Below are 1153433 nucleotides of genomic sequence, written 5' to 3'. Positions count from 1 at the left end.
TCCTGAGCAGACTCTAGGACTCTTCTCCTTACAGCTTTTGACCCCGGAGGGAGGGGATTTGATTGGCCAGCTGGGATCATATACTAATGCCTGATCAAACTGCTATGATCCAGAAGACATCACATGGCTGTGGCCAAGAAATTATTTTTCACTGGAAGAGAGGTGTAGGAAAAAGGTGCTGAGCAGAAAGAAACAACAGACCCTCTACTATACTCAACAAAAGCTTTAAACACAGACCAGAAAGCCTGAACATCCAGGGATAAAAAACATAAGACAGTTGAATAAGGGAAGACTGTGGGTATAGTTAAGTAATTTGTAAGTTGAGATTCTGGAAACCAAACCAGATATCTATCTGCAAAACATGACAAAGAAGGAAAGGAAAATAGGAAAGGATTAGATGCACAGAGTGGAAGAGAACAGGAGAGAAACAAATTAGTTTGTCGGGTACCACGTGGAATGCAGTTCATGCTAAATCCAGAAGCCATGCCTAGAAAAGAGCCAGAAAGAGCTGTTGTTCCTTCAAGGGTAGGAGAACATGGAGAGGGGCCCATGGCTGCCTACATGGGTAGTCGGAAAGGCTGGGTAAGCTAGGGAGAGGAGCCAGAAGAGAAGCCTGTGGATTAACTTCTCCAGGAAATAGCAGTAATCTTAGGACCCATAAAAGCATGGATCATTGTTTGATAGGGTTACTAGGTGCTATGGTTTGAATGTGTCCCCTCCAATATTGAGATGATGCCAACGTGGTAATATCAAGAGGTAGGGCCTTTAGGAGGTAATTAGGCTATGAGGGCTCCTTCTTCATGAATGGAATTAGGTGTCCTTATGAAGGGGCTTGATGGAGAGAGTTGATCCCCTCTGGCCCTTAAGCTTTTCACCATGTGAGGATCTGGCACTTTGATCTTGGACTTCCTAGATTTCAGAACAGTGAGAAAATAAGTTTCTGTTCTTTACAAATTACCCAGGCTCAGATATTCTGTTATAGCAACACAAAATGGACTAAGACACTAGGCTAGTGATTAGTAATGTGAGGAGGATATAAAGTTGCAAAAATAAAAATAACCTGTAATCACCACTCTCAGAGGGAACAGTATTGCATTTCAGACAACTGGTTTACGTAAATGCATTTTTTTTTTTTACTAAAATTGAACCTTATTGTACATAGTTTTATAATTTGCCTTTTCATTTAACAATATAATATAAATATCTTTTCATGCCAATGCTTGTATTTCTACAATATTTTTACTGGCTGCATATACTTTTATTGTATGCCTATATCATCATTTATTTAACTAATTCCCTACTAGGGCAATTTAGGCAATATTCAGTTTCTTATAATTTGCTACAGCTAATCATTATACACATGATCCTTAACTTAGGACTTAGAATAAAATTTGGACATGTAGTTCCCACTTGAATGTAAATATGTTGTGCCTTTTTGTTGTTATTTTGCTAGCAACATTCCTTTCCACCTATTGCTGTTAAAAATAATATGTCTAGTATTGGGGATATATTATAAGGGTCTCTTTTCAAATATTTGCAAAGCAGATGGGGAGTAAAGGAAAAATACTATACTACATTTTGTAGGTTTTTATTGGGTTATTTTACTTTTTATCAATAGGTTCTAAGAATTCTTTAAATATTCTTTTAGAAGTCTTTTGTCAGATATGTGTATTTTAAATATTTACACACACACACCCATCCAGGCTGTGACTTAATTTTTTTATTTTCTTAATGATTTTTTTAAAGAACAGAAGTTTTTAATTTTGATGAAGTTTAATTTTTTGAGTTTTTCTTCTTATGATCATGCTTTTATGTCCAAACTAAAAAATATTTGCATACCTCGAAGTGATGAAAATTATCTCCTACGATTTCTTCAAGAAGTTTTATTGCTTTAGCTTTTACACTTAATTCCCTGATCCATTGTGAATAATGTTTTGTTTATGGTGTGAGGTAAGGGTCAAAGTTCATTTGTTTTTTCACGTGACTATCCACTTGACCCAGCATCATTTGTTGTAAAGACTGTCCTTTCCCTCACTGAATCAGCTTGTCCTCTTTCTTGTAAGTCAATTGGCAATATACGTGTGGGTCTATTACAGAAGTCTTTATTCTGTGCCGTTGATCTATATGTTCATCCTTATGACACTATAATACTGTCTTAATTACTGTTACTTTATAGCAAGTCTTATAGTAAGACACCACCTATTAAATTTTTAACTTTTTGAATTCATAGCTTTCTAAAAATGATTTACCCTGGCAACCAATGTGCTTATTTCAAACTGTATTGAGATAGCTCAAAATCTCTTTTACGGTAAGAAGACTTACCCAAGAAAATTATGATATTGTGAAAGTTATGATGTTGTGAATTATATATTTGGCCTTTTATGGCATGCAGTTCCCAAAACCCTTGGAATCTGCAGAGTGATAAGAGTGACTTTTGAATGCTAATGAGATGATTGGTGGCTGGGGCACCCTTGATAGCATCAGAATGGGGGCTGATCATTGGAAAGACCAAGCATGATTAGAAGGTTGAGACTTTCAGCCCCACTTCCACCCCTCCAAATTTCTTTTTTTTTTTTTTTTAAGTGAAAGCAAGTTTAATAAAAAGTAAAGGAATAAAAGTGGCTACCCCATAGGCAAAGCAGCAGTGTGGGCTGCTTGATATACTATGCCTATGGTTACTTCTTGATTATATGCTAAACAGGTGGATTACTCATGAATTTTCGAGGAAAGGGGCAGGGAGTTCCCAGAACTGAAGGTTCCTCCACGTTTCAGACGTTGCCATGGCATTTGTACACTGTCATGGTGCTCCATCACCCAACTTCTGGGGATGGGAGGGGAGTGAAGGTTGAGTGGATCTCCAGTGGCTATTGATGTAATCAGTCATGCCTACATAAGAAAGCCTCCATAAAACCCCAAAAGTACAGAGAGCTTCTGGATAGCTGAACACGTGGAGGTGCCTGGGGGATGGCATGCCTGTAGAGAACATGGCAGCTTAATGTCCCTTCCCACATTTATTGCCCTACGCATCTCTTCCATCTGGCTGTTCATCTGTATTCTTTGCAATATCCTATATAATAAATGAGGAAATGTAAGTAAAGTGTTTCCCTGAGTTCTGTGAGCCACTCTGGTAAATTAATTGAACCCCAGAAGGGGGGTTGTGGGAAGCTGTATTTATAGTAGCTCAGTCAAAAGCACAGGCCACAAACTGGCACTTGCAATTGGCATCCAAAGTGAGGGCAGTCTTATGGGACCAAGCCCTTGACCTGTGGAATCTGACACTATCTCCAGGTAGATTGTCTCAGAAATAAATTTAATTATAGGACACCCACCTGGTGTCCACTGGAAAATTTCTTGGTGTGTGGGGAGAAACCCACACACATATGGTGTCAAAGTGTTGTGTTGAGTGGTATGTGAGAGTAGAAAGAAAAAATTATTTGTTTTTTTCCACCCGAATGGTGCACTGGGTGCACCATTCCAAGTGTAGAAGGTGGGAAAGGTATGTCTTATATCAGAATCACCTGTGCTCCTGAAACACTACAGTTTCATGAAAATGACTTACTTCTTAGGCAGCTTGAGGCTTTTAGAATGTTGATACTTTTCAAAAAATACACAGTTTTATAAAAGTATATACCAGTGTAAAACATTTGGAAAATGCAGAAAAGTATAGAAAGATATTAAAATTATCTGTAATTTACTACTCAAATGAACACTGTTAATAAAATTTTCTATGCATATTTTAACTTAAGAATCAAACTGTTTCTGTAGTTTTATATGTTAAGAAGTTAATATTATTTGGGGAATATTGTCCCATTTCATTTAATCTTTTTGAAAACCCTATTTTAATGTCTATATATTTTTAATATATTGATATACCATGATGATATACCATAGTGTAACCATCAACTATTGCTGATTATCTGGACTATTTCCACTTTGCTATTATAAATGTGTACTACTCATCCTTAAACACATCTACATCATTTATTATTTATTTCTAATAAATTTCTAAAAGTGGATTTACTGATTGAAAGAACTTAATTTTTCAAATGTTTCTTGACACAGAGGACAAATTTATTTCTAGAAAGTTTTTTTTATCAGTTCATACTCCCACTAGCTGTGAACAACAGTGTCATATCACTCTTGCAAGCACTATTTTTTAAATCTTTGTTAATTTGATAGGTGAAAAAAGATAACTTATTGCTACTTTAATTTGCACATTTTTTGATTACCAGTAATTAATTTTTAATGTGTTAACTTTTCTTCTGCAAATGTTGTTCTCATAACTTTGTTTCAAAGTTCTTAATATGTTAAGAACATTATTTTTTGCCATACATGTTGGAGATATTGTTCAATGTTCTAAATTGTCCATGGACATTTGAAAATAGTACATATTCTTTTTACCTAGGATGCAAATTTTACATTACTACTTAGACTGTTTTGATAAATAATGTTTGGTTTAAAAATGCCTCAAGAAATTTTGCTTTTTAAATCTTTTTCTGCAGAAACCACAAGTGGTAATGCAGTATCCTGGGGCTAGAAATGGCAGGGAACCATCACTTTTCTTAGGCTGGAAAGAGAAAGGAGTGAGAGCAGATGTGGGAACCTGGAAACTGGAGGGCCAAAAGGAAGGGCTCCTCTATGGCAACTGACCTCAAGTAAGGAATAGCCAACCTGCAGCCATGCTGCGGGACCACCGCTGGGGAACTAAGTGCACCAGCCCCGCCTTCAATCTCCCCCACAGTCTCCTGCTGATGCTTCCTTTTGGCCAAACCCAAGTAGAAGCAAAGGGTGAGAGAGCTGTCAGTGTGGCCCCTCCAAGTCAGCCTCCTGGGACCTAGAGCAATGAGGAGATGGAGGAGGAGTGGATAGCTGGAGGAGAACATGGAAGGCGTTCAGCACAAAGACCCCATCTTGTTAAGAAGTCCCTGCATTTTAACTCTTACCAATAGAAACTGACCTTTTGTGATACTCTAACTCTGCCTTTTCTGATTTCTTACATGTTTTTCTAATATAACTTAACATATGCATTATTTAATAGTATAAGATTAATTTGATTTTATTTATTATCTATAGTTTGCACTTATGTTTGAGGATTTCAACTGCAAGCTTACAGGAAGGGAAAAATGCAGACACTGGGCAGAGGATGCAAGTTGTCTGCTAATATCCATTTCCCTCTCCTCTGTAGGAATAGAACCCTCAATCATCATCTGGGCACATAGCTGTTCAAACTAAAGACTACATTTCCCAGCCTTTCTTATAGCCAGGGTGGCCATGAGACTAAGATCTGGAATAGGATGTGAAGGGAAGTGATGTAGGCAATACTTGTTGTTTCCCTGAAGGATGATGCATGAGCCTTCTTTCCCCTTCCTCCACCTCGTGTGGATCGTGGATGTGGTGGGGAGTCATCATGGACCATAGGGATGGCAGAGCAATGAGGTCCCTGGACCACCTGGATTGTTTATCTCCAGACACTAGATGAGAAAGAAAGAAACTTCTCTTTTATAAGTCCCTGTTATTTTGGATGTTACACAAAGCCAAGCCTAATTCCTAACTAAAACGGATATCAAGGGGCAGAATTTCAGCCATTCATTTAAATGGAAAAAGGGAATGGAGATTAACATTTTCTGAGCACTCTCTACATATTTTCACCAATATTATTGCATTTAATCTTCTCAACAATCCTGCAAAATGGGTATTATTCCCATTGTTACTCTTAAGACTGGGGCTGTTAGCTTAAGAAACTTCCTCATCATCACACAGCTATAACCTGACTATACTGGGGTATGACCAGGATGTATCTGTCTGACTCCAAAACCAAGTTTTCCTTCATGTCCTCCTGATTGCCTGAAGATGAATGAGACTCCCAGCTGGGTCAAGAGTAAGCTTATATTCATGCCTTAATCATCTCATATCCTCTAGAACCAGTGTGCTTTTGAGAAACAAATAGATAAACCATAACACCTTCTCATCATAGCAACTACTGTTTACAACTCATATTTATTCTTCAGCTTAGGAATGGCCAGGATCCCTCAATTCAGGGAATTTATGAGTAATGGGAAATGCAAGAACTCAAGCCTCCTATGTCAAAGAGGGAGATTTAGAAAGACTAAGATAGCTCATGCACAAAGTTAAACATTTATGACTCATATACCATTGCCAGCACCATCCTAATACTGCTCTTGATTCAAAAAATGTAACATTCCCTAAGATGTGATTCTATTTGTTTTATTTGTATATTGATGACCAGGCAACACGAGAAAGGAATTGTAGAAGCTTTGGGTGGTTTTTATATTTCTCAAGGGTAGTAAGAAAATGAATTGGGTTAGGGAATGTGTCCAGTTCCTTGATATCATTGAGTCATCATTATTATTTAATGAGAGCTCCACATTTGTACTTTCCTGGGCTCTCTTTTAGATGACTGCTTTGGATCAGCGCTTGGTGGGATGCACTATGAAGTTAACCTATCTCTAATAGTAGTCAAGTTGTCACTGCTATTGTCTAGCACGAGCCTTCATTACTCATTCCAAGGTACATATTCCATGTGCTACTGAAGCTTCCAGTCACGTGGGTAACAGTTCGGCTGGGTTCTATGTGAAAAGGAAGAGAATGACCCCTTTTGTATCTATTTGCCATTTGGCCCCAAAACAACTCTGAATGGTGGTATTCTCTTCATGTCTCTCTTTAACATGTTGACTTCTCTCTTCTAACATACAAGTATGAGGTATAGGTTCAGATTTTTTTGATATGAATATCCAATTGTCACAACATCACTAATTGAAAAGACTTATTTTTATTTAACTGCTTTTGCAACTTTGTCAAAAATCAATTGACCAACCTTACACCATATACAAAAATTAATTCAAAATGGACCAAAGACCTAAATATAAGTGCTAAAATTATAGAAATTATAGAAGTCAACCTAGATGTAAATCTTCATGACCTTCGTTTCTAGATATAACAACAAAAACATGAATAATAGAATAAAAATAGATAAATTGGATTTTAACAAAATTAAATGCTTTTGTGCATCAAAGAACATAATCAGGGAGGTAAAAAGACAGCACACTGAATGGATGAAAATATAGCCTAGGCAATGTATTGAGAACCCTGTCTCTACAAAAAATAGAAAAAATTAGCCAGGTGTGGTGACATGTGCCTGTAGTCCCAGGCACTTGGGAGGCTGAAACAGGAGGATCGCTTGAGCCCAGGATGTCAAGGCTGCCATGATGATGTCACTGCACTCCAGTCTTGATGACAGAGTAGGACCTTCTCTCAAAATAAGGGTTTAGTATGCAGAATATATTAAAAACTCTCACAACACAGTAATAAAAAGACAAATAGCCAAGTTTTAAAATGGACAAATGATCTGAATAGATATTTCTATAAGGAAGTTATACACATGGCCAATAAACACATAAAAAGATGCTTAGCATTACTAGTCATTAGGGAAAGACAAATTGAAACCACGAGGTGATATCACTTCACACCCACTGGAATGTCTATAATTAAAATGTTCTATAATAACAAATGTTGGTGAGAATGGGAAGAAATAAGAATCTTCATTTACTACTGGTAGAGAAATGTAAAGTGGTATAGCCACTTTAGAAACAGTTTGACAGTTCTTCAACAAGTTAAATATAGAGTTACCGTGTGACCCAGCAATTCTACTTATATATATATATATATATCCAAAATAATTGAAAACAAGGGCTCCAATGACAACAACAAAATTGTACGCAAAGGTTCAAGGCAACATTACTCACAATGGTTAAAGGTGGAAACAGTCCACATGTCCACTGACTGAAAAATGGATCAACAAAATATGGTATATACATACAATGGTATATTACTTAGGCATAAAAAGAAATGAAATGCTGATACATGCTACAACATGAATAAACCTTGAAAAGATTATGCTAAGTGACAAAAGCCAGACACATAAGCCATATATGGTATAATTGCATTTATATGAAATATGCAAGATAGGCGAATCCATAGAGACAGAAATCAGATTAGTGGTTGCTAGAGGGGAGAGGCAAATGGGGAATCATTGCTTAATGTGTACAGTGCTTTCTTTCTGGGTGATAAAAATGTTCTGCTGCACAGTGGTGTGTTCCTATAATCCCAGTTACTTGGGAGAATGAGGTGAGAATATTGCTTGAGCCCAGGAGTTTGAGACCAGCCTGGACAACATCATGAGAACCCATCTCAAAAAAACAAAAATGAAAAATGGTTATGGAGTTCTGGAAGAAGATAGTTATGATGGCTGTACAACTTTGTGAAAGTACTAAATCCCATTCAATTGTACACTTTAAGGTTTTAATTTCATTGAGTTCAAATAACCTGCTTTTTTTTCTTTTGTTGCTTATGCTTTTGGTGTCACAGCTAAGACTCTTGTCAAATGCAAGGTCATAAAAATATACTGCTATGTTTTCTTCTAAGAGTTTTATAGCTTTACCTCTTAGGTCTTCGATCAATTTTTACTTAAAGTTTGTGTATAGTATGAAGTTCATAAAAAATTTTAGAACTAGCTTGTGTATATCTACAAAAATATCTTGGTGGGACTTTGACTGGAATTGCCTTAAGTCTATAAATTAATTTGGGGAAATGAAATCTAATTTGTTGAGTCTCCCAATTCATGAATATAGTATGCCTCTTTATTTTCTTTTTTTTTAAATTATACTTTAAATTCTAGGGTACATGTGCACAACGTACAGGTTTGTTACATATGTATACATGTGCCATGTTGCTGTGCTGCACCTGTTAACTCGTCATTTACATTAGGTATATCTCCTAATGCTATCCCTCCCCTCTCCCCCAACCCCATGACAGGCTCCAGTGTGTGATGTTCCCCACCCTGTGTCCAGGTGTTCTCATTGTTCAGTTCCCACCTATGAGTGAGAATATGCAGTGTTTGGTTTTCTGTCTTTGCGATAGTTTGCTCAGAATGATGGTTTCCAGCTTTATCCATGTCCCTACAAAGGACATGAACTCATCCTTTTTTATGGCTGCATAGTATTCCATAGTGTATATGTGCCACATTTTCTTAATCCAGTCTATCATTGATGGACATTTGGGTTGGTTCCAAGTCTTTCCTATTGTGAATAGTGCCGCGATAAACATACGTGTGCATGTGTCTTTATAGCAGCATGATTTATAATCCTTTGGGCATATACCCGGTAATGGGATGGATGGGTCAAATGGTATTTCTAGTTCTAGATCCTTGAGGAATCACCACACTGTCTTCCACAATGGTTGAACTAGTTTACAGTCCAACCAACAGTGTAAAAGTGTTCCTATTTCTCCACATCCTCTCCAGCACCTGTTGTTTCCCTCGCTTCTGCCTTGCAGTTTGATCTCAGACTGCTGTGCTAGCAGTGAGCAAGGCTCCATGGGCATAGAACCCTCCAAGCCATGCGCGGGATATAATCTCCTGGTGTGCCATTTGCTAAGACCATTGGAAAAGCACAGTATTAGGGTGGGAGTGCCCCGATTTTCCAGGTACCATCTGTCACAGCTTCCCTTGGCTAGGAAAGGGAATTCCCCGACCCCTTGCGCTTCCCAGGTGAGGCGATGCCCTGCCCTGCTTCGTGGGCTGGACCCACTGTCTGACAAGCCCCAGTGAGATGAACCTGATACCTCAGTTGGAAATGCAGAAATCACCCGTCTTCTGTGTTGCTCACACTGGGAGCTGTAGACTGGAGCTGTTCCTATTCAGCCATCTTGGAACCTCCTCCCGCCTCTTTATTGTCTAAGGTCTATTTTTATTTCTTTCATCACAGTTTTATGGTTTTCAGATTCTATGTATGTTTGGTAAGATTTATACTGCAATATATTTTGGAGCTATTGTGAATAGTATTTTTTAAAACTTCCAGTTCCAAAAGTTTATATTCGCTGCTAGTATATATGAAATATGAATAATTGTGTGTTTACCTTATATCTTCCATTCTTGCTAACTCACCTATTAGTTCTAGGAGATTTTCTTCAGATTTCTTGGAATTTTCTATGTCATCTGTGAATAGGGAGACTTTTGTTTCTTCCTTTTCAATCTCTATGACTTTTATCTCTTTTTATTGACGTATTACACTTCTAATGCAATATAGAGTAGGAGTGGTGAGACTGAATCTTCTTGCCTAGTGCAAGGAAAAGCAACAAAGGGAAAAGCATTCCATCATTTAGCATTAGGTGTGAGTTTGGCTGTAAATTTTTTGTAGATGCCCTTTATCATATTGAGAAAGTCCACTTCTATGCCTACTTTGTTGACTTTTTATCATGAAAGGATGTTGAATTCTATCAAATGCTTTTTCTGCATCAATTAATGTAATCCTATGATTTTTCTTATTTAGACTGTTAATATGGTAGATTATATTGCTTAATTTTCAAATAGTACTGAATCAATCTGCGTTCCCTGAGATAAAGCTCATTTGATCATGGTGTATTATCCTTGTTATACATTATTGGACTCAGTTTGCTAATATTTTGTTAAAGATTTTTGCTTCTATGTTCGTGAGAAATATTGATCTATAGCTTTCTGTTTTCTTTTTTGTTCTTTGGCTTTAGTACCATGGTACTGCTAAACTCATAAAATAAGTTGGAAAGTATTATCTTCTCTTCTAATTTTTTTGAAATTGTTTAAAATTGGTGTTACTTCTATAACACAATGAAAAAAACAAAGTATATCAGTAACATTAACATGATGAATGGAACAGTATCTTACATATGAATATTACCACTGAATATAAGGAGCCTAAATGCTCCACTTAAAAGATACAGGTTGATAGAATGGATAACGAATCACAAACTAAGTATCTGTTGTCTTCAAGAGACTCACTAAATATACATGCACCTCACTGTTAAGCTCCCAGATTCATAAACCAATTATTACTAGACCTAAGAAATGAGATAGACAGCGACACAACAATAGTAGGGGACTTCAATACTCCATTGACGGCACTAGACAGATCATCAAGACAGAAAGTCAACAAAGAAACAATGGGTTAAATAACACCCTACAACAAATGTACCTAACAGATATTTACAGGGCATTCTACCCAATAACTGCAGAATACATATTCTTCCCATCAGCATATGGAACATTCTCCAAGATAGACCATATATTAGGCTACAAAACAAGCCTCAATAAACTTTTAAAAATTGAAATCATATCAAGTATCTTCTCAGACCGCAGTGGAATACAACAAGAAGCCAACTCCAAAAGGAACCCCCAAAACTATACAAATGCATGGAAATTAAACAATCTGCTCTTGAATGATTTTTGGATTAACAATGAAATCAAGGTGGAAATTTAAAAATTATTTGAAAAGAATGATAATAGTGACACAAGTTATCAAAAACTCTAGGACAGCAAAAGCAGTGCTATGAGGAAGGCTTATAGCACTAAACAACTACATCAAAAAGTCTGGAAGATCACAAATTGACAACTTAATGTCACACCTCAAAGAACTAGAGAAACAAGAACAAACTAAACCCAAAGCTAGCAGAACTATGAACACCTCTATGCAAACAAACTAGAAAACCTAGAGGACATGGATAAATTCCTAGAAAAATACGACACTTCTAGATTAAACCAGGAAGAAATAGAAACCCTAACAGACTAATAACAAGCAGAAAGATTGAATCAGTAGTAAAGAAAAAAATGCCAACAAAAAATCCCAGAACCAGATGAATTCACAGCCAAATTTTGCCGATATTCAAAGAAGAATTGGTACCAATCCTACTGAAACTGTTCCAAATATTAAGAAAGAAGGAATCCTCCCTACATCATTGTATGAAGCCAGTATCACCCTGATACCAAAACCAGGAAAGGACATACCAAAAAAAAAAAAAAAAAAAGAAAACTACAGGCCAATATCCCTGATGAATATAGATGCAAAAATCCTCAACAAAATATTAGCTAACCAAATCCAACAGCACATCACGAGGAGAATACATCATGATCAAGTGGGTTTCATTCCAGGGATGCAGGGATGGTTTAACATACATGAGTCAATAAATGTGATACACCACGTAAACAGAATTAAAAACAAAAACCATATGATAATCTCAATAGATGCAGAAAAAGTGCTCCATAAAATCTGGCATCCCTTTAGGATGAAAACCCTCAACAAACTAGGTATAGAAGGGACTCATATTAATAAAAGCCATATATGACAAACCCACAGTCATCATCATATTGAATGGGGAAAAGTTGAAAGCATTCCCCGTAAGAACAGGAGCAAGACAAGGATACCCACTTTAACCACTTCTATTCAACATAGTACTGGAAGTCCTAGCCAGAGCAATTATACAAGAGAAAGAAATAAAAGGTATCCACATTGGAAAAGAGGGAGTCAAACTATCACTGGTCACTGATGATATGGTTGTATACCTAGAAAACCCTAAAGGCTCCTCCAAAAGATTCCTAGATTTGATAAAAGAATTCAGTAAAGTCTCAGGTTACAAAATCAATGAACACAAATCAATAACACTGGTATATACCAACAACAATGAAGCTGAGAATCAAATCAAGAACTCAATCCTTTTTACAACAGCTGCAAAATATATCTACATATATACATGTATGTATATATATTTATATATATATATATATATTCATAGGTGTATATATGTACCTAGGAATATTCTTAACCAAGGAAGTGAAAGATCTTTACAAGGAGAACTACAAAGCACTGCTGAAAGAAATCATAGATGACACAAGCAAGTGGAGACACATCCCATGTTCATGGATGGAAGAATCAATATTGTGAAAATGACCACACTGCCCAAAGCAATCTACAGATTCAATGCAATTCTTATCAAAATACCAATGTCATTTTTTCACAGAATTAGAAAAAACAATCCTAAAATTTGTATGGAACCAAACAAGAGCCCAAATAACCAAAGCAATCCTAACCAAAAAGAATAAATCTGGAGGGATTATATTACCAGACTTCAAGTTATACTATAAGATAACAGTTACCAAAACAGCATGGTACTGGTACTGGTATAAAAGCATTCACACAGATTAATGGAACATAATAAAGAACCCAGAAATAAAGCCAAATACTTACAACCAACTGATCTTCAACAAAGCATACAAAATCATAAACTGGGGGAAAGGTCAAATGATGCTGGGAAAACTAGCTAGCCACATGCAGAATAATTAAATTGGATCCCTATCTCTCACCCTATACAAAATTCAAATCAAGATGGATCAAAGACTTAAATCTGAGACCTGAAACCATAAAAATTCTAGAAGATAATCTTGGGAAAACTCTTCTAGTCATTGGTCTAGGCAAAGAATTTACGACTAAAATCCCAAAGCAAATGCAACAACAACAAAAATAAATAAATGAGACCTGATTAAACTAAAAAGCTTCGCACAGCAAAAGAAATAATCAGCAGAGTAAACAGAGAACCCACAGAATGGAAGAAAAATATTTGCCAACTATGCATCTGACAAAGGGCTAGTATCCAGAATCTTCAAGGAACTTAAATCAGCAAGAAAAAAAATTCTTTCAAAAAGTGGGCCAATTACATGAATAGACTTTTCTCAGAAGAAGATATACAAATGGCCAATACACGTATGAAAAAATGCTCAACATCCCTAATCACCAGGGAAATGCAAATTAAAGCCACAATGAGATGTCATCTTACTCCTGCAAGAATGTCTGTTATTAAACAGTCAAAAAACAATAGATGTTGACATGAATGTGGTGAAAGGGGGATTCTTACACACTGCTGATGGAAATGTAAATTAGTACAGCCTCTACAGAAAACAGTATGGAGATTCCTTAAAGAACTAAAAGTAGATATACTAGTTGATACAGCAATCCCACTACTGTGTATCTACCCAAAGGAAAAGAAGTGATTATGTGAAAAAGACACAGGCACATGTGTGTTTATTGCAGCACAATTAACAATTGCAAAGATATGGAACCAACCTAAGTGCCCATTGACCAATGAGTGGATAAAGAAAATGTGGTATAGATACACCATGGAATTCTACTCAGCCATAAAAAGGAACAAAATAATGTATTTTGCAGCAACTTGGATGGAGCTGGAGGCCATTATCCTAAGTGAAGTAACTCAGGAATGGAAAACCAAATACCATATGCTCTCACTTGTAAGTGGGAACTAACCTATGAGTATGCAAAGGCATACACAATGATATAACGGATTTTAGAGACTCAGAAGCGGGAGGATGTGTGAGGAGTGTGGGATAAAAAACCATATATTGGGTACAATGTACACTGCTTGGGTGATGGGTACACTAAAATCTCAGAATTCATCACCATATAATTCATCCATGTAACCAAAAACCACTTGTACCCCCAAAGCTATCAAAATTACACATGTATTATTATTACATAACTCAATATAAATTATATAAATTTATAATTATAAAATTAAATATATATAACATATATGTTATATACTCAATTATATATTCACATGTAATTGAATATATATGTTATCTATACTGAATTATATATTCATATAATTCAATATGTATGTTATCTATACTGAATTATATATATGTTATTTCTTCTTTAAATGTTTAAAATTCATTAGTGAAATGATTTAAGGCTGGAGACTTCCTTTTGAGATGCTTTTTAACTAAATTCAATTTATTTAATAGTTATGGAACTTCAGATTATCGATTTAATCTCGGTTGAATTTTGGTATTATTCATTTTTCAAGGATTTTGTTCATTTCATTAAAGTTATGGAATTATGTATTTAGAGTTGTTTATTTCCTTATTATCCTTTTAATGACTGCAAGTTCTGTAGTGTTATACGCTTTCAGCACTGATATTGGTAATTTGGATATTCCCTCTTTTTTTCTATTGGTCTTGCTGGCAACATTAATTTTTTCATTTTTATTGTGTTTTTTTTTTTTTTTTGAGATGGAGTCTCACTCTGTAGCCCAAGCTAGAGTGCAGTGGCCTGATCTCAGCTCACTGCAACCTCTGCCTGCCTCCCGGGCTCAAGCAATTCTCATGCCTCAGCCTCCTGAGTAGCTGGGACTACAGATGCGCGACACCACACCGGCTAATTTTTTGTATTTTAGTAGAGATGGGGTTTCACCATGTTGCCCAGGATGGTCTCAAACTCCTAAGCTCAGTTGATCTGCCCACCTTGGCCTCCCAAAGTGCTGGGATTACAGGAATGAGTCACTGCACCTGGCCTTTTATTGATATTTTATCTCATTTTATTTTATTTTAACAACTGGTAATCAATTTATTAAAATAGTTGACTTAAGCATCTGCAATGATGACTTCCACCTCAACTCCTGGCTCAGTACTGATGGAAGTAATCTGCTTAACAATCTCAGAAGGACTGTGCAAATCAATGAGTCGCTTGTGGAGTCTCATCTGGAAACGATCCCATGTCTTAGAACCTTCACCACAAGGAGTTTTTCTTGTAGTGATTCTCAAAGTCTTGGTAGGCATTCAAACTGGTCCTTTCACTTTGAGATTCTTTTCCTTTACTTCTCTGATCAAGTCAGCACACACTACAGGGAAATAAAGATCAGGTTTGGCTTGTTTGATTTTTTTATTTTAAATTTCATTGATGTCTGCTCTTTATTATGTCTTTATTTCTGCTTGTACTAAGCTTATTCTACTCCTAATTTTCCAGTTTCTTAAATGTGTAAATTTAGATTATTGATTTGAAATCTTTCTTCTTTTGTAATGTAGGAATATGAGGCAATTAATTTCCCTCTAAACATTGCTTTAGCTGCATTCTAAATTTTTAGATTATATTTTTATTTTTATTTCAAAATATTTTTAATATCCCTTGAGACTTTTTCTTTACCCATATATTAGTTAGAAGTACATTAATTTCTATGTATTTGGAAATTTTCCATTTATCTTTCTAGTACTGACTTCTAGTTAATTCCATATTGCCAAACAACATACTTTGCATAATTTTAACTCATTAAATTAATTCAGGTTCATTACCTGACTCATGATAGGTCTATCTTGGCAAACAGACCATGAGCACTTGAAAAGAATGTGAACTCTGCTATTGTTGAATGAGTGTCCTATAAATGTTAATTAAATGTAGTCAGTTGATGATTTGTTCAGTCTTTCTATATCCTTACTGGTTTTTCTATCTGCAAGTTCTATCAGTTTCTCAGAGAAAAATGCAATGTCTCTAACTATAATTTTGGATTTATCTATTTCTGCTTGTAGTTACATTAGTTTTTGCTTCATATATTTTGAAGCTTTGATGTTAAATGTATATACACTTAGGATTGGTATGTCTTCTGGATTAGTTGAACATTAATCATTATATAATGCCCTGGTAACTTTCTTTGCTCTGAAGCCTCTTATATCTGATATGATTAAAGCCATTTCAACTGTCTTTTGATTGATGTTTGAATGGTTTATCTTTTTCATCTTTCTATTTTTAACCTACTTATATTATTATCCTTGAAGTAAATATTTTGTAGACAGCATATGCTTTTTAATCCATTTTTACAAGCTCTGTGATTTCATTGGCACATTTAGACCACTTACATCTAGCATAATTACTAATATCTTCGGATTTAACATTTACTTGTTGTGTTTGTTCTCTCATTTTTGTTCTTCTGCTTTTCTTTCCTGCCTTCTTCTGAGTTATTTAAACTTTTAAAATTACTCTAACATACTTATTGTGTTTTGAACATATTTTTGTGCTGTTCCTTTAGTGGTTGCTATAGGGTTACAAAAAACATGCTTAACATTTCAGTGTTCTTAAAAATCAATATTTTAGCATTTTGAGTGGAATGTAGAAACATTACCACTATGTAGGCTCCTTTACCCTTCCACCTTTATGTTTTAGTTATTACACTTACATACATTAAAGACCCTATTAGTGGAAAAGCACGATAACTGAAATTTAAAACCCAATCAATATCTTTACAAGTAGATTGAGCCAAGCTGAAAAGAGGATTACTATACTGAAAGATATCTGAGTGGAAACGTCTGGATTGAATCATGAAGAGAAAAAGAAAAGACAGAAAATGCAGAAAAGAGCATAAGAGACATATGGAGCCTAGTGAAAAGACATAACATGCATGTAATTAGAGACCCAGAAGGAGAGGAGAAAGAGATGGAGCAGAAGCAATATTTTAAGAAAACCAATGAGTCAGTAATCACTATGAACTCTAAGAATGATAACTGCAAGGAAAAAACACACTTATGCACTTCATAGTAAAACTGCTAAGAATGAAAACCAAAGAAAAAAACTCTTAAAAGATCCAGGGTAGAAAGACAAATTACCTTCAGGGAAGTAAATAGCAGGATTAATCTAAGTAAATATTGACTCTACATAACAGTAATAATAAGGTCTTGTGGAGTACAAAACATATGTGAAATTAAAACACATGGGAACAATAAGACAAAGCCAGGATGGGAGGCCTTTGTGGCCTTTACATTGCCTGAAACAGATCAATAATATTTATGATAATCTCTAGTGTTAATATATGTGGTAATCTTCTATATCCTTGCTGATTTTCTGTCTATTAAAATAATAATAAAAGAATGTGTACCGAATAGGTGAAAAAAGAGAAAATGGAGTCTTAGGAGATACTTGTTTAATGCAAAAGAAGGCAATAAAGTTAAGTAAATAAAAGCAGAACAATTGGTTTGAATAAAAAACAGTAATATGGTAGATACATATCCCAATAGATGAGATGTAAATGAACTAAAGCCTTTAATCAAAAGTCAAAGATTGTAAGACTAAATTAAAACAATAGCAGCAGCAAAAACAATATGGTTCTTATAAGAGAGAGACTTTAAAACAAGAACAAAAGAATATTGAAAGTAAAAGGATGGAAAATGATATACCATGCAAGTTAACTAAAAGAAAGTTGGTGTAGCTATATTAATAACAGGAAGAAAATAGATTTCAAGGCAAAAAAAAAAACTGGTAGACAGACATTTCACAATAAGTAAGTGTCAATGCAGCAGTGAGACATAACAATTCTAAATTTGTGAACATCTAATAATTAGCCTCAAAATATATAAGAGAGGAATGGACTAAACCACAATGAGAAATAAACAATTCCAACTATGATATGGAAATTTTAACACATCTCTGTTGGTAACTGATGGAACAAGAAGACAAAAATCAGTAAGATTTTAGAAAATTTGAAAAAATGTGGTTAACAATCATGACCTAATTAATAATGGCATTCATTGTACCAAAGAATTTCAAAAGTCAAATTTTTTAAGGATCATATGGAATATTTTCCAAAAATGCTGGGCCATAAAGAAGGCCTCAATCAATGAATTTATGAAAATAGAATAAAACAGATCATGTGCTTGATCATAATAAGGTTAAAAACCAATAACAAAAAGAAAAGTAGGAAAACCCCTAAATGTTGGGAATTAAAAAATATATATCTAAATAACTCATGGACCAAAAGAGAGTAACAATAAAAATTAGAAAAAAAATTAATTGTATAATGAAGATACAATACATCACAATTTGTGAAATCCAGCTAAAATTATGCTTTAAGGGAAATGGACAAGTTTTTGTTTTCGTTTTTGTTTTTGTTTTGAGACGGAGTTTCGCTCTCGTTGCCCAGGCTGGAGTGCAATGGCGTGATCTCGGCTCACCGCAACCTCCGCCTCCCAGGTTCAAGCGATTCTCCTGCCTCCACCTCCCTAGTAGCTGGGATTACAGGCATGTGCCACCACACCTGGCTAATTTTGTATTTTTAGTAGAGACGGGGTTTCTCCATGTTGGTCAAGCTGGTCTCAAACTCCCAACCTCAGGTGATCCGCCCGCCTCGGCTTCCCAAAGTGCTGGGATTACAGGTGTGAGCCACCGTGCCCGGCCATTGGACAGGTTTTTTTTTAAGTTTTTGTTTTGTTTTGTTTTGTTTTGTTTTAAATACTTCAAGTTCTGGGATACATGTGCAGAACATGCAGGTTTGTTACATAGGTATACACGTGCCAGGGAAATGGACAGTTTTAATGCATATATTTAAAAAGAAAACTGAACATTAAATAAGTATCCATCCTAAGAATTTAGAAAAAGAAACAAAAGAAATCCATCCTAAGAATTTAGAAAAAGAATCAAAAATTAAATACATAAAGGGTAAAAGGAAAGAAGTATAAAGATGAGAGCAGAAATCAATGAAAGAGAAAGTAAACATATAATAGAGAAAATAAATAAGAGTTTATTCTCTGAAAGTCCGGTAAAAATTAGGAAGTCTCTACCAAAGCTTATTTAGAAAAAAGTGAGGAATACAAATTATTAACTCAGTAATTAGGCTGCCCAGCTAGCTCAGTCAGTAGAGCATGAGACTTTTAATTCATTAATTAAAAGGATACTTTATTACAGCTTCACCATAACCCCTTTAAGGGGAGTCTGGGCACAAATCCTAATGGCATTGGAAAGATAATAAAATCATATCATGAACAACTTTATGCCAAAAAAATTCACTTAAACGAACAATTTGCTAGATAATCTAACTGACCAAAGGGCATGAGAAGAAACAGAACATCCGAATGTTCTACTACATGTATACTACATACATACTACATATGTGTTAAACATTGAATCTATGATTTGAAACCTTCCAACAAAGAAATCTCTAGTCCAGGAATTTTCACTAAACATTTAAGGAAGAAATAACATCAATGTTACACAAACTCTTCCAAAGAATAAAAAATGAGTACGCACTTCCCAGCTAGTTTTATGAAGATAGATGCAAAAAAAAAATTATGAGTTTACTTAAAAGTTATATTCATCAAATTACTAAAACCCAATAACAAAATCTAAATCACTAGTAAATAGAGAAATACAGATGCAAGTAATAACGAAATGTCACTTTATTCAACAACACCTATTCTAGAGAAGACGTGGAGGCAAATAACTCTAACATTGTTGGTGGCAATGTGAAATGTTATGGTTTTATGAAAAGCAATCTGCAAGTGCCTATAAAATTTACATATATATGCCTATAACCTAATAATTTCACTTCTGGGAATCTAGCCGTAACATTAAGAGCACTAGTGTATAAGGGTATATATTTAAAGACATTTATTGCAGCGTTGTTATTGTGGCAACAAAATTAAAACCTGGAAGTGAAATTAATGCCCATAAATAAGGAGATGGCTGAGAAAATATGGTTCAGCCATACCATGGAATATTATATAGCTGTTTTTTAAAAATGAGACTAGAAATTTACCTTTCACCCTAGAGGGATTTACCTGAGGTTTTATTGAACAAGATGTGGAAAAGAGTATATAATATTCCTTCTTTATATTTTTACAAAAAACAACAGAAAACTCATTATGCATTGTGTGTGTGTGTGTGTGTGTCTGCACACGTGTACGTGCAATGTAAATGATCACCTCAGCATGGAGAAAAATATGGAAGGTAACATACTGGATTGCCTTTACATACTAGTTCACTACCACGAGTTCACGTGCTATCAAAGAAGGAGGGGAGAAGAAAAGAGGGAAAAGATGCTAAACAAAACCAAAAGAAACCTTTATTTCTTTATGTAAAATTATCTGTGTATGGGCATAAAGAAATTAAATAACTTTAAAAAACAAAGACCAAACAACAACTTTGTAGTCCTCTTATGAAAGATTAAATAATTTAACATTTTTGCTTCTTCTATCTTTCTGATCATTTCAGGCATTTAAAAAATTTTAATCCAGAATTATAAACCCCATTATTTGCTTTCAAAATATGTTAATAATTGAGTTGTTTTTTCCCTTTTTTCTTGTACTTTTATTGAATATTTACAACATTTTTACTTTTAAAAAGTCTTAAAAATGCTCAGTACCATAATTATAGCTTGCCTCATCTTTCCTTGCTTTATTTTTTTCATAACATACATTGCCAACTGAGATCTTGCCATATGCTCATTTTCCTGCTGTCCCCCACACCGGAATGCGCATGCGCCAGGCAGGGACTGGGTCTATTGTTTACCGCTGTGTCTACAGTGCCTGAAGGGGTGTCTGGCAGACAGTAGGTGCTCAGTCAATGCTTGAATGAATTTGTGAATGAATACATTTTCTATTTCAACTTCTCTATACTTGAGTTCATTTCACTTACTCATGAGTTTATTTAGCACATATTTAAAGAAGTCTAAATACCGAGTTAGAAATGGGAATAAATGAAGGTAGAAGACATGGTCCATTCCTCCCGAACAGTAAGTGTTCCAGTGGGAGAAAAGACCTGAAAGTCAGTGATTTTTCAGAATGATATGATAAAAGTAAGCATAATGCATTGACAGAGTACCGAGGAGGGGCACTTTAGTCACACTACTTGGGGGTGCAGGTGTGCAGAGACTTTCAGATCGCAGTCCCCCCGTGAGGGAATCCAGGGCGGCTGGGGAGGGAATAGCTCTAGGACAGCAAGCAGGGCCACATGGCAAGAGCCAGGATACCCAAAGGAATCCCACAGGCCACCTGGCTGGAAAGAGCTGCAGGTGAGCAGGCAGGAAGGGCAGCCAATGACTTCCAGGTCAGCATGACACTCAGGGTCAAGTGGCACAGGTGTGATTGTCTGCTGAGGAAGCCAGATGGAATTACAGTAAAAAATATTGTCCTGTTGTCTCTACTAAAGTCAAGTTGGAGGAGAATGGGTCAAGGCAGGTTAGTACTAAATCCTGGGCACCCATTTCCAGCAGAGTTTGCTGGGTCAACCTCTCATCTGAATCATCTCTGGGCTTCTGCGAATGGATTTCTGCCAGTGTTTCTCTAGGGAAGGTGAGATGCAAAGCCTTGAGATGCTGCTGCAGGACTCAGTCCTGTGGGTTTGCAGAGGAAGAGGAGCCTGAAAGCTTCCAGTGGGATTGTCTTCTCATGTCTGAGTCAGTGATGAGCTAAGAACTCCTCTTCTTTATACAGCAGCCATATCTATACATCTCGTGTGAATTCTGGCAATTAGTTATAACAGTTTTTTGCTTAGTGCACTAATTCCCCTTTTCCAGCACTCTTGGGATTAGTAATGATAATATCAATAGTAACTGTCTATTGGGTTATTACCATGGCTTATCTAATCTTCACAAAAATTCTATGAGGCAGTCACTATTATTAGCCCCATTTCCCAGATGGAAAAACTGAGACTTGGAAGGATAAGTAGCTTGCACAAAGCCATGCAGCCAGAAGGTGACCCAGGTGCATACCCTGACACTCCAGGCTTTACCAACTTACGAAGCCACACTTCCCTTTAATCCTCAAATCACAGAAGTCAGAGCTCCTGTCCCTTGCCCACTCTGTTTGGACTTCCTCAGGAATATTGGTGTGTTCACCCATTGCCTCCTGTGTTCTTCCCACCCTATATATCATCTAGCTCTGGAACAATGCATGTTCAACGTGTTGCCTTTGGTAGGCTCAAGATCAGCTTCCCTCTAGATACTTCTGCTCTCCTTGTACCATCTCTTTCCCAAATGTGGGAATATCACCCTCCTGCCATTCCTCTGCTGAAATGAGATTGGGATGTAGAATTTAACACAAGCTGGCTGAAAGGTAGGCTATGGCAGGCAGGATTATCACCTAAGGGGTTTACACTGAATATTATCAATGGCTTCCCTCAGAGTCCACGGGCCCAGTATCCTTCATGGGGACCCTCTGCTGCCTTCCTCTTTTCCTGGATTCCGGCCTGCCTTGCTGGAGTAGAGGCTGAACTGCATGCCCTGTCCCCGCGTGCTACTTGTCACTAAGGCCATGCCAAAGGAGGTGTCTTTCAGTGTGACAGCCAAGGCAAGATCCAGTTGAGTCATATCCCAAGGCTTACAGACAGAAGGCAGTTTCCCTCCCTTAATGCTAAGGTCCACCTTCAAAGTTTTTATTTTCCAGCTCTATGATTAACCCTCCATAAGCATGATTGACAATGGAAAATCAGCTTCCTTCAAGAAAACCCCAGCCCCATCCATGGGAATACATTCTTGCCCTTTGGCCCTTAAAAGATACCTGAACAGAAAGTTTCAAGTCCAGACATTTCCCAAATTCTAGATTATTTAGTCTTGAAAAACATCTTCTGTGACCTATTAGTAGTCTTAGCCAAGCCAAAACCCTTTCTTTTTCATCCTTCCTCCAGCAACCCTGTTGACCAAGCCTGCACAGGCTTTCTGTCATCTTCAGGGTCCCCTCCCAGATCCGTGACCAAATGCTTGAAGAGTAACATAGAAATACCTCCTGAGAACAAGCAGTATGATACCAAGTAAGACAGCCTGATCCAGTCGTTGTGAAAGAGGCATTCCTTTAAAGGAAGTAAATCTGTCTACAGAGTGTAATTCTGTCCACCCCTCTCCACCTCCACCACCCTCATTCATGATAACCTGTTAACATTGTTATGCAGAGAAACTCAGCTCTTTGGAAATCCATTGCCTTTGCTTTGCTTAGTCAGAAGGGTCATTGCTCAAGAGTGAATCCAAGAACCCACCTTCGGCAACAAAGGAAATCACTTGAACCTTTGATTTCATGGCTCTGTTTCAGCTTCAACCCTCCTCATCAGACTATATAAACCCCAGGACCAATGTTTTCTTTTGAGGACCAAATTCAGAATGCCTTGACTTTTTCTTCTGTCAACAGCCTCTGCAAGGAGGAGATTTCCAAAGCAGGTGATTTCAGAGCAACAGTAGCTATCATCACACCAAGCATCCTTCACACGTTCTATCTTGTTTTCCAGCAAGGAGAATAAAACTCAGTGAGGTTGAGTGGTTTGCCTAATGTTCCAAAGCTAATAACTAGGAGAACCATTATTTGAACCCAATCAGTTTGATTCTGGCTCCAGCCCTCTTAACCGCTTTTCAAGTGGGGAATGAGAGTGTAGCCTGGGAATGAGAAGAATTGCAGACCCATCTCCCCTCTATAGCAGACTGTGGGTACTATGGCATTCTCTTGGTGTGGATTGAGGTCAACATCCCTCCATGGCATATATAGCCAATATTCAGTATTTAGATGACAGAGACACTAAAACCTGATCAGCCTGAACCTGCAAAATCCTTCCCCTGCCTCTACGCTAAACCTGGAGGAGAATGTGGCTCTGTGATGCAGACTCCTCCATCTCCCCACAGTCAAGGAGAGCCAGAGCCAGAGTGTCATCCCTTTGGGATTCCCTTCTTTCCTTCCTTGCTTTTTTTTTTCTCTTCTCTTCTTTTCTTTCCTTTCTTTTTTTTTTTTTTTTTTTGAGACAGGGTCTCTCTGTCGCCCAGGCTGGAGTGCAGTGGTGTGATAACAGCTCACTGCAGCCTCTACCTCCTGAGCTCAGGTGATCCTTCCACTTAAGCCTCCCAAGTAGCTGTGCCTGCAGGTGTGTGCCACCACACCTGGCTAATTTTTTAATTTTTTGTAGAGATGGGGTTTCACCATGTTGCCCAGGCTGGTCTCAAACTCCTGAGCTCAAGTGATCCTCCTGCCTCGGTCTCCCAAAGCACAGGGATTATAGGCTGACATTGTAATTTCTGTTGGTCCCAGCTCATCTCCCCAGCCTGACATCTGCTACAGTTGCTCACTCAACTCAGTGGGCCCTGACATCACTGCAGGCTCCTTCCCGGGGTTCCATATCAATAAAGTCTTTGATTGGAGGCTACAGAACTAAGTAGAGAGAAGGAATTGGTCAGAGGGAAGAGGTCGAACTGTATGCCAAACTAGTGAAGGTTACCAGCTTAGCTCGGTTCTGTCTATTTTTCTTTCTCATTAGAGTCACTTATTGTGTGCATAGGGCTCTCTCAAGGTTCTCTTTCCCCCTTAGTTTACTGATCATCCTGGTTATTTGTGCTGGATGCTGAGATGGAGTTTGATAACTCTTTGTGGTGTTTCCTAATCCAGGCTCATAAGCCCTGTGTTTAGCAGACACTCCTTTGCATCTGTGGTATTTGGTTGAGTAAGTGTATGGGCCCCTTTATTTAAATTATTTTGCACAAGAGGTAGCTTTAAATGAATTCAGGTCTTGGATGAATTCTCAGAGCACCAAATATCATTGCAAATGTGATTACTGAACCATTGTTGATAATGTTTTTGAGGTCATAGAGAACTAGAGACGGGCCACAAAACAGAAGATTGACAAATGTTGAATATTTTTCACATAGGCGAGGTGGATGGCATGTGGAAATTGCAAACTGATAAGTGTGACATCTCTTACCAATAAGATACCAGGATGGACTACTGAGTAGACAGTTCCTGCACACTAAATCACCATGCATAAACATGGGTTCTCAAGAAATAGCTCATGCCAAATGACCTAGTCTGTTTATACTTGCTTATTTGAATCAAGGATCAGGAAGTACTATAGGCATGGCTCTTCCTGACTACAGTGAGATATTTGAAGAAGTTTCTTTTGAAATCTTAGTAGATAAGTTGGAGAAATGTGAGTTGGCTACTGGTTAATTAGGCGGATTTGTAACTGGCTGAACAACTATACCTAAAGAATATTGATAAAATATTTTTTAATCAACAACTCACACAAAAATATTTATGACATGCTTATCATCATTTACAAATGATGCCAAACTGCAAGGGATAGCTAATAATTTGGATGACAAAATTAGGATTCCAAAGTATTTTGCCAGACTGGAACTTGGATTAAAGCTAACAACAACAAAGTGAATGGAGATAGTGTGGAGTTTTTCCTTCAGGTGTAAAAAAAGAAATTGTATAAGCACAGGAAGGGCAGACATGAGTTAGCAGTAATTCCTTGCATTAGTTGGGGATGCCTTTGGCTGCAAGTAACAAAAATACCTGATTCAAGATGGATAAGGCAATTTATCATCTCCTATAACAAGGAGACAGGCAAAGCAGCTGTGGGTGTGAAAGCTTTACTTCTCTGAGATACTCTAGGCTAGCAGTTGTCAACCAGGGCAGTTTTGCCCCCAGGAGACATTTGACTATACCTAGGAACATTTTTTGGTTGTCACAACTGGTAAGGTGGGAGTATGCTATGGCCTTTAGTGGACAGAGAGAGATGTCATGGATGCTGCTGAACATCCTACAATGTGCAGGATAGCTCCCACAACAAATAATTACATGGCCCAAAATGTCAGTAGTTCAAGACTCAGAAGCCCTGATTTTTTACAGTAATCCAGATCTACTGTCTGGAGCCTTCCCTGAAGTCACATGGGGGAAGGGTGGATAGCTGAGCAAAATTGGGATTTTTTAGGAAGGAAGAAAGGAGGGATGGATGTTGGAGAGTCTGCCATAAAGATACTACATTCATATCAAAAATATTTTTTAATTGATTATGAGCCAGGGTCACTGCAGCCCAGAAAAGATCTTTGTGTGATTTAGAACTAAGGCACCCCCCTTCCTCAGAAACTTTACTGCCATCTGCTGGAAAAACTACTGAAGGAAATAATGTAAATCTACAATAGGTTGTAAATAGAGCCCCCTAGAGTTGTGCCACACATAACCTCACGATAATTTACAGCATCCCTTCTGTGAGTCTAACATGATCCAGCTATATAAAATGGCTGTCAAAGAAGTAGCTTAGGACTTTACAAACAGGAACTATGTGTCCCAAGTAAGGAAGGTCAAAATCTCACCATATCCTACATTGGTCACACCACAGCTGGAATTCTTGGTAAATTCTTGGTTTCATAGTTGAAGAATTCTTTTTTTAAGTGACCAAAGAAAGTTGGACTGGAGGAAGAAGTGTCAAGGAGTCATAATATATGAGAAGTGTGTGTGGAGGAAGGAAGGAACTGGAGATGTAGAGCTGGTGAAGAAACACTAAAAGTCAACTGGAGCGTTATCTCCAAGTATCTGAAGGGTTTTAAGGGGATAAGGACCAGACTGAATCTGTGTTTCTCCAAAGGGCAAAACTGGGTCCAATGAGTGAAATCATAGACTCATGAGATATGGCTGAAAGTGACCTTGGTGGTCAACGAATCAAACCCATTTTTCAAACATCCCTCCTACAGTACTTCCGCAGCAGCTACCCTGCCAGCACACCTTCAGTGCAGGGGCAACCCTGTGATCTTTAGGTGATGCTAAAGTGTTTTACGTTACATTGAACTCTGCCTCCTCTGGCTCTCATCCATCATTCCCTGTCTCCTTAGCTGCTCTCTTGTGACAGGTAGGTTTCAGAGACAGATTTGCTCTACATAACAAAGGAAGTTTCACAACCAGGGTTTCCATCCAGTGGCTTCAAGTAGAAGATGGACTACCATTGGTCAGGGATCAGATCCCTCGTCTATCAAATGAAAGAGTTAAACCTAGAAGATTCTAAGTTATTTCCTGCTATCCAAGTGGATTATGGTCTCTGGGCTACAAAAGTAAGAGTTTGATGTTGCTGCCAAGTTTTTCTTCTCATTTCCTCATCCTCCCTGTACACGTTTGCACGATTTGGCACTTGATTTTACCATAATTAATTTAATCAGCCCCCAACTCATGAACCTTTAGAGTGTTTCCAATTTTTCATTATTACAAACCATACTGCAATAAACATTCTTATATATTACTTTGGGGCACTTGTGTAAATATTTTTATAGGTTAAGTTCCCAGGAATGGAATTGTTGAGTAAAAGGGATAGACATTTTGAACTTAATCTGCCTTAATGATTTGCATTAATTTACCCACACCAATACTGGACAATTGCACTTAATCATTTCTGTCAGACTGAAAAATCTGTATTTGATTTTTTACTTCTTTGATTATTAGAGAAGTTAAGCATTGATTTCTATGAATTGCTCCTCTTCATAATCTTTGTCCATTTTTGTATGAGTTATCAATATTTTGTAAAAGTTATTTATATATTGTGGATATTAATGACTTGTTCAGGTGTATTTATATTCAAATATTTCTAGTTTTGAATATGTCTTCTTAGATCTATTTAGATATTTTGCTAGAGAGAAGATTTTAATAAAATCTGACAATGTTTTACGTTATATATTTTAGGCTTTAAGTTATGCTTAAAAAGATGGAAATATTATGCAAATATTCTCCAATACTTTTAATGTAAGATGTTTCATGTTTCATATTTAATTACTTAGTCTGAATTTTTAAAATGCAGTGTCAGTTTATTATATACATTTTTTAAATGAATATCCAAATATTCTGATCCTATTTATTTAAAAAAATACCCTCTTCTATTATGATTGCCACTTATTTACATATTTACTTCCCATTTGTACATATGTGTATCTATTCTTACACTTCCAATTCTCTTTCATTCAACAACTTACCTTTTTCTGTACTTGTACAATTTTTAATACTGTGGCTTTATGGTGCTTTTTGATTGCTCGTAGAATAAATTCCCTCCTAATTTTCTTCTTTTACAAAAAAATAGAATTGTTTTTCCTTGGAATTCAATTAAATTAATGGAGCAATTTGAGAATAATTGATATTGTTATAGAATTAAATCTACCCATCCAAGAACTTGTGTCTCTTCACTTACTAACTCAAATATTCTCCTATATCTTTGAAGAAAATTATTTAATTTTTATGTATGCCTTATACATTTCTTTTTAAATATGTGACTAATTATTTTGTAGTTAAGCATGCTCTTTGAAGAATTTTATTAAAATTTTCTAACAGGTTTTTGTTGCTATGTAGGAAGCCTATGGATTTTCATTTTTTTAATATAAATTTAATCTAGATGCTTCACAGAACTGTTTACATACTTGATGGCTGATTCTCTTGGATATGTCATCTATTCACATTATCCACAATCATGACGATTTTTCCTTTTTAATTTACTACATGTGGTTCTTTACTTGGCTTTTTCATTATTTTGGCTAGAACCTCCAGAACAATGATAAATAATAGCCGTGATGGTGAGCATCTTTGTCTCATTCTTGATTTTGGTGGTGTTTCTAGTGTTTAATCATTAAGGATGATGTTCAATGATTTTATGATACTTTTTTTTTTTTTTGAGACGGAGTCTTGCTGTCGCCCAGGTTGGAGTGCAGTGGCGCGATCTTGGCTCACTGGATTTTATGATACTTTTGTCTATTTAGTAAACTCTCCTTATTCTCATGACTTGCTAGGAGAATATAACAAGGACAAAATTTGAATTTTGCCAAATAAGATTTTGGCATCTATTGAAATTTTGGCATCATTTTTTTTCTTTAGCTATTAATATAAATGTATGGATATCTACTACTGAACCAGACTTGAACTTCTGAAATGCTTAGTCATGATATTTTATCTTTTAATACATTGTTTCACTGAAATTTTCAATAATTTATTTAGGATTTTTACACTTCCATAAATTGGTCTATATGTTGGCACCATCTCTGTCAGATTTTAGTATCAGAGCTAAATTAGTCTCATAAAATTGCTCAGGAAGGACTTCATCTCTAAGTATAGATAAGAAATATTTGCCCTATGGAGATGTGATAGATCTCACTTATAAAACCATCTACCCTGAGGTATTCGGGGTGTTAAGTATTTTATTACCTTTGCCCTTTCTTCTGTGATTATTGGTCTTTTAGATCTTCTGCCTTTTCTTGAAACATTTTTGCGATTTATACTTACATTAGTGGTCATTTCATCTAGAATTTCAAATTTACTAAAATAAATATGTATGTGATATTAAATTTTTAAAAATTCCCTCTACATAAGTAGTTGTATCTTGATATGGCTTGGCTGTTTTCCTACCCAAGTCTCATCTTGAATTGTAGCTCCCACAATTCCCACATGTTGGGGGAGGGACCTGGTGAGAGATAATTGAATCATGGGGGCAGTTTCCCCCATACTGTTTTCGTGGTAGTGAGTAAGTCTCGTAAGATCTGATGGTTTTATAAAGGATTTCCCCTTTCACTTGATTCTCATTGTCTCTTGCCTGCTACTATGTAAAACATGCCCTTCACCTTCCACCATGATCCCACGTGGACTGTGAGTTTATTAAACTTCTCTTCTTTATAAGTTACCCAGTTTCAGGAGTGTCTTTATCAGCAGCATGAAAATGGACTAATACATATCTACTTTCTTACTGAGGAAATTATGTATTTGCATTCTTTTTTACTCCTTTTTTTGCCAGTCTTAAAAAAGTATCTATTTTTTAATAATCTTTTCAAAAGAATTTCACAAGTAGAAAAATCACATCTATTTTGTTCATCTCAGCATCCTCAGTGACCTTGTGCAGTACCTAGACATAGGCACATAATAAATATTTATTGTCAAGGTAAATCAATAGAAACTTGTTTTGGTTTTCTGTATCAATCCTATTTTTCTCTGTCTACTGCTTCATTTTTTTCATCTACTTTATTTTGATGTTTTGTTGTTTCTCTTCTAGTTTCAGGAATAAAACTCTCAGCCAGTTCTTTTCAAACTTTTATTTATAATAAAATAATTAAACAATGAATTCTACTCTGAGGGTAGCTTTGGTTTCACCCCATAGGCCTTCATATATCTTGTTTTTTATTATTAATTTTTAAGTAGATAGTAATTTTTTAAATGGTTATCAATGATTTTAGTTTTAGAAAACCATTTATTTTTGTTTATTATTCCTAGTTTTATTGCACTATAACGGTTTTGGAAATATCTTGAGCTTTTGTTTATATAGTTGTACATGGTTGATTTTTGTAAAGAATTTACAGGTATTCAAAAAGGATTTTTTTTCTATGTATTCGGTATGAAGATAGGAGAATACACAAGAAGAAGCAGGTTTGGGAGAAGATAATGTGTCCAGTCTTAACTTATTGCTTTCAAGTTGCCTGCAAAAATGACAAAGTGTTGGTGTCAGTACGTGGGGCCAACAGATGGGTCTGGGGCTCAAGAAAAAGATGCACCTGGGAGTCATTGCTGTGTGTGGTAGTTAAGGCCAACATGCATGAGATTATCCCAAGAACATGTAGAGTGAGAAAGGCTGGCTGCATGGGCAGTTGACCACACAGGACCCGTGCTCAGAGGGCATATGCTTGGTTTAATGCTTTGCTGTCGCCATCTTGAATTTCTTAATAATTGTTGAACCATGGACCCACATTTTCATTTTGCACTGAGCCCTGCTAATTATGTAGCAGTTTCTGAGTGTGAAAAGGACAAAGACAAACTGAAGCACCAAGCTCAAAGGGGTGGGCAGTGCAAGAGAAGCCGGGGAGATTTTGATGGAGCCCTGTGCCAGGTTGGAGGAGATGTTGGAGAGTTGGTTCATAGGAGTGACAGAGGCCAGGGTCTCACAAGGGCCATGTTATGCAGAAGAGTTGTGGATGAAGAGGTGTGGAAAGCAGCCAGTTTGCACTGTTTGAGGTGTGAAAAGGACAGGGACCTGTAGGCCACAAGAGTGGACAAAACAGACTTCTAGTTTGGTGACACAGTATGGAGAAAGATTCAGATTCTGACCTCTTCTTACACCTTCTACTGCCACTATTGTAGTTCATACCCCCATGGGCTCCTGTCTGCACTACTATAGCAGCCTCCTGACTCCTCCCTGCTTCGTCCTTGCCCCCAGTGGTCACGATGATTGTGCTGAAACTTCAGTCAGATCACATTACGCCTCTGGCCAAACCCACCAAAGGCTTCTCATCTCAGAACATCAAGTCTTTCCTGTGGCCTCCGAGGCCCTACTGGGTCCAGTCCCCACCCTCTGTTGCCTGCTACGCTCCCCTTCACTCATATGGCTCCAGCCACACTGGCCTCCTTGGCTTCTTCCTGCACTCTTAACCTGCCTCATAGCTTTACCTGGAATGTCCTTCCACCATTCACTCCTTGACCAACTCCCTCTCTTCCCTGGGCTCTGCTCAAATATAGCCTCTCTGGGAGCTCCTCCCTGGCTGGCCTGTCCATGCCTGCTCCTCCTTACTGTATTTTCATCACATCGCTCAACACCACCTATCTTACTGTGTAGTTACTGGCTTGCTTTTTGTCTTCTCACCCCTGGGAGAGTGGACTATTGGCTTTGCTCACAGTTTGTCTGTTTGGATGCTCTTGTAGAAGGACAGTGGCCCAGGAGGAGATCAGCAGCTATGTGGACCCTATTTCCCAAGCCAAAAACTATGATATGTTGTCTAGTAATGACATAGAATATGCATTTATTTATCTGTTTGTGTATACACCTCTTTGTTTCACAAAAGGATTTAAGGCAGTTTACAAAGATGCATAAAATTCAGCAGGACGACATAAATTAGAAGCAGGTGAGAAAGAAAAAAAATGTAAAAGCAAGGGTAAAGCCATAAAATGGAGCCAAGGATGGGACTAATACAAAATAAACATACTATAAACTTTGATCCATTTGCTAGGGGTGGGCCACAAATTTGGCTCTAAAATTTCTAACAGCCAGTGCCAAGATGAAACATGATCAACTGCACAATTCCCAGGATCCTCAAGATTAAAGCAAACCACTAGCCCAGGAGAAATGCATACATTCCTGATGTCCCAGAGAACAGAAAGAAATGGCTCCTTAACCCCTCCCAGAGATGACAAGGGATAAGACAGCCAGCAATTTGCTCAGAGGCATCTTTGCAGCAGACACAGCCATGAACTTTGTTTCTTACATTTCTTAGCCAGGCTTATGGGAGTCTGACTAATGTGAAATGCAGTTATCTGGTGGGCTAGGGCACAGGGTTCTGTCCAGCCATAGGAGTGCCTGAGCAACTGGTGGAGGGTGTAATCTACAAATGCTTTCTTTTTTTTTTTTGAGACAGAGTCTTGCTCTGTCACCCAGGCTGGAGTGCAGTGGTGCAATCTCGGCTCACTGCAGTCTCCACCTGCCAGGTTCAAGCAATTCTCATGCCTTAGCCTCCTGAGTAGCTGGGACTACAGGCTCATGCCACCACGCCTGGCTAATTTTTGTATTTTTTTTTTTAGTAGAAACAGGGTTTCCCCATGTTGGCCAGGCTAGTCTAGAACTCCTGACCTCAAGTGATCCACACACCTCAGCCTCCCAAAGTGCTGGGATTACAAGTGTGAGCCACTGCGCCCAGCTCGAGTAATGCAGTCTAAGGAGAGCTTCTTTAGGCCAAGCTTCAGGCAGATATTGGGGGACTATGGGTTCTCATGACTGTCATGAGAACATGACAAGACTAGGTGACAAAGCTTTGTTTGAGATCCACTAGATGTCAAACTGCAAAGAGGTTGGACATCGTCTAGGAAAAATGAAGCAGGTCTAACAAGGACTTGTTACCTCTCTCAAGATGAGCAAGATTCTTCCCAGAAAACAAGACCGAGATTCTAACAAGACGAAGATTCTTCCCAGGAAATAATGATGAGCCCAGTGCAATAGAGTGCAAGTGACTTCAGCCTGGGAACATTTTAAAGCAGACCCATACAAACACCTACCTAATTTGTGTGTGTGTCAGTAAAATCTCCTTCCTGCTTTACCTTCCAAGATAAACCATTTGTGAAACACATGCCAAGTTAACTGAGAGGAGACCTGCATGGGATAATTAACTGTCGTTAAAAGCCGAGGGACAACCACCAAAAATAATGACTTTGCTGATAGAGTATTTGATCTGAAATCTTTCTTTCTGGCATAATTAAATAGCAGGGCCAGTTGTGTCCTGGGATTGAATACTGAAATCAAGCTGCCCCAGAAAATCCAGACTGCAGGCCTGTGGGAGAAAGAGCAGAGCCAGCGTGGCCCCTCCCCAGGCCCGCTCCCCACCCCTGATAAGGATCCCAGCCACCTCCTTGCTTCCCTGGGGTGTTGAAAGTCTCCAAGATAGCAAAGTGCCCCTCCTCTGAGATCCTGGGAAGGAAAGTGCTAGGCAAATAAGAAACATGGCATAGGACAAAGAGTAGCTGGAAGACTGGAATTGCAAGGAGGGCTCTGGGCCTCTCAGTTCAGAGCCCTGGCTCCTGAAAATAGGATCTCAGCTCCATGGCCAAGTCAAAGAAATGGGTTGGCAGCCTTTCTGAGTATCTTCCCTAAATTTTCCTTGGCACAGATTAAAACATCCTGTCAAATCCACGAACACTGAGCACATTCAATGACCAAAGTCCAGTACATCAATGTCCCCAAGAAGTGCCCTGCTTCCCTCCTGGCCACCTAGCAACTTCCTCGCTCTGTGAACCACTTCTCGACCTCCCAGCCTCCCCGCACTCCTCATACCTCTTTCTTTTACCTCACTGATACCTGCAGCAGAATTAGCCCCTATAGAGAGAAGTCAGTCCTAACCCTGTGGGCTACAACCCCTGGCCTCCCTGGTCCCCTGAGCTTTGATCTGGCTGCCCTTCTCCATGTTCACACCCTCTTACTTGTTCTCTGGGGTTAGTCATAATAACCCCTCATGTTAACGGGGCAGGAGATCACCTTAGATCTGCCCCACAACCACAAGGAGGTGAGTGGTTGGAGGCTAATTATTATCTCAATTTTACAAATAAGGAAACGGGCTCAGAATCATCCCATGGTTTTCCCACAGCCGGACCCCACAGCGTCCAGGCAGGGAGCAGAACTCACAACTTCAGGCTCCCAGCCTATGAGCCGCCACACCCATCTCTAAACCCAAAACCAGCCACCAGCTCCAGGAGGAGTCATCCTTGCCCATTGAGGGCAACTGGAGTGCACAGTGTGCAGGTGTGTGTGAGGGGCAGAGGCCAGGAGGTGGGGAGGGCTCTCTGGTGTTCCATCACTTCCATAGCTCCTGCTTCATGGTATCGGGATGACCCAGCCAGAGGGAACCCACGAGTTTCCCCATTGCAACCCTTCACTTTACAGATGGGGAAACTGAGGCTCAGGATCCTCAGTAGAGTGCCCACTATATGATGGGAGCTGGGCACCAGCACCCCTAGGTGAGCACTGGGGGGCCAGATTCTCACTTGGCCACGCACCATGCACACACCTCCCCCTGCCCCTCGAGTTCTTCTAAGCCACCCTGACAAGGCCTGGCTGTGGGTTCTTCTGGAAAGAGAATTGGACTGCTCACCATTAGCTCCTCCTTCCGGGCCTAGTTTGGCAGCTGACCCTTGGGGTGGCCTGGAACCTTTTCTTTACAATTTAAGAGCCTGTTCTCAGCCTTTCCCACAAAGGGCTTGACCTCAAGAAGCTGATCAGACTCTGGCTTAATGTTTATTCTAGGATTCCAGGACTTCCTTCAAGAAAGGAGTACTCTCCTTGAATAGACAAGCTGTGGCCAAGTGAGGTGGGAAGCCACGGCAGGCAGAACTGGTGGAGTAAGGGCTGGATGGCAGTTGGAGGTGGAGGCGGGAAGCCTGCCTGGAAGGAGGGGTAAGGCTCTGAGGAGGAGGAAGAGCAGGTGCCCCAGGCCAGGGAGAGGGCAAAGAACAGGTTCTGGCCCATTTGGGGCTCCATGAGGCTGCAGCCCAGCCCAAGGCCCTGAAGTCCTAGGACATCCAGTCCCTTGATTCCTCAGCTGGAAAAGCCAAGGCCACCTTTAACTCATATCAACTTTGAATGGTCCTGGCCAGACACCTTGACACACAGGGTCTCCTTGCTGCTTCACAACCTATCTGTGCCTGGGGATTTATATTCCTATTTTGCAGACAAGAAAACTGGGGCCAGATAAGTAAGGTCAGAGCAGAACTACAGCAGCAGCAGGGATTGCAGGGCCTGGCCAGTGCTTTGTCCTCTGCGTAGCCCTTGGCCCCAGCATACCCCGTCATGACCAGATCCCATGCCTCTGGATTGATGAACACAAATGCGTAGCTCATGAAGATGGGCTGGGAATCAAAGACTGCTCCCAGCCAGGGAATCAGAAGTATCCTGCCCCAAACATCAGTATTTCATGTTCAACACTCAACTCACCCATATGCTAATCTTTTTATTCATTTCACTCATCGAGCAAATATGGATTTAGTTCCTTTTGTGTGCCGGGCACTGTGCTCCACTGGAGTTACACAGTGTGATTAGGGCATGGGCTTTCACATGTTATCACTATGGTACACTCGAGCATTGCTGGAATGTCTAGGGGGAAGCTCTGCACCTGAACCCCCATCCCCTCCTGAGAAGCTGTATCCTCTGCCTGACTCTATCGAGGTGAGGGGTGGAGGCTGTGGGAGTCAAGGAGGAGGAGGGAGAGAGAAAGAGCCTGAGAGAGCTGTAAAAGTGAGACAGTAATCACTGGAGAAGTTTTCTCCATCATTAAAGAGGATCTTAATTAAGGTCCCTGAAACAGACACCCAAAACAAGCAGCAGCTGTGGGAACCAGGCCTGGCAGGGGGAGCACAGCCGCCCAGGGGTGCTGGGTGTTACTGGCCAGCGCCTCACCTGTCATTAGGGAGTGGGAATTCACCCCACATCAAAGTCAGCCAGGAAGGAATGTGACAAATGCCATTCACCTTCAAAACAGTGATGAAAATAAATGCCAAAGCCTGCCAACCATTGTGTGCGAAAACTCCTCGGGCAGAAGGCCGATCCCCAGAGAGAGGTGAGGTGTGTCCAGCTGAGAAGCAAAGAAGAGGTGCCTGGGTCTGGGAACAGAGCCTTCCCTAGACTGTGGCCGCCTGGACCTGGACACGCCTCTCCTGGCCTTTGGCCTTCAGTTTACCTGGTGCTAAGACCCTGGGAAATCCCTTTCCTCTACTGTCCCACCACTCTGGGATACCTTAATGTGGTTGCTTTACTCTGCTGGTGCCTAGGGAATCAGAGGACATCCTGGGTGGAGTCTCTCCCACCCTTGAAGAAGGACATCGTCATGGCCCGTCTTGGACCCCCTGACTTTCCTCTTCTGGGAGGAAATAACTGGGAGGCAGTTATTTTCTCTTTGTTGTTTATAATATGGACAAACCTTGACCAAAAAAAAAAAAAAAAAAAGAAGAAGAAAATAACTTCTGAGTCTGGATGCTTCATTACGTATGGCGTAATCCAGAATTCGAGGAAACGGGGGCAAGTTGACATCTCAAGATGAGTTTACGGCTGATGCAGGCAGGGGTTAGCCAGTGGCACCAGGCTGGCGGCATGAGGTGGCAGAACGCTCTTAGTGCCGAGCTGTGTCCACACACGCATCGGGTTAATACCGGGAATTGTTCATCTAGGAGTCTTTGGGAGCCTGCCTTTAGCAGAAAGCAGAGAAATCATGGCCCAGAGACTGAGAGACAGAAGCAGAGGTAAAGAGAGATCCAAAGAGAGTTGGGGAGGCGGGTGGGATGCATTAGCCACAGAGTAGTCTTTACTGAGACACCTGTGTTTCCCAAATAGCTTTCTTCTGCCGCTTGAGCTGCAAACCCAACACAAAGAGGCCAGCCTCTCCTCTCCTACCCCCACCTTGAACTTCAGATCCTGTGAGCATCCTATGGCAAGTTCAAAGCAAGTTCCAACAACCCCTCCCATCCCTCAGAAGCAAGTGTGGCTGAGGCTTCATCACAGCCTTCCACCAGGGAGGACCCTGAGCTCCGGAAGGCAGCAAAGCAGGTCTGTTTTATAGCCTCTGAAGAGACTTTGTCATACTGTCACCTCACGCTGACCAGACTTCAGTAATCGTGGGGGAATGAGGAGGGCCCCTAATCTACCTTGGGCCTACTTCATATTGATACCAAGGGCCAGAGGAATTCAGAGAGCCGTGTGGACTAGAAAGGCCAGGGAAGGTATCCTGGTGGAGGTGGCATGTTATCTGGGCCTTGAAGGGTGGATAGGAGTTGAAACAGAGAAGAGAAGACACCCTCTGCAGTGGCACCTGCAGGGCCATGAATTGGTGGTAGGGTAGACATATGTGGCTTCAGCCACAGGCGATAGGATGAAAGCCACGTTGGAAGAACAGCTGTGTGGCCCTGCAGTCAGAGGCTGCTCTGGGTTGGGGAGGATACCGTGGAGATATAAATCAGGAAACAAGACCACAGGGATTGCACTAGGAGGTGGCATGCCCAGGAACTGGGGCATCTCTCCTTCAGGACCACATCTCTCCTTGTGGTCACTGAGACACCTTGAAGTGTCTCAAGTGGGACACCAGACCATCCTCCTCTGCATTAAGCATAAGGGAGGCACGAGGTGTGATTTGGCTGCAGCATGCAGGCTACAAGTCTGACCTAAGGGGGAACTTCCTGACTGGGAAAGTGTGAAAATCTCCTAAGAGTTAACGATGATCTTAGAATCCTTTGCCCTGAAGGCTTTTAACAAGACCCTTGTCTGCTAACTGCTGGATCCCACTCCCCACCTGTGAATTGCAGACCCTTAGTTTCCAGGGAGTGGGACTTAGAAAGGTCAGAGTTTGGCCTCTCTGCCACTTTCACAATAATAACAAATAATTATGATTATGGCAGCAGCTGACATTCTATGTTCCAGGCACTGTTCAAAGTGCTCCAAGTGCATCAATTCGTTTAATCTTCACACAATCTTATCAGGTACTATTTTCCCCATTCTACAGTTGAAGAAACTAAGAAGCAAAGGCAAATCACTTGCTCCAAATCACTCGGCAAGTAAATGTTAGTGTGGAGATCTGAACCCGTGATTCTGCGCTCTCTACAAATCTGTGTGTCTTTGAATATCCTCCACTTTGCTCTCACAGCATTTCCCAGGAACCCTCCATACTCCCAGGTCTGTGTATCAGGCAGAGCAGAACTAACATGAAAAAATCAAAGCTACAGCAATTTCATGAATGTCTGAATGCTGCAAGCATCTCTATATGTTATGAAGTTTGGCATGGAATAAAATCAAGCGGCCATTTTTCCAAATTCTAAACGTGAGCCCAGCGTCTGACAAGCGGTTAAACATAGAACACCAAGATTTACAGGAAGCCAGGTGTGGGGTTTGCACTAGGCTCACACGAAAGACTGTGGCTGCTCAGCAAGGGCAGTGGTCTTGAGACTGCAGACCTCGGGGGCACCTCTGTAGAGGGGTGAGGAGGAGACCCCGGCCAGACCTGAGGGCACGGAGGACACTGGCTGTAAGCCAGGCAGCTTCAAACAGGGGCAGCAGCAGGGGCAAAGTGGAGATGAGTGCTATTGTCTAACAAAAAAGGTGACCCTGAATGTGACCGTCTCTTCTGCTGCAGGAGAATTTGCTAGGCGAGGGGGAAGAGGGGCACCATGGTAGCATGGTCTCAGGTTGGTAGCATAGCCCATGCTCTTGTGATCGTGCCGTCTCAGCGCAATTTAAAAGTAAACAAATATGTAGAGGACAGAGGCTTCGATCAGTGCATGATCTGGACAACATTCGCAGGGCCCATTGTTGGTGCCCTGATTCCAATCTACTCTTCGGTTGCTGCTCTCATTAGAAAGTCAGAAGTGTGTTAAGGCTTCCACTCTCAAGACACAACTATCAACTTTTTAAGTATAAACACACTTGAAAAGAAGGGTAAAACAAATTTCCATGCCCTGGTGGTCACTCACACAGCAAATAAAGTGTGAACTACAAGTTTGTGTGCAGGACAGTGAAGGAAAACTGGGCCAGTGCATTGGAACCGGCTTTCTGACAAAGGATTCCAGAACCTACTTGACAAATGGAATTTCCACTCCCATCCTGGGAGAATGGCGCACACAGACATGATTAGCTCACCTTGTTTTAATGATCCTGAAGTTTCCCCAGCTCAGAAATCACAGCTGGGCAAATCCCCAGCTGGATGAACACAGGCGAGAGGGTGTTTGTGGTGGGCGGAGGCCCTGTCCTTTCGCCGGTGGAGAAAGCCATTTATGACCTCACGGGATGAAAGGAACTAACCCAGGCCCACTGAGCTGTTATTATAACAATTATCAAGACCTATCACCTCCGTTTGGGAAATGTCCTTTCAAGTTGCAGTGGCCTGGTATACCCTGGCTCACTATTACTCACAATCATTACTGGGTGCCCAGGGCAAATTATGAATGCTTTTCTTCCGACGTGGATGGATACGATCCTGTTTAAAGGGCTGTAGCTTTGCAAGGGGTTCATTAAAGCCACTGCAGGTTAGTGGTAGGGAGCATGTGTGTGCATGGGCGTTCAAGTGCCTGGCTCTTCCATCCCATGGCAGTATTCCCCCAGCTTGCCCAGGTGACTAAACATGCCAACACGGAGAGGCGTGGACGGTGTTGATCCTGCTCAGCCTCACTGCTCGGGAGCACCAGGAGGAGAAGGGAGGAGGACAACGGAAATGTTTTCCCAATTTTTTCTCCTGCTGAGTGACTCAACCCTGCCACACCCAACCAGCAGAAGCCTCTGGACACTGGGTTTGGGGCTCCAGGACATGGATGGGCCCTATTTCCTTCTAGAAGTTAACTCAAGACCAGAGTTCTCCCACTTGGGCCTCGTTGTTGTTGTTGTTGTTGTTGTTTTGAGACGGAGTCTTGCTCTGTCGCCCAGGCTGGAGTGCAGTGGCGCAATCTCAGCTCACTGAAAGCTCCGCCTCCCAGGTTCAAGCGACTCTCCTGCCTCAGCCTCCCGAGCATCTGGGACTACAGATGCCTGCCACCACACCTGGCAAATTTTTGTGTTTTTAGTGGAGACAGGGTTTCACCATATTGGCCAGGCTGGTCTTGAACTCCTGACTTTGTGATCCGCCCACCTCGGGCTCCCAAAGTGCTGGGATTACAGGCATGAGTCACCACGTGGGTCTCTTTTTTTGTGGATCCAAGGCCACTTGGAGAAGGAGGCTCCCTCCTCCCACCCCAGCCACTACTAGACTGTCCCCACCACGATAGGCCAATGGGTGGGGGCAGGGGCGGGGGCGGGGGAGGAAGTGGCAATGGATTCTTGGGGTTTTTTTATTCACTACTAAGAGTCAAAGCAATAGATACTTGAGGAAATAGTGTCAAACCTTTAGAAATATCTATTATATCTATACATTCTGTTCATCTTGTAGAAGTGGATACTAAGGCTCAGAGAGGTGGATGCTTTGCCCAGAGGCACACGGCTGTGAGTGGCAGAGACAAGGTGAACCCAGCATTCCCACTCTGGGATACCAAAAAATAGATTTCTGTGCAATCACTTAGGAGGCTGTTTATGCTTCACTGAAAAATGTTTTTGAAATGGAACATTTTTGAGAAATGTCTTTCGTATTGAGTCCTTTGGGACTCAGTAATTTAAGCCTCATGTTAACACTATGAAAAAAGTAGGAACATTATCATCATTTTAAAGATGAGAAACCCAAGCCCCAGAAAGTCACGTGTTCAGGGTTACACAGCTAGAAAGTGGTGGAGTGTGAATTCAAACCCAGACAGCCCCAGTCATGCTCTCTGCACCTTAACATCAGACTCCCAATCCTTCATGTCCCAGCAGCAGACAACTCTTTTGAAAAGAATTCCCACACCCTAGAGTGGCGACTGAATTTCTCCCTCATATCTAGAAGCCCTTCAGGGAGTCAGTCCACTGGACATGAGCTTTGGAGGATAGGCAGGTCTGGCTGGGGCTCTCAACCCTCCCAGAGCGGACAAGGTGTTTTGTACTTAGTGACACTCGACAGATGCTCATGGAGCTGCCTGGACAGACAAGGTACCTGAAAGCAGAGCCTTCCTTTACTGCCATGCTCATCTTCCTACCTCAGGTCATCCTCTTGTCTAACTAACCTTACACACCTTCAGGATTACAATAATGTTGAGCTTCTAAAATGTATTATATTTTATTTTATTTTATTTTATTTTATTTAGAAATGGGATCTTGTTCTATCACTCAGGCTGGAGTGCAGTGATGCAATCATAGCTCACTGCAGCCTCAAACTCCTGGGCTCAAGCGATCCTTCTGCCTCAGCCTCCAGAGTAGCTGGGACCACAGGCGCATACCACCATGCCCGGCGACGGGCTTCTTTTTAAAAGGTCAATTCTGTCCTCCAACAGGGACAGGAAGTGAGATTTACATAGCAACACATTCCAAGGAAGGTATCACAGGCTCTCTCGGGTTTCTGAGCAACATTCGCTTCCTCGGGTTGACTCACTTGGCTTCTCTGCATGGTCAAGACCATCAGCCACTGACCTATGTGGTCCAGTCCTTCAGTTTCCTCCCACGTGGATTCTAGAAGCTTCTGTCTCCTGCAGGTGTAGAGGGTTCCTCTGTCTCAGTCTGGGGTGGAGGTGCACAGGCATCCTGGGTCCAGGACAGGGCCTAAGGCAGAGGCAGGGAGGAAAGGAGACAAGCTGAATGGAAGGAGGGTGAGAAGGAGGGAGAGAGCTAGCAGGAGTGTGAGATGACAGGAGAAGAGAAAGGAACTGAGAGGTGTTTACAATCAGGAAGGCAGCCTCTGGAGGTAAGAGGACAGGAGATGTGGAGGAGAGAGGCAAAGCAAGAGAGGTGAGGAGTAGAAAGAGGCAAGAGAAAGAGTTGTGGATGGAGAGGACCACGAGGTCCCCAGGAAGGGACAGTGTTGTGCAAGAAGCCAGGGGAGGGACTCGTTTCCCGTACCCTGGGGCTGCCAGGGTTGTCCTTGGAAATAGCTCCCACAGCAAGGCTGCCCCTGGGTCAGGTCAGGGAGAAGCGGGACAGAGGGTGGGTGAGCAGAGACAGCGGTGGGGAGATGGCCTCCCTAGGAAGCCAAGGACACAGGAAGGGAAGAAAGGGGAGAGCGAGAAAGCCTGCCTCTCTGGGCTGGCCCAGGGGTCCCTGGGGTCCCCACAGGCCCCCTGACACAGCCTCACCTTTGTGAAACGGCCCTTCTTTCCTCCAAGCTCTGACGTCCCCCTCCCCAGTGGCCAGCGACACAGCCATGGGGTTGAAAGAACCCTTGGGAGGTGGGTGGGGCAAGGATTCTTCCACCCATTCTATAGACAGGGAGATTGAGGTTCCAAGAGGCAACTCTTCCTGCCTGTCAGTGGCAAAGTGCTTAGAACAGACCCTGGGCACACAGCGAGTGCTTAGTAAATATCAGCCATGGGTATCACTGCCGAACCTGGACTCCTCTGCTCATTTGGACCCCTCCCAGGGTGTGCTCTCTCCACACTTCCCTGGGCCCAGATCCTAGCTCTTGTTTCAGGGAAATGAGTGTCCAGGAAAACCTACCAGGGGCACTGGCAGGAGAGGAGGAAGGGCAGGTGGTAGGCTCCAGCCTGCCCGTGGGCTCTCAATCCAGGCTTCAGGAGGTCCATGTGAACTTGGGTAAGTTACTCAACTTCTTGAGTCTCAGTTTCAGCATCGGTAAAATGGAGGTGCTGATATGTTCCTGGAAGGACTAAAGAGCTAACCACTGTGCCAGCAGCTGGCACCTGTGGGCACTTGACAAACACTGGTTCCTTTTCCTTCCCTAAAGGCAGCCTTTCCACGAACAGCTCATATTGCCATCCAGGCACAAGGACACCAGAGGAGGCACGAAGCATGGGATGCAGGCAAAGGACCCCAGGCCTGTTTTTTTTCCCACGGTCCCCGGTATCTAGCAAGGGCCTGGGCTGGACGGCAACGCCAAGAGAGCCCTGTGGGCTGGGGTGGACAAGAAGGAGTTTGAGTACAGGCTTCCCTTGAAATGCAAGTTGTGAAATGTCAATGTAATTATGAAAATGCAGACACAGGAACATTTGCTTATGGGAACTAATGGTTTTTAATGAAGGTAATCAGCTTAGTTAAATCAAATTATTAGCTTTGACAATAGATGTGTAAATAGGTACTTAATGAATTTGTTGATTGTCCCTGCCTGCTAAAAAGACACCACAAGAGTTGTTCTAGGCCCAGTATACACATCTGGGCTCTCCTCTCTGGTTGGGAAACACACCCCTCCACTACCACACAGACACACAAACCTAGACACAAACACATTGGGAGCTCCCCGAGGCAGAGACTGTATCTCTCCCATCAGCTCAGAGGATCTCAAAGGGTGGGGCCCTTCTTTGATTTCTTATGTTTTCGCGTCTCCTTTTATACACTCTCTCTGTGGTTGCTGTCTTGGGGAATCTAAGGTTGAGGGGACAGAGTCAGGAGGAAGACGGAAGACTGTTAAGACATTGGGCTCCTGTATTCCCGCAAACTTGCGCATATATGATCTCATTTCATCCCCCAAGGACCCTTCCTACTATGATTCCCATTTTACAGCTTAGGAAACGAAGGCACAGTGGGAGGGGTGGGTTGGTGGCAGTAGATAGAGGTCAAGCCTGGCTGGGAAGCAACTTGCATTTATCTTACCATGGGAGTGACCTAGGGCCAGGAGGAGGCCCTCAACAGCCAGGAGGAGCGAAAAGGAAATTGCCCAGAATGAGGAGGTAGGAGCCCATGGAGGCAGAAATGAGTATTAGCAGGGGCAGTCAGAAGACGAGGGCGGGTAGGACCCAGGGCCCATTGCTAGGATTCCTTGTGAGCCAGAAGATGGAAATTGGGCCTCACATCTCTGGAGACACCCTGGCAGCAATCACGTCTCCAAGGCTTCTACCTAGGAATGTGTCAGAGAAGAAGTCATGGGGACTAGTTCAGGAAGGGGTACCCAGAGACCCCCCTCCCCTGAAACACACACACTCTCACACCCCCCCACCCCCAGTATCAGCCAGGCAGGTGTCTCTCACAGTGCTGGGGGAAGGGAAGCGGGTCCTAGGGTTCTATGAATAATGCAATGGGCAGGTTGGGGGCTGAGGCAGACAGGCAGGCACTCCCAAGAGACAGCTCACCCACACCACCCTTGGAGATACCATCAGGCAGTTACGCTGCAGACACGGCCGCTCGCTCACAAGGGCAGCAGCAGAGACGCTGCTGTGTCTCACGTGGGGCTTGCAGATGGGACTATTAGTCAGACAGATGGAGGGAGGGAGAGTGTGCTGAAACCACCTCAGGCCCTGGCCAGGTTCTCCTGTCAACAGGCCAGCCTGAGACAGTCCATGGGCTCCTTCCTGATCTGAGGCTAGGGAGAGACAGAGGGCAAGGCCCCGCCCCTGCCCTAGGCTGAGGGAACAGACACACCCCTGCTGTCTGACCCCTGGGCTATTGGTGAAGGCAGTTCCCACCATCCAGCAGCCGGGAAGAGCCAGGTCTTACTTAGGGGAGTCACACGTCCTACACGCTGACTTTTGGAGCCTGCAATTAGTTAGAGAGGCAAAATATTCCCCATCAGGAGACCTGAGATTGAGAGCCATTATCAAGAGATCTAAACCAAGGGCTAGGAAGTGGGATATGGGCAGGAGGGAGCAGAGTAGGAGGATATAAGAGAGGCTTCTGGCCCATTGTCCACAGCCCCACACAAGGGGGAGAGGAGACAGCTCCAAACGGGACAACGATGCCATGTCCATGCATCTTGTTGACCTGGCATGGAGGTGCCTGGACTCTCTGTGTCCACATCTTCCCAACGGAGCCTTCATGAGGACTCCAGCCCATTTCCAGAGAACTTGTCCATGACCTCAGGGTGCCTGGACCGGTGTGGTGGGGCTATTTGGTAACTCCATAATTCCTTCCCAGAAGGAACAGGTCTCTTCTCAAGTTGACCCTGGTGATTTAGAAACAGGAAACTGAAAAATTAGCCTGCCCCTGGACCCAACCCTAGGACAGGGGTTCATCGGGATGGAAGAGTCAGACCCAAGGAAGATCGACAGAGGCCTCTTTTCAGCCCCTGGCCCCAGCCATAAATGGTTCCACCCTCTCCAGAACTCTCATCACATATTGTACATTCCTCTACTAGTACAGTGTGTAATAATTAAATATGTACCTCCTTCACTAGATAATGACCTACTTCAGTGCAGGGATGGTGTGCCTGACTCAGAGGGGGTGCTTGGTATTTCCTGGGGTGATCAATGGGTGAAGAGATGAATAAGCAGATGTATGGATAGATGGTTGGATGGATGGGTGGGTGGATGGGTGGATGGATGGATGCATGGATGGATGGATGGTTGGCTGGCATATGGACAGATAGATGAACACTACACCCACATCCACCAGCATCTCTAGTGGCTACCGTATGGTTTGCCCTATTCTTGGGTTGGAACTGTATCAGCCCCTCTCCATTCTAGCTCCATGCAACTGATCCAAATGTCCACACAGGTGTCCTTGCCCAGCAAAAATCTTCTTCTCAGTAGTTACCTAGAGGCCAAGAACCATTTCCCCCCACTCTTCTAAAATCCCACTCAGGATTGTGGTTCCATCAGAGAACTTCCACAGCCCCTTTGGCGTATGAACAATGAAGGGGGAAAGGTCAGAGTCAAAACTGGAGGGTCAAGAATGGAGGAGCTTCCAAGGGAAAGAGAAACAGAGATCCTGCTTCCATCCAATCCCTACCTGGTCTCTAGAGAGGAAGCAAGAGGTCACTTCAAGGGAGGGATAATCTGGGCACTTTCTATCCCCAGACCCCCTCTGATGGTGAGGCAGAACCTTCAGTAATGGGTGGAATCATGAACTAGAGTTACCCTTACCCTGCAACTAACCCAGCCCCAACCCTTAGTCTAACTCCAATAACAATAGAATAACAAACACTTACATAGCAATTACCATGTGCCAGGCACCAGCCCAAATGCTTTACATACATTTGCTTATTTAAACCTCACAACAACCCTATGAGGCAAGGATTCTTGTTTATTCTCATCTTTCATATGAGGAAACTAAAGCAGACTGAGGTTACGTAGCTTATTTAAGGTCAATAGCTAATAAGTGGTAAAGCTGTGACTTGAACCTAGAAATCCTGGTTCCTGAGTCCTTACTCTTAACTATCAGATCATCCCACCAAATGCATTTATCTCTGTCCTGAATTCAAACCCCATCTCAACCCTGATGCCACCCTCCTATAACCCTCACTTCATCCCCAACTCTTAGCACTGCCATCCCAACTCATCCTTTATAATTTGACACCCTCCCCCCCCACCCCATAATAGAATCCTCGGGAGATAAATTCCATTGCTGGAAAATATGAGATAAAGGAAAAAAGTAAATACCAGAAGGAGGCAAACAGACAAATCCAGAATGTGGGACATTCCACTGAGCAACTGACCTGGTTTCTGCAAGAAGGCAATCATGAAAAAAATTAAAAGGGGAGAGAGTAATTCTCTAGACTCAGAAATTTAAGAATTATAACAACCAAATATGAGATATGGCTCTTGGTTGGATCCTTCCATGTTTGAATAAACAACTCATAAAAAGACATTTTTAGACAGCAGGGATAGTTTGATAATGGTTTGGGTATTCAATGATACCAAGGAATTGGTGTTAATTTTGTTAGATGTGATCATGGCATCGTCATCCTATAAGGAAATGTGTGCAATACTGAAGTGCAGTTGATTCTTGTTCACAGTGGTTTTGTTATAAAAATTCACCAAAACACTGAATTAATTAGCAAATACTGAATTATTGCTCCCAGAAGAAATAGAATGTTAGGTTCCTATGAGCCTCTGATCACAATGTTTTCCTCAGCTGATACACAATCTTTTTTTTCTTTTTTTTTTTTTATTAAAGTTTTAGGGTACATGTGCACATTGTGCAGGTTAGTTACATATGTATACATGTGCCATGCTAGTGTGCTGCACCCACTAACTCGTCATCTAGCATTAGGTATATTTCCCAATGCTATCCCTCCCCCCTCCCCCCACCCCACAACAGTCCCCAGAGTGTGATGTTCCCCTTCCTGTGTCCATGTGTTCTCATTGTTCAATTCCCACCTATGAGTGAGAATATGCGGTGTTTGGTTTTTTGTTCTTGCGATAGTTTACTGAGAATGATGATTTCCAATTTCATCCATGTCCCTACAAAGGACATGAACTCATCATTTTTTATGGCTGCATAGTATTCCATGGTGTATATGTGCCACATTTTCTTAATCCAGTCTATCATTGTTGGACATTTGGGTTGGTTCCAAGTCTTTGCTATTGTGAATAATGCCGCAATAAACATACGTGTGCATGTGTCTTTATAGCAGCATGATTTATAGTCCTTTGGGTATATACCCAGTAATGGGATGGCTGGGTCAAATGGTATTTCTAGTTCTAGATCCCTGAGGAATCGCCACACTGACTTCCACAATGGTTGAACTAGTTTACAGTCCCACCAACAGTGTAAAAGTGTTCCTATTTCTCCACATCCTCTCCAGCACCTGTTGTTTCCTGACTTTTTAATGATTGCCATTCTAACTGGTGTGAGATGGTATCTCAATGTGGTTTTGATTTGCATTTCTATGATGGCCAGTGATGGTGAGCATTTTTTCATGTGTTTTTTGGCTGCATAAATGTCTTCTTTTGAGAAGTGTCTGTTCATGTCCTTCGCCCACTTTTTGACGGGGTACTTTGTTTTTTTCTTGTAAATTTGTTTGAGTTCATTGTAGATTCTGGATATTAGCCCTTTGTCAGATGAGTAGGTTGCGAAAATTTTCTCCCATTTTGTAGGTTGCCTGTTCACTCTGATGGTAGTTTCTTTTGCTGTGCAGAAGCTCTTTAGTTTAATTAGATCCCATTTGTCAATTTTGTCTTTTGTTGCCATTGCTTTTGGTGTTTTAGACATGAAGTCTTTGCCCATGCCTATGTCCTGAATGGTAATACCTAGGTTTTCTTCTAGGGTTTTTATGGTTTTAGGTCTCACGTTTAAGTCTTTAATCCATCTTGAATTGATTTTTGTATAAGGTGTAAGGAAGGAATCCAGTTTCGGCTTTCTACATATGGCTAGCCAGTTTTCCCAGCACCATTTATTAAATAGGGAATCCTTTCCCCATTGCTTGTTTTTGTCAGGTCTGTCAAAGATCAGATAGTTGTAGATATGCGGCGTTATTTCTGAGGGCTCTGTTCTGTTCCATTGATCTATATCTCTGTTTTGGTACCAGTACCATGCTGTTTTGGTTACTGTAGCCTTGTAGTATAGTTTGAAGTCAGGTAGTGTGATGCCTCCAGCTTTGTTCTTTTGGCTTAGGATTGACTTGGCGATGCGGGCTCTTTTTTGGTTCCATATGAACTTTAAAGTAGTTTTTTCCAATTCTGTGAAGAAAGGCATTGGTAGCTTGATGGGGATGGCATTGAATCTGTAAATTACCTTGGGCAGTATGGCCATTTTCACGATATTGATTCTTCCTACCCATGAGCATGGAATGTTCTTCCATTTGTTTGTATCCTCTTTTATTTCCTTGAGCAGTGGTTTGTAGTTCTCCTTGAAGAGGTCCTTCACATCCCTTGTAAGTTGGATTCCTAGGTATTTTATTCTCTTTGAAGCAATTGTGAATGGGAGTTCATTCATGATTTGGCTCTCTGTTTGTCTGTTGTTGGTGTATAGGAATGCTTGTGATTTTTGCACATTGATTTTGTATCCTGAGACTTTGCTGAAGTTGCTTATCAGCTTAAGGAGATTTTGGGCTGAGACAATGGGGTTTTCTAGATATACAATCATGTCATCTGCAAACAGGGACAATTTGACTTCCTCTTTTCCTAATTGAGTACCCTTTATTTCCTTCTCCTGCCTAATTGCCCTGGCCAGAACTTCCAACACTATGTTGAATAGGAGTGGTGAGAGAGGGCAGCCCTGTCTTGTGCCAGTTTTCAAAGGGAATGCTTCCAGTTTTTGCCCATTCAGTATGATATTGGCTGTGGGTTTGTCATAGATAGCTCTTATTATTTTGAAATATGTCCCATCAATACCTAATTTATTGAGAGTTTTTAGCATGAAGGGCTGTTGAATTTTGTCAAAGGCCTTTTCTGCATCTATTGAGATAATCATGTGGTTTTTGTCTTTGGCTCTGTTTATATGCTGGATTACATTTATTGATTTGAGTATATTGAACCAGCCTTGCATCCCAGGGATGAAGCCCACTTGATCATGGTGGATAAGCTTTTTGATGTGCTGCTGGATTCAGTTTGCCAGTATTTTATTGAGGATTTTTGCATCAATGTTCATCAAGGATATTGGTCTAAAATTCTCTTTTTTGGTTGTGTCTCTGCCAGGCTTTGGTATCAGAATGATGCTGGCCTCATAAAATGAGTTAGGGAGGATTCCCTCTTTTTCTATTGATTGGAATAGTTTCAGAAGGAATGGTACCAGTTCCTCTTTGTACCTCTGGTAGAATTCGACTGTGCATCCATCTGGTCCTGGACTCTTTTTGGTTGGTAAGCTATTGATTATTGCCACAATTTCAGATCCTGTTATTGGTCTATTCAGAGATTCAACTTCTTCCTGGTTTAGTCTTGGGAGAGTGTATGTGTCCAGGAATTTATCCATTTCTTCTAGATTTTCTAGTTTATTTGCGTAGAGGTGTTTGTAGTATTCTCTGATGGTAGTTTGTATTTCTGTGGGATTGGTGGTGATATCCCCTTTATCATTTTTCATTGCATCTATTTGATTCTTCTCTCTTTTTTTCTTTATTAGTCTTGCTAGCAGTCTATCAATTTTGTTGATCCTTTCAAAAAACCAGCTCCTGGATTCATTAATTTTTTGAAGGGTTTTTTGTGTCTCTATTTCCTTCAGTTCTGCTCTGATTTTAGTTATTTCTTGCCTTCTGCTAGCTTTTGAATGTGTTTGCTCCTGCTTTTCTAGTTCTTTTAATTGTGATGTTAGGGTGTCAATTTTGGATCTTTCCTGCTTTCTCTTGTGGGCATTTAGTGCTATAAATTTCCCTCTACACACTGCTTTGAATGCATCCCAGAGATTCTGGTATGTTGTGTCTTTGTTCTCGTTGGTTTCAAAGAACATCTTTATTTCTGCCTTCATTTCGTTATGTACCCAGTAGTCATTCAGGAGCAGGTTGTTCAGTTTCCATGTAGTTGAGCAGTTTTGGGTGAGATTCTTAATCCTGAGTTCTAGTTTGATTGCACTGTGGTCTGAGAGATAGTTTGTTATAATTTCTGTTCTTTTACATTTGCTGAGGAGAGCTTTACTTCCAAAAGTATGTGGTCAATTTTGGAATAGGTGTGGTGTGGTGCTGAAAAAAATGTATATTCTGTTGATTTGGGGTGGAGAGTTCTGCAGATGTCTATTAGGTCCTCTTGGTGCAGAGCTGAGTTCAATTCCTGGGTATCCTTGTTGACTTTCTGTCTCGTTGATCTGTCTAATGTTGACAGTGGGGTGTTAAAGTCTCCCATTATTGATGTGTGGGAGTCTAAGTCTCTTTGTACGTCACTCAGGACTTGCTTTATGAATCTGTGTGCTCCTGTATTGGGTGCATATATATTTAGGATAGTTAGGTCTTCTTGTTGAATTGACCCCTTTACCATTATGTAATGGCCTTCTTTGTCTCTTTTGATCTTTGTTGGTTTAAAGTCTGTTTTATCAGAGACTAGGATTGCAACCCCTGCCTTTTTTTGTTTTCCATTGGCTTGGTAGATCTTCCTCCATCCTTTTATTTTGAGCCTATGTGTGTCTCTGCACGTGAGATGGGTTTCCTGAATACAGCACACTGATGGGTCTTGACTCTTTATCCAATTTGCCAGTCTGTGTCTTTTAATTGGAGCATTTAGTCCATTTACATTCAAAGTTAATAGTGTTATGTGTGAATTTGATCCTGTCATTATGATGTTAGCTGGTTATTTTGCTCGTTAGTTGATGCAGTTTCTTCCTAGTCTCGATGGTCTTTACATTTTGGCATGATTTTGCAGCGGCTGGTACTGGTTGTTCCTTTCCATGTTTAGCGCTTCCTTCAGGAGCTCTTTTAGGGCAGGCCTGGTGGTGACAAAATCTCTCAGCATTTGCTTGTCTGTAAAGTATTTTATTTCTCCTTCACTTATGAAGCTTAGTTTGGCTGGATATGAAATTCTGGGTTGAAAATTCTTTTCTTTAAGAATGTTGAATATTGGCCCCCACTCTCTTCTGGCTTGTAGGGTTTCTGCCGAGAGATCTGCTGTTAGTCTGATGGGCTTCCCTTTGAGGGTAACCCGACCTTTCTCTCTGGCTGCCCTTAACATTTTTTCCTTCATTTCAACTTTGGTGAATCTGACAATTATGTGTCTTGGAGTTGCTCTTCTCGAGGAGTATCTTTGTGGCGTTCTCTGTATTTCCTGGATCTGAACGTTGGCCTGCCTTGCTAGATTGGGGAAATTCTCCTGGATAATATCCTGCAGAGTGTTTTCCAACTTGGTTCCATTCTCCCCATCACTTTCAGGTACACCAATCAGACGTAGATTTGGTCTTTTCACATAGTCCCATATTTCTTGGAGGCTTTGCTCATTTCTTTTTATTCTTTTTTCTCTAAACTTTCCTTCTTGCTTCATTTCATTCATTTCTTCTTCCATTGCTGATACCCTTTCTTCCAGTTGATCGCATCGGCTCCTGAGGCTTCGGCATTCTTCACGTAGTTCTCGAGTCTTGGTTTTCAGCTCCATCAGCTCCTTTAAGCACTTCTCTGTATTGGTTATTCTAGTTATACATTCTTCTAAATTTTTTTCAAAGTTTTCAACTTCTTTGCCTTTGGTTTGAATGTCCTCCTGTAGCTCAGAGTAATTTGATCGTCTGAAGACTTCTTCTCTCAGCTCGTCAAAGTCATTCTCCATCCAGCTTTGTTCTGTTGCTGGTGAGGAGCTGCATTCCTTTGGAGGAGGAGAGGCGCTCTGATTTTTAGAGTTTCCAGTTTTTCTGTTCTGTTTTTTCCCCATCTTTGTGGTTTTATCTACTTTTGGTCTTTGATGATGGTGATGTACAGATGGGTTTTTGGTGTGGATGACTTTTCTGTTTGTTAGTTTTCCTTCTAACAGACAGGACCCTCAGCTGCAGGTCTGTTGGAGTACCCTGCAGTGTGAGGTGTCAGTGTGCCCCTGCTGGAGGGTGCATCCCAGTTAGGCTGCTCGGGGGTCAGGGGTCAGGGACCCACTTGAGGAGGCAGTCTGCCCATTCCCAGATCTCCAGCTGCGTACTCATACTGGGAGAACCACTGCTGTCTTCAAAGCTGTCAGACACGGACATTTAAGTCTGCAGAGGTTACTGCTGTCTTTTTGTTTGTCTGTGCCCTGCCACCAGAGGTGCAGCCTACAGAGGCACGCAGGCCTCCTTGAGCTGTGGTGGGCTCCACCCAGTTCGTGCTTCCTGGCTGCTTTGTTTACCTAAGCAAGCCTAGGCAATTGTGGGCACCCCTCCCCCAGCCTCGCTGCCACCTTGCAGTTTGATCTCAGACTGCTGTGCTAGCAATCAGTGAGACTCGGTAGGGTAGGACCCTCCCAGCCAGGTGCGGGATATAATCTCATGGTGCGCCGTTTTTTAAGCCCGTCGGAAAAGCTCAGTATTTGGGTGGGAGTGACCCGATTTTCCAGGTGCCGTCTGTCACCCCTTTCTTTGATTAGGAAAGGGAACTCCCTGACCCCTTGCGCTTCCTGAGTGAGGCAATGCCTTGCCCTGCTTCGGCTCGCGCACAGTGCGCGCACCCACTGACCTGCGCCCACTGTCTGGCACTCCCTAGTGAGATGAACCCGGTACCTCAGATGGAAATGCAGAAATCACCCATCTTCTGCGTTGCTCAGGCTGGGAGCTGTAGACCGGAGCTGTTCCTATTCGGCCATCTTCTACATAATCTTGTTGTATGTGAGTTTCTGCTTAAAGGCACCTTATTTAATATATATTGTTGATTCATTAACAGCAAGCTCATGGCCAACAGCACTGTACCTCATGACTAGATAAAGCTTACCTAACACTCGTATTTCCTCCGTAAGACACATCACAGCTTTCTTGTGCTTAAGAACATCAGACAGCACTGTGCTTGGGGACCCCTTTAAACAGCAAAATCACCAACAAAAGGCACCAAGAGTGTGAAAAACATGGTACTGAAGAGACCATGAAAAGGACCCTTTAGAGTATGAGAGCAGAAACTGGAGGCAGAGCGTCATGATGTTTGGCCTCACCTGGGAACCTAACATCCGGTGACACATTTTTCACCAGTGTGCTCGTGTCTGCGAATGACCAAGAGGGCATGATGAGTGCTGATTTTGCATTCCAAATGAATTTTTAAAATAGGCAAATTTGCAAATGCAGACTCCATGAATAGTGAGGGTGAACTGCATTTAAGAATAAAATGGCATGGTGTCCGGGATTTGCTTCTAATCACTTCAGTGGGGAAAGAAAAACAAAAGGATGAGGAAAGGATAGATGAAGCAAATGTTGGAGATGTTGCTAATTGCGGACAGTCATGATGGGTATATGGGATTGGGGGGTCTGTTGCTGGAGGTCCTCAAAGAAGCAGGAACCAAGGTGAGATGAAAGGTGTTATTTTATTAGGGGAAATGCCTGTGGGAAAGGACATAAAGGAGGAGCCAGAAAGGCTGGGAGAGCTAACCATCATTCTAAATGCTAGTCTGACCCTGAATGAAGGAAGGAGGGAGAGAAGGCTGGGTAGGTGCACCCTGGACAGCAGGGCAGCCTCCTGAGTATATGGACAGTCGAGCAAAGCCTGGGAATGTCCCTGAGTGAAAGTCTCTGACAGAGGGTCCCACAGCTCCCATGAAGGAGCTTGCCTTAGGATTCCTGCCGCACTGGCAGGGTCCAGCCCTTGGGAGATGCGGCCTCCACACAATCAGGGTGAGGGCTGAATGCCCAGCACCAGGCCTCACGCAGCAGGGCCCCTGCAGCAGGAAATCCGCAAAGCATGCTCTCTTTGTCGCCACATGGAGGTTCGTTAAACTAGTCTCTACTATTGAGTATTTTTGAAATATTTTTCAATAAAAATTAGAAGAAAAAATGAAGTGGGCAGAAGAGTGTAGGGAGGAGGAAACTGTGACGAAATTACCATGTGTGGCAACATTTGGACTCACAGCATGCAGGCTGATTGGCAGCAGACCAGCCATGTGTAATTCTTCTCCTTTTTTTTTTTTTTTTTGAGATGGAGTCTCACTTTGTCACCCAGGCTGGAGTGCAGTGGCACCATCTCGGCTCACTGCAACCTCCGCCTCCCGGGTTCAAGCCATTCTCCTGCCTCAGCCTCCTGAGTAGCTGGGACTACAGGCGTGTGCCACCGCATCCGGCTAATTATTGTATTTTTAGTAGAGACGGGGTTTCACCATGTTGGTCGGGCTGGTCTCGAACTCCTGACCTCGTGATCCACCTGCCTCGGCCTCCCAGAGAGCTGGGATTACAGGCGTGAGCCACTCTTCTTATTTTAATACTACAAACTTGTGTAATAATGTCACACAGTTTCCAAATTACTTCTGTGCCTCCCCATTGAACTCTCACACCTACTTTAAAAGATGGGCAGGGCAGGCACTTGGGTATCATTGTACCTACTGGGAAGATGAGTAAATCTCTCTCAGCACCCAAACCTCACTTTGGTTAAGAGAGTGGCCCCATCACTCAGCTGAGTAGGAGTCAGGTGAGAAGGCTGTGCCCGATCCTCAATCTGGTGACCTCCTACTACCCTTCCGTGGCCCACCCTTCTGGCATTGATACTCAGGCTGGGAGCAGGGTGCCTCCAGACCCTCACTGAGCTGCCCACACTGCTGGGCCCAATGTCCCTTGGAAGAAAGAATGCTTATCTTGTGGGATGATGAGTAGGGTTTAAAGGTCAGCCTGGTAGCGGGGCTTAAAGCTCTGAGGTCAGGGTTAAGGTTTAGTCTGAAGCTAAAACAGGGTCACCCTGAGGTCAGGATCAAGGGACTGTGAGGGGTAGTGACACCCCTCAGCCCCTTGTAGGCCATGGTAGTGGGGATCAGTCCCCTACCTGGCCCACACAGCCCTCTAACTCATTCTCCTCAACCCCTCTGGGTCTGTGGACCGGAGCGGGGGCTGCATCCACACAGAGGTGCCCTGAATTTGTCCCTCAGGCCCATTTGCATCTGGTGCGCCTTGGGCTCACCCAGGAGGATTTCCCCAAGAACATTTCGTAAGCCACCTGCCTGGGTTTAAGCCCACTGACAGCAAGAACAACTCTGGGACAAGACTTGTCCAATTCCCCACCCATTGCTACAGACTTAATTACAGACCCCAGCTGCAGCAAGTGGCCACCTTCCGCCCCCACGGGGGACAGAGAAGGGGGCCGGTTTGTGCTCCACTAGGAGGTATCAGCAAGAGAAATCAAGAAGCGTTTCCCAATAGTGCAGCCTGGGAGTGCGATCTGTCTCGAAGAAACTGTGACCACGGTGGCTACATTTTCTCAGGTCCCTGGTGCCTCTCACTCCTCTTTCTATGTACACCGCCCCCCACCCCATCTTGTCCCCACCGTTGTTGTTTCAGTCTAATCCCTTATGAGCCCCAAAAGAGAAAGTCTGAATGGCCTGGCACTCTGTAAAAGGAGCCTGAAGGGGGCAATGCTTAAGCCCAAAAGAGAGTGATCCCCTGGTGGGGTGGCGGGCACTATGGCAGCAAATGTGGAGTCTTCCTGATGCTGCAGAAAAGGAAGGCCCAACCAAACTATGGCAGCAATGACTTTCTCTTCTTTAATGCCTTGGCCCCTTGCCAAGGCCTCCAAATGGGCGCCCCCTTGAGAGACAGGCAACCATGCAGGGTGCTGCTGACTTGGCTGGCAGTGACGGTGCTTCCATGTGCCAGGTCATCCCCACCCCATACCTAATCACCAGCCTCAGAAAAACCTGGCAATTCCTTCCTGCCTCTCCAGCCACGCCACCCCCCGCCCTGCCGTGGGCCCTTCTCCCCTCTCTCCAGGACCTCGGCAGTAACTTTCTACCTCTTCTCCGCTCAGTGCCACAGTGCTTCAAGGGCATCATTCCCTACAAGAATAGGTCTAAATCAGCGGTGGACAGGCTACCTGAGGCCCCCAGGCCAAATCCATCCCACAGCCTATCTCCCTAAAGCCTCACAAGCTGCCTGGCTTTTACAGGTGAAGATTTGCCATCAGTGTGATGGTAGGCACCACTTTTACCCCAATTAAGCAAAATATTACACACTCCCTCTCCAAAATTGTAATAGACCTATGTTATTTTCTTAATGTACTCTATTGTTATATTTTAAATTTCCTTACTAAAAAGTTGTAGAAACATGCTTTCTCTCTTTTTATATAAGTGCCTATAATATCCTTGGTTTTTCCTCCTGGCCCTCAAAGTCCAAAAGGTTTACTGTTTGTTTGGCCCTTTCCAGGAAAAGGTTTGCTGGCTTCTGGTCTAAACTCTTCCTTTGAGTATTCGAAGTCCCTTAACCATAAGCAACCCCTGCCAACCACACTTCAACCCAGCCCCCAACCCAACCATACTGGGTTCAAGTCCCGGCCCTTCCATTTACCACCGTAAGTTATTTGTATTCTTCATGCCCCAGTTTCCTCATCTGTGGAATGGGGATAATGAGAGTAGGATAACTCAGTAAGTTATATGGGGATCGAATGAGTTAGTATTTATAATGTATGTAAAGCAATGCCTGCCACATAACCTGCCTATGTACATGTTTGATAAAGAAATAAAACCTCTTACAGCCCAGTGCCACCTTGAGCACTCCATTCAGGAAGTCCCATCTCCTCCATGTGGCCTCCTCCTCCTTTCACGGAACCCCTACCTGCATATCTTATCTCTGGCTCACAATGGGAGCAGTGATGACTGTCACTTTCTGCTCCCTCTGCCCTGTTTCCTGAAAGCTCCTTGAGGGCAGGAATAATGTCTTATCTTCCTTACTTCCCAGAAGATTACAAAGCTGAATGTAAAATGAAGATACACACATGTAGGAAGAAGTAATTTTCAACAACTAGAACAAAGAAGAGCTTTCTGAACTTAAATGTGAACGGAGCAGTGGTGAAGGGAAATATTTTCAATTTGATTGCCTGGAATGAAAGTCTTCTCCATTTCAAAAAAAACAAAAAGGCAGAATATAAAATCAAATAGGAAACATGGAAGCAATATTTGAAACAAACATGGCCAGTAAAGGGAGAGTTAATCTTCTTAATAAATATACAAAGAATTCTTACAAATCAATATGAAAAAAAAATCCTAGGATCAAAATAGATAAGTAGTAAAAAGACTTAAATAAATAGAAAAAGTGGAAATATAAATGGCTAACAAAAAAGTAAAATTATTTATACTCATTAATAATTCACAGATGCAAATAAAAAGAATGGCAATGAATAATTTAGCACATGAAATTAATAGATAGTTTTTAAAATAAGAGTATTCAGGCTTGGCCAGGGAACATGAAAATGAGCACTGCTGGTGAGAGTATCAGTTGAGCAACTCGGTGAATTCAGCAACTTGATTCAAAGGCCTTTAAAACAGTCTTACCCTTTGGCTCAGTATTGCGACTTCTAGGAGGCCAGCCCAAGGAAATCATCAGACAGGTGGATAAAGATTTACACACAGTGTTGTGAAAAATGGAATACAACTCACATATCCAACAATAGGGGATTGGTCAAATAAATTACGGTCCACCCATATGATGGTAGATTATGCAATGATTTAAAATGATGTTTACAGAGAGTGTTTCATGACATGAGATACAAAATGGTACAAATAATTCAAATGCAAGTATGCTTTGTAAATGCATAGAAAAGGGACTGGAAGGAAAGAGGCATGACTCCCCAGCTCCAGGACAGGATTGTGGTGCTCAGCCTTTATACCGAGACTGTGAGGTGTCCGAGGCATGGGCATGGATTTCCACGCAGGCCTCTGTGCATCCGTGTGCACTGGGGCACAGTTTTGTCTGTGGTTATGTGAGAAAATGTCTTCATGTGTGGACATAGGTGTGAAAACATGTGCAGAGTATGCTCTGAGTGTGTGCACGTATTTCTTATGTCCAAGTCTTCATGTTTGAGCAAAGCAATTAGCAAGTGATATGGACACTTCTCAGTCTGCACACCTTGACCGTAAAGGGGCCAGCAGCCATTGCCCCAATAAAAAAGTGTTCAGTGCCCTCGGCCCTCAAGCTGGCCCTTGCCAAGGACACTGCTACACCCAAGCTGGGAGTCCAGCAGACATTATGGGATCACAAGTGGAGTAGGTCTAGCCCTGCGAGTTGTGATTAGACGTAATTTGAAATCTCAAGGGCCTAAAAGGAGACTGCAGATGCTTCCTAAGGCCCTGGAGGGGCCTTAGGTCAGTCCACGGGGCTGAGGACTGACCCTCGGCTCACTCCGACCCAGCCTGAGAACTGCCCACATGTGGCACCATAGAGGGAAGGCCCACCCGCCTACCCCAGTTTGAGGGGAGCCTGAGCTCTTTGCACAGGCCCACACACTTCTGGCCCATATCTTCCAGGCCTTTCTGTTCCCGTTCCCAGGAGGAGGCCGTGTGGTGTGGTGATTTTCCACTGAGGAGTGCCTGTGCTATTGCCATCTCCCCAGGGCCAGGCTGGCTCCACCTGCTGGCCTGGTTGGCGATAAGTGGGCCCCACCTGTTGCCCCCGCCCCAGGAGCAGGTGGGGGCAGGCCGCCGGGGGTGTGCCAGGATCCTATCTGGAGCACCCAGCCCAGATCATGGGGTGTGAAACTCCATAGACACCCCAGCACCTTCCCCAGAGTCACCTGACCGGGAATCGAACCCTGTTCTCAGTCACCTGACCTGTCTTTTCCCTCCTCCAAGGACTCACCCTCCTACAGCCAAGTCATCCTGTCCATCCCTCTGCCTCCAAGCTTGGCTGAGGTTCAACTCGGCACATGTTTGTTGAGCATCTACTCAGGCTCTCAGGAGCTCCCTCAGAGCCAGGCCCAGCCACACCGGATCTGAGTCACCAGCAGCCCTCCTGAAAAACGAGTAAGGGATGACTTAGCCAGTTAATGGGGAAATACCCACAAAACCCAGCCAAGGGTGTGCAGACTCTCAAAAGGCAGGGGGAAACAAAGAGGGACAGAAGGAGCTGGAGGGCTTTTCTGTGAATAGGGAAGAGAGAACTCGGACATTCCTTCAGTAGCAACTTTCGAACTCCCACTGCAGGCAGGCACATGCTAGATGCTGGCCACTAATGCCATCTTTGCCTCCTTGGAACTTATAGTCTAGTGGGGAAATGATATTAATCAAAGAAAAGTAAAGTTGCAATGGCATTAGGGGATTTAACCCAAAAGTTCATGATGCCAGCAGAGCCCACACAGATAGTGCTTGCTTTGCTCCACACCTGGAGGGCAGCCTGCCTCTGCCCCACACCACAGGCCCATGGGCCTGGGTTTCCAGCACTGTGTTAGCATCGCCTTTCAGGCCCTCCAATCTCCTAACGTCAGCACAAGCCTTGATCCAGAGTTGTCCGCATGCTGGGTGGTCCTCCCAGGCAGCAGGATGTTCCTGGTGCCCCCCACCCCATGCCCTTTTGTAGCATCAAAGGGCTTCCAGACATCCCCAATGTGAAAGACAAAATGCATGTTCTAACAAACCAGCCTTGAGCAGAGCAGCAGGTGTGGAATGGGGGCTCCACAGAGAGCAGGGGCATCTCCTGGAGAAAGTGATGTCTGCGAGAGAGCTGAGTTCACAAGCTATGGGGCAGAGCAAGGGTAGGGGCCAGACAGAGGGAACGGTGAGTGCCAAGGGCCTGGCAGAGAGGCACATGGCATGAGCCAGGAAGTGCAAGGTGGCCAGGGTGCTACGGAGGGGCCTAGTGGGAGATGGGAGGCAGCGTGGGCCGGCCTTGGGGACAAAAGTCAAGTTCTTGTTCCTACCCTAAGGGTACTGGGGAACCATTGAAGGATTTTAAGCAGAGAGTGACATGATGAACTTTACAACTTAACATCCCACTGGTTACCATGTGGGGAACCAATGGGAGTCCACCAGAGAGGAGCTAGCAGACTGTCAGGAGGCTCCACAGCAGCCCAGGCCTGGGGCCCTGACTCAGAGGGGCAGGTGGGCAGGAGTGGACAGAGTCGAGAGCCATGAAGGAGCAGCCTCCATGGGATAGTGTGAGGAGGCGGGACACAGGGCATTGTCTATTTCAGAGGGAGGAAAGGAGCACTTAAGAGTGGGTCAGAGAGACAGAGCCCTCCATGGGGAGTTCAGCCCCAGAGCCTCTCACTCCAGGCATCTGTCCTGTGGGCAGAGATTGTGGGGAACTTCAGGGACCACCTGACCTGGGCTCCATTAACCCATTGGACGCCCAAGGAGAGAATGTAGGGGATTTGGGGATTGAATGCGGAGAAAATTACACCATTATTTTCACCAACCCCTAACTCAACTTTCTTTCAATTATGTGTGGAGACAGACAACAAACCACAAAAGTATGTAAAAGTACCTGTGACTTTGTTAGCCATCGAAATCAGATATTTTCATATCATTACAATTGAGAAGACATCTTGAAATATCAAAAACGCTCATCCCAATGCGGAAATTATTATACAAAAACTATTAGACCCGCTGCTAGATCTTGTGATGTAAATCACTAATGAGAAGCACATATGTTGCCATAGCACAGACTTGAAGCTGAGTTGCCTCCACTTGGCTTTTCCACACGCTGCAAGCAGCCTTGATTTCACCCACCATTCTCATCAGGGAGGAACAAGGCAGCTGGTCAACCCATGATGGCTAATAATTTGGTGATCTCAATAAACCGCTAAAATTTTGGCTTATCTTTTATTCAGGAGAAATGGAAAGAAACAGGTTTTCAAACAATATAAATTACATATGTTTTTATGTTCAGAATAAGGAATTAACAAGTTGAAGTAATGTAATATATTTTTCCTTATTTGAAATTGTCTTCATTTTATAATCTTCCCACTTTTTATAACTGGCCACTTATAGCCACATCCTGTAACTTATATACACATCATTACTAAGGCTTATTTACAGCATATTTAAAAATTGTTTTATTCTGGTTCATGGTCACTCACTGCCAACATCTCAAGTTTTTTGTTTTTGTTTTGTTTTGTTTTTTAACAGGGTCTCACTCTGTTGCCCAGGCTGGAGTGCAGTGGCATAATCATGGCTCAAAGCCTTGACCTCCCAGTTTCAAGCAATCCACCCACCTCAGCCTCCTGAGTAGCCAGGACTACAAGTGCACCTGGCTACCACCACCCCTGGCTAACTTTTTATTTTTTGTAGGGACAGCATCTCACTATGTTGTCCAGGCTGGTCTCAAACTCCTAAATTCAAGGGGTCCTCCTGCCTTGGCCTCCCAAAGTGTTGGGATTACAGGCGTGAGCCACCATGCCCAGCCTGCCTCAAGATCTTGGTCTTTGTTTTCCTAAACTGGATCTGTGTCTGAGAGTCATGTCAAAGACTCTAAGCTTTATATCACCCTTTCTCAAAAAGCAGAGCCGTATGCACCAGGTATTATTTGGTTGCAGGATTTGGGTCAGTTGCAGCTTTGAGTCTGGGTCCCAGGTGAGAGGCGTGGCATATAATCGTGCCATGCAACATGTGCATCCTTATTGCAGAAGTACACAATCAAAATAGATTGGCACAATGTTTTCTTTTTTTAATTCTACTCCAGGGCGTTGTCTACATCAGTGGGAGTGAAGCTTATTTGCATTTTGTCAGTTATAGCAACGTGGTCACAGTGAAACCTGAGTTAGGTAGCATCCTATTTCCAGCTTGAACCGTTTGTGCCCACTACTGACTGGCTACCTGACAGGTGCCCAGATTGCCTTTCTCTGAATTAGGTTCTACCTGCCGAGGGAAACTGGTTTTCAAAAACCCTCTTCATTGGTGCCCTGAATCAGCCCCTGCACCCCCTATACTAAGAAGCCCGAGACCCACTAGGAATTTGATTGAGACAAGGCAAATCTGAACTAGCTGTTAGGGCATTGGTAAAGAGTGAGGATGGATTATTGTGGAGGCTCCAAATAGACACGGTCTTCCTATAGCACGGATATGAAGTGGCCCAAGGTGTCTCTGCTACCCCACCTTCCCTTGAGGTTCTCCGGTCACCCTCTTCCCTGCTCCCACTTCCCCCAGCCCCCTACCCAGGGAAGAAACTATTTGCTGGTGCCATTTACAGTGATGGGTGCAGCAATATCCTTTCAAGGAAATTCATCTTGAAATGATGGTGAGGGGATGTGCCCTGTCCGAAAGTGTGAATCGCCTCTGCTGGAACTCTGGGCACTGTAACATGCAATCAGGGGCTCTTTGGAGAAGAGACGTCTGCATACACCTCGAGGAATACACAGTCTGCCTGTCTGTAGGGTTGGCCCTCCCTCCAAGCCCTGATCCTTCTTGAGAAAGACTCTGGCTTCCTAACTTCCCACGATCTCTATCAGTAAGGTAGGTATCCTACGAGCGGCCCCTTGCCCTGTTCCCTGGGAGAGAGGACATGACCCAGGAAGTCTCCAAGTACAGGCTGTGCCTGGGGAAGAGGAGCCGGCCGGGGCTGAGGAACCAGAGGAGTTAGCGCAGGAAGGCTTCCTGGGGGAAGAGGGAGCAGCCCTGGGCCCCTCACCAGTACTGCCCCGAACATTCCATAGGCATTCAGAAATTTCTGCAACCCGACCCTCCTGCCCACCTATACACATACCTTATGTTCCTGGCCCCTGAATGTAAGTTCATCCCATTCCACTGGCTGCTTCCCTGTCCAGAACGCCTCCTACCCACCTCGCTTCTCTGATATTCTTGTGATAGCCTTCACGGAGTTGCTGCTGGGCACTCAACCCACTCAAGGCTTCTCCCATGGCCGCTCTCCAGACCTGGCTGTGCAGTTGTCCTCGAGACTGTTCTTCAGTGTCCATGCCTCCTCCTTCTCCTGTTACCCACAGTGCAAGGGGAATCAAACTTCTTGAAGGTCACAGCTTCCTTCCCTAGCTCAGAGAATTGGGGCAAAGAGTTGGAAATGGCGACCAGATGTGGGGACAGTAGTGACTGTAAATGGAAGAACTCCTGTGTCAGACAAGCCTGGGACTGCACCCTGGCTCCCTGTTTCCCAGCTGGGCCCTCTTGAAACAGCCTTTCCCTTCTCTGAGCCTCAGTCTTCTCATCCACAAAATAGGACTACCCGTATTTGAAAGTGTTTTGCAAACTGCAAAATACTGAATATCAGAATGGAGATCGTTACTCAGAAATGGCTGGCCCCATGGATAGATAGACAAGTGAGTGAATTCCAGGCCAGGGCAGGGATTTGGGGCAGGTGTGGGTTGCTGCCTGCCTTACCTGTGCATAAGACCAACCCTGGGCAGGAGTTCCTATTTCTTCCCCTGAAATCCAGGAATTTGCCAAACAGGCAGCTCTCACCTGGAAAAAAAGTGACTCAGGCCTCCAAGAGAGCTGGGATGAATCAGGAAGGCAGGGACTGAGTGTGGGGCCCCCACCCAGGGGCCTGGGCCTCTCCCAGCAGGAAGAACATGAGTTGGTCCCCAGCCCTCACTGGGTAAGAGGGCAATCCTGCCAAAATGCGCCCCTGGCCAGCCAATGGGGCACAATAATCATCACCACCACACTCACTCCCACATTCCAGACCTGTCGGGGCGCCTTCACGAGTGCTATCTTGTCATGCATAATCTCTGAACCCCAAGTCAGGGAGGCCCGGGTTCCAGCTCTGCTGCTCTTCCTCGGTGTGTGCCCAGGCAATCACGTAGGCCTAGTTTCCTCCTCTGGTAAAGAGGGTGGTGGACTCGGTCGGCCCCAGCCGCTCCTCCTGACGTGGGTGTGGATGGGAGGCAGTGGCTGCAGGAGACAGGAGCACCTGGGAACAGCCTGGGGTTGCAGCCCCAGCCCTGCCATTTGCCAGCTGTGTGGCCTGACCACTTGCTGCTGTGCTTCCTCGGCAGTCCCTAAGAGTCCATCCTGCTCTGACAGGAGTGTGACCTGAGGGAGGTCCTCAGCTGTGACCTCTGTCTCCCTATACCTCCCACTGGCATGGCCAGCTGCTGTCCCTAGAACTCTGCCTAGAATGCACACTAGGCAGCTCAAACCCTGCATGCCCAATATCAAACTCTGATCATCCCCGAATGCCACAAAAGAACCTCCTTCACCCTGTATCCCAGTAAAAGGCAGCTCCATCCTTCCAGTTGTTCAGGCTCAAAATTTGGACTCCTCTCTTTCTCTCTACCCCACAGCCAATCCAGCAGCAAATACTCTGGTGCCACCTTCAAAGCAGATCTAGAATTCCACTGATGCTTGCTTCACCTCTTCCTCACTGGTCCAGGTCCTGTGGTCCTCTGGGCCATCGAGGAAGCCTCCTCCGGGTCACTCTGTCCCACGCTTTGCCCCCCTGCCCGCCATCAGCATTCCCTGCTGCAGCCAGAGGGATCCTTCTAAACCTCAAGTCAGATCTGGTCCCTTGGGGCCCAAACTCCACAGAAGCTTCAGAGTAAAAGGCAAAGCCTCGAGGGCAGTGCACCGTTCTATTCTTGCAATAAAACCAACTCGGTTTTGGAAAAAAAACTCAAAAGACCTTACAATGGCCGACAGGGCCCTGCATGCTGTGTCCTCCATTACCTCTCGGTTCTCAGGCCCTTCTCCCTCCTCTCCAGCCGAAGCACCCCTTACTGTGTTCAGCTCCTCTCTCAGGGCCCATGCATGTCTTTCTCCCAGGCAGCCACACGCTCCCTCCCTGACCTCCTTCAAGTCTTGGCTGAACCCAGGCTCTCCTCGGCCTCCGCACTTCCATTGCAACACCCTTCCCTGGCAGCAGCCCTGATCCACTTGACTCTCCTTTGTTTTTCCCCAAACCTCATATGACCTTCTAACATACTCTGTCATGCGTCTATGTTTGCTGTTTATTGTCTCTCTCCTCCCTTTAGAATGTTAGCACCAGGAGGGCAGGGCTTTTTGTCTATCTTGTTCTTTAAAGGATCCTTAGCATCTGGCACACAGTATGTGCTCAATCAGTACTTACAGTGTGACTGAGTGAATAGGCATCAGTAGACTGTAATGGAAAAGAGAACTGGTAATCTGCCATTTCCTAACTGTGTGACATAATCTCTTCATGCCTCAGTTCGCTTATTTGTAAAATTAAGTTAATAATGGTACTTGACTCATGGGGCTGGTGTGTGGATTAACATGTGCTCAATAAATATTGACTGTGACCATGATGCCATCTGCAGAGCATCACTAGGAGGCAGGTGTGTCGCGGCCCACTGAGCCCCTTTCCAGGTCAGGAGATGTGCCCGGAAAGCTTCTCTCAGCTCACCCGGCAGGCTTTTCTTGCCCAGAGCCTAGGGAGGGCACTCCATGCTAAGGAGCAGGACCCTGCTTCAAGGAAGTCGGAGCCAGCCCTGACTCACATGCTCGGTCACCCTTGGATGCTGGGAGTGTGGCATGGAGGAACCCAGGCCGGCATGGAGGAACCCAGGCCAGCAGGGAGGCAGTGGCCAGAGAGCATGGGGCCTCAGATGGGTAGTGGGTCTCTCGGGGGTCAGGGGACAGTCATTTATATAATAGATTTCTCTTCTAGAAGCTTAGAGTAGGTGGCCTTCCCAGCCTGAGCAAACTCTCCCGTTTCTTCTTTGAGCAGCAAGATTAGTAGGCAAACCAGCTCTGACCAGAGAAATCACTAAATCCACTCTTTGGCTCGAGGGAGCCTCAAAGCAGCCCCATAAGAGCCAAGGTCAGGCCCCTCATCAAATCCATTTAACACTTAGATAAACAGAGGCCCAAGGGGCAAGAGAATCTTCCCAGGGTCCCACTGCCAGAGAGAGGTGGAGCTGGGACCGGCAGTCAGGGCTTGAGACCTTAAACCCCAGCCAGTTTCCTTCCGCAGAGAGCTGCCGTTTGAGCCCAGGCCCCTACTCCCTTTCTCCTCAACTGAAGATTGCAGCTGCAGTTTGTTTCCAGGTGTTCAGGCCCCAGAAGACTCACGTTTTCACACCCTGTCGCTTGAGGTTTTCTCCATCCAAGGGGGAAAGGTATAGGATGTTTGCATGAGTCCCTCTTGATGGTCTGTGAGTTTCTCCAGGCCCCATTAATTGACTTATGATTTATACTCTACCTACTTCCAAAGAGGACATGAAGTAGCTTACCATAAAATACATGCATGTAATGCTGCTAACAAAAAATGATAATACATAAAAATTCAAGAGGAGAAAGAATCAAATACGCCAAACACAGGGGCTAACACAGATCGTGTGATTAAGGGTTAACTTTCTAACTGGGCTCCTAGCAGCTAAGGTACAAGTTGGTGCAAAAGTAATTATGGTTTCTGCCATTAAAAGGCCACACTACTTTTGAAATCAACCTAATAAAAAGGGCATCTTCGGGAGGCACTGAACCATCTTTTCATCCTCCCCCAGCACCTGGTGTCAAGGAAACCCTTGAAGAATGCTTGAGGCTGACTGAAAACATGGGTGGCAGCCTAAGTTCATGACTTGCTTTGGCCAAGTGACCCCACGGGGACCCATATCCTTACTCTCTGGGTCCCTCCCCAGAGGTCAGTCCTGGGGCACGCCCTGGGTGCCTGTATGGCTCTCTTCTCCGCCCACAGGAAGTGTGACCCCGGATCATGACATCATGGCTGACCTTGGCATCTGTCCTGCTGCCTTAATGAATCAGGCCTCGCTAAGGAGAAAGCCCCAAGTGGCCAACAGGAGTGACTCAAAATGACTTAATTGATTTAATTAATTGAAAAGAGAGGAAAAGAAACCAAACCCTTCTGAGGGCAGTTTGAGTACCTGCTTGGGCAATGAGTGCAATGGAGATGCCCCTGGCCTGGTGGCTCAGGTTCAGGAAACACGTCTCACCCTGGCCCCACCCTAGGGTCCATGGTGCCGGGGCAGGCCGGGCCCTGATCCTCACTGTCTCAGGAGAACCAGGCAGCCAGGGATCACAGCAAGGCCATCCACAGTGGAGGATCAGCCCTGGCTTTTCTGACTTAGCTTTCAAGAGCCAGGCCCTGGCAGACGTCACCCTCAGAAGCTTCCTGCAGGGGGTGGGTTGGGTCAGGCAACCCAGGAAGGACAGGTAGACATAAATAGGTAAGGCTGAGGAGGAGAGGCTTTCTTATGGTGAAGGACAGAGAAGAGCTCTGTGGAGAGGTTGGGCTGAGCCCTGCAGGCCCAGAGTCCCTGAGAAGCTACAAGAAGCAAGGGCGGGCAGGGGAGGCTAGATTAGACATTGCCTTCCGACCCTCTTCAGTGAGAAAACCCTGCTTCTGCAGGGGTAAAGATCTCAGCCTCACTGAGCTGCCCTGCCCTGTGGAACCCCTGATGTGCTAGGGACAGACTATCCCTGACCACTGACATCTACTGAGCAAGTACAAGTGCCAGACATGCTTGGGGCTTCCCAGAGTGTAGCCCATTCCATCCTCATCATTCTGCAGTAAGTAATGCCACTGGCCCCGTTTTGCAGGTGAGGAAACTGAGTTCAGAGAGGTTCAGAGATTGGCCCAAAGACACACAGCTAGTAAATAGTGGAGCCAAGGTTAGGGTCCAAGTGTGTTCAACTGCAGCACCCAAGTTGCTCTTAGCCCCTCCTTGGGCCCCCCACCATGGGTGACTGAGACACAACTCCTGACCATGGGGCTCTCCCGGTCTGATTGCCGTGTTCTGTCCTACAGAAACTTGGTCCAGCTGGGAAGCTTTGTTGCTGCTTTTAGGAAGCCCCCGGAAAAGTGTCTAATGGCAGGGCAACAGTGGTGGCGGGGGTTGGGGGTTCCCTTTCATCTGGGAGCTGTAGCCAGCAGGGGCTGGAGGAAGGATGCTCCTTAGTAGGCATCACTGAGAAGTGGACTAAAGAGATAACACCAGCAGAATCCACCTGTATCTTCTCTAAGGCTGAGGCCTCCTCTCCATGTGGGCCTCTCCCAGCAAGGGGGGCAGACAGGCACTCCCCACCTTCAGGGAGCCAGGCTGCCTGGCAGGCGGAGCACTTCAGCCTGGAGCCAGGAGATCTGAAGGGAGGGAGATGCGGTTCTGAGAGGAGATCAGCCCAGAAACCCCCTGAGTGTCTTTCATGTCTGTGCAATGGGTCCATCTGCAGCCAGGGCCAGGGCCCAGTGGAGGCCAGAACTGCGACTGTCTGAATCAAAGCCAGTCCATGGCCAGGGTCAGAGGTCAGTCAAAGATCAGGGTCATGCATTAGTCAGAGGCCAGCTTGAGGTCTCAGCTATAGGTCAAGGGTAATGGGGCTGGGATCAACTTTTAAGCAGCGGGCTGCAGAAGGAAGAGGCTGGGAGGTCCCTTGAACAAGGTCTGGATCAAGAGACTACAGTGAGTCACCAGGGTGACCCCTGGGGTCCTGTTGGCTGTGGTCACCTGCTAGGGAGCGAATGCAAGCCAGGGCTGCGGATGCTCCAGGGGTAGGCAGGGGCCTGCCTACAGACTCCGCGCCCCTCATTCCTCCTGGCTGAGGTCATTTCATTGGCCCAGCCACCACAGCCTGGGAGGGGAGGCAGAGGTTCTGAGGTGGTTCCCCCAGAGTACCTGTGAGTCATGATCCCTAGACTGCAGCTACTGGGCCTGGCAGATCGGGGTACCCCAGGACGCGGCTCCCAGCCCCAGAGCCTCATGTGTCAGCAAACGGGAGTCAGTTAAAGGCTAAATCCTACTGAGACTAAGCTATGTGCCAGACACAGTTCTAAAGCTTTATATACATAGTTTCTTTTAATCCAGTGATGTGTTATTACTCAGTTTATAGATGAGGAAACTGAGGCACAGAATGGTTAAATACATGACTCTGGCACTTAAATCCATGCATGGCTTTAAATGAGGCAGCCAACCTCGCTCTGAACCACAATATGATTTCAGAACAGGATGAGACTAACCCTCCCCCAACCCCACCAACTCAAGCAAGCTGTGGCATTGCTAAAGGGCTGTGGGCATGGGGACTGCAGACTCCACATCCCTACCATGCTACTTCCTCATAGAAGAAGCTTAAAGCCAGAGTCCAAATCTCTAGGGATGAAATTCCAGGCAGCAGCAAGTTGAATCTTTGGAGCAGGGTGGACTCCTGGCAGTATCAGCCAGGAGTCTCCATTTTTCTTGATCCATGAAATGCCACCATCCCCATTTGTTTCTTTTCTATTGGACATGGGGCCTTCCAGCAGGCAGTGTACCTTGGGAGGGACTCCCAGTGCGATGTGCTGGCCTTCCAGGAAAGTGAGCTAAGAAACATTGCACTTTGGTGGAGTTGTGAGATGCTTTGGTAACTGCGCTTCTATTTGATGTAATGGGGTTAATGAAACTGGGTTAAAATACAGGATTCTCAGGATATCGGTTCCCAAAGGCAGGAAAAGGGATCAGTAAAGACAGTTAAAGGACACAGGACCCCAGGGGCATCGCATTTGATCAGCAGTTTACTCATTCCAGGCACTTCCACAGGTACCTTCACCAGAGTCTCACAGGGAGGAGGTGCTAAAACTGAGATTATCAACCTTTTTCACAGATGAGAAAACTGAGGCCCTCGTGGGGTAAGTGTCAAAGACGCTTTGGAGGCTCCTCTGCAGACATTCCACCTTGCCCTCTCCTCTGTTGCTGGGAACTCCAATTTTGCCTGAAACTCACCATCCCCAGTGCGTGAGAAGGACGCCCCCACTCAGCTCCAGGGTCTCTCTATTGGCTGAGGCCAGTGGCTTGCCACCTTCCCAAACCCAATCCACCTTTGATAGAAAACATTTTGAGCCATCCGCTTTACTATCCTGAAATGAAATCCATAGATAATATAATTTCAAAGGGAAGCATCAACACAATGCCTTTAACATAAAGGAGAAATATAAGAAGAGTAATTTCTAATGAGCTAAACATGTTTTGGTGTGCAGACGATCAAACGGGACCACAGCACAGGCTGCACTGTGCCAGTGGCAATGCAGACCTCCTGGGGCGCTGCAGCCACTCACACCCCATGGAGCAGCACTGCCAACACTTTGGGACCTTCAGAAGTGGCAGGAGGCTCTCAGTCAAGTTCCAAAGAAAACCATGGAGTATTTTCTCCCACTGTACCTGGTAAACATTGGGCAAGGATGCTTCTATAAAATGGAGTTAAGGGCCTACGCCTGGATCATAAAAAACAGGTTTCTCACCTTCATGAATGACTGACATGACATTAAAGGTCACAGAAGGGACAAATTATTCTATGCAATGCAGGACATTCAAACTTTCCCTGCACCCTCCCCAAACCCCTCCAAACGCCATCACTCCAACAGTCACAACACGCCCGCAGCTTTCTTCTGTGAGCCAGTGCTGTAAGCTGATGACACAGTCATCTATCTCCTTGCCTGAGTATGGCCAACAGGACATAGGGGGGTGGAGGAAAGTTTTCTCATGATTGAGGGGAGACAGAATTACCCCCACTTGTTTACCAGATGTCATTTTATCACTGACCACCCTGAGGGAGACATGGCCAACTGCTGTGTTAGACAGAGGAAGGATGGAAAGCTCCCAGGCCCCTGGGAGTTGAGGGGACTGTCAGCCTGCAGATCCATCTGCCCCGGAACCACCCTGAGTATGGACTCTGCTATGTGAGGCAATAATCCCATCTTGCTTAAGCTATTCTGAGCTGGGCCTTCAGTTGCTTGTTCCCATGGATGTTCAGATACAAGAAGTGGCTTTTCCTGACCTCACAGCCATTCTGGAAATCAGAGCTCAAGTATCCTGGCCTCAGATGGGTTCTCTCTCCACCTAGTCCTGAGAGATGGAAGCAACCAGGCAGGGTCACTTCTCGGGAAGCTTTCTGGAAAGGAGGCCTCTGAGCCTTCTCAATGGGTGGAGACTCTGAAGGGGCAGATGTCCTGGGGATGGGAAGGGGACTGTCCCCTCCCCAGCTCCTTCCCTGACTCAAGAGACACTAGGATTAGCAGCCACATTCCTCACTAATGTCATCTTTTATGCTTTCGGTGCTTTACAGGCGCCTATTAGAAGACAAGCACTCCACCCAAAGGTGTCTGCCCAGCAGCCAGGACTCCCTAAGTGTGACACAGAGGCAGCACCAGCCTCATCTGCAGTGAGCATCAAAGGCCTCCCTGGGGAAGCCCTCAGCACAGCCCCCAAGGGTGGGAAGGAGTAGGCAGTATGGAAGTGGTGGAGAGGTGGTCAAACCCTCTGAGAAGACCCCACAGTGATGGAAACACAGCAGGACACAAGCTCCTGCTTGACTTGCATCCATCTGCCATGGACCTGCAGATGGAACTGCCATGCAGCACCTACAGACCTCTGCGCAGATTCTCAGCTTTATCCAGGTCCAAGAGGAGCCATCCAAGGTTTGAAGCACAGGGTGACACAGCCACTTCAAGTCCTGGTTTCCCTGAAACCCTTGAGCATCTCCACAGGCCTCCCACTGCAGAACCATGCTGTGGCCTCGAGTTTGGTCCTCAGTGGGAGCCAGCATCTGCACAGCTGCCTTCATGGACAGGGATAATGTCCCTGGTCCAAGTCTTCTGGCCCTTGGGTGTCAGGCGAGGAAGCAGGACACACTCTAGCTCCGAGTTACTTCTCGATACCTCACTTGTAACCCATCATTCCCATGCTCAAGAAGCCACCATGGCTCCCTACTGCCCAAGAGGTCAATTCGAAGTCCACCATCTGCACCCAAATGGCCTCTCAACCTTTTCCCTTTTGTTCACAAACACCAACCCCGAGGTCCCAGCAAGCTAACCTCACAGCGCCCTCGACTTTCCCACCTCCACACCACTGCCTACACTGCTTCCCCAGCCTGGAATGGCTACACCCCACAGGCACTCACATCATCTACAAATCCCACCCATCTCTTAACAACTGGCCCTCCTCTCACAAACGTCCTAATGATTTTCCAGCTCCTGCCGCCCTTGACAACTCCTCAGTCCTCAAAACAGTGGAGATATTCAGCTACCTACCATCAGTCTCAGTAATTACCTTGAACAGTCTCTTTCATCCTGTATTGCTTTTCACATTTTCAGCATTTGTGTTCTTGCCCACCCCCCACTCCATTGTAAACTCTTGGAGGATGCAGACCTGTCTTACTCACACATTCCCAGCACCCAGCATGCTGTTGGCACCCACCTGCTAGGAGCTCAGCGAACGTTCTGTGGTTTTGAATTGCTTTTGCTCCAAGGAGTGACTCAGTGATGAAATTGCCTATACAGAGATAACTGGGTGGGGGGAGGTTGAGGGAAGGGTCCCTCCCTCAAATTATTATCATCACCAATGAGTATTTGTTGCATGACTTTGCAAAAGTAATTAGGGAGGAGATCGTTCTTCTAGTCTGTGATGATGGAGTGAACTCCGCAAGCAAGAGATGCAAATGGAACAAGACAGAAGGAACAAGACATGGGATGGAGAATGGGTAGGGACAGAAGCAGAGATTTGGAGAGGGAGCAAGACAGTGACAGGGACAGACAGAAACAGGGCCAGGGATGGAGGAGGAGAGGTACATGTGGAAACAGGCAGGGACCCAGAGAGACGAGCATCAAAGAGGGCAGAGAGGGAGAGAGGAAGACCAACAAAAGCTGAGAGAGGCAGAGGGCAGCAGGGGAGTGGGCCCCTCCCTCCCCAGCTGCTTCCCAGCCAGGCTGGGCCCTGCATCCTCAGAGCCACTCCTGAAACTCCCACATGTTGGGACACGAAGTCCAGGAGGAAGGCAGCCAAACTGGAAAGCAGCTGAGGAGCAGCTGCCAGGCAGCCATGCACCCAGGAAGATGGCAGTGATGAGGAGACGTTGTCCTGTCCCATGGCCCCACCATCATACCCCCCCAACACACACACACCTGCACACACACACACATACACACACACTGACCTAGCCAAGGTACACTCCTGCACTGGCTGGCTGAGCTTGGCTGGATGAGGAGTACTTTTTCAAGGCTTGACTCAGGTGCCTGCTGGTGACAGGGAAAGGGAGTGGCCCAGCTGAGACCATGGAAGCTGCAGGGGTGGGGGGGTCAGAAACGAAAGGAAAGCTGGGATTAAAGTTTCAGTAACCTGCCTCGAAAGTGCCCAGGTGTTGTGTGGGCCAGGATTCCTGGGTGCTGAGTAAGGCAGCCATCCCCGTGTGGATGAGGAGAGGAGATGTGCTGGCCACTGGTTGGTGTGAGGTGGGCAGGGGGATGGAGAGTCTTGCCGGGGACTGTGGCCTCCTCATCACCTCTTCCCACCATGCAACACCTTCCTCACAGTCCAGGCACCCATTGATTGAGGGCTCAGACCCCCGCTACTAAGAATGGAGTGAGATGGTAGGTTGAGACGTGAGATGGTAGGTTGAGACTCAGGGAAGCCTGGGCCTGGGGAGGTCTAGGAATGATTCCTGTGTGTGTGGTGTGGTAAGAGGGATAAAGGATGCTGAGAAAGAAGGGACGAAGAAAGGCAGGGGCTGAAGGGCTTTAAGAAGACTTAGGCTGCCAAACTTTGCTATTCATTCGTGCACTTAAGCAACATTTATTGACACAGGAGAAAAGGGGGGTCCAATCAGAAACCAGCGTGAATAGACAAACCCCAAACCTGATCACAGACTGAACCCTAAACCTGGCCTCAGACTGAACTTTAACCCTGGCCACAGACTCACTGCTAAACCTGTCCTCAAACTCACCCCTAATCCCTAGTACTCCAGCTACACTGAGCCTAGTCTTGGCTACTGGCCACCTCAAAACTATATGTTTCTATCTGAAAAGGTACAGGGACAGACCATATAAATGTTTCTTGAGATCCCTGTCATCGCTACCACCAACACACAGCACATGGCGGAAGGGCCTGACGGATGACATTTGGCTGCACATTGGAAGGGGTTACAAATGCCATGAAAAGCCCTTATTTTTCTCTAGCATAGCCCTAATGCCCTTCACAGTTGAATTGCTTCTCCTCCACACCATTCCCTCTCCCTGCCTGCCAGACAAATTTGCCCACTGTTCCCTGACTCCGGACTCCTGACCCTCTCAGAGCCCAATTTCAGAGCCCCTTGAACCTAATCTTACCAGCCAAATACAATCTTTATCTCCTCCCTCTAGCCAATCCCAGCTAGAAGGCTGTCTCCCTCCTCTGAACTACTGCCTCAATGTAAGTTAATAATCCATTTGGCCAAGAATGGCCTTCTATTGTCTTCTTAAAGTGTTATTTTCATTTGCAGAATGACTGCATGTTAGACATACATTCAAATTATCGCCCCAAGTAGGTAGTAATTTTTCCATTGTTATAATCAATGCTGTGATGAACATTCTTACAATATATCTTTATGTCCTTGTATACTTTAAAACATTTCTTCAACCAGAGGAATTTCTAAACATAATTTTAAAAGTCTAAAAGTCAAAAAAAATTATGATGAAAATTAACAGTATCCTGGCCCACTCCCCCTGCTTCCCTGAGGCTCTTGCAATTTCTTTAGCAATTTTTCTAGTATTTAACTGTATATATCTAAATAATTTGTTTATATTCTGCTTTCTTGATTAATCAAATTTACATCATTTACTGACTTACTACTATGGAAGATGAAAAAGGGAGCACTCTTACATTGCTACACACAAACATTTCCCCTCTCCCTGGTCTTCTAATAGATTTGAATTACAACATTTCCAAATCTGAGTCAGGTAGTATATTATGATTACATTTGCTTTCCTGTACAATGTTTAGTTCCTCCTGGAGTCAATAACCGCCTTGATTTTATTTGCCTAGCTTGCTCAATACTTATAGTTAATTCTCTCCAGGCTTTCTGACAGAACCATAAAACCTCTCTAAATAAGGTCAATATCTTCCATTTTTTCTTAGATTTCCTTAACAGAGCTGCTGCTCTGTTCTGGCTGTCTCACATGCCAAAGCACCGTTTTTCTAGTACTTCTTTCACTAACATCTTAGGGATTCATTTTGCTTTTATCTTGTGTTGGCATCTTATTTCCTGGCTCCCCTGTCAATATTTTCTTAGTTTATTCTTATATTTTGTTGGAACACAACCTCCAGTAGTTTCTTTGGAAAAAATGAGAGATACAAGTTTTGAAAATTTAGATGTCTGAAAATGCTTTTATTCTACTCTCAATATTGATTGAAGGTTTGGCTGGGTATAAAATTCTATATTTATTCTTTAAAGAGCCTTCTCACTAAAATATAGCCAGACCCTAGAAAAATTGCCTTAAATACAATTTCTATTTTTGTAATCATACTCACAAAACATAAGGAAAATGAAAATAACAAACTTAGGAAACTATTCTTTCATCATTGAGATCTATAATTTAGGTCAAGTATTCCCAGCACTGGCTTTACACTAGAATCAGCTGTGGAACTTACTTAAAAAAAAAAAGAAAACTGATACTCCAAAATCTGATTTAATTTGTCTGCAATAGGGATGGGTATAGTTTGTTGGTTTTTAAGGTTTTTTGTTTGCTTGCTTGTTTGTTTGTTTTTAGTGAGAGACTTCTCCCAGTCAGATGTAGAATACTGAATTTTTTATTTGTGTTTTAAAATATACATAACCTAAAATTTATCATATTAGCCATTCCAGTTTGGTGGTATTAAGCACATTTGCATTGTTGGGCAACCATCCCCACCATCCAATTCCAGAAGCTTTTCATCTTCCAAAATGGAAACTTTGTACTAATTAAACACTGACTGTCTATTCCTCCCTTCCCCTAGCCCCTGGCCACTACCATCTTACTTTCTGTCTCTATAAATTTGACTTGTCTAGGTACTTCATATAAGTGCAATCATATAGTATTTGTCCTTTTTTGACTGGCTTATTTCACTTAGCATAATGTCTTCGAGGTTAATCCCTATGATAGCATGTGTCAGAATTTCCTTCCTCTTTAAGGCAGAATAATATTTTATTGTATGTGTATTCCACATTTAGTTTATCCATAAAGCTACTGATAGACACTTCAGTTGCTTCCACCTATTGGCTATTGTGAATAATGATACTATAAACATGGGTGTACAAATACTGGTTTCAGTTTCTGCTTTCTTTCTTCTGAGTACGTACTCAGAAGTGGAGTTGTTAGAGTACATACTAATCCTATGTGTAATTTTTTTTGAGGAACCACAGTACTGTTTTCCATAGCAACTGCACTGTTTTACATTCTCACCCATGTAAAATAAACACTCCCACAGTGTTCCAATTTCTCCATACCCTCATCAATATCTATTATTCTTTGTTTTGTTTGTTGGGTTTTGTTTTGTTTAAGGATTTTTAGATAATAGCCATTGTAATCGGTATGCAGTGGTATCTTATCGTGGTCTTAATTTGCATTTCCCTAAAGATTAGTAATATTGAACATTTTTCATGTGTTTATTGGCCATTTGTATATTTTTTTGAGAAATGCCTATTAAAGTCTTTGCCTGTTTTTAAATCAGTTTTTGTTTTTGTTGGTTGTTAAGTTGTAAGAATTCTTTTTATATTCTATATATTAATTCCTTATTAGATATATGCTTTGCAAATATTTTCTCCCATTCCATGAGTTGCCTTTTCACTCTGTTGATAATGCCCTTTCGTACATAAAAGTTTTTAATTTTGGTGGAGTCCAGCTTATCTATTTTTCATTTTGTTGTCTATGCTTTTGGTGTCATATGCAAACAAGCACTGCCAAGTTGAAAGTCATGTAGCTTTTATACTGTTTTTTTTTTTTTCTAAGAGTTCTATAGTTCTCACTATAATGTTTAGGTCTGTAATCTATTTTGAATTAATTGGTGTATACAGTGTAAGATAGGAATCCATCTTCATTTATTTTTGTGTAAAGATATCCAGTTTTCCCAGCATCATTTGTTGAAAACACTGTCCTTTCCCCCATTGAATAGAGTTGGCTCTTTGTTGAAAACCATTTGACTATGTATCCAAGGGTTTTTTTTTCTGGGCTCTCTGTTCTATTTTGTTGGTATATATGTCTGTCTTTATGCCAATACCACACTGTTTTTATTACTGAAGCTTTGTGAGAAGTTTTGAAATCAGTAAGTGTGAGACCTTCAACTTGTTCTTTTTCAAAATTGTTTTGGCTACTCAGGATCCCTTGGGATTCCATATAAATTTTAGAATAGATATTTCTATTTCTGCAAAAAATATTATTAGAATTTTGAGAAGAGTTGCATCAAATCTGTAGATTGCTTTCACTAGTATTGATATCTTAACAATATTAAATCTTCCAATCCAGGCATAGACTTAAAAATAACTCACAATAAAAGACTCTAGATAAAGCAAAGAGCTAGTGTTCTTTAATTTGTCTTTGAATTTACCTTGTCTGCCAAGTCATTCAGCTGAAAACCTCAAAACATCTTTATTAGTAGCTTCATATGTTAATCGATGAGGATCATAATTACTTTTCTTTCTATGATTTATCAATAAAGAATTCCTCAGAATGAATAGCTTCTAGTTGGGATTATGCGGCAGAATTAGCTAAGAGATTTTATTTTGTCTTGTATTACTGCAAAATCCTATTTACCCTATCCTTAGTACATACTGAATCATAATTTCTAGGGATTTAAAAATAAAACAAAATCTACCTCTAGGTTAAAAAAAATCTAAGAGCAAACAAAAACAATCAGAAAAAAAAAACCCTGAAAAAATAAAAGGAAACTAGAAGAGGCAAAACATAAATAAATATGAAAGAAATAGTGACCCTGAGGGAAAACGCCAATGTTAGCATGTGGTAGAAAAATGAAGAAATCAACCACAAAACTCAATTTGAGAAAAATAAGCACAGGGAAAACAGAAAGCACAAGGTTTAAAGATGTCAATAATCACTACAGTCAAATCACTACTGTTAAATGATGGATATGATCAGAGTCAACTTTTTAAAAATTTATCTATGTGGTGTTGTAAAATGACACACATAACGCATGAAGACAGAGAAAGATTGAAAGTTAAAGGATAAAAAAGATGTTGTAAGTAAATACTTACAAATAAAAATAGCTAGGGAGCTACATCAATAAAAGATAAAATAAACGTTGAGATGAAAAGCATTATTAAGGATAAAAAGAGTCACAACATAATGAGAAAAAGTTTAATGTACTGGCAAGATAAAATAATTACAAACTTGTTGGCACCTATTAGAATAAATGATAGACCCAGCGAGGAATGGAAAAATCCGCTATAAGAGTCAGCAATTTCAACACAACTCACTCAATTACTTATGGCTGAAAGGGAATAAAAATCAATAAAGATGTATAGGATTTGAAAGATACACTGAAGAAGCTTGATTTAATGGCTATTTCTAGATCTCAGCATTCCTCAATCAGAAAATACATATACTCTTTAAGCACACGAGTGATTTACAAAAACTGACAACATACCAGAACATGAAGTAAGCCTTAACGCAATTCAAAGAACTGCTATCATTTCAAACTACAATCTCTAATTACAGTACAGTTGAATTAGAACTCAATAACAAAAATATAATTATTGTAGACACACATTTCTAAATAATGGTTCAAAAAAAGAAACCATAATAGAAACTTAAAAATGATCAGAGCAGTAGAGCTCAGCTTCTAGCCAACATGGAGTAACAATGACAAGACTTACCCTTTCACCTTACACAATCAGAAAACCAGACAAATATACAAAGCATTGGATAGCAAGCAGCACAGAACTTGACCAACTGAGAGAAGAAAAAAAAGCCAAATGTGCCTATTATTTTACCAGCTTACTGGCTCCTGGTCAGAAGGTATGTGAGACAGAAGACAAAGGAGAGACATCATTAAGTAAGAAAAAAAAAATCTGTCAACCTAGATTTTTTACCCAGATAAGTATTGTTTTCAAAATTTAAATAAAATAAAGAAAATTTTTAGACAAAAGCCGAGAGGATTCATTGTCAGCAGACTTGCCTATAAGTAAAGTTAAAGGGGCCGGGCACAATGGCTCACGCCTGTAATCCCAACACTTCGTGAGGCCGGGGCAGGAAGATTGCTTAAGCCCAGGAGTTTGAGACTAGCATGAGCAACACAGTGAGACTCCATCTCTACAAAAAATTAAAAATTTAGCTGGGCATAGTGGCACGCACTTGTAGTCTCAGCTACTTGGGAGACTGAGGTGGGAGGATTGCTTGAATCAAGGAATTCAAGTTTACAGTGAGCCATGATTGGACTACTGCACTCCAGTCTGGCTGAAAGAGTGAGACACTGTCAAAAAAAAAAAGGAAAGAAAAGAAAAAGAAAAGAGGCCAGGTGCAGTGGCTCACACCTGTAATCCCAGCACTTTGGGAGGCTGAGGCAGGTTGATCACGAGGTCAGGAGATCGAGACCATCCTGGCTAACACGGTGAAACCCCCTCTCCACTAAAAATACAATTAGCTCTGGGCGTGGTGGCTGGCGCCTGTAATCCCATCTACACCGGAGGCTGAGGCAGGAGAACTGCATGAACCCGGGAGGCAGAGCTTGCAGTGAGCTGAGATCGCACCACTGCACTGCAGCCTGGGTGACAGAGCTAGACTCCATCTCAAAAAAACAAACAAAAAAGAAAAAAAGGAAAAGAAAAGAAAAGTTAAAGGAATGTCATGGGCAGAAAAAAAATAATACCAGATTGAAAAATGGATCCACAAAAAGAATAAAGAGCACTACAAAGGATAAAAATCACATTTTAATCTCTTGAGAAGATAGCATACTGTTTAACATAAAAATAATAACAATGTATTTTGCAGTTTACCCATATGTGAAGGAAATGTATAAAAATAGCACAAAGGATGAAGGAAATGGAAATATACTATTTTAAGGTTTGTATAACTATATGTGATGTGACAGTTTAAAGTACACTATGATAAGTTAAAGATGTTTATAGTAAACCACAGACAATAATTAAAACATAAAGTCATATAGCTAATAAGCCAATAGTGGAGGTAAAATAGAATTTTAAAAAATTATTCAAAGGAATGAAGGAAAGGGAAAAGGGGGGACAAAGAGTAGATTAAATAAAAAGAAAATAAATAGCAAGATGATAGGTTTAAGTTGAAAAATATTGGAATTTTTATTAAATATAAGTGGCTTAAGCACAGAAATTAAAAGGCAGAGAATTTATTAGATTTTTTTAAGCAAGACCAATTATATATTCTCTAGAAGATACTCACTTTTAATATAAAAACACAGATAGGTTAAAAGTAAAACAATGAAAAAGATATGTCATGCAAATACTATTCATAAAACAGCTGGAGAGGCTATTTTAATATATAGTAGACTCAATATTATCAGTGATAAAGACAGAATAAAGGGGTAATTCATCAAGAGGACATCACAATCCTAAATGTGTATGCAACTAGTAGGAGAGATTCAAAATATATGAAGTAAAAACATACAATAGAACAAAGAAATAGATACATTTATGATTACAATTGGAGATTTCAACATTCCTCTTCCAGTAGTTGATAGAACAGGTAGACAGAAAATTAATAAGAATATAGAAGACTGGGCTAGGTGCGGTGGCTCATGTGTTTAATCTCAGCACTTTGGGAGGCCAAGGCAGGAGGATCACTTGACTCCACAAATTTGAGACCAGCTTGGGCAACAGAGCAAGACCCCATTTCTACAAAAAATTTAAAAATTAGCTGGGCATGGTGGTGTGCACCTTTAATCCAAACTACTTGAGAGGCTGAGGTGGGAGGATGGCTTGAGCCCAGGAGAACAAGCTGCAGTGAGCTATGATCACACTACTGTACACTAGCCTGAGTGACAGAGCAAGACCCTGTCTCTTAAAAAAAAAAAATAAAAATACAGAAGACTTGAACAACACTATCAACCAACTTGACTTAATTGACATCTACAGATTACACCATCCAACTATAGCAAAAGACACATTCTTTTCAAGTGTTTATGGAACATTGACCAAAACAGATTATATTCCATGTCATAAAACGAATCTGCCTAAATTTAAGAGTATTGAAATCACGCAAAATTCCCTTACACAACAGAATTAAACTAGACATAAATAACACAAAGATTTCTGGGAAATCTGCAAATATTTGGAAACTAAACAACACATTTCTAAGTAACCCAGCCTTCCATACTTCAAAGAATTCACAATTGAAGTAAAACCGTATTTTGAATTGAATGAAAGTGAAAGCACAATCAACCAAAGTGGGTGGATTACAGATAAAGCAGTGCTCTGACGGAAATTTGTAGCATGAAGTGCTTATATATTAGGAGGAAAAGATTATAAATAGTTTAAACGTCCACCTAAGAAACTAAAAAAAAATTTCAAGTTAAACCCTAAATAAGAAAACAAAAGGAAATAATAAAGAGTATAAATTAATTTTTAAAAGGGAACAGAAAAAACAATAGAAATCACGAAACAAATAACTAGTTCTTCAAAATACATGAAGTAGGAATTGACACCACGACCATGGTTTCTAAACCTACCAAAGATTCCCTGGGATTATGTCCTCAAGTAAAGACAAAATAAATAGATAAAATAAAAAATAAACCTAACAAATACTACAAAAAAATCTCAAACCAATGTCTTTATTCATTATATTAAACCTAAAAAAAATCCTTTATTTAGTCACTTGAATCCAGTAATGCATCTCTGAAAAGGGTAATACAGCAAAACCAAATGGGGTTCATCCCAAAAATGTAAGGTTGGTGTTTACAAGTGGTTCCCCAAAAGACATTTGTAGCTTAATCCCTGTAAATTTACATTAACTTATTTGGAAAAAGGGTCTTTGCAGATGAGATTACATTCAAGACTTTGAGATGAGGGGATTATTCTGGATTATCTGGGCAGGCCCTAAATGCCATTACAACTGTCCTTATAACACAGAGGGAGATTACACACCCAGCAGAGGAGGAGGCAATGTGGCCACAAAGGCAGAGTGTGGCATGATATGGCCACAAGTCAAGGAATGCCAACAGCCCTCTTCAGACAACAGACCTCACCATCTGCCAGGGTAGGGGCGGGGCAGGCACTCAGTGGCACAGATTTGGAGAAGGGTCTTAGAGAGTTAATTCCCTTTTTTTTAACTGCCTCTTAAACAGCTTTCAGAGAAGTCTTTCTATGTTAGCAACTGTGAAAGAAAAATAAATCTCAGGACCTCAAAATCACTAAGCCAAAGGGAAAAGTCAAGCTGGGAACTGTGTCAGGCAAACCTGCCTCCTATTTATTCCTAAATAAGATAGCTACAAAGATTTTTTTTTTTTTTTTTTTACGTTACATACCTCCCTTACAATTTGCCAACTAGGAAAATCCTGTGGGCCCCAAGATGTAAATGGATAGCTTATCTTCACAGGTGCAGGACAAAGGACAGAACACTAAGTCATCCCTCTGCTCGCCTGAGACAAATGCATATCTGATTGCTTCCTCTAATGTAAAAACGCAGATTCTCTGAACTAGACATAAGTGTTCCTCTACCCAGACCCCGCCCCACATGTAAATTGTGTATTCAGTGAAAGACTGATTAGACTCAAAAGAATGCAACTGTTTGTCTCTTACCTATCCACACCTCTTAAAAATTTCTTCCTCTTTACCCAATATTCACTCTTTCCCCTTTAAATATTAAAGCCCTAAAAATCATCTTTGGAGAAGGCATAGACCTGCTTGCCAGGCATGTGTCCTTAACCTTGGCAAAATAAACTTTATAAATTGATTGAGGCCTATCTCAGATACTTTTTAGTTCACACAACACACATTCCTTCCATCACCTCCTTCAAGAGGTTTCAATTCCCAGGTCTTTTGAAGGTCTTGTGATACAATCCAGGTGAGTTCCCAGGGTTGTAAGATTTGTCAAGTAAATTACCACTCTTCTATTGGCTTTCCAGCTAACAGAAATGGGTTGCTCCCCACGCTGTGGATTCAGGCCTTTTAAAACAATCCCTTTACTGTAGCTTTAGAGAGATTTTGGAAAAGAGCAAAATTAAATACATGTGTTCGATTTGCCTTTCTCCGCTAAGGCTTCCATTTTTCAACTTCCGAAGCTGTGTTGACAACTTTATTCCATTGTCGTCTCCTTGTTATTTTACACTTCTCTTTTAACTTTAGTCAATCGAGTGGGATTTTAGGAGAGGGCAGAGAGAAATCCACATATTCAATCTATCATGTTTAACTCTCCAATTATCTGCATAGGCTACATTCCTTCCCAGAAATGGAACTGCTGGTGTCAGAGGGCTTGCACAATTTTAAGACTCTTGATAGAGATGGTCAAATAGTCCTCTAGGAAGTTTGTACTAATTTATACTTGAACCAGTAAGTTATGAAAGTGCAGATTTCTCTATATCCCAATAAGCATTGTGCAATAATATTCCTGTTAAGCTTTGCAAATCTGTTAAGGAGAAAAAATATATCTCATTTTGCATTTATTTTTACTACTGAATATCAATGTATTTATTTGTTAGCTGTTAGTTTTGTGAGTTGCCTACTCATGTAATTTTCCAGTTCTTACAATTAAGCTATACATTTCTTACTGATTTTTAAGAGCACTTTGTATAGAGAAGATTGACTCCTATATTTTTATTGCAAAAAAATTCCACTTTGATACTTTTTTCTTTTACTTTTTCATCATAATATTTTCCACAGTATGAATTTATGCTTTTTATGTAGTCAAACTTATCAGCATCTTACTTTACTGCTTTGTTCTAGTGTCAAGAGTAGAAAGGATTCCTATTTGAAATGTATTTTTTGTAAAAAATAGGGAAGAGAATCCAACCATATTTTTGCTTTAAAAGAATCCAACTATGCATGTGCCATTTACCAGACAGCCCACTCTTTCCCTACTTCAATGAAATCTTATCTTTACCTTATACTAAACCCTTAAAAACACTTGTCTTTGTTTGGACTTTCTATTTAATTCCACTTTTACATTTGTGTGTTCTGATGTTGGTGCCATACTCTTTTTATTTTTATAGTTTTAAAATTCTGTATATCTTATTATCTGGAAGGGTAAGTATCTTTTCATTACTTTGCTTTTCCATAATTTTGTTGACTCTTCTTTTATATTGAATCTTTACATAAACAGAATGTTTCTGGCAGGTTGAAAAAATCATTGAGTATTTGTGGAAATTATGTACAACCAACAGATTAATTTGACGATAACTTATCTATTTATGATATAGTTTTCTCACATAGAAATTAAATTAAATGTTATATCTCTAATTATTGCTATTGGGTTGAATTGCATAAAACTGCTTATATTTGACCTTTTGACCTACAAAAACTAAAATTTTATGTTTTAACATAATAGTACTCAAGAAATTGTTTCTTAGAATTGTATTTTCATTCTTTCAATGGAACTCAGATGTAGAGAATTGAATTAATCATAACCATTGGTTTATGACTCATTCTCATTGGTCCACATGTGACCTGCTTTTATGCATTCATTTATTTAGTTAAGTAGGCCATGTGGTAGCTTGTCTTCAAGTCAGGTGCCATCAATTCTTCCCTTTCTTGTATCACATGTTTTTCATCCTTTGAGAGGTAGAGTCTATTCCTCCTCTTGCCTTGATTTCTGAGACTAGGTCATAAGAAGACTTGCAGCTTCTACCTGGGCCTCTCAGTGCAGTCACTCTTAGAGTCTTGAGCCACCATGTAAGAGGTCCAACTACCCTGAGGCCGCCGTGTTGTGAGGAAGCCTAAGCTAGCCCCATGGAGAGAAAGGGAGCAACATCTGACCAATCCCAAGCTGTTTCAGCCCCAGCTGTTGGACTCATCCAAACTGAGACCCCAGCTATGTGGAACAAGATAAGCCTCTCTGTGCCCTATCTCAACTCCAGAGAATCATAAGGTATAATAACAAAGGTTATTTTAAGTCATTTGGCTTGGGATGGCTTGTTATACAGCAATAAGTAATTGAAACGGATAGTTTTAGTTAGTTAGCTTTAATGATTACATAAGCATCTATGAAACCATCACCCAAAACAGAGGCTTGGGCCTTGACAATAACCTACATCTAAATATATGATCTCCCTCCATCCCATTTCCCTGCCTGTCCCAACTCAAATGAATCATCATCCATCATCCCTGTATTCATCACTTAAATATTTTCTTTTTGTATAGTTTTTCTGCATCTATATATTCATTAAAATATACATTTTTTATTTTAACTTCATAAAAGTGGTATCATGATGAATCTTTTGGGACTTACATTTTTCACTTAATATTATATTACTATGATTCATCCATATTGTTGTATATCATTTTAGTTCATTTGTTTTGACTACTATGTAATATTTTATCATATGAATTTATAACAATTTATTCATCCACTCTTCCACTGATGGGCATTTAAATTGCCAGATTTTTGATATTTGGAACACTGCTATGAACATTCTTATGCCTGTTTCCTCTGTTGTACGTGTGCAAGTTTCTCTTGAGTATATGTGTAGGATTAGCTCAAAAGGTAGGATAAACTTTAGGAGGTAGTACCAAACTGTTCTCCACATTAGTTGTATCTATTTAAATCCCCACCAGCAAGATTATGAGAAAGAGGTCCTTTGGTTGCATATCCTCTTCAACTTTTGGTGTTGTCAGATTTTCTCATTTTTGCCAACTGGATGTATATTAAAAAACATCCCATTGTGGTCTTAATTTGCATTTTCTGATCACTAATGATGCTGAGCATCTCTTCATCTATTTATGGATGATATGTTTCCTCTTATGTGAAATGTCTGTTCACAGTTTCAGGAAATTTTCTATTGGGTTGTATGTGCTTTTCTTATTAATCTATAGGAGTTCTTTATATATTCTTAATGCAAATCCATTATCTGTAGCTACAGAAAATACCTTCTCTCAGTTTCTACTTTGTATACTTTCTTTTATTTATTTTAATTTTAATTTTAGGTTCAGGGATACATGTACAGGTCTGTTACGTAGGTAAACTTGTGTCACTGAGATTTGTTGTACAGATTATTTCATCACCCAGGCGCTAGGTTTAGTACCCAGTAGTTATTTTTTTCTGATCCTCTCCCTCATCCCACACTCCACCCTTCACTACGACTCAGTGTCTGTTGTTCCCCTCATTGTGTTCATGAATTCTCATCATTTAGTTTGTTCTTATAAGTAAGAATATGTGGTATTTGGTTTTCTGCTCCTGCATTAGTCTGCTAAGGATAATGGCCTCCAGTTCCACCTATGTTCCCACAAAATACATGATCTAATTTTTTTTTTTTTTTTTTGAGATGGAGTCTCGCTCTTTCACCCAGGCCGGACTGCAGTGGCGCTATCTTGGCTTACTGCAAGCTCCGCCTCCCGGGTTCACGTCATTCTCCTGCCTCAGCCTCCCGAGTAGCTGGGACTGAAGGTGCCCACCACCGCACCTGGCTAATTTTTTGTATTTTTAGTAGAGATGGGGTTTCACCGTGTTAGCCAAGATGGTCTCAATCTCCTGACCTCGTGATCCACCTGCCTCGGCCTCCCAAAGTGCTGGGATTACAGGTGTGAGCCACCGCGCCCAGCCATGATCTAATTCTTTTTTATGGCTGCATAGTATTCCATAGTGTATATGTACCACATTTTCTCAGTCTGTCACTGATGAGAATTTAGGTTGATTTCATGTATTTGCTATTGTGAATAGTGCTGCAATGAACATTCATGTACATGTGTCCTTATGGCAGAATAATTTATATTCCTGTGGGTCTATACCCAGTAATGGGATTGCTGGGTTGAATGGTAGTTCTGTTTCTAGCTCTTTGAGGAATCACCACACTGCTTTCTACATGGTTGAACTAATTTACACTCCCACCCACAGTATACAAGCATTCCCTTTTCTCTGCAACTTTGCCAGCATCTGTTATTTCTGGACTTCTGTTTTTTTTTTATACTTCAAGTTCTAGGGTACATGTGCACAACGTGCAGGTTTGTTACATATGTATACATGTGCCATGTTGGTGTGCTGCACCCATTAACTCGTCATTTACATTAGGTATATCTCCTAATGCTATCCCTCTCCCAGTCCCCCACCCCACAACAGGCACCGGTGTGTGATATTCCCCTTCCTGTGTCCAAGTGTTCTCATTGTTCAATTCCCACCTATTAGTGAGAACATGCAGTGTTTGGTTTTTTGTCCTTGCGATAATTTGCTGAGAATGATGGTTTCCAGCTTCATCTATGTCCCTACAAGGACATGAACTCATCATTTTTTATGGCTGCCTAGTATTCCATGGTGTATATGTGCCACATTTTCTTAATCCAGTCTATCATTGATGGAGATTTGGGTTGGTTCTTAATAATAGCCATTCTGACTTGTGTGAGATGGTATCTTATTGTGGTTTTGATTTGCATTTCTCTAATGATTAGTGATGTTGAGCTTTTTTTCACATACCTGTTGGCCACATGTATGTCTTTTGAAAAGTGTCTGTTCATGTCCTTTGCTCACTTTTTAATGGAGTTTTTCCAGTTTTGCTTGTAAATTTGTTTAATTTCCATATAGATGCTGGAAATTAGACTTTTGTCAAATGTATAGTTTGCAAATATTTTCTCCCATCCTGTAGGTTGCCTGTTTACTCTGTTGATAGTTTCCTTTGCTGTGCAGAAGCTGTTTAGTTTAATTAAATCCCATCTGTCAATTTTTGCTCTTGTTGTGATTGCTTTTGGAGTCTTCATCATGAAATCTTCACCAGATCCTATGTCCAGAATGGCGTTTCCAAGGTTGTTTACCAGAGTTTTTATAGTTTTGGGTTTTACATTTAAGTCTTTAATCCATCTTGAGTTTATTTTTATATGTGGTGTAAGAAAGAGGTACAGTTTAAATCTTCTGCATATAGCTAGCCAGTTATCACAGCACCATTTATTGAATAGAGAATCCTTTCCACATTGCTTGTTTTTGTCATGTTTGTCAAAGATCAGATGGTTGTAGGTGTGCTGCCTTATTTCTGGGCTCTCTATTCTTTTCCATTGGTTTATGTGTCTTGTTTTGTACCAGTACCATGCTATTTTGGTTACTGTTGGCCTGTAGTATAGTTTGAAGTCAGGTAATGTGAGCCTCCAGCTTCGTTTGTTTTGCTTAGGATTGCCTTGGCTATTCAGGCTCTTTTTTGGTTCCATATGAATTTTAAAACAGTTTTTTCTAGTTATGTGAAGAATGTCATTGGTAGTTTGATAGGAATACCATTGAATCTGTAAATTGCTTCCTATCCATGAGCATGGAATGTTTTTCCATTTGTTTGTGTCATGTATGATTTCTTTGAGCAGTGTTTTGTAATTCTCACTGTAGAGATTTTTCACCTCCTGGTTAGCTTATTCCCAGGTATTTCATTCTTTTTGTGATAATTGTGAATGAGATTGTATTCCTGATTTGGCTCTCGGTTGGCTGTTGTTGGTGTACAGGAATGTTAATGATTTTTGTACATTGATTTTTTATACTGAAGCTTTGCTGAAGTTGTGTATCAGCTGAAGGAGATTTTCAGCCAAGACTAAGGCTTTTCTAGGTAAAGAATCATGTTGTCTGCAAACATAGATAGTTTCACTTCCTCTATTCCCATTTGGATGTGCTTTATTTCTTTACCTTGCCTGACTGCTCTAGCCAGGACTTCCAATACAATGTTGAATAGGAGTGGTGAGAGGGGGCATCTTGTCTTGTGCTAGTTTTCAAGGGGAACCCTCCCAGCTTTTGCCCATTCAGTATGATGTTGGTTGTGGTTTTGTCATAGATGGTTCTGATTATTTTGAGGTATGTTTCTTCTATACCTAGCTTATTGAGAGTTTTTAATATGAAAGGATTTTGAATTTTATTGAAGGCCTTTTCTGCATCCATTGAGATAATTGTGTGGTTTTTGTCTTTACTTCTGTTTATGTGATTAATCACATTTATTGATTTGCATATGTTGAAACAACCTTGCGTCCTGGGAATGAAGGCACTTGATCATGGTGGATTAGCTTTTTGACGTGCTGCTTGATTCAGTTTGCAAGTATTTTCTTCAGGATTTCAGCATCAAGAGGCCAATGTTCATCAAGAATATTGGCCTGAAGTTTTTGCTGTTGTTGTTTTTGTGTCTCTGCCACGTTTTGGTGTCAGGACAATGCTGACCTCATAGAATGAGTTGGAGTCCCTCCTCCTCAGTTTTTTGGAATAGATTCAGTAGGAATGGTACCAGCTTTTCTTTGTACATCTGGTAGAATTTGGCTGTGAATTCATCTGGTCCTGGGCTTTTTTTGGTTGGTAGGCTATTTATTACTGATTCAAATTTGAAGTTTGTTATTGTCTGCTCAGGGAATCGATTTCTTCCTGGTTCAATCTTGGGAGAGTGTATGTGTCCAGGTATTTATCCATCTCTTTTCGGTTTTCTAGTTTTTGTGCACAGAGGGGTTGATAGTAGTTTCTGATGGTTATTTGTATTCCTTTTGTGTCAGTGGTAACATCTTCTTTGTCATTTCTAATTGTGTTTATTTGGATCATCTCTCTTTTCTTATTAGTCTAGCTAGCAGACTATCTATCTATCTTATTAATTTTTTCAAAAAGACCAACTTCTGGATTTGTTGATCTTTTGAATGGTTTTTCGTGTCTCAATTTCCTTCAGTTCACCTCTGATTTTGGTTATTTCTTGTCTTCTGCTAGCTTTTGGGTTTGACTTGCTCTTGTTTCTCTAATTATTTTTGTTGTAATGTTAGGTTGTTAATTTGAGATATTTCCAGCTTTTTTACACAGGTGTTTAGTGCTTTGAATTTCCCTCTTAACACCACCTTAGCTATTGCCCAGAGATTCTAGTATGTTATATCTTTGTTCTCATTAATTTCAAAGAAATTCTTGACTTTAGCCCTAATTTCATTGTTACCCAAAAATCATTCAGGAGCATGTTGTTTAATTTCCATGTAATTGCATGGTTTTGAACAAATTTTAAAATCTTGACTTGTATTTTTAATGGTGCTGTGGTCTGAGAGTGTATTTGGCACAGTTTTGGTTCTTTGGCATTTGCTGAGGATTGTTTTATATCTGATTGGTCAATTTTGGAGTATGTGCCATGTGGTGATCAGAAGAATGTGTATTCTGTTGTTTTGGGTGGAGAGTTCTGTGGAGGTCTATCAGATCCATTTAGTCCAATGTTGAGTTCAGGCTCTGAATGTCTTTATTAATTTTTTGCCTCAGTGGTATGTCTAATACTGAGAGGGGAATGTTGAAGTCTCCTACTATTATTGTGTGGGAGTCTAAATCTCTTTGTAAATCTCTAAGAACTTGCTGTAGGAATCTGGGTGCTCCTGTGTTAGGTGCATGTATATTTAGGATAGTTAGATCTTCTCATTGAATTGAACTCTTTACCGTTATATAATGCCCTTCTTTGTCTTTTTTGATCTTTGTTTAAGTTTGTTTCATCTGAAATTATGGTTGCAACCCCTGCTTTTTTCTGATTTTCATTTGGTTGGTAGATTTTCCCCCATCCCTTTATTTTGAGCCTATGGGTGTCATTACATGTGAGATGGGTCTCTTGAAGACACCATACCATTGGGTCTTGCTTTTTTATCCAGGTCGTCACTCTGTGCCTTTTAAATGGGGCACTTAGCCCATTTACATTCAAGGTTAGTATTGATAAGTGTGGATTTTCTCCTGTCATTGTGTTGTTAGCTGGTTGTTATGCTGGCTTATTTGTATACTTTCTTTTATATGTCTTTTAGGCAACTAAGATTCTTAATTTTAATATAGACAAATCTATTGATCTTTTCCTCTACAAGAAAAACTTTTTGTGTCTTTTTTCAAAAACATTTTTGTACCTGGAGTTTTAAATTTGGGATATTAATGCGTAAGTTCACAATCTATCTTGAGTTGATTTCTGTATGTGGTAAAAAAGAGGATTCCAATCTTGTCATCTTCTATATGAATAACCATTATTTTCTAGTTATGTTAACATCTTTGCTGATCTGACATGACACCTCCTTCTTGTACCTAAATTCCACACATGTCTGGACTGGACTGGGTTCTCTATTAGTATTAGTATTTGATGATATAACTTTTTCCTTCCTTTTACTTTTAATTTGTCCTGGTACTTAGCTTTAAATGTGCTTTGTAAATAGCATAAATTTATATTTTAAAGTCTAATCTGTCAATCTTTGCATTTTACCTTGTAAGTCAAATTCATTCACATTAATTCTAATTATTTATATATATTTGGACTAGTTTCTATTGTCTCAAATTTTCGGTTGTCCTATTTTTAGATGTTGCTTTTCAATCCTTTATTTCCTCTCTAATTTGACAAGAATTTTAGCACACTTTCACATTCCTTTAGTCTTCTTTACATTCCAACCTCAATCATGTTGATATCATCTATACCATGGCTTCTCAAATTCTCAAAGGATGTATAGCCCTTCTTAAAAGGCAGATACTGATTCTGCATGATTCTGAGATGGGGCCTAAGACTTTGCATTTATAACAAGCTCCTAGGTAGTAGTGACACTGGTGCTGGTTCAAACACCACATTTTGCATACCAAGGGCCTAGATTTGTGCCATCCGATATGGTAGCCAAATTTTGGGTTTGCATTTTCTCTTTATACCCTTCATTCAAAATAGCTTTTAGTGTGGATCTTTCTATGACAAACCTTATGAAACTTTCTGGGATTAAGAATATTTTTATTATGCCCTCATATTTAAATGATGTTTTTTGTTTTTCCTTGAGACAGGGTCTGGCTCTGTTACCCAGGCTGAAGTGCAGTGGCACAATCTCAGCTCACTGCAACTTCTGCCTCCCAGACTCAAGCCATCCTCCCACCTCAGCCTCCCGAGTACCTGCGACTACAGATGTGTGACACCACGACTGGCTACATTTTTTCTTTTGTGTATTTTTTGTAGAGACAGGGTTTCACCATGTTGCCCAAGCTGGTCTCAAACTCCTGAGTTCAAGTGATCTGCCTGTCTCAGCCTCCCAAAGTGCTAGGATTACAGGCATGAGCCACCACACCCAACCTGATGTTTTGATTTGATATAAAATTCTAGTGTCTAACTTCTTTACTTCTAATATTTTAAAAATAATATTCTTATGACTTCTGTATCCAGTGCTTGTTTGAAAACTCTCTGAAAGTCAATCTGATTTTTGTTCCTTTGTGTGAGAACTACTCTTCTCTCTGAAAACTTTTAAAATTTTCTCTTAGACTTTGCTAGTCTTAAATTTCACATTCCCATTTAGTTTTCTCTACCTATTCTCTGCAGCTTCTTTCAATCTAAAGTCTTCTTCTCTTCCTCCTTCCATTCCTCCTCCTCCTCCTTCCCTTCTACTTAACTTTGGGAAATTTATCACCATTATTTCTTCAAATATACCCTCCTCCACATTTTTTATGTTTCTCTCTTTCTGGTCTCCTATTGTATTAGTCCATTTTCACACTGCTATAAAGAACTATCTGAGACTGAGTAATTTATAAAGAAAAGAAGGTTTAATTGTCTCACAATTCTGCATGGCTGGGGAGGCCTCAGAAAACTTACAATCATGGTGGAAAGGAAAGCAAGGCGTGTCTTACATGGTGGTGGGAAAGAGAGAGAGCAGGGGAAACAGCCACTTTTAAACAATCAGATCTTGTGAGAAGTCCCTCACTATTACAAGAACAGCACTAGGAAACCACTTCCATGATCCAATCACCTCCCACCAGTTCCTCCCTTGACATATGGAGATTACAGTTTGAGATGAAATTTGAGTGGGATCACGGAGCCAAACCATATCGCCTATTATCTAAATATTAGCACTTCTACTTTTCTCTTCCACGTGTCTTTGCTTTTTAAAGAATATATTTTCTATTTATTTGTCTTTTTCTTCTTTTCTAAGGGAGATGATTTCAATCCCTTCCAAATTACTAATTTATCCCCCCCAGGTAGGTCCAATCTACTACTTATCCTAACTATTCTTTTCTTTTGTTTTTTTGAGTCTCACTCTTTTGCCCAGGCTGGAGTGCAGTGGTGCGATCTCAGCTCACTGCAACCTCCGCCTCCCGGGTTCAAGCAATTCTCCTGCTTCAACTCTTGAGTAGCTGGGATTACAGGCATGTACCACCACACCCGGCTAATTTTTATATTTTTAGTAGAGATGGGGTCTTGCTGTGTTGCCCAGGCTGGTCTCTAACTCCTGGGCTCAAGCAATCCTCCCACCTCAGCCTCCCAAAGTTCTGGGATTACAGGCATGAGCCACCACGCCTGGCCCAATTCTTTCTTTATTTTAACTACTATGTTTTTCATACCTAATATTTCTACTTCACCTTTGTGTTTTCTTGTTCTTCTTCTAAGATATTAGATACAGCTGAGAAATAAAAATAAAATTTGAAGCCGCCCCACAACTGACTAAACAGACCCTGCTCTTGGCCAAGGGGACCCCAGGGAAACCTGAGTTCCTGACAATGATGGGATGGGCGGTTGGACAGGCTTTGTTATACCCTCCTCCCTTGCTAACCACCATTATGTTTTTTCCTCTAATGTTTAAACAGAAACCAGCCCTTTTAAAATATTCACTTCACTACTGATATCAACCAACCAACTGACTGATGCTGCCCCTCCCTTTTTGCAGTTTGACGCAACTGACCAGCATTCCTTCCTAAGAGACCACAGACCACTGAGTGGTTCTGGCCAGTCTACAGAGAATGCACAGTGAGGGTTTTCATGTCCTGTGCTTCATCTTTTGACATCAGAGACTGAAAACTACCCTGGGAGCATGCTAATGCCACCATTTTTTGTACCTGTGATCCATGAAGGGGCATGAAGCTTAACGGCCCATGCGCAGGTTTCTCTACTCATAAATATTCATGACTCCTCCTAGAGCTTGTTGAATATATATATATTTGGCCACCCCATTCAGCATAAATCTCTGTCTTATTCTTCTGGCCCTTGAAGTGCTTGTTTCTGGCTTCTGACCAGAGGCTACACTTTCCAGTCTGTGGGAATGGCCTCCCTTCAGGCTGTAACTATTTATGAGAAATAAAACTTTCCTTTCAAATTTATGAACCTCATTATTCTTCAGTTGACCCTGCTAATATATTCCCTTATCACTTTTAGCTTATTACTCTAGTTTTACATTGGCGGTTTGTCTATTTTAATATTTCTTTCTCTGAAGAAATCTGTACTCTGGTTGTGCGTTATTTTTTGTTTGAAATACTGTGAGTCTAATCTGTCTTATTTTAACCTGAACTCATATTTTCCCTGGGAATATTGCCTTCTGTGTTAGTTAATACAACTAGGAAAAGGCCAGTCCCCTGTCTATGTGAGTTCCAGTGAGCTGAGGAGATGGAAGAATCCTAGGGTGAAGAGGCTACAACCAGAAACTCATCTCAACCATTAGTCACCCCACAAAATAACTCTTTGGGACTGGGCTTCATACACCCTTTGGATCCCAGAAAGAAGGAGCACTGTGAGAAGGTTCCCCATCCCCAACCCACCCCACCCAATATAAGTCACCTGCCCTGAGGACTTGGAGAGGGAGGGGTGAGGAAGCAAATGTCCAAAGTTAATTAATCTCTACCTGTTTTTCTTAGTTCCTCAAACTTACCTTGCATTTCTGGAATGGGCCCTATTTTTATAGAGCGTATTATTGTTTTCACATACGAATGCTCTTGATTTGCTAATGTTTTATTGATGGCTTATTCACTAGCATATTATTCGGTAGCTTTCCATTTTGTGCTGTTTCATCAAGTTTTTGTATTAGGTTTAAAAAATTTATTAAATAAATTGGAAACTTCTCCTTTTTTATCTATGCCCTAGAGCAATTTAAGTTGCATAAACATTCTCTCAGGTTTGAAATAAATCACTTGCAAGTAGATCTACTTTCTGTTCCTATGGTGTAGTTTGAAGAAGATGGATACAGGTGGCAAAGTTCTTCATAAACTTCTCAATTTATTTCATATTTTTTGCTATATTCAGATTTTCTAGATCTTTTTAGAGTCTATTTTAGTTATACTTTTCTTAAAAAGCAACCAATTCATCTGGATTTTCCAATTTATGCATCTTATAGTGTTCTTTTTAAAAATAGCTTTACTGAAGTATAATTTACATTCAAAAATTCATCCATTTTAGGTACAGTTCAATGTATTTTAACAAACTAATGCATTCTTGTAACCTTCACTGAGAATCTGGAGTATTTTTTACTATTTAGAGTCATGCCAAAAGTACTGACTGCAAAGGCAGTCGGTATCCTCCCCCAACCTCTGCCCCAGGCAACTGCTGGGTTGCTTTCTATCAATACAGCTGTGCCTTTTCTGAAATTTCATATGAATGGAATCAGATAGAATTTGTCTTTTGTGTTTGGCATTTTTTGCAAAGTATAATGTTTCTGAGATTCATCCATGCACGTATCAGTTTTTTGTCCCTTTTTATTACTGAGTAGTAGTATCTTGTATACATATACAAGGTTTGTTTATCCATTCACCAGTTGGTGAACATGAGGTTATTTTAAGCTGACGCTCTGGTGGGCTGAAAAAAATGCCCCCCCCCCAAAAAAAAATATTCAGATGCAAATCCCTGGAACCTGTAAATGTTACTTTACATGGAAAAAACACCTTTGCAGATGTAATTAAAGATTTTGAGATGGATAGCTTATCCTGGATTATCAGGGTGGGCCCTAAATGTAATCACACATATCCTTGTAAGAGGCAGGCAGAGGGATATTTGACACACACACAGATGCGAAGACCGAGCAGAGGGAAATTTGAAGATGCTGGAGCAATGCAGCCACAAGATGAGAGATGCCAGCGACCACCAGAAGCCAGAAGAGGCAAGGAATGGCTTCTCTTGTGGAGCTTACAGAAGAAACACGACCACGCCAACACCCTGAATTCAGCCCAGTGAATCTGTTTTTGGACCTCTGGCCTCCAGAACTGTAAGAGAATACATGTATGTTGTTTAAAGCCACCAAGTCTGTGGTTAAGTTGTTACAGCAATACTACAAAGAAAGCTGGTATAAACCTTTGATTACAAGTCTATCTGTGGGCATGTTGCTCATTTCTCTTAGATAAACAGAAATGGGATTGCTGGGATATAGGTCTAAATTTATATAAGAAATGGACTGGAGGAGGAGCCAAGATGGCCAAATAGGAACAGCTCCAGTCTACAGCTCCCAGCGTGAGCAACGCAGAAGATGGGTGATTTCTGCATTTCCATCTGAGGTACCGGCTTCATCTCACTAGGGAGTACCAGACAGTGGACGCAGGTCAGTGGGTGCACGCACCATGCGCAAGCCGAAGCACGGCGAGGCATTGCCTTATTTGGGAAGCGCAAGGGGTCAGGGAGTTCCCTTTCTGAGTCAAAGAAAGGGGTGACGGACGCACCTGGAAAATCGGGTCACTCCCACCCGAATACTGTGCTTTTCAGACCAGCTTAAAAAACGGCGCACCACGAGATTATATCCTGCACCTGGCTCGGAGGGTCCTAGGCCCACGGAGTCTTGCTGATTGCTAGCACAGCAGTCTGAGATCCAACTGCAAGGTGGCAGCGAGGCTGGGGGAGGGGCGCCCGCCATTGCCCAGGCTTGCTTAGGTAAACAAAGCAGCCAGGAAGCTCGAACTGGGTGGAGCCCACCACAGCTCAGGGAGGCCTGCCTGCCTCTGTAGGCTGCACCTCTGGGGGCAGGGCACAGACAAACAAAAAGACAGCAGTAACCTCTGCAGACTTAAATGTCCCTGTCTGACAGCTTTGAAGAGAGCAGTGGTTCTCCCAGCACGCAGCTGGAGATCTGAGAACGGGCAGACTGCCTCCTCAAGTGGGTCCCTGACCCCTGACCCCAGAGCAGCCTAACTGGGAGGCACCCTCCAGCAGGGGCGCACTGACACCTCACACGGCAGCGTATTCCAACAGACCTGCAGCTGAGGGTCCTGTCTGTTAGAAGGAAAACTAACAAACAGAAAGGACATCCACACCAAAAACCCATCTGTACATCACCATCATCAAAGACCAAAAGTAGATAAAACCACAAAGATGGGGAAAAAACAGAACAGAAAAACTGGAAACTCTAAAACGCAGAGCGCCTCTCCTCCTCCAAAGGAATGCAGCTCCTCACCAGCAACAGAACAAAGCTGGATGGAGAATGACTTTGACGAGCTGAGAGAAGAAGTCTTCAGACAATCAAATTGCTCTGAGCTACAGGAGGACATTCAAACCAAAGGCAAAGAAGTTGAAAACTTTGAAAAAAATTTAGAAGAATGTATAACTAGAATAACCAATACAGAGAAGTGCTTAAAGGAGCTGATGGAGCTGAAAACCAAGACTCGAGAACTACGTGAAGAATGCAGAAGCCTCAGGAGCCGATGCGATCAACTGGAAGAAAGGGTATCAGCAATGGAAGATGAAATGAATGAAATGAAGTGAGAAGGGAAGTTTAGAGAAAAAAGAATAAAAAGAAATGAGCAAAGCCTCCAAGAAATATGGGACTATGTGAAAAGACCAAATCTACGTCTGATTGGTGTACCTGAAAGTGATGGGGAGAATGGAACCAAGTTGGAAAACACTCCGCAGGATATTATCCAGGAGAACTTCCCCAATCTAGCAAGGCAGGCCAACGTTCAGATTCAGGAAATACAGAGAACACCACAAAGATACTCCTCGAGAAGAACAACTCCAAGACACATAATTGTCAGATTCACCAAAGTTGAAATGAAGGAAAAAATGTTAAGGGCAGCCAGAGAGAAAGGTCGGGTTACCCTCAAAGGGAAGCCCATCAGACTAACAGCGGATCTCTCGGCAGAAACCCTACAAGCCAGAAGAGAGTGGGGGCCAATATTCAACATTCTTAAAGAAAAGAATTTTCAATCCAGAATTTCATATCCAGCCAAACTAAGCTTCATAAGTGAAGGAGAAATAAAATACTTTACAGACAAGCAAATGCTGAGAGATTTTGTCACCACCAGGCCTGCCCTAAAAGAGCTCCTGAAGGAAGCGCTAAACATGGAAAGGAACAACTGGTACCAGCCGCTGCAAAATCATGCCAAAATGTAAAGACCATCGAGACTAGAAAGAAACTGCATCAACTAACGAGCAAAATCACCAGCTAACATCATAATGACAGGATCAAATTCACACATAACAATATTAACTTTAAATGTCAATGGACTAAATGCTCCAATTAAAAGACACAAACTGGCAAATTGGATAAAGAGTCAAGACCCATCAGTGTGCTGTATTCAGGAAACCCATCTCATGTGCAGAGACACACATAGGCTCAAAATAAAAGGATGGAGGAAGATCTACCAAGCCAATGGAAAACAAAAAAAGGCAGGGGTTGCAATGCTAGTCTCTGATAAAACAGACTTTAAACCAACAAAGATCAAAGAAGGCCATTACATAATGGTAAAGGGATCAATTCAACAAGAAGAGCTAACTATCCTAAATATACATGCACCCAATACAGGAGCACCCAGATTCATAAAGCAAGTCCTGAGTGACTTGCACAGAGACTTAGACTCCCACACATTAATAATGGGAGACTTTAACACCCCACTGTCAACATTAGACAGATCAACGAGACAGAAAGTCAACAAGGATACCCAGGAATTGAACTCAGCTCTGCATCAAGTGGACCTAATAGACATATACAGAACTCTCCACCCCAAATCAACAGAATACACATTTTTTTTCAGCACCACACCACACCTATTCCAAAATTGACCACATACTTGGAAGTAAAGCTCTCCTCAGCAAATGTAAAAGAACAGAAATTATAACAAACTATCTCTCAGACCACAGTGCAATCAAACTAGAACTCAGGATTAAGAATCTCACTCAAAACCGCTCAACTACATGGAAACTGAACAACCTGCTCCTGAATGACTACTGGATACATAACGAAATGAAGGCAGAAATAAAGATGTTCTTTGAAACCAACGAGAACAAAGACACAACATACCAGAATCTCTGGGACACATTCAAAGCAGTGTGTAGAGGGAAATTTATAGCACTAAATGCCCACAAGAGAAAGCAGGAAAGTTCCAAAATTGACACCCTAACATCACAATTAAAAGAACTAGAAAAGCAAGAGCAAACACATTCTAAAGCTAGCAGAAGGCAAGAAATAACTAAAATCAGAGCAGAACTGAAGGAAATAGACACACAAAAAACCCTTCAAAAAATTAATGAATCCAGGAGCTGGTTTTTTGAAAGGATCAACAAAATTGATAGACTGCTAGCAAGACTAATAAAGAAAAAAAGAGAGAAGGATCAAATAGATGCAATAAAAAATGATAAAGGGGATATCACCACTGATCCCACAGAAATACAAACTACCATCAGAGAATACTACAAACACCTCTATGCAAATAAACTAGAAAATCTAGAAGAAATGGATAAATTCCTCCATACATACACTCTCCCAAGACTAAACCAGGAAGAAGTTGAATCCCTGAATAGACCAATAACAGGAGCTGAAATTGTGGCAATAATCAATAGTTTACCAACCAAAAAGAGTCCAGGACCAGATGGATTCACAGCCGAATTCTACCAGAGGTACAAGGAGGAACTGGTACCATTCCTTCTGAAACTATTCCAATCAATAGAAAAAGAGGGAATCCTCCCTAACTCATTTTATGAGGCCAGCATCATTCTGATACCAAAGCCTGGCAGAGACACAACCAAAAAAGAGAATTTTAGACCAATATCCTTGATGAACATTGATGCAAAAATCCTCAATAAAATACTAGCAAAACGAATCCAGCAGCACATCAAAAAGCTTATCCACCATGATCAAGTGGGCTTCATCCCTGGGATGCAAGGCTGGTTCAATATACTCAAATCAATAAATGTAATCCAGCATATAAACAGAGCCAAAGACAAAAACCACATGATTATCTCAATAGATGCCGAAAAGGCCTTTGACAAAATTCAACAAGCCTTCATGCTAAAAACTCTCAATAAATTAGGTATTGATGGGATGTATCTCAAAATAATAAGAGCTATCTATGACAAACCCACAGCCAATATCATACTGAATGGGCAAAAACTGGAAGCATTCCCTTTGAAAACTGGCACAAGACAGGGATGCCCTCTCTCACCACTCCTATTCAACATAGTGTTGGAAGTTCTGGCCAGGGCAATTAGGCAGGAGAAGGAAATAAAGGGTACTCAATTAGGAAAAGAGGAAGTCAAATTGTCCCTGTTTGCAGATGACATGATTGTATATCTAGAAAACCCCATTGTCTCAGCCCAAAATCTCCTTAAGCTGATAAGCAACTTCAGCAAAGTCTCAGGATACAAAATCAATGTACAAAAATCACAAGCATTCTTATACACCAATAACAGACAAACAGAGAGCCAAATCATGAGTGAACTCCCATTCACAATTGCTTCAAAGAGAATAAAATACCTAGGAATCCAACTTACAAGGGATGTGAAGGACCTCTTCAAGGAGAACTACAAACCACTGCTCAAGGAAATAAAAGAGGATACAAACAAATGGAAGAACATTCCATGCTCATGGGTAGGAAGAATCAATATCATGAAAATGGCCATACTGCCCAAGGTAATTTACAGATTCAATGCCATCCCCATCAAGCTACCAATGCCTTTCTTCACAGAATTGGAAAAAACTATTTTAAAGTTCATATGGAACCAAAAAAGAGCCCGCATCGCCAAGTCAATCCTAAGCCAAAAGAACAAAGCTGGAGGCATCACACTACCTGACTTCAAACTATACTACAAGGCTACAGTAACCAAAACAGCATGGTACTGGTACCAAAACAGAGATATAGATCAATGGAACAGAACAGAGCCCTCAGAAATAACGCCGCATATCTACAACTATCTGATCTTTGACAGACCTGAGAAAAACAAGCAATGGGGAAAGCATTCCCTATTTAATAAATGGTGCTGGGAAAACTGGCTAGCCATATGTAGAAAGCTGAAACTGGATCCCTTCCTTACACCTTATACAAAAATCAATTCAAGATGGATTAAAGACTTAAACGTGAGACCTAAAACCATAAAAACCCTAGAAGAAAACCTAGGCAATACCATTCAGGACATAGGCATGGGCAAGGACTTCATGTCCAAAACACCAAAAGCAATGGCAACAAAAGCCAAAATTGACAAATGGGATCTAATTAAACTAAAGAGCTTCTGCACAGCAAAAGAAACTACCAACAGGGTGAACAGGCGACCTAAAAATGGGAGAAAATTTTCGCAACCTACTCATCTGACAAAGGGCTAATATCCAGAATCTACAATGAACTCAAACAAATTTACAAGAAAAAAACAACCCCATCAAAAAGTGGGCGAAGGACATGAATAGACACTTCTCAAAAGAAGACATTTATGCAGCCAAAAAACACATGAAAAAATGCTCATCATCACTGGCCATCAGAGAAATGCAAATCAAAACCACAATTAGATACCATCTCACACCAGTTAGAATGGCAATCATTAAAAAGTCAGGAAACAACAGGTGCTGGAGAGGATGTGGAGAAATAGGAACACTTTTACACTGTTGGTGGGACTGTAAACTAGTTCAACCATTGTGGAAGTCAGTGTGGCGATTCCTCAGGGATCTAGAACTAGAAATACCATTTGACCCAGCCATCCCATTACTGGGTATATACCCAAAGGACCATAAATCATGCTGCTATAAAGACACATGCACACGTATGTTTATTGCGGCATTATTCACAATAGCAAAGACTTGGAACCAACCCAACTGTCCAACAATGATAGACTGGATTAAGAAAATGTGGCATATATACACCATGGAATACTATGCAGCCATAAAAAATGATGAGTTCATGTCCTTTGTAGGGACATGGATGAAATTGGAAATCATCATTCTCAGTAAACTATCGCAAGAACAAAAAACCAAACACCGCATATTCTCACTCATAGGTGGGAATTGAACAATGAGATCACATGGACATAGGAAGGGGAATATCACACTCTGGGGACTGTTGTGGGGTGGGGGGAGGGGGGAGGGATAGCATTGGGAGATATACCTAATGCTAGATGACGAGTTAGTGGGTGCAGCACACCAGCATGGCACATGTATACATATGTAACTAACCTGCACAATGTGCACATGTACCCTAAAACTTAAAGTATAATTAAAAAAAAAAAGAAAAAGAAATGGGCTGTTTTTCAAAGCAATATATGGGAATTGTCATTGTTTCACATTTTTATCACTATGTGATGTTTTAGTCTGTTCATGCTGCTACAACAAAGTACCTGAAACTGGGTCATGTATTAATATAAATAATCAAAATTTATTTCTCATAGTTCTGGAGGCTGGGACATCCAAGATCAAGGCATCAGCAGATTTGGTGTCTAGTGAGAGCCTGGCCTCTGCTTCCAAGATGACACCTTGAATGCTGTATCGTCATATGGCAGAAAGGCAAACAGGACTTAGTTCATTCCCTCCAGTCCTTTCATAAGAGCACTAATCTGTTCATGAAGGCAGAACCCTCATAATCTATCACTCCCCAAAGGCCATACGCCCTTTTTTTGTTTTTTTTTTCCTGATGGAGTCTCTCTCTGTTGCCCAGGCTGGAGAGCAGTGGCATGATCTCAGGTCACTGCAACCTTCACCTCCCTGGTTCAAGCAATTCCTCTGCCTCAGCCTCCCAAGTAGCTGGAATTACAGTCACATGCTACCATGCCCAGCTAATTTTTTTGTATTTTTAGTAGAGACAGGGTTTCACCAAGTTGGCCAGACTGGTCTCAAACTCCTGACCTCATATGATCTGCTCACCTTTGGCCTCCCAAAGTGCTTGGATTACAGGCATGAGCCGCCGCACCTGGCCACCATACCTCCTAATGATGTTGCATTGGGAATTAAATTTTGACACGAATTTTGGAGGGGACACAAACATTCAAACCATAGTACTTGGTATGATTAACCTTTTTAATTTTAGTCATTCTACTACGTACATAGTGATACCTCATTGTGGTTTTTGATTTATATATCCCTGAGCATCTTTTCATGTGCTTTTTTTTTTGTCATTCATATATGTTTTTTGGTGAAGTGTTTATTCAAATCTTTTTATCCATATTTTTATCCCAACATGTCAGTTGTTTGCCTTCCTATTATTAAGGTGTAAGAATTCTTTATATAACAGATATGCTTGCAAATATTTTTCCCAGTCTATAGCATATCTCTTTCATTTATGTCTTTCAAATAGCAAAATTTTTTATTTTGATGAGTTCTAATTTAATATTTTTTCTTTTACACTGTGCTTTTATGTCATAAGAAATCTACATAACCAAATGTCACAAGGATTTTCTTTTATGCTTTCTTTTAGAAGCATTATAGTTTTAGCTCTTACATTTAGGTCTATGATCTATTTCATGTTAATTTTTTGTGGTGTGAGTTGAGGATCAAGGTTAACAATTTTGCATATGTATATCCTTTGTTCCAGTTCTAAGTATTGAAAAAGAGTATCCCCATTGACACCCTTGGCACCTTTGTGGAAAGTCAACAGACCACATCTGTTCTATTGATCTGTGTGTCTATCATCACACCATCTCCACACCATCTTGACCACAGCTTTACAGTCATGAAATCAAATAGTTTAAGTCTTTTAACTTTATCCTTTTTTACAAAATTGTTTTGGATATTCTAGGTCTTTTGTATTTTAGAATCAGCTTGTCGATTTCTATCCCTTTTTCTCCCTGACTAGAAAAAAAAAAACCTGCTGGGATTTTTATTTGGATTGTTTTAAAATCTATAGATCATTTGGGGGAATTAAAATCTTAATATTGAGTTCTCTAATTAATGAACACGGTATATCTTTTTATTTATTTCAGTTGTATCATCTAATTTATCTCAGCAATATTTTATAATTTTCAGTACACATGTCTTGCACACAATTTGTTATACTTAGGCTTGATTATTTTAAGATTGTAATGCTCTTGCAATTGAGGTTTTTAATTTCAATTTTCAATTGTTTATTTTTGTATTTTTCTTTAGAATTTTCTCTAGAAAGAGATTTATGCTGTTTCTCATTCATAATATTTTGTGAGCTCTTTTTTGTCTTATTAGCACTGCTAAAGGTTTATTTTATTAGCCCTTACATAAATAAATACTGGTTTGTTAAATCTGTTGACTTTTCATTTTCTAATTCATTAAGTTAAGTTTTGCTTTTGTCTACTGGGGCAACCCACCCCCAATATTTCAACACAGGTTCTTTCTATTTTCCGTAAGTGTCAGCCAGCTGAGAAATAAAGAGAGACAGTACAAAGAGAGGAATTTTGCAGCTGGGCTGCCAGGGGTGACCTCACATATCAGTAGGACCATGATGCCCGCCTGAGTCTCAGACCAGCAAGTTTTTATTAAGGGTTTAAAAAAGGGAGGGGGTGTAAGAACAGGCAGTAGGTACAAAGATCACATGCTTCAAAGGGCAAAAAGCACAACTACTAATAAGGATCTAACAAAGATCACAAGGCAAAGGGCAAAAGCAGAACTACTGATAAGGGTCTATGTTCAGCAGTGCACATATTGTCTTGATAAACAAATAACAGAAAAGAGGGTTCGAGAGCAGAGAACCGGTCTGACTGCAAATTTACCAAGGCAGAGTTTTTCCCCACCCTATTAAGCCTGAGGGTACTGCAGGAGACCAGGGCGTATCTCAGTCCTTATCTCAACTGCATAAGACAGACATTCCCAGAGTGGCCGTTTATAGACCTCCCCCCAGGAATGCATTCCTTTCCCAGGGTATTAATATTAATATTCCTTGCTAGGAAAAGAATTTAGCGATATCTCTTCTACTTGCACGTCCATTTATAGGCTCTCTGCAAGAAGAAAAATGTGGCTCTTTTTGCCCGACCCCACAGGCAGTCACACCTTATGGTTGTCTTCCCTTGTTCCCTAAAAATTGCTGTTATTCTGTTCTTTTTCAAGGTGCACTGATTTCATATTGTTCAAACACACATGTTTTACAATCAATTTATACAGTTAACACAGTTATCACAGTGGTCTTGAGGTGACATACATCCTCAGCTTACGTAGATAGCAGGATTAAGAGATTAAAAACAGGCATAAGAAATTATAAAAGTATTACTTGGGAACTGATAAATGTCCATGAAATCTTCACAATTTATTCTGCCACAGCTCCAGCCGGTCCCTCCATTCGGGGTCCCTGACTTCCCACAACATTTGTCATTATTAATTTTTTTCCTTTTGCTTTCATTAGGTTTGTTACACTTTTTTAAAATTTGTTAACAACTGTTGAATGAATTTTGATTTCATTCTCTCTTATTTAATTATTGAGATGGCATTGTACTGTGACCACTTAGCTAAGCTTGAAGAACTACATTTCACAGAATTATCTTCCTTATATGGGTGCTGGTTAGATTTGGCCCCGTGGGAAATTTACATTGGATTTGGAAGGCAGGGGTAAAGGAGCAGTCAGTCTTTAAAATCAAAGGTCAGTGTAGGGCCAGGTACTACTGATTGCAGTTTATAAATTGTGGAGTATCTGCTTTCTGACCTTGCCAGTGTGGGCAGCACCCAGGCTCTCAATTCCCACTGGGTCTGCTCCTGCTTCTCAGAATTCTGGTCCTGTTGCATGTGCTGCTGATGCCAGCCTATTACAGGTAGTGACACAGATTCCCATTTGTCCTGATGGGTCTCAGTTCATCCTTACTGTCCCTTACTTCTCATCCCTCTCCCTTCCTGACTTAACCTAAACTGGGGATTTTCACTGGAATTAACAGATGTTTTTGGTCCATATCATTACTATAAATTTATTTTTAACTTGGTTAGCTCTCTAAAGAGTTTTTTCTCTCTCTTTATTAAATTTTTAACTATGTTACTAGCAATAATGTATATATTACCAAGTTTTATGGTTTTGTTTGTTGCCACAATTTCTTTTACAGCACATCTTTCATATTGGAGTTCTCATTTTTATTCACTTCTCAGTTTTATTTCCTCAAGCAATTTTTCTGAATGAATAGTTTACTTTCTGAATCCTAGTATATCTAAGAATGTCTCTGCGTTGCCTAACTCTCTGCTCTAAGCTTGGGATTTTCATAGGTTTCCTAGGTAACCTGTCTATTCACTTCCCATGCAAGACATAAGCTTGCTACCCCTCCCCCAATCCTAAAGATTCTGAAATGGTAAGCGTCTTACTTTCTAAGGAGGTCTATCAGCACACAAGTGGGGAGAGGAAGAGAAGAGTTGGGGGTGGAGCGCACACAATGGGAAAAGGAATATTCAGTATTCTTGAACTCATATCAAACTCAAAGTAAAACTCAACAAAATCTTTTTGACTGGAGATACACAAAGATAGGATGATAAAATTTTGCAGGGGCAGAGATATTGAGAAACACAGCATCCAGTTCTACCCAGTAAGTCTCGGATTGACTGGTGGCTTCCTTTCTATGTTTTAAAAGCAAATGCAGATATAGAAAGGGTGGATGAATAGGCGGATGGATAAACATAAAGGAAAAAATGGTATTTCAAAAATACAATGATGGTTTGAGCTACCTTGCCTGTCAGAGGGCAGCATTCCATTTAGGAATTTTGTTTCCGTTTTTCTTTAAAATATCTTAGTAACTGTAGCAGAAACTATCTGCTGTCTACCAAAATGCCATCTCCCCTCCCTCCATACTGAGTTTTATGTAGGAAGTGAATACCAGCCTGATACCACTCTTCCTAGTCTCACTTTCCCCAAGGCAAGGCCACATGACCAGTCTCACCATAGAATGTGAGCAGCAGTGATGTGCACAACTGCTGAGCCTGGCCCGTGTTCCCCAAGACCCACCTCTCTGCATTCCCTCAGCTGACTGAGGTGGTAAGGACTGGAACATCCTGGGAGGTGAATGCTCACATTGGCAGTGTTGTCATCAGCCTGGTTTCCTGAATGACTGGCTGGAGCAGAGACTCCTCCCATCATCTCCCTCTACATGAAATAAATCAATTATTTTCAGTCACATAGTTTTGAAGTCTTTTTTTCCATAAGATTTTTCTAATTATTACAATGGAATTCTCAGTGAGTCAAAATCAATTTCTCCCCATTCCCTACCTTCCTGCTGCTTCCATGGTATGAAAAGAGCACAGAAGAAAGGTTGATTGTTCTACAGAAGATTGTGCTCTCACACACAACAGTTTTTATGGGCAGCTTGGGAGAGGGAGAATGAGGTCAACTGGAATGTGAAGAGAAATGTGGAGACAAAAGAGGACCACGGTGACACGGAGTACAACAGAGGAGTAGTCTGATAAACTCTCAGTGGTGGGCATAACTGAGTACAAAAACATCTAATACTCAATGTGATGCAGTCCCTTGGACCTTCAATAAATCCCGCAATGCAAAATTGTCTCCTGTTAAATGTTTATTAGGGCAGAGATTACAGTGTGGTCAAGCAAGTGTGGTGTTGGAGAAACAGCATAAAGTTTAGAGCCAGATCTGGATTCAAGTCCCTTCATTTATGTGTCTGCACAGCTCACATTCTGCGAGCTTGAGTTGCCTCATTATGAAATGACTATATAATTCCCCCTAAGACTTCCAATTAAACATGGCAGATCGAGCCACTCTTCTGCAAAGTCCCACTCCTACAAAAGTAAAATAATTTTTTTTTTTTTGAGACAGAGTCTTGCTCTTGTTGCCCAGGCTGGGGTGCGATGGTGCGATCTCGGCTCACTGCAACCTCCACTTCCCAGGTTCAAGCGATTCTCCTGCCTCAACCTCCTGAGTATCTGGGATTATAGGCATGCACCACCACACCTGGCTAATTTTGTACTTTTAGTAGAGACGGGATTTCTCCATGTTAGTCAGACTGGTCTTGAACTCCTGACCTTAGGTGATCCGCCCGCCTGAGCCTCCCAAAGTGCTGGGATTACAGGCATGAGCCACCAAGCCCGGCCAAATAATTATTTTTTAGGCACAAATTCACAAAGACAAATAGAATAGGAGTAAACAGTCACAAAATATTAAGAAGTCATGAGTAGACAGCCAAATGATACCTGACAAGACACTGGGGAAAACTCAAAGCCAAATGAATTGTTGGGGAAGACCAAAGATAGGTTCACTGTGCTTCAGAGCCTCTGAAAATCTAAGAATTAGAAGTACCAGGTAGGCTGGTCGTGTGGCTCACACCTGTAATCCCAGCACTTTGGGAGGCTGAGGTGGAGGGATCACCTGAGGTCAAGAGTTTGAGACCAGCCTGACCGACATGGTAAAACCCCATCTTTACTAAAAACACAAAAATTAGCCTGGCGTCGTGGCAGGTGCCTGTAATCCCAGCTATTCAGGAGGCTGAGGCAGGAGAATCACCTGAACCACGGAGGCGGAAGTTTCAGTGAGCTGAGATCATGCCATTGCACTCCAGCCTGGGCAACAGAGAAAGACTGTCTCAAAAAAGAAAAGAAGTACCAGGTATTCCTTGGAAGTGAGAATGCAGGTGGGGCTGAAAATAAAAGGTTTGATTGAAAGTCTTTATGAGGGTCAATTAGCCCCCCCAGTGCCCTCTTCCAACCTAACAGAAGACTAGAGTCCCTCTCTCTAAAGAGATTGAGACAGAAGCTCTGAATTCAGCAGCACTGTGAGCAACCAAGGATGGGGGAGGGGGAATTCGAGACTGTAAATAGGAAAATTAGGTGAGCAGAGAATGCAGTCCCCTCCCCCAACTCTGCCTCTACACTCCTGCATCAGCATTTATGCATCACCCCCACCCCCAGGCAGGAGATTGTGAATCCCTCTATGATTGAACCAACTATCCCCAGAGAAAAGACCTATGGACACTGACATGCAGTGGTTCCCCAAAGAATTATCCAGCCACGCTGTCCTGGAATGTCACCATAGTCAAAAAGCCTCATCCATGCACATTGTTTCCAGTTTTTCAGTGCCCCACTCTTAAATATGAGCCAAGGATTGCCAACATATGATGAGGGATGTTGACAAGAATAGAATGGAGGCAACTGGTTGTCAATGTTAATGACAGTATGTCTGAACTGTTGAGAGAAGTTTTTACTTACTTCAGAGAGATTTATCAGTGAAAGTTATAGACATTAACAACTAAAAATGGACAATTATTAACCCCAGGGGAAACAAAAAGTTGCACAAGAAAGGAAATGTGTTCATGGGACACTACATGGTGCAGCTGCAATGAATAGATTATGTGGACATAATACCAAGAGTCAATATTGGTCCAACCAAAAAGATAATATAATTCCACTGGAAGACTAGAAGAACAAATACATCTGTATGCTGGGAAAAGAATGGTAGCAAAAACCTCATTTTTAATAGTAGAAGACCAATGCTAATATTTAAGCCTACTACAAAAGTCTGTATAAGCATGATATTTAAAAATATGGCCACTAATGTCACAAAAAAAACTCAAAGTAGCTGCCTCTGGGAAGTGGAATTCAAGCGAGATGAAGAATAAAAATGTTACACTTTTTAAACCATGAACATGTATGACTTTGTCAAAATAAAACACATGTTTAAATAAGGTGTAGAAGTTTGTGAAGACGTTTTGTAAGTTGACTTGTACTGCACCTGCATAAATTGTCAAGAATTCTTTTCTCTTTGTATGTTTTAATATGATGTATCTCTCTGCAATTATTAGCCTTCCTGAATTTTTTCTTTTTCCCCTGTATTCCCTCTTCTCCTGGTTGGGTCCTAATGATTGAGGACAATAGTGGTAGCAATGACAACAGCAATGACAGCTGCCAACCTTCATTATCTTATTTAATCCTTGCAATTTGGCAACAGCACCATGGGGTTCGTGCTACTTCTGGTTCTTAAAGAAAAGCAAACTGAGTCTCAGGAAGATCCTGTAACTTTGCCCAGGTTGCATAATAGCAAGGGGTGGATCAGGGGTTTGAACACAGATATTGTGACCCCGGAGGCTGTGCAATGACACTTCATGCCATCCAGCTCCCTGTTACTGAAGCAGATGGGAAATTAGACGCTTCAGTCTGACTGTGGCTGCTGACCTCAAACCTGTGGCAGCCAAGAGCCATGAGTGGGAACCACCATTAACATAGCACGTGCCATGCCCACTTTGACCATGTGGTTGTTACCTCGCCTGCCTGGGGACCATATCCTTGCTCCCTGGCAAGGCCCCTGAGCGGGGATCTCCCAGTCCCATGATTGAACCTGGTGCCTAGATAATGCTCATAGATAGTACATGTCATCAGCATGATACCTGACCAATACAACCCCCTTTCCAGCTCCTGGGACCCTCTTTTACTGTCTTCGTTAAGCATCTTCTGCATATAACTTGTGGCCTGCAGCACCTGGCTAAGACCTTCCTCCACTCCCTCCCTGGGAGACTGCACAGCCTAGCTGGGAAAGTCAAAGCCATCAAGGACCCAGAAAATGTTACAAGGTAATAGCACATCTGCAAGGGTGAAATAGAGGCCTCAGCTCAAGACGTTGAATGATGAAAGGTGGCCTGAAAGTCTTTGCTAGTTCTCCAGTTGCAAGTGGAAACTAATTCCTTCCTCTTGAACATGGCTAGCTCAGCTTGGTCTGTCAACCAGTGCCTATCCTTGAGACTGCCATGCTGGAGAGCCCACCTGGAGGTGTCCAGCCTGGCAGCTTCTACCCAGGCCTCCCGGAACACTTGTTCTGGGGACTTCAGCCAGGAGTACCAGATGACAGAGCATCCCTGAGAGAGGGAGTAAAGAGTAGGGGTGCTCAGAGAAGGACACGTGGAAGCAGACAGAAGAACACTTGCCCCCTGAGCCCTCCTGGGATTCTGGGGCAATCAGCCTACTGTGCTCCTGTGCCTGAGTCAGGCAAGGGAAGTGGTGGAACATCTCCTCCTGCCAGGGAAGCCCACCCAGGGCCAAGAGCCACACTCAACGGGCCCTGTACACCCTTCAGAGCCCCTCTGCCCTCCCAGGACTTCACAGAGGAAGGGAAGGACAGGCTTCCAGGAAAGCCAACGCCCAGAGTGAAACAGAGACTCACCAGGGTCACACAACCCATCCAAGGGTGGGCTGGGATGCAGGGATTTTGGATCCCCACTCCTGTGCCTTTCATGAGGTTGCACCTAAGTGACCACCTCTGAAGAGGTGAAGGAGGAAAGCAAGGGGAGGGAAGAGGAGGGGAGAAGAGAGGAGAAGAGGGAAGAGGAGGGGAGAAGAGAGGAGAAGAGGGAAGAGGAGGTGGTTCATAGCCCAGCCCAAAGCTGGTTTTCAGGCAGGGCCATGGCTGTGTAACTGCTATTCACAGTTCAGGGAAAGAACTTAACCCACTATCACTGTGTGTGTGTGTGTGTGTGTGTGTGTGTGCACGCATGCATGTGTGTGCATGTGCACAAGTGTCAGACTGGAAGTAGTTGTGAATCACACACCATGCTCTGCACTGGGGAAATGTGAGCTCTGAAGAACCTTCCAGAGACATGTGAGCACCAAGACCCAGGCATTAGTGATGGCAGCAGTAGGCCAGCTGGTGCAGCTGCTGCCATCACACTGGTGGCTGAAGGGAGTGCATGGGGAGGAGGTGGACAGCCCCCATCCCTGCAGCCCACCACCCTGGGGCCACTGCGATGGGACTGGGCCAGGTTGTGTGCCCAAGCCACAGCTGCAACCTGGGCACCCCTGTGCTCTTGGGAGCTGGGAGTAGGCAGAAGTCTCACTGTCCTGGGCTCCTGCTCCATGGAGCACCACCCCCCACCATGGCTACAGCTATTCAAACCAGAGCTGCAGACCCAGGCATCCTTGCACTCTTCCCCCACTTGCCTTCACAGGCTTAGAGGTGCCCTCTCCCACAGCCTGGCCTGTCCCCAATTTTGGCGCCCCCCTCCAATCTCAGAGTAGAGTTGGCACTAAGCCCAGTGCTGTCACAGCCCAGTCAGGTGTGCACACACTCCAGGCAGTGCTGACATGCCACTTGGTCCCCTTCAGACTTTGGGCACTGAGGAGCATGGGAGGGGAAGCTGAGGGGGGCTGAGGAGGGCTGGGTACTGGCCTGCATGTACCCCTTGCTGCCAGCAGCCTGGGCACCATGGATGGTCACAGGAGGCAGACAGGCTACTGGGTGGAAGGGAGTGGGTCCCCAGTGAAGCCCTACCTTCAGGCCAGTCTGCCAGTCCTGCAGACAGGAGGGGAACTCATGGTGCTTTTTCCTGGGCCCACCCATGGCTGTCCAGGGACCAATCAGCACACACCTCCCCCCTCTGACACCCATAAAAGCCTGGGGCTCAGTCAGAGAAGGGCAGACGTCAGAGAGAGGATGGGACAGCCAGCTGCAGAGAGGAGCTACCCTCTCTGCTGAGAGCTGAACACTCAGGCTGACTTACCTACAAGGAGGAGCTACCCACTGTGGGTGTTCTAATACTTAATAAATCTCCTCTTCCTCATGTTCACCCTTCACTTATCTGCGTACCTCATTCTTCCTGGATGCGGGACAAGAACTTGGGCAAAAGTGCCACTGGCCTAGAGGTTTCTGGCCAGAAAACCGATAACCCAAAGATCCCATAATATTAGGACTTCGTACCCAACACTCTGCCCACTCTAACCATTGCTCATAATCAATGGTGATGCCGAGTGCCCAGGAAGGAAGTGCCTGGATGGATATCTGGCCATGCTGACCCACCCATGGTGTCCACTTTCATGCTCAAGGGGGGCGCGTGGAGCAGGGCAGTTGCAGGTCACTCTGCTAATGGGGTGCAGGCCAGCCTGGGCCATGGAGCAGCTCTGCACCTCTGGCTCCAGCACTAAGTGTGTGACCCACAGGCAGGGGGCATATGCACACAGCACTCGCACACCCGCTTACCAGCCTCTGCTGCTCTGAGATTCGTGGGGCTTTTCGCCTGCGAACCCGAGTGACTCAGAGCTATGGGGTTTCCAGAACTGCCTCTCTGTAGTTCAAATGACACAGTTGAGTAATCAAGGAGGTGCAGGGATCAGACTACCAGTTTTCTGACCCTCGGGGTGCTGTCTGGACCCTTGTCATAAGGGTCCTCTTCCTTCAGAGCCCTGGGCCTGAACTCGCCACCACTCCCAACTCAGCCCCCATAGCAGGCGCCTGGGTCCCACCTCTCTCCCTGCTGCCCCCACCCCCACACCCCTCCTTGGTCTCCATCTTGGCAAGCTGGCCTCCACCCCACCCCATCCCCGTTTGAATTCTGGGAAAGGCAAGGGAGGAATGGAACAATGGCCTAAAATTAGAACCCACAACAAAAACATGGCACTCTGAGTCATGCGTTGTTCTTTTGCACTGCTCCAAATGCTGCGTAGCCACATTGGTTCTGGCCCTGATGAGTGCTGACAGCAGGATGAGCACAAGCCAGGCCTCAGGGGAGAGGGGCTGCAGAGTGGCAGCCCCATGGGGCCTGGCTCCTGGATGTCAGAAAACTGGTGGGAGGATGGAAGGCCAGCGTTACCCTTGGGTCAGCCCTGATGGGCGTGGAGATGAGACGCCTGGGCCAGTTCCCTCCGTTTGCGCCACCTTCCATCTGCCTGCCATCGGGCAGCCTCCCGTCAGCACTTCTGTGCAGCACCATGTGCACCCATGAGGTTTCCCGTTCACGGGAAATGACGGCTGGCTCAGAGCACACATCAGCCATGGTCATGATCACCCCAGGAACTGCAGTGCAGGACCTCTACTGAGCCACATGCTTGTCACCTTCTCAGAAAAAAAATGACTCACAGTCATGTTCTCCAGTTTGAACCCACAGGAAGGGGACTATGTCCCTTTACCAGCAAGTGGGGGTGTCAGCATGGAATCTCATCCCAGAAATCTCTTGTCCATCTTTTCGCCACCCCTACTGCTTCCTTTAAGAACAAAACAGTGTTTTTAGGTTCCCTTCATCCCAGGGATCCCCCATCATCACCGCGGGGATGAATCCCCTCATCTGCAGGCAGGTGCAGCCGGCTGAGGGGTGGGCCGGAGGTGGAACATGCTTCTCCCTGTGCTCTGGGCTTTGTGGGAGGAGTGAAGACAAGACAGACAGTCTCCTCATCTTTCAGTGACCCCTACTGTACTCCAGGGCTCCTCAAAAGCCAGCAAGTGCCAGAACCACCACCCAAGCAGCTGGTTTCAGAGCCGACTCCCCGTTCTTAAAGGGCCTGAGCCTATGGGACCGGAAGAGCTCCACAGTCTGCCTGTCTCTGGTGGTGGAAGACCACTCTCAGAAGCGCGGGCTGAGGCTTGCACACAGTCAGATTCCCGCGCAGCACGTGCACAGGTGTGCCCAGGGGCGAGCGGTGTTTGAAGTGCTTGGGACAGGATGGTTGGAGGAAGGCGTGCGCTGAGCTTGAACGGTTGGCAGGATACGGAGAGGCAGAAATTGGAAGTGAAAATTAGAAAGATAGTGGCCTGGCGCAGTGGATCACATCTGTAATCCCAGCGCTTTGGGAGGCTGAGTCGGGCAGATCACCTGAGATCAGGAGTTCAAGACCAGCCTGGGTAACATGGCAAAACCCCGTCTCCACAAAAAATACAAAAATTAACTGGGCATGGCGGCACATGCCTGTAATTCCAGCTACGCTGGAAGCTGAGGCAGGGGAATGGCTTGAAGCCAGGAGGTGGAGGTTACAGTGAGCCGAGATTGCGCCCACTCTAGCCTGGGCTACAGAGTGAGGCTCCATCTCAAATAATAATAATATTAGAAAGATTATGAAGAGCTTTGAATGCTGCCAAGACGGCTGATTTTCACCTGCTGAAAATGGGAAGGGGATGTGGAGACAGACACGTGGTCAGAGCTGTTTTCGGACGGGAGCTGGCAGAATGTAGAGGTGGCCTGAGAGGCCAAGAGGAGCAGTGGTGGGTCCCTGGGCCCATCCAAAAGTCCCCAAGAACAGGACCAGGACTTACTGGACTCTGCATTCCTGGTTCCCGCCTGGCTCGTGTTAGCACTGGTGAATGTATGTGGTCAGGTGAGTTATGCCTGAGAAGGCTACTGCGTTGTCGTGCACGAGAGGAGACCAGCCTGAGCTGGAACAGGCCGGTGACGAAGGGAGGGTGGGGACACGTGGCGGCACAGGTAGTGAAGGTGGGAGATGAGGCCTCCGGAGCCCTGGGGTGGGGAGGGGCAGGCTGCGGGGTGGGACTTGGGCCCTGTGTGCGGGTCGGGGGTGGTGGTAGAGGTGGTGCAGGGCCAAGACCAGGAATGGAGAATGGATCCTGAGTGGACTCAGGAGTGGAGTCACTGCTTCTCCAGGACGGCCTCTTGCCCCAAGGCCATGGGAGCAAGGCGGGTGCCGTGGGAGTGTGGGAATGCACTGTGAAGCTGCTCACGTGGCACAGTGTTCTTTCACTGGAGTCCTCAGGGGTCTGGCCCTGCCTTGCCCCAGCATCCACCCACAGACCCACGTGTCCCAGATCCGAGAGGAACATGTCTGCTAAATGTCGTCCCCCACAAAAGGCAAGGGACACACTGTCTCCCCTCACTGCTGGTTGACATTGTAAGAGGAGCCGCTGGCAGCTGGAAGAAAGCTGGAGAGCACCCGGCACGTGGCTGGGCTGCAGGGAATGGGGTGCAGCAGCCACCGGCATCCGAGCCTGGAGGAAAGTCAGGTCTCAGAGGGAATGGGGTGGCGGGGCTCTGTTTAGATTGAAAGAAAATCATCAGACAACCCAGAGCTTTGGTTCCAGTTCAGACCCGCTCATTGGTTTGTTCTCATTTTAAGACTCTCTCTTTGTTTATAAAGTGTATTTGTATTTGTTTCCATTTGGGATTCAGCAGATGAGTGCAATGAATTCCAGGGTCTGCTTCACGGATCAGCTCAACTTGAACACACGCACATTTCACTCTCAGACTGGGGCGCATCCAGGGATGTGTTGTCTCCTCTCTACTCCCTAGACAGCCCCAGGACAGAGGTGCCCACACAGACCAGAGACAGGGGCTGCGGCACCAGGAGCAGCAAGGGCTGAAAGACCACAGCTGACCACTATGGAGACTTCCAATGCCTGGCTCATGAATCATCTCATTTACAACAACTGCATGCTGTCGGTATGATGATTATCCCTGTTTTACAAATAGAGGGGGAAATTCAGAGAGATGAAAAACATGCCCATGGCTGTTCCACGGGCACATGCAGAACAGGATTTGAACCCAGGAACCCTGTTCCTGTCTGGCTCCAGGGCCTACCCTGGACCACCAAGTGTATACTTTCTGTACAAAGTACTACTGCTCACAAGAGGGATGTGGCCCCCAGGGCCTTGTCTCCCCTTAAAAGAGAATGTAGAATGAGAAGCAGGGTGGGCAGCGGCCCGGGAGCGGCATGATCTGTCGTGCCTCACCCCAGAGGTGGCTTGCTCTGGGGCTGCCCCCATGGTGGCCTCTCCCAGGCAGGTCCTTGAGAAGTTGGAGCGATCAGGACTTCGGGGGAACCATGTTCTTGTACCCCCCGGGCCAGGGCAGTTGCAGAAGCCTGGGGCTCAGGCTGCAGAGGTGGCAGGCAGGACTCGGGGCACCCACAGCCCCGGAAAGATACCTCACCTACCTGCAGACTCTCCTCTTGAGGACTCTGTCCCAGGGGCTCCAGCAACCCCCTGGGAGGCTGCTCAGGCCCCACTGTTCCCCAGACCCACCTCTGCTCAGAGTGAGCCTAAGGTAGGAGCAGGAGAGAGAGCATGTCTTAAGAGAGAAAGCCACCTTCATGAACAGACGCTCACCTGCTCCATTAATGCCAAGGTCAGCATGAGCAATGAGAACCATTACCATTAATCAACAGCAAGGGCTGATCTGAAGCCCAAGTACTGGGAAACAAGACTGGGTCACCTGGGGAGTGGCTGCTTGGCGAGCTGTAAGGTGTGTGGGAACCCACAGCTCCCTGCCAACCTGGGAAGGCTGCCTGGAGGAAGCAGCCTTTTGAGTGCTGCTGGATGTCCCCAACAGCTCTGGGCCCCATTTCCAAAGGCCTCTACCTCCCAAGAACACTGCAGGCTGGCTGGCTCCCATGAGACCCTGAAGCCCACACGGTCAGGAGCAGGAGAAAAGTGGGAAAGGAGAAGTTGCTCTACTGGGGAGGAGACCAGAGGCCCTGGCATCCCCAGAAACTGCACCCCCTGCAAATTTTCAATTCTGCAATCCCTCCCTGACCGAAACCTCACTCCCCAGCTCTTTACTTAGCAGGTGGCCTTGCCTCATGCAAAGAGAACCGGGGCCCTGCTCCTCTATCCAGAGTTGCCTCTGCCTGTCTGCCCTGACCTCTCTCCATCCATCAGAGCTCCCTGCTCCACTGCCCCCCGCCAGCCCCTCAACCCTGATTCTTGGGCCACTCCTTAGTCCCTGCTCTGGACCCACTCCCTGGGCACCCCTGAAATACCAGCTGCCTCCCGGGGCCCCACTGTCCATCCTCTCTGCTTTTCCTGCTCCCTGCATGTACAGATAACAACCCCTGTATTGATTCCTTCATTTCTCATAATAACCTCATAGAGTTAGAAGGGCACTCAGTAAATGCTGGCCACTTCTCTTCCATAGAAGGCAGTCAGGAGGCGGCGCCCCCAAGCCTGGTCAATTCAGCCACCCAGCTATGTCAGGCACTGGGCCAGGCATACTGTGATTCTCTCAGTTCATTCCCTGAAGCGTGTGAGACCACTGCCATGAGTCCCAATGTCACATCCTTACAAGGCAAAGTCTACAGGCAGAAAAGAAGGCATTTTCCTCCACCATTGTCTCTTTTTATCAGGGAGAAAACATTTTCCTGGAAGCACCTGATTCCTTGGGTGAATTCAGGCCTGATGCTGAAAACCTAGCTGCAAAGGAGGCTGGGGAGGCCTGGTGTTGGGAAGGTAGTTCTGCCAAAAAGGAGAGGAGTGCCTGCCCATCTGGCTAATGGGATTAAGAGGTGACAGCATGCTGGCAGTCCTCAGAGCCCTCGCTTGCTCTTGGCACCTCCCCTGCCTGGGCTCCCACTTTGGTGGTATTTGAGGAGCCCTTCAGCCCCCCCACTGCACTGTGGGAGCCCCTTTCTGGGCTGGCCAAGGCTGGAGCCCACTCCCTCAGCTTGCAGGGAGGTTTGGAGGGAGAGGGACGAGCGGGAACCGGGGCTGCGTGCAGCGCTTGCGGGCCCGCTGGAGTTCCGGGTGGGCGTGGGCTTGGTGGGCCCCGCACTCAGAGCAGCCAGCCAGCCCTGCTGGCCCCGGGCAATGGGGGACTTAGCACCCGGGCCAGTGGCTGCGGAGGGTGTACCGGGCCCCCCAGCAGTGCCGGCCCACCGGCGCTGTGCTCAATTTCTCACCGGGCCTTAGCTGCCTTCCCACGGGGCAGGGCTCGGGACCTGCAGCCCGCCATGCCTGAGCCTCCCACCCACTCCATGGGCTCCTGTGCAGCCCGAGCCTCCCCGACGAGCACCACCCCCTACTCCATGGCGCCCAGTCCCATTGACCACCCAAGGGCTGAGGAATGCGAGCGCACGGCGCAGGACTGGCAGGCAGCTTCACCTGCAGCCCCGGTGCGGGATCCACTAGGTGAAGCCAGCTGGGCTCCTGAATCTGATGGGGACGTGGAGAACCTTTGTATCTAGCTCAGGGATTGTAAACGCACAAATCAGCGCCCTGACAAAACAGGCCACTCGGCTATACCAATCAGCAGGATGTGGGTGGGGCCAGATAAGAGAATAAAAGCAGGCTGCCCGAGCCAGCATTGGCAACCCGCTTGGGTCCCCTTCCACACTGTGGAAGCTTTGTTCTTTCACTCTTTGCAATAAATCTTGCTACTGCTCACTCTTTGGGTCCACGCTGCTTTTATGAGCTGTAACACTCACCGCGAAGATCTGCAGTTTCACTCCTGAGCCCAGCAAGACCACGAGCCCACCGGGAGGAACGAACGACTCCAGACGCGCTGCCTTAAGGGCTGTAACACTCACCGCGAAGGTCTGCAGCTTCACTCCTGAGCCAGCGAGACCACGAACCCACCAGAAGGAAGAAACTCCGAACACATCTGAACATCAGAAGGGGCAGACTCCAGACGCGCCACCTTAAGAGCTGTAACACTCACCGCGAGGGTCCGCGGCTTCATTCTTGAAGTCAGTGAGACCAAGAACCCACCAATTCCGGACACAGGATGACCAGCCCTTGACCTTTCCCCTCTCCGGCCCATCCTCCATAATGATACCAGAGTGACCTTTCTAATCTCAGATTTGATTGTGTTGGTCTCTACTTAAAAACTTTTAATAATCGACGTCAGATAAGGCCACTGTCCTTGATGTGACATATGATGTCTTCCACTGTGTGATCACTTCTTTTCCTGCAATTCCCCCATTCAGCCAGTTCAAACTTCTCATCATTCCCTCAAACCTTTCCCTACCCCACTCTCTCCTAAATCAGCCTGACAAAACGAAACTATTCATTCCTCAAGACACAGTTTCTCTGTGAAACTTCTTTGGCTTCCTCATCCCCCTGTTAGGCCAAATACCTACAACGGTGCTAGCTCAGAGGTTTTCAATCAGCGCTTGATGAAGGAGGGAAGGAAGGAAGAAAGGAAAGAGAAGGAAGGAAGGCAGGCAGGCAGGCAGGCTGGTCAGAGGTGTTTGAACCACAGTGACTCCATCTTATATAGAGGCTGGGTAAAATGAGGCTGAGACCGACTGGTTTGCATTCCCAGGAGGTGAGGCATTCTAAATCACAGGATGAGATAGGTGGGCACAAGATACAGGTCACAAAGGCTTTGCTGATAAAACAGGTCACATTAAGGAAGCCGGCCAAAGCCCACTAAAACCAAGATGGTGATGAAATTGACCTCTGGTCGTCCTCACTGCTCATTATATGCTAATTATAATGAATTAGCGTGCTAAAAGACACTCCCACCAGCGCCATGACAGTTTACGAATGCCATGGCAACATCAGGAAACTACCCTATATGGTCTAAAAAATGGAGTAACCCTCAGTTCCGGAAATTGCCCACCCCTTTCCCAGGAAATCCATGAATAATGCACCCCTTGTTTAGCATACAATCAAGAAATAACAATAAGTATAAGCAGCTAAGCAGCCCATGCCACTGCTCTGCCTGTGACGTAGCCATTCTTTATTCCTTTACTTTCTTAAACTTGCTTTCAGTGATTATATGGACTTCCCCTGGATTCTTTCTTGAGCAAGATCCAAGAACTCTCTCTTGGGGTCTGGATTGGGACTCCTTTCTGGTAACAGAAAAAAGGAAGGAGGGACAGGAGGAAGGGAACAAGGAAGAAGAAAGGAACGAAGGAAAGGAGGGAGGGAGGAAGGAAGGAAGATGCAGAAGAGGAAGGAAGAACAGAAGGAAGGAAGGAGGAGATGAAGAGAGGGAGGAAGGAATATGGGAGAGAAGGAGGAATAGAGGAAGGGATGGAGGATTAGGAAGGAAGGGATGGAGGGAAGGATGGGAGAGTGGAAGGAAGGAGGGAGGATGAGGAAGGAACGATATGTATGATGCCCCAGGCATCATTGGGCCCATTCCTCCTCTGTGGAAAGCATGGAAAGTGCCATTGGCTCCTGGAGTAGCCCCATGGGGCCTCCTGGGCATGACATTTTGTTACAGGTGGTTAGGCATGAGTGGGGCAGGAGAGGGCTCTCCCCCAACCCGCTGGAAATGGCAGGTGATGGTTTGGCAATTATTGCATTCCCTCTCTAAAAATGATAATTCGGCACCCAGGGAGAGACCAGCTGCTGACGACCCACATTTTTTAACATTAAAAGTGTTAAATGAATGCAGACCCCAGGGAGAAGCGGCTTCCTGGGCATGCGCGTTAAGAGACAAAATGGCGAAGTATGACGTGCCAGGACACGGCACTGGAAAAAGGAAAAATGCTTCAGATGGGCATGTGTGTAACTCCCTAAACACACTGTGCCTGCTCAATTCCAAAGGGTAAGGAGAGCACTGCGCATGCGGGAAGCCCACCCTAAGGGAAGAATCATGGGAAAGAGGCGAGTCTGTCAAGTCCTAGGATCACAGTTAAAGCCCCACCTTTTTTTTTCTTTCAATCTTTTCTCTTTTGAACATTCAGGCGCCCGCTTGGGTCTCTTCCAAGCAAACTTTCCTTTCTTTCCTGTTCTAAAGCCTTTTTAAATAAACTTCCACTCCTGCTCTGAAACTTGCCTCGGTCTCTTTTTCTGCGTTATGCCCCTCAGTCGAATTCTTTCTTCTCAGGAGGCAAGGGCTGAAGTGGCTACAGACCCAGACGGATGCACCATCCGTAACTCGAATCTCTTCCACCGCTAACAGTTTTGTCCCAGCTCATCGGTGGAGGTTGAACTAGAGACCATCCTCTCATTACTACCGGATTCAAGTAGTTTTGTTGTTCCCCCGCCACCCCACCCCCGCCCCTTGGGATAACTCCCTCCCACTGTGGGCTATTTTCCTAAGCCAATGAGACACACCAAGTGTTTTCTAAAAGATCTACAGCGCTGCAGGGTGCTGCGGTCTCAGTGGAGGGAGCCTTTCTCACTGTCCCTATGGGGCGCCCTCACATTTAATTCAGCCTATCTCTCCAGCCTGACGGGGCCTCTTGGCCTTTGACCCTGATGCCCTCATTTGATAAGCATATCATCTACGTCTTCAGCTCCATCGCTACTAGAATCATTACACAGGCCTAAACATCCTGCTGAAACCTCCCTCATGTGACCTCAATCTTTTCCTCCATCAACACCCCTTGGGCATGGTCATTCACCCCTGGAGAGCTGGGTAGGAGCAAAGCCTCACTCAGGGTGACCTCAGAAGATAGGGAAGAGAGAAAAACCTGCCCCAGCGGTGCTCAGACAGCCCTGTGGAAAAGAAGGGGAGGCCAGGCTGACCCAGGAAGGGTGGACATGTTGTTGTGGCACTGCGAATTCTTCACCCCGAAAGCTGGCATCCCTCCTGCCCCTTCCTCTGCCTCTGTTTCTCCCTCTTCCTGCCTGACTTCTGTGAGTTCCCTCTTGAAATTCCCAAGAGAGTTCTGTTTGCCAGCTAGTCACCATCCAGGATGGAGCACACCAGGCAGGCAAAATCCCACCCCCAAGGATGGCTCATGCACACTCATCTTCAGCCAATAGATGACTTCCTTGGACCCAAGTTCTGATTCCTAGGCCAACCAGCTGTGGCCAGAGGGACAGGGTCCCAGACCACAACTCCCAGCACTTGCTTGCAAGGCTGCTTTCCTGAGAAGCGGTGGTGGGAATGGCAGGCGCGTGGAGTCCCACAGACCAGCACTTCTGGCACCCAGCCCATGAGAACAGAAGTTTGAGGCTTGTAGGCTGTGGGGGAGCTGGGGTCTGGAACTAGACCTGCCTCTGGAGCAGCCATCTAGTTCCTGCCCCTGATAATGGCACAGCTGGCTGTTATCAGGGGCAAGAAGTGCAGTTGGGCCAGTGGAAAAAGAGCAAATTGGCAGCTGATACTGCCCAGGTAGGGCCCGCCTAGGAGCCCTGCCCAGAAACAGGCAGCCAGAGAGAGGAGCCCAGCAATGGATGTCCATGGGCACCATGGCAGGCCTGGCTCTTATCTTACCAGTGGACTGGAAGACAAGAGACAGGCCCAACACTTGGATGGACTGGAGTTTCTGAAAGGGCCAAAGGCAGAATCCAGACCTAGACGCACGATGGGGCCTCATATGAGACTGGTTCAAAGGCAAGCCCTAGTCTCTGGATCTGGAGCAGTAGGTCATGGCCAAGCTGCAAATGGGAAATAATATCATTCCCTTACCCAATTACATACATAACTCCTTACATTTCCCACACCCTGGTTGGGGATTATTCCTGAATCAGCCTTCTCAATTAACTGGGAATCCACCTGGCTTCAGCTTAGGGACAGGAAAGAGACAGGGTCAGAGAAGTGCCAGGTAGTCCCAGCCCAAGGGTCTCCATTTGGTCTCACAGGGTGACTTGAGAGACTTGGGGAAACAGACACTTCTGCCTCCCACCCTGGCCCCCGCTCCCACCTCCTAATCTGGAACCCATTAAAAATGAACATGAAGGAATTTCACAGGTCTGTCAAGCAGAGCCAGGTGTGTTCCTGGTGGCGACCACTTTCCTTTCTACAGATTCACAAACTCTGTTTTTATTCACCCAGAGAAGGAGCCTACCTGGGTTTGATGCATTCTGCCCTAGTCCTTCCCCTCTCCAGGTATTAAATTCAGAATGCCACCTGACCAGGTGTCTTGACCTCCCTCCCAGTTTCCACACTGACTTAGCAGTGTACAATTGCACAGTTCTCTCCAGGCCTGCTGGGTATGACTCGAGGCTTACCAATAGGATTTTCAGAATATCGATTGATTACCCTGGGGCAATGGCTGGGTACTGTCTGAGTAATCAGGTTCAAAAGGGCAGTGATAGAATTGAACATATGCATTTGTTCTGGACCATTCACCTAAGGGAAGAGAAAATTTGGCCCAGGAGAACAGAAGGAGCCGTGGTTCACACCAAGAGGAAGCGCTCCCTGGGGGGTGGTTAGCATGTGAGCAAATTCCTCACTCATTTCATTCGATCAAATCCAAACTCCTCAGCCTCAATGAGGAAATGACTCTAAAGCAGCCAGCAGTTTTTCAATGTATTGCTACCGTGCATTTGGAAACATGAACATAAACCAGTAGTGATAAGATACTGGAAAATTATTTCACTTGAAAGGCGGTGAGAAGGCCGGTGAGTTCAAGAGGAAAGGACTTGCTCATTGCTTATCTTAGTCATCTCTTCCCTCCAAAAGTGCAGAAAATTAGAGGCACCCCTAGGAGAGAAGCAGGAGGCATAAAGGTCCTAGAGGACCGTGAGCATGGAACCAGGCATCTGCTTCCCTCCTGGACCTCCACTGACCCCCTCAGCATGAACATTCCAACCACCTTAGTAAACAAAACAGAAACAACATCCTCAATAGCGAAAGGACTAAATAAATTATACAATGGTTTAATATGCATTTAATTTATATTTACTTAATATAACAATACATTTTATATAAAATGGTAAAATTTTATACCCCTGTTAAAATTGGAGTTTTAAGTAGCAGGTGCTGCTTTTATAAGTAAATATCACCATTACTAAACAAAAGCCAAACATTTTGGTTTAGGTTGGGCGTAGTGGCTCACGCCTGTAATCCCAGCATTTTGGGAGGCCGAGGCAGGCAGATCGCCTGAGGTCAGGAGTATGAGACTAGCCTGGCCAACATGGTGAAACCGCGTCTCTACTAAAAATACAAAATTTAGCCAGGCGTGGTGGCATGTGCATGTAGTCCCGGCTACTTTGGGAGGCTGAGGCAGGAGAATTGCTTGAAATCAAGAGGTGGAGGTTGTAGTGAGCCACAATCGTGCCACTGCACTCCAGCCTGGGAGACAGAGTGAGACTCCGTCTCCAAAAAAAAAAAAAAAGTTTGGTTTAAAAGCATTGATTGGTACAAAGTTATCAAAACAGAAAAATAGTAATAAAAGAATTGACTTTACAGGTTATATTAACCCTCCCTCTTTTTTCCATTCAGTGGAAGTCTTTTAATTTGTCTTGCCCACTGTCTGTTGACTCTTCTGATCCTTTGGTTTTTAAATTTTATAGGAGTAGCTTGCAGCGTTCCTGCCTCTCGGGCCTATCCAGTCCCATTCTCCTGTCACCATCTCTGTGGGCTCCCTTCCCCAGCAAGCTTCTCCTTAGAGGAGTCCAGACCTACTACCTCATCTCCTCTCCTCCCATCCTCACCACAGCATTTTGCAATCCACCCTCTGCCTCTGTTGCTCCAAGGTAACCAGCAGCCTCTGGTGCTAAATCCAGTATGTGATTTTCAGGCCCTGCAGTGCAATTTCTCTGTAGAGTTGGATACTCGGCAACTCCCTGCTTCTCCCAAGCTCCTCTCCCGTTAACTCCCATATATCCTCTCTCCTTGCTTTCCCCCATTGCTCTCCTTTGGGGCCTCTCTTCCTTAGAGGCTGGGGTTCCCCAGCGTTCTCTCCTGAGTGCACTTTCTTCTCCCTCTACCCACAGCCCCCTGAGGCAGAGGACCAATATGACCTCCAGGGACCCTCCTGAGCTCCAGATCCAAATCCCATAGGACCTCAAACCTGGCCTATGATCTCTTCCCCCATGGCCATCTCCTGCCCCTCCTCCCAGTTGTTCCTCTCAGCTGCGGGTTCCACCACCCAACCAGCTACTCGGTCTAAAATGTGGGGGATTTTCTTAACTCCTCCCTTTCCCTTATGGCCCTTATCCAGCCCATTTTCAAGTCCTATAAATGCCTTATCCTTAGTAGCTCTCAAACCCGTTCCCCCTCCACCTCCTTCTCAGTTCTGGTGTCCTCTTGGATCACCAGGACACTGGGGAAGTCTCCTAACTGTCCTTGTTGGCCATCCCATCCCCATCGCCACCCTCACTTCAATTCATCCTCTACCCAAGGAGTGATTTTTATAAAATGCAAATCTGAGGATCCCATTCCCTTTTAAAAAATTTATCCAGGGGCACTCCAGCCTGGGCCACAGAATGAGACTCTGTCTCAAAAGGAAAAAAACAAAAAAAAATGTCTCCAGGGGTCCTCATCTCCTTTGCAGGACAGCCCTGCCTGGGTCAGCCTTCAGCCCTCATTCTGAAGCACCCAGCTCTGCAGCTCCCACCCTGCACCAGGCCTCACCCCTAGTCCATACACCGAACTCTTCCTTTATCTCCTCCAGCAGGAGCAATAACCCAAGCTTCCTGGTCTTAATCAAAATCCTACTGCTATGTGCCCTGGGTTGGCCAACACCTGGCCAGCCTCTAGGAACAAATGAGGCCACCATCTTGATAAGAACCTAGATTTCTCTGGTCCATATCATGCAAGAATCTGGCATCTTACAATCTCCACTCCAATTATAGGAGTCCCCTGGGCACCTCACCTATGTCCACACACAAGTCCAGTTGCCACCCAGTGGTCTGCTGAGCACTTGTTGGGGATGGAATGTTGCCTTGTCAATGTTTTTGTCTCCCTTCCCCTCTGTGTAGCTGTCAAGCAGTCTGAACGGTCCTGACCCCATCGCAACTCTGAGGGGGGATCCTGCTCCATCTAAACCAGGGTTTCTCCATCTCAGCACCATTGACATTTTGGGCCAGTTGGAGGCAAGGGTGGGGCTATCTTGTGCATCATAGGCTGTTTAGCAGCATCACTCGCCTTTATTTACCGGATGCCAGTCACACACACAGACACACACACACACACACACACACCTGTGACAAAATATCTTCAGACACTGCCAGATGTCCTGTGGAGGGCAAAGTTGCCCCTGGTTGAGAACCACTGATCTAAGCCAATTCTGTAATGTCATTCTCTCCCCCAGTTCTCAGTTAGATTCGAATGTATGACCTAAATCGGTTGAATGAGAATGAAGTTCAACCATTGTGTTCAGTGTTCAGTGGTTTTGTTTTCTCACCTGCTCGAGTGTCAGCCTGGGAATTGGAAGCAGCCATTTGCAGGAGGGCCAGCTGCAGGATGAAGCTGACGCCATGGAAACAAAACAGAGATGGAAAGAAATCAAGTCCTGAGTGACAAGCTTGGACCTCAAAAGATCAAACTGCCTTAAGCTCACTCATTGCTGGACAGTTCTATATACTAAGCCTATAAATTCTCTTGTTTATAGTCCTGTTACTTGCAACTGAAACCATCACTGCTATTAATACATCCTCTATTTGGGCCAGATCCACAATCTGACACAGGACTCAGCACAACCACTAGTTACCACTGCCATTTTCCACTGGGCTTCGCTCTCTATTCCTGAGTATGGCACCTGCAGGCAGTGCGTCCCAGGGGGCACTGCCACCAACGTCCTAAAACCCTCAACATGTGAAGCCAGAGGGTCCAGGGAAAAGTGCGATTGAATATCATGCTCCCCTTCATGTTAGTATCTGGGAGAGGACAGCAAAGCTCGTTGCTCTGGCCACAATATTATTCAGAGTTTAGTGAAACAGGCATTTTGAGTTTACTCGCATTGTAGCTCGCTTTCTCTCTCTCAGTCAAAGACAAGATGTGAGCTCATGGGACATGGCCGATGACATGTTTAAGTAATAGTCCCCACCTTATGTTAGACTTCCTTAGCCTCTTCAGGGCCAATCAGGGCACACATAGATTTTTCTAATCTTAGAACATATTCTTTCCCAAAAAGCCCTAGCCCGTCAACCAGATAGATACTGGGTTTTTAGCCCAATATTGGTATATTGACCAGCTTATGCTAGCTGTGGCAACAATCAATCCCAAATCATAGTCTCTTACAACAATAAGAGTTTTTACACTGTCAATATTATATTTATAATATAAACATATTGGCTTTGTACATGAATTTATTCAAGGTTCATCACCAGCCCTTCAGTGTAATGCTTTCTCCACTCCAGAGTTTTTTATTCAGATTCACCCCTTGATTAATTGGATTTCATCTCCCAGGTAGTTTTTAAAGAAATACTTACTGGTGCAACAGTCCCAGTATATTTTCGTATTTGTGAATGACCATTGCCTTTAGACTTGAGTGACAGTTTGGCTGAGTGAAAACATGTTGGGTCATGCTTCTCTCAGATCTCTGTAGACGATACGCCACTACTTTTTGCTAATACTGAGGAATATGTCTGAGGCCAGTTGATAATATTTCTTCCTTGTGAGTGACTTGCTTTTTCTGCCTGGATGCCCATATGATCCTTTAGCTTTCATACTTAATGGATGCCCATATGATTCTTTAGCTTTCATACTTAATAGATGCCCATATGATTCTTTAGCTTTCTTACTTAATTACTTCAGTAACATATGTTCTTTCTGGAACGTAATGCACCCTATCCAATTGTACATTCAGGTCCTCCTTTATAGGACAGTTTTCTTTTTGAATTTTTTTCGACTTCATTTATTTTGTCTACTTCCACTGGAAAAAAAAAACCGTTGCATTTATGCTGGATTTCTCTTCCCTCTTGAACTTCTACCTCTATTTTTCTATCTTTGCTCTTCTCTGTTTCATTTTATGGGGTTTTCTTGGGTTTGTCTACTATGCATCTTATTCCGCTTTCAAAAATCAGTTCTGTTCTTGTGATTGCCAGTAAGGTTCTTGTATTTCTAACATGTTTATTATTATCTTACATGTCTGTTACTTGAGCTTTGTCAGCTCACTTTTTATCTCTGTTCATTCTCTTATTGTTGCTTCTTTGGTCTCTTTTATTTCTTCTCTGAGTTCCTCCTTTTCCCCTTATGAGTTTATATTTTCATCAGTTCCTCTGAGATGATGGACAGAGTATGTTTTTCTGGAATGTTTCTCCATCTCCCAAGGTAATTTTTTTCTGATATGCATTTTTCATCAGCTTTTTAATTGTTGTGTCTCTTTTCTTATTTCTCTGTTGAAACCATTTTATTGATGATTCCTTTCTGTTTATTCGTCATCATTGAATGGGGAAAGTTGTGTAAGCCAGCTTTTTTTTTTTTTTTTTGAGACAGGATCTTACTCTGACACCCCAGGCTGGAGTGTAGTGACGCAATCATGGCTCACTGCAGCCTGGACTTCCTGAGCTCAAGTGATCCTCCCAACTCAGCAGGGACCACAGGCACACACCACCACACCCAGCTAAAAAAATTGTACTTTTTGTAGAGATGGGGTTTCACTGTGTTGCCCAGGCTGGTCTCGAACTCCTGAGTTCAAGAAATCAGCCTGCCTTGGCCTTCCAAAGTGCTGGGATTACAGATGCCAACTACTGCGCTTGGCCAGCATTTTTCTTAAGAATCATGTCGGGGAGGTATGGACGAGTGGGTAGGGCAGCTGACGGCTTCACCTGAGACTAACACTACAACCGCCTTCTCACCAAAAGCACTGTGTTCTCCGTCTAGGGGCACAATAGCCTCTCAGGTTCTGTTGACCTCCTCCCATCTTGAATCTTGCAGAGGAGCTGAAAATTTTTTTGTTTAACGTCCTTCCTATTATTTTAATACTTTTTCCTTCATTTAAAAAAAATCAGCTATATTGTGATAAAATATATATGCACTAAAATTCACTCACTTTCAGTGTACAGTTTGAGAAGTTTGGCAATTCTATGCAGTCATGAAACCACTACCACAATCAGCATAGAAAGCATTTCCATCACCCTAAACATCTCGCTTTGTCCCTGGTGTTAACCCTCTTCTGTAGCTGCCCCAGCCCCAGGGAACCACTGATCTACTTCCTGTCACTATAATTTTCCCTTTTTTAGAATTTCATCTGAATAGAATCACATAAATGTCATCGTTTATGTTTTATTTCCTTCACTTAGCATAATGTTTTTGAGATTCATGCATATTGTTGTACGAATCAATAGTTTGTTCTTTTTTATTGCAATGTAATATTACACGGAAATTCTGCGTTTTGCTTACCCATTTGCCAGTTAACAGACATTTGAGGTGTTTCCAGTTTGAGCCACTTATGAATAAACTGGCTATGAACCTTCTTCACCCACGAGTACGAGTGGACAAATCTTTTTTCTCTTGGGTAAATACCTAGGAGTAGAATGGCTGGGTTGTATGATAAAAGTGAACCATACAGTTCTCCAAAGTGAGTGTTTTACATTCCCAAGTAATCTTATCATCTTTTTAGTTGATTGTTCTCAACAATGCTTGATATTATCAATCTTTTAAATTTAATTCCATTAAATTTAATGAGAATTCCATCTCATTGTAGTTTTAATTTGCATTTCCCTGAAGAATAGTGAGGTCAAGCATCTTTTCACGTGTTTATTGGCCATTCATATGTCTTCTTCGGTGAAATGTCTCTTTAAAATTTTGCTCCTTTTTAAAACATACTGGATTATTTGTCTTATTATTAGGTTGTAAGAGTTCTTAAAATATTTTGGATACAAGTCCTTGTTTAGATATATGTTTAACAAATACATTCTCCCAATCTGTAGCTGGTTTCTTCATTTTCTTAATGATATCTTTTGAAGAGAAACATGTTTTCATTTTGCTAATGCTCGTTTTATCCATTTTCTTTTTTTATGGCTCATATTTGCTGTGTCCTGCTTCAGAAATCTTTATGTAAGGCAATGTCACAAAGACTTTTGCCTCTTTTTTTTCTAGAAGATTTATCATTTTACCTCTTACGTTTAGGTCCGTGATTCATTTAGGGTTAAATTGTTAGCTGGGCTTTGTGGCTCATGCCTGTAATCCCAACATTTTGTGAGGCCAAACCGAGAGGATCACTTGAGGCCAGGAGTTCAAGACCAGCCTCTGGAAAGATAGATTTGCCACTAATTCCTATGAAGAAGACTGGGACGAGTAAGTTGGGAAGGGAGAGAGGCAACTGGGATGCGTAGTGGGCATCCAACTAGAGATGGGCAGCTGAACACACAGATGTGGAGTTCAGAAGAGAGGTCCAGGCGGAACATGTGGATTTGCTAATCCTCAGAACATAGATCATCCTGAAAGCCATGATATTTGATGAGATCACCCAGGATGGGGGCATGGACAGAGAAGAGAAGAAATCCAAGGGATGAGCCCTGGGACATCTCAATTTTTTTAAAATGATAATTTCCTAAAGAAGCTCCTACTTGTGTATAAAGTCTATGGTTTTTGCCTTTGATATTATATTTAAAAGTCCTTTCTCACCCAGAGACATATAACTATTCATCTATGTTTCTTTTATGGTATAATTTTTTTATATTTAATTATGTTCAGACCTTCATTTCTCAATACCATTTACCAATCAAAGGAACCAGAGTTCTTCAGAGAAATGGCTGATTCCAAGTCTGGCACAGGGAAAGTACAAAATAAGCCTGGAGCATCTTGTTGTACCAGAAAGAAAAGAAGTGCTTAGACAATGATGGGAATGGGTCTAAAGGGCACAGGACTCATGGGCCAAATCTGAGACAATTGGAGCATCAAAATGAATAAAGACAGTAACGGGTGATGGCCCATTGAATAACAAAAGAATCCATACTGATAGGATAGAAAGAAAAAGAGAAGGAGAGGGAAGGGAGAAGAGAGAGAAAACTTCCTCATAACAAAATGCCAACTAATAAATACAGAAGGAATGATAGACTTAGAAAATCACCACCTTACAATAATCCTAGTTAATTAATTTAGACACCAATCATGGAATGAACCTGGATCACAAGCTTCCTATGTGCCTCCTGAAGTGAGGCACTGAGCAGGGCACACGTGTCATGCCGTATTCCTGCAAAAATGCATAGCCAGATTCCGAGTATGAAATGCCAGGTAAATATCAATTGAGGGAGATTCTTCAAAACAACTGGCCTGTGTATTTCAAAAAATATCACTGACACAAAAGACAAAGAAAGGCTGAGAAAGTATACCAGATAAAAGGAACAAAAGACGTGACAACAAAATGCCATGAATGATCCTAGATTGAATTCTGGTTGGGGAGAAGGGAGGCCTATAAAGGATATTATTGGGAAACTGCAGAATTTGAATTGGAACTGAGCATTAGATAATACTATTGTATCAATGCTAAAAATTTTGAATTTGACCATTGGTGGTTACATAAGAGAATGTCCTTATTCTTTGGAGAATCTCACTGAAGTCTTTAAGGGTAAGAGATACAAGTTTCCTGCAACTTTCTTTCAAATGTTACAGGAAATTATATATATATATATATATATATATATATATGTATATGTGTGTATATATATGTGTATATATATCTGTATAGGTATATATGTGTGTATATATGTATATATGTGTATATATGTATATATGTGTATATATTATATATGTGTATGTGTGTATATATGTGTGTATATATATGTGTGTGTATATATGTGTGTATATATATGTGTGTGTGTATATATATATGTATATGTATCTGTGGGTATATAATAAAACAATTGTCAAATGTCCACAATTAGTGGGTCTTTGTTAAGGCTATGATGGAATTGATTATACTATTCTTATACTTTTTTGGTAAATTTAAAATCTTTTCAAAAAAGGAAAGAGTTAAAAATGAAAATGCATATATGTAATCAAAAGCTAAGATTTCTGTTTACATGTGTTTTGAGGAAGGAATCCAACTTAGCCATTATTTAGTGAACACTTATTTTCCAACTCTATGAAATATCTCCATAATCAATAATAAAATCTCACACATATTTGGATCTGCTCCTGCCTTTCTAGTCTGTCTCATGAATCCATCTGTCTGTTTTTCTTCACCAGTAAGTACACTGTAGTTGTTGTAGCCTTTAATTATGTTTAATATCTAGTAGGGCAAGCCCATCCACCTTGCTCTTCAACATTTTCCTCCCCATGCTTCTATTCTTCCAGAGAAACTTACAATAATTTTGTCAGATTTCCTTAAGAGAAAAAAACTCACTGAAATTTTGATTGATATTTAGTCACTTATTAACTGGGAAAATTAAAATCTTATAATTTTTGTTGATTCTTCCTAGAAAAAAAATGCTTGTTTCTCCTTTTGTTCAAGTCTCATTTTGGGTTCTTCTGTAAAGTCTTTTCATTTTCTTTACATAAATCTTGCACATTCCTTGCTAAGTTAATTCCCATGAATTTTGTTGCTGTAGTAAATGCAATATATTTCCGTGATATGTTCTAATGGCTTGTTCATTATCATAGGAAGGATATTGGTTTTTATAACTATATTTCTGTATTTTGTGACTGCTACCCCACTAAACTCATTTGTTAGTTATATGACATTTTCAGTTGATTTTTTGAGATGTTCAAATTACAAAACCATATCCCCTGAAAATGATGGTGATAATATTTCCTTCTTGGGAATATTTATGACCCTTATTTTATCTTCTTGTTTATTTCCATTGCTAGAACTTTCAGAACATTAATAAGTAACAGACGCATCCTTGTCTTGTTCCTGAACTTAATTTGGATGCCAATGATTTTTCACAGTTAATGATAATGTTGCTTTAGTTTGAGAGAGATTTCCTTTATCATGTTAAAAGAGTGTTCTTTAATTCTTTTATTCACAAAAACATCACCAGGAATGAACTGCAATGTCTTGAAATTTTTCTAAAACTCTGATTTACTAAGCTCTGATTCTGTGCCCAGCTCTGTGCCAAGAATTTTAAATTTACAATTTAATGTAACCTGCACATGACCCTGACTATTAAAAATTACGTTTCAAATTATACAGTAGAAGAACTGACCAAGGACCCAGAGTTGGGAAGTGAAAAAGACAGGATTTGAACTCAGGATTTCGAAATTCAAGCTCTTGACACTCTATGGCAATGATAATGTGGTTTTTTTTTTTTTGCCTTAATCTATTTAAAAAAATGATCACATTAAGAAATTTCCTAGTATTGAACAACATTTGCATTGCTAGAATCAGCTCTGCTTATACATAGTGTATTATTATTTTAAACACATGGCTTCATTCAATTTTATAATATTTCGAGTCTGTATTTGCGAAATTAGCCTGCAGTTTCTCTTTTGCCCATCTGGCTGGCTGGCTTTAGTGTCCAGGCAATGCCAGCTTAGCTAAATGACTTGGGAAGCTGCCTGTCTTTTTCCATGCACTAATCCTATTTAAACAGCCCAAAGATGATCTGTTCCTTGAAGTTTTGAAAGAACTTGCCCCTCCAACAGTCTGGGTTTAAAACTTTTTTTTTTTTTTTTTTTTTTACAACTTTTTCAGCTTCATCTTGGATGGTTAGTCTATTCAGGTTTTCTACCACTTCTTCAGTCAAATGTGGTCGTTTCTATTCTCCTAGAAAACTATCCACTTCATTGATTTTTTCAAGTTTATTAGCATAAAGTTATAAAACATATTTCTTTATATTTTTCATTTATTTTGCATCATTTCTCATTTCTGCACGCTCATATGTTCTCTTTCTCTTGATTAGGCTTGCCAATGGTTTCTCTAATTCATTGGTCTTTGTAAAGAGCCAGGGACCTTAGGTTTATTTATCAATTTATGTTTCCCATTTTCTAATCCATTAATTTCTAGGGGTTTTGTTATGAGCTTCTCCTTGTTTCTTTGGGTTGTGTGGGTGGTGATCGTAGTTGTTTGCTTTTCTCTTTTTCTGGCTTCTGGAAATAAATGTTTGGCTCATTTATTTTTCTGTGTTGTCATCATTATCATTATGTTCCTTACAAACTGTGATTGATGTTTGTCTTCCCTCTCAGACCCAAGAGCTACTTAGAAGGATAGTTTTTAATTCCCCAAGTGGCCTGATGTTTCTGTTCTTTGCTTACCCTTTGCTTTTTAATGTCTAGTTTTCTTGAATTCTGGTGAGAAAATGTGACCCGTACAATGTATGCATTTTAGAAGTGATTGAGAACTTATCTGGGAACCTGATCTAAGCTGAAAATATTCTGACCTGTGGCTGAAAGGAATATGCATCTTCTGTAGAGTTCTCCCGGAGGACCCCTGAGCGAACCCAAAGGACGGCAGGCAAAGTGTCTTTAAACCACTCACACGAGCCAGACAAACACAACTCTCTCTCTGCACGGGAGAGAGAAGAAAACTTAAAGAGGGAAAGAGGCTAGGGGATGGGGCTAGGGGATCAAGCGCATGAGGAAATGGTGAGCCTCCCATGCTGTCCTCCTGCCCTGTCTCAAGATGTGACTGGAGGGTGGCCTGGAAGCTCTCCCTTGGGAAACTTGTGGCAGGCAGTGTGGGTGGGATGCTAGGGACCCCTCTAGGAGCATTGCTTGACTGCTTGGGGTCCCAATTTTATCTGCTTATTGAACAAGAAAAGGCAAAGAGGTTAAGCAGGTATCTGAATGTCATTCACATCAGCCGGACTTGCCATAGCCCCCTCACCCCTACCCTCTGCTGAGAGTGGGCCTGCTCCTTGCTGGCTCTTCTCTCTCAAGGTGTGACATTAGAACTGGGGGCATGGGAAAGAGGAGAGTGAGTTAATCCTGACACAATTTCAGAGAAAACAGAACCTAATTACTGCTGGCTCAATGGCTTTTTCTTGCTTAGAAAAAGACCGTGGGCAGCCGCACAGTACTCGGAACCAAAGTTCCGTGTGCATGGCCAGTACAGTGTGCCCCCTGCTTAATCCTTGGAGCAGACATCCCAGCCCACGATAAACCATGGCCCCCATACACTGTGAGAAGCCCTCTCCACTGCCCCCCTGGGACATGCCCCCTGGCCTTGGGTTGCTCTCAGAGTCTTTCTCCCCATTCTTCTCCTACCTCTGTCTCTCACTGCAGACCCCTCATATCTCTTGAAACAGAAAGAAGAAAATCTCCACGACTTGATACTTCAGAGATGGCAGCTTATTGCTGTGTCCTCACACCACAGGGACACAGAAGGGCAAAGGGACTGGAAGCCTCCCTACAGCCCTTCTAGAAGGACTGAGCCCCATCCACGAGGACAGGGCCCTCATGACCTAGCCACCTCCTAATGCTATTGCATTGGGGATTAAGTTTCAACCTGAGTTTTGGAGGGACACATTCAACCCACAACACCTGCCACCTTCCCTTTAAACTTAATTCATTGGGAGATGTTAGTCCTCAAACTCTGGGTTGAAAACGACCTTTTTTTTTTTTTTTTTTTTTTTTTTTTTTTTTTGAGACAGAGTTTTGCTCTGTCGCCCAGGCTGGAGTGCAGTGGCATGATCTTGGCTCACTGCAACCTCCATCTCCTGGATTCAAATGATTCTCCTGCCTCAGCCTCCCAAGTAGTTGGGATTACAGGTGGGCGCCACCGTGTCTGGCTAATGTTTGTATTTTTAGTAGAGACAGGGTTTTGCCATGTTGGTCAGGCTGGTCTCAAACTCCTGACCTCAAGTAGTCCACCCGCCTCCGCCTCCCAAAGAGCTGGGATTACAGGCATGAGCCTCTGTGCCCAGCCAGAGCATTGCTTTTTAAATCTCACTTCTAGATAATAAAAATTGCTTGAAGTGCCAAATACTAACTCAGTTCAGTAATTAAAAGTATTCCAGTCCCATGTGACAATAAAATCCTCCAACCTGGTTTCGATATTCTCCCCTATCTAAGCTACTTACAGTGGAGTGGTGCGGGGACAACTCAGGCAGGGGCCTCTGCGTGCCTCTGCTTCCCCCTTTCGTTTACTGGCACCTCTCTGCCTCCCCCAGCCCAATAGCTGTGGCATCTGACCCTCCAAGGCTGGGGCCCGAGTGAGGGGGCAGGGCAGGAGGAGACATAAGGAGACAGGCGCGTTCCACCTGCCGGGGACTGAGCTAAGTAAGACGGCCTTGTGACTTCCTTGTGGCACATTTTCATAGCATCCTCAGAGGCCACGCAGGGAGCACCTGACTGCGCTTGCTATGAAGGGGGAGCGGCAGTGACCTCTAGTGCCCTTCCCATTTTCATGCTGCCTGCCTGTCACTGGCAGGTCCCTGAGCCCTTTCAGGAGGTGGCCTGGGCAGGATTTTCAACAGCTCTAGTCCAGTTGATGAGTTGTCATTCCGCACGCCTCTCCCTGGTCCATGACAAATGGGCACGTCCACACCGGCCCTCGGAGGAAGCAGATCTCTCTCCGCCAGTGGCCAGTGTCCCTCGGCCCTGCTTCCCAGCCTCCCCACAGACAGGTGTCAGACCCCAGCGCACTGTGTCCCTCAAGCTTTCATGTCCCTCAAGATCTCCCAAGGCCTTCTCGGTGGACACTGGGCAAGAAGGACGCTGAGGCTCTGTGAAGAAACTCCCCCTCCCAGAGTCTCTCACAGGTGTTTAGACCCTTGATGTGGGTAAGGGCCCAAGAGTCAGAAAACCAGAGGGTTTTGTTGTTGTTTTTGTTGTTGCTGCTGTTGTTTTGGTTTTTGCTTTTTTTTTTCTAACTCTTTTGTGACTTTGGCATATGGTGTCAAACAGTGGTTCACAACTTTGGGTGCACAGTTGAAATCATCTGGGGTGTTTTAGAAAATGGTGATGTCTGGGTCCCAGACCCCAGATTCTCATTTAATTGGTCTGGGGTGTGGCCTGGGCCATGGGATTTTAAAGCTTTCTCTAGGTGATGCTAATGAGCAGCCAAGAATGAGACCAGTGTCCTCAGACTTCAACATGTTTATGAAGTGCCTGGGAGGCTACTGAGCTCCGGGTTCTTGCTCAGCAGGTCTGGCGTGGGCTTGAGAGGCTGCATCACTCCTAGTGATGCTGAGGCTTCTGATTCAAGGACCACACTTAGAGCATCAACGAACTAGAATCTACGTGCCTTGGTAAAACTCTGATTTTTTTTGTAGACTTTATTTATTAGAGCAGTTTTAGGTACCCAGCAAAATAAAATGGAAAGCACAGCGTTCCCATAGAGCCCCTGCCCCCACACATGCACAGCCTCCCCCATTATTAACATCCCCCTCCCAGTGGTACATTTGTTACAGCTGATGAACCTGCGCTGACACATCACCCAGAGTCCATAGCTTACTTAGGGGTCACTCTTGATGTGGGACATTCTATGGGTTTGACAAATGTATGGTTGTCCTTTGGCATATGTGGGGGATTGGTTCCTGGACTGTCTGCCACACGCCAAACCCACACATACTCAAGTCCTGCAGTTGGCCCTGCAGAACCCACTTATACGAAAAGTGTACCTTCCTAGAATACTGTATTCTCTATCTGCCCCGGTTGAAAAAAAGCCATGCATAAGTGGACCCTCTAAGTTCAAACTCATGTTGCTCTAGGGTCAACTGTATTACAGCATGTATCCACCATCATAGCATCATTCTGATTAGTTTCACTGCCCTAACCATCCAGCATTGTTAGGAATAGGAACAATCCCCTATTCTTGCCCTGCTCCCTACCCCCCCGGTCCCCAGGCAACCACTTAAAACTTAGATTGTTTATATCTTATTACCTATTTAGAATGTTTAAAAATCCTAAGAAGGTATCTTCCTGAACAACTTAGGCAATAATGGCACTACAGCAGAATTTCCCCACTACTAACATTTTGGGCTGGGTAATTCTTTGCTATGGGGGCTGCCCTGTGCATTGGAGGTTGTTTAATAGCATCCCAGTCTCTACCCACTAGCTGCTGGAAGCAATGTTCCCTCTTCCCAACCAACAATGTCTCGACATTGCCTAATGTCCCCTGGGGACAGAATCACCCCCATCAAGAACCACTGATCTAGAGCAACACAAGGGACTTGCAGAATTTTTAAATGTTGTGTCTTTAAAATTTCATTCATTCATGAATTATACTGCTGAGCACCTACTGTGTGCCAAGCAATCCGCCTAGTACTGAGGGATATAAAGGTGAACAAACCAAATGCTTATATAATAATACAATGTCCAGGGGTGATGATTATGTGCAAAAATAAATAAATAAAGCAGGACAAGGAAACCGTGATGGCCTGAAGCAGGGGTGAGCAGGCAGGGAATATCCTACCAGGAGCGAGGTAGGGAGGGACTCTTTGAGGATGTGATTTTCAAGCGGGAGAATGAAGTGCACGTGAGTCAGGTGAATATGGGGTGAGGGCAGAGGGTAGGTTGTTTGAAACTGAGGGAAAGCCGGTGCAAAAGCCCTAAGGTGAGAGCTCACTTTAATCCCAGAGCAAAATCTCAGACTAAGCGGAGGATCTGGAGGTGGCAGGACAGGTTTGGAAGGTGATTCTGTCCTGTTCAGGTGGAACCTCACTGTCTCCACTTTTCCTTTTTGCTTTTATGTCTACGTGATTTGATTTTTCTAGTTCTTTTTTTAGACACCTTGACCTGTCAAATACAGAGATCCATAAGTTTAAAATCCCCACTATGGATTCATGGATTTTTTTTTATATAATAGCTTTTGCTATTTTTTAACGAGATGTTACTTGGTTCATAAAAGTTTATGATGTATCTTTATTGTGGATTGTCATTTTGATCAATATAAAATAGCACTCTCTTATTTGCATTTCTCATGCACTACTAATATGTATTTCTGCTCTCTTTTTGTTTACATTTTGAGTATAATATTTTCCCACTTCTCTGTTTTGCATGTTTCCACTGTATGTTTCTGAAAGAGTATATACTTTGATTTTTTTACATAATCTAAAAATTTTCATCTATTCACAGTAGAATCTCATACGTTGATATTTGTTGTGAAACTTGTATGTGTAGCATTGTTTCTGTAATATTATTTTGTACTTTGTTTTTATATTTCCTTCCTGTTTCTTTTTCTGAATTTACTTAATTGCTTAAATATTTTGGTGTATTTTTCTATAGTAATTTGAAAGTTATATATACCTGTAGAATAAAACAAAATATTTAAAGCAAAAAAAATTCTACCAATTTTAATAATTAAATAATATCTATAACAGTACTGAAGTAAGATGAGAAATTTAGGACATTTTTCTTTCTTTCTTTCTTTGCCTGTCTTTTCCTCACCTTAAAGTTTTGTCAGAATAATTATTTATTTTGGATTTATGTTCTTTTCCTTCAAGAATTATTTTGGATGTTTGCATTTGGCTTTGTATCCATATTCCAAATGATGATTTAGACATTAACTATTCCTTCCTGGCTGAGTTACTCATGGCTGTTTCTTTTGTATCATTTCTTTCATTCTCTGGTTCTTGATTTTGACTCATTTCTCGGTTGATTGGTGGATCTTTTGGGGTATTGTTTTTAAAGCAGAATTACATGAGTTCCTACATGTCTGAAGATGCCTCTTTCTTGACCTATATATGAGCGGCATCATAGCTATGTGTAGAATTTTTTCACAATTGTTGTCACTCGAAATTCAGCAGACATTGCTTCATTGTTTTCTGAAATTTAAAGTTGCACAAGTGAAGACTGGGATGACCTGATTTTTTTCTCTCTCTGTTTCTTTCCCACCTAGATACTGAAAATTGTTTTCCTTTATCCTTAAGCCTTGATGAGTCCTTTTATATTAATGTTGCCCCTTACATCTGATGGCTGACATCTTCCTTCACATCAGAGAAATTTTCTTCTATTATTTATTTGAGTATGGGTATAGTAAATTATAATTAAATGAAAATTTAAAATAGAGACTTTAATGAGTCTATAAAAGCTCCATTGACTCAAAATAAGCTCCCTAAATAAATGTTGAATGAATGAATAAGCAAAGAATGGATGAGTGAATCTTTTTTCTCCATTTTCTTTGTTCTCTTCTTCTTCCTAACATGGCTTTTATGTCTTCCCCTATCTCATTAGAATTTTCTTCTGATATCTCTTAGAAATTTTCAAGCTACTTTCCTTATTTCATTTGATTTTATGTTATTCATGGCTTACACTTTTTAAATTTTACAGTAGTGATTTTTCATATTTTAACCTTTTCCTTTACAAAAAAATTTTGCAGTTGAGATTTGTTTCTTCTCATGGGTGCAATGAATCTTGTAAAAACTCTAAAGAGAGGTATCACATTGTATTTCCTTTTGTTCTGTTTTCTCTGGTTTCTTGCAGTAACTCTTTTCCAAAGGGAACGCATCTGTTTAGTTTCCCTGGATTTGTCCTTGCAAAGCCAGCCTCTAAGATGTCCCTGCAAATTCCCACCTCCTGCCATTCCTGCCCTTCTGTGTTGCCCTCTCTCAATGAACCAGGGCTGATCTGTGAGACCAAGAGTCTCACCATTATGTAGAGGTAATGATGCATGACCTTTGATGCTAGGAGGTCACAGAAGACATTGCAGCTTCATCTTTGTGCTCTCGGATCTCTCACTCCCCAGAAAGCCCACCACCATGTCATGAGGACACTCAAGCACTCCTGTGGAGGGATCCACCTGGGAAGGAAATAAAGCCTCCTGCCAATGGCCAGCACCACGTTCCAGCTGTGTGAGCGAGTCACCTTGGAAGCAGGTCCTCCAACCCACAGAGCCTTTGGATGACTGCAGCCCCAGCCAACAGGTCAGAAGACTGCAACCCAACGAGAGTCCTGGGCCAGGACCACCAAGCCTCTCCCAAATTCCTGACCCACTAATATTGTGAGAGAACATGGTGTTTTATTTTATTATGTTTATTATTGTTTATTATTATTGTAGGCCACCAAAATTTGAGGTATTTGTTAGGTGAAAATAAATATCTGATACCATCTCCTTCTTTTGAACTCATTGGCCTTTTCAATAAATGTTTGTTTACTTCTGTTTGCTCAGTGTTAGAATTTGACATTGGTTCTGTCAGAGCTTGTGTAGGTTTCTGTTCAAACCTTTCATTCCCAGAGGAGGGAGAAGACAAAAGTTGAGCTATGCGTTAGCTTTATTTTCCCTGACTGGGGTCTGTGAGGCTCATGGTGAGCAGAGGCTTCTATGGCTTAATAAGCCTGGTGCGGGGTGTCTCATCACTGTGTGGAAGGGTTTTCTGTATGGGGATATTTGAATGTCCCTGCTCCACCTAGAAGTGAGCCAGTGAGCTCCCCAGCTCCACTAGCCCTTCCTCTGCCAGCCATGGGGCCACCGTATGGATGTGCTTTCTCGCTTGCACGGACCTCCCCGGCACCTGCATTGCCTCTCCCGGGTGCTGCCACAGGCCCCAGGGATTTCATGGTGTAGGACATTTGAGAGCCAAATGCCCCTTTCCTTCACTGAAGCCCATCATCCAACTAACTCTCCAGACCACATAGTTTAAATTATGTTCTTGACTGAAGTATTAGGGACACCATCAGGAGCAGTAACCAAACAGGAAGAACACACTTGGGGCATAATTTGGCATCATCTTTTACAGCTGAACACATACACATCCTACAAGCTCCTTCTAAAGAAACTGGAATTTGTTCATCAAGAGGTAAGAATGCTCACAGCAGCACTGTTTATGGTAGAAAAAAACTGAAGACAAGCAAATATTCATTAACTGTAGAATGGATAGATAAATCCAAGTATTTTTATTATAGATGGTGGGTTATTATACAGTAGTGAAAAAATGAACCACAACTCCACATGTCAACATGGAGGAATCTCAACACTCACAACATGGTGCAGAAGAAGCAAGTGAAAGAAAAACGATTCCATTTATAAAATGGCAAGAGTCCCGGCACTTTAAGAGGCTGAGGCCCTTGAGACCAGAAGTTCGAGACCAGCCTAGGCAACACAGCAAGACTCTGTCCCACAGAAATAAAATAAAATAGCAGGCAACATGAAATATTCTTTTGCTTAAGGCTGTATTCCAAGGTGGGAAACTGAGTGATAAACTCGAAATTGGGAGGCCTCAGAAGTTGGGAAGATGCAACCAAAGAGAGCTGTTCTGGGCAGGTGCAAGGCGTGGCAGAGTTAATTTTCTCATCCTGAGAAATTGCTTCATTGGGTATTGAAACAGAAGAAAAAACAGAGTATTTGCTTCATTGTTATTCCTTAACCTGTACACATACAATGTAACAAATTGAAAAAAAAGATCCTAATCAGCTTCTAGACTCAGATCTTCACAATGCCTGTGTCCTCTAGGCTAGATGTTGGTTCTCCCCCTTCTCCCTCTTTGAGTCTCAAGCAACTGTCCCTCCCTGTGCCAGAAAATCCCACCCCTGCCCTAGAGGAGCCATGTTAACCAGTTCTTCCAGGGTCCTCAGTCTCCAGAAGCCCCTGTGGCCAGCCAGATTGGCACCAGATTGGCGTCTCTTGGGCCTGTGGTTCACTCCTCCCTGGACTGCCTTGAACACCAGGCAGTTGTTGTGGGAAGTCAGGGACCCTAAACCGAGGGACTGGCTGAAGCCATGGCGGAAGAACATAAATTGTGAAGATTTCATGGACATTTATTAGATCCCTAAATTAATACTTTTATAATTTCTTATGCCTGTCTTTACTGCAATCTCTGAACATAAACTGTGAAGATTTCATGGACACTCATCACTTCCCCAGTCAATACCCTTGTGATTTCCTATGCCTGTCTTTACTTTAATCTCTTAATCCCGTCATTTTCGTAAACTGAGGAGGATGTCGCCTCAGGACCCTGTGATGATTGCGTTAACTGCACAAATTGTTTGTAGAGCATGTGTGTTTGAACAATATGAAATCTGGGCACCTTGAAAAAAGAACAGGATAACAGCAATGTTCAAGAAACAAGAGAGATAACCTTAAACTCTGACCTCCAGTGAGCTGGGTGGAACAGAGCCATATTTCTCATCTTTCAAAAGCAAATGGGAGAAATATCACTGAATTCCTTTTCTCAGCAAGGAACATCCCTGAGAAAGAGAATGTGTCCCTGAGGGTGGGCCTCTAAAATGGCCCCATTAGGTGCGGTCGTCTTTTATGGTCAAGCTGTAAGGATGAAATAAACCCCAGTCTCCCATAGTGCTCCCAGGCCTATTAGGAAGAGGAAATTCCCGCCTAAAAATTTTTGGTCAGACCGGTTGTCTGCTCTCAAACCCTGTCTCCTGATAAGATGTTATCAATGACAATGCGTGCCCGAAACTTCATTAGCAATTTTAATTTCACCCGGGTCCTGTGGTCCTGTGATCTCGCCCTGCCTCCATTTGCCTTGTGATATTCTATTACCCTGTGAAGCACGTGATCTCTGTGACCCACACCCTATTTGTACACTCCCTCCCCTTTTGAAAATCACTAATAAAAACTTGCTGGTTTTGCGGCTTGTGGGGCATCACAGAACCTACCGACAATGTGATGTCTCCCCCCGACGCCCAGCTTTAAAATTTCTCTCTTTTGTAGTCTGTCCCTTTATTTCTCAAACTGGCTGATGCTTAGGGAAAATAGAAAAGAACCTACGTGAAATCAGGGGCAGTTTCCTCCGATAGGCAGTAAATTCCCTCTTGTGCATGAAATCCTTGGAGTGAGGAATATATCATTTGCAAGGACAAATGCAAGGAGAGGGCCCATTCTGACCTGTGTGAGAAGGTCTGAGAATTTTATGTACATCCTTCGAGTGGCTGGTTTCAGAGCGGGAGATGCATTCACTGACTCAGCACTCACATGGGTGAGTGAGCAGACACCGGCCTGGGGGCCAAGAAAGCCAGGCTCTACAAAACAGTTCTACAAAACAAGCCAGTTGGCCATAAAGGAGGTCACTTTTACTTTCTGGGACTCAGTCGCTTCGTCTGTTCAGTGGGATATTTGGACCAAGTGAAGTTCACATCCATTTTAACCCCACGGTCCCTGTTGTTATGCATTCACGGAGTGCAAGGATCCCCAAGGAGCATAAAGAGGTGGCACTCCCCTTGAGAAAGCAGGGCCACTCACAGCACGTAATCAGAGAGCACTGAGGAAGGTCAACTCAAGGCCAAAATCCCTAGCACAGAGACATGGACCACAGGTGCTGAGAAGAGTTGCCCACTGAAGCTGGGCTTGGGAGCACACGTGAACTGGGGTGGAAACAGGGGGTGTCCCCCTGGCCTCACAGTCCTGTGAGCTCACAGAGGCTCTTCCGGCCTATTTTGGGCATGGGCCTGGAAGGCGCAGCTGGAACCAAGGGTGAGACTGGAACCAAGCTGGAGAGAGGTGAGACTCGAGAGTTTAGATCTGAAAGCCCACGGGCAGGCTGAGCGCAGAAGCAGGCCAGCGGCGAATGGGGAATCTGTGGAGCTCAGTGGAGTCAGATTTCTGGCTGGGTGCTGTGTCCACTCCCCTGGGTGGGGCCCTTTTGCTGGATGTCGGAGTTAAGTGTGACCATCAGACACTCCCCAGTGGCTGAATGTCCAGTCTGTAGACAAAGCTTAGGAGTGTTCTGCCACCAGGCCTATGTCCCTCCCCAGCAGCTATGCTGGGTTGACTCCAGCCAGTGAGCTGATGAAACCCAAGTCCGAGAATACTGGCTGCTCTGTGCCATCTGCCCCGCTCAATCATCCTTGCAACTGGTGGGGTAAGATGGTTGGTCCAGGATTGGGTGGTTTGTGGCTGGGCCAAGAAAGGGAGGTGGGAGTTAGGGGTTAACTTGCCCCAAACTGACCCCCTGTGACCTGGCGTCTCAGAGAGAGAGCTGGCCTCCTGCAGGGCTCCCCCAAAACTAGCCTCAGCCTGGTGCTGAGGCCTGAGGACCAGGGCAACCAGTCCTGGAAGAAGGTAGCAGAGATGGAGCGGGTGTCCCATGCTGAGAGCTGCAGCAGCCTGGCCCCATCGGAGGCAACGGACAGATGCTTTCCTATCCATGCAGCCTACGAGCCCCACAGTCTCAGTCCTTCCAGGCTCTGATTTCTGGCCCTGCTGGGTCCCTGCATGCTGCCCTAATGAGACCAGCAATGAGGACTCGCAAAGCCCAGCTGTCCCTGTCTCTGGAATTTCCCAGTAATCAAATGCCCCCGAAAGCCCAGTGAGTGTGTGCAGCCGGGTCACATTTTCGTTTGCTTGACAGGAGGGGAAAAGACGTTTCCCTGTGGGACATTGTCTGCCCTGGGTTGGACTGAATCTTTGTTACTGAGACACCAGTTCTGCTAGTCCCCCACCTAAGTCCCCTCAGGTCTGTTATGACCCTCAACTTCCAACCCCTGGGAGGATGGCTGGCAGGGGAATGAGGCTCACCAGGAGCCGGGGCTTCCTCAGGCGTGCAGTTAGGAAGGCCAGAACCACAGCTGGAGCTGCAAATGCCCCCCAGATCAGCAGGCCTAGCATCCCAGGCTGGCCTGGTGGAGGCTCCCCAACCCTCCCAGCCATCTGGGAAGCCCCCCTCTCTCCAGGTCCTCATGGTGAGGCTGACAGTCACATGCCCCCACCCCCACCCGACAGAGCAGGCACAAAACCCCACCAGCTAATCTAGTCACCCCTCCCCACTCACAGCCAATCGTTCTTCTGTGGGGTTGCATGAGGACCAGAGAGAGAAGTCCCCCTTCCACCAGAGCTGCACAGACAGGGCAGCCCATGGCCCACCAGTGTCCTCCCCACTCAGAATGGAGCCAGAGACATTTGAGGACCAAGAGATAAAGCCAGATCAAGCACCTGGGGGGCTCCCATTTGAAACCAGGAGCTGGCACTGCCTGAAGCGGGAGCCCCTGATGGACTCGGCGGCTCTAAGCCAGTGAGGACTTGTTTCCAGTTCCTTGTCTTGACTGACCGCAAGCACCCAGGCCTTTGCTCTCCATAGCTGCCACTGTATTCCCCAGCCTCACCCTCCTCAGTCCTCCACGCAGCACCTGTGGCTCTGCAGCCCTGGGCCAACACCATGAGGACCTGGGTCCTGGACTGGCTGTTGGACAGCTCAGAGGCAGAGGCCCAGAATTGGCTGCTGGGGCACCTCCCATTCCCAGGAGAGTGGGTTGCCCTGGAGCAAGGCTGCCTGGCCTCCTCAGGGAGACCCCAGCCCCTGTCTCAGGAATGCAACTTTCTGTGATGAGCCCACTCCATCGCACAGACTCCAAGCCCTCGCTCCCTGCCCAGACGCTTCGCTGGCTGAGATTGCCCGCGCTCTGCTTTCTGCACACTGCACAGCGCTTCAGCTCCTTAGCTTGAAGGTTTGTGATATTTCTTGTTGGAATAAAATGCCAAACCAGAACTAACGGTGGGACAAAGTGAGCTGTTAGGAAATGCCTCTTTGAGCCCCAGCACAAAAATTAGCACAGCATTTCCAACTTTCTTGTGAATTGAGGAAGCAGGCACCTGCGAGGTCCCGTGTGGGGTGGGAGGGCCAGGGGTGGCTCTAAGCCAGCACTGAGGGGAGCAACTCATTCAGTCACCAAGTGGGCCTGAGCACACACATGGCTCATGTCAGCTCAGGCTGGGGAGAAGACCAGAGCAGAGGGCCTCGCCTGTGGTTTGAAGCCCAGGTGCCAGAGGCTGGCGTATCCAGGACAGAGGCCCATGCCCCTTGCTCTCGGGGAAGATCTGCCCAGGAGCAAGATGCCCAGAAGTGAGATTCTGAGTGCTCCTCCAGCCGCAGCCCCTCTGCGTGTTGTGACAGGGAGGGGCCGAGGCTGGGGAAACCAGTCAGCCACTCTCTGTGAGTCAAGCCTTTGGCAGGCGGCCCCCAGCCCCAGGGCATCTCTGACTCAGCCTGCTGACTGACAGACTAGGAGCTCTACGGACAGGAGGCAGTGAAAGTGCCGGGAAAGGGTGGCACCGAGGGCAGAAAAGGCTCTCAGCTTCCCCAGAGAACTTGAATTGAGCTCCCTTCGAAGCCTGGCCCTGGGGCACCCTCCATTCCTCTCTCTCCTCCTCCTGGCACACCCCCTCTGTCTGAGAGCCTGAGCCTGTGAGTGCAGCCTGAGGGGCAGAGAAGCACACTTCTCAGTCTCTGGCAAGTGAGCAGCCCAGCGGCCCCCCTACTCCAGGGCAGACATCATCCTGCCCTCCAGAGGACCCGGCCCTCCAGTGAGGGTGGGGCTGATGCTGAAGGCTGAGGAAAGATCACTTCCTGGCCTTCAGCCCTTCCACACCCTCTCATGGGCCCCACCCCACTACAAGTTCTCTCCAAGCACTACTCAACACAGGCTTGGGGCCAGCCCTGACCCCCAGGTCGTTTTCTTAAGCATGTGTGCCTCATGGCCTTCCCCCACCCTGTAGAGTGCTGCAGGTTTGGCCCCTCAGGCCACACATGCTCATTTCTCCAGTTTGAGCCCGCACTTGCCCTGACTCTTCTCTATGTTCTCTCCCTCCTCCCAGCCTCCCAGGCACTGTCCCCAGCCTGCCACTGCCAAGGAGCCCCCAGGAGCACCCTCAGCCTCAGGGCCACCTGCAGGCCAGAACAGGGGCTGCAGGAAGCTGCACTTCTGGCTTTCTCAGGGCCCAAGGAGGGGCCTGCTCTGTCCCCTTGTTCAGCTCCTTCTCTGCCAGCCCTACAGGAAGGAAAGGAGGCCACGCCTCACAGCTTGTGCCCCAATCTGGAGCTTCTGCACCCGTGCCCCAGGTCCATGGGGCCCCACCCTTACTTGTCTTCACTCTGAGCCTGGAGAGGCCCAGGACTTCCAGAAAGCTGCAGACCAGGACCCTCAGCAGCTCCTCCCCATTCTGGGAGAAAGCCCCAAGACAGCCTCTGAGATGACTCTGACTTTCTAGCTGTGGAACGTTGGGCAAGTCACTTAGCACTCAGAGCCTCAGTTTCCTCACATGCAAAAAGGGATAATCGAGCCTGGGATATAGTAGAATGATGAATCAAAATACTCTCTTATTAGTTACTATTACTGACAGTTGGTCTGTTTTGACTCACACCTGTAATCCCAGCACTTTGGGAGGCTGAGGTAGGAGGATCACTTTAGGCCAGAAGTTTGAGACCAGACTGGGCAACATAGTGAGAACCCATCTCTACTGAAAATTTTAAAAATTAGCTGGGCATGTGGCACACGCCTGTGTTTCCAGGTACTCAGGGGGCTGAGACAGGAGGATCGCTTAAACCCAGGAGGTTGAGGCTGCAGTGAGCCATGATCATGCTACTGCACTTTAGTCTGGATGATAGAGTGAGACTCTGTCTCTTAAAAAAAAAAAAAAAAAGAAAGAAATACTTGAGGTTGTGTAACTTATAAAGGAAAGAGGTTTACTTGGCTCATGGTTTTGCAGGCTGTCCAGGAAGCATGGCGCCAGCATCTGCTCGGCTTCTGGGGAGGCCCCAGGGAGCTTTCACTCATGGCAGAAGGTGAAGTGGGAGCAGGCGTGTCACACGGTGAGGGAGGGAGCAAGAGGTGGGGCCGGCTCCTTTTTAAACAACTGGATCTTGCATGAACTCGGAGAGTGAGAACTCACTCATTGCCACAAGGAGGGCACCAAGCCATTCACAAGGGATCTGCCTCTGTGACCCCAACACCTCCCACCAGGCCCCACCTCCAACACTGGGGGTTACACTTCAACATGCCATTTGGAGGAGACACACATCCAAACCATACCTCTGACCTAAATATAGAGCACTGATTCTGAACCTTAACTGATGATAACATCTCTGGACCCCTTTTGAAAGTGATGGAAGCTATGAACTCTCACCTCCAAGAAGGCACAAAAATAAAACTCGTAAATACAATACAGGTGCAAAGACCTCTGAGGGTGCAAAGGCCTCCTGAGGCCATCCAGGAATCCCAGGTTCATGGCCATCTGGGTCATTTCCACTTTGGGGCTCTTACGAGCATTCCTGGACTTTCACATGTGGGAAGGGGATGCAGGGTCATTTGAGGATGGAATAGCCAGGTCAGCTTGATGTGCTTCTGCCGAAGCATTTTCCAGAGCTGTTCACTGTTTTCTACACCCATCGAGTGTGAGGAGCACTTAGTGTGGCTGCACTTTTCACCTTTTGCCCCCTTCATGCATTCCTGTGTTCTTCTCACAAGGGCCAGCGTTGGACCCACAGACCCCAACACTGCGCTGGGAGGAGGGGCGAGCCCTTTGCAGGCTCCTGGAGACTTTCATCTGGAGTTCGCCACTGTCCAGCAAGGGCCTGCTGGGCAGCAGACACTGCTTAATTACATTGTCTCATTTAACCCCGTCCAGTGTTCTTCAACACTGAAATGATTCTCCTGCGTGGTGGATAAGAAAACTGAGGCGGATACATCAAGTTCTTTGCTTAATAGAGGGAACAGGCTTTAGGTCACACCAGACACAAGGAACATATCTATAGCCAGAGAATTAGAGACCAACAGATGAGATGCCAGGCCTTGGCAGGGAACTCAAAAGTGGCAAGAATTAGGGTGGCTTGTGAAGAAGTGAGAGCTGGTGGTCTTTCAGACAGGCCACGTATATAGGGCCATGTGAAAAAAAATGGAACATCTTCCTACAGGAAGCCGTACCTGATTTACTCTATCCCACATGAATAATTTCTCTGCTTTGCCTTCCTGGTTATGCACTCAATTTATGTTGAAACTTTTTGGGTTGAGTTTTATAAATATCATTGATACCTGGAGCGGACACTTAAGGCATGATCCGTCTCTCTAGCCACCCCACCTCTCCGCTGCCTTATTTGTGCTGAATGATCCTGTCTCCTGGGACGGAGCTAACTAGCCTGGAGAACACAGCTGGACCAATCAGATGCACTCTTCTGAGAAACCGAAATGGGAGACTGGGAGATCCACCGCCAACAAGCCACTGGAGCTGAGTCACACTGATGAGAAGGCAACACCACAATCTCCCATTACTGGGGTCTCCAGAGCAAACCACTTTCTATGGCTTTGAGTTTGGGTCTTCCTTGGAGTCCATGAGACATCCAGAGTCCTCCCAATAAATTCCTTTTGGTGCTGAAGTTACTGCTATTTAGTCTCCTTTACTTGGAATTGAAAGACTCGGAACTGATCTAACTTTGGAGCAGGAAGGAAGCTCACATCCACCCCCCCACTTTTCAGATGAGAGAACCGAGGCCCAGAGAAGAGAGTCATTGATCGAGCACCTCACAGGTAGAGGACGTCAGAGACTGGACTGGACCGCCATCCCCAGATGCCCTGTGCAATACCCACAGTGTCAACTCTGAGGATCACAGCAGGGCTCCCCACACCTGCCTCCTCCAACAGCAGGAATCTCTCAGAGGGAGCTGGGTTAGGCAATGAAAGAGGCGCGGTGGGAAAGAGGCCTGGGGAAGAGGCTTGGAATAGCTAAGTGTGGCGTCAAGTACATATTTGTACTTAGAAGTTTGTAATGCTTTTATAACCAACCCATGCCCTAACTGGGGTTTCAAGTTATTCATGGGTTGTGGAACTCAATCAAGACTTGAAATATGAAATTAATAAAGAAGAGCCACCTGGCTGGTGACAGGCAATGATATGTGGGTTGTGTCTTGAGTTGACACCACAAGTTCGGCATCTGTTGGTGTGAGCCACCCACCCTTGGGAGGTGTCACCAGGTGACAGCCCTCCAAGAAGGGGTTAACGCATCTTTTCCAGCCCCCTAGCAGGGTGTAAACAACAACAAGCAGGTCAGAACTTGAGGATAACTTTTCATTCTTGCTATCAGCCCCAAAGGATATCCCAATTTTTTGGATGAACTGAGATTTGGCCTGATGAACCTTTGCTTGGGATGAAGGTACCTTTGGGTAGAACCTGGAAGTTTAGTTGGAAAGTGTGTGGTGATAGGATTGGGCTGGCCCATGCCCCTTCTCTTCATTCTCTTATCTCTTAATCCATTCAAAGGGATGAAAAACTGGAAAACTGGTTCTAAAACCTGGAATGGGGAATAAATAAGGGAAAGAAGGGGATAAAGAGACGAGAAAGTGTCTGTGGAGTTGACTTGTAAGGTAAACCCTCCCCATAGGAAGGGTTGACATTGCCTCTCTGAGAAGAGGCAGGAAGTCCCAGACACAATCCACACCCACCCGTTGGCCTTTTCTGTCACTAATAGAAATCATTGGGCCACATCTGACTTAATTTCACTTTTTCTCCACTCTCTCTTCAAACTGGTGGAGGACCTTGGGGGACTTTCCAATTCTGGTTTTTCTTAAAGCAGAAAGACAGCAAACCACACAGGTCAGCTGCAATCCTCTGTACATCTCGACACCTCTGTCTGCATTCAGGACCCCACATATGAAATTCAGCCCTGCTTTGATTTCTTGTAATTCAACAGATGGGCCTGGCATGGTGGCTCACATCTGTAATCCCAGCACTTCGGGAGGCCGAGGAAGGAGGATGGGTCGAGCCTAGGAGTTTGAGACCAGCCTGGCCAACGTGGCGAGACTCCATCTCTACAAAAATTGTAAAAATTAGCCAGGCATGGTGGCACACACCTGTAGTCTCAGCTATTCAGGAGGCTCAGGAGGAAGGGTCACTTGAGCCCAGGAATTCAAGGCAGCAGTGAGCTGTGACCACACCACTGCACTCCACCCTGGATAACAAATTGAGATCCTGTCTTAAAACAAAACAAAACAAAACAGAAATGTGTATTTAGTGCAAGCCTATTGTGAGCGAGGCATCATGCAAAGCACTCAGTAAATATTAACAAAGAAGGCAGGAGAGGTGTTTCCATTTCCAGAGTTATCTTATCTTTGAAATTCTAAGACTTAAAGTATTACTTATTCAAATCTTTTGCCTTTTTTTTTTTTTTTTTTTTTTTACTATTAGATTTTTTCCTATGGGGTTGTTTGAGCTCTTTACATTTTCAGGTTATTCCCTTGTCAGATGGGCAGTTTGCAGATATTTTCTCCTATTCTGTGGGCTGCCACTTCACTTTGTTGATTGTTTCCTTTGCTGTAGAAGCAGAAACTTTTTAACCCATTTATGCCTTGTGTTCTACTATTGGAACACTAAGCTTGTGGGAGTCATTTATATCCTACTGCTCAAGGTCATCACCAAGATCTGATTTTTCACACACAAAAAATGTGCAACCTCCGGCATAAATGGGTTAACTTGTTGTGATCCCATTTGTCCATGTTGGCTTTGGTTGTCTGTGCTTGTGGGGTATTACTCAATAAATCTTTGCCCATCCCATTAAGCCAAAGTCTTCAACTATTTCAACCTTCTCAAATCCCAATAACATATTTTAATTCTGAATTCTCCCAATAACCAATATCTATGCATCAAAATCTGTAAGTTGAACTTTTTTTATATAACAGAATGATTAGGCTTGCACTGCCTCGCCTCTCTTACCTATCGCTAGGATATTCACAGTTCTTTCTATTTGCATATTTGTATTTTTTAAAGACTTTTTTCTTAGAGCAGCATTAGGTTCACAGCACAATTGAGAGGAAGGTACAGAGATTTATCATATACCCGCTGTCCTCACACATGCATAGCTTCTCCATTATCAACATCCCCAGCAGAAGAATATGTGCGTTACTGTTGGTGCACTTTGATTTTTTAGAATACATGCATACACATACACACAGTCACACAAAGCCCTTGGGAACATGGCTTTGTTTTGATGGAGAAGCAGTTGACATCATAATAATACAAATAACTTCACATGGAGCAGCAGTGGCTTCGACTTAGAGCCTCACCACGCTTAAAATGTCATTTACCACCCCCCAGTCCCATCAGTCCACTCACTATCTTGCTAGCTCCTTCACTTTCCTCTAGAGTAACATTGGTCTCCATCTGTTCTCTCCCCCATCACCTGCCCATCTCAACCTTGGGCTGCAAGGTATCATTTATCCCCAAATTGATATACAGGTTTAACACAATTTCTGTTAAAATCCCAGCAAGAATTTTTGTATATATAGACAAGGTTATGCTAAAATGTACATGAAAGGCAAAGGAACTAGAATAAATACAACGATATTGAAAACGAAGAAAATAACATGGAAGAAATAGTTCTACCCAACTTGATGACTTATTGTATAGCTACCATAATCAAGACAAGTACCCAGCCTGGGAAGCTCCCTGGTCCTACTGGGTTGATACTCCTCTTCCCCACCCAGAGACACCAGGAGTCCAGGTGGAACAACCAAGGTGATTACACTGTAACAGATCCCCAGCCTTTGATCAAGGAAGGGCTATTGTGCCACAAGTGGCCAGCCTGGAAGAGCTCTTTATCCCCGCAGGCCAGAGACTCCCTCTTCCTACCCAGAAGCACCAGGCAGCTCAGCCTAGGGAGGCTCCTTCTGCCATTCTGCCAGAAGGGTTACTGGGAGCCTCACTGGCACTAGATAAACTAAGAAAACTGAAATAACATTGCAAGGACTTTGAAAATTAAATTTTCATTGGAACTACAGCTCATAAAAACAAGCCAGGTTCTTTGTGCTAAACCTAATCAGGGTGACTGACTACTGAAATGAGAAATGCATATGGGACCCAGAGTCTCCTAACATCATAGCCAAAATGTATAGTATGCAATAAAAGATCACCCATTATACAAAAATCACAACTTGAATGAGAACAATCAATCAACTGATGCTAACAACAAGAATGAGAACAAACCTTGTAATTATTTGACACGAATTTTAAAGCATCCAGCATAAAAATGCTTCAACAAACAATTACAAATTCTCTTGAAACAAAGGAAAAATAGAAAATCTCAACAAAGAAATATACAGTATAAAAAGGAAAGTTATAAAACTGAAAAATACAATAAACAAAAATAAAAAAAGACTCATTACATGGGCTCAATAGTAGAATGGAGGTGACACAGGAAAAAAATCAGTAAATTTGAGGACAGAATAATGGAATTTACCCCATCTGAAGAGAGAGAAAACAGACTAAAAGAAGTAAATAAACAGTTTCAAGGATCTATATAAAAATGGCAAAGACCCAACATTTGTATATTGGCATCCCAAAAGAAAGACGGGGGAAGACTAAAAAGTACTCAAAGAAATAATGGCTGAAATCCCAGCTTTGGCAAAAGACATAAGCCCACAGACACAAGAAACTGAGTGAAGTCCAATAGGATAAACCCGAAGAAATTCATGCCAAGACACAGTAAAAACTGAAGATGAAAGGAAAATCTTGAAAGCTGCCAGAGAGAAATGACACATTAATTCTAGGGGCACACCAGTTTAAATGAAAATTTCTCATCTGAAACTATTCAGAGCATAAGGAAGTGGCACAATCTTTTACAAACGCTGAAATAAAAGAACTGTCAACTTTGAATTCTACGTTGGGTGAACGAAGGTGTTCTGCAGAAATGAAGGGGAAATAAACGTTCTCAGATGAAGAAAAAAAGAATTTATGGCTAGTGACCTACCTTTAAAGAATGTCGAAAGGAAGTTCTTTAAATAGGAAATGATACAAGGAGTTGTACTGGGACATCCAGAGGAAAATAAAACAGAAAGAAAAGAAACACGGGTACCTACAATAAACTAAACTACTCCTTATCTCGTAAATCACAATTGATGAAAAAGTAAACCTAAAACCGCTCTGAAAAATGAAGTCTATTACTCTTTAAAAAAAAAAAAAGCAGATGCATGATATTTACAATCACTCCAAAGAAAATGAAATACTTAGATACACACTTAAATATCATATGCAAGATATGTATGTTGAAAATTATGAAATGCTGATGAAAGAAATCAGTGAAGAACTAAATAAATGGAGAGACATATGTCCATGGATTGAAAGACTCGACATAATGAAGATGTCATTTCCCCAAAAATTGATTTAAAAGTTTAATGCAATTTCTATAAAAATCCTAGCAAAGTTTTTGCCAACATATACAAGCTTTTTCTAAAATTTATATGGAAAGGCACAGGTCTTAGAATAGGTAGAATACTCTTCAGAAAGACGAATGAAGCCAGGCACGATAGGGCATACCTATAGTCCCAGCTACTCAGGAAACTGAAGATTGCTTGAGCCCAGGGGTTGGAGTCTTGCAACATAGCAAGAACCCGTATCTAAAAAAATAAAAAATTTAAAGAAGAAGAATAGAGTAGAAGAAATCCCCTTACCTGATATTAAGGCTTACTATATAGAAAAAATAATCAAGACAGTGTGGTTTTAGCAGATGGACTGACACATTGATCAACAGAAAAGAAGAGATGCCAGAAATAAACCCAAGCGAATATGCCCAGCCAACTTTAGAAAAAGATGCAAAAGCAATTTAGTGATGACAGATACCCTTGTCAACAAACGGTACTGGAGCAATTGGAAATCTATAGGCAAAAACAAAAACAGTAACAAAAAACAAAAATCCCACCCACAATAACCTTAGACTTAAATTTCACGTCTTATTTGGAAATTATAGACTTCATTATAAAAAATGAAACTATAAAACTTGTAGAAAAATAGCAAAAAATCTCCAGGATCTAGAGCTAGGCAGACTTCTTAAGCTTGACATGAAAAGCACAATCAATGGGGCCCAGCGTGGTGTCTCGTGCCTAGTAATCCCAGCACTTTGGGAGGCCGAGGCGGGCAGATCACCTGAGCTCAGGAGTTCAAGACCAGCCTGGGCAACATGGAGAAACCCTGTCTCTAAATAAATAAATAAAAGGAAAGCAAAGCACAATAAGTAAAAGAAAAATTAATATCGAGGACCTCATGAAAATTAAGAAGTGTTGCTTTGTGGAAGTCTCTGTTAAGAGGATGAGAAGTCAAGCTACAGAATGGGAGGAAATATTTGCATGCCACATCTCACAAAGGACTAATTACTAGAATATGTGGAATATGCAAAGAACTCTCAAAGTTCGGCAGTGAAAAACAAACAATTCAATTAGAAAATGAGCAAAAGACCTGAACACCCTTATTACCCTACAGGATTTACAGATAGCACATAAACACATAAAAAGATGTTTCCCTCGCCATTGGGGAAAGGCAAATTAAAACCATGATGAGATGAAATACCACTATGAACCTACGAGAATAGCTACCATTAAAAATAATGATGATACCAAATGCTGGTGAGGGTATGGGAAACTGGATCTCTCATACATTGCTGGTGGGAATGGAAAAGGGCACAGCCACTCTGGAAAATGGTTTGGCAGTTTCTTATAAAACTAAGCATTCAACTACCATATGACCCAGTAATCGCATTCATAGATGTTTATCCCAACGAAATAAAAAAGTGTGTCCACACAAAAAAGCACACACAAATGTCCATAGCAGCTTTCTGTGTAAAAGCCAAAGCTGGAAATAATCCAGATGTTCTTTGATGGGTAAATGGTTAAACAAACTGGCACATCTGTACCATGGAACACTATTCAGCAACAAAAAGGAACAGACTATTGATATATGGAACGACTTGGATGGTTTTTTTTCTTTTTTTGAGACGGAGTTTCGCTCTTGTCACCCAGCCTGGAGTGCAATGGTGCAACCTCGGCTCACTACAACCTTTGCCTCCCAGGTTCAAGCGATTCCCTGCCTCAGCCTCCCAAGTGGCTGGGATTACAGGTGCTCACCACCACGCCGGCTAATTTTTTGTATTTTTAGTAGAAATGAGGTTTCACCATGTTGGCCAGGCTGGTCTTGATGTTACATGGAAAAAGCCAGTCCCAAAACATTACATCCTGTGTGATTCCATTTATATAGCCTTCTTGAAAGGACAAAATTCTAGATATGGAGAACAGATTAGTGGTGTCCAGGAGCTGAGGAGAGTGGAGGGGTGGGGGCAGGGGTAGCAGGAGGGAGGGAGATCTTTGTGGTGATGGAACAGTCCTGTACCTGCATTGCCGTGGTGGGGTCACACATCTACAGGTGTGATAAACAGGCAACAAACTGTACCCATCCAGTCACATGTCACTTAAAAACAGGGATATGTTCTGAGAAATGCCTCATTAGGCAATTTTGTCATGAAACCATCATGGAATGTCTTACACAAACGTCGATGGTAGAGCCCGGCACACAGCTAGGCTGTATGGTACGGCCTGTTGCTCCTAGGCTAGGAGCCTGTGCAGCGTGTTACTGTACTGAATGGTGTGGACGATCCCGTGTGCTCTCAGTCACACTGTCCAGCCCTGAACACGGTGGCATTTGTGTATCTAAACATAGAAAAGGTAGTGTGTTATGCTATGATGTCACTAGGTAATAGGAATATTTTCGCTCCATTATAATCACATGGGACCACCATCGATTGTGAGGTTCATCGTTGACTGAAATGACATTGTCGTGTTGTGCGTTACTATCCATCGTACCAATGTCCATTTCCTGTTTTGAGATCCCACTACAATCACAACGAGGTGAAGAGTACACAGGACCTCTCTTGTACTATCTTTGCAACCTCCTGTTAATCTATAATTACTTCAAACTAAGCAGTACACACACCACACACACACACACACGCACACACACAGTCACACAAAGCCCTTGGGAGCATGGCAAGAGAAGGAATTGATACCATAAGAGTGCAAACAACCTCACAGGAAGTGGTGAGGGCTTCCATTTACAGTGTCTCCACTCTTAAAATGTCACTCATTGCCCACCCTCCTTCCGGCACCCCAGCACAATCCAGCAGCTCTGGTCTTCCCCCGCTTGATAGTTCCTTCCCCCCCCACCTCAGCTGTGCTCTGAAGTAACATTCACATCCACCTGTCCCTTCCTACACTTCCTTCCCCTCTCTACTTTGGGTTGCCAAACCTATACCACCCCTCTGACCCCACTCCAAGGCAACCAATCAGAGAAAGCCATCCTCCTGGCCAGGGGTGAGCATGTGACCCAACCAATCAGAGAAAGCCATCCTCCTGGCCAGGGGTGAGCATGTGACCCAAATTAGGCCAAGCAGAGTCCTTGTAGGGGGCTGCCATTTGACCCCTGCAGCTCCGGGCTCAAAGCAAGGCCTTCCACCTGCATCTCCAGGGCCACCACTCCAGGGGAGCCACTCACGATGTGTTCTACATAACATTTGTCTCAGAGGGAATCTAAGCCCGAGTCCCAGAAGAGGAAACTTCAGGAAGGAAGGCATGCCAAAGCCAGGACTTCTGTGGGTGCAGACCAGCCAGGAAGGAGGGGGGCCAGAGCCACGCAGATGGATACTACCCAGGCTCACCTGCCTCCCAGGGAGCCTGGTACCCTCAGCTGGGCCAGCTCCCGGCCCATGGCTACTGGTAGCCAAGGAGCCCTCGCTGTGCTTCAAACAGCCTGGGGGTGTTACAGCACCCCTCTCACATGGAAACCTTTCTGGGGTCCCATGTCCCTCGCCTGCTGTGCAGGATTGAGGAGCCACTGGAGGAGGCCAGAGTCTCAGAGCACCAGGGCTGAGCGGGCACAGGGGATTCTTTTCACAGGGAGGAGGCCAAAGCTGAAGGGGCTGGAATAAGAATCTCCTGGGAGGCCAGACATGGGCATTCTCTCTTTCCTCCTCCTCCCCATCTCCTCACTTTTGTACCTCCTTTCCCCCTCTCTTCTCCCTCTCTCTTCATCTGCCCCTCTCTCCCTCTTCCCCTCTTGCCTGCTTCTCCGTCTCCCCCTCCAAGGCATGTCAGAACTAAGCAGAACCAGCAAAGTGGTGTCTCTGTCCTCACCTGGTTACCCCCCACGCTGGTCCCCTAGCCCTGCTTTCCCCGGCTCTGTTCCTGGCTCCCAGCCCTGGCCACCCTGGGCAACCCGGTCCAGCCAAGACCAGGCTGTTTTGGAAAAGTGCAGGGAGGTGGCAGAATGTGCGGTCTGCGAGTGCCCTCCAAACTGGCGCTCCAATCCCTGGACAAACAGAGTCCATGTTTGCCTGTCCACAGTGGTCTGTGTTCTCCTTCCAGGCTGGGAGATCCCGCGGGTAGGCGACCGTGTCAGGGACGTCATTGACCCACTGGGCCCATGGGGGAGAGGCAAGGACAGCCTAAGTGATGACAGGGCCAGCCGCCTGCCCAGCTGGGCCCGCCTACCCTGAGCAGGGTGGTCAGGCCGAGGGCAGCCCAGGGACCATGCTTTCATTGCCTCTGCTGCCACACGGGACATTCCACCAGGAGGGATGGAATTTACTCTCTGGAAAACAACCGCCTTTCCTGGCACGACTCCCTGCGGAAGCTGGGGCTTTTCACTGCTTCTCAGGACCCTGGGGGCCTCTGTCCGAGGGAGCCCCTTGGAGTGGGCATGTGCGGGTGGGGCAGGCCACCAGTACTACCTTCTGCTTTTTGTGACTTAAGGGAAGTCCCCCTGCCCCTTTCCCCACCCTGGGAAGAGTGGAGGATTGGGGCAGCGTCACAGTGCGGAGGAGAGGTGAGGCAGAACAGACGCCAGAGCAGGTGAGCTGGGGTTAGGGTCGCCGAGCGTTCTGCTCTGGTGACGTTGCTTCAATGCTGGGTCCTTCTCTTCTGGGTGGCCAGGCTCCGAGACCTAGGCAGAGCGAGGCCCTACACCCCAGGGTGTGCCTGGGCCAGCGTGCTCTGAGCTGAGGTTGGATCTGACTGACTGTATGGAAAAGAAACGCTGCAGCCGCAAAAAGGCTCTTCTCAGGTCAGCTCAGGGGTGGGCCTTCCCCCTCAGGCTATGGGGATGGGACCTGGGCGGGGCAGAGGCTGGGGCCAGCCTGGTCACGCTGCAGCCTTTCCTGGTTCCCAGTGTGCAGCTCCAGGGGCCGAAGCTCTGTCTCTCATTGCCCTCCCTCCCCACCCACAGCCCCTCAATCCCGGGAACCACCTGGGGTTTTCTCAGCACTGAAAGTCGTGCCCATCACGGGTCCTCGCCTCAGGCCTCTGTGACAGTCAGGCTGTGGATCTTTCCATGAAATGTGATCATCGGCGAAAGAGGACAGGGTTTCAGTCCTCAAATAGGCCTGGAGAATGCTGCAGCCTGTGTTCACCCCACACTCTACTGCCCCTGAGGCTACACATCCTGGGGCTCAGGGTTCTGACAAGGCCTGCAGAAGGGGAACCAGGATGACTGTGTTTAACCCATTTCCCAAACTCATTTGATCATGGAATCTATCTGATCCCACAACACCCATGAAACAGGCTTTGAGAAGTGCTGGCATGGGACGCGAGCCCAGACGTCAGAAGAACTGAATTCTGCTCCCTAATTTGCCACGTGACTGTGAACATCAGTGTCCTCACTCAAGTTAACAAGACAGGCTCAGAGCTCTCGGTCCCCCTGTCCAGCCTCGAAACACCTGGCACAGCCACACTCGGCGCATCCTCCCAGCTGCCCCTCCCCCAATAGGCTGACCGGTTCTCTCCCTCCCTCCCCAGGGAACCTCCTCCTCCCAGGACTCTGTCACAGACCTCTGTGCCTGCATGCAAGGAATGGCGAACTGGCCTCACGGGACGGTTTTAGGGAAGAGCTTCCTAACAGACAAGGTGGATGGGCATTGCTGATGTGAACACAGGTGGCCAGGGAGGACTCTTTCAGTAAGGCTGAGAAGGCAGAGAGCAGAGAGGCAACGGAGACAAGGGCGAGTCCCCACGGTTTATTCTAGAAGCCTATAGAAGAGCCACATTGAGTATTTCCAAAATCACAAAATGCACAACATTCATTTTTTTAATATGCAACATGGAATATTATATACAGATTAAAACCACGACAGCAAAAACACTCACACGGTACCAGTTTCATATCAAAACAAAACACACAAGTGCTTTTTCAATATTAAAACGACTGTGATAAAAACATATTAATATTTTGAACCATGTTTACAATAGAGCAAAATTCATATTTTACTAAATAACAAATATTTAACAGCAAAAACTTTATACTAAATATCTATTTTGAATTATAACAAAAATAGTACTTATAATAGTTTATAAAGACAGACACAAAATTATAACATTTATGAAAAAAAAAGTTTGTGTATAAAATAATATTATAGCCATCTGGGCAGGGTCACGGTGGTGCCCAGAACACAAACGCCAGCGCCCAACATCGAAAGTGCTTCAATCTGCAAGCCCGTGGCAGGAAGAGTTTTGTGGGGTTTTGTCTTTTTAAGGTCAAGTTGCAATAGTTAGGGATGATAAGTAAGAAACATCACCCATCTAACGCTAGCTGTATGAAACACACACGCACACGCACAGACACGGGCATCTCACTAGAGAGGTGAAAGGAGGGACCAATTACAACACAGGGATCCTGTCAGCCAGCCAGAGCTTTCTTCAGCTCTCTTCTCATTGCCTTTGAGACCCAGCGGGGCAAATGATCCTTCTTTCCTCCCTCACAGGGACCCCCCTCAGCTTTTCCTTCTCTGCCCCCTACCAGGCTGGCCACCCCCAGGGAAGGCCCCTGAGACCTCCCAGCCCCATGCCCCCTGCCCCTCACCTGGACCAGACCCAGTGGGCTTGTCTGAAGTTCCACTTACTGCTCTCCTAGATACTCAGTCAAAAACAATTGGTTCAGGGCCAGCTGGATCAGTTTAAAGGAAAATGAACCTTCCAGATACTGGTTTTGTGTTGGGGGGAGGGGGTACAGGTCCGGGTGCACCATGTAGCTATGTTGCAAGCTTTGACAAGTCTTTACCCATTCTGGCCTGTTTTTCAGGATTAGGGATGATCAATTTTGCCAATAATGTCTATTCCACACTGTTTTTTAGTAGTGGAAAAGTAGGAAATAAATGAAACATCTGAGACTCAGGGATTGGAGAGCAGTCTGTGTGGTACGGGCCCGTTCCTATAGTCTATCTTCAGGGTGGCTGTGAGTGGGGTCAGGGTCGGTCTGTGGGGCTGCCTACGGGATCTGGTCCGAGGGAGCCACTGAGGTGCTCACAGCAGCGATCAGGGACTGGCATGTCCTTCATTCTTCTGTGTTTTCGATTTTCTTGTAAAGGGGATTCATTGCTTTTACAACATCAAAAACCAATAAACACAGAAAGCAAGGAAAAATCTAGAGACTCACCAAAGGCCCGGAAACCTTCCCCAGGAGGCATCCCAAATTGCCAGCACTCAAAACGCCAGTGGCAGGAGCTACTCCTCTTTCACCCAGTCATCCCGACTGGCCAGTTTTCAACCCAATCCCCCTGACAAACCGCACGTAGCCGCCTCTTCAGCTTCAGCTGCGGCAGCCTTCCCGCAGCTGTCCGGAGACCACACAGGGCCCTGCAATCAGCTCCGAGGCAGAACTGCCGCTGCGCTCACCTCCCCCACGCTTTCGCCTCTTCCCCACCCCTGAGCTGGGCTAAGCAGACAGTGGCATAGAGGTGGAAGGGACTTCAAGGACACCTTTTTCAGGGCGGAGGGCAAAGGGGGAGAGTTAAGGAAGGGAAGACGGAGGCCCTTGCTCCCCGTCAGAAGAACCCGTATCCTTCCCCATACTCACGCCTGGAGTCAGGGGCACTGGGGTGAACAGGGGCCAAACAGGAAATCGTGGCCGCCTCCAAATCTACCTGATCAGGGTTTTTGACAGGAGAGGGAGGAGGCAATGGGCCACATTCCATCTCCACCAGGGATAAGGCAGAGGCACTGGACTTCAGTCCAGGAGTGAGGCTCCGAGATTAAACCCAAATAATGCCTGGAGCCGGGGAAGGCTTTCAACCCTAGGCCTGGGGGCTGGGTTTGACCAGAGACCCCTTCCTCTTCACTCACAGAAGTCTCGCCAGGACAGCTAGAACACAGGCTAGGGCATGAAGGGGAGGAGATGTTCACTCCAGACCCCAGCATCCCCAAGATTCTCTATCAGTGAATAAATATGGGGGCGGGCAGCACAGGAGCCGCGGGCCTTAGGCTGCTGTGTGTAACAGGGCCTGGTTCAGCAGGGGGTGGGAAGGTGGGGGTGTCAGTGCACCTGCCCAGGGCCACCAGGGAGGATGCTGGGGAGACAGGGCCTGGGGCTCCTTTGCCCCAAGGTCAGAGGATAGAACAAATAGCAGCAATAGGTAATTTCAAATTGTCCAAACTGGTGAGGGAGGGTGGGAACCGGGGCATAGGGAAGGGCAATCTCCAGGTTGGAGGCAGCCCCCCCCCTGCCAAGGTTGACTCCTGTTCTGCTACCCAGGATGCTGTTCCTGGGCAGATGCAGTGGGGGCGCAGGAGGAGGAGACGCTGAAGAGTGCGCCAAAGGGGGCACGGCTCTTCCCGTCCCCCAACCCCAGCTAAAAGGGTCCGAAAGGAACGGAGGGAAGGGAGCAGTTCAGAACATCACAAAAACACTGTAGCACGCGCTGACACCTAACACTGTCACGGGCATGCAGAGCCCCTGCCACGCCCTTCCCAGGGGCTGAGCTGATGGTAAATGGGGAGTGGCTGGAGGGAAGCCAGAGCCAGAAGGGGAGCCCAGCCCTAGGAATGGGGCCCACTGGCTTTGGGTAGGGTTTGCCAGGGAGGGGGAGCAAGGGAGGGCAAGTATGGGGGCCACTCGCCCTCCCCGTTCCGGCCCCCTCCCACACACAGGTTTCTACCTCCCACAACCGCCACCCCGCTGCCTGGGCTGGGCTGAGGCGGGTGGGTCTTGGGTTAGACTGTGGCGCTCAGCATGGCCTCCGTCTCCGGCAGGATCTTGTTCTGGTTGGAGTCCAGGCCAAAGAACTTGACGCTGAGGCCATCCACGGGGTGCAGGACGGGGACCAAGGTGATGCGGGGGAAGGTCCGCGTGGCCAGCTCAAAGCGGCTGGTGCTGGCCAGCTCCACCGCCAGCACCTTCAGGAACAGCTTGGCCAGGTGCTTGCCCAGGCAGGTCCGGACACCGCCACCGAACGGGAGGTAATGGAAGCGGCCATCCTTGTCCTCGCTCCGCGCCTGGCTGAAGCGATCGGGGTCGAACACGTTCACGTCTTTGAACACGGGCGCTGTGTCATGGGTGTCCCGGATGCTATACATGACACTCCAGCCTTTGGGGATCTGGAAACCCTGGAGCAAGATGGGGGCCGAGGAGTGGGTGGTGAGAGCCAGAGGAGCCCACAGAGGGCCCAGGACTGCCCCCTCCCTGCTCAGCCCCAGATGTTCAAGACCTGCCTTTTCCTAGAGACACCCCACTGTGGCCCCCAAGGCCTGGCCAGCCTGCCCCATTCAGCATGTTAGTCCAAGCCCTTATCTGTAGATGTGCACATGTGACTTCACATATGACACCCAATTTGGCTTCACCTGATGCATTTGGGGTGCACTTCTCCCATCGGACTGAAAGCTCCCTGAAAGCAAGCACTGTTTCCCCATCAGGCCTGAAGTCCCTGAAATGGAGGCTGGTGCCCCGCCTTGCCCCTATCCCGGTGCCCCTGCTCCCCCATCGCCCCCGGTGCCACGGGCCCAGCCTCACATCAAGCTCGAAGGTCTGCAGCACAGTGCGGTAGCCGCCGGAAATGGGTGTGAACAGGCGCATGACCTCCTTGATGACGCAGTCCAGGTAGCGCAGCCCACTGAGCGTGTCCAGGCGCAGTGTGCCCTCGCAGGGGCAGCCGCCACTGTGCAGGATGCCATGAGCCCGCAGCTCATCCCGCAGCTTCTCCAGCACAGTGGGGTGCTTCAGCAGCTGCATGATGAGTGAGGTGCTGGCGCTGGCCGTGGTGGCATAGGCTGCAAAGATCAGCTCCAGGGTCCCGTCCTGCAGGGCACAGAGGAGAGGTGTTGTTGGAGGTGTGGGTTCAGCCAGGCAGGGGCCGCCCCATTCAGTCAGTGGCCCGTGTGCCCAGGTCATCTGTGCTGGGCCCTGCCTGGTTCCTGCAGTGAATTCTGCTTCCTCTGAGCTTCATGTTGCCGGGGCATTAGTGTCACGATGGACACGGGGGTCACAGCCAGTCCCTAGCTGGGCAGAAGACACAACTGCTGTGACCGAGGACAGAAGCACTGGCCTAGAGTCCCTTGGAGTGGAGCCACTTCTCACTCACTGCTGGGTTCCTGGGCCAGCCCCACAGGCCTGATATGCAGTGGGCTCACAGGAGAAAAAGAACAAATCCCAAGGAGCCAGGCCCTGCGCAGCAGGTGTGCGTGTGTATGTGTGGGGGATGTGAGTCTAAACCCGGGCCTTCCCACTCCCAGTGCCAGCCCCTTCCTCCATCGCAGGAGGAGGACATTCAGTGGGTGATCAGGGGAGCCAATGGGGTCTGGGAGGGAGCCTGGGGCCACTCCCCTGGAGACCTGGGATGAGGCTGAGGGAAGGCGACCCCCAGAGGACCTAAAGACCCCGCCAGGGCTTTCTGGGGAGCAGGACACCAGGGCCATGGGTTCCCCACAGAAAGGCCCCAGCAGGCTATCTCATAGCACACCCTGCATTTTACAAATGTGGACTCTGGGCCCAGAGAGGGCAATGAAGGGACCTGGGTCCATTACTGGCCATGGCAACATCCATAAATCACAAAGCTTCTTGTAGTGGAAAAGCCACTCCAGCTCTTCCTAGCTCCCCAGGAAAGTAGTTGGAGCTAGAATATGGGGAGGCAAAGATAGTGGGCAGGGGAGACTGCAGTGAGTGTCCATGGGCACCCAGTAGTGGAGCAGGCCTGCAGAGCCCAGGTGGGGATGGGCGAGTGAGCCCTCCTCAGGTGAAACATCCACCTAAAGCAGGACAAGCAGGTCCTGCGTGGAGCACAGCCGGGACCCCCGGGGGCCCGGGGGGCGGGGGGGAGGGTGGGAGGGCATGCAAGGTGCCAGCAACCTGAAAAGGCTGGGGGTGGGGGAGGATACCTCACATCCAAATCTCCCCTGCTCTTCCCCAAGGGCTGAGGCTGGTGACAAGCAAGTGGTTTCCCCTTGTGGGCCTGCCTTTCCCTAGATGGTCTTCCAGGGATATTGGGACTAGGAAATGAACTGAGATCATTCCCAGGCCTGAGCTCCCTGCAGGCCATGGGGAGAGAAGGGAGGGTGCCCCACGGCATCCTGCACAGCAGGGGTGGGGACACAGACTTCGCTTCCAGTTTCAAGGTCTCCAGCCACTGCTCAGAAAGCATGTGTGGGGCCAGACTACAGGGGGTAGAAATGGCTGGGCACATTTCCACCCAGGGAAAGCTCAGAATGGAGCCTGGGTGCTGGTGCTGCCAGTGAGGGGCACACGCCCACCCCACCTTCAGCTCCTGCATGGTCATCTCCTTCCCGTGCTCCTTGCTGCTCTCAATGAGGAGGTCCAGGGCGTCCGAGTAGTCCTTGCCCTGTGTGCACTGCAGCTTCTCCCGGATGGCCTTCTCCAGCCCCTTCTGCAGGATCTGCCGAGCCTGAATGCCCTGCAGAGGTGAGGGCTGTCACTCATATGGAAGGGCAGGCTCCCATCTGAGCCTCGGGACCACCAGGGACAACTCCAGCCTCCTCCTACCCCACGCTGACACCTCTCCCCTTTGTCCATGTGCCCTGTGCCTAGGTGCCCATCTCAGGGGTCAGGTCAGCCACCCACCCCCAGAGAGGGGGCTCATGGATGCCCCTGCTCCTCTCCTCCCAGGCCCTGGGTGCTCACCCGCCGGTAGCCACTGAAGGGCAGGTCGACAGGCAGGGAGAAGACATTGTCCACAAACTGCTGGTAGACCTCAAAGAGGTGCCCAAGGTCCTCCTCAGGGATGCTGAAGCCCAGCAGCACCCGGATGGCCATGCGGAAGGTCAGCTTCTGCGCCTCCTGGTACACGTTGATGGCCTCGGGGTGGCTGCTCCAGGCGCGCAGTGTGTCCTGGATCACCAGCTGGATCTTGGGCAGGTAACTCTCCAGGGCCTCATGGCTGAAGATCTTGGAGAAGACCTGGAAGGCAGAGAGGCAAGTGGGTGAGCCGATTGGCACAGCCCACCCCTGGCCAGCCCCTCACTCTGCCTGAACAATGAACATGACTGGAGAGAACTTCAGCTTCCACACAACAGCAAAGCCTTGGGAGCTGGGCAGGCCAGCTGCCGGCAAGTCTTTGGGGGATGTGGCTTGTGAGGGGCATAAGTGGGGGCTGGGCAGGGCCAGAGCAGGGAGGCTGCCCTTCCATTGCAGAAGCCCATTTCGGAATCCCGGGACACAGGACGGAAGTGCCCTGGAGAAGTGGAGCACAGTCGTTGGACTGTACAGGGAAGTAGGGGAAGGCCATCGAGGGAAAGCTACTCCATGGGGTACAGCAAGAGAGCCTGAGACTAGACCTCAAGCAGGACTTCCTGGGAACCAAAATTGTCATTACTTGCTGGAAAACACCTACTGGGTGCAGATTCTAGTAAGTTTATTAACAGCTGTGCCATGAAAAGGTCTTCAGTGTGGCCAGGTCCAAAAGCAGGGGGAGATGGGGGCAATGGTTTTCCACCCCTAAAGATCATAAAGACAAACAGAAGCCCTGTGACTTCCCTGCATCTTCCAGGGCCACTGTAAGCAGCCAGTGAGTCCTGTTTCCACCTCCTTGTCTTCCGTCCTCCCGGCTGGCTGCGCAGCCCCCCTTGCCACCCTCCTCACCCAGGACTCCCCCGCACAGGTTTTCATGTGTGGAGGAGAGGGGAGCACGTTAGTTTATTTACCAAAAGCCTGTGGGTCTCGCTCATAAGCAGCAACGTCCATCCCACCAGAGTTCAGATGAGAAGGGGGAGCACCCCTGCTACCAGCACCAAGCAAAGGCTGGGAGGGGAGGGACAGTGCAGAAGAAGGAGCCCCCCACTCCACCCCACGCAAACCACACACACGCGCCGCCCTCCCCTACTGCCCCCCCAAACACAACCACCGCATAAACTGTAAATGTGAGAATTTCCCCTGCAGTCAGCTCTGGGAGGAAAGGTAACATTTTCCTGGCCTAGGCCCTGCATGGCTAATGGGAGGGCTGGTTTGCAGAAATAACAGTGCTGGCCCTTCAGTGGCCCAGCCAGGCGTTCACAATAGCACTTTCATTCCGAAATTCCCGGTGGAGGGAAGGAGGGAGGGCAGGAGGCCGGCGAGGGGCAGAGAGGCCTGTACTGTTTGGGGCCGCTCCTGCTACAAAGGGACAGCTGAGAGGTAGAAGGACGATAGGACCGCCTGGGTCAGCCCAAGCCCAGATGGGTCATTCACACCTTGCCCAGTTTTGGGGGTCCGAGGGAATTTCCAGGGGACTCTAACTACTGCCTCCCTTCAGAGAGTGATGGATAAAGGCAATGCTTGTTTGCTTCAACCCCCAACCCTCAGGTCCTTAGGATTCCAGGTTCAGCCCTTGGGCAAATGAAGGGTCTTGGGGGAATGAGAGGGGGCACTTCTTCTAGAGACCAGCGCTGGCCAATGAAGGGCCCCTTACAGACAGCAGAGAGCCACTGGGTGGGCAGAGAGTAGCACACAGGAGGGAAAAGTGCATCAGGAAACAAGACAGGGGCAGGAAAATCACTCTGCGGCTACCAGGCCTCCATGGCGGGACAGGGATGCCAGAGGTGGGACAGGGAGGGCCAGAAAGGTCATACCTGGCCCAGAAACAGCCAGCCCAGGACCTACTAGGGGTTCTGTCACGAAGAGTGCAGGGTAGGGGCTGGCCAGGGCCCCCAGCACATGGCAGACCTGGTCCTCCTGCCTCTCACCCGGTGCCCTGGGGGCCACGCCCACCAGGCCCAGCCAAAGTCGAAGCTGGTGGGCTCTATGATGCAGTGGGGTGACAGGAAAGGGGCTGAGTTGTAACTGTGCATCATCCAGCAACTTACAGTGTGATCATGGCCAAGTGGCTATCTGCTCCCCCAAGCCTCAGTTTCCTCATCTGTAAAACAGTGAGGTGGAACCAGGTGGCCTCCCTTCAATCCACTGAGCACCTAAACACCAGCACCCACCTGCCCCTAAGCAGATGCTATCCCTTCAAAGCTGCCCAGAACTTGGCAATGCTCGAATCCCCTGGGGAGTGCCTTCCAGCCCCTACTCACACACCCCACGTGGGCTATAGTGGCCCAGGAGGGGCCATCCCAGGGTTTCAAAAGGGGGAGCACGCAGGGCCCCCACCTCACCCACAGACAAGCCCTGCCCTGCCCTGCCCCGTGGGTTCCATTTCCTGCGCCCTCTAGCGATGGCTGGTTGAACTGCTCCTTCCCAGGCCTTGGGGGCCCTAGAGGGCAGGCAGGAGCAGTCTAGGAAGAGAGAAGGGCCCCGGGGGACCTGGGACTGGACTGAGAGAAGGACTCCAAGGGCAGGGGTCCACACCTGACCCCTGGGGGGAAGGGGTCCATGGGCAAGGCCAGGAGCTAGAATAAGCCGGAAAAGCCACTGCCACCCCACCCCTGCAGGCCCCTGAGGCTGGGGCTTCTAAAAGGAAAGTGAAGGCAGGACCAGGACACTGTCTTGGCCGGCGTCTGACTTGCTCAGTGACAGCCAGCAGGCTGCTGCCCCTCCTGGAGCTGTTTCCCCGCTGGGTTCATGAGAGGCCCGACTGGCCATTCTGAGGGCCTTTCTGCCAGGCTGTCCGTGACGCTCCTCAGAGCCCACCGTGAGATGGAGAAACCGCCCAAATGAGAAGGCCAGCAAAGATGGGTGGAGGGCACACTGGCCCCAAGGGGCTGGGCTCAGAGGTCACCAGGTCCATGCCCCTGCCTCTTGCCCAGCTGCTCCACAGACATAGGGGCCTCCCAGGCCCTGGGAAGCCTCCAGAGCCTCATCCCTGGGTCTGTGCCCGGGGGGTAACAACACAGGCACTTCCCGAAGCCGGGGCAGCTCTGAAACCACCACCCACCACAAAGGATGGGCGGAGGCAGAGGCGCAGGCTGGGGCAGAGGGCGGCCAGGGCGGCGTCAGGGCGGGCTGGGTCTGAGGCCATCACCTGCTGGGGTCAGGACTCGGGCACACTGGGAAGGTGCCGGGGAGCGGCTCCCTGTGAAGAGAGGAAGGGTTCCTGGCCCGGAGCTACTTCCCTGACCACAGGCATCGCAGGAGCCACGACTGCTTTGTTTCCTTCTGGGGCTTCCCTCGGAATTCCCAAAAGTCAGCCAAGAATGCTGGACAAAGGTCACTGGGAGCCAGCCCAGGCCCAGGCCAAGCCCTGCAGAGGGAGTGGCAGGTATGGACTCCCCACCAGGGCTGGTGCCAGGGGAGAGCAAGGGCACTGTCACAGGAGCCCAGGAGCGCATGTCCAGGTTTACCTGCTGCAGCCCCAGAGGCTCAGGCAGGAGGGAGGAGGGCACTCGCCTTAAGGGATGGCCTTGGGCAACTCCCCTGCCAAGCCCCCAAGGACACAATAGGCTCATGAGTCTACACCCTTGGTTCTCTCCCTCCCTCCAGAGTGGGAGCTGATCCCACAAGGGTCTAGGGGTACCGCCAGGGGCTCGTGAAGGCTCAGATTCCCTATCATTGTTTCTACAAAAGCATTCTCCCCAACCAGGCCTCCTCACCCCTCCTGCCTCTCACCCCGTGCCCTGGGAGGGGAGTTGCTCTGTGAACCCCATGGCCCTGCGTGCTGCGCTTGCTCAGCCAGATAGCCTCCCCCTTCTCTGCTGGCAGGTGTGGACAGATGGACAAATGGATGGGCAGTAGGAGCGGGTAGAGCCGGAGTGGGGACCCACTGCCCAGGCCAGTGACTCAGACTGGGAGGAATGGAAGCGGCTGCCCAGGAGGGGTGGGGGCCTGGGCAGGCCACCCGGCCAAGCCACCGGAGCCTCGGCCTGCAGAGTGGAAAGAATAACAGAGGGCAGGCAGCCGCTGAGGCAGCCGTCCGCACAGGGGTGACGCCAAGGTGTGTACTTTATATTCAAGCAAGGGGGGTAAGAGAGGGCGTCATCTTCCCAGCTGCCTGGCTGCCTCAGCTTCACCCTGGCCCGGTGGAAACGCCAGGCAGCTTCACCCAGAACTGGAAATGTCCAATCTGGGTGTGTGGGGCTGGGTACACTCAGCCCCTCTGGTTGCGAGGAGGCTGGCCCAGACCCCCAACAGGCTCCAGCGGTTGGAGCAAAGCGCCTGCCCGCGATTTGACTCCAGCTGTGATCATCTCACCTGGAGACATGCTCCCCACTGCCCTAACTCTTCCACACATACCTACAGCACAAGGTGGGCAAGACAGGGAGGGGCGGGCAGCACTTGGCAGACACTTGCCGAGCCACAGTATCTGAGATTTGCCCGGCCACTCTTACCTCTGCTGCTTCCAGCCACCACGAACCCGCCTTAGAAAGCTGTGGATGGGGAGGGGCCCTCCCAAGGTCACAGTCCAGAGCGTGGCTGGCCACACCCACCAGAAGTCCTGAACTCCCTGCCTCCCACCACCCCAGACTCCATAGAGCTGCCCTCTGCCAGCCCTGATGGGCTCTGAATTTATCAAAGGGTCCTGAAGGGGATCGTCCTCTACGGTGAAGTCCACTCTGAGGGTGAGGCCAGCTGTCCCCGCCACTCTGGTGTGGTCCCGGCATGTCTCAGGGTCCTGCAGCTGCTTCCTTTTAGGCTTAGGGAACCCAGGACAGATACAGCAGCCAGCATGGGGGGCCCAGGGCCAGGGCAGACCCCACCGAGCCTTCCCACTCCCTGCCAAGGCCACCTTCATCTTCCAAGGCTGGGAGAGTGAGCAAACACATCAGCACCACAGCCTTGGACCCCTCCCTGCCTTGGGAGAAGGACACAGAAAGGAGGGACGGAGGGACAGAGGGAAGAGCTGGCCCCTGAATCCAGGCCGCCCACCCTCCCGCTGCCTGGCACAAGGGCATGCAGAGGGAGGTGCCCACTCCCAGGCACCCTGGCAGCTGACCGTGGGCTCCCTCCCTCACTGACCTTCAGATAGATCCGCTCCTGCTACCCGCCCCCCTCAGCAGCCCCTGTGCCCACCCGCTGGTGCTACAGTAACTTTTGGGTGAAGGACTTGTGTTGGCAGAACAAAGGCGTTGTGCCTATGCCAAGGGGCTGGGGCAGAGCTCCCAGCAGCAGAGCTGCCTGGCTGTGCCACTGGCCTTTCATCCAACGCAGGTTGGACCTTCTGCCCTGAGCTGAGCCTGGTGGACATGACTGTGTAGCCAGAGGCTGTGCCTTGGTCCAAATGCCTCCTAGAGCCAAGTGTGGGCTAGCCTTCCCCGGGACCCCACAACCATGAGTCCTCCTGACACCGTCCTCCTGCTGACGCACCTCCTCGCTTCTCCATCCCAACACAGACCCCAGGAGCACAAGGTTTCCAAGATGGGGCCAAAGGTCAGGGATGGTGGGTGGACAGGCAGGGTTTCTTGACCTCTACCTCCAAAGCCTAGTCCCCCACCTTGGCTTCAGGCCCAGAAGGTCCTGTAGGCAGGGGTCTGGGTAGAAGGGGCAAGACTACCATTCCTGAGGTCTCCCCAGTCCAAGGCTAAGTCCCTCCCTTGAAATACTCTCCAGGTTCCCTGAGGGTATCTCCAGGCCACTGTCTGGGGTGCCCTGTGCTGCTGGCCTCTTGGTGCACTGAGGTCCAGTCCTATCTCCAAAGGAAAATAGGAGAGGCCCAATCCTGGTGGGTAGAGCTGGGCACAGGAAGCTTCTAGAACGATTCTCTAGCTCCTTCTCCATGTTTTGGACAACTGTCTCACCCCCACCTTCCTAACCAGACTCCATCTGCCCTTCTACGGCAATACTCCAGCCTCTCTACACACAAAGAGGGATGGGGTCCCTCCCCCATCCATCAGATACACCCCAGGCCCTGGGCAGGGGAAGGGTAACCCAGGAGGAGGGAGGGAGTCTGAGGCCCTGGCTGCAAGGACACAGGCCTGGCTTCCAGAGATGATTCTGTTAGACTGGGCAAGACTTTCTGGACTTTTTCCCTGGCAACCCCACCCCTGCTGGCCCAAGACCACCAGGGCAGCCAGGGCAAACACCTGGAGTGCAGTGATGGCAGTGAGAAGCCCCCTCCAACACATCTGGTCAGACCTCCCAGAGGCGGGGTGGGCCACCAGCCCCAATGGAAACAGTGACGCTCCAGTTCCCCACCAGCCAGGCCCCAGCACACCTGGGCCCCACTTCCTGCACGTACCTCCTAACCAGGCCAGTCCTGGCCCAGCAGCCCACACTGCAGCCAGGCCTCTAACTGCAGCATGGACTGGATAAAGAGGTGTGCATGGCACACGGCAGCCCCCACCTTGGCCACAGTGAGTTCACCGGGCCTTGGGTTCAGCAGATGAGCCATTCTCTCCAGGACAATCATGGATATTTAGAAACAGTGGCCCTGAGTGTTCTAGTCTCCAGCTAGATTCTACCTACCTAGTTCCAGGACTTTCGTGGAGTTCAGTAAACTGAAATTATCAGTTAGGGAGATTTGGGGGGAAGGATCCTTTCATCTGGCTGACTACCCATTTCTTATTCGACCCTCCCCACCAACATGCCCCCCACGTGGCAAGCATAAAACTGCTACACACAAAGAGGGGGCCCTGCATTTGGCTCTCAGGCCTCTGGCAGGATGAACCAGCTTCTGGTGACTCCCCACCCACCCCCAGGGAGCTAAAAGACCGGCTGTTCTGAATAGGGAGCCATCGCGCCTCAGCCAAGGCTCTCAGTTTCTGCCCCGACCCCAACCCCAGCATCCCCCCTTCCCCCCACCTCACTCCTGAGGCGGGTCATCTGCACCCTCCCTTCCTTCTCCCTCCCCTCTAAATGGACGATGTAGGCCAAAAAACCTTGGGGTTTTCCAGGCAAGCCCTTCCCAGCCAACACCTGGAGGCCCGAGGCCAAGTCAGGCCCAGGGTGGGTGGAACCCCAAGACAACGCCCTCACCCCAAAGCCCTCTGCACCCCAGGGTCTCACACTCTGGTCCTGGCCACACCTCCTTCCTCCTAGCACTCACTGTCCACCCCAGCTTCCAGCAGCCCCAGGCATGCGGGACAGAAGAGGACTCTCCTCCGGGGCCCAGAGACTATTCCCATGGACGCTGCAGTCCAGTGTTGCAGGCTCTCCCCGAAATTTTCTTTGTCTCCTGACCTGGTTCAAGTCTCATTCAACCGCTCTACGCCTCAGTGGCCCCTTCCATGAAAAGGGGACAATAATACCCCTCTGGCCAAAGCCTCTGTAAAGCAGAGATCAGGAAGCAGCCATCTCTTTTGGAGCCGAGTCTCCGCTCTCCTCGCTCTTTGGAATGGGCCTCTGGTGGAGTTGCAAAGGCTGAGGGAAAAATAAGTGCCCGCAACTTTGAAAAGCCGAGGCTTCATTCTGAAACCTACAGCCCCTCCCAGCCACTCCCCAGAACCCCTCTCCCGCCGCCCCCAGGCTGTGGTAACTGTTTCCAGCTAGGAGTGGGGCAGATGGAAGAGAGGACTTTGGGAGCCCCTTTCCAGTTCCTGAAATACATGCTGTATAAGGGAACGGGGGTGGGGGCAGGGATGCAACCCAGTCTCCTCGGTTTGACCGCTCCTTCTTTTGTCTGCCGTTAAGAATTACCCTTCACAGGCTGTTCAGAGAACGTCAAGTGCTACAGGATGCGTCGGCTAGTAGAGCGCTCCCCACCTTCGCCAAGACCACAGCACATGCGGCCCCTGACGGAGGGAGTCCGCCTCCCCACCTCCCCGGTCTGCCACCGCTCAGGGACCGGGGGCTGCCTCTCCCTTTCCTTAGGTTTCAAACCTGGGTGAGTCCTCTGACCCAATGGAAAAAAATGGAGTGGGAGAGGTCGCGCAGCCTCCCTCCCGGCGGCTTAGGGCCCGCCCGCTGGCTCGGCTTTCGGGTTACTGCAGTTCAAACAGCACGTGCCGCCCGCGCTGGGAGCCTAGCGCAGCCGGGAGGGGCGGGGGCCTGTCCCGTGCGCGCCTCCTCCGCGCCTCCTCCAGTCGCTCGGGAAATCCAAGGGATAAACACCCACTTTCCCTTCCTCTTTCGGGGGGGAGGGGTGCGCTTTGATCCCCGCTCGTGCCTCGCCTGCTCTTCCCCCGCCCGCCCTTCCCCCACGGCCCAGACCCGTGCGCTCCGCTGCCCAGGCTCGCCGCACCTCTCTCTGACCAGGCCCCGCCACCGCAGCCCACAAGCTGTCCCCAACCTCCACGCGCAGCCGCCTGCCCGCGACTCCCTTCAAGAAGCCTGTGGTGGGAAGGACAGCTTTGATTTTAGAATGATCGGTCTCCAGTCCTCGGAATTCCCTGGGAAACGTGGCGAAAAGGCGAACGCCGGCCAACTGTCCCGCCCCCTTCTTTTTCCAGCTCTGTGGAGCAAGGCAAGGACAGGCTTTGGACACCCCAGACCCCGCACGCTCAAGCTCTTCCAAGCCACCGTTGGGGGTGCCCATGACGCAGTCGGCCAGCAAGATAAGGGACCAAGAGGAGGCCGGAGCAGGCCCTGGATCCGGACTCGAGGCCTTGTCGGCGGGGAACTGCGGAGTCTTCAAGGATGGTGTGCAAAGGGGGGCACAGATTCGGTAGGGGACATTCCCGGGCTCCAGGAACTCCTCGCCCCGAGGTGGGGGAGGGATCGCGCGGAAGAAAACGGGCAGAGTTCTTACCTTGCGCTTGTTGCGGTGGATGTCGCCAATGGAATTGGACACCGTGTTGGGGCCCAGCAACATGCGGGTGCTGCGAGGCCACTCGGTGCTCACGAGGTGGTGCTCGCCCATGAGGATCTTGCGCACGTTCTCCGCGCCGGTCACGCGTATCAGCGGCCGCCCCAACAAATGCGTCTTGAACACGTTGCCATACTTCTCCCTCCGCGACGACTGGAAGCCAGAACCCTGCGGGAGCCACACCCGGGTCTCTCTCAGGATGCACTTCTGCAGAGGGCCCGCGAGGGAGGGACGGCGGACCCCAACCCGGGGTACAGTCACCTGCCCCCTCTCCCCACCAAACACACTCACACAGACGAGCACGCAGATTTTATTTTTCATAGCGTGCACAAGAACTGCGAAGTAGGGCCTAGAGGATAATAAATAATGCAAGGAGGCGGAGGCCCAGGGGCACCCCCAGGAGGCTGTTTTTTGGTAATGACTTTCGAGAGGAAAGAGGTATCCCGGACAGCTGGACCCGAAGCGGGAGTCTCCGCCCCCACCCCCACCCCCACCCCCACACCCCCACCCCGCGCTCGGGAGCCTCTCGGAATAAATATTTCCAGGCTCCGGGCCACGGGCTGGCGAGACCCCGCGGGGTGGCCGCAGGCCAAAGATTATTTATAGCGGTAAGCGGTCGGTGCCCGGAGGCAGCAACTACAGATGGGGGTTGGAGTTTCCTCCGCTCTCCGGTGTGGCCCGCGCAGGGACCCGGCGGCCCTCGGAGGACTCTGCAGGGCGGGGTCACGGGCCCAGAGCCTCGATTTTCCTAATGCATTTTGCCCTGGAAATAACGGAGACGGACTTTGGTTGCCGCCCTGGAGTTTGGAACCCGAGCGCGGGGCGGGGCGGGACCGGGCAGGGCGACCCGCGCAGGTAACCAGATCCCCGGTGGTGGCGGCGCAAGCCGAGGATGGCGGGGCCGGGGCCGGCCGGACTCTCGAAACGGCTGGCGGAGCCGGCCGGGCGCGGGTACCGGAAACCGTGGAGACCTCAGAGGGGCGGGGGCAAGGGCGTCCCGCTCACCTTTGACGTCGGCACTAGTTACCCCACCCCACGTTAACCCTTCTCCTGCCGGGGCAGCACCCGGCGCAAAGGGGAGGGGCGCCACCTGTCTAGCCGCCCCGCCTGCCAGCCCACGAGCGTACCGACTCGGGCTCCAGATCTACCCGCTCCTGCACCCCCGAGGGGACAACTCAGTCTCCCTAGCCCGGGTTGGTCCCCCTCCTCACTTTCCTTTTTTCCACAGAAAACTACTTCCAGCTAAATGTGCACACACGCCAGTACAGCCGAAAAGTGACTCTGCAGAACCCGGAGCCCTAATCACTTTTCCACATGCGCCTCCGGCCCGGCGCGCGACGGGGAACGAGCCGGGAGCGCCCGCGCAGCCGGGAGGGGGGCTGGGCCGCGGGAACGCTGTCCCCCTCCCAGGCTGGAAGACGGGGATAATTCCCCCTGCCGTGCAGCCCTTCTAGACGGCGTCTACCCCTTTAAGAAAAATCTAGGCGGAGGTGGGGTGCGACAGAAGGGGTGGTGAGGCGAGGGTTTCCCTCCCTCCGTCTGCTATACCCGTCTCCCTCGCTCCGTCTCACTCTCCGTCTTTCCTCTCCTTCTTTTCCTCTGTTTTTCTTTTCTTTCAACACAAAAGTTGGGTTGTGAATTTTCCGAGGTCGCCGCCGCCTCGCCCCCACCCCCCGCCTCTGATCTGCCTAACTATAATTAAAGTGCGTTTTTTGTGGCATTAATAAAGAGTTATTTGTCCGCCGTTTCCACGGTCTTCACAAAGAGGACTTTCATAGGGGCGGCCGCTCGGGCCGTGAGTCCAATTTATACAAAAATGTTGTATTTTTAGCCCTGGGCTCTGTTTAGATGGCGCTCGGTGGAAACGGAGAGCCCTTGGAGGTCCCCCCGTAAAATCTGATAAATGACTCCGAAAAAATAACGCTGGGATTCAGAGGGCTCTCATTAACCCCTTAGGCGCTCCTGTACACGTACCCCCTATTTACCTCCTCACCTCCAGATCTAGGGCCCCGGGTTGGAGGGATGGGGAGGCTTAGGTTTCCTCCTCCCTAACTTCTGTGCAGGTTGGACGCTGACCCCCAGGGGCTCTTGTGGGATTCGGAGAAAAGGTCATGGGGACCTGAGAGGGGGCAGAGAGGTCAGGAAACGAAGTGGGGGTGGGTGGTGACAGACCGTGGATTCAGCAGACTGGCTCTAAAAGGCAGGAGCCGTTGCCCAAGTTATTTTATTTCCTAAATTCGCGGCCCAAAGCCTAGAGCACCGCTGCAGTTGACACTTTAAGTGTGGTGGCGAGGGAAAGGCTCTGGGGATTTCTTTGTGGGGGGTGGGGGGTGATACATCCATTGGTTGAAAGGACCCCCACCTCATTGCACGAACAACCCCAAAAAGAGATGGGCCTAATCCGGGACGTGGAGAGACCACAGAGCAGAGGAACTTCGAACCCCCTCCCCGCCCCCGCTCCGCTGTCACTCGTCCCGGGGCAGGGTGAGTGCGTGTGTGCGCGAGCGCGCGGATTGCAAGCGTCTGTTAATTTCAAGCCAAGCTTTCGCACCTGTAAACCCACAGGTCGCAGCGCTCACCTTTCGCTTCACCTCTCTAGTGCGGGGATTGTCAGTTTCAGGACATCCCTGCTTCCCCTAACAGAACAAACGCGCGTACACACAAATACACCTCCCGCAGTTACTGCAGAGGCGCTCCGCTCCCCCACCCCAAGAAGAAAACCAGTGTGTATCACATTGCAAAAGCGATTGTCTGGCACTTGATGAGGTGAACTCCAGGTTAATCTCCCCATTACCTACCTGGGTCTGGTCCCTGACGCGCCTCACCCCCATTATCACCAGCAGAGTGGGGTTGTGCGGCATCTAACAAGCACACACGCACTCTCTCTCTATGGATCCCACACTCACCTCTCCCAAGTTTCCCTCTCCTGCCAAACTGTCCCCACCCAATAAGTAAATAGACCCTTTTCCCCGAAAGCCTAGAGCCCTGGATTCTCATTTTTCCTTGGGTTACCTTCTTCCTCTTCCACCACAAAACAGACACAATCGCGCGGACCGCGGACCAGGGACACTGTACCTGGCGCTGCCGACGGCGCCGCAGGAACACAGTTTTAAATCGGCAATTCAAGCTGCCACCAGCCCCCTCCTCTCCCGACTCAATTTTCGGCTCCCAGCGACACAGCCAACCCCAGAAAGCCGAGGGCGACTGGGGGCTTGGAGCACCGAGGGGAGGCGAAAGCGGCTCAGGACCGGACCCTCCCCCGGGATCGCGCCTCGCTGGGCGCCCCCGGGGCGCTCCACGCCCCCTGCCAGGCCAGCCGCGACCCAGGCAAGTCCATCTTGGGAGCCCCCTCAGGTCCGGGAACCCCTCTTACCAGCCCCCTGAACCTGCGCCGCGGGCGCCAGTGGTCCCGGAACCGCGCTGCCGGCGGGCTGGGGAAGCCCGGGCTGCTGCTGCAGAGAGGAGGGAAGGGGCGGGGCGGGGACCAGTGCCTTCAGGCTCCCGGCGCCCCCTGGCCGGCCCGCCGCTCCGTCCGCCCCGCGCTCGCAGCTAGCGGACCCCGGAGTGCAGCGGAGCGAGCGCGCCCTTACCTGCAGCAGCCAGTGGCCGGTCTCTCCGATGAGCGGGAAGCCCATGGATCCCTTGGGGATGGGCAGCTTGCAGCTCTTGTCGCGAGTGGCGGCCCAGCGCAACTGCCACAGCTGCTGCGACACGGCCAGCAGCAGCGTCACGGACACCAGGCACGCGGCGAGGGTGGCCAGCGCCGACACCAGATCCAAGCCCTCAAAGAGCATGTTGGCGGCCGCTCGGGGGATTGGCTGTGCCGGCCGCGGCGGGGGAGGGGAGGGCCCGACGGGAGGGGACCGGAGCGGCGGGGGAGGGGTGGCTGCGGCCGGGGGTCCTGGCACCTCCAGCCGAAACAGAGAAGGAGGAAGGGGCCAAGGGAAAGGGAGTGGAGGCTGCGAGGGGAGCGGAGAGAGGGAGGAAAAAAAATTGCCTAAAAGAAGAGAGGAAACACGAGGCGACTGGGGTGCAACTTTGTTTGTTTGTTTGTTTGTTTGTTCCTTTATAGCGGGCTTAGGGGCTGCTCAAGGGGTGGTGAGATGAAGCCGTGAGTCAAGCTGGTGGGTTTGCTCTCCCCGCTACCATCACACTCGGAAAACTTTGGAAAACTTTGTCCAGAGGGAGCCTCTCTCTCGTAAGCCCCTTCCCCTGCTCGGAAAAAAAGAAGGGGGCAGAGAGCTAGCGGAGAGAAAGTGCGGTCGATTTGTCAAAAGTATTGCAGTATGGCCCCAAAATTCCTAGGTGAAAAAAAGAAAAAAAGAAAAAATTCCTGAATCCAAAAATTCCAACGAACCCAGAAACTTTGGGGGCGAGGGAGAAAGCTCCCTGGCTGAGGCGAGTGGAGAGGCCGGAGCCTAAAAGTCCCTGGGCTGCCCCGGGCGGCGCGCTCGAGCCCCAGAGCCGCCGCAGCACCCCCGAGGCAGGAGCGGCGGGCGAGGCGGCGAGGCGGGCGCTGCGGCCCGAGCGCGGGTGCGGAGCCGGCGGGCCGCGGCCGGGACGGGACGCAGCCGGCGACAGAGCCCCGGGCGGGCGATGGGGCGGCGGCGGCGGCGGCGGCGGCAGCGGGCGGGAGGGGTGAGGCGGGGTGGGGTTGGGGGAGGAGGTGGAAAACCCGAGCTGGGCTATTGTATCAATTAAGAAAAGGCAGTCCGTCCCGGGACGCGGTCTCTCGGCTCTGGAGTTGCTTCTGGGGGAAGAAATGGGGAAAAAAGAAAGGAAGGCAAAAGGAATGAAAGAGGGGGAAAAGCAGGAGGCAGGATTTCAGGGCTGGTGGTTTTAAAAGCTTCTCTCAATGTGAATTTGAGTCCAAAGCGAGGCGATGCGTGTGTTTATATAGAGGCGGGAGGCTGCGCCGTGGGCGCCCCGCCAGCACCCCCCCGCCCCAACCCGCGCGCTCACAAAGCCGGAGGCGTGGTGAGAGGCCGGGCCCGCGGCCGGAGCTGGAGAGCGCAGCCCGGCCTCCCGCCCCGCCCCGGCCGCCCGCCGCCCGCAGCCCGCCCGGGACCCACTTGTAGCCGCCGCAGGATCAAACTCAGTTCACCTCTCGCCTCCTCTTCTTTCTCGCCGGCGTCTCGCTGAGCCCAGCGCCTACAGACGGACGAGATGAGACACACGCGCGCGCACCTACGCGCACACACACACAACACACACGCGCACACACACAACACACACACCTCCGCACACACGGTGCGCACTCGCTTAGTGCCTGCTTGGCTTCTAGGCTCCTTCCCTTCCTCTTTTCCTCCTTCCCAGGTCAGCGGTCCCCTCCTCCAGCTCCGAGCAGTCCCTCCTGGGCCGAAGCCCCGGCAGCGGAGGTCCTGGCCCGACTGCCCCCTCGACTGGCAGGCGCCCAAAGCCCTCGAAACTGTGCCTTAGGGTCCCGAGCTTCCAACCCCCGGGATCCCGCTGGCTCTTATCTCCAGGGACCCCTGAGTTACCAGTCCCAATCCCCCTAAGCCAGATCCCCCATTCCCGATCCCCATATCCTCACACCTCCGATGCTAAGGTCCGCCCCCGCCATATGTCTCTTACCCTACGGAACCTGGAGGTTCTCCTGTCCCCGTCAGCGTCCCAGGCTGCTGACTCTGCAGCCCCTCCTTTCCTGCACATTGGGACCCCCCTCCCCTGCTTTTGTAGTCCCCCTCCACCGCCCGCAGCGTTGGGGAACCCCGATACTGGTCTGGCAAGTGTCCTGCGCGGGGACAAACGCGGCGGCCCCGGTACCCAGAGGCGGGAGAGGACGGGCACAAACGTTCATTGATACAAATGAGTAAATAAACATGCTGGGTGAGCACGGCCACCTTCTCAGCGCTGGCAGCAGAGGGCCCGGCGCGCGTGCCTGTGTACGGTGTGCGTGTGGCCCGGGGCCGCACCTGTGTGTTCGCGCGCGTGGCCTTGCGTCGGCCCGACGTCTGAGGAGCGACGTGGTATGTCTGTGGGTTTGTGTATTCTTTGTAGAGCCATGAGTGTGTCTGCGCATCCGTGCATCTGTCATCTGGCCTCTCCTCCTGCGAGCCTGTGTTAACATGGAGCTGCGTACAGCAACCCCGACATTGGTCTAGCTAATGTCTGCCCCTCTCTCTCCCGTGCATCCTGCTTCCCTCAGCCCCCCTTGGCTCTGGCGTTCACTCTCGCACTCCTGGAGCCAGAGTCGATATCCCATCTTTAGTTTAGAGTAGTGTGTGTGTCAACGATACTAGACTCCGCTTTTAACACCTTGCCTGCACCCAGTACGAGTTCTGCTTTAGAGTTCACGAGACGAGAATGTGTGTGAGCGTCTAAGGTGCGCGCAGATGTGTTGTCCCTCCCTGTGTGAGCGCTTCCGAGGCTGGTGTGGCAAGAGATCTAAACGCTGGTCTAGCTCCTAGCGCTGGGTCACCTCGGCTTCACTCTCTGCCCTGGAACCCCACCTGGTGGGCAGTTATAGTACTACAGATTCGGGGAAACAATTCCCTCTGCTCCCTTTCCGCACCCGCCCTTCATAGTGGGAGATCAGCTCCAAAGGGCCCGGTTGTAGGCTCCCAAAGCACCCCGCTCCTGTGTCAGTGCCCTCAGACTTCCACCCCAGGATGCTTGGGGCCGGACACTTATGAAGGCCCTGTCAGGATCACTGTGGTCCTGAAACAGGGGGCTAGGAAGCACCCTCGAAGCAGGGTGGTTTCACAAAACAGTCACATCTGAACAGGGCACGTCAAAGTGCCAGAGCCACCCCACACCCTATCTGAGGATGAGGCTAACATAAAATGGGGTTGGGGGAGATTGTTAAGGTCTTGCTGGCTTGAAGAGCTCTAAGAATCTAGCCTGACCCCCAGACACAGCACTGGCCACAAGGTGGTGAAATGGGCAAGGTAACCCAGGAAAACTCACCTGTGGAAATCTCCATCTCCTAAAGGACAGACATGCACACAGCTTTATAGAGATGCAGATAGATGTACAGGCTGATACTGAGCACACACACACACACAAAGGATCATTGTCACAGTCACGAAACACCCACCTTCCAGCCACCAACCCAAGAGACCACAGGAGGTGTCTGCCATGTGGGGATCACAGCCCCAGAAGTCCCCCAACACGCCAATTGCCTTCCTCCCATCCCCTCACTCCTGGGTGGGGGTGGCTTTTGTGCCCTTTTGTCCTCCACTGCTCAGCCTCTTTTCCTGTTCAGGTATAGAGGAGGAGTTGGGAGGGTTGTGGAGGAGAAATTCTGAGTCCTTACACCCTGTGCCAAGTGGGATCCTGGGGAAAGTCTGCAGGGATGGCACAGCCCCACAGCAATAGTTGCTGGATTTCCTAATTAGAACCGCCTCTCTGCTCAAATCTCAAAAAGTACTTCGGAAAGATGAAAAGGAGAGCATGGTACTCCACTCTAAGACTTCCTGGAGGTGCTGTGGAGAGTGGGGGCGCTGAGGCCATGGACAGGCTTGTGAAGAGGGTGGCTAGGACAGAGAAAGCTCGGCAACTGTCTTTGCCAGTCAGATTCCATCAGAGGACTTTCTTTCATTAACCTCAGATAGACTTCTGACTCTGATCCCAGACAGAGCCCTGCTCCAAACCTCAGTCTAGCCTGTAACCCTGACCTAAAACAGACCTCTGAGTCTAATCCCAGAATGATCCTTAATCCTGGTCAAAGATTGACCCTGTCTCAAAGTCCAGACTGAATCCCAGTACTACCAAGTATCACTTTGGCTACAAAAGTATGACCGGCCCCTTGTAGATTGCCCCAAAGCTGCGGCACAGCTCAACCCCTGAGGCACTGGGAGCACAAGTGTGTTCTAGGAGGGAATATTTGCCTCATTCTAGCCTTGGGATGATAAGCCTGTTGCCTAGTGGTCATCCCTCTCCCTCCGGGCTGGTTGTAGGAACTCCCAGACTGCCACCCCCCACCACACACACACACACACACACACACACAGACAACTCTTTCCCATGGGCCCAGAGCATACCCCCAGGCTTCAGCTATTGCCTGCAGTGCTGCAGTTCAGGGCCTGCGTCACACGACCCTGTAGCCTTTCTGGCACTTTGAAATCAGTCAGAGCAGCCTGGGACATGAGTAAGGAGATGCTGGTTCAAGTGGAGCTCTGCCTGGTGACATTTGCAGTCTTTGGCAGAAAGGGCCTGGGAAATACAGAAGGTAGGCCTCAGGCACTCGGAATATGCAGGCAATGGGCAAGCACAGCCTCTGCACCCACTTCCCTAGCTCAGAAAACACTGCATACAGGGGCAGGTCTGCCTAAAGTCCTGCTGCTCACAAAGACACAAAGCTGCACAGCGGTACTGTCTGCCCTGGACTTGCTACACCCATGAGAATGAAGGCATTACCCCTTACAAGTCCCTTACATGCGTGCAGTCCTGCGTAGCCAGTAATTCTCTTCCACAGCTATTATATTTCAGTGAGATAAAATAGTGAGATAATACTATTTTTAGATATTAGATTTACTTGTTACATTTTGCACTGATGAGAAAACAGAGGGCCAGAGTCCCTCAATGCCCACTCCCGCCACACATACACACACACACACACACACACACTGTATTGTCCTGTTTCCCCTCCCACCACACAAGCACACATCTCCAGGAGCCATGAGATCCTGTCCATTCGGCAGCTTTCTCTTTGTTTAATGTCCATGCTTCTGACAACTAAAGCCGACAACAGAAGGAGCTGTCAATTTTACACTCAATTTTGTATAGTTTTGGCCTTGAATTTTTTCAATTGATGCTAATTTGCTTTTTTTCCCCTAAAATTATTTCTAATCCTTCCACCCGGAGCCAAACAGAAAGGGGGAAAATGTCCAGGATCAAGACGACCACTTGGCCCTACTGGCCAGGGAGTCCAGAGAGCAAAGAGACCAGGAGGCAGTGAGCAGGAGGCAGGGCCGTGTGTTCAGGGACCAGAAGAGTTTGCTAAAGCCCTCCCAGCCTCTGGCCTGCACCTTGGGCTGTCTAGCCTGAGGGACAAAGCCCAGGATTTCGCCTCAGGGAGCTCTTTGCTCTTAGTCCTGTCCTGCCTTGCTGGCATGAAGGAGTCCTTGGAAAACTCAGCTCTCGGCTCCTTCTCATTCTTCCCAGGGCCTCGGGCTGGCTCCCTTCTGTTCTAAGTCTTCTTGGTACACTGCCTGACAGTGGTGGGGCCCTTTGCCTGCAAGATACCAAGTCCCATGGGGAAACGACATTTCTGAGGAGCTATGGAGGAGAGGGACCTGGGGCGGCAGGTCCTGCCCAGACCCTTCTCCAGAGCCAGAGCAGAAACTGTGACTCCGGTGGGTCAGGGATGCTGCTTTCCCCTGGAACCCAGCTTGTGGCCCCAGATATTCATCCCGAGGCCCAGGTGCCTACCCTTCTCCCACTTCGTGCCCTCCCTCCAGAGCCGGCGCCACAAGATCGGCAGCCCCCATCCAGTGCCCAGTCCTCAAGGGCAGCTTAGAGGGCGCTCCCTGCCTGTGCCCTGGCTGTTCTGACAGGGGCTGGGATCCCTGCTGTCCAGGCTGGGCGGGGATAGGGGTGTATGGTGGCACTCAACCCAGCTCAGCTTGGAAATCACTGCGGTACCAGGAATTCTGCCTTTAGGGGCTAAACTCTTCTCCTCCCCCCACCCCTTGCAGCTTCGGGGGCTCTGAGGCTGTGTAGAGAATTCACTGACCCCCGAAAACCACCGCCTGCCAGAAACCCACCCAGCCCACCCGCGCCTTGGAGAGGCCATCCTGCTGTTTCAGTGTTGCTGAAACAGAGCTGGGTTCTGGGTTCTGTGTGTTTATTTCCTAAAGGCTGGCTTCTTCTCCTTCTTTGTTCCTTAGTGCCACTTGCTCCCACCCCACCCCCAGGTATCTTCGGATTTTGATTTCGTTTTGTTTTAGATAACAACCACTATCCAGGCATCTCTACCTGGCAGAGCCAGATGCAGGCACAGCCTGGCCCCTCACTCCCAGCCCCTCAGAGAGGAACAGTGAGGAGGGAGCCCCTCACCCACTCCTCTGCAGCCTTCTACGAAGGCGGTGGCCTTTGGGAAAGAACTTTGCTTCTTTCCCCTTTGCCTGAATATGAAACAAGCCTCACGTCATACCTCATCTCAGAAATCTCAGCTTCAGAGACTTGCCTCAAAAGGAATTTTCAAAAAGAAGTGGAAATACCCCCATCATCCCCTGTCAAAGCCCCAAACTCAGTCCTTTTCCTCCCACCCCACACCCAACCCCAGCGAAAGCAATCCAAAAAAGGACTTGCCAATGGAGAGGACGGGTAGGTGCGAAGAACGCAGCTGACAGCTGTGTCCAAATCAGCACGGCCTGGAAAAGAGTAGCCTGCTCGGTGGCAATGGGACACCGGCAGTGCCCCAAGCTGGCTGTGGCTGGCAGCGACACTGCTGCAGTGATGGCGTTCCCTCAGGCCCGGGGAGCCAAGAGCCCTTTATAGCCTGAAACCTGCCCTGGCACCGCCTACTGGGCGGTTGCAACGAGGGCCTGCAACTAGGGGAGTCTCTAGGAGCTGGGAGGGCATTCGTCCCAGGACCCCAGGGCCAGGGCCCCACACACAAGAATCTGGGATTCAACCTCCTCCCACCAAGGCAACTGTATGTCCTGGTATGTGTACAAGACTGTGTGTGTGTGTGTGTGTGTGTGTGTGCGTGGGCATGCGCTCGTGCTTAAACGTCCATTCAAAGACCTCAGATCTCATTCCCTCATCCTCTTTCTCTGGCAGTAACAGTTTTTGAAAGGATGGGGAGAGCAGTGTGTTTCTGCTCAGTTTATCAAATTACACTCAGTGACAAAGGACTGAAGTGCATTTTCTTGAAGGCTTGACAATTGGGATCCAGGAAGAAAAAAGAGGCATGACAGAGAACCCAGAGCTTTTGTCGAAGGTAAAACACGGATATGAAAAGAGGGGGGTGTGGTTGGGTGGCTTTCAATGAATTTGTCTTCATGTTGCTTGGTGTTAAAAACTGCTTCCCCCCACCCTCCACCCAAGCTACAAACATCTCACAGATCCCAGAAATTGCAAGATTGTTGATTTTTAAAAGGAACACTGTTCATTTTGGCACAGGCTGAATCAGACAAGCTGGGGCACAGCCTCCTCCCGCAGGGCCCCCAGGTTCTCTTTCCAGCCTCCCATGCCAGGGAAGCCTCCTCTGAGAGGTCACTTACCAAGGTCCAGTGCCTTCCATACTGCTCACTTCAGTCTGTCCAGCCAGCTTCTCCTTAGGGGTACAGTTGGGACAGGAATGGGGTGGGCTTCTCCCTGCCATTCAAAGTTCTGTCCTGCACCTGAACTCCAAGGGTTGCTAGATGGAGAAGCATGGACTCTGGGGGCAGGTTTGGCCTGGAAGCAGAGTACACTGGGGCCCTAGATTGTTTATCTCAGAGGTTCGCATTCTTTGGGAGCAGAAGGGAAGCCAACAACCTAAGTGACCAGCCTCAGGTGCAGAAGGCTAAGAGGAAAAATATCCCCTTATCTAGAGCTTGGAGACGATACCTGAAGCAAGTCCACCCTGCCTGCTGTTCCCAGCTGGCTTTTGTTCATAAGCCCACCACAGGCAGACCAGCCAACTAACCAGGAGCCTCGCCCAGAGACCTCAGAGAGCAGAGTCAACCTGAGAATCTAGTTGGCAGAGCTCTCCATTCCCAAGTCCAAAACTCTACCAAATCACTTCCTCTCGCCTGAGGCTGAGACTCCTGCCCACTGCCTCCCAGGAGATGGAGAGGCAGAGCAGAGAGGCTGGGTGGTGGCCTGCCTGAATATCTACCTTTCTTCTCATGCCTACAGCCCAGCTCCAAGCTCACAGGGGCCCTGCTGCTGGAGCTTTAGCTAGTTTCTTCTCCAGACACTGGTGTGGCGGCTGGAGCATAAGAGAACAATTTCCGGCGAGACTCCCACTCCCCATCTCCACCGTTATGACAGCCAAGGTTATTCTGGCACATGCCTGTGAAGATTTCACCTGGTCCCCACTGCCTGGGCCTGACCACTCTGCCCCAAGAAGTTCTTGGGAAAACTGTTGCCTCTCTAGTACATTGCGTCCATCAGCATCCCCACCAAAGCTCTATGCTTTCTGTCAAACCCAGCTTCAATACAAGCTCCCTGGTGCCACACCCCCAGCAACCAGATGGCAGCTCTGATATCCTTTCTGTATGGAAAATCCGGAGCACCTCTGAGTCTCTCTTCTAATTTTCCCTCCATTGGTTTCATTCTTTCCTCAGTATCCTGCTATTCCAAATTTATTAATTCTTCATGCTTCCAAACAGGCAGAGTGGCTTAGTAGCTAAGAACAAGGGTTCTGGAGTCAGTTAGAAGTAGGCTTAAAATCTGCTCTGCCACTTACTGGCTTGAGCAATATACTTTACCTATCTTGGCCTCAGGTCCTTCTCCAGTGTGGAGAATGGGTTAGAACAGAGTGAGAGTTGAGGCAGGGAGACCAGTTAGGAGACTATGGTGATAACTCAGGTAATAACAGTAAAAGTGATAATAATAACAAAGTAATAAAAACTAACACTTATTTAGCACCTTCCTACCTGCCAGGCAGTTTAAAAAGCACTTCACTTATTTCAGCTGGCCCTCACTGCAACCCCAGGAGGTGGATAGGTAGATACTATTATCCTTGCTTTACAGAGGAAGACTCTGAGATACTAAGTGGTTCAGTAGCTTGCCCAAGTTCATCCATCTGTACTTTTGAGGTTAAATTTAATCTCCTCTAAAATTAAATCCAGGGAATGTGGATTAGAATCTGAGCTGTTAGCTGGCATACTAAAGACTAAATGAAGCTAGTAGCAGTGATGATGAAGAGAAGTGTACAGATTTTAGAAATATTCAGAGTTAGAATTTAAACGTGGACAGATTTGGCAACTGATTAGGGGTGGGGGCAGGTGGTAGGGAGTGAGGCCAGGATTCCAGGCTGGGGAACTGGGTGTGTGGTGATGATATGTACTGAGGTGGGGAACTCGGGAGAAAGAGAAGACTTGGGGAACAAGATGTTGAGTTTGGTTGGGGACAGAGTAGGCTCCAGGTGGTGAAGGGATATGCCAGTGGAACTGTCTGCTGGCTGTTGGACGTAGAGGTCTGGAGTGCAGAAGACAGATCTGGACAGGACAGAGACTTGGACATCATCTGCATTCACATGCTAATGGGGGACACAGGAGTAGAGAAGCCTACACTGAGAGGAGAGAGCCCCAGAAACACCAGCATTGAAGATACAAAGAGAGGAAAGGAGTCTGGGAAACAGGAACCTCTTTCCTTTGCCCACACATCCTGTTTAGCCTCACTTGAAAGTGATTATTTCTTTTGTTTGTTTCCCCTTAGTACTTATTTATTTATTTATTGAGACAGTCTTGCTCTGTCACCCAGGCTGGGGTGCAGTGATGCGATCTTGGCTCACTGCAACCTCCGCCTTCTGGGCTCAAACGATTCTCCTGCCTCAGCCTCCTGAGTAGCTGGGACTACAGGCATGTGCCACCATGCCCAGCTAATTTTCATATTTTTAGTAGATACAGGGTTTTGCCATCTTGGCCAGGCTGGTCTCAAACTCCTGACCTCAAGTGATCCACCTGCCTTGGCCTCCCAAAGTGCTGAGATTACAGGTGTGAGCCATCATGCCCAGCTTTCAGGGTTATCAAGGAACTCGGAAGCTGGCAATTTCAGCCTCCACCTGAAATTTGCATTTAGAGGCTAGTGAGGGCAGAAGGGCAGGTGATAGGTGAGGGAGAGGGAGGAGGATGGAGGTGCTTGGGCAAGGTCTTCACATGATAATGCTAGTTATTAAAGCACCAGCTCAGACAGCCCTGGGCTAGGTATAGCCTCTGATGGGGATGAGGCATTGCTCTGAGCAACTGTGGGCAAGCTCCCTGGCAAGACCACCAAATGGAGACCAGAGGAGCGGAGGAAAGCTGGCAAAGCTTCCTCTGCTGGGTGGATGCACACATTTTTGCTCTCACAGATGCTCCTGCCCCTGCTCCCAGAAATCCACATGATCTCTGCCCAGGATACATGCCCAGCCCCTCCCCATTCTCCATGAGTTGGTTCAGGGGCTGAGCTTCGTGGCTCTGAGACTCTTGCCTGGCAGGAGGAGGGCCATCCACCACTCTCAGGACCTTCCTACCCAGAGAAGCTTGGCTGCTTTGTGAGGGACCCCACACTAGAGCACATGTGGAGAGGAAAAAGGAAGTCATGCTAGAATGGATGTGGGCATGGGGTGGGGCAGCCTTCTCAGAAGTCCACACCAATAGGAAAAGACCCTGCATGGCCTTCTGTCTGGCCCCCAGATGTGGGATGTGGGCTTCCCCCTCTGCTTAGCCTCTGAGCTCTCCCCACCAGGACCCAGTTCCCGTGGGGCCATGGTCAGTCTGGGGGAGGCAAGCTTGACTATTATGGTGGAAGGGCAGCCCCAGGCTTAGAGCACTCATCAACTGATCCCTGCGGTCCTGTTACAAGGCTTTCTCCCACCCTTCCTGTCCCTGTTTCTGTGTCTGCCTGATCGCTCTCCACCCCCACCCCAGGGCAGCTGCAGCACTGGTTATAGAGCAACTGTGGAGACGGGGGACATTCGGGCCAGAGGATCCCCCCAGCCCACCACATAACTAAGCAACTCAACTCAGGCCAAGGACCAGAGGAGTGAGCACAGCTCATTCAACAGTGGAATGTGGAGTTGAATGGACCTAGTTCTGTCACTTACCAGTTGTACAGTCTTGGCCAAGTCACTTCACCTCTCTGAGGCACAATTTTCTTATAAAACTGGAGAGAATAAGTCTTGCCTTACTGGACAAGTGATAGTTGTGAGGGTCATGCACAAAGATAATGCATGCCAAGCACTTGGCAGGATGTCAGGCACACAGCCAGTACAGATTCATGGCAAAGCCAAGGAAGCTGAAGCTTTAGGGACCCTCATATGTACAGGCTCCTTTCAAAGCCCTAGAATAATAATTTTATGTTATTTTCTTAAGGAAGTTTCCTCAAATCATACAAGCCTCAGGCTCCACAAATCCAGGGACCTGAAAGGTAGTTGTTGCCCCTCTTGTCCCACCCCATTCTCAATCCACTCAATGTGTTCCCCATCCACTGAGGGAGAGTCACTCAGTTTGGCCAGGGAGAGTTAAAACGAGCCCAGAGCAAGGCCTCGGCCCAGATGGAAAGCTGGGGTGAAGTCACCCCTCCATGTGAAGGTTGTCCTAGGCCTGGCCTCATTACTAAACTGAGCTTGGTGCCTACTCCTCCCCACGCTCTTTGCAGCAGTCAAATCAACCCAGAAACCCATTGAAGACATGCTCTGGAACTTTCCAAAGTTGTGGCCCACTCCGAGCACTGTGTCCCGATCCTGGCAGAGGCTTTGCTCCGAAAATTATGACCTCCTAGAGGAGCCAGTTCTAGGGCTGTGCTAGGCAACATGGAGGCTCAAGAATGGGCCTTAAGGAAAACAAAGGCAACTTGGCTGCTTTCTCGATTAGCACCCGTTCCCTAAGGAGGCTTGGAGGGAGTGGAGACACAGGGCTCCCTCCTCAGTGTCTGAGAGATGGATGGGGCTGATTTTTTCCACGATCCCTCCCCATAAATCTGATTTGGCCCCTCATCTGTCTAGGCCAGTCTCCATGGAGGTGTGCGGTAGTGATGAATGGGCTGCCTGACTAATGTGACTGTGGTGGCAGGGACTGGGGAGGGGCTGTGCCCTGATGGATGGTCCTCATGAGGGCATATTGCATTAGACACCCATAATGCAATCAGCAGGGCCATTACGATACCAATTTGTTGCTCCTCCTCACCAAGGTGGGGCAGTGGATCTGGAAGATTAAGGAGGATGTCAGGACTTTGGAGACACTTGGGGGGATTTTGAGAGGGGGCAAGAATTCCCTGTTGGGGGCTATTACTAGGAGAATAATATGGAGCCAATGAAAGTGTAAGCTGAAAAGGGAAAACAAGGGAAGTGAGGCCCAGAGAGGTGTGACCTGTCTAAGGTCACTTCTGGAACCAGAAGGAAGAAGTGGAATTAGAACTTGAGTCTTCTGCTTTCTGTGCCAGCGTAGCCAGGGATGGAGGAGGGAACGGGTTAGGAGGGGAGAGACAACCTCACTCTGGCCTCACTGCTGCTGGAGGCCTTCCCACCCCTCAAGAGGTTTACTGAGATGGGTGACACCAATGACTGCTTCTCTTCCAAAACAAGGTAGTACACTGTGGGTCCCTGTGGAGGGCACCCCACCGAGGGCACCATTCCAGACTACCCACCGCTGTGCTGCCCCTCCTACCCACACTCGTTCTGATCTCTGTATTTTTCTCCTGTAATTTTAAAGTAGGTGTCTAAACATTACACTGTCCAAGTCTTTCCTTATCCTTTTTAAAACAAAATGTTCTTTCCTGCTTAAAAGCTGTTAGCAGCTGCCTGTTGCCTTCAGGATTGGGGGCCATCACCCGGGCCGCACTCTGACTGCAGCCTCTGTCCCGGCCTCAGCTCTGGGCTCCCTTGGCCTCACCCAGCTTCTTCTGTGAAGAAAGCATACCATGCAGTTTATACTCATAGGGCCTTCATTTAGACCGGATGGGTAGGAAGGCGATCATCATACTACTCAGTTTAACATTTCAGCCAGTGCAGGCTTTACTCTAGTTTCCTTTTCCTCTTCAATTGCCAGCCCCACTCTTGATCCTCAGCTTCTGCCCCTAGATACACACTCCATCGTGTTGATGTATGGCCCTGGTGGTGGATATGTATCCTTAAAAACAGTGCTGTCTTATGTATGGATGCCTTTTTAACTTTCGTCAATGATCTTGCACTATAGAGCTCTCTTGTTTGGATTTTTAAAGACATTTAACACTGTTTTGAGATTTTTTCATGTTGCCTTATGTACTTCTAGTTTATCACTTCTGACTGCTGCAAAATATTCTCAAATATGAGTGACAGACACCTAGATTGCCTCCAACTGCTTATTTCTACAGTGGCAGTGAATTCATTTTCTCCAGGTGTTTAACCAGGAGGGAACTTACCAGGTCCTTGGGGATGTGTGTACAAGTTCTGCTGGGTGACTCTCCAGAGGGCTGCTCTAGTCCAACACTTCAGCAGCGCACAAAGGTGCCGCCTCCCTCATCCTCAACTTGCATGATTCCACTGTCTGATTTGTCAATCTGACAGGTGTAAAGTGCCCTAAGCCTTTACACATAGCAGTTACCGCTGCTCTGAACATCTTTCCTTTCAATATCATTCTGCTTTAAACATCCTCCTTTCACTGCCTGGTAAACTCCTACTTATCTTTTGAAATCCAAATCTAGTATCACATTCTTTGTGAAGTTTTCCAGTTTGCCATTCCTTCCTTGGTGCTCTAGAACATCCTGTGCAGACCATCCTAGTAATTATATCACTGTAAGCCTTTCCTTCTTTCTCATTTATACAACCGCCACCGCCCCCCCCACCGCCCCGCCCCCGTCAACCTTGGCAATTAAGGCAGAAATGGTTCCTGCCTCAGGAAACCATGGGGTAGGGGGAGAGAGGAGGTGAGGAAGGAGTGAGGTAGATTGTATAGGTAGGAGCTGGGAAGTCAAGCAGTTAATTATATAAGCCTTTCTCTTGATGGATTCAAAGGACTTTAAATACTGAAATTGTGCATTCTTCTTCATGGTTCCAGTGTCTATGCTGTCAATAAGTGTTTTTCTGAATAAATTATCTCTTAGGTACTTCAGGATCTCACTCAATTCTATCTCAAACAGCTTCATCTTAGCTATTTCTAAACATTTCTCCCCTTCTGTCTATAACCAAGCCAATATCTCTCTAAGCCTAGAAAGACTTTCTCTTAATGCCAATGAACTCCAGGCTGACATTTCACAAAGGATGGGATGCAAAGGAAAGAGCATGGTAATTAGAATTAAAAGACTCTGGGGAGTTCATGTACCCTTTCTTACACAATGGAGCTAGGTTTGTTGTTTTACACAACCATGCGACAGCACTGTGCATCCATTCTCTTTCCTTCACCAAGCTTCCAAAAAATACCTTCACACATGTCCAAAATTGAATTCCCCATCTTCCTTCAAACCAATCCTCCTCTGGAATATTTTGCTTTAGCAACTCTATCATTTTCCCACCTCCCTGGCTATTTAGTGAACTAGAAGTGCATTAATTCATTAATTCACCTTTCCAGTTGATACTTAAATATGCTCCTCATCTCCATCCTCATTTGCACTGTTCTCAAAGTAGAAGAATCTTCAGATTGGGTATGAGTTTGTTTAGAGACAATGTGTACAGTTTAAGTCGTCTGGTAACCTGTTTTGGTAGGTTACATCCCACCCTAACTGCTTCTCCCCCATCTACAGACTCGTCTGACATGTTATAGGAATTGTAAATCATCAATGACCAGCACTCTACCTATCTTCCCCTGCTCCAGATGAAGTTAGTTTTACAAGTTTTGTCAAGAAACAGATAACCCTTGATACACTAAAGCAAAGGAGGAAGAATAAAATTTCTCAAAAAATTATTCCTACATACCAAAACAAAACCTTTTGAAGGCAGCATAGAAACAGTTATGTACATGGCTGGGCATGGTGGCTCATGCCTATAATCCTAGCACCTTAGCAGGATGAGGCGGGAGGATTGCTTGAACCCAGGAGTTTGATACCAGCCTAGGCAATATGGCGAGACCGTGCCTCTACAAAATATTTTTTAAAAGTTAGCTGGGCATGGTGGTGTACACCTGTAGTCCCAGGTACTCGGAAGGCTGAGGTGGGAGGATTGCTCAAGCCTGGGAAATTGAGGCTGCAGTGAGCCGTGATTGTGCCACTGCATGCACTCCAGCCTGGTGACAGAGTGAGACTCTGTCTCAAAAAAAAAAAAAAAAAAAAGCAAAGAAACAGTTAAGTACAGACAAATATTATGAATATTTATATAAAAATCCTAAATTAAATGTTACCAAGTAAAATACACATGTTTGCCAAAATAATAAGATATTTTGATTAAGCGTGGCTGAAATAATAAATGAGCCAAAAGATGTTTCAACTTAGGATTTTACTATATTAAAAGGTAAGGGAAAAAAGTGATTTCAATAGAGGCTAAAAAGAAGTATTTGATAAAATTCAACACTAATTTCTTTTAAAAGCTAACAGTAAAGTAGGAAGAGCAGAAAACTCCCTTAACTTGATAAAACTATAGCAAGTCTCACAATTAATAACTAACTTAGAAGCACTTCAACTGAAGCAAGGAGAGACAAGTTCTTACCATTACCACCATTATAAAACACTGTCTGGTTGTCTTAGCCAATTAAATCAGAAAAAAAATCAGAAATGCAAGGAAAAATCTAAAGCACAAATATATAAATATTAGTGATAGATCTTGAACCACTTTCTCAACTTCTTTCATGACTATTGCTCTTTTGGAGTGTTCTGTGTTTTCCTGGTTCAATTCAGGTAATACTTATTTTTCTAGAAGCATAATCCATCTTCCTTTAGGTTTACAGATTTATTTCCACAAAATTATATAAAGTATCCTCAACATTATTTATATGGATATTAGGACTATCTACAGTAGGATTTTCCAGGGAATCAACTGCAAACCTATTAGATCTGATAAAAACATGCAATAACTTCTTTGGATACATGATGAACATAATCAATAGCTTCCTTATGTGTTTATAATAATAAACTTGGAAATATAATTTCAAATATATAACAAATAATGTGCATATTCATGTGAATTCATTTGAGTAATGTGAATTCATGAGTCATGTAAGACTTATGGGAAGAAAACATAATCCTTTGTGAAATACATAAAAAAGGACCTAAATAGAGACTTACCATGTTGGGATGTCAGTTTCTCCCAAATTTAATAAATTCAGTGTAATCCTAATCAAAATCCCCAAGAGGTTTTCAAAATGATACTTCACTAATTCTGAAGCTCATCTGTGAAACTAAACACACAAGGAGAGACTAGACATTTTTGAAAAAGATCAATAGTAGAGACTTTCTCTATTAAATATCAGAACATATTTTAAAGTTACATAAATTATAATGATCTCAAATGGGCACAGAAATAGACCAGTAGAATATAGAGTCTAGAAACAGACCCATGTGTTGCAAAGCAGTGAGGAATGGGTTGACTGATAATAATAAGCACTTAGGATCTTCAGATAGCCATTTGAAAAAAAGGTTATATTTGCATTTTATATAACCCCAAATAAAATCTAGATAGATTTAATATTTAAATATAAAATGAAACTAAAATATTTTTATAATCTGGTGGTAGTGGTGGGTGAGAAAGCTTTCTTATGTAAGATATAAAACTCAAGAGCTTAAAGGAAAAGACTGATGATTAAACTATATTAAATTTCAAATATCTGTCTGTTGAAAGATGCCATAAACAAACGTTACAAATAGGTGAAAGTGGGAAGTATGGGTTAATAATTATGAAACTGTATGCAAGGGTTGAATAAATAAGTAAATGGCTAGTATATGGCAGGAGACAGGATCTCACTCTTGGAGAGAGATAAGCAATAAGGAAAGACTAGAATGATCCCTGGGGTACTGGATTACATTTGGAGACATCAGTATGAATTCAAGTTTTTATATATATATAGAGAGAGAGAGAGAGAGAGAGTATGCCTCATAACACAAACACACACAGAGATGTACAGATACAGAAACAACTAGAAATATTGTATATACATGCATTATCTTACATAATACAGTATCTAGCTGTCTGCTGAGAGCATAAAAGCAATGACACCCCAGGAGCAATAAGCATACCCAGCACCCAGATCTTGATTTTAAAATACCCCTCTTCAATAAAAGGAACCAGTGCTCCATGAAGAACTGGTTAATGCTAGGGCTAGGACAGGGAAAGTACAAGATAATCTTGCAGCATCTTGAGTATCATAAAGCAAGGAAATCATCAAAAAACAAAAGGATAAGGGTATGTCAAAGGCACACAGGAGCCAGTCTGAAAGAGTTCCCAGTGACCAAACCTGGAATAATTTAAGTAACAAAATAGGTAAGTAACATGGAATTGGATTATAACCCAAAGGATAGAATAAATACGTAAGGCAAAGGATAGCTACATAGATCAATGGGAGAGAACTGAGATTCCAGATATAAAGCCATACATCTACAATTAATTGATTCTTAGCATGGATGCCAAGACCATTCAGTGGGAAAGAATAGTCTTTTCAACAATGGTGTTTGGAAAACTAATATAATTTGAATTGTTCATATACAAAAATCAGTTCAAAGTGGATCAAAGACCTAACTGTAAGAGCTAAAACCATAAAACTCTTAGAAGGAAACAAAGGTATAAATCTTCATGACTTTGGATTAAGCAGTTCTTTCTTAGATTCTTAGATATTATACCAAAAGCACAAGCAACAACAAGAAAAAAATGGATAAATTTGGACCTCATCAAAATTTAAAACCTTTTGCATCAAGGATACTGTCAAAAAGTGAGAAGACCCATAGAATAGGTTAAAATATTTGCAAATCATATATCTGATAAGGATCTAAAATCCAGACTATCTGAAGAACTCTTACAAGTCAACAATTAAAAAACAAATAGCCCAATTTAAAAAGTAAAGAATTTGAATACGATATAAAAATGGTCATCATCATGACCATTTTTATATCATATATATTGTATATATTGACCATTTGTATATCAAATGGTCATGGAAAAATTCTCAACATCATTAGTCATTAGGGAAACTCAAGTCAAAACTACAGTGAGGTGCCTCTTCACACCCACTAGGATGACTATTACTTAAAAACATAAACAAAAAAATGGAAAATAGGAAGTGTTAGCAAGAATGTGGAGAGATTGGAACCCTCATATATTGCTGATGGGAATAGAAAATGAAGCAACTGCTTTAGAAAACATTTTGGCAGTTTCTCAACAAGTTAAACATAGTTACCGTATGACACAGCAATTTCACTCCCAGGTATATACCCAAGAGAATTGAAAACACATGTTCAAACAAAAACTTGTATACCGATGTTCATAGTAGCATTATCAGTAATGGCCAAAAAGTGGAAACAACCCATGGGCTCATCAATGGATGAATGGATAAACAAAACATATACAATGAAATATTATTCAGCCATAACAGATATGAAGTACTGAGTATGCTACAACATGGATGAACCTTGAAAACATGCTAAGTGACAGAAGCCAGGCACAAAAGGTTGTATATTATATGATTCCACTTATATGAGATGTCCAGAATAGGCAAATTCATAGAGAGAGAAAATAGATTAGGGAGAGGGGAAGAGGGGAATTGGGAGTGATTACTAATAGGTATAGAATTTCCTTTTGGGAGGATGGACATCTTCTGAAGTTAGACGACGTTGGTTGCACAACATTGTGAATATACTGTAAACCACTGAATTGTATGCTTTGAAATGGTGAGTTTTATGTTGTGAGTTATGTCTCAATAAATACAAAAAGAAAGCCTAAAATAAGTGCCAAAAATCCATATAAGTTCATACTAATATAAATAAGTGACTTAAATTATTGGTCAAATAAATAAACAGTATTGAAGAGACAATTCTTTCTTACAGAAGAATTCCAAATAATTTATTGAGAGAGTCTTTGCGGGAGGTAAAGCTTAACCCTCCTGCCCTTCCCTGCCCCTTCAGTATAGGCTGCAGTTAGTGATTTGCTTCTAATAAATAGAATCTGGAAAGGGAAAAGTAGTAATTTTATAGTGGAGAAACCTGGCAAATGCTGCCTTAACTAGTGATGAAGGTTAACATCACCAGTGATGTCATGTATACACTGATATATGATAAGGAAGTCACTTTGCCTTTGGTGTGTTCTTTCAAAAAATCCATAGGCCCAATCTAATCAAGAGAAAAACTTCAACACAAAGTGAGGGACATTCTACAAAATACCTATCACTCCTAAAAACTGTTAAGGTCATGGGAAAGAAAGAAAGACTGAGAAACTGTCACAGACCAGAAGACACTAAGGAGATATGACAGCTAAATGCAATATAGTATCCTACACTGAATCCTGGAACACAAAAAAAACATTACTGGAAAAGCTGGTGAAATCTGAATGAAGTCCTAGTTAATACTATGTGCCAATGTGGTATAAAAAGTTTTCACAAGTGTACATTGTAATGTAAGATGTTAAAATAGGGCTTACTGAGTGAGTAATATCTGGAAACTCTCTACCACTTTGCAACTTATCTCTAAACCTAAAATTAGTCCAAAATAAAAAGTTTATTTAAAAGGAAGTGGAAGACTAGGAGAAAATATTTGCTCATATATACTGAACAAGTATGTAATTATCATCAAGAGGATCAATGGGTCAAGGATCTTGTGACAGACCCCATCTCTTGACAACATTCATTTCCCCCTCATCTCCCTGCAGAAAGCATTCAGACTGGCTCAAATAGTGGTGAAGATACCTTGATATCATGCCCCTATTCTATCCATTTATCTTTCCATTCATGCATACAGTCAGTTCATTCAACAAAATTTCTTAAGCATATTTTATGTGGCAGAAACTCTTCTAGATACTGCGGATAAAGCTATGAATAAAACATCCTGCTTACAGCTGCAGGAACTTACAGGGTATGAACCATGACTGGTATTAACCAGACACGATGATCTTACTCCTTCTGGTCATGATTGGTTTGGGAGTGCCCATGTGATCCAGTTCTGGCCAAAAAGATGTAAGAGGAAGTAATATGAAGAGATAATTTTAAATAATAATTTACATTCTGGAGGCTGAGGTGGGAGGATCACTTGAGCCCAGGAGTTTGAGGCTGCAGAGAGTTATGATTATGACACTGCACTTCAGCCTGGGTGACAGAGCAAGACTCCAGCTCTAAAAATAAATATAAATAAATAATTTTGAGAATACTTACATAATTTTAGGGTAAAAAGTAAATCTGTAAGCCTAAGTAAAGATGGAAATCATAGGCTTTTAAGAAAGGGATTCAGCCTGCGTGGCTCTTTATCTCTTTGCTTGTCTTTCTTCTTCCTGCCTGGAAAGTGAATGTGATGTCTGGAGGTGAAGCAGCTTTTCTGTGCCTATTAAAGGATAAACATACTAAGGATGACAGAACAGAAAGACAGAGAGTGTCTAGGTCTCTGCTGCTCCAGTCCTGTATTGTTTATGCTTAAACCTCCAGAATTCCTCAAACTTCAAAAGACAAAAACAAAACAAAAAAATTCCAAAAGCCCCCAAACCAGAAAAAGCCCTACCCATTTCTTCACTGCACTCATATGACATTTTGAATGAGTAGCTGAACACACTTCTAATTGATGAAGTTATCAACAGGCAATTTATTGATAATAACTAAAAATGGCTGAGATGTGGAAAGATGATTCAGCCCAACAGAAACTGGCAATTGAAAATTAATATGCCATTTTTCCTCACTCCAGTTTCCTCACGACTGTCTTATTGAGGGTGTGGGGAAGTGGACCCTCTCCCATGTTGTTGGTAAGGGTATAAACTGGTACAGCCTTTTTTTTTTTTTTTAAAGACAACTGAGGGGGGAGCCAAGATGGCCGAATAGGAACAGCTCTGGTCTACAGCTCCCAGCGTGAGCGATGCAGAAGACGGGTGATTTCTGCATTTCAATCTGAGGTACCGGGTTCATCTCACTAGGGAGTGCCAGACAGTGGGCGCAGGCCAGTGGGTGCGTGCACCGTGCGCGAGCCGAAGCAGGGCGAGGCATTGCCTCACCTGGGAAGCGCAAGGGGTCAGGGAGTTCCCTTTCTGAGTCAAAGAAAGGGGTGACGGACGCACCTGGAAAACTCGGGTCACTCCCACCCGAATATTGCGCGTTTCAGACCGGCTTAAAAAACGGCGCACCACGAGACTATATCCCACACCTGGCTCGGAGGGTCCTACGCCCTTGGAATCTCGCTGATTGCTAGCACAGCAGTCTGAGATCAAACTGCAAGGCGGCAGCGAGGCTGGGGGAGGGGCGCCCGCCATTGCCCAGGCTTGCTTAGGTAAACAAAGCAGCCAGGAAGCTCGAACTGGGTGGAGCCCACCACAGCTCAAGGAGGCCTGCCTGCCTCTGTAGGCTCCACCTCTGGGGTCAGGGCACAGACAAACAAAAAGACAGCAGTAACCTCTGCAGACTTAAATGTCCCTGTCTGACAGCTTTGAAGAGAGCAGTGGTTCTCCCAGCACGCAGCTGGAGATCTGAGAACGGGCAGACTGCCTCCTCAAGTGGGTCCCTAACCCCTGACCCCCGAGCAGCCTAACTGGGAGGCACCCCCCAGCAGGGGCACACTGACACCTCAAACGGCAGGGTATTCCAACAGACCTGCAGCTGAGGGTCCTGTCTGTTAGAAGGAAAACTAACAAACAGAAAGGACATCCACACCAAAAACCCATCTGTACATCACCATCATCAAAGACCAAAAGTAGATAAAACCACAAAGATGGGGAGAAAACAGAACAGAAAAACAGGAAACTCTAAAATGCAGAGCGCCTCTCCTCCTCCAAAGGAACGCAGTTCCTCACCAGCAACGGAACAAAGCTGGATGGAGAATGATTTTGACGAGCTGAGAGAAGAAGGCTTCAGACGATCAAATTACTCTGAGCTACGGGAGGACATTCAAACCAAAGGCAAAGAAGTTGAAAACTTTGAAAAAAATTTAGAAGAATGTATAACTAGAATAACCAATACAGAGAAGTGCTTAAAGGAGCTGATGGAGCTGAAAACCAAGGCTCGAGAACTACGTGAAGAAGGCAGAAGCCTCAGGAGCCGATGCGATCAACTGGAAGAAAGGGTATCAGCAATGGAAGATGAAATGAATGAAACGAAGCGAGAAGGGAAGTCTAGAGAAAAAAGAATAAAAAGAAATGAGCAAAGCCTCCAAGAAATATGGGACTATGTGAAAAGACCAAATCTACGTCTGATTGGTGTACCTGAAAGTGATGCGGAGAATGAAACCAAGTTGGAAAACACTCTGCAGGATATTATCCAGGAGAACTTCCCCAATCTAGCAAGGCAGGCCAACGTTCAGATTCAGGAAATACAGAGAACGCCACAAAGATACTCCTCGAGAAGAGCAACTCCAAGACACATAATTGTCAGATTCACCAAAGTTGAAATGAAGGAAAAAATGTTAAGGGCAGCCAGACAGAAAGGTCGGGTTACCCTCAAAGGGAAGCCCATCAGACTAACAGCGGATCTCTCGGCAGAAACCCTACAAGCCAGAAGAGAGTGGGGGCCAATATTCAACATTCTTAAAGAAAAGAATTTTCAACCCAGAATTTCATATCCAGCCAAACTAAGCTTCATAAGTGAAGGAGAAATAAAATACTTTACAGACAAGCAAATGCTGAGAGATTTTGTCACCACCAGGCCTGCCCTAAAAGAGCTCCTGAAGGAAGCGCTAAATATGGAAAGGAACAACCGGTACCAGCCGCTGCAAAATCATGCCAAAATGTAAAGACCATCAAGACTAGGAAGAAACTGCATCAACTAACGAGCAAAATCACCAGCTAACATCATAATGACAGGATCAAATTCACACATAACAATATTAACTTTAAATGTAAATGGACTAAATTCTCCAATTAAAAGACACAGACTGGCAAGTTGGATAAAGAGTCAAGACCCATCAGTGTGCTGTATTCAGGAAACCCATCTCACGTGCAGAGACACACATAGGCTCAAAATAAAAGGATGGAGGAAGATCTACCAAGCAAATGGAAAACAAAAAAAGGCAGGGGTTGCAATCCTAGTCTCTGATAAAACAGACTTTAAACCAACAAAGATCAAAAGAGACAAAGAAGGCCATTACATAATGGTAAAGGGATCAATTCAACAAGAGGAGCTAACTATCCTAAATATTTATGCACCCAATACAGGAGCACCCAGATTCATAAAGCAAGTCCTGAGTGACCTACAAAGAGACTTAGACTCCCACACATTAATAATGGGAGACTTTAACACCCCACTGTCAACATTAGACAGATCAACGAGACAGAAAGTCAACAAGGATACCCAGGAATTGAACTCAGCTCTGCACCAAGTGGACCTAATAGACATCTACAGAACCCTCCACCCCAAATCAACAGAATATACATTTTTTTCAGCACCACACCACACCTATTCCAAAATTGACCACATAGTTGGAAGTAAAGCTCTCCTCAGCAAATGTAAAAGAACAGAAATTATAACAAACTATCTCTCAGACCACAGTGCAATCAAACTAGAACTCAGGATTAAGAATCTCACTCAAAGCCGCTCAACTACATGGAAACTGAACAACCTGCTCCTGAATGACTGCTGGGTACATAACGAAATGAAGGCAGAAATAAAGATGTTCTTTGAAACCAACGAGAACAAAGACACAACATACCAGAATCTCTGGGACGCATTCAAAGCAGTGTGCAGAGGGAAATTTATAGCACTAAATGCCCACAAGAGAAAGCAGGAAAGATCTAAAATTGACACCCTAACATCACAATTAAAAGAACTAGAAAAGCAAGAGCAAACACATTCAAAAGTTAGCAGAAGGCAAGAAATAACTAAAATCAGAGCAGAACTGAAGGAAATAGAGACACAAAAAACCCTTCAAAAAATTAATGAATCCAGGAGCTGGTTTTTTGAAAGGATCAACAAAATTGATAGACCGCTAGCAAGACTAATAAAGAAAAAAAGAGAAGAATCAAATAGACGCAATAAAAAATGATAAAGGGGATATCACCACCAATCCCACAGAAATACAAACTACCATCAGAGAATACTACAAACACCTCTACGCAAATAAACTAGAAAATCTAGAAGAAATGGATACATTCATCGACACCTACACTCTCCCAAGACTAAACCAGGAAGAAGTTGAATCTCTGAATAGACCAATAACAGGAGCTGAAATTGTGGCAATAATCAATAGTTTACCAACCAAAAAGAGTCCAGGACCAGATGGATTCACAGCCGAATTCTACCAGAGGTACAAGGAGGAACTGGTACCATTCCTTCTGAAACTATTCCAATCAATAGAAAAAGAGGGAATCCTCCCTAACTCATTTTATGAGGCCAGCATCATTCTGATACCAAAGCCTGGCAGAGACACAACAAAAAAAGAGAATTTTAGACCAATATCCTTGATGAACATTGATGCAAAAATCCTCAATAAAATACTGGCAAACCGAATCCAGCAGCACATCAAAAAGCTTATCCACCATGATCAAGTGGGCTTCATCCCTGGGATGCAAGGCTGGTTCAACATACGCAAATCAATAAATGTAATCCAGCATATAAACAGAGCCAAAGACAAAAACCACATGATTATCTCAATAGATGCAGAAAAAGCCTTTGACAAAATTCAACAACCCTTCATGCTAAAAACTCTCAATAAATTAGGTATTGATGGGACATATTTCAAAATAATAAGAGCTATCTATGACAAACCCACAGCCAATATCATACTGAATGGGCAAAAACTGGAAGCATTCCCTTTGAAAACTGGCACAAGACAGGGATGCCCTCTCTCACCGCTCCTATTCAACATAGTGTTGGAAGTTCTGGCCAGGGCAATCAGGCAGGAGAAGGAAATAAAGGGTATTCAATTAGGAAAAGAGGAAGTCAAATTGTCCCTGTTTGCAGATGACATGATTGTTTATCTAGAAAACCCCATCGTCTCAGCCCAAAATCTCCTTAAGCTGATAAGCAACTTCAGCAAAGTCTCAGGATACAAAATCAATGTACAAAAATCACAAGCATTCTTATACACCAACAACAGACAAACAGAGAGCCAAATCATGAGTGAACTCCCATTCACAATTGCTTCAAAGAGAATAAAATACCTAGGAATCCAACTTACAAGGGATGTGAAGCACCTCTTCAAGGAGAACTACAAACCACTGCTCAAGGAAATAAAAGAGGATACAAACAAATGGAAGAACATTCCTTGCTCATGGGTAGGAAGAATCAATATCGTGAAAATGGCCATACTGCCCAAGGTAATTTACAGATTCAATGCCATCCCCATCAAGCTTCCAATGACTTTCTTCACAGAATTGGAAAAAACTACTTTAAAGTTCATATGGAACCAAAAGAGAGCCCGCATCGCCAAGTCAATCCTAAGCCAAAAGAACAAAGCTGGAGGCATCACACTACCTGACTTCAAACTATACTACAAGGCTACAGTAACCAAAGCAGCATGGTACTGGTACCAAAACAGAAATATAGATCAATGGAACAGAACAGAGCCCTCAGAAATAACGCCGCTTACCTACAACTATCTGATCTTTGACAAACCTGAGAAAAACAAGCAATGGGGAAAGGATTCCCTATTTAATAAATGGTGCTGGGAAAACTGGCTAGCCATATGTAGAAAGCTGAAACTGGATCCCTTCCTTACACCTTATACAAAAATCAATTCAAGATGGATTAAAGATTTAAACGTTAGACCTAAAACCATAAAAACCCTAGAAGAAAACCTGGGCATTACCATTCAGGACATAGGCGTGGGCAAGGACTTCATGTCCAAAACACCAAAAGCAATGGCAACAAAAGCCAAAATTGACAAATGGGATCTAATTAAACTGAAGAGCTTCTGCACAGCAAAAGAAACTACCATCAGAGTGAATAGGCAACCTACAACATGGGAGAAAATTTTTGCAACCTACTCATCTGACAAAGGGCTAATATCCAGAATCTACAGTGAACTCAAACAAATTTACAAGAAAAAAACAAACAACCCCATCAAAAAGTGGGCGAAGGACATGAACAGGCACTTCTCAAAAGAAGACATTTATGCAGCCAAAAAACACATGAAAAAATGCTCATCATCACTGGCCATCAGAGAAATGCAAATCAAAACCACTATGAGATATCATCTCACACCAGTTAGAATGGCAATCATTAAAAAGTCAGGAAACAACAGGTGCTGGAGAGGATGTGGAGAAATAGGAACACTTTTACACTGTTGGTGGGACTGTAAACTAGTTCAACCATTGTGGAAGTCAGTGTGGCGATTCCTCAGGGATCTAGAACTAGAAGTACCATTTGACCCAGCCATCCCATTACTGGGTATATACCCAAATGACTATAAATCATGCTGCTATAAAGACACATGCACACGTATGTTTATTGCGGCATTATTCACAATAGCAAAGACTTGGAACCAACCCAAATGTCCAACAATGATAGACTGGATTAAGAAAATGTGGCACATATACACCATGGAATACTATGCAGCCATAAAAAATGATGAGTTCATATCCTTTGTAGGGACATGGATGAAATTGGAAACCATCATTCTCAGTAAACTATCGCAAGAACAAAAAACCAAACACCGCATATTCTCACTCATAGGTGGGAATTGAACAATGAGATCACATGGACACAGGAAGGGGAATATCATACTCTGGGGACTGTGGTGGGGAGGGGGGAGGGGGGAGGGATAGCATTGGGAGATATACCTAATGCTAGATGACGAGTTAGTGGGTGCAGCGCACCAGCATGGCACATGTATACATATGTAACTAACCTGCACAATGTGCACATGTACCCTAAAACTTAAAGTATAATAAAAAAAAAAAAAAGAAGAGCTTATACCTAAAAAAAAAAAAAAAAAGACAACTGACATTACTGATCTACAGAATGTTTGTATATATGCAAAAAGATATCAAAGATGTTTGCTTCAGTAGTTCTTGTAATGATTAGCAAGTGAAAGAAGGTTAAATAATGAGGAAATGGCTAAACAAATTAAGATACAGTCATACTGAGGAATACTATGCAGCCACTAAAAAGACCGAGAACGTTATGTGGAATACAAATCTATTTGTGAAAACATTTCAACATTTTGCTATATTCATTTAATTTTTAAAAAAGAAACTAGACTTTATAAAGTTAAAAAGCCTACTTTGTACCCCCATGTCCCTCATTTTTTTCTCCCTCTGCAGAGATAACTACTATACCAAATTTGGTGTTTATCATCTTCATGCACGTTTTAAAGTTTAAATTGTATTGTATTGTTATCTATAATTTAACTTACTTTTTTAAAAAGTCAATAACTTTAAAAAATGTTTATTCATGTTGACCCATGTAGGTAAAGTTCATTTTAACTGCTGTGTAGTATTCTATTAGATTAATAGAATATCTATTTTCTATTTTCCCACTGATGAACATTTAGGTTATTTCTAATTATTCATCATTATAAACAGTGCTGTAATAAACATTCTTGTACATGTCTCCTTGTGCACATGTGGATAGATTTCTCTAGGATATGCACGTTTAATTCTACTAGATACAGGTCCACAATATGTTGTTCAAAACCTTTGGGGCCAGATATGTTTCAGGATAAGATTTATTGAATTTTAGGAAGGCAATATGGCATATGTGCCATATATAACACCCTCAGTAGGGTTTGGGAAATAGACATAATCAAATATATTACTTTTTCTGTGTTGAAAAATATAAATATCCACATTAAGTGGGATAAATACAGATGATAAATAACTTCCCATTAGGTCAGATTTTGCACCAAATCAGTAAAGAAAGAATGAGCTTTTTCAATTTCTGAATTGCCAGTAAGGGATTTGGATCTGTACCACCAAGCTTCTCTGTAAAGTAGGTGTATTCATTTATCTTCCCACCTTTATGAGATCTTGTTTCTACATATCCTCATCAATAATTGGTAATATCAGACTTTAAGATTTTTGCCAATCTGATAGATGAGTACATACTACTTTCGTAATTGAAACAAAAAAGAACACATAGAACACGAATGAATAGATCTCATTTTTAACAGCACTGAAAACATAAAACATTCATGATTGTACTAAGTAAGAAATGTGAAGAATCCAAGTGCAGAAAATGTTAAACTGTTTGAGGAATGTGAATATGACGAATAAATGGACAGGGCCTTGCATAGGCAGGCTTTGTGTTACAAATATGTCCTTAACCTATAAATTATTTTATAAATTCAATGCAACTCCAATGAAATCACAATAGAACACTGGAAATGAAAAAAATTATAAAATTAACCTGGAAGAATAAATATCTGGGAACATTCTGAAAGAGGAAAGTATGGGGTATTTCCTCTAATAGGAATGGGCTATTAGATATTAGATATTAAAACAGACTACAAAGATATGGTAATTAAAACAATTTGGTAATGGCTCAGAAACAGAATGATCATGACACCATAAAGAAAATCCAGAAATAGACCAAAGATAAATATGAATTAAATATATGATAAACATGACATTTTAAAATTAATCAATGATGTTGCAGACAACTAGTTAGCCATTTGGAAAAAAGAAAAGGCTGGATCCCTATCATGCTCCTCACATCAAAGGAAATTTCAAATTGATAAATGATTAATATATTAAAAATGAAATATCAGAAGAAAACATGGTACAATATTTTTATAATTTTGAAGTGGGGAAATCTAAGTATCACATGAAATGTAAACATCATATAGGAAAAGCCTTGTAATTTGACATTTCAAGAATGAAAAACCAGCCAGGTGTGATGGGTCACGCTTGTAATCCCCAGCACATTGGGAGGCTGAGGTGGGAGGATCGCTTGAGTCTAGGAGTTTGAGACCAGCCTGGGCAACAAAGTGAGACCCCTATCTCTACAAAAAATTAAAAAAAAAAATAGATGGGCATGGTGGTACATGCCTGTAGCATCAGCTACTCAGAAGGCTGAGGTGGGAGGATTTGCTTGAGCCAGGGAGGTCAAGGCTGCAGTAAGCCTTGATCATGCCACCACACTCCAGTCTGGGTGACAGAGTGAGACCTTGTCTCAAAAAAAAAAAAAAAAAGAAGAAGAAGAAAACAAAAACATTCTATACAGCAAAAAACACCACATAGTGAATATTGTGGCTGTCTCCTTCACATTCTTTCCACCGACTTCCCCACTGTGTGGCTGCTATGCAGTTTGTTTGGGGGTAGGTATCCATACCTCCTTACTCTAAATTCCAAGGGTGAGACTTGATTGTTTTAACCTATGAAGGTAATCTTCTTGCTCTTGCCACAGTGATTGGTTCAAGTAACCCTGATAAAAGCAGCAAATTCATGGCATGCTCCTGATAAAAAAGAATGACATATAATCCAATTTAGGGTTCTCAATATTGGAGGCTTATTGGATTAAAAATTCCTTGTTCTTTTAAGAGAGCCACTGGAAGTTTCTGCACAATGTAGTGCGGGGATGTGAAATCTAGAAAAATGGCAGCCATTTAGGCACCATGAGGGAAGTAAGATTTAGGATGGTCTTCTTACCATAAAAGGCAGAGTAGAGGGGAGGAAAGGAAACAGACTTCACATTTTTTTAGTCATTGAATCATACTAACCCTGAATCACCTCTGGATTTTCAGCCAGTAAATATTTAGTGAGTTGGGTTTTTTGTTACCTGCAAAATAAAGGGTTTGAACCAATATGAACCAATGAACAAACTCAAAAGACAAACTGGGAAAATATGTGCAATGCAAATGACAAATAGCTAAAATCCCTAAAACAAAGAACTACAAATCAATATGAAAAGAAAATAACCAAATTTTTTAAAAGGCAGACTATCTCAATAGTTCATACAAAAGGAAATACAAATAACAACCAAACAATATCAATAGATGCTTAAGTTCACTATAAATTAAACAAAAGTAAATAAGAACAAAGGAAAATGATTTTTCACTTGAAAGGCTGACAAAAATGGAAAGAAAACATTAATATTACTTATGGCTGAGAATTCATAGGGAGACAGATTCTCTCATAACCTATTGGAGAAAGTATAAATTGGTGATTTTCAAAAGAGTAATTATATACTTTCTATTAACATTTAAATACTCATAGGTTTTTGGGGTTTTTTGTTTTGTTTTGTTTTGTTTTTTGAGATGGAGTCTCATTTTATCACTTAGGCTGGAGTGCAGTGGCCCGATCTCAGCTCACTGCAACCTCCGCCTGCAAGGTTCAAGTGATTCTCCTGCCTCAGCCTCCCAAGTAGCTGGGATTACATGTGCCCACCATCAGGCTGGGCTAATTTTTGTATTTTTAGTAGAGATGGGGTTTCACCATGTTGCCCAGGCTGGTCTTGAACCCCTGACCTCAGGTGATCTGCCTGCCTCGGCCTCCCAAAGTGCTGGGATTACAGGTGCGAGCCACTGCACCTGGCCAATATTCATAGCTTTTAACCAACCAATTCCACTCCTGAAATTGTATGCTATGGAAATACCTAAGCAAGTAGGCAAAGATGTATACAAATATCTTGCAGTATTGTTTATAAGAGTGGAATACTGGAAGCATTCTAAATATTCATCAATTCAGAACTGGTTAAATAAACTCATGGTACATTCATGCAATGAAAGATCTTTATGGGCTTCATAAAGGATGAAGAAATTCTGTATGTTGCCAATGAAATATATTTAAGATAAATTAAGTAAAACTGTAATATAATACACTATTATTATAATTTTTTGTGACGGTATATACAGATTAAAATAGATAGAATATCATCACACTAACTGTTACTAGTGTGATCACTGTTATGATCAGATGTGGGAAATGGGATTAGGGTTCAGTGGGGAAAGCCCTAATTCTGTCAGATACCCACATACTCATACACAATACTCATGTACACACACATTTATCACTACCACCAGGACCACATCCTGCCCATCAGGAATTAAACTGCTACTTTGGTTTCTCACCTGACTCTTAATCTGTTGTCAACCTCCTCCCTACTCTGTGGCATGACAAGGGTAGGATGGTACATGTTTGTTGAAAAATTTAAAACCACAGTAAAGCAGACTAAAAGTTGGCTTGCTTTTTTATTATCTACTCTATGTTGGCAATTCTAAACAATGCCAATGGCAAAATAGCCCTCCCAGCAAGGGTACTGCTCTCACAACCCCCACGTTTGCACATGACTGCCCTTCTGAAAATCTCATTCATTTGACCATGAGTGCCCATGTGCCATTTGCTGGGCTAGGTGCTGCCCATCTTTGTCTCCCTGTCTCCAGTGTCCAGACCACCAATGAATTCCCACTTAGCTCCTGAGACTGTTACATGAAAACGCCTTCCCTAAAATCTTGGGAAAAAGCCTAATGGTTGCTTAAAACTGGCTATCTGAAAAGCCTTTGGCTTGTCAGTCATAGGCCCCTTACAAGTACCCACGGAAAAGATGTTTCCCCAGCAGGCTTCTCTGGAAAAGGGGATCACTGGAGAGGGCAGGGCCTTACTCCCTCAGCTTTAAGAATAAGCACCCCATGGAATAAAAAGAAAGCCATCTACCCAGCATAACCTGAGCCTTGTAACAGAGAGGGGAGTGTGTGGGAAGAACAAGAGGCAGATCCAATTAATTACCCTTAGAAGCAAAGGTAAAAGTTGAAGATTACGAGACCCATTTACAGGAGGAAATAGACCCATCATTGAGCCTAGAGAATGGGAGGATTGTTTAGGGCCAGAAAAGCGTCTCAATGTTCAGATTCCATTCCTTTTCTGGAGCTTTGGAAAGAGGAAGGTCATAGCTTGGGCTTGGAAGTTACACTTAGCAGTGGGTTCAGACTGGTAGGAGGGGGGTGCTGCTGTCTTGGGTCCGATTCTGGGCCCCCAGCCGGCCCCCACCCTGAGGAGATAGAAGCTTCTATCTTCTCTAGGGGCTGGCCAAGGAGGGGGTACCCCCTGCAAGAGGCCCATCCATTACCATCACAACAGCTGATGTCACAGACCCTACAAAGCAGCTGGGGCCCCAAATGCAGAGTAACCCTAACCCCACCAGCGATTGAAACAGATAGAGGGGTAGCTCTCCCACACAATGCCTGGCCCTCACTCCTCTCCTCCTCCTCCTTGCACTTCCTCAAGAGCCTTTGTCTTCTGGTCCCTAGGGCCTGTAGCCTCTCTCATTCCCGGCAAACTCTGTCCATTAAATTCAAAATGAGGCCTCTGGGGAAAGGGTTTGGCACTTTCTTTCCCTGCCTCCTCTTATCTCCCACCAGCTATTCCCCATCCACATCTGCCTGGCAGGCAGATAAGAAGCCCAGCTGTGAGAAAAGGGGCAAGGTGGTGACTGCTTCACATCCTTCCCTGGGCTGTTTTGATTTGCTTTGTTTTTCTGCCTCAGAGCACCCCACAGGGTTGCTGGTCCCTCTCTGGACAAGGCCTTGGGCCGGAAGTCATAACAGTCAGTGCTGAGGCTGCGGGAAATGTTCTGGGGTGAGTCAGATTGTTTGACTGTGACGGCCCAAGTCTCTGTACTGAACTCTGTCATCTCCCCAACCAGTTGGAAGCCTCCGTATTTTCAGGAGTGCAGAGTCCTCCCGTCCCCACTCAGGACCCCACCATGCTGAGAGAAAGCCAGGAGTAGCGGTTTCACTGATCTTTAGGTGTGACATGGGGCTCAGGGGGAGGCTCCTGGAGAAGGTGGGTGGCAGACCAGCAGGGCTTGAAAAATCTGTCAGAGCTCTATGAGGCAGGGAGAAGAGTCACTGCTTAGAGCTTCTGGCTTTCCCCCATGGAGAGAGCTACATGTCCGAAGGGATTTGGTTATTATTCAGTACTTTAGTCATGAATCTTTCATAGACATTGATGAAAGCCATGAAAAATGGATGGCATGCACACATGCATGCAAACACACACACACACACATCTGCAAGGGTTCTTGGACACCTGGTTAAGAACTCCCAATAGAAGAAGCTGTAAGTTTTGGCACCAAAGTGAGAGTAGAGAAGATTCCATGTAGTGTTGAGGATAGGCTGTCCTCAGAGCCAGGCGGCTGGCTGATTTGAAAGGCGTGTCCCTCTGTTTCATATACAGGTGCTTGGCGGGGATGGCTATCACCAATCCTGAAGTGGACTTGGGGAGAGGATGTCAGGAGGCAGAGAAGCCCTGGACACTTTTGTCCAGCGCTCAGCCATGAGGCATGTTGTGGAATTGGAAGGTAGGGAGGAAAAGGCCTTAAATATTGCATGTGCTATTGCTCAGTTCGATACTGGCTAAGCATTTTGACCTTCCACAGCTCATTTACACTTCACAACAAACCTGTAAATTGGAGACTACCAGTCTGCTTTCATGGATGAGGATGATGATATTTAGGGAGCTCGTTTAGTAATTGTCAAGGTCAGGGGCTAGTAAGTGGCATTGCAGAGATCAAAGCCCAGGTCTCGGGCATGAAAGCCCAGTTGCAGTAGTCAGATTTCTTACTGGAGAAAATTGTTTCTAGTCTATTCCCATTGCTTGTGTGCTAGCCTGGAGGGCAAGCAGGCTGGGTGTTGCTACACTGGCATTGCTGGTCTTATTCACCATGGTTCCAGATGTGCCTAGGAGGTTCTTCATTACATCCTAGAACATACCAGGCTCATGCCAACATTGTACTCTAATGTGGTCTGCACCAAAAATACTCATTCCTATGACTTAACAAAATTTGACTTGCATTCCTTCAAGGCCCAGCTAATTAACATTCTGCTTCTTCTGAGCTGTCTTTCCTAACCAGACCCTTTCCTTCACTGGGCCAGGATGACTGTACCCCTCCTGCACTGAGTCTAAAATAGGCTCATCTCTCCCTTTTCTCCACCCTGGCTTTGTTCTGGATAATCCTACAACACTCCATCTTGACTGGGAGCCTTTCCTTGGCAGGGCTAGTGTTCAACATTGCGTTCCAAGTTGCCTAGCCCAGTGCTCCACATAATTCAAGCATTTCAAAAAGTTCTTCTTGATGATGATGCCAGTTTTAGCTGCATAAGCAGGAAAAAACGTAACCCAGGGGTTAGGGATGTTTCCAAGGCCACAGTACGGCTCCTTGCCTTGTGTGGAAGGTAGGCTTTCTCTTCCCCACTAGGCTCTCGCCTGCTCTAGTCCTCAGTCCAGCTGAGTGGGGATGCAATGTCAGCCATCCAGTTCACCAACCACAGCTGCACTGTGCAAAAAGGATGGAAGAACAAAATACCCATGAGACAACACCATGGCTTTTGAAACAGGTATGTAGGCTTTCTTGTTTAATAGCAGTTAAAAGAGGAAAATGTACAAGAGGAATAAACATGCTCTTTTCACAGAGGAGCTTTCCCCTAACCATGCGGCCCATCTGTATCAGTAGCTTTACTAGTAAGTTTTAGAGAAAAAAGTTCCCTTTAGAGTTAAAAATGGACTTTCCTAATTTTCTCTATATATGTGCAACTATCCGTGTAAAATAAAAATGCCATTTCCAACACCTTTGTGAAAAGTAATTGTGAATGCAGGCAAAAAAAAAAAAAAAAGAAGAAGAAGAAGAAGAGGCAATTGCAGTCAAGAGAGGAGTCCTGGGAGAAGGGAGGCTAAGGTAGGGGAATTTCTGCAGCAGTTCCTAGAGAGTGTGCTCAGAGGCCTGATGAGGAAGGTCATGGCCAAAGCCAATCTTAGGAGATAAAAGGCCGTGGGTCTGGGACTTGCTGAGTAAGCACTTGTCAAGTGTACAGTAAGGCTAGACTGACTTGGAGGACTGGTATGCAATGAGAACACTGGGCAATGCACCCTGGAAGCTCTACATTCCCTTTGCCAATAGGATCTCATTTCCTGGTTCCCATTTTCAGGTCCTGTTCTTCCCTACCTGCAACAGCTTCATTTATAGCCTGCTCAAAGAGATTTTCCCTATGAACGTTAAAATGATGCAAGCAGCCTATATTACTACTGAAACCTAATAGAGTCCCAAACTGAACTGTCCCTTCAGGAATATAGACCTGGTTTCCTCAAGAACTTGGCCAAGGGTTCATCCTGACCAGAAGCCATACAGGCTTCTAGCCATCTGTGTGCTTGCCCTCTTATTGAGGCCCTCCACGGTACTTCTACATCTCTAGGTATTTGAGGCCATATCTGAGGAGTCTGATGGGTCTGGGCACACATGCTTTGCACAAGTCCTCTCAAGGGTTGGCCCAGCTACAGGTTATAGACAAAACTAAAAACATCCCACTTTTCTAGTTCAAAAACTTGACATTGCTGGTCCCTGTTTTTACCTTCCCTGGCCCACCAAGAGTATGTCTCTACATACAACTCAGTAGCTGCATGTTGTTTTTTGTTAGATAAGGTGAAGGCAGACTAAGAATGGAGAGAAGATATATCAAAGGGTCCATCTTTATATCTTGAGCTTGAATAAGCTTTTTCTTTCATGGGACTTCTGTGCAGAATAACCCCTATTCCTCCACCTTGTTCACTTTTTCCTGTATAGCACAGTTCTTCCAAGGCAGAGGTTTGAGACCAGACCAGCAATGATGATCCTCTAAAAAGACAAACACTGTGCCATGCTTACACATCTCTCCATTTCCACTTCAAAGTCTCTCAGCACTTAAAGCTGAAGAGATCTTGCTGCAAACTGGGTACTAGCAAAGAAAAGTGTTTTGAACTCTTCTCAAGCAATAGAACTTCAGATTAATATAATCGTTTCTCACTTGTTTCAACAAAGATGAGAGCTCGGCGATGCCATTTTGGCTCCTGCCTTCTCTTGGCTTATCAAGTTCTGGGTGGCAGTGCTCATCCCTTACCCTCATTCTGAAACCCTGGCCAACCACCTAGCCCTCAGGATGAGCCTCAGCAGCATCTATGTGCTCACATGTAGCCTGGTCTCTCCAGCTTTGAGGAAGTTTGTATGTCTGTGTGCACATCCTCTTCCCCATGACTATCAAGATATGATAGGATATGGTGAGGTAGGGGGGTGGGGGAGGGGCAAGGAAGTACTTCCCTCCCCAGAAGCAACTCAGTAGCTGACAAAGGTAGTGAAGAATTCTGTTTGATGAGTCTCTCCTCCCATCAATCCAAGCTGGAAATGCCTGTGTGGCTTATTTGTCATTGTTTGGTGATGCACAATTATACTCTTGCCAGTAGCCATCTTTCTGCTACTTGCCAGTAGCATCTTTCTGAAGTGTCTTGAAGTACAGTTTCCCCCGACTGACCTCATAGCAAAGCCCTTGCGTTAAGTCTCAGGAGTCCATCTGGGACAATGAGTGCAGCCTCCACGCTAAGCTGCTCCAGGCTTTAGAGTTTGGAGGATAGGATTATAGGCAATCTTTCTCAGACAAGGCCAAAGATGGCTTTGGGGATCTCAAAAGAGGGTGGGAACCTTGGGCTTGAGCAGCAAAATAATATCTAGGATATTATTTAGTGAAGGACAGTTGGGCCAGAGGCAACAAGCCACAAGCCATGGTTGGCTCTGTCGACTTTATGGTAACAATGTCTCCATCCCTAGAGGCATCCAGTCCAGTCATGGCTGCCCCCACAGTGCAGAGCTGGTGACATTTCCTTAAAGATGATAGCCAAAAAGCTGGTTTTAAAACATAAAGGAACAATCCCAACTAATCCTCAGGTTACACCTAAGGGTAAGGTAAGGGCCATTTTTAGGCTTCCGAAATCTGAACTATTTCAATGGCATTACTGGAGGAGGCTAAGTCTGAAACGCCCTGTGAAGGCCTATGGAAGTAACTGTTGATTTATGTCCTGAACCAAGTGCTCTGACTGTAAATGAAGGAAATGAGATGAACAGGGAAGGGATTGGGTCTCTGATTCCATGAAAACTGGCTTTCAAGATCCAGAAAAACTCTTCGAGCTGAGACTCAACACTCCTAGAGCTGGGGCAATATGCAGTTAAACATGGGATCCAATTATTACTGCTGTCTACTTAGCTGTATCCTGCCCTAGAAAAATTTGCAGTAAAAGCCTTGGGTTAGATCAGGCTAAAGAAACTGCCATTCTTGGGGGATTGGAATGAAGCTGTCATCTTGCCATATGCCATGCTTGTTCACAAGCCAGTGAAAGTCAGCAGACTGAGGAGATGACCCTCCAGAGCTGCCCTTAGTGTACTAAATAGTAATGTTTGCCATGCCCTTTCCTTGTATTGAGAAGAATCAGCCTCATCTATGTGGTGAATGGGCATCCAAGAGTGAACAGGACATATTTTAGTATCCTTTTGCTTACTCACTCTACCTCCTAGCGCCAGATACCCACTTTTTATGGTTCCTAAGCCCCAGACCTAAGCTTTAGAGCCATGGATGAAAGGTGGTTCATCACTGTGGGATTGATGATACCACCATCTCTAAGATAACACAGATAGTGTAGTAATAACTTCCCCTGAGTCCCAGCCTAGCAACATCTCATGTACTTGCTTATTCTTGTGCCTCTTTTACTATAGGGAAATGTTATGTGAATACTGCACAGGGGTTAATAAAAAAATACATATGCTCTCTTTGAAGAAGAATGCACAAATGCAGGGTCAGCTGGGGCTGGATCCCAGACTGACACAGAGGCTGCAGCAGGTCGCCTCTGTGGGTCCGGGGTCACCCTTCATGAGTGGTGGCTGCTGATGAGTCCTCGGAGCTGCTTGGCCACAGTGTCAATGAGTTTCTGCTTGTCTCGCTCATTTTTCCGAAACTGTGCAAACATGTTGTTCTTGCGGCTAGTATCCTTCATCCTAAACAGAGAAGGAAAGAAAGAGGGTAACATGTTTGAGGAAACAATGGTGGAAGGAGAACCTGCAGGAAGCAGGATGGCAATGCATCTTAACCACTACCCAGAGTAATGAGAGAGTCCAGAATATCTCCACTGTCAGGCCCACACTCACCTACTCATCAGGAAGCTGGCATTCTGGCACCTACAGCCCTCCCAACTTCAGTCACCTTTGGAAACTGGTCAAGACCCAGTTTTGGAGGGGCCAATCTCCTTACCCCTTATACCTGCTCCACCTAATTCATTCTCTTCTCTCAGCAGGTATGTACCTGCTGTAGGTGTCTGGGACAGGGAACAGCTCTGCTGGTCAATAAGCCCTTATAGAATGTCTAGGATCCACTCATTACCTCATGAACCTACTAAATCCTGATAGGACCTTTGAGATAATATTTGAAAGGTAAAGCAGGAAAAGTGTTCTTAACTAGCAATTCCAACAGAATATGAATAACTGAAGGCCACTGTATATTTCTAAACCTCACTCTAGCTGGCTACTCTATCCTATCCCTAACAAAACTAAGGGCTTGACTGACCTTTTTCCTTTCGTCTCAGGGTAAAGGCACATAGGTGGTGTGGTGGCTAAGAGAGTAGAGTGCTGAGGAAAGCATGGGCCAAATGGCTGGGCCATCCTCTCACTCCATAAACCAGAGCTTTTTACATGAGAAGCCTTTGAGTTCTCAATGGCTGTCTGTACCCCTGGACCTTTGACCTTTGGGTCATGCTAAAGCTTCATAGATGGCATATTCCTAGAACACAAACCATGGGTAATTCTGGCCAGTGGTTCTTTCAGACAGACAGCCCTAACTGGGAAACATGGACAAGAAAGTCAAGACTAGGCTGAGATGGTCACAGAACCCCCAAGTCTGACTAAGCAACTGTGACAGAATTCAGGAATCTGCTATTCCCTGCAGAGGGCCCACAACCTCTGACATCTATTGGTGGCCACTAACTCTTGTCCTAGCTGCTGCACACCAGACCCATATCCCACAGCTAGTTCCAGTGTTAGACAATTGAGAACATGCCAAGACAGATTTCTCTCTGGGATAGGGGCAGGCCAGTCTTCACCAGAGTTGGGCCAGCCCTCTGACTTCACTGCTCCCTGGGCTGTATGGAGACAGGCTAGAAGAGAGGAGGGAAGGAACATGGCACCGGGCTATAAATTGCCCCCAGGCTATTTCCCAGGGGACTTTGGGCCAATCCTGCACCATTTTCTCCCCCACTGTGGGTGGCCCTTTGCAGAGGAGCAGATTAGAGGCCAGTGAGTCAAAAAGCCAGAGATCCCACAGGGGCATTTATGTTTGGTATATATGATATAAATTTACAATATATATATTCCATAAGGGCATTATATGTGGCAAAAAGGTTCTAATGAGCACCACAGCTGTATGGCTCTGGCTAACAGTGATAGCCACAAACTAATTAAGAATTCTTTCGGCTGGGCGCGGTAGCTCACGCCTGTAATCCCAGCACTTTGGGAGGCCGAGGCGGGTGGATCATGAGGTCAGGAGATCAAGACCATCCTGACTAACACGGTGAAACCCCATCTCTACTAAAAATCCAGAAAGTAGGCCGGGTGTGGTGGCAGGTGCCTGTAGTCCCAGCTACTCGGGAGGCTGAGGCAGGAGAATGGTGTGAACCCAGGAGGCGGAGCTTGCAGTGAGCCAAGATGACACCACTGCACTCCAGTCTGGGTGGCAGAGAGAGACTCCGTCTCAAAAAAAAAAAAAAAAAAAAAGAATTATCTCACTAATCTAAGCTCAAGAGCCTTCAGGCTGGAATTACTCATCAAGCAAACTCAGAACATTGAATATAGGGTACGACCACCCACATGTGGAGGCCTGTGCTTGGAAGGGAAGAAGAAGGGGAAGTGACTGCGCTAGTTGAAGAGAAAGCACGAGGGTCCTTAAGACTCTGATAATTACTGTATTTGTTCCCTAACACACTAGTTGCACAATTACATTTGTAGAACTGGCCTAGTTTTAGATAGTTCCAAAGAAAGATTCCCTTTCCTCCGCTGAGTATACAATATATCTAAACATTAACAACAACAGAAAACAAACAAAAAGAAATGAAGAAAACCACTTCCTATATTCATAGGACATTTAGTTTAATATCCTACATTATCATTAATTTCATGACTCCTGGAAGCAGCTGAGAGACAGGCAGCCCGCTGGCTTTTGGCTCCCACAGGGAAGCTCCTGTAATTATCTAGGAGAAAGAGGGTAGTCTTTGGCCACAAAGGCTAGAATTTCTTGGCCATTAAGACCTGGAGTTGGAACGAGGCACTGTAAAGATAAATTCAAGTACCCTGAGGGCTAGTGGTGGCCTGCTGGTTTCTACTCAGGAATGCTCCAAAAACAAAAGTCAGCCCTCCCACCTTCCATCCCATTCTGAAAGCCCAATATCCTGTTCTACTTTATTAACAGCTATGGCCACCTCTCAATGATGCAGGGGCCACTTCTTTTCCCTAAATGTCTTTAGCAGGTCTTTTGTCTTTCTGTTTCGCCCTGCTAAGAAGGGCCAGGTTGAAAAGGAGAGTCAAGATCTGATGGTAGAGCTGGCTGTGGAAAAGCAGGAATAGGTCAGGTAAAGGGGTCAATTCCTATGAGGCTGGGAGATACGGATTGTAGTGATCTGGATGCCCTTTGCTCTTCTGTGTTTGGAAGGAAGCTTTTAAACTCTTCTGATTGCTAGGGCTAAGCACATAGTTTCTTTACTGGCCAACGCTCCAGAATGGTATGGAGAGGCTAATTATTTTAGACTATTGTTGAGCCATAGGGAGTGGATAAGCCAGTATTTCCTAGATCCAGAGATTCTTGGGAACGGAGGAGTAAAGGACTGCTGAGAGATGTAAATAACTGAAGGGAATCCCACAGCCCATTTGAAGGACACATATGACCATTAAATATGACCATTTAAGCACCACCTCAAAGGTCAAAATGTTCCCTTCTTTCAGCTTGGCACCAAGAACTGTGGGATTAAGCCTTGCTTCTAATAAAGGGTCTTCTATAAGAGATGCAGGTTCTAGATTTTAAAGCCACCAAGAGGTAGGGGAGGCTGCTGAGGAGCTCCCTTCGGTCAGGGCTTTATTTCAGGCCCCACACTAGCAAGAGTATTGAGTGTGCCAAGAAGCTGAATGGGAACAACCCTTTACCTGGCACAATGGGAGAAAATCCCTGCCGCCACTCCCAGCCCCAAAGGAATTAGTAAGCCAAGGGTCACTCTAAGGGCCAAGGATAGAGAAGGCAGCCAGCCAGTTGGCACCAGGCTGGTTTAGTAGATTAGTATGTCAGGGCGGGGACAACTCAGAGGCTAGGGATTTTAGTGTAGTCATTAGTGTCAATGAGGAAACCAGAAGGACTTGCCTCAAAGTGATGGAAAAGGCCCAAGTGAATAATATACTTACTCTCTAGATATCCTAGGGCGGAAGGTCAGTGGGAGAGAGAACCATGGGAAACAAAGTTAAAATGGAAACATCAATCTCTGACGTGGTCAGGAGAAAACTGCAGTCTGAGTTTTTAGTCTCTTGGCTCCAAATACATACACCTGCATCATGCTCTTGCCTACCCTTCATCTCTTCCCCTTTTCTCCCCCTTTCACATTACATAGTAAGAAGGATAGACTTTGACCTCTCCTTCTGCTTAAGGCTCCACTCTGACTTCCTGGACTCTGAGCCTTGTCTTCCTAGGATTTGAGACATGGTTGACTGGCCATATATGTAGACTTCCTGCACTGCCTAGATGCAGGGCATTCTTCCAAGTAGCTGGGGCTTAACTAGTTTCTCAGATTTCAAGAGAAACCTGCCTTTTTATATGGGTCTTGGTCTCTGACCTGCCAGCTCTCTAATAGATTAGCAAAGCCAGAGCCAGGCTGTAATACATAGCATTTCCCAGCTTCTGGGTGACATATTTGTTAGCCCTGAGATTTCCTGGAGCTGCCTAACTTACTTTCAGTGGTAGCACCTCTGCTTCAGAGAGGCTACAGCTCTGTGGCAGGGAACCCTCTGCAGGCTAGTGACTGCTTAAGGCAAGAATTAGACACCTTCTCCAACACAGCTTTGTTGGGATAGTCAGCACAATAAAGCTCAGTCTGGCAGGGGGTGGGAGCTGGGAACAGATGAAGGTTTCAATAATTCTAAATAATTTCCAGGGGTTCTCTACTAGGAACCAGAGAAACCATCTGTTCTGTGGAGTTGCACTATCCATCATCATACCCCAGGTGACTAGGGCAGCCTCATTCTGTTCACCAGGCTGGCCTGAGCCCCAAACTGAGCCATTTTTTTTTTCTCTTGCCATATCTAGTAAGAGACGCTAGTAAGAGACCCATTAAACTAGAAGGTAATGTCAGAATCCAATTCTGATCCATACTTGGCCTGGCTTGTTGGGGGCTCAGGAATTAATAAGCCACAGGAAGAAGACTGGCCTGCCAAGTCCAGTGACTGAGATTGCTGACAGCACCCAGGGCCTATGGCAACTTCCAGAACAAGGCTATCTTTCAAGGTATTGGCAGTGGCAAAATTATCTTCTATGCCAACCCCCAATCCCTGTCTCCCCACCTCCCAACACAGACCACTGGACAAGGTACTCACTTCTCAAGCAGGGTCAGAGCAGTCACTGGGTTTACCCGGAGGTACTTGCAGTTGGGCTGACCATAGTCAGCAAGGTAGGTTGACCAATCCCACTGGATGAAAAGATCCAAAAGCTGTAAAATATCCAAACCCCACCCCAGGGATTAGTCAGACAGACAAGACAAACCAAGATTCCAGAAACTTCATCATCCTTCACTACCAGCTAATAAATTGGATATATAAAAATTAAAATATAATAAGAAAAAGAACAGCTGCAGACTATTCTTTCAACCAAGAAAATAAGTGAGTAAACATTAGATGGCAGACTTATCTCTGCCATAAGCAGTATGGAAACGTTGCTAAGACTATATGCCAGCAGTCAGCTCTCAGAGGCAACCCTGTAAAGAAACTAACACGAGACTGAATCAAATATGATAATAATATCATAATAATTATTCATTTACTCATTTAATAAATACTTGTCAAATGCCTTCAACATGCCAAGAACCATTCTCAGTATTCAACAAAGAACAAATAAAGGTGGATGTAGTCCAGTGCCACATATACAATTGTTTGAACTTCAAGGTTAAAAGGTCTGGGTTCAAGTATCAGTTCTGTGACTTGCTGTACTGACTTAGCCCAAGTGACTTAGGTAATACAGACATATACACATGCCTATATACAAATAGGACACACAGATAACACAGAAACACTGAAACAAGGCATAAATGGATCATGTAGCATTTATAAGAGGCAATATGTGTTACGTCTATGCAGACACAGGCTAAGAAGATGAAATCAGGGCCATAGTAGATTAGCCCATGATTGAGGACACAGAGTCTAGCTAGAATTGGGTTATGAGTGTTAAAGAGAAGTGCCAAGAGCTAGATGTGTGAAAAGACAATGAGAGCTTTCTGAGGGTGAGCTGAGTTCTGACACGGGAGATTTTGACTGAGAGAAACTAAGCTTTTGTCAAAGGCTTTCCTTCCCAGTCAGTTTTAGCCTCAGACATCACACTAACAAATATTCAAAAATTGTAACTAAGTAAAACAAACAAATAAAAGCTTCTAGAAGGGGCACAGTCCCAGACTCATATCACTGCATAGAGGGAGAACCCTCACAGTACTTTTTGACTCAAGACATTCTCCATTTCTCCCTTTCCAGGAGATAGGTAAGTGCTGATGAGGACAAGTAGATGGCTTGTTGTGCAGAACAAAGGCAGAGAGGCCAAGAGTGCAGTCATATCCAATGCCAGAGCCTGGGCTCTAGGCACACCTTCCTCCATGTCTGTCTTCACTGTGCAGCTGGGCAAACAGGCAGTATGGGCCTTGCCCTATTTGGCCAAGTCTCCACTTCATCCAGTTTCTTAGAATAGCTGTTATGAACTTCCTGAAGCAGGATGGGAATTGGCTGAAGTCCCAAACCTAAAACTGAGAAAAGTCCCTATACCCTCAGCCAAGAAAGGGATTTTAGAGATGAGAGAAGGAGTGGGGGAGAGACAGGCACACTGGTTGGTCTGGGCCAGGATGGTCCCAAACGGCCCCTCAGGCCATTTTCAGGTCATGCCTATTTTCATTGGCAAGTTAAAAGGCTTCTACCACTTCCTTCTGTTGACCCAAGGCCTCAGAGAGTTATCCTTTAGAAGAGAATTTCCCTTGACTTTCTACTCTAGTATCAGTATTTCTTTCTTTTTTTTTTTTTTAAATTATACTTTAAGTTCTAGGGTACATGTGCACAACGTGCAGGTTTGTTACATATGTATACATGTGCCATGTTGGTGTGCTGCACCCATTAACTCGTCATTTACATTATGTATATCTCCTAATGCTATCCCTCCGCCTCCCCCCAACCCCACGACAGGCCCCGGTGTGTGATGTTCCCCTTCCTGTGTCCATGTGTTCTCATTGTTCAATTCCCACCTATGAGTGAGAACATGAGGTGTTTGGTTTTTGTCCTTGCGATAGATAGTTTGCCGAGAATGATGGTTTCCAGCTTCATCCATGTCCTTACAAAGTACATGAACTCATCCTTTTTATGGCTTCATAGTATTCCATGGTGTATATGTGCCACATTTTCTTAATCCAGTCTATCACTGTTGGACATTTGGGTTGGTTCCAAGTCTTTGCTATTGTGAATAGTGCCACAATAAACATGTGTGCATGTGTCTTTATAGCAGCATGATTTATAATCCTTTGGGTATATACCCAGTAATGGGATGGCTGGGTCAAATGGTATTTCTATTCCTAGATCCTTGAGGAATTGCCACACTGTAGCATCAGCATTTCTGTCCTGTAGTCTTCAAAGACCACTCAAGACAGCTCCACTTTACTTGCTTCCTGGGACCACGACAGGTACTGAGAGTACCCCTTGTTCTAAAGTTCTTTCAGTACTGTGCTTTACATATTTCACTATGTTTTCCTGCAACTCCTAGGGAAAGAACTATGAAAAAGGATAGCGTTTTTTCAATTAAAATTTTTTTCACAAATTAAAAAAAACCGTAGGAAGCCTTTTACTATTTGCCTATTGAGGAGGTGATAAGAAAAGTGAATGAATAATGCCGCAATAAACATACGTGTGCATGTGTCTTTATAGCAGCATGATTTATAGTCATTTGGGTATATACCCAGTAATGGGATGGCTGGGTCAAATGGTATTTCTAGTTCTAGATCCCTGAGGAATCGCCACACTGACTTCCACAATGGTTGAACTAGTTTACAGTCCCACCAACAGTGTAAAAGTGTACCTATTTCTCCACATCCTCTCCAGCACCTGTTGTTTCCTGACTTTTTAATGATTGCCATTCTAACTGGTGTGGCATTATTCACAATAGCAAAGACTTGGAACCAACCCAAATGTCCAACAATGATAGACTGGATTAAGAAAATGTGGCACATATACACCATGGAATACTATGCAGCCATAAAAAATGATGAGTTCATGTCCTTTGTAGGGACATGGATGAAACTGGAAACCATCATTCTCAGTAAACTATCGCAAGAACAAAAAACCAAACACCGCATATTCTCACTCATAGGTGGGAATTGAACAATGAGATCACATGGACACAGGAAGGGGAATATCACACTCTGGGGACTGTGGTGGGGAGGGGGGAGGGGGGAGGGATAGCATTGGGAGATATACCTAATGCTAGATGACGAGTTAGTGGGTGCAGGGCACCAGCATGGCACATGTATACATATGTAACTAACCTGCACAGTGTGCACATGTACCCTAAAACTTAAAGTATAATAAAAAAAAAAAAGAAAAGTGAATGAAAATCAGAAAAGTCTAGTTGGAAAACCATTGCTTAAAGCTATTTTAGATATTACTTTTTCAGCATATATGGACATATACATGCATGTAATAAAACTACCTTCTTTTTAAATGAATTCCTAATTTCTGTGATGGAATTAATGTATTAGTATTTCAGATTTATTGCTAATACTACCATGTATTTCTGGTTAATGACACATGGGAAGTCACTAGTGGACAGTGGAGAGAAGTTCATGGCTTAGCTGTAAGTTATGGGATCTTTGGGGTGTCGCTTTTCTGGCCGGAAACCTGTGGCCAGTGGCACCTTTGCCTGAGTTTTGCTCTGGCCCACTGGGTTTGTTCCACCCACTTGGCCTGGGAGGCTGAGCTCATGCCTGCCAGGGACACTGGAGTCAGGTGTGGAGCAGCAAGGGGTGTGTGTGAGTAAGTGTGGAGTCCGGCCACTGAACAGTCAGACATGCTGGGTGCTGCCGTGGGGTGGGCAGCTCCAGGTGCCGGCATGGGCACCAATTCTCTGTGAGAATGCAGCTGGACCAGGTGCACTGCATGCAGCTTTCCTGGATGGCACCAGGGAATGTGGCAGCACCCAGAAGCTTGGAGATGCCAGGAACCACAGGGCCCCAAAGAGGGAGTCACAGCCCTGGCTCAGGGAGCTCCCAGGTCTGGGCTCTACAAAGGGCTGCAGCTCTTCTCTCCTTCTCTTCACCCATAATGTGGCAAGCAGGGGGCATATTTCAGCCATGTTTGTGTTACCCCAGCTCTTTTAGCCTTACCATTCAGTGGGTCTCAAGTTCTTTTCCTGCGACCAGGAAGAATGAGGTACACAGACAAGCGGAGGATGAGCAAAATGAAGAGATTTATTGAGCAATAGAACAGCTCAGAGATGACCCACAGTGGGAAGCTCCTCTCAGTAGCCAGGGTGTCCCGGCAAGTATTCAGCTTCTAGCAGAAAGGGTTGCTCCTCTCTGCAGGCAGGTTGTCTCGATAAGTGTTCAGCTATCAGCAGAGAGAGTGGCTCCTCTCTGCAGCTGGTCGTCCTGTTGTCTCTCTGTCCTCTCCTCTGCTCTGGCTGAGCCCAGGGCTTTTATGGGCCTCAGAGGGGAGGAAGTGCATGCCAACTGGTCCACAGGCAGCCAAGTCCCTACTCTGGTCCGTGGGACTGGCAGCCTGGCCACAAGCCTTTAGGCCTTCTGTGGCCTGAAGGTCAGGCCTCACTGGGGACCTGCCCCCTTCTGCCCAGGAACCTGTCTGCTTTCTGCTCCCATTCATGGCACCTGGGGTTGGCCCCAACTTTGCTCCGAGATTGGAGCAGCAGTGACAACAGGGAGAAACCATGTAGTGGGAGCAGGCACTTCCAAGCCTACAAGGGCAGGGAGGGCCTTCCCAGGCCCCCAAGAGTGAAGGGATGCCTGGGTCTGCAGCCACAGTTTGGGTGGCTGCAGCTGTGCTGGGGGTGGAGGACCGGGTTCCTGCCTGCTCCATGGAGCAGGAGGCCCAGGTCTGCAGCTGTGGTTTGGGTGGCTGCAGTTGTGCCCAGGAGGGTAGGGCTCTTGCCTGCTCCCCAGCTCCCACCAGCTCCATGGAGTCTGCAGCCCCGGTCTTGCCTCCCTGCTGCAGCCAGCATGATGGCAGTGGTGGGCCATTTAGGGCAGCCACTATCATCATAAGGATTTCCATTTTTGTCTTCCTGCCAAAGTCAATGCCAATGGTGAGCCTAAGAGCTCTGGAATGACAAGCTATCTAATTTATTCCCCTACAGTCATGGAAGCTACATAACTCTATTAAGTTCAACCACCATGAGCCTATAGATCACACTCTGGGTCCATGTTGCTTCCCACAGTCTTTTAGGGTGGCCTGAAGCTAGGTCATATGGCCTTCTCTGAGACAGATGAACAGAGAGTGAACTCTGAGGGTACTTAACTAAGTTAGCTGCTTGGAGGCACACTTCTACTGGATTCCATAAAACAGTGTTAGAATGAACGGCCAAGAAAACCAGCAGGTCTATTTATCCGTATAGTACTTTGATTTCCAGACTGATTTTCAAGGTCAATCAGACCCTCCCAGCCTGATTCTCCACATACAACAACCTTGTTAGATTGCTACAAATTCTCCTGCAAGAACACTCAATCATCATTAGTGACCACTAATATTCCTTTTTTATTTTTAAATCTTTCATTTGGAAATATTTCAAATTTATCAGAAAGTTGAAGGAATAAGCATAGTATAAAGAGCAACATATTGCTTCCATCCAGATCCATCCACTGTCAATATTCTACCCCACATGCTCCAGCACTTGAATTCTCTTTCTCGTCACACACATACACCCACGCATGTACACATATGCTATTTCTTTTCTTGAGTTTCTTCAAAGTAAACTGAGACTTTATTCCCAAATACTTCAGTGTTCCTAGGAATATTTTCTTATATAATCACAGTATAATTTTCAACTTCAGTTAATTTAATGTTGATATGATCCATATTCAATTTTGTAAGTTGACCCAGTAATGTCCTTTATAGCCTCTTTTATTTTTGTTCCACTACATGATATAATTTTAGGATTGAGTATTATGTTTAGCTGTCATGTCTCTTTAGTTTCCTTTAATCTGGAATATTTATACAACCTTTCTTTTTCTTATATGATATTGATATTTTTGAAGAATATAGTTCCCCTGCCTCCATTTTTTCCCAGTTTGGTTTTGTCTAGTGGCTTCTTGTAAGATTCAAGACTGAATTCTTTAGCAGAACACTATGTAAGTGATGCTATGTCCTCCTCAGGGTATCACCTCTGGAGGCATACAAATGCTCATTTTTCCCTCATTGGTGATATTAATTTTGATCACCTGATTAAGATGTTGTCTGATTTCTTCCAACATCTGGTTATTATGTTTTCCTTTGGAACTGTGAAGATTTAAGACATTCAAATATCTGTTATCCAGTGAGGATTCTTGCCTAACCCAATCTTTACTATGATGGTTGAAAACTGCTGATATCTCAACACCATCCTTCCTTGCACATTTATGAGTTGTCACTCATTCTACTGTAAGCAAGTACTCTCTCTTCCCTGCTATTAATCTATCTATCCATTTGTTATTGGCACAAACTCGCCACCGTGCCCCTCCCCTCCCCTTCCTTCCTTTCTTTCTTCCTTCCCCTTTCTTTTCTCCTTTCCTTTCCTTCCTTCTTTCTCTTTCCTTCATTCTCTCTGTCTCTCTCTCTCTTTCTCCTTCTTCTTCTTCTATTTTTTTTTTTTTTTTTTTTGAGGCAGAGTCTCGCTCTGTCATCCAGGCTGTCACTGGGCTCACTGCAAGCTCCGCCTCCTGGGTTCACACCATTCTCCTGCCTCAGCCTCCCGAGTAGCTGGGACTACATCTTTTCCTTCTTTCCCTCCCTCCCTCCCTTCCTTCCTTCTTCTCTCTTTTTTCCTAAGAGACCAGTTCTTGCTCTGTTGCCCAGGCTGGAGTGCAGTGGTGCAATCATAGCTCACTGCAGCCTAGAACTCCTGGGCTCAAGTAATCCTCCCACCTTCACCTCCCTGAGTATCTAGGACTACAGGCACACACCACTATGGCCAGGTTAACTTTTAAATTTTTATTTTTGTAGAGATGAGGTCTTGCTATGTTGCCCAGGCTGGTCTGGAACTCCTGGGCTCCAGTGATACTCCTGCCCCAGAAAGTACTGATTTCTAAAGTTACTTAGGTTAGTATTTTCTTTGTCATTACTTTCAATATGGTTGTGTTTTTCTTCTATAATTCAGCTATGTTCATTTTTCACTGCTTGTGTTCCATTTTTGATTCCCCCACATTCCAGTTGATTTTCATTATTAATTTTGGGGTATGTGAAACAATACTATAGTTCTGAGAGTAACAGCAATATAAAAAAGTGTTCTCAGAGAAGTATTACTCCCTCCTCATCCCAACCTGTTCCCATTCTCCCCACTTCTTTCTACATATTTCCTATTCATTCCTGTAGATAACCAATCTAGTTTCTCGTTTATCCTTCTTTTATTTATTTTACGCCAATGAGCAGAAACATATGTATTTTCTTATATCTTCCTCTTTCTCTCTTGAAGGGTAGCACATCATAGCTACTCTTTTATGCTTTGTTTTGTCATGTAATGGTGTATCCCAGAACTCACTCCCTAGAAGCTCATTCCTCATTAATGATTATATTCTTGATTTATTCATGAAAATGCGGTTTTTGTAAACTAGGTAAGTAAAGTCATTTTCAAGGGACAGACCAGACATTACATTTTGGAGCATTTCATGTTAACTTGGTAGAATAGGAGAGTGTTAGATTTTTAGAGTAGGAAATTCTGATAAATGTTAAGGCTAATTCAATCAAAAGCAAACTCAACCCATCATTAATGATGCTTTGATTTCAAACACAGAGTTATCTGTTTGTGGTATTTAATAGAACAGGGGAACTAAACTAGTGTAGTGGTTGATGTAATACTTTATAAGCTATATAGGTTAATTAAAATGGTAAATTATGTGATTACTGGTTATTATACAAAAATGTGTGTAAGTGGAAAAAGATATGACAAGGGGAGACATTTGTAATCAGTTTATATATTAAACAGGCCACTATGATAGGATACTTTTTTTTCTTCCTATATAACTTTTATCTGTGTGACTCTTAACTAGGGCTTTGGCAAAGTTCTAAAGCTGCCTCTGCTATATTTCCTTGTTTTTTTCAGAAAATTCCCTTAGCTTAGAAAGACTCAAATTGTAATTCTGATTTCATGGAGGGTGGGAACAGTGGAGAGGACCAAGAACTAGAAAGCATAAGCAACTTGCTAAAAATCACAAAGTAGACAAGTGGTAGAGACAGTTTGTTGGCTCACACTCCCCAAGATGCCACAGCTGGTTGTTTGTTGTTGTTGTTGTTTTGTTTTGTTTTGTTTTGATTTTTTAATCCTGATTGATTCTGTCTGAGTTAGATACTCATCTGAGACTAGGCCAAATTTCTGAACAGACTTTCTTTTTTGCCAGAGTAGCTGGGAAAGACTAGAAAAATCCAAACAAGCCAAAGTGGAAACCAGTCCAAAGCCATACAGTGAGTTAACTGGACAGAGAACAGACAGCATTATAATAGTAGAACAAATGCAAAGTTCCAGGAATGACCTTAGGAATGCGATTATTATTAGGATAAAGCAGGACTCTGTTGATCCTTGTTAGTGCACACAAATATACATGTCTCCAGCAGCAAGTCTAGAAATAATTCAGATGGATGAGTTGCTCATGGCTAAAGGATTAGAAGGAAATCGTCAAAGAAAAATTAAGGGCAATATTCAAGCAAACCATCCTGGGGGTACTTAAGTTTTCTTTGGCAGAAAGGATTACCCAAAAAAACTCAGAAAATAGAAATATGGAGCCTGGTGGAGAATGGCCTGCTTGTTCCTCCTCCTGGACTGTCTGTTACCAAATCAATTCATATCATGCCTATTCATGAGTGAAGAGAATTGTTGGACGTACCCTACCTTCGTTGCCAATTCTTGGGATATGAGCCTCATCTCCCATGTAGACAGGAGCTCCCCAAGGATGGGGATTATGTTTTCTCCTTCTGACTCCTCAACAGCATAGACTATCAAATGGCTAGATTCTCAGCAGGTAGTCAGCAAAGACATGGCACATGGAATTAAATAGGTCAGCTAACATATTGTAGCAATGATACTGGCCAGATGGTGGGAGAGACTTATACTTTGTGCTTCTCATATCAAACATTCAAATGGACCAAACCTAAGCTCCTCTTGCCCAGCACTAGAAGAAAAGTTGTATAAGGAAGAAGGAAGCAACAAACAGGAGAGGTGATACCTATGACAGGTGAGTGGGAATCCAGTCCCAGACATTTGAATTCAAGGTTCCAATGGAAGACACCTATGACTAGTGACTGGGAACACAGCAGATGTTTGGTGACATGTGGGCTGGGTCTTAGTAGGCAGCATGGGGCCTACCTCATGTTAGAGAAAGCCTCCTCTTTCCAGAAAACCTGCAAAGATTCCATGGGAAGCAAAGGGTAGTATGAGCTAAGGTAGGCATGCAGACAGACACAGATGCTAAGACACACTGACAGTGACCATACCCCTCTTCCCCAGGGGTGATTTTCTTTACATGCATGTTTTCGCTTGAACAGGAACACTGAGTCCTGTAGAGAACTGCGCTCCCAAAGCAGGTGCATCCTTGAAGTAAATTTGATGCAGGAAAACCCGAATTTGCACTTTATATACATTCCAGAAGAATTCTTCATGTTAAACAGGATAGACTACAAAATGATTTCAAATAACATGCTTTTCTGGGACACTTAACATATAATCCAAGAAAAATTCTAAAAATTCTACCTCTTCAGAGCATGGCCACTGTATAAAGTGCAGTCCACTTTCACTAACATACAGAACACTAACCCCAGAGAAGCTCCATTTGTCCACTCCCTGCCTTTGACAGGATGAAACTAATTACATCATTATAAAGTATTTTCATAATCACTGATCCACATCTGCCTTTTTTTGGAGGCAGTAGAGCACAGCAAAAAGAGTTCCAAGGCTGAGGGTCCTCTGACTGATAGTGTGACCCCAGGCATGACACCAAATCTGTTTTTCTGGTTCAGATGTGGAATCATAATAGCTTCTATCAGCAGCTGAGAGCAGATTAAGAGAACAATTGTAAAGTCTACTAAAAAGCATAGAATTGACCAATGACCCATTTGTGTTTATTGCCCAAGACTTCCTCCAACTCCCTGTCTCTGGTGCTGGGCCTCTGTGATTCAAAGAAGGGCATCCTGAGTCTGCCTCCTGTGTCTCCTCAGGAGCACTTCCTGACACAGAAATCTGGGCAAATGTAGAAAATGCAAAGCAGGGCTTATTTCGACAAACATAAATTGAGTACCAACAATGTCTCAGTCACTCTTCTAGGTACTGCATATGAAATGATGTTAAGACGTTATCTCTAGTCTTGAGGAAATCAGTCTGGTAAATAAATTGATACAGAATGATGTGAATACCCTAACAGGTACTCTAACAGGTTACAAAGAAAGTTCAAAAGAAGGGCATCTAAGCCTGAGCCAGGTAGGTGGTGACTGGTAGGATGGGGTGGGGGTGTCAAGCAAGGAATCTGACATGGCTAGATCTCTCAGGAGTGCTTTGGGAATAACCAAGACAAATGAGGCCTCATATGCTAAGCTAAGGAGATTGATTTTAGCCTAGAGACTTCTCTGCTTGTTCTCATCACTGCTGCTACCTGCTTTTTTCTAGATCAGAAGATGGAAAACTAAAGTCACCACCTGTTGTAAATAAAGTTTTGTTGAAACATAGCCATGTTCATTGATTTACATAATTATCTATGCTGCTTTTATGCTATAATAGCTGAGGTAAGTAGTTGTGACAGAGACCATATGACATGGGAAGCTTAAAATATCCACTATCCAGTCTTTTACAGAAAAGGTTTGCCTGTAGATCCAAGGCAGGGAGGGCAGTATGCTCTGAAATTCTCTCAGATGTAAGGCATTTAATACCTAGTAAAGAAAGAAGAAAAAAATGGCTTTAGAGAGACCCTTCCCATTGTAATGAGATGGCATAAAATTCATTATCTTAACAACTGGCGTAAGAATTATTTTATGGGAGAAAAACATGTTTGGGGAAATATCCTGCTTGGTGAGACCCCCAAGGTGCCAAGACATCTAGTAGAGAAGGTAGAAGGAATTTGGTATTCTGGTTCTTGAGAGGCAGAATGTGAAGAGAGGAGATTAACTAACATGTGTGAGAAGGGCTAAGAAGAAAATCCTTCATGGTATTGTGGTTCCAGACAACTTTGGAGACCTGGGGAATCTAGTAAGTGACTTTTCAAAACTGTTTGCTGTGCAATTCATGACACAATCAATCTTCTTTACAAACCCAACCCCTCAATCCCGGTCTTTAGACAAATCCACTCTGCTCCCAATTGCTTGGGTGAATGATTTCTCTCTCTCTCTCTCTCTCTCTCTTTCTCTCTCTCTCTCTCTCTGTGTGCATATGTGTGTGTGCACAACTCAGAGCAGAAGCTGTTTCACACCTAGAAAGCTGCAGAACTGCCCTATGGAACTGGGAGTGCAGGAAGCAAGAAGGCTGGAGGCGTCTACGGATTCACAGAAATCTGGAGGAGGCCTTTGGATTTTCCATAAGCTATGGAACTGTGGTAGAGAGATGTTCCAAATTTTTCTGATCTCTGTAGATTAAGGGGGTCAAGCTTATACCTGAGCTTTGCAACAATGGCCAGTAACAGGTTGGTTCCTGGCCCTACGTCTGAACTCCTCTTCTTTTCCCTAGTTGAGTGAAGGCAGAAGAAGAGGTAGGGGAAGGCACAAAGAGTGGCTGTGCAGCTCCCTGCTTTCCCTGCAGCCCAGCTCCAGGTGGATGGAAGCTTCATTAAGTTCTTTATCAGTGACCAATTGCCTATCAGCAGCTTCCTCTGAAAGGGAGCATCACCCTGAGAAATATTTATTTGCCGCATAAATGTGGATTTATAGGTTTTCTGTCCAAACTTTTCACCTTTTCTCTCTTGGTAAAGAGAAAAAAAGAAAGATAGGGAGGCTTCAGATTCTCCTGTTGTTACCAGCTGGTGCCTAGAGGAAGACTCCCAAATAAAAATGCCAACACCAAGTATTCCTTTGAATCAGAGACTGTCCTGTAGGGCCATTTCTCACTGATGACAGCATCTATCCTGCTGCAGGGACCAGAAGGAAAACCTATTATCACACTGGCTGATAATAACCATGTACACATACATGTTCAAGGGGAGGATGGGAGGCCCCTGTCATGGGCTGACTGAGTTGTCCCTTGTTGGGGTGGCAGAAGCAGGCAGGTGTGAATTTTCAATGGAACTGCTGCCACAGATGTTGTAGGAGAAGAAGGTAGGAGCCATGGACCAGTGTTTATTTTCTTGCAGTATAGTGTGACTTGTTAAAGGTTCCTAGGTGGGTGAATTAGGGACTATATTATTGAGTTGTTAACTAAACTACCCTCCCTCTCTGGACAAAATGACTAAGTGGCTTCAATAAAATCCCTGCAAAGAGACCACAGAGTGAAGACAATACTAACAATGTAAGTGTAAGCAAATATCGAGAAAATGGCAGAGCTCAAAAATCTCCTAATCATAATACAAGCTCTTTATCAGCCACATTATAAAATAATAATAGTAATAAGCTAATCAGATTTGATAAGTCAGTCCCCCAAATCTGAAATTATCAAAAAAGCTATTTATATTATTTGTATTCATTATTATGAAAAATGAAATTTACTTAACCTAAGTACATATTGTGCCTTGAATTATTAATATTAGTATGTGTGTATGTACAAGCAGACTTTCAAAGGTAATGATAATGTTCTGTCTATTAAACTGCAGTGGGAAGAAAGTTATATGTGGGAATAACCTTTTGCAGCTACTCAATGTCTAATTATAATTGATTAGTAAATTTTTATACACACAACTATATTAGGGGTCAGCCCTTAAAATGTCTTTTACCAACAGTGAATTTCAATCAAAAAACTTTGGAGACACTGGGTGATAACCTGCAGGGAAAACTACTGCAAATTCATGATGAAAATGATTCAAGTTATTTTTTATAAATGGATAAATTAAGAAACATAGTTGTAGAAAATTACATCTTGCCTTATATGAGTCATTATTACAAATTACAACCCAGGCATCCTATGATAGGCAGAAGAAAAAATACCTAACATTAAGGGATCGTAAAGCAGGTAATGTCCTTATACCCTGGGTAAATTTAGAATAAGCTAGGCTCTCTGTGGCCTATGAAATATGCTTGAGTCTGGTAGAAAGACTCAGCACTAGACAAATTAACTTCTTAAGATCTTTAGCCCAACTAGATATGCATTTAAAATCAATTTTGTTTGCTTGGATTTGAAGGCTAGAGACTGAATAAAATTGCAACTCAGAATTTCATTGCCAAATGTTGGAACTAATCAATAGATTCAGCAAAGAAGCATTAGATAAGTGGTTCTTGACCACCAAGGGATCATTTTTGTTTGTTTGTTTTCCATCCATAAACTTCAAATTTCAAAAGGGTTCTGCCTCCCAAACATTTTGTTAAGTAAACACTAGTTCCCAGGAAGACGATAGTTTCAGACCTATAGTGGTGGTATATTTGTTACTTCCTTTGTCATTAAATTCATTTTCCTCCTTTCAATTCTATTTACTAATTAGTTTTTATGTAAAAATTTAACGAGCCACTTCAAGTCTACTTTGGACATAAGTGGGATTAAATAAATAGATAAAAAGTGTTCACCAGCATGCTATCTGTCCTTGAGGGTCAAAGGAGGGGCCCAGGCATTGAGTACCATATGCATTCAGATCAAGGGAAAATCAGGCCCAAAATATTTTAAGTTCCAGTCTGCCAAAAAGTTGGGCATGATTTAGGTAAACAGAAGAGAATGAAGGGAATTTCAAGCAAAGAGACTAGTGGAAGCAAAGGAGCAGAAATAGGAGTAGCTGAGATGTATTCAAAGGAAGAAGAAAATAGACATTTCTTGAATACCTATTATGTGCCATACTGGGCTAGTTATCTTACTTACCCATTTCATTTGATCCCGAGGAAAATCAACAGCAGAAGAGGTAGGTACCTCCATTTTATAGATAAAGAAAAGAAATCCCAAAAAGGTTAAAAGAATGGGCCAAAAGGAACATATGCAGTAAGTGACAGAGTCAGGACTTGGACCCATGACAATCTGACTCCCAAGCCTGATCTTTTCCTCCATTCCCTTTCGAGCCTCTGTCAAGGGCTAATTGGATGAAAGCAGAGGGCATATAAAGGAATAGCAGTGAAGAGGCTGAAGAGGAAGTGGTGGGGTTAGACTATGCAGAGTACTGGAGTACTGACTCTCAGTCTAAGGACTTAAAAATAATCTATATTCCACGGGGAGTGGTAACATTTCAGTAGCAATTTATTTAGTGGGATAAATTTGGCAGTAGCATACAAGATGGACTAGAGGAGAAAATTTCTAATCAGGAAGATCTGAGACAATGAGGATCTGGATTGGGATGGCAACAACAGGATGACAGAGGAATGGCCACTGTCTCAGGTCGGACTGAAGGATTTGAAGGCTGACTGAATGTTGGAGGAGACAAGGAAGACTAAAACGTGATCACAAGGCAGGTTTTTCAAAATCAGTTGCCTTTAGAGACCAGGCACACAATATAAATGAATGAATCAGGCAGGTGAAATATGATAGTGGGTAGTGGGGGCTATGGAAAACTAGAGTACATAATCCTCCTAAAGGCATTCACATTTAGATGTTTTAAAAACATTATGCCAATCACTCATTGGGCCATCAGTCTGAAACTTTTGTATAGGGTTTTGAAGCTGGATAGGACACAGGACAGACCAAAGAGGAGAATGTTGGATATTGCCCCATGATCTACATGCCTCTCACATTCCCAGAGCTTTCTCTCATTGGCAGGGTATACCACATTAATTAGGGTCATTACCAGTCCTAACTTTTGCCCACCAGCTGAGCTGACATATATGTCCCACAAAGAGGACATAGGGCCAATATGAAAAGAAACATATTTCAGGTTCAAGCCAGTGTTGTCAAGCCTGCTTAGAACACCATGTTTTCAGATGAGCTAAACAAATGGCCTTCAGAACAGATCCCAAAAGAACTCTTGCCTCCAAGGAAAACCAACAAAGCATTAAGGGCCTGCTCTCTCACAGAGCAGGCTGCCTCCTCCTTTTCCCCTTTCTCTACTAGCTGGGTCCATTTTGAAAAGGACTTTTCAGATCAGGCCAAGTAAAATTATAAGGCAGAGAAAAAGAAATTTATAGATATTTACTGAGAACCAAGTGTTGGCTAAGTGACATATGTTTAACTTAGATAACATTATTGGATCCTTTACATAATTCTGTGAGATAGGTTATTATTTTGCTAGATGTGAATAAGAAAGTAAATAAATAGCAAAGTAGTAGTAAGTACAAAGTAAGTAGTAAGTACAAAGAAAGTAGTAAATAGCAGGCCTTAGATATGAATTTAAGTCTCTTTAACTCCAAAGCTACTAGATTTGAAGTTAAGTCTCTTTAACATCCTTCTACTATGCCAAGAGCTCAGGTCTGCACTGTTCCCCATAACTGTTCTCATTCCAAACAAAAGCAGATGAACCAATACATCTCTGAGTTCTTTTGTATGTGTCTTTTGCTTAAGCTATGCCAGTACTTACACAATTCAACAGGAAACAACACTGAAATCAGATGACTACTAATCTGGGGTGCATGGGTCAGGAAAGTCCAAAGTGGGGACCATATTTAAATCCTGGTACGAGGCAACTATGACTGTGTGACAAGGGCTGGTTGAATCATTGCCTGGCTTTCCTAGCCTTTATTCATGTTTAAAGCTGGAAAGAACCTCCAAGAAGAGCAGAGCAGAAACTCAATGAGATTCCAGGAAGCAACAGAATTCACTAAGGGAACCACATGAAGAGAGAGTGGTGCAGTAAGTGTGAATATCAGACGAAAGAACAGAGTCCCACCCAGAGCTGGCTAGTGAGTCACTGTGATTTCTGACAACCACTAGGCTGTAATATTGAGCCACACACCACGGAAGATTGGAAATTCTATTTAGATTTTCAAGGTGATTTTATTAGACAGCTGACTTAAAGGGTAAGGCTACCTTACAGTTCAGCACCACACTCAGTTCCAGGATCCTCAAAGGCAATGCATACAAGCAGGCCCAGTAGGTAAGTGCTTGCTAAAAATCTTGGCCAAGTCTAAGAAGCAAAACTTGCTGAAGACTATTCAGAAATACGTGTTTGTATTTGGGAGGATGGGGAAAGTGAAGAGATATGTCTTAATTTTTCTCTTTGTCTTTGCTCACTGTGAATTTTTATAGGCAGAGGGTAAGGCTGGCTAAGGGCCTCTGGCAGGTTTCAATGACCAAGGGCAGTTAATGCTCAAAGAAACAGTGAAGTTTTGAATTACCTAAACCCTAGTAGGACAAATAGCTTCCTCTCCACCGCCATTCCCCATCACCATGAATACCCTTCCTTTTCTATCAGAATCTCCTTTCTGTCCTCATGCCAGAAACTGTCACAATATTACTTCTCAGAATTCTCATCTAAGGGATCAAGCATCCTATATGAAACAATTTTTGCCTGAATTCTGCCTGGCATTTTCAAAACATCCTGAAACCCTAGACCTTTCAGTTTGTTCCATATTATCTGCCTTTTGGTTAACAAACATACCATTAGTCATCCTGCTTTCCTTTGGTAGCTGCAGACATATTCTTTCGGCTTTTGGGAGGTTTTTATTTTTATTTTTATTTTGAGACGGAGTTTCACTCTTCTCACCCAGACTGGAGTGCAACGGCACGATCTCGGCTCACTGCAACCTCCACCTCCCGGGTTCAAGTGATTCTCCTGCCTCAGCCTCCCGAGTAGCTGGGATTACAAGCGTGTGCCACCACCCCCTGCTAATTTTTGTATTTGTAGTAGAAACGGGGTTTCACCATGTTGGCCAGGATGGTCTTGAACTCCTGACCTCAGGTGATCTGCCCACCTTGGCCTCCCAAAGTGCTGGAATTGCAAGCATGAGCCACTGCACCCGGCTTGAGAGATTTTTAGACTTCTGAAATAGAAGAGAGAAGACCAGTACTGTAGCCCTGGATTTGTCATTAGTAGCCTTGCAACTCAGGATTCCTTCTAAAACTCACATTTACCGATGACCAGATATCTAATGTCCCTCCAGCTCTAAGATTCTAAATCTAATGAATTTCTTTTTAAAATAATTTTTATTTATTTATTTTTGGTAGAGACAGGGTTTTGCTATATTGCCAAAGCTGGCCTCAAACTTTTGTTCTCCCACTATCTTGGCCTTCCAAAGTGCTGGGATTACAGGCACAAGCCACTGTGCCAGGCCAGTGAAGCTATGGTATAGAGAGTAGTTCTTAGCATTTAGCAGAAATGGGACTGATAAAATGATAGACCGTGAGGAATTGTAGAGAACTGTACTATTATTTCATCTTGCACAGGAGGAAACTGAGGTCTGGAAAGATTCATTACAGCAAAGCTACCATGAATGGGGCTGTGGTTGGAATACAGGCCCCTGATTTGAATCCACTTTTCTTTCTAATATATGATGCAATTTAATCAGCTAAAGGAGAACAAAAATCTTTGAGAATAGTACACAGGTCAGGTGCCTAGAGAGGTGAAGGAGAAGGAAAGGGAGTTTCGTTTTTTAATTAAAAAATAAAAATAAAAGAGAATGTAAAATCCATCTTACCTCAGTGAACAAATGTTAATGATTTGTCCAGTTTACTTCAGATCCTCCCTTTGTTTTAAAAAATAAAACATCATAAATAAAGATGAAATCCCCCTGCCTTCTCTCCATTCTTTCACCTTCCTGATGAAGGCTGCTATCATGATTTTGTTATGTATCTGCTATATGTTTTTATGCTTTTAATAGATAAATAATATATGGTAATGTTCTGTTTTTTAGTTTATATATATATATACACACACACATACTAGGCATACATATGTGACATTATACATAATATTCTGCAACTTGCTTTTTTCATTCAATCTTATGTTTTCAAGATCCATCCATGTTGATCCATCTAAATCTAGTTCATTTAACTGCCAAATAGTGTTTTCCACCGTAGAAGTATACTTAAATATACTACAATGTATTCATCAATTTTTTCATGATGGAAATTTGTACAGTTGTGTTTCCAGATGATAGAAGAATGGGGTGTTGCTTGTGCCCAGAAAGCAGGCAGCATGCTAGGTGAGTATGGTGAGAAGGGGTTATCATCCTTTATCACTATATATGTGAAATGATGTAAAAAAAATAGCTGGCCATTTAGTGAACCAGCTTAAATACTCCCTGAATTTGATCCCACAGCAAGTGGCAGAGAAAACTCAGATGATTAGTTCAGGAAGGACTCTTAATGAGATAACTGAAAGGAAATTCATCTCTCCTTGGAAGAGAACATGGAGAGGAATAAAGAAAGCACAGTAAAGCTGACATCACTATGCCTACCCTGACCAGAATTAAGATAAACACAAACTATTTCTTCTCTGAATTGTAATGTTAGGGAGTTACATCCCCATTTCTAAGTCTTTGGGAATGGATCAGCAAGTCTCTATAAGATTTTCAAAAGTATTTGAGGCTGACCCAGGATGGTAGAGAGGAACAGGCTCTGCTTCCATAGTTATGGTGTGAGGTTGCAAGTTATTGAATTGAGAGTCCAAGTTTACATTTTCCTTGAACTTCAATAAATTACTGAATTTATTGAATTCAGCTAAGTGCCCACTAGCAGTGTTTGGGTTGGATGGGAAGAAGATACTAGGAGAAAAAAGAAACCTCCTTGTTGTGGGAAAGCTTGGTATCATTCTCAAAGATGCTAGGATGGAAAGACTTCTTGCCTTATTCTACATGGACAAGCTTAATCTTCTAATTTCTTGTGTGGCTAGAGCAATAAGGTCTTAGTCTCTGATGGCAAGGAAGCCTTGATCCAACATTAGATCTATGTATTTATCATTTCTGGTCTATATATGGCTTGTTGTGCAGCAGTTTCTCAATCAGGTGAATTTTTAAAAACCTGCTCCAATTTCTTGAATAAGGATATGAAAGGAGACACAGTAAGTGAAAGCACTTGAAAACTTCATCTTGTTATTATAGTTAACAACACCATTACCACAGGGTATCATTATTATTCAAGGAGATTTTTAAAAAGCAACTAAAAACTGCCCTTTGTGAACTTTAAAACAACAGGAGTTGTTCTGACTTTTGCTTCAATGTAATATAGACAGCAGCCCCTGGCTTTCATCCAAGTTACAATTCCCTTCTCCCAACCCCAGAACCATCATGTCCATATTCTGTGTGAGCCCAGGACAGACAGATATTCTCCAGATTAGCATTTATCCATATGGCTTGTTCTGTGGAAGCAGAGTTCCCTCTAGGACCTTACCAAGGGCCAGATCATAAGCAGTGATTATTTGAAGGGGAACACCCACAGTTTATACCATGAGCAAGCTGTGGGAGAAAAAAACCTATCTTTTTACCTGAGATCTCTCCCATGTCTACAAGAAAATCATTCAGAAGTAGATACTAAGGTGACATTGAAAAATCACCTTGTTTTAGCCAGTCTCCTTGACTAGTCCTTCTCATCTAGTGACGAGTCACATTCCTGACTTGAAGATCTCTTTAGCAGCTAAATATTCCCCAAACTTTCCCACCTCCTGTCCCCTTTATGGATTTCACAAACATTTTATAGCACTGAGCCGGGGACAGAGGGTAGGGAGTTTAGGAATCCTGAAAGTCACACTGAGGAGGGTGGTGAGGCAAATCCAGACCATTCTGCCTAAGAGCCGGCCAGTTCACGACGTTCATCGTTTCTTACTTTTGTGCCTTTGGGCAAATTACTAACCTCTCTCTAAAATGAAAATAATATTTGCCTTGGTAGAGTATTCAGCATAGTGCCTGGCACAAATGTTCAGCAAATACTGGCGATGATGACGATAATGACAATGAAGATGGCAAACTTATTCCTGCCTTCACTTCTTCACACTTGCTGTTCTGATTTACAATGCCTCTTCTTTTCTCTTTGTCCTATCTAAATCCTTCCCATTCTAAGAGAACCTTAAGAAGTCCTTTTCAATCAGTCCCAGGCACAATATTTCAATTGGTAGTATCATAGCCTATCTTAAATTATGAATTATTTCTTTTGTCTTGTCTCCCCAGGGAGATTATACGCTCTTTAAGAACAAGGATCTTTTTCTGTGCTTCTACCTGACACATGTCTGAGCCCATGGTATGCGTGATATACTTAGCATCAAGTATAGTCAAGGGAATTTCTATTTGCTGGTCACAGAGTGGTACTAAGCACAGTACAAAGGGAATTTCACAGCTAAAGGCTGTGTCTTTCTGGCTGCTCAACTGGACTTCCATTATCAATTCATACAACTAAAATGGTCCTATATTGGCTACAGGAATAAAAAGTCTATATTCCCTGAATGAGCCTCAAATGAGTAAGAGATTATAGAAGCTAATTCGAGATTTAATACTTAACCACCAAGAATTCACTAAGCAATTATTCCTGCTCCTGATATTGGAGAATGAATTGTATTCCCACATTTCCAAGAGGGCTGCTGAGGTACAACAGAGGTATCTCCCCCATGCATGTCTGTACTGGCCCAGAGGCTCTGGACCATCAAGATATTGAGATTATGGCAAATAAGAGTTGGTAAGAAATCATCAAGTGGCCACTGCTCTTCTGTAAGTTGTTGACGCTCAGGCTGTGGGCCTTCAAGGTATTATACACTGCATCTCTAAGCTTCTGGAATTCTCTGGCCTGGAGGCCTTTCTGCAAATGGGCTGGAAACTATAGCATAGCCCTACAATGGGAAGGAACTTCCAACGGAGTTCTATCTTGATGCTGTCTTCTGCTTTCTCTGGATACCAGCAAAGTCCCTGTCCTTCTTCCTCCTATCTCTAAGGTCAGATAATAGACACTCTCCCCTTTCAGCCTGTGAGCAGCTTAAGGCCTTGTCCATTTTTGTCTTATTAGTGTTCAGCACTGCGTGGTAGAGTAGAGAAGGATCTCAAAAAAATGTGTTCTGCCTGATAATTATGAGAAAGTATCGTAGGAGGCCACCGTTGTGGCAAGGCCCTGAATGTATCAGAGCAAACACCTCTCCCTGAGCTCCCCGCCCTCTGGCTCCTTGAGGTTCTCTGGGGTCCCGGGGTCCGGCTCCACAAGGTTCTAGTCTCTGCTTTCTGTTGCTGTTTCTTCACATTCTCCAAAAGGCAGAGAATGGGTGGAAAGGCTCAGCCACAGGATATTGGACTGTTTACAGTTGGCCAGGCCAAGATTAGCGTGAGCACAACATATGCCAAGTTCATTGGAAGTTACATTTTCTCTTTGTTTACACATTAAAGGGGAGAAGACCAGAAGAAAAAAAAAAAAAAGCAGGTGACCTCCTGTTAACCTCAGCCGTCTGCAAAAGGCTGCTGCCCTCACCTCTGAATGAACTTTCAGATTATCTCAGACAAGATTCACCTTGCGCTGAACTTGTACGCCTGCTCTGAAGGCCCCAGTCACGTAGCTGTGATTAAACATTACAGAGTGGCCATAAATTTACAGAAGTATTATTGTGCCTTGCTTTCCTCTTCTTCTTTGGGAGAGGAAGAGGGCAATGGGTTTGGGGTGGGGGGAGTTAAAAAAGGGAAACACACAGTCAAACAAACAGTTCCTTTTCACAGCTCTGAACAAAAGAGAAAACATTGCATAGGTGTCCCAGAAAGAAGGAGAAAGAAATTTGGCCATGTGAGAGAAATTAAAGCTCCAGAAGACTGCAAAGCCTAAAACTCAACGGAATAGCTGAGGTGCTCCTGGTCCCATTTCCAGACAGTCTGCAAGTCTACAGATGAAACACAAACCTGCTCTGGTCCTTGCTCCTGGCTTCTCATGAAGGGTATCCCTGAAATGATACTTTTGCCAGAGAGAGAGAGAATGGAAGAGAGAGGGCATGAGGCAACTGACAGAGCAGCAGGCAGGGGAAAGAAGGCTGCAAGACAACACAGTTCATTTTGTTCTTTGAGCTGCTATGAGAGATGAGGAAGCCCCAACATCTGGGACATTTAAACAGAGACTGGATAAAGACTAGACCGTGTTCTAAAGGAAACACCCTGTAGCTGTACCCAGGAGACTGACCAGATGACCTAAGAACATTTATTTCTATGATTCACTATTTTATGCTTAAAGTAGAAAAAAAAAAAGGATATTCCACTGAAGTAAAATTTGTTAAACCCTCTAGGATTCCAAAGCCAAGATACGCCTGCAAAAGGCCTGTGCTGACCATGAAACAATGAGACCTCTATAACCAGAAAAGGCCAGGGAATGCTCTATTTAATCCAAAAGAATTGTAAAAAGTGGTCAGGAAGCCCAGACTGAGGTGATAGGCGCTGGCCAGCAAAGCCACCTTTGGAAAGGAGTCGTTCTGTCTCTGGTTACCCTATGGCAGTGACAGGGGTGCTAAAGAGGCTCATTGTTTCTATAGTTGGCGAGGCCTTGCCCATAAAAGCAGCAAAGTCCAGGGTCCATCCACATGAGGAAGGCGGTTGATGGCTTAGCTTAGCTCTGACTCTCGGCAAGATCTCTTGCTGCTTTTAAGAATCAGCCAGGAGTCAAAAAACAGGCCTGTGGAAATTCTCAGGCATTGCCTCTGACACACAGAGATGAGCCAGGAAGTGAAATGGCCAGTGTCAGGGCAATATTGGGGATATTGAAGTTTTGCGTGGGAGTTCTGAAGTCAATCTCTGGTCCCCAGGGGCAACCTGTGTTCAAAACTCTGGCCTGGACTTGGAGAAGAAACAGAATGGATTCCTGCCTCTCAGTGTGAGTTCTGTGAGAGACGAGACTATTGGGTAGAAACACAGGGGAAAAAGGATAATAAAATGTACATTCATTGCGAGCCAGATGGGCCAGGTATATATTAAATGCATTATTGGTACACTCTCAATTAGTGTGATTCTAAGAGGAAGGTACTATTTCTCAGGCCTATTTTACAGATAAGGTAATTGAGGCACAGGACAATTTAAGCAACTGCTCAGAATCACACTGCTTTTAAGCAAGGAAGTCAGAATCGGAAACCAGGTCTATCTGATTCAATGCATCTTTAAATATGAGAGTAAAATCTTAGAAACATAGAATCAAGGAAATCTACCAAAGTTCATGCTAGGCAGACTGAATAAAGTGTCCTCCTCCTTTTCCCACCATCCTTCAAGACCCTTCTTAAGTACCCATCTCCTTTAGGAAACCTCCTTGAACACTACTATCAGTTCCTTAGATTTATCCCTTCTCTGAACACCATTTGTACCTATTGTTCATGGTGCACAGGAAGCACTATATCACATATTTTTCTATTCTTCCAGTGTTTGTGCCTCACAGTTGAACTGTTGATTATGTCAGTAAACCAGATGTTGATATACAGAGAAACCCAAGTGTTTTATGCTTATATCTCCCAGAATTGAATGTCAACTCTTTGAGCAAGGGACACACAGTAGAACCTCAACATACTGTGACTAAACTCCACAGAGACTAACAAAAAGCTCTTGATGTATTAAATAAGGATACACTTTATAATAAAGAGAGTTGTTCATTAGTGGAATGTGCTGGAACAGAATGAGTGAAATGTGTGAATGTGTGAAAGTAGAATAAGTTCTACTTCTTTAGTATTTTTCCTCAAGATAATGTAGTTTTATTGTGTATTTCTTTATAAAAACAACATATGCTTTTTCCAAAAAAATTCAGAAAAAAACTTATTTAATTCAGAAAAGCATAATGGGAAACCATCATCCATAAACCTCATTCCCTAGGCATAATGACTGTCAACAATTTGGTATCTAGCCTTTAACACTTTTTTTTCTCACCAAAATAGAGAAAATTATAGATACTGTCAAAAGCAGATTTTTCCCACGAATTCAGAATAGACATCTTTTACATGTAAATACATATAGATAAATGTAACCAATTTTAAAGACTTCACAGAATCTATTTTTAACAGCTATATACCGTACTAACTTGAATAAATCCCTTATTGATGGGTATTTTGAGATTTTTCCCCAATCTTTTTCTACATTACCCAATGTCTTGATGAAAATACTTGAATATACATCTTTGTACATTTCTTCAAGTGTTTCCTTAGGGAATAGTGTGAGTTACAATACAGCACAGTGGTTAAAAGTGTCAACTCTGGATCTAGATAGCAACTCATCAGCTTTGTGAACTTGGGCAAGTCATCTAACCTCTATAATCCAGTCTCATCATTTATATAATGAAGATAATAGTACATATATAATTAGGTAGGCATGCATATTGAAATAGTTAATTCACGGAAAAGCACTCAGGACAGTGCCTTTTATGGAGTAAATGCTGAACAAATGTTAGCAATGATGGTGATAATTGATGATAAGGATGATAATGGTAAATTCCTGGAAGCAGAATTCTAGGTCAAAGCTTTTGATATCCATCAATAAACTGCTTTCCAGAATAGTGTATCGATTTACATTCCCATTAGCAGGTATCACAGTGTTTTTGAATGGAAGTATTAGATGTTTTGATGTACATTTGTCAAAACACTAGAGGGACTATCTTACTAAACAACAAGCTTTAGGTTTATCATCTCAATGATCCCTTTCTATCATAAAATACCATGCTTCCTTGCCCTATTCCTAAATCATATCAATGTAATGAAAATAATAAAAACAAGTTGAAAATCCCTGGAACACCTTAGAAGGAGAGTGCTAACTTGCACTTAGAAAGTGCTTTATAGTTCACAAAATGTTTTCAAATATATTCTCATTTTTCGGTTCAAACACCACCTAACTTATTGGCTATGCAAATTTATACTCTCTAACTGGGACAAGTGAGTGATGATTAGATTACAAAATAACCAAAGGGATGTCAGGTTTCATCTTTCTAAAAAAAATTTCTAAAATTTTATTTTAGATACAGGGGGTATATGTGCAGATTTGTTACGTGGGTATATTACACAATGCTGAGGTTTGGGGTACAGATCCCATCACCCAGGTAGTGAGCACAGTACCCAATAGGTAGTTTTTCCACCCATGTTTCCCTCCCTCCCTTCCCCATCTAGTAGTCTGCAGTGTCTGTTGTTCCCATCTTTATGCCCATGTGAGCTCATTGTTTTGTTCCCACTTATAATTGAGAACATGCAGTGTTTGGCTTTCTGTTCCTGCATCAATTTGCTTAGGGTATGGCCTCTAGCTGCATCCATGTTGCTGCAAAGGGCATAATTTAATTCCTTTTTATGGTTGCATAGTATTCCATGGTGTATATGTACCACATTTTCTTTATCCAATCCACTACTGATGGGCACCTAGGATGATTCCATGTCTTTGCTATTGTGAATAGCATGGCAATGAACAAACAAATGCATGTGCCTTTTTGGTAGAATGATTTATTTTCCTTTAGGTATATACCCAGTAAAGGGATTGCTGGGTCAAATGGGAGCTCTGTTTTAAGTTCAGGTCTCATCTTAACCCTTTTCTAGAACCTAAGATCCAGCCTTCTGCCTCAGAATGAAACCCAGGGTACCTGCACCCTTTACCTCAAAAACACCAGTTCCAAAGAGCTCTCTTGTATTCTCTTACTAGAAATCTTCCAATGTCACTAAGCATTAAGAAACTCCTTTTCTGTGGATTTTAACCTTACAATACAGCTTTTTCTCTCTACTTTCTAGAAACTCTTACATCAAATGAATACATAGGCAAGGAGTTACAGATACAATCTTGTTACCAGAAGTAGTTTGAAATATTTAATCTTGCTGGGCACGGTGGCTCATGCCTGTAATCCCAGCACTTTGGGAAGCTGAGGAGGGTGGATCACCTGAGGTCAAGAGTTCAAGACCAGCCTGACCAACATGGAGAAACCCCATCTCTACTAAAAATACAAAACTAGCCTGGTGTGTTGGCGCATGCCTGTAACCCCAGCTATTCTGGAGGCTGAGGCAGGAGAATTGCTTGAACCCGGGAGGCAGAGGTTGTGGTGAGCTGAGATCACGCCATTGCACTCCAGCCTGGGCAACAACAGCAAAACTCAGTCTCAAAAAAAAAAAAAAAAGAAAAGAAAAGAAAAGAAAAAAGAAATATTTAATCTTACTTAGTTGTCTCTCCCCCTTCATTAACTGTGAGCATTTACCAGGACTGAACAAGTAAAAGTCCCTTAGCTGTTTCTATCCTGCTCCAATAAAATCTTCTTTCTTAAATTTTCAGGTTTCTGAGGCTGAGGTGGGAGGATGGCTCGAGCCCGGGAAGCAGAGATTGCAGTGAGCCAAGATTGTGCCACTGTACTCCAGCCTGGGCAACAGATCCAGACCTTGTCTCCAAAAATTTTTTTTTCAGGTTTCTAAAGAAGCAAAGCTCAGACTTCCCTAAAATTCTTTATCTTAGCACCCTCCTCTGTTAATAGGAAGTGTGAGCATCTCATTCTATTAGAAACTAGATGTGTTTCAGCCAAACACCCAGTGCAGACCTATGCTTATAGCAGAAAAAAACAAATGGCTCCTTTAAAAACTGGGCTTTTGTTACATCTCTGATCACTATAGCATTTTTTGCTTAAGTAAAGGCTTACAGCTACATCAGAGAATTAGTGTTGTAACTCATCCTGCGCGTGTCAAAATCAAGGCTAGGGTGCTGAAAATACAACTATGCATATTTGAATACACTCTTACTTACCAAGGACAATCATCAGGGCAGACTGTTTCTTAAAATTAATGGTATTTAAATTTGGTCCTCAGTGATAAGATTTTCATGTTGTTGCTTTTCACATTCAAATATGATGCACCTAATGATGCTGCTACACATGGATTATGCAGGCATAATTTTTTAAAAAGAATTATAAATACTAAGACTTTCTTTTGGTGGGTATCTGTAGCTGCCATGTGTAGGGTGTGCTGATCTTTTGGGTCCTAAACCTTTGCTTGCTCTCAGCCTCCTCCCTAGTCTCCCCTGATTTGTCTCCAAACACTGTTTTTTAGGCATCTACTCAATCAACCTTCATTGAGTATTTTCTCTGATTTACTGTCATGCAAAACGCTGTGAGGACTCTTAAGAAAGGAGAAAATACAACCTCTTCCCTCAAGGAATTTACAATTAATTAAGGAGCCAGATCCACATATTTAAGTCAATCGAAATGCATTTTTATGGACGGCATATTGCTAACTTTCCATTAATCCTAAACAAAATGAACACGTCAATGTGAAGTACGGTAGGGATCACCACAGAAAGTTTAGAAGGAAGAGCAGCAGACAATAATATTTTGTTCATACTGGATAGCTGGATACCCATTTCCCAGCACAGTACCAGACACAACAGATACTCAATAAATATAATGAACTGCCCCCTCTCCTGACCTGCCATCTATTTCAAAGCTAAGGGACTAGGTGTTTTCTAGGATACCTACCTTCCCCAAAGGGCCCCTGAGTCATTACAATATCCAGAAGGTTGTACAGTTTTCTGGCAGCTATCCCAAAGGGGGCTGTGCCTCATCTTACAAGTCAGTGTGTCTACTTCTCCAGGCACAGTGCCCGTGGAAGCTTGGTTTGCACTTTGTTTTTCTTGTGGGCAGCAGCAAGATGGGATTACAGGTCTTCAGTGGTGAGGTGGAAACTTTGGAATCTTTGCCCTTGTTTCCTCAGCAAAGCACACACATCCCAAAAGGTCAGTCGGCTGTGGACTCTTGGATATTATGGCTGAGTTACAAGAGAACAACCCTGGTTTACAAAGGCATTTCTTCAAAATGTTTTTGCTTGGCACTTATTTTAGGGTGCTGATTAGCCTGAGTTAAATGTTATCTGTAGAAGGTGAAGCACCACCTCCGGTTCCCTCCAGGCAGCCACAGCTTTCTCCAGCTGGGGTTGATTCAGGAAAGTATTAGCAATTTTACCCTCTTCCCTCTCAACCTGAAATGCATCCTATCTTCACTAACTGCCTGGGCGCCTGCAACCTGTAAGACTCATTCCTCAGTGGACCAGTTTCCATGTGCCCTTGCAGAGACTCAGTTAGTGACGTACTGACAGGTGATCCTAGAAAGTCATATTTCTGGACACAATTTCTCCAAAAAAATGAAGTTTTTGGACTAATTGATTTCCAAGGGCCCTTTTCCAGTTCTGAAACTTACTTTCTATTAATAAATCTTCCATATTCTCCAATGAGAGACTGAGGTGAGAAAATGGGCCCTCTTCTTCTGCTAGAGCTGTACTGTCAGGCAAAGGAAAGCCTTGGGAGAAGTCTGGTATAAGCTCAGGACTAAGGCTGGGCCCTGTTTTTTCTGCACATGCACCTTTACTCACTCACCATTTAATGAATGCCTCCATGTACCCAAGACAACGTGAAGCCATAACAGAAACAAAAACTTTGTCCTTGCTTAAGATGGAACTTTATGCCACACCCACCATAAGCTGGGTTTTATGGTGATTTCACATGAACCACCATGCATAATGAGGTTGCTAGAAGGTGATATGTAGAGTTCTGAATGATTTTTAACATACATCTCCCTAATTCCCATGGTAAATTTGATATGTGGTCAGGTAGCATAATCTTAGATTGCTATGAAACCAATGTGATTTTAGATAAAAGTATATTTGTTTTCATCAATCTTAGAAACTATATGAAGGATTTAGGAGGTTGTATATCAATTTGGTTTACCTGTTGCTTTGGTTTGACTTTTTCTGTTACCCAGTGTTATCTTATGCTGCTTAAAGTTTATCCCAGTGATTCTCAATGGTGGACTTTTTCCAAACCACATAGCTCTCCCAAAGACTCACTGCTCTAATGAGCCATGAGCCTCTGACACAGATGGGAGTGTGTGGAATCCCTTAAGCGTGCCGAAGTGGAAAAAAAAAAGAGGCTCCATTGCTTTGGAATATGCAGAGGGCATTTCTCCCTTTGCCCCAAGAATGGTGTATCAACATGAGTGCTGTTTCTAAAGGTGGTTGACAGGGTCTGCCCTAGGCCTAGTTGGTGCCTGTCTCTGTAGGAAGGTATAATTTTGCCCTTGGGGGATGTCTAGATGTAAGGAGCAAAAACATTGTTTTCAAAGGGTGTAATGGTATCCACCAGCTACCAACAGCCTGATTCAGCTCTTAATTCACTCCACAATTCTAGTTTCTTGGGGCAGGGCTGGCTGTTTTATGACTTGTAGAGATTTGCGTTAATTACTAACATATCATAGAGATAAATCTGAGTTTCCAACACACATAGGAACAGAATAGCCCTAGAAAATAATAGCCCTATAAAAGAGGACTTGGAGTTGCTGGTACTGAGAAGGGATAAAAGAACAAAGCAATAAAAAAAATTAAATGTCAGTATCAAGCATATTAACTGAACTGAAAATCCCTGAGTGCATAATAAAACGCCTTTAACTTAATAAAAATGCATTTGACTTAGACAATAATGGAGGAAATGGACCAAGAATTTGCAACTTGTATCCTTCCAGGTTTTTCCTCACAACTTCTATCTTATGTAAGAGAAGCAGAGCTCAAGCCAAGGATAATCAGCCTTTCAGGAATGTATGGAGAGTGACAACTCTTATGTTCTCTATCTCCACTATAAAGTGAACAAAAAAACTTGAATACCAATTGTAGTACATGATGCTTAGGTTAAATACAAAACAGTTCTTACTATAGCAGTATAAGAGGCACTTGAAGGAGAACCTTAAGTGGTGTAGTAGAGTGTGTTTCCAAAGATGGCTGCAGCAGTAACTCCCATCCCATGTGCTGTTTTGCAAAATAACACTGTCACTTTCCCATCAAGAGGTAGAGCCTATTACCATCCCTCTGAATCTGGGCTAGCTTTAGGACTTGATTTCCTCAAGAGAATATGATAAAAGTGATGCTATAGACCTTCTGAGGCTGGGCCTTAACAGATACTACTAGCTTCTGCTTCACCATTTGGAATGCTGACTCCTGAAATCCAGTTGCCAAATAAAGAAGGTTAAGCTAGCCATCTGGAGAGGTAAAGAGAGGTCTCAGCCTCCCAGCCAACCCTGCCAAGGCACCAGACTTGTGAGTGAAGCCATCCTGGTATTTAAGCCCCAGCAACCATCCGATTGCAACCTCATGAGAGATGCTAGCTAATACCACGTAAAACTGCCTAGCTGAGCCCTGGCCAAACTCCTGACCCACAGAATAATGAACAAATAAAATGGTTGTTACTTAAAGTTACTAAGTTTGGGGTTATCTTGTTAATGTAATAAAAAATAAACAGGTGGAAATATTCCTCCTAGAGAAATTCTAGGAAAAGGAGAGACAGCCATCTGTTTTGTAAACTTAGGCAGAGGCAATCTGTGGTATCAACTTCACCTTTCTGGATTTAATAATCCACTGGACATGGAGAAAATGGAGGAATGAATTGCCTTAGAATCTCTACAGTGACTCTTGTTAGAACTTCAGGATGGGACTTCCTGATAGGGAGCCTTCAAGGTGTGCTATGATCTAAATGAGTGCATCTCCCCAAAATCCTTATGATGAAATCCTAGCTCCAAAGTGATAGTATTAGGACATGGGACCTTTGAGAAGTGATTAGGTCATTAGGGCAGAACCCTCATCAATGGAATTAGTGCCCCCATAAAAGAGACCTGAGAGAAACCTCTTACCCCTTCCATCATGCGAGGACACAGCAAGAAGTTTCCATGCCAGAAAGTGTACCCTCACCGGACACGGAATCTGCCTTGATCCTGGACTTCTCACAACTGTGAGAAGTAAATTTCTGTTGTTTCTAGGCTACCCAGTTTATGATATTTTGTTACAGCAGCCCGAATGGACTAAAACAACGGAAAATTGGTTTTTCCTCTGTAGGCTGGTAGCTCTTGGAACAGAAACTCTTCTTGTTTAAGAAGGTGCTCCACGGATGCTGTTCTGCCCACCACCCCATAAAGCCCATTCCTGCTGTGGAAAACTAAAGTCAAGAATACATCATTTCTGTTCATATTGTCATCTGATATTATTGAAAACTGTGACTGGTGCCTGGAGCACAGGATGTGCTAAGTATCCTCCCTTAAGATTACTTCTTATCGGCCGTGCACGGTGGCTCATGCCTGTAATCCCATCACTTTGGGAAGCTGAGGCGGGCGGATCATGAGGTTAGGAGACCAAGACCATCCTGGCTAACATGGTGAAACCCCGTCTCTACTAAAAATACAAAAACAAAATTAGCTGGGCGTGGTAGCGGGCACCTGTAGTCCCAGCTATTCGGGAGGCTGAGGCAGGAGAATGGCGTGAACCTGGGAGGCGGAGCTTGCACTGAGCCAAGATTGCGCCACTGCACTCTGGCCTGGGTGACTGAGTGAGACTCGTCAAAAAAAAAAAAAAAAGATTACTTATTATCACACATGATTGTGGTAACCCAAGCCCCTTTTCAGTTTCTCTTTTGGCTAGGATTCACCAGCCAATCTACCACGTTTCTGTGGAATCATTTCTTCTATTTCCTTTGTGCTGCCCATACTTTCCACTTATCAGCTGATCTGCAGTTAGAATGAATCAGGTATGTGAGGAGATGGCCACTTGCAGGCTTCTTTCTTTAAGACCAGATCAATGCCATTGATGGGAGATTCCCACCTACCATAAAAAGATTAATTTGATTTTATGAACAGAAACAAAAGCTGAGAACTCAGGGGAAGCTTTTCCAAAAGGTTGATGCTATGTTTTTGCATGCGAAAATTTTGCTTTGGGGTTGTGAACTCTTTAAAACAAACAGTTGAGGTCATTGTTAATGGGAGACAGGATGACTTGCATAGTTTCTGTCAAGACTGACTGCTTTTAGGGAGGAAATGCAGCAAAGAGGGTTGGGCTCTTTCACAATGATCCATCTTTCAAAAGCACAAGTGAATGCCCTCTCTCATTAATCATAAGAGTCTGGCTTATATTGGAAATGGGGAGCAAGAGCTACTCGTGGGGACATCATATCTCTTCTCTTGCTGAATGGTGAGAGGGCCAAATAATCCCATCTTTCCACTTGCCTACTTAAGGGACACTTCTCTTGGCAGGCTGAACACCAGAAGAAGGGATGGATATCCAAATCAGTAAGTCTTACTGTTTCATGGTTCTCCTTTGAGGTAGAATGTTATGGAGGAGAAATTATGTTTCATTCTGGGATTGCCCTGGACTAGGCACAAGTTTCATGGCATCTCTTTAATTTATCACTCTAGCATCACCCAGTAACCAAAAGGCCAAAGCAGATGGATCTTCTCCTTCACATTATCTCACCAAACTGTCTCACTCCCTTATTTCACACAACGCTTATTACCTAAACCTAATTTCCAAGAAAGAAATCGTTATGATCACCACCCTCAAATGACCAAGGAAATCAGAGTAAAAACTTCATAGGAAGTTGATTGCAGAACCAACTAGACTGAAATCTAAAGAAAGACAGGCACCTTCAAACAGACAGGGGACATGAGCTTTTGCTTACCTGGGACAGATGATGGGCGCCAAGCAAGCTGAAAGAAGGCAGCTAAAATTGTTAACAACTAAAAGCTGAGCGCGTACCATGAGTACAGAACCTTTGGGATCAATATACATGAGAAATTTGCACCTGTTAGGAGACTTCTTTATAGATTTCACTGTTCATAAGAGATTGGAAACAGGGGAGGAGACCAGAAAAGGCCTCCTTCTGGAGGCCTTGAGGAGATGTATAGTAGTCACTGCAGGAAAGGAAAAAAGCTTAGCCTTAGGTGCTTCTGTCCTTTCTCCATTGCAAAAGCTGTAGGCTGCTGAGGAAAGAAAGGGCAGCAAACCCTACTGCCTTCAGGGCACAAGGGAAGACCCAGTGCAGCTGTGGTGAATGGAATAAAAAACAAACCAAAACAAAAAACCCTTGTATCTATGGGAGAAAGACAGAAAAAGGAACTGGGTCCAGATCCCTAGAGGTCCCTTACTGCTTAGGTAGGAAAAGGATCACCGAGAATGGAAAATATGAACACTTCTACCCCTCAAAACCAAGCTAGCAAGCAATGAATAATCAATGCCAACACTAAACTTCTGGGGTAGAGACACTGTAAGATGAAGCACAAAGGGAAGACTTAAAACAAGAATGTCTACTTTTTGGGCAAAGGACATGAATAGACACTTCTCAAAAGAAGACATTTATGCATCTGACAAACATATGAAAAAAAGTTCAACATCACTGATCATTAGAGAAATGCAAATTAAAACCACAATGATATACCATCTCACACCAGTCAGCATGGCAATTATTAAAAAGTCAAAACAACAGATGCTGGAGAGGATGTGGAGAAATAGGAACGCTTTTACACTGTTGGTGGGAATGTAAATTAGTTCAACCATTGTGGAAGACAGTGTGACCATTCGTTAAGGATCTAGAACCAGAAATACCATTTGACCCAGTAATCCCATTACTGAGTATATACCCAAAGCAATATAAATCATTCTTTTATAAAGACACATGCACACATATGTTTATTGCAGCACTATTCCAATAGCAAAGACATGGAACCAACCCAAATGCCCATCAGTGATAGATTGGATAAAGAAAATGTGGTACATATACACCATGGAAAACTATGCAGTCATAAAAAGGAATGAGATCATGTCCTTTGCAGGGACACGGGTGAAGCTGGAAGCCATCATTCTCAGCAAACTAACACAGGAACAGAAAACCAAACACCACATGTTCTCATTCATAAGTGGGACCTGAACAATGAGAACACATGGACACAGGGAGGGGAACAAAACACACCGGGGCCTGTTGGGGCCAGGGGCGCAAGGGGAGGGAGAGATACTTGGGAGGCTGAGGCAGGAGAATTGCTTGAACCTGGGAGGCGGAGGTTGCAGTGAGCCGAGATCACACCACTGCACTCCATCCAGCCTGGGCGACTCCATATCAAAAAAAAAAAAAAAAGTATAGTAACCAAGGTATGAGAAGGTAGCCTGAACCAAGGTATTCTCCCCTCTCCTATTTTGTAGCCCAATTTTGTGAACTAAAGGTTTACATTGTGTGTTTCCCATAGAATACCACTATTATTCCTTACTTTCCCATTGCAGGCCAGCCCTGATAATACCAATATTCACAGGTCAGGAGAAGTTGGAGGTTAAAAAACATCATGCAATTCTGGTACCTAAACCTCACAATCCCTCCCTCTTAGCTACTTTCTCTCCATTTTAATTGAAAAAGGAGGGTCAAGAAACAGGATATTCTGAGTTGGTAGAGCACAGATACCCAAGTCAGACTTCTAAACTCAGTGGCACAGAATCAGGGTATTAACTACCTCTGCTACACAGAGTCCCTCAGATACAAAAAGGAGCTAGTATTTAAAAAAAGGTACATTCAGAGCACTCACTGTGTGCAAGACTTTTTATGTGCCAAGTGCCTGCCAACAAAGTAAGAAAGAAAAACTCCCCCATTGGGGAGTTTCTGGTCTAATGGCCAAGACATGGTCTTACAAAACAGGGGCCCTCCTTGTTCAAGGTAGAAGAGGATGAATTTACCTTCAGAGGGCCAGACACAAGAGTGGAGGTCAGGGAAAATGATAAAAGACAATCACAGCATGAATATGGATGACTGAGGGCTTCCTTCTTGGGGTCTGCTTCAAAGGACTGATATCTGGCATTTTTAGTTAGGAACTTCCAGGAATTGAAAAGATGATGAGCATCTTGAAGTCTCCTTGATTATGCTTTATTTTCTTTATGCCTCAACTTGGACAGGACCTAGCATATAAGCATTTAGTAAGTAATAGCACTAATATGGTCATTATGTACCAGACACTATGCTAAGCATTTTTATATATTATTTTAATTATATTCAAACAAGATAATTAAAGGTGGCAGGGTTTATTAGTAAACCCACTTTACAGATGAAAAGAATAAGGCCACAGAAGTTAAGTAACTTGTTCCAGATCACTGAAGGGCTCTTTGGAAAAAGGAGAACCCATGCTATTAGGGGAGATGAAGGGAGGAGGTTTTGCCGGTTTATAAGTCAATGCCCAGTCAGAGGAAAACAATTTACATACTTGCCTTTTGTCAACTATACCTCATAAATGCATTTGTGGATGTGCACAGTAAGGCTGCAAAGTGGCAACTTAGCGTTCAAGTCATCAGCAAGGTGAATGTTTCAGGTTGCTTCCTATTCTAGTAGCTACAAAACTTTAATCCTAAGCATAAAGTCATTTACAGTTTAGCATTTATGCATATTCATGAATTCTTTGATCCTGTCTTAATTTCTAGGGACTCAACCTAGAATAAAGAGGCCACTCAATAAGGGTCCCAGAACATAATATGTGTGTGTGTGCATGTGTGCATATGTATATGTATGTATTTATAACAATTACTAATCACTTTAATTAACCAACTTAACCTGATTAGTAATGATTTATTTCTTCACTGTCTTCTGACACTGTTCCTTACATTGATAAGTTTTCATTTGTTCCCAGAACCTCTTCTTTGCATTTATCCCTCATTGCTTGCTCCAGTTTTTATATTGCCTTGATCCGTCAGCTCTACTCTTAATATGCCATTTCTTTTTTTGTTTGTTTTTTGAGACGGAGTCTCGTTCTGTCACCAGGCTGGAATGCAGTGGCGATCTAGGCTCACTGCAACCTCCGACTCCCTGGTTCAAGCAATTCTCCTGCCTCAGCCTCCTGAGTAGCTGGGATTACAGGCACGTGCCACCATGCCCAACTAATTTTTGTATTTTTAGTAGAGACAGGGTTTCATCACATTGGCCATGATGAAACTCATGATCTGCCCACCTTGGCCTCCCAAAGTGCTGGGATTACAGGCATGAGCCACCACCCCTGGCCAATATGCTATTTCTTAAAAAAAAAAAAAAAAAAAAAAGGAACAAAGGAAAAAAAATGGAGAGAATGAAAATAACAACCAATGTCTTAGTAACTTAATTGTACCTGTGGTTGTTTGTATCAGGGGGCCTTGCTTTCTATGGGCGACAAGAGGCACTGGCATTCCATAGTGATAATACTGAAATAAAGGATTGGTCTGGGATTCCTAAGACCGGAGAAGAGAAGGCTGAAGGGAACACCGATTGCAATCATCAAGTGCCTAGCCATGTGTGAACACTGATAACCGTTACTGGTCTCACTTTCTAAAGCTTGGCTCAGACAGTGGCAAGAGGGAGCAAGGGGGAAGGAGGAGGGGGAAGAGGGCAGGACTATATGATCTTCAATGATCACTACCAGATCTGGGACACAGACCAATGGTTTGGACAGCAGAATCCAGCTACTAAAGACTTCTCTGCTCTCAAATTTTAAGCCCCTCTCTCCATGCTGCAATACTGCTTGAGTTCATACAATAAGTCTTATGTCAAGATTAGCAGTTTATAGTATTGTCATTCTAGTCTTGAGGACTCACAATTTTACCTCTTTCATTTTTTCTCCTCCTAGCATTCCTCACTCTTTAAATATTTAGTTTATTATTCTTTGTTTTCCTTCTCTTCCCTACTCTATCTAACCTAAGCTAAGTCAAACAGGAGGAGGAAGGAATTAGTGTTGTTAGAGGGTCAGCCATAGGTTTTCTCTTTTCATTTTTTTCTGCTCTGGCCTCAAACAAGTAGCACTCCCTAAATATGAAATAATGAGGCTGCAGCATCCTTCTGCCTTAATCCATCACCTAATTATAACTATCATTATAGCACTTTCAGTTTGCCTCATTTTATTTTCACAATCTTTTTTTTGTAATTGGTAGTACAAAGATCATTAGTATCCCATGTATTTATGAAAAACTAAGGCTCAGATTGGTTAAGTGATTTGTGCTGGTGGAGACACAGTTGAAGACGGGTCCATGTACCATGAAGTTACTGGGGACCTGACTCACGGTACAGCCTCCGGTAAGTCACTTAACCTTTTTGTGTCTAATCTCCAAAATGGGGATGAAAGTATCAACTTACTTCTCAGGGAAGCTGCAGAGATTAAGTAGCCAATAAACAATTGTAAAGGGACTTGGAAATTTCAAATACTACATAAATGTTTTAATAAGCTTTTAATGTTAAGGCTCCACTAGGTATCCATAGATGGAAATCAGGTGAATTTATCTGCTGGCATTTGTATTTTCCAGGGCCTGAAGAAAGTGGATTGAGCTCGTTTAAGGACTATACTCCATTCTTTCTTAATTGCTTCTAGGTGCTGGCCCTGCTACTTGCAAGTCCTATCTCTGCTGCCCCTCCCCCAGTTGAGCCCAAGCAGATGTGTTGCTCTCTAGAATCTGGCCAAGGCAACTAGAAAATACAGGAAGGAGGGCTGCCTCCTCATGCCCCCTGGGGGCAGCAGAGATGATCACAAGCAGACTCCTATCATTAGCCCTAGAAACCTTCCAGATGGGCACTCTGACCTCCAAGAAAACATCCCTAATAATTTGCAGGGCAGTCAAAGAAAGTACAGTGTGGTTCTTGCCACTAAAAAGTGATCTAGGCTTGTATTTCGGATCTTCAGGCTATATATTTCATCCCTTCAATGAAATTCACTTAACTTGTTTTATAACAAGCTTATTATATTGCATAGGGAAATTCGTGACAACATCATATCAAAGAAAATATTTGAAATCAATTTACTTTATAAGAAAAAAAATCTCTAAAGAACAATGAAGACAAACTGTGCACGATACACTACTGCTGTACTAACCTCAAACATTGTACCCTGGGTAATGTTGTTCAGTTTTGTGACTCTAAAGACATTTATTTCCTTATTAATTTTTTTAATTGAGGTATAATAGGTGTACATAGTTTAGGGGTACAGGTGATAATTTAATACATTCACATACTTTGTAAACACCAAATCAGTTTACTTAGGATATCCATCACTTTAAATATTTGTCTTTTCTGTGTGCTAGAAACATTCAAGTTATTCTCTCTAGCTATTTTGAAACACACAATAGATTACTGTAAACCATAGTCACTCTACTGATCTGTTGAACACTAGGTCTTATTTCTTCTATCAAACCATGTATTTGTAGCCATTAGTCAACTTCTCTTCATCCTTCTCCCACACCCTAGTTAGTTCCCATTTCTTTTCTGTGACTTACTTTTCCAATCTGTAAAACAAACACAATGGCTTCTGTCAAAAATCTGCCTCAAATGAAAGCCACTTTAAGCCAGGATTGACATTCAGTTGGTACAACGAGTTTCTACTTGTGAAAAATAAGACTAAAGGAATCTACGTTAGTTACTAAATTTAAAAATGCCAGTAAATTTTAAATGATAAACCATGGCTCTCCCACTGCCTGCAAAGCTATTCTCTCAGATATCCGCCTATTTCATCTCCCTCAAGGCACTGTCGTCTCTCACCTCAATCAGGCCTACTCTGACTACAGTATTTAACACTGCAACCTGTCCTCCCAAATCCCCATACTCTCCAATCCGTTTCCCTTCTTCTGCTTTCTAATTCCTTCTACAGTACTTATTTACAACTACAACTACAGAATCTATTATTTATGCTTATTATTTATCTATTTCCTTACTCGTCTACCCTAAACTGTAAACTCCATGAGGTCAGGAATCTCAGCCTGTTTTGTTCATTGATGTATCTCAAGTGCCTGGGACATAGCAGATGTTTAGCAAACATATGGTGAATAAGTGAATGAATGAATAATCCTCTAAGAATAATTAACTTTTAAATTACCCAGGGGTAGAACTAATTTCTTCTGAATTGTCACTATACTCAGCTCAGGGTTTGGGCCCAGAAGATATTTAAAATCATGTTCTATTTGATTGACATTATATCTGAAAATCATAAATACTCTGTGACTAAATTCTTTTATCTGTCTTCTCTTTGGTTTGGGGAAACTCTTATGAATTAGCCAGCCAATTAACAGCATGAAGATGAGGAGGTGAAACTGGGTAAGGGCAAGGGAGATGAAGGAAAAGGTGAAAGATGACTAAGCAGAGATCCAGAAGTATTGAGAAATGGCCAGTGAACTCACCATGATAAGTCAGTAAGAGCTTCATGGAGAATTCACTAATGGAATAGCCAGGGAAGATGGGGACTCTTTTAAACATGTACAACTTCTGTTCTGTTTTTTGCTGGATCCCACTACCTGGTGTGTTCTAGGTACTTGAATAGTGAGTCCTAGAAGATATAGGGAATACTATGACTGCCACTCTACACTGCTCTAGGAAAATGCAATGTGTGGAAAAGTTCAAAGGGTTGGCTCTGTGTCCACAATTGATCACAAAAGGCTTTCTACAGGAAAGGTGGGCCTTAAAGTATGGGGGAAAATGTTTTTTTGTGTAGACCATAAGAACAAGTATATAATGATTATATTTTTATAGGCAGAGCCAAAGGCAAGGGACAGTTTATTCAAGAAGCTTCTTAATCATTTTAAAATACAAAAACCTTGTATATTTGAGTGTCACTGTATCTAGTTATTGATAATCTCAAAAACAAATAAAATGCCCTGGACTAGAAGCTAAGCTGATTATCAGCTGGAGAGAGCACATAACCTTTCTTCTTATGATACATACAGTGTTTCATAATTGTGTCCTTATGGGGTACAAGTATCTTCCTCAGGAAATATCTGGTACTAGGCTGTTTTAGAGATAGGTCATGCAGCCGGTGGGCTACATGGGTCATTTTTGTGGAAAATGTTATTATTATTGCACAATGAGCTGTGTATCTCATTTAATGCATCACCAGCATTTCAAATAACTTATCACAAGCTACTTTGAACCCTAACTGGGCAGAGGGAACTCTCCTGCTAGGCATCTCACGTATTCATTATCCTTCAGTAACTAAAGCAACAAGGTGAGGCTGATGGCTAAGGCATTGGGGAGGTACTTTTATGTAAGGGTTTGCAATATACTCACTCTCTCTTCACAGATTAGTGATTATATATGTGAGTCACTAGCACTGAAAATGTGTAGCAGCAATAGCATCTGTGTTCAGTATGTCTCTGAGATTCATCTTCTCTGATCTATACCCCTGCCTCCATCCCATGCCAAAAACCACAGCTGCCTGTTCCTTGGTCACCAGGCTCTGCTCTAATTCGTTGAAAATGTAGAAGGAGCCCAATAGGCAGATAAAGGTATGAGGGTTAACTGATTTCAATAGCTAACAGTCACTGAGAGACCACTACTCAGAAAATACAGTGGAAAAACAAAACAACAAAACACAAAGACTCATTCAGCTTGTTTTAAATCGGACCATACACACTTAGACTTTGGGAAAGTGAGTAAACCACCAAGTTATGAGTGCAGTGTATAAAAGATAAAAATCTGAGTTATCCCTTTGTGGTTACAGATTATGAAACCATTTCAGGCTCTCCCTAGACAGTATTCCTGATGAATAGTAGATTGCAAACAGAGCAAGCCAGAAGGGTTAGCATCTCTGATTACTATCCTGTTAAGATTTTTTCCCAAGCATCCTTGTATAGTTTAAAATTAAATTTTTTGCCTTTGTAATCTGTAGCCTTTGTGTATATATCATCTAATGAAAAGGGCTTTTTTGAATTAAAATGGTGTTTGGAAAAAGAACATGTGTTTCTGATTTACTATTAAATACATTTATAAAGACAGAAGGCTCTCAGACCTAGTGAAGGCCTGTTTTATGTTTGTTTGTTTGTTTGTTTGTTTGTTTGTTTTAAAGCAAGAGTCCTATAACACTTCAGGAGGACAGAATCCCTAATGCAAACACTCAGATGGACTGGGGCATAAGTTTTTGGGTAGAGAGTAATTGTGGAGCCTAGGAATTCAGATTTGTCTTGTCTGACCACCTTAGGGGTAAACACACTGCTCTGTCTTTTCCCAGCTAGTTGGTGAACTTGGCATCTATTAAGCAGGACATTTTGGAATACAGGCGATTCCAATTATCACAATGGTCTTATGTTTCAAGGCTGTTTGTTTATAAACACAGCCACTTTCTGTTTAATTTCTCTCCTATTTTGGTTTATTTAAGCTCCAATTTTTTTCCAGCACCTAAATGAGGATTTTTGAGATTTATGCCTGGCCAGTATGCATTAAATTAATGAAAGGTATTAGAAATGTATGTTATATAAACATCTAGTTTGCATTTGCTAGTAATCAGGGAAATAGACAACAAAGCAATGAGAAGTTGCTATTTTATACCTAACGATTAGCAAGTAAATTAAAAATATTAACTCCTCTGCAAGGTTTTGGTAAAATCAGCACACTCCTCCACTGCAAATAGCACGATGACAAATCATTTTTAAAGAAATATTACCTTATCTCTTGTGAATCACAAAAATATTTCTACCCCCTACCACAATGATTTCACTCATAAACATTTACCTGAAGGGAATCATCTACTAGACTAAAAATGCTATATGTACAAAGATATATACTACTCAATTCTCAGGAAAAAATTTAAAAATAAAATCAACAGTACAAAATTGGAAACACACTAAATAAGTGGATTTCAAGTAGGGTACAAGTACTCTTTCATTGGAAGGATGTACATCAGAATCTTCTTGGAGAGAAAAGGAGGAAGGAACAAATAAATATATGTGTAGTTTCAAAAAGCATATTGAGAATTATCACTGCTCTTATTTATTTGAGACAAAGTCTCGCTCTGTTGCCCAGGCTGGAGTGCAGTGGTGCAATCTCCACTCACTGCAGCCTCAACCTCCTGTGCTCAAGCGATCCTCCCACCTCAGTCTCCCAAGCAGCTGGGACTACAGATGCATGCTGCCATGTCCAGCTAATCTGTGTGTGTGTGTGTGCGTGTGTGTATGTGTGTATGTGTGTGTATATATATGTATACGTAAGTGTATACATATATACATCTATGTGTGTATATATATAGATGTGTATATATGTGTATATATATGTCTGTGTATACATATATTTCTGTATGTGTATATACATCTCTCTCTGTATGTGTGTGTGTGTATATATATATACATATATATATATATATATATAAATACACATACTTTTTTTTTTTTTTTTTAGTAGAGATGGGGTTTCGCCATGTTGTCCAGGTTGGTCTCAAACTCCTGGGCTGAAGTGATGCCTCCACTGTGGCCTCCCAAAGTGCTGGGATTATAGGCATGAGCCACCGCACCCAGCCTATTTTATTTTAGACATCAAACTGCTTTATTTTATAATTTGAAATAATTCTACATAGGATATCATATTTTTATGTTCATTAAAAGAAGTATAAGAAAGTTTGAGAAATGGCAATATAAATATCAATAACAAGTCTAACAACAGTCAGAAAATTATAACAAAACAACAATGACAAATTAATGCTTACTGAGCACTTGATGTGTCAGGTATTGGGCTAAGTTCTTTGCAGACATTATTCTTTATTAAATTTTCATATTTCTAGGTGAAAGAGTTGTTGACACATTTGACACTGAATTAAAAAAATCGTTATTGGAATGAGATAGTGACATAAATATTCCTTTAGTGGCCCTAGAGGACAGGGAGGATCTGAGGCTTGGGTCTACAAGCCTACGTGGAGACTGTGAGACAATTACTTAGACTTGTCTATGGAGCAAGGTTAGAATTGAGACTTCTGTGTGAAGACAGGGCTCTTCAAGAGCTGAACTTTGGTGAAAGGGTAGACCAGAAAACAAATCTACCCCTTGGTATAGGGAGATGATAAGGAAACCTTTTTATCATGGCATACTAAAGTAAAATACAGTTTTACATTTTTCACCCCCATCCCCATTCATTTAACTATATATTGGGCATTATTTCTTATCCATATATAAAGCACCTCTTTATTAGTATCCTATTAAACAACTATAAAAAATGACACAGTGAATAATTTGGTAAATGCATGTAAGTATATAAATCTGTAGGCCTGAGTCCCTGGAGTGGAGCCGCTGGATCAAAAGACATGCACATCAAATTCCCTCCTCAGAAGTTGTATCCATTTATAGTACTACAGCAACAACCGCGTATGTGACTCTCTCGCCACACCCTAAGAAACAGTGTGTTGGTAACTTCTAAAAGACTAGAAATCGAATGTAAAACCCCTTTTAAACGAATAGAAAGAGAATGTAAAACAACCGTTTGCTGGAAAAAGAGGGGAAAGGGGATTTAAAAAACAAACAATCAAATAGAAGACAGAGAGACTAAGGAGATAGGATGATTGAATGCAACGAGGTATCCTCAACTGGGTCTTAAAACAGAAAAATGGCATTAGTAGAAAAACTAATGAAATTCAAATAAAGTCTACAGTTTAGTTAATAGTAATGTATCATTGTTAATTTTTTGTTGTGACAAATGTTTCACTGTAATAAAAAACAGATGTTAACATTAGGAGAAACTGAGTAAGGGCACACAGGCACTCTTAAATACTGTCTTTGCAACTTTTCTGTAAATCTAAAATTATTCCCCCAAAAGTTTATTTAAAAAAACAGAGCGAAAAAGACAAGGCTATCCCAGCAGGGGAGGAGGCAGTAGAAGGAAAGACATGAAGGAAGAAAATAGCACCATCCACACAAGGAACTACAGGGCAGTTTGGTGTTGCTGGAAAGTAAAGTTGTACTCTTAATGTGTAAGTTGTTTCATTATTCCATTTTCCCTGCCATTCCCTTTAAAAATCTAGGTTTACTTAGGTTGCCATGTTTTACAGAAAAAGTGTGAATTTAGGTTTTACGTTCACTTTGACTAGGTCATAATGTCATCACCAAAGCACTCTCATTCGGGCAGCACTTATGAAGGGACTAACTTCGCTCATTAAGTCAGTAGACCTGGCACATCAGTGAATTGGTTTTCAAGGTACAGTATGTGAACAGCCAAGTGGTGATTATTATATATATTTGACATCTCTGTCAGTCAATTAAATAATGTCAAAAGCAAAAACAAGTGTTTTTAAAGTGCAATTAAATAAAGTGTTTTTAAAGTGCAATTAAATAATGTCAAAAGCAAAAACAAGATTTGGGAATCTGCCCTCTTAACCAGAAGCAAATTTGTTAGATAGGTAGGAAGCAATGGAATTGACAACCACTATATAAAACCAAAAGAATTATATCTGCATTCCATACATTCATAGCTGTAATGCTAACATTTTAAAACCAAAATATAAAAAATAAAAGATAACAAAACAAGAGAAGCAAATAAAAGGTATGATAAATAGCACAATAAGATGTTAAAAAGGAAAATATGACAGCAATGATCTAAATTCATCAGTTAAAAGATAGAGGTTCTCAGATTGTATTAATAAGCAAATCCAACTATATGCTGCCTATAAGAGATACATTTAAAATATGAGGATGCAGAAAGTTCAAAGTCAAGCAATGGAAAAACACATACTGAGCAAATACTGAAAAGGAAAACCGGTCCAGTAAAAACTATCAGGTGAAAAAGCATTAATAGGAATAAAAAGAGTCACTACACACTAGTAAAAGAATAATTCACCAAGAAGACATAAAATTTCTAAACTTGTACATAACCAATAACATAGTCTCAAAACACACAAATACACAAAGTAAAAACTGAAACTATTATAAGGGTAAATTGATACACCATAATCACAGAGGGAGATTTTAGCACCTTCTTTCAGTAATGGATAAAAGAAGATTTTTAAAAATTAGTAAAAATGTAGTAGATTTGAAGAGCACAACTGATATGTTTTATCCACTGGATATGTAACATTGCATTCATTTACCAGAGAATGCACATTCTTTCAAGGATCCATGGAGCATTTACAAATATTGGCCACAAAGATGCTATAAAGCAAACCTTAATAAATACCACATTCTTTTAATCACTGAAATAAAATTATAAATAAATAACTTAAATCTATATGTCTTCTTTTTAACAAGAGTCTTTCCCTAGGATGTTTATAATTTTACTCAACTTAGCAAAACAACTTTGTAGTGTAAAAACAAAACTCAGGAGGTGATAGCTTTATTTTAGTGTTACACAACTAATGTGGCTTCCTAATGTTATTCACCAGGCCAAGAAGAGTATTGATGATGGAGGAAGAGTGATTGCAAAGATAAAATGATATGAAAGGGCAAGGAATTTGGGGGAAGGTATGATTGAAGCATAGATGAGAGAGAAAAAGTAGAAAAGGCTGTTAAAGTAGATTGGAGTCAGGAAGTTCGGAATTTAACAGGAGAAGGATGTTTGGTTTTGGTCATTTAGGCAAAGGGAAGCGATCAAAAGTGTCTAAGTATGGGGCTGATGAGGTATGGTAGGACATGGAGTTGACATCACTTGATAATGCACCCTATGTCCAGGGAAATGAGTAAAATGGGAGAAAAAGAAGAATCAAGAATAAATCTCAGGTTTCTTTTTTTTTTTATTATACTTTAAGTTTTAGGGTACATGTGCACAACGTGCAGGTTTGTTACATATGTATACATGTGCCATGTTGGTGTGCTGCACCCATTAACTCGTCATTTAACATTAGGTATATCTCCTAATGCTATCCCTCCCCCCTCCCCTCACCCCACAATAGGCCCCGGTGTGTGATGTTCCCCTTCCTGTGTCCACGTGTTCTCATTGTTCAATTCCCACCTATGAGTGAGAACATGTGGTGTTTGGTTTTTTCCTTGCGATAGTTTGATGAGAATGACGGTTTCCAGCTTCATCCATGTCCCTACAAAGGACATGAACTCATCATTTTTTATGACTGCATAGTATTCCATGGTGTATATGTGCCATATTTTCTTAATCCAGTCTAACATTGTTGGACATTTGGCTTGGTTCCAAGTCTTTGCTATTGTGAATAGTGCTGCAATAAACATACGTGTGTATGTGTCTTTATAGCAGCATGATTTATAATCCTTTGGGTATATACCCAGTAATGGGATGGCTGGGTCAAATGGTATTTCTAGTTCTAGATCCCTGAGGAGTCGCCACACTGACTTCCACAATGGTTGAACCAGTTTACAGTCCCACCAACAGTGTAAAAGTGTTCCTATTTCTCCACATCCTCTCCAGCACCTGTTGTTTCCTGACTTTTTAATGATCGCTATTCTAATTGGTGTGAGATGGTATCTCATTGTGGTTTTGATTTGCATTTCTCTGATGGCCAGTGATAGTGAGCATTTTTTCATGTGTCTTTTGGCTGCATAAATGTCTTCTTTTGAGAAGTGTCTGTTCATGTCCTTCACCCACTTTTTGATGGGGTTGTTTGTTTTTTTCTTGTAAATTTGTTTCAAATAAATCTCAGGTTTCTTAGTATGAGTGACTGATTGAGTAGTGATGTCTTTAATGGGGAGGAGGAAAAGAGAAAAATGGTAAAGCAGGTAGAAGAGGAGAAAAAGTAACACATGGAGTTCAGGACATACTACATTTGAAATAGGGAGACGTCGTTAAGATCTAACTCCAACAGTGATGGGAGCATTTACGAAGATTACGAAGCAAAGAGAAGCCGGCAGAGATTAGGAGTTAGAAAATTCAAGTTGCCTGAAATTGAGCAAAGCAGGGTCATGTTACCATTTGCTTTAAAGCTACACTCTTTATGACAACAGGACAAGTTTAGTGCAACAATTTATGGTTATAACAATAAGCAAGACATCTCTTTCCAGACCTGAAAGAAGCCAGGTATTATCAGAGGGAGACAGGCAGGGAGCTCCCCAGTGAAGGCTCTAGAGCATCCCATAAAAGGATGAAGAGAGAGACAATCCACAAATGCAAATATCTATTTAATTTTCATTCTATTATAGTTATATTCATAGTTAATACTGTATGAAAATGTTTATTATAGAGTCACCTGCAAGAGCAAAAATAAGAAATAACCTGAATTCCCAATGAAGATTCAAATCGGTAAATGATAGCATACTAACTCAAAATATTTTTTAGAAAAGTTGCCTATGTGCAAATGGATACCACGTGCTACCTAATAAGTTGCCTTAAAATTTACACTGTTAGGGAAGCTTTGGCCATTTTTGTGGTACTGGATATAATTATATCACAACAGGGGATTCTTTCTGACAGATATTCCCATCTCAAAGCATCTTAAAAATGCAAGATCACTTTACTGTACAATGTTACCTAGTTAGAAAACCAAAGAAGGAACAGACAAAGCAGGAAAAATGAGGTGAGTAAAGAGGGGGAGGAATGGAACAGCACTATTTCCCAAAGTACATTCACAAGAGTCTCTGTGGGAAAAAAAAAGGGTTCTGCAACTAGTAAGTTTGATTAACTATGGTCAGTGCCATATTGAGGGTTCTAAGTCCTGCTATAAAGAAACTCACTAAAATTTAACTCTGCGTGTCCCAAATTTATTTACTATGGAACTCCTTCACTGCGGGACACTTATTAGCATGCTGTGGAACTACAGTTCTGCTGAATGTACTTTGATAAATATGAACTAAGTTAGAAAAAATTATTTGATAACAAAGTAGTTTGGAAAGGGAAGAACTAGTAGAAAGACAAGATTGAATTTGGGAGGTCTAACTTCTGAATGATGTCTTTAAGTATTTAAAGGCATATCACTATCTTTTTGCAATGCAATTCCTTCTTGTGTCAAATGAGGATAAGAATTTATTTCACCTCTTTTCTACAGTCTCTTATACTAACATGAGATGCCAGCAGTGAGGGTCATAAATACATAACAATGGATCCCCTGCATTCTAACATTTTAACTAACGACCTGGTCCATATATTTAAATGAGGTTTTAAAAAACTCTTCTTGTTAGGTACTAAGGAAAAGAAGAAATAGGTTGTGTGAAAAGCTTACAATAGCTGGTAAATAAGATTTACATATAGGATAAAATAAATTTAAGTGTGCAATTGTTAGATATAGACTCTCAGTGCTACTAGAATTCAGAGCAAAGAACTATTAAAGCTAGCTGTAGGAATTAGGATTTGATGTGAGTATTGAAGTATTGCTAGGAATAGTCAGATAGAGGATATTTTAGGCAAGGAACAATATGAATGGAAGCAGGAATAAAAATGACATATTCCTAAGATGAAGAAACAGGCTTTCCAGGTATGTGTTGGAGAACAGTAGTTTTAAAAACGTCAAAAGAAACAGTTAAAATGCTTTTCCAGTCAATGAGAACAGCTAGAGATAAAGAATAAAGCAGTTAACATTGATTTAATAAAATCAAACTTACTGAGTATATTTGACTTAAGAGTACCCATGAAAAGTAGAATCTAGTTCTGGTTCAACACAGTGAAAGATTTCCCCAACTTTCCCAACTTCCTATTACCCATGAATATAGGCATATATACACTCCCTCTCTTTCTCTGCTCTCACTCTCTCTAAATAATGATAGCACTGTAAATTTAAAAGACCTGATTGCCAAATCTGGGGAAATAGATTAGTCAACAAGAGTGCTGGGAAAACTGGCTGTATGAAACAAAACAAATTAAATCTTAGTTTCAGATCCTTCTCCAAAATAAATTATAGATGCATTTGTAATCTAAATATTTTAAAATGGAACAGTAAAGAAGAAAATGGGGGTATTAATCTTATTTCTGATTGTGAATCAGAATCAGAATAGAACAATAAGAGAAATTCTTATTCTTTTTGAAGAGTAAAAGCAATCAGAGAAATCACAAAGGGAAGTTATACATTTGAATACACACAAATTTAAAATAAGTATATAAAAAATGGGCAAATAAACTGGGAAAATGTCTTCCTTTAGTAAATATGAAAAAAGAGTAGTAACTCTACTATATGAAGAGCTACAACTGATGAAAATTTGATATGCCCATGAAACATGGGCAAAGAACAATGGAAATTATGAAAAACTTCACCAATGAAGAAACACAAATGCATAATAAACATTAAAGAATGCTCAGCTGCAAGGGCAATCAAAAATGCAAATCAAAAGAATGAGATACATTTTGACTATTAGCAAATATATATTTTATATATATATATATATATATGTGCTTATACACTGCTGGTGGGAATGTAAATTAGTTCAGCCATTGTGGAAAGCATGTGGCGATTTCTCAGAGAACTTAAAGCAGAAGTATCATTTGACCCAGCTATCCCACTACTGAGTATATACCCAAAGGAACAGAAATCATCCTACCATAAAGATGCAAAAAAAATTATATATAATTTTTTTTTGAGACAGTCTGGCTCTGTCACCCAGGTTGGAGTGCAGTGGCACAGTCTTGGCTCACTGCAACCTCCGCCTACAGGTTCAAGCGATTCTCCTGCCCCAGCCTCCTGAGTAGCTGGGACTACAGGCATGCACCACCACTCCTGGATAATTTTTTGTATTTTTAGTAGAGACGGGGTTTCAATATGTTGGCCAGGCTTGTTTCAAACTCCGGACCTCAAGTGATCCATCTGCCTCAGCCTCCCAAAGTGCTGGTATTACAGGTGTGAGCCACTGTGCCCAGCCTCTGCCTATTAGCAAAGATTTTTTAAAAACTGAGAATATTTAATACCGGTTATAGTGAGATTAAAATGGGCCCTCTCATGTATTATACATGGGAGTAAATTGGTAAAAATGTTCTGGAAAGTAATTTGTTAATATGCATAAGAGCCATTAAACATTCACATAGTTTAACCTAGTAATTCTTCTTCTGGGAATTGATCCTAAGGAACTCTTGAGAAAATCTAGATAAAGATAAAAATACCAGATGTTCATTGTAGTGTTATTTATACTAGGGCAAACCAGAAACAACCTAAATGCTTAACCACAGAAAAGTCATTAAAAATTGTACTTTAAAAGGCAGAATATAAAAAATAATGTTTGTGTAGTTGTTAATAATAGGAGATGCTCATAACATTAAGTGAAAACTGCAAGACACAAATCTATGTAAATAATATCTTAAACATTATTTCAAATTTGTAAGATACCATATTTCAAAATTTCCGTAAGAAATATGTATTACTTTTATTATAAAGAAACCCGGGCCGGGCGCAGTGGCTCATGCCTATAATCCTAGCCTTTGGCAGGCTGAGGCGGGTGGATCACCTGAGGTCAAGAGTTTGAGACCAGCCTGTGCAACATGGTGAAATTCCATCTCTACTATAAACACAAAAATTAGCTGGGTGTGGTTGCGGGTGCCTGTAATCCTAGGTACTTGGGGGGCTGAGGCAGGAGAATCACTTGAACCAGGGAGGTGGAGGTTTCAGTGAGCCGAGACCATGCCACTGCACCCCAGCCTGGGTGACAGAGTGAAACTCCGTCCCAAAAAAAAAGAAAAAAAGAAAAAAGAAAGAAACCCTAGTACATAAGATACCCTTTAAAAAGCTACTATGAGGACCAAAAATCTCAAAGGATCACATAACTGTGGAATCATATTTTTGTAATTAAATAAAAGACACCAGGAAATTCAGGCAGGGTGGTAGGAGAGGCCAAGGTGGTGGACTAGAAGCAGCTCAGTGCACCATGTGATGGAGAGGAAAGGAAGGGGCTGGTGAACACTGAGAGGCCAATCACCTGAGAAACCATGTTGGGACCCATCAAGGCAGCAGGGAACACAGAGGGCAGAGAGGAGTGAAGCTGGGCCCCAGCCTGTCTGGGCTCTGTGGGGAGCCAGGAAAACCTCTCCAACATGGGAAAGGGGAGTGAGGGACAGCCACCTGGGGGATTCACACTCTCCACAGGAACTTGAGCAAGAATGGGAATAGGAGAATCCCCCTCACCCTCCTCGCAAACCCCCACTGTGCTTCTAGACTGAGGCAGAGAGCCAGCTGGATATTCTGTGGGGGCAACTCTTGAGTCCAGAGGGAACTCTACAAGCCTTAGGTCCTAGAGCAGACCAGAACCAGTGCCATAGCCTCAACAGAAGACACAGTTGTGGCACCTGGGAGCACTAAGATTGTTCCACACCCTCACTAAATGCGGCTTCACTCCAGCTTCTGGCCTATCGGTCCTGCTTCAGCACAACTTTGGCTGGCAGCCACAGCTTCCTGCTGTCCCAAGAAGCACCCTACGGCAGGGTGTGTGCCCCTACCTACCCCCACCACTAGTAGCCAGGTGGGCAATGCCTGCTAGAGCTTCCAGCCCAGCAGTCCCACTTCTGGGTGAACTCAGCTGGAGGCTGTGGCCTTCTGTTGTCCCAGGAAGCACTCGGATGGTAAGGCGTGTGCCCCATCCACCGGACACTGGTAGCCAGGTGGGCAATGCCTGCTAGAATGTCCAGCCCAGCAGTCCTGGCTTCCCATATGCAGAAGATTGAAGCTGGACCGCCTCTTTTTTTTTTTTTTTTTTTTTTTTTAAGACAGAGTCTTAGGCTGACGCCTAGGCTGGAGTGCAGTGGTGCAATCTCGGCTCACTGCAACCTCCGTCCCCCAGGTTTAAGCAATTCTCTGCCTCAGCCTCCTGAGTAGCTGGGATTACAGGCACGTGCCACCACACCAGCTAATTTTTTGTATTTTTAGTAGAGACGGGTTTCACCATCTTGGCCAGGCTGGTCTTGAACTCCTGACCTCGTGATCCACCTGCCTCAGCCTCCCAAAGTGCTGGGATTACAGGCGTGAGGCACTGCGCCCAGCCTTCATCTTTACTTTATGTACAAAATTCAACTCAAGATGGATTAAAGAATTAAATGTAAAACATAAAACTATAAAAACCCTGGAAGATAACCTAGACAATACTTCTGGACATAGGCCCCCGGCAAAGATTTCATTATGAAAACACCAAAAGCAATTGCAACAAAAACAAAAATTAATAAATGGTACCAAATTAAACTAAAGAGCTTCTGCACAGAAAAAGAAACTATCAACAGAATAAACAGACAACCTAGAATGGGAGAGAATATTTGCAACCTATGCATCTGACAAAGCTCTATTATCCAGAATCTATAGGGAACATAAATTAAGCAAAAAACAAACAAGCCCATTAAAATGTGGGCAAAGGACATGAACGACACTTTTCAAAAGGAGATACACATGCAGCCAACAAGCATACAGAAACATGTAAAATCATTAGAGAAATGCAAATCAAAATCATGAGACACCATCTCATACCAGTCAGAAAGGCTATTATTAAAAAGTAAAAAACAAAAAAAAACAGATGTTGGCAAGATTGTAGAGAAAAGGAAATGCTTATACACTGCTGGTGGGAATGTAAATTAGTTCAGCCATTGTGGAAAGCATGTGGCGATTTCTCAAAGAACTTAAAGCAGAAGTATCATTTGAGCCAGCAATCCCACTACTAAGTATATACCCAAAGGAATAGAAATCATCCTACCATAAAGATGCAAGCATGTGTATGTTCATTGCAGCACTATTCACAATAACAAAGACATGGAATCAACCTAAATGCCCATCAACAGTAGACTGGATAAAGAAAATGTGGTACATATACACCATGGAATACTATGTAGCCATAAAAAAGAATGAGATCATGTCCTTTTCAGAAACATGGATGGAGCTAGAAGCCATAATACTAAGTGAACTAATACAGGAACAGCAAACCAAATACTGCATGTTTTCACTTATTTAGCTCACTTAGGAGCTAAATATCAAGTACACACGGACACAAAGAAGGGCAGAACAGACACCAGGGCCTACTTGAAGGTGGAGGCTGGAAAGAGGGAGAGGATCGAAAAACTACCTATTGGGTACTTTGTTTATTATCTGGATGACATGATAATCTACACACCAAACCTCTGTGACATGCAATTTACCTATATAACAACTCTGCACATGTATCCCTGAACCTAAAATAAAAGTTAGAAAAAAAGAAATTTAGGCAGAATTGATAAATCTAGCTTCTAGATGATGCTGTCTAGAAACTGAGTGAAACATAAGAATAGGTGTGTGGGACTTCATAGGTGTACGGGACTTTCCCATTTATAACTTCCTTTATTCTAGACCTCTTTCTCAGCCACAGTCCTTTGAATATGCTGCCTCTTTCATGTGGTGCCACCCTTGTCTGTCCCTTTGCTGCACGGTTAAGGTCCTTGGTGTCTCGGTAGCCTTTCCATACCAATGCAGCCTCTGCCATCACCTTTTCTTCGCACTATTTGTACTGCTTTTTTGGTATTTATAATACACCACTTTGCACTGTGGCTTATCTTTTTATAGGTATATTTTGCCCCCCCTTCAAGGGCACTATAAACCTTTCAAGGCTAAAATAGCCATATAGAAGTGCTTAACAGATGTCAGTTGATGACAGAGCTTAAAGGACAAATGCTATATTAATCATTCTGACTATTTCTGAGAAGAAAGGATTCCTACTCACATTTTACAGAAACAAAAAGTGATGTCTAGAAGAGTTAATTTACTTCCCTTGGATTCTTGAGCTGAACCAAAATGAACTGAGAAGGTTCCTCTCCTTACTAGAGCAGGCAGCCTCTTGGCAAATCAAAGTGCATAATCCCTTCAGTAACAGTGGTTGCTTACCAGCATAGTCAGTATTGATTTATGCTTGCAGGCACATGGCAGCTGGAGAATAGGGCAGTAATATTGGGCCACTAATACACAAGATGAGATTAAATGGTTTGAAATATTCTGAATCCTGGTTTTCTCCGAGCTTAGAAAATGACCTATTGGATATGTTATTCTGGCGGCAAAGAGAAATAGAAAAATCACATCCTGGCACTGGCTTGTCATTACTATCTTTAATTTAGATTTCCAAAATCACCAAATATTTGGTTTTTAGGTACAATGTAATTTTCAATACACTTCCCAGCAAGACAGCTACCAATAAATTCAACTAATTTTAGTTTCTGCAGCATTTCTTGGAAACTTCATGCTGGCACTGTCCTTGTCTCTGAATTGTTTTGGCATGTTTGGCCCATGATGATTCAATCAATTAGCAATGCAATTCACAGGCAAAGTGGCTGAAATGTTTGTGACTCAGCAGAAGAGTCTTGAAAGACATGGTTATTTTCCTGGCAACTTTTGATTTAATTGTCATCTTGCCAGATTTAGTATAAATAGATTAATAGTGGGACAAGCAAAGAGGACTATCAAAATTCAGGGGACCATGGGCAATCTTAGTTTCTCCTGTGCTGTCTCAGGTGACTCCACTGCTCTTTGGCAAAGTCTGTACTACCTCTGATAACTATCAACAACAGATTACAAGTCCCATATTTAAACACAGCAGAGTAGTAGTCCTGTTTTTCTCTTCTGGAATGATTTTCTACTTGCTAGATAGAAAGATGACATTGCTATAAAATCTACACATAGTTAATATTTCCTGAGACCTCAAGTTAGAAAGACTTGGGGGAAAAAAAAGGCATAGTGGTCCATGGAAAACAGAAGAATGTGGAAGTGCCAGTGCCAGGTAGAGGCTCTTAGGTAGCTCATTCATTGATTCATTCACTCAAAAATATTTATGGAGCACATAGGAAGTAACAGGCGTTATATGAGGCTGTGGGAATACAAAACATTAAACTCCTGAAGTTCAATGTATCACTAAGATGTCAATTTGTCCAAGCTAGCAAGGCATGTGTGCTGTGTGACAGGTATCTGGTCATTGGGATGCCACCTTTAGTTTTGCTCATTGATTTTTATCATTGGCCAGATATACTTTTCTCTTAGAGAATATAATCAAGAGGTTGAAAATAAGTATGCAAATTTCAAATCAAACATGTTTAATAGAAGAGGGCAAATATTTCAAGGAAACAAAGATTCAGCAAATATATCTAAGAAAAAAATATACAAAGAAACCAACATATGGATTATGAACAAAACACAAAGAAAACTGACTATAAATGAAGTAAAGCCTCTGGCTAAAAATCTAAAGCATGCTACACTTTGCTAGATGGCAAAGTGAATTTAAATGTGTTACAGAGTCAACCCTATCCTTACCCTCACCCCCTGCCTGACCTCTGAATCTCTGTGTAATTGCCAGTTTGTGTCGGACTTCACATGCTATGACTCTTTGATTTCTGCTTTGTATAATATATTTCTACAGAGTTTGACATTATGGCAGCAGAGGCTATAAACTGAGTGATCCTTGGAGGCTGCTGACTTGAAGTGTGGGTGGAGAAGAGGCAAGAGAGAGCCAAGACTGGAAAGAAAGAAGGAAACAAAAGTTTCTCTCACTTTTGGACTTAGGGAAACATTTGCTTTTTTTTTTTTTTTTTTAACAGCTTAGTTAAAATATAATTCACATACCATATAATTCCCCCATTTAAAGTATACATCTCAATTGTCTTTAGGATAATTACAGGATTGTGCAACCAGCACCATAGTCACTTTAGAACATTTTCATCACTCCAGAAAGAAACCCTGTACCCATTTTCAGTCACTCCTCATTCCCATCCCCCAGCTTCTGGCAATTACTACTCTACTTCTGTCTCTATAGATTTGCCTATTCTGAACATTCATGTAGATGGAATCATATAATATGTGGCCTTTTGTGCTTGCTTCCTTCACTTAATGTACGATTTTCAAGGCTCATTCATGTTGTGGCACACATCATTACTTCATTCCTTTTTATTGCTAAATAATATTTCATTGTATGAATATTTTGTTTTTCCATTAATCAGTTCATGGCCATTTGGATTATTTTCATTTGTTGGCTATTATAAATAATGCTGCTATGAACATCCATGTATAAGTTTTGGTATGGACAAATGTTTTCATCTTGAGTATATACATAGGAATGGAATTGCTGGGTTATATGGTTAACTCCCTGTTTAACTTTTTGAGGAACTGCCAGACTGTTTTCTAAAGTGGCTGTACAATTTTGCATTTCCCCAGCAATGTATGAAAGTGTCAATTTCTCCACATCCCCACCAATGCTTGTTGTTACTTGTCTTTTTTATTCTAGTTATCCTAGTGTGTGTATGATGGTATCTCTTGTGGTTTTTATTTTAATTTCCCTACTGACTAATGATGCTAAGCATTTTATTCATGTAATTGTTGGCCATTTGTATATTTTCTTTGGAGAAATGTCCATTTAAATCTTTTGCATTTTAAAATTATGCTATCTTTTTATTATTGAGTTGTGAAATTATTTATGTATTCTAGATATAAGTTCCTTATCAGATATATGATTTGCCAATATTTTCTCCCATTCTGTGGTTTGTCTTTCCACTTTCTTGATGGTATTGTTAGCAGCTCAAATGTTTTTAGTTTTTCTGTTTGCTTATTTTTTAGGCAGAGTGTCACTCTGTTGCCCTGGCTGGAGTGCAGTGGAGCAATCACAGCTCACTGCAGCCTCAACCTCCCAGGCTCAGGGGATCCTCCCACCTCAGCCTCCTGGGCAGCTGGGACTACAGGTGTGCACCACTGCACCCGGCTAATTTTTTGTAGAGTCGAGGTTTCACCATGTTGCCCAGGCTAGTCTCAAACTCCTGGGCTCAAGCAATCTTCCCACCTTGGCCTCTCAAAGTGCTGGGATTATGAGCGTGAGCCACTGTGCCTGGCGTGTTTTTAATTTTGATTAAGTCAAAGCTACTTTTTCTTTTTTCGAGTGTGTGTTTATACGGTGTTGCCTAACTCAAGGTCAGAAGATTTACTTCAATGTTTCTTTCTCAGGATTATAGTTTTAGCTTACATTTAGGTCTTTGATACACTTTGAGTTAATTTTTGTGTGGTATAATTAAAGGATTCAACTTCATTCCTTTACCTGTGGATATCCAGTTGTCACAGTACCATTTGTGGAAAAGACTATTCTTTCCCTCACTGAATTGTCTTTGCATACTTGTCAAAAGTTAATTGGCCATAAATGCAAGAGGTTTTTCCTCAACTTCAACTCTATTCCATTAAGCTACATGTCTATCCTTAGTGCCAGTATAACACAATCTTGATTATTGTAGCTTTGTACTAAATTTTGAAATCAAGAAGTGTGAATCTTCCAACTTTGTTCTTTCTCAAGATTGTTTTGACTGTTCTTTGTTTCCATATTAAGATCAGCTTATCAATTTCTGCAAATAAGTTAATGGGGATTTCAATAGGAATTGTGTTGAATCTATAAATCAATTTTGAGCATTTTAACAATATTTAGTCTACCAATCCATGAGCATGAGATATATTTCCACATATTTTGGTGCTCTTCAATTTCTTTCAACGATGTTTTACAGTTTTTAAAGTAAACCTTGTACTTCATTTGTTAAATTTATTACTATGTATTAATATTTTATTATTTTTTATTTTATAAGTGAAGTTTTCTTCATTTCATTTTTAATTTGTTCATTGCTACTGTACAGAAATATAATTAATTTATGTAATTTCTGTATAATATACCAAGGTACAAGTACATGGTTGTATCCTGCAAACTTGATGGATTCATTTGTCAGTTCTAATAGATTTTTAGTGGATTACTCAGTATTTTCTAAGTATAACATCATGTCATCTACAAATAAAGATAGTCTTACTTCTGCCTTTCCAATCTGAATGCCTTCTATTTCCTTTTCTTGCCTAATTGTTCTACCTAGTACCTCCAGTACAGTGTTGAATAGAAATGGTAAAAGTAGATATCCCTGTCTTGTTCCAGGTCATAGGGGAAGGTCTTTGCTTTTTAAGCAGTTTTCGAAAGGTTTAATGCTTTCTTCAAGAGGAAAAAACAAATAACAATACAATATATCCAAACAGAAAAATGCACTTGAACTCCTATTCTTGAGTATCAAAGCCCAAAACAGAAAACCATTCTAATTTAATACTTACGGAAAAAATAATAATAAAGCAACACTAAAATGTATAGTGCTTTAACTGACTGTTGAGGAAACAAGGGAGTATGCATAGGAATGACCTATATATATTCCAAATGACTTTTACTCTGAAGTTCTCTTGAGCCCAGATGTTAGCGAAAAATTAAAAGGATGAGGTTGTCCATGGGGGTTCATTTGAGATGGACAATGATAGTGACTGGTCAGACCCCTGGCCTACAATCATCTGCTGGATAAGATAAGGCACTTACCAGACCTCTTAATAGGAGTGCTATATGCTACTATAAAGAAAAAAAACAAAAGAAACACATTTAAACCATGTAGCATAAGTTAAAAAGAGAAATAATGACAACTAGTTTCTATTCTAGCATATAAGAGGCTTAGAATTTGTCACTACAGTTCTTACAACAAAGAAAAAGTGAATAAAAATCAGGAAGTCATATTAGATACATCAGAGATTAGAGTCACAGGGCAAATCACTGCCTCAAAAGTTGGACAAACAGGCCGGTGGATATAGAGAATACATTTTACTGGAGCAGAAACAAAGAAGCAGAAATAACCACTGGAGCCAGTACTAGGGCAGAAAAACTGAAGCTATAATTTGCAATCAGCTAGAGGCTTATTGTGGACAAGATTGAAAGATAAAAACTGAATATAAAACAACTGTGATTAATATGCTAAGGGTTCTAGTGGAAAAATGGACAACATGCAAGACCACATGGGTAACGTAAGAAGAAAAATGGAAACTCAAAAAAAGAATCTAAAGGAAATGCTGGAAATAAAAAACACACTGTAACAGAAATGTAGAATGCCTTTGATGGGGTCCTCAATAGACTGTATATGGCTAAGGAAAGAATCTGAGCTTGAACAAATGTCAATGGAAACTTCAAAACTGAAATGCAAAGAGAAAAAGTATGAAAAAGGCAGAAAAGATTTCTAAGAATCATGGGACAATTGCAAAAGGTGCAATATATTTGTAATGAGAATATCAAAATGAGAAGAAAGAAAGGAACAGAAGAAGTACTTGAAGTAACAGAATTTTCCTAGAGATATCAAACCACAGATCCAGGAATCTTGGAGAACATGAAGCAAGATAAATACCAAAAAATCCTACACTTAGAGATAATCATATTCAAACTACAGAAAATCAAAGGCAAAGAAAAAATCTTAAAAGAAGTTGGGGAGGGGGAGCGTCAGGGGAGAATCTTACCTATATAGAAGCAAGAATAAGAATTACATCTGACTTTTCTCAGAAACCATGGAAGCAAGAAGATAGAAATATTTAAAATGTTGAAAGAAAAAAATTCACCAATAAAGAATTCTAGACCTACAGAGATTATCCTTCAAAAGTGAAAGTGAAATAAAGACTTCCTCAAACAAACAAATATTGAGGAAATTTGTGCTGGTAGACCTGCTTGCAAGAAATTTTAAAAGAAGTTCTTCAGAAAAGAAAGAAAATAATATTGGTCAGAAAAGTGGATCTAAAGAAAGAGCCTGGCCAGGTGTGGTGGCTCACACCTGTAATCCCAGCACTTTGGGAGGCTGAGGTGGGAGGATTGCTTGAGCCCAGAAGTGACCAGCCTGGGCAACATACCAAGACCTCGTCTCTACAAAAAAATAAAATGAAAATTACCCAGGCGTAGTGGCACACAGCTGTAGTCCCAGCTACTGGAAGACCACTTGCGCCCAGGAGGTTGAGGCTGCAGTGAGCTATCATCGTGCCACTGCACTCCAGCCTGGGTGACAAAACAAGACTCTGTCAAAGAAAAGAAAAAGCCCTAAATAAGGCATAAAGATCATAGAAAATCTTAATTTTCTTATTCTTAATTGGTCTAACAGACAATACTTTCTTTAGAACAAAAATAACCAATGTATTCAGCAACTATAGTTATGAATAAGTGAAATAAACGAAGTAATATTATAAGGGACAAGAGGGAAGAATCGGAAAAACTCTGTTATAATGTATTTGCACTCACACATGATGCAGCATAGTGTTATTTGAAAGTAAACCTGGATTATCTGTAAATGTATATTGCAAACTCTAGGGAAACCATATGATATGCTAAGAGAAAAGAAAAAAGAATTATTGAAATGTTCAATTAAAATCACAGAGGGCAGGAAAAGAATGAAAGACAAAAAAAGGAACCAAGAACAAGGCAACCAAGAGAAAACAGTAACAGATATGGTAGATATTAATCCAACAATATCAATAGTCACTTCAAACACAAAACGGTCTAAATGCCAATTAAAAGACAGAGATTTTCAGAGTGAATAAAATAATAAGACCCAATTATATGTTATATATAAGAAACTATTTATTTATAGGCAAGGTCTCACTCTGTCACCCAGGCTGGAGTACAGTAGTGCAATCATAGCTCACTGAAGCCTTGAACTCCTGGGCTCAAGTGATCTTCCCACCTCAGCTTCCTGAGTAGCTAGGACTATAGGTATGTGCTACCACACCTTGCTAATATTTAAATTTTTTTGTAGAGATGGGGTCTCACTGTGTTGCCCAGGCTTGTCTTAAACTCTTGGGCTTAAGAGATCCTCCTTTTCCTAGTGTTGGGATTACAGGCATGAGCCACTGTGCCTGGCCAAGAAATCCATTGAAAATACAAATACACAGGTTGTATCAGTCTGTTCTCATGCTGCTATAAGGACATACCCGAGACTGGGTAATTTATAAAGAAAAGAGGTTTAATTGACTCAGAGTTCAGCATGAATGGGGAGGCCTCAGGAAACTTACAATCAGTGTGGCACTTCATCAAGGATCTAGAACTAGAAATATCATTTGACCCAGAGATTTCATTACTGGGTATATACCCAAAGGATTATAAATCATGCTACTATAAAGACACATGCACACGTATGTTTATTATGGCACTATTCACAATAGCAAAGACTTGGAACCAACCCAAATATCCATCAATGATAGACTGGATTAAGAAAATGTGGCACATATACACCATGGAATACTATGCAGCCATAAAAAAGGATGAGCTCATGTCCATTGCAGGAACATGGATGAAGCTGGAAACCATCATTCTGAGCAAACTATCGCAAGGACAGAAAACCAAACACCCCATGTTCTCACTCATAGGTGGGAATGGAACAATGAGAACACCTGGACACAGGGTGGGGAACATCACTCCCTGGGGCCTGCTGTGGGGTGGGGGGCACAGGGAGGGATAGCATTAGGAAAAATACCTAATGTAAATGACAAATTAATGGGTGCAGCACACCAACATGGCACATGTATGCCTATGTAACAAACCTGCACATTGTGCACATGTACCCTAGAACTTAAAGTATAATTTTAAAAAATAAATAAAAACAAGAACAAAAAAGAAAAAACAAAAGAAAATTATCAGGGATAAAGAGGAACATTACATAATGATAAAGAGGTTAATTCTCCAAAGGGACATAACAGTCTTTAGCATGTATCCACCTAAGAACAGAATGTAAAAAGTACATTTGGCAACAACTGATAGAATTGCAAGGAGAAATATGTTAGTTCACTATTATAGTTAGAGGCTTCAACAGACCATTATCAGTAATTGTCAGATCCAGCAGGCAGAAAATCAGTAAGAAAACAGCTGAACTGAATAGCACCATCAATCAAGTAGACCAAATTGGCATTCATATAAAACTTCAACAAAAGCAGAATATACATTCTTCTCAAAGTCATACAGAATATTCACTAAGACTGACCACGTTCTGGGCCATAAGATATACCTTAACAGATTTAAACAAGTAGAAATGATACAAAGTGTGCTCTAATAATGCCATAATGGAGCTAAATGAGAAATGTAAAAAAGAAAGATGGCTGAGAAATGCCAAAATACCTGGAGATTAAACAGTACATTTCTGGATAAAGCATGAGTCAAAATAGTCAGGTCAAGGGGAATTAAATAATATGTTTAACTAAATAAAAATGAAAATACAACTCATTAAAATTTGTGGATGCAGCAAACGTAATTTTCAAAAGGAAATTTATAACATTGAATCCATAAATTACCAAAGAAGGAAGATCTAAAATCAATAATCTAAGCTGCCACAAAAGAAAACTAGAAGAAAGAAGAGCATATTAAATCCAAAGTAATCAGAAGAAAAAAAAGCAATAAAAATTAGGGCAGAAACCAATAAAACTGAAACATAAAACTGATGAAAATTGACAAAAACCTGGTTCTTTAAAAATTTCAATAAAAATGATAAACTTCTAGCCAGGCTATCTAAGAAGAAAAGATTGAAGACACAAATTACCAATATCAGAAATGAAAAAGGGGCTATCATGACCGATACACCATTAACATTAAACTAAGAATAAAGGAATATTACAGGAACTAGTAGCAACTATAGCGAGGGTGCAGGATACAAGATGAATATATAAAGGTCAATAGCTATCTTATATACCAGAAATGAAGAACTGGAATTTGAAATTAAAAACATAATATAATTTACATTTGTCACTCTAAAAAATGAAATACTTAGGTATAAATTAACAAAACGTACAGATTTATATGAGGAAAACTACAAAAATATGATGAAAGAAATCAAAGATCTAAGTAAATGAAGAGTTATTCAATGTTCATGGATAGGAAGACTCAACATTGTCAAGATATTAGCTCTTTCCAACTTGATCTATAGTTTCAATACAATCCCAATAAAATCCCAGCAAGTTATTTTGTGAATATCAACAAACTGATTACCTAAAGTTTATATAGAAAGGCAAAAGACCCATTATAGCCAACATATTACTGAAGGAGAAGAATGTCAGAAGATTGACACTACCTGTTTCTAAAACTTACCATAAATCTGCAGCAATCAAAATGGTGGGTATTGGGAAAAGAACAGACAAAGAGATCAATGGGACAGAATGAAAGGTCTACAAATAAATCCATGCAAATATAGTAAACTGAACTGTATATAGACAAACAAGGAAACGCAATTTAATAAGAGTCTTTTCAGCAAAAGTTCCTGGAACAACTGGACATCCACATGAATGGACAGACAAACTGATACATCCATACAATGGGACATTATTCAATGTTAAAAAGAAATGAGCTATCTAGCCAAAAAAGACATGGAGCAACCTTGAAAGCATATTGGTAAGTGAAAAATGCCAATCTGAAAAGGCTATATGTTGTATGATTCCAAATATATGACATTCCTGAAAGGACAAAACTATGAAGACAGTAGTTGCCAGGGGTTCAGGGAAAGTGAGGGAGAGAAGAAGAGGCAGAGCGCAGGGCAGTGAAACTATTCTGTAAATGATATATAATGGTGGATACATGTTATATATTTGCCAAAACCCACAGAATGTACAATACAAAGAACAGACCATTATGTAAATTATGGAACTTAAAGATAATGTATTAATATTCACTCATCAATTTTAAAAAGTCACCTTTTAAAAAAACATCTGAACTACTGCAAAAAATCTCCAGATTGGTCTCTTACACTGATTCTTTCTGTAGTTAGAATGATTTAAAAAACAAAAATCATTAGATCAGTGCCTTGCTTAAATTCCATTGATGGCTAATTGTTTTTTGGATAAAATGTGATTCTTTTAGTTCCTCAAATGTACCAGTCTTTGCCACTCTTTTAAACAAATTAATTTACTTATTTTACTTTTTTACATAGGGACAGGGTCTCACTATGTTGTCTAGGCTTGTCTTGAACTCTTAATCTCAAGCAATCCTCCCACCCCAGTCTCCCAAAGTGTTGAGATTACAGGCATGAACCACCATGTCCAGCCTTGTGTCACTCATCTTCAAATTTCAGTTTGGATGTCACTTCCTAACAAAAGCTGTCCCCAACTCTTACAGATAAAGCTAGGGCCCTATAAATTATGCTTCCCTGACACTTTATATTTCCCCTTTCATAGAATCCAACTTACTGTCATATTAGACTGCCTGTTTTATTCCCTAGAATGGTAACTTCATGAGGGGAGGACCTATAGTTTTCATTGTTATATGTGTAGTACCTGGTACACAGTAGGTGCTCAGAATTAGATGACTGACTTACTGATGTAAGTCCGGAATGCCAATACTCTCTGGAAGAGGTTAACTAATTGATTTTTTTTTTTTTTTTGAGACTGGGTCTTGCGCTGTCGCCCAGGCTGGAGTGCAGTGGCGCAATCTCAGCTCACTGCAAGCTCCGCCTCCGAGGTTCATGCCATTCTCCTGCCTCAGCCTCCCGAGTAACTAGGACTACAGGCGCCCACCACCACGCAGGGTCTCACTGTGTTTCTCAGGCTGGTCTTGAACTCCTGGACTCAAGTAATCCTCCTGCCTCAGCCTCCCAAAGCACTGGGTTTACAGGCATGAGCAACTGCACCCAGCCTGGAATATGTTAATTTAGGAAGCAGTTGTTATCCTATCTATGGAGACAGAGCTAAACTGATCTGGAATACTGGGTAAGAGGCTGGAGAATATTTCTCTGAGATCATTTTCCATTTTAAATCTATAAAGGCAGGGAGGTGAAAGAGATGGCCTTCTAAGAACTTGTTTTTTGAGGTTTCTGAGTTTCCACAATATAGTTTCCCATGGTGTGATCCATATTTAGCAACTTTACAGTTCTGTGCCTATAGAGGAAAATGGTCCACATTGTACCAAACACACTTTTCTAGAAGAGGGTAACAAAATCTGCTACCTAGAAATGCAGAAGATAGGACTTTGTGCTATAAGGCAAATATCTTTTGTCATTAAGAATATGAAAATAATCTTTCTGATAAATGTTTTTAATTTATTTAGTGAACAGAGATGCTGTTCTGTGGATTATTTGGTCAATTTTATTCCCATCGCAGAAATGAAGAAGTGGAAAGGCAAGACATGGGCAGACCCTGGGAGTTGTACTGCTGATACCACCATGTATCCAAGATACGGAATTATAACTCCTACTGTGAGGATCTGAAAATTGTTGAAGGTACAGCACTAGGATACCTAAAGTAGTAGGGGAATGAATTCAGCAGAGGCTACTGCCCAAGAGAAAAAGGACACTGGGGTTGCTGTCATTATCACACAGATGTAGTTGTTTGCTTAGTGCTTTTTAAAAAGTTTCTAATCTCCCTGTAGCTCTTCCAAAGTTTCTCAAGGATAATATACTGTGATGAACTGATGGTGTGTCCCTGGCCTTTCCAGGTCCGCCCAGATGTCAAAAGTCCTCCCTTTTAGATTTGCTATGAAATTAAGAAACTTTTCGGCTGGCTGAAGTTTGTAACTGCAACTACTCACGTAAACTCCCAGCTCCTTTTCTACAGCTGCCTTGGAAAGCAAAAATGGGAAATTTGCAAATTTTTTAGAATATGATGATTGGTCCACAGATGACATTCTTTCTGTGAGGGCAGTGGGTAGTTTTTTCAAAGTGAATACTTTTGGTCCTTTAATGCTTTGTTTTGATTCATCTTATGGGGAAGTTTGGAAGGCATATTAAGATGTTCTGAATTTGAACTTGGATCTCTTTCTTAAGAATCTTGGAGAGTCATCTATTTTTTATGGTGTAGGTAAAAGATGCCTGGAAAATGGGAGATAGACTAGCTGTCCCTGAGGAGGCTTTCACCAAAGATTCTATAATAATATACAACCAAATCTCAGAGAGTGATTCTGTCAAGGTTATGCTCTGGGATATTGGTTTGTTCTCTAACCTCTTAGAAACAATTTCCACATTACCTGACTTCCTCTGCCAGAATCTGAACTACTTAGACAATACAAAAATGATGATGACATGAATAATAACTTTAAAAAGTGTTATCATTTTTTCATTATTAAAATTCCATGTCCCATGACAGGTATAAGTACCTACACTATCCTTATTCCTTTAATCTTCATTTTGTGTTCATATTTATCAACTAGATTGAAGCTCTTTGAAGAAGGGATCTAGGTGTGATAAATAATCATTTTATCATAAATAGCACTTAGTAGAGACACTTCAAATATAATGGTTTTATCTGGATTCGTAAAACTGTAAACTCTTCACAGGGAGAGACACTTTAGCTTAAATTTATCCCAATTTTCACTATTTTACCATGAGCCATAAACAGCATAGGTTCACTTAAAGAGCGGTGTCTGAAATTGATTCAGCTTTCTGAATATCCACAAAGTTTTCCCCCAAGACATCAAACTCTGACCATTTATTTGGGAACATCAAAAGTTCATCTTCACCTATAATTACACCTTGTATGGATCCTGCCTGTCTTGTTCATTGCTTAATCTCTTGTGTCTAGCAGAGTAAATGCTCGGTAAGTATTTGTAGAATAAATGAAAAAGAGTTTTACATTAACATCTAGCTAAATTATTATTCATACTGCCTACTACCAAAAAAAGACACACAGTGGCCTGCAACATTAAAATATATACAATATAAGACAAAACAGAAAAAGAATAGATTAGAAAAATAGGAAAGAAAAACAGATGAACCAGAAATCTGGGTGAATTGATCACTGTCAAAGAACATTAAATGTAGTGTTACTGGCTTCCTGGTTGTCAAACAAAAAGAGAAAATACATCAAATTTCTAGTTTCAACAGAATTCATCTGAAGAGGCAAACAAGGCTGGGTGTGGTAGCTCAAGTCTATAATCTCAGGCTTTTGGGAGGCCAAGGTGGGAGGAGTGATTGAGCAGAGGAGTGATTGAGCAGAGGAGTTTGAGACCAGCCTGGGCAACATAGTGAGAGTGTGTGTCTCCAAAACAAATTTTAAAATTAGCCAGGCATGGTGTCATATGCCTGCAGTCCCAGCTACTCAGGAAGCTGAGGTGGGAGGATTACTTAAGCCCAGGAGTTGGAGGCTGTAGTGAGCTAGGATCATACCACTTATACTCCAGCCTGGGCAACAGAATGAGACCTTGTCCCTTTTATTTTTTGAGACGGAGTCTCACTCAGTCGCCCAGGCTGGAGTGCAGTGGTGCAATCTCGGCTCACTGCAAGCCTCCCGGGTTCACGTCATTCTCCTGCCTCATCCTCCCGAGTAGCTGGGACTATAGGCGCCCGCCACTACACCCGGCTAATTTTCTTGTATTTTTAGTAGAGACGGAGTTTCACCATATTAGCCAGGATGAGACCTTGTCTCTTTTTTAAAAAGAAAAGAAAAAAAAAAAAGGAGGTAAACAGTTTCCTGGCACTGAATTCTAGGAAAGAAATTTTTTTGCATGAATTCTTATATGTGAGATGGTAGACAAAAAAGTATACAGGATTTTTGTTTTTAACTTTGTAAAAAAAATTGTAAAATGTCTTCCAAGTGGGTACTTCTAACATCAGTATCTACAAAAGTCATATGGGTGATTTATTTTCACTATCACTACCCAATAATTTATTTGCTTCTTATGATCATTCCTGTTTTATGACAAGAAAGCTATGTCAATTGTACAGGAAAAAAATTATCTTCTTCTTTGGAATGGTTGGTAGACATTTACCTAATTAATAGCTGGTTGAACTGCATGAAATTGCTGTTTTTATTGAATATTGGTAGCTTCATACATATTGGTAGTTCAACTTAATATAATAGCTTTATCAAGTTGTTTAGGTTAAACATAAAGGGTAACTCAATCCTGATTTACTCATTAGAATGTAAGCTTCCTGAATGTAGTGACTTGGCTTATCTCATTTACTGTAGAAACCTTATTGTCTGACACATGGTAATACACTTCATAGCGACTGAATAAATGAATGCTTTACCTTTGAGTTATTTCAAGAAAATCTTTCATGCAGAATGTAACACAAAGCTTAAATGACATAGTAGAGGAATCTATGATCAAGTTTCAATCATTTTTATAATTTGGGGGATGAAAACAGTCTCCAAATTCTTGCATAAGCATGGTACCGATCAAAGTCATAATGTATTGCTTGGTTGGAGCCTCTATTACATCAGACCAAATTAATCAGTACCTTTCTGATCCTGACAGTACTGTCTAGACAGGAACATATTTTTTAAATTATAATTTAATTTAATTTTTTGAGACAGGGTCTTGCTCTGTCACTCAGGCTGGAGTGCATTGGCATGATCTTGGCTCATTGCAACTTCTGCCTCATGAGCTCAAGCAATCCTCTTAGGTCATCCTCCTGAGTAGCTGGGACTACAGGTGTATGCCACCAGGCCTGGCTAATTTTTGTATTTTTTTGTAGAGACAGGGTTTTGCCATGTTGCCCAGGCTGGTCTTGAACTCCTGAGCTCAAGCGATCTTCCAACCTCAGCCCCCTAAATTGCTGTGATTACAGGTGTGTGTCACTGCACCTAGCCAGATATGAGCATATTTGGCAAGAAAAGTCAGATTTCTGTAAGCAATAAATTTACTTGATTTGAAATCTATTATGATTTTTTGGAAAATTTACAGTTCCTCTTACTCATCACTTGTAAACAAAACCTCAATTTCAATTTATTTCCTGAAGATAAAAGAAGCACAGGTCTTCATTATTTCACTTGCTTACTTTGGTTTTTGTTTGTTTGTTTATTTTTATTTTTGAGATGAGGTTTTGCTGTTGCCCAGGCTGGAGTGGAGTGGTGCGATGAAAGCTCACTGCAGCCTCTGCCTTCTGACCCTCTTACCTCAGCCTCCGGAGTAGCTGGGTTAGTTGAGTAGTTGACTAATTTTGTGTATTTTTTATGGAGACGGGGTCTCACTATGTTGCCCAGGCTGGTCTTGAACTCGGGAGCTCACGTAATCTGCCCACATTGGTCTTTACTTGCCTACTTTGTATTTAATATTGGCAATGTCTCCATAGTTGCCTTTTTTTCCCTTTGCTGTCTACTTTATTTCTTAGCATGTTTGTTCCTGATCTTGTTCTTTGAGGAACTTTTCCTACTTGGATTCCAAGCTTTTCATTATAAACTAATCTCTTAGGTTTTCTAGGCACTGTGTGTGCAAAGTGTATACAGGAATTTATGTTTAGGTAACACAATTTGTTTTCCACCACATTATAATGATCTAAAAGAATATTTAACTTAAATGCCTTATCTGGAAGAAGTGGATATGACAATGACACACATGCTGTCATATGCATGTCAACTGGGTTACGTCTCCAGGGGTAGGAATAGATACGAACCACATCCATTCCCACTGTTATTCATGTGAAACTAAAGGTATTCATTTGCAAGATGGTTAGAACCACTAAGAGGTTAGTTAGTGGGATACATGTGAGAGTTTGAAGACAGCATTTTAATTTTTATTTTTTAAGTAGGACAAATAACATGGATAAAGTTTCAAGACATAATTTCAATAGCTCTTGAGACAACTGAGTCCCAGGCAAATATACATTTCCCCATATTGTAATTTTTCCTACAGAGAATGTATTGATTATAGCATGCAATGACAATGATTTAGTATTTCCTTGGTTCTGCCCTTTTGTAACTTTATCCATTATGTATAATCATGAATAGCGTAACTATAACTGAAATAAAATTTAAGCCTTTTCATTTAATGTTTAGCATGTGTAAAACCTCACATCTGATCAACATTAAATAACTAGTTTAGTTTACACAATTTTATTACCAACAAATCTATCAGCACTCTTGCATCTGAACCCATATTTTCCCCCCTTCTTCTCTTACAATGAATGAACAATCCTTGTCCCATCACTTGTGCACTTAATTCCACTCCTTTGTGTACACTCAAGGGCATTATTCCTGCAATTATCCCCTTTCTCACTAAAATCATCAACTTTTCCCTCTTTACTGGATCATTCCTATCACCACATAAATGTTGCATTATCTTTCAATTATTCTACTACTGAGTAGTATTAGGGCACAGGAAAGGGAAGATGGGCATTGGAGCCATAGAAGGGGTTACAGCAACTTCTGGAAATTATACAATTTTACTTAATTGCATTTATATAAACAGGGGTAAAATTTCTGCCACTATTTCCTATGTAAACATTCTTCGCACGTGTGTGTGTGTGTGTTTGGGGGCTGATGAAATACACATCCCTACTGTCTACTATTATCATAGGAGTAAAATACTGTTCCACGAAGTTTTTCTCTATACTGAGAACAATGTTGCAAGGCAATATAATAGAAAGTCACGCCACTGCACTCCAGCCTGGGTAACAGAGTGAGACTCTGTCTCAAAAAACAAACAAACAAACAAACAAAAAACAGAGTAAAAGCTTCAGTTTTGTCATCTGGAAGATTTGGGTTCACATCTTGGTTCTACTATAAACTTTGTGATACTGAATGAGTCACTTCATAGTTCTGAGCCTCAGTTTCTCAACTATACAATGGTAATGATAATACCTGCTTTACTAGTTGTGAGGAATGAACGAATAATACACATAATACACATTAAGCACACTGACATAAAAATCACAGATCAGGGAGGGAGGGGAGCATGGGTTGAAAAACAACCTATTGTGTACTATGCTCACTATCTGGGTGATGGGATCATTTGTGCCCCAGCCCTCAGCATCATGCAATATACCCATGTAACAAACCTACACACGCAATCCTTAATCTATAATAAAAGTTGAAAAACAAATCACAGATCACAATACTGGAAAAGAGCTTTAGAAGCAATGTGCTTCACTTACATATGGAAACCGCAGTGGATAATGGTGAACCTCAAAAAAATATCCAATCTATAAGGAACTTGAATTTATAAGCAAAAAACAACACCATTAAAAAGTGGGCAAAGGACATGAACACTTTTCAAAAGAAGACATACATGTGGCCAGAAAGCATATGAAAAAATGCTCGACTTTACTAATCATTTGAGGAATGCAAATCAAAACCATGAGATACCATCTCATACCAGTCACAATGGCTATTACTAGAAAGTCAAAAAATAACAGATGCTAGAAAGTCAAAAAATAACAGATGCTGGTGAGGTTGCAGAGAAAAGGAAATGCTTATACACTGCTGGTGGGAATGTAAATTAGTTCAGCCACTGAGGAAAGCAGTTTGGTGATGTCTGAAAGAACTTAAAACAGAATTACCATTAGACCCAGCAATCCCATTATCAGGTATATACCCAAAGGAATGAAAATCATTCTACCATAAAGACACACACATGAAAATGTTTTCCCGAGCACTATTCACAATAGCAAAGACATGAAATCAACCTAAATGCCTATCAATGGTAGGCCGGATAGGAAAATGTGGTACATATATGTCATAGAATACTATGCAGCCATAAAAAAGAATGAGATCATGTCCTTTGCAGCAACCTGGATGGAGCTGGAAGCCATTATCCTAAGTGAGCTAACACAAGAACAGAAAACCAAACACCGCATGTTCTCATTTTTATAAGTGGGAGCTAAATATCGAGTACATATGGACACAAAGGAGGGAACAAGAGGCACTGGGGCCTACTCCAGGGTGGAGGGTAGGAGAAGGATGAGGACTGAAGAACTGCCTATCAGGTACTATGCTTACTACTTGGGTGACAAAATAATCTGCACACTGAACCCCTATGACATGCAATTTACCTACACGACAAACCTGCACACATAACCCTTGAACCTAAAATAAAAGTTAAAAGAAAAAAAGATATGTTCGGCTGGGCACAGTGGCTCACGCCTGTAATCCCAGCACTTCGGGAGGCTGAGGCGGGTGGATCACAAGGTCAGGAGATCAAGACCATCCTGGCTAACACGATGAGACCCCATCTCTACTAAAAATATAAAAAATTAGCTGGGCGTGGTGGTGGGCACCTGTAGTTCCAGCTACTCAGGAGGCTGAGGCAGGAGAATGGTGTGAACCCAGGAGGAGGAGGTTGCAGTGAGCCGAGATCACACCACTGCACTCCAGGCTGGGCAACAAAGCAAGACTCTGTCTCAAAAAAAAAGAAAAAAAAAAGATATGTTCAAGTCTTAATCTCCAGTACTTAGGAATGTGACCTTATTTGGAATAAGGGTCTTTGAAATCATCCTGGATTAACTGGGCAGACCCCTGAACCCAGTGATGGGTATCCTTAAAAGCAGCAGAAGAGTAGAAGATATGAGGAGAAGACAGAGGTGGAGACTGGAGTTATGTAAGTCACAAGCCAAGGAATTCTAAAAACCATTAGAAGCTGAAAGAGACAAGGAAAGAGTCTCCCTTAGAGCCTTCAGAAGGACCACGGCTCTGCCAATGCCTTGATTTCAGATTTCTGGCCTCCAGACCTGTGAGGGAATAAATTTCTTTTGTTTTAAGCCACCAAGTTTATAGTAATTTTGTTACAATAGCCATAGGAAACTAATACAGATTTTGCTAACTACAACATAAGTGCTGTTGTACTAAATACCTAAACATGTAGAAGTGGCTATGGAATTGGGGAATGCGCACAGGCTGGTAAACTTTTGCGGCAAGTGATAGAAAAAGCCTAGATTGAAAATATTCTTGGTAGGAATATATACAAACATTAAACACAATTCAGGGCCAGGCGTGGTGGCTCACACCTATAATCCTAGCACTTTGGCAGAAAACTCGGCTGAATTATGTACAGTTGAGTAGAAAGTAGAGCTTGTAAGCAATGAATTTGTATATCAAGCTGAGATTTCCAAGCAAAATGTTGAAGATGCAGCCTGATTTTGCCTCACTATTTATGGTAAAATGTGATAGAAAAGAGATAAATCGAAAAAGGAAATCTTAGGCAGAAAGAAACCAACACTTAATGATTTGGAGGGTTCTTGGCATATACAGATTGCAAAGGATGCCAAAATTAGGAAACTTACACTTAAAGAAAGTATGCTGTGGATATCAAGCCAAGGGTGTGGCTGGACAACCTTTTGCTGAAGAGACTTGGCATGTGACTCATTGATCCACTCAACCATCTCAGCAGAAGCCAGAAACAGATGGGGTTATCCGGTAAAGATCTATGCAGGACCCTTCTGTCTAGTGGCAGGGATCCCTGTGACATACACAGGACACCTACAAGGTTTTAAAGAATGCTGTATCAGCAGAAATACTGCCAGCTTAGAATAAAGGGAATGGAGACAAGACAAAGTGAAGGATTGCTGTTGGGCTTAACAAAATTCTATAAACAGAAAAATGGGCTGATAAAGCTACTTAGCTGCAAATATATACTACCCTTTAAGAAAAGGAAAGGATGACTTCTAGGTCAGAGCCATGGGTGCAGAAGTAGACACTGATGAAGCTACCACAGGCCTGGAAGGCAGCGCCAAGAGCCATAGATAATTAGTTCCAGGCCTTGAAATCTAATGTAAATTGCCTTGCTGGATTCAAACTTGCTTGGAACTGGTGGCTCCTTTATTCTCTCAGTTTCCCCCTTTTGGAATGAAAATGTCTATTGTATCCCTATCCCACCACTGTATTTTGGAAACAGATCATTTCTTTTCTAAGTTCATAGTTCCACAGGTAGAGAAGAATTTTGCCCCAGGGTGCATCATACCCAGAGGGCCACCCATATCTAACGTAGATGATTTAGGTGATGAAATGTGGGACTTTTGAGCTGATGATGTTTAGATGAGACTTTAGACTTAGAGTTAATGCAATAATGGATTGAGACTTCTGGGGATGTGGGGAAAGGCTGAATGTGTTTTGCATGTGGAATAAATGTTAATTTTTGAGAGCCAGAGGATAAACTACATTTGGTTGGATGGTGATACCAAAAAAGATTTGTCCAAGTCGTAACCTCAGGTATCTGTGAATGCGAGCTTATTTGGAAACAGGATCTTTGTAGATGTAATTCAGTCAAGGATCTCAAGGTGAGACCATTCTGGATCAAGTGGGTAGGCCCTAATTAAATGACAAAAGTCCTTAAAAGAGAAAGAACAGAAGACATGAGGAAAAGAGGTCATATAAAGACCGAGGGAGAGATTGGAGTAATACAAAGCCACAAACCAGGGAGCTCCTGGGGCCACCAGAAGCTGAAGGCAAGGAAGGATTCTCCCTTAGAGGATTTGGAGGGAGCACAGCCTTTCTGATATCTTGACTGTGGCCTCCAGAACGGTTAGAAATAAAATTCTTGCTTTAAGCCATTAAGTTTATGGGTAATTTGTTATGGCAGCCACAGGAAAGTAATATCGCAATGAAGACACTATCAAATCATTTTGCAGATAGGGTGACTAAAGTTTAGAAAACTTAAGTGAGTTCAGTTCATAGAAAAAGCAGGAAATAGTTGATCTTTGCAATTGCTGCTTCAGGGTAGAATGAAATGTAACTGGAATGGGAATTAGATTAGGGTTCTAGCTCTGGCTTTAGCTGTGTGACTGGGCAGATCACAAATTCTCTGGGCATTAGTTGCTAGTTCTGTAAAACTGAGAGTAGAGGTAATGAGTACAGGTTAAGTATAGTTTAAAACTGGCTGATCATCTGAATCATGTTGGAGACTTACTTACAACTATAGATTCTCAGCCCTCATCACACTGCCCCTACTCCCAACCTGCTAAATGCAACTTGAGAAATCAGCTCTGAAATCTATCTATTTTTACAAAGCTGCAAGGTAATTCAAGATTAACCAAGTTTGGGAATCATGGAGCTAGATGATTACTGAATCCCTGCTAGTGCTAAATTTTATATTTGGGATTAGAGACATATTATCATAATTTCAGCACTTAAATATTTGCATGGATTGAGCTGTGTATATGTATGAACACAAGGAGGCTGAATGTAAAAGCAGGTATCTGGAATCTATTTATTCCAGGTTCCAGGGGCATGGAATTTGGGCCTAAAGTAACCTCAATATCCTTCGCTCTGCATAAGCAGTCACTGTCCCTAGGCTGACTCCCTCATGCCCCATCTCATCATGTTCTGGGAACAAAATGACTATGCAAAGTGTTTTCTCTCCACAAAGACAACGCACATATGTGACACGACACAGGCCAGGTGAAACAGGTATCATTCAAAGTGTTTGAGTACAAACCAGTCCTAACATGGATTTGCCACATCTGAGAATAATATTCACAAAATCTTTTCCATCTTTTAGAAGTCACGGAGCTTAAAAAAAAAACCATATCTTTGTTTCTTAGCAAAGGATCTGTTTGACTAAATAAGTTAAAACAACAACAACAACTCATGCTTAGGTTTTCTTCTTGGCTCTCAGATTAACCTTTTTCTTCCCTGAATTTAATCTCAAACAGACAATATTAGTATTGGATAAATTACATTTGTTTTAGAGCCTAAATTTAATCATTAAAATTAATTGATCCTGAGTAAGCCCAATCTTAGCAGAAGGAAAAACCACTATTAATCTTTGGTCATTAAATCAATACTGAAGGCAATGTATTATTCTAATGTTTACCGCTAGCTTAATGCAGTGTGTTAACAAGGCCTGTTAACACATAAAGCTTGAATTACATGTCTGTCAGCTACCAGAATATCCTTATGGAGACAGGATTTGTGAATTCTGCAGAATTAGTATGACTTAGAAAGATCAATGAAACACTGATGCCTTCCTATTCTGAGGAAGATCAAAGCAGGAGTTATTTTTTTCTGTTCATTTCAAACCACCCAATTTCCCAGAGCTGGGCTAGTCAACCATAGCCGACATAGCCATGGGACAGTACGAGGTTGATGGGAGGGGGTCACATGGTCCCAGGACAGTTTTCTAGTTCCTACAACTCCAGTCTCTTTGAAGAGTTGGAGTTAAATGGGCACAGAAATATCTCAGTCAAGTGCTAGGACTCTTCCCACGATTCTGTTTTAAGTCCTGCAAAAAGGGCATTCTCTGGGAACTTCCATCCTGAAATTTTTAGGAGGAAATTGGCTTACTCACTAAATTTCATAGTCTTTTAAGTAATTTAAGGCTAAAAGCCTATATATGATTAGATTATTACACATTCTTTAAAGCTAAATGGTCCACCATTCTCGCAATTATTTCTTTTTAAACTCTCAGTCTGACAGAGGCAGCAAGAAAACAGTGTTGTCTTTACAAGTCAAGCACGAACAGTACCAAAGCATTTCTTATCTCTCTCATTAGGCTGTGAGCTCCTTAACGACAGGGTTGATGTTTGTTTTATCCTGATGTTCTCAGCACTTACGCCAGGGCTCAACATGGAATAGATGCTCTATGAATGCTTTTATTTTTAATTTTCATCTTTTTTTTTTTTTTTTTTTGAGACAGGGTGTTACTCTGTCATCCAGGCTGGAATGAAGTGGCACAATCATGGCTCACTGCAGCGTTGACCTTGGGGGCTCAAGCAGTCCTCTCACCTTAGCCTCCTGAGTAGCTGGGACACAGGCATGAACCACCACTCCTGGCTAATTTTTTAAATTTTTTCTTTTGTAGAGACAAGGGTCTCCCTATGTCGCCCAGGCTGGTCTCAAACTCCTGGGCTCAAGTGATCCTCCTGCCTTAGCCACTCAAAGTGCTGGGATTACAGGCATGAGCCACCACACCAGGCCCTAAGAATGCTTTTAGAATAAATAAATGAGTGAATAATTATAATAATAATAAAAGGTTTTAGAAGGCCCAAGTACATACAAAGACAGTAATTATTCCATGAAGAATTTTAAACTTGGCTTTTCTTGTCACTGTAGCTGTTACTGCTTCCTAACCATCCCCTGCTAACATTAATTTCAAAATTTTCAAACATACAGATAGTTGAAAGAATTTCACAGTGAACATCCATACACTCACCATCTAAATCTACAATTTACATTTTACTATATTTGTTTTATCATATATATATTCATCAACTATTCTTTGACACATTTTGAAGTAAGTTGTACACAATTTTATCATGATACAGAGTTCAATACTTGCTTACAGTTCTACTTTTTATTTTGAAGTAAAATTTATATATGATGAAATGCACAAATCTTAGGTGTACAGTTTAGGTGTGTTCTGAGAAATGCATACACTGATATAACCCAAACTCCTATTAAGGTAGAATATTTTGATCACCCAGTACCACCTCTCAGAGGCAATCACTGCTTTGATTTTTTTCCCGCCTAGATTAGTTTTGTTTGATCTATGAATTATAGATTGTCACCTGTAAAATTTCACATAAACAAGATCATACAGTATGTTCTCTTTTGCATATTTCTTTCATTCAGTATGTTTTAGAAATGCGTCCGTGTTGTTGTGTGTATCAGTAGTTATTTCTTTTTTATTGAAGAATAGTATTCAATTGTATGTATATACTACAATTTGTTTATCCATTCTTATATTCATGAACTCTTGGGATCTTTCATCTTCTTTAAATTACTAATGCAGTTGCTATGAACATTCTTTTACAAGTCTTTTCGTGGACATATGCTTTCATCTTGGATAAACAACTATGATTGCATTTGCTGGGTTATAAGGTAAGTACCTGTTTACTTTCATAAGAAACTGCCAAACCATTTTCCACAGTAGTTATACCATTTTATATGCCTACCAACAATGTATGAGAGCTCTAACTGGGTTGCTATAATTAGCCAATTTTTTACTGAATAATTTAGCTGCAGCTAGTGTCACCCTAGCATGCCATGCTGGATTTTTTGCTTTGGAAGTGTAGCAGTGCGGCCAGGCACAGTGGCTCACGCTGGTAATCCCAGCACTTTGGGAAGCTGAGGCAGACAGATAGCTTGAACCCAAGAGTTCAAGACCAGTCTGGGCAACATGGAGAAACCCTGTCTCTACAAAAAAATACAAAAATTAGCCAGGGGTGGTGGTACACAGCTGTAGTCCCAGCTACTCAGGAGGCTGAGGTGCGAGGATGACTTGAGCCCAGAAGGTCAAGGCTGCAGTGAGCTGTGATTGCGCCACTGTACTAAAACTTGGGTGACATAGTGAGACTCTGTTTAAAGAAAGAAAAGAGAGAAAGAGACAGAGAGAGAGAGAGAGAAAAAGGAAGAGAGAAAGAAAGAAAATGTAGCAGTGATTGAGCTCCCTCTTCATGTTTATATATAATAAGGTTTATATATGATAATAAGCAGTCACTAGTCAATTTAATTATATATTATAGAAATGTAGCTATATGAAGGGAAATTGAACTATGTGTATATCCAAGGGGGATGCTATGGTCCATGGAGACTGTTGAACTTCCAGCGATATCACAGGGTGAGGTGAGGTTGATGAGGGCATTAAGAAAATACGTAACCTACTTCTAAAAATCCATTCTTTGTATCCAGCCTGTAGGATAACAGAAGTCGTATCCAGTTTTGATTGTGCGAGGCAACAATTATGAGCAGAGTGTCATTAGCAAAACCTCTGTGAAGTTGTAAGCAACTGATTTAAAATATGTCACCACACAGATCAAGTTCAAAGATTCCCTTTTCCTGCCCCATGGCCAATAATCTAGACAGGATTTCAAACACCCTGAAAGTGTAACGGAAAAGAATATCATATAAAACACAGGCTCCAGAAGACTCCGGCAAGGGGAGTGGGGGAGTAAAAATGAGCCATCCAGATAATTTGATAAGAGAACAGAGAAGATTTTGGCAATTTCCTTGTAATAGCCGCAATTCTTGGTAACTTAATCCTTGAAGGGATGGTATGGGGAAGATATTCCCACATGCAAGAGGGGATTCCAACAGAATTCCTATTAAAGAGACTATCCACCAAAACCGAGGTCTTATTTTCTATCTGGTGATAATCTACAGAATTTCTTTTCTCTAAACCATTGATTTAGAAATATGAAAGTTACTAAATTTACCCAGTTTAGAACAACTATAATTCCGGTTACTCTGCATGTGTCTGTTGCATGACATCTGTGATATCATGACCTCCCTCTGTCTGTTCTTCAGAGACATGGAAAGATGAATAAAGAGTTTATGTTGACAAGGACTATAAACTAAGCAGTTCCAAACATACTCTTGCAGGCTCCCAGAATACAAAGAAAAAAGTAATCACTCCAAATGACCCCCAACTATTTAGAATTTCATACCATCAAGTCAGATGAAGCAAAATTGCTACCACCTGTAAAGATTCAAAGAAATACAAAAATCACTAAGAAGAAGGAAAAAAAAGTGGCAGATGTGCTTGGAGGGAGGCGGAACAAGTAGAAGAACATGGTTGGAGCACCCCCTCCAGGGAACTCGTGATCATATCAGAGACTGAGAAGTCCAGCCAGATTGGAAAGTTCTAAAATAACATGCCTTATCTATTCTCATACTTATAATTTTAAAGAAAAGTTTGTTTAAAAAGTACAGATCTTTTAGAATCATAGAGTTGAAGGCTGGAAGGAGTTTGGGTTTGTCTATTTACAAAATCACAGACTTTTAGCTTTGGAAGAGACCTTGGGAATCACTTAGTATAATTTGCTACCCAATATAAAACACCCCTTGTAAATGTGAATCTGTTTTCTGCTGGCATGCCTCTAGTTAAAGGAAATATAGCCTGTTCCAATTTTTGAGAACTCCAGCTATTGTCAAGTTTTTTCTCTTATATTGAGGCTGCTTTCCTTTAACTTCCAATCACAGGTCCTAGTTAGCAACGCAAAAGTAAGTATATACATATAGTTCTCGACAAGTTATATTTTCATATATTTGAAGGTGGATATTATAAATCTACCAATCTTCTCTTTCTTTAGGCTAAAATATCCCAAGTTCTTTTAACAAGGCTTCTCAGCCTCTTGCCAGCCTGGTTAACTTTTTCTTCTAATGTACTTTAGCAGCGTCCTCCTTCAAATGTGGTGCTTGAAATGAAACGCAATGCCTTAGGTATGGGCTTATTATCATAGCTAACTGCCTCCAATTACAGCTGATGAAAGAGATGCCCAGGAAGGTTAGATTACTTGCTCACATTTACACAGGCAGGTAGTGGCAGAGATGGAAATAGGACATAGATCTCCTGATTTCAGTTAGTATTCTTTCCCTATATCTCGCTGAAAATAACCTATCAGTTAGAAAAAATCTGAATTTGTCTTTTTCAATATGGATAACAGAGTTTTTGTGATGACAAAAGGAATTAATGAAAAATAATGAGTCTTAGGATCAAGAACTTCCTTCACCTAGGCCAGCTTAATTCCCTTCCTTGGGTCTCCACTCCTGCCCACAAAGGAAAACAAGATGTATCTCAGGTAACCTCTCTGTGTAAAGAAGGTCTTGAAGGATCTAGTAGCAGAGGATCAAAGCATATGAGTGGCTTCTGGTCTTTGTTTAAGAGGCCCAATACTATAGTCCAGACAGGTTCCCTGCACCTCCCAGCTGAAGTCTCAAACTTATTGAGGCAATAGTATCCCTGATATTAAAGACAGCTTACAAATAATAAAGACATTCAGTCTACAGCCATACCACCCTGAATGTACCCAATCTCATCTAATCTCTGAAGAAATTCAAAGCATTAAATATTGGTCTGAGTTGTGGTAGGGTGGGGAAGCCTTGGCTTATAAGCTATACTCACCTTTTAATCAATTTTGAATATAAAATGTATAGAGCAAAGATGCAGAATGAAGCAACGTATATTACCTCTGGGGCAACAGAAGTTCAAGAGCACTGAACTGGTTGAGATTTGGCTTAGGAGCTTTCATTGTCTATCTTTCCCACCTCCTACAAGTTTTGCATTCATCCTTCAAAATACATATGGAATTAATTCAATGTATACTTACTGCAAATCAATAAGACAAAAGGCATTGAGAATTCAAATTCACAAAAAAAGAGAATAAGGTCTGCTTTAAAGAAATTCAGCAACTAACAATAAGACAAACATGCAGACAATAAACAAGCCACACTGATATTAGAGAAAATGGATAAACAGAATATAGCCATACCTAACACTGAAGATTTTCCTCTGAAAGCAAGATCCAAAGTTGGGGGGGACAATTTAGAATTAGAACTAATTTTTGATATCAGATTGGAAATGCCATGAAAGTCTCACAATACAAGAGATCCAGGAATTCCTTTCTTGTCAATGGACTAAACTTGCCCTATGAAATTAACTGGCTCCCAGAGTGAGCTGCTCTGGATAACAGCCTGCCAGAGTAGGTTAACAATAGGATAGTAGCCAGTGTCAGACCTGGTCTGCATGTTTCTGTATGGTCAGCTGTGCAGTACTTTGACTATGACGTACCTGAACTTTCCACGACTGAAGACAGGTTGCTGGGATGAGACTACGCTCCATGGCCAAAAGTGATATTTAATCCTTGTTTGTTTGAGAGTGGGGCACTGCTATGTTTGGAGCAGAATATGAAAAGAACAACTGAGAAAGCGTTGGGGCAAGCCACATTGTCCTTCCCCTCCTGCCACTGTGTAGACTAGTAAGCAGAAAACTATTATGCTGGACACAAGCCAGTCTTATCCCCAAAGCAATAAATTTTACAAGCCAAATAACAAATAGAAACAATCTATGAATGCTGAATCCACTGAGAAATCCAAAAGAGAAATATCAATTGTCTATTCTTTCCCAAAGGGGTTGGAAGGAGAGGTTGAATAAAGCAATTCTATAAAATGCAATCCAAAAGCCCTCATTGTTTACTGCATGGTAAATCATAATGGCAGGAGTGGTCTTATCCTGTTATGCTGGAAAATGAGCTAGAAGATGATAAAGTCACAGCCACAGCCACTAAATAAAGTAAATAAATACTTTATCCACACAGCAGAATATCCAGACAATGCACAGTCTCACTGTTCTCAGCCACTCCTGCAAAGGGAAATTGTCTCTTTCAGCTTCTGCTACAGGCACTATAGTAAAGCATTCTGACAGCCAGCCAGCCAGCCAGACAGGCAGGCAGAATGCTATGAAGATTCTGAAAGGAGTTTGCTTAGAATACCACAGAGTTGGTGGATGTTTCAATGGCATAGGACATTTTACTTCCTTTTTCTGAATTAAGGAATGGAACTACACCTAAGTGTATAAAAAAGGATAATGAACCAATACAGAGGAGATGTCATATACTGTATGCTCAACTAAACCATGTTGATCTTTCCTGCCTATAGAGCTGAAGACTGTCATTCCATCCACTGAATGAGAACAATGTTAAAGACATTCATGGGACCCAGAGTCTCTTGTTTCTATACTCAACATTGACACTATTCCCAACTTTCTTCTCTTACTATAAACATATACCTTGAGGCCAGGCGCAGTGGCTCATGCCTGTAATCTCAGCACTTTGGGAGACCGAGGCGGGCAGATCACCTCAGGTCAGGAATTTGAGACTAGCCTGGCCAGCATGGTGAAACCCCATCTCTACAAAAATACAAAAAATTAGCCAGGCGTGATGGCAGGTGCCTATAATCCCAGCTACTCGGGAGACTGAGGCAGGAGAATTGTTTGAACCTGGGAGGCAGAGGTTGCAGTGAGCCAAGATCATGCCATTGCACTCCAGCCTAGGTGACGAGCGAAATTCTGTCTCAAACAAAAACAAAAACACCAACAACATACACCTTCATATGGTTTGGCTCTATGTCCCCACCAAGATCTCACTTTGAATTGTAATAATCCCCACGTGTCAAGGGTGGGGCCAGGTGGAGGTAATTGAATCACGGGGGCGGTTTTCCCCACACTGTTCTCATGATAATGAGTGAGTCTCACGAGATCTGATGGTTTTATAAGCATCTGGCATTTCCCCTACTGCCTCTCATTCTCTCTCCTACCGCCTTGTGAAGAGGTGCTTTCCTCTATGATCATAAATTTCCTGAGGCCTCCTCAGCCATGCTGAACTGTGAGTCAATAAAACCTCTTTTCTTTATAAATTACCTAGTCTCAAGTATGTCCTTATAGCAGCATGAGAACATACTAATACAGTACATTGGTACCACAGAGAGTGAGGTAGCTGCTATAAAGATACCTGAAAACGTGGAAGCGACTTTGGAACTAGGTAACAAGCAGAGGTTGGAACGGTTTAGAGGGCTTAGAAGAAGACAGGAAGACATGGAACGTTTGGAACTTCCTAGAGACTTCCTGAATGGTTTTGACCAAAATGCTGTTAGTGATATGGACAATGAAGTCCAAGCCGAGATGGTCTCAGATGGAGATGAGGAACTTCTTGGGAACTGGAGCAAAGGTGACTCTTAACTATTCTTTTATTATTATTATTATTATTATTATTATTATACTTTAAGTTTTAGGGTACATGTGCACAATGTGCAGGTTAGTTACATATGTATACATGTGCCATGCTGGTGTGCTGCACCCATTAACTCGTCATTTAGCATTAGGTATAACTCCTAATGCTATCCCTCCCCCCTCCCCGCACCCCACAACAGTCCCCAGAGTGTGATGTTCCCCTTCCTGTGTCCATGTGTTCTCATTGTTCAATTCCCATCTCTGAGTGAGAACATGCAGTGTTTGGTTTTTTGTCCTTGCGATAGTTTACTGAGAATGATGATGTCCAATTTCATCCACGTCCCTACAAACGACATGAACTCATCATTGTTTATGGCTGCATAGTATTCCATGGTGTATATGTGCCACATTTTCTTAATCCAGTCTATCATTGTTGGACATTTGGGTTGGTTCCAAGTCTTTGCTATTGTGAATAATGCCGCAATAAACATACGTGTGCATGTGTCTTTATAGCAGCATGATTTATAGTCCTTTGGGTATATACCCAGTAATGGGATGGCTGGGTCAAATGGTATTTCTAGTTTTAGATCCCTGAGGAATCGCCACACTGTCTTCCACAATGGTTGAACCGGTTTACAGTCCCACCAACAGTGTAAAAGTGTTCCTATTTCTCCACATCCTCTCCAGCACCTGTTGTTTCCTGACTTTTTAATGATTGCCATTCTAACTGGTGTGAGATGGTATCTCATTGTGGTTTTGATTTGCATTTCTCTGATGGCCAGTGATGATGAGCATTTTTTCATGTGTCTTTTGGCTGCATAAATGCCTTCTTTTGAGAAGTGTCTGTTCATATCCTTTGCCCACTTGTTGATGGGGTTGTTTGTTTTTTTCTTGTAAATTTGTTTGAGTTCATTGTAGATTCTGGATATTAGCCCTTTGCCAGATGAGTAGGTTGCGAAAATTTTCTCCCATTTTGTAGGTTGCCTGTTCACTCTGATGTTAGTTTCTTTTGCTGTGCAGAAGCTCTTTAGTTTAATGAGATCCCATTTGTCAATTTTGGCTTTTGTTGCCATTGCTTTTGGTGTTTTAGACATGAAGTCCTTGCCCATGCCTATGTCCTGAATGGTAATGCCTAGGTTTTCTTCTAGGGTTTTTATGGTTTTAGGTCTAACATTTAAGTCTTTAATCCATCTTGAATTAATTTTTGTATAAGGTGTAAGGAAGGGATCCAGTTTCAGCTTTCTACATATGGCTAGCCAGTTTTCCCAGCACCATTTGTTAAATAGGGAATCCTTTCCCCATTGCTTGTTTTTCTCAGGTTTGTCAAAGATCAGATAGTTGTAGATATGCGGTGTTATTTCTGAGGGCTCTGTTCTGTTCCATTGATCTATATCTCTGTTTTGGTACCAGTACCATGCTGTTTTGGTTACTGTAGCCTTGTAGTATGGTTTGAAGTCAGGTAGCGTGATGCCTCCAGCTTTGTTCTTTTGGCTTAGGATTGACTTGGCGATGCGGGCTCTTTTTTGGTTCCATATGAACTTTAAAGTAGTTTTTTTCCAATTCTGTGAAGAAAGTCATTGGTAGCTTGATGGGGATGGCATTGAATCTGTAAATTACCTTGGGCAGTATGGCCATTTTCACGATATTCATTCTTCCTACCCATGAGCATAGAATGTTCTTCCATTTGTTTGTCTCCTCTTTTATTTCATTGAGCAGTGGTTTGTAGTTCTCCTTGAAGAGGTCCTTCATGTCCCTTGTAAGTTGGATTCCTAAGTATTTTATTCTCCTTGAAGCAATTGTGAATGGGAGTTCACTCATGATTTGGCTCTCTGTTTGTCTGTTGTTGGTGTATAAGAATGCTTGTGATTTTTGTACATTGATTTTGTATCCTGAGACTTTGCTGAAGTTGCTTATCAGCTTAAGGAGATTTTGGGCTGAGACGATGCAGTTTTCTAGATATACAATCATGTTGTCTGCAAACAGGGACAATTTGACTTCCTCTTTTCCTAATTGAATACCCTTTATTTCCTTCTCCTGCCTAATTGCCCTGGCCAGAACTTCCAACACTATGTTGAATAGGAGTGGTGAGAGAGGGCATCTCTGTCTTGTGCCCGTTTTCAAAGGGAATGCTTCCAGTTTTTGCCCATTCAGTATGATATTGGCTGTGGGTTTGTCATAGATAGCGCTTATTATTTTGAGATACGTCCCATCAATACCTAATTTATTGAGAGTTTTTAGCATGAAGGTTGTTGAATTTTGTCAAAGGCCTTTTCTGCATCTATTGAGATAATCATGTGTTTTTTGTCATTGGTTCTGTTTATATGCTGGATTACATTTATTGATTTGCATATATTGAACCAGCCTTGCATCCCAGGGATGAAGCCCACTTGATCATGGTAGATAAGCTTTTTGATGTGCTGCTGGATTCGGTCTGCCAGTATTTTATTGAGGATTTTTGCATCAATGTTCATCAAGGATATTGGTCTAAAATTCTCTTTTAAAGAGTCTAGCAGCATTTTGCCAATGCCCTAGAGATCTGTGGAACTTTGAACTTGAAAGAGATAATTTAGGGTATCTGGCAGAAGACATTTCTAAGAAATTTCACTTGGGTCATCTCAACAAATAAAAATCTCATATGCATCAAGACAAAATGACTCAATGAAATCAGTCATTCTACTTCTAGGTATACTTCTAGGTAAAACTCCCCAAGAAACACTCATATATATGCACAAGGAAACAAACATAAGTATGTTCCATGAAGTACTATTTGTGACAGCAACAAAAATGGGAACATCTTGAATGTTTATTAATAGAAGAAAAGATAATCAAGTGTGACATATTAATATAATGGAAGACTATACAACACATAAAAGGTTTTGGGTTTTTTTGTTTTGTTTTGTTTTGTTTTTTTGAGACAGAGTCTCACTCTGTTGCCCAGGCTAGCGTGCAGTGGCGTGATCTTGGCTCACTGCAAGCTCTGCCTCCCGGGTTCAAGCAATTCTTGTGCCTCAGCCTCCCGAGTAGCTGGGACTACAGGCCTGCAGCACCACACCCAGCTAATTTTTGTATTTTTAGTAGAGACAGGGTTTTGTTATATTGGGCAGGGTGGTCTCAAACTCCTGGCCTCAAGGTGATCCACCCACCTCTGCCTCCCAAAGTGTTTGGGTTACAGGTGTGAGCCACTGTGCCCAGCTCAACATATAAAAGGAGAAAATGAAATGTCATTATTGGCATGGAGAAATATTGAAAATAATAATGAAAAAAATGTTGCAGAATGATGCATAGTATGACACATGTACGTAAGTTGGAAAATATACAAAGCAACACTACCTGTTGCTTGTAAATACTAATTGATATCGTTTGGATGTGTATCCCCTCGGAATCTCATATTGAAATGTGATATCCAATGTAGAAGGTAGGGACTGGTAGGAGGTGTTTGGGTCATGGGGGCGGATCCCTCATGAATGACTTGGGGCTGTCCTTGAGGATAACGAGTGAGTTCTCACTCAGAGTTCATGTGAAATCTGGTTATTTAAAGGAGTGTGGCACCTCCCCACCTCTGCTTCTTGCTCCCATTCTTGCCATGTGACATGCTGGCTCCCCTTCGCCTTCCACCATGGTTGTATGCTTCCTGAGGCCCTCATCAGAAGCAGATGCCAGCCCTGTGCTTTGTGTACAGCCTACAGAACAATGAACCAATTAAACCTCTTTTCTTTATAAATTATCCAGCCTCAGGCATTTCTTTATAGCAATCCAAGAATGGACTAACATACTCATATACGGCTTAAAAGCATTTAAAAAATCCCAGAAAGATAAATACCAAATTCACAGAGGAAATGGGCTTGCCTAGGCCTGGGGATCAAACACGATGTTATATATATTACAATGTGTTCCTTCTTTTATTTCTTCTCCTTTAACTATGTTTCTTTTATATTTATTCTTACTAACTCTATAGATTTCTAAATAAAAATAAAGATGAAACAAATAAAAATGTTAATTTTCAAGTCTGGACAGTGGGAATACAGTATTTGTTATTATATTTAAATTTCTGCCAAAAAAAAATAGTTCTTAAAGGGGCCAGTCACTTGACTGTATTTAAGGTATGGAGAAACACATATATTGGGTGTAAAGAATTCTGAACAGAAGTAAAAACTTAGCACTGTTTAACATTTCCTCTGAAAAGGCAGAGAGGTCATGGCTATCTGAATGAATGCTTGCTATTTTAGGTATGAGCCAGCCATTCAGCTATACTGGTTCCAGGCAAGGTCACTGGAGACAGCAGGTAAAACAAGATAACAATTAAGATCTCTACTCAGGCACAGTGGCTCACACCTATCATTCCAGCACTTTGGGAGGCTGAGGTGGGCAGATTGCTCAAACCCAGCAGTTCAAGACCAGCCTGGGGAACAGAGGGAGATCCTCTCTTAAAAAAAAAGGCAACCTTTGACATCAGAAGATCTGGGTTCAACTCCTGGTTCAGCCACTTAGTGTCACTTTGACTAAGCTGCTTAATCTCTTTGAGCATTAGTGTCTTCATCTATAAAATGGAAATGATAATTTTTATATCACATAGTCTTTGGAGAATTACCTGAGATAACACTACATAGATTTGCCTAGCACACAGGAAATCTTCAAAGAATGACAGAAAAAAATAAAAGGGTTGAGGAAGCATTTTTCAAGAGTTTTTTGAAGTTAACTAATCTTTTCTTAATTCATCATATATGAAGAATATGGCACATTCCCATAATAATAATAGGGGATGTGAAGAGGTGAAGAGGTTCAGGATGTGAGGTGGTAAACAGGGACAGAAAGCCTCCCAGATGTGCCCCAACCCCTCATATCTTCCCATCATCACTGGTCTGGGTTAGCAGTCCCTAGGCCTGGGTATTTTAGGCTCACAGAACTGCAGAGGCATAGCTGGTGGCAACTCTGGACCACTGCTCCCTCCAAAAGCATAGGTTCCAGAGGTCACAGCAATGAGATTTCCTGTTGGCAGCTGCTAAAACCCCTGGGTGGTCAAAATTTGGAGTACTGGAAGGTAGTGGTGGCTGGTTTTCATTCTAAGAAGCCTGGAAGGAGTAGGAGTGGTCTCAGGGGATCCTGAGCAGGTGTCAGAAGGCAAGCGTCCCAAACAAAGGCTGAAAAGTTTTCCTAAAATATCTGTCCACTCCAAATCTCACTTCTCTCTATAATAGGGACAATGCTAGATGTCACATTCCTCCAAATATCAATAAGCATTTGAAATAAAAGACTAAAAAATTTGAACTCTTCAGACGTATTTAACCACTAACATTGAAGAAACCTTCAGGAAGTCCATCTACCTACCCAACACCCTTGCCCACCTTCCTACCCATGCTATCCAGAACACATCATAAGTATCTGTTGAAGACATAATAAAATTGCTTTTCTTAGCTGCTTGCTTCTCATCAACATTTTTTGGTAACTACCATAACTTTATCCAAAATGTATCAGTAGCGTATATAGATTTCTCCTTTAATATTTAATAATTTATTGAAATTAATAATGCATTAAATTTAATAATTAAATAATAATTAATATTCAAAAATTACGATGATCAGAAAATGAATAAAATTGAATTTCCTTTGTATTAAGCCTCACCTAAATAGTTCCTTCCCTAGGGAAATAGGTGGCAGAAAATTTCTAAAGTAATCTAAATGTTTCTTGCTGAAATTTAAATCTCTGCTCTTTGAATCTTCTTTGTGTGTACAGAATAGTTTGGAAGGAAGAGATGAGCAATTCAAGCAATGTTTGCTAGCAGTTCTCAAGTACATAATTGCTTGAGTAATGCTCCCTCCAGATCTTTCTCTCAGTCCAGAGACAGTGCCTATTGTTTTAGCAGCCAGGTGCTTTGACATGTTTCCTATTATGTTGAGAAACTGAGGGAACAGGTGGTATGAGGGATTAAGTGACTTGATTGGGACCAAGAGTAAGGGGTTTTAAAACTCTTCCCCTTTCATTTGTTGGGATTTGTTCTTTTTGTATGCTGGTCTGCATTCTCTCGAGTTTAAATTAAGTAGATAAAGATCACAGTGAATATTCTGACTACTTGAGAGTAATAGTTAAAATCCTAGCCTTTTGAATATCTTGCCTAGCCTGCATCCTTGTGTGAGTCGCCTACATTAAGCAGTATCTCTTGAGGAGGAGGCCTTGAGAGTCAAAGTCTGTTTGTTAAATGAGGTGTTTCACAGTAGAGAAGGATGATCTACTGAAGGAGAGAGTTGGGGAAGGAGGCAGTGAGAGAAGGAGAGAGGGATACAGAGAGAGGGACTGAAGGAGGAAGGAAGGGAGGGAGGAAGAGGAAGGGGAAGGAGAGGGAGAAAAAGACAGAGAAGGAGACAGAATCTACTGTGTCCTTTTGATTTTAGGGAAAAAAAAACCCTTGTTATGTTGGTCCTTACATAATGTAAAGTAGCCTGTTTACCTCTAGAGAAAAACTCACGTTTTCATCTTGATAAATACTTCTGGGTTTGCACATATACCACAACACATTATACATATTTCAAGATCAAAACTGCACCTGCAGTTCACAATGACCTATATTTTGCCTTGGTCCCCGAAAGCTGCTCTGTAGCAAAGCCAAGTCAAAACAATGCTCAAGGAAAAAAAAAATGCTGAAAGTTCCTGGCAATTTCCCTTCCACTCCACATGCTGCCAAGGTCACATAGAGGTAAAGCTGAACTCTCCATTTGGCCGTTTTTGCTTTTTCCTCCCCTTTTCCCCTCCCTCCACTTACGTACATGCTGATATAGTTTATGGTCTGTACCTCAATAGCACTATCACTCTGAGTTTTTATCAGACTTGAGGTCAGTGGAAGCAGGAAAGGAGAATGGATGTGAGTCTGGGTGTGGCAAGTTCCTATTGCTTTATCAGGGAGGTAAAAAAGTGAATCCACCTGGTATGCTTCTGGCTGTGAAGTGCAGTGAGGTGAGCCAAGGTGCCAGGGGGTCACTAGGAGTTCATCTTGGATAAGTGCCCAACGTTTGCAGGACTTAGCTCATCAACTTTTCTAATTTGCAAAGATGTATTTCCTGTTGGGTTTCTTCATCCCTGTCATCTAGAGAAAATAATCCAGTATGCAGCCTGTTTGGTGTGTACAGAAAACATCCCCTTCCTGAATTAAATCCAATTATGGTAATTCATTCAGCAAATCCTGTGATCACTGGCACAAGTTAAACTGCACAGGGTGGAGGAGTTGGGTGTTAAGCAAAGGGGACTATCTGTCAAGTATACCTAGGTGCTTTCCTCATCACTGCATTGACCTGTACCTGAACCTATTCAACATCATCTACAAACTACTTAACCTTGGTGTGCCGTGTTTTCGTCTCCTATAAAACAGCATTTCTCACTATTTATTCCTAAATTGCTTCTGTTACCTGCTTAGAGAGCCCTGGAGAGTAGAACAACTAAGTCTCAGTAACAGGAAAAGAACACAAGATTAAATTTTAAGAGTTGTGCTTCTGGATTTTGAGACTGAGAGTTGGCTGACGGGGGAGCCCTATGGGCTAGCCGTGAATAGGATGTTATTGGCATCATTCTTTTGTGCTAATTTATGGTAGAACTGGCCATTGCTTGGGTCTTACTATTAGATTAGAATGATTAAAAGTACAAAGCAGGTGGGAGGAATACTGAATAATTCCCTCCTATTAAGTTTAGGTCAAAAATATTGCAGAACACTAAGGAAAAGTGTTCATTTTCTGAGACACTGCATTAAGGAGAAAGTAAAAGGTGAGATTTTAGACTCTGCTCTCCCAGTTACAGTCAAACTGCCCTTACATCTTTTCACCTGACCTACTTTGAAATCTAGGTGTGATAAACTATAATGGCAATAATCACTTCCACTCAAACTAGAGGACTTTCTCAAATCAAGGTATCCATGGTCAAGATACATTTCAAGGTATTGAACTCCCTGCTGAAATACACAAAGGCCCCTTAGCAATTAGTTCAAAAAGCAGGACATATATCAATGTAAAATACTTTAATTTCTAAGCATCTATCTCATTGGAAATTATTTGACTTCCTTTTAATTCTATTTTTTAAAAAGATGTTTACTTATTTGTTTGTTCATTCATTCATTCATTTAGCAAACATTAATTGAACAGTTGTTGTGTGCCAGGAACTGAGATAAGGATATAAAAACGAGTAAGACAACAATCTCTATCTTAAATAGTTCACAGCCTAGTAGAGGAGACATACAGGCAAATAAACACAGTATAGTATGATATGCTGCAACAAATCTTTGTGTTAAGGTGTTCAAGAAGTATAGAGGGTGGGCCAGTCCCTCCCTGGGAGAGTCAGGGAAAGGTTCACAGGGGAGGAAACATCTGACCTGAATCTTAAAAGTTGAGTAAATGTTTGCCAGAGAAATAAGTGCCTAGCTAAAGGGAAGAAACTTTGCTATGTCATGCTTGGGGAACAGCAACACATTTGATGTGGATATACCAAGGGAATGGTAGAAAATTAAACTGGAAAGGCAGGCAGGGGCTGGCCTGAGAAGGTACTTATATGCAAGGGCTTAGGACCTTCCTTGGAGGTGATAGACCTTGAAGAGTTTTAAGCAGAGGAATGATCAATTTAATCTGTCTTTCAGAAAGGCCACTTTAGCAGTAATGGGGGTGGGGATGGGTCTACTATGCAAAAGCAGTGGGAACACTGAGAAAAATATGTAAAATAACTATGATAAAGTTTATGATACATGCTGATGTTAATGTGGATATCTATGTAAGTTTTATAATATGTCTGCCACCATTACACATGCTATAGACAATATAATAAGAGTTCAGCGTTTGGAATGAAATGATGAGGGAAGGCTTCACAGGAAGGCAGGTACTGAGAAACAAATTAATCCCAGAGTATAGAAACAGAACAAATAAACTATGATGCTTCTAACTATGTGAATGTGTCTGTAAGTTGGAGAATATGTACCAGACATTGAAATCAGAGAAATAAAATTACCTGAGGTCCTACACATTTAGACAAATACTCCAAGTTACACAGAAATATAACACAGAAGTCCAACAAAATCTAAACAGGATCCTAAAATGGGACTGTAAAGTCAATTTTTTAAATTACTAAGCTGACATGATCATGCCTATAATTGGTGTAAAGATTCTAGTCCATTTCTAAGCTTGTGCATTTGATTGAGATAAAATACACTGGACAAATACAAAGTATTTTGCAATGTCGAACCTTCATCACCAACCAAGTGAAATGACATTTACCTGAGATAAGGAGCCTGGGTTACCAGTGAGTACCTTGTAAAATTTCTTTTTCATTTAAGTATTCTACAGGAAAGACAAGAGTATTTAACACAGGCTGCTATTAAGGGAGGAGTTTGGGAAGACAAAGCAGGTTTCTATGTGTGTCCTAACTGAAACTTCTTTTGAAATAGGAAAACTTCAGCGTTACTTATACACATAAATACTTAAACTAAGCAGAGACGTGAACAATTAGATCATTCCAATCTCATGAATACTGTAAATCCACCCAGTAATAAAAGCCATTTTGGATTATTATTCTTTGTTTATTAAGCCAACAGAAGCATTCATTCCAGCCAGCCTGTCAAAAGCACAGAGTGAAGCTAAACAGTTTGTTTAGTCTAACGAAAGATGTTCTCAGCCAAAACAAAAGGGACCCAAATTTTTTTGCTTTTATAAAGTGTAACTTTACCGTGGAATGATATTACATAATTAGAGGGAATAGATAAGAAGACAGAGGCAACAGAATGATGCAGAGTTCTTTTATATTCAGTGTGACAAAGGGATGAGATGGATTTTTTTGCCAGTCTAAAGCAGTGACCAGCTGTCATGAGTGACTGTCAAATAAATCGTTTACAGTATTCCCTTAACCTAGTACCCACTTGATAACTGTAGCACCATTATTCAATTTCGTCGATTATGTAAGTTAGTAATTTGCATATTTACTTTAAAATAACATTTCATGGACAAGATAGAGTTAAAGTTTATCTGAGATACATTCATTCTACACCATAAATGACTTCACCACCCCTCCCTGTCATTAACAATGCTAAGTTACTGCTGTAGGGTTTTACCTACCTCATTTTGAATAGTTCCATAAAGTTGTCTAACCCATGTGTCAACAGACCACTTGGAGTTCAAGCAACACTTCATGGCTCACAGCTGGTAATTACAAAGTTTCCCTAAACATGTAGATGCTATATGATTTCCAAATTGCAATAATCTTCTAGGCCACTATCAGGCCTGGTAACCTCTCATCACTTCAGAAATCAATTCACAAAGTGAGCATGTCAAGTCATTTTCCTCAGCAGTTTTAACCAATGTTATGCTTCACATAGACATGGATGGTCAAACTCATTTTTATTTTCTTATTAGTGCTGCTCAATTAATCCTCAACCCTCTTACAATCAGCACTAAAAAAGATATAATCTTTCTACAAGTACAATTGGCCCCGGAAATATCCTGATTTCACCTGTTCAGGTCTCTGGGTATTCAATAAAGCAAGTTCAGCCGCTGTGCCAAGAGGCCACACAGAGTTCAAGGTAACACCTCACAGCCATCAGCAGGTTAATTATAATTTCATTTTCAAACACACCGACTACATGCTTGTTTCAACTCCAAATGACCTTACCTGCTTAATTTTTTTGGGGGGGTGGTGGTCTACATGGAGTAAATTTCTGTCAGCAAAGCTGAGAGGCCACTCGGAGTTCATGGTAACAATTCATATTTGTAACAGGTTGCCCAGACCTAAATCCTCACCTTCAAACATTCCTGAGAGAGCACTTAGTAGCTATGAAGGAAGTAGGGAGTAGGGGATGGAGAAGGAAGAGAGATGGAGATAGAGGAGGGTGGAAAAGGGAAGGAAAGACACAACACCTGACCTCTGGAGTGTTTTGAAGGGTTCAGTGTCAATGGCCATTTTAGTGAGGTGATTCTGGCTCATGGGAGAAGGGCCTCCACTTTGGGGGTAGAGTCTTACAGGAGTTTCTAGATACCCGATGACTGCATCACTGCCAGAAACAAAACTGGCTCAAAAGCAGCCTTGTATTAAATTCTTAAGTGATCACAATAGTGGAAGTTTGATTCTGCATGGAAGGGACCTGGGACAAAAGCTGACTTCCTGCTACTCTCTCAATGAGTAGGTATAGAAAAGGAAGTTCTCAGAGAGGTAGGTGTTTTCTCCAGACAAGGGCTCTTTCTCTTATCATTTAGGCTGAAAGAGCCCAGTTAACATCAATGAGAGAAGTCATTTCAGATGTGATTTTTTTACATGTATCATGTGCCAGAATGACAAGTTTTGTAAAAATGCTCTCTAGGACCAACTGACCCATTTTCCTACTTAAAATCTCAAACTAGTGGCCTGAAAGCTTTTTCTCAGGAATGCTTTCTGCTTAACTCATCACTCACACTGTGTGAAGTGAAATGGAAATCTCATTCCCCATTTCACAGAGCTAAGCTGATTTTTGTTTTAATTATTTTTTTTCAAATGATATAGATGACTCAACTGCTCATAGTATTAACTTGTTCATTTTGTAAGTTGACTTAAAGAGACCAAAAATAAGTATAGAATCCAATAACATATTTTATTCTTGGCCATCTATTCCTCTTGAAACAATTATGAGTAGTATGGGACCTTACCTCAAGTTGCTTTAAGTCTTCCCTGGCACTTAAATCAACACCTGGTTGGTCTGCATGCGCTTTCTTACAGCCTGATATGCCTTGTCAATCTTCTTTGATAAAACGACAATTTCTATACTGTTCACTCATTCCTTCTTCAGAGGATCTTTTTGGCAAACAAGTGAGTAGTATAACAGCCCCTTTCACTCTTAAATCTTAACCACAGATTATCTCAATGCTGATTTCCAAATTAGGGAGGTAATTTTTGGTTGCTGCAAGACCATAAAGCATTTAGTTGAGTGCCCTCCCATAAAAGACTGAATGTTTTGTTATTGTTGCTGAATCCAGTGATTTACATTTTTTCAGTTGCAGAGCCTTTCTTCCCCACAAATAAATTTTATTAAAAAGTCCAATATATAAAAATATAGAGTCAAAGCTGCTTATGCAAATTTATGATTTCCAAATTGCAATAATCTTCTGGTTAAACCACCCAGACACCTATCAGCTCAGTCCTTCAATCTTCCTCCATTCCCCCAACTTCTACCACCACAGCATAGAATCACACCCAAGGGAGCTCAATAGAACTACTGGCTTCTATGCAACACAGCTTCAAAGCTAGTAAGATATGGATGTTGGTAATAATTAGAAAGTATGTATTTTTTTTTCTTTTTCTGGAGACAGTCACCCATGCTGGAGTGCAGAGTACACTGGCACAATCTTGGCTGACTGCAACCTTCGCCTCCTGGGTTCAAGCAATTCTTGTGCCTTAGCTTCCTGAGTAGTTGGGATTACAAGCGCCCACCACCAAACCCAGCTAATTTCTTTGTATTTTCAGTAGTGGTGAGGTTTCACCATGTCAGACAGGCTGGTCTTGAACTCCTGACCTCAAGTGATCCTACTGCCTCAGCCTCCCAAAGTGCTGGGATTACAGGTGTGAGCCACCATGCCTGGCCAAAAGTAGGTATTTGTAAGTGGCAAATCATTTCACCAAAATTAATTATACCCCATTTTTTTTACATAAAATTATCATCTCCATTCTGCAAACCCAGTGGACACTGGCTGTTTTTCACCTTTCTTCCAAGGTTACTAATTTTGCTCAGTTGCAATATATATGTATGAAATAAAAACCAGAAATTGTAAAAATTTAAAAAAATTATCATCTCTTGAAGGCAGGAGCTTTGGCCTGTTTATACGTTCTTCTCATAAGTCACAGCCCATACTAAGCATTCAAAAAATGTTTGCTACATTAAACTCAAAAAATACACTATCTGCCTCAGATAGGAAAAAATTACTTTCAGTGCAGAATTTGTCATTTTGAGTGAGCAGGAATGAAATCTCCTTCTCTTCCTCACTCTGTATTCACCCAGAAATCCTTAGTCATCACAGGGATCATATGAGACTAGTCATCACATCAGACTCTATTCATTGCAGAAACACTCCATTTGACCTTCAACAAGGTGACAACCTCCATGCATCTCAACTTTCCTTAATGAGAAATGTAGAGTGACAATTGAAAGCTGAGGCCTTCAATACAGCATATTTGGTCTCAACTTTCCCACTTATAAATGGCAACAATTAAACTGATCTTTTCCCTTGTCTGACATTCAAAGGAGGTGGTGAGTGTCAAACCAAGGCAAAGAAGTCATTTAACGTCTGCTTTTCATTTTAAGAGAATTGTTCCTTCTCAATCAACAATCAGCCAAATATATATTGATATCCTCTGGGGTCCTAAAAAGAACATTGAACTTGAAGTCAAAACACTGGGACTCAAATTTAGAATTTGCTACTTAATGGCTGTATGACATTGATTGAGAACACTTTGGCATCTGTTTCTCATCTCTGTAGGTGGCATAATAATTGCTACCTCACAAGATTATTCTTCAGATAAAAAATAGGATTTATGAAAATATCTAGTACTGTTCCTAGTGCATATTTGATTTAGGGCCTCATATGAGACCCTAGGTACATAAAGGGTTAAAGGAGACATACAAAAGAAATGTATCGACTTTGCAAGTCAATTGTCACAATTTTGAATACTGAGGCAATTTGTATTTAATATCCACAGGGTTCAAGGATACAAGCTCACCTCTAGGGGATTAAAGCTGTGGGATGAGTGTGGAAAAAACTCACGGCTCTGGGTTTGTTCCAGGGTAAGCCTCAGGATATATTAAATTCAACTAGATTCAGGACACTACTAAGATAAAAGGCAGAATCAGAGCCATATTCAATTTGTAGGGCAAGTATACCAATAGTTGCTCCATGATACCAAAAGGATTTTCATTCCAATCACCATATCCTTCCCTTCACTATCTCTTCCTTCTTACTCTGTTTCTCTCTTCCTCTTTAGTATTTGAATCAGGGCTAACCTGGAGCTAGAACAGAGAGACTGGATATTCTCAGAAGTGAAGAGTCCTGTAGTCACAGTACTATTTTCCAGTGCTAAGATCTGTTCCCTTATTCCTCTGCTAGGCCTTCTGGAGTTACAAAATCACACTTTAGTTTCCCTTTATGTGACCCAGTCCTTAAATTAGAATTTAAATGGCTAGAGTAGAGGATCAGATGGATTTGAAAATTTGGACCTTGATGCACACAAAAATTGTATAAGGGCCCAAATATTAAAGAGTAGCTTTTTTTTGTATGTGATAAAACATGATTCTGAGCTACAGACCATATTCTTCACAAAATTTTCATAGCAAAGGAACTCCTACTAAATTTACCTTTCCCTTATGGATCAACATTATTGAAATAGCAGAAAAAGTGTAGATAATTTTTCTTTCTTTTTTATGTTTTTGAGACAAGGTCTGGCTCTGTTGCCCAGGCTGGAGTACAATGGTGTGATCTCAGCTCACTGCAACCTCTGCCTCCCAGGCTCAAGCCATGCTCCCACCTCAGCCTCCCAAGTAGCTGGGACTACAGACATGCACAACCATACCCAGCTAATAATATTTGTGGTTTTTTTTTTTTTTTTTTAAGAGACAGGGTTTTGCCATGTTGCCCAGGCTGGTCTCGAATTCGTGAGCTCAAGTGATCCACCCACCTCAGCCTCCCAATGTGCTGAGATTATAGGCTAAATTTAGATAACTTTTCTAAAGGTACTGAGCCATTTAGAAACTCATGACTGAGGAATAACAACATCTAACAATGATGGCAACAACAACAAAAATCTGCTTTACTGAAACCAAGAAATGCTTCTTAAAAATACATTTTTCATTTGTCTCATGGCAAGCACTTATTGAGTACTTAATCTATGTAGGGCCTTAGTCATTACAACTTCTGGTCTTCATTAATTTTTTTAATCATTCTAGTTCTTCCATTTTCCTCCTTTCTTTACTTTTATTTCTCTGTTTCATTATCATATTCTTTTTTCGAGAGTCCTATCATAGATCAGTGATGAAGCAGGCATCACTTATGCCTGCTTCATAAATTAATTCAGATATGTTTCAAACACATTAACTCACTACTTTTTCTGCTTCTTTTTACACACCTGTGCTCATAACCCTTTTTTTCTAGAAAATGTCAAGATAACACAGATGTTAGAATTAAGCAAAAAGAAATGACCTGTATACCAATATGGGTATAAAAGTTTAAAATGTTAACCTATAAGAATCACTGGACATTAAAATTAAACATAACTTCAGAGATCATTTAATCTAGCCATGCTTAGGAACCCTTGAGGTTTCAAAGTGTTAAAGGTGGTAATGACATCAGTTAGAATTTCCATTTTAAGTCACTAAACAAGTTTTGGGGTATCATGGAGTAATTTGTAGCAGACCAATATTCTATCAAAGACAATTAGAAAAACCAGAGACAAACATTTTAAAAAATAAAAAGGCTGCTTGGAAGCATCAGAGAGTTGCTGAGGCATCCAGGACTTGAGGATACAAGATCTGGAAGAGGAAGGGAGCTCACTGAGATGAATACAAAATTCCACATACCATATATTTTTGGTGTTGAAAGAGAGGCAAAGAAGCTAAGAGAACTGCTGGCAAACTCACAGCTGGATAAACAAAAATGAGTTTGATGATGCCAGGGGAGCAAGAGTGCAGAGAAAAGGGAGGAACAGAAAACAGCCTATTGGCATAGGCCAATGCTAAGCTATAGAGGGCAAAGGGCAGAAAGCCAAGCAGAAAATGGCAAAAAAAATAGAGTTATCTGAAGACTCCTAATGCTGACAAGATAAAAATTGGAGTCCAGGTTCCACCTAGAAGGAGCCTTGCTAAAATGCACTATGCTCCCAGTTGGGACACATAAAGGGATACCTATAATAGTTGGTATGAGCAAAATGTAGACTGAACCTTCGAAAAACTACATTGCTGCAAAACTGCATTGCTGCTGCAGAACTATAAAGTTCCTGAATGTATTGAAGTGATGATCCCCTTTACTCTGGATGCCTGCCAGAAAACAGAATGAATCTCTCTAGAAGAGAATATCCAGGGCCACTACAATTTTTCATGTCTAATGGCTGGGATTCAGTAAAAAGTTATCAGACTTATCAAGAACAGAGATATGAGAAAAGCAGACAATAGAAACAGTACTACAGGTGAGTGAAATCAGAAATAGACTTTAAAATAGAGAATAAAATACAGAATTTCACCACACAATTGAAATATTTAAAAAATAAATTCTAGCTCTGAAAAAAAGAATAGTTAAAACTAAGAATATAGCAGAGAGATTTAAGAACAGATTGGATAGAGGATGAGTAAACTGGAACACTGGTGAGTACAAAATGTCTAGACAGATGCAAAATCTAGACTGAAGCGGAAAGCAAAACAACATATGTGCATATACAGTCCCAGTGGAAGAGGGAGAATGGGGGAAAAAGACAATTTGAAGATATAATAACTGCAAATTTTCTAAACTGATGAAAGACATCAAGTCAGGTTCAAGAGGAATCTTAAACCCTACACAGGAAAAACACAAAGAAAACCATGTGCCAAGGCACATTAGAGTAAAACTGCCAAAAACTGAAGATGAAGAGAACATTCTGGGCAACATAGTGAGACCACATCTCTAAAATAATAAAAATTTTAAAGAGACAAATAAGAAAGATACATCATCTTCCAAGAAGCTGCAACAAGACTGACACCTGACTTCATTTTTTAAAATGAGAGAAACCAGAAGACAATGGAACTATATATTTGAATGCTAAAAGAAAATAATTGGCAACTTAGAATTCAATACCCAAGGAAAATGTTCTTCAATAATGAAGCCCTCCTCACCCCCTGCCAACAAAAAGACTTTTCCAGGCAAACAAAAGCTGAGATGATTCAACATCTGTAGGCCTACACTAAAATAAATATTTTTTAAAATATGAAAAGCAACAAAAGGGTAAATAGATGGATACATGTAAATAAATATTGTCCATACTAAAAATAATACTGATGATCTTTGGGATTTAAAATGTGAAGTCAAAATGCACAATAGCAGCAATAAAAATGTAGGAATGGAATAAATTGAATTAAAGTAGTCTAAAGTTGAAGATTTTCTGGGATTTGTTACAATTATATTAGACTAATAAGAATGATTGTTGTAGAGTTTAGGATAACCAGTAAAAGGATAAAAGACAGTATAATTAACAGGCTAATAGAAAATAAAAGTAGAGCAATAAAATATAATTACTGTTTTAAAAGGCAGGAAAGGAGGAAAAAGTTAAAAAAAAAGAAAGGGAGAAACAGAAGTAGAAAACAGAAAGTATAAGAGTATATTTAAATCCCAATGTATCACTAATTAATGTAAATGCAAATTAACTAAATACTCCAATTAAAAAGCAGACCTTATTAGAACAAAGAAGCAAACACTCTCCACGCTGCTCATTAGAGCATACCTTAAAAATAACAATCTTGAAAAATTGAAAATAAAATGATGGAAAAACACATATCATGCAAATGCTAGCCAAAATGAAAGCTGGCATGACTATACTAACATCAGACAAAGTAGACCCTTGGGCAAGAAGCATTAAAAAAGGAATATCACAATGTTAAAAGAGTTGATCTGCCCAGAAGATGCAACAATCCTAAATTTATATGCACCTAGTAACATAGCATTAATATATGTTAAGAAAAAATGGCAGGACTAACAGGAGAAATAAATCCATAGTCATAATTTGAGAGTTGCACACCTCTTGATAACTGACAAAACAATTAGAACAAAACTAAAAAATCATTAGAGATATAGAATACTTGCCTATCATGATTAACAAACTTGATTTAATTGATGTCTATAGAACACTACACCCAATAACTGCAGAAAACATCTTTTAAAGGACACATAAGACATTTACCAAAATATACCATATGCTAAGCCAAAAGGTTGAACAATCTTCAAACGACTAGGAATAATTCCACTATGTTTTCTAACCACTGTAAAATCAAGCTAGAAATCAATACAAAAAGACAGCTGCAGGGACTTCAGTTTTCAGATCTGTATGAGAGGAGCTTGGAAGTCACTACTCCATTCTAACAAGTAAAAGCTGAACAAACTGAAAAATCAACAATTCCTAGATTTGTAAAAGAAGTAAGAGCACAGGGTAAACTGCTGCCTCTCAAATTGGAAGGACAGATAGATAAAGAGAGTCACAACATACTGGAAGCAGAAACCTCTATGGGAACCAGTGCTGCAGTAGGAAAACATGAACTGTAGTTGAGGAATTGCTGAAGGCTAGGATTGGACAAGTCTAGAGTTAAAAGTTCCAGGAGAACCCAGCCATGGAGGAGTGGGGGGAGGGGCATGATTTTGTGAGTTTTAACTCTAGGAGGTTGGCCAGATTCTCACAGTAAATATCAGAAAAAAAATTCTTCTGAGTCTCAGCAGGGGGACGGGTAAAGGAACCATTCCTCTGTATTTCTTAACAAGGTCTGCCCCAGGAGAAACTAGTCAACCAAACCCTAAACTAATCCCTAACTTACTGTGATTTTATCAAAGCCTAACTGACATGGGGGAGGGGAAATAACCCAATTATAGCCAGCTATAGTACTCCATGTGGAAGAAATATTGTGAACAACTTTTTGCCCACAAATTTGATAACCTAGATTAAATGGATCAATTGCGTGAAAAACACAGTCTGACAAAACTCACACAAGAAGAAGTGGTCAATCTGAAAAAGCATATAAATATTATAGAAATTGAACCAATAATTATAACCTCCTAAAACAGAAAGCCCCAAGTACAGATGGGTTCATTGGTGAATTCTACCAAATATTTAAGGACAAAATTATAGGAATTATTTACAAAATCTTTCAAAACACAGAAGTAGAAGGATAATTCCTAATTTGTTTTACGAGGCCAGCATTACCCTAATATCAAGTCTTGCCAAAGATATTACAAGAAAACTACATATCAATATCACTCATAAACACAGATGCAAACATCCTCAACAAAATATCAGCAAATCAAATCCAACAATGTATAAAAGAATCGTATACCATAACTAAGTGGGATTTATCCCAGGTATGCAAGGTTGGACTAACATTTGAAAATAAATCATTGTAATCCATTATATCAATGGGCTAAGAAAGAAAAATTACACAAACATATCAACAGATACAGAAAAAAATATTTGACGAAATCCAACATTATTCACGATAAAAACACCCTCAACACAGTAGGAAAAGTTTATCAATTTGATAAAGAACATCTACAAAAAACCTACAGCTAACATCATACTAAATGGTGAGAAACTATAAGCTTTCCTACTAAGATCAAGATCAAGAACAAACTTTCCTACTAAGATCAAAACCACTCCTTTTCAACATATAATTGGAAGTCCTAGCTAATGCAATAAGACAAAAAAGGAAATAAAAGGCATACTAATTGAAAGAGAAGAAAGAAAACTGTCTTTTTTTCTTTTGTAGAAGACATGATTTTCTATAGAAAATCCAAAAGTACTGACAAAAAAATTCCTGGGACTAATAAGTGATTACAGCAAGGTTGCAGGATACAAGGTTAATATACAAAAATTATTCACTTTCCTATATACCACCAATGAACAAGTAGAATTTGCAATTAAAAGCAAAATGTCATTTATATAAGCACCCCCAGAATGAAATGCTTAGGTATAAATCTAACAAAATATGTCAGCAAGATCTACATGAGAAAAACTATGAAACTCTGATAAAATATCAAAGAATAACAAATAAATGAGTTATTTCATATTCACGGATAGGAAGACAATATTGTCAAGATATCAGTTCTTTCCAACTTGATCTATAGATTCAATGCAATCCCAATATAAACCCCAGTAAATTTTTCTATGGATGTTGATAAACTGATTCTAAAGTTTATATGAAGAGGCAATATATCCAGAATAGCCAACACAATATCAAAGAAGAACTAAGTCAGACTTTGTTCACTCTCAGACTTCAAGACTTACTATAAAGCTATAGTAATCAAGGCAGTGTGGTATTGGTGAATGACTAGGCAAATAGATCAAAGCAACAAAACAGAAAGCACAGAAACAGACCCACATAAATATAGTCAGAAAAATATATATAAAAAAGATAGACCTCTGACGAGCAAAGGCAAAACAATGGAACAAAGATGTTCTTTTCGACAAATGTGCTGGAAAAACTGTACAATCACATGAATGAAAGAAAAGAATCTAGACACAAACTTACAGCTTTCAAAAAAATAAACTACAAATGGATCACAGAAATAAATGTAAAATACAAAACTATAAAGCTCATAGAAGATAACATAAGAGAAAATCTAGATAACCTTGGAATTAGCAATGACTTCTTTTTATATATGACTCCAAAGGCACAATCCATGAAATACAATATTTATAAGCTGGACTTCATTAAAATTAAAAATTTCTGCTCTGCAAAAGACACTCAAAAGAATACAAAGATAAGCCACAGACTGGGAGAAAATATTTGCAAAAGACACATCTGATAAGGGACTATTATCCAAAACATACAAAGAATTCTTAAAGTGCACAATAAAAAAACAAACAATCCAATTAAAAAATGGAGCAAAGATCTTAACAGATACCTCACCGAAGAAGATATCATGGCATAAAATAAGCATATTAAAAAGACGATCCACATCATATGTCCTCAGGGAAATGCAAATTAAAACAATAATGAGATACCACTATACACCTATTAGAATGGCCAAAATCCAGGACACTGCTAAACACCAAATGCTGATGAGAATGTAGAACAACAGGAGCTCTCACCTATTGTTGGTGAAAATGCAAAATGGTATAGTCACTTTGGAAGACAAATAGTTTGGTGGTTTCTTACAAAAGTAAACATACTCTCACCATATGATCCAGCAATTATACTCCCTGATAATTTCCCAAAGGAATTGAAAACTTATATTCACACAAAAATCTGCACATGAATGTTTATAGCAACTACAGTCATAATTGCTGAAACTTGGAAGCAATCAAGATATCCTTCAGTAGGTGAATGGATAAATGAATGTGGTAAATCCAGACAATGAAATATTTTTCAGCACATTAAGAAGAAATGAGCCATTAAGCCATGAAAAATTATGGAGGAAACTTAAATGCATATTACTAAGTTAAAGAAGCCAGTCTAATAAAGGTTACATACTACATGATTCCAACTACATGACATCCCAGAAAAGGCACAATGAGGGGGACAAGAAAAAGATCAGTGGCTGCCAGGGGTTGGGGCAAGAAGGGAATGAAGAGGTGGAGTACAGAGGATTTTAGGGCATCAAAAATACTACGTATGATACTATAATGATGGATACTTGTCATTAGATATTTGTTCAAATCCATAGAATATACAACATCAAGAGTGAGCCCTCATGCAAATTACCAATTTTGGGTGATAATGATATGTCAGTGTAGGTTTATCACATGTAACATACCACTCTGGGGGGAATATGAATAATGAGGGAGGCTATGCATGTAGAGGGGGCAAGAAGTACCTAGGATATCTCTGTATATTCCTCTTAATTTTGTGGTAAAATTAAAATTGCTGTAAAAATACGAAGTCCTTTTTTAAAAAAAGATACCTAGCAAATCCAAAAATGGAAAAGAGTACCCTACTAAATTACTCATGTTTCAAGAAGAAATTAAAACGGAAATTAGAAAATATTTTGAGTTGAATGCTAAAAAGAAAAACATATCAAGATCTGTGGGGTAAAGCTAAAAATGTGTCTCAGGAAAATGTACTGCTTTAAATGCACACATTAAAAAATAAAGACTGAAGAAGAATTATGGATCTAGGTATGCATCTCAAGAAGTTAAAGGATAGCAAACTACTATTGCTGCTGCTGTTACTGCTAATAGAAAAAAAATCAGAGAAATAGAATATAAATGTAGGCCGGGCGCAGTGGTCAAGCCTGTAATCCCAGCACTTTGGGAGGCCGAGGTGGGCAGATCACGAGGTCAGGAGATCGAGACCATCCTGGCTAACACGGTGAAACCCCGTCTCTACTAAAAATACAAATAAAATTAGCTGGGCGTGGTGTCAGGCGCCTGTAGTCCCAGCTACTCGGGAGGCTGAGGCAGGAGAATGGCGTGAACCCGGGAGGTGGAGTTTGCAGTGAGCAGTGATCGCGCCACTGCACTCCAGCCTGGCCGACAGAGTGAGACTTCATCTCAAAAAAAATAAATAAATAAAAATAAAAATAAAAAAATAAAGAATATAAATGCAAAGTGGAATCAACAAAGGCAAAGAAATGCTTCTTTGAAAAGACTTGTAAAAATGATAAACCTCCGTCAATAATGTGAAGAAAAAAGAAAGAAGGCACAAATAACCAATAGTAGGAATGAAAAAGGGCATATAACTGCAGATCCTACAGATATTAAAAATATAATGAGAGAATATTATGAATGACTTTATGCCAACAGATTTGGAAATTTAGATGAAACAGGCAAATTCCTAGAAAACACAATTTACCAAAACTGATATAAGAATAAACAGAAGATCTGACTATTCACTTATGTATTAAAGAAATTAAGTCCACAATTAATAAACTTCCCGTAAAGAAATTTCCTGGTCCATATAATTTCACTGATGAATCTTTATAACACTGAAGAAAGAAGTAAGGCCAATCTTACGTAAATTCTTCCTCAGAAATAAAATTAAGGAATACTTCCAATTTATTTTTATTAGACTTGTATAACTTTGATTCTAAAACCTGAAAAGGCTATTTTATGCAAGGAAATCCAATAGAAAATTTGGCAAGGGACATGAAATGGTACTTCAAAAATAAGGTATCAAAATGGCCAATTAACATATGAAAGGTTGCTCAACATCATTAGTATTAGGGAAATAGAAAATAAACTTACAATGAGATACCATACACATTCACTAAGATGGCTAAAAATAAAATACCAATATAATACCATGTGTTTTGGGGATGTGGAAGAACTTGAGTTATCTTTGCTCTTGGTATAAACTGATTACAATCACTTTGAAAAACTATTATTAGCTACATACATAGATTCCATGACATACATAGACTCTATGACCTGCAACTGCAATCCTAGGTACATATCCAACAGAAATGAGTACACTAAAAGATATATACAAGACTGTTCACAGCAGCACTATTTGTGAAAATAAAAAAAAGATAAAACAACAAAAAAACTCAATCTGTAAACAACCCAAATGTCCATCAACAATCAAATAGAGATCAATATAACAAAGTATGTCATAGTCATATAATACAATACTTTACAGCAATGAGAAAGAATAAACTGCTTCATACAACAGTTTGGATGACTCTCATCAATATAATGTTTAATGAAAGAAGCTAGACATAAAAGAGTAGATACTATATAATCCCACTAGATACTATATAATCCCACTCATATAAAGTACAAAACTGGCCAACTAATCAATCTGATAGAAATATATATATATATATATGTATATATATAAACTCTTTCCATGCCACCAAAATGGTACACATGAATGTCCTGGATGATGCTCCTAACAGCATCAACAATGCTGAAGAGAGGCAAATGCCACATTCTTATTAGGCTGTGCTCCAAAGTCATCGTCCAGTTTCTAACTGTGTTGCTGAAGCATGGTTACATTGGTGAATTTAAAATCATTGAAAATCACAGAGCTGGGAAAATTATTGTGAACCTCACAAGCAGGCTAAACAAGTGTGGAGTTATCAGCCCCAGATTTGCTGTGCAACTCAAAGATCTAGAAAAATGGCAGAATAATAATCCCGTCAGTTTAGTTTCATTGTATTGACAACCTCAGCTGGTATCACGGACCAAGAAGAAGCAAGATGAAAACACACAGGAGGGGAAATCCTGGGATTCTTTTTCTAGAGATGTAATACATATTTACAAATAAAATGGCTCATGGGCCAAAAAAAAAAGAAATATACATATTAATTACTTCTGGGTGTGAGGCATTGGAACTGGAAGCAGGAACAAGGGGCCTTTGAGGGATGTCGGTAATATTCTGTATTTTGATCAGAGTTTCATGAGTATATTCACTTTGTGAAAATGCATGAAGCCATATAATTATGATTTATAGATCTTTCTGTTCTATAATAAAATGTTTACTTGAAAATGTCAATAAATAGAATACTTTCCCTCTTTAAATATGTACTGCTTGAGATCCTCTAAGTGAATACAGATTAAGTCATGAGTAGCAGCCAGTGGATCAGAAAGCTGTACTCATGATCCAGTCACTGGGTTGGTATTCCACTCAGCTGAAAACAGCTGGGTGCTGTGAGTGTGTGTCTGTGTGTGTATGTGTGTGTGTATTTTTTAACTATTATAAAATTTGAAAATGTTCTCATTTTTACTCATTGTGATGGTTAATTTTATGTATCAACTTTACTGAGCCACAGAATGCCCAGCTATTTTGTCAAGCATTATTCTGGGTGTCTCTGTGAGGGTATTTCTAGATGAGATTCACACCTGAATTGGTAGACTGAGTAAAGAAGATTGCCAGCCAGGTACGGTGGCTCATGCCTGTAGTACCTGTAGTCCCTGAGGCTGAGGTGGGAGGGCCCAGAAGATCGAGGCTGCAGTGGACTATGATCACACCATTGCACTTCAGCCTGGGTGACAAAGTGAGACCTCATCTCTAAAGAAAAGGTAGATTGTTCTCTCTAATGTGGATGGGCCTCACCTAATCAGTTGAAGGCCTGAAAAAACCACAAAGGTTGACTTTTCTGTGAGAAATTCCTCCTGCTTGACTACCTCTGAGCTGAGGCATCAGTTTTTATTTGCCTTTGGACTCGAACCAAACCATTCACTTTTCCTGGGTCTCAAGCCTGCTGGCATTTGGACTAGAACTACACCATTGGCTCTCCTGGTTCTCAGGTCTTTGAACTTGAACTGTAATTATATCAGTGGCTCTGCTGGGTCTCCAGCCTGCCAACTGCATATCTTGGAACATGTCAGCCTCTATTATCATGTGAGCCAATTCCTTACTAATCTGTATGTGTGTGTATACAAATTTATATAGATATATATTACACATCTTTTATAGACTCTTGTTTCGGTTCCTCCAGAGAACCATGACTAATACACTCACATATTACCTACATTTTGTCCATAATAGATGATGTTAAAGGCAGAAAACATAAAGAAAAGTAAAACATAAAAGTAAATGGAGACCATAAGAATAATTACAATTTTTCAAACAAGTCTCAAAGATGACCTTCAACAAAATTTGTAATTACACTTACTGATCAGAATCCTTATAATATACATAAAAATATACTTAGTCTTTTAAAAATTGATACTTAACATAAAATGTTTGTATTCATATGACTTTTTATTTACTGGGATTTAACATTATTCATATTGAGACTATTATTTTTAGAGAAATACTTGTACTTACTAGCATGAAATACTTTAATTTTATTTAGAAACCAAACTTGAAAACTATAAAAAAAGTTTTTAATATTCACAATTAAAAACTTCAGACAACAGGTTATATAAGTTGATTGATTTGGATCTGTATTTGGATGTATATTTGATTTCCAAACAATTCAATAAAACATTACAGTTAGAATATCCAAAAATTATGTTTTCTCTTATATAATTAGCTTAAAAATCTATTTTATATGGGAAAAGATGAAACGTATTTAATTGAAATGTAAGAATATTATATTGAAATCAAATATGTAATCTTTAATAATATGCAAAATCTGAATTTTTCTTTAGTTTGCTTCTTTATCATATATCATTAAAGAATGACATTATCTTTTAAGTTCCAGAGAGGGCTGATAATGAGATTACAATTACTGTAAATTCCATAGCTCATAAATGTTTGAAAATGTTAATTTAGTATAATTTCTATCCCCAGCTTTTATAGACAAAGAAACTGAGGCTAGAGCAGTTAGACAATTTGACCAAGGATATATTTTTAGTTTGTGGCAGAGTCAGGGTAAACGTGCAAGTTTCTTGATTGTTGATCCAGTGTTCTCTGCAGCAGCACAAGATATCTGTCTCTTCTGCATGATGAGTCATTTTCTTAGCTCCACAACTGATTTTTCACATGCACAAAAGAACCTGGTCAACTATAGCTATTAAAAGGCTGCCATGTCTGACTGAGAAATTCACAAATATAAGGGATCTTTACATTCTCCTCCACCTTCAATAAATTTGGCTTTCATCAGTTAATGTCTGAAAACATCTTTGGATAACTTTCAGTAGAAAAACAATACATCAGGAATCTCAGTGGCTGAGAAGGGAGAGCTTTTCCAGCTTTCATAAACAAAACTTCAGTGACAGCCTCTTTTAGGTTTTGGATGTAATTTTCCTAACTGATGTTTTCACTGTGGTGTGCCTTGGTTGTTTTCCACTCATTAGCTAATTTTGAGGGAAACCATATTTATGTTGATGCCACATCAGTGTGAAAAACTGATCAAATAAAGTAGAAGTCTGCAGTCTCTCACTGAGAAAAGCTGGAATCAAGTCACAATTCACATGTGAATGAGGTAAAGACAAGGTACATCTACAAGAATACTATTGTCCTGCTTCTGGTTTAAATGATTAGTAGCTAATGACACAGGCTCAAGAACTTCCCACTGAAATATTCATAAAAATTTAAAGAAAAAGTTAAAACGCTTAACAGTGCAAAACTCTAAAATGGATGGTTAATCTATTGCCAGGATTGAAAAGGATTTTCACACTAACAAGAATGGAACAGATTTGAGAATCACAATCAAAGGTTAATACAGAACAGACTCACCAGTTTTCTCCATTCTTACCCCTGACTCAGTAACCAGGCTCTGTAATAGTGTTTTCTAACCTTGAGCAATTTTCTGAAAACACAGATTCCTTGGCTTAATTTCTAGAGATCCTGATTCCATAGGTATCTGATGGTGGTGATAGTGGTGGCAGGAGGATTCAGAAGTAAGTGTGTGTGTGTGTGTGTGTGTGTGTGTGTACCTTATAAATCCCATTAAGTGAATCTGAAGATCTACCAGGTTTGATAACTACTGGTCTATATCAATCCATAAAATTGAGTAGCTGTCCCTCTGTTGCATAGTTCCTGGTTTTTTAAAATATAATTTTCTGTTCTGAAATAGGCTCACAAGTAGTTGCAGAAGTAGCACAGAGTGTCTGTATATCCTTCAGGGAGGTTCCCCTGATGATAATACCTCATATAATCACAGGACATTGCCAAAAACCAGTTAACTGATGGTTGGTACAGTGCTAGGAATTCAGATACAGACCCTGTTTGATTTCACCAGTTTTTACATGCACGCTTTGTGTGTGTGTGTGTGTTGAATATGATTCTATAAAAGTTTATCACATGTGTTGATCCATGTAACCATCACAACGATCAGAATATGCAGAACTGTTGCATCACCATAAAGAAACTCCTTTGTTTTACTTACTACTAGTCACAACTTCTTCCTTCTGCAACCCTAACCTCTGGCAACCACTGATGTGTTCTCCATCATTACAGTTTTGTCACTTACAGAATGTTATATAAATGGAATCATATAATATAAAACCCTTTGAAATTCACTTTTGTTTCCCACTCAGCACAATGCTCTTGAGAGCCATCCAAGTTTTTACCAATAGCTTAATATTTTTTATTGCTGAGTAGTATTCTATTGTATAGATGGGCCACAGTTTGTTTATCCTTTCATGCACTGAAGTACGTTTGGATTGTTTCCAGTATTTGGCCATTATGAATAAAGCTGCTTTGAACATTCATGGACAAGTTTTAGTGCAAACATGTTTTCATTTCTCTAGGAAAAAATGCCAGAAGTGGAATTGCTGATTTGCATGGTTTGTAAACATATTTAATTTTATAAGAAACTGCCAATCTATTTTCCAGAGTGATAGTACCATTTTATGTCCCCACCAGCACTGTATAAATGAGAGACTTGTTTGCTCTGCATCCTCACCAGCAGTTGGCTTATTAATTGCTGTTCATTGAGGCACACAGAGCTGGATATCCTAAATGAGTCCTAGGGACTCATTTCAGTCCCTACCTAGTGCTTATGTTTTTATAATATAGTAGAATAATATACTACAGAATATAGTAGAAGAATGGAGACACAATATGGGCACAGATTGGAGGACCCAAGGAAGAAGATATGTTGGGGGTAACAGCTTTTCCATTTATCCTACTGGTTAATATCAGAGAAAGGGACAATGAGGGTAGGCTTATGATAAACAGTAAACCATTAGTGTTTTATTAGATGAATAATTGTTAAAAATGAGATAATTCCTAAGTAGATAGGAATTGCATATATCAATGTGCCCTTCAGCTATGGATCTGAGATGGGCCATCCACACTCAAAAATAGGGCTAATAGGTATCTGGTTTTTAAAAGTGAAAGTCTGGTTTTGGAGCTTTTGGCTTAGAAATAAACACATGCTATGGTGTGACTTATGGGCCAACATTAGAGGCTTGTAATAAGTAATACAGTCCTAACTCCTTACTTGGATATAAGAGCATTAATTTTCTTTTCTGATATTTCTGGGGACACTGTATGGCAAACAAACCCAAGTAGACAAGACCGTAGTGAATCATACATCTGTTGAAATACACAATGTATTTGAATATTTCCTTTTATGATGAGTAATCAGGAAAAAAAAGCTACGGAAAAAGGCTCTAGGATTACAGTAAGAGACCATCAAGTTCCAGAGGAAAAGAATATTTCTGGAAAGACTTAAGACAGAAACCAGAGGAAATTAAAAAGTAAAAACTGCATTGCATTTTCAATAGGATGTAAGGAAGAAGTCCACAATAAAAGTAATCATGATAAGGGAGACAGTGGAACCAGTGAAAAAAAAAACAATAGTAGAATTTCAATAAACATTAAAGTTAGTAATAATCACAACTTCAGTAACTTGAACAACAGATATAAAGTACAAGTCTAAATGGCTTTCATAAGAATTCGGAGATAAAAAAATACAAAGATAAACAGAAAGAAAAGATGGTTTGTATGGGGAGGCCTAAAAATTTAATGAACAATTATGTATTGTTTACCCTCCAAAGTTAATATTTATTATAATCATTCTACTCTCCTGTCCTCAAATTGATTTTTTACAACAGAAGCAGACCACCAAGAATCTAATACAATTGATAAGCTCTATAATTTTGACCAATGAAGCTCTAATTTCAAGGCATTCAGAATCAGGAAATGCCCAGCTAATTTTTGTTTTCCTTTTTGTAGAGACGGGGTCTCATTATGGGTTGCCCAGGCTGCGTTTTATTTTTCTTTTAACATTTCAGAGTCACTTTTTGATATTAAAGTCTTTGCTTTTTTATTTTAAGCCAGTCTCAGCCTTTTAGTAGGGACACAATCTATTTACATTTATTATCATAATGAGGATTCTTGGTCTTGTTTTCTATGGTTTTACGCTTTGTTGTTTCCTTTGCTTTGTTTCATTTGCTACACAGATATTTTCTTTGATTTTGTCTTTGCTAATAATGTAGAATATATATAAATAATCTCAATTCAATTTTTTAAATATGAGCAATTAGTTTCAAGAATAAAAGACAATCTATTCCACACTTCTTCTCATTTCCCAATCTGATTGAGATAATTAGGGATTTCAGACTTTGTTCCTTATTTTTAAGTATTTAAAAATATTTACATAAAGTATCTTAAATGTTTTTAAACATTAAAACTATGTCTCTCAAAAATTACTCTGGCTGGGTGGGGTGGCTCACGCCTGTAATCCCAGCACTTTGGGAGGCTGAGGCCAGTGGATCACGTGGTCAGGAAATCGAGACCGTCCTGGCCAACATGGTGAATCCTCGTCTCTACTAAAAATATAAAAATTAGCCGGGCATAGTGGCGTGCACCTGTATTCCCAGCTACTCAGGAGGCTGAGGCAGGAGAGTCGCTTGAACCCGGGAGGTGGAGGTTTCAGTGAGCCGAGATCGCACCACTACACTCCAGCCTGGCAATAGAGCAAGACTCCATCTCAAAAAAAAAAAATACTCAGACCTCAAGATGTTTTAAAAAATTTTAATGATATCTACCAGTACTTCTATACAACTACATCCTTTTCTTTTAAACTATATACATATATTTCTAATGCCTAAAAACATGAACAAGTTGATTATGGAGACTTTTCTCCTTTAAAAGTTTTATAAGAGTTTTCACTTTCTTGCATGTAATGCTGTAGAGCAGGGAGTGGTAAACTTTTCCTGTAAAGGGCCAGAGAGTGACTGTTTTAGGCTTTGCATGCCACACTTTCTTTTTCTGTTGCAAGTACTGAACAGGTAAGTTAAAATTGTCCCTTAAGTTTAATGAGTGTTTATATGAGTAGATGCTGAGCTGTTGTCTATGGTCAAGGAACACCACAGTTAGTGTTTACTAAGACAGTAAGAAGTGGAACAAGGCTTAAAGAACTACTTCCTGAATATCAGGAACTGCATGCTGTATGATTGAAGGTTTGCAAGCAGAGAAAAGGTGACTCTGCTGAGTTCTTGAAGCATCTGTCTACCTAAAGGCTGACCATTAGACTATATCACGTTTTAAACTCCTTTCTAATATATTTATTTTATAACAGATTAGATTATTGTACATAAAATTAAGAAGAGAAAAACAGACTTAAAATACGTATTTTTTTCAGAATGTAGAAAAAGAGATCATACAAAAGAAGAAGTTAAACATTTTGTAAGGAGCGTTTCCAGTAAGTACTACTTCATAATTTCTCTGTGAAATAAATACAAGGACATCCCCTTAAAGATGAAGAATTCAAGGACTAGAGTGGCTATGGATTTGTCCAAGGATACCCAGCAAGTGTTATAACAGAATCCTGAACATGTATGTCTCAATTTTGAATAATATTAAATAATAATATATTAAAATAAATTTGTTCCTGAATAAATTAGCATATAATCCTGAAGTGCTGAATATAGGATAATATTTCTTCATTCTGGCAGTTTCTAATATAAAACAGTAAGTTTCTAATGTGATATAGTATGACCTCGCTGAAATAGTACCTTGATATGTTTGGGGGAGAAGAAACATGGGTCTTTCAGACTCTTCCAGAGAAAAAGCCTTCGAGTTGCCAAAAATCAGACAGTCAAATTTCCTTGGCTTTCTAATGACAATGCCACTGTCCTCTTCATAGCACACATAAACAGAGAAGAAGGGAAGTTCTAAAGAACTCCATAAATATTTAGATAAAGATAATTCATTATTTATTGAGAGACTCATATGTATAGCATACATTTAGATGGAGAGTAGAGCAGATAGATGAGGATGTCATAATTCCATGATTATTTTTCTTTCTATTTTGCCTGCTCCTAAAAAGTGTTCCAGGTGTTTCACAATAAAAGGGATGTATACATAATACACTGAAAATGGAAATAGAGAAGACATGATCATAACTAATTCTCTAGGTATTTAAGGAAGATGACTGTCAAGGAGGAGAGAAGAGTAAAACACATCTCAAGAGACTAAAAATAACTAGGTGTAATAGGATGAAATTAAGCAAAGGAAAATGCAAGATAAACACAATGGTTTTCTGTTTTTTTCCTCAGTTTCTAATCATGAACGAAATTCCCCAAGGAAGATTAGTTACAGTCATGTGAAAAGAAGACTATTCCTTCGGTGCTATTCTGCAGAGGCTAAACCTGCAGAAGGAAGGAGGACAAGGAACATAATTTTCTAAATGAGATTTTCCACCTTTACATTTATTCTCTATAATTTGCTATATTTTGAAAAAGTAAGTAATATGTGAACATATTCTTAAAGGTTGAAAGAATGCAATCAAATAGAAGTGGAAATTCTCCCTTTCTTCCCTCCTGAAACCCTATTCCTTCAAGATGAAAAGATAATTTAGCTGTTAACAAATATAGATTATAATATAGGCAAATATAAATTTTTAGGCAAAGGTGGGATTTTACACTTTAAATTTCATATGTCTTGGAAATCTTTGTTACTTTTATTTGAGGTTCAGGGGTACATGTGAAGGTCTATTATATAGGTAAACTTGTGTCACAGGAGTTTGCAGTATGGATTATTTTGTCACTCAGGTACTAAGCCCAAAACTCAATAGTTGTTTTTTTCCTGTTCCTCTCCCTCCTCATTTTCCTGTTCCTCTCCCTCCTCACACGTTCCACCCTCAAGTAGGCCCCAGTGTCTGTTCTTCCCCTCTTTGTGTCTGTGTGTTCCCATCATTTAGCTCCCACTTATATATGAGAACATGTGGTACGTGGTTTTCTGTTCCTGTGTTCTCCTTCAGTTCTGCTCTGATCTTAGTTATTTCTTGCCTTCTGCTAGCTTTTGAATGTGTTTGCTCTTGCTTCTCTAGTTCTTTTAATTGTGATGTTAGGGTATCAATTTTAGATCTTTCCTGCTTTCTCTTGTGGGCATTTAGTGCTATAAATTTCCCTCTACACACTGCTTTAGCTGTGTCCCAGAGATAATGGTACATTGTGTCTTTAAATGAACTTATTTATTTCTGCCTTAATTTTGTTATTTACCCAGTAGTCATTCAGGAGCAGGTTGTTTAGTTTCCATGTAGTTGTGCAGTTTTGAGTGACTGTTTTAATCCTGAGTTCTAATTTGATTGCACTGTGGTCTGAGAGACTGTTTATGATTTCCGTTCTTTTGCATTTGCTGAGGAGTGTTTATTTCCAATTATGTGGTCAACTTAAGAATAAGTGCAACGTGGTGCTCAGAAGAATGTATATTCTGTTGATTTGGGGTGGAGAGTTCTGTAGATGTCTACTAGGTATGCTTGGTCCAGAGCTGAGTTCAAGTCCTGAATATCCTTGTTAATTTTCTGTCTCATTGATCTGTCTAATACTGACAGTGGGGTGTTAAAGTCTCGCACTATTATTGTGTGGGAGTCTAAGTCTCTTTTTAGGTATCTAAGAACTTGCTTTATGAATCTGGGTGCTCCTATAATGGGTGCATATATATTTAGGATAGTTAGCTCTTCTTGTTGCATTGATCCTTTACCGTTATGTAGTGCCCTTGTCTCTTTTGATCTTTGTTGGTTTAAAGTCTGTTTTATCAGAGACTAGGATTGCAACCCCTGCTTTTTTTTTAACTTTCCATTTGCTTGGTAAATATTCCTCCATCCCTTTATTTTGAGCTTAGGTGTGTCTTTGCACATGAGATGGATCTCCTGAATACAGCGCACTGATGGGTCTTGACTCTTTATCCAATTTGCCAGTCTGTGTCTTTTAATTGGGGCATTTAGCCCATTTACATTTAAGGTTAATATTGTTATGTGTGGATTTGATCCTGTCATTATGACGCCAGCTGGTTATTTTGCCTATTAGGTGATGCAGTTTCTTCACAGTGTCAATGGTCTTTATAATTTGGTATGTTTTTGCAGTGGCTGGTACCGGTTGTTCCTTTCCATGTTTAGTGCTTCCTTCAGGAGCTCTTGTAAGGCAGGCCTGGTGGTGACAAAATCTCAGCATTTGCTTGTCTGTAAAGGATTTTATTTCTCCTTCACTTATGAAGCGTAGTTTGGCTGGATATGAAATTCCAGGTTGAAAATTCTTTTCTTTAAGAATGTTGAATATTGGCCCCTACTCTCTTCTGGCTTGTAGGGTTTCTGCAGAGAGATCCGCTGTTAGTCTGTTGGGATTCCCTTTGTGGGTAACCTGATTGTTCTCTCTGGCTGTCCTTAACATTTTTTCCTTCATTTCAACCTTGGTGAATCTGACGATTATGTGTCTTGGGGTTGCTCTTCTCCAGGAGTATCTTTGTGGTGTTCCCTGTATTTCCTGAATTTGAATGTTGGCCTGCCTTGCTAGGTTGGGGAAGTCCTCCTGGATAATATCCTGAAGAGTGTTTTCCAGCTTGGTTCCATTCTCCCTGTCACTTAAAGGTACACCAATCAAACGTAGATTTGGTCTTTTCACATAGTCCAATATTTATTGGAAGCTTTGTTCATTTCTTTTCACTCTTTTTTCTCTAATCTTCTCTTCTCACTTTATTTCATTGAGTTGATCTTCAATCTCCGATATCCTTTCTTCTGCTTGATCAATTCGGCTATTGATACTTGTATATGCTTCACAAAATTCTCGTGCTGTGTTTTTCAGCTCCATCAGTTCATTTATGTTCTTCTCTAAACTGGTTATTCTAGGTAGCATCTAGATGAATTCTAGGTAGCATCTATTCTAGATGAATTCATCTAACCTTTTTTTAAGGTTTTTAGCTTCCTTGCATTGGGTTAGAACATGCTCCTTTAGCTCGGAGGAGTTTGTTATTACCCACCCTCTGAAGCCTACTTCTGTCAATTTGTCAAACTCATTCTCCGTCCAGTTTTGTTCCCTTGTTGGCGATCCTTTGTGTTGATTCAGTTGTGATCCTTTGGAGGAGAAGAGGTGTTCTGGTTTTTGGAATATTCAGCCTTTTTGCGCTGGTTTCTCCCCATCTTTGTGGGATTATCTGAGTTTGGTCTTTGATGTCGATGACCTTCAGATGAGGTCTCTGAGTGGATGTCCTTTCTGTTGATGTTGATACTATTCCTTTCTGTTTGTTAGTTTTCCTTCTAACAGTCAGGCCTCTCTGCTGCAGGTCTGGTGGAGGTTGCTGGAGATCCACTCCAGACCCTGTTTGCCTGGGTATCACCAGCAGAGGCTGCAAAATAGCAAAGATTGCTGCCTGTTCCTTCCTCTGGAAACTTCGTCCCAGAGCTCTAGAGCTCTCCTGTATGAGGTGTCTGTTGGCCCCTAGTGGGAGATGTCTCCCAGTCAGGATACATGGGGGTCAGGGACCCACTTGATGAGGCAGTCTGTCCCTTAGCAGAGCTCAAATGCTGTGCTTGGAGATCTGCTGCTCTCTTCAGAGCCCTCAGGCAGGGATGTTTAAGTCTGCTGAAGCTGTGCCCACAGGCGCCCCTTCTCCCAGGTGCTCAGTCCCAGGGAGATGGGGGTTTCATCTATAAGTCTCTGACTGGGGCTGCTGCTTTTTTTTCAGAGATGCCCTGCCCAAAGAGGCGGAATCTAGAGAGGCAGTCTGGCCGCAGTGGCCTTGCTGAGCTGTGGTGGGTTCCGCCCAGTTGGAACTTCCTGGCAGCTTTGTTTACACTGTGAGGGTAAAACCGCCTACTCAATCCTCAACAATGGCGGACGCTCCTACCCACACCAAACTTGAGCATCCCAGGTTGACCTCAGACTGCTGTGCTAGCAGCAAGAATTTCAGCCAGTGGATCTTAGCTTGCTGGGCTCCATGGGTGTGGGACCCACCAAGCCAGACCACGTGGCTGCCTGGCTTCAGCCTCCTTTCCAGGGGAGTGAATGGTTCTGTCTCGCTAGCGTTCCAGGTGCCACTGGGGTATGGAAAAAAAAACTTCTGCAGCTAGTTTGATGTCTGCCCAAATGGTTGCCCAGTTTTGTGCTTGAAACCCAGGGCCCTGGTGGCATAGGCACCAGAGGGAATCTCCTGGTCTGCCAGTTGTGAAGACCATGGGAAAAGTGCAGTATCTGGCCGGAGTGCGAGTGCACCATTCCTCCGGGTACAGTCTCTCATGGCTTCCCTTGGCTGGGGGAGGGAAATCCCCCGACCCCTTGCACTTCCTGGGTGAGGCGATGCCCCACCCTGCTTCAAATTACCCTCCGTGGGCTGCATCCCCTGTCCAACCAGTCCCAATGAGATGAACTGGGTACCTCAGTTGGAAATGCAGAAATCACCTGCCTTCTGCATCAGTCTCGCTGGGAGGTGCAGACTGGAGCTGTTCCTATTCGGCCATCTTGCCACCTCAGCTCTTATTATTTTGAGGTATGTTCCTTCAATACCTAGTTATTGAGAGTTTTTAACATGAAGTAGTGTTTAATTTTATCAAAAGCCTTTACTGCATATATTGATATAATCATGTGATTTTTGCTTTTAGTTCTGTTCATGTGATGAATCACATTTACTGATGTGTGTATGTTGAACCAACCTTCTATCTCAGGGATAAAGCCTACTTGATCATGGTGGATTAGCTTTTTGATTGTGCTGCTGAATTTGGTTTGCAAGTATTTTGCTGAGGATTTTTGTGTCAATGTTCGTCAAGGATGTTGGCCTGAAGTTTTCTTTTTATGTGTTTATGTCTCTGCCAGGTTTTGGTATCAGGATGATGCTGGCCTCATAGAAGGAGTTGGGGAGGAGTCCCTCCTTCTCAGTTTTTTGAATAGTTTCAGTAGGAATGTTACCAGTTCTTCTTTGTTCATCTGGTAGAATTTGGCTGTGAATCCATCTAGTCCTGGGCTTTTTATGGTTGGCAGGCTATTTATTACTGACTCAATTCAGGGCTTGTTACTGGTCTGTTCAGGGAACCAATTTCTTCCTGGTTCAGGTTTGGGAGGGTGTATGTGTCCAGGAATTTATCCATCTCTTCTAGGTATTCTAGTTTGTGCACATACAGGTGTTCATAGTAGTCTCTAATGGTTATTTGTATTTTTGTGGGGTCAGTGGTAACATCCCCTTTGTTGTTTCCTATTGCTATTTCTATTTTGTCTCTTTTCTTTTTTATTAGTCTAGCTAGCAGCATGTCTTACTAATTTCTTCAAAAAACAAACTCCTAGATTTGTTGATCCTGTGAATGTGTTTTTGTGTCTTGATTTCCTTCAGTTCAGCTCTGATTTTGGTTATTTCTTGTCTTCTGCTAGCTTTGGGGTTGGTTTGCTCTTGATTCTTTAGTTCTTTTAGTTGTGATGTTAGGTGGTTAGTTGAGATCTTTCTAACTTTTTGATGTGGGCATTTAGTGCTATAAATTTCCCTCTTTTCATTGCCTTAGTTGTGTCCCAGGGATTCTGGCATGTTGTATCTTTCTTCTCATTAGCTTCAAATAAATTCTTAATTTCTGCCTTAATTTCATTATTTACCCAAAAGTCATTCAGGAGCAGGTTGTTTAATTTCCATGTAATTACATGCTTTTCAGTTATTATTTTAATCTTGATTTCTATTTTTATTGCACTATGGTCCAAGAGTGTGTTTGGTATGATTTTGATTCTTTTGCATTTGCTGAGGATTGTTTTATGTTTGATTGTGTGGTCAATTTTAGAGCATGTGCCATGTGGCAATGAGAAGAATGTATATTCCTGTTGTTTTCGGGGGGAGAATTTTGTAGAAGTCTGTCAGATCCATTTGGTCTGATGTTGAGTTCAGGTCCTGAATGTCTTCGTTAATTTTCTGCTGCAATGATCTGTTACTTACTGTCAGTGGAGTGTTGTTATTGCACAGGAGTCTAGGTCTCTTTGTAGATCTCTAAGAAATTGCTTTATGAATCTAGGTGCTCCTGTGTTGGGTGCATATATATATATATTTTTTTTATACTTTAAGTTTTAGGGTACATGTGCACATTGTGCAGGTTAGTTACATATGTATACGTGTGCCATGCTGGTGCGCTGCACCCACTAACTCGTCATCTAGCATTAGGTATATCTCCCAATGCTATCCCTCCCCCCTCCCCCCTCCCCACCACAGTCCCCAGAGTATGATATTCCCCTTCCTGTGTCCATGTGATCTCATTGCTCAATTCCCACCTATGAGTGAGAATATGCGGTGTTTGGTTTTTTGTTCTTGCGATAGTTTACTGAGAATGATGGTTTCCAATTTCATCCATGTCCCTACAAAGGATATGAACTCATCATTTTTTATGGCTGCATAGTATTCCATGGTGTATATGTGCCACATTTTCTTAATCCAGTCTATCATTGTTGGACATTTGGGTTGGTTCCAAGTCTTTGCTATTGTGAATAATGCCTCAATAAACATACGTGTGCATGTGTCTTTATAGCAGCATGATTTATAGTCATTTGGGTATATACCCAGTAATGGGATGGCTGGGTCAAATGGTATTTCTAGTTCTAGATCCCTGAGGAATCGCCACACTGACTTCCACAATGGTTGAACTAGTTTACAGTCCCACCAACAGTGTAAAAGTGTTCCTATTTCTCCACATCCTCTCCAGCACCTGTTGTTTCCTGACTTTTGAATGATTGCCATTCTAACTGGTGTGAGATGATATCTCATAGTGGTTTTGATTTGCATTTCTCTGATGGCCAGTGATGATGAGCATTTTTTCATGTGTTTTTTGGCTGCATAAATAAGAGCTATCTATGACAAACCCACAGCCAATATTATACTGAATGGGCAAAAACTGGAAGCATTCCCTTTGAAAACTGGCACAAGACAGGGATGCCCTCTCTCACCGCTCCTATTCAACATAGTGTTGGAAGTTCTGGCCAGGGCAATCAGGCAGGAGAAGGAAATAAAGGGTATTCAATTAGGAAAAGAGGAAGTCAAATTGTCCCTGTTTGCAGACGACATGATTGTTTATCTAGAAAACCCCATCGTCTCAGCCCAAAATCTCCTTAAGCTGATAAGCAACTTCAGCAAAGTCTCAGGATACAAAATCAATGTACAAAAATCACAAGCATTCTTATACACCAACAACAGACAAACAGAGAGCCAAATCATGAGTGAACTCCCATTCACAATTGCTTCAAAGAGAATAAAATACCTAGGAATCCAACTTACAAGGGATGTGAAGCACCTCTTCAAGGAGAACTACAAACCACTGCTCAAGGAAATAAAAGAGGATACAAACAAATGGAAGAACATTCCTTGCTCATGGGTAGGAAGAATCAATATCGTGAAAATGGCCATACTGCCCAAGGTAATTTACAGATTCAATGCCATCCCCATCAAGCTACCAATGACTTTCTTCACAGAATTGGAAAAAACTACTTTAAAGTTCATATGGAACCAAAAGAGAGCCCGCATCGCCAAGTCAATCCTAAGCCAAAAGAACAAAGCTGGAGGCATCACACTACCTGACTTCAAACTATACTACAAGGCTACAGTAACCAAAACAGCATGGTACTGGTACCAAAACAGAAATATAGATCAATGGAACAGAACAGAGCCCTCAGAAATAACGCCGCTTACCTACAACTATCTGATCTTTGACAAACCTGAGAAAAACAAGCAATGGGGAAAGGATTCCCTATTTAATAAATGGTGCTGGGAAAACTGGCTAGCCATATGTAGAAAGCTGAAACTGGATCCCTTCCTTACACCTTATACAAAAATCAATTCAAGATGGATTAAAGATTTAAACATTAGACCTAAAACCATAAAAACCCTAGAAGAAAACCTAGGCATTACCATTCAGGACATAGGCGTGGGCAAGGACTTCATGTCCAAAACACCAAAAGCAATGGCAACAAAAGCCAAAATTGACAAATGGGATCTAATTAAACTAAAGAGCTTCTGCACAGCAAAAGAAACTACCATCAGAGTGAATAGGCAACCTACAACATGGGAGAAAATTTTCGCAACCTACTCATCTGACAAAGGGCTAATATCCAGAATCTACAGTGAACTCAAACAAATTTACAAGAAAAAAACAAACAACCCCATCAAAAAGCGGGCAAAGGGTGCATATATACTTAAGATAATTAGGTCTTCTTGTTGAATTGAACCCTTTACCATTGTGTAATGTCCTTCTTTGTCTTTCTTGATCTTTGTTGGTTTAAAGTCTGTTTTGTCTAAAATTAGGATTGCGGTGCCTGTTTTTTCTGATTTCCATTTGCTTGGTAGATTTGCCTCCATCCTTTTATTTTGAGCCTATGGGTGTCACTGTGTGTGAGATGGGTCTTAGGTAGACAGCATACCACTGAGTCTTCTTTTTTTTTTTTTCAGCTTGCCACTCCGTGCCTTTAAAATGGGGCATTTAGCCCATTTACATTTTTTATATGTGTGGATTTGATCTTGTCATTGTGTTGTTAGCTGGTTGTTATGCCAGCTTATTTGTGTGATTGCTTTATAGTGTCACTAGTCTGTGTACTTAGGTCTGTTTTTGTATTGGTTGGTAACAGTCTTTCCTTTCCATATTTAGTGCTTCTTTCAAGATCTCTTATAAAGTGGGTCTGGTGATACCAGACCCCCTCAGCATTTGCTTATCTGAAAAGAATCTTATTTCTCCTTTACTAAGGAAGCTTGGTTTGGCTGGATATGAAATTCTTGGTTGAAGTTTTTTTCTTTAAGAATGTTGAATATAGGCCTCCAATCTCTTCTGGCTTATAGGGTTTCTGCTGAGAGATTTGCTGTTAGCCTGATGGGGTTCCCTTTGTAGATGACCTGCCCTTTCTCTCTGTCTTTAACATTATTTCTTCCATTTCAACTTTGGAAAATCTGTTGATTATGTGTTTTTGGGGATTAACTTCTTGTGTAGAATCTTTCAGGGGCTCTCTGTGTTTCCTAAACTTGACTGTTGGCCTCCATAGCGAGGTTTGGGGAGTTTTCAAGGATGATATCCTAAAATGTATTTTCCAAGTTGTTTTGTTTCTTCCCATCCCATTCAGGGATGCCAATAATTTGTAGATTTGGCCTCTTTACATAATCCCATATTTCATGGAGGTTTTGTTCATTCCTTTTTATTATTTTCTCTTTATTTTTTTCCTATCTTATTTCACAGAGCCAGTCTTCAAGTTCCAAGATTCTTTCCTCAGCTTGGTTTTTCATCTCTATCAGATCACTTATATTATTTTTTATATAGGCTATTTTGTCTTTCTGCTTCTGTATCATTTTATTATTATTCTTAGTTTCCTTGGATTGGGTTTTGCCATTCTCCTGAATCTTGGTCATCTGTGTTCCTATCCATATTCTGAATTCTATTTCTGTCATTTTAGCCAATTCAACTTGATTAAGAACCTTGTTGGAGAAGTAGTTTAATCATTTGAAGGACATAAGACATTCTGGTCATTTGTGTTGCTGGAGTTCTTGAATTGGTTCTTTTTCACCTCTGTGTGTGGGTGTTCCTTTAACTGCTGGGCTGCCTCTGATTGAAGTGGTCAGGCAGGGGCAGGATGGTTGTGCAGAAGTCCCACGTTGGGCAGCCCTGCTCAGTGAGGAGAAGTGAGGACCAGGACCTATGTGGAAAACATTCTGGCCACTCTTCCGTGAGGTGAGTGTTCTGTGCTAGGGGTTCAGACTAGCCCCTGATCCTGCCAACTCTGCAGAGCTGCTTCCCTGGGTGGGGGATGTTTCTCTGTCTCTGTGTCACTCCCAGGTGGGCATTTATCCTGCCTTGCTTTTCTCCATTCTCCAATCTTGGAAATAATTTCATGTTAGTACATATGACTGCCTCAACCTTTTTAAGGAATGTGTGGTATTCCACAGTATGATTGGTCCATAATTTAGCCATTCTCCTATTAATGGATATTTAAATTTATTCTAATTCTCTCTCTTATACACAATACTATAATGAACATTTTATACTTATATTCTTGCACATATGTGAGTATTTCCTTAATAGAATATTACTGAACAGAAGAGAATACTGGAGGTCAAATAGAAGATATCATTTAAAATATTGGTAATTACTCAAGCTGTCCTCAAACATGCCACACCAGTTTATACTCTAATTTATAGCTTCACATATTTTTAACTTTTTTGTTCCTTTGCCCAACACTAGATATTATGGATTAAATTTTTTTTTTACCAATCTAATAGTTGAAAAATCAGATCTAATTATTATTTTAATTTCCATAATTAGAAAAGGTAGGTATGTTTTCATTTTAGGGGGGATACTTTAAAGTCATTCTAAATGAAACAGACTTTGGAGCAGAAGGAGTAAACTTTGCATAGCAGAAAGTCAACTCAAAGATCAACCTCTAGTAAAAAATACTCTTCATGGTATGAAAAGGTTAGTCAACTGTGCATTCAGCAGAGCCCTGTTTTTGGTTATATCAGTTCTGTTACCAATCTCCTTTACAAAAATGCAAAACTGCTATTTAGGAACCTGACAGCTTTGAAGCTGCAAGGGCCCCTAGACAATAAGCAGCAAATTCAGTAAGATTGGGGCTAGGTTATTTTGGGCAAGTATCAGACAGTTGAGATTGAGAAAAAGGTTTCCTGAGAAAGTAGGAGTCCAGAAGCTCCTGGTACAAGTATTGGGAGCAGACATATCATACATCTAAAGTGAGTATATATCTAAAAGATCAAGAAGTTCCTGAGAGGTACACTAAATCAGAATAACTGCAAGTCACATTTATTAAATATTCACCATATGACAGGTAGTATGCTAAGCACTTTCCATGGATTCACTTATTTAATCATCACAAGTGCATGAGGTAGCTATTATTATCTATATTTTGTTGGTGAAGAAACTGAGGCACAGAAAGGTTACGAATTTGTCCAAGGTCATACTGCTAAGTTCATGTAGTTAAATGCCAGGTTAGCCTTGGCTCTGAGGCTAGAGGGGAAACTTACTTATTTCATGGAAATGTTTAGAAAATTAAGTTTAAGAAATATGGGTGTGTGTATATGTATATGTATATGTATATGAATGAGATTTTGGTCCTCACCAAATCATATTCTTATCTAGTTGTCCCTTGTAAACCCTGTGAAGGAAAGTTAGAAGTTTTGTCTTCATGCAAAGGTAATAGGTACCTGTGAATACTAAAATTGTATAATCAAATTATTCAGCTCAGAATGCAAAGTAGATTATGATTATCAAGTATATACTGCATTCTACATAAGAGATCTATAAGACCTATAAGATCTAATATGATCCTTGGACAAATTCATAAGCTTTCTGTCTCTGTTTCTTCACTAACAAAACACAGATAATAATAGCTACCTCATGGACTTGTAATGATTAAATAGTTACATAAAGTTTCACTCTAATGTACTGTACCAAATCTTTGTCTGCTCTAATAAACAAAAAATTTCAACGTATTATTATGCTCCAAAATTTTAGAAAACTAATGTCTATCAATTCTTCAGAATAATTTTATGTTTGCTAAAACTGTGAACACTAGCTAATTAGATTCAAGTTATCCCAAGAAACCAGTGAAATAAAAGGGTTACAATCTAGGGCTTAGAAGTTCTGATTTTGTTTATGTAATACATGACCAGGGCCTTCTGTCTTGTTCTCCTATTCCAAAAGGGGGAGCAAGCAGCATGGCCCCAGAGTCCTGAGAATCCTAAATACATTTTTCCTTCTTGGGGAGAGCAGACTCAGTTGAAGAAAAGAAGAACACTTCCTACCCGGACAGGCTGACACATTAAGGGATCTCTCAACATACATTCACATTAAAAAAAGAGATATTCATAAATATCATCCATTTAAACATTATTTATAAAAAACAAGGTAAATAATAGATCAGAATTAAAATGAAAATGTATACCATTATAATAAAATATTCTCATTTCACAGTTTCTGAAACTGAATTCTAGAGAGTTAGGTGACTTTACCTTAAATAATGACTCAAACTCTGCAAGTGTTTTCTAGTTTTAACATTAAAAAATACATTTTTATATAACTGTGTCATTATAATATGCTATTTTCTGACCTTTTTAAAACATCACTTTGTTGTACATTTTTTGTGTATTATGCCCCACATGTGCATTAACCTAGTCCACAAATTTGTTATTTTAATGGCAATATTCAATTATAATTAACATACAATAGTTTAACTTTTCCCAACTGTTAGATATTTGTAATGTTTCTCATATTTCTTTATTAAAAATAGTAACGGTGCAGCTACAAACATCTTATGTGGTACTTCTCTTTTACCCTCTTTAAGTAATTTTATAAAGATAAAGGTTATTTTCAGGTCAAAAATAGTGGTCAGTTTTATGACCCTCGTTGTATACTGCTAAACTATTCTCCAAAACAACCCTGGCAATTTACTCAATTATATCTAAGTCTACACTTCCAAAAATCTTGTCTGTTGTAATGGGCAGTAAAGTTTCCATATGCTCTTAATCTCCAAAATTCTGGGAAAAAACGTGATAATAGTTCCTAATTACTAGTCATACATTTCTAGATAATTCCATTTTATTTAAGATATTTGTATCTGTGTTCATAAGTGAGATTACTTTCATGTTGCTTTTTTAGGTGCTCAATTCATCATACCTTTTAGGATCAGGACCATAATAATTTACTTCATATGATAAACTAAAGAACCTCCTAGTGTGTTTTCCCAAGTCCATAAAAGCCTTCTTCCTATCTCTCCTCCACATTACAATCAGAACAACCTTTTAAATACTCAAGTCTCATCACATTCATTTCTTAAAATCTTCAGTGGCTTTCCATTACTGCAATGGTATAGTCCAATTTTTTTTTTTTTTTTTTTTTTTTGAGACGGAGTCTTGCTCTGTCGCCAGGCTGGAGTGCAGTGGCGCAATCTCAGCCTCCCAGGTTCAAGCGATTCCCCTGCCTCGGCCTCCCGAGTTGCCGGGACTACAGGCGTGCACTACCACGTCTGGCTATTTTTTTTTTCTTTTGTATTTTAATGGAGACAGGGTTTCACCATATTGGCCAGGATGGTCTCGATCTCCTGACCTTGTGATCCACCCGCCTTGGCCTCCCAAAGTGCTGGGATTACAGGCATGGGTATAGTCCAAAATTCTAACTTGATCCATACGGTTCTAGATCATCTGGCCACGCATGCCCTTTCCCTCTTTGGTGTCTTCAAATGCACTCACCGTAAGATTTCCACTCCCCTCACTCCAGCTGCATTTTACTGATCTACTCTTGAATGCCATTAATATCTGTCACCAGGCTAAAGCTCTCTCACTACCCAGTTCAGTTTATTCAAAATTACTTATTCAATGTCTACTGTCTCTGATAAACTATATAAAACTCCATTTTCTACAGCAAAGGTTCCCTTTTTTTCAGGCTATTAGCAAGCAGGCATTCTTTGCCTCAGGAGTTTAAGAACATGATACTGTATATAATGTTTCCCTATGAGACTATAAACCAAGGTTAAAGGCCAGTTCTTATACATCTCTTCCACTCAAAGTTTAGTATACCTTGCATTCAATAAAGGTTAATGGATTCCTCTAGTACTCCAGAGGAATAACACAAAGAGTAAACTTAATAAAATCTGTATCAGACAAATACTCTTTGTTTGTAATATAAAATAGAAGAAATAACCGTCCATCGCAAAGACATAGTTATACTGACTTTCAGAGTTCATTGTTGAAAATTCATTAGAATTTCTGAGTTAAAGCATTTGACTCATTTGAAAGCATTATATAATTGAATAGGTAAAGAAATCTCTTCCGCAGAGACCTCAAAGAAGGAATACTCAGCAAAGACCACAACACCTCAATATTTTCTTTTTCCATTTACCTCATTAGGTCCAAATAATCCTAAACCCTCCAGGAAATGCCCATGTGTCCACTGCATATGCCCAACCAGAACTATCAACCCCAAATACTACCTCCTTTCCATGACAGTGGATCATATCTTTAAACATCTCAGCTCTGGAGTCATAAATTTATGACATTATTAATTTTGAAAATCAATTCTTGTGTACTGTAGACATATTGAAAACCTAAACCAAGAGACCTAAGAAAGGTGGAAGAAGGACAATGATGAAATAAATAAGTAATGGAATGGATAAGAAGGAATACGTTAAGCTAAAGTAAAAAAACTTTTCTAACTAATTCACTTCTGCTACTGAGAAGACACCTGTAAAATGAGAATAACAGTAGTATTTATCTCACAGAGGTGTTGTGAGATTTAAGTGAGTTAGTATATATAAAGTGCTTAGGAGAGTGCCTGGCATTATTGTCATTTCTTTTGTTAGGTAGCTGGAACTTAAAGCTTTAAGTAAATAAAAGCAATGGGCTAACATTCTGGGCCAGGAAGACATCTTCTAGTTTGTTCAAGGCTAATAACAATCTCTATATATGTACATTTCTAGGGAAGTTTCTGATATCCCAACATTATGACATTTCCCATCCTAACAGGCAGGCAGTTCTTTATAATAACTAAAACTACTGTAGTTAAACAATCTTATCTGCTTTCTTTTACTTTTTATTAGTAGGAAAAGAAAGGAATTTTCTATAATTTAAATGAAGATGATGACTATAAATGTCTAGAGGAAATACTTACACCAAACTGCTTTTATTTTCATAAGAGAAAAATAGTTTCTATTAACATACAAGATGACAAATCAGATAGAAATGAGACTGATTTAAAACCTTAAAAAATAAGTCATCTCAAGCAGAATTATGAGAGAGGAAAAGATAACCCTATGACCAAAGGGGTGATGTTGCTTTCTATACCAATCAAAATTGCCCTGAAGTCTTCCTGCTTTCATTTTTCTTTATTTCTGTGATTAATCCTAAATGACCACATAGTCACTTTTCTAGAAGGAAAGCGAGACAGAAGAAACAGATGAGAAGTAGAGCTTAGAAAGAGGAGAATGATTTGGCTACCATAGGGGATTCATTTGGGTCTCATCATTTGGTGCCAAGTTAATGATAAATACTTGTAATTTTTTTCCAAAACTTTGCCTTCAAGTGAATCCTTGATATATGCCCCTCACTCAGGTGAGGAATTACTGAAAATTAGGCTGAACCTCGTTTACTCGCTAATCCAACCCTTTAAATAAAAACAAGAAGACACTAAATCATAAGAGCATCTAAGTTAAATCCCATGCCTGGATTATTTCTCTACATGCTATAAAGTCATTACCCATGCTTATTCCAATCTCTCTAGCAATTTTACCTATTCTAAGATTTCTCAAATTCTTTCACTCACTGATGCTAGTTCAGCACACACATATAAATAAGTTGACTATTCCTTACCATTTCCTGATTATCTACAGTGAAACTTAATTTACCACTTTAACTGTTTTAAAATGTACAAATTCAGTGGCACTAAGTACATTCATAATGTTGCACAACCACCATTACCCATCTAGTTTCACAACTTTTTCATCAGCCTAAAAGGAAATCCATACCCATATTAAGCAGTCAGTCCTCATTCCCCTGTCCCTGACATCCACTAATCTACTTTCTGTCTCTATGGATTTGCCTATTCTGAATATTTCATATAAACGGAATCATATATGACTTTTTGTGTTTGACTTCTTTCACTTAGCATAATTTTTTCAAGGTTCATCCATGTATCAGTATTTCTTTTCTTTTGATGGCTGAATAATATTCCATTGTAGAGATATTCCACATTATGTTTATCCATTCATCAGTTGATAGACATCTGGCTGGTTTCTACCTTTTGGCTATGGTGAACAGCACTGCTATAAACGTTCATGTGCAAGTTTTTGTTTGAACACTTGTTTTCAATAATTTTCAGTATATGTCCAGGAAGGACATTGCTGGGTCATATGGTAATTCTGTTTAACTTTTTGAGGAAACACTAAACTGTTTTCCACAGTGGCAGCACCATATTACATTCCCACCAACAACGTATGAGGCATCCAATTTCTCTACACCTTTGTCAACTTGTTATTTTCCATTTTTCAAAAAATTATAGCCAACCTGGTGGGTATAAAGTGGTATCTCATTGTGGCTTTGATATGCATTTCCCTAATGATTAATGATGGTAAGCATCTTATCATGTGTTTATTGTACATTTGCATGCTTTCCTTGAAGAAATGTCTATTCAAATCCCTTGCCTTTATTTAAATTGGGTTGTCTTCTTATTGTTAAATTGTAAGAGTTCTTTATATATTCTGGACAGAAGTCTCTTACCAGTTTTATGATGTACAAAGATTATTTCCCATTATATGGATTGTCTTTCACTTTCTTGATCATGGCCTTTGAAATAAAAAAGTTTTTAATAAAAAAAAAGCAAACAAAAGAAACAAAAAGTTTTTAATTTGATGAAGTCCAATTTATTTTTCTTTTATTACTTGCTTTTTTGATGTCATATTTAAGTATGATGCTTCCTTTGATACCTAAGATATGTCAATGTTGGCTTTAATTTTTATTACAGTAATCACTATCATTTATTAAGCCTCTACCATATGCCAGGCATTTTACATGTGTTATTTCATTTAACACACACACACACACACATACATACACAGAGCTAGTATTAATATTACAGCCATTTTCAAGAGAAAAGAAACAAGCAAACTCAAAAAGGTATTTTCTCAAAGTCATTCAGCTAAGATATAACAGAAGCAAGATTCAAACTCAGCTCTGTCTAAATGCACAGACCACACTCTTTTCCTCTCTTCTATACTGCATTCTGCTATTGTATAGAATAATATAAACTGACATTGACAAGAAGAGAGGGAATATATGTTGTATTAATGTTCTATTGCTTCCATAATAGTACTACAAAGTTAGTGGCTTAAGCAAGAGAATTTTATTACCTCATAGTTCTGCAGGTTAGAAGTATAATACGGATGTTACTGAACTAAAATTAAGGTGTTGGCAAGGTTACATTCCTTTCTGGAGGCTCCAGGATAAGATATGTTTCCTTGCTCATGTGGATTGTTGGCAGAATTCAGTTCCTTGCAGTTGTAGAACTGAGATCCCCACTTCCTTGCAGGCTGCCAGTTGAGGATCATTCCCAGCCTTTATAGAGGCCACCCATACTCTTTGGGTCATGGCCTCCTTCCTCCATCTTCAAAACCAGCAGGGTAGGTGGAGTTCCTCTCACACTTCAACTCTTTCCCCCTTCTTCTTCTACGTCATCTCTCTGAACCACTTTTTCTGCCTCTTTCTTCTGCTTTTAAGGAGTTACGGGATTAGATTGGACCCACCAAGATAATCAGGATAATCTTACCATCTCAAGGTCTTTAATATCACATCTGCAAAATCTCTTTTACCCTATAAGGTAACATAGTCACACATCCTAGGGATTAAGATGTCGACACCTTGTGGGGAGGGAGGATATTATTCTGCCACACACACACACACACACACACAAACAGATGTATATTTTCAGCCAGATAGAATACAGAGAGTAAATGAAGAACAGAGGACTGAAGATAAATCTCTGAAATACAATATTAAGGGATGGATAGAGGAAAGAAGACCCAAAAGAAAGTCTGAGAAGGAGCAGGGGGATAGGCTTAGACAAGATCTAAAGGGACAATGATCTTGAAGATTCTTATGTTTTGTCCTGTTCATGATTTATTGATTTCCTCACTTTATTAAAGCTCTTTTGCCAAGTCTTTTACTTCCTGGTCTTGTCATCTTTAATGGTGCTGATTCTTGGGGAGTGACCACACAAATTTGAATTTTGGACATATATCCCGAAATACCTCAGAACACTCAGCCCATGAACTGCTAAATTAGCTGAACATTCAGAGACCTTTTCCCCATGAACATCTTGCTCCAGGCAATGGAATAATAGATCATTGCTAGAACTTCCTGAAGCAAGGTAGCTGGAGAAAGCTTGCAACATCTAGATGGTTGGTTCCATTACTGGCAGGCAAGGTCCTTACCTCAGATTTTCAAAAGGAGAAACGAAGCGGGCCATCCCCTGTTGTCAATACTTTTTTTTTTTCCCCAACTGAGTCAATTAAGTTCTATGAGGTAGAGACATGTGAATTGAAAAGTATTAATTAAAAGAGTTGGGTGGATCCTGTGTCATAAGCTGAGGATCATTAGTAATAGGAAAGATAAAATGCCTCCTACTAAATAAATGCCATCTTCTAAAACTCAAATATAGGAATTTTTTTTGCAAGCACACATAAAAAGTTAAGGGTGAAACCATCTTTAAAGAGGACAAGTCTATTGCTAGTGAGGATGATTAAGAGTCATAGGACATAAGAAATCAAAGTGAAATACAAAAATTAGCCGGGTGTGGTGGTGGGCGCCTATAATCCCAGCTACTCGGAGGCTGAGGCAGGAGAATCACTTGAACCCAGGAGGCGGAGGTTGCAGTGAGCTGCGATCGTGCCATTGCACTCCAGCCTGGGCAACAAGAGCAAGACTTTGTCTCAAAACAACAACAACAACAACAACAACAACAAAACAAAAACGACAACCAAAAAAAAAACCAAAAAACAAAGTGAAAATGAGGATTATCTAACCTAATTTTTTCATTTTACATTGGGGAAATAAAAATACAAAGCAGAGACATTCCCAAGATCACTTAGATGCTGGCAGTATCACAAGCATTCTAACCTCCTCTTTAATGTTCCAAATTCTGAGGTGATACATAGAAGGTGGCTCCATTATTGCTAAATTGATGCCGATTTCTCAGCCACTTTATTCTGGTGTCTCGATGAGGGGGACAAAAATGAGTGAAACCATGTTAACCATTACTAATGTAAGAAATTTTAGCCTCAGCACTATTAGAAAATCAATAAAGAACACCATTCAAAAACAATAGGGGTAACACATGGATACACAGAGAGGAACAACACAGATTGGGGCCTAACGAAGGGTGGCGGGTGGGAGATGAGAAAGGATCAGGAAAAATAACTAATGGATACTAGACTTAATTCCTGGGTGAAGAAATATTTGGTACAACAAACCTCCATGACACATGTTTACCCATCTGACAAACCTGCACATCCTGCACATGTACCCTAGAACTTAAATAAAAGTTAAAAAATTCATTACTTATATAACAAAAAATATAGGGGATGATTTATGAAAAGCAATGAGCTGATTTTGTGCAGGGGCCAGTATGCCTAGAAAACCATAGACAGTATACAAATCAAGACTCACTATCTCTGCATAAGAGATTTTAGAAGGGTGTGTATATGTAAAATTACCACTAGATTCTGGAGAAAGAAAATAGGAAAGAGAAAGTAGGAAAAAAAGTTAATGGCTTCACCTCCGCCACATCTGCCTTTTTGCCAAGACTTTAAAAACTCTATTGCCTCACAAAAAGCAGGAGCCAGAATAAAGAAATCTCTGAAACCTATGCTGTCCAGCATATTATGGGACACAACTAACATAAAATTACAGCTTTTACATTCTTATCCAGAATGAAATTTTTTTAAAAATCACATTTTGAGGAGTCAGTTGTCCTATCTGGGCCTCCCAATCCAAGCATCTATGCAATTAGCCAGTCATAGATTTAGCAATTAAATACTATAATCCCTGTCCAGGCAATGTGCTACTTGAGAACAGTGAGCTGTTGCCAGATGCCCTGTAAAAGCAGTGGGAGATTTCAGCAGGCTAGACCCTCCAGGACACTGAGAACCACATTGAGAAAGGGGATGAAAGAAAAGGGCATGAGGAAAGTAACAGAAGATGCCTAATTAGCCCTAAATAGCTTATTTTAGATTTCTCTGCCACCTCTCGGAATATACTACTGAATTATAATTACCCTAACTTAAGGCTATGCCATTTAACTATCTTTGTTATGATTATTGTTATCCAAAATATTGTATTCTTGCTATCACTTTGCCCTATCTCTTCCTGGCATACTGACACTTATTAGCCTGGGTTGTCACAATTGCCTGGTTATCAACTAAATTATCCATGTCTCATTATACTCTACTCTGCTGGAATAAGAGGCTACCCTGTACAATATTAAAATTCACAACACACTTTTCCAATTGGAGTCAGTTTTCAGTTTACCAAAACACTGCTTGCAAACATGTTCTATGAAGTTACTTGAACCATTTCAAGTCAATTTTGCATTTCTTGATAATCTGGTTTTCCTTAAGTCTCACTGCCAATTGTGACAGAGACTTTGGCACCTGGCTCATAGTTTTTCTCTCCATACCAAATGTATCATCATTATCATCCTGGGTGACAAGTTACGGAGGAACATTTATCAGCAGGTATGTATCAATCTATATTGTGAATCAAAGAAATCCAGAACCAAGAACACTTTAAGGAAAATCCTGTCTCTACTTCATAGAAAGGTATGGAGTTTATATCCGATATGTACAACAAACTTTAAAACCAATGATCAAAAACTCTTTCTAAAATTCCTACTTTTAATGGTACGGTAGCTTGCTTTGTAGAACAATTCATGCCTAAAGTTTATTAACCACTTAGTACTTAAAACTAAGGCAAGCATGTTGAGATTACACTTTTTTCCTTCAACAAATCCTTACTGAAGGCCTACCATGTATTAAGGATTGTTCCAGGCACTAAGAATAAAGTTGTTCAGAAAATGTGCAAAATTCCTACACTTATGAAAATCATTTTTTACTAGGGGGAAGAACAAGATATGTAAGATGTAGAGTATACTACAAGATGATACATTCTTCAGAGAAAAATGAAGAGGGAAGAGAATAGAATTTTGCTTCGGTTATGGTTTGGAAGGAGGTGGCAGAGGTAGTCAGAGGGAAGTTGCAATCTTAAATGGGAAATGTCTCAATTAAGTGAACTTTAAGTGACTTGAATATCAAGACCTGAACAAGATGAAGGAACAAGTAAAACAGGTACCTGGAAAAGAGCCTTCCAGAAAAAGTCATATCAAGTGCAAAGGCCCTGAGATGGGAGTGTACCCAACATGTCTAGGAAACAATAAAGGGGCTATCAGAGTGAGAACAGAGTAACTGAGGAAAAAGTAGTCACAGAGTTAAAGGGTGTATGTGTGTGTGTGTGTGTGTGTGTGTGTGTGAAGGCTCTATAGGATCTTATAGACCATTAAAAGGACTTTGGTTTTTACTTAGTGTGAAACAGGAAGCTCCTGTGGGATTTTAGGAAGAGGAATGACATGATCTGACTTGTTTTAACTTTTTCATGCTTTTATTGTCCTACTGATTATAGCCTGTAGAGGGGCAAAGGCAGAATCATGGAGACCAGTTAAAAAGCTATTGCGAGAATACTTAATTATTTGAATCATGAGAAGAGAAATGATAGTTAAAAGTGGTTGGTTTCTGGTATATTTTAAAGAGGGAGAAAACATAATTTGCTGACAGATTGGACGTGTGATGTGCGAGAAAAAAGAGTCAAGGATGACTCCATAGTTTCTAGTCCTAGAAGAAAAAGTAGAATTGCCATTAATTGAGATGAAGAGAGCTGTAAAAGGAATAGGTTTTTATGGGGGCAATGGGGAAATCGGGAACTTACCTTTAGGACATTTTAATGTATAATAAAATATAGCACACTAAGAATGTTCTATTATCTTACCTGATGAAGACAATTATATTTCTAGCATACAGAATAAGGCTATGTTATATTTTCAACACATTAATCAGTCTTACTCAAAACTCCTCACTACTTCAGCAAGGATTATTTGTAGACTACTTTAGAAGTCACTCCTAGAAAGATTTTAGCATCTTGAATTGGTTGTAGAGTTTGGATTGTTATTCTGGCATAATTTTGGAGCTCAGTTAAGTAGGCTATATATGTCTTATAGAGACATAACAAGGATGAAATTCTGGATGAACTCCAAGCGTGTATTTACATTAAGAAAAATGGCTGCCATAGGAATAAAAAGGCAATACCTGACACTTGAACCCAGGTGCTCACCAGAACTGGAAGAATATGAGCAAGTATTTAGTCTAAAAAGTCATCTCCTGTTGAAGCAGCAAGAGTGATTTATCAGATGAGGAGCTATGTTCCTCTCTGGCATGAACCATCTAGCTGCATGGAGCACTTCCTTGATAGCCCTCCTTCAGTAGCTCTCACTAGAGAAAGTCCTCATGTACTAGGTTCCAGGAACTGCCACCTAAGTTCCCTTTACCCACTTTACCCATATTTGGTTTTGCCTTTTCCAGGGCTGTGACCTCTGCAATTCATTTAATAAGATTAAAGTAAACTGATAATGAAGAGCAAGGAGTAGGAGGAAAATGATGAATCTATTTGTGGGAGTTTGAGTACAAATATTATTCAGAAATTCAATCTAGTTCCATTTACTTCTAAAATGCCACAAAACAATATTAAGTCAATACATTCAGCAAGCAATTATGAAATAGGAACTATGTTACCCACTGAGGGATGGGGAATTCATGGATAAAGAAAACAGGGTTCCTGCCCTTAGTGAACTCAGAAGCTAATGGTGAAAGCAGATGATTAAACAAGTAATTACAAGAGCATTTGTAATGAAGGGGCATACAAAATGTCAGGGACCCAAACGCGGGACAATTAAATCTGCCTGAGGAGGTTGTGAAGGATTTATAAAGAAGATGACATTTGAGCCAAGCTGTGAAGGAAGAGAATGCATTTGTCACTCTACCGAGAGAGTACTCTGTGATAGGCAGAGGCAGCCTAAAGCTTTCCCAGCTTTGGGATCAAGGAGGTGTTAAGAGTAGTCTGGGGAAAGCTTACATGGGGAAGAGTGACAGAAATAAACTAGAAAGATTAGCTGGAACCAGACCTGCTTTGCTAGGGGTTCATCTTTTGTTTTATGGGCAAGAGAGAGCTCTTAGGCTTTTTAAGCAGGCAAATGCTACCATGATAATTGTGGTTTGTTTGTTTTTTTTAAATAGTAGGTGGCAGAAGGGAAGAAAAGAAAGAAAAGTCATCAATAGCAAGGGCATAAAACAGATCAAGAGAAGTCAGAAAAAACAGAGTTTCATACTTTGCAGAAATAACCATGAACATATTCACTCCCATGCCCCTTTCCCATCCCCAAAACCTATCAATACCTCCCTCTAACTAAATTAAACATCTCTATGCCCTATCATTTCATCAAGCAGGCAATGAAAAAAGATATGCCACACAGAAAGACAGAAGGAAGATGCTGGTACCTCAGAAAAAACACACAGAAAACCACCTTGTCCCATTTAATTATTTCTCTCAGAGTTTGTAAGGGAAGAAATAATTAAGAACACCATATGGATTTAGAACACAGGGAAGCATGTATGAACACATCACACACACACACACACACACACACTGCTTGTATTGACAAATGATAAGAATGATAAGCAGTATAAACACCAAGAAGAATGATTACATCTGTCTTACCTCATCACACACATTCACTTTTAATAATGCCGCCAATATACTATTGTTTGAGATCATTCTTTTTAACATAGCCTTGGTGTACCAGTAGCTTTTGAGAACCACTTCCTCTCCATTGTCACTCCTAGTTTCTTGTGGTTCCAAGACACTAAATACTAAAGACTACTATAGTAGCTTATGAGAGGGCCATAATATTGCTATAAGGAGCCTGCTGCTTGCCTTGATTAGGTTGAAAGCATCAAAGCTCTGGGAAGAATCTAGGAGACCTTTCTCTGACTGATGTTTAGCTTAGATGAACACCACAATCCTTAGATTAGGTTTTTAGAGCATATTTCTTTTTTAACACGGTCCAGAAAATAGAGAAGTTACACCCTCACTTTGCTGGCCAATAGAAGGCTCTTTTCTGTAGTACCACTGGAGACAAGCAAAGGTTTGAACACTTTTTATTATCAGCATGGGATTAAATTCTCCAGGTGACCATAGTTTTCAGAGACATTATGAACAGTGATTATCGAATGTCTTGGTCACAGAATACTTTTATAAAAAATTAAAAACCGAAATAAAACTAAGAAACAACATCAGTTCCTACTGACCCATGGTAAAATCAATAACAAAAAAAGGCAAGAATCATCATTTCTAATGGCACAGCAATACTTCCCTCCTCCAAACTCATACAGTGCTTTCACGCTACTCATTTGGCACTTAATTACATGCTGTATTTTACTAGTTGTTAATTTTTTTTTTTTTTTTTTTGAGACAGAGTCTGGCTCTGTTGCCCAGACTAGAGTGCAATGGTGCGATCTCGGCCCACTGCAATCTCCGCCTCCTGGGTTCAAGCAATTCTCCTGCCTCAGGCTCTCGAGTAGCTGGGACTACAGGTGCATACCACACGCCCGGCCAATTTTGTACTATTAGTAGAAACTGGGTTTCACCATGTTGTCCAGGCAGTTCTCAAACTCCTGACCTCAAGTAATCCACCCGCCTCTGGTAGTTAACTTTTTAGAAGTGTTAGTTCTGCTTCTCTTATTTGATCGTAATACAGTAAGGTTAAATTAGATATGCATCAAATCAGATTGCAAAATACCTTCCATCAGAGAATAGGGCACTAAGAATTGAAAATATGGACACTAGTAAATTCATATCCTTACTGAGATTCATGGGCCACTTAATACTACTTTATGTGTAGCAATAAAAAGTGGAATATGAAATAAAGGTACACTCTAATACCTATGAAGTTAACCAAAAAAAAAAAAAAAAACCTTAAAATCATAAGAACCTATGTTGGTTGGGCTTCTATAAAACTGATGCATGATTATACTTCCCGAAATAATTTAAATTGGTATAACCCTTCATTAGGAATCAGCAATACATTTAAAACCCATAAAAATGCTTACAACTCTTATATAAATAATTTACATTAAGGAGTAATTCAGATTAAAAGGCTTTAGATATGAATATATAATAATTTAAATATAAAAACAAAACATTAGAAATAACATATAAGTTTAGAAATAATAATGGCTAATTAAATGATGGTCTGTAAAACTGATGGACCATTTATAATAAAAACTTTAATCAAATTAAGAAATAAAAGAAACTTGCTTAACGGACAAAGGGCATAAGAAAACTTATACCCATCATCATATTTAATGGTAAAAGACTGAATACTCCCCCACCCACTAAGATCACAAACAAGGCAATGATACCTGCTCTCAGCACCTATTTAACCTTGTACTGGAGTTCCTAGTGCAATAAGACCAAAAAACAAAAGGTATCTAGACTGGAAAGAAAGAATCTAAAACTGTTTTTATTCACAGATGCTGTAATTGTCCACCTATAAACTCCCCAAAAATGTATAAAAAACGACTACATCTGATAAGTGAGTTTAGCAAATTTGAGATTCAACATCAACGTACAAAAACCAATTGTATATTTCTATATATTTGGAATGAACAATTAAACATCAACATTAAAATAACAATGCCACTTAAAATGAATATGGAACACTTTGGAATAAATCTCACAAAATATGCACAAGATTTGCTGAAAACTACAAAGCACTAAAGAGAGAATTCAAATAAATGAACACAGAACTGTGTTCATGGATTAGAAGACTAAAATTGTCAAAATGTCAATTTTCCCCAAATTGATCTCTGAATTCAACATAATCCTAATGAAAATATCAGCAAGCTTTTTTTTTTGAGACGAAGTCTCGCTCTGTCGCCCAGGCTGAAGTGCAGTGGTGCGATCTCAGCTCACTACAACCTCCGACTCCCTGGTTCCAGCGATTTCCCCTGCCTCAGCCTCCTGAGTAGCTGGGACAACAGGCACATGCCACCACGACCGGCTAATTTTTGTACTTTTAGTAGAGATAGGGTTTCACCATGTTGGCCAGGATGGTCTCGATCTCCTGACCTCATGATCCATCCACCTCGGCCTCCCAAAGTGTTGGGATTACAGGCGTGAGCCACCACTCCCAGCCAAGCTTTTTTTTCTTAAGAAATTGACAAATTGATTGCAAGATATATATATATTTATATATATTTACATATATATTTTTATATATTTACATATATAGTTTTACATATTTGTTCATATATATTTACATATATATGGCTTAGAATAAACAAAACAACTTTGAAAAAGAAGAAAAAGTTGGAGGACTTGAACTTCTTGATTTCAAGACAATATAAAAGTAAGATCAAGACATAGCAAAAGGACAGACACACAGGTCAATTGAACATAATATAGAGAAGGCAGAAGGAGACCAACACATATGTGGTGAATTGATTTCTAAGAAAGGTATCAAGATGCATCAATGGAGAAAGCATAGTCTTTTTAACAAATGGTGCTGGAACAACTGTACATGCCATATAAAAATATGAACCTTGGCCATACCTCATATCATATTGAAAAATTAACCCAAAACATATCATCATAGACCTAAGTGTAAAACCTAACAATATGAACTCCTAGATGAAAACATAGGAAACAGACCTTTGTGACCTTGGATTAGGCAAAGATTTCTTAAGATAGGACACACAGAGCGTGAGACATGAAAAAAGTGACATTATAACTGTATGTCACTAAAATCAGAAGAAAAAACTTAAGCTTTTTGAAAGATACTGTTAAGGAAATGGCCTGTTGACCAGAACATATAAAAAACTTTCACTACTCAATAATAAGAATTATTTTTAAAACTGAATAAAATATTTGAACAAATACATTAAACACAAAAGAAGAGATACAAATACATTAAACACAGAAGAAAAGAAACTGAATAAAATATTTGAACAAAAACATTAAACACCAAATAAGCACAAAAACAGATTCTCAGCATAATTAGTCATTAGGTTAATACAGATGAAAACCTCCGCGACATATGTCTATACATATATCAGAATAGCCCAGATTGAAAAAAATACTGACAATACTAGCAATGTGCAGAGCAACTGCAATTTTCATATATTGCTGGTAGGACTACAAAATGGCAAAGCCACTTTGGAAAGCAGTTTGATAGTTTCTTATAAAGTTAAACACACACTTACTATATGACCCAGTAACTCTAAAGAAATCAAAATATATGTTCACATAAAAACCTGTACACAAATGTTTATTGTGGCTTTATTCACGATAAACTTTGGGAGGCTGGGGCAGGTAGATCACCTGAGGTCAGGAGTTCAAGACCAGCCTGGTCAACATGGTGAAACCTCGTCTCTCCTAAAAATACAAGAATTAGCTGGGCATGGTGGTGAGCACCTGTAGTCCCAGCTACTCGGGAGGCTGAGGCAGGAGAATTGCTTGAACCCAGGAGGTGGAGGTTGGAGTAGCTGAGCTGATGCCACTGCATTCCAGCCTGGGAGACAGAGAGAGACTCCGTCTCAAAAAAAAAAAAAAAAATGGAGTACTAACATATGCAAAAACAGAGATGAATCTCAAAAGCACCATGCTAAGTGAAAGAAGAGAAAATTAAAAGTATGTTTCCGTTTATACGTATTATTCCATTTATATGGAATTCTGGAAAAGACAAAACCATATAGTGCCAGAGATCAGAGCAGTTGTTGCCAGGGAATACAGTAGGGGGGGAAGAGTCATTGCAAAGAGGCATAAAAGAAATTTCTGATAAATGGAAATATTCTGTGATCTTGGTAGTGGTAATACAACTGTGTAAGTTTGTAAAAAAATTTATAAAGCTGTATATTTAAGAAGGATGAATTTACTGAAGGTAAATTATGCCTTAATTAACCAACAAATGAACAAAATACTGTCTAACCAAGTGTTGAAGAGGATGTGAAACAACTGGTATGCTCATCTACTGCTGGCAGGAATGGAAAATGGTACTTTGTAAAATAGTTGGACATTTAAAAAAATTAAGTTACACATACACTTATAGGCCCAACGATTCCATTCCTAGTATTACCTAGGGAAAATAAAAAATATATGTTCACACAAACACTTGTACATGAATGTTCACAGCAGTTTTACTCATAATAGCCCAAACTGGAAAGAACAAAATGTTCATAAATGTCAAAGGTGAATGGATAATTATGATATATCCATGTGAAAAACTATAACTCATCAATAAAAAAGAATGAACTATTGACACCCCCAACACCATGGATGAATCTCAAAATATTATGCTGAATCAAAGAAGCCAGACACAAAGGGTGCACAAAAGAATATAAATTCTAGGATTTACATATAATTCTAGAAAATACAAACTAAGCTATAGTGATAAAGAGCAGATCAGTGGTTATTTGGGGACAAAGGGATGGGATTAATTACAAAGACACACAAGAAGCCTTTTTGGCATGATAGAAATGTTCTTGGTTGTGGTGGTGGTGGTGGTTACATGGAGTTGTACACTTAAAATAGGCACATTTTATTGTATATTAGATTATACCTGAATAAAACTGATTTAAGAATTAACAGCCTAAAAATGTTTAAGATAACCAAAACAGCATGGTACTGGTACCAAAACAGATATATAGACCAATGGAACAGAACAGTGGCCTCAGAAATAACACCATACATCTATAACCATCTGATATTCGACAAACCTGACACAAACAAGCAATGGGGAAAGGATTCCCTATTTAATAAATGGTGTTGGGAAAACTGGCTAGCAATATGCAGAAAACTGAAACTGGACCCCTTCCTTACACCCTAAACAAAAATTAACTCAAGCTGGATTAAAGACTTAAATGTAAGACCTAAAAGCATAAAAATCCTAGAAGAGAACCTAGGTAAAACCATTCAGGACATAGGCATGGGCAAAGACTTCATGTCCAAAATACCAAAAGCAATGGCAACAAAAGCCAAAATTGATACATGGGATCTAATTAAACTAAAGAGCTTCTGCACAGCAAAAGAAACTATCGTCAGAGTGAACAGACAACCTACAGAATGGGAGAAAATTTTTGCAATCTATCCCTGACAAAGCACTAATATCCAGAATCTACAAAGAAACAAATTTACAAGAAAAAAACAAACAACCCCATCAAAAAGTGGGCAAAGGATATGAAAAGACACTTCTCAAAAGAAGACATTTATGCAGCCAACAAACATATGAAAAAATGCTCATCATCACTGGTCATTAGAGAAATACAAATCAAAAACCACAATGAGATACCATCTCATGACAGTTAGAATGGTGATCATTAAAAAGTCAGGAAACAACAGAAGCTGGAGAGGATGTGGAGAAATAGGAATGCTTTTACACTGTTGGTGGGAGTGTAAATAAGTTCAACCATTGTGGAAGACAGTGTGGCAATTCCTCAAGGATCTAGAACTAGAAATACCATTTGACTCAGTAATCCCGTTACTGGGTATGTACCCAAAGGATTATAAATCATTCTACTATAAAGACACATGCACGTGTATGTTTATTGCAGCACTATTCACAATAGCAAAGACTTGGAACCAACCCAAATGTCCATCAATGATAGACTGGATAAAGAAAATGTGGCACATATACACCATGGAATACTATATAGCCATAAAAAAGGATGAGTTCATGTCCTTTGCAGGGACATAGATGAAGCTGAAAACCATCATTCTCAGCAAACCAACACAAGAACAGAGAACCAAACACCGTATGTTCCCACTCATAAGTGGGAGCTGAACAATGAGAAGACATGGACATAGGGAGGGGAACATCACACACCAGGGCCTGTTGGGGGTGAGGGGCTAGGGGAGGGACAGCATTAGGAGAAATACCTAATGTAGGTGACGGGTTGATGGGTGCAGCAAACCACCATGGCACGTGCATACCTATGTAACAAAACTGCACATTCTGCACATGTACCCCAGAATTTAAAGTATAATCAAAATAAATAAAAGAGAAAGCAGGATTTTAAAAAAAAGTTAAATATAAAAGGACATAGGCATTACAAATAAGCATATAAAAAAAAGACCAGAAAGAGCCCCACAAAATAAACAATTGTGTTAAGATAGAACATTTAGTTAGGGCTTATTTTTCATCTTTGATAACTATTTTTAATCTACTATAGTAATATTTTCATAAACAGTACTTCTTAATAGAGAAAAATAAAGCAAATGACTTGTAATTTGATTAAACATGAAAAATTAACTCAAGGCTTAATTTCTTTTCAGTTACCTCTATGCTCAGACGAGCTCAGAACATTTAATAGTTAGCATTCTCAATTCCTTACTTTCTGAGAAATGGCAGGAGCCCCAGTATGAGCCATTAGCCAAAGACACAAGTATCCTGTCATGTAATGAATCAGCAAGAGTTAAGTGATCACTCCAGGTTGCCTGACTTTCATCTGGATACCATTTCCATGCAGGCAGACTTCTTAAGTAGGCCGCTACAGTACAGTGACAGCAATAGTAGAAGTAATAATAATAGCTACTTCATTAATTAAATGCTTACCGAGTAATAAGCAACATAATTATATTGTCTTATTTAATGCTTACTCCAACATTATAAGCCTTATAAGCTATTTAAAATTTTCATTTAATAGTCTAGGAAATGACACCTCAGAGAGGTCAAATAATTTGCCAAATGTCACAGCTAGTAACGTAAGGTCTGCTCAGTTCCAAACCTAATCACCATGCTGCCCTGCCACCCAGTAGAGGGTTCCTGAAATTTGTGGTTACAGAAGCCCTATTTTTCTGATGCTTGAGGGGTTGAAGAAAAGAGGGAGACACTAGAACTTAATAGACTGAGGCAGAATTTTCTTTCTTCATCCCTAAGGGGGTTTGGAAAAATGCTGAGCATTCAGCATAAAGAGACTCCAAACACAACTCTCTGCTAACCTACTGGGAACAGATCTTAAGTCTCTGGACTGACTGGGATCTTGCCTATATAACTAGTCATCAGAGCCCATTTTTCTTTTCTACTGTATATTCTTAGCCAGTGTTACAGTATAAAACATGAAAAGGGAATATCAAAAGCTATTCTAGGAAAACAGGCTGTCCTTTCACACAAATGTTATCCAGAAAGGCTTCATGCCCACGCTGAATTTCATTTCATGTACAACAATCCCTTAACCGCATCTGAGAATGTCGCATCATCTCTCTCACTCTCTCCACATTCTCAACAAGTTATTTTACCCTTAAAATCAACAGACCAAGAAAGAAATGATCCTGGCAAATCAAGAAGCAGCTATTAATATTTAAGAGATGAGAATCCCATAGATATAGCTGGTTGTGTCTGAAATTGTTCCCTTTGCAGATATGTACCCTACACAAGGCTCCTTCCTTGGGTACCATTGCCTCAGAGGATCGATCTCCCTGACTGTACTTTTGCCTCTTTAACTCATTCATTCTGGCTTGCCTCCCACTGTACTTCTTTCTTTCATTCAAGCCTGGTGTTTTATCTCCTGCTACCCAAAAGGTTGTCAGAACTGCTACAAACCGAAGGGCTTTCATCTTCTGCTTGTCTTCACATACCTGCCATTTATAATAGTTTAATCTGACATGGCCCACGGTGCCTCTCATTCATGAGCTAGCATTTCCAGACACAAACTCTCGAGGGAAGAACCCTCAAAGAGGTCCAGAAGCAACCTGATTCCTGTTCTATCTTCACTTGTCCTCTTGGGACTTGACACTTTAGACTGTCCTTTCGGTTTTCTACCTTCACTGATGCTGTCCAGTTCCCCTTTCATAATCGGTCCTACCTCACACCTTTACCCATTCCTGGTTCCTGGACTTGCCCTAGAAGGAAGTGTTTTAACACTCAGATTAGGGTTCTGGATTCTCCCTTTGGTCCTTGCTCCCCAGGGATCCATGCTTGTAACTGTGGCTCCCAGGTAGTTAATTCTTTTATAGCTAAGGGTGCTTCTTTCTTGGTAAACTGAACTATGTCCTAGTTGCCTCAATCTGGACCTTTGGTGTCACTCTCTGCTGCCCTCCACCGGCTACCAGTAGAATGCAGTAGTTAGAAATTGGTTCCAAGGCTTTTCCTTGGCCTGTAAGGGTCCTCCAGTAGAAAGCTACACAGTGCAGTTAACGAAGATGAGATTCGTGTTCAAAACCTAGCAGTTTTCATTCAACCAGTACCACTACAACAGCCTCTGATACCACTGCTACTCCCAGGGAAATTCACTGGTAATGACTCTCCTGTCCCTTCTCATAAAGATGTGATTGTCTCAAAAACTTTCAATTTCCATGTTTGTGGATATGCATATTCATGCTGTATGGTAGAGGTTAGGGAGAAACCTTCTGAATTCCTCAGGCTTGGTTTGTTGGGAGAAGCAGAAAGTAGTGCAATGCCTCAGGCTAGTCAGGCAGCAAGCCGTCTCACAGGTTACCTAGGTCCCCTATGATACAGCGTGAGAGGATTGACAATGCTGTCTGTGGACTAAGGTAGCAATTGCTAGGTGGCTTACTATGTTATGCTTGTTAGCTCTTCACTCAAAAGCTGAAATGGAATGGAACCAATGCCTTCAAACTGACTGACTTTGCTGTGAGGCTATCTAGAGTGATGCTGGCACCACGTCCACATCAAAAGTTACAGTCATTGTTCTACTGAAGCAGAGGGGTAGGAGAGTTGTCACAGATTAGACTGACAGTTCTGTAAAAGGTCATTCTAACACCTAATGGAAAGGATGTTCTATTAGGATGGTGCAAAAGTAATTGTGGTTTTTGCCATTAGTTTCAATGGCAAAACCGCAATTACTTTTGCACCAACATAATATACTCTGGTGGAACCTCTAAGTAGTAGGGCTCTGCCTCCAGGATGAAGCAGAAAGTGCTGGGCAAGCCAGCGTTTGGTTAGACTGTGGCAATATGGGTTGAAAGCAACAATGGAAACTCTTAGCCTGGGAGGCCCATGAGTCAGAAGGCCAAACCTCATTAATTTTTCATGGGGAAATATGTCAAAAGCCTGGTATTTTATCTCCTGCTACCCAAAAGGTTGTCAGAACTGCTCCGAACTGAAGGACCTTCAACTGCTGCTTGTCTTCACATATCTGCCATTTATGATAGTGCCTGTCATTCATGAGCTAGCATTTCCAGACACACAAACTCTCCAGGGAAGAACCCTCAAAGAGGTCCAGAAGTTACCTTTCTACCACATACAATTGTGTAAAGAACCAACTGTTTGGGGCTTACATTGCTACTAAGTGGGTGTGCTTGCTCTCTGAGGAAAACCACAGTGGAGTTCATCAGCCCTTCCACCTTCCCTTCAAGGACCCCTTCCCCATTAAAATAAAAATAAAAAGGAGTCTACCTCTCATAAGACTACCATGGTCTTAGTGTGGTTATCATCTACTACGAATACTCCCTCTCCCCTGATTCCTAATCTCCTGAAACAATTCCATGGGGACTTTTAGGAAGTTAGACCCCTGAGGTGCTAAAATGATTTTCATAGTGAGAGGATAATGAATAGAAAATGGCCTTCCAAACATGCTATGATGCCACTTGGCCTATTAAATTTTGGTCTTTTCCTGGTACTTAAATGACATCTTACATGATTTTCTATACCAAAGATTTCTGCTCTGTTTGGATATTATTTCATGAGGTCCTGGTCTGCCAAATATGAACTATTTGTTAAATCAAAAAATGCCCTGAGGTAGAATTTCCAAACGCACTTCCTCCCCAGTTAAGAAGCTGGTATGAAGTGAGATGAAGTCTTGGCAGTTCTAGAGCAGATTCTCCTCCAATCAATTAAGGACATTCTAGCAAATCCCAGAATTTGTTACATATTACTGGCAATTCCTCCTACTAATTTCCTCTGATGGCTCTAGTTACTAATGTCTCAAGCAAGGGAAGGAGATAGATCTTTTTTGCAGAGACTACTAAAGCATTCCAGAAGCTGAAGACTTTATTCATCTGTGCCCTATCCTTGCATATGCTGATCCAGCCTTTGCTATAAAGTCAAAGTTCTAGCTTAATGGAGCCTATTCTCATGGTGTTCCTTCTTCTATTTTTCACAGAACCATCCCCAGAAGCTGTTAGCTCTCCCCTACCCATACTTAGGAATAGGAATTATTTCCTGTCAGAGCTTCCTTTGATGCTGGAGGTATCACCCTGAAGGTTACAGGCATCTGTCAAAACAACTTGGGCAATACAATTTTAGCAAAATGACCAGAAAACTCTGCTTCCAAAAACCAAAGGACCATCTTTTGAAGTTGACCATCTTATTTATGTCGGGCTGCTAAACCACAGCTAAAATGTCTTCTCTGAAAGTCTGTGTATCTGCATACAGCAGAGTTGGCCTTGCCCTAGAGATCTTGCCAGAAAACTCTATAGCTGTTTCCTAAAACAGAACTATGGCACCAATACAAAAAAAAAAGAATCTAGATAAAGTGACATCCCTTGGAGCATCAGGCCACCTGAAGAGAGACTATGGGGAGAAGAGAATGTTATACAAGAATGCAAGCTCCATAAAGGTAAGGGCCTGTTTTATTCACTGCATTGTATCTACTACCTGGGCTAGGCACAGTGTTGAATAAATGAATGAACATTTCCTGATTAGGGAGGTCTATATCTATATCCAAGTGCTTGCTGTGGCTATGTCAAGATCTGAAATATGGTCTGCAGGACATGCAGTGGCTCTGCATCTGCAAAGAGATCTGTGCAGGTGGTCTGATATTACTATATCTTCTTCTAACCACCAAATGCCTTTGGGATATGATGACCCTGGATTTCATTTCTCATCTGCCCTCCTCATATATACATGCTACTCTATCAGTGGTACAGATAATCTCTTCCAAGATAATGTACTTTATGGCTTAACTCATTCCTTCTAATCCTATTATCCACAACAGTCATAGTAATGACATCTTCTAATTCCATGAGTTATCAAGTTATTTGACTTCTGACTATGGTATAGATGGCTCCCAGTTTTATAGGCCATTATTTGACATCACATACAATCTGAAGGTCAACAGAATATTTCAACTGAGCGCTTGGAGAGTATCTCTACTGACAACATTACTGGTCCGTACACTTCCCAACTGGAAGGTTTGCAAACAACTGTATTTTCTCTACCAAGAATATCTTTTCATAAAAACTTTCCCCTGCTACCTACCCCCACACTTCTCTTCATCAACTGCTCAGTAGCTGTTCAGTAAACACTTGGGAAAACTACAGTTCATCTCCCAAAACCCAAGTTATATTCCAGCAAGTTCAGGACCAGTATTAAGTTCATGTGGGAAATGGCTTCCTGTTAACAGTTTAATGGTTATAACGAAAAACAGAAGACTGACATCTCTGACCTTTTGAGATATGGGCCTGCCCCACCCCAGCCCCACCTCCTATGAAGCCTCCTAGTTAGGGGACAGTTTAGACTGGTTATGGTAAAATATTAAAAAATAAATCCTATGGACTACATGTCTTTTTGGTATATTGCTGTATCAGAAAACAAAAATCAGCTTCTGATATAAATGGGTTTTCTACTGAGGCTAAAATACAAATAATTATTAAAGTTAAGATTTTTTCCTATGAGTCACAGCAGTCAAGCAAAGGGGGGAATGTTCCTTCTAGGAACACATAATATTCACTAGACTTGGGCAATTTGATTTGAAAATCAAAATTTTATTGAAGAGGATCATGACAGGATGAGAAGTAGGAGGGGCAGTTCTACATAGTTAAGTTCTTGAGTTGTTCTCAAGTTTTCCTAACGGGTGTTAACTAACCGAAGGTACGGGTTTTACCTCTATACCTCTAAAAGGAATAGCAGCAGTATTTGTTCAACATCTCAAAAGAAACATGCAACTATTTATCTTAGGTCCTATAGTTGTTTTCAAGGCAGGTTAAGTGTCTGCAATGGAAATGCACTGTGTTTACTTTAGATTGTAGGTTAGAAATTGGGGAATAACTGGCCTAGAGGGAATATCAACAGCTCAATCTAAAAAAAAGCCCTAGATATCTTGGGATGGCTTGCTGTATGAGAGTCTTTGCCAGCAAGCTCCATTCACGAGATCTGATGCAATGTCACAACCTAGTTCATTCAGCTTTATAAAAACTTAAGTATATATCAGAAGTAAATAACTGTTGGGGCCAAGGAACAGAAAATAATGGGATGTTACTAAGAAAAGGAACACCCTCAAGCCTTTGGCCAAACATGGAAGGTAAACTATCATCGATTAAATAAATAATGCAAACTATTATCCAAGGAAGTTAAGAAGCACTTACAATGAATGTGAATAACAGAAATGTGAAATGTTTCAGGGTAGCCTGTAAATAGTAGCATTTAATGAGGAGAATAGATAGGACATAAAAGAAGAGGTATATGAGGAAGACAAACAACAAAAAATAATATGAGAAATTAAGAAATGGGGATTTAAAGAGATCAGCCTAATACTTAAAAGAGAAAAGACAGTCTAGATCCTAATTAAACTAACATACAAAACACCCATGTTTTTAAACAAAACTTAAATCTGCTATTTTCTATGCTTTAAATATTTTCTTCCCTTAACAATGCTTGACTTTCAGTGTGACTCTTCACCTTTTCCATGAAATATTTTATAGCTACTCAGGCACACATAGGCCTCTCTACTTCACGGCCTCTTTTTGCACTTATAGGTACAAACTTGCTCTTCATTTGCATTGTTTATATATGTCTTATAGCTCAACTAGAGTGTAAATTGGAGTTTATGTCCCCGTTTCTTGAATTTAGACTGGCCTTGTGACTAGCTTCAGCCACAAGAATGTGGTAGAACTGATGGTTTGCTAGCTCCAAGTGTAGGCTTCAAGGAGTTTGCGCATTTCCTATTGCTTTCTTGGAACTCTGCCAAGATGCCGTGTAAATAAATCTAGGTTAGGTTGTTTGTAGATGAGAGATCACAGAGAGTAGAAAAGAGTAGTCCTAGTTAAAGCATGCTAGACCAACCAGTCCCTAGCCAATCTAGCAGCAGACCTCAAAGTATGAGTAAGCCCAGCTGAACCTACCCTAAATTGAGAATCTGTAGAAATTTGAGCTTCATAAGTAGTTCTTGTTTTAAGCCAACATGTTGTGGGGTAATTTATTTTGTAGCAAAAGTCACTGAACTAACTGAAACATACATAATGGCTTCATCCTTCAATGTAGTACTTATCACAGTGTGCCTTATATTAGAATCAGGAATTTTCTGGTCATTCCTTTGCTCCCAGAAGGCACAGATTATACTATATTCATTTGTGTATTCCCACAACACTTAGGTTGTGATTTGTACACAGTAGGCACTTAGACTTTGATAAAATAAACTGAAATGAAAATCAAATTCTAGTGTTGATCAGCATTATCTACTTAATGTTTAACCATGGAAGAAAAATATAAGCCATGCCACTGTTTAAAGAATAAAGTAAGTACTGAGAATCTACTATTGGTCCTTTATTATAATTCTCAATTATGAACCATTAAAGGTCAGCACTTGGTGTTTACATGCCACTTCAAGATAGCTAATTAAATGAGCCTTTAAGCTACCCTTCTCAAAATTCAGCATTAGCCCAAATTTGGATTTTGATGGAAATATACACATATATTTGATTTTTGCATGAGAAGTCATACTGCAATCCTACTTATAAAGATAGAAAACACAAAGTGTTAAAGAAGGGGATTTTGATTTCTACTATCTAATTCACAATATTATTAATAGTAGGTTTTCCAAACTCAGAAATCTGACAAATGAGGTTTAACTTATTTGTACTTTAACTCTGAAGTGCCACACAAAAGTAAAATATCATGAAAGCTTGTATATTCAAAATGTCATTTCTCTCTTTCTCTTAAGAAGTAGAAAAGTGAGAATAGGACAAGTAAAAAAGGATGAATAGTTTTGCTATCCGCATCTAATTTGCTTCCTAATGAAATTCTATAACTTTTAAATGACCGTTATTATAGTCTATACAAAGATGATTTCATCAAATATTCCACGTTTTGAATATTTTAAAATTATTCATTAAATTGATACTGTCTGAAACTCTCTAAAGCAGGACACTGTGGAAGCATGCTCAGAATACACATATAAGACAGCGAGGCAAATACACTCAATGACGGTAAAAGAATATCCTTGCTGCACTGCACTGGGGGCAGATCCTCTTCTTACATGAGTGTGTACCCTATAATTTACCTTAACTTGGGCTTCCTATTTAATATTTTTATCTTTGGCTTATTAAGGGCATAATGATTAAATCAGTTAAGCTAGATAACTGACTCAGGAGGTCAGTTATAGGTTTAGATAGGTCATTATGTAATGAAAAAAAATCTGTGTTCTTAATAATATGTCTGAAAGAAAAACACAGGCCAGTGAGAGTAGTATTCAGTTTTGGTCCATAAAATCAACCCTGTAAGGACTAGATGAGAAATAGGTAACAATGTGACATGTGAAAAAGACTCAAATACTAGCAAATAGGAAGCTCAATAAATGAGGAGTAGGAAGCCCATTCCTCTAATTGGGGATGCCCAAATAAAAATATAAAGATTTAAAGGGTTAAGGTTAAGTGAGACAGATTTTAGCCAACTTAAGAACTATCTTTCTAGTAATCATATTGTCCTAAGGTGGAACTTGCTGCTTTAGGGTAGTGGAACCTCCTCAAGGAAGATATTCAATCAAAGTCTGGGGTGCTGTACAGGGATTGAAGTATAAAGCCAAATGTTATACTACATAATTTTTGAGATTAGCCTCCAGTCCCAAAATTCAAAAATTCTATTTTAGAAGCCTAAATGTTTAAGAAAACATAGTCCCAGGTTTTCTGTTTAGAGTTTGAACATCTCTGTAGTTCAGAAGCCTCCTTTTAAAATGATGCTCACTTTAAATAAGTTCAGAGAATGACTAAGATGAACTGCAAAGAGAGAAATATTTTCAGCACAGGATGTGGAGAGATCATTTTTTTCACAGTCACTCAACCTACCTGAGGTCTACTAATAATGAGCTACAGACCAAGAACTAAAGAAGTTTTTCAAACAATCTAGGTTAGAAAAATTATCCCTTTAAGCTGCTTCAGTAGAGACAGGTATAAGTAGAAATTAGGTGACAGATTGAATAGAAAGAGGCATACTCTTTCATTACCAGTAAAATTTTGGATTTTGGGTTTCTACTATTAAAACATTATAAAAGCAACTCTGGGAAGAGAAATGTAATAGAAAATAGGAACTTAAGCATAAATGACAGTGCTCACTGAGAGCTTACAAGTACTTGCACATTCATTCCCGACTCTGATCCACCTTATTTTGGCTGTGCTTTCTAACTTACTCCCTTAGTTAACATTTTCTGTGAACACTAGTTCCTTTCCATAGGGACCAAAACCACAAACTAGAGAGAATAACCATGCTTCCTTCTCATGAATAGTGAGAACGGAAACATTTTTCCTTGGATGTGTTTCTCCAATGAAATTCAATTTCTACTTTCCAAGAAAAGCCAATTGGGTTAGAAGTTTCTGAGAAGAAACAGGAGGGTGGGAGGGAATCCAACAGATATCACTCCACAAACCCTAAACCAAAATCCCAATCTTTCAATCTTACATCAGTCAAGGGATTAAAACCTGAATGTCTCAGTTGAGTTGCTAAATCTACAGGTGGAAGGTCTTAAGTGTGGGAAGAGATTGTTCCATTTGTGATCATGCTGGTGAATCCTTAATATGCAAGAGAACCCCCACCTTGGCCCCCAAATATTAAGTTGACACACGTTTCTGGGACACAGCCTGAATCCTCAAACTTTGGCAGGTCTATAGACACACAATTTTCTGTTTTCTGCTTAACAGTGCTTTCCAGAATTGTCATCAGATGACAGATTACACCACCCATCTACAAGGATTCAGGGGTAGCTCAGGCCATCCATTATGGGTTAAAAGCTGTTCCAGCATGAATCGAATCACAGTGGTAAGGAACTACCGATACAAGGGGTCCTGCAGCTTTAAGAAATACCCTGGGCATCTAAAAGTTTTCAGAATGCAAACTATGTCAGCTCTGAAAACAAGAGGCACTGCATCATTATGGCAGGAGAAACAAAGCCAGCCCCCTTTCTTAAACAGACAAAAAAAAAAAAAGATTGTTTTAATAGGAAAGAAGCATCAGTCATTGATTCTTACTTCATTCACACTTTCTATCCAACCCCATCCATCTTAAGAGTGAAGAGATGACAGAGCCCAGTTAACTCTCTCCCTCACTAGGCCCCCGCCCACCCTGTTCCCTATATCCAAACCACCAAGGCCTACCAACCCACCCAGTTCAATCTGCAAGAAACAGTCCTATAGAATGACTGGTTCTATCTAATGGGCTTGCCAAAGCTCAGGTATGCCCAAGTATCAGCTTTCATCACATTACTTTAATAGGGTTAGCATCACTGGTCCAGGCCTTTTCTAATCATCTTCAAAAACGACCACTTAGTTACCCATAGCTGACAACATTCTACAAAGGAGGAGGCAGGAAGACTTAAGGCAGCAGGAAAAAGTCAACAAACCAACCAAGAATCCAGAATGTAAAATATTTCATTTTTCTTAAATGCTGCTGGCCACATTATCTACAAACAAAACTTCTCCAAGCAGGCAGTCTCTGCATCAGTGCACCTGCTTAGCATTGGTTTGCTGAGTTATCTTTTTGCTATGTCTGCAAAAGCCAACAACAGCACAATGGGTCGCATCACTTGAGGGTCACTTGAGTCCCTCTACTCTGGGTCCCTCCTCCCACCCCCGCCTTCCCTTCTACCCACAAAACCTTTAACTCCACCATAGCTAAGGATCCCAGATAGCTAAATAAAAGAGGTGGCCTCAAATACAGGGAAAACCCTTAGGTCTCCAATGTGAATCGCCTACGCCAATCCCCCTCCCTTCCCCTTTTCCTTAAGACCTGATGGTCTTCAGTCACACATCTTAAAAGAAAAACAAAAAACAAAAACACAAAGACTTACTTGTCTCAAGTCGATGAAGGCCAACTGCAGCGTGTCCTCCTGGAACCCAGGCACCGGGCCGGATCTGGCAAACTCTGTGGGAAAGAAAAGAGGATAAAAAGCGCCTTTAACTAACCATGGACAGGGAGATTGGCAGACGGATGACAGGGAAGACAAGAGAAGCTGGGGGAGAGGAGGACCAAGCTTCTAAGGAGTCATGTCTCTCTCCCTTCAGCTTCTTTGTTTGCCCTTCAAAATTCGTGTCATCAAAACACCATTAATTCCAGCATCCTGACAGCAAGGAAACTGTACTAATTCGACCTGAAATTTATTCCCATGAGCTGCGCTGGGCTTCAGAGTATTTGTTTTGTGAATGGACAAACAACTTGCAAAGGAGGAGGGAGTGGGGGAGAGAAAAAAGTTTTTCCTCTCAACACAATAAAATCTTCAGCTGTGAAACTCTTTTCAGTTCCGAAAGCTATTTATATTTTAGATCGCTGAAGGAATTTTCTAATTTCACGCTTGTCACCTCATTCCCCAAGCATTTATCAAAAAATATTCCCTGCTACATCATTAATTATTCCCTCACTGATTATTTGTATTATCTCATGACTGCATTATTGCCCACACACACACACACACACGCATCCCAGAAGCAGAGGCTATCCCAATCCATGACTTGGCTTTTGAGCAAAGGAATATTTACAGATATGAAAAGGTCCGTCTGAATAAACCTCACTGCAAAACTTAGGGAACATTTGCACATGTCTGTCCTTCTAGTGTATTCTTTGTCCTTGACTTCTACTTCCATTCCACTCTCAAAAATTCTTTCTTCTCCTTTCTCTACCCCAATTCAATCTTAGCCTGAAGAGATTACATGAATACTATTTGCAATTTACAGTGGCACCTTGGGTACATGCTCAGTTTATGACTCTGGCTTCTATGTCGTTAACAAGAAGATGGCTGTACAGGGATATAAGGACAAAAACTAGTAACAGTTAAGAATGTCAAATTTTATTGTCCCTGAGCCCTGCTTATTATGAAATCAAAAGGTCTTAAGTTCCCTATACACACACACATACACACACACACACCAAATTCAAAAGTTGGACAGTTATACTATTCTTCAATTCTTTCTATGAAGCCCGTGGCCAATCTCCTATTTACCTCAAAAACAACTCAAGTGCCTGTTCAAAGCAAATATGAAAAGGAACGTTTTCCTTCAAATTATACTTCTATCCGTACTGAATTTAAGAAACTATACAGAGTTGGTATCATATTCTTCTTCTGCAATCAATAAAATCTATCAAGATATTTGCACATATGTCTAGAAAATTACTTCCAACAACTAGTGGCTGGATAGATCCAAATGGTAATTTGTTGAACAAGGGTAGGAACTTCTGTTCTTTAAAAATATTTTCCATTTGGGGGCTTCTCAGACATAGCATTTCATAAAACCCTTGCCCCACTTTTAAAATTATGCTAACAACTTAGTTTGCAGGAATTATGAGAACATTATACAAAATGAAATTTAAAGCAATTTATTAAACTAATTAAAATATAGCACAGATGTATTAAACAACAATATATACAATTCTTATTTTGACATTTAAAATTAAAAATGCCTCATTTTTCATTTTAATGAGATAAATTATATGGCATGCTTGGCAGTACTAAAGTTTCTATTTGCTTTGAGAAGAAAATTCAAATGCCATATATAAATTAATTCTATCGTATATTGCCCAAGTGATAACACTTTTTTAAAAGACTAAAATTCTGGCCAGGCGCGATGGCCCATGCCTGTAATCCCAGCACTTTGGGAGGCCGAGGCAAGTGAATCACCTGAGATCAGGAGTTTGCGACCAGCCTGACTAACGTGGTGAAATCCCGCCTCTACTAAATACAAACAAATTAGCTGGGCATGGTGACACATGCCTGTAATCTGAGCTACTTGGGAGGCTGATACAGGAGAATCACTTGTACCTGGGAGGCGGAGGTTGCAGTGAGCCAAGATCGCATTATTGCACTCCAGCCTGGGCAACAAGAACGAAACTCAGTCTCAAAAAAAAAAAAAAAAAAAGTAAAATTCTAAAACTGTATGAAGATTTTATGAAGGCCATGTTAATAAAAAGCTTGATATAATCCATTGTTTATATCTACAATAGCCAATATCTGTGATAACCTTGTATACAGGAGCTATTTGAGTTAAATGTACAATTTTCCTATACTATGCTCCTGTTAATAGCAATTCTTTGAATTACAGCCACAGCTATTCTTTTTGACTACTTGGATTGTTAGGTGATCAGCTAAAATTAGCTTCCCATACTTGATGGTTTCTTCCAAGGATGTTGGATTATCACACTTGGCATTGCATAACTCAAGTCTATGCTGTATCACTTGAAGCATCTGAAGACTTCTCTGTCAGTTCAAACCCTACTTGTGTCAAAATGGCAGCAACTATCAAGATGTTCTGCCATCCTATATATGTCCAACTCAACAGAATCACCCACCTGAATGCTTGGGAGCTGGCTACACATTCTTTAATCTCCTTATTGGGCATGCTCCCTGGGGCTAATAGATTAAGCTGATGAAACAACTTAGGAATCTGGATGTGATACATATTTAGTTTTCGGAGTCACTTTATAGACCTCATTTTTATGACACACCGAATCTTCCAGGTTCCCAAAGGATATAATGGCCTTTTAGGTTTGATTGCCCCTTTTATAAATCAAGGAATCAAAGAATGACAGTTGCATCAGGTATGATAAAGTAAAGAAATTAATTTTCACATATAGTTTATGGAAATGTTTAATGACTATATATTCAACTTCATATTTGTATTTTTTCTCATTGCTTTATGTATATAATTCTTGTCTTCCCACATAGATAGCAAACTCCTTAGGGATAAAGATCATTTCACAAAACCAAACATCCACTCAAAATAGCAGATGTTCAACCAATATTGTGTTTTAGTTAAATAAGTTACACAAATAGCAAGATTCATTGGGCACATGTACTCTTCACTGCCAATGAAAATCTCTGGATTATAAGGGGTCCTTAATCTGAGTATCAATAAACAGGCTTTAGGAATTCATGAGCTCCCTAAAATTACATGCACATTGATTAAGGGGATGGACTTTGGAGCAATAAAAATCAGAATTTGAGCCCCAGCTTTCCACTTAGTAGCTCTATGGACTTACACAATTTACTTAACCTCTTTACACTTCAATATCTTTATCTCAAAAATGAGGATAATACAGCATTCCTTACAGTGCTGCTATGAGGATTAAACAGAATAACACATGTAAAGCAGTTGGCAGAGTGCCTAGCATAATTGAGTATCATTATAATTAGTTTTTTAGTGTAAATATGAATTTCTCTGCAAAGAAGGTTCATAGCGTACACTGAATTCTCAGAGGGCTGGTAGCTCAAAAAAGGTTAAGAAACACTGTTCTATATCAAGAACAAAACATAAGAAAAAATTCAGCTATGGCTCAGTGATGAGTTAGTGAGTTGGCATTGCAAACTTATTTATAGGCACTATTTAATTACTTCATTTAAAGGAAATTGATATTAACTATTAGTGTTTTAGCTACAGCATAGCAATTTTCATTAGTATTATTTTAAAATTTTAATAAACGTATAAAATAGGTATTTTGTAATTTTGTGACTCAATATGCCCTCGGAAACATGATTAACTTTTTACATATATTAAAAATGTTAATAGCATTAGAAAATGTGAATATTTTTTAAAATATAGGAGACTGTATACGGTCTAATTTCAACTATATAAAATATAATATGCACAGAAAACATGATAGTAAGCACTCACTTCATAATGTTACCCAAGGCTGCTACAGACAGGAAGGTTATGAGGGTGTTTTTTTTTTTCTTCTTTATATTTTATAAACTTTAAAAATAAATACAGACCACTTTTATAACCTGAGAGAAGGAAATGGAAGAACACACACATACACATACACATACACATACACATACACATTATGTAGTGAAGCTCATATTGCAGTACTTTCCCTAGTAACAAGAGATATAATTTGTTCAAGATTTAGCATTATTGGCAACTAGGATTGGTCTGTAAACCCAAATTCTCAGATGCTGCTTGATAGAAAGAAAAGAGGAAAACTACCACATGAGAGAGGGGCAAGAGGCTCCCTGACTCTTGTAATATGCTGATGCATCCACAAATTGATTATATGTACACACAAGAAGCCTCTCTTTAGAGCTGTTAATTAAAATTGTCCTTCTTTGACATAATAAAAAGGGGAAATACATGCAATTTTGGCCAAGCAGAACCAATGGATACATAAGTCACAATGGAAATTCCCTTTCTGGACTTTGCAATCCAGAATTTTTAGTAGGTTTTCAGTATCTAAGTGATCCAAGCCAGCACCAGAGATTCTGAAGCATCGGCAAGGAAAGCAAGGTACTTGCTCCATTCAATGCAGAACCAAACCCCACCTTTGACCAATTCCTGTTACTGGGAGACTGAATCAAAGTTCAGTGAGACTAGCAAGGTGGCTTCTTCTTGGGAAACTTGTTCAGGATAGAAGAGCCTCTGACAGGTACCAACCCATTCTCCAGAAAGCTTGGCTCTTCCCAGCAGTTCTGCCCTGCCCCTGTCCAATCACACATGGTAGAAACTCACAGAATCAAAGCTGGTATCAGGGCCTGACTCCAAGATACCATTTGCAAATGTGCAAAATCTTTCAATGAGGAAACTGCCAATTCATTTGAAATTTATGAAGGAAACATTTTCACTTGAAAAAATTAAAAGGAGGTATACAAAATAGCAGGAAAGAAGGTATATTGTCAGTAAATGTATCAGAGGAGAAAGAAAATCACTAATATACTTTACTTGCCAAATATCTAACTCTTCATATTCTCATACACACAAATATATATGAGATATGGTAATTATTTTTAAAAACGATTAATTTTTCAAAAATATGCTATAATTTTATATTTCTAATAATCTTCACATTATAATGAAGTTATCAGAGGGGAAAAAGGAAGGATGCCACCCATTTCAAAGTGCTTTCTAGACTTCTTGAAGGCTGATCTTAAAATTAACAAATTCTGTCACTTAGTCGAGGGGAAAGAAAAAAATTAACTTTAATTTGGTATATTCATACTTGGCTGAAGAAAGCAACATATATAAAAGAGCACAGAATACTAAATTAGAATAAAATGGTAGAGTGAGAGTTAGGAGGGGCCTTGAGAAGTCAAAATAACTGAATTAGTCTATAATCTATCTACATATATAGGACATTTGGGAGTTTATCAAAAGAAGTCTGTGAGAAAAAATAAAAAGCTAATTTTTCTAAATCTTTGCAAAATGCCATAGAACAGGAAGAGCTTTCAAAGGAAGATGAACAAGGAAAAATCTATTTCAGAAAAGCAAAACTAGCACAATGTCTGGCAAGTATGTAAAATAGCAATTTTGGGAGAAAAAATAACTTGTTCAAATAAGAGGAAGGTGAAAAGACAATCTGCAAAATGTTAACAAGAGGGTCCTAGATAACATCAGCACAGTATTGTTTCCAGTAAACTTCCAGTTTAGACAATGGACACAATAGCACCACCTGCTCTTGCTGAATGGATTAGGGATTGGTTTTGGCCAAAATGCCAGATAAGTAGGGAAAAAAAGCATAAAATCCTAAGCTATACTGGGTACTTGTTTATAACTTAAGATCATGTTAGGTCACATGTGTTTTTTCGTGGGAATGAAAAAATAAGAGCTGTTGTTGCTGTATTAACATAACGGTTTCCTGGTATCTGGCTCCCTGGAGCAACAGATGAAGGGTGTGCTAGACTATGAAGTGTCTAGGGAAGCCAAGCCTTCTTGCATCACATCACAGTGGTTCCACTAAGCTAATTACAAACAGGAGTTGATGTACTCCACAGGGAATCCAATTCAGATCCTACTGGTCAGAGAAAGGACGGCCAGAACATAAGGAAGTAAGAATGAAGGGAGAACAATGTCAAGGAGAGAGAAAAGGAGGAGGAGGTGGAGGTGGAAGGGAAAAGCTCCTTGGAGATTCATCTGAGTATACTTGTCTAAGTATGCTTGTATGGACATGTAATCATACAAAATAGATACCATTAATTATCTAGGGTATGACTGTATGATGTAAATTATTCTTTGCGTTTTTATAATTTAAATATGAAACTCACTAGATCTCCAACTTCGAGAAAGACAGGGGGCTGTAGGACATTGTGCCTATAATGAACAATACTGTATTGAATACCTAAAAATTTAAGAGGGTAGATTTCATATATGTGTTCTTACCACAATTTTAAAAAGAATAATATCCACAAATCATGTCTGACAAAGGACTAGTATCCAGAACATGTAATAAATTACTACAATAGACTCGTGTTAGCCTTAAGGACACAATAGACTGAAAATGAAAGGATGAAGAAAGACATTCTATGGTAATGATAATTAAAAGTATTGTCTTATATATATCAGACAAAATACACACTTTTTGGTAAAAATCTGTCACAAAAGACAAAGAAGGTAACTATATAATGATAAAGGAATCAATTCATCAGGAGGATATGGACCTAACATTGGAATACTTAATATATTAAGCAAATATTAACAGAGCAGAAAGGAGAAATGCAGCAATACGATGACAGGGGTCTTCAATACCACATTTTTAACAGTGGATAGATCATCCAGACAGAAAAGCAATAAGAAAACATCAGACTAGAACAACACTATAAACCAAATGAGCCTACCAAATATATAAGAACATTCCACCCAACAGTAGTAGAATATATATTTTTATCAAGTGCTCAGAGAACATTCTACAGGATAGGTCATATGTTGAGTCACAAAACATGTCTTAACAAATTTAACATGATTGTAATCATCTTAAGTACCTTTTCTGAGCATAATGGTATATAAAACCAGAAATCAATAACAAGAAGTTATAAAAACTCAGAAATATGTGGAAATTAAACAATACACTTCTAAATAACCAATGGGTCAAATAAATTAAAAAGGGAATAAAAAATATATTAAGACAAATAAAAACAAACACAATATATCAAAACTTATGGGATGCATAAAAAGCAATTTTAAGAGGGAAGTTTATTCTTATTAGAATTTATTAGGTATCAGAATTATTAGATATTTATTAATACCTACATTAAGGAAAATAAAAGTTCTCAAATAAACAACCTAAATTCACACATCAAGGAACTACAAAAAGAACAAACTAAGCACATTAGAAATGATAAAGATCAGAGCATAAGAAATGAAATAGAGACTAGAAAAAAATAGAAAAGATCAATGAAACTAAGAGTTAGCTTCCTTGAAAAGATAAACAAAATTGACAAGCCCTTAGCTTGAGCAAAGGACCTAAATAGACATTTTTCCAAAAAAGACATACAAATGACTATTGGGTATATGAAATAGTGCGCAAAATCAAAAGTCATCAGAAAGATGCAAATCAAACCACAATAAGATAAAACCACCCTACAACTTGTTAGGATGGCTATCATCAAAAATACAAGATATAATGAACGTTGGTGAGGGTGTGGAAAAAAAGAAACCCTCGTATACTGTTATTGGGAATGTAAATAAATACAGCCATTTTGGTAAAGAGAATGGAGGTTCCTCAGAATATTAAAATGAGTCAGGTGTGGTTGCTTCTGTCTGTCATCAAAGCTACTCAGAATGCTGAGGTGGGAGGACTGCTTGAGGCCAAGACCAGCCTGGGCAATATAGAGAGATACTGTGTCTCTGAAAATATCAACAACAACAACAACAAAAACCCAAAAACAGAAAACAATGAAAAGAAAAACAGTTAAAACTATAGTTACCGTATGATCCAGTAATCCCACTTCTGGGTATACAGCCAAAGGAAATGAAATCAGTATCTCAAAGAGATATCTGCACTCCCATGTTCACTAGAGCATTCATATTCATATTCATATTCATATTAGCCATGAAAGCAACTTAAGTGCTCATTACTGGTCAATGGAGAAAGAAAATGTTGTATATATACAATGGAATACTATTAAGCCTAGTGTGGGGATCTTTTACCACCTTGGTTAATTTCTAAACATTAAATTTTAGATTAATAATTTTTCTAATGTATTCTTCTCTTAAATAAAAACAAAGAAGGCTGGGTGTGGTGGCTCACTTCTGTAATCCCAGAACTTTGGGAGGCCAAGGCGCGTGGATCACTTGAGGCCAGGAGTTCAAGACCAGCCTGGCCAACATGGTGAAACCCCATCTCTACTAAAAATACAAAAAGTTAGCCGGGCGTGGTGACACACACCTCTAGTTCCAGCTGCTTGGGAGGCTGAGGCACAAGAATTGCTTGAACCCAGAAGGTGGAGGCTGCAGTGAGCCAAGATCGTGCCACTGTACTCCAGCCTGGGCAACAGAGTGAGACTGTGTCAAAACAAAACAAAAAGAAGTTGCCAACCACTGTGATAATAATACTAGCTTTTATAATTGCCCATGTATGTACCTTGATTGAAATCTTCATTTGTTCATATGGCTTCAAGTAACTGTCTAGTATACTTCCATTTCACTTTGTAGGATTCCCTTGAGCATTTATTGCAGGGCAGGTCTAGTAGGAAAGAAGTTCCTTAGCTTCTATTTATCTGGTAGTGTCTTAATTTCTCCCTCACTTGAAGGATAATTTTTTTCAGATATGTATATAAAATTACAGATATGTATATAAAATTATATGTATAAAATTATATATACATATCTGGAAAAATACATATTGATAGTTTTTTCTTCTAGTATTTTGAATATATTGGCTTACTGTGTCTGGCCTCCAAAGTTTGTAATAAAAAAAATCTGCAAATCTTATTAAGGATCTTTTCTATGTAATGAGTCTTGTAAGCACCAAAACAGAAATGCTTACAAAGAGTCTTGTAAGATCCTTCAGTTCATTTTAATTGGAGTTCTTCTGGCATGTTTATATTCATATCTTTCAGGAAATTTAGAAAATTTTCAGTCATTATTTCTTGAAATATTCTCTCTATCCATTTCTCTCTCTTCCTTGGGGACTTCCAAATGGCTAGACTGGCCCATTTGATGGGTCTCACATGTCCCTTAGGTTCTGTTTACTTTTTTCAATCATCTTTCTTTCTATTCCTTACTCAATAATCTCCATTGTCTTCTCTTCCCATTCATTGATTCTTTTTTATTTCTGCTCAAATCTGCCTTTGAATCCATTTAGTCCAATTTTCATTTGTTATTGTACTTTTCAGCTCCAAAATTTCTTTTTTGTTTCTTTTTTAGGTTTTATATATCTTTATTGCTATTTCTATTTTGCTCATACATCATTTCCATGAATTTCTTCACATCTTTCTTTAGTTCTTTGAACATCTTTAAGAGAGTTGTTTTAAAGTCTTTGTCTAGTAGATCCACCATCAGGTCTTTTCCAGGAGCAGTTTCTGTTGATTTACTTTTTTTTTTGCTTTGCATGGGCAATACTTTCCTGTTTCTTTGTATTCCTTGTGATTTTTAATTGAAAACTGGACATTTGAATCTAATAATGTGGCAACTTTGGGAAAAAAATTCTTCCCCTTCTCTAGGACTTGCTGTTTTTTGTTACTGTTTTTGTTGATTGTTTTGTTGATTGTTATAGACCATGTCTATGTCAAGGATCAGCCTGATATGTAAACTCAGGTCCTCTCACATCTTTTCTGAGCAGATGCCTTTCTCTGGACCTCTACGGTTAGTTTCTAATTTTCTCCAATTATGCAGTTGCTTTTGAATGTCCTAGTCTTTAATGTTTGGCTCCCAAATGGGGAAAAAGAAAAAAAAATGAAGAGAAGTAGGGGGGAAAAAAAGCACGAGCCCTTTAAATCTCCTGACATCATTTTAGCCAGAGGAGCAGGAGCAAACAACAATCCTGGGAAAACAAAAAAGAATGATCGCCCATCTCCATCTGAACCTCTGTGATTAGAAGCAGCATTCAACAATCAGAAGACAATTACCCAATATTTGGAGGACAAGGTCATTTTTGCCCACTCTGGCTCCCATAAGCTGTGGGTAAGCTGCTTTGGGAACACATGCACAATTGCCTGCCATGGGATTGGGGTTGAGGATGGGTAGCTATTAGTGTACTAAGAAATAAAATTGATAAAAGTTAACCACACTTTAATGTCCAAGCCTTCCCCTGCAAGTTGCAAGCTTTTTATAGACTCTGCAGTTCCAAAACAGTTACATCAGACAAATTCTGCCAGTGTAATTATTGCCTAGGTGGGAAAACTGATTCCTGGTACTTCCTATTTCTCCTAGACATACTCTTATCATCAACCCAGTAACTGCATTGCTTGGTATTACTCAAATGAGTTGAAAATTTATGTCCACATAGGAATCTGGGAATGGATGTTTAGAGCAGCTGTATTTATAATTCCCAAATCTGGAAGCAACCAAGATGTCCTTTAGTAGGTGAATGGATAAATAAATGGTGTTATTTCCAGACAAGGGAATATTATTTAGTACTAAAAAGAAATGGGCTATCAAGCTATGAAAAAACACAAAAGAACCTAAAATGCATATTACTAAATGACAGAAGCCAATCAAAAAAGCTACATATTGTATGATTCCAACTATATGACATTCTAGATAAGGGAAAATTATGGAGACAGTAAAGGATCAGAGCTTGCTAGGGGACAGAAGAAAGGGAGGGATGAATAGGTGCAAAACAGATGATTTTTTAGGACAAAGAAACTATTCTCTATAAAATTACAATGGCAGATTCATGTTACTATATATTTGTCCAAACCCATAGAATGTACAACACGAAGAATGAACCCTAATGTAAAGTATAGACTTTGGGTAATAAGGATGTGTCACTGTAGGTTCACTGATTATAATAAATGTGCCACTCTCGTGCAGGGTGTTGATAGTGGAGGAGGCTATACATGTGGTAGAGCAGGGAGTATATTGGAACTCTGTACCTTCCACCCAATTTTTCTGGGAACCTAAAACTGTTCTAAAAATTAAAGTCTGCTAAAAAATTATTTATAAAAAGGGCAGAGGAAAGTGAAGGCGAACTCTAACATATTCTCAAAGGTTTTTTTTTTATAGGAAATGTGATTAAAATTGATAATAATGAAGTCTAATAGCAAATGCCGAACCAGTACTCCAAATGTATTTATAAATTTTTTCTAAAGTTCAATTCTCCTATCTTCTTACAATTGAGAACTAAGACAGATAGACATGGCTTTTTGATTAAATAAGGAATTAATCTCCCATAAATGAGAAGATAGCCACAAGCACGAAGAGTCCTTCCTGCTGCTGCTAAATAAATAGGCAGATCAATCTCCATCTGGCTGTACCATGTGCATTGAGAAGAAATGAGGATCTAGGCACTTGCAGTGAGTGACTAATGTTAATGACAACATACATTTACCTGGAGAGAGGCATTGTTTTAAGAGGAATAAACCTAGAAAACTGGAGAAGCTTATTTCTATGTCTTGCCTAACATATAAGAATAATCAGTAAATAAGGAAATTAGTGGGTTGAATCTCAAAAGGTAAACTAAAACACAATTTCACTTCAAGATTTAAAAAAACGAAGACAATTATCATTTTCTACCAGTTCATGGAGTCCATGGGCACTGGGGGCCTTTACAAAAATGAAGTACTGCTTTTTATCTAAGGAAATATTCTAAATGATGGATATGACTATTTTAGCTATATTCACTGAATTAAATCAGTAATTTTTGCAATATGTGGTTCCTTATGAAGGAGGAAGAGTTAAGGAAAGTAAAGAATATAACAAATGGCAGAACAATAGCAGGCTATATGGCATTGGATTTTCCCTTAGTATTCCATAGACAAATAATAGTCAAGGATAACAAAGATGTTCTAGGATTTCAACCTACAATCTTGGGATCCCAAGATGAAAGGAGTATTTGTAATTGCTGAAGACTTTCATATTAATAGATTTTAAAAGGTCAAAAAAGTTAAGTCAGTGAACTAGTTACAATCTAATCCCTTTAAATCTATTATTTCAATATGCAACTCCCACCCTAGAATATCAAAAACAAATATTCACTTTACACATTCCTTTTTATACATATAAAATATTCTTTTCATTAAAATACATAGATCTATGTAAAGTCACAATTTTCCTCCAAGGTTCCCAAATGCTTCACAATTTTTCAAAATAAGGGTCAATTTCACCATATATCTTTTAGAACAAGGCCTCTCCCAGTTGGCAATCAGCAGTGCTTCTGTGCATAATCTCTAGGAAAGTTGAAGATCTGCCATGAAAGGGGTGGGTTTCCTGAGAGATGAGAAAGACTGGTGTTCCAAAGCAGTAACTTTATATCCTTGATATTTTTACTATGCTTTTAAGAACTTAATTTTATCCATGTGTTTGTTTGGCACTGATTATTCTGCCATATGAACATGTATCCGAAGCTATGGCTATCTGAAATTTTACATTAAGAAAGCATTCTGCAGGACATTTAACAGAACAGTGAAAATCAATTCTCTAGAAAAGCACTGTCTAAACAGAAATGTAAACCACATGAATAATTTTTAGATTTCTAGAAGACACATTACAAAAAGAAACAAGTAAAATTAATTCTAAAATTAAGAATATATTTTATTTAACTCAATATATCTAAAATATAATTTCAACATGAAATTAATATTTTTGAAATTATTGAGATATTTTGTATTTTTTCAAAATCCAGTATGTACTTTACACTTACAGCACATGTCATTTTCTGACTACCCACAATTCAAGTGCTCAACAGCTTTTTTGGCTGGTAGCAATAGTATTGAACATTGTAGCTCTAGATGACATTGATTATAACAAACGGAAACCAAAATGAAGTACGTAAAGAATGACTTAAGATTCTGGAATGACAAGGAAAGGGCACTATCAAAACCCATAGCAATATGAATTCTATTTTTATATTGGCTATGAAATTGGAATTGAAGGAAATGCCCATGATACTACACTATGGCTTCTTGTGTTAGTCTATTCAGGCTGTTATAGTAAAATACCATACATTGGGGAGCTTATAAACAACAGAAATTTATTTCTCATTTCTGGGATGGGAACTCCAAGATCAAGGCACCTACAGATTCAGTGTCTAGTCGGACCTGCGTTCTGGTTTATAGATAACACCTGCTTATTGTAGGCTCACAGGTAGAAGGAGTAAGGGATCTCTCTGGGGTCACTTTTGTAAGGACACTAATCCTATTTACAAGGTCTCTGTCCTCTTGACCTAACCTAAAGTCCCCACCTCCTAATATAGTTCCCTTGAAGTTTAGGATTTCAACATATGAATTTTGGGGGAACATAAATATTCAGATCATAGGACTTTTATTCAGTTCCCATTATGAGAAAATTCTCTTAGTATTTGGAACTTAAAAAATGTTGCCCTCTTAGATAATGAGAGAGCTATATATTTTGTATATGCTTCAACAAGCTTGTCAGTACATTTTTATTATCTCTCTACAAATCCTTTACTTGTATTCTTCTCTTCATCTCATTTTTGCTTTCTTATATCTAATTTATTCATTTTTCAAATTTATCATGTTGAAAGTGGTCACAAATCACTTTTGGAAAGCAATAGGACATAACGTTTTTAAAATGAAGACAGCTGATCAGCATATAAGTTTCAGGATAAAAACTCTCTGCCTCAGTTTCCCCAGCCAATGATGACAGTAGCAAACTTGAGCTACAACTGCAAATACTGCAACTTGTTTTATAAGTGTATAATATAAAATAAATGCTGATCGTTAACAAGAAAAATATTAAGACTAATGTTCAGGACTCTTGAGCAAGGTGGAGGTATGGCATACATTACAAAAAAAGCTGAGAGTCAGAAAATTATAAAGGTAGGTTCCACATGGGGTGTTTCTCAGGTTAAAAGAGCTACATTTTTTTAAAAAGTCAGCATGACCCATTCCAAGCTGAAAGGAGATGATGTTTCTCTCATATATATTTCATATATGGTCTTACAATCTGCTAGCAAAACTTAGTCTCATACTCTAAATTAATGTCCACAGAAAATGAACATATCATTGGCTGAGGTAATGGGGATTCTAGCCCTTTTAGAATTTACTAGCTATGTGACCCTAGGCCAAACATGTAAGTTCTCAGTGCCAGATGTCTCAGCTGTAAAATGAAGATAATAATATTTCACTTGTTTAAAGCTATGGGACTGAATCGAATACACTCTTGAGGTCTGTGATATAATAAGGAATATATCTGGTCTTTGTCCCTGGCTCCTGGCATAGAGCTTCAAAAACTCGTGGAATTTCCTGAGTGATGGAATATCTTTTGTTATTTATAACGAGCTCCTTTTGGCAATATCTGAGTTTATGTTAATGAGGTAACTGATGGTGGGGTCTTAGAGAATCTGAAGGGAGGGGCTGGCCATGCCATAAAGACCAATTATGGGATTGAACAGTTGGAGCTTTGAGCCCCATCCCTGACCTCCAGGAGGCGAGAAGTACTGGAGATTGAGCTCAATCATGTGACTAATGATTTAATCAATCTTGCCTATGCAATAAAACCCCATATAAAAACTCTGGACACTAAAACACAGTGCAGTTTCCTGATTGGTGAAAACACTGATAAGCTGAGAGGGAGACACACTCAGATTCCATGAGGAGTGGACATGGAAGATTGCTATTCTCCCCACCTCAGCCAAGCCCTATGTGTCTCTTCCATTTGGTTGTTCCTGAGTTGTATCCTTTATAATAAAACTATAATTGTAAGTACAGAGCTTTCAGTGAGTTCTGTGAGTTGTTCTAGCAAATTATTGAAACTGAAGGGATTGTGGGGAGCCTTAGTCTGTGGTTGGCTAGGCAGAAGTGCAGGTGGCCCGAGGACACCAGAGACTTGCAACTAGAGTCTGAAGTGGGGCAGTCTTGTCGGACTGAGCCCCAATTTGTGGGGACTCTGCTGACTCTGGGAAGTTACAGTTAGATTGAATTGTAGGATACTCAGTTGGTGTCAGGGAATTGTGGTCAGAACATAAAGTCCAATCCAGATTAAGGGCAGTACAACTCGATATTGGGTCCATTTTTATAACTAGGTTATAGCCATATATGTCCCAGCAGAAGTAATTGTGAAAACTATTGGCCTTGGATGCAATAAAATAACAATATGCATTTTTATCTACATGGCCACTTCTTCAATGAATTGAAAATTTAAATATATTATATTAAAACAGTCTTCATTATTAGAGACCGTTTTTGATAATGGCATAGTAAAACATTATGCATATCTTTCCTAGAAGAAGTTAACATTTTCTATATTTTCTAGTTTTCCTTCTTTGCTTCATGGAATTGTTCTAGGATTCGTTGATAACTTTTCCCCCAATATAGAATTTTAATGTAAAGTATTAAAACAATGATCTACCATCCAGGCTAAATTTATGCAATTAGATCAATATTAACATAGATAACAGTCTGTCATTCTGCTTATAAATGCTAATGAATTTATTTTCAGAGGTCAAGAGCTAGACTTAGGATCTATCTTATTAGAGAATATAAACTTGGAACTAAGAGCTCAGTTTGATGTGGTGTTTTCCCTTTTCTCTTTTCCTAAAACAAACAAATTTTAAAAAATAAAAAGGAGAAGAGAATCTCTGCCAGTGAAATCTGAGACCTTAAGCTGGTAGTTATTAGGTAAGGCGTCAAAGATTTGACTTCAGACACAACAGGAGCTCTAAAGGAAGCATTAGGCATTTGAACTCTTAGGTACTGCTGAGAGACAGAGATTGGTGTTTAAAGGGAATTTAGATTAGTTTGAGGAAAAGGAAATGAACTTTTTCTCAAGGTACATAAGCAACTTCTTTCCATGATAGACTGGTGCTTTTTAAGGAATATCTCAAGTGCCAGTAGGTATGGAGGATAAATCAGCATTTCAAGTATTAAAAGCAGCCCTGTCTTTAAAATGTTCCTTGTTGAAAAAGCCCTCACAAATGCTTTTGTAGGGGAGAGTCAAGAACCTCACCCTTTCCCCTGGTTAATTGTCTGGGCAGGGGATCATGCTACACCTTGTTTCCATCCATTGACGGGCAGACAGCTGAGAAAGAGATTCCAGTGAGTCAGAGGGGAAGGGCAGGCCTCAAGCAGTCTGACAGCTGGATTTGGTAAAAAAGTGAGGAGACCTGAAATTCTCCAGAAAGGTACATCATTCAGAATGAAAGGGGAGAGAATGACAGAAAGAAGAAAAATTTTATTAGGAAAATTTTACTGATGCCTACAAAGAAAACAAATTAAGAATAATTTCTCTTTTATTTGTGGTCCCATTATATGTTTGGTGTTATTTACAATTAAACGGTTCATAGTCATTTGGCTTAACAATAGCGACGTAAGAAAAATAACCACTGAACTTCTCAGAGGAAGTGAAATAAATACCTTGTTTCTTCCCTTTCAAATCAATTTCTGAAAGACTTGTTTACAAACACTGACTCAACGTCTTTATCTTTCATTCATTCCTCAACTGCAATCTGGTTTACACCACCCTACTTCCACTAAAAGTACTCTTTCTTTGGCTTCCTTCTTACTAAAGCAACACTTTTTATGTCCTTAGGACATTTGCATATAACCTGTAATATATGGGACATGCTTATACTGTAAAGTAATTTGTTTATCTGAAACTCACTTTTTCCCCTGAACTTCAAATTTAATCAGGCATCCTGTTTTTTATCTGGCAACCCTACTTCTAACTGGTTTTTACAACTAGTCTTGCCCCTCTCCTATGGATTTATCACCCTTTTGCTATAATTATTTTTCCAAAGTAGAAAATGACCATGACACTCTCATAACATAAACAGCTCTCAGTGTTCTTAGAATAAAGTATATGCTTCTTAATACATCTTGCAAGATCTAACAATAACTTATCTTTCCATGAATTCCTTATGACCACCCCACTTCATTTCACCCTATTCTTTAGTCAAAATGAACTAGTTTTAGTCCTCTAATTTAAGAGACCTCTTTAGTATGCTCTTTATTTTCTCTCACAATTTGTACATACTATTGCCTTTCAGAACACACTTCCTCACCTACTTCATCACACTTGATGGGTAACACCTAGTCATCTAGTCCAATTGGGGATTTTAGTACAACCCATTTACATATAACAAATTACTGAAAAAATTCTAAAAGGGATTAGCTGAGTTGCACAAATTCATAGCTATTAGTGGTTAAACAAAAACAAAAACATGGGCCTCAATTCACCCATCCAAATGTATATTATCCCACTAGTGACCCTACCATACCACCTGCTCCTTCCAGAAAAGGAGTAGAAAATAGAATAGAAGGAAAATAGAGTCAACTACCAGCACAGAACATTAAAGGCAAGGCTTTAAAAAGCCTATACATTGACTTACTAGCTTTTGGAACGTCAGGTTTTCTAAATGGAAGTGTTGGCAATGATATTTCCTTCAATTTTTCTAAATTTCAATCTTAGAAATACGCTATTGAGAATGCTAAGGTGATATTTGGGTTTTTTTCTCTCTCTCCTTTTCTTTCTTTCATGCACATAAATGCAAATAGATTAAAGAGAAAGAAAGAGGACAAATTTTAATACTGTAATACTAGAAGTAGATTAAATATATGATTTAATTAAAACAGCAGAATCCAAATCAGAATCTGTTAAATGTTGGCATGCTGGAGTGAGTAATGATGGAAAGGCGTATTTTTTAAAATGTCTTACTTAAAAAAAAAAGTCTTATAAAAGTTAGGACTGTAATCATTTTTTTTTTGAGACGTATAAGGCGTTATCTACATAAAGGCAGTAGATGGATTAAAATGTTATGGGAACTTCTTGTAGACCTGTGTAGAAATCTGTCAACTTGCAACAATTAAAATAATTTCTAAATAGACATGGTATTTAATATGGTTTCCTGGTTTATACCCTATAAAAGCGCTCAATTAATACAGTTTACTGACGTCCGCCCTAACAACATGAAGTGAGGGCCAAAAAATATATTAAATGTACCAGTGTAAACACTGGGAGACAAGCAAGAGCAGTGAATGCATCAGAAATTCTTGGGAGATTGGGGCATACTACGAACATTAGGACTTTGGCCTACATGGGTGAAAGGAAGAACAAATGGCTTGAAGGAAGGAGGGGCACCCGTGCTAAATAAGTAAAATAATTTTCAGCTGAAGCGATGTTTGGAGTTCGTTGATTGAGCAGAAAGAGATGGCCACACACTGCCCTTGAGCTAATGGTGAGGTCTCTGGTTTGGAATGATGATTAAGATGGGTTGTTCTTTCTACTGGCTCATTTATCCCTGAAAATGCTTCTATGTGTTTTCAAGCAAATTACAAGGATCAATCCCCATAATGAAAACTTTATATTTTGTTGTATTGTATTGTATTGTATCGTATTTTTGAGATGGAGCCTCGCTCTGTCGCCCAGGCTGGAGTGCATTGGCGCCATCTCGACTCACTGCAACCTCTGCCTCCCGGGTTCAAATGATCCTCCTGCCTCAGCCTCCCGAGTAGCTGGGATTACAGGCACCTGCCACCATGCCCGGCTACTTTTTTTGTACTTTTAGTAGAGACAGGGTTTCACCATGTTGGCCAGGCTGGTTTCAAACTCCTGACCTCAAGTGATCCAACCGCCTCAGCCTCTCAGAGTGCTAAGATTACAAGCATGAGCTACCATGCCCAGGTGTAATGAAAACTTTAAATAATTGTTTCTTAAAATTTCTAGTAAAAAAAAACAACAGTAAAAAGGCTTTGGAAATTAAGAAATTCCTACAATATACTATTTTAACTGTGACAAAACATGTTTTACCAAGTCTGGAACCAGGGTCAAGTGATATGAAAATAGTAATAACCACAACATACTTTTCTTCTTTGAAATGGCATTACTTATTCTTTCTGGTCCATGAAACTTAAGGTGTAGAAGGTCTCAAAGTTGCAAAAAGTAAGAAATGAAATCTGAAACAGTTAAGATTGAAAATGCAGAGAAAGAAGGATGGAGCAGCAAGCTTCGGATCACAACTAAAAAATAAATCTGTCCCTCTCCTTTTCAAAACCATGTATCAGGAAAATGGTCTTTTAGAAACTATTAGTTGAATAAGTTAGATCTCCCCCTGCCACTGGCTCCCCCACCCCAATATCCCTTGAAATAAAACCAGAAGGAAACAGCTAAACAGTTTCAAAGAGCAACCAGCCACTGTCCATAGTTAGAGATGGAATAAGTACCATATTTACCAAACAGCCAGACAGAATTTCAGGGTATTGAAGGAACTTGCCACAGAAAAGAAGTTCATTTTTGAATTATGATCTTTCATGTAGTAGATCCTTTGTACTCCCTCATCACGAACATTCTCGGCATCCAAGGTAAGTTCTACTACCAGAAACAGTACTTTGTGTTGGCCAATCTCTGAAAGCCAATAGCATGGCTTGACAATGATGTATGTCAGGGTTAGAGCAGCATGATCCATCTCCATTTTCTTGACAAGGATGGCATCTTAGGCCACGATAAGGAGGAACAGGTTGCTTGCCCCCACTGTTCAGGTTGGCAGCACCTACTATCAAATGACCAGGTATCTGGCAATGGGCTCAGAGAAACAATGACTGCCTTATCTTCTGGAATTCAAGGAACTTCAGCCCATAAACTAAAATAACTGCTGAGTGGGTACTACTCATTGACCCATGTCTGAGAAAAGCCCTCTCAGAGAGTATAGGGTCCATCATCTGTAGTTAAAAAGAAGCGACATTGCTATTTGAATGGCCAGGAGGGCTTCTATTTGGGTCTCCATAGCTAAGAAAGGCATATCATAAAAGCACAGCACCGAGCAAGGACAAGCCTTGTAGGCATGGTCAGATAAGAGCAAACAAAGCAGAGCTTTTGTACTGCCTATTTTTGATGACAAAAAGATTTGCAGTTTGTGTACTTCCCACACCATTTTAGATCTAAGGATCCAAACACAATCCTGCTTTTAAAAAGAACTGGTAAGGGCCTGGGAGGTGGAGGAGAGACAATCTATAAATTCCCAAAGAAGCTTTTACATAAGTTGACTGAGAGTTGTGTGCCTGAGAAAATGATACCAGACTATGGTCGCTATTTTCATCCTACACATTCCCACTGCACTTGAGTTTTAGGTATAATTTCTTATATAAAATATCTGCAGTGTGCCAGCTCCTACAGAGAAAACAAGGAACACAGAGAATGAATGAGCTATTGATTACTGTATGCATATATACACATACTCATATATATAATTGCCAACTTATTGATTCTCCCTTGTAAATCTATACGTTTCACTGCAATTATTAAATTCAAATGAGAATTTTGAAACACTAATACAGAATGAAACTGAAAAAAAGGAAACCAAATGATAAAATGAAAGAAGAAGGTATGCTCTAACAAAGATTGGCGACTCAAATCCCTATATACTTCCAGTAGAGAATGAAAGCATTATTGTAAAAAACATAAAATATTTCTCTGATTCCATTAACCAGTCGAACAAGCAAGAGACAAAATTCATTAGCCATGGAACTTTTCTCATAAACCAAGCTATAGTCTTCATGATCTTAAGCAATAACAACTATCCTTAGATTTCCACATGTGCAGTGCACTGCAAATTATAGAAAACAAGTTTATTTTTCTGCATACAAACTTGAAGTCTATCATCAATCTTCTGACTTAATGTTTCTCAGATGAGAGACGGCAGAAAGAAGCAGCTTATTTTAAAATTATAATTCAGAAGGATGAGGCTAAGGATAGCAGGTAAGGGACTGAAAATTATTGATACTGAAACACACAACATGTCCTTCAGTAGTCCACCCATAGGAAATTTGCATTTTAAAGCACTATAAATTCTCTAACAAAAGGGACATCTGTTATTTTCATTTAACCTAGTAGATGAAGTTTAAATTTTTATTGGGTTCAAACTTCCTCCATTTGTCTCTCTTTAAACCTTACATTCTTAAGATTGCTCTCTTTTAATTCTTGAGGAGGTATCAAATGTCTAAGATATAATTGGTAAAGCATCCTTTGGATAAGGTATTAAAAATATTTTTTAATTGAAAAGGAAGTACATTTAAAATGTTTTATAAGAATTCCTTAGTATGAAATGGTGCTGTTTGCTACAATGATTAAACATTTCCAAGATTTATTTAATTTCACGTAAAGCCAACTTTTATTTTTAAAATACATTTCTACTAGTATGTTCAGGTTCAGATACCCAAGTTTCCAAAATAAACTTATTCATATTCTTTAGTTTCTTCTGACGTTCAGGACTGCCTAGCTAACATGTTTTACTATGGCAACTCTGATCTCATAACCACACTAATGTCTCTACCAGAATACCACAGTGCTTCAGATCTTGACTAGACAGTTTGATTTTCCTGTGAAACCAACATTATCCAGCCAGGCATGGTGGTAGATGCCTGTAGTCCTAGCTACTCAGGAGGCTAAGGCAGGAGGATTGCTTAAACCCAGGAATTCAAGGCTGTAGTGTGCTATGATTGCCCTTGTGAATAGCCACCATAATCCAGTCTGGGCAACATAGCAAGATCCTGTATCTCAAACAAAAAAACAAACAAACTAACTAACATTACCCCAAAGTAAACAGTATAAGGCAGACTATATGAGAGAGTCCCACCTTAAAGAATCACATATAAAGTTTCTTTTAGTAAAAAATTATTGACCTTGTTACATAGCCATTGACTTTACAAGAGCCCCTGATAGCAAACACCCAATGCTTGCTTTCTGCTTGCATATACTCTAAATATAGTAGTCTTCCCCTTATCTGCCATTTCACTTTCCATGGTTTCAGTCATCTATGGTCAACCACTGACTGAAAATATTATATCGCTGCCCTTGCATTGTGGGGCCATTATTGGTGTAAAATAAGAGTCACTTGAACACAAGTACTGCCATACTAAGAGAGCGGAACTGAGAAGTGAGACGGCCACTAAGTGACCAACGATTAACAGGTAGGTAGCATATAGACCATGAATACACTGGACAAAGGGATGATTCATTTCCCTAAGTGGGACAGTCAAGATTTCATCACACCACTCAGAATGGTGCACAATTTAAAATGTGTGAATTGTTGACTTCTGGAATTCTCTTCACTTCATCTCATCACACAGGCGTTTTATCATCTGACATCAATATAAAAAGATGAAGGGTAAGTATAGTACAGTAAGATATTTTGAGAGACAGACACCATATTTATATTACATAACAGCATATTGTTATAATTGTTCTATTTTATTATTGTTGTTGTTAATATCTTATTGTACCTAATTTATAAACTAAACTTTAACATAGGGAGGCATGTATAGGAAAAAGCATAGTATATATAGTTATGTGTTGTATAATGATGTTTTAGTCAACAATCAATTGTATATATGATGGTGGTCCCATAAGATTATAATGGAACTGGGCTGGGTATGGTGGCTCATGCCTGTAATCCCAGAACTTTGAGAGGCAAGGCAGGTGGGTCATTTGAGGCCAGGAGTTTGAGACCAGCCTGGCCAACATGGTGAAACCTTGTCTCTAAAAAAAATACAAAAATTAGCCAGGCGTTGGTGTTGCACACTTGTAATCCCAGCTACTTAGGAGGCTGAAGCAGAAGGATCATTAAACTCAGAAGGCAGAGGTTGCAGTGAGCTGAGACAGTGCCACCGCACTCCAGCCTGGGCAACAGAGCAAGACTGCCTTAAAAAAAAAAAAAGATGATAATGGAACTGAAAAATTCCTATTGCCTAGTGATGCTGTAGCCATTGTAATGTCATAGTGCAACACATTACCGCTTCTGTTTAGATACACAAATTCTTACCACTGACTGTGTTACAACTGCCTATGGTATCTAGTACTACTATACATGCTGTACAGGTTTGTAGCCTGGGTATGTAGCAGGCTATATACCATTTAGGTTTGTATAAGTACATTCTATGATGTTCACACAACAATGAAACCGCCTTACGAAGCACTTCTCAGAACCCATTCATGTCACTAAGCAATGTACGACTGTATAAGGTTCAGTACTATCCACAGTTTCAGGCATCCACTGAGGCTCTTGGAATATATTCCGCATAGATAAGGGGTGACTACTGTGTAAGTCCCCTGGTAAACATGGCATAATACATAACTATAATGAAAACTACATAAATATATTTAATATTTATCTAATAATTACAATATGTATTTATGTTCTGTCATCTGTAAAGCATTTCACATGCATTATCTCATTTAATACTTATAACAACTCTCCACAGACATAAAGCTATCCACGTGATCCCCCTTCTCATAATAAATCTTAATATCTTGGAACTAAACGGAAATTCAGAGATCACCTAGTCCACCTTTCTCATTTTATAAATGAGGAGCCCAAAGCCCAAGCAAGGTTTAATGAATGCCCAAGACCAAGACCATAGCTAGTCGTTGGCAAAATTGAAGTTGTAATACAATGTAATAGAATACAGTACTCTTACCAATGATGATGATGTCTGCTAACAATTACTGAGCATTTACAATAGCAATTATTCACTTAGTTATCACGTCTATGAGATAGATACAAATATAACTTCATTTTACAAATGAAAAAAATAAGGTGTAGAGAAGTTGAGTATGCCCAAACTACTAAATTGAAGATCCAGGTTTTAAAGGACAATCTATTTCTATTACCTAAGATTTTAATTATTATGTATTATATTGCTGGCATATTAAGAATTGACTGTTGGTGGTAAATATGGTTTTATAATCCATCCAAATTTGTGGTAGGATGTATGCACTAAAATTGCCATTCATTGACTCTCCAGTTCCATACCATGCTAAGAGAATATTCCTTAAGATTACAACCACATCCTAGTTTTCTCTATTATTCACATCTCATGATATCTATCCTGAGCTACTTACTACCTCAACTCCCTCCCATCTTCAGAGCTGACCAAACAGATCTACAGACTGAAGTAATTGCTAATTGCATCATATTTATTCACTCAAAAAATATTTATTATTAAAGTACCATATGGTGGGCACTATGCTAAGTCCTAAGGAGATAGGACTGGGTGGGGCAGACAAGATCCTTGTCCTAACTAATCTGCTGTTTACCTTTTCTTAGACTCTATGAAATGCGTATATTTAAAATAAGCCCTCCTTTATTCTTGAACTGGTTTGAATAGATTTTTGCTCCTTGCTCTATTGTTTGAATGTTAGTGTCCACTCTAAAATTCATGGTGAAATTTAATCTTCAGTGCAACAGGATTAAGAGGTAAAGTTTTTAGGAGGTGATTAGGGCATAAGGGCTCAGCCATCATGAATGGGATTGGTAATCTTATAAAAGGAATGGAGGAAACTAGCTAGGCCCTTTTTGCCCTTCTACCCCTTCTACCTTGTGAGATCACAGCATTTGAACCCTCCAGAGGATGCAGCAATAAGTTGCCATCTTGGAAGCAGTTTTCAGGCCCTCACCAGACACTAAACCCAACAATGCCTTGATCTTAAACTTCCAGCCTCCAGAACTATAGGAAATAAATTTCTATTATTTATAAATTACCTAGTCCCAAGCATTTTGTTATAGCAGGACAAACGGATAAGACAGTTGCAAATAAACATACTCTAATTAAGACAGATTATTATTAGGGAATGAGTTGCCAAACAAAAGAGAAAGTAGAATGTTTGGAATTAGTTAGCAGGTAATGATAGGGAAAAGAGGATTGAGACTTCCCTCCTGATATGTATACTTGTTTGTATATTTCTGTTTGTATGTTTGTCCCCTCCAAATCTCATGTTGAAACATGATTCTCAATGCTGAAGGTGAGGCCTAGTGGGAGGTGTTTGGGTCATGGGAGCAGAGCCCTTATAAATGGCTTGGTGCCCTCCCCACAGTAATGAGTTCATGTGAGAGCTGGTTGTTTAAAAGAGTGTGGCTCCTCCCCCACTTCTCTTGCTGGTTCTCTTGCCATGTGACATGCTGGCTCCCCCTTCTCTATCTACCATGAGTAGAAGCTTACTGAGGCCCTCACCAAAACGAGATGCTGGCACCATGCTTCTTGTACAGCTTGCAGAACCATGAGCCAAATAAACCTCTTTTCTTTATAAATTAACCAGCCTCAGATACTTTTTTTTTTTTCAGATGGGGTCTTGCTCTGCCACCCAAGCTGGAGTGCAGTGGCACAATCTCAGCTCACGGCAACCTCCACCTCCCAGGCTCAAGCAATCTGCCCACCTCAGCCTCCCACGTAGCTGGGACCACAAGCATGTGCCACTATGCCCAGCCAATTTTTGTATTTTTGGTAGAGACTGGGTCTCATCATGTTGGCCTGGCTGGTCTTAAACTCCTGAGCTCAAATGATCTGCCCACCTCAGCCTCCCAAAGTGCTAAGATTACAGGCATGAGCCACTGCACCTGGACTTCTCAGATACTTCTTTATACTACAACTTCATTTCCCAGGATGGAAAGCCAACAGTCTGTGGAACTTGGTAGCCAAGCTTATAATTAAGGTATTATCTTAAGTCACTTATGACCATGTTCCCACTGAGGGAGAAGCTATGGAGGACTAGTGTCTGCTGATCAATTTAAAGAAATTGAGGAATATGAGCCATGTGACCGCTTTTAACAACACTGGGTAACTTAAGATAAAAATGAGGCCAATTCTCATCCTTCCTAGAATGCCCATCTCAGGAATCTAAGGAAACACAGGACTATAATGAAGCTCTATTGCAGTAATCCCCTTCCTTCTGCAGCTGGATAGTTGAGAAAGCTGAAAATCAAATAAGTTGATTTCAAGTTTCTGTTGCCTTCATAATCCCATCATATTTTCTTGATAAATGCAAGGATAGTAAAAGAAATCATGGAACCTCAGGAGAATGGCGTGAACCCGGGAGGCAGAGCTTGCAGTGAGCTGAGATCACACCACCACACTCCAGCCTGGGTGACAAAGGAAGACTCCATCTCAAAAAAAAAAAAAAAAAATTATGGAGCTTTGATCCCTTATTCTTCTCCAAAATACTTTCCATTGCAACCCCATTCCCAGAGAAGAGTAGCATTTTGCTCTGCTATGCTCTGTCCCTTACTGAATCTTGTCTTATAACTAGGATCTACATACAACAGTGTTAAGGGTGAAAAGAAAAGTAAGAGTAGAGAAGAAAGGAATTACATCCAGAAGGAAATGTAAGAGTTTTCTAGGTAAATTCAGCAAAAACAGGGAAAACTGCGTGGTTATGCATTTTGCACTACTTCTTCAAGGATGACTAAACATAATTTTGATTGACAACTTAATTACTCTAGGACATCTCACTGGAGAAGCTTGATTTAATGTAGTAACTAGTAGTTACTTTCACAGTTCGCTGATGTAAAGGTCCCTTTGCATAATATAAACTTGAAAGGCTGCAGAAGAAAAATGCTGGTGTGGATCTGTCATATATGCTTGCCCTATGTTTCTCACCAGGGTCCTCAGGACTCTCCACTATTCCCTTTTCCTCACATTAGGAAAAGATCGGTAATGGAATGCCTGAAGCCCTGTGAGGGAATCTCGGACCAAAGGTGGATAATTAATTATACGGAACTGGAGAGGCAAGAATAGCTGGGCTCCAGTAGTGGAGAAAACAAAATTAAGTAGGCAGAGTTATGCCAATTGGTAGTTGTTGATGCCTGGTACCTAGGGTTCAGTGAGATCTCTTTATAAAGATTCTTTAGTTCTGATGTCCCAGTGACAAAACCACAAGCAAGCCTATTAAGGACTGCCTAGTTAATATTCACTAAAACATCTCACATCTGAGTCAGAGGAGAGTCAGCTATATCACAAACCTGTAGCCATTTATTTTTGTGAATATATACAAAGAGATGGAAACTTTCAAACTTTTCAGGAACTATTCGGATACTGACTTTGAGATAAAATAAATTCTCCAGGGATGATGTGATCTTTCAGTCAGAGTGAGGAGGTTAAGTAGTAAATGCTGTTCTGCCACTAGTATATATCACAATAGACTCAGTGAGACCAAGAATTTACTCTGAAGTTGTTTCCCTAAATCCTGTATTTAGGCAAAATCTCTACTTTGGTTTCCTTACCTGTAGAGTGAGGGTTATTATGGTAAGAATGGTGATATGGAAGGCTTTAGAAGCCCGTGTTCCCTTTCAAAAGAATTAAACCAAAGCATATTTAATTGACCATCAAGATCTGAGAGAATCTGATAAGATGCATTCTATCCCTCCTTTTCATGGATCCAGTTCATACTGTGAAAAAGATTCATGGATCCTGGGAAATGATGGATTACATTACATTTAAAAAGATGCAATTGTTGCTACATTTCCTTGCAAAGAAATGTGTCCTGGATTTGGTTTAATTATATTTTTAATGTACCAATCTTTTGAATAATTTAGGGAACTATGCAGATAACTGAAAACTGAAAATGTTTAACATTGTAGACCATAAATCAGTAGAAATATGAAAGAAAATACATAAAGGCATATACATAAAGAAATAATTATAATTAATTATAATAAATAACATTTCCATGGCTGTTTCAAATGATTTTATATATATTATCTCATTTGACTTTATAACAATAATGTGAGACAAATATAGCAGGAATTAGTATTTCTAGTTTATTGATGGGCTCAGAGAGGTTAAATGAATTGATTCATTCACCCTCGTGGCTTGAATTATCATACAAATATATGCTGAGGCTACCAAATCAACTCTACCATAGATTACTGCAATAGCCTTCTAAGTAGTCTCTGAGGCTCCTGCGAAATGCAAGTTCCTTCCAAAAATACAAATCTAATAGAGTCACCCTCCTATTTAAAATCCATGATTTCTCATCTTAACTCCAGCCTCCAACCATGGTATTTTGCATAGAGTAGGGCCCACATATATCTGCTGACAGAATGAGCAGATTACTGAATTAATGCTGGTAACAAGTGGTTGAGCTGGAATATGAATCTAGACTTCCTCATTTTGAATATGCAAAGAGAAAGCTTAGGAAATTCCAAACCCAGACACAGACTGAATATCCTAGTGCATGAGGGATACAATAGCCTAAGTTAGATCTAGAAGTTATTAGGCAATCAACACCTGCTGGTGTTTAAATCTCAGTTTCTCTGCCAGGATCCAGTGCTCTAATGTTTAAAACCAAATATAAAACATATAAACATACTGAGATCTAAGATGAAATCCACACAAAGCAGAAAAACACAGAGGTCATTATCAATTTTTAAAGGAAAAGTGATGATTTCATCACACCTAGTAAATTTCAAGTGACTTCCATCTTAGAGTTATTGGGTTTGGTAGCCTGTCAGCAAGAATTACCTAACAATAATACTCCTGTTATATAATGGCACCCTAAGCAGTAGTTACCATCTGTAGAAAACAGCTGAACTGACTGATTGCTTGTAAAATAATCAAGCCGAGAATTAGAAAATCATCAGTTCTGGATCATACTTTTCAGGACAGCCATAGAAGTTTCACAGACAACTATCAAGAAGCAAAGTCAATTTATTATACCAAATTAAACCTAATAAATTCACAATCTGTGACAAAGTTTCAAGTACTCTGCAAAAGACCTGAGATATGCTGGATATGCTTAATATGAATTAGCAGATTTGCTAACTGCTGCTACTGATGATGATGATGATGATGATGACAAAAATAGGAGCAGCTAATAATTAGTGCATACTTAGTGCTTCACCACACAATGAAATACAGCCTTTCATGTATTATCTCATTTGATCCAAACCCTCTCATCTTTATATTGTTCAGTACTATTATTATTCCTACTTCATAAATGGAGTTGTAAGGGGTTAAATAATTTACATATGGTAACACTAAAAGTAAGTGGGAACCTGAATCCATTCTGTTGAACTGACTCTAAAATCTATATTCTTAATGACTACACTATCCTAGCTGAATATCTCAGGCTCTTGGTAGTGCATATAATACCTCTATGCATTTGGGACCTAAGAACATGGCAGACCTGACCTCATATTCAAAAACACTCAAGGTATATTCACATTTCATCTTGTCCAGAGTTTGATTTCTTTTAGGACCTATACAGTTCTTCCAAGGACTCACAGACAAAAAGGGAAAATACCTCATGCACACACCACTGGGTAGAAAGATGTAAGTGTTAATTATCTTGTCATTTGGGACTGCTTTTATACGCCTCTGTATAGTTACTTGAATTTTATGTATCATTTCTTTAAGATTTTTTTATAGACCACTGAGCATCTAAAGAAAAAAAAATGAGGGGGGTGGTATAGGGAAAGACATAGAATAGAGTTCTTTCTTTTAAAGTAAAATAAATGTCCATGGAAAGTTTTTGACAGACAAATTACTGCCAATCAGGAATGAAACACTAAATTCTAAATCAATGAACCTTAGTGGCTCTAAAATATACGAGGAAAAAAAATTTCACTGCTGATATTATGGTTATTTGTGGACTGTCAAGCCCTTCAAATGTTGGCTTCAATTTGATTCTAAGTCTGAAAGGTTATTACAAATACCAAATGGCTTTTCAGATAAGATATTGGCTCTCTGGAATCCCTTTTACATGGTTAACAAACTCTGTTGTGTTTCCACCTTTTCATTAAATGCTCTTTTAGTCTTAACTGAAAGCTGGCTCTGCATTAAGGGTGTAGATTCTCCTACGGTTCTCTCAAGAAGAAGCTGCTCATTCAAAATCAGGCCATAAGATGGGTATTATTCTTACTCTTCAGTGTTTCTCCCAGTCCATCATCACTCCTCCAGAACGTGCATGTATTTCAGCTTTATCATCCTTCATCCCTGTTTATCTCTTATCTCTGTCAAAAATCCAGTCTTGTAGTTGATCATTCGCAAAAGTTCACCAGACTTTGTTATTTAACCAGTGGTATTGGTTGATTGCCTACAACAAAGCCCTTTCCTTCCTTTTCTTTATAAGAGAATGAGCTTCTATTTTTTCCTCAAAATTCAGAGAAGGATGACTTCATTCTCATCTCAAGAATCAATTTTGACTGGTTTAGCCAATATGTTTTCAATCTCCTACTAAATAATTGGTTAAGACAGAGGAATGTGAAACAACTTTGGCTAATTAGAGGCAAGGAATGTGGCGGGCAACTTATAGAAACAGTTCTGTTGCTGTTGTATATTATCATGTCTAGGTGAAAGGCATGGGAGTGTGCTTATTTATGAATGGTAAGATTAGAGTAGTTTTTATTTTCTTCCTGTACTTTTCTTTTTTCCCCACCATTTTCCACAATGAATAGATATTACTTTCATTAAAAAAAAAACCCTAAAAATCTTGAAAAGTATTCACTTGATTCTGCTACTGGTTATGATAAACTAATAGGCACAGCATTAATCTTTCCAGTGTGAAAAAAAAATCCTGGAAACCTGGAAAACTGTACAAGGAGTCTGAAAGAACAGTTTTAGATACTGGACAAGAGGTAATGCAGAATTATGATCCCACAGACATAATGATACTGAGAGCAGGAGAGCAAGCGAGGCAAGCTAGCCTAGAGGCAGCTTCCAGGATGTGCTATAAAGCAGGCAAAGGGAGAGAACTGAAACAGAACATGGTTGTCTTACTGAGTTGAAAAGTCAGAGACTAGAGCCCAGGAGTTCAAGGCAACAAGTATTTACAGGACTGAGTATCAGAAAGGAGGATGCTGCAAAAGAGAGCATCCAGGAAAACTACAGAAAGTTCCTTTCGGTATTTGGTGGAGTACTAATTTGTGTATGTAGGGGAGGCAATTACCAAAGGCTGGAGAAAGAACCATTAGAAATGAAAAGGAAAAGAATCTGTGAAAGTCTTACAGGGATGACCATACTTTGTGTTTCCACCAGCCAGAGTTTAAAGACCTCCAAGCTATCCAAAGCATCATGCAGAATTCTCCCAAGGGTACTGCTTTAGAACTGGTGACAAATTAGACCTAGACAAAAAGCTGCTATGGACCCACTAGATACTTAAGAGCAAGTCTTGAATGAATCCAATTGCAAATAACTAAAATCCATGTGAGAACAAAATATAATATTATTTAAAGGAATACAACACAGCATCCAACAATATGAAATGTAAAATTTCACGAATCCAGTAAACAATGACCAGGATGCAAAGAAACAGGACAATATGACCTATAATCAGGTGAACAATATCAATAACCTGGAAAATATACGCATGATGGAACTGGTAGAACAGGACTGTTACATAGCTATTATAAGAATGTTCCATATGTTAACAAGGTAGAGGAACAGGAATATTATGAAGAAAGCAATGGAAGATATCAAAAAGAACAAAATGGAGTTCATATAAAAGTAAAAAAAAAAAACCTCAAATGACAAATACATTGAAATAGATAAACATCAGATTAGATACTGCAAAAGCAAAGTTCAAAGAACTCAAAGACATCAATAGAAAGCATCCAAAATGAAGTGCATAGAGAAGAAAAGAAGATTGAAAAGAAAATAAACAGAGTATCGGTAACCACAGGACAATGTGAAGTGGTCTAAAATATATGTAAAGGAAGTTTCAGACACAAAGGAGAGATAGAAAAGATATTCAAAGAAATAATAGCCAAAGCCTTCTCAAATTTAATAAAAGGTATAAACTTGCATGTCCAAACTCAATGAATTCTAAGCAGAATTAACATAAAGAATCCCACAGAAAAGACACAGCCTAATGAAATTGCTGAGAACTAGTGATGAAAATCTCAAAAAAGTAGAGAAAATGAGACATAATTTGTGCAAAGGAACAAAGATAACAAAAAGCTTATCATCAGAAACTATATCAATCAAAAGAAAATAGTTGGAACTCTTTAAAGTGTTGAAAGAAAAAAAACACCCTGTTAACCTAGAATTCATTATACAGTGAAAACATCTTTCTGAAGATTTTACCAGAAAAAAAAAAGTTTAGAGAATTTAATATAAGTGGAATTGCGCTATAGTGTACATTGAAGGAAGCTCCTCAGTAGAATAAAAATGATATCAGATAGAAATCTGAATCTGCACAAAGACATGAAGAATGCAGAATACAGTAAACACATGGGTAATTATGAAATATATATTAATCATTTCTAGACATTTTATAAAATAAATGAGTGTTTAAAGCAAAGATGCAGTAATAATGTATTGTGGGGTTTATAGACTATGTAGAAGTAATATGTATAACAACAATAGCACAAACAAAGGACAAAACATAGAACAAAAACAATACTTTTGTAAGATTCTTACATTAATGCAAAATGGCATAATATTATTTTAAGGTATTCTGTGTTAAAGATGTATATTGTAAATCCAGGAACAATAACTAAAATATACAACAGAGTCTGAGCTAATAAACTATAGATCACATAAAAAAACACTGGTTAATCTAAAAAAAAAAAAGCAATGAAAGAAGAAAAATGAACAAAGTATGAAAAAGGAAATATAAAATGAATAGCAAGATGGTAGATTTAAGCCCAATCATACTGAAAATTACATTCAGGAGGTGGAATAAGATGGTAGAATATATGATTACATCATTTGTCTGATTCCTCCCTCCCTAACCCCACCCCTGCAGGAACACCAAATTTTAACAACTATCCGCAGACAGAAAACCACTGGCACAAGAACCAAAAATCAGGTGAGCAAACATGCTACCTAGATTTTTACATCATATCGCTAAAAGAGACATTGAAGATGGGCAGAAAGACAATCTTGTATTGCTGATGCCACCCTTCCCCCAGCCCCTGGCAGTGGCTGAACGGCCTGGAGAATTTGTGCACTTGGGAGAGGGAGAGTGCAGCAACTGGGGGACTTTACATTGAACTCAGTGCTGCCCTGTCATAGTGGAGAAAAAAATTGTGCTGGCTGGGCTCACTCAGAACCCACACATGGAGGGAACATTTGGACCAGCCCTAGCCAAAGGAGAATCATCCATTCTAGAGGTCAGAACTTGAGCTCTCAGCAAGCCTCACTGCCACAGGCCAACGTGCTCTGCGGTCTTGAGTAAACTTGAAAGACAGTCTAGAACACAAGGAATGGAACTCTTAGGCAACTCTTAGTGTTGGGCTGGGCTCAGAGCCAGAGGATTAGGGTGGTATGTGACTTGGGCAGTAACCCAGCCAGGGCAGCTAAGGGAATGCTTGCACCACCTCTCTGCCAATCCCAGGCAGTGCAGCTCATAGCTAGAAAATGAGTCCTTCCTTCTGCTTAAGAAGAACAGAATAATGATACAGGGGATATCACCACTGATCCCACAGAAATACAAACTACCATCAGAGAATACTATAAACACCTCTACGCAGATAAACTAGAAAATCTAGAAGAAATGGATAAATTCCTCGACACATACACTCTCCCAAGACTAAACCAGGAAGAAGTTGAATCTCTGAATAGACCAATAACAGGCGCTGAAATTGAGGCAATAATTAATAGCTTACCAGCCAAAAAAAGTCCAGGACCAGAGGGATTCACAGCCAAATTCTACCAGAGGTACAAGGAGGAGCTGGTACCATTCCTTCTGAAACTATTCCAATCAATAGAAAAAGAGGGAATCCTCCCTAACTCATTTTATGAGGCCAGCATCATCCTGATACTAAAGCCTGGCAGAGACATAACAAAAAAAGAGAATTTTACACCAATATCCCTGATGAACATCGATGCAAAAATCCTCAATAAAATACTGGCAAACCAAATCCAGGAGCACATCAAAAAGCTTATCTACCACAATCAAGTGGGCTTCATCCCTGGGATGCAAGGCTGGTCCAACAAATGCAAATCAATAAACATAATCCAGCATATAAACAGAACCAATGACAAAAACCACATGATTATCTCAATAGATGCAGAAAAGGCCTTTGACAAAATTCAACAGCCCTTCATGCTAAAAACTCTCAATAAATTAGGCATTGATGGGACATATCTCAAAATAATAAGAGCTATCTATGACAAACCCACAGCCAATATCATACTGAATGGGCAAAAACTGGAAGTATTCCCTTTGAAAACTGGCACAAGACAGGGATGCCCACTTTCACCACTCCTATTCAACACAGTGGTGGAAGTTCTGGCCAGGGCAGTTAGGCAGGAGAATGAATTAAAGGGTATTCAATTAGGAAAAGAGGTAGTCAAATTATCTCTGTTTGCAGATGACATGATTGTATATCTAGAAAACCCCATCGTCTCAGCCCAAAATCTCCTTAAGCTGATAAGCAACTTCAGCAAAGTCTCAGGATACAAAATCAATGTGCAAAAATCACAAGCATTCTTATATACCAATAACAGACAGAGAGCCAAATCATGAGTGAACTCCCATTCACAATTGCTTCAAACAGAATAAAATACCTAGGAATCCAACTTACAAGGGATGTGAAGGACCTCTTCAAGGAGAACTACAAACCACTGCTCAACGAAATAAAAGAGGATACAAACAAATGGAAGAACATTTCATGCTCATGGGTAGGAAGAATCAATATCGTGAAAATGGCCATACTGCCCAAGGTAATTTATAGATTCAATGCCATCCCCATCAAGCTACCAATGACTTTCTTCACAGAATTGGAAAAAACTACTTTAAAGTTCATATGGAACCAAAAAAGAGCCCGCATTGCCAAGTCACTCCTAAGCCAAAAGAACAAAGTTGGAGGCATCATGCTACCTGACTTCAAACCATACTACAAGGCTATAGTAACGAAAACAGCATGGTACTGGTACCAAAACAGAGATATAGACCAATGGAACAGAACAGAGCCCTCAGAAATAATACCACACATCTACAACTATCTGATCTTTGACAAACCTGACAAAAGCAAGAAATGGGGAAAGGATTCCCTATTTAACAAATGGTGCTGGGAAAACTGGCTAGCCATATGTAGAAAGCTGAAACTGGATCCCTTCCTTACACCTTATACAAAAATTAATTCAAATAGATTAAAGACTTAAATGTTAGACCTAAAACCATAAAAACCCTAGAAGAAAACCTAGGCAATACCATTCAGGACATAGGCATGGGCAAGGACTTCATGTCTGAAACACCAAAAGCGATGGCAACAAAAGCCAAAACTGACAAATGGGATCTAATTAAACTAAAGAGCTTCTGCACAGCAAAAGAAACTAACATCAGAGTGAACAGGCAACCTACAGAATGGGAAACAATTTTTGTAATCTACTCATCTGACAAAGGGCTAATATCCAGAATCCACAAAGAACTCAAACAAATTTACAAGAAAAAAACAAACAACCCCATCAAAAAGTGGGCAAAGGATATGAACAGATACTTCTCAAAAGAAGACATTGATGCAGCCAAAAGACACATGAAAAAATGCTCATCATCACTGGCCATCAGAGAAATACAAATCAAAACCACAATGAGATACCATCTCGCACCAGTTAGAATGGCGATCATTAAAAAGTCAGGAAACAACAGGTGCTGGAGAGGATGTGGAGAAATAGGAACACTTTTACACTGTTGGTGGGACTGTAAACCAGTTCAACCATTGTGGAAGATAGTGTGGTGATTCCTCAGGGATCTAAAACTAGAAATACCATTTGACCCAGCCATCCCATTGCTGGGTATATACCCAAAGGAATATAAATCATGCTGCTATAAAGACACATGCACATGTATGTTTATTGTGGCACTACTCACAATAGCAAAGACTTGGAATCAACCCAAATGTCCGACAATGATAGGATGGATCAAGAAAAGTTGGCACATATACACCATGGAAAACTATTCAGCCATAAAATATGATGAGTTCATGTCCTTTGTAGGGACATGGATGAAGCTGGAAACCATCATTCTCAGCAAATTATCACAAGGACAAAAAACCAAACACCGCATGTTCTCACTCATAGGTGGGAATTGAACGATGAGAACACTTGGACACAAGAAGGGGAACATCACACACTGGGGCCTGTTGTGGGGTGGGGGGAGGGGGGAGGGATATGCCTAATGTAAATGACAAGTTAATGGGTGCAGCACACCAACATGGCACATGTATATATGTAACAAACCTGCACATTGTGCACATGTACCCTAGAACTTAAAGTATAATAAAAATATATATATATAAAAGATGAATTAGAGGACACAAAACTCCTCCAAAAAAAAAAAAAGAAGAACAGAATAAAGAGGACTCTGTCATGTGTCTTGGATACCAGTTCAGCCACAGTAGGATAGGGCACCAGGCAGAGTCATGAGGTCCCCATTTCAGGCCCTAGAACACAAACCAATAACAAGTAACAAGATTGAAACCATAATAAAAAGTCTCCCAGTAAAGAGAAGCCCAGGACCCAGTTCACTGCGAGTTCTATCAAACATCTAAAGAAGAACTAATACTAATCCTACTCAAACTGTTCTGAAAAATTGAGGAAGGAATACTTCCAAACTCATTCTACAAGGTCAGTATTACCCTGATACTAAAATCAAAGACACATCGAAAAAGAAAACTACATGCCAACATCTCTGATGAATATTGACATAAAAATTCTCAACAAAATACTAGCAAACTGAATTCAACAATACATTAAAAATGTCATTCATCATGACCAAGTGGGATTTATCCCCGGGATGCAAGGATGGTTCAACATACACAAGTCAATCAATGTGATACAACATATGAAGAGAATGGAGGACAAGAACCATATGATCATTCCAACTGATGCTGAAAAGCATCTGATAAAATTCAACATCCCTTCATGGTAAAAATCCTAAAAAATCTGGGTATTAACATTACCTCAACAAAATAAAAGGCATGTATGACAGATCCATAGCTAGTATCATACTGAATGGAGAAAAACCAAAAGCTTTTTCTTTAAGAAGTGAAACACAACTAGGATGCCTACTTTCAGCATTGTTATTCAACATAGTACTGAAAGTCCTATAGAGCAATTAAACAAGAAAAAGAAAAAAGGGTCATCCAACTCGAAAAGGAAGAGGTCAAATTATCATTGTTTGCAGATGATATTATATTTAGAAAAACCTAAAGCCTCCACCAAAAAAATGATAAGAATTGATAAATTCAGTAAAGTTGCAGAATACAGAATCAGCACACAAAAATCAGTGGCAGTTCTATATGCCAACAGTGAACAATCTGAAGAAGAAATCAAAAAGTAATCCCCTTTATAATAGCCACAAATAAAAGTAAATACCTAGGAATTTACTTAGCCAAAGAAGTAAAAGATCTTACAAACTATAAAATACTGATGAAAGAAATTAAAGAGGACACACACAAAAAAATGCAAAGATATTGCATGGTCATGGATTGGAAGACACAATATTGTTAAAATGCCCATATTACCCAAAGCAATCTATAGGTTCAATTCAATTCCCATCAAAGTACCAATGACATTCTTTACAGAAATAGAAAAAACAATAGAAAATTTATATGGAAACACAAAAGACCTAGAATGGCCAAAGCTATCCTGAGCAAAAAGAACAGAACTGGAGAAATCATATTACCTAACTTCAAATCATACTACAAAGCTATAGTAATAAAAACAGCATGGTACTGGCATTAAATCCGACACACAGACCAATGGAACAGAATAGAGAACCCAGAAAAGAATTCACATACCTATAGTAAATTCCTTTTAGAGAAAGGTGTCAAGAACACACACTGACTGGGCGTGGTGGCTCACACCTGTAATCCCAGCACTTTGGGAGGCCGAGGTGGGAGGATCATGAGGTCAGGAGATCGAGACCATCCTGGCTAACATGGTGAAACGCTGTCTCTACTAAAAATACAAAAAAATAGGCGGGTATGGTGGCACACACCTGTAGTCCCAGCTAATCTGGAGGCTGAGGCAGGAGAACTGCTTGAACCTGGGAGGCAGAATTGCAGTGAGCCAAGACTGCACCATTGCACTCCAGCCTGGGTGACAGAGCAAGACTCTGTCTCAAAAAAGGAACACACACTGGGAAAAAGACAGTCTCTTCAATAAATTATGGTGGGAAAACTAGAAATCCATATGCAAAATAATGAAACTCGACCCCTATCTCTTGCCATATACAAAAAGCAAATCAAAATGAATTAAAGACTTTAAAATCTAAGAGTTCAAACTATGAAAGGACTACAAGAAAACATTGAGGAAACTCTTCAGGATATCAGTCTCGGAAGGCTTTTTTTTTTTTTTTTTTTTTTTTTTTTTTTTGAGATGGAGTCTCGCTGCAATGCCCAGGCTGGAGTGCAATGGCGCACACAGTCTCAGCTCACTGCAACCTCCACCTCCTGGGTTCAAGCAATTCTCCTGCCTCAGCCTCTCGAGTACCTGGGATTACAGGTGCGCACCACCATGGCCAGCTAATTTTTGTGTTTTTAGTAGAGAAGGGGTTTCACCATATTGGCCTGACTGGTCTGGAACTCCTGACCTCAAGTGATCCACCCACCTCAGCCTCCCAAAGTGCTAGGATTATAGGCATGAGCCACCGTGCCTGGCCTGGGCAGACATTTCTTAATTAATACCGCATAAGCACAGGCAACCAAAACAAAAATGGACAAATAGAATCACAACAAGTTAAAAAGTTTATGCACAGCAAAGGAAATAATCAACAAAGTGAAGAGACAACCCACAGAGTAGTAGAAAATATTTGCATACTATCCATCTGGGAATTAATAACCCAAATATATAAGGAGACAAAACACTTTATAGGAAAAAACTAATAATCCAATTTAAAAATGAGCAAAAGAATTGAATAACTATTACTCAAAAGAACACATACAAATGGCAAACAGGTATATGAAAAGGTGCTCAACATAATCGATCATTAGAGAAATGTAAATCAAAACTACAATGACATAGCACTTAACTCCAGTTAAAATGTCTTTTATCCAAAACACAGGCAATAACAAATGCTGGAAAGGATGTGGAGAAAAGGAAACCTTCATATACTGTTGTTGTGAATGTGAATTAGTATAACCACTATGGAGACGGTGTGGTGGCTCACGCCTGTAATCCCAATACTTTGGAAGGCCGAGGCGGGTGGATCACGGGTCTGGAGTTCGAGACCAACCTGGGCAACATGGTGAAACTCCATCTCTGCTAAAAAATACAAAAATTAGCCAGGCATGGTAGTTAAGCCTGGGAGGCAAACATTGCAGTAAGCCAAGTCATGCCACTGTATAGCCTGCGCCTCCAGAGTGAGACCCTGTCTCAAAAAAAAAATTTTTTTTTTAAATCCACTATGGAGAATAATTTGGAAGTTCCTGAAAAAAGTAAAAATAGAGATATCATAAGATCCAGATCCAGCAATCCCACTGCTAGGTATTTATTCAAATGAAAGAAAATCAGTACATCAAAGAGATTTTATATCTGCACTCTCATATTTGTTGCAGCACCATTCACGATAGCCAAGATTTGGAAGCAACCTAATTGTCCATCAACAGATACATGGAGAGAGAAACTGTGCTACTTACACACAATGGAGTACTATTCAGCCACAAAAAAAGAATGAAATCCTGTCATTTGTAACAGTGATCCTGTTATTTTAATGAGCTGGAGGCAATTATGATAAGTGTTAAACCAGGCACAGAAAGACAAACATTGCATGTTCTCACTTATATGTAGGATCTAAAAATCAAAACAATTAAACTCATGAAGCTAGAGAGTAGAAGGATGGTTATGAGAGGCTGGGAAGCACAGTGTTGAGAGGGAAGGTGGGGATGGTTAATGAGTACAAAATAGTTAGAAAAATGAATAAGACCTAGTATTAGCACAACAGGGTGGCAATAGTCAAAATAATTTAATGGTACATTTTAAAATAACTATGAGTATGATTAGATTGTAACACAAATGATAAATGCTTAAGGAGACAGCTATTCCATTTTTCACGATATGATTATTACACATTGCATGCCTGCATCAAAATATCTCATGTACTCCATAAATATATATGCCTACTAGATACCTACAAAATTTAAAAAATTACATTCATTATAAATCACCTAACCAACCCAATTAAAAATAAAAGATTGTCACACTGAATAAAAAAGCAAAACCTGACTATAAGCTGTGTACAACTTCATTTTTTAAAAAAAAATTAAAAGAGAAAGATAGAAAAGAATATACTTATGCAAACACAAGGTCATAAGGAAGTTGAGTGGGTCAATACCAGTATCACAAAAAGTAGATTTTTTTTCAAATAAGACATATTACTAGGGATAAAGAGGGTCATTTCATCATAATAATAATAAGTGCATCATAGGGACATATCAGTTCTAAGTAGTATGCACCCAATAACAGAGCTTCAAAATGCATTAACCTGATAAAATGGAAACTGACAGGATTGATATTGATAAATATAACTGGAGATTTCAACTCCTCTCAGTAATTGATAAAACAAGTACAAAAAAATCAGTACGAATACAGGAGATTTGAATAACACTGTCAATCAACTTTACCCATGTGATGTCTATAGGCTACTCCACACAGTAACAGCAGAAAACACATTCTTTCTAAATGCAAATGGAACATTTGACTAGACCATATACTGGGTCATAAAACAAGTCTCAACAAATTTAGAAGAACTGAAATTATATAAAGTATGCTCTCTGATCAAAATGAAAGTAAATTAAAAACCTAAAACAGAAGTATTAATATATCTAAAAATTTTCTAAATATTTGGGAAGTAAACAACACATTTCCAAATAACCCACAAGTAAAAGAAAACACAAAAGTAATTTGAAAATACTGAAATGAATAAAAATTAAAACATGACATATCAAAATTTGTATACTGTGGCTGGAGTAGTACTTAGACAATAATTTCTAATACTAAAATGCTCATATTAGAGAAGAAGATAATCTCAAATAAATTATCTAAGTTTCTACCCAAAAGAACTAACAAAAGAAGAGCAAATAAACAAAAAGTAAGCAGAAGAAAAAAACAGTAAAGGTGGAAATGAGAAAGCTAGAAATTAGCTAGGCATCTGTTAACATAGGCTCAAGCCTTCTTCATGTGGTCTCTCCACGTGAGCTTGCTTAAGTTTCTTCAAGCTTGGAAGCCTCAGCGTAGCTGGACTTTTTACACAACAGCCAACCAAGATGGAAGCAGCACCATCCTTTACAGCCTAGCCTCAGAGTCACAAAGGGCCACTTCTGCCATTCTGTTGGTTACAATCAACTCACAAGCTTGCCCAGATTCAAGGGGAGGGGAATTAGATGCCATTTCTTAATGAAGTAGTCTCAAGGTTCTAGAAAAAAAAAAATGTGTTAAGGAAGATATTGTTGTAGACATCTTTGAACAATGTAATCTATATTATAGATCTGGGTTGACATATAGTATCATTTCCATTTAACCTGAAAAACTACCTTTTACATTTCTGTGGTGCAAATCTGGTGACAAATTCTCTCAGCTTCTGTTTATCTGAAAATGTCTTTATTTTCCGTTTATTTTTGAAGGATATTTTCACAAGACATAGAGTTTTCATTGACAGGTTTTGTTTTGTTTTTCTTTCAGGACTTTACAGATACTCTACTGCCTTCTGGTTTGCTCTGTTTCTGATAAGTTGGCTGTAGCTCTTATCACTGTTCTTCATTATGTACTATACCTTTTCGTCTTTGGCTGCTTTAAAATTTTTCTCTTTATTATTGTTTATTTAGCAATCTGATAACAATGTGCCTCAGTGTAGCTTTCTTTGTATTTATCTTGATAAAGTTTTTTGAGCTATTTAAATTAGTGTGTTAATACTTTTTCTCAAACCTGAGAAACTTTGAACCCAGTTATGTACTAGGTCCATCTTATCTTTTAAATTACTGACTATATTAAATTATTTAAAGCCCCTGTCTGCAATTTCCAACATATGTGTCATCAGTGGATCTATTTCTATTGTCTATCTTTTCTTCTTTTATGGGTAACATTTTCTTGCTTCTCTGCATGTCAAATTTTAGCTTTTTGCTGTAAAACTGTGTATGCTATGTGCTTGAGAGCGTGGAATTGTTTTTTTCTTCCTCATCCTTCAAAGGCTATTGAGTTTTGTTAGAAGGCATTTTTTTTTATCAGCAGAGTCACTTTATCTTGTGAAATTGTTAGGGTCAAGAGTAGCTCTTGGGGTTAATATCCAAAATATGTCAAAAACTCAAACTAAACAGCAAGAAAAATAACTCGATTAAAAAATGGGTAAAGGACCTGAATGGACATTTCTCAAAAGAAGATATGCATATGGCCAACAGGAATATGAAAAGATGCTTGGAATCACTAATTATCAGGGAAAGGCAAATTAAAACCATAATGACACATCAATTCATACCTAATAGAATAGCTACTATCAAAAAGACAAGAAATAACAAGTGTTGAAAAGGATGTGAAAAAAAGGAAATCCTTGTGCATTATTGGTGGAAATGTAAATTAGTACAGCCATTAAGAGAAACAGTATGGGAATTCCTCAAGTAGTTTTAACGTATACAACTACCATATGATTCAGTAATCCCACTACTGAGTATATATCCAGAGGAGATGAAATCAGTTTGTCAAAAAGATATCTGCACTCCTATGTTCATAGTAGCATTATCGCAATAGCCAAGATATGGAATCAATCTAAGTGTATATCAATGGAGGAATGCATAAAGAAAATGTAATATAAATAGACAATAAAATATGGAATATTATTCAGACTTTAAAAAGATGGAAATCCTGTCATTTGTGACAACATGGATGAACCCGGAGGACCTAATGTTTAGTAAGAAAAGGCACAGAAAGACAAATAGTGCATAATCTTACCTATACATGGAATCTACAAAAGTTGAACTCATAGAAGTAGACAGCAGAATGGTGGCTGCAAATGAACTCAAAGAAGTTGAGTCATATTGGTCAAATAATACAAAATTTCAGTTAGGAGAAATACGTGCAAGAGATCTATTATACAACGTTGTGACTTTAGTTAATAACAATGTACTGAAATCTTGAAAACTGCTAAGAAAGGAGACTTTGTTTTTTTAACCACCTAAAAAAGTATATGAAGTAATATATATATTAACTAGCTCAATTTAGCCACTCCAGAAGTATACATATTTCAAAACAACAAATGTACATGATGAACATATACAATTAAGAAAAAAAAACAGAGGAGCTCCTCCTCTAGAGCTTTGAGTAGCACTCTTAAGACCTCATCTTCTGCAGTCTTACTGAATGCAAAAGATGTTTAGCTGGACTCTTCCATTCTGGTTGGTCAGAATTCCAATGTTTCCATGTATGTTTCCAGTGACCTTTGGCACCCTTATTCATCTCACAGACCTCCAGTGGCTGTTCTCTGCCAAGCCTCACAGAGTTTCACTCTGCACATGGCTACTAAATGTTTTTACCAAAGACTCAAGGTCTCTCCAGTGCTGATTAATAGAACTACTTCTTTGAACAACTCCTTGCTCTCTGGTACCTTGCTCCACCAATCCCAGCTGTCACATCAGCCCTATATGCCAGTCTCTGGGATTTTGCTTTTGTGTTTTCTGTGTAAAAACACTGCTTTTTGTTTGGGCTCTACTTTCCTGTGTTACTGTTTAGACAGTGTCCCCAGACAGAAAAATGGAGAATGGCAAGATTACCTTATGTGTTTCCCCTTCTTTGAAGGATCACAGCCTTTTTATGTCTTCTGTCTAATGCATGAATAGGGTTGCTTCATGTAGTTTATCCAATTTTACAATTGTTTATGGCAAAAGGGTAACTTTGATACCTTTTACTCTGTGATGGCTGTAACTAGAAGTCCTATTAATGCCTTTTTAAATTAAAAATAGCACTGCCAATAAAACCTTAATTTCCATACATCAAAAGTCAACCAAAGGAAACTAATAAGTAGTAAAATAAAAGTGTGGGGCAAGGGTGTGAGCAGACTCGTGTAATTTCCCATTATTTTAATTTTCTTAGAATAAAAAAAATTCCAAGAGTCACATCATTTCTTGTTCATTTTCATTTCTCACCAACAGCTCTTCATTCTCTCCTAACCAAAGCCTAATTTTGCATTCAACTTCGAGTAGATGATTTATGATGAGTCAACTATGCCAATAATGATGCTCCTATTTTACTTTGTCAGATACTCAATCTCCCAGCCTCCCATAGAGCTGGAAGTGATCATATGGCAGTGTTTTATTCAATGAGACATACAGGAAAGTTTGTCAGGGATCTCCTCAAAAGGTTCTTATTTTCTTAATAAAAGGAATAGGTGAAGGCTGGTCCATTTCCTGTCTTGAATGTGGGTCTCTTCTGACTGTAATATACATGAGAATGAAGAGTTCACACTCTAATTATACCAAAGGAGGAGAAACAAAAGAGCCTGGGTCCATAATGACATCACTGAGCAACTAAACCAATACAGCAACTGACTGCCTTTGAGAAAAATAAAATTTATTTGTTTAAGCCACTCTTTAAGTTTTGTATTTCTTATAATAGAAAGCATTTCTGACTAATTAATGCACATACCATTTGTTCTTTAAACTAACAATAGTTTGCATATAAGATGTAGCTAGTTTTTAAATAGAATATTAGAAGAAAGTAGTTAGAAGCTGCATTCTTTTGAAGCCTTTGGACCAATCAGGTTTTCTTTAGTGTCTATTAAATGCACGCCTCCCTTATATCAACCCATAGATTACAAACTTCCTTGTAGCTAGAGATCTTCTGTTTTAAATATGAGTCTAAGCACTTCTGGGAGTTCAAATTAGCTTGCTGATAAATTCTATTTCTAGATGTTCTATAAGCTATCTCTGTTATCTAGGTATTCTTTGACTCCATTAGGAACAAGGACCCTAAACACCTAAAACTTTTTTTCCCCTGACAGAAATGAGTTTGCTGGTAAGATAAACAAGCACAGGGATGGTCACTGTCTTACGTTCACATTCTCTGACGTCCAAGTTGAACTGCTGTAATGCTCCCAAGGTGAGCTGCCGCACTTCAGCTTCCAACAAAAGTTGCATCAAGGATGTGGCTAAATGCTTGCAAGCTGACATACACGCTGTCTGGGCCACCTTTCCCTGAAACACAAGAGTGTAAATCATAAAGTTAATGCATCTAACATAAATTAAAATAAAATTTCAACAAAACTTAAGATTACATCTTTTTCAATTAGGAATTTCCCTAAGGTTCTCCTCATCATAATACCCTTCCATTCAAATAATCTTGGAATTAAAGCATCTGATGGCAATCATCTTATATAATAGCTCCGTCACCATCAGTCATGGTAGCTGTAACACTAAGCTAAAATTCACAAAGCCCAGTTATTTAGTCAAGAATTACTTCTTTTCTAAACTGACATCAAACAATATTCAAAATTTTAAGTAAAGTGAGAAACAATATTCTACAATATTGCAGAATACAATATTCTACAGAGAATAAATTTCAAAAACTTCCTTCCAAATTAAAAAATTCTTAAAAATCAAATGTGAACAATAATCCCCACTGTATCTAGAAACCAGTGTTTACTGCTTTATGATTTAACACATATAAAGTGAAAATAATTATGGCCAGGAGCGGTGGCTCACGCCTGTAATACCAGCACTTTGGGAGGCCGAGGCTGGCAGATCACAAGGTCAGGAGATCGAGACCATCCTGGCTAACACGGTGAAACCCAATCTCTACTAAAAATGCAAAAAAATTAGCCGGGCGTGGTGGCAGGTGCCTGTAGTCCCAGCTACTCAGAAGGCTGAGGCAGGAGAACGGCATAAACCCGGGAGGCAGAGCTTGCAGTGAGCGGTGCCACTGCACTCCAGCCTGGGGGACAGAGAGAGACTCCGCCTCAAAAAAGAGGAGAGGGAAGGGGAGGGGAGGGGAAGGTTATTTAAAACAAAAAGGTTACCTGAAAAAAATAATTAAGGGGATGCATTTTGTTTTCTTAGAAAATACTGAGATTTATGAATATAAACTCTAGGTCAATTTTGAAAATATGGATTTTAAAATTAATATTTTAGTGTCTTCTTTAAAAGATTCAAAGTACTCTACATTTAGTGAATTATATAAATTTTATATCTGTTATTTATAATCTGTTTCAAAATATAGGATGATGTTTTAAAAAGACTATGATCAAATTATTTAGTGAATCATCCTTCTTTTTTGAAATAACAAAATATTTCAGCCATACAGAAAAATATAGAATCATCAGATAAATACTTAACGTATCCCCTAAACATTACAAATACAGTTTAAGCCCCGGTGTGACCTCCTTAATCATGTTCCTCCCAGTCCCCACAGATGACCATTATTGGTATTAGGTATCCCATTTGTTTTTAAAAAGTACTATTATGACAAGTATATAACCAGAAACAATATGCTGTATTATTTTACATATTTTGAAACTTTCTATAATATTATGTAGGTCCTTCTGCAACTTCCTTTCTCAGTTGAATATTATGAATATGAAGATTTTGAAGTGTATTGTATCTAGTTGTAGTTTATTCCTTTAGTTGTTCCATAGTATTCCTTTTTGGAAGTATAACACAATTTATTTGGCCATTCTTCTCATGCTGGAGATTTAAGTTATTTCTTTTTCTTTCTTTCTTTTTGTTTTGGCTATTATAAACAGAGTAAGTCAGTTCTAGTAAGAGATCATGAAAATGCAAGAGCATGACTACAGTGTCCCTTTTATATGTTTTTTCATATGTTATACTGGGCCAGGGTCTTCAATGAATCTAGCAGGCTTTAAAGACAAAAACTATAAATAAATAATATCATACTACATTTTAAAATTTACATAATTTATGTACTTTGGATAATTTCTTTGGAATTACTTTTTGAAGCTACTAGGATGAGGGGTATCAAGACTGTGATCCATAATGCATATGCTTATATGTGAAGACAAACACAAGTGAAAGCTAGACTCCCAAATATCCAGTTAAATGACTCTGCTTATGGTATGTTCTGATTTGCATTGTCCCCAGATATTTCGTAGAGTATTACTTCATTGCATAATCACCAGCAGTTTTATAAGTTTTTCTGCTAATTTTTCTACCAATGAAACAAAAGATATTTTATGGATTTTATGTCTTTGATTACTGTGTGCAATTGAATATTTTCTAAATTTGTATTTATTTGACTCAAATCTTATTTGTAGCATAAAAAATAATGATGACCTATTTCAGTATACAGACTATAAATTTTCCTCATTTCTATGGTTTCATTTGTATTTTCTGATGGGCCACACTCTGCATGATTTAAAACAACAAAGGAGGTAATTTAGAGATCAAGTGGAACAGATACAATAGAGGCAAAAACAAATTCTAAAGAGAAAAGTCACATCATAAAAGAAATCCACATTAAATTACTTGGTTTTAATTAAACCCACCAGAGACCTAGGACAGGCACCTCCAAAGAAAAACAGGGTTCAACATAATGGTCAGGCTATGCCAACTGTGAACTTTCAGAGGCGACAAAGGTATGAGACCAGCACAATACTGAACATTATTCCCCATCGCTTGCTTTTGTCAGCTTTGTCGAAGATCAGATGGTCGTAAGTGTGTGGAATTATTTCTGGGCTCTCTATTTCATTCCATTGGTCTATGTGTCTGTTTTTGTACCAGTACCATGCTGTTTTGGCTACTGTAGCCCTGTGGTATAGTTTGAAGTCGGGTAACGTGATGTCTCCAGCTTTCTTCTTTTTGCTTAGGATTGCCTTGGCTATTCGGGGTCTTTTTTGGTTCTATATACATTTTTAAATAGTTTAGTTCTGTGAAGAATGTTATAAATAGTTTGACAGGAGCAGCATTGAATCTGTAAATTGCTTTGAGCAGTATCGCTATTTTAACTATATTACTTCTTCCTACTCATGAATATGGCATGTTTTTCCATTTTTTTGAGTCATCTCTGATTTATTTGAGCAGTGTTTTTATACTTCTCATTATAGAGCTCTTTCATGTCCCTGGTTAGCTGTATTTCTAGGTATTTTATTCTTTTTGTATGGGATTGGGTTCCTGATTTAGCTCTCTACTTTGGTGCTATTGGATGCTATTGGTGTACAGGAAGGCTACTGATTTTTGTACATTGATTTTGTGTCCTGAAACTTTGCTGAAGTTGTTTATCAGCTCAAGGAGCTTTTAGGCAGAGTAGCCATATGCAGAAGATTGGAATCAGACTCCTTCCTTGTACCATATACAAAAATAAACAGAAGATGGATTAAAGACTTAAATGTAAAACCTAAATCTATAAAAACTTTGGAAGATAACTTAGTAAACACCTTTCTGGACAAGGGAACTGTCAAAGATTTCATGACGAAGACCCTAAAAGCAATTGTAACAAATGCAAAAACTGACAAATGGGATCTAATTAAACCTAAGAGCTTCTGCACAGCAAAATAAACTATCAACAGAGAAAACAGAAAACCTACAGAATGGAAGAAAGTATTTACAGACTATGCATCTGGCAAAGGTCTGATGCCCACAATCTATAAGGAATTTAAACAAATTTACAAGCAAATAAACAAACAAACCCCCTTAAAAAGCAGGCAAAGGACATAAACAGCCACTTTTCAAAAGAAGTCACACATGTGGCCAACAAGCATATGACAAAATGTTCAACGTCACCAATCATTAGAGAAATGCAAATCAAAACCAAAAGGAGATATCATCTCAAACCTGTCAGAATGGCTATTATTAAAAAAAAATTTAAAAAAACAGACACTGGCAAGGTTGCAGAGAAAAGAGAACACTTACACACTGCTGGTCAGAGTGTAAATTAGTTCAGTCATTGTGGAAAGCAGTGTGGTGATTCCTCAAAGAACTAAAAACAGAGTACCCATCAACCCAACAATCCTACTATTGAATACATAACCAAATGAATATAAATTGTTTTACCATAAAGACATATGCACACCTATGTTCACTGCAGCACTATTCACAATACCAAAGTCATGGAATAAACCAAAATGCCCATCAACAGTAGACTGAATAAAAAAATTAGGTACCTATACACCATGGAATACTACACAGCCATAAAGAAAGAATGAGATCATGTTCTTTGCAGCAACATGGAAGGCACTGGAGACCTTTATCCTTAAGAAACTAAAGCAGGAACAGAAAACCAAATGCCTCATGTTCTCACTTATAAGCAGGAGCTAAATAAAAAGAACACATGGTCACAAAGAGGGGACTAACAGATGCTAGGGCCTGCTTGAGGGTGGAAGATGGGAGAAGTGAGAGGATCAGAAAAAATACCTTTCAGGCACTATGCTTAATACCTGGGTGATGACATAATCTGTACACCAAACCCTCATGACATGAGTATACCTATATAACAAACCTGCCCATATACTCCTGAACCTAAAAGTTAAAAGAAAACAAACAAACAAAAAATGAAAACAAAGCAAAACAAAAGGTGTGAGACTCTATAGCTTTTCAACAATGAGAGTGGGAATAGAGTGAATGAATGAAGCAAGACTATATGATCATCTCAATAGATGCAGAAAAGACATTTGAAAAAACTCAGCCTCCTTTCATGATTAAAAAAAAAGCTCTCAACGAATTAGGTATAGAAGGAATGTAACTTAATACATTAAAAGCCATATATGACAATCCTATAGCTAATGTCATACACAAAAGTGAAAAGCTGAAATCTTTTTTTTTAAGATTAGGAACAAGACAAGGGTGTGTACTCTCATCATTTCTAATCTACACAGTTCTGGAAGTGCTAGTCACGGTAGTTAGTCAAGAGAAAGAAATAAAAAGCATCCAAATTGAAAATGAAGTTAAATGGTTCACTAATTGTTTGAAAAATATATATGATCTTATATAGACAGAACTCTAAAAATTCCACCAAAAACTGTTAGAATAAACAAATTCAGTAAAGTTGCAGGATACAAAATAAACATGCAAATATCAGTTGTGTTTCTATACGCTAACAACAAACTATCTGAAAAAGAAATCAAGCAAAAAATGTCACTTACAACAACTATTTTAAAAAACTTGGAAATAAATTTAGCTAAAGAGATAAAATATTTGTATATTTAAAAGTATAAAACAATACTAAAAGAAATTTAAGAATACACAAAGAAATGGAAAGACATATCATGTTCATGAATTGAAGGAATTAATATTGTTAAAATGTCCATTCTACCCAAGGTGATCTACAAACTCAATGCAATCCTTATCACAATACCAATGACTTTTTTCAAATAATAGAATAAATAATGCTAAAGTTCGTATGGAACCACAAAAGACCCCACATAGCCAAAGCAATCTTTAACAGAAATAACAAAGATGGAGCTGTCACATAGTCTGATTTCAAAATCCAATACAAATCTATAGTAATCAAGACAGTATGGCACTAGTGCAAAAACTGATACACAGACCAATGGAACAGAATACAGAACTCTGTAATAAATCCACACATTTATGGTCAACAAATTTTTGATAAAGATACCAATAACACACAATGGGGAAAAGATTCTTCAATAAATTGTGCTGAGGAAACTAGATATCCACACGCATAAGAATGAAATTAGTCCCTCATCTCACATTGTAAACAAAAAATAATTCAAAGTAGATTAAAGACTTAAACATAAGACCTGAAACTATGAAACTACTAGAAAAAAAAAACAGATGAAAAAGCTCCATGACATTGATCTGTACAATGACTTTTTTTTTGTATATAACCACAAAAGTACAGGCAACAAAAGCAAAAACAGACACACAGGATTACATCAAACTAAAAAGCTTCAGGACAGCAAAGGAAACAATCAAACGTGTGAAGAGAACCTACAGAATGGGGGAATATACTTGCAAACCACACATCTGATAAGGAGTTAACATCCAAACTATATAAGGAACTCAAACTCAATGACAAGAAAAGAAATAAACTGATTAAAAAATGGGCAAAGGATCTGAATAGACATTTCTCAAGAGAAGACACATGAATAGCCAAGACGTATATGAAAACATGTACAACATCACTAGTCATCAGAAAAATGCAAATTAAAACCACAATGAGATACCACCTCTCATTTGTTACAATGAATATTATCAATAAGACAAAAGGTAACAAGAGTTGGTGAGAATGTGGAGAAGAGGGAACCTTTGTCAACTGTTGGTGTAAATGTAAATTAGTATAGCTATTATTGAAAACAGTATGGAAGTTCCTCACAAAATTTAAAATAGTATTACTGTATGATCCAGCAATCCTACTAATGAATATATACCCAAAGGATATGAAATCAGTATGTCAAAAAGACACCTGCACTCCCATGGTCATTGGAGCATTATTCACAATAGCCAAAATATGAAGTCAACCCATTGTCCATCAATGGATAAATGTAAAAAAAAAAATCTGCTATATATATACACACACACATACATACATACAGTGGAATACCACGTATGCTCATAGGCATGAGCAAAAAAAAAATGATGTAAAACAGGAACTTATATTTAAAAGAGAAGCAGAGGGCAGAAGTTTAGAAAAATTGCAGCCTGGTCATGTAGTAGAAAAGAACAGCCCATTTTCAGGAGAAGAATTCAAGCAGGCTGCTGAGCAACCACTTGCTAGAGGAATCTGCATAACTAAAAGGAAGGTAAGTGTTGATAGCCAAGACAAAGGGGAAAAGGTCTCCAAGGCAAGTCAGAGACCTTTAAGGCAGCCCCTCCTATCACAGGCCCAGAGGTTTAGGAGGACAGAATGGTTTCATGGGCCAGAACCAAGGCCTCACTACCCTGTGCAGCCTCAAGACACTGTTCCCTGCATCCTAGCTGCTCCAACTCCAGCCGTGGCTCAAAGGTGCATAGGTACAGCTCAGGCTGCTACTTCAGAGGGTGCAAGCCATAAGCCTTGGCAGCTTTCATGTGGTGTTAAGTGTGTGGGTGCACAAAGTGCAAGAGTTGGGATTCATGCTAAATGAACAGATTTTAACTGCTCTTGCCTAACACACAGAGAAAATACGGGAAACTATGTGAGATGATGGATATGTTAATTTGCTTCGCTATAGTAACCTTTTTACTATCTATATGTATTCTGTAACATCATGTTGTACACCTTAAATAAATGTAATGTAATTTAAGTTTTTAAAAATAATTTTACATTAGTGTCCGTTTTGTGCCTAGGTTCTTTTGCTCAGCATGTTTCTGAGATTCATTCATACAGTTGCCTTTTTCCTGATTTGAGAAGTATTCAGTCTTTCATCATTAAGTAAAATGTTAGCTATAGATTTCTTACAGATATCCTTTATCAGATTACATAAGACTAGCCTACACTGCTGACAGAATTTTATTTTTCATGAAAGGGTGTTCAATTTTGTTAAGTGCTTTCTGTGTACATATTAAGATGAGCACATGGATACACTCACACACACAGTTATATAACTTATACAATACACCTTACTTAGGCACAGTGTATCTTTTTAAAATATAATGCTGGATTTCATTTGATACTATTGTGTAGAAGATTTTGAGTCCGTGTTTATGCAGGATATTAGTCTACAGTGTTCTGTTCTTATATTGTCATTGTTTGATTTTGCTATTAGAGTAATGTTGGTCTCATAAAATAAGTTTAGAAAACCCTTTTGTTTTGTGAAGCATTTTGCTTAGAATTGGTTTAATTTCTTTCAGAAATGTTTGATAGAATTTACTAGTGAAGAAATCTCAGCCTGTAGTTTCTTTGTGGGAGGGTTTTTAAAATATAAATTCAAATTCTTTATTACAAATAAGCCTATTTGGGTTTTCTGTTTATTCTTTTTTTTTTTTTTTTTTTTTTTTTTTTTTTTTTTTTTTTTTTTGAGACGGAGTCTCGCTCTGTCGCCCAGGCTGGAGTGCAGTGGCGTGATCTCGGCTCACTGCAAGCTCCGCCTCCTGGGTTCACGCCATTCTCCTGCCTCAGCCTCCCGAGTAGCTGGGACTACAGGCGCCCGCTACCACGCCCAGCTAATTTTTTGTATTTTTAGTAGAGACGGGGTTTCACCGTGTTAGCCAGGATGGTCTCGATCTCCTGACCTCGTGATCCGCCCGCCTCGGCCTCCCAAAGTGCTGGGATTACAGGCGTGAGCCACCGCGCCCGGCCTCTGTTTATTCTTGAGTAATTTGTAATTTGTGTCTTTTATAAATGTATAATTTGTGTAATTCAAAGAATTTAACCAAGTCACCTACATGGTCAAATTAATTAGTATAAAGTTGTTCATATTTTACTTGACTATATATTTAGTCTCTGTAGTTTCTGAGGTCTGTAGTGATATTCCTATTTTCATCCCTGACATTAATAATTTGAATCTGCTTTTTTTCTTAACCAATGTATTTTTTTAAAAAAATAGTGTTTTATTTCTTCCACTATTGTGTCCATTTACTATTTCATTAATTTCTGCTCTTATATTTATTATTTCCTTTTTCCTATTGAGCTGGGTTTCAATTTGCTCTTCTTTTTTTAGCTTCATAAGACAAAACTTGGACTTTGATTTTGGACCTTACTTTTCTTATAACATAAGTACTTAAAGTGATCAATTTTCCTCTAAGCTAGCAGTTCTCAACTGGGGGCAATTTTGTTTCCCAGGGACATTTGGCAATGTCTGAAGACATGTTTGGTTGTCACAACTGGCAGGAGGTGGAAGGAGGGGAGAAACGCTACTGGCATATCATGGGTAGAGGCCAGGGATACTGATAAACATCCTATAACAACCTGGACATTCAAACACACCTGGTCCACAATGTCAATACTACCAAGGTTAAGAAACTTTGCTCCAACCAGTGCATTAATTGCATCCCACAAATTGTGATAAGTAGTGTTTTCATTTTTCTTCAGTTCAAAATATTTTCTAAATTTCTTTGTGGTTTCTTCCTTGAGAAAGAGGTTATTTAGAAAAATGTTGTCTAATATCTAATGATTTGGTGATATTTTTGGAATATATCTGTTATAGATTTCTAATTTAATTGTGTTGTAGATGACTAACATAGTCTATACAATTTTACTCCTTTTGAATTTACTGACGCATGTTTTATAGCCCAGGATGTGGTCTAGCTTAGTGAATATTCCAATATGCACTAAGAAAAAAAAGCTGCTATTGGTGGTGTAATATCCTATAAATAGACTAAGTCAAGTTGTATGATAATTGTTGTTCAAGTCTTCTATAGCTTTACTGATACCCTATTTATTTTAATAATTTTAATTTTAATAATTACTGAAAAGACTTAAAATTAGCAGCTGCAATTATGAATTTGTCTATTCATCTTTTCAGTTCTGCCAGTTTTTGTTTGATGCATTTTGAAGATTTGTTACTGAGTGCAGACACACGGTTGTAATGTCTTCTTGATTAATTGGCCCTTATATCATAATGAAATGTCAATTTTTATCCCTAGAATAATCCTACTTCTTAGGTCTACTTTACCAGACATTAATACAGAAACTCAATGTTTTAATGATTAGTATTTGCATGGTATATCTTATTCCTTGCTATTACTTCTGACCAATCTATGTCTTTATACATTAGAGTGATGTTCTTGTAGGCCAAATATAGTTGAGTCATTCTGCTTTATCCAGAGTAATAAATCTCTGCCATTTATTCAGAGGGTTTACATCATTAATTATACTTAATATAATTCACAGTACGATTGGATTTAAATCTATTATGTTGATCTTAGTTGTCTTTTTGTCTAATCTGCTCTGTTTCCTTTTTCCTATTTCCTGTCTGCTCTTATATTACTTAAGTGTTCTTTATAATGCTATTTTATTTCCACTTTTGACTTAATAGTTACATTTCCTTATTTTATACATTTAGTATCTGAGGCTTTGTAATAAGTCTCTTTAAATTATCACAGTTTATCTTGAATTATATTACACAATTCCATATATAAAAACAGTATTCTTGCATTTACCTCCTTCCAGGTGATTATTTTCACATATTTTACTTCTATATATGTTATCAATATATACATTGTCATTATTTTTGCTTTTAAAGTCCGTTACATATTAAAAAACAAAAATTGAGCAAAAACTTTTTTATCTGAACTACATATTTTTCATTTCTGGTATTCTTTGCTCCTCTATGTAGATGCAAGCTTCCATTTTATATTATTTCTGAAAAACTTAATTTGATATTCCTGAAATTCATGTCTTCTGTCAATAAATTCCCTCAGCTTTTGATCATCTAAAAAAGTCATTATTATACCTTAATTTTTTGCTGATTATAGGATTCCTTGGTGATGGTTCTTTTTTATTCTTTCAGCATTTTAATCGTGTCATTTCATTATTTCTGGTTTGCATAGTTTCTGATTAAAAAGAAGTATCTAGTCATTTCATCACTTTTTCTCTGTATGTACTATGTATTTTTTCCCTAGTTGCTTCTAAGAGTTTCTTTTTATCATTGTTTTTCAGCAAGTTGTTTTAATCAACTTTCAAAAATTTTTAGTCACTATTTCTTCAAATACTTTACCTATTCTTCCTTCCTTTCCTCTTTTTCCGAGAAGGCAGTTAGACAAGACATACTGTCTGTCCCCCAAGAATCTCAGGTTCAGGAAAAATTACTCCTCCATTGAATTGCTTGAACCTGGGAGGTGGAGGTTGCAGTGAGCCGAGATCGCACCACTGCACCCCAGCCTGGGTGACAGAGCGAGACTCTGTCTCAACAACAACGAAAAATTCTTCCTCCATTAATTCTCCTCTATACGTCAGTTTGCATGATTTCCATGGCTATGTCTTTTAAGTTCTCCAATCTTATTTTCTATAGTTGCTAATTTCTATTAATACAATTCAGTGTAATTTTCATTTTAGATATTACATTTTTGTTATTAGAAGTTCCATTTGATTCCTTTTTGTATAACTTCTATTACTCTCATTTTATTACCTTTAAATATTGAATATATGGAGCATGTGTATATGAGCATATAAGCATTTTTAAAGCATTTGCCTTCTAATTCTGTCACTTCTGTCATGTTTGGATGTTTATATGGACTGATTTTCTTCCATGTTATGGATCACATTTTCCTGCTTCTTGGCATATCTAGCAAATTTTTTATTGAATACTGGATATTGTGAATGTTGCTGTTGAATATCAGTACTTTGTTAAATTTCCTTAAGGAGGGTTGGGCTTTGTTATTGCAAACAATTAAGTTACTCCCGGATCAGTGTGAAATTTTAAAGTTTACTGGTATGCACTTTTATGCAGAGATCACAATTATCTTTTATGTAGAGGCCCAAAACTATACTATTAGGTCCAGGACTAATGCTACTTTAGAACCATGACTAGCCTCTCACTGCTGTCTCTGCTGTATGCTTCAGTTCAGTGGGGCCTTCCCCTTCTTACAGGTTGTAATTTGAACATCCCCCCCATCTCTTCATTTGAGTTCTGGCAATTGGGCTTAGCTTCTGTGCCCTCACAATTTGATGGTTTGTTTGTTTGATTGTTTGTCTGACCTTATGGACTTTTCGCCCTATACATTAATAGCTTAGTATTCAGCCACAGCCTCAAAAGAATCTCAATGCAAGGTTATTCTTCCCAAAACTCTTTTTCATTTCCAAACTGCTTCCTAGCAAATTTCAGTTATTTCGTCCCCAAACTCCAGTCATTGTCTTCTTACCAGTATTGCTATGCTCTGCCTGGGTTCACCCTTTCTTGCACTGCAGTGTTACAAAGTACTTCTAGGAGATTGCTGGGTTTACACTTCATTTGTTGGTCTTCTCTCACGGATCACTTTCCTGCACTCCCTGCTGTACGGTATTTAAAAACAGTTGTTTCATTTATTTTGTACAGTATTCTAGATGTTTATGGTTGAGATCAAGTCTGGTACTAGCTATTATACTGTGGCCGGTAGTGGCCACCTCAACATTTTTTGAAATATATTTTTGCTGAGTACTGAAGTGTGCATTGGCAGTTTTGTTCTCTTTTGGAATTTTATACATTTCATTCTGTTGTCCTCTGGCCTTCATCATTTTTATACGAAGTCAGCCACAATTCTTACTGTTTTTCCCATGAATGTGTCCTTGTTCTCTGGCTGTTTGTAAGACTTTTTTCTTTAATATTGGCAATCTGACCATTATGTGCCTAGGTATAGTTTTCTTTAAGTTTATCCTGTGTGGGCTGCTGAGCTTCCAGAATCTGTGGATTGATGCATTTCTTCAGATACAGAAAATTCTCAAGCATTCTCAAGTACAAAATTCTTTAAGTACTGCTTTGTATCATTCTCTTTCTCTCTTCTCCTTCTGGGACTCCAAATATATGCATTTAAAACCTTTCAACTGTGTTCCACCTATCTCATATGCTCTTTTCCATTCTTAACATCAAAAATAAAATTTTTAGTGCTGGACATGGTGGTGCACACCTGTAATCCCAACTACTTGGAAAGCTAAGGTGGAGGATCCTGTGAGCCCAGGAATTTAAGTCCAGCCTGAGCAACATAGTGAGACTCAAATCTCTTTTATCACTCTGTGTGTTTCAGTTTGGGTGCTTTCTACAGACCCATATCTGAGTTCACTAATCTTGAATTCTGCTTTGTTAAGTCTGTTTTTAAACCCATTCAATACATTTTTAAAAATTCATGTAATGAGCTGTTATTATAGATTTTATATTTTGCTATTCTAGAATACATATTTTATTCTTTTTTTAAAAATCTTGATTTATAATTTAAAGGCTGTGCAGGTCCTGGTTCCTCATTTCTGTTGCTCACGGGCCCGCTGCTCTGGGGTCAGGGTTTTCTGTTCAAAGGCATGGATACACAAGAGATTTTCAGCTGGGCATGCATTCATCAGCTGGTAACCCTGAAGCAGTGGCTTACCCTTGGCCTTGGTCAACATACCAGGACTAAGAAGCTGGATGTGCAACAGCTGAGCTTTACATCTTCTACCTCCATGCCTCTGGGTCCTGTTGCATCTTCCCCTGGTGGCATTCAGTGCTAAGTTCCATAATGGCAGTCCAGCTTGGGCAGCAGCCCAGTGAGGATTGAACCCCAGCTCAGACCCTGGCCATACTCCACATCTGATTCTTAATCTCTATTCAAATAATTCATCTTTGATACAATTTGTCTATTCTTTCCCCTGTTTTCTTTAACATGTTAATCATAGCTATTTTGAAGTCTTTGCTAACATCAATATCTGGATCAGCTCATGATCTGCTTCTATTGACTATTTAAACCTTTGATTTTAGGTCAGTTTTCTCCACTTACTAGCACCTTAGAAAATTTTGTTTTGTGTGACATACATTGCAGATAAAGTAGTATAGAGAGACTAGATTACCTTATCAGCCCCAGCAGAGTTTTGAGTTTTGTTCCAGCAGACAGTTAAATTATTGATGGATTATCTTGATTTTGTCAGGCTTGTTTTTAAACTTTATTACAATGGGTCCACATTAGTTTTGCCCTTACTCTGAAAGGACCTTATAGTTAATCCCTGTGTATGACCTTATTGATATTTTAACTGAAAGCACAAAGTGCTCATCTGCTCTCTCCGTGGGCCCAATTCTCAATGTCTCTGCTACGTAATTTCTAGAATATTTGCTCAGCAATCAGTATGCTAGCAGCTGCTGTCGTCAAAGCCCCCAGAGTGTGCCCTATGCACCTGCAGCTTACAGCTTAGAAATGAGTCAAGGAGAAAGGGGAACTTAATGAAGGTTTGGTTTTTTTGTTTGTTTGTTTGTTTTGGGGGTTCTTTTTTTTTTTGAGACAAAGTCTCACTCTGTAACCAGGCTGGAGTGCAGTGGCGTGATCTCAGCTCACTGCAGCCTCTACCTCCCAGTTCAAGCAATTCTCCTGCCTCAGCCTCCCAAGTAGCTGGGACTACAGGCGCATACCACCACGCCCAGCTAATTTTTGTATTTTTTTAGTAGTGATGGGGTTTCACCATATTGGCCAGGCTGGTCTCGAACTCCTGACCTCGTGATCCACCCACCTTGACCTCTCAAAGTGCTGGGATTACAGGCATGAGTCACCATGTCTGGCCAAAGATTTTTTTAGGGGAGTTTCTTCTCCATCTTTTCTCTCCTCTTTGGTATCCTGCTTATCTAAATCCTATACTTACAGACATCCAAAACATTGATCCCTTCTTTCACTTAGCAATAGTGTAATTTTATATTTTCTCCAGGTTTTTATGGTTGTTTATGATTAGAGGATAAAACTGATACCATGGTATCACAATTAGAAACCAAAATGAATCTTTTTAATTTACTAAATTTATATGAAACCAGAAGAAAACTATAATAGATATTTAAAGAATTTCTTTCTGGTCAAGAATCTTCTATGCTTTAGTCTTGATTTCCATTGTCATCTAGGCAAACATTTTTGCTTTATTTACAAAATGCTTATATATGTGTGTCTTTTGAACCCAAATTTACAGTAAAGGATAAAGGGTGTAGCCATTAATCAGTGCATGCCCAATTCAAAACAACAATAACACCACCAACAAACACCTAATGTGTTCTACTGGCAAGGACTAATAATAGTGTCAGAGCAAAAGCAAAGAAAAAAAAATATAAAGATAAATAGAAAAATTACAGATGTGTGGTTTAATAAAAACCAATATACACTTTAAATGTGATGCTCTAGAACACTGACTTTAACCTTTGTCTCAATTTCCTTATCTGCCAAACAGAATTATTATAATAGCTAAATAAAAATAAATCTTATGTAGCATTTTTAATACAGTACCTGGATTATATGTTAAGTACTTAGTCAATATCTTCTGATTTATTACAACTTTTATTCCTATGATCCTATATAGTAAATAATTGAAAATGACATTAGGTATATTTGCTTAAAATGTAAGTATTTTATGAATGCATCATATTTTACAAAGTATACCTTTTATAGTCATATGATTTTGTTTTTTTATTCTAATAATTCTGTATGTGCAAAAAAGTGGAAAATGTATTTCCTGTTCTGAAGCAAATCAAGGAGAACAGACAATTAAGTGCTAAATTGAGCATAATATTATGAGGGCACAATACTCAGAGAAGGTTTCAGAAAAGTGGTGGGGCTTGCTGGGTGACCCTCATTACATCCCAACAACGACATGGGAATTTTTTTAAGTGGCTTAAAAATTGAAATGGAGGTAATATAAAGTATTCTAAAAATAACAAATATTACTACTATATAAACCTCCATAGAATGAGAATTACTCATAATGGAAAATAAAAATTCTTCCTTTCTCTTTCCTCAACTCCTGTTCAGGTTAAAGGTTAACTTTATCAAGTCATCTCATTAACAAAGACATGTCTTTGAAAGTATTCAGTCTTTGCTATGCTTAATGTTTCACCAGACTACAACCAAGATGTCAAAGAATCTGATTCAAATATTAATGAGCAAAAGGTCATGATGAAATAATCTACAAAGCTCTATTAGTTCCTGTTTTCTGACCCTATCCAATTCCTATTGCCCTTTTTCCAGTCCTCTCTTACTACACACATTTATAGTCACTGGCTTGGTTTCAAGACACACCCTCTAAACTGTAATTTCACTTAAAGTGCATTTTAAGTGGAGCCCTCCCAGATGCCAGATTCCCAATCCAAGGATGATCTGTAGAGATATAAAGTTAAAATTGAAAGGAAGAAAGGGAATCAACCAAAAACTAAATCCAATTTTGATGCTTAACTACTAGAACAAAAAAGAGAAAAGAAAAAAAGGAAAAATAGAAAAGAAACTTTGTCTTTCAAACTTTCCAATAAGCCATTTAATAATGTGACAAAGCAAGAGTATTAAAATATTAGCTAAAGCTTCCAGGAAAACCTCTATAATCTCAATTGTTTATTCAAGACCTTTACAAACCTCATAAAAAATTAAGTGGGCTTGGAAAAAACACACCACAGCCATAGGAGAAAGTTTACAAAATACAATGGTAGACGCCTGACTGTCTGCCAGCCAGTCTCTTTTAACTTCCACATAGAACTTATTACTCAGTTCCTAACTGGTCAATACCCTAAATAAGAGCATTTCTCCTCCCAAACACCTCATTAGCCCTAGTTTCTTTTTTGCTTTTTTGAGCTAAAGTATCCTGTAGGTGCTTTGGTCATTATTTTCCGCCAATAACAAATGCTTCATTTCAGAATATTTAAAACCTTAGGTTTCTCTGAGGGAAATCATTTAAGATATGCTTTACAAGAACTTAATGAGCTCTTTAATTAACCTCAATATGGGAGAATGGTGCATGAACCAACACGTCCATATTATGGGAAATGGTAGTAAAAACAAGATAGGACTAAAAAGGAAGTGATATGGAGAGAAATAGCAAAGATTTGGGTTCATATTAACTTAGGGTCAAATCTCCACACTTTTAGTTATGTGACCTTTGGGACAGTTATTTAATCTTGGTTAGACTGATCTTCCTCAGTAGTGAAATGCAGATAACGTCACCAACCTAATAGAGACTGTTTGCAACAAATGAGATAATATAATATACAGCCCTGTACAGTGTATGGCACATAATTGGGGCTCAATGAATAATAGATACCTTATTATAAAATATTCCCATCTTGTTGAGAAGTATTGTCCATAGGTTAAGGGAAATTTAAAAGGAAATTTTATATGGGTGTCCCAGATAGAATTAAATATTCCACATTTCTTGAAAACTGATTATAGTAAAATTTAACATAAAATTTTAATATGAACTAGACTAACAATCAACTTTCATACACCTAGAAATCCACTGAGTTAATCACGTTGTAGAGAAGAGAACATGAAATGTAAATATTTCACTCAGTTTGAGAGGATACTCTTAAATAATTTATATCTTTTTGAAAAATGCCATGTATTTTCCCCACTCTCTTCTTCATTGCTTCTGAATGGCCCAAAAAGGAGCTGTAAAAGAGGAAACTTCATCACAGTGCATCTGTGTGAAAGCACCAAAATATGTTAACAATTAGAGAAGAGGAAACCTGAAAGACTGCCTTGTTAATTAAGGAACTTGCTATCAAAGAACTCATTAAAAGGTAATGAAACCAAATGGCTATTAAAATAAATATCCACTGAAAAAAATTTGCCTGGCTAACAGCCCCTCAATTTAGCTTCTTCTAAATATTCCTAAACAGCATAGAGCCAGAAAAAGAAGAGAAGCCACAACAATGCTAAAATAAAGATTAACGAAATCACAAGTGATCCTAAGCAAAAGACAAAAGGTGAATTGAGAAAAACCTACTTAGGACTCAGAATATGGGACATCAAACATCTATCCCCTGTTCTCGGAGTTCCTGGATAAAGTGTTACAGAGAACCAGGATCTATAGTTTGCTACTCCTAGCCATTATGTTAGAATATGGTTTCCCTTATTCCTAGTGACTCCATCACCTACTCTGCTACTCAGCCTCTTTCCTATGTAAACATGTAGAAGTAAAAGGTAAAAAAAACCCTGCCAAATTGTGTTATTGAAGACAAATAGTCCCTTGAGCAAAGCAAAGTAAGAACAAGAAATAAGAATCTTTGTAATAACAGGTGATGCTAGATATTTATTATTTACATTGTACTCAACAAATTCAGAAAATTTTCAGAGTTCCAGACATTGGCGACTGGGAGAAGATGCGAACTCTACTGAAAAAAAAAAAAACATATTTTCAAAATATGTTGCCTTTTTACTCATTATCTATGTTCTCCCTTATACCCCAATAATAATAATCCACGGCAATTACAAAAATTATAATTCTCAGCCTGTTGTCAGATAGGAAAGGCAAAGAATTTGAAAGTACCAATTCCTGTAGAAGCTCTTTTGTCTCTTTCTCCTCTTCCTTCTTTCCTTCTTCCTCATGACTTTAATATAATTGTGATGGTTAGAATTTAGCAGCTATCTTGGAACCTTGAGGAAATGGTCAAAAGGATAACAAAGACCTCAGCCCTGATATTCCTCAGTCTCTGACTAATATCATTTCTGGAATTCTTCTTATGTAAGAAAATATACTATTGCTGGGTGCAGTGGCTCACGCCTGTAATCTCAGCACTTTGGGAGGCCGAGGCAGATGGATCATGAGGTCAGGAGATCGAGACCATCCTGGCTAACACGGTGAAACCCCGTCTCTACTAAAAATACAAAAAATTAGCCAGGCATGGTGGCATGCGTCTATAGTCCCAGCTACTCGGGAGGCTGAGGCAGGAGAATCGCTTGAGCCCAGGAGGCGGAGGTTGCAGTAAGCTGAGATCACGCCACTGCACTCCAGCCTGGTGACAGGTGAAACCTCATCTCAAAAAAAAAAAAAAAAAAAAAAAATATATATATATATATATATATATATATATATATATATATACACTCATATATTCAAGGCATTGAACTTGGTTATCTGATACTACTGACACCTAATAAGTATGTGAAAGTCAGTAGAATCTGAAATCATATGAGAGATGTGCACATCATTATGCATATAAATGATGTGAATATAAAGGATGAGAAAGCCATCAAATGGGGCTGAATAAAATGATCAAGGGCTATCTACTCAACTTGTTTGTTCAAAGTATACAATCTGTAAAGATCCCACCATATCTGAGGTAGAGAAAGGAGGGAAATAAGATACTAGCATGGGGCACAAGAAAAAAATACTGCAAAACAAAGGAAAGGGTATAGCATTTGTAATGGTTAATTTTATGTGTCAAATTGATTGAGCCACCAGGTGCTCAAATATTTGGTCAAACATGATTCTATAAGGGTGTCTTTGGATGAGATTAACATTTGAATCAGTAGACTTGAATAAAGTACACTGCCCTTTCTGATGTGAACCTCATCAAATTAACTGAATGCCTGACTACAACAAAAAGCCAGACCATCTTGCAGTTAAGTCAGAACTTTTCCTAACAGCCTTGAGTTGAAACATCAGTCTTTTCTGGCCTTTGGACCCAACTAAAGCATCAGCTCTTCGTGGGTTTCAAGCCTGCCAGTGTTCAGAATGGAGGTCAAACCATAGGCTCTTCTGGTACTCAGGCATTCAGACACAAACTGAACCTACACATTGACTCACCTGGCTCTCCAGATTGCCAATTTCAAATCTCTCTCTCAGGACAGGCCTGGTGGCTCACACCTGTAATCCCAGCACTTTCAGAGGCCAAGGCAGGTGGATCACTTGAGGTCAGGAGTTCAAGACCAGCCTGGCTAACATGGTGAAACCCCGTCTCTATTAAAAATACAAAAATTAGCTGGGCATGGTGGTGTACACCTGTAATCCCAGCTACTTAGGTGGCTGCAGCACGAGAATGGCTTGAACCCAGGAGGCAGAGGTGGCAGTGAGCCAAGATCACGACACTGCACTCCAGCCTGGGTGACAGAGCGAGACTCTATCTCAAAAAAAAAAAAAAAAAAAACTGTCTCTCTGTCTACACACACACACACACACACACACACACACACACACACACACACAATTGGTTTTGTTTCTCTGGAACATCCTGATTACTACAGCATTTGAAAGAGAGAATAAGCAAGTCTTAACAAATTATATATTGAATGATTGAAAGGAAAAGTTCAAGAAACTCTTTGGTATCCAGAGTATAAAATAAACTGTTTTCAATGAAAGAAAAACATAAAACAATAAAAAGAAAATAGTAAATCCTCCCTAATTCATTCTATGAAGCCAGTATCACCCTGATACCAAAGCCAGGCAGTGAAAAAGAAAAAAAGAAAAAAGAAAAAGAAAAAAATTATAAGCCAATATCCCTGATTAACATATCAACTATGTATGAGCATATGATCCAGCAACACATCAAAAATATAATATAGCACAATCCAGTGTGTTTTATTCCAAAGATGCAAAGACAATTCAATATATGCAAATCAGTAAATGTGATTTGAAAAAGCATTTGATAAAATTCAGCATCCCTTCATGATAAAAACACTCAACAACTAGGCAGAGAAGAAACATACCTCAAAATAATAAAAGCAATATACAACAAACCCACAGCCAACATCATACTGAACAGGGAAACGTTGAAAGCATTCTCCCTAAAAACTGACACAATATAAGGATGCCTACTTTCACCACTCCTATTCAACACAGTACTGGAAGTCTTAACTAGAGTAACCAGGCAAGAGGAAGAATAAAAAGTATCCAAACAGGCAAAGAAGAAGTCAAACTATCTCACTAAAAGTATCCAAATAGACAAAGAAGGAGTCAAACTATCTCTCCTTGCTGATGATATGATTCTATACCCTAAAGACAATACCAAACGATTCAGGGATTTGACAAATAACTTTAGTAAAGTTTCAAGATACAAAATCAATGTACAAAAATCAGTAGCATTTCCATACACCAATAATAATCAAGCTGAGAACCAAATTAATAACTCAATCACATTTACAACAGCTACAAAATAATAAAATACCCAGAAATACATTTAACCCAGTTGGTAAAAGATTGCTACAAGGAAAACCAAAAAACCTTGTGTCATAGATGACACAACCAAATGGAAAAACATTCCATGTTCATGGACTGGAAGAATCAATATTATTAAAATAACCATACTGCCCAAAGCAATCTACAGATTCAATGCAATTTCTATCAAAATGCCAATGTGATTTTTCACAGTAATAGAAAAACCAATCCTAAAATTCATATGGAACCTAAAAAGAACACAAATAGCCAAAGCAATGCTAAGTAAAAAGAACAAAGCTGAAGGAAACACATTATCTCACTTCAAATTACACTACAAAGCTAGAGTAATCAAAACAGCATGGTACTGGTATAAAAATAGCCACAAGGATCAATGGAAAAGAAGAGAGAACACAGAAATAAAGTCACATATCTATAACCAACTGATCTTCAACAAACTCAACAAAAATATACACTGTAGAAAGTACCCCTATTCAGTAAACAGTTTTGGGAAAATTGGATAGCCATATGCAGAATAATGAAACTGGACATATATCTCTCACTATATACAAACATTAACTTAAGATGGATTAAAGACCTAAATGCAAGACCTGAAACCACAAAAATCATAAAACAAATTGTAAGAAAAACTCTTCCAGACATTGGCCTGGGGAAACAATTTATGACTAAGATCTCAAAAGCAAATAGAACAAAAATGAAAATAGAGAAATAGAAAAATGGAACTTAATTAAACTAGAAAGCATCTGCACAGTGAAAGAAATAATCAACAGAATAAACAGACAAAATACAGAATGGGAGAAAATGTTTGCAAGCTATGAATCTGACAAAGGACAAATATCCAGAAGCTATAAGAAAGTCAAACAAATCAACAAGAAAAAAATAAATAACCCCATTAAAAAATGGGCAAAGGACATGAGCAGACAATTCTCAAAAAAAGACATACACAGCCAAAAAAAAAAAAAAGAAAAAATGCTCAACATCACTAATTATCAGAGAAAAATAAATTAAAACCACGATGACATACCATCTTATACCAGTCAAAATAACTATTATTAAAAAGCCAAAAAAACAACAGATACTGGTGACAATGTGGAGAAAAGGGAATGCTTATACACTGTAGGTTGGAATGTAAATTAATATAGCCTATATAAAAGACAGCATAAAAATTTCTCAGAAAACGAAAAAAGAACTACAATTTGACCCAGCAATCCCACTACTGGGTATCTACTCAAAGGAAAAGAAATCACTACACCAAAAAGATACCTACGTTCATATATTTATCACAGCACTATTCATAATAGCAAAGATAAGGAATCAACCTAAGTGTCCATCAACAGAAGGTTGGACAAAGAAATGTTATATATATATATAGATAAATATAGATACAACATTTATGTTAATGAGCTCCAAGTGGAAGGACCTCAAAGAGATGAGTTCCATATAAGAAAATGTTATATATGGCCTGGCGTGGTAACTCACGCCTGTAACCCCAGCACTTTGGGGAGGCTGAGGTGGGTGGATCACCTGAGGTCAGGAGTTTAAGACCAGCCTGGCCAGTGTGGTGAAACCTCGTCTCTACTAAAAATACAAAAATTAGGCAGGTGTGGTGGTGGGCGCTTGTAATCCCAGCTACTTGGGAGGCTGAGGCAGGAGAATCACTTGAACCCAGGAGACGGAGTTTGCAGTGAGCCGAGATCATGCCATTGCACTCCAGCCTGGGCAACTGGAGCAAAACTCCGTATTTAAAAAAAAAAAAACAGAAAATATTTTATATATATATATATATATATGAAAAAGAATGAAATCATGTCTTTTCCAGCAACATGGATGGAACTAGGGTCCATTATCTTAAGTGAAATTACTCAGAAACAGAAAGTTTCTGTTAAAAAACAAAAAGAATCAGATACCCAGAAACATTATAGCATAAATACAAAAAATTAAAGGCAAAACTAAAATTATAAAAACAGCTAGAGAAAAAAAATTATAGCATCAATAATATTGACAGTTGACTTTTCAACAGAAATGACAAATGCAAGAAGATAATGAGATTGCTGACATAAGATTTTTTTTTAAATCCTTCAAAAATGAAGAAAAAATAATTTTTTAGACAAAAAAAATGGCCTCATAGAATGAGTTAGGAAGCATTTCCTCTTACTATTAGCAAAATTTTAAGAATTTGTGTTAATTATTTTTTAAATGTTTGGTAGAATTCTCCACTGAAACCATCTAGTCTTGGACTTTTCTTTACCAGGAGGCTTTTGATTACAAAATCTCTCCCTTCTCTCATTATAGGTCTGTTAAGATTTTGTATTTATTCTTGAGTCAGTTTAGGTAACGTGCGTGTTTCTAGGAATTTGTCGATTTCATCTAGGTTATCTTTACATAGTTGTCACAAATTACATTTTATACATTTGTCCTTAATAAAATGTTTACAATTATATTTAAGCATTTGTCTATTAAATCATGTAGAAATAAAATGAGGAATTGTAACCAAAAATATAACACTGATTTTTATATTTTCCCATGAATTCACTTTTGCCAAAGATTTTTATTTCTTCATATGGCCTTCAGTTACTATCTACTCTCCTTTCATTTTACCATAAAAGAATCTGTCAGCATTTCTTGTAGGGCTTGTCTAGTTGTAACAAATTCCCTCAGATTTTGTTTACCTAGAAATGTGTTAAATTCTACATTATTTTTGAGGAAACGTTTTGCCAGACATAGAATTCCTGGGCTTTCTCAGATAGTTTCTGTCAATGTATTTTGCTACTTCGAATAGGCCATACTTTCCTGTTTTGTTGTATATTGTGTGATTTTTGTGTTGAAAACTAGATACTTGAATAATATAAGGCAGTAACTCTGGAACTCAGATCCCCCTTTTCATGGGGTTTGCTTTTTTTAATTGTTGAGGCTATACTAGCCTGTTTTTTAGTGATTTTTTCCATTATTTTTGCAAAGACTATATTCCATCATGGATGATCATACAGTCTCTGTTCTTTCAGCTCATGTAGAGCTGAAGTTTTGAGGGAGATTTCCTTGAATAGCAGGAGCAACAACAAAAAACAAACCCAATAAAAAATTTAAAAACCAAGACCAAAAAACCAAAAACAACAAAACACAAGTCCCAGTCATTGCAAATTGGATCTCTGTTGGGAGATTTCAAAATTTATACAGGCTTGCACTGAGCCCAGAGATTTACCTCAGGTGAAAGATTAGGGTCTATTTAAGTCTTTTCTGAGTGTATTGCACTTAGCATGCACATGGCTTTATAAATTTACCAAGCTTTTCTTTTTGGGGTTTAGACAGTCTATTGTATGTCTGCATTGTAATTTTTTGTTCCACACACCTGTAACTTTTTATTTCACTTTATAACATTTTGAAACACTGCTCATCACTTTTCTGGTCTGAGTCTTAAGTTCCACAAAACAAAGGCAAGTGTCTTCACTGAAGTGGCTCTAAATAAGTCAGAACAGACATACACAATAATTTGTGCATAAAACATACTCTAGGGCCCAGTGTGGTGGCTCATACCTATAATCACAGTGCTTTGGAAGGCCAAGGTGGTAGGATTGCTTGAGGCTAGGAGTTTGAGATCAGCCTGGGAAACATAGTGAGACCTCATCTCTACAAAAGTAAAAATAAAAAATAAAAAATAACCCAGGCATGGTGGTGCATGCCTGTAGTCCTAGATAAGAGACTGAGGTGGGAGGATGGCTTGAGACCAGGAGTTCAAGGCCACAGTGAGCTATGATTGTGCCACTGTACTGCCCACTACAGTCCAGCCTGGGCAAAAGAGCAAGACCCTGTCCTTAAAAAAGTAAAAAACTTAAAAATAGAGCCAAGATGGCCGAATAGGAACAGCTCCAGTCTACAGCTCCCAGCGTGAGCGACACATAAGACTGGTGATTTCTGCATTTCCAACTGAGGTACCGGGTTCATCTCAGTGGGGGGTGTCAGACAGAGGGTGCAGGACAGTGGGTGCAGTACACCGAGCATGAGGCGAAGCAGGGCAAGGCATCGCCTCACCCAGGAAGTGCAAGGGGCCAGGGAATTCCCTTTCCCAGTCAAAGAAAGGGGTGACAGACGGCACCTGGAAAATCAGGTCACTCCCACCCTAATACTGCGATTTTCCGAGGGTCTTAGCAAACGGCACACCAGGAGATTATATCCTGCTCCTAGCTCGGAAGGTCCTATGCCCCTGGAGCCTTGCTCATTGCTAGCACAGCAGTCTGAGACCAAACTGCAAGGCAGCGGGGAGGCTGGGGGAGCGGCGCCCACCATTGAGTAGGTAAACAAAGCAGCCAGGAAGCTCGAACTGGGTGGAGCCCACCACAGCTCAAGGAGGCCTGCCTGCCTCTGTAGACTCCACCTCTGGGGGCAGGGCATAGCGAAACAAAAGGCAGCAGAAATCTCTGCAGACTTAAATGTCCCTGTCTGACAGCTTTGAAGAGAGTAGTGGTTCTCCCAGCACGCAGCTGGAGATCTGAGAATGGACAGACTGCCTCTTCAGGTGGGTCCCTGACCCCGAGTAGCCTAACTGGGAGGCACCCCCCAGTAGGGGCAGACTGACACCTCACATGGCCTGGTACTCCTCTGAGACAAAACTTCCAGAGGAACCATCAGGCAGCAGCATTTGCTGTTCACCAATATTCACTGTTCTGCAGCCTCCTCTACTGATGCCCAGGTAAACAGGGACTGGAGTGGACCTCCAGCAAACTCCAACAGACCTGCAGCTGAGGGTCCTGACGGTTAGAAGGAAAACTAACAAACAGAAAGGACATCCACACCAAAACCCCATCTGTACATCACCATCATCAAAGACCAAAGGTAGATAAAACCACAAAGATGCGGAAAAAACAGAGTAGAAAAACTGGAAAGTCTAAAAATCAGAGCGCCTTTCCTCCTCCAAAGCAACGCAGCTCCTCACCAGCAATGGAACAATGCTGCATGGAGAACGACCTTGACGAGTTGAGAGAAGAAGGCTTCAGACGATCAAACTACACCGAGCTAAAGGAGGAAGTTCGAACCCATGGCAAAGAAGTTAAAAACCTTGAAAAAAAATAGACAAATGGCTAACTAGAATAACCAATGCAGAGAAGTCCTTAAAGGACCTGATGGAGCTGAAAACCATGGCACAAGAACTACGTGACAAATGCACAAGCCTCAGTAGCCGATTCGATCAACTGGAAGAAAGGGTATCAGTGATGGAAGATGAAATGAATGAAATGAAGTGAGAAGTTTAGAGAAAAAAGAATGAAAGGAAATGAACAAAGCCTCCAAGAAATATGGGACTATGTGGAAAGACCAAATCTATGTCTGATTGGTGTACTTGAAAGTGACAGGGAGAATGGAACCAAGTCGGAAAACACTCTGCAGGATATTATCCAGGAGAACTTCCCCAATCTGGCAAGGCAGGCCAGCATTCAAATTCAGGAAATACAGAGAACGCCACAAAGATACTCCTGGAGAGGAGCAACTCCAAGACACATAATTGTCAGATTCACCGAAGTTCAGATGAAGGACAAAATGTTAAGGGCAGCCAGAGAGAAAGGTCAGGTTACCCACAAAGGGAAGCCCATCAGACTAATTGCGGATCTCTCGGCAGAAACTCTACAAGCCAGAAGAGAGTGGGGGCCAATATTCAACATTCTTACAGAAAAGAATTTTCAACCAAGAATTTCATATCCAGCAAAATGAAGCTTCATAAGTGAAGGAGAAATAAAATCCTTTACAGACAAGCAAATGCTGAAAGATTTTGTCACCACCAGGCCTGCCCTACAAGAGCTCCTGAAGGAAGCACTAAACATGGAAAGGAACAACCCGTACCAGCCACTGCAAAAACATGCCAAATTGTAAAGACCATCGATGCTAGGAAGAAATTGCATCAACTAACGAACAAAATAACCAGCTAACATCATAATGACAGGATCAAATTCACACATAACAATATTAACCTTAAATGTAAATGGGCTAAATGCTCCAATTAAAAGACACGGACTGGCAAATTGGATAAAGAGTCAAGACCCATCAGTGTGCTGCATTCAGGAAACCCATCTCACAGGCAGAGACACAGATAGGCTCAAAATAAAGGGATAGAGGAAGATCTACCAAGCAAATGGAAAACAAAAAAAGGCAGGGGTTGCTATCCTAGTCTCTGATAAAACAGACTTTAAACCAACAAAGATCAAAAGAGACAAAGAAGGCCATTACAGAATGGTAAAGGGATCAATTCAACAAGAAGAGCTCACTATCCTAAATATATATGCACCCAATACAGGAGCACCCAGATTCATAAAGCAAGTCCTTACAGAACTACAAAGAGACTTAGACTCCCACACAATAATAATGGGAGACTTTAACACCCCACTGTCAACATTAGACAGATCAACGAGACAGAAAGTTAACAAGGATATCCAGGAATTGAACTCAGCTCTGCACCAAGCAGACCTAATAGACATCTACAGAACTCTCCACCCCAAATCAACAGAATATACATTTTTTCAGCACCACACCACACCTATTCCAAAATTGACCACATAGTTGGAAGTAAAGCACTCCTCAGCAAATGTAACACAACAGAAATTATAACAAACTGTCTCTCAGACCACAGTGCAATCAAACTAGAACTCAGGATTAAGAAACTCATTTAAAACCGCTCAACGACATGGAAACTGAACAACCTGCTCCTGATTGACTACTGGGTACATAACGAAATGAAGGCAGAAATAAAGATGTTCTTTGAAACCAACGAAAACAAAGACACAACATACCAGAATCTTTGGGACACATTCAAAGAAGTGTGTAGAGGGAAATTTATAACACTAAATGCCCAAAAGAGAAAGCAGGAAAGATCTAAAATGGACACCCTAACATCACAATTAAAAGAACTAGAGAAGCAAGAGCAAACACATTCAAAAGCTAGCAGAAGGCAAGAAATAACTAAGATCAGAGCAGAACTGAAGGAATCAGAGATACAAAAAAACCCTTCAAAAAAATCAATGAATCCAGGAGCTGTTTTTTTGAAAAGATCAACAAAATTGATAGACTAATAAAGAAGACTAGCAAGACTAATAAAGAAGAAAAGAGAGAAGAATCAAATAGACGCAATAAAAAATGATAGAGGGGATATCATCACCGATCACACAGAAATACAAACTACCATCAGAGAATACTATAAACACCTCTACGCAGATAAACTAGAAAATCTAGAAGAAATGGATAAATTCCTCGACACATACACACTCCCAAGACTAAACCAGGAAGAAGTTGAATCTCTGAATAGACCAATAACAGGCTCTGAAATTGAGGCAATAATTAATAGCTTACCAACCAAAAAAAGTCCAGGACCAGAAGGATTCACAGCTGAATTCTACCAGAGGTACAAGGAGGAGCTGGTACCATTCCTTCTGAAACTATTCCAATCAATAGAAAAAGAGGGAATCCTCCCTAACTCATTTTATGAGGCCAGCATCATCCTGATACTAAAGCCTGGCAGAGACATAACAAAAAAAGAGAATTTTAGACCAATATCCCTGATGAACATCGATGCGAAAATCCTCAATAAAATACTGGCAAACTGAATCCAGCAGCACATCAAAAACTTATACACCATGATCAAGTGGGCTTCATCCCTGGGATGCAAGGCTGGTTCAACATATGCAAATCAATAAACGCAATCCAGCATATAAACAGAACCAATGACAAAAACCACATGATTATCTCAATAGATGCAGAAAAGGCCTTTGACAAAATTCAACAGCCCTTCATGCTAAAAACTCTCAATAAATTAGGTATTGATGGGACGTATCTCAAAATAGTAAGAGCTATCTATGACAAACCCACAGCCAACATCATACTGAATGGGCAAAAACTGGAAGCATTCCCTTTGAAAACTGGCACAAGACAGGGATGCCCTCTCTCACCACTCCTGTTGAACATAGTGTTGGAAGTTCTGGCCAGGGCAATCAGGCAGGAGAAGGAAATAAAGGGTATTCAATTAGGAAAAGAGGAAGTCAAATTGTCCCTGTTTGCAGATGACATGATTGTATATCTAGAAAACCCCATCGTCTCAGCCCAAAATCTCCTTAAGCTGATAGGCAACTTCAACAAAGTCTCAGGATACAAAATCAATGTGCAAAAATCACAAGCATTCTTATACACCAATAACAGACAAACAAAGAGCCAAATCATGAGTGAACTCCCATTCACAATTGCTTTAAAGAGAATAAAATACTTAGGAATCCAACTTACAAGGGACGTGAAGGACCTCTTCAAGGAGAACTACAAACCACTGCTCAGTGAAATAAAAAAGGATACAAACAAATGGAAGAACATTCCATGCTCATGGGTAGGAAGAATCAATATTGTGAAAATGGCCATACTGCCCAAGGTAATTCATAGATTCAGTGCCATCCTCATCAAGCTACAAATGACTTTCTTCACAGAATTGGAAAAAAACTAGTTTAAAGTTCATATGGAACCAAAAAAGAGCCCACATTGCCAAGTCACTCCTAAGCCAAAAGAACAAAGCTGGAGGCATCATGCTACCTGACTTCAAACCATACTACAAGGCTACAGTAACCAAAACAGCATGGTACTGGTACCAAAACAGAGATATAGACCAATGGAACAGAATAGAGCCCTCAGAAATAATGCCACATATATACAACTATCTGATGTTTGACAAACCTGACAAAAACAAGAAATGGGAAACGACTCCCTATTTAATAAATGGTGCTGGGAAAACTGGCTAGCCATATGTAGAAAGCTGAAACTGGATCCCTTCCTTACACCTTATACAAAAATTAAGTTAAGATGGATTAAAGACTTAAATGTTAGACCTAAAACCATAAAAACCCTAGAAGAAAACCTAGGCAATACCATTCAGGACATAGGCATGGGCAAGGACTTCATGTCTAAAACACCAAAAGTAATGGCAGCAAAAGCCAAAATTGACAAATGGGATCTCATTAAACTAAAGAGCTTCTGCACAGCAAAAGAAACTACCATCAGAGTGAACAGGCAACCTACAAAATGGGAGAAAATTTTCGCAACCTACTCATCTGGCAAAGGACTAATATCCAGAATCTACAATAAACTCAAACAAATTTACAAGAAAAAAACAAACAACCCCATCAACAAGTGGGCAAAGGATATGAACAGACACTTCTCAAAAGAAGACATTTATGCAGCCAAAAGACACATGAAAAAATGCTCATCATCACTGGCCATCAGAGAAATGCAAATCAAAACCACAATGAGATACCATCTCACACCAGTTAGAATGGCGATCATTAAAAAGTCAGGAAACAACAGGTGCTAGAGAGGATGTGGAGAAATAGGAACACTTTTACACTGTTGGTGGGACTGTAAACTAGTTCAACCATTGTGGAAGTCAGTGTGGCGATTCCTCAGGGATCTAGAACTGTAAATACCATTTGACCCAGCCATCCCATTACTGGGTATATACCCAAAGGATTACAAATCATGCTGCTATAAAGACACATGCACATGTATGCTTATTGCGGTACTATTCACAACAGCAAAGACTTGGAACCAACCCAAATGTCCAACAATGATAGACTGGATCAAGAAAAGTTGGCACATATACACCATGGAATACTATGCAGCCATAAAAAATGATGAGTTCATGTCCTTTGTAGGGACATGGATGAAGCTGGAAACCATCATTCTCAGCAAACTATAGCAAGGACAAAAAACCAAACACCGCATGTTCTCACTCCTAGGTGGGAATTGAACAATGAGAACACATGGACACAGGAAGGGGAACATCACACACCGGGGCCTGTTGTGGGGTAGGGGGAGGGGGAGGGATAGCATTAGGAGATATACCTAATGTTAAATGATGAGTTAATGGGTGCAGCACACCAAGATGGCACATGTATACATATGTAACAAACCTGCACGTTGTGCACACGTACCCTAAAACTTAAAGTATAATAAAAAATATATATATATGTATACCAATAAAAAAAAACTTAAAAATATAGACATGTTCTGCTCCCTTTGGAACTAATAACAGGGTCCCACAATGAGAACATGGGATGCCGTCATTCCCCCACAGAGGAAGGTGAGGGACAAGCGCAAGTAAAAATTGCACACAGCTTTTCAATATTTCTAAGTTGCCTTTATCTTGATTCAACATTCATTTTTCTGCTGTAATCCTTTGACTCTTCCCCAGAGTTCTGACAAAATTGGTTCTGACAGTTTCTGCTTATTCTTCAATGTTTCTGTAGGACAACTTTGAAGCTGCATATTCTGCCACTTGCAACCATCATTCCCAGAGACTGCTTTTCTTAAATCAAGCAGCTGTATCACAAATTATATGTCATAGATCAGCAACGTTCAATCTTATTTCCAATGATGGGTACCATGGTTCTTGATGGAACGTTTCTGAAAATTTGTTCTCCTTTTTTATGACTGTCTAAAAACACAAAATGTGTGGTCTGTTTCATCTGAATGCTTGTAGTTATAACTGAAAACTACTATGCAATTTCAGTATCTCAATTTGTGTCTGTGTTAACACTTAGGTTAGTATCAAGTAAGCAACATTTCTGCCACAAGCAAAAGGCTATACACAGGCCTTTATGCAATTGTATCAGGTGAAAGTCAAATCAGCTTACCAAACAGTATGAAAAAAGTCTTACAATGGTTAAATAGATGAATATGGTAGAAATACTGAAAAATCACACACCACATGTTAAAAGATATTACTATATTCATGTTGAGTACAGCAATTTAGCTTTGGTAAAACAACACTGATCTTATGAAGCTAATTTTAATTTTACTTATATTGGTTGTAAATATTTATATTTAAGTTATAAATTTGTTTTTGATTTATAGATATATAAGAACTATATGTATAACATTTATACCTACTTTATACACATATAGGTAACACTACTAAGAAAAAAAAATAACCATTGGGAGAGAATTCTAGTAGTCAAGGAATTTTAGCTCTGGTACATGGCCGACTGAGCTGAGATAAAACATAGAAATTACAGGTGAGGCACGGTGACTCATTCCTATAGCCCCAGTACTTTGGGAGGCCAAGGCCGGTGGATAGCCTGAGCTCAAGAGTTCAAGACCAGCCTGAGCAACATAGTGAAACCCTGTCTCTACTAAAAATACAAAAATTAGCTGGGTATGGTGGTGCACGCCTGTGGTCCCAGATACTTAGGAGCTGGAGGTGTGGGAGGGTCTCTTGAGCTCGAAGAGGTCAAGGCTGCAGTGAGCTGTGATTGTGCCACTGCACTCCAGCCTGGGTGACAGAGTGAGACCCTGCCTCAAAAAACAAATAAACAAACAAAAATAGACACTATCAATTAAATATAATAATACTTTTAGTAACACATCTGAGCTTCAAAAAAAAGGAAATCTCTTGGTGCTAGAAAGGAACAGGTAACAAGCCAGAGGAGCTCTTAGGCTGATTTTGCTGAGATCTCAGGAGGACATAAGGCCAGAATTACACAACAGCTACATATTGGATTTTAGTACCAATACAGAAATAGGCCCTGGTTCTGCAGAAGCAATGGAGAAATAAACTAGACTCCAGCATATAGATGGGACCTCAAAAGGCTATACTTTTATTGAAAAGGGAGGAGATTAAAGCGACACGGAAGCTTGGTTTCCCCTGTGCACTTGGTGGTGGGAAAAAAACTAGTTTCTCATGAGAAATCAAATTCCAAGTGTGGGTTTGCTGCCAGCATTTATAATACACATGTAGTATGCGAATGCCTAAGCCATAATATGAGCAGAATCTGGTCGTGGATTAGTAAAACCCCTGAGACAACCAGGAAAAACAAATGCAAAATAGCTCAGTAGGTATATAACCTAGGAAACATGAGTTTCCACAGTAAAGGTGATTCCCGTGAAAATGAGTTCATAATCAAAAATTTAAAACTGCCTAAAGAAATGATGCCTGAGGAGATAGAGTCTAAAGTTCAACAAGTGGAATCAAAAGCTAAACAAAAACCTGAGATGAAGGAACTTTTTGAAAATTAGATAAAATATGTATGTTTAAGATGAAAAACAAGATAAAAGCAATTTAAATCATTACAAAATAATAGCATACTATGAAACAAACACATATGAAAAAGAACCAAACAGCGCTTCTGGAAATATACTATCATTGAAATTTAAAAATTAATGAATGGCATAAACAGTAGATTGGACTAGAAAAAAATCTGAAGAATTATGAAGAATGTAAGTCAAAGATATAAAAAGATAAAAATCTCAACAGTAACAAGAAAGAGAAAACAGATTGGTTATAACCGAAAAATAAATAAGACTGACATCAACAACAAGAGGATACAAAACAATGAAATATTATCTGTTATAGGCTGAAGGAAAATTAGGTTTAATTCATAAATCTAACACTAGGTATAGGTGAACAGAGGTGAAATAAAAATATTTTCAGTTAGGGGATCAAAGATCACTGAAATCTGAGAACACTGCTCTAGGTAACAACCAGAAGCCCACAGAGTATGCATAGTCATTGCAAGTCATAGATATACATCCTCTAGGTGCTAGAAAAGACCTCAAGTAGTGGCCATCTGATTCAATCCACTATATGAATGATTACCACAACACTGCTATTAAGAGGATGTCTGGAACCTAACACAAACGTCTACAGAAAGATGAAGCTCACTAAATCAAGGAGACACTTTTGCCAAAAAGTTATTTTGCTTAGTCCTACTTTTTGGAGCTAAGATAACACTTTAGCTACTGAGGCAACAATTACATATCTTAACCCTTTAAGTTATCTCTTTTTTTCCCTAGGCTAAATAAATAAAATGTCTTTCACATATCTCCATAGGATTTAGTTTTTAGTTATTTCTAGAACACAGCATTTTCTATTAGAAGTACTCTAGCTCATCAGCATCTTTTTTAGACTATAAAATAAGCAAAATAATTGATCCTGGCCTGTTCTAACCAGCATAAAGTAGAAGAAGCTTTTGTTCTAGACCAGAAGTTCCCTTCCTTTCCTTCCTTTCCTTTCCTTCCTTCTCTTTCTCTCTTTCTCTCTCTCTCTCTCTCTTTCTTTCTTTCTTGAGACAGAGTCTCGCTCTGTCACCCAGGCTGGAGTGCAGTGGCGCGATCTCAGCTCACTGCAGGCTCCGCCTCCCAGGTTCACGCCATTCTCCTGCCTCAGCCTCCTTAGTAGCTGGGACTACAGGCGCCCGCCACCACGCCCGGCGAAGTTTTTTTTGTATTTTTAGTAGAGACGGGGTTTCACCATGTTAGCCAGGATGGTCTTGATCTCCTGACCTCGTGATCCGCCCACCTCGGCCTCCCAAAGTGCTGGGATTACAGGCGTGAGCCACTGCGCCCAGCCCAGAAGTCCTTAAACTTTAGCATACACCACAATTACCTGGAGGAGTTATTACAACACAGGTTTCTAGGCTAATGCCCAAGTTTCTGACTCAGAAGGTCTGGTATAGGGCCTGAAATTTTGCCTTTTTTTTTTTAAGAGATGGGGTCGGCAAGGCACTGTGGCTCATGCCTGTAATCCCAGCACTTTGGGAGGCCGAGGTGGGCAGATCACAAGGTCAGATCGAGACCATCCTGGCCAGTATGGTGAAACCCAATCTCTACTGAAAATACAAAAATTAGCTAGGTGTAGTGGCACGCACCTGTAATCCCAGCTACTCCGGAGGCTGAGGCAGGAGAATCACTTGAACCCAGAAGGCAGAGATTGCAGTGAGCTGAGATCACCCCACTGCACTCCAGCCTGGTGACAGAACAAGACTCTGCCTCAAAAAAAAAAAAAAAGAAAAGAAAAAAGAAAAGATGGGGCCTCTCTATGCTGTTCCAGGTTGGTCTCGAACTCCTGGCCTCAAGTGATTTCTCACACTTCAGCCTTCTGAGTAGCTGCAATTACAGACTGTATGTATCACCACACCTGGTGAGATTTTGCATTTCTAACAAGTTGTCTAGTGATATTGACTCTACTGTTCCATGAACCTCAGTCTAAGATCAGTTTAGCTTTTTGGCAGACCTACAATCTTGTTGACTAAATCTGAACTTGCAGTCAATTCAAATTCCCAAGTCTTTTTTATAAGCACAGTTGATTTTAGTAACCTACTTAATATTCCCATTTCTTGTTTTGTAACACATTGATAAAATCAACAAAAAGCATGTTACAGATGCCAAATCACTAATTATATATTCACATATGAAACAGAACATATTATTCTTTATATTTTAGCTTTAATTCATGAGCTAAAAGGAGTTGAAGACCTCTGTTGTCTCCAATTTTACAAGTGAGTCAGTTTTTGAGATCTCTTGGTGTCCTTTCCCTGACATTAAGAGAATTCCAAGGCTCTGCACTGAGTATTCTACAAATAATTTTTCTAAAGTCCCATAACAACAGCACAATTGCTAAACAATGAATCAACTACACAATGCTTTCCAAAAACCCTTGAAAAATAACCATTGGCTGCTTCTCAAGTGTATGAATAGTTTATCTTATTGTCCAATTACTAGAGGTTCAAAAAACCAGTTTTATAAATACTTATCCACAACGGAAAAAAAAAATTAGTTTCAAGGTTGAGTGCTTGACTCCAGTTAGCTAATGTGACAAGAAGACAAAGAACCCTGCCAATTCCACATAACATGGACAGAGGCCCTCTGTGCAGGGATCTTAATATGCTAAGAGAACAGCCTTTTAAGAAACAGATGCACTCAGTGTCAATCAGCTAAACTTTAGAAATTAATGACCTTCACTAGCTTTGCTTAGTCATTTTTTGGTGCCAACTTCTTGAGTACCCAAGTTCAATTCAAGTCAGTTTGACAGATTCAAGATACATCCCAAGAATACGATACTCAACTCTACATAAATTTACCAGCTCACTGAAAGGGCTTGGCTCTGTTAATACTTACCCTAATTCAAGATGTTTTGGTTAGCACAGGATCAATGGTCAGATAATTGCTAGATTACAATATAATTCTATGACATTTCTTTTATTATTAGTTTTTTGTTTTTGTTTTTGTTTTGGTAGAGACAAGGTTTCGCCATGTTGCCTAGGGTGGTCTCAAACTAACTTAAGACTGTGCCCACTGAGTTGGCTGAGTTAAGTTGATAATAAGTACTCTTCTGTCAGTTATTGGGTAGAAATATTTACGCTAAATGATATTAACATTTTCTGTTTTTAAATATTTTTCATTTAAGAAATAAAATCAATTGCTATAGCAACCCTGAGGGATCCTTAAGACTCAGGTATTCATTTACATTTTCAAGTCAGGAAAGATAATGAGCTTTACGGTTCTAAATTCAGCTAAATTAAAGAAGCCAAATATCCCAAATGATGCCTTTACATCAGTCTCTCAAATACTTAGCTATGGAGTTCTGAAAGCTGACTGTTAAAAGCAAAAGATGCTGAGCCTGGAGTCCTCCAAAAAAAAAAAATACACTGATTAAAGGCTGACTCATTGTGGCTGTGGCAAAAAAGTAGTAAAGAAGTAAACTCTTCATAGATAAAACAAACAGAAAACACCTATATTTGAAAAGTACCCTGAACACTGTTAAAAATATACTGACAATGTGCTTTAAAATGTATGAAAGTCATTCCATCTGTGGTTTCTTTTTTTTTTTTGAGAGTGTACTCAATCACAAACAGATGCTACAGCTGTCTCACAGTGTCCAAAGTGTGATGATCGGACTTAGATCCAAGATTCTACTAGATTTAACCATGCAAGCATAAAAGCCAACTGAATAACACTGTTGACGGAACACTGCTTTTCCTCATTAATGAGGAAGAATAGGCAGCACAAAGTGAAATTTCTGACTATGCATTGACCTCATCACAAAGCGATTATGATCTTGGTACACATAGTATATATAGTATATATGGAATAGTGCCAAATAGCAGTAATGGATTTATTTACATTATATCTTCATTATTAAAGTGCAGAGAAAAAGTGATTTCTAAGAAAGCTTGAAGGCTTATCTTCTTCAGGATTCTAGAGATGAATACACAAACTTTGACCAATACGGTAGTGACTTATCAGGCAGTTTAAATTAGGTTATGCTGCAGTAACAAAAATTCCCAAATCACTGTGACTTACAACTACAAGAGTTTATTTCTTGCTAATGTTACACGTCAGCTGTCAGTCAAGCTGAAGATGCACCCCTCTTCTAGCACAGCAGCTTTCATGGCAGAGGGATGACAGCCATGGCAGAAAAATGTTTCTTAAGGATTCTGTTTTGAGGTGACATTCATCCCTTTTGTTTACATTTCATTAGACAAAGGAAGTCACACAGCCAAGCTAGATGTCACTGGGTGGGGAATTAGAATTCTCTCATCGAGAGAGCCAGCAAATAATTGGGGAAAATAATAATGCTCCTCAGAGGAGATAACCCTAACTCCTTTCCAATTATGGCAATAGACTCGCCAAGTCTCAGATCTTGTGATAACCCTTATTTAAAATCCAAATGTGGTGCGTTTTACTCTGGAGACTAATAAACTAAAAAGACTAGTTAGTTGCCCCTCAAATATCTAACATATAACTGCAGAATGGGAATGATATAACTTGCATATATCTCCAAATTGGAAAGAGGACAAATGGGAAACACAGCAGCCACTTAACTATGTAAATTCTGAAATTTTGCTGGGCAGAAGATGCAGGGGCTGCTGCTTTGCCCTGGGACTGGGAAACATTCTTTAATTGGGTCCTGGTTCTTCTCTTTGGGAAAAGTTTCCCAGTTTACTGTTCTCTGAGGCTGCTGGTTCTGCCCCATAGGAGGTTATTCCTGTTCCTTGATCTTCCTTGGGTCTATAAATAAGGGATTATAGAATATGCCTCCTCTCCACAAACACACACACTCACTACTACCATGTTGGTGGCTGAGAAGCTTTCTCAGGCTGCTTCCTAGTCACAGAAGATTAGAGGCACACAACTCATTAACAATCGCAGACTCTTTTACAAAAAGCATCCTGCTTTTTGCAGGACCTTGACTGAATCCCTGGTGTTTTGGTAACAATACCACATACTCGTTCGGTACATTGTCTGATTTCTAGTTACCTCAGGTGACAATATAATCAAAATTTTATCATAGGAACCACCTTCTGTCCATCCCCAAAATCAATGTCATATCTATTAGCTATTTTTTAAAGTATTAATTACAATAGTATCCCATTCTGGTATCAATTTTTTTATCAGTCAGCTTATACTCAATTATGATAAAATAACATACAACTCATAAATCCCAGTGGTTTATAAAACAGTTCCAATTCTTGCTCAAATTACTGTCAGATACTCTGGCTTTGTAGCATTTTAATTCACTCTGGTCGACCAGGCTGGAGTGCAATGGCGCGACCTCTTCTCACCCCTCCACCTCCCAGGTTCAAGAGATTCTCTTGCCTCAGCCTTTAGAGCAGCTAATTTTTGTATTTTTAGTAGAGGCAGGGTTTCACCATGTTGGCCAGGCTGGTCTCAAACTCCTGACCTCAAGTGATCCACCTGCCTTGGCCTCCCAAAGTGCTGGGATTACAGGCATGAGCCACCATGCCTGGCCAATTCATTGGTCATTTCTGTTTCCTTTATAAGATGTCTTCCATATTCTTGCCTCATTTTTCTACTGCTTATAATTAATAATTTGTAAGAGTCAGATGTTAACCTCTGTTATATAAAATAAATATTTTCCTATTCTGTTATTAGTTATCCAGCATACTCTTTAATTTTAGATTATAGTATTTTGCACGTACACAAAATTCAATTTTTAAGACAAATAGATTTTGTAACAGAGAAAAATGTATGTTTAGTCTTTTAATTCTCCTGGTGTGTTGTACATTTTTATGGTATGATATATACCTCCCTTATTCAATTTTGAGTTTATATTTGCCTTAAGTTCTATTTTATGTAATGTTTATATCGCAATATTTATTTCCTTTTCCTTCACATTCGCCTGTAGTATCTTGTCACACATTTATTTTATATATTTTTATCTTATTTTGAGTAGCATCTCTTATAAAACACACAGAGGTGAATTTTGTTTTAAAGAAATCCTGGGAGTTTCCATGCTTAAAATTTATTTTACTTTTTTCATATTTAAAGTGATTATTGACATGTTTGGACTCATTACTATCATCTTATTTCATATTTTCTATCTTACCACAGTTTCTTATCTTCTCTAATTCTAAACTGGTAAAATTTGCCTTTTATGGTTTTCCCTTCTGCTATTATATAGCTTTCTATTATGTATCCATAAATTATTACTCTGAAATTTTAAATTCATTTAAAAGATGTAATTCAGTTAGTGTCTACAGTTAATCAATATATTGTTTTAATTTAGTCATTCATATTCTTGTACAAACATCACCAACATCCATCTCCATAACACTTTCCATTTTGCAAAACTGAAACTCTATACCCATTAAACAAGTCCCCATTACTCTCTAACCTAAACTCCTGGCAACCACCATTCTGCTTTCTGCAGGGTTGTTCTATCCAGTATTGAGAGGAAAAGTATTGAACTTTCCCACTGTTATTGCAGAACTATGTATTTCTCCTATCGGTTCTGTTAATCTTTGTTTTATATATGTTGATGGTCTGTTAGCAGATGCATAAGCGTTTATAACTGTAATCTCCTTGCAGTACTGAACATTTTATTAATATACATTGTTTTTGTTTCTTGCAACCTTTATTGATTTAAAATCTATTTTGTCTAATATTAGCATAGTTGTCTCTGTTCTCTTTTGGTTACTGTTTGCATGGAATCTTTTTCCATGCTTCTACTTTGAACCTGTTTGTGTCTTTAGATCTAAAGTGAATTTCTTATAGATAGCCCATAATTGGACCATTTTAAAAATCCATTCTGCCAAACTCTGTCCTTTGACTGGAGAGGTTAAACCACTTATATTTAAAATAATTACTGGTAGAGGAGGGACTTTCTTTTGTCATTTGCTATTACTTCTCCATAAGCCTTACGACCTTCTGTCCCCCCCCTTATTTCCTGCATTACTGTCTTTTTTTGTGATTAGTTAATTTTTTTGTAGTGAAATATTTAGATTCATTTCTAATTTCTTCTTTTGTGTATCAAGCTATTTTCTTTGTGGTTATAATACAGGTTATGTTTAACATCCTAAAGTTATCACACTCTAATTTGAATTTATACCAGCTTAACTTAAGAAATAAACAAAAACTCTGTTCCTTTATAGCTCGATCTCCACCGCTTTCAGTTGCTACTGTCAACAAATTTACAAATTTATATAGTGTATGTCTGAAAAACTAGATGAATAATTATTTTTAATGTGTTAGTCTCATAAATTATGTAGAAAACAAAATGTGGAGTTACAAACCAAAGTTATAATAATATTAGCTTTTAGACTAACAATTGTGTTTTTAAAATGTTTTAGTATCTAAAATCATATCTAAAACAAAAAGCAGAGTTACAACTTCTCATTACAATAATAACAGCTTTCATAATGGCCCACGTATTTACTGTTGCTCAGATCTTTCTTTCTTAATGAGGCTTCAAGTTACAGTCTAGTGTCCTTTCATTTCACTCTGCATGACATTCATTAAGAGTTCTTGCAGGAAAAATTTAGTGGTAATTAAGTCCCTCAGCTTTTGTTTATGTGGGGATGCCTTACTTTCTCCTTCACTTTTGAAGGACAATTTTTCCAGATATAGAATTCTTGGTTCACAGTTTGTTTTTTCTTTTAACACTTTAACAGCCCACTGCCTTATGGCCTCCAACATTTCTGATGCGATATGTGCTCATAGTTTTATCAAGGATTCCTTGTATGTGACAAGTCACTTATCTCTTGCTACTTTCAAGGTTCTCTGTTTTTCAAAAGTTTTATTTTTAATGTGTCTTTAGTGTTGGTCTCTTTTAGTTCATCCAATTTTGAGTTTTTTGAGTTTCTTGCATGTTGATATTCATGTCTTCCAACAATCTTGGAAAGTTTTCAGCTATTATTTCTTCAGATATTCTACTTTCCCCTTTCTCTCTTTTCCTTCTGGGGTACAACAATGTGCATAATAGTCGGCTTGAAGGTGTCCCATAGGTCCCTTGGGTTGTGTTCGCTTTTCTTCAATCTTTTGGCTTTATGCTCTGCAAACTAAATTCTTCCCATTATCTTCCCTTCTAGTGTGCTCATTCTTTGGTCTGCCTACTCAAATCTGTCTTTGGATATCTTTAGTGAATTTTTCACTTTATGTATTATACTTTTCAGTTCCAGAATTTTGTTTTGGTTTCTTTTTAAACCTCTTTACTAATATTTCCATTTTTTCCATACATCATTTCATTGATTTTTTTCCACATTTTTGTGTAGTTCTTTGAGAATCTTTTTTATTATTATTATACTTTAAGTTCTGGGGTACATGTGCAGAACATGCAGGTTTGTTACATAGGTATACATGTGCCATAGTGGATTGCGGCATCCATCAACCCATCATCTACATTAGGTATTTTTCCTAATGCTATCCCTCCCCTAGCCACACACCCCTAAACAGGCCCCAGTGTGTGATGTTCCCCTCCCTGTGTCCATGTGTTCTCATTGTTCACCTCCCACTTATGAGTGAGAACACGTGGTGTTTGGTTTTCTATTCTTGTGTTAGTTTGCTGAGAATGATGGCTTTTACCTTCATCCATGTCCCTGCAAAGGACATGAGCTCATCCTTTTTTATGGCTGCATAGTATTCCATGGTGTATATGTGCCACATTTTCTTAATCAATCTATCATTGATGGACATTTGGGTTGGTTCCATGCCTTTCCTATTGTGAACACTGCCACAGTAAACATACGTGTGCATGTGTCTTTATAGTAGAATGATTTATAGTCCTTTGGGTATATACTCAGTAATGGGATGGCTGGGTCAAATGGTATTTCTAGTTCTAGATCCTTGAGGAATCACCACACTGTCTTCTACAATGGTTGAACTAATTTACACTCCCACCAACAACGTAAAAGCGTTCCTATTTCTCCACATCCTCTCCAGCATCTGTTATTTCCTGACTTTTTAATGATCGCCACTCTAACTGGCCTGAGATGGTATCTCATTGTGGTTTTGATTTGCATTTCTCTAATGGCCATTGATGATGAGCTTTTTTTCATATGTTTGTTGGCTGCATAAATGTCTTCTTTTGAGAAGTGTCTGTTCATATCCTTTGCCCACTTTTTGATGCAGTTGTTTATTTTTTTCTTGTAAATTTGTTTAAGTTCTTTGTAGATTCTGGATATTAGCCCTTTGTCAGACGGATAGATTGCAAAAACTTTCTCCCATTCTCTAGGTTGCCTGTTCACTGTGATGATAGTTTCTTTTGCTGTGCTGAAATGTCTTTACATACACTAAATTCCCAAATAGCCTTAAGTCTATTTCTAGATTATCTATTCTATTACATGGAACTATACATTCTTTATATTATTCTGAAGGCCAAAATTCTGCATGATACTAACCTTCCAAATTAGGTGAGAAGAGTATGTTCTCTTTATCTTTTTAAAATTATTTTATTGATCATTCCTTTTTGTCACATTCTAATTTTCAGATAAATTTCACCTACTTTTAATAAATTCCAAAGCAAACTTCAGAAGAATTTTTATTGGGCTGCATTGTACTAATGACTAATTGACATTTTACAAATATCTTGTCACATATGAAAAGATTATTTGATGACACTGTGTAGTTTTAGAAGTTTCCCAATATAGCATTCACATACTTTATTCATAAATGTTCTAATATTTTTGTTGCTACTGAGAGGTGACAGCGTGCTGGCAGTCCTCACAGCCCTCGCTTGCTCTCGGCGCCTCCTCTGCCTGGGCTCCCACTTTGGCGGCACTTGAGGAGCCCTTTGGCCTGCCGCTGCACTGTGGGAGCCCCTTTCTGGGCTGGCCAAGGCTGGAGCCCACTCCCTCAGCTTGCAGGGAGGTGTGGAGGGAGAGGCGCGAGCGGGAACCGGGGCTGCATGCAGTGCTTGCGGGCCAGCTGGAGTTCCGGGTGGGCGTGGTCTTGGCAGCCCCACACTCAGAGCAGCCGGCCAGCCCTGCTGGCTCCGGGCAATGAGGGACTTAGCACCCGGGCCAGTGGCTGCGGAGGGTGTACTGGGTCCCCCAGCAGTGCCAGCCCACCGGTGCTGCGCTCGATTTCTCACTGAGCCTTAGCTGCCTTCCCGCGGGGCAGGGCTCGGGACCTGCAGCCCGCCATGCCTGAGCCTCCCACCCATTCCATGGGCCCCATGCAGCCCGAGCCTCCCCAACGAGCACCACCCCCTGCTCCAGGGTGCCCAGTCCCATCGACCACCCAAGGGCTGAGGAATGCAAGCACCTGGCACAGGACTGGCAGACAGCTCCACCTGCAGCCCCAGTGCGGGATCCACTAGGGGAAGCCAGCTGGGCTCCTGAGTCTGGTGGGGATGTTGGAGAGTCTTTATATCTAGCTCATGGATTGTAAACACCCCAATCAGCACCCTGTGTCTAGCTCAAGGTTTGTGAGTGCACCAATCAACACTCTGTATCTAGCTGCTCTGGTGGGGCCTTGGAGAACCTTTATGTCTAGCTCAGGGATTGTAAATACACCAATCAGCACCCTGTGTCTAGCTCAAGATTTGTGAGTGCACCAATCGACACTCTGTATCTAGCTGCTCTGGTAGGGCCTTGGAGAACCTTTATGTCTAGCTCAGGGATTGTAAACACACCAATCAGCACCCTGTGTTTAGCTCAAGGTTTGTGAGTGCACCAATCGACACTCTGTATCTAGCTGCTATGGTGGGGCCTTGGAGAACCTGTGTGTCGAAACTCTGTATCTAACTAATCTGATGAGGACATGGAGAACCTTTGTATCTAGCTCGGGGATTGTAAACGCACCAATCAGCACCCTGACAAAACAGGCCACTGGGCTCTACCAATCAGCAGGATGTGGGTGGGGCCAGATAAGAGAATAAAAGCAGGCTGCCCGAGCCAGCATTGGCAACCTGCTCGGGTCCCCTTCCACACTGTGGAAGCTTTATTCTTTCGCTCTTTGCAATAAATCTTGCTACTGCTCACTCTTTGGGTCCACGCTGCTTTTATGAGCTGTAACACTCACCGCGAAGATCTGCAGCTTCACTCCTGAGCCCAGTGAGACCACGAGCCCACCGGGAGGAACGAACAACTCCAGACGCGCTGCCTTAAGAGCTGTAACACTCACCGCGAAAGTCTGCAGCTTCACTCCTGAGCCAGCGAGACCACGAACCCACCAGAAGGAAGAAACTCCGAACACATCTGAACATCAGAAGGGACAGACTCCAGACGCGCCACCTTAAGAGCTGTAACACTCACCGCGAGGGTCCGTGGCTTCATTCTCGAAGTTAGTGAGACCAAGAACCCACCAATTCTGGACACACTACTATGAATGGGATTTTGATTCATATATAAAATTTTATATATGGGTTTTGATTCATATATAAGAAAATTAAAAATTAAGAATTTATTAAATAATGTGTTTTTATGTTGCAAATTGTTCTCTAGTTAAGTTTCATGGTATTCTAGATATAGGATCATATAATTGGCAAGTAATAATTTTATCTCTTCTTTTCCCAACATTTATAACTTAATGCTTTTACATAACTGCTTTAGCTACCACCTCCAGTGAAAAATATTAAATACTAGTGGTACTAGGAAACAATCTTTGTTTTGTCCTACAAACATCTACTCACACATACATGCATGCACCCGTGTGTGTGCACGCACATACACATGTGCACACACATACACATGTGCACACATACATATACACATGCACACACACATGAACACACACACTTATTTTAAGAAATTGTTTATCCATTTTGGGTTATATATATTCAATAATATCAAACGTTTTTTAGGTATTCAAAATGTAATATTTTTATTTCTTCATTACACATTACTGAGAATTTTCTTGCAGCAATTCAGCATTCCTGGAATGAGCCTCATTTGGCAAAGGAATATATTCTTTTAATACACTGTTGAATTGCATTTGCTACATTTTCTAAGATGATTCTCATCAATATTGTGCAAGATTGACTTGCAAATTGTTTTTGTCTTTTCTATGTCAGGTTTTGTATCAATATTATGTTGTCTAATAAAGGTTACTGTTATTTTTGCCCTCTTATTTCTATGATTGGGGGACAGTTTTAATATGCCATAAGTTAATATTACACAATTCTTGATAATTTACACAAAATTCATCTGTGAAGCCATCCAGAAGATGTAATTAACAGGTAGAGGTAGATAAGCTCCTTGACAGTTTTATTCTTTCCATTATGCTTTTTTTTTCGATTAGATTTTTCTATCTACTTTTAAACCAGTTTTAAATTTCCTGGAAGTCATTCATTTAATCCACATTTTCAAATTTTACTACATATAAGACTTGTGTAAAATTGTAGCATTCTTTTAATTTTTTCTGTATTTTAAGTCATCTCCCAATTTTTATCCATAATTTTGTGTATTTTTGGCTTTCTTCATTTCCCCAACTAATGACTTTTATATCATCAAAAAACAAGCTCTTAAATACATTAAATTGATATTTAAACACAGATTAATAGTTTTCATTATCAATTCCTGTTGCTTTCCTTTTCTTGCTGATTTTTTAAAAACGTATTTGTTTTTCATTCTTACTAGATTAAAACTGGAAAAACTGAGGCTATAAATTTTCCTTGAAATATGACGCTAATTGTAGCTCTATTTGACTTCTTCAAGTTTATTAATATGACTACTCCTGTGATCAAACAATTATCAAATAGAAACATATCTAATTATCAGGATTACTGATACACAGATAATTTGTTGACTATATCTTCATATTTGATAGCATCACATTTTTCTTTTAACTTTTATTTTAAGTTCAGGGGTACATGTGCAGGTTTGTTACATAGGTAAACATGTCATGGGGGTTTCTTGTACAGATTATTTCATCACCCAGGTATTAAGCCTAGGACCCATTAGTTATTTTTCCTGAATCTCTCCCTTCTCCTATCCTCCTCCCTCCTATAGGCCCCAGTGTGTGTTGCTCTCCTCTACGTGTCCATGTGTTCTCAACATTTGGCTCCCACTTATAAGTGAGAACATAGCATCACAATTTGAACACAAGTTATTCTGACTCCACATTTTGAGTTCTTAACTCTTATTTTCTATTGCCTCCTTATCTGCTGTTTGTTTTATATCTTTTGCTTTATGGCCTGGATTTTATTAGTTTTGAAATTTCCCCTTCTTCCCCTCAATTATTAATTTAGAAAATACAGACAACTGTCAGGTTTTAGGTCTATTAGTGATGACTTTATGTATTTAACATTATATTTAAAGTACTCTAAAGTGTCATTAACTGTAAGATGCTTTGTTATTTTTAAATGATCTTGAAAGAAAATATGGTGCCAGTTACAACTATATGTTATTACTGATTGGAAGACATATTCTAATTTCAGAAATGTTTCTTAGAATTGATGAAATACAATAGTATGCTTAAGCCACATTTTTCCATTTATATACATCAAAAACAAACTGTCCTCAGAAAGATGAAGCAATCAGCATATTAATATGACCTTCCCTCCAACCCCTCTCCCCAAATCTCCATTTTGCCAGTTCTTTCTGAACTTTTTGTCTCAGTTAACTATCATCAAATTATTATTTACCTTTTATTTAAGAATTCCCATATTACATCCCCTTTTCCTAGTCTGTCTGATTTTATGTTTAACATGTTAATCACCAATCCTTCTAGATGGTAATTTTGCCATTTATGCATTCCTTCTTTTGATTCACCTTCTATGTAAGTTTTTAGAGACAGATCATAAAAGCTATAATTTCTTACTTTTTAAATTTTCACCTATTTTTCTTCAATACTCTATAGATATTATAGTATCACTTGAAGTCAGAGAAAAAATACTTGATTTTTAAAAACATTGTATGTGACATTTTTCTTAGTCTAGTCATGCTTATGAAATTTTTTAAATCTTAAAAGTGTATCTTTCAGTCTTTATTATGTTTTCCTGGTATTTAGTAAACCTTCTCAATCTATAGATTGCAATTTTAATTTCAGGGATAGCCCTTCCCTCTATATCAATAACATTTCCAAGTAGTTTTTAATTTCTACCTCACTACATTTTGTGTGATTTTTTTCTGAAGTATTTCCTCCAACTCATTAAGAACATCTGCTACATTATTCACTCTACATCTTCCTGGGTCTAATGTGGTTTTAATTATTTTTGATAGCTTTGCTCATCCCCATCTGCCAACACTTTTCTAACCTTACTTTAGTATCCTTTTATCTATATCTTGATCTCTTAAATCTCTTCCTTGATCTCTTATCATAAAGCCTAAGATCATTTTATCTCCTTGAGAGTGTTGAAAATTTTTCTTAAAATGTTCTTCATTTCCCCAAATGGTTCTTTTTTCAAAATATTTTCCTTATTTGCCTTTGTATTTTCATTTATTTTATTTCTTTTTGGTAGTACTCATATACAGGTCTGAAGTTGACATTTATATTATAACAGGGGAGTTTAAGTATATCTGCTATTTGTTATGATTAGTGTGCTTGAGTTTCTCTACTTACCAGGTCACTTTTTCAAACATACTTCTATAAGATGAGCTGCAAAGCTAGAACTGGGATAAGAAAAATAGAGAGTACAAAGCGATCCTCTGTCAGACGCCACCTCTCCTATCAGCCCCAATTTGCTATTTGCCACTCATATCCCCAGTGCGCTTATTTCCCAGTTAAGTGTTACTGGTAAGAACTTTCTGAATTTAGGGACATATGTATCAGCATTTGACATCTAACTTTAATTTAGTTCAAATATTATCAATGATGGCAGTGGCAGGCCATCCAGAGCGGCCGCTGCTACCACTTCAGCTGCAGAGAGGAGGTGCAAGCAGTGGCTGCAGGGGCAGAAATGGCGGCAGTGGGTCACCTATGCCCCATGTCCCCGAGGCAGCCAAATGCACTGCTGCCACCCTCGTGCAGCCAGATGGGATGGGCTCCCAGGCCCGGAGCCTCAGCCACTCCAGATCCTGGCTCTGCTCACCACTCTTGCCAACAGCCACTGCAGAGAGGGAGAAGGGGGTTGGCAGAGCTGGGCCTGGGGCAGTGTGATGCTTCACAGAGCCCGCAGCAGCCAGGGACAAGTGGGAGCCCCCCTGGAGCCAGCCGCCCCGTGGCCACAGCAATGGGGCCTGGCCGAGCCACCCGCTGGCAGGGGAGCAGCATGGTTGGGCACAGAGGGGTGGACAGAGAGGGGCCCAGTGAGGACCTCAAGCCCCCACCCCAGGCTGAAAGATGTGGCCAGGGCTGCCAGCATGCTCCATGGAGCAGACGGGAGCCCCACCCTCCCAAGCGCAGGACTTGGGTGTCTCTGCACTCTGCACCCTCAGGGGCCCAGGAAGGCCTCCACTGCCCCCGCAGCCTCAGGGGTGTCTGCTCCCATTACCTGGCCTCTCCCCACTCCTGGTGCCCACTCCCATCTCGGAGCAGGGTTGGGGCTAAGCACAGGCACTGTTATAGCCTGGCATGGTGTGTACATGTTCGGGGGCAGCACTGACACGCCAGCCCCCTGCTGCCTTGGCCCCCTCTAGACTTTGAACACCAACAAGCATTGTGGGGAACATGAGGGGGTGCTGAGAGGAACTCAGCACTGGCTTGCAGGTGACCCTTGGCGTGAGCAGCCTGAGCAGCCTGGGTGCCATGGTCGGCAGCAGGCGGCAGACGGGCACCCTGGTGGAAGGGGGCGGGACCCTGGTGAGGCTGTACCTTCAGGCCAGGGAGGCACTGAAGGCTGGGGGCTAGGCTAGCAGTCCCACAGACCAGAGTGGGAACTTGCAGTGCCTTTTCCAGTCCTGCCCATGGCCACCCCTGGACCAATTGGCACACACTTCCTCCCCTGAGGCCCACAAAAGCTCTGAGCTCAGCCATAGCTGGACAGACAATGGGACAACCAGCTGAAGAGAGGAGCTACCCTCTCTGTTGGGAGCTGAAACATGTTGGGATGTCCTGCCTGCAAAGAGGAGCTACCCTCTCCTAGAAGCTGAATACTCCATGGAACACCCTGGCTATAGAAATGAGCTGTACCCTGTAGATCTCCTCTGAGCTGTTCTATCACTCAGAAAAGCTCCTCTTCCTCTTGGTCACCCATCACTTGTCTGTGTACCTCAATCTTCCTGGTCACAGGACAAGAACTCAGAACCCACCAAATGGCATGGCTAAAAGAGCTGTAACACAAACAGGGCTGAAACACACCCCTTGCTCGCCATGTTCCAGGCAAAGATAAGGAGACAAGAGCTGTGGCCCTTGGGGGAACCCAGACCTGGGAGCTCCCAGAGCCAGGGTGGTGATTCCCTCTTTGGGGCCCTGTGTTTCATGGCATCTACAAGCTTCTGGGTGCCACCACATTCCCTGGTACCAGCTGGGGAAGCTGCTTGCCTTGCACCTGGTCCAGTTGCAGCCTTGCAGAGAGCTGGAACCCATGCCAGCACCTGGAGCTGCCTGCCGTGTGGCAGCAGCAGACAAGTCTGACTGCACAGTGGCTGGACCCCATGCTTGCTCATACACTCCTCCCAATTCCACGCTTGACTTGCAGTCTCCCTTGGAGGCATGGGATCCAGGCCAGTAGCATGAGAAGAGCGCAGCCTACCAGGCTGAGTGGGTGGAAAAAGCCAAGCGGGCACAAGCAAAACTTGGGCAAAGGCACCAACAGCCAGAGGTTTCCAGCCAAAAAAGCAACACCCCAAAGATCCCATAACAACAATATCTAGAAAATAGCCTTTGCAATAAGTGGAATGGAGCCAAGGTCACTGCTATTGTTTCATTTATGGCTAAAGCTTACACCTCTATCTTTGGCTCTTTTCGTCCTTTTCAGAGAGCATTTCAAGAACAGCAATCAGCTCAATCAGTCATCTTTCTTAGAACTCCTAGAATTTCAGTTTTCACATAAGTTTCCTATGATTTAAAGTAAAAGATGAAAGCAGATGAAAGATCAAATAGACCTTTTTAATTTGTGATAATATTTAAATTTTATGTTAAACTTCAAGTGATGTAAGACAATTTCACTAATTTAGCTCTTTTAAGGCACAAGCAAACAAATTATCTTTACCTTTCATTTGATCCTATGACTCTGTCAATATTCTAAAACTTTTCTGAAAGTCATCATGGGAGTCACATATCCTGATGTTTGCATTTGATGCCTAAAAATATCCTGGACACTTTTTGTCAAATGAGCACCAATTGTTTTCAATGGACTAACCTCACCATTGGGTTAGCCATTCCTATCCAAAATAGAAAAGAAAAATAAAAACATGAAGATATTGAAAGATAACTGAAACATTTTTTAAGTTGAAGATTATTTCAGGATGATTAAGTAAGTCCTGATCAAAGCAAACAGGCCTCCTTTTACCAAGAACAAGTAATGACAAAATGTGAGCATAAAGTGGTTCGATTTGATATATACATACATCAGATCTTAGATAATCATAGCAGGTAAGACATTAATGATAATCATTCTCCGAAACACTTTTGGAATTCCCTTTTAGAACAGCTTTCACAACCATTATTTTACTAATTTCAATGGTAGCAATTATTTACTATCTGAAATTTTTTAATGTTTTAATTCAGACACAAAAAGTGATTCTCAACTGGGAATGATTTTTCTCTTCAAGGGATGTTGGGCAATGCCTGGAAACAGTTTTGGTTGTCACAAGTTATGAGAGGGGGAACACTACTGGCACTGAATATGTAGAGGCCAGGAATGCAGCTAAACATTCTGAAGTGCATAGAACAGCCCCCACAACAAAGAATTATCCATCCCAACATGTCAATGGTGCCAAGGGTGAGGAACCCTGCATTAGAGTCAAGAATGACGAAAAAGATGGGAGACTGCTTTAGCATAGTCTCTTGCATTCTGTGGGCATTTAACAAATATTTCTTGGATGAAGGAATAATTAAGGGAAATGACACTGTTTGGGATGATAAATTATCATCACAAAACAAAAGGATCCTATACAGTGGCTCTAAATATATTGCTATGGGGAAAACTGTATAGCTTTCCAAGAGAACTATTTTGAAGGACAAAATTTTGAAAGAACGTAATAATATAATTGCTTTAAAAGCCACATACAACTAAAGACACAAGAAATCTGAGAAGACTACATCTTTTCATCTTATTACTTACAGAGTTTTATAAGACAGGAAAAATAAAACTACTGATGTAGCCAATACCTTCTGCTCATCTATAAAGTTGGTCTTTTCTTCCAAATACTATATGTGGATGGAATAGATGGTTCTCCCTACAAATCTTGAAATCTGCTTACAATAAACTCTGAGTAAAAAGATGTAACTGTAAAACAACCTATAAAAATTTGGCTGGGTGTGGTGGCTCATGCCTGTAATCCCAGCACTTTGGGAGGCCAAGGCGGGTGGATCACTTGAGGTCAGGAGTTTGAGACCAGCCTGGCCAACATGGTGAAACCCTGTCTCTACTAAAAATACAAATAAAAAAACAAAAATTAGTCAGGGATGGTGGCACATGCCTGTGATCTCACCTCCTTGGGAGACTAGAGCAGCAGAATGGATTGAACCTGGGAGGCAGAGGTTTCAATGAGCAGAGTCCACACCAGTACACTCCAGCCTGGACAACAGAATGAGAATCCATCTCAAAAAAGAAAAAAACAATTACTCCTTTGTATCTTAAAAATTCATATCAGAGAAGGAACTAAATTTTATCTCACTTAAGATATCATTTCACTAGCAACCAAAGTCCACTGAAAGAAATAAATAACCTTGATTAAAGGAAAATAAATGGGCAGAAGAATTCCTAAATGTCACTATTTTGGTTAAGCTATTCAAACAAACTGAGCTGCTGACACTGCCAATCCTGCCAATGAGAAACATAACATATTATGCACTAAAGGGAACAAATTCCATAGCCAGAGACTTGAGATTGGTTTTTGGGCTAACCAATTCATGGCTATGGAAACACAGACTGAGTGCATAACCATAAAGGTCCTAAGTTCATCCACTGATAAATGGGGATGCTAAAAAGCTACCTTGTTGGGGGTTGCATGTTATTATTACTTTAATCATAATGGAACTAAAAGATCAGAGAGCTCACTCTGCCTAATTTAATTTCATAGAGCACTAAGGCCCCAGTATCATTTTTAAGTATTATAATTTTTAGTGTTTAATACTTAGTGTTTAAATATTATAATTTTAAGTAGAATACTCTTACCTAATATAGAAACTCTCATGTGACATATACTTTTAGAAAATTCATAACTTGGCTTAAAATAAGATTCACTGACAATTTTATGATGAATTTTAATTATTTTTATTTTTTTAGAGATGGGGTCTCACTCTATTGTCCTCCAGGTGGATGCAGTGGCACAATCACAGCTCACTGCAGCTTTGAACTCTTGGGCTAAAGCAATCTTCCTGTGTCAGCCGCCTGGAGAGCTGGGAGTACTACTATGTGCCACCATGACTGGCTTTCTTTCTTTCTCTATCTATCTATCTATCTATCTATCTATCTATCTATCTATCTATCTATCTATCTATCTATCTAAGACCAGGTCTCTCTGTGTTGCCCAGACTGGTGTGGAATGCCTGGCCTCAAGTAAGCCTCCCAGATAGCTCAAATTACAGGAGTGAGCCACCACATCCAACTAAATTTTTTTTTTATTATTATTCTACTTTCAGTTCTGGGATACATATGCAGAATGTACAGGTTTGTTACACAGGTATATATGTGCCATGGTGGTTTGCTGCACCCATCAACACTTCATCTACATTAGGTATTTGTCCTAATGCTACCCCTCCCCTAGCCTCCCACACCCCAACGAGCCCTGGTGTGTGATGACCCCCTACCTGTGTCTATGTGTTCTCACTGTTATACTCCCACTTATGAGTGAGAATATACAATGTTTGGTTTTCTGTTCCTGTGTTAGTCTGCTGAGAATGATGGTTTCCCACTTCACCATTTCCCTACAAAGGACATGACTCATCCCTTTTTATAGCTGCATAGTATTACATGGTGTATATGTGCCACATTTTCTTTTTTTTCTTTTTTCTTTTTTTTTCTGAGACAGTTTCAATCTTTTTTCCCAGGCTGGAGTGCAACGGCACAATCTCAGCTCACTGCAACCTCCGTCTCCCAAGTTCAAGCGATTCCCCTGCCTCAGCCTCCCAAGTAGCTGGGACTACAGGCACACACCACCATATCTGGCTAATTTTTTGTATTTAGTAGAGACGCAGTTTCACCATGTTGGTCAAGCTGGTCTCGAACTCCTGACCTCAGGTGATCCACCCACCTCAGCCTCCCAAGCCACATTTTCTTTATCCAGTCTATCACTGATGGGCATTCGGGTTGGTTCCAAGTCTTTGCTATTGTGAATAGTGCTGCAATAAACATACATGTACATGTGTCTTTATGGTAGAATGATTTATAGTCCTTTGGGTATATACCCAGTAATGGCATTGCTGTGTCAAATGGTACTTCTAGTTCTAGATCCTTGAGGAATCGCCACACTGTCTTCCACAATGGCTGAACTAATTTACACTCCCACCAGGAGTGTAAAAGCATTCCTATTTCTCCACATCCTCTCTAGCATCTGTTGTTTCCTGACTTTTTAATGATCCCCATTCTAACTGGCATGAGATAGTATCTCATTGTGGTTTTCATTTGCATTTCTCTGATGACCAGTGATGATGAGCCTTTTTTCATGTTTCTTGGAGGCATAAGTGTCTTCTTTTGAGAAGTGTCTGTTCATATCCTTCACCCACATTTTGATGGGGTTGTTTTTTTTCTTGTAAATTTGGTAGATTCTGGATATTAGCCCTTTGTCAGACGGATAAATTGCAAAAATTTTCTCCCATTCTGTAGGCTGCCTGTTCACTCTGATGTTTGTTTCTTTTGCTGTGCAGAAGCTCTTTAGTTTAATTAGATCCCATTTGTCAATTTTGGCTTTCGTTGCAATTGCTTTTGGTGTTTTAGTCATAAAGTCTTTGCCCATGCCTATGTGCTGAATGGTACTGCCTAGGTTTTCTTCTACAGTTTTTATGATTTATGTCTTACATTTAAGTCTTTAATCCATTTTGAGTTAACTTTTGTATAAGGTGTAAGGAAGGGGTCCAGTATCAGTTTTCTGCACATGGCTAGCCAGTTTTCCCAACATCATTTATTAAATAGGGAATCCTTTCCCCATTGCTTGTTTTTGTCAGGTTTGTCACAGAACAGATGGTTGTAGATGTGTGGTGTTATTTCTGAGGCCTCTCTTCTGTTCCATTGGTCTATATATCTGTTTAGGTACCAGTGCCATGCTATTTTGGTTACTGTAGCTTGCAGTATACTTTAAAGTCAGGTAGTGTGATGCCTCCAGCTTTGTTCTTTTTGTTTATATTGTCTTGGCTACATGGGCTCTTTCTTGGTTCCACATGAAATTTAAAGTAGTTTTTTCTAATTCTTTGAAGAAAGTCAGTGGTAGCTTGATGGGAGTAGCATTCAATGTATAAATTACTTGGGACAGTATGGCCATTTTTATGATACTGAATATTCTTATCCATAAGCATGGAATGTGTTTCCATTTGTTTGTGTCCTCTCTTATTTCCTTGAGCAGTGGTTTGTAGTTCTCCTTGAAGAGGTCCTTCACATCCCTTGTAAGTTGGATTCCTAGGTATTTTATTCTCTTTGTAGCAATTGTGAATCGGAGCTCACTCATGATGTGGCTCTCTGTTTGTCTATTATTGGTGTATAGGAATGCTTGTGATTTTTGCACATTGATTTTGTATCCTGAGACTTTGTTGAAGTTGCTTAACAGCTTGAGTTTTTGGGCTGAGACGATGGGGTTTTCTAAATATACAATCATGACATCTGCAAACAAAGACAATCTGACTTCCTCTCTTCCTATTTGAATACCCTTTATTTCTTTCTCCTGCCTGATTGCCCTGGCGAGAACTTCCAATACTATGCTGAATAGGAATGGTGAGAGAGGGCAACCTCGTCTTGTGCCGGTTTTCAAAGGGAATGCTTCCCGCTTTTGCCCGTTTGGTATGATATTGGCTGTGGGTTTGTCATAAATAGCTCTTATTATTTTGAGATATGTTCCATCAACACCTAGCTTATTGAGTGTTTTTAGCATGAAGGGGTGCTGAATTTTATCGAAGGCCTTTTCTGCATCCATTGAGATAATCATGTGGCTTTTGTCATTGCTTTTGTTTATATGATGAATTACATTTGTTGATTTGCATATATTGAACCAGCATTGCATCCCAGGGATGAACCCAACTTGATCATGGTGGATAAGCCTTTTGATGGGCTGCTGGATTTGGTTTGCCAGTATTTTATTGAGGATTTTTGCATCGATGTTAATCAAGGATATTGACCTGAAATTTTCTTTTTTTATTGTGTCTCTACCAGGTCATCGTATCAGGATGATGTTAGCCTCATAAAATGAGTTAGGGAGGAGTCCCTCTTTTACTATTGGTTGGAATAGTTTCAGAAGGAATGATACCAGTTCCTTTTTGTACTTCTAGTAGAATTTGGCTGTGAATCCGTCTGGTCCTGGACTTTTTTTGGGTGGTAGGCTATTAATTACTGCTTCAATTTCAGAATTTGTTATTGGTCTATTAAGAGATTCAACTTCTTCCTGGTTTAGTCTTGGGAGGTTGTATTTGTCCAGGAATTTATCCATTTCTTCTAGATTTTCTAGTTTATTTGCGTAGAGGTGTTTATAGTATTCCCTGATGGTAGTTTGTATTTCTGTGAGATCGGGGGTTATATCCCCTTTATCATTTTTTATTGTGTCTACTTGATTCTTCTCTCTTTTCTTCTTTATTAGTCTGGCTAGCAGTTTATCTATTTTGTTAATCTTTTCAAAAAACCAGCTCTTGGATTCACTGATTTTTTGAAGGGTTTTTCATGTCTCTATCTCCTTCAGTTCTGCTCTGATCTTAGTTATTTCTTGTCTTCTGCTAGCTTTTGAATGTGTTTGCTCTTACTTCTCTAGTTCTTTTAATTGTGATGTTAGGGTGTCCATTTTAGATCTTTCCTGCTTTTTCTGTTGGGCATTTCGTGCTATAAATTTTCCTCTACACACTGCTTTGGCTGTGTCCCAGAGATTCTGGTACGTTGTGTCTTTGTTCTCATTGGTTTCAAAGAACTTATTTATTTCTGCCTTAATTTTGTTATTTACCCAGTAGTCATTCAGGAGCAGGTTGTTCAGTTTCCATGTAGTTGTGTTGTTTTGAGTGAGTTTCTTAATCCTGAGTTCTAATTTGATTGTGCTATGGTCGGAGAGACTGTTTGTTATGATTTCCATTCTTTTGAATTTGCTGAGCAGTGTTTTACTTCCAAATATATGGTCAATTTTGAGTAAGTCCTATGTGGTGCTGAGAAGAGTGTATATTCTGTTGATTTGAGGTGGAGAGTTCTGTAGATGTCTATTAGGTCTGCTCGGTCCAGAGCTAAGTTCAAGTCCTGGATATCCTTGTTAATTTTCTGTCTTGTTGATCTGTCTAATAGTGACAGTGGGGTGTTAAAGTCTCCCACTATTATTGTGTGGGACTCTAAGTCTCCTTGTAGGTCTTTAAGAACTTGCTTTATGAATCTGGGTGCTCCTGTATTGGGTGAATATATATTTAGGATAGTTGGCTCTTCTTGTTACATTGATCCCCTTCTTTGTCTTTTTTGATCTTTGTTGGTTTAAATTCTGTTTTATCGGAGACTAGGATTGCATCCCCTGCTTTTTTTTTTTTTTTTGCTTTCCATTTGCTTGGTAAATATTCCTCCATCCATTTATTTTCAGCCTATGTTTGTCTTTGCACGTGAGATGGATCTCCTGAATACAGCACACAGATGGTCTTGACTCTTTATCCAATTTGCCAGTCTGTGTCTTTTAATTGGGGCATTTAGCCCATTTACATTTAAGGTTAATATTGTTATGTGTGAATTTGATCCTGTCATTATGATGCTAGCTGGTTATTTTGCACATTAGTTGATGCAGTTTCTTCAGAGTGTCAATGGTCTTTACATTTTGATATGTTTTTGCAGTGGCTGATACCGTTTTTTCCTTTCTATATTTAGAGCTTCCTTCAGGAGCTCTTGTAAGGCTGGTCTGGTAGTGACAAAATCCCTCAGCATTTGCTTATCTTTAAAGGATTTTATTTCTCCTTCACTTAAGAAGTTTAGTTTGGCTGGATATGGAATTCTGGGTTGAAAATTCTTTTCTTTAAAAATGTTGAATATTGGCCCCCACTCTCTTCTGGATTGTAGGGTTTCTGCAGAGAGATCTGCTGTTAGTCTGATGGGCTTCTCTTTGTGGGTAACCTGACCTTTCTCTCTGTCTGCCCTTAACATTTTTTCCTTCATTTCAACATTGGTGAATCTGATGATTATGTGTCTCGGGGTTACTCTTCTCAAAGATTATCTTTGTGGTGTTCTCTGTATTTCCTGAATTTGAATGTTGGCCTGTCTTGCTAGGTTGGGGAAGTTCTCCTGGATAATATCCTGAAGTGTGTTTTCCAACTTGGTTCCATTCTCGCTGTCACTTTTAGGTACATCAATCAATCATAGATTTGGTCTTTTCACATTGTCCTGTATTTCTTGGAGACTTTGTTCATTCCTTTTCATTCTTTTTTTCTCTAATCTTGTCTTCATGCTTTATTTCATTAAGTTGATCTTCAGTCTCTGATATCCTTTCTCCTGCTTGATCAATTTGGCTAATGATTCTTGTGTATGCTTCACAAAGTTCTCGTGCTGTGTTTTTCAGCTCCATCAGGTCCCTTATGTTCTTTTCTAAACTGGTTATTCTAGTTAGCAGTTCCTGTAACCTTTTATCAAGGTTCTTAGCTTCCTTTCATTGGGTTAGATCATGCTCCTTTAGCTCAGAGGAGTTTGTTATTACCCATCTTCTGAAGCCTACTTCTGTCAATTCATCAAACTCATTATCCATCCAGTTTTGTTCTCTTGCTTATGAGGAACTGTGTTCCTTTGGACGAGAAGAGGCATTCTGATTTTGGAATTTTCAGCATTTTTGCGTTAGTTTTTCCTCATCTCCGTGGATTTATCTACCTTTTATCTTTGATGCTGATGACCTTTGCATGGGGTTTTTCTGTGGATGTCCTTTTTGTTCATGTTATCACTTTTTCTTTGTTAGTTTTCCTTCTAACAGTCAGGCCCCTCTACTGCAAGTCTGCTGGAGTTTGCTAGAGGTCCCCTCCAGACCCTGTTTGCCTGGGTATCACCAGCAGAGGCTGAAGAACAGCAAAGACTGCTGCCTGCTCCTTCTGTTGGAAGCTTTGTCCCAGAGGGGCACCTGCCCAATGCTAGCCAGAGCTCTCCTGTATGAGGTGCCTGTCAACTCCTGCTGGGAGGTGTCTCCCAGTCAGAAGGCATGGGGGTCAGGGACCCACTTGAGGAGGCAGTCTGTTCCTTAGCAGAACTTGAGTGCTGTACTAGGAGATCCACTGCTCTCTTCAGAGCTGGCAGGCAGGAATATTTAAGTCTGCTGAAGGTGTGCCCACAGCCGCCCCTTCCCCCAGGTGCTCTGTCCCAGGGAGATGGGAGTTTTATCTATAAGCCCCTGACTGGGGCTGCTGCCTTTCTTTCAGAGATGCCCTGCCCAGAGAAGAGGAATCAAGAGAGGTAGTCTGGCTACAGTGGCTTTGCTGAGCTGTGGTGGGTTCCCAGCTAAATTTTAAACAATTATTTTGATAACTAGCTTTTTCAATAAATTTTGCTGCATATTAACTCCTCTCATATGAACACTGAATTAACAATTTGCTCTTATCTAATATGCATATAAGAACAAAAATTGTATCAGATTGTGCTCTTACATAGGTCTTTAATGACAGCAAATAATTAAACCTAGAGTAAATCTATTTAGCAATATATTAAAATTATTAATTTATTTCAGTGGTGAATTATTCCTAAAGAACATTTTTAGGACAGCTGGACTACTAATGCAATTTATGTGATTAAATTTGCAATACTTCAAATCATGTCACTGTATTCTTCCCCAGAGAAGCAATCTCATTTTTATAACCTCACCATGTGGTTAGATCATTGAGTACACATTAGGTACTCAATAAATGTTTATTGAACTAAATTGAAAGCAGTGAACTTGAAATTCTAGGAGCTCATGTTATTCTAAAGCTGTACACGTGATAATAAAACAGACTAAACAATGCAAAGGAAACAATTAAATTAGAATTGTATTACACCAATTTACCTAGGATGGTAGGCTATGAAGATATATTAAAACTCAATCAGAAAAACACCAGAAAGAAAAATGTGATGATTCTGAAGCTTGAGCCTATAGCTATCAATCTTTGTGGAAAAAAAAAAAAAAGTTGGCTGGGCATAGTGGCTCACACATCATCCCAGTGCTCTGGGAAACCGAGGTAGTAGGATCACTTGAGGACAGGAGTTTGAGACCAGCCTGTGCAACATAGAGAGACCCCATCTCTACAGAAAATTTAAAAATTAGTTAACTGTCGTGGCATGTGCCTGTAGACCTAGTTACTCAGGAAGCTGAGGTGGGAGGATCACTTAAGTCCAGCAGTTTGAGGTTGCAGCAATCTGTGATTGTGCCACTGCAGTCAATACTGCACTTCAGACTGGGTGACACAGTGAGAACACTATCTCTCGAGAAAAAAAACAGAGAGAGAGAAACATTCATATAGACCAGTATATTTCATGTTTTCTTTTCCTTACTCTTTTTGAAATCACCTTCATTATTATGGTAAAATAAATGTAACATAAAATTTAACATCTTAAACTTCAACTCACTTTTAATGCACTCTTTTTTCATTAACACCTCAGGTCCTGCTTGAGAGTCTTGCTATAGGTTGTCTGAAGGAAGATATGCAAATATCAGAGAAATTGGCTAGGCTAGAATTTTCTTTTAAAATATTTACTAAAGCCTAATTTTACTTAACTTACACTATGCTGTCTTGAAAAACAGCTATTAACAAACTATTAGGAAATAGTAAGTTAATTCCAGAAAAGTTTTCTGATGCTATTACTCAAGAACTAAAGGCAGAAAAATCCTACCTCTGCTGCTTAGAAGCTGTTACCTTGGGTATCTTACTTAATTCTGTGTGAATGATCTTCATTTGCAAAATGAATAAAATAATTCTGCCAATCTCACAGGATTCTTAAAGAATAATTATTTGTAAAGCAACATAGAACAGTTAGTATATTCTATTGATATGTAAGGTTTTTTAAAGAAAAAAGTAAAATTATGCATCTTGGGGATATTTAACTAGGGTTCTCTGAATTTACTGAATTTGAATGCTGCCCTGTCTATCGAGGTGGGGAAAGTGCTCATGGAAGATACCCTGAAATACGTTTTCCATATTGGTTCCATTCTCCTCAGCACTTTCAGGTACACAAATCAATTGTAGATTCCCATGCTTTTTGGAGATTTTCTTCATTCCTTTTCATTCTTTCTTCTCTGTGCTTGTCTGCCTGACTTATTTCAGAGAGACAGTCTTTAAGCTCTGAGATTCTTTAATCTGCCTGATCTATTCTGTTATTAATACTTGTGACTGCATTATGAAATTCTTATGGTGTGTTTTTCAGCTCTGTCAGGTTGGTTGCATTCTTCTCTATACTGGCAATTTTGTCTGTTCGCTCCTGCAATGTTTTATCATGATATTTAGCTGCCTTGCATTTGGTTTCAAAGTACTCCTTTAGCTCAGTGAAGTTCGTTTTTATCCAAATTCTGAATTCTACTTCTGTCATTTCAGCCATCTCAGCCTCAGCCCAGTTCTGAACCCTTGCTGGAGAGGTGATACAGTCATTTGGAAGAAAGAGGGTACTCTGGCTTTTTGAGCTTTCAGTGTCTTGCACTGATTCTTTCTCATCTTTGTGGGCTTATCCACCTTCAATCCTTCAGATTGCTGACCTTTGGATATTTTTTTTAATACAAATTGGCCACTTCTCCATATGGCTGCTGTGGTTTGCTGGGGGTTCATTTGCTCTAGTCCCTAGGCACCTCGAATTTTTGGGTACCTGGAGGTATCAGCAGTGAAGGCTGAGAAACAGCAAAGATAGCAGTCTTCCCCTTCCTCTGAGAGCTCTGTACCAGGGAGGTATGGACCTGTGGCCAGCCCAAACACACCTGTAGGAGGCGACTGAAGACGCTGTTGGGAGGTCTCACCTAGTCAGCAGAAATAGGATTGGGGACCTGCTAAAAGAAGCAGTCTGGAAATACTTTCATAGAGGAATTGTGCTGTGCTGGGGTCCATTTCTGTGCCCAGTTGGCTTTGGTTCTCCAGGGTCGTAATGAAAAAGAAAAAATGTTAAGGACAGTGAGAAATAAAGGCCAGGTCACCTACAGAGGGAAGCCCATCAGACTAACAGTGAAACTCTCATTGGAAACCCTACAAGCCAGAAGAGGCTGGGGGGCCAATATTCAACATTCTTAAAGACAACTCAAAATTTCATATCTGGCCAAACTAAGTGAAGGAGAAATAAGACCCTTTTCAGACTAGCAAATGCTGAGGGAATTCATTATCACCAGACCTGCCTTGCAAGAGCTCCTGAAGGAAGCACTAAATATGGAAAGGAAAGAACATTACCAGCCACTGCAAAATACACTGAAGTACACAGACCAGGTACACTATAAAGCAACCACATAAACAAGTCTGCAAATAACCAGCTAACATCATGAGGACAGGATCAAATCAACACATTATCAATACTAACCTTAAATGTAAATAGGCTAAATGCCCTAAATAAAAGACACAGAGTGGCAAGCTGGATAAAAGACTAAGACTTATTGGTATGGTGTCTTCAAGAGACCCATCTTACATGCAATGTCACACATAGGCTCAAAATAAAGGGATGGAGGAAAATCTATGAAGCAAATGAAAACCAGGAAAGAGCAGGGATTGCTATCCTACTTTCTGACAAAACAGACTTTAAAACAACAAAGATTAAAAAAAAAGACAAAGATGGGCATTACACAATGGTAAAGAGTATATTTTCACCCTTTATCATCTGGTTATTTTGCAGACTTGTTTATGTGGTTGCATTACAGTGTACCTGGTCTATGTACTTCAGTGTGTTTTGTAGTGGCTGGTAATGGTCTTTCCATATTTAGTGCTTCCATCAGGAGCTCTTGTAAGGCAGATAAGGTGGTAACAAATTCCCTCAGCCTTTGCTTGTCTAAAAAAGATCTTATTTCTCTTATTTCTATTCAATAAGAAGAAATAACTATAAAAATACAACACACCAGAAGCTCTGGGACATGGCTAAGGCAGTGTTAGGTGGGAAATTTATAGCATTAAATACCCACATCAAAAAGTTACAAAGATCTCAATTTAAAAATCTAACATCACAACTAAAAGAACTAGAGAACCAAGAGCAAACAAATCCCAAAGCTAGCAGAAGACAAGGAAAAAACAAAATCAGAGCTGAACTGAAGGAGATAGAGAACCAAAAAAACCATTCAAAAGATCAACAAATAAAGAAACTTTTTTTGAAAAAAAAATACAATAGATAAACCTTTAACTATAATAATAAAGAAGAAAAGAGAGAAGATTCAAATAAACACAATCAGAAACAATAAGGAGGATATTACCACTAAACCCGCAGAAATACAAATAACCATCAGAGAATATTATAAACACCTCTATGCATATCAACTAGAATATCTAGAACTAATCGATAAGTTTCTGGACACATACACCCTCACAAGACTAAACCAGGAAGAAACTGAATCCCTGAACAGACCAATAATGAGTACTGAAATTGAGTACTACCACTTACCAACCACCCCCCGCCCAACAAAAAGAAAAGCCCAGGACCAGACAGATTCACAGCTGAATTCTACCAAATGTACAAAGAAGAGCATGTACCATTCCTACTGAAACTATTCCAAAAACTGAAAAGGAAAGACTCCTCCCTAATGCAATCTATGAGGCCAGCCTCATCCTGATAGCAAAACCTGGCAGAGATAAAACAAAAAAAGAAAACTTCAGGCCAATATCATTGATGAACATTGATGCAAAAATCCTCAACAAAATACTGCAAATCAAATCGAGCAGCGCATCAAAAAGCTTATGCACCATGATCAAGTAGGCTTAATTCCCAGGACTCAAGGTTGGTTCGACATATGCAAATCAATAAATATGATTCATCACATAAACAGAACTAGAGAGAAAAACCACATGATTATCTCAATAGGTGCAAAAAAGGTTTATTAGAAAATTCAACATCCATTCATGTTAAAAACTCTCAATAAACTAGGTATTGAAGGAAGATACCTCAAAATAATAAGACCCATGTATGACAAACTCACAGCCAACATCACACTAAATGGGAAAAAGCTGAACACATTCCCCCCCCCGCAAAAAATGGCACAAGACAAGGATGCCCTCTCTCAAGACTCATATTCAACATGGTAATGGAAGTTCTGGCCAAGGAAATCAGGCAAGAGAAAGAAATAAAGGGCATTGAAATAGTCTGCAAACTATCCCTGTGGTTTCTAGATTCTATATCTAGAAAACCACATTGTCTCAACCTGAAAGCTTCTTAAGCTGATAAACAACTTCAGCAAAGTTTCAGGATACAAAATCAATGTATAAAAATCACTAGCATTTCTATACACCAACAACAGCCAAGCTGAAGCCAAATCAGGAATGCAGTCCCATTCACAGTTGAAACAAAAAGAATAAAATACCTAGGAATACAGCTAAGTAGGGAGGTAAAAGATTTCTGCAAGAAAAATTACAAACCACTGCTCAAAGAAATCAGAGAACACAAATACATTTTTAAAAAGTCCATGTTCATGGAAGGGAAGAATCAATATTGTTAAAATGGCCATACTGCCCAAAGAAATTCATAAATTCAATGCTATTCCCATTAAACTGCCATTGACATTCTTCACAGAACTAGAAAAAACTATGTAAAAATTCATAATGAACCAAAAAAGAGCCTGAATAGCCAAGGCAATCCTAAGCAAAAAGAACAAAGCTGGCAGCATCATGCTACCAACTTCAAACTATACTACATGGCTACAATAACCAAAACAGCATGATATAGATACAAGAAAAGACACATAGGCAGGGCGCGGTGCCTCACGCCTGTAATCCCAGCACTTTGGGAGGCTGAGGTGGGTGGGTCACTAGGTCAGGAGTTCGAGACCAGCCTGGCCAATATGATGAAACCCCATCTCTACTAAAAATACAAAAATTAGCCAGGCATGGTGGCACACCTGTAGTTCCAGCTACTCAGGAGGCTGAGGCAGAAGAATCACTTGAATCTGGGAGGCACAGGTTGCAGTGAGCCAAGATCATGCCACTGCACTCCAGCCTGGGTGACAGAGCGAGATTCTGTCAAAAAAAAAAAAAAAAAGAAAGAAAGAAAAGACACTTAGAAAAATGAAACAGAACAGAGAACCCAGAAATAAGACCATACATGTACAACCATCTGATCTTTGACAAAGCTGACAAAAACAAGCAATGGGGAAAGGGCTTCCTATTCAATAAATGATGCTGGGATAACTGGCTAGCCATATGCAGAAGACTGAAGCTGGACCCCTTTCTTACAACATGTATTAGTTCATTTTCATGCTGCTGATAAAAACATACCTAAGACTGGGTAATTTATAAATAAAAACAGGTTTAATAGACTTCCAGTTCCACATGGCTGGGGAGCCCTCACAATCATGGCAGAAGGCGAAAGGCATGTCTTACATACCGGCAGACAAGAGAGAATATGTGCAGGGGAACTCCCCTTTTTAAAAACATCATATCTCATGAGACTTATTCATTACCACGAGAACAGTGTGGGAAAGATCTGCCCCCATGATTCAGTTACCTCCTACTGGGTCCCTCCCACGACATGTGGGAATTACAGGAGCTATAATTCAAGATGAGAGTTGGGTGGGGACACAGCCAAACCATATCATTCTGCCCATAGGCCCTCCCAAATCTCATATCCTCACACTTCAAAACCAACCCTGCCTTCCCAACAGTCCCCCAAAGTCTTAACTCATTTCAGCATTAACTCAAGAGTCCACAGTCCAAAGTCTCAATTGAGACAAGGTAAGTCCCTGCCACCTATGAGCCTGTAAAATCAAAAGCAAGTTAGTTATTTCCTAGACACAATGGGGGTATAGGCATTGGGTAAATACAGCCATTCCAAGTGGGAGAAACTGGCCAAAACAAAGGGGCTACAGGCCCCATGCAAGTCGAAATCCAGCAGGGCAGTCAAATCTTAAAGCTTGAAAATGATCTCCTTTGACTCCATGTCTCACATCCAGGTCATGCTGATGTAAGAGAGGATTCCCATTATCTTAGGCGGCTCTGCCCCTGTGGCTTTGCAGAGTACAGTGTCCCACCCAGCTGCTCTCACGGGCTGATATTGAGTGTCTTGTGGCTTTTCCAGCTTCACATTGCAAGCTATAGGTGGATCTACCATTCTGGGGTCTGGAGGATGATGGCCCTCCTCTCACAGCTCCACTAGGTGATGCCCCAGTAGGGACTCTGTGTGGGGACTCCCAACCCACATTTCCCTTCTGCACTGCCCTAGCAGAGGTTCTCCATGAGAGTTCTGCCCCTGCAGCAAACTTCTGCCTGGATATCCAGGCACTTCTATACATCCTCTGATATCTAGGCAGAAGTTCCCAAACCTCAATTATTGACTTCTGTGCAACTGCAGCCTAAACACCACACAGAAACTGTCAAGACATGGGGCTTGCACCCTCCAAAGCCAGGGCCTGAGCTGTAGCTTGGCCAGTTTTATTCATGGCTGGAGTGGCTGGGATGCAGGGCACCAAGTCCTTAGACTTCACCACAGCACAGGGACCTTGGGCCCAGCACATGAAACCATTTTCTCTTCCTAGGCCTCCAGGCCCATGATGGGAGGGGCTGCCATGAAAACCTCTGACATACCCTGGAGACATTTTTCCCATTGTCTTGGGGATTAACATAGGGATCCTCATTTCTAATGCAAATTTCTGCAGCTGGCTTGAATTTCTTCTCAGAAAGTGGGATTTTCTATTCTATTGCATTGTCAGGTTGCAAATTTTCCAAACTTTCATGCTCTGTATCCCTTTTAAAATGGAATGCTTTTAACAGCATCCAAGTCACTTCTTCAATGCTTTGCTGCTTAGAAATTTCTTCAACCAGATACCCTAAATCATCTCTCTGAAGTTCAAAGTTCCACAAATCTCTAGGGCAGGGGTAAAATGCCACCAGTCTCTTTGCTAAAACATAACAAGAGTGACCATTGCTCCAGTTCCCAACAAGTTCCTCATCTCCATTTGAGACCACCTCAGCCTGGACCTTATTGTCCATATTGCTATCAGGCTTTTGATCAAAGCCATTCAACAAGTCTCTAGGCAGTTCCAAACTTTCCCACATTTTCCTGACTTCTGGGCCATCAAACTGTTCCAACCTCTGCCCGTTAACCAGTTCCAAAGTTGCTTCCACGTTTTTGGAATGCAGCAGGGCCCCACTCTACTGGTACAAATTTACTGTATTGGTCTTTTTTCGCACTGCTGATAAAGACATACCCGAGACTAGAGAATTTACAAAAGAAAGAGATTTAATGGACTTACAGTTCCACATGGCTGGGGAGGCCTCACAATCATGGTGAAAGGAAGAACAAGTCATATGTGGATAGCGGCAGGCAAAGAGAGAGAGAGCTTGTACGGCTAAACTCCCCTTTTTATAACCATCAGATCTCATGAGACTTATTCATTATCACAAGAAAAGCATGGGAAAGACCTGTCCCCATGTTCCAATTACCTCCCACTGGGTCCCTCCCACAACACATGGGAATTCAAGATGAGATTTGGGTGGGGACACAGCCAAACCATATCACAACCCCATTAAGAAGTGAGCAAAGGACATGAACGCACACTTTTTAAAAGACATACATGTGGCCAACAAGCATATGTAAAAAAGTTCAATATTACTGATCATTAGAGAAATACAAATCAAAATCGCAAGGAGATACTATCTCACACCAGTCGGAATGACTATTATTAAAAAGTAAACAAAAATAACAGAGGCTGGTGAGGTTTCAGAGGAAAGGGAACGCTTATACACTGTTTTGGGGAGTGTAAATTAGTTCAACTATTGTGGAAAGCAGTATGGCAATTTCTCAAAAAGCCAAAAGCAGAACTACCATTTGATCCAATAATCCCATTACTAGGTATATAACCAGGTGAATATAAATCATTTTGCCATAAAGACACATGCATGCAAATGTCCATTCACAATAGAAAAAATATTAAATCAACCTAAATGCACATCAATGACAGACTGGATAAAGAAAATGTATGGGAGGCTGAGGCAGGAGAATCACTTGAACCCAGGAGGTGGAGGCCGTGGTGAGCCAAGATCATGCCACTGCACTGCAGACTGGGCAACAAGAGCAATACTCTGTCTCAAAAAAAAAAAAAAAAATGAAAAGAAAGAAAAGGTGGTATACATACACCATGGAATACTATGCAGGCATTAAAAAAGAATATCATGTCTTTTATGGGAACATGGATGGAGCTGAGGCTATTATCCTTACCAAACTAAAGCAGGAACAGAAAACCAAACACCCATGTTCTCAGTTGTAAGTGGGAGATAAATGACAAGAACTCATGAACACAAAGAATGGAACAACAGACACTGGGGTGTACTAGAGTGGGGAGAGTGGGAAGAAGGAGCAGAGCAGAAAAAATAACTACTGGGTACTAGGCTTAATACCTGGGTGATGAAATAATCTGTACAACAAACCCCTGTGACACAAGTTTACCTACATAACAAACCTGCACATATACCCCCAAACTTAAAATAAACGTTTTTTAAAAAAGAAAATCCTGCTTCAAACTAACAGAATTTAAGAACGTTGGCTGGGCACAGTGGCTCACGCCAGAACTTTGGGAGGCCGAGGCAGGCAGATCATGAGGTCAGGAGATCAAGACCGTCCTGGCCAACATGATGAAACCCTGTCTCTACTAAAAATACAAAAAAATTAGCTGGGCGTGGTGGTGCACATGTCTGTAATCCCAGCTACTCAGGAGGCTGAGCAGGAGAATCGTTTGAACCAGGGAGTTGGAGGTTGCAGTGAGCTGAAATCGCACCACTGCACTCTAGTCTGGCAACAGAGTGAGACTTCGTCTCAAAAAAAGAAAAAAGAATGTTAGAGATTGTTCAAACATCCACCTATGTTGTATTCAACTCCTTTTACAACCTCTAAAAACCAAATTTATCTTTGGAAAAATGTTCCTCTTATAAAGTTCTTCATTATTTCTATTCCATTAAACTCTGAGCTAGTTACTTGAGGGAAGGACCATCTTTATTTCATTTTTGTATCATTAAAACTTAACATAGTGCCTCACATATGATAGACACCTAAGAAATGTCTATTAAACTAAGATCTATCTCTCTGGAAGTACCTAGCAATTATCTTGTAATGAAATCAAATAAATCTATTTGATATACCTTCAAATATATGAAGGTAGTATGTTACCCAGAGTCTTCACACTTCTATACCAAAAAAACTCAAGTCATTTAGTCACTCTCTTCTTTATGAGCTCCAGTATATTGACATCATTTCTAAATGCAGGGCCAGAATAAAACTCAATACATTAGGTGTGGCTAGACTAAAATACAGCAGATACTGGACCACCATGGTGCTAATTTCAGAAAATGTATTTCTATTAATAATAATGCAACCTAAATTAACATAACCTGTTTTCAAAGCTGTATTTCACTAGTGACATTTTCTCTACACTCTCCAAACTTTGGTCATAGGATTTGATGCTAAGCTGTGTCATTCCTTGTACTTGTACTTTGTACTTGCATAGATGAATTGGGGGATCCAATTATGGTTATACTTATTATATGCAATCTTACTTGCATTAGTCCTCTTCTCTAAAATACCAGTGCCACTGACATGGTAATAACCATTCATTGTCTCTCACCAGAAATATTAGAATATTTGCTAAAAGATTTCTTGGCCATCATTCATACTATACTCTAATCCACTCATTAAACTGCAAAATGACTGCCCCTAAATGCAATTTAATCAGTAACTTCCCGTATTCATTTATGCTTCTTCACCATTTTCAGTAGAGTCCAATTTCCTTATGTGCCATTTAAGGCATTTATGTTCAAGACACTATCTACGATACTAACTTCATATTCTACAATAGCCCAAAAAATATCCCCTTATATTCTAAAAGTTCCATGAATAATTTCATTCCCCTGTTTCTTTACATATACTATACCCTCTGCCTAGTGTTTTTTCCTTTCTCTTCTACCAGATGCCTACCATGCTACCAAACTGTTATATAATTTTTTGATCCTCTTCATCTTTTTGAAGAACATAATTGTCTGTCTCTAGCTAGAGAACACATCTCATTCTCTATTTAAGTAAATGGTATTCAAGTTAGGTGATTAGGTAATTATTTCCAAAATCAACTTATAATATAGGTAATATCTTACAATGTGACAAACAATATATTTTCAATATTTGTCTGCTTCATATATTTTTATTTAAGCTATACTAAACAAGAATAACCTGGGGTAGAAAATTAAAGATATCTATTACCATTGTCTCCCAAGTAACAAAGAAATTTTACTGTGGAACACAGAATAAATGAACTAAATGTTAAGCCAGGCAACTAAAATAACAAGTTATATGTTATTTTATATGAAAGTAGAGTATAAGAATTAGCGAAAATGATTATATTTTGTACTACTAAAAAAAAACTCCCTTGGTTTGGAGCATCTGGTTAAATCAATAATATCTTCAAATGTAAATGGCCCAAAACTAAGTTCTCTATAAATACTGAGTTCAGAGTTGTGTTCAAACAACTAGACAGGAAACTAACCACAGATCATTTCACTTTAGTGTAAGCTTCTGCCCAGTTTTGGATGAGACACTATTACTGTCACTGTTGCATCTGGGAAGATGGCTAAGTCTTTTGGGCCGATAGAGAGTGTCATTAGCACTCTTTTATATATTCACAAGTTTAAAAAGAGTCGTATGAAATTCATAGCGCCAGACTGTGAAAAAAGACAAAAATAAAACAAGCCTATTGTTTCCCTTAAACTTAAGCCTAAAAGAAAAATATACCTCAGCTCATATTATAAAGCTTTTGGAAATCTCAGCCAGAGCAATAAGCTCTAAATTTGTTTTAAGCACTCTACTTTTGAAGTTATGTTGCTCATTTCACTTTCCAATTTGTCCTACAGCATTGTCAATTTTTTTTTTTTGAGACGGAGTCTCGCTCTGTCGCCCAGGCTGGAGTGCAGTGGTGCGATCTCGGCTCGCTGCAAGCTCTGCCTCCTGGGTTCACGCCATTCTCCTGCCTCAGCCTCCCAAGTAGCTGGGACTACAGACGCCCAGCTAATTTTTTTGTATTTTTAGTAGAGACAGAGTTTCACCATGCTAGCCAGGATGGTCTCGATCTCCTGACCTCGTGGTACACCCGCCTCTGCCTCCCAAAGTGCTGGAATTACAAGCGTGAGCCACCGCGCCTGGCCAGCATTGTCAATTTTTTTTTTTTGCATTGCAGTTATGCAATAATAAAATTATAATGAATTTTTAGAAATGATCCCTTCCAGTGAAATTATATAACCATACAGGACCAATATAAATATTTTCATAGATAAGAAAAATACAAAAATATAAGGTAAAAATTCCTCCAAATTCAGGCCTTGATCTAAAATTGTCTTCACTATAAGTTTAATGTCTAATATGCTTTTACAGTTATTATTTTGGATGACCTTTAAACATTATACTAAACAGATGTTGTGGCAAACTATATACCAAGTAATTCCTCCTATATGGTTCCAGCACATAGAGGCAGAAGCACAGGAATCTCTGGGTTGGAAGACTTAGAGTTCTAGTCTAATACTCTGTCCGACACATGGATTGCCTTTGCACCATCCCAGAGAATCAGCTATTCTCTGTCACAATGTTGTCCATGAATTAACTAGTTCATACTCTTATTTATCTCTGTCTAACTTCTACTTTGTAGAACAACTTATAACAGAAAGAGCCACTAGGTATTCAAATCTTACTCTAAATAAAATACAGCAAATTAATAAGGGTCAGGAACAACATTTATGGCCACCAGGTGTACATTCTTTTCTATCTATAATAATTTGACAATCTCTCCTTTGGAGAAAATAATAAACAGACAAAATCAGTACTCAAGAAAACTGTGACAAGCTCCCCAGAATTCCCATACCCTATTTATGTACAGAGGTTAAAATGGCCTGCAAAGAGATCTTAAAGAAATAGAAAAAAAAATAGTAAAACTCTGGTATGTGGATATGATCACTTTGTCGGAGTGCTTCCCAGGTTTTTGGACTAAAAGCATTTAAGCCAAATATCTGTTCCAGCTCCATGAAATCAGAAACAGACTGGCAAGTTTACTAAAGGGACCTGAAAGACAGAGGTCACATGCCATAGAGGGTATAGACACATTAAAAGTTAATCTCACAACTATCACATTATTTTAAAAAGTAAAGGAATTAAAACAGTGAGAGAGTGTACTTGTTAACTAATATCAAAAGAGAGTCAATAAGACAAGTAGATATTCATGAGATACCCCTATGAAGATGGCATGGTTTGGTAGTTTTGGGTAGTGATGTTTTTTAATCAAAAGCAGATTAAAGTCCTATATTCCATAATTACAGGAATTCATTGAATCATGCAGAAGGCCACTGGAAGTTTCTCTTGACTTTCTACAGTTAGCATCAGTAAAATAATTGTGTTACATTCAGTGATCTTCCCTCAATAGCACAGAATAAGTATGATTAGGAATAGTCATAGTCATATCATTAGCAGTTGACTGGGGCCATAGACTAACATTAGAGCTAGACTAGGACTAGAATTTTTAAGCATTACTATTGAAGCCATAAACCTTATGCTCATTAGACTCATTCCCTGCGCTACTCAAGGGAGCCAGGTTCCACCAGGAAGGTAAAAAGATAAACAAAAAACACTGGAAGGATCCCCATGGACAACTGCTGAAGGGAAGGGAAACCCTAAGGAAAGATCACAATTACTTGTACCCTAGGGAACCGATACCTCCTATTTCCTTTACCACCTGCAACGTAGCATATCAATGTGATTCTTTTAATAATCTCACTGTATCTGTTTTACAATAGCAAAAATATAGATATTGTCAATATGGCACAAAGAATATTGTTTCAATGAAGAATCCTTAGATTTTACATACTTCCAGATGGAATGCGTGCTCACAACTAGGAAAAATAGGCACAAAAGAAAACTAGCCTTACAAAAGGTTCATGTCAAACTTCTTGAGAGTATAGAGTTAGGGCCTGTTTGTCTGTTGAAAGACTGCTTCCCATTTTCAGATCTCTGTCACCTCCTAATCCTAAGATTATTTTTCAAAGGAGTTATCAAGATAAAGATTAAAGGCAACTTAAGTAAAAACAAAAAATAGTAGGCCAATAAAACAAAACACATAGACAAAAACATGAAATAAAACTTCCTTGTTTTGTTACCATCTTAGAACAGTTAAAGACGGTAAATCATTCAATTGCAGAAATCTATAAAGGCAATAAGATAATCCTACATGACATAAAAATAACAAGTGGATGTCCTTAACAGAAACACTTTTAAAAAATATGTAACATAATGCATTCAGGGATGTATTGCAGGGTAGAAAATTCACTTTTTGTATTTGTGCCTGTGTGTGTGTGTGTGTGTGTGTGTGTGTGTGTGTATCCCTAATCATTTTTTAAGAAGGTAGTTTTTCCTTAGGAAGAGAGTGGACTTCATCTATCACCAAGGAGCTAAAGACCAAGAAGCCTGCAACGGCTAATTCAAAGACAGGGAGGTCCCAGGGGCAAGTACGTACTGTGATTTCCAACATTGTGTGTTATTTGTTTGGAGAAGTTCAAGCACTTACTGAAGTATATTAAAATTGTGGCTATAGACTACCATGAAAGTATTACAGAAGAGTGGAATATACCACATTCCTGTTGCTCATTTAACTGTGAACTCCTCACCCCACAACATGTACAACATATATGCTAAGGTATCCTGACACCAATTTGCAGGCTCAAATTTGTCCTCTTGTCAAAGAAGCAAAAATGTAGTTTAGACTGACCTCATTGTAATATTCCAAGCAGTAATATTTTCTTCCTTTTGAACTTGGATTATTACCTTTACAGTGCACTCCCAACATCATTCTTAATGAAGTGGAATTATAAGAAATACATATTTATAATAAAGAGCTGTGATCAAAATAGATGTCAGGTAAAGACAAATAGTCATCTGAGTTGGAGGACACTATTCCATGCATGATGTCCCTGTTAGACATTCCAATCTCATCATGACATTGACTGGATATTTACTCAATGCTGGCCATATTAAAATGTCTGAGATACTTTCCTCCAAATAACATGTAACATTAGTTCATAATAGGGGAAAATATAGAAAATAATATTTAAGATCATATATCCAAAGTTTCAAGTAGAAAATTGAGACAATAATATCTACAGGAGTTCACAAGAAAATCAAACCTTGGGGTATGAATTGTGGGAAAAAGGGTGAACAGTCATAAAAGACCTCATGGGGAGAACAGGTGTTAAGCTGTATTTTAAAGGAGGGAAAGATTTGAAAGTGAGATGAGAAGTCATTCTGAGAAGGAAAACCATGAGCAAGAATCTACAGCCAGGAATAAGCATAGTATGTTTGGGAATGATTAACAGATATATTTGGCTGAAGTTACAGCTTTATGTAAGGGAATTACAACAAATGTATTTAATGTGGATAGTAGTTATACTTTAAAATGTGGGGATTATTAAAAATTTCTGAACAGAGAGAGTAACAGACAAACCAGTGTTCTTGGAAGGCACATCTAGAAATAATCTGACATAAAAATAAACTCTGCCTATGTTCTTCCACTGCTGCTCTTCTTTATAATGATCACACATCCTCAGTTGTCCTTAGTTGTGCTTTATTGTTCCTGATCTAATCACAACCATGCTTCTCAGTCCCCTTGCCAAGAAGTTTGCTTGGAAACCTCAATTCAACAGCACTCCTACAGACCCAAACACCTTCCTTTAGACTTGGAAATATTAGGGGAAAAGCAACTACTTTACTGTAGCAAAAAGAGTATATGCTTTGGAATTAGGGAGAACTCAATTTAAATCTGTATTCCAAAAATATATTATTTATAAGATCTTAAGCAATGATTTAACCTACCTATACCTAAATTTAATCTGTAAAAAGATTAAGTAAAAAGTAAAAAGGGGCTACTTCGCAAACAAAGATGAGATAAATGAAGGATACTGGCACGTAAAAGAATCTAAAAATGTGGATATTTTTTGTTTCACTTTGAATTTATAAGCAAAAGGAAATCTGAACTGAGAGAGAAGCCGTAAAGATCTAAAACTTTTTTAAATAAAGGAAATGTTTAAAGATTTTTAAAATGCCAACAACAATTTTGAAGAAAACTAAGAAGTCACATAACCAACATAATTATTTTAATTTAAAATATTTCCTGGTGAACTTTTTTCTCACTATGAACATGTTTTTACATGTTTGCAATCATTTGTCTTATAAAACTTTCATTTTATTTCTTTCATTTAACATAATTGCTTTGCAAGGTTATTATTTAATTTCACAAATTAGTTTTCATAAATACATAACATTTCACTGAATAATAGTATTAAAGTTTATATAACAGTTTGCCTATCATTACACAGTTAAGGTTTTTAATTATTTGCTGATATTAACAATGATGAAATAACTGTTTTGTCCTCAGATAAAACTCAACACCCCACAACTTTAGCATCAATAAGAAAGAATGCAAGCCACTTCATCTTTTAAACGTATTGTATTAGTCTGTTCTCACTCTCCTATGAAGAAATACTCAAGACTGGGTAATCTATAAAGAAAAGAAGTTTAATTGACTCACAATTCCGCATGGCTGGTCAGGCCTCAGGAAACTCACAATCATGGCAGAAAGTACCTCTTCATAGGACAGCAGGAGAGAGAATGAGTGCTGAGAGAAGGGGGAAGCCCCTTATAAAACCATCAGATCTCACTATCATATGAACAGCATGAGGGAAACTACTCCCATGGTTCAATTATCTCCACCTGGTCCCACCCTTGACACGCGGGGATTATTACAATTCAAGGTGAGATTTGGGTGAGGACACAGAGCCAAACCATATCAGGTATCAAAGATACTAAAGTGACCAAGTATAGCAATATCTAACATATTCTCACTGGAATCTCTGACTCTTACCAGGTGCAGTGGCTCATGCTTATAATCCTAGCACTGCGGGAGGCCAAGGCAGGAGGATCACTTGAGCCCAGAAGTTCAAGACCAACCTGGGCAACATAGTGAGACCCCATCTCAACAAAAAAATAATAAGTTAGCCAGGAATGGCAGCACACGCCTGTAATCCTAGACACTTTGCAGGGCTGTTGTGGGCGGATTGCTTGAGCTTGAGAGGGTGAGGCTGCAGTGAGCTGTTATCACATCATGGCACTCCAGTCTGGGTGACAGAGTGAGACTATCTCAACAACAACAACAACAACAAAAAGGAATAGAAAAAGAAAAGGAAATCAAGTATGAAAATTTGTAAGTGTGGAATTTTGCAGTATGTTAAATTCTAGATTCTCCTTATTTTCTATATTATCAACAAACATAGGATTAGAAGTAAATGGCTCTATTTGGAACCAAACATACTTAAGCTTTTATTTAATAATTACAAGAGCAGAAGAAGACTCAAAGGTCATTATCATTAAAGAGGCAAAGGACTACTGGCTGGATACTACCAGAAAGAACAGCTCTGGCTTGGTAATAGTAGCTTTATGGGGAGAAAAGTTCTAAGTAATAGCTCAACACACAAAGATATTTCTGAAGAAATACAAAACCTCTAAAGGATTTAAGTGATTAACTAAACAAAAGATCCCAATACCACATTGAGAAGAAGCAAATGTTTTTTATTTCAATGTACTCTATGTAGCTCAAATAACGTAACTGTTAACTGCATGGAAACAGGAAACATAAATCAATTTCTTGATAGGCAGAAAAATCATTAGTAAATCAGTAATTTGTACTCCATCAGGGAAAACGAAAAAAAAAAATCTTGAATCTTGGATCTACCTATGTAATTAATGTAATGAAGAAAAATGTGGTTGTGTCCTAAAGGATCTGATGCCTCTAGTCCTTTTTAAGGACACCTGAAACTTCTTTATTTTGTTCCAGAGAAAGTCATAGGAATTGGGCTGAATTACAGTCATTTTTATCAGCAGATGACAGAATTTCCACATAAGGTGTCAAAGAAGGGAATTCAAGTTAGGTTAGAAACAAGCAACCCACTTATTGGTATATTTCCCATTACCAGATAGAGTTTCTACTTTATGGGGATGTTATCACAATTTACCACCCGTTCCGGGAATTGTTCTGGTCACCATGACCAAAATTTTATACACTAACAAAAAAGATTCTGAATAAGAATCCCACAGAGAAAAAGGTATTTAAATGATGGCTCTATGAAACATAGCTTAGTGCTTCTCATATATAGTTTAGAAGTATTATATAGCCTAGTGGGAAGGAACAAGGACTTTGGAGGCAGTTTACACCCCAGATTCACTAACTCTAGATGAATAGTTTTTGACACAATAGTAAACCTCTCTATGTTTACTAATGTGTAAGCTAATCTAATTTTTCTTTTCTAATTTGTAAACTGGGAGAATAACAATGTTTTCAGAAATTTGTTGCAAGGAATAAATGAGAATATATATTAATACATACATACAGGTACATTAGAATATATACACCTACGTGTGTGTGTATACATATATACATGGGTGTATATGTATAGACACACAGAGAGAGAGAAAGAAAAAGAGAGAAACAGAGAGGGAGAGGACACTTTGCACAGTACCTGGTATATGGTATGTACTCAAAAGATAGTAGCTATTGTTAAATGTTAAGAGACAGCTTGATATAGTGAAAAGAACATGACACAAGAAAAAATGACCTAGGATCTAGCCCCACTATTGATTAATTTTCTGACCTCTGGGCAAGACCCTGTTAGGCCTCAGCTTCCATATTTGTTAAATGGGGAAAATAGTGACTGTCCGTATATCATAGAGGTTGCTTTTCTGAAAAAAGAAATGGGATAATGACATATAAAAGAAATGTGAACATTACTAAGTAATAATGAATGCAAGGCATTTTATAATTAAAATTCTGTCACTTGAAAACAATACTCTTTCTTATTTGGAGAAACAAGAGAATATGGAAGGAGAAAGACCAATTCAGAATTTCAACCTAAGCAAACTTTTGGTCATTATCTCAAAATAATAGCTTTTGACTTCTCTTTCCTATAATTAAATGGTTACTTTTAATGACATATGACTCAAAAATGATTGTCAATGCCCAGGCAGGAATTCAGTTACTTTATTATTCAAAACAGGTAAACTCCATATAGTGCAAGCTGCTGCACTATACACAGAAATACAGATGAATAGGACAAGGTCTTTATCCACAGGGTTCACAAGTCCATATTTGGCAATCAATCTAATAGACACGATGGTATAATGGAAAAAATTTTAAGTCAAATAAATTTGTTTAAATCCTAACCCTTTCACCTATTTGCTGTATCCCTTACAAAGTACATATCCTCCTTGAGTTTATGGTCTCATCATAAAATGTAATAATAATATTAATACTTATCTGATGGGGGTATTTTGAGTCCTCATCAACTGGGATGACATATAACACATGTAAAGCATTTGGAACACAGCAGATGCTTTAATTACCATTGTCTCCTTTCCTGAATAAAGTACACAAATGAATGACATATCCAGCCCAAGGTAAAATTTAATTCATGCCATTTTAAAAAGTGCCACAAAGGAAGATGTCACATCTGGTTAGGAGAACTGGTAAGGCCTCATAGAAGGTGTGGTCCTTGAAATGAACCTTGAAGTATGTAAGATTTTCAACACACATAGTTAAAGGGCAGAAGCAGTAAAAGTAGACGAAAGGCATGGGGGAAAAAAAAAAAAGACCCAGGGTAGAAAACAGTTGGGTGTGCTTGACAAAGAGCATTACTTCATTATGGGAGGAGAATCTTTGGTAAATAGAAAACAGAGACAGAGACAGAGAAAAGACAGAAAGGTAGTTTAAGGTCCCATTATGAAAAGTCTTGATGGACACAGAAAAGATTTTGTACTTAATGGGAGTACTGACAGTTTGTACTGACAGTTCTTCACTAGCAGCATCATTTGGTTAGGTCGGAGATGGCAGCAATTCCTGGAAATAAATTGAGTACTAAAAGAAATGTCAGTTTTGAAAGGGTTTTAAATGGGAAGAATTTCAGAAACTTATATGTAGGAAATAATTTTCTCTTAAGGATGACCTAAGAGAAAGTAAGGCCAGGGATAGGTATCATTGTATTACTAGACAAAGAAACTAGGAGAATTTCCACGCTTAACCCACAAACCAAGGTCGGCTATGAGAGATCTTGCCCTGTGTCATACAAATTAACATTAACAACAGACAGAGAAAACAAATTCAGGATTCCATCTTCTGGGTCTGTTACTTGAGACAGCATTTCCTCTCTTAAGCATTTCTGAAAGATAATTATCAGGATAACAAGAATAAATTCTCAAAAACATGCTCTTATGCTGAGCATGCAAAATGGGTAACTGTGTATGCAATTGTAAATTATACAACTGAAGTCTGAAAAAAAAAGTCTGTGTACTTACTTCATCTGTTAACTCAAGGGAAACAGTAAGATTTAAAAACCCTAAATGTGGAAAATATTATTATAATCATTTCTGGGTGCCTCATGAAGATAGGCAGGCTGCCTAAGTCACAAAAACTTCAAGGGAAAAAACAGTTGCAAAATTAAATAATTTTCTCCTCTGACCACTGCCTATCTAACAATGAGAATAATCTGCAAACAAACACACTCGGATTCTCCCTCTCTCTCTCTCTCTGTGTCACACACAAACACACTTCTGGACACTGACGTATTCCGTTGGCTATGTTGCTGCTGTGATGTGGTAAAATATCCCTGAGAATTAAGAGAAACTGGGGATTCCAAAATGTAAGAGAACAAGACAGAATTTGCCTTGTCTTTCCAGTCCTCTCTATATACATTTTTTCTATCAATCAATCCCTTTCTGAGAGAGAGCCACTTCTGTCAGGGAATTTCAAATATGAAAAGAAAATATTTATAGTAAGTAAAAGACAAATGATTTGGGTTCTTTTTCAGAAACGAACTCTTTTCTCTCCCATTCTTTCTCGAATAATGCCCGAAGGCAAATCTTAGACACAGCTCTGTTTTGTGACTACTACAGGGTTCCATGAGGAAATTATCTAGCATTCTAGGGAAGATAAACACAAATGTTAGGCAATCTATTTTGTGGAAACCCAGATGGGGTAGTTTAAGAAGTCATCTGATTCTAGAGAATATAATGGTTGGTGAATCCAATTAATTTTAAAAGTGTAGCTTCAGAAAAGTGTAGACAAGACAGAAATATGGCACCAATGGAAGCAATATTGAGGACTTAAGCCTGTCAGTTACTTCCTACTTTGATTCTGAATGGTACATGGTAACTGGTTCTACAGCCTGAGTGGTAGAATCAACTCTATCCACACTGAGACGTTTTATAGTATTTAGGTAAAAACGACAGTTTAGAATAAACAAAAGAGGGGGAAATAAACCTCAATTAGTTATTTACAGTATAGCCTTGCAAGAAAGTTCACAACTCTACAGGTAAAAGCATGCATTTTAATTCAGACAAGCACCAGGTTTGATCCACATTACTGCTTCTAAATGACCTAGAGGTAAAAGTAAGGAGTACAAAGTGTGGTGCTGAAATATGACAGCATGATGAAATGGGGACAGGTGGGCTGGCAAAAGCAATTAAAAAATATAAATTAGTAATTAAACACAATAATTCTTGAGGTGGAAAACAATTATTCTAAATACCACCTCCACATACCCCCAGGATTATAAAAGCTGCAGATGTTTCAATTCAGAAAACATTTTCTAAAAACACAAACAAAAAGGAAAACCTAAAAGCTACAAAGAAATAAGGATAAACCCAGCATATAAACAGAACCAAAGACAAAAACCACATGACTATCTCAATAGATGCAGAAAAGGCCTTTGACAAAATTCAACAACCTTCATGCTAAAAACTCTCAATAAATTAGGTATTGATGGGACACATCTCAAAATAATAAGAGCTATCTATGACAAACCCACAGCCAATATCATACTGAATGGGCAAAAACTGGAAGCATTCTCTTTGAAAACTGGCACAAGACAGGGATGCCCTCTCTCACCACTCCTGTTCAACATAGTGTTGGAAGTTCTGGCCAGGGCAATTAGGCAGGAGAAGGAAATAAAGGGTATTCAATTAGGAAAAGAGGAAGTCAAATTGTCCCTGTTTGAAGATGACAAGATTGTATATCTAGAAAAACCCATTGTCTCAGCCCAAAATCTCCTTAAGCTGATAAGCAACTTCAGCAAAGTCTCAGGATACAAAATCAATGTACAAAAGTCACAAGCATTCTTATACACCAATAACAGACAAACAGAGAACCAAATCATGAGTGAACTCTTGTTCACAATTGCTTCAAGGAGAATAAAATACTTAGGAATCCAACTTACAAGGGACATGAAGGACCTCTTCAAGGAGAACTACAAACCACTGCTCAAGGAAATAAAAGAGGATACAAACAAATGGAAGAACATTCCATGCTCATGGGTAGGAAGAATGAATATCGTGAAAATGGCCATACTACCCAAGGTAATTTATAGATTCAATGCCATCCCCATCAAGCTACCAATGACTTTCTTCACAGAATTGGAAAAAACTACTTTAAAGTTCATATGGAACCAAAAAAGAGCCCGCATCGCCAAGTCAATCCTAAGCCAAAAGAACAAAGCTGGAGGCATCACACTACCTGACTTCAAACCATACTATAAGGCTACAGTAACCAAAACAGCATGGTACTGGTACCAAAACAGAGATATAGATCAATGGAACAGAATAGAGCCCCCAGAAATAACACTGCATATCTACAACTATCTGATCTTTGACAAAGCTGAGAAAAACAAGCAATGGGGAAAGGATTCCCTATTTAATAAATGGTGCTGGGAAAACTGGCTAGCCATATGTAGAAAGCTGAAACTGGATCCCTTCCTTACACCTTATACAAAAATTAATTCAAGATGGATTAAAGACTTAAACGTTAGACCTAAAATCATAAAAACCCTAGAAGAAAACCTAGGCAATACCATTCAGGACATAGGCATGGGCAAGGACTTCACGTCTAAAACACCAAAAGCAATGGCAACAAAAGCCAAAATTGACAAATGGGGTCTCATTAAACTAAAGAGCTTCTGCACAGCAAAAGAAACTACCATCAGAGTGAACAGGCAACCTACAGAATGGGAGAAAATTTTCGCAACCTACTCATCTGACAAAGGGCTAATATCCAGAATCTACAATGAACTCAAACAAATTTACAAGAAAAAAACAAACAACCCCATCAAAAAGTGGGTGAAAGACATGAACAGACACTTCTCAAAAGAAGACATTTATGCAGCCAGAAAACACATGAAAAAATGCTCACCATCACTGGTCATCAAAGAAATGCAAATCAAAATCACAGTGAGATACCATCTCACACCAGTTAGAATGGCAATCATTAAAAAATCAGGAAACTACAGGTGCTGGAGAGGATGTGAAGAAATAGGAACACTTTTACACTGTTGGTGGGACTGTAAACGAGTTCAACCATTGTGGCAGTCAGTGTGGCGATTCCTCAGGGATCTAGAACTAGAAATACCATTTGACCCAGCCATCCCATTACTGGGTATATACCCAAAGGACTATAAATCATGCTGCTATAAAGACACATGCACACATATGTTTATTGCGGCACTATTCACAATAGCAAAGACTTGGAACCAACCCAAATGTCCAACAATGATAGACTGGATTAAGAAAATGTGGCAAATATACACCATGGAATACTATGCAGCCATAAAAAATGATGAGTTCATGTCCTTTGTAGGGACACGGATGAAACTGGAAATCATCATTCTCAGTAAACTATGGCAAGGACAAAGAACCAAACACCGCATGTTCTCACTCCTAGGTGGGAATTGAACAATGAGAACACACGGACACAGGAAGGGGAACATCACACTCTGGGGACTGTTGTGGGGTGGGGGGGAGGGGGGAGGGATAGCATTAGGAGATATACCTAATGCTAAATGACGAGTTAATGAGTGCAGCACACCAGCACGGCACATGTATACATATGTAACTAACCTGTACATTGTGCACATGTACCCTAAAACTTAAAGTATTAAAAAAAAAAAAAGAAATAAGGATAAACCATGGAGTATACAATTCTAGGCTTACACTGTACATAATATAGATATTTAATTTGTGTATATATTAATTAAAATAAGATCACATCTCTTTTTCCAGTTAAGAAATAATGAATATATTTTTAATGAATAAATATAAATTTACATTAATTTAATGAATATCACATTATATGAATATACAGTAATTTAGTTTGTGAACACATTTGTTTGTTGGATTTTTAATTTATACCTACTCCTCGCTATACAAAATACATTGTATTAAATATAGTTACATCTGAATATTATAATACAATCATGATTATTTCATTAAGTTCAAATTCTAAAAGGGGAATTACATAGTAAAAAGGTAAGCACATTTTAAGGGGTTTCTGAGGCATATTGAAAAACTGACTCCGAAAAGACTACAATAACTAGACCCCTAGCAGCAGGTATGAAAATACCTATTTCCACAAATATTTCTTATAAATAAGGAGTGTTACCATTTTCTTATTTCTGAGTAGTTTATAGTCAAAAATATCACACAAGCTTAATTTGTATGTCTTATTAATAGAGTTACAAATTATGTTCATGTTATCATTTTTTACCAAATATTGTCCATTTTTGCTTACAAATGAATTTCAGAATTATTTCATTAAGATTCTTCCCTAAACAAATTTACTTGATACTCACTGCAATTAGATTAAATTTGAAAAAACTTTCTACAGAATGAAATATTCCCATCCTGGAATACCATATATATTTGTGCATAAGAAAGTCTCTTTTATATTACTCTGTGATGTTGTCACATTATTTCTAAATTGACTTGCTAAGTAGCTGCATAGAAAAATTATATCTATGTCCCAATAGTAAATAAGACACTTTTGACACTATATTTTCTATGTGGGCATTGCTAATATAAGAAAAGTTTATTTGTTTTCTAAGTGAATCATCTAACCTAAACTCTTATTGGTCTTAATGAATTTTTAGTATGTTGTATTTAGATAATAATACCCTATGAATAATAATATGCATGTGCTATGGTTTGAAATGTTTGAGCCTTGCCAAAATTCATATTGAAATTTAATCCCCAATGCAACTTTGTTATATTTTTTTAATTTTTAATTTTTGTGGGGGAGGGCACAAAAATTTCAGAAGTGATTACATCACTCATTAATTGGATTAGTGCCTTATAGAAGGGATTGGGGAAGTGAGTTTGTCCTTTTTGCCTTCTCTGCCACGTAAGGATACAGAGGTGCCAATTATGAGTAACAGGACTTTATCAGACACTGAATCTGCTGACATCTTAATATTGGACTTTGCAGCCTCCAGAACTGTGAGAAACAAATTTCTGTTTTTTATAAATTTCTCAGTCTACAGTATCTTGTTATGGGAGCAGGAATGGACTAAGACATGCATGGCTCATTATAATGTAATTTATTCTTTTTTTACATTTATTTTATAGAACTTCTAAAGTGTTGGTGAGAAGCATCTTCACCCAATTCCTGTTGTCAATGAAAATAAATGTTTTATTGTTCTACTCTTCAATCTATGGTGGCCACTAAATTTCAAATAGATGTTCTTTATTTTGTTATTAAAATATTATACTGCTTGGAATTTAGTAAACTTTGTTTTTAAATCAAGAATGTAGCCTCGATGTAATAAAATGTCTTTCTAGAATACATCAAGAAACTGTATCTCCCTCACCTAGTAATGTGATAAATTATATTAACATATTTTTTTAAAATATCAAACCATCCTTGCATTTCTGGAATAAATCCTACACACTAGTACAAAATTACTTTCTTAAAACACTTGGAATTGACTTGCTAAAATTTTATTTATTTTACTTTTATCCATAATTGTGAGATTAACTCATAGTTTTTTTGTGTGTGCTCTTTTTGTCTGGCTTTGGTATCAGGATAAAGCTAGACAAAATGACATAATTTTCTGCAGGTAAATGCTCCCACTAGGAACAACTAGGAGAGGAAGTAAAACATGTAGAAAAAACATATTAAAAGGCATCAGGTGCTGTGAAGCAATGAAGACTAAAGGAAATAAAACTGCAGAGAGGACAGAACCTTTTAAAGGTGAGGTGAAAATCTGCAGCTTTCCTTGTGGGCATTTGAGGAACGTAGGCAAGGGCAACGGACTGAGAATCTTAAAACCAGGCAGAGACTAACTACTAAGGGGCGAAAAAAACTTGGAATCTTTGCTGCTTCCAACAGACTAGAGTGCCACAGTTAGAGGTTTGAGGACTAGTTTTACCCTCAAGATATTTACTGAATTCTAAAGCTAAACGGCTGAGGAAAATAAGGGTTTAAGCCAAAATCTTTGAAAAGCAAGGAGATTTCTCACAGTTTCACAGTGTTTCAGAGAAAAAGACTCACTAGTAGAAGAATGCCTAAAAATGACAGGAGCTATCTTAGTCCATTCAGAATAATGTAACAAAATCCCATAGACTGGTAGCTTATAAACAAAAGAATTCTCACAGTTCTGGAGGCTTGGAAGTCCAACATCAAGGTATCAGCAGATTCGGTGTCTGATGAAGGCCTATTTCCTAGTGCAAAATAAAAAAGGAGTCTTCTTCCTGCATCCCCATATCCTCACATGGCCACAAGGAACAAGGCAGCTCTCTGAAGTCTCTTTTGTAAGTATACTAATCCCATTTGCGAGGCTCTACCATCATAATCTATCACCTCCCAAGGCCTCACCTCCTAATGTAATCACACTGGTTATTAGATTCAACATATGATTTTTTGGGGTACACAAACATTCAGATCACATAGGAGCTGAAACCTCATTAGGGATGGTAAAGTAACACTGACAATCCCCAACACTTTTTTTCCCGTCAGCAATTGCTGATACTGGGTACTGCTAAGTCTCCTTCTCAAGACATTTACCAGATTCTAAAACGAAAGAGTACAGGAGGCTGAATAGACAAGGTTTCTGTGAAGAGCAGGAATTTCTATAGTCCTCTTTGGTGCTAAAAAGACAATGACATATCAGGCAGTTTTTAAAAGCTCTGCAGAGCCATATCCTACCAACAAGGGCAAAGAAAGTACACTACAACTGCAACCCAATATTAATCCAAATCAGTCCATGATGGTACTAAGGTGGTCAGCTTCAAACCACAACCCACCTGCCCATTCTATTTACTAAGTAAAGGAAAACATGAACCTTTTCTGGTGGAAGATAACACCACCTGGAATCTCTACATATTTTATACAATGTCTAACATCAACCGAAAAATATTAGAAACAGACAGGACCATATCACTGAAAACCAAGAGAAAAAAAATCCACCAATATGTATGTATAATATATATAAGAAGTAGTAAAGAATGATTTTGAATGTCTATAATTAATATGCTTAAGAAAACAGAGAAAACATAGACAAATCAGATAAAAAAGATGGAGCATTTCATCAAAGAATTTCAGTTTATATAAAAAAGTTAAAGAATATTCTAAAACTAAAATATACATATCTGAAATTCTAACTAAGTTTCTTTTTTTAATTCTACCAAGGCTTTTATATTGTCTTTGTACTAATTACCTTGAACATCATAGGAAGATAAGCAGACATAATACCAGGAACCATTTTCAGATGAAAAAAATGCAAAGGTCAATGAAAAAATGATGGAAGTAGCCTCTACATATCATTAAAGGTTAATAAATATAGCATGCGCCTTTATATACTGAAAATCTTCCTGGGTAGTTACAGCAGAAACTAACATCTTTCACCAAACTAAATTATAAGGAAATCTTTTTATATATAAAGGACAAAGTAAGAGCAACTGCCACTTACAGGAAGGTGTGTGAATACAGCAAAGGTGCTACGAAGAAAGGCAATGAGGTCTACCAGGTAATCACTAGCTTTGTTGCCCAAATCTCCGGTCATCCAGTCATAGTCTGCCAGCTGTAGGAACTGGTCAATCTTCTGGTTTAAGTTGGTATAAATCTCTTCTTCAGCTGCATGTCTAGCATCCTGTGAAAAAATATAAAATTTGAAAAATCACTCAGATTTCAATATGGGCAGAAATTTCTATGAGCTTAGAGCCATCTGACATATCCATTAAGTAACTGGGAATATAACTGGGAATACTGAGCCATACATATCACAGTCTTCTTTAATTTTTTCTTTTTCAAAACCATTGTGTAGGTTTTTTCTAATTTTTTGTTGGCATCCTAAGAGATGCTAAAATGAAAGCAGAATGCCCAGATCATATAAGTTTGAGATACCTATATAAAAGATTATGATATACACTAGCATATTAAAGGCTCTAAGAAGTATGGTGAGATTAATATTCTTACAAAAATATTTTCAGGACAAATGATCATACATTGCTCCACAACAACCAGTATTCCAATGCTAAAATTCCATCAACACAGACTTGTGCAGAGTAAGTTATGAAGTACCTGCCACCACATTCAATATTCACTTTCATTCTGATCTTCCTTAACTTCTGTTAAATACTCTCTATTTAAAACTCTATCTTCCCGTGGAATTCATGAGATGGTTTTCTCCTGGATTTCCTTTTACTTCTCTGGACACAAATCTTCTCACTTTCTTTGGGTGATTTAATGAAATCCAATAGCTTCCAGTATCTCTATCTTCAGTACAGATCTACTCCAAAATCATTCTAATTCAAGAATCATATATGCGAGCATTTCATGGACATCTCTGACCCAGACAAACTTTGAAATAAGTGCCCAGGTGCAGTGGCTCATGCGTGTAATCCCAGAACTTTGGGAGGCCGAAGTGGGTGGATCACTTGAGGTCAGGAGTTCGAGACCAGCCTGGCCAACATGGTGAAACCCTGTCTCTACTAAAAATACAAAAATTAGCTGGGCATGGTGGTGGGAGCCTGTAATCCCAGCTACTCAGGAAGCTGAGGCAGGAGAGTTGCTTGAACCCAGGAGGCGGAGGTTGCAGTGAGGCGAGATTACGCCACTGCACTCCAGCCTGGGCGACAGAGCAAGACTCCATCTCAAAAAAAAAAAAAAAGAAAAGAAAAGAAATAAGTAGGTCCAGGTTGAGACTCATCATATTTACCACTCTTTACCTGTTCAACTCAGACCAAGGCTGAGATCTAAGCAAGATCTTAAATTCCATTCTTTCCTCCACAGTCAGAAAATGAGTTCTGTAAATTATATCTCCCAAATTTCTCTGTAATTTGTACTGCCCTCTACATTTTCACGTTTTAAAAGCCAGAATAATTTTGCAATATATTTACATACTATAACATAGTTGGTGACTATGTTTACTAATGTGAACAATGCTTTATAAAATCTGATTGATAAATAAAAATTATACAAAAATTATATATTTGTCATGTACAACTTGATGTTTTGAAATATGTATACACTGAAATGGCTAAATTGAGCTAAGTTTGATGCAAAAGAAACTGCTTTTAATGGCAAAAACCACAATTACTTTTGCACCAACCTAATAATTAACATACGCATTACCTCACATACTTATTTTATGAGGTAGGAATACTTAAAAGTACTCTGCTAGCATTTTTAAAGAATATAACACAGTTATTAACTATAATCATCATGTTATAGAATAGATCTCTTGAAATAATTCCTTCTATCTAACTGAAAATTTCTATCCTTTGACCAAAAACTCCCCAGCCATATTCCCCAGCTCTGGTAACTATCATTCTATTTTCTGTTTCTATGAATTCAACATTTTTAGATGCTACACATGAGATCATGCATATTCTTCTTTCTGTGCCTGCCTTACTTCACTTAATATAATGTCTCCATGAGGTTTCCATGCTGTTGCAAATGGCAGGATTTCCTTCTTTTGTAAGACTGTATAGTATTGCATTCTGTATACATACTACATTTTCTCTATGCATTCACCAGTTGACAGACACTTAGGTCAAATCAATATCTTGGCTATTGTGGAAAATGTTGCAATGAACATAAAAGTGCAGATATCTTGATGACATACTGATTTCATTTCCTTTGGAAATAAACCCAGTAGTGGGATTGCTGAAACATATGATAGTTCTATTTTTATTTTTTGGGGGAACCTCCATACTGTTTTCCACAATGGCTATACTAATTTACATTCCCAAGACCATACAAGGGTTCCCTTTTCTCCACATCCTCTCCAATACTTACCATTTGTCTTTTTGATAATAGTCAACCTAACAGGTGGAAAGTCATATATCATTGTGGTTTTAGTTTGCATTTTTCTGATGACTAATGATGTTGAATATTTTTTCATATACCTCTTGGTCACTTGTATGTCTTCTCTTGAGAAATGTCTATTCAAAAGCTTTGCCCATTTTCTCATCGGGTTGTTTTCTTGCTATTGAATTATTTCAGTTCTTTATATATTCTAGAAATGCATGCCTTGTCAGCTGTATCGTTTGCAAATATATTCTGCCATTCTTTTTTTTTATTTTTATTTTTTGAGATAGAGTCTCACTCTGTCACCTAGGCTGGAGCGAAGTGGCACACTCTTGGTTCACTGCAACCTCCATCTCCCAGGTTCAAGCGATTCTCCTGCCTCACCCTCCCGAGTAGCTGGGATTACAGGTGTGTGCCACTATGCCTGGCTAATTTTTGTATATTTAGTAGACATTGTGTTTCACCATGTTGGCCAGGCTGGTCTCGAACTCTTGACCTCAAGTGATTCGCCCGCCTCAGCCTCCTAAAGTGCTGGGATTACAGGCGTGAGCCACCATGCTCTGCCTGTTCTGCCATTTTGTAGGTTATCCTTCAACTGTTGATTGTTTTCTTTGCTGTGCAAAAGCTTTCCTGTTTGATATAATCAATCTGATTTGTCTTTTTTTACATTTGTTGCCTGTGCTTTTGGGGTCATAGCTTAAAAAAAAAATCATTGCCCAGAACAATGTTATGGAGATTTTTCCCTATATTATTTTGTAGTAATTTTAGTTTCAGGTCTTATGTTTAAGTCTTTAATCCATTTTATGCTGATTTTTATATATGGTGTGAGATGAGGAACAAATTTCATTCTTGTAAATGTGGATATCCAGTTTTCTCAACACCACTTATTTTTTCAGAGACTATCCTTTCCCCTTTTGTGTGTTCTTGGCATCTTTGTCAAAAATTAACTGACTGTACATGAGTAGGATTATGTCAGGGTTATTTTGTTCCACTGGTCTGTGTGTATGTTTTTACGCCAGAATCATGCTATCTTGATTATTATAACGTGTAGTAGATTTTGAAATCAGGTAGACTGATGCTTCCAGCTTTGTTCTTTCTGCTCAAGATTGCTTTTGCTATTTGGAGTCTTAGTGGTCCCATATGAATCTTACTATTATTTACTTTATTCCTATGAAAAATGCATTAGAATTTGAATAGGGATTCCATTGAATATGTAGATCACTTTGGGTAATATGGAAATTCTAACAATGTTAATTCTTCAATCCACAAACTAGGATATCTTTTTGTTTATTTCTTCAATTTTTTCTTCAATGTTTTATAGTTTTTCAACAGGTCTTCTAAATATTTCAATGAGCACTTCTATACTTTCATCTTTACATTACTTGTATAATAATCTTAAGGTGTCCTTGAATTTCTGTTTTGCTAAAAGTCTTTTTCATTAATAGGCTTTATTTTTTAGTGTTTTAGGTTTAAAGAAAACTTAAGCAGCAAATACACTGCCTCTGTACATACCACTACCCTCCAGGCTACTACCCCTATTTAAAATTGGTGTGGTACAATTTTTACAATTAATGAAACAATATTGATATTTTATTATCAACTAAAGTCCCTGGTTTACATTAGGGTGTAATCATTGTGATCTCAAGTTCTGTGGGTACTTAAAAATGCATAATGTCACTAATTCACCATTACAGTATCATTTAGATAGTTTCACTGCCCTAAAAATCTACTGAATTCCACCTATTCATCCATCCAGGATTTTCTCTACTGATTTTCATTTTCATTGATTTCTGCTCTAATTTTCATTATTGGTATTATTATTATTGCTCACTTTAGATTTAAATTGTTCTTTGCCTAGTTTCCTACAGTGTAAGTATAGATTATTAAATTTAGATCTTTCTTCTTTCTAATATATGCTATTAATGGTACAAATTTCCCTCTGAGTAATGCTTTCACTGCATCTCACAAATTATAATAAGTTGTATTTTAATTCTTGTTTATTTTGAAATATTTCTCTTGAGACTTTTTTTGACCATGTTTTATTTTGAAATATGTTGTTTAATCTCCAAATAATTTGACATTTTCTATCTTTGTTACTCATTTCTAGTTTAATTTCACATGGTCTGAGAGGAATGTTAGTATAATTCCTATTTAAAGGATGTTCTATTGCCTAGAACATGGTGTGTCTTGGTGAATATTTTGTATAAGTTGTTGTTGGATAAAACATTCTATAAATGTCCATTAGATTCACTTGATGGATGGTGTCAGTCATTTCAACTATATATATACTGATTTTTCTGCCTCCTGGATTTCTCAGTTACAGTAGAAGTGTTCCAGAAATTTTAATGACAATAGATGTTAACATATAAAATAAGATTTTAGTATCTTTCAACATACTCATATTTTTCCATCTTTGATCTTCTAAAGTAGTAAGTAACTTTGAAAAATTTTCTAATACTAATCATTCACGCATTCCTAACCTTACTTCAATCCCTCATTTATTTGTATGTACTTTTAGATTTTGCTCAGAATTGTTTTGGCTATTCGTGTTCTTTTTTTAGTTCCCTATGAATTTTATGATTGTTTTTTCTATTTCTGTAAAAGATGACACTGATACTTCGTTAGGGATTGCATTGAATCTATAGATTGCTTGGGGAAGTATGGTCATTTTAATGATATTAATTCTTCTGATATATAAGTATGGTATTTCTTTCCATTTGTTTGTGTCCTCTTCCGTTTCTTTCATCAGTGTTTTGTAGTTTTCATTGCGGACATTTTTCACCTCCCTGGTTAAACTTATTCCTAGGTATTCTAATGTTTTTGAAGCTATTGTAAATGGGACTGCCTTCTTGATTTCTTTTTTACTGTTTTATTATTGAAGAATAAAAAGGCTACTGATTTTTGTATGTTGATTTTATATCCTGCAACTTTACTGAATTTGTTTTTCAGCTCTAAGAGTTTTTTCTTTTTAATACTTTAAGTTTTAGGGTACATTGCACAACGCGCAGGTTTGTTACATATGTATACATGTGCCATGTTGGTGTGCTGCACCTATTAACTCGTCATTTAGCATTAGGTATATTTCCTAATGCTATCCCTCCCCCCTCCCCGTACCCCACAACAGGCCCCGGTGTGTGATGTTCCCCTTCCTGTGTCCATGTGTTCTCATTGTTCAATTCCCACCTAGGAGTGAGAACATGCAGTGTTTGTTTTTTTGTCCTTGCTATAGTTTGCTGAGAATGATGGTTTCCAGCTTCATCCATGTCCCTATAAAGGACATGAACTCATCATTTTTTATGGCTGCATAGTATTCCATGGTGTATATGTGCCAACTTTTCTTGATCCAGTCTATCATTGTTGGACATTTGGGTTGGTTCCAAGTCTTTGCTATTGTGAATAGTGCCGCAATAAACATACATGGGCGTGTGTCTTTATAGCAGCATGATTTGTAATCCTTTGGGTATATACCCAGTAATGGGATGGCTGGGTCAAATGGTATTTCTAGTTCTAGATCCTTGAGGAATCACCACACTGACTTCCACAATGGTTGAACTAGTTTACAGTCCCACCAACAGTGTAAAAGTGTTCCTATTTCTCCACATCCTCTCCAGCACCTGTTGTTTCCTGACTTTTTAATGATCGCCATTCTAACTGGTGTGAGATGGTATCTCATTGTGGTTTTGATTTGCATTTCTCTGATGGCCAGTGATGATGAGCATTTTTTCATGTGTCTTTTGGCTGCATAAATGTCTTCTTTTGAGAAGTGTCTGTTCATGTCCTTCGCCCACTTTTTGATGGGGTTGTTTTTTTCTTGTAAATTTGTTTGAGTTCATTGTAGATTCTGGATATTAGCCCTTTGTCAGATGAGTAGGTTGAAAAAATTTTCTCCCATTCTGTAGGTTGCCTGTTCACTCTGATGGTAGTTTCTTTTGCTGTGCAGAAGCTCTTTAGTTTAATGAGATCCCATTTGTCAATTTTGGCTTTTGTTGCCATTGCTTTTGGTGTTTTAGACATGAAGTCCTTGCCCATGCCTATGTCCTGAATGGTATTGCCTAGGTTTTCTTCTAGGGTTTTTATGGTTTTAGGTCTAGATGGAGCCTTTTAGTTTTTCTAAATGAAAGATCGTATCATCAGCAAAGAAGGACAATTTGACTTCCTGTTTTCCAATTTGGATGCCTTTTATTTCTTTCTCTTCTCTGACTGTCCTAGCTCAGACTTCCAATACTATGTTTAATAGGAGTAGTGAGAATGAGCATCCTTGTCCTGGGGAATGGTTCCAGCTTTTGCCCATTCTTAAAGGAAAGGCAGTCAACCTTTTCCCATTCAGGATGGTGTTAGTTGTGGGTCTGCTATATGTGGCCTTTATTATTTTGAGGTATGTTCCTTCTATATTTGGCTTGTTGGGAGTTTTAATTGTGAAGGGATGTTGAATTTTATCAAATGCTTTTTCTGCATCTATTAAGATGACCATATGGTTTTTACCCTTCATTCTGTTGATGTGAAGTTTCACATTTACTTATTTGCATATACTAAACCATCCTTGCACTCTCGGTCTAAATCTCACTTGATCATCATACATTATCTTTTAATTAAATTCAGTTTTCTAGTATGTTGCTGATAATTTTTGCATCTATTTTCATCAAGAATATTTGTCTGTAGTTTTCTTTTGTTGTTGTTCCTTTTTCTGGTTTTGGTATCAGGGTAATGCTAGGCTTACAGAATAAGTTATGGAGAATTCTCTCCCTAATTTTTTGGAACAGTTTCAGGAGGATTGGTATGAGTTATTCTTATATGTTTGGTGGAATTTGGTGGTGAATCCACCTGGTTCTGGGCTTTTCTTTGTTCAGATACTATTTATTACTGCTTCAATCACTGCCTGTTATTGGTCTGTTCAGGTTTTCCATTTCTTCCTGATTCAATCTTAGTAGGTCGTACATTTCCAAGTATTCATCCATTTCCTACGGATTTTCCACTGGTTAGCATATAGTTGTTCATAATAGTCCCTGATGATCTTTTCTGTTTCTGTGGTATCAGTTATAATGTCTCTGTTTTCATTTATAATTTTATTTGAGTCTTCACTGTACTCTTCTTGGTTAGTCTAGCTAGTGGTTGTTATCAATTTTACCTTTTCAAGGAACCGACTTTTTGTTTCATTCATCTTTTCATATTTTTCTTTTCAGTTCTACTATGATCTGCATTATTTCCTTCTGATATTGTGGATTTGGTTTGTTGCTGCTTTCCTGTTCCTTGAGGTATATTGTTAGATTGTTTATTTGAAATATTTCTGCTTTTTGATGTAGGTGCTTAGTGCTATGAACTTCCCTTTTAGTACTGCTTTTGTTGTGTCCCACAGGTTGTGATATGTTGTGTTTCCATTTCATTTGTTCCAAAAAACATTTATTTCCATATTAATTTCTTCATTGAAACAATGGTTGTTCAGGAGCATGTTGTTTAATTTCCATGTATTTGTATAGTTTCCAATGTTTCTCTTGGTATTGATTTCTAGTTTTACACCATTGTGATCTGGGAATATACTTGATGTGATTTTGAATTTCAAAAATTTGTTGAGATTTGTTTTGTGGCTTAATATATGGTCTATCTTGGAGAATGTTCCTTGTGCTGATGAGAAGAATGTGTATTCTGTTATTGTTGGATAAGATGTTCTCTAAATGTCTGTTAAGTCCTTTCGGTCTAAAGTCCAGTTTAAAACAAATGTTTCCTTTCTGATTATCTGTCTCAATGACCTGTTTAGTGCTGGCAGTGGGGTGTTAAAGTGCCACAATTTTATTATATCAGAGTTCACCTTTTTATTTAGATATGGCAATATTTGCTTTATGAATCTAGGTGCTCCAGTGTTGGATGCCAATATAGATTTGGTGTTACATCCTCTTGCTAGATTGATCCCATTATCATTATATAATGACCTTATTTGTCTTTTTCTTACTGTTTTTTATTTAAATTGTTGTATCTGAGTATAGCTATGCCTGCTCATTTTTTGTTAACATTTGCATGAAATATCTTTTTCTATCCCTTTATTTTCAGTTTATATGCATCTTTAAAGGTAAATTATGTTTCTTGTAGGCAGCATATGGCTAGATCATGTTTTTTTCATCCATTCAACCAGTCTATATATTTTAAGTAAAGAATTAAATCAATTTACACCCAAAATTATTATTGATATGTGAGGTCTTCCCTTTATCATATTAATTATCTTCTGGTTATTTTGTGTATTCTTTGTTCCTTTCCTTTTCTCTTACTGTTTGTTACTGCGGTTTGGTGGTTTTCTGCAGTAGTACTATTTGAGTCCTTTCTCTTCTTCATTTGTTTGTTTGCTTTACCAGTGAGTTTTATACTTTTGTGTGTTTTCATGATAGCAAATATCACTCACTATTTCCAAGTTTAGAATTCCCTTGAGGAATTTATTGTAAGGCCAGTGTAGTGGTGATGAATTCTTTCAGCTTTTGCTTGTATGAGAAAGATTGTATTTCTCCTTCATTTATGAAGAATAATTTCGCTGGATATAGTATGTTTGCCCAACAGGTTTTTTTTTTTTTTCTTGTTTCAGCTCTTTCAAAATATCATCCCATCACCTCCTGGCCTGTAAGGTTTCTTTTGAGAAATCCACTGTTAGTCTGATGATGATTCCTTTATAGGTAACTAGATGCTTTTCTCTTGCTGTTTATAGAAATCTTTGTGTTTACATTTAGATAGTTTAACTATAATGTGCCATGGAGAGAATACTTTTTTTGCACTGTGTCCTTTTGGGGATCTCAGCACATCCTGTATCTGAATGTCTAAATCACTCATTGGACTTGAGAAATTTTCATCTCTTACTGCATTAAGTTTTCCGACTCTTTTTTATTTCTTTTTGCCTTCTGGAACCCTTATAATTTGTAAATTTGGTCTCTTATGATGCCCCGTACATAATAAAGGCTTTGCTCATTCTTTTTTTAGTTGTTTTTTCTTTTATTTTGTATAAAGAATTATCTTCTAGATCTGAAATTCTTTCTTCTGCTTGATCTAGTCTACTGTTGAAGATTTTGAACATATTTTGCATTTCATTTAATAAATTCTTCAGTTCCATAATTTATGTTTGGTTATATTTTTGGTATCAATCTCTTTAGCAAATTTCTTATTCATATCATGCATTGTTTTTCTGATTTCTTTGTATTGTTTTGCAGAATTCTCATGTTTCTCACTGAGTGTCTTTAGAATCAATCATTTAACTTCTTTTCCTGAGATTTCATTAATTTCTCTTTGGGACCTGTTGTTGGAGAATTATTCCTTTGGAGGTGTCATATGTCCTGGCTTTTTCTTATTTTCTGTACCATTATATTCATATCTGTACATCTACTATAACAGTCACTTCTTGCAATTTTTTAAATTTGCTCTGGTAGGGGAGGACATTTTCCAGAAGATGTATCTATGCTGTTAGTTGGGTAGGACACTTTGGTTGTGATTTTGAGTGCAGTAGTGTAAACTCTGTACGATTCCTTCAGGTATAAATAGTACCAGTGGTATCTATAATTTCTTCAGTGGCTCAGGGTGCAATTATTAAATGAGGCTGTGGTTTTGCTGGGGACTGTAACACCAGGTAGGTCGGTCTTTGAGCCCCAGTGGTGGCAGCAGTGGGATGAGTATGTGTGTCTTTGGGCCCCAGGGTGGTCTGGCACCATTGTTATTGAGTCCAGATGAGCCAATTGTTGAGTTTCCAGACAGATTACTTGGATGCCAGCAGTGACAACAGTAGGTGGGGTGGGTGGGGATGTTCTTGAACCCCTGGGGCAGCCAGCTTGATGTGAATGATGACAATGGCAGTGGCAGAAACATCCTCTTAGTCCCAAGTGGTTCACACGGGTATTGGTGTTGGTTGCATTCAGCCGAGTGGGCTGGTCTCCAGGCACACAGGTGGTACATGCAGGTAGGTGCCAGCTGTGGTAGTAGCAGTCATGTGGGTAGGCCCAACCTCAGGCACCTGGGAGGAGTGTTCAGGTGCCAACTGTGGAGGACAGGGCTAGGTGATCCTCTTGCTTCTGGTGTGCTCTGGCATAGGGGTTGGGGGGTGGCAGGTCAAAGCTGAGCCAAACTTGTCCTCAAGCCCTCTGATAATGAGTATAGGCACCAGATGCAGTAGTTAGGGGTGAGGCAATCCCTAGAAAAGTGAGATGCTCCGATGGTAGGTGGCAGCAGCTGTGCTGGTTCCCTGCCACTGGGGAGGGCAGTGCCACCTTCAGTATTGGGCAACCTAGGTCAGCAGGTGGAAAACACACACACCATTTTCACCACAGCCCAAGTGGCACTCTTTCCTCAGCCCCTCTGCCCTAGCTGACACATTGCTCATGCCTCAGCCTCAATGGCAGCAGCATGCATCATGATAGCATCTCAGCCCCTGGTGTGGGTGGCCCCTGGTCACTGGCACCTAAGCTGGGAGGCAGCAAGTGTGCTTCTCCTGCACCTCAGCCCCAGTACCAGTGGTCTCCAGGATAATGCGCTATCTGTTGGAGGCAGGGCTCTAAGATGGCTGCTTGCTATAGCTGCTTAGGTCTCATGGAATGTGTGTGACCTGGTGTGAGCTCCTTCCCTGGACCAGTGCCATCACACAATCTCTCAGCATCTTCCTATGTTAGTTTCAGGGCAAGTGAGGGTCAAGAGACTCTCCTATTGCCAGGATTTCAGGACTCCATAGTGGAAATGGAAACCACTGAAAGTTTCTACTAACCCTTTCCTCGTATTAAGGAGTCTCCCTCAGCTCCCAGCTGATCCTACTGAGTAGACTGCCTCATTTCCTTCCCCTTCCTTGGTTTAGGCATTTACTGTCACTTTTCTATTGAATTACAGTGTTCTCTCTTGGGTGGTCTATTTGAAATATGATCATCTACTCATTATGTTGGTTCTTCTTAGTGGAGGAGGTGAGTATGAAATACCTCTAGTCAGTCATCTTGAAGCTTTCCTCTTTCATATCTTTTCCTTATCACATCATATCTATTTCCCTATAGGTCCTCAAATTTATTAGCACAGAGTTACAGTCTTAGGAATTCAATTCCTCTCATTCTGAACTGTGAGTAATTGTGATTGATGTTGTTATTTCTTCCTTCTTTCCTCTCTTTCCTTCCTTACTTTCATCTTTTCTTTTCCTTCTTTTTTTAGTTCTTCCCTTCCTTTCAATGAAGCACAGTAGAATGTTTATTTTTTTAAATGCAACATCCCTCACTTGAAGTCTTTCAAAGACTTTAGAATAAAGTCCAAATTATCTACTAATATAAAACAAAGTGCTTCTCAGGTTGGTATTTATCTACTTCGGTATCTCACTGCCATCCTAATTCTATGCTGAATACTGGCTTTATTTTATCATTTAATCTTTGCACATGAAGTTAAAATATCCTTCACTCCCTCTATATCCATTCTCTGCCTATAAATATCCTGCTGGTTCCAAGATCCATTCCAACTTGTACTTGTCTGGGAAGTCTTCTTTGGCGGTCCTAAAGGTGGAACCTCATCCTCTTTGGAATTCTCCTCTGTTGAGCCTGTCAATGTTGAAGTCCCCTGGTGCTCAATCCTCACATCTTTCCTCTATGTATACTCAAATCCCAGAAGGAAGTCCATCCTGTGCCATCAAATATCATCTTTACACTGGTGAACTCTAAATTTTTATCTCTAGCTATGATTTTGTCCTGCCAATTTAATACCTCCATATAGCTATCAATTAAACATATCAAGCTTAATGTATCAAAAATGGAAGTCTTGATCGTATTTCTGCTTTCCAAATGCATTTTTCTCTAAGTGTTCCCCATCTCAGTAAACAGTATTCATCCAGTGTTCTGTTCAAAAGTTTTGGAACTATCTTTGACTCCTGTCTTTCTCTTAATACACACACCCAATCTAGTACTAAGACCTGCTATCTGTACCTTCAAAAATATTTCTTACCACTTCTACCTCTACCACTCTAGTCCAAGTGACCACTATCTCTTGCCTGGAGTATTGCAACTACCTCCCAATTAGACTTTCTTCTTCCCCTTTTATTAAATTACAATATATTTATTTCCACATAAAAACCAGTATCACATTAAATGATAACTCAGATCATTACCCCCCACAACTCAATCTTCTAATGACATCACATCTCATTTCAGAATACAATGTACAGTATTTATGATGGCCTACAAGGCCAGAAATAATTTAACTCCTGAATACTTCATCTCTTATCGTCCATACCATTAGTGATAGATACATCATTGCCAGACTGACCCCCTTACTATTTCTTGAACACATCCATACCTACCACTGTGCTGTCCCCTTTGACAGGAATGCATATCCATCAGAAATCCAAATGATTTAATTTCTCACTTCTTTTTGGTCATTTATTTTTTTTCCCTAGTTCTTATCACTACTTGCCATTACATTAGATTTTTTGTTTGTTTATCATCCACTAATTCATTAAAATATAAGCTCTGTAAAGTGAGGAGACTCAATTTTTTGTTCATGCCTGAAACTTTTCCTAATTAGTAGTAGACACTGTATTAAAACTTGTTAAATAAATGAGAGATTGAATACATCTAATGTATTATTCCAGTATAGTGGGTGTCTTCTCTGTAAATCGTAAACTTTAAGTCCAGGGACAAAGTACTTTTCTGTCTCTCCCCAAGAATCTACCAGATGATTACACAGTAGATACACAAGCAATATTTATTATGGAGTAAATTAATAAACACTTTCATTCTCTTTTGTAAGAGAGTGAGGAAAATCTTATGAATCAGGAAAGCTAAGGACGCCAGCTTGATTATGTCACACATGGCAGAAATAAGAGGGAACTCTGCAAGAAAATACCTTAAAGACCTTCAGACTCTTTCTACCCCTTTTCCAGCATAAAGGTTTCCATCTGCAAGGGAAAGTTTTCTGGAAACAGTAGCTTAGGAAAATACACAACATGTAGCTGTTATAATTGCCATGTTTATATTGAGTTCTGGGTTAGCTAGTCTGAAACAGCCCTGGTAAAAAATAAATTTTCAGTGTGTTTTAAGCAATCAGTGTTTCCAATAAGCACTGTCAACATGACCTTTAGTGGTCTCCAGAACTTCTCCTTCACTAAGTATTTAACTGGCTGTTCAGCCCCTATGGCTTCCTGTCTGCCTTTAATTTTCCCTCAGCATTTTTTCATGCTAGAGCAACAACAAAATACACAAGCCATCCTTTCAGAGAATTTCTGAACATAATTTGAAAAGCTATTGACATAAAAAATTGAGACTGGTTGAGAGAAAGAGTATCAGTGGATACTACATATTCTTCTTTTGATAGACAAATGAACCTCACGTTCTAATTCCCTAACTCCCTATTATCTACTTAACACTGAACTATTTCTTTTACATTTTCTTTCCTAGAGAAATTTTGGCTTTCACAGAAGAGCAAATATGGAAATTTTTTTGATAAATCTAATGCCCAAGCTCCATAATAATGCTAGTATTTGAGAGTAATTATAATTCCTATAAAACTGCCTGAGGTCATTCTGAAGCTCTGAAAGCTTTTGTCATATTTTCATACTCATTCTCAGGGCCTTTTTATTAAGTCATTCTTTTCCTCACTAAAAGAACATCTAAATTAGTATCATTAGACATTGTGAAAAATTAGTAAGTCATGATATGAACATAACATTATGTGTAATGAATTTTAACTAATTTTATTATCATTTTGAAACAAATAATTTATAGTAATTTAATGAATGTGTAACTTAACGTAGCAGCTGACCTAATCACATAGATACATAAAGAATACTTTCTGATTCAACATTGTGTTTTTTTCAAACAATAGAAAAATAGTAAGTCATACCAAAAATTTTTATCTGTCATAAAGTATAATAGCAGTATGAATCAAATTTGATTTCTTCTCTTGCACCTACTGTCAAAAGAATGTACCAAAAATAGAGAAAGAGGTTAAGATGATGGGAAAAAGCAGACTACAGGAGACATAAATCATGGTTCCAACTCTACAACTGTACATTTAATTAATATCAATTTCTGGATCTCAAAAGGGTGACATGGAATATGTTTCAAAACTAAAACAATCAAATAACAATATAAACAAAAAATCAAACCATATAAGTAGCCTATATGTTAGATCCATATTTTTAATGTTTGAGATGTTGTCCTATTACTTTTACTGCTTAATACCTATTTAAAGCTCACATAAATATGAAGGAGTTTATTAAAGCTGCTCTAAGCTATAGCATTTACCCTCCAGAAACTCATCTACCATCAATCCTTCTTTTGTTCTACATGACTGTCATTTCTTCCCATTTGATCCAGCTCTGGATCAAAACTAGTGCTGTGGACATATGAAATTATAAAATTGCTAACTAGAAAAGCAGGGACAGAAATTCCTCACTAAAAACTAAGATTAAAAAATTGATCACAGGGCCGGGTGTGGTGGTTCATGCCTGCAATCCCAGCATTTTGAGAAGCCAAGGTGGGTGGATCGCTTGAACCCAGGAATTCGAGACCAGCCTGGGCAACATGGCGAAACCCCGTCTCTACTAAAAATACTAAAAATTAGCCGGGCATGGTGGCACACGCCTATAATCCCAACTACTTGGGAGGATGAGGCATGAGCACTACTTGAACCCAGGAGACAGGGGTTGCGGTGAGCCAAGATTGCACCACTGCACTCCAGCCTCGGCAATAGAGCAAGATTTGATTTAAAAAAAAAAAAAAAATTGGTCACAGGATACAGAGAGCAGGGGACAGCTTAGTAGAAAATTTTAATTAATGTTAATGTCAGCCATAACTATGATTATCTAGACCATACTTAAGAACTGTTGACTGTGATCGGGGCTCAACTTAGGAAATAGTGATTTACATGTACAAAACATAAGGAAGGGTTTAGAGACACAGTTGTAGTTGTTTCATTTTGTTTTGTTTTGTTTAAACACCCAAAAACTCGCACTGGTATTTATTTTTTCAAAGAAAATAGAGAAGGGAAACCAAACATATCATAAACACTTATTCTCAAGAGCATGTTATAAACCATCTTACAGAAACAAGGCCATGTTAGGTAGAACGTCCCAGACTGTGTACACCAGAAGCAGTTCCACAGTACTGTAGGGCCCTCTCACCTTAAAAGTTGTGGTGCCATAGAGCTTGGTAGTGTGAACTGTCTCTGGAAGCACATTAGTGATGTTGGTGATAAATTCTTCCAAGTACTTACAGGATTTCTCCAAATGTGTTGTATTGATAATAATCTGGACAAGCTAGAAAACAACAAACACATGTAAAAGTCATTTAACTACTCACCCCAGGATGAATGGCTCAATATGAATCTGCCGGTACAAAACAAATGTAAGGCATAATGGAAAAGGCCATCCACATTCGGGCAAGGGGTATGTTAAAGCATGGGCTTTCATGTTACCTCTTCTAGGAAGTTTTTGATATGGTCAGGCTTTGTGTCCCCACCCAAATCTCATCTTGAATTGTAATCCCCATAATCCCATGTATCGAGGGAGAGACCAGGTGGAGGTAATTGAATCATGGGGGCAGTTTCCCCCATGCTATTCTCGTGATAGTGAGTGAGTTCTCACAGATTTGATGGTTTTATAAGGGGCTCTTCCCCCTTCACTCACACTTCTCCTTCTTGCTGCCCTGTGAAGAAGTTCTTTGCTTCCCCTTTGCCTTCCACCATGATTATAAGTTTCCTGAGGCCTCCCAAGCCATGCTGAACTGTGAGTAAATTAAACCTCTTTCCTTTATAAATTACCCAGCCTTGGGCAGTTCTTTATAGCAGTATGAAAATGGACTAATACGTCCTAGCATTCCAAAACATTTTGTATTCCCCCGTATTATGGGAACACTTATCACTGTATTCTAAAGGTATGTTTTCTTCTGTTTAAAAAAGATTAGACTAAGAACAGAAATTGCTACGGTTTAGCATGATGCCTTCCAACTAAAACATTGCCAAATGAACTAAACAAATAAATGATCACCAAAAGAACAGGAATCATTAAAATGGCAACAAGACGTTTCAAAATTAGGCATGATGAACAGAGATGTTAGGAGAGATTACAATATGTTAATAAACTACATCAGTTTGTGGAAGAAAGAACATGGGCATCAAAGTGAAAGTAACCAGGGAATTAATGACTTACTTTATTATTATTACTTACTGATCTTGGGAAATTTTCTTATCTTTTATAACCCTATTTCTTTATCTGTAAAATGTCAATAATAATGTCTACTTCACAGAGTTATTGTGAGGATTAAATATTCTGTTGTCAACACTATTTCCCTTTTCTTACATAGAACAGATCATTAAAAAGACAGTACTGGTTTAAAAAAAAGTTGTCTTCTATAAATTACTAGAAGAGGAAGATAAAGAAGAATAACTATTATTGTCTGTATAGAATTAAGGATTCTAAAGAACTTCATGGTTCATTTTCCTACACTGTTTTCCCAAAAACTTGGAAAAGTAGTTAAAGGGACATAATTATAACTTCCATTTTATTATAACAGAAATGAAAATGAAGTGATTTTCTTTAGATCACACAGCCTAAATGAAACTAATACTACGTCCTGTACCTTCCAATTATGGACTCATCTAAATAACTCTGCCAGTGCCTTTTAGCATAAGCATAATATGGCAGCTCTGAAGTGCTGCATGATTGTGTACATTAGACTAAAATATAAGATTCTGGGCCTGCAATCAACTGGACCCCAATATGCTCTGATTCTACTGTCTGTAAAAAGAAGAGGAAAAAAAGTGGTATCTATTACTTATTTCTTAACTATTAAACCATAAAACTGTTCATATTCCTTAGAGTCTAAAAGAAATACAAACAGGAAATAGAATGGACCTTTTTTTTTGTCTTTCTTTTCTACATCTTTACTTTGCATTTTCACAAAAATATGTCTGATGGTGAGGTTGCGGCAGGTAGGGGGGAGTTTTGGTGTGTAAGGCAATGAATTAATCTAGGTCTTTTGGTCTAGTGAGACAGTGAGCCAAGAGGTTGGGGGGTGGGGGTGGCATATGACACAAAGCAGAAACTGGAACTAAAGATGAGGGTGGTACTACACATGTTTACAATCCATGATATTTCAAAACAACGTTTAAAAGTTTGAATTTAAATTCAGTAAGAATCATATCAAGCTGTAGAATATTAAACAAAAATACAAATAGGACTATAATCAGAAAATACATTCTCACTTCTTCTACATCATCCAGCACAGGATGAAAGCACACACTTCATTCTCAAAAAATACATGTCAACTCATAAAGACAATGTTTTAGTACTGGTTTCAACTAAGAAAAAGAGTACCTTCTACTCCACTAAGGATCATCCTGACAATCTTAGGAAAATAACTACTTGGAAACACAATAACAAAGGGCAAAAACACAGAGATACAATTCGAATAAATTCTCTTAGATGAAAAGTTAGGGCAACACTGGGACTAGATCTCTATATTTTCCCCCATAACTCATCAGACAAGTTCATATACATCAGCTCTCCTTTCCATTCATTCCATGGTTTTAACTCAGAAATTTTGAGTTTTGAACACAAGACTACTACGTCCTATAAAATTACCAAAACAAACAACCTTTTAACTTTGGAGTGCTCTAGGAAAAAATATCCACCAAAATAAGCAATTCATCACCCTCTTGCTTTCATCATTTTCTCCTTCAGAGGAGGACTAAAATCATTTAAAAATATTTAAATTGTGTGAATTAAATCATTCGTCTTCCTGAGTGGGAAGGTGGCTACTGGAAAGGTTGTCTTGATGTGGAAGTCAGAAAATTAAGAGAGTTAATCTGAGAACTGAAAAATTTCTATTTTAAAATCAGTATTACCTATGGAAACACATTCTGCCAATCAAAAGAAATCCTAATAATAAGGAGGAATCATGTCATGTTATCGAAATAAAAAACAGTGGCAGTCAAAGAGAAAATTATCCTGTTTTACATGATATTGGCAGTTAAAGAAAAAAAAGGGAGGTGGCTTCACTGGGTACACTAGTAATTTCCCATGACTTTTTAAAGATCTGTCAACACAAAAGATCACTGTGAATTACATCAATTGGCTGTCAGTCACTTTTTGAAATGTTTCATTGCTGAGCATAGAATAGACTATTGAGACACTCTAGGATTACAGTAGATACCATGTCATTTTCAGAGAGAATATTGTCTGTTAACGAGGACTAAGTGATAACTACTCCTGAATGACAGCTACCAAAATCCTTACAAGGGCATTTACTAATGTAAAACCAGAGGCTTTGGGCATAATTTCAAATTGAAAGATAAAATGAAGCAATTTCAGATAACTTCCCTCAGAGTTTGAGCTCCCTTGATGATATTTTTAACGACTACTTCCCAGTCTCTTACAATATATAACACTGCAGTAATCCAAACTGTCCTAAACATTATTTCAAGGACATAAAACTAATAATAGATCAAATATTGATTATCTCTTACATAAAGTTCTATGAGAATTGTCAAAAAAGAACATTATAAATCAAACGACTATCTCTCACAAGTAAATGACACAAGTCACTTAAGTGAAAAACCATTAAGAATTGGAAAATTTTTCTGTCTCTCCTTCCTTGTATCGGAGAAAATCTAACAAGAAAGGTACATAGCACACCTTGGAGGTAATTTCTTTTTTTTTTTTTCAATTTTACATTAAGTTCCAGTATACATGTGCAGAACGTGCAGGTTTGTTACATAGGTGTATGTATGTCATGGTGGTTTGCTGCACCTATTGACCCGTCCTCTTAAAGATCCGTCCCCTCAGCTGGGCGCAGTGGCTCACGCCTGTAATCCCAGCACTTTGGGAGGCCGAGACGGACGGATCACGAGGTCAGGAGATCGAGACCATCCTGGCTAACACGGTGAAACCCTGTCTCTACTAAAAATACAAACAAACAAACAAACAAAATCAGGTGGGCATGGTGGAGGGCGCCTGTAGTCCCAGCTACTCGGGAGGCTGAGGCAGGAGAATGTCGTGAACCCAGGAGGCGGAGCTTGCAGTGAGCCGAGATCACGCCACTGCACTCCAGCCTGGGCGACAGAGCGAGACTCCGTCACAAAAAAAAAAAAAAAAAATTCCCTCCCCTCATCCCCAACCCCACAACAGGCCCTGGTATGTGTTGTTCCCTTCCCTGTGTCCATGTGTTCTCATTGTTCAACTCCCACTTATGAGTGAGAACATGCAGTGCTTGGTTTTCTGTTCGTGTGTTAGTTTGCTGAGGATGATGGCTTCCAGCTTCATCCATATCCCTGCAAAAGACATGATCTCATTCCTTTTTATGGCTGCATAGTATTCCATGATATATATGTACCACATTTTCTTTATCTAGTCTATCATTGATGGGCATTTGGGTTGGTTACTTTGCTACTGTAAATAGTGCTGCAATAAACATATGTGTGCATGTGTCTTTATAGTAGAATGCATGTGTCTTTATAGTAGAATGATTTATATTCCTTTGGGTATATACCCAGTAATGGGATTGCTGGGTCAAATGTTGTTTCTTGGTTCTAGATCCTTCAGGAATTGCCATACTGTCTTCCACAATGGGTGAACTAATTTACATTCCCAGCAACGGTGTAAAAGCGTTCCTATTTCTTGTGGAGGTCATTTCTCCTCCAAGCCTGCTCAAAACACCCCAGTGGAACCTGAACCATGATGACATTCTATTCTTGACAAACCCCAGAAAATATCTTCATCATCTTCCATAGTTCAAAACTAGCCCTAAATTCCAAGAAGAGGTTTCCATTCCCAACTATAAATTAATTCTGGAGTATACACATCTGCATATATTAAAACTGCTTTTAGCATGTTTCCCAAAACAGACAATTCAGTACAATAAACCTTCAACAGGACTAATCCAAAGGAAGAAAATGAGAAGTCACACTCTTCTTCATGCCACCAATGCCTCTCAACTGTTAAATTTGCAAAACAAAAAAACAAAATAGTAGCATTGGTTCTCATTCACAAAAATGAGCTATCACATAGACTTCAAGGGATTTGATCTCCATTTCACCCCAGTCAAGGTACAAAAAACTGTGTCAACCACTCATTTTATACCATCTCCATGATTAAAATACCTAAAATACTAAAATACATGAAACTCCTGGTTACGAATTCCAAGATAAAGTACAAAGTATATTTGACTAGACTTAAGTATAAAACATTTTAACAACGTGAGCAATATCACTTCTGTTAACAAGAGAGAGGGGAGATAAATGGAATGTGGAAAATGAGAGGAGAGAATCATATGGTCATCAATCTAAATTATACTAAAAGCAAAGAATAAATGCAAAGCACTAGTCATTTCTTCAGGTCTCTACTACCATATTAGGTATGTGTAGTGCACTACATCACAGTAGTGCCCTGTGATCATAAAAATACAAATACCCAATGTGGTTTCACCAGAAGGAACTCTGAACTTCTTTCTACATATTATAAATAATTAAACATAAATACTACTGTAAATTATAAAGTATCAGATGAAAATATAACCAATTCTTTAGAACTAGTATTGATATGAACTGATATATTGCAGCTTCCAGCTAAATATGATTTAAGAAAATACACAATCATGGCTGAGCGCAGTGGCTCATGCCTGTAATCCCAGCACTTTGGGAGGCTGAGGCAGGTGGATCACCTGAGGTCAGGAGTTGGAGACCAGCCTGGCCAATATGTTGAAACATTGTCTCTACTAAAATACAAAAATTAGCTGGGTGTGGTGGCACATGCCTGTAATCCCAGCTACTCGGGAGGCTGAGGTAGAAAAATTGCTTGAACCTGGGATGTGGAGGTTGCACTGAACCGAGATCAGGCCACTGCACTCCAGCCTGAGAGACAGAATGAGACTCCATCTTAAAAAAAAGAAAAAGAAAAAGAAAATGTACAATCATGTTAGCTAGTTTCACTTTAATTCATGTACACTAGTCAAGAGTGGGCACTTGATGCTACCAAATAATCACATCATCTGGCACAAATCAATTTTTTTTACACACTCCTAGAGGACTTCAACACACCTTCTTTCTCCTTCAACTCCCATGCTTGCTCTCCCATCTGTAGGTTTAGCTGAAGACCCTGCATTTGCTGGGAAAACTGAGCATTTGGGAGCCTGCTACCATAATACTTACCCAACCACTACCATTTGCATTCACACACTCTGATTCTTACCTGTTACCAGAGGTGAACTTGACACTATCTAATGCCAATCCCTTTAACTGTGTATTCTATCTTAAACTCTCTTACTTAAGGACATTGCATCAGAGATTTCTCCCTTTCTCCTACATCACCCATTTTTCTGCTCTATACTGTATCATTCCCACAATAAATAACAGACTGTTATCTGTCCCATTAAAAAATAAAACAAACAAAAAAAAACCTGTCTTAACTGACTTCCCCTGCTAGCTATCACCCCATTTCTTTGTTTCCTTTGGTAACAAAATTTCCTGAAAGAGCTGTCTTATATTTGCTGTCTCTAATTCCTCTTTTCCCATTCTTTAATTTTTTTATTTACATAAACTCTTTATTTTAGGACAGTTTTGTATTTATATTTACAAAAAAGTTGCAGAGTTCCCATATACTCCTCACCCAGCTTCCCTTATTGTTAACATCTTACATTACTATGGTACATTTGCCACAACTATGGAACCAACATAAACGCATTACTACTAATTGAACGCCATACTTTATTCAGATGTCACTAGTTTTTCCTTAACGTTCTTTATCTGTTTCTGGATTCCATCTAAGATACCACATTACATTTAGTTGTCACGTCTTCTTAGTCTCTGGTCTGTGACAGTTTATCAGATTTTCCTTCTTTTTGATTACACTGACAGTTTTTTGTTTTGTTTTGTTTTTGTTTTTGTTTTTGAGATGGAGTCTCGCTCTGCCACCAGGCTGCAGTGCAGTGGCACAATCTCGGCTCACTGCAACCTCCAACTCCCTAGTTCAAGCGATTCTCCCGGCTCAGCCTCCCGAGTAGCTAGGATCACAGGCACGTGCCACCACGCCCAGCTAATTTTTACATTTTTAGTAGAGACGGGGTTTCACCATGTTGGCCAGGATGGTCTCGAATTCCTGACCTCGTGATTCACCCGCCTCAGCCTCCCAAAGTGTTGGGATCACAGGCGTGAGCCACTGTGCCCAATCCTACACTGACAGTTTTAAGGAGTACTGGTCAAGTATGTTATAGCATGTCTTTCAATTTTTGTTTGTTTAATGTTTTCCCATGCTTAGACTGGGCTCATGGGTTTAGGGAGGGAGAACACAGAGGCAAAGTGCCCTCTCATCAAATCATATGAAAGGTACATACTATCAACATAACATCACTGATGATGTTAACCTGGAACACTTGAGCAAGGCAGCGTCTGCCAGTTTTCTTCACTGTAAGGTTACTTTTTTCCTCATTCTACCCTATACTTTTTGGAAACAAGTCACTAAGCACACTTCACAATCACCTTGTAGTGGCAATAGTATCTATATTAGTTATTTGAAATTCCTCTCTGCAGGAGCCATTCTCTTTAAAACCTACTCAATCAGGAGTTTCCTTCCACCATTTTATTAAAAGCGCTCTTACCAAGGTCACCAACTTATTCCAAATTGCTAAATCCAATGGTAATTCTTCACCTTCTTTTTATCAATTCAGCAGTATTTGTCATAATTCATCACTCTCTCATTCTTTATATACTTTATGCACACTCCTGTTTTTTTTGTTTTGCTTTTTCCTACTTCCCTGGTGGCTCCTTCACAATCTCCTTTCATGGTTCCTCTTTTCTCCTGATATCTTAATATCAGAGTACCCAAAAGTTCAATTTTCATCCTCTTTTCTTCTCCATCTTTATTCATTCCCTCAGTGATAGTATCCAGTGGCATGAATATAAATATTTATATTCTCCCCAATTTTTATCCCCTGGCCAAACCTCACTTCCAATCTGCAAATTCATATACACAACTGCTTACTCAACATCTCAACCTATATGTCTAATAAACACTATAAATTTAATATGTCTAAAATCAAATTCCCAATGTTCTCTCACAGCAAATTTAGCTCTGCCTAAAATTTTTCCTATCTTAGTTCATGGTATATACAGCCTTCTCGTTGCTCAAGTCAAAAAATCCTGGAGTTAGTTACTTTCAACTCTTCACTTTTTCTCTTCCTTTATATCCAATCATCAGGAAAGCATGCTGGCTCTACACTTAAAATCTTATCACTGTCCATAGCTACCACCCAGTCTCACTGGATTTCTGCCAGAATTCCCTAACTAGTCCCCTTGTTTCCATCCTACAGTATATTCTCACTACCATGGTCAATGTGATCCTCTCAAAATATAAGTCAGATCAAGTCATTAAACAAAATCTTACAATAGCTCCCCATTTCAGGCAAAATAAAAGCAAAAGGCTTTACGACGGCCTACCGTGAATGCTTGATACCTCTCTAAACTAACCAGTTGCTTCTCTTCTCCTTGCTCACTCCACTCCAGCTACCCTAGCCTCCTGATTTTTCCCTCAACTTGCCAAGAACTTTCCTACCTTCAGGCCTTTGCTCTGGCTCTAATCTCTACCTGAAATGTCTCCTGCAATAATAACTTACCCTCGAGGTGCTGCTATAAAAATAAAACCAACCTAGAACATCTACTAGAATCCTGATTTCCTTAACCCAGGTGCTTTTTCTTCTCTCCATAGCATTCACTACCTTTAACCATACTACAAAATTGACTTAATTATTTTGTTTATTATTTATTATCTGTTTTTCTCTGGTAGAATGTAAGCAAGGATCTCTATTGTTGTTGTTATTGTTCACTGATTTATCTTAAGGGCATGGAATCAGTGCCTAATAGAGAGTATATATTTTAAAAATTGTAAAGGTAATAAACAAATTATCTTAATAGAACCTCTTGTTCTAATTTTTTTTACTTCTCTTAATTAAAAACTCCATTTCTACACTAGTATTAATCAGTGCTTGACTGCTTAGACCTCTTAATAATAACAGGTAATATGCATTGAGTATTTGCTATATACCAGGCACACTAAGTACTTTACATGCTTCACAACATTCCTGTGAAATACATGCTACCATTATCCCCATTTTACATAGAAAGCAAAGTAATTTGCCCAAGGGCACAGCTATTACGAGGAGGGCCAGAATTGGAACCCAGGCAGTATATATTAGAACATACAGTCTTAACCAATACTCAATTACACTTTTCATAGACCTTATGAAGCAGCCCTAGGAAAATAGCCATTCTCGCTAAAAAAATAATGAATAGTCACATAAAGTTTGAAAAAGAAAGGCATTCATGTTCTAGTGGTGCTAAAACTGAAATGTAATTTTGAATTGGCTCAACATGGAGAAACAAAGAAGCCATGAGGAAAAAAGATAGAGCATATGCATAGAAAAAGAAGAGACTGTGTAACCCCAAAACAGAGTAAACACTGTGTAACCCCAAAACAGAGCAAACACTGTGTAACCCCAAAACAAGAAGGGCAGGCAGAGAGACATTTGTCTATAGGAACTTCCAATTCCTAAGAGAATTATCTGACATGCTGAAATAGGAATCTGTAAATTTTGTGGGCTTATCATAATTCTATTATCTCTAACTAAAACAATATCCATGTTACTATGGACCTCCTGTAAAAATCTCAATTTTTGTTAGGATGAAATTAAATCAATATGGAAGGCAGTACAATACAGTAGAAGTGGATAGGTTTGGAGAAAAAAACCTAGATTTATGTCTCATTTCCACCATGTTTGCTAGCTGTATGACCTCGAGCAATCTCCCTGGACTTTAATTAGGCTGTCTATAAAATGGGAATAATAACACATGCCCAGCCTGCTTCAAATGTTACTGTACTAACTGAAATCAAATTTGTGAGTGAGCTTTGAAGAATATAAACTGCTCCACAAATGTTACCTATTATGATGATGATTCCAGATGTGAACTCACTTTAGTTACTCATAAAGGATGTGTCTTCTCTTTCCAAAGGTAGGTAGTATAATTATTCAAAGTGTGTCTCGTTAGTAATAAAAAAAATCACTTTATGTGTATGTGTCTATACATGTACACACCACCATAATAGCCAAAACAAACAAAAGCGTATGCATGTTTCTTCATTCATATGCAAAGATACTGAAAGTATAGTTCCCTAAAAACACCCAATGACTAAGGAATAACATTTAGTATTCAATGAAATGGTGCCAAAATTACACGGTTCTTCCTTGATAACTTCGTACTTGTTCTTCCTATTATTACCTGACCCGTACAGTGTTTCCTGAAACCCAAGCTGAGAAGTTACGCCTTTCTCTTAAAATGTCACAGTAAACCAATGGCTCAGCCAGAACTGAACCCAAGATTCTTCTGAGGCCAAAGCTATTTCTATCAGACCATGTTCTTGCTATGCTACTTGTTATAAAATTGTTGAGACTGCTAAATTAAATGACATAAAAACAGTTACATGAAGAGTTATAATGAAGAGATAGTTCACAAAATAAATAATAAACTTCCCATCCAGAAAAAGAAAACACTATAATCTAACAAAAGCAGGAGGACTTCCTAATTTTCACTCCAACCTTCCTTTTCTGTAACCTTCTTGATTATAAAGGAGGTTAGCTATTTTTCAGATACATAAAGGCAAATGCCTAATATTTCTGTACTAGGCAATAGAAAGGAAGCTCTGTAAAATGAGGGGATTATCTCAAATAAAGTCTAAGGTAATTTTCAATTGAAAGAAAAGTTTGCTATAAGTAGAACTCAATCACTTCCAATGTCCCATCTTATTATTTTTTTTATCTTAATTCAGAGAAAGAGAAAATAACTCCAAAATCAGAAGTAAATGCCCACCTGGCTTCCAGCTGTCTTTACCTATAGGTCAGTATCATTAACCTTTTGCTGCGCTTCACCATAATCCTTGACAGTGTACATTTTAAATGTCAATTTTTTCCTAGAGTAACAGACTTCCAAACTGCACCACCTCTATAGGTAAAACAGATGGCAAACAGCCTTTCCCTTTCCTTGTGAAAAAAAATTCTTCTAAACTCCTCTCACTTTAGGCACTATAACATCCAGTGAAAAACAGATTGAGTTTACTACGCAATCTTGAGTTTCCAAGGGAGAGAACTTCACATCTTTCTAAATTTTAGAACTACACACCAATAGACCAAATCTCGTTTGCCAAGGTACTACATTCAATATATGTAAAATATCCCTCCTCTTTTTACGAGATTCCATAAACCTCCACAGAAATGTGACTATTGCCTTTTCTACACATTCCCTTGATCTCAAATATCTAGTCCTTTTGCAAACAAATTACAAGCTGATAAAGAGTAATTTACCTTTCATACACATGAGATATCTTAAAAATAAAGGCTGAGTCTGACACTAACCAAGAACTATGATTGCATTATCCTTGGTATCAATAACTGATGCAAGCAAAATGTGATTTCATATTCTATGTTGTACATGAACTGCCATTCACTTGATTGGAACCTGATGCTCAATATATTCTACAAACAAAAATATTTGTGTATAATCAATGGCAGGTAACAGAAATGTATTCTAACAACTTCAGAAAGGAAAACCAGTTAAGCTAGTGAAAACAAAGAGAAAAATGACTTTTTTAGAAAAAAAATAAATAAATTTTTCAAAGGTGACCAAAGAAAAGAACAAGAGATTTCATTTTGCACTTTCACCATTAGAAGCCTATCAGGAAGAGCATGTAGAAAGTTTTAACGAATTCAGACATAAGGCCCAGAGCTTAGGACATCTGTTCACATACTGGCTCGGCTGCCTTCATTAGGAGCAGGTTTACCTCAGTAAGCCCAATATTCTTCCTTTTAATGACATTCTGCAGAGAGTTGCTCAGAGTCCTGGTTAGCAACAGGTTTGTTGATTTACGAATCATGTCATCAACTTCAGTTGAGCTGAAAAAGAAGCCTTAAGAGTCAGTCATAGCAGGTAGCAGAATTATTCCGGCAAACAAACAGGGTGCCAGTGGTATTCGTGGTAATAATAATAAAATAATAATAGCAGCAGCAAATAATACTTATTGTAAGTCAGAAAAAGTACTATAATAAACTCTCCTAGCTTTTGTTGGCTGAAAAAAAAATAGTTTGCCTTCATTTTTGAAAATTGTTTTTCTGTCTATAGAATTCTGGCTGTTTTTTTTTTCTTTATTTCTTTGAGTACTTTAAGGATGTCACTCCATTTTCTCTGGCTTGCATAGTTTCAGAAAAGAAGTCTATTATAATTCTTATCATTATACTATCATGTAATTTTTATTTTTGGGAATGCCTTCTAAATATTCTCTTTACCTTTCATTTTCACCAGTTTGAATATGATGTCTTTAAATATTTTTGTTTGTTTCTTGTTGTTGCTATTATTTATCTGAATTAGGGTTCTCAAAATCTTGAATTTCTTGTTTGATGCCTTTCATTATTTTTTTGAATACTCTCAGCCACTTTATTTTAAAGTATTTCTTCTTCCCAGTTATCTCAGTCTTCTACTTTAATCTACCATTTGAAAATGCCCTACAGATCTTGGGCACTTTGTTCTATTTCTTTCACCTTTTCTTCTGGGTTCTATATTGTCATGCTAGCTCACAGTACACTGTTAACAATACATTAAGACTTTAGTTGATTTTGTCTTTCTCACATGAATGGTAGTTACACCGTTCCTATTCTGCCACAGGTGCAGGAGTCTGTCCCCTTAGAGGGACCAGTCCCATCATGGTTTTCAGACTACTTAGTTTCCTGCTGACTTCGCCTCTCTGATGAGTTCCAAAAAAGTTTTAATTTTGTAGCTTCTCTGTTTTTCTTCCCCCCCCCCTGCATTTTTACATAGGAAGCAATATTCTTTCCAGTCTTCTATACTGTAGACAGAAACAGAAGTATTTCGTAGTAATTTGCTTTAAAAAAAATGCTGTGTTTGTGCACGTATTCACATGCAAGCAAGATTAAAAGAAAAAAAAAACCATATCAGAAGTGTTATTACTATGTGGTAGAGTTTTGGGTCATTTACATTGTCCCTCTTTGTGCCGTTCTTTATCGCCTGAATTCTTTAAAAGCATTTAATTTTATTAATATAATGTGAAACAGGATCTCTCGCGTATGTATGTGGGTGTGTATATATTCTATTTTTTTAAGATGAGTATGAATGCTAGAAGAGTATTTTACCATAGAAATGCCATGTGTTTGCTATTTTAAAAAAAATCTTTCTTTCAAAAAGAAAGTTTTACGTATTCAGAATTCATGCAATTACAAATTTTGTCAATATGTATAATGCTTTTTGGCCTCTTCTGTCTAGTGTAAAAGAGAAAACTAAGAGAATAATTATTCTTAAAGCTGCATTAAAATCTGAATGCAGCGGTTTCTCTTGTTTTGAGAGCCTGCATGTAAAAGAAATAATGGTTTTTATGCAAATTGTCTCATGTTCCATGTTAGCCTCCAAAACAGATATGACTGACAAAGCAATCTCTGTCACTCCAGGTTATAAGGTAAACATATTCCAGGATATAAGATAAATGCCAAATGAAGAGTAAAAGGCATCTAGCTTTTTCTAAAATCCCCAAGTTAAATATTTTATTTAAATATTAAATGTGAAAAGTATCAAAGGAAGTTTTCAGGCAAAAACTTAACATATTCAGGCAAGAAAAAGGCATCTGACATTATCCCATTACTAATATTATTCCTTTACCATATTACCTTTCTTCCAAAAGAAGATAGAAAAAGTAATTTTGCAATCAACTTGTAATGATTTATCTACAATAATATACCTAACATACCCTACAGACAATTATCTGATATAAGGTCATTTATATTAATGAAGTGGAGGCCAGGCAGGTGGGGGATGGAAACCCAGGGTAAAAAAGTTTTGGTTTGTAACTTCAAAAGACAATCTATTTTCAAGAGAACATTTCTATGAAAACAATTTCATTTTCAGAGAAAAGGACAAATTAATTGTACAAACCCCATGTTTCATTTATTTTCTTAGTAAGAATAGTTAACAAAGAAGTGACTCAAACTATTCCCCAACTATGTTTATTTTCAGAGTAGCCTGGCACACCATGCTTTCCATTCATTTCATACATACACTCATTTAAAAAAATTTTCCGAGCTGGGTACAGGGGATATTGTGTTGAACAAAGATAAAATGTTTCCACCCTACAAAAGGATGGAACACAAACATCCTCATTCGTGTTTGGCTTGGCTTGTATGTTGCTCCAGCACTTATTAATTGTTCAGCTTCTTAATTAGACTAGGTACTCCTTGAAGACAGGGACCACATTTTCAGCAACTTAATTATTTCTATACCAAGCAGCATCTGACAAATAATACATTAGCCAAAATCTATGGTGAATAAACCAATACATGAATAAAGAAACAAAGGAGCCTACACTCTAGCACGTATAGAAAATATACATATACAAGTAGAGCAATAGTGTTTCCAAAGGATTTTATCTGATACTCCCCTTTTGGCCTTAACATTTCATTAAGTAGAATGTCAAAATCAGTATTTTTTGTCTATTTTTTTTTTCTTTAGAGATGGGGGTCCCACTATGTGGCCCAGGCTGGTCTTGAACTCCTGGATTCAAGCAATCCTCCTGCCTCAGCCTCCCAAAGTGCTAGGATTACAAAAATGAGCCACTGCATCCAGCCTACCATTTTCTAGTAAACTGTCATTAATAAGTGTTGAAATGCAAATCTATAAAGAATAAGATAGATAATATAAATTTTCAAAATTATGCAAAAGTTACCAATCTTCTCTTTCATCGTGACTATAGAAATACAGCAGTGCCATGCAGTGAAAAGCTAATTATTAAGATTTCCAAAATCAGGGCTGATGGGACTATCAAAAGTTTTTCAGAATATGTAAATACATGGAGTCACAATCTTAGCATTGGTTACATTTCTACTATTTTGTATTATACCTTAGATGAAGATCTTCTGAAAACTTCAGACAAGCGTAGATAAATTCTTTAATTTGGTTGTAAACTTTTGGCACAAATTCAGAGAAAGGAAACTTTTTTGGAAATGGTTGCTGTAAATGCAAGAAGTAATGAAATCAAGTCACAAACCAACGAAGATTGAAGATATTTATAAATTATTTAGGTTGCAAAAAGAACATTCTTTCACATTGTGAATTGTCTCCTTAACAAACTCAAATATAAGAAAATATCTCCCAAAGTTTTCTGATATTAAAAAGACATAAATTTAAATAAAACAATAATTCAAATGTCCTTCATCATGGAAAGAGATAAACAAATTGTGTTACATACTCAGCAATAAAAATGAATGAACAATGATACATGCAACGATTTGGATGAATCTCAAAAGCATTATGTTATATCAAAGAAGTAAGTCTCAAGAAGTTATATACTACACAATTCCATTTATATGGCATTCTGAAAAAGGCAAAAGTAGATGCACAGAGCCCAGGTTTCTGCTGTCCTGGGGCTGGGTTAAGGGAGGGGTATTACAAAGGGGCATCATTAAATAATTTTTTTTTATAATAGAGCTATTTGGTATCAACATTGTGGTAATGGACACATAACTCAATACATTGTCAAAATCAGCAGAATTGTATACCACAAAGTGTAAATTTTATGTTGTGGGGAAAAAATGTTTTTAAATTTTAATAAAAACAAGTATTTCAAAGTGTAAACTGAATTAGAACATCTGCAGCAATCCTCCAAACACTTCAGAGGTAATAGGATCCAAAGCCATCTGCTGATTCCCAAATCAGGAAATTCTGGTCTTCCCCAAAAAGAGTCCTTCATTGTCAGAAAGGTGATTAAAGTGAAAAAAAGAAAAAGAAAAAAGAATCCTTTGAAATTGTTTTAGAGTTCTAACCCATTGAGTTAAAGGTAATGCTTTCAATCAAACTGATCCAATGAAAGCTTTTAAGAGGATGCCAAAACAACCAGAGAAATTTATTTTAAAGTATTCCTTACCTTTTCCAGTTCTATATCTTGAAATGGGAATTGTCCTACCACCTTTTTGTACATCTCTTCACTTGTTACTGGTATAGGACTGTAGTTGTCAGAATCAAGTATGTTTCTATAAACGGAAGGATAGACAAAGGGAAGGGAAGGATAGACAAAGTGGGGGGGTAGGGGAGGGGAACAGAGGGAAGGTGGGTTAATCACAAATATTTTTCTGATGAACTCCAATCTTAATATATATGCCACAACCCAAAATGAACATTTCCCAGTCCCTATTATATTCCTTCCACAATATAGCTATTTGGTTTTGGATTTAAAGAAGACAAAAAGAAAACTATCCTCTGAAACAAATGGACCACAATTATAAACATATCTCTTAGGAATTGAGATTTACAAATAGGACAGAACATTTCAATGTAAGTGAGAAGTAAACAACAAAAGAATGTGTGCTCTAGAAAAGGCGAAGATATTTTCTGTTTGGTTTAATATGATATATAAATGTACATTATTATTATTATTATTATTATTATTATTATTAGAGACAGGGTCTCGCTCTGTCACCCAGGCTGGATTGCAGTGGCATGATCGTAGCTCACTGTAACCTCAAACTCTGGGGCTCAAGCAATCCTCCCGCCACAGCCTCCCAAGTAGCTGAAACTACAGTTGTTCACCACCACATCGGGCTAATTTTTAATTTTTTTGTAGAGATATAATCTTGCTATGTTGTCCAGGATTGTCTCAAACTCCTGCCCTCAAGGGATCTTCCCACCTTGGCTCCCAAAGTGCTGGGATTACAGGCATGACCCACTGCACCTGGCCCATTGATAAGGTTTTTAAAATCATGTTCTATTCTAACTTTCAAAATTGGCAAACAGAGTAACTTCAATAATAAATTCAAACTATTTTCATTTACTTTACCTACTGCTCTATATCAAGGATGACTTTTTTTAAATCGATAGGTTCTCTCTCCTTAAATAAACTGGGCATTCTCTAATAGTAGGGACCATACTACCAAAATCAAAACAGAAGACTCACTGAAGGCGTCAGATCAGAGCATCTAAGACTATGGATATATCATGTTATTAATTTTCAAATATCCTATAGAGATAAGACTCCCTTAAATACAATTATACCATTAGCTAAATCTAGGTTTTAGAAATATAAATATTTATATTAATATACAGATAAATTGGACTAAGTGATGATCAGAGATATGTTCATAAACGAGAAGAGTAAGAGTAAAGGACTAATGTAAGATCTTAAAGCTATAAGAGTTTGAAAAGAGGACAAACTGATCAGGGAAAGGGGTCTTGCAATAGGCAGCATAATCACTTAAAGTAAAGGAGTAAAGGTATAAAAAGAGAAGAAAGTCAAATGAGTTGACCTGGATTATGTGCCAAGAGCACAGTCCGAGAAGACATCTGTGAGTGATAGATGTGACAGAATAACTTTCTTATTATTGTATGCATGTTGCAATAACTACTTAAATAACAGGCTTCAAACACTGGGCTGTAATATGCCCCTTTGCTGTGTGTGGAGAGGGAAGATAATGAGGAACAACATGAGTGAGTCATCCAAACAGATTTTCCAAAAGCCTAAATTATTCCTAAGTGCTCAAATGTTACTCACTATAATTGAGTTGTAGACTAGGCATGAACCTCAAAATGAAAACCAAATAACAGAATAAGATGACAGCAAGATGATCTGAATGACATGAACCAAGGAATCTGATATTTATCGAAGGAAACAAAAAGGCAAAATAGGGTTTGGGGACTTCCCACTACAGTAGACACTAATACACTGAGACTGGATATCTTGGGAACATAATTTTGGACGTTCTAACAGTTTATTTGAATTCTGGATCATAACCTAGAGTAGCTACAAAATATAAGTAACATATACTTGTTGCCTATAACATCTGAAAACCTTTGTGCATAAATACATGTGTGTACACTAATGTACATGAACACACACACATATGACTATAGATAATTTCTCACCTGAAAATACCTGCCCACTTCTTTAGCAGAGTTTCACTATATTGGTCTCTGATTTCTAACAACATGTCAAAAAGCTGATTTACAGGGAAACCATACACCTGAAACAAAATAAGAAAATCACTTCAGTGTCTAAGGAAGGAGTTTTTTTTTTTTGTTTTGTTTTGTTTTGGCAAAATGAGAGGGATAAGATACTGAAAAACATTACATTCTTTGGACAGCAAATTAAATAAAACCATTTAGTAGAATCTTTCATTCACACCTAATATCTAGCATTTATCTCTCAAAAATTAAATAATACCTAGCAAAATGTTTAAGCCAGTGAGAAAAAGATGAAAATTAAAATCTATATATAAAGGGTATACTATGGGATAAGTCCTCCCTACATCCCCTCCTATAAGTCCTACTACCTATAGTAAGCGTTCACAGAAGGGAGAGAAAGTAAAAATGCTTCAAATCTCAACCACTTCTAATGCTATTCTATTAGATATAATATGTGGTTCAAATCAACCACCATTATTCAAGATGGTAGTTAAAGAAACTGCAAACCAACTCAGCTGCCATATATGAATTAAGAACATTTTGAAAAACTAATGTAGTCAGTAGTTCAATTAATTTATTTGATGTGAGAGAAAAAAAGGAGGTGGAAACTACATATGAAAATATAACGGCTCAGGGTAAAGTTCAGGAAATGCTATAAAGAGATAAAAAGACCTAGTTCCTAGGAAAATAATAAACCCAACTTAAAACTAACAGGTAACTTATCCAAGCTTATGTAGATTTTTTTTTTTTTTTTTTTTTTTAAGACAGAGTTTCACCCTGTCGCCCAGGCTGGAGGGCAATGGCACTATCTCAGCTCACTGCAACCTCCACCTCCCAGGTTCAAGCAATTCTCCTGCCTCATCCTCCCAAGTAGCTGGGATTACAGGCACTTACCACCACATCCGGCTAATTTTTGCATTTTTACTAAAGACAGGGTTTCACCATGTTGGCCAGGCTGGTCTCAAACTCCTGACCTCAAGTGATCCGCCTGCCTCAGCCTCCCAAAGTGCTGAAATAACAGGCGTGAGGTACTGCGCCCAGTCAGATTTTTTTTTTTTTTGAGATGGGTCTCTATCACCCATGCAGGAGTGCAGTGGCGAGATCATAGCTTGCCACAGGCTTGAACTCCTATGTTCAGGCAATCCTCTCACCTCTGCCCCCAGAGTGCCTGGGACTACAGGAATGTGGTACTGCTACTGGTGATTTTTTATGTTTTTATTTTTTGTATAGATGGAGTCTCACTATATTTCTGAGGCTAGTCTTGGACTCTTGGACTCAAGCAATTCTCCTACCTCAGGCTTCCAAAGAACTAGGATTATAGGCAAAAGCCACCAGACCCAGTCAAGAAAAAGGTTTAGAGCTGATGATAATACCAATCTAGATGAGCATATGTAAACAGAAATCACATACCTGAAGTGTGTCAGCAAAAAGCACAATGAGGTTCTTCAAATCTAACACAAGGTTTGGATCAGAACAGTAAGACTAAAGTAAATAAAAGACAAAGGAGGAAAAACATGTTACTAGTAGAAATGCAATTAAATTTTTATTTATTTAATTGTTTAGCGCTTTATCTGGCAAATTCTTTACCTGGTAAATTCTTTCCCTAGAAATAATTCAACACTTCCCCGGTACAAGGTAACACCAGGTTCAGCCAGGGAACAGCTGAGTACAGCAAGTTCAATAACCATGATCTATATTTTTAACACTTGGGAATTTAAAAATGCACTTCTAAATAACTCTTTGGTTAAAGAAGAAAACAAAATTGACACTTTTAAAAAGAACAACTATAAAATACTTCATATCAAAAACTATGGTATGTGGCTAAAACCATTTTCAAAATAAATTTGTATTTCTTTATGTAAACATCACAAAACACAAAAGATTGAAAATAAACAAACTAAGCACTGAACTGATGAAACTATGGGGGAAAGCCAATGAACCATAAGTAAATGAGAGAATAAAATTAATTAAATTAAAAACAGAAACTAATGAAATTAAAAAAGATATGGAAGATTTGATTAAATAAACCAAAGACCAAGTCAAAAATAAAATCAAATAAACAAATCTTAGACAAAATTGATTAAACAATAAAGAGAAAATAAAAAACATGAGAAATACAAAAGAGAAAATAAGTACAGAGGAAAATAAAAATTACAAATAATGTCCATGTATAACCTCATATCAACAAATCAGAAAAGTTAACTGACATGGAAAATAATTTCTGTGGGCAGGATACAAAGATGTGTATGTCATTATTGTAAAAGTTCATTGATTTTGAGATTCAAATTCTTTAATTATAATTTTTGTTACTTGCTCTCTCATTGGTCTCTCAAGTCCTGAAAGAGGTGTTTTGAATTCTCCCACAATTATGCAGCTTGTCCGTTTCTCTTCATATTACTAACAGTTTTTGTTTTATACATATTGATGCTTCCTTATAAAAGGGCTATTACCTTTTCATTAGATTAAAACTAGTATCGATACAAAATATCCATCTCCTATCCCATTTTAAGATCTTCAACTTCATTTCTATTTTCCTTGTAGAATACCACCACTTCTGCTTCCCCTTCTTTATTTTCAATATTTTCAGCTAATCTTAATATATGAATATCTCCTATAAACATAGTATAAAACTTTTTAATGCTTTGTCATTTCCTAGTGATATGGTTTGGGTATTTGTCCCCTCCAAATCTTACATTAAAATGTGATCTCCAGTGTCAAAGGTAGCACCTAGTGGGAGGTGTTTGGATCTCTCATGAGTAGCCCAGTGCCCTCCCCTGAGGTAATGAGTTCATATGGGAGCTAGTTGTTTAAAGAGCCTGGCAAACCCACCCCTTGCCCTTGGTCCCTCTCTCACAATGTGACACACTAACTCCCCTTTGCCTTTTACCATGACTGTAAGCTTCCTGAGGTCCTCACCAGAAGCAGATGCTGGCACTATACTTCATGTACAGCCTGCAGAACCTTGGGCAAAATAAACCTCTTTTCTTTACAAATTACCCAGTCTCAAGTATTACTTTATAGCAACACAAATGGATTGATAAACCTGGGATTACTGACATTTACGAACCTAGTAGTCAAGCCACTTTTCGATATGCTTTTTAAAATTTCCACTAGTGTTTTTATTGGGTCAGCTCTTTTTAATTATCTTTTCATGGTTAATAAATTATATCCTTTTTGCCCATTATTTACTTGAAGTAAAATTTTGAGTCTTCATTAAAAAAACAACAACAACCAAAAAAAAACCAAAACAAAACAAAAAAAAACCACTTTTTTTTTTTTCCCACAGGGTTTCACTCTGTCACCCAGCCTGGAGTGCAGTGGCAGGATCATAGCTCACTGCAGCCTTGACCCCCTGGGTTCAAGCAATCTTCCCACCTCAGTACCCCCAAGTAGCTGGGGCTATAGGCACAAGCCACCACACCTGGTTAATGTTTTTTTATTTTTTGTAGAGATGGGGTTTCATTATGTTGCCCATGCTGGTCTCAAACTACTGGGCTCAAGCAATCTGCCTGCCTTGGCCTCCCAAAGTACTGAAATTACAGGCATGAGCCACCATACTTGGCCTAAAAAAACTCTTAAACATGATGTCTCTCCTTTTGTAGGAATTAATAGCATTAATTACAAATAATAATATGTAATTTAGATTTATCTATGAATTGTACTAATTTTTGGCATACATTTTATTTAATCCTATCTCATCTGATATTTTGGATTTTGTTTTTATTTTTTGAAGAATAAGAAGTTCTAGAAGATAGGATGGGTAAAGAGGCTGGGCGTGGTGGCTCACGCCTGTAATCCTGGCTCTTTGGGAGACCAAGGCCAGCAGATCACCTGAGGTCAGAAACTCTGGGCCAGCCTGGCCATTACGACGAAACCTTATCCCCACTAAAAATACAAAACTTAGCTGAGCATGGTCGTGCATGCCTATGGTCCCAGCTACTCATGAGGCTGAGGCACGAGAATTGCTTGAACCCGGGAGGCAGAGGTTGCAGTGAGCAGAGATTGCACCACTGCACCCCACCCCGGGCAACAAAGTGAGACTATATATCAAAAATATAAATAAAAATAAATACAGGATGGGTAAAGAGTAAACTTTGAATCCTCACATATTTAAAAATGCCTTTATTTTGCCCTCTAACTAAAATACAAAATTTCCAATATAAAAAATTGTCTCCCGCCATTTACCCTGTTTGACACTCAATGTATCTTCCAACTTTAAGAATCTGCTCTTTTTTTCACTACACTGGAATTTCCCCTTCTTTTATTTTATTACTACAGTCCCTTCTTTCATCACTGTCTTTCCTTTCTAAATCTCTATTAGATACAACCAAAAGTCTACACCAACTATTCTTGTTTCTTAACTTTCCTTTCCTATTTTCTGTCTCTGTGTCTTTGCTCTCTGTATTTTGGGGTCAGCATTTGACTTTATCTTCTTGATCAGCATCATATACAGTCTCATCTATTTAATCTCTGAATTAAATATCTCAATTCTTATCATCATAAACTTCTAAGAAGCCAATTTTTACTTTGGATTCATACCATCCTTTGGCTTGCTTCCATCATTTTTCCCCTGTTATAATATCTTGGATATCTTAAGGAATCTCTCACTTGTTCTTGGCTTTGGTACTACTTTGAAATATTATATAACAATTGTACTGTGGTACAATTAATAACTGATGAGCCAATATCAACACAAAATTATTAAACAAAACCCACAGTTTACATTAGGGTTTACTCTGTGTTATATATTCTATGGGATTTAACATACATAAATTGATATGTTCCACCATTATATTATCATTGAGAACTATTTTGCTGTCCCCCAAATACCCTGTGCTCTGCCTATTCATCCCATACCTCCATCTCCCAATCCCCAGGCAACAGGGATAGTTTTCTTGTCTCCATAGTTTTGCCATTTCCAGAATGGCATATAGTTGGGATCATACAGTATGTAGCCTTTTCAGATTGGCTTCTTTCATTTAGCAATATGCATTTAAGGTTCCTCTGTGTCTTTTCGTGGATTGATAGCTCATTTCTTTATATCACTGAATAATATTCCATTATATGAATGTACCACAGTTTGTTTCTCCATTCACCCACTGACAAACATGGTTGCTTCCATGTTCTGGCAATTATAAACAAGCTGCTATACACATCTGTGTGAAGGTTTTAGTGTGGAAGTAAGTTTTCAACTCATTTGGAAAAATTCCTAGGCATACACCTGCTAGATTATATAGTAAGACTATGTTTCATTTTATAAAAAACTGTCAAACTGTCCTCAAAGCTGGCTGTACCATTTTCCATTCCCACTAACAATGAATGAGAATTCCTGATGCTGCACATTCTCTCCAGCATTTGGTGTGGTTCGTGTTCTGGATTTCCTTGATGACATAGGATGATGAGCATCTTTCTTTTTTTTCTTTTTTTGAGACAGGGTCTCACTCTGTCTCCCAGGCTGGACTGCAGTGATATGATCGTGGCTCACTACTGCCTCAGGTTCCCGGGATCAAGAGATCCTCCCACTTCACGCTCTAGAGTAGCTGGGACCACAGGCACATGCAACCATGTCTGGTTAATTTTTTAATTTTTTTTGTAGATGGTGTCTCACTAAGTTGCCCAGGGTGGTTTCAAACTCCTGGAATCAAGTGATCTTCCTGCTTTGGCCTCCCAACGTGCTGGCATTACAGGCATGAGCCACCATGGCTGGCCTTGTTTTCTTGTTTAATTTTAAGACGTCATTGTATATTTAGAACAGCAGTCCTTTATCAGATATGTGATTTGCAAAGATTTCTCTCAGTCTGTAGCTAGTCTTTTCATTCTCCTGTTGTCCTTAATTTGTATCCACCTAAATACTGAGACTTAATCAATATTTTTTCTCTCAACATTATATAAGTGGAAATAAGCCATATGTATAATTTTCTTTCTCGCTTCTTTCATTTAACATTGTACTTGTGAAATTCATGAATGCTATTGTATATAGCTGTACTTTGGTTATTTTCATGCTCTCTAGTATCCAATGTTTGAGTTTAACCCAGATTATCTATTTTACTACTGATGGACATTTAAGTCATTTCTCATTTTAAAATCCAACAATGCTGGAAAGATATTCTTGCATGTTTATTATGGTGTATTATGGCAAATTACTGAAGAGAATATAGTTAGAGAAAAGTTGATCCATGGGGATCTTTAAATTTATAAGATATTACACTTTTTCAAAGTGTCTTATCAATTTAAACTTATACCCTTCGTAGTGTATCAGAGTTTCTATTGCTCCATATCTTTATCAACATTAGTACTGTTAATTCTTGAATAATGTTACCTCATTTGGTTCTAATTTGCATTTTACCAATATACTAAGAAGACTGAACACCTTTCACATGTTTTCCCAGCCAGGTGGATTCCTTCTTTCGTAAACTGTTTGTCTTTTGCTCATTTTTTCTCTTTTGAGATGTCTATCTTTATTGTAATGATTTGGTAGGAATTCTTCATATATTCCAAATTAGTTTGTGCTGTTATATACAAATACCATTTTTCACTATGTGGCATATTTTCCTACTATCTTTTGTGAGGTTTTTTTCTTATAATTTTATTGTAGTTTGATGTTTTGTGTCTGAATCTTTTCCTTTATGGATAGTGCTTTTAGTTTTCAGTTAAGAACTCCTTCCATATCCTGAATCATAAAGATATTTCTCATATTATCTTCTAAAAGATTTATGGTTTTGGCTTTCACATTTTCATATTTTATCCACCTGAAATTCAATCTTTGGTGTATATTTTCCTCCATCATGACAGTCAGCTGTCCCATTGCTATTCATTCAAGTCTGTCTTCTATCCACTGACCTCCTATGCCACCTAATATATATCCCAAGGATCCATATATGTGTGAGACTGTTTGAAGGTCCATTATCTATCCAATGACCATATCAGAGGATCTTAATATGATTTTTCAATTGTCTTGATATCCAAATACATTATTCTCAGTCTTAAGGCATCTCTCACTTGCTCTTGGCTTTTGTACTAGTTTGAAATATTATAATTAGGTTGTAAGGTACCCATCCTTCCCTATAATAAAACTATTGAAATTTTGATTGACACTAAATTAAATCTATAGGTCAATTTTGAAAGTGCTGATATCACTGTAATAATAACTCTTCCAATCAATGAACATGGTTCATTTTTACCTAGGTCTTCTTTAACCCATTTTAATTTCTGAATGACATTTTAGAATTTTTCCACAGGGGTCCTGACTATCTTGAATACGTTTTGGAGGACTGCTTTTATTAGTTTAAGGAATTCTCTCCAGTTTCTAATTTACTAAGAAATTTTACCATAAGTTTATTGTGCGTTTTATTAATTGCTTTTCTGTATCTACTGAAATGACTATATATTTTTTGTTTTTTAACCTGCAATTAAGTGCATTATATTAATACACTTTGTAATATTGAACTAAGCTAGCATTTGCTACTAGAAACTCAACCAAATATATTAATATTTGTTGTAAATGGCTGGATTCTGTTTTTAATATTTCAAGATTCCTGATTTATATTTATAAATAAGTCTGATCTATATTTATGCATTTACAAGTTCTTATACTACCCTCATCTGGTTTCATTATCAAGATCATGTATGCATTATAAAAGGAGTTGATACAGAAGAAGCAGGATTGAGAAAAGAAAAAAACATAAAAACGCAAAAAAAAATTAAGATGAATTGGCATTTCCTTGTGTCTATTCTCCGAGTATTTATGTAAGAACAAAATTGAAGATAAAACTGCCTAGATAGGAGATTTCTTTGATGGAAGAATTTTGACTGTTTTTTCTTCTACTTCTGGTTCACCTTTATCCTGAAAGGAATAGCCCTTTCCAGCTTAATGGGGGAAGGGCAGCAGATTAGACTGTCCATCTTGAATAGGCCCAAGAGGCTGTGAAAATCCAAGTGTGAGTTATGAACTCTGGACTAAGAAGTTACCTCAACGAAAAGGCAGCTTGAGTGTTTAACCTATCTATCTACTTATTTCCCTTCGATTTAGCTGAGTAATTCCTTACTATCCTTATTAAGTACTTTAAGACTTAAATGAATATCTTATATGTTATATATAAAATACAGCATTTCCAATTGTTTCTGGCTGAGGGATTGGTATTAATAACCTAGTCTTCTACATTCCTAAAATCATAAATATTATTTTGTAAATTTTTCTTCCAGCCCATAATTTGTATTTGCTAAAGAACGGCCATTCTATTTGTTTATTGTTGTCTCCCATGTGATATAATTGGTTTTCTTCAAATATTTTATGACTCTTGGCTGTTTGTTCATATTTTGGACTGAAGGACGAGGTTGATTAGTATAGTTGAATCTTAAAAATATCTTTTCAGTATTATCATATTATCATTAACAATCATATTAGCAGATCTTTTAATATTGAACCATTCCTGAAATGAACTCTCCTTTATACTAGGCATATTAAATCTTTTAATATATTGCTGAATTTACTAAGTGAAGTAGATTATGTAAGATCTTATGTTTTGAAATCAGCACTGAGAATGTTGCACATATTAATACATGAAATATCGAATCTTTCAAAATGTTTCAATTTATACTAATAATTTAATCAGAAAAAGTAAAGAGTAATTTTAAACAGCCATATATAATGCTAGAAAATATAGACACATTTGATAAATAATGTAGTCACATAGCCAGAGTGTTTTTGAGATTTGATTTGATGTTTGGGTTGTTCTTATTTTGTTTGCTGGGTACTACTAATAAAATAAATAGTGTCATGAAATACAGTGAGCATTTGTGGTACCAACACTCTGTCTCTTAATGTATAAAATGGTTCAATGAGTAAATCTGTGTTAATACTGAGTTGTTTCTTAATAACTTTGTCAAGATATAATTCCCATACCATACAACTCACCCATTTAAAGTACATAATTGAATAGTTTTTAATTGTTTGTATATTCACAGGTATCTGCAACCCTTATCATAGTCAAACTTTGGAAATTTTCTTTACTTTAAAATGAAACCTATGTAACAAACCTGCACATCCTGCACATGTACCCCAGAACTAAAAATTAAAATTAAAATAATAAAATGAAACTCCATACGTACCCTTTAGCTATCACCTCTTTAATCCCTAAGCAACCACTAGTCTACTTTTTACCTCTACAGATCAATGCTGAACTAATGATTTTTTAAAAAGAAGGTATTTCGTCATTTATTCTTCAGTTAAAAAGAATATACAATAGATCTACAAAGAAAAACTCCCTTAAGATTAATGTTCTCCACAGATCTACACTTTGAAAAGAATCAGCACACTTGAAAAGTGTCCTGCTCTTAATAGTATCAAATAAAATTTCATGCTGAAGAAGAGAGGGTGCATTTTTGTACTGCGAGATTTAGAGATCTGTTACATTCCCAAATGTATCAGGAACACAAAAAAACATTGCTTTAGAAAAAAAAAAAAAAGACAGTGCATGGAATAAATCTGATTTCTAAAGGAAAGATAACTTTTTTCAGGAAACAAAATAAAATTAGAGAATTCAGTGAAATGGATAGATATAAAATAAACAAAATCAGAAACTTTTCTCCCACAGAATGACAGTAATACTAGTTAATAAATATGATGGGGGAAAAAAAAACCTTCCACAAAATATTACCCGCAAAAAAAAAAAAAACACCTAAAAACAGTACTTTGATGGGAAGTATTATTAAATATTTTACCAAAAGACATGAAAGGCAAATAAGTAACAAAAATACATATCTTCTTTGGTGAAAAATACCAGAGCCTGAAATGTGTCAATTAATCTACAGATTTACTGCACAACCTAATTATATCTCAATTTTTAGGGGTGTGGACTAGAGGTGGAAGGGTTGTAACAAAGTGATTCTCAAGTTGACTGGAAGAATAATAAGGGGATAAATAGCATATTTTAAAAAGACGATTTAAGAGGATACACATATCTTATAAAAAATTAAGCCGGCCGGGCATAGTGGTTCATGCCTATAATCCCAGCCCTTTGGGAGGCCAAGGTAGGCGAATCACCTGAGGCCAGGAGTTCAAGACCAGCCTGGCCAACATGGCGAAACCCCATCTCTACTAAAAATACAAAAAAATTAGTCGGGCATGGTGGCAGGCACCTGTAATTCCAGCTACTTGGGAGGCTGAGGCAGGAGAACCACTTGAACCCAGAAGGCGGAGGTTGCAGTGAGCTGAGATCGCACCATTGTGCTCCAGCCTGGGTGACAGGCAAGACTCTGTCTCAAAAAAGTAAATAAATAAATAAAAATAAATAAAATAAATAAACAAAAATTAAGCCACACAATGTCAGATACAATAATCACAATGTTGTATTGATTCAAGGAGCGAGAATTCAAATCATATGACCTAGAAATAAACCTGAGTGTATACATAATATAATATATAAAAGGTAGCCTTCAAAATATGTAGGGAAAGGAGAGATGGACAGACTGTTGTTTCTGCCCCCAAAACTCACCTATTAATGCCCTATCTCCCAGTATGGCTATATTTGGAGATGGGGCCTTTGGGAGGTAATTAACAACAAATGAAGTGATACAGGTGAGGCCCTAATCCAGTGGGATTGTTCTCCTTATAAAAAGAGAAGGAGAGAGCAATCCTTCTTCAGCAGGCATACACTGAGGAAAGGTCAAGTGAGGACAGAGTGAGAAGGCAGCCTTCTGTAAGCCAGGGAGAGAACCCTCACCAGTAGCTGACCATGTGGACACCTTAATCTCTGACTTCCATTCTCTAGTACTATAAGAAAATAAATTTCTGTCATTTAAACCACCCAGTCTATGATATTTCCTTACGGTAGCCTGAGCCCACTAAGACAGTAGATTATCACAATGATGTTATTGGAAGTGATGAGTCATTTTCAAAATAATTAAAGAGAGTCCAATCTCATACCCTATGCTAAAATAAATTTTTTATGGTTGTAGAAAAAGGAACTACAGAAATACTAAAATCAAATAAAGATAAACACATATGCTTTGTAATGAAGAACACATAAATTATAAAGTAAATATCAATAAAATTAACTACTCAAAAACGTTAAAACTTTTTGAAGCTGCAGAAAAGGTAAGAGACATTAAATTAAGAAAAAATATTTACAACATATTGTCAGATGAGGTTAACATTAACAGCTAATGTCCATGTTTTAATAATATATAGTAAAATGTTTAAAAACGTGAAAATATAAGATAAAGACAATGTATATGAACAAGAAATTCTATGAAGATATACAAATGACATGGAAGAGATTTTCAATATCAGTATTAATTTTTCCTTTATTTATTTCTTTTTATTTATTTCTTTTTTTTTTTTTTTGAGACAGAGTCTTGCTCTGTCACCCAGGCTGGAGTGCAGTGGCACTGTCTCAGCTCACTGCAGCCTCTGCCTCCTGGGTTCCAGCAATTCTCCCGCCTCAGCCTACTGACTAGCTGGGATAACAGGCACATGCCATCATGCCTGGCTAATTTTTGTGTTTTTAGTAGAGACGGGGTTTCACCATGTTGGCCAGACTGGTCTTGAACTCCTGACCTCAGATGATCTGCCCTCCTCGGCCTCCCAAAGTGCTGGAATTACAGGAGTGAGCCAACATGCCCGACCTAATATCAGTATTATTTTTTAAAAGCATAATAAAATAAGATACAATTTCTGAAATTAGAAATTATTTTCTGTTTTTAAACATAACTTTCTGTGGAATAAAAAGAATAGGGAAATAGGCATTCTAGTAGATGCTGCTCAGAGTGTTAAATAGTTTAATAGTTTGGGAGAGCAAATGAGCAATACCTAGAACCTAAGAAATGTCCAAATACTTTTACTCACTATTTTCATTTCTTAAGAACTTGCTCTAAGTCCTTACACATAACCATGTGTAAGGACATGGTTATAACAGTATTTACTGCAATGTTTTTGATAGCTAGAAAAAAAACAAAACCAAAAACTTTCTTAAAAGCCCAAAATATCAAATGAATCAATTAAAAATAATAATATAATCCTACAATGCAATATTATATATATAAAAATTAAATCATATTCATCAGACATTAAATGAAAAACACAGCATGTTCCTACTTAAAACCCATTATATATTGTATAGTTTATTTATATATTAAAAAAGGGACTTTACATTTATATATCAGAAAGCTAATAATAACCATGCAAGGGATGATGACTAAAATGTTCTTAATAATCAAAATTTCTATTCTAATATAGAAACATATTTTTATAATGTTTATATGTTAGAACATACAACTCAATGGGGAAAAAGTAAGGCACTCAAAAAATGATCCGAAGACAATGGGTGCACTACCACTACAAAAAAAATGAGATCCTTAATCATACTATAAATGAGAGTAAATAACAGGTGGTTGTAAACATATAAATGTGTAAAAATCTAATTATAAAATAGTTAAGCAACTTTTTAAAAATCTCAGAACACACAAAAACATGTAAAAAACATTTCAAGTTTGCCAGATTTTATTATAACAGAAGAATAAAATGATAAAAATGTCAGATCAAGTCCTTGGTTACATATGTAAAATGAGAGAAAATTAAACTTAAGTATTATCAGATATATAAATATTTAAAAGTTCTGTATACTATAACAAAAACCATAAGCAAAAATAAAAGGAAAGAAATATTTGCAACACATTCAATAATGACATATCCTCTTTGGATCAAACCCACATACATATTAATCAATCTCCTAGAACTTGCTGCTTAGATGGCACAAAGGCATCACAAAGTAATCATTTCGAATGTAAACTCATCATCTCCCCACTCCAAACTATCAAAACTGCTAACACTATCATCCAAGAAAGGAAACCATTCACCTAAGCATTTCCTTGATAGTTCTTTTCCTTTTACCTCTTATATCTAATCCATCAGAAAGTACAATTAATCTTACTTCCTAAAAATCTCTTGAATTCAACCATATCTCTCAATACTTACTATCACTCCTTGACCCAAACTATCATTATCACTTGCCTGGAATACTAGACTAGCCTAGTAATTGTTTTTGAATTCATTCTTACCCCTCATCCACTATCCACACTTAAGCCAGAACAATCTTTCAAAATGAAAATCTGATCATCTTACTCCATGTTATCCCACCTTCACCTTGAACACATCTATACGTAACACATTCCATTCAGCCCAGTGTTTAAAAGGTCAAGTAGATTCTAAATAACATGGCATCTACCTACTTCTCTTTTCTTACTTCACTCTGGACTTCTTTCAGGTCTCTGAGAGGGCTATGTTCCCTTAAAATAGGTTTTTACACACAGTATTTACTCTGTCTGGAACACCTGCTGATTAATTAGAAAAGAGAGTTCATGGGTCATGGATGATTTTTAAGTTTCTAGCTAGCACAACTAGATGGATACTACAGTCACTTAAAGAAATTGTTTTAATGCTAAATTATCTTCTGTCATTGACTCCTCACTATTATTCCTCAAACACTTTGAGATAAGAGCCCTTGCACTACTGTTCTTTAGGACTAAAATGATCATTTAATTGGTCTTCTTTGCATAAATGGCGACTCATTGATATTCTAATCTCAGAGTGCCACTTCAAAAGCAAACACCCTGTTTCCTAATCTGTCATTCTATTTTCATTGTCTGCATTGCATGATCACTGTCTGACATTCTTGTTACATGTTTATTGGATATCTCTTCCAATCAAAATATAACTCTCTGAGAGCAAAGAATATCTATCTTGTTCATTGTCATATTCCCACTGCCAAAGCATAATCAATCTTTAAGAAACATGGAAGGAAGGAAAGAAGGAAGGAAGGAAGGAAAGAAGGAAGGGAATTCAGAGCCAGCATTCTATAACTGAAATAAAGTGGATTATCACCAAAAATATATGCCACATTAAAATATATCAATAGATCATGGGAACAGAATATTGGGCAGCTTAATATGTTATGAACTTTTTTTTTCAAAAGGTAACAGTAGAACTGTGAACTCCAAATCAGTGTTTATAATATTAATAGGCACTATAGAAGGCAAAATGGTATAGTGGCTAAGAACATGGGCTCTAGAGTCAGACCATCTGGGTTTCAATCCGACTTCTACTTCTTATTGTATGGCATTAGGCTGGTTACCTAACCTCTCTCAGGTTCAATTTCCCAGACTATAAGGTAAATATAATAATAATAATAATAATAATACCTACCTTTCTAGGGTTGTATTGAGGATGAAATAAGAGAATATGTATGAAGTAAACAGAACAACGTCTGACACATAGAGAGAATAATCAATAGATATTAGCTGCTATTTTCTTATTGCAAAGGGCTTCTATAAAAGTGAGCTCAGTGGTAGAAAATGTGATAATTTGAAGCAGCTACTTCTATGTCTTTGAAGGACATCTATAGCTCCAAGTGAGTGATTCCAAAGACATACATATGTTGATTTTAAAGCAGTAAAACACTGAATATATAGATAATCAGCTCTAAATAACAACTTCCCTTGGGCTTCTTACATACCGAGTGGGTGCGGAGTGCTGCGATGGTTTTTGAAAGTGCCATTTCCCACAGTTCATCAATGTAGGCTCTATTTACTAAGCCCTGGGTTGTATGTAAAATGTGATCTTCAACCACAAAAAAGCTAAGATTGAGGAAAAAAGAAAGCACAGCTGTCAGAAATTACAGTTCTATTACTGTCTCTGGGGTTTGACAAGCATTAAGAGATACCATCAAATGCAAAGTTAGTGGTCATTTTTTTCTTGAAGAAACTTATTCAGTAGAATAAATGAAATCAGACTACTTGGACCAAAAATTATGTCTGTGATCATGACATCTTCATAACCACTCCTAGAGAGATCAGAGTTACATTTCTATTAAATTTCTATTAAATGTTAACAATGCTATCCAGTAGTTTAAAAGAGAGGAAAATGTGTAGAGGTAATGGAGGCAAATTTTGTTATATTAAGAAAATACCCAGCCATCAATACATTTCAAAAAAACAAATTTTAAAGAGATCATAAAAGCTAATATATACATCATATATATATAATGTATTCTTTATACATTTTAAGAATCCAATGCACAAAATATCAAAATAATTCCCGTCATGTGGACTCTATCATCAAAGTCTTGAAAAGGCATCATATAAAGGTTTCAAAAATGTGAAGTTACATTTGAACAATCTTGTAGCTTTTTGTTATTACGCATTTAAAATGTAGCCTGCATTGTCTTGCCTAAATATTCATATTAATGAAAAAAGTCTTTATTAGGGAATTTTTATGATATATTTTAATAACTACTAATTACATTGAAACAATTTAAATCTGAAAAAAATAAACCTGATGAAGAATCCAAGTTATTTCCTTTTCTTTTAACTGCAAAGTCATTATTTTGCAATTAGAACAAGCTGCCAGTATTGGGATGTTTATTTGGGAAATGCAATTCCGTACCACTATATACACCCTAGATGAGGGTGGCAAACTATATAGCCTATGGGATAAACCTAGCCCACTGCCTGTTTTTATAAAGATTGTTTTATTGGAACATAGCCATGCTCATCATTTACGTATCATCTATAGCTACTTTTGCACTATAACAACAGAGCTAAGCAGTTGTGAAAGAGACCATATGGCCTACTAAGCCTAAAATATTTTACTATCTGGCCCTTTTGGAAAAAGTTTGCCAACTTTTGCTAATTATTTGGTTCCATTTACCAAAAACAAAGAAATAAAACATCAAGTGTAATAAGATTACAATTCAATGTTTTTCTCACTTTATCCACAAAAATGCCCTCCAGCAATATAAAGTTGAAACCAGCAGAGTGTTCCTTTTAAATCATTAGAAAATCAAAAACAAATCTTGTCTTAAGGATTAAAAAAAAGAAAATGAAAAGAATTTCCTAAGGAAAACCTGATTTATTTTTCCAACATTCACAACTCTATGTATGGAAAGAGTATAAATTTCAATAAATAAAAAAATAAATATATATATATATATATACCTACCCTACAATTTGATTAAAATACTTCCTGTAGCCATCTAAAGTTTCATGCTGCAACAAAGCAAAGAAGAAAAAGTTATTGTTTCTGTTTTGTTACATTAAGACTAAGTTAAAATCAGTCACTTAATCTCTTAAGGCTCAGCTCCCTAGATGATATCTGATAAGGTAAAAATAATAATATTATCTACCAATGAAGAGGAAATATGACAGCACATATCTAGTACTTAGAACAGTGCCAGACACACAGCAATCAATAAATGTTTTCTTACTGCAAGTCACATCCACCAAAAGTGGTCTCAGAATGACAGTAAACACACACACACACACACACTCATCAAAAGACATCAAGGAGGAAAAGTAAAAATGTGAGAAAAGTGAAGATGGTAATCCTACCATGTTAGATGGAGGTTGAAGTACCAAACGAGCCTGTTTTCGCCTCTGTTTTCGGTAGTAATTCTCAAATGTTTCCCGGGCACCCTGTAAATAAAGAAAAGAAAATGGGTTGACACAATTGGACCAATTACTCTTTTATTTCAAGGGAAAAGAGAAGGTCCCAGGTCTGGAATTTGAGGTAGTATCGCATTTCTCAAAATCTGCTATTTTAACATTGATGATAACAATAGAAAATACAAATAACTATTACCATTTATTGAACCTTAGTTACAAACCTGTAAGAATGTGTACAAAATATCCTTACAAGGAAACTACCAGAACTTAATCACCAGCACACCAAAGCTGGTTTCTGAATCAACTGTCTCAAATTCACAAGAATGCAGGGAAACCAACCTTTCCATAAGTTATGATAACAGGTAAGAAAATGCTCCTTAAAAAACTCGCAGAACATTCCAGAAGAAAAACATCAAGAATAAAAATGAATCATGAACAAAGGGGCAATGGGAAGCAGGAAAAAAGCAGGAATTGAGAACAGTAAATTAGTATTCCCCCTTAGGTTATAATCCAGCACAGGATTAAACCCAAAAAACAAAAACAAAAGCATGAAGATTCTTGGTGCACAGCCCCACTTTTCGTTTAGGGTTTCTGGGCTTAAAATGAGAAGTGCTCTACATAATAATATCTGACTCATGAGCTGTGTACTGGGTTGAATAGTGGTTTCTCCAAATTCATGTCCTTCGTGGAACTTCAGAATGCAACCATATTTGGAAATAGGGCCATTGTGATGTAATTGGTTAAATTAAGATGTGATCCTATCAGTGGAGGGTGGGACCTTAATAGAGTATGTCTGGTGTCCTGAAAGCCAAAAAGAATAGACACAGAGACACATGGGGAGAACACCACGTGATGACAGAGGCAGAGAATAGAATGATGCAGCTGCAAGCCAGGGAACATCAGAGATTGTTGATCACCAGCAGGCACTAGAAAAACACAACAAAAGATTCTACCCAGTCTCAGAGAGAAAATGGCCCTTCTCATGCCTTGAGTTTGGAATTCTAGCCTCCAAAACTGGGATAGAATACATTTCTGTTGTTTTAAACCACTCAGTTTATGGGGCCTTGTTACAGCAGCTCTAGGAAATGAATACAAACTCAGTGTGTTTAGATTATCACACCCCACTTATTACTGAATTCTTCTACTTTTATTTTTACTTTTATTTTTTTTGAGACAGAGTCTCACTCTGTCACCAGGCTGGAGTGCAGTGGCACAGTTTCGGCTCACTGCAACCTCTGCCTTCTGTGTTCAAGAGATTCTCCTGCCTCAGCCTCCTGAGTAGCTGGGACTACAGGTGTGCGCCACCATGCCCAGCTAATTTTTGTATTTTTAGTAGAAACAAGATTTCACCATGTTGGACAGGATGTTCTCGATCTGTTGATTTTGTGATCCACCTGGCCTCCCAAAGTGCTGGGATTACAGGCCTTAGCCACCACGCCCGGCCCTGAATTCTACTCTTAATCCAAAGCTTTTCTAAATAAATAAGAGTAAAAATGAAAAGAGAGAATACCAGTGGTAAAGAGAACAGACTTTGGAACCAGAGACTATTATTACATTTGAATAGTGACTCTGCCCCTTACTAGCTGTACAACTGCTATAAATAGCACTATAACTTCCTACCACTAATTTAAGTTCCACTATTTAACTTTCACTAATAAGTGTGCCATGGTTTTCTCATTTGTAGAGATGCCAACATCATATGGTTGTAATGAGGATTTAGAGGAGTTATAAAGCTCTTAGAACAGTATCTCATGCAAGCGCTTATTTTAAAAATAAATAAGATAAAATCAATGATTAAAGTAAAAGCCCTGCCCACCTAAAAAAAGTATAAATGCCACGCAATACCTAGTTTAGTTTTCCTCTGCCTTCCTGAAAAATTGAAGAATTTTATTCAAGATGATTTATTTGTTAGATTCCCAAACTGGTCCTAAAAAATTGGGAAAGTTGACTTAAGGTACTAAGTCATGGAAAGACACTAATGTAGCTCAGGGGTTGGCAAACATTTTCTCTAAAAGGCAGGATAGTAAATATATGAGGGGTTGGTGGACAGATACTCAATTCTGCTGGGGTAGTGCAAAAGCAGCCATAAACAAGACATAAACAAGTATGGCTGTGTTCCAATAAAACCTTGTTTATGGAAACAAATTATAATTTTGCACAGTTTTCACCTTTCATTAAATATTCCTTTTCTTTTGATTTTAAAAATGTAAAAAACATTTTTAGTTCACAGGCCCTTCAGAAACAGGCAACAGGCTGGATTTGGTTCATGGGTTATGGTTTGTTGAACCCTGGTGTAGCTTAAAAACAACAGTTTTAAAGTTCTAAAGTGATTATAACTGTATACACCCGAGTTTTTCCTTCCTAGAAAATGAAATTGAACATTAGGACAGCATTTCAAAGCTTTTTTCATCCATACATTAATGAGGAGGCAAATGATTCCATTTAAGAAATAAGAGGAAACTGCTAGTTGGTTTGTTAAAGTTATTCTCAACTTGTCACCATTTCACAGCATAGTAGTAGTATTAAATCTTAATTACATTCTGTATACACTAAAGGGCTTTTTATTTTAAGGTTAACAGCCCTAAAGGACCTTTATTATTGTAGTGTGACATTACATATTCAATATGCTTTGGAGCCAAGACACACTTACTTGAGAATTTAGAGAAAGCATTCTCTCTAATTATACCACACTATACTCATTTAATTTTTTGTTATAAATGATAGAAAATACATAAGATGAAATTCTATATAAAAACCAAATCATGAACTTCTACTTAATTCTAAACTGGGTATAGCTTTGCCTTTCAAGTATTCCTCAATAGGATAAAAACAAAAGACAAGACCAATTTATCTAATAGGTCTGGCTTCCCATTTACAAAAATGAGCTGGAGTTTCCTTAGTGGCTGCTAAATTCACCTTTCATTATTCTATTCCCTCTGCCAATTTTGTCAACTCAATACTTAAAGGTGGAATTTGAGACGTAGATGTTTGACCAGTCCAGTTGAGTAATTGGTGCAGTGCCTGTCTATTCACAGAGAGGTCACTAGATGAGCTACAGAGGTTTCACTTAAGCTCCAAGCTCTTTCAATCATTAACATTTTTCAAAAAGCTGCTGAAGACATAAGCAAATAGATATAAAACAATAAGCAGGCAAGTAAAACTTGGATTTTTTCCTACTTTATATCATTAGTATTACACTGCTCCAAAAGTTTTGTGTTAATACACACAATCTCACCAAAAACCAAGTCACTTAATATATACTAAGTGGTTACCATGTGATTGGCACACTGAGAACAGTACCTGTACTTACTGAATTTATAGACTACTATGGAAGACTGACAAACAAGCAATTATATTAAAATGAACTACAGAATCCTATGGATTAAAGTAGGGTGTGTGTGTGTGTGTGTGTGTGTGTGTGTGTGTGTGTGTGTGTGGTGGGTGGGGGAAGTGTCAACAAAAGCTTCTTCGAAAAATGATGTTTATACTTCTAATTGACGAATGAGTCAGAAGAATAAGCCAGAAAGAGAGAAAGGGAAAAAAGTGTTCCTGGAGGAGACAAAGAGGCTGAATGGAAAAAAAGGCATCACATATCCTAAGAATCTGAAAGAAGTTCTCCATGGCTGGAACTTGAGGTGTAAAGTACAGGGCTGACAAGAGATGAGGCAGGAAAGCTTCATAAATTATGTTAAGGTATTTGTACTGTAGCGACCATAAGAGTTTTAGATATTTTGGAAGTTGTACTGCAGAGAGTAAAGAAAGGGAAAAATTAAAATTGAAAAGATCAGTTAGAATCTGAGACGTATTTAGGAGGTTTAAGCTGGAAATTAATTGGATATGGGTGATAAAGAATAGGAAGGAAAGAAGGCTGATACAAAGTTTCTAACCTGGGTAACTGGTTTGACAGTGGTTTCGTCTGTGAGAGAGGGAACATAAGTAGATGGAATAAACAGTAGATCATTATTCACAGATTTTGTATTTGTGAATTTGCCTACTTGCTAAAATTTATTTGTAAACCCAAAAGCAATACTCATAGTTCTTTCATAGTCATTCAACAGACATGTGCAGAGGGGTGAAAAATTTGAGTTGCCTAATGCACATGTTTCTAGCTAAGGTTTAAACAAGGCAATGCTCTGCCTTCTTATTTTAGTTTTCATATTGTAAACAGGTGTCATTTTCATAGTCTATCCAGTGCCACATTTTTTGCGTTTTTGCACTTTTTGTTGATGATTTTGCTGTTTAAAATGGCCCCCAACCATAGTACCAACGTGCTGTCTAGTGTTCCTAAGCTCAAGAAACAATATGTGCCTTTGAAAGAAGGCACAAGAAAACTGTGATGTGCCTTACAGAGAAAACCCACATGGTAGATAAACTCCTCTCAGGCATGAGTATAGTGCTGTTGGCTATGAGTTCAATGTTAATGAATCAACAAGATATATTAAATAACATGTCCTTAAGCAGAAACACTCATAAATCAAGGTTATGCATTCATTGGTTGATGAAAATGTGACCAGAAGCTCATAGGAAACTAAACCTGTATTTCTCCTAAAAGCAATGGCTCAGTATTCGCTCACTCAGTGTTTCCAGTGACTTTATAGAACATAAATATCACGAATAATGAGAATTGACTATATTTGGGAAGATTAATAATGATGACTTCTGTACTGGGCATATTTAATTGATGACTTCCAAGTGCCAAGTGTTTGGGAACTGACATATTTGGGTCTATAGCTTAAGAGAATCATAATCATTAGCAGAGAGATAGTAATAAAGGCCCTTAGAGAAAGGGCTCTAAGAAATGCTTGTAGAATTAAAGTACGAAAGAACCTAGCACAAAACTCCAAAGGACATGGGCCATGAGGAAATGTGTGGCTCTTTCTGATAACTCAAACATAATTTTGAACGTCAACTACTTAGAAAAGACTTTTCTACTACTCAGCTTAAAATGGAAAATTTTCCCTAACACATAACCCTTTTAATTCTTCAGTTAGCACGTATCTCCATCTGATATTGTTTACTGTCTGTCTCCTCTTGTTAGGATGCAAGCTCCATGAGAAAAAGTCTCAGTTTATCTTGTTTATTGTTGTATTCCCAACTCCTACAACAATGCCAGACACATAAGTGGTATGCAATTTTCAATAAATGATCAAAAGTGTGAATAAATTATTAATCTATAATTTATTATAAGCCTCTACTTTCATATTTGCCCTTCATCTCCTACTGCAATAATCATTTACTTGTAAGTATTCCTATTCATCTCCTCATGTAATTTTTCGATCTCCATTTATTCTTCTAAAGTTTTTTGTTCCTGTTTCATAGAGGCAATTCTTTTTAAGAATTTTCTTTTGATTCCTATAGAAAATCACTTTTAGCATCACATTTCTTCTGGATTTTTAGGCTGATGTTCTTTGATCCTTTCTATTCAATACATTTTCTCAGACAACATTTTGTTTTGTTTTCCCATTTACTCTATTTTGAATGAGAGGAGCTTTCAGGATTGGTTTGTGGTTTGCATTTGGCCCATTCACCATTTATCTGGCTATAGATCTAACATCATTATGGAAGTGGCAACTCATAGGTTGATGTGCCCAGGTCCAAAGACATGCCAAAGGCAATCTACAAACTGATTTCAGCATCCAGCAAGCAATTGGCCTATAAAATATGAGCAAATATTCTCCTACCACACAGTTGCCAGTGTTTAATAATCTGAACTTCTTAAACTGAATAAAAACCAGAGTTAATACAGGATCTTCCTATATGTGCTCTTGTATGGCACTATTATTTTGAATATTCTCCAGCACAGGATGAACTGTACAGCCACCAGCAGTACCCCAATTCCCCAATTCCCCTTATCCCATACTCTGAGAGCCTTAAAATGGAAACTCCACACACCACAACGGTTGCCAACTGCTATGGTCTGAATGTGTCCCCCAAAATTAACATGTTAAAACTTAACCACCAACATAGTAGTAAGAGATGCAGCCTTTAAGAGGTGATTAAGTGATGAGGGCAGGGCCCTCATGAATGGAATTGGGACCCTATAAAACAGTTTGAGGGAGCGGGTTTGCACCCTCCCATCTCTTCTGCCATGTGGGCAGAAGAGTTCCTCCCCTCCATTCCTCCCTCTGGAGGATAAGGCAATAAGTTTTCATCTAGAAGAAAAGAGCAGCCTTCACTAGACAAAAGAACCTGTTATTGCCTTGATCTTGGACTTCTCAGACTCCAGAATCCTAAGAAATAAGTCTCTATTGTTTATAAATTACCCAATCTGTGGTATTTTGTTATACCAGCACAAATGGACTAAGACACTGGCTAATGTATTCATAAATTCAGGATCCTATTTTCAAGCTAGAAGGCATACAGTGGGAAAGGTAAAAAATATCTTCTGACTTACAATTTGCTCTGTTTATAACAGCAAAACACATCACCTAACAGCTAGATTTCTCAATCCAGTCAATTGGCCCAACAGAGAAAATTTTACTTAAATTCAGACAAAATGTTAATTATCAGCCTTACTTATTAATGGTGTAACTTTTCAGATTTTTATGCATCTAAAGTATTTTCGTAAGAGTTAAGAAAGACAGACATAGAAGGCAAGCAAGGCTCTGTTTAACTTTTTTTTTTTTTTTTTTTTTTTGAGATGGAGTCTCGCTCTGTCGCCCAGGCTGGAGTGCAGTGGCGCGATCTCGGCTCACTGCAAGCTCCGCCTCCCGGGTTCACGCCATTCTCCTGCCTCAGCCTCCTGAGTAGCTGGGACTATAGGTGCATGCCACCACGCCCGGCTAATTTTTTGTATTTTCAGTAGAGACAAGGTTTCACCATCTTAGCCAGGATGGTCTCAATCTCGTGACCTTGTGATCCACCTGCCTTGGCCTCCCAAAGTGCTGGGATTACAGGCATGAGCCACTGCACCCAGCCAGTTTAATGTTTTTTATATTGAATCCATATATACCATCTGGAATTTAACCTAAATACTAAAGACTGTATTATTATAAAGAAATCTCCACAGCAATTTTTTTTATCATTTAGTTAAAAAGAAACGATATAAGAAGGGCTAAATAACCACAGCACATATCCTATATTTCCTTAGTGGCCAAACAAGAGAAAAAATATTCTCCAAGCCCTGTTAAGCTCTTCTTCAATTCACTGGCTACTTGATTTACTAAATTCATATTTAATTTAAATATTTAATATTATATCACACCCTATGTACTACCTGGGGAAGGGCGCAAATGGTCAAATGCTCCAAAAGCCATTGCTGTTCCCAAAGTCTAATAATTAATCCTATCACTGGGTTTTATCAAAACATAACACACTTCTCAGGCAACATTGGAAATAGTTTCTTTTTTTTAACCTTTTGTTTATAGCTGTGTTTTCTACGTTGTTTATCTTTTTAAGTCATTTATTACAAAAGTAAAATACGTGACTTGTAGAAAAACTAGATAACACAAATTAGGCAAAAAGAAAAAATGAAAGCCATTCATGATCTCATAATGCTTACTTTTTGATGTACTCCCTATTCGATATATTTTCTCAGATCTCGTTTTGTTTTATATTGTTTTGTTTTCCCAACTCTATTTTAAGCAAGATGACATCTTTCTAGATCATACTTTCTTTCAGGCTTTGTTTGTGGTTTGCATTTAGCCCATTCACCAAGATCTAATATCCTTACAGACTTTCCCCTTTTCTAAATAGATAGCTATTTCACATGTAATGTACATATACACGCATATAAATAAGGTCATATTCTATATACTCTTTTCATTGAACTTTGCATACAAAAATCTTTTCTCCAGCATCATAATTTAGCATGATCCACTTTCACTCCCCAACAGTGTTCCAACTCCTTTTCTTCCAACACATGCTACAAACTGTCACCATACAAATGCTAGAACTAACATGGGCTCTGAATGAATGCTTAAAAATAAAAATAAAAACACAAGTGACAACTTTGAATTCTTCTCCATGTGTCCAGACACTTGTCTGGATAAAAACATAGGCCACTCAATATGGGCAAATTAATGAGGCTTGTTTTTGCATATAAAAGTAGTAAAATTTACTACTAATAAAACTCAAAGCTGAATTTTAGCTGCTGTAGGTTACAAATGTACACCAGTAATCAAATAAGTCAGAATCACATGATCCCATTCTTGGGAGAGAAAGAAACGGCCAGATGAAACACCTTTCCAAGGATTTCCTTTTCTTCATGAAATGTGACAATGTTCATCATATACACAGACATCCAGAACATTTCAAACCATTATTGAGCTCCATGCCTCTAAACATTAGTGGCATCTTACATCCTTATTTTTGCAGGGAAAAAAAATTTATACTGAGAAATACTACTTCATATGGGCAATATATCTACACAGCAGGCAGAAAGGGACAGACCTTATATTCTCTTCATTAAGATTTACGGCTGGGCGCGGTGGCTCACGCCTGTAATCCCAGCACTTTGGGAGGCCGAGGCAGGCAGATCACGAGGTCAGGAGATCGTAGCCATCCTGGCTAACACGGTGAAACCCCGTCTCTACTACAAATACAAAAAGAAATCAGCCGGGCGTGGTGGCAGGCGCCTGCAGTCCCAGCTACTCGGGAGGCTGAGGCAGGAGAATGGCGTGAACCCGGGAGGCGGAGCTTGCAGTGAGCCGAGATCACGCCACTGCACTCCAGCCTGGGCGACAGAGCGAGACTCCATCTCAAAAAAAAAAGATTTACTATGCCATTATTTGGCTAAACAGCTCCTTATCTACTGGCTATTTCCTGGTAGACATTGGTATGGGGTCTATTGGAGAGTGGACTGAGTTCTTCACATCTGTCACAATAACAGAAAATTAACTCTTGGATTGAGAAGCAACTAAGGACAACCACACAAAGAACAAGGGAAGGGAAAGGAAGAAGGGAAGCACACACCATTGTTCTTCCGCTTCTGCCTACAGGAAGCAATATTTCCACTAGGTCTTGGGGAAAGCCTGTAATTTCACCACCCTGACTGCAGCTGGAACTCCCTTTTAACTGTCACGGCATCCAAGTGAAGACAGGTTTATACAGAGTTTAAAAAAAAAAACAAAAAAAACTGAAAAGGCCATTTTAATTTGCTTCCATGTGAAAAGGGGAGTACTTTTCATACAGCCCCATAATGATGTTCAGCGGGATATTACACTTCACCATATGGCTAATTTGCACAGCAGGCTCAAAGCAGAATTTTCTTTCATTAGAACTTTACTAAAGATTAGACTACAAAAATATGTGAAAAGAACAAACCCAAGATGCCCCCTATTGCTTAAATCTAGGAACACTGAATTCCCAGATGTAAAATCCAATTCACAGTGTTCCCATGACAAAGTCATTCAAGAGTCATGATGGTATGTGTCACAGCTCCATTTCTATGTATTAGGGCTTTGAAAAATGTCTAAACCACAAGTTTACCTATATAATAAACCTGCATGTGTACCCCAGACCTTAAAATAAAAGTTTAAAAAAACTTAACTGTATGTTTTAAAATAACTTAAAAAATGTAACTGGATTGTTTGCAACTCAATGAATAAATGCTTGAAAGGATGGATACCCCATTCTTCATAATGTGCTTATTTCACATGGCACACCTATACCAAAACATCTCATGTACCCCACAAATATATACACCTAGTATGTACCCACAAAAATTAAAAAGAAAAATGTCTAAACTTCAAGAGCCACAACATTGTCAAAACACCTCACAAAAAAACTGTATATGGAGAAAGGATACTTGCTTTGATAGATAATTTATCATTAAAAATATCATTACTTCCAAAGGCCCCAATTCTTGTTATCACTCAATTAGCCTACAGAATTAATCTACATAAACTTGTGACCCTTATTTGAAGAGAGTAGAGGCAGTCTGATGTTCTAACAGAGCCCTGTTTATTTTTAAGGTTCCCTTATAACCTGTTTGTCTTGGCATTTCCTCCTGCTGCTATATCCCAAGCATGAGCCATAGGAGAGCATCCCCTCCGGGGACCGACAGAGTCTGCAGAATTTTAAAAAAAGAAAAGAAAGAAATCTGATGTTTGATGATTATGGAGTAGTTGAGTCTGTGCTTTTGAAGAAAGTAAACATTATGATTAACAATCTTGGCCTTTGTAATTAGCTTCCCCTTTCCAAGACAGAGTGTTAATTTATTAAATATTTTAACAAAGAGTCTTTTATTATCAGATTCAGTTTGGCTGGCTCCTTTCATAGCATTACCAATTACAACCAATAAAGCTTTAATTGATGACTACTTTTTATAACCTTTGACCCAAGATGATAAACAGTTGTAACTTAGAAGCGAAAGGGTAAACCTCAAAGGGAATGGTTCTTAATCATACTTAGCAAACCAAACTGCTTAAAATTACAACTTACCTACCTGGCTAGAACAACAACAACAACAAAGGCAGACTTCCTCAATGATGAAGGTTAATTCATTAGAAAAAAAATTTGGATTTCACTTTTAAGATAAGTATCCCTTTTGTTAGGGAAACCCTAACCTGAATTATCTGAATATAACTGTGCACCTTAATTAGCTAATTATTCAAAGAATATGATTTAATCAATTTGTAGACAGAACATTTTTAATATAAAACAAATAAGGTGCAAGTTATTTTACTATTTAAAAAAATCATTAAGACTAAAATTACATCTCCCCACCACCCCCAAATCCCATCATTTTCTTCAGCGGTCCATAACATACCAGTTACAACTAAGGGTATGTGAGAACAGAAATAAACCAAATTATTTGCCCAAAAATAGGACCCCAAAAATTCTTAACTGAGTGTCTGCATATGATGAGAAAGGAGAGTCATTGCTTTTATTACCATGAACAAAATGGGGCTTTTCTATATTTTCTCCAAAGAACTATTCCAAAAGTTGGTAGTTTTCTAAAGTTATTATTCATATACCCAATTTCACACTTGCCAATTTTTAAGTCTTTTCTGACCTAACTTACACTTGTCAATCTTCTAAACTGCTAAGGTAATTCACAGTTTGGAAGTTTAAAATTTTCCAGACAAATAACTTAATCTGTTTCACGTTGCCAAAAGGAATAGAGGCCCTGAACAATTTCTAAAGGGCCAATAGGAAAATGTGGCATTTAAAAATGTAAATTAAAATAATACCAACATGTTACAGATGAAGGCAGTGAGAGATTGTTAATAGTCCTCATAATGGAAAGTACTGGCTTAAACAGAAGGTACAGTATAAGATTTTATACAAAAAAAAAACTAGGCATATAGCTTCTAAGTGACTTCCCATGTATATAAGGAAGTCAATGCCAGGAAAAGCACAAAATCTGAGGCTCAAAGTACTTTATAAACTGAGAGCTATACATGTTATTTTTATGATATATAAATGTATGTAATGGATATTTTATTAAAGACACATGGCTTCTCCCAGCATCTCAAAATCACATTTGCTACACATACACACACAAAAATAGCCTTTTGTATAGTTAAGTGAGGGTTGGGGAAATCTCGTATAAATAATCCATTCCTTCACCCCTCTCATTAACAGAAACTGTACAGAAACTGACCAATTTAGAATCTAAGAATAAATAAATCTGTCATACTGAACTTCAGCTGTTCAGAAAAAGAGACAGAATATGTAAAAACAGAGAAAGTGGATAAATATTAGATCTATATCTGGTAAATAATGTAAGAATACAGGTGAAGAGAAAAAAGCAAACTAAAAGCTGAATAAAATTTGCTTCATCAGCAATTTTTATTCAGATTTTTCATTATAAGATAATTAATTATAGATTCACATATAGTTATAGGAAATAACAGAGACAGACCCCATGTGCACTCTATCCAGTCCCCCAAATTTAAACATCTTAGGAAACTATATTGTGCACAATATTCACATCCAGGAAACTGATATTGATAAAATCAAGACGCACATTTCCAGACTACAAGGATCCTCAAGTTGTCTTTTTATAGCCATATCGACTGCTCTCCATCTCTACTTCCTAATTCACTGCTAAGAACCACTAACCTGTTCTCAATTTCTATATCATTTCCATATTCATTTCTATGTAACATATAATTTTGTCATTTTAAGAATGTTACAAAAATGAAATTAATGGGGTATCCATCCTTTCAAGCATTTATTCATTGAGTTGCAAAAAATCCAGTTACACTTTTTAAGTTATTTTAAAACATACAGTTAAGTTTTTAGGAGTACGGAAAGGAGTATGTAACCTCTTTTGATTAGCTTATTTCACTCAGCATAAATCTCTAGAGATTCATCCAGTTTGTTACATATATCAATAGGTCTTTCCTTTATATTGCTGTGTAGTATTCTATTATATCAATGTACCACAGGTATTTAACAATTCACCTGTTAAAGAACATCTAGGTTGTTTTCCAGTTTGGGGCTATTATAAATGAAGCTATTATAAACACTCCTGTATAGTTTACTGCCTGAAATCTACTTATTTTCATATCATTTATTTTTATTTCTCTGGGACAAATGCCTAGGGGTGCAATTGCAAGGTCATATGGAAGTTGTTGCTTAATTTTTCAAGAAATTGCCAAATTGTTTTCCAGAGTGACTATGCCATTTTACATTATACTATTTTATATTCTTACCAGCAACCTCACGAGCATTTGATGTCACTATTCTTATAGCAGTGTAGTGACTTTAATTTTAATTCCTCTAACAACTAAGGATGTTCAGTATCTTCTCATGTGCTTATATGCTATCAGTATATCTGCCTCGGTGAATTGTTTCTTCATGTCTTTTGCTCATTTTCCTACTTGCATTGTTTCTTTTGTTTTTTGTTTATTTGTTTTACTGATGAGTTCTTCAAAGTATTTATATATTCTAGATACGTAAGGACTCATTTCCTGGATATATGATTTGCAAATATTTTCTCCCACTCCACTGTATTTTTTACCCTCAGCAGAGTCTTCTGTAGAGTAAAAGTGTTTAATTTTGATGAGGTCCAGCTATCCAATTTTTTTCTTTTACACTGAAAGAAAGTTAGTACTTTTAGAGGGAAATTTAAGAACTCTGCCTACCCTTAGATTCTGAAGATTTTCCCCTATTTTTTTCTAAGTGGTTTGAAGTTTGTATAGTTTTGCATTTAAGTTCATAATCCATTTTGTATAAAATGTAATAATAATTTCTGCATAAAATGGGAGGTTAGCTCAAAGTTCTATCACGCTCATTCTCGCTCTCTCTTTGGTCTATGGCTGTTCAATTCTTCTGACACTATGTGTTGAATTATTTTTGTCAAATATTTTTGTGAATCTATTCCTGGGTTCTCTATTCTGTCCCACTCATCTAACAGTCTAGACTCTGCCAATACCATGCCATCTTGATTGCTATAGCTACATAATAAGTCTTGAAATTATATGAGTTAATTTCTCCAATTTATTCTTCTTTTTTTTAAATTTGTCTTAGCTATTCTAGCTATTTTGCCTTTCAATACAAATTTTAGAATAATCTTGTTTGTATCTACAAAAAGCTTGCTGGAACTTTATAGGAATTTCATTAAATCTTTGTAAAAACCTAGGAAAAATTGGTATCTTTACTGTGTTAAGTCTTCCAATCCACAAACACAGTATGTCCCTCCATCTATTTACATATATGATTTTATCGATCAGCATTTAGTAGTTTTCAGCATACAAATTCTGTAGATTTTTCTTAGATTGAAACTAAGTATTTCTTTTTGTTAAACAATCATAAATAATATCATATTTTAAATTTTGGTATCTACATATTCATTGTGAGTATACAGAAGAACAATTGATTGATGTATGTTATCCTATATCCTGCCATCTTGCTGCACTCACTTATTAGTACTAGGAGGTTCACTTCTTAGTCCTAGTACTGGATTCTTGAGGATTTTCAATATAGACAATCAGCAGGTTATTTGCAAATAACACAGTTGTATTTCTTCCTTTCCATTCTGCATGCCCTTTATCTCCTTTCCTTGCTCTAATGCACTGGATAAAACTTCCAGCACTATATTGAATAAAAGTTGTGAGAGCAGATACTTTTGCTTTGCTCCTAATTTTAGGGGGAAACCATTTGGACTTTCACCCCTAAATATAAAGCTAGCTACGGGGTTTTGGCATGTTTTTTATCCAGCTGAAGAAGTTTTGTTGTTTTTAAATCATGAATGTGTTTCGGATTTTGTCAAATGCTTTTTCTGCATCAAATGATATGATCATGTGATTTTTCTTCTTTACACATCCCTGAAATAAACCTGACTTGGTCATATATTCATTTTATACATTACTGTAATCTACTTAACATTTTGTTTTAAAAATTTTGCATCTATATTTACAAAGAATATTAATCTGTAGTTTCCTTTTCTATATTAATTTTACCTGGCTTTACCTTAAGGGTACTAACTTCATAAAATGAATTGGAAAGTGTACCCTCCATTTCTGATTTCTGTAAGAGATTCTATAGAACTGGTGTTAATTCTTCTATAAATGTTTGGTAGCATTCTCCAGGGAACCCATCTGAGCCTGAAGATTTCAGAAAGAAGTTTCTGTTTCTTTGGATTGTTTGTTTGTTTGTTTTTAGAGATGGGATCTCACTATGTTGCCAAGGCTGGTCTCAAACTCCTGGGCTCAAATGATCCTCCTCCCTCGGCCTCCCAAAGTTCTGGGATTATAGTTGTGAGCCACTGTGCCCATTCCTAGAGGGAAGTTTTTAAATTATTTAATTCAATTTCCTTCATAGCCATAGGGTTATTCAAATTATCCATTTCATATTGGGTGAATTGTGATAGTTTGTGTTTTTCAGAGAATTAACCAATGTCTTTTACACTGTCAAATTTATGTATGTAGAGTTGTTCATAGTGTTCTCTTATTATCCTTTCCATATCAATAGTGTCTCTATTGATATTTCCTGTTTTAGTTTTATGTCTAACATCAATAATCTGTTTATTCTTTCCTTTTCTTTGTCAATCATGTTGGAGGTCTGTCCATTTTATAAATCTTTTAGAGGGAAAAATCTCTTTATTTCACTGATTTTCTCTACTGTTTCCTGCTTTCAATGTCAATGATTTTGGCTCTTATTATTCTTCCATTCATTCTACTTGCCTTGGGATTATTTTGCCTTTCTTTTCCTAGGTTTTAGAGATGACAGCTTACACTATTCGTTTAAGACTTTTACTCTTTTCCAGTGTAAACAGTTTAGTGCTATAAATTTCATTTCAAACACTGTGTGCCACAAATCTTCATTTTCATTCAGTTCAATATACAATTTTATTTCCTTTGAGACTTCCTCTTAGACCCAGGCATTATATGTAAGTGTATTATCTAGTTTCAGTTTTGGAGATTTTCTTGTTATCGTTGTGTTACTAATTTCTAGTCTGATTCCATTGAGGTCTATGTGTGATTTCAAAATTTGTTGAGGTCTGTTTGGCCGGGATATGCTCTGACTTAGTATGTTTTATGAGTGCTTGAAAAGGATGAGTATTCTACTGATGTTGTGTACAGTGTTCTATAAATGCCAGTTTATCATCTTATTGGTTGATGATGTTATTTCTTCTATATTCTTACTGAAATCCTGACCAGTCATTTTATCAATTTTTAGGAGTTTTGAAGTCTTCAACTATAACAGTGATTCATCCATTTACCCTTTCCATTTTATTAGTTTTTACTTCACATATTTTGCAGTTTTGTTGTTTGGGGCATAATCATTATCATTTAGGGTTATACAACTTCTTGATGGATTGACCCTTTTACCATTATATAATAAACCTCGGTCTCTGGTAATTTTCTTTCCTCTGATGTCTACTTCATTTTATATTAATAGAGATTATTCTGCTTTTCTTTGATCAACATTTGCATGTTGTATTTTTCCCTTCCTTTTCACTTTCAACCTGCCTATATCATTATACTTAAAGTGATTTTTCTATAGACAATATGTCTTAATCCATTTTATCAATATCTGCCTTTTTATTGATATATTTAGATAATTTACATTCAATACAATTATTCACATGTTAGGGCTTACATCTGTCAGGTTTTTTTGTGTTGTTTTATGTTCATTCTCTTTGCTTTTAGTTTGCTTCCTTTTTCTTGCCTTCCTATGGGTTCCCTGAATAACCATTTTTTAGAATTCCATTTTTATTTATTTGTAGTGTTTTCAAGTGTATCTATTTATACATTTGTTTGTGGTTAATGTAGATATTACATTATATAGACATAATTTACCATAGGATACTGGTGTTTCCATTTTACCAGTTCCAGGGAAGAGTAGAAACCTTACTTCCCTTTACATCTCTATCCTCCTCCATTTATAATACAATTGTCTGAAATATTTTCTCTACATACTGTCAGAACCAAATCAGAAAGTACCGGCAAATCAAAATGTCATTTATAGAACACTCTTAACAACTGTAAAATATACATTCTTTTCAAGCGCATACTGAACATTTACCAAATTATACTGTATGCTAGAACATTAAGAAAATCTCCTTAAGTTTCAAAGTGTTAAAATATGCAGGGTATTTTATCTGACTTCAATGGAAATCTAGAAATCCTCAACAAAATGATAGCCAGTAGGTAATTTCCCAAGACAGAAGAGTATCTAGGTCCATTTAAAAGACTTGTGTAAGAATGCCATAGCAGGCCAGGCACGGTGACTCACACCTGTAATCCCAGCACTTTGGGAGGCCAAGGTGGTTAGATCATGAGGTCAGGAGTTCAAGACAAGCCTGGCCAACATGGTGAAACCCTGTCTCTACTAAAAATACAAAAATTAGCCAGGTGTGGTGGCAGACTCCTGTAATCCCAGCTACTCGGGAGGGCTGAGGCAGGAGAATCGCTTGAACCCAGGAGGTGGAGGTTGCAGTGAGCCAAGATTGTGCCATTGCACTCCAGCCTGGGTGACAAGAGCGAGACTCCTTCTCAAAAAAAAATAAAAATAAAAATAAAAAAGAATGCCATAGCAGCTTGATTTGCTATAAGCTCCAAAGCGGAAACAGCCCAATGTTCTTCAATATTTATAAAATGAAATATCACCCCAGGATCAAAAGGGAAAACACTGATAAATGCAACAACATGCATGAATTTCAAAACATACGTATCAGACAAAAAAGTATTTATCTTAATAAATAAAACATAAACGTTCTATGCATATACAAAAAGGAAATGAATGGCCTCTAAACACTAGAAAAATGTCCACAGTGAATAGTCATTTCAAAAATGCAAGTGAAATTAACAATGTTAATTGTAATTTGCTACCAAATTAGCAAAAGAAAACAATACAATACCCAGTATTGTTGAGAGTATGGTAAAACCGTACACCAAAATTCTTTTTCTAAGGAATGCAAAGTTTTGACTTTTCTGAGTGGCTAGTAGGTATCAGAAAACTTTAAATGAATATTTCCTTTAATTCAATTTAATAATTTTACCTAAAATGATAATCAGATAAGTGAGGACAAAAGTATTTAAGGCCAGGCACGGTGGCTCACGCCTGTAATCCCAGCACTTTGGGAGGCCGAGGCGGGCGGATCACCAGGTCAGGAGTTCGAGACCAGCCTGACCAACATGGGGAAACCCCGTCTCTACCAAAAATACAAAAAGTAGCCAGGTGTGGTGGCGCGCGCCTGTAATCTCAGCTACTCTGGAGGCTGAGGCAGGAGAATTGCTTGAACCCAGGAGGCGGAGGTTGCAGTGAGCCGATATTGCGCCACTGTGCTCCAGCCTGGGTGACAGAGCGAGACTCCATCTCAAACAACAACGACAAAAAACAAAACAAAACAAAAAACAATGCTTTTGACTCTGGCATCTACCATTTGTGACTACAGACATAGTAGCTATCAAGTAACACAACTCTGGGATAACTATGTGGGATGACTTCAGGCATCAGAAGACATCCTACACAGTAGAAATAATTTTACCTATAATAACTTTTCCTAAAATTATTCCTAAATTTCAACAAAAGTTATTTTGAAATAGTCAAATATCTGAAGGTCTCCCTTAAGAGGGTACTAAAGCAATGCCTGGAAAGAGGGGAAATTTTTGCTCTTTTCTGAATGGGAGGACCCAAATGCAGCCTGATCCTGGAACAAACTGCACAATAACCTGGCATTATGAGGGCTATTTGGCAATTCAGTGAAGGATGATCTACTCTAAGACTAGTCCAGAATGAGCTTGGCTGTGCCTAACTTAAATCTGGCAGTGATCCTTTCAAAACAGCAGTATTAGCACCTGCCCCTCCCCTCCTGATTTTCCCAAGCAAGTCAGGTCTACATTGAAGAGCAGAGAGCACAGGATAATTTCTCATTAAAAATAAATCCTTAGGATGAACTTTAGAGAACTGTCTCAGCAAGGCTGAAATTTTACATCACAGTTGCAGAATTCTGACAGGCCCAAAGAGACCTTGCATGACGACACTAACACATTATTAGAGTTTCTCATAAGGCAACACTCCCAATCTTTGAAGCAAACTGTTAAACATATTTGCCCATCATCTCTCACTACCCAGTCATTTTTCTAAGCCAAAACCAATGTGGTTTATATGACTGTCTTTCTCCAGGTCCTTGTATCTGATTTCCAAGTTCTTGCCAATATTAGAAGGTAGGGCATGACTATAATTTTTAGTGTAGTTTTTCCAGAAACTACCAAGAACATTATTGCATTAAATATTGTATAAACAGCTCTTTCTCTTCACACTTCAAATACCAAAATTAATGAAAAATAATGCCAATGTATTTATTTTTTAATAGTATCTTCAGAATGTATCATTTTAGAAAAAGTCTTTGTCTTAACTGCACAGTATTTGCCCCTGTAACAGAAACATCAATGATTCTATAAAGTAAAAGGTTTCGAATATGACTCAAAAGAACAGGCTTTGATCCAAGTTTTGCCAGTCACTATCTCTGTGAGCCACTGAGCAGATAAATTAATCTCACTGAACCTCAATTCCCCAAACCATCAAGTGAATATTAGATATTCACTATAAAACCTGTGTATGTCAGACTGGCATAGTGAGACTCAATGAGATAAAGTATGTATGAAAGTGCTGTGGGAAAATACAAAGCTCCTAAATTTGAAAGGATTCAGCAGTGTGGGATGTTGACTATAAAATAGCTTACGGCTATAACTATGTAGGGTCAAACCAAAAAAAATGACAAAAATTATTCTTCCTTCTAATGAGCATGTTATAACTTTGGTTATTTTCTAGTTTTGTACTTTCAAGAACTGCTTGAGGAGGAGATAGATATAGCACTAAAAATTAAACTACATCCTCAGGGCTTGCCATGCTCATAAAGAATATTTCACAAAGGCCACAGGGGATAAGTACTTTGAATTTATATTGAAAAAACAGAAGAAGAGTGAAATAATCTATGTTTCAGGTTTAAAAGGCATACAGTTAAAACTTAAGATGATATACTTTAACTTTATACTTCATAAAAATAAATTTTACCTAAGAGGCTTGATTGAGGTAAGGGTTGGATTTAAGGTTTGAGGAAGTAGAAGAGGCAACTTTACGCACGCTTAAGAAGAAATTCTTATTATAAAGAATTAATATACATTAAAGATTCGTCATACCTAGTATGTACTAGGCAGGCATAGTGATAGCTAAGAGTTTATAAAAAACAATCTAATTATCTCATTTATTCTTCTCTACAACTCTTTATGTTGCAATTGCTGTCACTATAAGAAAACTGAAAGCCAAAGTTACAAAGATCACTGAGAACAATGCAATTGTTTTCTGATATTATCTCATGTTATTTCTACTATACTATTCTTTTCTATGCAGTTTTTTCTGCTTAGTCCCATAGTCTCCACTTCCAGACAAGTGTAGCTTTTGGTTTCTTTTTTCCAGGAATGGATGAAGGTTTCCTTCTAAAACTCTCCCCTCCCTCAAATCACACTTTTAAGACTAAGTCACACTTCAGGCCTAAAGTGGTTTCAGGAAACCTCCATCAAAACTATTTCAAAGAAGGAAGGTGTTTCCCATTAACTAGAGATAAAAAGCTTAAAATGCAAATACTAAACTTGGTAAACAGATCATATACATCTCTTTGACTATTTTAACACATACTCTTTAAGAACAAGAAACTCCTCAATACCATTCAAGTTTTTAGCAAGGAACTCTTTTTTTAAGAAAGGAATCCCTAGATGTACCTCTTCAGAGTCTATTGTGCTACTTGGTTTGAAACCCACAGGTACAGAATAAAATGTATCTGCAACAAATATTTGCGAAATGAATAAAGTATAGTTCTATTAAAGCACTAGTTACTTAGTTTTTTGTTGTTGTTGTTGTCGTTGTTTTCTGTGGAAAGATTGAACTTCAAAGAATGTGTGGTGACTAAGAATTCATATTAGGGATATTAGAGGGGTACATACTCCATGCTGTAAGCACCAAAGTCTTTTCATATTGGTTCTCTAAAATGGGTAAGGAAAACCACTTTTTGTGTGGCCTGACATGTGCATTAAAGGCCTTAAAAAGAATTGCTGGTTTTCAAGTTGCACAGAAGGAAGATAAGAAATATACAAAATCAGGCCGGGTGTGGTGGCTCACGCCTGTAATTCAAGCACTTTGGGAGGCTGAGGCAGGCGGATCACCTGAGGTCGAGAGTTCAAGACCAGCCTGACCAACATAGAGAAACCCCCATCTCTACTTATACAAAATTGGCCGGGTATGGTGACGCATGTCTGTAATCCTAGCTACTAGGGAGGCTGAGGCAGGACAATCACTTGCACTGGGGAGGCGGAAGTTGTGGTGAGCCAAGATTGCGCCATTGCACTCCAGCCTGGGCAACGAGAGCAAAATTCTGTCTCAAAAAAAAAAAAAAATTATATACAAAATCTTCCACCAGTGTTTTATGGAAATTCTGTCAAGATGTTCAGGCTAAAAGTAGTGTTATAGGAAAATCCCAGTGACAGCCTTTTGACAAATACTAATGGGATATCTCTGATAATATGACACTCAAGCAGAAACAGTTTAAAGCATTTTATTAACTTTTTATAGGGAGTCACATATAAAGAATTGATTTTAAAATGTTCCCTCAGTTCAAGATACATTGCTGATGCATGCAGTCTTGCTATTTTTAAATTTGTTCTCATTCATGTCCCATTTCCAATCCCATTCCCCTCATTAGTACAGCCACCCATTTGAGAATATAAGATACGTCATTCAAGTCAACATTTTATATTTATTTCTATTAAAATATGCTTTTAAAATAAACATGTATAGTATTATTGAGTTTGTTTTAATTTATATAAATGAGATTGTACTATCAACTGTATTATTTCTTACTTTGATCCCCCCAGCATCATATTTCTGAAATCTATATGTATATATTACCATATTTGAATATTGTTTGTTATTTATAATTGTTTGCTATATGTTGCATATTGCATTCAATCATATGTAAATACCAATTTTTAAATATCTTAACATCACTTTTTGAAAATTGTAAAGGTTTTTGTTGATACAAATTAGATGTACATATTTTTGGGGTTGTAAATACCAATTTCACTAACCCATTCCTCCAGTAATGAATACCTCAATTAATTGCCTCTCCTCTTTGCTACCAGAAAAAATAAGTACCAAAATAACTGTCAAAATAAATATCCTCATAAACCTTTCCTTGTAGAAATATAAGAGAGCTTCTTTGAGATATGGGCCATCACAATGTGGCCTCAAGTCTTGACAGCCAGCCACTACTAGCCTATACACCACAGCAACTTTGGATGAATCAGAAAAAAGTCTCCCAAGTCACTACAAACTTCCTATTAACACTATTATTTGAGATCATTGATTTTACAAATTAAATTGAGGAGAAATTAACAACTTTGCATTGTATGAAGAACCTATCTATGAAGAGTTAGCACTCTCCATTTATTCAGCACTTCATTTATGTCCTTTTAAAGAATTTTGAAATTTTCATCATAAAGGTATTGTACATATTTTAGGTTAATTTCTATGTAACCTATTAGAAGTTTCTTCATGGATATAATTAACGTAGAGAAATGCTACTGTGTATGTTTTGCTGATTTTTAAACCCATCTATCTTCTTTCCTTTTTTTTTCCCTCATCCTAAGACTTTGGAAATAATGGCCATGGTGGGTGGTAGTGTGCATCTTTGTCCTAGCATTTGTCTTTACCTTCTTCCTGACTTTACTGGGAATCCCTCTAAAGTTTAGTTATCCAGTAAGATCTTTCCTGTAGATTTTTCACAGATGCCCTAATTTGTCTGTAGCTAGAATAGTTAAAAACACAAAACAGGCCAGGCAGGCTGGCTCACACCTGTAATCCCAGCACTGGGAGGCTGAGGCAGGTGGATTGTATTACTTTAACCCAGGAGTTCAAGACCAGCCTGGGCAACATGGCAAAACCCCTGTCTCTACAAAAAATACAAAAAAAAAAAAAAAACCCCACAAAAACCTGGCCAGGCATGGTGGCACGTGCCTATAGTCCCAACTACTCTGGAGGCTGAGTTGGGAAAACTGCTTGAGCCTGGGAGGTTCAAGGCTGTAGCAAGCTGAGATCATGCCACTACACTCCCAGCCTGGGCAACAGAGTGAGACCCTTTCTCAAAAAATACATATATATGGAGATTTTCCTTACAGTTCTGAGTAGCTTATATAAAAATTCTAGCGGAATTGATGGAGATATAAGCACCAAGATTTCTGGGTCATATTGATTACTTTTATAAACATCAGGTTCTTATTAATGAATCAGGTTGTCCAGAGACACTCATCAAGGTTTTAAATTTATTCAGATACGGTATATCAAGTTGACAAAAATTGATGTTATTTTTGAGATGTATTGACCATCATCAAAATTCAAACAAGATTAAAAGAGGGCTCAATAAAATCATGGCTGACATTCTTTTATGAAAATGTTAAATATAATAGCACTAGAAATGACTAAGACTTTTTTTTTTTTTTTTTTTTGAGACAGGAGCTAGAGTACAGTGGCATTCTCATAGCTCAACATTAGTTACCTCAAACTCCTGGGCTCAAGCAATCCTCCCACCTCACCTCCCAAAGTAACTAGGACTGCAGGTATGTACAACCACAGCCGGCTAATTTTTGTTTTTAATTTTTAGTAGAAATGAGGTCTCGCTATGTTGCCCAGGCTGGTCTCAAACTCCTGGCCTCAAGCAAGCCTCCTGCCTTTGCCTCCCAAAGTGCTGGGATTACAAGTGTGAGCCACTGCCCAAGAAATTTCTTCACTATAAGAGAGATGGGATAAAATGCTAAGGGTTCATTATATATTCATTGATATCTGATAAGCAGCGATGTTCAACAGAAATATAATGTAAGACACAAATATGAACACAATATATAATTTAAAATCTTCTGGTAACCACAGTAAAAAACAGGTGATGCTAAATTTAATAATATATTTTATCTAGCCTAATATATCAAAAATCTTATTTCAGTATGCAAATCAAAATTATTAATATTTTACATTCCTTTTTTGGCGATGAGTCTTTGGTGTGTATCTTACACTTAACAGCACATCTTGATTCAGAATATTCATGCTGCAAGTAATCAAAAGCCACAAGTGGCTAGTTCCTACCACATTAGATAGCACAGCACCAGTCTAAACCACATAGAAGAGAAACTCTGTCCAAAGCCATAACAATAAACCATGTGTTGTGCATACTAGAAGTACGCAATAAATATTTATTGAATAAATGAATGAACAAAGTAAATGAAGTGAGACATCCTGAAGCAACAATACAGTACAATGCAAACATATATATAAATAGACAAATCAAACAGAGAGGATTTCACTCTATGTATAGTTCTCTGCACCAAACATCTCTGGCCTGCTATGTTACTACTGTAGTTCTCAAGTTGTAGGAACAGAACTCTATGGATGAGCCGCTTGAGCTGGGAATAGGCATTGGCAGAAATAACGACTCTCAGATCACAGCCAGAGGAGCCAGTGAAATACATATAACAATGCCTCACTAACCTCAAGTACCATTTTTTGATCAATGGGATAAATTCAAAGTATCTAACTCACTAGAACACAGCAGTATCCACAAAACTGAAGCACAAAAGCTGCCCCAAAACCCCAGAGTAGTGCAAGACCTCCAGCTGACAAAACAGCCTACCCAGAACGCTTGATTTGCCAGTAGAGCAAAGAAAAGGAAAAAAGAAGGGGGAGGGGAGCATCTAACATACTTCTTCTGCCCTGTTATTTCTACTCCCCACGATGACAAGACCTTTGTGAGCAGGCAAGGGAGTTGAGAAGAGAGAACTCAATCTCTGCAGTCCAAGCTGCTTCACATTTTTCAGAAATTACTACATGTTCAAACAATGGGATATTTGTCAAAGTACAACTTGATCACCAGAATTCATCTGTTTTTCATAACCACATTTGACCTAAACTGTGCTGACTAAACAAGGTACCCTGTGTTTTGCAGTCTGGAAAATGTGGCTCCCAACATCACTTTTAGACTGCACTAAAACCTCTTGCCCCTAGACTACAGCCTCTTGGTAACTAAGTGCATTCAGATTAGGCCAAGGATGATGTTTGCTGGCTTTCCTTGTTACATTAATCACCAGATTCTCATTTCAACTCATATTTTGGTTAACTTTTCTCTTTTTTATAGGTATCTTATCAAGAGAGTATAAAAGAGCTTCAAAATTTCTTATATCTCTTCCTTTCCTGTGGGCTATGCGTGTGTGTGTGTGTGCACGCGCGTGTGTGTGTGTATAGTCTGCATATATGACTAAATATAATTTTTTTATTATTATTATACTTTAAGTTTTAGGGTACATGCGCACAATGTGCAGGTTAGTTACATATGTATACATGTGCCATGCTGGTGTGCTGCACCCATTAACTCGTCATTTAGCATTAGGTATATATCCTAATACTATCCCTCCCCCCTCCCCCCACCCCACAACAGTCCCCAGAGTGTGATGTTCCCCTTCCTGTGTCCATGTGTTCTCATTGTTCAATTTCCACCTATGAGAGAATATGCGGTGTTTGGTTTTTTGTTCTTGCAATAGTTTACTGAGAATGATGATTTCCAATTTCATCCATGTCCCTACAAAGGACATGAACTCATCATTTTTTATGGCTGCATAGTATTCCATGGTGTATATGTGCCAACTTTTCTTAATCCAGTCTATCATTGTTGGACATTTGGGTTGGTTCCAAGTCTTTGCTATTGTGAACAGTGCTGCAATAAACATACGTGTGCATGTATCTTTATAGCAGCATGATTTATAGTCCTTTGGGTACTTTAATTTTTTATTTAGAAATTTCAACTTACAGAAAAATTATAAGGAGAGTACCAAAAAAACTCATGTAGCCTTTATCCAGATTCACGTTGTTAATATTTTGCCCCATATGCTTTATCATTTGCTCCATACAAATCATTTTCTACATATATATATTTTCTTAACCATTTGAAATTATGTTATATGTATCATATCTATTTATTCCTAAACACTGCATTGTGCTTTCCTGAGAATAGGATAATTGCTTACATAACCACAGAATAAAATTTCTGAAAAGTTAACATTTTTCTAATCTACTGCCCACATTTCAATTTTGTCAATGGACCCAAAAATATCCTTTATAGCATATTTTCCCACAGGTAGAGGATTCACTCTAGAACAGGGATAAGCAAACCATGGCCCATGGATCAAACCCATTCCATTACCCGTTAGGTAAATAAAGTTTTATTGGAGTACAACCACTTAATTAACATAGTATGTCTGGATGTTTTGCACTGTAACAGTAATATTAAGTGGCTATGAGAGAGACACAATGGCCTAAAATATTTACTATCACAACCTTTGCAGAAAAAGTTTGTAAATCCTAGGTTTATGACAATGTGTTGCATTTCGTTGTCTTATCTCCTTGGCTTCTTTTAATCTGAAAAATTCCTCAGCTTTTCTTTATCTTTTGTGACTGTCATTTGATATGGTTTGGTTGTGTCCCCACCAAAATCTCAACTTGAATTGTATCTTCCAGAATTCCCACCTGTTGTGGGAGGGACCCAAGGGGAGGTAATTGAATCATGGAGGCTGGTCTTTCCCATGCTATTCTCATGATAGTGAATAAGTCTCACAAAATCTGATGGGTTTATCAAGGGTTTCCACTTTTGCTTCTTTCTCATTTACTCTTGCCACTGCCATGTAAGAAGTGCCTTTCACCTCCTGCCATGATTCTGAGGCTTCCCCGGACATATGGAACTGTTAAGTCCAATTAAACTTCTTTTTCTTCCCAGTCTTGGGTTATGTCTTTATCAGCAATGTGAAAAAGGACTAATACAGAATATGTGAAAAACATTTCTTTCTTCCTCCCCTTATTTCCTTTTTCCTTTATTTCCTTTCTTCCTCCCTTTCTTCCTTCCTTCTTTCTCTTTCTGGCCCCTAGACTATAGTCTCTTGGTAATTAAGTGCATTCATAGAGGGTATACAAAAGCCCTTCTCCTCCTAACATTGCATGGTTTTTTAATCTCTAGATTATAATTTTTATAAAGGTAACATTAAATGTGGATGGGTTATGGAAATGTACAGGTTTTCTTGCTTATCTGTGGATCTATGTCAACACACATATTAGTCTAGTTCCTAGTCTTTTTCCTTTCTCATTGCATTCTTTAAAAGTCCTTTTTATAATATGAATATGTGGTGAGGAGGCAGGTGTAGGTGGAGTGTGTTCAGGTTGTGAAAAGAAATGTTTCTTTATGATTTAGTAATATTCCCAGCTATTACACCAGGTGTTTTTACATAGACTTTTTTCATTTCATTCTCGTAGAGACACTGTGAGATAAATACTATTATTCACAGTGTTTCGTCATGTTGCCCAGGCTGGTCTCAAATTCCTGGGCTCAAGCAGTCTGCCTGCCTTGGCCTCCTAAAGTGCTGAGATTACAGGTGTGAGCCACCACACCCAGCTGACCTCATTTTCACACTGTAAAAAGTATATCAACATTTCTTATAATTTCAGGGCAATGAGAAATCTCTAACCTTAGTTATTAACACTCCATTTAATAGAACAACAAACTATACTAACCTCAGTCAAAATAACTACATCTTCTTAGCACACTTCATAGCCTTTTACAGGTCTCTTAATTTTTCACATAGTACTTTTCTGAGGTACTTCATTCATTCATTCATTTCACAATTATTTATTCAGCTCCTTCTATGTGGTGAGAATAACCCAGAATTCTAGATTTTCAGAAACTCTAGTTAAAGATTCTGAAGTAAAAAAAAAAATGAGATGGATCTTGCTTACATTCCCTGAGAAAGTCTTGAATAGGGACAGGCGAAGAGACTGAGCTTCTAGTCCAGTATTAAGCCCCTAAACTATTTCACCTCCAGATTGCTGGTTTCAGTTTCACCTCTGGAGTTTCTAGCATTTCACCTCTAGATTGTTGGTTTGAGTTATAAGAATCTGAAAAAGTAAAGAATCTATTACAGTTCCAAACTCAGCTTTTTCAAACTTTCACAATTTAAAATAAATCAATTCTATTCATTGGTTAAAAAACAAATCCTTCATTACACCTGCTATAACCAACTGTAAATAAATATGAGCTCCAGCTATGGTATTTGTTTCTGGTAAGAAGATCAATTTGGTATATGCTGCTGAATGACCAAAATCATCTATAAAAGAAAAAGAAATTCCTTTTCTCCCTTATATGATCTTTCGCTGTTTAGATCATGAGGCTCTGGCTGTAGTTATTTATGTATCCCCATCATGACATTCAAAACTATTGGGACAAATATTAAACCAGGTAATAAAGGGCATCTTGAGCAAGCCACAAAAACCTCTGAAATTTGGAAAATTTAAAAATGAACAAACAAATCTGGCAGTTACAACCAAATTAGGTTGTAGGGAAAAAATGTAGAAAAAGGGAAAGGAAGCAAAATGTGTAAGAGATCTGATTGGACATCTGAGATAAGGGAGAAAAGGTTGTAAATAAAAATCCAGAGATCTCAGTAATGGAAGAAATTTGGTATTATTTGGAAGAGTCACCAAAAGGAAGAAAGAAAATGAGAAGTATGTTTCAGGAAAGAGAACTGCCTGTGCCAAGGCATCATTGTGAGAGCACATGGAGTATGGTGTATCTGGCGCATAAACTGTGAGTAAGCAGGAGGAAAAGAACAACCAGAAATGAGGTGAGAGAGTTAGGCTAAGGATAGAATATGGAACACTGTACAGACTATATAAAAAAACTTTATTTATTCTGAGAAAAACGGGAAACAAATATTTTAAGCACTGTCTTGATAAGGTTAAAATTGTATTTAGAAGGATTACTGGGAGTTACATGGAAAATGAATTGTTTCTTCTTTGTCAGAGCTTGAAAAGGAGTTATCAGATTATTGTGGTGTCTAAAACTATTTACATGAGATATTATTATTAAAAAGAAGGTAAGCACACTTGAGAAGTTTAACCTTCCCAAAGTAAGCATTTTGGAAAAATGAATGCAAGCATGTCTAGAGATCAAAACAAATACACACTCTCTCTTTTTCCCCCGCCTTGTTTTATTCAAGGCTAAATGATATGTATGCCCATTGGGTAATAAGGTCACCAGGTTAAAAGAGCAATATGACAATTATGAAATGTTAGATCACAGCTACTACAAACCGGAGCCCATTAGCCCATAGTGCAGGAAAGTTATCACTGTAACTGGCTTTTCCTGTGTCCTTATCAATGCAGTGCACAAAGTATCTCACCCTTAGTTTTTTCTCTAAGATCTATGTAGTGTTTATGCCTATCTAACCTCACCAGGCACTAGTGGGTCAGTGAAACTAGGAGGCAGTAAGATATGGCAGGAGACTGATCAGACAACCTGTTAAGTGTCAGAGACGGACTAGGAGTTACCAAATATTTCAGGGCAAACTTTCCACATTAAAAAATATCTCTAAAGAAACTACTTAAAATACATTCTTATTGTTCAGGAGTACTCAAGATTACCATGGAAACAAATCAGAAAGCTTCCAGCTCTTTTCCAATAGTATAAATTGGGTCCTCAAAGGTGTAACTTGCATTTGTTTTAGATGTTGTGAAATAGCAGATGAATATTTTGAGATGGAAAATAAAGTCCATTTAAAATGAAAATAAAACAATTACAGACAGATCAAGAGGAATAGTGTCTAAATATCCACTCCTGAAACATTAAAAAGTCACCTGAATTTCTTAAAACTAAATTTCAAGGCAGAAACATCAGAATTCCTCTCTAAAACCAATGATATCCCAAAAGATTTGAAAATGACACCTATTCATTTCAAATTATTATTCTCAGGAAAGCTTTTCCACTAAAAGCTCCATTTTTTTTTTCTTATTTCCCAAGAAAAACGTATATGTTTCAAATAAACATGACGGATTTTTTTTTAAACTGAGTCCTCATCAGGTCTCTTACAAAGCAGCTTTTCTTTAGATCTACTAAATTAGAAACTTTTTGAGAGCAGAAAGTGTCCTTGCCATCTCTGTATCTTTCAGTGTATTAGGACGTGCTAGCTTCAATAAAGTTTAACTTTTCTTTTTTTGGTAGATCTTCTCAGAATATACTTAAATATACTAATATTAACTGTAAAAAGCCCAAGACAGCAATACAGCACACCAAGTTTCAATGACATTTGAAAGAGAGGGTGCCCTCTTTTATATTTTTTAACAGATAAATTGATGATACTAGTGTTTCCTACAAATACAGCTCCAGAAATGACTTTACAAAGATCTGAATCATCAAATTGTATCTCTGGCAATGCTAGACTTCTAAATACACAATTTCCCATTTCTCATCACTGGTAAAATAAAGTATTGGTTCCCTATCTTTGTAATATCATCTTTGTAAATATTTACAAAGAAAGAAACTTATTCACAAACCCTAAGCACCTAGAATTTTGCATTTTTACAGGCATTTCCCATTTGCCTTAATTTCTAGTAAAAGAATAGTAAATGACCCCACTTGTGTTTATATAAAAACCAATTTAGATGTTAATTCAAGTATCTTTATGAGAAATTGAGAATTCAAATAACAGATATTTACTACAGTTACATAAAATTAATTTTTAAAATTTCCAAGATTTAAAATAGAATCAAGACACCTCTTTAAAAAAATACTAGGCTATGGGAAGCACTATCAATTTTAATAAAAGCTAAAATGCCAGTAACAGATCTATTTGTTTATTACCTTTCACTGCCAGATCAATGGTTGGTGAGATGCACTGGCAAAAATGATATGAGGCTGATGTGTATCTTTTTTTCATTTGCCAATCAATTTTCTTCATATCAAGATATACCAAAAATGTTTGACTACATTTTTTGAAGTATTTCATTTAAAAAAAAATCAAATCGACTATCGAAAATACACCCAATCCTTCAGATTAACTTTAAGTGTATGTTCCAATTCTTAACACTAAATTTATGGGTTATTAAATAATTACACTAAATTTGTTTGTTATTAAATAGCAACAGTGCATCTGGTAAAAATGCAAGAACAAGAACCCTAAAATCTTCACTCTGGTGCCAAAAAGGAACTATTTCATAACACAATTCAGAGTGAGGTAGTCTCTACATAACGAGGTGTTTTCCCCATATTTACCACATCATTTATTTAATGTAGTCAAGTTTATGAAGCACTATGAAATTGCACAGCAAAGTGTTATATAAAATCCAAGATGCTATTATGTTAATATATATAAACAACAACCCTTCAAATACTACTACAAAAGTATCTTAAGTCTAACTTTGAGAATATTAAAACTAATGATTTTTAATGAAAACTTCAGTAGCGTTTTAGACTCTTGAGTTATTTATTTCCCAAGTGCTTTACTGTAATGTTCAATAGCAACTAAAGTTCTTTAAACAATTTCATTAAGAAATTATCTTAACACCTCAGGAAACATGTCACTTAGAACTGCTTATGTCTGTCTGTTCCTTTTTCCACTCTCCTAATCCTTTCCTTGCTATTATCTTTGGTTACATGACTATGGTTTCCGTAGTTTCTCCCAGCTTCCAGTATAGACTATACCAGTAGAAATCTTCAGATTAGAGTGGGAGAACCATGTTCTAGGAAGATTATTGACCATCTTACACCATTCTACCCTATACCCCTGCAATGGCCATAAGGGACTATAAAGAGATTATGGCCAGGCATGGTGGCTCTCATCTGTAATCCCAGCACTTTGGGAGGCCGAGGCGGGCGGATCACCTGAAATCAAGAGTTGGAGACCAGCCTGGCCAGCATGGCAAAACCCTATCTCTACTAAATATACAAAAACTAGCCAGACGTGGTGGCACGTGCCTGTAATTCTAGCTACTAGGGAGGCTGAGGCAGGAGAATTGCTTGAAATCAGGAGGCAGAGTGAGCCAAGATGGCGCCATTGCACTCCAGCCTGGGCGACAGAGTGAGACTCCATCTCCAAAAAAAAGAGAGAGAGAGAGAGATTATGAGTAAATTCTAGCTCTGCTGCTGATTAACTTCTTCTAATTATAGCCAAGTCCTCAAAAAATATATTAAAAGCAAATTAGTAGAAAAATATTCTGAAATGTAACACAATTACTATGCTCAGGGAGATCAATTAATAACACTTCTCATAATTGTTTCTAAATCTCTGCTCTGCATCCCTTTAAGCAGAAGAATTCAGGAGACAAAACTATTAGTTTAACTGGTGAGGCTAACTTACCCCTAACAGAAAAACAGGTCATCAGCTTGCCATGCATAATGGCTGCTCAGGGAATAAAGATTTATGACACAGAAATAAGGTCACTTTGAAATATGCTTTTAGATTTAGATTTTGGCAAGGCTTCCAAATTTAAGAAAAAGACAAGGTGGTAGAGAGTTCTTATGAGGCTTATACAAGGAGATACTCAAATGGAATTGGGGAAAGCCATTCTGGGGCAAAGGTCTGTAGTCAATAGATACCTGAAACCTAACTCTGTACTTCCCTTTAGAGGAGGGATTCTTTCTGGGTCTATGGATGAGATTCAGGGAATTGGCGAAGCCTCTGAAATTTTAAGCCAAATGTCACATGCATGCACATATGTGCATTTTGCCTGGTGAAAGCATTCAGAGCTTTTGTAAAATCTCAGAGGCCCCTTGATTAAGAAAATTTAAGAGAAATACTGTACTTGATAGAGCCTTTGTAATAATGAATTCACTGCACAATGATATTCTCAATTCCCTCATATCTTAGGGTATTTTATAGTCTCCTGTAGTGAATGGAGCAGAATTCAATAAAAATGAAGTTCTTATGATTCATATAATACTGGGGGATTGCTAAAAATGTCCATGTATTTTAATTGCTATCGCTGGACCCAAGATGTCAGAAATCTTTAAACTTTTTATTATAGTATAACACATACGCAGAAAAGAACATTAATCAAAGGTGAACATTTTGTCAACATTTTTTAAATCTAGGAATTTAAACTGCTCATGAGAAGGTGATGTACATAGCTGAGATCAAGAAACCACAAGAAGATCACATACAAGACTCACAAACTAAGCTTATGGATACGTATATTTATAGGTTTGCCCCTCTAGTCTCTCCTAATGACACCTAAGCTACTTGTTATGGGATGTACATACACCCTTCCAGTGATAGAAGGGTGAGGAGTGAACTGAAAGCAGATTCAGAAAGATGTTTCATTGTATAAAGGAGCTTAAAGTACATGCAGATCTTTGTCCAAATTGAGCTGGGTTTGAGGATTAGGGCCGACTGAATCAATAAAGTTCATAAATATCTACAAGACAGAATAGTTTGTCTTCATCAGACACATAGCCCACCCGTCTTTATAACTACCAGTTCACTACATACAAGAACCTCAAATTATTATTATTCATCATTTGCTTAACAGTAAAATTTTTAGTTTTCCCCTTTAAAAACATATTTTTCAATTACTATAAAATGATATTTTATATCCTGCCCCTTACCTGCCCAAATCTAAACTGTATGTGAATGTGAAGACTTAAACCATATAAAAATTTTTAAATGATTCCATAAAATACTTCTACCTTTGCCCTGCACACTTCCACTGCATTATTTTATCAAAGACCATGTCTCAATTAACCACTATCTGACCCTTGTTCACTTTCTTCCCTCCCCTCCCCCTGCCAAAGTTTGCCCTTCCTGCCAAAGTTCAGCACTTCCTAGAAAAGTCTCACTGCCTGTTTGATATTGTACTTCACTTTAGTCACCAAAGGAAGAATTTGCAGGTGCTTGGCCCCATCTATAAGACCATGACCGAAATCTGACCTCCTGTTACAATACATGAACTCCTGACCTACTGATAAGGCTGGCAGATATAAGTAGGATTTTTCAAATAATCCTTTGGGAATTTATAAGCAGCAAAGCCATAAAAGGGGGGTGAGTGGAAGGTCGGTTTCACTAAAAATAATAAATATTGCCATGTTTATTCAAAGAGTGCCTTGTTATCCTCCAGGCCAAAAGTTCAGATAAACACTATTGTAAATGACAAAATATTAGAACTTTTTGTTACTTATGTTATGATCCTTCCGTTGGACACCAATAGAACTGTTTTCCCTCATATAGGTCCCAGCCCTGATATTGTGTAACAGTCCCCGTGACTAAAATACTGAATTCATCTGCAGGTCAAAAGGAGAGTAATTATCGTTCAAAATCAAAAACAAACATTTACTGATTATTACATACTACTAATACTAAGTGCTAAGTACTGGGACTAAAAAGAGGTGAATAAATATAATACCTGCCCTAAAACAGCTTACAATCTATTGAGGAAAAACAACACATTTAGAATATGATGATATAATAAAGTTAAGCAGTAATATAAATATACACTGAATCCTATGTGAAGGAGTAGGGGGTCCACTGAGTTCAAGCTGAAACATTAGAAAAAACTGCTGGATGACACAAGTAAAAAATAAATAAGTGTGTGAACCCGGGAGGCGGAGCTTGCAGTGAGCCAAGATCGCGCCACTGCACTCCAACCTGGGCGACAGAGTGAGACGCTGTCTCAAAAAATAAAAATAAAAAAATTTAAATAAATAAGAACTAGTAAGATAAATGAGAATAGTAATTCAGGTAGAAGGGAAAGAATGAGAGGCATACATTCAAAGAATTGGAAGCATTTTAGTATCATTAAAGTAAAGTAAGAAAATATGGATGATAAGACATGGAAGACCGTCTATACTTTTATATACTATATTGTATTCTATACTTCTACATTTTACTCCACAGATAACCAATCACAGAATTGTAAGCAGCTAACACATATATCAGATTTGTATGTTGAATAGATTATTATGACTATAATGAGAACTGAGTTAAGGGCTTAAGATAATGGTAGGGAGACCAGATAAGGAGACGATTTTCAATAATTCTGATGAGAATCTGAACTAGGGCAATAATTTTAGGATAGGAAAAGATGAGATGGAGTAAAACTGTATTTAGGAAATAACATTTGGAGATTGGATGGTATTCAGAAAAACCCAAGAGTTTATGTTTCTGGCTGGTGACTACATAGATGATACTATTATCTGACATAACTAAAAATGCAGATGGGCAGGAGGGGCAAGAGATAATGCCTTCATTTTAAAACACAGGGAGATACAGAGTTTATGCTGCCTGTGAATATCCGAAAGGTTCTGTTCACTAGGCAATACATATAAGTCCAAAGCTCAAGGGAAAGCTGAGGACTAAAGATATAGGTTTGGAAGTCATTAGGATTCCAAATCATGAGAATAGATTATATCATTCAAGAAAGGCAAGACACAAAGAAAAGCGGGACAAGGGTAAAACCCTGGGAACAATGAAGGACACTAAGAAGAAGAAAAGCTCACAGAGACCAAAACAGGCAACAAGTATCAGAAAGGCTGGTAGAGAATTAGAAAAACATACTGTAAAAGAAGACAGAGATTAAGAATTATAAGGCAAAAATGATCAACAAAGTTGGAGCCAAAAGGTCCAGGAAAATACAGTTTCAGGATAGTGCTAAGAACAGAAGATAAATATACAGGGTTGATGAGAGAATGAAAAGGGAAGAAGTAGAGACAAGCATTAGAATGTAAAGGAATGCGAGAGATATGGTTTATTTTCTCCTCAATCCCCGTTTCTCTATTCCTAAATCCTTTTTCTTAAGTTCCAACAGTAATATTAATTATATTACAAAATAAGAAAAAAAAATTACAAACATTTATATTAAGTAATCCATTTTTAAAAAATCTTTGTAATTAATATTGAGGAACTATCCTTTACCATGCAGTAATGCCAATTTGTGACTTGAGAATGGGATAACAAAGAAAGAGAGGTAACAAATTACAGCCCCAAAAAGGCTATGAAGAGTCAGCACTAGAAGTTATACATGCTTTGGTCCTTCCTTTTCTAATGGAGATATCTGAGTATTTATTTAAAGTCCCTATAGACCTAGAAAATCAATGTCCAGAAAATAAACATATATTCTCCAGAAAATAGAACTGAGTTTCTACCACTAACTGTACCTTTTCAAAACTAGGAACTACTGTGAATGGGAGAAGAGACCTGTTTCTGCCATATAAATAATGCCTTATTAATTGCTATAGAAAATTTATGAATATAAAATACTTCAACAGTAGGGAATATTACTGTGTATAATTTACTTTTAAATGGGCAGTTTAAGGTCTTCCTGCTTTTCTAGAGCTTTATTATCTCTAAATAATAACCAGTATGCCTTAGTTTCTACATAGCTTAGGACTACATATGGTCATCGTACAATTAAGAATATGTAAATTTTTAAAAATTTGTATATTGACGACAAAGACCAGAACCCCTATCTACATGTCTATAGTTTATGCCAAACACTTTTAAAAATACCAATACTGTGTCTAACCATTAGCATCAGAGATACATAACAATTACGAGATAACTGCCATTTATTTTTTATTTTATTTATTTATTTTTTTTGAGACGGAGTCTCACCCTGTTGCCCAGGCTGAAGTGCAATGGCGCGATCTTGGATAACTGCCATTTATTAAATGCCAATTATGCATGCCAGTGACTGAGTTAGGCACTATTTATTCAATTTATTAATTGTACTATGTAGGTAATTATTATCCTATTTCATGTATGAGAAAGGTAGCCTAACAACATACAACTAGTAAATGTGTGAGTAAATTATTTCAATACTCATGAGTCACCACTGGAGTTCACTTGAGCAAAATCTGTCATATTTTAATATCATAAAATCCGGAGTCTCGCTCTGTCACCCAGGCTGCAGTGCAGTGGCGCGATCTCGGCTCACTGCAACCTCCCCATCCCGGGTTCAAGCGATTCTCCTGCCTCAGCCTCCCAAGTAGTTGGGATTACAGGTGCGTGCCACCACACCCAGCTAATTTTTGTATTTTTAGTAGAGACAGGGTTTCACCATGTTGGCCAGGATGGTCTCGATCTCTTGACCTTGTGATCCACCTGCCTCGGCCTCCTAAAGTGCTAGGATTACAGGCGTGAGCCACCGCACCTGGCAAACATAATAAAATCTTTTTTTTTTAGAGACGGAGTCTCGCTCTGTCCCCCAGGCTGGAGTGCAGTGGCGCGATCTCGGCTCACTGCAAGCTCCGCCTCCCGGGTTCACGCCATTCTCCTGCCTCAGCCTCACGAGTAGCTGGGACTACAGGCGCCCGCCACCACGCCCGGCTAATTTTTTTTGTATTTTTAGTAGAGACGGGGTTTCACCATGGTCTCGATCTCCTGACCTAGTGATCCGCCCGCCTCGGCCTCCCAAAGTGCTGGGATTACAGGCGTGAGCCACTGCGCCCGGCCATTAAAATCTTAATAGCTTATAAAAACTAGCATACACACAGTGATGAGATACAATGCGGTCATACTATAGTCATTCAAAGAATGTAACTTCTCTCCTGGTGTAATGTAATCATATTAAAGCATAAAGCATTAACTTTTATACATCCTTGCTTCTCCAAATTGATTTCATGAAGAAGAGAAATTCAGTAAGTGTTTTTTTAAACAAGGAAACAAATAATAAGATTTTAGTTAACATATGTTCAAACAAATGTACTAGATTCTTTAGTTACCACTTATTTATTCATTCAACTATTTAATAATATTTACTGAGTACTTACCACATGCCAAGTAATGTTGGTACTGGCGGATATAACATTAAACAAAATAAACTAGCCATTTCACAGACCTCATGTTATTTGAGGGAAAAAAATTCATTAAATTTTTAATTATGAAGCTTACTCTTAACCTTAAAACTTGATGTGAATAAACATGATTATTTTTCTATAGACTATTGGCTTAATTACAACCGTGAATTCCCTTATCCAAACATACGATTGAAGAGAGTAAACAAAATAATGGAGCACAGAAACAAAATGTTAAGGAAGAAAGGAGTAAGTGTGTGGCAAAGGAAAAATGCATATTATTGCATGTGTGAGTTCTACACAACTTTCAAGGAACAGATAACTCTTATCTAAGTTGTTTCATAAAATAGAAAAAAGGGGGAGATGTCCAACTAATTTTAATGAGGCTAAAACAACACTGACTTACAAATCATCTAAGGACAACACACCAAAAATGAAAATTTCAGGGCTGTATTACATATGGCCAAACCACAAACACAAAAATAAAAAATAAAGCAACAACGAAAAGGAGTTAAATTCTACAGGATGTTATAAAAGTAGTAACACATGCTCATCAAATTGAGTTTATCTAATAAACACAAGGATATTAATATCAAAAAAAATCTATCAATGAAATTCACCATATTCATAAACTAAAGAATAAATATATTAATATGTATAGAAAACTAATTCAATAAAATTCAACACACATTTATGTTTTCTTAAAAGATTATCAAGAGTCTAGGAATAACTAAATAAAAATTATTTACCAAAAAGCTATATAATGATTAATCAATGAAAAAAGTCAGATATATTCTCTTTAAGATTAGAAATCAGACAAAGAGTCTTACTATCACCTTACTGAACAACAAAGCAATGATGATTCCAGTCAATACAGTAAGACAATAAAAAGAATAATGAGATATAGGAAAAAAAAGTCACTATCTACAGACAATATGATTGACTACACAGAAAACTTAGGAACCCAAATGACTATTAGAACCAATAAAAGAGTTGAGCAAGGTTTCTAGATGTGAGATCAACCTATAAAAATCAATAGTTTTCCTCAATATCAGCAATAACTAATTAGAAAATAAAGTAGAAAACCACAACAAAAACTAAGTATTTTGCTATTTATCTAACAAAGAATGCCCAAAACTATTAACATGAGGTTGGGGGAAAGCTCAATTAAATAATTTAAAAGATCTTCCTCTTCCATGACTGGGATGACTTAGCATTATGAAACTGTTAATTCTTCCAAAATGTAACTACAAATTCAATCAATTCAAATCAAAATTCTAGAAGGACTTTTTGAATAATCTCAAACTTACTATAACATATATATGGAAAAATAAAGATCTATAAATAGCTAATGCAATTTTAAAGAGGAGACATGAGAAGGGACTTATTTTATACCATCTATTTTGATATATTATAAAATATAACAAAAAATGAGCTCAGAAACAGAACAATGTAAATATTGAAATTTAGTATATGCCAGAGGTACTACCAGAAATCACTGAGTGACATACAGATTATGTAGTAGATGGAATTGATAAAACTGAATTCATCATATGGAAAAAAATAAAGCCTCATATTATACAAGGGGTCTTAAAAAGTTCATGGAAAATGCATATTATAAAAAAACTATGCAGGAATTTCAAAATATTTTACACCAAAATAAGCTTGTACTAACTTGTTATAATATGTCTGAACAGGATCTAGTTTGAGGCACTAAAAAGTATAAGACATCAATTTGAAAAGAGCCTCTATTGGAGCAACATGAATTCTACTAAAATTGAAGCAAGCACAAATATCAAATTTATGGTAAAACTTGGGTAGAAGAATGGTGAAATCATTGAAGCTTTACAAAAAGTTTATAAAGACAATGCCCCAAAGAAATCAGCAGCTTATAAGTGGATATTTGTTTTAAGAAGGGATGAGACAATTTTGAAAATGAAGCCTGCAGTGACAGACCATTCATATCAATTTTTGAGAAAACAATCTTGTTTGTGCCCTAATTAAAGAGGACTGATAATTAACAGTACAAACAATAGCCAACACCATAGACATCTCAATAGCTTTAGATTACACAATTCTCCCTGAAAAATGGAAGTCAAGCAGACTTTCCACTCAATGCAAAACCACTGCACTCAGATCCGCTGCAGAAAAGAGCAGAGAACTTTCAATGGAAATTTTAAAAAAGTGGGGGATCAAGATCCTGAACCATTTATGATATGGTTTGGCTCTGTGTCCCCAACCAAATCTCACCTCAAATTGTAATCCCTATGTGTCAAGGGAGGGAAGTGATTAGATTATGGGGGCAGTTTCCCCCATGCTGTTCTCATGATAGTGAGTGAGTCTCACAAGATCTGATGGTTTTGAAATGGCAATTTTTCCTGTCCTCACATTCATTCTCTTTCCTGCCACCTTGTGAAGAAGTTGCCTGCTTCCCCTTCACCTTTCACCATAATTATAAGTTTCCTGAGGCTGCCTAGCCATGCTTCCTGTTAGGCCTGCAGCACTGTGAGTCAATTAAACCTCTTTTCTTTATAATTACCCAGTCTCAGGTAGTGTTCTTTTCTTGAGTGAGTTCAGATTGCATATGTAAGTTCTACACAACTTTCTTTGTTTTTATTTTTTTATTTTTTTATTATACTCTAAGTTCCAGGGTACATGTGCACAACACGCAGGTTTGTTACATAGCTATACACGTGCCATGTTGGTTTGCTGCACCCATCAACTCGTCATTTACATTAGGTATTTCTCCTAATGCTATCCCTCCCCCAGACCCCCAACCCCTGACAGGCCCCAGTGTGTGATGTTCCCCGCCCTGTGTCCATGTGTTCTCATTGTTCAACTTCCACCTATGAGTGAGAACATGTGGTGTTTGGTTTTCTGTCCTTGTGATAGTTTGCTTAGAATGACAGTTTCCAGCTTCATCCATGTCCCTGCAAAGGACATGAACTCATGCTTTTTTATGGCTGCATAGTATTCCATGGTGTATATGTGCAATATTTTCTTAACCCAGTCTATCATTGATGGACATTTGGGTTGGTTCCAAGTCTTTGCTATTGTGAACAGTGCCACAATAAACATACTTGTGCATATGTCTTTATAGTAGCATGATTTATAATCCTTTGGGTATATACCCAGTAATGGGATGGCTGGGTCAAATGGTATTTCTAGTTCTAGATCCTTAAGGAATTGCCACACTGTCTTCCCCAACGGTTGAACTAATTTACACTTCCACCAACAGTGTAAAAGCATTCCTATTTCTCCACATTCTCTCCAGCATCTGTTGTTTCCTGACTTTTTAATGATCACCATTCTAACTGGTGTGAGATGGTATCTCATTGTGGTTTTGATTTGCATTTTTCTGATGACCAGTGATGATGAGCATTTTTTCATATGTCTGTTGGCTGCATAAATGTCTTCTTTTCAGAAGTGTCTGTTCATATCCTTTGCCCACTTTTTATGGGGTTGTCTGTTTTTTTCTTATAAATTTGTTTAAGTTCTTTGTAGATTCTGGATATTAGCCCTTTGTCAGATGGGTAGCTTGCAAAGACTTTCTCCCATTCTTTAGGTTGCCTGTTCTTTCTGATGATAGTTTCTTTTGCTGGAGTTTCACACAACTTTCAAGGGACAGAGTGAGTCCCCAGCTTTGCTGCCCAGGCTGGAGTGCAATAGCATGACCTCGGCTCACTACAACCTCCACATCCCAGATTCAAACAATTTTCCTGCCTCAGCCTCCTGAGTAGCTGGGATTACAGGCACCCACCACCACGCCTGGCTAATTTTTGTATTTTTAGTAGAGACAGAGTTTCACCATGTTGCCAGGCTGGTCTCAAACTCCTGACCTCAAGCAATCCACCTGTCTCAGCCTCCCAAACTGCTGGGATTACAGGCATGAGCCACTGCACCTGGCCTCAGGCAGTGTTCTTTATAGCAGTGTGACAACAGACTAATACAGTTTCCTTGAAGAACTATAGCAGAAGAGAAACATGGCTTTCCCAGTACAATCCTGAAGACAAGGCACAATCAAAGCAATGGCTACTAAAAGATGAAAGTAGTCCAGTCAAAGCAAAAGCAGACCAGTCAAGAGCAAAGGTTGAGGCAACAGATTTTTGAAATGCTAAAGGCATTTTTCTTGTTGACTTTCTGGAAGGCCAAAGAACAATAACACCTGCTTGTTATGAGACTTTTAGCCAAAGCTTTAGCAGAGCTATGCCTGGGAAAGCTTCACTATATAGTCCTTCTCCACTACAGCAATGCTTCTGCTCATTCCCCTTATCAAATGAGGGCAATTTTGCCAGAGTTTCAATGGGAAATCATTAGACATTCACTTTATAGTCCTGATTTAGCTTCTTCTGACTTCTTTTTGTTTCCTATTTTTAAAAAGCCTTTAAAGAGCAACTATCGTTCTTCAGTTAGTAATGTACAAAAGACTACGTTGACATGGTTAAATTTCTAGGACCCTCAGTTCTTTAGAGATGGGCTAAATGGCTGGTATAATTGCTTACAAAAGTGTCTTAAACTTGATGGAGCTTCTGTTGAAAAACAAAGTTTATATTTTTTATTTTTATGTTTTAGTTTCTTTTTTCCATGAACTTCCTAAAGTCCCCTTATATACAATGATGAACCTAAGATGGGTTAAGATGAAAATCTAAATGGTAAAATATTAAATGTAGTATAAAGTAAATACTCTGTGACAGCAGGATAAAGAGGTATTTTAAAAAAAAACTCAAAAGTTTAAACTTATATGGCTAAAATTGATGGATGTGATTACATGGAAACTAAATATTTCTGTTTCATTGAACATAACATAGACATAGTTTAGAGTCTGGTGACAAATTGTGAAAAAAGGACATTTTAAACATTCTAAACTGTCAGTATCTACAATATATGAGGAATTTCTGAAATTTCTCTTTCAGAAAGGAGGGAAAAAAACAAGAAACCCGATTTAAAAAAATGAACAAAGGTTAAAAATAAGCACTTTATAGAATAAAAATCTAAAAAGATCCACTAGTCTATAAAGAAAAGCACAATTTTTACTAATAACCAGAGAAATGCAAACTAGATCCATAGCGCAACATCATTTGAGTAAATTAAAAGCACATACATATACAAATCACTATATATTTTTCAAGGATATTTAAACATCTATGACCATATATTACATATATTAGTGTTATTGTTCTTGGAGATGAGAGACAACTGGGCTTGTAAACAATGAATGAACGGAAAAAAATATAATGAAACAAAATAAAATCCGGGGGGGGGGGCCTTTATGAACTGATTAGAGTGTCACAGTCTAAGATGTATATGATTTCTTATCTATACCTGTGATTGAAAAAGATTGTCAAATTGTTTTAGATGCCTTGATACAATTCAATCTACATTTGGCTTCACCTTTATATAACATGAATGGTACATGTGCAGCCATAAAAAAGAATGAGATCATGTCTTTTGCAGGAACATGGATGGAGCAGGAGACTGTTATCCTCAGCAAACTAATGCAGGAACAGAAAAACAAATATCCCATGTTCTCACTTATAAGTGGGGGCTAAATGACAAGAACTTATGAACACAAAGAAGGAAACAATAGACAGTAAGGTCTACTTGAGGGTGAAGGGTGGAGGATGGGAGGAGAGAGAGAAGCAGAAAAGATAATTTTTGGGTACTGGGCTTAATTCCTGGGTAATGAAATAATCTATACAACAAACCCCCGTGACATGAGTTTACCTATGTAACAAACCTTCACATGTATCCCCAAACCTAAATCTTTTTTAAAAAAAAGAATTGTACATATATCAGACAATATTAATTTTATTTTTGTTAAAAATGTCCGAAAATACATAGAACATAAATAATGGTGGTCTCTAGGTGTGAAATCGTAGGCAATTATAATTTTATTTTCATGTATTATGTTTTATTTAATTTTTGTAACTTTAAAATTTCTAAATGAGTATATGTTACTTTAGTAGTAAGATATTCAGAGCTTCTTTATAAAACCAAAAAAAAAAAAAGAATGTCTTCTGAGAAATTGCTGCTACTGCAATATTAAATTCAATTCTAATGCCTCTCCACTGTTACATGATTCTAGTATGGACATTTAAACCTGTGAGACATACTTATATTCAAATGTAAATACAAAAATCACATTATAAGGCTACACATTATTTTTACTATTCACTATTTTAACCACCTATTTAAAAAAAAACAACAAGGAATTGTAGATTGAGAGAGAGGGAGTGTAAAGGGAGGGAAGACAGAGGAGAAAGAGAGAAGAAAAGAGGAAGATGAAGAAGTGGGCAAGAGAGGGAGAGAAGAGGAAACTACCTGATTTTTAATCTAACCAATAAAACTACCACAAAATATTTCAGACCATAAAGTCCATAGCTCAGTATCCCAAATTGTCAGGAGTAATGACAAAGTGATACTATGTTAAATATATAAACAAAGAGAGACCGGGCACGGTGGCTCACGCCTGTAATCCCAGCACTTTAGGAGACCCAGACGGTGGATGACCTGAGGTCAGGAGTTCAAGACCAGCCTGACCAACATAGAAAAACCCCATCTCTACTAAAAACACAAAATTAGCTGAGCGTGGTGGCACATGCCTGTAATCCCAGCTACTCGAGAGGCTGAGGCAGGAGAATCGCTTGAACCCGGGAGGCGGAGGTTGTGGTGAGCCAAGATCACGCCACTGCACTCCAGCCTAGGCAACAAGAGCAAAACTCTGTCTCAAAAAGAAAAAAAAAAGATATATATATATATATATATATATATATACACAAATAAAAATTGATAAGAGACTGGGCAATAAGACATACTTGAACATATTAAAAACAACCTGATATAAGCACCACTGAAAGTTTCTGTAAAAAAAAAAATCAATAATAGGCTTCTCTCACCAATTTGTCTTGGTTGCTAGAGTTTCATTTTTGACTCACTTTCTGTGTATCTATGTGTCTGCATGTGAGTGTACTACCAAAATGGAGAAAGGGATCATTTCTTAGAATATTATTAACATCTATAATATCCCCCACACAGAGAGGTTCCCTTTTCCATATGGTTTATATGACAAAAGGAGTAATTGTCATTAGGAATAAAAAAGTAAACATTTTCACAAATACTATTTTAATGTGTAAAGACAGAATATTGTTATTTAAATAACTACATTATTAAACTAAAAACAGAAATCTGGATGTAAGACTATTTCTAGTCATAAGCTACTGATTTATTGATGACTAAGAAATGTCACTAGCCATAGCATATTACATAAAAACATAAGAGATTCAAAATTGTCTTTTATAATTAACAGTCCTTAAACAACAAGAGTTTTCTCATTTTTCACTCTTAATAATAAACAGAAAAACTACCAAAAGTTGAGAGAGCAAAGTTTTGAACTCAATGGACATCTTTATTAGGCAGAGCCAGATAAAGACTCACCAGGACAGAATATATATGTAGACATCGATAAACTGGAGAGAAATCCACCAAATCTTGGGCCCCAGGTACCTGCAAACACAAGATTATAACAAAAAAATTCAAACAAAGCTATTAAAAGCAACTACATTAATTGTTACTACTCAAGTGTTTGGTTCTTTTTATAAAGGCCAGTTCTAGCTTGTAAGTGAGAAATACAAAACAAACAAAAAAATAGGTTTCCAAAGACCTAGTTCTTATGTTTTAGCCATAGAATTAATAAACCGTGAAGATATACACCAAGGCTGGCACAAAGCCCACAAGGATGGGTAGCAAAGAGAAACAGGTGGCACCAATCCTGCATTTGCCTTTAGAGATATATCTTTGACCATGGGACTCTAAAGGGAAAATAAGAACAATGTGAGAATACACCTTTCATGACAACTTTGATTTCTAAAAGACATGATAGTGTACATAAAAAACTAAGTTTTAGTAGTCAAAAACAAAACTTGCCACACAATATGAATCACGGCCTGCCAGCCAACTTCTGAAGAACACAAGAATTCGTCAATACTTGAGTCAACATGCAATCAAAATACAGAAATATGCTATGAAAAGAGGGGAGATTATGTGAAAAATAAGACAAAGAATGGAAAAGTCAAACCAAGAAGTAATACCAACATATTTTAATGTGAATAGTGTATGTTAATTAAACCTAGACATCAAAAGAGAAAGTAAAAGAAAAAAAATCAGGTAAGAACTGGAGCCTAGTTTCAATGCCAAAATTCATTTGCTATGTGATCTGACAAGAGTAATTCATAATTTGGTCTCGACTACCTAAGTTGAAAAAAAAATCAGCTGATTTATAGGGATTTAATAATAAAAGGAAATATTGAAACTAAATGTTGAACAAAACAAAATAAAAAGAAAATGAAAAAATTACATAAAGAAACATTCAAAATAAAGACCTACCAGTTTTTACTATAACACTGGTAACTATATAATTCATCAGAATATAAGCAGTAGGCACATCTAAAGTGGGTAGGGCTGATTCATAATTACAAGGTCATTTTCCCTTATTTCATAAAGTAAACCTCATTTCTTCTTTTGGGGCATAGCTTCTTTACCAAGATACTTTTCTTAATGAAATCTACTAATTCTAAAATTCAACAGCACAACACCTATGTTGTTTTCCTTCTGGAACCATCACACCTTTATATTTATGGGTTCAAACTTATTGACTATTCTGTTCATCTGCTTCACACCCATGAGAGCAAAGATTAAATCTCTATATTTAAGTTCCTTGATAGCACTGTATACTCTGTAAGCACACAACAAACTTTTAAGTGAATCTAAAAACTGGTAGTAAGATGGTCAACATCCTATACCATGGTCCAAGAATAACTTTACTTTAAAAAAAAAAAAAACTTTAAGAAGAGGTAATGAGCATTGCAAATTACTGAAAAAAAATATGGAGAGATGTGCAGCATGCAGTTTAAAAAACAATAGGATTAAATAGCATATAAAAATTGTATGAGTGCAAATGGACACTCATTTTCATCTTAATAACACAAAGAGTCCACAGGTGATCATTTTAGGCACTCTTATTTGAAATGATCACAACACTAAAACATCTTTACAGTCTCCTCTTTTGGACTGCAAAGTAGAGACCCAAAGGAAATTTATTTTATCTTGACAGAAAACCAGAGTCTATTTTATCTTGCCAAAATATGAGGAAAATTTCTTTTATCTTGCCAAAAAACCAAAGCCTACAGCTAAGCAAAACACATTCTCAAAAGAAGAAAAATTTTAAAACATCAAACATGATATTCACAATAGTATTTAAACTATATAAAAACTACACATGCATATGAAAAAATATTTAAAAGTTTGATCTGTATAGGAAATGACATGTTTTTCTTTTATTTAGAATTAATGATTTTTAAATTCTTCGTTACATATTTACAAAAAGTTTAAAGAATTTTTCTTACATAATTTTGAGTAGCAAATTCAATCATAATTTTGTTTATATGTTCTTCTTCATGTAGCTTATTTTGTTTAACTTCATCTCAGAACCATAGTTTCACTCAAAAGGAAACTGCTTGTAGCCATTCCTCAGACAAGGCCTTAGCCCTTTTATATGTCAGACCCATCCTTGTAGAATGAACATCTAAATTAAGGGAGAATTTCCCTAGAAATCTGTGATAAATAAGCTAACACAGCCCCATAACAAAGACATTTTGTTACTAATGGGCTGAGACTGGTTTATCTGGGCATACTATTAAAAAAAATGGATATATTTAGAAAGGAGACAAAGGCCATTTTTTGTCATCTCCAACGAATATTTACAACCAAATCTATTCTCTCTGAGGCTGTTGTGACATCATTCTATCAGCTTCAAACTGGCTAAAGTGCTCTCACTTGTAAGTATTGTCTCTTATTTCTTAGCCACTGGAACCACCATCCAGTTAAGTCTTCCTAAGCATAAGACTGCCTGCTTTGAAAGCAGTACACAGAAATCTAGACAAAAAGAGAAGGGAGTAAAATGGGGCTTCCGTTCACAACCTTTACCTCTACTCCCAAAATAGCCTAATATTTAGAAATCATTTTTCCTCTATGCTCCCCTCTGTGAAGAACACTAGGAATGAACACTGTGAGGAACCAAGAAGAGTGCTGTGAGGATAAAGCTATGTAAAGTATGCACTGACTCATGTTGCTTAGCGCAAGATGTGTTTTCTCTGCTGCCACTAATGAAAAAGAATCACAACTACAGAAGGGCAAAAGGAGAAGAGCAACATACATTGGATGTGAAGGAATGCTACAGGTTTGGAAGAATAAGAAGTGAACTTTCAAAAATCTAAATAAAAAGGGGTGGGGAAGAGTATCAGAAGAAAATGTAGTTTTTCCCAACTCACAGAAATGGGTTGTTTTAAGGTCCACATCTTGATCTCCATTTAAAATACTAACTCTCTGTCAAAGCTATATTCATACTTCTTCCTTTTCTTTGACCCTGTCTCCCCTCAAGTTGCAAAGAATGATTCAAGCAGGTTTAGGTTTCAGCTGGGGCAGAGGGAGGGGTCCAAGGACACTTTCCTAAGCTAACAATAACTTTCTAATGGTTTCTGTCTCCTAACAAAAGCCATGACTCCTTCTTTATCAGCTTCATCTAATTTTTCCTTTCCAAAGAAAATAACACAGCCCTTGCATTTTACACATGTCCAAATTTGACAAATCATTATCGACTGCAACTATAACTGATAAGAGATAACTTTGTGGTAGGACGTTGTCATTTCCTCTCATAAGGGCTTTCTTTCTGAGATACAGAAACATGATTAGAATAGTTAAACATTTCCTCTGCCTGGCAGTCAGGAACTCAAGACTTTAAGATACTGGAGTCTGTATTTTTCTAGAAGTTCAAATAGATCTATGAAGATACAAATAGTAGCCACAAATAGTATATTCAAGATTATCCTGCTTTTTTAACTAGTTGTTTTCCTTAAGAATTCACGTGAAATAATTTCATCACCAAGGACAGCAGCTGCCTAATTCCCTAATAGTTTCTGAATGGAGAGCATTAGTGCCTTTTGCCAGTTCAAACCTTTTTCCAGAGGATCAAATAGTAGGTAAGATTTTACATTCTATAACTAAGATATCTGTGCCTCAGAGCATATTATAATATTACATAAACTAAGAGAACTAGGATACATTTTTTAATAACGGATAAATAACGAGCTAGTAAAAGAATGTGAGGATGCCTGAACTTCAGTATCCAGAGGTAGATATAATGGAAGCAACTATTACATTCTTCTATAAATACACATTCACAATTAGAGATCATTGATAGATTAGGCACATGAATTGGTATCTAATGGATCCTACTGGCATCCACGTTTGGTATCCACTAGATACCAATACATATGGCTAATCTGTTCGTTTCAATACATGATTCTTACATTTTTATAATACCAATTAACAGCTTCAATCAAAGCAATAGTTCCTAGTTTTTGTTTGTGGAATATATTTGTTGTTAAATAGCATTTATATTCTATAAATATGGCACCTAACACATGAGACCAATGTATAGATGACAAAAAAGAGTCTGAAAATAGAGGATGTTACAAAATAAATATAAACTTTAAAATGGGATTAATCAAAGGCCCCCTGAAAAAATATTATGAGCCCCCACAGATAATATTTACTACAGAAGATATACAGATTTAGCATAGATATGGGAATATTAGATGATGAGGATGAAAAGAAACATCAACATTTCTGATTACAAAAATTTTTACAAAACACCAGGATGTGACTTTTAGGATATCTTTTTCTTCTTCTCTAGTACATCTTAGTTCAGGTAAAAGAAAGTCTCTAAGAACGGAAAAGTAAATGGTTAAGTTCCTCTCATGGCACATAAGGAAAATGCCTTTACATATTAAAAAAAGGATATTTTGATTTTTAAAATGCATGATGCCATTCAAGTTTTAACAGATACATTCATTTAATATTTTTCTAACCCTTCCCCCAAAAGGATTCAGAGTTCATAAATATTTTCTACTATTTTAAAAGACTTACTAGTGAAGGAAGGCAGGAAAGAAAAATTATCTGCAGGTAAAAATATGATAACTCTACCAGCTTTACTGCTGGGTAAGCATACCCTTAGAAAAGGGGAATACACTATAAGAAAAGATTGCTTGCCTCCCTCTGCTCAAGAAGAGGAGCGATATACTATGACAGATTTACCTCTGCTGCTGATAAAGACAGCACATTAAAATAGAAATGCATTAGTACACTCCAGCCCTATTGTTCCCACAGCTGCACCAGAAGATACACAAATACACAGACACACACACTCTCTCCCTCATACACCTACACGGCATTTATTTTTCTCTTAAGAAGGCTTTCAAAGTAGATGGATCATCCAAAAAGAGTTTGACAGAGATTTGCAAGGAATTTAGATATCTTTCTCACTAATTATTTGAGTACAAAATAGTTTCTCCGTATTGGTAAATGAATGCAGGGACTTGGTGCCCATTTCTGAGCATTACTTAGATCTCAAGTCATTAAAATGTACCAGGCATTTTTCTGCAAAGAGAAGACAACAAATGATTAGCTGAAGGAGCACTGACTTTGCATTCAGAGGATCAATTTTGACAGCCCATATTATGTCTATAAGCCAGGAAATGTCTGGCAAACATTTTTCACCAGTGTGCATTTCAGAACTATGTTGCTTCCCAAAATTCAGAGAAAAGAAGGGTAGAATTCATTTGGATATGAGCTTTTATGCAGCTAGACTAAACACCACAGAAACACCAACAAACTGGAAGGCCTATAATTTTAAGTGACTAGAATTAGCAAAAGCATAAAGAATTTTCTAAACCTTTGAGCATATAAGAATACTGTGGCCAGAACCCTATCCTAAAAAAGCACAAAATTATGCCAAGGAGCTTCTCACAAATTATTAGGATTCTTTCTGAAAAATCCCTAAGCAGATTACCACTTATTAATTACTCAAGTGTTTGCACTAAGCAGAACAAAATCAGGAAAAACCACCATTTCTCCTTACTGAGGCACTGCAAAAAACCTGTGCCCAAAGTCAAAGGATAGCCCCTCAAGAATTCTCTGCTTAAAGCTGAACACTGAGGGCCAGGCATGGCGGCTTACACCTGTAATCCCAGCACTTTGGGAGGCCGAAGCAGGTGGATCGCTTGAGCCCAGGAGTTCAAGACCAGCCTGTGCAACATGACGAAACCCATCTCTACAAAAAATTGCAAAACTTAGCCAGGTGTGATGGCACATGCCTGTACTCCCAGCTACTCAGGAGGCTGAGGTGGGAGGATCGCTTGAGCCTGGGAGGACGAGGCTGCAGTGAGCTGAGATCATGCCACTGTACTCTAGCCTGAGTGACAGAGTGAGACCCTGTCTAAAAAAAAAAAAAAAAAAAAAAGCTGAACACTGGTGAAACAAAAATTCAATTGGTCTTTATTTAACAAGGGTCCACTATATGCTATGAAACTCTAAACCTTTAGGCAAAAGAGGCAATTTTGCACTACTTGGTATTAAACGTAAAAGGTCTGGGAGGATAAAAAATTAAGATGAGGAAAAGTAGGTTAAAATCGCTACATTATTATAGGTAAAGAACAAATATCCCTAATATATAGAGAACCAATAATGAAGAAAAAAACCAAAATCATTCAAAAAATAGGCAAAAGACATAAGCAGTTTATAAAAAAGATATACAACTAGCCCTGAACCTTATTAAGATACTCAACTTTACCCACAGTAATAGGAATGAAAATTAAAACTACAAAGAGATATGTTTCTTATCAATGAGAATGGCAGAAATTCAAAAGCTTAAAATAAATACTCTCTTAAAGAAGCTGTAAGAAAATAGGCAACTCATGCATTGCTGGGGTGGGTGGTGGGGTATAGAAAATAGTACAACCCCTATGGAGGAGAATTTGACATTATCTAACAAAATTATACGTGCATTTACCCCTTGACTCAACCATCCTGCTTCTGGGAAACTACCCTGAGGATATAGCTCCAACCACACGGAAAAAATAGTTCTCAGGTTTTGTTTTGTTTTTTTTTTTTTTTAAGTTTTAAAGTGTTTTGCATATGGTAAAATTCACTCTTTCTAGTAAGCAATTCTGTAAGTTCTGACAAATGCATATAGACCTGTAATCATCATCATAATCAAGATAAGAAGAAACAGTTCCAGCACTTCCCAAAATTCCCTATGCCCCTTTGTAGTAAAATTGTTTCCTGATGCCTAGCCCTTGGCAAACACTGATCATTTTCTATCTCTAGAGTTTTGACATTTTAGGATTGTCATATTGATAGACTCATATAGCATGTAGCCTTTTGAACCTGGCTTCTTCCATTGAACATAATGCATTTGAGATTCATCTGTATTGTTTGATGCATCTGCCGTTTATTCCTTTTTATTTCAGAGTGGTACTTCAATTATGGATATACCACAGTTCATTTATCCCTTCATGCATTGAAGGACATTTGGGGTGTTTCTAGTTTTGGTACTATATGCACAAAGCTGCTATAAATATTAAGCTTCAAGCTTCTGAGTGAATATGCTGGTTCAATACCCAGGAGTGGGATTGCTAGGTCATATATATGACCACTCCTGGCTGTATGTTCAACATTATAATAAACTGCTAAACTGTTTTCCAAAGCGACTCTATCATTTCACATTTTCACAGAAATATATGAGTTCCATTTGCTCTATATCCTTGACAGTACATGGTAATGTCAGTTTTTTTTATTTTAGGTATTCTAATAGCTGTACAGTTAAAACACTACTTTTTAATAAGAAAACATTGGAAATCATTTAGTGTCCATGTATAGATTAGCTGAATAAACCATGGTACATCCAAACAATGGAGTACTATTTAGCAGTAAAAATAGAATGAGAAAGATTTCTATGAACTGATATGGAATAATTTTCAAAATATATTTCAAATAAACAAAGTACAAAAATATATATGTATTATGCTATTAATAATTACGTTGCTTGAGGTAAAATGAAGGGTATACACACAAACACTAACAACACTCATTACTTACAAAAGGTGGGTAGGAGCAGTGTGGAAAGGATAAGGATGAGAATGGGATTTCACTGAATATATCTTCTTATATAGTTTTGCCTTTGAACCATGTTCATATTTTAAATAGTCAAAAAGTTAAATAAGGATAGTTGAACCCTAAAAAATAATACAAAAAGAAACAAACGAACCTAATTATATATCAATTTGGTAACAATCAAACAGAGGAAAAAAAAATTAGCCAAAAGCGTTTGAACATAGTACTCTGAACTATACAGATTTAGTGGGATACACTGTAGGATCAAAAGAACTGTGAAGAAATCTTGAACTTAATAACTTTATTGCTTTTAGTGACATTTGCATAATAATTCTGCAACTATTTTCTGGGTATTATATAATTATCCAAAAGATTAAATATGCTGATACTCTGGAAACCAGAATATTTGCAAATACAAATACAGAATGACAGAAAAGACTTACTACATTAGATTGGAATTAGAAGTATTAGCTTTAACTCGTGATTTATTTTTTTTAAGTCTACACATTAATGTAGCAGGTGTATTTCTTAGCTCTGTCCACAAAAGGGGTATACCTAATGCCCATGTTAGTTTCTAAATATCATTCTCCAGTAAAAGAAATTAGAACTCTCTGAAGAAACGGCTGATGCCAGGGCTAGGGCAGAACCTGGAGTTTCTTGTGGAAAAGAAGAGAAATTAAAGAAAAGAGCAGAGCTCAAAAACTGGATGGATAATTTGGAACAAGTGGAAAATGAAAATGAAAGACAAGATGGAATATAACTCATTGTATATAAAATGATTATCCATGTGCCCATACTAACACTACAAAAAATAAGGGGAGAAAAGGAAAGTTTTTTATAGAAGAATGCTGACTCATAAATGTGAAAGAAATGATAGAAAATCACAACATCTTATAACAACTATAGTAACATATGATTCCAGAAAGTGGCATCAATGAGTTCTAAAACCAGTGGGTGACAAGCTGTTAGGGAACAGGATAGTCACATGGTCTAATGTATTACTAATTACAAGGTGGGACGGGTACCTTTATGGTGAAGAAATCTAGTGAACACCATCTTAACCAATGTCTGCCTCCAGATGTGATGCAATGAAATGAACTTAATATTACCTTTGTAATATTCCTGCCAAAAATGATTAACCTGACTCTAGTCATGAGGATATAACGAGATGTACCTGAACAGATGGATATTAAGGGAGACTAAACAGACATAAAAATCAATGTGTAAAATTTGTCTGGATGTGGCTGCAAGGAAAAAAACGAAGGAAAAAAATCTGCTAGAAAGAACATTATTGGAACAACTAGAGATAGTAGTATAAAGGTTGTATATTAAGTGGCAGTGTCACCATCAATGTGAAATTTCCTGATGTAATCACTGTATTATACTTATGTAGAAGAATGTCATTGTCAGGAAACACAGATTACAGTATTTGGAGTTCCAAATATTATGAATGATGCATGCCACTTTCTTCCAAATGGCTCAGTTTTGGGAGAGAAAAGAAACATACACATACACACACACGCACACACGCACACACCTATTCTTTCAAAATCAAATTTTTCAGAGAGAGAGAGGAAGTGTCAAGTTTTAATAAGTGGACTATTTAAGTGAAGTGTATATGGATACCATATGTGTAACTTTTCTGAAGATGTAAACTTCTTCAAAAGTAAAAGAAAATTTTTAAAAGACGCTATTACAGAAGAGGTAAAATTGAGGGGTCCTTCAGATAAAAGTAGAATAAGGCATTCTTGGCAAGAAGAAGGGGGTAAAGGATTATATTCCACAGTTGCAGTTACTAGCAACTTAGTGCAAGGTGAAGTTTTTTGAATAATCAATGAGAATATAAAAGAGAAATTCTACAAGACCTGAAAAGAGAGGTAGAAGTTTATAATTGAGGCAAATGATTTCAAAGTAACTGGGCACTTACACTATCACCATAAAAAAAAAAAATGAAAAAAACTTTGAGTTGATGTGAGTCATAATATATCTTTACCAATGGATAGACCTAAAAGATCAAAGACTGGGAATAAGAAAACCAAAACAGAACGTCTAAAGCATGCCATAATGTTTCCATTCAACCTTCTAAATTGTCCTTTTGGTATTTCATTATATATATGGGCACCTACTTTTGACTGCATATGTCCTTAATAGGCCAGCTTTCATTAAGAAGTTAAAATTCAAAGCCTACAGGTGTCAATGGGTATTGGGATTAAGTGATGGATGCTGGCAATTTTAAATCATATTCTCTTAATAGACATACTTTGTATATGAAATATCAAGGACTATTATTTATTTTTACAAAGCACAACATTATTTTTTTTCACATCAGTGTGGCCCTGTCAGTCTGTTTTTTATTTTGCCATTTTTTTGGATAGACACCCAATATAAGCAGTATTATATTTTTGTCATCACATTTAAACCATATCCCTGACGGCAACACTGCTACTCAAGGCCAGTCTATTACTACCATGCTTAGAAAAAACTAAATTAGAAATCTAGATTTTTATGTGAATCTAATTGACCTGCAGAAGTTGGCAACTAATTTAAAAATTTTTAAGCATTGTGTAGGCCAACAACCAGTATACAAGCTGTTTCTGGCCCATCGGTTGCCAATCTGCAACCTCTGGTTTAAACTCTAAACTTCTAAAGGCAGCCTTTATTTAAGTTTAAGTTTAAACTCTAAATTTCTAAAGTAGCCTTTAACTTATCAAGGAATCATCCTCATTTTCTGTTACCTTCCTGTCAATAGGAAGTTTTACAATCAATATTTTGAAATTTGGGTCAAATATCACAACCACTATTTTTTACAAGCAATTTGACATAATTATTGTCACTATTTCATAGGTAAGAAAAGGGATGCTGAGAGAAATTACATAATTTGTCCCAATACCACAAAGAAAAAAGCTTGTACATTCTAAAATAAATCTTTTTTGTATACTTTCCAAACACCCTGTGTTATGACTAAATTGTGTTATGACTATAATTGTGCTCCCCCGCAAATTCCTATGTTGAAGTCCTTAGTCCCAATGTGACTGTATTTGGAGACTGGGCCTTTAAAGAGGTAATTAAAATTAAATGAAATCATAAGAATGGGGTTCTAATTCAATAGGACTGGTATCCTTATAAAAAGAGGAAGACACACATTATAAAAAGAGGATGTAAGCAAAGAAAAAAACTGTATGAGAATACGGCTAGAAGGCAACTATCTGCAAGCCAAGGAGAGAGGCCTTAGGAGAAACTAACCCTGGTGGAACCTTGATCTTGGACAGCCAGCCTCCAGAAATGTGAGAAAACAGATTTTTGTTTAAATCACCCATTCTCCAGCATTTTGTTATGGTAGCCCTAGCAAATTAATACATCTCGTTACTTCAAAATTACTACAGCACAACAATAATCAAGACATCCCAGAAGGCTTTCTATTACATGGCATTTGTATTTAAATTAACAATTCCCTCCTGTTGATTCTATACTTCAAAAGAGACACCAAAATCTAGAGAGATAAATCTGACATGAATCATTAGGTCAACAAATATTTATGTGACCCATACTCTATGACAAGTGGTGTGGATGACATGGTTACCACTGTTCCTTAACAGTTGGTAAATAAATTAAGAGAGGTACACAGTAGAAAATGTGACATGTCATAAATGTGGTATCAATGAAGTATTCTAAGAATGCAGAAGCTCTGAAGTAACCTAGAAACAAAGTAGAAAAAATAGGCCCTGCTTTTTCAAACTATTTCTTAATACTGCTTTATTTCAGCAGATTTTTTTTGTTTATAGTAGACGATGTTCATCAGTCCATGCAAATATACATTGCCAAAAATTAGATCAACTTATATTTCACCTTTATTCAAAAAAGCACATGGTCATAATGCCACAACGGTAACTATTATATACTGATAGTCCTGTATGTACAAGGACTGTGACAAAGGCATTATATACATTATTTCATTCAATCCTCACAACAAGCCTATTCTCAGTAGATATTATCACCCTCCTTCTCAAAACTAATATGTTATCTTGAGGGCTTCCTTGCATTTTATCTTCAAATATCTCAAAATTGATATTCCTGATGAGTCTAGATCCATAAATACATTCTCAATCTAAAATGTTAACTACTTCTGATTTTTTTTTAAGTTCTATCTAGATATTTAGGGAAGAACATTAACACCTGCATATGCCCACAGGGTGATTTCAATCCCAATTTCCTAAATCATATTTCCATTAAAAATCAATTGAATTGGCTGGGTATGGTGGCTTATGCCTGTAATCCCAGCATTTTGGGAAGCCAAGGCAGGAGGATCACTTGAAAGCTCAGGAGTTTGAGACCAGCCTGGGCAACATAGTGAAGCCTCATCACTCCCTCTTTTTTTTTTAATCAATTGAATTAAGCTGTTGATCAGAAATGGTTAAATATCAGCAGCTTCATATAGTCCAACCTTAATATATGATTAGTTTTTTTAAAACAAAAAAAAACTCATCTTGTGACTGTTTTATTAGGTTAGCCAATAATAAAATAAAAATGGAGAACTTTACTAGAAATACTTTTCTTTATAACACCCTTCAGCAATCATTAAGAGACTGACTCTTAAACTTCAATAAGCTGAGGTTGGGGAAGAGAAAAAAAGAAAGACTGATTCCTTCAGATGGTTCAACATGTAAGTTGTTTTTTCATTCAAAATGACAATTTACTTTTGAGATTTCATCCTCAGTTCCCCAGGCTGTTAAGCTTTTCCCATTTCTAGTACAAACTTTATTTCAGGTTAACAATGTATTAACTGTCTATTTACCATGTGTTGAGCCATGTTCTAGGTGTTTGGCTTTTCCTACCCACCTTATTCCATGATCTCCTCTTATGCATCATTAAGCTAAAGACACAGTAATAGCCTTAAAATGTTATTCAATGAAAAAAAATGTATTAAGTATATTTGCATTGAAAGCACAGGAAAGGGTAAAAAGTTCTTCACAGAGTAAAGAAAGTACCTAAACTTGTTAAACTAGAATTATAAGATTTTATTTAAAATGCTGGTAATACATAAGCAACAGATTTTAGAAAGCAAACTTAACTTTCTCTTCAAGTACTGTATTTATTGCCAGAAAAAAGTTTAAATCATATTTAAAAAAAAAATAGAAGACCCAAACATTCATTTGTTTGTTTTATTTATATACTAAAAAAGCTTTGTCATGTTTCCATATCGTCTTGTAACTCCAAGTGTGCTCCAGGGACCAGGAGCTCCATCCTCACCAGGGACCTTGTTAAAAAATGCAGACTCAGACTCATTCTCAACCTGTATAATCACAATCTGCATTATAATATGCTTCCCAGGTGATTCCCATGCACATTAAATGTCAAGAAACATTGTTGGACAAAACAGTTCTTAAGTTGGGTCCTGGGGTAAAATGAATTCCACAAACCCCCTGAAATTTCATGCAAAACATTTTGTGACAGAATATATGTACGTTTTACTGGGAAATGACTCCATATATTTTTATCAATCTTTCAAAGTAATACATAACCCCAAACAGATTAAGAATGACTGCCATACAGGGATTCTATGCCACAGTTACCATGCTTACAGATTAAAAATCACAATATTCCAAAAACTATGCAGTTCTCAATGAGGTCTGTTGAAGAATGACAAGAATGAAGGTCAGAACGTCACAGTGGGTCACGAAAGACCTTATCTGAAGAATTTATTCACACCATGCAAGAACTATGCCAAGAAACCAGTTTGGAAACATCTAAATAAATAATTCTCTACATGAGGTTTGAGATTAAGAATGTGCACTTGAAGAAGATTCAAACTGAGAAGTAAATAAATATAAGGTAGAATTTTTTTTAAGATAGAATGCCATTAGATGACAGTGAAGTGCCAAATTTTTGTTTTAAGAGCTCAATCAGCAAATCTTTAATATGAATTGCTTGATTTGAGATATGGAACCATTTAAAAATATTAACTTCCAAGTACATTCTTACAGTACTACTTTTATGAGAAACCTCCAACACATTTTACTAGTCTCACTTTCCTCATCTTCTCTGGACCTCACAGAACAAGGCAAAGAAGGAGCATGGCACAAAAATTAAAGGGAACTTACCCAGGATCTTCAATAGGTCAATGATAAAGAATGGTTTCCTTTCATATATCATGGTTTCAATGATATATAAGAACTGTGCATATATTTTATTTTTCATCTTATCATCTAACCATCTCTTCAGGTATTGTATTATCCAAGGGCACAGACTATGTCTAACCCATAAACCACAGTATCTGACAGAATTCCATCTTGTTCATGGGTACTCCAAATGTAGATTAAAGGAGTTAGTTGGTCCTTCTTGAGACTGATGCTTTATTGTGCTACTACTGTGACTGATCATCTGTGATGGAATCTAATATCTGAAAGTTTGTCCTCCAGGGTGGATCCACATCTTAATAAGCCAGTCATTCCAGGCAAGAAGGGAGAATGCTAGAAAACATTCAGGGGAATGAAGTCCCCTCTATCTCTTTCTATCTCCATGAGTCATTAGGCCAATAGTTGGTTCATTTTACTTTAAAGTGGCCCAATAGATAACACTCAAAAGACTTTTCTTAGCTCTATTAAGAGCTATTAAGAGTTCTTGCAATCCATGTGCAATAGCGATAGGATGAAACTTTCAAGCATTATTAACTATTAATGTACTTCATTTACATAATAAACATATCCTAGTACAATATAAACTTTAAAAATGATAAATAAAATTATTCACTTAAATAGCAGAAGTGTGTCCCCTCAATAATGAAACGTATATAAAAGAATGTAGTAGTTTACGGCTGGGTGCGGTGGCTCACGCCTATAATCCCAGCAATTTAGGAGTCCGAGTCGGGTGGATCACGACGTCGGGTGATCCAGACCATCCTGGCTAACATGGTGAAACCCCATCTCTACTAAAAAATACAAAAAATTCACCAGGCATGGTGGCGGGCGCCTGTAGTCCCAGTTTCTGGGTAGGCTGAGGCAGGAGAATGGCGTGAACCCAGGAGGCGGAGCTTGCAGTGAGCCGAGATCGCACCACTGCACTCCAGCCTGGGCGACAGAGACTCCATCTCAAAAAAAAAAAAAAAAGTAGTAGTTTACATTCTTATGATAGCTCCTGTTCTATCAAACTTAAATGCTAAGGTTGTAGACATAAAAATAACATCTTTATTTGTTTTTCAGCTCAAATAGTTTAAACATTGCCAATTCAACTTTTGAAGTCAAAGAGGAATAATAATAGAGGCAGGCATAATGACAATAGAGATACATAACAGAAGTCAGCAAGGAAGAGTAATGAAGATAGAACAGAAACCAATGTTTTCTCACCACCCTTTAAGGAGCAGGGATTTGTGAAATCCTATGGGGTAGAGACTACTGCCTCTACTTAATAGGTGAAGACACTCAGTTTAACGATTAAACAATTTATCCAAGACTACAAAATTAGGACAAGTTTTGGGGAAGAGAGAAAAGCACGAGAGTAGTAAGGGTATAACAGGAGACAAGTATGGGGAAGAAATAGTGAATCCAGTTTTATCTGGAGAAAGGAAACAAGCACTTACAAAAAAAAGGCTACTGAGTACAAGAGTAAATGATTCCTTACACGTCAGTGGCCATTTTAAAAGTAAATGATATGATTATTAATAACTTTTTAAAACTTAAATGGCAGAGCCAGAATTTGAATACAGTCAGACTCTAAAGCTCATGCTCCTAAACACCACACTCACAAAGAGACATCCAGTTAATGCAAATGATAAATATTTAGAAAAAACATTTTAACAGGAAGTCTCAAAGGTCATAATAGTTTTATTTTTAAAAACACATTAAACATACTTCTAACAACAAAGAAAGATAGAAAAATATGTACTAGTTAAGGCACTTAATCTTATTCTTCCCTGACAGTGACACAGAACTAATCTATGAGGTTATGAATATGTCACAAAATTCCCAGTTACCCTGTAATCACTCATATATTTATTTCCTCCAGAAATGCACACTCAACTTTCTGGAATCTTTGTGTATTTTCCATCTGAGCCATTTCTCAAGGTAAAGAATCTATTTGTTCACTCTTCAGCTTTCGAAGTAACATTTTTTTGTTTGTCTGGACTAACCGTTGCAGTTTCAGCCGAGGTCACCTAGACCTCCTGTCTCTAGGTAGGTAAACTCTACTCTTCCTTTAATGTAGTTCCCAGTCAGTACAGAATTTAAAAACCCTGAAACTTTTCAAAACAGAGGAGTGAATTTAAAATTTAAATTCTCAAAAAAGAATCAGGATCTAAATTATCTTAGTATATCTTCAATTTGCTTAAATTGAGCCTTATTTGCATTCAAAATGGTATTTGATATTCAGAAGATCACACAAACTACATTATATGGATAAACTCTTCATCACATCTCAACCATACTATTTAAGCTTAAAAATAGTCTCACTTCCCCACATCAAATGTTACTTACCTCTTCATCATCTTCCTCATCTTCAACATCCAGAATTCCTGAATCCTGTTCAGACTTCGGACTAGTACTTTCTATCTCTGTATCAAAGATTATATATGCATCTTTCTTAGATTTCCTCTTGCTACCTATTCTGGGTTGTTGCAAGACGATGTTATCCAGGTTTCTTTGCTGCTGGGCCTAGGATAGAGAAGAACACACACAAACACACCAAAAAGGTGGGGTTAGGGAGAGAGAAAGAAAGAAAAAAAGAAAAGAAACAAAACTTAATTAAGCTTTCAACAAACTTCTAATTTTGAACAAATTGATATCTTAACGAAAATACTACAACAAAAGGCCTTAGTACATAAAGTTTTAGTATCAGATATAAAACCATCACATTAATGTATACCTTTTTAACCCTGGAGCCATCGTATTTTAACTCATTTTCCAAGTTAACACAGAAAACAGATAATCAGTCAATATCATCATAAGGCTTTTCAAATATATCCATTAAATCATCACAAAAAGAAATCTATCCAGTTTTGCCTTAGTAGGCCAGGAGATTAGTGCAAACACCTAGCATTTATCTCTTACAAGAAAATACCACATTGAGACCATAATGCTTGGAGGAAAAAGGGTGGGGGCTTAGAATTAATTTTAATACATTTAGGCTTAAGAGACTGTTAAAAACAGTTACGTGGATATAAGAGACCAATGAAATATAATCAGGAGAATGAATTATCTTCAGAAAGTGATTTGAACTAAGTAATCCAATAGGATTCCATGACTGTGATCTGTGGAAAGCAGGGTTATAAAGGGTTTTAAAGGGTTTTTTCTTCTGAACCCTAGAAAAGGTAGTATAATCCCTTCAGCTTAAAAAAAAAATAGACTGACATGGTGGCATGGTTTCAATAGATACAGAGAAGTAGAAAGTGGGACTATCCAGAGTCAACAACAGAAGCATTAAACCACACATTATTAGAGCTAGAAGGTACCTTAATTGCCACTCAGGAAACTGAGGCTAGAAAACAAAGGATTTGCTTGAAGTCACAAGGCAAGTGAGTGGTAAATCAGAAGCTCAAAGTATGGTCTCCTAAATTTCAAATCAGTGACATTTCCACTACATCAACAGTCCCTCAAAGCGTGACCAAAATGTTTCCCAAAAATGAGTTGTGGTCAAATCAACAGGAAATACTGCGTCCCATGAAGCCTTCTTATAGATATGCAAGGCACACTAACAGAATAAAAGCTGGGAGAAGTCCTATTTTAAAGAAACTTGTTTAATCTGGTTTAACCCAGCATGTTCCAAAAACATTTCCCAAGAGAACTTTCCTTTTTTCTTTCTTTTAATGTAATATTTGGTATTACCCCAAGATAACAAAGCTTGAGAATGTGACCTCTGAAAGTATACATTTCTTAATCAATATAAGATATTTCTCCTCAGTGGCAAATAGAAATTAGTTCAGGGAAAAAATCAGTCTCCAAATCTTCTGCATAAGGTTAATGAAATGAAGATAAATATAAAGTATAAAAAGTTAGTCCAGGAATGGTGAAATGAGACAATTATAACAAGGCAGAGAAAAACTTCAACTATGTGAACTAGTTTCTGCCAAGAAAATGAAAAGAATCTACATTCCAGAGATTTGAATCAATGGACATACTTGTTTCTCTGCATATCAGCCATTGATATTTTGGTTAGATTTACATAAATACATGGCTTCAGTAACAAACTGAGATAGAGAAGTACCCCAAATCATTTAATTTAGGTTTGTACATAAGACACAATATCCTCCAAGCCTTTCAGAAACCAAGTTAAATAGAATATTCTATTTTTCTCAAAAGTAAGATGTTCTTCCCCACTTACTTCCAATGCAAAATATACAAAAAGGGATCAAGGACTCCGGGGCACAAAGGAAGGTAGAACTTCCTTTAAAACTTTCATATTTTTAAAAAGCAAGCTTTCAACTAGAGAGTGATCATTTGCTCCCTTAACTCTATCCTCTTGCAGTACAGCAAAACCAAACAATTTCATAAGTCGTATTTCATTGAATCCCAAGTTAATTATATTTCCTTCACAATCAATAAAATATTGTCAGTGTTTCAAAAGCAATGAACAAATGAAAGTTATCATCTATTCAAAATGTATGTTATGGTACTGGCAGGAGGTGGTGAAGACTAAATACTGATATAAATATATAAATACATATAATATATATTAAAATGAAAATGTGACATTGAAGTCCATGAAAATCAAAAAAAGAAAAAGCCCTTCAGAGATCTTTTCTAACATGCTATGCTGTTTCATCAAGATCACTGATTCTATCCCTTCAGAGACCATCATTATAATAATGTGTCAAAGAAGCAGCTGACTGACTTCTGCTGACTGGGATGGAGTAGAGGGAGAGGGGTACAAGGAATACAAACAGCAGCTAGATCTTAGAAAGCATCTAGGTGTTTTCATTTTCTTAGTTGTTCATTCTATTTGTAAGTAATTTTTACACACGTAACCACCTCTTTCTCAAGAGTACTTCATATATATTCTTCTCTGATTTCCTAATATAGAGAAATTGAGCAAGGTTTATTCCTCAAACACTTATCTCTCAAATCACTCTTTCTACTCTCCCAAAACCCAGTAGCACAGGTCTTGTTTCCTATTACTAATGTGTGTTCCACCATCGCCTCATTTCCATCACACCTAAAATGGAACTCATCACCTTCCAATTACAATCCCCCTACCTAATACAGCCAGGCTCTTCTTAAACCACATTTGTTCATCATGTCAATTAGATATAAGGGAAATTGGGCAGGTGGGGAGAGGGATTTAAACAAGTCTAAACTTCATAATCTAACACTTAGATTCCACCATAATAGAAGCTAAACCTAATTTTCCAATGTACTTACCCAATACCCTCCAAGATGAATCTTCCAATTGGATGAGGCTCTACCTCCTAATACGCTGGGTAAATTTCCACTTCTATATCCTTAGTTATGCCATTTCTTTACCTGATTACCTTTCCTTGCCTCAATCTAACCCTTCCTACAAAACCCAAGTAAAATTCTTCTTCCTTTAGAAAGCAATTTCTCACTGCTCTAACTCATGATGCTTCCTCTCTGTACTCCTACCTTCAGTCAAACACGTGTTAAAAGTCTACATGGTACCAAGCGTTGTGTTGCACACTGGTGATACAAAGAAATAAGATGGAGACCCTGACCCCTGAATCTCACATCATACTATTACAGGAAGCAAATCAACAAATAAAGGATAAATATGATAAAAAATAAATATGATTTTTCAGAGATAAATGAAAAAAGTAACCATTCCAGAAGAATGAAGCAGCAGGAGAAGGACTATGTATGAAAAAAATATTATCCACTCAGGAAACGGCAAGTAACTTTGTATAATTAGAGTATAGGTTATAAAGGAATAACAGGAGATAAAGATGCTATATAAAGCAGTTTCAATGTTAGAGAAACAATGAAAGAATGTAAGCAGGGGAATAATGGATCAGCTTTACAATTCAGACAAACCCTCTAGGAGTCAAGGAGTGGTCAACTGAGAGAACACAAAGACTGGAAATAGGAAATCTAATATACATCACTAAAACAGTCCAAATAACATTATGAGAACTTGAATAAAGGTAGCAACAGATTATAAGTAGCAAAAGTAACAGAATTAACTGACTTAAATGTGGTACATGGAAGAGAAGAAGGAAATAAGAATAACTACAAGTATTCTGGCCGTGATGACTAAACAGTGGGGCCATTCCAAGCAATAGGAACCATGAAAATAGTAAGTTGAATGCAGGATAAAAAAAGATGAGTTCCCTAAACCTGTTGGGTATCCAGGTGAAAATGACAGTAAAGCACCTCAGTGTATACAACTCTTTCAGGATAAGAAAAACACTTTACCATTCTTAGACTGCCCCAAGTCCAGAAAGTGGCATACACATAGTAAATTTAGATATTTATTATATAAAGGCAACAGGTAACAAAAGGGAATTCATGTGAAAATGAGATTTGGCCCAATAAAAACTTATAAAAGACTTGACTTGAGTGCTTTTCTACCCATTAGAAGTTAGAGGAGAGCCCACAAGCATGACCTAACCTGGACTGTCAAACTAATTCACTATTAACACTTCTAAAGCTGTCAAAGTGTGTCTATGAGGCATCTTACACAGGCCATTAAATAAACATTTATTGTGGAATGCAGCTTCCAGGGCTACCTAGCAATAAGACTCAGAGAGTTAAAAATAATAAGAATCAAAAGCTAAAGGCTCCTGACTTTCTCAACCCAATACTGACCTCTAGTGGATTAGAGGCATACAAACAAATGACCTTTAGAATAAGAAACTAGTTGAAAAGAAGATTTAGGCCTTAGAGGCCAAATATAATTATATAGGCTTCAATAACAGGGGAGAAACAAAGCTTCTTGGAGAAAGATAGGTCTTACTCTGCAACTTATTAATTGGGCAGGTTACTTCCCTCTGCAATATCCTTATCTATATATATAAAAAAAAAAGATTAATCAAACCTACCTCAAAGCTGCCACAAGGCTTAAATGAGAAAATACACGTGAAGTCTCTTGAATTAAAACAAACAAACAACAACAACAATGAAAAACAAAAAAAAGCAAGCTTTACCTATCTTGCCTCTGAAAAAGAAATAAGAATTTTTTTTTTTTTTTTTTGGAGACAGGGTCTCACTGTCATCCAGGCTAGAGTGCAGTGGCGCGATATCGGCTCACTGCAACCTCTGCCTCCTGGGTTCAAGCGATTCTCATGCCTCAGCCTCCCAAGTAGCTAGGATTACAGGCACGTGCCACCATGCCCGGCTCTGTTTTTGTATTTTTAGTAGAGACATGGTTTCACCATGTTGGCCAGGCTGGTCTCGAACTCCTGACCTCAAATGATCCACCCAACTCGGCCTCCCAAAGTGCTGGGATTACAGGTGTGAGCCACTGCACCCGGCCAGGAATCTTGTTTCACTATCTACTATGGAAACATCTGAAACCCAGCAATATTTCTATACATAATAATTAATGACATCTAATATCACTGTATAACAAATTTTGCATTTACATACATTTCAAGTGTTATGTTTCTGTAATGGACACCATTAGTGCTCCACTTAAATCCTCTGTTTCACCTCTTATTCCAGCTACCATCAGCAACCAGTTCTGAACAGGCCTGGAAGCATCACATAATATAACCTGACATCAGGTTACTTGGATACTTGGATACTTACAGTACACTTATTGCTGCCTGCCCTAGGACTTTTCTAATACCAGAATGTGGAACCCCACAAGAAGTACTTAGCACTCCTGCAGCACAATCTGGAAGTAAAACAACCCTTGAAAAGGAGCTGACAGAAATGTTTCTTTGCTTTGTTCCTTCCATAGTCAGTTCCAAAAGTCCTCTCAGAGAGTCCCAAGGATTAAGCAACCAGACTGCCCTAGCATTGTACCATTGTACTGACTCTCCCACCTTCTCTTTTCATTCCTCCTAACTCTTACTTCTGTTCCATGAGATCATACAATTGAATAAACCAGTCACATATCAACTCCGCAGGCTAAGAGAAACCAAAGCTACAATAACATCCCATCAACAATACAGTAAAGTGGAATTGTGATCCCTTGTTTAGTGTCTGAAGCCCAAAGGATAACCATGAAAATAAATGTCAAAATCAAGATAGGAAGAATCCAAAGATGCCACTTCAAGTCTCACCAAACAAAATTAACTGTAAAAAAGCTTTAGTTTCAAACCAGGGTTTTTTCACACTTATCAGGACTGGCTCTGGACTCCATCTTTCTTTGGCAACCCACTCCAGTATCAGATTCGAACAAACAAAATGAAAACAAAACAAAAAAGTGATTTAAAATGAAGGAAAAAGACCATCTTCAGATAATCTCAAAAAAGTTATTTGTATGTTATTGTCCGTAGGAATGTGTTTATGTGAACACATGCATGTGTGTCTCATGTGATATTTTAAAACAAATAAATAGACAAATAGTTTTCTTACATCTTCATCATGACCCAAAGGATTTCCATCAATAAGGTTATTATACTTAGGACCTTTTTTATTTAAATCGAGGAAGGTGGTCACTATACCATCTTTAAAGTTCTCATAGTTACCCCAGGCCCAAGCAGATCTCCAAGTTCCTCAAGCACTCATCTCCTGGACAAGGAGTTTGGGTTGCCTCTACCTCCCGCACGCTGCCCCTGCTGGCCAAGGCAGAGAACTTGGGACCAAGATTTCCCTGCTCCACACCTAGGCATACCTCTGGGCACTTGGTGGCCCCCCACTGGATTCTCCTTCAGCACTAGTGCTTGTGCCTTCCACTGGCAGACCTGTAGGTGGGCCTGCTGGGTCTGACCCCTCCCATCTTACCCATCACTCCCCTAACCCCCAGGGCAAAGCTGGGAGCTGAGACCAGGGTGCACTCCACAGATCAGACCATTGCCTGAGGCAACAGAGAGCTTCTCCCAATAAACAAGGGTCAGATATATACCCAACCACATTGGGCACAATCAGCACTGACCCATATGCACCACCTACTGGCTTGCAAGTTCAATCACAAACTCAATATAAAATCTGCGGACAGAAGTTCATAGGCCATAGAAGAAAAGCCAAAAGACCCTGCCCAACATTCTCTGTAGTTATAGGCCTTAGGGAAGGTGAAAGAGAAGGGGAAATATATATATATGGGCAAAAAATAAAAATTTAAAAATTCTATCCACACAAAAATGATTACAGGCCAGGAGCAGTGGCTTATGCCTGGCTGTAATCCCAGCACTTTGGGAGGCCAAGATGGGCTGACTGCTTGAGCTCAGGAGTTCCAGACCAGCCTGGGCAACATGGAGAAACTCCATCTCTAACCATAAAAAAACAAAAAAAATTAAAAAAAGCTGGGCACCTGTGGCTGTGATCCCAGCTATTCTGGAGGCTGGGGTGGGAGGATCACTTAATTTCAGGAGGCGGAGGTTGCAGTAAGCTGAGATCATACCACTACACTCTAGCCTGGGTGATAAAGTGAGTCCTTGTCTCCAAAATAGAAAAGAAGTACAGAATTTTTTTTTTTTTTTTTGAGATGGAGTTTCGCTCTTGTTGCCCAGGCTGGAGTGAAATGGCACAATCTTGGCTCACTGCAACCTCCACCTCCCGGGTTCAAGCAAAGAATTACAGAAATTAGAAGTCTCAATGTCTCCAGCTGAGAAGGAAGCAGTACAAATATTCTGGCACCATGAAAAATCTGAATGTAGTGACACCACCACAGGATCACACAGGCTCTCCAGCAATGGTTCCTAACCAAAATGGAAATTTAAAATTTAGGGTTGGGGAGTGATGGGTAAGATGGGAGGGGTCAGCAGGCCCACCTACAGGTCCCCCAATTGGCCAGGCTGATCTCTTCTTTAACAAATAAAGAATTCAAAATGGATTGCAAAGAAGCTCAATGACATCTAAGAAAAGGCTGAAAATCAACACAAAGAAACTTCTAAATTAATCAAGGAAATGAAGAGAAAGATAAATACATTAAAAGAAATTAATTAGAGCTTCTGGAATTGACAAACTCACTTAGGGAATTTCAAAATACAACAGAAGGTTTTAGCAACAGGCTGGACAAAGTGGAAGAAAGAATTTCAGACCTTAAAGACCAGTCTTTAACCTAACCCAGCCAGACAAAAATAAAGAAAAAATAATTTTTAAAAATGAACAAAGTCTTCAAGAACTATGAGATTATGTAAAACAACCAAACCTATGAATTACTGGCATTCCTAAGAGTGAAGAAGAAAAAGTCAACAACCTGGGAAACATATTTCAGGGAATAATTATAGGTAACCTCCCTAATCTCACTGGAGAGGTAAACATACAGATATTAAAAATCCAAAGAACACCTGCAAGATACTACACAACATGAACATCATCAAGGCATATAGTCAACACACTATCCAAGGTCAACTCTGAAAGAAAAATCTTGATAGTAGCTAGAGAAAAAGGTCAAATCACATACAAAAGGATACCCATGGGGCTAACAGTGAACTTCTCAGTAGAAATTTCACAAGACAGGAGAGATTAGGAAAATATTTTCAGTATTGTTACAGAAAAGAAACTCGAACCAAGAATTTGATATCCAGCCAATTAAACTTCATAAGCAAAGAAGAAATAAAATCTTGTCCAAACAAGCAAGCACTAAGGGAAGTTGTTACCACTAGGCCTACCTTAAAAAAGATCCTTAAAGTTCTCTGTTTTTTTTTGTTTTTGTTTTTGTTTTTTTTTTGATGGAGTCTTACTCTGTCACCCAGGCTGGAGTGCAGTGGCATGATCTCAGCTCACTGCAACCACCACCTCCTGGGTTCAAGCTATTCTCATGCCTCAGCCTCCTGAGTAGCTGGGACTACAGGCGCACGCTACCATACCCAGCTAATTTTTTGTGTTTTTAATAGAGATGGGGTTTCACCATGTTGGCCAGGCTGGACTCAAACTCCTGACCTCAAGTGATCTGCCTCCCTTGGCCTCCCAAAGTGCTGGGCTTGCAGGCACGAACCATCCGCACCCGGCCCCTTAAGGGAGTTCTAAACATGGAAACAAAAGAACAATACCTGCTACCACAAAAGTATACTTAAGTACATTGCCCACAAGACCCTATAAAGCAATAACAATAGAAACTACAAAGCAACCAGCTAACAATTTCAATATTAACCTTGAATATAAAGTCTAAATTCCCTACTTAAAAGGCACTGATATGCAAGTAGGATTAAAAAAAAAAAGAAAACAAGACCCTTCCATCCTGTCTTTAAGAGACCCATCTCACATGTAATGACACCCATAGGCTCAAGGGATTTGGGCCTACTCATAGGCACAAATAGAAAACAAAACAAAAAAAAGCACAGGCTACCATTCTTATATCTGATAAATCACACTTTAAGCCAACAACTATAAAAAAGGACAAAGTAGGGCATTATATAATGACGAAAAGTTCAATTCAACAAGAAAACTTAACTATCGTAAATATGTATGCACCTAACATTGGAGAACACAGATTCATAAAACAAGTTCTTCTTGACCTAAGAAAAGACTCAGACAACCACACAAAAATAGTGAAGGACTTCAGTACCCCACTGGTAACAGACAGATCACAGAGGCAGAAAACTAACAGACATTCTGGACCTAAATTCAACAGTGGACCAATTGGACCTAATAGACATCTACAGAACACTTCACCCATCAACCATGAATATACATTCTTCTCATTTATAAAAGGAACATACTCCAAGATTGATCACATTGTTGGCCATAAGGAAAGTCTCAAATTAAAAGAAAAAAAATTGAAATCATACCAACCACACTCTCAGAGCACAGTGGAATAAAAACGGAAATCAATACCAAGAAGATCTCCCCAAACCACACAATTACATAGAAATTAAACAACTTGTTCCTGAATTACTTTTGAGTAAACAACAAACCAAGACAGAAATCAAAATATTCTTTGAAATAAATGAAAACAGAGACACAACATACCAAGATATCTGGGATGCAACAAAAGCAGTGTTAAGAGGAAAGTTTATAGCCCTAAACATCTACCTAAAAAAGTTAGAAAGATCTCAAATTAATGATCTAACATCATACCTAGAGAAATGAGAAAAACAAGAACAAACCAACCCCAAAACTACTAGAAGAAAAAACCATCAGAGAAGAATTGAACAATACTGAGATGCAAAAATGCATACAAAAGATCAATGAAATTAAAAATGGGTTGTTCTAAAGAAAAAACTAGATTAATAGATTATGAGCTAGATTAACAAATAAAAAAGAGAGAAAATCCAAAATAGCACTATCAGAAATGACAAAGATGGCCAGGCGCAGTGGCTCATGCCTGTAATCCCAGCATTTTGGGAGGACAAGGAAGGTGGATCACCTGAGGTCAGGAGTTTGAGACCAGCCTGGCCAACATGGTGAAACCCCATCTCTACTAAAAATACAAAATCTGCCAGGCATAGTGGCACACACCTGTAGTTCTAGCTACTAGGGAGGCTGAGGCAGGAGAATCACTTGAACCCAGGAGGCAGAGGGTGCAGTGATCCGAGATCACGCCATTGCACTCCAGCCTGGGCAACTGAGTGCAAAAAAAAAAAGAAATGACAAAGGTGATATTACAAGAGATACCACAGAAATATAAAAGATCCTCAGGGCCTAGTATGAACACCACTATGCACACAAAGTGGAAAATCTAGAGGAAATGAATAAATTCCTGGGTAACACAACCTCTAAAGATTAAATCAGGAAGATAGTGAAACCCTGCTAGACCAATATCGAGTTCCAAAATTGTATAAGTAATGAAAAAAACCTACCAACCTAAAAAAGCCCTGGACTAGATGTATTCATACCCAAATTCTACAAGATGTGCAAAGAACAACCACTGGTACCAATTCAACTGACATACAGACCAAACAACACAATAGAGAACCCAGAAATAAAGCCACACACCTACAACCATCTGATCTTCAACAGTCGACAAAAATAAGCAATGGGAAAAGGAGTTCCTAATTCAATAAATGGTGCTGGGATAACTGTGTAGGTATATACCGAAGAATGAAGCTGGACCCCTGTCTTTCACATATACAAAAATTAACTATGATGGATTAAAGATTTCAATGGAAAACCTCAAACTATTAAAATGCTAGAAGAAAACCTAGGAAATGTCATTCCAGACACCAGCCTTGGGAAATAATTTATGTCTAAGTCTACAAAAGCAATTGCAACAAAAACAAAAATTGATAAATAGGACCTAATTAAACTAAAGAGCTACACAACAGAAGAAACTATCAACAGAGAAAACAGACAACCTACATATAGAATGGGAGAAAATATTTGCAAACTATGCATCTGATATCCAGAATCTATAAGGAACTTGAACAATTCAACAAGCAAAAACAAATAACCCCATTAAAAAGTCGGCAAAATACATGAACAGGCACTTCTCAAAAAAAGACATGCCGCAAACTTGGCCAGGCGCGGTGGCTCAAGCCTGTAATTCCAGCACTTTGGGAGGCCGAGGTGGGCAGATCACAAGGTCAAGAGATCGAGACCATCCTGGTCAACATGGTAAAACCCCGTCTCTATAAAAAAATACAAAAATTAGCTGGGCGTGGTGGCACATGCCTGTAATCCCAGCTACTTGGAAGGCTGAGGCAGGAGAATGGCTTGAACCTGGGAGGCGGAGGTTGCAGTGAGCTGAGATCGCGCCACTGCACTCTAGCCTGGCAGCAGAGCAAGACTCCGTCTCAAAAAAATAAAAAAATATAAAAAAAGAAGACATTCATCAACAAACAAAAATACGAAAAAATGCTCACCATTACTAATCATCAAGGAAATGCAAATCAAAACCACAATGAGGTACCATCTCACACCAGTCAGAATGGCTACTATTAAAAAGTCAAAAAACAACAGATGCTGGTGAGGCTGCAGAGAAAAGGGAATGCTTATACATTGTTGGTGGGAATGTAAATTAATTCAGCCACTGTGGAAAGCAGTTTGGAGATTTCTCAAATAACTTAAAACAGAACTACCATTTGACCTAGCAATCCCATTATTGGGTATATATCCAAAAGAAAACAAATCATTCTACCAAAAATACATATGAACTCACATGTTCATTGCAGCACTATTCACAATAGCAAAGATGTGGAATCAACCTAGGTGCCCATCAATGGTGAACTGGATAAAAAAAAATGTGGTACATATACATCATGGAATACTATGTAGCCATAAAAAGTAATGAAATCATGTCCTTTGCAGCAGCATGGATGCAGCTAGAGACCACTATCCTAAGCAAACTAATGCAGGAACGGAAAATCATATACTGCATGTTCTCACTTATAAGTCGGAACTAAGCATTGGGTAATCATGGACATAAAGATGGCAACAATAGACACTGGGGACTGACTAATAAAGGGGGAGAGAAAGGAAAGAAAAGGGTTGAAAAATTAACTGTTGGATACTATGCTCACTATCTGAGTGACAGGATCATTCACATCCCAAACCTTAGAATCACACGTGTAACAAACCTGCACGTGGCCACATGAAACTAAAATAAAATTAGAAATTATTTTTTAAAGTGATGATGATAATAATATGTTAGGGCCACCTTATCTTTAACAAAAAATACATATGTAAAATAATTGTGTTGGTTTTGTTGATAAAAATAAACAAATAAATAAAATTATAATCATTGGGCGTCAAAGAGAATCATCAACAGAGTAAAAAGGCAGCCTAGAAAGTGGGAGAAAATATTCACTAATCATGTATCTGATAAGGGATTAATACCCATAGTATATGAAGAATTCCTTAAATGCAACAACAACAACAAAAAAACAACTAACCCAATCTTTTTAATGGGCAAAATAGTTGAATAGACATTTCTTGAAAGAATACATACAAATGTCCAACAAAAATATGAACAGATGTCAACATCACCAATCATTAGAGAATACAAGTTAAAACCACAAGGAGATATCCTCACACCCATTAGGATGGTCACCATTAAAAACAAATAAAATGACAAGTTTTAGCAAGGATGGGGATAAACTGGAAACCTTGTGCATTGTTGGTGGAAATGTATAATATTTTCCACTACAGAAAACAGTATGTAGGTTCCTCGAAAATATTTAAAATGAAATTAAAACATTATCCAGAAATCCCATCTCTGGTTAAATATCCAAAGAATTTAAAGCACAAAATCAAAGAAATACCTGCAAGCACACGTCCGTTGCAGCATTATTAACAACAGCCAAGAGGTGAAAGCAAACCAAACATTCATCAAAGGATGAATGGATAAAGAAAATGTGGCATATACATACAATGAAATATTATGTGGTCTGAAATAAGAAAATTCTGTCACATTTTACAGCATGTATAAACCTTAAGGACATTATGCTAAGTAAGCTAGTCATAAAAATTAAAAACAAAACTGTATGAAACCACTCATATGGGGTATCTCAAGTAGTCAGACTAATAGAAATAGAAAGTAGAATGGTGGTTGCTAGGGCTGGGAGCAAGGGAATATGGGGCGTTAATGTTCAGTGAGTATACAGTTTCAATTTTGCAATATTAAAAAGTTCTAGAGATTGGCTGTACAACATTGTGAATATACTGAACACTACTGAACTGTACAATTACAGCTTGACCACACTGGAAAAAAATCAATTAATAATTTTAATTTTTTAATTATAATTGATATCCTTAGCCCTTTGAAAATTGAAAGGTTTGACTCCAGATTATAATTAAATATTTATTTCATTGGTGGATGAGGAGGTATTTGTACTATTAGAACTCATTTTAATGATGGACACATAGAGGACATTACAATTTGTGTGAAGCAATAATGAAATTTTTACAGAATTCTCTAGTGAATTTGAGTAATTCCCAGCTCTTTTTAAATATTACCTTTTTCCTTTACATAGACATATACGCACTCACACCAACATGGGTTAATTGCATTTACTTGATAGATTTCTTCATAGGAAAGTAAAAAATTAAAAGAATTACTATGAAGAAACAAAAGGCAGTGAGGCCAAGAAGAAAAAAACACCAGAAAAGAGTCACGATACCTAATTTGTTCTAAATGCGACTATTTGTGTAATCTTGTGTCATTTTACTCACTTAAAAAATAAAAAAGTTGAGCCTCTTAAAATAGATTTAGCCCTAAATTCTATATATTCATTATTTTGACACTTGAAACAATATAAATTCAGTGCAAAAAAAGTAGAATATAACATTTATCTTACTTCAAAAATGAAAAAAGAGATAAATTTTTTAAAACCACAACACTTTCTGATAAGACAGTTGACACAAACTTAGTAACTCTTTAATAATTAATACGCCTATTTGAGTTGAAATAACTAATTCAAAGGGAAAAATTAATTTATTTCATTTCCTTCTACCATCTTCAACAAAGTATTACGAAGTGCTCTGAATTTCTGAAACATTATCAAAATGCAAAACAGTCAGTAGTATGTACTGAGTATTCAGAATACTTAAATTAAGAACACATTCCAGGAAAAAAAAAAAGTATTTTTTGTTAAAAGAGTAATGTTTTAAATTTTGGCAATGAACGGGATATGCAGGTCTATCTGGTAATTTGGCTCCAAGTGATCCACTGTGAGGTAGTGTCTACATGAAAATTAGTTTTCACCTAGCAAAACTAAGGGGAATCTAAAAGGTTGTTGTGAGTGTGCACAGTGGGTCACTAAAATTATCTCCCCATGTCTACTTACTCTCTTTTTTTCTCCTCATATGTTTGCACCAAAAAAAAATGATATAACAGATCTAACTTAGTTGACATGGCATTGAATGGAAAAAAAAATGATGTGTTAGAAAGCCACATTTGGATTTAAACATTCTGTTTCAAATAAAGGCTTCTGTAAGAAGTTCAATGAAAAGAAGAAATTCAAAGACCACATCAAAGTGAAGGGCAGTACTCCAAGCTGCCCTCCAAAGAGGGGAGAATGATGAAGGAAGCCAATTTTTAGCAGAGGAAACATGTACCTTTAGTGTGGTTTACTAGAAAAGCCAGGACATAACGTCTCCTATCCTGTAAATTACCTTGACAATTGGGCATAATCTTAGGATTTTGGTAATGTTGTGGATAGAAGTCACTGGCTATATAGTTGCTAATGAGATGAAGGATGGGTGATTCAAACGCATATAAGACAACTTATCATAGACAAAAACTCCATACAAAGAAATTTTGATTATGATCCATTCATATTATACCAGTAGTATAAGCTACTGGTAACAAAGCAAATCTAGAAAAATAATATGAATAACATTGTAGTTTATAAACATAAGTAGAAAAGTTATAAAAATGAAAATCTATGTTCACACTCCAAGAGTATTTTAAGAAAAGCTATCAAGAGACCCAATCAATACATAATAGAAATATTAACAAGAAAACAATATGTTACTATGCTATGCTTGATTCATATTCCCCAGAAATTCTACATATAACAACAAAAAATGGCAAAAAACTAAGGATCTAAAGCCTAGCTTTGTCCACATTGAGGGTTTTTGTTAAAGATTCAAAAGCTTAAAATTAAAATCATTCACTTCACTTTACGTACAACTGCCTAGCACTGTAACTAGCACAGAACAGATAGTTTTTAAATGAGTTTCTTTCTTCCTTCCATAATCTAATGTTTCTTTATCAATAACTTCTGCTAACATAGAAGGTATATTTTTATGGACCACACTAGACAGGTATGATCAGTATCATTACAGGGAGATAGATCATATCTCTACTACCTATTCCTTTAAGAAGTGTCATAGGAAAATGGATAGCATAATTGCCATTTAGTCAACCTATGAAAGACCAAACAAAAGAACCATAATCTAGCTTATAACAATGAATTAAAAAGTTGATCCCAATTTCTTACAAAAATTGAGTTTTGATGAACCATAGTAGAGAGCTAAGAAGTGTGTCAGAGAATACAGAGAACATCTCTATTACCTGTTCTGTAAAAAGTGCCATAGAAAAAAGAATAGCAAAAATTGCAATGTACCCAATCTATGAAAGACCAAACATTGTAAATTAAGATCTAGTTTATGAAAATAAATTAAAAGACTAGTACAAATGTGTCACAAAAATTGAGGAGTAGGCTATCAGAGTTAATCAAAATGAAGTTATTAAAACTTCTAATTTGGACCATCTGTCTACATATGTGATTTTTAAATGTCTTATCTTTATCCACCAATGAAGCTAGTGATGTTTGTTTCAAAAATAAATGCAAACTAAATTGTTCTGTGATTGTCACTGGAGCTGATTATTACAAAGCTGAAAGACAGCTACTGTTACCTCAGGTTCAGAATAGTTACTGCTCATTTTGTCTGATATTTTATGAGTCCTTTTAAGGGACTGAGACACACAATATTAAGAAACCATTTATAATAACCTTTTGAATGGCATCATATTCCTAAGAAACAATATTACCAAAAGCAGCCTTTCTATAAGAAGAAAAAGAGTACAAAGTTAACAAAAAATGACAGCAAAACGGCTCAAGGCTAGAGACCCATTTGAAACTTTTAAAATCTTCCTAAAATCAGATGGACATGTGTTCTCTTATTGCTAGGTATAAAACTATACACTCACACAAACTTCTGTTTCCAGTTTTAACTTAAAAGCCAGGTGTTTCTCAAGATATTAAAGGTTCCTATACATCCTCCTAATGAAATTTAACCTTGTTATCACAGCAGGTATTTAGTCCAGTAAAAATAATCAAGTTTACAGTCATTAATGTGTAAATCAGAGAGTCTGTAAATAATTTTGAATCTAGAAATATCATTATGTAGCAAATAAAAAGGGCAAATTAAAGGAGGAAATATAAATGTCTGCTAATAGGGAATCATATCAGGAAAAAGAATAAGAAATTTATACAACATAAATATGAAGAAATATTGCTCAATTAATTTTTAAAAACCATGTATTGAAAGAATAGTTACATGGAGAAATGTTCTTAATATTATGTTGTTTTAAAAAAGATATTTATATATACAATATTATCAAAATTTTGTAATACAAATGTGAATATAAATAATTGTAAAGAATATCCACTTCTGGCAATGGTGAACTAGATAATTTAGATAAGAAAAAGAACAACAAAGTATAAAAGCCGACTGTTTAAAGGCATCAGAGAGCTAAAAAGATGGCAAAAACCTTTTGGGCCAGCATCCAGGAAAGGAAAGTGGGGAAGAGAGACCAATATTTGTAGCCATTCTTCCTTTGAGGGCATTTGCCAATATTGGAGGGGTGACAGAGTGACTAAGTGGCACTTTTGACAATGCCAAAGGATTAGAAAATAGAAAAGTCAAGTTCCAACAGGTAGGAATGGCCTTGATATATCCCTCACTTTGGGATGGAGCCCTGAAAACTTGAACTCTATGACAAGGGTACACCAGGATTAGACTGACTGTCCCTTGCAGGAACCCATACTAAGCATGAAACTGGATTAAGGTAATTACAAAGTACTAGTGTCCCCCAGGATCCTAGAATAATACTGTCCACTGGTGTCTGATCAAAGCAAACGTGAATCCTCTCCAAAAAAAGATACCATCATCCCAGACTTTCAGTGGTTTCTACAAACAATTTTGACACGACAGTGCTGTGATGCTGTGATATAATAAGAAATATATATTTGGTCTTCATCTCCACTGCCCAGCACAGAGCTTCTAAAACCCTTGTAACTTCCTAAGCGACAGAGGTGATGCGAGCATCTTCAGTTATAATATTTGGTTTTGTCCCTGGTTTCTGGCACAGAGCACCTGAACACCCTTGGAATTTCTGAGTGTAAGAGGAGTGTCCTTTTTATTCATAAGCCCCTTTCAACCATACCTGAGTTTGTGCTAATAACATGACTCTTGGCAGATAGGGGCTGGTTACTAGAGGAATCAACCACAGGATTAAAGGGTTCAAATTTTCAGCCCCACCCCTTGACATCAAAGAAGAAAAGAAGAAGTGGAAATTAGTTCAATCACCAGTGGCCAATGATTTAATTAATCATGTATATGCAATGGAACCTCCAAAAAAACCGTAAACAACAGGGTTGGAGAGCTTCCAAGATGGGGAACACATCAAGATGCTGAAAGGGTAGCACGCTTGAAGAGGCCATGGAATCTCCATGCCCTTCCTCCATACTTTGTCCTATGCATATCTTCCATTTGGCTATTCTTAAGTTGTACCCTTTCTAATAAACTATGTTTATTAGTAAGTAAAGTATTTATTTGAGTTCTGTAAACCATTACAGCACATAATAAAACCTGAGGAGGGAGTCATCAGAACCCCAAATTTGTAGCCAAGCTAAACAGAAGGATGGGTAAACAGGGGACTTACTTCTTGGGATTGTTATCAGCAGTATTGTAGGACTGAGTCCTTAACCTTTGGGGTCTGCTATACCTTGTTAGATAGTATCACAATTGCGTTAAATTGGAGGACATTCAGTTGATGTTCAGAGCGAATTAGAGAATTGCTTTTTGTAGAAAACCATTTGCTGTCAGAAGTGTTAGCAGAATAGAAAAACAATTTTTTCCCTTCAAATGCCGGGGATGCAATCAAAAGTAACCAAGCTCAAAGGAGATAAGACAAGATGAACAAAAACCAATAGGGATCTTAAAAAAAAAAAAAAAAAAAAGAGGAAGGAGATATAACAGAGCCCTCAAATTTGTAATTATTAGATACAGACTTTAAGGAATCAAAGGCAAAACAGCACTACAAACCCAACATTCAATGGATAAAAATAGAATATTACAAACAACTTTATGCCTATATATTCAACAACTTAGTTGAAACCAGGATGTAAACTACTAAAGCTAACTCAAAAAGAAAATGATAAACTGAATAGCCTTGTATATATTAAAGAAATGGAACATGTAGATAAAAACCTTCCAACAAGTAAAACACAGGGACTGTTCGTTCCCTAGTAAATTCTATCAAACATTCTGGTTGTTGTTATTGTTGTTGTTGCTGTTGTTAAGACAGACTTTTACTGCGTTGTCCAGGCTGGAGTGCAGTGACATGAACACAGCTCATTGCAGCCTTGACCTCCTGGTCTCAACTGATCCTCCAAACTCAGCTTCCCAAATAGTTGGGACCACAGGGGCATGCACGCACGCCTGGCTAATTTTTTTAAGTTTTTTACAGAGACAGGGTGTTACTATGTTGCCCGGGCTGCTCTCAAACTCTTAGCCTCAAGCAATCTTCCCACCCTGGCTTCCCAAAATGTTGGGATTACAGGCATGAGCCACCACAACCACTCTGTATTAAACATTTAAGGAAGAAATACATATCAATGCCACACAGCAACTTCAGAAAATGGAGGAGAACAGGATATATCCAAACTCATTTTACAAGGCCAATACTACCCTAATACTAAAGACTAGAGTCAACCTAGCAAACAAAAAGGCAAATGAGCACAGTGCTTTACAACGACCTATCTAAATTTAAGTAGGGAAATGCCTGAACACCCAGGAGATGATGGATGCTGCCCAGCCACCTCCATACTTTGAGTAAGATGTACCTCCAAAGAAAGACAATTATATATGTTTGGAGAAAGTGTTTTGATACAAACAACCCAACTTGTTTCTGCTGTCTTCCTATTACTGCCAACTTATTCATTACCCTGATCATAACAAGAAGCTAAATGACCACTATAATGTATTTTCTATGAGAAAAAAGATTTCCATTTGTTTGGTTGACTAATGTACCTAAATATTTGCAACAAAACCTGGCATTTAGAGAACAGTAACAAATGGTTAAAATAAATGGATTTCTACACAAAAATTTAAAACCAAAGTTTTCCAGCTCTCTAGCTCATTTTCAAAAGGATGATTCAAATAGTATATAATTAAAGAAAAAAAGATACCAAAGAAAATCTATGCACAATATAGTCTTTAGAAAATACACATCTAGAAATTAACATTCCCATTCAAAGACAATTAATAAGCATGGTGACGCCAGACGCAGTGGCTCACGCCTGTAATCCCAGCACTTTGGGAGGCAGAGGTGGGCAGATCACTTGAGGTCAGGAGTTCAAGACCAACCTGACCAACATGGTGAAACCTCATCTCTACTAAAAATACACAAAAATTAGCCAGGCGTGGTGGCAAATGCTTGTAATCCCAGCAACTTGGGAGGCTGAGGCAGGAGAATCACTTGAACTCAGGAGGCAGAGATTGCAGTGAGCCGAGATGGTGCCACTGCACTCCAGCCTGGGCAACAGAGCAAGATTCTGTCTCAAATATATATATATATATATATATATATATATATATATATATATATATATGACAATAAGCATGGAGAAGAAAATGAACAAAAAGGAAAGATATGTAAAGATAGGCTAATAATATAATTTTAAAAATAAAAATAATTGTATTAAAAGAAAAAATTTTGAAAAAATAATTTTGTGTAGTAAAAGAAAAAACAAAAACTTTTCTATTATATCAAGAAGTTAAGAAAATATGAATACTACAGAAAAAGTTATCAAAGAAGAGATACAACATGCTTTTATAAAGTAATATGTCAGAAGAATATTCTTTTAAAGAGTGATGAGAGTTAATGGAAGAAACAGAAAAAACTTAAAAGCAATACAGAACTGAAAACCCATTAGAAGCCAGAAGCAATACCAAATTAGGGTCATAAAGGAGAGAAGTGACACAAATTTTTTTAAAAGACATAGATACACAATAAGAAGACAAAAATATGAAAGAAATTAGAGAAATGACGATAAACATGGAAGACTGACAATGGAATGCCAACATACTGTAATTACTTTCAGATTAAGAGAAAAGAACAAGCAGAATATAAAAATACTGAAGGCTAAAAAATGTTTCAAGTTCTCAATTTGCACAAATAAGACTACCATGTTCCAAAAGAAATAATCAATACCAGAATATAGCCTAGAAAGATTCCTGAACTTGAAGTCTAAAGATCTTATCACCAAGTCAAAAGAAGCATACCGCACCACAAGTGGGGGAAAAAAGAAAAGGAAGGCCTCTGGCTTCTCCTCGGTAATAATAGATGTCAAAAGACAAGAGGTCTGGTGAGATAGCCCAGGAAGAATGAGTTCTAAAAATAGTATAAAAAGCCAAGGTGGGACAGACTTCTGGTTTCAGCTCCAAAGTGTGAAAAGCTTAGAAGCTGTGACTCCCATATTCACAACAAGAAAAAAGATGAAAAACTAGAAAACTCTTCTCAGATCCATCAGAGAATTGAGGTCCCAAGACAAGATGCTACCCAGAAAATTAGAGAGACAGGTGAATACAGAGAAATCACAACTATCATGAGCAGAATCCCCTGGTGCCTACCCAGTAACAGGTAGGAAAACTTAAATGATACATAATTACTGGAACAGTGTTAAAAGTTAAAACTCTTTAAGAGGCCCAGTCTTAGGGGGGCTCCTGAGTTTTACCTTTAGGAGCTTTCCAAGGTTCTCATGGAGAACATCCAAAAAAATCCCCTCCTGCTTCCAGCAGAGAAAGGAGAAACGTAACCATTTTGAAATATGCTCCCTCGAGTCTTCCTTTCTTACATAAAGGAAGAAAAACATAAAGGAAGAAAAAAGAAGAAAAAGAAAGGTCAAGAAACTCTGAAGGTCACAGTCCAGGAATGTTGGTTCAATATTTTTTAACAAAGAGAGAGAGATTTAATCATAAGGCTACAGAAAGCTTCCTACCTCCAACCCCAAAAACCTTACCACCACATTAATAACAGTGAATTACAACAGAAAGAGCTATAAAACACTGTTTAAAAAGGAGCTACTAGGGAAAGCTAAAGACAAGGGAGAGAAAAACAAGGACACAAGAGGAAATTGAAGGCTCTGACACCAAAAATTACAGTAAACATTAAATACAGACTAACTCCTACCTAGATAAACATAAATACTCATATTAAAATCCTATTTATCTCAGATCTTAATATCTGATGCATCATGTCTATCAGAGAGGGTGGAATGGGGAATAATTATTGTACAGCTATCTCTATTTACTCCTAAAACATTTCCATTATCCCAAAAAGAAACCCTATATCCAATACCCTTAAGGTTTCTTTCTGGGATAATGGAAATGTTTTAGGAGTAAATAGAGATAGATGTACAAAACTGAATATACTAAATGCCACTAAATTGTTCACTTAAAAATGGTTAATTTTATATTATGTAAATCTTACCTCAATTTAAAATTTTTAATTCTTAAAAATAATACCAATAATGGATTAGGTTATTATAGTTTATGGATAAAGGAAATTAATGACAGCAATGTTATAAGGAACTAGAGGGAGGAACTGGGAATACTCTGTTACAATATATCTGCCCTACTATGAAGCATTACACTGTTATTTGAAAGTGGACTTAGATTAATTATAAATGGATATTGCAAACCCAAGAACAACTGGTAAAAATTTTTAAAGAAAGTATAATTATATGCTGAGAGGGAAAATGGAATTCTATAAAATACTCAATTAAAAACCATAAAAGGCAGGAAAAAAAGATTTTTTTAAAGGAACAAAGGACAAGTATAATAAGAATATAAAAGTAATAAATATAGTAGCTATTAATCCAACTAAATCAATAATCACCTTAAATGTGAATTGTCCAAATATAGTAACTAAAAGAGATGGAAAGAGTGGATAAAAAGAAAGACTCAGCTATATGTTGCCTATAAGAAACCCACTTTAAGTATAAAACCACAGATAGATTAAAAATAAAGAGATGGGGAAACATATACCACACGAACAGTAACAAAAAGAAAGCTGGAGTCACTATATCATTTTCAGACAAAGCACATTTCAGAACAAATAAAATTATCAGGGATATAGAGAGGTATTACATAATGATAAAGGAGTCAATTCTCCAAGAAGACACAACAGTCCTTAGTGGGTATGCACCTAACAACAGAGCACCAATATGCATAAGGCAAAAACTGACAGAACTTCAAGAGAAAACAACAAAATTATTATTATTATAATGGGAGAATTCAACACACATCTATCAATAATTGAAAGATCCAGCAGGCAGAAAAGCAGTAATAGCTAAACTGAACAACTGGATCTACTTGGCATTTGTAGAATACTTCATTCAATAACAGCAGAATACACACTTCTCTCAAGCTTACATGGAATATTCACCAAGGCATAGCACACTGATGGCCATAAAACACACTCGAAAAATTTTAAAGAATAGAAATCAAAAGAAATACCCACTCAGACCACAACAGAATGGAACAAGAAATCAATAACAGAAAATTCCAAAATATTTTGAGATTAAACAACATACTTCTAAATAATACATGAGCCAAAGAAGTCTCAAGAGAAACTTTTTAAAAATGTAAACTAAATAAAACCTAAAAAACAACTAATAAAAATTTGTGGTATACAGCAGAAACAGTGCTTACAGGGGAATTTATAGCATTGAATGCATAAACCAGTAAAGAAGAAAGATCTAAATTCCACCTAAGGAAACAAGAGAAAGTGTAGCAATATAAACCTAAGCAAGCAAAAGAAAAGAATAGTTAACATTGGAGTAGGAAACGATGAAATTGAAAATAAGAGAACAACAGAGACAATGAAATGAAAAGCTGGTTCTTTGAAAAGACTGGTAAAGTTGATAAATCTCTAGCCAGGCTAACTGCAAAAAGGGAGATAAACAGAAGCCATATATTACAAATAGCACAAACATAAGGGAGACCATCACTACTAATCCCATGGACATTAAAAGGATAACAAAAGAATATTATGAACAAATCTATACTCATGAATTTGATAACTTTGATGAAACAGAGCAATTCCTTGAAAGACAATCTACCAAAATTAGTTTACTGAAAAATATGTAATTTAAATATATCTGTATCCCATACCTATTAAACAAATTGAATTAATAATTAATAACCTTTCAAGACAGAAAGCAGCAAATCCAAATAGGTTAGCTGGTGAACTCTACCATTTATGAAAGAAATTATTGAATTCTCTACAATCTCTTCCAAAAAATAGAAGCAGAAATATGCTTCCTAACTCATTCTATTGAATCAGCATTACCATAGTCCATAGTATCAAAGCCAGATTTAAAAACTTACAAGAAAGGAAAAGTACAGGTCAATATCTCTAATGAACACTGATGTAAACACCCTCAACAAAATATAGTAATGCAAATCCAAGAATGTATAAAAAGAATTAAACATCACAACAAGTAAGGCTTGTTATAGGTGTGTAAGGCTGGTTTGACATTAAGAAATCAATTAATATAATCCATCACATCCATAGGTTAAAAAAGACAAAAAAGATCATATCAAAAAACAACAAATAAGCATTTGACAAAAACCAACACCATTCATCATAATAACTCTCAGCAAACTGCTAATAGAAGGAAACTTCTGAAACTTGAAGAAGAACATCCATAAAAAACCTATATCACATCATATTTGACAGTGAGAAACTAGATGCTTTCCTCCTAAGATCAGGAACAATACAAGGATGTCACTTCTCACCACTACTATCCAACATCATATTGGATGTCCTAGCTAATCCAATAAAGCAAGAAAAGGAAACAAAATGTACATAAATTGGGAATATAACTGTCTTTGTTTGCCAACCACATGATTGTCTATTTTAGAAAATTCCAATGAATCACAAGGGGAAAAAACAAAGCCCTCCTAAAACTAAGTGATTATAGCAAGGCTGCAGGATAGAGGTGAATATACAAAAGTCAGTTGCTTTACTAAATTCTAGCAATGAACAACTGGAACTTGAAATTCAAAACCCAGTGCCATTTACATTAGCACCCCAAAGAAACAATTACATATAAATCTAAAAAATTTGTACAAAACCTATACGAGGAAAACTACAAAACTCTTATTAAAAAGACCAAAAAAAAACCCAGAAATAAATAAAGAGGTATTCCATGTTCATTAATAAGAAAACTCAATATTAGAATATCAATTTCTCCCAAATGATCTAAAGATTCAACACAATTCCAATAGAAAATTCTAGTAAGTTATTTTGTGACTATTGACAAACTGATTCTAAAGTTTGTATGGAAAGGCAAAAGACACAGAATAGTCAACATAATACTAACGAAGAGGAAGAAGATCAGAGGACAGTGTCCAACTTTAAGACTTACTATAAAAGGTAAAACTGGCCGGGCACAGTGGCTCACACGAGTAATCCCAGCACTTTGGGAGGCTGAGGCAGGCAGATTGCTTGAGCCCAGGAGTTCGAGACCAACTTGGGCAATATAGTGAGACCCTGTCTCTACAAAAAATACAAAAATTAGCCCAGTGTGGTGGCATACACCTGTTAGTCCCAGCTACTGGGGAGGATGAGGTGGGCGTTTCCCTTGAGCCTGGGAGGCATAGGTTGCACTGAGCCAAGATTGTGCCACTGCACTCCAGCCTGGGCAATGGAGTGAGACCTTATCTCAAAAAAAAAAAAAAAAAACTACAATAACTAAGATTGTGTGATATTGGCAAAAGAACAGAAAAATAAATCAAAAGAACAGAATACTGAGTCTAGAAATGGACCCACACAAACAGAGTCAACTGATCTTTGACAAGAAAATGAAGAAAATCCAATGGAAAGGAGAGTCATTTCAACAAATAGATGATGGAACAGCCGGAAAGCCTCATGCAATAAAATGAATGTAGACACAGACCCTAACATGGTTCAAAAAACTTGACTTAGATCATAGACCTAAATGTAAAACACAAAAATATAAAACTTCTGGACAATAACAAGAGAAAATCTAGGTAACCTTGGGTTCAGTTACAACTTTTAGATACAACACCAAAAGCATGACCTATGAAAGGAAAAAGTAATAAACTGGAATTCATTACAATTTAAAACATCTCTGTAAAAACAATGTTAAGAAAAAGAAACACAATCACAAACTGGGTTAGAACGCAGTAAGAAAATGAACAACCCTATTTAAAAAAAAGGGAAAGGATTCAACGAACACCTCATCAAAGATATACAGATAGCAAATAATCACATATAAAGATGTTTAACATCATCTGTTATGAGAAGATTTCTAATTAAAATAACAAGTAGACACCATTATAGACTTGTATGGCTACATATATATGTGTGTGTGTGTGTGTGTGTGTGTGTGTGTGTGTATCTTTTTTTCTTTTCCTGAGACGGAGACTCACTCTGTCACCCAGGCTGGAGTGCAGTGGCGTGACCTCAGCTCACTGCAAGCTCCACCTCCCAGGTTCACACCATTCTCCTGCCTCAGCCTCCCAAGTAGCTGGGACTACAGGCACCCACCACCACGCCCAGCTGATTTTTTTGTACTTTTAGTAGAGACAGGGTTTCACCATGTGTTAGCCAGGATGGTCTCAATCTCCTGACCTCGTGATCCACCTGCCTTGGCCTCCCAAAGTGCTGGGATTATATGTGTGAGCCACCGCGCCCAGCCTGTATGGCTAAAATTTTTAAAAGCAACAATAACAAATGCTGATGAGGGTGTGGAGCAACAGGAACCTCATTCATTGCTGGTGGGAATGCAAAATAGTACAGACACTTTGGCAGTTTCAAAGAACAAAACTAAATGATCAACCAATGGATCCATCTTACCATATGATCCACCAATCATGTTCCTAGTTATTTACACAAATAAGTTGAAAATTTATGTCCACAAAAAAACCTGCAAACAAATGTTTATAGCAGCTGTATTCATAATGGCCAAACCTTAGAAGTAGCAAAGATGTCTTTTGGTAAGCGAATGGATAAATAAACTGTGGTATATTCATACAATGGAATATTATTTGGAAATAAAATGATATACACCATGAAAAAGCAGAGAGGAACACTAAAAATGCATACTGCTAAGTGAAAGGAGCCAGTTTGAAGGCTAGATACTATACGATTCCAATTATGTGACATTCTGAAATAAGCAAAACTACAGAGGCAATTGAAAGATCATTAGTTGCCAGGGGATTGGTGGGAGAAAGGAGGAGGAATGAATGAGAGAGAATGTTCTTCTAAGTGGTCTAGGTCTCTTATAAACCTCTACCTAATTATTTCCCTTTTCTCAGTAAAAGATCATCTGCTGAAATGTAGGTTCAGGTAAATTTGGAGGATTGAGCAACATGAGAAGTTTGAAATAGTCACCTCAGAGAAAGAAAGCAAGACTTAAGAGATGATCATAAGAATTTATAAGTAGCCATGAATGTCTTGGTCAGTTCAAGTGCATGATTATAGTAGATAAAATCAGGATAATTATATTACTGTTTCCATGAATGAATATAATTCTCAGTAGCCATAATGATTTTCTTGTTATGGATTTTATGCTTAAGTCTCTTCCTTCTTCATTAAAACCAACATACTCCACATGAGAAAGAGACAGAATAATGAACATAGTGATTAATGGTTAAGACATAATATTCTCTCACCAATAGAACAGACCAACCAAGTTGACAGCTCCATATTCACATGCCTATCAATTGATTAAAATCTTTCAAATATCTGACTGTTACTTTAGAATCCATCTGCTATAATAGATGGCTTATATAGAACAGCAATCTGATATAAATTTTAATTCCTACTAACAATTTGTGAGTTCATGTCAAAATATGCTTTTGATTATAAATACTACATACATACAATTCCTGTTGTATATATTAATAGCATCATTCTGTCACACAGGTTATTGACTTCTGCTAACATATCCAAGACACATAAAGAAAGATGAGCCCCAAATTCAAAATGAGCAGTCTGTTGAGATCGAACATCAGCCTTAGATCAAAATTAAGCATTCCTCCTCCCCACTCAGTATACTTGGATCTGAATGAAATTAATCACAGCCATCAATGTCTAAAAATGACAGCTTCTAGGAGATGGTGACACACAAATTTTGTTGGAACAAGGGCCTGGCTTTAACCTGAGTCATCAGCCCCTCTCTCCCCCACAAAAAATAGGAGGAGGATGAGAAGCAACACTAGGTAGAAGAGGAGTGGGTGGGAGGGAAAGAAAATAGTCAGGGTTAACTTGTGTATGGACAGATGGTTTTTTTTTTTTTTGGTTGTTTTTTTTTTAAGAGCACTTTCTTTACCACCAGGGAATATCAATGGCCTTTTAAGCAGTTTCACATTTAAATGTGTGTTCTGACAGTCATGTCAGAGCCTGGGTAAAAGCCTTTTCATGGAAATCATTAAAACGAAAAGATCCAGACAAGAGGCCTGTTTTTTTCCAGGGAGACAGGGTGGAATAGAATAATGTCGCTTTTAAAAGATGGAAGTACCGTAAACACTGAAGGGATAGATGAAACACCTTCTTTACCCTCCCTTCCCCTCCCCTGGCCCCCCAGCACCTGAGAATTTTTACCTGCTGCTGTCTAGAATACTCTATTATAAATAGTCAAGGATCCTTGGGGATAAGATTAGGAGTGAGGAGAAAAAGAAGAAAAAGCCTACAACTGCACATCAGCTTGTGATTCAAAGCAGGAGGGAACAGAGCAATCCCAGAAGTATTCCAACAGAGCTGACCCTTCTGGTTCCTATGCTCCCCGTGTGTAACTCATGAAGTCTCAAAGCTCTTAACTTTAAATTGCTGAATCATTCCAGCAAGTGGTGTGTACCTACCTGCTGGTAAGAAATAACAGCATTCATTCCTTGCTTCAGCCATCATTTCCTTGCTTCCCACTGGTAAGTGCTTTGCGGCCCACTGTCAATACTGAAGCAATGCTGACTACTTCTCCCTAGGAAAACTGGAGGTTGAGCCAGTCAGCCATGAAGGTCACTTTATATCTTGGCTCAAACACTAGGCCCTCTGCAAAAGATGTTTTTTGTTCCTGAAAGACCACAGAGATACTGGTATTTCCCTTACCCAAGTTAACAACTTTTCAAGGACTTCCCCCACCCACTACATTTTTCCCTTATGGCTCTTTTATTCCCCCTTAATATCAGAACTGGAATCCTGATATGCTAGAATGTTTTTTCATTTATATGTTCCATAAAGATCATTTCTAAATGATTATTAACTGTGCCAGAAAAAAAAAATCATCTTAGATTTATTAGTCCCTGGTCATTTGACATTGACGGAAGTTTCTGTCACACTGATCTTCTAGATTCCCTTAATGATTTAGTGACTCTAACAAACTTAGGAAGAAGTATAATACAAAACCCAAAGTCGGTGTTACTGAAATAAATCTCATAGATGCCTAGAGACTTCCCCCTGAGAGCTAGCATTATTCACAATCTTAAACCCACTTAAATAAAAAAACCCTGTGAGTAAACTCTGGTTTCAGATTCGTCAAAGATAACTTTGAAATTTTTACTTTACCCTTAAAATGAGAAAATTCCTACCATCCTTTTGATTCTTAAAAAGAAAACAAAAAAGAATTCAATAATAACGTTTGTGAGTGTTCTTTATGCACCAGGCACTATAGTAAGCAGAAAATCTGGATTATTTTATTTAAATTCAAAAACTCTACAACATAGATACTTTCATTATTTCCACTTTATAGAAGAGGAAACTAAAGTTTAAAGAAGTGCTTTAAGTGATTACAAGTTATAAATCCCAGCGAGTGATAGAAACAAGATTTGAAGGCAAACCAATGAGACTGGGTGTACCCCATGTGCATAACTCATGTGCATAACTGTACTTCTATTACTGATCACATCCAAACCAGCTTATATTAAAATACTTTATTTCTGAGTCTGGTCCATACTATGATAGAGTTAGAGAAATTATTACAACATTCTTGGGGGAGAGAAAAACACTTCCTAGTTAATAAAGTCTTCTGTGAAGACCAGCTTTACACAAATTATTTCTTCCCCATTACTGACAATTAAACAACATTTAAAGTAGTAATAGCCTATTATGTAATAATTCAATGGTACATGTGTGTAAAAATAAAAGCATCTCCTATGCACTTAGGAATCCCATAAAATCTGAAAGCAAAACACAGCCTATAAAGATTACAATTAAGAATCTCCAACTTGGCCAGGCACAGTGGCTCACGCCTGTAATCCCAGCACTTTGGGAGGGTGGATTATGAGGTCGGGAGTTCAAGATCAGCCTGGCCAAGATGGTGAAACCCTGTCTCTACTAAAAATACAAAAATTAGCAGGGTGTGATGGCGGGTGCTTGTAATCCCAGCTACTCGGGAGGGCTGAGGCAGAAGAATTGCTTGAACCTGGGAGGTAGAGGTTGCAGTGAGCCGAGATGGCACCACTGCACTCCAGCCTAGGCGACAGAGCAAGACTCTGTCTCCCCAAAAAAAAAAGAAAGAAAAAGAAAAAGAATCTCCAACTTACAGAGTGGAATACTAAAGTCCCAAGATGAGAACGTATGTCACTTAAACAGTTTACCATGGGGAGGGCTTCACAACCCCAAGTCCCAGCTAATAATCTCTTCCCAGTCTCATCTTGATTATATAATTGTCCTCTCAGCCCAGAGGAAAAGCATTTAATAAGTTTATACTAGTTCTCACTATATCATATTAACTTGTCTCAAACATAAAAGTAACCAAATTATTATATTTGCATTTTAAGTTCACAAAATCATTGTAATAAGAAGAAATCTTTATTCTTTTTCTGTTTGTTTGGTAGGAAGAATCACCCCAGTGGCATTCCAGGAAAAATAACACTAGCACATGTATATACTAAGGACTGAGTCATTAACTAATCCATTCCAGGCAAACAACTTTCAGGAAGGTTTATTTATTTCTTCTTGAAATCCCTATAAGCCTATTTTCTCCATTTAATCCTCAGAAAATATGAAAAGACACGTAAAGAAAATGTAACTAAAACAAACCTTCTTTGTAACTGAATTAATTGTATAGTCTCATAACCACCTTTACCTCAATCTAGTATCACAAAGATAACACTCTCGATATGTGTGACATATCATATAATATGTGAATAACTCAGTACCTATTTACTTTATATGACTTTAGATAAAATGACTAAATGACTTTAGATAAAAACCAAAAATACAAAGCTATATTTACTATACATGTAATGCCCTCTACAGGCCATCAGTGGAATGAATCAGAGAAACAGAACTAAATAAAGATTTCTCAGAGACTTAGTTATTATGCACTAACATAATTTATTTTCTACATAGGCCAATAGGAATTAGTCTCATTTCTAATCTACATAAATTTCAAACAAAATTTTCCACATTCTTTCAATTCTTTAAATGAAGTCTTTCAAGGGCCCAAATGGTCATTTACCCAGCTTATTTATATTCAATGTACTGTTAAGATAAACGGATTTTTATATACCACCACTGCATATATATATATACATATGCCATAAGTTAACAAGTACACACACACATACAATATTAAACAGGCCTATGAAGTAAACAGTAAACATTAAAAATTATACTCTTCATTTATACTAGTACAAACTTCCATCCATCTCTACTTGAAAAAAATCCAGATGTTTGTGATGGTTCTATACAAAATTTAGTCTAAGGCAGAAGAATCACTTGAGGACAGCAGTTGGAGACCAGCCTAAGCAAAACAGTAAGACCCTTTCTCTACAAATAAATAAAGTTTAGAAGATAATCACTTTCCAGAAATATAAATGCAGTATATTCACTTTCTTTCTTTTTGTTTTTTTTTTTTTTTTTTTGAGACAGGGTCTTGTTTTGTCTCCCAGACTGGAGTGCAGTGGCCCACTCTCGGTTCACTGCAACCTCCACTTCCCAGGTTCAAGAGGTTTTCCTGCTTCAGGCTCTCGAGTAGCCCACCATGCTCTGCTAATTTTTGTATTTTTAGTAGGGACAGGGTTTCACCGTGTTGACCAGGCTGGTCTTGAACTCCCGACCTCAAGTGATCTACCCACCTCGGCCTCCCAAAGTGCTGGGATTACAGGCATGAGCCACCATGCCCGGCCAACTTTCTTTGAACCTAATGTTATCAAGATTTGATCTACCAAACTTTCCAAAAATCACCCTCATGACTAATGCAATACAACATGACAAAACAAATTTATTTCAGGGGAATCATTTTCTCCTTATTAAACTCATGATATTTTAAACATATTGCCATTCTCAGAACAGTATTAATTAAGATTATGGAATAGGATGGGTGGAGAACACAGAAGAAAAGAAAAGGAAAACAAAGACAACTTTTTTAAGCTCCCCAAATAAGGTTAGATTTGAACTAACTACAATTCTAAATCTCAAGCTATTTCTCCAGATTATTAGCAAAGTCTTTCTCTCATCACTTACAAGAGAATAAGTTCCTGACATAAAGGATTAGCTCAGCCTGATTTCTTCTCTCTATCTCGTGCACTCTCTTCTGCCTTCCACCCTTCTGCCCATGGAATGACCCAGATGCCAGCGCCATGCCTTTGGATGTCCCAGACTCTAGAACTGTGAGCCAAATAAACCTCTTTTCTTTATACATTATACAGTCTGTGGTATTCTGCTAAAGCAGTAGAAAATGGACTAAAATACCTACTCAATTTTTTTAAATCATCTAAGTTTTGGAAAATCTCTCTCTCAAAAAATAAATTTTTTACAAATGCTGTATAATACTTAGTCCAAGTCTTTAGGTGAATATTTTATATCTTAGAGTCCAGGGCATAGTCCAGAGTAGAGTCAGTCATTCACTGATCTATACACAGAAAAAAATCAGCCTTCCTTTTTAATGGGGTTTACATGGTAATTGAACAATTAATAACATTATAATTCTTGTAAGTTAAGAAAACTTTACAAACAAAGACATTTCCTAATATTCTGTAAAACATATTGGGTCGGTTAAACAGATATGACTTCAGTAGGGTTTTCAAGTGGGTGGTCAGAGGCGTAGTACTGAAATTTTCATAATCATTTAAGTGACAAAATGAAAGGAGTTAAGTATGAAACTGATGCTCAATGGAAAGGAAAAGAATTCCAATTCACAGTAAACAAATGACATTAAAGAAATTATCAGAAAGGACAAAAAACAAATGGGATATTATTTGAAGGTAGGATTGTTTTACACAAATTCAGCAAATATGAAAGAAGGCAATAATCAAAATAACAAGTTTAAAGGAACTAAATGATGCTATTTAGACCTGAATAGACACTGCTAATAAATAAAAACAGAACACAACACACAAGATTCTAACAATTCCTTCCCTGAACTCTTGAAATTTATGCATATGAGAATGGAGCATTAATATTTGGTACACAAAAGCCCAAAGCTTTAAGGAATTTGAAAAAGCCGTAAGAAGTTCATATAGTACTCTACTATCACAAAGGAATACAGTAAACAGAGGCAAGTTTCAAAAGCAGAAAATAAGGAACAAACAATAAAAGTTCAGCAAGATTTCCAGATACTAAAAACAGTTAATTTCTAGAATAGCCTTTTTCTAAGTGGTGAAAAGTCCTTTATCTCACAGACCATTAAGAGTAGTTTATAAGCTAAAGACCATTTATTTCTCAGTTTTAATGATCATCAGTAGCCTAATTCTTCCTGCTAAACTCAACTTCACATCTCCTCCCCAAAATAGTCAAATATGCATACAATCATTATTAAACCAAAGATTCTTTACAATTTCTTTTATTGTTTACACACAGTCAGCAGCTATAAAATTTAGGGCTACTTTCCATTCATGTTAGTGTTTCAGCAACTCACGTCAAAGCTGAAAGAAATTTCTTAAAACTAAATGTTAAAAAAAGGAGTTTCAACACCAGTTATGCTGTAGATGGCTACAAAACTATTTCCTCAATAAAAATAATACCAAAAAGTGAAAAAAATTATTTAAAAAAGCAGAAGAGATGTGGATGGGGAAAAATAAAGAACAAAGTATCACAAAGAGATGAGCCCTCCCTATGTTAGCAGAGACTGGCAACCATTATTATCACTAGGGACAGATATCAAATCTAGGTCACAAGCAGAAAAAGAAATAAATCTACCATGGATGAGGAACATTATTGTAACCAAGAGACAACAAATTTTTAATACTGACACTTAGGCTAGTGTAGGGGACTGGAATCTAGATGAGTCCCAAACACAAAGCCACTTATTCTCACCTTCCAATTACCACCTCACTTCCCAACTCTACCCACAGGTTTATAATTGAGTAAGCACTATGTAGGAAGATCGAGATGGTACCAGAAAATACAGGGAGATATAGTGTTCAGATCACAATACCCTGTTGGAAGAGCAAACAATAAAAAATTATGAGACATGGGAAAAAGCAGAAGAATGTGACTCATAATCAGGAGAACAAACAGCAATAGAATCAGACCCATAAGTAACCTAGATATTCAAATTAGCTGACAAAAACTTAAATAACTACTGTAAATGTGTAAAGAATGTAGAGAAAAGACTGGATCAAACAAGAGGGAAAAGGTAGACCATTTCAGCAGAGAAATAAAAACTCAAAAATGAACCAAATAGAAACTCTAGTACTGAAAAACATAATATCTGAAATAAGGAACTTACTGGATGTTCTTAAAAGTAGACTAAACAAACCAGAAGAAAGCATTAGTAAGTCCAAACTATTGAAGTGCAGAAAAAAGGATCAGGAGCCCCTTCATTAATATCTAGGAGTATGATAAAAGTATAATTGGATTCCCAGAAGGAAAAGAACAAAAGATAAAGTAGAAAAAAATATTTGAGGAGATACTGGCCAAAAGTTTTCCAAAACTGGTAAAAGATTTCAAACTAGAGGTCCAAGAAGAACAATAAACAACAAGAAATATAAAAACTAACGCACATGCACACACACATAGAAAAAGCCTCATACTTAGTCAACTCTGTGCAAGTAATAAAGGGAAAACATTAAGAACAGCAAGAAAAATTAGACACATTATATTTAGGGAAAAAACAATTTGAATACAACTAACATCAGAAACAATGAAATCAGTAGACAATAAAATGACATGTTTAAAGTGCTGAAGAAAAAAATTAACAGAATCTTGATCTGGTGAAGATAGCCTTTGAAAATAAAGATGGAATAAACACATCCTTAGGTGAACGAACACAGAGAAACTGTTGCTGGCAGAGGTCTATAATACTATGGGTACTATATTAAATATTAAAGTAAGTGCTTCAAGTGGGTATGGCTATCTTAATATTAAGCAAATCAATCTCAGAACAAAGCATATTATCAGAAATATAAACAGTGAAACCATTTAAAAGATATAAAAAACTAAAAGTATATACGTAGTGTGTATACATAGGTTGGCATAACACAAATTACTTTGCGCTATCCATTGAAGAGAACTATTAAAATAGCAAAACCACAATTACTTTTGCACCAATCTAACAGAAGCAGTGACACCTCAGTAGAACCAAGTACTCCCAGCAACCAGATCTTGGTTTCTAAATACCATTCTCCATTAACGCAGTGTTTAGTGCTACATGGAAAAGAAAATAGATGATTCTTGGACTGGGACAGGGATTAAGTAATTGCTGAAAATATAAAAATATGGGGGTACATTAAGGGACATAGAAGGTAGCCTGAAAGAACTCCCAATCTGAGCAACAAAATAAATAACATAGTATTGTATTAAAACTCAAAGTATAAGATATTAGTGGGTCCATACTGATATAAACAAAGGAGCAAATCAATAAATTAATAAGAGGTGGGGTAAGGTGGGGAGAGAAGAGACAAATCTTCCTTACAGAGGAATGGCAAATAGTTTACATAGATACCACAGCCAAGAGGTGAAATTTAATACCCTCCACCACCATGCCCCATGCCACCACCTTAAGCATGGGCTGCATTTAGCGGTCCACTTTCAAGGAATAAAGCCGAAAACGGAAAACTCCGCAGTGAAGAAACCTGACAAACACCACCTTCCTTGTGATGAAAGTTCACATCACCAGTGAGTGATGTCATGTAGATATCATGAATTCCCTGATGTGATATGATTAAAAGGGCACTTCATTTCTGTGGTATCCTTTTCAAAAATCCATATCCCACTCTAATAATAAGAAAAGCACCAGATAAACCCAGAGTGGGAGACATGCACCAGTACCTCCCAAGACTTGTTAAGGTGGCCAGGCGTGGTGGCTCACACCTGTAATCCCAGCACTTTGGAAAGCCAAGGCAGGTGGATCACATGAGGACAGGAGTTCAAGACCAGCCTGGCCAAATAGCAAAACCGCGTCTCTACTAAAAAATACAAAAAATTAGCCGGGCATGGTGGCACATGCCTATAATCCCAGCTACTCATGAGGCTGAGGCACGAGAATCACTTGAACCCAGGAGGCGGCAGCAAGCCGAGATCGTGCCACTGCACTCCAGTCCCAGGAACAGAGCAAGACTGTCTCAAAAAAAAACAAAAAAAGGCTTGTCAAGGTCATGAAAAACAAGGAAAGATTTAGAAACCATTACAGACCTAAAGAGACTGACAAGACATGATAACTAAATAAGGTGCTACCCTGGACTGGATCCTGAAACAAAAAGAGAATATTAGTAGAAAAACTGGTGAAATACAAATGAATCTAGACTTTAGTTAGTAGTGATGTGCCAGTACTAATTTCTTAGTTTTGACAAATGTAAATGTAAGATGTTAACAATATGGGAACTGGTTGAGGAGGATATAGGAACACTTCATATTATCTTTGAAATTTTTCTGTGAATCTAAAATTTCTTCCCCCAAATCATAGTTGCATAAATAAATAAATAGTCTAGCTAAATGTTTAACAATAGGAGAGTTGGTAAACAAACTAAGGTACAACTACATCATGGGACATAGTTCTGAAGCTGTCAGAAATAAAGAAATTATATGATAAAAGTTTATTTTATATAACAGTTTAAATGTAAAAATCAGAATTAAAAACCATATACATAGTATGATCTAAATCTTATAAAATGTACATACACAACTATACTGACAAAAAAGCATAGAAAGAGGAATATAAATTAAACAATAAATATTTCACATTAAAAATTATCATCTTGGGGCCAGGCGTGGTGGCCCACGCCTGTAATCCCAGCACTTTGGAAGCCTGAGGCGGGTGGATCACTTGAGGCCATAGACTAGCCTGGACAACATGGCAAAAACTGTCTCTACTAAAAATTTAAAAATTAGCCAGGCGTGAAGGAGCACACCTGTAGTCCCAGCTACTCAGAAGGCTGAGGCACGAGAATGGTTTGAGCTCAGGAGGCAGAGGTTGCAGTGAGCTGAGATCACACCACTGCACTCCAGCCTGGGCAACAGAGCGAGACTCTGTCTCAAAAAAAAAAAAAAAGAAAAAATCATCTTGGTGCACCAAGTATGATAAACACTACTGTGCCTTAGCAGCAAAAACTTCAATTCTATGATTCTCCTTTAAAGTTTGTATAAAGGTAGTATCCTAAGTGAGGCAGATGCTGGTCTTTGCCTATCCATTATCAATTCCCTCCTTCTCCCATAATAACAGAATTCCAATCTTGCTAGAAGTGGCAGTGCGCTTAAGTAAAAAAAATCACATTTTGAGATGTATACAAAAGTCATCAGGTGAGGTTTCTAAGAATGCTCTTCAAAAGGGGAAAGACAACTCAGCTTTTGCTTCTTGTTTTCTCCTTTTCTTCTTGCTAGAGATAGAACCACCATCTTAAAATTATGGGAGGATAAAGCATCAGGTTAAAAGCTACAACTGGATTTGCGTGCCTGAGCAGAAAGACAGAAGAGGCCTGGGACCCAATTAGCATCATACTACTGCTTCATCAGCCCTAGATGACTGCCTACCTCCCTATACTTCCTTACAAGACAAAATAAACTCCGTATTTGTTTAAGCCCCACTGTTTCAAGTTTTCTCTTCTAAGCACATGTATGCATTCCAAACATTACAGAACTGATGTCTGTACTCAAAAAAAGTTTCTTATTGGATGTCTTTAAAGAACAAAATACATTTTTAAGAAAATCATGCAGCTAGCTCAGTAGCATTTGGGATTTTTTTAAGCTACAACAAATGTCAGCTTCAATTTTCTGGGATGGGTGAGAGAGGAATCATTGCATCATTATAAGGGCGTAAAAAGTCTAAGGATAAACAACTGAAGATATTTTAATGATGATAAAATCAGAGTTAAATATTTCGATGTATTTTTTGACTTAATGATCAGTGTTCATATAACAAAACATTTTATTAAGCAGGCATTTGCTGGGTGGAGTTCATTTGGAGTGAAAAAAGTAATAAAACAAGATCTTGTCTTCAAACAGGGTCATAATCATCCTTTAAATGTTTGTAAACTATCTTAACAAAATGAAACAAGAAAGGAAACAAAAACTATTTTCACTTTTTTAAAGCCTATATTCAGTTATAATAAACAACAACAATAAAAAACTGGGGGGAAAACTCCAATGCCCAGATAAGGAAGTTAATTGAATTAATGAAAAATATTATATATTCATTAAAATAATATGGAGACTGTGAAAATGCAATAAAAAGCCCAAAAACTTTAAACAAAAATACAGAACAAAAATAATATGCATAGACTCTTATAGTTCTACAAAAACAAAGTATAAATCAGACAGGGTCATAAAATCTAAAATAAGGAATGGTTTGCCATTTTTTCTTCATATTTCACCAAATATTACTTAATATCAAATGATAAAACAGATTATGAAACTAGCAACACATATATTGAAATCTTCCCACTGCAAAATACACAAAGTACTGGATAAACAGAAAGACACTTGAATTTCATATCTAAGCATGCATGGAAGCAAAAAACAAAATCTAAAAGGTCCAAAATTAGAGGATCGTGGAGAAAAAATATCTTAGTGGCCTATAGCTGGGGTCAGGAAACTATGGCCCACAAGCCAAATCTGGCCTATAGTCAGTAAGCTTAGTTTTTAAATCCTTAAATGATTGAAAATAAAAAAGTTGTCTTGACAAATGAAAATTCTATGAAATTCAAATTTCAGTGTATAAAAATAAATTTTTTTTGCAACACAGCCATGTTCATTCATGTTAGTATTATCTACAGCTGCTTTCCACAAACCACAAAAGCACAGTTGGATAGTGGTAACAGAGACTATATGATCTGTAAAGTCTAAAACATTCTCTATCTGGCCGTTTATGGAAAAACAGTTTGTCAACCCTTGGCCTAGAGCTTCATTTTTAATGAATACACAAAGGGAATAGGAATTAGCGCCTCTGGCTTACGCAAGGCAAGGGATCAAACTGGAAATGCTGTTAGAAAGGCACTAACAACAAAAGGACTAGACATTTAATAAAAAATGAAGTAGAGAATATATATCCCACAAAATCATAGCGTACAGACACATGACTGCTTTGACAATGACTCTTCATGAAACAGGGGCAGGGCAGGGAACCAGGAGATAAAGAGGGGAATTTCCTTAAGCATTTATGGACACTGAACAGCCTGTATATGGATCTGGAGCTCAAGAAACACTAACTTAAGAATTTAATTTAAATTGGACTCAAGTAATCAGTGGTCCCCACCTCCCAATCACCTGACTGACGCTAATACAAATTTTCTCAGAAGGACCATAGCATCAACAAATAAACTTCCAAATAAACTTTGGAACTTCCAAATAATAACAACAACAAATCATAAGAGTAATTAATTATATTTCTAGTAATGGAGAGCTAGGTTACTCAAACCAGCACTTCTGCTTAAAACAAGTAAAAACGTTAGCTAAAATATTCAAAACATAAAGTCAAAAGCACTGAAATGCTAATAAACTACTGCAGAACTACAAGGACAAATTCTAGGAGAAAGCTCATACCCAAAGAAGTAGGGAGAATACTAAAACACTAAAGACAATCCTGAACTGAGGGCATTTGCCAATTACAATCCAGAAAGAGGGGTTCACTTTGGAGCTTGAAAAGAGGAGGGCAAAAGTGAAAACTTAACTCCATCCAAGATGATCCTCAGGAGTCTTATAAGAAATTCCCTGCCACACAGAGCTCCAACAGACTACACCATAGAAGTAAGAATATACCATAACTAAATCTCCAACTAGAGAGAAATGCAAGGAAGCTTCCCTTGGTGCAGAGCAGAACAAAATATTTAAATGGGGGAGGGAGGAAGTAAGGAAAGAAAAACAAAAACAAGATGCTGGAAAAGCTGTGCTCATATCTAAGACTTCATAAGGTTGTACTAGAGATAAAGACCATCTAATATTAAGATTCAGACATCTAATAACAAAGCTTCAATATAAATAAAACAAAAAGTGAAAGTAAACACACTGATATAATATACATATCAACTATTATATAAATAATTTTATATATGAAATCATACTATGCAACTTTCAGGTCATGAATCTTACATTACTATTTCTCATTTCTAGGACTATGCCATCTTCAAAAGTCCAACTTCAGTTTGTTAGAAGGAAAATTTTAGACGAATTAAAATTAACAGAGTTCAACTGAGCAAAGAACAAATTGCATTATAGGCCTAACCCCCAAACCAGAATAGGTTCAGAGCTACTCCAGGGCTGTCACATGGTCAAGTAACATTTATGGTCAAAAAAAGAAAGTAACATACAGAAAATAGAAGTGACTGTAACACATTAATCACATGTTTGTGGTAATGCTGATATTAAAAAAAAAAAAAAACCACTGTGTGGCCAGGCACATAAAAGTAAAGCACAAACAATTATGTATAGTATGTAATGTTTAATAATGATAATAAAGAACCACATTACTGGTTAATGGATGTACTATACTATACTTTTTATCATTATTTTAGAGTATAGTCCTACTTATTTTAAAAAATCAGTTAACTGTAAAGCAGCCTCAGGCAAGTCCTTCAGGAGGTATTCCAGAAGAAGGCATGGTTATTATAGAAGACATCATACATGTTATTTCCTCAAAGACCTTCCAGTGAAACAAAATGTGAAGGTGGAAAACAGCAATCTTGATGATCCTGACCCTATGTAGGCCCATACTAATATACATGTTTGTGTCTTAGGTTTTTAAAATTTTTCAATGTAAACCAAAATAAACACAAATTTTAAAAATATAAAAAAGCTTATAAAATAAGCATATAAAAATACCTTTATACAGCTATACAAAATGTTTAAGTATTATTAGAAAAGAGTCAAAATCTATATGTTGAAAACTAGAAGACACCAATGAAAGAAGATGAAGAAGATACAAATAAAAGATATCCCATGTTCATGGATTAATATTGTTAAAATGGACGTACTACCCAAAGTGACCTAGAGATTTAATGCAGTCTGTATCAAAATACCAATGACATTCTTCACAAAAATAGAAAAAAAAATTCTGAAATTCATATAAGAGCAAAAAAAAGACCTTAATAGTCAAAGCAAACCTGAGCAAAAAGAACAAAAGCTGGAGACATGACACTACCTAACTTCAAAATATACTACTAAGCTATAGTAACCAAGTGAGCAGGGTATGTGCATAAAAACAAATACACAGACTACTGGAACAGAACAGAGAACTCAGAAATAAATTCACATAACTACAGTGTATTAGTCTGTTTCCATGGCTGGGGAGGCTTCACATTCATTGCTGAAGGCAAGAAGGAACAAGTCACGTCTTACATGGATGGCAGCAGGCAAAGAGAGAGCTTGTGCAGGGAAGCTCTAGTTTTTAAAACCATCAGATCTTGTGAGACTTACTCACTATCAAGAGAACAGCATGGGAAAGACCCGCCTCCATGATTCAATTATCCCCCACCGAGTCCCTCCCACAACACATGGGAATTATGGAAGCTACAAGATGAGATCTGGGTGGGGACACAGAGCCAAACCATATCATTCCAACACAGCCCCTCCCAAATTTCATGTCTTCACATTTCAAAACCAATCATGCCTTCCCAACAGTCTCCCAAAGTCTTTACTCATTTCAGCATTAACTCAAAAGTCCACTGGCCAAAATCTCATCTGAGACAAGGCAAGTCCCTCCTGCCTATGAGCCCGTAAAATCAAAAGCAAGTTAGTTACTTCCTAGATACAGTGGTGATACAGGCATTGGGTGAATACAGCCATTCCAAATGAGAGAAATTGGCCAAAACAAAGAGGCTACAGACTCCATGCAAATACAAAATCCAGTGGGGCAGTCAAATCTTAAAGCTCCAAAATGATCTCCTTTGACTCCATGTCTCGCATCCAGGTCACTCTAATGCCAGAAGTGGGCTCCCACGGCCTTGGGCAGCTCCACCTCTGTGGCTTTGCAGGGTATAGCCCCCCTCCTGGCTGCTTTCACAGGCTGGTGTTGAGTGTCTGTGGCTTTTCTAGGAGCATGGTGCAAGCTGTGGGTGGATCCACAATTCTGGGGTCTGGAGGATGGTGGCCCTTTTCTCACAGCTCCACTAGGTGGTGTCCCAGTAGGGACTCTGTGTGGGGGCTCTGACCCCACATTTCCCTTCCACACTGCCTTAGCAGAGGTTCTCCATGAGGGACCCACCCCTGCAGCAAACTTCTGCCTGGGCATCCAGGTATTTTCATACTTTCTCTGAAATCTAGGCAGAGGGTCCCCAAAGCTCAATTCTTTTTTCTTTTTTTCTTTTTTTTTTTTTTTGAGGCAGGAGTCTTGCTCTGTCACCCAGGCTGGAGTGCAAAGGCGCGATCTCAGCTCACTGAAACCTCCACTGCCCAGGTTCAAGCAATTCTCCTGCCTCCACCTCCAGATTACAGGTGCCCACCACACCATGCCCTGCTAATTTTTGTATTTTTTGTAGAGATGGGGTTTCAGCAGGTTGGCCACAGTGGTCTCAAATTCCCAACCTCAAGTGATCAGCCTGCCTCAGCCGCCCAAAGTGCTAGGATTACAGGCTTGAGTCACCGCGCCCGGCCAAGACCCTGTAGAGTTCTAATCTTTGCTACAGACTCTCAACAGATGGTTCAACAAGTTTTACAGGAATAATACAAAAAACAATTCATGAGAGACTATTTTTTTAGACCCTGTTTCACCTCATTCGGGAGGTCTATGATTGCCTCTTAGTTGTTCAGTAAGACATCTTAGTTGTTCAGTAAGTTCATCTTGACTAAAAGTGGGGACTGATAATGTTGAAATTTACCTGAGCCCTCCGCTCCTAGAAAAGAGGAAAGATTAAGAAATCCCTTCAGCCAGGTCCAATGGCTCACACCTGTAATCCCAGCGCTTTGGGAGATAGAGGGGGGTGGATCACCTGAGGTCAGGAGTTCAAGACCAGTCTGGCCAACATGGTGAAACCCTGTCTCTACTAAAAATACAAAAATTAGCCGGACATGGTGGTAGATGCCTGTAATCTCAGCCACTTGGGAGGCTGAGACAGGAGAATCGTTTGAACCCAGGAGGCGGAGGTTGCAGTAAGCCGAAATCGCACCATTGCACTCCAGCCTGGGTGACGAGAGTGAAACTCCGTCTCAAAAAAAAAAAAAAGAAAAGAAAAGAAATCCCTTCATATTATTGTGTTCTGAGAAAAAGCTAACCACAAAGGACAATGACATCTTCACATATTCCAAAATAAGACCCACCTATACCCTTCTTCAATGACTCCTTTTTTCATATAGCACCCCAAGATTTCCCTTCTTGAGATATTCTTCATTAATGAACATTCTCCCTATTGTAATAGCCTGAATAAAATCATCTGTCTACTGTATTTGTCTTTCAAAGCAATTCGTTAGTGCCTATTAAAGCATTCCTTATGAGCCTGCAATACCATGTCTATCAAGGAAATATTAACATGAATGGAAAAAAAGATGGATGTGGTACATGTTGCTGCTTGCTTAACCTACATCCATTCCTCTACTCTCATCCCCTTCTTAACCTGAAATTCTCAATTAAGATTTCATCCTCTTCCATTCAACCAAGGTAATTCTGGAAACTAACCCTGCTCTCAGCACCCTGCTAAGTACAAAGGTAATCTTAACTCCTTACCATACTCATTGGTTCTGAGACCCAAGTCTCAGCCAATTAGCAACTGAAATTCCCTTGATAACAGGAACTGATTTAGGAATTAGCATGTGACTTAATCTAGGCCAACCGAGTAAAATAGTGTTGCTAATGAACAACTGGAAGACAAGCTTTGTTGCTCTTAAAGGAAAGCCAACAGAAAAGCTGTTGAACAACAGAAAAGCTCTTCTTGAGGTTGCAGCTACGAGACCTGGAAACGTTACAGCCATTCTCCTACCACATGGAAAGCCAGCCTAAGAACAAAGACAGAGAAATACACAGCCAGAGAGAGAGAGAGAGAGACAGAGAGAGAGATTAAGTTGGACCCACTAGATCAAACCAACATAGATCACATCTTCCTGTATGAAACAATGACCCAATCATTTCCTTTTTTGATTAAAAGAGTCGAGTTGGGTTTTCTTATATTGTTTTACTGGCAAAAGCATTATACCTGATTACAAAAATAAAGATTGTTCATGGCAGCATTTCCCATGGATTGTCCATCCATTAAAAAAATGGAAAAAGAGAAAAAAATTTGAGACATTCATAGACAGGATAACATATGAGTAACTTATAATACAGTAGAAAATTAAGTGTATTTTAAAAAGAATGAGGAGGAGGGAGAACAGGATGGCAGATAAAAGGCAGCCAGGAAACACCACTATCAAGAAGACAGACCAAAGTATGGAATAAACCACCATAATTTGGGCAGATCTTTGAAGAGAAAACATCAAGAATAGTGAGAGAGTCAGCACCAAAGTCGAGATTGAAGAGGGGGAAATCTGGAAGCCCTGAATGATACCTGAATACCTCTAATGGCTCCTATAAAAAGGGTAAGTGAGGGAACTGAGGGACAGCTGACTCTCACAACAGACTTCTGGGATCCTAGCAACAGGAGACTCTGCATCCCTGATTGATGTGTGAGCTAGCAGGGGGATCTCCCCAGGGAGCAGGCAGAGACAGGCTTTCAGATGACACAGAGCCTGGGAGCTTCTGTGTGCTGGGCAGCTCTGGTGGAGAGTGGCCATAGATACCCATCCCCTAGGACTTCCCATATCCCTCTGGCAGGCACTGCCCCAACTGACCTCTGATGAAGAACAGAGAAAGGACGGCTTCCCCGCAGGACTGGGGTGCATCCATTCTGCAAGTCCTCCTGCTCACCAACCCAAGCCAGACTGAGGTGCATCTATTCCTCCCAGTCCTTCGAGGAAGCCGGCCTCACTATCTTCTGGGTCAGAGGTCAGTGCCTCCCAAAGGGATATGGGCAGCCTCTGCAGCCCAGGCTGAGTGTGTTGCTATGTCTAAGTAATTTCCCAGTGACCCAGGAGCCACAACAGATCCTCCAGCCCAGCTGGAACCTGACTTCAAGCCACAGGATGCAGTGGGGATGTTGTGGGGGGGGTGGGGGGGCAGAGAAGAGCATCAGGAAGAATGGCTAATAGATGCTGGGCTTAATACCTAGGTGATGGGATGATCTATGCAGCAAACCACCATGCACACATTTACCTATGTAACAAACCTGCACATCCTGCACTTGTAACCCTGAACTTAAAATAAAAATAAAAGAAATTTAAATATAAGACCTCAAACTATTAAAATGCTACAAGAAAACCTAGTTAATACCTTGCTCAATATCCGCCTTGGCAAAGAATTTTTGGCAAAGTCCACAAAAGCAATTACAACAAAAAATATAAATTGAAAACCGGAAGCAAGTTAAACTAAAGAGCTTCCATACAGCAAAAGAAACTATCAACAAAATAAACAGAAAACCTACAGAATGGAAGAAAATATTCATAAACTATGCATTTGACAAATGTCTAAAATCCAGAATCTATAAAGAACTCAAATCAACAAGCAAAAGACAAATAACCCGATTAAAAATGGGTGAAGGATATGAACAGACACTTCTCAAAAGAAGAAATATAAGCAACCAACAAAAATATGAAAAAAATGCTCATCATCACTGATCATCCGAGAAACGCAAATCAAAACCACAATGAGATATCATCTTATACCAGTCAGAATGGCTATTACTTAAAAGTCAAAAAGCAACAGATATGGCAAAGCTATGGAGAAAAGGGAACGCTTATACACTGTTGGTGGATATGTAAATTAGTTGAGCCACTGTGAAAAGCGGTTTGGGGTTCTCAAATAACTTAAAGTAGAGTTACCACTGGACACATCAATTCCATTACTGGGTATATGCCCAAAGAAAAATATTTTGATCACTATGCCAAAAGACACATGCACCCATTATGTTCATCCCAGCACTATTCACAATAGTAAAGACATGGAATCAATCTAAGTGCCCATCACTTGTGGACTGGATAAAGAAAATGTGGTATATATATATATCATGGAATACTATGAAGCCATAAAAAAGAATGAAATTACTACCTTTACAGCAACATGGATGGAGCTGGAGGCCATAATCCTAAGCAAATTGATGCAGGAACAGAAAACCAAATACTGCATGTTCTAACTTATAAGTGGTAGCCAAACACTGAGCATATATGGACATAAACATGGGAAAAATAAACACTGTGGACTACTATGGGGGAAATTAGGGAGGGGGATGTGGGTTGAAAACCTACCTATTGGGTACTATGCTCACTACCTGGGTAAAATATACCTATGTAACAAATCTACACGTATCCCCTGTATCTAAAATAAAAGTTGAAATTTGAAAGGAAATATATATTTTTTTTCCTTTTATAAAAAGGAGGACAGATGAGGTAGCTGGACAACCAAATGTTTACACTTCAAAATGAAACCAATTTAGAATTCTTTGTCTCACATGTACATTAATACAGATGAATCAGATACATATAGAATAATCAACAAAATCATGTATGATGATATTACTGAAATTTAACCCCATCTCATCAAAGGAAGAGCTTGGCATCCTGGAAAAGCATTGTCGGATATTTTAATGTGGACCAATAAACACTAAGAAAGACAACTTCTTCAGCATACTTCAAAAAAATGAGGTATTACTTGTCAATTAAAACTAAATTTTTAATTAAGATGTTTATACATTAACTTAAAAAGATGTCCATGCCACAATAAGTGAGGAAAGAAATAACTTTCATTTTCAAAAAAAGAAAGAAAAAAATTATATTGGTATAGAAAAAAATCTATAAGAATATATGTTAAATCATTACAATGACTACCTGTAATATTATAGGATTAGAATGGGAAAAGATTATTTTCATATTACACACATGAAGTTTATATAAGTTTATATCTTATAAATAACATTTTAAAAAACTGATGAAGTACAAAAAAAAAAAACTCTTCTCAGCCCCACCCCAGATCAACTTCATTAGAATCTGCACACAGTAAGATCCACAAATGTTTTAAAAGCTACTCAAAATTTAGAATATATGAAGAACTCATAAATTATTAAGAAAAAGACAAACAACCAAAATGTTTCTATATGAAGTAAAAGAAAGTGAACATTCTGTAAAAGAAGCTATCCAGGCTGGGCACGGTGGCTCACGCCTATAATCCCAGCACTTTGGAAGGTCAAGGAGGGTGGACAGCTTGGGCTCAGGAGTTTGAGACCAGCCTGGGCAACATGGCAAAACCCCATCTCTACAAAACAAAAATTAGCCAGGTGTGGTGGCGTATGCCTGTGGTCCCGGCTAGTTTGGAGGCTGAGGTGGGAGGATCACTTGAGCCCAGGAGGCAGAGGTTGCAGTGAGCTGTGATCTTGCCACTGCACTCCAGCCTGGGTGACAGAGCCCAGACCCTGTTTCAAAATAAAAATTAAAAAAAGAGGATATCCACATGGCCAATAAATATATGAAAACATCATTAGTTATTAGGGAAATATACAAATAAAAACATAATGTCATAAGAAAGGTTAAAATTAATATGAAAATACCAAGTGTAGTTAGAATGTGAAACAACCAGAATTCTCATATTCTGTTGGTAGAACTATAGATTAGTACAACTACTTTGAAAAACTGATTGGTAGTATCTACTACAGCTGAACATATGCATACCCTAGGATCCAATCAAGATAAAGGTTACAGGGACTGAACTGGAAGGGGGCAAGAGAGGAGCTGCTGGGACACTAATAATATTCGGTATCTTGATCTGGGTGCTGGTCAAATGGGTATGTTCACTTTGTGAAAATACATTTAAGCTATCACTTATGTATAGCTTTGATGTATGGATATAATACTTTTCTGAAAAGTTTATATAGAAATAAAAAAATCCATTAAAAAAATTATCCTGAGCATTCTCCTCTTCTCAGTCTACAGTGGGGTGTTCTCTTCCAAGGTCATATCTTCATCTATCATATATGCACCCTATAGATTTACATATCTATACCTCTAACCTAGAACTCTTTTAGAGGGCTAGAGATACATTGGCAAAATCAGTAATGACACTTGTTCAAACAGATATACTTTAAGTATTTGCTCAACATTTATTTAGACACCAGGGTAAATGCTATATGAGTAAGTACAGAAAAGGACAACAGAAATAGAGCTTAGCATCTTCTCTATTACCTCTATTGAGTTTAGGCCCCAAACTGAAAAACAGAATACAGAAACAATGCCCTTCAACTAACCAATTCTAACTTCCTTAGAGAAAACTGCCAAAGTAATCTATTATTTTAACATTCCCTTTATTATCAGTCACTACCCCCCAACTCCACAGATTTATTCAAGTATATCTGCTCCCATAATGTTTCAGTGCCCTGTCAGTGACCCAGCTGACCAGCACCTTAATTAGACTCAATCACTGAGTTATTCATCTGTTCCATAACCTCAGATTAAATATCTCCTATTCAAAAGGTTCAAAACGTTTTACTCTTACAGCCTCCACATCCCCATACTGCCAAAAAGCAACACAACTTTGAAAGTAAGTACTGCTATTCCTATTCTTGCTGTAACCTTCCCATAAACTCCTTCTATGATAAATGCACAATCCTGCTAGCCAACTCCAGACAGGCACCTAGAAGTCAACTTTGATACTGTACCTGCAGTTTGTAGCAGTACACATAATGAGTGGGCTACCTCTGGTTATACTTCTATAGCAGATAACAAAAAACTAAATGCCGAAAGACAATTAATCTATTTACTGTTTTTAGTCCTCTGAAATGAAGCTAAAATAAAGGATGAAGATATGAAGAGCAACTCTATATTTTCTCCCCTCAGATCAAAATCAGATCATCTTTTTTTTTCCTTTTTTGAGACAGGGTCTTGCCCTGTCACCCAGGATGGAATGCAGTGGCACACACTCCTGGGCTCAAGTGATCCACCCATCAACTAGCATGCACCACCATCCCTGCCTAATTTTCTTTTTTATTTTTTGTAGAGACAGGGGTTTTGCTATATTGCCCAGGCTGGTCTCAAACCCCTGGCATCAAGGTATCCTCCTTCCTGGGCCTCCCAAAGTGTTGGGATTATAGGCGTGAGCCACTGCACCTGGCATAAGTGCTTTTAAAATAAAATACAATGATCTTACTTATAAAAATAAGATGCTCTGATTTTGACTGGGTGCAGTGTCTCACTCCTGTAATCCTGCCAATTTGGGAGGCCGAGACAAGAGGATCATTTGAGACCAGGAATTCAAGATCACCCTGGGCAACAACATAGCAAGATCACCACTACAAAAGAATTTTTAAAAATTTAGCCAGGCATAGTGGCACATATCTATAGTACTAGCTACTCAGGAGACTGAGGCAGAAAAATCACTTGAGCCCACAACTTCAAAGCTGCAGTGAGCTATGATTGCACCAATGCACTCCAGCGTAGATGACAGAGCAAGACCCTGTTTCTTAAAAACAATAACAACAACAACAACAAAAAGCATTTATATAGTACCTACCACTAGCCAGGTACCGTTCTAAGTAGATTACACATGTTATCTTATTTAATTTTTATATCAAACCTATAAAAGAAGAAACAGACACCAGTAGGTTAGGTGTTACAAGGTCACATAAATTTCAAGTAACAAAGTTCAGATTTGAAATGGACTGTCTGCCTATAGAGTCCACACAGCATTTTATACTCTTCTACCTCCTAATCAATGATAACAGCCTAGCAACCTGTCTTTCCAAACCTTTATTTATGCAAGAACATATAGAAGTTTTTTTGGGGGGTGGGGGCGGTGGGTTGTTTTGTTTTGTTTTGTTTGCAGAGGCAGAATCTCGCTATATTGTTCAGGCTGGTCTCAAACTCCTAGCGTCAGGTAATCCTCCCACATCAGCCTCCCAAACTGCTGGGATTACAGGCATGAGCCACCACACCTAGCCTAGAGAGTTTAAAATACATATATATGAATATATATGTATATGTGTATATATATACCTAAAAATATATATATATATACCTAAAAAAGACTTTCAGTACTGTTTAACATTTATTCATTTATCAAATTCTAAATGAAACTGAAACAGTCTTTTCATATTTGCCTATAATTACATAGTTAAACACACGTCCAGAACCCTCAAAACAGCTCTGCTACTTTCACTGCTTACTGTTCTCTCTCACACAAAATTCATTGCCAGACTCTGGAGAGGGATTCGCCCCCTTTCCTGTCCATAAAGAGGACAAGGAAACGTCAGTTTCTAGTTTCCCCTATTGTCCTCATTCCAGCAGATAATGAGAAACTCACAAGTAACACATCTGGAAAGAGAACTTTTTTCCTCCCAAATTTGCTAGCATATGCCAAGAAAGGCTCCAGGCCATACCAATTACCTCCAAAGTCCTACACTTTTGTCCAAGATCCCAAATGTAATGTATTCTCTTGAGACTGCTGGTCTTTTACTGAATTGTATAAATATCAGAGGATATTCCTATTTTCCTTCTAGTGCTACAAGACCACCACAGTGGATTATTACAAACCTATGTTCAGGAATATCCTCACCTCCAATTCACATGTGGTCATCATTTACACTAAACAATGGTTTTCAATTGAATTTACTGTGGTTTTTTACAAAACTATTACTTTTACATGGTTTCAAAGAGACTAAACTTATATGTTCTGGCTATCCTTCAAAGTTCCTACTAATCTATTCCTTCCTTTTGAATTTACCCTCATTCAGAATTTAACAGCAGCCCTTCCTTTTCCATATCAGGACTATATATATGTCAAGCAATCTAAAGCTATGTTTTTCCCAATCTCCCAGAAACCTCACCAAACCCAGAAAAATAATAAAAATTTTTCAAAACTTATTTTTTCACATAAAAGAATATGAAAAAGTGAAAAAAGATAATCCTCAATTCATTCTTGTAGATGAACTCACATTCAACAATAGAAGTGAAAGGCTCTTTCAGCATTCATCTAGCTGTATTTAATCAAGAAGAGAAAAAACACTGTCTAACAAGATTTCAGCAACTCCTAATTGTATTTGGAGTTCATCTGAAAATAATAAATAGCTGGCATAATAGATCTCAAATCTAAATTAAGAAATATTTTATGATTTAGCCTCATCCAAAGATGTTAGGTTCTAATTTTTAGAGGTATCTTCTCTAGATTTAAATGGGTTATCAGACAAGATGATTTTGGAGTCCTTTCAAACTGTGAGATGCTATGAATTCTCTTATTTAGCTTTCCTTGACCATTCCATCAACAGTAGCCACTCCCTTTTCTGATCACCTTCACTAGGAACTGCCTAGGATGTTTGTGTTTATTTGCTATTTATATACCATCATGTTAGTTTCTATGTGTAATAGTTTTGTCTTCTCAAGTAGATAATAACGACAAAGACAAAATTATGACCTTTTAATACTTTTTGGTATCTAACTGGCATAATTTCTACATACCATTAAACACTGCCACGTATGAGAAGGAAGAGCGTTTTCCCTCCCCACTATGCCAGAATCTACTTAAATGGGAGAAAACCCCTTTTTTGTTTTTATATTGTTTTTTAATATATTTGTTAGCCACCTAATATATATTCAGTCTTATGCTGTGGGCTAAAGATTGATCTCTGCTGCACAATGATTTTAACTAAGAGGATTCTGGTCTATGCCTTATTAGACAGATAATAGTATTCAGAAGAAACTTTAATTTCTTTTTAATGACCCTAAATGAGTATTCTATTGCAGAGGGTGGGTGGGTTGAAGATTTATGGAGGAAGACAATGTATCAGATAAATAACATATGTTTTGTAGTTAGGGAAGGAGAAGTCAATTTCTGAGCTGTTATGAAGACAGAGGATGGAGGGCAGAATTCCTACACAGACTTTTAGTAAGCAAAATGAAAAATCAGTGTCTTGTTTTTCTTTAACTGTTCTGACTGCTATTCTGCATGCAAAATTTTTCCTCTCTTCATCTCTGCTTCTCAGATTACTGAAAGTCAAACCAAATTCCTTCTCTAGTTGAGTCTAAGACTTTGCAAATGTACATATTAAAAACACTCTGCATTTCAACAGTGTTCCCTTTACTGGTGCCACATCAGAGACCATTGCCTGACTGTACAATGAATTGCCGATAATACAGCAGAATCTTTGTAATTTGACAAACTATGCTGCACAGATTCTTATGCAACCAGTATTCCATCCACATAAATCATTCCTGAGATAGGTAAGTTTTTTGGATACAGTTAGTTTCAAGTAAAAAGTATTATATTTTTATATTCAAAGAAAAAATCAATAAAGTTAATAATAAAAGTTCTTACATGAGTTGGTAATGAAGAGTGTTATCAGTTTCCATGCATAATTTGGCCACCTTGGATGTATTCACTTTATGGAGCCCTAGCAGAAGGCTATTTTTTTTCCGTGCAATCTCTCTTTTTGGAGAGAAGATGATCTGTGTGTCCCTGGTGCATTAGGTCAAGGTTAGGAAATTAACTCGCAAGAAATTCCTCTATTTCTCATTTTTAGTTATGTTGCCCAGGCAGGACTCAAACTCCTGGGCTCAAACAATCCTCTCACCTCACCCTGCCAGGTAGCTGGAACTATAAACATGCACCACTGCACACAGCTCTCATTTTTGTTATTTTTGTGATGTATGAATTTTTGTGAATACATTTGTTGTTCTTACTTTTATAGGGGTAGGATTTAGAAGCCATTTGAAGTGGAGAAATCACTTTTTAAATGCAGTTTTAAGCAAACATGGAATTTCCAAATTTTAAACAGTATTTTATAAAATAATATTTTATAAGAAGTTTTTATAGAGATGCTTTTGGAGAAAATGGTTTTGTAGAAAATTATTATTGTTATTATTTTTTGAGACAGGATCTTGCTCTGGCCCCCAGGCTGGAGTACAGAAGCACAATCATAGCTCACTACTGCCTCAAACTCCTGGGCTCAACAATCCTCCCACCTCAGCCTCCCAAGTAGCTAGGACAACAGGCATGCACCACCACTGCTGCCTAATTTTTTCTTTTAATTTTTTGTAGAGACAGAGTCTCACTGTGTTGCTCATACTGGTCTCGAACTCCTGGGCTCAAGTGATCCTCCTGTCTCAACCTCCCAAATCACTGGGATTACAGGTGTGAGCTCCCATGCCTGGCCCTAGAAAATTATTTTTAAATTAATCTTCAATGTATTGAGTCTTATAGGATTATATAACATAACAGTTAAAGGCTGTTTGTGACCCCTAAAATTCATATGTTGAAATCCTAACCCACAATATGATGGTATTAGGAGGTGGAGTCTGTGGCAGCGATGAGGTTTAGGAGGGTGGAGCTTTCATGAATAGGATTAATGCCTTTATAAAAGAAACCCCAGAGACCTCTCTCTCTGTCTTTCAGCCACATGAGGATATGAGAAGATGGTAGTCTGCAACCCAGAAGAGGGCCCTCACCAGAACCCAACCATGCTGGCACTCTGATCTTGGACTTTCAGCCTCCAGAACTGTGAGCAATACATTTCTGTTGTTTATAAGCCATTGAGACTACATACAGTACGTTGTTATAAGAGCCAGAAATGACTAAGGCAGAAATGTATATAAAGTACATATATATACTTAAGGCACTCAAAAATCTAATCCCTTTACTTTCTGCCTGTGCCCTAATCTTTCTCCAATGGCAAAGCTTCCTCTATCCATGTAATATAATATTACCCTCTTGGTGTCAAAACAATACAAGTCTAATCAATTTTCCATGTTTAACCCTTTTAAAATATGAAGCCATTTTGATGGCCACAAAAGTTTTCTGTGTTCTAGGTTAAAAACATCTTTAGTCCTTCATATGCAATAGTATCTTGTTAGAATGCTATTCTATTTTCTGTCCCCAAAGATATTCTGCTTCACTTATATTCCCTTGAACTGTGACACACAAAGCTAAATATAACATTCCAGATGTATTCCAAACAGAACAGAACAGGCCTATCACCTCGCTCATCCAGAAACTAGAGCAGTACTATTCATACAGCCTTGGCTTTTTTGAATAACCACATTGCAGTGCCTCCTCCACCTCCCCACATGCACTGCTTGTAAACTGTTCCAACCTCTACTTACAATTAGTTATTTAAGATATAAGAATAGAAATTTCACAATAACTCAAGATAAAATTTAATTCTATTAGATGAAGCCAGATTCAAAATTCTGTAAAGATCCCTCAGAATCTTGATTCTGTTATTTATCATATTCATTTGCTATGAATGGAAATATAGTGAGCATACTCTTTAACATTTTGATTCTGATGGAAAAGCCAGTATTCAGCACAAAGGACCCTACCACACAATAGCAGCAATCTTCTGTTCTCACAGACTCATCTATCATTGTGCCTTATAGTCAACCAGTTGTCTGTTGATCGGTCTTTTTATTCAATTCCTATTTCTTCACCTTGTATAAATACACTGACTAGGATGGCAATGATGTATAAAACAATGTTAAAAATGAAGAATAGTTACAAGAAGTGAATTACCTTCCAATTTGTAAATGCACCATCCACTTTTGCCTTGAGACTTTGTAAACTCCGTCTTCTACCCACAACATGCCATCCCCAGAGCCCTGACCTTCATCAAACTCCTTTCTCTCAGCTAGTACACCACTTTTTATAGGAAAACTTTGATCACTCAAACCTAGGTTAGATATTCCTCTTCTGAGATTCAGAAATACATTATGCTTTCTCTATTATAATACTCATTATTATAATTTCTTCTTGTCCTTAATACTCAACAAATTGCAAGCCTTAGGCAGCTTGCCATGAGTAGCATTATATAGGCCAAGCCTCAAGCAGCCAACCAATCCAGAGGTAAACATTCAGGATTGGAGCAAAAGGTTTGGTTACCCACCATTTCATAAGCTTTGGGGACTAATTCCATCATGCCTCATATCCATTTACCTCAGTGACTGAAGCCTAACCCTCTAACATGCATCATCCTCTAGCCAGTCATCCCCACATGCTCTCTGGATCTCCTAAGTGTGAGATCACAAATGTGTGGTCTGCCAATATTTAGAAATTAGGAGAATTCACACAAACATCCAGGTTGTCAATATCTCTTGAAAAAACAATTATGGTTTGGTAAGATCAGGCCTATACTGCCCATGGAAATAAACATCTAGAGATGAACAGTAACTAACTCCCCTTAGACCTGCATTATCCTCTCTACACTCATTCTCATACCTGTTAAATTCCCAGAGTTAACTGAATATGCAAAACCTGTCCTAATAAAACCATTTCTACCCATGATCATGACTTCTTCTCCCATCTCTTCCACTAGGACCTCTGGAATCTCATTCTGAGATCATCAAACTTCTATATACCCTTCCACATGATACAATAAATATTTATTTTCATTCCAAAAAGAAAAAAAAAACTTTCTACATTTTTAAAAACAATAATTCTGCCAAAAGTTAGGAAATACAGGGTGACTGCTAGGTCAAAATAAAACATAAAAGAACTCTTGAGCTAGTTAATTAAACAATTAAATAGTAGAAATATTAATAGCAATCCTAAATCATACTAACTATATTTGTGCCATGGAAAAAAAATTTCTAAAGCCCAAGTGCCAATCTCAGGAGGAAGTAGCAATATGAGTAATCATGTAGTGGCATGGTAGTCAACTCTAAAGGAGAAACATTGGCACTATATCAAATCACCAAACTAAACTAAATAATCCCAAAGTGATGTCCCAACATAGCAAACTACATAACAGTGCATTCATCATGACTTTGCATTACCACCACTAATCAGAACATCCTACAAAAAACAAAATAGTTATAGAAGAGAATAAATGACAATGTGTGAACAGGCAATTAGAGCACAGTTAACGCTCACTGACAGTTCTAAAGTATAGGAATGTGTGTGTTTGTAGATGTATGCAAGTGTGCATATATATATATGCATATGTGTATATATGTGTGTGTACATATATGTATATGTGTATATATACATCACTGTTTATAAAATAATGTAACATTTAAATGAGTCAAAGATAAATTATCCATAATCCCATATCACTGTTAATATATAGGACCTCTATGGCTTTACTCTATCACTCCATCCTACATATATATATGGAGTGATATAGTAGTGTGTGTATGTGTGTGTGTATATATATATATATATATAGAGAGAGAGAGAGAGAGAGAGAGAGAGACAAGGTCTTGCTCTGTCACCCAGGCTGGAGTACAATGGCACGATCACTGCTTACTGAAGCCTTGACTTCCTGGGCTCCAGTGCTCCGCCTACCTCAGCCTTCCAAGTAGCTGGGACTACAGGCATGCACCACCATGCCTAGCTAATATATGTATTTTTGATAGAAATGGGATTTCGCCATGTTGTCCAGGCTTTCTCGAACTCCTAAGCTCAAGCAATCCACCCGCCTTGGCCTCCCAAAATGCTGAGATTACAAGCATGAGCCACCATGCCTGGCCCACCCCATCCAATCATAATGCTTAGCTGACACCAAACCTGTAAAAGAAAATGCACAAACACATGTACTTTACAGGGGTTACATATTCATAACAGAATACAAGGATTATCAAATGCATGGTGATGCCAACATGAAAAGCAATTTAAAGTAAATTCCCAATGGATTAAAGAGTTATATAAAGAAGGAAAACACATACAAACCATTTTTTAAAGTATCAAATATAAATATACAAATAGAAAATCAAAAAAGTCAGAAAGATGAATAGGTGACGCTACATGAAAATGGATATAACTGATGATTTAAAAAGAAAAAAAAGCTAAGCACAACTTCCCAACAGAATAGAAGTATGAACATGGGAAATGAATACACAATTCACAAAGGAGGAATAGACCTAGTGGATAAACATGTGTTAAAACATTTAGACTTACCAATGATTAGAAATGCAAAATTTTAAAAACCTATGAAATTTTAAAAGACTGAAGAAAAGAATAATATCTGTTGGCAAGAGTACAATGAAAGAAGCTCTCTGAAAGAATCAGTAAAAATGTAAATGTAAAATATCAATTTGGAAAACTCCTTTTTAATGTGTAGGAAGAACCTTAGATGTGTCTATATTCTTTAATCCAATAACTCCATCTCTCAGAATCTATCCTAAAGAAATTATCTTAAATATGGAAATGGTTATGGTTATATAGTTGGTATTTTAATATTTTTTAAAACCTGGAAATAATATAACATCCAGCATTTAGTAAAAATAATTTACTGATACATACCATAATGACTCTCTAGATAATAACAAACATTCAATAAAAGTAATGTTTGCATGGGATAGATAGCAACATGCAAAATACTTATAAGTAAGTCTCAAACACTAGCTTCTCTCAATTTTTTTTTATTTTTTTATTTTTTGAGACAGTCTCCCAGGCTGGAGTACAGTGGCACAATCATGGCTCAGTGCAGTCTTGACCTCCTGGGCTCAGGCAATCCCCAAACCTCAGCCTCCCAAATAGCTGGGACTACAGGTTTGTGTCACCATTCCCAGCTAATTTGTTAATATTTGATAGAGTTTGAGTCTCAACTTCAGGCTGGTCTCAACTTCAGGGCCTCAAGCGATCGTCCCACTTCAGCCTCTCTAATTGTTGGATTTACAGGCATGAGCCACTGCACCCACCAGACACCAGTTTTCTTAATCTATACCTTGTGAACAAACTTCCTTAAACTAGAATGAACTGTACACTTTTTGGTATACTCATTAACATTTTTGTTTTTTCTACTTTATATTATAGCATGTATTTCATTCTAACTCTTTTTATCACTCATTGCAAAATACAAATTTTGCCTTTGTGATCAAATATTAAGCAAGTTAACAAAAAGTATTCCGTCTGCCATCAGGTGGAGGCACGAGGATTCCAAATAGAGAAGCACATTCCTGGAGACCTCCAACCTCCTACCCCTATCCCAGGAACGGGGGAAGAAATTAGGCAGGATCATACACTGTATGTTGTTGTTGTTGTTGTTGGAAGAAATTAGCCAGGATCACACAATGTATGTTGTTGTTGTTGTTGGAAGAAATTAGGCAGGATCATACAATGTATGCTGTTGTTGTTGTTGTTGCTACTGCTGCTACTGTTTTAATATCACTTCCCCCATGCCCTATATCCATCAAGATTTTGATGCCTCAGAGAGAACCCCTGGTGTAATTAAAACAAAATGGACTCTGGTCCATTCTAACTTTCCAACCTTCAATAAATTACTTTAGCTCCTAGAGCTTCAGCATGTTCACCTGTAAAAGAGAAGAATAATATTTGCCTTATAGGTTTATCTAAACATTAAATTAGCAAACATAGGCACATATGTAAATACAGGTAAAACACCTGGAACAGTACCATGGAGCTGACTCAAATAAGGTTCACTTCCCCTTAATCAAACTGCTGAAGTGTCTAAGACAGTATAAGCTGGTAAATAAAACAGGGTCTGTCCCATTAAAGAACTTAAAGTTTTCTGAGAATAAAAATAAACTTAAAACAAGTAATCACACTAATAAATTTTGCATAAGATATTGCAATATGTACTATGAAGTAAAAGTTAACAGTGTTATGAAGTAGAGCAGGGATCTGACTTAGATTGCTGAGGATCAAGAAAGCTCCCTTTGGAAACATATTTAAGGTAAAATCTTTAAAATAAATAGGAGAGTAGGACAACGAAAATAAAAACGATCCAGATGGAAAAAAAAAGAGCACGCATGAAGGTCCAAAGACAGGCAAAACATTGGTAGCTTAAAAAAAGAAAGAAGAAAAGAAGAAGGCAGTGGTTGCAGCAAACTGAGCAAGCAGGAGAAAGACTCAAGAAGAGACTAGTAAGATACAGGCAGCTTTCATGTTGAGAAACTACAGCCCATGACTTAAAGCCAATCTATAGCCTGTATTTGTACAATCCTAGTGCTAAAAATGTTTTTTACATTTTGTAAGAGCTGTAAAAAATGCTAATGAAAAAATAGACTTTCATTTCAAGAAGACAGAATAGATGCACTTTTCCTCCTCTTCCTGCTAAGTACAACTAAAATACTGCAGCCCCATCACTACCCCACCAAAAACCAAGTAGGAAGCCAAGACTTCCAATGCCTCCAGGCTATAATTTGGTGCTCCAACACATCCCCACCTTAGGGATGGTGTCAGAAAGGGCAGAGTGGGGAGCTTGGATTTTACACACCAACAGAAAGTAACAAAGAAATCTTACATGGTGTCAACAGACATGTGATAGAATGGTAAGCAGAAATAGACAAATCCACACTTATAAATGGGGACTTCAACACCTCCACCTCAACAACTGGTAGAACAATTAGGAAATCAACAAAGATATAGAAGAATTCACCAGTACCATCAAGCAACAAGATCTAAATGACATTCATAGAATAAGGTTCAAAAAAGGTTCACATCTCCTTAATCAAACTGCTGAAGTTTCAAACTTGTGCTGTCCTTATAACAACAGAAAAATACCCATTCTTTACAAGTATCAACAGAACATATAAAAAGATAGACCATATTATGGGCCACAAAACACATCTCAACAAATTTAAACAAATAGAAATCATAGGGTGTGATCTCTGAAAATAATGAATCTCCTACATGCTTGGAAACAAAAAAAAAAACTTCTAAATAATATATGGGTCAAGAAAACATCTCAAAAAAAGTAAAAATACATAGAACTGAATGAAAGTGAAAATAAACCAAACCAAAATTAGTAGGATATAGCTAATACAAGGAGGAAATTTCTAGCACTACATGTATATACATTAGAAAACAGGAAAAGTCTCAAATCAATAATCTAAGCTTCTACCTCAAAAAACTAGAAAGAGAAAAGCAACGTAATTCTAAAATACACAGAAGGAAGAAAATCATAAGGACAAAAACACAAATCAATTAAATTGAGAACAGGAAAATGTTAGAGAAAATCAATGAAACAAAAAGGTGGTTCTTTGAAAATATTAGTAAAATTGACAAACTTCAAACAAGACTGACAATGAAAAAAAGAGAAAAAATACAAATCAGGAATGAAACAATGGCTATCACCATGGGCTGTGCAGACATGAAAGGAATAATAAGGGAATGCTATGGTAGAAAAGACTCTACACATATAAATTTGACAAAGTAGATGAAATAGACCAATTCCTCAAAAACTACAAAGTACCACACCTTCCCCCAATATTAAATAGATAATTTGAATAGTCCTATAACTGGGAAGGAAATTGGATTTACTGAAAAATCTCCCCTTAAAAAATCTCCAGGTGCATATGGTTTCAATAGAGAATTCCACCAAACATTTAAGAAGAATTAACACCAATTCTACACAATCTTTTCCAGAAAGCAGAAGAGGAAGGAATACCTCTCCAACTCATTTTATGAAGCACTGATGTCAAAACCAGACAAAGACAGTACTAAAATAGAAAACTACAAACCAATATCCTTCATGCATTTAGATAAAAATACCTTAGCAAAATACAAGTAAACAGAATTCAGCAATTTACAAAAGGAATTATACACCATGACCAAGTAGGGTTTATTCCAGGAATGGAAGGTTGCTTGAATATTTGAAGAATAAATTAATGTGATACATCATATTAACAGACTAAAGATACAACAGAAGAAAGGAAATCTAAAGAAGAAAAATGAGGCCAAGGCAGTAGGATTACTTGAGGCCAGAAGTTCAAGAAAAGTCTAAGCAACATAGGCTTAGGCTATAAGAAACAAAAAATTTCTTTAAAAAATTAGTCAGGTGCAGTGTCATGCATCTGTAGTTGCAGCTACTCAGGAGGCTGAGGCAGGAGGATGGCTTGACCTCAGGAGTTTGAGGCTGTAATGAGCTATCATCATGCCACTGCATTACAGCTAGGTGACAGTGAAACCATGTATTAAATATCTTTTAAAAATGAAGAAGACAAGAAGAGGAAGAGGAAGAAAAAAAGGGAAGGAAAAATGGAGGGAAGAAGGCAGGGAGGGAGGGAGGGAAGGAGGGAGGGAAGGAAGGAAGGAAGGAAGGAAGGAAGGAAGGAAGGAAGGAAGGAAGGAAGGGAGGGAGGGAAGATGAAGAAAGAAGAAGGAGAGGGAGGATGAGAAGAGGAGGGAGGAGGAAGAAGGAAGAAGAAGGAGGAGGAGGAAGAAAAAGATGAAGGAGGAGAAGGAGGAGGAAGAAGGAGGAGGAGGAGGAGAGGAAGAAGGAAGAAGAAGAAGAGGCGGCGGCAGCAGCAGCCACAGTGCTAGAGAAAGAGGAAGAGGAAGAAAAAGCACCATATGATCAAATCAATTGATGCAGAAAAAAATGTTGACAAAATCCAACATCCATTCATGATACAAATTCTCAGAATACTAGAAATAGAGATGAATTTCCTTAACTTGATAAAATCTACAAAAACTTCATAGTAAATGGTTAAAGGCTGAATATTTTCCACCTAAGACAGGGAACAAAAAGATATGCATTCTAACCACTGCTATTCAATATAGTACGTACAATTCTAGCCACTGCAATAAGGCCAAAAAAAAAGAAAAGAAAAAGCACACATATCAGAAAAGAAAAAGCACACATATCAGAAAAGAAAAAATAAAACTGTCTCTATTTACAAATGATATGATAACCTATGTAGATTATTCCAAGCAATCTACAAAAAAAAAACTACTAGAACGAATAAATAAGTTCAGCAAAGTCACAGCATATAACATCGATAGCAAAGGACCAATTTCATTTGAACATGATACCAATGAGCATGTGGACACTGAAATTAAAAATACAATACCACTTATAAAAATTGTTAAAACAAAAAGATATACAAAGGTATAAACCTAACAAGTTATGTACAGAATGGACATGCTAAAAACAACAAAACACTGATGAAAGAAGTCAAAAACCAAAATGAAAAAAACATTGCATTCATGAATTGCAAGACTAAATATAGTAATAAATATGTCAATTCCAAAAAATGCCAAAAGCAATTGCAACAAAAGCAAAAATTGACAAATGGGATCTAATTAAACTAAACAGCTTCTGTACAAAAAGAAACTATCATCAGAGAGAAGAGACAACCTACAGAATGGGACAAAATTTTTGCAAACTATCCACCAATGAAGGTCAAATATGCAGCATTTATGAGGAACTTAAACAAAATTACAAGAAAAAAACAAACAACTCCACTTAAAAGTGGGCAAAGGACATGAACAGAACCTATCCAAAGGTCTCATAGTCTGGCCAGGTGCAGTGGCTCGCACCTGTAATCCCAACACTTTGGGAGGCAGAGGTGGGCAGATCACTTGAGGTCAGGAGTTTGAAACCAGCCTGGCCAACATGGCAAAACCCTGTATCTACAAAAAAATACAAAAATTAGCCAGGCATGGTGGCACTCGCCTTTAGTCCCAGCTACTGGGGAGGCTGAGGCATGAGGATAGCTTGAGCCCAGGAGGTGGAGGTTGCAGTCAGCCAAGATCACACCACTGCAGTACAGCCTGGGTGACACAGCAAGACTCTGTCTCAAAAAAAAAAAAAAAATTGAAACCAAATGATAATGGAAATATAACATACCAAAACCTCTGGGATACAGCGAAAGTAGTACTAAGCAGAAAGTTTAGAGCAAAAGTAGTATATCAAAAAAGCAGGAAAACTTCCAACAAAAAAATCTAACCATGCATCTTAACCAGAAAAACAAGAGTGAATAAAACTCAAAATCAGTAGAAAATAAAAAATAAAAATCAAATCAAAGCAGAAATAAATGAACTTGAAACAAAGAAAACAATACAAACAATCAATGAAAGGAAAACTTGGTTTTCTGAAAAGATAAAATCAACAAATCTTTAGCCTGACTAAGAAAAACAGAGAGAAGGTCCAAATAGATAAAATCAGAGAAGAAAAAGGAGACATTACAACCATTACGGCAGAAATTCAAAGGATCACTAGAGGCTACTATGAGCAACTATATGCTGATAAATTGGGAAAACTTAAAAGACATGGATACATTCCTAGATGCAAACAACTTACTAGGGTTGAACAATTAAGAAATCTAAAACCTGAACAGACCAGTAACAAGTAATGAGATGGAAGCTGTAATAAAAAGTGTCCTGGAGAGGAGTGCAGGATGGCCGACTAGATGCAACAAGGTGGCACAGCTCCTACCGAGGGACAAGACAACTGGTATAATCCAAACAGATCTTCTGAGAGAAGGTACCAAGAGTGAACAGAGGGAAAGACACAGAAGCTAGGCTGGAGGGACAGAAAGCTGGGAACCCTACATGAGGCTGCAGCATACCCGGACTCGTTCCTGGCCCACAATAGCCCCAGGAGAATGGGTGAGTTGAACTGGCAAGGAGCAACCTGTTCTCATCATGGGTCTCTGGAACCCCAGCAGGAGGAGATGCCTCAACCACCACAGACACTTGAGTTGGCAGCGAGAGCTGCTTAGAGAAGTGGTAGGGGCAGCAAGCCAGCTCATGTGGAGCCTAGAGGGTTTGGTGCAAGAGTGTCTGTAGTGGAGCATGGCCAAGAATAGCCATCCCCCTAGGCTCAACGTGCTTCCATAGGAGACTTTAGCCCTAGGGGTCCTGAACTCTGCAGGGTTGTCTTGCCCATCAGACAGGGCCAGACCAACATGAGCACCCCTTGGTCAGCTGCCCTCTTCCAGCCTGGCCACGCCTCCTTGCAGGGCAACCTCAGGTGCCCTGGGGGCATGTACCATAGCTTCTACACTGGCAGACAGTGCCTGACCAGGGAAGAGCTCGAGTAGGGCAGCCCCTGTGACCATGCACTATCTCACAGTCTCCCTCCCCATACTGCAGCTTCCTCTGGGCCCACAGCAGCTCCCCACATTGCTTTGCTGGTGGTGTCTGCACAGGTGGGTTTTGCTTTCCTTGCCACAACAGCACGCCTGAGTACAGTGTTCCCCCTGCCAACCAGGTTGCAGATGGAGTCTTGGCAGACAGAGTGAGACAGCCCTGACCCCACTAGTGCCCCATCCTTACACTAACACTGCGAAGAGAATGGCACATCCTTCCCTATGCTGGGTGACCACTCCTGCTTCCTGGGCACAGAGAAGGCACCCAGAAATGCACCTGCCAGCACCCTGCCCCTGATCCAACACCACCTCCGGCATGACTGCACAAAGTTGCCATCAAGGGCCCCGTACACCCCCAAACTGCATTGCCTCTGCCACTGTGGTGAATGCCGCCATGGAGGCAGACACCCTGGCACCCACTAGCAGTTTGCCACAGCTGCCACTACTGCTGCTGCTGCCATCCATGTGCAAACAAGGACAAATCCCACTGTCACTGCACTACCAAACGTTATGGTTGACACCACTTATCACAGTGTAGTGACCAGCAGTCTGGGAGCACATAAGGACCCCTTACCAACACAGTGGATTCCTAACCTTGAGAAGCCAGAGAGAAAAGTTAGAGCCCAATACAAGTCCCCCAGAATTAGAGTACATAGTCCAGGAGTTGGGAGCTAAGTGTTGGCCCCCTAAAATCTTCCAGAAACAAAGCCAGTCGGCTGAATCCACCTTATACCACAATCATATTCTCAAAGTCATCAATAGATTAAAGGAAAAAAACCTATCCAAAGGTCAGCAAGCTCAAGGATTGAAGGAAGATAAGCCAACAAGGATGAGAAAGAATCAGCACAAGAGGCCTGACAACTCAAAAAGCCAGAGTGCTTTCTTTCCTCCAAACAATGGCACCACCTCTCAAGCGAGGGTTCTGATCGGGGCTGAGATGGCTGAAATGACAAAAACAGAATTCAGAATATGGATAGGAATGAAGATCATTGAGCTACAGGAGTATGTTGAAATTCAATCTAAGGAAGCTAAAAATCATGGAAAAAAGAATGCAGGAGCCAAGAGACAAAACAGCCAGTATAGAAAAGATGGTAACTGAACTCATAGAGCTGAAAAACATACTATAAGAATTTCACAATGCAATCACAAGTATTAATATCAAAATGAACTAAGCAGAGGAAAGAATCTCAGAGCTTGAAGATTGGCTTTCTGAAATAAGACAGACAAGAATAGAGAAAAAAGAATGAAAAGGAATAAACAAAACCTCTAAGAAATACGGGATTATGTAAAGAGACCAAATCTACAACTCTTTGGTGTCCTGAAAGAGATAGGGAGAAAGGAACCAACTCAGAAAACGTATTTCAGGATACATCCATGAGAACGTCCCCAACCTAGCTGGAGAGGCCAGCATTCAAATTCAGGAAATGCAGAGAACCTCAGTAAGACACTTCACAAGAAGATCATGCCCAAGACACATAATCATCAGATTCTCCAAGGTTGAAATGAAAGAAAAAATAAAGGCAGCTGGAGAGAAAAGGTCACCTACAAAGGGAAGCCTATCAGACCAACAGCACACATCTCAACAGAAACCATATAAGCCAGAAGAGATTCTTCTTAAAGAATGTTGAATATTGGCCCCCAATATTGAATGTTGAATGCAATGACACACTTAGGCTCAAAATAAAGGGATGGAGAAAAATCTACCAAGCAAATAGAAAACAAAAAAGCAGGGGTTACAAACCTAGTTTCAGACAAAACAGACTTTAAACCAACAAAGATCAAAAAAGACAAAGAGGGACATTACATAATGGCAAAGATTTCAACTCAAGGAGAAGATCTAACTCTCCTAAATATATATGCACCCAACACAGGATTAGCCAGATTCATAAAGCAAGTGCTTAAAGGCCTTCAAAGACACTTAGATTCCCACACAATAATAGTGGAAGACTTTAACATCCCGCTGACAATATTTGACAGATTATCAAGACAGAAAATTAGCAAAGACAGGAAGTCTGTTCCAAGATGGCCGAATAGGAGCAGCTCCAGTCTGCAGCTCCCAGCGTGATCAACGGAGAAGACGGTGATTTTTGCATTTCCAACTGAGGTACCTGGTTCATCTAATTGGGACTGGTTGGACAGTGGGTGCAGCCCAGAGAGGGCGAGCTGAAGCAGGGCGGGGCATCGCCTCACCTGGGGCACAAGGGGTCAGGGGATTTCCCTTTCCTAGCCAAGGGAAGCCGTGACAGACTGTACCTGGAAAATCAGGCCACTCCCACCCAAATACTGTGCTTTTCCAACAGTCTTAGCAAACAGCATGCCAGGAGATTTTATCCCACGCCTGGATTGGTGGGTCCCCCACCCACGAAGCCTTGCTCACTGCTAGTGCAGCAGTCTGAGATCAACCTGCGAGGCAGCAACCTGGCAACGGGAGGGGTATCCACCATTGCTGAGGCTTGAGTAGGTAAACAAAGCAGCCAGGGAAGCTCAAACTGGGCAGAGCCCACTGCAGCTCTGCAAGGCCTGCTGCGTATATAGACCCCACCTCTGGGAGCAGGGCATAGCTGAACAAAAGGCAGCAGAAACTTCTGCAGACTTAAACGTCCCTCTCTGACAGCTCTAAAGAGAGCTGTGTTCTCTAAGCACAGTGTCCGAGCCCTGAGAACAGACAGACTGCCTCCTCAAGTGGGTCCCTGACCCCTGTGTAGCCTAACTGGGAGACACCTTCCAGTAGCGGCCGACTGACACCTCATACAGGAGGGTACCCCTCTGGGACGAAGCTTCCAGAGGAAGGATCAGGCAGCAATATTTGCTGTTCTGCAGTATTTGCTGCTCTGCAGCCTCCGCTGGTGATACCCAGGCAGAAAGGGTCTGGAGTGGACCTCCAGCAAACTCTAACAAACCTGCAGCTGAGGGTCCTGACTGTTAGAAGGAAAACTAACAAACAGAAAGGAATAGCATCAACATCAACAAAAAGGACATCCACACCAAAACCCTATCTGTAGGTCACCAGCATCAAAGACCAAAGGTAGATAAAACCACAAAGATGGGGAGAAATGAGAGCACAGCATGGGTACGAAGAATCACTATCGTGAAAATGGCCATACTGCCCAAGGTAATTTACAGATTCAATGCCATCCCCATCAAGCTACCAATGACTTTCTTCACAGAATTGGAAAAAACTACTTTAAAGTTCATATGGAACCAAAAAAGAGCCCGCATCGCCAAGTCAATCCTAAGCCAAAAGAACAAAGCTGGAGGCATCACACTACCTGACTTCAAACTATACTACAAAGCTACAGTAACCAAAACAGCATGGTACTGGTACCAAAACAGAGATATAGACCAATGGAACAGAACAGAGCCCTCAGAAATAACGCCGCATATCTACAACTATCTGATCTTTGACAGACCTGAGAAAAACAAGCAATGGGGAAAGGATTCCCTCTTTAATAAATGGTGCTGGGAAAACTGGCTAGCCATATGTAGAAAGCTGAAACTGGATCCCTTCCTTACACCTTATACAAAAATCAATTCAAGATGGATTAAAGACTTAAACGTTAGACATAAAACCATAAAAACCCTAGAAGAAAACCTAGGCATTACCATTCAGGACATAGGCATGGGCAAGGACTTCACGTCTAAAACACCAAAAGCAATGGCAACAAAAGACAAAATTGACAAATGGGATCTAATTAAACTAAAGAGCTTCTGCACAGCAAAAGAAACTACCATCAGAGTGAACAGGCAACCTACAAAATGGGAGAAAATTTTTGCAACCTACTCATCTGACAAAGGGCTAATATCCAGAATCTACAATGAACTCAAACAAATTTACAAGAAAAAAACAAACAACCCCATCAAAAAGTGGGCGAAGGACATGAACAGACACTTCTCAAAAGAAGACATTTATGCAGCCAAAAAACATGAAAAAATGCTCACCATCACTGGCCATCAGAGAAATGCAAATCAAAACCACAATGAGATACCATCTCACACCAGTTAGAATGGCAATCATTCAAAAGTCAGGAAACAACAGGTGCTGGAGAGGATGTGGAGAAATAGGAACACTTTTACACTGTTGGTGGGACTGTAAACTAGTTCAACCATTGTGGAAGTCAGTGTGGCGACTCCTCAGGGATCTAGAACTAGAAATACCATTTGACCCAGCCATCCCATTACTGGGTATATACCCAAAGGACTATAAATCATGCTGCTATAAAGACACATGCACACGTATGTTTATTGCGGCATTATTCACAATAGCAAAGACTTGGAACCAACCCAAATGTCCAACAATGATAGACTGGATTAAGAAAATGTGGCACATATACACCATGGAATACTATGCAGCCATAAAAAATGATGAGTTCACGTCCTTTGTAGGGACATGGATGAAATTGGAAATCATCATTCTCAGTAAACTATCACAAGAACAAAAAACCAAACACCGCATATTCTCACTCATAGGTGGGAATTGAACAATGAGATCACATGGACACAGGAAGGGGAACATCACACTCTGGGGACTGTTGTGGGGTGGGGGGAGGGGGGAGGGATAGCATTGGGACATATACCTAATGCTAGATGACAAGTTAGTGGGTGCAGCACACCAGCATGGCACATGTATACGTATGTAACTAACCTGCACAATGTGCACATGTACCCTAAAACTTAAAGTATAATTTAAAAAAAATAAATTTAAAAAAAAGAAGCAATAAAAAAATAAAAAATAAATAAATAAAAAATAAAAAAAAAAGAAATGAGAGCAGAAAAGCTGAAAATTCAAAAAAACAGAGCGCCTCTTCTCCTCCAAAGGATCACAGTTCCTTGCCAGCAACAGAACAAAGCTGGATGGAGAATGACTTTGACAAGCTGACAGAAGTAGACTTCAGAAGGTCGGTAATAACAAACTTCAAGCTAAAGAAGGATGTTCAAACCCATCGCAAGGAAGCTGAAAACCTTGAAAAAAGATTAGACGAATGGCTAACGAGAATAAACAGTGTAGAGAAGACCTTAAATGAACTGATGGAGCTGAAAACCATGGCACGAGAACTACGTGACACATCTACAAACCTCAATAGCCAATTCAATCAAGTGGAAGAAAGGGTATCAGTGGTTGAAGATCAAATTAATGAAATGAAGCAAGAAGATAAGTTTAGAGAAAAAACAGTAAAAAGAAATGAACAAAGCCTCCAAGAAATATGGGACTATGTGAAAAGACCAAATCCACATTTGATTGGTGTACCTGAAAATGATGGGAAGAATGGAACCAAGTTGGAAAACACTCTGCAGGATATTATCCAGGAGAACCTAGCAAGGCAGGCCAACATTCAAATTCAGAAAATACAGAGAACACCACAAAGATACTCCTTGAGAAGAGCAACCCCAAGACACATAATTGTCAGATTCACCAAAGTTGAAATGAAGGAAAAAATGTTAAGGGCAACCAGAGAGAAAGGTCAGGTTACCCACAAAGGGAAGCCCATCAGACTAACAACGGATCTCTCGACAGAAACTCTATAAGCCAGAAGAGAGTGGGGGCCAATAGTCAGCATTCTTAAAGAAAAGAATTTTCAACCTGGAATTTCATATTCAGCTAAACTAAGCTTCATAAGTGAAGGAGAAATAAAATCCTTTACAGACAAGCAAATGCTGAGAGATTTTGTCACCACCTGGCCTGCCTTATAAGAGCTCCTGAAGGAAGCACTAAACATGGAAAGGAACGACCGGTACCAGTCACTGCAAAAACATGCCAAATTGTAAAGAACATAGATGCTAGGAAGAAACTCCATCAACTAATGGGCAAAATAACCAGCTAACATCATAATGACAGGATCAAATTCACACATAACAATAATAACCTTAAATGTAAATGGGCTAAATGCCCCACTTAAAAGACACAGACTGGCAAATTGGATAAAGAGTCAAGATCCATCAGTGTGCTGTATTCAGGAGACCCATTTCACGTGCAGAGACACACAGAGGCTCAAAACAAAAGGATGGAGAAAGATTTACCAAGCAAATGGAAAGCAAGAAAAAAAAGTGGGGGTTGCAATCCTAGTCTCCAATAAAACAGACTTTAAACCAACAAAGATCAAAAGAGACAAAGAAGGCCATTACCTAATGGCAAAAAGATCAATTCAACAAGAAGAACTAACCATGCTAAATATATATGCACCCAATACAGGAGCAGCCAGATTCATAAAGCAAGTTCTTAGAGACCTACAAAGAGACTTGGACTCCCACACAATAATAATGGGAGACTTTAACACCCCACTGTCAATATTAGACAGATAAATGAGACAGAAGGTTAACAAGGATATCCAGGAATTGAACTCAGCTCTGCACCAAGCAGACCTAATAGACACCTACAGAACTCTCCACCCCAAATGAGCAGAATATACATTCATCTCAGCACCACATAGCATTTATTCCAAAATTGACCACACAGTTGGAACTAAAGCACTCCTCAGCAAATATAAAAGAACAGAAATCACAAAAAAACTGTCTTTCAGACCACAGCGCAATCAAATTACAACTCAGAATTAAGAAACTCACTCAAAACCGCACAGCTACATGGAAACTGAACAACCTGCTCCTGAATGACTACCGGGTAAATAAAAAAATGGAGGCAGAAATAAAGATGTTCTTTGAAACCAATGAGAACAAAGACACAACGTACCAGAATCTCTGGGACACATTTAAAGCAGTGTGTAGAGGGAAATTTATAGCACTAAATGCCCACAAAAGAAAGCAGGAAAGATCTAAAATCAACACTCTAACATCACAATTAAAAGAACTAGAGAAGCAAGAGTAAACAATCTGAAAAGCTAGCAGAAGGCAACAAATAACTAAGATCAGAGCAGAACTGAAGGAGATAGAGACACAAAAAACCCTTCAAAAAAATCAGTGAATCCAGGAGTTGGTTTTTTGAAAAGATCAACAAAATTGATAGACCATTAGCAAGACAAATAAAGAAGAAAAGAGAGAAGAATCAAATAGACGCAATAAAAAATGATAAAGGGGATACCACCACCGATCCTACAGAAATACAAACTACCATCAGAGAATACTATAAACACCTCTATGCAGATAAACTAGAAAATCTAGAAGAAATGGATAAATTCCTCGACACATACACACTCCCAAGACTAAACCAGGAAGAAGTTGAATCTCTGAATAGACCAATAACAGGCTCTGAAATTGAGGCAATAATTAATAGCCTACCAACCAAAAAAAGTCCAGGACCAGACAGATTCACAGCTGAATTCTACCAGAGGTACAAAGAGGAGATGGTACCATTCCTTCTGAAACTATTCCAACCAATAAAAAAAGAGGGAATCCTCCCTAACTCATTTTATGAGGCCAGCATCATCCTGATACCAAAGCCTGGCAGAGACACAACAAAAAAAGAGAATTTTAGACCAATATCCCTGATGAACATCGATGCGAAAATCCTCAATAAAATACTGGCAAATCAATCCAGCAGCACATCAAAAAGTTTATCCACCACAATCAAGTCGGCTTCATCCCTGGGATGCAAGGCTGGTTCAACATACGCAAATCAATAAACGTAATCCATCACATAAACAGAACCAATGACAAAAACCACATGATTATCTTAATAGATGCAGAAAAGGCCTTCGACAAAATTCAACAGCCCTTTATGATAAAAACTCTCAATAAACTAGGTATTGATGGAATGTATCTCAAAATAATAAGAGCTATTTATGACAAACCCACAGCCAATATCATACTGAATGGGCAAAAACTGGAAGCATTCCCTTTGAAAACTGCCACAAGACAGGGATGCCTTCTCTCACCACTCCTATTCAACATAATGTTGGAAGTTCTGGCCAGGGCATTCAGGCAAGAGAAAGAATTAAAGGGTATTCAATTAGGAAAAGAGGAAGTCAAGTTGTCTCTGTTTGCAGATGACATGATTGTATATTTAGAAAACCCCATCTCCTTGGGTTGATAAGCAACTTCAGCAAAGTCTCAGGATACAAAATCAATGTGCAAAAATCACAAGCATTCCTATACACCAATAACAGAGAGCCAAATCATGAGCGAATTCCCATTCACAATTCCTAAAAAGAGAATAAAATACCTAGGAATCCAACTTACAAGGGATGTGAAGGACCTCTTCAAGGAGAACTACAAACCACTGCTCAATGAGATAAAAGAGGACACAAACAAATGGAAGAACATTCAATGCTCATAGATAGGAAGAATCAATACCATGAAAATGGCCATACTGCCCAAGGTAATTTACAGATTCAATGCCATCCCCATCAAGCTACCAATGACTTTCTTCACAGAATTGGAAAACAACTACTTTAAAGTTCATATGGAACCAAAAAAACAGCCTGCATTGCCAAGACAATCCTAAGCAAAAAGAACAAAGCTGGAGGCATCATGCTACCTGACATCAAACTATACTACAAGGCTACAGTAACCAAAACAGCATGGTACTAGTACCAAAACACAGAGATAGACCAATGGAACAGAACAGAGGCCTCAGAAATAACACCACACATCTACAACCATCTGAGCTTTGACAAACCTGACAAAAACAAGAAATGGGGAAACGATTCCCTATTTAATAAATGGTGCTGGGAAAACTGGCTAGCTATACATAGAAAGCTGAAACTGGATCCCTTTCTTACACCTTATACAAAAATTAATTCAAGATGGATTAAAGACTTAAATGTTAGACCTAAAACCATAAAAATCCTAGAAGAAAACCTAGGCAATACCATTCAGGACGTAGGCATGGATAAGGACTTCATGACTAAAACACCAAAAGCACTGGCAAGAAAAACCAAAATAGACAAATGGGATCTAATTAACCTAAAGAGCTTCTGCATGGCAAAAGAAACTACCATCAGAGTGAACAGGAAACCTACAGAATGGGAGAAAATTTTGCAATCTATCCATCTGACAAAGGGCTAATATCCAGAATCTACAAAGTACTTAAACAAATTTACAAGAAAAAAGCAAATAATCCCATCAAAAAGTGGGCAAAGGATATGAACAGCCACTTCTCAGAAGAAGACATTTATGCAGCCAACAGACACATGAAAAAATGGACATCATCACTGGTCATCAGAGAAATGCAAATCAAAACCACAATGAAATATTTTCTCACACCAGTTGGAATGGCAATCATTTAAAAGTCAGGAAACAACAGATGCTAGAGAGGATGTGGATAAATAGGAACGCTTTTACACCGTTGGTGGGAGTATAAATTAGTTCAACCACTGTGGAAGACAGTGTGGCGATTCCTCAAGGATCTAGAACTAAAAATACCATTTGACCCAGCCATCCCATTACTGGGTATATACCCAAAGGATTATAAATCATGCTGCTATAAAGACACATGCACACATATGTTTCTTGCGGCACTATTCACAATAGCAAAATCTTGGAACCAACCCAAATGTCCATCAATGATAGACTGGATTAAGAAAATGTGGCACATATACACCATAGAATACTATGCACTCCCATGTTAACTGCAGAACTATCCACAATAGCCAACATTTGGAAGTAACCTAAGTATCCATTAACAGACAAATAGATAAAGAAAATGTGGTACATATACACAATGGAATACTATTCAGTCACAAGAAAGAATGAGACGCAAATGTCATTTACAACATGGATGGAACCGGAAGTCATTATGTTAAATGAAATAAACCAGGCACAGAAAGAAAAATGTTGCATGTTCTCATTTATTTGTGGGAGCTAAAAATTAAAATAACTGAGGCCAGGTGTGCTGGCTCATGCTTGTAATTCCAGCACTTTGGGAGGCCGAGGCAGGAGGATCACTTGATTCCAGTTCAAGACCAGCCTTGACAAGATGGTGAGACCCCTGTCTCTACAAAAATTTAAAATTAGCCAAGCATGGTAGTGCACACCTGTAGTCCCAGCTACTCAGGAGGCTGAGGTGGGAGGATCACTTGAGCCCAGGAATTTGAGGCTGTCATGAGCTATAATCACACCACTGCTTTCCTACCTTGGTGACAGGGAGAGACCCTGTCTCTATTTAAAGAAAAAAATAAAATTGAACTCATGGAGATAATAGAATGATGTTTACCACAGGCTGGGAATGGTATTGGGTGGCAGGGAGTGGGGATGGTTAATGGGCACAAAAAACAGCTAGATAGAATGAATAAGATATAGTATTTATGATAGCACAACAGGGTGAGTATAGTAAATAACAATCAAATTGTACATTTAAAAATAACTAAAAGAGTATGATTAGATTGCTTGTAACACAAAAAGCAAATGCTTGAGGTGACAATGTCCCATTATCCTGATGTGACTATTATTACACATTGTATGCCTGGATCAAAATGTCTCACGTATCATATAAATATATGCACCTACTATATGCCCACAAAAATTAAATTTTTTAAAATCTGTGCAGCAGCAAAAGAAAAAAATCTAAAAAATGAAAAAAATTAAATTTTTTAAAACTAAATAAATAAAATTTACATGAAAATATAAAGAAACTAAAGTAGCTAAAAACAATTTTGAAGAAAGAAGTGGGAGAAAGCAGTCTACCTTATTGCAAGACTTATACAGCTACAGTAATCAAGACTGCGTGAAGGGACACACACATAATTCAATGGAACAGAAGAGATCCCAGAAACAGCCCCACAGTACAGCCAACTGATTTTTCCCAAAGGTACAAAAGCCTTTCAATGGAGGAAGAACAGCCTTTTCAACAAATGGTGCTGCTGGAGCAATTTCATAAACATAAGCAAAAAAAAATGAACCTCAATCTAAACTTCACACCATTTGCCAAAATAAATTAATCATAGATATAAATGTAAAACAAAAACCTGAAAACCTTTCAGAACAGGGGTCCCCAACCCACAGGCCACCGGCCAGTACCGGTCCATAGCCTGTTAGGAACTGGGCACGGGGCAGGACATGAGCAGCTGGCCAGTGAGCATTACCACCTGACTTCCGCCTCCTGTCAGGTCAATGCAGCATTAGATTTTCACAGGGGTGTGAACCCTATTGTGAATTACACATCTGAGGGATCTAGGTTGTGTGCTCCTTATGAGAATCCAATGCCTGATGATCTAAGTTGGAATAGTTTCATCCCGAAACCATCCCCCACATCAGTTTGTGGAAAAGTTGTCTTCATGAAACCAGTCCCTTGTGCCAGAAAGTTGGGGACTGCTGTTTTGGAAAATAGATAAAAGAGGCTGGGCACGGTGGCTCATGCCTGTAATCCCAGCACTTTGGGAGGCAGAGGCAGGCGGATCACGAGGTCAGGAGATCGAGACCATCCTGGCTAACACGGGGAAACCTCGTCTCTACTAAAAATACAAAAAACTAGCCGGGCATGGTGGCATACGCCTACACTCCCAGCTACTTGGGAGGCTGACGCAGGAGAATCACTTGAACCCGGGAGGTGGAGTGAGCCGAGATCGCGCCACTGCACTCCAGCCTGGGTAACAGAGGTAGACTCCGTCTGAAAGAAAGGAAAAGAAAAGAAAAAAAAAAGAAAAGAAAAGAGAAAAGAAAAAAGAAAAGAAAAGAGGTAAAAGACATAGAAATATATTTACTGAAGAGGATATAGGAATGGTAAATACGCACATGAAAAGATGTTCAACATCACTACAATTCCTATCAGAATGGCTGTTACAAAAAAAATGGCAAAATCAAATACTTCAGGGAATGCAGAGAAATCAGATCCTTCGACATAGCTGATAGGAATGTAAAACAGTACATCCACTCTGGAAAATGCTTTGGCAGTTTCTAAAAAAAAAACAAAAAAACAAAAAACCCAGGATTTTGAGGCTACAGTGAGCTATGATCACACCACTGCACTCCAGCTAGGGTGAGATCCCTTCTCTTAAAAAGAAAAACAGATATCATGAACCCTAAGTTTACCAAGAGACTAATAATATTACCCAAGTATTCATAGAAAAAGTGAATCAACCAGTCAATAACAGCAATAAAAACAGCCTAATCTGAGCGTTCACTATGGACCCGCAATTACATAAAGTAATATCTGTGCTTTATCTGTTTTAATCTTTCAACTACCCTTTGAGCTAGGTTAATTAAACTGTGGATTATGAAAGTTAAATTCTGTGCTAAAAATCTTACTGTTAGGAAATGGTAGAGCCAGGACTCAAAATTCAGGCAGTATGAACACAAAGCCTGTAGTTCTAATCCATGATTTAATACTGCCTCCACTAAACTACCCTCAACCTTCATTTGTGAGGGAACAACCAAATAAAATACAGGAAATTACAAACAAGTGAGGTGGGCAGAACTGAATTGATATTAATTGAGTTGACCTTTGAAAAGACACCTGAAAGGAAAACCTCTGAAGACACAATTGCTCTAAGAATAACTAATCGATTAGTAAAAGATGTTATTAGGTTGTTGCAAAAGTAATTGCAGTTTTCAGCCATTAAAACAGCAAAACTGCAATTACTTTCACACCAACCTAATACAATAGTTTCTTATTTAGTGAGCACTAAGTAACACTTTGTGACTGGAATGTTTTTTGAGACGGAGTCTCCCTCTATCGCCCAGGCTGGACTGCAAGCTCCGCCTCCCAGGTTCATGCCATTCTCCTGCCTCAGCCTCCCGAGTAGCTGGGACTACAGGCACCTGCCACCACGCCTGGCTAATTTTTTGTACTTTTAGTAGAGACGGGGTTTCACTGTGTTATCCAGGGTGGTCTCGTTATCCAGGGTGGTCTCGATCTCCTGACCTTGTGATCCGCCCACCTCGGCTGGAGTACCTACGTTTTTTACTGAGCCTAAAAAGATTTAGACATCCATTCGATTGAAAGAGAAGATATATATATGACACAATGATACACAGATCCAGTATAATAATTTGGCCTGCCTCTGTTAGGGGTAAGAATTAAATGCCTTCTAAAATTCTCTTTCTAAATAATCTGTGATCTCTAGTTTCAAATTTATTAATTTTACAAATTAGTCAATATTTTTACTTTCCTAAATTTCTATAAAATAAAACCATACAGAGCCAGGTAAAAGAATTATGACATATAATGTATTAAATTTCAAATTCCACCCTCCTCCCCACAAATAAGAAAAAAAAAAAGCCTGAGTAATTATACCTAATAAACACAGTAGCAGGAACGTCAACCTTTGAAAGAGAAAGGAGACCAAAAAAATGTGTAACCATCTGGCAACCATGCAGTATTTGAGAAAATGTTAGTGTTCTAATTGAGATCTAATTGAGTTTGATTTACTTGTCAAGATAATTGCTTCAGTATTAATTAAATATGTCTCCTGCAGCTGCACAGAAAGCTAAACCTTACATTCTGCTGATTATATAGGATACATATCGATCATTCAAGTCAACATTGCTAGGCTCATGTTACACCAAAAATAGCTCTCTGTATATTGATTATTAACATCTCAGATTCTGACATGTTATTTCTCAATAGATGAAGAATAACATTTCTGAAATCTTGAGAGGAAATTAGTGAGGCTACTTAAAGACTAGTCAGAAAACTATTCACCATCAATAATATATACATATAAAGCATCTTATATAAATATATGTATATATAAATGATTTTATACATTATGAGATTTTTACTTTTTTCTATGAAATTATATATAATTATACTCTATATCTAATATATAAAATATGTAGTAATATATAATATATGTAATATAATTATATAAGATAATATATAATAGGCATATATTTTATATATAATATATAATCACAAAGAAAAAAGGAAAAATTAGGACCACGCATGGTGGCTCACACCTGCAGTCCCATCATTTTGATAGGCTGAGGTGGGAAGATAACTTGAGCCCAGGAGTTCAAGGCCAGCCTGGGCAACATTGTGAGACCTCAGTTATATATATATTTTTTAATTTTTAAAAGAAAACATTACTCTTTTATAATCCTGTTGCCATTTTCCAGAAAGTAATATGCTAGAGCAGGAAAATACTATAAATCATGCTGCTATAAAGACACATGCACACGTATGTTTATTGCGGCTCTATTCACAATAGCAAAGACTTGGAACCAACCCAAATGTCCAACAATGATAGACTGGATTAAGAAAATGTGGCACATATACACCATGGAATACTATGCAGCCATAAAAAATGATGAGTTCATGTCCTTTGTAGGGACATGGATGAAATTGGAAATCATCATTCTCAGTAAACTATCGCAAGAACAAAAAACCAAACACCGCATATTCTCACTCATAGGTGGGAATTGAACAATGAGAACACATGGACACAGGAAGGGGAACATCACACTCTGGGGACTGTTGTGGGGTGGGGGGAGGGGGGAGGGATAGCATTAGGAGATATACCTAATGCTAAATGACGAGTTAATGGGTGCAGCACACCAGGATGGCACATGAATACATATGTAACTAACCTGCACATTGTGCACATGTACCCTAAAACTTAAAAGTATAATAATAATAAAATAAAATAAAATAAAATAAAAAATAAAAAATATTGCCAGCAACCCCCCCCGAAAAAAAAAAGAAAGAAAGAAAATACTGACGAGTTGAAAGAGATCTAAAAATCATCTAATTTTGCCCCTAAATTATACCTCTAAAAGAGGTACAATATTAATTGACTGACCAAAGTTCTTGATTTGATACCTAACATTTGAAACTAACTTCTAAGTAAAGGCTTTATCAAATATATTTTTCCCATACATATGCTTCATTGGGATACACCAAGCTTCCATAGCTATGATTACAGCAATGCTACAAATGAATCTAAATGGATATTAAGTATTAATAACAACAAAATGGTTGTAGGTCTGGTACAAGTACACTGGTTCGGAATAACCTTTGATAATGTATTATGGTACAATGTCATGAATTTTTTTTTTTTTTTTTTTTTTTTTTTTTTTTTTTTGAGACGGAGTCTCACTCTGTCGCCCAGGCTGGAGGGCAGTGCCGCAATCTCTGCTCACTGCAAGCTCCACCTCCTGGGTTTGCGCCATTCTCCTGCCTCAGCCTCCCGAGTAGCTGGGACTATAGGCGCCCACCATCGCGCCCGGCTAATTTTTTTGTGTTTTTAGTAGAGATGGGGTTTCACCGTGTTAGCCAGGATGGTCTTGATCTCCTGACCTTGTGATCCACCTGCCTTGGCCTCCCAAAGTGCTGGGATTACAGGCGTGAGCCAATGTCATGAATTTTAAGGAATGCTTTTAGAGATCAGATTTTTCTCCAGCTTTCAATCTACATAGAAGTCTTTAACAACTGCTTCCAACATGTCTTATTCCCAAAAGGTGTATATATCAAATCCCAAAGTTAGTTTCCTAATTTCTCTCAAATTTATAATTAGCAGGGTTAGACAAGACAAACCCAAAGGAAATAAATAACAATCACTTCGTGTTGCAGAAGAGAGGGAGACCTAGGTTTCAAAACTGATGTGTAGAGTTTAAGTCTGGTTTTGTCCTGTTATTTTTGGCTCCTCCAGAGATGTAAATTAAACAACTAAGTGTCTTTTTTTCCTTTATGGATTGTATGTGAAATGCTTAGATGCTGAGCACAGAGAAGAGAATGAGGAATCTTTTCTTTCTTTTCCTGATGGTAAAACTTTATGCCAGAGCTATTTTAAATTTTCAGTCCAAAAATACAGTGCCCAACAGCTATTATCACCCATACATCAAGACTGCCACAAATGTTCCATCCACAAAAATCTCTCAGGAAGTTAGTAGGCTTTATGATTTTATAGGTTAATTAAAGCGAAAAACTGAGCATGTTTTCTTGGGCTTTATTCTACATGAACTATGTCAAATATTTTCCAATAAAGAGACAGGAATACTGATTGAAAACATGTAATACCACACATAAATAGTAATAAATAATTAACTCATTCTCATTATTTACACATATTTATCTTTTGAAAATTTGTAGCCCATATAGAACCAAGTCTAAATCCTACCTGTGCAAGTCTTTCACAAATTAACCATACTTCTGCTAATACCCTTCCTTAGGAGAACAAGTATGGTTTTCCAACTTACGTGAGACACATATTCAGTGTCCAGAATTACTGAATCAATTATTCAAACAAGTAAACAGATTTTAGTAATCACTATACTAAAATGCTAGAAGAAGTTTATGCAAAACTCCCTATGATTACTTACTTCAATAGATGGGGAATATGGAGGTCAATTTAAAAATTAAAGCATACATACTATTAATAACTGCATGCTAACTTATTCAAAACTGTCAAGAATTTTTTTAATTCTTTAAATTTATAGATTTTTTTAAAGGGCAAACTAAAAAGAAAAATCAGGCAGACATCAGACTTCTACCATAAATGCAAGAAGACAATGGAGGAAGATACATTCTGAAGAGAAAAAAACATGTGGCACAAGATTTCTATATTTAAGAAAGTTAAAATACCTGTAAAAGAAGGGGAAAAAAAGAAAAAGAAGTCTTCAGATTTACGGTGGTTCCAAAACAATTCCATTCACATAAACTCCATTTAATGTAAATGTATTGAAAAAGTACATGTATTCAAAGATGCACTCCAGTCAAACACAAAACAAATCAAAATAAGAACCTAAAAATAGAGAAACTCCAGTATCCAACACCTGGCAATAAGCACTAAAATATTTAATTAAAAAAATTCAAAATAATTATTGAAAACATGATGACCAAAATTACAAATTGCACTTTTAGTAGAAAATGCTTTTCAAATTTATCATATTGAGCTAGTTAACCATCCCTGAGATATTTTGCAAAGCCTTCCCATTTAAACTTCTGTAATTTCTTTTAGAATATCTTAATCTATAAAACTAAATAGACCTAAAGAAGATCAGAATAAATGAAGTTACAGACCATGTTCCTAGATAGGATGCCTCTATTGTAAATATGTCAATTAATCCAGTAATTAAATTAGAAATAGAATGTAATTCCTTTGAAGGTTTTATCACTGTTTCTTTGAAATGTGACACTTTTTAAGCAAATGTTGGAAATAAAAAAATAAATAGACTAAAATGCCTAAAAATGCCCAAAAACATTTTGAACTGAAGAATAATGACAGGGAAACTAAAATATCTGATGTTAAAATATACTATAAAGCAATGATGGTTATAACACTATGCAATAAACAGGAGAGAAAAACTAATAGAACACAAAGCCCACGAACAGCCAAAGTAAATAAAAGTAGCATTTCGAATTAGTAGGAAAAAGTTTAATTGTTCAATAAATGAGAAAACTGGATAATCTTTTGTGAAAACATATATTATCAGATTTCTATCTCATACTAAAAACTATATTGTAAGAAAATAAAGGAGAATAACTAATTGTAAAATGAAGAAAGACTTCAAACAGAAAACAAAGAAAAAGTTTAAAAGATATGATTACATAAAACTAAAGCTTCACATCTATGCAAGGAATAAAAAAAAGTAATTCACAAAAAAAGAAATAAAACAGTCAAAAAATTGCAAATTGAAACAGTAAGGTATAAATGTTTCCTTTTCATTTTAGAAAAAGTTTATTTGAAAAACACAGCTAACCAACAGACTGGATAAAAAGCTCCCCCCTTATTGAGTAAGAGTGAAAGTCAAAATTCTTCTTTGAAGAATATTCATTATAGTTGATTTTAAAATAATTTAAAAATCCATAAAACTGCCGCTCAGAGATGACTACTACTATCAGTTGATATATGTACTTTAAGTCATTTTTAGTGGTGTGTAAGTGTATGTGTATACACAAACATATATGAATATAAACATACACTAAATATTTATAACTTCACTTATTTTATTTTATTTTATTTTTGAGATGGAGTTTCGCTCTTGTTGCCCAGGCTGGAGTCCAGTGGAGTGATCTCGGCTCACTGCAACCTCCACCCCCTAGGTTCAAGTGATTCTCCTGCCTCAGCCTCCCGAGTAGCTGGGATTACAGGCATGCACCACCATGCCCAGCTAATTTTGTATTTTTAGTAGAGACAGGGTTTCTCCTTGTTGGTCAGGCTGATCTTGAACTCCCGACCTCAGGTGATCCACCCGCCTTGGCCTCCCAAAGTGCTGGGATTACAGGTGTGAGCCACCGTGCCTGGCCAACTTAACTTATTTTTTAAGACTAGATCATCAATATCTATTTTATTGACTACTTAACCATATTACCACAACTGTCTTTTTTTTTTTTTTTTGAGATGGAGTCTCGCTCTGTTGGCCAGGCTGGACTGCAGTGGCGCTACCTTGGCTCACTGCAACCTCTGCCTCTCAGGTTCAAGCAATTCTCTTGCCTCAGGCTCCCTAATAGCCGGGATTACAGGTATGCACCACCACACACCCAGCTAATATTTTTGTGTTTTTTTAAGTAGAGATGAGGTTTCACCATATTGGCCAGGCTGGTCTCCAACTCCTGACCTCAGGTGATCCGCCTGCCTCGGTCTCCCAAAGTGCTGGGATTATAGGCATGAGCCACCACACCTGGCTTGTCATTTAATATTAGGTCTTTCCTCTTTCCTTTTCTTTTTTTTTTTTTTTTTTTTTTGTGGAGCTTTTGAGCAATTCTCCTGGCTGGAATATGGGTAGGACAACTGAAACTCAAATAGCCGTCTTGGAACTGGAGGTAGTACTGACAAAAAGAAAAAGTTGGGGTCTCTGATGACTTTGTGGAATAGTCATTACACTAGACTTAGAGAATCTACCATAAGAAATTCACATAAGAGAAAAATAAAGCACTCGATACATATTAGCTATTATTATGTCTGAAATGCATTTACTTTTTTTAATGTTCACAATATACTACTTGACTTTAAAAGTTAATCATATAAAGAATCACAAAAACACACACTGAAACTATATCAGTGGTCACTTCTAAGTATTAATTATATATAATTTTCCTTTATTTTTATTGCCCAGCTGTTCTGTATTGAGCAAGAATTATTCTCATAATTTGAAGAAATATATATATATATATAATTAAAATAAAGCACTACATATTGGAAAATAAAGTTCAGAGAACAGGTTAATATCCAGTCCAGCTCTTTAAGTTCTTTCTTCATTAAACCATACTGAAGGTAACAGAGAAACATCTTCAAAGAACCAATTTAGATATGCCCTTGATCTTAAAAGGATCAATCTACTCTGAATTAATTGGAGCAGACAGAAGAAACAGGAAAGGAAAGAAATCAAAGATAATTACATACTATATAAAAACTAGGGGAAAAAAACTAAAAACTAGTAAAAAAAAAAAAAGGATAAAATCAACTTAACAATGTAACAACCAAAAAAAGCTCAATAATTTACAGGGACCAAAAATACTTTTCTTAATGTTAAGTGCACCAAACATTTTTCTTTCTGTTAAAATAATTTGTAATTGTTCTTAGTGTCATGGCTGAAGTCTAAGTTTTTCAAATATTATAATGGATCCAAGGAAGAGCAAATCAACTAATTCCTCTATCAGTGATCATCTCTAAATATAAATTATATATAACTAATCACTCTGACACTATAGTACTAGAGTCAACATAGAGCTTCCACTTGCCTTCCCTACACAACTGGCCATTTGAATGTTATCATTCTAATTGACAAGAAACTGAGAAAGAGAAGAGAGCTACAAAAACACTTTCTAGTAAGCGTATATACTTCTATTGAGAGTTAGTATTTTCATTTTTCACAAATATAGTTTTATTATTTTATACCATAATTATAATGGACCCCACTCCATAATCAGGAGTTACTTTTAGATAAAAACAAATAAACAAAAATCCTCTGCATTCTCTTAAAATGGCCAGATGAAAAAGACACACTTGTTTTTATCAGATAATGATAAAAATTATACAAACCATGATGTCTTTTTACAGAAAATTCAGAGTAAAGCACTGAAATATAGTACATTTCTTAAATCAGTTTCCTGGTATTTATTTCCTCTTCCGCTTAGTCATACCTCCTATCCACCATCATTTTCATTACCATATTACTGTTCATTTAATTCCAGTATTTATAGGTCTGTCTTTTCCCAGAAGGTATCTCAAATTATTTTTGGAAGTAGGTAGAAACATACAATGAATTAATAAACTGGAATATCCACAATATGAAAACAATACAGTCTTTTGACTACATTTTAATTTACAAAACAGCCTAAAATTAGATATTATACTCCCATCTGAAGAAGATAAAGTCACACAAGAAGCAAATAACTCTCATGAGATCTCTAGCAAATAACTCTCATGGGATCTCTTGGTTGAATCAACTGACCTCAAAAAAAGAAGACCCCTAATCTCTTGCTCTATATTAGGCAAAAACCTTTCCATCTACTCATGATTCACTTTACACTGAACTCCTACAATTTTTTATTCCAAATCCTCATTATTTTATCTTAAGAAAATTGAAGAACTGTGTTAACAGCTATATTTTATTTCCCCAAGTCTATATAAGGAATCTGTATCTTGCTATACAACTGCAGACAGGCTTCTATGAGGGTTTTGTTGTTGTTGTTTGTTTTGATTGGGGTTTTTTGCATCCAAAATTTCACTATTGCAGTGACCACAGTGTTGGAAAATGGCTCCTAAGCTGGAACCAGAACAAGATTTCAAAAAATTTATAAATAATCATTTCAAGAACACATCTTTCCCTATTTTATCCTGCAAAGACAATATTTTATTCAGGAACCACAAACTGTCAACTTCTCAGCATACCCAAAATCCCACTTAGCTCTGTATTGTAAACAGTATAGTATTTCACTACCACATCAATAAATACAATTCTTAAAAGAATCATTTTTATGTTTGATTCACATTTGTTGTGCATATGCCAATGAACCTAAGGTATTTGTAATGTTAGACTCTTAAAATCTTTAGCTTACAAAAGGGTCAAGCAATCCAAAAACAGCAAAAGGTCTATCCCATGGAGACAAGTATGGACAAAATCTAAAATAAGGAATCACAGCATAAACTGGTATGATCGTCTGTTGTACTAATCTACCTTACTCTCTCCTTATATCAATCCTCTTTTTTTTTTTACAGTGAGTGTAAACGACTGGCTATTAAAATACAGTCTACTAAATAGGGAGTACTATCCTAATGTTTTAAAACCATGATTTACCTCATCAAAAAGCTGGAAAAAAAATAAAGCCATTGGTAATTTAACAATCTTGAATAGAGTGAACAAAAAATACTTACTGTACATATTTCTAGTGACATCTGTAGAAGAGTATTAAGAAAGCATTATCCTTTCTCGGCCTTAGGAAAATTAGTCTTTTCTATTCTCCTAAATTAATAAGAACAGTATAGAAATAAAACACTTTCTAATGGCACAGATAAAGAGAATTACCTGTTGTGTCATCAGAATTTTGCTCAGAAGCAGAATACAAAAATTATCCTCATTCAATGTCTCCTAACAAAACTTTGTCTCCACCAATGCATTTGATTATTAATTATCCTATCAGAGAATATTCTCAATTATAACTATGGCAACATCAAGAGAACATTTATTCTGTAATTATTTGGTCTACACACAAGAGAGTGTGATTTAGCTCATTTCCTGTAAACTTTCTTTAATGGAGTCTAATTTCAGGTAAAATGAGGTAAGTATATTGAAACTTCTCTAAATAATTATAAAATGATGACAGAAGTATTGGAGCAGCTATTTAAAGACTCTGAAAAAGTAAATCATAGTAGGTAGATTGAGGAAGAAGACCAGAAGTTGAAGTATTACACAATTGGCACTAAGTTTACCTTTTTTTTTTTTCCTTCTGGTATCTCCTAGCCTGGACTCAATGTACCAGTGACTTGGAAGTAGGCAATGAAACTCCAAGACCAGTTGTCTAGTTCCGGCTCAAGGAGCAGAAAAGGAACACCTAATGCACAGAGAAAATAAAGAAATGCCCTTTTTTCTCTTTCTTTTCTCTATCTCACCATAGCCCAGTAGCAATCTCTAGGCAAAAGTGGCACTGGCCACTAAAGAGAGCCCACAGGAGCTCAAACTCTAAGGGAGGAAAACCTTTCTCCCCACTCTGGAGCTATAGGGCCAAGAGGGTGCATCCAAACCCCAGTTATTTTTCCTTTCTCTCTGTCCTCCCAGAGTTTACCTTGGGATGAAAGGGCAATTGGAGAAGTCCACACCAAAGTGAAGTAACAAAAGACCCACCTTTCTAGCCAGAGGACAAAAAAGAAAAGCAGCAGGAAACTGAAAATCAATGGCACATAAAGATTACGAAGAAAAAAAACTAAATTGTCCGTACTCACAGATAACGTAATTATCCATGCTGAATATACCAAGGAATCTCAAAAAAAAAAAAAAAAAAACCTACAACAAATAAGTGAGTTTGACAAGCTTGTACAATATAGGGTCAATATCAATATCATAAATATCAACAATACTTCTATAAACTGGAAATAAACAATTTAAAACCAAAAAATTCTAAAATCATTTATAACAGTTCAAAAAATATGAAATAATTGATATGAATCTAACAAAACATACACATGATTTAGATAATAAAAACTACGAAATGCTAATTGAAGAAATAAATTTGTGTACTACACAAATTGAGCTACAGATTCGATGCAATTGCAATTAAAATCCCAGCAGGAATTTTTATAGATATAAACAAGCTGATTCTAGAATTTATATAGAGAAGCAAAGAAACCAGAATGTTAAAAACAATTATTAAAAAGAAGAATAAAGTGAGAGGAATTACACTATTAAATTTTAAGATTTATTTTAAAGCTACAGTAATCAAGACACTGTACCACTGGGAAAGGGATAGATACCAGTGATACTAATCGACATCAGTAGAACAGAACTGACATTGCAAAAATAGATTCACACTAATATAGCCAGTTGATTTTTGACAAAACTGAAAAACAATTCAATAGAGAAGTAATAGTTTATTAATTATATGGTGTTGGAACAATTGGAAAAGAAAGAAACTGGGAAAGGAAGGAGGGGAGAAAGAAAGAAGAAAGGAAAGAAGGAAGGAAGGGAGGAAAGGGAGGGGGAGGGACGGGGGAGGGAAGGAGAGAAGGGGGAGGGGGGAAAGGAAGAGAGGAAGTTGAGGAAAGAGAGAAAGAGAAGAAACCTTGAACTAAATCTTACACCTCACATGAAAATTAACTGAAAATTGCTCATAGATCCAATTGTAAAACCTGCATTTGGAAGAAAATCTTCATGTCCTAGCATAAGACAAAAAGTTCTTAGACATGACACCAAAATCATGATCCACTTTCTAAAAACTGATAAATTGAACTTCATGTTTTGTTCTACAAAAGACACGGTTAAAAAGCAAACTACTGAGTGGAGAAAGATATCTGCAAATCACATATCTGGCAAAGGACTTGTATCCAGAATACATAAACAACTCCCACAATTCAAAAGTAAGAAACAAACAATCCAATTTAAAAGTGGGAAAAATGTTTGAATAGACACTTCACCAAAGAGTACAACTGAATGTAAAATAAATACGATGAAAATATGCTCAAGATCCTTAGCCATTAAAGAAATGCAAATTAAAACCACAATAACCTATCACTACACATATAAAACCTAGGGGAAAAAGCCAACAATACCAAGTGCTAAGTGAGGATACTGAGCAACTGGAATGCTCAGATATTGCTGGTGGAAATGCAAAATGGCCCAGCCATTCTGAAAAACCGTTTAGCCTGTTTTTTTTTTTTGAGACGGAGTCTCACTTTCACCAGGCTGGAATCGCAGTGGCACGATCTCAGCTCACCACAACCTCCGACTCCCTAGTTCAAGTGATTCTCCTGCCTCAGCCTCCCAAGTAGCTGGGATCACAGGCATGCTAATTTTTGTATTTTTAGTAGAGATAGGGTTTCATGTTGGCAAGGATGTTCTCAACCTCCTGACCTTGTGATCTGCCCACGTCAGCCTCCCAAAGTGCTGGGATTACAGGCATGAGCCACCCCACCCGGCCTAGCCATTTCTTAAAAAAGTAAAACTGCACCTACCCTAAGACCCAGCGATCTCATTCCACAGTATTTACCATAGATAAATAGAAACATATGTTCACCTAAAAACTTATACACAATTGTTTACAGCAGCTCTATTAACTGGAAACAAACCAAATGCCAATCAACAGCCAATTCTATAAACAACTTGTAATACATCCTTACAATGGAGTAATACTCAACAATAAAAAGGAATAAACTATTGACACACACAATAATTTGGATTGATATCAGAGGTATTCTGCTGAATGAAAGAAGCCAGTCTCAAAAGTGTACATATGTATAATATATGTCCCATTCTCAAGGAGACAGAACTATGGTGACAGAGAACAGATAAGTTATTTTCAGGATGTAGTGAAAAACATGTGACTATAAAGGAATAGCACAGGGAGTTTTAGAAATCGATAAAAAATATATAAATAGCTAGAAAGCCTTAGCTATGAAGGTTTTCTTGAAGAAGCTTGAAAATTACAAAACACTTCTAAATAATATACGGGTCAAAGAGGAGTCTCAGGAGAAATTTGAAAATATTTTCAACTAAATGAAAATGAAACCACAACTTGTAGGATGCAGTAAAACCTGTGCTTACAAAGAAATTTAAAGCTGTTTGATTCCAAATGTATTACATTTTGGATAAGGCAAAATTATGGAGATAGTAAAAAGATTAGTGGTTGTCAGGGATTGGGAAAGGGAGGGGGAGGGATGAAGAGGTGGAATACATAGGACTTTTAGGGCAGTGAAACTATTCCATAATATTGCCATGGTATATGTCATTATATATTTCTTAAGAACTATAGAATATACAATGCAAAAGGTAAACCCTAATGTAAGCTATAGCTTTAGTTAATAATAATGCATCAATATTGGCTCATCAATTATAAAAAAAAAGTATTACACTAATGCATGATGTTAATAACAGGGGAAACTGCCTCAGGGTGAAGGTGAAGGGGTATTTGAGAACTCTGTACTTTCCCTTCAACTTTTCTGTAAACCTAAAACCATACTAAAAAATAAAGTCAACCAGGAATGGTAGTTCACGGCTGCAATCCCAATACTCTGGGAGACGAGGCAGGAAGATGGTTTGAACATAGCAGTTTGAGGCCAGCCTGGGCAACATAGCAAGACCCCATATCAACAAAATAATTTTTTTAAATTAGCCAGGAGTAAGGAACAAAATGGCTGACTAGACACAGCAAGGAAGTGCTGCTCCCACTGAGAGACACCAAAATATTGAGTAAACCAGCATACTTCAAACAGATCTTCAGAGAGAAAACACTGAGACTCAGTAGAGAGGCAATGAAGACACTGAGGCTGAAGAGTGGGGAAGCTAGGATCCTAGCACGGAGTTGCTGAGAGCCAGCACTAGTTGCCAGCCTTGAATGGCTCCTAGGGAAGTGGGGAGTGACATTGAGGGTGGGATGGCCCACTCTTGCCACGAAACTCTGGGATCCCAGGTACAAGAGATCCCATGACCCCCCACAGACAGTTAAATTAACAGGGGGATCTCCCTGGAGAATAGGCAGAGGCATAACTCCAACCTGAGCAGAGCCCAGGGAGTTTTGTGCACAGAGCAGCTGCAGCAAAATGTGGCCATAGGCGCTCATCCTTCAAGGCGATCCATCTTCTTGTGAGTAGCTCTAGCCCCAGCTGATCACTAAGCCAAGAGACAGCAGGACTGTCTTTCCCATGGGACTGGAGTACATCTATTCTGCAGTCCCCCTGCCCAGCAGCCCTTTGAAAGGTTCCAGTTTGGCTTCTCCCATAGGAGTGTGTGCACAGCGTAGCCTCTATTGTGCAGCCTGGGTGCTATGCTGGCAGCCCTGCCTGAGTGCTTTCCCAATGGCCTGAGAGCACTTTGGATCCACTGATACAGCCAGTGCCCATCCCAGAGGGGCCAAAGGATGGAGCTGTGGGCCCAGTCCCAACACTCCAGAGTTGCAGCATGCAGCCTGGGAGTGTGAAGCTAAGATCTGTGGCCAATTCTTGAGCAGGGAAGGAGCTCCCACTCTGAGAACACTGAAGAGGGGTGGGATGTGGGTTCGAGGGCTGGCACAGGAGTGGGGCATGCCTCCCTCCGCAGGGCCCGTCTGGGAAGAGTGCACCCTGTTTGCCAGCCGCAGCCTCTGACAAAGGGAGCACCATGGCCCAGAACACCCAACAAATGAAACACAGGTGCAGTGTCAGTGATGGAAGGGGGCTCCCCTAAGGCCCAGGAGTGGACCTGGTGAAAGAGTCATCTCTCTCCCACACACACACTTGGAAAAAATATTTGAAGATATATTCCATGAAAAATTCCCCAACTCACTCAAGAGGTTGACACGCAAATTCAAGAAATATAGAGAACCCCTGAGTAATGCTATACAAGATGACCATGCCCAAGGCACAGTCATCAGATTCGCAAAGGTCAATATAAAAGAAAATAATATAAAGGCAGCTAGAAAGAAGGGTCAAGTCACTTATAAAGGAAATAGCATTAGGCAAGCAGCAGACCTCTCAGCAGAAACCTTATAAGCCAAAAGAGATTGGAGGCCTATTTTCAGTGTCCTTAAAGAAAAGAAATTCCAACTAAGAATTTAACATCCCACCAAACTAAGCTTCATAAGCAGAGAAGTAAAATCCTTTTCAGACAAGCAAACACTAAAGGAATTCATTACCACTAGACCAGCCTTAAAAGAGGTGTTTAACAAAGCACTAAATACAGAAATGAAAGAATTATACCGACTGCCACAAAAACACACCTAAATACGTAGCCCACAGACTCTATAAAGGAACTACGCAATCAAATCTATAAAACAACCAGCTAATAACACAGTAACACAATCTCACATATCAATACTAACCTTGAATATAAACAGTCTAAATACCCCACTTAAAAGGCACAGAGTGGCAAGGTGAATAAAAAGATGACCCAATTATATGCTCTCTTCAAGAGATCCATTTCACATGTAACACTCATAGACTCAAAGTAAAGGAATGGAGAAAGGTCTAGTCTATTATGCAAATGGAAAATAAAAAAGAGCAGGGATTGCTATTTTTATATCAGATAAACCAGATGTAAACCAACAACAAGCAAGAAGGACAAAGATGGGTATTACATAATGATAAAGGGTTTGGGTTTGATTCAACAAGACTTAACTATCCTAAATATATACACACTCCACAATGAAGCAGCCAGATGCATAAAACAAGTTCTAGTGGAAGCCTTGAACACCCTACTGACAGTGTTGTACAGATCATTGAGAACAGAAAACTGACAAAGAAACTCTGGACTTAAACTTGATGCTCAAACAACTAGACCTAACAGACATCTACAGAACACACAATAACCACACAATATACTTTCTTCTCATACGCACATGGAATATATTCTAAGATCAACCACATGCTTGGTCATATGGCAAGACTCAATTAATTAAAAAAAAAATTAAATCACCACAAACACACTCTCAGATCACAGAACTATAACAAGACAAGAATGCCCACTCTCACCATTCCTATTTAATATAGTGGTGGAAGTCTTAGCCAGAAAAATCAAGGAAGAAAAAGAAATGAAAGACATCTAAAAATGAAAAAAGAAGTAAAACCATCTGTCTTCACTGACTATATGATTATATACTTAGCAAACCCTAAAGACTCCACCAAAAGGCTCCTGGAAGTGATAAAGGACTTCAGTAAAGTTTCAGGATACAAAATCAATGGACAGAAATCAGTAGCATTTCTATACACCAATTACATTATAGCAGAGAAGCAAATCAAGAATGCAATCCCATTTACAATAGACACACACACACACACACACACACACAAAGAAATGCCTAAGTATACGTCTGATAAAAGAGAGGAAAGATTTTTCTTTTTTTTTCTCAGACGGAGTCTCACTCTGTCACCCAGGCTGGAGTGCAATGGCACCATCTCAGCTCACTGCAACCTCCACCTCCCGGGTTCAAGCGATTCTCCTGCCTCAGCCTCCTGAGTAGCTGGGACCACAGGTGCATGCCACCACAGCCAGCTAATTTTTTTGTATTTTTAGTAGAGATGGGGTTTCACCGTATTAGCCAGGATGGTAACTTTCTCCTGACCTCGAGATCCAGCAGCCTTTGTCTCCCAAAGTGATGGGATTACAGGCATGAGCCATCATGCCCGACTGAGCAGAAAGATTTCTATAGAGAGAACTACAAAACACTGCTGAAAGAAATCAGAGATGACATAAACAAATGGAAAAATATTCCATGCTCATATTTAACAGATTGGAAGAATCAGTATTGTTAACATGGCCATACTGTCCAAAGCAATTTACAGATTCAACACTATTCCTATCAAACTACTAACATCATTTTTCAAATAATTATAAAAACCTATTCCAAAATTCATATGGAACCAAAAAAGAGCCTAAATAGCCAAAGCAATCATAAGCAAAAGGACAAAGCTGGAGGAATCACATTACCTGACTTCAAACTATACTATAAGACTACAGTAATCAAAACAGCATGGTACTGGTACAAAAACAGACACACAGACCAAGAGAACAAAATAGAAAACCCAGAAATAAAGCTACACACCTACAACCATCTGATCTTTGACAAACTCAACAAAAAGAGCAATAGGGAAAAGACTCCCTGTTCAATAAATGGTACTGGGATACTGGTTACCCATATGCAGAAGAATGAAACTGGACCCCTACCTTTCATCAGATTCAAAAATTCACTCAAGATGGACTAAAGAATTAAATGTAAGACCTCAAACTACAAAATTCTAGAAGAAATTCTAGGAAATACCTTTCTTGATATTGACCTTGGCAAAGAATTTATGGCTAAGTCCTCAAAAGCAATTGTAACAAAGATAAAAATTGACAAGTGTGACCTAGTTATACTAAAGAGCTTCTGCACAGCAAAAGAAATTATCAATAAACAGGCAACCTACAGAATGGGAGAAAATATTCACCAACTATGCATCCAACAAAGGTCTAATATCCAGAATCTATAATGAACTTAAATCAACAACCAAAAAACCAATAACCCCAGTAAAAGTGGGCAAAGGACATGAACAGACACTTCTCAAAAGAAGGCCTACGAGTGGCCAACAAACATATGAAACAATGGTCACCACCACTAATCATTACAGAAATGCAAATCACACAACATCTCACGTATCAATACTAACCTTGAATATAAACAGTCTCATCAAAAACACAATGAGATACCATGACACATTAGTCAGAATGGCTCTTGTTAAGAAGTCAAAAAATAACAGATGTTGGTGAGTCTGCAGAAAAAAGGGGACATTTATACACTATAGGTGGAAATGTAAATTAGTCTAGTCACTGTGGAGAACAGATGGGCCATTTCTCAAAGAAGCAAGAGTTGAACTACCATTTGACCAAGCAATCCCATTACTGAGTATATACCCAAAGGAAAATCAATTGTTCTACCAAAAAAAAAAAAATGCAACCCATATCTTCATTGCAGAGCTAGTTACAACAGCAAAAAAATGGAGTCAACCCAGGTGCCCAACAACAGTAGACTAGATAAAGAAAATATGGTACATATACACTGTGGAATGCTATGCAGCCATAACAAAGAACAAAATTATATCCTTTGCAGCATCATGGACACAGCTAAAAGCCATTATCCTAAGTAAACTAATGCAAAAACAGAAAACCAAATACCACATGTTCTCACTTATAAGTGGGAGCTAAACACTGGATACGCACAGCCATAAAGATTGGAATAACAGACACTGGGGACTACTAGAGGGGAGAGAGAATGATAGGGGCAAGGGCTGAAAAACTACCTGTTGGGTATTATGCTAACCACCAGGGTGACATATTCAGTTATACCCCAAATCTCAGAATGATGCAATATACTTTTGTAATAAACCTCCACATGTACCCCCTAATTCTAAAATAAAAGTTGAACAAAAAAATTGCTGGGTGTGGTGGCATGCACCTGTGGTCCTAGCCACTTGGGAGTCTGAAACAGGTGAATCACTTGAGCCCAGACTGTTTGAGTCTACAGTGAGTTTTGATCACACTATTGCATTCTAGCCTGGGTGACACAGCAAGACCTTATATCAAAAAATATATTATTATTTATTAAAATAAATTCTATTAGTTTAAAGAAACAAAAAAGAAAGTCACATTCAAATATGGAAAAATAGTCATAAATCCTGTCAACATTGTTCACCAGTATCTCAAGAACAAGACAGCAGCAAAAAGTTCTAATCACTGTAAGTGCAGAAGAAATTTTCACAATGCTCATAAATGGGTGGTTCACTGCCAAGCTTTCCTTACCCAATATCGAATTAGTCATAGAAATCTAAGAAAGATGATTCACTTAAAAAAAAAACAGAAGGGAAAAACGAAGTCAAGAAGTGATTCTGATTTATGAAATGGGGGATGGCGGTACCATTTTCAGAGTTTTTTTTTTACATGCTTCAGCGCTCCAAAAACAAATGTGAGAAATTAACACTAAAATAAACATATCATTACCATCAATATCACCAACTACTTAAATGTACATCTATACAATTACAGAAACAACAAACCAAACAGTATCCTTTCCTAATTATTCATAAAATGTTAAAACATGATGCCATAATCCACCATTTTTAAAGAGGAGAAACAGAGATGAAACATGCTATCGCACCTTAAACTAGGGATCTCTATACAGTCTGTGTGTTGCGGGAAAGCATGTGTTGAGAAACGCGTGGAAGTTGTTTTATCACAATAATTAGTAGGGTAGCCAGGCACTATTGGCAGCAGGTAGAGCCAGGGATGCTAGACAACCTGAAATATGTGGGATAGTCCTGTAAAATGAAGAAATATCCCACATCACTCTCAACTATCTGATGTCCCAGTGGACATTCATGTAAGTCAAAAGAAAATGCTTGAATTAGTTACCTGAACCCACAACTTAATAGCAGTATTCATGAAATATGTTTTGCACAGCTTTAATATGCACTGAACTTACAGAAATGTAACAGCCATATAAATTAGGGGAAATTGTATTTTGTAGTTTTTTCATAACTCTACAAAAGTTGCTCACTAACTCAGAAAATTAAGCACCAATTGTAATGCTGCTTATGGCATTTAAACTGCAAATACAGCATGCTGGAATGAGTTTGTACTTTAGCACACAAGGTATCTGTAAACAAGTATCCAACTACTTCACTATGCTGTCAATATTTCATCATGTCTTCAAGCATTTATAGATGAAAATATATAATATTTTGTTATAAATTATTTTCATTTTATTTCCTGTTTATACTACATTTAGGGCATCATATTTTTGTGAATTGTGTAGATATATTATTAATAGCTATAAGTTTAATTATTTCAAGACTGTAAAAGGGGCATCATAAAATATTCCTTATAAAAAGGCAGTATTAGGTTTGACAGAATTGAACCAATAAGTTAGACTATATCATTTCTCCCCTGGAATTCTGCAATATTTCTCAATTAGGTCTCTCTTTGTTTAATCAGGCCTAGACACTGCTTACCCTTACCAGTAAGCCTTCCTAAAAGATAAGTTTGATCATGCCCCTCTGCTATTCATAAATATTTGATAGGGCTGACAGTAAAAACCCCAAATCCTCAAAATGGCATTCAAGACTCTGTGATATGATGGTATTATTTGCCCAACAATCTTTCTTTTCAGGAAATTGCTCTACCTCTCACAGTGAAAACTTTCTTTATTATTAAAGAACCTGGAACACCTCTACCTTCTGGCTCTTCTGTTTCTTTACTGAATGCTATTCTTAATCTCTTTTGCTGGCTACTCTTTTCCTCATCCTCTCAATGTTGGAGAGTTTCTGTGCTCAGTCCTTGGAGTTCTCTCTTCTCTACTGACACTTATTTTCTATGTGATTCCATCCAGTTCTATGATGAATCCCAGAACTATACTAGCAGCTTAGGCCCCTCCCATGAACCTCAGACTCATAAATTCAATCCAATCACCCTACTCAACATTTCTACTTGGATGTCTTAGAGCTACCTCAAACTTAACATATACAAAATCAAATTCTAAGACTTGTAACTATGAAACTACCAGAAAAAAAACACTGGGGAAATGCTCCAGAACACTGGATGGACAAAGATTTTTTGTGTAGAACCTCAAAAACATAGGCAACAAAAGCAAAAATAGACAAACAGGATTACATTAAGCTAAAAAGCTTTGGCACAATAAAAGAAACAATCAAGAAGGTGAAGAGACAACCAAAGAATGGAAGAAAATATTTGCAACCTATCCATCTGACAAGGGACTAATAACCAGAACATATAAGGAGCTCAAACAACTCAATAGTAAAACAAAATCTCATTTAAAAATGGGCAGAAGATCTGAATAGACATTTTTCAAAAGAAGACATACAAATGGACAATGGGTATATGAAAAAGGCTTGGCTGGGCACTGTGGCTCAAGCCTGTAATCCCAGCACTCTGGGAAGCTGAGGCGGGTGGATCACCTGAGGTCAGGACAGTTTGAGACCAGTTGCCAACATGGTGAAACCCCGTCTCTACTAAAAAAAAATAAGTAATTCGCCGGGCGTGGTGGTGGGTGCCTGTAATCCCAGCTACTCGGGAGCCTGAGGCAGAAGAATCGCTTGAACCCGGGAGGTGGAGGTTGCAGTGAGCCAATATGGTACCACTGCACTCTAGCTTAGGCAACAAGAGCAAAACTCCGTCAAAAAAGAAAAAGAAAAAGAAGGAAAGAAAGGAAGAAAGAGAGAGAGAGAGAGAGAAAGAAAGAAAGAAGAGAAGAGAAAAGAAAGAAGGAAAGAAGGGAGGGAGGAAGAAGGAAGAAAGGAATGAAGGAAGGAAGGAAGGAAAAGAAAGAAAGAAAAAAGAAAAGGCTCAACATCACTAATCATCAAAGAAATGCAAATCAAAACCACAATGATATCTCACCCCAATCAGAATTACTTTTATCAAAAAGACAGGGAATAGCAGGGTGCTGGCAAGGATATGGAGGACGGGGGACCCTCATACATTGTTGGTGGTAATGTAAATTAGTACAGTCACTACAGAGAACTGTATGGAAGTTCCTCAAAAAACTAAGAACAGAACTACCATATGAGCCAGCAATTCGACTACTGGGTATATATCCAAAAAAAAAAAAGATGAAATCAATATATCAAAGAGATATCTACACTCGCATGTTTGTTGCAGCACTACTCACAACAGACAAAATATGGAATCAACCTACATATCCATCAATGGATAAACAGATAAAGAAAAGGCGGTATATGGCCAGGTGCAGTGGCTCACGCGTATAATCCTAGCACCTTGGGAGGCTGAGGCAGGCAGATCACGAGGTCAGGACATCGAGACCATCCTGGCTAACACGGTGAAACCCGGCCTCTACTAAAAATTCAAAAAAGTAGCCGAGCGTGGTGGCGGGCGCCTATAGTCCCAGCTGTTCCAGAGACTGAGGCAGGAGAATGACGTGAACTCGGGAGGTGGAGCTTGCAGTGAGTCGAGATCGCACCACTGCACTCCAGCCTGGGGGACAGAGCGAGACTCTGTCTCAAAAAAAAAAAAAAAAAAGAAAAGAAAAAGAAAAGAAAAGAAAACGTGGTATATATACACAATGGAATACTACTCATCCATAAGAGATGAAATCCTGTCAGATGCAGCTACATGGATAGAACCAAAGGTCATTACATTAAGTGAAATAAGCCAAGCACAAAAAGACAAATATCACATGTTCTCACTCATATGTGAGAGCTTGAAAAGTGGGTCTCATGAGGATGGAGAGTACATTGATGGTTACCAGAGGCTGGGATAGGTTGGGGGATGGTGGTGAAGAGAGTACTAATTGATACAAACATACACTTAGAGGAAATAAGACCTGATGTTCAATAGTGTGACTACATTAAACAATCAATTGTACATTTCAAAATAGCTAGAAGAGAATAACTGGAATGTTCCTAGCATAAAGAAAAGATACATATTTAAGGTGATGGATATCCCAATTACTCTGATTTGATTATATGAATGTATCTAATTATCACATATACCCTGAAAATATGTGCATATAATATGTATCAATAAAAAAGAAAATATTCAGAAAAAAACAATTAAAATAGCAATAAAACAATAAATAATAATATTTTTTAAATCCTCCAGTGGTTTCCTTCTCACTCAAAGACAAGTCTTTACATTGACTCTCAAGGCCTACATTAGTATTTACCAAGCCTGGGTACATATTAGAATCAGCTAATAAAGGATACTTTTAAAATATACTAATGCCCAGGTTCCAGCCTCAGTAATTCAGATTCAACTGGTCTAGAGGGTAGGGTATTGGTATTTACTGAATGAAAGGCTATGATTGACAATAACCTGCCCAGCCGTTCCCAACACAGGGATGCCTACAACTCTGGCTAGCCAGAGTATCCCATTCCTCCGGTCTTGTTTTGATTGAGCATATGATTCAAGCTAAGTCATATTCTGGGCTTTTGGTGAAGTTATCTGGTGAAGTATATGGTTAATGTTTAACATCATGTAAGCCCAGAGCTGCTGAAGGCCATCATTGTCACCCTTCATTGTTAAAGTCTCCTTAACAATAAAGTCTTAACAAAGAAAAGCAGATTATTTAGCACACTAGACCCATGTGTGTTTAAAGGGAGATCCAGTCCTGAAACTTTCAATTATAGGTGCCAGTAAATTCCTTTCTTTTACCTTACCTTAGTCAAAAAATATATATTATTATTTTTATTTTATTTTTTTATTTATTTTATTATTTTTTATTTTATTTTTATTTTTTTGACTAAGGTAATTTAAGTTAGGTTTCTATCACTGGAAAGAAAATAATTCCTATCACAATTATAAGCATGTACTTAGCTTTTAAATTCCTAAGATTAGTCTTTTACCACCATCAGCCCTCAATTAGACAGCAAGACCCATAACAGAAAAATTATTCTCTTCACACTTGTATCTATCACATTAATAGTACAGTGTCTGACAAACGGCAGATACTGAAATATTCATCTACCAATGAAACGATTTGGGGGGGGTTTAATATTTAAAACTTCCCTTCATTTAGAAGTAACACTGAAGAAGGATATTTGCTTTTGCAGAAAGGATGGATTCTATGACTTTAAAGGTTTCTGTCACCACTTTGATTTTATGAGACTCTATAATCTCTTTATATCAGTGACTTTCACCAGAAAGTTTCAGCTATCTCACTTCACCTCTCCCCAGTTTGGTCCTTTCAATTCCCACCAATCAAGCATACTCCCAATCTCATTTCAAGGACACCATCCTTCTGAGATTTCTCTCAAGTGTTGCTCTATGATTAAGAAGGTCCTACCTTCTACAGATGATCACACTCCCCATCTTCTTATAGAAAGTATTTTGTTAATTAATAGTCTTGGAACCAGTGCTATCTGAACATTCAGTGTTCTTCACCTTCACACATTTGTCCACAAACATTAACGTAAGATGCATTTCTACATATTTTCATTTACTACAATCATTTATGTCTATCGAGTGGTAATGAATCGTATACCTTTTAAAAGGCTGTGCAGGCTGGGCGCGGTGGCTCACGCCTGTAATCCAAGCACTTTGGGAGGCCGAGGCGGGCAGATCACAAGTTCAAGAGATTGAGACCATCCTGGCTAACATGGTGAAACCCCGTCTCTACTAAAAATACAAAAAATTAGCCGGGCGTGGTGGCGGGCTCCTGTAGTCCCAGCTACTCAGGAGGCAGAGCTTGCAGTGAGCCGAGATGGCACCACTGCACTCCAGCCTGGGCGACAGTGTGAGACTCCATCTCAAAAAAAAAAAGATTGTGCAACTGACTGAAAAACATAAATAATGATAAATAGATAAACAGATAAATAGTGATTATCTGTTTAAATTCCAAAGGCCTAAAGAATACACAGTGTCAATGTAACTAAGCTGTGCAATGCACAATAATACATGTGTGTAACAATGATATTTAAATGCTTCCTAAATATATTCCTTTTAATATTTTTAGGCTAATACTAAACTTTGATGCATAAACCCTCCACAAAATCGGGTTGACGTGTTCTTTACATACCACTCAAAACAAGCACTACTAAAATATCTTGCTCTACTATGATTTGTACAGGTATACACCCAAAACAGTACACTCCAGAGGAGGCTGATAAATGCTATATGATCAAGGAATATCACTAACTGGTTCTTTGAACTTTGTACTGACTTTCATGTTTGGAACTCTGTAACACAAAACTGCCACAGTTGATTAAAAAATGAAAAGCTGAACGAGATCTCTCCTGGTATAAAGATAGCATTTAAACATTCTATTAGTCTGATAGCATTAAACAGAATCTTCTGAACAACCTACCTAAAAGCTGAGATTCTCTGTAAATGACTGTGCAAACTGGATTAATTATTTGAATTTTTTATTGTGGAATCTTTACAGCTCATAAGATCCCCTGACGCAGTTTCAAGCAGCTAAATGCCTTAAACTGGCAGGTCAAACATCAAAATTAGAAAACACAGGCCAGGCACCATGGCACATGCCTATAATCCCAGCACTTTGGGAGGCCGAGGCAGGTGAATCACTTGAGCCCAGGAGTTTGAGACCAGCCTGGGAAACATGGCAAAATCCTGTCTCTACAAAAAATACAAAAATTAGCCAGGCATGGTGGCATGTGCCTGTGCTCTCAACTACTCTAGAGGCTGAGATGGAGAGAACCACTTGAGCCTGGGAGGTTACGGCTGCAGTGAGCCAAGATCACACCACTGCACTCTAGCCTGGGTGACAAAGTGAGACCATGTCTCAAAAATCTTTTTTAAAAAGTTGGGGGGGGGCGGACAATGTACAAAACACAAAGTTTTCTATTTATCCTTTATCTTTGGCTCAGTATACTTATGTGGTGCTTTCCTCTATGTTCTACTAATACCTCCCTGGCACTTGAATCAGGCTATAGCTCCCTCTGTAGTAGAAATTTTTTTTTAAAGACAAACACACAGACACCCCTTCACTGACTTTTTCCAAAAAAGTTCTCATTGAATAGAAGATAGACTCCAGAAAACAGCCCTTATGAAGGCATATGGCATGAACAGACCAGGCTCTGAACTAATATGTGTACATTTCATTCTAGTTTAAAAAAAAAAAAGAAGAAGAAGAAGTAGGTTTTCAACTTTTGAGAAGGGAAAAAAATCAGTTTTACTTATGATAAGCCACTCTTAGTCTTTAGAGAATGCCCTGGCCATTTTCTGTCTCTCAACTCAGAACTTCAACCTTTCAAATTATTTTTTAAAAAGGTTCAAACACTACAAAGCATCTGATTTAGTGAAAAGCACTTTAAATACCTCTCCAAGTACTCCCCACAGGATCAAAATGTCATAGAAATGTTGTAAACACTATCAGTCATGTTCCAGAGAACAATTTAAACAAACATTGTTTTGCTCTTTTGTCTGGAAAAGTAATTTCTGAAGTGAAGAGTTCAAAACTTTTAGCCCTACATATTACGCAGTAAGAAAAAAAAATACATCTTTTAAGCATCAGAAGCAGAGTACACAATAGGCTTTGTCTTGTTAAACAAAAGAACATGCTTTTCTTTTCAATCATTTCCAGCTGTATGATCTGGCCTTCACAGAATCAGAAATTAACAGCATATGGCATCTGGCTACCTGCACAGACTACATATAAAATTTGAAATCTTCAATAAGATTAACGAGTCTAGTGGTTGAAAGTGGAGGGGGAACCACCGAACACCATTTCTTATACAGAGGCAATAACTCTAACCAAAGAGGGCAAGAAAAATCGTCCCTACCTAATCAGATGTCAACTATATTCCTGTGAAGTGACTCATATCACAAGATCTTTATACCTCCTAGGCAACTTGTAAAAGATACTACCACTGGCTACATAACTGTTTTGACTTTCAAACAAGAAAGGAATTCTACCAAAAACCCCCAGAACAAAAACGTTCTGGACTAATCCACCTTATGAGAGATACATGAGAGTGATGCTTTGGACCCAAATGAGCCAGAAAGAAGAAAAACACAAATGACTATCATTCTCATCATAAATAAATTCCACTAAATCTTAGTAGCAGAATGTCTTTTAGTCTATTTGCGTAGAATCTTACCCTAAGATTCAGCCATACAGCCCAAATCTCTAATCTGATTCTCAGCTAGCGTAATATAAACCCTAGAACTTCCTTCCTGTAGTTGTACACAGATGGGGGAATGAGTGTAGGACAGCAAAGAGTAAGTATCAGCAGTGTGCAATGGCTCGCATCTGTAATCCAGCACTTCAGGAGGCCAAGGCAGGCAGATCCCTTGAGCCCAGGAGTTCAAGACCAGCCTGGGCAACATGGTGAAACCCTATCTTTATTTTTATATTTTAAAAATACAAAAAAAGGAAAAAGGTATAATAAGTATCAGCAAACTTAGAAGAAATATCTGCTCAAAACAGTCAAGACTGTTCCTTTCCTCCCCCTCCCCAACTCTTTCCTCTACAGCTTCAGACACCAAACACCTTCAAGTCTACTCTTCACACTTTTAATCCTGTTTCATCTGGATCCTGTCCAAAACACTCTGAGTTGAGCTTCAGTGGGCCTAGAAGTCAAACAGTGCTACATTCTTTGACAGTTTACTTCCTAACTCCTAGGAGAGAGAAAAAATGCAGTTTATTCACAAATATCATCAAAGGTGGGTTTGCTTAAAGTAATTTCATCAACAAAGTTTAATTCTGCCTTCAAGTCTTTGGATTTCATAAAAGAGTACTCAACAGTGCCTAACATGAAGACATGTAGAAAATCCAAGCACATTTAGAACAGAATTGAAGTCTCTTAACGACATACAACTCAGAAAATACAAAATAAAAAGATGAGCAATCCATGAGGAAGTTAACTACTTCATTATTTTTAAGACATGCATGGTCTAAGGACAATCAACCACTGGAATTCCTAAATCAAAGACTCTTTTAGTGACAATAGAGGATTGCTAGATTGCAGTAGGACTCTCTAGATTTAATTTTAAAAAAAAATATTTAAAAGAATAACAAACATGTTTTCCCTCTCAGATTCTCCCTCTCCCTACAGTTCTCACCAGGACCCTGACAGCCTGACAACATCAATGTATTGCACATCCTGAGGCACTAGGTCAACTGCAGGAATCTATCTATCACAGCTGTTAATGTTTTATCTTCACTTGAAATTTCAGAAATGCAAATGCAATGTACCAACAGCTGTTCACACTTTCAATTTTTTCTTGCAAAGCAGGTCATGAAATGTGGCTCACTAAACATTTGTAACACAGTTACCAATTTGTGTTTCAAGGCCTATAAATACTGCTGCCACTAGTGTACAATCTGATTTCACTGCCCAGTAGTGAAACAGTGCGGCTAGAGGTCCACCAGGAAGGAGATATGTCTGCTTATTAAGGAACTGGGGCAGGCTGGGCGCTATGGTTCACGCTTACAATCCCAACACTTTAGGAAGCCAAGGTGGGCGGATCACTTGAGGCCAGGAGTTGGAGGCCTCTTGGCCAACATGGCGAAACCCCACCTTTACTAAAAATACAAAAATTAGCCAGGTATGCTTGCACACAACTGTAGTCCCAGCTACTCGGGAGGCTGAGGCACAAGAATTGCTTGAGCCCAGGAGGCAGAGGTTGCTGTGAGCCAAGATCGTGCCACTGCCCTCCAGCCTGGGTGACAGAGCAAGACTCTGTCTCCAACAACAACAAAAAAGGAAATGGAGCAGACTGATAGCTAAAACACACGCCACAACAGTCTGTTTAAATTAGAACATAGATACACTAACATGTATGCATGCACACATCAAATTAGTGAGCAATATGAATTCTCAATATGTGCACCTAATTAAAATTTGTGAGGACCTATTGTTTTGCAATCTACTAGGATTTCATAAGACACAAAGAAAAAATACCTCAAGATACAATCTCTCTCCTCTAAAGTAAACACACCAACAGGATAACTCTTAAAATTATTCCACATTATCAACCACTTTGAAATCCTAATGAAAGTTATGGATCTTCTCCCCAGAAATACATGCAGATACACATATCTTGCATATAATCTCTTTTTTTTTTTTTAAACAGAGTCTGATTCTGTCACTCATGCTGGATAGTAATGGCGTGATCTCGGCTCACTGCAACCTCTACCTCCTGGGTTCAAGCGATTCTCCTGCCTCGGCTTCCCAAGTAGCTGGGATTACAGGCACATGCCACCACACCCGGCTAATTTTCGTATTTTTTAGTAAAGACAGGGTTTCACCATGTTGGCCAAGCTGGTCTTGAACTCCTGACCTCAAGTGATCCACTCGCCTCAGCCTCCCAAAGTGCCGGGATTTACAGGCGTCAGCCACCATGCCCAGCCTATCTTGCATATAACTTCAAGGGGTTAATAGACCTCCTGAACCTTTTGAATGGGCCTCAGATTAGGAACCCCTGATTAAAACAAATATATTTAAAGGTAAACCAAAGAAATGTGGGTTTCTTAGTTGTAATCTGTCAAGATTATGTTTTTTGGAAGTGTATTTTCATTAAGAAAAGGAAGGAAGTTTGGCAGAAAGAATAACATTTCTGATTTAAAAACTGGTAATCCCATGAGATTTCACTAATGGCATAAAGTTGTAAAATGAATTGGGTGGAGGTAACAGAAAAAGCAAAGTGTGCATTCATAATTGGAGAAAATATTCTCCGAAGAAAACAGAAAAGAGGAAATATAAAATTGTTAAATCTTAGAAGCTGATGGAAATGGCAACAAAAGGTTTCAAAAGAGAAATGGAATATAAACAATGCTTGGCTGGAAACAATGATTCTGGTAGTACTAGCAATGGTGACCAGTCAAGGGAAGCCTGCACGGATTAGAGGTTAAGAGCACAGACTCTGAACAAATGATCCTGGATTGACTCCTAGACCTAAGCAAATTTTTTTCTTTTATAAAATTTGGATGAGATTTATAGATTAAATAAGAATACAACATAAATATAAATTTCCTGATTTTCATAATGTGATTATATAAGAGAATGCTTTTTTCCTAAAGATGTCATTATCTCTATAATGAATTCTAAAGTTGTTTAGGAAAATATATATGGATAATAAAAGGAGAAAGCAAATATGGAAAAAATGCTAACATTTGGGGAATCCGGATAAAGTGTATATGGACTTGTTTGTGCTATTTCTGCAAGTTTTCTGTAAGTCTGCTATTATTTCAAGAAAAGGGTTCTAAAAAATCATAGGCTCTGAAGTATGGCTGCCTAGCTTCAAATCCTGGCTCTGCTACTTATTAGCTATGTAACAATTGACAAGTACATTTTTTAACTTCTCTTTACCTATTTCCTAATTTGTAAAATTGAGACAATAAAAGTATTAGCTCAAGTTGTTGTAAATAATAAAATAATAATCAGAGACTTCATCTAAAGCATTTACAACAGTGCCTAACAGATAAGAAGCATTTTGATCTGGCCTGGCTCAGTGGCTCACGCCTGTAATCCCAGCACTTTGGGAGGCCAACGCGGTAGATCACCTGAGGTTAGGAGTTTGAGATCAGCCTAGCCAACATGGTGAAACCCCATCTCTATTAAAACTACAAAAATAAGCTGGGTGTGGTGGTGCATACCTGTAATCCCTGCTACTTGGGAGGCTGAGCCAGGAGAATCACTTGGACCCAGGAGGTGGAGGTTGCAGTGAGCTGAGATCTTGCGACTGCACTACGGCGTGGGTGACAGAGCAAGACTCCATCTCAAAAAAAAAGAGAAAAAAAGGAGCACTCCAATCTTCATCATTATTGTTACCATTATTTGTTTTTATATAACCCTTTTCCATCCCCATTTCACCACACCACTCTCTGTCTTAGATCAGGTCAATTCTAGGGGAAAAAAGACAGAAGCAAGCAAACTTAATGGGAAAAGTTATGGTTCTTTAGTTAGAGGATTATCGCTCTTCAGTGTGGACTCCCAGCCTCCAGACCGTTCCTCCTTTAACCTATCCTCTGAATGCTATCAAGGAATCTTCAATCTTCACACACACACCCGCTTACATACAACTCTGATAAGTTTATGCCTTCTTAAAACCTTCAATGTTAGCTTTAAGGATAAAATTCCAATTTCTTTAATTTAGTATATAAAGTCTATCATGATCTAGCTGCAACATACCCCTTTGTTCTCATCTTTCAACACACATCCATAAATATACCCTTCACTCAGACCTCAGAGAATTACTTGCCCAAGCCCTAAAATAGAATATTCTCTTTGCCTGGAATAGAATTTCACCCTTATTTATCTAGCCAACTAATATTCACCCTCAAAATTTATCTCAGTCTGATGCAGGTGCTGCTGTGAGCACACCAAAACTCTATATGCATGCCTCCAATATGGTATCATACTATAATCACTAGTCTGTTATGTTTATTAGGTTTTAAGTCTTAGATGGCAAGAGTCTTAAATGTCTTTTAAGGCTCTGAATCCCAACACAAAACCTGATATAATAAGGGCTTTCAATTACTGTTAAATGAATGAATCTCTTGACAAAAAAGCAATAGTTTGTAGCAGCTCTTAGCCACACCCTGATTAGTCCTAAAAGTCCAGTATGTGTGTACACATAGGATAATCTATTGGGTAACAGATGAAAGCATTTGTCAAATACAGAGGACTATATACTTGAGCCAACTCTATACTTAAGCAAGTATATAAAATATTAGCTGTGTACGTTTTAATCTTTAAAAAAAAAAACTAGCTCTATGACTCAAGAGTTCAGAAAAAGTAGATGGCAGTATAGTTGGTAAGAAAGGGGATTCCCCTGAACACATATTCATGAATTTCCTAATAGACAATAGCCACAACAATAGTGTAGTCTTGATTTATTAAAAACAATATAAATCACTAAAAATGCTTTTGCTGTCATTTAAAATGACAACTCTTCCACTAAATCCCTTCTCTCCACTAGCCAAGAAATAGAAGGAAGGCCTAATTTTAGTTCATAAAGTTATTTCTAACCAGAATCTCTTAAAAAAAAAAAAAAAAGAACTAATACAATCTCTCTCTCTCTCAGAAGGCTTTAAATCATGTCAGTTACAATGGCTGGTTAATTCCTAGAACCAAAGTCTTGACCAGAGTTCCCCTCCCCAGCATAAGGTGGGCAAAACACATGGCCAAATAAAAAAGGTGCCAGAAAAAGGCCCTTGAGCTGTATTAAACACAATGAAAATAATGTTTGAAAATAGCATCTTTCCCAGCTGGAAACACAATGGCTCCAACCATTTCCTCATTCTTCTTAAGATTTCTTTTTCACAAATGGATATACTGACATTATTTTTTCCATTCAAGAAACAAAATCCCAGGAGTTGAGGATCACAATTTAAACCAGATAAAATGCAGAAAGTAGTAACATAAAAAGTCCACAAACTCCAAGACATATTTTATCAGTTTCCTTTTTTATATTCTCTACCTCCTTTTCTTCTTTTTACCTTTTTTTAAATTCCCATCCCTTCTGTAAGAAAACTCACTAAGAAGCTTCTTGAAAGAGAACATGTTTCAAATGAATTTCGAATGGAGCAATGATGGGCTCACATAAACCATCAGAGTGACCATAAAGGGATAAGAAGAAAGTACAGAAGAAAAACAGAACTATTCATTCAATCGATGATTTTAAAAGCTATAAGTTGCCTAGTGACAAAGTTACTGAGTATTGATATTTAAACTGATTTGCCTCTGACTATTTATAAACAAAGCCGAAAAGAAAATCAGAAGGAGAAAATCCCTCTTGATTCCACATACAAAGTAGAAAGGTTAAGAAGCTATTCCATGGTATTATCTTATATACTAGACCTCCAAATCCTATCGTGGGATTTCAGGTAAACACTGGATGAGATATACCCATTATAATTATTATTTCTTTCAATGAACCACTATAAAAGTTCTCATGTAATTCCAGGGCTCTGTGGAACAACATTTAAAAGCCACTGGAAAAGTTGTCTATTCCTAACTCCAACTAATTTGCTATACTTCTTAGAATATCAAACTTTATCAACATTTGACAATCTTGTTACCCAGGTACACAGACAAAGGAACAGCAATAATGTCACACTAACCTCACTTAAAGAGTTTTTGCACAAACTACCATGTACTCCCTGCAGTCTCTACTTAGAAAAATATTTACTTTGAAAGCTTTTACCATCTGAATCAGTTTCACTGGATTATGAGTTCCTAGAAGGCAGAGCTATGTGTTTTTCATTGTGGATTCTCCACCTTCCTCAACCCTGCCCGCTCAGAGCTTTACACATAGCAGATGCTCAAAAAGTGACTTTTAAAAAAAAAGAGAAAGAATCCAATGTCCAGTAACAGAGGAAGAGTTAAATTATGTTATTTATATAATAAAATTTTTTAAATGATTTGGTAGATCTATACTTATGGACATTAAATATGTCTAAGGGGTGAATGGAATGGCTATAATTTGTATGCATAGTTCAAGCCCATTTTTCCAAATATATATATATAGACATGAATGCATAGATAAATAAATGATTCCCATTTATACATAAGCAAAAATCTAAACCTTTTTCAACAAAATGTTAACAGTGGCAATCTGTGGGCAGTGGGATTTTGAGTGATGCTTACATTCCTGTTCATATACACCTTTATATAATATTTTAAAAATTTAAATAATGAATAGTAGTTTCTCCCATAGATATCAAAACAATAAAGATGTTTTCAAATGTGGGGGAAGTCAAGTAAATTGACCTTTCTAAGCCAATTACTATTCTTCTTTTCCCCAGTTCTCTGAAGTGACTTCAGCCCAGCTATCTCTCAGATTGTTGCTCCTCTGTCATTTAGTTTATCATTCCACCTTTTTTTCTTTGTGCTTTCTTCACCCATTGCTTCGCCCATGTCCCAAAACAAGGCAGATAATTCTCTATCTAGGCCACTGCAATTTACTTACTTACTTATTTATTTGAGACAGAGTATTGCTCTGTCACCCAGGCTGGAGTGCAGTGGCGCAATCTTGGCTCACTGCAACCTCTGCTTCCCGGGTTCAAGCAATTCTCCTGCCTCAGCCTCCCAAGTAGCTGGGATTACAGGCGCCCATCAGCACACCCAGCTAATTTTTGTATTTTCAGTACAGATGGGGTTTCACCATGTTGGCTGGTCTTGAACTCCTGACCTCAAGTGATCTACCCGCCTCGGCCTCTCAAAGTGCTGGGATTAAAGGCATGAGCCACCGTGCCAGACTGCAATTTATTCTTATATCCCTTTCATCTCTTATTCCTCATATCCCAGACTAAACCAAAAATAAATGTTGACCACCATGAGATAACACTACACACCCACCAGAATAACTAAAATTTAAAAGACTGACAACAAATAATGCTGGCAAGGAAGTACAGCAATTGAGGAAACAAAATATGGTAGAACTACTTTACAAAAAGGTTTGGCAGTATCTCATAAAATTCTGATCCAGAATTCCACTGCTAGGTATATTTACCCAAGAGAATGAAACATATATCCACAAAAAAACCTTGTATAAGGATGTTCATAATAGCTTTATTCATAATAGCCCCAAACTGAAACATCTCAGGTATCCATCAATAGGACAATGAATCAATTGTTAAATTCATATAAGAGAATACAGCTCATTAATGAAATGAACTACTGAAACATGTAACAACATAGAGGCATCTCAAAATTATCATGCTGAGTAAAAGAAGCTTTATATAAAAGAGTACATACTGTATGATTCCATTTATATGAAGTTCTACAATAGGCAAAACTAATCTATAGTGGAAAAAATCAGAACAATGGTTGCCCATGGGGAGGCAAGGGGAGAGGACTGAGTGGAGAGGGAAATGAGAGAAGTCTGGGATGATGGTAATGTTCTATAACTATTAAGATAGGGGTTTAGGTTAAGCAGGCAAGATAGGGGTTTAGGTTAAGCATTTGTCAAAAACTCGCTTCAGATTTGCATAGATTTGAGGTATTTAAAATTTACCTCAAAAGAAAAAAAATCAAATATTGACCTCTAACTAATATTATGCATCCTCAAGTGTTTAGAGGTGAAGTGTACCTAGGTCTCAAACTTACTTTAAAATGCATAAATAAGATGTGATGGGTTGATGGATAATAGATGGATATATAATAAAGCAAGTTGTAAGAGATTAATCATATTGATAGAATCTAGGTGGTAAGTAAATGTGGTTGTTGACTACACAATTTTCCCAACTTTTCTGTATGTTTGAAATTTTTCAAAATGAAATGTTAAGAAAAAAAAAGTAAACTTTGATCTCCAAGTCAAATTACTTTTTGCTCAGTCTCCAGATATAGTCTCATTTTGTGGCAAGCAAAGTCAATTTCCCTCTACTTAGAGCAGTAGGCAGGCGTATTCTGTGTGATACTTAACAGTGGGGGTCAAAAGTGGTAAATTAGCCAGTTTGTCCAGAGGGAAGATTGGTCCCAAAGGATGAGCGGAAAAGGACAGTCACTGATGCAAAGCAATCAGAGTGACTACACTTCTACTGACTGTAACAGCACCTATGGTAACTGTTTTTTTGATCCAAAAAAAACAACAGTACTTTCAACCAGTACTAGATCCCCTTTAGGGGAGTCTGCCACTACCACCCAAATACTCACTAACATTCTTAGGCAGCTTTTCTACTCTAAGTACAACCAGAAGTACCTTCTAACAAAAACACACACAGCCTTGAATTGTAACATGGGACAGATTTATGGAATATGGAAGACATTAAAGTATTCGCTTTCTCTCTGAAAATAAAGAGTGCAGACTCATAAACAATGCCTAAAAGGCATTTCAGCAGCTTAATCCATGCAGGACATGTTTTGCTTTTTGAGACAATCAGGAACTATTGGGTACAGGAAGCCATAAACAACAAGAATTTGGCTTAAGAAGGAGAACAGAATAAATGTTTTTTATGGAAATCACTTAACATTTTTTTGAAGGGGTTTATTTAAATGTGACAAAGCCTACAAGACAGAACTTGTATATAAGTAGCAGCTCTTACAATACATCAACCATTGACTGACTTCTCACGACAGTGGCACCAAGCAGGACCAGTCTGTCAGCATTTCCATCAACAACTACATTTGCTGAGCTTGATAATTCCCTTTTTTTCCCCCAATTTTCTCCAGACAGAGGAATCCACTTAGCTGGTTCTCAGCATTCAGGCTTAGCCAAGAGTTTTTCTTCTTTTAAGTTCCATGGTATATGAAGTCTGAAGTTTGGTAAAGTGGATTTCCTTAGGTAGGCTCAGTCTTTTAAGTCCAAGGAATGAAAGAAGCATGATAGGAAAACCACCCACGGAATTCTGTAACTTAACAAACATGCTACATACAAAATTCACTGAGTTAATAAGGTTTAACATAGAATAAAACAAACAGTACCATGGGGTAGAGAAAGAGAGAGATACTCTCTTAGAGAAGAAGTACTATTTTCAATAGATATCTTAGAATGTACAATTATTATCTGATATTCCTAAAAGCAAAACAACTTATGAATAAGGTACAGATTTTTTGCAACAGGTAGTATGTGAAAAGTCCGGGTTTCAGAGATAAAGAATTAGTGTTCTGTTTTGAGGCTTCTGTATAACCATAAGCAAGATACTGAATTCTTTACTTACCCCGTCAGTAAAGTTAATCAAACTTTCTAAATTATTTATGTTCAAAGACTTGAACTTCTCATGCAAGCCATAATAAGTATTATTGGTATGAGTCTTATTCCTTCTGACTACAAAAGAAGAAGCCCAGTACAATACATATAAATAGGACCAACATTCCAAATGATGATATTCAATATGTCCTACACAAATAGGGAGTACATATCTCATACATACTAAAAATCATAAAACCTTCGCTTCAGCTGGGCGGTGGCTCATGTCTGTAATCCCAGCACTTTGGGAGGCCGAGGCAGGCAGATCACGAGGTCAGGAGATGGAGACCATCCTGCCTAACACAGTGAAACCCCATCTCTACTAAAAATACAAAAAATTAGCCGGGTGTGGTGGCGGGCACCTGTAGTCCCAGCTACTCGGGAGGCTGAGGCAGGAGAATTGCTTGAACCCGGAAGGCAGAGGTTGCACTGAGCCAAGATCACGCCACTGCACTCCAGCCTGGGTGACAGAGCCAGACTGTGTCTCAAAAAAAAAAAAACCTTTGTTTTTTCCCCAACTTCCCAACTTTCACTCTTATGTTTTTCTTACTTTATAGTATTTTATGGATAGGCTGGTAAGAAATAATTACTTGAAATATTTTTCTTCAGATGCTCAGAAATATATAAATTGTTAATGACTGGGGCACTATATGCAACCTAACATTTTGTTCAATACTGTTGGCTGCACAGCCTTATTTTATTTTTATCTTTTCTTTGGTGAACACTAACTTCCATGACTTCAAGTTAAAGATGGCCAATCAAACACATGCACTAAGCTCACCTCCCTCCTCAAAACTTGACTAAAACAAAATTAAATAGCTTTTTTTTTTTCAGGCAAAACCCCACAAAATCAACAGGTACAGAAGAAAAACCAACAGCAACAAAAATTTTGGAAGTTAGTCCAGTGTGGTAAGGAAACAACGTTAAGTAGGGGAGAAATCCAAAAGGCAGTTTGATTATAACGCATTGGTAACACTGGGTATCTCTGGAAGGAAAGGCAGAAAATGAAGCTTAAAGGGGTTAAGCTGAAAGTCTGCTTAAGAAGAGGTTAGACCCTGAGATCACCTTTCTCACTTCATCTTGCCAAACAACTGTCCCTCTCTCACCACAGCAAAAAGCTGGAGATTTATTCTTTATATACTATATACAGTAAAATAAAGCATCTCCTGACTGGCACAGCTATCACAATTGAGGAGAAGGACACTATTCTGAAAACAGGGGATTAAGTATGAGAGCTTACATAGTGCATGCTGATATCCCCAATCTTCCCTCCCCCACCACACACAGACATCTTAAAATGCTAGCATGCAAGAAAAATTCTAGAAGCTCATTGTTGGGGTAATTTTACCAGCCCCTCCAAAAAAATCACCAAAAGATACTGACAAAGGACCCACTCCCAGCCCCACCAAGGTAACTGTCCACTCAGATCACCCTAGTATTAAAGGGAGGGAATGGGAGAATAACTTCGATGGGAGTTGACATTAAGTATCCTATGTCTTGGATCCACTATAAACCCACATTAATTGCTGAGCATGTACAGAAATAGGGTCCAGACTTTTCAATGCTCTTGACTACTGTCTTATTTTAAGTTCCCCCAGAAGCAGAATCTGAAACAAGGATTTGAGTCCAAGAAATTTACTTAGGAGAGGACCCCAGAAAGGACTAGTAGAGACATGAGGAAGTGAGACAGGAAAAGAAGTCAATAAAGGATATGTTATCAAGCAAGTTAGGTCAACTAAAACTTATTTTCATGGGGAACTCAGAAATGGCATAGAATACCTGCCTCAGAGGTATTCCACACCATCCTCCTTCCTGGTGGGCAAGGAAGCTGAAGTATTTATACACCAGCTTCCATGAGTTATGAGCTGAGGACTACTGGGGCAGGGGCAGGGGGCAGGAGGAGAGAAGAGGTGGTATTAATTCCCCATTTCTGGCTTCCAGAGAAAGCCCTTTGGCAAAGAGATGCAGGTGCTAGCAAACTGAAGGTTCAGTCAGCATGCACTGAAGGTAAGAACTAAAGGGATATGAACAAGGCATTAACAGCATCTGCTACGTCCACCATGATAACTGAGCTAATCTGTGTCACTATCTTATTCAATGTAAAAATCACTCTTATAGCTTCACTCTTGAATTCTTCCTTGTGTTTATAAAGCTAATACCTAGTAGTAAATGACAGGGGTCCAAACATTATCAAGCACTTTTACCAAATTATCTATGCACAACTGTACAACATTTTAGTTCATGGTACTAACCCGATCACTCTGTATTATAGTTAAATATTAGTCATCTCTGTTTTACCAATGAGAAAATGAGCCTAAAGCAATAAAGTGATGCATTAGGTCCAAAAGAAAATTGAGGTAAAAATAAAAACTAAACTTATGACTACCATTTTAAACTTCCAAAACATGCTGTTTATTAACTTCCATGTTCACAATAATTATGTCAATTCTCTGCTATAAGAATTTTAGCCCAGAGCAACTGAGCAGAAAGGTACGTTACTTTATTTCATGATTGGGTAGCCAAAACTAAAAATCATACCTGGCTGTAATATGAAATTTCCGAAAGGTAAATGCAACCTGAATGTCTCCTAGGCCCATTAACCAGAGCATCCTTTTAGGTTACTCTAACAGTATTATATCTCTAAACCCATTGGCTCAAAAACATCACTTATCAAAGTGGTTAAACCTCAGTCTCCACTCACGTTCTCACTCACAGCGCACTTCATATTTCTATAGGAGTCTCTCTCTCTCAGTCTCTCTCTCTCCTTCACAAAAATACCTTCCTTTGTAATATCTACTTTGTTTAAAGATAGGTACACCACAATAGAAGGACTGGGATTCCTAATGATATAATCTTTCAGTTTCATATCCTAGGGGATATAATTGATTGGCTATGAAGTGAGGTTAGGGGTGAAGACTAGGTCTGAATGGTTGAATCAATGCTCCTTTCTGATATTCGGGCCCTGTGGCAAACTCCGGACTGCTGTGCCAGGATCCTTACTCACACGCTTGTTCTCCTAGGGATTCTACTATCTCTCCTTGCAATCTGATCACCACGTCCCAGTTTAAGTATGCACAATTGTGGGCAGAGTTTGCCAACTTTCCCATGAGTCCATAATGCAGCACAGGGGACATAGCTAGGTGCATACTCAAGTGTCCCTAAGTTTTCTGGGACAATTAAAGAGACTGTCGAAAGCATACATAAAATATCCAGTGGAGTATTGCTAAGCTTCTCATTCCAGCTATGACTAAGCCAAGACAATTTGTTATACAAGTTTGAATTCTTCACAACAGGAGGACAGAGATGGTTCATCAAAACCCAGAAATTAAACTGTTAGTTCAAACCAGTTTATTGCCAAGTTTCTGTAGCTGGCTTGCCCAAAGAAGTTGCTTTTGTTCAGAGCACTTATTTTTCTGCCTATGAGGCTGTGAGGAAAAAACACTGACCTTCTTCCAAAAATGTCAATAATAACATAAAACCTCTAAACAGATGTTTCATATCATCAATAATATTTGCATCATTTGACTACCATCTTGGGTACATGATAACTAAGGATAGCAGTGTTATAATTAACAAATATCTCTTTCTATAGATCATAAAAATGACTTTGGCCTTCTTTTCCCATATCCCCATGTCCCTATACATATTCCAATGATTTATTTCCATGAGAAAAATTCTTTATTAAGCAGAATATCTTACTTTCTAAGGTAAACTAGCCTGATCATTCCTTTATTCTCAATTTCCCTCAATATTTAAAATATCAGTTGATCATGTCAATTCACTATTCCTGAAAAGGTTCTCATTTGAGTCTTTATTTTGAATCCCTTGACAATATCTAATATAAGTCTTTGTAATTAACAGCCACACAAAAAAGTCACTGATTAACTACTACTGACTTTACTAACTTACCAAATGCAGTAGTCTTTCTAAGCAATTCTAAGCAATTCAACAACTTTTTATTTACAGTACTAGTCTCAGTTTCTAAATATAGAGCCTGTTATATCTTCTTAGTTTTTCATGAAGTATAGGCTTTCTTACACTAAACATTTCTGGGGTACTTGGGGCTCATTTCCACATGTCCACATGGCACAACAATACAGAGAAAGCTGCTGGACATGTCAGGTACTCAGTCAACTTAAATTCTTTTGTGGCTTAAATTGTGTCTCCCAAAAATATTTGTTCAAGTCCTCATTCCTAATACCTGTGAATGTGATCTTATTTGGAATTAGGGTCTTTGCAGATATAATAAAGTTAAATGAGGTCTTCAGGGTGGGCCTTAATCCAATATGATTGGCATATTTAAAAGAAGATGCTGGCTTCATTTAAATCAATATTACAGGATGATGGCTCACACCTGTAATTCCAATACTTTGAGAGGCTGAGGCAGGAGGATGGTTTGAGCTCTGGAGTTCAAGACCAGCCTGGGCAACATAGCAAGACTCCATCTCTATTATTTAAAATAAAATAAAATAAATACAATAAAAAGAAGAAGAGATACAGACACACAAGGAAAATGCTGTGTGATGAAAAGGGAGAGACTGGAGTTATGCTATCATAAATCAAGGAACACAGAGGATTGCTGGCAGCAACCATAAGCTAGGAGAAAAGCATGAAACAAATTCTCTGTGAGCACTGAAAAAGGAACCAATCCAGCCTGGATTTTAGATTTCTAGACTCCAGACCTGTGAGATAATAAATTTCTGTTGTTTTTTAAAGCCACCTAGTTTGTAGTACTTTGTTACAGCAGCCCTAGGAAATTAATAAATCTACCGAGAAATAGAACTATTAACGGAGGGACCAAAATTTAAAAGAAAAAATCTGAACACATAACATAGTTTAGCTTATAGAAAATACCATTATGAATATGAAGTTGAATAGGTTAATCAATAATATTTTATAAATAACTTTTATTCTATTTCTCATTAATATCTCAGAAAACAGAACTATATGGGTAAAAAAAAATTTAACAGGAACGCTTATAAAAAGAAACTATAAACTAGCAGGGCTTCTCTGGGATCAATACAATGTTGTATATCTATTTTTTTTTTTTTTTTTTTTTTTTTGAGATGGAGTTTCGCCCTTGTCGCCCAGGCTGGAGTACTGTGGTGCAATCTCAGCTCACTGCAACCTCGGCCTCCTCAGTTCAAACGATTCTCCTGCCTCAGCCTCCTGAGTAGCTGGGATTACGGGTGCCCACCACCCCACCTGGATATTTTTTTTTCTATTTTTAGAAGAGATGGGGTTTCACCATGTTGGCCAGTCTGGTCTTGAAATCCTGACCTCAGGTGATCCATCTGCCTCAGCCTCCCAAAGTGCTGGGATTACAGGTGTTTGCCACTGCGCCCAGCCTCTGTTCCCCTCTTTATTCTCTCCATAGCAAATACCACCATCTGACATACTGTATAGTAACTTGTTTTTAACATATACACAATAGCTATGTGTTGATTGAAAGAATAAACGAACAAAGGTAATCTTTCACACATAGAATAAGTTAATGAGGTGAAAGTGTTAATTATTATATGCTTACTATATGATTACTGATATGATCACTAATTGATTAGCATATGCTTACTATATGATTACTATATGCTTACTGTATGATTACTGATATGATTACTATATGATTACTAATTCCTTCTCTATTATTCCTGCTTCTCTTTTACAACTTTCACTACACTAAGAAGTGTATAGAATTTTCCTCTTCCTTTTTCACCATATTCTTTTTTTTTTTTTTTTTGAGACAGAGTCTCACTCTGTCGCCTAGGCTGGAGTGCAGTGGCACGATGTCGGCTCACTGCAAGCTCTGCCTCCCGGGTTCATGCCATTCTCCTGCCTCAGCCTCCTGAGCAGCTGGGACTACAGGCGCCCACCACCATGCCCGGCTAATTTTTTGTATTTTTAGTAGAGACGGGGTTTCACCATGTTAGCCAGGATGGTCTCCATCTCCTGACCTCGTGATCCACCCACCTTGGCCTCCCAAAGTGCTGGAATTACAGGTGTGAGCCACTGCGCCTGGCCTTTTTCACTATATTCTTTATCAATTAAGACTGCTTCACGTAAGATGAAGCTTCCTTTTAGTAATTGACCCATTTGAAACTCTAAGATGGTCCTTAGAAGAAAGAGGCACTCACTAGGATTTAGTGGCTGACTACAATCCAGCTGCATATTTCTCTCTGTGCAAAATATTCTACAAAAGCCCAAGAGAGGAAACTAAGTGGAATCTTAGGTTTCAAACTTCTTTTACATGAAGTCAATACTAATATCCTCTGGGCAAGTCCTATTTGACCCAACTAAAACTCTAGGAGAAAGAAAAACAGATTATCAACTCCCCTAAACTATCCTTAAAGAAGATTAAGTCAAAAATATGGTTTAGAAATAAGTATCTTTGTGACTGAAACACTGAGCTTTAATACCAGAGGAAACTGAAGAAATTGTATGAAATTCAAGAAAAGCTCAAAAATGGTAGGCAAACAGCTCCAGCATTTTCTCTTTCAGTTCCCTATATATTCCCTGCCCCCACATCCAAAGAAGGAAAAGAAGAAGCAATCTGAGTTAACAAAAAAATATAACACATCTCAGAAAACACTTAAAAGCAAAACAGACTCAGATGGTCTCACCTGGAAACTAGAATATCTCCATATGTATAAGGTTTGCAGGTTTTTTTTTTTTTCTTTGAGACGGAGTCTTTCTCTGTCATCCAGGCTGGAGTGCAGTGGTGCAATCTCAGCTCACTGCAAGGCTTGCAATTTTTTAAAAGGAGTTCATAAAAGCATGTTCTGAATAATAAAATGTATTTATTTTCCTAATCCAGGATCTGCTGTGTATAGCTCTTTTCTTTGCCTATGAAGTTGTTTAAATTATGCCTCCCCACCTCAAGTATAATTTAGATGACAAAAAATCTTACAGTGAATCCCCAAAGCCATCCTTTGAATCATTCTGAAAAATAAAAGGCCAATGCACAAGATCAAACAATACTTTATTATCTGGAGCAGAAAGTCAACATGATGAGATACATCAAGGTTTGGTCGGGTTACTTAAATCCATAAATCAATATTATTGTGGCTGCTTTGTACTGATATTTAGTACCCATGCTACATTTTGTAATCCCTAATCTGATACCTATTCTCTCAGATTCACCCATGAATTAGAAACCTGGTTTACTTCCCTATTTATCTACTTACCTTCCTCTTTCCACAAACTTTTCTTCCTTTTTTCTTTTTTTTTTCCTTGTGCCACTCATCCTTACTCCTCTAAATTTCTTATCCTTTCTGCTTTCCTAAAAAAATATATCCAAATCCCTTTAAAGAATTGACGGTTTCTCTATCCTAACTTGTCATAAAAGCAGGGTGAGGACATGTGACATGAGATACTAATGTTGTCTACATTGCTTTTGAGGAAGTGTTGATCTATGCCTATGATATAAATGCATATTTCTTTCTAAAAGAATGTCCTAAGGAGACCTTGAATCTAAAAGCTCTGGATACAAATTTTCTGCTTTGAAAAGAGCTTTCTTCCTTCAAGAATGAACTGGTGGGGCATGGTAGCTCACACTTGTAATCCCAGCACTTTGGAAGAGGCATTCACAGGCAGATCACTTGAGGTCAGGAGCTTGAGACCAGCCTGGCCAACATGGGAATCCCATCTCTACTAAAAATACTAAAATTAGCCAGACATGGTGGTGGGCGCCTGTAATCCCAGCTACTCAGGAAACTGAGGCAGGAGAATCGCTTGACCCTGGGAGGCGGAGGTTGCAGTGAGCTGAGATGGTGCCACTGTACTACAGCGTGGGTAACAGAGCAAGACTCTGTCTCAAAAAAATAAAAAATAAAATAAAAGAGTGAACTTCACAGATCTTATCTCAGTGACTCACAAATCTAGTTTCAGAAGATAGATAATTCTTCCACCTCCATATTTTTGGTCCAAGTTAGATTTTTAAACAAATGTTCAATGGGAATGGAGCACTGACATGTAATACTATTATTTCCATATGGGTTTTGTTGTTATTGTTGTTTGAAGGGGAAGGAAAAGACTTTCTTTTGCATTAAAATGCCATAGGAACAAAGGAGTTGCTAAAGAATCTTGCATGTTCCACAGGCTGTGTATATACACATGGCCGGAGTTACCTTTCCTTTTGCAGGCTTACATATTGCTAAGATAGACAGGTTTCAGCCCTTCCATTTGTAGCAAGACATTTTCTCTGTATGTCATTTGGCAGATGCAGTTGTGGGACTCTGCCAATTCACCCTGGAGCCCTCCATTTTAATCAGTATCACATAAAGTTTAACACATGCTTTGAAATATGCACCAGATCCAAGGCTTTGCCTGGAGACGGGGGTGGGGATGCTTGCTACAAAAACACATACCATCCCAGCCGCTACTCCACAAGCAATTATCTTTCACCTTTGGCTGAACCAGGAGAACTGTCAACACAGGCACACTGCCAACCAGGGGAGAGGTTACAGGGTCAAAGCGGGAAAGACGGCTGGATGCTTTGGGGTTCAGCTCGGACATCTGTTAATCTCTCTGGCTACATGGAAGAAGAATTCTCTTTAGTCACCAAGACACAGCTATAAGAGAAGTAGCTGAGAGTACACTAGAATTTTAGCAAGGCTTTTCTAGTAGTAAACTTAGTAAAAGCACAAAGCTCCTGCAGTACAATAGGACAACCATGTATGAAAAGCCAAAGAACTCAGATCAGCAAATTCACGTACATCAGGAAACCGCAACTGTGAACTGGGCTGCATAGACAAGAGGATTAAAACAAACCTCATATGTTAGGAATAAACACTTGTTTTCTTCATCATAAATACAAGTTAAAAATATATGAAAGTATTCTTTAAGGTTTTTTTTTTTTGAACAGAGAAACCAAAGAAAAGTTGTCATTGATACTTTTTTCAAAAAAAGAAAAATTATTAAAGCATAGATGAAGTGTCTCCATAAGTATCCAAAAATAAACAAATAGCTAAAGCAGAGATGAAAGTCAGGATCTCCCTAACTCCAGGATACAAACCCCCAAACACAAACACAGACACCCACATAGACAGAGTTAAGATCTTTCCTAAAATGCCTATTCTAAAATATATGAATATCGTACCTCTTCCACAAGTAAAACTCATCTCTCATAACAAGAATTAAAAAAAATTATCTTAGGTGTCATTTACTAACCATTTCTGAAGGCTAGCCTAGATCTTTGCATTGAAAAGGGCTCTAAGGCTCACTCCAGTGCAGTGGGAAGAGTGCCATGCTGAATCACATCTGTCAGGGCTGACACTAATGGACATAACAATACCACTTGTGGCACTTAACTATTCCACATCAGTTAGACCAATGGCTCCGAAGTTTCAAGGTTATCCAAAAACAATCTACTGGTGTATATATATATAATTTTCATCTTAAAAAAAAAGAAAGAAACTAAGTTACTAACATTTGATTTTAAAATAACAACGATACCCTTCCTTACTCTCCATATGTCAGTCATGTATCACATACAGAATTCAAACTATACTATACTGGGGAAAGACAATGCAGAATAATTGACAGTAATATTCTCATTTAGTTATTTTCTTTCAGTTTATTGTGCTATATTGCAGATTATAGGTGCTCAGATAAATAAAACTAGATTATCCACTTTTAAACATGTACAAAATGGACAAATGGCCTTAAAATATTCCTAAAATATTCCTGTGGTTTGTAAATAATGCTAATAGTAGCACATGTAAATGACAAGAAAATAGCAAGGTTAATACCTATCTTCAACTTGATGTGCTAAGACCATTATAATAACGGTCCCCAGTAGATCATCTCTCCCTGTGCCCATGTGCCTTTGCAATGTGACACTGCTGCTTCTTTCATCAAGAGATTAGAGCCATTTCTCCATGTTCTTGACTCTAAATTGGCTGTGGGACTTGTTTTGGCTAATACAATGTAGTGGACATTGTCAGATTCTGGAGACTGGGTTTGAAGAGGCACAGCAGTTTGATTTCTCTCCCTCTCCGAACCATAACGCCACCATGCAATGATGAAGCAGTTTAGTCTACTGGGGAATAAGACACCATGTGGAGAACTGAGATAACCTATCCAACAACTAACACCAACTGCCAGCCAGGAACATGAGTGATTCCTGGTGAGGCCAGAAGACAAATTCCCTAGCTGTGCCCAGACTGAAGCGCTATCTATGGTATCATAAAAAAATGATGTCAGTATTGTTTTAAGCCATTAAGTTTGGGGTGGTTTGTTACACAGCAATGAATAACTGATACACCTGCTAAGAGCCCCTGGTCAAATATATTATGTGGTAAATATAATGATGAGATATGACAGAAAAGAACATACAAAATTTGAAATTATCAAGAAGGCTATCTGTACAAGGAATTTAAATGTATTATTAACAATGGACCTCTCTCTAAATGTCTATCCTGCCTTAACATACTAGCTAATGAGAGTAGTACATGTGTGTATGATTTTTATATACAGATATAGATATAGATATAGATATAGATATAGATATGGGGTATACACACACAAAAATATTTTATTGATGGAAGCCCATAATCAAAAAGGTTTGTAGCCACTGACTGAGCTAATGAGAATAGTACACATATATCATTTATAAATACAGATATTGGGCACAAATATCCCACTTCCTTTGAAGAAAATTCAAAATTTTTTAAGAAAATCTCTTAAAAATTTTTGAATATTCCTAGTAAGCTGCCATGCACTAGGTCATGTAGTAAAGCTGAAAAAAAAGAATCTCTTCAGGTTTGGCATGGTGGATCCTGCCCGTAATCCCAGAACTTTTGGAAGCCAAGGTAGGCAGATCGCTTGAACTCAGGAGTTCAAGACCAGCCTGGGCAACAAAAAAGACCTATCTCTACAAAAAATACAAAAATTAGCCGGGCATGGTGGTGCATGCCTATGGTTCCAGCTACTCAGGAGGTTGAGGTGGGAGGATGGCTTGAGCCTGGGAGGCAGAGGTTGCAGTAAGCCAAGATTGTACCACTGCACTCTAGCCTGGGCAACAGAGCCAGACCCTGCCTGTCTCACCTCTATTTCCAAAAATTAGAAATTCCTAACTATGCCAGAAAGTAAGAGTCTCCATAGTTCTAATATTCTTTTACTAATAGAATGCATCTGCACTTTATAATATTGTGCATACTCCACCATCCCACAATATTTTACTTACTACACTAATATCACTACAACTAAGATAGTGATCTCAACCAACTGGTAGAAAGAATGACAAAGAGTGTTAAATCTAATCATGCCCCTTTCTAGCCCTAATTTAAAACCCTCAGGGACCTATATATAAAGACCGAATTTCTTAGCATGGCATATTTCTATATTAGATCAATGGCAATATCATTCAAAGAGACAGGAAATAAGAGAAGAAAAGCATGTGGTGGTTTGGTGATGGGGAGGGGGAGTACAGTGATACAGCCAATGAAAGGAGAACCTTGGGCATGTCAAGTGCAAAGTGGAGTCACTGGAGAGGGGAAGATTGAAAAATAAAGGGAGGAGAAAGAGGAATTAACTGACAGTACAAGGAAATGACACAGAGCACAGGTGGAAGAAATAGCCTTAACCAGAAGGAATCACCGCTTCCTCTGAGAATGGAATTAAAGCAATAAAGAATGGTGGAGACAGATAATTAAGGAACAAGAGTGCTGAAAACCAAGAGAATTTCTGCCTAATAGCCCTCAGTTTCTCTATGACATTGGTTAAGAGATAAGGTTATCGATAAAGAAAAAGGGAGCATCTCTGTAAAGAAGGAGGTAAACTCTTCACCAAAGTAAAATGCCTTTTCATGTCACGCTGAATAATATTAACATTTAGATGAATACCAATTTTATGCTTACTCATACTATATTATCTCTAACTATTTCAAGTCAAAAATAGAATATTTTTCATTGTTATCTTGCCCTTCTCTATTTCTTGTGTACTAACTGTACAACAGAAATAAGGAGCAAGAAAAAAATAAGTGGCAAAAGCTTGAGAAGTTATAGCTAAACCAACGTCTGAAAATACAACCTTATCCAATTTTACCACTGCCGACAGCAAAATGAAATATAGGTCAATTTATTCTCTGACACCAATCTATTATCTAAACTTGGCTACTCAGAAAAGTTTACCAACATCTTGAACCTATTTGTTAATATGTTAGTGAGGTTAGCACCCATTTTCACTAATGGTATAAAATTAAACTGAGATGCTTACAATTTTATTCAATCTTTTCTACTACATACTCTTCACAAATCATGAAGAAACTAGAAAAGGAACATCCCAGAATATACTACTGATTCTGACATTGATACGGACCTTAATAATCTAGAGGGCTCTCACAAGAACATATATCTATTTCAGAGAGTGTCTAAATCCCCTGACATTTTATGTGCACATGGTAATTTTTCTAAAAAAGAAGGTTCATGAGTTTCACTACATTCTCAAAAAGTTTACACCCCTAAAATGCTTATGAACTATTGCTACAGATAGCTCCCTTCTCCAAAGTTAACAGAAGAAACTCTGCTTGAAGACATATCAAGAAAGTCAAACATGGCCGGGCGCGGTGGCTCACGCCTGTAATCCCAGCACTTTGGGAGGCCAAGGCGGGTGGATCATGAGGTCAGGAGTTCAAGACCAGCCTGGCTGAGATGATGAAACCCTGTCTCTACTAAAAATACGAAAAATTAGCTGGGCATGGTGATGGGTACCTGTAATCCCAGCTACTCAGGAGGCTGAGGCAGAGAATCACTTGAACCCAGGAGGCAGAGGTTGCAGTGAGCCAAGATCGCGCCACTGCATTCCAGCCTGGGCGACAGAGTGAGACTCTGTCTCAAAAAAAAAAAAAAAGAAAGAAAGTCAAACAACACATGCCCCATTAGGCCACAGACTTCTTCATTAGGGAAGCTGGGAGAGCCATATGTTTAGTAGACTAAGAAAAGCTGAAGACACTCTGTTGGAAGTAGGCTGGACTATTTTTTGGCATTTGTTTGCTTTCTTATATGGTTTATTTAGAGGTAAAGGAAAGGTACAAATTAATAACAGACTTTAGCCTGAGTAAAAAAAAACAAGTTATAGTACTGAAAAACAGATAATCATTACCCTCAAATCCTCTGGCACCAGGGTAAAATTACCAAATCCAAGGGCAGGATAGCCCTCAAAAGTAGGCTAAGACCACCATGGTTCAAGCTAGCTTTTAATGGCACTACACACAAAATCTAAGCTAAAAATATGGCTTTCTATATACAGTCATCCCTCAGTATCCACAAGAGATTAGTTCCAGGACCTCTCTGCAAATACCAGTATCTGTGGATGCTAAAGTCCCTTACCTAAAATGGTGTAACATTTGCATATAACCTATGTACATCCTCCTTTATATTTTAAATCATCTCTAGATTACCTATAATATCTAACACAATGTAAAAACTATGCAAATAGTTGTTATACTGTATTGTTTTTATTTGTAGTATTTTTATTGTTATATTGTTGTTTTTTATTGTTTTGGTTTTCTACGAATATTTTCATTGGCCACTGGCTGAATCTGTGGATTTGGAGGGATGGCTGCATCCTGTTACATACAAAGACCACAGAAACACACACACACACACACACAAAGTTATCCGTGTCAACCACCAGACTAGAAGACTTTGAGAGAGTAAGGGCTATTCCCAGTTTTTTTAATCCTGACCAAATTTCTTAAGGAAATTGAAGAACAGAAAAATCTATACATTTAGAGACAATCTCCTTCTTACTAAGCTAACAGCTGTCACGTGAATTCCAGTTTTGTTATTTGCCTCATTTTCTTCTCTGCTTAGAGGTTACAGTGAGTTCCTCAACACATATACAAAATATTTCATTTGTTCGATCAGTAATGGGGTCGAAATTGTATGTTTAAAATTCAGTGGTTACAGAGTTTCAGTTTGAGAAAATGAAAAAGTTCTGGAAATGGACAGTGTTGACGACTGCACAACAATGTGAATGTTCTTAAAGCCACATAACTGTATACTTAAAAATGATTAAAATGGGGCCGGGCGCAGTGGCTCACACCTGTAATGCCAGCACTTTGGGAGACCGAAGCGGGCAGATCACCTGAGGTCAGGAGTTTGAGACCGGCCTCGCCAATATGGCAAAACCCCATCTCTACTAAACATACAAAAATTAGCCAGGCATGATGGAGAGTGCCTGTAATCCCAGCTACTCGGGAGGCTGAGGCAAGAGAATCGCTTGAACTTGGGAGACAGAGGTTGCAGTGAGCCGAGATGGTGCCACTGCACTCCAGCCTGGGTGACTCCGTCTCAAAAGAAAAAGATTAAAACGGTAACTTTTATGTAATATATATTTTACCACAATAAAAAATCCATATACTGGTAGGTACAGAGCGGTGTTCACTGGAGGAGAATCAAGATAAAACTGTACCTGGCCAGGTGCGGTGGCTCACGCCTGTAATCCCAACATTTTGGGAGGCTGAGGCAGGTGGATCATGAGGTCAAGGAGATCAAGACCATCCTGGCCAACATAGTGAAACCCCATCTCTACTAAAAATACAAAAATTAGCTGGGCATGGTCGTGTGTGCCTGTAATCCCAGCTACTCTGGAGGCTGAGGCAGGAGAATCACTTGAACCAGGGAGTCAAAGGATACAGTGAGCCGAGATCGTACCACTGCACTCCAGCCTGGTGACAAAGCAAGACTCCATCTTCAAAAAAAAAAAAAAAAAAAAGCTGTACCTAAGAGAAAAAAATTCCACCTGGGATTTCAAAGATAAATTGCATCTAGAGATACCAAAGTTGAATATAATAGTCATAGGTCTCATCACCAAAGTAATCACCTAAGAAAGGCAGGAAAATATTAAAACTCTTAAAATATCCATGGAGAGTCTCTGTCCCGAAATGCATATGTCAAAAAAGAAAAGCAAAGCAGTACACCTAGGTTCTGTGGGAACAAAAAGATGAAATCAATTCAGATTCATGTCCTCAAGAAATTGTCAATAAATGATTATCATAAGGAATTCCACTTCCCGGAGACTATCTTACCTACAGGTTTCCCTCCTCCAAATACCTGCCCCAGAGCTACTTTGTCACCTAGTATTCTGCAAGTGAGTCCTATGTAATTTAAAGTCCACATTCTTCATGGTGGTGTGCCATAGCCAGAACATATCTTAACCATCAGCACTGCAAACTGTTTTTAAAAACAAGGGCTTTCGAATGTTCTACTTCCCTTTCAATTAACCTCTCACTGGTATAGAAGGCAATTATCTCCCACGACAAGCCACTTGTATTTCCTTTTTTTTTTTTTAATTATACTTTAAGTTTTAGGGTACATGTGCACATTGTGCAGGTTAGTTACATATGTATACATGTGCCATGCTGGTGCGCTGCACCCACTAACTCGTCATCTAGTATTAGGTATATCTCCCGATGCTAACCCTCCCCTCTCCCACCACCCCACAATAGTCCCCAGAGTGTGATATTCCCCTTCCTGTGTCCATGTGATCTCATTGTTCAGTTCCCACCTATGAGTGAGAATATGCAGTGTTTGGTTTTTTGTTCTTGCAATAGTTTACTGAGAATGATGATTTCCAATTTCATCCATGTCCCTACAAAGGACATGAACTCATCATTTTTTATGGCTGCATAGTATTCCATGGTGTATATGTGCCACATTTTCTTAATCCAGTCTATCATTTTTGGACATTTGGGTTGGTTCCAAGTCTTTGCTATTGTGAATAATGCCGCAATAAACATACGTGTGCATGTGTCTTTATAGCAGCATGATTTATAGTCCTTTGGGTATACACCCAGTAATGGGATGGCTGGGTCAAATGGTATTTCTAGTTCTAGATCCCTGAGGAGTCGCCACACTGACTTCCACAATGGTTGAACTAGTTTACAATCCCACCAACAGTGTAAAAGTGTTCCTATTTCTCCACATCCTCTCCAGCACCTGTTGTTTCCTGACTTTTGAATGATTGCCATTCTAACTGGTGTGAGATGATATCTCATAGTGGTTTTGATTTGCATTTCTCTGATGGCCAGTGATGATGAGCATTTTTTCATGTGTTTTTTGGCTGCATAAATGTCTTCTTTTGAGAAGTGTCTGTTCATGTCCTTCGCCCACTTTTTGATGGGGTTGTTTGTTTTTTTCTTGTAAATTTGTTTGAGTTCATTGTAGATTCTGGATATTAGCCCTTTGTCAGATGAGTAGGTTGCAAAAATTTTCTCCCATTTTGTAGGTTGCCTGTTCACTCTGATGGTAGTTTCTTTTGCTGTGCAGAAGCTCTTTAGTTTAATTAGATCCCATTTGTCAATTTTGTCTTGTGTTGCCATTGCTTTTGGTGTTTTAGACATGAAGTCCTTGCCCATGCTTATGTCCTGAATGGTAATGCCTAGGTTTTCTTCTAGGGTTTTTATGGTTTTATGTCTAATGTTTAAGTCTTTAATCCATCTTGAATTGATTTTTGTATAAGGTGTAAGGAAGGGATCCGGTTTCAGCTTTCTACATATGGCTAGCCAGTTTTCCCAGCACCATTTATTAAATAGGGAATCCTTTCCCCGTTGCTTGTTTTTCTCAGGTCTGTCAAAGATCAGATAGTTGTAGATATGCGGCGTTATTTCTGAGGGCTCTGTTCTGTTCCATTGATCTATATCTCTGTTTTGGTACCAGTACCATGCTGTTTTGGTTACTGTAGCCTTGTAGTATAGTTTGAAGTCAGGTAGTGTGATGCCTCCAGCTTTGTTCTTTTGGCTTAGGATTGACTTGGCGATGCGGGCTCTTTTTTGGTTCCATACGAACTTTAAAGTAGTTTTTTCCAATTCTGTGAAGAAAGTCATTGGTAGCTTGATGGGGATGGCATTGAATCTATAAATTACCTTGGGCAGTATGGCCATTTTCACGATATTGATTCTTCCTACCCATGAGCATGAAATGTTCTTCCATTTGTTTGTCTCCTCTTTTATTTCCTTGAGCAGTGGTTTGTAGTTCTCCTTGAAGAGGTCCTTCACATCCCTTGTAAGTTGGATTCCTAGGTATTTTATTCTCTTTGAAGCAATTGTGAATGGGAGTTCACTCATGATTTGGCTCTCTGTTTGTCTGTTGTTGGTGTATAAGAATGCTTGTGATTTTTGTACATTGATTTTGTATCCTGAGACTTTGCTGAAGTTGCTTATCAGCTTAAGGAGATTTTGGGCTGAGACAATGGGGTTTTCTAGATATACAATCATGTTGTCTGCAAACAGGGACAATTTGACTTCCTCTTTTCCTAATTGAATACCCTTTATTTCCTTCTCCTCCCTAATTGCCCTGGCCAGAACTTCCAACACTATGTTGAAACCAAGCGGACCTAATAGACATCTACAGAACTCTCCACCCCAAATCAACAGAATATAAATTTTTTTCAGCACCACACCACACCTATTCCAAAATTGACCACATACTGGGAAGTAAAGCTCTCCTCAGCAAATGTAAAAGAACAGAAATTATAACAAACTATCTCTCAGACCACAGTGCAATCAAACTAGAACTCAGGATTAAGAATCTCACTCAAAACCGCTCAACTACATGGAAACTGAACAACCTGCTCCTGAATTACTACTGGGTACATAACGAAATGAAGGCAGAAATAAAGATGTTCTTTGAAACCAACGAGAACAAAGACACAACATACCAGAATCTCTGGGATGCATTCAAAGCAGTGTGTAGAGGGAAATTTATAGCACTAAATGCCCACAACAGAAAGCAGGAAAGATCCAAAATTGACACCCTAACATCGCAATTAAAAGAACTAGAAAAGCAAGAGCAAACACATTCAAAAGCTAGCAGAAGGCAAGAAATAACTAAAATCAGAGCAGAACTGAAGGAAATAGAGACATAAAAAACCCTTCAAAAAATTAATGAATCCAGGAGCTGGTTTTTTGAAAGGATCAACAAAATTGATAGACCGCTAGCAAGACTAATAAAGAAAAAAAGAGAGAAGAATCAAATAGACGCAATAAAAAATGATAAAGGGGATATCACCACCGATCCCACAGAAATACAAACTACCATCAGGGAATACTACAAACACCTCTACGCAAATAAACTAGAAAATCTAGAAGAAATGGATAAATTCCTGGACACATACACTCTCCCAAAACTAAACCAGGAAGAAGTTGAATCTCTGAATAGACCAATAACAGGAGCTGAAATTGTGGCAATAATCAATAGCTTACCAATCAAAAAGAGTCCAGGACCAGATGGATTCACAGCCGAATTCTACCAGAGGTACAAGGAGGAACTGGTACCATTCCTTCTGAAACTATTCCAATCAATAGAAAAAGAGGGAATCCTCCCTAACTCATTTTATGAGGCCAGTATCATTCTGATACCAAAGCCGGGCAGAGACACAACAAAAAAAGAGAATTTTAGACCAATATCCTTGATGAACATTGATGCAAAAATCCTCAATAAAATACTGGCAAAGCGAATCCAGCAGCACATCAAAAAGCTTATCCACCATGATCAAGTGGGCTTCATCCCTGGGATGCAAGGCTGGTTCAATATACGCAAATCAATAAATGTAATCCAGCATATAAACAGAGCCAAAGACAAAAACCACGATTATCTCAATAGATGCAGAAAAAGCCTTTGACAAAATTCAACAACGCTTCATGCTAAAAACTCTCAATAAATTAGGTATTTATGGGATGTATTTCAAAATATTAAGAGCTATCTATGACAAACCCACAGCCAATATCATACTGAATGGGCAAAAACTGGAAGCATTCCCTTTGAAAACTGGCACAAGACAGGGATGCCCTCTCTCACCACTCCTAAGCCACTTGTATTTCTAAAATGATATAATCTGTTTTCAAAAATTTACAGATACTTTAAAGTTCAAATAAAGATCCATTATCACTGTTCTGTTCTAATGGCTAACTACACACGGAGAGCTCAATGATTGGCTAACTTCATACACACACGTGCATACGTACACACACACGTGCAAGTAAGCACCACAACCTGACAAAGCCTCTCCTATCCCCTCACACAACTGTCCTAATCTGATGATAATTTCCTCCTCTGCACACACACTCATGCATGCACACACACACACACACACCCAATAAAAAGGAACAACTTAGGTGGCCACAAGACCTACACAATTCTTTTCATTTACAAAATTTTAACTTTTCTATGTTTTGGGTTATGCGCTCATTTCTCTGTTGAGATCTTAAACAAGAGGGAATTTAAAAAGTGCCTCATTCCCAATCACTGAGTAGCCTAACAATAATTAATTAAATTTTACGGCAGTCCTCATTACCTGTTGAATGTGCTTCCCAGCCTATATTTCTGATCCACTTCATTATCAATGACCAGAGAAAAGAATAAACCAAACTTCATTGGGATAGAAGAATAAATGTATCAGTTACCTAGAAAATATGCTACATATTTATTGTTCTAACAAGATATTTTTTAAAATTTGGTCAAGTCCTTCTTCACTTATATTAATACTATATGAATGCATCCCTTCTGGATAATTCTTTGCAAAGCACTAAACAAGACAGATAGATACACATGATATTCACAAGAAGACACTTGTGAACAGATTTCTGGAGGAGAATAATCACTTTCCAATGAAATACTTTCCCAGAGTCATTCACCCCGCCAAAAAAAAACAGCTAAAAGGTGTGTGTGTCATGGTCAGGAGGCTGGGACAAGAGGACATAAGGAATATAATTGTCTGGTTGAAAGGTTAACTTGCCTTCTTTTTTGAAGACAGGGTCTCACTCTGTCACCCCAGCGGCAGTGCAGTGGGTGCAACCATAGCTTACTGCAGTCTCCATCTCCTGGGCTCAAAGCGATCCTCCTGCCTCAGCCTTCCAAGTAGCTGGGACTGCAGGCATGTGCCACTACACCCAGATAATATTTTTTTTTGTTTTTTTTAGAGACAGGGTCTCACTATGTTGTCCAGGCTAACCTGCTTTATTTCTTTTGGGTAACTATCATCAGCTGAAACTCTGCCTTGGATTATCTCTCAGAGATTTTTACTTTTCTGTACTTTGTTATCATTACATTACTTTTAGCCTAGGAAGACATTCAGACTATGGCCTCGTGGAATGGATTTTTAAAAACAGCCACAAAATTCTTTCACACTCATCCTATCAAGAGATAGGTGTCTATGACCCCTTCCCTTGAGTATAGCTGTCTTGCAATTGCTTTGACCACTATAACACGACTTCCAAGGCTAGGTCAAATAAAGTGATAAAGCTTCCACTTTGTGCTTGGAGCCCATAAGAAGTTCAACCATAGTGATATTTCCATGCTGTGAGGAAAAGTCACATGTAAGCACTCAAGTCAGCAAATCTAGTCTTTAAACCATCCCAACAAAGGTGCCAGAGTTGTGAATGAAGGGGCCCCCAAATTATTCCAGCTCTCAAGCCTAAGCCCGTCTCAGCCTTAAAGTCATCCCAGCTGATACCCCAGATGTCTTGGGGACAGAGTCAAATCATCTTCACTGTGCCCTTACCAAATTCCTGACCCACAGATTTTACAAGCATAATAAAATCATTGGTGTTTTTAGCTACTAAGTTTTATGATAATTTGTAATGCAGAAATAGTAACTGGAACATTATATATCCAAATTTAATTCAAATGCACCTTATTATTAAACCTGGAATATCTTACACAGCTTTATATGAGATTTCTCATCCTTCTAAATTCTCCTAACATTTTATCTTTATTTCTTCCATGGCACTTATCATTTTCTACCTTATAGTCCTATTATTCACGTATATTTGTCATTTTTCTTTTCTTTTTTTTTTTGAGACAGAGTCTTGCTCTGTCACCCAGGCTAGAGTACAGTGGTGTGATCTCAGCTCACTGCAACCTCCGCCTCCCAGGTTCAAGCGATTCTCCTGCCTCAGCCTCCCGAGTAGCTGGGATTACAGGTGCCCGCCATCACGCCCAGCTAATTTTTGTATTTTTAGTAGAGACTGAGTTTCACCATCTTGGCCAGGATGGTCTTGAACTCCTGACCTCGTGATCCACCTGCCTCAGCCTCCCAAAGTGCTGGGATTACAGGTGTGAGCCACCGCACCCAGCCTATTTTTCATTTTTCATTAGAAAACAAAGTTCCTTTAGGACAATGTGTTTCTGCCTTGAATACCATAATGCCTACCATAGTATTTTACATATTATAAATACTCAATACATATTTCATGAATGAGTGAGTGAGCTAATCAAGATTAGGTGAGAAAGAGACATTAATGCTATAGAGGAAAAGAAATATATAGCAGATAAAAGGAAGAAATAAAGTAGTTATTGAAAGGATAAAAACATATTGAAAGGATAAAAACAAACAACATGCATGTGTTTTTCTTTTGGAAATGTGCTGAAAGAATTCACAATGGATCAATACACTTGACTCTACAAAATATTAAATTTTCAAAAAAAAATTTAAAAAATAAAACCCAGACTAGGGAAATATTAACCTCCTGAAACAAAATAAAAGTCTCTATTGTATAAAGAGTTCAAACCTTTTATGGAAAAAATCAAGTTCCCAATAATATACGTGATAGAAACTCACACAAGGAAAGGCAAACATATAAACAATAGATAGGGAAAGGACATGGAAAAATAGCAATGACATGTTAGGATAGTGGAACCACAATCCTGCACAGTTCAAAATATTATTAAAACACTCATAAACCTTCATATATTCCAGGATGATCCTTTAGTAACAGAACTTTAAGCTGATGGAAACCTTAATTTACATGCAGTAAAATTTACATTTGTGTACACAGTTATACGAGTTTTGACAAATGCATACAGTTGTGCAATCACCACCCTAATCAAGATACTAAACAGTTGCATTTACCCATAATATTCCATTTATACAATATTCTAGAAAAGCCAAAACAATGGAGGTGGAGAACACAGATCAGTCATAGCCAGGGGTTATAAATGAAAGGAAGGTTTAACTACAAAGAGTAGTATAAAGGAATTTTGGAAGGTGATAGAATTATTCTCTGCATCCTGTTTGCAGTAGTAGTTATATGAGTCTATACATGTTTTAAAATTCATATACACCAAAGAAAAGTGAACTTTACTATACTTAATTTAAATTAAAAAATTTTCACAGACAGATTCTTGCTCTGTCACCCAGGCTGGACTACACTGCTGCAATCACAGCTCACTGCAGCCTCAAACTCCTGGGCTCAAGCCATCCTCCTTCCTCAGCCTCCTGAGTAGCTGGGGTTACAGGCTTGTGCCACCACATCCAGCTAATTTTTTTTTTTTTTTTTTTTTTTGTAGCGACAAAGTCTTACTATGTTGCCCACACTAATCTCAAACTCCTGGCCTCAAGTGATCTTCCCACCTCAGCCTCCAAAGTGCTGGGATTATAGACATCAGCCACCAAGTACAGCTTATAATTAAAATTAAAAAAAAAAACTACTTTAGGGTTATTTGCTAAAACTTCTTCTCAAGATGTAGAAGGATGTGAGAAAACACAAGTAAGCTAGATTTCTCTCTCTTCTAGATCATCCTTAAGTCTATTGCTTTGGCCATCCTGAACATTTTGAATATTTCTTCTTCTTTGCTTATTTGTATTTCTCTGTATTTCAGTTCCCTTAGCATTATTTTGATGGCGTTTTCACGCCCAGTAAAGAAAACATCTGCCAGAGGACAAGACTAAAGCACTTGCTGAGAGCACAACAATCCTATGAATTCTCAACTGGGTTTCTCCAGGGCCAGGAAGATCTATCCCCCAGGTTGGAGGGCACATCGCAGGGATTGTTGGAGGGCTCTAGATCCAAACCTCAAACTTGGCTTCACTACATTCTGCACACGTGGCAGGGGTTGAGGGTTGCTGAAAAGAAACTACAGCCACCAGTAAACTCAATTGTTCATATCAAGAAGTAAGTATCAGCACAGAGGAAGATGACAAAATACTGAGCTCAATGTATAGCTTAACCACGTAACTGAGAAACACAATCACCAGGCTCATGAAATTATTTGAAGAGACTATAGAAAGGCCAAGAGCCCAAAATTAAATTTGTTTTTTTTAATTTCTTTTTTCTAATCTTTGTTTTTGTATTTTGGACCTGCCACTTCAAGACCAAAATCAAATTTCTAAGAATAAAATAAAAAGATGCATTTAAGTCTCATAAATTTCTACGGTTTAGATTGCTTATGAGAACCAATATAGGGTTTGGTTTCTCACTGACATTAAAGCCATCACTGAAAATATAGCTTCAAAAAAAAAAACTATTTCTTAACATTGAAATCTGAAAACAATAAGGAAAATCTTTTAAAGTCATATACATAAATTCCCTTCCCAAAGCTCATACTGTCCAAAATAAGTTTATTTAAAAATACTCACAGAGAAATGTAGTTGCAATTGTTCAATAAGAAAATGGAGTTGTGAACAATTGGTACCACCACCGTGCCCAGCTAATTTTTTGTATTTTTAATAGAGATGGGGTTTCACCAGGTGTGAGCCACCACACCTGGCCAAGTTACTTTTTACCCTAAAGAACAGGAACCAAACTGCCATACTGTCTTTAAACTAGATTTTAAAAATATTCCTTTCTGTGGGGAGCCAAAAAACAAGTTAAATGAACAAAAAATAAATAAATTAGATTTAAGGAATAAATTATTTCTCTTCTCTCACCCCAACTCAATATCAGTAAAGAGACACTGATCTTTTAAATTTAATGGTCATATATGTGTGCTTTTTCACTGAAGTCAGGTTCAAAATATTTCAGAAGCATATGTAATACAAGTAATTTTTTAAGGCAAGCAGAAAAAAAAAATGTTTAAAAATGAGATCCCACCTTACCCCAGACCATTCATTTAGGCAAAAGAGTAAGAAGCAAAAATTGGTACAAATATACAAATATCAAAATCAAGAAGAAAAGAGAAAAGAAAGTAAATCCAGGAACACCAGACCAACTTCTTTGACTACAGAGACCACACTCTGTGCATGTTTTGCATAATATCTAGCATACAAGAGGCTTCAACAATACTTCTTTTACGTGGTGGTGAATACATGGTCTATGTGAACTCAGTCAATAGTACTGTGCCAGATCTAAGTCAAAAGATGTTCTACATCATACATTAAAGAGTAAATTTTGCTGTAGTGAAGACTTAACCACAGAAAGCAAAGGTTTGAAAGGACCATGATGACAACTAATCTTACCCAAGGGTCAGTTCTTTTAAAACCATTTACTCAAGGAATAATGCCTAGGATCCTTCAATATCTTTTATAGGCAATTAGTTCATTTCCTTAAATCAGTTACATAACCCATATAATCTGGCAAAGGCAAGTTAGAATTGTAAAAGTAAATAAATCCTTCCCCTTGTTAAAAGGCTCACACAGAAATCAGCCTAGACAAGAATGATTACATTACAAATGTTATTTAGTCCCACAAAGCCTAAAGCAAACTAATCAAAATAAGAAATACAGATCTTCTCTCCTGTACAAATCATAATAAAGTGAAATCCAGAAATAAATTTCAAAAGGAAAACTAGAAAACAGTCGACAATTAACAGAGAACTTTTTGAGGATTTTTTTTTAAAATCACTTCAAACTAAAGTCACTGTTCCAAAATAAGATATACACAGCATTTTGGAAACACACAGGAAGAAGATCAACACAGAAAATGGAATAGGATAAAATGGAGGGGTTTTCTACTGCTCTAAAGATGGCTCTATTTCACACGGCAGAACCTACATGTATGTCCACTAAATGCTTCAATCTACTTCTATGTTAAAAACAAAATGACAACAACAAACGCAATGTAAGAACCTAAAAGATTTGTTGAAAATAAAAATATGACTGCTTAACTTAAAATTCACTACAGTAGCCCCCCAACCTCTTATCCACAGAAGATATGTTCCAAGTTCCCCCATATATCCCTGAAACCATGGATAGTACCATGCCCTATATAACTGTATATACCTATGACAAAGTTTAATTTATAAACTAAGCACAGGAAGAGATTAACCACAATAAATAATACTAAATGATAAAATAGAACAATTATAACCGTATGCCAGTATCACTACTCTTGCACTTTGGAGCCATTATTAAGTAAAATAAGGGCTGCTTGAACACAAGCAGTCAATACCCACAGTAAATCTGATAACCAAGAGGGTTACTAAGTAACTAACAGGTGGATAGGGCAGGTAGTATATACAGCGTGGATACGCTGGACCAAGGGGTGATTCTGGCAGGTGGGACAGAACAGGAGATTTCATCACACTACTCCAGTGAACAACTTGAAGTTTATGAATTATTTCTGGAATTTTCCATTTAATATTTTTGAACTGCAGTTGACTCTGGATAACTGAAACCATGAAAAGTAAAACCATAAATAAGGGTGGACTACTGTACAGTACTAACAGTAAAATGGACAATTTTGAAACTCCTCCTCAGATTCGCTAAATGATTGACCTTGTACATTTTCTTATTTTTCTGCAGCTTCCCAGGTATATTGGAAGAAAGACAGAAGACTGAGAGACTTCTAGCTAGACACCATTTTAAACAAGACTATACAATTGTTTCCTAGATCCAAAGGCAATATATCAATGTACAATTTTTTTAAAGTAATTCTATTTGAGGCCAAAATAATAGAGTGTATTAGTTTTCTTTTCCTGGGTAACAAACTACTATAAATTTAGCAACTTAAAGCCACACACAATTACTGTCTCAGAGTTAACTCATGGATCAGGAGTTCAGAATGCCAGTATTACTACTGGGTCTGGGTCCTTTGTTCAGAGTCTCACCAGGCTGAAATCATGGTGTCAACCATTGCTGTGGTCTCTCTCACCTGGAGCTCAGGGTCCTCTTTTAAGCTATTAAGGTTGTTGGCAGAATTCAGTTCCTTGTGGTTGTAGGACCGAAGTCCCCATTTTCTTGCTGGCTGTCAGGTGGGGATCATTTATAGCAACTCAAGGCTGCCTACAGTTTCCTGCCATGTGGCCTTCTCCAAAAATGGCACTTTGTTTCTTCAAGACCAACAGTAGAGTATCTTCTGGAGCACTGAATCTTTCTAACATCTTCTATCTCTGACCTCCTGGCCCTCTTTTAAAGGATCTCCCCTGATTAGATCAAGCCCACCCTCTCAAGAAAAAGTGATTTTATTGGATTTACATACAAGGTGGCAAGAATCCTGGAGGACATTTTAGAATTCTGTTTAACACATGCAATTAAAGAAAAAGAGCTTCCTAGTGATAAAGTTCTATCTAAAGACCTTTAGATTTTAAACCACATGCAATTAAAGAAAAAGAGCTTCCTAGTGATAAAGTTCTATATAAAACCTTGCATAGAAAAGAATGCATAAGCCACATATGCTTCAGAGGATCCTCAAATAGTATTTTTTGTGTTTTATCTTTTAATAAAATTGAACAACAAACAGTTTGAGATTATAATCTCAGATAAATTTATTAGAGATTAATTTACTCATTGAAGTTTAATTAGGGTAGAACCCTTTAGTGATGTTTTGGCTGATATATCCCAAAAAGAAGCCTATGTACCAACCTGGCTCCACACTATCAAGGACAAAGTCCACCCATGGATCACTGCAGCAACTCAGGACACATTGGGTAGAAGAATAAAAAGAGGGATGTTCACCAAGAAAAAGCAGTCACCTACATAATTTCTAGAAGAACCCAGACCAACTATCAATATTAAGTAAGACTTTCAAGTCTGTTTTCTCAGTACAATTCTAAAGAAGCATACTTAGAAATGTTTGGAAAAAGAAGTTACCATGATACAGGAGGAATGTAAGAACAAGAACAAATTCTTTTTTTTTTCTTTTATTATTATTATACTTTAAGTTTTAGGGTACATGTGCACAATGTGCAGGTTAGTTACATATGTATACATGTGCCATGCTGGTGTGCTGCACCCATTAACTCGTCATTTAGCATTAGGTATATCTCCTAAAGCTATCCCTCCCCCGTCCCCCCACCCCACAACAGTCCCCAGAGTGTGATGTTCCCCTTCCTGTGTCCATGTGAAGAACAAATTCTTTAAAGCCAATACTGTGATTGTTGGACTAAAAATAATAACAAAGTTCTAAATAGCAGCAATGACAAAGCTAAAAACTGAATTAGTAAATTAGAAGGCAAACACACAGGGAAAAATGATGAAAAGATAAGATTGTGAAGAAAAAGCAAGAGACGTGGAAGATATTTATCTTTCTAGGCTATATGATAGCAGGTTATAGCAGAGACTAGCTTAGCTATTCATCAAACCTATTTCTTCTTCCTCCTGATCACATAGCTAGAGTATATTTCCAAGCCTCCTTTGCAGTGATTGACCTCTGGCCAATATAATATTGGCAGAAGTGAGATGTGCCACTTATAAGCTTGATCCCTAAAAAACCTCCAGGCATTACTTACTCTCTTTCCCCTTCTGTGGTACCCTTGAAAGCCACAAGGTGGAAGAGTCCTAGATCTCTTGAGAGTCACCCACCAGGGACATGCACTTTGGTCTTTACTTAAGCAAAACATAAAATTTCTATTATTAGATTTTAGAGTTTGTCTGTTACAGCAGGGAACATTATTTAATGAATACATAAACAGGTGTTGGAAATATGGTGTTGCCCCCAACAAAAAAATCTAAAATAAAAGACATGGGTTTAGTGGTCAGGCAGTGGGCAGTAAGAACATATATTTAACAAGTTAAAAGGCTGAAAAGCCCTATAATACTGTGGCAAAACAACTGGTAAAATTGGAATCTATAATAAGTGAATAGGCATACCACATCCCTACTGGGCCTGTTGCACTATAATTGAATAAAGAGTAAGAGTTATAGTGTACACTGGTATTCGCTTTCTGCTTTTGGCAAGGTAGTGCATAAAAACGATAAGCTCAGAAAAGTATTAGCTCATTTGCAGACTGAATTTATAAGGAAAGAAGTAGTCCCAGAAACTTAGGCCTCACAGAGTTAGAAAGGTGAACACATACAGATCTTAAACAGTATGAGAAAAAAAAAAAATAGTAAAGGCTTATGCAATAAAGTCCCAAGAAGGCTTCTAGTTCAACAAAGTGACTCAACTCTGAGGCAGAGATCAGATTCAAGCATGATCTTACCACCCACTGTTTCACATCACCTCAATGTAAGGCCATCAAACTGAGAAAGAAGCATGAAGCAAGGGCTATCCTCCCCAACCTCCACTACTTTCCCAAAGAGAGGAGAAGAAAAATAAAATAATTCTTGAAAATTATATTTAGGGAAGAACAGTGGGTATGGTGTCTGCACAGAACCTATTGGAAAGAAAAAGATGAGATGCCTACTATATTTTGAGGGAATGATAATGTCAAAAAAACACAAATGTGGACTAAATTTTAATAAACGTTTGTGCCGGGCACAGTGGCTCATGCCTGTAATCCTAGCACTTTGGGAGGCCGAGGCGGGTGGATCACGAGGTCAAGAGATCAAGACCATCCTGGCCAACATGGTGAAGCCCTGTCTCTACTAAAAATACAGAAAACCAGGGAGGCTGAGGCAGGAGAATCACTTGAACCCGAGAGGCAGAGCTTGCAGTGAGCCGAGACTGCACCAATGCACTCCAGCCTGGTGACAGAGTGAGACTCCGTCTAAAAAAATTAAAATAAACGTTTGTTCAGAACCTTAAACTAACCCCCAGGCAAAAAGCAAAAAGCAGGCAGTAAAAGACATATATAAATGTAAATGTAGACACAATTGCAGATATAGATATACAGATATAAAGAGAGAAAGAGAAGTATGCCTCCTAAGGAATGTATATTTCCCAGCATCTACTTCAGAAGTATACATTTAATATATATATATAATATATAAAAATAAAATATGTACATAAATATAATATATAAAAATAAAATATATATATGAAAACAAGGAAAAGCCAGCGTGCAGCTAGGAGCTCAAGAGAACAATGAGCAAAGGAGTTCCTTCCAGGGAATCAAGGTCTAAGCAAGGAAATTCCCCTACTACCAGAGCAGAGGAACTTCACGGGGCCTGCCTAAGTAGATTATATGATTTGTTATGAAGCAGAGAATATTGTTTGTCTCTGGTTCTTCCCTTTTCTAAATGAAAGGTTTTGTTATAGTTATTTTATTCTAGCTTCTTCATTGTATATTGGGGGTGGGAGGAGACACCAGTGCAGATAACTTGCAATTTTAGTTGAGTAGTTACCAGCTCATGAGGAGCCATGGCTGAATCTTATGGAGAGGGTTGAGCATCCCTGGAAGATACTAGATTTTGAAATGGATGTAGTGACTACATGGGCCATTGGACTGTTGCCCCCTAGGGAAGGAGTGAGTGTGTTCTATGTATGAGAGAAAGAATGAAAAGATATTTGATGACCAGAAGGTAGACTGTGCCAGATACTAGCTATTATTCATCAAACCTATTTGCTCCTCCTGTTAGAGAATGAGTGAGATTACATTTTCCAGCCTCTCTTACAGCTAGGTATGGCTATATAATTAAGTTCAGACCAACAGAATATGGGTAGAAGTAATGTGTGGCATCCATGCCTGGCCCTTAAAGACCCTCCCACATGCAACACTCTTTGGTCTTTCCCCTTCTGAAGCAATCTTCAAAGCCATCTTAAAGATGGAAGAGCCATACAATGGAAGGATTCTAAGTACTTAAATCGCCACTGCAAAGAAAACCATCACAAACCAGAAACACTATTTTGGGCTTGAGGCAGTGAGAAATAAACCACTTCTTCTCCCTCTTATCTGGGAATTCAAACATTTATTGAACACCTACTACGTACAAAGTACATGGTATTTTCTCTCTCCTATCTTCCTTACACTCTCGGTACTACAAAAGATTTTTTAATGTGTTAACATAACATATCTTTACTCAAGGATCCTGAGATGAAATATTTTATAGGAGAAATGAAGATTTCTCAGTTAATTAAAAGTCCTGGATTCACAAAAGATTTCTTCATCATTTCTTTATATGACAAAAATATAGCAAACAGCTAATAGTTTACACAGATTGAGTACCATACTAGACAAATTCATTTCAACCCAACCTGAATTCTAATGCAGGATCTGACCTTTACAAGGTATTTGAACTTGAGGCAAGTTACTTCCCTCCTCTGGGTCTTAATTTCTTCAGATAATTAAGGAATGAGACCAGCTAGCCTCACGTTAAATAAAGTAATATTCTTCATGGCTTCCTCTTTCTTTCATCAAAAGGGAAGTAAATTAATTTCTCAAGCAGAGGCCTAGAAAAAGCAATTTTTAAAAAGGCAACTTCCATAGAGGCTTTGTACTACACTCTCCTATATTTTAAAAGCTTAGGAAAAACTGAGCCAACCACAATAAAGACTTATCTTAGAAGATAGCTTCATTCCTGTATTCAAAATATGTACCCAGCAATGCTAAGGTATATTGTCACTGATTAATTTTATTTCTCCATCACTATAAGCAATGAAATCATATAATTATTTCTATCAGGTTTATCATCTAGTTTTAAACTCTGCACTTTGTGAAGTATAACACTGACAAAATTTAAAGGAAGAAAAGGGAAATATCTGCATTCCCTGAGGAAAGGGTAACTGGAGGATCTCTTTTGGAGGATCAAATAGATATTATAGATCAAATAGACATCTGAATAGATTATCAAGGCTAGTCGAGACCCAAAATATGATTTGAAATATAATCTATTCCCTCATTCCTCACAGAATGATAAAAACTACAAATGATCTATTCAAGAACACTATTGTTTACAGAACCAAAAAGTACTTTCCATAAACAACTGACTCTTGTATTTGTTGCTGTAGGCTACATCATCAGGTATACTAAAAATTTTTAATAAAATCAATGTGACAAATTTCAAGTGAGCAAATGCCATTATAAAACATTACTGACCTTTCATTCATAATTTAAAAAAAGAAATTTAGATGTTCCTTGTGACTTTGGTGACTTAGGAATGAAAATTTTTTTAACAAATGTAAATACTGCTAACATATTTTTTAATATATAAGCTGTTAATAAATCCTTCTCTTTGATCATAATTCAAAGCATTTCCTAATAGGCCTTTTTTCACTGATACCTATTAATATCAGAAATATGCATATATAACATGCTATCTTGCTTACGTAGTAAATAATCAGCCAAAGACACATGCAGTACAATTTAGGTCATTAACTAGAACTTTAAAATATCTTAAGCTACAAATTATATGCAAAGTCAAGGGAAGTATACAAACAGTAGAAAAATTTCTTCATAACCTCAATGTAAACCATCACAACTGATCAATATTTACTGAACATCTACAGAGCAAATTGTCCATTGCTCTGTTAAAAAAAGAAAACATTTTTAATCATATGTTTCCATAAATATGAAGGACTTCCCTAAAATGATAAGAAACTTGGATAAGATAATGACTAGACACTTGGCAAAGAGAAACCTGTGTTTAACTCAATACTGATAAAGCCACTGGCCAACCTATCATAAACCCAAGACCTACTTGCTTCATGGCAGTCTCTCCAATTTTGTCTGAATGTTTGCGGATGCTCTCCAGAAAGTCTTTGAGATCGGACATAGAAACATCTTTTATTTCTTCTCGAAGCTTGGGGATGTTGTCCACCATCACCTTGCAGAATCGATAGTGGCTTACTTGAGGCAGGTAGGTATGCTCTAGATGTTCCAGAGTTTTCAGTGCAGGATAATGCCTACAAAAGGAATTGATCACCTTTAGCTCACTCAGTTTTCTTCAGGGTTAGGCAAAATGTCTAGCCTGAATTGGTTTTCACTGTGCATTAACACAAATCCAGCATGAAGTTTTAATGAGAACATCAGTGAAAAGAATCTCAAATTATTAAAAACTAATACATACTTTAAAAGACCAGGAAATTATAATCAAAAAAAGATTTTATCCAAAGAATGCATAAGATTTAAAATAGCTACCAATAAAATTAATGACATAAGAGAAATAAAAGGGGCCAGGCATGGTGGATCATGCTTGTAATCCCAGCACTTTGGGAGGCCAAGACAGGTGGATCACTTGAGGCCAGGAATTTGAGACTAGCCGGGTCAACACAGTAAAACCCCATCTCTACTAAAAATACAAAAATTAGCCAGGCCTGGTGGCGCAAGCCACCTCAGAAAGCTGAGGCATGAGAATCATTTGAAACCCGGAGGAGGTTTCAGTTAGCCAAGATCACACCAGTGCACTCCAGCCTAGAGGACGAAGTGAGACTCAATCTTAAAAAAAGAGAAATAAAAGGAAATAAAGAATGATTGTCTCAATGCCAAAAAAAAATTCATCCTATAAAATGAAGTATCCAAGGCTAGACTTCTAACTATGGCACACAGAAAAGCTTGGCAAATCTTCTATCCAAAGAAAACAAATGTAAACTATCCAAAACAACTATTTCAGGGTTCTGGAAACTAAACAAAAGAGAACAACAAATCAAGAAGTGTTTATTCATAATAACTGCTCAACAGTGGGACTCTGTAGCTTTCTTGCCTGGGGCTACTTCCAACACCCTCCCCCTCTAATTCCTCCACCCCTGGTCATTGGCCATGGCTAGTCATGAAAACCAGCAGCTTTCCTGAGATGAGGGGCTGACATAATTAGGAGCAGAGGGCAAAAAACTCATATTGAGAGATGCTGTTAGTGAAAGTAGCGAACTCAGTAAAAATAAATAAATAAATAAGAAAAGTCTCCAGCTCTACTGGTCAAAAGTTACAATTTGGGTTGGGGCAAACAACAGACCAAAGGACTAATCAGAAATTTAACGGGGAAGTCATAAAAATAAAAGACCTACAGAAGGGCTTGATAAACTCCGCAAGTTGCTAGCCGGCTGAGAGGCTATGCATACCTGCAGGCGATACCTAAAAGGGTCTAAGCAATCCACTCATCCCTGGCTGACTAGGAGGCTGTAGACAGGCACATGGGAAACCTAAGAAGGTAGGTAAAAGTTTAAGCTGACTTTAAAACTGCTTTTAATGTAGTCCCTAACCCATATACAAACTCATTAGCAAAGACTGGAAACCTTACTCACTCAAGTTTGTTTGAGCATAACCTCTAACCAATCATTAGCTGATGACTATTTAAAAATCAAAGTGAAATATGATACCTTGCCAGATAAACAAAGACAGAAAATTCCTTGCTAGCAGACCTGCCTTACAAGAAATACTAAAGGAAGCCTGAAAGGAAATGACCGCAGATGGTAACTTGAATTCACAGAAAGAAACAAAGAACATGGGAAATAGTAAATACATGCTAAATATGAAAGACAAATATTTTTTCTCTTTTCTTAACTTCTTTAAAAGATAAGATTTTTTAAAGCAATGATTATAACACTGTATCATTGGGTTTACAAAATATTTAAGTGTAATATATCTAACAAATAACAGCACAAAAGAGTAGGAAAGAAATGGAGCTAATGGAAGCAAAACTACTGCTATATATTATACCAAATTTATATCAGCAGTGACCTCCAGTAGACTGTGATAAGATGCATATTATAATCCATAGAACAACCTCTAAAAAACCAAAAATACATATCATTTGAAAATCAACAAAAGAATTCAAATAGTACACTAAAAATATATAACACAAAAGAAAGCAGTAAAGAAGCAACAAAAACAAAACAAAAAAAGACATGAAAAATAGAAAACAAAGAAGAAAATCCAACCATATCAATAATTACATTAAATGTGAATGGACTAAGCACTCCAATTGGAAGGCCAACATTGTCAGGACTTAAAAAGCATGATCCAACTACATATTGTCTACAAGAAACACACTTAGATTCAAAGATACAAATAGGTTGAAAGTAAAAGAGGAAAGAAGATATGCCATAAAAAAAAGTAACCACAAGGCTGGGCACAGTGGCTCATACCTATAATGCCAACACTTTGGGAGGTCAAGGTGGGTGGATCACTTGAGCTCAGGAGTTTGAGATCTGCCTGGGCAACAAGGCAAAACCTCATCTCTACCAAAAAAATTACAAAAAAATTAGCCAGGTGTGGTGGCATGCACCCGTAGTCCCAACTACTTGGGAAGCTGAGGTGGGAGGATCACTTAAACCCGGTTGGGCAGAGGTTGCAGTGAGGTGAGATCAGCCCACTGCATTCTAGCCTGGGTAACAGAGTGAGACCCGTCAAAAAATAAAAATAAAAAATAAAGGAACCACAAAAGAGCTGAAATGGCTGTATTAATATGAGATACAAAAGACTTTAAGCCAACAAATATTGCTAGTAACACAGAGGGACATTCCATAAAAATAAAAGGGATGATATTTGTCTAATAGGAAAGCTTCTATAAGCATACAAGGACAAATAAAATTAAGATTAATAAAGCTGAATAGGTAGAAACGAAATAAGTTATGCAAAGAAAACATAAGAATAAAGAGAAAAACTGGTAAAGTTTATTTGTAATGTGTACCTAAAAGATTAATAGGCCAGGCGTGGTGGCTCATGCCTGTAATTCCAGCACTTTGGGAGGCTGAGGCGGGCAGATCACTTGCGGTCAGGAGTTCAAGACAAGCCTAGGCAACGTGGTGAAACCTCTTCTCTACTAAAAATACAAAAATTAGTCGGGCATGTTGGTGGGAGCCTATAATCCCAGCTACTCAAGAGGCTGAAGCAGGAGAATTGCTTGACCCTAGGAGACGGAGGGTGCAGTGAGCTGAGATCACACCACTGCACTCCAGCCTGGGTGATAGAGTAAGGCGCCATCTCAAAGAAAAAAGATTAATAAACTTGAGTTGTTTTTGTAAAAAAAAAAAAAAAAAAAAATGAACAAAGAAAATTCACAAAAGAACCAAAAAGGGCCAACATATGAAAAAAAAAATGTTTAACTGATATGTGAAAAAATGCAAATCAAATTGCCAAATATTTCTTAAAAAATAATTTGTAATACATCAGGGGTTTCAATAATGGAATTCACAGCCAGCTGACAAACAGGTTTTTATTAATGACACAAGTTTTCAATGAAGAATTTTAGCAAAACAACTATTTTAAGCAATTGCATTTTCAAACAAAAAAAAGATGCACAGCAGTATGTATAAGCCTCTTGAATTATAGAATTATTTATATTAGCAAATAAAAAAACTAACCTAGATGTCTAATAAGAAGTAGTAAAAGGCTAATAAAATAGCAAAATGTTTACAATATTGTTGAATGAAAATCATTTCAAAAAATAGATCTAATTGCCTCTTGGCCTTTTGGCTAAGATCAAATTTAATTTCTGATATATCTTATCAGTTTAATATCTGATACATCCTCTTATCAGAGGACAATATTTATTAAATGGATTTTCGCAGCAGGGAGATAAAATGGGAACTTATTTAGTCCACTCCATGCATCAACCTGGCATTGCAGTACCTCCAGGAATGGTGCTCCAATTGAAAAAAAAAAAATAGATCTTACAACTATAATCATAATATTCTTCAAAATTATAAATACTTACACATATAAATTATGAACATGTATGCATATATGAGATATATATCACTGGAAACACACACACACACAAAAGTAGAGAGCAAAATGAGAAAAATAAATACAAAAATGTTAGGCATATTTTTCCTTTGGATGGCAATATTACGAGCTAATTTCCTTTGGATGGCAATATTACAAGATAATTTTCTCCTTCATACTTTTAATTTCCTAATTTCCATGTTTCCCATGATATATTTGGTACAGGAAAAATTCAGTTCCATCCTTAAAAAGAAAAAAGACTTATAGCTCTATTTTGGACTTTAAGAATGATTTTCACAGCAGATACTTAAACTCTTCTTGCTCTAATGAATTTAGTACCACAAATGCTAAAGACTAGAGACTGGTTTTACTTGGTTTTTTTGTTTTGTTTTGTTTTGTTTTGTTTTAATGTTTTCCCTCATGTGTTCCAAAAATCAAAGTCTTTGTTTAAGTAAATGGAGGGAAGAAAGTTTTATTCTCCCTAAATTTAGAAATAAAAGTACAAATATAGTTAAATCTGAAATCATTGCTCTTATTAAAATTTTACAGGCTCAAAAACAATACAATTCACATGGTTTAGTGTAAACAGAATGGTGTTTATACTACAATTAGGTATGAAGAGCTATGTGCAATAAAATGCAATTCCTCTAGAGAGAAACTTTAGAACGGATAGAAAGCCAAAAATTAAGCCAAAAAGATAAACACACTTTGGGGTTTAGTTATATTTTGGAACATTGTTTATAGAATGAGGAAAATTCAACAATGTTGTCTGCAGACGCAAGGCACATTCACTGATGAGACACATGGCTCATGCTGAAAACATCTGGTCTGTCAAATAGCTCCACATTTTTCAAGGCTAATTAGTACAAAACCCAGTGATTCCTGGCAACAAAGAATGTCACCCTATTTCCCCATTGTCCCTTCCCAGTATAGTCACATTTTAACTATAGCAAATCAGTAATATTCAAATGTCTAGTCTATTTCAATATCCGTGACAGGTTAAAGAATGATAGCCAACTAACACCTGTATAGCAGGCACCAAAAGAAAAAAAATATGTCCAGTGACCACGGAAATCCAAAATTAGATTTTGATGTACTTTTGACAATCTCCAAACATTATTAAAACTGAATCAAAAGGCAAATTCCTAAGTTTCACTTGTATGTGTGGTCACTCTCTCCCCTCTTCTCATGCAGGCTCCTTAACAGAGATGCAATCAGAACTAAAGTAAAGAAAATAAAAGCAGAGAATAAAAGGGAGGAAGGCAGGGAAAGAGGTTCTAAATAATCCTACAAACTGAGTAACCATGATCAGAATAACAGACATGGTTGAATGCTAAAGCAAGAAGAAGAATATTGATTCCAAGCAAATTAAATTTTGGTACTTTCTTGCCATACCATGGAATTCTTTCACAGTGATGGTTTCTAAAATTCTAGGAAGTGATCCTTGAAAGCAAATTGCAACTATCTATAAGAAATTTTTTAAAATTCAGAGTATGATAAAATATGAAATAAAAACTTTCATCACAGAAAAATATTAGTGTCATTCCTAATCAAAGAGCATCATTAACAAATACGTAATTTCTTCTGTGCGCTAGAGATAGAAAGATGTTCAAATGTCTTTCCCTAGGGAGCAAAAATGCAGTAGAAAAATCAGTATTTATAGCTTAAAAAAAAAAAAAAGATTTCTAGCTACGAAAGCCTAACAAGGAACAGACATGATCTCTCACTTTATAAACAAGTAGAATATTGGCAAAAATATATGAAACAGCCATTTTCAGACATTGGACATCAGGCAACATAGAACTGCTATCTCTGTAAAAAGGGAAACAAACAAGGTGAGTTTAATAATTACCAGGATTATCTACCTAAAGTTGACTTCTAGGTCATGGGCACAGCCAGAAAAAATCAAAACAGAGCTCAGCAGCCTTGCTGACTTAAAGAATCAGTGATAGTAGCTCAGGAAAGTTGATTCAGCTTGAAGTTGTGTGGCAGAGTTCCCCAAAAAAAGAGCAATGCAGAAAAAGAACTGCAGAAATTTACACAGGGGTTACCTTGAGTCTGCTAAGTACTAGGACAGGCATAGAGAAAGTGAAATTCCACATGGATAGGTAAAAAGAAGGAAGGAAGGGAGAGAGTGGGAGACCAGCCAGGGGAAGGTAAGATGAACACTTCAACAATCTCAGACAAGGCAGATAAACATTCAAACTCTGAACAGTCAAAGTGAAGAGCCGTTGGGGACTCCTGAGCTATTCAGAGTAGATTATAGACGGATCAAGTCTTACTTAGTAAAGCTGAACTTCCCTGGAATAAAGGTGGGCCTTTAAGCAGAGCTTAAAAATTGGGTTTGAAGGTAACAAACTGATCTGCAATCAACTCACCATTTGCTAAAACAAAGCCCAACACTCTCTAAAGGAAAAAAAAAGCACCCCAAAATCCAGAGACTGATCAACATAATGTTCATTAATCAATCAAAAATTTCTGGACATGAAAAGAAGCAAAGAACTGACCTACAACCAGGAAAAACAAAATCAATCTGCAGAAAGATCTAAAAAAATACCAGAAGTGGCAGAATTCGCAAAGGAGTACATAAAAACAGCAATTAGAACAATGTACATGTATGTAAAGAAAAACAAATAATAAAAGAAATAAAACATAAAAAGCTAAACGTAACTTCTATACATGAAAAATATATTATCTGCAATGAAAATGTCACTGAAAGGGACTAAAACATTACACAATGCAAATGAGAGAGATCAATGTGCTCGAACACAGCCATAATATCTATCTCAAATAAAGCACAGAGAGGGCTGAGGGGGTGGGGAGAAAAGATCTTCAAGTCACCTGTGGGGTTAATCAAGCTGTCCAACATAAATATTAATATAACTAAAGTCCCAAAACGGTGATGGGAAAAGGACAAAAAAAGAGTTTGGAGAAATCAGGTCAACATTTTCCAGATTTTATGAATATTGTAAACCCACAGATCCAAGAAGCTAAACAAACCACAAGCAGGATAAATACACACATGTGTGCACATATTTACACCAAAGTGCACAAAATCAAACTGCCTGAAAACAAATGATAAAGACAAAAGTTTTAAAGCAGCTAGAGAAAAGACATACTACTTACAGGGAGACAAAGGTAAGGCTACTTATACATCTCTCAGAAACTGCAGAAGCCAGAAGACAATGAAATCATCATGTCTTATGAACTAATGAAACTATAAACCTCAAATTCTATATCCATCAAGGATTTTTTTTAAATGAAGGTAAACAATGAGATACTATTTCACACCCACCAGGATGGCTACATTAAAGTCAAATAATAAGGATTTTTTTTTTTTTAAACAGACTCTCACTCTGTCGCCCAGGCTGGAGTGCAGTGCGCCATCTCGGCTCACTGCAACCTCCGCCTCCCTGGTTCAAGCAATCCTGATGCCTCAGCCCCTCCGAGGAGCTGGGGTTACAGACACAGACCACCACACCCGCCTCATTTTTGTATCTTTAGTAGGGATGGGGTTTCTCCATGTTAGCCAGGCTGGTCTCAAACTCCTGGGCTCAAGCAATCTGCCCACCTTGGCCTCCCAAAGTGCTGGGATTACAGGTGTAAGCCACCACACCTGGCCTGGGTAGACAATAATAAGTATTGACTAGGCTATGCAGAAATTGGAAACATCTATGCTGCTGTTGGGAAGATAAAAAGGTGCAGGTGCTTTGGAAAAGAATCTAACAGTTCCTCAAAATGGTAAAACATACAGAGAGACAAAGTGCACCAAATGTTTACCATGAGACCCAGAAATTCTACTCCTAAGTATATTTGCAAGAAAACTGAAAGCATATGCTCACACAAAAGCTTGTAAATGAACATTTGTAGCAGCATTATTTGTAATAGTTAAAAAGTGATAATAACCTAAATGTCCAACAACTGATGAAAAGGTAACTAAAGCAGTATATATACAATGAGAGAGTATTCAGCCATAAAAAGGAATGAAACAGTGATACATGCTACAACATGAATGAAGTTTGAAAACCTTCCATTATGCTAAGTGGAAAAAGTCAGACACAAAAGGCTGCATATTGTATGATTCCATTTATATGAGATGTTCAGAAGAGGCAAATCTATGGGGTCAGAAAGTAGATTAGTGGTTGCCAGGGCAGCGAGGAAAGAGGAATGGGTACCCTTTTTGGGGTAATGAAAATGTCCTAGAATCAGCTAGTGATGATGATGTTACCACCACGTGAATGTACTAAAATCTATTCAACTGTACACTTAAAAATGATGAATGTTATGATATATGAATTGTAATTCAATTTAAAAACTGAAGGTGAAATAAATACTTTTTTCAGAAATACTGTATTTCTCAGAGAATTCATAGCCAGCAGACTGATCCAACAAGAAATATTAAAGGATGTCATTTAATCAAAAGGGAAAAATAATACCAGATACAAACTTGGATCTACATTTAAAATAATGTGGGTAAAATGTGAGAGTTTTTCTCTTTAATTTTTAAATTTCTTTAAAAGTTACAGCAAAAATGAACATGTGTGGCACTACACTATATTGTTGTCATAGGTCTTATGACATAATAACATAACAATAATAACATAACAACGACATAAGGGAGGGTAAAATGGAAGAATATCATTATAAGAATCTTGCATTGTGTGTGATTTGGTGTAATATTTAAAGACTCATTGTAAGTCATACATTGTAAAGATAGAAGGAACCAGGAAAAAAATAAAATACAGTCAGCCCTTCATATTTGCAGGTTCCAGATCTATGAATTCAATCAACTATATTGATCAAAAATATTTTTTAAAAAACACAAATAAAACCAAACAGTGTAACAACTACTTACATAGCATTTACATTGTATTAGGTATTCTAAGTAATCTAGAGATGACTGAAAGTTTTCGGAGGATGTGTATAGGTTGTACGCAAATACCATGCCATTTTATATAAGGGACTTAAGCGTCTACACCTAGTCCCCTATCCCAGGGGTTCTGTAACCAATACACTGAGGATACCAAGGAAAAATTGTAAAACAAAGAGGTATAAATAATAGGGCATTACTAAATATAAAACAACAATCTGAAATATAGAAATTGATTTTTTAAAAGATAAGAATACACAGAAGGAACAAAGAACAGGTAGGATAAATGGAAAATACATTAGAAGACAGTAGATTTAAACCCGTATGTTGATAATTGTATGAAATGTAAAAGATCTAAATAGTCTCATTTAAAAAGAGATGGCCAGATGAGAGATTTTTAAAGAAACAAGATCATTCTACAGAATAACTGGCCTGTAATCTTCAAAAGTAATAAAGTCATGAAAGGCAAGGAAAGGCTGAAGACAGTTCCAGACTGAAAAAGACTAAAGAGACATGACAAGTAAAAGCAACATGTGATTTGAACTGGATTCTTTTCCTAGAAAGAACATGATTGAGACAATTGGCAAAACTTGAATTGGGTATGCCAATTAAGTGCTAGAAATATTTCAAAGCTAATGTCCATTCTCTATCGCACTGTGGTTGCATAGAAGAATGTCTTTATCTGTAGGAACCACACTAAAGTAATTGGGGATGACGATGTGTCATGTTAGCAACTTACTTTCAACTGGTTCAAGAAAAAGACACTGTTATTTATACTGAACTTAAGAAGGTCTAAAACTAAAATTTTTTGAAACCCACAAAATAAATTTGATTATACCAAAACTTAAAACTTCTACGCAACAAAAACTACTAATTATATAATGTTAATAGGTAAGCCATGCATTGGAAGACAATATATAACAGGAAAAGGCATCCAAAGTATATAATTCCTATAAATGAAAAAGAAAACAATAAACAACCTAAAAGTGGTCAGGAAGTAGATGAGAGAAAACCCACATGCCTAAAACCTAAATTCACTAATAATCTAATGAAAATAAAATAAAAATCACAATAGTGATCTATCATTTCACAATCACGAGAGACTGGCAAAAACCAAAAAGTTTGACAATACAGATGTTACCAAGAGGTAGAATAACAGGACCTCCCACAAAATAACAATGGTAGGATAAATGGGAAATCACCATAGAGAACAACGATAAGATCAAAAACAATGTAAACCCTTTCTTTGATCCAGCTGATCTCCTTCTAGATATAGACCCTAGATCAACAGAATTGGCATCACCTAGGAGCGTGGCAGAAAATGCAGAATCTCAGAAATGATCCCAGCCAGACCTATTCAATCAGAATCTATATTTAACTAATCCCTATTATATCATTTCCATGCATAGCAACACCTAAAAAACAACACTCTCAAGAAATTTTGAATGTGAGTCCAAGGAGACAAGAACAAGGATATTCATTGTACCACTGTCTGTCATAACTACTGGAAACATACCAAATGTCCCTAATAGTATCAGTAAGGACAGTTATAGTAATAACCACTCCCAAAATCTCAGTGACTTAAAACAAAGATTTAAAACTTACTCATGTTATATACTCATAATGGGTTGGCAGGTATGCTATGCTCCCTGAAGTGACTCAGGGACTCAACCAGCATCTTGGAGTTGCCATTTTTCAAGAACAAGGGAAAATAAGAGAACTCTGGAGCAAAATTAAATGCTAAGCCCAAAAGTGATACATATCACTTCTGCTCACATCTTATCAGCCAGAAAAAGTCACATGGAACTGGGAACCCAGGAAATATACACAGGGAACCCAGGAAATATAATATTACCTTGCACCAAAGGAAGCAGCTAGAAATATTGGTGAACAGCACTTATGATAATCACTGGAACTGGCAGGGGAAATGTGAACTATTCATATAATAGACTACCATGGAGTGATTAAAACGAGCAAACGTATCTATACACATAAAGAAAATAAGCTGCCTACTAGCATGCAAGCCCCAGAGGGTAGATATTTTTATCTATTTTATTCACAGCTGTATCCCCAGAACCAAGAGTAATGCCTAGCGCATAGTAGGTACTTGATTCATCTTTGTTGAGCGAATACACAGATCTCAAAATGAGGACTGAGAATCATCTACATAAACTTTTTTAGACACAAAACAAAACAATATATGATTCATAAATATTAAAAGCACAGAATAGAAGAACATTCAATAAATTTATGATACTGGTTTCCTCAGGGGAGTAAGGAAAGGAATAGGACCAAAGAAGGGAACATAAATTTTATCTGTAATTTTTTAAAGTATATATATACCTCTTTCTGTCCATATATATGTTTTATATATATACTATATATATTTTTTCTTTACACATATATGAATCAAAACTAGAAAATTGTTAATATCTGTTAATTCTGAGAAGTTGGTACACAGGTGATTTTTTTTTTTTTTTTTTTTTTTTGAGACAGATTCACTCTGTCACCCAGGCTGGAGCTCAGTGGTGCAATCTTGGCTCATCACAACCTCTGCCTCCCAAATTCGAGCTATCATGTGAGCCAATTCTCATGCCTTGGCCTCCCAAGTACCTGGGATTACAGGTGTGTACCACCATGCCCAGCTCCTTTTTTTGTTTTTTAGTAGAGATAGGGTTTCTCCATGTTGGCCAGGCAGGTCTTGAACTTCTGGCCTCGAGTGATCCACCCGCCTCAGCCTCCCAAAGTGCTGGGATTACAGGTGTGAGCCACTGAACCTGGCTCACGGGTGATTTTAAATTCTCTATAATTTTAGAACTTTACTAAAAGGATATTAGGGAACTAATACTACCTTCATATCTCAGACAGAACTTCTCATAGTGTTCTATCCATGTTCTCTTATGAGAGCATGTCCTACTATTTTAATGTCTAATGATTCAGCTTCACAATTCTTGAGAATTTTGAATTTTTATCCATAATATTTATATTCTTATCTCAATATTAAATATATTTTAATTGTATACTTTTTCCCTCAAAACCTAGGTAAAATTAACATTCCAGGAAGATATGCTTTGTTTATCCTATAGCTTCATATATCCCCATCATACTACAGGGCATCTCAGGGCAGAGAGGTTGGAGATGCTTATTCTAGTTTGGGGAGCAGAACTATAGAGTCGCTGTAGATTTTCCTTTAGAAGAAAACAACATACAGAAGAGAAATCCTCTGAATTTAACCTCACCCTTCCCCTTTACGATAGTTAATTTTATGTGGCAACTTGGCTGACCATAGGAGCCAGATATTTGGTCAAACATTATTCTAGATGTTTCTGTGATGGTATTTTTTAGATGAGATTAACATTTAAGTCAGTAGACTATGAGTAAAGATGATTACCCTCCATAATGTGAGTAGGCCTCATTCCACCACAGGTGAAAACCTTAATAGGAAAAAGGCTGACTGTGCCCAAGGAAGAGGGAATTCTACAGAAGAGTCCCTTTGGACTCAAGCTATTATCTTAACTCTTCACTGGACTCTAGCTTGCTGGACTACACTGCAGCTTTTGCTATACTTGCTATACTCCACAATCATGTGAGCCAATTCCTTAAAATAAGTACTTCCCTCTCCAGTAGGTAAACAGACAGACACACACACACACACACACACACACACACACACACACACACACTATTGGTTCTGTTTTTCTTAAGAACCTCAGTTAATGTACTCTTGCACCAAAACCAGTACTATTTTCTTCTATGACACTATTAAATGAATCAAAACATATCTCAAACCAACTATCACTAAAATAGGTATATGCTTTTCCCTAAAAGACTGGGTCTTTTAAAAATCTAACTGAAAGTATTATTTATTAAACATAATACATGACAGAACACATTAGCATACCACTAATATATATAAATAAATCTAGAATGAATCAATAAATATACAAAAGGTTAAGAAGATGTTAGAAACTTAATTTTTTGAAAAGTTATGCTAAATATGGACCTAAACGTATTCTAAATAACAGAAATTTTAGATAGTAAAAACTGTTCGATTAAAAAAAAATCTTACCTTTTAGTTTTCATCTGGTCCCTCAGTTTGCTGTACATCTCTAGGACTTAAAAGAAAGAAAAGAATACACAAACATGATTTAGAGAAAGCCTAATTAAAGCAAAAAAAAATTACACCAAGAATCCTTCTCCATTTCCAGTTCCTCACCTGGAAGACACAGCATTAATTTATCAACAGTGGCAGAAATATTTCTCTGTTGTAGTCGACACTGCTTCAGCTCTTCCATTGCTATTACCAGCTTGGCAAGAGGGAAAAAGACTGAATTATGCCAATGGCTGTAAATAAAAAGCTTTCAGTCACATTTTTCCACACTGTGTTCAATTCATCAGAAAATCCCAGACAGTTTCATAGTAAGACCTGCCAAGTGAACTAAGGAACTGCCTTTCCTAACCAGTAAAACATTCCTGCACAGTTTCCCGCTTTCTCCCCAAGATACATACAATACTAGGAAGGGCTAGGTAAAATGAAGTCCTAAAATACAAGGGTTATCCAGGAGAAAAAAACTATCTTCAACTAAATCTCTATTTCAACAAATAAACCCACAAACTTAAAAGATGTGGCCTTTCTAAAAGTTACAGTTTGTTGAAAAGTAACTCATTTTTATTTCCCTAGCCCCAGTTTTAAGGGCTTCTATCAGAAGTCATACCATAATATAACTAGAAGAAATTGTACTCCACAGAATTTAGAATGTGAGACAAACTTCTTCAAAAAGTAATAATCTACACATCTACTTGCAGCATTCATCCTATACCCATACCTAAAAATGTTATTATCTGCTTAGATACCATGCAGAAAAGAACAAGAGAATGGTCCTAAGTCACTGATAAAACAATCAAAAGCTAATCTTAAAGGTTATTAAAATTAAACATCAAAAAAGTATTAGGTGATAAGAAAGAAGCATGATAACAGAGAACAGTCATGTACTACAAGTCAGAAAACCTGGGTTTTAGTCCCAGCCTTGCCAATAACTATGTAAAATACAGCAAATCATTTGTTTTAGTTTCCTCATCAATAAAACAGTGATAATACCTGTCCTGATTTTGTCGGCCATGAGGATGAAATGAGCAAATAGATATAAAAATATTGTAAACTGTGATGGTTTAAATGGTAAATATGTCAATCAATAGAATCAATGATTTTTTTTACGGTGGGGGGATAGAGATGGGGTCTCCCTTTGTCACCCAGGCTGAGAGTGCAGTGGCGCAATCATGCCTCAATGCAACCTCAAAGTCCTGGGCTTAAGAGATCCTCCCACCTCAGTCTCCCAAGTAGCTGGGACTATAGACATGCACCTCCACGCCTGGTTATGGTTGTTTTTTTTGTTTTGGGGGGCAGGTAGAGATGGGGTCTCACTATGTTGCCCAAGCTGGTCTCAAACTCCTGGCCTCAAGTGATCCTCCCACCTCATCCTCCCAAAGCACTGGGATTAGAGCGTATAATCTCAGCCACTGTGCCTGGTTGCTTAATCTTTTAAATAAATATTTGTTGAGCATCCACACTGTGCCAGTCACTATTTAGGTAGAGGGAGGGGATACAGCAATGAATAAAGCAAACAAAAATTCCTAATCTCATGGAGTTTAATTTCCAATGGAGAATGACATACAAAAAAATATATAAGTAAAAATATGTTAAATATAATATCAGAGCATGACAGGCACAATGAAGAAAAAGTGGGAAAGGATCAAAAGAATGCACGGGTGAGAGTGAGACTACAATTTCAAATAAGGTGGTTAGGAAAGGCCTCATTAAGAAGGCAACATTTGAGCAAAGATTTGAAGAAGGTGAATATTGAGGAAATAACATTCCAGGCAGAGGAAGAGCATTACTGTATTATGACAAGTCGATGATTTAAAAGCACAACTAAGAAGGCTGTATCCTGTCTCCTTAGACTTCCCAGTGACTGTGTTCATTTAATTCAGATAAACATTAGGAAAAGCAACAATAATGTCCAAGTACTTCCAACATACTACTTACAGTCTTAACCACTAAATGAATAACATAGTCATTAAAAGAGAGTGGCATGAAACAGAAAAGATTTCTTCAAAAGGTAAACTGGTCTTACTTCCTTTCCCTCATGTTGTAGTTTTCTATTAGTATCCGTCACTTGATTCTGTGGAGAGAAGACAATTTAAACTCATAAAAAACAAACATTTAGACAATAGTTGAAAAAGATCTAAATTTAATATGAAAAGATTAGGAATAGGTAGTTAAATATTTTCAGTACTCCACTACATATTGGTCCAGTGGCATTCTCTTGGGTTTAAATTATGTCAACTTTTCTACTGGATGTTTGCACGACCTTTTGAAAAGAAAAATTTGCTAACAAATATGGTGAGTTTAGAACAGTTCTTTTTTTTTTTTTTTTTTTTTTTTTTTTTTTTTTTGAGACGGAGTCTCGCTTAGTCGCCCAGGCTGGAGTGCAGTGGCGCGATCTCGGCTCACTGCAAGCTCCGCCTCCCGGGTTCACGCCATTCTCCTGCCTCAGCCTCCCGAGTAGCTGGGACTACAGGCGCCCGCTACCACGCCCGGCTAATTTTTTGTATTTTTAGTAGAGACGGGGTTTCACCGTGTTAGCCAGGATGGTCTCGATCTCCTGATCTCGTGATCCGCCCGCCTCGGCCTCCTAAAGTGCTGGGATTACAGGCGTGAGCCACCGCGCCCGGCCCTAGAACAGTTCTAAACTAAGATACCATAATAACTAAAGATCGCACTTTAACTTTGGGGAGACAAGAGGAAAAAGGGGAGAGAAAAATAAAATAGAAAGTACAAATTTTATACAGATATTCCTCATTTCACCAATGTATTCCTAGAAAAGTTGGGTATACACTGAACTTGTTAACTCAAGTCAAAGTTTCCCTGTTTGCTTATTATCTTATTTTTAGAAAATGCTTTACCTTAATTCTTTTTGGATCATTAATTCTTAACAGCTCCTAACACTTCCATACTTCCATTTTTCCAATATAATCTCTCCATCAGATAGTCAAAAATTTGTGAATAAGCCCTTAAATGATCCAGAGTTCATTATATAAAGGAAATGGCATCTACTTTTTTTGATATTCACTCTTGACATTTCAATGATGGAAAAAATTAATTATATAGGATAGTAATTTCCTCATCATCTGTGGTATCAAAACATAAGCAATACTAACTTCTAAAATGTTGTTTAATAAACGCTTTCTAGCCTTCCACCAGTAATTGCTACTCCTTATACTTTAAGTGCATCCCCTAACCTAGCATTTCCTATTATGTCCCTTAGGACATCAAGAAGTGTTACTTAGCAGGTACTCTGCACATGCACACAGCCATGCACATGCGAGCACACACAGTCTCACAGACATACACACACACACAAATACACACGATATGATATGCACTGTAAATGCCCAAGAAAGGGATATCATATAGGATGTTTTCCAAATTTATCTAACGTAATACCCTTTAACTGAAGATCTTCTCAAGGAGCTAGTTTTTTAAAAGAATACACTTTTGAAATCACTGCTCTGAACGATACACTATACCTGGACTATCATTCAAAGCAGATTACCATATGCACCTCCATCCAAAGCCAAAATGAAATCTGAACTCCTCCAGGAAGCCTCTTTAAAGTACCAGAAAGGGAGGCAAGAAATCAGCAAATTCCCTCTTTATTATTTAATTAATGGCACCACATGTGAAACACTTTGTGGTTTTATTGCACTGAGCTCAATACAAATTAAGAGTGATAAAGCCGTCCAAAATGCACATCTAAGACAATGTTAATGGAAGCATTGTCTAAAAGGGGGTCAGCAATCTGTTTCCATAAAGGGCTAGATGGTAAATATTTTAGGCTTTGCAAGCCATACAATCTCTGTTGTAACTATTCAACTCTACCTCTGTAGCAGGAATGCAGCCATAAAGAAAATAAAGGTAAATGAAAGGTCATGGCTGTGTTCCGATAAAACTTTATTTACACAAACAGGAGGCAAGCTGGATTTGGCCTAAGAGACAGAGTTTGCTAACCCCTGGTCTAGAATAAACGTGATGGTAAGGTAGTAATACCACACTATGAAATTTACAATTGGATGCCACATTTTAAGAAGGCTTTACAAGCTGAAGCATGGTTAGAAGTGAACACATTTGCAGAGGGAGTCAAAGCTAACCACAGGAAAAACAGATGAAGCCATTTTTAGCCAAGAAAGGGGAAAAATATTCACTTGGAGACACTATACCCCATACCTGGACCCTATATACTATAAACCAAACTTAAACAATGGCTGCCCTTCAAATATCTGAAGAGCTATCAGAAGTAAAGTGGCTCCATAAAAATGGAGCTTATTACTCAAACCAATGTTTGTTACTAGAAAACAGTATTCAGCTCAATATAAGAAAAAGTGTTCAAGCAATGTGAATAAAAATCATACGGGCTTCCTTGGGTGATAATGCTATCCCCATTACAGTAGTTATTCAATAATAAATTAGATATTTTTAATCCTAAACTGGAGGTCTCCTAAAATACAACCCTCCATAATACTCCTAAATTCAGCAACATTATCTACTAGAGTAGCCTTGTTTGCCTTATGAAGGCACCATTTCTCACTTTTTTTCACCTTAAACTCACTGTAAAAAATACATTTTCCATTGCAACTCAGTACACAAGTATAGGGAACACACATACAATTTTCAAGAAACAATGTTTATCCTTAGTACATGTAATGCACTCTCTTGTTTTCTATTCAATTCGATTATATTTAATTTCAGTTTTTGTCAAAAATACTGATCAAGGCACACTAAATTAATTTCATGCAAACCATGGACCTAAAACATATCCCTAGGAACCTAATGAATGCTTCCAGTAAGAAAGATAATAACTGTGGGCTAGGTGCAGTGGCTCACACCTGTAAGCCTAGCACTTTGGGAGGCCTTGTCAGGTGGATCAACCTGAGGTCAGGAGTTTGAGACCAGCCTGGCCAACATGGTGAAACCCAGTCTCTACTAAAAATACAAAAATTAGCTGGGCATGGTGGTGCATGCCTAGAATCCCAGCTACTTGGGAGGCTGAGGCAGGAAAATCGCTTGAACCAGGTGGGGGGACACGGGTTGCAGGGGTGGAGATTGCAGTGAGCCAAGATCGTGCCACTTCACTCTAGCCTGGGCAAAAGAGCGAAACTCCGTCTCAAAAAAATAAAGATAATAACTGTGTCAATACCATTCAATAACTATTTCAATGCGTAACAATAAAAAAAGGCCAGGCGCAGTGGCTCACGCCTGTAATCCCAGCATTCTGGGAGGCTGAGGCAGCAGATCATTTGAGACCAGGAGTTCAAGACCAGCCTGGCCAACATGGTGAAACCCCCTCTCTACAAAAATACAAAAATTAGCTGGGCGTGGTGGCATGCACCTGTAGTCCCAGCTACTTAGAAGGCTGAGGCTGAGGAGAATCACTTGAACTTGGGAGGCAAAGTTTGCAGTGAGCCAAGATCATGCCACTGCACTCCAGACTGGGTTGACAGAGCAACACTCTGTCTCAAAAAATTTAAAAAAAAAAAAAAACAATAAAAAGAAACTATACCAGCTGTCTAGGATGCTACTTCATTTATTTCAAAGAAGATAAGTGTGTGTATGTATACACTGAGAATCAAAAGAAATAATGGGCATCTTAGAGTACGATTTCTTTTCATTGGTATGTTGAAATAGCATTGACAGTTGTTAATACTTTTTACATTGTCTAAACTATTTCTAGAGTTCAGGAAACTTTTTATTTCATAGATTCTGAACCTAGGTCAAATGAATCCCCTTAGAGCAGAGTCTCCCAGGTGTCCTGCTAGACATTAATCCCCTCTGCCCTCAAAGTAACTGGGTGGAGCCTGAAACAGACTAAAACCCTAAACCAGTAGCCTCCAGTTCAAGTATTCCTGCTGGGGCATCCTCAGCAAGTTGAAGGAATTTGCAACTTGAAGAAATTTGATGGAAGGCAAGGGAAGTAAGAGGAAAAGAAGATGAGTACCAACCAGCAAGTGATATCAGCAATTCAGGAGCATTATGAGCTATATTCAGTACTACCCTGCCAAGGAGGTATTCTACCACACGACTACTTCAATAACCAGAGACAAAACATTGTGCTGACTATCATGGACCAGGGCACCAAGGAGCTATGGGAGAAGTGTGGGATAGAGGTGTCTAAGAAGCATAGAAAAGAACAGCCCAAGATGAGTATAGAAGATGGGATGGCTAGGTGAGGACAAATAGCATTCACAGGTCCTGGCAGGAAACCCCCTATCTCTGTTTTCACGCATTTCAGATACTTTTGTCCAGCTAAGGCTGATCAGCCCACAAAATTTAAGGATTACAAATGTATGGACCAATAAATAGAAAGACACACTACTAAGATTCTTTAATATGGCCAGGCATGGTGGTTCATGCCTGTGATACCAACACTTTGGGAGGCTGAGACGGTCAGATCACTTGAGGACAGGAGTTCAAGACCAGCCTGGCCAACATGGCAAAACCTCCTCTCTACTAAAAATACAAAAATTGGCCAGGCATGATGGTACATGCCTGTAGTCCTAGCTACTTGGGAGGCTGAGGCATGAGGCACAAGAATCGCTTGAACCCAGGAGGCAGACATTGCAGTGAGCCAAGATTGTGCCACTGAGCTCCAGCCTGGGCAACAGAGTGAGACTCTGCCTCAAAAAAAATTTAAAAAAAAAAAAAAAGTTCTTTAATATACTTTCAGATGGTTCACTTTTTTAATAGATGTAGAAATAATTCAATGTTTTGTATCACCTACTTATGAGAAAAGATTCTCTTGAATAGTGTCTATGAGAAATTCAAACAGGTTATCATTTTTAAAGTCTTGATTACATTTGCATGGTATATAGTCATTTTAAGCAGAAAACTAAATATTTAAAAAGTTATTTCAGGCTGAGTGCAGTGGCTCAGACCTGTAATCCCAGCACTTTGAGAAGATGAGGTGGGCGGAACTCCCAGGCTGAGGAGTTCCAGACCAGCCTAGTCAACATGGTGAAACCCCATCTCTACCAAAAATACAAAAATTAGCCAGGCATGGTGGTGCACCTGTAATTCCAGCTATTTGGGAGGCTGAGGAAGGATAATCGCTTGAACCTGGGAAGCACAGGTTGCAGTGAACCAAGATCACGCTGCTGCACTCTAGCCTAGGCAACAGAGCAAGACTCTGTCTCAAAAAAAAAAAGTTATTTTATGATAGCAAGTTCAAGTTTCTCATTTTAAAATGATGAAACATTTTAGAATGTTTAGAACAGTTCTATATGTTTAGAACATTTCTATATATTTGTAATATATCCTAATACTCTGTATTTTATTTTTCTTATTATAATACATAAAGAAAATGTAAAGATTTTTTTAAAACAAGTCTCATGTTCCCCCAAAAACACTCTAGCTTATTCTTAGATGCCTGCCATTCAAATATGACTTTCTATGTGTGCTGTGACAAGAAAAGGGTTGGGAAGCATGCCCTAGAGGACTCACTCTATGGGTTTCTCTATGAAGTCATCAGAAATTGTTCTCAATTTACACTCTCATGTTCTCATGCATGTATACATTTTTTAGAGAGAAGATTCAAACTATTCATGAGATTCTGGCCCTCTCCATTTCATTCCCCATATGAGTGACTAGAACTACCAACTACTGAGTCACCCAAACCAGAAACCTAAGAGTCATGGGCTCTATTCCAGATATATGAGATACCATATCTCATAAGCATCTCTGCAGTCTGCCCCTTCTTCACCATCTCCTTAGTTTTAGTCTTCCTCATTTTTTAACATGGATTTCAACTTATCATTTTCCCATATTGAATGAAAATTTTGTATTAATGTGTACACTTCAAAACTGAGTTTTCTGATGAACATTCAAAATTGTCAGTTGAAACTGCAGGAAACTTAAAATACAAAGAAAAGCATTTCAGATACTTTTGTCCAGCTGAGGCTCATCAGCCCACAAAATTTAAGGATTACAAATGTATAGACCAATACATAGAAAGACGCACTATTAAGATTCTTTAATATGGTCAGGCATGGTGGTTCATGTGTGTAATAGCAACACTTTGGGAGGCTGAGATGGTCAGATCACTTGAGGACAGGAGTTCAAGACCAGCCTGGCCAATATGGCGAAACCCCATCTCTACTAAAAATACAAAAATTGGCCAGGCATGGTGGTACACACCTGTAGTCCTAGCTACCTGGGAGGCTGAGGCATAAGGCACAAGAATGAAAACATTAAAATTATTTATTATCAAGGGATTATTGATAAGATTTTGGTATATAGTCTTCTAATCTTCTTTAATGCTTATTTATTTACATGTAAAGTATGTGCATTTAGTTTATAAAAATAGTCATACTGTTCATACATTTTAATCAGCTTTATACATTAAGCAAACATCTCTAATACTTTCCCATGTCAAATATCCTCTGTACTGTAGTTTATTATTATTTCAAATAGATGTACCACAATTTCTTTTAGTAATCCTCCATTAAGTGATGTTAGGAACACTTTCAAGTTTTACCTATTAAAAGAAAACATCATATGAACATCCTTGTACATGCACTTACAGCCTTAGAATAAATCCTAAAATTACGTGGGGTTTTAAGTATTGACATCTTATTGTTTAAATTTGCATTCCTTTAATTTTTTTCTAAATTGTAGAGCTCCTTTGTATTTCTTCTTATGTAAACTGTACATTATTGTGTATTTCTCATTTTTCTATTAGAATGTTCACATTTTTCCTATTGATTTATCAAGAATCTTCATATATAAGGATATCAACAATTTGCCATATGTGTTTGTAAGTATTTTTTATTATTTGCCTTTTAAGTTTTAATTTGTAGGTAGAATAGTTTCTTTCCTTTTAATGTTGTTACATCTATCAATTTTTTCTTTCTGGTTTAGAAATTTTGTTTAGAAATGTCTCAAAATAATATAAATATTCACCTATATTTTCTACTAGTTCTTTCATGGTTTTATTTTTTACATTTAACTCTTTAGTTCCTCTGAAATTAATTTCAATATGTTGAATAAGGAAAAGACCTAACTTTAAATGAAAATAGTTAAGCATTAAAGAACATTAACAATAAATCAAAAGACTGTTACCTCTAGAGTAGAGAAAGCAACTGAGAGGGGTACTATTGAGAGATTTAATTATGATGGCAATATAATTTCTTAAGATGGCTGGATACTGTTGTACAGGTCCATAAATTCTTTTTTAAAACCTTAGGACCTAATGTGTTTAAACTTAAGAATTTTGGAAATTTTTAAAAGATATTAAGGTAAATATCGTATATTACATAATACCCCCACCCAATGGGGACTAGGATAGCACCATATAATCAAACATGCTAATATTTCTGCAGCAAAACACAAAAATTCATGCTAAATAAAATAAGAAATTTGATAGCTTCATGTGATTTAGGTCATGAAACTATCTACAATCAATTGAGTTTTTAAATTATTATAGCTTTAGAATACAATATAATGTCTGACAGCCCACTTTGCCCCTCAGTAAAACTGTTTCTTTGCTTTCCTTACCAATATATTTTTTAAACGAATTTTACACGCACTGTCAAGTTAACCCCATGCCCAGGAAAATCCTTTTAGGATGCTAATTCAAATTTCAATAAGAAAAAAAGAATTAAAAGCATAAGGACTTGAAAGAAGAAAATAAAACTGTTATTACTTACAGATCATATGAGGAGTGTTTACATAGAAAACTCAAATTACATATAAATTATTAGAAATAACAGAAGAGCTTACTGAAGTAGTTAGATTTAAGATCAATAAGCAAAGTGAGTTATCTAAGATAAGTGACTTTGCTATGCCAGGGACCAGACAAATGTGCCTAGCCTCCTTCCTGGACCTTAATCAGCCACACCAGGAAATAACCTTCATTCTTTGGTAGAAGACCCTCCACAACAACCAATGGTTTTTTTCTTTTCGCCTAGGTGGCATGCTACAAAGAATTTTATAGCAATGCCTTGAAATTCTATCATTCTACAATGATAGCTTTTATCCAGCAAGGAAACAGAAACATGAAGAGTCAAACTGAGTTTCTGTTTAAAAGAACCAGCTACTGATCACTGGTTCTGGTCCACATGTAGTTATCCCAATTAAAATATAACTTTAAAAGGGTAATCTTGGCCGGGCGTGGTGGCTCACGCCTGTAATCCCAGCACCTTGGGAGGCCGAGGCGGGCAGATCACGAGGTCAGGAGATTGAGACCATCCTGGCTAACACGGTGAAACCCCGTCTCTACTAAAAGTACAAAAAAAATTAGCCGGGCGTGGTGGTGGGCGCCTGTAGTCCCAGCTACTCGGGAGGCTGAGGCAGGAGAATGGCGTGAACCCAGGAGGCGGAGCTTGCAGTGAACCGAGATCGCACCACTGCACTCCAGCCTGGGCGACAGAGCGAGACTCCGCCTCAAAAAAAAAGGGGGGGTTGGTATTGTTTTTAGCTAAAAAGCCATACTCTCAAGAATGTACGTTTCAGTATAAATTCCTTTCTAATTATACAAAAATCTTCACTACAAATATGTGTTCTATGTTATAATCCTTAATCCTTTAATCCTAATCAAAACCCCAACACAGGACGGAGAAACAGTATCTCTTAGAGCCTTCTTACTTTGAGTTTCTGGGCTTCTCCTCTCACTTTCAGCAGTTCAGTTATAGAGTCCACAAAGCCCTGGTAATGAAAGTTGCACATTTTCTCAATTTCTCGGTCGTGATTACGGATACGAGTTTCAAGCTTCTCCATGAAACGTCCATGTTCTTCACCATCATAAACAGACCTTTAAAAAAAAAATGGCACGAAGATTATACCATGGTGACTTCTAAGAAGGAAAAACAAAATTATAAATCCAGAAGCAAATTTAGGGCACATAAGCCACAAAATAATCCAATTGTATATTAACATGCCTTATTGTTAAATGAGTATTTTTAAGGAAAATCGAAACTTTTGCTTTCTTATTCATTCCAAAATATTTGAGTGCCTGACAGTATTTGTCACAAAATTCTCATCATAAAATTAAAAGACTGAATTACAACTCCCTTGTATCTTTCTTTTTCAATTTAACTAGTCTAGAAAAGCTCAATTTTAGTTAAATTCAACTATCCAATTGCTCCATGAGCATATTCAAGAAATTGAACACAGCTAGAGAAAAAACACACAGCTGTGCTGGCTAGACTCAGGGTAGCCATGTAACTACAAATCTAAATTAGGCAGTCAATATCGCTAGATAATTCTACTACAACCATTCCCCCATCTCACATCCCAGAAAAATCACTTTGTATTCTAAAGTACTTATGTGTGGGAACCTTACCTTGTCCTCTCCTCAAATGTTCATACCTTCAGCCTCAGCTGCTGATCTGACTATATACTTTACAGAAAAAAACAGACACAAAGAACTACCTCCTCTTCCCTCATTAAAATCAACCAGTCTACTTTACATTTGTAGCTCCTACTCTCCACCCACCAGTAACGATAAAATAAGTGTTCCGAGCTCGTATCTACAATTCAGTCCCTCTTGCTGTCTCAAGAATTTTATTCCTGCAAGTTTTCCCATTTATCCCTCCTTGGTAACATATATTTCTCCCTCTTTACTAGATGATTCTCATGTGTATATAAACATGACTTTTATTTAAATATAATTGTTTTTTTTTTTTAATAAAAGATGAAGTCTCAATATGTTGGCCAGGTTGATCTTGAACTCCTGGCCTTGGACAGTCCTCACACCTTTGCCTCCCAAAGTGCTGAGATTACAGGCATGAGCCACCAGGCACAGCCTATACATGTCTTTTTAAATCCTGCCCTTAACTACACATCCCTCTCCCCTTCCCAGCAAAACTCCCTTCCACTTCCTCACTTCTTTGCCTTACTAAAGTATTCATTGTACTCCACCTAATAGCAGCATTTGATATGGTTTTATATTCTCTCCTTCTTTAAACACTCTCTCCAGTAGACTTCAATGATACCACACTAACATGTTTCTTAACCTCTCACTGATGTGCCTTCTCAATCTCCATTCTCAGCTCCTCCTACTCTATTACATTCCGAAGTATTCCTAAAATCTCTTCTCTTCTCCACCTGTGCTCTCTCATTAAGTGAAGCCATCTAATTCCATGGCTTTAAAATATCATCTCTGTAGTGCTGATTTCCTAATCTATAATTCAGAGCATTTCCCTGAGCACTAGATTCTAATATCCAGCTACTATTTAATTCCAATTGGGTTTTTAAAAGCCATCTCAGTATTTAACGTAGAAAAAAAAGTATTTATTACTAATGTATCTCCACTCCCATACCTGTTCCTCCTCAAATTTCCCAACCGCCTACCCATCCCATCACAGCTAAAAGCACACTATACAGTTGCCCAAGCCAAAAATCTAGGAATGACTCCTAATCTATCTCTTTCCATCACATACCCTATCCAATACATTAATAAGTCCTGACAACTCAACCTCCGAAACATGTCTTAACATTTACCATATTCCACCATTTCCACTAAAACACGATCTAAATCTACATTACTACCACAATGGACCAATGCAACAGCCTCCTGACAGTCTCCATTCTGCACTTTCCATCTACTCCACCCCCTGCCCCAAAACAGACACTCCACACAGTAACAAAAATGATCAGAATTAAAATCTTGATTCTTTACTGCTGCCTGTAAGGCCCTACATAATGTAACCTCACATTACCTCTCTAACCTCATTTCTCTCCTTTCTCTAGTTGCCATCCAAATTCCCTTCCATCCTCTATGTTCCAGCTACCCTGGCTTTTTTTAAAGCCTCTTCCTGCCTCAAGAATTTTGTTTTTACAGTTCTTATACTAGTAATGCTCATCCCCTATACCTTTGAACAATCTCTTCCTCCTCACCGTCCATGATATGTTGTCTATCTCCGCCTCCCCACAACCCACCTCAACTAGATTATAAGTTCAAGGGCAAGAATTTTGTCTGTCATACTGTACCTCTATAACAGTGCCAGACAGGTAGTAGACAATAAGTAAACATTCATTGAGTAAAGAATGACTAACACTATCTCTAAGGACTCTTTGATTTCTGACATTTGTTCAAGAAATACTCATTTGCTCATTGCCAACATTTTCTGGTTCTATAATCCTTTCTGGGTACTGGATCACTAGGCTGATCCTGTGGATCAGAAACCACACCCCCCACAGGAGGTCAGTTCTACCACCCAAAACTCAGCAGTAACCATAGATGAAAGGAATAGTCATGCACTGCATAATAATGTTTTAGTTAACGATGGACCACATATATAATGGTGGTCCCACTGTATTATCTAGTGAAGTCATAGGCTTTGTATTGTAGTGCAACACATTACCTTTTCTACATTTAGATATACAAATACTTACCAGTATGTTATAACTGCCTACAGTATTAAGTACAGCAACATACTGTACAGGTTTGCAGCCTAGTAGCAATAGGCTATACCATATAGCCTAGGTGTGTAGTAGACTATATACCATCTAGGCTTGTGTAAGTATACTCTATGATGTTCACACAACAACAAAATCACCTAATGACACATTTTTTAGAACATATCCTCTCTGCTAAGCAACATATGACTGTACATGTTTGGCTTCCAGTCAAGATTCTGAACACTTACTTCAGAAAAGGCAGAGCAATCTGGATTCATTCTCCTTCCTTTGAAATAAAGGGAGATTGTCAAATAAATTATAAACAATCTCTGCTTTGACAAGTAGGAAAACTGTAGAATAACCACTTGCCTGAAAAAGCTGTTTGGAATACATAAGAGAATCTACCATTGACATTTCAAGTAATCTCAAATAAGCTTAACTTTTCCCCCTTTCAAAGGAAAGGAAAAGAAAGGTTTCCATGTAAAGATACTCATTTACCTTGACACTTGGAGAACGCGAAGAATCACCGAAAACTCCTCAATATAAATTGCATAAGCTGATATATTATTCAATAGTAGACAATCTCTTGGTTTCAAATTCAGTACACCCTGACTTGACTCAATATACTTCTAAGTTAAATGGCAAGTATAGTTCATTCTACTGGGTAAAACTTCTTTTCATTTCTTCCCTCCAGAGATCTACGGTAACGTCACAAAAGACAACCTCACAGAAAAGCAAATTCCAAAGTTAAGAAATGCAGAACTTATATTCATAATGCCTCCCTAGGCTCTCTGGTCTTCCTATTTAAAGAAAAAAAAAATCAAAAACCTAAGAAAGGAAATGTGGATTTTAGCTGCCTGACTATGTGGCCTTCATCTTAGCACTGTAATTAGCTTGCTATATATAGGTCTTTGGCCAATCCAGTTAATCTCTCTGACCCTCAACTTTCTCATCTAGAAAATAGGAAGCAATCAATTACAATTCTCTTAAAAGTACTAGCTTAGCTTTAAGTATCTACAATTCGCCTCCACTTTCAAGTTTAGTCAACAATGCTAAGATCATACATTTGTAGAATAGTATAAATAGGCAGTAGTTCAAAACAAGTTAATGGATCAGGGGTGGTGGCCCACACCTGTAATTCCAGCACTTTGGGAGGCCAAGATAGAGGGATTGCTTTGAGGCCAGGAGCTCGAAACCAGCCTGGTCAACATAGTGAGATCCCATTTCTTTAAAAAACAAAATAAAACACAAGTTAATAAAGTTTCTACCTGCTTATCACTACTCTCCATCTGTTACTCCTATCTTAGGACCATTATGATTGTAATATTCTCTTTAATTATTATGCAGAATAACATGAAAGGTTTGCAGTAGATCGCCAGAGTATTTTGAGAATTAAAAAAAAAGAAAGAATAAAACGTAAAACACCCATATTTAAAACAGGGGATAAAGACTATATTTAAAAGACTTTGTGTTCCATAGGTATGTTTCAGGAAATCCATGATTCCCAGATCCTAGGTGGATTTTGTATATATAGGTAGATGTACATATATGCATTTTTAAGAAAAAAAGTTTCCAATAGTTTCCATCTGGTTACCAAATAGGTTAAAAACCACAAATTTAAAGATTTTATTTCAAATTGTCTACCAAAGGAAGAGGCAATTATGACTGATCACTACCTAACAGTTCACCATGAATCAGCATTTCAAGCACATTTAAATATAACACTTTGCTAACCAACATATCCATCAGATATAAAAGGCTAAAAACAAAAATAAACAAGACTTAAACACTGAAAAGGTCAGAAATTTACTACTGAAGCTAATCTAATATCAGTAGTCAACAATGCAGTCGAACAAAGTGTGGCATTTTTTTCTTTTAATACCTTAAGGTAGAGAAAGACTGCCATCTAGTGATGGCCCTTTTCTAACATTCCTTGAAATGATGTGGCCTTACAAGTAAACAGGACTGCTTAAAAATCTAAAAACTATATTCCATAATACTTGTTGGTCAGAGACTTATAGCTGATTACTAAATGATATGTAAGGTACTCTAATGTTTAAATTTCCATTACTATTAGAAAGCAGGATCTTGAGAACAAAGGCATAGGTTTTTGACATGTCCAGGTTATGTTGCAGTTAAACAAGACAATCTATGGAATAAACTGCACCACTAGTTTAATTATTTGTGATAATCTCAATAATATTCTTAGTAAAGTATATACTTTACTATAGTACTTAGTAAAAGGCAAACAAGAAGAAATATATGGAAATTAACTAAACTTTTTATAGCCTAAATTTGACTCAACTAAATAAATGCTGCCATGTGGAGTCTGGTTTCCAAAAACCCCCAAATAAACCACCGGTTTGTGCAAAAAGTAAATTATTTATCCTCGTATAACTATCTGGTGCATAGCTCTAGATTTCATAATGATACTATATCCATAGCCCACCTAAATTTCATGTGCATATTAAGAGATCTTAATTTATAAAATGGCACTTGAGTAATTCTGTTGAACAAATATTTACCATTCACCTGTACCAAACCATTACAGGATTATATCACTTGCTTAGAGCCTATATTAATTCAAATTTGCTTGTCAAAGAAGGAGGAAAAATAATGTTATAAGCATTATTTCATTTAAATCCAATGCATCTTATAAATTAGACATTATTCCCATTTTATAAATGAGAAACCTGTAACCCAAGATGAAGCAACTTGCCAACTTCACATAGCTAGAAAGTGTCCTCTCTACTGCATCAGTCTATCTCTTAGAACAAGGAAAGCAAGCAGGTGGCATGGGCCCCCAAAATGTTAGTTGAAAGAGGTCTTAGAGATGGAAGACAAAGCTCTCATTGTACACTCAAGGAAACTGAGGCCAAGGCAAGTTAAATGCCTTAATCAAAATTAATTGCTTGCTACGATACAATTAGGCCTGACCCCCAAAGAAAACAGAAAAAGCTAATGCAATATGAAGCCCAACACAAAGCTAAGTGGTTTAAAAAGAGAGAGAGAGAGACAAACTTCTACTTCAAGATGAGTAAGTTGCCTATTAGTTGTGCCTACACAACTATTCTCTTCTTCCTCCTATTGGAAGAGTCCCAATTCATTCTGATATTTCTGTCCTACCACAAAGGATAAATATTAATTAGTCTGTAAACCAATCATGGTAATTGCATTCTCTTTGTGAGTGACCAGTTAATATATGGTGGTCAGTGACACACTTATCTCACCAATGAGAAGGAAAATCTGGCAGTGAGGGTCCAAGAAAAGGTTTTCTTTCCTGAAGCATTCAGGAAAAGAAACTGCTTTTCCTGCCTTAGACATTGTCCTGTGAAAGCATAATGTTTGAGGATGCAGTAACCATTCTGAAAAGGAAGAAGATATTGCCCAAAAAATCTTAGAATGGCAAAGGGGAAAATGGAAAACACTTGGCTCTTTGATAGTGATGCAATCCTGAAACAGCCCTATCTCCAAACATCATGTTATATGACTTAATAAATTTCCCATTGTTTAAGCCACTTTCCCTTGATATTCTGCTACTTGCAAAGGAAAGTATCCTAAATGATGCAACATTGTTCAGTCTTCAAAGGTAACAAGCAAATCAAAGAAACAACCAAGAGCAAGTCAGAGTCTACACACTTTACAAAGCAATCTTGTTCCCTGGACCTAGGCCATTCTTCTCCTTTTGCTTCTAGTTTAGTTAAGAGTAACTCCCATTTGCCTCTCAATTTTCAGCTTGCACCTTTTCTGGGAAACCTTCCCTAATCACATAGATTCTATTATGTGCTCCTCCTCGGTGATTATCATTTTTACAGAATTTATTAAACTATATCTGATTGTCCATTCACTTGCCAATCTCCCCATACTAGAATGCTAATCTCCTTGTGGGGAGAGACTATGTCTTACCCATTTTATCTCTACCTGCTGGCACACAGCCTGGCACAGAGGAGGTCCTCCATATATGATGAAGATGGAAAAAGGTAGGAGACTAACTGATGAGGATTTCTAGTTGTTTCAGAGGTGGATGCAAAAGTGTATCCCATGATACAAAGCATTTCTGTTGAGATGTTTTCAGAACCACGGAGAACTTCAAGACACAATGAACTGAACATTTTGGTTTTGGTTTTTGATTAATTCAAGGAAAAATTCCAGAGTTTATTCTGGTCTTTTCTTTTTCATATATATGTTTTTAAACTTCTGTCATGGTTTTATTCCTCAAACATTTTCTTCTCATTAAGCTCCATAAAAGCATCATTAGTATTTTTGTTTATTCCAAATGTTAAAAATAAAGTGGAAAAACAGATTTGTGCATGATGTTGAAAGAGAAACTGCAGGAGGTCAAAAGGAGTTTAAAGTCCCTTCTCCTTACTTCAGTTTGTCTATCAGTTTAATTCCAACCTTAGTATTGTAATCTGGATGCTCTGGGTGCATAACGATGAAGGAGATCAATCAGATCATCATCAATGACAGGAGAAGCATATGCTAGTTAACATGAATTCTAACTGAACACTATACCCAAATATTTTTGTACTGCCACAGGAGATCAAATACATTCAAATCCTTTTTCCAGCTCTGAAGATACCAAGGTATCCAACTGGCTTCACACAAAGATAGCCCATATAACCAAAAGAATGCTGTGATGCAGATTTCTCTCAAGGCAGGAAGGGAACCCCAATGATGGCTATTTCCAGAGGAATAAAAGCAGGGTGGAGCAGCTTCAATTGACACCTAGCCAAAGTGCCTACTAAAACCTGGTTTTGTTTAAATACCACAGGAAAGTGGAGAAGGGGAAATTGTCACAAAACATCAGTCAAATCAACAGCAGACTATTAGGAAATAAACTAATGAAAACAAGGAAACTCCAAATTAAGAACATAGAGACTGCCATAATTGCTACTATGATAATGTCACACTATTAGAACAAGTAATCACCATCAGTAACTGAAGATATAAAGGCAAAACAGGATTATTAGTGGCTTCACTTTGTCCTTTATATCTATTTGTGTTAGGTGCAAAAAGATTTTATTTCATTGTATCTTTCAGTGGTGGTCATGAAATCTGGCAGATAAAAGTTAGATCATGAATGTTGCTGCTAATTATAAGATAAGATATAAAAAAGTACCTCTACAGCCTGGTGATACTCATTGACTCTAACCTAGAAAACTGCTGAAAGCAGAGTACTAATACAGTTGTTTAGGAGTTATAATACACTTGGTAGGTTAGCTCTGGTCTCACTGCATGTAATTCAGTGTGTTAAGTTTAACACTTAAACATGTGATGTTGGAGCTAGATGAAATGACCAGTTCACTTAGTATCTATCATCAACATAATGAGTCTGAATCTAGGGCATGTTGATAAAACTCTTCCAGATTCTTTACAAAAGATATTCAGTAGCAGGGTGGTGCAAAAGTAATTGCGGTTTTGCCATTACTTTTAATTTTTGCCATTAAAGGGGAAAGTAATTGCAGTTTTGCCACTACTTTTAATGTTTGCCATTAAAAAAAATGGCAAAACCGCAATTACTTTTGCACCACCCTACATATTTAATTAAATAATTACTCTGAAGACATATGCAAATATTAAGAGACTGTGTATTAATTATTGAAACATGATTCTACTGAGAGAAAAAAGAAAAATGAATAATTGTTGGAACACTTTGGTCTCCACACTTAAAATTATCATTATGGTTCCGATGATAGGTATCATTAAGCTATTAACAGAGAAAGACAAACCAATAATGGTTAACACTAGTATGGTAGAAACACAGCAGTGAATAACCATGATCTACTTATGCATGTAGATTTAATGTGGACTTAACAAAATAGACCATGCAAGTTTCCTAGAATCTCTGAATCAAACCCTAATAAATGTAAGTAACCTCATTTGTAGATGTATATGTTGTGTATACTATATATATAAATGCATGTATTATATATAGTATATATGCTATATATGTGGGTGACACATATATACATATACATACCTCACACACACACATACCTACACACACACAAACACACACACACACACTTTTTTCTAATTTTCTGAGAAAGAACCAGACCTAACAACACCACATTCAACTCCTGGTCCAATTTCACCCATAAGTGGTTGTTTGCTGATACCCCATGGCCAAAAGTGACCACAATTTAAAACTCTTTAACTCTATAAGCAATTAAGTACATGAAAGAGGATGGATGGAAAGGCATCAGAGTAGTTTCCATCCTAAAACATAATAAAGAACAAAGCAGGCAAAATAGGATGAAGTTCCATGAACCGTATGGAAGATTGGATACACTGTGAAAAACATTTCTACTATCAAACTCCTAATCACCTCTAACCACCTCTAACCTAATCTCTCTAATCACCTCTGACCTAATGCTTCTATTTTATAGCCATACAGAGAAAAAGAGACATGGCCTATTGCCCACACAAGATGGGGAGTCAAATCAGAGGCCTTCAAATGAATGAAGCGAAGATACCCCAGAATACATCATTAGTAAAATATAAAATAGAAAAACACTTCCTCATAAAGGGAGACTGCAAGTAAACTTGCCTATCTGGTGTTGGCTCTGGGTGAGGGAAGGAGAAAACTCCCATGATAATTTGAAAGCACATGCCAGCCTTCTCACAGAAGGGAGGTCTACACTCATACTATCAATCTTCTGTGGTCTGAGAAATCTCAACTGACAATTTATTTTTAAAGTAGTCCCAGCGTGGTTGTTAATACCCTCAAATAACCGACTGAAGCAAAGGCAAATCTTCTCCAGAGAAATATACCTTAACCTATACTTCTAGGAATTCTCACAAATAATACTCCATTGAACTGGAACTTAAGTATCAAAAGTCATAAAACATACAAGGAAACAAAGTATAAAAACAAGAATCAGAAGAAACACAAATAGCAAAATCAGGCTTGCAATGGCTTAAAATTAATATGTATACATTAAAAATAAATGTGTAAGATGTTTAAAGAAATATAAAAAGGAATTACCAAGAAAAGAAAAAAAAACTATCAAAAATGAATATATGAACCCAAAATATCTGAGACAGGTCTCAGTCAACTTACAGAGTTTATTTTGCCAAGGTTAAGAACACGCCTGTGACATGGCCTCAGGAGGTCCTGATGACATGTGCCCAAGGTGGTACATGTGCCCAAGGTGATTGAGATACAGCTTGCTATTATACATTTTAGAAAGACATAATACATCAATCAATACATGTAAGATTTAGATTGGTATGATCTGGAAGGGCAGGACAATTTGAAGTGGGGAAGGGCTTCCAGATCATACGTAGATTTAAAATTTTTCTGATTGGCAACTGGCTGAAAGAGTTATTATCAGTAGAAAGGAATGTCTGGGTTACAATAAGGGGTTGTAGAGACCAAGGTTTTATCATGCAGATGAAGCCACCAAGTAGCAGGCTGCAGAGAGAATAGACTGTAAATGTTTCTCATCAGACTTAGATTTTCAGGTTAACTCTGGAATGCCCTTGACCGAGAGGAAGGGTCCATTGAGATGGTGGGGGCACCTTAAAATTTTATTTTTGGTTTACAAATAGATAAACTGGAAATGAAATATAGAACTTTTAGAATAAAAACTATAACAACTGTTATTTGAAACAAGAAATGGAAAGGAAAATACTTAACTAGGAGGTGTATATATAAAAAGTACAAAATGCAGAAAGACGAAAGACGGAAAACACTAAAGAAGAGAATGGAGAATACAATGGGTTTAATGGGAGCTCCAGTAAGAAATAAGAGGCAGGTAAAATTTTTTTAAAATAGTTGTGAAGTTCCTAGAATTGATAAAAGATGTAATGAAGTTGTGACCCTCAAAGTAAAAAGACATAAGCCTTACCAAAAGCAGCCCCATCTCTGCTCAGTTACATCTATCAAACATTTAGAACTGGCTGCCTATTTATCCCTTCTCTTCATAGCTAAACTTTGGTAGCATGCAGAAGCTTGCTATGATGGAGCTAATTATATAAATATATGGACCCCTAGACCCATACAAACTTTTGGTATGTCTTTTATCAGCTCATTCTTCCATTACTTACAGCATCATTTCCAAACTGTCACCATTCTCTTTAAGATGCCAATCTCAATCCTACAACTGCCTTTCACAATAAATGGTGTTGTCATGTATTACATTTAAAAAATTCAGGCTTATTAGGCACAAAATATTCTTAACTTCTTGCATTCCAATACACAAATCTGTCTATATCTCTGTCTACCCTGATATTTGTTCCTTCTTATCTCTATGAAATAGATAGGTCATCTCAATGCAAGACTAATCCTATGTTCTAAAAATCTCATATATCTTCCACTCCAGGAAGGTTATTCCATCAATACTTTCTTTGGTGGGGGGAAGCTGATTTCTTTCAAAACATGCCCCCATCTTAACAAAACAACACGCCCATTATTTTAAAGAAAAAAAAATGCACTAAATGAAAATCTCTCTTCTGATAAATTTCCTTCTGGCATCCTTTCCCTTCCCTTTCTCTCTCTCACTCTCTCTCTCTCTCTCCCCCTCCTTCCCTCTTCCCTCCCTCCCTCACCCCTGCCTTTTCTCAGTTAAGATCTTAAAAGAGCACACTATACTTACTGCCTCCATTTCCTCAAATTAGACTCGCTCTTCAAACCAGTGTAATCTGTTTCTTACCTATAACCACTCACAATGAACCTATTCTTGCAAAAGTCAATAAAAGACTATTAATTGTCAAATCAAATATTCACTTTTAATTTCATCATTTACTTGACTCCACTTTTGTATGTGCCACCATGAACTATCCCCTCTTTTTAAAATCTCTATTCCCACGGCTTCTATTACACTCCTTCTTGGTTCTCCACATTCTCAGTCTCCTTCAATAATTATTCTTCTTCCCTCTATCCCTGAATACCTCCTTGACCACTTCTTCTCACTCTTCACATATATATATACCCTCAGAGATCTCATCAATACCTCAGTTGTTAGTATTAAACAAGTCTGGTTACCAAACCAATAATACCAGGATATATCTCTGTCAAGTCCTATAAACCTGACTCAAAGACATCGCAAACCGTGCATGTCAAAAACTACTCGGCTGGGCATGGTGGCATGTACCTATAGTCCCAGCCACTCAGGAGGCTGAAATGGGAGGATCTCTTGAACCCAGCAGTTCAAACCCGGCCCAGATAATATGGCAAGGGGCATGTCTCTTGAATTAAAAGAAAAAAAAGAATTATTTAACTTTCTACCCAAACCCACATTTCACTCCTAGTATTCACCATCTCAATTGAAGATAACACCAGCCACTGAGTTACCTAAACTAGAAATATGTACGTTAACCTTGACACCTCACTTCACCTCACACCTCCTCATAACTAGTCACCAAGACCTACCGCTTCTAATTAAATAATGGCTCTTCTATGCTCTTTCCCCTCCCTATTCTCCCCAGCTACTGCCTTGACTCATGTCCTTATCATCTCTCTTCTGAACACTGTTTTTATCACTTTCCCCTTATATTTGTAACAATCCACCTTCAATACTTCTTTGACAGTAATTTTTTAAATGAGACCTTGTACTTGGAAATTGAAAGACAGAAATACACACACATACACACAACTTCAGGATCTTGTTTCAGGATCAAGTCCAAAGTCCCTAGCATAGTATGTAAGATGCCCTCCATGTCCAGCATTATCTCTGAATACTCCCCACATTGACTCTACAACTCTACTTGAAGTTCCTTGAGTGTAGCATGTATTCCCTCTGCCTGCAATGTCCTTACCATCACTTCTCTGGCAAATTCCTACTCATCTTTCAAGGTTCAGCTCAAAACTCAACTCTTTCCTAAAACGTCTGTCCTTAATACAACTACTATAACCTGATACAGAAGCTCCTTACCTTTTTAGTTTTTAGGATTTGTTATTGTTTTTGTTTTGAGACAGGGTCTCACTCTGTGTCCCAGGCTCAATCGATCCTCCTGCCTCAGCCTCCTGAGTAGCTGGGACTATAGGCAGGCACCACCATGCCTAGCTCATTTTTTTGTAGAGACAAGGTCTCACTATGTTGCCTGGGATGGTCTCAAACTCCTGGGCTCAAGCAATCCTCCCACCTTGGCCTCCCAAAATACTGGGATTACAGGTGAGAGTCACCATGCCCAGCTCAGAAGCTGCTCTTCTTACCAACAAGGTAGAACACAAGAAACTGCTTTGGTTCATAAAACCAAAGCAGCCACGAAGAGCTTAAGCTTGCATACTCTGGAGGAATTTACACCAAACAAGATCATGAGTCCATTCTTTAAAGATTCAAATTCAATACCATTTTTCTCCTACTTGCTGATATGAGGCATCTTTTCCCAAATGACACCAATTTCTTTTTTTTTTCTTTTTGGTAGAGATGAGATCTTGCTACATTGCCCAGGGTACTGTCAAACTCCTAGCCTCGAGCAATTCTACCACCTCAGCCTCCCAAAGTGCTGTTGTTATAGGGTGTGAGCCACCCCACCCAGCCAAATTTAATCTACAATAACAGTCTCTTGCAGCATGTATTAGTCTAGTTCTATGTATTTCATTTTTTTAATAGCTTTTTTTTTTCTTTTTTTTTTTTTAGAGACAGTATCTCACTCTGTTGCCCAGGCTGGAGCACAGTGGCACAATCATGGCTCACTTACAGCCTCTAACTTCTGGGCTTAAGGGACCCTCTAGCCTCCGCCTCCTAAGTAGCTGGGATTACAGGCATGCACCAACACAAGCAGCTAATTTTTTTAAATTTTTTTTTGCAGAGATGGGGTCTCACTATGTTGCCCAGGCTGGTCTCAAACTTCTGGGCTCAAGCGATCCTCCCACCTTGGCCCCCCAAACTGCTGAGATTACAAGTGTGAGCCACAGTGCCTGCCCATAGTCTAGTTCGATAAGGAATATATTTAAAAATCTATTTTTTTTAATGAAACAAAATCTATTGAAGCACCTAGCCCTATCCTTGATAAGGAGTGTATGATAAGGATATAGGATAAGAATTACTCCTTAACAGTCATGGTATAATCATTCACCAACTGGCTCTCACTTTGACACTGTATAAATTTGAACTGGCCTTGAACCTATGAAGCCATATGTGGTTTGAGGTGAATTTCACCAGGAGTACTGTCATCTTGTTTTGCCTCAAAGTTCTTGAACAAATGCCTAGTATTATCCAGAAGTTACATTAGGATAATGGGCCTAGAAATGAATGGGCACCACTACTAATGATATTTACTGGTGGAAAGCACAGTTCATGTCCTTTTGCTTTGAAATGTTTATTTGTTCATATTTTTGAAAGGGTACTACGGTGAACACTCTATACAGTAATGATTTATTTACATGTCTATCTCCCCTATAAGACCATGAGTTCCTTGAGAGTTTACACCTGGAACAATGGCTGTATCCCACAGAGAAAGCATTATAAAGTGACAAAGAGCCAAAGCAGTGCCCAAAAATGTTTCAACATTTCATCTTACCCCAAAGAGAAGCACTAGAGTTCAATAATAAATATTTTTACCAAAAAGTTAATTCAAGTTCTAGCAGTGCAAATAATTTGCACTTCAGCTAAAATGTTAAACAGAAAAAGAAAGAAACAGAGGAAGAAAGGAGAAATTTAGATGGCTAAAGGAAATCTATTGTAGGAGTAGAGTAGTGTCTGGCAATAATTTGTTATTTCCCTAGCTCTCCTCTAACCTTCTCTGGAAGCTAGGAGAAGGAAGATGATTAAACTGCAACAAGACCTGGCTCTGAAGAGAACTGATGTTTCTGGCCCTTGTTGCCAACAGAAGGGGGAGGGTGACAGCAGTCCCTACGGGCTTTTAGAAAAAATTGCTTCCAGGTGGAAATTTTTTATGGTACTGAGCAGCCTGGAGCCATTTTTGGCTTTACTTCTTAACTACTGATGATTAAATCATGGACAATCAGGCTGCAACAATGGAAACAGACAGCTCTCAAACATCATGGTTATATGCTCCAAATTACAAAGTTAACTCTCAAAGGAGAGAAACATTTTGTTGGCAAAATCCTTTTTTAAGGGGGACGTTTTTAACTGGGTTGTGGGGGGGGGGGGTTGTCAGGTGGAGTCTGTTAAAGATTTATATTTGGTAAAACATAAAAGTAGCCAAGAACTCTGTATCATAATGATAAACATCAGTCCCATGCCAAACCTAGACACTGTAATGCAGAGTCATAGGGAGCTGAACAAAGGACAATGCTAAATGTCCTGGTATTTCAAAATTTTTCATTACTTTATTTTGGCCTGGATTAAGCATTCTATTAAATGATTATCATAGATGTCTGTAGGGAAATCCAGCCACACAACATGTGAGACAGCTAAGTCGATGTATAACCTAATCATGGTTCTGAAAAAAGTTGTGATATATATTTCTGAGTTTGGAGTGATGGCTCAAGAACATTAGCAGAAAAAAGTTACTTATAGTACCAACTCATATGAAAAGCAAACAAAAACAGAGACCAATTATTTGACCACCCAGTAATTTAATCTATGCTATTTTATTACTGCACTATCATCCATACCATTAAAGGTTAAATTCAGCCCAAAATTATAAAATAGTAGTAAAAGTAAGCATTTTTAAAATACGTGCCAAATCCTGTTAAACATTTTATATTCACTAACTCACTTATTCCCCAAATATAATCCTAGCAGAATAGTTATTATCATCATTTTGCACATGAAGCAACCTTTTTCACATTGCCAGTACATAGAAGCATTTACCTTTCCCAGGTTGCCACAGTTATATAAAGTATAATAAAATGAAGGAAAAAGGATGAGGGAGAGGAAAAGGAAGATGAGTAAAAGGAAGAGGAAGAGGAGAGTAAGAAGGAAGGTGAGGTGAAGAAACAGATGTAAAACTATATACACATTCAATATAAAGATAAATATGTTCAAATATTTTAATTCAATTCTATAGAAAACAATCAAGGACAGAAAGAAAACCAGCAAACTAATACAATGTTTAGATGATGCAATTCTGAATTTTTTCTATTTCTGTATTACTGTATCTATTACTTAAATAAACATGTATTGCTTTTCCAACTGAAAAAATAAAATGCATTTAAGAATCTAGAATAGTAACTGGTTCATAGTAGATGCTCAATAAAATATTACTTAAAATGAAAACCAAACAACAACAAAAATTCAGTGTAACTAGAAGTCTAATTTTCAATAATTATCTAAAATAAAATAAATGCTTAAAACAATAATGTGGCGGTTAACAATAACAAAATGGAGTCACTTATGTCAAAACTTTAACCAAAATGAAGTCGGGGAAGGCCATAAAGAAACTCTCTCCCTTGCATTCCTGAAATATCTGGACATCTTGTTAGTACTTGTAAACAGAGCAAACAGAGATTATCACAGGAATTTCCTCTGGCCTACAGTATTTCAGATAAGACATTCAGACCTGGACAGTTGCCTAGCAACAGCTATCTCCCCAAATGAATTAGTGCCAACCCCTGCAATGTGTCCCTGAGACCAATGAGTTTTGTTTCAAAGCAGTTTGTGTAAATTTCTCTTTGTCTTTAAAAATTTCCAGTTTGTCCCAGTTTTCCTCATGTGGGCCCATGATTTTCATAGCATGTACACCCTAGGTTGCAAGCCTTTGCTATTACCAAATAAAATCTTTTGTTCTAGACAGCCTAGCTCTCTGAGTTTCTTTTTTAGGTTGACAAATGAAATGAAAACTCCTCAGGATTGATCCCTCACAAACCCAAGAAGCAATCACCACCGGTCAGAATTTTTAAAATTCAGTATCTTTTCCATATTCTAACTTCCTCTTGTAATTAATCATGATATCAAAATGGTTTTAAAACATACATATGGGCCAGGCACAGTGGCTCATGCTTGTAATCCCAGCATTTTGGGAGGCCGAGGCAGGAAGATTGCTTGAGCCAAGGAGTTCGCAACCAGCCCGGGCAACATAGCAAGATCCCAATCTCTACAAAAAGTTATAAGAATTAGCTGAGCATGGTGGTGTGTGCCTGTGGTTCCAGCTGTTCAGGAGGCTGAGGAGGGAGGATCACTTGAATCTTACAGGTCAAGGCTGCAGTGAGCCATGTTTGCACCACTGCACTCCAGCCTGGGTGACAGAATGAGTGAGACTCTGTCTCAAAAATAAAAGTACATATATTTGATATCCTGAAATTCTTAATTTGAGAATTGATGTAGCAGATTCCTAGATCCCTTCCACTGCAACTACAGAACCCATAAGTTAATGTTATTTTATTATCCCTCAAATGGGAAGGGGAAAGAAGAGAGTAGCTTCAATGGTTATTATGATGGGATCTCTGTTCTATTACTAAATAACTGATTTGTCAACTGAAAAAGTAAGCCACTTTCTTTTGCTTCCTAGTCCACTTACAAGATATGCAAAAAAAAAACTCCCTACAAACATCATAAAGCTATTTACAAAGAAACATTTTAGACAAAAATAAATCTGGTCCCGCTCCTCTCACATCATAGGTGCCATGTTTCCATTAGGAAACAATTTTGTGTGTTTTTTCTAGAAGCATTTGTCTGAGGACAGTATAGACTAGCCCATTTTAATAAACTCTTTAACATTGAAGTGTACAGGGAAAAAAGGAACCTCAGAGATGATCCAGCCCAATTTCACAGACATAACAAATTTTCCAGCTATGTCCATAAATACTAGTCCAAGTTCTGCTGGAACATCTCTAGTAAAAAGAAGTTCACTGCAAAGCAACCAATCCCATTTCAACAGCTGTTGCAAAGTTCTTATAGAAAACTAAAACTTACCTTTCTATAATTTTCACCATTTATCTTATTTTTGCCTTCAAAGGACCAGTGAGAACAAGTCCTTGATCCCTTTTTTTCCTTCTCCAGACTAAACAATCTCAAATTATTCAACTATTCTACATATAAACAGCCTTTCAATTGTAGTTTTACCCTCTGGACATGTTCCAGCAGTCACTTTTCTTTAAGTGTAACAACAAAGGCAGTATAGCACAGTGGGCAAGAACACAGGCTTCATAGCCAGACTTTCAGGATTTGAGCCTTAATTCTCCCACTTAATAGTTGTGTGATCTTCGGCAAGTTTATTAAACCTCTGTATACTTCAGTTTCCACATCAGCAAAATGCAGATAATGGTAGGAACCAATTCATACAGTTGCTGTGTGAAGATTAAATGAGATAATGTAAGAATTCTGAACAGTACCTGGCATACAGAAAGTATTCTATAAATATTAAAAATTTTTAAATCAAGCATGGTCAAATGAGAAAAATAAGGCCCATCTCCTTTAACCTTGTTACTTAGCTCCTATTAACAGCCTAATACTAATGCTTATGCAGTTTTGACAGTCATATCATGCTACATATTGAACTCAGAGTCATAAAATTTTTCCATGTGTTTTTCCATATTGCTATAGGCATGTAGTTGATACTCTGAATCTACAATTTACTACTATTAACTATGGTTCATTTTTCCAGTCGTGTGAGACCTTTTGGGACAATGACTTTGCCATTTCAACTTTTCATTTCAATGTTTCCCTTTGTTAAATAGGTACAGAAAGATTTTCACAAAAGAAAAAATCCACGTGGGAAAGGGCAGAAACCCAAAAAACTCTAGAATCTAAGACAGAAGAACTGAAGAACCCTGGCATGCACCAACATTTAAACGGAGATTTGCTGGTTTCCAATTTTAACGGGGAAGACTGTTAATCACAAAACGTCAAGTAGAGACTTGAAAAAGTTAATATTGATTCTTTAGAAAAAGTCCAGGAAATAGAAAAAGCCACCAACCTCACTTCCTTAAGCCAATATTCAGCCCCCTAACTGTGTCCAACTTGGAGAGAATTTGCCACAAGCCAAAGCTTTTAATGTCCCTACCTTTTGAAGGCACAGTAGAAACAATTCCCAGAACAAGGGAGTTGCGTCAGTGAACTCTCTGCTCTTTCAAGTTGGAAGGACAGTTGATTCACACCATGTGTCAGAGAGAAACACCAGTGAAAACCAAGTGAGATAAATTTTAGGTCTCCAGAGCTGTTTAATATTAAGCTGTATTAAATCATTGTTATAGCAAATTATAAACAAAATATTTTGTTTACCCTTCCTCTCATATGCTCCTTCTCTTGAAAAGAAATTTTAAGATAATTCATAGTTCCAAGGTCACAGATGCTCCACCAAAAAAAATCATTTCCAAATGTTAGCATCCAGAACCAATGATCTGGATCATACTCCCAGCAAACTTCCCTGGCATATCATAGAGTAAGCTTTGCTACATAACCTTTTAGGTTTCAAGACAGTGTTAGTTTACTGATGGTCACAGACTTAGAGTAAGACTTCACTTTTGTCAACTGTCTCTATATGAAGTCATCTTAGTGTCCATTCTATTCAATAATTTTACTTTCTACTTAGATCAAGAAATCAACTATATGTTAAACTACATAAATAATACTAAGTTGATTTTGTTTTTAATACTATGAATAGTAAGACTAAAACGTGAAACATGTAATAACGTTCATCAAATGTCTGACCTGAAATGAGCATGTAGACAAGTTAATTTAACACTGAAGAAGAAAAGAAAAAAGACCTGAAACAACCTTGATCTACATGAATTTATTTGAAAAAATGGTCCTAGAGCAATGAAAATAAAATTTAACACAAGTGATAACAAAACTCAAACCATAAAAGTTGAGGAAAAACTAAACCAACAATACAAATATTTTAAGATAAAGCTTAACATGTTAAGAGACATCTTTCTGAAAAGAGAGACCACTAAAACTGCATGACTAGTTCAATACAAGGAATTAAAAAATTACAATGGGTAACTGTGGAAAGCAAATTTCACTTCTCTCAAAAATGACATATGATGCCAGGCAGGGGGGCTCATGCCTGTAATCCCAACACTTTCGGAGGCTGAGACAGGTGAATCACCTGAGGTCAGGACTTCAGGACCAGCCTGGCCAACACGGTGAAACCCCATCTCTACTAAAAATACAAAAATTAGCTGGGTGTGGTGGTGTGCACCTATTATCCCAGCTACTCAGGAGGCTGAGGCAGGAGAATCACTTGAACCCAGGAGGAGGAGGTTGCAGTAAGCCGAGATTGTGCCACTGCACTGCAACCTGGCTGAAGAGCAAGACTCTGTCTCAAAAAAAAAAGACATATGATTAAAATTTGTTAGATATCTACCTGAGGCCTACTGTACATTTTCATTACTCTTCCATTATCAATAGATCAATCTGGTTTGGGCTGTATAACTTCTTTAGAGAATCTGATATTATACACAGGTGAACTCTAAACTCAACAAAGTGATGATCTACTGTGACCCCAATCATCACTAAGAAACAAAGTTGCTTGCCAATAAATTACTTCTCCAAAGCATTGCATTTAGGGCACTCTCCAAAAGCTATGAAATATCACCACCACATTCTAGCTCTCCAATCTATAAGGTAACTTGATCATTTATTTAAAGAGGGAAAGCAGCAGCATCTTTTTTTTTAATGTTCAAAATGGACCAAACTAAAATAGACTTTTAAAGGGCAAGATAAATTTGACTATTAAATAATAAAATAAATGGCCTCAGCAAATTAAATAGACACTGTTTTCTCAGAAATTTAACAAGATTGGCTATGTTAGGTGGTTTGGGCATTTTCCTGCCATAGGCTCATTTAGTATCTATTGACTGAGAATTTACTAAAAACAAAAAGAAAAGAATATCTTCCTTTGAGGGTGCCCATACTATAATTAGTAAGGAAATAGATAAGAAACCACAATGAAAAGTAATTATAAAACTGTTCAGGAGCTAAGGATGGTAGCATATGCCTGTAATCCCAGCTACTCAGGAGGCTGAGGTCAAAGGTTCTCTTGAGCCCAGGAGTTCAAGATCACCCTGAGCAACATACTGCTCATCTCAAATTTAAAAAAAAGAAAAAAAGCCAGGCATGGTGGCTCATGCCTGTAATCCCAGCACTTTGGGAGGCTGAGGCAGGCAGATCACAAGGTCAAGGGATCAAGACCATCCTAGCCAACATGGTAAAACCCCATCTCTACAAAAAATACAAAAATTAGCTGGGCATGGTGGCATGTGCCTGTAGTCCCAGCCACTTGGGAAGCTGAGGCAGCAGAATCACTTTAACTGGGGAAGCAGAGGTTGCAGTGAGCCGAGATGGTGCCACTGAACTCCAGCCTGGCAAAAGAGTGAGACTCCGTCTCAAAAAAAAAAGAAAAGAAGAAAAAACCTGTGTATAAAGTAATACAACATTTAAATCTGTTACACTTAGGTGATATAGCAATGAAAAATAAAGGAATGTTCAGCACAGAAATGGATTAGTCAGAAAAGGCTTCTTGGAGTTGCTAACAAACACTAATAAAGAAAAATAAACCTTAAAAGCAAAAGCAGAGGGAAGAAAATAACACGTAAAACACAAAGAAAGAATGACTGCAGACTTCTCATCCAAATTATATAAAGAAGAAGACAATGGAAAGATACCTGTAAAGTGCTAAAGGAAAAAAAAATTGTAAATCAAGAATTTTATACCTAGCAAACATATCAATCAACAAAGCAAAACCTTAGAAAATTTGTTGTCCGCAGACCCGCACTATAAAAACTGTTAAAGTAAGTTCCTCAGGCAAAAATAATATAAAATCTGTTCAAAATCTGGATCTTCACAAAAGCATAAGGAGCAAATAAACTGGTAAATATATAGGAACATATAAAATATTTTTATTATTTTAAAATCTTTTAAAAGATAACATTTAAAAAAAGATTGCTGATTGTTCAAAGCAAAAATAATGATAATGAACTATGGAATTCAAAACACATGTAGAAGTAAAATATAATTAATGATAACTCAAAGATCAATGGGTGAAATGAAAATACACTGTTTTAAGGATTGTATGTTATATACAAACACGTACAATAGCATTTGAAAATACATTGCAATAAGTTAAAGATGCATACTGTAAACCCTAAAGCAACCACTAAAAACAAACAAAACAAAACAAAAAACACTAAGAAGGTATACCTAACAATGGAATCTTTAAAAATATTTGGTTGTTCTAATTCAGTTAAGGAGAATATGAAATGAGAAATAAAGAGAAAAAAAAAGATAAGACAAACAAAAAACAAACAGCAAGATAACAGAGTTAAACCTAGTCATATAGGTAATTGTGTTAACATAAATTATCTCCTCTTATCCTGTTTTCTTTATAATTAATTGAGTATACTTCCATTTCCCCCTTCCTGTATTTAGAGCTATTGTTGTCATTCCTTTGTATAGTACCTTGGTGTTGTTTTGCTGTTTATGTTTATCCTGCTCAAGGAGTTGTTTGAGCTTCTTGAATTTCCATTCCTGTTTTCCAGAGAAAGTCAATTTGAACGTGTTTTTTCTTTTTTTTTTTTTTCTTTTGACAGGGTCTTACTCTGGCACCCAGGCTGGAGTGCACTGGTACAATCTTGGCTCACTGCACACCTCCCAGACTCAAGTGATCCTCCTATCTCAGCCTCACAAGTAGCTGGGACTACAGGTGCGTGCCACCACACCCGGGTAATTTTTGTATTTTTTGGTAGAGATGGGTTTTCACCATGTTGGCCAGGCTGGTCTTGAACTCCTACCTCAAACAATCTGCCCTGCCTCAGCCTCCCAAAGCACTGGGATTGCAGGCATGAGCCATCACACCCAGCCCAATTTGAACTTTTATAAATGTTTCTATTTTTAATTTTTGAGAAGTAAGCCCATATCTTCAAATAATATAATATTGGATGGGTGTGGTGGCTCACACCTGTAAACCCAGCAGCTTGAGAGGCCAAGGCAGGCAGATTGCTTGAGCCCAGGGCTTTGAGACCAACCTGGGCAACATGGTGAAACCCTGTCTCTACAAAAAATACAAAAATTAGCCGGGTGTGGTGGCATGCCTGTAGTACCAGGTACTCGGGAGGCTGTGGTGGGAGGATCGCTTGAGCCCAGGAGGTCAAGGCTCCAGTGAGCTGTGATTGTACCACTGCACTCCAGCATGGGCGATAGAGCGAGCACTTGTCTTAAAAAATTAAAATAATATAAAATAAAAAGATAATATTGCCATTTTCCCTTTATCCATTTTAGATATTGTCTATTTCCTACTATAATTGATCAAAAATTACCTCATCATACCATATCATTCCTTTTCCTCTCCTCTCAATACTTATATACCCCTTTTAGTTTTTCTAAAGATTGCTTTTGTAATATAAATAATATAGTTATGCTTTTGTTTCTTGTATTATTAAAAACAGATTATCTTGATTCCCAACTATGCAAAATGAAGCATTACCTCTCCCTTATTTTCACTTTTTTTTTTTTTTTTTTTTTGAGACAGAGTCTCACTCTGTTGCCCAGGCTGGAGTGCAGTGGTGTGATCACAGCTCACTGTAGCCCTGACCTCCCAGGCTCAAGCAATCCTCCCACCTCAGCCTCCAGAGTAGCTGAGACTAGAGGCATGTGCCACATCCAGCTAATTTTTTTATTTTTTGTAGAGATGGGGTCTCACTATGTTACGCAGGTTGGTCTCAAACTCCTGGGCTCAACCAATCCTGCCTCAGCCTCCCAAAGTGCTGGGATGACAGGCATGAGCCACCGTGCCTGACCCCCTTACTTTCTCTTTATATCTTTTCCTTACTTTCTCCAACTGTGGAAATGAATTTTACACTGATAGAGTTGATAAACGCATATATTTTGTTCTATAATCATAATTGTTTTTCATAGATGGCCCATACTTTGTCTTTGCAAACAAACAAATAACATTTGCATTATTTTAACTATACAAATATTCTTCACTTTTAAGCCAGATCGTATACTAATATTGCCATTCCTTCCTGGCTGGAATCCCTTTGCCTGTAAATCTCTTTCTTGAAATTCTCCTTTCTCCTGCTCCAATCTAAACTGATACTCCCAGCCAGGTGTGGTGGCTCACACCTATAATCCAAGCACTTTGGGAAGCCAAGGTGGGAGGATTACTTGAGCCCAAGAGTTCAATACCAGCCTGAGCAACATGGTGAGACCCCATCACTACAAAAAAAAAAAAGGGACTTGATAAGGTCCCTTCCATTTAGGAAGAAAATTTTTTTAAAAATTAGCTGGGCATGGTGGCACATGCCTGTAGTCCCAGCTACTTGGAATGCTGAGGCAGGAGGATAGCTTTAGGCCAAGAGTTCAAGGCTGTAGTGAGCTCCAGTACACTCCAGCCAGGGCAACAGAGCAACACCCTCTCTCTCAAAAAAATTTAAAATAAAAATAAATAAATGAATACCTCTCCAGGTCTTCTGCATACCTGTTTATGATATTCTTTCCTGAGGGACTAACAGAACTGCTCAGGCAGCCAGGCGTGGTGGCTCAGGCCTATAATCCCAGCACTTTGGGAGGCTGAGGTGGGTGGATCAGCTGAGGTCAGGAGTTCAAGACCAGCCTGGCTAACATGGTGAAACCCCCCTCTCTACTAAATTACAAAACTTAGCCAGCCATGATGACTGGTGCCTATAATCCCAGCTACTGGGGAGGTTGAGGCGGGAGAATCACTTGAACCCGGGAGGTGGAGGTTGCTGTGAGCCGAGATTGCGCCATTGCACTCCAGCATGGGTGACACAGCAAGACTCCATCTCAAAAAAACGAAAACAAAAACAAAAAACAGAACTGCTCCGGCAACCAGAATCTAAGGGAACAGAACACTGGAGAAGAGGGGAATAGTAAGAATGGGTCTGCCAATATGCTTCAGTCACTTTTTCCCCCTCAAGGTAAGTACCAAATCTCCATTCAAGAGGCTGAAGTTCCCGGTAAAGGGAACAAGCAGAAAGTCAAGACCAAAAGGCAGGAAAATCAGCTTTTGACAGTTTTAGAGAATCCCGGTACCTTAAATTAGAGGCATAATAGGTTAGAATCCTGAAGAGGAAAAATGGGAAGAATACATAGCACTGTTATTATTTTCTCAACACATTTGCTGAATTCTTAAGCTATACAAAGAGAGAGGTTAAGATAAGCAAAAAGACTCAGAGAAGCCAACAGAATGTTAGGTAGTATTGAGGTATAAAGGAAAGAAAAGAATTAAGGATCTACCAAGGGAAGAGCTCCTAGTCATCACTCCAGGCTCTTTGGAATGTCTGGAGGACAATAGCATTAAGGCAGTAATGAGCCACACCCTAACTAAAGCTGAACCCTAGATTTAGCCAGCTCAGTCGTTGACTGGATTAAATATTGCCATACCACCTGCCTTACCAAAAGTGGGAGCAGAGGGGAGGGACCTTCACTTAAGGAAGAAAACACTATCCAAAACCTCCACAATTTTTTTAATGTCTATTCAGTCCAAAATTACCAAGTGTGCCAAGAGAAGATCACATGACTAAAAATCACATGACTAAAAATCAAGATTCACAGATGATCTAGATATTGAACTTATCAGATAAGAACTTTAAAAATGGCTATGATTAATACCACAAGAAAAAAGGAAAAGAACAAAACACATGAGAAGATGGAGAATTTCACTACAGCCTTACGATTTGTTTTTTTATTATAAAACTGGAGAAAACCCAGAACTGGGTTTTTAAAATTCAGAACTCCATAGATGGTTTACCAGCAAATAAGTCAATTGAAAAAATCCACATTGAGGTTGGGCACAGTGGCTCACACCTGTAATCCCAGCACTTTGGGAGGATGAGGCAAGTGGATCATTTGAGGTTAGGAGGTGGAGACCAGCCTGGCCAACATGGTGAAACTCCATCTCTATCAAAAATAGAAAAATCAGCCGGGCGTAGTGGTGCGCGTCTATAATCCCAGCTACTCGGGAGGCTGAGGCACAAAAATCGCTTGAAACCGGGAGGCAGAGGTTGCAATGAGCCGAGATCACCACTGCCCTCCAGCTTGGGTGACAGAGTGAGACCCTGTCTCAAAAGAAAAAAAAAAAAAAAGGAAAAAAAAAATCCACATTGAAGCCCAAAGAGAACAAGGAAAGGAAAGGATGTAAAATACAGAAGAATGTAAGAAAAATGAAACATGGGACACCATCAAAAGCCCTCAGCCAGCAGTTCTCAAAATTTTTTGCCTGGCACTATTTTTATGCTCTCAAAAAATATTGGGTTTCCTGGCCGAGTGCGGGGGCTCACGCCTGTAATCCCTGCACTTTGGGAGGCCGAGGCGGGTGGATCACCTGAGGTTAGGAGTTCGAGACAAGACTAGGCAACATGGTGAAACCCCGTCTCTACTAAAAATACAAAAAATTAGCAGGGTGTAGTGCCGGGCGCCTGTAATCCTAGCAACTGGAGAGGCTGAGGCAGGAGAATCGCTTGAAATCGGGAGGCGGAGGTTGCAGTAAACCAAGATCGCGCCATTTCACTCCAACCTGGGCAAAAGAGCAAAACTCGGTCTCAAATATATATTATAATATATATTTCCCTTGGGTTTCCCAAGAACTTTTGTGTATGTGTTATGTTTGTTGACATTAGCCACATTAACAATTGGAACTGGGCCAGGCACAGTGGCTCACGCTTGCAATCCCAACACTTTGGGAGGTGAGGCCGGCGGATTGCTTGAGGCTAGGAGTTTGAGACCAACCTGGGAAACATGGCAAAACCCCATCTCTACAAAAAATACCAAAAAAGTTAGCTAGGCATGGTGGCATGCACCTGTGGTCCCAGCTACTCAGGAGGCTGAGGTGGGAGTATCACCTAAGCCTGGGAGGTGGAGGTTGCAGTGAGCAGAGATTAGACCACTGCACTCCAGCCTGGGAGACACAGAGACCTTGTTAAAAAAAAAAAAAAAAAAAAAAAAAAAAAGGCCAAGTCCAGTGGCTCACGCTTATAATTCCAGAACTTTGGGAGGCCGAGGCAGGCGGATCGCCTGAGGTCAGGAGTTCAAGACCAGCCTGGACAATAATGGCGAAACCCCGTCTCCACTAAAAATATAAAAATTAGAGGAGAGTAATGTCATGGGCCTGTAATCCCAGCTACTCGGGAGGCTGAGGCAGGAGAATCACATGAACCCGGGAGGCAGAGGTTACAGTGAGTTGAGATTATGCCACTGCACTCCAGATTCCAGCCTGGGGGCCAGAGTGAGACTCCGTTAAAAAAAAAAAAAAAAAAAAAAAGAAAGAAAGAAAGAAATTGAAACAGAAGAAAAAAATTAAATAAAAGAACATACAAGTATAAATAACATTCACCACTGAAACAATGATATTTTCACATCATGCAGCCTCTAAGAAACTCAATTCTATTCTCCTAGGAGAATGCAAGCTTTTTTTTTTTTTTGAGACAGAGTTTGGCTCTTGTTTCCCAGGCTGGAGTGCAATGGTGCGATCTCGGCTCACTGCAACCTCCGCCTACCGGGTTCAAGCCATTCTCTTGCCGCAGCCTCCCGAGTAGCTGGGATTACAGGCATGCGCTACCACCCCCGGCTAATTTTGTATTTTCTTTCTCCCCGGCTAATTTTGTATTTTGTTTCTCCATGTTGGTCAGGCTGGTCTCAAACTCCAGACCTCAGGTGATCCCCCCGCCTTGGCCTCCCAAAGTGCTGGGATTACAGGCGTGAGACACTGTGCCCGGCCTAAGCTTTTTTTTTTTTTTTTTAAGTAAATAACATCTAACTGATATTATGAAAATATTTTTAAATCTGTAACTCTCCTGAAAGAAATTTTATCATTGTATAATTGTGCAGAAGCAATACTTAAAGACATCATAGCCAAATATATCTAAAAACTTATGAAAGATATCAGTCCATAGTTTCAAGCCCTATAAACCCAAAGCATGATGAATGTAAAGAAAACTATACTTGGCCAGCCGTGGTAGTTCACACCTGTAATCCCAGCACCTTAGGAGGCTGAGGCAAGAATATTGCTTGAAGCCAGGAGGTCAAGACCAGCCTGGGCAACAAAGCTAAACCCTGTCTCTACAAAAAAAAATTAGCCAGGCACAGTGGCATGTGCCTATAGTCCCAGCTACTTGGGATTAGACAAGTTCTGGAGATAGGTGGCAGTTTTGGCTACAGAAAAATGTGAATATACTTAATGCCACTGAACTGTACACTTAAAAATGGTTAAAATGGTAAAGTATATGTTATGTATATTTTACTGCAATTTTAAAATAAGGTGAAATACAGACATTATTCATACAAACAAAATAAATGAGTCCTTCACTAAAAGAAATGCTAAAGGGAGTTCTGCATACAAAAGGAAAAGTGACCTCAGAATGAAGCACAGAGATGGAGGAGGAAATGAAGAATCAAACAAAAGAGTAAACATACATGAATGGTGACTCTACGAAATAATAAGGATAATGTTGTGTGGGAACAAAATTACATGTAAAATTAAAATTCATGACAACAGTGTAAGATGTAGGAAAGGATAAATGAAAAAGTGTTACATATTCCTAGCAGTGTCAAGGAAGTGATAAAAATATTAATTTATATTATACTCTGAGTCAAGGATACATGCTGAAATTCTTTGAGTAATGTCTAATAACTAAAAAAGGAAGGGCCAGGCCCAGTGGCTCACACCTGTAATCCCAGCACTTTGGGAGGCCAAGGCGGGCAGATCACCTGAGGTCAGGAATTCGAGACCAGCCTGGCCAACATGGCAAAACTCTGTCTCTACTAAAAATACAAAAATTAGCCGGGTGTGGTGACACGTGCCTGTAATCCCAGCTACTCGAGAGGCTGAGACAGGAGAATTGCTTGAACTCAGGAGGTGGAGGTTGCAGTGAGCCGAGATCGTGCCACTGCACTCCAGCCTGGGCGACAGAGCAAGACTCCATCTCAAAAATAAAATAAAATAAAATAGAAAGAAGAAGAGTCAATAGACAGCCAAAAATAATAAGAATCAAGAATAAGCACTTAGGGAAAAAGAAAAACCAGCAAGTATCAGACTTCTCCACAGCAACATTGAACACCAGAAGACAAGATACTCAAGGAAACAAAACATGAGCCAAGAACTTTAATTTCAACCAAGCTAGCCTTTGAATATAAAGTCTATAGAGCTAAAATTTGAATATACAATAACTCAAAAATTGTTGTTCACATAAGTGCTTCTTAAGGCAACTACTAGAGGAGGAACACAAACCCAACTAGATGACAGGGAAAACTTCAATAAAAAAGAATGTCAATGAAGACTGAATATATTTAACTGCAACTCTAAGACAAAAACAAGGTCAGATTAAAAGTGATCAAGTATGATACATAAAAATAGTACATAAAAATTATACACCTAAGAAAAAAAAGAGAGAAGATAGAAAGTAGAATAAACTAGTCAACTATCTTATACCAGTAACTGTGAGCCAAAGCTAGGCAAATCAACTACAGGTCTACAATCCCTAATCGAAAATCCTTGTAGCAAAATGTTTCATAATACCAAATTCTGTACATTTAAAAAAAATACAGCTCATCTGTCACATATTATGTAACATCCCAGTAAGATCTTAAGCATTCCATAATCAAACACATTCATATTTCAGCAGTAAAATATAGGAATATTCACAAAAGTGGTAAATATAAAGATTATTAATATATTAAGTCAACTCACATCAGGTTTTCTTGCCAAATGAATTAAGGCAGATTTTGACAACAAATAGTTTTTAGAGCCTTTAGGATTTGGGGATTACAAATGAGAGATTATGGGCCAAATCAAGTATGCTTGACTACAAAGTAAAGCACTAAGATAATACTATTCCCTGATATTTAATGCTAAGAGGAAAGAATAACAGAAGAGTACACAAGTTAAGTTTCATTGTTGCCCTTGGGTGAGAAATCAGTAAATATTACCTTCAGAGAGAGACAGAGAGAACTGAGGATGCAATACAAAGGAACCACAAGAACAAAAATACAATTTTTAAAAAATTCAAAGAAAAAAAGGAGGCCATTAGATATAGCTTCATGGTAGTGTCTTCCCCCTCGCCCCCAGAAAAATTATTTGACTTGACACTAAGTTGTTTTTAAATAATGATTATAGTTCTCTACGTTTCCAACTTACTACACTTGGAAGAAACAAGATGAGCATAAAGTCACTAGGGGGCAGCAGAGCATAAAGAGTATCCTCTGAAAAGTGGTGACAACTACAAAGTTATTACATAACCAGAAGTGTCTTCAACTGCTGAAAACATTTCATACTCATCACAAGCACAATAAAACACTCGCCAATTAATTTGTAAAAATTGCTTCTAAGATATTCATTATATTCTTTATAATTGTTGTAATTTTTATTTTGAAATAATTTCACATTGCACAGAACTCTTGTATAGCCTTTATGCAGAGTTCACTAATTTTTGCCATATTTGTTTTATCATTCTCTCCCTACATATATATGCATGCTTATTTTTCTAAACCATTTGTAAGTAAGCTTCATATATCATGCCTGTAAAACTATAGTGTGTACCTCCTCTCTTACATAATGATAGTACCATTATGAAATTCAAGAAATTTACATTGATACAATTATATCTAACCCACAGTCCAAATTCCAATTTTGAAGATTATCCCAATAATGCTCTTTAGAACATTTTCATTTCCTAATGGAAAGTATCCAGTCTAAGATCATGAATTACATTTTGTGGTCATGTCTCTTCAGTTTCTTTTTATCTAAACAAGCAGCCAAATTTATGGACAAAAGACTACTTTGCATTATTAAAAATTACTGAGAGCCTGGATGTGGTAGCTCACATCTGTAATCTCAACATTTTGTGAGGCCAAGGTGGAAGGATCACTTAAGGCCAGGAATTCAAGCCCAGCCTGGGCAACATGGTGAGACCATATCTCTAAAAAAGAAAGAAAAGAGGAAAAATAAAAATTACTGAGTACCCTAAAGAGCTTTTGCTTATATGAATTATATATATATTAGTATGTGCTATTTTAGATACTAAAACTGAGGAGCGATGTCAGCAAGATGGCAGAATAGGAGTTTCCAACACACATCCCTTCACAGAAACATCAGTTTGAACAAACATCCAAGTACAAAAATATATTCAAAAGAACTAAGGAATCCAGGTAAGAGATCACAGCACCTAGGTAGAATGCAGAAATAAGAAAATATACATTAAAGGGGGTATGAAAGACGGCTTCACATTATCCATGATTCCCTTCCCCCAAGCTCACAAGAGAGACCCTCGCTGGAGGAAAACGAGAATGATATGAGCACCCTACTTCACTGGGGACCCCAGCCCCAGGCCTCCCCAGTGAATTTTGGTGCCAGGCCAGCCGCCATGTACCTAAGCTCCAGGCCAAATCCAACACAAGGACAGCCAGTGACCTAAGGCTCCAGGCCTGCCCCTGCAGGACCAGGCTTAAGGCAAGCTCCAGTGCCAGGCTGGCCCCCAAAGCCCCAGGCTTCAGGCCTGCCCAATAGAACCTGGTGCCAGGCAAGTCCCCACAGAAACAGGTTCTAGGCCCAGCCACATGGTACCAGGCACCAGGCTCACCTCCATGGAAAGAGACGCCAAGACTGCCCCATTGCCAGTTAGTCATTGTGGATCCAAGCTTCAGGCCTGCTCCTGCAGACCCCATTGCCAGCCCAACCCAGTAGATCCTTTTACCAGGCTGATCCCCATGACCCCAGAATCCAGGCCCACACACCCAGGCAACAGGACTGATCCTATAAACCCAGGTGCTAGGAATGCCTACCTGCTGACCCAGGGACCAGGCCAGCCTACCCAAGGACTTCAGAAGAAAGCCAACCTGTGCACTCGACCAATCAGCCTGTTCAGAGATTCTGAGTAGGCTGACTGGGTGATGGGCTTTCCCTGCCAAAGCCAGCCTGTAAAGACTGGAAGAGGTACCTACATCTTCAAATGCACAACTACCAAACCAAAGCCAGAAGGATCACAAATAAACAGGAAAACCATAATCCCCCAACCCAAGGAACAAAATAAAGCTCCAGTAGCCAGACCTAAAGAAATGAAGATCTATGAACTGTCTGACGAAGATTTCAAAATAATCATCCAAAAGAAATGTAGAGAGCTACAAAAGAACCACAGAGAACTATAAAAGAACATGTACAACATGGTAACTATAGTTAATAACATTATTATATTGTATAATTTAAATTTGCTAAGACAGTAGACCTTAGATTTTCTTCTTTTTTTTTTTTTTTTTGTGAGACAGGGTCTCACTCTGTTGCCCAGGCTGGAGTGCAGTGGTGCAATCATGACTCACTGCAGCCTCAACCTCCCAGGCTCAGGTGATCCTCCCATGTCAGCCTCTCAAGTAGCTGGGACCACAAGCATAAGCCACCATGCCCAGCTAATTTTTTTCACATTTGTTGTAAAGATGGGATTTCACCATGTTGCTCAGGTTGGTCAGGAACTCCTGGGCTCAAGCAATCCACCTGCCTCAGCCTCCCAAGGTGTTGGGATTACAGGTATGAGCCACCATACCGGGTAGATCTTAAGTTTTCTCACCGAAAAAAAAAAAAAAAGGCAACTATGTGAGTTGATGAATATGTTAATTAGCACAATTTTAATAATCATTTCACAATGTGTATATATATCAAAACATCTCATTCTATACCTTAGGTATATACTTTTTAAAATTATACCTCAAGAAAGTCGGAAAAAAAAACTAAAACTGAGAACCTTGAAAATAATTAATTCATTTAAAATTAACAATGAACCCACTACAAGTTAAACAGTATATTTTATACAAATAAAAAACAAATAGTTAAAATAGTTTGTTTTACATTTGTGAAAGTCTCTTTAATGTCGTCTTAACAGAAGACATCTGGATTCTGTAGCCTCTGCATTCAACCTATGGCAATGCGCAGTTTTGGTTAAAGTATATGAAGAAAACTCAGCCTCACAATACATGTAACTGGAAAACTAAAAAGTATTTTCAAAGACTTTTCAGATAATTATATATAAATATTCTTTGGTATAATTTTAGAATGTGACAAATGATACTTTCTTAAAGTTACAATGTGAAATCTGAAACCACATCAGTAAATTTTTTGTACCTTGTTACATTAAAATCCATTAGTCTATGTTATACTTCAAATGAATATTTCACGTGATTTTGTAACATCAGGCACTGGTCATTTAAAAAATACTGATTCACTGGGTTGTATAGGTTTTCCAAATATTGATATATTTCATTACATAGTATCAAAAAACACATTCATTAATATTATCACCCAGTCTTACAAGAAATGTTTGTAAATACTGGAAATCTTTGGAAGGGCAACAGGCTACCTCAGTGAAAATATGAACAGGTAGCAACAGAAAATTCTGCATATGTAGTCCAAATAATAAGTTGGTGATTCTGTAGAACACAATAATAAAGATGAGCTGAAAATCTAATCATAATAAATAATACTACATTATCACTATCCATCAGAATGGGTGAAATAAAAAATAGTGACAACACCAAATACTGGTGAGAATGAAGAGAAACTACATCACTAATACTTTACTGATGGAAATATAAAACAGTACAGCCAACTGCAAAAATATTTTTGAAGTTACTAAAAAAACTAAATATACACTTACCATACAGTCCAGCCAACCGCACTCCTGAGCATTTACCCTAGAGAAATGTTAACTTATGTTGAAATATATATACATATAAATCAGTACAGGAATGTTCACAGGAGTTTTATTCATAATAGCCAATGAATGGTTCTTTCTCCTCCTGACAAAAAATATGTAGTATCTTTTCCAACACCAATTCTCTGACACTACTGATGTCTCACAATTCTAATTAATTCTCACACTATCTGCTAGAGTTAGCATCAGACTCCACAGGTTAAGGGCTCAGTCCCATAAAACTGACCCACATCATGCATCAGTCACAAACTAAGTGCCCAGATGTCCCACATTTTTGCCCAGCCAACTACAAATTCAAGTGTTGCCATGATGCCTCCCCTCCCTACCAGGTTCAATAATTTACTAGAATAATATAGAACTCAGTTAAGCACTTTGCTTACTTACTCTTACTGATTTACTATTGAAGGTATAACTCAGGAGAATCCAAATGGAAGAGGTGCATAAGGAGAGTTATGAGAAAGAGGGGGATGCAAGGAGCTTCCATGTCCCCTTCAGACATGCCACCTTCCCAGCAACTCAATGTGTTCACCAACCTGGAAGCTCTCTGAAACTCCTTATTGTTTAGGAGTTGTTAAGGAGGTTTAATTAAATGGGTATGATTGATCAAATCACTGGCCATTAGTGATTGGGGCTCTCTCCCCTCCCTGGAGGTTGGGGGAAGAAGTTGAGTATTCCAACCCTCTAATCAAGGCTTGGTCTTTCTGGCAACTAGCCCCTCTCCTAAAGCTATCTAGGGCCTCATCAAGAATTATCTCATTAGCATAAACTCAGGTATGGTTGAAAGGAGCTTCTTATGAATAACAAAACATAAACCTATGGCCTTCTCACTTAAGAAATTCCATGCAGTTTAGGAATTCTATGCCAGAAGTCAGGGTCAAAGACCAAATGCAATTTATTATTATGCCACAGCCCAAAACAAGAAACGGCCCAGGTGTTCAACAGGTAAATGGTTAACAAACTGTGGTATAACAATATCATGGAGTACTATTCAGCAAAAAAAGGAATAAAGAATTTATGCTCACAACAACAAATGAATCTCCAGAGAATTATGCTGAGATGCTGAGAAAAAGAAAAAAAAATACCAAAAGGTTACAACATATGACCTCATTTATACAGCAATTTTGTAATGACAGAACTTTAACAATGGAGACAGTGGTTGGCAGAATTAGTGATGGGGAAACAGGGAAGTGGATATGATTATAAAAAGGTACCGTAGCAATCATTACAGTGATGAAACAATTCGATATATTGACTGTGGTGGTGAATACACATACCTACATGAGATAAAATTGTACAGGACTAAATATATACACACAAATGCCTATAGTAAAACCATAGAAAACTGAATAATGTAGGTGAATTATATCAATGTCAATATCCTGGTTTGATATTATAGCATTGTTTTGCAAGATGTTACTGAGGGGAATTAAGTAAAGGGTACATGGAGTCTCTCTCTAATTTCTTATAAATTGCATCACTATAGAGCAGGCAATAAAAACATATAGAGATAAATACACATACACACACACATATATACATATACCCTTACATATGTAATTTCTTATAACTGTATGTGAAACTGCAATTATCTCAACAAAAATTTCAATTAAGAAACCAATACTACATATCTAAAAGGAATTCAGAATAATATTTTTATACTTTTAAGGTAATGAAGGCCCTTCTAAGCAAGATATCAAATTCAGAAGCCACAAAGAAAAAGACTGGTCGATTTTACTAAATAAAATGTTAACCTTCTGGCCAGGAGAGGTGGCTCACGCCTATAATTCCAGCACTTTGGGAGGCCAAGAGGGGCATACTGTTTTAGCTCAGGAATTCGAGACTAGCCTGGGCAACATGGAGAAACCTCATCTCTACAAACAATACAAAAATTAGCCAGGCATGGGGGCACACACCTGTAGTCCCAGCTACTCGGGAGGCTGAGATGGGAGGATCACTTGAGCCCCAGAGGTGGAGGTTGCAGTGAGCTGAGATCGTGCCATGCCACTGCACTCCAGCCTGGGTGAGACAGCCAGGTCTCAAAAAAAAAAAAAAAAAAAAGTTAAGTTTCTGTATAAGAATTTGCAATATGAATTAGGTGAAAAAATAGACAACAAAATGGGGAGATGTATTTATAAAAGTTAATACAAGATGAATATCTGGGACATAATACATATATAACATACAATATATAACAGTAGTTCCAAAAGGAAAGGAGAGAAAGAGAAAGAAGTTGGAAGAATATTTGAAGACATAATGACCAAAAATTTCCTAAATCTGATGAAGAATATGAATATATACTTCCAGGAAGTTCAACAAACTCCAAGTAGAATAAACTCACAAACATCCACACCAAGGCACATTATAATCAAACTGTCAAAATACAAGACAGGCCAGGAGCAGTGGCTCCTGTCTGTAATGCTAGCACTTTGGGAGGCTGAGGCGGTAGGACCACCTGAGGTCAGGAGTTCAAGACCAGCCTGGGCAACATGGTGAAACCCCATCTCTAATAAAAATACAAAAATCAGCCAGGCATGGTGGCACATGCCTGTAATCCCAGCTACTTGGGAGGCTAAGGCAGGAGAATCGCTTGAACCTGGGAGGCAGAGGTTGCAGTGAGCCAAGATCCTCGTGCCACTGCACTCCAGCCTGGGCAACAGAGCGAGACTCTGTCTCAAAAAAAGAAAAACAGACTCTTGAGATTCTTGAAAGCAACAAGAGAGAAGCAACTCATTGTGTATTAAGGATCCTCAATAAGATGAACAGCAAATTTCTCATCAGAAACCATGGAGGCCAGAAGACAGTGAGACAACATATTTAAAATGTTATTTTAAATATTTTTTATTTAAATTTTTTAAATGTTGAAAGGAAAAAAACATTGAGCAAAAATTCATTACCTGGCAAAACTATCCTCTGAAATGAAAAAGAAATTAAGATATCCCCAGATAAACAAAAACTGAGAGACTCTGTCACTAGTAAACCTGACCTTTAGGAAGCACTAAAGCAAGTCCCTCAGGCTGGAAAGAAAAAACACTAAATGGTAACTCAAATCTATACAAAGAAATAAAGAAAACTGTTAAAGGATAACTGCATAGGTAAATACAAAAGTCAGTATTATTGAATTTTTCATTCGTACCTCCTCCTTTTTCCTATATGATTTAAAAGACTGCAAAAAACAATACATATCTCTGTTGATGAGCATACATTGTATAAAGATGTAATTTATAATGACAACAAAAAGGACAAATGGAGCTATATAGTAACAAAGATTTTGTATACTATTGAAACTAAATTGGTATCAAACCAGATATTCATAAATTAAGACGTTAATTGTAACCCCCAGAAAAATCACAAAGAAAATAAGTTAAATTTTATAGTTTACAAATGAATGAATCAAATTGGTACACTAGAAAATACCTATCTAACACAAAATAAGGCAGTAATGGAGAAACCAAGGAACAAAAAATACAGAAGACACACAAAATAAATAGCAAAATGGCAAAAGTAAGTCATTCCTTATCAGTAATTACAATGAATGAAAATGGACTAAACTCTCCAATTAAAAGGCAGAGATTGACATGATAAGCTGTTTTGCTGTCGTTTGTTTGTTTTCTTTGACATGATGGACTTTTTAAAAATAGTAACAACATGATCCAACTGTAAGCCATGTATAAAACAGTCACTTTAGATCCCAAGATAGAAATAGGTTGGAAGTGAAAGGATGGAAAAAGATATTCTAAGCAAACAATAACCAAAAGATTAACTGAACAAACCAAAGGAGAGCTAAAACTAAACAAAACAAGCTTCAAGACAAAAATAGCTGCAAGAAAAAAGGGACATTATTGTTTCTATTTTAGAGGTTCAGAAAACTAGTACTCAAACCCTATTCTGCATACCGCTCCTTCTAGAATAATGTACTGTTTACAATAGAAACAGAATTAACTCTTTGGTGCCTGCATAGGTAGGAACAAATGTGCTGTATACTAGTTACCAAAAAAGTACCATTTCATACACTGGTGAGGAGGCCCTGGTTGATGTTTAGCCTATTTGTGCCAAACAGTTATCCTTTCAGTTCAGGAAAGGGATGTACTAATCTGACAAACACATTCAAGTGAAGGACTACAAATCATGACTAAGATTTGCTATTAGTCATCTCCCATTCTTTCTAAAGACTTCACTCCTTTGGGGTAAAGACTATCATACACAAGTAAAGTTTTTCCCAAAATGTCATGTTTCAGAGGAAAGTTATCACCGAGTTCCAAAATTCGTTTTCTTCAGGGTTATTAATTTTCTAAAAATATAATAGAGCAAACAAATATATTAGTTTTTTTAAAAAAGCAGGATACAACATAACACGTGCATGTACCTGTCTGTATGTTAATACAATATTAACATATACAGTGAATATGTCCATATATAGTATGTATAGTATAACATAAATATTACAGTATTTATAAAAACAATAGCTCATGTTTCTTCCATGTTTACTTCTTATAAAGGACTGTTCTAAACATTTTTCACTTATCATCTTGCTAAACCCCAAAACTACACCCATGATACAGGGTGACAGTATTACCTTCATTGTACAAAGAAACTGAATCACAGGCAAGATAAATTATTTGCCCAAGTTACAAAGCTAGTGAGTAGAGCCATGATTACAGTGAAAGTATAAAAACTCAGAATCCCACACTCATCCATTTCTCTATCTGCCACTGTATTATAAGCATATATATATTATATTATATAAATGTACATATTATAACTTGCTGTCCCCATACAAAATATATATAACATCATGTAACATCATAAATACATTTGTTATACATACACAAATTTTATATATATACACGTGTGTGCATGTGTGTTTCAACAACATAGAAAACATGTTCAAAATGTAAAAAAAATTGTCAAGCAAATATGCTAAAATAATAAGTTTATGAATAGTTTTGCTCCGTTTTAAGTTTTTCTAACTATTGCCATATTTACATCAATAAGCACTATAGTGGCAACTATTTTGGTCAGACCCCAAGCCCCATGCCAATGCTCTCTGGCAAAAGACCACACACTCCACACCCCACAGCCATAAAATTAAACATGGGACTAAGTTTGGGCCAAGCATAACATCCCAGGTCCCAGAACACGTAAGAATTAGACTATTGTCTAAGGGGTGGGGAATCAGATCATTTTCCTAAGATTATAATAACTGAAGCTGACAAAAAAAAGAAAGTCCTTTCCTCTTTGGTCTCAGAGATATTATAATAGATGCCTAAAGTTGCTGGTGTATGCCCGTTGCTTCATGGGAAAAGTCCATTTTAGTACAAGATGAAGACAACGGACGGAGAGAAGACACAGAGGTGGGAGGAAAGAGGCAAGTCTGAAAAAGAGAAGAGACCTTCTGGTCAATACAAAAGTCCTTTCTTACAGTCTGACCTAATACCAACTTCACCCTATGTTTTCAGATGCTTGGTATAACTTAAACTTTTTTGTTTAAGTTAATTCACATTGAGTTTCTGTCACTTGCAACCAAAGAGTCCCAACCACTACATGTATTATTTTCATAATCTGGAAAAAAAGGCAAAGAAACAATTGTATGCTGCTTATATCTTTTTAAAAATGATCTGCATAACATTTTGTATTATTAACATATAAACTCCAAAAGAAAAGAAATAATAGCTTACTAAACAATAAAAACATACCTACAATACAATGAATTTTCTAAATTTCCAAATGCCCTTATGACAATAAAATCAAAACAAGAAATCATTCCTTTCAGCAGAGCAAAACAGGACTAAAAGAACAAGCTCTAACACTTTATAAAATAACCTGATTATACAAAGATTTTTTCAGCATTTTTTGTTGTTATTGTTCTATTTTTTTCCTTCTATTTATCTTCAGAACAGTATAGGTAGAACAAAACTGCATTGAAAAACCTGAAGTATTCTGTGCCCTAAAATATTTTATCTAAATCTTGAAGAGTTGCTATGTACTCTTAGCTGCATTCATGTAACTTGGCAAGCTGTCAAAGGTTTCCTTCAATTCACACTACACACGGCAGATTAGGCAACAGGACATGGAGTAGAACCTAATTCTAAAGTGACTGTTTTTCATTTTAAAATACTACCTTAGGCTATCTGACACCAAATTTCATTGAGTAGATGACAGTATATGATGTGCTTGCTTTATCTAAAAAAGAGGAAGTCAGAGTAAATAAAGAATTCAACAGCAGCTATACCAATTCCCTTTACAATGGTATTTCCTCCCCGTGTAACGGCTCAAATTACAGAAAATCTGAGGTTGCTATTAAGCATTAAAAAGGATAAGAAAGTCCTTGTTAGGTTGTTTTTGTAATTGTTACACTAAGGAAAAAAAAACTTTTAAATTGGGTTTTCAGGGGTTTTTATTTTTATTTTGTGCTTACAAGTGATCAAATTCCTAACTAAATTACTACTCCCAATGCTCCTATTAATATAACCATTGGTAGATTAATCTTTCTGTCATAAAGTTCTGGCCATGCTATTCTTCTGTCCCTTGAAAAAGATACCAAGTCCTGAATCCATATTGAAGATTCTAAATAAAATCTAAATTTCTGAGCTCAACAGTCTAGTACTTTCCCAATCTTACCCTAACATTTCTATCCATTTTTTCTTCATACTGTTCCTCTCCAAAAGGTTTTCTCCTCTCTGAGCAAACCGATTTTTTTTAATCCTATAAACAGTCTAATTGCCAGGATAGACTAGATTATGCTACTATAACAACCAACCTCAAAATTTCAGTGGCTTAAAACAATAAAGATTTCTTTCTGGCTGATGATATGAGTCCATTGTGGGTCAGCAGGAGGCTCTCCTCTACAATGTCCTTACTCTGAGAAGCAGCCAATTATCTAGAGTCAGTAAACTTTTTCTGTAAATAGCCACAAAGTAAATATTTTCAGCTTTATGGGACATATGGCATCTATCACAACAATTCAATTTTGCTGTTGTAGTGCAAAAGCCACCATAGACAATAAACAAATGAGTATGGCTATGTTTCAATAAAATTGCATTGACAAAAATTGGCAACAGATCGCATGTGGCCTGCATGCCAGTTAGCCAGAGCACTGCAGGTCACTGTGACAGAGGAAAAGCACAGTGAGGAAATAATAGACTCTTAAAACTTCTACTTGGAAGTGACTCATACGACTTAAACTCATATATGATTGGTCAAAACAAATCACATGGCCACAACTAACTTCCAAGGAGAAAGGACATGCAATCATACGTACCTGGAAGGGAAAAAGAAATATTGAGTATATAGGCCAGGCGCAGTGGTTCGCACCTGTAATCCCAGAACTTTGGGAGGCCGAGGTGGGAGAATCATTTGAGGTCAGGAGTTTGAGACAAGCCTGGCCAACATGGTGAAACCCCATCTCTACTAAAAATACAAAAAATTAGCTGTGCATGGTGGTGAGCACCTGTAATCCCAGCTACTCAAGAAGCTGAGGCAGGAGAATCACTTGAACCCGGGAAACAGAGGTTGCACTGAGCTGAGATCAAACCACTGCACTCCAGCCTGGGCAACAGAGCGAGACTCACTCTCAAAAAAAAAAAAAAAGAAAGAAAAGAAATATTGAGTATATCATCCTAACAACATCACAAAGTATATTTTCTTGACCGTTTCTTGTTTCTTCCCTACTATTATAGAATGCCTAAATCTCCTTTATCTACAAATCCAAATCCTAGCCATTCCTCAAAACTCAGTTCAAATATCACCATCTCCAAGGATTCTGCATCTCATAATTTCTTTTTGGCTTAGATTTACCTTTTCTTTTTTATTTTTTAAAATTATTTTATTGATACAAAATTTATGCATCTTTGTAGGAAAATGTGTGATATTTTGTTACACGTATAGACAGACTGTGTAATATTAAGTCAGGATACTTAAGGTGTCCATCACCTCAAGCATTAATCATTCCCATATGTTGGGAAAATTTCAAGTCCTCTGTTCTAGCTATTTTGAAACAGACAAAACACAATTGTTAACTATAATCACCCTACTCTGCTATAGAACATTAAAACTTATTCCTTCTAACTGTGTATCGGTACCCATTAACCAGCTTCTTTTTATTCCCTCCCACACACCCACCCTCCCACTCCTCTGGTATCTATCATTCTATTCTCTACCTCCAGATTAATGTTTTCAGTTCTCACATATGAGTGACAACATGTGGTATTTTTCTTTCTGGGCCTGGGCTTAATTCACTCAACAAAATGACATCCAGTTCCATCCACCTTGCTGCAAATGACATGATTTCATTCTCTTCTGCAGCTGAACAGTATTCCATTGTGTATACCTCGTTTTCTTTATCCATTCATCCATTGATATGCACTTAGGTTGATTCTGTAGCTTTGCTATGTTTTTTGCCCTGCAAAACAGCATGGAAGTGCAGTTATCCCTCTGATACACTGGCTTCTTTTCCTTCCAATAAATACACTGTAGTGAGACTGCTGGATCACATGATAGTTCTATTTTTGAGAAACCTCCATACTGTTTTCCATAGTGACTGTACTAACTTACATTCCCAAGAAAGTGTATAAAAGCTCCCTTTACTCCATACCCTTTCCAATATCTGTTTGTTGGGTTTTTTTTTTTTTTTGTCTTTTTAATAATAGCCATTCTAACTAGGGTAAAATATATCCATGGTTTTGATTGCATTTCTCTGATTAGCGGTGTTGAGCATTTTTAATATACCTGTTGGTCACTTCTTTTTCTTTTCTTTTTTTTTTTTTTTTTTTTTTTTGAGATAGAGTCTCGCTCTGTCACCCAGGCTGGAGTGCAGTGGCGCAATCTCAACTCACTGCAACCTCCGCCTCCCGAGTTCAAGTGATCCTCCTGCCTCAGCCTCCTGAGTAGCTGGGATTACAGGCTGGGCCACCATGCCCAGCTAATTTTTGTATTTTTAGTAGAGACGGGGTTTCACCATGTTGGTCAGGCTGGTCTCGAACTCCTGACCTCGTGATCTGCCCACCTCGGCCTCCCAAAGTGCTGAGATTACAGGAGTGAGCCACCACACCCAGCCCCTGTTGGTCATTTCTATGTCTCCTTTTGAGAAATGTCTATCCATGTCCTTTGCCCACTTTTTAATGAGAATAATTGTGGAGATTTTTTTCCTGTTGTCTGGATTCTTCGTATAGTCTGGATATTATCCCTTATTGGATGAAGAGTTGCAAATATTTTCTCCCACTCAACAGGCTGTCTCTTCACTGTTGACCATTTCCTTTGCTGTGCAGAAGCTTCTTAGTTTAGTATATTCCCATTTGTCTATTTTTTGTTTTGTTACCTGTGCTTTGAGATCTTAGCCATAAAATCTTTGCTTAGACCAATGTTCTGGAGTGTTTCCTCTATGTTTTCTTCCAGTTGCTTTATAGTTTCAGGTCTTATGTTTAATGTTTATGTTAAATCCTTCTTGAGTTCATTTTTGTAAACGGTGAGGGGGTCCAGTTTCATTCTTCTGCACATGGATATCCAGTGTTCCCAGCACTATTGATTAAAGAGGATATCCTTTCCCCAATGTATGCTTTGGGTGCCTTTGTCAAAAATCAGTTAGCTGTAAGTAGGTGGATTTATTTCTGGTTCTGAATTCTTCTCCATTGGTCTATGTGTCTATTTTTATACCAATACCATGCTGTTCTGGTTACTATTGCCTAGTAATATATTTTAAAATCAGGCTGTGTGATGCCTCTTGCTTTGTTCTTTTTGTTCAGAATCAATTTGACTATTCAGGTTCTTTTTTGGTTCCACATGAATTTCAGAATTGTTTTTTCTATTTATATGAAAAATGACATTGATACTTTGATAAGGATTGCATTGAATCTGTAGATTGTTTTGGGTAGTGTATTAGTCCATTTTTACACAGCTGATAATGACATACCCAAGACTTGGAAGGAAAAGAGGTTTAATTGGACTTACAGTTCCACATGGCTGGGGAGGCCTCAAAATCAAGGTGGGAGGTGAAGGGCACTTCTTATATGGTGGCGGCAAGAGAAAATGAGGAAGAAGCAAAAGCGGAAACCCCTGATAAACCCATCACATCTCGTGAGACTTATTCACTATCATGAGAATAGCACAGGAAAGACCATATACCATGATTCAATTACCTCCCCCTGGGTTCCTCCCACAACACGTGGGAATTCTGGGAGATACAATTGAAGTTGAGATTTGGGTGGGGACACAGCCAAACCATATCATTCCACCCCTGGCCCCTCTAAATCTCATGTCCTCATATTTCAAAACCAATTATGCCTTCCCAACAGTCCTCCAAAGTCTCTACTCATTTCAGCATTAACCCAAAAGTCCACAGTCCAAAGTCTCATCTGAGACAAGGCAACACCCTCCCACCTATGAGCCTGTAAAATCAAAAGCAAGTTAGTTACTTCCTAGATACAATGGGGATACAGGTATTGGGTAAATGCAGCCATTCCAAATGGGAGAAATTGGCCAAAACAAAGGGGTTACAGGGTCCATGCAAGTCCAAAATCCAGGGGGCAGTCAAATTTTAAAGCTCCAAAATTATCTCCTTTGACTCCAGGTCTCACATCCAAGTCACACTGATGTGAAAGGTAGGTTCCCACAGTCTTGGACAGCTCTGCCCCTGTGGCTTTGCAGGGTACAGCCTCCCTCTCAGCTGCTTTCATGGGCCAGCATTGAGTGTCTGCAGCTTGTCTGCAGCTTTTCCAGGCACACAGTGCAAGCTGTCAGTGGATCTATCATTCTGGGGTCTGGAGGACAGTGGCTTTCTTCTCGCAGCTCCACTAGGCAGTGCCCCAGTAGGGACTCTGTGTGGGGGGCTCCAACCCCATATTTCCCTTCTGCACTGCCCTAGCAGAGTTTCTTGATGAGGGACCTGCCCCTGCAGCAAACTTTTGCCTGGGCATCCAGGCGTTTCCATACATCTTCTGAAATCTAGGCAGAGGTTCCTAAACCTCAATTCTTGACATCTGTGAACCCACATGCTCAACACCACATGGAAGCTGCCAAGGCTTGGGGCTTGCACCCTCTGAAGCCATAGCCCAAGCTATACATTGGCCCCTTTCAGCCACAACTGGAGCAGCTGGGAACCAGAGCACCAAATCCCTAGGCTGCACACAGCAGGGACCCTGGGCTTGGCCCACAAAACCACTTTTTCCTCCTGGGCCTATGGGCCTGTGATGGGAGGGGCTGCCTGGAGACATTTTCCCCATAGTCTAGGGGATTAACATTAGGCTCCTTGATACGTATCCAAATTTCTGCAGCTGGCTTAAATTGCTCCCCAGAAAACGGGTTTTTCTTTTCTATCACATAGTCAGGCTGCAAATTTTCCAAACTTTTATGTTCTGCTTCACTTATAAAGTTGAATGCAAGGCCGGGTGTGGTGGCTCACACCTGTAATCCCAGCTCTTTGGGGAGCCAAGACAGGAGAATGGCTTAAGCCCAGGAGTTTGAGATCAGCCTGGGCAAGACAGCAAGACCTTGTCTTCACTAAAAATAAAATAAAATAAAAAATTTAAGTAAGACATTCTACAAAACAAGGGAGCAAGAAATGCTTTTCTAAACAATGAAAGTTAATATACAGAAAATATTGAAAGAATCGTAACAATGAATAAATATTTATTTAGGGTTAGATTATGTCCTCTATACCAACATGGATGCCAGAAGAAATACAAAGAAATTATATGACAGTCTGTGACCTAGAAGTTGGAGAAACAAGACATGCACACATGAAATGATGGCAAGTACAAAAACTATACCATAATTCAAACACATATTGAGCACTTACATTCCAGATACTGTATTTCACACTGAGGATAAAACAATAATGAACAAAATACTATCCCTCCTTTCAAAAACCTCAAAAACTATCAGAGGTGACTAATGTAAACAACTATAATGCAATGTCACTTGTACTATGTTGATGATTTTTATAAAATGCTATGAGAACTAGGATCAAGAAAATAATTGTTTCTGCTTCTAGAGAAATACCAAAACTGCCTTCATTGAAGAAGTTATTTGAACTGTTAGGGTATGCTAAAACCTGACTATAAAGAGCCTATATGGTAGGCAAAAAAGAACCAGAAAAGATCTGATCTGGATTTTTTTGTAAGTTTATGGCAATAGTATGGAAAATTCGCTGACCAGTAGTCTATATACTCCACTAGGGCAATCACCATGTCTGTCTTATTTACTGATACACTCAGTGCTAAGCACAGCATTTCACACATAGTAGACCATCTTAAGTATGCTTTTGTTGAAAAAATTATAAAAAATGAAACAGAGACACTAGTAAGGAGGGTGTTGTCCAAGTGAAAAACAGTGAGGGCTTAATTAGGGCAATCACAATGGGGAATTGTTGATTACATCAACACTGAGTTGCCTTAATTTAAATGCCAAATTGTATGGCTTATGAACTATAGGAACTAAGAAAAAACAAATACAGATACAACAGAAGCAATCTGATCACAAAGAAATCTCACAATGAACTATAAGCCAAAACAACTACCTAACAACCTTAAATATATTATATATTGTTGGAAAGTGATTCCATCAACTGGTACCAAGTATGAATTCATCTCAGAAAACCTTTAAAAAGTCATCTCAATCCCCAGGGTTTTATTTTATTTATTTATTTATTTTTATTTTTTATTTTTTTTCGAGACAGAGTCTCACTCTGTCGCCCAGGCTGGAGTGTGGTGGCGCAATCTCGGCTCACTGCAACCTCCGCCTCCTGGGTTCAAGCAGTTCCTTCACCTCAGCTTCCCAAGTAGCTGAGATTATAAGCATGTGCCACTTTTGTATTTTTTTAGTAGAGACAGGGTTTCACCATGTTGGCTAGGCTGGTCTCGAACTCCTGATCTCAAATGATCCGCCTGCCTTAGCCTCCCAAAGTGCTGGGATTACAGGTGTGAGCCACAGTGCCCGGCCTCAGGGTTTTCTTTATCTTTTTCTTTTTTTTTCCTTCTGATTTTCCATAAAAGATAGCTTTAAGGAAAGTTTAAGATTATAACTTACTTTTAAATATGACATAAATTTCAAGAAGGTTTTAATTAAGACCCAGAAAGAAATTACTGGTCTAATTTCTTTGTTTGTTTGTTTGAGACAGGGTCTCACTCTGCTGCCCAAGTGCAGTGGTATCATCAGGACTCACTGCAGGTGATCCTCTTACCTCAGCCTCCCAAATAGCTGGGACTACAGGCACATGCCACCATGCCCAGCTAATTTTTTTGTGTATATTTTTTTTCTTGTAGAGATGGGGTTTCACCATGTTGCCCAGGCCAGAACTGGTCTAACTTCTAAGAGATGACACTACAAATTCAATAGACTAAAAAGAAGACCCATTCAGCTATCAGAACTAGGTAAGAGAGACATGAATAAAAGACTTTTTTTAATACTTGGTATCCACATTTTTACTATTCAAGCATGACCTTAAAGAAATAATTTATAAAAGGGATGAGATAATGCCTACCTCATAGTGTTCTTACCTGACATAGTTCAGTAATTTTCATATAGCATAATAGTTAAGAACAAAGACTCTCTAGGTTCAAATCCCAGTTCCTTAGTCTACCTGTTATTTCTATATTATTCAACTTCTCTGATCTTGTTCCCTCATCTGCCTCATAGGGTTGTCGTTTTAAATGACTTAATATGTAAAATTGATTAAAACAGGGCCTAGCACAAAGTAAGTAGTAAATAAGCATTAACTGTTGTTATTATTAAAAATACTCAGTACAAATATAAGTGTGAAGTTGAATGTGAAGGCTAGTCATTTAGCCTCTGCATGAGCCTAGCAAACAACACAGCATCAGTGTTTCAATTAGCAACATTCTGGAATGTGGGGTTCTTTTTTTGCTGTTGTTTTTTTACCTGCAAACCATGAGGTATCGAATCTGGGGTTCTTAACAACATATATCCTTCAGGAATATCAAGAATCTGCCAGCTGGGTCTGGTGCAGTGGCTCGCACCTGTAATCCCAGCACTTTGGGAGGCCAAGCCAGGAGGATCACTTGAGTCCAAGTGTTTGAGACCAGCCTGGGCAACACAGTGAGACCCCATCTCTACAAAAAATTTTAAAAATTAGCCAAGTGTGGTGGTATGCACCTGCAGTCCCAGCTACTCCAGAGGCTGAGGTGGAAGGATCGCGTGAGCCTAGGAGGTCGAAGCTGCAAGTGTGTGGTAATCGCACCACTGCACTCCAGCCTGGGCAACAGAGTCTCAAAAAAGGGGGGCAACCCTGTCTCAAAAAATTAGAAATGATAAAAACAAAAAGAATCTCCCATATTCCTTGTGCTACCACTGGCAGAACCTGAGCAAATTATGACCTCATTCTTTGCTTTAGTTTTCTCCTAAGATCCTCATGTCAGCTTTTTCTCTAGGATCCTGGACTGAGTCACAACTTCCCCACTGAATTCCTGATTTAGGCTCTTTCATGGGCTGTGTCTAGCTCACTCTGGGTGTGGTGCCATGTTTGGCACCATCTCTTCTAAAAACACTGATGTGGTGGAATTCAGCTGTATTTGAGCTGGTTTATCTTGCAATTTTCCACTGGGTTTTTTTAATTAGAATGAGCAAAAGCACAAAACATAATTACAAGTTCTATACTTAGCACTATCAAGCCTCCCAAAATCCCAAAGGAACTAAGACTTTTGTCATCTTCTAAGAAGCAGTATTGACAAGTCCCACCCAGATTGCCAATCATTATGATCAAATGAGCTAACATACGTGGTACATCTAGCTCCAAGCAATAAATGCTAATTTCTTTTGACTCTTCCTCTACCTACTTCATCCCCACCCTGAGGCAATGTATGATGAAAAACTTTAGGAAAGAGACTAAGATGGGCATGTTTGGTGGTTTGTTGGAGCACAGCTTGGAGACACTGGCATTCTTGACAACAACTCTGAGTCAAATGTGAATTAATAACAGTCTCCCACTTCATTTTACCTATGTCTCCCAAGTTCCTAAATGTTTGGTCTGATTACATGAATATGTTTGTATCATGATTAATGTTCATATCAGAAACAAAACTGGTTCTTTTTATGACTCAGAAGGCAAAATGTTCTACCTTTCAGGCAGAATGTGAAAATTAGGATAACTACTAACTGATGACACTAAATTTAATTTTCTTGCAGCTATATAATAAAAAACCAATCTGACATATAGAGGAAAAATGTATATAGATAAGTAAGTATAGGAAAATGTCAATAATTAATTATTGAATCTAGGTGATTGTTCTTTCGATTTTTTTGCAAGTTAGGGATTTTTCTCAATAAAAAGTTTGGGTAGCAAAGGGCAGGGGGGAACTTGACACACTCATAGCCTAACACTCCCAGAGTTCAGAAAAATAAATAATTCACTGTCTACACCATCTAATTCATAGAAAACAAAACTGCTCTGATTTTTTTGCCTCTATTCATAAATTTTACCAAGTCCTATACCAATTTACCTGGATGCTCACAGATTTCCCCCATAAGGCTACCACACTCAGAGAAATGGCACAGGGCTGACTAGGAAAAAGAATTCCCATCTGGCAGCCATAAATCCCCATGCTAACAGTAAGTTGAAATGGGTTGTTCTGATAAGGGTATTTCCAGCCTCTAACACAAAAAACACTTCCACCCAAGGTAACAGTAGAAACCTTTGGTGAGATAATTCTTTAAATTTTTAAATATAAGATGGAAAATACTGAATACAATCACATAAACCTATGAAAATTAAAATAGTAATATAGAAGCACTAAGTTGTGAGTTTCTACAAATCAAGTGGCAAAAGTGAGGGTTTTTCATCTAAATCGAAATGAGAAAGGAATTCTGCATTTAGTTTTCCATCAACACTTCAACTGCAGGGAGAATAAATCTATAATATGCTCTTTCATAGGGAAAAAATTAAAATAAGGTAAAGATGGTGACATTTACAACTAGTTTCTGGAACCTGAAGCAGTCCCACAAAAGCTATGCTTTCAACTTACTCTGGGCTCCCAAAATTTTAAAGTTAAATATAAACAAATTATTCATTTCGCCTTTCTTAAGTAATATAGGAGGTAAGAAAAAAGTAGTCCATTTTAATCCAAAACTACTACGTAGAAAACAAAATAAGAGTCTAGAAAATTAGACTAGGGCATTACTATTAGAACTAACAAGTAGCTGACAATATAAATCTTGATATCACTACTATTCTCTAGGTGGTTTTTAACAAGCCACTTAACTATATCTTTATGCTAAAATAGAAAACAATATTAACCATACTTTCTGAACTGAAAATAGGCCTATTGAAAATAAATTTGATACCACATGTTCTCAATCGCATGTGGGAGCTAAAAAAAATTGAACTCAGAAGTAGAGAGTAGAACTATGGTTACTAGAGGCTGGGAACAGAATGGGGAAGGGGAGGATGGGGAGCCATGGTGCATGGATACAAAATTACAGCTAGATAGGAGCAATAAAGTTCCAGTATTCTATGGCATTACAGAGCAAGTATAGTTAACAGTAATTTAGTGTATATTTTCAATAAATTATTGAAATTTCAATAACTGTCATCTGCTAATAGTTATCCTATTTTGAACGTTCACAACACAAAGAAATGATAAACGTTTGAGATGATGGGTATGCTAATTATCCTGATTTGATCATTACACGGTGTATACATGCATCAAAATATTACTCCGTATCCTACAAATATGTACACTTTGCCAGGTGTGGTGGCTCTGGCTCGTGCCTGTAATCCCAGCACTTTGGGAGGCTGAGGCAGGAGGACCACTTGAGCTGTGGAGTTCAAGCCCAGCCTGGGCAACATCGTGAGGCCGTGTTGCTACAAAAAAATAAACAAAACTAGCCAGGCATAGTGGCACACTCCTGTAGTCCCAGCTATTCGAGAGGTTGAACTGGGAGGATGGCTTAAGCCGAGGGAAGTTGAGGCTGTGGCAAACCAAGACAGTGCCACTGCACTCCAGCCTGAACAACAGAGTGAGACCCTGTCTCAAAAAACTAAATATATAAATAAGTACAATTATTACATGCCAACTAAAAATAACATAAATAAATAAATTTAAGATCAAGGGCCACATAAATGCTTATTAACAAATAATAATGATGTGAGAGCAAATGATGTGAAAGCTGGGAAGGAGTCAATACCCAAAGGATATGTATCTACAAACCTAGTGGATAAGCAATCTTTAATGAAGTCATCTTTTTAAACCTTCAAGTAAATAGTGAATCTGACTGCAAACTATCAAATCTGGCCTCACCACAATAAACATCAAAGGCAGTGAACATATAGTGAATCAACATGAAATATAATTCAGCAGCCAGCCCTGTAAGTTTTTGACTGTAATCTTGAATTCACTGAAACATAGATTCCAAATAATTTCCCAAAATCCAAGCTTCAGCATTTCAGTCTGGGCTCTGTTAAAGAATTTATCCTAGATGCCTGGAATAAAATGGATTAGTTTAACCAGGTTCTGTTGCCTAGCTATGGAATGATGGAGCACCTCCCTGGAAGTGGATAGAATCCAGTGTTCTTCAGTAGAACTTTCTCAAGATACATCTCAGCTAATTACTTCTAAGAGCATTCTGAATACAGACTAAGAACTATTTTCTAAAAACTTCCAAGTCAAATTTAATCATTAATAACAGCACAGTGAAAAAAATCTTTGTTCAAATCCCAGCTTGGCCACTTGTTAGATATAGAACCGTGAACCCTTTGTCTAGGTGTAGAACTGATCTGCTGTGAAATGGTAATAATGACATCTAAGCCAAAAAGATATGAGTTAACTCTGCTTATCCTAACTGAATCTAGTTTTGGGGTTATTTTGAAGATTAAATAAAATAATATGCCCAGTTAGCATGGCATATGACACAAAGTATCAGTAGCAACCAAATGTTTCCTTGTCCTTACCATTTCTAGCTTTTCTTCTTACTTCAATTTCATCCACTTTAAATTTTATCCTCCCTAGCAAAAGCCTATAGCATCTGCTTCAAGTCATGATGAGACATACAATATCATAAGGAAAATAGTACACTTAGTGTTTACTACGAGCCAGTCACTGAGCTAAGTATTTTATATAGTTTATCTCAATCCTTACAACTTTCACTAGGTGGTTATATTATTCCAGTTCACAGTAAAAAAAACCGAGGCTAATGGATGAGATAATTTGCCCAAAGTTGCTTGGTTACCACAATCATTTTTACTTTTACTCTACCAAGTATCTCTCTCCAATCACTATCTTGTTCCTTCCCACACAGAAAACCATTACCTTAACATTTCTGGTAACCACTTTCTTATTCTCCTTTATATTTCACTATATATGTATACATCTACAAATAATATTGATTAGTTTTGCCTATTCTTAACTATTTTACAAAGGGAATCAGAGGACTGCATTCTTTTATGTTCTGTTTATTTCAGTATTATATAAGTAAGGAGCTCAATCCATGTTGTTCTGCCTTACCTATGGTTCATCCATTTTCATTGTTGTATAATATTCTACTGTATGAACATACTATAATTTATTTATCAATCATATTATTTTTGGACATCTGAACTGTTTCCATGTTTTAGCTACTGTGTACATTTGTGCTGTGAACACTTCCTTTACACATAACCTGAATTTTGGGAAATGCACCAAAATTTCTTTAGGGTAGTAGTCTTCAAACAAACACAGATCTACACAAAGGGTACATAAAGAATATACAAAGACTTTCCAAATGTTAAGTGTGCATACTGTGTTTCACGAATCTAACTCCAGACCCACAACTTTCATACACACTCTTTCCTAAAATAAGAACAGCCTGCATTTAATATAGAGTAACTTTACAAAATAAAGGCTTATCTCTCACCAATCCCAAATCGTACTATCATGCATTGGTTCCAAATATAAAACGCATAGAAAGGTAAAATGCTTAGTCTTGAGAGCAGAGAAGAACTACCAACTAAGAGTAATGTAATAAATTCTATAATGGAGATATGAACAGGTATGGTCTTTAGAAGTAAATAAAATAAACGACTAAACTAGCTGGAGGAGTCAGGAAAAAAAAGAGATGACATTTGAACTAGGCCTTGAAAAGTAAGTATGGCTGTCAGGTAGAAAATGATGAAAAGAACACTTGTTGCAAACAGGTTAGCGAGGTACATAGGTGTAAGAGAAAGTCACTGGGTAGAGTTACAGGAAAAACGATTAAAGGGGAATAACTCAACTAGAAGATGAGCTCCTTTTGCCTCTGAAGAGGTATAGACTTGAAACAGAAGAGGGTATATAAGAAAAGAGAATGCCAAAATAATTTGTACCCAGAGTAGGTAGTATGACATGGGTAAAAAGCTGGTAAATAGTATGTAGAGACGTATTAATAAAAGGGAAGAGAAGAGTATGTTGAGAAAATAACTCAGCATCCACCGAAGCCATGGTATGCCAGCAGGAGCTGCCCTAAATCTCAGTCCAGGAAAGGGGTGTCCCCTGGGGCTCATGAGAGATAAATACAAATTTATAAACAACTAATTACCCTCTTGCTAATCACTGCCATGTTTTTCAGTACACTCACATTAATCGTCATATATAAACATCCTGTCACATGCTAAATAGTTCCCCTTGCAGAAGCAGCTCAATTTTGATCAAACACAGATAATCTGCCAGTTGGCTTGATGTGGAGCTCTTTTTCGAAACCACTGTTTCTCTAACTATGGCATCTTAAGTATGTGTCACATGAGTCTCCAACTGGCAGTCACATGGATCTCTTAACACAGTATCAGCTGCTCTGAAATGATAACTGCCTAACTTTAGGGTGAACAGAGCTCACCAAAGTAAATGTCACATAACCTTTATTTTTAGTCAAACAATCCCAAAAGTAATCCTGAGATTTGGTGAATATTACCCAGATATCTTGAGGAGATATAGAGAAATAAACAGAAAAAAAAATTCATATAAAACATACTAATAATCAAAAACACTTTAATCGGTTCCTACCACTTTATAAATACCTATGTCCTCTGTTCACTTCTTGGAGAAGGTGCTGATAGATTATGATCAAACCAGAAGCAGATAAATAAATTCATTGTTATTTGATAAATGACCAAAGAAACACTGAGCACCTACTATGACTCACTTACTGTATATACCAGGTGATAGAAACAAGGAATTCATAAACCTGCTCAGGAAACAAACGTGAACAAGTACACATAATGAGCAAATTGCTAAAACAGAAATACATAAAATAGGAAATAGAAGTAGGAAAGAAATTAACAGAGAAATTCTAACAGGAAATGAGTCAGGAAAACATCACAGAAGAGATGCCATCTCACCCCCTTGATTACTAGGATTCTATCCAGCAGAGGTAAAGGGAGGAAAGGAAAGAGATGAAATTCAAAGCAAGTACAAAGGTAGAGCAAAGGCAAAAGCATGGAAGTACAAAAACACATGCAGTCGTCTAGAAATAACAATTAGTACAGTGTGGCTACATCAGTGGTTCTCAAGCCTAACTGGAAAAGGAGGGGTCTGGGCACATACTTTTTTGTCATTTCACAGATATTTCTGAGGTACAGAAAGGTATGAGAATCACTGGGCTAGAAATAGAGATTACTAGGGTTGGAAGATAGAATTAGAGGAGAAGAGAGCCAGAGGTTAGGCCAGGGCTAGACTGAAAAGGCCTTAAAAGCCAGGATGGACCTCTAATCAGCCCCTCTGAAAATTAGTTCTATATAAACATAATTTTGGTGAAAGGAACAAGACATTTCATCACATTTGGATTCCAGTTCCCCCAAAATATTAAAAATATGTTTTGTAAGCAATAAATCAAACAAGTTTCTAAACAAGTGAATGACCCCTGACTAACATGGTGAAACCCCATCTCTATTAAAAATACAAAAAAATTAGCCGGGCGTTGTGACGGGCACCTGTAGTCCCAGCTACTCGGGAGGCTGAGGCAGGAGAATGGCGTGAACCCGGGAGGCAGAGTTTGCAGTGAGCCGAGATCATGCCACTGCACTCCAGCCTGGGCAGCAGAGCAAGACTCCGTCTCAAAAAATAAAGAAAGAAAATAAAATAAAACAAGTGAATGACAAAAAAAACTGCCGCTTTTCTGTGGTAGACAGAATAATGGTCCCACAAAGATGCCCATGTCCTAATCACTGGAACCTATGAATATATTAGGTTACATGGCAAAGGAAAATCAAGGTTACAGGTAAAATTAAAGTGCTTATCAGCTGTGAGATATGGTAATTATCCTGGATTAATCAGGTGGACCCATTATAATCACAAGTGTTTTTTGTTTGTGTGTGTGTTCGTTTTTGAGACCAAGTCTTGCTCTGTCACCCAGGCTGGACTGCAGTGGCACAATCTCGGCTAACTGCAACCTCTGCCTCCCAAGTTCAAGTGATTCTCCTGCCTCAGCGAGTAGCTGGGACTACAGGTGCGTGCCACCATGCAAACCTAATTTTTGTATTTTTAGTAGAGATGGGGCTTTGCCAGTGTTGGCCAGGCTGGTCTCGAACTCCTGACATCAGGTGATCCGCCCACCTTGGCCTCCCAAAGTGCTAGGATTACAGGCGTGAGCCACCAAGCCCAGCCTTCAGGTATTTTTAAAAGTGGAAGAGGAAGACAAAAGAGACTCAGAGAGGCTGGGTGCGGTAGCTCACGCCTGTAATCCCAGCACTTTGGAAGGCCGAGGCGGGTGGATCACCTGAGGTCACGAGTTCAAGACCAGCCTGGCCAATGTTGGTGAAACCCCATCTCTACTAAAAATACAAAATTAGCCAGGTGTGGTGGCGAGTGCCTGTAATCCCAGCTACTCGGGAGACTGAGGCAGGAGAATCATTTGAACCCAGGCGGTGGAGGTTGCAGTGAGCTGAAATCATGCCACTGCACTCCAGCATGGGTGACAGAGTGAGACTCCATCTCAAAAAAAAAAAAAAAAAAAAAGCCTCATAATGTTTTAACAAGCTTGGTTTACATAATCCTTTTCCCCCACTAGACAATGTGCTCTTCAAGAACAGGAACTCTATTTTATTCATCTTTCTATCCTGAACACATATTAGGCACTAAATAATTCATTTTTTAACAAATGAATCTCTTCGCCTCCACTTTCATGTCTCTATCTTCCCCTTCCGCCCCACAGCTCTTGTTTAGAATCCTAATTTAAAAAAAAAAAAATCTTCCTATCCCATAAATCTTGGCACACGCCATAGGCCCTCTACTTTGCACGACCCATGTTACTCAACATAGTGAAGATTTGGAGGAAGAATGCTCCTAGACATCCCCACTCATTTCCATTGCTAGAGGAGACAGCTAGCTCAATCTGCAACCAGAGGCAGTATCACTCCATCCTCAGGAGAGCACCCATAAAAGAGGAGGGGATAATTTATCAAGAGGGAATAAGATTGTATTACAAAGTAAACTTCCCAAAAAGGCAGAGTTAATGCTATACAAATATATCTCAATTTAAAATACTTCTCAGAAGGGGAGGCACAGAGTAAATTAAGCTTCTGAGAGGACTTCAAATTGAGGAAGGGAGCTTTAGATAAAAGGAATGGGAGTCATAGGGATTGGGATCTATGAGCATCATCATGCTCCTAGCCAATGGGCACAACTGACCACACCATAATTTTCTTTGATTCATCTCTTCCCACACTAACTAGGCAGCATTAATTTGGTCCTCTTCCTCAGCAAGGATGATCTTCTGAAGGGATAAGGAAAGAGCTGTTTTTACAAAATATTCCTCAGTTTTTGCTATATCTCTGCCTAGTCCTGACAAAATAAGTCCCTTTTCTCCGATCCTCTCAGAAAAGGAAGGTACTCTAGGTAGCTAAAGAACTTCCTATTTTTTAGTTTAATGTGGGAAAAGAGATAATAAAAAGATAAGAGAAGGTCTTAATATAGTAGAATATAAAAGATAAAATGATCTAGAATTTGGACATTTTATAAGAAAAGGAACAAAGTAGGGAATGGATTGGAGGGAAAAGACTAAGTAAAATATACATATGTGGCCGGGTGCAATGGCTCACGCCTGTAATCCCAGCACTTTGGGAGGCCAAGGTGGGCAGATCACTTGAGGTTGGGCGCTTGAGACCAACCTGGCCAACATGCCAAAACTCCATCTCTACTAAAAATACAAAAATTAGCCAGCCATGGTGGCAGGCACCTGTAATCCCAGCTACTCAGGAGGCTGAGGCAAGGGAATCACTTGAACCTGGGAGGCGGAGGTTGTAAGCTGAGACTGTGCCACTGCACTCCAGCCTGGACAACAAAGCGAGACTTCGTCTCAAAATTAATTAATTAATTAATTAATAATAATTATCAGCATATGAAGAATTTTGTTTCATCCCTACCCCCCAATGGAAAAAACTAATCACTCAAAAAAGGGATGATGCAACAAATTTCACTTCCTATATTTCTAATATTTTGTGAACTGTTGTTTTCCTTGAGAAGAAAAATATATCTGACATTCAGAAAAATTACTTAACATGATTTTTCAAGTTAAGAATTTGAGTATACTGCCAAAGATAATCCCAATAAACTCTGCTCTCTTAATTTTGTCTTTACATCCCTTGGGACTAACACAGTAACTGACAAAGTAGATATTTAAGAAATGTTTATAAACCAAATAAATAAGAACACCTACAAAGACAAAAAGTAAATCTGGCCATTTTCAATCCTGAAGATTTACCTCTTGCAAAAGACAAACATAAAAAATGAGAATTCATTCTGTGTAACTCTAGAGAGCAGAGAAAAATAATTACATCTAATTTTTAACAATTCTTAAGCTACATTTATCACAAACTCATAGTCACCTTAACCAAATTCTAATTGAAAAAAAAAAGGCATACAAAATTTGAATACTTTTTTTAAAAGTTAAACTCTGATCTGTAACATACTGGCCTAAAATAGCACCATGCGAGACATTTTTAATACTAATCAAAATAACTATGTGGAGACTCAAAAGTGCTAAGTAGCACATATTTGTGAGACACCTAAGCAGGTTCTAAGATTCCAAGAGAAAAGAAGTATATATATGGTGACCCACACACTTTGCCATTTTCAAATATTTGGTCCCTTAGGTTGCCATAAACCATAAAAATTCCATTATTTCAGCAAATAGTAACTAAAGTATTCCATATTATATATATTTTTATTTTAAGTTTTAAAGACTGAGCCACAAAAGATAGGGAACACAGGCCAAAGCAACACCATAATTACTCATAAAAACATGGAGAAGATGATATGTATCACACACATACAGTTATAAAGTTCACTAATAACCCAGTAAAATAAAAGCCTGTGCAACTGGGTAACAACAACAACAATAAAAACCCTGATGGTAATATGAGATAATAACAATAATGAATTTATTTCCAGGTATAATTATATGTAGTCATTTGACCTACATATAAAATGTGTTCTAAGGTTGGGTGTGGTGGCTCACGCCTGTAATCCCAGCACCTTAGGAGGCCAAGGTAGGTGAATTGCTTGAGCCCAGGAGTTTAAGACCAGCCTGGGCACACATGGGAAACCTCGTCTCTACAAAAAAATACAAAAATTACCCGGGCATGGTAGCGCGCTCCTGTAGTCCCAGCTACTTGGGAGGCTGAGGCAGGAGAATCGCTTGTGCCCAGGAGGTCAAGGCTGCAGTGAGCCAAGATCTCACCACTGCACTCCAGCCTGGGTGACAGAGTGAGACCCTGTCTCAAAAAAAAAAAAACAAACAAACATAAAATAATAAAATAAAATATGTTCTAGGCAGGGGCTCAGGCCTATAATCCTAGCATTTTAGGAGGTGGAGGTGGGCAGATCACCTGAGCCTAGGAGATTGAGACCAACCTGGGCAACATAGCAAAACCCCACCTCTATTAAAAATACAAAAATTAGCCTGGCATGGTGGCATGTTCCTGTAGTCCCAGCTACTCAGGAGGCTGAAGTGGGAGGACCAGTTGAGCCCAGGAAGCCGAAGCTGCAGTGAGCTATGATGGCACCACTGCACTCCAGCCTGAGCCAAAGAGCAAGACCCTGTCTCAAAAAAGTAAAATAAAATGTGTTCTAAAGTTTTAAAATGTACTTTAATATAAAAGCCTATGCAAAAGAAACTGTATGTTTTTAAATGTTTATAAAAAGAATAACCTTTCCTTTTTGAAGAAATAGGAAAACCAAAACACTTGATTTCTAACATAGAGGTAAGATAATTATTATTCAGAATTCAAAGTTTCTCACTATTTTAAAATAGTGGCTCAACCTGGTGGCTCATGCCTGTAATCCCAGCACTTTGGGAGGCCAAGGCAGACAAATTGCTTGAGCTCAGGGGTTCAAGACCAGCCTGGGAAACATGGCAAAACCCCATCTCTACAAAAAATACAAAAATTAGCTGGACATGGTGGCATGCACCTGTAGTCCCAGTTACTCCAAGGGCTTAAGTGGGAAGATAGTTTGAGCCCTGGAGGCAGAGGCTGCAGGGAGCTAAGATCATGCCCCTGCACTCTAGCCTGGGCAACAGAGCAAGACCATATCTCAAAAAAAAAAAATAGTACACAGGCATTAAAAATTGCCAATATACCAAATGTGAACATAAAAAGAATTTATGAAATAATCGATTTTAAAAAGTAAAATGCATATATGTGTTTTTTCAAGTATCTGTAAAGAATAAAATATATAGTTTTTATTGATCACTTATTATTCCCAGGCATTCTTCTAAGCTCTATATATGTAACTATTCATTTAATTTTTATAACAATTTTTTGAGATAAGCACTATTCTTATCACCCACTTAAATGATGAGTAATCGAAGGAAAGATAAATTCATTTGACCAAAGTGTAAAAAGCCAGAGTTCAAAACTAGGCAGGAGGACTCCAGAAAGTTATGCCATTCTGCCTGTCATAAAAAAATCAAAATACCTGTTGTTTAATTTATAGGTAAATTTTTTAACTTAAAAAATGTTTCTTTTTATACTATTTTGAAGTTAATTTAGTAATAATATTAATAACAGGAAACATTTAATAAAAGTGCTGACTACAAGATAGACATCATTTCTCACAACAGCCTTGTAAGACAGCTCCCCTTATTAGCTCCATTTTACAGATGAGAAAAGTGAGACACACAAAGATAAAGTGACTCACCCAAGGTCACACAGTAAATAAGTAATAGAGCCAGAAAGGGAATTCAAGTAATCTAACTCCAGAGTCTGGACTTGGACTCTTAACTACTACACCACAATAAAATTTAGGTAATAAAAAGAGATAAGCCAACATTATTTTTATGATACCTTTTATAATACCTGAATAGAACTGGATCTAAAGTCAAGATGATGTACACTCTATCAACGATGTAAAATAATGGACTTTCTCCATCTACCTAAAGGAACAAATATTATGATACCCTCTTTCCCTCTCATTCTCTACTGTGGTGATTACAAATAACCAGTTTTTCAAAGCTTGCTAAAGAAACATTAAAAACATTAAAGACACATTAAAGTGCATTACAGTGCTTAGGAATATCAGAATACGTATTTGGGCTTGGTAGAACTGTGACAGATACAAAAGTTCAGTTCAGATACATGCCCCAAATTAGGAAGCCCCTTGTTATCTGCAGAAAATGGCAGTTTGAAAATAAGCCCTGTATAGAACAGCAATTTCTACTGAGGTATAGAAAGAAAACATTCGCATCCCTGCTCTATCAATAACTGTATCTTGTCCTTTTAAATTTCTATATTTCTGTGTATGTTTGATAACATACATAAATATTTTAGTACTTGCAAATAATTTATAATTAAAGACACTTAAAAGAAGGTAAGTGTGCTCTCTGTTTATCAACAAGTCAAAAAATGTAGAGACAATTAACAAAATGAAAAAATACATCACTGAAAAAATGGTTTGACTTTATTTTAAAGATTTTCTTTTCACCTAAAGTTTCAGTATATTTTTAGTTGTTTCACTGGTCTCCAGATGATTCCTAAAGCACTATGTTGACTGTCTCTATCCTGCAGTAAAGGCCCTTTACAGAAACTTTCAATAAAACTTATGAAGGATAAAGAATGCGGCTGTCATCTAAGAAGGTGCTTTCTGTAACATGAAAATAAAGAAATGACTGGAACAGTGTTTTGAAGCTCACCAAGATTAAATAATCCTATCAAAACCATGATGGAAATTCGAAGGGGTACTGTAGAACTAAGGACCCTCTCTCCATTCCATACCTATCAGAATTCTTATTTGCTCCAAGAAGAGTCATTGACTGTCTTAAAGAAAACCTTTCTACCATGAGAAGATTCACGTAAAAGAAGTTATTACAGTCTCCTTAAAACCATTTCATTTTATAGGCAAAGTGCAGGCACTGTTAGTGGAAGTCTCAACTCATACTGCCTTTCTGGAAGGCAGTTTGGCAATATGCATCAAAATTTTAAATGCACATCTCCTTTGACCCAGCATTATCATTTCTTGGGATTCATAATAAGATTATTAGACACATATATAAAGATGTAGTATAAGAACTTGTGGCTGGGCACTGTGGCTCATGCCTGTACTCCCAGCACTTTGGGAGGCCAAGGCAGACGGATCACAAGGTCGGGAGTTCAAGACCAGCCTGACCAACATGGTGAAACCCCATTTCTACTAAAACTACAAAAAAAATAGCCGGGCGTGGTGGCACGTGCCTGTAATCCCAGCTACTCAGGAGGCTGAGGCAGGAGAATCGCTTGAACGCGGGAGGTGGAGGTTGCAGTGAGCCGAGATCACACCACTGCACTCTAGCCTGGGCAACAGGGCAAGACTCTGTCTCAAAAAAAAAAAAAAAAGTATCTGCTAAAAAACTGCAATCTGAATGCTTACCATTATCATTGGCTAAATATATTGTGAAATCTATATAATACTATACTTAATATATATCTGTGTCTATTGTGTATTGTTGACTTTTAGTAGGCTATATCAAGTATAAATTGAACCATTTTAAATAAAATTATAAATGTATATAAATGCATAGAAAACATTTGAAATGTTTACCAAAACATTTACTGTATTGATAATGTGGCTTTAAGTAATTTTTTCTTTATCATTAAGCTTTTCTGTATGGTTTAAATTGTGTTACTATATAGTCGTATTATTTCAAAATCAGAAAGAAAAGGCCCTTTTCATCTTGGGAAAAAAATTCTAAGATTCCAATAGTTTTCTCAAAGACCTAAACCTACTTCCTTTCATGCTAGATGCTATGAAGTATAGATACAGAAAAGAACAATTTTATCTTACAGCAGTGGTTCTCAAAGTGTGGTACCTGAACCAGTAACATGAGCATCATTTGAAACTAGATAGAAAGGCAAATTCTCAGGCCCTACCCCAGACCTATTGAATTAGAAACTCTGAGGGTGGAGCCCAGCAATCTGTATTAACAAGCCCTCCCAGTGGTTCTGATACACTCCGGTTTGAAAAACACTTCTTAAGATGAATTCAAAATGTGGTGATCTGAAAGACCAATTTAAACTCCTCTTGGAATTGTTAGTGCCACATACATCTCAAACAAATACAGGTAATGTCTCCACCAGTAGATCCTGCTTGCTGATAAACTTTGGGGGATAAAGACCCCAAGCATATTCAAAATATCAGAAATAAGACAGTAACCCCAAGTGCACTGACCTGCACCATGACTAATACTGATGCAAAAAGAACAAATAAAATTCCCAAAACCAACTATAGAAATGACATCTCAAAATAGTGAATAATATAAAACCTTAGTGCTACCCAGGGCAACTCTCTGGAAATTCTGAGAAAAAAAAAAAAACAAATGAACTTGGAATCCCAACTGACCACACAATGACAGAATCACAACTGAGTAATAACCAAATCTCTGGCAAAGATGTGAGGTTTATTCAACATACAATGAAGCTATTAACTGGATCTAAGCATTGTCATCTCAACATGGCAAGAACATCCATATTAAGGCTTCATTTACGAAATTGTGAACAAACTAAACACATCAAAAATGAAAGTCCAAAACACTTTGAGAGCAAATTAAGAGCTCCTTTCTGCAAGGGAAGAAAAAAAATGCTGTCAGTATTAAAATAAGGAAAATGTGGGAGAAATAATAAACACAGGGAAAAAGGAATGAATACATAGACCATTCACTTAAAATTATTGCATCTATAAATGCAACTTTAAAGAGTTCTCATTTAGTTTTGAAAGAAACTTTTACTACTTAAAAGTAGGGTCTATACTTGCCTGCTGGTACCTTTCCATTATTCAAGACACTTGGCTGCCATCTGCTATATAATTGTCCTAATAAATATACAAATCTACATTGTCTAAGCTATAAATGGCACAACCTTAGATATGGTACAGCTGAGTACTATACAACCAGCACAACTGTACAAAGAAACCATACTTAAGAATTAACCTAAGTTAGGCCATACCCGAACTTCCATAGTAAATTAGAAATCTTAAGACATCAGAGTATATAGTTCATAGAGGTTAGGCTGACAGGAGCCTCTGAGCTATGTATATCACCTAAAGCTTCATCTTTACAAGTTATTAGTGATAAAGCAACACAGCTCTGGGATTCTAGGTTCAGGCAGACAAAGAATAGGTTGTTCTCTGACCCTTGGCTTTCCATCAAACAGGAATGATACTGCTTTCACTAGTGATTCTAGGATGTAGAAAAAGCAAAACTAGTTCAAGCATTTTCCTGCAGACTCATTCTCTTCATATGCTTCTGAGTGAATTTAATTTTTATTTACTTGTTTATTTAATTGGTCTGACTGCCTATTTTGTCTATTATGCCTCAGAGAACAAGATTGCTACAACAGACAAGGTCTAATGCAGCTCTTCCTAGAGCGTATAGGAAAATGACGGATCTGCTTATTAGTAAATCATTATTATAGTGACAACATACTGATTTGGATAAAATGTCATTTAAAAATTTTATCTGATGAACGGAACCTAATGGTGCAAAACAACAGCACCAGAAATAATTTTGCAAAAAATGCTCATATTTCTACTCAAGTATACAAAATCTGAATTTCTGGACCAGATAAAATTATCACTTACCCTTCATTCAAACTTTTTTTTTTTAATTTTTTGAGATGGAGTTTCGCTCTTGTCACCCAGGCTGGAGTACAATGGCACGATCTCAGCTCACTGCAACCTCTGCCTCCTGGATTCAAGCAATTTTCCTGCCTCAGCCTCCCGAGTAGCTGGGATTACAGGCACGCACCACCACGCCCAGCTAATTTTTTTGTATTTTTAGTAGAGACGGGGTTTCACCATGTTGGCCAGGCTGGTCTCAAACTCTAACCTCAAGTGATCCACCCGCCTTGGCCTCCCAAAATGCTGGGATTACAGACGTGAGCCACCACACCCGGCCAGCCTTTAAACTCTTAAAAAAGATATCCCAGATACCATCTCCATACATGATTGCCCTTAGAGATTAGCCAACTGACGAAACCAAGGAGAATCAAGAGAATTTCAAAGTATTTCTAGTAACTTGTTGCAATAAAATGAAACCCTTCTAGAATTCTGCCTCAAACATCTTGAGAAATTTCTCTCCTCCTATCAACAAACTGCTGTAACCTAAAGCTGATCTAAGCAATATGGGACTTGTCCTCCTGGTGCCTAGTTTGTCAAAGACTGCCAAGCAGCAAAAACAAAACTCTTCACAAAGTTTGTGAAATGATGTGAGAAATAAAATCACAATGATGACACCTGTGATTTCTTTTTCCTTTTTAGAATTAACTTATAATAAATTTCTGACTTATTTTAGTAAGTCTGGTAACGGACAAATTCTGGATCATGTTGTCCAAAGCATGAGTTTGATAACTGAGGTGATGTCAGTTTACATCTGGTGCACCTTTGTAGGCTTAGTTTTCCCAGCTTTATACACTGCCAGAACTTTGTATACTAAAAGAGGCTACTTTCTTTTTCTTTTAATGGCAAAACATATAATTTTACTATTTATTTTTAGTATTTGTCAAGGCATAATCAATAAATGAAAATTATATAAATGTATGCTGTACAACATGATGCTTTGATATATGTATACATTGTGAAATGATTAAATCAAGGTAATTAGCATATCTGTCACCTCACATACTTTTTTTTGTGGTGAGAACGTTTAAGAGCTACTCTCAGCAATTTTCAAACATACAGTACTTTATTAGTAACTATAGTCACCATGATGTACAGTAGGTCTCTTAAAGATTTTCATCTTGTCTAACTGAAACTTAACATACTTTGACCAGTATCTCCCCATTCTGTCCTCCTCCAGCCTCTGGCAACCACCAACCATTCTACCCTCTGCTTCTATGAGTTAAATTTTTTTCAATTCCACATATAAGTGAGATCATGTAGTATTTCTCTTTCTGTGCCTGGCTTCTTTCACTTAGCATAATTCCTTCCAGGTTCATCCATGTTGTCACAAATGACAGGATTTCCTTCTTTCATAAGGCTCAATAGTATTCCACAGTATATATAAATATATTTTCTATTTTTTCTTTTTTTATCATTTCAACTTTCATTTTAGATTCAGGGGTACATGTGCAGGTTTGTTAATGGGTATATAGCATGATGCTAAGGTTTGAGGTACAAATCCCATCACTAGGTGGTGACACAGTACCCAATAGGTAGTTTTTCAACCCACACTCCACTCCTTCTCTCCCCACTGAGTAGTCCACAGTGTCTTCTATTCCCACCTGTATGTCCATGTGTACTTAACATTTAGCTTCCACTTATAAGTGAGAATGTGCAGTATTTGGTTTCCTGTTCCTGTGTTAATTTGCTTAGGAATATGGCCTCCAGCTGCATCCATGCTGCTGCAAAGATCATGATTTCATTCATTTTTATGGCTGTACAGTGGTCCATGGTGTACATGTACCACATTTTCTTTATCCAATCCACCACTGATGGGCAAAGACCAAGTTGATTCTATGTTTTGGCTATTGTAAATGGTGATGCAATAAACATACAAGTGCCTGTGTCTTTTTGGAAGAACGATTTATTTTCCTTTAGGTATATACCCAGTAATGGGACTGCTGGATCAAATGTTAGCTCTGTTTTAATTTCTTTGAGAAATCGCCAAACTACTTTCCACAGTGGCTGATCTAATTTACATTCCCACCAGCAGTGTATAAGCATTCCCTTTTCTCTGCAACCTCACCAGCATCTATCATTTTCTGACTTTTTAATAACAGCCAATCTGAGTAGTGTGAGATGGTATGTCATTGTGGTTTTGATTCGCATTTCTCCAATGATTAGTGATGTTGAGCTTTTTTTTTCATATGCTTGTTGGCTGTATGTGTGTCTTCTTTCCAAAAGTGTTCATGGCCTTTGCCTACTTTTGAATGGGGTTTTGCTTTTTGCTTGTTACTTTAAGTCCTTATAGGCTGGATATTAGGCCTTTGTCAGATACATAGTTTCCAAATATTTTCTCCCATTCTATAGGTTGTCTGTTTTCTCATTTGGTAGTTTCTTTTAATGCACAGAAACTCTTTAGTTTAATTAGGTCTTATTTGTCAATTTTTGTTTTCATTCCAATTGCTTTGGTGTCTTCATCATGAAATCTTTGGCCGTGCCTGTGTCCAGAACGGTATTTCCTAGGTTCGCTTCCAGAATTTTCATAGCTTTAGATTTTACAGTTAAGTCTTTAATCCATCTTGACTTGATTTTTGCACATGGTATAAGGAAGGAGTCCAGTTTCAGTCTTCCACATATGGTTAACCAGTTACCCCAGCACCGTTTATTAAATGGGGAGTGCTTTCCCCATTGCTTGTTTTTGTTGATTTTATCAAAGATCAGATGGTTGTAGGTGTGTGACTTTATTTCTTGGCTCTCTAGTCTGTTCCATTTGTCTGTGTGCCTGTTTTGGTACCGTACCATGCTATTTTGGTTACTGAATCCCTGTAGTATAGTTTGAAGTCAGATAATGTGATGCCTTCAGCTTTGTTCTTTCTGCTTAGGTTTGCTTTTGCTATTCAGGCTCCTTTTTGGTTCCATATGAGTTTATGGAACCAAACTCCCATGTTTATTGTAGCACCATTCACAATAGCCAAGATTTAAAAGCAACCTAAGTGTCCATCAACAGATGAATGGATAATGAAAATGTGGTACTTATATACAATGGAGTACTATTCAGCCACTAAAAAGAAAGAGAGCCTGACATTTGCAATAACATGGTTACAACTGGAGGTCATTTATTTGTGGGATCTAAAAGTCAAAACAATTGAACTAATGCAGATAGAGAGTAGAAGGATGGTTACCAGAGGCTGGGAAGGGTAATAGGATGGTTCAGAGGAGAAGTAGGGATAGTTAATGAGTACAAAAAAAAAAAATCAAAAGAATAAATAAGACCTAGTATTTAATAGCACAACAGGATGACTATAGTCAATAATAATTTAACTGTACATTTTTAAAACTAACTAAAAGATTATAACTGGATTGTCTGTAACACAAAGGGTAAACGCTTGAGGGGATGGATACCCCATTTTCCATGATGTGATTATTACACATTGCATGTCTGTGTCAAAACATCTCCTATAGCCCATACGTATAACACCTACTATGGCTACAGTAAGTTCTCTAACCAGAAAAGAAATGATTTAACAACAACAACAAAACAGGAATCCTGGAACATCAAAAAGGAAAAAAGAACACAATAAGAAAAACTATAGGTAAAGACAATAGGCTTTACTTTGCTGAGTTTTCCAAACTAGGTTTGACACTAGAAAGAAAAATTATAACACAATCTGATATGATACTAATGTTTGTGTAGGAAATATTTAACACAATTGTAAACAGTGGATGATGTAAAGAGATATAAAGAAAGACAAAGTTTCATTCAAACTGGTAAAATGACACTAGTAGACTATAAGTTACATATAAATAATGTAGCATCTAGAGAAATCACACACACACAAACTATACTAAAAAGTACACTCAAAAACACAACAGAGGGCAAGCATGGTGGCTCATATATGTAATCCCAACACTTTGTGAGGCCAAGGCAGGAGGATGGCTTGAGCCCAGAAGTTCAAGACCAGCCCGGGTAACATAATGAGGCCCAGTCTCTACAACAAATAAACTAATTAATTAATTAATTAATTTTTTAAAATGCTAGGCATAGTGGTACACACCTGTGGTCCCAGCTACTTGGGAAGCTAAGGTGGGAAGATCAATGGAACCCAGGAGATCGGGGCAGCAGTGAGCCATGATCACACCACTACAGTCCAGCTGGGCAACAGAGCGAGATCCTATCTCAAAAAACACAGCTGAGTGCAGTGGTTCATGCCTGTAATTCCAACACTTTGGGAGGCAGAGGCAGAATTCCTCGAGCACAGGAGTTCATGACCAGCCTGGGCAACATGGCAAAACCCTGCCTCTATAAAAGATAAAAATTAAAATATTAGCTGTGTGTGGTATAGTCACAGCTACTCAGGAGGCTGAGGTGAGATGATCACTTGAGCCTGGGAGGTCAAGGATGCAGTGAGCCATGAATACACCACTTGCACTACAGCCTGGGTGACAGAGTGAGACTCTGTCTCAACAACAACAACAAGAGCAGCAGCAGCAGCACAACAAACAAATCAAAATGGAGTTCAAAATAAATGTTCAAGTATAACACAGAGGAAGGCATGAAAAAGAAAACAGAGACAAAAAAGGAAAGAATAAACAAAAAATAAAACTTTAAGCTTAAGCCTTGGGATATAAATAATTACATTAAATGTAAATGGTTTAAATACACCAATTAAAAGATAGAGATCAACAAAGTGGATTTTATAAAACAATACAAGTATATGCTGTTGATAGGAAATTCATTTCAAATATAACGATACAGGCAGTTTCAAAATGAAAGGATGGAAAATGACATATCATCCAAACATTGATCAAAGCAAAGCAGGAATGCCTATATTATCATCAAATAAAGTAGACTTCAGAAGAAAGAAAATTATCAAAAACAGAGAAGGTCATTATACAATGAAATGATCAACCCACCAAGAATGTAAAATAACCCAAAGTAAACAGCAGGAAGGAAATAATAAAATAAGGACAGACATCAATAAAATTTAAAACAAAAACAACAGAGAAAATCAAATAAACAAAGTTTCGGTTTTTTGAAAAGATAAAATTGACAAATATTTAGCAAATCAAAAAAGATGACACCAAGAAGACATAGCAATACTAAATGTGTATGTATCAAACAACAGAGCTAATAAATATGTGAAGCAAAACAGATAAATCTGAAATAAGAAACAGATAATTCCACAATTATACATAGGGACTTCACCACCCCTCTCTCAACAATTGATAGAACTAATCAATTGCTTCTGTCTAGACAGAAAATCATAAATCAACAGATAACACCATTAACCAATGAGATTTACTCAATATTTATAAAACACAACACCCAACAGCAGTTGAACACACACTATTTTCAAGCAGCCACAGAACATATACCAAGAAAAAGCATATCCTGGGCCATAACACAAACTTTAACAAATTTAAAAGAACTGAAATCATATACAGCATGTTCTCCAACCATAATGAAATCAAACTAGAAATCAATAACAGAAAGATAGGAAATGTCCAAACACTTGGAAACTAAACAACACTCTTTTAAATAATTAATGGATCAAATAGGAGCCTAAAGGGAAATTTTATGAAGCTTGGGCAAGATGGTGAGACTCCCATCTCTACAAAAAACAATTTGAAATTAGCTGGCTGTGGTGGTGCACGCCTATATTCCCAGCTACTCAAGCAGCTAAGACACGATGATTCTTTGAGCCCAGCCTGAGTGAGAAAGCGAGACCTTGTCTCTAAAATAAATAAATAAATAAATAAATAAAATACAGTGAAGTGTATGAAAATGAAAATACATCATATCAAAACTGATGGGATACAGGTAAAGCAATGCTTGAAGGAAAAATGTATACATTTAACACCTTAAATGTATACATTAGAAAAGAGGACAAATCTCAAATCAATAATCTATGCTCCTATACCACAAGAACCTAGGAAGAAAAAAGTAAAATAACCCAAAGTAAGCAGCAGGACAGAAATAATCAAATAAGGACAGACATCAATAAAATTTAAAACAGAAAAACAACGGAGAAAATCAAATAAAGTTTGGTTTTTTGAAACCATAAAATTGACAAATATGTAGCCAATCAAAAAATATGACACAATACCAATATAAAGAATGAAAAAGGGAATATCACCATACGTCAGTAAGCAATAATAAAAGAAAACAATAGGCCAGGCATAGTAGCACTTTGGAAGGCTGAGGCTGGCAGATCACTTGAGTCCAGGAGTTCAAGACCAGGCTGGGTGACATGGCAAAGCCCTGACAAAAAGTACAAAAAGTGGTGGCATGGTGGCACTCACCTGTAGTTCCAGCTACTCAGGAGGATGAGGTGAGAGGATCACTTAGGAGGTGAAGGTTCCAGTGAACCGAGATCACATCACCGCACTCTAGTCTGAGCAACCTCATATCAAAAAAAAACAACACAATAGACCAGGTGGGGTGGCTCAGGCCTGTAATCCCAGCACTTTGGGAGTCCGAAGTGGGAGGATCACTTGATGCCAGGAGTTCAAGACCAGCCCGTCTCTACTAAAAATTCAAAAATTTAGCCAGGTGTGGTACACACCTGTAATCCCAGCTACTCAGGAGGCTAACACATGAGAATCTCTTGAGCCTGGAAGGCGGAGGTTGCAGTGAGCCGAGATCGTGCCACTGCACTCCAGCTGGGTGACAGAACGAGACTCAAGACTCTACTTAAAAGAAAAAAAAAGGCACGATAAATTTAACAACTTAAATGAAATAAACCAATTCCTCAAAAAATACAGACTACAACTCACCAATATGACACAGTAATTTACACAGTCAATCGAATTTGCAATTTAAAATCTTCAAGCCTAGAAGTCTTCATTGAAGAATTCTACAAAATATTTGAAGCAGAATTAGCATGAATTCTAAAATCTCTTCCAGAAAATAGATGAGGAGTGAGGCGCTACTTCTCAATTCATTTTAAGAAGTTACTGTTACTCTATCAAAACCAGACATAAGACAATAAAAAATAAATAAAATTATAGACCAATATCTCTCATAAGTATAGATCAAAAATCCTTAACAATATATCAGCAAATAGAACTCAGAGATAAATAAAAAGAAGTGTATACAATGACCAAGTAGGGTTTATTCCAAAGAGGCAAGGTTCATTCAATCTTCAAAACAGATTTCACCAGACTAAATATTTTAAATCACATGATCATATAAAATGATGCATTATAAGCATTTAACAAAATTCACCCTTTCACAATAAAAACTCTCAGAAAATAGGAATAGAGGAAAATTTCCTCAAATTGATAAAGAGCATCCACAAAAAAACCTAAAGTTAACATGATACTTAATGAGAAAAGACTGAATGCTTTCCTTCTAAGATCAGGAAAAAGGCAAAGATATCCACTTTTACCAGTCTTAGCATAGTCCTAGATGTTCTAGCCAGTGAAATAAGGAAATAAAAGGCACAAAAATTGGAAAATAACTAAAACTCTCTCCATTTGCAGATAACACTATTGTTTACACAGAAAATTCCAAGGAATCTACACAAAAACTCCTAGACTAACAAATGAGTCCAGCAAGATCACAAAGATACAAGGTAAACATACAAAGATGAATTGCATTTCTATATAATAGAAAATGAAGACACAGACACCGAAATTAAAAATACAGTAACATTTAAAATCACTTAAAAAAAGAAAATGAATTACTTGCAGATAAATCTAACAAAATATGTGCCAACCTTGTATGCTAAATACAATGCTGAAAGAAATCAAAACAGATCTCAATAAATGGAAATACATACAATATTTGTGGATTGGAAGACTCATTAGTAAAGATGTCAATTCTCCTCAAACTGACATTTAGATTTAATGCAATTTCTATCAAAATCTCAGCAGACTTTTTTGCTGATGTAGAAAAGATTATTCTAAAAACATATAAGGTGGCCGGACACTGTGGCTTGTGTGTGTAATCCCAGCTACTAGGGAGGCTGAGGTGGGAGAATAGCTTGAGCCAAGAGTTAGAGGCTGCAGTGAGCTAAGATTGCACCACTGCACTCCAGCCTGGGTGACTGGGGGAGACCCCCATCTCTAATAAATAAATAAATAAAAATTTATAGAAAAATTTATATAAAAAGGCAAAGAAACATTAGCTAAAACTTTTGATAAAATAAGATTAAAATATTCTGATAAGATTAAAGATAAAGAAGAATCAGTCTACCAGTATCAGGATATTACATATAGCTACACTAATAAAGACAGTGGCCTGCTCCATACAAGGAAAAATTGGTAAGCTGGACTTCATCAAAATTAAAAAAACTTGTGATCTGCAAAAGACCCTTTTAAGAGGGTAAAAAAACAAGCTACAGAGTAGGAAAAAAATATTTGCAAACCACATATCCAACAATAGACTAGTATCTAGAATAAAGGGGATCTCTGTATTATTTCTTACAACTGCATATGAATTCTATAATTATCTCAAAAGTTTAATTGTACTTACTTCTTTATTTCAGAGACAGGATGCCACTCTGTCACCCAGGCTAGAGTACAGTGGCATGACATTGGCTCACTGCAGCCTCAACCTCCTGGGCTCAGGTGATCCCACCTCAGCCTCCCTAGTTAGTTGGGACTATAGTGCACGCCACGATGCCCAGCTAATTTTTGTTTTCTGTAGAGGCCAGAGTCTCATTATATTGCCTAGGCTGGTCTCAAACTCCTGGGCTCAAGTGATCCTCCTGCTCAGCCTCCCAAAGTGCTGGGATTACAGGTGAGCTACCACACCCAGCCAAATTTTAAAAATCAAATAACAAAGTATACCATCAAATCCACATTTATCATTTAAAATGCCTCTAATAATCTATTTTTCTTGGGGTTTCAAGAGCTTTTCTCATTTCACTTTCCTCTTATTTTTGCTACTCCAATGCCAAAAGATCATTGTATATCTCTTCCTTACAAATGTCAAGGAACTCCTTTACCTGACCAAAAACAAAATACTTGGCTAGCTGCATTATTTTTTTCCATTTTAAAAAATGTATTCCATAAATATGACTTTCCTTAAATCAAACTCCATACCAAAAATTTTCATAGGATAAATTTAGTCCAGCCCAATGTCTGCTGTTTTTCTTCACTCATATTGCTTGATAAGACCACATTTCATATCAATATCTTTAGAATTTCATTGTTTATTAGCATCAGAGCTTCCCCAGGAAGTAGAAATTGGTTTGCACTGTGATGATTCTTGCTCGTTTAGATATTTCACTGGACAATGTGTGTTTTAAAATTCTAAGTTACAGGAAGTGGTAGGGAGATACAAAGTCAAGCACAAAGAGGAGGAAAGAAACAAAGGCACAATTTGCAAAGGGAAAAAAACATAAAGAAGCAAGTTTTGAAAACTGATATGTTGAGAACAATAAGAAGAAAGAGACTTGGCTGGAATGTGCAACAAGATGTCAGTATGCCACTACACAATATCATAGTACCAAAAGATATGCGTGAGTCACAGAATCTGTCATGTTCCAGGCCTGTGAAAACAAGGTCAAATTGAAAGTCTGTGTTCCTCCACAGCTTTTTAATCAAAAACTATATAATGAAAGAGAGCCTATATTTTAATCCAAATCATCACTTTTGGCAAATGGCCTTCATCATTTATCTAACGTACAATAGAACATTTATTTAGAGTTCTAAACACTGGAAGCGTCTAAATACTGAAATGATAGAACTGTTATAAAAGAAGTTCGTTATTGTTGTCGTTGCTTTTGTTTTTGCTTTTATGTAATAATTAATCAATTATCAAACCACAGTAGTAACTGAAGGTAAATTCATGCAAGTTCAAAGTGCATGTCAATATGATGATCTTCAAGACTGAATGACAAGTAGGTGTTTTAACAGAGTCCCACTCCATATGTATTATCATAAATCAAATTAAGGTAATCTAGTTAGTTGCATTGTGATGGTTCTTGCTCCCTTAAATGTTTCACTGGGTAATGTATATTTTAAAGCTCTAACAGGTTTGCAGGTATGCAATTTATATTACATGCTTAAATTTCTTTCATCAAATCATTGTCCTCTTGGGAGTTAACAGATCTCAATTTTTAAAAAAAATTATAATTCTGCCGGGCGTGGTGGCTCACGCCTGTAATCCCAGCACTTTGGGAGGCCAAGGCAGGTGGATCACGAGGTCAGGAGATCAAGACCATCCTGGCTAACACGGTGAAACCCCGTCTCTACTAAAAATACAAAAAATTAGCCAGGCGTGGTGGCAGGCGCCTGTAGTCCCAGCTACTTCGGAGGCTGAAGCAGGAGAATGGCGTGAATCCGGGAGGCGGAGCTTGCAGTGAACCGAGATCGTGCCACTGCACTCCAGCCTGGGCGACAGAACGAGACTCCGTCTCAAAAAAATAAAATAAAATAAAATGCCTTTGTTTACTGATACTTCTTTATGACTAAAATAATAAAGAGGCATGTTTGAAACTTTCGTTTCTTAAAAACAATGGTTTATTTACCAATCACAACTAATACCACTGTACATACTCGTCATGCATTTAAGCAACATATAACCATCAAAGGTTTTTTACCCTGGGCGCCCAAATATCAAAAAGAAAAAAATCCGGGCCGGGTGCGGTGGCTCCCGCCTGTAATCCTAGCACTTTGGGAGGCGAGGCAAGCGGATGGCTTGAGCCCAGGAGTTCGACAGCAGCCTGGACAACAGGGCGAAACCCCGTCTCAAACAAAAATACAAAAAATTAGCTGGACGTGGTGTCGCGCACCTGTAGTCCCAGCTACTCAGGAGGCTAAGGTGAGAGGATCGCTTGAGCCCAGGAGACGGAGGTTGCAGTGAGCCAAGATTGCCCACTGCACTCTAGCCAGGACAAGAGAGGGAGAGACCCTGTTTCAAAAAAAAAAAAGAAAAAAGAAAATATCCCCCTTATAGAAAAATAAGCAAAAGACATACACAAAAGCCCTTAAACATATTATTGTGAGATTTTCAGCCTCACTCACAATAAGAAAAATAAAAATAAAAACTACACTGAAACACTATTTATCACATCATATTGACAAAAGCCCAAAAGTCTTTGGGTTGTTGAAAAAGCTACGGAGAACTTTATTGAAAGAGCTACAAAGAAATGAGCAATCTCATAGACTGCTAGAGGGAGAACAAAATGGTACAACCTCTAAAGTGGGTAATACCTACCAAATTCCAGATACATTCATCATTTTACTTAGCAATCTTACTTGTGGGAATCTATCCTATAGATACAGTACGAAATGTACAATAGGCCGAGCGCAGTGGCTCAGGCATGTAATCCCAGCACTTTGGGAGGCCGAGGCGGTCGGATCATTTGAGGTCAGGAGCTCAAAACCAGCCTGGCCAATATGGTGAAATCCCTTCTCTACTAAAACTACAAAAATCAGCCGGGCGTGGTGATGGGCGCCTGTAATCCCAGCTACTCGCCAGGGTGAGGCAGGAGAATCGCTCGAGCCCGGGAGGCGGAGGTTGCAGTAAGCAGAGATTGCGCCACTGCATTCCACTCTGGGAGACAGAGCAAGACTCCGTCTCAAAAACAAAACAAATAAAAAAAGAAATGTGCAATAAAAAATGACCAATATTCAAGGCTATCCCTTCCTGCATTATTTTTTCTGGCAAAAGGCTGGAAATAATCCAAATATCCAGAAACAGAGAACTAGTTTAATAAACCATGATATATTTACATAATGGAATACTATGTAGCTATTTAAAAAAAATAAGGAAAACCTCTATATACTGATATGGACAAATCTCCAAAATATATGTATAACTAAAAAACTAAGCTGCAGAAGTCTATACAATAACACTATTTATTTTGTAAAAAGGAGAAAATAAGATAATATATGCTCCTATTTGCATAAGAAAGCAATGGAAGAATAAACAACAAACGAATAAAATGGGGAAATAGAAGGAATGAGACAAAAAATGTTTGTTAGATCTATGATTCATATCCTTTTCTTTCCACTTTTTAAATAAAATATTTAAAACCCACACAAGATAATTTACCTATATCATTTTTTATTTTCAAAATTACAGTAGATAAGATTTCCAGGAGCTCAGGTTCCTCAGAATTACATATTTGATCTGATGATAACTAACAAACTCTTGAAATTTAATACAGGAATACTTAGCAAATGCTACACTCCCATTTAATTTCTCTCTATGGCTACTAAATTTTTCTGTGGTGTGAATCTAATCAATCAGATAACAAATCAGCATAACCTCCACTGGAAGAGCTTCAATGAAAATTGTTGTCTATTTAACTCAAACAAAATCAAACACAGAGCCCATTGCTAGCTAACTGAACCAAATCAACGTTGTCTTATTAGCCACAGATTCTTCATAATTTTTTTATTTTTCCAGTTTGCTTGATAACTCAATGAGGACATTTTTTAAAAACAAGTTTCTCTTTATCAAACCACAAAAAAATTTATTCTCCTATTCCATATTGTAATGAAACTTATTTAACATTATCCACCCCTTTTTACCCAAATGTACAATTTCAACTTTTTGCTAAATGTTAAGCTTTATTTATATAACATGCACTCAGATCATAATGCTTTCATCATTAGAGTTACTATTCTTAAACCTGCAAACTTTTGACAGCACTACAAAGAACACTGAGGAATGACAGGCTTTTTAAAAATTATTTTAGATTACACTTTTGACTGATGAAGAGAAAGAAGAACTATAAAGTTATATGTAGTTATAAAAAACATTTCTGATATGTAGAGGCTTTTGAAATTTTCATTAGTTTTATTTTCTCTCAAAAAGAAGTCATATTTTTAAGACAGTTAATCTGCAAATCAGTTAATTAATTCCCAGATAATTAACAGTTGGTGATACAATTTTTTAATTCTTCTATTCGTTCAACAAATATTTACTGAGCACCAACTATATGCCAGGCACCCTTTGGGTTCCCAGGATACAGCAGCAAACAAAAGAAACAAAATCCCTTCCCCCCTTGAACAGACATTCCAACAGGGTAGACAATCAAAAATAAATATGTCAGGCTGTAATAAGTTATTCAAAGAAAAGTAAAGTTCCTCCCTTTATTGTTCCCTATCCCAATAATTGGCATCACCATCATCTGATTGCTTAGGCCAAGAGCCTTGGAATCATCCTTGATCCTCTCTTTAATTCCCATAACTAATCCATCGTTTTGGCACTACCTTCAAAACATATTCTAAATCCAGCTACTTCTCATCACCTCCTCCCTATTACCATATTGCATGCCATAACCATCTCTTGCCTCTTATTACTGCAAACATCCCCTAACTGGTTTCCCTGTTTCCTCTCTTACTCTGTCTCCACACAGCAGCCAGAACATTCCTTGTTTGTTTGTTGTTGTTGTCATTGTTTTTGAGACAGAGTCTCGCTCTGTCGCCCAGGCTGGAGTGCAGTGGTGCGATCTCCACTCACTGCAACCTCTACCTCCTGGGTTCAAGTGATTCTCCTGCCTTAGCCTCCTGAGTAGCTGGGATTACAGGTGCCCACCACCACGCCAGGCTAATTTTTGTTTTGTTTTCTTTTCTTTTGAGACGAGTCTCGCACTGTCTCCCAGGCTCGAGGGCAGTAGCGCGATCTCGGCTCACTGCAAGCTCCGCCTCCCAGGTTCACGCCATTCTCCTGCCTCAGCCTCCCAAGTAGCTGGGACTACAGGTGCCTGCCGCCAGGCCCAGCTAATTTTTTTTTTTTTTTTTTTTTTTTGTATTTTTAGTAGAAACGGGGTTTCACCATGTTAGCCAGGATGGTCTCGATCTCCTGACCTTGTGATCCGCCCGCCTCGGCCTCCCAAAATTCTGGAATTACAGGCATGAGCCACCGTGCCAGGCCATTTTTGTATTTTTAGTAGAGACACGGTTTCACCATGTTGGCCAGGCTGGTCTTGAACTCCTGGCCTCACGTGATCTGCCCTCCTTGGCCTCCCAAAGTGCAGAGATTGCAAGCATGAGCCACTGTACCTGGCCACATTCCTTGTTTAATCTAAGTGACCACATGTCACTTTCCTGCTCAAAACTCTCCTGTACTTTCCCATAATGCTCAGAATAAAAACTCTCCTGTACCTTTCCATAACATTTAGAATAAAATCAAAGTCTCTTTCTTAGTCTACATGATCTGGACCCTGACTACTTTCTTACCACCACTTCCCACCGTTATCCTTTTCCTGAGGGCCTTGGCACTTACTGTCCCCTTTGTATGGAAGGTATTTCCCTCACAGAGAGCCATATGGCTTGTTGCTTCACTCTATTCAAACCTTTGCCAAAGCTACCTTTCCTAATCCCCTAATTGAAAGCAATAACCCAGTCATTATGTAACATTAATCGCTAAATAGCACTACGTTATATATTTATTCATTTATTCTGTAAGTGCCCACTCCGGACTCTATAAGCTCTATAAGGATAGGGACTTGTCTATATTGCTGCCTGCTGTACCCCAGAGCCTGGAAGAGTATCTGGCACATAGACATTGCTCAATATTGAATGAATATATGAATGAATCAATTCATTAATAAAGCCACTAAAGTGACATCATTATAATGTATAAACCTGTATATAACATGTTAACTGAAAAAGCAAGACACATAATAATCATCTAATATTTAATATAATAAAATGCATATAAAAAAGTTAAAAGGAAATATAAAAATATAAAAGTGGTGGAAAGGTAATAGAATTAAGTTATTTGTTGTTGTTTCTTCTTAAGTCATTCTATTACATTTATAATTAAAATATAAAAATGTCATTTTTAAAAGGGCACTACTATTAAAAAATAAGCATGAGCAATGGGAATGTTCTTCCCCTCAGTGATTGTCAAGGACGGAGTATATCACAATTACCTGAAGGGCTTTTATATATTTATTTCCTATCTCCTCCTCCTTTCTCTGCTCCACCCCAAAATAACCCCTCCCAGGATTGATTATTGATAAGTATTACATCCCTTAGATATGTGGGACCAGGAAAAGGAAACAAAAAAAATAGGCTAACCACTAAACTAACAAAACTCAAAAAATAGAAATACTTAAGTCCACATAGCAAACCCAAGGGTAAAGGTGGAAGATGACTCACACTTGAGTGACCAATGCCTAGCAGGTACCATGGCACCCCATCTACATTGGAGGAAGAGTATGAAAAGAAAAAAGAGAGAGAGAGAGAGAAAGCATCATTCATGCTACCTGCTAGGCAGTAGTCCTAGCTTGGTACCTTGCATTGTACCATGAAGGATGCTTTATCTTCATTTTTCTAATCACTTTTTAGATGAGAAAAAATTGCCCACTTGGGTGGTAAGTTGCTTATAAAAATAAATTGATTTAATTTATTAAAGAGAGCCATGGACCTATAATGAGAAAGTGTCACGAACCAAGGATTATGATTAACTGATCTCTGTAAAGATGAATTAATGGGAGAGGGTGCTGGATGGAAAAATAAGAGCCATGTGGTCAAAGGCACAGAAGTAGTAAGTGGATGCCACATCCCCATATTCACTTATCAAATGACCTTAAATAAAACAGCCTTTTGAAAATATCCCCCTCAATTTGTTTCTTGTTTATAAAGAGGTAGCTTTATAAACAAACAACTTAAAAAAGCAAGACAGAAAATTATTCCTACACCCATAAGTAAAGCTTTGTAATAATAAAATATATAAGGCAAAGTTCTAGAAGGAAAAGCACCAAAACAACAGCAGCTGTGTTACAGAATTGTAAGCAATTTTTAATCTGGTTTCCAAATTCCATATGTTGACATACTGTTTTAACAGTGAAAAAGGTAACTGTATCATTAATATACTTTATGTTACATAAGACTGGGTAGTATGACACAAAATAATTCCAGAAGACAATAATCAGTCCCTAAAGTTATTTACCAAGACCAAATATAGTAATCAAATCATTCTTATGATACAGGAATTGAGCTAAAAAGAGAAAAAGTTTCGCTGAAAACTAGAGCAAACTTCCCTGGGTGAGAATACTAAATGAAGGAAGTTAGGCTAGCTAGCAAAAATCACATAAACTCAATAACAGGGTTTTCAATGTTACATTTCTGCCACAAATAAGGAACATAAATCTTGATAAGGAGATCAAAATAAATCAACCAGGAATCTGGGTTTTTTAAAAAATAAAAAAAGCAGTCAACAAATGGTGTTGGAACAACTGGATATCCACATGCTAAAGAATGAAACTGGACACTCTTCCTTACATCGTAAACAAAAAGTAACTCAAAATGAATCACAGATCTAAATGTAAAAGATAAAATTATATAACACTTAGAAAAAATATAGGAGCAAATCTTCATGATCATGCATTACGCAAAAGTTTCCTAAATATAACATCAAAAGCATGAAACAAAATAAGAAAAAAAATGATAACTGGAATTAATTTAAATTAAAAACTTTTGTGCAGCAAAAGCTAAGAACATGAAAGATATCAAAAAATGGAAAAGACAAATCACAGAATAGGATATAGTATTACAAATCATATATCTGATAACAGGACATATTCAGAATACATAGAGAACTCCTACAACTCAACCAAAAAAAGAAAAGCAAATAACCCAATGTAAAAACGGGCAAAGGATCCAAAAGGGATAAACAATGACCAATAAGCACATGAAAAGAACAGCTATTACGGGAATGCAAATCAAAACTACAATGAAATGCAACTTCACACCCACAAGGATGGCAAAGTAAAAAAGATGATAACAAGTGTTGACAAGGATGTGGAAAAATTGGAACCCTGATACATTGCTACAGGAATGTAAAATGGCGCATGGACTTTGGAAAAACAGTCTAGCAGTTCCTCATAATGTTAAACATAGAGTTACCTTACAGCCTAGAAATTCCACTCCTAGGTACATACTCAACAAAAATGAAAACATATGTCTATACAAAAACTAGTATACAAATGGCCATGGCAGCATTGTTCCACAGCCCCAAAATGGAAACAACCCAAATGTCCATCAACTGATGAACAAATAAAATGTGGTATATCCACACAATGGAATATTATTCATCGATAAAAAGAAATTAAGTACTGATACATGCTACCACATAGATGAACCTTGAAAACATTCAGTTACCAAAAAAACCCATATTGTTTGATTCCATTTATACAAAATGTCCCGATGTCCAGAACAGCCAAACCCATGAAGAAAAGTAGTGATTGCCTAGGGAGAGAGAGGGAACAGAATGAAGAGACCGCTAATGGGTACAAGGTTTCTTTTTGAGTAATGAAAATTTTCTAAAATTAGGTTGTGGTGATTGCTGCACAACTCTGCGAATATACATACCCAAAACCATTTAATTGTATACTTTAAATGGGTAAATTGTATGATACATGAATTATATCTCAATATAGTTGTTTTTTAATGGCAATGTATTTCAATATTAAATTTTAAGTTTGAAAACAAAATCTTAAACAACAATTAGACTGAATGTTAATTGCTATTACCCAGAGTACCAAGTGAAGAAATGACTTCTACTGAGTAAGTGATGTGAAGGAAAAGTAGAGATATAGGGATGGGATTTGAAAAATGAAAACAGGGAGCTATTGTTCATAAATGATTTGTCATCAAAATTTTAGTATTTATAACACAAAGCAGGAATGAACATTATTTTAAAAACAGGACAGGCAGGCTTTAACATCTTATAGGCCTCTTTCCAAAATTAGGACTCACAGATAACAAAATAATTTTTAAGGTAAAGACAAAGAGAGAGATAGCTACTTTCCCAAAAGAGTTTGCTAGGCAACACCCTCTTTATGTGTGGATATGCTTGGGCCTTTCAGAATTACAATGAAAAAGAAGAGGTGGTATATCCTTATGATAGATGGGAATCTACCAACATTGCATGTACAGCTCAAAACTAAAATAATATTAGTAATATAATGAAAAAGTCAAGCCACTGTGACTCCTCAAACAAAAAGGAGTAAGACTGGAAAAAATAATCCAGTATCATAGCAAAGAAAGAAAGCAAGTAATGATACACAAATAATAGCTGGCAAAGGAAAGAGTCTGGTTAGGCAATATAGCCAAGTGGATTTTTTTGAAGAGCAGGTATTTTAGGGATAGATATACTAATCTAATATCTGCTCTCAATTTACTTTCTCTGTTCGTTAGTTTCTCTTCAGCTAGAAAACCCATCTCACGAACAGTTAAGAATCTGGTGCCTTCACAATGTTACCTCAAAAGATGAAGAAAGAGGAAAGACATACTATGAAGAGGAAAAGTTCGAGGTTTACAACTGAGAGTAGTTAAGGCAAGAGAGCTACTGCCTTAATCAAACCTGTTTCATGAGAGTGATGAAAAACAGGAGATAATGACAATAGAGGCACATCCCAAGTAAGGCATGGGATCTGAAACATCAAGTCTGTGCATGCTGCTGCCTCTGAACGGGATAAGGAAAAAAGGTGAGATCATCCCCTATGAATATGGGTAGGGACAGCTAGACTAAAGACAAAGGCAGTGGGTACTCCTTGTATTATAGGATATTCAAGTGAATGAACCCTGGGTCTGACAGTAAGATTCAGTGTAATCTGCTAAAAAAAAAAAAAAAAAAAAAAAGTTGAGATCAAAAATGATGAGCCCATAATAATCATATAGGAAGTCAAGAAAAGCAAGTAAAACTGGTAATGAGTCTCAAACTTTCTTTTTTTTACAGTGTCCCCTTAGGGCAAAAGACCTCTTAATCCATCTACCTACACAAAACCCCACTTTTCAGTGAAAAAACTCAGTAATAACAATGAAACAAGTTTTAGGGAGACTGGGTAACTTATATTTAAACCGTAATGTATATACAGTTGACCCTCTGTATCTGCAGGTTCAACCAACTTCTCAAATCAAAGTTTTAAGAAAAAAAAAACAAAAAAAAAGGACAGTGGCCAGGTGCAGTGGCTCAAGCCTGTAATCCCAGCACTTTGGGAGGCTAAAGCAGGTGGATTGCTTGAACCCAGGAATTCAAGACCAGCTTGGGCAACATGGTGAAACCCCATCTCTATATAAAATATAAGAAATTAGCCAGGTATGGTGGCGAACGCCTGTAGTCCCAACTACTCAGGAGGCTGAGGTGGGAGAATCAGCAGGAAGTCGAGGCTGCAGTGAGCAGTGATTGCAGCGATTGTGCCACTGCACTCTAGCCTGAGCAACAGAGTGAGACCCTGTCCCAAAAAAAAAAAAAAAGAAGGATGGTTGCAACTGCACTAAACATGCTACAGACATTTGTCTTGTCATTATTACCTAAACAATACAGTATAACATATATTTACATGGTATTTACATTATATTTGGTATTATAAGTAATCTAGAGATGATTTGAAGTATACAGGAAAATGTGTGTAGGACCATTGACCCTTAAGAGCTGAAGAAAATGGGAATTGAGAAAAGCACAATGGTCCTGATCATAAGGCAATGGGGGTCGGTGGAGAGACAGGCAACTGTGTGGAAGAACTGGTCCAAAAAAGGGAGCTAAAAGTCACTTTAAGGGACAAAGGGGCCAGGCACGGTGGCTCATGCCTGTAATCCCAACACTTTGGGAGGCTGGGGTGGGAGGATCATTTGACCCCGAAAGTTTGAGACCAGCCTGGGCAACATGGCAAAATCCCATCTCTACAAAAAGTTTAAAACTTAGCCAGGTGTGGTGGTGGTGCACAGCTGTAGTCCCAGCTACTCAGGAGGCTTAGGTGGGAGGATCTTAACTCAGGAAGTCAAGGCTGCAGTGAGCTACGATCACATCACTGCACTGCAGCCTAGGAGACAAAAGGGGACCCTGTCTCAATAAATGAATATTAGGTTGGTGCAAAAGTAATTGCGGTTTTTGCCATTATTTTTAATAAATAAAGAGACAAAAGGCAAACTACTAAGGATAGTTATGACCAGGGGTGGTACTGGCAGAAATGTGCTAACAATGTGTCCTGGAGAAGGAAGCTGTGCAAGTGGAGAGGAGGAGTAATTTCCAGCCTGCCCTCCAATTAGTCTTTCCTGAGTCAACTTACCCCAAGAAAACGCAAGCAGTGAGTAATAACTTTTCTGATGGGAGGGGCAGTGACCCAAGACTGTGCAAGGAGGGTAGGAATAGTTATCTACGTATTGGCTGCATGATCAGAATGCATAACAGTAAGGGATAAGGATGAGTTCGTTCTAGGACACCAGTAACATGAGGGGAAGGGGGAAAGTAGTTCAAAACTGGGCTTAGTGAGTAGTTACCAGCAGGAAGTACAGGTAGCCGATAATCCCCAGCTGAGGCAAAACAGTGGTTAAGTGTCTGGGTCCAGGCTATCCGAGTAGGAATCTGAGTCCCCCACTTTATTTTCTCTGTGACCTTGGGCAAGTCACTTAACCTATCTGTGCCCTGTCTGTAAAAGTAGAGTAATAGAACCTACCTAATACGGTTGTTTTGTAGCTTAAATAAGTTGCATTTGTAAATCACTTTATACAACGTCTTGGACTTTATGTAACAAGTGCTACCTAAATTTGTTAAATAAGTTGAGGTAAGTAGGGATTTCTTTTGACATCTCCAAATAAAATGGAGATGTGCGTGCAAAAAAAAATGATAACTGGGGAGCGGCAGCAGGGTCAATTTTCCCCAGCGATGAGGAGGCTGCACCGTGGGCGAGGGTCGTCCTCGTAACAGGGAGGCAGGGATAAAGGAGCAGCGGCTCCCAGGAGAGGGGCGCGGGTTGGGGAAACTTCCATCCAGGCCTAGGATTTCCAGGGACTCGTTTCTGAGAAGTGGCTGTGATTCTGAGGCAAGACTTTGATTTCGAGCACTAGACCATGGAGTGAAATTCTGTGTTGTCTGAAGAGCAGGACTCCTGTCTAGGGCAGGACGTAGTTAGAGACGGAGGGAGAAGGGTGATGTCCCCAGGGGGAAGATCTGCCGGGAGCCACCACCATCTGTCGGGCGCCCTCTCGTTCCCCAGCGCCGGACCAGCCTCGGAGGGAGAACGAAGGCTGCTCCTGCCCCGAGGGAGGCAGCGGGAGCGTCCTGAGTCACTGGGCTGTAGGGCGCCGGGAAGGGACCCCGCGTCGGGGCTGCGAAGGGAGACCCGCCTCGCCCGGTATGCAGGGTCTCTCCGAAGGGAGGGGCCGGCGCCGGACTTGGGGACAGCCGGCCGGAGGCCCGACCCAGAGAAGCCTGCCCTGTCCCGCCCGTTCCCGCCCCTCTGTGGTCCCGGCACCCGGGGTACCTGAGCGTGGGCCCGATGCAGGCCGTGTCAGTGCTCTCGATCTCTCGCAGGATCCGCTCGTGCTCTGCCGCTGTCTCCAGGCTCTCCGCCTCCGCCATCTTACCCCGCTCCATAGACTGGGGGCGCCCCGCAGCGCGTCCCCTCCGTCGGCTCGGCTCACCTTTTCCCTGCCCCACAATGCCGCTCCCACCACAGGCTCCACAGCCGCCCCAGCCTCTGGCTACCCGCAGGCCGACCCCTCCCTCAGGCTCGACACGCCCCCTTGCGTCACCACGTCCGTCGGCGTTCTGCGTAATGTCCGCTGGGATTTGTAGTTCTCTGGGAAATGCTAGGTTGGATTCCGTTCATTCATACATGGAATCCGCAAATACTTGTTGAAGCCCACTGTAAGCAAAAACAGTTAACGACAGTGCGTAAACAGTGATGATCAAGTCAGGCAGTGGCACTAAACCTACAAATTCTTGTTTACCACCTTTGCCACAAAGTGCCAAGGCTCCGTCGGCGCGAATAATAAAGTCTAACTTAATGTCTGACAGAGGCCTTACAATCTAGTGGGGGAGACACGGGGAGCTGGAGAATTCGAAACTGTGAGCTGTAAGCCAGTTCCGATAATGGAGTTCAGAGATCTCTTCTGGTTGCCAAGGCTTCATAAAGACACTGGGTTTCGGAGGTTAAAAGGCATAACTGGAAGGTGTGAGGAGAATCCAGACAGCCAAAAAGAATTTCATTTGCACTGACGTGTAAAGACGTAGTAGTAAGGGATGGGTCTGGAAAGGTTCGCTGGAGAGAAATTACGAGGAGCCTTAAATACTGGGCTGAGAAATGTGTACTTTGTTCTAATGGTTCCACTGATCCAACAACCAACTGCAACAGAAGCACCTGGAAACATTTTTTTTTAATACAGACTGACTGACAGTCATACATCTGGAGATTCTGATCCAGGCATCTGCATTTCATGAACTCATCAGTTACAATTTAAAAATCGGATTTATTAATCATTGCTTGAGTTTTTACGTAACACAATGAATGGGAAGGCACTGAAGGTTTTTTTGGGGTTTGTTTGTTTGTTTTTGAGACAGTGTCTTGCTCTGTCGCCCAGGCTGGAGTGCAGTGGGGCGATCTCGGCTCACTGCAAGCTCCGCCTCCCGGGTGCATGCCAGTCTCCTGCCTCAGCCTCCGGAGTAGCTGAGACTACAGGCGCCCGCCGCCACGCCCGGCTATTTTTTTTTTTTTTTTTTTTTTTTAGACTGAGTCTCGCTCTGTCGCCCAGGCTGGAGTGCAGTGGCGGGATCTCAGTTCACCGTGAGCTCCACCTCTCGGGTTCACGCCATGCTCCTACTTCAGCCTCCCAAGTAGCTGGGACTACAGGCGCCCGCCACCACGCCCAGCTAATGTTTTGTATTTTTAGTAGAGACGGGGTTTCACTGTGTTAGCCAGAATGGTCTCGATCTCCTGACCTCATGATCCGCCCGCCTCGGCCTCCCAAAGTGCTGGGATTACAGGTGCAGGTTTTTAAGAGGAGTGACACAATCAAAATGTGGGCGTTAGGAAATTTGGTGAAGGGCAAGTGTGCAAGATGTGCAGAGACAGAGAATTTGGAGATAAGGCAACAATGTAGGAGATGAGAAGGCCTAAACCAGGGAAGCAGCAATGAGAATGAAAAAGAATGAACAAGTAGGAAAAACATCAAAAAGAGAGAATTGACAGGATTTACTAGATACCAAAAAGGTTAGATATTACTCCAAGGTTTAGTACCACAGTGACTAGTAGAAGAGAGTTTCCACTGACAAAAAAAAAAAAGGCATGAGAGAAGAACCAAACTGGAAGTTTAGGCTAAATAATTTGTGCTACAACCATACTATAGACTATTATGCAATCATTAAAAAGAAAGACAAAAGACTCTATGGTCATACATGAAACTGTCTCCAAGTTGTAGTTGTTGAGTGGAAAAATGCAAGGCATGAAACAATATGTAGACTCTGTCCTCATTTGTTTTTTAAAAGAATAAATACTCATATATACGCTTTGATATATATACACACACACATATACATATATATAATATTACATAGATAGAATATGTCTGAAAAAATGCCCAAAAAACTGTTAACAGTAATGGCATCCAGGAAAAAAAAAATTGGAAAGAAGGAGTCTGAAGTAGTAAGAAGGTAATTTGTAATTATCATTTGCACTCTTGGAATTATTTTCCTTGTGCATGCACTGCTTTTTTAATAAAAATAGTAGTCATTACCTAAGAATGCATTTTAAAAATAAACAAACCAGTAGTAAGGGGAATGGGTTACAAGTCCTGATTTGCCAGGAAGAGAGCAAGTTGATAAACCTGTCTGTCTCTAGATAATCTCTGCCTGTCCTCGTTTTGTTTCATTACTCATGTTTAAACAATTCCAAACAGATGTAGGAGGGGTAGGGAGAGTATGGAGCCTTTTGTATTTCTAAAGATCTCTTGAAATACATGACCGAGGGTCCCTTCAGACACCCATTTTAGCATCTCACTCAGCAAGTTTTTCACCCATCCAGGCTGCTGCATAGACGACATATATTCAGCAGTAGTTAAACTAGCTTCTGCTACTGTCAGCAGTTTTTGTGAGCCTCCACAGAGGCCAGAGGCCACACATCTCAGCAACAGGAACAAGTCTGCAGTAAGCAGTATTGGAAACCTCCAGTGAAGATGGCAAGATGGCCTAATGTTTATGTCCTCCAAATAGAAAGAATGTGAGTCGCATTGATTCAGTTCCAGCATTAGTGGTTAAAATGTTTTGAGCAGGCTGGGCACAGTGGCTCATGCCTATAATCCCAGCGCTTTGGGAGGCCGAGGCAGGTGGATCACTTGAGGTCAAGAGTTTGAGACCAGCCTGGCCAACATGGTGAAACCCTGTCTCTACTAAAAATATAAAAATTAGCTGTGCATGGTGGCAGGTGCCTGTAATCCTAGCTACTCAGGAGGCTGAGGCAGGAGAATCACTTGAACCTGGGAGACGCAGGTTGCAGTGAGCCAAGATCACGCCACTGCACTCCCGCCTAGGTGACAGAGTGAGACTCCATCTCAAAAACAAACCAAAAAATGCACTGAGCACTTTCTGTGTGCCAAGCACAATATACAAAGTAAGTACTTCACATATATCAACCTCATTAAATCCTTACAACAATCCTTTGCAGTAAAAATCACGTGTCCCATTTTACAGATAAGAAAGCTGAAATATTAGGCAACACCCCACATCTCACATCCATTAAGTAATGAAGCTGGTATTCGAACCAGGTCAATCTGATTCAAAGGCCTATTTCCTAACCAGTAGCCCATGCTGCCCCACCCAGGCCCTTCACGGCCACGAGTTTATTATGTGACCATTCTGCCACTCTATCTCTGCTTCTACATTAATATAATGGATTGTATCATTTCTGAGAACCCTTCCAAATCACCTTGGAGACCTTTTCACAAAACCACATCCCTCCACTTACCTAGAATGAACTGGTTTTCTCTTCTGCATGAGTAGATAGGCAGCATCAGCATTCTCACTGCTCTCCACTGCCACATCTAGGCTGTTGTTTCAACACCCTGATTCCCTAACTCTCCTTTGAAGTCTAGGGCATCAGATTATGCCATAATTATCTACTAATGTCCATATTTCTCCGAAATGTTACTTCTTGGCTCACAGTTTTAGGGACAGGAGGTAGGGAAATTCTGGGCAGAGGAGCGCAGGTCCCCAGCAAGGGCCCCACCCTCAAGCCTGGAACCACAGCCCAAAGTGAGAACATATATCCCTGTTTTCTTGCTCGAATGTTGCCTTTTCCAAAGCCACCCATGGCCTGCCCCGCTCCCCATCCTGTGCCCATAAAAACCCCAGGCTCTACTGGCAGAGAGGAGAAGCAGCTGAACATCAGAGACTATGGTTGAACATTGGAGATAAGGGGCTTGACTTCAAAGGGACAGCTTGATGGAGTAGCTCTGAAGGAAAATTACCTTCCTGCTCTGTCCCCTTTACAGCTCCCCTTCCCACTGAGAGCCATCTTCCTCAGCAATAAAATCTCCCACATTTACCATCTTCAACTCTGTGTGACCTCATTCCTCCTGGATGCCGGGTGCAGGTGCAAAAGTCTGTCACACTGATCCTCCACTGAGCTGCTAACATTTAAGCTGTCCATGGATGACAAAGCTAAAAGGACACTGTAACACTTCCTCTGGGGCTTCAGGGGTCACGGGCTCCCTCCCCTAGATACTGCCACAGGACCAATATGGAGTTGAGTCTTGCTGGTGCCCAAAGGTGCTCGTCCCAGCTCCTGCACACAGTCACCTGCCCTCTCCCTCCCACAATAGGTAGAGCAGCAAGTGAGTGGAGTTCACCCCTGCCAGTATCTGTGCACTCCAGTTCCCACCCACAAAGGGGTCAGGGAAATTTCCTTATTCAACAGTTTTTCTCTCCACCCCATTCCTTATCATGATCCCAAGGAATTTCAACATTGGGACTGTGTGTGCTGACCACTCTGACTTCACTGATCAATCCCAAGTATCCCAGCCAGGTTCCTGGTGCCACATGGACAATCCATTCATGGCTTCACCTTCTACCTTAATATAGTAAGTCCTAACTTAAAATCACCAATAGGTTCTTGGAAACTGAAACTTTAAGCGAAACTGTGTATAATGAAACCAATTTTACCACAGTTCATTGATATAGACAAGAGTTAAGTTTCTACAGCCTATTTCTGATCTCAAAAAATCATCGAACTTCTAAATAAATACCAAAACACTTCCATTGCTAAATATTGAAATAAGAGCTAGATATACATTTTTAAAAGATTAATAAAAACAAATAAGATAATGATTTACCCACTTTTTGGTGAACCAGTGAGTGACAGCAATTGTAGTGGTGGTGGGTTAAATCAAGGAATAAATGTTTACAATGCAAAAATTATAAGGAGTACCTCCTACCCAAGGTTCAAAAACAATCACTGAGTGCTTTAGTACAGCATCATTTATTGTTGTGCACCAAACAATTATCAGATACTTTAGGATGTCTTCTTGTACATTAAGTTGTATTCATTCATTTTCCAACTTGCTTATTCCAATTCAGGGTTGCAGGGGGCCAGAGCCTATCCCAATAGCTCAGGACACAAGATAGGCACCAACCCTGGACAGAATGCTATTGCATGGCAGGGTGTACTCACACACATACCCACACTCACTCAGAAACAATTTAGAGATGCCAAGAACCTAACGTGAACATCTTTGGGATGTGGGAGGAAAACTGAAGTACCGGGAGGAAAACCAAAGTACCAGGAGAAAATGCAGGCAGACATAGGAAGAATGTGCAAATTCCACACAGACAGTGGCCCTGGCTGGGAATCTATTTTTTTCTCATCAAATGTCAACCTAAAAAATCCAAAAGTTCAGAATCTAATTTAAAAAGAGTTTATTCAAGCACAAGGGTTGAAGAGGGCCACCTGGGAGCATAGATTCAAGTTGCCCTGAATAATACACACTTCAATTAGTGGCAGTTACAAATGGTTTTTTGGGGGTTTTTGGGGGGGAGGGGATGGTTTGAGACGGAGTCTCGCCCTGTTGCCCAGGATGCAGTGCGGTGGCATGATCTTGCCTCACTGCAATCTGCGTCTCCCAGGTTCAAGTGATTCTCCTGCCTCAGCCTCCCAAGTAGCTGGGATTACAGACACCTGCCACCATGCACAGCTAATTTTTATATTTTTAGTAGAGACGGGGTTTCGCCATGTTGGCCAGGCTGGTCTCGAACTCCTGACCTCAGGTGATCTGTCTGCCTCAGTCTCCCAAAGTGCTGGGATTACAGGCATGAGCCACCACACCTGGCCAGTTACAAATGGGTGGGGTTTTTTGTTTGTTTGTTTGTTTGTTTTTTGAGATGGAGTCTCACTCTGTTGCCCAGGCTGGAGTGCAGTGGCGTGATCTTGGCTCACTGCAACCTCTGCCTCCTAGGTTCAAGCGATTCTCCTGCCTTGGCCTTTCGAGTAGCTAGGATTACAGGCTCCCACCACCATGCCAGGCTAATTTTTGTATTTTTAATAGAGACAGGGATTTCACCATGTTGGCTAGGCTGGTCTTGAACTCCTGACCTCAGGTGATCAACCCGCCTCAGCCTCCCAAATTGCTGGGATTACAGGTGTGAGCCACCTCCCCCAGCTGCAAGTGAGTTTTTAAAGGAAAAAACAAGAGGCAGTTTTTAAGTTTACCAAGAATTTACATTAAAATAATATAAGCTATTGATTGGCTATAAATTGTTCTTTGTGTCACAAACTCCAGGAATATGAAGATAATGGGTGAGGCAGCTAGTCAGGAACAAAATGTATTTTAACAATTGCCCCAAGCATGGGTGTTGGGGTAGGACTAATGCCCCCTACTCAGGTCTCTCTCAGCCTGATAAATTTTGCATAACTCACAAACTCAGACAGCTCTGAGCTATCTTTCAATTTTCCAATATTATAACAAAATGACATTATTTGGTTATTCAAGGACCTGCTATATTCCATAAACACTGCTCTTCCCCCAGGACTATTAAATTCCTCTCTCTGACTCTTTTCTGGTCACTTCTTCCTCTGTCTAATTTCTATGAGACCTGCACTTTAATCCTGATAATCCCTGATTTCTATATAATCATTAGTATATTTTCCTTTTATCTAAGACAAATTTGGATGGAATTTCTTCTATCCAAAATTTCAATTCAGAGAAATCTGAGTTTGCTTCCTGGCTTCTCCATTAATCAGCGGGTGAGTTTGGGTAAGTTATATGGCTTCCTCAAGCTATAATTTTCTCAAACATAAAATGGAGTTTATAAGGCCGGCTGAGGTGTCTCACACCTGTGATCCCAGAGCTTTGGGAGGCTGAGGTGGGAGGATTGCTTGAGGCCAGGAGTTTGAGACCAGCCTGGACAACATAAAGAGACCCAATGTGCCTGGACAACATAGAGAGGCCCAATGTCTACAAAAAATTTTAAAGATTAGCCAGGAGTGGTGGTGCATGCCTGTAGTCCCAGCTCCTCTGGAGGCTGAGGCAGGAGGATCATTGGAGCCCAGGAGTTTGAGGCTGCCGTGAGTTATGATCACACCACTGCACTCCAGCCTGGGTGACAAAGGAAGACATTGTCTCAAAAAGAATGGAGCTTATAACCTATACCTTAGGCAACTGTAAGAATTAGAAATAATTAATGGAAGGGGGCCTAGCCCAGGGCTTGTTGGAATAAGTTAGCTGCTACCCGCGTGTATCCCCATGAACCACCAATTTGACTAAACCTTCTCTAATTTTCTAGCTTCCTTTAACATACTGATCTTCCACCATACCCACATTGCCAATCTCTCCTCTTTTGTGGAGTCCTGATAAGATAAGTAAGCAACAATGAGGAAGGGGTCCCAGATGGGGTAGAACAATTGTTCTGAGAGATGACTAATCACAGACAACCCGCTGGCACAACATCCTGTTCCCAATACCTCATTCTGCACGTATCCCCCTCCAGTACGATTCTAAAAAACTTCCCTCCAACCCCTGCCTCTTTGCAGACAACTCCTTCTCTGCTATGCTGCCCATTGCACCTTGCAATGTATCTTCATACTTTCTCGAATAAATCTGCCTTTCATTACCTATGACTGTCTTTGTAAATTCCTTTACCACCTGCCACACCTGCCCCAGCCAGTCACACACAGGACACCCTTCTATTGAAATCAGGAAATAAGACTGTAACCATGGCAACTAGCACTGACACATTTATGTTACTCAATATCATTTGGAACCTCAGGGTTCCTCACCCATCCTTTGACTTCTAATCCTGCTCACAGCATCAAGTTAATTTTTTTCTTTAAACAAAAATTTATTTTAAGTAGAGATGGGGGGATGTTCTCACTATGTTGCTCAGGTTTGTCTCGAACTCCTGACCTCAAGCAATCCTCTCGCCTCAGCATCTCCAGTAGCTGGGATTACAGGCACCAGCCACCACACCTGGCTCACAGAATCTATTTATAAGCTTTTCCTCTCTACTTAAAACCCTAGTTCTACTCCCAATCCTTCTCATTCTTAGGAGATACCTTTGTCTCTCACTTTATCAACAGGCCTACCATCCATCATTAAGTCCTCATTTTCCCTCCCCTTCACCATCTTTTCACCCAATTCCACCCATGTCCTGTGTAAAAGTAATGGAGAGCCTGTCATTCTCCAAAGTCGACTTCCCATCTCTTTGTAACAGTCCTGTCATAATCTCTTTTCCCTCTTAGAGCTTCAGTCTCCCCTCTTTGCTTTATCTTGACCAGTAAACACACATTTGAGTCTTTACAACCAAAGGTAATTCCCTCAACCTGGCTCCCTGAGCTATTCCAGTTCCTCCATTCCCTTCACTCCTTGGAAATGTATTTTACACTCCTCCTCTTTACCTCTCCCTTGCTCTTGATGTCTTAACTCAAACCACTCCAGACAAACAACTTTTCAAGGTGATCCTAAACTTTCTGATTGCCAAATCCAAAAGCATTTTCCAGCCTTCATCCTACCTGACCTCTACTCATTATTTGACATTGTTGACTGCAGATGTTGTATGGAACCGAGAAATAGGAAGAAAAGGGGAGTGGGCCCCCTTTCATACCCTTAACTCAAGTCTTCACAAAATGTTAGAGTGCAGGCCTGGTTGACTACCTGTCTGTAGTTCATTGCATTATTATTCCCAGTTCTTCACTTGTCAGGCGATTTTGCAGTTCTTCCCACTACAGGTGGAGTATCATCCCCTGACTCTTGACTTTGGGTTCAGCCATGTGACTTGCTCTGGCCAATGGGATAGACAAGTGTTAATGAGAGGCCTGAAATGCACTTAAATGGTTGGTCTTGCTCTCTTGCCTTTCTGGTCTCAAACACTATGAGAAGTCCATGCCTAGTATAGCCCACTGGTCCAGGAAGAGTGAAAGACATGTTGAGCAGAGATACCCAGCCAATCTACAAACTGCAGCCTAAATTAGAACCACCCCAGCTGACTACAGCCTCTGAAGTGAGAAACAAATACTTCGTGTTGTATGCCACTGCCTTTTGGGTTGGTTGGTTACATAACTTTTTTGTGACAATAGCTATCTGATACACACTTCCTTCAAAAAAGTTTATCTTACCTTAGCTTCTGGAGCACTTCACTCTTCTAATTCTGCTCCCATTGTACTTGAGCTTCTTAGTCTTCTCCACCATGTTTTTTAGTCCATCTACAAGCTTGGTTCTCTTTTCAGCCTTCTTTTCTAGCCACTTCCCACTCTCTCCCTGAGTTATCTCATTTAATCCCAGAGGGTAAAAAATAATTTTACATTTGACTTTGAAAGTTTTCCTTTAAACTTCAGACCCAGATGCTGGCTGCCTTCTGAGCATTGCTGCTTAAAATCCTGCTACCACTTCAAACTCAATATTTTATTTTATTTTATTTTATTTTATTTTATTTTATTTTATTTTTTGAGACAGGGTCTGGCTCTGTCACCCAGGCTGGAGTGCAGTGGGGCGATTATGGTTCACTGTAGCCTCGACCTCCTGAGCTTAAGTGATTCTCCTGCTTCCACCTTCCCAGTAGCTGAGACTACAGGTGCATGCCACTATGCCTGGGTAAAAACTCAATATTTTAAATGAATTTCTGAATTCATGACAAAATCAGCTCTGACTCCTTCCTATCTTCTCTCTGACAGATAAACCACCACCTATTATTATTTATTCAATAGCCACAAATTTGGATCGTTCCATCCCAGTCCTACACAAAGACAAGAAACCTGGGGTGAGTCATTGCACCTGAGCAGATCCATGGACTGGTTGCCTTGTGCCAACATGGCTGGGACAAAGATCAGTCTCTGGAAGTTTGTCCTCCAAGCTTCATTCAGAGCTTGGTTCAGAAGACAGACTCAGAACAATTTCATCTTTGCTTCCAATCATAATGGCCCCCTGACTACTATTCCAAATGTAAACCCCTCAGACTATCTCTCTCCCTCACTGCTCTTAATTCCTCCTCGCTACTGACTTGTACTTTAAGCCAGACTCTTTTAACTTTTTCCCAGAATACTCCTGCTACCGCCTCCCTTAAATGAGCTTTGGCCTCCCTTTGATAACACTATATCCCTTATAGCCTTTCTGAGACAAAGTTGATGGTTCTGTTCTTCCATCATCATCTTCAATGCCTGGCCCTGGTCCTCTCACTGCACTGCCTTCCAAATGCCAACTGTGAATCAATCATCCTTCTCTAGTCCTATGCACCTGAAGTGCCAAGGGCAACTGGAGAAGAGAGCACAAACATGCAAACTGGTGCTGCCACTACCCTTAGGTACCAATCTCTGCAAAGGTCTGTGTGCCTCCCTTCCCCAATGCCTTGTACCTGCCCCTAGTAAATTCACATTCATATTTACCTATTTGACTGGAAACACCTCACTAATTTTCCCAAGCTCTAGAACTCCACTACACACACATGCACACAGAGTAGTTTGCCTCACTCCTCCTCATTTAAAAAAAGACATCACTGTATGAGAACTCCCTTATTCCAGTACTATTGCTACGTTACAAGTCATGCCAAACTTAACAGCAGCAGCATATAACAAGAGCTATTTTCCTATTCTCATAGATTCTGTGATTCAGTGTTTTCGGTATATTCAAAGAATTGTGCAACAATCAACACAATCAATTTTAGAACATTTTCTTCACCCCAAAGAGAAACCCCATACCTATTAACAGTAAGTCCTCATTTCAACCCAACCTTCCCAGCCCTAGCCAGTTACTAAACTATTCTAGCGCTACAGATTTGCCTATTCTGGACATTTCGTATAAATGGAATAATATAAAATGCAACCTTGTGTGTCTGACTTTTTCCAGTTACCCTAATGTTCATAGCATTCATCTATATTGTAACATGTATCAGTACTTCATTGCTTTTTGTGGCCAAATAATATTCCATTGTATAGCTATACTACATTTTCTTTATCCATTCATTAGTTCATAGACGTTCAAGCCATTTCTATGTTTTAACTATTGTCAGTAATGCCACTATGAATATTCACGTACAAGTTTTTATATGGATATATGTTTTCAATTCTCTTTTTTTTTTTTTTTTGAGATAGGGTCTTACTCTGTCTCCCAGGCTGGAGTACAGTGGCATGATCATGGCTCCCTGCAGCCTCAGCCTCCCACCTCAGGTGGTTCAGCCACCTCTGCCTTCCTCCTGAAGAGCTGGGACTACAGGTGTATGCCACCATGCCCAGCTAATCTTTAAAATTTTTTGCAGAGATGGGGTTTCGCCATGTTGCCCAGGCTGGATGTTTTCAATTCTCTTGTGTAGCTACATAGAGAGTAGAATTGTTGGGTCATATGGTAACTCTATGTTTAACTTTTTTTTTTTTTTTTTTTTTTTGAGGCAGGGTCTTGTTCTGTCACCTAGGCTGAAGTGTAGTGGCATGATCATAATATACTGTAACCTTGAACTCAGCCCAAGTGACCCTCCAGCCTTGGCCTCCCGAGTAGGTAGCACTATAGTTGCAAGCCACCACCGCTGGCAATTTTTGTCTTTTTTATAGAGATGGGATTTCGCCATGTTGCCCAGGCTGCTGTCAAACTCCTGGGCTTAAGTGATCCGCCTGCTTTGGCCTCCCAAAGTGCTGGGATTACAAGCATGAGTCACCACTCCCAGCCTGGTTTTGTATGTTCTTTTCATTTTAGCTATTCTAGTGGGTATGAAGTGACATCTTATTGTTTTGATTGCATTTTCCTAATAGCTAATGGTGTGAGCATCTTTTTCATTTGTATATCTTCTTTGGAGACATGTCTACTCAGATTCTTTCCCCATATTTCAATTGGCTTATTTTACGTTATTATTATTGTTGAGTTGTAACAGTTCTTTATATATTTGGATATAAATTCCTTATCAAATATGTGATTTACAAATATCTTCTCCCATTCTGTAGATTGTCTTTTCACTTTCATGATAGAGGTCTTTGAAGGATAAAATGTCAGCTAAGTTAAATTTATCTATTTCTTTTGTTGTTTATGCATTTGGTATCATATCTAAGAAGCCATTGCCTAACCCAAGCCAATGAATGTTTATCCCATGTTTTTATCTAAGAATTTTATAGTATTAGCTCAGGTCTGTATCCATTTCAAGCTAATTTTTATAAATGCTGTGAGGTAGGGCCCCAACTTCATTCTTTTTCATGTGGATGTCCAGTTGTCCACATACCATTCAGTGAAAAAGACTATTGTTTCCCTATTGAATTATCTTGTCACTCTTGTTGAAAATCAATTGATCATAAATGTAAGGGTTTATTTCTGGATTCTCAATTATATTTCAGGCATCCACATTTCTACTTTTATGTCAATACAACATTTTCTTGATTACTGTAACTTTGTAGTAAGTTTCAAATTAGGAAGGGTGAGTCCTCCAACTTTGTTTTTCTTTTTCAAGATTGTTTGGCTATTCTAGGTCCCTACATTTCCAAAAGAATTTTAGGATAAGCTTGTCAATTTCTGCAACAATAACAACAAAAACAGCTACCTAGTAAGTTTTGATAAGGACTTTTTCAATCTGCAGTTCAGTTTGTGGGGTATTGCCATCTTAAGAATATTAACTTTTCTGATAAATGAACATGGCATACCTTTCCATTTATTTCGGTCTTTATCAATTTTTTTTAGCTACAAAACAAAAATATTTTACAGATTTTAGCGCCAACTCTTGCACTTCTTTATTAAAGTTACAAGTTTTTGGATAAGAAGGGTCTTCCCTCTGTTTGTCTTGGTCAGTCTAGCTAAAGATTTTTCCATTCTGTTGATCTTTTCAAAGAACCAGCTTTTGGTTTATTGACTTACCCTATTGTTTTCTATTCTCTGTTTCATTTATTTGTTCTCTAATCTTTTTGTTTGCTTGTTTGTTTGAGACGGAGTCTTGCTCTGTCGCCCAGGCTGGAGTGCAGTGGCACGATTTCAGCTCACTGCAAGCTCCGCCTCCCGGGTTCACGCCGTTCTCCCGCCTCGGCCTCCTGAGTAGCTGGGACCACAGGCGCCCGCCGTAATACGCCCGGCTAATTTTTTGTATTTTTAGTAGAGACGGGGTTTCACCGTGTTAGCCAGGATGGTCTCGATCTCCTGACCTCGTGATCCGCCCGCCTCGGCCTTCCAAAGTGCTGGGATTACAGGAGTGAGCCACTGCGCCTGGCCCCTCTAATCTTTATTATTTCCTCTCTTCTGCTTGCTTTAGATTTAGTTTGCTCTTATTTTTCTGATTTCTCAAGGTAGAAGATTAGGCTATTGATTCGGGAACTTTCTTCCTTTTTAATATATGCATTTATAGCTATAAATTTCCCTCTTGGTACTGTTTTAGCTGTATCCAGTAAGTTTTGGTATGTTGTGTTTTGATTTCCATTCCTCTTGATAAATTTTCTAATTTCCCTTGTGATTTTGTTTTTAATCCACTGGTTATTACAAAGGTGTTGTTTAATTTCTATATATTTGTGAATTCCCAAATTTCCTTCTGCTACTGACTTCTAACTTAATTCCATTGTGGTGCAGAACGCAGCTTTTGTGTTATTTCAATCTTATTTTATTTTATTTTATTTTATTTTATTTTATTTTATTTTATTTTGAGAAGGAATCTCACTCTGTTGCCCAGGTTAGAGTGCAGTGGCGCGATCCTGGCTCACTGCAACCTCTGCCTCCCGGATTCAAGCAATTCTCCTGCTTCAGCCTCCTGAGTAGCTGGGATTATAGGCATGCACCACCACACCTGGCTAATTTTTGTGTTTTTAGTAGAGACAGGGTTTCACCATGTTGGCCAGGCTGGTCTCAAACTCCTGACCTCAGGTGATTCGCCTGCCTCGGCCTCCCAAAGTGCTGGGATTATAGGCGTGAGCCACCATGCCCGGCCGTTATTTCAGTTTTTTAAAATGTATTTGTGTGGTCTATCAAAAAGAGTGTTCTATGTGCACTTGAGAAGAATATGTATTCTGCTGTTATTCAAACCTATCGTACTCTTGTTCCTAGTTGTCCTACCCATTATTGAAAATGGAATAATGAAAATAATGAAGTCTCCAACTATTTTGTTGAAGGATTCTACTCTTAAATATCTCTTAGGTGCTTCAAAATTGATTTTATGCTCTCTCATGTCTCAAATTCATCCAGTTAATGACACCCAGGTGCTCTCACCAGAAACTTGGTGGCCATCCTGGATTCCTCCTTTTTCCTCATGTCCTACATCCAATAGACAACCAAGTCCTGCTAATTTTGCTTTTCTGTTCACTCCTTTTTATCTCATCCATCCCTTCCTAGTCCAGGTCCTTGCATCTCACATCAGATCTATTATAACCAGTCTACTTGCCTTCAGTCTTAACATTGTTTTGCTAATGTTCTTCATTCCACCTGGAACAACACACTGATTCTGTAAGACTTAACTGCAGAGTTACCCTCTCCCCTGGGGATTCTTCCCTATATGATCTCATTCTCCCCTTTAGCCTCATGATCTCCTGTGTATATCTCTGTCCTAGAAGTTATCACATGATTTTACCACTTTTTTACCCACAGGACAGCTCTTTCTCTCATTGCAGAGTAGTGAGGAGCACAGGCTCTGGGGTCAGACTGTATAGTTTAAAATCCTGACTCTACCAGTTTTTAGTTGTGTGATTCAGCAAATTATTAATCTCTCTATGCTTCAGTTTCCTAATCCATCATATAGGGATGATACTAGTACCTACCTCATAGGATTAAATTGAAGTAATAGATGCAAAGTACTTAAATTAAGTGTCAATCTTAACATTATATTCACTTTGGTGGCCCCAGCACTTTAAAAAAGGGCCTGGCAGAGAAGGTACTTAGTTAGCATAGCTTGAACTGAAATAAGTTAAACTACTTGCTTTTTTTTTTTTTTTTTTTTTTTTTGAGATAGACTCTAACTCTGTTGCCCAGGCTGGAGTGCAGTGGCATGATCTCCACTCACTGCAACCTCCACCTCCCAGGTTCAAGTGATTCTCCTGCCTCAGCCTCCCAAGTAGCTGGGATTACAGGCGCACACTACCATGCCCAGCTAATTTTTGTATTTTCAGTAGAGATGGCATTTCACCATGTTGGCCAGGCTGGTCTCGAATGACCTCAAGTGATCCACCTGCCTTGGCCTCCCAAAGTGCTGGGATTACAGGCGTGAGCCATGGCGCCCAGCCTATTCTGCTCTTCATGTTTGAAATGCTGTTCCCCTTCCTCTCTGTTGCTTAATTGATGAATTCATTCTTTGAGATCCAGCTTGTGTAGCTTTCCTCTGTAAAGAGAAGACTTCCCTTCCACCCCAGGCAGGCAATCACTCTATATTGTTCCTGTCACACTGTGTGACTTTGAGTCATTGCAATAATCACAGCCACCATTTATGAAGCACCTGCTGGGTGCTAGGACTATAATATGACTTTTTTAATTTAATCCTCATGATCATCCTGCTGTAAGCCAAGAATTGTTGTCTTCATTTTATTGATTAAAAAAACTGAAGCCCAGTGTGGTTAAATAACTTGCTCAAGGTCAGATGGTTAATAATCAAGTAACAGACTGAAGTTAGTAGCCAGGCATAACCTCAAAGCTCATACAGCTCTTATTTTATTTTTATTTTTTATTTTTGCTTTTAATAGTTTGCAAGTCTGCCTCTCCACGTATACCATGAGCTTCTTGGAGGCAGAGATCTGTTCCAGCAGATGGTTCTCTTAGAGGAAGAAATATGTCTCCCTATAAGGCCTAACGTTTCCTAGGTGCAGTGCATCAATTGCATCAATACTCCTTCCTTCTGTCTCTCTCCATGGTATCCAGGGATGATTCTATGCTGGCAGAAGGATAAAGACAAAGAATGATAATTGAGCAGCAACAAAAGCAGCTCAGCCCCCAGGGCCCTCTTGGCCATGTTTGCTGTTCCAGGTGTCACTGGGGACTGTGCTCGAGGCCTCCCTGGAGTCTGAGCTCACTGGGTCCCCTGGGCAGTGATGTCACCCTCCTGCTCTGCAAGGCCCCTGAGTCCACAATCATACTGACATCACCCATGTTTCCACGGGGCTTAGTAAGGAACTCAGACCTCGCCCACATGTCCCTGCCTGAGACAACTTCTGTGATCTTGATTTTGGGGGTCCATTCCTTTGCTCAGAGTTCTCTTTCTATGAGTGGACAGCTTTCCTCCCCATCCTTCACCCTGACTTATCTGTCCCCTATAATTGTAAGCTTCACACAGTACTTTGCTCTACTCAAATGGCCTGGAATCTCTGACACATTAGTCTAAATTGGGAAGCACAAGGGATTAAAAAAAATGCTCCTCTATAATTTTGTCAGACTGGAAAAGGGAAAAGCTGAACAAGAAGAAATTAGGGCAACTCATCAACTTTTCCAGCATCTGGCTGTGACAGGGATCCTTTAAAGTAGCTGGAAACTTGAAGGGCTTCAACTCTGAACTTTGAGGTTTTTCACTTGCCTGTCTCCGTTAGCCTTAAGGAAAGCATCTCCAGAGAGGGATTCTCTCCCTCTAGCCACCAACCCCTAGTTTAATTCAAATTCGGCAAGTAATCATCAAGCAACCAAACAGACAGCTGTTTACCCTAATACTTGGCATTATGGGATATGCTTTAAAACCCAAATGTGACAGACATTTCTCTACCTTAAATCCTTACATGGCCCCATTGCACCTAGAATAAAATCCAAACTATACCATGGCCCTGGGCACCTTCCCCCTGGCCACCCCCAGCTGCATCCTGTTCCCCTCTTCCTGTGTCCACTCCCCTCCAACCACATCAGCCACCTTTCAGGCCCTCAAACACACCAAGACCTGGACCTCTTCAGGCTTTTGCAATTTGTATTTATGTTGAGAGCTGCATGACAAGTCAGAGGTCATAGGTCTTAGGTTAATTATCTCCTTAGAGACGGTAACAAACAGAATGTGGACCACTTGAGCATGGCAATTGAAGTTGCAGTATTAAAAGTCAAAATTGAAAGGATAGGGAGAGCCTGACCATTCTAGAATGCAGCACTGGGCCCAGGCCTCAGGTCAAGATGCTGCTCCAATAGAGGAGCAGAGGCATGGGCTATCTTAGTTCCCCTGGTTCCTCTCACTGGTACAGCACTGGCTTAGGGGCCAGCTCCTGAGTTAGATCATCTAAGGCTACGATGAAGACTGCATTCTTTTCCTTCATCCCACTCATCCCAGTTTGTAATTAAATAATAATTGTTTGTGTGTTTGTTTTCTTTCTCCCTCACCAGACTGTAAATCCAAGGGGAGGCAGGGACCATGTCTGATTTGTTTAATGTATTCTTAGAACCTAAATCAGTGCCTGACACATAGTAGGTGCTTAATAAATATTTGATGACCAAACGAATGATAAAGGTGATCTGTACCTTCAGAGAGCATCTCTCATCTATTTGGGGAAGCTGGTATAGCACACACAAAGCAAGTAGACATTGTGTTTTATAAATTGGGTATGCAAGAAGTGGTGCATTACTTCAATTCCCTTCAATCAATTTAAATCTACCTCCAAATCCCCATTCTGCTGGATTACTGGGAAATTCAGTCCCAATCCAGGGTTGGGAAAAGACCTAGGGGGCTTTCCTAGAGCAGAACATTTAGGGGAATCTCCAACTGAGATGCTTATTGCCCCAGCCTTGGTGACCTTGTAAGGTAGCTCTACGACTCCCAGACCACTCCTCCCCTTAGGAAGTATTGTGGGGTTAGGACCCCTGGGGTCTGGAGTCCACTCAGAGGCCATTCCTTTCTACCATCTCACCACCTCTCCCAGGTGCCCCAAGGGGGCAGCCTAGGGTTCCTGCCTGCTTGGGAACCACCCCCAAATCTTGAAGGGCTCTCCCTTCCTCTCTGCCCTCTCCACTTCAGCCTTATTCCTTCAGATACTAGCCTGCTCCTCTTCCCCAGGGAGCATCAACCCAGCACGGAATTTAGATTTCCTTCTGACTGCTTTCCTTTCTGCTTTGCCATGCTAATAGCTCTGCCAATGGTATCCAAAGCCTGGCTGTCTCGTTGGAATGGGAGAAGAAAATCAGGAGAATGGAAGACAAAATAAAAACTTGATACGCTTGATACATTATCGTGTTCTACACCAAATAGGAAACTCTACAAAGGCAGATACAATAAGGTCCTAAGTTGAAAATAATCAAGTACCAAATGTATGGTGTAATCAGAAGTGTTTGGGGTTAGTTTATTTCTCACCTCTAGTCTGTCTCTAAGGCCCCTCTCTCACAACCTATGTGCCCATCCTAGGCAATCTAATTTTTTTTTTAAGAAAGGGCCTTGCTCTGTTGCCCAGGCTGTAGAGCAGTGGCACAATCATGGCTCACTGCAGCCTTGACCTCCCAGGCTCAAGCGATCCTCCTGCCTCAGCCCCTTCCCACTTCCCTACTGAGAAGCTGGAACTACAGGCATACACTACTTGCCCGGCTAATTTATTTATTTATTTATTTTGAGATGGAGTCTCACTATATTGCCCAGACTGGTCTCAAACTCCTGGGCTCAAGCAATCCTCCCATCTGGGCCTCCCAAAGTTCTGGGATTACAGGCATGAGCTACCACACCTGGCCAGCAATCTAATTTTCTTGCACACTAGAGAGACACCCCTGAATACACATTTACACCATGAAATCTTGTCAATTATTCTACTTCCGCAGTGGCTTGGATCTCTGCATTTCTCGCTTGCACCATTGCTATTACCACATGTCAAGGTGTAACATCTTGTGCCAGAACTTTTATAATAATCTACCAATTTATTTTCCTAAAGTCCTCCTTCACCAGTATTCATTCCTTTGCTCTTCTATTCAAAAAGTATTTTTGGAACAATGACGCTGACACCAACTGTGTGACCTTGGACAAGTTGCTGATATCCCTAGTGCTTCCATTTTTCAATCTGTAAAATCCAAATAACAATAATAATATCTCTCCTATATGAATGTTATATTGTTATAAGACATGCCTAAGGCTGGGCATGGTGGTCCATGACTGTAGTCCCAGCACTTTGGGAGGCCAAGGAGGGAGGATTGCCTGAGCCTAGAAGTTCAACACCAGAAACATAGGGAGACCCCATCTCTACAAAAAAAAAATTTTAATTAGCTGGGCATGATGGTGCACACCTGTGGACCTGGGTGCTCAGGATGGTGAGGTGGGAGGATCGTTTGAGCCCAGCAGTTCGAGGCTGCAGTGAGTCATGATCATGCCACTGCACTCTAGCAACAGAATAAGACCTGGTTTCAAAAAAAAAAAAAAATGCCTGGCATATAAGTAGTGCTTGATAAACATTGGCTATTTTATTTTATTTGCTGTTGCTATTGTAATTGTTGTTGTTGATATTACTTGTCAGGCATTCTTAGATGCTGAAGATACAGTGGTAAACAAGAGAGGCAAGATCCCTGTGCTTATGGAGCTTACCATATGATCAGGGGAGAAAAAGGGATGTGTGTGTGTGTGTGTGTGTGTGTGTGTGTGTGTGTGTGTGTAAAATCTCAGATAGTTGCAGAGGCTATTTAAAGAATTAAAATGGAGTGACATACTACCCATATCCGTTAAGATGGTTATTATGAACAAACAGAAAATAACAAGTGTTGGTGTGGATGTGGAGAAATTGGAATACTTGTACATTGCTGATAGGAATGTAAAATGTTACAGCCACTATGGAAACCACTGTGGTAGTTCTTCAAAAATTAAAGCTAAAACTACCGTACGATATAGCAATTCCAATTCTAGGCCTACAGCCAAAAGAATTGAGAGGAGGGACTCAAAAAGATACTTGTACACCAATGTTTGTAGCAACATTATTCACAATAGTCACTAGGTAGAAATCACCCAAATGCCCATTGACAGATGAATAGATAAAATGTGGTATGTACATACAATACGACGGAATATTATTCATTCTTTTTTTTTTTTTTTTGAGATGGAGTCTTTCTGTGTCACCCAGGCTGGAGTGCAGTGGCACTATCTCAGCTCACTGCAAGCTCCGCCTCCCAGGTTCACGCCATTCTCCTGCCTCAGCCTCCCGAGTAGCTGGGACTACAGGCACCCGCCACCACGCCCTGCTAATTTTTTGTATTTTTAGTAGAGACAGGGTTTCACCGTGTTAGCCAGGATGGTCTCGATCTCCTGACCTCGTGATCCACCCACCTCGGCCTCCCAAAGTGCTAGGATTACAGGTGTGAGCCACTGCGCCCAGCCCTTATTCATTCTTAAAAAGGAATGAGGCCAGATGCAGTGGCTCACGCCTGTAATCCCAACAATTTGGGAGGCCGAGGTGTGCAGATCACCTGAGGTCAGGAGTTTGAGACCAGCTTGACCAACATGGAGAAACCCCATCTCTACTAAAAATACAAAATTAGCTGGGTGTGGTGGTGCATGCCTGTAATTCCAGCTACTCAGGAAGGCTGAGGCAGGAGAATCATTTGAACCCAGGGGGTGGAGGTTGCAGTGAGCCAAGATCACACCATTGTGCTCCAGCCTGGGCAACTCTGTCTCAAAAAAAAAAAAAAAAAGGAACGAAATTCTGACACATGCTACAACATGAATGAAACCTGAAGACATGCTAAATGAAATAAGCCAGACACAAAAGGACAAATATTGCGTGACGCCACTATGACGAAGTGCCTAAAACACTGAAATTCATAGAGACAGACAGTAGAATGGAGGTTGCCAAGGGCTGAGGGGAGGGAGGAATGAGGTATCATTGTTTAATGGATACAGGGTTTCAGTTTGAGAAGATAAAAAATTCTGGAGATGAATTATGGTGATGATTGCATGACAATGCGTATGCACTTAATGTCACTGAATTGCACACTTAAAAGTGGTTCAAATGGTAAATTGTTACTTATATTTTACCACAATGAGAATAAGTAAACATTTTTTAATAGAGTGGCATAATGAGCCTGCACAGGTCATTTCTAGACTGATGGTTAGAGAGGGCATTTCTGAGGAAGTGAAATTTAACCTCAAGCTCTGAGTGACAAGAAGCCAGCCATGAGAAGACAGTGGGTGAGGAGGAGCAGGGCAGGCAAGAGAGACAGAGAGTGCAAAGCTCTAAGGCAGAAACACATCTGGAGTGTTCCAGGGACCTAAAGAAGGCTGGCGTAGCAGGAGCAGAGAGGGCAAAGGAGGGACAGCCAGCTGGAATGGAGGGTGAAGAGGTGACCACAATCACCATGGACAGCTCTTTCAGGAAGTTTTTCTATAAAGAGAAACAGAAATAGGGCACATGTCAAAGGGGCTGCTGGGGAGATTTTTATTTTTTTATTTTGTTCAAGATGAGAATGATTGAGTAGAGGGGGAGAATCAACATCACTCAAGAGAGAGATAAAGTTGGAGGACTAAAGTCCTTGAGTAAAGAGAAGGACTGGAACCCAGACCACTAGCACAGTGTTTGGAGAGAGCTGATACCAGCACGATTCCACATTACTAAATTTAACAGTGCTGGGACAGGGCATAACACAAGAACATAACATGTCCTTACATTAGAAAACACTGAGACCAAGTGAAAATAACTGATTGCTCTGGAAAATATCTGCTCCTGGAAGGTAATACTATGAACCAGTGAAAATAACTTGTTCATGAAGACTCACTTCAAAACTTTCGCCTAACTGTGCCCACCAATCCTTAGCTGTTTTATATTTTGTTATCCAGTCCTAACCAGTTTTCCACTTTGCAAAACCCACCTTAAAACCATCCAGCCCAGGCCCTAAAACTCTATTAATACCCAATCCTAATTTCCCCATTTTGAGACACTACTAAGATTCCAGCAAGGAGGTATGGTCCCTTATTGCAGTGAGTCTAACAAGTTACTTTTAACTTGATTTTTCTAATGGTATTTTGGGGAATCTGCAGTTAACAGTAGCTTTTGATAGGGGCAGGGGTATTCATCCATTTTAGCAGGGCAGAGGCTACAGATGCAAGTATCTTGAGGTTTAGTTTTTAGAGATGTGATGGAATCATATTACTAAACCATAAAAATTGCATCACATCTACCACGTATTAGTTTCCTATTGCTGCAGTAATAAATCACCACAAACTTAATTACTTAAAACAACAAATGTATTACCTTATAGTTCTGTAAGTCAGAAATCTAAAATGAGTTTTACTGGACTTAAAGTGCCAGCAAGGCTGCATTCTTCCTGGAGGCCCTAGGGTAGAATCCATTTCCTTGACCTTTCCAGCTTCTATGGACTGACTGCATTCCTTTGCTTATGGTCTCCTTTAATCCTCAAAGCCAGACGTTCAACCACTTTAATTGCCGCTTCCTCATTACATCTTCTCTGACCCTGATTTTTCTGCATCCCTCCTCACTTATAAGGACCCCTGTGATTACACTGGGCTCACCTGGATAATCCTGGCTAATCTCCCATTTCAAGATCCTTAATCACGTCTGTAAAAATCCCTTTTGCCATGTAAGGATTATTCACAGATTCTACGGATTAGGATGTGGACATCTTTTGGAGCCACTATTCTGCATACCATACCCTATTATAAATGCTTAATGATTATTGCCAGCAAAATGAAACTCAGACTTTTAGCATGGCACTAAAATCCAGCCCCTTCCTAACCTTTCTAATATCCTCCATCGTGATATTCCTTATTCAACCCTACCCATTCACTTTATAAAAACATATTGAATACCATCTATGTGCCAGATACTATATTAGGTACTAGGAATATGAGAAGAGAAGATGATAACACATAAACAAATAATTATAGATGTCAGGTGTGATCAGTGTTATAAAGAAAATAGAGCAAGGTAAGGAGGATGGGGAGCAATGGGGAAGACAATGCTAGGTGGTCTTGGGAGGCCTTTTTGAAAGGGAGAGAGCCATGTGAAGACCTGGGAAACATACAAGAGCCTGAGGGACCAGCAACTGCAAATACCTTGAATACTTCCCAGCTGGTTAAGGAACATCAAGGTATGGTCATCAGTGGAATGAGTGAGGAGAGCAGTAAAGCCATGGACAGAGAAGTAACTGGGGCTGGATGGAAGACTTGGAGTCTTCTAAGAAGAGAAGCGACAGGATCTGACTTATGTGTTAAAAGGTTACTATGGCCTTTCTGTGAAGAACAGATTGTCAGACCAGAAGGAGGGAAGCGGGCACATAAATTAGAAGGAGGCTACTGTGACTGTTTGAGCAAGAGACGATGATGGCTTGGACACAGTGGCAGTCTCACTACAGGGGTGGTGAGAAGCTTTTGGATTTCAGATGTATTTCGAAAGCAGAGCTGGCAAATTTTGCTGATGGATTAGACATATGGTGTGAGAGAAAGAGAGGAGTCAAGGATGATTCTAAGGTTTTTGGCCTGAGCAAATGGAGGAATGGAGTTTCTGTTTCTAAGATCCAGAAGACTTGGGAGAGATCAAGTTGAGGAGGTGGGTGGTGAAATTAGGAATTTGATTTTGAACATGTTAGGTCTACTTTACATTCAAGTTGCAGTGTCAAGTAGGCAGTTAAATATATGAGTCTAGAGTTCATGTGAGATTAGGGTTGGAGATGCAAATTTGGGAGTCATAAAAATGTACATGTTATTAAATCCATAAAACTGGATGGGATTCCTGAGGGCATGAGCACAGACAGAAGAAGAAATCTAAGGACTGAGTCCCGGGTTCCCTGATATTTAGAGGCTTTTCAAACCCAAAATGTCTTCTCCTGATCTTTACTGTGCTATTCCTTCAGCCTGGAATATCTTTCTCCAACCCCACCACTATCTTTCAAAATTGTATTCCAACAAGAGGAAAGGGGACTTTGGGGCACTTCATTTTTCAGCCCTTTTCTGAGGATGAGGGGCACCGTACTGTCTAGGCTTCGTGTACTGTGGCGGGTAACACAGACATAGCCTTGTCTCTTCCTTCTTGCTGAAAGAACTTGAATGTAGTTCAAGGCAGAGTGTTGGGCCCTAGGATGTAAGTAATAATTGTCTAGTGATTCTCAGTCCTCAAGTGCTTCAGAACCACCCATGGAGGTTAAAATGGTCAATTCTGCTATGCATATTGTACTACAATATTGTTTTTCAGTTCAGGCACGGTGGCTCATGCCTGTAATCCCAGAACGTTAGGAGGCTGAGGCAGGAGGATTGCTTGAGCTTAGGAGTTTGAGATCAGCCTGGGCAGCATGGTAAAACCCTGTCTCTACAAAACGTTAGCCAGGCGTGGTGGCGTGCACCTATGCTCCCAGCTACTCAGGAGGTTCAAGTGGGAGGATTGCTTGAGCCCGGGAGGCAGAAGTTGCAGTGAGCCCAGGAGGCAGAAGATTGTGCCATTGCACTCCAGCCTGGGCGACAGAGCAGGACCCTGTTTTGAAAAATAAATAAATACATAAATAAAATAATAATAAATTATTTTAAAAATTGCTTGTGGAGATTGTTTAAAATGACAATCCTGGTTACAGCCTCAGAAATTCTGACTTAGCTGGCCTGGGTCATTGGTACTTTTTAAAAAGCTGCCCAGGGGATGATGATGTGCAGCCAGGTTTGAGAACCATGAGACAAGAGTGACAATTATGTTCCCCTTTGTAAGATGCAGTGTTAGAAACCAGCTTCCCTAGAGTGACCATGTAACCCAGTTCTGGCCAATAAGACAAAAGGAAAGCTTCTGGGAGCTTCTGGAAAATGCTTTCCTTCCTGACTAAAGAACAGCCCATTCCCAGTCGCTCGCCCCCATCTTTTTTTTTTTTTTATGAGATACACTCTAATAAATTCTGTTCTCTTTCATTCTATTTCATTATTCCTTTTAATTTTTTTATTTTTAGATTTTATTCTTTTTTAAAATTTAATTTTAAGTTCCGTGATACATGTGCAGGTTTGTTACATAGGTGAACATGTACCATGCTCACCTCCATCTTGAATAGAGTTGGGATGCCCAGAGTTCTTTCCAGGACTCTGTGGGCCTGTCCCGCTCTGCTGCTCCCTGAGGTGGGAGACGCAGCTCAACACCTTCCACCTCCTTCAGCTCCCACCCGCAGGAAGACGTCTCTCATCTTCCCGGTGCTAGGGTCCCACGCCAGTGGACGGTCCTCCGGGATGGGGTCCACACTGACATGGCTAGGTCTGCAGCAAGGGCAGACATGGAGACCCACATACCACATGTCTGCTGATTTAGAAGTTATAAGTCAATCTGAATAAGATATGTTCTACCCTCATACCTTAACAAATATACCTTTCTGATGACCTAGAAGACCAGATTTGAATTTAGAATCATCGGACTGCTCGGTTTTCTGTGTGAGAACGTGGAGGTGCGGTGAGGAACACTCTTTGCCTGGTCTCTGACCACTAGATTCGCACATGCATGGATGCCTTGAACGTCCAAGCTCCATCCACAGCTGCACAAACGGCGGCTTCCTTGGCCATTCTTTAGATGTAGAGGCTGAATATATCGGCAGCAGCAAGGCCTGCCCTCAGGATGAGAAGGAAGAGACCCACACAGGTGCCAGAAGAGAGCTCAGAGCCAGTTGGGCAGGCAATTCTGGAGTCCTGGGCCTTGGACCACGGTCTACAGGGCGAGGCACAGGTTTTGGGTGGGCACTTCCATCCCCTTGGCCCCGTGGACGTCTCAGACACTGTAGAGGACCAGGCTGGCAGAGGGTCAGCACCTGATCCTCTAGCACATCAGACCCAGGGCCCCTTTCATTCAGGCAGGAGACAGGGCAAGGGGTTACAGCTGTCGGGAAGCTCAGCCCAGCTCGCCTCCACATTGCTTAGCCTTCAGGAAACTCAGGCAGCTCAACACTAATGCAGGCTGCTTTGCCGCTCCGCCTTCCTCCCCTCTGCTATCTGTCTTCTTTGATGCTTAGATAAACCAGGGCAAGATCAGGAATTCCACTGTCTAAGCTGACATACCTCAGGAAATGGAGCGCCATTCTCTCCCCAGTCTCTGTGAATTGTCCTCTTGGAGTCTCTTCTTGGCCTGGCTTGTGGCAAGAGGGGCCAGGAGACTTGCGCCTCATAGGAGTCTGCTCTCCCAGAAGACTCGTGGCTCCTCCTTCCTCCCTCCTTCTCATAGCGGGGTGCTGATTGTTGTCGTTAGTGGGACCATTTTCACCTCCTCTTCATAATCCCTGGAAGAGAGGAGTGATTTAAATTCTTGACAACTTTCTTTAGGAATATGAGGTACTTAGCATTTTTGCTTGTTTATTTTTGGAATTTTGTTGTGTGTTTTCTGTTTGTTTGTTTTTCGTCTCCAGCTTTGAGCCTTAGCTGTCATTACCAGGCAAAAGGAAGAGCCCCACTCAGCACCCGTTTCCGGTTTTACGGCCCAGGCACTGTTGAGCAGACCACTATGTGGAAAGCCAGGGAGGATAATAGCAGCCCCCCAATGAGGCCACGAGCCCCAGAAGTGAGTACCTCACCTCAGCAGCCTAGAGTCGCTGCCTAGAACCTGTAGACTGCTAAGTTCATTACCATCCTCTTCCTTCCAATTTTTTGACATTCTGGGAACTTTTAACATCTAGAAGCATTGGAGGGATTTTTTTTTTTTTTAAACAGGATCTCACTCTGTCTCACTGGTTGGAGTGTAATAGTGCAAACATAGCTCACTGCAGCCTTAACTTCTCATGCTCAATCGATCCTCCCACCTCAGCCTCTCCAGTAGCTGGGACTGCAGGCGTGCACCACCATGCCCAGCTAATTTTTTAAATTTTCTGTAGAGATGGGGGTCTCAACTCTGTGGCCCAGGGTAGACTTGAACTTCTAGACTCAAGCAATCCTCCCACCTTGGCCTCCCAAAGTGCTGGGATTACAGATGTGAGCCACTGTGCTCAGCCTTTTGTTTTTGTTTTTGCTTTTTTACAAAAATATCCTCTAAAGACAGTTCACAGAAAAAGAAAAGAAAGCCTGGGAAACAAATGAAAAGATGTTCAGCCCTATATATAACAAGAAAAATTAAAATTAAAACTTATACCAGGGCCAGGCATGGTGGCTCACACCTGTAATCCCAGTGCTTTGGGAGGCTGAGACAGGAGGATCACTTGAGGCAGAAGTTCGTGACCAGACAGGGAAACATAGCAAGACCTTGTCTCTACAAAAAAATTTAAAAATTAGCCAGGCATGGTGGTGCATGCTTATAGTCCCAGCTGCTCGGGAGGCTGAGACTGGAGGATCACTTGAGACTAGGAGGTCAAGGCTGCAGTGACCTATGATCATGCCACTTACACTCCAGCCTGGGTGACAGAGTGAGACCCTGTCTGGACACAAAATAAACAAAAAACTCCTTATACCAAAAGACCATTTTTTACCCATCAGGTTGGCAGAAATAATTTTTTTAAAGTTTGGTTATAATGTATGTTGGAAGAGTGTGGGGGAAGAGGCATTTCCTACATTGCTGGTGGAAGTACAAATTGGTTCTACATCTAGGGAAGGCAAATTGGCAGTGTTGATCAAAATGACAAGTGCCAAATGACAAGAGCAATATTTTATAATCCAACAATTACACTTTTAGGAATTTATTCTCCAAATAGTCTCACACATGGAAATGACATCATTCAGGTACCATTGTTCTCTCTTTCTTTATTTATTTTCAGACAAGGGTCAAAGTATGATTTTTTAAATTTTACTTTTAGTAGAGACAAGGTCTCACTGTGTTGCGCAGGCTGATCTCGAACGCCTGGGCTCAAGCAATTCCTCAGCCTCCCACAGTGCTGGGAGTATAGGCATGAACCACCGCGCCCAGCCCACATACTGCTGTTTTTAATAACAAGAAGAAACAACCTAAATACCCAACAGTAGGAGACTTGGTTAAATAAATTATAGTAAGTCCACACAGTGGAGTACTATGCAGCAGTAAAAAAAAAAGTGAGGAAGCTTTTTACATAGTGAATCAATAACCCTCTATATACTTTTTCTTTTCTTTTTTTTTTTTTTTTTGAGACGGAGTCTCGCTCTGTTGCCCAGGCTGGAGTGCAATGGCGTGATCTCAGCTCACTGCAACCTCTATCTCCCAGTTCAAGCAATTATCCTGCCTCAGCCTCCTGAGTAGCTGGGATTACAAGCATGCGCCACCACACCTGGCTAACTTTTGTATTTTTAGTAGAGACGAGGTTTCACCATGTTGGTCAGGCTGATCTCAAACTCCTGACCTCAAGGAATCCACCCACCTCGGCCTCCCAGAGTGTTGAGATTATAGGTGTGAGCCACTGTGCCCAGTTTACATACATATTTTTAATAAACTTTTTATTTTGGAGTGATTTTAGATTTAGAGAAAAATTGTGAAAATAATGCAGAGAACTCCTTATACCTTGACTCAGTTGCAGTTTCCCCTGATATTATCATCTGATATTACATGGTATGCTATCAAAACTAAGAAACCAGTATTGGGACGTTTCTTTTAACTACACTCCAGATTTCATTTGGATTTCACTGGGCTTTTCCATTAATGTCCTCTTCTGCTCCGAGATCCAGTTCAGGATCCCACACTGCATTTAGTCATTATGTCTCTTGGTTTTCTCAATCTGTGGTAGTTTTTCAGACTTTCCTTGTTTTTCATGAGCTTGATGGTTTGGGGCAGTACTGGTCAGGTATTTTGTAGGCTGTTCTTCAATTTGGGTTTGGCTGATGTTTTTCTCATAACTGGGCTGGGGTTACAGGTTTTTGGAAGTAAAACCACAGAGGTAAGGTGCCTTCTCATTGCATCGTAGTGACGGATATATAAATGAACACGATGCTTACGTGACATGCCATGGTTAAGGCAGTGTTTGCCAGGCTCTTCAACCCTAATGTTACTACTTTTCCCTTTCCAAACTGTCTTCTTTAGAATCTAGTCACTAAGTCAAATCCACCGTCATGGGTGGAAGGCGAACTCAGCTCCATGTCCTAGAGGAGGAAATATCTACATATGTTAAATAAAATTCTTGGGAAAGGAAGATCTCTCTCACCACCCCCCATTTACTTATTCAAACACATATTTTTATCATTATGAACACACGTGTATTTATTATATTTAGGGCAATAATTCAATACCATACTATTTATTTTATTGTACAAATTGTTTCAGCTTTGGTGGCTGGGAGCTCCTTTAGGTTGGTTCTTGTATCTTTTGACATGCCCCCATCCTGTTGTTTTTTGAGCATTTCCTTGATTTTGATTCTGTTGTTTGGAGGCCAGTGGCTAGCTTCTCTCCATCTCTCTGCACCTGGCTCCTTCCTCAGTGGCCTCTGGCATTTCCTACACTAGCCCCTACACCCCTTGTCTCAGGTTGGGTTGGACTAGCCCATCATGGAGGGCTGAAGTCAGAAAACACCCCCGCTCAGCTGTGTCTGTTGCCAAGGCAACTAAGCAGCCCTGCAGGAAAGCCCAGGGGTCCAGCTCCCAAGTCTCCTGCCACCTGTGGTGCACTGAGTCCTTGGGGCACTGGGGGGGTGGGGGTTATGTCAGTCACATAACCTCTGTCACTATGGCACTCTGGTGCAACTTCTCCAGGGACCAGGGCCCAGGGAGCTCGGTCTACAGAGGAGCAGCTGGCTAGCTTTTCTCCACGGTTCTGGGGGAGGGCCCAGCTAGTTGAAGTCACACATTTGTTGAGCTAAAGTGACCACACCTTGGGATCTCACTCTGCTCATCTCACTCCTGTATGTTTATCTTCTTACCAAAAGCCATCCTGATTGCTCCCTCTGAGGTGATGGACAGAGAAAATTTTCCCTCCAAGGACTGACAGAGAAAGAACAAGGGAGATGTGGTCGTCTGCTGGCATCCATGCACTTGTGCAACTAGCAAAGCACTGAGTCCACAGGGAAAAGGGAGAGAAAGTGTAAATGAAGGTGCAATTGTGTGTGGAAGGCTGAGTGTGGTCACAGGAAAATTGCCTCATCCTTGTATTGAAATGCATCTTTCATCCCTCAACCCCAGGTTCTAAGTAGGTTCCCTCTCCCTCTCCTCAGCCAGCACCCTCATGCCACCATCATCTCTCACTTAGACCACAGCTTTATCCTCCTGACATGTTTACCCCACTCCAAATCATTTTGCAGATATTTTAAACATAAATCAGATTATATCATTAATCTGCTTCAAACCCTTGAACGGCCCTCCATTGATATCATGATAAAAACCCAAACTGTTCATCCCCCAAGCCCCTACTTTACCTTGCACCACTTCCCCCTCACTATCCAATTTCAAGCTACCTCAGCTGTTCATCACACTGGCCCCTTACCCTGGGGCACTCCTCCCCCCACTGCCCCCATCCCTCATTTCCATTCCCCTTCATCCTCCACACCTTATTGCAAACATCACTTCCCCAACGAAACCTGCCCCAATCAAAAAATCTAAATTAGACCATGAGATATATTTTCTTAAAGCTCCTGTACACACTCCCCAATTCATAATCATATAGTTTTCTGATCATTTTATAGTGTCTGTTTACCTCACTACATTGTAAATTCCTTGGAGGTAAACATGATATTATTTTGCTCACTGTTGTATCCCCAGTGTTCTGCACAGTGACCAGCATGTAGTAGGTGCTCAATAAATCTTTATGGAATTGATGAATGAAATCCACTTCTCCTATACTCCATTCTCAGAGACAGATATTATCATTTAGTCTTTGCTCACGCCAGAAACCGGGGAGCCAGCCTTGATGACTTTTTCCCCTCATTCCCCATGTTGTTGTTCACCAAGTGCTGTGGATTTCACCTGGTAAATATCTCTCAAATCCATCCCTCTTCTATATTCATCTTTCCAGTTTCTGAGTTATTGCAATAGCCCCACACTGGCCTCCTTGACTCCAGCATTGTCCCCTCCAAGCCATTTTCCACACTAACAGAAGAAGTGTGTGATGTCTGCAATGCACATCTGATTAAGTCATAAAGCTGCCTTCATGATAAAATTCCAATATAGACCCTTAGGAGGATGTAGCAGATCTGTTACTGACCCTGCCAGCATCCCCAGTGTCTTAGTTCGTTTCATGTTGCTGTAACAGAATACCTGAGACTGGGGAATTTATAAAGAAAGGAGGTCTATTTGGCTCATGATTTTGGTATCTGGAAGGTTCGAGACTGGGCAGCTAGTGAGGGTCTCACACTGCTTCAACGCATGGTAGGAAGCAGAAGGGGAGTGGGTGAGTGCAAAGAGATCACATAGTGAGAGAGGAAGCAAGAAAGAGAAACTGAGGAAGCCAGACTCTTTTTAACAACCTGATCTCCGGGAATTAATCCATTCCCGAGAGAGTGAGTGAGAAAACTCACTCACCCCTAAAAGAGGACATTAAACTACTGCCTTCATGACACAAACACCTCCCACTAGGCCCCACCTCCCAACATTGCCACATTGGGGATCACATTTCAACATGAGTTTTGGTGAGGACACACTGCAACCAAACCATAGCACCAGCCTCACGGGGCTCCATTCATAGCCTACACCTGGCCATAGGAAGCCACATGTTTCTCAAACAAACCATTCACTTTAATGCTTCTGGGCTTTGCAGACCACTCTAACTTCTACACTTAATTACCCACTACTCATCCTTGAAGATGACTTCTGGGAAGGCTTTCCTGATCTCTCCCCACAACAACATGGAATGAGATCCGCATCCCACATGTCCTCCCTAGACTCTGTGCCAGCCTTTATCACAGCATGAAACACACTGAGGTATAATGTCAGCCTACCCAGCCATCTCCTCTATTTTGAAACCTTGAGAAGAATAGTCCTCCCTTATTCCTCTGTTTCCAGTATTCAGTAATGTGTCCCAGTAGTGTTTTACCACTTCCAGAGCATATTCATATGCTTTATCTGGTTCTACCCTCTCAACAACTCTATGAGGTAGATAAGACAGACATTCTTATCCCAAATTCCAGAAAGGAGTGACTGATTGCACTCTGAGCCCATGGCAAGATAAGCCCCCAGTCCCCTGTGTTCCCAAGTCTAATGCTCATGCCTCTGGATAAGTATTTACCAGGTGATCCCCTGCTCAGATCCAGAATGCTGGGCTGGGCTCACGTACTCACGCTGCAAATTGGAGAACCTCAGGAGAATCTGGCCAGCCTAAGAAAGACGACTCAGGTGCTGACATTCGAGTTCCCTGGTGAAACATCTGGGCCCCTCCGCTGCCCCCAGTTCACTTACCGCTGGAGGACTGGGAGAACACTTTTCGCTCTCACTGGCCCACTGGTCAGTGAGTGCCCACCTCTCTCTCTCTCTCTCACACACACACACACACACACACACGCACATGACTTCCAATCAACTCTCTAATGCTCCTCTGGATAGCTAAGCATCACCAGACATTTGAAGAAATCCTCCAACATGAAAAACAGAGACCATGATAAACAGGAAATAAAGGAACTCAATGGAAACAGACACAATATAAGAAGTAGAAGGAAACTAAAACAAGCAAACAAGAAACCCCTCAAACTCCCACCATTAATAACATACACAGGGAGATAGCTTTGTTAAGAAGAACATATCTTACCCATGATATAAGATGAGAATTTGTTTTTATTTCTGTAACAGCTTCATTGGGACAAAATCCACATGTCATACAATTCACACATTTAAAGTGTACAATTCAATGTTTTTAGTATATTCACAAAGTTGTGCAACCATCACTACAATTAATTTTAAAACATTTTCATCACCTCGAAAAGAAAACCCATACCTTTTCCCTATCCAGCCTTAAGCAACCACTAATTCACTTTCTGTCTCTATAGATTTCTCTATTCTGGACATTTCATGTAAATAGGATGATATGATATACAACATTTTGGCTTCTGCCACTTAACAATGTTTTTAAGTTTCACCAAGTTGTATCAGTACTTCATTTCTTTTTATGGCTGAATAATATTCCATTATATAAATATACCACAAAGTGTTTATTCATTTGTTCGCTGATGGGCATTTGAGTCGTTTCTACCTTTTGACTATTATGAATAATGTTGCTATAAAAATTTATGTAAAATTTTTTGTGTTGACATATGTTTCATTTTCCTTAGGTACATACGCAGAAGCACAATTGCCAGGTCAATTAGTAACTCTACGTTTAACACTTGAAGAACTGAGGAACTGACAGACTGTTTTCCAAAGAAGCAGTCCCATTTTATATTCCCACCAGCAATGCATGAGGATTCCAGTGTTTCCCTATCTTCACCAACCCTTATTATTATCTGACTTTCATTTTATCGTAGTGGGGTGAAGTGGTGTTTCATAGTGAAACATAGTTTTGATTTGCATTTCCCTGATGATGTTGAGCATCATCACGTGCTTATCATTAAATTTGTTTGGGGGAATGTCCATTCAGATCTTTTGCCCATTTTTAAATTTTTTTTTTGAGACAGGGTCTTGCTCTGTTGCCCAGGCTGGAATACAGTGGGCAGTGGTGCAATCATGGCTCACTGCAGCTTCAGACTTCTAAACTCAAATGATCCTCCCACCTCAGCCTTCAGAGTAGCTGGGACTACCAACACATGCTACCATGCCCAGATAATTTTTTAACTTATTGTAGAGACAGGGTCTGACATTGCCTAGGCTGGTGCAATCAAGTTCTTTATCAGATATTTGATTTGCAAATTTTTTTTCAAATAAAAAATGATGACCAGGGGCAGTGGCTCACGCTTGTAATCCTAGCACTTTGGGAGGCAAGGCAGACCAATCACTTGAAGTTAGAAGTTCAAGACCATCCTGGCCAACATGGCAAAACCCCGTCTCTATTAAAAATACAAAAATTAGCCAGGCATGCTGGTGCACGCCTGTAGTCCCAGCTATTCGGGAGGCTGAGGCATGAGAATCGCTTGAACCCCAGGATGCAGAGGTTGCAGTGAGCTGAGATCACACCACTGCACTCCAGCCTGGGTGACAGAGTGAGACTCATCTCCAAAACAAAAACAAAACAAAACAAAAGATGAAGTGGTAACTCAGGAAACCTTTATATTATTGTATTATTCATAAATCAAAATAAACCTTTGTAAAACAAAATAACTAAGTTTCTAAACATTCAGTATATAGAGTAGCTGCTTAAATAATTTATATCTGGAATGGACTCAAGTACAGAAAATTCACTGTGTATTAACAACAGTGGTGTCTTAATGAAAGCCAGTGCTGTGTTGTTCATCTTGTTGGAGGCAGTGTGGCAGAATGATGCAAAGCTGACTCTGAAGCCAGACTAGAGACCAAAGGATTTTGAGAACAGGGAGACCTCTCCTACCTGTGCAGATACATGAAAGGCAAGGCTCCTCCGGACTGTACATCAGTGGAAAACCTTTAGATTCTGCTGCCACCTTGTGGTGGTCAGATTACAGCATGGTGCCCCATGCTCTTGGGTTTTGCTAGGGCTCCTGCTTCATTCAGGTCTATTGTAGGGACAAAAAAAAAAAAAAAAAAAAAAAAAGACGAAGGCAAGCATACATAGTATTTTGTATATGCATTAAACAAGAGTAGACAAAAAAATTGTTTAAGCATGAGAGATTATAGCATAATGATAAGACCAGTATCTTTGGAGCTATTCTAACTTCATTTATACCCCAAACTTCATTTATACTCCTGACTCAGCATTGGACTAGCTGTTTGATGCTGGGCAAGTCACTCTTACCCCTCTGTGAGCACTGTCTATTAAGTGGCAATAATAATAGTACCTCTCTCATGATGAGAGGTTAAATGAGGCAGTGGTTGTTTGGCACTGAGTTCCTGGCATATGATTCTTGGTTAATAACAAATGATTGATATAGGTTGTATTAGTCCGTTTTCATACTGCTATAAAGAACTGCCTGAGACTGGGTAATTTATAAAGAAAACAGGTTTAATTGACTCACAGTTCAGCATGGCTGGGGAGACCTCAGGAAACTTACCATCATGGTGTAAGGTGAAGGAGAAACAAGGACCTTCACGAGGTGGCAGGAAGGAAAAGTGCCGAGCGAAGGGAGAAGAGCCTCTTACAAAACCATTAGATCTCCTGAGAACTCACTCACTATCATGAAAACAGCCTGGGGGAATCTGCTTCCATGATTCAATTACCTCCACCTGGTCTCTCCCTTGACACGTAGGGATTATGGGGACTACGATTCAAGACGATATTTGGGTGGGGACACAAACCCTAACCATATCATTGGTGAACAAGGAAATCAGGCTAGTTCCTTTCTGGGAGCCTTTTCCTTTTTTTTTTTTTTTTTACGTTGGGTGCAAAATTGGAACTAACCAAAATTCTTGGTTTATAATGCATGTTCATCACTGGTCATGGAACACACACAAAAAAATGTGCTTGTGTGTTGGGATTGGATGCCTAGAAACTATCTGGATGCAACAGTTTAGTGTAATTCCAGGATTGAAAGAATACAACACACACCCACTTGTGAACACACATACACATACACACACATACACTCACACAAAAGGGGAAGCACATTCCAATTGGTTACAGTAACTCATTTCATCCTTATGCCAATTTTGTCCTAAAGGAGGACCGTTCCCTATCTTATCTAGGATATGCAGGTATGGAACCTGCAGGATTTCAAGGTCACCTTTAAATCTAGTGGGCATGAGCTTTAACCTATGAGGAAGGATGCATTCTGACTCTTTTTTAGAAGGATACAGTGAGCAAAGTGGAGGGAGTAAGACCCCCTACTGAGACAGATGGCTAAGCGCTTCCTGAAGGATAAGGTAAGTAAGGGGTTGGTATTTTGCATTTTCTTCTAGTGAAATTTGTCTTTCAATATTTAAAAATAGCTAACTCTGTTCACTTATGAATTATTTTCATAGTTATGTCTTTACTCTCTTTTTAAGGGCTTTTTTATTTTTCTAAAATTCAAAGTTGAATATTCAGTTTATTAATTCTCTCTCAGCTAACAAAAACTCTTAAAGCTGTGAAATGATATATGAAAACACAGCTTTGTCATGTATCTCACACTTAAAATGTTGCATTTTCTTATTCATTTTTTCTCTAAAGAATCTGATATGGTCATCTTGATTTCTCTATGACTCTCGTGCTATTGGATAATTTTCCCTCTTTTTTGATTTTCACGTGGCTGGGTTTTCAGGTTGTTTTGTTTTGAGGTATTCACTGGTTACAACATGGCTAGAGGGTGTGGTCTATATCACTTCTGCTTCTGGAAATATATTGAAATTTCTTATATGCAGTCCATTTTTATGACTATCTGTAGCTGATACGCTTTTCACAGGCCACAGGTTCAAGTTTGGTTAGAAAATGTAACATTATTTTCTATTACACATTTTCCCTCTATTTTGAATATCCATTACTCCTAATGCATGTACCCACAGACATTTTAAAAAATAATTTAAAAAAATAAAAACCACAACAAACCACCAACCACACACACACCTAATGTTAGTCATCTCCAGGTAAACTCGGTAATTTTTTTCCAAGATTTTCCCACTTAGTGTTTCCCCTTTTCCCAGGGGGTTGGATCTAAGTCGTGGAGGTACTTTAGTAGCATTAGGGGAGGGTCATCTGAATGTTCTGGGGTCATCACCTTTCCACTTTAGTATCCATTGAGATGTACGTCATCTTCCCCTCCCAGCCTTTGTCGCCTTCCACAAACTGCAGACATTAGCTTAGTGACCTGTTTCCCACGTTTCCTAGTTCTGGGCACATGCATTTCTCCATCGGACCTCAAGGCCACTTCCACTCTCCCAGCCACCTGAGTGTCCCTCTTGGGCAAAGGGAAATCTTTGCATATTCTCGCGAGCAACTCTAGTATCTGAGGAAACGTGAGGCTGACCAATCTCCTCCAGTCCTTTGACAACCTTAATTGTTTGCGCGGCTACTTCTGCAAGGCTTATTGATTCCCTGTTTGTTCCGGAAATGTGCACTTGATGTGATCTCACATCTCTAGCTGGGGGGATTTTCATACCCCATTCAGGGCAGTTTCAACCCCCGAGAGCAGGTGCAGTGGACAAAGGGCACAGCCCCTTCCCAGAGACCCACGCTGCATCAGACTCTCGGTCTTACCGACGTCGCTAGTCCTGAGGCTGCTCGCCCCAACCCACCAGGTCCCGGCTGCGCTTTGGCGCCACCTAGTGGTGTCTTGGCGGCTCTGGCGTAAGCCGGCTTAGGATGCTGAGGATGCTGTTGGGAAGGAGTCTCCGCCAGGCGGGGCCTCCCAGCGGAGCTACGAGCTCTCCAGGATCCGCCCGGTTACCGACGGCACTTGCTTTCTTGGCGGCTTCTGGGGAGACCGGGCAACGAGAGCACCGAGGACACAAAGGTCCACTTTCTACTTCTGGGTTTCCAAAAATAAGGCGGCCTGAGTTTTCAGCGCCTGGTCTTCCCACCACACCCTACCAACGAAAGGAAATCACCTGGCGTAGGAAACAAGCCCTACCTTGCGCTTGTTTTCAGAATTCACAGATGGTGCAGGCGTGTTACCGTCGGGTTTACCCACTATCCCTCTATGCGTGTTGTGGGCACCTGAAAAGGAGGTGATAGCCCCTCTCTGTAAATGTGGAATTCCCCCTGCCCAGCCAAGGGAGACGCCAGGATGCAGAGTGCCAGGGTCAGGCAGGGCAGGAACCCAGGCTGCCGCAGCCGAAGGAGAGAAACCAAAGTTCCAGCCAACCCAGCCAAGCGAAGTGTAGCCAAGAGCTGGGAAGGAGAGAAACGGGAACCCGAACGAAGTCCCAAAGGAAGAGGCCTACATCAGAGCCCAAGCGTTCAAAGCAGCAAACAGGAGACGTGGCTGGAGGGGTTCCCTGAGTCACAGAGGCTGGCTTCTCATAGGGAGGGGCCCCAGAAGAATATAGGCCACTGAATTTTTTCCTTAAGTTTTATTTTGTCTGATATTAAATTTGCTAAACTTCTTTATACCCAACTTTTAAAACAATATATTATCTTTATTGTGGAAAAATATGGAAAATTGGGGAAAACACATTTTGTACAACACGTAGAAAGGCTGCTGTTTATTTGTGTGCATGTGTGTGTGTATATATATACATACATGTTTTCTAGGGATGCTGGGACAAATTACCACAAACTGGGTGACAACACAGATTTATTCTCTGCCATTTATGGAGAAAAAAGGCTGAACTCAAGATGTCTGCAGGGCTACCCTCCCTCCAAGGGCCCTAGAGGAGAATTTTTCTTGCTTCTTCCAGCTTTTGGTGACTCCAGGAGTTCCTTGGCTTGTAGCTGCATAACTCCAATCTTGGTATCCATCCTCACATGGCCATGGCTTTCTCTGTGTCTGTGTGTTCTCTTCTGTCTCCTATATAAGGATCGTTAAATTTAGGACTCATCCAGATAATCTAGGATGAGCTCATCTCAAGATCATTAACTCAATTATATCTACAAAGATACTATTCAGGAGCGTGGGTATTAGGACATGGATGGATATTTTTAGAGGTCATGATTCAACCCATTACAGTGTATGTGCATGTGTGTGTGTATATATGTATATGTTTTATGCACATATATATGGAGAAACAGAAAAAAACAAGCTACGATTCTACTATTCACATTTTGACGCATTTTCTTCAGGTGTTGATGTTGGTTTTATGCAGAAATAAAACTTTTAAATGAAATTTAATTCATAGATGATATACGGATTTTATTCTATTTTCCATAATGATTTTTCCATCTTTAAATATTAATTTAAAACATAACTCTAATGGTTGCATCATAAACTATCTTAAATGTGCTATATTTTATTTAACCATTCAATTAATATTGAATACATAACTTTTTGGTGCTATAAATAAATGATGAGGTAGTGAACAAAGTAATAAAAATCTAGCTTCTAAGGAACAATTTGTTGTTTTTGCCACCTCACATCCATTGCCCCTTCTTCATAATATTACCTTAATTTTTCTTGGGGAACTAACATTTCTCTATTGGCTAATGATTGGCAAGACGATCAATTAAGATGCACTGAATATTTTTAGATTAAAAAATAGATGTGAAACCTAACTTATGATAGTTGGATGCTCTCTCCATAGCAACTGAATCTTAAGAAAAGTAAGACTGAAAACAGCTGTAGCTGATTCATCTGGTAGCTGATTCATCCTGTAGCTGATTCATTGCTTTCTGTTACCTGGTTCTCCAGAGCCACCCTGGTTCCTGCCCTTTTGGGGCCTAACTTTTCAGCTTTCTTTTTCAGTTCTATTAGCTGAACCAAAAATTTATGTTTTATTTTGTCTGAGTTGATTTCTGCTTTTGCAAACAAAGAATCTGAACTTCTACAAGGTGAATACTTTTGATTCATTTGTTTTTGGTATTTTTTGCTTTCTAATACAAATATTTAGTAATATAAATTTTCCTCTGAGAACAATTTTGTTGTTATACAAAATTGTTTTCTCACTGCTACTTTTCTTTTTTTTTTTTTGAGTTGGAGTCTTGCTCTGTCGCCCATGCTGGAGTGCCGTGGCGCGATCTCAGCTCACTGCAACCTCTGCCTCCTGGCAATTCTGCCTCAGCCTCCCAAGTCGCTGGGACTACAGGCACATGCCACCATGCCCGGCTAATTTTTGTATTTTTAAAGATGGGGTTTAGAGATGGGGTTTCACTGTGTTGCCCAGGCTGGTGTCAAACTCCTGACCTCAAGTGATCTGCCAGCCTCAGCCTCCCAAAGTGCTGGGATTACAGGTGTGAGTCACCATGCCCGGCCTGTTACTATTTTCTGAATAGACTTTTATTGCTTTTACTTGAGTTATTTGGAAAGATGATTTTAGAACACCAATTGATTTTTTGGACAATTATTTTATTGCTGTTTTTAATTTTGTGACAGTGTATTAAGAGAATTTGGGGTATTTATGGAAATCTTTATGTATATGTTTGTAGATGTTCTTGAGTAATTGAAAAAATAGCTACACACACACAGCATGTATCTTTTAAGTCAAAGTTTTAACTGTATTGTTCATGTCTTTTGCTATTACCCAATATACCAAAGCCACACAAACACACTATGAGAAAAAAGAACTACAGAACAATATCACTTGTGAACATACATGCAAATATGATCAACAAAATACTAGCAAACCAAATCCAGCAGCACATTAAAAGAATTATACCCATGACCAAGTAGGATTTATCCCAGGGATGGAAGGCTGGTTTAATATATGAAAAGTAATCAGTGAAATACACATTAAAAGAATAAAAGACCAGCCTGGCCAACACAGTGGAACCCCGTCTCTACCAAAAAATACAAAAATTAACCGGGCATGGTGGCACATGCCTGTAGTCCCAGCTATTCAGGAGGCTGAGGCAGGAGAATCACTTGAACCCAGGAGGCAGAGGTTGCAGTGAGCCAAGATTGCGCCACTGTACTCCAGCCTGGGTGACGAAGTGAGAGAGTGAGACTCTGTCTCCAAAAAAAAAAAAAAGAGAGAGAGAGAGAAAACCCCACATGATCATCTCAATTGATGCAGAAAAAGCATTTGACAAAATGCAACACTCTTTCATGATAAATACACGCAATAAAATAGGAATAGAGGGGAACTTCTTCAACATGATAAAGTCCATCTACAAAAAACCCACAGCAAACATCACACTCAATGGTGAAAGACTGAAAGCCTTTACACTGAGATCAAGAACAAGACAAGGATACCCACTTTTGCCACTTCTATTAAACATAGTACTGGAAGTCCTAGCTAGAACAAGTAGGCAAGAAAATGAAATAAAAGGCAGACAAATTGGAAAAGAAGAAGTAAAATTATCTCTATAAACAGATGACATGATCTTATACACGGAAGAACCTGAAAAGTACACATGTGCATGCACACACACATACACATACACAATAGAGCTAATAAATGAATTCAGCAAAGTTGCAGGATACAAAATCAGCACACAAAAATTAGTTGTATTTCTATACACTAGCAATGAACAGTTCAATAAGGAAATTAAGAAAACAATTCCATTTTAAAAACGAAAAGAAGATACTTAGAAATAAATTTAACTAAAAACGGACAAAACTTATTTACTGAAAAGAAACAAAACATTGCTGAAGAAAATTAAGGAAGACCTAAATAAATGGAAAAATATCCCACTTCGTACACTGCAAAACTCAATATTGTTAAGATATAACAGTACTACCCAAAGTGATACACAGATTTAATGCAATCCCTACCAAAATTCCAATGACATTTTTTTCTTTAACTGTTTTATTTTCTCAGAACTGGAAAAACCTTTCCCAAAATTCATATGGAATTTCAAGGGACCCCAAAGAGTCAAAACAATTTTGAAAAAGAACAAAGTTGAAGGGCTCACACTTCCCAATTTCAAAGTCTTACTACAAAGCCACAGTCATCAAAACATGGTGGTACTGGCATAAGGATAGAGATATAGATCAATGGAATAAAGTCAAAATAAATCTTAATATCTATTTGGTTTTTGAAAAGGGTGTCAAGACTATTCAATAGGGAAAGGACAGTCTCTTCAATGGTGTTTTGGGAAAACAGGATATCCACATGCAAAAGAAATGAAGTTGGACCTTTACCTCACACCATATGCAAAAATTAACTCAGGATTCAGGGAAGCACCAAGAATCTGTCTCTCCACCTAGACAACAATTACACTGGCAGCATCTGTCTGATGTAACTATTTTAGAACTGTGGAGTCTACTGAAAGATTGCAACTTCTAGGAAAAGGTTTGGACCTTAACAGGTAGTTAATTTCAGTAAGTTTTAGCTCTTAGCACAGTAGCAGCAATTAATTCCCACTCCTGCCCCATGACAGACAGCTGTGCATGTGTTCCTGCAGTAGATGCAAACAGCCTGTGGGAGCCAAGGGTGGGCAAAAAGGACTTTGTCCTTCAGCTATCAGGGATCTGTGCTCTGATGGCCTACTGCTGCTTCTAATCACAGAGGTGAAGACAAAGGCACTTGGGAAGGCTGAGGTGGGAGGAACATTTGAGCCCAGGAGTTGGAGACCAACCCAGTCAACATAGTGAAACCCAGTCGCTACAAAAAATTTTAAAAACTAGCTGGGCATAGTGGTATGCACCTGTAGTTCCAGCTACTCGGGAGGCTGAGGTGGGAGGATCACTTGAGCCTGGGAGGTCAAGGCTGCAATGAGCAGTGATCATGCCACTGTACTCCAGCCTGGGGGAGGAAGGGAGACTCCATCTCCAAAAAAAAAAAAAAAAAAAAGACAATGAGGCAGCAGCTATTGTTGTAGTACCTACCCCCACTGTTGCAACTTCCTCCCTCTCTGGCTGAAGTGACTTCCAGGAGATTTAAAGTGCTAATGCCCTTTTTTTCTCCCTTCATTTTACTCTTTTTTCCTTTTGGAAGCCAGACAAAAAAAAGTAGTAAACCATTAAAAAAAAACTGCAAAAGCTCAGCCTTCTGAGCTTAGAATTAAAACATAATGCTAATGGTTGCATCATAGACTATCTTCAATGTGCTATATTTTATTTAACCATTTAATTAATATTGAACACATAACTTTTTGGTGCTATAAATAAATGATGATGTAGTGAACCAACTAACAAAAACCTAGCTTCTAGATTCCACATCCACAGATTTAACCAACTGTGTATCATAAAATATATGTTTATATTTAGAAATGGGTTCATGCTCTATTGCCTAGACTGGAGTACAGTGGGATGATCATACCTCACTGCAGTCTTGAACTGCTGGGCTCAAGAAATCCTCTTGCCTCAGCCTCCCAAGTAGCTAGAACTATAGGCATGCACCACCATGCCCAGCTAATTTTTAAGGTTTTTGTCGAGACGGGGTCTCACTATGTTGTCCCATCTGGTTTTGAACTCCTAGCATCAAGTGATCCTCCCATTTTGGCCTCCCAAAGTGTTGGAATTACAGATGTAAGCAACCATGCCCAGCTTAAAAATATTTTTAAAAAACAACAATAAAAATAATACAAATTTAAAAACAATTCTGAATATAGTATAACAACTATTTACATTGCATTTATATTGTATTAGGTATTATAAGCAATCAAGTATGTGAATAAAGTATATGCAAGTTGTGCATAGGTTAAATGCAAATATTATGCCATTTACATAAGAAACTTGAAAATTTATGCATTTTGGTATCTACAGGGTATCCTGGAACCAATCTTTCACAGATACCAAGGGACGACTATATATGTCTTCCAAAAGTGAGAAAGAAATTAAGACAATCCCAAATAAACAAAAGCAGAGGAAGTTCACTACCACTAGAGCTGCCTTGCAAGAAATGCTCAAGGGAGTCATGCAAGGTGAAATGAAAGATACTAGACAGTAACTCAAACCCATATGAAGGAACAAAGATCTCAATAAAGGTAAATACATGGGACATTATAAAAGCTAGTGTATTTTAACAATAGTTTGTGGCATCATTTTTTGTTTCTACATGACTTAAGAAATGCTATATGACAAAAAGGGACTAATACATTTTTTTCAAAAATATTAGTCTAAAAGCCAGTATTGCTGGGTGGGGTGGCTCACACCTGTAATCTCAACACTTTGGGAGGCCAAGGTGGGAAGATCACTTGAGGTCAGGAGTTGGAGACCAGCTTGGGCAACATAGTCTCTACAAAAAATTTAAAACTTATCCAGGCATGATGGCATGCACAATAGTCCCAACTACTCAGGAGGCTGAGGTGGGAGGATCACTCAGCCCAGAAGTTTGAGATTGCAGTGAGCTATGATTATGCCACTGTACTCCAGCCTGGGCAACAGAGTAAGACCTTGTCTCCATAAAAAAATAATAATAATAATTTTTTAAAATATAAAATATAGCCAGCATTACTATAACTTTGGTTTGTAACTGTGCATTTTGATTTTTACATAATTTAAGAGACTGCTGCACTTAAAAGAATTATTAATTTAGGTTTTCAAGCACAAAATATATAGGGATGTAATTTTGTGATACTGACAGCTGAAAGTGTGAGGACAGAGCTGTAAAGGAACAGAATTTTTGTATATTATGGATATTAAACTGGTATAATTTCAAGTTAGAATATTATAACTTTAGAATAATAAAAGAAATCTCCATGCTAACCACAGAGAAAACAGCTGTATAATGTATACAAAAGGAAATGAAAAAGGAATTGAAAATTTTCACTACAAAATATCAACTAAATGCAAAAGAAGACAGTAATGTAGGAAATAAGGGACAAAAATCTACAAGGCATATAGAAAACACCCAGCAAAATGACAGAAGTATCTCCTCATCCTTCATTATTTTAAATGTAAATGAGTTAAACTCTCTAATCAAAAGAGATTAGCAGAATGGATAGAAAAACATGATTGAACTATATGCTGTCTACAGGAAGCTCACTTTAGATTCACAGACACAAAAGATTGAACATGAAAGAATGGAAAAAGAGACTCCATGCAAATAGTAACCAAAAGAGAGCAGGGGTTGCTATTCTAACAATGGACAAAATAGACTTTAAGTCAAAAAAGATTAAATGAGACAAAGAAGGACATCATACATTAATAGGAGGTTCAATGTAGCAATAAGGTAAAATAATTATAAACACTTATACACCTAATAACAGACAATCAAAACTTGTGAAGCAAAAACTGACATAATTGAAGAAAGAAATAGACATTTCTAAAATAAACGTTGGAGACTTCAAAACCCCACTCTCAATGGGGAGACTGATTTGAGTAATAAGAAAACTCTGGTCTCCCACACAGCTGGCTCTGCTTGAATTAGTCTTTTTCTATTGCAATTCACCTGTCGTGGTAAATCGGCTTTGTCTAGGCAGCTGGCAGGGTGAATCCACTGGGCGGTTACAGTGCAATCATAGCTCACTGCAGCCTTGAATTTCTCGGCTCAAGCAATTCTCCTGCCTCAGCCTCCCAAGTAGCTGAGATTAAGGCACGTGCCTCCATGCCCAGCTAATCTTTATTTTTTGTAGAGATGGGTCTTGCTATGTTACCCAGGCTGGTCTCAAACTCCTGAGATCAGGTGATCCTCCTGCCTCAGCACCCTAAAGCCCTGGGATTACAGGTACAAGTCACTGTGCCTGGCCTTACACTATCATTCTTATTGGATATTTTAATCTTTTTTCAATTCTACATAGAATATTGTTCTGATTATATAGTATGTAGGTCAATGTAAGTAAATCAATCAGTTCTTAATTCTCATTCTAGCTCTGCCATGTCTAAGTTGCCTCAACTATAAAATGGTGATAATTTATTTCAGAAACATTGTAAGAACCAAATGAAATAATGTATTTGACTTTATGAAAATATATTACATAAACTATGAAGTATCATTATTCTTTGGTATTCTGGTATTCTTGATAATTCAATGTATAAGACTATTTCATTTAACTTCTTTTTCAGTTAAATATATTTTTTGATGAAAATGTATTATAAAGCACCTACTTTCAAAAATCAAAAGGGGCTGAAATTAGTTGTAAAGTAAAAAGATAGAAAAAATAGGAATTATGAAGTTAAGAGATTATTCTGGTCATTGTGGATAGCAAGTAGAAATGGTACTAATTTATAGCACTCATAATTTATACATGAAACTAAATAATCATGTTTACCAATCAAAACAATACGAAAAAGAAGAGAAAAGCAAAAAAAAAAAGCAGACATAAAACTAGAAAATTCACAAACTTATGAAAATAAACAACCAATAAATCAAAGTAGAAATTCAAATGACAATGAAAACATAACATACCAAAATTTATGGTCTTGTGCCTTAAGGCAGTGCTGTAGTGGAAATTTATAGCTATACATGTTTACGTTAAAAAAGAAAGATGTCAAACCTAATTTTACAACTTATGGAACTAGAAAAAGAAGAACAAACTAAACCCAAAGCTAGCATAAGAAAGGAAATTTAAAAGATGAGCACAGAGATCAACAAAATAGAGAACAGAAAAACAATAAAGAAAATTAATAAAACCAGAAGCTGGTTCTTTGAACATAACAAACATTTAGCTAGATAGACTTTTAAAAAATGAGGCCAGTTGCAGTGGCTCACACCTGTAATCCCAGCACTTTGAGAAGCTGAGGCTGGTGGATGACTTGAGCCCAGGGGTTTGAGACCAGCCTGGGCAACATAGTGAGACCCCATCTCTATGAAAATATTTTTTAATTAACTGGGTGTGCCCCTTTAGTACCAGCTACTCAGGCGGGTGAGGTGGGAGGATCACTTGAGCCTGGGAGGCTCAAATGATCAGGCCACTGCACTCCAGCCTGAGAGACAGAGCAAGACCCTGTCTCAAAAAAAGAAAAAAAAAAAAGAAGAAGAAGACACGAATTACTAAAATCAGAAATGAAAGTGGGGACATTATTACTGATTCTACAGATACAAAAAAGATTATAAGAGAGTGTTATGAACAATTGTATGTCAACAAATTTAAAAACCCACATGAAATGAACAAATTTCTAGAAACACAAAATCTATCAAGGTTAAATTATGAAGAAACAGAGAATCTGAGTAGACTCATAAAGAATAAGGAAATTGAGTCACTAGTCAAAAATTGAGTCCTGATTTGGGGGCATCAGAAAAGCCCTAGATCTAGACCAGGCACAGTGGCTAATGCCTGTAATCCCAGCACTTTGGGAGGCTGAGGCAGGCAGATCACTTGAGGCCAGGAGTTCAAGACCAGCCTGGCCAATGTGACAAAACTCTGCCTCTACTAAAAATACAAAAATTAGCCAGGTATGGTGGCATGCACCTGTAATTCCAACTACTCAGGTGACTGTGGCTCTAGAATCCCTTGAACTCAGGAGGCAGAGATTGCAGTGAGCTGAGATTGTGCCACTGCACTCCAGCCTGGGCAACAGAGCGAGACTATCTAAAAAAAAAAAATAAATAAATAAATAAATAAAAGAAAAGCCCTGGATTTGATGGCATCACTGGTTAATTCCACCAAACATTTAAAGAACTAATACTGATCCTTCTCAAACTTTTCCAAAAAAGTGAAGAGAAAAAACTCCCTGACTCATTCTATGAGGTCAGCATTACCCTGATACCAAAGCCAAAAAAGAGACTACAAGAGAAGAAAACTACAAACTAATATCCCTTATGAACACTGATGCAAAAACCCTCAACAAAATACCAGCAAACTGAACTCAGAATTACTCACCATGGCCCAGTGAGATTTATTCCTGGAATGAAAGGATGGTTCAACATTTGAAAATCAATCATTACAATACACCATATTAACAAGACCTGGGGGGAGGAAAAACCACTTGATCTTCTCAATTGATACAGAAAAACATTTGACAAAATTCAACACCCTTTTATGATAAAAATATACAACAAACTAGAAATAGAAGGAATATTACCTCAATGTAATAAAAGCTGTAAATGAAAAACCCACAGCAAATATCATAATCATTGGTGAAAGACTGAAAGCCTTTCCTCTAAGATAAGGAACAAGGTAAGGATGCCTACTTTCACCACTTCTATTCAACATAGTACTGGAAGTCCCAGCCAAAGTAATTAGGCAAGAAAATGAAATAAAAATCACCTACAGTGAAAGGAAGATGTAAAGTATCTACCATTTTACTTTCCCACTAACAGTACACAAGAGATCCAACTGCTCCACATCCTCAAAACACTTGTTATTTTCTTTTCTTTTTTTTTCTCTCTTTTTTAAATAGCCATCTGGCGGAGCACAGTGGCTCACGTTTGTATCCCAGCACTTTGGGAGGCTGAGATGGGAGGATTGCTTGAGCCCAGGAGTTCGAGATCAGCCTGACCCCCTTGTCAGATAGGTTGGTGAGGTTGTGGCTGTTAACAGCCCAGAAGGAAGAGGTGGCCCCCCGGTGAGAGAGAGAGGGACACTTACTCTTCGAATGACCCTCTTATTTGCAGTGAGGAAGAGACAGCAGAGAGTGTTCTCTGTCTATGCATGCGTGCAGAGGAAAGGCCACATGAAAACACAATGAGGAGGTGGCCATCTCCTGCCAGACACCAACCCTGACAGCACCTTGATCTTGGGCTTCTAGTCTCCAGAACTGTGAGAAAATAAATGTCTGTTGTTTAGGCAAAACAAAAAATTAATTCAGAATGGATCAAAAGCCTAAATTAAGAGCTGTACTGTATAACTCTTACAGTTGTAATCTAGTTTTAGAACCCTTCTATCACTCTAAAAAGTTATCTCATGCTTATTTGCAGCTCATCGCTCTTCCACCCCTAGTCTGAGAAAACCACTGATTTGCTTACTGATTCTATAGTTTTGCCCTTTCTAGAAATTTCATATAAGGGGAATTATACAATACATAGTTATGCATTGTCTGGCTTCTTTCATGAGGTTCACCTATGTTGTGGCATGTATCAGGACTTTGTTCCTTTTTATTGTCGAGTGTTGTATGGGTACAGCACATTTTATTTGTCCATTTACCATCTGATGGACTTTCACACTGTTTCCAATTTTGGGCTATTGTGAATAATGCTGCCATGAACGCTTGAATACAAATATACAATTTTTTGAATTGTATTATCACAGTGTTAATCGTCAGATTTTAACAATTTACCATTATAGTAATTCATCACTACTGTCAGTTTGCTCTTGTGGTCACTATACTGAATATTTGTAATTCTAAATAGATGCTCATTTTCATTGGAGGTAGGTACCAGAGCAAAATATTTTTTTGGCTGTCTCTGCCATTCAGACCCTGCTGATGGTGATGTTGCTACCATGTTATTGAGCCTTTCTTTCTCTTTAACAGTACCTGATCAAGGTAAAAACATCTTCTTTCATTCTTGATTAAAGATGAAGTTGATGGTGACAGTACATTTTCATTATGGCAGTTTTACAAACTGAAGCTTTGTGCACTGCTGAAAGAAAATGTTTTCTGAATATTTTCTGTTTTTTGAGACAGAGTCTCACTCTATCACCGAAGCCGGAGTGCAGCAGTGGCCCAGTCATAGCTCACCGTAACCTCGAATTGCTCGGCTCAAGCGACCCCCCTGCTTCAGTCACCTGAGTAGTTGGGACTACATGTGTGCCACCACACCACGCTAAATTTTTAAATTTTTGTAGAGATAGGGTCTTGCTTTGTTGCCAAGGCTGGTCTCAAACTCTTGTCCTCAAATGATCCTCCTGGCTCGGCATCTGAATATTTTCAAAATCAGATTTAAGATAATTGCCCTCAAATATAATTTTATTTACAATATTTTTCCCATGTACTTGCTGCTTCAAACAGTCACTTGAGAAAATATTTGCCTTTAAATCCAGAATCTTGAAATAGGATATGATGGAACAATATAATTTAAATTCTGAATTCACATCTGTATTAGTCAGGATTCTCTAAAGGGACAGAAGTAATAGGATATATGTATATATGAAGGGGAGTTTATTAGGAGTACTGACTCACTGGACCACAAGGTCAAGTCCCACAATAGGCCATCTGCAAGCTGAGGAGCGAGGAAGCCAGTCTGAGTCCCAAAACCTCAAAAGTAGGAAAGCCCACAGTGCAGCATTCAGTCTGTGATCGAAGGCCTGAGAGCCTCTAGCAAATCACTGGTGTAAGTGCAAGAGTCCAAAAGTTGAAGAACTCGGAGTCTGATGTTTGAGGGCAAGAAGCATCCAGCACGGGAGAAAGATGAAGACTAGAAGTCTCAGCAAGTCTGCTCCTTCCAACTTCTCCCTGCTTTATTCCAGCCACACTGGCAGCTGATTACATGGTGCCCACCCAGATTGAGGGTGGGTCAGCCTCTCCCAGTCCACTGACTCAAACGTTAATCTCCTTTGGCAACCCCTCACAGACACCCAGGAACAATACTTTGCATCCTTCGATCCAATCAAGTTGACACTCAGTATTAACCATCACAACATCTGCATCTGAGGTTTTACTGCACGCTCATCAGCTTCAAACTCGTCACTAGCGTAAAGCTGATAGGAGAATCTTTACGACAGGTTTCAGTGAAAGAAATATTGCCCTCACAAGACAACTGAGTTGGTTACATCTACAGCAGGTTCCAGCCAGTAAACTCTTCTCTGCAAATCACATGGGTTGTTGTGTTGTTACAGTGATCTGCAAAGTAAAAGGTTAAGGCTTTATTTTGGTATTTAAGCGGACTTCTTAATATGTCATAAGTGTTGCATTATCTTTTGTGAACATCTTGAATAAGTACATGACAAGGCAAAGGCAGTTCCACAGTATCTTGTATATCACATAGTTTGCTTTGGCTGAAGAAGAATATAGAAAAGGTCTACTCTCTGTTTATTGCCAGTAACCCATGGTGCTATCTTATATTTTAAAAAGACTTCTGGTTGCTTCTTCATGTCCAAGTGTCTGATATAGAAGGTACAAAAGTAGCACATTTAATATCATTAACCTTTTTATACACAGCAGACTTTAATTCTAGAAACTGCTTTTAGTAACACATTTTATAGAAGGAACTTTATATCTTCATCAAATGTCAAAAATTCATCTACTACTAAAAATAGTTGGCAGTCTATAGCAATATTTTTGTCAAGCTTTCTGTTTAAATTTTTGCATAGACTCAAGAGTAAAAGGAACTATCTTCTTGAAATATTTTTATGAAGTCTGTTGTTTTGAAATATGATTAGTAGAAACAGAAAGGGTTTGAAATACCTCATTTCCCCTAAACTTTTTTTTTTTTTTTTTTTTTTTTTTGAGACAGAGTCTCGCTCTGTCGCCCAGGCTGGAGTGCAGTGGTGCGATCTCGGCTCACTGCAAGCTCCGTCCCCCCCGGGCTCACGCCATTCTCCTGCCTCAGCTTCCTGAGTAGCTGGGACCACAGGCGCCTGCCACCACGCCCGGCTAATTTTTTTGTTTTAATTCATTGTTTATATTCTATGTTAATCAAAGCTGTTTCAACATGGTAGTTTTTCTACTTCATTTTAGAGTTTTCCTCCTCATAAACTCTAGGTTAGCAAAGTTGATATTCTCCTTTGAAGTCATCCTCAACAAGATGTAAACAATTCTCAAATAGGACTTTTTCTTGAAAGACCCAAAGCTAAATAATACTAAATAAATAAAAATTAAATACAGTTTTTGAAGACTTCTTTGAACGTTATGAATGCTAAAATACCAAGCAAGTCTACAAAGATTATAACTCTATTATCACTCCTTATTCTTTTTTAAGAACATTTATGTTTTTAAGAAGCTGTTTATTTGTTTATTTTTTGAATAGGGAATACATTTATATGGCTTAAAAAGTCAAAGTAATGCAAAAGGTACACTCTGAGTATATCCGCTTTCACTCCAACTTCCCTCCCCCTCCTCTATAGTTAACTAGTTTTATAATTTATTGAGGATCTTTCCAGTATTTAATATGTGAATGTTAGAAAATCTAAGTATATATTTTTATTTCCCCCTTTATTGCACAAGATTGCATTTTGCATAAGATATACTTTTTTCCATTTTTTACTTTGCCTTCTTCATTCAGTATATATTCTAGAGATCTTTTTACATCAGTATAAAGAGCAATTTTCATTCATTTTTATAGCTGCATATTATGCCATTATGTAGGATGTACCTTAGCGTATTTAACTAGGTCCATTTGGATCTTTTCCAATCTTTTTTTGTTATAAGCAATGCTGCCATGCATGACTTTGAACACAAGTTATTTCATGCACGTGAAGTATATTTGAGGTAAATTTCCAGAAGTGGGATTACTGGTCAGAGGATAGAAACGTGTAATTTTGAGAGATATTTCCAAATTGCCTTACATAGGATTGTTATCTTTTGGGCTCCAATCAGCAATGCATAAGAGTTTCTTGCCAAAATTATGTGTCATCAAACATTTGGAATTTTGTAACCAAGCTCATAGATGATAAATGGCATGTCGATTTTGTTTTAATTTGCAGTTCTCATATTTTGAGTGAAATTGAGCATCTTCTATGAGTTTAAAGTCATTTGTATCTCTTTTTCTGAGAATTATCTGTTTATATCCTTTGCCTGTTTTTATATTGGGTTGTCTTTTTGTCTTGATTTCAATGAAATCCTTATATATTTAAAAATTAAAAAAAGTTGTGGGGGCCGGGCGCGGAGGCACTTTGGAGGCCAAGGCAAGTGGATCGCTTGAGGTCAGGAGTTCGAGACCCTGTCTCTACTAAAAATAGAAAAATTAGTTGGGCATACTGGCATGTGCCTGTAATCCCAGCTACTCAGGAGGCTGAGGCAAGAGAATCCCTTGAACCTGGGAGGCGCAGGTTGCAGCGAGCCGGGATCGCGCCACTGCACTCCAGCCTGGAAGACAGAGCAAGACTCAGTCTCAAAAAACAAAAACAAAAACAAAAGACAAAAAAAGAACGCTTTGTCAGTCTTATGAATTGCAAAATTTTCCTATTTTTCTCTGCCTTGTAACTACTTTTTTGTGTAGTAAAATATATCGGTCTTTTTTTATTTGGTTTCTAGACTTTGATTCATAAAGGCCTTCCTCACTCCAATGTTACAAAGAAATTCGTCCATATTTTCTTCTACTACTTTTGAGGTTTTATTTTTTTCTGTATAAATCTTTGCTACATTTGGAGTTTATCTTGATGAACAGCGTGGGCTATGGATCCAATTTTATCTTTTCCAGATAGATATCCAGTTGTCATAACACGATTTATTAACATTGAGATGCATCCTTTATCATAAACTGAATTTCCCCACGCTAGTCATCTTTTTCTTTACTTTTCTTTCTGTTTCTTTGTGTGTCTATTCATGTGCCAAAACCATACCATATCAATATTTATGGTCAGACTAGCCTCTTTCAATTGCTCTTCTTTTCAGACTCTTTCTACCCATTCTTTTCGTTTTTACTCTTTATTTGGAAATAAATTCAAATTCACAAATAGTTGCAAACATAAAGTAGTACAAAAATAGTCACATATCCTTTCATTTGTTTTATAGTTTCATCTTCTCTTCTTCTCCTTCTCTTTCGTACATAATTTTTTTGCTGACCCATTTAAGGATAAATTTCATACATCATGGCCTTTGCCCCTAAGTTCCCCAAGTGTGCATTTCCTAAAAATATGGATATTCTTTTAAATAACCACACTACAATGATCAACTTCATAAATTTACATTGATACAATACTTGTATCTCTTCTACTATTCATGTTTTTATTTTGCCATTTGACCCAATAATACCCTTTTTAGCTTTTCTCCTGCCTCCAGTACAGCATTAAGCCAGTGCCCAGCTTTACATTTAGCGTATATCTATTCTTGCTTGTTTCATTTGATTAAAAAACTTGGTATTTTTATCGAGATTATATTAAAATATTTAATTAATTTAGGGAGAACTAACATCTTTGTAATGTAATGCCGAGTCTTCCTGTTCAAGAACATTTTATACTTTTTTATTCTGGTCTACTTTTTTGTTCTTTGGTGAAGTTTTAGTTTTCCTTATATACATTTGCACACTTTTGTTAATTTATACCTACTATTCTCTCTTTTTTTGCCCTATTTTATATGGACTTCTAACTGGCTGTGAAACTATCGATTTCAGAATATTTATTTTATACTAGTGGCCTTACAAAGTTTTCTTATTGTTTGTAGCAGTTTTCAGTTGTAATTTTAATTTTTTGCCTGTATTATTACTTACAATTTAAATAAATACTTATTGAATCAAAAGAAATAAAAATTTATTCCTAAATTATCTATCTCACATACTTTTTTTTTTTGAGACGCAGTCTCTCTCTGTTGCCCAGGCTGGAGTGCAGTGGTGCTATCTCAGCTCACTGCAAGCTCCGCCTCTGGGGCTCATGCCGTTCTCCTGCCTCAGCCTCCCGAGTAGCTGGGACTACAGGCGCCCGCCACCATGCCTGGCTAATTTTTTAATATTTTTATTAGAGACGGGGTTTCACCATGTTAGCCAGGATGGTCTCGATCTCCTGACCTCGTGATCTGCCTGCCTCAGCCTCCCAAAGTGCTGGGATTACAGGCATGAGCCACCGCACCCGGCCCCTATCTGACATACTTTCTTAAGGTTTGTATTAGCTCAATCTATTCCCCCTATTTACTTACAATCTCTTTTTTTGAGAGAGAGAGAAAGAGAGAAAGAGAGAGAGAGAGAGACTCGCTGGGTCACCCATGCTGGAATACAGTGGTGCCTTCCTGGGCTCAAGTAATCCTTCCTCCTCAGCCTCCCAAGTAGCTGGGACCACAGGCATGTGCCACCACACCCAGCTAATTTTTAAAAATTTTTTATTTCATAGAGACAAGGTCTCCCTATGTTGCCCAGGCTGGTCTCAAACCCCTAGGCTCAAGCAATCCTCCTACCTCAGCCTCCCAAAGTACTAGGATTCCAGGCATGAGTCACCATGCCTGGCCTACTTAAAGTCTTTTCTTGATATTTAAAATTAATCAGTTTTTTGATACTTAAAATTAACAGCTTTTATAGTCATCATTAATTACCTCATAATTTTACTCTAGCAATAATACTTTAAAGTGTAACAAAATATCAACATATAAAAAGTATATAATAACTGCTGTTTTCACTTCAAGTTACATCTAGCATGCTTACTTGTATTTGCAATGAATATTCAGATGTCAGCTATAATTCTTAATGACACACCTCATTTGTCTTACTGGCCTTTTTAAACACATTATATTGATGGCAACATATAATTTTGAGGGAGGCTGACACTGGCATCTTCTAATCTGGGGAGTGGGGTCACTGCAGAGACTACTGTAAGCAGGGACAGAGGCTTCATAGATTAGAAACAGGCAGTGACAAGAGGAGAATGTGCCCTACAAACAAGCAGGTCCATATGGGAGAAAACCTGTTGTAAACAGGGAAACATGGAATGATCGTGGGGGCTAAGAACAGTATTCTGTGCTTCAGCTGTAGATCTGTGACCAAGATTTAACAGTAACAGAAAAATGGATAGTGAGTAGGTTTCATGTAAACTACACATCCTGCCCTTGGCATTTTCTATTCCTTACCTCTATCCTCTCTTGAACCTACTTCAATCAAACTTTTGCATCCACCATTTCACAGAAACGTCTCATATGAAGGTCACCAATGACTTCCATGTTATTAAATCAATTCTCTAGGTACTTGACTTATCAGGAGTTTGTGACATTTCCATAACACATTTCTTTTTGAAGTACTTTTAAAACTATATTATACTTCCAAGACATCACAGTTTCCTGATTTTCCTCCTGCCTCCATGGCCAGTGGTTCTCAGGCTAGGAATGTTAGATTTAACAAACAAAAATACAGTTAATCCTGAATTTCAGGTAAATAACAAATAACTTTTCGTATAAGTTTATGCCAAATATTGCATGAGATAATTATGTATTAAAAATTATTTGTTTAAAATACAACTGGGTGTCCTTTATTTCATTTGGTAGCCCTATATCTGTCTGTTTTTCTGGATTCCTCCTTATCTCCACAACTTCTCTTCTCCATCTATACTCACTCCCTAAGTGATCTCATCCTATCGTGAGGCTTTAAAAACTATCTATCTGCTGAAGACTTTCAAATTTGTATCAACAGTCCAGACTTCCCCTTTTTACTCCAAACTTACATATATGTCTACTGATATCTCCTCTTTGATATCCAGTGGGCATCTCAAGTTAACACAACCAAAACTAATTTTTTTTTTTTTTAGATGAAGTCTTGCTATGTCACACAGGCTAGAATGCAGTGGCGTGATCTTGGGTCACCGCAACCTCTGCCTCCTGGGTTCAAGCGATTCTCCTGGCTCAGTCTCCCAAGCATCTGGGACTACAGACATGCACCACCACACCCAGCTAATTTTTGTATTTTTTGGTAGAGATGGGGTTTCACCATGTTGGCCAGGCTGGTCTTAAACTCCTGGCCTCAAGTGATCTGCCCGCCTTGGCCTCCCAAAGTGCTGGGATTACAGGCGTGAGCCACTGCACCCAGCCCCAAAACTGAACTTTAATCTCCTCCAAAGAACCCTGCTCCTTCTGCAGTCTTCCCCACCTCAGAAAATGGCAATTTTTATCCTCCCAGTGCGAAGGCCCCAAACTGTGGAGTCATCACCAATTATTCCCTTTTTTGTATACGCCATCCCCATGTCTTCAGCAAATCCTTTTGCCTTCATCTTCAAAATGTATCCCCAAATGAATCACATCTCTGGAATCTCTCATCTGTAATATAGAAACAACCTCCTAGATAGTCTCCCTGCTCCTTCCTAGAGTCTATGGTTTATTCTCAAAACTGAAGCAGGAATGATTCTGAGTCTAAGCAGATTCCTTATGCTCAAATCCCTCCAGTGCTTTCCCATCTCTCTCCTAATAAAAGGAAAAGTTTTACAACCACCTGTAAGGCCCTGTACAAATCTGGCATTCCATGACTTCTCTGATCTAAATTCTCTCTGCCTTGCTAATACTACTAAGACAACCCTGCTCTTTTCCTGTTCTTCAGACAACCCAGGCACCCTCCCACTTAGAAGCCTTTGTGCTTTGTTTTCTCTGCCTGAAATAGTCTTCCTCTGGATAGCTGCATGGGTCACTCTCCCACCTCCTACTGCTGTCTTCTCAGATACTATGCTTTCAATGTGGCATTCTCTGATCACCCAGTATTAAATTGCAAGCACTCTCCACCTCAGTACTACATAATTACCAACCTTGTTTTATTTTCCTTTGAAACTTATCATCATGTGTATTAGTCTATTTTATGCTGCTACAACAGAAGACCTGAGATGGGTAATTTATGAACAATAGAAGTTTATTAGGCTCATAGTTATGAAGGGTGAGAAGCCCAAGAGCATGGCACAAGAATCTGGTGAGAGCCTTCATGCTGCACCATTCCATGGCAGCAGGCAGAAGGGCAAGAGAGCATGTGTGAGATTGAAAGAGCAAGAGAGAGCCAAACTTTTTTTTTTGAGATAGAATCTCACTCTGTCACCCAGATGGGAATGCAGTGGTGCGATCTCAGCTCACTGCAACCTCTGCCTCCTGAATTCAAGCACTTCTTATGCCTCAGCCACCAGAGTAGCTGGGACTATAGGCATGCACCACCACGCCCAGCTAATTTTTTATATTTTTAGTAGAGATGGGGTTTCCCCGGGTTTCCCAGGCTGGTCTCAAACTCCTGAGCTCAGGCTACCCACCTGCTTTGGCCTCTCAAAATGCTGGGATTACAGGCATGAGCCAGTGCCCAGCCCAAACTCACTTTTCTAACAAGCCCACTCCTGCAATAATAACTCACTCCTGTGACAATGACATTAATCCATTCACAAGGGCAGAGCCCGCCTGGCCTAATCACTTATTATGCTCTACCTCCCAACACTGTTCCATTACGGATTAAGTTTCCACCACATGGCTGGGTGCCGTGGCTCACACCTGTAATCCCAGCAATTTGGGAGGCCCAGGTGGGAGGACTGCTTGAGTCCAGGAGTTTGAGATCAGACTGGGCAATATAGTGAGACCTCATCTCTACAAAAAAATTAAAAATTAGCTGAGCATGGTGACATGGACCTGTAGTCCCAGATACTTAGGAGGCTGAGATGGGATGATCTCTTGAGCCTGAGAGGTGGAGGTTGCAATGCACCTAGATCGCACCACTGCACTCCAGCTTGGGTGACAGAGTGAGACCCTGTTTCAAAAAAAAATTTCCAACACATGAACTTTGGGGCACACATTCAAACCATAGCTGCATCCAACATACTACAGGTTTTACTTTATTTTTTTATTTTTGGTCTGTTTCTCTCTCCAAGAATGTAAGCTTGAGGAAGACAGGAATTTTTGCCTATTTTGCAAACTAATGTATCTCCAGCACCTATAAGTAGCATGAATGTGGTCTCTTCAAAGCCTGGTACTTGGTAGGCACTCAATAAATAGAATAAATAGTTATTGAATGAATGCATAAATAAATGAATGAATGAAACTAAAGAATACGCATAAAGCAGCTGTCACCAGGTGACAGATTATTGAGAAATCCCAGAACAAAGGAAGCAATAAAGAAAAGATGAGTTTGGGAGGGTAATGAAAAGCTCAGTCTTGGCAGAGAGGAAAGCAGAGGGACCCTGGCTGTCTTTTCCTTTCTTTCAACCTACTAGTAAAAGGCGGGAGCTGTCCAGCATGGACCTCCTGAAGTTGGAGTGCCGCTGCAGGGACGAAAGCCTGCTTTCCTAACCCTGCCCAGGATCACTTCATTGCCATCCTTTGTTCCCTGTGTGCTTATCCTTCCCAGTCCTTTTCCCTTTACTCAAATGTGTCCAGAAAGCCCATGAGCTACATGAAGTCTTATTGTTCCCAAGCTTTTCAAAAAGCTTTACTCACTCCAGTAACTTCCATGCCATTAAAGTGATGACTGGGATGACAGAAACAGTGTCTTCATAAATGTATCCATTGAAATGTGTTTGGTGCTTCCTTTGTGTGTATCTCTCAAAAATCAGCTTTTCAAATTTGGTGAAAAGCCAAGATTGGGGGCTCAATAATCTAGCAAATTTCTTAATGAGAAAGCCCTGCTTCTCTATCACACACCTAGTTGATTGAGTTGTGTGTCTCCCCTCCCCAACCTCTAAAGACATGTCTACTTGAATCCTGTGAATCCCAACAAGTTTCTCATCTCCATCTGAGACCACCTCAGCCTGGACCTTATTGTCCATATCACTATCAACATTTTGATCAAAGCCATTCAACAAGCCTCTAGGAAGTTCCAAACCTTCCCACACTTTCTTATATTCTGAGCCCTCCAAACTGTTCCAACCTCTGCCTGTTACCCGGTTCCAAAGTCACTTCCACATTTTAAGGTATCATTACAGCAGTACCCCACTCTCAGTATCAATTTACTGTATTAGTCCATTTGCCCATTGCTGATAAAGACATACCTGGGGCTGGGTAATTTATAAAGAAAAAGAGGATTAATGGAATCACAGTTCCATTAATCTGTGGATTCCATTAATTAACACAGTTAATTCCATTCCATTAATTAACACAGTTCCATTAATGTCTGGGGAGGCCTTACAATCATAGTGGTAGGTGAAGGGTGAAAGGCGCATCTTACATGGCAGCAGGCAAGAGAGAGCTTGTGTAGGGGAACTCTCACTTATAAAACCATCAGATCTCATGAGACTTATTCACTATCATGAGAAGAGTATGGGAAAGACCCGCCCCCATGATTCAATTAACCTTCCACTGGGTCTCTCCCATGACACATGGGAATTCTAACACATGGGAAATATAATTCAAGATGAGATTTGGATGGGGACACAGCCAAATCATATGACCTGCCAATATTTATTATCTGTCTGTTTTATTTTAGCCATCTTAATGGATATGAAGTGGTATCTTATCGTAATTTTGATTTGTATTTCCCTGATGGCAAATTATGTTGAGTATCTTTCTATGTGCTTATTGACCATTTGTGTAATTTCTTTGGATAAATGTCTGTTCATATACTTTGCTCACTTTTTCATTTTACTTTTGACTTATAAGTATGGTTTTTTTTTTTTTTTTGAGGTGGAGTCTTGCTCTGTCACGCAGGCTGGAGTGCAGTTGTGAAATCTTGGCTCACTGCAACTTCTGCCTCCTGGGTTCAAGCAATTCTCCTGCCTCAGCCTCTTGAGTAGCTGGGACTACAGGTATACGCCACCACGCTCAGCTAATTTTCATATTTTTAGTAGAGACAGGTTTTCACCATGTTGGCCAGGCTGGTCTTGAACTCCTGACCTCAGGTGATCCACCTGCCTCAGCCTCCCAAAGTATGACTCATTTTAAAAACTTTGTTATTTAGAAATAATTTCAGACTTTTACAAAGTTGCAAGAATAGTATAAAGAATTCCTGAATACTTTTAATGCAGATTTCCTAAATGTTAACATTTTACCTTTGCCTTATTCATTCTTTTTCTGAAACATTTGAAAGTAAGTTGCAGATATGATGCCCCTTTACTAAATACTTCTGTGTACTTCCAAAAACAAGAACACTCTCTGATATAACAATAGTTCACTGGTCAAAGTCAGGAAATGATTCAATGCCAATAACTAACCTACAGACCTTATTCAAATTTCACCCATTCCCCTACCCATGTCCTTTATCAGACTTACGTTTTTAACACAATTTTTACATATTTCTTACCTTTCAGGCATTTGTATCTTTTTAAAAGAGTTACTGTTGGCCAGGTGGGGTGGCTCACACCTATAATCTCTGCACTTTGGGAGGCTGAGATGGGAGAACTGCTTGAGTCCAGTTCAAGACCACACTGGGCAACACAGCAAGAGCCATCTCTATAAAAAAACACAAAAATTAGCGAGAGCAGATAATCATCTTCCTCAGAAAAGAAGAATTTTCCAGACCCTCTCCTAGTATAGGAAAACCATGTTCTCCTTAGGGGCTGTTCCCAAGTGGTTCCTCCTGGAAGCAGCTAGGTTCAGAAGAGTCTAGGTCTGATTTTTTGCCATCCCTTCATTGTTCCCTCCTTTTCTTCAAAAATCTGGCAAATGGTAGAAATTTAACAAATGTCAAATGAATGGATGGATGGGATCGTGCTTTCATCAACCTGTCTTCTAAGGCCTGGAGAGCAGGGAGAAGCTATTAAAATTCTTTAAATAGTAAGCTGTTGGGCCAATGAGATCTTTATCTTCAGTGTGACTAGGTAAGTGAAAAGCAGGGCAACTTCAAATGGTATACACATATACAGAGTCTTATCAGCGTTAAAATACCAAAAGCTTAAAAAACAATTAGCCAGGCATGGTGGCGCGCACCTGTAATCCTAGCTACTCAGGAGCCTGAGGTGGAAGGATTGCTTGAGCCCAAGAATTCAAGGCTGCAGTAAACTGTGATCACACCTCTGCACTTCAGTTTGGGCCACAGAGCAAGACTCTGTCAAAAAAAAGAAAAAAGAAAAGAAAAAAGCCTTCCTCCAAGTTGTTTCTTCCTTAGAGTTGGCAATAATAGTGGAAAGGCAGTAACTTTGCTGTTTAGCCCCAGGGGAGGGATCAGCCCTGTGGGGAATTGGGCTAAGTTATCAGAGGTTACTTACTGCCCTTACTAAACTCTAAAGAGATTCGTTTTTTAAAAACTGACACATAATATTTGGACATATGTATATACACAATGGAATACCATTCGGCCCCTAAGAAGGAAACCATGAAGAGATTCCTTTTTAATACATGTAGCTGCATGCCAACTTGTCTCACGTTCCTCCTCTCCTAGAAAAAAAAAAAAATGTGGATTTTTCTGAAGCACCTGCCTGGAGGTACAGACAGATGATTGTGCAAACTTGAAGCTGAGAGTGGATGGAATTGCTGCCGGGGAGACTGTAGCATGAGCAGGAGCAGAATCCTGGGGAACACACTTTTAGGGACAGGAGTCAGAAATCTCAGAGAAGCAGGGGTTACTGGTGGGATCACGGAGCTGCTCAGAGCCTAGTAAAAGGGAAAGGTTTTAATATCATCTGGAGCCACTGTGGTTCTCCCAGAGGAAGCTCCTGTCATCCAGAGAGCGGTGAGCTCCCAAACAAGCAGAGACTTCAATTCCTAAACAGGCATAAGCTTCATTCAGGGTGTTCACTGGCCACGACCAGGGACGCCCAGCACCCAGTGCAGGGCCTGCCCTGGAAGAGGTCAGTAGTGCAAAGAAGTTAGGGCTGGAACTGGAGGAAATTCGAGCATGCGTCCCAGCCAGAGGCTGAGCTTGCGGGCGAAGAACACGGCAGCGCTGGGAACCGGGCTAGGGCTTTCCGTGTGGGCCGCGCCTGCCGGCCCTCTCTGTTGTCCCACTTGGCACGGACTGGGCTACCGCCCACGGTTTGACTTCCGCCACCAGCAACCAAGGGAACCAGATCCCAAGGGAACCAGCACCCCTGGGCGCTCGCGGCCCGAAGCCTGAGGTTCCCGCCCCGCCCCGGCAGGGCGGCCCCGCCGACACCCGTAGCGGTCCCGCCCCCCGCGGCCGCACCGCCTCCTGCCTGGTCTCGGGTGCCAGCGCCGCCGGCGGAGAACAGGAGCATGGAGGGCGGGCTGGGGCGTGCTGTGTGCTTGCTGACCGGGGCCTCCCGCGGCTTCGGCCGGACGCTGGCCCCGCTCCTGGCCTCGCTGCTGTCGCCCGGCTCCGTGCTTGTCCTTAGCGCCCGCAACGACGAGGCGCTGCGGCAACTGGAGGCCGAGCTGGGCGCCGAGCGGTCTGGCCTGTGCGTGGTGCGGGTGCCCGCCGACCTGGGCGCCGAGGCCGGCTTGCAGCAGCTGCTCGGCGCCCTGCGCGAGCTCCCCCGGCCCAAGGGGCTGCAGCGACTGCTGCTTATCAACAACGCGGGTAAGACCCCGGGGCTGGAGCGGACTCCCCATGTGAGCGCCCACTTCCTCCACCGCTGGGGAATTTAAGGGCTACTCCTAGGGGGTCAGATAGGACGCCTAGAAATCTAAAGCCCTAGTTGTTCCAGCTTGAGTAGCAAGTGGAGGCGAGGTGTACAGGAAGGCTCGGTGCCGTCGGGACAACAGGCTGCCCCCACTTCCTGGAAGATTGGCCAGCCGGGTTTTCCAAAGCGCCTGTAGAACTTTCCCGAGCCCCTTGCTCTGCGCCCTCTGGCGGAGGCCTGAGTCAGGGCTTGGAGTCTCCAAACAAGTAAACTCTCTGCTTCTCCAAAGGACCCCTAGAGCTTTCCTTCAGCCCCACGGCAAGGCAGGTGCCTTCTCATTCTGCAGCTTGGAATCGCTGGGTTCCCCAGCTGTGTCTTTCCGCAGAGCTGGGGAAGAGAGAAGCCTCTTCAGAAGCGCTAGGCAGCTTCCTCCTCTAGGTCTGCATGGAAAGAGGATATCTGGAGGAACTTGGGAGGGCTGGGGAAGAAGAAAGCCCCGCCTGCACTGAGTTACTCCTAAGGGTTGGTTTTTCAGGCTCTCTTGGGGATGTGTCCAAAGGCTTCGTGGACCTGAGTGACTCCACTCAAGTGAACAACTACTGGGCGCTGAACTTGACCTCCATGCTCTGCCTGACTTCCAGCGTCCTGAAGGCCTTCCCGGCCAGTCCTGGCCTCAACAGAACCGTGGTTAACATCTCGTCCCTCTGTGCCCTGCAACCTTTCAAAGGCTGGGCGCTGTACTGTGCAGGAAAGGCTGCTCGTGATATGCTGTTCCAGGTCCTGGCGCTGGAGGAACCTAATGTGAGGGTGCTGAACTATGCCCCAGGTAGGTGGGAAGTCCTGCCGTCCCTGTCCTCCAGAACCCACTGGTGCGCCTCTGGGGGCTGGGCAAGCGGCCTAGTCCGCCCCCTCCAGGAAAAAACCCACAGGATTTTGTCCTTGAATCCTGACCCATCACCCCTTAGGGGAAATACAGACCCAGGGGAAATAGAGGTGGCAGGGGCCGGGGATACTGGTAGAGAGTGAGGAGTTTCTTGGACTGGAGGGTGGGGCAGGAAGGTCTGAGGTATTAGATGGAGTTTGGGAGAAGACTGGGGTTTGAGTTCTAGACCTTCCTCATGTGAAATGGGGAAGACGCTCCCTGCCTCACAGGGCACTTGGGAAGACTGAATGAGATACTGTATGTGAAAATGACCCTGACCTGTGAAGTGTTGCCTCATTGTTAAATAGGACTGACTACACTGTATTGTCTGCATATGTTTGCTTGCCTCCTTCCCTTCCCTGACAGGAAAGCCTTTGCACTATGCAGATGTGTGTTCCTAACACCTAGCAAAGCACTACACTAAGGCAAGCTGCAGGACATGCTAGCTGTGTGGAGAGCAGACAGACTTTGTTGAGTGCTGACCATCCCTGGCTGAACTGTGCTGGAACACTATTGAGGATTCTGGGATAAATAGAATAGAGCCCTTGTTCTCATGAACGCCAAAGGACAGGGAGTCTTGTGATACTGGGTCTAGTTTCTGATGCCACAGCGCCCCTGTCTTAATAGTGAGGAGTCTCTTTTAGGCTTGAGGTTGCTGCAATCAGAAGGTGGTGACAGAGCAGCCATGGAAAGCCTGAGCAACTTGGGCAGAGATCCAGTAGCCTGTGTCCCTGGGGAATAGGGTCAGACTCCCTGGGCAGACAGGTAGAATGGCCTGCACAAAGCACAGATGTGGCAGGGCTGGATCCCACCTTGCTTTCAAGTTCTTCCTCATGTTCTCCAGTACCCCAGCCCCTACCACCCCTGCCCCCCAACACACATGCACAATTATTCTCGCAACCAACATTCAACTCATCATCCACTCTGAGCTCAGCCCAAGGATTTGCACAAACAACAGTGACCAAATGTAAGCTACAGCCAGGAGCAGAGCAGACTCCAGAAGTCCACATGGCTGCGTTTGGTCTCAGGAGACTGCCCTGGGCATTATGAGGGAGCTGAGATTTTCAGGAGGTCCCCCGGGCCTGAACCAAGGCGGAGGCCAGTCTGGTTTTCATTTCGGTCTCAGGAAGAATGTTCTAACAGGTGCTCAGAGATAGAATGGGCTGTTTGGAAAGGCAGCAAGTCCTCTCTCAGCAGGGATGCACAGGTCATTGGAAAATAGTCAAGGACCAGGAGATAAATTCTCCCTCCAACCCTGGAATTCTCTGATGTTCTGCCCTCGAGGACCATTAACTGCAAATACTGGGGTGCATGAGTGATTCCTATGTGAAGAATAGAACGTGCTTGCAACAGTTCAAGAAGGGAACAATTCCTTTAGGTGGGGAGACTAGAGATGGCTTTATTGGAGGTAGCTGAACTGGACATTGACCTTGGTTGTTGGCAGATGGAAGGCATTCCTGATGAAAGGAAATAAAGGTGCGAAGGCTCACTGTGGGCGTGGCAGGTCTTCGGTTTGCCTGTAGAGTAGGTGTGCCCAGAGGAGGGCAGACTAGGATGCCTTGAGTATTAGGCCAGGCTACTGGGAAGCTGTTAAGGGGTTTTGAGCGGAGGAATGTTGTGATCCCAGTGATGTTTTTGTTTGTTTGTTTATTTGTTTGTTTGTTGAGATGGATTCTCACTCTGTTGCCTAGGCTGGAGTGCAGTGGCACGATCTCGGCCACTGCAAGCTCCACCTCCCAGGTTCACGTCATTCTCCGGCCTCAGCCTCCTGAGTAGCTGGGACTACAAGCGCCCGCCACCACGCCCGGCTAATTTTTTGTATTTTTAGAAGAGATGGGATTTCACCGTGTTAGCCAGGATGGTCTCAATCTCCTGACCTCATGATCCACCTGCCTCGGCCTCCCAAAGTGCTGGGATTACAGGCGTGAGCCACTGCGCTCGGCCTAGGCTCAGGCAATTCTAGTGCCTCAGCCTCCACAGTAGCTGGGACTACAGGCATGTGCCACCACACCTGGCTAATTTTTGTATTTTTAGTAGAGACAGGGTTTCACCATGTTGGCCAGGCTGGTCTCAAACTCCTGACCTCAAGTGATCCTCCTGCCTCAGCTTCCCAAAGTGCTGGGGTTGCAGGTGTGAGCCACTGCAGCTGGGCCCCAGTGATGTTTTAGTAGAATGAGTTTAGTAGAGGGCTACAGAAGGAGCTGAGGCAGGGAGAGAAGCAAGGTTGTAAAAAGGGCCTGATTGTCGGGATGTATAGATGCTGAAGGGTCCTACCTGGTGCCTGGTTGGCTGTGGGGATGATGGGGGAGGGAAGGAGGAAGTGATGGACGTTTTGAGTCTGGGAAAAGAATACTTCATTAATAGAAATGGGAATGTCAGGAGGTGGTGCTGGTTGGACAGGAGATGAGAATCTTGGTTTTAGACATGGTAGTCTAGAGGGTCCATGTTCAGTGGGCTTTTGAATTTCAGTCCAGAACTTGATGGTGACAAACTGGAGCCTTTGGCAACCCTGACCACACATTTCAGCCAAGACGACGTGTTTCCTCCGGCCAGACCTGACTCAGCCCCACCCCCGACATGAAACAGGGACCTGAAACCTTCTGTCCCTGCCTTGGCCATGTTCCCTCATCGTCTCCTTTTCATCCTCTAGGTCCTCTGGACACAGACATGCAGCAGTTGGCCCGGGAGACCTCCGTGGACCCAGACATGCGAAAAGGGCTGCAGGAGCTGAAGGCAAAGGGGAAGCTGGTGGATTGCAAGGTGTCAGCCCAGAAACTGCTGAGCTTACTGCAAAAGGACGAGTTCAAGTCTGGAGCCCACGTGGACTTCTATGACAAATAAGCCCATGTTTTTGGCTTCCTGAACCTTTTCACCCCCACTTTCAGACATACCCCAGAGCCCTGTGGCTCCCCACACCCTGCCATAGGGGCAGTCCTGCCTTACACATAGAAGCACTCATGCCTGCTGCCCTGCCCTCAGGCACAGCCAGCTGTGAGCTCCCAGGTCGTTGACCTTACCAGTTGTCAGGAGTCTGTGCTGTGCACCCTGGGTTATAAGGAGGCTTAGGAGAGAGGTTATGGGTATTGGTGTCTCTGTCCCCAGGAATAGAACTTAAGGGGTGGGAAGAACAGGAAAAGAAGCTGGAACACAGAAGAGAGGAGGCTGTGTCTCTTGCTCATAGCAAGCCTGTGGGTAGAGGAAAGAGTGATCTGGTGTCGAATAGGAGGACCCATGTAGATTCGCAGATGGCCTGGATGGGAGGAAGGGCAGACGGTACATGTCCCAGCCCACATAGATGCCCCTTGCTGAGGGTAGCAGGACCTTCTGTTGAACTTTGTGTCCTCACTCTGATGTCTCCTTCCTTCAGAATCTACCACCCCTCCCCCAGGCTGGGAGAAGGGGCTCCTGGGTGTCTGTATACACGCCAAAGGCAGATACAAATAAAATACAGATTGTCCTTTCTTCATGCTTGCTTTCTCCTCTGATACAGGGCCTATGACTGACTGCCTGGTTCACTGGTCCCAAGGTCACTCCCAAGGCAGTTAACGCAAAAGTGAGGTGTTGTCCTTATTTCCTAGGGAGCTGTCCCGGGGCCATCTGCCTCCAGTCATCAGGCCCCACTCAGTGGCAAGCCCAGGTCCAAAGTTGCCCACGATCGGCATGCCTGCTTTTTTGTGCTGTTGCCCACGCTGACCCCAGCCTTGATAGCCCTTTTCTCACCCTGGGCTATTCAGAATACCCATCTTTTAGGGCCCAGCTTACAGCCTGCCCTCCACATGGCCCTAAAGCCTGGGTCCTTTCCCCAACTCTGTGGATTGCCAATTCCACCCCCGTCCACGTGGCAGTGCTGTGAATGGATGCCAGCTGCTATTGGCCCTTTTGGCATTGTCCATCTGGCCCATGGTCCAGGTCCTCAGTGGGGTGGGCTTAGGACCAGCATGCCTTTGGGGGAGATGGGCAAGATTCCAAGAAGGGGAAGCTCTGAGAAATCAGGGCTGCAACCAAGCCAATCCTTGTGCAGGTTGGTAGACATAGGCTGGGCTGGGAGCTCCACGGCAGTGGTGGTCTGCAGCCAGCACCCTGGCCCCTGGCCATATTTGGGAGAAGGAAGCCTGGTCCCCTGCCCGCTGACTCCAGGACTCAGCCTGCCTCTGAGTGTGCAGAAGGGAACTCCTCCTTGTGCTCAGCAGAGGGCGCATGGAGGCCACGCCTTTTGCTGAAGGGCAGGCCCTAGGCTGAAGCTGGCAGTGCCCTGCCTGCTCCCCTAGGAGGGAATGGGCGAACTCTTACCTGGTCCAGCAGATGCCTTGCCCTCATGCCCCCATCGAAGTAGAAATCACTGGGCTCAGGTTCCTGCTCTGCCACAGCTGGTAACCCAGGGCAAGTTTCTTCTCTGTGCCTCAGTTTCCTTATCTGAAAAATGTGGATTATAATGGCACCTACCCTGAAGGGTTATTTTGAACATTAAGTGACCTAATGTTTGTAAATGTTCAGCACAGTGCTAGCATTGTGGTAAATGCCCCGTAGATGCTAATATTATTTATTGCCTTTAAATATCAAGATCCAGCTCATCCTGGAACTCTGCTGGAAGCCTCCTCTCCTCTAGACAGTTCAGACATCCTCCCCTGGCTGACTTGAGGCAAAAACTCTCACTGTACTGCCCCTATTCAGCCTCCTGGAGGTGAGGGTGGGGTCTGGTCTGGATACCTTGTCTTGGATTTACAGGAAAATGTGTGAACTTTGGAGTCAGGAACCTTCAGTCCCACTACCTTGTCTATGACAGAGATGCTGTGGGGTGTTGGGCAGAGCCCTGCTCTCTCTCTGGGCTTCAGTTTCCTTAGAGCAGTGAACTCCAAGATTCTTTCCTGGACACCTTCGTCTGAGGTGTTTCCAGTGTGGTGAGGCCATGGATTATGGCAGCCTGGGCTGCCTTTCATGACGTGGTGGGTGGTGGGTAGGTTTCCTCACCAGGCCCCTTGCTCCTGTGGGAGTGTGAGGGTGGGCAGTGCCAGTCCAGCTCCTTGTGGATGATCATCAGGGTTGACTCTGTACCTCCCCTCTAGGCTGGTTGGCCAGGGGCTTAGTGAGGAGTACCGCTTGTCCCCACGAGGTGGCGAGGCCCTCCCATGCCTGACATTTGCCTTCTCTGAGCCCAGAGATGTAAGAGCTTTGGAAGTGCTCTCTTGGGCTATCTCTCCCTGCAGCCCAGGATTCTGGACTCTCGGGCCCCCAGGGAATTGGGGAGATCAGAGATGGGCAGCATCACTCTTCCTGTCAGGTCCCGAGGCCTCTTCAGTGACCCACAGTCTCTGCCCTCAGGGATTTCCCAGACCTTGCTCCCAGCCCTGGACTCAGCCTCCCCAGGTCCACCCACACTGAGGCATGGAGGCTTCTGTGGCGGCCTCCAGGCCATAAGCAGCCACCCTCCAGGGGCTAACCATCTGTGTTCCCCGACCGCATGACCTGGCCTTGGCCATCGCACACATGAGCACACGCAAGTGCACACACACAAATACATGCCTGCACATGCCCAGGGCCCAGCTGCTGGAGCGAGCAGGGCCATAGATGAGCTAAAAGACAAACAAGGTTCCTCTTTGTCTTTGGTGTGAGAGCGCTGTGCAGTTTTTGGTTTTGTGTTTAATATACCTGCACTGGGGCCAGCAGCTGGCCTGCAAGGAGCAGGGGCAGTGAGGGGAATATTCCAGGCCAAAGCCAGTGTCCAAGAGCATGACCAGCTGGGATTAGTCTGGTCAAGAGGTTCCCCCGAATCCCCAATTCCTGTCCTTCCTCCCATGAATACATACGTGTGCCCCCACACCCAGGCTGGTGCTGAGTCTGTTGTCAGCCATCAGGGTCACCCGCCCGGGATGTACTCCATCCTAGCATCTCCCCGTGCCTCACCCCAGAGAGCTGAGCCATGGAATGCTGCCTCCTGGCCTCCTTCACCTTCGTCCTTTCCCATAGAACATGGCCTCATAGGCTAGCATGCATGCGATAATTCTGACTCATATGGCAGGTGAGCACACCCAAAAGCGCCCAGGCATGCCCTCGCTACTGGGCTCCCGTGTGATGACAGGGAGGTGAGTGAAGATGACTCCAAGTCCCCTGGGGTAGAGACCCCATGAGGTGGCACCTCTCCAGCCCTCACATCATCTCTCATGATCTGGGGTGTAAAAGCAGGGGAGTGGACCAGAAGCCACTAGACAGCTTGCTGGAAACCAGCTGAGGAATCACTCTGAACCTCTGGGGTTAGCTGGGGGAGCCGATGGAGGGTAGGGCTCTGAGCCTGGAGCGAGCCATCCTTGCCCCACTCCCCAGTCCTGAGGTCTCCCACCTGTGGTGCTGGGAGGCGGGGAGCAGCACAGATGTTGTCTCAGACTTTTGAAGTAGAGCCCACTCCCACCAGGGAATGATTGTTACTTCCCAGCCAGCCTCCCCTGCCTCACCCTTTGTCTCTCCTTTCATCCATGGTAACTCCATCTTCAGCCCTAAGAGCCCTTCGTGTGAACCGGGAGAGTCCCGGACTTCTTTTTTCAGTGAGGAGCTGGGGGAAAGGAGGAAGGGAGAGAGAAGGAAATGCCTATCCCTTGGGGGCTCCTCCCCCAGCTGACCTCAGCGGCTCAGCGTGGTTCCTCAGCTAACTAACCTGAAAGCTGTCTAGCAGCCTCTTAGTCCACAGGACTGCCAAAGGACAGCCCCAGATCCCCCTATCTGACCCCCAGGGCAGGAGCCCTATGCAAAGGACAGGGACAGCTGCATCATTTTGTGGAACAAAATGAGCTTTTTCTAAGAGTCCCTCCTTGAGGCTTGCCCAGGTGACACACGAAAGGGACCAGGGGCAAAGTGAGGAGTTGAGAGGAGGTAAGTTCCCTCTCTGCTCTGGAGCATCCAGGCAGAAAAACAAAAGCAGACACCGTGAGAGTCAAAGACGGAGACAGGGCGAGCTGGACAGTGAGAGAGGAAGATAGAGAGAGGGACAGAAACACAGGGAGGAAACAGGCAGAAAGATTCGAAAATGTAGTAAGACAGATTTAGACGAAGGGAGAGAGATGGCGGGAGAAGCCACACACCCTCACACACTCACACACGCTCATACTCCCTCTCTCTCTCTCCCCCCTCCCTCTCTCTCTCACATACACACACTCACACACACACACACCCCGGGCATGCACTCACGCAGCCGCCCTGAGCCTTGCTGGAAATAATCCCGTTCGCGACGCCAGGGCCTCAGCTGCACAGGCGTTGCCGAGCTGTTACCTTGCACATCTGTCAGCTCCAAATGTAGAAGCTGTCATAGGACAGTGTGTGTGTGAGTGTGAGAGTGTGTGCATGCCTGTTCCTCCCAGAGAATTCTGAGGACTTGGTCGGCAGAGGGAGATTCCCAAGGGCCCAGAGGCTCTCCAGGAAGTCCAAGCCCTGGAAAGCAGGTCTGCTCCTTCCCTTCCTGCACAGGGAGTGGCCACGGGGCCGCCCAGCTTTATGAGATAGCCCACTGGACTTGGCTTCTGTGGCCTGGCTCGGCCACTTACAGCCATGGGGCTCTGGGCAGTCACTTCTCAGAGCAGCTGGGTCTCCTGCTTGTCAGGTCGAGATGTTGTGTAGCTATGCCACCTGGAAAGAACCCAGAGAGGGGGTGATGAGCACCTGGTCTGGTGTGTGTCAGTCACTTCTGGTAGTCAGGGATTTTTCTCTGAGAGCTGGGAAGTCCTTCTTATGTCTGACTCCCACTTCTGGGAATTTATCCCGCACTCAGGTCCCTCTAGGACACCGAGAACATTGCCCTCCTCTGACCCACTCTTCTCCACACCACTCTCCTTGCTGGACCTGAGGATGGGCCTTGGGCACCGATTCCGGGCACAAAAGGTCCAAGAACCTCAAACACCAAGTCTCCAGGAGCATAGGGTGTTGGCACAAAGCCTGGAAGATTTGAGAATGTTGAGCCTTTTCCTGTAAGGATCCTTGGGTAGAAATTTTTCTCTGGTGACTCTTTCCAGGTTTTCAACCCCCCTCCCTGGCCCCAAATGTCAGGACACTCTTTTTTGTGTTTGCACTTCCTCCTGCTTTAATCTAAGCTTATCACAGAGAAATTGTATAGCAATGAGAAAGAGGCCCCAGAAACTATCTAGTAAGGAGGGCAGCTTTTTCACCCCAAGTAAGAGGAAAGAGGGACCCTGGCCAAAGGGACCCCACCCTGTATTGGTGCTCTTCCCACAATGCCATGCCCACCCCATTTAATCCTCCCCTGATCCACGGAACTGACCCCTTGAAGACTTGAATACAAAGGCCCTGCCACCCATCCCACAGGCTGGCACCCTCACGCCTGTCCTGGCCTCATCAGAGACCATCTTAACTCCAGGCCATCTCTCATGCTGTCCTCAGATCCATGGTTCTTTCTGCCCAAAGGCTGGATGGAACAATCTAACAGGCGTTGTATGCTCATGGTGCTCACAGCAGGGTGTTCTGAGAGAGGAGATGAAGCCAAAGACTTGTATCAGTGGTTCGAGCCCAGAAGCCATCACCCGGAATATGTTCTCACCAGGGACCTGGGTCTCTGTGTATGCACATCACGGATACATATGAATCAGACATGGGCCTGCCCTGGGCCCAAGCCGTGTGTGTGTGTGTCTGTGTGTGTGTGTGTGTATATATATATATATATATATATATATATATATATATATATATATATAAAACTGCCACCCTAGAATTAGTCTTATGCGGGTTTGAACATTCAGCTTTTCTTATGCATGGAGGGGTGTAATTGTGTGTGTACCTGTGTATAAGTGTTCTGATGTAAAACTTACCAGATAATGGTGTGGTGTGCAAATGTGGGTTTGGGTGTATAGCTGTACATGCACACCTATAAGCCTATTGTGTGAATGTAAGCGTAACTTTGAAAACTACTGTGAGCGCACATGAGCATTTGTATTTGAACAACAGTGGGTCTGTGAGTTTAAATCATGTATGCATCAACAATGTACATATATGTGATTATGAGTGCTGGTATATAACCACATGTTGTATTTCTGGGTTGCTCTCCATTCATAATTGGGTGTGCATGTGTGCGCACGTGACAGGTTGTTACCTTGCAAGCAGGAACTCATGCAAAGCTGTGCATGAGATTTATGTGTGTGTGATTTTGACACGGGGCTGGTGTCCCTGGATAAATGAGTGTGTTCAGGCCTGTGACTGGGGTACAACAATTGTGTGTTGAGAAACTGCAGACACCCCTTAGGCCATGTCCAGCGAGAAGGAAATGTGTAAATGTTTGTTGAACACAAAACAGAACAGCCACAAAATGCCAGGCCCTGTAGTGGCGCGGCAAATCGTGGAAGTTTTTTCCTCCCTCTCCATCTCTCCCTCTCCCCAGCATCTCGGCCCCTCTCTGGCGTCGTTCCCTCACACCTAAGCCCAATGGTGTTTTGCAGGCTTTCAGCTGTTACCTCAGTCCCTCCTCGCCTCATTCCCGATTCACTCCGTTGCTATAGGTATGTTTGAAACCCCAGCGTGGTAGATTTTAATTAGTCTTCCTACAGATGGCCAATTAACATTCATTACTTTTGCCTTGAGCGATTAATTATGAGTTTGGATAGAAAAGGAGAGAAGAGGAGAGGAAGATGGGCAGGTGAATGAAAGGAGAAAAGAGAAGGGGGTTTGATTGGGAGTTTGGAATTTTTACACAGAGCAGGCTGGTGGGGGAGAGGGTGGGAAAGAGCCGTTTCAATCCCCTCACTCCCAGCGGCCTCCCTCAGCCCACAGCTGCTCCGGGCCCCTAATCGGCTTGGCTGGCCCAGCCCTCCAGGAAAATAGAGCTCACACCCTCGTTTGGGAGGCCTTAAGCCTTTGGTGTTCCCTGACCCCAACCCTTTCATAATACCGGCCCTCTTGTTTCTTGTGCCAGAGCTGGGTGGGAACTGTGTCAGGAATCGCCCAAAATATTGCAGATAACCCAGAAAGGAAGCTCTGCTGCCAGTCACTCCTTGCTAGAATTGCAGTGGTTCACTATACAGATGAGAAAACTGAGGCCCGCATAGGAAATGACTTCCCCCACCTCAGGCCCCTTGGAAGGTTGGGGAGAGTCCAGCTTTGTTGACTCCCCAGCTCAGTTCTCTTTCTGCTGCAACCAGGGTGGTTTATAAAGATTTTGTGCAACATTCCATGAACAGGCTGATTTCAAACACAGTTCACATTCTTCTCTGTGCACCTAACTGCCAAAAGCTCCTGTGATTCCCCAGCCCATTGAAAGACTCCTTGAGTGTTGTCGCTGGGTTCAGGAGCCGCACCTATGTTCCTAATCCTAAATTCATTCCAGGAGTGGGGGATAGATGCCTAAATGTAAACAACGGTCTTTTGGGTGGTAGGATTCCAAGTGATTTTCGTCTTCCTCTCTCAAATCATCTGTATTTTTAACTCTCTGTAGCACAGATGCATTATTTGAACAAAATAAAGTATATAAGCTATGCCTTCATTTACTTGAATTTTTTTCAAAATCTATATTATAAAAAGAAACAAAGAAATCCATGTTAGTTTATGATCTTTTTTAAAAGACCACAAATATGTACATCAAAATTTTGAACACTGATTATCGCTTAAATCAGCCTGCTTGAATTCAAGTCACAGTTCTGCCACCCACTTCAACAGTGTCCTCATCTGTTAAGTCGAGTTAAAAAGAATATCCATCTCATAGGGTCGTGAGAATTAAAATAATACATGAAAAGTCTTAGAACGGTGTCTTGTATCTAGAAAGAGCCCAACAAATGTTATCTATTATGAATATTAATAACAGTAAGATTTTTAAATAGTGGTTATCTGAGTGGTGGGATTTTATCGAGGTCTTTTTGTTTTTCTGTATCTTGAAAAGTTTTCCACAGAGAACATGCAATACCTTGATAATAATAAGATAGTGTAATTTGGAAGAGAGAGAGGAAGGAGAGAAGGAAGGAGGGAGGGAAGGAAGGAAGGGAGGAAGGAAGGAAGGAGGGAGGGAGGAAAGGAAGGAAGCAGGAAAGGAAGGAAGGAGGGAGAGAGAGAAGGAAGGAGGGAGGGAAGGAGGGAGGAAAGGAAGGAAGGAGAGAAGGAAGGAGGGAGGGAAGGAAGGAGGGGAGGAAGGAAGGAAGGGAGGGAGGAAAGGAAGGAAGCAGGAAAGGAAGGAAGGAGGGAGAGAGAGAAGGAAGGAGGGAGGGAAGGAGGGAGGAAAGGAAGGAAGGAGAGAAGGAAGGAGGGAGGGAAGGAGGGAGGAAAGGAAGGAAGGAGAGAAGGAAGGAAGGAGAGAAGGAGGGAAGGAGGGAGGGAGGGAAGGAAAGAAGGATGGAAGGAAGGGAGGGAGGGAGGGAAGGAAGAAGGAAGAAAGGCAGCAAAGCAAATGTAGTTCTGCTGTTTTAGACCTCTATTAAATTTCCATCATTTTGGCTGAGCAAGGTGGCTTATGCCTATGATCCCATCACTTCGGGAGGCCGAGGTGGGCGGATCACCTGAGGTCAGGAGTTTGAGACCAGCCTGGCCAACATGACGAAACCCCGTCTCTACTAAAAATACACAAAAAATAAAAAAGTTAGCCAGGCGTGGTGGCGCACACCTGTAGTCCAAGCTACTGAGGAGGCTGATGCAGAATTGCTTGAACCAAGGAAGGGGAGGTTGCAGTGAGCCGAGATCACCCACTGCACTCCAGCAGTGTGGGCAACAGAGCGAGACTCTGTCACACACACACAAAAAAAATTCCACTATTTTACCCATAGTTGTAATAGTTGTGGCTGTGGCAGTTATGGCCTATGTCCCCTGGAGGTCTTACTGATAGCATGGCAAACATTCTCACCTCCAGGAAACCCCCTCCATCTCCTCTCCTGCTTGGCTAACTCTTCCTCATCCTTCACATCCTCAGCACCTTCCTTGGCCTATCCCACTCCCTGCACACGCCTGGCCTATGCTGTTCCTGTGGGGCCTCTTTCCTTCTGGGGTTGTGTGGTTTACTGTCCAGATGTCTGATAAGTGGGAACTGGAGCCAAGCCTTGTCTCTCAGGGGCCCATTGTGGTGTCTGCCAGTCAGCGAGCATCCCCTCCCTCTCTCCCAGCACGCTGCCTCTGCTCACACTTCATCTTTGTTCCCTATGACTTCAGCATGCATCCTGTTCTCAAGGCCTAGGCTCACACTGAACTGCAGCTTCCTTCCATGTCTTTCAGTTCACATTTCTAAAAGGGAGCATCTGGTTGGCCTAGGGCCTCTTTTTGAGCCTCTTCACAGGTCAAGGGAGGGTTGGCTGCAAAGGGCTGTGTCTGGGGGCCTGGGCTGATGTTGCAGGATGGGGCAGAGACAGACAGGGCTGTCCCCAGGACTGGGTAGGGGTGATGGGTGGGCTGAAGCCTGGGAGAAGCATCCATGTGCCTTTGTGGAGGCAGAAGGAGAAAGAAGAGCTAAAACCAAAGGCTCCCTGGACACACTGGAAACCCAGACATGGATGTGGGAGAAAGGAACCTCTCTGACTCTCCTTTCCTTTGGTGGGGACGGGCCATAGATTGAGTCAAAAAGTGGGTGAGGAAGGCCTGAATTTCTGTGTGAGAACCAAGGGTAGTGGCCACCTTGTTCTTTTCATGTCATGGCCGCAGAGTCCGTGGTCCCTTCCCAATGGCTTTCCTGAGTTGTAAAAATGCAAGTGTAAGTGGCAATCTGACAACTCCAAAGGGCACTGCTTAGGGGAGGTGGGTAGAGAGGGCTTCTTGGAAGACATGAGACTAAAACACGCCTTGAAGGTTGAGCAGGGTTGGCATTGGTGGGGAGAAAGAAGGCACGCTAGCTGGCCAAAACCTTGTGAGCAAAAGCACTGAGCGGGGAATGGGCATGGGGTGGGAATGCGGATTCCAGCTAGCTTGGTAGTTTGCGGTCTGTTAGAGAGAGGTGGGTGAGACCAGATAACAGATGCCTTTGAAGCAGAGGGGCTTACATGGAGCCGCTCTCCTGGGGGCAAGTGTCTACATTATCAGGCCCCTGTTCTCAACAGCAGGCATCTGAGACTGCTCCAGGCTTCTCCCCGCCACTGACGGCCACCATCCAGGGGATCCAGTTGAGAGGCCCCTCCTGCAGTGCTTTCCACACTCATCACATCCTTCAGCTGGCCGGATTTCCTGACTGTCCTCTTAACCTAATCAACCCATTTCCTAGTGTGCCTGGAGACCATCTGCTGTAGAGGGGAGTGAGATAACAGACATAAGCACTACTCTCAATGTCTTAAGAGCTGCTCAGGGGAGATAGACATGGGTAGAGAAGTTTCATGTTAAAGGAGGTGCTCCTGACCTGGAATACAACAGGGCTTTGCGGTGGGGGGATGAGTATTGAAGCCAGGAGGGCCTCTCTACAGGGACAGCTCTCCTGGGCTGACACTGAGGTGCAGCCCTCACAGGCTCCAGGCACGGTCCCACCTCCCTGCTTTGCCACACTCACTCTGCCCCCTGCCCATTACCAAATATCCCTCCCCTTTGGGGCCCTTAGTTCAAATGCCTGAGAGAGCCTCATTGAGCCTGAGCCTGGCCCCAAATCAAGTTCAGTAATAAGCCCAAGGGGACCACCCTGATGCAATCGGCTGTGACCAGAAGGAAGGCCATGGGGTTCACCTAGGACCAGTAGGGGTGGGTGGAGGTGTGGGCACAGCAGGCAGGGACACAGAAAATTTTTGCATGTATCTGATTATTTCTTTGTTTAATATACTGTCCCATGAGAAAGTGTTGCTGAAATTTCTTTCATTTTGCCATTTATGGTTTTTGAAAAACATAAGTTTAGTAATATGGCCACTATTTATTGGAAATAAACATTTATACTAAATTGTTTTTCTGAAGTAGTAGGGGAAAATGTATTACCTTAGTTACCATGAACTTTTTTTTTTCTTAAAGGAATTTTTTTCCACTTTGAAACCTTTGGGGATTACTTATTGGCATAATTTCTCCATTCACTCTCGAATGGTTTAAAAATATGTATCACTTCTTTCAGATGACAAAGCATGAAATGCTTATTTAACCTTTGATGGGAAAGAGAAAAATGTCTATAGTTTCAATTAGAAGCTCCTTAGAAAACCAGTGCCTGTAATACTTAGCCCATTGTTTACATTTTGTTAAAATTTATAAACAAAAGGTGAATTCAAATTTGGAAACCAAAATCAGCCAAGACCTCACTGCACCAGCCACCTGTATATTTCAAAAAATAGCTTGACACATCTTTCCATGTTTGAATAACCTGCAGAAGCTCCTCAATCATGACCAATAATCCAACACATTTTCAACAATTCTGGAGTTTCCAGTATCCCTTCACTCCACTTACAAATGTTTTGAAAATTTGCCAGCTTTTCAGAGATGCATGAATAGTGTCATACAAATAATTGACAGTACTGAGATCACTTCAGAGTTCTTTCATATCCCGACACATCTCAACACCAATAAATCCCCAAGATGTACATGACAATGTGTGTATAAAGCTCTTGGCTCATCTTCCATAAACGTTGTGGCAACACATTAAATCTTCCACTTGTGTCAGCAGCTCCAGTGTAGACACAGCCATACACTTTATTAAAATCAGCTTCCATAATAATTGGGTGTGAGAGCCTCCCAGTGATATTATCTATACCCATGTGATATGGTTTGAATGTGTGTCCCTTCCAAATCTCTGTTGAAATGTGATCCCCAATGTTGGACGCGGGGCCTCATGGAGGTATTGAATCATAGGGGTGGATCCCTCATGAATGGCTAGGTTCCCCCCTCTTGGTAATGGGTGAGTTCTTACTCTGAGTTCTAGTTGTTTAAAAGACTCTAGGACTTCCCCTCACTCCTTACTTCCCCTCTCACCATGTGACACGCCTGCTTCCACTTTGACATCCACCATTAGTGAAAGCTCCCTGAAGCCTCACCAGAAGCCGAGCAGATGCTGGAGCCAGGCTCGCACAGCCTGCAGAACTATGAGCCAAATAAACCTCTTTTCTTTATAAATTACCCAGTCTCAGGTATTTCTTTATAGCAACACAAAAACAGACTAACACATCATAGCACCTGTGAAGGGCTGTTTAATTAAGATGGCCTTGGACATTTTCTGCAGGGAGCTTGCACAGGTTGAGAGCTGGGCACCATTATACCCTCAGCTGTCTCATTGTATCTTATGAGTGGTTTATGGAAACAATGCCCATGTATATTATTTCATTAATGTACATGGTATGTACCATGTATATGCACATGCTATGTGCCAGACACTATTACTATTCTAAGTGCTTTACCTATATACACTCATTGGATCCTTCCAAAAAACTCTAAGGTAGGTTTTATGACTTATTCTCATTTTTCAGATAAAGAAAGTAGCACTGAAATGTTAAGTAACTTTCCTAACTTTCACAAGTTTGCACAATTTGTAGAAACCAACTTAAATTAGTTATAAAGTTCTCTTTTTATTTCAAACTCAAAACACTTGCCTTCATTTGCAAATTAGATCCCCTATGCCCATGGCAGACACAATTTTCCCAGAAATAAAATATCTTCAACTTCAAATACATCCTACTTTCCTCATTAGGTTTTAGTTAGCCAGGTAATACTTTACAAAAGACAGTGTATGTCACCAAAAAGTATATGTTTACTATAAAACTACATCAAATATAAATGCATTTTATATTTTTTCTCGTGTTCTGAAAACTTCCAGAAATTTTTTCAAGTTATGATTGTTCTTTCATTCCTGAACTGTGTTAGCAGAACAACTAGAATGGGAACAGAATTGAATGTCTTTTATAATGCTCTGTTCCACCCATGAAAAATCCAATTACTCAGATATTTCAAAAAATGTTTTCATTTGCCTTGAACTTTTTATACGTTAAAGGTAGTCTGGGGGTGAGAAGGCCCATTCCTTCCTCTCCAATTTCAAACCATGTGCAGAATCTTGGCTTAAAATGTGTTACTCCCTCTACCCACCCTTATGTCAACTCTGATTTCCTCTTGATGATGAAATATTTGACTACTCCTCACTATTACTATTGGCATCATAACTTGATGATAAACTCTTGGAAATTTTTGTGAAAAATAGAAACTCAAACCTTTGTTTTGACATCACTTTTTAGATTCCTGTGATTTAAGTATTTATTTAGAATTGCTCAGTGATTGTGTTCCATCTACAAGAAGAGAATGCCAATGACAGATTCTCTAACACTTCTTGTTAAGACACTTTCCATGTTTTCTCAGTTATTTTCTGACAAGATTAATGTCCCAAAGCAAGGCTCTTTCAGCCTAGTGGCATACTCCTGCTATAGCCTAGAAACCATGGATTTAAGGTTTTTCTACAGACTGTTTTTATTAAGAAACTGTTTTATTGCTATTTAATGATCTTTTGTCCTAGTTTTTTAAATTCTATTTTTTTCTCTTTTACTAATTTGGAAGTAGTAGCCCATTTCTATTCCTTGGATGGCATATTTCATTTCTCTAAATCTAAAGTTAATCATAATCTTTACTCTCCTTTAGAAAAATGTATGATCCAAATGTACTTTAACTTTGATCAACACACTACCCCAACTTAGATGCTGTTGTTGTTCAATACTTATTTCTATTTTTTTAGTCCCACAAATTATGCAATGACATTACTGTTTTATATAGTCAATATTTATTTATATTGTATTAACTTTACTCACTATTCATCCTTTCACCTCAAACTTTTCTTCTACAATAATTTTCTTTCTGCCTAAAATTCCTTTAATGAGGGTCAGTTGGTAGAAATTTTCATTTCTGATTTGTTTGAAAATGTCTTTATTTCACCCTTATTTTGAAAGACAATTTTTGCCAGAAATACAATTCTAAGTTGTAAGTTATTTTCTCTCAGTGCTTTGAAGATATATCCCACTCTCTCCTGGCATCCACTGTTGAGAGTTGGTTGTCAGTCCAATTGTCACTTTCTAGTAATCTATATTTTCTCTCTGGCTACACTTTCCTTCCTTCCTTCCTTTTTTCTTTCTTTCCTTCCTTCCTTTCTTTTCTTTTCTTTTCTTTTTTTAAGACAGGTTCTCTCTCTGTCACCCAGGCTGGAGTGCAGTGGCATGATCTCGGCTCACTGCAACCTCTGGCTCCCAGGTTCAAATGATTCTTCTGCCTCAGCCTCCCGAGTAGCTGGGACTACAGGCACACGCCATCATCCCTGGCTAATTTTTGTATTTTTAGTAGAGACAGGGTTTCACCATACTGCCCAGGCTGGTCTCAGACTCCTGGCCTCAAGTGATCTGCCTGCCTCGGCCTCACAAAGTGCTAAGATTACAGGTGTGAGTCACCACGCCTGGCCTCTCTCTGGCTACTTTTAAGATCCCTTTTCCTTACGCATTCTACAGTTACATTGCCTATATGTAGATGTGTCTATCTTGTTGAATTTCAATGGGCTTTCTTATTTCAAGGATTGGTGTCTTAGTTAATTTTCTGTGGTTTATAATGGAATACCTGAAACTAGGTAATTTATAAAGAAAATAAATTTATTTCTTACAGTTATGGAGGCTAAGTGCAAGGTTGAAGATACCGCATTTGGTGAGAGTCTTTTTAGTGGTGGAGACTCTCCGCCGAGTCCCAAGGCAGCAAAGGGCATCACGTGGAGAAGAAGCTGAGATGCTAGTTCAGGTCTCTCTTTCTCTTCTTATAAAGCTACCAGTCTCACTCCCATGATAACTCATTAACCCATTACTCCATTAATGGATTAGTCTACTCATGAGGACAGAGCTGTTATCCCTTATGACCTATCACATCTTAAAGGCTCTACGCTTTCATACTGCCACTTTGGAGATTAAATTTCAACCTGAGTTTTGAAGGGGACAAACATTCATACCATAGCAACTGGCTTATCAATTTTTAAAAAATTCTTAGCCATTAGCTCTTCAAAGGAAGCCTCTCCCTGAGTCCCTCTGTTTTCTACTTCTAGAACCCTGGTTAGATACACGATAATCCTTTGGACACAACACTCCATCTCTCGTAACCTCTTGATGTACCCTGCAGCTTTGCCTCTCTATGTGCTGCATTTCCTCAGCTCTTCTGATTTCTAGTTCATGAATTCTCTCTTCTGCTACATCTAATCTGCTAACTTCTTATTGAGTCGCTAATTTCAGTTATTATAATTTTTATTTCTCTTTGGTCCTTTTCCAAATCAGCTGGGTCCTCTGTTTACACTGAGTTGTAATTTATATTCTGTAAGATGCACGAATCTGAAGTGTATATCTTGATGAATTTTCCCCTATGTGTACATCCATGTAAGCACCAGGTTAAAATATAAACATTTCCAGGACCTCGGAACATTCGACTGTGCCACTTTCCAGTCAATAATTCATCAGAGATAACTGCTTTTTTTTTTTTTTTTTAGACAGGGTCTCACTCTGTCGCCCAGGATGGAGTGCAGTGGCACAATCATGGCTTCCTACAGCAGCGACCTCCTGGGCTCAGGCAATCCTGCCTCAGCCTTCCAAGTAGCTGGGACCACAGGCGTGTGCCACCACACTTGACTTTTTTTTTTGGCGGGGGTTGGGGGGGGCAGGGTAGAGACAGTCTCCTTATGTTGGCCAGGCTGGCCTCAAACTCCTAGGCTCAAGGATCCTTCTGCCTCGGCTTCCCAAAGTGCTGAGATAACAGGCGTGAGCACCTGACCTGCTATTCTGACTTTTATCAATGTAGATTAATTTTGCCTGTTCTAAGGTACCATATAAATGGAATCTTACAGCATATATATTTTTCTGTCTAGCTTCTTTTACCCAATAATGTATTTAAGATTTATCCATGTTGTTGCATGAATCAATAGTTGGTTTTTGTTTTTGTTTTTGCTGCATTTCATTGTATGAATCTAGCAATTTATTCATCCTGCTGTTTATGGGAACATGGATTGTTGCAAGTTTTTGGTGATTGGGAACAATCAGTTGTAGACATTTGCTTTTTTTTTTTTTTTTCTTGCTCTTGTCCTCCAGGCTGGAGTGCGATGGCGCAATCTCGGCTCACTGCAACCTCCGCCTCTCAGGTTCAAGTGATTCTCCTGCCTCAGCCCCCCGAGTAGCTGGGATTACAGGTGCCTGCCACCACGCCCAGCTAATTTTTGTATTTTCAGTTGAGATGGCGTTTCACCATGTTGGCCAGGCTGGTGTAGAACTCCTGACCTCAGGTGGTCCACCCGCCTCGGACTCCCAAAGCCACCGCGCCCGGCCGACATATGCATTCTTTTCTCTTGCACATATATCTAGGAGTAGAATGGCTGAGTGTTTATATGTTTAACTTTATTTCAAACTGTCAAATAACTTTCCAGAGTTGTACCATTTTGCACTCTTATGCAAGGTATTAGTTTCTTTTTAATAACCTCTTTTATGTTGTGACATATTAAACCTAATTATTTTATAGTCTATATTTGATAATTCTAACATAGATGGTCTTTTTGCAGGTCTCATTCTGCAGTTTGTGATAGTTTATTTTCCTGCATATTTGATGACTTTTGATTATGAGTTTATCTTTCTCGGAACTTTATCTGGGGGAATCGTTTGGCTATCAAATGTATTCCTCTAGAAGAGGAATAAATACACTTGTTTTCTTCTTCCAAGACATACTAAATTTTCAGCCTGGGGTCTTTTAGGGGCTCCTAAAATGTTTGGTCCCACATCCAAGTGAGAATGGGGCTGTGGTTAGAAACTCTGAGGAAAACATGTTTTCTTTTTTTCCCCTCTACACAGAGCCAAAGCTGAACCAGGCACATATGCCCACCGCCTCCCTTTGTTGGGGTGAAATTTTTTCTCATTCACTCAGTAAGGATGTCACCTTTCGGGAATCTTTGATCTGATTTCCTGCCTTGGATGAATCCCAAGTGTTATTCCTCCCACTTGGAGCCCTTTACAACCCAAGCTCCGGGCCACCAGAGAATTGAAGTTTGTTCCAACACACACTGCAGCTTCAGAACTCATTTCCTTGTCTCAATTCAAGCTTTCTACAATCTCTGGGAAACTGGGGATTTTTCTTTATTTTTGTGACAGTTCAACCATCATTCTAAAAGATATTTTTAAGACTAGCAAAAGATTATTAACTAATGTTGAATGGTAAATATATGGAAGTTTGTTATACTGTTCTCTCTACAAAATATGTTTAAAATTTCATGTAATAAAAGTTTCCTTTTAAAAAAAATTCTCGATAGAGATTCACAGTGAGATATTTAGGACTGAAATATCATGATGGCTGTAATTTACTTGAAAATACTTCAAGGCAGGCACAGTGGCTCATGCCTGTAATCCCAGCACTTTGGGAGGCAAAGATGGGAGGATTGCTTGAGGCAAGAAGTTCAAGACTAGCCTGCACAACATGGTGAGAACCCCATCTCTCCAAATAATAATAATAACAAAATTAGCCCAATGCAGTGGTGTACCAGTAGTCCCAGCTACTTGGGAGGCTGAGCCCAGGAGTTTGAGGAGGCAGTGAACTATGATTGTGCCACAGCACTCCAGCCCAGGTGACAGAGTGAGACCCTATTTCTGTTAAATAAATAAATAAATAAATAAAAATACTCCAGAGAAAAAAGGATGAGGCAAAATGGAAAAATGTTAATAATTGTAAAATCTAGGTTACAGGGTATGTGGGTGCTCATTATACTATTTTGTCTACCTTTAGGTAAGTTTGGAAATTTTTATAATAAAAAGTCAAAATAAAACAAGTTCTTAGATGTTCTGTACTGGGAAGGCTCCCTGGACCTCTAGTGTACTGTATTATTAGAAACAAATTTGACATCATATTCAGATAACTACACTCACAAAGAAAGAATCTACAAAGGACTCTGGCCAAATTATTCAACAACTCAGAAAAGATACGAAATGCGTGTGCTGTGTAATACAAAGTTGTTCAGATCCAGATATGAACAAATAAATTTGTGTAAGTGGGCAGTTGGGGAGGTAGGCAGGTCAGCAGGCCAGCAGAACAACAAAATAGGTAGGGATGGGCCTACTGAAGTGTCTTGACATTGAGCTATACCAAATGGCCCCATTTTTTTCATTGCATTTCATGGCCCAGATATCTGCTGGTTGATAGTCCCATCCATGTAATAGCAAAATCACACTTCCTCTCTCCCATAGGTCCAGCCCCTCTAGTTTTAGGAAGGGGAAGTCATCTCCCAGCTCCAGCCCAAATCTCACCTGCTCTCATTCACCTCCTATTTATGCCCAAGATTCAGTGTGCCCATTCCAGAACTCTTAGGGGCTGAGCTTGCCTAGAGCCCCATTGAGCCAATCTCTCACTACATAATCATCTGATGCAAGTACATTTCCCAAAGTCCAAAAATTCCTTCTAAACTGAAATTCTGAGTGAGCATTCAGCAGAATAGCTCAGGGTGGGCTTTGGCAATTCAGGTCAAAACACTCTCTACCAGATTAGCTGGGTGTGGTGGCAAAGACCTGTAGTCCCAGCTACTTGGGAGGCTGAGCCAGGAGGATTGCTTGAGCCCAGGAGTTCGAGGCTGCAGTGAGCTATTATTGCAACACTGCACTCTAGCCTAGGTGACGGAGTAAGACCCTGTCTCAAAAAAAAAAAAAAAGAAAAGAAAAGAAAAAAAGAAAAAAAAAGTCCTCTCCCAGTGGGAGATGAAAATATGGACCTTCTCACTCTTCATTTTCCAGTTCTATAGAGAACAATTTGAATCAGAATGCATACATACTCCCAAGAAGGAACCCTAATTTTCAGAGACAGAGCTGACTAGACCCAAATGTTGAAAATAAACATTTCCCTAAGTTAAATTAACCAGCAAAAATGACATCCTGTTATAGAGAAGACATTTATACATTATGCAGAACACTTGAGCTTGTGGTCTCTAATAGATTCCATTAAAGAATTAAGTCTTTGGTTTATCTTTGCAAAAATGAGGCATCCATTGAAGTGGTTTATCTTTGCGTTTACAAGGCATCCATTGAAGTGGTTTTTTTTTCAGAAGAAAAGGATATTTGCTCCAAGTTCACACATTTTATGTAATAGAGTCACACTAGAAACTCTGAATTTATAGTCCTTCCCACTCAAGAGTTTAGCCAATTATTGGGCAGGCTCCCAGTTCAAAGTGTCTGGGTTTCCTTTCCCAGCAGTCAGAGGCTCTGCAAGAAGCATCTTCTTCCAACATGGGGCCTAGGATGGGAAGCCCACCCTGAGGGTCAGGCAAGAATTCCACCTATCTTGGGAGGTACGGCAAACCCTACAGGGCAAGGACTGTATATTCTTTACGTTCTATTATGATGAAAACTTGCATTTTTACACATCTCAGAACAAATGGAACCTTGAGTCATGTTTCTCACATTTTTATATTCAGTCAACAAATCTTTAATGAGCATTTATTATATGCCAGACAACCGTGTTGTGTTGGAAACACAGCAGTGAACAAAATAGATGTTCTCATGAAGTTGGCATTCTAAATAGTTGACTATGTGCACTATTGAAAATTTTCCTCCTCTCAGACGTTGGACTGATACATGCTCTGGAGTAATTTTTTTTTTTTTTTTGAGACAGGGTCACACTCTGTTAACCTAGGCTGGAGTATAGTGATTTGATCATGGCTGACTGCAGGCTTGAACTTTTAGGCTCAAGTGATTCTCCCACCTCAGCTTCCAGAGTAGCTGGGACTACAGGCATGCACCACCACACCTGGCTAATGTTTTTAATTTTTTGTAGAGACAGGGTCTCGCTATGTTGCCCAGGCTGGTCTTGAACTCCTGGCCTCAAGCAGTCTTTCTGCCACAGCCTCCCAAAGTGCTGAGATTATAGGTGTGAGCCATTGTACCTGGCTTGGAGTAATGTTTTTGAGCAAAGCAAATGTACAGGACATGCACAGAGAGGCACAGGGAGCACAGAGTCCCTGGATGAATGCTCTGGCTGGTGGCAGTATTGTCACAGGGCAGGCTACCCAAAGGTGAGCAGAAGACATGAGGCTAGACAGGTACAACTTGCTCATGAAGAGCCTCGAATGCCAAGCTTAGGAGTTTGAACTTCATTGGAACACTGACACTAATAGTTAATGTTTACTGAGTGCTTACTATGTGCTAAGAGCTATGCATGAATCACCTCATTCTAATTCTCTTAACTCTCCACAGCAGGTCTTATTATTTCCAGATTGCTGATGAAAAACTGAGTCACAGAGAGGTAAAAAAAAACAAAAACACCCTGGGTCCAGAGTTGCGTGAAAAAATTTTAACAGGTTAGAGTTGTGTTGTAGAAATCTGGTAGCCAGCCACGTGTAAGACGAATTGTAGAAAGGAGAGATCACAAATGGCTATCATAAGAGAATCACTGGGAAAAGGTAATAAGAACCCAAATTAGAGGCAAGGAGAACAGAAAGAAATGAAAGAATGCAAAGACTGACTGGATGTGCACAGCAGTGACCGAGAGAAAGGAGGTATCACAGGTGCCTCTTAGCTGCTAAGCCTGGGTGTCCTGCAGAAAGGGGCAGCTATTATCAGAAGAGAGAAGTCAGAGAGAGGCACAGATTTGGTGGGGATGATGTTGAGCTCAGTTTGGGGGTATGGTGAGTGTCTAGGGGGCCTGTAGGAACCCCTCAAGAAAGCTTCTCACAAGCATTTGAAAATCAGTGACTTGATCTGGAGAAAAATATAGGGCTGGCATTACAAACCTGCCGGGGTCTGCATTACAGTATTGGTTGAAAGTGTGGAAATTGATAATGATAGACGGTTGGTAGATAGATAGATAGATAGATAGATAGATAGATAGATAGATAGATAGATAGATAGATAGAATAAATAGCATGATACATGGAATGAGGGAAGGGCTAAGGATAAAGATGCCTTCATGGATGCCCACAGTTAGGAGAAGAAAGTAGAGCCCATGAAGGAACAACTCCCAGAGTTTGCAGATCCAGGCAAGTATCTTGTTCAGAAAATAAAGGGAAGAGAGTTTCCAAAAGAAAAGGGGGTTGAAGGTACTCAGATGCTGAGGAGCCTATAAACAATTGTGACTAAAAAAGACTCAAATTTGGAAATAAGGTGTCCTAATGAACATTTCAGAGGATGGAGAGAGATTCTTAAAGTCAGCCTTTGGAAGAATAACTATATAGAACACTTCCAGAGGCCAAACTAGTGACAATGGATCAAAAGAATTAAAATATTGCATATCTGGAAATTACACAGCTAGAAATATGTAGAAAAGAAACACAAACATGCGGTAAGATACAGCTATGGAGCTGTTTGTCGAAATTTTGTTAAAACAGTGAAAATCTGTAAACTGTATTAATGTCCAACAATAAAGAATATTTAATGAGAGGCAAAGATGCTTTGATTGGTTATAAAGATAAAGAAGTTACAATACTATGTACAGTATGATCCTTTTTTTAAAGGGAGGCACATATAGAAAGAACTGGAAGGATATACTGTAAGAATTTCATGATGTTTGTTTCTGGGTAGTAGGATTTGACAATTATAAGATCTCTGTTTTCCCTTCACTCCCCCCTTTTGGATTATCTGTATTTTTTATAACTCTGTCCAATAGACATATAATGTGAGACACATAATTTTAAATGTTCTAGTGGCCACATTTAAAAAGTAGAAAGAAACAGATAAAATAATCTTCTTAAGATATTTCATTTTACTCAATATATCCATTACTATGTGTAATCGATATAAAAATATTAATCTTTTAAATGTTTTAGCACTAAGCCTGTTTAACACTAAATGCAGTGGGTATTCACATTTACAGAACATCTCTGTTTGGGCCATCCACTTCTCAAGCACCACATTACCGCATTTGGCTCCTAGCACGGCTCTATGAAATAATAGCAGTTAATATTTATCAAAAGCCTACTATGTTCCAGGCACTGCTCCAAGTTCATCAGGTGGAGATTATAACTCATTAGGTCTCAATAACTCCATGAGGTTGAATTTATTGTGCTCTCCACAAGCACGTGTTGCTTGCCCTTGTCCTCATACCATAATGAAATGTTTGGAGCTTTTGCAAAAGCCATTTTCCTAATATGATGGGCATCCAAGTCTGGTTGCAAAGGCTTGGATAGAGGGCAAGTGAGAGAATTGGAGAGAGATTAAAAATCATTCAAGAAATTTTGTGGTGAAAATGACAAGTCAAAAGACTGAGAGAAACATGAGGACAGAAAACTCATTGTAAGGCAAGGAGACATAAAGATGAAGTCAGGCTGAATAGGAAAGAAGGAGGTGAAAGGTGAAAGAGAGATGGCTGGGGGTGTGGCTGGTCCAAATTCTCACAAGATCTCTGTTGGAGAAACATTGCCTGGCTTGTGCTGGTGGCGAGATGTACATAGCAGCTTCCCAGCTAGAGGGAGCAGGGAGTCATGGCCTTGTGAGGGAGACAGATGGAGACACACACAACCCCCATCGCAGGTGAATGCTATGAAAGAATGGGGTGGAGGGCTTCCCAGGGAGATGAACTGAGTTTTAAGAACAAAGTTAGCCAGCAAAGAAGCAAAAGGAAGAGGATATAGACTTGAGGATTACATCACTGGATGACTGAGCCACTGATTGGATGTGGAGGATGAGAGAGTGATGCTTTGAGGTGATTCCCAAGTTCTCCGCATGGACAAAGGCAGAGACAATAACTTGTACTGAGTGCTCTTTGGAGTCTGACATTGATCCAGTGCACCACATATGTTATCTCATTTACTCCTCACAGAGGTCCCGTATAACGCTTGCAATTTCACAGATACGCAAGCTGAGGCAAAATAATTGGCCCAGGGCTCACCACTAATAAATAGGAGAGTCTGGATTTGGGGCCAGGTTATTCCAGAAATAGAGAGAGGGAGGGAAAACGTTAATGTGGGGCCAGAGCCAGAACAGGTAGGCTAGGCTGTATCAGCCTGGGAGGCATCGGGCTATTCTCCAAAAAGTGAGTCTCCGGGTTGCAGGAGATGGGAACTCCAGGAAACTGTGGGAGGCTGGACAGGGGCAAAGTGAAAGGTAAGCATCCTGAAGATGGGTGGGATGTAGTGGACTCCAGCGTGAAGAGCCTCCAGTCTCTGGCAGAGCTCAGCAGCTTGGGTGGGAGGAAACGAAGGGCAGGGAGCAGAAGGTGGTGGGGGGAACGGGTTTTGGTTAAGATGGGCAGCTGTCCAGTGGTGAAGAGGGGAAGTATTTGTGCATAAGATCAGTTGTGGGGGATGGTGGTAGAGGGAGCAGTATGAGAGTCTGGGAGGAACAGGGCAGGGGAGATGGCACAGGAGAAGATTGGGGTGGGGGTGGGGGCACTGATACTGAATCCAGTACACAGAGGCAGGCTTAGAGACCCCCTGAGGGTGACAAATTCTTCTCTTAACTTGCTGCAGAGGAAACGACAAGAGAAGAGGTCCTAAGAGGAGTGAAAATAGAGGAAACTGGCCAAGGGATAAAGATAAGCAGAGCTATGGAAGAAAAGGAAGAAAATTAGGGAATTACAGGAGAGGAAGCTGACAGAAAGGGGCGCTGGGAGAGGAAAGGGTGAGGGAGGACGAAAACGGAACTCCTATCACCCAGCGCATTCCAGCACCCCTCCCCCTCCCCCGGGAAGTCTGCGACTGCATCCTCACAGGAATGGAATGGGAGTGGAAGCTAGGCCAGGCTGGGACCCCTGGGCTGTCCCAGCCCAACCCAGACGGTGACCAGACTCAAGTTACTGATCCTCCGCTGTCTGTTTCTTCATCTGTAAAGTGGAGTTAATGACAGACAGCTGGATGTCAACGTTTTTTGTTGTTTGTTTTAGAGATGGGATCTCCCTGTATCGCCCAGGCTGGAGTGCAGCGGTATGATCACGGCTCACTGCAGCCTCGACCTCCTGGGCTCGAGAGATCTTCCTGTCTCAGCCTCCCGAGTAGAAATGTCAGCATTTGAATGCCTCACAAGGGAAGGTGGTGTAATAAAAGGTCTATTGATTTAGATATGAACAAGTATACCCAGAGCCACACGAATGAAAGGAGGTGGCCAGTGTAGATGCAAGTCTAGGACGGTCGGTAGATTCCAAGCTCCTCTACCTGCCCAGTTAAACAAGTTCGTGGCCCCTGGCCAGCCTCTCGGTGGGGGTAGGAGGTGGGGGTCTGCGACAGAACGGGTGGGATTCATTACCAGGCTAGTAGCGCAAGGCCCTCGGGCCGGGTTCAGCTTGCTGGGCTCCCGTCTTGTCTCAGCCCCCAGCACTTGCTCTGTCACCGCAGAGCACAGGCCCAGGCAACGTTTACCCAACTGAACCCGCATCCCTGTGGGAACCTTGTTCCAACAAAATCCCGTCGTTGTCTCCTTCCATATGGAACGAAAATCTCCTTCTGTACCTCTGCCCAGCTCCGCACCGCCGCCCCCTTAGAGATACGGCCTGGTCGGGTCCTGGTCCCCCCCTCGGCGGCGCTTCCACTTTTCCCAGACTGAGGGTGGGGAAAAGGAGGAGGGGGAAGAAATCAGAGGAGGAAAAGTCGGGAGGGAGGGGAGCCGGGAGACAGGAGAGGGGGAAAATAAAGAGCCTGAGACACAAACGAGAGGAAAAGACCATCACAGAAAGCTGGAAATCTCCGGAGAGGCCAGGGAGAACCCGCGCTCCCCACGGATTCCATCATTCCTTCCGAAGGCGCCTCTGCGGTGTCTCGGCCGTGCCAGGCCCCGGGGTTCCCAGGACGCGGAGGAGTGCTGGGTGCGGCCGCCTCGCCTCCCCACCCCTGGCCGCCCCTCCCCACCTCGCCCAAGGGGGCCGGAACGGCGTCGGCGCGCGGGGGCTTTTCGGAGCAGTCGAGTGGAAAATAGACTTTAACCCGCTTTGTGGCGGCCGGGGCGCCCTGAGCGCTTTCCAAACCACGGCTCCCGGCGCTCAGGCGGGCCGCTGCCAAGACCCGGCCTGGAGTCCCCGCAGAGTTGCGCGGCGCACGGACCCCGTGGCCTTGGGGCGTCAGGAGGCCCAACCCAGATCTGCGCGCCCAGGCAGTTCTCAGGCCGCTAGAATGGACCCCGGCAGCGGCGAGGAAGCGGAACTCTCTGCGGCTCCCTCTCCGCAGTGCGCCGGCAAGGTCCAGGTCCCAGCCTCCCCACCGCCGCCCGCGCCCTCCTAGGCCTCGGAGCGGCGCCTTTCTGCGGCCTGGAAGGTGGGGTGGGAAAGTTTGCGGAGTCCCGGCTCTCACAGCCTGTCGTGAGAACTGCCCCCGGGGAATTCGTCCGCCACACGGAAAAACTGGCCGGAGCAGAGTCGTCCGCGGTTCCGCGGTCGCGGGTGGAAGGTGAAGGTCGAGGGAGGTCAGGCTGCTTCTGCGTGTCCTGACGGCTGGCGTGTTCTCTTGAGATGGGCTCGGGCTACTTGGCCAGCTTCAGTTTAAGCCACAGTGTCTCCGAGGCCCTGACCTGGTCCGGCCCGCCGACACTTGAGCCCCCAGAGCCTCAGAGAAGGCGAGGGGGTGGATCTCCCAGTGCCGAGGCCCGCCGTCCTGGTCCAAGCCGGTCGCGGCACCGTGTCTGGGCACTGGAGCTGCTTCCAGCCCCGCGAACAGCTGGAGGGTGGCAGTGGGACCGCTCCGGCGGCTTCTCCCGCGCAGTGCCCCGCCTGGCCCCTTGTGAAGGGAGTGAGCGTCCCCTTTCCAGAGCTGTCCCCCGTGACATCCAGAAAACGCGAAACCTCAGGAACAAGGTCGCAGCTTCAGACCGCGGCCCAGGAGGCCGATGGTGGGTGAGTGGGAGAGTCCCGGACAGCAGGGGGGCAGAGAGCTGGTTTTCGGGAAAACCAATGTGTTGGACCCCAAACATCCACCCTCCGCTCGGATCCAAGTTCTCTGAGAACTGAAACGACATCCCGGGACGAATGGGAGAGTTAGGCTGAGCTACACACCGGGGAGGGGAGGGTTGGAGTTTAGCCCAAGCCCTTCGGACGCCTTCTTCGGCTCCCGCGTGGGTTGAGACGGCGGCAGCGGCCACCAGACTCAGCTAAAGGGCGGAGTCGCGAGGAGAAGCCAGTGGCGAGGGGAGGAGGAGGCCTGGATCTCCCCGCGAAGGCTCCAGTCCGGCTTTTGCCTCCGACTGCGGGCTCCCTCCCCACCCGCCGTCCCTCGCCCCGCCCCGCCCCGCCCCCCACCTTGGGGCAGGTGAGCGGCGGCCAATGGGCGAGCGCGGGGCAGGTGCCCGCTAACTCGCGCCTCGCAGCGCTGGGCGGCCGGGGCTGGGCAGGGCAGTGCGGGGACACCGGGGGCTGGGGTCGGTCCCAGCGGGACTCCGAAAGGAGGGAGACGAGCTCAACCCTCGGGCCTTACCGGCAGCTCGCAGCCTAGCACGGAGCCCGCGCCTGGAGCTGCCCGCTCCGCCGCAGCAGCCGCCGCGCCTGGCCGTACGCTGTGGCCGGACCCCGCGGTCGCTCGCTCACACACCCCTCGCCGCTCCGCGCCTGGCTCGCCCGCGGGGGCCGAGCGCGAGCGGGCGGGCGGGGGAGGTGAGGGGTGCGGGCGGGTGTGCATGTGCCTGGCTGGGTGCACACCCCGCAAGGCGGCGGTGCCAGGACGCGGAGCGCTCCCCGGAGCCCGGCTGCCTCGCACAGCTCCCGCGGCTGCGACCATGTTCCAGCCGGCGGCCAAGCGCGGCTTTACCATAGAGTCCTTGGTGGCCAAGGACGGCGGCACCGGCGGGGGCACTGGCGGCGGGGGCGCGGGCTCCCATCTCCTGGCGGCGGCCGCCTCCGAGGAACCGCTCCGGCCCACGGCGCTCAACTACCCTCACCCCAGCGCGGCCGAGGCGGCCTTCGTGAGTGGCTTCCCTGCCGCGGCCGCCGCGGGCGCGGGCCGCTCGCTCTACGGTGGGCCCGAGCTCGTGTTCCCCGAGGCCATGAACCACCCCGCGCTGACCGTGCATCCGGCGCACCAGCTGGGCGCCTCCCCGCTGCAGCCCCCGCACTCCTTCTTCGGCGCCCAGCACCGGGACCCTCTCCATTTCTACCCCTGGGTCCTGCGGAACCGCTTCTTCGGCCACCGCTTCCAGGGTGAGTGTCCACGCTGTGCCCGCCGAGGCGGCCGGCCGGCGCCCGTGCCGCGGCGATGCGGGGGAGGCTCGGGGGCGCGCGGGGCTGTTTAGAAGTTACTGCCGGGAAGGCTGCAGGTCCGCGGAGGTAGATTCCCAGGCAGGGAAGAGCTGTGCGGCATCCACCCGCGCCTTCGCCGCGTAGGTCTCCCTCCCAGGAAAGCAGGTGGAGACCTCCAGGCTTTTCTAGAAAATATACCAGTTCGGACGCAAGCCCAGGCGCGTCCTCGGAGCCTGTGCTGGCCCTCGCCACAGCCTGCCCAATTCTCTCTCCCGGCTGAGCCAGTCTCAGCCCAGAGTACAACTCCTCCCGCCCTCCCTCCTCCCGGCTTAACCTCGCACCACGCTTCTCTCGCAAGTCCACCACCACCTCCGAGACCTCAGCCTTCGCTGGCGCGTCCGGGCAGGGGAAAGTCCATTCGCGTGCCCCAGCTCTGTGGGAAGCAAGGGCAGCAGGGAGGGCGAATCGGAGAGTTAATGTTCAGTGTGGAGGGCCTGGCTGTCTTGGGATGTTTCTCGGCAACCCTGGCCCGACTTCTCCAAGTCACACGTGCCTCTCCTACCCAAGGTGGGGAAGGTTTGCAGTAAGCAAACTGGCTTCCGCCGTTGCTCGCCGCCTTCGGGAGGGAGCCCACCCGGCTGCTGGAGTACCGAGGACAGTTTTCCCGGGCAGGGGGCGGGGGCAGAGGGCTTTTAAGGTCGTAGCCAGTCCGAACCCCGGAGTTTGCATCCAGCAATCGGCTTGCTAATAAAGATCCTCCACTGGCCCTACACACACACACACACACACACACACACACACACACACACGTTTCAATTATTTGTCTTTCCCGGAGAAAAGAGAGTTGCATTTGTTGGAGTTCGTTTTCTTCCTTGAAATTTGTTGGAGTTTGTTTTTTTCTTTTCTTTTTTTTTAAATTTTATTTTAAAGAGTGGCCTTGATTTGTACAGGCATCACTTTAGTTTCCAGTTTTATTTTGTTAGTGTAGACCAGACCACAGCCTTGTGAGAAGGGTCTATGGCTCAGAGCTAGGTAACCCGGCTTTTAGAGAAAACAAATGAAAGGGACATGGCTGGAGCTTCGGCTCCGGGAGCTAATGTGACGGTCTGTAGTCTAGGTCTACAGTCAATTAGATGTTTGGCACAGTTGTTTAGATAATAAAATGAAAATTATCTCTTGACACTTTGACTTTCACAGAAAACCGCTTTCCCAGGTCCCGATTTGTCAGGCAATTTTTTTAGTCTCACCTGGCCAATAGATGCTGACCTGGCAGATCCCGCAAAACCAGAGAATGTAATTACTAGAATAAGAATTGTTGTGGGTAGCCTTGCCTCCTCTTTGAAGATTTCAAAGACTTGCCCAAATCCAAATCCGAAAAAACAAAAATGCTACAATGTCATCTGCCTTGGGCAAGAGTTTCTGCCACTTAAAAATAAATGTTTACTGATAACATGAGGATATCTTCAAAATTGAGCAATCTACCCTGGTCCTCCGTGGGCTCGATCCGAAGCCTGGGTCTCGAAACCTGGCGCCCAGGGGCCGAGTTGTAGTTGGGGCGGTGTGTGAGCCCGCGGGCCGCCGCGGCCGAGGGGCTGGCGGGTTGGAGGCTTGTGGAGGGATAGGGGCTCGGAGGAGAGGGCGGGGTCGTTCCTAAGTCCTGTGGCCTCCAGCCGTTCAGCTTGTCCGGAGGCGGCATCCTGGGCCGCACCCTCGGCTTCGAATCCAGCCCCTGACGCCCTCCGCACCGCGGTTCCTGCCTCCGGGCGCCGAGGGCCGGGGGCGCCTGGAGAGAAATCCAGCTCCGGCTCTGAGCGTCTCCAGTCAGGCGAGGCGGATAAATCCTTCGCAAAACCCTCTTGGAAATTGCCGCCGCTTCCTGAGCCATCAGTCCCAGCGGGTACGTTATCGAGTTGCACAAACAGTTGGATTTTTCCCTCAAGAACCGAGTCTGGACGCGGAGATGGAGCCAAGTGTGGCTGCATTTTCGGACCCGGAAATCCGTTGGGCACTGAAGGACTTTTCGAACCCTGTAGCGCTGTTGCTTCGCGGTCCATCGTCGCCGCTGCAGACGGATGCGCTCCCCGGCGGCTCTACGCCCTCCAGTCCCGGCCAGGCCTCTGGGCTGGGAGCCGAGCCGTCTCGGGCCCTCCGGCGCCGCGTTTTCTAGAGAACCGGGTCTCGGCGATGCTCATTTCAGCCCCGTTTTAATGCAACAAACGAAACCCCACACGAACGAAAAGGAACATGTCTGCGCTCTCTGCGCAGCGCTTGGGCGGCGCGGTCCCGGCGCGCGGGGAAGCGGCGTCTCCGCTAACCCAGGCGCTGGAAGGGGAAAAGCGAATGCGGAATCGTCCAGGACCCCGAAGGTCGGGGCCGCTCGCGAGCACCGAAGGGGAGGAGCCGACGAAGACCAGGAGTGGGCCGCATTTCGGTACTGTTTCCCCGAGATCAGGAACTTTCCGGGTCTAGGAGCAACGCCTGGAGGGGGCTGTAGAGACCCAGCCCCTCGGGACCCGCAACTACAATGGGCCGGAGCTTCTAAGGTCGCCTTTGTTCTGGCAGGAGGACGGGGAATGAGGTTATCTCCGCCGCCTGTCCTGCCTCTCCCTCTCCTAGCCCTAGGGCCCTCCGCCCAGCCGTCCGGCCTTGAGCCCCTGGCCGGCGGCGGCCTCTCCAGCGAAGACTGCGGCTCGAAGACTGCAGCTCGGACCCCGGGTGCTTCGGATCCCTAGCTCCCACCTCCAGCCGCCTCATTCCTGGGAATCTCTTGTGCTAGTTCCCAGCCATTGCCTTGAAGGGGCCCTAAAAGAGTGGCTGTAGAAAAATCGGAGGGGTAGGGAAGCAGGGAGGAGAGGGGTATTCATTTCCCTAGCTCCAGGGACGGCTATACCAGTCCCTTTCCACTTTGCTAACTGTCCTAGTCCGAAACTGACAGCCCGTTCTCACAGCCCAGAATTACTGCGTCCAAACAGGCCGCACCCTAGACCCAAGTTTGTTCTGCCCTTGTGGTCCAGGCAAGGGAAACTGAACCCCTGGTAGGGGTGGTTCAGGCCTCCTTCCCACAGGTCGGGGGGCGGGGCGGTACAGGTACCTGTGCACCTAAGGCATCACCCTTGTCTTTGCAGAAACATGTAGCAATTGATCTGTTTCTCAGGATGTTTGGTGTTGTACTAAACATCCTCTTTCTAACAGGGAAACGTCCTTATTCTTTTGGAATCAAATAACCTGTCATCACTTAGCATCTTGACTCATCCTGCAGTCTCCTGCTTCTCTGTGATAGGGTTAGAAGGACCCCTGTATTTTTGCACATGCATGTGAATATACCCTTTAGGACACATGCTGTCTACCACAACTGGACATGACAATGACCTGGGGCCATTTTCTCAGTAAGGTAGACCCAAAGCAACCTAGCATCCCCCTAAAATAACCAGACTTGAGGCAAAGGGGCATGTATGTTGGTACAGAAGCTTGTTGCCTTCATCCTCTCATCTGGGTTTATAAAGACAAACACAGAGCACTCCACCACACAGGTGACTGACATATACCACATAATTACAAAATAATCACTAAGTCACAGACACTGGGGCAGACTGCAGACCTGCTTCCTCAGCCCCACACTGCCCTTCACACCTCTGCATCCTATTCATACACACTTACGGGGCTTTCCACACTGCAGCCTCACTTCTGACCAACCTGGGCCAGCCCAGCATCTGAGGCCAAACCCTGCCAATGCTGGGATGAGCTAGGCTTTCTCTCTCCCTCTCTGGTTCATTTGTCCAGAGGAAACCACTGTTGGGACTTCACCCAGGTTCATAACAATGTTGTTTTTTGAAGCAAGTTATTAACATTAACAAGAAGCATTTGCTTTCCACCCACCTTTCCCTGGCCTACCTCACTGGCCCCACCCCAGAGACTTTAATCTTCCTTATTCCCCACCTGAAGCAGGCTCCATATTTTTCTGCCCTTTACTCATCTCTGCCAGACCACCTCCCCTGACCATCTGTCTATTCCACTATCCCAAGTCAAACTTCTCTTCCTTCAGTCGGACCTGAGGGCCCTAGATCTGCGCCACTTGAATAATCAAATGGGGTGTCCCTCACCCATCTCCCTGTGATGTGGTCCCACCATTTTTGTGGCCGCACAGATCCAACCAGTTGAAATTGATAAGGTGACTGGAGATTATTGACTGACCCCTTCCAGGCACTAGCCCCGCAATCCTAGCAACTCTGTTCCACAGAAAACTCCAGCAAAAACTTGGCTTGTTTAGGTAACCAAAGCCCAGAGACTTGGAGGAAATAAGGTCAGGGAGTTTCCACCAACAGAGGGACAAGAACAGTTACCTGGAGAGTTTTAGCTACAGCATCTCAATTATGTGCTTTTGATTCACTTACATAGATGTTTCCAGAGATGGGAGATGTTAACTGAATTATCCAGGTGATTGTCTTAGAGCAAAGCAACAGGTCAAATCAAGTCCAACCAGTAGCCATCCCTGAAGAAATTAATTGGATCAGTCAATCCCAACAGCTAATTCTGTCAAAATAATCCATCTAGGGTTCCGTGTTTTTGGTGCATCAGGAGGCTGTTATGTGCCCTTACATGAGAATCCATGGGTGATTTTGTCAGGGCCCGTTATGAGTCTGTTAGCATGTGCAACCAAGCCAGAGATTGTGTGAGGGCCTAGTGGGGTGTTCATTGAGACAGGCGCTGTGGGTAGAGGCTTGTTTTGGCATTGATAGTTTCTGACCCCATCTCCCCTACCCCAGCTTCATCCAGTCCAGTGTTATCCCTTCCTCCTGCATGTGGGAGCTGAGTCCCTATGCTGGCCAACATTTGCTAAGGGACAGTCACACTCTAAAAATCCTATACAGTAGATAGGAAAAAAGACAGTAGGGAGGCTGGAACATATATTTACACACGCCCATGCAGAAACCAATATATCTATATCTATATATATTAGAGAGAAAGATGACATCTAGATATTTATACACATGTTTCTTTAGCAAGGGACTATTCAGGGATGAAGCAGGGATGAAGCTTTTCCCACCAGACAGTACTTGGAGTCTCCAGTGTGTGTGTTGGGGTAGGGGGTTGGGGGCTTACCCTAGAGGCTGGGTCTCTGGACAGCCAAGGCCTGGGGGAGAGAGAGGTGGAGAAAGGGGAAGAAGGAGCCTGACTTTCCACTTCCAGGTGCTGCCTGGACCACTGACCTAGCCACTGGCCTATTTATACCCCCTGCAAGACAGAGCTAGAGCGTGCTGGCAGGAGTTTTTAATGAGCTAGTAGCCTGAGCATTCAGCCGCAAGACTAGTGCAAGCAGGTGTGACGGGATTGCACCTTGTGTACCTTCTAGTTCTTGAATCTGTGTTTGGCAAAGGTGTGCCTAGCACCCCGCTGCTCCCCTTATCACGTTCCTGACCCCCAGCCCTGCCTCTACCCTGGGTCCTCTTGGAGGGAGATGCTTTGCGACCAGTTAACTGAAAGCAAATCGTTGGGGCTGGCGGCCAGGGCAGCGACCCTGGGAAAGGGCGGAGAAAGAGCGCCATGGACTTTTCTTCCCCACCCCTTGGCCTCTTCCGCTGCCCCAGGCATTGTGAATGTGGGTCCACGCCTCGTCCGGCCTGGCCCCATCTCTTGGCTTAACAGAGGGATGTGGAGAGCTGTTATTCCCCGCGTTCCCCCGCGGAGTGGCTCTCGAGTGTGGGGAGGTGTTGCGGAGGGGAGTGGACTTAGGGAAGGGGCGGCGAAAGGGCAAAGGGAGAAATGGCGTGTGTGTGCGTGTCAAGGAATGGAGAGGGCAGGGCGCTTGGGAGCAGGGCGCGAGGCCAGGCTCTGTTGGGCCCCGGCTCACGGCGCCCCTTCTCTCTGTCTGTACCTGCGTGTGTTGCCGTCGGCGGCGGGGCCGCAGCCAGCGACGTGCCCCAGGACGGGCTGCTTCTGCACGGCCCCTTCGCACGCAAGCCCAAGCGGATCCGCACGGCCTTCTCGCCCTCGCAGCTGCTGCGGCTGGAGCGCGCCTTCGAGAAGAACCACTACGTGGTGGGCGCCGAGCGGAAGCAGCTGGCCGGCAGTCTCAGCCTCTCCGAGACGCAGGTAATCACCCCCGGTCGCGGCCTGCCCTGCGCCCGGACCCCGGGTGGAGGTGAGGGTGCGCGGGTGCAGGAGAGGCCCTGAGCCCGCCCCAGCCCAGCCCTGCTGGGTTCCAAAAGGCCCCCATTCCCCGCGGCGCTGCGGTCAAGCCCGTCTTTAGAGCCCCTTCCTCGAGACTGCGTGCAGCCTGCTGAGCCCGCAGGACTTTTGTCAAGCGCTAAAGACCTAGCAGGAGGCAGAGTAAATGCAAACTGTATCCCGAACCCGGCTCCCAAAGCTCCTCACGGGGGGACCAGGTTCCCTGGAGGAAGCGGGTCGCCTCGGGAGCGGGCAGCGCAGGCAGCACCGAGGCCACTGGAGCTGGCTCCAGCCCTAGCATTCCTGCAGCCCTTTTCCCGCCACTGTGTCGGGGCGCTCATAGTCCTGCGGGGAGCCAGTCCGCACTGGCTTTGCTGCTGTTCCTGGGCAAAACTGGCGGGGCCTTGGCTGCCCACCAGCCAGGAGCGTCTGGGGAGAAAGCCCAGGTGTCCTCAGACTACCAACAGAGGGGCTTAACCAGGGAGGGGCCAGCCCCTGCTTGGGGCCCGAGGGTTGCTCTGATCCGGCCCAGGCCGGCTGATAGGGCTGTGGAAGCCACGGTGTGCGCGCGCAGAGCATCTGAGGGGCCTGGGCCTGGTGGGAAATAGACCCCGGGTACTCAGGTGCTTCTCTGAATCACTGGAAAGGCTGTCGAATGGGAGAAGGAATAAACTCCAACGGCGTCTGGGCTTGAACTGAGTGAAATTAACAAATACCGTGTAGTGTTTTTGTAACTGATCATTAAGGGAAAAAATTAAAGAATTAGATGAAAGTTATAGGGAGGTGGATTTGGGTTCATTGTAAGTAGACTTTGCCATAAATAAATGCTGCCTGGGATCACTGCATAAGCTCTTGGTCCACCCAGGTCCGACGTGTTGGTGTGGGGCTCAGCGACCCTCAGCCTAGCTGCTGCCCTGGAGGTGGATTTCAGTCTCTGCGTGCCGGCCGGCTCCCAGAGTTGCGAGAGGCCGGCTCCGCGGTCTCCCAGCTACCTCCCGGCTGACTTTTCACCTTCCGCTCCCCTTTCCTCCTAGTCTCGACCCTACTACACCACCGTCCCCTCCCAAGTCCCGAGCAGTGAGAAGATGCCCGGCATGGGGGGCAGCCGGAGCCTCCCTTTAGCAGCCAGAGTAGGAAGGGGGCTTAGTGAGGGAGCCCAGACCCAAACTTCATCCGCAGCTTTCTTCGGCGGACCTTACCCTCTCCTCCTTCCGTGGCATTTTGGCATCTATTGTCGTCATATCTGTCTGCTGCCCCACTTAATCTACAAATCGCTCATGGGTCGGAGGCAGGACCCGTGCGTTTTCAGATGTACTAGCTGGGCTGTTCTAACTGCAGGGAAAAAGCTTACAAAACAAGAGTTAATTTTAAAAACGTTTCAAAGAAAGATGTGTTTTTAAAAATAAGTTAATAAAATAACACTCCCTTTTCCCTCCTGGCAGTGTTTTAAAATTATTGTTTGAAACAAGGTGTCAGTTTAAGAATGGTGTTTATAATTAACTTCATTTAAACAGTAATATTTATTAAATTTTAATTGCAGAACTGTAAGAAAACAAAAATGGTTTTTAATCCTACCACCCACAGATTAACACTTGTTGAAATAATGTCATTGTTTTTAAACTTTCAATTTTTTAGCTCAGTGAGAGCATTTTTAATTAACTCTCTTTCAAACTGAACCTAGCTGCCTGTCAATATTTGCTCCTAACAATGCCAGTTAGTAAATGGACTGATTGTTTCTTTCATTTTTATTATGAGACATTTCAAACATATATTTAAAACAAAACCAGATAGAATAACATAAACGTATCCAGCTTCATTAACTATCAAAACTCAGGGCTAATCTTCTTCCCGTCTGTAAATGAGCTGCTTTTTGCATATGGTACAACAAAAGGAATGAGGGGAGGTTTGAGCCTGGGGAACCTGCCGTGGCAGCCTGTCCTTCCAGGTGAGGACCCTGAGATGGAGAGATGGTTTGGACAGAGCTTCCCAGGTGGGCAAACACGATTTTAAATACCTGCCTCCCTGCTAACTTACTGTGTAACCCTGGGCAAGTCACTTAACCTCTCTGAGCTCTGGTTTCCTCATTGAGAAAATAGTTGTTTAATGATTAAAGGTACCTCATATGAGCTCAAATAATGTTAATCCCCATCCCTAGTCCCTTCCCTTTAAGGTAGTATGTCAGATTAGTAGCATAAGAAGATCCAAACCTGTGTGTCCTCTTAGTCCAGCGTTCTTCCTCCCTTATGCAGTTTCCATCATCAACATTGCCTTTCTGTTGCCCTCATAACTTATCATACGGAGCCAGGCTACATAATTAGCTACTTCTCTATCCACCTCTTGGTACTTACCAGGCAAGCTTACCTGTCATTTCCAGCTATCAGCTATTTGTCAAGCATCATTCACCCCCAACAGCCCTCCTGCCATGCATTTCTACTGTTAATATCTGTATCTGTCTCCAGAGCTCTCTGATCTGTCCCGCCCCGTAGCTGTTTTACATCTAGCCATATACTTCTGTCTGCTCTCATTAAACTGCCTCCCCAAAACTGGCTAATTTATATTTCCGATTTTCTATTAGTTATATGTTCTTCCTAACAATAAGAACTATTTACCCATCTGTTCATTATCTTTGTCATCTATTTTACCTTCTGTGTTTCCACCATTCATCTCAAACTTCATCTCCATAGAGCTATTTCGCAGCTGACAAACAGTATATTCATATGTCTGGTAATAGTTATCTATTATTGGCTCTGGCTTTGTCTTCCCTCTGGGTCTGGGCCTCAGTTTCTGTATCTGTGAGATTGAATGACACAAATTCCAGGGTTTTTTCTAGTCCTGAGTTTCTGTGACTCCTCTACATTCTACTTCTCTGTGTTTCTGTATACTACCTCCTCCACATTCTCAGAGCTCACCGCACAACCCCTGCCTATCATGATATGCATCAAACTTTGTTGTTATTACTTAATTATCTGCCATGTCCAAACATCAATCTGTAGACCAGTGGTATGCATCTCTCAGGGAGATCTTAAAATACAGATTCCTGGGTTTCACCCAGGAGATTCTCTTAGGAAGTCCAGGATAGGGTGCAGGAAAAAGTTTAAAAACAGTTATTTGGGTGATCGTGATTAATAACAGGCCTGAGCATCTTAGCTCTGGGAGGCAGAGGCCAAGCCTGTCTATTTCTTACAGGACCCAACTCAGTGCCCGGGATGGAGTACATGCTCAATAAACATGTATTGAATTAATGAGCACATTTCTCTTTGCCCATACAAATACACACTAACTTTATCAGTCATTCCCCTTGCTCTCTGCTGTCACTGCTCCCTCCCTGTCCCTCTCCTTCTATCTTTCCCTTGTACTTTCACAGCTGATTGTTGATTTAGATTATGCATATACCAGTTTGTGGATAAAACTTCTCGGAGGGTTACTCAGATCAGTGTGTGAATGAGCTCTTAATCCAGATCTCAGAAGTCTGTGCACTCCCCAAGCTTTAGCCGGGTGCTAGGAGGTGGGCAACCTGGGTGACTCTGTGTGTTTAGTGGGAGTGGCGTATTCATGCTGGGATGGCCAGTGCCTCAATCTAGGAGATGAGGGAAGAGCCCTGGGCAAGGGCTAGTTCTCCCTTCAGGTTCTAATGACTTGTTCCTCACTGCTTCGGTGCCGCCCTGGAGTATGACCAGGAAGGTACCAGTCTAAGCTTCAGTCCTGGTGGCTGGTTGGGCAGACCTGGGCCTGGGTCATTGCAGAGGCTCAAGTTTAATGAGTGTGTGTAATGGGTGTGTGCAACATGTGTCTGCCCATGTGGGGCACCAACGGGCTTTATGTGGATGCCCAAAGGTCAGATGATAGCATAGGTACACATTAGATGCCATTAGGCAGTCACATGACATGGAGTGCAGCTTGCATGCTTTTGTGTGTGTCCGTGTGTGTGTCCGGGGCAGGGGTAAGTTAGTTTTAGGGGGAGTGAGAGAAAGCACCTGGTTGCTCCAGGCTGATCAACTGGTCAGTGTTTCCAGCTACTCCTTCTGCTCTGAACAGATCAGCACGTGTTTCTTGACCTTGCCTGGGTTAGAGTTTAGCTGAGCGGTGAAGGCAAAGGGTACAGAAACGTGGCCTGTGGCTTTGAAGATTTCTTACTGAGTGATGAAGGCTAAGTGCAAAGCTTGCACATTTGTGAAACATGCACAGGAAGAATGACTAGGGTCCCCTTTGAGGTCACAGCTGTGGGCTGAGGGGTGTCAGGACAGAAACGCTTGAGAAGATGGCTCCAGGAGGCCTCAGACCTGGAAGGCTTGGGAGGATGCCTAGGATCCTAGGTTGGAGGGAAAGAAGGGCAGGGTTTGAGGCAGGCAGATGAAGATAGAGCAGGAGCTGTCAAGACAAGCCACCATCTTGGAGCCCAAGGGCAGGGAGATCTTGGGAGGCAGGAGTTACGGTCACCTGCCTATGGCTTTTTCCCCTCAGAGGCATGGAAAGGAGGATTTGGAGGGTCCTTTCCTGCTCTGGAATGTTCTGGCCTTAGAGGGATGGATAAGAGGGGGATATCCAAGTGACCTGAATTTTAGGGAAAAATCAAGAGACATTTGTTCCTAGCTCACGGTGTGTCCACATCTCTTCTCTAAGTCTTGGCTTTTCTTCAAGAACTTCTGCATCTCATGTTCCAGGAGTCCTGTGTGGGAGGATGAGGGGGAGATAAAGGAGATTAGAGTGGTTCTGTGAGGAGTTGGGACCAACATGTCCTGAGGTGAATCTTATGATGTCTCCCTGAGAGAGATAGAGGAAGGGTCCAGGCTGGGCTGAAAGAGGAGGAGACAGGGAGGCTTAGGGAGATCATGGTTATGGTTGGTGGGGAGCTGGAGGTGACCTCAGCTTACTGAGGTGAAGGTTGAACTTAGCATGGCATTGGGCTTGACCTTGAGAGTGGGAACAGCCCACATGATCAAATGATAGGAAATGGGTCCCCAGGGAAGAGAGAAAGCTGAGGGGTGACTTGACTGATATCTCCAGGCTCCTGTCCATTCTGGGATATTTGAAATCTTTGAAGACAGGACACATATTCACCTGAAAGTGTGCAGGGGCCTGGAGCCACAGACTTTTCCATTTGCAGGAGTGGTGAAAAAGAAGGGATCCAGACCTCGTTCATTCAGAATAGCAGATTATTCCAAAGTAAAGTCTGATTAGTTCTGAAATATTGGCTGGAGCTGTAGTTTGCTTGTTTGTTAGTTCATTTTTCCCTTTGTTCTTGCATGCATGTCTTCATTCATTAATGCATACATTGATCAATCCTCTAGCAAATTGATACATTCATTCATCCATAGCAGTTTCACCTTCTTCATTCTGCCTGACTCAAGCCAACCCTTCTTCTGCCCAGCAGTAGGTGTCCCTCCTCCAAGTTCCCCTAAAAGTGGCCAATCCAATTTACCATGTGGAATATTAAAAACTGGCCCTCTTGCAAAAGTGTCCACAAAACTAAGAAAAAGATCCAGTTTCTCCATCATTGAGCACTTCTCAAAGCCTTTGCTGATTAGAATTCTACCCCTCTTCTATTCATTTTCTCCTGTTTTCCAGGTCTGGCCCAGGTACCTCTTGCCTAGAGCATAGGCTTGTCCAGCCAGATGACTATACATGGAACATGTCCTCTGGGCAGGGCACTGGGACTAACATAACAGTTTGGCTCTCCAGTCTCATAGTCTGGTGAGGAGGCAGATGTAAATAAATAAATTAGTGCACAGTGGGGGTCACTGTTACTGAGACTGGGAAGAGGTACTAAGGAACTACAGGCAGGTGATGGGGCAGGACCATTAAGGAACATCAGGACAGGGTCTTGAAGGCTAAGGAGAGTATTCCAGGGTTGGTAAGTCAGGAGAATGGAGACTTTTGGAAGGATGTGGCCTCTGAGAAACTGAGATGTTCACTTCACAGTGAAATGAGGACTTGGGAGACCACAAGGGACCTCTTGCTACAGCAGAGAGGTCAGAGTGGGCAAGGGGTCCTCCAGCTAACATTCCAACTGTACCTCGGGGCTTAGAGAGAGGTGAGTAGTGTGTTTGTGTTGGGGATGGGGAGGCATGTGCAGGACAGATCCAGCCTCCAAGCCATACCATATGACCCAGCTCCTTTCCAGGGCCTGTTTTCTCTAGGGAAGGGGCTCTGAAGGATCCAGAGTTGCCTGGCTGGGTTGGAGAGGTCATGAAATGTCACTCTCATCTCCTAATACACTCAGAGCCCAGTTCCTTTTCTTTTTCCAAGTAAAAAATAACTACCATTATCAATAATCTATTAAGGAAAATTCAGAAAAGTAGAAAGAAGAAAGAAACATCACCCACACTTTGGGTATATTTCCTTCTAGTCTTTTTTCCCCGTGTGTAGATTTTGTTTTTCTATGGTTGTGATCACACTGTGCCAGCCTTGTGCATCCTGGCGTTTCCATTAATGCTATGAAGTCATAAGCACTACCCTGTTATTGCAGTCTTTGTAAACAGCATCTGGACACTCAGCCCAAGGCTGTTCTCCGGAAGATGGCCAGGCTGCACAGGGAGAGGGTTTATGTCCCTGCCTCTAGAGAGATGCCTACTTGACCCCAGTATTTTTCATGGAGAAAATACTCAGAATCACCTTTCACTTGGGTGCCCTAGGAAGCTGCCTCTGGCCTATCCTGTGCCTGAAGTCGCCATCCAAAGCTTTCCTTCTTTGAGCCAGTGTTGCTAGTCAAGGGCAGCATGCTGGGCCCGTCCCACTACAGGCCAATGTGACCGTCAGTCTCCTTCCTGAAGGACACTTGGAAATGCGTGTGGAAAGAGGAAGGTACAGAAAAGGGCCCCCGGTCCCTGGTACTGCCCGCATCACCTGACAGTCACCTTCGGCCAGCCCACTTGGGCTTCTCAGGAATGACGCCCCGGCCCTGCATCTGGCCCTGAGTCACGCGCAGGAGGCAGGGTGAGCTCACCCGCCCACTGACTGGCACAGTCATAGCAGGCTCCAGGGTGGGGGGCAGGGGCCAGGCTGCTGCCAAATGGTTGTGCTGAGAACCACCCAGGGTCCAGGTGGCCCTGCGCCCAAAGATAGGTGGGCTTGGAGTCCAGCAGCCTGTGCCCAGAGCCTCTGCCATCCTCCACGGCCGGCCTAGGTGAGATGTGCAGGCTATGGGCTTGGAAATGAGGGGAGAATCCCCTTGCCCTCACTCTATCCATCGAGGCCGGGCACCAACCCTTCCTGGGCCAGGTTTCCAGCCCCTGGCTGGCTGCTCTGCAGGCACTGAATGCCAGCTGCCCCCATCCCCATGCCAGTGCTCTAAAATCAGTGCTCTCAAACAAGGGCAGATGGCGCAGTGGAAGTTCTGGCAAGAGGGGACTGTGAGGGGAAGTCCTGGGGTAGGTGGGACAGAGAGGACTGCCTGGGAAGGGTGTAGGGGCAGCACCTCCTGGGCATGAAACCATCTGCAGGGCACAGGGGCCAGGCCTGCCTCTGCATGCACTGCTTGGCCTTGTGGCTGAGGCCTGTGCTTTACCCAGTTCTCTGGGAGCAGGAGCAGTCTTTCTGAGGCCTGCCCTCAGCCCTGCCCAGGGTTCAAGGATCTCTCCTCAGCATCATTGCTGCTGCCAAAACCAAGAGGCTACCCACCATTCCTCACCCGCAACTCTGCCACGCAGCACCGTCTGCACAGCTGCAGTTGGCCACATCCACTTGCTTTTAAATGTGCTGTCATTTCCTGGAAACCATCCAGGCCTTGTAGCCTGCCCTCTGCACCTCCTCCCCCAGGGGCCCTCTGGAGCGAGAATCCAAGAGGTGCCCTGGCGCTGCAAGTGTCCCCAGAACATTTCTTCTATGCATGAAGGACTGAAGCCCAGAGGGGGAAGGGACTTAGCTGAGAATCAGTACCCAGGATCCTCCTGCCAACGCTGAAGATGGTTTGGGTCTGGCCTGACTCTGCAAAGCCAAGTAAAGAACCACGGAGTCAGGGAGAGTTGACAGATGAAGGCTTTCTCCACAGCCCACAAGCACTAAGTCCAGTCCAGGAGCCAGGATGAGCCTCCCAGATTATGCATGAGAGGACATTAAGGGCTGTGTCCTGGACACTGAACAGATGCTGGAGGAGGAGGGAAAAGAGGCTTCCTGGAGGAGATGGCTTAGAACCATAGACCTGCCCTCTGCCTCATGCCTCCTCCATCATGGAGGATGGTTGTCCAGTTTCTGTTTGAACCCCACCCCATACCTTGCCAGGGCTCTCACTGCCAGACACAGAATAGGGGGCTCCCTGGGTTCAAAGTAGAGCTCACTTCTGTCCCCTGGGCTTCTCCTGACTGTTCCTTGTGTGACCTGTTCCCACATCTGGATGGGCTGCAGGAGCCAGTGCTGTGGGGACAGAAGGTCTGGAGCTGCCCGTGAAGGGCAGAATGCTGCCCTCAGACCCGCTTCCTCCCTGTCCTTGTCTGTCCAAGGAGAATGAGGTCTCACTGGTGGATTTCGGACTACCCTGAGGAGCTGGCACCTGAGGGACAAGGCCCCCCACCTGCCCAGCTCCAGCCTCTGATGAGGGGTGGGAGAGAGCTACATGAGGTTGCTAAGAAAGCCTCCCCTGAAGGAGACCACACAGTGTGTGAGGTTGGAGTCTCTAGCAGTGGGTTCTGTGCCCCCAGGGATAGTCTGGCTGTCCAGGCACTGCTCTTGATATAAACACCACCTCCTAGTTATGAAACCATGCCCACTCTGCCTCTCTGTATGGAAAAGAGCATGGGGCTGGCCCGTGGGGTGGTGTCCACTTTAGGCCCTGTGGGAGATCATGGGAACCCACGCAGTGGGTCATAGGCTCTCTCATTTACTACTCACATCCACTCTGTGAAGAAGCGATTATGATCTCTCCTCTAGAAACTCGTAGAGTCCCATGTCTGCCGGCTTCCAGAGCCTGCATTCCTCCACCTTGGCTTGGCTTTGCTGGGGCTAGAGGAGCTAGGATGCACAGCAGCTCTGTGACCCTTTGTTTGAGAGGAACAGGAAAACCACCCTTCTCTCTGGCCCACTGTGTCCTCTTCCTGCCCTGCCATCCCCTTCTGTGAATGTTAGACCCATGGGAGCAGCTGGTCAGAGGGGACCCCGGCCTGGGGGCCCTAACCCTATGTAGCCTCAGTCTTCCCATCAGGCTCTCAGCTCAGCCTGAGTGTTGAGGCCCCAGTGGCTGCTCTGGGGGCCTCCTGAGTTTCTCATCTGTGCCCCTCCCTCCCTGGCCCAGGTGAAGGTGTGGTTCCAGAACCGGAGGACAAAGTACAAACGGCAGAAGCTGGAGGAGGAAGGGCCTGAGTCCGAGCAGAAGAAGAAGGGCTCCCATCACATCAACCGGTGGCGCATTGCCACGAAGCAGGCCAATGGGGAGGACATCGATGTCACCTCCAATGACTAGGGTGGGCAACCACAAACCCACGAGGGCAGAGTGCTGCTTGCTGCTGGCCAGGCCCCTGCGTGGGCCCAAGCTGGACTCTGGCCACTCCCTGGCCAGGCTTTGGGGAGGCCTGGAGTCATGGCCCCACAGGGCTTGAAGCCCGGGGCCGCCATTGACAGAGGGACAAGCAATGGGCTGGCTGAGGCCTGGGACCACTTGGCCTTCTCCTCGGAGAGCCTGCCTGCCTGGGCGGGCCCGCCCGCCACCGCAGCCTCCCAGCTGCTCTCCGTGTCTCCAATCTCCCTTTTGTTTTGATGCATTTCTGTTTTAATTTATTTTCCAGGCACCAGTGTAGTTTAGTGATCCCCAGTGTCTCCCTTCCCTATGGGAATAATAAAAATCTCTCTCTTAATGACACGGGCATCCAGCTCCAGCCCCAGAGCCTGGGGTGGTAGGTTCCGGCTCTGAGGGCCAGTGGGGGCTGGTAGAGCAAACGCGTTCAGGGCCTGGGAGCCTGGGGTGGGGTACTGGTGGAGGGGGGCAAGGGTAATTCATTAACTCCTCTCTTTTGTTGGGGGACCCTGGTCTCTACCTCCAGCTCCACAGCAGGAGAAACAGGCTAGACATAGGGAAGGGCCATCCTGTATCTTGAGGGAGGACAGGCCCAGGTCTTTCTTAACGTATTGAGAGGTGGGAATCAGGCCCAGGTAGTTCAATGGGAGAGGGAGAGTGCTTCCCTCTGCCTAGAGACTCTGGTGGCTTCTCCAGTTGAGGAGAAACCAGAGGAAAGGGGAGGATTGGGGTCTGGGGGAGGGAACACCATTCACAAAGGCTGACGGTTCCAGTCCGAAGTCGTGGGCCCACCAGGATGCTCACCTGTCCTTGGAGAACCGCTGGGCAGGTTGAGACTGCAGAGACAGGGCTTAAGGCTGAGCCTGCAACCAGTCCCCAGTGACTCAGGGCCTCCTCAGCCCAAGAAAGAGCAACGTGCCAGGGCCCGCTGAGCTCTTGTGTTCACCTGCCCTTCTGTTTGTCCCACTTGTCAGGATGAAGGTTTCCTGACAAGCAAATCTGCATTCCTAAGTCTTTCCCTTACGACATCCAGACCCCTCTCTTTCTTCTTCACCTCCCATGTGCTCATGAAACCTCTGCTCTTTGGCCTCCACGCCACCATTCTGCCGGTGCTAATGACAGTCACCAACCACAGTCACTGGCCACCCCCTTGTGGCCAAACTCAACCACTTCCTGTTGGGTTCACCTGCTCCCTGATCTGTTGGCCATGCCCTCCTGGATTCTCCCACCCCGCTCTGCCTTCATTTCGGTAGCTCTGACTCCTCCTCCAGCCTGAGTTCATTCAGTGTGATCCATGCCTTGTCACCTCTGGCCACCCCCAGGTCAGTCCTTGCTCTCCCTGACTCCTCATTATGCCCTTTGCCTTGTGGGGATCACATCCACTTCCAGGACTTCTCTTTGGCTCCCTGGTCTGTGTCTTTAGCTGACCTCTGCTGAGCTGCAGATGCGTCAAGCCAGCTGCCTGCTCCACCCCCTGCCCCTCAGCACCTCAAAGCCCATACATCCACAGCCAGACGCACCTACCCATCTGTGCTTCTCCAGGATCACCCACCTCGACAAACAGCATTAGACATGTACACAGTTTCCCAAGCTACAGGAAACCTGGGAATCTTCCTCAAGCTTCCTCTCCTCTTCCCCAGCCCCATCCATTCCCATCTAGTGGGTTGAGTCTAGACTGGCTTCCCAACCACACCTCCCTAGTGCAGTACCCCCTACCCCCCTGCCCAGCTCCCTCTGCCACCAGCCTGGCCTGGGCCCTGCTCCTCTAGGGAGGTTTCTGTGAATGTCAAGGATGAGGTCCACTTCAAAGGAGGCCCTCCATGTTGCAGCTAGGTTTCTCTTCCTTGCACCCAAACAGGGCAGACTCACCCCCTTCTGAGCCCCTTTGCCCCATCTTCTTGCCTTGCTCCCGGTACCCTTTGCTTCAGCATCCCCATCCCTGTCCCTGAGTGAGCCACAGGTTTTCCCTGTGCTGTGCCTTCGCTCATGCTGTTCTTCCCACCTGGAATATCGGGTGCTTGATCAATGTGGAACTCACTGGAAAGATGTCAGAGACCCAGCCTTGCTGTCTGGGCCACATGCAGGGATCCAAGCACACAAGGTCCTTCTGCTGGGAGCACAGACCCAGGTCCCACTCGCACTCTCAGCGTCTCTCTCCCACCTCTGCCCACCTCACTTGTGTCCAGTCAGTGCTAGAAACCAAAGGGCTTTGTCCCATCCCAACACCCCCTCTCCCTCCATCAGTCAGGAATGCATTCTGCACATCTTGAAAGTCCTAACATGGATAAGTCCAGATTAACCCACATGGCGACCCTCACTGCCAAGCAGGTGGGATCACTTCTGGGAGCACACATGCCCAGGTGTGGAAGGAAGGTGGGAGGAAGAGTCATCCTTTTGGCCCCAGTGGGGGACAGAGAAAGGGGTGAGCTGTTCCTCTCAAGATCCTGCCTCACTTGGTAGGGGGAGGGGGTCCAGGAAGATCACAGCAGAGCACCCCCTGTCATCCGAATAAAGGGCTGGAAGGGACCCAAGGAAACCTGCCAATCTCCCGAGGCCAGGCCTGCGGGGGGCGGGGCGGGGAGTCCCTGCCGCACTCCCATCCACCCCCCATGTTGTGCCTCTCTCTGCAGACGGTAAATATTGGTGTTGTGACTTCATTAATAAAGGCTTCTGTGAGCCTGAAAAACATGGAATCAGGATGAACTATTTTCTGAGCTGCGGGCTTGCCAGGTTTGCTAATTTGGGAGTTTTTGGGCCCTCTCCAGGGAACAAACCAAAGTCTCTCTTGAAGAGACACAGATGCAGCCGAGAAGGGAAGAAGACGAGGACTGCTGCTCCCTTCCCTCCCCCAACGGCTCCTCCCACCTGGAGAGCGGGTGCCCTGCAGAGGGTGAGGACCAGCAGACACTGGCCTGCTGGTGCCCTCGGCGTGCAGGTGCTGCATGGCCAGCCCTTCCCTGAGGGAGCCTAGGTCAGCCATTCCCTTCAGCTGGGCTGGCCTCCCAGGGCCTGCAGATCGCGTGGGCTGAGGTATCATGAGCACCTGTAGGAGCTCCAAATTGTACGCAGCTGAAGTAGAGGGAGCTCAGGGACCTGTTCTGAACCCTGGTGGCCTAATCCACACGCCTCACCTTCAGGGACTGATCTTTGCACATCCTCTTGTCCGTGGAACTTTCCAGGACTCATCCCCATGGCCTTCGCAGCAGTATGGCTCATGCTCCTAGCATCTCTGCACTTGGTTTGCACCAACTCCTCCTCACACGTGCTGGGACCGCTTCCCAGGAGGCATCAAGGCGCTCTGGCTAAGTGAACCGGGCTCTGCCCAGAGGGAACCGGCCAGGGCCCACAGGCCTCTGCTGTAGCCCTGCTCCAGGGCATCCCTGTAGGCAAGGGGAGAGGAGGGGAGGGGCGGCCAGCAGGCTGAGCGGTGCAGGCCCAGCCAGCTTTCCTGTCAGACGGGCGCTGCCAAGGCGGAGCCAGACATCGGAACAGGTTTAACCAATTACCCGAGCGCCCCATCTGCTGTCTGGGGTGTGTGTGAGGGTGAGTGCATGTGAGGGTGTTTGGAGTGTCTGGGAGGGCTGTGGGCGTGCGTGTGAGTGTGACTGTGTGGGTGACTGTGGGCGTTCGGCTGTGCATGTGTGCGGCTGTGCACGTGTGCCGTCTGTGGCTGCATGGCCCGGTCATGCCCCCTGATTTGTTAAAAACTGGCTACAGCTTACAGTCTTCCTGTCCCCCAGACCTTGGGGTCTGTATGGACAACCCACCTGGCATCCCAGCCTCTCATTCCCTCATCTTCCCCTCACCACTCTCTCTCAGGGATGATCAGAGCCCAGAATGGGGCCTTCTCTCAAATCACACATTCAGGTGTCTTTTCCCGTCGAACCCTGAGCTCTTCCCATTTGCTGGCTCACTCCTTTCCCTCTGCAGCAGTGCAGGACCTTGCGGGGGCCCCCAGGCCACAACCTCCTCTGCTCTCTTTCCGACACATCCTTGTCCCACTATTCCTTGGTTGCACTTGCCTGGCAGAATTGAAACCCTGCTTGAACCTGCTTTTCCACCTGCCCGTGCAGTTGAGTCCATGAGGACAGCAGGCAGGTGTGCGGGATGGCGCCCCTCATTGTTTCGGGTCCCAGCCTCAGCTGAGGCCTCGCCCTATTGAGAAGTCCTCTGCCACCCTCCCTCCAAGCCTCTCTTCCCCCTGACTCAGCAGAGGGCTTTACTCCCACCTTCAGAGACAGCCCTGGAAGGGGACACCTTTTTATCAGTCAGATGGTACCTTCAGATAGAGCACTTTAAGGACAGTTTACTACAGGAACAATTAAATTTTGGGGAGCCCACAGGGATGGTGCAGTACCCCAGAGCTGGTAATAATGGGGAGCCCATATGGTCCTGAGGCCTGAAGAGGAAGGAGGCAGGGGCAGCTACTGGAACCTGGAGGAGACAGCTGGCTGGAGAGGGCCCCCAGGTAGGAGCTGTAACCTTCAGTACAAAGGGGCCCAGAGATGGCAGGAGGGACCAGGAGGAAAAAATCCCCCAGCGTCACTCCTCCAATCCCCCAGTTTCCTGCTGGGACTCCTGGTGGTGGAAGCCAGCCAGCCAGCCCTTAGTCAGCTTCCAGGGACAGAGCAGGTGGACAGATGCAGAGTGGATCTGGAGGGGTGGGGGCTCCTCACCCTCAACCCCACGCTGCCTGCAGCCAGCCCTTCCTCCCCACCTGCCTCCTGTCACCACCCGCCACTTTCTCTCCTTCTGGCCCAGGAGAACCCCACCCCTAACCCCCACCTCCAACCTGGGCTTCAGAGTCTCCCCGCCTGGAGCGGCTCACTGCTAGGCTGTTCTTCCTCTTTCTGCGACACATTCTCTTCTGATTCTTGCCTGAGGGGTCCACCTTCTAAGCACCTCTTCAGCTCCATCTCACAATGCCCCACTTCTGCCCATCAGCCAAATTTCTTGAAGGAATTAGCTATGCCGGCTGTCCGTGGTAGTCCTACTGACTTCTCGACCCATGAAGATCCGTCTTTTGCCCTGACCACATCCCACTGAGGCTCTTCTCTCTGGGTCCTCCATGGGGCCCACCTTGGTCCATGTCTCCCTTCACCTCTCGGCCTCAGTGAAGCACATGGAAGCCCCTTCTACCTGAAGCACTCCCATCGCTGTCCTCTGGAATGCCACACCCTCCCTGCCTTCCTCGCCTCTTGCCTTGGTGTGCTGGGCCGCCACAACAAAGCACCTCAGACTGAGTGGCTTCGACAACCAAAATTTATTTCTTCCCAGCATTGGAGGCTGCCAGCCCAAGATCAGGGGTTAGCAGGGTGGGTTTCTTCTGAAGCCTCTCTCCTTGGCCTGTGGACAGTGCCTTTGTCTTCACAGGAGCTTCTTCCTCTAGCATGCCTGCAGCCCAATCTCCTCTTCTTAAAAGGACATCAGTCATTTTGGATTCTCCTTTGGATGAGAGTCCACCTTAATAACCACATTTTAACTTAATTACCTCTGTAAAGACCCTGTCTCCAAAGACAGTCACATTCTGAGGCACAGGGCATTGGGACTTCAACAGATGAGTTCTGGGAGGACGTGGTTCAGCCCTCACACCTCCCTTATGGCTGAGCTTCCTTGTCTCTGCCCAGGCCTCAGAGGTGGGGCTCCTCAGAGCTCCTTCCACCTGGGTGGCCATCTCTGCTCCTCCAGCTCCAGATGCTCCCTAGCCGTGGATAACAGACACATCCACATTTCCCATCCCTACCTGTCTCCTGAGCTCCAGACTTCCTCGTCTCTTGGTGTCCACTTGGTTATCTCCCAGGAACCTCCGATGCCTTGGAAATCAGAATGCATCCCCTTTCCTGTGGGTTTGTTCTTCCTTCTCTGTGCCTTAGCTCAGAAATGGCCCCTTCTCTGCTGCCTAAGGCAGGAACCTAGGGTCATCCCTTACTTCTCTCTGCCACCCTCACGGAGAGCTGAGCAGTCCTGAATCTTTACTTCTCTCCTTCCCCATCCCCATCCCCACCACATGGCCCAGGCCCCATCTTCCTCACCATGACTGCCGCAGGGGCCCCTCACCCAGTCTCCCCAGCAGCCTTGCTGTGACCACTCCACCCTCCACTCTGCAGCCAGGTCACTCCACTTCTCAACTTAAAGCCTCAAGGGGCTCTCCGCTGGCCTTGGCCCAGCAGCACCTGGTCACACCGCAGCTCCTGGGCCTCCTCTCTATTCTCTAATGACATGGAGCTGCTTCAGGGCTCTGCTGTACTGTCCCTCCCTCTGTCACGCTAACCTATGAAGAGGAGGAGAACCAGCATCCATTGGCCTGGGACGGAGGGTGGGCCCCTTCCCTCAGTTCCCCATGGGTTTACATGGGGTCTTCCAGGAGATGGTCTGGTGGTCTGGGGCCTGTCTGTCCATTTGTCCATCTTCTCTTTCCTTTGTTCTCTTCTCCACCCCTCCGTAAGGCCCAGGGAACTGGGGTGGGCCCCAGATTCTTGCTGTGGCTGAGGAGGTGTCCTCGTGGGGAAGGGAAGACTGGCCCTGGCCTTAGGCAAGGCTGCCAGCATCTGCCTCGGTGTGCAGGGTGGAGAGCGAACACTTTTCAGCCACTGCTCGGAGAGACTCTTGGTTCTGCAGGGAGGGTGGGCGTGCAGGGGTGAGGCCTTGTTGGAAGTGGCTGAGGCATTCCTGTTTTGGGAGCTAATTGGTGGCAGAGGGATGGCCGAGATGGCAGAAGCTGCAGCAGCTTTAGGGGACTGAGGGAGCTATGAAAATGAGGCTAGGCCCCTGGGGCATCAGGAAGGGTCACTCATCGTGGCCTCCATCCCCTCACATTCTGACTCTCCTTCTAACCGTGGCCTGAGTGAGAGAAGGGAGGTCCGATGGGCCAGGCGGGAGGGGATGGGGGCAGGGGAGGCCACATTCCTGGAGTGTTAATGATCTCTGGGCTGGGCAGGAGCTGAGCCCCCAAACCAGCTAAAAACAACAAACAGCTCCCAGGAGGGATTTGTGTCTGTCCTGAGAGTCAAGGATTTCCGCCCGGATGGAGGCTGTGGCCTGTGGAGCTCTTAGCAAAGAAATTCCCCAGAGACCAGAAGCCTCCTGGCCCAGAGGCATCACTTTGCAAACAGCTCCCTCCCCTGTCCCTTTCTCTCCTCTCTCTCTAGTGGGGAAGGTCCCAGCACCCAGGAGGGGAGGCAGGCCCTCCCCCACACACCTGGGAGCGGGGAGAGGAGACTGGGTGCATTCCTCCTCCAGCTTTCCATCCTTACAACAGTCCAGCCAAGTGATGCTGTTCGTGGCATTTTATAGATAAGGTCACCAAGGCTCAGTTAGAGTAGGTGTCAATAAATGTCTGACCAAATTGATGGGTGAATAGAGGAAGCATCTGGCTAGAAGCCCCAGTCATGCTGGGCCAAGCTGCGGCTGGAACTGGGGTCTGTCTGACCCCAGCCAGGATGGCTTTCCACCTCCCTGCCCGCTTCTCTGCAGGGCTGGACTTGGGAACTCTGGGGGCTGCCTGGAAGAGGAGGAACCATTGCTATCAGGAGATGCCCAAGTCCTAGCCCCAAGGGATAGTGGAGGAGTTAAGAAGAGGCAGAGATCTCAGGGCTGGTACCATGCACACTGCAGCCATGAAGCACCTTTCCACTTGGCTCAAACCTTCCCTCCCTAGGAGGCCGCTCCTGGCCCCAGGTGGTCCAGAAATGACCCCCTCCGGCCTCCCAGCCTCATGGATATAAACAGTATGGGAATCTACCAAAAGTCTTACTCACGTTCCTTGAGGGCGGGCTCCTTAGTGAGCGCTCAATAACAGCTCTGTAAGGGGAGTCCTGCAGAATTTCACTGCCCTGTGTCCTCACATGGTCTCCATCCTTTCCTCTCCCCTTCCCTCTGGGCCTCCCAGCTGGCCCGATCCAGCCTGGAACCTAGGTCTGCACCTTCCCTGGAGGTATTCCCACAAAATCCTCAGGCAGTCCTTCCCTTTTCCCACTGGGTTCCATACACCACTCCCCTTCCCACCCACAATTCACAAAACCACACCCTGATGCTTTAAATCCCGTATTTATTGCCCAAAGCTCATTAGTATTACATAAATCACATAGATTGAGAAATTTTCTGAGGTTAAAAAGACACTGCAAAGGCCCCTGGGAGTGGCTGAGGCTTGCGTGCGGGGGCCTCACTCTCACTGGGCCAGGCTTGAAGACCACCCTGGGTCTGTCCACCAGCCTTTTTCCTCCTCTAGGCTCCTGCCCTTCTCCCAGGCCAGAGGCCAGAACACCAAAGAAGTCGGCTCATAACCAGGTGAAAGGGGTCCGTCGGCCAGCTTGACTCCACGGCCAGCTTGACATCTTGGTCCCTGCACCCTCACACTGCTGTCTGGAAATGGAAGAAGGGCATCCCCAAGCCTGAGGGAATGTTTGAAGTGACCAGAGGAGGGCCAGGCAGGGACACCAGGGATGCAGAACCATTGCAGGCGTGGGTTGTGTTCTGGCACAGCTGGCCAGCCCCGCCCTGACTGTGTGTCCAGGCTTAGCCTCCACCCCAGGCATGAACCAATCTGCCCCTCAGGCCTCCCCTCCTCTGGCCTCAGCAGAGTGGGGCATGGGTGCTGGGTGAAGGTTTCCCCTCACAGGTCTTTCCAAAGCCAGACCAGGGCCTAGTGGCATAGCCCACTGTCCCTCCGTCACCCTCACCCTAGGCTATCTGGATCCTTTGCCACTGCACCGCCACAGGAGCAGACCCCTCGGCTCACCTGAAGCTGCATTTGGGAGCATGACGGAAATCATCTGGGAGACAAAGCAAATGAGTTATGAGATGCTGAGGCCACAGACTGGGCCAGGGCACCAGGCCTCTGGCAGGGGGAGGGCGGGAAGGGGTGGGTAGGCAGTTTTGGTCCCAAGATAAAGTGCACAAGAATAAGACCTTATGATAGGTAGGAGCAGGGTAAGCTTGAAGTGAGCTTTTCAAAAGACGACCCAGACATGCCAGCACCTAGTTCAGGCCTAGAGACCAGCACAGCGCAGCAGTCACTGGCATATTCACATTATGGTGGGATTGGCTCAAAAAGGCCTGCCCCTCCAACACCATGGCACCCCCACACTCCCGCTGTTTTGTCCTCCAGGCTTGTCTAACCCTTCTCCCCCTCCTCACGGGCAGCAGGTGGGCTGCTCCTCAGGAGAGTGGCAGGCCCCTCAGGGCAATGTGCTGCAGAGCCAGCTGGTGGGCACCAGCGGCTGGCAGAGAGGCAACGGCCATGCCCATGGAAGACCCACCTCAGCACACTTCCCCTGCCCTAAGATGCCACCCTGCAGCGGCCTCTTCCTACACATGAATGTTCACCTCTGGCCTAAGTCTCCCCTGAGGTGGAGACCCCGGGGGAGGGAGGCCTGGGGCTGCAGGTGGAGGCTTCCATTCTAGGTGGGGTCAGGAGGGGGCTGCACTGAGGCTGGTGCTTCCCCCTGGTTTGGGCCTTTCAGATGAGGGGTCACCCTGCTCACACCCACCCCGGGCTCTGCTTCCCTTTGTACAGCTTGCTCGTCCTTCCTGGTCTGCAAATGGGAAGGAGATGGGAGCCAGCAGCAAGGGGCCTCTGAGGCTGCCAGAGTGAGAGGCGACACATGGGTATGGCCCCACCATCAGGCCCAGGCATCTATGTTACCTCCTCCTCCAGAACTGTAAAGTGTTTGGCAAAGGTCAACTGCTCCCGGGATATGGAGTCACATACAGAAGGCAAGGCCTTCTGCTGAGGCCAACTGCAGGTCCAAAGGGGCCTGCCCCCTTCCTAGTCCAGAGTCCACACTGGGGACATGCCCAGGATGACCAGCATCTGAGCAGGACAAGCAAAGACGAGGTCTTGCTGGAGGAGCCAGTGGGAACCCCGTGATCCAGTCTTCTGGTTTCAGACAGGGAGTGGAGGCTGAGAGAAGGGAATGAATTTGTCTGACATCTCACTGCCATTTAGTGCCAGAGCCAGGGCCCACTGCTCCTAGGTTGATGCTGCTTCTCTGATAGTTGTCTAAGGAGCTGGCCTAGGCATTCTCAGGCATGAGACCTTCCTGCTTAGAAAGGGATGGGATGGGGCAGGCAGCCTTGGTGGCTGGAGAAGCTCCGCAGAAGGCAGCCAGCCCAGTCTAGCCCCACTCTCAGCCCCAGAACCCAGCATCCAGCCTGGGGCCTGGAAGGAGGATCTTCCTGAAGAGGCCAAGTGCAGGTCCATGGTTCCTGCCAAGCACCATTCCTTCTCGGGGTTTCCTGCCTGGAGCTGGGGTCACTTCAGGGGCCCTGAATCAGTTAGAGCTCCACGAAGGGGGACCCTAGCTCCAGGGTCACTGGACTTCACTCAGAGGGACTGGTTCTGCAGCTCTGGAATGGATGTGGGCTGGCTACATTCAGAGCCAGCTGCCCACAGAATCTTGCAGAGGCCTCCAGTGCTCCCTGATTCCCTGGGCCACTTCCTGAGGACCCTAGTCATGGCTAGTTCATCCTGTGGGGTGCAGACCACCTTCTTTCCCCTCCCCATGCCAGCCCAGGGAGCCATCTGGGCTGGCCATTGTAATATCCTAAATTTACCAGCCTGGCCACCAAACCAGCCCAACTCCAGGCCTAATCTGGCTCGCCTCCACCTGTCCTCCTGCCACTTCTGGTCAGCTGAAACTAAGGCTCAGATTTGATTCTGATAAAAAATAAAAATAAAAAAGGAACCAAAGTATAAAAGGATTCTACTTCTACCCCATGGGCACTCTACAATTTTTCAGCTTCACACATAATTGTGCTGAGTGGAGTTTTGACAACCCCACATAAGGCCCAGAAATGCACTTGATTATTTTTTTGTACGAAATGTGTTAGAACTCCTCTTGCCTATGTTAAAATGTGAATGGGTCAGTCTCCCTCCACTGTAGGTTGAGCACTCTCCCAGGGGGCCCAGGACTGCTGGGGTTGGCGTGCTGCTCCCTGCAGGTGCAGCCGTGAGTCTACGGCCCTGCCCCTCAGCTCCCCGGCTGCACAGTGCTCCGTCCCCAGGCCGCTGACCACACTCACAACCCCTTGTTGTACACCACTGTCCGGCTGCTCGTGGCCTGGGCTATCTCCGGCTCTAATTGGGATGTTTCAATCTGTGGAGAGAGAACAGAGAGGAAAAGTGGGGGAGTGGGAAGGGGCAAATAGTAGGGCTGGGAGCTGCAGTGAGGACCACCCTGGACCCCAGAGCTCTGCCCCCTGCACCCCCGTGTCCACCCCAGCCAGGGCTCACATGCCCTACCTAGTGACACATCTTCCTTCTCCACCGCCCTCCCACCACGGGGCTCACAGCATCCCTTCCAGCCCAGACCAGGTCTCTTTCTTCTGATGGTGTGTCCACGTGGGTGGACATCCTACACACTGGCCTCTGAGTTCTGCATCTCCCTCACCCCCAAGAACCATGTCCACCGCACTGCAGACCCACCACAGCCCTGCCCAGGGCCATTCCCTGGACCTGATGACCACCCAGGGCTGCTCCACCTCAACTCCTTCCATCCAAACCCCACCCTCCTGGGCTCCTCAGTCGCCTGTCCTTCCAGCACCCCACTCACTCCTGCTTCTCTGTTTCCAGTCCCCTAGACCTAAGCGCCCACACTCCACACTCCCACCACTCAGTCTTTACATCTTCCCCTGCAGTCTGGACTCCAGGGGCCATCCCTTCAGCTACTCCCTAGCCCAAGGGTCCCTCCCACGCTGCTGGCAGAAGCCCTGCTTCGGAGAACCCCGCCATGCACCCCACTCCTACTTGAACCTGACCATGTAATGGAGACCCTCAAAATTCCCTGTCCTTGACTTTGGCTGGACCCCCAACCACTGCAGACAACCACCCCACCCCTGCCCCCATAGCCAGGTCAGCTCCCTCGCCCACTCTCCAGAGGCCACTGGACACCTGCTCTGCTCTCCTCTCCTTGGCCACCCACCCCCTGCTCCCACGCATCCTGGGCAGGTGACACTTCCTCTTATTTAGGGAAAAAGCTGAAGGTGTCAGAGGCGAACCCCTCAGCTTCCCATCATCAAACCCGCTGCCTTCCGTGTCCATGCACGGCTTTCCACCTGCCCTCCTCCCACCCCACAGCTGCCATCCCTCCCCTCGCAGGACAGGACCCCACCTGGCTCCACCTCCCCTGCCCACTCCGGGGCCCCCTCCTGGGTCATCCTCCCTCTCTCCCACCTTTGCCTGTTAGTGTTCCACACGCAGGAACCTTCTCTGATGACACCTCCCCTTCATCCCAATGCAGGCCCAGCTACTACCTGGTCTCTCTCCTCCCCAGCAGCCACGTTTCTTTAAAAAACTTGGTCTACACTGGCTGTGTCCACCTCCTTCCCTCCCACTGACTTTTCAACCCACAGTAAATCTGGCTTCTGTTCTCACCACACTCCAGAAAAATCTTTCTCTCCAAGGTCACTGCCACCCCCCACTTCACGACACCCACTGCATGCTCCTCGGGGTCCTTGGGGCTTGGTCTGGCTGGGCCCTCTTCTCTGCACATGCCCTGGGTTACCCCCACACAAGATTTCTGCAGCCTTGTTTCTCCCTGGAGCCTCAGGTTCACAGCCGCCTGCCTGCCAAACTTTGCTGTGGATGTCTCACAGGCGCCTGAACTCAACCCACCTGAAATGGAACTGAACCTGCCCTCTCCCCTGGCCCCACTCAGCTCTCCATCTCGGGAATGACGCCGCCATCCAGTGGTGCTCTGCCCAAAGACTCTGGAGCCTCTTTGCGTCCTCTCCCCGTCCCTCCCCACAAGGTCTCATCCAGCCCAGTCCGTCCCCAACCACAGCCAGTGCCGGCCTTCTAAACTGCAAGTCTTCCCATGCCTCTCTTCACTGTGAAATGGCTCCATGGCACCCTGATCCTCAGGGATCAAGTCAGACTCCCGTGCCACCCTGCTCCTTGGACTGGAGACACAGGGCACATGGACTGATTTTGGTTCCTTGCACACCCTGGGCTCTGTCCCCACTCCAGTCTTTGCCTGAGTTGTCCAGAGACACCCCGTCCTACTTCCATTCCTGCCCCTACTCTGCTCTCCCGTCTTCAGCTCATCATCTTTCGTGTCTCAGCTTTAGACACCTTCCCTCCCCCACGCTGGGCGTGGCCACCTCTGTGGCCCCCATAGCTCCCTGAACTTCTCATATCCCACCTCTCCACATTAGATCACAAGCTCCCTGAGGCAGCGGACGTGCGGATCTGGCTCGCCCCTGTGTCCTCAAAGCCTAGCACAATGCTGGTCCACAGTAGGTGCTCCCTCAGTGTGGAATACATGGGCAGAAAGAAAAGAGCACTGGAATAGAATAGGCACTGGAAGACGGGGTTCCCCTGGAGACACCACATCAGCCCCGATGTCGGGCTTTATCTCCAGGGACTGAGCCCGTGGGGATGCCTGAGCCCCTAGCTAGAGGGGGGCAGGTGAGAAAGACACTACTGCAGTGAGAAGGTCCCCGCCGGACATTTGCCCTGGACAGAGTCAAGGAGGCACCAGGCCTCTTGCAACTTAGGTTGGTTGAACTTGGTTCTAGACACCCGCCATATGTCAAGATGTGGCAACCCTGGGAAGTGGGCAGAAGGCGGTACAGGCCAGCCTGGCCTTCGGAGAGCTCTGTCATGTCTGGGCTGTGCACATTGGAGTCCCCATAAGAGGGAGTGTAGTGAGGACTAGAGCTGGTGGGCACAGTGGGAGAAGAGAGGACCCTTCCTCTGTAGTCGCTGGTACCCCATTACCCAAGTCTGGTCACCCGAGAGGGCCAAACAGAGGAGAGCCAGGCTGAGGGCCCAGGCCTCTTCGCCACCCCCTCTTCTCAAACCACCTTCTCCCACCCCACCCCTGCCACCCCCAGTCCCCTCCACCCTGCCGGCTCCCCTCGTCCCCACGCTGCCACTGACACAATGCACAGCGCCCACGCTTAAAAATCTAAATGCTTTTGAAAATGTTTAACCTAGTTAGACAAATTAGCAAAAATTTGTGCAAAACAATTTAGGTATTTAAAATATTCAATGTTTTTAAAAAACTGGAAAACTGTTCTTAGCTTTCAGCTGCAAAAACCAACAAAATATAACATCCCAGCAATCTTACCATGAGGTGTAACATAACCCTTCGGGAAAGCTGTTAAACAGCTACTGAGGCATCCTGGGAAATAGCACTTCATTTATTCAAATGCACATATGTCAGGCTTTTGCACCATATGTCATTCCAAGCTATTTACAGTAATAATTAAATCTTAATCAACGTTTAACCTCTGTAAAATGTTTGAAGAATCCTAATCACCCTTCAGACTGCACTAATGAAGGAGAAATATATAAACATAAAAGGAAAATGATGCATAGATATCACGCTGGAAAGAACAGTAATTGCAAAATTGTATTTCTTTTAAATATAATCAGTAAATGATGTAAAGTAAGCCAAGGAGTATTTTAAGTTAAGACATCTTGGATGTCAGAGGTGTGAGCAGCTAATTTTGTTCTGCTACCCATAACAGATGTAGCATATTTTATTTTAGTGCCATTATTAGCAACTTCCCATGCCGGCTTTCACTGAAGCACTGAGGCCCACATTAAAATCAGAGAGGCTGCTCAGCACCACCATGCAGGACCACGGCCCAGGGCCACGGCCCACTGTGCCCACTCCCTAGAGCATGCTGGCCCGGGGGAGACCGAGGCCTCCTCCTCCTGGCACCCCGTCTCCCATGGGCTCCCCGCCACACACAGGGCAGCAGGTAGGAGCAGGGGGAGATGCAGGCAGTGGGAAGGCTCCTGGGGGAGGTGGCTGAGGGATCAGGAGCAGGGGCCCCAGGACAGAGCTGACATCCTAGGCTTCCTCTCTCAAGTCAATCCACCCTCCTGTCAGCAGATGTTGATGGTCACCAACTCCAGACACCCAGGCTGGGCACACAGAGGGGGACAAGACCAACTCATGCCCTCTAGAAGCTTAAAGTCTAGAGAGGAGTTGGCTGGTGAATGCAGATGGAGTCCAGAGAGACAAGCAGAGTGCCATGGCAACTGGGGAGGGGTTGGGAGTTCCAATGTATTGATAAGGGAACAAGGAATGAAGACTTCTCAGAGGTGGTGAGCCAGGAAGAGAATGGAGGATTTTGATCAGAAAGGGCAGGCCAAGCTTGCTGGGTGAAGAAAAAAATATTAGCTGGCTAGCATGGCCTGTTTCTGGGAGGCGGGGCAATGTTGGACTTGGAAATGTGGCAGGAAATGGAGGTGTGGCTGGGACAGGCAGAATCTTGTAGGCTACATGAAGGTGTCAGCATTTTACCTGAGGGCAATAGGGAGCCACAGAAGGACTTTGAGCAGGAGTGGACCATAACCCAGCCTCTGTTTTTATTTTTTTCTTGGGATAGGATCTCGCTCTGTCACCCAGGCTGGAGTGCAGTAGTGTGACTGCAGCTCACTGCAGCCTCAAACTCTTGCCTCAGCCTCCTGAGTAGCTAGGACTACAGGCACATGCCACCATGCCTGGCTAATTTTTAAATTATTTTAAAAATTTTTACAGAGACAGGGTCTCGCTATGTTGTCCAGGCTGATCTTGAATTCTTGGCCTCAAGTGATCCTCCACCTTCCAAAGTGTTGGGATTACAGGCATGAGCCACCGTGCCTGGCCTTAGACTGTCTTAGAAAGGTCTCTCTTGGGATGGTGGGTGTGGAGGATGGACTGGAGGGGTAAGGAGGGGGTGGGGAGGCCTCCTGGGGAGCATCTGTGGGAATCAGAGAAGTGCCAGGTCCTGCCCTATGATGCTGCCAGTGGGGGCAGACAGGAGGAGCCTTTCTGAAGATGAAATCCACAGGAGTTGATGACCAATTCCACGTGGGGGTGAGAGGGAGGTGTTGAGGATGACTGTGCGTTGGATGACTCCTAATTCTAGCTCAGGAGCTGGGGTGGCTGGTGACGCCATTCTCGGAGGGAATATGGGAGGGGATGGGCCAGGGTTGGGGGTGGTAGGCTCAGGGTGGCCACATTGAGTCTGGGGTGCCAGTGAGTTCCCCAGGTGGACAGGCCTGGGAGGCAGATGGGTCCAGGGCTCTGGAGCTCTGGGCAGGAGAAAGCGCCCGGGATGTGTGAGCATAGCCAGATCCTTCAGAGTGGAGGAGCTCGCCCAGGGAAGCAGATGGAGGGGTGGGTGCCAAGGCCTGGGGAACAGGCACATTTGAAGGGCAAGCGGAGGGAACAAGCCTGTGATGGTGGCCTTGGGGGACCAGCCCGAGGAGCGGACGTAATGACAGAGGGTGCCACAAACACTGAGCAGCCATGAGCGTCAGAGAGAGTTTTCTGAGAGTTGTCCCAGTGAGGGCTGAGAGGCTTTGGTCTTGGCAACTGGATTTCAGTGACTGCCTGGGGTCCACATTGTCCGACCCCCACCTCATGCTGATCCTGGTTCATAGCCTCTCACTCTATCCCAGGCCAACTTAACTGGTCATTTGTTAGGACCCCTCCAGCTCTCTGGCCATGGCCAGGTGTTGGGTCAGTGGCCACCATCTCTAGGTCTCATGGGTATTGGGACCACTGGGGTACTCCCTGCTGGGCTTGGCTAGGGGAGGCTGGGGCAGGAACCCCTGAGTTGCCTGCTCACCTATATGTGATGTTTCCTCCCCTGTCCACCAAAAACTAAGCGTCTCCCTTGAAGACCACCTCTCTGAGGTAAGTGTGGGGCCAAGTTTTCTCCAAGGGAACCACATCCAGGGCCTTGCCTGGCAGTGGCCTCTGGACCCATGGATAAGTGAAAGTGACTCAGGTTTGAGCAAAGGCAATAGAGCATCTCTTCCTGCTGCCCAACCAACTCCACCCCGCAGAAGGCCAGAGCCCCAGGGCAGTGGGTCGAGGGGCAGGGACTTGGCTGTGACCACAAACTGGCTCTGAGGGGCCTTCTCTGGGGATAAGGGGATGAGGAGAGAGGACAAGGAGTGGCCATAGGGAGAAGGGGTGGCCCAGGCCCAGGCAGCCAGCTCGGGGCGGGCTGGAATCCGTGGGCCCGTCATCTCTTCCATCTGGTAGGCTCCTCCCCGGGCACCCAAGAGCCAGTCAACAGGGGCTCCTGAGGGAGGGGGTGTCTGGGATGGAAAGCCAAAGCCCTGGAGGGCAGGGGCTGCAGGGACCATGAAGCACTGGCTGATGGTCGCCCCCGCCACAGAAGTGGGCTGCCAGGATCACCCTGCCCTGCCATGAAGGAAGCAGTGCCGCCCTGCTAGCGCTCCCTGACTCCCAGGCAGAACCTGCACACCAGCTCCCAGCCAGCCTCCTCGGGATCTGCCCCTCTCCGTATCAGAGTGCCACCCCATCCTCCCAACCCCGCTCAGACCTTGCTGCCCCTCCAGGAGATAACCCCAGACATGGAGCATCCTATCCAGCGTCTCCCCAGCCTCCCGGGCACCCTAAGGCCCAGCTAGAATAGCCAAGCACCTTCCCTTGTGGTGTGGGAAGGGTTAACCTTGAGCTATTTGTCTGTCTCCTGCCTCACTGTGGGTGGGGGGCTAGAGTCAGGAATGCATTTGGGGCCACCTCTGCCTCTACAGCCTGGGAGCACACACACACCTGCAGCCAGGCCAGCAGATAGTTTACATATTTGAACCTGGAGCTAAGGTGCGGAGACATAAACAGGAAACTGGATCCCCTGCCTGTGCCCCATTCTCGGGGGCTTTTACCTACTACAAAGAACTTCCTCCTGCTGGCCTTTCTTCTGATGGCTTTTCTGCCTCCTTTTCAAAGGCATGGGGCTGGGGGGGTGGGGTGTTCGGTGTGACCCTGTGACATAGCTCAAAGCCACCACCTGCTCCTGGGCAGAGGTCTGGGCTTCTGAGGGTCTGCAGAAGGTGGCGACATTGACGCAGGGCCCAAAGCCCAAGCAGGCACCTGGCTGACCCTGTGTGCCTGAGGCCTCTGCCAGGCCTGGGACCGCTTTGTCCACTGGGCACAACATCCCATCCTTTCTCACCAGGGCTGGGCAGGCCCCATGTCCTGTTCCGACACACACACATACAGGCCCCCTCTTTGGGAGAGCTATCTTGAGTGTCTTTGGAGAGCAGAGGCATTAGGCTGGGGCTGGGGAGCAGTTGAGGCCTAAGCCTAGACCCCTGGACCCCTGAGTTAGGCCTCTGGTGCTGGCTCTGGGCTCCCACTACCTTCTCAGTGAAAGAACCCTCAGCTGGACACTCCAGGCCTTCTGGGACTTTTTCCAGCTTCTTCACCCATCAACTGCTGTCCATTTTCTGTACATTCTAAGTATACGCTTTGAGTCCTAAGTCCAGGCTATATCCTGACCCTCTAAGGCTGCCTCCTCCAGGAAGCCTCCCTTGATATTCTTAGACCAAATCCATTGCTGCTGCCTCTGTGTCCCCAGCACATGCTTTTATCTCCATCCCATCCCCAGGCACAGGCTCATTTGCACTCTAAACAGGGGTGACTACAGTAGTCCCCTGCCCCACCCCACTGTGAGCTGCTCCAGGCAGCTCGGTATCCCTGTGCCTTGTGCACGGTAGGTCCTCAGTAACAGCTGAGTTAAGTGACACTGAAGTGCCTCGTGGGCAAGAATCCTGTCTTACACTTTTCCAGCTCCCCTGTGCTATGTGTTCCCAGCAAGTGCTCAGACCACACCCCGCCCCCTACCATTTTGGAGCTTTGCACCATTCCTGGGTGCCCTCTGGTGGACCAATCTCAGAATCATTCTCTGTCCTCTGTCTTCTAAGCTTTGAGGCCTCAGTTTCCCCACATGTATGCTGGGAAGATTTTCTAAGATCTCCTGGTGCCACGATGAGGATTATATCACAAAATGGATAGGATGGCCCTTTGGAGGCTTAGAAAACCTGCGTGATGCTGTGTAAAGAGGACAGGACCCAGGGTCCCCACACTCAGCCCCAGCCCTGCTCACTCAGCTCACAGGGCTGAGCCTTGCTGCAGGCCAGGCATGTTCCACTTTGCATGTATTAATGCCTTTAATGGAAGCTCTGCACAACCAAGCCTTCTCCCTCCCTATCCTGGATTCAGCTAGGTGTCCTGGAAGGTCCTGGAAAAAAGAACTGTGGGGGAAAGGCTGTCAGGCAGCCCCACCGAGGCCTGCCACCCGGGCATGTGTACATGTTCTTGCGTGCACGTGTATGTGTGTGAGCCTGTGTGCACGCGCAGGTTTGGGGTGGGGGTGTGGGGAACAGGCAAAATGACAGGTGGCGTTGGCGTTCCTGGGCTCTGAGCGGCTTTGCCATTCCCATCCATCCCTCCTGGGGGGTCCTGTGGGCAAACTCCAAGAAAGCAGCGGGCGGGGAGGCAGCAGATTTCTGACGGCAAAAATAGCCCACTTTAGAGTTCAGTAGGGACTGATTAAACCAGTAAATGAGAAAAACCCCAAACAAACATCTCCAAGCAAAGTAGGAGATGGATTTGAGACTGGAGGGAAGGAGGCCCCTGCTCTGGGAGACGCTGAATGCTGCTGTAGACTCAGGAGGGATGCAATGTGCCCTAGACATTGTCTCTGGCCTCGCATCAACCCTAGAAGAGTGGGAGAAGCAGGGACCAACAAAGTCAAGGTGAACCCAGATGAGCCACGCTCTGTACTAGGTGTTGATAAAGGGCACCAGTTCTCTGCCACAGGGACACCTTGTGTCATGGAAGGGAGAAAGGTCTACTGTCCTAAGGGGGAAGATGGAACACAGAAAACACACCACCAGAGCCTACACAGGTGAGGTGAGACAGATCTTAGTGGGGAAGATCAGGGAGGACTTCCTGGAGGAGGAGCCATTTCTAGACCAGCTTGAATGTGGACTCACATTCCAGCTTATTCCCAGATCTTCTCCATTCTTGGTTGGGGGTCCAAATACTTTCTCAAAGAAAGATAAGCTGGGGGTACTTTGCTTCTGGTGGCTCACAGCTGTTTAGCCAGGCTGGTTCATCAAAACCACCATTTTCATCAGGGCTGGTAAGAGGGTAGAGACAGTGGAGGTTCTGGTACCCACTGAGGGTACCCACATTTTTGCCCATACAGGGAGGGTATGCCTCTCTGTTTCTTAACCCTGAAAGCTGTAAGTGGGGAGGCAGGAAGGAGTATGGGGTGGCTGAGGTTGGCCTTCCTGCCTCGTCTACCACATGGGTGTGGCCTGTAAGAGCCACCCTCTGAGGCCAGGACGAGACAAGGCTCATAACTGGGGCTGAGGACATGGGGGGAAGGCTTTAGACTTCCTCAGAACATGGCTTCTAATCCCCAGAACCCTCTAGAGCTGAGGTGAGTAGGGGCTCAGCTGAGAGGGAGGGACATGGGGAGTTCCCAGGGCTGACATGGGAGGCTCAGAGCAGGAAGCCCTGGCCCTGGGAGACTCTTAGGCTGTCTTTTCTTCTAGTTGAGGTGCTTGGCAAAAGCTAGAAGGGGCAGGAACAGGTGGTGGGGGTACCGGGGGAGGTCAGTTCTCTGCTGAGGCTTCAGGGAAGGCAGACGGCAGATGCCAACAAACCAACAAGACAGCCAGGAGGGAACAGGCCCACAGGAAACAAGCCTCCTGGCCAGTGAACCTCACTCCTGCCCCCAGGGGCCCCTGCAACAGCTGAGGCAGGGAAGAGACACACGCTCATAGCCGTCAGCCCCTACAAGGGCGCCCCAGGGCCCTCTCCCCTGCCCGCAGCCCCAGCCAGGAAGCACACTACCCAATCTCTCATCCCCACCCCAGCCCCCACAGCTGCAGGGAGGACAAAGGAGCCAGTGAGGGTCTAGGGCCATAAGACACGTTCCCAGGAAGGCTAAGGCCCTGCCCACTTGCCATGCCCAGACCCAGAGGGTGGCTCCCAGAGGGCACACCCTTGCTGCAGGCTGGGCACCTGAGGGGCAGCATGTAACTCAAGTGGACTCACTCAGTCCACTGTCTAGCACCAGGGCCCTGTCTTGAGTTTTCACTTCCCTAATCCTACTGGGAGAAACTTGGTTCTTACAGGAAGAAACTTAGTTCCAACACCTCATCTTCCAGCTGGGGAAACTGAGGTCTTTGAGGTTAAGACCCAAGGTCATATGGAGAGTTGAGGTAGAGGGATGCCAGCCAGAGGGGCAGAGGGCAGGCCTTGGGGCCACGGGACGGCCCCTCCACCCCAACATCACCTAGGGATGGGTTCGAGCTCCTGGCTGCTCCCCGCTCCCCGTACCTCACTCATCCACAGACAAGCCCCACCTTCTGTGGACACATTTCAACCTCACCAAATCAGCTAATTATTGACAGTTGGTGAAGAGGAGATTTCACTTTTTCCTCCTGTTAAACTGCTCCTAATTAGTTCCCTGTCACCACGGCTGGCTCGCCCGCCCGCCGCCCGCCCGTTCACGCAGTAATCCCGCTGCACAGTGCCTCATTAACCTTTTGCTCCTCTCCTGCCGCCTGCCAACAAGATGAAGACAAAAACAGATTGTTGAACAATGGCTCCGGCTTGTACGTGCAGCCCCGTTCCCCAGCCCCCGAGCTCCCAGGGGAAGAGTGAGGAAAAGAGAGGGGACTGCGGTGGGGGAGAGCCCGAGAGGAATCAAGGAAGGGAGAAAGAGGCACAAAGAAAGGTTGAAGCAGAAACAGAGGCAGGGATGTGGGGAGGGGCCTTGGCCAAGGTACTGCTTCTTGCTCCAGAGAGACATGAGGTTCATTAAACAGGATTGGAAGTGCTCCCAGGTAGGGAACACCGGCTGTCAGAGTTAGAGGGACATTTGCCACCACCCACTACAGCCTCTTGTGGTAGCCAAGTCTGTGTTCCTGGACACTGGACCCTGCACATCTCCCTCAGGGAACCTGAGGTCCCAGTGTATGTCTGTGTTGCAGTGGGGAGGACACAGAGGACCCCATTTGCCTGGAATCCAGAGCCCCAATCACCAAAGGGCCAGAAAGGCCACCACAATCTGGCCCTACCACAAGGGAGGCACCCAGCACCAGCCCCACCTATAGCAGCCCCGGCAAGCTGCCGCGCAGCCTCTGCTTTAGGTCCATCATGACCTGTGCTGTCACCTGACAGTTCTTGTTTATTGAGTTTTGTCTCCACCACCAGCAGGGAGATTCACTGAGACCACAGGGGTCCTATGTGGCCATCCTGGTAACAAGAAAAATGGGAAAGTGCCCAGGCTCCAGGGGGCAGAGAGCAGATTCTGGGTGTGATGGGCCCATCCATGTTTGGGGACAGGCTGGTGGGGCAGGCCTACAGCAGTAACCTCCAGATCCACCAGATCCACCAGGGCAGACCCTGTACTCCCTGCATGGGCAAGAGGACTGGGGTCCAGAAGGGAGCCCAGGACCTGTTCCCCAGTTCTCACGACAGGAGGTTCCCTGCCCTACCTGTTGGCCCTTTAGCCTCCCTCCAGCCCCTCCACTGCCCAGCCCCTTCCTCAGCTCTGGGTTGGAAAAGACATAAACACTGATTCCAAAAGGTCCCTGTGAAAACGCAGATTTCCTGTGGAGGGGAGGAGGGCTGGGTGAGGGCACTGGGATGTTCCTGCTGATAAATTAGTAGCAAGCAATTTGGAGCCCAGAAGTGGGCCTCCTCTTTCTATAGTGAGGTGTGGGTGGGCTGGGGAGGGTCACAGAATTCTTCTGCCTGGGTACAAAGCCTGCTCCATCGTCAACAACTTTGGATCTTGGACAACGTACTTAACCTTAATGTGCCTCAGTTTCCTCATTGGTAAACAAGGAATATTGGTACCTACCTTGGAGAATTCTCAGGATCCAGGCCCCCATTTCTCCACCACAGCCAGGTAGCCCCCTCTACTCACTGGACCCAGGGACTCCATAGAGGCCATGCCTTCCCGCCTTGGGCTCTGGGCATTCCTTCCCCATCATTGCCCTCTCTCCAAGCCCCCCAACCTCCATCTCACAGTTTCTTTGCTGTTCTCCCACAGTTCCCCATCTTTGAGCTCAATCATCTGAACAAAGAAGAAACTGAATACCATGTTGCCTCCTAGACTGCCATGTCTAGCTATGCCACCTAAGTCTCCTCCACTCCTAGTCCTCTCTGCACTCACCCACTCTGGAGACAGCCCCTCCTCTTTGAATCGCCCAAGTCCTCAGCTTCCATGAAGTTACTCCATCTGGGTTCTCCCTGTGCCCTTGGCTGCTTCTTCCCCTTCTTGATGGTTTTTCTTCCTCCTATAGTGGACCACATCCCCTTTCTCAGCTTCAACTCCCCCCCATACACTGAAGGTTCCGTATCTCCAGCCAAACTCTCTCCCCAGAGCCATCTGACTGTCTAGGAATCATCTCTTTATGTTCAATGTTTTAGACTTAAGGGGCATTAGGAAGACTTAATACAGTAAGGTACACCGAGCTCCCAGCATGCTGCCTGGTCCAATAGATATCTGGCAAATGGTAGCCATTATTATTATTTGCAGTTTGACCCTCAGTACCATTTTAATAAGCAGAACTACTAATTTGAAAAGAGCAGATAAAACTCTCCCCCAGGAACTGAAGGAAGGATTGAAGTCCTTGCCTCAATCTCTGGGGTTAGTGAGTTGGAAACTCCACAACAATCACTGCAGGCCAGCCATTCTAGGAACTAGTTCCTAAATTCTACCTCCGAGTCCCCTGATTAGTTAATTGGTGTTCCAGTGATTACTTCTGTTGACAACCTTGGTGGCTTTTGGCAAGGCTGGGTCAGCCCAAGCAAGTCCAGACTTATTGTGGCAAATCCCACTGGCTTCTGGGATGTGAGACATGATCCCTGTATGGCAGAAGAAGCACCTTGTTAGGGAGAATTAATTGGGAGAGTGAATGCGGAAACAAGGCCCTCTCGGCAAGTTGGCTGAAGGCTTTGGTGCCATGGGTCCCAAACAGGGCTCAAAACACCCCATAATGCCCAGGCTAGCCTGCATCTTGTTGGGATCCACATAGCTGAGGAGGGAGCTCTGAAAATCATGCCTGTACCCTCCCTTCCCAGAGGACAAAGACTTAACATGCAATGACTATCTTCTTCCCAATCTAGAGAAAGAGGCTTGGATTGCAATAAGAGGGACTTTGGTTAAATATGCAGAAGAACTAACTCCCATGTCTATTTGAAGTAGGCATGTGGGGAGAGGGGAGCCTGGGCTTTGACCTGCAGCAGCTGTGAGACCAGGGTGGCTCACTTTCCATCACTGCTTTGCAGCCAGAGCTGGAGGCCTGGGTGGGTGAATGGTAGCCATCTCCCCATTATATGCCCCAGAGGAACACCTGCCAAAGACCTACAGCTCTTCTAGACCGTTTCCTACCACCCACCACAGTGCAGCCCCCAGCTCCCTCTTCTCCTGGCTGTCCCAAGGTAGGTAAGGTGGTTGACTAGGGAGAGAAACTCAGCCACAGGAAACGATCAGGTGTAGCACTTCCTAGGGGCCTGGACTTGGAGTGTGGACCTCTGGTGTTTCCTCTCCTATCAGCACCTGACTTCTGCAACCTTGGGCTGGTCCCATGGCTTTTCTGGGCCACCATTTCCCCAGCAAAGTCAGTAGCAAGGTAAACTGGATGACCTTGAAAATCCTTCTAACTGGGAGGGTCTCTGATTCTGCATCAGTATTTTCTTTGCCCTGGGTCCCTTCTCTGTGCAGGCAGGTGGAGTTATGACAGCTACTAGAAGCACAGAGGTACCTATAAACACATGGGTGACTCTGGCCCTGGCCTAGGACCCTGGGCTCAGGCTGATTGCACAGACAGATGCAATGGCTTCAGGGAGTGCTGGGCTGGGACAGGGATGTCAGAGACCACTGAGAAATACCCACCCTTCCCTCTTCAGGGCTCCTAGACAACCCAGAGCCCATGGCTCCATTTGGAGTCCCAGGCTGCAGGTTTCCCAGGGTGAGAGGTGGGGGAAGGAGCATCCCAGCACCCATGACAAGGCTGGCCGCTGTGGGCATGAGATGAGGTCCTGCTGGCTCTAATCTTGGTGCGCGTTGAATGGTGTCCCCCAAGACGGGAGCCCCACTCCCGCAGAGTCTCCTCCTCAAACTCTGGGGCTCTGGAAGGAAGCCACCCCACTTCTCACCTTCCAGGGCCTAAGGCGGGTCACCCCCTCCTCCTGCTCTAAGAGCCTGGGTCTCCAGCCCTCGCAGCCCCAACAGCCCCGGCCTCTTGTTTTCACTTCCCCGACTTGTCTCCAGGAGCCCTCACCTCTCCTCCACCTCTCTTGGGGTCCTGCCTGAAGCAGGTCCATGGTGAAATCACAGATTCAGAAGCGCCGCTTTCTGGCCACAGCCCTCGCCTTCTTGTGAGCTCAATGCAGACACCTCCTGGGCCCTCTTGGGTCTGCGCCTTCCCCTCAGCTTAGCTCCCACCTTCACTCCAACCCAGCGTGGATCCCGTGGTCCTCTGCTCCTCCGTGCTGTCACCCATCTCTCAGCCCCCCTCACCCCCAACCTGACAAAACCCCAGAAGAAAGGATCTGTGGCCCTCCCTGTACTGGCCCATAGCACCTGCTGGTGAACAGGCCCGGCTGCACCCCCAGACCACGTGCTGCTCAGCCTCCTCACCTCTCATTCTCCCCTGGATGTCTCACCCCTTCTCTGTGTCCTCAGACCTCTGACTTCCTGCCCCTTCCCCACCCTACTCTCTCCTGTCTGCTCAGTCACAAGAACACAGGAGCCACTGGAACAACTTCTTCAATTTTCCTACCCCTGAACCCTACCCCCAGCAGCATTTTCCTCCCACCCCACTCCTCTTCCACCTACTGAAGTGGGGAGGGGTCTCCCCGTGCCAAGGCTGATCCCGTCTGTGCTCTGGTCCCCCCTCCTCTTCATGGACTTTCCCAAAATCGTCCTGTCAGCGTCCTCGACATCTCTCCTGGTGCCTTCTCTACTGCATTTACGCAAGCCCCTGTCTCTCCCATTTAAAACAAGGACAAATACATAAATAAAAGCCCCTCCTGATCCCACATCTTGTTGCAACTGTGGACCTGTCTTTCTCATTCTTTCCCCTCACCTGTCACCTGGATCCCTTCTCTGGGGACAGGGTTTGGCTACGTTGCCTGAGACACTAATGGATACTCTGTAATCTCATGGAGTGTGACCTCTCAGGAGGGTCTGACCCTGTGGATGCCCCCCCCCACCCTGATCACACATGGCCCGGATCTGCCCTCACCACCCTGGCTGCTTGTCTTTGGACCCCGCCAGGGTGGAGGCCTCACCCACCACCCTCGATTCCAGCACTGTTGTCATGCTGGTAGGCTCTACTTCTATCCCTCCAGCCCAGGCGTCTCTCCTCATTCCAGACCCAGAGCCAACATCCCACAGGCTCCTCAACCCCGCGTGTCCATCCAACTGACCCACTGCCCTCCCTCGAACCTGCCCCCGCCTGGCTCCATCTCATTAAGCACCTACATCTGCCTGGTTGTTCAAAACCAGAAAGCCAGCGCACATCCTCTGGCTCCCGTTCCCTCCCACCACATACAGCTCTTCATCGAATCCCGAAGAAGCCGCCTCCTGACTCCCTCTTTAGGGACCCACTTCTCTCCATGCCCACTGCCAACAGCCTGGTCCAAGCCGCCATCACCGCTCACTGGATGCCCGCCACAGGCTCCTGATGGTTCCTTCTCTGGAACTCTAACCCAGCCCCACGCGGCAGCACAGGGGCCACTCAGAATCAGGCATCTGTGGTCTGCCCTGCACAGCCCTTAGGAGGACATTCACCCTCTCTGTTCTGGCTTCCAAGTTCCCAACACCACCCAGCCCAGCCCCTCATTCCCAGGCCACATCACCTTGCTGCACTCCCTGGTTGCGCTGCAGACTTTGGTCAGCTCTTGGACATGGCGTGTGCTGCCTCACCTCTCAGAACCTTCACACCAGGTGTCCGCGGACCTCACATCTCCCCCCGCCACCCCTTTTCATCTGGCCAACTCCAGCCACGCTCCCAGTCCCAGTGAAATGTCACTTCCCTCTAGGCTCAGTTTGGTCTGCTGTCTCCTTCCACACCCAGTGGAGCTTCTCCCACCCTAACGCTCCTGGCTCCTCATCTGCTGGCCTCTGTTTAATCACCCTGTTGACTGCGTGACCCTCACTCTGAGGGCCAGAGCCTGGGCCAGCCTCATTCACGGTTCTAGCCCCAGCGCCTAGCATGGCGCTAAGGAGTCGGCATGGTATGAGTATTTGTTCAGAAATCACCAAACAGCACCCCCTGCCCTGCCCTTGAGCCCCTCCCCACTGACCTCTGACATTTGCGGGAAGAGGCTGATGGCCAGCGGCAGGGCCAGGCCGAAGGCTGCCAGGCACACGAGGCTTTGCACAGGGAGGAGCAGCCGGGGGCGTGCCTGCAGGAGAGCCGTCCTGTGAGGGAGAGAGGAGGGAGCCCCATGAGACCCGAAGGTGGGGTGGGCTGGCTGCCAGCCACCATGCTGGGTCCCACTCTGTCTCTGGGCCCAGGAAGCGTGGTTCCGGGGCAGTGCCAGTGTGCAGCTAAACAGATATAGCAGAGTTCTGTCTTTGGGACCTTTTCCCGATAGGTACCCTTATCCCAGCGGGTATAGACCCCTATCCCAATGTCTTGAAGGACGTTGCTGGCTGAAACCTCAATTACTCAGGTCACGAATGAGTACTTTCGGGGCACCCACCCGCCACGCGTCCAGCCCCGTGCCAAGAAGGCCCTATGTGGGAGAGCCACTCGAAGAGACTGTCGGCCCCTGTTCCTGGGGAGACACATAGGAACGTAAGATCGCTCTTGAGGGCAGCACGTAATTAAACAGCAAAGAAACCAGAGTAGGTGCCAAGTTCAGGGGAGATGACAAAGCACATACATATGGGCACACGCCAGCCAGGAGGGGGTGATCCTCCTCTATGTGTGAGAACAGAAGACACCCCACTGGCCACCTTGTCAATTTCAACCCAAGGGCAACAGAGGGTGCAATGACTCGTCCAAGGCCAAGTCTGCAGGAGGCTGTCAGAGCTGCTGCCTGGACCCCTGGCTCCCTGAGGGTGCTGTCACCCCAGCTGGTCCCCTGTGCCAGCTTCATCACCAACACAACACAGCTGGCACCCTCTTCCCATGGCTGGCTTCGGAGCTGGTTTCCTGGGCAGGGGAGGGGGCATGATAAACCTCCCTCTGGGGCCCAGGCTCCCCAGACAGCGTGGGGACATACCAGCTGGCCAATGTGCCTGCACTGTGTTCATTGGAGCTTCCTGTTTTGCTCAATACAGCAGGCCCTTCAGCGGGGACCACAGCATTCCACCTGGGGAGGCCTGGGATGACTAGACTATTTGCCAGGGGGTGTTGGGCAGGCACTAAATCTGACCTCAGTAACTGTTAGCCTCCAAGTGACAGGCTCCTGGTGTGAAGGGGAAATAATCCAGGCTCTTATCCGCCGCCCCCAGCAGGGCTGACCATGCCACAGGCAGGTAAGGGGCCCTCCTAGGGGCAGAGCCCCAATGTGGTGGGCAGTAAACCTCATATACTGTCACCTCTTGAGACAAGAATCCCAACAGCAACTGGCCCTGAGAAGACAGCAAAATTGGGAGTAGTTTTCAAAAGTTAAAGTGCATCAGCTGGACTGGGCAACTGGTTAAAAATGCAAATGCCCAAGGGTTGCTTACAACCATGAAAGCCTGATTCAGTGGGCACTAGACCTGGAAATGTGCATTTTAACCCTCCATGAGTCTAAAATGGTGATCCCAGACCACACTTCTGATAAACCCTGGCCCTGGATGTTCCTGCTCAGGTATTAATAAAGATCCCATTACTTGCAAATCCTATGCAAGTAAAAGGGTGAGCCCTGGCCTGGCACACAGTAAGTGCTCAGAAATTATGTGTCATTATTGCTGTTGTTATTGCTCATGTTACCTGCGGGAAGGTAGGATCCTGGTAGCCCACCTGTCTTCCAGCCCTTCCCACAGGCCCAGACCGCAAGGTTTGTCCAGCTGCTAAATCTGGCCTGAATTAAGCTATTGGAAAGGGGAGTTTCCACAGGATTGAGCAGTAGGACCAAGGTGCCTAAATCAAGCCCAAACCCCTCTGATCCTCCAATCCCCATCCAGCACCCCCACCCTCTCTCTCTACTCCATGCTAGCCCATGCCCGCCTGGGCTTCCTTAGGGGTCATGAAGGGGCTGGGAGTAAGGCTGAGAGGGCCCTGAGATGAACTTCTCAAGCAAGATAAGGAGGGGCGGGGGATACAAGGCTCATTCTCCAAGCTTCATACAGAGTCTGGAGCCCCTGCTTGGAGGAGGCTGTGGAAGGATGGGGCTGCCCTCCTGTTCCAGTGGCAGTGACTAGAGGGTGTGGAGTCCCTGGAAGCACAGCCCCGAGGGTCCCTGCCCACAGCCCTGAGAGCAGTGAAGGGTGAGAAAAAGAGAGACGCTACCCCCAGCAGGTGAAGATCAGGCCATGGGCTCAGTCCTTGGGACCTGCTGGTGGGGACACTAGACAGACCCCCTTTCTGTGGGGCTGTGACCAAGGCTCCTCTCTCAGGGTGGCTGGCTGAAGTACTCAGTGGGAAAGAGGTCCAAGAAGTCCGAGGCCTGGGCTCCCAGCTCAGGAAGGAGTCAGGCCTGAGGCTGAAACAGGAGCCTCGGAAGCCCCAGCCCAGAGCAGGCCTGAGAACGAACACAGTAGGACGAGGGGAAGGGAGGGGGGAGGAAATGGCAAGGAGGGATGGGAAAGGCAGCTGGGGGAGTTAAAATATGCAGATGGAGAGATGTGCGAATGCCTGGGAGAAAGGAAAGACCTGGAGCCCAGGGAGTAAAGGAAGCTGGGGGAGCGGACTCAGGGCTGTGGCCTGGGCGCAGAGCCAACTCAGACCCAGCCTGGTCTCCCTGCTGGCCCTTCATTCCAGTGCCAGGGAGGCTGGGCTGGGGCTGAGCCAGCTAGAGCACTCCTGATCCAGCACAGGAACCTGTGATCCCACCCCTGGGCCTAGCTTCCTCCTCAGCATGGTTGGTGCTGCAGGGAGGGTGTCAAGTGTGAACCCCTGGAGCACTCAGGGGAGCTGGAGGGTGGTGGAGAGGGAAGGATGGCACCCAGTGGACTGCACCCCCCAGAGGCAGCCCAGTGCTCTGGACTGGGGATGGACGCTCCTCTGCTTCTGACTTGAGATTCTTTTCCTTTCCGTCTCAGAGTCAAGGCCAACTGAGCATGCTGAGCTCCCACCTTTCTCTTCCCAGTAGGAAGCCCAGGGACCTTGGCTCTGAAAGTATCAACCGAGGCCAGAGGCAAAGCAAGGCAGGTCCCAGCCACGGCCGCCACACAACAGCTTGTCCCCCTCATTGCTGTGCATTCCTTCAGCACTTGGAGCGCAGTTTTAGTTTGCACTCCATTAATTTGCACATAGGCTGCTTTGTAAGTGTTCTTTTGTCTTTTTTCCTTGGCTGTCCTGACTCCCTCACCCAACAGGGGCTCCCCAAGGGTGGGGGCTGCCTTCCTTGTCAGCCTCCTCAGCGGAAGCCCTGCACTAGTGCCCCTGCACCCAAAGGCTATGGGGTGCGTGGCACGGACCCTGCAAAGAGCAAAAGAGCTGCTGGATGGTGCAAAATGCAAAGCCCCAACAAACAAGGTGATGAAGGGGCAGTGTCCTCATTTTCCAGGTGGGAAATTGAGGCTGAGGGAGGCTCCACAGCCACATCAGACTGGCAGAAAGAGGTGGAGCAGGAACCTAGATTTTGTTTTCCTACCAGAGCCTCAGCTCACTCTGCTACACTGCCCTGCCTCCCTACCACACAGTCCTGCACTTCCAGAGTACATGTGAGATTAGCAAGCCTTCAAGGCACAAACTGGGTCTTATTCATCTTCATCTTCCTGGGGGAACCTGGGCTGAACTTTTCTTTTCCCCAGGGACCCTCCAAAGAACTTCAGGGAAGGACCAATGAAACATGAGGCTGCCAGGAGCACCAAACTCTGACCTCTCATCACCTTATCAGAGGGGCTCCTTTGGAGCCTGAGATGTGAGAGTATGTGGCACCCAGACACTAGGCAGGTCCCAGGCTGGACAGGTTCAGTCCCAGAATAATCAACCCACTTGCCATGGATACGGAAGGGGGGAAGGGAAGGGCACGGTCTCTGGCTAGGGCTCCACCCCCAGGCCTGTGCCCACGGACCTAAGTGAGGACAGGCATTTTTGTTTTCCTGCCCAAATGTTGCATTCCCCAAGACCACCCTGGCCTGCCACACCCCCTGATCCTGTACCTAAAAATCCCTGAGACCCTAGCAGGCAAACACACAGGCAGCTGGACATCCAGAGGAGCACATCAGTGGAGGAACACACAAGCGGCTGGACAGCAAGAGGACGTTGAGGGGAGCACGCTGGCGGAAGGGCACATTGACAGACGCCGGCAGGCCACCCTCGGGCAGAATGATGCGGAGTTTGGCTGGGGCAGTCGGAGGAGAGCCTGGGCCACCAAGCAGCCCGACTCCAGGGGAAAACCAATCTCCCTTCTGGCTCCCCTATCTGCTGAGAGCTACTTCCACTCAATGAAACCTTGCACTCATTCTCCAAGCCCACATGTGATCCGATTCTTCCAGTACACCAAGGCAAGAACCCCGGGATACAGAAAGCCCTCTGTCCTCGCGATAAGGCAGGGGTCTAACTGAGCTGACTAATACAAGCCACTTATGGATGGCTAAACTAAAAAAGTACCCTGTAACATACACCCACTGGGGCATCAGCTATAAACATTCACCCCTAGACACTGCCGTGGGGTCGGAGCCCCACAGCCTGCCCATCTGTATGCTCCCCTAGAGGTTTGAGCGGCAGGGCCCGGAAGAAGCAAGCCACATCCCCATTGCACTCCCTTTGAGGGGGACAAGGAAACTTTTCCTGTTTCCCCATGACTCCCAAAGCCAAGTTTAAGCCCCCAAGTTAATGGGACACTAACCATCATTCCACTTTCTGCAAACATCTCTGCCAACTGGGAAGGCATCGCAGAGCATGTTTTTCCCCAGCAAATTCTTGCAGGACAGGTCCCTGGATGAGCATGGCTGACCCAGCTTCACACCCCGCCCCCCGCCTTCTTGTAGTTCTCAGGATAGCTGTAGGATGTGTTGGGAATGCAACATCTTGAGATAAGGAGGGCCTGTCTGAGACAGCCTGGGCTCATGTTCCTACCTCTTCTGGAACAGGATGTCCTGCAACACTTTAGCACAGTAAGCTGATGTCCCCCAGGGTGGAAACCCCAGGGTGGAGCGCTCCCAGGCTCCCTCAGTTGCAGTGTGATGTGGTACGTGGGTGGACGAGACTCCATCCTCCCTGGGCAGCTTTCTCGAGCCGTGGGGCACCAGCTTGCCTTGAGTGGTAGGCGTCCATTGTCCCCGAGGCCTATCTGTGAGTAATAAAGTTGCTTCGCTTGACTTGTGCGAGTGTTCTACCTCACTGGACTTGTGGTGCAAGTAACAGAGTAAGCACTGCTCACTGAACCAGCTTCAGAATTCCAAGGTTCAAGACTCAGCAATCTCAAGGACAGAACCACCTTCCTCACCTGCCCCGCTTGCTCCCTGTGTGTACTTGCAGTCACTGGTATTCAGGGACAACCTCAGTTCACGAAGGGGCTACGTATACGAGAGTCAGGGGCACAAAAGAGCCTGCCCTGTTTATTTTTGTCTGTTGCAAACTTCCATACCATACGAATTTTCTTAATCCCAGTGCTCACCATGCCATGCCCATGCTCAGGTACCCCCAGAGCCTCCGCCCTCTTCTAGGGTGAGAGAGGGCTCACCTCAGCTGGGCACACAGGACCCCTCATCAGCTGGACCCATGAGCGCACTTCACTTTGGCCAGGCTGGACACCTCAGTGTCTATACCACAGGCCTGCACCCTGCCCAGAAAGCCCGCCTTTCCACAAAAATTCTATCCTGCTCTCTGGGTCGGCCGCAGCCCCTCTCTGGGGACCAGCCCTTCTTGCTGCCAGGCCCACAGTGCTTCCTCTTCTCAAGGTCACCTTGGCCAAGTTCACACACTGCCTGCTCTCACCTGCAGCTGACCTGGGTACAGGTCTTGCCCACCACCCTTATAAACACACAGGCTTCCTGAGATCAGACCCCAAATCTACTCTTCCCATTTCCACACAGGGCAGGACTCAAACACAGGCTGATTGAGGGTTATGACCTGAATATGCAAGAGGCAGCCAGTGTAGCTTGAAGAGACTAAGCTTTGCAGCCGCACTCCTGAGCCACCGCTGGCTCTGCTATTTCCTAGTACATGACCGTAAGTGGATGACATAGCCTGTCTTTGCCTTCCTCTCCTCAGCTGTAGAATGAGGATATTATACTTACCTTATTATGCTGTCCTGAAGGTGAAATGAGAGAATGCATTCACTCACTCATTCATCCTTTCAACAAACACTTACTGAGCATCTATTGTGTGGCAGGAACTGTGCTAGATGCTGGGCAGGGCAGTGAACAAAAGGATGGACGTGCCTCATGGAGATGACATTCTAGTAGAGCAGACAGAAAATACATAACTAGAGGAACAATCTCAGATATGGATAAGGGCCGTAAGAAAAATAAAGGACTTCAAGGGAGAGGAAATAATAAGAAATGGTGAATTCTGATGGGGTGGTCAGGGAGGGCCTCTTTGAGGAGGTGGCATTCGGGCAGAGGCCTGACTGAGAGAGGACTGGGATATACAAGTGCTTAATAAATGTCACTTGTTATTATAATTCATACTGTGGGAATAAGAAAGTCCCCAAAGAGGGAAGAATCCTTTGCCCCAGAACCCCAGATGGAGTACCCCCATCCCTGTCCTTATACCACACGCCCCCAATTCCAGCTGCTGTCTTGAGGTGTCCCCATAGGGTAGGGTCTCCTCACTGTCAACTGACAAGCCAGGGGTCTGTACCTCCAGGCCCCCTCCACCTACGGGACACTCCCCTGCCCCCTGCCTTCTCCCAGGGCCCGCCCTCTCTGCGCAGCCTTTCCTTCCAGCGGAGTTTCAGTCCGCCCCTTCAGTTTCGCACTCATTCATTAATAGAATCACTCCACTACTGTTACTATGCTCCCTCATTTCTTCACAGTCATGACAGATATGAGTGCTTAGAACATCCCTCTGAGGGAGGCAGGAGGCTATTACTATTTGTATTTTACAAGCAGAGAAACTGAGGCTCAGTAAGGTGGTGATTTGCCCCACAGCAGATGCCTACCCAAATCTAGTCTTCCTACCTGAATCCTCAGACTCTGCCTTCACAAATGGTGCTGTACATACTATTCACTGAGAGCATGTGAGCACACATGAAAACACACACACACACACACACACACACACCAGAACTGCCAGCTCCTCAGGGGAGGGCCAGCGCTGTTATCCTGGTATCCCTCGTGGCACCTAGCCCAGGGTCCTGCATAGTAAAAGTCCAAGAATTCTCACAGAGTGATTCTGTGGCACTACCTGGAAAGTCCAAGATGGAGCAAGACACCTTCCACCCTCTACACAAACTGGGGCGGGCTTCCTGCCACCCCCTCATCGCTTGCCTGGGCCAGCCGGTTCCCCCTCCCTCTCCCCCTCCTCCCCCACGGTGGCCTCTCCATCCTGGCTGCCCCAACTCACTTCTCCAGCATGGACATGACGATCGGGGGTAGCACCAGGATGGGCATGGGCAGGACCACTCGCGTCAGCGCCGTCTCCAGCAGGGCCTGAGGGGCAGGCAGAGGCTGTGTGAGAGGGGCCTGACAGCTGGTGACAGGACAGCACACCACCCAGAGCCCTAGGTGTGTGCCACCACAACGCATGTGTGTCTGAATGGCCTTATTCATGGGATTTCTCAGGAAGCTGCATTCCAAACAACAAAAAAAGCCACTGGTCTCCTTTTTCCTTCCTACCTTCCTCCTTCCCTCCCTCCCTCTTTCTTTCCTTCCTTTTTTCTTTCCTCTCTCTTTCTTTCTTTCCTCTCTCTCTCTTTCTTTCTTTCTTTTTTTTGAGACAGAGTCTTGCTCTGTCCCCCAGGCTGGAGTGCAGTGGTGTGATCTCAGCTCACTTCAACCTCCGCCTCCCAGGTTCAAATGATTCTCCTGTCTCAGCCTCCCGAGTAGCTGGGATTACAGGTGCGCACCACCATACCTGGCTAATTTTTGTATTTTTAGTAGGGATGGGATGGGGTTTCGCCATGTTGGCCAGGCTGGTCTCGAACTCCTGACCTCAGGTGATCCGCCCACCTCAGCATCCCAAAGTACTGGGATTACAGGTGTGAACCACCGTGCCTGGCTTCCAGTGTTCTTCTTACCACACACATTTGAGAAGAGCAGATTCCCATCACCTGCCACACGTGGGGAACACTCAGGCAGCCCCAGGAAGGGGCAGTGCTCAGGGAGGTGGCTGACTACCTCGGGGGTGGTGGGCAAAACCTCCCATACTCAGTGTGCACAGGGGCTGGGGAGCAGCTCTAAAAGCAAGGCCAGCATAGTCAGCTAGGGCCTGTTGAGCCAGTGGGGCTCATGGAGCCAAAGGAGGACCGAGCTTCTGGAATTTACTTTTTTTTGTTGTTGGTGTTTTTTTGTTTGTTTGTTTTTTAGATGGAGGTCTTGCTCTGTTGCCCAGGCTGGAGTGCAGTGGCATGATCTCATCTCACTGCAACCTCCACCTCCTGGGTTCAAGCAATTCTCCAGCCTCAGCCTCCCGAGTAGCTGGGATTACAGGCGTGCCCCACCACACCCAGCTAATTTTTGCATTTTTTAGTAGAGATAGGGTTTTGCCATGTTGGCCAGGCTGGTCTTAAACTCCTGACGTCAGGTGATCCACCCCCCTCAGCCTCCAAAATGCTGGGATTACAGGTGTGAGACACCGTGCCCGGCCTACTTTTTTTTTTTTTTTTTTTTTTAAACATCTCTTAAAGACAAAGATTTGCAAGATCTTGTGTCTCTTGGCTCTGGATGAGTCTTTCTCAGTGATAAGAAGTTGGTTCTGTAAGGGAAGCATGCTTCAGCTGGGAGTCTGCAGGTTTTCCCTCGGGGTCTGCTTGGGGCCTTGCTCCAGGGCCTCCCAAGGGATTCCTGGGGTGGGAGTGTCCTTGCCAGAACACAGCTCAGTGGCAATTCTGAGCTCCGACAGCCACTGTGGTAAATTCCTTTAGCCCCACAAGCTTCAGCCCTCAGAGGAGGCTCCAGGAGCAGCTCACAGCCCACAGATGCCTGGAGTCCTTCCCCGGACAGCAAAGACCTAAGCAAGCCAGGCTGAAGGAAGCCAGGGGCCACTTGGGTTTCCTTGCTGTGTGACACTGACAGGAGTTATCATGGCATGGCTGTCCTCCCTCAGGGGGGCTGGGGAAAAGAACAGGGCTGGAATGGGAGGTTGGGGACAGGTAGGAAACTGAGACTAAATCCCCTCTCATGATGGGCTCAGGGCTGAACATTTCTCCCAGGAACCTGGGCTCTTCATGGTCAGCCTCAGGAAGGCCTGGGAGAGGCCCCTCCAGTCTCCGGAACAGGTATGGGAATGACAGGAGGGTCCAGTGCCAGTGCAGGGAGCAGAGGATGCAATGTCGGCATGACACCCCCAGCCCCTTGCCCTAAAAACCTTGGAGGGGCACTGACTTGGAGAGAGCTCTTCCCAGACTAAAGTCTGATTGAGAAGACCTCATGACTGGGGTAAGGCTTGGGGGCCCTGGTGGGAGCTGATAAGGACAGTGGCTGGAGCAGGGATGCATGCTCCACTACTTCACGGCTCCCCCCCAGCACCCATCCTACCCCATGCCCAGCACAGAGGCCAGAGCCCAGGGGGCAGCAAGACGAGCCACTAACCACCATCAGGACAAAGGCTGGGAAAGCAGAGGGAGATGTACACATGGACTCATGGACTGCGTTTTTTTTTTTTGAGACGGAGTTTCGCTGTTTCACCCAGGCTGGAGTGCAGTGATGTGATCTCGGCTCACTGCAACTTCTACCCCCCGGGTTCAAGCAATTCTCCTGCCTATGCCTCCTGAGTAGCTGGGATTTTAGGTGCCCGCCACCACGCCTGGCTAATTTTTGCATTTTTAGTAGAGACAGGGTTTTGCCATGTTGGCCAGGCTGGTCTCGAACTCCTGACCTCAGGCAATCCACCCACTTTGGCCTCCCAAAGTGCTAGAATTACAGCCGTGAGCTACTGTGACCAGCCTGTGTTTTCATTTTTTAAACTGCAATTGCTAGAGTGGCTGAGCCTATGAAACCAGTGGCGAAAGAAGGTCTTGTAACAAAATATTCTCCAAACCTCTGCAAGCCTCAAATCCCTTGACCTCACGGCACTCACTCCCTGGTGAGCTCTCACCTGCAGAAGTGCCTATTAACCCAGAACCACAAACCACTGGCCTTCCAGGCTTCCTCGGCTTACCCAAGAGGATGTGAAGGCCCGGGAGATAGGGCCCTGGGCAGAGGCAAGGGGAAGAGAGCTCTGAGGGAGTCTCCTCTGCCCTCACCAATTAACACCTCCTCTGGGTGAGACAAGCAAGAAGCTGGGTCCTGAGGGGCTGCAACAAGAGACAGGGACTTTTCACAGCAGTGAGACCATGTCCAGGGGAACAGGCGGGAGGCCAGAGGCCCAGACTCATGCAGATTGGAGGTGGGGGTGGGGTGAGGAGGAGACATCAAGATGCCAAAATAAGGGTACCCTGGATAGAAGCCTGTGGAAGACACACGCTAAAGGAAAACCACTCCCCTCCCTGTTGCTGGCCTCCCCAACCCTGCGAACCCCCAGACCCACGTGTCGGGCTGCAATCTTGGAGGAGCCCACGAGGTTGCCATCGCTGTCCAGGACATCAATCCCTTCCTCCAGCTCCCCGTACCGCATCAGGACCACATTGCAGATATTGGCACTGGCTGCAGAGAGAGGGGATGCAGAGAGCAGGATGAGGAGGAAGATGGCATTCCACCTGGAGGGAGGTCACTACACTCCTTCCTATTCAAGCCTTGGGGTTCTGTGTTCAAATGCACGGGCAAAGGTTAGGGAAGGGGTGGTTCTGTTGTCCATCTGCCTATCAGCCTGGTGAGGGATCTGGGGGCCCTTGGGAACCTGGTAAGCGAAAATGGAAAAGAACAGGTATCAGGGAGGACACCCGTTCTGGCCTCAGAGAGCGGCCACTTACCGAGGGGCTGCTTTCCTCTCCTCCAGGGCAAGCCCACTAGGCAGGCAAAGTGGATGTCCATCTGGGAGGGCTGTCTGACCTGAAGTCGCATCCCCCCTGACCCCGAGGCCTGATGTTCCACCATCACTGGGGCCCTTGCGCTGCCCTATCCTCTTAAACTGTCGGTCCCACATCCAGCCCCTCCTGTCTCTGAGCAAATCAAGTTCCCAGAAATTTGCCTCCCTGACAGCAGGTGCCAGAGAGGCAGAAACCTCAGTGTTCACCCAGCACCACCCCTTCATCATATGGATGGAAGACTGAGGCTCAGAGAAGAGGAGTGACTTATCTGAGGTCACACAGCAGAGTGGGACAGAGCAGAAAGGCTACAGTACCTCTGCCTCTGAATACTCAGGGGGCAAGAGGGTTGGGGCAGGAGCAGCGGGCTGAGTTAAAGGCAGACCTTGTCCATTCTTGCTTCCTATGGCTGAGTGCCTGCCTTTGGCTAGGCCCCTCTGCCATCTGAGATCTTGGGAACCTGGGCTAAGGGGAGGGTTCCCGGCTCCTTAGTGAAGCACTGGTTGTTGAAGTCTGGGGCCACCCATTAGCTGGCAACTAGCTCAGGGATCCTCTTTCTGCTCCCCCATCCTGGGACTCACATGACTGGGCCAGGCCCCATGGCCCAGTGCAGTGTGGGTGTTGACCCCGCCTGAACTCTCCCAGCCCCGCTGCAGGATGGAAGTGGGGGGACCTGGGAGGGGTGGGCAGGTGGGGAGTGGGGGGTGACAAATGCGGAGTCTGCCTGCTTCACTCCTCCCCCCAAAGCGCCTTGCTGTGTTTAAAGTTTTAATTTTTGCTAATTAATGTCAATTAATTTTGTATAATGAGTGTTTAATTTTGGGGAGTGTGTGAGCCTGGGAGCGACTGCAGTTCTGGGCTGTGAACGCTGATTAGCATCAACACCTGCTGCTTCCCCCTCCTTCCAGTGGGGGGGGGCCACCAGGGTTTGGGGAGCTGGAGGGTGGCGGGGCCTAGTGGGCAGGCGGAGTGGGAGGGAGACCACAGATGCTCCTGGGGCCTGAGCCAACGAGTGGTCCAAGGTGCTCACAGCTGGGGCACAGGGTTCTGTGGGTGAGGTGTGGCTTGAGACCCCTGGGGCCTCAGTCGCCTGTTTCATTAAAATGGGGAGGTGGAATAAACAGGGGAAGACCGAGAGACTCTGCAGTCTTTGGAGAAGAAAAGCAGGAGGCCAAATACAGTTCTAAAATGTATTTAGAGCACACACGCCATCTTCGAGCATCTCTCCTGCTTCCACCGACGCTCAGTGCAGTGGAAACCATGGGCAGTCCCTCTGTGTCCCGGGCTCTCCTGCCCCACAACAGGCATGCTCACCTGCCCTAAACAGCCGCTCTCTGCCAGGAGCGGTTCTGTGGGGCATTTGGCCATGTTTGAGGGCATTTTCAGTGATTGTGATCTAGGGGTCAGGGGTTGCTGCAGGCATCTGGTGGATAGAGGCCAGAGGTGCTGCTAAACATCTCGCAAGGCACAGGACAGTCCCCCCACCAAAGGATCATCTGGCCCCCAAATATGTCAACATTGCTGACACTGAGAAACCCTTGTTTTCACCAGTCAGTGACAGACAGAATTAGGAAGCTGAATCCAAGGTAAAGGAGATCTGGTTAGCAGGGCATGACCAGGAGGGGATGGGAGCCTGGGTTTGGGGCCGTCGGGCTTGGGTTCCAATTCTGGCTCCATATCTCTCCCGCCTCAGCCCCAGGCGCCCAGGGCTCAGGGCCCAGAAGGGTCCCCCAGGGTAGCCTTGGGAAGCAGCCACCTGGCCTCTGTGTTAGTGACATGCCCTCTAGTGGCCTTAGGGAGGCTATGCATCCCCCATGCCCTTGGGGCTGCCAGGCTTTCGGTTCCCAGGAGACCTAAGAAAACCGTTGAGAGGATAGTGGGGTTTTCTGCCCTGAAAGGCATCAATCCTAGCCCTCTGATGACGCTGTCCACCATACCACCACCACCGCCACTCCCAGAAAGGCAAAGTTACAGGAATGTGGTCCAGGAGACGAGCATCCTGCTAAAGTCAGGAGCTACCAGCTCACTCTGGGGACTTGAGCCATTGCCACCCCAACCCCACCTTGGCTTCTCCGGGCATAAAAGGAGGGGCAGAATGTAGGGTCTCCATGGGATTTCTGGGTGCTGGCTGAGCTCACACAAAATGTCAGCCTCTGCACCTGTGCCCATGCCAAGTCAGGGGAAAGTGGGGACAGCTGAAATGTCTCCAGCCCCCATTTTGTGTGTGTATGCATAGGGGAGACAAACAGAAGAGAGAGTGTGGATCTGGAGGTGGTAGTGGACCAGCCCTGACTCACAGTGGCATCTCACTCTCTCCCTGTAATCTCCAAACATTAAACATGGGGCGAGCAGGACAGCTTTGGTTCAAACACAAAACCACTGAGATGAAAGATGAAGCATGAAAGGAAGTGAAAACCCAGCCTCCTTCCCCTCATCCAGCCCCTCCAGGACAATTCTGAAGCTGCCTGAATGGAAAAAAAACAGAGAAAACCCTAAAAGTCATCTCAGAATGATGGTACCTGCCCCCTCCCCAGGCTCCTCCCTTGAAACCGGCAATTCTTACAGCCTGCACAGATGGCACATGACCTGCAATCTCTTCTGTTGACTGTGTACATTGGTTGGCCTTTATTGAGCACCTGCCGTATGCAGAGGCTACCAGCCATCCATGCCCTTGGGCAGTGGGAATGCCAGCCTGTTACAGTGATTTCATTTCCATGAGCTCATCCCAAACTTTCAATTCTGCCATATCCTTTTCAAACTGTCCCTGATCCTTCCCATCCCACTCCTGGCAAGTCCGGCTCCTGTGACAGGGACACTGAGAGCCTAAGCAAATGATAGAGAGAGAGAGAGAGAAAAAAAAAAACAGAGACAGAGAGAACAAGAACATGCACAACCCTGGGGCACAGGTCTCCTCTCCAACACACCAGCAAGATCTATTATTGATGGTATCAGCAGGTTAATTAAGCAGCCTGTTAGTGATGATGTTAAGAAAGCTGGCACATTTTCAACTCAGATTGACACCATTCAAGACTCAGGCATAACTGATGTTTGAGCAGCAATGTGGGAGATGTCAAGGAATGAGAGAGAGAAAGAGAAGGAGAGAGAAAGACTTTGCTTCTTGATGATGGCAAGCTCAGTGTTAAGTCCTGAAGAGAATTTGCTCTTGCCTGCTGCAGATGTTCTCACATCCGACCCATTGCGATGCAAAATCATGCAGATTGTGAAAAGCTAATGAAGCACCCGGTGTAAAAGGGGCAGTGTGGGGAGGAAGAAAGAGCAGTAGACAGAAAGACAAATGTGCAAGAAAGTTCTCCAAAAGAAGATCATGGGGGAGCCTGCCCCCTGAACTAGGGCAGGAATAGACAAGCAGATCAATGCAGTACACTAGTCCTGCAACTCACCCATCTGTCAGGGAAATTAATTGGTAGTAAAGCAGTTCTATCAACTCACAGGGAAAGGACCATTTAAACACGGACATGCAGCAATGGGCTACTGATTTGGGGAAAATAAACTACCATAACTCCTCAATTCTACGATGCACCGTCCCATATTTTAATGTTTTAAAAATCATAATGTGCCTTACAATGAAAGTTGTCAGAGAAGGGAATCTTACCTGCTACTCAGCACAATTGCCTGTACATGTGTGAATGCAGCCATGTGTACAGGTATCCATTCATTCAAGTGTCACCTCAGCTGACCACAGCAATCCATACAGAATTTGAACTTAAACTTAGATTCCTAATTGTTGCCTAAAACATCTTTCTAAAACTTACACTATAATGGAGCACGGACATGAAAAGTTATTGTACATGCAGAAGATCGTCTGCCAGATACCAGGCAATGCAATTAAAGACAGTAGAAATTGCCAAACCATAGATAGCTACCCTAAAGAAATGCTTGCCCATATGCACAAAGAGACATTTACAAGGATGTTAATTATAGCACTGTTTGTAAGAGCAAATAATTAGAAACAACCTAAATGTCCACCATTAGGGAACTCACATGGGAAGATCTCCAAAACAAACTGTTATGTGAAAAAAGCTACTGAGTATGTACATGATGATTTACTGTATGTAAAACCCTGTAATTGGCATATGCACATATATGTGTGCATAAATCCACAGGTAATGTTTTGGAAGGTTCACAGCTCACAGAGTGGTCTCCTTGGGGAAAGGAATTCAATTTGAGAATTAGGGGTTGTTGAAAGACTTCCACTTTTTTACACCAGAATTTTCTATAATATTTAAATTTTTACAGTGAGAATATAATCATGTTTCATTTACCCAAAAAGTAAAAAAAAACTGCCAAACTTCTTGAAGAAGATCACACGCATTTTAAAGCCAGCAGGGATTGACGTAACCTAGTCATGGGTCCCACACTTAGGTACCTACAACATGTCGGCTTCCTAAAGAAGCTGATTAATTTCAGGAATATTTTTTTCTTCAAGTAAAGAACAAATATGAGACCTAAGTATAACCAAATCAGAAATGCAAACAAAAAATTCCCAATATTCTTTTATATGCTTTGAAATTATACCATTCATCTTAAACAGGCTAAAGGAGTGGAGATTAGAAGCAGGACTACAAAAAGCAGTGGTGGCCACGATGCTGTGTTTAACAACCAATGCCCAAAAAAGAACAAGAAAATGTGAAGGAGGCTTAGACTCCAACTCTGTGGTACTAAAGAAAGTGACTGGTATTGAATGTGTAAGTGAATACTTGCTTATTCCTTCCAATGGACACTAATTATAGTTCTCTTCTAAAAGGCTATTATGTTAATACCTCTTATAACTCAGGCATCTTAGAAACACAGCATTCAAGATCGATTTAGAAACCATACTATAAGAAATGGGGACCTGGAAAGTGATATTTATTACATATGATAAACAAAGGGCTACTAATCTTAAGTTATGGAGGGTCATGGTGACTGACTCCTAAGAGCTATTCTACCCCCGCCCGAGATTAATCCAAACTAATAGTAATAATCTTCCCACAGGCAGTGACTGGTCTAGGAAGAGGCATGTGACCCGATTCCAGACAACCAGGAATGTCTGCTGGGGACTTCTGGGGAAGGTCTCCTCCCATCTAAGAAGGGTTGAGAGGCCGGCAGAGCCTCTTGTCCTCTGGACACTGGGTCCAGACGTGATGCTTGGAGCTGCTGCCGCCATCTTCCACAAGCCTGAGATGAAGCCCACCGGGAGGCCAGCAGAGCAACACTGCGGGAAGCACCCTGGATGCCCCGCCTGAGACTCGCCCTTTGTAAAGTAATAGACTCCCTTATTATTTAAACCCTCAACAGTTTGTGTTGAGGGTTTCTGCTAATTTCAGCCAAAAAATCCATACGATGTATAAGAGCTTTAACAATTATTAAGAAAAAGATATGGTGATCAAAATCATAGAAAAACATATGAGTAGGCAATTCATAAACGGCTGAAAAACTAATAAACATGAACTCAATCTCACTAATAATCAGGGTTAGGTTTCTAGATCTGAGGAAAAAAAAATCTGCAGGAGTTCTTTATAGGTTTTGGAGGCTAAACCTCATTGGTTAAAGGGTTTACAAACAGCTATTCCCAGCCTGTGACTTGTTTTTCTCACAACATGGTGCCTTCTGTCATATAGTTTAATATATAGTCAGATAAAGAATCCTTCCTGGTATATACATTTTGTGTTGTTAAGAAACTCTAGGCGGGGTGTGGTGCCTCACTCCTGTAATCCCAGCACTTTGGGAGGCCGACGTGAGTGGATCACTTGAGGTCAGGAGTTTGAGATCAACCTGCCCAACATGGAGAAACCCCATCTCTACTAAAATACAAAAATTAGTCGGGCATGGTGGCACACGCCTGTAGTCCTAGCTACTCAGGAGGCTGAGGCAAGAGAATCACTTGAACCAGGAGGCGGAGACTGCAGTGAGCCAAGATTGCACCACTGCACTCCAGCCTGGGAAACAGAGACAGACTCTGCCTCAAAAAAAAAAAAAAAAGAAAGAAAGAAAGAATAAGAAAAAAAAAAAAAAGAAACTCTAACCCTACTCCAGTGTTCATCTATATTTTCTTCCAAAGGTTTTAATTTTTTACTTATCACATTTAGGCCTTCAATCTATCTTGAATTTTTTTTTTGTGGATGGTATGAAATAAGGATATCCTCTTGCTCTCTCTTCTGTTTGGAAACCCAAATGTCCAATAAAGTTAAGAAAAGGTTCCCAACTATACTGGGAATTGGAAAAATGCAAATTAAAATGAGAAATAAACCAGTTCAGATGAACGCATTTTTCTTTTTCTTTTTCTTTTTGAGATGGAGTCTCACTCTGACACCCAGGCTGGAGTGCAGTGGCACAATCTCGGCTCATTGCAACCTCTGCCTTCCGGGTTCAAGCGATTCTCCTGCCTCAGCCTCCCAAGTAGCTGCAATTACAGGCGCCCACCATCATGCCCAGCTGATTTTTGTATTTTTAGTAGAGATGGGTTTTCACCATGTTGGCTAAGCTGGTCTTGAACTCCTGACCTCAGGTGATCCACTCGCCTCAGCCTCTCAAAGTGCTGGGATTACAGGTGTGAGCCACCACGCCCGGCCCAGATGAACAAAAATTTTAAGAGATTGATAATATCAAATATTGAAGAGGATGTAGGGAAACAAAAATTCATACCCTGCAGGTTGGGTAAATGCCTGTATGCCCACCTGGCAATATTTAATAAAGCTAGAAACGTGTGTACCCTCTAATGTGTCCATTCCATGTCTGGGTACACATGCTAGCCTGGCGATTCCCAGCACAAGTGAAACCAAAGCTGAGGTAGGGCCCAGATCTGTTTTTTTTTAAATTCCCCAGGTGATTATAATACAGATGAAGGTTTGAAAACTTTTGCCCAGGAGAAACTCTTACTCATGTGCACATGAGCTGTTTAGAGCACAAGGTTGTTTAGAGCAGGACTGTATAATAATGAGACTGAAAACAACCTAAATGTCCCCAATTAATCACCTGTGGATAGCCACACAGTACGAATGCCTATGGCAGCTGAAATGAATGTATATGTATTAACATAAATAAATTTCAAAACCACAATGAAAGGCAAGTTTCAAAAGGATATGTACAGTATGGTACAGTTAATATAAATTTTGAAAAATTCATGAACAATACAATTGATGGCTTATGGTACATGCACATATGCTAAAATATAAAACCTAAATGGTAAGCATACACTAACTCCAGGTCGGTGCCTTCTGTGGGGAGAGAAAGAAACCAGAATCAAGAAGGCGGAGGGCTTTGAGTGTATCTAACGTTCTCTTTCTCTATTTCTTCAATTTTCTGTGTTAATAGAAAAATTTCATAATTAAAAAAACAGGCCGAGTGCAGTGGCTCATGCCTGTAATCCCAGCACTTTGAAAGGCCGAGGCAGGTGGATCACCTGAGGTCAGGAGTTCACGACCAGCCTGGTCAACATGGCGAAACCCTGTCTCTACTAAAAACACAAAAATTAGCCAGGCATGGTGGCATGCACCTGTAATCCCAGCTACTCGGGAGGCCAAGACAGAAGAATCGCTTGAACCCAGGAGGCGGAGGTTGCAGTGAGCCGAGATCATGCCACTGCACTCCAGCCTGGGTGACAGAGCAAGACTCCATCTATAAATAAATAAAGAAAGAAATCATTTAAAAATAGCCATGGAACAAACTACTGTGGCTATTAAGGAGAAGTTACAATTTTATGACTGCCATGGAAAGACATCTAAAATTGACTGTGAGGTTAAAAAGCAGTTTACAGAATAGTATATATATATCTATATATGAACCCATTTGTATTAAGTTACATTTATATAGACATATTTACACTACATATAGATATAATAGGCAGAGATTCATATACTTTTAGATGTTAACTTGAATTTGGAGGGATATATACTAAATGACTCTGGAGAGAGAAGTAGGATTGCTTATTCTATTATGTATTATCAGAAAGAAATAGAGCCATTTTCATTAAAACGAACAAACAAGCACTCTAGTAGCAAGCATGAGACTTCAGCTGCTATTCTGGCTCAAGACTGATGTTGGACTAAGTACTTCCATATTCCACTTCCTCTTCTGCAAGAAGTGGGAGGTAATGCTGGCCTCCCCTCCCCTCTTCTCTCTTCTCTCCTCCCTCCCTCTCTTCCTTCCTTCCACAGTTGTGGGCAACACAGTCAATGATTCAAATGGTGTAAAAGGGGAAATAATAAAAAGTAAGTCTCCTTCCCAACCCTAAACTTTACCCCCTCCCCAGAGGCAACCACTATAGCCAGGTTCTCATGTCCCTGCCCGGGAAGGTCTATGTATATACATGTAGGCATATTACTACCTTTACACACTCACACATACTCTCTCTCTCACACTCGAATCACAGCAGAATACAAACCCTCTGCCTTTAAGACAGTGATGATTATCAAATAAGGATGCATGCCCTCATATTTGCTTGATTTCACAAAAATCCCCATTATTCCACCTGAGAGGCAGTGCTAAGTAAGCAGCACAAATTTTCTCTTAAGTAGCTTGAGAATTTGGGGAGAGTTTCACAACCCATATTGAAGTGTCACCGACTCAGGATCGGAAATTTCTGGATTGAAAAATCAGCCTGTAAGTCTAGGTGTAGGCTGACTCGGAAGTTTGGAATCTCTTAATATGATTCCTGCTAACACATCCATCTTTTTAAAAAGCCCCTTTTTATCACAGCTGCCTCTTAGCTTGAGATTCTTCAATGGTTCCTCATCAACCAAAGATAAAGCTCAAACCCCAAGCTAACACTCATAGCGCCAACATGCCCTCCTCTGTTCCCCAGCAGGCCAGCCCAGCCCAGCCAGGCCCCCTGCCCCCTCCTGCATTCCCCTCCTGCATAGCCCCTCCCTCCCTCTGCATTACACCTCCCCACTTTCTCTGCCTCTGGGCTTCTCTACCTTCTGGATTTCAGGAATTATAAAACCCCAGAACTGGAAGGCCATTTACGCAACAAGCACTTATGGAGCACCTACGGTATGCCAGATCCTGAGCAAGCTGCTTGGAAACAGGTGCCTTGGTCGCGTGCGAGTGCCCCTCACAGCTTCTGGGGCCTGTCTACTAATCAGACATTTCCCTCAAATCCAGGAGTCAGGCAGCTCATTCCAATAACAGGCTCTCATTTTTTTCAGAAGATCCTGTCACTCTTGTGGCGTTACCACTTATCAGAGCTACTCTTGACGTGTACAGCCAGAATTAAACAGACTCCTTTGTTCTTGGTGTTCTATCTTTAGTAATGCAGCTGAAATCTGAGTGAGCATCATCAGAGGCACACACCACACCAGGGACCCATTCTGAGCACACGGCACATGAGACCCCCAGGTCTCTGTCTTGAGAACTTCAGCCAAGTCAGGTCTTGACACCCTCACACTTGTGCACCTACATTTTTTGAACAGCAAGGCTTACATCAAACCTTGTGAGATCTCATCGGCCCACCTCGATGGATCTTTTTAGATCCTGGTGCTCTTGCCCATGAATTCACAATCCCTGCCAGGTTGGTGTCCCTGTTTTTTGAATATGAGCCACAGGCCTCCTCCATCCAAGGCATCAAAATAACTGAAGGGAATGAAACTGAAGACAGAGCCCTGGGACACTAGACACTTTCCTCTGGCTGCCTTGGACCCACTGCCTGTGTCCTCTTGGGGCCTGACACACAGCAGGGGCCCATGCCAGTTCTGAGGCTGCCACCAATTCTGGCACCCAGCCCAGCCCAACCTTCCATGGCTCCTCAAAATCCACAGCACCACGCCCACATATTCCTTTGATAACATGATCTAATTATCCCGGCCCTTTTCTCAACAAACACCATTTCCGTACATAATTCAGTTCATATTAGATTCCTAAAATCGTAGAGGTGATGGAAGGTGATTTAGAGAGATTATCGAATGGGTTTCATCCTCTATAAAACTTTATTGCCCTTATCACTGGAACTTTGTGTGTGTATGTGTGTGTGTGTGTGCATGCCATTTTGAACATCTAACCACCTCTTACCCCCAAAGAACAAGTTCCCTGATGGCAGGAATGTGCCACCCCTGATTGGGGCAGGAGGAACAGAGTGGAGCTGGAAGAGGATCAACATTTAGTAGGTGCTCATGCTATGCTGGGAAATTGACATGTTCAATCCCCATGAAAACTTTGCTTAGAGATACTAGTATCCATTTTATAGATGGGGCCATAATGGCCTGGAAGGGTTGGATAATGTGCCCAGGATGATCTGGAAAGGGGTGGGCCCATTGGTCATCCACCCTAGGCCTGCTGACTAAGAGTGGACCACAGTGATGGTAAAAATGTAAACAAGAAAACAGAGCACTCCAAAACAACTTTAAAAAGTGGAAAAGGTCCAGAATAAATGTCCAGGTAGCTACAGAATCTGGCCACCACTGTCATCAGGGTGAGGTTCTGCCACGAGTGACTCATCTCAAACCTTTTGTGCCAAAGCACTCATTTGATCATTGAATAAACCCACATTGAGCACTGACTGTGTGCCAGGCACCGAGGGGGCTGAGTGTGGTTGTAGATGAGATCCAGTCCCTGCCTTGGGGCACTCAATGTCTAATGGGGGAGGCAGGCTTGGAAACAACACGGGCAGTCCCCAGATAGACATCGGCACACACAGGTAGCTGCCATCTAACCCTGGCTGGGACTCCCAGTGAGGGCTTCCAAGAGGAGATGGTGTTTAAGCCGAGTCACAAAGGCCTGGTAGTCGAGGGAGGGCAGAGGGTGCTTGAGGTAGTGGGAAGAGCAGGTATCCAGACATCAGGGCCACATGCAAAGGCCTGGGGCCCGGCAAGAGGGAGGAGAGGAGGACGGCAGCATTCTCCAGGGCTGCAGTGGGGCACAGGAGAGGCAAGAGCAGGGCAGGTCAAAGAAGGGACTCATGGCATCCAGAGGTGCCTGAAGGGCATGGATGCCACGTGAAGCACCACTGACCTTGATGGATGGACCTTGATGTCACAGGGCCCAGGACAAGCTGCCACAGGTGCACACTGCTGCCTCCTGCTCACAGGGGATGAGGCCTGGGGAGCTGTGCTCTGACCTGGGGGTAGGCCCTCCAGACTTGGGCAGCACTGCCATGGCCACTCCTAGACGGAGGAAGCAGGGTGGACTGAGCACAAAGGGGGAGCAGTGGAGCCAAGAGGGGTTCAATGACATGAAGACCCATGTGGCCTTGGGGAGAAGGGGGCATGGACGTCAGGGAACAGGTTTGCCACACCTGTGAATGAACAGAAGACCTTCTCCCAAACAGTGCCAGGACACCCTGGGCAACGGACTCATTGGTTAACACCGAGATCTTTTCATGGCAATAAAATAAATCCTGACATTTAACATAGGAGACTGCTGGGGACGGCACAGGAAGAAGTCATTTCTCAGCAAGGAGCTGCTGAGGCTGGCATTTCCGGTGCCTGCAGGAAGCTTGTTCTCCTTGGAAGGGGCAGCTGGCTGATGCCAAAGCTCAGGCCTCCCTCATGAGGAGCTCAGGGCCTAGCTGGGGGTCTTGATGAGCACATGACACTCACTGCCTGTTCCCTGCTCTGAGTGGATGCAGCCAGGCAGCCTGGGGTGACCTTCAGGGCTTCCTGCCCTCCCCATGCACACACCTACCCAGAGTCCAGAGGGCCAGCTTTATAGATGTGCTTGCTGAGACAACACCTCTGTCTCCACCTCCCTAAGGCCCCTGCCTCACCCATTGCTGTCAACGAGATGTCTATTCCCCTGGCCACTGCCGCCTCTGGGACCCAGGACTTGGCCCTCCTTCCTGCTGGTAACTGCTCCTGGTATCCCTCCTCCAAGGCCCCTTGAGAAGCCTGTGGGGCCGGCAACCCCTGGAACAGACTCTGCTCACAGAGACTGGTGGCTAGACCTGGGGGTGTGTATTTTTCCAATGCCTCCTCTACTGACCTTTAATTACACTGTTTGCCCAGCTTCCCAAACCATTAACTTCACCTCGCAGCAACCATACGTCAATTAACGGAGGGCCCGCTCCGAGCTTGAGCTCCTGAACACAATTAGGCGTGACAGTCCACAAATAAGAAAGAACTGGAGAATTAATTAAGGTCTAAGCAAATTAATTACCAGTCCCCAATCGATTCCGATGCCAGCACACATGCTCCTGGGCTCACTGTCTTTCCTAACATCTCCATGTATAAATAGAAACTGAGATCTCCCACACGATTGCTGTTCTAGACCAGGGACACAGCATGGCCCTGAAACCACCTCTCTCCAAGGGGAGAGAAATGGCTGCAGTGAGCATCCCAGGGCTTCCCACATACTCAGCACATGTGCCTGCACATGCATCAGTCACGTGACACAGGCGTGTGCACACACACACTCTGAAAAACTAGGGGGGAACTTGGAGGCAGAACAGGGAGGACACCGCGTAGCCTTGGCTGCCTCCAGGCCACACTGCTCAGTTTCTCAGCTATAGGGGTGAGGGGTTATCTCACAGGGCTTGAAATAGCCCTGGGCTGGGCCTGGGAGGCCTGGGCTCTGGCCAGCTCAGTATCACTTTTAGCAAGTCTGACTTTGTTCATTCTTCTGTAAGAGGGTGACGGCCTGCTCTGCCTTCGGACCCTCCCAGCACAGAATGAGGAGAACCGAGGGAGGAGAGAGGCTTGCTAGGGAATATGAGGGGAGCCGTGCAAGCCCCCAGGAGCTCTGCAAACCTCAAGGAGGCCTGCAGTCACAGAGGTCCTGGTGGGAAGGGGCTGAAGGAGGGTCTCGTCAGAGGTCTCGTTTCCATATGAGGAGACAGCGGGTAGAATGGGGTGGGAATGGTGGAGTTTGGTGTGGGGTCCAGGTGCGTGTGTCTCAGGCCACTCTTAGGCAGCGTGTAGCCCACCTCCCAGGCTTCAGGCTGGGGCCTGCAGAGGAGCTGGCAGAGCCTTGGGAAGAAGAAACTGACTCTTGGGGCTTCCTCGTTCCCCAGAGCTTGAGTTCCCAACCTGCTCAGAAGTGTGAGAGCCTGGATGCGGCCTCTGACCACAGAGCACAAGCCTCTTCAGGACCCCCATCACCCTGAAGACCCCCTTCCACTCCACTCACATCCCAACAACAGAGCTTAAATATGATCACTGCCACTTTCCCCAACCTCCTTCCCATGTGAAGTCACTGCTCAGTGAGTCCTGTCTCTGCAAGCAGCCTAAAGGGACAGGGGACCCTCCACAAGGTCAAGCACAGCCTGAGCCAGCTTCTTGGTCACCTTTAACGGTGGCCCAGCCAGGTCTGGCCTAGCCTACCTCGGAGATCTGCAGTGAACCCCGGGCAGGACCTAGGCCCTGCCAGCACCTGGTGCAGCTTAGGGATACTCTGGCCAGGGGTACCTGGGGATAAGGTGAAGAGAGGCCAAGTACAGGGACTGGACGGTGGCCTGAGAGGACCAGGGGGCTTTTGAGTCCCTGGTGGGAAAGGGCCATACCTAATCATCTCAAAACTGTGTCAGCATGGACTAGGGCAGTCCGCAAGTGTCCACTTGCAGATAAGAGCGATGGACATAGGGACTAGAGAGATGGAAGCCTGTGGGGGAGGGGGGGGAGACTGGGGCTGGGGCAGAAGGCAGGCAGGTACCCAGCCAGGACTCAGCAGCCAGGCCAGAGGAAGAAGCCACAAAGGGCCTGCCTCTCCCTGGATCCCGGCAAGCAAGGACTGTCAGGGCTTAAACCACATTATGCAACCCGTGAGGGATGTTCAGGATCTCAAGACAACAGTGGCTGCACCTGTGTGAGCGGCTGAAGCCTCATTCCCAAAAAGAAGAGGGGAGGGGAATTACACTGGAGTCTGAAGAGGGGCAGGTCAGAAAGTCTCAGACCCAAAGCAGGGACTCTCCTCCTGAAAGACTCCCAGAGAGGTTAAGACCACCTCAAGGTGACACAGCAAGATGGCCAGTAGGGCTGGAATGGGCCCCCGGCAAAGTTCTTATCTAAAGCTTGGCTAAGGACAGATTACATCTTGGCTGAATCCCAGATCCAGCCCAGTGCAGCAGAGCGCTGCCCCTTCTCAGGCTGCATCTGACCCTGCAGCTGAATGGCCGGGAACACCAGTTGGGCAGCCGTGTTTGCTTTATTAGGCCCCTTAACGAAGTCAGATCTAAAGGGTTATTCCATTAATGGCCCACGACAGAAATAGCTGAAAGTTCATTAAAAGTGTGGAGTTGCTATAGCAATTATCTGGGCTGGCTGAGGCTGAGCCAGGTGGCTGGTTCTCGGAATTCATTAGTCTCTGGGTCATCCAGAGGTGGGGCTGCCCAGCAATGACCTCTCACCCTCTCACAGGGCTTTGCAGGTGCTTCAAAGCACCCTCCTCTCAGTGGAAACTGGTTTGTGGCCTCACTTGCTCCTCCCAGAGCTCTGGGCTGTAGGAAGGTGGGTACTGGTACCCGCCTTTTACAGATGGAGAAGCAGGGCCCTGGAGATGACGATCAGGGTCAGGACCATGAGCCTGGGTCTGACTCCAGCTCTTCAGATGGTGCCTTGGTACCACAGAGGTCACGAGTCCTCATGCCCTGTGCTGGCCTGTCCCCATTGTTGTCCTTTGGCACAGATGGGGAGCTCTGCTGTTATGGTTCAAGGACTGGTTTATCCTTCTCTTTTGACAGCTATGCACTGCCTTACACTGCTCTCAATACTGTTTATTTCTTTTTAGTTTTAAAAACTCCTTCCACTATTTTGCCCTTCTCCCCAAACAAGGTGTAGGCTTCTTAAGGGCCAAGCAGAGTTTTGTGGCATCTCCAGGGCCCCAGCCTGGGGCATCTATGGTGAGCTCATAGACTCCAAGTTCAGCAAAGACGCAGCTGAAATCCCCTCCACATATACCTGTGCGCCCACAATCACCTGCGTAGAGCCAAGGCCTCTGAAACCTAGAGGCTCACAATACCCAAAGGCTTGAAACCTAGACTAGCAGAAGCTTCCAGGCTTCTTTTGTACCACGAACCACTCTGGTAGTCTAGTGAGGCCTATGGACCCCTCTCAGAATAATGTTTCTAAATGCATAAAACAAAACACATAGGATCACAAAGGGATCATCCTGAAATTACCAAAATATTGTGATATAGTAATAGATGTTTTTTGGGTTTTGTTTTGTTTTGTTTTGTTTTGTTTTTGAGATGGAGTCTCACTCTGTCACCAGGCTGGAGTGCGTGATCTTGGCTCACTGCAACCTCCAACTCCCTGGTTCAAGCCATTCTCCTGCCTCGGCCTGAGTAGCTGGGATTACAGGCATGCACCACCACACCCAGCTAATTTTTCTATGTTTAGTAGAGATGGGGTTTCACCATGTTGGCAAGGATGGTCTTGATCTCCTGACCTCATGATCCGCCTACCTCGGCCTCCCAAAGTGCTGGGATTACAGGCATGAGCTACCACACCCAGCCTAGATGTGCTTTTTAACTAATGAATTAAAAACAAGATCTATCAGTTGATGTATTAAATATGAATTAGTGACCGGGCATGGTGGCTCACGTCTGTAATCCCAGCACTTTGGGAGGGTGAGGCAGGTGGATCATGAGGTTAGGAGTTCGAGACCAGCCTGGCCAACATGGTGAAACCCCATCTCTACTAAAAATGCAAAATTAGATGGGCATGGTGGCGCATGCCTGTAATCCCAGCTACTTGGGAGCCTGAGGCAGGAGAATTGCTTGAAGCTGGGAGGTGGAGGTTGCAGTGAGCCGAGATTGCACCACCATACTCCATCCTGAGTGACAACAGTGAAACTCTGACTCAAAAAAAAAACAAAGAAAAAGAAAAAAGAAAGAAAATATGAATTAGTGTTGAGCATAAATAATATTTTAAGACCTCTGTAACAACTGTAATGTGCCATGAAAACATCTGTGATTTCTACTGGTGACAAAGTCACAGGTCCTGCTTCTGACTGTGGTTTGCTGCCTGCATTCGTAATGGAAGGAAATGTTAAAATGCAGTTAGAGGTTAATGTAAATCTTTTCCCTGACCAAGCTCACAGGATCCGCTGCATTCTGTCTACTGACCCCTTGGGGGTCTGGGACTGCAGCCTAAGAACCCCTATGCTGAAAGCAGAATCTCAGCACAGAGCTGGTCAGTGGGACCCCATGGTCTTGTCTTTTAGCTAAACATATTGCACCAATTCTCCCAGCTGGGTGCCCCCTGGGCATCAGGAGAGGTGTGGAAGGGTCATCTGTCTCCCTGGGAGCCCAGTGGTCCCCCACACCCACCCACAGCACACATCTATGTGGTGTGCAGGTCTTACCTACAGCAGGGAACGGCACAAACCTCTGGATGAGAAGGCGGGTGGCTGGGGTGAACTTGTTGGCTTTCTGAACCAGGACATTAAGGCCCACCTTTGAAAGAAAAAAATAAAAACACAGAAAAAGTACATGATGCTGCAGTGGCTTGTGGGAGGAGGGGGCAGAACTGGAGGAACACCAGAGAGTGGGGGATGTCATCTTTCCCCACAACTGCACCTCACACCCCTAATCCTCAGCGTCACCTGAGGTTGCAGAGCTCCAGCGTCGCTGCTTAAAGTACCACTGCCCAGTCATCCCAGGTAACTGGCCCATGAGAAAGAGGGAGAGAGGTAAAGCATCAGAGACATACACACACACACACACACACACACACACACACACACATTTACACACTCATACACACTGCAGAGGAGAAAAGGGATAGGATGCTGTGGCAGTTGCTGGTAGAAGAATACATACTCCATGAATAAATGAAGTGTAGGAAGGCCTCATTCCCACCCCAGCCCTAAGAACCATCTTTCTGAAACCCCATGGTACACGCAGGTGTGGGCCCAGCCAGACCATAAGGGCTCAGGACAGGGAGACCCCCACACCTGCCCACAGGCTGCAGGACTAAGCAGCATAGCTCAGGGCAGGATGGAGGGTGAGGCGGATGTCCTGGACTCACTGTCATCGCCTTCATACCTGTCACCTGGCCCAGGATGCCAGGCACCCCACCCCAGCCCCTGCCTGGGGTCTTCGTCACTCCAGTCCATCTCCTAGGCTCTTTCATCTTTCGAGAGCACAGGCTTTCTCATGTGTGCCACACCAGCTCCTCTCTATGACCAACCTGTCTGAGAAAGTGTCATCTCCTTCCCACAGCAGCCTTGGCCTCCATAACCTCACTTCCCCTCTCCCCCAAAAACCCAAGTTCAATCCCGAGAGTCCAGTTTGCTGCCCATCAGATCCTCCGTGAGCCTTCCAGCCATGGGGCCTTTGCAGTGCTGGTCCCTGTGCCTGGGATGCCTCCCTCCTCTGCTCAGTTCACACCTGTTCTTTCAGGCCCACCCATGAGTTCCACCTCCAGTGTCACTTACTAGCAATGGGACCTTAGGCAGGTAAGTCATTTCATCTTTCTCTGTCTCAGTTTACCTATCTGTAAAAAGGGATAGTAATACCTACAACATCCTAGGGCTGGTATAAGAATGTATGTAAGTGGTGGGTGTGAGCTTGGCATATAAGAGACCTCAATAAATGAAGCTATATAATCATGATGTCACGGGACAGGATGGGGTGACTGCACCTTTTTCATCTTTGTATGTCCACCACTTAGGGCTACACTCACTGGCACATAGTACACGCTCAATAAACTGGTGACTGAGGAATAAATGCAGGAACCAACAAACATATGACGGCATGGAAAAGGCAAAGGCTGGGAGTGGGGCTTTGCGGAGGAGAGAAAGATGGGGTTGGGCTAGGCAGAGGAAAAGGACTTTCTGGTGGAGAAATGCATACAAGTTCAGGCCTGGAGAGAGAAAAGACAAGATGCATGAAACCAGAAAAGGAGCTGGGTTGCAGAGGCCTCTGCTTCCCCAGACAGAGGCCAAAGCCAGCCCCTGTGCTGTCTTTTCTGGGAAGCGTGGGAGGAGCCGTGGCAGGACTCCTGGCCTGACGGGCCGGGGCAGCCTGCTCTGAGGTCTGGCACGCCTGGCGGCTCAGCAGCCCACCCTGTGCCCTCAGGCCTGGCTCTGGCCTTAATGTTGTGGGTGGTTGGGGAGGACGCAGAGCCTTGGGAAGGCCTCCAGGGCTGCCAGGCACCTGCCGCTGTTGGGGCAGGGTGCAGCAAGGCAGAAACAGCCCAGCCCAGGCTGCGACTGTGAGACCCAGGAAGACAAGGAAGTGCTGGTCCGCCAGCCCCGGGGCAGCGCAGCATTCCGTGGAGCCAGAGTGCTTCCTGGCATGCCCACCCTGGGCTCTCGGGAACACAGCCTCCATCTTAAGTCTCAGGCTGATCCTCAGAGTCCAATCCTTGTCCTCCCAGCTCGCTCGAGGGAAGGCTGGGAGGCAGCCAGGGGCATCACGGCGTGGACACACTTCAGTGGTACAGTGGGCAGGGCTGGGGAGCTGCCGGCTCATACTGGGCCCTGCTGCCCCCGCCACATGAATAGAATTCATCAAGTCCAGGAGCGAGTGACTCAGAAATGGCCTCCCTCACCCCCAAAAAAGTGCATTGAGAAAAAGCGTGGGAGGAAGCTGGAGGACACGCAGACGGGCAGTAGCGATGAAGAGGAGGGGGGCTCAGGAGAACTCAGTGAGCACCTCCTACGTGAGGCCACTCAGCACATATTCACATGAAATATCTTAATGAGATCCCCAAAACAAGGCTTTTAGATAGACCATGTTGGCCCTTTTTACAGATAGAGACAGGTCCAGAGAGGTTAAACAATTTTGCTCAAGGATAGACATCTATTATGAGGCAAGTAAAGCTAGCATTTGAACGCAGGCCCTGCTAATTCCAAAGCCTTGCTCCTAACCAGGGTGCTATGACTTTCCCATTGTCTTCCACCTGAGGGAGGGATGCTTTAATATCTCCACGCCTTTGAACGGCACATCTGCATAGCAAGCACCTCCCTGACAATGGCCACCTTGGGGCTGGGGTCCTAATGAGTGGAAAACAGAAGGCAGCTCCTGCAGGGAAGATAGGGCCCTTGAACCGTCCCTGCCCCCAGCAGCCAGAAGTCAGAAGATCTGGGTTCAAAATCCTGCTTGACAATTTAAGAAGATATAGGAAGTGCTGGAAGAGGCAGGGAACAGGAGCCATTCAAGGAAGTGAGCAGAGAGGCTGGGACCCTTCCCCATGACAGCCTCTTGGGGGTAGGCAGGGCTGGAGAGCAGCGGGAGGGAAAGGAGGAAAGGTGACCATCACATTTCCCTCCCCCTCTCCGAAGCCTCCCCCTCCCTGGTCGGCCATTCTTCCCACTGGCTAGGCCTGGCACAGCCCAGAGTGCAGGGAGGAAGAACGAAGAGAGAAAACAGTGTCCTCGTCCCAGGTTTCTTCTGGCCTCTCCTTCCCTGAAAGTCACCAGGGTCTCCCAGCATGGATGGGGTGACATATAGTGCGGCACACGTTTCTGAGAGCATGGCCAACGTGCCTGCGCCCAAGAAAGGGGCTGGGGACCAGCAAAGTAGGGAGGAGACCTGGGCATGTGTGTAGCTGTGAGCTCATGAGGAGTCAGTGAGGTCACAGTGCCCACTTGCCAGTGATGGGCCCAGTGGCAGGGAGGGCGTGGACACGGAAAAGGCAAATGGCCACTTACCCTCACCCCTTCCCAGGCCCCAGCCCAGGTCTTACCGCCCCAGCACCTAGGACAGCCACAGCCTGAGAAGGAACCCAAGATGGCTGCAGACCAGGGGTTAGGAGCCCGTCTGTTCTGGTTCCTCAGGGCCCTTTGGCCTTGAACATTTGGTAGAGCCCGTTAAAATTAAAAAGCCAAGAGGCTGGTGGCTCTGAATGCCAGCTCGTTTTTCCCTGGCACGGCGGGTCCTGTTTAAGGGAACCAGCTGGTATTAATGGCACACAGCTCATCACAAACAGCAGCTAGCGATCAGAAAAATCAGAGCTAATAATCGGGTTCAGGAAAGATAATGAGATGTGGAACAATTACTGCTGAGGGTCCCCCAGGATCTGTTTTAACAGCATCCAAATAAGCCACAAAATAGAAATTAACCAAACAGGAGCTCCATTTTGGTAGATGGGGAAAACAAACAGGGTGTGGATTTTGTACAAGAATTTCTTATATGGCCAGCAGACAGGGCTTCTTGGAAAACCAGGGCTCAGGCCCCACAGGACATCAGCAACATCCTGAAGGAGGGAATAGGCCTTCTTGACCACCTATCTCCAAGGTCTGGCTACTGGGCCAGTGAATTTGCCATGAGCAGCTGACAGGAGACCAGGGGAAAAGGAGGGAAGGCCGGCTTCCTGATAGTCCCCATGGAGATGGGAACAGGGCTGACCAGCACCAGGAGCTGTGGGTGGGGTGGGAGCTTCATGACACCAAATCTTTAGTGTCATGAGCTACACAGCTGGTGGCTGTAGCCTTAAGTACCAAGGGCTTTCCGGGCCAATAACAGGCCAGCAAGGAGACACTGGATGAGGCTGGAAGAATGCCTGCATCCCTCTCCCCGCATCTGCGCCCCCACTGCAGCCTGAATATCCATTGCCTGGAGGATGCCTCTGTGTCCAAGGGCTCTAGGCACTCCAGCTTCTCGCACCCCAAATGAAGGTTGTCTCGTTCTTCCTCACCCACACCCCAGCCTCCTCGCCCATTTCCAACTCTGCTTCTCATGCCAGAGACCTCACAGCGTTCTGGGCAGGAGCCTCCCGGGGCCCACGTGTAACCATGGCTCCCTGGTGCATCTCCCAGATGTCATGAATGCAGCTGTTTGCTCTCCCTGCTCCCAACACTCAGCACGCAGCCTCTGTCCCTGGATGACGGTGCACCTCCTAACCAGGCCCCCTGCTTCCACTCTTGCCCCCATCCATCTGCTCTCTACAGCAGTCGGAGTGAAGTCTGAAAACATGGCGACTTGCTTAAAGCCTTCAGTGACACTGGAGGAGCCACACGGCCCTGCGGGACCGCCTGGCTTGCTTGCAAGGCTCTGGCTACCTGTATGAGGAGGTGCCGTGAGGGAGTGGGCCCAAGGGTCATGAAGGCTCCTGAGGAAGGGGATGCCTGCCTGAGCCCTGAATAGGAGGCTAGGAAGGGAGCAGGGCTCGGCCAAGGATCAGAAGCATGAAATACCAGGTTGTCTGCGGGGTACTCAGACGACAGTCTACAGACTCTATTGCATCAGTCATTATGGGGGTCCAAATAGCCCTGAAGAACAACAGAGTAAAGGGCATGCCTAAAAGGAGGGCCCCTCTTGGGTGGTAGATCATAATGTAACCAAGGTTAGGGGTTTGTGAGGGCACCGCGGGCAAGGGTGGGGGAAGGTCAAGGAATTGCTGAAGTACCAAAAATATCCACCAGAGGGCACACTTAGTAGCACACATTGGTAGTCAAGTGGACCCAAGACCCTCCATGGAGGTCAATTGTTCCCCAACCCCAGCCAGCCTGCCGCTTGGCAATGGGGTCAGCAGCAAAGTAGCCAAGTAGCTGGGACAGAGCTCTGCACAGGCTAAAACATCAGTTGCTCCAGCTGTGACCAAGTGGCTTGTTTGCTGGCAACAGTGACCAATCCTGACCCCTGAACCATGCCCCACAAGGGCCAGGGGGCTGCCTGCTGGGAAATCAATTACATCAGACCCCTTCTACATGGGAGGGGGCAACAACTTGTCCTACCTAGAAAAGACACAGAGCTGCTTTCTGTGTCTGACTCACACTGCCAGCATCACCATCTGCAGGCTTCTGAACACTGCAGATTCTCTACAGGGTCCATGAGATGGACCCTCCAAACCCAAAGCCACCCCCTGAACACAGCAAGACAATAGTCTGGTCCAGGATTCCCAGGTGCTGTCGTCCCCCTACCTCTCTCCAGCCTGGAGAAGAACAGAAGGGCCTGAGGTACACCCTCCACCACAGAGCCAGCCAGGCCCTGTCTTATAGGCAGCAGGGCATGCTCTGGGCCAGGGACAAATATATGCCGCTGACTTGACTATAGCCAGAAAACACAGGCCCAGGAACTAAGTATGAAGATGAGCAGAGGGTTGAACTCTGTTATACCTAAAGAACCTCTCAAAAAATGTCTCCCAGTCCCCACTGCTCTCAGGGTACCTGGGGAAGGACTTGTCTGCCAGGAGGCGGCACGGTAATAGCTCCTCCAACCTAGAAGCTGAGAACACCACTCGGCTTCTCCCACCTCCTTATGCCACAGGGGGTGCAGCAGGAAAAAGGAAAAAGGGGTCTCTGTGTGTGATTAAGCCTGGGTAGGCCCTGTCACTTACTTCACCTCCGTGCCTCAGTATCCTCGTCTGTAAAATGAGGATGAACACCTAAACAATGCCTGGCATGCTGTAGGCACTCCAGAAGTGCTAGCCATTATTACTAATCTCATGACTACTTTCCAGTCTGACTATCCAGGGACACAGAGTTGTCAGTAAGCAATGGGAACTGGAAGGTGTACGGGTTCAGCACAGGGATCCCCTGGAATCCCTTCTTCTATGCCAGTGTCTGGTAGTGAAGGTTAACAGCCACTGCATCCTACACAGAAGGGACCCCCCAGGGCCCAGAACCTTTGAGAATGGAGCTCAGCATTGCCCCAACAGGGAAAGACCTCAGCCAGCTAAGAGGTCTGGGGCCAGCTAAGGGTGTGAGGAATGGGCGTGAAGTGCCTCTCATCATGTGGCTCCCCCAGGCAGCTCCTGACTGGTCCCACAGCACTTCATCCCCGAGTCTTCCTCTCCAGCCCCACATCCACCCTCATCCAGGCCCCTTGTCCATGAGGGTGGCCCCACCCCTTCTCCTCCAGCCCACTTCCACCTGCACCATCTGCGACACCCAGGTTCCCGAGCCCAGGCAGGGCTCCAGGCATGGCCTCCTTCCACCTGAGCAAGGCACTCATGGCACCTCTTGACTGGCCCTGATCCTCCTCCACTCACGATCACCATCACTCCCTACCCGGTGGCCGCCCTCCTGTTCTGAGCCCGGAGTTGGTCATGCTCTCCTGTGCACCTCTGCTTGTACGGTGCCCTCTCTCTGGAACACCCACCCTGCCTGCCCCTGGCTCTCTCCATTCTGTCCTACAAGTTAGCCCTGTGTGAAGTAGGGGCCCCTCCCTGCTCCCCCCACACCCTGGGGTCACCTTCATCATAATTCTGATTATACCACAGAGGCTTCTAGCTTCCCCTCTCAGTGCCTTGAAAGATATACCAGTCCCTGAAGCCCCCAGCACCTGCAAAGTACCCGCACATCACAGTCCCCCGATGGGAGTCAATGGCTCTTACTTCCTCTCACCCTCGCGTAGCCGGGGCCCAGGGAGGGCCGCCCACAGAAGTGCTTAATGCAAACTCTTGAACTAAAAAACAGTGAGGATTGAGAGAGGCTTCCTTTGTTAAAAGACAGCAAACTGTTAGATTTCAAAAATAACTTAAGACGGGATTTCTTTTTTATTCTCAAGCAAGCAGCTAGACATTGCCAAATCTATTTAGAAGGTTCACCAAGAGGCTGCTAATCCCACCCTGGTGGTCCTGCAACCAGCAGGAGTCTTCACTTGGGGGCATGCAAACTGGGGATCCCTGATTCCAGGGTTGCTGGCCAAGGTCAGGGCTCCTCTGAGTGGGGCGGGGAGCTCTTCAGGGCCCCCAGAGGAGGCTGGCCTCCACTCCAGTTTGCCCTCTGTCCCAAGGACCTGCTTGCAGCCTGTCGGCCCCCATCCATGCCGCCTGCTTGTAGGGACTCGTTTTAATTAATGCCAGAGCTGGGCCAACCACTGGGGCCGTGACACTTGTTTGCAGGTCATCTCCTCCTAACAGGCTTGCCCTGGGAGGGGATTTGTCACTAATTGAAGCAGAGATCAGTTAATGAGGCTGCAGGACCTGGGGTTCCAGAGAACAAGGGAAAGGAAAATAAAATAAAGCCTCTTTCTTCAGAGGTTTTGTGACTTACACACACAAAAGAAAAGCAAGCAAGCTGCCGATTTTCCAAGTCAGAAACTCCACTCCATCTGCCGGAGTTAGACGCTCACTGTGTGAAGACGTCAGGCAGAGGGACGCCGCCACCACTAGGACTCGCAGATCAGAGGGGCCTCAAGGCCAGCGATCAATCAGTGGCCTAATTAGTAAGTATTTATGGGGCAGTGCCCTGTGCTCCTCTCCATGGGGGAGAAGCCATGGTGCCCATCCCTGGTTAACTTGTAATCCAGTGGGGATGAGGCTCAGACTGCAGAACACTAAGGGGACAGGGACACAGTGCGACTGAGTGTGAGTGGGGAGGACAGGAGTTTCCAGGACTTGTGAGGAGGGAGAGTGCTATGGGCTGGAATGGTTGGGGAAAGCCTTTCGAGGGGTGCTGGAGCTCACAGGGAGGAGAAAGGAGGGAGTCCCCAGCACAGGCACAGCCCCGCATGAGGCCCCAGCCCCTGCCCAGCAAGAGCTCAGCTCTGGGAACCCCAGAGGGCTCCAAGTCCCCCAGTAACTCTGTCTTCAGAACCCATACCCCACAAATCTGTGCTAGGTTTGCCCTGGCAAGTGGTTGGGACGGAGCGGCTGATGGTCCCTCAGGTGGGGCAGTGAGGACTGGACACACAGAGGGCTTGGAGCTCTCAGAAAAAGCTGAGTTTTTTTTTTTGTTTTTTTTTTTTTTTTTTTTTTTTTTGAGACAGGGTTTTGCTCTGTCGCCCAGTCTGGAGTGCAGTGGCACAATCGTGGCTCACTGCAGCCTCGACCTTCCAGGCTCAAATGATTCTCCCATCTCAGCCTCCCAGGTAGCTGGGACTACAGGTGTGCACCACCACACCTAATTTTTTTTGTATTTTTTGTAGAGATGGGGTTTTGCTATGTTACTCAGGCTGAGAAGCTGATTCTTGTTCTCTGAGCCCCAGGCCTGCAGGTGAAGGAAGTCCACCAGGACAATGATCCCCTTCACTCAGGCCTTTCCATTCAAGGCCACTCAGCATCCTTCCCTATGTAGCCTCCTCCTCTCACCTTGCCCCTGAGTCTCAAAAAAAGGAAGGGGATTTTTGAGCTGCTGAGCTAAGCAGACCATCAGCTCCTCTCATCACAAGGAACAAGGAGGAGGTGACAAGAGTTCTTTCTCCCACTCAGGGGAGCCTTTGGCCTTCACCCACCAAGTCCCCAGTATCAGGGACCCCCAATTTGTCTGACTCCCAAATGAAGTCTCCTGCTGGGCTGCAGGACAAGCTGGGTGGCAGGTCAGCAGTCTCTTGGTGAGCCACCTGAATGTCTCACTTCTTGCTTTTGTGAAGACATAAGGATTTGGGAAAGAGATCTTGGGCATGAAATGGGACATCCCACTTCACAGCTATTTGGAGATGACTTGGTCTATGTGGGAGTGAAATAAATGAGGCCATTTCAGGACAACCCCAAGTCCCTCCTTTAGAAGAATGGTGAATTAAATTGTGGCGTATGGTACAATGGGTAATTATACAGCCGTGAACAGTTATTATACAGTATTTACTTAATGGCACTGGAAAGATGAGGAAAGTGGGCTTTACCAAAAGGTTACTGTATGTGAATTCTTCATTATATGTGAATGTTTTCTTTTTCATTAGAGATAAGATCTTGCTATGCTGCCCAACATGGCCATAAGCAATCCTCCCAACTCAGCCTCCTGAGTAGCTGGGATTACAGGGGCACACCAGCTTGCCCAGCTGAATGGTTTTGGGGTTTTTTAATTTCTTAAATTTTCTATTATTTATTTATTTTATTTTTTTTCTGGAGATGGAGTCTCACTCTGTCGCCCAGGCTGGAGTGCAGTGGCGTGATCTCGGCTCACTGCAACTTCTGCCTCCCAGGTTCAAGCGATTCTCCTGCCTCAGCCTCCCAAGGAGCTAGGATTACAGGTGCCCATCACCATGCAGACTAATTTTTGTATTTTTTTTAGTAGAGACAGGGGTTTCACCATGTTGGCCAGGCTGGTCTTGAACTCCTGATCTCAGGTGATCTGCCCGCCTTGGCCTTCCGAAGTGTTGGGATTACAGGCGTGAGCCACTGCACCCAGCCTTTTGTTTTTTTAAATGGGGTCTTGCTATGTTGCCCAGGTTGGAGTGCAGTGGCTGTTCACAGCTGCAATCATAGCACACTACAGACTCCAACACCTGGGCTCAATGATCCTCCTACCTCAGCCTCCTGAGTAGCTGGGACTACAGGTGTGCCCCACTGTGCTCAGCTATGTGAATGTTGTTTGGTTTTCATTTTCTAATTTTTTTTTTCTTACCAGTTACATTAATGTATTGTGTAATGGATGAAATGACGGAGTTGTGAAGGGGCCCTTCGCCCTCTGGAGTCGGCTATAGAAGGCCATCCTAGTGGGGATCCAGAGACAGCCAGACGTAGGTACAGGGGCGGGCTCAGGGGTGGGACAAGCATGCAGAAGGTCCTGGCAGCTTGAGCGTCCACTCTGGCTCTGGCCCAGGGCCCTGACTGTGTCTGTCACTTGCCCCTGGCCTCCTCTGGGAAGCAGGGAGCCACACCTGCCGTACCCTCACGCTCAGTCTCTGAACCTCCCCTACTGAGTACTGAGTAGCTGCTCTGGCCTCAAAGTACTGTGGAGACTCTGAGTGAGCCTAACGCCCCTGGCTTCGGGCACTGACAGGTCTTCAGGAAGAGCTGGACGTGTGACACCAGTAAGGCCATAGAGAGGGAAAAGCAGTGCCCCGGCAGCTGAGCAAGAGCTCAGGGGAGCAGGCACATGGGCAGGCCTTGCAGAGTCATTCAGAGGCATCCCCCCACCCCGCTCGCTCCAGCCACGTTACCGAGCATGAGGAGCAGCTCTTCCGAGCAGAGTGCTGGGCAACCGCAGCCCCACTCAAGACAGATGTCCTGCCTCGGTGCCCCCGGGCACAACCTCACCTCCCCACCTGCTCTCCATTACAGGGAGCACCAGGTTGTGCTCTGTCTACTGGAGCCTCTTCTCGGCTTGGAAAGCCTGTCCTGACTCCTCCACCCACAGAAACCTGTCTCCCAAATCCTTGCCTGGCCTGGCCCTCAGACAAGCATCCACCTGCAATGCTGAGCGGGGTGGCCCCAGAGCAGCAGAGCCAAGAAGGAGCAGGGGAGGGAGTACTCACAGCAATGGAGACAGCGCTGATGACAGCTCCCAGGTAGCCCTGGATGAACTTGGATGCAGGTGAAGGCTGGAAAACAGAGGCAGAATTTCAGGCCTGCTGGGTGCCCAAAGCTCGCATACTTCCCCTTGTAAGCTGTCCCAGCCAGCAAGAAGCATCCTGCCCACCAGCCTGGAAAGTGGGTGGAAGGAAGAGGCCCCTCAGGACCCAAAGGGATCAGGCCACCCTCAGCTCAGTTCCCAATGCAGAAATATAAATCACCAGTATCCAGGGAGATACTGAAGGGCCCACTTCACTCCTGCCCTGTTCTAGAAAGGTCACTGGCAGACAGTGCTGGCTGGAGGTGGAGAACAGCAAGGCTAACATGAACCATTGAAGGCTGGGGCAAGCAGTCTTCAGTTTAGAGGCTAAATGTTTCAAGGGGGCCATTTGGCACCTGGAGCGCTTTCTAGGTGGAAATGCCAGTGTCAAGGCTCTCACAGGCCTTGCCAGCCCATGGAACAGCTGGGCTCCCATGTCAACAGATGATAGCTGCCCAGTATCTCTACAGAATAATATACCCCAAGTTCCAACACAGACAATTAAGAAAAAGCTAAGGAACTTGCCCTGTGCTACAACTGCAGGTCTAGAAGTGTCTGGTTTAAGATAAAGGGAGTCATCCAAGCAGAGATGGTCATATGTGAAGCCTATGAGAGAGACTTGGGGTGGAGGTTTAGATGTCGGGGGCAGCCACAGCGTTATCAGGCCTCTCAATCCTATGGCCCAGGCCAGCTCCTATTCCCCTCCTCTCCCCCAAGGTGAGCAAATGTTAGGACTCTCCTCTACCCCAAACTGACAGGCCCCCAAAGGGGACTTAGATGCATCCTGCCTTCTTTGCCTTTGAATTGAAGTTGGGGAGAGGTGGCCTTGCCAGCAAAGCAGGGGCCCAGCAGCCCTTCCTGGACAACAGAAGGGTGACTGGGCCTCCACCACAAGCTCTCCAAGGAGTGCAGGGGCTCTGGGGGGGAGTTACCAGCCCTGGACCCTCCCCACTCAGGAGCAGCCCTTCAGCTTGTGGCCAGCAGTCGGGACCTGGGAGCGCTAAGGCAGCTTCCAGAAATTTTGGAGGAAGCTTTAGGGGAATTTTGCCCCCAAGTAGCTGATACCATCATGATCCAAAATCCAAATGTAAGAGCTACCCAAGAAGAATCTGAAAGCCAGCCGAACTCATCCCTTGCACTGCTCCCATTTAATGGGCCTTCTTCACTTCATGTAAACAGCCCCTCCCCAGAGGGCTCCTGGCCCAGAAACTGCAGCTGACCTCAGCTGAGTCATGTCTGAGTCGGCCACCCACCTGAAGGGCTGGCATTTTAAATAAGGTATCTAGAGGAGGGCCATGCTTAACCAAGAGGCAGCCACTGATGGTGGCATGTCACGCTGTAGGGAGGATGACTGGGCCTCCCTAGCCTGAACCCCACCACTGGGGAGAGGGCAGTGATGCTCACCTTGGTCGCATTGCGGTTTGCATAGTTGACACAGGCATTGTGGCTCTGGTTCAGCCACTGAAAGGCAATGATGAGAGAAGTCAGGGAAGGAGTGGTCACCTCCCTGGAAGCCAGGCCTGGACCCCAGGAGGCCACACATCCCCAGAAAGGCACAGCATGCGGTCTCCAGCTCACATGGTGCCGCCCATGCTGCCGGTCAGCATGACTGACCGTCCTGGTTTGCCCAGGGCTGTGCTGGTGTTAGCACTGGAAGCCCTGCCTCTCGGGAAGTCTCTCGGTTCCTGAATGGGGTCCTGCACACCCCAGTAGTCCACCTGATCCTGAGACAGTCACCTCTCTTGGAATGATGGCATTCACTGCCCCTGCAGACCCCACTGCCTTTGTCACACCATCTTTATTATATTACCTGCTGGACAAAAGTTGGCCTAGAATGACTGACAGCCCTACAATTCTTTCAAAAATCTCCCAGTCCAGTATCCTGCACCTCCAGTTCCCAGACACAGAGGCCGGCAGGAGTTTAGTTCAGGGAAGACTGACATTTTCTCCTAGAAGACAGACAGGTTTTCCTTCCTGCCCGTCTTTCTCTGCACACACAAACACAGAGATATCCTCAGTTTTCACGGCATCACAACCCAGACTGTCTCCAAGAGCAGGGACCAGGGTCTGTGATGCACTTCACAACCTCAGGTTAGGGGTGGATTTAGCTTCCTCAGCAGATGTGGGGGAGGCTGATGTCAAAATGAGGCTATGGGCCTCAGGGTCACTGGCCTTGGGATGAGCAGCCAAGGGGCAGAGTGGGGGCCACCCCACTGACAAGCCAGCATGTTCCAGGCAGGGGCACGCAGCCCTCATCACCTCTGTCCAAAGGTTAGAGTGACACATGGTGGATTGAGACATGCTGGGCTGCTGGAGACCTGCTCAGCAGGGCCAAAGTCCTGGTTTTCCTTCAGTGGCTTCTGGGCTAGGGGTGGTGTTGGGGTGGACTACCCTACACGGGGTCTGGACGGGGCAGGAGACACCACAGCAGGGAGTTCTTAACCAGCACCTGTGTGGGCCCTTCCTTCAGGAGCCCTGTTTGCTGCGAGACTGTTACCTGCCAGAAGACAGTGGATGCCAGTGTCTGGTTGGGCAAGAGAAGACCGACTACCTATGAGCAAGAGAGAAGAAATGCTGAAAAAGGCAAAAGAAACATCCTATGCTTTTGCAAAGAAAAAATACGCTACCACAAATGAGTGAGCTGGATCTGTACAAACTGATGTGGTATGCCGTGTACATACAAACTGAGGTTCATTGAGGGAGAGGCTGTGTGATGGGAAAAAAGCAAGTTGCAGAATTATATTACAGCATAATCTTATTTATTTAAAGAAAAATCATTTTATATATATAACGATATACACAAACACATGCATACACACATTATCTTCAAGCATGAAAAAACCTGTAGTGTGGATGTCTCTGGAGGTTGGGTTGCAGATTACTTTTGCACAATCTTAAATATTTCTGTATTCTTTTAAACAACAGACATGTATTATTTCCACAATTAGGGGGGCAATAAAAACAAGCAAACAAAAGGAATACCTTCGTTTCCACTCAGGTTACCTGACTGCTCACCCTAGCCTTCCCGTAGGATTTTTGCGAGGATTAAACAAAAATCATTTCAAAGGCCTTAACTGCTTTGTAAATACAAGTTGGGGGAATTTGTATCTGTTATCTGTGAATTTCCATGAAGCAAAAACCTATACCAGGTTTAAGCAACTGAATGAAACATAGATTTCTAATATTTGTTGAATGAGTGAAGAAAGGAATGAATGAAGAAATGAACAAATATACACATATACACATATGGCTAGGTATGGGAACATGTAGATCCATTATTCCCAAAGCCCAAATATCACCTAAGACCTAGACTTGCTGACCGTGTTTTTGGTTTAAGTCAAGATGAATGGTCTGATTTTGACACTGGCCAAGCCTTGGACTTCAGGGATCCATGTGCATCTCTCCAGTTTACATTCTGAGTGTTTGTGTGCAAAGTAACATCTACCAAGTCCCACTGCATATGGGAAAAATGTGCACAACCATCCACATATTGACTTATTTATTATTCCTGTAGATAAAATGGCTCTTTGGCAAGAATTTCTGTAAGGAACAAGTATAAACACTCAATAATATGCAGTAAATCAAATTCTAGACATCCCCAGCAGCATTAGTAAATCATGTTTTAAACATTAAAATGTTTTAAAACAGCGAACACACACACACACAATCTATGTTTATTGGCTCATATCAGTTTGAATAAAATTATATAATATAAAGCTATTCCATAGCTCCAACGAGGAATTATGAGATTTTTCCCCCAGAATGAGATCCCAACTTGATTTTTTTTTTCTTTGCAGTGGCAGCTTAGGGAATTAGAGTGAGAATCAGGGGAACCTGGGTCTTAGATTCAGCTCCATCCCCATGTGATCTCTGGCAGAAAATGATCCCCTTTGGGGCACTAACTTTCTTAAACTATGAAAGTGAAGGGGCTGACCTCAGTTTAAAATTCTACTTCCAAATTCTGGGTAGTAGGTGTCAAGTCAACAGAGACAGTCTTGTCTGTAATGGGATCCCATCTGCTGAGGAGTATCCCAGGAAACTGAGGACCTCCTCCTAGTTGGGGCCCCCAGTTAGAAGCCAGACCAGAGGGAGGGAGCTGAGCCTAGCGGGGGTGGGGATGGGACAGGGGGGTGGGTGAGTACATGTGCTCCTATGTGTACACGTATGCATGCCTGACTGCCTTCTACCACCGGAGGAAGTTAATAAGGCTGTTCACTGTTTGGAGCCCAGCACGTCATCCCCTGATCTGGAGTCTACTGAACACGGTGTCTTATGGACTACACTGTCTTCTCCTCTGAATCCCCACTTACCCCTCGAACTCTACTTGGACCACCAGGAACATCGTAAGATACAGCCCAATGGCACTCACTGCATTTACCAGACAACTGCTGTCCAGGACACTGCCCGTGACACCACAGGGTTCCCTTTATAATCCTCTTGGGGGAAATATTTTCCAGTCTCAGGGTCAGGAACTGTGCCTCTGAATAATTGGTGTGCATGTGCCTTGCAGACACTGAGCCATTCAACTGAGTCTCTTTGCACCGTCAGAAGCTCAGGCCAGCTCTCCACAGCCCCATCTGCCAAGTGTACAGACCCACACTGCATGGATTCTGTGCCCAAACCTCACTTCTGGCTTCATTTTATCTTCCCTTCCCTAACCTTCCCTTTGTCTCATTTTCATCTTCACTTGATTTATCTTTAGTGGCAAGCATTTTTAAAAGTGACATCAAGTCTTTTCCAGAACAAACCAAACTAGTATTTGGGCTATGTACCACACACATACACACTGCCCATGGCTCTGTGACCAGCGAGCTTTTTACTTTGTTAGACAATCCCCACTTTGCATCCCAACCTCCTACCCTAACATGGGTCTGGAGTCCATGCTGGCACCTCTGACTGCTATAAGTCTCCTCATTCTTTCTTAAAGAGATGGATTGACTGATTTGATTTTGCCACGCATTTCACTTATCATAATCCTCATACTAACCCTGGGGATCAAAGCAGAGATTACTTTTGATATTTTGCAAACGGGACAACTGAGGCTTAGAGAAATTCAGTAATTTGTCCATAGCTTCATAGCAAGCTAGAGAATCAGGTCTCCTGGTTCCTGGCTTGGGGGCCCTGACTCTGATTTTAGGGTACTCCTTCTCCAGCTCATCCCCTTGAGCGCAGAGAGAGGGGAGATCCAGTCAGCACTCTGCATCCATTTATGAGGAGCTGCTTCTACGTACCAAGTTCCTTGCTGCTCCCAATGGAGAAAGCCAGAGGAGAGGAATGAGTGCGTGTGTGCGGGCACACGCACGCACACACACACACACACACACACACACACACAAACACACACTCCTTAACCACAATAAAAACAAAAACCAGACAAGAAAATGGAGGATAACATCCTTTATAACACCGAGGCTTGAAAATGACAAGATGGTTTAATGAGGTATTTGGTTATGTGTAAAGTTGATAAATTTTAACATCCAAACAGGAGTTCAGGAAGGGAGGGGTGAGTGTGTCCCGGCTATCTAACGAAGGCAGAGGTAGGAGTGAGCCGAGGGGGCGCCGACACAGGAGCAGGGACAGCCGAGACAGCAGAGAGACTGGTCTGACTGCAGAGGAGGTCTGGGAGACCAGAGGGAGTGTGGAGAGGGTGAGGTTAGAAGACAGGAACACCGAGCTGCACCGGCCAAACAGAGCCTTAGGGGGCCATGTGAGGCTGAGGCAGGGAAGCAGGGATCCTGCCCTCCAGGTCCTTACAGTCAGGCGGGGACCAAAAGCACGAGGATGCCAGCCCAATTCCCTATTAGGCAAAACGCAGCACCATCTGCACAATCCCAGGAGCAAGAGCAGATATTTTATAACTTCCTTTTTTCTTTTTAAGTCTAAATTAAAAATAAATGTTCCCTTCAGCTCTCAGATGTATATCTCTGGTGCAACCTGCCCACATTCCCTCCCGCTGCCCTTTCCAGAACATGGCAGGGGAAAGGAAGAAAGAGATGGATAGAGAGAGGGAGCCAGTCCACCCAGCTTCAATGCCAGTGGATTGCACCTCTTCCAAGAGGGAAACGATTCAGGCGTGGCCACGCAGACGGGTGGAGAGCGCCCAGAATGTGGCTGGTACCAAGGAAAGTGGAAGGAGAGGGAAACAGGAGCCAACAGCTATGATTTCTAGCCCAGCCTCCACCCTATCGCGCTGCAGGACCTTGGCCAAATCACACATCCTATCTCTGCTCCCATTTATAGTTCATAACATGGCTGAAGTCCCCTCTGCCGCTCCAGCCCCCTGGCAGCTGTGCTCTCTGCACATCCGTCTGTACCTTTGCTGCTCCCCTTCCTTTTGGGTGTCCTACCATGGACCTAGTGATGCTCAGGCTCTGGTCGTCAAATGCTGGTGCCAGCATTTACCAGCTATGTGACCACAGGCAAGTCACTGGAGCTCTTTGTGCCTCTGTTTCTTCACCTGTTAAGTGAAGGACAATCCCAGTACCTCTCAGGATGGTTATGAGAGGAAGTAAGGTGTGGAGGAAATTCGGCTCAGCATGCAGCCTGCAGCAAGCGCTCCCTGGATGCCGGTTGCCAGTGCCATTCTTTTCCTCCCATGTAGTTCTTTCCTGGCCTTTGCTGGTTTCTTTCTCTGAGCTCCATAGTCAGCATTACACCACTGAACATCGTCTCATCTCCATCTTGGGAACACAAGTCTTATCCCTCAGAGAACAGAGCTCTGGAAGGCAAAATTGGGGCTTTTCCCTCTTCTTCTGATGCCCCCCCATGGCATTCAGCACAAAGCTGGGCCCACACCCCAGGGTGGAAGAACACTCCTAATTATTAGATAATTATTGGCCAGGGAAAGAGCTCTGCTGGACTGGGACAATGCACTCCTGACTCCTTTTATTAAGTCCTAATTGCAGGGGGTGGGGGTGGGAGATTGAGTCTTTGGTCCAGATTATTTCCCACTCCCTGCACCCATACCCTTGCCACGGCCTCATCACAGGAGGAATTTATTTCCTCACTTTTTGGCTCTGCTTGGTCATCTAACTTGCTCTGACTGACAGCACGTGGGAGGACGTGGCAGCGTGTCAGTTCTGAGCCCTGGCTCAGAGGCCTCATGCCTTCCTGCTTGCCCTGCTGAGCATCTGAGGTTGCCACGAGAAGACATCCCTGACAAATCCCTGGTCCAAGGAGGAGGACAGACAGGAGAGACAGGAGGGTACAGTCCATCCCAGGTCAGGTCACCCTCAGTTGACCATAGTGAGATGCAGAACTGCCTCAGTCAAGCTTTGTCTAGACCGGGCAAACCCCAGCCAACCGCAGATCCCTAAGAATGAATGCTTACAGGCATGGTGGCTCACGCCTGCAATCCCAGCACTTTGGGAAGCCAAGGCAGGCGGATCACCTGAGGTCAGGAGTTCGAGACCAGCCTGGCCAACGTGGCGAAACCCCATCTCTAGCAAAAATGCAAAAACTAGCTGAGGGTGGTGGCAGGTGACTATAATCCCAGCTACTTGGGAGGCTGAGGCACACGAACTGCTTAAACCCAGGAGAAGGAGGTTGCAGTGAGCCGAGATCGCACCACTGCACTCCAGCCTGGGCGACAGAGCCCAAAGAGTGAGATTATCTCAAAAAAAAAAAAAAAAAAAAAAATGCTCACGTATGCCACTGAAGTGTTGTGGATGTTTTCTACACAACACTATGGTAGCAATAGCTAGCTAATACACAGCTTACTACATATGCGGAGTGACTATGCTGTTCTTTCTAGTCCAAAATTCTGTACCATTATGAATATGCCTTGAATTAAGTCTTCACCAGGGATGTTGGCTCCTAAGCAGCCCTGCTTATCAAACCCACCCAATCCAGGGGCCATCAGCCCATCTCTAGGGCTGCCCTGACAGGCCCAGGAAGAGGGGCAGTTTGTGCTTGAGCCTAGTCTCAAGACAGAGTAAGGAATGGGGCCAATGGCACCCATATGGTAACTTGCTACAAGAAAAATCACATCTTCACTTTGGGCCTCCTCCTTCAGAGTATTCTAACTGCTGCAGAGAGATGAGGTCTCAATCTGGGAGAGAGGCACCCCCAAATATCTCAGTCTGCTTGGCCAGAAGTGGAACATGAACAGCTGAAGATAAAGGCAGGAGGGGTAAGGCCACTGCCACAGTTCTGTGTACGATGATATCAGGACTCAGAACTGAGCAAGCCCCCACCCCCTTGGCCACCTCCCATACAAAACTGACTCAAACTACAGGAGAAAGGTTTTTTTAAAAGCGTGGGAAACCTGGAGAGGAAATGGGGTATGCGTCAAAACAATTGGGTGGTAAAACTGAAGCCAGGGGAAGACTACGGCGAACTGTCTTGTTCGCCAAGATAATGGAAATAATCATCCCTCTCACCCTTCACCCCATTTCTGCTTGGCTAATCCCTCCCTCCTCATCCTTCAGGTTTCAGTTTAGGCGTCACTTCCTCCAGGATGTCTCCTCTGACCCTCACAGTGAGGTTACGTCTGTCACGCGCTCTCCGGCACCCTGCATGCCTTCTCTGTACCATTCACCTCAGCAGCAAAAAGCTGTGGAAAGTTTGTCTTCCTCGAGAGCTTCTATAAGCTTCAGAGAAATGAGGCCCCTCCACGCTGCCTCCCTACATACCCGGGAGCCTCCCAGGTAGAGCAAGTGTCTTTACATCTCATCCCCTTCCGCCACACTGACTCGCTCAACTCCAAAATGTTCCTCTTTGTCATCCACCATGGGCCCCAGTACCCCAACACACAACAATTGTCCTGTTTTTTCCTTCTACTGTGTCTCCATCTTCTGATTTATGTGGCTAATGATCTGAAAGTTACACTTCAGTGTATAAGGGGTGTTGCTACTTAAAGGATGTCAGCCAGTTAAAGAAAATCTCTGTCAAATGAATGTTTACCCCAGACTGGTCAATTCTAGCTTCACTGGAGCGACACCTCCTGTGTGGTGAGCTAGGTCAACATGGCTGGGGTCTGGTCATGCTGGAGGAAGGCCAGGGAGAACATTGGGATTGGGATTTAAATGTGCAAAAAAGCAGAGGAGGGATGAGGCGGCTTGGGAGATGTCAGGAGGGCCCTGGGAAACACCCCTGGAGATGAAGCGGCCGACACCAGCATCTTCTGATACTTACAGTCTCTAAGCCCATGTGATCACCTGTGTGTTAAAATGAAGGAGTGCAAAGTACAGAGTCCAAGTTCTTAATGTCTCAAGACAGAAATCGGATTTAGACTTAACCTAAGGCCACCAGACCCAATAACGAGGTGTTCATGGTCTGCCCTCCTTAGCACCCTGGGCTGGAAATGAGGCATTTGGTCCCTGAGTTTTGAGAGTTCGACATGACACGGAGGGGGGAGAAGGACAGGGGAGGGAAGCAGTGCTGTGGGGAGCTCAGGGCTGAGAGAGGCACAAATGCTCTCTGGGAGAGCCCCAGGCCCATGAGGGAAACCCAGGCCCTGGCATCCGAGGCGTTCCGCAGCAGCCAAGGGAAGAGGGCACAGGAGCAGAGGAGAAATGGAGAGGGCAGGCAGGACGAGGGCCGGACCACCAGGGCCAAGCCGGGCCCTGCCTCTCCCGGGCCACGTGCATGGAAGCGGCAGTGCTGTGCTTAGGGGAAACCTGGGAAGGGAGAGGCCGTGTATAAGAAGCGACCACGCTGGCGGGTTTTTTCTGGAAAGATACCTGAAGAAAGGGAGTGACGAACCGCAGAGCCTCAGGGACAGCCTCAGTGCACCGGCATAGCCGCGGTGCTTATGTATAAATTGGGATCTCTTTGCCACACACCGAAGGGGGAAAAAGTTCCCATCTTCAAATGTTAAGCTTAAAATAAGACACTACATGGTTGCCAGTGGATCTGTGAAATCTGCTGACTAAACTGGCACCAGCCTCTGGGAGAAAACCAGCTCGTTTCTCCTGAGCTCTGGGGGGCGAGCAGGGTAGGGCGAGGTGACTCCCGGGCAAAGTGGGAACAGCGTAGGGGTCAAGCTGGGGATGTGCACCTGGGCAGAAGGCAGCTTGACTGTGGTTTCCAGAAGCTTCTCAGTTGAGGCACCTGCCAGCCTTACTCGCCCCTTCCCTTCATCACTCAGGGACCCAGTTCCTAGCACATTCGCTGGCACCCTCGTTTCTATTTTGGTAAGCATTTTTAGTGGCTTCTGCATGCGTATATTTTCTTACCCACTCCATCAGACCAGGGGCTTTCCTAAGGTGTGGACTGGAACCTTCACTCCCCTTCAGACCAGGCATTTGCTTAAATGTTCAGTGCTACCAGGCGACAGCAGGGCCTTGGAGAAGCTGATGGGGCTGCAGGAAGCGCTGGAGCAGCCAGCATGCTCTTTCCACACCAGACGAGGCAGTGGCCCAGGGGTGGGGAGGAGTGGGGATGGACCATGTTGCTTGTCCATGTGAAAGTGCCAAGGTGGGAGGCCCAGGTTCTTCAAATCCAGTGGTTCCTCTGGAGACTCAGCCTCTGGCTTGACTGTTCTGAACCTCAGGATACAGATATTTGGGGCTAGGAAGTGGGGATAGGTGAGCATTGTCATTTCAGTTCTGGCTGCCTCGTAGAGCTGCTGGGAGGTATCCCAGGCCATGCTCCCCATTTCGCCTCCATCAAGTATTCACACAGGATCTTGGGGGCAAGGGCATCCTCTTCTTACACCACATGCGTTTATTCACAGAAGGATGCTTGCTCCAGGCTGGGAAAGGATCGGTCCTGTTAGGACATTCACAGCATCTGCTTCAGCAATGAACCCCTGAATGGCAGGGGAGTGGATCAGCATCCAAGTCTCCCACCTGCCTACAGGGCCATAGTGACCCTGCAATGATGGGCTTGTCTAGGGTAGGGTAAGGAGAGAGTGGAAACGTATGGGGTGAGCCTCAGTAACTCCTTGTGAATGGAAGACAGTGCTGGCATCTGCTGGGTTGGCCAGTTCTTCCCACTTGATGGCAGCTGATAATTGTGTAAGGGTCCATTTGGCTTCTCAGGGAAAAATGAGCCCCACATTCAACTTTTGCCATTTCAAATACCCAGTTACCCAGTTTAACAAAGTGATGATACCACCAAATTGTATATCTTTTAAAGTGTTGATGGAATATTTATAAAAGTTATTATGGCATTCTTGTTTGCCTACCTATCACCATTCTTCTCTTCTTTCTTACTAATAGAATCCTTATATAATTGGGGATCAACTATATACCCAGCTAAATTCTAAATGAAATGTATATACCCAGCTAAATTCTGAATGAAATATATGCAGAACATGGAATGTTGCATGGAAATTCCCAAAAGGCTCCTTAAAGAGAGGCTGTATCTTAAAGATAAATGTATTTCGGTTGGGAGATATAGCCTACTATTCTTCTTTTCTTTCTCCTCTCTGGAATGTGAATGTGATGGCTGGAACTCCAGCAGCCATCTCGGGCTATGGGGTGACTTTTTACAATAGAAGCCAGTACTGAAAATGGTGGTGTAGAAAAATGGAAGTCTGGGTTCCTGATGATACTGTGGGGGTCCTCCTTATCTCCAAACTTCTTTGACATAAGAGAGAAATAAACTATTTTGTTTAAGCCACTGTTATTTTGGACTTTGTTACATGCAGATGACCCTGATCCTAACTGACATATTCAGATACCATGCTACAAAGAAAACCACAATAAATCCCAAATGGCAAAATTGTAGAGGTCACTTTCTCTGAAAATAAGATAAGCTAGAACATAACAAAAGAACACATTTTTTAAAACCCAACCACTTAGAATTTAAAATGTGTTCTTCTAATTGACTAAAGAGGATTTGAAATTATAATTCCAAGCTTATTTAGAAAATAACAACATAAGATCACTATATATGAAAACATATCAGATATAGCCATGTTTTAGATATATTCAGAGGCAAATTCACAGCACTAAACACTTTCATTAGAAGGAAAATAAATAAACTAAGCATTCAAGGCAAAAAGTAAGAAAACCAACCACAAACAAAGAAAGGAGGGAAAAAAGGATATTATAAAAACAAAAGCATAAAAGAATAATTAGAATACAGAATTGATAAATACATCCAAGAGCTGATTCCACGACATAGCTTTCACAAATCAATCAATTGTGCAGTGGCACAATCAAAACTCACTGAAGCCTCAAACTCCTCAGCTCAAGTAATCCTCCCACCTCAGCCTCCTGAGTAACTGGGACCACAGGCGCACACCACCATGCCTGGCTAATTTTTAAACTTTTTTTGTAGAGATGGGATCTCCCTATGTTGCCCAGACTGGTCTCAAACTCCTGGGCTCAAGCAATCCTCCCACCTTGGCCTCCCAAAGTACTGGGATTACACGTGTGAGCCACCACTCCTGGCCTCAGTTATTTTAATAAAGGAGATGGAGGTGTAGAGTGGAAAAAGACTCAAATCAATCAAAAGAGAGATCATTATATTTAAAGACATCAATATTTAAAACTTTTCTATAACAAAGACACCAGAGAATAAGGGAGAAACAGCTGGAGAAGAGACTTGCCATATATATAATCCAAAGGATTAATGTCCAAAATACATAAAGAGCTCTTACAAATCAACTAGAAAAATATGGCCCATGGAAGAATGGACAAAGAGTGTGAACAGGTAATTCAGAGAAGGGGGAATACAAATCACCAATAAATAGATTTAAAAAGCACCAACATCTTTTTGGTGTTTATGGAAACAAAAATTAAAAGTATAATGAGAATCTACCCCTTCTCCCATCAGATTGGCAAAAACATTAAAAAGATGAATGAATACTAGTGTTACAAAAGCATGGGGAAATATAGTCTTTTTGAAGAGAAATTCAGCCATATCTGTTAAAGATGTAAATGTGTGTAGCTTTTTATGCAGCAAATTCACTTTCTGGAAGTGCCCTTGAGAAACCCTTATCCTTGTGCAAAAATGGCTTTACAAAGATTTTTCACAGCACAATCGTTTCTAATAGCAAATAATCGGACATAACCTCAACCCATCACACTGGAGGAGAGGGTGCCATTCAGCAGAGAAAACAAACAAATAAATAAATGAAGCCAATTGTTATGGAGGCAAACTGCTAAGTGTCATAAGCTAACCATAGATAAATAAGTATATTGTTATATTTTTAATGGAAAACTCCACAGAACAAAAAAAACACTTTAAATGACTTAAATGTATGCAGATATCTAGAAAAAGCCTAGAGGCACACACCAAACTTCTTACAGGGGTTACTCTGGGCAGAGATTCGGGGTTGAGGAGCATCACAAGGACCTCTACTTTTGTTTGTATTGTTTAAATTCTGAGCTGAGAGAACATTCATGTATTACTTGTATAACTTTTAAAATATTCTTTATAAAACATTCTTGGTGGTATTTTTGAATCCCAAAGAACATATTCATGTATTACTTGTATAATTTTATAAAATATACAGAGAAGATTTTTTTTTAAATCCTAGGAGATATTTCTGAACTCCAAAGATAAAGAGAAAAAATATCAAACGATTCCAGGGGAAGGGGGAAGTTTACCTAGAAAGGAAAAGAAAATCAGGCCAACTATTGTTCATGTATGAAAGAGAAAAAAAGATCTCCAGATATGCAAAGATTCAGAAAGGCATATTACCCCTATATTCTGAATATTGTTCAAAAGGGTATTCTAGCCAAACAACACACACACACACACACACACACACACACACACACACACACACACACACAGCCTAAATAATTGTGAAGTATAATACAGGTGTTAAGAAAGGCTTTATAAATCTGATGAAATTCCAGATGATTTCCAAAAACTTGGCAGGTGTGTGGAGGGAGGTAAAATGATCAAGTAGAGAGTAGAGTGAAATTACATGCTACAGGTCTCCTCCTATGTGGGTAGCGTTAGGTAAGTCATATTTATTATTTGACTCTTGATTATAAAGTATATATAATGCAACCTCTCTGTACTATAAAATATGACAGAGGAATGGTAAGTAGAGAAAATTAGGATGCTCCCCTTCCAAACTAAAGAAACTAAAGGACTTATCCTCTAGTATAAATCAGGAAAAGAAGTGGAAACAATAACAAAGCTTAATAAAAAGCTAACAGCAACAAGAAAACCCATTTGACAGCTGGGATATGCAGTCATGACCACCAGTGGCAGAATAAATACGAATGGGTTCCATTTCTCATTAAAATTAAAGGCAGTGTTTCTCAAACTGGGTTAAATGAAAGTAGCCTTTTTATGCAGCAAAAGTAGAATTCAGCTATATTTTGTCCAAAAGAGATGTGTAATACAAAATGGCACAGAAATTAAATGACTCTGACATAAAGGTACAGGCAATGATATATAATGCAAGTCATTTAAGCAAAACAGGAATAAAAAAATTAAGAGAAAATTCAAGGCAAGAATAATCAATGAAACAGGGATATTTCGTGTGTGTGTGTGTGTGTGTGTGTGTGTGTGTGTGTGTGTGTTTGAGAGATAGAGATGATATCAAGAAGACAAAACTGTATGAACACACCAAACACCACTGCATTGAATCTATAAGACAACCGCAAGAAATGCAAAGAAATGAAACACACACTTGCACATACACACAATTATGGTGGGAAATTTATAAACCTTTCTCAGAATATTTCAGAACAATGTAGTAGTTTCAGGGCAACGACATAAAAATAGAGATGTGAATAATACCTCTCTCGATATATTTATATATTTTTAAATATATGTATAAAATGAAATATTTCAAGGATACAGAAAAGTCTAGAGGATAACGAGCATCCATATATGTCCAATCTTATTTCGTCAATTTTTTTGTGAAGATGTTTTTAAAAGATGAAACACTATAAATACAAATGAAGCACCCCCTGTTCTCCTGCTAAATTTCATTGCTTTCTCTCCCCAGAGGTAAACAGTATCACGAAGCCGGTGCTTATTGTTCCCATGGATGTTTTTAAGGATGCATTAAAAATGTACTCATAAACTATATATAATATTACTTTGCATATTTTTTAACATTATATAAATGACAGAGAGCATTACTACTCTGCTACTATTTTTTCATTCAACATTGTTTTTGAGATTTATCCATATTCATAAATGTCGCCCTTGCTCATTGTTTTCTTTCCTGTGTTAAGTATTCCACTGCGTGACTAAGCCATGACTGATTCATTTTCTTGTTGATGGAATTTCAGCGGTTTCCAATTTTTTGCTATCATAAACATTGCTGCAAATATTTTCTTTTCATATTTAAATGTCCTTTTGCGTATAAGGTGATGTAGAGATCTGACTTTCTTTCTTTTCCAAATAGGTAGCCAGCTGTCCCAGCACCATATAATACTATTAGATGGTTTGTCCTTTTTCTCCACTGATTTGTAATGCCACCTTAGTCAAATCTTAAATTTCCATATGGGCATGTCTCCAGGTTCTCTGTTCTGTTCCACTGACATATTTGCTTATCACTGTACCAAAACCAAGTTGTCTTATAATATGTGGTAGGGTGAGTCCTCTCCCACCACCTTATTCTTGAAAATTGTCTTCACTATTCTTATCCCCTAGCTTGTATTCATGTAACTTTTCATAGCAACCTGTCAAGTTCCATAACAAATCCTGCTGAGATTATGACTGAAATTACATTGAATATAGATTTTAATTTGAAGAAAACAAAATGATACAGCTCTCCACTTATTTAGATCTCCAATGTCCTTCAATAAAGTTGTATACGTTTCTCTGTTAAAGTCTTGAATATTGTTTCTTGAATTTATTTTTATATCCCTTATTGTCTAAAACACTATTGTAAATGACATCTTTTACAAAAATCATATTCTAGATGTTTGTTTTAGGTTTACAGGCATACAAAATTTTTTTGTATACTTGTCTTACATCCAGAAATCTTTTAAAATAGTTCCAATAGTTTGTCTATTCTCATAAATGTTTTTCTTTCTTTCCAACTCTAATACCATTGTTTATTTTTTCATGTCTTACTGCACTTGCTAGTCTTCCAGGAAAATGTTAGATAGAAGCAACATTATCAGTCATTCTTACCCTGTCCAACACATTAAGAATTTACCTTTGTTTCATCTTTAAGACAGGTGCTTGCTATGGTTGGTTTAAATCATTTTTTATAGACACTATCAAGTTAAGAAAGTTCCTTCTAGACCTAATCTGTTGTTTTTATCATAATAATTATTACCGTAAATTGAGTTATGTTTTATTTTATCAAATACTTTTTCTGTATTTACTGGGAAAATCATGTTTCTCCTTCAGTTTCTTAGTGTGATGAACTAATATTAATACATTCTCTAATGTTATCATATTTGGTAAAAAGCATTTTGTTATGATGTACTTTGATGCATTGCTGGAATCAGATTGCTATTATTTTATTTCATAATTTTTACATGTAATTTCATAAGTGATATTGGCTTATACTTTTTCTTTCTTATACTTACTTTGGTATTGGTCTCAAAGTGCCTCATAAATGAACTGGGAAGATTTCCTTTTTTTCCTCTCTCTTTTTTGTTTTTTTTCAATAGAGACAAGGTCTTGCTATGTTGCCCAGGCTGGTCTCAAACTCCTGGGCTCAAGCGATTCCCCTGCCTTGGCCTCTCAAAGTGCTGGGATAAGAGGCATGAACCACTATGCCTGGCACTTTTTTTGCTTTTGAAAGCTTTATAAAATTGAGTTCAGCTCTTCCTTTGGGTAAAGTCACCTGGAAGATCAGAGCCCAGTGATAATTTTGGGTTTGTTTGTTCTTTGGTGCAAATATTTTAAACTGCAAATTAAATTTCCTTTTATTTATAGGTCTATTCAGATTTTAAGGCCAGGTGTGATGGCTCATGCCTGTAATCCCAACACTTTGGGAGGCTGAGGCAGGAGGGATCACTTGATCCCAGGAATTTGAGGTTGCAGTGGGCCATGATCGCATCACTGCACTCCAGCCTGGGAGACAGAGTGATATCTTGTCCCCAAAAAAGAAAAAAAAAAGACTCTATATTTCATCTTTCTAGGCAGTTTTGGTAAGCTGTATTTTCCCAGAAATGTATTCATTTCTTCTAAGTCTTTAAATGTATTGCCTTGAGTTGTTCAATGCATTCTGATCTTTTATTCTGCTACTGCATCTATAATTATTGTACTTCTTATTGCTAATGCTGTTTATTTGTATCTTCTCTCTTTTGTCTTGATCAATCTTTCTAGAAATGTCTATTTAATTAGTCCTTCTATAGAACCTAGGAATTTACCCTCAAGATATATTCCAACAATATCACAAGATTACCATTTTGGCATTATTCATGATGGCAAAGTATTACAAATAATCTAATGTAAGAAATTATCTAAATAAATCATGGTACTTCCACTTAGTAGAATACTATACAGCTGTAAAAAAGTAATAATGAGGAAGATCTCTATAAATCAATATACAGTGATTTTCAAGATATATCAAGTGGAAGAGCTGGGGCAGTGGCTCACGCCTGTAATCCCAACACTTTGGGAGGCTGAGGCGAGTGGATCACTTGAGGCCAGGAGTTCAAGACTAGCCTGGCCAACATGGCGAAACCCCATCTCTACTAAAAACACAAAAATTAGCCAGGTGTGGAGGTGCATGCCTGTAATCCCAGCTATTCAGAAGGCTGAGGCAGGAGAATCGCTTGAACCTGGCATCAGAGGCTGCAATGAGCAGAGATCATGCCACTGCGCTCCAGCCTGGGAGACAGAGTGAGACTCTGTCTAAAACAAACAAACAAACAAACAATGAAACCACAAAAAACAGATATACTGAGCAAAAAAAACATTGTGCAAAAGGGTGTACGGATGCTTCTCAACTTATGATGTGGTTACGCCTGATAAACCCATCATAAATTGAACATATCATAAGTTGAAAATGGGCATTTTGTTGACATGATGGGATGCGGAACATAGAATGCAATATTCAAAAAAACACTGGCAACAGAGTACATTGTAGTATGGGTTGTTTACCCCTGTGATCACATGGCTGACTGGGAGCTGCACTGCCCAGCATGGTGAAAGTATCATATCACATTTCTCTAGCCTAGGAAAGGATCAAAATTCAAAACTGCAAGTATTGTTTTCAGTGAATGTATACTGCTGTCACATATGATAAAGTCAAATAATTGTAAATTGAACCATCGTAAGTCAGACACATCGGTATATAGTATACTACATTTTATATAAGAAAAAAGGGGGAAAGCAGATATTTGTATCTGTTTATTCTTACAAAAAAATAAGAAGAAGTTGTTTACCTCAGAGGATGGGTGAGAAGGAGGTAGCAGGGATAGGAAGCGGAGCGGAACTTTTATGAGTGTATCTTTTTAGATAGCTTTGACTTTTAAACTACTCCTATCTCCTAAATATCAAAAAAAGTAAATTAATAAGGATGGAGAAACAACTAAAATGGAATGCCAACAGAAATCAGTTAAACCTAACTGTGTATCAAGTAGATAACATAAACACATAAGAAAAAAATTAATTCAAGAAACTTTTGAACATGGTTCTCTGACTGTGTACTCTCAATAGGATACTTTCTAAGGACAAAAAGAACTTCAAAGAAATCTTGGGCTTTAGTTAATACGTATTTTGAGAGTGGTATTGATGTAGCAATTCTGGAAACTCTTATTTGTATGTATAAGATTTAGCAAGTGAGTACATATACTGTTGGAGTCTCATTCAGGGAGAAGGGACATTCAAATATGAAACGGGAGAACAAATGAACATCGAGATGTTTGATGGGAATTACAGGTATCAGTATAAACTCATGAATTTTTACAAGTTGTATCTCCTAGCTCTGTCCCCCAAGAGTACCTAGAAGCAATGCCACTCCAGTAACCATGAGTACACCCAGCATCAAGATCTTGGTTTCTAAGTATCATTTCCCTCTAAAAGGAAATAGGGCTCCTTGGAGAAATCAATTATTCTAGGATGGGGGTGAAGAAAGTACTGTACAGACAAATCTACTGTAATCTCAGCACTTTAGGAGGCTGAGGTGAGAAGACTGCTTTCAGTTAGGAGTTCAAGACAAGCCTGGGCAACATAATGAGACTCTATCTCTATAAAAAAAATTTTGAGAAGTTAGCTGGGCATTGTGGCACATGTCTGTAGTCCTAGCTACTCGGGAGGCTGAGGCAAGAGGATCACTTGAGCCCAGGAGTTTGAGGCTCCAGTGAGCCATGATCCTGCCACTGCACTCCAGCCTGGGTGACAGTGAGACAAAATAAAAGAAAAAAGAAAGAAAAAGGAAGGAAGGAAGGAAAACAGAAAAGGAAGGAAAGGAAAGGAGAAAGGAAAAGAAAAAAAAAGAGAAAGAGAAAAGATGAACCTAGAATATCCTGTTGTGTCAGAGAGTACTGAAGCTCTCAAAGACTAGCGGGGCAGGTCAAATAGAGAAACTGCTTTAAGGTTGGGTCAAAAGTGGCCCCATTTGCATATCAAAATAAATAATGACAAGAGTACATTTTTACCCACTGAATAAAAAAAACCACAAAGACTGTATTAACAGTATCTAAATACTGATAGTTTTAAGAAAACATTAAAGGAAGAGGCAGAAGGGAAACTCGAGAGGATGCCAACTAATTAACATAGAAGGAATAATATCTATGATATCCATAGGAAAATTTGAGACTATGCAAATATTCTGTTCTCAATTAGTTTTTTACCCAATAGTTTTAACATCTGTTGGTCATTCTTGTCTGCTTCCAGTTTTAGACTAATGTGAAAAATGCTACTATAAACATTCACATACAGATCTTTGTGTAAACAAACATATTCATTTATCTTGGATAAATACCTAAAAGTAGTGTTATGTGGTCATATAGTAAGTGCATCTTCAGCTTTATAAGAAACTGCAATACAGTTTACACACCACCTGCTGCAACCCAGGATCCATTCTCGGATCACACATTGCATTTATTATAGTTGTTACCTGCTTTAATTTAGCTTCCTAGGTCTACATCCAAGAGGAATGAGGGCATATATCCACGAAAAGACTTGTACAAGTATGTTCAAAACAGCATTATTTGTTGTAAACCCAAAACTAGAAAAACCCAAATGTTCACCAACAGTAGTATGAATAAAGAAATTCTGATAATTTATGACAATGGAATATTATACAGCAAAGAGAAAAGAACAAACGAATGTTACAGATAACAATATGAACAAATCTCACAATGTGGAGTAAAAGAAGCCAGACACAAAAAAGCACATGTTGATGATTACATTTATATCAAACTCAATAACAAGCAAAACTAAAATATAAAAGTCAGAAAAGTGATTTTCTGTGGGGGTGGTGATTGGGAAGGACACATGTGAGGTTTCTGAGATGCTAATGATGCTCTGAATCTTTATCTAAGTGAGCTGGCCGAAGTAGCTCAGTTGGGAGGGTGTTAGACCGATTCCTTACCTAAGTGATGTTTACTGGATATGCTTGCTTTTCTTTTTTTTTTTTTTTCTTTTTTTTTTTTTTGAGACGGAGTCTCGCTCTGTTGCCCAGCCTGGAGTGCACTGGCGCGATCTCGGCTCACTGAAATCTCCGCCTCCCGGGTTCACGTCATTCTCCTGCCTCAGCCTTCCGAGTAGCTGGGACTACAGGTGCCCGCCACCACTCTCGGCTAATTTTTTGTATTTTTAGTAGAGACGGGGTTTCACTGTGTTGGCCAGAATGGTCTCGATCTTCTGACTTCATGATCTGCCTGCCTTGGCCTCCAAAAGTGCTGGGATTACAGGCGTGAGCCACCGCGCCCAGCCCTGGATATGCTTGCTTTTTGAAAATTTACCAAGCTGTACATTTATGATGAATGCACCTTTCTGTATGTTTTATTCCAATAAAAATAAAGAGTAAACATACTCCTGATTCTAAAACTGAACAAAAAGAATGCTGAAAATTCTTTCTGAATTAATTTTAAACTTTGATTTTTCAGAAGGCATGCTTCCACTCCTACTTCCCAAATTCTTTGAGAAAACTTCCCTATGACTAGCAGGTGCTAATGACAACAGTGGGGACAGAAAACGTGCAGGGAAGAAGGCAATTTTCAACTCCACGCTGGATTTAAGTCATCAGGCTTTTTATGAAAAGAGATTTGTCAATCAGCATCAAGAGATGTGGTAAGAAATACATATCATTTTATTTGGTAATTTCCCTCCAGGAATTGACTTATCCTAAATCAACAACTCAGTCAAATACCCGTGAGCAATAACATAAAGTTAGACATTTAAAATAATTTTTTAGAAAAGGAAATCCTTTGAAGGTAACACTTACAATTGGCGTCCCAAAAGGAATATAACCTGTGAACGAGAAGAAACGAGTCAGGCCTTATAATCCACTCACATCTCACCTGAGATACCCAGGAGCCTCCAGGTTAGGTCTTAGGCTATCAGTCGCCCTGATGAAGGGGCTCAGGTCAGTTAGGCGGGAGGCATCTCCGATCTCATAGACCCTTTCCCAGTTCAGCCCTCACCGAGGCTGTGTCCCCAGCCTCCTCTTCTCTGCTCCCCTTTGGCCAGGCAGCTTTCACTCTCCCCTGGAACCCAGAGGCCTGTTCCTGCAGGCAGGGCTGCCTGCGACCTGGGGCACCACCACTCCACACTTGGTGATCCTCCTACGATTTCCTGCGAGGCACGACACACCCTGCCCACGCTCACTACATGAGGCTGAACATCCTCCAAGGACCCCAGAATGTCTTCCTTCTTGCCTCAGCTTGTCTTTCTAACACAGGCCCTTACTTCCCCGGCATCATGGCCATTTCTGGAAAGAAAATTCCCTCCCAAACTGAGCCATGCACCTCTAAGTGCCAGAGCTTCTTAAATCCGTGGCATCCCCAGTGGCGCAGTAGGGAGCTGGGGTGAAGCGCAGCCAGGCCGTGGGTACAGCCTCCTCGCTGCTCTCAGCCCCCAGGCGAGGCTCTCTCCACAGCCCCAACTGCTGTCAGTGGACAGCCTCCTGTCCCCAACCTCTAACCGTGGCAGCCAGTGAGCAGTGGCTGGACAGCGGGATCGGGCTTATCTGACTTGCATCTAAAGTGAAGCTTTGCTCCTGAGTGCACATAATCACACACACACGTGAGCCATGGTTCTCCTACCCACTTCTCTCTGGGGAGAGAACCAGAGTTTGATCAGGGCCTCAGAGGAATGCATGACTCAAAAAGGTCAAGAATTACAAGAGAAGCCAGGCTCAGGGTGAGAGCCTGCTGTGCCGGGTGCAGGGACTGGGAAGCATCTACAACCACAACTGTAAGATGCTCAGAGCCCTTCCCAGCACTTTGGGAGGCCAAAGCAGGCGGATCACTTGAGGTCAGGAGTTCAAGACCAGCCTGGCCAATATGATGAGACCCCATCTCTACTAAAAAATACAAAAAGTAGCCAGGCGTGGTAGTGTGTGCCTGCAGTCCCAGCTACTCAGGAGGCTGAGGCAGGAGAATCGCTTGAATCTGGGAGGTGGAGGTTGCAATGAGCAGAGATCATGCCACTGCACTCCAGCCTGGGCAAAAGAGGGAGACTCTGTCTCAAATAAAAAGAAAGAAAAATGCTCAGAGCCTTAAAGTTCTTCATGGCAAAGCAAGGGCGTCACAGGGCACTCACTGCCCCAGTGTACACAATGACATCACATGTCCATCAACTCCCTGGTTGTTTATTTTCTTGCCCCCAATGAGGCCAGGCTCTCTGGGGGTGGTGACCCTGAGGGAACCATTTGACTGAGACCGCCTTTCTCCAGCCACCTTCCCAAGGCAGCAGCAGCAGTGCCCTCCCATTCCACCCTCATAATTCAAGGTGGGTGCGCCCCAAGAAGGAGGCATCAGTACACCCATGAGTGTGACTCTGCAGAGTCTCTCAGAACTGCTGGGGGGATAACCATGCCAGCCAAGCTCGTGTACATGCCAGTGCTTTCTAAGCCCTAAAGCCCACATAGGCACAGCTGCCCCTTCAGTGACCAATGGGATTTCCTGGGGCAGGGATCTTGTATCACCCTCTGCCTCCTGGTCTCCACAGAACAGGAATCCCACCTTCTGTATGTGCACAGCAGTGCAATAACAGTGCATCCATTCTGAAGGGAGGGCTAATGGCAGGATCAGAGAACAGAGAATTAAGCTGGAGACTGACTGCCTAAAAGGGGCAGGGCAGGGAGCAGGACTTGGAAGGAAACAGCAGGTCACACACCGGTGAGAGGGGGAATGACTTGTAGAAGCCAGGGCTTGCTTACAGCAGGCATCACTGAGGCTGTCCTAGTGAGGGCTGAGTGATGTGGAGTGGGTGGTGGTGGGGGCTACCAGATTCACCTGTGGAAGCCCTGGTTCCACCCCAACTGCTCAGGCAGAAAAGGCAGGTAAGCTCCATAGAGTATTCTGAGGCCTGGCCAGCGCCTTGTACAGTTGAGCTGAGGTGAATGTAGAGGTGCAAATATGGCCATGATTGTAACAGGCTCTGTCCCCTCCTTAGGCCAGCACATCTGGATGCTCCTGGAACTGTGACTGGAGTAAGCACCCCAGGCTGACCAGAACCAGAAGGGCCCCAGGAGCTTACCTGACATTCTAAATGGCATGAAGATCTTCTCATTGGTGTCCGGATGTAGAATAGCCTGGCAAAAGCAGGAACAGAGAATGGGGTGGGGACGGGGGTGTAGGGAGGGGGAAGGGGGAAGGGGGAGGGAAGAGGGAGAAAAGCAGAGGCATTAGGGGAGGAAGAAGGGAAGAAGACAACTTCTCTGGGAAGATTCAGACACCAGTGGCTGTATGTTGCCTTGTGGCCAGTTAGGCCTTTCCACCACTCAAGGCAAAAGAATACCAAACCATGGGCCATAAACAGATAGCACCCCTCCTCCTGACTTACCCTAAAAGCTGAATGCAGTGGAGAGCAAAAGTCCATGGGGAACGGGATCGTGTCTACCTTCCAGGACCTCTACCCCCATTCCTGGCACATGGTAGGTACATAATAAGGATTTTGTGGACAGAGCCCTGTCTCTTCCGGGAGCTCAGAGAACCCAGGGAAAGGCCAGCCTGGCCTGAGCTCCAGACTTCAGAGACTCTGGCCCTCGAGTGTCGGGGCAGAAGGAAGGGGTGAGGGGGCCAAGGGCAAATGTGAGAGCCCGAAGAGCCACCAGAGGGGGGCTTCCACTAGATCCCTGGGACAGGGCAGGGTGGAGTCCAGGACAACACGGAGAAGGAAATAGAGAATCCAAAACTGGATTACCTGCTTGATTTTCTGTGCACTCCAGAGCTGGAAGAGAGATAAAGGAAAAGAAAATAAAGAACAAAAATTAAAAGCATATGTCAGTTTAAGGTTTCCAACCCATGTTTTCTAACCAAGGGATCCAGCTCCGAAAGCATAAGAAGCTCGGGCTATCCTTGCCAGCCCAGGCTGGGCAGCTGTCCTATCCTGGGGGGGGTGACATCAGAGAGTAAGGGCCAGAGAGGTCCCAGAATGGCAGAGCTAGGGGACCTTGCGCATCAATTAAGCCAGGAATTCTCGACTCTGTCTGCACTTTAGAATTCCTTGGAGAATTTTTTCAGCATTTTCCTAAAGCTCCCTAGTTGACTCTAAGTCATAAGCAGGTAGAAACCTCTAATTTAAATGAAGATACTTCAATTGTCTCCCAGAATCACTAGTGACAGCATAATATAATTTTTTCAGAGATAGCCTGGATTCCCTGCTGTGCCACTTCTACCTCTGAGCCTCAGTTTCCTCATCTGTGGAATGGGCATGATAGCCATGCCTCTAACACAGAGTCGTTTAAGGGGTGAATGGGAAGCTCTCAGAGCAGTGTCAGCACGATAGCATGTGCTTATAAATGCTTACTGTTGCTGACATTACGCCTGTTGTTATTATAAGAAGGCTGTAGGGAGAAAAAGTTCCTTTCAAATGCTGATGAGGCTGTCTCTTTCCAGCACAGAGACAGGCTGGAGAAACGGAATAACTTGTCAATCCCTTCAAATGACCTAAATACTGTATTGCATTGAATCTAAGACACCACTGATCCTAAGATATACTATCATGTGCCGCATACGAAAGAAAACTATGACTGTAATACCAAGACCCCCATCAATTAAAAGACTCATTTCATTTTACAGATGTGATAAAGTAGGCCTTTTTTTTTTTTCACTGCAACCTCTGTCTCCTGGGTTCAAGCGATTCTCCCGCCTCAGCCTCCTGAGTAGCTGGGATTACAGGCGCGCACCACCATGCCCAGCTAATTTTTGTATTTTTAGTAGAGACGGGGTTTCACCATGTTGGTAAGGCTGGTCTTGAACTCCTGACCTCGTGATCTGCCCACCTAGGCCTCCCAAGGTGCTGAGATTACAGGTGTGAGCCACCATGCCCAGCCCAGGCCTTTTCAAATCAAGGAAACATGGCAAATAAAAATTTACACTGTCAGGGGGCCAGGCACAGCGGCTCACGCCTGTAGTCCCAACACTTTAGGAGGCCAAAGCAGGAGGATTGCTGAGCCCAGGATCAGTCCACCCTGGGCAACAAAGGGAGACCCCATCTCTACAAAAAATCTTAAAAATTAGCAGGGCGTGGTGGAATGTGCCTGCAGACCCAGCTATTCAGTAGGCTGAGGTGGGAGGAACACTTGTGCCCAGGAGGTAGAGGCTGCAGTGAACCATGATTGTGCCACAGCACTCCAGCCTGGATGACAGCGTGAGAACCTGTCTCCAAAAAAGAAAAAAAAAGTACACCATGGGCAAACCAAAGGCCAGTATATTTTTTTAATGGAGAAAGAAGGCTATGCAGCTAGAAGGAAGATACAGCCAGCAGCTGATGTTAAAGTTTTATAATAGAATGGTTGTTATGCTTCATGTATATGGCAATGTTGGTCATCTGGAACATAAATTAAGCTGCAGAAGTTAAGAAGGCTACTGGGTAGTAAAAATAGAAGTTATAAAATTGATACATTAAAGTTTATGCATTTTTCTCACAGCTGAGTCCCTCAAACCTTACTTCACAGCCTAATTAACTCTTATTTTAGACACATTTCCAACACACTTGATTGTCTGCTATTCCAGACCCAGGCAGACTAGAAGCAGTCGATGTTTAAAAAATAATAATTGGGGAACAGAGGGGACTGATGAGTGAAAAGCCAAAAGCAGAATCACTGCTAGCACAAAGGTTAAGTGAGGGCCTAACAGCAAAGAGGTTATTTAAAAAAAAAACAAAACAAAACATAAAAGGCTGATCCTCCCCTCTTTGCTCAGTAAGCACCTTCCTGAAGTGCACCCTCAAGTCTGGGCTCTGTCCCTGGTGCGACCCCAGGCCCTGTACACAGACTCCTGACACCCCACACCCTCCACCCCAGTCATAACCTTCTGCATCCTCCCCCCTCTGGATTCACAGTCAGGCCACTCACAGGCAGGAACTGGCTTTTCAGCACTATCTCCTAGCACATTCCATCCCCCCAGGGCCTGGAACACAGTAGGTGCTCAATACATGCTTAATGAAGGAATATCGTCTTCTAAAACAGAAGTATACCTAGACTTAAGTTGACTTCTGGTAAGGCACGGTGAAGCCAATGCACAGTGTCATCTCCTTTTCTTCCCAAATCCTCGAGAAAAGAACAGCAAAGGAATAAACCAGCTGAAAACCCTCTCGGGGAGGAAGGGGACGTGACAGCAGGCAGAAGATGTCACACATCTTTGAAAGGTGGTGAGCTGATGAAGAGATGAGCGGTTGGCAATGCTGCAGAGGGTGGAAGGACACCCCACATGCTCAGTGGGAGTGAGTGGGCTCAGCCCAACTAGAGCTCCAGACACCAGGAAGGTGCAGGCGGCACGGCCAGAGAGCAGGGAGAGACGTTGAAAATGTCCCTGTGCACAAAGCAGGGAGGCCCAAAGTCCCTGTCCAGGTGATGGAGGTTTATTCTCCAGAGAAGCTAAATCACAACAGCCCAGACATGGTCACAGGCACAGGGGGACCAGGCAAGGGTCTGAGTGCTGAGGTTCTAAAGGAGCCCGTCTGCATCCAGCTCTGAGGACACCACAGGCAGGAGGACGGAGACACCTTCTCCAGGGAAACAGAAAGGCTCCCAGAGAAATGACCCACAAGAAGGCTGGATTTGTGGACAGGCCATCAGCGCAATGCTGAGAAGGAGGTCCCATTCCAGTGGTCTAATGCTGTGTGGCTGCTTTTTTTTTTTTTTTTTTGAGACAGTCTTGCTCTGTCGCCCAGGCTGGAGTGCAGTGGCGCGATCTTGGCCCACTGCAAACTCCACCTCCCAGGTTCAAGTGATTCTTGTGCCTCAGCCTCGCCAGTAGCTGGGATTACAGGCGTGCGCCACCATGCCTGGCTAATTTTTTTTTTTTTTTTAGTAGAGGCGGGGTTTCGCCATGTTGGCCAGGCTGGTCTTGAACTCCTGGCCTCAAGTGATCCACTTGCCTTGGCCTCCCAAACTGCTGGGATTACACCTCGCCCAACATGGTTGCTGCCTTGACTTTAATACAGGCATTGCCACCTAAGGACATTTTGGTCAATGACAAACCACATATACAATAGTGGTTCCAGAAGATTACAAGAGAGGTGAAAAATTCCTATGGCCTAGTGACCTTGTGGCTGTCCTAAAGTAATAGTACAATGCATTACTCACATTTGTGGTAATACTGGTGTAAACCAACCTACTGCATTGCCATTCATATAAAAGCCTAGCACAACACCTGACAATAATAAACGTTACTTGTTTATATGTTTAGTATGCCATACTTCTTATTATTTTATTTTATTTATTTATTTATTATTATTATTTTTGAGATGGAGTTTCACTCTTGTTGCCCAGGCTGGAGTGCAATGGCATGGTCTTGGCTCACTGCAACCTCCACCTCCCAGGTTCAAGCGATTCTTCTGCCTCAGCCTCCCGAGTAGCTGGGATTACAGGCGCCCACCACCACGTCCAGCTAATTTTTGTATTTTTAGTAGAGATGGAGTTTCACCATGTTGGCCAGGCTGGTCTCAAACTCCTGATCTCAGGTGATCCGCCTGCCTCAGCCTCCCAAAATGCTGGGATTACAGGCGTGAGCCACCGTGCCCAGCCACTTCTTATTATTTTAGAGTGTATACCTTCTATTTATATTTTTTAAAAAAAGTTAACTGTAAAACAGCCTCAGGCAGGCCCTTCAGGGGGTATTCCAGAAAGAGGCATACTTATCATAGGAGATGACAGCCCCGGCGTGTTACTGTCCCTGAAGACTTTCCAGTGGGACAAGATGTAAAAGACAGTGATATTGATGATCCTGACTCCATGTAGGCCTAGAATGATATGGGTGTTTGTGTCTTACTTTTTAACAAAAACGTTTAGAAAGTTTTTTAAAAAAGTAAAAATGTTTAAAAATAGGAAAGAGCTTATAAACAAGAATTTTTTTGTACAGTTGTACAGTGTGTTTGTGTTTTAAGCTAAGTGTTATTACAAAATAGTCAAAAAGTTTTTAAAATGTACAAGTTTATGAAGTAGAGCTACAGTAAGCTAAGGTTAATTTATTTTGAAGAGAGAGCATTTTTTAAATAAATTTAGTGCAGCCTAAGGATATGTGTTTATAAATCCTACAGTAGTGCACAGTCATGTCCTGGGCCTTCACATTCACTGACCACTCACTCACTCACTCAGAGCAACTTCCAGTCCTGCAAGCTCCATTCATGGTAAGTGTTCTATGAAGGTGTATCATTTTTTATCTTTTTTTTTTTCTTTTTTTAGACAGGGCTTGCTCTGTCGCCCAGGCTGGAGTGCAGTGGTATCATCACGGCTCACTACAGCCTCCACCTCTCCGGCTCAAGCAATCCTCCCACCTCAGCGTCCTGAGTAGCTGGGACTACAGGCGTGTGCCACCACACTTGGCTAATTTTTTGTGTGCTTTTATAGAAACGTGGTCTCCCTATGTTGCCCAGTCTGGTCTCCAACTCCTGGGCTCAAGCAATCCTCCCACTTCCACTTCCCAAAGTGTCAGGGTTACAAGCATGAGCCACCGTGCCTGGCCCCATCTTTTTAATCTTTTATGCCATATTTTTACTGTACCTTGTCTATGTTTAGATACACAAATACCATGTGTTCCAATTGCCTACAGTATTCGGTAGAGTACCATGCTGTACAGGTTTGTAGCCTAGGAGCAATAGGCTATACCATACAGCCTAGGTGTGGAGTAGACTCTACCATCTAGGTTTGTGTAAGGGCACTCTATGATGTTCCCGTAATGACAAAATCACCTAATGTCGTATTTCTCAGACATATCCCTGATGTTAAGTGAGGCATGACTGTATCTTTATCTTTGAATTTGAGTTTTATAAGTTAAGCCCAGTGGGAGAATGGAGCACATGCTGGTGGCCCGGACCCTCAGCTCACACGTGGTCCTGCCTCCCACTGCCTCAGCCACCGCCATGAAATGAGTTCTTGGCCACCCAGTGACTGCTGCAACCCTCCACTCCTGTCAGAGGCCTAGGCGCAGGGAGGGCCATGCAGTCCCCATACATCAAGTTGTGAGGCAGGGCTCCGGGTGCCTGTGAGGGTCTGCACTTGTGCCATGAGTGTCCCCTGTGGCTAAGGAAGAGAAACATTAAATAGCAAACAAAAAACATTTTTCCAGGACGGGAGAAGAATGAGGGGAGAGAGAAAACTCAGAAAGGAAGGAAAAGCTTCTTTCTGTTTTTTGAACAAGGGTCCTGCATTTCTATTTTGTATTGAATCTCACAAATTATACGGTCAGCTCTGCCTAGAAATACTGATATTTGGAGGACCCCAATGAAACAGATCATTGCTCAGTGAGCCTACACATGCATACATAGGAAAGAAATTCTGAGGAAAGGAGACAATGCAGGAACTAAAGAACATTTTAAAAACACTCTAGCATCTTCAGAGCAGAAAGACATGAAAGAGGAACAGGATACAATGAAAAAGAGGGAGGGGACAAACCCTGGCTCTGTCGCTTACTCCATGTGTGGCCCCGGGGAAATCACTTTGCCTCTGTGCCTGGTTCTCCATCAGTAACATGAGTCGTTGTAAGGGAGGGTTCCCTGGCAGTCTGCATTTACGGGCACACAGCTAAGCCTATGATTCCCAGCCTCCCCCGCAGTCAAGTGGCCTCCTGGGACCGGGTGCTGGCTAATGGATTGTGGGTGGAAGTGACGTTCGCCAGTTCCAGGCCTGTCCCCGAGCCTCCCATGGAGGATCCAGTGGAGGATAGTGAGGCCCTAAAGACATGAGTGAAAGGAGGCATCTTGGCATCATCTTTGGCCTCTGCCAGGTCCCTGAGTTGCAATGGAGTCAGATATGAATGAGAAACACACCTGACTGTGTTCAGCCTCCGAAACCTGGGCGTTATTTGTACTAACATTTGGCTCAATCTGACTAACACCAAGCGTTAAATGACATATGCATATATAAAATATTTGACTCATAGAACGTGCTCAATAGTTTTGCCTAAAATAGAGGGAAGCAATTCAAATGAGCAGGTTTCTTTTTAAAGGATTTAATCATCTTTCAAAGTAACTTCATCTCTATTGTTTTATCCCCCAAATGCCTGGGAGGTAGACAGATGCTCTTTAGACTAGGTAAGGCATCTCAGAGAGACTAAGTGACTAAGCCAGGGCCCCAGGGGCTGGTGGCAAGATGGAGACAGGCACCCAGGCCTCCTCACCTAGGTCTCCCCCGCACTGGAGCATGTCAGTATCTGAGGTTGGCCAGAACGACTTATTCACTTATTTAATTCCCTCAACAGCCCTAGGAGGTTGGGATTAATATATCTCCCATTTTTACAAATGTGGAAACTGAGGCTCAGAGAGATTAAGTGACTTGCCCAAAGTCCCACAGCAGGCTGGGTGTGGTGGCTCAGACCTGTGATCTCAGCACTCGGGGAGGCTGAGGCAGGCAAACTGCTTGAGCTCAGGAGTTTGAGAACAGCCTGGGCAACATGGTGAAATCCCATCTCTAGAAAAAATACAAAAATTAGCCAGGGGCAGTGGTGCACACCTGTAGTCCCAGCTACTTGGGAGGCTGAGGCAGGAGAATTGCCTGAGCCCAGGAAGCAGAGGCTGCAGTGAGCTGAGATCACGCCATTGCCCTCCATCCTAGGCGACAGGAGTGAAACCCTGTTTCAAAATAAAACAAAACAAACAAAAAAACCCTAAAATCAAACAAATGAACAAAAAAAAACAAAAACAAAAACAAAAAAGTCTCACAGCACCGGGATGTGAACCCAAGCAGTCTGGCTCCAGAGTCCCTACCCTTAACTACCACTTGCTTCCATCCTTAAAGTCTAGCTCATCACTGCACTGTTCTGCCCCTTAGGCTTGTCATACATTTTGGAGATCTTTCCATATCAGTGCACAGAAAGCAGTCTTATTCTTCCAACCAAAACCCTTGAATGAATGAAAAATATATATGTATATATATACACATATATTTGTTGTTGTTGTTGTAGAAATGGGATCTCGCTATGTTGACCAGGCTGGTCATGCACTCCTGGCCTCAAGCAATCCTCCTACCTGGGCCTCCCAAAGGCCTGGGATTACAGGCATGAGCCACCGTGCCCAGCCTGAATATTTTATAAAATGTCTCCTATTGATAGACATTTGGCATTAAGTACATTCAAATCGTGGGCAGCCATCGCCATCATCCATCTCCAAAACACTGCCAGCTTCCCAACCTGAAACTCTCTACCCATTAAATGTGACCTCCCCATTCCTCCCTTCTCCAGCTCCTGGAAACCGCTGTCTGCTTTCTGTCTCCACGACATTCACTACACTAGGTATCTCATATAAGTAGAATCACATAGTATTTATTCTTTTGTGACTGTCTTATCTTTCTGCTATTACAAATCATGTTCTGGTGAATTTCACTGGAGTTACTATATTGTGAGAATTTAAAGAAAAAGGGTAAATTATACAGATATATCTGGCATAATACAGAGGAACCAACGATTAGGGAGGGAAAGTGGGCAACTGGGGGAGAGAAAAAGGGAGAGTTTTTAAAAAAATTCCTATTCTTTTTATACCTTTAGAATTCTGTATCTTGTTCATATATTACCTCCTTAAAAATATTTGTTTAAAAATTAAAGGTAACCACTAGAAAAAAATAGAAGATGCACAAATTCCAAGCCCTGTATTGACCCTTATGGCACAGACCACAAACTGTCCAATAAAATCCATGTCCTATTGTGTTGTCCATAGTCATAGAACAGAAGCTGGCAGGTGGCTGGCCTGCTACACATTTCCCAGCCTCCTCTGCAATGAGGCTTGTCCATGTAGCTGAGACCCACAGTGGCATCTGAGGGGAAGTGATGTGCCTTTTCCAGGCCAGTGCCTCCCCCTCCACGCTTTCTGTCCCCTTGCTGTGAGCCAGTGCAAGGATGTGGCCGCAGCCCAGCCTCAGCCATGAAGATAGCACGACACCCAAAGAGATGGTAGAGAAACGTGATGGAAGGAGCCTGGGTCCCTGAATAATCCTGTGGGGCAGAGCTAGCTGCCCACCTGGAACTTGAGCTGTTATACAGGACAGAAATAAACTGTCTCATTTAAGCTAGTACATTTGGGGATCGTTTTGTTACAGCAGCTAGTATCACTTTAACTAATATAACCCATTTGGGGTTATTGGAAACTGCTTCCAGTGATATCAGGGAAAGATTTCCAGGGAAGAAAGGAAGGAATGGAAGCTAAAGTGGTGCTTGAAGCTCTTCTTGAGGCATCTGACAACACACCAGCCTCAGAGGTTTTGGGGTGAGGTGGGAGGAACATCTCCATTTTCAACAAAAATTCCTAGTCATGATCTGATCTTGTTTGGGCTGATCCCATCGCCAGGCTGCAGTGACAACAGTCAGGATCATGGACTTTGGCCCTCTCTCAGTCACTAACTTACATAGCCTGCCTGTGCAAGTTACCTCACAGCTTAGACTTGTATTATTTTTAAAATTAGGCAGAAGCAGGGACAGGAGGTAGAAGCAAGTCTCTCCAGGGCCCCTTCCTGTCCTACGGTGTATGAGGCCACGCCCAGCTTAGAGGGAGAACAGGACAAGGACTCAGGTCTGACTCCTTGGGTCTAGGCTTTTCCCTAGGACCTGCTGGATTAAACGTTGACTTTAAGGGGTTAAATGTCAGATGCAAAAATGGCAGCAGGTAATGTACCACCCACAAGCCAAGAGCTGGTTGCTAGTTTGAAGTTTCACAAGCCAGTCCTGCAAACAGGTGATAGGGGAGGATCATCCTAGGGTGTCAAGAGTTCGACAGGACATCCTAGGATATCAAGAGTTCAACGTCTTCTCACTAGACCACTGAAGCATCTCCACTTTAAACTACAATTCCTGCTTAAGACCTCATCTTGTGTGGGCTCAGCCCATCTCCTCTGTGCCTCTGCTGAGCATAAAAATATGCAGCTTTGATCCCTTGGGACTTACTGGCTCCAACAACAAATCAGTGTGGATATGAGACTTTGAACTTTGCTTGATTTCTCAACTTGGTAAATAAGAACATGGAGCAGGTGTGGAGAAGCAATCCGGGTGAGAGGTGGCTGGAAGATCCCAGAAGTTGGCTAATTTCAAAAACAGCCAGCATCTCAGCTGAACTGCCATCTGAACCTACCTGAAGTTCGGTGTAGAGTCCAAGGGAGGGGCAGAGGACACTCAACAACTGGCCTTCTCGGGCAGAGCGGGGCACACCCCCAACACCCAGAGGGAGGAGGAACGGCCCAGCCCCACCCCCAATCTGGCTCGCTCCCCTTCCCCTCTGCCTCCTTCCAAGCTGCTTCTCCAAACCTCCCAAGGCAGCAAAGACAGAGCCTATTTAAAACAACCTCCAGAAGGTAATTAAACAGAGCCTGAAGGGGATCCTTCTGTAAGGCAAAGAATGCCTCCATAAAACAAACAAAAAAAACTTCCTAATTTATCAGTTGGGCCAATCGCATTATACCTCACCATTAATTTTGTTGCCATGGTTACTCCCAGGTAATATGTACCTATTGCAAGTCTATGTCAGGTGAGGGTACCCCCAATTCTACAGACTCACGAAAGAAGAGAGACTCTTCGCCTAGTTCTGCAGCATAGCACACAGCAGCAGTTGCAACTTCCCTATACACGTAGTTTGTTTCTATCCAGACCTGGGTTTAAATTCTAGATCTCCCGCTTGCTGGCTATGTGATTTAGGGCAATACATTTAATCTTTCTGAGCCTCCTCTTCCTCATTTGTAATATGAGGATGTGAATATTTTCAAGGTTATTGTGAAAATTAATAATTTATTTAACAAATTTACTTATTTAACAAATATTTATTGAGCATCTACTATGTGCTGAACACTGCTCTAGGTGCTAAGGACACATCAGTGACAAAAACAGGCCAAAATCTCTGCTTTTGTTGAGTTTACAGGGCTGCACAGACAGACAAACAATAAGCAACACAAACAATAAATAAGCACATTTTCTGATATGTTAGAAGGAAAAGTGCTTCAGGAAACTAGGGAAAATAGAACAGGGCAAGAGGATAGCAAGTGTGAGCAGGTGGCAGAGATGGAGATTACCGACATAAGTAAGATAGTCAGGGTGGGTCTCACTGAGGTGATATTGGAGGAAACACTTGAAGGAGAGAATGAGTCATGCAGCTATCTAGTGGGAGATTGCTCTGGTAGACAGAACAGCCAGTGCAAAGGCCCTGAGGCAGAAGTGGGCCTGTCTGGTATGTTTGAGAGACAGCAAGGAGACCAGTGTGACTGCAGTGGACCAAATAGGGGAGAGCAGTAGGAGACAAGATCAGAGAGGACTGGGGGCTTTGCAGGCCAGGTTAAGGACTATGGCTTTTACTCTAAGTGCAAAAGAGGAACACTATAGTTTCTATTAGAGCAGTGGTTCTCAACTAGGAGGTGGATTTTGCACCCAGGGGACATTTGGCAACATCAGAAAACATTTTTGATTGTCATGACTGGGGAGGAGAAGCTAATGGCATCTACTGGGTCACAGCCACGCAGGTTGCTAAACACCCTCAGTACACTGGACAGCCCTCGCAAAAAAAGAATAATCTGGCTCCAAATGCCAATTGTGCCAAGTCTGAGAAATCCTGGAGCAGAGGAACAAACGATGTCCTGTATAATTTCACAGATCACTCTGTGTGCTGTATCAGCAATGGACAGAGGAGCCCAGGTAGTATAGGGAGATCATCCAGGAGGCCACTGCAGGGACCCAGCCCACAAATGCATCTACAGCACTCAGTACGACACCTAGCACATAATACAAATGACTCACCTCCTACTGATCACTTGCCTGTTCTGTGCTACCAGTTAGGGCCATGCTGGGCCTGGCCCAGAGGGGCAGGGTGCTGACCAGGATCCCCAGAGCTCGATGCTAGGAGTCTAGTGGGTCAGCCAAGCCTTCCCTTCGGCATCTGACAAACCTGCTGACGCCCACAGAAGACTTGGGGCACAAGTATTTTTAAGCCTGCCTCTGGTATTTGCTCTGTTATTTTCAGCAAAGCCCAAACACAGCTGACCCCATTTCCTTCCTGCCAGAGAAGACTTGCAGGATCTCTTGCATCCCAGCAGCTCTTTCTCCTAGGCAGGTCGCAGACAGAAATCCATCCTGCATGGGGGCTCTGAGCAATCCATACATTCATTACCTGGGTGCAGGGTAGGCACTTAGGAAAGGTTGGCTGGTTCCCAACCTCTGGGGAATGTGGAATGATGGACAAGCCCAGCCACTCAGGAGCTACAGTGGTTCCCAGTAACCTGCTCACCACACTCCCCATCACTCCAATTGCTTCCGAGCTGGTTTCCGTAATAGCACTTATTCCTCCCCAGTGCACTCTGGCACTGCCACTGACTGATCCTACCACAATACCACTGTCATGCTACTCCCTTGCTCAATAGCTTTCAGTAGCTTCCTCTTACCCCACACAATGCATCCAGCATCTCTGCCTGGTTTTCAAAGACTTTCTCAATCTGGCCTGTAACCTCCAACTTCCTTCCCAGCTTTCTCTTTCTTGTCTCTTTTCTCTCTGTCTCTGTCACTTACAGAAGATGTCCCTCCCATTAGATCTAAGAGGCCCAGTGTCAGATCCCTGCCCCACCACATACTAGCTATGTGACCTTAGGAAAATAATGCAACCTCTCTGAGTCTCACTGGAAAATTGGGTTGATACACGTACCTACTGACAAGTTTATGTGAAGATTAGCTGAGATAGTATGTGGAAAGCGCTAGTACTTATGGTGCAATACCTGCCATTTCGTAAGCATTCAGCGAGCGGTGGCTCGCCATGGGGAGGGGTCTTCCATATTTAGCCCCACCCACCTCCTCCATCCACACCAAACCATTCTGGCAAAGCCCCAGCACATACAAGTGTACAGATCAGAGTCAACATTCAGAAACTTAATGGCTATGTCTATGCTTACATTTTTGTATACTATGGTTTTGTTTTTTTAACTGATAGCTACAGTCCTTATTACGGTTACTAGCTCTTCAAATTTTCACCTGCTAAACCCAAAAGTTAAATTATACTCATTTTTATTTTGTCCTCGGAACCAGTGATTCATTGGTATCGCAATCTTTTTTTTTTTTTTTTTTTTGAGACCAAGTCTCACTCTGTCACCCAGGCTGGAGTGCAGTGCTGTGATCTCGGCTCACTGCAACCTCCGCCTCCTGGGTTCAAGCGATTCTCCTGTCTCAGCCTCCTGAGTAGCTGGGACTACAGGTGCATGCCACCATGCCTGGCTAATTTTTGTATTTTTGGTAGAGATGGGGTTTCACCATATTGGTCAGGCTGGTCTCGAACTCCTGACTTTAGGTGATCCACCTGTCTCGGCCTCCCAAAGTGCTGGGATTACAGGTGTGAGACACCACGCTTGGCTGGTATAGCAACCTTTAAACAAGGTAACGGTCCCTGGAGGAGAGAGCAGCCACCCACAACAGAAGACCAAACCAAGGCCATCAGGAGCAAACAAACTGTCAATACATTTGCGCGTACCCACTGGTGAGGTGTTGTACCTGGAAGTCAGGTTAGATGACAAACTGGGTAAAAAAAGAGAGTGTCACAAGTTAACCAGCACTGCCCACAACACCAGGACAGGCCTGCAGGCCTCAGGACCCAGTTGCAGGCTTCTGGCCCACACACCTGCAAAGGCATGAGAGCAGGTGCAGAGCCCAGGTGCAGGTGAGGCCACTGTCCAGACTGAGAACAAGAACCACCCGGGCCGCTTCAGATGAGCAGGGCCAGCCTGGGCCAGAAACAGTGACTGTTAATTATGGATTGCCAAGCCCCCCAAGCCCTGAGCTGCCATGTCACCACTTGTCCCCTCTGCTCCTGTGTCTGCAGAGGCCAGAGGAAGGTGTAGATTGGCTGACTGAAGCCCAGGGAGGGAAGCATTTGTGAGAGCTGGTGCTGGGGGAGCCAGGAGGCTGGGGGAAGGGAGGGAGAGGGAGGATCTGCCTCTAGGGGACCATAGTGGAAGGCTCACACCTAGAGCACTGTGCTACCCAGCCACCAGATGGACACTGCAGGCATCACCAACATGAGCCAGAATCGGGAAGCACAGTTAGTGCCAAGCTGCCCCTCCACCCAGTTCCCCTCCTCCTCAGCTCCCTTGAGGCACATGGGGGCTTTCAGGACAGAAAACAAAGGAGGCCCGGGAAACAGGACAGGCAGCTTCAAGCTACTGAAGGGAGCAAAGAGGAGGAAATGTGGCTTCATTCCCCAAACTCTGGGAGCTGGAAGGGGTCCCAAGAGGCCAACCTCAGCAAGAAAGGGGCAGAGCGGAGCTTGGGCCAGGAGGAAACACATGGTCAGTAGGCCATAGAGGCAGGACCCAACTCTCACAGGTCTGAGAAGAACACGAAAGGGGCTGGGGACTGCTTCGGCCTGAGTAGGGTCGGGTACCAGGTCACACCATCCAGGCTCTTAGGTGCTCATGGCCAGAGAGAAGTCCCATTGCTCAGGGAAGAGGAGATCGCAGCCTGCCCTCCCGGCTGACGGCTGCCCATGACTCAGCACGCAGTGCACACGCCTTCAGATGGGCCCCATGTAAGCAGGCACTGCGGGTCTGTCACTCTCCCAGGGCCCTGCACAGGGGCATCTGGCCAAGGTGCTGCTTCCGCTCATGCATTTGCCCTCTATTCCCATCACCATGCTCCAGTCTAGCACATTCGCCCATTCCCTCCTTCTGTAGGGTCTTGCTCCCTCGATCTCCAGCAGTGTGCACCTCCTTGCCTGGACCACCCCCACCTGCTCTTCACCAGCCCTGTCAGCCCTCATATCTCAGGGGAGAAATCTCTTCCAGATGCCCTCAGTCTGGGAGGGTCACCCCTTCCACGGCTCTCCCATGGTATCATGTGCTTTCACTGTCACTGCCTGGTTTCTGGTGGTGTGGACAGGAACCACATCCAGCTTCCTACCTGCTCTATCCCCCAGGCCCTACCCTCGCTTCTGGCCCATAGAGATGGATAGAAGAGGAAAAAGGTGAGAAAACCTACGTGTCAGCCTACGATGGCTAATATTTGACTAACAGAAGTTCCAGAATGAGAAAAAGTGATGAAAGCAATTAAAAATTTTGCCAGAGCTGAAGATAGGAGTCTTCAGATTGAAAGGGGTAATGAAGAATCCAAAATGATAAATTTTAAAAGAAACAGCATTGTGGAATTTCAGAAACAAATTTCACAGATAAAGAGAAGATCCTAAATATTTCCAAAGAAAGAAAACAGACCGCAAAGAATCAGGAATGAAACGGCATCAGGTTTTTCAACAGCTATATTGGAACCCAGAAGAAAATAGCGCAATGGTCTTCAAAAATCTGAAGGAAAATGATTGTCAACCTAGAATTTTCTCCTCAGCCAAACTGTCAATTAAGGCTGAGTGCAGAATTATAATTTTTCAGACATAAAAAGACTCAAAACTTTCTTCTCATTTACCCTTTTTCAGGAAGCTACGAGAAGAGGTGTTCCACGAAAATGATGAAATATACCAAGAAAAAGGAAGACCTGGAACTCGGAGGTAGGCCCCAGAAAGGAAAATTTCAGGAAAACAAAAAGAAACTCAAAGACAGAAATCTTCAGATTGCAAGGAGCACTGAAAATACAGTCATGCGTCACTTAACAACAGGGATATGTTCTGAGAAATGCATCATTAGGTGATTTCATCATTGTGCAAACAGCATAATGCATCCTTACACAAACCTAGATGGGCAAGCCTGCAACACACCTAGGCTACCTGGTAGGTAGAGCCTACTGCTCCCTGGCTACAAGCCTGGGTAGTATGTTACTGTACTGAATATATAGGCAACTATAACACAATGGTAGATATTTGTGTATGTAAATGGTTTGTGTATATTTGTGCACAGAAACGGTTCAGTAAAAATATGGCATAAAAGATAAACAATGGTCACCTGCATAGGGCACTTACCATGAATGAAGCTTGCAGGACTGGCAGTTGCTGTGGTGAGTCACTGAGTGTGTAGTGGGTGAATGTGAAGGCCTAGGTCATTACCGTACAGTACTATAGACTTTATAAACACCATACATTTAAGCACGCTAAATTTATTTTAAAAAAAATTAGCCAGGTGTGGTGGTGTGTTACTGAGGAGGCTGAGGTGGGAGGAACGCTTAAGCCTGAGAGTTTGAGGTTATAGTGAGCTACATCGCCCCACTGCACTCCAGGCCTGGGTGACAGAGCAAGACCTTGCCTCTTAAAAAAAATTTCTTCAATAAAATGAACCTTAGCTTACTGTATATTTTTTACTTTATAAAATTTTAAATTTCAGATTTTTGACTCTTTTGTAATACTTAGCTTGAAACACAAACACATTGTACAAAATATTTTTCTTTATATCCTTATTCTGTAAGTTTTCTATTTTAAAACTTTCAACTTTTTTTTTTAACTATTTAAACTCTTAAAACTAACTAAAAACTAAGACACAAACAGACTAGGCCTGCACAGGGTCAGGATCATCAAGACATCTCCAGGCAACAGGAATTTTTCAGTTCCATTATCATCTTTTTTTTTGAGACACAGTCTCACTCTGTCGCCCAGGCTGGAGTGCAGTGGCGTGATCTCGACTCACTGCAACCTCCACCTCCTAGGTTCAAGTGATTCCCCCCTCCTCAGCCTCCCAAGTAGCTGGGATTACAAACATGTACCACTATGCCTGGCTAATTTTTGTATTTTTAGTGGAGACAGGGTTTCTTCAGGTTGGCCAGGATGGTCTCGAACTCCTGACCTCAAGTGATCCGCCCGCCTTGGCCTCCCAAAGTGCTGGGATTACAGGCATGAGCCACCATGCCTGGCCCCCATTATCATCTTATGGAACCACTGTCATATATGTGATCACTTGTTGACCAAAATGTCTTTATGTGGTGCATGACTGTATTGAAAGGCCGTGGGAGGGTACAGTGAGAGTGAGAGATGGTACAAAGGAGAGTATGCCAATGAAAAATCTGAGGTGGTTATTAACTCCAGATAAAACAAATTTGAAAAAGAGACATAATCATGATACAACCAGTCTGACTATGCAGTAAATGTTATTTCTATAACTGTAACAACATGAAGACTGAATATGTATAGGCCCCAAAACCATGATAACTATTTCAAGAGTGAGTATGGATGGCGGAAAGAAGTGTGTTTAGAGGGGTGGATGATAAGAGAGCTGAATCCTCAACTACCATAATAGATAACCCAAAATAACTAATTGAGAAATAGCAGTGTAGATAAGCATATTTGTCTGAAAGATAGAATATAAATTTCTATCTGCAGAACAGCAAAAAGTAGTTGCTCCTGGGGAACAGTCATGGGAACTGGGGAGGGATAGGGAACATATACTATTTTTCCTTACAAGCACTATTTTATTTTATTTTTATTAATTTTTGAGACAGAGTTTCGCTTTGTTGCCCAGGCTGGAGTGCAGTGGCGCAGTCTCAGCTCACTGCAACCTCCATTTCCGAGGTTCAAGCGATTCTCCTGCCTCAACCTCATGAGTAGCTGGGATTACAGGCGTCCACCACCATGCCCGGCTGATTTTTTGTCTTTCAGTAAAGACACGGTTTCACCATGTTGCCCAGGCTGGTCTTGAACTCCTGAGCTCAGGCAATCTGCCTGCCTCGGCCTCCCAAAGTGCTAGGATTACAGGTGTGAGCCACCGTGCCCAGCCCCTTACAAGCACTTTAGTACTATTTGACTTCTTGAATTATGCACACATGACTTTGAAAATGTTTAAATTAATGTTTGAAAAAGTTTTTGAAATGAAGTTTATGAACAAAAAGACAGACTTTGGCACATGAACCATCAGTCTCTGTAATCATTAACTACTACCTTCCCTTACCCCTCCCCAAAACAAAACACCACCTTCAACATTTCAGGTATCTCTAATTTGAGTTCCTACACGATATTAAAAAAGAATAAAACAACAGTATCCTAATCCTAATCCTCAACATCCTCCCCCATCCTTCCCACCCTTAACCTGAATTTTTGAACAGTGGTATGCTGGTAAACGTTTAATAACCTGTTCTCTGGAGAAAAAGTCCTGATTTGTAGCATTTGCCAACTTCTATGGTATAAATACTCCCATCATGGCTGATTTCCCACTGTGTTATCCCTGATCGTGGAATTGGGAAGAGATGCCCACAATCAGCTCTCGCAAGCCAGTGCGGGCCAGCTTCACCAAGCCTTTGGCCTTTGGGCCAACCTAGCCTTATCAGCCTCCATGCTTCCCACTGGACCTAGAGCACAGGAGAGATCTGAGCATCTCCAAAGAGCTTTTAGTCCACAGGGGTATGTACCAGCAGAAGTATATACTGGACGAAAGAAGTGGTTCTGGCTGCAGGGAAGGGTTTGTGAATTTCTCACTTTCCTTCCCTTCCCCACTGGCCATGCTCCCACCTCCCACAGAGTTACCTGTTCATTGGTGACCCCCGGGCGCAGGGTCCCATGCTTATAGTCCTCCAGCAGCTGCACAGCCTCTCTGAGACGTCTCTGCAGAAGAAAGAAAAGAGACATTGAGGGGCACAGATCCAGGGCTCCTGCAAATTTTTCTTTTGTGGGATTACATCAGTATCAAATACTGCCAGCGCAAGGCTTTCGGCCTGCCCTCAGTTCATGGGACACACACAAAATCATATAGAAATACCACCTAAATGTTCTTACTCGGAAGTTTAAAAAATGAAGTAGAGCTATGTCTGCTTCCATGGTCATCTCCCCAAGATATTTTGTTGAGTGAAAAAGCAAATGGCCAAGCAATATGATGCTGTTTGTTGTACCAAATAAACAACACACACATATCAAATAATATTTCCTATGTGAATATTTATATATGTCAAAGTATCAGAAAAGCCCTAGAAGGAGAACAACCAAACTGGTGGCTGGGGTTACCTCAGGGTAGGAGGAAAGGGCCAAGACTTGGCAAGGGGTGTCACAAGGAACTTTAATCTTAATGTAATGTTGAAAGCTTTTAGGCCAGGCGCGGTGGCTCACATCTGTAATCCCAGCACTTTTGGAGGCTGAGGCGGGCAGATCATGAGGTCAGGAGTTCGAGACCAGCCTGACCAACATGGTGAAACCCTGTCTCTACTAAAAATACAAACATTAGCTGGGCATGGTGGTGCATGCCTGTAATCCCAGCTACTCAGGAGGCTGAGGCAGGAGAATCACCTGAACCCAGGAGGCAGGGGTTGCAGTGAGCCTGGGGGACAGTGCAAGACTCCATCTAAAAAAAAGAAAAAAATAGAGAGCCTTTATAAGGAGGATTTTTCCTTTCTCTTTTTCCTGAGACAACGTCTTATTTTGTCACCCAGGCTGGAGTGCAGTGGCATGATCTCAACACACTGCAGCCTCAACATCCCAGGCTCAAGTAATCCTCCCATCTCAGCTTCCCAAGTAGCTGGGATTATAGACACGCGCCACTGCATGTGGCTAATTTATTTTTTGTAGAGATGGGATTTTGCATTGTTGCTCAGGCTGGTCTCAAACTCCTGGGCTCAAGCGATCTGCCTGCCTCAGCTTCCCAAAGTGCTGAGACTACAGGTGTGAGCCACGGTGCCCGGCCAGGAGAACATATTTAAGTAGCACTTATATATTTTCAACATTTTAAAAACACTGGCAGAGATTTACCTACTAAAGTACATATGGCCACAGTAACTGATGGGGAGAAAGAGAAAAAAAGGATAAAACCGTATGATTTTTTAAGTCTAAAAGCTAAAGAGACAGCAACAGTAACAGAAGGTAGCCTTTGTCCCCACCAAAAGACTTGTATAAGAATGTTCATAGCAGCAGCATTTATATAGCCCCAAACTGCAAATAATTCATTGTAGAATGGATAAGTAAACAGCAATATATGCACACTATAACTATTATACAGTAATTAAAAAGTAAACTATGGGCCGGACACAATGGCTCATGCCTGTAATCCCAGCACTTTGGGAGGCCGAGATGGGTGGATCCCGAGGTCAGGAGTTCAAGACCAGCCTGACCAACATGATGAAACCCCGTCTCTACTAAAAATACAAAAATTAGCAGGGCATGGTGGTGCGCACCTGTAATCCCAGCTACTCAGGAGGCTGAGGCAGGAAAATCACTTGAACCTGGGAGGTAGAGGTTGCAGTGAGCTGAGATCACGCCACTGCACTCCAGCCTGCAAGACAGAGCAAGACTCCGTCTTAAAAAATAAAAAAATAAAAAATAAAAAAAAATTAGCCAGGCATGGTGCCGAGTGCCTGTAGTCCCAGCTACTAAGGAGGCTGAGATGGGAGGATTGATTGAGCCTGGGAAGTTGAGGCTACAGTGAGCCATGTTTGCACCACCACACTCCAGCATGGGTGACAGAATGAGACCCTATCTCAAAAAACAACAGGCCAGGTGCAGTGGCCCACACCTGTAATCCCAGGACTTTGGGAGGCCAAGCAGGTGGATCACTTGAAGCCAGGAGTTTGAGACAGAACCCCATCTCTACTAAAAATACAAAAAAATTAGCCAGGTGTGGTGGTGGGTGCCTGTAGTCCCAGCTACTCAGGAAGCTAAGACACGAGGGTCATTTGAACCTGGGGGGCAAAGGTTGCAGTGAGCTGAGATCGCACCACTGCACTCCAGCCTGGGCGACAGAGTGAGCCTGTCTCCAATAAACAAACAAACAAACAAACAAACAGCAGCAAAAAACAATAAACAGACAACAGTGATAGAAGGAAGCTCGTGTCAAGGTCCAGATGAGGGACCCAGACACCAAGGAAGCCCAGCATGGGGGAAGAAACCCAGTGAAGCTGCTGTGTTCCCCTTTTGATGGAGAGATGAGACTGGCTAGGCATGAGAGTGCAGAGACCTCAACATAAGCCCCTTGGTCTAAAAGAAGGATGTAGCCTCAGGAAGGGCCCTCAGTAGGGCACACAGGGTTTTCTGAGCTGGCTGCCAGAGTGGGAAATGAACAGCCACCTCCTGTACTATGGCAGCAGGAATAACTGCCAACACAGGCAAAACAGAGAGTCCACCCTCGACCCCTCAGGCCTGCATGTGAAGCACCGGCATGTGAAACACCATGGTGGCCAGCACTGGTCTAAGCCAGGCCTGGCCCGAGACAGAACCGTAGGCAGTCAGGGGGCCAGGAACACTTTTCTTACTTGGAATGGCCTGAAGGCTGAAAAGTACTGTCCCTCCCCTTCCAAATATGGAAGGGTCTAGCAGCTCCTAGATTCCAAAGAGCCCCTTCCCGGATACTGTTCATTTCCAAAGTGGAGATAGCTTTGTGGTTGTTTTTATTTTTTCCCCATTGTAGAAGTTAATTCATGCTGTTTAAAGAAAATATCAGAACAAAAAATGGAAAAGTACAAAAAGTAATCTTAAATCTGTAAACATACCCCTAAGATAACAACTCCAAAAGTGAGGATGATTTTCCTTCTAGACATAATACGCTTATCTACAAAATTGGATTGTTTTATTTGTTTTAACTTGCTTAAGGTCACACAAATAAGTGGGTGATTTAGTATTTGAACCAAGTTTAGTCAGACCCTCACTCTGCACAACCCACCACACACCCCCTCAATGCCACCAAAGCCTCCTAGTGATGCAGCGAGGCCCCCATCCTTAAGCCTGCCCCTCCGGACCTGGACAATGAATGCTCTACTTTCCAACGCTGAATGGTGAATGGCCCCATGTTCTCATTATTTTTCCCACTCCAGGGATTCTCCTGAGTTCCTATAACAACCTGGCCAGATTCCATCTCACTTGACACAGTCATCAAAGGGAGCCCTCCTACCAAAAGAATAAATTCCAAAGAGCCCTCATCTTGGCAAAGAGCATGGGTTGAGGGAGAACAAGATCCAAGGTTCCTGCAGACAAATCTGAGGGCCCAGGACTGAAGGAAGCTGGAACCTGCTTTTCTGCCTCTGAGAGCTACAGGCTGGCCTTGGACCTTACGAAACCTCTGTCAAAGGCCGAGGGGCTGAGGCTCCAGGCCTGTAGGACAGGCAAGGCCCCAGGCCAGCTGTCTGGACAGGGCCCTGAGGCCTGGCTGTTCTAGTGGCTGGTGTCCCCACTTCAGAGAAAGGGCCTATATCACAGACACTTGGGAAATGGGAGGAGAGTCTCCCTGTTTAAACTCTTCACACGCCCCTGGACTGTGAGGCTCAGCAGAAGGGCCCGGGTACTTGAGAGGTGGGAAAAGCTGGGAGGTTGGTGGCAGGGTGAACTCTGCAGGAAGTCTTTTCAACCAGAAACAAACAGGCACCAGCCCCTGAACACAAAGGCTGTGAGGGGCCCGGCTGGGGTTAGTGGGAGGACACAGCCCAGGCTGCTGCTTACCAAACGCTACTCCATCGCCAGCCTGCCAGCAAGTGTCACCATGAGAGTCCCTCCATGTGAGTCCCTCCATGTACTTGAGAGGGGCATGGTCTCCAGAAGATCCCTCTGGAGGGGCCTGCACCCAGGAGGTCTGCTCCAGCAGCACAGAATTTGAACAGAGGAGAATCCTGGCCCCACTGGTCCTGCCTCAAGGCCCCACCTGAGTGGAAAGGGTGGGAAGAGGGCAGGATACCCCGATGGAGGGGAATGGGGACAGAGGGACAAGGAAGAAAAAGAGGCACAAAAAGGAAAGCTGAGGAAGAGTCATCGGAAGCAAAACTCATCTCTTCTTGGAGAGACCAGGCCCTGTTCACACGAGATATGGATAAGATTACCCCTCTGCGTGTACACATGCTAGAAACATGGGGGCCATCCCCTCTCTGAGAAAACTGGGGCCAAGAGGGAAAGGTACTTCCTTGCCCAAGGTCACAGAGTTGGTGAGTGACACCTAGAAATCCCAGGAAACCTCAACTCTAGTTCCAAGCCATTTCCATGAAACATCCACACAGAAGAACCTGCTGTGCTCACGCCAGCAACCATCTCCCAAAGAAACCTCAGCAATGCCCAAAGCCCCCCCAGAACTGATGGCCTCTGAGGCAGGGCACCCCAAGTAAAAAAATAAACAGCCTCTTTTACTCTCAAAGCTGAGTCCAGCCTAACACAGAAAAAACGAACACACTTAGAGGAAGTAGCTACAGCTGAAACATGGGCCATTTCAGGCAAAGTAGAGAGTTTGGGAGCCCCAATGGTTATAGAACTAAAAGACTGTGGCAGGGGGTGGGGGTGGGGGGATGAACTGGCAGTGGGGCGTGCAGGATGGCAGGGAGGTTATGTTCCACCATGTCTTGATGGTTCAGTAGCTGACTGTTCTCACTGGGCCAATCTTGCACCACTGAGGGCAGGGCCGTGCATCCTTACCACAGCTTGACCATTACTAGAGTCGCCTCCAAGCAGTGAGTCTTGGAGGCCCAAGGTAATGGTTATGTGTAGGCAAAGTCCCAAGCCTTTCTCTTGTCTTCCCTCAGCCATCCCCAACTCCATGTTCCCACCCAGCAGTCCTGGAACCTCCAGGGTTCTACCTGTCTGTGCTGCGATGGGTCCTTGGCTCCCATCAGCCAGAAGCCCACCCTATGAGAGGCCCAAAGAAGGGGAACCAGGGACACGTCGCTTTCCCTGCCCTGACCTCTAGTTACCTTAGGAGGCCAAGTGAGGTAAACTGATGCAGTTCCAGCAGCATGACAGGCAGCCTATCCCTTCAGGAAAGAAACCGATCCACTTATCCCAAGAACTTTAAAAACAACCATGGCTTCCAGCCTGGCTACCCTACTCTTGGAATTTACTCTAAAAAGTAAACTTAGCAAAAACTAAAAGCGATATGTTGGCCGGGTGCAGTGGCTCACGCCGTAATCCCAGTGCTTTGGGAAGTTGAGGCAGGCAGATTACTTGAGGTCAGGAGTTCGAGACCAGCCTGGCCAACATGGTGAAACCCCATCTCTACTGAAAATACAAAACTTAGCCAGGCATGGTGGCACACACCTGTAGTCCCAGCTACTTGTGAGGCTGAGGTGGGAGGATCTCGAGCCTGGGAGGCTAAGGCTGCAGTGAACCATGATCACTGCCACTGCACCCCAAAAACTATTTTTAAAGTTATAAAGACTTGGAAATGAATAGAATAAAAAAAGTGTATGTTCAGTGTCATAATTGCCAAAATGTATGCAGATGGACAAGAACTTGAAGTATCTAAGGGTATTGACAATGGGGATGTTTTAAATTTAAAAATTCCATCAAAGATTTTGAAGTTACACTATCCAGTGCTGTCTAAAACACATTTTTTTCTTTTTGGTTATTTTTTCCTTTTTTTTTTCCTACAATACATTTAAATGGACATCTCACTTGCTGCTATTGGGAGTATAAATATAAAATCTTGGGCCGGGTGCGGTGGCTCACACCTGTAATCCCAGCACTTTGGGAGGCCAAGGCAGGTGGATCATGAGGTCAGGAGTTCAAGACCAGCCTGGACAACATGGTGAAACTCCATCTCCACTTAAAATACAAAAATTAGCTGGACGTGGTGGCAGGCACCTGTAATCCCAGCTACTCAGGAGGCTGAGGCAGAGAATTGCTTGAACCTGGGAGGCTGCAGTAAGCCAAGATCGCACCACTGCACTCCAGCCTGGGTGACAGAGTGAGACTCCATCTCGTAAAAAAAAAAATATATATATATATAATATATATATATGTGTGTGTATATAAATGTGTGTATATATGTATATATGTGTATATATGTATATATGTGTATATATGTATATATATGTGTGTATATATATGTATATGTGTGTGTGTGTATATACATATAAAATCTTGGTACAGGTTGCTATAATTTGCAGGACAATGATATGGTTTGGCTGTGTCTCCACCAAAATCTCACCCTAAATTATAATAATCTCCCCATGTCAAGGGCGGGGCCAGGTGGAGATAACTGAATCATGGGGCAATTTCCCCCATACTATTCTCATTGTAGTGAATAAGTCTCATTAGATCTGATGGTTTTATAAATCAGAGTTCCCCTGCACTAGCTCTCTTGCCTGCCGCCATGTAAGATGTGACTTTGCTCCTCATTCACCTTCTACCATGACTGTGAGGCCTCCACAGCCATGTGGAACTATGAGTCCATTAAACCTCTTTCCTTTATAATTACCCAGTCTTGAGTATGTCCTTATTAGCAGCGTGAGAACAGACTAATACAGTAAATGTGAAATATTTATCTAAAGTCTTTCATCTGGATATTCCTCTTCTAGAAATTTATCCAATGGAATTAAAGGAAAAACAGTGAGATTTCTGTAAGAGGATATTTATTGCAATATTATTTATGAAAAAGAAACCACCCAAATGGTCAACAAGAGTAAATAATTTATAGAATAACCATGTGATGAATTATTATGCAGTTAAACACATTTTAAAACATTTCATGACGCCTTTTCGGCCGGAACCGCCATCTTCCAGTAATTCGCCAAAATGACGAACACAAAGGGAAAGAGGAGAGGCACCCGATATATGTTCTCTAGGCCTTTTAGAAAACATGGAGTTGTTCCTTTGGCCACATATATGCGAATCTATAAGAAAGGTGATATTGTAGACATCAAGGGAATGGGTACTGTTCAAAAAGGAATGCCCCACAAGTGTTACCATGGCAAAACTGGAAGAGTCTACAATGTTACCCAGCATGCTGTTGGCATTGTTGTAAACAAACAAGTTAAGGGCAAGATTCTTGCCAAGAGAATTAATGTGCGTATTGAGCACATTAAGCACTCTAAGAGCCGAGATAGCTTCCTGAAACGTGTGAAGGAAAATGATCAGAAAAAGAAAGAAGCCAAAGAGAAAGGTACCTGGGTTCAACTAAAGCGCCAGCCTGCTCCACCCAGAGAAGCACACTTTGTGAGAACCAATGGGAAGGAGCCTGAGCTGCTGGAACCTATTCCCTATGAATTCATGGCATAATGGGTGTTAAAAAAAAAATAAAGGACCTCTGGGCTACAAAAAAAAAAAAAAAAAAAAAAAAAAAAACATTTCATGACATGAAAAAATGCTCATATACTCATAGGTAAAAGTATATACTTCAGGTATCATGCATACCATGGATATCCATTGCTATATAACCATGTATGACATCTATGTATCATGTATATACACATATCATGCATATGTGCATATGATTCCTTATATATATTTATATAGAGATATAGATACGTACATATTGTATCAGTCATCCCAGTTTTTTTTGGTTTTTGAGACAGAGTCTCTGTCACCCAGGCTGGAGTGCAGTGATGTGATCTCGGCTCACTGCAACCTCCACCTCCCGGGTTCAAAATTCTTGTGCCTCAGCCTCCCGAGTAGCTGGGATTACAGGCATGTGCCACCACACCCAGCTAATTTTTGTATTTTTAGTAGAGACGAGGTTTCACCATGTTGCCCAAGCTGATCTCAAACTCCTGACCTCAGGTGATCCACCTGCCTCAGCCTTCCAAAGTACTGGGATTATAGGCATGAGCCACTGCGCCCGGCCAGTCATCCCAATATTGCACACATACATGGACCAAAATGTTAATGGTGATTATTTCTAGCAGGTTGGATGATGAGCAGTTTTTATTTTCTTTAGACTTTTATATGTCTTCCAGTATTTAGGAACTACTACCAGTATCACATCACATCAGGAAGCACACAATGTCAGTTTCTTTTCAATTGTTAGGGATGCTAAGTTTGGTCATCTGGCTAAAAGGTGTCCACTATTATAAGTAACATTGCAATTAATATCCTTGTATATAAATCTCACTGTACTTCTCTTAATTCCTTTGGATAAATTTCTGGAAGTGAGATTTCTGAATGAAAGACATTTTAAGGTTCTCTATTATAAAGGTACCCTTTCTTCTCCTTTGTAATTGCTAAGTAATCTGCAGGGTGATACTTTGAGAGCGAATGAGTATTCAGTTTCCCAAAAACGTTTTACTCTTTGGAAATAGTATTTATTAATGATCCTGGACAGAATCAGTTACTTCACTGAGAGTTACCAAAGATAAAAAGAAGAGCTTCCCCATTCACATTTTTAGTATTACTATGTTATCTTACACTAACTGTGCTGCTATAACAGAATGCCACAGACTAGATAATTTATAAAGAACAGAAATTCATTTCTCACAGTTCTGGAAGCTGGAAGTCCAAGATCAAGAACCAGCATTTGGTATCTGGTGAGAGCATCTTTCTGAGGGAAGGAAGGCTGTGTACTCAACAGAACAGAACGGCAAGAGGGCCAAACCCTGTGTGAAACCTCTTTTATTTTTTGAGATAGTGTCTTGCTCTGTCACCCAGACTGGAGTGCAGTGGTGTGATCACAGTTCACTGCAACCTCGACCTCCCAGGCTCAACCGATTCGAGTAGCTGGGACTACAGGTGCATGCCACGACACCCAGCTAATTTTTGAAAAATTTTTTTAAGAGTTGGGGTCTGGTCATGTTGCCCAGGCTGGTCTCAAACTCCTGGGCTCAAGTGATTCTTGAGCCTTAGCCTCCCAAAGTGCTGGGATTACGCCGTGAGCCACCATACCCAGCCAGGCCTCTTTTACAAGGGCCTTAATTCCATTCATGAGGGAGGGACCCTCATGGCCTAATTGCCTCTTAAAGATCCCACCTCTTAATACTATCACATTTGCCATTAAGTTTCAACACCTGAATTTTGTATGGGCCACATTTCAGCCATAGCATCTCACCCTGGCCCCCCAAAATTTATGTCCTTCTCACAAATATTCATTCCATCTCAGTAGCCCGAAAAGTCAGTCATTCCAGCAGCAACTCAAAAGTCTGAAGTCAGAGTCTCATCCAGAATCCTCTAAATTACGTATGGATGAGACCCAAAGGTGTGATTCATCCTGAGGCAAATTTTCCTCCAGCTGTGAGCCTGTAAAATCAAACAAGGTACAATGGTGGGACAGGCACAAGACGAATATTTATCTTCCAAAAGGGAGAAATACGAAAAAAAAAAAAAAAAGGAATACCAGGTCCTCAGTAAATCTCAAATTCAACAGGGCAAACAACATTCGATCTTGAGAATCATCTTTGATTCCATGTCCTGCCTTCCAGACACACTGGGGCAGGAGTTAGGCCCCCAAGGCCTTGGACAGCCCCACCCCCATGGCTTTGCCAGACAGCCATGCTTCAGCTCTCACACACTGAGGTTGCATTCCTGCGGCTTTCCCAGGCTGGTGCTGCATGCTGGTGGCTCTATTGTTCTGGGGTTGCAGAGACAGCCCTATCCCCACAATGCCACTAAGCATTCCCCTGGTGGAAACTGCAGTGGTTCCACCCCTGCAGCAACTCTCTTCCTGGGCCCCAAGGCTGTCTGCAACATTCTTTGAAATCTTGGTGGAGGTAGCGCCGCAGCCACAGCTCACACACACACACACACACACACACACCTGCAGAGTTAGCACCACATGGATGCTGACAAGGCTTACGCTTGTGCCCTCTGGAGCAGTGGCCCAAGCTGCACCTGGGTCTGCCTGAGCCACAGCTGGGGTGGCTGAGAAGCAATGTGCCAGAATACGGTGGGCAGAGACAAGGGGCAGTGAGCCCTGAAGTCCCACAGACACTCTACACGCCACCCTCAGAAACTTCTGCCCCTAAGGCCTTGGCACTCTGGGTCTGTGATGGATGTGGCAACCTCAAAGATCTGAAATGCCTTCAGGGGTCATTCTCGCATTGTCTTAATGAATAGCACCTGGCTTCCTTCTAGCCATACTAATCTCCTTATCAAATGGTCACTTGGCCACACTGCTGGTTTCTCCTAAACATGATTTTTTATTCTTTACATGGCCAGGCTAAGAATTTTCCAAATATGTATGCTCTGCTTCCCTTTTCATTATAAATTCTATCTTTGAATTGTTTCGCTCTTCTTACGTTTTACTATAAGCAGTTAAGAGAAGCCATGAAGCATCCTGAATGCTTTGCTGCTTAGAGATTTCTGCCACATACCCTAGTTCATTGCTCTCAAGCCCTGCCTTCCACGAAGTCCTAGGACACAGGCATAATTTGGCCAAGTTCTTTGTCACTGTAATAAGAATGGCCTTTCCCCCATTTCCAATACCTTGTTCCTCATTTCTGTTTCACACCTTATCAGAAGGGTCTTCACTGTCACTATCCCATAAGTTACTTCTAAAAGGAAGGAGGCTTTCCCATAGCTCTTCTCTTCTGAGCCCTCATCTGAATTGCCTTTATTGCTCTGTTCATGGCAATGAGACTTTTTCCAGCACTTTTTTTTTTTTTTTTTTTTTTTTTTTTGAGATGGAGTCTCACTCTGTAACCCAGGCTGGAGTGCAGTGGTGCAATCTCAGCTCACTGCAACCTCTGCTTCCCGGGTTCAAGCAATTCTCTGCCTCAGCCTCCCGAGTAGCTGAGATTAAAGGTGCCCATCACCATGCCTGGCTAATTTTTGTATTTTTAGTAGAGACGGGGTTTCACCATCTTGGCCAGGCTGGTCTTGAACTCCTGACCTTGTGATCCACCTGCCTCGGCCTCCCAAAGTGCTGGGATTACAGGCGTAAGCCACCGCCCCCAGCCTTCCAGCACTCATTTCAAAACCATTCCAGCCTCTACCCTTTACCAAGCTCCAGAGCTGCTTCCACATTTTTAGGTATTTGTTATAGCAACACCCCACTTCTGTGGTATCAATTTCTGTTGTAGTCCGTCTGTGCTGCTATAACAGAATACCACAGGCGGGTAATTTACAAAGAACAGAAATTTATTTCTCACAGTTCTGGAGGCTGGAAGTCCAAGACCAAGGAACCAGCATTCAGTGTCTGGTGAGGTCTGCATCCTTCAGACGGGAGAAATATTGTTTTCTCAAAGGGAAGAAGGCAGAAAGGCAAGAGACCCTAGCAGCTGTGGGAAGCCTTTTTTATAAAGGTTTTAATCCCAGTCACAGCCTAACCGTCTCGTAAAGGCCCCACCTCTTAATACTATCACATTCACCATTATGTATGGAGTGGACACATTCAAACCATAGCTTATGAACTCACAGATTTTTTTTTAAATTAAATGTGTTACAAGCCATTGCTGTTTTTCTTAATGCTCAAATTGTCCCAATGCAGCCAGTGGATTTCCTTTCAAGCCAGTTCCTTTGTCTCCATCATTCTTTGAGCACTTCCTCGCTTTCTGTAGCAACACTTGCAGCCTCAGACCTGGAATCCACCATTTATCCAGGAAGCCCTCGTTCCTTTTTGTGGGTAGCAGTATTTAGAAACCAAGATCTGGGTGCTACGTGTGTTCATAGTTACTGTGGTGTCAAAAGTTCTAGGCCCTTTCAGAAAACAGAGCCAGAAAATTAGAAAATGTAAGAGACAGAGAGAATGTGTGTGTGTGTATGCGTGTGTGTGTGTGTGTGTGTGTGATGAGTGCATATTGGTACCCCCAATTCAAATACAACATCACATAGTTCTTTGTCTTTTCCCCTACTCTGTATTTGTATCTCTCATCTCCCACAGTGAAAATGCTGGTTCTCCACATCAGTATAATTATTTATTCTATCCTATAATATACCCCAAATAGTTTCAGATTGTGACACGAGTTCTAGTATTGAATTGTTGTTATTAATACTATTTCAGTTAGTTTTCTATGCCCTTCATGATGATAATCTGTCAGCCATTCATTTCCTTAAGTAATTACTGAATTCAGGATAGCAAATGCCTTCCATCTTCGGTCCATAATTAAGAGTAATTCAGATGTCGTACAGCCTTGTCTTTAGAGATCTATCCCTGGCCTACAGAGAAGGCCAAAGATTTCTCCCTTTTGCTTCTGCAAGCTCCTGGTAGTTTCCTTCATTGAAAATAATTCTGCACACACTGCACCCTGGCAAGGAGACTCATAGCCCTTCAAGATTCCCCCACATGGCCAGACACAGTGGCTCATGCCTGTAACCCCAGCACTCTGGGAGGCCAAGGCGGGCAGATCACTTGAGGTCAGGAGTTCAAGACCAGCCTGGCCAACATGGCAAAACCCCGTCTCTACAAAAATACAAAAATTATCCGAGCATGGTGGCATGCACTTGTAGTCCCAGCTACTCAGGAGGCTGAAGCACGAGAATTGCTTGAGCCCAGGAGGCAGAGGCTGCAGTGAGCCAAGATGCCACCGCACTCCAGCCTGGGCAACAGAGTAAGACTCTGCCTCGAAAAAAAAAAAGAAAAAAAAATCCCCCAAATAATCTCTTGCAGAGATTTCACAAACCAGGCATATTTTGCTGACAACTTCCCAGGAATTATGGTAGAAGGAATAACAGCGCAAATTCACAGCTCTCACAAACACAGTCAGCAACACTGATCTCAAAAGAGCCCCCAGCCACACCTCATTGTGGCATTTCTTTATTGGTCTTTCAGCTCATCTCAGTATCATGCTCTCCTTCCCGCTGTTTTTTTCCTCCTCTTCCTTCCCTCTCCTTTCTCCATTTAGAATCAAAATGCACCATTCTTCTCCTCTGTCAAGCAGGGCAACCTCCTCCTCTGAAGCTTTGTTCAAGGCATTCTTAGAACAAGGACAGCCTTCTTCCTAAGAAAAATTACAGTGAATAAAATTTCCTCTGCCTTATTACACATACAAGGGTTGGGATCTTTTTAAAGTGAGGTCATTTATAAACTACAAAGAAGTACCTGCAAAATTCCAAGAGGAGTTTCTCCATTGGTTCAGCTAATGTCCCTCAGAACCAGGTCACCAGATGGCTCAAGCTGCCTAGGATCTTTCTACTTCTGGACCCCCCAGCTTCCAGAGCCACCTCCTCAAGTCCTCACGACCTCTACTGTTCTCTCTTCATCGCAGACAAATGAGCTCATCCAAATTTCCTCCAGCTAAGCAGCAACCACCCTGTGCTCCCTCCCAGGACACCAGCCAAGGGCCCTGGGAGGATAACAGTATTTATGAGCCATGGTCTGTGAACTGACTCCAGCATTGAGGGGCAGCCTGGCCCTCCCAGTGCCCCACAGCTCATCGGGAGGGACTCAGAGGCCTCTAATTTCCCATTGCATTGATGGAGATGACCTTGCTAAATAACCTGCCTAGATGAGAGCCAATGAGGAGTATGGCCGCTATCCTGCTAGCCCAGAGGTCCCATTCATGGCCCTTCCAGAGTTTGTGGAGCCTAGAAGATCTTCTGTTGGCAGAAGCTTTCAAAAAGGCCAGCAGGTAGCCCTGGAAACAATCCCCAACTGGGGTACAGTGGGGAGGAGAAGTGCAGATCTTTCTACAAAGTCTATCTGAATCTCTGATGACAGAAAGGAACATTGAAATTTGAAAAATACTCTAAAATTGGAGTTGCCTTCATTATTTTCTAGTCAGTAAATATTTAAGTTGCCTTGATATTTAAATTAATAGGTTTTTTTAAGTATGAAATTTAGAAAATTTACTCATAGGAGAAATGGGCCAAAAATGTACAAGAATGTTGGGGTCTTTCAAAATGCAAGAGTTGAAGAATAAAATTGTGGTATAAGGAGGAGAGTAGTGAAATGAAATGATCTGAGAATGGGAGGAGGAGGGACTGGGAAAAGGGAGCGGGGACCCTCCTGGCACAGGCAGCATGCTACCCTGTAGCTGCTCGTCCATCACCAAAGCCCCTGCCTGTTCATGGTAATCTGGCAAGCAATGAAATACCTCCCTGCTTCCCACGTCTCCCTCTACCATGTCTCAATATGCCTTGAAGTCCACCATTAGCACCTCTATCCCTTAAGTCTCAGCTGACTCCTCCATCAAATAGGTGGCATTTATGTTGGGATTTTAGGACTGCAAATGTGTCTAGTTTTGCAGTTCTGGAACTTTCTAGAATCACACATTAGGTGGGCTAGATAAGTAGTTTCTCTAGTTTTGTGCTCTTGCAACTTTTTATGTAATTGCATTGATTATTCCTTGATTAATTCTTAGGAGAATCCAGACAGAGCCCAGGTAAGCTACTAAAATACCTATGCCCTTTGTCCTTCTGAGATGCAGTAGGAAACCACCTGTCAGAGTAATTCCCACATTTCATGTTACTGGGCTGCTCCCCTGGACATGAGGGGGGATGGTTCTAGGCCCAGGTGCCCAGCAAGCCTTGTGCTCCTTTCTATCATGGCTTTTCTCTCCCAGAGCTGGTCAGCTCCAGGGCTTAAAGCAAGTAAGCCAATGTCAGCACAGAGAAGATGTGCAGTGAAGTGCTGCCCACATGACGGCCAGGGCCAAAGCTCAGGCCTTCTGCCGTGTAATCTTGGGCAAGTTCCCTAAACTCAAGTTATTTGAACAGGAATGCAAATGGGGTGAGAATAAGGGTCTGGAGACAAGGGTCCCCGGGTTCATACTCTGGCTCCATCACTTGCCAGCACCATATGCATGAGGCTTAACTTCCAGTCTGTCCTTTTCTTTGTCTGTAAAATGGAACTTACAATAGCATCCACATCTTAGGGCTGCTTTGAGTTAATCTGATAAGTTAATGCATGTAAAATGCTTACAAATTGCCTTGTTCATAGTACTTAATAAATATTTGACATTTTAGGCTGGGCACGGTGACTCCCGCCTATAATCCCAGCAATTTGGTAGGCTGAGAGGGGTGGATTTCTTTTTTTTCTTTTTCTTTTTTATTTTTTGAGACAGAGTCTCGCTCTGTTGCCCAGGCTGGAGCACAGTGGCACGATCTCAGCACAGTGGCACGATCTCGCCTCACTGCAAGCTCCGCCTCCCAAGTTCACGCCATTCTCCTGCCTCAGCTTCCCGAGTAGCTGGGACTACAGACACCCACTACCACGCCTGGCTAATTTTTTTGTATTTTCAGTAGAGACCGGGTTTCACCATGTTAGCCAGGATGGTCTCAATCTCCTGACCTCGTTATCTGCCCGCCTTGGCCTCCCAAAGTGCTGGGATTACAGGCGTCAGCCACCGGGCCAGTGAATGTCTTGAGGCCAGGAGTTTGAGACAAGCTGGCCAACATGGTGAAACCCAGTCTCTGCTAAAATACAAAAATTAGCCATGTGTGATGGTGCATACCTGTAATCCCAGCTACTCGGGAGGCTGAGTCACGAGAATCACTTGAACCCGGGAAGTGGAGGCTGCAATGAGCTGAGAACATGCCACTGCACTCCAGCCTGGGCAACAGAGCAAGACCCTATCTCAAAAAATAAATAAATAAAAATAAATAATATTTGACATTTTATATGTACATATATTCCTACATACATTTGTAAATACATATAAAAAGTCCGTCAAATTAGCCTGTTGTGGTGGCAGGTGCCTGTAATCCCAGCTAATTTGGAGGCTGGGGCAGAAGAATCACTTGAACCTGGGAGGCAGAGGTTGCAGTGAGCTGAGATTGTGCCATTACACTACAGCCTGGGGGACAAGAGTGAGACTCTGTCTCAAAAAAAAAAAAAAAAAAAAGTATGTCAAGGCCAGGCGCAGTGGCTTACGCCTGTAACCCCAGCATTTTGGGAGGCTGAGGTGGGTGGATCACCTGAGGTTGAGAGTTCAAGACCAGCCTGACCAACATGGAGAAACCCCATCTCCACTAAAAATACAAAATTAGCCGGGCACGGTGGCACACACCTGTAATCCCAGCTACTTCGAAGGCTGAGGCAGGAGAATCACTTGAACCTGGGAGGCAGAGGTTGCGGTAAGCTGGGATCACACCATTGCACTCCCATCTGGGCAACAAGAGCAAAACTCCGTCTCAAAAAAAACAAAAAACAAAAAACAAAAAGTCTGTCAAGACATACTTCTTAGAATGGCTGAAATAAAAAAAGATTTTTAAATTTGACAATAGCAAGTGTTGGTGAGGAAGTGGAGCAACTGGAACTCTCATACACTGCTGATGGAAATGTAAAATGTACAACCCTTTGAACAACAGTTTGGCAGTTTCTGATAAAGTTAAACATGTATTTATCACACTTATCATAGGATCCAGCAATCCCATTCTTATTCCTTCAAGAGAAATGAAGGCATACATCCACACAAAGAATGTTCATATAGTTTTATTCATAATAGCCAAAAAACTGGAAAGAATCCAGGTGTTTATCAACAAGTGAATGGATAAACAAATTCTGGAACATCCTTTCAATGGGACACTACTCAGCAGTAAGAAGGGATTAACTACTAATACATGCAATGACACAAATGAATCCCAAAAGCATTTTTTTTTTTAAAGATAGGGTCTCACTCTGTTACTCAGGCTGGAGTGCAGTGGTACAATCATGGTTCACTGCAGCCTCAACTTCTCAGGCTCAAGTGATCCTCCCACCTGAGCCTCTCGAGTAGCTGGGACTACAAGCATGCACCACCACACTCGGATAATTTTTTAAAATTTTGTAGAGACAGGTCTCACTGTGTTGCCCAGGCAGGTCTCACTATGTTGCCCAGGAGGATAACTCCTGCCTCACCCTCCCAAAGTGATGAGATTACAGGTGTGAGCCATTGCACCCAGCCTCAAAAGCATTGTGTTAAGGTAAAGAAGCCAGATACAGAAGACTGCATACTGTAGGATTCCATTTATATGACATTCTGGAAACAGCAAAACAACAGAAACAGAAAGCAGATGATTGGTTGACAAGGGGTGAAGACAGGGAGGAATTGATTATAAAGAGGTATGAGAGAACATGTAAGGTTATGAAAATGCTTCACATCTTGATTGCCCATATGGTTTGCTTCTGTGTCCCCACCCAAACCTCATCTCAAATTGTAAACCCCATAATCCCCACATGTTGAGAGAGGACATGGTGGGAGGTGACTGAATGATGGGGATGGTTCCCCCATGCTGTTCTCGTGATAGTGAGTTCCCATGAGATCTGATGGTTTTATAAGTGCTCAGAAGCTCCTCCTCCATTCCTCTCTCTCCTGCCACCTTGTGAAGAAGGTGCCTGCTTCCCCTTCCACCATATCATTTCCTAAGGCCTCCCCAGCCATGAGGAACTGTGAGACAATTAAACCACTTTTTTTTATTAATTACCCAGTCTCGGGAATTTCTTTATAGCAGTATGAGACCGGACTAATACAACTGTGATGGTGGATACACGACTGAATATGGCTGTCAAAACTTAAAGAACTGCATACATAAGAAAGGTAAATTATACCTTAATAACCTGATGTTAAAAGCCATTAACAGCTGTTACCTATAAGAGGAGGGAACTAAGTAGGGAGGACGATTAAAGGATACTTTTTTCTACTTAAACATATTTGTACTGTTTGAACTTTTCTAATGAGCAAATAACTTATGTACTTGATAATAATTTCTTGAAAGTTTTAAAGAATAACAATAATATCTATCTTAAAGGGTGTTGTGAGATCCAAATGATATAATGTAAAAAGCATACAGCACAATGCATGAACTCAGATACAGACAGACACACAGATACATAAACAGACAGCTACAGGTAGAGAGAATTTGTTACCTTCCTCTCACCTCTCACCTCCCCTATTCTCTTCACTCCCCCATCCTCACCCTCCCTTAATGACCCACATATTCTGAAATGACAAGGTACAAAGGCCCAAGGGCCACTGAGGTGACAGCCATGACTTACCTCAGTGACGAAGAGTGTGCGAGGGTCGATGATATCCAAGAAGTGCCTGAAGCGGCCATAGAAGGACGTCTGAAGAAGAGGATGAGAGAGAAGAGTGAATGGATCAGCTGCTGCACACCCTTCTCCAGACACTGGAGAGCCCCACCCTTTATGATTGGGGTCCCCCGGTCCCCAGGACTCCTCGTGTGGGTGATAAATGCCAATGAGGCCTCAGAAATCTAAGGACAGCTTTCCTGGGGCTGAGAGTTTTCCAAAGTCAACTCAGAGAGACCACTGAGATACTCAAGGACAGGCCCATCTGCTCTTCCAGGTGACTTCCATTTTCCCCTCTCTCTCCCAACGCCCTGAGATCTATTCTGAGCCTATTAAAAGCTCCCAAGCATCCCTGGACATGTAGGCTGAAGGTGAGGCCTGGTCCCCAGCCCTCTCCCAGCCTCCCTGCCTTGCTCAGGACCTTGAGTGACAGAGCATCCTGCCTACCCCCCACAGGGTCCCTCCCCAAGGTCCAGCTCTGCCTCCAGGGGGGATCCCCAAGGGCAGCTCAAGCCTAAAAGCACTGAGCTCACAATCCGCAGGCCCTCCTTCACCCAGAGCCCTGTAGCTGCTGAGGTGCAGGACAAGGGGCAGCTCCCCCAACCTTGCCCCAGAGCAGGGGCCGTGGAAAAGGAGGGCTTTATGCTAAGCGCAGCCACAGGCATTGGAGCACAATGAAAGGAAACCAAGCAACCCGGCTGCTGGGCCTTCTGCCCTGGGGACAAAGCCAGCTGGGCAAAGCTGAGCTCAAGGGGAAGACAGAGGGTGCCAAGCTCGGGGATGAAGGGGAAGCTGCAATCGCTGGGGTTCATGCCTCACTACACTCCGGGCTCTGCCCCAAATTCCTCCCTGGAGCCCCACAACTCTCCAAGCACCATCCTTTGCACAGTGGAGGAAACAGAAGCCTCCACATTCCCTCCCCTTATTTAGTAGGACACCAGACCCTGAAGCCAATTCCTGTTCCTTTCCCTTCCCAATAAAGACCCTGCAATAGGCTCCAGGTCACCTCAAAGTCCCCATACACACCAGTTCTCATCCCACCTCCATTTCTCTCCCACCATGGCACCCCTGCATGAAGCAACCTCTAACCCCTAATGCCACCCCTACCCAGGTGCTGTCTCTCACAAACCAGATCAAGCTTCGGTCCATTCCTAACAGAAACAGCTGCCTCTCTAACCTCTTATAATCCACACAGCCCAGACCATTTCCCCATTAAAGACATACATAAGGGAGGCTCACAATGCTGTCCTGGCAAAATTTCACCTCTAAGAATGTAGTCTAAGGAAACAATCCAAGATGTTCAAAGATCTGGTCAGGTGTACATACCAAGGATATTCACTGCTGCATTATTTACAAAGGTGGATGGTTAAATAAATGATGGTCCATTCATATGACTGAATACTATGCAGCCTTTAAAACTATGTTTTCAAACATTTATGACATGGAATAATGCTTAAAATTTTATGAAATGCACATAAGCAGTGTGATTCCAACTCAATAAACAAGAGGATAAACAGAGCTAGACAGATACTAAGCGAAAAGCAAAAAGACCAAATGACATCCAGATCCTGGTCCACTAACAGAGACCAGGGTTCCTTAGGAAAGGAGCGGATTCAAAGGCTGGGGTAGGGAGGGTACAAGATGAAACTGGTACATTTTGTTGCACCAGAAAGTAATGAAGTCTTACCCCCAAAAAATGATGGGGACATGTTAAAAGGATCAACGAAGGGCAGGTGGGACACTGTGTTCTTCCAAATGTGATACCCCGAGAAGTCCACAGCATCACTCACATAATATTCCAAAGGGACTAAATAAATCTAATCACAAGAAAACAAAACAAACCCACACTGACGGACATTCCATAAATTAATTGGTTTTGTTCATCAAATATGTCAATGTCATAAAGACAAAGAAAGAGTGGGAATGAGACTATTCCACATTAAAGAAACTAAAGAGACAACTAGATGCACCGTGTAACTCGGGATTGGATCCTGGCGTAGAGGGGGGAATGCTCTCAAGAGCATTACTGAGACAAGTGACAGAAGTGGAATATGGACCATAGGTTAATAAAAGTGTTGTATCCATGTTAAGTCTCCTGAATATAATTACTACACTGCGGTTATATAAGAGAATGTCCTTGTTCTTTTTTTTTTTTTTTTTTAAGACAGGGTCTAACTCTGTTGCCCAGGCTGGAGTGCAGTGGCACGATCTCAGCTCACTGCAACCTCTGCCTCCCGAGTTAGCAATTCTCCTGCCTCAGCCTCCCGAGTAGCTGTGACTACAGGCCAGTGACACCACGCCCAGCTTATTTTTTTTGTATTTTTAGTTGAGACGGGGTTTCACCATGTTAGCCAGGATGGTCTCGATCTCCTGACCTCATGATCTGCCCACCTCAGCCTCCCAAAGTGCTGGGATTACAGGCGTGAGCCACCGCGCCTGGCCAAGAATGTCCTTGTTCTTAAAAGATATATGCTGGACCGGGCGTGGTGGCTCATGCCTGTAATCCCAGCACTCTGGGAGACCAAGGCAGGCAGATCACCTGAGGTCAGGGGTTCAAGACCAGCCTGGCCAACATGGTGAAACCCCGTCCATACTAAAAATATAAAAATTAGCCAGGTGTGGTAGTGCAATCCCAGCTACTTGGGAGGCTGAAGCAGGAGAATCGCTTGAACCTAGGAGGTGGAGGTTGCAGCGAGCAGAGATCGCACCACTGCACTGCAGCCTAGGTGACAGAGCAAGACTCTGTCTCAAAAAAAAAAAAAAAAAAAAAAAAAAGTCACATACTCTGATGTATTAGGAGATGAATGAATACAACCTATTCGTAAATAGTTGAAGAAAAATAACGTGTAAAAATACAGGGCAGCCATAAAACCTGGAAATGTAGATACTATAATTGAATGCAGATTGAAGATGTCCTAATGATACCATGTATATTTGCTATCTTTTCAGACTTTATGATTACCTGTAGACAAAGAGAATAATAAAGGAAATGTGATAAGATGTTAAAAATTGGTAGATCTAGGCAAATAGGGAAGTTTTCCTTATTCTTGCAACCTTTCTGTAAGACTAAAAGTGTTTCAAAATAAAAAGGTAAAAATTATATTTTCAAAAAAGCTAGATGAAAATATACTAAAATGCTAATAGAGATTGCCTCTGGGTAATAGGTTTATGTATGATTTATATTTCCAGATCTTTAAATTGCTTTTGAAATTAAAAAAATCAATATTATACCTAATATACAGAAGTGATATTACATTTAAAAATACATATTTAGAGTAAAATGCAAGCCAGTCACAGTGGCTTGCTCCTATAATCCCAGCTACTTGGGAGGCTGAAGTGATAGGACCACTTGAGCCCAGGAGTTTGAGATCAGCCTGGGCAACACAGTGAAACCCCATCTCTACAAAAAATTTTAAAAATTAGCCAGGCATGGTGGTATACACCTGTAGTCCCAGCTACTTAGGAGGCTGAGGTAGGAGGACCACTTCAGCCCAGGAGTTCGAGGCTGCAGTGAGCTATGATCATGCCACTGCACTCCAGCCTGAGTGACAGAGTGAGAGCCTGTCTCCAAAAATAAAATAAAGTAAAACATGAACTGATATTTTAAATATTACACTTGATTAAGAGCTCCTGAAGGACATGGGCTATTGAATGTTCCTTCCTTATCCTCCCTGGCTCGAAGTCTCCTTACATATCTGGAAGGAAGGGTCTTCTGCCACAGGAATCCATGAGTGGGCTGATGAGCAGCCAACGGCCTCAAGGCTTCTGGGTGGGGTAGAGCTGGGCTGGGCTTTGAAGGGAGGGCAGGATTAGGAAAGGGTAACAGTATGGCAGCTAGTGGTCCAAGGAGGAAAGAGGATGAGCAGGGGAAGAGGAGAGAACCTGGAAGTAGAATGGCCTGAGTGAAGCAACTTCTTGAAGATGGTCCAGCAGAAACTTCAGCCTTTGACTTGTCCTATGGTCTGGCACTGTCTTCATCCTGTCCCAGCCCTGCCAGCCTTCTTGTGTCACTTTCGACCACAGCTACTGGGGGAGACTCCCAGATAAGGCATTTTGCTCCACAGACACCTACAAACTCCTAATGAGCTAGGCTCAGGGGACAGACACCAAATGAACAAGCCCTCAAAGAGCTCACAGCCCATCAAGACAGACTAATAACTATAAACAAGTAACTACAAAACACTGATCAGAGTTTAAATGAAGCATCGCAAAGTATATTGGGAACACACAGAGTTCTTCCTATGTCTTCCTAGTTTAAGTCAAGGAGGTGTCCCAGAGGAGCTGGGACCAAGGGATGGATGAGTTTACCTAGCAGAGGAGGGTATATGCAAGAGGATGAAAGCATAAAGCTTAGGATCAGAAGCTGCACCAGACTCCTGTGGTCTCTTCATTCATTCATCATTCAACCCACTACCGAGGATCTACTGTGTGCCCAGCACTGTGCTAGGTCCTGGAGGTAGCAAGGCTGACCAACTGTGGGGAAATGAGGAAGAGCAGCCACAGATGATGCCTCACTTTCTAGTGAGACATGAATGTTTGTTAACCAGAATAGGGACAGCAAGAAGCATACTGATTAAGTGGAAAGAAGATAAAAACTCTGTATTGGTCATATCAGTCTGAGATATTTAAAGGGCCTTCCAGATATAATTTTTCAGCAAACATTTGGACTGAGATTCAAGAAAGAGACTCTGAATTGGAAATGTCAGGTACAGATTGCCCTAAGACCCCCACCCCACCCACTATAGAGACAAACCTATAGTCTGACCAAGTCAGATTTACTGACTCACTCAACAAAGAAAAGCACCACAGCAGAGGAATTATGGGGTGCCTTGCCAAACAAAGAAAAATATTTAGTATATAATTTAAGGAAGATAGAGTAAAATGTAAATGAAGCAGTGTTTCAATAGGCTCCAAGCAAAGCAAGACTGTGTGAAAAGGAGTCATCATAGGTCTGGACCAACCACTCAGGGTCTTGTTTCCTTAAAAACTATAAAGATTAATGAGAAATGTTGTGACCAGAAACCCCTTATTTGCAGCTATGGGTTGATTCTACGAGGCAAAGTGACTTAGACCTGCCAATCAAGAGGTAGATGGTTCATTCCTAATGATATGACTTAAACAGCAAAGTTCCTGGCAGTCTAGGACCTTATAGAGTGAGACATGAGTATGAAAGAGGTGGTTACTGGAAGAAGGTTGTTCGATACTTTATAGATCCTGTGGGTCCTCGTGAGAAACATTGTTTCTTTGCAGCTGGCTCTGTGTCTGTCCTCCCCGTCTGATGAATGGCAAGGAAGGTTTTACTTTCTCAGTCTCAGTTCATTTTTATTTTCTCAATAGTTCAAAATGTATAGCCTCCCTCCCAAATTCAGTTCCCATCTTTTACCCCCTCCCTCCCAAATTCAGCTCCCATCTTTACCCAATCACACAATCGGTGGATGTTTTTCCTCCCCTTTTTCTTTACTGGAAGAATGAGTCAGCCAAGTGATTCCTTCTCTTTCCCTTCACAAGAAAGGTGAGTCAGCTAATTCTCAGCAGGAGCCAGGGCCTACAGCAGCAGCTGCCTTCCCACCTCCACCAGCCGGCTCTCTCCCATCTGCAAGCCCCCCAGGAAAGAGCAGGCCTTGGGAGCAGCAGCAGAGGGCAAAGATCCCAGAAGAAGCTGACACCGCCCCGCAACTACACACACCAGACCTCCAGATTACTGCTCTTCGATTAGGAATAATATACTCGCTGAACCTACAGCCCAAAGCAGAAAGGCTGGGCCAGCCCAGTAGTCCTGAATCAGCTGCACCCTGAACCACCTGGGTACTTCAAAAACCAGGCCATACACCCAGGGATTCTGATTCTATTGCTCTGGGGGTGGCCTCCAGGCATCAGTGTCTATTTTAAAACCTGCCCAGTGTGACTCTTGGAAATTATGACCCCTCTCCACTGCACAAACCAGCCCAGGAGCAGCACTAGAAAAAACTCACTGTCTCGCCTATAGGAAGTAAATGATTAAAATACATAACCACCTGCAAGGTACTGTGACTTTAGAACTTTATTTCAAGCAAAGTATGAGACATTTCCCCTCTGCCTCCCAACTCTCAGCCCACACAAACCTCCCAGCCTTGAAGTGAAGAAAGCATTTGTCTGCCCAGCAAGCTCTCCATACCCCAGAGGGAGCCCTGTGCAACCAGCCTGCTCTGCCCCACTAGGCCTTGGTCCCCAGCATACTCATACCCCCAGTCATCTCAGCAGATAAGTGAGACTTCCAAAGGAGCAAGGAATTTTTGTTTTATTTTTGAGACAGAGTCTCACTTTGTCACCCAGGCTGGAGTGCAGTGGCACGATCATAGCTCACTACAACCTCCACTTCCTGGACTCGGGTGATTCTCCCACCTCACCCTCTAGAGTGGCTGGGACTACAAGCATGTGTCACCACACCTGGATAATTTTTATATTTTTTGTAGAGACGGGGTTTCGCCATGTTGCCTGGACTGGTCTCAAACTTCTGGGATCAAGCAATCTGCCCACCTTGGCCTCTCAAAGTGCTGGCATTACAAGCATGAGCCACCACACCTCACCAGAAGTTGTTAAAAAACTTCTTTCCTTCTTTCTTTTTTGAGACAGGGTCTCACTCTGTTGCCCAGCTGGAGTGCAGTTGTGTGATCATAGCTCACTGCAGCCTCAGACTTCTGGACTCAAGGGATCCTCCTGCCCCAGCCTCCCAAGTAGCTGGGACTACAGGTGCATGCTACCACGCCAAGCTAGTTTTTCAATTTTTTGTAGACATGGGGTCTCACTATGTTGTCCAGGCTGGTCTCAAGCTCCTGGCCTCAAGCAATCCTCCTGCCTTGGCCTCTCGAAGTGCTGGGATTACAGGCATGAGCCAACTGCACCTGGACGACAATTTTTTTTTTTTTTTGAGATAGAGTTTCACTCTTGTTGCCCAGGCTAGAGTGCAATGGTGCAATCTCGGCTCACTGCAACCTCTGCCTCCCGGGTTCAAGCAATTCTCCTGCTTCAGCCTCCTGAGTAGCTGGGATTATAGGCGCCTGCCACCATGCTCAGATAATTTTTGTATTTTGTAGAGACAGGGTTTTGCCATGTTGGCCAGGCTGGTCTTGAACTCCTGACCTCAAGTGATCTGCCCGCCTTGGCCTCCCAGAGTGCTGGGATTACAGGCATGAGTCACTGTGCCTGGCCATGTGGGGGAATCCTGAAAGGCTATTTTTTGTATTTTTTAGTAGAGACAGGTTTTACCATGTTGGCCAGGCTGATCTCGAACTCCTGTCATCAAGTGATCTGCCCGCCTTAGCCTCCCAAAGTGCTGGGATTACAAGCATGAGCCACCGCGCCTGGTCCTGGACAACAATTTATTTACAGATGGACTGAAACACAAATGGGAGAAAGTATGTGTGTTTGTTTCCTGTCCTGGGGCCCCAACATGGCAAACATGGTGTCTTGGCCGGAAGGAAAAACAGTGAGTTCAGGAGAGGAAATGACCAGAAAAGGAAGAGGAAAGGAAGCAAAGCAGGTCTCAGAGGTTCCCTGGGTGCTGTGCTGTCATCTCCTCCCCTTTCACTAGGCAGCTGGAGTAGTGGTTAAATGCATAGACTTTAAGTTTACAGGAGAAACAAGGGATAAAGGAACATGCTAACCACTACCACAGAGATGCCATCAGCAACATTGAGAAGGTGGGGAATTCTACAGGGACGAACAACTGTTTCTTCAATAGGAAGGGAAAAGAGGAAGATAGAACTAACAGATTAAAAGATACAAAAGACGCCGGGTGTGGCAGCTCACGCCTGTAACCCCAGCACTTTGGGAGGCCGAGGCGGGTGGATCACCTGAGGTCAGGAGTTTGAGACCAGCCTGGCCAACATAGTGAAACCCCATCTCTACTAAAAATACAAAAATTAGCAAGGCATGGTGGCATGCGCCTGTAATCCCAGCTACTCAGGAGGCTAAGGCAGGAGAATCACTTGAACCCAGGAGGCGGAGGTTGCAGTGAGCTGACATCATGCCACTGCACTCCAGCCTGGGCGACAGAGAGCGACTCTGTCTCCAAAAAAAAAAATAAAAGATACAAAAGAGAAATACCCAAAGGCAATAATATGTGGGACTTATGGGATCCTGATTCAAACAAATCAACTACAAATAAATTAAGTGATGGTCAGGGAAATATGAATAGCGACTGGTTACTTGATGATATTAAGAATTAATGGGCCAGGCATGGTGGCTCATGCCTGAAAATCCCAGCACTTTGGGAGGGCGAGGCAGAAGAATCATTAGAGGCCAGGGGTTTGATACCAGCCTCGGCAAAATAGCAAGACACCTGTCTCTACAAAAAAAAAAAAAAAAAGAAAAAGAAAAAACAGAAAGAAAACAAACAAACAAAAAATACATATAGCCACGCATGGTGGCACACCCCTGTAGTTCCAGCTACTCAGGAGGTAGACGCCAGAGGATTGCTTGAGCCCAGGCACTCAAGGCTGCAGTGAGCCATTAATTACTGTTCCACTGTACTCTATTGTGGGTGACAGACAGAAACCCTGTCTCTAAAAAAAAGAAAAAACAAATAATGATTTTAGGTGTGTTAAGGACATGGTTATGTTAAACAAATCAAAAAACCCTCCAATATCATGTGATAAAGAGAGCACTTCACCTCTGTGATATTCTTACCTCAAAACCCATAACTCCGGTCTACCCAAAAGAAAGACATTAGGCAACCCAAGTTGAGGGACACTCTATAAAGTATCTTCCAAAATTGTCAAGGTCATCAAAAACAAGCAAAGTCTGAGAAACTATCCCAGGTACTATGACTGCCACAGACCAGAGGAGGCTAAAGAGACATGATGACTAAATGTAACATGTTCCTGGATGGGATCCTGGGACAGAAAGGAGACATTAGTGTAAAAAAAAGTAGTAAAATTCAATGAAGTCTGGAGTGTAGTTAACGATAATGTAGCAATGTTAGTTTCTTAGTTTTGAAAAATGTACTGTGGCAATGCAAGACGATAGCAGAGGACAATGGGTGAGGGCTAGGCAGGAATTGTTTGCTGTCTTTTGACTTCTCTAAAATTATTCCAAAATAAAAAAATTTTAAAAAAGCTAACCAAAGAGTCCTTATTTTTTAGAGATACCTACTAGTGGGTTCAGTGAAATGATGGGATGTTTGGGCTTTGCTTCAGAGTAATTCATTGATTGGGTTGTGGGGGGTGGGTGCATAGATGAAACAAGGCCGGCTTTAAGTTGGCAACTGTTGAAGCTGGATGATGGGTGCATAGGGGTTTACTGACAACTATCTCCAGATTAGTATGTTTGTAAACTTCCATAATAAAAAGTTGACAACAAGCAAACAAACAAACATGAACTCTGGAGACAGACTGCCTGGGAAGTTACTTAATCTGTTTGTGTGCTGTAGTTTTCTTACCCATAAATTGGAGATCATTGCACCTGCCTCAAAGGGTTGTTGTGAAAATTCAGTAAGTCAATACACAAAAAGGCTGGAATGATGCTTGGCTATCGTCACCATCTTACAGGGAGAAAGATGGTCACAGACCACCAACACTCATCACCCTTTCTTCACACTCTGACCCTCCACACCCTCCACCCTCTTTCTGCCCGTCCTCTTGCATAGGGAGACCCTTGAGGGAATAAAGAGGAGTTCTAGAGTGACTCCAGGGAATAAGAAAAGACCTTGGTAACAAATCCTGCAGAAAGCGGTGAGATTAATTGGGGAATAAGGGTCATGTCCCTGGCATGGGTGCTGGGAATGAACCCTGGATTATCAACCACCTTGAAGCAGGCTTCTGTCAGGCCAGCACAAGGTACTATGAGCATATATATTACACAACTATTACATGCCAGGGCAGGACATAGAGATGTGGGCTGGGCCCTAAAGGAGCTCATCAACCCAGTACATACGTAGCCAACCTTTGTGTCTTTAGACTCACCTCCTTAGAGACACCCCAACTCTGGGATGTCTCAGCACTGATGAACCTTACACTGTCAAACATGCCACCACTTGCAATTTTGTAAGATCCCTAAGGGACAATTTGGAGAAAAGTTGGTCCACCTCCCCAGTCACAACCTTACAAGTCAATTTAATTCAAGTCCGCAAAGCCCTACTGAATTGTCTCCAGGATATTCATGTATATAACAAATCTTCATTAAGCACCTCTTAACTGCCAGGCACTGTGCTGAGCCTTGGAGAGTCAACAGGGAGTAAAGGCAGGCACAGCCCCCACTTCTGCAAAGTCCATAGTCGAAAGAGAGACACAGATGGCAAAGAAATACTCATCACAAATCAATGTATACACCGAGATAGGTACTTTGCAGTAAGCGAACACTCAAAAATCCAACCTGGGAGTGGCAGGAGGCTTCTCCAAGAAAGTGATGCTTCATGGATACACCAGGGATGAGGAAGAATGGGAACAAGAGTTGGGGGTAGAGGAAGAGGTGATGTTCCAAGCAGATGGCCCAGTGGTGGGAGGGAACGTGGTGGGTTCAGAGGCTGAAAAGCAGCCAGTGTGATGTGAAGGAGGGTGCGAAGTGTGGGTGGGTGGGTGGTGGGATTCAAGGAAGAAGTAGTCAGTGGGGTGGGCCATGCATACTTTGGGGGCCCCTTCAGAAGTGAGGTCTTTATCTCAGAAGCAGGGGAAGCCATTGGAGGGTATTTAAATCTACAAGGGCGTGGGGAGTCCCTTGATCAGATCTGCACTGTTGGGACTCTGACTTGCAGAAAGAGGAAGGACTGGAAGAGGGCCAGAGTGGAAGCAGGGAGACCTGTTGTGAGGCTACTGCAGTGACCCAGGAAATAGACGATGGGGGCTTGGTCTAGGATTCTGGCAGTAGAGATGGGTGGACTTGAGAGCTGTGTAAGAGGTAAGATCACTGGGCCTCTGGTTGCATTTAAAGGGTGAGGGAGAAGAAGGAAAGAACACAGGCGGCTCCCAGGTTTCTGGCTGCATTGATTGGGTGGCAAGTTGGGCTGCTTGCAGAGCCAGGGAGCCATGCGGGAGGAGCAGGTATGGAGGAAAGAGAAGATCCTTAACATGGATGAATCACATGCAACGTGCTTTATGCAGGCCACTATGCTGGAGGAGGGGAGCTTCAAAAGTGCATACAACAAACACTTTTACTGCCTTCAAGAGCAGTGCCAAAAAGAAGTACCGCTATGGCTGCAGGAACAGGGTAGCCTAAAATGTTTATCTATGGCTCTAGAGCAGTGCTCACAGCACAGGGCTCAGTCATATAAGCCACTAAGACGTATTTGATAAATGTCTGTTAGGTCACTGAATGTCCCTAGTGCCACATACAGATAACAGACACCAGGACAAAAAGAAAAAGGAAAAAAAAAAAAGGAAACACAAATCTTTTACTCGGCACATTACTATATGCCTAACCTGTCTCCATCAGGGTAAGACAGAGGCAGAGAAGGGCAAGTTCAGCCCCTTCTTGCAAAAGGCCTACAGGGGGTCTGAGGAAACCAAGTCGTCACACAGCAAACATTTAGAAGACCACAGGGCAGACTGTATGGAGAGCTATGAGGATCTGACTCAGGTGGCCAAAGAGGTGTGCAGGAGGAAGCCTGCGATCTGATGGGACCAGAGAAGAAGGGAGCAAGTGTTTGCCAGAGAGGCAGGCCCGTCTGAGCCTTTAAGAATGAGCAGAATGGGGGTGGGAGCGGGGACAGGCAATGTAATAAGGTCACTCAAGTCCAGGCAGGGACACCCCGACACTCTCGCCCCAGATGGCCTCCTACACTGGAAGGAAGATGCCAGTCTCACCTCGGATACCTACATGCTGAGATGGCCTACTTTTAAAAGGAATTAAAGTCCTGTTAAGAAACACTGGGGACATTTTTTTCAGACGGCTCAGGAGCCAAGTTCCCTAATTATCAGCAAAGCTCGGGGCACCCCCTTGCTGGAACCAGTCCCCCTTCCACCACAACAACAAAAAAAGAAGAAGAAAGCCACCGCACCGACCTTAGCACAATTTCCTTTCTTCCTTCAAAGTTCTTTTCTGGCCGCCTCGGCTGCCGCCCACCCCTGGCAAGCCCCGGTTCACTTCAGCGGTCTCTCTGCCTGTTTCCTAATAAATTCCGTCTCCTTGGTGCGGGAGGCGCGGGAGCCCGAGGGTCTGCGGCGCGGGAGCGGCCCCTCCCCGGCTCCGGTCTCCGGGCCCAACCAGGCGCCCGGGCTCCGCGTTCCACCCCCGCCTCCGCAGTCTAGGGCCGAGTCGGCGACGCCCCAAAGGAGGTCCCGGAGGGAAAGGACCCCTGTCGCCGTGCCCCGAAGAGCCTGAGCGGGTGTGCCCAGAGCCAGTACCCGGCGGCGCGGGGACCCGGGCGCGGGAGACCCTCCGCGGAGGACACAGCGAGGAAGAGGCTGGGGGGGGTTCCCGGGCGGCAGCCCCTCGGAGGGACGACGGCCCCAGGGGATGACACAGCGTTTCCCCCGCTCGCCCTGGCTGCGTCCCCTCAGGGCATCGGCCGGCTTGCTGCGTCAGCGAATCCTCAGCCCGAGATGGAGAGCAGGGACCGGGGACGCCGGACCGCCGCTCGCCTCGGCACTCGCCCCCTCAACCTGCTGCGCGCGCCGGGCCCGGCTTGGGGGCCAGGGCTGGGGAGTGACCGCGGGGCGCGACGCTGCCCGGCGGCACCGCCAGCAGCTCGAAAGGAACGTCAGTCCCCACCGGGGGAAAAAGTTAGAAGGCATCCCGGCCACGCCAACTTCCCATCCAGGGCCAGACTAGAACTTTGAGTCCGGGGCGGGCAGCTGCACAACCCGGAGCAACCCTGAGCAGCCGCTCGAAGCCGTGCGCTCGGGACCTTGCCCGCAGCCGGCGGTGGCCAATCACAGGGCGTCGCGGGCGGGAAAGGCTAGAGGGCGCGGGCAGTCGGGGAGTGACGGCGCCAAGGGCCAATAGGAAGCCAAGATGGGAGTCCGCGCCCGCCCCGCTGACCAATGGGAAAAGGGTGGCTGTGACCGAGGTTTCCCCCCCCCCCCCCCCCCGGCGCTAGCTGCAGGCTCCGCTGGCCGCGGGTGGGAGACCCTTGGGCGGAAGGGGACTTTGGAGGGGAGTTTGCTCGTCCTCTCTTTGCCACCCGCCGGCCTGCAGACCACAGCCCGGTCCTCACCTGCTGGAAGCGGGGTTTGCCCAGTTGGAAAGGAGGTGCATCGCTCGAGGCGCTAGCGGCACTAGCCGCCGCCGCCGATGCTGTAGTCGCTGTATCCGCCATGGCCACTGACGCCCGCAATCTCCGGCCCTTTTAAAATGTCCCTCCTCGGCCCCCGCCACAGCTGCCTCTCCCGATTGGCCCTAATCAACCGCAGCGAGCGGGAGGCGCAAGGCGTTGTGGGGAGTGTAGTTTTTCGCGTCGCGGCGCTTACAACCGTAGACTGCGGAGAGTTGCGGCCGTCCGGAGAGGTCTCGGTGCCCGCTGTCCGCGTTGCAAGGTGCAAGGTCGGCAGTCCAGGAAAGGTGTTCCTGTACGACGACCACGGGCCACCCCTCGCTGCTTAGTTGCCCCCAGAAGTTAGAGTTGTTGCCGTGGGCGTCGCTCCTGGGGCCAGGCAGCGCAGAAGGGTCCCATTAAAGGGGGAACCTGGGACCAGATGGGCAAAGACTCCAGGCGGAGTAGGGTTAACCTCGGAAGGCTTTCTCCAAGGAGTTGCACTGCGGACCTTCTCGTACTTTCCTCCGTCGCCACCCTGCCCACTCGTCCTGTGCTCTCCGGCTGCCCTGACACTCAGTTCCTGGAGCATGCTGGGGCCTGCCCGCCTCCCGACCCCTGAACATTCTGTACCCAGAAGACTAAATCTTCGCCTGATGCTGGCTTTCTGGCTTTAGCCTAAACATTGCATTTCCCAGTCCATCACTCTGCTTGCACAAAATCCCACAGAGGCTCCGTGGCACCCAGCACTTCTCTTTTGCACTCACAACTACTTACTGTTCTGGACAGTCTTTCTTACTGTAAAGTTCACAGGGCAGGGGCTATGACTTTTTGATTCACTTCAGTTTTCAGAGCCAGACATAAAAGGGCTCACAGTAGAGACTCAAATAAGTGTTGGCTGTGAGTTCATCAGTGGGGGATTAAGAGCCCTGGCAGCTTTCACCTTGTCTGGCCAACCAAGGAAGATCCCTCCTGGGCCTAATTCCTGGGCAGGAGGAGAACTTGGGACTAGGGTGGGTGGGGAGGGTGTTAGGTAAGGGGGAGTATTACAGATTGTGGAGTAAGCATCAGTATGGATAATAAACACATACAGTTGTAGAATGGATTAGCTGAAGATTCCCAGCTGAATTACCTGGTCAGTGAGCCAGACTTCGGGAGCTGCCTATTTTGCCCAAGATGACAGTAGAAATATTTGGTCTTCTAGGGAACCCCACTTTGGGTCTCATTAGTCTCGTGGTGGAGTGCAGGGTTGGCTCATGTCTGCCAGTGTTTCTGGACACTACATGAGCTGTAGCAGTCAAAGTTTTTCATCCTCTAGTAGTTGAACCACAAGAAACACTTTTCATAAAGCTAGGGGGAGATTCTAGCTAGCCACGAAGAACAATTTGTATCTTGGATTTGTATCTTATCTTCCCCTGCTAGACCATGCAACTTGAGAATAGGAATCCATTTCTTACCCTCTGTATTACCAATAAATGGGCCCATCTTAGGTGCGCAATAAATGTGGGTATCCTGGGAGTCAGAAAAGACTAAGTTCAGGCTGCTGGGCAACACTGTGCTGCTGCCCCCTTAGGGCAGGGACAGTGTCATCCAAGAATCCCATCACCTTGATTTAAGGTGCTTTCTCCCACAGCAGCCTCCTGTAACTGTTCATTCCAAAACAGGAACACAACAGAGCCACCTGCAGTACATGAATGTTTTATTCTTCATAAAGTGCTTAAAACATGAAGAACAAGCTCTTTATAAAGAGCCTTAACTAGGAAGACAAACAGCAAAGCAGAACCATGCCTGCTCCCTGCCCAACCCACCTGCAGCTTTCCTCCAAGTGTGGCTAGGAGAAGAAACATCAACAAGGACCCCGGGCTTCGATTCAAAAACTCCTCTGAAGCCATCCATGCCCTGGGCATTAGGGAGGCCCACAAAGGTCAGGGCCAGGGCTGGGAGTGAATAAAGCCCAGAGGAATCCCCAGTAGTGGGGGTGACTCCCCCTCTCTCAGAAAAGATACTTACTTCTCTAATACCCAATGACCCCCAAAAGCATGACTGAAACCCTGGGGACCAGTGGATACTTTTCTCAGCTTTGATGAGTGGAGTTTAAGGTAGGTAACGTTACAGGGGCTTTCCTCCATGTGTGGCGCTCCTCTGCTCCATCCTGGCAGCAGACAGACATCACCCAGAGGGCACATGTCTGCCTGAGGCCTTCCAAAAGCAAGCCCACAGGCCCTCTCCTGAAGAAGTGGTGGTCCCAGAGGAGCTCTTGCCTCCTCACTAAGCTGTTAAGTATCCTTCTTCAGCACCTCATCACCCCCCATTTTTGCTAATTCAGGGTGCCCCAAGCTGCCAAAGTTCCCTGCAGATGCCTTGGGGAAGCCTACCATGTTTTCTACAAGCAAACCAGGGGCTGGGCCAAAGGACAGATACTTCATTTCAAAGTGCACTGCAGCCAAGCCAGGCAAGCCCCTGGGGCAGAAGGGACAGGCTGAGATAACAGCTTAGTGGATGGATGGGAGGACAACAAAGGCTTTTTCCTAAGTATAGGTGTCTCCCAAAGGCATAGTGGGACCTCCCTCTTCCAGGCAAGCTGACTGGTCTAGTATGGCTAAGTCCTGAGGCCAGACAATGAGAGTGAGCAGGGCAGCCCCAGGCCTGCCTGCCCACCTGCCCAGCAGTGTTTATCCTGGGATCCTCCTATTGGGGTTGAGGGAGGGGAAGACAGCAGGAAGGTTGAGGGAGCAGCAACTTGGCCAGACCAAGAGATTAACTCTAGGGGAGGGGAACAGCCCACAGCAGGGCTGCCCATTCCCATTCCCAGGGCCCTGAGAGAGCCAACCCTATGTATTCAACAGGTGGGAGGGGGACGCCACACAGCGGGAGAGGTCGACATCCAGGGGCTCTTGACCCCGCCCACAAAAGGCACATTTTAATTGGTTTCCAAAAGTTCAAACCCTGCAGCAACACAGAGTTTTGGCATCTGGACAGGCAACAAGAATAGACATGGAGGCTTGATCCCCAAATCATAAGCAGTCCCAAGCCCCAGCCTGGAGGGACCTACACATTGGAGGTGGTCAAGAGCTCAAAAAGCAAAAAGGTGCTCTCTCCGCACCCGCCCCTGCGCCCCACACATTCCCATGTGACACTCGTGGAAAGGTCAGAGGGGGCAGGGAGCAGCCTGAAGCACACACATCATCCACCTCTGTCCACACGGCACTCGCCCCACAAACAGCTCCAGACTGAAGCAGACTCAGGACATGGCAGAGACTGGCCCAGACCACACAGGCTTCTTGCTCTCAGGGGAATGGGTGTGAGGCTGAAGAGGCTGGTTGCCCGTAACTCACAAACAGGCAGCGTGGTCGTTGTCCCAGTAATACTAGAAGCCCCTCCAGGGGCTGGAGGGAAATGAAGGGGATGGGGCTTTGGCTGTGGGAAGAAATGGCTGACCATCCTTGGGGGATAATAAAGTATGTGCTAGCAACCAGTCTTGTCCCAGATTACTGCATCAAGCTACAGTTCACCCCTGCTCTGTCTTGGGGGAAGAGTTCCAATTCCCTGGGGCCCCCAAAGCTGAGGGGTATGAAAACAGGCAGGTGGGAAAGACCCAGGGCTCCCAAAGACACACAAGTTGTGCACAGAACCTGATGCCTCCAAAGGGAATCCAGAGGGCCCCCTTCCAGCAGCCCCAGTTGAGGCAGGAGGGAGAGGAGCAAGGAGTGACAAGGCAAGACAGACGATGCCCCACTGCAGATGAGAGAGTTCAGGAGGAGAGAGGGCAGGCAGCAGTAGGTCCATGCCAACCCTCCTGGGGGTAGGGTGAGGAAGGCTATTTGGGGGGGCCCGGGGGGATCTGCAGCAGCGTGGGTGAGGTCTCCATGATCCGTACCAGCAGCCGGTCGATGTAGCTCTCCAGCTCCTGCACATGCTCGTCTCGCTGGCTCAGCTCCCGCTCCCGCTGCAGGAGCAGGCTGATGAGCTCATCGTGGGTCAGATGGTAGTACTTGGCCGACTGGTCCAGCACAGCTGAGTCCTGAGGCCGGACCGAAGACAGTGAGCAGGGCAGCCCTAGGGCAGCCCTAGGCCTGCCTGCATGCCTGCCTGCCTGCCCGCTTGCCCGCCCGCCCGCCTGCCCACCAACACCTAAGTTTCACCACCACAGGGCCCCAGGCTGCCTGTCTCCAAAGTCAGAGCCTAACTGGCTTCAGGACTCTGATATGGGGGACCTGGCCTGCTCCCTGCCCCACCCTCACCAGGACCAAGCCCTGAGACTCCACCACACATTCTGTCAGATGGCCCCCACACCCTGCTGGGCCTTACCTTCAGCCTTTTGGTGTCCACCATCTGGCCAGCCTGGGGGGCCTGGGTCACAGGCTGAATGCTCCCAGATGTGACTGTTTTGAGCTTCTCCAGCCCACTGCTCAGGGCTATGCTCAGACTGGAGCGGGACTGCTTCCTGTCGGGACTGCCCTCCACAGGGGTGGCACTGAGGGGCTTCACGGGGTGGGGACTGCAAAGACATACAAGAGATGGGTTACACAGAGAGAAGGGTGGCATGGGTCAAAGGTGGGGCTGCCTTCCCTATGGAGCCTCCAGGTCTGCTGGACAGAAAGCCCAGCACTGGGTGGTAACTGCCCCTACAGAGTCAAGGTTTCAGGGCAGCGGTGTCCAGTACTCCTCAGCAACCCCCTGGGCTGGCCTCAATCCCCACCCCACCACCTGCTCCCTCCCCATTTCACTCCCTCATTCACCGGGTGAACTGACCCTTTCACAGGGACAGCAAAGGCCATGCTACAGACTCCTGTGCACCTGCACCCAGCCTCTGTCAGGGACACCCTCCTCCAGCCATCTTCCCTCCTTTCTCTTCTATACTGTAACCTTTCTCTAGTGCGGTGACCAACCCTCCCAAGTTCCCAGTTTTCCCAGGACTATGAGGATTCCCAGGACATGAGACTTTGAGTGCTAAAACCTGGGCAAACTGGGACACTTGGTCAACCAGCTCTCTCTAGGGGTTGCTTCCCATCAGCATTTACATAGCCCTGAAAAACCCTCCCTTGACCTTATATTTGCTCCAGCTATCATTCCTAGTCACCTTCCCCTTTCTTCTCACCCAAGCCTCTCCGCAGCAGCATGGTTGTATAATTTCTTACCTTTCATTGACTCCTTAACCCATTAGAACAGGACGTCGGTCTCTACCGGCCCACCACAAGTAGACTTGTTGAGGTCACCAAGCCTTGCTGGTTCTCACCTCACTGACCTCTGTGGAGCCGACACTTGAAGCACTCCTTCCTTTGGGCTGCTTGCCTCCCTTTCCCTTCAAGACCTCCATTTTGTCTTCTGACCCCACAGCCCCTTCTCAGTCTTAACAACTGCTAGTCTGCCCTTGGGTTCTCTCCTCTCCTCCTCCCTGCATCCTACCACTCTCCTAATCTCCATCTCTAACCCAGAGCTCACTGCCTGGACTCTAGACCTGCAGAGTCAGGTGCAGGCTGGCTTGCTGCTCCCTGGGTTCCCCCTCAGGTGCATCCCACTCCCCGCCACACCTCCTCTGTGCTGCCCTAGCATTTGAGGAGCACCTCTGGCCCCCACTGGCTCAGGTCAGAAAGTCAGAAGCCTGGGAGGTCCTCTGGCTCATCCTCTTCAGCCTCGGCCTTAACAATCAAGCACTGCCACCTTCCTACCTTCTCAAGCCACCCCACTCCTCTCCAGGCCAATGCTTAAACCTTCCTTCTAGTCACAGCCACTAAATCAGCTCCTCCATCTCAGTCTTGCCCACCTCCAACCATGCTGCTGCAGGATAATGATCTCAGCATTCTCAAAGCTTGAGAATCCTTTAATGGCTTCTATCAAGGTAAGAAAATACAATCTCTAACACAATCTGGTCCCTGCCCTTTCTTCATGGTCCACTACTCCCAAAGCCACATTCTTACCAAGCTCTTACAAAAGCTATTCTTCTGTCTGGAACAACATTGCCCCTTCCTCCCGTTGGCTCACTAATTCCTACTCATGTTTCACAGTTGTGCAAAGCCACCTTCTCCAGGAAGCCTTCCTGATTCCTCCAGGCTAAGATGACCCTTCTCTGGGATCCTCCAGCACCCTGTGACAGGTACATAAACTATAACATAAACTGCATCAGGCTCCCACATTAACTATCCTGCCCAGGGGGACCTCTTACAAATCTATGCTTACTTCACAGAGGATTTAGACCATTCAGGAGTAGAAAGCAAAATGGCTTAGTCCAAGGCCCTGAACTCCACTGAAGGAAGGGTCACCCAGACCCAGAGACTCTCAGGCTAGATCCATGCATTCATTCTCACAAATCGGGAAGAGTGGCAGAGCACCCATGCTCTGGGCAGACAGTATGGAGAAAGAATGCATCTCAGTCCTTTCCTGCCACCTAGGAGCCTGTGCTAGGGATGGGGTATAAAAGCAGCTCTAATGCCACCTGCGGGCTGTGCCAGGGAAGGGGAGGATGACCAGTGTAGTATAAAAGTGCCTTGAATGAGGGGCCAGGAGGCCTTGGCTTGTTTGCCCCCTTACATCAGAGGGATCTGGGATCCTAAACCCTGTGGCTCTCATGGGCTCTATTTCTTCCTTTGAGGAATGAGACAGCTCTATTTGGCCCATCCACTTCATAACAGAAGGAACAAGCCCAGTACAGACATGAAGCCAACTCTGGGACGAATAAAACTTATAAAAAGTGGCAAGTATTATTAGAGGTCATGCTGGCAGACAGCAAGGCCAGCCAAGGACACTGCAACCACCAGCTCCCCCACATCCTCTCCCTCACCTCAAGGGAGGAGAGTCACCACCACCACCAGGGAGGGACACTGGGGGCAGCCTGGACTCCCTCCTACCCACTTCCCATATGTAGTTCTGGCCCCTTGGGGTTTCTTCCCTTCTTGGGTCCACTTTATCTTCCCCAGTGGATTGGACATTCCTTGGGAATAGAGTGGAGACAGTGTCTTTCATCTGTTCAGCATCTGACACATAGTAGGTGCTCAGTGAATGTGGATGACCAAACATGAATGCCTGGTCGGGAGGCCAGTGCTGGAGCCTGCCCTGCTCTCCCCTCCCTTCACTCGGTCCTCCTAGAGCGCTATCGTCCCAGAGGGACTTGCTGCCTTCTAAGTCACACCCCATCACCTCCCAGTGCCCTGAGTCTCCAGGCCTCTGCCCACATCACCCCTGACCAGCCACCTGGTGAGGTCACAGCTTCATAATTCTTCCAAACCTCCCAATGCCACAGTGAGCACAGTCACACAGGCATCTGCTGTCCACTCAGTGGTCCTAAGTGCATCAGAACCACCCCTTAAAAGGCACCAAACGCAAACCAATGAAGCAACTGCTGCGCGTGGGGAACCTTTCTTCTGAGAGTTACATATGTGGGAAGTGTTTGAGTTTTCCTTTTTCTTCTGAAGGTGTCTGCAGCTTTCTCTCTGACCTAAGTGCTGGTCCCTCCTCTAGCTCTCTGCCTTCCCCAGACTGCACCCTCACTCTAGCAGAACAGGAAACTGCTCAAGGCTCCACTGCCAGCCTGCTCTGCCACGGTCTGCCCCAAGAACTACCCCCTGCTTGACAAGTTCCACTGCCCCCCACCCACAGCTCCCCTGCGGCTGAGTGCACACACTCCAGAAGGGCCTACAGCACAGCTCTCTTTCCCTGCCAGCCCACATCGGCTCTCCCCACTTCATTCCTTATACCCTGCACCTCATCAGTGCTGTTCTCCAAACCCCTGGCTTGTGGGGGGCTGCCTTGATTATCCCAAGTCCCAAGAAGGCAGCTTCAGAGGTGGTACCATAGAAAGCTCCTGTCTTCAAAGCCTGTACCGTCTTGCCTCTGGGGTAAAAGAGACCCTCACCTGCCCCACAAAGGATGAGACTGGAGTGTGAACCCCTCAGTCCCTTGGGCTGTTCTGCCCCCTGTCCACCCCCTTCCTCCTGGGCAGTGTTCTGGGGGTGGATGCTCACCTGGCACTGGGCTGTGGCTCCTCAGCTGGTCGTGTCTCCAAGGGCAGAAGCACAAGCGGGGAGGCTGGGGTGGCTGCAGCGAGGTCCTCCCTAAGTAGGGCAGGGGAGCCCCCAGGTGGGGAGGGCTCAAGGGGGCCAGGGAGTAAGGCTGGCTCCCCTGGTGGTGCAGAGGAGGTAGTCAGGGGCCAGGCTTCAGACAGGGGAGAGCATGGAGGGCTGGGCCCCCCACGGTGGTGGCTGGCCCAAGGCGGGAGAGGGGGCGGTGGAAAGTCAGGCTCTGGGGGAGTGGGCAGCTCTTCTGGACCAGAATGAATAGAAGATTCCCTCGACCCTGGCGGGGATGCAGATGAGAGGCTGGGAGGATCTCGGCTCCCCTGAAACAAGAAGGGGTTCAAGGCATCTTCCTTGGAGACCCACACATCAGCCTGCTGGGAGGTGGCTGACAAGGACCCAAGCCCCTCTCCTACTGGATCCTGGCCCTGGGCCTCAGGAGCCTCAGGGCCTTCTCCAACCTCTGGAGTCCCCCAGATGTGCTGACTCTGAAGAGCCAAGCTCTTTGAGTGACAGGGTATGGGGGCAGGACCCTCAGGGCAGCTGGCGGGTGCAGACAGGCAGGGCCCAGACACAGGGGGGATGGCATCCTCCACTAGCTCTTCCAGGCCAGGCTGGCCCAGCAGGGTTGCAGAGGAGCAGCTGTCAGACTGCTGCTCACGCTTCTCTCCCTCCTCCTTGGTCTCCGGGGGACCGACAACCAGTGCACTTGGGGAAGCATCTTCTCCCTCTGTCTCTGGCCCCCTGTTACTCAGCCCCACTGCGGCCTTCTCCTCCTCCTCCTCCTGGGATCTTGAGGGTGTGAAGAGGCGCGGTGGCTTGGGAGGTGGGGTGCTGGGCTGCAGCCCCTTGTCAGACACCCACTCGGGTTTAGGCTCGGGCTCCGGTGGGGGAAGCCCCTCGCTCCCCTTGGGGCTCACAGTTTCTGGCGATTCAGGCTGCACCTGGGGAGCAGGCTCATCAGACTCTCCCCGCAAGACTAGTGAGGCCGTCTCAGCTGCAGGAGAAATGGTGACCACATCCCAAGGCCAGGCATCATCAGCTGTCTCGACGTCAGGGCAAAGCTGATTTTCGCCTCGGGAGGACTCATCGTCCTGGCCCTCAGCAGCACTCTCTGGGCCCGGCAGCCTCTCCCACACACTGATCACTTCTGGGGAGCTAAATAGAGATGTCCCACTGTCTGCCGGACTCTGCCCTGCTTCCCCTTCCGGGGCTGGCAGTTCCCTGTCTGGTTCTGAGGCTGAGGCTCTCAGCTGTAGCTGGGCTGACGAGGAGGGCAGGCCGGCCCCTACCGACCCGAGGAGCCCCGGGTCAGCTGCACTCGCACTCTGGTGGTCCGGTCCCAAGTCCAGAGGAACCCTGGGCTCCAGCCACACGCTGCTCCCACCTCTTCCTCCTCCTCCTCCTCCTCCTCCTCCCCCAGGCTCTCCCTGGGGCTCAGCTGCCTTCGCAGTCATGGCCCCGGGGCCTGGGTCTTGCAGCCCTGCCGCCTCCAGCCCCACTCCTGCAGGGGCCAGGATCTCGCTCCTGGCCTCTGGACGCAGCCTGCTGGCAGCAAAGACGTTGAAGGTGTTGTCCCACTCAGGCAGGGCTTTCCCAGGGGAGGCCAGGGGGGTGGGGCTGGCCCTCGAGGCACTGGGGAGAGAGGGAGCAGGTGAAGGAGAGTTTAGTGCTATGTCGGCTATGAGCTCCTCGAAGAAGGGGTTGCTCTGCAAAGAGGTGAGGAACGGGTTGGTAAGACCCAATAATCCAGGTGGGGTGGCTTCAGGGGCGGCGGTGGTGGCGGCGGCGGCAGCAGTGGCAGCAGCGGGGGAGGCGGCTGCAAAAAGGTTAGTGCTTAGCATGGGAGCAGCAGTGGGAGCAGGAGTGGGAGGGGCCGGAGCCCAGGGGGAGCAGGGGAGGTGGTGAGGAAGAGCAGCTGGGTCAGATTCTACCTGAGGAGACACGTCCAGGCTGTGGAGGGAGACAAAACCGTGAGCCTCCTGGTTAATGCCAAGACTGGAAAGGCCCCTGAGTCCCACGCCCCACCCCCTGCTTCGGGACCAGGGGCCACAACACACACATAGACTGGATTTACCTACTTGGGCCAGGGTACAGAAGGAAGACCCCAACATGTAACATTATCAAGTGCCTCCCAAGGAGAAATATGCCAGGCAAAGCTATTTTAATCCTCACTCCAACCCCAGAGAGAAATCATCTCATCTGATAGGCAGGATCCGATCCAAACCTAACCAAGTGTTCTTTCCTCTATCCCATGCTGAAGCTTCTAAGGTTCTACTCAACAAGGAATTTACATCTGGGAAAACTAATCTGAAAGCGCCTTACATCCCTTTTTTTTTTTTTTTTTTTTTTTTGAGATAAGAGTCTCTCGCTCAGGCTGGAGTGCAGTGGCGCGATCTTGGCTCACTGCAACTTCTGCCTCCCGGGCTCAAGCCATTCTTGTGCCTCAGCGTGTGCCACCACACCTGAATAATTTTTGTATTTTTAGGAGAGATGAGGTTTCACCATGTTGGCCAGGCTGGTCTCGAACTCCTGGCCTCGTGATCTGCCCACCTGGCCTCCCAAAGTTTTGGGATTACAAACATGAGCCACCAAGCCTGGCCCCTTTTAGGACTAAAAGCAAAGAAAACACCAGCTGGCATGGGGGGATAAAGAGACCAGAGAAAGGCCAGGCCTAGGTATCTGGCTGGACAAAACCAGAACTTAGAGGACCTAGCAGGGCACCTAGAATTCTGACACTTGAAACAGCCTGGGTTCTATTGATCCCTTGCAGAAGCAAAAGTAATGACGGGCTGTCATTGGGTGTGACAAGGTGCCTTGTTTCTTTGAGGGGCAGCCTAACTGGCTAAGGAATATAAGCCACCTGTGGAGAACGTCAACCAACAGGTGCCCTGATGGTCCAGCCTTTGTCTCCCAAGGCTGGCAGTGTGACAGCAGCAGCAACTCTGGATGTCACCAGGGGCTTCTCAGGGATTCTGGGGATGGGGACAGGGCAGGTGCTCTTAGGACACTGGAGAACAGGTTCTGGCCTTCATCTGTCCAGGGCAGGGTCCTTTCTCGGGGGAACGCCCCCTGCACTGGTGCTTATCCACAGAGTGAGGCCGACTCCAGAGATGCGGGCAGGGGCGTGCTCTCAAACTAGAGCTTCTCACTTCCCTAGGACCCAGACAGAAGGCCAGAAAAAACGGCTGCCTTGCCACTGAGCCACCGTCAGAGGCAGACCTCGGTGGCCTCACCCTCTGCCTTCTAAGCAGTCTCCCTCCTCACGGCTGGTCTCCCAGCCCTGGCTCTAAGCTTCCAGGACCCCCGCTCCTTGGCCCCTGCCTGTCCAGGTGGAAATATCCTGGGGAAACCCCTACACATCCGACTTTTCAAGCCAACCAGCTTCTTGCACAGGAAATGTAGGCAGTGAGTCCTGAAGGGGCAGAAGCCAGGCTTTGGCCAGCCAGCCCATAAGGAGTGTGGCTTGGAGTAGGAAGGGCACCTGTGGAAAGAGCATGAGCTGTCTGGAGCTTGCCCGGATTCTCCCGGGAATCCAGGGCCCAAAGAGGGCAGACCCACACAGAGGTGGACTGAGGCAGGTCAGCTCGGCAGCTACCACCAGGGGCGGACCACAGGAAGGAGTCCAACTAAACAGAGGCACAGGTGGCTCCAAAGATGGTTCTGGGAGCAGGGAGGTCAGCCTCACAGGTCCCAAACCCATGGATTTCTCGTAAGAATCAGTTTCCAGAGAGTCTCCTGACCCTATTTTTCCCCTTACAATAACTCCCCATCCAAGGGTAAATTCTCAGTCTCATCCCCTCCACCTAAAGATGGAGGGAGAGGGAGGTAAAAATTCCCACCTGTTCCCACCCCACCTGGGCTTCCACTACTACCCTGCTTCTATGGACATGGCGAAGATACCAAAAGAGGAAGAATCATGGGCCCAGAGCCTCAACCCCAGCAGATGCCCTTTCTCCCTTCATTCCAGACAAGCCCCAGGCCAAGGCACACATGCCTGCTGTGGGGACCAAGGGGAGTGAGAAGCAACATATACCACCACCAGGTCAAGAGCCTGACCTCAGCCCACTTGCCATTAGTGCATCCATACTACACCCAGCCCAACCCTGTCTACAGGACCCGGGCCCCCAGGAACAGGGCTAGAGCACTCTGAGCTGCTTCTCTCCCCAGCCCCCTTTATGACAATAGGCCACAGTGGTCTGAAGGAAAAGAGTCCCATCAACATTAAAAGCACTACGCTTAACTCTGCCCCCTCAGCCCTAACCTGGCCTGCACTCACCCTTGCAGTCTTTCAGCAACCTGGCTGGCAGTCAGAACTGCAGGGAGAAGAGCGGCAGGGGAGTAGACTGGGAGCCTCCGGTTAGGCTCGGCAACCTCCCTCTCCCGGCCAGCTCCCCAGAGGTACACACAAACCTGTTTGTATAGAATCAGCAAAGGGCTCTCCCTGGAGGAAGGGACTCCAAGCACCAGGCCTGGCAGGCTTTACAGAGCCAGCAGTACTTCTGAGGGCATCTGTCCATCCTCCTATCTGGTAACACATCCCTCCTTCGTGCCTTCCTCTCCCTTGCTCTACACCAAGTGCACATTCTGAAGGTTCTCACTTCAAAACATCTCCCTCCCACTCCACCTGGCCCAGGTCAGGGACATATTCCCACGTGTGCTTGTCTTTGCAGGTCGTGCTCTGAGAATAAACACCTCTGCATCCTAGAACCTACTGTGCCGGCCTGGCACACTCTCCCCACCCCCAAGCGGTGGGGGCAGCAATATATGCTGATTTGTCTTCTCTTTTAGGATCAAATGCTGGGAAGGAAGTCAGAAGTCCAGATGTCTCTGCCCCTTCAACCTGAGGGAATAAAACTTTACTGCCTGCAGGAAGCTCTGAACAATTGGTTGAACCTGCCACTCAACACAGGAACCACCTGTTCACCCTGACAGCCCCTCTTCTTAAACACTACACCACAGGGCTACCTCTGTAGCTGAAGGCCAGGTGTCACTAGCAGACAATTCTTCCTTGGGCTGAAAAGAGCTCTGTGTCCTTGTTATTTCCACACACTGGTCCCAGAGATGGCAAGTGAATCTGCACAAGCTCTCTACCAGGCAATCCCCCAAAGGCCGAAGCCAGCCTTGGAGGCACGTTCATCTCCAGCAACACTGCCCTTCAGCCTTCCCTCCTGAGGCACGACCTCCTGACCCTCCTGAGATGGGCCCAATGTGCAGGAAACATGTCCAAGAGACGGGTACATCCTCTCCCATCACCTGGGCACAATGAGATGACAGCGGCCTTGTAAGCTGTAAGTAGGGAGAACGTATCATTTATCTTCCAAACCAGAACACTGTTAATACAGTAACCATGACAAGAGCATGGTTGTGAGGAGCACATGAGGAGAGCAGGACGTGAGGCTGCACTAACTCCAAGCCACTGGGAGCACATTGTAGTTACTCATTTACACCACCAAGAATGCAGCCAAGCTCCTTCCGCTGCCACAGCACATTCCAGGCCCACAGGGAGGGACCTTGTTGCCTACCACACCTGGTGCAGGGAGGCACTGCAGAGACTGCCAGAGGCCACCATCATGATACACTCATCTCTATGTTGTACCACACTTATTCCCGACTTTAAAAGTTTTTGTAATCAACATTTGATCCCCTTCTGTGCATAGAGTCCTATGGTTAGTGTGGGGGGCGGGGAACAAGGGAACACAAGGATGACCTGGGATAGACACAAAGACAATCCACTTTGGCCCTGGCAGGTTTAAAATGCGTGGTCTTGCCTGTCCTCAAACACACGTGAAGTAGCCTGTGCTGCAGCTCAGTGTGAATGGCTCATAACAGGGCAGGGGAATGAGGCTAAGTCCTGTGGCCAAGACAAGCTTGGTCTCAACTACCTACTCCCTGCTCCAGCACACACTGGTAGGGGCCCAGTGTGACTGCCATGGCCCCCAGCAGACAAAGGCCACATCAGAGGAACAGCAGGACCCTCTTCTCAGCCCTGTATAGCCTCATTTGTTCCTTCCCCACGGCAGCAGCCTTTCTCTGGATACCACACTCAACATGTTCAGCCCCGGGCCTCTCTGTGGGGCATCAGTGCCACATGGGAGCACTAGAGGGCACCGCTGTTCTTCCTAGTGAGGAACATCCCGCAATCTGCAATGGTAGCCCCAAGGCAGAGGCCCCCGTTCTCTGGACCTGGGGACAGGCTCCCCAGGCCCCAGCTGGAGATCCTGAAGCTACATTCAGTCACTCCAGTTCTGGGTCTAACCCACAGCTTCCTGCCATGAGGCAGCCCACCTCTCCTCTCCTCAGAAGCCCTAAGCAAACCCTCTGAGGAAGCGCCAACAGTCCTTTCTTCCAGGCCAGCCTTCCCCTCCCTGCAAGGCACACAAGGCCAGGATGCTGCTGATTGAGCTCAAAGGCCAGGTGTCACATCTGTCCAGGCCAGGCCATCTTACCCAAAGCACAGCCCCTCCCACCCCATCTGCATGCACGGCCACAGAGCCTGGCCCTGCAGCCGCCACCTGCAAATAGGCCCCATCTTGGGAGGGATGCTGAGTGCCCTCCATCCTGCTAAAGACAAGGCTCGGAATTCAAGTGACAGCAGGACAGAAACCTCAGCTTCCTTATGGCCATCAGTGACCCAAATCCTCCAGATTCCAAGAGGCCATTAGGAGATATGGGGAAGCAGGAGAAAGAGGATGGAGACTGTAAGTGCCCCAGGCCAGTGACAACCCCACAGACTCACAGCCTGTGGGAGTCCAAGCCCAAAGCCTGGGCAGGACTCACCTACAAATGGCCCCAGCATTCACCTTGCCCCAGAAAAGGCCCAGAGACACCATACGGACAACCACACTGAGCCTGTGCTCTGTGCCCCTTTCAATCCAGGCCCTCAGCTCCTCCCAGCAAATGCCCTGTCCAGATCTCCTGCTACCTCCCTCTACCCTACCACCTCCAAATACCTCTGGCTGGCTGTCACAGGGACACCAGGCTCAGCCTGGCATCTGGGAAAGGCCTGTCCCCTTCTTCCCAATCTTCCCCTAGGCCGCAGATGGCCAGCAGCTCACCTGAGCTCTGGTGAGTAGGGGCGGGGCAGTAGGGACAGGAGCTGCCATACCAAGCAAGGGAGGCAGGGGGTGGCATGCCCCTGAAACTGATCCACCCCCCCATACCCCTATCTATGAGGGTCTAACAGGGATTGTCAGCTGACCATGGCCCAAACCTAGAAAGGCCTGCATGTCTCTCTCCACTCCTCTCAACAGACTCAGAGTGCCACAGGGAAACAAAAAGCCAGGACTACAAGATTCCTCTCCCCTCTGGGCAACAGGTTTAGGGTCCTTCCTCTGCCCTATCTTTTGCCCCCTTGTTACTGTGCTTGTCCTCTAAACCTGTCCAAGCAGCCATGGAGTGGGAAGGGCAGGCTTGTTGAGAGAAACAGTGGCTCTCACCACACTGGCCAGGGCTGCCACAGATGCTGCCCATGAGGGCTGGCCCCAGGCCCTTGGGAAGGTGCGACACACACTTCTGTGACCTGTACCTGGAGCCCCTCTCTGGACCCTGCTATACAATTCTGCAGCCTCTCCTGGCTCAGAATTAGGAGGAAGCAAATGGTAGGCATCAGGGTCTCTGCCCAGGGCCTGAAATGGGGGACTCAGTATATTCAAAACAAAACAGCTGCCACCAGCACTTCCCACGGTGCCATACCTCAAGACCAAGAGACATCAGAGAGGGCCAGAGCTCCCAGGGTCTCCAAGGACAGAGATGGGTTACAGATTTCATGGGAGCTGCCCACAGCCTCTTGCCTGGGGAAGCAACTGGCAGGTGAATGGACGGGGGAAGGAGTGGTGGCCTCAGTTATTTGACTCCCGTCTCCCAGAGGGAAGTGATCACAGAGACAGCTGGGGAGAAGTCCTCTAGCTCCAGAGAGGGGAAGGGAAGTCTGAGGGTGCGGTCTCCAGTCCTCATCTCTCTACCAAGGCTTCCTTACCTTGAGGCCAGAGGGCAAGAGGTGGAGGTCAGGAAGCAAAGAATTCACACAAATGGACTTTCCTGCTTCCCTCCAGCTCAGGGGGTGGGCATGCCAACTCATGCAGCAAGGCCTAGGGCTGAGAAGTCGGACCCCTCAATCCATAGGACTCTCAGAGCACTATGCCCTCGTAACTCACCTGTGTCCGTGAGCACAGAACGAACCTTGGCTTAGGGAGACACCCCACTAAACCATGCAAAGCCAGAGCCCCAGCAGCCTGCCTGAGGTCCATAGCTACTCCTTCCTCCCTGCCCCAGGGTCCAGGCAGCACACACCCCAGCATCCTCCCCAAGGAGCAAAGTTGGTCTTGCCAACGACTTACCTGGGTTTCTGAGTTGGGTCCTTGGCTTCTCTCAAGCCAAACCAGCTACTCTTGGCCTTTTCCTCCCCACTGGATGAGTGATGTGGGGAGGCCCCCAGGATGGGACCCCCCTTTTCCCCCAGAGAGCTTCGGCGCCCCAACTCGCTCCGACTTAGGCCTTGGTGGTGGTGGTGGAAGAGACCCATCCGGGGCTTGCGTTCCTCCTTCCGGGCTCCCTCCTTCTCTGCCACAGCCTCAGAGGAGGCCACTATGGGTGTGGCAACCTGGACCGGCTTGCCCTCTGGTAGCCGGGCCCCCTCCTCCTCTCCAGGGTGGCTGGCCCCAGGGGCCAGGACTTTAGCCTGAGCACTCAGCTCCTCCTGTCCAAGCACTGCCTCTGAGCTGCTGTTGCTACGACTGCCTCTGGGCCAGGTGTCATCTGTGGAACGAGGCCCCTCCTCGGAGAACCGGGAAGAGACAGCTTGCAAGGAGCCAGAGGATGGAAGCGAGCCCGAGATGGAGCTGCGGTGCCGCACAGGGCCCTGGGGCTCCTCATTGTAAATGTGGCTCCCATTGACACAGAGCGAAGAGCGGGAGGCAGCATCCAGGTGGCCCTGAAGGTCCAGAAGGGCCCGAGGAGGAGCCACTCGCATCTGGTTGGCCTCATCGCTGTAGGTCCTCTTATGGGTGAACAGCTTGGGGGACTGTGCAGAGTCCCTGCCTGCAGGGGAAACACACAGAGTTAGCTCGCAGGAAGAGAGGCCCCATTTCCTGGCCCCAGGCCTTCATCACCACCCAAGGGGAGAGCCAGTGCCCCCCTCCCCAGGGCGGCGGCCCTGTGCTTGCTCACCCCCTTCAGTGGACAGCCAGCTGCTACGGCTTGGTGAGCGGGTGAGGAGCTCGGCGCCAGGTCCCTGGTAGGCCAAGCTCCCGCTGGCTGAGGACAGGGTGCTGTCCGAGCCCAGCGAGGTGTTGGACTGGGTCAGGGACGACTTGCGCAGCTTGTTGCGGAGGAAGAAGCCTTTGGCTTTGCCCATCTTGCCCAGGCTGCCCAGGTCAGGATCCTCTATGGCGCTGCTTGGGAGGATGGCAGAGGCAGATTCCAGATCATACTTCTTCTTGCCCTTCATCTTGTCCCTGATCTTGCTGAAGGGGGACCTTGGCTTGTCCTTCATGGACAGGTCAAACATACTGGCGCTCAGGTTGTTGCGCGTGAACTGGATGGTGACTTCAATCTCGCCGCGTTCCTTCTCCTTCTTGCCTGGCTTGGAGTGCAGCTTGTACCACCTGTGAGAAGAGGGGAGCAGGCAGAACTCAGTCACGGGCCCAGGGAGCCTGGCTCCCGCCCGGTACCAGGCACTGCCCAGACCCCTCCTTGCTCTGAGAGCCACTGATAGCCTCTCCCCAAAGGCTCCTGCTCTGACCCATCGGCCTGGGCTTCCAGGCTTCAGATGCAGCTGAGAAACTATCCAAAACATTTCCATGATGGAGAAAACCACATCCTGAGTGGGGAAGCTCCTCGGGTGCCACCAGGTAGGGCGGCGGTTACCACACCATGCCCCCTCCCACCCCAGGACCTTCTCCTGGTGCTCAGAGACCTCTCCTCTGCCCCATCTCCCCTACATCTGAAACTCTGAGGCCCAGAGGGGTGAGGCTGGGCCTGGGAGGGCCCTCCCATCTCCAGGCCCCAGCACAGACAGACCTACCCACATTTCTCCCTGTTGACATCAATCTCCTCTGGCCAGTCCCAGCCAAAGCTCTGCTCCCAGCCACCGTGAGCCCAGGAAAGAACAGCTCACCCAGAGGCCCAGGGCCAGGAACACAGGAATGCTAGTGCATACACTCATGTATGTATACACACACACACACACACACACCTCACTCACACACTGACTCGCCCCAAGCCCTGTCAGGAATACCTCTACAAAATGCAGGAACAGACAAGAATGGCAGAAAGAGACCCAGGAAAGACGAAGAGCACTCATATCTGTTGAGCATCTATGGTGCATTACGACCAGCATGAGGGTTCTTACCTCACTCCCGCACATACCTCCCAAAAAGCATATGAGGTAAGAGGTACTACCCCATTGTACAGATCAGGAGGGTGAGGCTCAGTGGTAAAGGAACCCATCCGTGGAGACTCAGAGCCAGGCATCCAGCCCTCCAAAGCTTAAGTTCTTCCCGGTGCACACCCACTGTGCCCAGAGAGACACAGAGACAGCCCCCAACACACATGGCCACCACGCAGGGTGGCTGGGGCCCACCCTACTGGGGAGAGATGTTCTTATGCAGGGGTTGGCAGTTTCTTAGAGAACTAAGCAAACTCCAATCACACAAGGAGCAATCACACTTCTTGGTACTTAGCCTACTGAGGTAAAAACTTATGTCCAAAGAAACACCCTGCACACAAATGTTTATAGCAGCTCTGTTCATGATTGCCAAAACTTGGAAGCTGCCAAGGTGTCCTCCAGTAGGTGAACAGATAAGCAAACTGTGGTACATCCAGACAATGGAATACTACTTAATGATAAAAATAAATAGGCTATCAAGCCATGAACAGACACGGATGGATCTTACATACGTAAGTGAAAGAAGACAATCTGAAAAGGCTTCATGCTTGCACGACAAAACTATTTGACATTCTGCAAAAGGCAAAACTATGGAGACAGTGAAAAGATCAGTGGTTGCTGGGGGATTGAAGAGAGGACAGAGCGATGAATAGGCAGAGCACAGGGACTTTTCAGGAGAGAAAAACTATCCTGCATGCTACCGTAATGGTGGACATGCATTGTTATACACCCACAGAATGCACAAAACAACAAGTGAACCCTAACATAATGTATAGACTCTAGTTAACAATGACGTGTTGATATTGGCTCTCAAATACAACAAACATGCCACACTAATGCAAGATGTTAACAGAGGAAATGGCGGTGGGGGCGTGGGTGGAGTAGATGGGAACTCTCTATACTTTTCACTCGTTTTTCTGTAAACTTAAAACTGCTCTGAAAAATAGACTTTATTAACTAAAAAAAAGAGAGCAGAGAACACAAAAAGGAAGAAACTATGAAGGAAATCATACAAGAATGTTTTTCTGAACTGAAGAACATGAATGCTAGAACAGTCCTACAAGTATGCAGTGCAATGAACTAAGACAGACACATGCCAACGGATATGACTATGAGGCTTAGAACACCAGGCATGAAAGGACTGGAGTCTTCCTTAGCAACACTGGGCACCACATGAAGGAATGTCTTCACATTTCTGAGGGAAAAGCCTTCCACTAGCCTGCAATTCCAGACCCAGCCAATCGAGCATGAAGGTGGAATAAAGCCTGGTGGTAGTGGTCAGGCTGGTCACTAAAGGGCTCAAAGTCCCTTGGTGACTGCACAGCACACACACACATACACACACACACACACACACACACACACACACACACACGCACACAGAGCTACCCAAGCCGCAGTCAGTGATGCAGGAACCACCTCCCACCTGAGCTCTGCCCCCAACAATGCCAGCTCCCTGAGCTTCTGGTGGACACAGAGTGGGGTGTGGGGAGCCTTTGTATGAAAAGTCCCTATGCATCCAAAGATCCAGAATTAAGTCACAGCAAAAGCTTGGTGGTAGTGGTGGTAGTATTTTGATTATTTTTTAATGTTGAAGTTTTTTTAAAAAGGCTTCCTGGGGCACCTCTGACTCTTCTACATCCCTATAGAAGAGCCCATCATGACGAAATCCTGGTGGGCTATGGCCCGTCCCCTCCGTGGAGACCCACTCCGCGGCCTGAGCGGCCTGAGCCTAGACTTTGGTTTTCCCTCCCAAACCTGAGAGACAATCCCCTGAGAAGGCCGGGTAGGAACAGATGGTGCCACGGGCAGGGCAGGCAGAGAAAATGCCCGAGCGGGTGCCTCTCTCATAAGGCACGGGCAGGAAGTGAGGGGAGGAGAGGCTAAGTGAGACAGACAGACTGGAGGATGTATGTGAGGGTGTCTGTGGGGCAGGAGAGGAAGTTTGACAGAAAGACCAGCCAGCAGCATCAACAGACTCACACCTCTACCTTCTCAGCCCAGTGACCACCCTGGGCCTGACCCTTTACCTATTTAGAGGCCAAGCCCTAGTCACTTTCCCTAAATCTGGGCTAGGCCCTATCTAGCACAGGAAAGTCCTGGGAGGTAGGGCAAAAGAGAAGGGTATGGACTCCAGCCCCAAACCACCCAAGCCCTGAGTAACTAGGATCAGCAAGCACAGCCAGCCTTTGCTGGGGCAGACAGGTCAGGGGCCCTCAGCCCCAGCTACTCACACTGCACACACCACAGCAGTAATGCAATTACCTGAGGGGACCGGGGCCCTGTGGTGAGATTGCAGGGAACTAGCACTTCCTACATTGTCTATTTTTGTCCTATTTGAATGTTTTATAAGGAGCATATATTACTGTGGTAATAGGAAAAAGAGACAAGGGAAAGCTCTTGCTCCTATCTCATCTCAGCTTCCTGAGCCACAAAATGGGCCGCGCTCCTCTGCCTCCCAGCCCTCAGAGGAAGGCGGGAGGCCGAGTTTCAGGTCCTCTGCCACAAGGACCTTTTGGGCCTCTCTCCCCTATAAGGTCACTTCCCCTTCTCCTGTTCTGCCCAGCCCTCCCCCACAGGGAATTTGGGTTTCTCCCTGGACTTGTTTTTCAAGGAAGCACGGAAGGAAAAAGAAAAAGCTTCCCTGAATATTTTTTAGGCTCTCCCATCCAGAGCACAGTGAAATGGAGAATGGCCAGGACCTACCTCTGGACCCCAGCTGCCATCACTCGTCCACCTCCCTTCCAGCCCCACCTCCCTCTGCAACCCAGTCAAGGGCAGGACTGAATGGGATACTGCCTGGCACCTTGGCCACCCTGGGCACCCCAGGGACTCAACCAGAGCAGACCTTCTCCCAGAAGTATGGCCTACATGAGCTGAGATGGCCACATCCTCCCCCTCCCTAGAGGTGCTGCTTCCCTGTGCCTGGACCAGACAGCCCCACAGACCTGTCGGGCACCATGGAGGTCCACTGGAGAACGGAAAACTATGAACACTGTCGAGGGGGGCTGAGGAATCCGCAATGAAAACAAATGGAGGCTTTCTTTTCACAGAGCCCCACACGCAGCAGAGCAAATGGGCTCTGAGCACCTCATCCCTAGAGACTGAAGCCCCCACGGGGAATATGACAGCAGGGTCCTATGACCTAGTTCAAGTCCCACTCCTCTGGGAAGCTCCCTCAGCTGCCACCATCCTGCTGGCCTGGCCCAGTCCCTCCTCTTTCTGACCAGGCATACACACTCTGAACCAAACTCACTCTACAGCCAGATCTGGCAGCACCGTGCCCCAGGACCCCCTGGTGTTGTCATGTCCTGGGCACCCAAGGTCTCCCTCGCTGGACTGTGTTTCTTGTGGATATTGACTGAGTATCCCCTGGGGCACACAGCTCCAAAGTAAAGAAATCATGCATGCACAGTCTGGAGCTGTTACAACCCTGCAGGGCCCTCTCTCAGCTCTCATCTGGATGCGCCTGACAGCAGGGCATGGTGGTGAGTGCTGGGTCCCCCACTGACCAGGTCACCTCCCTCAGCCTCCGCTTCCTTGGCCCTCAGGTGGGGACAACCATCCTCTTGGCTGTTGGGAGGCTAAGGCACGCCAAGCCTGGTTGGCAAAACCCGCTTATCCTCTCATTCTCTCCCACGACCGTGAGCTCTTAGGACTCCTGCTCTTGAATCCCTGACGCCGATCGCTCTGCCTAGCCTTCAAGGGAACGTGCCAGATCCTTTAATAAATATTCAACCTCGGACGCGCATGGTGGCTCATGCCTGCAATCCCAGCACTTTGGGAGGCCAAGGCGGGCAGATCACTTGAGGCCAGGAGTTTGAGACCTGCCTGGCCAACATGGCTAAACCCCGTCTCTACTAAAAATACAATAATTAGCTGGGTGTGGTGGCACACGTTTGTAATCTGAGCTGCTCGGGAAGCTGAGGCATGAGAATCACTTGAACCTGGGAAGCGGAAGTTGCAGTGAGCCAAGATTATACCACTGCACTCCAGCCTGGGCAACAGAGTGAGACTTTGTCTCAAAAAAAAAAAAAAAATCCAACCTCAACTTCCCAAGTCTGGCTGTGCAAGAGATAGGCCCTGGTCTCCAGTTTTGGAGCTTCTGCTACTGCTCCTTCCTCCCTACCTGATCAAGGTTTTTTCTCCCTCTCTGTGCCCTTCACCAGGCCTAGCTGACTGGGGCACTGGGCTTAGGAACTCCAAAGCCCAAGCTGAGGCCTGACCTGTCACTTTCATCCAGGGCAGAGACATGGCCAAAATCAATCAGGGTGTGACCAAGGCCCCAACATTCATCTAGACAATGGCTCACAAGACAGCTCTCATTTTCACAGCTCCATAGCTGTAGCACCCAAACCTGCTATGCATCGGTGCAGGATTTATATACAGATATAAATCCACCCAAGATGCCACCCAGACTTACTGAACTAGAAGGTCCCGGCCTGGTTATCTATACTTCTCAGTGGGTTTGGGGGTGGGGCCCCACAGGTGAGTGAATTCACCCAGACCCCATGTGGGAACCACAAGGATGGTCCCTAACGCTTTACATCACTTTAAGGTCAGCGGCCACCTGGGCTCTCCACCTGGGCTTGTCCTTAAGGACACTCAATCGGTACCCAGGAGAAACCTGTGTCTTTCCCCTGCCCAGTAAGGCTTGCCTTCCCAAGTCCCGAGGACACGCTGCTTCTGAGAGGACTGACCCTAGAAATACTCATCCCTCCCCCAGGAGGGGTAAGTTACCAAAGGAACACACTGGGGAGGAGCAGGCAGCATTAAGCACTTTCTAGAAATTAAGAGTGTTAAGATGAATTAGGCCTCCTAGTTCAGAAACCACTGGAGAAACAACACTCTCACCAAACCAGGAGGAAGGACAGTGATTCTGCCCCCATACAATTCCCCTGACACCCACCTGGTGCTCAAAGTCCGGGCTGCCTGCAGCACATATATCACTAACCGGCACATCCTTCACTGCAGGAACTAAGCTGCTCCACCTGCAAAGCACCCACTTTGACTTCATCTCTCTGTCAGGGGCACCATCTGGGGCACTTGAACTCTCCAAGGCCCAGGCAGCACATGCTCAGGACACAAGGGTTTTGATGAAGATGGTGATTATCTGGGACTTGTCCCAGGTGCCTCTGCAGCCAGGACATGATGGACACAGTAAGAAAAGGCACAGTAAGAGAAAATTCCTTGCACCTGAAGAGGCACACGCAGCTACTGATGCTGCTCTTCAGAAGACACACATCAGTGCTTCTCAAACTGCAAAGTGCAAAAAAAATCACTGGATCTTGTTAAAATGTGTATTCTGATACCCAAAGTGTAGGTGGACCTGAGAGAGCTCCCAGCTACCCATGCTGCTGCTGGCCCAGAGGCCACACCTGAGCAGAGGGCTGCACATGAGGGGGCTAGAGAATGGCCAGAGCTGACCCTGCTGAGGGCTCACTGTGTGCCTGGCTCTGCAGCTCTTTTATTATCCATGCAACAAGCCCAGGAGATGGGAGGCCCATTTTACAGATGAGGAAACTAAGTTGTGGAGATGGTTTGTAAGTTGCCCAGGACCACACAGCTAGTAAGTAATGGAGCTGGAACTTGAACATGAAAATGCCAGCCTCCAAGCCCATGTCCTTAACCTTTAAGGTTTAGCAACTTTCAGAAAAGCAGAATGCATATACTCCTGTCCTGAGTGCCCTGAGAAGACAGAGGCCAGAAAAGGCCTGGCTACACATCACAGACCCTGAAGACCAGACCCCCTTTCAAAAGGTTGGCACAATCCCAGAGCACAGAGCCCTGAGATGCCACTGAGGGGACCTCAGGGTTTTGTCCTGTCCTTAGCCCCTCAAAACCTTGTCCGAGAGCAGCCCAGCCTCCCCCAGAAGCCATCAGGGTCCAGAATTCCTGAGAGGCTGGGACCACAAGGAAGCTCTTACAGGGCCCCCTGCTAAGCTAGAACACCTCTCCCAAGCTCTCTCTGCCTGACAAAGTTCACCAGGCTCCATGTGGACTTGGGACTTGGCCCTCAGCCTCCCCCCACCCACCACCAAAGCAGAGGACAAAGTGGATGGAAGGGGTGGAGAGGAGCAAGTCTGCTCACCTGTCACCAAGATTACAGCCCTAGTTACTCCTGCTGGTGGGGTCCCCAGGCCCTCATAACCAGCTCTCCACCTAGTTCTCAGAAAATGAAGCTGGGCTAACCAATGCCATCCAGCATAACTGGGGAGGTCCTGCACTCAGGGGAGAGCTGACCTGGGGCAGCTGTCACACATACCCATGCAAGTGCCAGGGAACTCCAGTCAGAGGCAGACAGGGGTGTGGAGGCTATGGGTAGCTGCAGCAGCAGGCCTGGACACATCTAACTCACCCCCAATTCTTATCAGTCTAAAATTCAGACCCAAATAACAATGCCCCTTTCTGAGCCCCCACTCATCATTTATTCCAGACTCCAAACAACCTAGAAACCAGATTTGTCTTTTTCCCTCACTCCCTACATCTAAACTTCAAACTCTGTGAACTCTACCTGCAATTATCTCCAGAACTCACTCTCTCACCACTGTCACCCCATAGTCCCATCCACCACCACCTCCCTGATGGACATTAGAATTCCCTGCTTACCTGACGTCCACATTCCACCCAGCAAAGACGTGAAGTGGGAGCTCAGCACGCCCCACTCTCCCTCACTCAGCACCTTTTGGGGCTTGGCTCCTCTGCATCTCTCATTCCACTCGGGCCACAGTGATTCTCCTGGTGTCCCTGAACCCATCAGGTGTGTTCCCACCTCAAGGCCACTATATGTGCTGCTCTCTCTGCCTGAGACACAGGCCAGACCTTCTGGCCATGGTTCACTCACTCATTCGAGTTAGAGCTCCGTTCATCCAAGCCTCCTCAGTCTTCCCCGAGTACCCCAACTGCAACCACCCCCACCCTCTTTACGTTTTTATTTTATTTTATTTTGAGATGGGGTTTCACTCTTGTTGCCCAGGCTGGAGCGCAATGGCTCGATCTCAGCTCACTGCAACCTCCGCCCCCAGGTCCAAGCGATTCTCCTGCCTCAGCCACCTGAGTAGCTGGGATTACAGGCATGTGCCACCCCGCCCGGCTAATTTTGTATTTTTAGTAGAGACGGGGTTTTTCCATGTTGGTCACACTGGTCTCAAATTCCCGACCTCAGGTGATCCACCCGCCTGGGCCTCCCAAAGTGCTGAGATTACAGGCGTGAGCCACCACGCCCAGCCCCCCTCACCCTCTTTCATCATCATACTGATCACAAGCTGGCACTGGTGTGTGCACACGCATGTGTCCCCATGTGCACATCAACATGACAAAATGCTGCACATGTTCAAGGCTTGTTAGCATCTGTCTTCCCTTGCTCAACAGTCAAGTGCATTATTCTGTTCATCTCTGTACCCCCAACACTTAACATTGGACACTCAAATATTTGCTCAATGAGCCAACAAATTATTCTGTGACTAATGTGGGCCCCCTTCACAACTGCTCTATGGTTTTCTACTGCTACAAACCCATGGGTCTTACTTGTGAGAGCTGGAGCTCCCAAAGAGCAAAGAGGATCCCCACCCCACCTGCCAAACAGGAGCCTTTGGAGGGCAGGAGCCAGAGATGTCAGGCTTAAAGGGAGGTTTCCAAAATGAGACCTTCTTTAATTGTGAGACACTTCCTCAGCCCCCAACTGAACTAAGAATCTCACTAACTTCCCTGGGAGAGAAGATGCCCAACCAGATGTGGGAAGCATCCAGCTTTGTGAACAGAGGAGTCACTGTTGACCCAACTCCAGCCCATCTCTTGGCCCACAAAGGCCACTGATCTTATCCCCATTACCAACTACAATCACTCAGTTAGCATCTACTGTGTGCTGGCACAATACTAAGCACTGAACACATGGAATTACATCTTACTCAATCCTCTTAACAACCCTGTGAGGTTGATGTGGGAGGCAGACTCTGGAAGTGGCTAAGAGCATGGACTTCGGTGCCAGGCTGCCTGGTTAAGCCCCAGCCCACCACGTGCTGGCTGTGTGACCTCATATCTATGCCTGTTTCCTCACCTATCTATAAAATGGTGGTAGCAGCCTACCCTCTCCTCACAAGACAACAGGCTGAGTTACCCAACCCAAAAATCTGAAATCTGAAATGCTCCAAAACTTTCTGAGCACCAATATGATGCTCAAAAGAAATGGTCACTGGAGCATTTTGGATTTTTATATCAGGGATGCTCAACTGGCCAGATAATACAAATATTCCAAAATCCAAACTCCAAAACACTTCTGTCCCAAGCATTTGGAATACGGGATCTTCAACTTGCATGAGGATTCAATGGCCTATGCGTGGAGCGCTCAGAACAGGGCCCGGCACACGGGAAACACACACGAGCATCGGCTCTCACATTCAGCAGGTGTGAGCACTGAGGTAAGGAGACGTGCACTGGGTCCAGTCACACAGTAAGCAGGAGAGCCAGAACTGGAACTCAGGCTCCCTGCCTCCAGAGCCCCCGACCTTGACCACTATACTATGCTGCCTCCCTCTGCAAGTACAACACACACTCACCCCCGCATCCAGGAACCCCCATGTCTCTGCCCAACCAAGGAATCCAAAGTAAAGTCACCCCCCTATTTCTCTAGAGCAGGGGGTATGTGTTAGATGGGAGGAAAAATCACATCTTTATTTCCCCTAATCTCTAACAAAATTTAGCATGTCTTCCCACTATGAATTTTTGCAACAGTAGTACAGAAGCAGTACCTATACGCTTGTCACCAAGAGAAATTGGATTATTTTCCTATCACATTTTAGCTGTTATGGATGTCACAAATATTTATACTCATCACCACTTTGAATTGTAAAGTCATTAGACCTCCTGTAGATCTCATTATTTAATACAGTAATAAAGCACTTATGTTTCTTTAGTAAATGCTTTTTTGTTTTTTTTTTTCCTTTTTTCTTTTTTCTTTTTCTTTTTTGAGACAGAGTTTTGCTCTTGTTGTCCAGGCTGGAGTGCAATGGCACAGTCTCGGCTCACTGAAACCTCTGCCTCCTGAGTTCAAGCAATTCTCCTGTCTCAGCCTCCCAAGTAGCTGGGCTTACAGGCCCCTGCTGCCATGCCCAGCAATTTTTTGTATTTTTAGTAGAGACGTGGTTTCACCATGTTGGTCAGGCTGGTTTCAAACTCCTGACCTCAGGTGATCTGCCCGCCTCGGCCTCCCAAAGTGCTGGCTTTTATATTGAGAACTATACTTCAACACCATTGGTGTACTTTGCAATGCTGTATATTTAAAGACATTCTGAGGAGTCCATGGCACCAAAAGGGCTGAGAAAACCTGCTTTAGAGTGGGGAGGGAGCAAACTCAGCAGAAGGCCAGGTCCTCCCCTCCCTGCCCACTGCATGGCATCCAGGCTGAGAGCTCCAAGCAGAGGATGGGTGCTGCTCCCATTTCCCACCCAGCTAAGGGAACAGGGGGCCTGGTGAAGGGCAAGAAGCTGGCCGAAGGCCCTCAGATTCCCCAGCGTCACGCCACAGTGCTCAGGCTGACCCTCAAACCCTTGCATGCTGATGAAAGGTGACTCCAGAGAAACAAAAACAGCCACATGCACCTGCTAGCTGGGAGCAAGCTACTCTGGAGCTTGTTTTGATCATGCCCCCAACATCACAGTCCCCAGTTTCCCTGGGCTGGTCCCCACCTGAGCCTCACCTGCTATGGTTGCAACCCAGCAGGTCTGTAGCTTCTTCCTTCTGGCTGCAGCCACTGCCCCAACCTCTTCCAAAGACAGGCCTTACCTCAGCTGGTGAACAGCTACTACCACCCTGTGGACAAGGAGCCTGCAAAGCTGACTGTTGTAGGAATCAAGCCCCATCCCCAAGGCAAATGAAGTCAAGATTAACTTAGTCAAGACAATTGAGCTGCCCCAAAATACTGGGTGGGAGAGTCTTCTAAAAGCGAAAGCAGGGCACCAATGTGAAGAGGAAGAAATACTGATCCAGGCCTCCTTTCCCAGCCTCACTCCCCTCACCTAGCTTCCCTTAGAGCTAGTACAAACGGGAGACTCTGGGGCTCCAGAGGAATCCTCTAGACAGGCATGCTACTCAAAAAGCAGGTGATAGGGAGGAAAACAAAACACTGATCATAATACTCCCTGCCCTGGATTTCTACCGCAGGACAGTGATATGCCGTTTCAAGTGACACTGTATAGATGAAATCATGTGCCCACAAAAGGCCTGCAGCCTTCAATGACTGGTATCATGGACAGCACCATGGGCAGGGCATATATTTAATGTGAAAGTCATCACCAAACTGAAAAATAACGGGTTTTTTTGGTTGTGGTTTTTTTTTTTTTTTTTTTTTTTTTGAGATGGAGTCTCGCTCTGTCATCTAGGCTGGAGTGCAGTGGTACAATCTCAGCTCACTGCAATCTCCGCCTTCCAGGTTCAAGCAATTCTTATGCCTCAGCCTCCTGAGTAGCTGGGATTAAAGGCATGTGCTACCCTACCACACCCAGCCAATTTTTGTATTTCCAGTAGAGATGGGGTTTCACCATGTTGGCCAGGCTGGTCTTGAACTCCTGACCTCAAGTGATCCGTCTGCCTCGGCTTCCCAAAGTGCTGGGATTACAGGTCTGAGCCACCATGCCCGGCCCCAGACTGAAAAATAATGGCCAAGAATTGTCACTCCTGCCATTCCCAACAGGTTTTTTTTGGTTGTGTTTTTTTGTTTTTTTGGTTTTTTTTGTTTTGAGACGGAGTCTCGTTCTGTTGCCCAGGCTGGAGTGCAGTGGCACAATCTCAGCTCACTGCAACCTATGCCAGCCTGCAATTCCTGCCCCAGTGACCAAACAGTGAGAGAGAAAGCTCGTCCTTATGCTGGGCTTCCTGCTGGTATAGAAGAAATTCAGACCTGGAAAGATAATCATCAATGGATACTAAAACCTCTGGGAGAAAGGTTGGTGGGGGGGTGGGGGGGATTTGGAATGCTGGGGGGCTAACCACCCATCAGGGCTTCGCTGAGGGTGGACTGCAGGCAGGTGGGCCTCCCCAGGTGAGGCAAGGCTTGGCCAGCCCCTGGGAAGGACTCTTGCCAGGGAACCTAGTGTCCAGGGGTGGAGAATCAGGGTGCAGGCCATCACGAGGAACCAATTGGCCAGGGCTACAATGTGTGACAGTCTTGAGGACAAATGGCCTGGTTCCTCACCAGGTGATAGCATGAAACGGAGGGGCGGGAACTTCCAAAGGGGAGATATGTCATGAGGAGACATAACAGCCAGGTGCCTATTTGGATCCTAACTCAACAAATCACCTATGAAGAGGCATTTTAGATATCAAGACAACTTGAATGTGGGCTGGATATTAGATGATTATTAAGGAATTGTTGATTTTGTGTGAGGATGGCATTAAGGTTATGTTTTTTCTAAAGGCACCCAAATCGGTTGGAGTGGGCTGGAGAGGCATACTGAAGCATTTAGGGTGTACTGACACTCCTGCTCCCACGTGGGACTGATGGTGGATTGACATTAGACTCCTGCGGAGGTCAGAGCGTGTCTTGGGCCAGGACACAGGCTTTCCCTCCTTGTCCTAAGACTGAGCCCCACCCCTGCTCTCCTCCCTCAGCCCCTGTGCTTACCAACACCCCTGTGAACACCTGTGAACTCATCAGCCCACCCGCTCACCACCGCACAGGGGCTGACAGCCCTGCATGGGATCCTGACATCCTGACAACCAGCCTGACACCCACCACCCCTTAAAGGCACAGGGCATGAGTCGGCGAGATCCCACCCAACCAGAGGAGGCCTCAGCCAGGCCTCTGCTCCAATGTTCCCCAAGTATTTGCCAGGAACAAGAACGGAGGTGTCTTTGAAGAGCTTATGCCTTGGTGGAGAAGACAGCCACATAGCTAACGGAAGATGGTGACTGACACCACAAAAATGCACAAATGAAGCACATGGGAAGGCTCAAGGGGAGGGGTTTGATTTCAGGATGAGGGTGCGGGATGTGGCATTTATATTGGGCTCTGAACAATGGGTGGGAAAGAGGCGAGGAGGGGGTAGGGAGACATTCCAGTTGCGAGGGACAGGATATGCAGACTGCAGAAGTGCAGGCAGGAGAAGGAGACTACCCCTAATGTCACACTAAGGAGCCATAATTGTATTCTGGGCCCTGAAATGCACGACAGGGTACAACACAAGGACAGGACTGACACTATGCTGCAGGAAGAGGGAGGGACAGCAGAGAGGTGAGGCAGGAGACCAGCAAGGGGCAGTCACAGCCCAGGGTAGTTCCCATGGCCAGGCTGACCTGAGCAACTCCTAATGCCTTAGCAGTTATTTCTCACCATTAATTAATAAACTGGCACTCTGGTTTATAAAAAGGCAGCAGCAGCTAAGGTAACAGCCCAGAGCAGAGGTTAAAAAAAATTTTTTTAAAGCCTGAACTAGGACAGGAACAATGGGGAAGGTAGGAGAGCCAGGGGGGCCCCTGGGAGCACCCCTTTTTCACCCCCTGCAGCAGCACTATGGCAGAGCCACTCCACTCTGATCTCTCACTACTGTTGGCAGCAGGGACAGTTATTGACCTCTTATCCCTCACCACCTGAGAAGGGACCCGAGATGCAGAACATCTTCTAACACCTGCCGGGTAAATGACATGGAATTGGCAGGGCTCGGCTTTTGTCTCAGAAACAAGTTGGAAAAACAATGATTTTAAGGGCCTTGTGTAAGAACCCCAGTGGACTGGAAGATGGGAGACCTAGGTTCTAGTCCTGGCTCTGCCTTACTAAGTGGCTTGAAGCAGCCATTTCATCTCTGTAAAATGAGGGTGATAAAATCATGCAGTTAAAGACAAGGTAAAGTGAAACTAGAACTATTATATTCAGAGTTTGGTGACACAGTTGGAAAACCCTTTTCCCTAGAGCCTCCTCCACCCTGATGCCTCCTCTCCTCTCCAAGTGCCCACCACAGCAGCCTGCCTCACACACTGGCACACAGGAGCTGTGTGGGCCTCAAGCCAACCCCTGCTGTCTCCCCGCATCCACCGCCTACCCCATCTTTTGATTTGGTATCTACAGTAAAACTGCAAGCCAGACATAATTGCAGGACAGGATACAGCCTCTTATCAGGCCAGAAGATGATTCTTATCACCTCCTCTGGCACCATGCCTGGCACCAGCAACCTTTGGAGGGAGCCCAGGTCTTCATTCATGAGTTCCCCCTGCCTCTGTGGGGACAGCTCACTCAGCCCTCCTCAGACCCCAGCCAGGTCCAGCCTCCCTCCCTCCTGGGCACAAGCACTTCTAATCCTCATCCTAGTGCTGTAGGCTCCAAAGGTCTGTCACTGTCAGCTCACCCAGCACAAGGAAAAGCTGCAAAAATGGCTGGAGACAAGTCAAACCACAGAGAGCAACAGAAAAGATGTAGGGTTGATAGCACAGTGTAGGGAGAAAAGCATCAGGCTTAGACATCAGAAATCTGGCTGCCACTAAAGAGTTGTGTGACCTTGGACAGGTCATTCCACCTCCTGAGACCCCAGTCTCCATATTCGCAAAAATGATGGTCCCCCTGTCTGCCCTCAGGGAAGAATGAAATGAGGTGATACTGTGAAGGCACCCTTAAAAGTAGGCCAAACCACACAGAAAGATGTGGGTTTATTGTCTATCAAAGGCCTTTTACAGGCCATCATCAGCCCCATATAAGTGAGGTGGCCCAGGACCAAAAAGCAACAACCCTGCCCAGGAGGAAGGAGAGAACCCGCAAGATGACCTCTCTCAGGGGATCTCTGGCAGGTGGAAAAATAAAGAAATTCCACTTAACCCATCCCCCTCCCCAGTGTGCTCCTAACCCCATATTCACCCTGAGCAGGAGACTCAGGTTGAGGAAGACAAAACCAAGTGGTGATGGTCCCCTCTGCCAAGGTCTCAGTTCAGACCCCACAACAGGGGGAAACAAACAATAACTTCCCTGCCAGGCTCATGGGAAGTACAGAACTGTGTGGTGAGAACGTTGCATTTGGGAACAAGGAGGGAGGGAAGAAAAAACACAATGCATTTGCCTTTAAATGCAGAAAATACCTTTGGAAGGTTACACAAGAACTGGTAATGTTGGATGTCTCTGAAGAGAGGAGCTAGGTGACTTAAGGTGGGTCAAGGGAAATTTTTTTCATTATGTGCCCTTCTGTACCTTTAGAATTTGGACCAGGTGAACTACTCAAAAGTAAATAGGGGCCAGGTGTGGTGGCTCACACCTGTAATCCCAGCACTTTGGGAGGCTGAGGCAGGCAGATCACTTGAGGTCAGGAGTTCGAGACCAGCCTGGCCAACATGGTCTCTACTAAAAATACAAAAATTAGCTGGGCGTGGTGGCACGCACCTGTAGTCCCAGCTGCTCGGTAGGCTGAGGCAGGAGAATCACTTGAATCTGGGAGGCAGAGGCTGCAGTGAGCCAAGATCACACCATTGCACTCCAGCCTGGGCAACACAGCAAGACTCTGTCTCAAAAAACAAAACAAAACAAAACAAAACTAAATAGGAAGTAAAGAAAGTCCTGCTGTTTTGCTGAGTGGCACACAGGGAACTAAGCTTGGCTCCCCTCACTCCCTCTCCTGGCCCAGTCCCACCACACTCACAGTTTCCCTGCCTCCAACTCACCCTGCCTCTAATCAGGTCTCACCTGTTATTCAAGGCCTCACCTCTCCCAAGAAGCCCACCCTGATCACTCCAACTGGTGAGCTCCCTCTTCTCCTGACCCCCTCATTCTCTCACACTTTTTATATGCTGCTTTGTAGAGGAATTGTCCTTGCTGCATTAGGCTTATCTCAAACATATTTTAGCCCTTCTGGAGAAAGGGCTATCCACTTTATTTCCCTGGTTTCCCCCACAGCACTGACCTAGGCACAGTGGTTACAATGGTTGTCCAGTAATTGCTTCCTGGATGTTGTGAAACAGAAGGGAAAAAATAGCAAATGACTGTATTGCTGCAGGAGGAAGAACAGGATGGCTTGGAGTGTTCTGTCACAGTAAAACCAGCATGTGACGTCTTGGGAAGGATTACGGAGTCTGGTATGTGCTGATGCCCCCAAGCCCTGCTTGAAAGGAGCAAATCTCCCCAGGGTGGAAAGTGCCCTGGTGGAAAGTGAGGCTGACCTTCTCAGGCCTCACTCCACTCCTTTTTTTATTTTTATTTTTTGAGACAGGATCTTGCTCTGTCACCCAGGCTGGAGTGCAGTGGGGCAATCATTGCTAATCGCAGCCTTGAACTCCCGGGCTCAAGTGATCCTCCCACCTCAGCCTCCTGAGTAGCTGGGACTACTGGTGTGCACCACCATGCCCAGCTAATTTTTTGTATTTTTGTAGAAATGGAGTCTTGCTATGTTGCCTAGGTTGCTCTTGAACTCTTGGCCTCCAGTGATCCTCCTGACGCGGCCTCCCAAAGTGCTGGGATTACAGGCATGAGCCACCACACCCAGCCCTCACTCCACTCCCGAGAGGTATCTGGTGGCAGTGACTCCCTCCCAAAGTATGAGACAACATCCCCCAGCCTCTGGGACAGACATAAGGCTAGAGCTGCAGACCAAATGTGCTTATCCCAATAAACCAAGGACTCACCCAGGAGAAGCAGGTCATGCCTACAGAGCACCAGATTAACCCCCGAGATCCATGTCAAGGAGAAGAGAGGAAGCCTTGGCAGGCAGCAGCTAGCACCTGGCCCTGTGCAGAGCAGGGTCATGGAAGACATGGGGGAAGACTGAGGTGGGCAGTGTGGTGTGGTGGCCAAGAGCACAGACTGGGAAGCCAGACTGCCTGGGTTCACATCCTGACTTTGTGCCATGTGCTGTGGTCAAGTCCAGTGACTCATGCCTATAATCTCAGCACTTTGGGAAGCTGAGGCAAGAGGATCACTTGAGAGTTCATGGCTGCAGTGAGCTATGATGGCACCACTGCACTCCAGCCTGAGTGATGGAGCCAGACCCTGACCCCCACCCCCCCAAAAAAAAGAAAGAAAAAGCAAAGTCACTTTACCTCTCCGTGCCAAGGTTTCCTCAGCTGTTAAACAGCGCCTACACCTCAAGGGCTTGCTGTGGACAAATGGAAGTCCAGACCTTAAGACAGTGCCAGCACCCAGATAGGCCTTCATCAGCAATGCACTAGACCAACGAGGCAATGAAAATAATGCACCAAAACAGGTGCCACATGCTCCAGATGTGGGGATTCAGAGAAGGCTGGGGAGGCAGATGGGTTCCATGATGGCCGACAGGTCTCTGGTGTATGTCCCCTCCTCACAGAGCAGGAGACCACAGCCGGCGCCAGTGGCTCTGTCTGCTCCGAACAACTCCAGGGCTCCCTGTCTAGGCCCCAAAACACAGCACTTGGCTATAGGGCTTCCTCCAAATGTAGGGAGATATCCAGGCTTCCCCTCCTCTGGAATCTCTCCCCCACCAGTGGCCCACTCTTGGCCTTTCAGGCCTCTAGAACTGCCTTTGGATTGGACTACCCTTCCAGGTCAGCAGAGAAGCCCAATGTCCCCATCTCACTAAAACCTGGCAGGCACTTCCACAGAAACTCCGGGGTGCACACAGGGCTCCAAATGCCACCTCTTCTTTACCCCAAATCCTACAGCTCTGTGGGCTGCCCGGGTCTAATGGAAACCACACAGAGCACACCCTCCACTAAGTGCTGGGTAGTGAGAGTGTGCAGCTCTCCCTCTGCAAACCTCGGTTTCCTTGTCTGAGCTCTCTTCCAGCTCCCATGCTGGAGTCCCATGAGTAAGGGCTGTGCTCCCTTCCCCACCACCAGGTGAACCAAAGGTCACAGTGGCCTGTGATACCCCCTCCCCACCCTGCAGCTTCTCGGAGGTGCTGGCTGCCCCTGGGAGCCCCGTTTTGGGAGGCCCCACTTACTGCTCCTGAGAGGCCGGGGCCCAGCTCCATACAGAGGCCTCATGTGGCCAGCCAAGCCCCTCTCCTCTCTGGCCACCATTGTCCCCAAGGTAGAAATAACCTCAGGCCAGCTCAGTAAGGGCACTGTGATCAGACTCTTCCCTGAAGGGACTGCCAGGTACACAGCAGACTCACATGTGGACTCATTTTTATTACTTGGCTGTGGGGAAGAACAAAACTGCTTCATGGCTACACGATTTTGCAAAGGAAAGAAAAAGAGGACTGCTTCCCCTGGAGCAGAGCCACAACAGCTTCTGTTCTTGTATTCATCATCTGTCCCTGCATAGGGTGAGAAGGGCAGGAGAACATCTGGACAAGGCCAGGCCAGTGGTTTAGACAAGAGCGTCACAGCACTGAGGTGGCAGCAGTGACAAGTGGGGCAGGCAGCTCCCAGCAGAGAAGGACAGCCCTCAAGGTCACCGGGATGTGGCTCTGCTGAGCTGTGCCTTGCAGCCAGCTGCCTACAAGGAGAGGCAGGTGGGGCAGAGATGGGGCTGACCACAGGCACCTTGAAACTCCCTGGTCCCAGCCAGGGCTCAGGGCCAGGGGCAGATGGGGAGGGCAGGGGAAGCTGCCAGGCCAGAGAGGAGGAGCTGCCCAGCCTGACTGAGGAGTCACACTTCCTACCCCGCCCCACACCCCAAGACGCTGCTGCTCAAGCAACCCCAAATAAAAACCACCCCATAACTAAGGGCCGTGGAGCCTCGGCATACCAACGACTGGCTTCTGAGTGCAGCCACACCCTTCCTCTGCAGCCAGAGTAGACCTCCCCAGCAGTGCCACAGGCCTCCCATGCCAGCTCTGGGGCCGAGCAGGAGCCAAGGCCAGGGGCTCAAGTGACCACAGCTGTTTCCCGAGGGGCAGAGTCACACCCAGAAGCCACCAGAGAGAGGGCTGTGGGGTCACGCACCATCTGCCCACCAACTGTCTGCCCAGGCTGTATGTGGGCTACGGGATAGATGGAAGCCCTCAAAGACCATCCCAGCCTTAGGCCAATGGGATGCATGTCCCCTCAGGTACCTCCCAGTGCCCCCACACCCACCCACCTAAGGAGGTCTCAGAACACCATGACCAGCCAGGCAGAAGGCTCTCATCTCAGACCTACATCTTTCACAGCCTCAGCTCTCCGAGCTTCCTTGCCAAGTGGCACAGTCTAAGCAGAGGCTGAATAGAGCCTCTTGCAGGCCACAATTCATGGTCACAACAGTTTTAGTCTTTGTGATGAAAAAAGACAAACTGATCCCAACCCAAGCTGAACCCACAGCCTTTGCTATCCCAAGAGGCCAGCTTCTAACCATTGATCCAACAGGCCCAGGATGATGATCCTGTCTGCCACACTCCAGGCCTTACCGCAGGGACCATTTCACCCTTATCAGGATGAGGGAGAAGGTGGACAGGGGCTCCATATAACACAGTTGTGCTCTCTCCTCCTCTCCTAAAACACACAAAGACCAGCATTCCAGAGGGCAAAGACCAGGTCTCCCCAACCAAAATGGCCTTGTGGCAGATGCCCTGTCTTCCTACTCCAAAACCTTTGCTGCTGCTTCCTTCCTTCCCTCTTCTGATATATCCAGGTCCATTCCCTGGGGGTGTGATCCACACCAATCGCATAAAGGCCAAAAAGGTCCAAATGACCCATCTGACCCCACAGGGAACAAGGAAAACTAACCACCACATCCCATCCCTGTCTTGGGAGTTAGGGAGGCAAACACAGGACACCCACTGGGGAGTGCTAAGAAGGACGTTGGGCCGGGCGTGGTGGCTCATGCCTGTAATCCCAGCACTTTGGGAGGCCAAGACAGGTGGATCACCTGAGGTCAGGAGTTTGAGAACAGCCTGGCCAACATGGCAAAACCCAGTCTCTACTAAAAATACAAAAATTAGCTGGGTGTGGTGGCACATGCCTGTAATCCCAGCTACTCAGGGGACTGAGGCAGGAGAATCGCTTGAACCTGGGAGGGAGAGATTGCAAGTGAGCCGAGATTCTGCCACTGCACTCCAACTTGGGCAACAGAGTGAGACACTGTCTCAAAAAAGAAAAAAAAAAAAGGATGTTGAAGGTAAAAACCAGAAAATAAATCGCAGAGAAGCATCCAGGATTTCCAGACCAACAGGAACATGACGATCCATGGACAGTTCTACTGAGGGTGGGGAGATCATTAGTTTCCTTGTGTACAACCATTACATTTTGTTTTGAGAATATCCTCTTCAATTATTTGGAAGCCTCTGGTGAAATTCCTCATTTCAAAGACTGCCCCACTCACACAAGACCTTTGGAGACTGCTGAAGCACCTACAACCCCAGCCACCACCATCACACAAAATGGGGCCCCAGAGTCACCACCACGCTAATATTTTGAGAGCTTCTATGTATCCAGAACTACATTAAGGCTTTTACAGATGGTGTCTTATCTAATCTGTACAACTCTATGATTATTATCATGACCTTTTTCAAAGTGAGGAAGTGGGATAAGTAACCTGTCTGCTGGTAAGTCACAGAACGGGGAGTGAAATCCCAGTCTTCAGGTTTTTAAGCCCTGGGCCATCCTTCCTTCCCAACAGGGCAGGGGCAGCTCCAGGCAGGGCTGCCAGGGAGGAGAGCTGCAGAGCTGCGGGCTTATCTGAGCCTGGTTTCAGGACTGCAGAGGCCTCTCAAGCCCAGCCCTAGTTCTTGGGCCTCTTGCAGCAAATAGAATACAGAGAGCTGCAAAGGGCCAGCTCATTTTGTTGGGAACTCTCGTACTCTTCTGTGTACTCCGTCACCCATGGTCCTAAGGCTTTCCTAGGCTCTAAGTTCTAGACTGTCTCCCCCATCCCATAAGAAGCTCTTCCAGACATTGTTACTAAAATCTCCCTTCACCATCACTGCTCTGCACTGACCACCTACCATGTACAGGGACTGTACTAGGTGCTTAAGTTGCATTTTCATTTCATCCCTCACATCAACCCTATGAAGGCATAAATTATCTCCATTTTACAGACGTGAAAACTGAGGCACCAAGAGTTTATACGACTTGCCACAGGTGACAGTTTTGGGACTGGGATCTGTCCAGTGCCACTCTGTCGCCCCTTCCTAACCATAAGGGTACCTTCCCCAGTCAGGTCCTCTCTTGGCAAAGGGCCACCACCTGCCCTACCTGAGACCACCACAGCCAACTCCTGGAGTTAAAGAATGGATACTTCTCATTTCCACCATTATCCAAAGCTGAGGAGGGTACACCCTGGTCTTCTCTGCCTTGCCCTCTCCCTACCAGGCAGCGTTCAGACTCAGTCTTGGTAGCCCACACCAGGGTGCTCCAGGAAATACCACCAGGAATGACCACTACAGCCAGAGGTGGGGACCACAGCGGGGGTGACAGCCCTCCCCCTCTGTCAGTGGGCATGCTGTTAGGTCCAGTAAACTAGAGCACCAGGCCAACTTCACAGACTTTCCTCTGCCCATCCTAAGTGACCCTCCCGACTCCTGTTCCCTCCCGGTTCTATAAATAAACCAGGTTGTTGCATCAGAGAAAACAGCCAGGTGGGTGTGGAAAGATCCTGGTGGAAAAGATGATTTCTATAAAGTAAATTAAGGTTCCCATTCAGATCAAGGGGTGGAAGTCAAATTCTCCAAGACAGGCTGTTCTTGGCTGAAAATGGGTCCACCTGGACCTACAAGCTTGGCCAGCTCAGCTAAGGAAGATCCAGAGGCCAAGAGGAAAGCAAGGGCAGGAACTGGAAAAAACAATCAAAGAAGCTGCTCCCTGCAGGCCTGGAGCCTTTTTTTGGTCTGCCTCCTCCTGTTCCCCCAGCACCCCCTGAACAGATGTGTCATCTAACAGTCTGGTCAGAGTAGCTGATTGGTGGAGGGTGAAGGACTGGGGGAAGGGGTGGAATGATTTGGGGGATAGGCACCTCTTCTGAAAAAGAATGGGCTAAGAGATCCAGGAGAGAGCTTTTCGCCCCATATACCCACCCCCTTGGGCTCCAGGAACCAGGAAGGAGGGAGAGGACAGAAAGGAGGAAAAAAACAAAACAAGGTCCAAGCTATATACCACATGATCCCACACCCTGCCACCAAACAGCAAGTCATGAAGGAAGGAGGGGAGCAGGCCAGGGGATGGGGAGATGGAGTCAGGTCACAGCCATGCCTGGAACCTGCACTAACGCCCTCCCCATCCCAGACCACAGAGAGCCAGCCAGGAAAGTCATTCCACACCCATGTTTCAGAAAACATTCAAGGTCAGATCCTTTTTACCTAAATCCTGCTTTCATTTGGGTTTGCACCAGGCTCATCCCCCTCCTCCAGCAAGCCTTCCTGGATTTATTCACTCAGTGGATGCCATTCCACTGGGGCAAACCTTTCCGGCACCTCTCCTGACCTAAGGCACAGTCCTGCCCCAATCCCCTTACCCTCCTACCCAGATCACTCCCAAGTTAACCACTTGAGTGATCCACAGCAGGCTGTCAGCCCCGGGGACTGGCTTCCAGCTCCTGCCCAAGCCCAAAACAGGAAATGGGGCTCCAAGGCTGAAGCCTTGATCTTAACACAGGCAAGGTTAAATGCTGCCAAAATAAATGATTTAAAAAAACCCTGGCCCACTGAGGTGGAAGTGACCGGGAGATAATCTCCCGCTGTTCATTAACCATGCCGCTGCCTCTACCTCAGGCAGGGCAGGGCAGGCAGGCAGGCCACTGGAAGGCTGACTCAAGTGTTTCCTTCCTTAACTTAGAAGCTCCTCCTGTCCTCAGACCAGGGACACAGGACACAGAGGGACAGGATGGGGGTGGGGGGGTGACATCTCTAGATAGTGGAGGGCATCTTGAGAGCAAGAGGCAGATGCCCCCTGCAGCCAGCTTCTACGTTTAGCGGGGTAATCAACATTCAACCTCGCCCTGGAGGAAGACACCTGGCTTTCCTTCCCCCGTAGGGCAAGGCTGCGCCTCTCCACTCCCCTGCCGGACAGGCGCCCGCAGTTCCCCTCCCCTTTGAGGAAAGGGAGGCAGGCCCGGAGGTTCTAAGAACGGCCCCAAGATTTCCCTTCTTGAGGTTTCCATAGCCCCAAAGCCTCTGAATCTCATTCCTAACTTTACTTGACAATCTACTCCTAACGTTCGCCACCACTTAAACCTCCCCCAGGCCTCCCAGGGACCACCAGTGGCTGAGCCCCACACAGCGCACGTTTGGGAAGCTTGAAGGCGACCCCGAAATGCGAAGAACCAACGTTTCTGTCGGTTTACGCCCTTGAGCACGAGGCAAGGGCTCAGTGGCCCGGCTGAAGTTCGGGGTCCTGATCCCCCACCAGCCTCGCCCGGTTAGGCCTTTAGCCGTTTCTGTGCCCCCGCGCCCCCTACTCACTGCGTGTGCTGGGCGCGGCCTGCGCCGAAGACCTCGTCCAGCGCCACCGTGGCCTGGCCCAGGAACTTGTCGACGCCGATGAGCGAGCGGTGCATGGTGGTGAGCACCAGCTCGCAGGCGGCGGCGGAGCTCGCGGCCCAGGGCGCCGGGCCCGCGTCGGCCTCCTGCGCCCGCAGCAGGCCATCCAGGGCCCCCGGCGGCAGCTCGAAGGAGCACTCCTCACGCCACTCGGGGCAGCCGTGCGTCTTCTCCACCACCGACGTACTGTACTTCTCGCGGCCCACCTGGATCACCGTGTACGCGTCGCTGGTGCTGCCCGCTCCCGAGCTCTTGCCCCGCAGCCCGCGGGCCCGCAGCACCGTCACCTGGACGTGCGTGGGCAGCCAGCGGGAAGGCCCCGCCGCCGGCTCCGCGCCCCGCACCAGGGCCATGGCGGAGAAGCGGGGAGCGAGGTCTGGCCGAGCCGGTGCAGACCCCAGGACCTGGTGACAAACCCGGCCGCGGCAGAAGGCGGTCAGGAACCGACTCTGAGCGCCGCCGCAGCTGCGGGCTGGGCTGGGCCGGGCCGACCGGCCGCCGCCTCCCCGGGCCGCTGGCCGCGGGCCGCGCCGCGACGTCAGCGCCCCGCCCCCTGCCCCGCCCCGCGCCCGCCGCCCCGACCGGCGTGGCGGTGCGACAGGGATGCGGGCACGCAGCTCGCGCCCCGGCAGCCGCAGACCAGCCCAGAGCGGGGAGGGGCGGTGCGCGGCCTCTGCAGAGGGTGGGCGGAGTTCCCGCGGTGGCCCCGCCCCTGGCTGGGGGCGCCCGAAGCAACCCGGCCTCGCTTGTGGGGAGCCCTACACCCGCGGCCAGGTACGAAAAACCCGCTCTGCGCCTCCAGGCCAATCCCACGTCTTCCTTCTAAAAGTCCCTGCTCCGGAAAGCT

At 41.5% G+C, this 1153433-nt stretch overlaps 7 protein-coding genes, 2 non-coding genes and 1 pseudogene across 40 annotated transcripts; 6 read left to right on the top strand and 4 right to left on the bottom strand.

Moving 5' to 3' along the window:
* Positions 1-159982: 159982 nt before the first annotated feature.
* On the bottom strand, positions 159983-179295 carry CYP26B1 (cytochrome P450 family 26 subfamily B member 1). Of its 5 annotated transcripts, none has more exons than XM_003808188.6 (6): positions 178384-179295; positions 174737-174961; positions 165883-166158; positions 165500-165655; positions 163762-164046; positions 159983-163358 (listed from the first exon to the last, which is right to left on the bottom strand). In XM_003808188.6, the coding sequence occupies exons 1-6, from the start codon at positions 178585-178587 to the stop codon at positions 162966-162968; spliced, it is 1539 nt and encodes a 512-aa protein (XP_003808236.3). In that variant the 5' UTR covers positions 178588-179295; the 3' UTR covers positions 159983-162965. The 5 variants fall into 5 exon arrangements, with proteins under 5 accessions (XP_003808236.3, XP_034809256.1, XP_034809258.1 ...); XM_034953365.2 differs by lacking the exon at positions 178384-179295 and adding an exon at positions 178167-178292; XM_034953367.3 differs by lacking the exon at positions 178384-179295 and adding an exon at positions 177869-178099.
* Positions 179296-212665: 33370 nt separating this feature from the next.
* On the bottom strand, positions 212666-865663 carry EXOC6B (exocyst complex component 6B). 3 transcript variants are annotated; one of them, XM_003808189.4, is made up of 22 exons: positions 865404-865663; positions 780940-781105; positions 772376-772423; positions 770461-770551; positions 770314-770359; positions 757410-757614; positions 615038-615214; positions 599001-599069; positions 554474-554557; positions 554085-554131; positions 552601-552721; positions 539501-539572; positions 538052-538149; positions 536061-536166; positions 535038-535147; positions 531921-532032; positions 520224-520358; positions 504780-504959; positions 419308-419449; positions 374595-374668; positions 220753-220865; positions 212666-216132 (listed from the first exon to the last, which is right to left on the bottom strand). In XM_003808189.4, exons 1-22 carry the CDS (start codon positions 865514-865516, stop codon positions 216006-216008), a joined length of 2436 nt encoding a protein of 811 aa, XP_003808237.1. In that variant the 5' UTR covers positions 865517-865663; the 3' UTR covers positions 212666-216005. The 3 variants fall into 3 exon arrangements, 2 of the variants coding, with proteins under 2 accessions (XP_003808237.1, XP_054963773.1); XM_055107798.2 differs by lacking the exon at positions 772376-772423; XR_010109257.1 differs by lacking the exons at positions 212666-216132; positions 220753-220865; positions 374595-374668 and adding an exon at positions 413748-415686 and having other exon boundaries at positions 417213-419449.
* On the top strand, positions 326232-326615 carry LOC129397152 (small ribosomal subunit protein uS8-like; annotated as a pseudogene).
* Positions 761103-761300, top strand: LOC112439023 (U2 spliceosomal RNA). Its single transcript, XR_003027325.1, has one exon. It is a non-coding gene; the product is annotated as a U2 spliceosomal RNA (small nuclear RNA).
* LOC112438994 (small nucleolar RNA SNORD78) lies at positions 800177-800245 on the top strand. The gene has a single exon (XR_003027302.1). It is a non-coding gene; the product is annotated as a small nucleolar RNA SNORD78 (small nucleolar RNA).
* A 61054-nt stretch (positions 865664-926717) lies between the features above and the next one.
* On the top strand, positions 926718-931785 carry SPR (sepiapterin reductase). Its single transcript, XM_003808190.5, has 3 exons — positions 926718-927358; positions 927937-928227; positions 930974-931785. Exons 1-3 carry the CDS (start codon positions 927055-927057, stop codon positions 931162-931164), a joined length of 786 nt encoding a protein of 261 aa, XP_003808238.1. The 5' UTR covers positions 926718-927054; the 3' UTR covers positions 931165-931785.
* Positions 931786-956947: 25162 nt separating this feature from the next.
* Positions 956948-1020683, top strand: EMX1 (empty spiracles homeobox 1). Of its 4 annotated transcripts, XM_034953377.2 has the most exons (4): positions 956948-958236; positions 964181-964365; positions 971211-971373; positions 973664-973801. In XM_034953377.2, the coding sequence occupies exons 1-3, from the start codon at positions 957717-957719 to the stop codon at positions 971352-971354; spliced, it is 849 nt and encodes a 282-aa protein (XP_034809268.1). In that variant the 5' UTR covers positions 956948-957716; the 3' UTR covers positions 971355-971373; positions 973664-973801. The 4 variants fall into 4 exon arrangements, with proteins under 4 accessions (XP_034809268.1, XP_034809269.1, XP_034809270.1 ...); XM_034953378.3 differs by lacking the exons at positions 971211-971373; positions 973664-973801 and adding an exon at positions 965306-971204 and having other exon boundaries at positions 956949-958236; XM_034953379.3 differs by lacking the exons at positions 971211-971373; positions 973664-973801 and adding an exon at positions 1016851-1020683 and having other exon boundaries at positions 956951-958236.
* Positions 981913-1112037, bottom strand: SFXN5 (sideroflexin 5). 20 transcript variants are annotated; one of them, XR_010109255.1, is made up of 16 exons: positions 1099139-1099296; positions 1098659-1098727; positions 1081423-1081477; positions 1080670-1080747; positions 1063042-1063068; positions 1062376-1062430; positions 1060118-1060143; positions 1041386-1041439; positions 1040293-1040349; positions 1038812-1038877; positions 1028089-1028179; positions 1011420-1011535; positions 1008297-1008382; positions 1007101-1007187; positions 1005864-1006077; positions 1000984-1001101 (listed from the first exon to the last, which is right to left on the bottom strand). XR_010109255.1 is itself a non-coding variant. In XM_063594849.1 (15 exons), the coding sequence occupies exons 1-15, from the start codon at positions 1111859-1111861 to the stop codon at positions 984901-984903; spliced, it is 1017 nt and encodes a 338-aa protein (XP_063450919.1). In that variant the 5' UTR covers positions 1111862-1111976; the 3' UTR covers positions 981913-984900. The 20 variants fall into 20 exon arrangements, 16 of the variants coding, with proteins under 16 accessions (XP_063450919.1, XP_063450922.1, XP_063450921.1 ...); XM_063594849.1 differs by lacking the exons at positions 1005864-1006077; positions 1007101-1007187; positions 1099139-1099296 and adding exons at positions 981913-984978; positions 1111821-1111976; XM_063594852.1 differs by lacking the exons at positions 1005864-1006077; positions 1007101-1007187; positions 1099139-1099296 and adding exons at positions 981913-984978; positions 1110667-1111526.
* On the top strand, positions 1087603-1088116 carry LOC134728639 (large ribosomal subunit protein eL21). The gene has a single exon (XM_063594853.1). The coding sequence runs from the start codon at positions 1087612-1087614 to the stop codon at positions 1088092-1088094; it is 483 nt and encodes a 160-aa protein (XP_063450923.1). The 5' UTR covers positions 1087603-1087611; the 3' UTR covers positions 1088095-1088116.
* Positions 1112038-1113538: 1501 nt separating the features above from the next.
* On the bottom strand, positions 1113539-1153120 carry RAB11FIP5 (RAB11 family interacting protein 5). 4 transcript variants are annotated; one of them, XM_034953371.1, is made up of 7 exons: positions 1152509-1153120; positions 1129034-1129470; positions 1128205-1128904; positions 1121800-1121818; positions 1119815-1121574; positions 1116165-1116354; positions 1113539-1115877 (listed from the first exon to the last, which is right to left on the bottom strand). In XM_034953371.1, the coding sequence occupies exons 1-7, from the start codon at positions 1152937-1152939 to the stop codon at positions 1115674-1115676; spliced, it is 3741 nt and encodes a 1246-aa protein (XP_034809262.1). In that variant the 5' UTR covers positions 1152940-1153120; the 3' UTR covers positions 1113539-1115673. The 4 variants fall into 4 exon arrangements, with proteins under 4 accessions (XP_034809262.1, XP_034809261.1, XP_034809263.1 ...); XM_034953370.2 differs by having other exon boundaries at positions 1119815-1121818; XM_034953372.1 differs by lacking the exon at positions 1121800-1121818 and having other exon boundaries at positions 1119815-1121500.
* Between the last annotated feature and the right edge of the window lie 313 nt (positions 1153121-1153433).

This window comes from Pan paniscus, chromosome 12 (assembly GCF_029289425.2).
Source record: "Pan paniscus chromosome 12, NHGRI_mPanPan1-v2.0_pri, whole genome shotgun sequence".
Taxonomy (NCBI): domain Eukaryota; kingdom Metazoa; phylum Chordata; class Mammalia; order Primates; family Hominidae; genus Pan; species Pan paniscus.
The sequence above is the reverse complement of the archived record's forward strand: the minus strand, read 5'-3'. Positions and strand labels throughout refer to the sequence as shown.

What these genes read in the sequence shown, in the direction of transcription:
- EXOC6B (XM_003808189.4), bottom strand. Translation starts at nt 865,516, where the DNA reads ATGGAGCGGGGTAAGATGGCGGAGGCGGAGAGCCTGGAGACAGCGGCA. An exon ending in TGCATCGGGCCCACGCTCAG is followed by an intron (nt 781,106 to 865,403) that starts GTACCCCGGGTG and finishes TTTTTTTTAAAG; the next exon opens with GTCTGTTTATGATGGTGAAG. An exon ending in AAGATATAGAACTGGAAAAG is followed by an intron (nt 535,148 to 536,060) that starts GTAAGGAATACT and finishes TTGCATTTACAG; the next exon opens with CAACCATTTCCAAAAAAGTT.
- EMX1 (XM_034953376.3), top strand. Translation starts at nt 957,717, where the DNA reads ATGTGCCTGGCTGGGTGCACACCCCGCAAGGCGGCGGTGCCAGGACGC. An exon ending in CTTCGGCCACCGCTTCCAGG is followed by an intron (nt 958,237 to 964,180) that starts GTGAGTGTCCAC and finishes GCGGGGCCGCAG; the next exon opens with CCAGCGACGTGCCCCAGGAC. An exon ending in TCAGCCTCTCCGAGACGCAG is followed by an intron (nt 964,366 to 973,663) that starts GTAATCACCCCC and finishes TCCCTGGCCCAG; the next exon opens with GTGAAGGTGTGGTTCCAGAA.
- CYP26B1 (XM_003808188.6), bottom strand. Translation starts at nt 178,587, where the DNA reads ATGCTCTTTGAGGGCTTGGATCTGGTGTCGGCGCTGGCCACCCTCGCC. An exon ending in TCCACCGCAACAAGCGCAAG is followed by an intron (nt 166,159 to 174,736) that starts GTAAGAACTCTG and finishes TCTGCCTTCCAG; the next exon opens with GTCTTCTCCAAGATCTTCAG. An exon ending in CCTTCAGTGGCTACCGGCGG is followed by an intron (nt 165,656 to 165,882) that starts GTGAGCACCCAG and finishes TCACCTCTGCAG; the next exon opens with GGCATTCAGGCTCGGCAGAT.
- LOC134728639 (XM_063594853.1), top strand. Translation starts at nt 1,087,612, where the DNA reads ATGACGAACACAAAGGGAAAGAGGAGAGGCACCCGATATATGTTCTCT.
- SFXN5 (XM_008960281.6), bottom strand. Translation starts at nt 1,099,356, where the DNA reads ATGCCTGTGGCTGCGCTTAGCATAAAGCCCTCCTTTTCCACGGCCCCT. An exon ending in CATCCACTGTCTTCTGGCAG is followed by an intron (nt 1,040,350 to 1,041,385) that starts GTAACAGTCTCG and finishes ATTGCCTTTCAG; the next exon opens with TGGCTGAACCAGAGCCACAA. An exon ending in CAAACCGCAATGCGACCAAG is followed by an intron (nt 1,038,878 to 1,040,292) that starts GTGAGCATCACT and finishes TCTGTTTTCCAG; the next exon opens with CCTTCACCTGCATCCAAGTT.
- SPR (XM_003808190.5), top strand. Translation starts at nt 927,055, where the DNA reads ATGGAGGGCGGGCTGGGGCGTGCTGTGTGCTTGCTGACCGGGGCCTCC. An exon ending in GCTGCTTATCAACAACGCGG is followed by an intron (nt 927,359 to 927,936) that starts GTAAGACCCCGG and finishes TTGGTTTTTCAG; the next exon opens with GCTCTCTTGGGGATGTGTCC. An exon ending in GGTGCTGAACTATGCCCCAG is followed by an intron (nt 928,228 to 930,973) that starts GTAGGTGGGAAG and finishes TTCATCCTCTAG; the next exon opens with GTCCTCTGGACACAGACATG.
- RAB11FIP5 (XM_034953370.2), bottom strand. Translation starts at nt 1,152,939, where the DNA reads ATGGCCCTGGTGCGGGGCGCGGAGCCGGCGGCGGGGCCTTCCCGCTGG. An exon ending in CTGGCTGTCCACTGAAGGGG is followed by an intron (nt 1,128,905 to 1,129,033) that starts GTGAGCAAGCAC and finishes TTTCCCCTGCAG; the next exon opens with GCAGGGACTCTGCACAGTCC. An exon ending in GACCCAACTCAGAAACCCAG is followed by an intron (nt 1,121,819 to 1,128,204) that starts GTAAGTCGTTGG and finishes CTCCCTCCACAG; the next exon opens with CCTGGACGTGTCTCCTCAGG.